This window comes from Penicillium cinerascens (assembly GCF_028974065.1).
Source record: "Penicillium cinerascens strain IBT 15544 chromosome Unknown contig_24_segment0_segment0, whole genome shotgun sequence".
Taxonomy (NCBI): Eukaryota; Fungi; Ascomycota; class Eurotiomycetes; order Eurotiales; family Aspergillaceae; genus Penicillium; species Penicillium cinerascens.
The window spans coordinates 2,078,264-3,140,531 of NW_026695290.1; the positions used below are offsets into that span (position 1 = coordinate 2,078,264).

At 51.8% G+C, this 1,062,268-nt stretch overlaps 408 protein-coding genes across 408 annotated transcripts; 206 read left to right on the plus strand and 202 right to left on the minus strand.

Moving 5' to 3' along the window:
• Window positions 1–226: 226 nt before the first annotated feature.
• On the minus strand, window positions 227–1,811 carry N7498_003889 (phenylalanine--tRNA ligase subunit alpha; the record flags this gene model as incomplete). Its single annotated transcript, XM_058450951.1, has 2 exons — window positions 227–320; window positions 376–1,811. 2 exons carry the CDS (start codon window positions 1,809–1,811, stop codon window positions 227–229), a joined length of 1,530 nt encoding a protein of 509 aa, XP_058310413.1.
• A 1,852-nt stretch (window positions 1,812–3,663) lies between these two features.
• Window positions 3,664–7,827, plus strand: tcsC (putative two-component osmosensing histidine kinase (Bos1); the record flags this gene model as incomplete). Its single annotated transcript, XM_058450952.1, has 3 exons — window positions 3,664–3,885; window positions 4,033–7,728; window positions 7,801–7,827. 3 exons carry the CDS (start codon window positions 3,664–3,666, stop codon window positions 7,825–7,827), a joined length of 3,945 nt encoding a protein of 1,314 aa, XP_058310414.1.
• Window positions 7,828–8,706: 879 nt separating this feature from the next.
• N7498_003891 (uncharacterized protein) lies at window positions 8,707–9,015 on the minus strand (the record flags this gene model as incomplete). Its single annotated transcript, XM_058450953.1, has 1 exon — window positions 8,707–9,015. The coding sequence occupies one exon, from the start codon at window positions 9,013–9,015 to the stop codon at window positions 8,707–8,709; it is 309 nt and encodes a 102-aa protein (XP_058310415.1).
• Window positions 9,016–9,085: 70 nt separating this feature from the next.
• On the minus strand, window positions 9,086–10,230 carry N7498_003892 (uncharacterized protein; the record flags this gene model as incomplete). The annotated part of the gene is made up of 2 exons (XM_058450954.1): window positions 9,086–9,296; window positions 9,440–10,230. 2 exons carry the CDS (start codon window positions 10,228–10,230, stop codon window positions 9,086–9,088), a joined length of 1,002 nt encoding a protein of 333 aa, XP_058310416.1.
• Window positions 10,231–11,325: 1,095 nt separating this feature from the next.
• On the minus strand, window positions 11,326–12,926 carry N7498_003893 (MCT family MFS transporter; the record flags this gene model as incomplete). The annotated part of the gene is made up of 2 exons (XM_058450955.1): window positions 11,326–11,491; window positions 11,557–12,926. The coding sequence occupies 2 exons, from the start codon at window positions 12,924–12,926 to the stop codon at window positions 11,326–11,328; spliced, it is 1,536 nt and encodes a 511-aa protein (XP_058310417.1).
• Window positions 12,927–14,848: 1,922 nt separating this feature from the next.
• Window positions 14,849–16,610, plus strand: sxa2 (putative pheromone processing carboxypeptidase (Sxa2); the record flags this gene model as incomplete). Its single annotated transcript, XM_058450956.1, has 4 exons — window positions 14,849–15,047; window positions 15,099–15,381; window positions 15,442–15,668; window positions 15,718–16,610. The coding sequence occupies 4 exons, from the start codon at window positions 14,849–14,851 to the stop codon at window positions 16,608–16,610; spliced, it is 1,602 nt and encodes a 533-aa protein (XP_058310418.1).
• Window positions 16,611–19,750: 3,140 nt separating this feature from the next.
• On the plus strand, window positions 19,751–21,666 carry N7498_003895 (MFS general substrate transporter; the record flags this gene model as incomplete). The annotated part of the gene is made up of 3 exons (XM_058450957.1): window positions 19,751–20,039; window positions 20,170–20,269; window positions 20,328–21,666. 3 exons carry the CDS (start codon window positions 19,751–19,753, stop codon window positions 21,664–21,666), a joined length of 1,728 nt encoding a protein of 575 aa, XP_058310419.1.
• Window positions 21,667–23,160: 1,494 nt separating this feature from the next.
• N7498_003896 (serine/threonine-protein kinase) lies at window positions 23,161–25,341 on the minus strand (the record flags this gene model as incomplete). The annotated part of the gene is made up of 3 exons (XM_058450958.1): window positions 23,161–24,325; window positions 24,378–24,622; window positions 24,916–25,341. The coding sequence occupies 3 exons, from the start codon at window positions 25,339–25,341 to the stop codon at window positions 23,161–23,163; spliced, it is 1,836 nt and encodes a 611-aa protein (XP_058310420.1).
• Window positions 25,342–26,900: 1,559 nt separating this feature from the next.
• N7498_003897 (uncharacterized protein) lies at window positions 26,901–29,489 on the plus strand (the record flags this gene model as incomplete). The annotated part of the gene is made up of 1 exon (XM_058450959.1): window positions 26,901–29,489. One exon carries the CDS (start codon window positions 26,901–26,903, stop codon window positions 29,487–29,489), a length of 2,589 nt encoding a protein of 862 aa, XP_058310421.1.
• A 989-nt stretch (window positions 29,490–30,478) lies between these two features.
• Window positions 30,479–32,555, minus strand: N7498_003898 (cytochrome P450; the record flags this gene model as incomplete). Its single annotated transcript, XM_058450960.1, has 8 exons — window positions 30,479–30,644; window positions 30,708–30,900; window positions 31,052–31,394; window positions 31,477–31,648; window positions 31,703–31,880; window positions 31,930–32,101; window positions 32,160–32,396; window positions 32,490–32,555. Coding segments are annotated over 8 exons (1,527 nt in total), but the record flags the coding sequence as incomplete, so codon positions are not given.
• A 659-nt stretch (window positions 32,556–33,214) lies between these two features.
• Window positions 33,215–35,853, minus strand: N7498_003899 (putative C6 transcription factor (Leu3); the record flags this gene model as incomplete). The annotated part of the gene is made up of 6 exons (XM_058450961.1): window positions 33,215–33,525; window positions 33,578–34,108; window positions 34,161–34,426; window positions 34,475–34,912; window positions 34,968–35,416; window positions 35,527–35,853. Coding segments are annotated over 6 exons (2,322 nt in total), but the record flags the coding sequence as incomplete, so codon positions are not given.
• Window positions 35,854–37,707: 1,854 nt separating this feature from the next.
• Window positions 37,708–40,236, plus strand: N7498_003900 (uncharacterized protein; the record flags this gene model as incomplete). The annotated part of the gene is given in 5 exon segments (XM_058450962.1): window positions 37,708–38,200; window positions 38,250–39,809; window positions 39,823–39,935; window positions 39,986–40,105; window positions 40,156–40,236. 5 exon segments carry the CDS (start codon window positions 37,708–37,710, stop codon window positions 40,234–40,236), a joined length of 2,367 nt encoding a protein of 788 aa, XP_058310424.1.
• Window positions 40,237–41,216: 980 nt separating this feature from the next.
• N7498_003901 (F-box domain protein) lies at window positions 41,217–44,038 on the minus strand (the record flags this gene model as incomplete). Its single annotated transcript, XM_058450963.1, has 2 exons — window positions 41,217–43,911; window positions 43,974–44,038. 2 exons carry the CDS (start codon window positions 44,036–44,038, stop codon window positions 41,217–41,219), a joined length of 2,760 nt encoding a protein of 919 aa, XP_058310425.1.
• A 451-nt stretch (window positions 44,039–44,489) lies between these two features.
• On the plus strand, window positions 44,490–46,711 carry N7498_003902 (putative C6 transcription factor; the record flags this gene model as incomplete). Its single annotated transcript, XM_058450964.1, has 4 exons — window positions 44,490–45,607; window positions 45,663–46,044; window positions 46,105–46,240; window positions 46,293–46,711. 4 exons carry the CDS (start codon window positions 44,490–44,492, stop codon window positions 46,709–46,711), a joined length of 2,055 nt encoding a protein of 684 aa, XP_058310426.1.
• Window positions 46,712–47,127: 416 nt separating this feature from the next.
• On the minus strand, window positions 47,128–48,786 carry N7498_003903 (protein translocase subunit TIM50; the record flags this gene model as incomplete). The annotated part of the gene is made up of 3 exons (XM_058450965.1): window positions 47,128–47,718; window positions 47,775–48,485; window positions 48,541–48,786. The coding sequence occupies 3 exons, from the start codon at window positions 48,784–48,786 to the stop codon at window positions 47,128–47,130; spliced, it is 1,548 nt and encodes a 515-aa protein (XP_058310427.1).
• A 462-nt stretch (window positions 48,787–49,248) lies between these two features.
• N7498_003904 (uncharacterized protein) lies at window positions 49,249–50,169 on the plus strand (the record flags this gene model as incomplete). The annotated part of the gene is made up of 1 exon (XM_058450966.1): window positions 49,249–50,169. The coding sequence occupies one exon, from the start codon at window positions 49,249–49,251 to the stop codon at window positions 50,167–50,169; it is 921 nt and encodes a 306-aa protein (XP_058310428.1).
• A 348-nt stretch (window positions 50,170–50,517) lies between these two features.
• Window positions 50,518–51,780, minus strand: N7498_003905 (proteasome regulatory particle lid subunit RPN11; the record flags this gene model as incomplete). Its single annotated transcript, XM_058450967.1, has 4 exons — window positions 50,518–50,666; window positions 50,723–51,258; window positions 51,331–51,584; window positions 51,709–51,780. 4 exons carry the CDS (start codon window positions 51,778–51,780, stop codon window positions 50,518–50,520), a joined length of 1,011 nt encoding a protein of 336 aa, XP_058310429.1.
• Window positions 51,781–52,098: 318 nt separating this feature from the next.
• rpdA (histone deacetylase RPD3) lies at window positions 52,099–54,453 on the plus strand (the record flags this gene model as incomplete). The annotated part of the gene is made up of 4 exons (XM_058450968.1): window positions 52,099–52,523; window positions 52,591–52,891; window positions 52,947–53,488; window positions 53,539–54,453. The coding sequence occupies exons 1-4, from the start codon at window positions 52,326–52,328 to the stop codon at window positions 54,451–54,453; spliced, it is 1,956 nt and encodes a 651-aa protein (XP_058310430.1). The 5' UTR covers window positions 52,099–52,325.
• Window positions 54,454–55,086: 633 nt separating this feature from the next.
• On the plus strand, window positions 55,087–56,110 carry N7498_003907 (60S ribosomal protein uL14; the record flags this gene model as incomplete). Its single annotated transcript, XM_058450969.1, has 4 exons — window positions 55,087–55,100; window positions 55,303–55,353; window positions 55,613–55,859; window positions 56,000–56,110. The coding sequence occupies 4 exons, from the start codon at window positions 55,087–55,089 to the stop codon at window positions 56,108–56,110; spliced, it is 423 nt and encodes a 140-aa protein (XP_058310431.1).
• Window positions 56,111–56,681: 571 nt separating this feature from the next.
• N7498_003908 (uncharacterized protein) lies at window positions 56,682–58,520 on the minus strand (the record flags this gene model as incomplete). The annotated part of the gene is made up of 1 exon (XM_058450970.1): window positions 56,682–58,520. The coding sequence occupies one exon, from the start codon at window positions 58,518–58,520 to the stop codon at window positions 56,682–56,684; it is 1,839 nt and encodes a 612-aa protein (XP_058310432.1).
• A 1,115-nt stretch (window positions 58,521–59,635) lies between these two features.
• On the minus strand, window positions 59,636–62,788 carry N7498_003909 (putative polarized growth protein (Boi2); the record flags this gene model as incomplete). Its single annotated transcript, XM_058450971.1, has 3 exons — window positions 59,636–62,418; window positions 62,484–62,627; window positions 62,716–62,788. 3 exons carry the CDS (start codon window positions 62,786–62,788, stop codon window positions 59,636–59,638), a joined length of 3,000 nt encoding a protein of 999 aa, XP_058310433.1.
• Window positions 62,789–64,100: 1,312 nt separating this feature from the next.
• N7498_003910 (MIZ zinc finger domain protein) lies at window positions 64,101–67,352 on the plus strand (the record flags this gene model as incomplete). Its single annotated transcript, XM_058450972.1, has 1 exon — window positions 64,101–67,352. The coding sequence occupies one exon, from the start codon at window positions 64,101–64,103 to the stop codon at window positions 67,350–67,352; it is 3,252 nt and encodes a 1,083-aa protein (XP_058310434.1).
• Window positions 67,353–67,775: 423 nt separating this feature from the next.
• On the minus strand, window positions 67,776–69,524 carry N7498_003911 (uncharacterized protein; the record flags this gene model as incomplete). Its single annotated transcript, XM_058450973.1, has 3 exons — window positions 67,776–68,477; window positions 68,528–69,366; window positions 69,437–69,524. 3 exons carry the CDS (start codon window positions 69,522–69,524, stop codon window positions 67,776–67,778), a joined length of 1,629 nt encoding a protein of 542 aa, XP_058310435.1.
• Window positions 69,525–69,946: 422 nt separating this feature from the next.
• N7498_003912 (putative nucleoporin Nsp1) lies at window positions 69,947–72,076 on the plus strand (the record flags this gene model as incomplete). The annotated part of the gene is made up of 3 exons (XM_058450974.1): window positions 69,947–71,628; window positions 71,686–71,809; window positions 71,867–72,076. 3 exons carry the CDS (start codon window positions 69,947–69,949, stop codon window positions 72,074–72,076), a joined length of 2,016 nt encoding a protein of 671 aa, XP_058310436.1.
• A 625-nt stretch (window positions 72,077–72,701) lies between these two features.
• N7498_003913 (uncharacterized protein) lies at window positions 72,702–73,244 on the minus strand (the record flags this gene model as incomplete). Its single annotated transcript, XM_058450975.1, has 4 exons — window positions 72,702–72,735; window positions 72,790–72,855; window positions 72,909–72,974; window positions 73,108–73,244. The coding sequence occupies 4 exons, from the start codon at window positions 73,242–73,244 to the stop codon at window positions 72,702–72,704; spliced, it is 303 nt and encodes a 100-aa protein (XP_058310437.1).
• Window positions 73,245–74,610: 1,366 nt separating this feature from the next.
• Window positions 74,611–75,578, plus strand: artA (14-3-3 adaptor artA; the record flags this gene model as incomplete). The annotated part of the gene is made up of 4 exons (XM_058450976.1): window positions 74,611–74,671; window positions 74,733–75,281; window positions 75,338–75,408; window positions 75,471–75,578. The coding sequence occupies 4 exons, from the start codon at window positions 74,611–74,613 to the stop codon at window positions 75,576–75,578; spliced, it is 789 nt and encodes a 262-aa protein (XP_058310438.1).
• Window positions 75,579–79,890: 4,312 nt separating this feature from the next.
• Window positions 79,891–80,451, minus strand: N7498_003915 (short coiled-coil protein; the record flags this gene model as incomplete). The annotated part of the gene is made up of 2 exons (XM_058450977.1): window positions 79,891–80,074; window positions 80,132–80,451. The coding sequence occupies 2 exons, from the start codon at window positions 80,449–80,451 to the stop codon at window positions 79,891–79,893; spliced, it is 504 nt and encodes a 167-aa protein (XP_058310439.1).
• A 3,550-nt stretch (window positions 80,452–84,001) lies between these two features.
• N7498_003916 (putative glycosyl hydrolase) lies at window positions 84,002–85,669 on the minus strand (the record flags this gene model as incomplete). Its single annotated transcript, XM_058450978.1, has 1 exon — window positions 84,002–85,669. One exon carries the CDS (start codon window positions 85,667–85,669, stop codon window positions 84,002–84,004), a length of 1,668 nt encoding a protein of 555 aa, XP_058310440.1.
• Window positions 85,670–86,848: 1,179 nt separating this feature from the next.
• N7498_003917 (RBM8 family RNA-binding protein) lies at window positions 86,849–87,463 on the minus strand (the record flags this gene model as incomplete). Its single annotated transcript, XM_058450979.1, has 2 exons — window positions 86,849–87,088; window positions 87,224–87,463. 2 exons carry the CDS (start codon window positions 87,461–87,463, stop codon window positions 86,849–86,851), a joined length of 480 nt encoding a protein of 159 aa, XP_058310441.1.
• A 1,054-nt stretch (window positions 87,464–88,517) lies between these two features.
• N7498_003918 (uncharacterized protein) lies at window positions 88,518–89,558 on the plus strand (the record flags this gene model as incomplete). Its single annotated transcript, XM_058450980.1, has 2 exons — window positions 88,518–88,594; window positions 88,664–89,558. 2 exons carry the CDS (start codon window positions 88,518–88,520, stop codon window positions 89,556–89,558), a joined length of 972 nt encoding a protein of 323 aa, XP_058310442.1.
• A 352-nt stretch (window positions 89,559–89,910) lies between these two features.
• On the minus strand, window positions 89,911–90,986 carry N7498_003919 (Bax Inhibitor family protein; the record flags this gene model as incomplete). Its single annotated transcript, XM_058450981.1, has 2 exons — window positions 89,911–90,394; window positions 90,460–90,986. 2 exons carry the CDS (start codon window positions 90,984–90,986, stop codon window positions 89,911–89,913), a joined length of 1,011 nt encoding a protein of 336 aa, XP_058310443.1.
• A 206-nt stretch (window positions 90,987–91,192) lies between these two features.
• On the plus strand, window positions 91,193–91,924 carry N7498_003920 (EKC/KEOPS complex subunit CGI121/TPRKB; the record flags this gene model as incomplete). The annotated part of the gene is made up of 3 exons (XM_058450982.1): window positions 91,193–91,348; window positions 91,403–91,525; window positions 91,576–91,924. 3 exons carry the CDS (start codon window positions 91,193–91,195, stop codon window positions 91,891–91,893), a joined length of 597 nt encoding a protein of 198 aa, XP_058310444.1. The 3' UTR covers window positions 91,894–91,924.
• A 776-nt stretch (window positions 91,925–92,700) lies between these two features.
• Window positions 92,701–95,262, plus strand: slx4 (the record flags this gene model as incomplete). Its single annotated transcript, XM_058450983.1, has 2 exons — window positions 92,701–93,549; window positions 93,607–95,262. The coding sequence occupies 2 exons, from the start codon at window positions 92,701–92,703 to the stop codon at window positions 95,260–95,262; spliced, it is 2,505 nt and encodes an 834-aa protein (XP_058310445.1).
• Window positions 95,263–95,989: 727 nt separating this feature from the next.
• On the minus strand, window positions 95,990–96,795 carry N7498_003922 (putative C6 finger domain protein; the record flags this gene model as incomplete). Its single annotated transcript, XM_058450984.1, has 2 exons — window positions 95,990–96,370; window positions 96,457–96,795. The coding sequence occupies 2 exons, from the start codon at window positions 96,793–96,795 to the stop codon at window positions 95,990–95,992; spliced, it is 720 nt and encodes a 239-aa protein (XP_058310446.1).
• A 1,285-nt stretch (window positions 96,796–98,080) lies between these two features.
• N7498_003923 (uncharacterized protein) lies at window positions 98,081–100,913 on the minus strand (the record flags this gene model as incomplete). Its single annotated transcript, XM_058450985.1, has 2 exons — window positions 98,081–98,425; window positions 98,487–100,913. The coding sequence occupies 2 exons, from the start codon at window positions 100,911–100,913 to the stop codon at window positions 98,081–98,083; spliced, it is 2,772 nt and encodes a 923-aa protein (XP_058310447.1).
• Window positions 100,914–102,137: 1,224 nt separating this feature from the next.
• Window positions 102,138–102,828, minus strand: N7498_003924 (uncharacterized protein; the record flags this gene model as incomplete). The annotated part of the gene is made up of 2 exons (XM_058450986.1): window positions 102,138–102,310; window positions 102,372–102,828. The coding sequence occupies 2 exons, from the start codon at window positions 102,826–102,828 to the stop codon at window positions 102,138–102,140; spliced, it is 630 nt and encodes a 209-aa protein (XP_058310448.1).
• Window positions 102,829–102,988: 160 nt separating this feature from the next.
• N7498_003925 (uncharacterized protein) lies at window positions 102,989–103,530 on the plus strand (the record flags this gene model as incomplete). The annotated part of the gene is made up of 2 exons (XM_058450987.1): window positions 102,989–102,991; window positions 103,066–103,530. 2 exons carry the CDS (start codon window positions 102,989–102,991, stop codon window positions 103,528–103,530), a joined length of 468 nt encoding a protein of 155 aa, XP_058310449.1.
• A 745-nt stretch (window positions 103,531–104,275) lies between these two features.
• N7498_003926 (kinesin family protein) lies at window positions 104,276–107,343 on the plus strand (the record flags this gene model as incomplete). The annotated part of the gene is made up of 2 exons (XM_058450988.1): window positions 104,276–104,475; window positions 104,529–107,343. 2 exons carry the CDS (start codon window positions 104,276–104,278, stop codon window positions 107,341–107,343), a joined length of 3,015 nt encoding a protein of 1,004 aa, XP_058310450.1.
• A 622-nt stretch (window positions 107,344–107,965) lies between these two features.
• N7498_003927 (peptide-methionine-S-sulfoxide reductase) lies at window positions 107,966–108,735 on the plus strand (the record flags this gene model as incomplete). Its single annotated transcript, XM_058450989.1, has 3 exons — window positions 107,966–108,242; window positions 108,324–108,642; window positions 108,702–108,735. 3 exons carry the CDS (start codon window positions 107,966–107,968, stop codon window positions 108,733–108,735), a joined length of 630 nt encoding a protein of 209 aa, XP_058310451.1.
• A 298-nt stretch (window positions 108,736–109,033) lies between these two features.
• Window positions 109,034–110,919, minus strand: N7498_003928 (uncharacterized protein; the record flags this gene model as incomplete). The annotated part of the gene is made up of 3 exons (XM_058450990.1): window positions 109,034–109,613; window positions 109,663–110,400; window positions 110,455–110,919. The coding sequence occupies 3 exons, from the start codon at window positions 110,917–110,919 to the stop codon at window positions 109,041–109,043; spliced, it is 1,776 nt and encodes a 591-aa protein (XP_058310452.1). The 3' UTR covers window positions 109,034–109,040.
• Window positions 110,920–111,559: 640 nt separating this feature from the next.
• N7498_003929 (uncharacterized protein) lies at window positions 111,560–113,080 on the plus strand (the record flags this gene model as incomplete). The annotated part of the gene is made up of 2 exons (XM_058450991.1): window positions 111,560–112,654; window positions 112,706–113,080. The coding sequence occupies 2 exons, from the start codon at window positions 111,560–111,562 to the stop codon at window positions 113,078–113,080; spliced, it is 1,470 nt and encodes a 489-aa protein (XP_058310453.1).
• Window positions 113,081–113,399: 319 nt separating this feature from the next.
• N7498_003930 (acyltransferase family protein) lies at window positions 113,400–114,704 on the plus strand (the record flags this gene model as incomplete). Its single annotated transcript, XM_058450992.1, has 1 exon — window positions 113,400–114,704. One exon carries the CDS (start codon window positions 113,400–113,402, stop codon window positions 114,702–114,704), a length of 1,305 nt encoding a protein of 434 aa, XP_058310454.1.
• Window positions 114,705–116,871: 2,167 nt separating this feature from the next.
• Window positions 116,872–118,276, plus strand: utr2 (putative cell wall glucanase (Utr2); the record flags this gene model as incomplete). Its single annotated transcript, XM_058450993.1, has 3 exons — window positions 116,872–116,977; window positions 117,029–117,466; window positions 117,525–118,276. 3 exons carry the CDS (start codon window positions 116,872–116,874, stop codon window positions 118,274–118,276), a joined length of 1,296 nt encoding a protein of 431 aa, XP_058310455.1.
• Window positions 118,277–119,893: 1,617 nt separating this feature from the next.
• N7498_003932 (uncharacterized protein) lies at window positions 119,894–120,217 on the plus strand (the record flags this gene model as incomplete). Its single annotated transcript, XM_058450994.1, has 1 exon — window positions 119,894–120,217. One exon carries the CDS (start codon window positions 119,894–119,896, stop codon window positions 120,215–120,217), a length of 324 nt encoding a protein of 107 aa, XP_058310456.1.
• A 519-nt stretch (window positions 120,218–120,736) lies between these two features.
• N7498_003933 (alkaline phosphatase) lies at window positions 120,737–122,614 on the minus strand (the record flags this gene model as incomplete). Its single annotated transcript, XM_058450995.1, has 2 exons — window positions 120,737–121,041; window positions 121,099–122,614. 2 exons carry the CDS (start codon window positions 122,612–122,614, stop codon window positions 120,737–120,739), a joined length of 1,821 nt encoding a protein of 606 aa, XP_058310457.1.
• Window positions 122,615–122,824: 210 nt separating this feature from the next.
• Window positions 122,825–123,690, minus strand: N7498_003934 (Mth938-like domain-containing protein; the record flags this gene model as incomplete). The annotated part of the gene is made up of 2 exons (XM_058450996.1): window positions 122,825–123,035; window positions 123,159–123,690. 2 exons carry the CDS (start codon window positions 123,688–123,690, stop codon window positions 122,836–122,838), a joined length of 732 nt encoding a protein of 243 aa, XP_058310458.1. The 3' UTR covers window positions 122,825–122,835.
• Window positions 123,691–124,277: 587 nt separating this feature from the next.
• Window positions 124,278–127,163, minus strand: hmt1 (putative vacuolar ABC heavy metal transporter (Hmt1); the record flags this gene model as incomplete). Its single annotated transcript, XM_058450997.1, has 3 exons — window positions 124,278–125,532; window positions 125,595–126,745; window positions 126,819–127,163. 3 exons carry the CDS (start codon window positions 127,161–127,163, stop codon window positions 124,278–124,280), a joined length of 2,751 nt encoding a protein of 916 aa, XP_058310459.1.
• A 1,456-nt stretch (window positions 127,164–128,619) lies between these two features.
• N7498_003936 (WD repeat protein) lies at window positions 128,620–132,752 on the plus strand (the record flags this gene model as incomplete). The annotated part of the gene is made up of 2 exons (XM_058450998.1): window positions 128,620–128,795; window positions 128,918–132,752. The coding sequence occupies 2 exons, from the start codon at window positions 128,620–128,622 to the stop codon at window positions 132,750–132,752; spliced, it is 4,011 nt and encodes a 1,336-aa protein (XP_058310460.1).
• Window positions 132,753–132,998: 246 nt separating this feature from the next.
• N7498_003937 (uncharacterized protein) lies at window positions 132,999–134,685 on the minus strand (the record flags this gene model as incomplete). The annotated part of the gene is made up of 2 exons (XM_058450999.1): window positions 132,999–133,721; window positions 133,774–134,685. 2 exons carry the CDS (start codon window positions 134,683–134,685, stop codon window positions 132,999–133,001), a joined length of 1,635 nt encoding a protein of 544 aa, XP_058310461.1.
• Window positions 134,686–134,920: 235 nt separating this feature from the next.
• On the plus strand, window positions 134,921–136,807 carry N7498_003938 (uncharacterized protein; the record flags this gene model as incomplete). Its single annotated transcript, XM_058451000.1, has 5 exons — window positions 134,921–135,412; window positions 135,475–135,951; window positions 136,007–136,636; window positions 136,702–136,734; window positions 136,790–136,807. The coding sequence occupies 5 exons, from the start codon at window positions 134,921–134,923 to the stop codon at window positions 136,805–136,807; spliced, it is 1,650 nt and encodes a 549-aa protein (XP_058310462.1).
• Window positions 136,808–138,343: 1,536 nt separating this feature from the next.
• On the plus strand, window positions 138,344–139,531 carry N7498_003939 (forkhead box transcription factor; the record flags this gene model as incomplete). The annotated part of the gene is made up of 2 exons (XM_058451001.1): window positions 138,344–138,832; window positions 138,956–139,531. 2 exons carry the CDS (start codon window positions 138,344–138,346, stop codon window positions 139,529–139,531), a joined length of 1,065 nt encoding a protein of 354 aa, XP_058310463.1.
• A 4,419-nt stretch (window positions 139,532–143,950) lies between these two features.
• On the minus strand, window positions 143,951–144,715 carry N7498_003940 (60S ribosomal protein eL34; the record flags this gene model as incomplete). The annotated part of the gene is made up of 4 exons (XM_058451002.1): window positions 143,951–144,142; window positions 144,363–144,486; window positions 144,613–144,626; window positions 144,692–144,715. The coding sequence occupies 4 exons, from the start codon at window positions 144,713–144,715 to the stop codon at window positions 143,951–143,953; spliced, it is 354 nt and encodes a 117-aa protein (XP_058310464.1).
• A 398-nt stretch (window positions 144,716–145,113) lies between these two features.
• On the plus strand, window positions 145,114–152,234 carry prp8 (U4/U6-U5 snRNP complex subunit PRP8; the record flags this gene model as incomplete). The annotated part of the gene is made up of 2 exons (XM_058451003.1): window positions 145,114–149,684; window positions 149,750–152,234. 2 exons carry the CDS (start codon window positions 145,114–145,116, stop codon window positions 152,232–152,234), a joined length of 7,056 nt encoding a protein of 2,351 aa, XP_058310465.1.
• A 1,807-nt stretch (window positions 152,235–154,041) lies between these two features.
• On the plus strand, window positions 154,042–155,081 carry N7498_003942 (SANT/Myb-like DNA-binding domain-containing protein; the record flags this gene model as incomplete). Its single annotated transcript, XM_058451004.1, has 2 exons — window positions 154,042–154,896; window positions 154,959–155,081. The coding sequence occupies 2 exons, from the start codon at window positions 154,042–154,044 to the stop codon at window positions 155,079–155,081; spliced, it is 978 nt and encodes a 325-aa protein (XP_058310466.1).
• A 311-nt stretch (window positions 155,082–155,392) lies between these two features.
• On the plus strand, window positions 155,393–156,577 carry cox5b (cytochrome c oxidase subunit IV; the record flags this gene model as incomplete). The annotated part of the gene is made up of 6 exons (XM_058451005.1): window positions 155,393–155,489; window positions 155,643–155,696; window positions 155,927–156,085; window positions 156,185–156,285; window positions 156,341–156,431; window positions 156,489–156,577. 6 exons carry the CDS (start codon window positions 155,393–155,395, stop codon window positions 156,575–156,577), a joined length of 591 nt encoding a protein of 196 aa, XP_058310467.1.
• Window positions 156,578–157,148: 571 nt separating this feature from the next.
• Window positions 157,149–159,014, minus strand: N7498_003944 (purine-cytosine permease family protein; the record flags this gene model as incomplete). Its single annotated transcript, XM_058451006.1, has 6 exons — window positions 157,149–157,232; window positions 157,296–158,001; window positions 158,054–158,167; window positions 158,218–158,290; window positions 158,349–158,499; window positions 158,553–159,014. The coding sequence occupies 6 exons, from the start codon at window positions 159,012–159,014 to the stop codon at window positions 157,149–157,151; spliced, it is 1,590 nt and encodes a 529-aa protein (XP_058310468.1).
• An 880-nt stretch (window positions 159,015–159,894) lies between these two features.
• On the minus strand, window positions 159,895–161,226 carry N7498_003945 (SANT/Myb-like DNA-binding domain-containing protein; the record flags this gene model as incomplete). The annotated part of the gene is made up of 6 exons (XM_058451007.1): window positions 159,895–159,936; window positions 159,986–160,069; window positions 160,126–160,158; window positions 160,214–160,261; window positions 160,335–160,728; window positions 161,159–161,226. 6 exons carry the CDS (start codon window positions 161,224–161,226, stop codon window positions 159,895–159,897), a joined length of 669 nt encoding a protein of 222 aa, XP_058310469.1.
• Window positions 161,227–163,408: 2,182 nt separating this feature from the next.
• On the plus strand, window positions 163,409–164,449 carry N7498_003946 (ER lumen protein-retaining receptor; the record flags this gene model as incomplete). Its single annotated transcript, XM_058451008.1, has 3 exons — window positions 163,409–163,505; window positions 163,572–163,876; window positions 163,925–164,449. 3 exons carry the CDS (start codon window positions 163,409–163,411, stop codon window positions 164,447–164,449), a joined length of 927 nt encoding a protein of 308 aa, XP_058310470.1.
• Window positions 164,450–166,490: 2,041 nt separating this feature from the next.
• N7498_003947 (uncharacterized protein) lies at window positions 166,491–167,714 on the plus strand (the record flags this gene model as incomplete). The annotated part of the gene is made up of 4 exons (XM_058451009.1): window positions 166,491–166,577; window positions 166,635–167,291; window positions 167,387–167,452; window positions 167,514–167,714. The coding sequence occupies 4 exons, from the start codon at window positions 166,491–166,493 to the stop codon at window positions 167,712–167,714; spliced, it is 1,011 nt and encodes a 336-aa protein (XP_058310471.1).
• A 724-nt stretch (window positions 167,715–168,438) lies between these two features.
• On the minus strand, window positions 168,439–169,773 carry N7498_003948 (putative translation factor pelota; the record flags this gene model as incomplete). The annotated part of the gene is made up of 3 exons (XM_058451010.1): window positions 168,439–169,083; window positions 169,141–169,629; window positions 169,696–169,773. 3 exons carry the CDS (start codon window positions 169,771–169,773, stop codon window positions 168,439–168,441), a joined length of 1,212 nt encoding a protein of 403 aa, XP_058310472.1.
• Window positions 169,774–170,782: 1,009 nt separating this feature from the next.
• On the plus strand, window positions 170,783–171,906 carry N7498_003949 (aldo/keto reductase family protein; the record flags this gene model as incomplete). The annotated part of the gene is made up of 6 exons (XM_058451011.1): window positions 170,783–170,851; window positions 170,912–170,922; window positions 170,977–171,034; window positions 171,088–171,269; window positions 171,325–171,694; window positions 171,751–171,906. The coding sequence occupies 6 exons, from the start codon at window positions 170,783–170,785 to the stop codon at window positions 171,904–171,906; spliced, it is 846 nt and encodes a 281-aa protein (XP_058310473.1).
• A 246-nt stretch (window positions 171,907–172,152) lies between these two features.
• On the plus strand, window positions 172,153–172,980 carry N7498_003950 (uncharacterized protein; the record flags this gene model as incomplete). The annotated part of the gene is made up of 1 exon (XM_058451012.1): window positions 172,153–172,980. One exon carries the CDS (start codon window positions 172,153–172,155, stop codon window positions 172,978–172,980), a length of 828 nt encoding a protein of 275 aa, XP_058310474.1.
• Window positions 172,981–173,351: 371 nt separating this feature from the next.
• Window positions 173,352–174,196, plus strand: N7498_003951 (alpha/beta fold hydrolase; the record flags this gene model as incomplete). The annotated part of the gene is made up of 2 exons (XM_058451013.1): window positions 173,352–173,781; window positions 173,832–174,196. The coding sequence occupies 2 exons, from the start codon at window positions 173,352–173,354 to the stop codon at window positions 174,194–174,196; spliced, it is 795 nt and encodes a 264-aa protein (XP_058310475.1).
• Window positions 174,197–174,675: 479 nt separating this feature from the next.
• On the minus strand, window positions 174,676–175,660 carry N7498_003952 (intradiol ring-cleavage dioxygenase; the record flags this gene model as incomplete). Its single annotated transcript, XM_058451014.1, has 3 exons — window positions 174,676–174,861; window positions 174,913–175,345; window positions 175,413–175,660. The coding sequence occupies 3 exons, from the start codon at window positions 175,658–175,660 to the stop codon at window positions 174,676–174,678; spliced, it is 867 nt and encodes a 288-aa protein (XP_058310476.1).
• A 415-nt stretch (window positions 175,661–176,075) lies between these two features.
• Window positions 176,076–177,196, minus strand: N7498_003953 (tRNA 2'-phosphotransferase; the record flags this gene model as incomplete). Its single annotated transcript, XM_058451015.1, has 2 exons — window positions 176,076–176,963; window positions 177,020–177,196. The coding sequence occupies 2 exons, from the start codon at window positions 177,194–177,196 to the stop codon at window positions 176,076–176,078; spliced, it is 1,065 nt and encodes a 354-aa protein (XP_058310477.1).
• A 370-nt stretch (window positions 177,197–177,566) lies between these two features.
• Window positions 177,567–180,659, minus strand: N7498_003954 (uncharacterized protein; the record flags this gene model as incomplete). The annotated part of the gene is made up of 4 exons (XM_058451016.1): window positions 177,567–178,840; window positions 178,895–178,987; window positions 179,042–180,043; window positions 180,110–180,659. The coding sequence occupies 4 exons, from the start codon at window positions 180,657–180,659 to the stop codon at window positions 177,567–177,569; spliced, it is 2,919 nt and encodes a 972-aa protein (XP_058310478.1).
• A 248-nt stretch (window positions 180,660–180,907) lies between these two features.
• Window positions 180,908–181,934, plus strand: N7498_003955 (Efg1 domain-containing protein; the record flags this gene model as incomplete). Its single annotated transcript, XM_058451017.1, has 2 exons — window positions 180,908–181,292; window positions 181,354–181,934. 2 exons carry the CDS (start codon window positions 180,908–180,910, stop codon window positions 181,932–181,934), a joined length of 966 nt encoding a protein of 321 aa, XP_058310479.1.
• Window positions 181,935–182,696: 762 nt separating this feature from the next.
• On the plus strand, window positions 182,697–184,349 carry N7498_003956 (uncharacterized protein; the record flags this gene model as incomplete). The annotated part of the gene is made up of 1 exon (XM_058451018.1): window positions 182,697–184,349. One exon carries the CDS (start codon window positions 182,697–182,699, stop codon window positions 184,347–184,349), a length of 1,653 nt encoding a protein of 550 aa, XP_058310480.1.
• Window positions 184,350–185,496: 1,147 nt separating this feature from the next.
• On the minus strand, window positions 185,497–187,710 carry N7498_003957 (F-box domain protein; the record flags this gene model as incomplete). Its single annotated transcript, XM_058451019.1, has 1 exon — window positions 185,497–187,710. One exon carries the CDS (start codon window positions 187,708–187,710, stop codon window positions 185,497–185,499), a length of 2,214 nt encoding a protein of 737 aa, XP_058310481.1.
• A 1,187-nt stretch (window positions 187,711–188,897) lies between these two features.
• Window positions 188,898–192,829, minus strand: N7498_003958 (serine/threonine-protein kinase; the record flags this gene model as incomplete). Its single annotated transcript, XM_058451020.1, has 4 exons — window positions 188,898–189,228; window positions 189,286–192,239; window positions 192,323–192,470; window positions 192,805–192,829. The coding sequence occupies 4 exons, from the start codon at window positions 192,827–192,829 to the stop codon at window positions 188,960–188,962; spliced, it is 3,396 nt and encodes a 1,131-aa protein (XP_058310482.1). The 3' UTR covers window positions 188,898–188,959.
• Window positions 192,830–193,722: 893 nt separating this feature from the next.
• Window positions 193,723–196,192, minus strand: N7498_003959 (GTPase-activating protein GYP6; the record flags this gene model as incomplete). The annotated part of the gene is made up of 6 exons (XM_058451021.1): window positions 196,150–196,192; window positions 195,982–196,099; window positions 195,769–195,927; window positions 195,182–195,693; window positions 194,989–195,131; window positions 193,723–194,933 (listed from the first exon to the last, which is right to left on the minus strand). The coding sequence occupies exons 1-6, from the start codon at window positions 196,170–196,172 to the stop codon at window positions 193,723–193,725; spliced, it is 2,166 nt and encodes a 721-aa protein (XP_058310483.1). The 5' UTR covers window positions 196,173–196,192.
• A 208-nt stretch (window positions 196,193–196,400) lies between these two features.
• Window positions 196,401–197,858, plus strand: N7498_003960 (uncharacterized protein; the record flags this gene model as incomplete). Its single annotated transcript, XM_058451022.1, has 1 exon — window positions 196,401–197,858. The coding sequence occupies one exon, from the start codon at window positions 196,401–196,403 to the stop codon at window positions 197,856–197,858; it is 1,458 nt and encodes a 485-aa protein (XP_058310484.1).
• Window positions 197,859–198,371: 513 nt separating this feature from the next.
• phzA (putative serine/threonine protein phosphatase) lies at window positions 198,372–200,209 on the minus strand (the record flags this gene model as incomplete). Its single annotated transcript, XM_058451023.1, has 3 exons — window positions 198,372–198,509; window positions 198,635–198,787; window positions 198,845–200,209. 3 exons carry the CDS (start codon window positions 200,207–200,209, stop codon window positions 198,480–198,482), a joined length of 1,548 nt encoding a protein of 515 aa, XP_058310485.1. The 3' UTR covers window positions 198,372–198,479.
• Window positions 200,210–202,095: 1,886 nt separating this feature from the next.
• N7498_003962 (LSM domain-containing protein) lies at window positions 202,096–202,508 on the minus strand (the record flags this gene model as incomplete). Its single annotated transcript, XM_058451024.1, has 2 exons — window positions 202,096–202,299; window positions 202,398–202,508. 2 exons carry the CDS (start codon window positions 202,506–202,508, stop codon window positions 202,096–202,098), a joined length of 315 nt encoding a protein of 104 aa, XP_058310486.1.
• A 635-nt stretch (window positions 202,509–203,143) lies between these two features.
• On the minus strand, window positions 203,144–203,814 carry N7498_003963 (uncharacterized protein; the record flags this gene model as incomplete). Its single annotated transcript, XM_058451025.1, has 2 exons — window positions 203,144–203,556; window positions 203,658–203,814. The coding sequence occupies 2 exons, from the start codon at window positions 203,812–203,814 to the stop codon at window positions 203,144–203,146; spliced, it is 570 nt and encodes a 189-aa protein (XP_058310487.1).
• Window positions 203,815–204,460: 646 nt separating this feature from the next.
• Window positions 204,461–205,674, plus strand: N7498_003964 (protein MEMO1; the record flags this gene model as incomplete). The annotated part of the gene is made up of 3 exons (XM_058451026.1): window positions 204,461–204,615; window positions 204,673–204,741; window positions 204,795–205,674. 3 exons carry the CDS (start codon window positions 204,461–204,463, stop codon window positions 205,672–205,674), a joined length of 1,104 nt encoding a protein of 367 aa, XP_058310488.1.
• Window positions 205,675–207,110: 1,436 nt separating this feature from the next.
• On the plus strand, window positions 207,111–208,833 carry N7498_003965 (glycoside hydrolase family 71 protein; the record flags this gene model as incomplete). The annotated part of the gene is made up of 4 exons (XM_058451027.1): window positions 207,111–207,290; window positions 207,364–207,892; window positions 207,942–208,167; window positions 208,221–208,833. The coding sequence occupies 4 exons, from the start codon at window positions 207,111–207,113 to the stop codon at window positions 208,831–208,833; spliced, it is 1,548 nt and encodes a 515-aa protein (XP_058310489.1).
• Window positions 208,834–209,150: 317 nt separating this feature from the next.
• On the plus strand, window positions 209,151–210,369 carry N7498_003966 (uncharacterized protein; the record flags this gene model as incomplete). Its single annotated transcript, XM_058451028.1, has 3 exons — window positions 209,151–209,211; window positions 209,269–209,614; window positions 209,685–210,369. The coding sequence occupies 3 exons, from the start codon at window positions 209,151–209,153 to the stop codon at window positions 210,367–210,369; spliced, it is 1,092 nt and encodes a 363-aa protein (XP_058310490.1).
• Window positions 210,370–210,723: 354 nt separating this feature from the next.
• Window positions 210,724–211,473, minus strand: N7498_003967 (uncharacterized protein; the record flags this gene model as incomplete). Its single annotated transcript, XM_058451029.1, has 1 exon — window positions 210,724–211,473. One exon carries the CDS (start codon window positions 211,471–211,473, stop codon window positions 210,724–210,726), a length of 750 nt encoding a protein of 249 aa, XP_058310491.1.
• A 566-nt stretch (window positions 211,474–212,039) lies between these two features.
• On the minus strand, window positions 212,040–213,662 carry N7498_003968 (MFS transporter; the record flags this gene model as incomplete). The annotated part of the gene is made up of 5 exons (XM_058451030.1): window positions 212,040–212,377; window positions 212,427–212,681; window positions 212,744–212,861; window positions 212,919–213,320; window positions 213,381–213,662. 5 exons carry the CDS (start codon window positions 213,660–213,662, stop codon window positions 212,040–212,042), a joined length of 1,395 nt encoding a protein of 464 aa, XP_058310492.1.
• A 2,819-nt stretch (window positions 213,663–216,481) lies between these two features.
• On the minus strand, window positions 216,482–217,877 carry png1 (peptide-N4-(N-acetyl-beta-glucosaminyl)asparagine amidase; the record flags this gene model as incomplete). Its single annotated transcript, XM_058451031.1, has 2 exons — window positions 216,482–217,286; window positions 217,348–217,877. 2 exons carry the CDS (start codon window positions 217,875–217,877, stop codon window positions 216,482–216,484), a joined length of 1,335 nt encoding a protein of 444 aa, XP_058310493.1.
• Window positions 217,878–221,241: 3,364 nt separating this feature from the next.
• N7498_003970 (trehalose-6-phosphate synthase) lies at window positions 221,242–224,075 on the plus strand (the record flags this gene model as incomplete). Its single annotated transcript, XM_058451032.1, has 3 exons — window positions 221,242–221,264; window positions 221,318–222,638; window positions 222,693–224,075. The coding sequence occupies 3 exons, from the start codon at window positions 221,242–221,244 to the stop codon at window positions 224,073–224,075; spliced, it is 2,727 nt and encodes a 908-aa protein (XP_058310494.1).
• A 778-nt stretch (window positions 224,076–224,853) lies between these two features.
• N7498_003971 (uncharacterized protein) lies at window positions 224,854–227,307 on the minus strand (the record flags this gene model as incomplete). Its single annotated transcript, XM_058451033.1, has 6 exons — window positions 224,854–225,490; window positions 225,538–226,630; window positions 226,688–226,924; window positions 226,974–227,076; window positions 227,133–227,148; window positions 227,204–227,307. The coding sequence occupies 6 exons, from the start codon at window positions 227,305–227,307 to the stop codon at window positions 224,854–224,856; spliced, it is 2,190 nt and encodes a 729-aa protein (XP_058310495.1).
• A 606-nt stretch (window positions 227,308–227,913) lies between these two features.
• On the minus strand, window positions 227,914–228,925 carry N7498_003972 (uncharacterized protein; the record flags this gene model as incomplete). Its single annotated transcript, XM_058451034.1, has 2 exons — window positions 227,914–228,387; window positions 228,449–228,925. The coding sequence occupies 2 exons, from the start codon at window positions 228,923–228,925 to the stop codon at window positions 227,914–227,916; spliced, it is 951 nt and encodes a 316-aa protein (XP_058310496.1).
• Window positions 228,926–229,085: 160 nt separating this feature from the next.
• Window positions 229,086–231,567, plus strand: N7498_003973 (uncharacterized protein; the record flags this gene model as incomplete). Its single annotated transcript, XM_058451035.1, has 5 exons — window positions 229,086–229,095; window positions 229,150–229,189; window positions 229,250–229,533; window positions 229,594–231,290; window positions 231,343–231,567. The coding sequence occupies 5 exons, from the start codon at window positions 229,086–229,088 to the stop codon at window positions 231,565–231,567; spliced, it is 2,256 nt and encodes a 751-aa protein (XP_058310497.1).
• Window positions 231,568–232,078: 511 nt separating this feature from the next.
• N7498_003974 (alkene reductase) lies at window positions 232,079–233,185 on the plus strand (the record flags this gene model as incomplete). Its single annotated transcript, XM_058451036.1, has 1 exon — window positions 232,079–233,185. The coding sequence occupies one exon, from the start codon at window positions 232,079–232,081 to the stop codon at window positions 233,183–233,185; it is 1,107 nt and encodes a 368-aa protein (XP_058310498.1).
• A 151-nt stretch (window positions 233,186–233,336) lies between these two features.
• Window positions 233,337–235,086, minus strand: N7498_003975 (putative MFS transporter; the record flags this gene model as incomplete). Its single annotated transcript, XM_058451037.1, has 6 exons — window positions 233,337–233,348; window positions 233,400–234,355; window positions 234,405–234,442; window positions 234,492–234,600; window positions 234,653–234,814; window positions 234,867–235,086. 6 exons carry the CDS (start codon window positions 235,084–235,086, stop codon window positions 233,337–233,339), a joined length of 1,497 nt encoding a protein of 498 aa, XP_058310499.1.
• Window positions 235,087–239,388: 4,302 nt separating this feature from the next.
• N7498_003976 (acetate uptake transporter family protein) lies at window positions 239,389–240,375 on the plus strand (the record flags this gene model as incomplete). The annotated part of the gene is made up of 3 exons (XM_058451038.1): window positions 239,389–239,783; window positions 239,845–239,998; window positions 240,055–240,375. 3 exons carry the CDS (start codon window positions 239,389–239,391, stop codon window positions 240,373–240,375), a joined length of 870 nt encoding a protein of 289 aa, XP_058310500.1.
• A 1,878-nt stretch (window positions 240,376–242,253) lies between these two features.
• N7498_003977 (uncharacterized protein) lies at window positions 242,254–244,419 on the minus strand (the record flags this gene model as incomplete). The annotated part of the gene is made up of 4 exons (XM_058451039.1): window positions 242,254–242,992; window positions 243,042–243,157; window positions 243,210–243,526; window positions 243,576–244,419. The coding sequence occupies 4 exons, from the start codon at window positions 244,417–244,419 to the stop codon at window positions 242,254–242,256; spliced, it is 2,016 nt and encodes a 671-aa protein (XP_058310501.1).
• A 1,093-nt stretch (window positions 244,420–245,512) lies between these two features.
• N7498_003978 (ENTH domain protein) lies at window positions 245,513–247,582 on the minus strand (the record flags this gene model as incomplete). The annotated part of the gene is made up of 5 exons (XM_058451040.1): window positions 245,513–246,777; window positions 246,832–246,943; window positions 246,993–247,183; window positions 247,238–247,475; window positions 247,538–247,582. 5 exons carry the CDS (start codon window positions 247,580–247,582, stop codon window positions 245,513–245,515), a joined length of 1,851 nt encoding a protein of 616 aa, XP_058310502.1.
• An 882-nt stretch (window positions 247,583–248,464) lies between these two features.
• On the plus strand, window positions 248,465–250,519 carry N7498_003979 (uncharacterized protein; the record flags this gene model as incomplete). Its single annotated transcript, XM_058451041.1, has 3 exons — window positions 248,465–248,611; window positions 248,663–249,179; window positions 249,240–250,519. The coding sequence occupies 3 exons, from the start codon at window positions 248,465–248,467 to the stop codon at window positions 250,517–250,519; spliced, it is 1,944 nt and encodes a 647-aa protein (XP_058310503.1).
• Window positions 250,520–251,019: 500 nt separating this feature from the next.
• N7498_003980 (40S ribosomal protein uS17) lies at window positions 251,020–251,939 on the minus strand (the record flags this gene model as incomplete). Its single annotated transcript, XM_058451042.1, has 3 exons — window positions 251,020–251,088; window positions 251,236–251,474; window positions 251,765–251,939. 3 exons carry the CDS (start codon window positions 251,937–251,939, stop codon window positions 251,020–251,022), a joined length of 483 nt encoding a protein of 160 aa, XP_058310504.1.
• Window positions 251,940–252,262: 323 nt separating this feature from the next.
• N7498_003981 (kinetochore-microtubule binding complex subunit SPC105) lies at window positions 252,263–256,993 on the plus strand (the record flags this gene model as incomplete). The annotated part of the gene is made up of 5 exons (XM_058451043.1): window positions 252,263–252,499; window positions 252,566–252,920; window positions 252,983–255,510; window positions 255,562–256,183; window positions 256,236–256,993. The coding sequence occupies 5 exons, from the start codon at window positions 252,263–252,265 to the stop codon at window positions 256,991–256,993; spliced, it is 4,500 nt and encodes a 1,499-aa protein (XP_058310505.1).
• A 357-nt stretch (window positions 256,994–257,350) lies between these two features.
• Window positions 257,351–260,351, minus strand: N7498_003982 (transcription factor domain-containing protein; the record flags this gene model as incomplete). The annotated part of the gene is made up of 6 exons (XM_058451044.1): window positions 257,351–258,395; window positions 258,451–258,990; window positions 259,047–259,719; window positions 259,776–260,077; window positions 260,134–260,264; window positions 260,313–260,351. 6 exons carry the CDS (start codon window positions 260,349–260,351, stop codon window positions 257,351–257,353), a joined length of 2,730 nt encoding a protein of 909 aa, XP_058310506.1.
• Window positions 260,352–262,954: 2,603 nt separating this feature from the next.
• On the plus strand, window positions 262,955–264,010 carry N7498_003983 (DUF1932 domain-containing protein; the record flags this gene model as incomplete). Its single annotated transcript, XM_058451045.1, has 3 exons — window positions 262,955–263,064; window positions 263,117–263,513; window positions 263,564–264,010. The coding sequence occupies 3 exons, from the start codon at window positions 262,955–262,957 to the stop codon at window positions 264,008–264,010; spliced, it is 954 nt and encodes a 317-aa protein (XP_058310507.1).
• Window positions 264,011–264,841: 831 nt separating this feature from the next.
• N7498_003984 (bZIP transcription factor) lies at window positions 264,842–266,234 on the plus strand (the record flags this gene model as incomplete). Its single annotated transcript, XM_058451046.1, has 2 exons — window positions 264,842–265,100; window positions 265,666–266,234. The coding sequence occupies 2 exons, from the start codon at window positions 264,842–264,844 to the stop codon at window positions 266,232–266,234; spliced, it is 828 nt and encodes a 275-aa protein (XP_058310508.1).
• A 1,417-nt stretch (window positions 266,235–267,651) lies between these two features.
• Window positions 267,652–268,997, minus strand: N7498_003985 (Eisosome component PIL1/LSP1 family protein; the record flags this gene model as incomplete). Its single annotated transcript, XM_058451047.1, has 4 exons — window positions 267,652–268,250; window positions 268,305–268,488; window positions 268,562–268,695; window positions 268,880–268,997. The coding sequence occupies 4 exons, from the start codon at window positions 268,995–268,997 to the stop codon at window positions 267,652–267,654; spliced, it is 1,035 nt and encodes a 344-aa protein (XP_058310509.1).
• An 837-nt stretch (window positions 268,998–269,834) lies between these two features.
• On the minus strand, window positions 269,835–273,245 carry N7498_003986 (ssDNA endodeoxyribonuclease RAD2; the record flags this gene model as incomplete). The annotated part of the gene is made up of 1 exon (XM_058451048.1): window positions 269,835–273,245. The coding sequence occupies one exon, from the start codon at window positions 273,243–273,245 to the stop codon at window positions 269,835–269,837; it is 3,411 nt and encodes a 1,136-aa protein (XP_058310510.1).
• Window positions 273,246–273,514: 269 nt separating this feature from the next.
• Window positions 273,515–277,059, plus strand: N7498_003987 (tRNA (34-2'-O)-methyltransferase regulator RTT10; the record flags this gene model as incomplete). The annotated part of the gene is made up of 3 exons (XM_058451049.1): window positions 273,515–273,532; window positions 273,591–276,275; window positions 276,328–277,059. The coding sequence occupies 3 exons, from the start codon at window positions 273,515–273,517 to the stop codon at window positions 277,057–277,059; spliced, it is 3,435 nt and encodes a 1,144-aa protein (XP_058310511.1).
• Window positions 277,060–278,631: 1,572 nt separating this feature from the next.
• N7498_003988 (SUR7/PalI family protein) lies at window positions 278,632–279,726 on the plus strand (the record flags this gene model as incomplete). The annotated part of the gene is made up of 2 exons (XM_058451050.1): window positions 278,632–278,769; window positions 278,848–279,726. The coding sequence occupies 2 exons, from the start codon at window positions 278,632–278,634 to the stop codon at window positions 279,724–279,726; spliced, it is 1,017 nt and encodes a 338-aa protein (XP_058310512.1).
• An 827-nt stretch (window positions 279,727–280,553) lies between these two features.
• On the minus strand, window positions 280,554–284,633 carry N7498_003989 (uncharacterized protein; the record flags this gene model as incomplete). Its single annotated transcript, XM_058451051.1, has 2 exons — window positions 280,554–284,420; window positions 284,478–284,633. The coding sequence occupies 2 exons, from the start codon at window positions 284,631–284,633 to the stop codon at window positions 280,554–280,556; spliced, it is 4,023 nt and encodes a 1,340-aa protein (XP_058310513.1).
• Window positions 284,634–285,023: 390 nt separating this feature from the next.
• Window positions 285,024–292,475, plus strand: N7498_003990 (1-phosphatidylinositol-3-phosphate 5-kinase FAB1; the record flags this gene model as incomplete). Its single annotated transcript, XM_058451052.1, has 1 exon — window positions 285,024–292,475. One exon carries the CDS (start codon window positions 285,024–285,026, stop codon window positions 292,473–292,475), a length of 7,452 nt encoding a protein of 2,483 aa, XP_058310514.1.
• A 1,275-nt stretch (window positions 292,476–293,750) lies between these two features.
• Window positions 293,751–295,635, minus strand: N7498_003991 (pyruvate kinase CDC19; the record flags this gene model as incomplete). Its single annotated transcript, XM_058451053.1, has 5 exons — window positions 293,751–294,915; window positions 294,985–295,187; window positions 295,250–295,296; window positions 295,362–295,406; window positions 295,512–295,635. The coding sequence occupies 5 exons, from the start codon at window positions 295,633–295,635 to the stop codon at window positions 293,751–293,753; spliced, it is 1,584 nt and encodes a 527-aa protein (XP_058310515.1).
• Window positions 295,636–296,335: 700 nt separating this feature from the next.
• On the plus strand, window positions 296,336–296,877 carry N7498_003992 (DUF1748 domain-containing protein; the record flags this gene model as incomplete). Its single annotated transcript, XM_058451054.1, has 4 exons — window positions 296,336–296,338; window positions 296,414–296,453; window positions 296,521–296,563; window positions 296,701–296,877. The coding sequence occupies 4 exons, from the start codon at window positions 296,336–296,338 to the stop codon at window positions 296,840–296,842; spliced, it is 228 nt and encodes a 75-aa protein (XP_058310516.1). The 3' UTR covers window positions 296,843–296,877.
• A 734-nt stretch (window positions 296,878–297,611) lies between these two features.
• N7498_003993 (F-box protein) lies at window positions 297,612–299,143 on the minus strand (the record flags this gene model as incomplete). The annotated part of the gene is made up of 3 exons (XM_058451055.1): window positions 297,612–297,733; window positions 297,793–299,053; window positions 299,117–299,143. 3 exons carry the CDS (start codon window positions 299,141–299,143, stop codon window positions 297,612–297,614), a joined length of 1,410 nt encoding a protein of 469 aa, XP_058310517.1.
• Window positions 299,144–300,500: 1,357 nt separating this feature from the next.
• Window positions 300,501–302,861, plus strand: N7498_003994 (uncharacterized protein; the record flags this gene model as incomplete). Its single annotated transcript, XM_058451056.1, has 1 exon — window positions 300,501–302,861. One exon carries the CDS (start codon window positions 300,501–300,503, stop codon window positions 302,859–302,861), a length of 2,361 nt encoding a protein of 786 aa, XP_058310518.1.
• Window positions 302,862–304,057: 1,196 nt separating this feature from the next.
• Window positions 304,058–305,449, plus strand: N7498_003995 (ATPase P-type K/Mg/Cd/Cu/Zn/Na/Ca/Na/H-transporter; the record flags this gene model as incomplete). The annotated part of the gene is made up of 1 exon (XM_058451057.1): window positions 304,058–305,449. The coding sequence occupies one exon, from the start codon at window positions 304,058–304,060 to the stop codon at window positions 305,447–305,449; it is 1,392 nt and encodes a 463-aa protein (XP_058310519.1).
• Window positions 305,450–305,886: 437 nt separating this feature from the next.
• N7498_003996 (uncharacterized protein) lies at window positions 305,887–306,648 on the minus strand (the record flags this gene model as incomplete). The annotated part of the gene is made up of 1 exon (XM_058451058.1): window positions 305,887–306,648. The coding sequence occupies one exon, from the start codon at window positions 306,646–306,648 to the stop codon at window positions 305,887–305,889; it is 762 nt and encodes a 253-aa protein (XP_058310520.1).
• Window positions 306,649–307,352: 704 nt separating this feature from the next.
• Window positions 307,353–308,337, plus strand: N7498_003997 (DUF1769 domain-containing protein; the record flags this gene model as incomplete). Its single annotated transcript, XM_058451059.1, has 3 exons — window positions 307,353–307,515; window positions 307,565–308,068; window positions 308,132–308,337. 3 exons carry the CDS (start codon window positions 307,353–307,355, stop codon window positions 308,335–308,337), a joined length of 873 nt encoding a protein of 290 aa, XP_058310521.1.
• Window positions 308,338–308,500: 163 nt separating this feature from the next.
• On the minus strand, window positions 308,501–309,782 carry lysB (homoisocitrate dehydrogenase lysB; the record flags this gene model as incomplete). Its single annotated transcript, XM_058451060.1, has 4 exons — window positions 308,501–309,344; window positions 309,409–309,578; window positions 309,649–309,689; window positions 309,752–309,782. The coding sequence occupies 4 exons, from the start codon at window positions 309,780–309,782 to the stop codon at window positions 308,501–308,503; spliced, it is 1,086 nt and encodes a 361-aa protein (XP_058310522.1).
• A 623-nt stretch (window positions 309,783–310,405) lies between these two features.
• On the plus strand, window positions 310,406–311,411 carry N7498_003999 (uncharacterized protein; the record flags this gene model as incomplete). The annotated part of the gene is made up of 3 exons (XM_058451061.1): window positions 310,406–310,625; window positions 310,689–310,821; window positions 310,883–311,411. 3 exons carry the CDS (start codon window positions 310,406–310,408, stop codon window positions 311,409–311,411), a joined length of 882 nt encoding a protein of 293 aa, XP_058310523.1.
• A 73-nt stretch (window positions 311,412–311,484) lies between these two features.
• N7498_004000 (Zn(II)2Cys6 transcription factor) lies at window positions 311,485–313,079 on the minus strand (the record flags this gene model as incomplete). The annotated part of the gene is made up of 4 exons (XM_058451062.1): window positions 311,485–312,147; window positions 312,216–312,353; window positions 312,414–312,971; window positions 313,023–313,079. 4 exons carry the CDS (start codon window positions 313,077–313,079, stop codon window positions 311,485–311,487), a joined length of 1,416 nt encoding a protein of 471 aa, XP_058310524.1.
• A 1,022-nt stretch (window positions 313,080–314,101) lies between these two features.
• N7498_004001 (uncharacterized protein) lies at window positions 314,102–316,252 on the plus strand (the record flags this gene model as incomplete). Its single annotated transcript, XM_058451063.1, has 1 exon — window positions 314,102–316,252. One exon carries the CDS (start codon window positions 314,102–314,104, stop codon window positions 316,250–316,252), a length of 2,151 nt encoding a protein of 716 aa, XP_058310525.1.
• A 571-nt stretch (window positions 316,253–316,823) lies between these two features.
• Window positions 316,824–318,343, minus strand: N7498_004002 (uncharacterized protein; the record flags this gene model as incomplete). Its single annotated transcript, XM_058451064.1, is given in 3 exon segments — window positions 316,824–317,644; window positions 317,656–318,230; window positions 318,306–318,343. The coding sequence occupies 3 exon segments, from the start codon at window positions 318,341–318,343 to the stop codon at window positions 316,824–316,826; spliced, it is 1,434 nt and encodes a 477-aa protein (XP_058310526.1).
• Window positions 318,344–318,832: 489 nt separating this feature from the next.
• Window positions 318,833–319,333, plus strand: N7498_004003 (mitochondrial 37S ribosomal protein uS8m; the record flags this gene model as incomplete). The annotated part of the gene is made up of 1 exon (XM_058451065.1): window positions 318,833–319,333. The coding sequence occupies one exon, from the start codon at window positions 318,833–318,835 to the stop codon at window positions 319,331–319,333; it is 501 nt and encodes a 166-aa protein (XP_058310527.1).
• Window positions 319,334–319,692: 359 nt separating this feature from the next.
• On the plus strand, window positions 319,693–320,828 carry N7498_004004 (C-3 sterol dehydrogenase; the record flags this gene model as incomplete). Its single annotated transcript, XM_058451066.1, has 2 exons — window positions 319,693–320,178; window positions 320,265–320,828. The coding sequence occupies 2 exons, from the start codon at window positions 319,693–319,695 to the stop codon at window positions 320,826–320,828; spliced, it is 1,050 nt and encodes a 349-aa protein (XP_058310528.1).
• A 1,519-nt stretch (window positions 320,829–322,347) lies between these two features.
• Window positions 322,348–323,411, plus strand: N7498_004005 (uncharacterized protein; the record flags this gene model as incomplete). Its single annotated transcript, XM_058451067.1, has 2 exons — window positions 322,348–322,406; window positions 322,499–323,411. 2 exons carry the CDS (start codon window positions 322,348–322,350, stop codon window positions 323,409–323,411), a joined length of 972 nt encoding a protein of 323 aa, XP_058310529.1.
• Window positions 323,412–324,469: 1,058 nt separating this feature from the next.
• N7498_004006 (protein kinase) lies at window positions 324,470–325,738 on the minus strand (the record flags this gene model as incomplete). The annotated part of the gene is made up of 3 exons (XM_058451068.1): window positions 324,470–324,628; window positions 324,801–325,001; window positions 325,136–325,738. The coding sequence occupies 3 exons, from the start codon at window positions 325,736–325,738 to the stop codon at window positions 324,470–324,472; spliced, it is 963 nt and encodes a 320-aa protein (XP_058310530.1).
• Window positions 325,739–326,527: 789 nt separating this feature from the next.
• Window positions 326,528–327,647, plus strand: N7498_004007 (uncharacterized protein; the record flags this gene model as incomplete). Its single annotated transcript, XM_058451069.1, has 2 exons — window positions 326,528–326,753; window positions 326,794–327,647. Coding segments are annotated over 2 exons (1,080 nt in total), but the record flags the coding sequence as incomplete, so codon positions are not given.
• A 1,850-nt stretch (window positions 327,648–329,497) lies between these two features.
• Window positions 329,498–330,097, plus strand: N7498_004008 (uncharacterized protein; the record flags this gene model as incomplete). Its single annotated transcript, XM_058451070.1, has 2 exons — window positions 329,498–329,518; window positions 329,570–330,097. The coding sequence occupies 2 exons, from the start codon at window positions 329,498–329,500 to the stop codon at window positions 330,095–330,097; spliced, it is 549 nt and encodes a 182-aa protein (XP_058310532.1).
• A 64-nt stretch (window positions 330,098–330,161) lies between these two features.
• Window positions 330,162–330,914, minus strand: N7498_004009 (DUF3716 domain-containing protein; the record flags this gene model as incomplete). Its single annotated transcript, XM_058451071.1, has 1 exon — window positions 330,162–330,914. The coding sequence occupies one exon, from the start codon at window positions 330,912–330,914 to the stop codon at window positions 330,162–330,164; it is 753 nt and encodes a 250-aa protein (XP_058310533.1).
• A 678-nt stretch (window positions 330,915–331,592) lies between these two features.
• N7498_004010 (uncharacterized protein) lies at window positions 331,593–332,806 on the plus strand (the record flags this gene model as incomplete). The annotated part of the gene is made up of 3 exons (XM_058451072.1): window positions 331,593–332,065; window positions 332,123–332,381; window positions 332,444–332,806. 3 exons carry the CDS (start codon window positions 331,593–331,595, stop codon window positions 332,804–332,806), a joined length of 1,095 nt encoding a protein of 364 aa, XP_058310534.1.
• Window positions 332,807–332,913: 107 nt separating this feature from the next.
• On the plus strand, window positions 332,914–334,530 carry N7498_004011 (uncharacterized protein; the record flags this gene model as incomplete). Its single annotated transcript, XM_058451073.1, has 1 exon — window positions 332,914–334,530. One exon carries the CDS (start codon window positions 332,914–332,916, stop codon window positions 334,528–334,530), a length of 1,617 nt encoding a protein of 538 aa, XP_058310535.1.
• Window positions 334,531–334,542: 12 nt separating this feature from the next.
• Window positions 334,543–334,944, plus strand: N7498_004012 (tetratricopeptide repeat protein; the record flags this gene model as incomplete). The annotated part of the gene is made up of 1 exon (XM_058451074.1): window positions 334,543–334,944. One exon carries the CDS (start codon window positions 334,543–334,545, stop codon window positions 334,942–334,944), a length of 402 nt encoding a protein of 133 aa, XP_058310536.1.
• A 2,571-nt stretch (window positions 334,945–337,515) lies between these two features.
• N7498_004013 (uncharacterized protein) lies at window positions 337,516–339,439 on the plus strand (the record flags this gene model as incomplete). The annotated part of the gene is made up of 10 exons (XM_058451075.1): window positions 337,516–337,664; window positions 337,740–337,753; window positions 337,813–337,885; window positions 337,945–338,276; window positions 338,330–338,473; window positions 338,539–338,753; window positions 338,823–339,020; window positions 339,084–339,111; window positions 339,169–339,284; window positions 339,356–339,439. 10 exons carry the CDS (start codon window positions 337,516–337,518, stop codon window positions 339,437–339,439), a joined length of 1,353 nt encoding a protein of 450 aa, XP_058310537.1.
• A 1,987-nt stretch (window positions 339,440–341,426) lies between these two features.
• On the plus strand, window positions 341,427–345,194 carry N7498_004014 (uncharacterized protein; the record flags this gene model as incomplete). Its single annotated transcript, XM_058451076.1, has 12 exons — window positions 341,427–342,162; window positions 342,216–342,268; window positions 342,334–342,833; window positions 342,883–342,938; window positions 343,003–343,187; window positions 343,235–343,407; window positions 343,460–343,486; window positions 343,542–343,902; window positions 343,978–344,062; window positions 344,116–344,174; window positions 344,232–344,451; window positions 344,776–345,194. The coding sequence occupies 12 exons, from the start codon at window positions 341,427–341,429 to the stop codon at window positions 345,192–345,194; spliced, it is 2,874 nt and encodes a 957-aa protein (XP_058310538.1).
• A 203-nt stretch (window positions 345,195–345,397) lies between these two features.
• Window positions 345,398–345,601, plus strand: N7498_004015 (uncharacterized protein; the record flags this gene model as incomplete). Its single annotated transcript, XM_058451077.1, has 1 exon — window positions 345,398–345,601. One exon carries the CDS (start codon window positions 345,398–345,400, stop codon window positions 345,599–345,601), a length of 204 nt encoding a protein of 67 aa, XP_058310539.1.
• A 3,239-nt stretch (window positions 345,602–348,840) lies between these two features.
• On the plus strand, window positions 348,841–349,948 carry N7498_004016 (NAD(P)-dependent alcohol dehydrogenase; the record flags this gene model as incomplete). Its single annotated transcript, XM_058451078.1, has 3 exons — window positions 348,841–349,123; window positions 349,181–349,610; window positions 349,666–349,948. 3 exons carry the CDS (start codon window positions 348,841–348,843, stop codon window positions 349,946–349,948), a joined length of 996 nt encoding a protein of 331 aa, XP_058310540.1.
• A 451-nt stretch (window positions 349,949–350,399) lies between these two features.
• On the plus strand, window positions 350,400–352,163 carry N7498_004017 (uncharacterized protein; the record flags this gene model as incomplete). The annotated part of the gene is made up of 1 exon (XM_058451079.1): window positions 350,400–352,163. One exon carries the CDS (start codon window positions 350,400–350,402, stop codon window positions 352,161–352,163), a length of 1,764 nt encoding a protein of 587 aa, XP_058310541.1.
• A 973-nt stretch (window positions 352,164–353,136) lies between these two features.
• On the minus strand, window positions 353,137–354,210 carry N7498_004018 (asparaginase; the record flags this gene model as incomplete). Its single annotated transcript, XM_058451080.1, has 1 exon — window positions 353,137–354,210. One exon carries the CDS (start codon window positions 354,208–354,210, stop codon window positions 353,137–353,139), a length of 1,074 nt encoding a protein of 357 aa, XP_058310542.1.
• Window positions 354,211–354,573: 363 nt separating this feature from the next.
• Window positions 354,574–356,069, minus strand: N7498_004019 (NAD(P)/FAD-dependent oxidoreductase; the record flags this gene model as incomplete). The annotated part of the gene is made up of 3 exons (XM_058451081.1): window positions 354,574–354,719; window positions 354,782–355,750; window positions 355,808–356,069. 3 exons carry the CDS (start codon window positions 356,067–356,069, stop codon window positions 354,574–354,576), a joined length of 1,377 nt encoding a protein of 458 aa, XP_058310543.1.
• A 988-nt stretch (window positions 356,070–357,057) lies between these two features.
• On the minus strand, window positions 357,058–358,506 carry N7498_004020 (BCL5p; the record flags this gene model as incomplete). Its single annotated transcript, XM_058451082.1, has 2 exons — window positions 357,058–357,693; window positions 357,757–358,506. The coding sequence occupies 2 exons, from the start codon at window positions 358,504–358,506 to the stop codon at window positions 357,058–357,060; spliced, it is 1,386 nt and encodes a 461-aa protein (XP_058310544.1).
• An 866-nt stretch (window positions 358,507–359,372) lies between these two features.
• On the minus strand, window positions 359,373–361,952 carry N7498_004021 (threonine/serine exporter family protein; the record flags this gene model as incomplete). Its single annotated transcript, XM_058451083.1, has 1 exon — window positions 359,373–361,952. One exon carries the CDS (start codon window positions 361,950–361,952, stop codon window positions 359,373–359,375), a length of 2,580 nt encoding a protein of 859 aa, XP_058310545.1.
• A 1,188-nt stretch (window positions 361,953–363,140) lies between these two features.
• N7498_004022 (TspO/MBR family protein) lies at window positions 363,141–363,759 on the minus strand (the record flags this gene model as incomplete). The annotated part of the gene is made up of 2 exons (XM_058451084.1): window positions 363,141–363,586; window positions 363,657–363,759. 2 exons carry the CDS (start codon window positions 363,757–363,759, stop codon window positions 363,141–363,143), a joined length of 549 nt encoding a protein of 182 aa, XP_058310546.1.
• Window positions 363,760–365,705: 1,946 nt separating this feature from the next.
• N7498_004023 (putative polyketide synthase) lies at window positions 365,706–373,889 on the plus strand (the record flags this gene model as incomplete). The annotated part of the gene is given in 9 exon segments (XM_058451085.1): window positions 365,706–365,993; window positions 366,049–366,135; window positions 366,188–366,245; window positions 366,293–366,632; window positions 366,686–367,211; window positions 367,261–367,864; window positions 367,921–372,635; window positions 372,689–373,048; window positions 373,065–373,889. The coding sequence occupies 9 exon segments, from the start codon at window positions 365,706–365,708 to the stop codon at window positions 373,887–373,889; spliced, it is 7,803 nt and encodes a 2,600-aa protein (XP_058310547.1).
• Window positions 373,890–374,057: 168 nt separating this feature from the next.
• On the minus strand, window positions 374,058–378,372 carry N7498_004024 (putative ABC multidrug transporter; the record flags this gene model as incomplete). The annotated part of the gene is made up of 2 exons (XM_058451086.1): window positions 374,058–376,580; window positions 376,633–378,372. The coding sequence occupies 2 exons, from the start codon at window positions 378,370–378,372 to the stop codon at window positions 374,058–374,060; spliced, it is 4,263 nt and encodes a 1,420-aa protein (XP_058310548.1).
• Window positions 378,373–380,823: 2,451 nt separating this feature from the next.
• On the plus strand, window positions 380,824–382,454 carry N7498_004025 (MCT family MFS transporter; the record flags this gene model as incomplete). The annotated part of the gene is made up of 4 exons (XM_058451087.1): window positions 380,824–381,739; window positions 381,797–381,902; window positions 381,957–382,232; window positions 382,292–382,454. 4 exons carry the CDS (start codon window positions 380,824–380,826, stop codon window positions 382,452–382,454), a joined length of 1,461 nt encoding a protein of 486 aa, XP_058310549.1.
• A 224-nt stretch (window positions 382,455–382,678) lies between these two features.
• Window positions 382,679–383,183, minus strand: N7498_004026 (ATPase inhibitor; the record flags this gene model as incomplete). The annotated part of the gene is made up of 4 exons (XM_058451088.1): window positions 383,032–383,183; window positions 382,912–382,980; window positions 382,796–382,861; window positions 382,679–382,718 (listed from the first exon to the last, which is right to left on the minus strand). Exons 1-4 carry the CDS (start codon window positions 383,160–383,162, stop codon window positions 382,679–382,681), a joined length of 306 nt encoding a protein of 101 aa, XP_058310550.1. The 5' UTR covers window positions 383,163–383,183.
• A 483-nt stretch (window positions 383,184–383,666) lies between these two features.
• On the minus strand, window positions 383,667–385,315 carry N7498_004027 (putative MFS transporter; the record flags this gene model as incomplete). Its single annotated transcript, XM_058451089.1, has 3 exons — window positions 383,667–384,745; window positions 384,802–385,064; window positions 385,122–385,315. 3 exons carry the CDS (start codon window positions 385,313–385,315, stop codon window positions 383,667–383,669), a joined length of 1,536 nt encoding a protein of 511 aa, XP_058310551.1.
• Window positions 385,316–388,718: 3,403 nt separating this feature from the next.
• On the plus strand, window positions 388,719–389,975 carry N7498_004028 (uncharacterized protein; the record flags this gene model as incomplete). The annotated part of the gene is made up of 1 exon (XM_058451090.1): window positions 388,719–389,975. The coding sequence occupies one exon, from the start codon at window positions 388,719–388,721 to the stop codon at window positions 389,973–389,975; it is 1,257 nt and encodes a 418-aa protein (XP_058310552.1).
• A 551-nt stretch (window positions 389,976–390,526) lies between these two features.
• On the plus strand, window positions 390,527–391,380 carry N7498_004029 (uncharacterized protein; the record flags this gene model as incomplete). Its single annotated transcript, XM_058451091.1, has 2 exons — window positions 390,527–390,740; window positions 390,803–391,380. 2 exons carry the CDS (start codon window positions 390,527–390,529, stop codon window positions 391,378–391,380), a joined length of 792 nt encoding a protein of 263 aa, XP_058310553.1.
• A 1,194-nt stretch (window positions 391,381–392,574) lies between these two features.
• On the plus strand, window positions 392,575–394,695 carry N7498_004030 (Zn(II)2Cys6 transcription factor domain-containing protein; the record flags this gene model as incomplete). The annotated part of the gene is made up of 5 exons (XM_058451092.1): window positions 392,575–392,676; window positions 392,786–392,957; window positions 393,027–393,194; window positions 393,253–393,893; window positions 393,946–394,695. 5 exons carry the CDS (start codon window positions 392,575–392,577, stop codon window positions 394,693–394,695), a joined length of 1,833 nt encoding a protein of 610 aa, XP_058310554.1.
• Window positions 394,696–395,180: 485 nt separating this feature from the next.
• N7498_004031 (esterase/lipase family protein) lies at window positions 395,181–396,017 on the plus strand (the record flags this gene model as incomplete). Its single annotated transcript, XM_058451093.1, has 1 exon — window positions 395,181–396,017. One exon carries the CDS (start codon window positions 395,181–395,183, stop codon window positions 396,015–396,017), a length of 837 nt encoding a protein of 278 aa, XP_058310555.1.
• Window positions 396,018–401,165: 5,148 nt separating this feature from the next.
• Window positions 401,166–401,616, plus strand: N7498_004032 (DUF3759 domain-containing protein; the record flags this gene model as incomplete). Its single annotated transcript, XM_058451094.1, has 3 exons — window positions 401,166–401,181; window positions 401,240–401,383; window positions 401,447–401,616. 3 exons carry the CDS (start codon window positions 401,166–401,168, stop codon window positions 401,614–401,616), a joined length of 330 nt encoding a protein of 109 aa, XP_058310556.1.
• Window positions 401,617–402,622: 1,006 nt separating this feature from the next.
• On the minus strand, window positions 402,623–403,268 carry N7498_004033 (uncharacterized protein; the record flags this gene model as incomplete). Its single annotated transcript, XM_058451095.1, has 2 exons — window positions 402,623–403,095; window positions 403,232–403,268. The coding sequence occupies 2 exons, from the start codon at window positions 403,266–403,268 to the stop codon at window positions 402,623–402,625; spliced, it is 510 nt and encodes a 169-aa protein (XP_058310557.1).
• Window positions 403,269–403,796: 528 nt separating this feature from the next.
• N7498_004034 (alpha/beta hydrolase) lies at window positions 403,797–406,025 on the plus strand (the record flags this gene model as incomplete). The annotated part of the gene is made up of 5 exons (XM_058451096.1): window positions 403,797–404,181; window positions 404,231–405,475; window positions 405,528–405,603; window positions 405,666–405,726; window positions 405,792–406,025. 5 exons carry the CDS (start codon window positions 403,797–403,799, stop codon window positions 406,023–406,025), a joined length of 2,001 nt encoding a protein of 666 aa, XP_058310558.1.
• Window positions 406,026–406,426: 401 nt separating this feature from the next.
• N7498_004035 (class II aldolase/adducin family protein) lies at window positions 406,427–407,409 on the plus strand (the record flags this gene model as incomplete). Its single annotated transcript, XM_058451097.1, has 3 exons — window positions 406,427–406,637; window positions 406,694–407,001; window positions 407,053–407,409. The coding sequence occupies 3 exons, from the start codon at window positions 406,427–406,429 to the stop codon at window positions 407,407–407,409; spliced, it is 876 nt and encodes a 291-aa protein (XP_058310559.1).
• Window positions 407,410–407,827: 418 nt separating this feature from the next.
• Window positions 407,828–409,429, minus strand: N7498_004036 (uncharacterized protein; the record flags this gene model as incomplete). The annotated part of the gene is made up of 1 exon (XM_058451098.1): window positions 407,828–409,429. The coding sequence occupies one exon, from the start codon at window positions 409,427–409,429 to the stop codon at window positions 407,828–407,830; it is 1,602 nt and encodes a 533-aa protein (XP_058310560.1).
• A 1,080-nt stretch (window positions 409,430–410,509) lies between these two features.
• N7498_004037 (Copper amine oxidase N2-terminal) lies at window positions 410,510–412,628 on the plus strand (the record flags this gene model as incomplete). The annotated part of the gene is made up of 3 exons (XM_058451099.1): window positions 410,510–411,395; window positions 411,456–412,364; window positions 412,420–412,628. 3 exons carry the CDS (start codon window positions 410,510–410,512, stop codon window positions 412,626–412,628), a joined length of 2,004 nt encoding a protein of 667 aa, XP_058310561.1.
• Window positions 412,629–413,379: 751 nt separating this feature from the next.
• N7498_004038 (GNAT family N-acetyltransferase) lies at window positions 413,380–414,261 on the plus strand (the record flags this gene model as incomplete). Its single annotated transcript, XM_058451100.1, has 4 exons — window positions 413,380–413,419; window positions 413,468–413,757; window positions 413,807–413,924; window positions 413,990–414,261. 4 exons carry the CDS (start codon window positions 413,380–413,382, stop codon window positions 414,259–414,261), a joined length of 720 nt encoding a protein of 239 aa, XP_058310562.1.
• A 470-nt stretch (window positions 414,262–414,731) lies between these two features.
• Window positions 414,732–415,625, minus strand: N7498_004039 (aminoglycoside phosphotransferase family protein; the record flags this gene model as incomplete). Its single annotated transcript, XM_058451101.1, has 1 exon — window positions 414,732–415,625. The coding sequence occupies one exon, from the start codon at window positions 415,623–415,625 to the stop codon at window positions 414,732–414,734; it is 894 nt and encodes a 297-aa protein (XP_058310563.1).
• Window positions 415,626–416,083: 458 nt separating this feature from the next.
• N7498_004040 (uncharacterized protein) lies at window positions 416,084–416,596 on the plus strand (the record flags this gene model as incomplete). Its single annotated transcript, XM_058451102.1, has 2 exons — window positions 416,084–416,420; window positions 416,475–416,596. The coding sequence occupies 2 exons, from the start codon at window positions 416,084–416,086 to the stop codon at window positions 416,594–416,596; spliced, it is 459 nt and encodes a 152-aa protein (XP_058310564.1).
• Window positions 416,597–417,432: 836 nt separating this feature from the next.
• Window positions 417,433–419,706, minus strand: N7498_004041 (uncharacterized protein; the record flags this gene model as incomplete). The annotated part of the gene is made up of 4 exons (XM_058451103.1): window positions 417,433–418,439; window positions 418,491–418,625; window positions 418,675–418,934; window positions 418,985–419,706. The coding sequence occupies 4 exons, from the start codon at window positions 419,704–419,706 to the stop codon at window positions 417,433–417,435; spliced, it is 2,124 nt and encodes a 707-aa protein (XP_058310565.1).
• A 582-nt stretch (window positions 419,707–420,288) lies between these two features.
• On the minus strand, window positions 420,289–422,867 carry N7498_004042 (N-alpha-acetyltransferase 35, NatC auxiliary subunit; the record flags this gene model as incomplete). The annotated part of the gene is made up of 7 exons (XM_058451104.1): window positions 420,289–421,203; window positions 421,254–421,610; window positions 421,662–422,117; window positions 422,171–422,392; window positions 422,443–422,583; window positions 422,648–422,715; window positions 422,774–422,867. 7 exons carry the CDS (start codon window positions 422,865–422,867, stop codon window positions 420,289–420,291), a joined length of 2,253 nt encoding a protein of 750 aa, XP_058310566.1.
• A 225-nt stretch (window positions 422,868–423,092) lies between these two features.
• Window positions 423,093–423,726, minus strand: N7498_004043 (ATP synthase subunit epsilon family protein). The gene is made up of 3 exons (XM_058451105.1): window positions 423,601–423,726; window positions 423,437–423,551; window positions 423,093–423,371 (listed from the first exon to the last, which is right to left on the minus strand). Exons 1-3 carry the CDS (start codon window positions 423,630–423,632, stop codon window positions 423,297–423,299), a joined length of 222 nt encoding a protein of 73 aa, XP_058310567.1. The 5' UTR covers window positions 423,633–423,726; the 3' UTR covers window positions 423,093–423,296.
• Window positions 423,727–425,051: 1,325 nt separating this feature from the next.
• N7498_004044 (uncharacterized protein) lies at window positions 425,052–426,720 on the plus strand (the record flags this gene model as incomplete). Its single annotated transcript, XM_058451106.1, has 2 exons — window positions 425,052–425,154; window positions 425,288–426,720. The coding sequence occupies 2 exons, from the start codon at window positions 425,052–425,054 to the stop codon at window positions 426,718–426,720; spliced, it is 1,536 nt and encodes a 511-aa protein (XP_058310568.1).
• Window positions 426,721–427,554: 834 nt separating this feature from the next.
• N7498_004045 (class I SAM-dependent methyltransferase) lies at window positions 427,555–428,397 on the plus strand (the record flags this gene model as incomplete). Its single annotated transcript, XM_058451107.1, has 1 exon — window positions 427,555–428,397. The coding sequence occupies one exon, from the start codon at window positions 427,555–427,557 to the stop codon at window positions 428,395–428,397; it is 843 nt and encodes a 280-aa protein (XP_058310569.1).
• A 2,113-nt stretch (window positions 428,398–430,510) lies between these two features.
• On the plus strand, window positions 430,511–431,677 carry N7498_004046 (uncharacterized protein; the record flags this gene model as incomplete). Its single annotated transcript, XM_058451108.1, has 1 exon — window positions 430,511–431,677. One exon carries the CDS (start codon window positions 430,511–430,513, stop codon window positions 431,675–431,677), a length of 1,167 nt encoding a protein of 388 aa, XP_058310570.1.
• A 373-nt stretch (window positions 431,678–432,050) lies between these two features.
• On the plus strand, window positions 432,051–433,989 carry hsp60 (chaperone ATPase HSP60; the record flags this gene model as incomplete). Its single annotated transcript, XM_058451109.1, has 3 exons — window positions 432,051–432,161; window positions 432,276–432,417; window positions 432,473–433,989. 3 exons carry the CDS (start codon window positions 432,051–432,053, stop codon window positions 433,987–433,989), a joined length of 1,770 nt encoding a protein of 589 aa, XP_058310571.1.
• An 894-nt stretch (window positions 433,990–434,883) lies between these two features.
• N7498_004048 (uncharacterized protein) lies at window positions 434,884–438,002 on the plus strand (the record flags this gene model as incomplete). Its single annotated transcript, XM_058451110.1, has 2 exons — window positions 434,884–436,460; window positions 436,520–438,002. 2 exons carry the CDS (start codon window positions 434,884–434,886, stop codon window positions 438,000–438,002), a joined length of 3,060 nt encoding a protein of 1,019 aa, XP_058310572.1.
• Window positions 438,003–438,838: 836 nt separating this feature from the next.
• N7498_004049 (uncharacterized protein) lies at window positions 438,839–442,891 on the minus strand (the record flags this gene model as incomplete). Its single annotated transcript, XM_058451111.1, has 10 exons — window positions 438,839–438,844; window positions 439,051–439,415; window positions 439,473–439,576; window positions 439,626–440,122; window positions 440,173–440,802; window positions 440,852–440,860; window positions 440,910–441,078; window positions 441,134–441,364; window positions 441,418–442,755; window positions 442,815–442,891. The coding sequence occupies 10 exons, from the start codon at window positions 442,889–442,891 to the stop codon at window positions 438,839–438,841; spliced, it is 3,426 nt and encodes a 1,141-aa protein (XP_058310573.1).
• A 573-nt stretch (window positions 442,892–443,464) lies between these two features.
• N7498_004050 (putative mitochondrial carrier protein) lies at window positions 443,465–444,892 on the minus strand (the record flags this gene model as incomplete). Its single annotated transcript, XM_058451112.1, has 2 exons — window positions 443,465–444,582; window positions 444,637–444,892. The coding sequence occupies 2 exons, from the start codon at window positions 444,890–444,892 to the stop codon at window positions 443,465–443,467; spliced, it is 1,374 nt and encodes a 457-aa protein (XP_058310574.1).
• A 320-nt stretch (window positions 444,893–445,212) lies between these two features.
• On the plus strand, window positions 445,213–446,853 carry N7498_004051 (putative F-box protein (Pof7); the record flags this gene model as incomplete). The annotated part of the gene is made up of 2 exons (XM_058451113.1): window positions 445,213–445,599; window positions 445,651–446,853. The coding sequence occupies 2 exons, from the start codon at window positions 445,213–445,215 to the stop codon at window positions 446,851–446,853; spliced, it is 1,590 nt and encodes a 529-aa protein (XP_058310575.1).
• A 595-nt stretch (window positions 446,854–447,448) lies between these two features.
• N7498_004052 (uncharacterized protein) lies at window positions 447,449–448,164 on the plus strand (the record flags this gene model as incomplete). Its single annotated transcript, XM_058451114.1, has 2 exons — window positions 447,449–447,703; window positions 447,757–448,164. 2 exons carry the CDS (start codon window positions 447,449–447,451, stop codon window positions 448,162–448,164), a joined length of 663 nt encoding a protein of 220 aa, XP_058310576.1.
• Window positions 448,165–448,297: 133 nt separating this feature from the next.
• On the minus strand, window positions 448,298–450,287 carry N7498_004053 (uncharacterized protein; the record flags this gene model as incomplete). Its single annotated transcript, XM_058451115.1, has 5 exons — window positions 448,298–448,612; window positions 448,663–449,101; window positions 449,150–449,300; window positions 449,350–450,104; window positions 450,166–450,287. 5 exons carry the CDS (start codon window positions 450,285–450,287, stop codon window positions 448,298–448,300), a joined length of 1,782 nt encoding a protein of 593 aa, XP_058310577.1.
• A 1,668-nt stretch (window positions 450,288–451,955) lies between these two features.
• Window positions 451,956–454,447, plus strand: N7498_004054 (putative ATP-dependent RNA helicase (Hrh1); the record flags this gene model as incomplete). The annotated part of the gene is made up of 2 exons (XM_058451116.1): window positions 451,956–454,061; window positions 454,118–454,447. 2 exons carry the CDS (start codon window positions 451,956–451,958, stop codon window positions 454,445–454,447), a joined length of 2,436 nt encoding a protein of 811 aa, XP_058310578.1.
• Window positions 454,448–455,175: 728 nt separating this feature from the next.
• Window positions 455,176–456,912, plus strand: N7498_004055 (uncharacterized protein; the record flags this gene model as incomplete). Its single annotated transcript, XM_058451117.1, has 1 exon — window positions 455,176–456,912. One exon carries the CDS (start codon window positions 455,176–455,178, stop codon window positions 456,910–456,912), a length of 1,737 nt encoding a protein of 578 aa, XP_058310579.1.
• Window positions 456,913–457,486: 574 nt separating this feature from the next.
• Window positions 457,487–458,956, minus strand: N7498_004056 (sulfatase family protein; the record flags this gene model as incomplete). The annotated part of the gene is made up of 1 exon (XM_058451118.1): window positions 457,487–458,956. One exon carries the CDS (start codon window positions 458,954–458,956, stop codon window positions 457,487–457,489), a length of 1,470 nt encoding a protein of 489 aa, XP_058310580.1.
• Window positions 458,957–459,805: 849 nt separating this feature from the next.
• On the plus strand, window positions 459,806–461,275 carry N7498_004057 (uncharacterized protein; the record flags this gene model as incomplete). Its single annotated transcript, XM_058451119.1, has 1 exon — window positions 459,806–461,275. The coding sequence occupies one exon, from the start codon at window positions 459,806–459,808 to the stop codon at window positions 461,273–461,275; it is 1,470 nt and encodes a 489-aa protein (XP_058310581.1).
• A 345-nt stretch (window positions 461,276–461,620) lies between these two features.
• On the minus strand, window positions 461,621–463,500 carry N7498_004058 (sugar porter family MFS transporter; the record flags this gene model as incomplete). The annotated part of the gene is made up of 8 exons (XM_058451120.1): window positions 461,621–461,851; window positions 461,902–462,034; window positions 462,095–462,417; window positions 462,466–462,613; window positions 462,683–462,782; window positions 462,832–462,940; window positions 462,993–463,074; window positions 463,130–463,500. 8 exons carry the CDS (start codon window positions 463,498–463,500, stop codon window positions 461,621–461,623), a joined length of 1,497 nt encoding a protein of 498 aa, XP_058310582.1.
• A 1,094-nt stretch (window positions 463,501–464,594) lies between these two features.
• N7498_004059 (fungal specific transcription factor domain-containing protein) lies at window positions 464,595–466,540 on the plus strand (the record flags this gene model as incomplete). The annotated part of the gene is made up of 4 exons (XM_058451121.1): window positions 464,595–464,674; window positions 464,724–464,853; window positions 464,913–465,355; window positions 465,412–466,540. 4 exons carry the CDS (start codon window positions 464,595–464,597, stop codon window positions 466,538–466,540), a joined length of 1,782 nt encoding a protein of 593 aa, XP_058310583.1.
• A 671-nt stretch (window positions 466,541–467,211) lies between these two features.
• Window positions 467,212–468,183, plus strand: N7498_004060 (uncharacterized protein; the record flags this gene model as incomplete). The annotated part of the gene is made up of 1 exon (XM_058451122.1): window positions 467,212–468,183. One exon carries the CDS (start codon window positions 467,212–467,214, stop codon window positions 468,181–468,183), a length of 972 nt encoding a protein of 323 aa, XP_058310584.1.
• Window positions 468,184–468,661: 478 nt separating this feature from the next.
• On the plus strand, window positions 468,662–469,612 carry N7498_004061 (Dyp-type peroxidase; the record flags this gene model as incomplete). Its single annotated transcript, XM_058451123.1, has 1 exon — window positions 468,662–469,612. One exon carries the CDS (start codon window positions 468,662–468,664, stop codon window positions 469,610–469,612), a length of 951 nt encoding a protein of 316 aa, XP_058310585.1.
• Window positions 469,613–470,264: 652 nt separating this feature from the next.
• N7498_004062 (uncharacterized protein) lies at window positions 470,265–470,682 on the plus strand (the record flags this gene model as incomplete). Its single annotated transcript, XM_058451124.1, has 3 exons — window positions 470,265–470,351; window positions 470,415–470,553; window positions 470,639–470,682. The coding sequence occupies 3 exons, from the start codon at window positions 470,265–470,267 to the stop codon at window positions 470,680–470,682; spliced, it is 270 nt and encodes an 89-aa protein (XP_058310586.1).
• A 509-nt stretch (window positions 470,683–471,191) lies between these two features.
• On the minus strand, window positions 471,192–472,154 carry N7498_004063 (60S ribosomal protein uL16; the record flags this gene model as incomplete). The annotated part of the gene is made up of 3 exons (XM_058451125.1): window positions 471,192–471,642; window positions 471,709–471,884; window positions 472,110–472,154. 3 exons carry the CDS (start codon window positions 472,152–472,154, stop codon window positions 471,192–471,194), a joined length of 672 nt encoding a protein of 223 aa, XP_058310587.1.
• A 454-nt stretch (window positions 472,155–472,608) lies between these two features.
• N7498_004064 (60S ribosomal protein eL30) lies at window positions 472,609–473,064 on the minus strand (the record flags this gene model as incomplete). Its single annotated transcript, XM_058451126.1, has 3 exons — window positions 472,609–472,704; window positions 472,764–472,958; window positions 473,026–473,064. The coding sequence occupies 3 exons, from the start codon at window positions 473,062–473,064 to the stop codon at window positions 472,609–472,611; spliced, it is 330 nt and encodes a 109-aa protein (XP_058310588.1).
• A 788-nt stretch (window positions 473,065–473,852) lies between these two features.
• On the plus strand, window positions 473,853–475,842 carry N7498_004065 (uncharacterized protein; the record flags this gene model as incomplete). Its single annotated transcript, XM_058451127.1, has 2 exons — window positions 473,853–474,498; window positions 474,554–475,842. 2 exons carry the CDS (start codon window positions 473,853–473,855, stop codon window positions 475,840–475,842), a joined length of 1,935 nt encoding a protein of 644 aa, XP_058310589.1.
• A 559-nt stretch (window positions 475,843–476,401) lies between these two features.
• On the plus strand, window positions 476,402–477,070 carry N7498_004066 (coatomer subunit zeta; the record flags this gene model as incomplete). The annotated part of the gene is made up of 2 exons (XM_058451128.1): window positions 476,402–476,766; window positions 476,830–477,070. The coding sequence occupies 2 exons, from the start codon at window positions 476,402–476,404 to the stop codon at window positions 477,068–477,070; spliced, it is 606 nt and encodes a 201-aa protein (XP_058310590.1).
• Window positions 477,071–477,547: 477 nt separating this feature from the next.
• On the plus strand, window positions 477,548–480,980 carry N7498_004067 (putative DUF814 domain protein; the record flags this gene model as incomplete). The annotated part of the gene is made up of 4 exons (XM_058451129.1): window positions 477,548–477,580; window positions 477,632–477,700; window positions 477,758–479,334; window positions 479,387–480,980. The coding sequence occupies 4 exons, from the start codon at window positions 477,548–477,550 to the stop codon at window positions 480,978–480,980; spliced, it is 3,273 nt and encodes a 1,090-aa protein (XP_058310591.1).
• Window positions 480,981–481,794: 814 nt separating this feature from the next.
• On the plus strand, window positions 481,795–483,093 carry N7498_004068 (L-threonylcarbamoyladenylate synthase; the record flags this gene model as incomplete). The annotated part of the gene is made up of 1 exon (XM_058451130.1): window positions 481,795–483,093. The coding sequence occupies one exon, from the start codon at window positions 481,795–481,797 to the stop codon at window positions 483,091–483,093; it is 1,299 nt and encodes a 432-aa protein (XP_058310592.1).
• Window positions 483,094–483,555: 462 nt separating this feature from the next.
• Window positions 483,556–484,620, plus strand: aah1 (adenosine deaminase; the record flags this gene model as incomplete). The annotated part of the gene is made up of 1 exon (XM_058451131.1): window positions 483,556–484,620. One exon carries the CDS (start codon window positions 483,556–483,558, stop codon window positions 484,618–484,620), a length of 1,065 nt encoding a protein of 354 aa, XP_058310593.1.
• Window positions 484,621–485,116: 496 nt separating this feature from the next.
• N7498_004070 (uncharacterized protein) lies at window positions 485,117–485,464 on the plus strand (the record flags this gene model as incomplete). The annotated part of the gene is made up of 1 exon (XM_058451132.1): window positions 485,117–485,464. One exon carries the CDS (start codon window positions 485,117–485,119, stop codon window positions 485,462–485,464), a length of 348 nt encoding a protein of 115 aa, XP_058310594.1.
• A 279-nt stretch (window positions 485,465–485,743) lies between these two features.
• Window positions 485,744–486,732, plus strand: N7498_004071 (complex I 24 kDa subunit family protein; the record flags this gene model as incomplete). Its single annotated transcript, XM_058451133.1, has 3 exons — window positions 485,744–485,883; window positions 485,980–486,270; window positions 486,331–486,732. Exons 1-3 carry the CDS (start codon window positions 485,767–485,769, stop codon window positions 486,730–486,732), a joined length of 810 nt encoding a protein of 269 aa, XP_058310595.1. The 5' UTR covers window positions 485,744–485,766.
• Window positions 486,733–488,510: 1,778 nt separating this feature from the next.
• On the minus strand, window positions 488,511–495,670 carry N7498_004072 (putative SNF2 family helicase; the record flags this gene model as incomplete). Its single annotated transcript, XM_058451134.1, has 5 exons — window positions 488,511–489,030; window positions 489,095–494,293; window positions 494,346–495,077; window positions 495,132–495,270; window positions 495,334–495,670. 5 exons carry the CDS (start codon window positions 495,668–495,670, stop codon window positions 488,511–488,513), a joined length of 6,927 nt encoding a protein of 2,308 aa, XP_058310596.1.
• A 1,975-nt stretch (window positions 495,671–497,645) lies between these two features.
• N7498_004073 (putative polyadenylation factor subunit CstF64) lies at window positions 497,646–498,585 on the minus strand (the record flags this gene model as incomplete). The annotated part of the gene is made up of 2 exons (XM_058451135.1): window positions 497,646–498,472; window positions 498,534–498,585. 2 exons carry the CDS (start codon window positions 498,583–498,585, stop codon window positions 497,646–497,648), a joined length of 879 nt encoding a protein of 292 aa, XP_058310597.1.
• Window positions 498,586–498,749: 164 nt separating this feature from the next.
• N7498_004074 (prohibitin subunit PHB2) lies at window positions 498,750–499,839 on the plus strand (the record flags this gene model as incomplete). Its single annotated transcript, XM_058451136.1, has 5 exons — window positions 498,750–498,921; window positions 498,972–499,040; window positions 499,100–499,455; window positions 499,515–499,548; window positions 499,604–499,839. 5 exons carry the CDS (start codon window positions 498,750–498,752, stop codon window positions 499,837–499,839), a joined length of 867 nt encoding a protein of 288 aa, XP_058310598.1.
• Window positions 499,840–500,362: 523 nt separating this feature from the next.
• rmt2 (protein-arginine N5-methyltransferase) lies at window positions 500,363–501,607 on the plus strand (the record flags this gene model as incomplete). Its single annotated transcript, XM_058451137.1, has 1 exon — window positions 500,363–501,607. The coding sequence occupies one exon, from the start codon at window positions 500,363–500,365 to the stop codon at window positions 501,605–501,607; it is 1,245 nt and encodes a 414-aa protein (XP_058310599.1).
• A 156-nt stretch (window positions 501,608–501,763) lies between these two features.
• On the minus strand, window positions 501,764–505,515 carry N7498_004076 (putative DUF221 domain protein; the record flags this gene model as incomplete). Its single annotated transcript, XM_058451138.1, has 3 exons — window positions 501,764–502,791; window positions 502,848–505,285; window positions 505,352–505,515. The coding sequence occupies 3 exons, from the start codon at window positions 505,513–505,515 to the stop codon at window positions 501,764–501,766; spliced, it is 3,630 nt and encodes a 1,209-aa protein (XP_058310600.1).
• A 763-nt stretch (window positions 505,516–506,278) lies between these two features.
• On the plus strand, window positions 506,279–509,428 carry N7498_004077 (MCM DNA helicase complex subunit MCM4; the record flags this gene model as incomplete). The annotated part of the gene is made up of 3 exons (XM_058451139.1): window positions 506,279–506,622; window positions 506,690–508,785; window positions 508,838–509,428. The coding sequence occupies exons 1-3, from the start codon at window positions 506,322–506,324 to the stop codon at window positions 509,426–509,428; spliced, it is 2,988 nt and encodes a 995-aa protein (XP_058310601.1). The 5' UTR covers window positions 506,279–506,321.
• A 1,085-nt stretch (window positions 509,429–510,513) lies between these two features.
• vtc4 (putative vacuolar transporter chaperone (Vtc4)) lies at window positions 510,514–513,330 on the plus strand. The gene is made up of 4 exons (XM_058451140.1): window positions 510,514–510,654; window positions 510,749–511,202; window positions 511,258–512,800; window positions 512,855–513,330. The coding sequence occupies exons 1-4, from the start codon at window positions 510,650–510,652 to the stop codon at window positions 513,241–513,243; spliced, it is 2,391 nt and encodes a 796-aa protein (XP_058310602.1). The 5' UTR covers window positions 510,514–510,649; the 3' UTR covers window positions 513,244–513,330.
• Window positions 513,331–513,498: 168 nt separating this feature from the next.
• Window positions 513,499–514,137, plus strand: N7498_004079 (uncharacterized protein; the record flags this gene model as incomplete). Its single annotated transcript, XM_058451141.1, has 2 exons — window positions 513,499–513,785; window positions 513,843–514,137. The coding sequence occupies 2 exons, from the start codon at window positions 513,499–513,501 to the stop codon at window positions 514,135–514,137; spliced, it is 582 nt and encodes a 193-aa protein (XP_058310603.1).
• Window positions 514,138–514,475: 338 nt separating this feature from the next.
• On the plus strand, window positions 514,476–515,239 carry N7498_004080 (uncharacterized protein; the record flags this gene model as incomplete). The annotated part of the gene is made up of 2 exons (XM_058451142.1): window positions 514,476–514,831; window positions 514,888–515,239. The coding sequence occupies 2 exons, from the start codon at window positions 514,476–514,478 to the stop codon at window positions 515,237–515,239; spliced, it is 708 nt and encodes a 235-aa protein (XP_058310604.1).
• A 343-nt stretch (window positions 515,240–515,582) lies between these two features.
• Window positions 515,583–516,353, minus strand: N7498_004081 (uncharacterized protein; the record flags this gene model as incomplete). Its single annotated transcript, XM_058451143.1, has 1 exon — window positions 515,583–516,353. One exon carries the CDS (start codon window positions 516,351–516,353, stop codon window positions 515,583–515,585), a length of 771 nt encoding a protein of 256 aa, XP_058310605.1.
• A 331-nt stretch (window positions 516,354–516,684) lies between these two features.
• Window positions 516,685–519,332, minus strand: dppV (dipeptidyl peptidase DppV; the record flags this gene model as incomplete). Its single annotated transcript, XM_058451144.1, has 8 exons — window positions 516,685–516,826; window positions 516,884–517,095; window positions 517,144–517,376; window positions 517,428–517,650; window positions 517,697–518,720; window positions 518,768–519,006; window positions 519,067–519,118; window positions 519,169–519,332. 8 exons carry the CDS (start codon window positions 519,330–519,332, stop codon window positions 516,685–516,687), a joined length of 2,289 nt encoding a protein of 762 aa, XP_058310606.1.
• Window positions 519,333–519,788: 456 nt separating this feature from the next.
• Window positions 519,789–522,613, minus strand: N7498_004083 (DNA ligase (ATP) CDC9; the record flags this gene model as incomplete). The annotated part of the gene is made up of 4 exons (XM_058451145.1): window positions 519,789–520,334; window positions 520,385–520,615; window positions 520,669–522,436; window positions 522,576–522,613. 4 exons carry the CDS (start codon window positions 522,611–522,613, stop codon window positions 519,789–519,791), a joined length of 2,583 nt encoding a protein of 860 aa, XP_058310607.1.
• A 595-nt stretch (window positions 522,614–523,208) lies between these two features.
• Window positions 523,209–526,718, plus strand: N7498_004084 (uncharacterized protein; the record flags this gene model as incomplete). Its single annotated transcript, XM_058451146.1, has 2 exons — window positions 523,209–523,241; window positions 523,299–526,718. 2 exons carry the CDS (start codon window positions 523,209–523,211, stop codon window positions 526,716–526,718), a joined length of 3,453 nt encoding a protein of 1,150 aa, XP_058310608.1.
• A 417-nt stretch (window positions 526,719–527,135) lies between these two features.
• On the plus strand, window positions 527,136–528,689 carry N7498_004085 (uncharacterized protein; the record flags this gene model as incomplete). Its single annotated transcript, XM_058451147.1, has 1 exon — window positions 527,136–528,689. One exon carries the CDS (start codon window positions 527,136–527,138, stop codon window positions 528,687–528,689), a length of 1,554 nt encoding a protein of 517 aa, XP_058310609.1.
• A 349-nt stretch (window positions 528,690–529,038) lies between these two features.
• On the plus strand, window positions 529,039–530,265 carry N7498_004086 (oxidoreductase, short-chain dehydrogenase/reductase family; the record flags this gene model as incomplete). Its single annotated transcript, XM_058451148.1, has 7 exons — window positions 529,039–529,106; window positions 529,164–529,283; window positions 529,335–529,535; window positions 529,587–529,751; window positions 529,810–529,953; window positions 530,011–530,165; window positions 530,228–530,265. The coding sequence occupies 7 exons, from the start codon at window positions 529,039–529,041 to the stop codon at window positions 530,263–530,265; spliced, it is 891 nt and encodes a 296-aa protein (XP_058310610.1).
• A 917-nt stretch (window positions 530,266–531,182) lies between these two features.
• On the minus strand, window positions 531,183–532,361 carry N7498_004087 (uncharacterized protein; the record flags this gene model as incomplete). Its single annotated transcript, XM_058451149.1, has 1 exon — window positions 531,183–532,361. One exon carries the CDS (start codon window positions 532,359–532,361, stop codon window positions 531,183–531,185), a length of 1,179 nt encoding a protein of 392 aa, XP_058310611.1.
• Window positions 532,362–532,634: 273 nt separating this feature from the next.
• On the plus strand, window positions 532,635–535,306 carry N7498_004088 (sulfatase domain protein; the record flags this gene model as incomplete). Its single annotated transcript, XM_058451150.1, is given in 4 exon segments — window positions 532,635–532,663; window positions 532,674–532,943; window positions 532,995–533,426; window positions 533,437–535,306. The coding sequence occupies 4 exon segments, from the start codon at window positions 532,635–532,637 to the stop codon at window positions 535,304–535,306; spliced, it is 2,601 nt and encodes an 866-aa protein (XP_058310612.1).
• Window positions 535,307–535,572: 266 nt separating this feature from the next.
• N7498_004089 (MFS transporter) lies at window positions 535,573–536,979 on the minus strand (the record flags this gene model as incomplete). The annotated part of the gene is made up of 1 exon (XM_058451151.1): window positions 535,573–536,979. The coding sequence occupies one exon, from the start codon at window positions 536,977–536,979 to the stop codon at window positions 535,573–535,575; it is 1,407 nt and encodes a 468-aa protein (XP_058310613.1).
• Window positions 536,980–537,401: 422 nt separating this feature from the next.
• N7498_004090 (aminophospholipid-translocating P4-type ATPase DRS2) lies at window positions 537,402–541,533 on the minus strand (the record flags this gene model as incomplete). The annotated part of the gene is made up of 2 exons (XM_058451152.1): window positions 537,402–538,253; window positions 538,312–541,533. The coding sequence occupies 2 exons, from the start codon at window positions 541,531–541,533 to the stop codon at window positions 537,402–537,404; spliced, it is 4,074 nt and encodes a 1,357-aa protein (XP_058310614.1).
• Window positions 541,534–544,900: 3,367 nt separating this feature from the next.
• N7498_004091 (exosome non-catalytic core subunit RRP45) lies at window positions 544,901–546,058 on the minus strand (the record flags this gene model as incomplete). Its single annotated transcript, XM_058451153.1, has 3 exons — window positions 544,901–545,545; window positions 545,612–545,731; window positions 545,790–546,058. The coding sequence occupies 3 exons, from the start codon at window positions 546,056–546,058 to the stop codon at window positions 544,951–544,953; spliced, it is 984 nt and encodes a 327-aa protein (XP_058310615.1). The 3' UTR covers window positions 544,901–544,950.
• A 104-nt stretch (window positions 546,059–546,162) lies between these two features.
• Window positions 546,163–547,394, plus strand: N7498_004092 (spliceosome-associated CWC15 family protein). Its single transcript, XM_058451154.1, has 7 exons — window positions 546,163–546,192; window positions 546,251–546,273; window positions 546,333–546,409; window positions 546,465–546,834; window positions 546,887–547,057; window positions 547,113–547,148; window positions 547,203–547,394. The coding sequence occupies exons 1-7, from the start codon at window positions 546,183–546,185 to the stop codon at window positions 547,218–547,220; spliced, it is 705 nt and encodes a 234-aa protein (XP_058310616.1). The 5' UTR covers window positions 546,163–546,182; the 3' UTR covers window positions 547,221–547,394.
• Window positions 547,395–547,653: 259 nt separating this feature from the next.
• Window positions 547,654–548,265, plus strand: N7498_004093 (RNA polymerase II mediator complex head subunit MED22; the record flags this gene model as incomplete). The annotated part of the gene is made up of 4 exons (XM_058451155.1): window positions 547,654–547,687; window positions 547,775–547,839; window positions 547,902–547,970; window positions 548,077–548,265. 4 exons carry the CDS (start codon window positions 547,654–547,656, stop codon window positions 548,263–548,265), a joined length of 357 nt encoding a protein of 118 aa, XP_058310617.1.
• A 2,103-nt stretch (window positions 548,266–550,368) lies between these two features.
• On the plus strand, window positions 550,369–551,229 carry N7498_004094 (dihydrofolate reductase; the record flags this gene model as incomplete). Its single annotated transcript, XM_058451156.1, has 1 exon — window positions 550,369–551,229. The coding sequence occupies one exon, from the start codon at window positions 550,369–550,371 to the stop codon at window positions 551,227–551,229; it is 861 nt and encodes a 286-aa protein (XP_058310618.1).
• A 362-nt stretch (window positions 551,230–551,591) lies between these two features.
• Window positions 551,592–554,412, minus strand: N7498_004095 (putative voltage-gated chloride channel (ClcA); the record flags this gene model as incomplete). Its single annotated transcript, XM_058451157.1, has 3 exons — window positions 551,592–551,747; window positions 551,799–552,185; window positions 552,238–554,412. 3 exons carry the CDS (start codon window positions 554,410–554,412, stop codon window positions 551,592–551,594), a joined length of 2,718 nt encoding a protein of 905 aa, XP_058310619.1.
• A 734-nt stretch (window positions 554,413–555,146) lies between these two features.
• Window positions 555,147–555,485, plus strand: N7498_004096 (uncharacterized protein; the record flags this gene model as incomplete). Its single annotated transcript, XM_058451158.1, has 1 exon — window positions 555,147–555,485. The coding sequence occupies one exon, from the start codon at window positions 555,147–555,149 to the stop codon at window positions 555,483–555,485; it is 339 nt and encodes a 112-aa protein (XP_058310620.1).
• A 1,387-nt stretch (window positions 555,486–556,872) lies between these two features.
• N7498_004097 (uncharacterized protein) lies at window positions 556,873–557,792 on the plus strand (the record flags this gene model as incomplete). The annotated part of the gene is made up of 2 exons (XM_058451159.1): window positions 556,873–557,349; window positions 557,415–557,792. The coding sequence occupies 2 exons, from the start codon at window positions 556,873–556,875 to the stop codon at window positions 557,790–557,792; spliced, it is 855 nt and encodes a 284-aa protein (XP_058310621.1).
• A 426-nt stretch (window positions 557,793–558,218) lies between these two features.
• N7498_004098 (SGNH/GDSL hydrolase family protein) lies at window positions 558,219–559,207 on the plus strand (the record flags this gene model as incomplete). The annotated part of the gene is made up of 5 exons (XM_058451160.1): window positions 558,219–558,339; window positions 558,392–558,431; window positions 558,492–558,570; window positions 558,626–559,016; window positions 559,074–559,207. Coding segments are annotated over 5 exons (765 nt in total), but the record flags the coding sequence as incomplete, so codon positions are not given.
• An 828-nt stretch (window positions 559,208–560,035) lies between these two features.
• N7498_004099 (uncharacterized protein) lies at window positions 560,036–561,742 on the plus strand (the record flags this gene model as incomplete). Its single annotated transcript, XM_058451161.1, has 2 exons — window positions 560,036–560,237; window positions 560,292–561,742. The coding sequence occupies 2 exons, from the start codon at window positions 560,036–560,038 to the stop codon at window positions 561,740–561,742; spliced, it is 1,653 nt and encodes a 550-aa protein (XP_058310623.1).
• Window positions 561,743–562,026: 284 nt separating this feature from the next.
• N7498_004100 (uncharacterized protein) lies at window positions 562,027–562,803 on the minus strand (the record flags this gene model as incomplete). The annotated part of the gene is made up of 4 exons (XM_058451162.1): window positions 562,027–562,531; window positions 562,597–562,647; window positions 562,711–562,726; window positions 562,773–562,803. The coding sequence occupies 4 exons, from the start codon at window positions 562,801–562,803 to the stop codon at window positions 562,027–562,029; spliced, it is 603 nt and encodes a 200-aa protein (XP_058310624.1).
• A 221-nt stretch (window positions 562,804–563,024) lies between these two features.
• On the minus strand, window positions 563,025–564,893 carry N7498_004101 (bifunctional hydroxyethylthiazole kinase/thiamine-phosphate diphosphorylase; the record flags this gene model as incomplete). The annotated part of the gene is made up of 7 exons (XM_058451163.1): window positions 563,025–563,279; window positions 563,345–563,445; window positions 563,494–563,870; window positions 563,921–564,331; window positions 564,385–564,520; window positions 564,573–564,749; window positions 564,797–564,893. The coding sequence occupies 7 exons, from the start codon at window positions 564,891–564,893 to the stop codon at window positions 563,025–563,027; spliced, it is 1,554 nt and encodes a 517-aa protein (XP_058310625.1).
• Window positions 564,894–565,853: 960 nt separating this feature from the next.
• On the plus strand, window positions 565,854–567,107 carry N7498_004102 (translation initiation factor eIF5; the record flags this gene model as incomplete). The annotated part of the gene is made up of 1 exon (XM_058451164.1): window positions 565,854–567,107. One exon carries the CDS (start codon window positions 565,854–565,856, stop codon window positions 567,105–567,107), a length of 1,254 nt encoding a protein of 417 aa, XP_058310626.1.
• A 1,632-nt stretch (window positions 567,108–568,739) lies between these two features.
• N7498_004103 (Siderochrome iron transporter 2) lies at window positions 568,740–570,657 on the plus strand (the record flags this gene model as incomplete). The annotated part of the gene is made up of 3 exons (XM_058451165.1): window positions 568,740–568,990; window positions 569,056–569,669; window positions 569,723–570,657. 3 exons carry the CDS (start codon window positions 568,740–568,742, stop codon window positions 570,655–570,657), a joined length of 1,800 nt encoding a protein of 599 aa, XP_058310627.1.
• Window positions 570,658–570,935: 278 nt separating this feature from the next.
• Window positions 570,936–572,927, minus strand: N7498_004104 (type-X family DNA polymerase; the record flags this gene model as incomplete). Its single annotated transcript, XM_058451166.1, has 1 exon — window positions 570,936–572,927. The coding sequence occupies one exon, from the start codon at window positions 572,925–572,927 to the stop codon at window positions 570,936–570,938; it is 1,992 nt and encodes a 663-aa protein (XP_058310628.1).
• A 2,263-nt stretch (window positions 572,928–575,190) lies between these two features.
• On the minus strand, window positions 575,191–576,874 carry N7498_004105 (HoxN/HupN/NixA family nickel/cobalt transporter; the record flags this gene model as incomplete). The annotated part of the gene is made up of 6 exons (XM_058451167.1): window positions 575,191–575,947; window positions 576,002–576,280; window positions 576,332–576,417; window positions 576,470–576,542; window positions 576,597–576,607; window positions 576,668–576,874. The coding sequence occupies 6 exons, from the start codon at window positions 576,872–576,874 to the stop codon at window positions 575,191–575,193; spliced, it is 1,413 nt and encodes a 470-aa protein (XP_058310629.1).
• Window positions 576,875–578,147: 1,273 nt separating this feature from the next.
• N7498_004106 (uncharacterized protein) lies at window positions 578,148–579,089 on the minus strand (the record flags this gene model as incomplete). The annotated part of the gene is made up of 1 exon (XM_058451168.1): window positions 578,148–579,089. One exon carries the CDS (start codon window positions 579,087–579,089, stop codon window positions 578,148–578,150), a length of 942 nt encoding a protein of 313 aa, XP_058310630.1.
• A 1,673-nt stretch (window positions 579,090–580,762) lies between these two features.
• On the minus strand, window positions 580,763–582,189 carry N7498_004107 (uncharacterized protein; the record flags this gene model as incomplete). Its single annotated transcript, XM_058451169.1, has 2 exons — window positions 580,763–581,563; window positions 581,620–582,189. 2 exons carry the CDS (start codon window positions 582,187–582,189, stop codon window positions 580,763–580,765), a joined length of 1,371 nt encoding a protein of 456 aa, XP_058310631.1.
• Window positions 582,190–583,665: 1,476 nt separating this feature from the next.
• On the minus strand, window positions 583,666–584,205 carry N7498_004108 (uncharacterized protein; the record flags this gene model as incomplete). The annotated part of the gene is made up of 1 exon (XM_058451170.1): window positions 583,666–584,205. One exon carries the CDS (start codon window positions 584,203–584,205, stop codon window positions 583,666–583,668), a length of 540 nt encoding a protein of 179 aa, XP_058310632.1.
• A 6-nt stretch (window positions 584,206–584,211) lies between these two features.
• On the minus strand, window positions 584,212–585,363 carry N7498_004109 (uncharacterized protein; the record flags this gene model as incomplete). The annotated part of the gene is made up of 1 exon (XM_058451171.1): window positions 584,212–585,363. One exon carries the CDS (start codon window positions 585,361–585,363, stop codon window positions 584,212–584,214), a length of 1,152 nt encoding a protein of 383 aa, XP_058310633.1.
• A 904-nt stretch (window positions 585,364–586,267) lies between these two features.
• N7498_004110 (uncharacterized protein) lies at window positions 586,268–586,995 on the minus strand (the record flags this gene model as incomplete). The annotated part of the gene is made up of 3 exons (XM_058451172.1): window positions 586,268–586,485; window positions 586,652–586,908; window positions 586,970–586,995. 3 exons carry the CDS (start codon window positions 586,993–586,995, stop codon window positions 586,268–586,270), a joined length of 501 nt encoding a protein of 166 aa, XP_058310634.1.
• Window positions 586,996–587,486: 491 nt separating this feature from the next.
• On the minus strand, window positions 587,487–588,542 carry N7498_004111 (sulfotransferase family protein; the record flags this gene model as incomplete). Its single annotated transcript, XM_058451173.1, has 4 exons — window positions 587,487–587,808; window positions 587,852–588,153; window positions 588,216–588,411; window positions 588,466–588,542. The coding sequence occupies 4 exons, from the start codon at window positions 588,540–588,542 to the stop codon at window positions 587,487–587,489; spliced, it is 897 nt and encodes a 298-aa protein (XP_058310635.1).
• A 1,791-nt stretch (window positions 588,543–590,333) lies between these two features.
• On the minus strand, window positions 590,334–591,578 carry N7498_004112 (ribonuclease H family protein; the record flags this gene model as incomplete). The annotated part of the gene is made up of 2 exons (XM_058451174.1): window positions 590,334–591,002; window positions 591,057–591,578. The coding sequence occupies 2 exons, from the start codon at window positions 591,576–591,578 to the stop codon at window positions 590,334–590,336; spliced, it is 1,191 nt and encodes a 396-aa protein (XP_058310636.1).
• Window positions 591,579–593,339: 1,761 nt separating this feature from the next.
• On the plus strand, window positions 593,340–595,843 carry N7498_004113 (GMC family oxidoreductase; the record flags this gene model as incomplete). Its single annotated transcript, XM_058451175.1, has 10 exons — window positions 593,340–593,482; window positions 593,538–593,691; window positions 593,747–594,000; window positions 594,058–594,101; window positions 594,157–594,772; window positions 594,821–594,881; window positions 594,946–595,231; window positions 595,290–595,415; window positions 595,471–595,655; window positions 595,712–595,843. 10 exons carry the CDS (start codon window positions 593,340–593,342, stop codon window positions 595,841–595,843), a joined length of 2,001 nt encoding a protein of 666 aa, XP_058310637.1.
• Window positions 595,844–596,554: 711 nt separating this feature from the next.
• On the minus strand, window positions 596,555–598,071 carry N7498_004114 (fungal specific transcription factor domain-containing protein; the record flags this gene model as incomplete). Its single annotated transcript, XM_058451176.1, has 4 exons — window positions 596,555–596,827; window positions 596,903–597,368; window positions 597,427–597,997; window positions 598,056–598,071. The coding sequence occupies 4 exons, from the start codon at window positions 598,069–598,071 to the stop codon at window positions 596,555–596,557; spliced, it is 1,326 nt and encodes a 441-aa protein (XP_058310638.1).
• A 905-nt stretch (window positions 598,072–598,976) lies between these two features.
• On the plus strand, window positions 598,977–600,944 carry N7498_004115 (glycoside hydrolase family 31 protein; the record flags this gene model as incomplete). The annotated part of the gene is made up of 1 exon (XM_058451177.1): window positions 598,977–600,944. The coding sequence occupies one exon, from the start codon at window positions 598,977–598,979 to the stop codon at window positions 600,942–600,944; it is 1,968 nt and encodes a 655-aa protein (XP_058310639.1).
• A 589-nt stretch (window positions 600,945–601,533) lies between these two features.
• N7498_004116 (sugar porter family MFS transporter) lies at window positions 601,534–603,702 on the minus strand (the record flags this gene model as incomplete). Its single annotated transcript, XM_058451178.1, has 12 exons — window positions 601,534–601,749; window positions 601,803–601,872; window positions 601,922–601,968; window positions 602,019–602,230; window positions 602,282–602,499; window positions 602,555–602,586; window positions 602,638–603,031; window positions 603,090–603,124; window positions 603,193–603,470; window positions 603,523–603,538; window positions 603,586–603,639; window positions 603,688–603,702. 12 exons carry the CDS (start codon window positions 603,700–603,702, stop codon window positions 601,534–601,536), a joined length of 1,587 nt encoding a protein of 528 aa, XP_058310640.1.
• A 309-nt stretch (window positions 603,703–604,011) lies between these two features.
• On the minus strand, window positions 604,012–605,488 carry N7498_004117 (enolase C-terminal domain-like protein; the record flags this gene model as incomplete). Its single annotated transcript, XM_058451179.1, has 3 exons — window positions 604,012–605,214; window positions 605,271–605,375; window positions 605,444–605,488. The coding sequence occupies 3 exons, from the start codon at window positions 605,486–605,488 to the stop codon at window positions 604,012–604,014; spliced, it is 1,353 nt and encodes a 450-aa protein (XP_058310641.1).
• A 392-nt stretch (window positions 605,489–605,880) lies between these two features.
• On the plus strand, window positions 605,881–606,999 carry N7498_004118 (uncharacterized protein; the record flags this gene model as incomplete). The annotated part of the gene is made up of 1 exon (XM_058451180.1): window positions 605,881–606,999. The coding sequence occupies one exon, from the start codon at window positions 605,881–605,883 to the stop codon at window positions 606,997–606,999; it is 1,119 nt and encodes a 372-aa protein (XP_058310642.1).
• An 816-nt stretch (window positions 607,000–607,815) lies between these two features.
• On the plus strand, window positions 607,816–609,735 carry N7498_004119 (fungal specific transcription factor domain-containing protein; the record flags this gene model as incomplete). The annotated part of the gene is made up of 4 exons (XM_058451181.1): window positions 607,816–607,866; window positions 607,939–608,383; window positions 608,443–609,539; window positions 609,592–609,735. 4 exons carry the CDS (start codon window positions 607,816–607,818, stop codon window positions 609,733–609,735), a joined length of 1,737 nt encoding a protein of 578 aa, XP_058310643.1.
• Window positions 609,736–609,824: 89 nt separating this feature from the next.
• N7498_004120 (glycoside hydrolase family 95 protein) lies at window positions 609,825–612,161 on the minus strand (the record flags this gene model as incomplete). The annotated part of the gene is made up of 1 exon (XM_058451182.1): window positions 609,825–612,161. One exon carries the CDS (start codon window positions 612,159–612,161, stop codon window positions 609,825–609,827), a length of 2,337 nt encoding a protein of 778 aa, XP_058310644.1.
• A 2,517-nt stretch (window positions 612,162–614,678) lies between these two features.
• Window positions 614,679–616,117, plus strand: N7498_004121 (uncharacterized protein; the record flags this gene model as incomplete). The annotated part of the gene is made up of 2 exons (XM_058451183.1): window positions 614,679–614,729; window positions 614,783–616,117. The coding sequence occupies 2 exons, from the start codon at window positions 614,679–614,681 to the stop codon at window positions 616,115–616,117; spliced, it is 1,386 nt and encodes a 461-aa protein (XP_058310645.1).
• Window positions 616,118–619,118: 3,001 nt separating this feature from the next.
• On the minus strand, window positions 619,119–619,376 carry N7498_004122 (cupin domain-containing protein; the record flags this gene model as incomplete). Its single annotated transcript, XM_058451184.1, has 1 exon — window positions 619,119–619,376. One exon carries the CDS (start codon window positions 619,374–619,376, stop codon window positions 619,119–619,121), a length of 258 nt encoding a protein of 85 aa, XP_058310646.1.
• Window positions 619,377–619,460: 84 nt separating this feature from the next.
• N7498_004123 (uncharacterized protein) lies at window positions 619,461–619,976 on the plus strand (the record flags this gene model as incomplete). The annotated part of the gene is made up of 3 exons (XM_058451185.1): window positions 619,461–619,520; window positions 619,575–619,762; window positions 619,817–619,976. The coding sequence occupies 3 exons, from the start codon at window positions 619,461–619,463 to the stop codon at window positions 619,974–619,976; spliced, it is 408 nt and encodes a 135-aa protein (XP_058310647.1).
• Window positions 619,977–621,865: 1,889 nt separating this feature from the next.
• Window positions 621,866–625,561, plus strand: N7498_004124 (uncharacterized protein; the record flags this gene model as incomplete). The annotated part of the gene is made up of 14 exons (XM_058451186.1): window positions 621,866–622,156; window positions 622,212–622,652; window positions 622,719–623,024; window positions 623,086–623,133; window positions 623,189–623,224; window positions 623,271–623,355; window positions 623,407–623,494; window positions 623,542–624,059; window positions 624,112–624,151; window positions 624,202–624,338; window positions 624,397–624,736; window positions 624,790–624,896; window positions 624,947–625,360; window positions 625,419–625,561. 14 exons carry the CDS (start codon window positions 621,866–621,868, stop codon window positions 625,559–625,561), a joined length of 2,994 nt encoding a protein of 997 aa, XP_058310648.1.
• Window positions 625,562–626,956: 1,395 nt separating this feature from the next.
• N7498_004125 (gamma-glutamylcyclotransferase family protein) lies at window positions 626,957–627,670 on the plus strand (the record flags this gene model as incomplete). The annotated part of the gene is made up of 2 exons (XM_058451187.1): window positions 626,957–627,428; window positions 627,489–627,670. 2 exons carry the CDS (start codon window positions 626,957–626,959, stop codon window positions 627,668–627,670), a joined length of 654 nt encoding a protein of 217 aa, XP_058310649.1.
• An 81-nt stretch (window positions 627,671–627,751) lies between these two features.
• On the minus strand, window positions 627,752–630,157 carry N7498_004126 (iron-containing redox enzyme family protein; the record flags this gene model as incomplete). Its single annotated transcript, XM_058451188.1, has 3 exons — window positions 627,752–628,699; window positions 628,752–629,787; window positions 630,054–630,157. 3 exons carry the CDS (start codon window positions 630,155–630,157, stop codon window positions 627,752–627,754), a joined length of 2,088 nt encoding a protein of 695 aa, XP_058310650.1.
• Window positions 630,158–631,025: 868 nt separating this feature from the next.
• Window positions 631,026–632,575, minus strand: N7498_004127 (uncharacterized protein; the record flags this gene model as incomplete). Its single annotated transcript, XM_058451189.1, has 4 exons — window positions 631,026–631,117; window positions 631,170–631,343; window positions 631,394–632,431; window positions 632,479–632,575. 4 exons carry the CDS (start codon window positions 632,573–632,575, stop codon window positions 631,026–631,028), a joined length of 1,401 nt encoding a protein of 466 aa, XP_058310651.1.
• Window positions 632,576–633,290: 715 nt separating this feature from the next.
• N7498_004128 (uncharacterized protein) lies at window positions 633,291–634,793 on the minus strand (the record flags this gene model as incomplete). Its single annotated transcript, XM_058451190.1, has 3 exons — window positions 633,291–634,278; window positions 634,334–634,570; window positions 634,618–634,793. The coding sequence occupies 3 exons, from the start codon at window positions 634,791–634,793 to the stop codon at window positions 633,291–633,293; spliced, it is 1,401 nt and encodes a 466-aa protein (XP_058310652.1).
• Window positions 634,794–635,204: 411 nt separating this feature from the next.
• On the plus strand, window positions 635,205–636,785 carry N7498_004129 (uncharacterized protein; the record flags this gene model as incomplete). Its single annotated transcript, XM_058451191.1, has 4 exons — window positions 635,205–635,549; window positions 635,607–635,846; window positions 635,898–635,983; window positions 636,137–636,785. 4 exons carry the CDS (start codon window positions 635,205–635,207, stop codon window positions 636,783–636,785), a joined length of 1,320 nt encoding a protein of 439 aa, XP_058310653.1.
• A 1,315-nt stretch (window positions 636,786–638,100) lies between these two features.
• N7498_004130 (uncharacterized protein) lies at window positions 638,101–640,552 on the plus strand (the record flags this gene model as incomplete). Its single annotated transcript, XM_058451192.1, has 7 exons — window positions 638,101–638,366; window positions 638,419–638,452; window positions 638,508–638,521; window positions 638,572–638,974; window positions 639,174–639,701; window positions 639,788–640,062; window positions 640,138–640,552. The coding sequence occupies 7 exons, from the start codon at window positions 638,101–638,103 to the stop codon at window positions 640,550–640,552; spliced, it is 1,935 nt and encodes a 644-aa protein (XP_058310654.1).
• A 1,502-nt stretch (window positions 640,553–642,054) lies between these two features.
• On the minus strand, window positions 642,055–643,744 carry N7498_004131 (permease of the major facilitator superfamily; the record flags this gene model as incomplete). The annotated part of the gene is made up of 2 exons (XM_058451193.1): window positions 642,055–643,264; window positions 643,317–643,744. 2 exons carry the CDS (start codon window positions 643,742–643,744, stop codon window positions 642,055–642,057), a joined length of 1,638 nt encoding a protein of 545 aa, XP_058310655.1.
• Window positions 643,745–647,040: 3,296 nt separating this feature from the next.
• Window positions 647,041–648,273, plus strand: N7498_004132 (uncharacterized protein; the record flags this gene model as incomplete). The annotated part of the gene is made up of 1 exon (XM_058451194.1): window positions 647,041–648,273. The coding sequence occupies one exon, from the start codon at window positions 647,041–647,043 to the stop codon at window positions 648,271–648,273; it is 1,233 nt and encodes a 410-aa protein (XP_058310656.1).
• A 1,017-nt stretch (window positions 648,274–649,290) lies between these two features.
• N7498_004133 (uncharacterized protein) lies at window positions 649,291–650,364 on the plus strand (the record flags this gene model as incomplete). Its single annotated transcript, XM_058451195.1, has 3 exons — window positions 649,291–649,335; window positions 649,464–650,136; window positions 650,198–650,364. The coding sequence occupies 3 exons, from the start codon at window positions 649,291–649,293 to the stop codon at window positions 650,362–650,364; spliced, it is 885 nt and encodes a 294-aa protein (XP_058310657.1).
• A 574-nt stretch (window positions 650,365–650,938) lies between these two features.
• N7498_004134 (recombinase RAD51) lies at window positions 650,939–652,224 on the plus strand (the record flags this gene model as incomplete). The annotated part of the gene is made up of 4 exons (XM_058451196.1): window positions 650,939–651,028; window positions 651,098–651,177; window positions 651,274–651,341; window positions 651,413–652,224. The coding sequence occupies 4 exons, from the start codon at window positions 650,939–650,941 to the stop codon at window positions 652,222–652,224; spliced, it is 1,050 nt and encodes a 349-aa protein (XP_058310658.1).
• A 330-nt stretch (window positions 652,225–652,554) lies between these two features.
• Window positions 652,555–656,634, plus strand: N7498_004135 (nucleoporin Nup120/160; the record flags this gene model as incomplete). Its single annotated transcript, XM_058451197.1, has 3 exons — window positions 652,555–653,200; window positions 653,271–655,409; window positions 655,469–656,634. The coding sequence occupies 3 exons, from the start codon at window positions 652,555–652,557 to the stop codon at window positions 656,632–656,634; spliced, it is 3,951 nt and encodes a 1,316-aa protein (XP_058310659.1).
• A 1,107-nt stretch (window positions 656,635–657,741) lies between these two features.
• abcB (uncharacterized protein) lies at window positions 657,742–662,762 on the minus strand (the record flags this gene model as incomplete). Its single annotated transcript, XM_058451198.1, has 8 exons — window positions 657,742–657,976; window positions 658,203–658,577; window positions 658,627–658,707; window positions 658,761–661,251; window positions 661,299–661,578; window positions 661,628–661,854; window positions 661,903–662,440; window positions 662,538–662,762. The coding sequence occupies 8 exons, from the start codon at window positions 662,760–662,762 to the stop codon at window positions 657,742–657,744; spliced, it is 4,452 nt and encodes a 1,483-aa protein (XP_058310660.1).
• A 4,360-nt stretch (window positions 662,763–667,122) lies between these two features.
• On the plus strand, window positions 667,123–685,687 carry nrps1 (uncharacterized protein; the record flags this gene model as incomplete). Its single annotated transcript, XM_058451199.1, has 8 exons — window positions 667,123–667,617; window positions 667,672–668,088; window positions 668,143–668,445; window positions 668,514–680,118; window positions 680,180–680,559; window positions 680,611–681,271; window positions 681,325–682,940; window positions 682,994–685,687. The coding sequence occupies 8 exons, from the start codon at window positions 667,123–667,125 to the stop codon at window positions 685,685–685,687; spliced, it is 18,171 nt and encodes a 6,056-aa protein (XP_058310661.1).
• Window positions 685,688–686,787: 1,100 nt separating this feature from the next.
• Window positions 686,788–687,862, plus strand: N7498_004138 (uncharacterized protein; the record flags this gene model as incomplete). Its single annotated transcript, XM_058451200.1, has 3 exons — window positions 686,788–687,082; window positions 687,281–687,438; window positions 687,506–687,862. The coding sequence occupies 3 exons, from the start codon at window positions 686,788–686,790 to the stop codon at window positions 687,860–687,862; spliced, it is 810 nt and encodes a 269-aa protein (XP_058310662.1).
• Window positions 687,863–687,902: 40 nt separating this feature from the next.
• N7498_004139 (arylsulfatase) lies at window positions 687,903–690,461 on the minus strand (the record flags this gene model as incomplete). Its single annotated transcript, XM_058451201.1, has 6 exons — window positions 687,903–687,927; window positions 687,972–688,075; window positions 688,132–689,374; window positions 689,439–689,786; window positions 689,859–690,034; window positions 690,384–690,461. 6 exons carry the CDS (start codon window positions 690,459–690,461, stop codon window positions 687,903–687,905), a joined length of 1,974 nt encoding a protein of 657 aa, XP_058310663.1.
• Window positions 690,462–690,757: 296 nt separating this feature from the next.
• N7498_004140 (sugar porter family MFS transporter) lies at window positions 690,758–693,394 on the plus strand (the record flags this gene model as incomplete). The annotated part of the gene is made up of 14 exons (XM_058451202.1): window positions 690,758–691,072; window positions 691,134–691,384; window positions 691,440–691,574; window positions 691,650–691,717; window positions 691,788–691,960; window positions 692,025–692,109; window positions 692,213–692,480; window positions 692,552–692,576; window positions 692,658–692,722; window positions 692,808–692,943; window positions 693,010–693,024; window positions 693,090–693,110; window positions 693,169–693,224; window positions 693,295–693,394. 14 exons carry the CDS (start codon window positions 690,758–690,760, stop codon window positions 693,392–693,394), a joined length of 1,713 nt encoding a protein of 570 aa, XP_058310664.1.
• Window positions 693,395–693,978: 584 nt separating this feature from the next.
• Window positions 693,979–696,511, plus strand: N7498_004141 (uncharacterized protein; the record flags this gene model as incomplete). Its single annotated transcript, XM_058451203.1, has 4 exons — window positions 693,979–694,134; window positions 694,182–694,334; window positions 694,464–695,809; window positions 696,064–696,511. 4 exons carry the CDS (start codon window positions 693,979–693,981, stop codon window positions 696,509–696,511), a joined length of 2,103 nt encoding a protein of 700 aa, XP_058310665.1.
• A 742-nt stretch (window positions 696,512–697,253) lies between these two features.
• On the minus strand, window positions 697,254–698,057 carry N7498_004142 (uncharacterized protein; the record flags this gene model as incomplete). The annotated part of the gene is given in 3 exon segments (XM_058451204.1): window positions 697,254–697,799; window positions 697,817–697,994; window positions 698,047–698,057. 3 exon segments carry the CDS (start codon window positions 698,055–698,057, stop codon window positions 697,254–697,256), a joined length of 735 nt encoding a protein of 244 aa, XP_058310666.1.
• Window positions 698,058–701,963: 3,906 nt separating this feature from the next.
• Window positions 701,964–703,787, minus strand: N7498_004143 (MFS transporter; the record flags this gene model as incomplete). Its single annotated transcript, XM_058451205.1, has 4 exons — window positions 701,964–702,809; window positions 702,860–703,283; window positions 703,335–703,356; window positions 703,427–703,787. The coding sequence occupies 4 exons, from the start codon at window positions 703,785–703,787 to the stop codon at window positions 701,964–701,966; spliced, it is 1,653 nt and encodes a 550-aa protein (XP_058310667.1).
• Window positions 703,788–704,587: 800 nt separating this feature from the next.
• On the minus strand, window positions 704,588–707,053 carry N7498_004144 (TTC39/IML2 family protein; the record flags this gene model as incomplete). Its single annotated transcript, XM_058451206.1, has 5 exons — window positions 704,588–705,412; window positions 705,495–706,546; window positions 706,594–706,660; window positions 706,722–706,798; window positions 706,966–707,053. 5 exons carry the CDS (start codon window positions 707,051–707,053, stop codon window positions 704,588–704,590), a joined length of 2,109 nt encoding a protein of 702 aa, XP_058310668.1.
• Window positions 707,054–707,765: 712 nt separating this feature from the next.
• N7498_004145 (proteasome regulatory particle lid subunit SEM1) lies at window positions 707,766–708,194 on the plus strand (the record flags this gene model as incomplete). Its single annotated transcript, XM_058451207.1, has 3 exons — window positions 707,766–707,877; window positions 707,951–708,071; window positions 708,161–708,194. 3 exons carry the CDS (start codon window positions 707,766–707,768, stop codon window positions 708,192–708,194), a joined length of 267 nt encoding a protein of 88 aa, XP_058310669.1.
• Window positions 708,195–708,802: 608 nt separating this feature from the next.
• pgkA (phosphoglycerate kinase pgkA) lies at window positions 708,803–710,173 on the minus strand (the record flags this gene model as incomplete). Its single annotated transcript, XM_058451208.1, has 3 exons — window positions 708,803–709,569; window positions 709,626–710,046; window positions 710,108–710,173. 3 exons carry the CDS (start codon window positions 710,171–710,173, stop codon window positions 708,803–708,805), a joined length of 1,254 nt encoding a protein of 417 aa, XP_058310670.1.
• Window positions 710,174–711,023: 850 nt separating this feature from the next.
• N7498_004147 (Mpv17/PMP22 family protein) lies at window positions 711,024–712,110 on the minus strand (the record flags this gene model as incomplete). The annotated part of the gene is made up of 6 exons (XM_058451209.1): window positions 711,024–711,095; window positions 711,145–711,311; window positions 711,364–711,706; window positions 711,782–711,807; window positions 711,884–711,974; window positions 712,045–712,110. 6 exons carry the CDS (start codon window positions 712,108–712,110, stop codon window positions 711,024–711,026), a joined length of 765 nt encoding a protein of 254 aa, XP_058310671.1.
• A 417-nt stretch (window positions 712,111–712,527) lies between these two features.
• N7498_004148 (TRAPP trafficking subunit Trs65 domain-containing protein) lies at window positions 712,528–714,454 on the minus strand (the record flags this gene model as incomplete). The annotated part of the gene is made up of 4 exons (XM_058451210.1): window positions 714,261–714,454; window positions 713,931–714,203; window positions 712,764–713,877; window positions 712,528–712,699 (listed from the first exon to the last, which is right to left on the minus strand). The coding sequence occupies exons 1-4, from the start codon at window positions 714,433–714,435 to the stop codon at window positions 712,528–712,530; spliced, it is 1,734 nt and encodes a 577-aa protein (XP_058310672.1). The 5' UTR covers window positions 714,436–714,454.
• Window positions 714,455–714,600: 146 nt separating this feature from the next.
• N7498_004149 (snoRNA-splicing protein PRP40) lies at window positions 714,601–717,111 on the plus strand (the record flags this gene model as incomplete). The annotated part of the gene is made up of 4 exons (XM_058451211.1): window positions 714,601–714,741; window positions 714,801–714,955; window positions 715,008–716,076; window positions 716,128–717,111. The coding sequence occupies 4 exons, from the start codon at window positions 714,601–714,603 to the stop codon at window positions 717,109–717,111; spliced, it is 2,349 nt and encodes a 782-aa protein (XP_058310673.1).
• A 467-nt stretch (window positions 717,112–717,578) lies between these two features.
• N7498_004150 (WD40 repeat domain-containing protein) lies at window positions 717,579–719,021 on the plus strand (the record flags this gene model as incomplete). The annotated part of the gene is made up of 3 exons (XM_058451212.1): window positions 717,579–717,643; window positions 717,694–717,859; window positions 717,939–719,021. The coding sequence occupies 3 exons, from the start codon at window positions 717,579–717,581 to the stop codon at window positions 719,019–719,021; spliced, it is 1,314 nt and encodes a 437-aa protein (XP_058310674.1).
• A 726-nt stretch (window positions 719,022–719,747) lies between these two features.
• On the minus strand, window positions 719,748–721,767 carry N7498_004151 (ATP-binding cassette domain-containing protein; the record flags this gene model as incomplete). Its single annotated transcript, XM_058451213.1, has 4 exons — window positions 719,748–721,102; window positions 721,160–721,574; window positions 721,666–721,690; window positions 721,748–721,767. 4 exons carry the CDS (start codon window positions 721,765–721,767, stop codon window positions 719,748–719,750), a joined length of 1,815 nt encoding a protein of 604 aa, XP_058310675.1.
• Window positions 721,768–722,796: 1,029 nt separating this feature from the next.
• Window positions 722,797–727,326, plus strand: N7498_004152 (chromatin-remodeling ATPase CHD1; the record flags this gene model as incomplete). Its single annotated transcript, XM_058451214.1, has 2 exons — window positions 722,797–727,157; window positions 727,211–727,326. 2 exons carry the CDS (start codon window positions 722,797–722,799, stop codon window positions 727,320–727,322), a joined length of 4,473 nt encoding a protein of 1,490 aa, XP_058310676.1. The 3' UTR covers window positions 727,323–727,326.
• Window positions 727,327–728,427: 1,101 nt separating this feature from the next.
• N7498_004153 (C2H2-type zinc finger protein) lies at window positions 728,428–729,663 on the minus strand (the record flags this gene model as incomplete). The annotated part of the gene is made up of 2 exons (XM_058451215.1): window positions 728,428–729,062; window positions 729,126–729,663. 2 exons carry the CDS (start codon window positions 729,661–729,663, stop codon window positions 728,428–728,430), a joined length of 1,173 nt encoding a protein of 390 aa, XP_058310677.1.
• Window positions 729,664–730,145: 482 nt separating this feature from the next.
• Window positions 730,146–731,224, minus strand: N7498_004154 (aldo/keto reductase family protein; the record flags this gene model as incomplete). Its single annotated transcript, XM_058451216.1, has 4 exons — window positions 730,146–730,334; window positions 730,378–730,627; window positions 730,684–731,116; window positions 731,173–731,224. 4 exons carry the CDS (start codon window positions 731,222–731,224, stop codon window positions 730,146–730,148), a joined length of 924 nt encoding a protein of 307 aa, XP_058310678.1.
• Window positions 731,225–732,178: 954 nt separating this feature from the next.
• On the minus strand, window positions 732,179–732,795 carry N7498_004155 (uncharacterized protein; the record flags this gene model as incomplete). Its single annotated transcript, XM_058451217.1, has 2 exons — window positions 732,179–732,598; window positions 732,649–732,795. The coding sequence occupies 2 exons, from the start codon at window positions 732,793–732,795 to the stop codon at window positions 732,179–732,181; spliced, it is 567 nt and encodes a 188-aa protein (XP_058310679.1).
• Window positions 732,796–734,504: 1,709 nt separating this feature from the next.
• Window positions 734,505–736,931, plus strand: N7498_004156 (uncharacterized protein; the record flags this gene model as incomplete). Its single annotated transcript, XM_058451218.1, has 6 exons — window positions 734,505–734,771; window positions 734,857–735,647; window positions 735,707–735,776; window positions 735,836–735,903; window positions 735,962–736,175; window positions 736,230–736,931. 6 exons carry the CDS (start codon window positions 734,505–734,507, stop codon window positions 736,929–736,931), a joined length of 2,112 nt encoding a protein of 703 aa, XP_058310680.1.
• Window positions 736,932–737,352: 421 nt separating this feature from the next.
• On the minus strand, window positions 737,353–738,560 carry N7498_004157 (uncharacterized protein; the record flags this gene model as incomplete). The annotated part of the gene is made up of 5 exons (XM_058451219.1): window positions 737,353–737,391; window positions 737,447–737,539; window positions 737,594–737,808; window positions 737,870–737,981; window positions 738,045–738,560. The coding sequence occupies 5 exons, from the start codon at window positions 738,558–738,560 to the stop codon at window positions 737,353–737,355; spliced, it is 975 nt and encodes a 324-aa protein (XP_058310681.1).
• A 574-nt stretch (window positions 738,561–739,134) lies between these two features.
• N7498_004158 (uncharacterized protein) lies at window positions 739,135–740,283 on the minus strand (the record flags this gene model as incomplete). Its single annotated transcript, XM_058451220.1, has 1 exon — window positions 739,135–740,283. The coding sequence occupies one exon, from the start codon at window positions 740,281–740,283 to the stop codon at window positions 739,135–739,137; it is 1,149 nt and encodes a 382-aa protein (XP_058310682.1).
• A 669-nt stretch (window positions 740,284–740,952) lies between these two features.
• Window positions 740,953–741,927, plus strand: N7498_004159 (uncharacterized protein; the record flags this gene model as incomplete). The annotated part of the gene is made up of 1 exon (XM_058451221.1): window positions 740,953–741,927. One exon carries the CDS (start codon window positions 740,953–740,955, stop codon window positions 741,925–741,927), a length of 975 nt encoding a protein of 324 aa, XP_058310683.1.
• A 771-nt stretch (window positions 741,928–742,698) lies between these two features.
• Window positions 742,699–743,521, minus strand: N7498_004160 (uncharacterized protein; the record flags this gene model as incomplete). The annotated part of the gene is made up of 2 exons (XM_058451222.1): window positions 742,699–742,892; window positions 742,945–743,521. 2 exons carry the CDS (start codon window positions 743,519–743,521, stop codon window positions 742,699–742,701), a joined length of 771 nt encoding a protein of 256 aa, XP_058310684.1.
• A 778-nt stretch (window positions 743,522–744,299) lies between these two features.
• On the minus strand, window positions 744,300–745,832 carry N7498_004161 (U4/U6-U5 snRNP complex subunit PRP31; the record flags this gene model as incomplete). Its single annotated transcript, XM_058451223.1, has 1 exon — window positions 744,300–745,832. One exon carries the CDS (start codon window positions 745,830–745,832, stop codon window positions 744,300–744,302), a length of 1,533 nt encoding a protein of 510 aa, XP_058310685.1.
• A 378-nt stretch (window positions 745,833–746,210) lies between these two features.
• clf1 (putative cell cycle control protein (Cwf4)) lies at window positions 746,211–748,406 on the plus strand. Its single transcript, XM_058451224.1, has 2 exons — window positions 746,211–748,035; window positions 748,090–748,406. Exons 1-2 carry the CDS (start codon window positions 746,257–746,259, stop codon window positions 748,318–748,320), a joined length of 2,010 nt encoding a protein of 669 aa, XP_058310686.1. The 5' UTR covers window positions 746,211–746,256; the 3' UTR covers window positions 748,321–748,406.
• Window positions 748,407–750,115: 1,709 nt separating this feature from the next.
• N7498_004163 (uncharacterized protein) lies at window positions 750,116–752,215 on the plus strand (the record flags this gene model as incomplete). Its single annotated transcript, XM_058451225.1, has 1 exon — window positions 750,116–752,215. One exon carries the CDS (start codon window positions 750,116–750,118, stop codon window positions 752,213–752,215), a length of 2,100 nt encoding a protein of 699 aa, XP_058310687.1.
• A 621-nt stretch (window positions 752,216–752,836) lies between these two features.
• Window positions 752,837–755,378, minus strand: N7498_004164 (uncharacterized protein; the record flags this gene model as incomplete). Its single annotated transcript, XM_058451226.1, has 2 exons — window positions 752,837–754,563; window positions 754,616–755,378. 2 exons carry the CDS (start codon window positions 755,376–755,378, stop codon window positions 752,837–752,839), a joined length of 2,490 nt encoding a protein of 829 aa, XP_058310688.1.
• Window positions 755,379–756,521: 1,143 nt separating this feature from the next.
• Window positions 756,522–757,778, minus strand: N7498_004165 (Tm-1-like ATP-binding domain-containing protein; the record flags this gene model as incomplete). The annotated part of the gene is made up of 1 exon (XM_058451227.1): window positions 756,522–757,778. The coding sequence occupies one exon, from the start codon at window positions 757,776–757,778 to the stop codon at window positions 756,522–756,524; it is 1,257 nt and encodes a 418-aa protein (XP_058310689.1).
• A 275-nt stretch (window positions 757,779–758,053) lies between these two features.
• On the minus strand, window positions 758,054–760,012 carry N7498_004166 (adenosylhomocysteinase). Its single transcript, XM_058451228.1, has 4 exons — window positions 759,953–760,012; window positions 759,831–759,892; window positions 759,641–759,773; window positions 758,054–759,588 (listed from the first exon to the last, which is right to left on the minus strand). The coding sequence occupies exons 2-4, from the start codon at window positions 759,867–759,869 to the stop codon at window positions 758,414–758,416; spliced, it is 1,347 nt and encodes a 448-aa protein (XP_058310690.1). The 5' UTR covers window positions 759,870–759,892; window positions 759,953–760,012; the 3' UTR covers window positions 758,054–758,413.
• A 522-nt stretch (window positions 760,013–760,534) lies between these two features.
• Window positions 760,535–762,479, minus strand: N7498_004167 (uncharacterized protein; the record flags this gene model as incomplete). Its single annotated transcript, XM_058451229.1, has 2 exons — window positions 760,535–762,108; window positions 762,167–762,479. 2 exons carry the CDS (start codon window positions 762,477–762,479, stop codon window positions 760,535–760,537), a joined length of 1,887 nt encoding a protein of 628 aa, XP_058310691.1.
• Window positions 762,480–763,597: 1,118 nt separating this feature from the next.
• On the minus strand, window positions 763,598–764,407 carry N7498_004168 (C2H2-type zinc finger protein; the record flags this gene model as incomplete). The annotated part of the gene is made up of 1 exon (XM_058451230.1): window positions 763,598–764,407. One exon carries the CDS (start codon window positions 764,405–764,407, stop codon window positions 763,598–763,600), a length of 810 nt encoding a protein of 269 aa, XP_058310692.1.
• Window positions 764,408–770,896: 6,489 nt separating this feature from the next.
• Window positions 770,897–771,850, plus strand: N7498_004169 (TIM-barrel enzyme family protein; the record flags this gene model as incomplete). Its single annotated transcript, XM_058451231.1, has 3 exons — window positions 770,897–770,984; window positions 771,049–771,212; window positions 771,242–771,850. 3 exons carry the CDS (start codon window positions 770,897–770,899, stop codon window positions 771,848–771,850), a joined length of 861 nt encoding a protein of 286 aa, XP_058310693.1.
• Window positions 771,851–772,076: 226 nt separating this feature from the next.
• Window positions 772,077–773,013, plus strand: N7498_004170 (SDR family NAD(P)-dependent oxidoreductase; the record flags this gene model as incomplete). Its single annotated transcript, XM_058451232.1, has 2 exons — window positions 772,077–772,128; window positions 772,178–773,013. 2 exons carry the CDS (start codon window positions 772,077–772,079, stop codon window positions 773,011–773,013), a joined length of 888 nt encoding a protein of 295 aa, XP_058310694.1.
• Window positions 773,014–775,384: 2,371 nt separating this feature from the next.
• N7498_004171 (M20 family metallopeptidase) lies at window positions 775,385–776,777 on the minus strand (the record flags this gene model as incomplete). Its single annotated transcript, XM_058451233.1, has 4 exons — window positions 775,385–775,599; window positions 775,647–775,786; window positions 775,833–776,629; window positions 776,685–776,777. The coding sequence occupies 4 exons, from the start codon at window positions 776,775–776,777 to the stop codon at window positions 775,385–775,387; spliced, it is 1,245 nt and encodes a 414-aa protein (XP_058310695.1).
• Window positions 776,778–777,167: 390 nt separating this feature from the next.
• Window positions 777,168–779,090, plus strand: N7498_004172 (uncharacterized protein; the record flags this gene model as incomplete). The annotated part of the gene is made up of 3 exons (XM_058451234.1): window positions 777,168–777,198; window positions 777,245–778,578; window positions 778,626–779,090. The coding sequence occupies 3 exons, from the start codon at window positions 777,168–777,170 to the stop codon at window positions 779,088–779,090; spliced, it is 1,830 nt and encodes a 609-aa protein (XP_058310696.1).
• Window positions 779,091–779,368: 278 nt separating this feature from the next.
• Window positions 779,369–781,020, plus strand: N7498_004173 (purine-cytosine permease family protein; the record flags this gene model as incomplete). Its single annotated transcript, XM_058451235.1, has 2 exons — window positions 779,369–779,836; window positions 779,893–781,020. 2 exons carry the CDS (start codon window positions 779,369–779,371, stop codon window positions 781,018–781,020), a joined length of 1,596 nt encoding a protein of 531 aa, XP_058310697.1.
• A 661-nt stretch (window positions 781,021–781,681) lies between these two features.
• Window positions 781,682–782,293, plus strand: N7498_004174 (GNAT family N-acetyltransferase; the record flags this gene model as incomplete). Its single annotated transcript, XM_058451236.1, has 1 exon — window positions 781,682–782,293. One exon carries the CDS (start codon window positions 781,682–781,684, stop codon window positions 782,291–782,293), a length of 612 nt encoding a protein of 203 aa, XP_058310698.1.
• A 76-nt stretch (window positions 782,294–782,369) lies between these two features.
• N7498_004175 (oxidase ustYa family protein) lies at window positions 782,370–783,428 on the minus strand (the record flags this gene model as incomplete). Its single annotated transcript, XM_058451237.1, has 5 exons — window positions 782,370–782,611; window positions 782,664–782,763; window positions 782,815–782,945; window positions 782,999–783,130; window positions 783,182–783,428. The coding sequence occupies 5 exons, from the start codon at window positions 783,426–783,428 to the stop codon at window positions 782,370–782,372; spliced, it is 852 nt and encodes a 283-aa protein (XP_058310699.1).
• A 1,052-nt stretch (window positions 783,429–784,480) lies between these two features.
• N7498_004176 (uncharacterized protein) lies at window positions 784,481–786,280 on the plus strand (the record flags this gene model as incomplete). The annotated part of the gene is made up of 1 exon (XM_058451238.1): window positions 784,481–786,280. One exon carries the CDS (start codon window positions 784,481–784,483, stop codon window positions 786,278–786,280), a length of 1,800 nt encoding a protein of 599 aa, XP_058310700.1.
• A 280-nt stretch (window positions 786,281–786,560) lies between these two features.
• On the minus strand, window positions 786,561–787,808 carry N7498_004177 (glycoside hydrolase family 7 protein; the record flags this gene model as incomplete). Its single annotated transcript, XM_058451239.1, has 1 exon — window positions 786,561–787,808. One exon carries the CDS (start codon window positions 787,806–787,808, stop codon window positions 786,561–786,563), a length of 1,248 nt encoding a protein of 415 aa, XP_058310701.1.
• Window positions 787,809–788,241: 433 nt separating this feature from the next.
• On the minus strand, window positions 788,242–789,537 carry N7498_004178 (sialidase family protein; the record flags this gene model as incomplete). The annotated part of the gene is made up of 4 exons (XM_058451240.1): window positions 788,242–788,673; window positions 788,729–788,777; window positions 788,833–788,949; window positions 789,005–789,537. 4 exons carry the CDS (start codon window positions 789,535–789,537, stop codon window positions 788,242–788,244), a joined length of 1,131 nt encoding a protein of 376 aa, XP_058310702.1.
• A 1,609-nt stretch (window positions 789,538–791,146) lies between these two features.
• N7498_004179 (uncharacterized protein) lies at window positions 791,147–791,740 on the plus strand (the record flags this gene model as incomplete). The annotated part of the gene is made up of 1 exon (XM_058451241.1): window positions 791,147–791,740. One exon carries the CDS (start codon window positions 791,147–791,149, stop codon window positions 791,738–791,740), a length of 594 nt encoding a protein of 197 aa, XP_058310703.1.
• A 523-nt stretch (window positions 791,741–792,263) lies between these two features.
• N7498_004180 (C2H2-type zinc finger protein) lies at window positions 792,264–794,172 on the minus strand (the record flags this gene model as incomplete). The annotated part of the gene is made up of 5 exons (XM_058451242.1): window positions 792,264–792,367; window positions 792,424–792,514; window positions 792,565–792,641; window positions 792,691–792,831; window positions 792,891–794,172. The coding sequence occupies 5 exons, from the start codon at window positions 794,170–794,172 to the stop codon at window positions 792,264–792,266; spliced, it is 1,695 nt and encodes a 564-aa protein (XP_058310704.1).
• A 1,199-nt stretch (window positions 794,173–795,371) lies between these two features.
• On the plus strand, window positions 795,372–795,823 carry N7498_004181 (uncharacterized protein; the record flags this gene model as incomplete). Its single annotated transcript, XM_058451243.1, has 2 exons — window positions 795,372–795,587; window positions 795,665–795,823. The coding sequence occupies 2 exons, from the start codon at window positions 795,372–795,374 to the stop codon at window positions 795,821–795,823; spliced, it is 375 nt and encodes a 124-aa protein (XP_058310705.1).
• Window positions 795,824–796,188: 365 nt separating this feature from the next.
• Window positions 796,189–799,955, minus strand: N7498_004182 (uncharacterized protein; the record flags this gene model as incomplete). The annotated part of the gene is made up of 4 exons (XM_058451244.1): window positions 796,189–796,463; window positions 796,535–799,382; window positions 799,443–799,751; window positions 799,815–799,955. The coding sequence occupies 4 exons, from the start codon at window positions 799,953–799,955 to the stop codon at window positions 796,189–796,191; spliced, it is 3,573 nt and encodes a 1,190-aa protein (XP_058310706.1).
• A 361-nt stretch (window positions 799,956–800,316) lies between these two features.
• N7498_004183 (High mobility group superfamily) lies at window positions 800,317–801,393 on the plus strand (the record flags this gene model as incomplete). The annotated part of the gene is made up of 3 exons (XM_058451245.1): window positions 800,317–800,868; window positions 800,921–801,223; window positions 801,280–801,393. 3 exons carry the CDS (start codon window positions 800,317–800,319, stop codon window positions 801,391–801,393), a joined length of 969 nt encoding a protein of 322 aa, XP_058310707.1.
• Window positions 801,394–806,317: 4,924 nt separating this feature from the next.
• On the minus strand, window positions 806,318–807,055 carry N7498_004184 (uncharacterized protein; the record flags this gene model as incomplete). Its single annotated transcript, XM_058451246.1, has 1 exon — window positions 806,318–807,055. The coding sequence occupies one exon, from the start codon at window positions 807,053–807,055 to the stop codon at window positions 806,318–806,320; it is 738 nt and encodes a 245-aa protein (XP_058310708.1).
• A 3,580-nt stretch (window positions 807,056–810,635) lies between these two features.
• On the minus strand, window positions 810,636–811,849 carry N7498_004185 (putative mitochondrial carrier protein; the record flags this gene model as incomplete). The annotated part of the gene is made up of 3 exons (XM_058451247.1): window positions 810,636–811,456; window positions 811,521–811,710; window positions 811,820–811,849. 3 exons carry the CDS (start codon window positions 811,847–811,849, stop codon window positions 810,636–810,638), a joined length of 1,041 nt encoding a protein of 346 aa, XP_058310709.1.
• A 451-nt stretch (window positions 811,850–812,300) lies between these two features.
• Window positions 812,301–813,575, minus strand: N7498_004186 (putative eukaryotic translation initiation factor 3 subunit EifCh; the record flags this gene model as incomplete). The annotated part of the gene is made up of 4 exons (XM_058451248.1): window positions 812,301–812,880; window positions 812,935–813,404; window positions 813,477–813,516; window positions 813,568–813,575. The coding sequence occupies 4 exons, from the start codon at window positions 813,573–813,575 to the stop codon at window positions 812,301–812,303; spliced, it is 1,098 nt and encodes a 365-aa protein (XP_058310710.1).
• A 429-nt stretch (window positions 813,576–814,004) lies between these two features.
• On the plus strand, window positions 814,005–815,052 carry N7498_004187 (arylformamidase; the record flags this gene model as incomplete). Its single annotated transcript, XM_058451249.1, has 2 exons — window positions 814,005–814,108; window positions 814,170–815,052. 2 exons carry the CDS (start codon window positions 814,005–814,007, stop codon window positions 815,050–815,052), a joined length of 987 nt encoding a protein of 328 aa, XP_058310711.1.
• Window positions 815,053–815,384: 332 nt separating this feature from the next.
• Window positions 815,385–816,507, minus strand: N7498_004188 (casein kinase II subunit beta family protein; the record flags this gene model as incomplete). The annotated part of the gene is made up of 3 exons (XM_058451250.1): window positions 815,385–815,876; window positions 815,945–816,190; window positions 816,448–816,507. The coding sequence occupies 3 exons, from the start codon at window positions 816,505–816,507 to the stop codon at window positions 815,385–815,387; spliced, it is 798 nt and encodes a 265-aa protein (XP_058310712.1).
• A 570-nt stretch (window positions 816,508–817,077) lies between these two features.
• Window positions 817,078–818,489, minus strand: N7498_004189 (uncharacterized protein; the record flags this gene model as incomplete). The annotated part of the gene is made up of 2 exons (XM_058451251.1): window positions 817,078–818,377; window positions 818,437–818,489. 2 exons carry the CDS (start codon window positions 818,487–818,489, stop codon window positions 817,078–817,080), a joined length of 1,353 nt encoding a protein of 450 aa, XP_058310713.1.
• A 1,063-nt stretch (window positions 818,490–819,552) lies between these two features.
• Window positions 819,553–819,801, plus strand: N7498_004190 (uncharacterized protein; the record flags this gene model as incomplete). Its single annotated transcript, XM_058451252.1, has 1 exon — window positions 819,553–819,801. The coding sequence occupies one exon, from the start codon at window positions 819,553–819,555 to the stop codon at window positions 819,799–819,801; it is 249 nt and encodes an 82-aa protein (XP_058310714.1).
• Window positions 819,802–823,178: 3,377 nt separating this feature from the next.
• Window positions 823,179–823,817, minus strand: N7498_004191 (uncharacterized protein; the record flags this gene model as incomplete). The annotated part of the gene is made up of 1 exon (XM_058451253.1): window positions 823,179–823,817. One exon carries the CDS (start codon window positions 823,815–823,817, stop codon window positions 823,179–823,181), a length of 639 nt encoding a protein of 212 aa, XP_058310715.1.
• Window positions 823,818–824,678: 861 nt separating this feature from the next.
• On the minus strand, window positions 824,679–825,632 carry gcy1 (putative glycerol dehydrogenase Gcy1; the record flags this gene model as incomplete). The annotated part of the gene is made up of 2 exons (XM_058451254.1): window positions 824,679–825,552; window positions 825,613–825,632. The coding sequence occupies 2 exons, from the start codon at window positions 825,630–825,632 to the stop codon at window positions 824,679–824,681; spliced, it is 894 nt and encodes a 297-aa protein (XP_058310716.1).
• A 638-nt stretch (window positions 825,633–826,270) lies between these two features.
• Window positions 826,271–827,121, plus strand: N7498_004193 (PSME3-interacting protein; the record flags this gene model as incomplete). The annotated part of the gene is made up of 2 exons (XM_058451255.1): window positions 826,271–826,444; window positions 826,523–827,121. The coding sequence occupies exons 1-2, from the start codon at window positions 826,279–826,281 to the stop codon at window positions 827,119–827,121; spliced, it is 765 nt and encodes a 254-aa protein (XP_058310717.1). The 5' UTR covers window positions 826,271–826,278.
• A 131-nt stretch (window positions 827,122–827,252) lies between these two features.
• N7498_004194 (sugar porter family MFS transporter) lies at window positions 827,253–829,073 on the minus strand (the record flags this gene model as incomplete). Its single annotated transcript, XM_058451256.1, has 7 exons — window positions 827,253–827,919; window positions 827,972–828,228; window positions 828,279–828,522; window positions 828,578–828,769; window positions 828,818–828,893; window positions 828,947–828,992; window positions 829,047–829,073. 7 exons carry the CDS (start codon window positions 829,071–829,073, stop codon window positions 827,253–827,255), a joined length of 1,509 nt encoding a protein of 502 aa, XP_058310718.1.
• A 665-nt stretch (window positions 829,074–829,738) lies between these two features.
• N7498_004195 (alpha-N-arabinofuranosidase) lies at window positions 829,739–831,484 on the plus strand (the record flags this gene model as incomplete). The annotated part of the gene is made up of 5 exons (XM_058451257.1): window positions 829,739–829,845; window positions 829,911–830,105; window positions 830,164–830,291; window positions 830,345–830,433; window positions 830,489–831,484. The coding sequence occupies 5 exons, from the start codon at window positions 829,739–829,741 to the stop codon at window positions 831,482–831,484; spliced, it is 1,515 nt and encodes a 504-aa protein (XP_058310719.1).
• A 603-nt stretch (window positions 831,485–832,087) lies between these two features.
• On the minus strand, window positions 832,088–833,662 carry N7498_004196 (uncharacterized protein; the record flags this gene model as incomplete). The annotated part of the gene is made up of 3 exons (XM_058451258.1): window positions 832,088–832,245; window positions 832,302–833,295; window positions 833,357–833,662. 3 exons carry the CDS (start codon window positions 833,660–833,662, stop codon window positions 832,088–832,090), a joined length of 1,458 nt encoding a protein of 485 aa, XP_058310720.1.
• Window positions 833,663–836,177: 2,515 nt separating this feature from the next.
• Window positions 836,178–836,564, minus strand: N7498_004197 (uncharacterized protein; the record flags this gene model as incomplete). Its single annotated transcript, XM_058451259.1, has 3 exons — window positions 836,449–836,564; window positions 836,301–836,383; window positions 836,178–836,232 (listed from the first exon to the last, which is right to left on the minus strand). The coding sequence occupies exons 1-3, from the start codon at window positions 836,551–836,553 to the stop codon at window positions 836,178–836,180; spliced, it is 243 nt and encodes an 80-aa protein (XP_058310721.1). The 5' UTR covers window positions 836,554–836,564.
• Window positions 836,565–837,224: 660 nt separating this feature from the next.
• On the plus strand, window positions 837,225–838,460 carry N7498_004198 (uncharacterized protein; the record flags this gene model as incomplete). Its single annotated transcript, XM_058451260.1, has 1 exon — window positions 837,225–838,460. The coding sequence occupies one exon, from the start codon at window positions 837,225–837,227 to the stop codon at window positions 838,458–838,460; it is 1,236 nt and encodes a 411-aa protein (XP_058310722.1).
• Window positions 838,461–838,866: 406 nt separating this feature from the next.
• N7498_004199 (putative VPS9 domain protein) lies at window positions 838,867–842,937 on the minus strand (the record flags this gene model as incomplete). The annotated part of the gene is made up of 3 exons (XM_058451261.1): window positions 838,867–842,483; window positions 842,540–842,789; window positions 842,860–842,937. 3 exons carry the CDS (start codon window positions 842,935–842,937, stop codon window positions 838,867–838,869), a joined length of 3,945 nt encoding a protein of 1,314 aa, XP_058310723.1.
• A 570-nt stretch (window positions 842,938–843,507) lies between these two features.
• Window positions 843,508–844,125, minus strand: N7498_004200 (mitochondrial 37S ribosomal protein uS11m; the record flags this gene model as incomplete). Its single annotated transcript, XM_058451262.1, has 1 exon — window positions 843,508–844,125. One exon carries the CDS (start codon window positions 844,123–844,125, stop codon window positions 843,508–843,510), a length of 618 nt encoding a protein of 205 aa, XP_058310724.1.
• Window positions 844,126–844,589: 464 nt separating this feature from the next.
• tim44 (protein translocase subunit TIM44) lies at window positions 844,590–846,172 on the plus strand (the record flags this gene model as incomplete). Its single annotated transcript, XM_058451263.1, has 2 exons — window positions 844,590–845,443; window positions 845,497–846,172. The coding sequence occupies 2 exons, from the start codon at window positions 844,590–844,592 to the stop codon at window positions 846,170–846,172; spliced, it is 1,530 nt and encodes a 509-aa protein (XP_058310725.1).
• Window positions 846,173–847,157: 985 nt separating this feature from the next.
• Window positions 847,158–848,313, minus strand: N7498_004202 (uncharacterized protein; the record flags this gene model as incomplete). The annotated part of the gene is made up of 3 exons (XM_058451264.1): window positions 847,158–847,209; window positions 847,265–848,253; window positions 848,311–848,313. The coding sequence occupies 3 exons, from the start codon at window positions 848,311–848,313 to the stop codon at window positions 847,158–847,160; spliced, it is 1,044 nt and encodes a 347-aa protein (XP_058310726.1).
• Window positions 848,314–848,570: 257 nt separating this feature from the next.
• Window positions 848,571–852,024, plus strand: N7498_004203 (RIC1 family protein; the record flags this gene model as incomplete). Its single annotated transcript, XM_058451265.1, has 5 exons — window positions 848,571–848,879; window positions 848,950–850,344; window positions 850,394–850,661; window positions 850,715–851,190; window positions 851,239–852,024. The coding sequence occupies 5 exons, from the start codon at window positions 848,571–848,573 to the stop codon at window positions 852,022–852,024; spliced, it is 3,234 nt and encodes a 1,077-aa protein (XP_058310727.1).
• A 351-nt stretch (window positions 852,025–852,375) lies between these two features.
• N7498_004204 (translation machinery-associated protein 20) lies at window positions 852,376–853,118 on the minus strand (the record flags this gene model as incomplete). The annotated part of the gene is made up of 3 exons (XM_058451266.1): window positions 853,081–853,118; window positions 852,868–853,008; window positions 852,376–852,766 (listed from the first exon to the last, which is right to left on the minus strand). The coding sequence occupies exons 1-3, from the start codon at window positions 853,092–853,094 to the stop codon at window positions 852,376–852,378; spliced, it is 546 nt and encodes a 181-aa protein (XP_058310728.1). The 5' UTR covers window positions 853,095–853,118.
• A 259-nt stretch (window positions 853,119–853,377) lies between these two features.
• On the minus strand, window positions 853,378–854,972 carry N7498_004205 (YchF/Obg family ATPase; the record flags this gene model as incomplete). The annotated part of the gene is made up of 3 exons (XM_058451267.1): window positions 853,378–853,929; window positions 854,156–854,713; window positions 854,898–854,972. 3 exons carry the CDS (start codon window positions 854,970–854,972, stop codon window positions 853,378–853,380), a joined length of 1,185 nt encoding a protein of 394 aa, XP_058310729.1.
• A 713-nt stretch (window positions 854,973–855,685) lies between these two features.
• hir1 (putative histone transcription regulator Hir1) lies at window positions 855,686–859,226 on the minus strand (the record flags this gene model as incomplete). The annotated part of the gene is made up of 5 exons (XM_058451268.1): window positions 855,686–855,777; window positions 855,833–858,595; window positions 858,662–858,880; window positions 858,992–859,066; window positions 859,190–859,226. 5 exons carry the CDS (start codon window positions 859,224–859,226, stop codon window positions 855,686–855,688), a joined length of 3,186 nt encoding a protein of 1,061 aa, XP_058310730.1.
• Window positions 859,227–859,923: 697 nt separating this feature from the next.
• N7498_004207 (SPFH domain-containing protein) lies at window positions 859,924–861,287 on the minus strand (the record flags this gene model as incomplete). Its single annotated transcript, XM_058451269.1, has 2 exons — window positions 859,924–860,734; window positions 860,803–861,287. The coding sequence occupies 2 exons, from the start codon at window positions 861,285–861,287 to the stop codon at window positions 859,924–859,926; spliced, it is 1,296 nt and encodes a 431-aa protein (XP_058310731.1).
• A 776-nt stretch (window positions 861,288–862,063) lies between these two features.
• On the minus strand, window positions 862,064–865,211 carry N7498_004208 (La domain family; the record flags this gene model as incomplete). The annotated part of the gene is made up of 2 exons (XM_058451270.1): window positions 862,064–862,738; window positions 862,905–865,211. 2 exons carry the CDS (start codon window positions 865,209–865,211, stop codon window positions 862,064–862,066), a joined length of 2,982 nt encoding a protein of 993 aa, XP_058310732.1.
• A 2,525-nt stretch (window positions 865,212–867,736) lies between these two features.
• Window positions 867,737–870,191, minus strand: N7498_004209 (nitrogen permease regulator 3 family protein; the record flags this gene model as incomplete). The annotated part of the gene is made up of 2 exons (XM_058451271.1): window positions 867,737–869,100; window positions 869,153–870,191. The coding sequence occupies 2 exons, from the start codon at window positions 870,189–870,191 to the stop codon at window positions 867,737–867,739; spliced, it is 2,403 nt and encodes an 800-aa protein (XP_058310733.1).
• A 326-nt stretch (window positions 870,192–870,517) lies between these two features.
• On the minus strand, window positions 870,518–871,187 carry N7498_004210 (coiled-coil-helix-coiled-coil-helix domain-containing protein; the record flags this gene model as incomplete). Its single annotated transcript, XM_058451272.1, has 4 exons — window positions 871,107–871,187; window positions 870,953–870,987; window positions 870,746–870,860; window positions 870,518–870,632 (listed from the first exon to the last, which is right to left on the minus strand). The coding sequence occupies exons 1-4, from the start codon at window positions 871,154–871,156 to the stop codon at window positions 870,518–870,520; spliced, it is 315 nt and encodes a 104-aa protein (XP_058310734.1). The 5' UTR covers window positions 871,157–871,187.
• A 426-nt stretch (window positions 871,188–871,613) lies between these two features.
• N7498_004211 (GFA family protein) lies at window positions 871,614–872,242 on the plus strand (the record flags this gene model as incomplete). Its single annotated transcript, XM_058451273.1, has 3 exons — window positions 871,614–871,621; window positions 871,697–871,876; window positions 871,939–872,242. 3 exons carry the CDS (start codon window positions 871,614–871,616, stop codon window positions 872,240–872,242), a joined length of 492 nt encoding a protein of 163 aa, XP_058310735.1.
• A 2,325-nt stretch (window positions 872,243–874,567) lies between these two features.
• On the plus strand, window positions 874,568–875,681 carry N7498_004212 (aldo/keto reductase; the record flags this gene model as incomplete). The annotated part of the gene is made up of 4 exons (XM_058451274.1): window positions 874,568–874,707; window positions 874,774–875,035; window positions 875,093–875,420; window positions 875,485–875,681. 4 exons carry the CDS (start codon window positions 874,568–874,570, stop codon window positions 875,679–875,681), a joined length of 927 nt encoding a protein of 308 aa, XP_058310736.1.
• A 249-nt stretch (window positions 875,682–875,930) lies between these two features.
• Window positions 875,931–876,808, plus strand: N7498_004213 (uncharacterized protein; the record flags this gene model as incomplete). The annotated part of the gene is made up of 2 exons (XM_058451275.1): window positions 875,931–876,144; window positions 876,201–876,808. The coding sequence occupies 2 exons, from the start codon at window positions 875,931–875,933 to the stop codon at window positions 876,806–876,808; spliced, it is 822 nt and encodes a 273-aa protein (XP_058310737.1).
• Window positions 876,809–879,723: 2,915 nt separating this feature from the next.
• N7498_004214 (putative plasma membrane ammonium transporter (Ato3)) lies at window positions 879,724–880,672 on the plus strand (the record flags this gene model as incomplete). The annotated part of the gene is made up of 3 exons (XM_058451276.1): window positions 879,724–879,998; window positions 880,051–880,271; window positions 880,329–880,672. 3 exons carry the CDS (start codon window positions 879,724–879,726, stop codon window positions 880,670–880,672), a joined length of 840 nt encoding a protein of 279 aa, XP_058310738.1.
• Window positions 880,673–880,885: 213 nt separating this feature from the next.
• Window positions 880,886–881,699, minus strand: N7498_004215 (vacuolar protein sorting family 37 protein; the record flags this gene model as incomplete). Its single annotated transcript, XM_058451277.1, has 3 exons — window positions 880,886–881,372; window positions 881,420–881,525; window positions 881,567–881,699. 3 exons carry the CDS (start codon window positions 881,697–881,699, stop codon window positions 880,886–880,888), a joined length of 726 nt encoding a protein of 241 aa, XP_058310739.1.
• Window positions 881,700–882,188: 489 nt separating this feature from the next.
• Window positions 882,189–882,848, minus strand: N7498_004216 (ankyrin repeat protein; the record flags this gene model as incomplete). Its single annotated transcript, XM_058451278.1, has 1 exon — window positions 882,189–882,848. The coding sequence occupies one exon, from the start codon at window positions 882,846–882,848 to the stop codon at window positions 882,189–882,191; it is 660 nt and encodes a 219-aa protein (XP_058310740.1).
• Window positions 882,849–883,184: 336 nt separating this feature from the next.
• Window positions 883,185–885,629, plus strand: N7498_004217 (tRNA ligase; the record flags this gene model as incomplete). Its single annotated transcript, XM_058451279.1, has 1 exon — window positions 883,185–885,629. One exon carries the CDS (start codon window positions 883,185–883,187, stop codon window positions 885,627–885,629), a length of 2,445 nt encoding a protein of 814 aa, XP_058310741.1.
• Window positions 885,630–885,912: 283 nt separating this feature from the next.
• On the minus strand, window positions 885,913–887,479 carry N7498_004218 (putative Golgi traffic protein SFT2; the record flags this gene model as incomplete). The annotated part of the gene is made up of 4 exons (XM_058451280.1): window positions 885,913–886,065; window positions 886,489–886,639; window positions 886,939–887,059; window positions 887,248–887,479. 4 exons carry the CDS (start codon window positions 887,477–887,479, stop codon window positions 885,913–885,915), a joined length of 657 nt encoding a protein of 218 aa, XP_058310742.1.
• A 4,310-nt stretch (window positions 887,480–891,789) lies between these two features.
• Window positions 891,790–893,331, plus strand: N7498_004219 (basic helix-loop-helix domain-containing protein; the record flags this gene model as incomplete). The annotated part of the gene is made up of 1 exon (XM_058451281.1): window positions 891,790–893,331. One exon carries the CDS (start codon window positions 891,790–891,792, stop codon window positions 893,329–893,331), a length of 1,542 nt encoding a protein of 513 aa, XP_058310743.1.
• Window positions 893,332–893,909: 578 nt separating this feature from the next.
• Window positions 893,910–894,569, minus strand: N7498_004220 (DUF4149 domain-containing protein; the record flags this gene model as incomplete). Its single annotated transcript, XM_058451282.1, has 4 exons — window positions 893,910–894,070; window positions 894,121–894,382; window positions 894,449–894,482; window positions 894,541–894,569. The coding sequence occupies 4 exons, from the start codon at window positions 894,567–894,569 to the stop codon at window positions 893,910–893,912; spliced, it is 486 nt and encodes a 161-aa protein (XP_058310744.1).
• Window positions 894,570–895,988: 1,419 nt separating this feature from the next.
• N7498_004221 (uncharacterized protein) lies at window positions 895,989–896,408 on the plus strand (the record flags this gene model as incomplete). Its single annotated transcript, XM_058451283.1, has 1 exon — window positions 895,989–896,408. One exon carries the CDS (start codon window positions 895,989–895,991, stop codon window positions 896,406–896,408), a length of 420 nt encoding a protein of 139 aa, XP_058310745.1.
• A 1,028-nt stretch (window positions 896,409–897,436) lies between these two features.
• On the plus strand, window positions 897,437–898,541 carry N7498_004222 (uncharacterized protein; the record flags this gene model as incomplete). The annotated part of the gene is made up of 2 exons (XM_058451284.1): window positions 897,437–898,062; window positions 898,130–898,541. 2 exons carry the CDS (start codon window positions 897,437–897,439, stop codon window positions 898,539–898,541), a joined length of 1,038 nt encoding a protein of 345 aa, XP_058310746.1.
• A 337-nt stretch (window positions 898,542–898,878) lies between these two features.
• Window positions 898,879–899,293, plus strand: N7498_004223 (uncharacterized protein; the record flags this gene model as incomplete). The annotated part of the gene is made up of 2 exons (XM_058451285.1): window positions 898,879–898,953; window positions 899,021–899,293. The coding sequence occupies 2 exons, from the start codon at window positions 898,879–898,881 to the stop codon at window positions 899,291–899,293; spliced, it is 348 nt and encodes a 115-aa protein (XP_058310747.1).
• Window positions 899,294–899,554: 261 nt separating this feature from the next.
• On the minus strand, window positions 899,555–900,814 carry N7498_004224 (putative mitochondrial 2-oxodicarboxylate carrier protein; the record flags this gene model as incomplete). Its single annotated transcript, XM_058451286.1, has 5 exons — window positions 899,555–900,269; window positions 900,345–900,431; window positions 900,493–900,522; window positions 900,616–900,626; window positions 900,740–900,814. The coding sequence occupies 5 exons, from the start codon at window positions 900,812–900,814 to the stop codon at window positions 899,555–899,557; spliced, it is 918 nt and encodes a 305-aa protein (XP_058310748.1).
• Window positions 900,815–903,137: 2,323 nt separating this feature from the next.
• On the minus strand, window positions 903,138–906,180 carry N7498_004225 (formin-mediated actin nucleation enhancer; the record flags this gene model as incomplete). Its single annotated transcript, XM_058451287.1, has 2 exons — window positions 903,138–906,059; window positions 906,118–906,180. The coding sequence occupies 2 exons, from the start codon at window positions 906,178–906,180 to the stop codon at window positions 903,138–903,140; spliced, it is 2,985 nt and encodes a 994-aa protein (XP_058310749.1).
• A 1,072-nt stretch (window positions 906,181–907,252) lies between these two features.
• Window positions 907,253–911,398, plus strand: N7498_004226 (putative PAB1 binding protein (Pbp1)). The gene is made up of 6 exons (XM_058451288.1): window positions 907,253–907,590; window positions 907,899–908,079; window positions 908,137–908,410; window positions 908,472–910,859; window positions 910,917–911,316; window positions 911,366–911,398. The coding sequence occupies exons 1-5, from the start codon at window positions 907,436–907,438 to the stop codon at window positions 911,120–911,122; spliced, it is 3,204 nt and encodes a 1,067-aa protein (XP_058310750.1). The 5' UTR covers window positions 907,253–907,435; the 3' UTR covers window positions 911,123–911,316; window positions 911,366–911,398.
• Window positions 911,399–913,116: 1,718 nt separating this feature from the next.
• Window positions 913,117–915,881, plus strand: N7498_004227 (COPI-interacting protein CEX1; the record flags this gene model as incomplete). The annotated part of the gene is made up of 9 exons (XM_058451289.1): window positions 913,117–913,239; window positions 913,301–913,438; window positions 913,503–913,613; window positions 913,671–913,817; window positions 913,873–914,246; window positions 914,301–914,595; window positions 914,647–914,850; window positions 914,899–915,071; window positions 915,122–915,881. 9 exons carry the CDS (start codon window positions 913,117–913,119, stop codon window positions 915,879–915,881), a joined length of 2,325 nt encoding a protein of 774 aa, XP_058310751.1.
• A 678-nt stretch (window positions 915,882–916,559) lies between these two features.
• Window positions 916,560–918,813, plus strand: N7498_004228 (uncharacterized protein; the record flags this gene model as incomplete). Its single annotated transcript, XM_058451290.1, has 2 exons — window positions 916,560–917,072; window positions 917,143–918,813. 2 exons carry the CDS (start codon window positions 916,560–916,562, stop codon window positions 918,811–918,813), a joined length of 2,184 nt encoding a protein of 727 aa, XP_058310752.1.
• A 197-nt stretch (window positions 918,814–919,010) lies between these two features.
• N7498_004229 (peptide alpha-N-acetyltransferase complex A subunit ARD1) lies at window positions 919,011–919,972 on the minus strand (the record flags this gene model as incomplete). The annotated part of the gene is made up of 2 exons (XM_058451291.1): window positions 919,011–919,393; window positions 919,522–919,972. 2 exons carry the CDS (start codon window positions 919,970–919,972, stop codon window positions 919,011–919,013), a joined length of 834 nt encoding a protein of 277 aa, XP_058310753.1.
• Window positions 919,973–920,185: 213 nt separating this feature from the next.
• On the minus strand, window positions 920,186–921,682 carry N7498_004230 (uncharacterized protein; the record flags this gene model as incomplete). The annotated part of the gene is made up of 3 exons (XM_058451292.1): window positions 920,186–920,409; window positions 920,479–921,078; window positions 921,127–921,682. The coding sequence occupies 3 exons, from the start codon at window positions 921,680–921,682 to the stop codon at window positions 920,186–920,188; spliced, it is 1,380 nt and encodes a 459-aa protein (XP_058310754.1).
• Window positions 921,683–922,220: 538 nt separating this feature from the next.
• N7498_004231 (SUR7/PalI family protein) lies at window positions 922,221–923,326 on the plus strand (the record flags this gene model as incomplete). The annotated part of the gene is made up of 2 exons (XM_058451293.1): window positions 922,221–922,662; window positions 922,725–923,326. The coding sequence occupies 2 exons, from the start codon at window positions 922,221–922,223 to the stop codon at window positions 923,324–923,326; spliced, it is 1,044 nt and encodes a 347-aa protein (XP_058310755.1).
• A 1,209-nt stretch (window positions 923,327–924,535) lies between these two features.
• Window positions 924,536–926,713, minus strand: N7498_004232 (uncharacterized protein; the record flags this gene model as incomplete). The annotated part of the gene is made up of 1 exon (XM_058451294.1): window positions 924,536–926,713. The coding sequence occupies one exon, from the start codon at window positions 926,711–926,713 to the stop codon at window positions 924,536–924,538; it is 2,178 nt and encodes a 725-aa protein (XP_058310756.1).
• Window positions 926,714–927,042: 329 nt separating this feature from the next.
• On the plus strand, window positions 927,043–928,638 carry N7498_004233 (WD40 repeat domain-containing protein; the record flags this gene model as incomplete). Its single annotated transcript, XM_058451295.1, has 4 exons — window positions 927,043–927,250; window positions 927,322–927,343; window positions 927,438–927,933; window positions 927,991–928,638. 4 exons carry the CDS (start codon window positions 927,043–927,045, stop codon window positions 928,636–928,638), a joined length of 1,374 nt encoding a protein of 457 aa, XP_058310757.1.
• A 630-nt stretch (window positions 928,639–929,268) lies between these two features.
• N7498_004234 (dynein light chain Tctex-type family protein) lies at window positions 929,269–929,874 on the minus strand (the record flags this gene model as incomplete). Its single annotated transcript, XM_058451296.1, has 4 exons — window positions 929,269–929,529; window positions 929,590–929,664; window positions 929,722–929,760; window positions 929,845–929,874. The coding sequence occupies 4 exons, from the start codon at window positions 929,872–929,874 to the stop codon at window positions 929,269–929,271; spliced, it is 405 nt and encodes a 134-aa protein (XP_058310758.1).
• Window positions 929,875–930,583: 709 nt separating this feature from the next.
• On the minus strand, window positions 930,584–931,672 carry N7498_004235 (uncharacterized protein; the record flags this gene model as incomplete). Its single annotated transcript, XM_058451297.1, has 1 exon — window positions 930,584–931,672. One exon carries the CDS (start codon window positions 931,670–931,672, stop codon window positions 930,584–930,586), a length of 1,089 nt encoding a protein of 362 aa, XP_058310759.1.
• Window positions 931,673–932,936: 1,264 nt separating this feature from the next.
• On the plus strand, window positions 932,937–933,660 carry N7498_004236 (uncharacterized protein; the record flags this gene model as incomplete). Its single annotated transcript, XM_058451298.1, has 2 exons — window positions 932,937–933,148; window positions 933,207–933,660. 2 exons carry the CDS (start codon window positions 932,937–932,939, stop codon window positions 933,658–933,660), a joined length of 666 nt encoding a protein of 221 aa, XP_058310760.1.
• Window positions 933,661–933,767: 107 nt separating this feature from the next.
• N7498_004237 (Zn(II)2Cys6 transcription factor domain-containing protein) lies at window positions 933,768–935,433 on the minus strand (the record flags this gene model as incomplete). The annotated part of the gene is made up of 4 exons (XM_058451299.1): window positions 933,768–934,547; window positions 934,598–934,672; window positions 934,723–935,318; window positions 935,370–935,433. The coding sequence occupies 4 exons, from the start codon at window positions 935,431–935,433 to the stop codon at window positions 933,768–933,770; spliced, it is 1,515 nt and encodes a 504-aa protein (XP_058310761.1).
• Window positions 935,434–936,392: 959 nt separating this feature from the next.
• N7498_004238 (uncharacterized protein) lies at window positions 936,393–936,788 on the plus strand (the record flags this gene model as incomplete). The annotated part of the gene is made up of 1 exon (XM_058451300.1): window positions 936,393–936,788. The coding sequence occupies one exon, from the start codon at window positions 936,393–936,395 to the stop codon at window positions 936,786–936,788; it is 396 nt and encodes a 131-aa protein (XP_058310762.1).
• A 1,520-nt stretch (window positions 936,789–938,308) lies between these two features.
• N7498_004239 (hybrid sensor histidine kinase/response regulator) lies at window positions 938,309–942,264 on the plus strand (the record flags this gene model as incomplete). Its single annotated transcript, XM_058451301.1, has 7 exons — window positions 938,309–938,385; window positions 938,443–939,594; window positions 939,647–940,387; window positions 940,437–941,471; window positions 941,523–941,820; window positions 941,885–941,999; window positions 942,053–942,264. 7 exons carry the CDS (start codon window positions 938,309–938,311, stop codon window positions 942,262–942,264), a joined length of 3,630 nt encoding a protein of 1,209 aa, XP_058310763.1.
• A 1,214-nt stretch (window positions 942,265–943,478) lies between these two features.
• On the minus strand, window positions 943,479–946,496 carry N7498_004240 (NEDD4 family E3 ubiquitin-protein ligase; the record flags this gene model as incomplete). The annotated part of the gene is made up of 9 exons (XM_058451302.1): window positions 943,479–943,974; window positions 944,028–944,165; window positions 944,216–944,509; window positions 944,562–945,783; window positions 945,849–945,982; window positions 946,064–946,169; window positions 946,249–946,287; window positions 946,371–946,393; window positions 946,477–946,496. 9 exons carry the CDS (start codon window positions 946,494–946,496, stop codon window positions 943,479–943,481), a joined length of 2,472 nt encoding a protein of 823 aa, XP_058310764.1.
• An 852-nt stretch (window positions 946,497–947,348) lies between these two features.
• On the minus strand, window positions 947,349–948,279 carry N7498_004241 (polyadenylate-binding protein). The gene is made up of 4 exons (XM_058451303.1): window positions 948,071–948,279; window positions 947,716–947,972; window positions 947,567–947,654; window positions 947,349–947,496 (listed from the first exon to the last, which is right to left on the minus strand). Exons 1-4 carry the CDS (start codon window positions 948,137–948,139, stop codon window positions 947,353–947,355), a joined length of 558 nt encoding a protein of 185 aa, XP_058310765.1. The 5' UTR covers window positions 948,140–948,279; the 3' UTR covers window positions 947,349–947,352.
• A 570-nt stretch (window positions 948,280–948,849) lies between these two features.
• N7498_004242 (Vacuolar protein sorting-associated protein 29) lies at window positions 948,850–949,167 on the minus strand (the record flags this gene model as incomplete). The annotated part of the gene is made up of 2 exons (XM_058451304.1): window positions 948,850–949,008; window positions 949,063–949,167. 2 exons carry the CDS (start codon window positions 949,165–949,167, stop codon window positions 948,850–948,852), a joined length of 264 nt encoding a protein of 87 aa, XP_058310766.1.
• A 68-nt stretch (window positions 949,168–949,235) lies between these two features.
• On the minus strand, window positions 949,236–949,662 carry N7498_004243 (uncharacterized protein; the record flags this gene model as incomplete). The annotated part of the gene is made up of 3 exons (XM_058451305.1): window positions 949,236–949,475; window positions 949,537–949,551; window positions 949,606–949,662. 3 exons carry the CDS (start codon window positions 949,660–949,662, stop codon window positions 949,236–949,238), a joined length of 312 nt encoding a protein of 103 aa, XP_058310767.1.
• A 1,156-nt stretch (window positions 949,663–950,818) lies between these two features.
• N7498_004244 (alanine--glyoxylate transaminase) lies at window positions 950,819–952,062 on the plus strand (the record flags this gene model as incomplete). The annotated part of the gene is made up of 2 exons (XM_058451306.1): window positions 950,819–950,907; window positions 950,991–952,062. 2 exons carry the CDS (start codon window positions 950,819–950,821, stop codon window positions 952,060–952,062), a joined length of 1,161 nt encoding a protein of 386 aa, XP_058310768.1.
• Window positions 952,063–952,894: 832 nt separating this feature from the next.
• Window positions 952,895–953,582, plus strand: N7498_004245 (GPI anchored serine-threonine rich protein; the record flags this gene model as incomplete). Its single annotated transcript, XM_058451307.1, has 3 exons — window positions 952,895–953,010; window positions 953,063–953,161; window positions 953,222–953,582. The coding sequence occupies 3 exons, from the start codon at window positions 952,895–952,897 to the stop codon at window positions 953,580–953,582; spliced, it is 576 nt and encodes a 191-aa protein (XP_058310769.1).
• Window positions 953,583–954,165: 583 nt separating this feature from the next.
• On the plus strand, window positions 954,166–954,903 carry N7498_004246 (GNAT family N-acetyltransferase; the record flags this gene model as incomplete). The annotated part of the gene is made up of 1 exon (XM_058451308.1): window positions 954,166–954,903. The coding sequence occupies one exon, from the start codon at window positions 954,166–954,168 to the stop codon at window positions 954,901–954,903; it is 738 nt and encodes a 245-aa protein (XP_058310770.1).
• Window positions 954,904–955,227: 324 nt separating this feature from the next.
• N7498_004247 (putative FAD-dependent oxygenase) lies at window positions 955,228–956,870 on the minus strand (the record flags this gene model as incomplete). Its single annotated transcript, XM_058451309.1, has 3 exons — window positions 955,228–955,860; window positions 955,913–956,524; window positions 956,598–956,870. The coding sequence occupies 3 exons, from the start codon at window positions 956,868–956,870 to the stop codon at window positions 955,228–955,230; spliced, it is 1,518 nt and encodes a 505-aa protein (XP_058310771.1).
• A 1,500-nt stretch (window positions 956,871–958,370) lies between these two features.
• On the plus strand, window positions 958,371–959,831 carry N7498_004248 (uncharacterized protein; the record flags this gene model as incomplete). Its single annotated transcript, XM_058451310.1, has 5 exons — window positions 958,371–958,550; window positions 958,605–958,732; window positions 958,788–958,887; window positions 958,939–959,343; window positions 959,406–959,831. The coding sequence occupies 5 exons, from the start codon at window positions 958,371–958,373 to the stop codon at window positions 959,829–959,831; spliced, it is 1,239 nt and encodes a 412-aa protein (XP_058310772.1).
• A 254-nt stretch (window positions 959,832–960,085) lies between these two features.
• Window positions 960,086–961,662, minus strand: N7498_004249 (uncharacterized protein; the record flags this gene model as incomplete). Its single annotated transcript, XM_058451311.1, is given in 5 exon segments — window positions 960,086–960,279; window positions 960,354–960,594; window positions 960,698–961,036; window positions 961,047–961,380; window positions 961,439–961,662. 5 exon segments carry the CDS (start codon window positions 961,660–961,662, stop codon window positions 960,086–960,088), a joined length of 1,332 nt encoding a protein of 443 aa, XP_058310773.1.
• A 1,340-nt stretch (window positions 961,663–963,002) lies between these two features.
• On the plus strand, window positions 963,003–963,722 carry N7498_004250 (uncharacterized protein; the record flags this gene model as incomplete). Its single annotated transcript, XM_058451312.1, has 3 exons — window positions 963,003–963,108; window positions 963,149–963,249; window positions 963,285–963,722. The coding sequence occupies 3 exons, from the start codon at window positions 963,003–963,005 to the stop codon at window positions 963,720–963,722; spliced, it is 645 nt and encodes a 214-aa protein (XP_058310774.1).
• A 2,100-nt stretch (window positions 963,723–965,822) lies between these two features.
• On the plus strand, window positions 965,823–967,675 carry N7498_004251 (sugar porter family MFS transporter; the record flags this gene model as incomplete). The annotated part of the gene is made up of 3 exons (XM_058451313.1): window positions 965,823–967,143; window positions 967,213–967,297; window positions 967,360–967,675. The coding sequence occupies 3 exons, from the start codon at window positions 965,823–965,825 to the stop codon at window positions 967,673–967,675; spliced, it is 1,722 nt and encodes a 573-aa protein (XP_058310775.1).
• Window positions 967,676–967,864: 189 nt separating this feature from the next.
• On the minus strand, window positions 967,865–968,933 carry N7498_004252 (uncharacterized protein; the record flags this gene model as incomplete). Its single annotated transcript, XM_058451314.1, has 2 exons — window positions 967,865–968,411; window positions 968,464–968,933. Coding segments are annotated over 2 exons (1,017 nt in total), but the record flags the coding sequence as incomplete, so codon positions are not given.
• Window positions 968,934–969,524: 591 nt separating this feature from the next.
• Window positions 969,525–971,627, minus strand: N7498_004253 (uncharacterized protein; the record flags this gene model as incomplete). The annotated part of the gene is made up of 1 exon (XM_058451315.1): window positions 969,525–971,627. The coding sequence occupies one exon, from the start codon at window positions 971,625–971,627 to the stop codon at window positions 969,525–969,527; it is 2,103 nt and encodes a 700-aa protein (XP_058310777.1).
• A 1,728-nt stretch (window positions 971,628–973,355) lies between these two features.
• Window positions 973,356–974,552, plus strand: N7498_004254 (uncharacterized protein; the record flags this gene model as incomplete). Its single annotated transcript, XM_058451316.1, has 1 exon — window positions 973,356–974,552. The coding sequence occupies one exon, from the start codon at window positions 973,356–973,358 to the stop codon at window positions 974,550–974,552; it is 1,197 nt and encodes a 398-aa protein (XP_058310778.1).
• A 440-nt stretch (window positions 974,553–974,992) lies between these two features.
• On the minus strand, window positions 974,993–975,442 carry N7498_004255 (putative vacuolar transporter chaperon Vtc1; the record flags this gene model as incomplete). Its single annotated transcript, XM_058451317.1, has 2 exons — window positions 974,993–975,339; window positions 975,409–975,442. 2 exons carry the CDS (start codon window positions 975,440–975,442, stop codon window positions 974,993–974,995), a joined length of 381 nt encoding a protein of 126 aa, XP_058310779.1.
• Window positions 975,443–981,649: 6,207 nt separating this feature from the next.
• N7498_004256 (GMC family oxidoreductase) lies at window positions 981,650–983,631 on the minus strand (the record flags this gene model as incomplete). Its single annotated transcript, XM_058451318.1, has 3 exons — window positions 981,650–982,074; window positions 982,127–983,315; window positions 983,365–983,631. The coding sequence occupies 3 exons, from the start codon at window positions 983,629–983,631 to the stop codon at window positions 981,650–981,652; spliced, it is 1,881 nt and encodes a 626-aa protein (XP_058310780.1).
• A 1,130-nt stretch (window positions 983,632–984,761) lies between these two features.
• N7498_004257 (uncharacterized protein) lies at window positions 984,762–988,664 on the minus strand (the record flags this gene model as incomplete). Its single annotated transcript, XM_058451319.1, has 5 exons — window positions 984,762–984,830; window positions 984,888–985,748; window positions 985,880–988,139; window positions 988,207–988,503; window positions 988,555–988,664. The coding sequence occupies 5 exons, from the start codon at window positions 988,662–988,664 to the stop codon at window positions 984,762–984,764; spliced, it is 3,597 nt and encodes a 1,198-aa protein (XP_058310781.1).
• An 834-nt stretch (window positions 988,665–989,498) lies between these two features.
• N7498_004258 (uncharacterized protein) lies at window positions 989,499–989,898 on the minus strand (the record flags this gene model as incomplete). Its single annotated transcript, XM_058451320.1, has 2 exons — window positions 989,499–989,801; window positions 989,866–989,898. The coding sequence occupies 2 exons, from the start codon at window positions 989,896–989,898 to the stop codon at window positions 989,499–989,501; spliced, it is 336 nt and encodes a 111-aa protein (XP_058310782.1).
• A 681-nt stretch (window positions 989,899–990,579) lies between these two features.
• On the minus strand, window positions 990,580–992,114 carry N7498_004259 (glycoside hydrolase family 76 protein; the record flags this gene model as incomplete). Its single annotated transcript, XM_058451321.1, has 4 exons — window positions 990,580–991,149; window positions 991,203–991,652; window positions 991,706–991,953; window positions 992,018–992,114. 4 exons carry the CDS (start codon window positions 992,112–992,114, stop codon window positions 990,580–990,582), a joined length of 1,365 nt encoding a protein of 454 aa, XP_058310783.1.
• A 1,689-nt stretch (window positions 992,115–993,803) lies between these two features.
• N7498_004260 (uncharacterized protein) lies at window positions 993,804–994,903 on the minus strand (the record flags this gene model as incomplete). The annotated part of the gene is made up of 6 exons (XM_058451322.1): window positions 993,804–993,956; window positions 994,012–994,290; window positions 994,344–994,403; window positions 994,456–994,672; window positions 994,723–994,793; window positions 994,850–994,903. The coding sequence occupies 6 exons, from the start codon at window positions 994,901–994,903 to the stop codon at window positions 993,804–993,806; spliced, it is 834 nt and encodes a 277-aa protein (XP_058310784.1).
• A 262-nt stretch (window positions 994,904–995,165) lies between these two features.
• N7498_004261 (N-terminal protein methyltransferase) lies at window positions 995,166–995,885 on the plus strand (the record flags this gene model as incomplete). The annotated part of the gene is made up of 1 exon (XM_058451323.1): window positions 995,166–995,885. One exon carries the CDS (start codon window positions 995,166–995,168, stop codon window positions 995,883–995,885), a length of 720 nt encoding a protein of 239 aa, XP_058310785.1.
• A 385-nt stretch (window positions 995,886–996,270) lies between these two features.
• N7498_004262 (MFS transporter) lies at window positions 996,271–997,754 on the minus strand (the record flags this gene model as incomplete). The annotated part of the gene is made up of 2 exons (XM_058451324.1): window positions 996,271–997,296; window positions 997,353–997,754. The coding sequence occupies 2 exons, from the start codon at window positions 997,752–997,754 to the stop codon at window positions 996,271–996,273; spliced, it is 1,428 nt and encodes a 475-aa protein (XP_058310786.1).
• An 858-nt stretch (window positions 997,755–998,612) lies between these two features.
• N7498_004263 (FAD-dependent oxidoreductase) lies at window positions 998,613–999,798 on the plus strand (the record flags this gene model as incomplete). The annotated part of the gene is made up of 3 exons (XM_058451325.1): window positions 998,613–998,641; window positions 998,693–999,430; window positions 999,489–999,798. The coding sequence occupies 3 exons, from the start codon at window positions 998,613–998,615 to the stop codon at window positions 999,796–999,798; spliced, it is 1,077 nt and encodes a 358-aa protein (XP_058310787.1).
• Window positions 999,799–1,000,110: 312 nt separating this feature from the next.
• Window positions 1,000,111–1,001,704, minus strand: nemA (Nem1-Spo7 phosphatase catalytic subunit NEM1; the record flags this gene model as incomplete). Its single annotated transcript, XM_058451326.1, has 2 exons — window positions 1,000,111–1,000,253; window positions 1,000,303–1,001,704. 2 exons carry the CDS (start codon window positions 1,001,702–1,001,704, stop codon window positions 1,000,111–1,000,113), a joined length of 1,545 nt encoding a protein of 514 aa, XP_058310788.1.
• Window positions 1,001,705–1,002,296: 592 nt separating this feature from the next.
• Window positions 1,002,297–1,003,782, plus strand: N7498_004265 (translation initiation factor eIF2B subunit beta; the record flags this gene model as incomplete). The annotated part of the gene is made up of 4 exons (XM_058451327.1): window positions 1,002,297–1,002,394; window positions 1,002,469–1,002,764; window positions 1,002,820–1,003,654; window positions 1,003,710–1,003,782. The coding sequence occupies 4 exons, from the start codon at window positions 1,002,297–1,002,299 to the stop codon at window positions 1,003,780–1,003,782; spliced, it is 1,302 nt and encodes a 433-aa protein (XP_058310789.1).
• A 1,023-nt stretch (window positions 1,003,783–1,004,805) lies between these two features.
• On the minus strand, window positions 1,004,806–1,005,366 carry rps23 (40S ribosomal protein uS12; the record flags this gene model as incomplete). The annotated part of the gene is made up of 2 exons (XM_058451328.1): window positions 1,004,806–1,004,984; window positions 1,005,108–1,005,366. 2 exons carry the CDS (start codon window positions 1,005,364–1,005,366, stop codon window positions 1,004,806–1,004,808), a joined length of 438 nt encoding a protein of 145 aa, XP_058310790.1.
• A 460-nt stretch (window positions 1,005,367–1,005,826) lies between these two features.
• Window positions 1,005,827–1,006,624, plus strand: N7498_004267 (DUF5315 domain-containing protein; the record flags this gene model as incomplete). The annotated part of the gene is made up of 1 exon (XM_058451329.1): window positions 1,005,827–1,006,624. One exon carries the CDS (start codon window positions 1,005,827–1,005,829, stop codon window positions 1,006,622–1,006,624), a length of 798 nt encoding a protein of 265 aa, XP_058310791.1.
• Window positions 1,006,625–1,006,931: 307 nt separating this feature from the next.
• On the minus strand, window positions 1,006,932–1,007,366 carry N7498_004268 (MICOS complex subunit Mic12 family protein; the record flags this gene model as incomplete). The annotated part of the gene is made up of 2 exons (XM_058451330.1): window positions 1,006,932–1,007,285; window positions 1,007,346–1,007,366. 2 exons carry the CDS (start codon window positions 1,007,364–1,007,366, stop codon window positions 1,006,932–1,006,934), a joined length of 375 nt encoding a protein of 124 aa, XP_058310792.1.
• A 305-nt stretch (window positions 1,007,367–1,007,671) lies between these two features.
• On the plus strand, window positions 1,007,672–1,008,543 carry N7498_004269 (mitochondrial 54S ribosomal protein bL17m; the record flags this gene model as incomplete). Its single annotated transcript, XM_058451331.1, has 2 exons — window positions 1,007,672–1,007,927; window positions 1,008,052–1,008,543. Exons 1-2 carry the CDS (start codon window positions 1,007,712–1,007,714, stop codon window positions 1,008,541–1,008,543), a joined length of 708 nt encoding a protein of 235 aa, XP_058310793.1. The 5' UTR covers window positions 1,007,672–1,007,711.
• A 1,238-nt stretch (window positions 1,008,544–1,009,781) lies between these two features.
• N7498_004270 (sugar porter family MFS transporter) lies at window positions 1,009,782–1,011,381 on the plus strand (the record flags this gene model as incomplete). The annotated part of the gene is made up of 2 exons (XM_058451332.1): window positions 1,009,782–1,010,163; window positions 1,010,222–1,011,381. 2 exons carry the CDS (start codon window positions 1,009,782–1,009,784, stop codon window positions 1,011,379–1,011,381), a joined length of 1,542 nt encoding a protein of 513 aa, XP_058310794.1.
• Window positions 1,011,382–1,011,786: 405 nt separating this feature from the next.
• On the plus strand, window positions 1,011,787–1,012,896 carry N7498_004271 (thioesterase domain protein; the record flags this gene model as incomplete). The annotated part of the gene is made up of 1 exon (XM_058451333.1): window positions 1,011,787–1,012,896. One exon carries the CDS (start codon window positions 1,011,787–1,011,789, stop codon window positions 1,012,894–1,012,896), a length of 1,110 nt encoding a protein of 369 aa, XP_058310795.1.
• Window positions 1,012,897–1,013,112: 216 nt separating this feature from the next.
• On the minus strand, window positions 1,013,113–1,015,699 carry N7498_004272 (putative R3H domain protein; the record flags this gene model as incomplete). The annotated part of the gene is made up of 4 exons (XM_058451334.1): window positions 1,013,113–1,014,544; window positions 1,014,598–1,014,738; window positions 1,014,791–1,015,596; window positions 1,015,649–1,015,699. The coding sequence occupies 4 exons, from the start codon at window positions 1,015,697–1,015,699 to the stop codon at window positions 1,013,113–1,013,115; spliced, it is 2,430 nt and encodes an 809-aa protein (XP_058310796.1).
• A 792-nt stretch (window positions 1,015,700–1,016,491) lies between these two features.
• N7498_004273 (zinc finger CCHC-type containing 10) lies at window positions 1,016,492–1,017,463 on the plus strand (the record flags this gene model as incomplete). Its single annotated transcript, XM_058451335.1, has 2 exons — window positions 1,016,492–1,016,703; window positions 1,016,779–1,017,463. 2 exons carry the CDS (start codon window positions 1,016,492–1,016,494, stop codon window positions 1,017,461–1,017,463), a joined length of 897 nt encoding a protein of 298 aa, XP_058310797.1.
• A 281-nt stretch (window positions 1,017,464–1,017,744) lies between these two features.
• On the minus strand, window positions 1,017,745–1,018,317 carry N7498_004274 (CCDC12/cwf18 family protein; the record flags this gene model as incomplete). The annotated part of the gene is made up of 1 exon (XM_058451336.1): window positions 1,017,745–1,018,317. One exon carries the CDS (start codon window positions 1,018,315–1,018,317, stop codon window positions 1,017,745–1,017,747), a length of 573 nt encoding a protein of 190 aa, XP_058310798.1.
• Window positions 1,018,318–1,018,596: 279 nt separating this feature from the next.
• On the plus strand, window positions 1,018,597–1,021,005 carry N7498_004275 (pentatricopeptide repeat protein; the record flags this gene model as incomplete). The annotated part of the gene is made up of 1 exon (XM_058451337.1): window positions 1,018,597–1,021,005. One exon carries the CDS (start codon window positions 1,018,597–1,018,599, stop codon window positions 1,021,003–1,021,005), a length of 2,409 nt encoding a protein of 802 aa, XP_058310799.1.
• Window positions 1,021,006–1,021,263: 258 nt separating this feature from the next.
• Window positions 1,021,264–1,021,781, minus strand: N7498_004276 (protein kish; the record flags this gene model as incomplete). Its single annotated transcript, XM_058451338.1, has 4 exons — window positions 1,021,264–1,021,329; window positions 1,021,402–1,021,483; window positions 1,021,532–1,021,641; window positions 1,021,779–1,021,781. The coding sequence occupies 4 exons, from the start codon at window positions 1,021,779–1,021,781 to the stop codon at window positions 1,021,306–1,021,308; spliced, it is 219 nt and encodes a 72-aa protein (XP_058310800.1). The 3' UTR covers window positions 1,021,264–1,021,305.
• A 94-nt stretch (window positions 1,021,782–1,021,875) lies between these two features.
• On the plus strand, window positions 1,021,876–1,022,990 carry N7498_004277 (putative transcription initiation factor TFIID subunit 13; the record flags this gene model as incomplete). The annotated part of the gene is made up of 2 exons (XM_058451339.1): window positions 1,021,876–1,022,452; window positions 1,022,509–1,022,990. 2 exons carry the CDS (start codon window positions 1,021,876–1,021,878, stop codon window positions 1,022,988–1,022,990), a joined length of 1,059 nt encoding a protein of 352 aa, XP_058310801.1.
• Window positions 1,022,991–1,024,799: 1,809 nt separating this feature from the next.
• N7498_004278 (uncharacterized protein) lies at window positions 1,024,800–1,026,233 on the minus strand (the record flags this gene model as incomplete). The annotated part of the gene is made up of 1 exon (XM_058451340.1): window positions 1,024,800–1,026,233. One exon carries the CDS (start codon window positions 1,026,231–1,026,233, stop codon window positions 1,024,800–1,024,802), a length of 1,434 nt encoding a protein of 477 aa, XP_058310802.1.
• A 985-nt stretch (window positions 1,026,234–1,027,218) lies between these two features.
• On the minus strand, window positions 1,027,219–1,028,358 carry N7498_004279 (eukaryotic translation initiation factor 3 subunit F; the record flags this gene model as incomplete). The annotated part of the gene is made up of 3 exons (XM_058451341.1): window positions 1,027,219–1,027,438; window positions 1,027,491–1,028,203; window positions 1,028,260–1,028,358. The coding sequence occupies 3 exons, from the start codon at window positions 1,028,356–1,028,358 to the stop codon at window positions 1,027,219–1,027,221; spliced, it is 1,032 nt and encodes a 343-aa protein (XP_058310803.1).
• A 207-nt stretch (window positions 1,028,359–1,028,565) lies between these two features.
• On the plus strand, window positions 1,028,566–1,030,834 carry N7498_004280 (UTP25 family protein; the record flags this gene model as incomplete). The annotated part of the gene is made up of 4 exons (XM_058451342.1): window positions 1,028,566–1,028,672; window positions 1,028,718–1,029,237; window positions 1,029,292–1,029,869; window positions 1,029,922–1,030,834. 4 exons carry the CDS (start codon window positions 1,028,566–1,028,568, stop codon window positions 1,030,832–1,030,834), a joined length of 2,118 nt encoding a protein of 705 aa, XP_058310804.1.
• An 837-nt stretch (window positions 1,030,835–1,031,671) lies between these two features.
• On the plus strand, window positions 1,031,672–1,032,996 carry N7498_004281 (DMT family transporter; the record flags this gene model as incomplete). The annotated part of the gene is made up of 2 exons (XM_058451343.1): window positions 1,031,672–1,031,983; window positions 1,032,067–1,032,996. 2 exons carry the CDS (start codon window positions 1,031,672–1,031,674, stop codon window positions 1,032,994–1,032,996), a joined length of 1,242 nt encoding a protein of 413 aa, XP_058310805.1.
• Window positions 1,032,997–1,033,524: 528 nt separating this feature from the next.
• On the plus strand, window positions 1,033,525–1,034,649 carry N7498_004282 (uncharacterized protein; the record flags this gene model as incomplete). The annotated part of the gene is made up of 1 exon (XM_058451344.1): window positions 1,033,525–1,034,649. One exon carries the CDS (start codon window positions 1,033,525–1,033,527, stop codon window positions 1,034,647–1,034,649), a length of 1,125 nt encoding a protein of 374 aa, XP_058310806.1.
• A 550-nt stretch (window positions 1,034,650–1,035,199) lies between these two features.
• Window positions 1,035,200–1,036,977, minus strand: N7498_004283 (choline-phosphate cytidylyltransferase; the record flags this gene model as incomplete). Its single annotated transcript, XM_058451345.1, has 5 exons — window positions 1,035,200–1,035,337; window positions 1,035,399–1,035,813; window positions 1,035,876–1,036,226; window positions 1,036,285–1,036,822; window positions 1,036,959–1,036,977. The coding sequence occupies 5 exons, from the start codon at window positions 1,036,975–1,036,977 to the stop codon at window positions 1,035,200–1,035,202; spliced, it is 1,461 nt and encodes a 486-aa protein (XP_058310807.1).
• A 1,004-nt stretch (window positions 1,036,978–1,037,981) lies between these two features.
• N7498_004284 (PP2C family serine/threonine-protein phosphatase) lies at window positions 1,037,982–1,039,927 on the minus strand (the record flags this gene model as incomplete). The annotated part of the gene is made up of 7 exons (XM_058451346.1): window positions 1,037,982–1,038,301; window positions 1,038,363–1,038,623; window positions 1,038,674–1,038,880; window positions 1,038,930–1,039,014; window positions 1,039,084–1,039,157; window positions 1,039,218–1,039,539; window positions 1,039,892–1,039,927. The coding sequence occupies 7 exons, from the start codon at window positions 1,039,925–1,039,927 to the stop codon at window positions 1,037,982–1,037,984; spliced, it is 1,305 nt and encodes a 434-aa protein (XP_058310808.1).
• A 792-nt stretch (window positions 1,039,928–1,040,719) lies between these two features.
• On the minus strand, window positions 1,040,720–1,043,557 carry N7498_004285 (putative transmembrane glycoprotein; the record flags this gene model as incomplete). Its single annotated transcript, XM_058451347.1, has 1 exon — window positions 1,040,720–1,043,557. One exon carries the CDS (start codon window positions 1,043,555–1,043,557, stop codon window positions 1,040,720–1,040,722), a length of 2,838 nt encoding a protein of 945 aa, XP_058310809.1.
• A 540-nt stretch (window positions 1,043,558–1,044,097) lies between these two features.
• Window positions 1,044,098–1,044,592, minus strand: N7498_004286 (GNAT family N-acetyltransferase; the record flags this gene model as incomplete). Its single annotated transcript, XM_058451348.1, has 1 exon — window positions 1,044,098–1,044,592. The coding sequence occupies one exon, from the start codon at window positions 1,044,590–1,044,592 to the stop codon at window positions 1,044,098–1,044,100; it is 495 nt and encodes a 164-aa protein (XP_058310810.1).
• An 891-nt stretch (window positions 1,044,593–1,045,483) lies between these two features.
• N7498_004287 (mitotic-spindle organizing protein 1) lies at window positions 1,045,484–1,045,855 on the plus strand (the record flags this gene model as incomplete). Its single annotated transcript, XM_058451349.1, has 3 exons — window positions 1,045,484–1,045,561; window positions 1,045,652–1,045,729; window positions 1,045,784–1,045,855. The coding sequence occupies 3 exons, from the start codon at window positions 1,045,484–1,045,486 to the stop codon at window positions 1,045,853–1,045,855; spliced, it is 228 nt and encodes a 75-aa protein (XP_058310811.1).
• A 334-nt stretch (window positions 1,045,856–1,046,189) lies between these two features.
• N7498_004288 (CUE domain-containing protein) lies at window positions 1,046,190–1,047,630 on the minus strand (the record flags this gene model as incomplete). The annotated part of the gene is made up of 5 exons (XM_058451350.1): window positions 1,046,190–1,046,551; window positions 1,046,603–1,046,872; window positions 1,046,932–1,047,177; window positions 1,047,231–1,047,555; window positions 1,047,610–1,047,630. The coding sequence occupies 5 exons, from the start codon at window positions 1,047,628–1,047,630 to the stop codon at window positions 1,046,190–1,046,192; spliced, it is 1,224 nt and encodes a 407-aa protein (XP_058310812.1).
• A 314-nt stretch (window positions 1,047,631–1,047,944) lies between these two features.
• On the plus strand, window positions 1,047,945–1,050,069 carry N7498_004289 (putative ATP dependent RNA helicase; the record flags this gene model as incomplete). The annotated part of the gene is made up of 3 exons (XM_058451351.1): window positions 1,047,945–1,048,169; window positions 1,048,225–1,049,883; window positions 1,049,938–1,050,069. The coding sequence occupies 3 exons, from the start codon at window positions 1,047,945–1,047,947 to the stop codon at window positions 1,050,067–1,050,069; spliced, it is 2,016 nt and encodes a 671-aa protein (XP_058310813.1).
• Window positions 1,050,070–1,050,376: 307 nt separating this feature from the next.
• N7498_004290 (PITH domain-containing protein) lies at window positions 1,050,377–1,051,228 on the plus strand (the record flags this gene model as incomplete). The annotated part of the gene is made up of 3 exons (XM_058451352.1): window positions 1,050,377–1,050,512; window positions 1,050,573–1,050,684; window positions 1,050,808–1,051,228. 3 exons carry the CDS (start codon window positions 1,050,377–1,050,379, stop codon window positions 1,051,226–1,051,228), a joined length of 669 nt encoding a protein of 222 aa, XP_058310814.1.
• A 183-nt stretch (window positions 1,051,229–1,051,411) lies between these two features.
• On the minus strand, window positions 1,051,412–1,052,254 carry N7498_004291 (ESCRT-III subunit protein VPS20; the record flags this gene model as incomplete). The annotated part of the gene is made up of 3 exons (XM_058451353.1): window positions 1,051,412–1,051,642; window positions 1,051,694–1,052,057; window positions 1,052,211–1,052,254. The coding sequence occupies 3 exons, from the start codon at window positions 1,052,252–1,052,254 to the stop codon at window positions 1,051,412–1,051,414; spliced, it is 639 nt and encodes a 212-aa protein (XP_058310815.1).
• A 136-nt stretch (window positions 1,052,255–1,052,390) lies between these two features.
• Window positions 1,052,391–1,054,687, plus strand: N7498_004292 (putative AAA family ATPase/60S ribosome export protein Rix7; the record flags this gene model as incomplete). Its single annotated transcript, XM_058451354.1, has 3 exons — window positions 1,052,391–1,052,464; window positions 1,052,514–1,052,744; window positions 1,052,807–1,054,687. The coding sequence occupies exons 1-3, from the start codon at window positions 1,052,408–1,052,410 to the stop codon at window positions 1,054,685–1,054,687; spliced, it is 2,169 nt and encodes a 722-aa protein (XP_058310816.1). The 5' UTR covers window positions 1,052,391–1,052,407.
• Window positions 1,054,688–1,054,947: 260 nt separating this feature from the next.
• Window positions 1,054,948–1,057,281, minus strand: erb1 (ribosome biogenesis protein ERB1; the record flags this gene model as incomplete). Its single annotated transcript, XM_058451355.1, has 1 exon — window positions 1,054,948–1,057,281. One exon carries the CDS (start codon window positions 1,057,279–1,057,281, stop codon window positions 1,054,948–1,054,950), a length of 2,334 nt encoding a protein of 777 aa, XP_058310817.1.
• Window positions 1,057,282–1,057,464: 183 nt separating this feature from the next.
• On the plus strand, window positions 1,057,465–1,058,807 carry N7498_004294 (Zn(II)2Cys6 transcription factor rglT; the record flags this gene model as incomplete). Its single annotated transcript, XM_058451356.1, has 2 exons — window positions 1,057,465–1,057,555; window positions 1,057,612–1,058,807. 2 exons carry the CDS (start codon window positions 1,057,465–1,057,467, stop codon window positions 1,058,805–1,058,807), a joined length of 1,287 nt encoding a protein of 428 aa, XP_058310818.1.
• A 306-nt stretch (window positions 1,058,808–1,059,113) lies between these two features.
• N7498_004295 (Paf1-complex subunit LEO1) lies at window positions 1,059,114–1,060,571 on the minus strand (the record flags this gene model as incomplete). Its single annotated transcript, XM_058451357.1, has 3 exons — window positions 1,059,114–1,060,094; window positions 1,060,148–1,060,322; window positions 1,060,384–1,060,571. The coding sequence occupies 3 exons, from the start codon at window positions 1,060,569–1,060,571 to the stop codon at window positions 1,059,114–1,059,116; spliced, it is 1,344 nt and encodes a 447-aa protein (XP_058310819.1).
• A 231-nt stretch (window positions 1,060,572–1,060,802) lies between these two features.
• N7498_004296 (Mob1/phocein family protein) lies at window positions 1,060,803–1,062,103 on the plus strand (the record flags this gene model as incomplete). Its single annotated transcript, XM_058451358.1, has 4 exons — window positions 1,060,803–1,060,825; window positions 1,061,067–1,061,326; window positions 1,061,379–1,061,493; window positions 1,061,554–1,062,103. The coding sequence occupies 4 exons, from the start codon at window positions 1,060,803–1,060,805 to the stop codon at window positions 1,062,101–1,062,103; spliced, it is 948 nt and encodes a 315-aa protein (XP_058310820.1).
• Window positions 1,062,104–1,062,268: the final 165 nt, after the last annotated feature.

Below are 1,062,268 nucleotides of genomic sequence, written 5' to 3' on the forward strand. Positions count from 1 at the left end.
ATTACGCTAAGTCAATGTAGTTGTTAAATCTGATTGAAATCTTTGATTCATTTCTCCTCATCCATCATATGCTACGTTGTCTTTCACATGGACTCGTGATTCGAGTGAAGTCGCTGGCACGCACAATCCCAGGGCCTCCGCCAGCAAGACACAATTGATAAAAACAGTTTTTGCTCTATTGATAATTCATGCAAATCATATCTCACCAGACAAGGATGCGATTTTCTTACTCCTTCTCCAGACGCACGGCCGGGTTGCTCTCAATGAAGTTCAGGTCGACCTTGTGGCCAAGAAGCTCACGGATGTTGCTCACGGCATATCTTAGGGAAAGGCCCGTTAGTAAACTGATCCGATGTCAACTCTCGTAGTACTTACTTGATCATAGTAGGTCTCTCCAAACTCAGACCCCAGCCGTAGACTCTCATGTCCTTGGGAATACCCATGGACTCCAGCATCTCAGGCCGGAACATACCGCTGTTACCAATCTCCACCCACTTGCCCAGACCCTCGTGGTAGCCGAAAATCTCCATACTGGGCTCGGTGTAGGGGTTATAGGCAGGCTTGAAGCGGAGCTGGTGAATGCCCATCTTGGAAAAGAAGACCTCCATGAAACCAATCAGACCACCCAGAGTCAGGCCGAAGTCGGCAATGACACCCTCGATCTGGTGGAACTCAGCCAAGTGAGTGGCATCGACGGCCTCGTTACGGAACACACGGTCGATACTGAAGAAGCGGGCCGGCCGCGGGTTGGCGGCGAGCTTGTGCAGCATGTACGCCGAGATGGAGGTCGTGTGCGTGCGGAGCACCAGCCGTAGGGACTCGTCAGGGTTCCAGGGGTAGCGGTATCCGATGGAGCCAAACTTGCCCTTCTCGTGGACATCGTGCACGTTATCCCAGTATTGCTTGTAGTCGAGGGGCTTGTCTGCCTTGGATAGGTGCGGGTCGTTCGGGGGATCCTCGCGCGGAGGATCAGCCGTGAGAGGATCGGCAATGTAGAAGGTATCTTGAAGGTCACGGGCAGGGTGTTGCTGGGGCACGAACAGAGCGTCGAAGTTCCAGAAACCCGTCTCCACGTAGCGGTTGGTCGGCATCTCCTCGAAGCCCATCTCGAAGAAGATGTGCCGGAACTCCTGCCGCACCTTGTTGAGCGGGTGCAGAGCGCCGGCGGGTGTGGGAGCACCCTTGGCGTTGAAGTTATAGGGCTTGAACTGGGTGGTCTTCCAGGAGCCATTGGCGATCATCTCGGCTGTAAGATCGGTCTCCTCCTTGGCGATTTCCCGGGCATACTTGGGGCCCTTGGAGATCACAAAGGCGAATTCCTTGGACATGGAAATCAGTTTTCTCCGCTTGAGATCGGCAAGTGCCTTGGAGTCGTCGAGAGACTTGGTCTTCTGAACGCCGAGGAGCTGCTCGCGGGTCTCGTCAACAATTGACTCCTTGGCCGCACGCAGCAAGTCATTGTCCTTCTTGATCCAACCGCGCTTGAACGCATTGCCCTGGCCAACCTTGGCGCTGTCCTTCCCCACGATTCCAGGCAAATCGGTGATCTTCAGTCCGTCCAAGGCCTTGACAACGGCGTTGAAGACCCTGGCCTCGTGAGAGCCATTGGCCACAATCGCCTCACCCTCGGAGGTGAGAACAATGATATCCTTCTCTTTGGTCTCATATTCGACCATCAGCCGCGACGCCAAGCGGTCCAGCGCACTTTTGACATTCAATGAGGGGTCGGAGGGGAAGGCTTGGTTGGAGAGGATGGGCGCATCGGACGCGGACAGGGCGTCCAGAATCGCGGTCGTCAAATCGGACGCCATGGCTGCAGCCGTTTCCTGCAGGGAATTTGGCGGGTCGCTGAGCAAAACGTGGGGAGTTATCGGTCTTGCGGTTGCCGCCAAAATTACGAATGACTCTTAATATCGGGTGCGGTAGACCGCAGAAACCAACTGCGCGGCCATCTTATGCCTCAGGCATAATGTTCCTTGGACCCCCCTCCATTCTCTGCCTTAATGCCCAAGCGCCCTATGTAATTACTGTCGCGCTGCTGTACGATAACCAGGATACGAGTGCAGCCATATCGCGAGGTCAGACGCTTCCTCAGGAATCCCACTTTTGGTCTTTTAAGCCTCATAACGGCTGCTCCGGGCCTATAAAGTGACGGTCTATTAAAACGGTCCCAACTCTACCTTATTTCTTCAGGGCACAGCCTCAACAGCTATGTTTGTACAGTCTTATCGGGCAAGATTTCAACGGTGGCCAATTTTTTTTTTCCTGGATAGCGTGGTGGCTATCTATGCATCTGCATGTCGTGTTATCGTGGTACGCTTGGGTTTTGCTAGCCGAGTGCTGTCTCACCTCAATGAAGTTCAACTGTCTACCCAGGTATATCGAACTACGACCCAAAGCACTAAACAGTCTATTACCAAATCGGGTAGTATGAACCCGACGGCGCTCCGGTCCCAAGTAGTACACAGCACAGGGACAATCTCAGGCACCGTTGAACCCGGACCCGAAGACCACTTGACCACGTTCCATGATGGTACAGCGTCCAATCGACACACGAGGGCCACGGGAGACGCTAGGACGGCACCGGGCCTCAGCCACATAAAAATTTCTTTAGCGAAGTGGAATCACAAAAGCGTGGATCTGTGGCACGAAATCCTCCCGAGACAACGAACCTCCTGAGTGCGATATGAGTGGTTGAGACTAAGGTTCGACTGGAGCCCACTTTGGGACCGGCAACCCACCCACGAGAACCATGTCGGGATTGGAAGTCGTGGTACTGAAATCAGAGCATTTGGGCCGCGTTCGAGGTGAACTATTGACAATTCGAAGCGGCGCTTCGAGGGACTGCCACGTTAGGATCGCCACTAGTATGGCCGATCGTCGTTCATTGTGAGCTCAGTTCGCACACCTTGGGAGATGAAACGAGAATGGAGAGAGCCCTGGAGCCTTATCCAAAACACCCCGGTCCTCTCTCGAACTCTATCTTGCTCAGTCCGTGCACCCCTGTAGAACCAAGGGTCGAATAGCAACGAGAGGGGGAAAGAAGTACCGTAGGGAGCGTCGTGCAAGCGAAAGACGTTAAGTCTTCGAGCAGGGGATGGTGGAAGTGGGTGCACGTCCGATTCCCATCGAGTCGAAGGCATCCAACACAGGAAAAAAAGTAGTTCGGCATCGCCGCCCCTTTCGAAATTCTTCCACTTTCCCCTCCCCTCTTTCCTCTTTTCCAGGGTTTTGATCTTCTACCCCCTTAGTCACACTCTCCTTTCCTATTTTTTGGACAGCTCGCTGTTCTCCCCCGCAAAAGACGAGCGCTTACATAACCCCCTTGCCGGGCGCTTCACCCTCTCCCGTGGCCCCCTTCTGTCCCGTCCCTCTAAGCTTCTCTTCAACATCCCAGAGTCGGGACGGCGATTATCCATCTCATCTTGTTTCTTCTCTGCTATCCATGTCGCCCTAGACCTCCCAAGCCGTTCATTTGTGTCAGGAACCCGGTACGTGGTCCCTGCGCTTCCATCATTCCCGACTCCCTTTTTCGGACCTCCGGTACCCATGGGACGTCCTCGGTCCTAGACAAAGCTGTTGGGGCTTGGGACATCTCTACCCCTCTACTATACTGTTGTCGTCTCGTCCTACATGCTCCTTCGCTGACGGCCCTAGGGCACGATGGCTGACGAGACTCTCGTGGCCGCAACGGCCGTGTTGCAGTCTTTAGCCAGAGACGAGCCCACCGCCGGCTCCTCCTCACCTCCCTTTGATTTCCAATTTTCTTCGAGTAACGGCACGAAATCATCCCAACTTCCCGGAGAACCCACCCCTGCAAAGGCCTCCTTCGAAGCCGAATTGGAGGCCTTGGTGCGGCGCGTGCATCATCTGGAATTCCAAGCTGTCAGTCATCACAAATTCCCCGACAATCCCCAGCAGGCCACACCGTCTGCTTATGGATCCAACGAGAAGGACCCTGATTTCTTGTGGACCTTTGGGCTCGATCGCTTGTCGTCCGGTCAAGGTTCTGACTCTTATTGCCTTTCACAGCAGCAAAAACTGAATCAATCCGATCGGCGGCAGCGGACCCCCTCCGGTCCCGAAGAGCCCCCGGTTGGAGACCTTGACGAAGACGAAACCGACGAAGAGGATGAGAATGGGGCTCGCACCCGCGTCGTCCGCGAGGAGGACATCAGCATTCTCCGCAACCATGTCCAGAAGCAGGCCGAGGAGATAAGCTTCCAGAAAGACATTATTGCGCAGGTTCGCGATGAGTTGCAGAAGCAGGAAGAGCACACCCGCCGTGCTTTGACCAAGGTCGAGAACGAAGACGTCGTTCTTTTGGAACGTGAACTACGCAAGCATCAACAGGCCAACGAGGCTTTCCAGAAAGCCTTACGAGAAATCGGCGGTATCATTACCCAGGTTGCCAACGGTGACCTGTCCATGAAAGTCCAGATCCACCCTCTAGAGATGGACCCTGAAATCGCCACTTTCAAACGAACGATCAACACTATGATGGACCAACTGCAAGTTTTCGGTAGCGAAGTGTCTCGAGTCGCCCGTGAAGTCGGAACCGAAGGTATACTTGGAGGACAAGCTCAGATTACTGGAGTCCATGGTATTTGGAAAGAACTTACGGAAAATGTGAACATCATGGCCAAGAACTTGACGGACCAGGTGCGAGAAATCGCGGCTGTGACCACTGCTGTCGCCCACGGAGATCTCAGTCAGAAGATTGAGAGCCGCGCTCAGGGTGAAATTTTGGAACTGCAACAGACGATCAACACCATGGTGGATCAACTTCGAACATTTGCAACCGAGGTAACGCGAGTCGCGCGCGACGTCGGAACGGAAGGTGTACTAGGTGGACAAGCCCAGATCGAAGGTGTACAAGGCATGTGGAACGAACTCACGGTTAATGTCAACGCTATGGCCAACAATCTCACCACCCAAGTGCGTGATATCGCCACGGTCACCAAGGCGGTCGCGAAGGGTGACCTCACGCAGAAGGTGCAAGCCAACTGCCGAGGAGAAATTGCGGAGCTCAAGAACATTATCAATTCCATGGTGGACCAACTACGGCAATTCGCGCAGGAAGTCACTAAGATTGCCAAGGAGGTCGGTACCGACGGTGTACTCGGAGGGCAAGCCACGGTGAATGATGTTGAAGGCACCTGGAAAGATTTGACTGAAAACGTCAACCGAATGGCCAACAACCTGACCACTCAGGTGCGAGAGATTGCCGATGTCACAACCGCTGTCGCCAAGGGTGACTTGACCAAGAAGGTTACCGCGAACGTTCAAGGTGAAATACTAGACCTCAAGAGCACTATCAACGGCATGGTGGACCGGTTGAATACGTTCGCCTTCGAAGTCAGTAAGGTGGCTCGAGAGGTCGGTACAGACGGTACCCTTGGTGGTCAAGCCAAGGTCGATAATGTGGAAGGAAAATGGAAAGATCTCACCGACAACGTCAACACTATGGCTCAAAATTTGACGTCTCAAGTGCGAAGTATCTCCGACGTCACGCAGGCCATTGCCAAGGGTGACCTTAGCAAGAAAATTGAGGTGCACGCCCAGGGAGAGATTCTGACGTTGAAGGTCACCATCAACCACATGGTCGGTCGACTCGCTAAGTTCGCCACTGAACTGAAGAAGGTCGCTCGCGATGTCGGTGTCGATGGCAAGATGGGTGGGCAAGCCAACGTCGAGGGCATTGCAGGAACTTGGAAAGAAATTACCGAGGACGTAAATACGATGGCCGAAAATCTTACGTCTCAGGTGCGAGCATTCGGTGAAATTACCGATGCAGCCACCGACGGTGATTTCACCAAGCTCATTACGGTCAATGCCTCCGGAGAAATGGACGAGTTGAAGCGCAAGATCAACAAGATGGTTTCCAACTTGAGGGACAGTATCCAGCGAAACACTGCCGCTAGGGAGGCTGCCGAACTTGCCAACCGTACCAAATCTGAATTCTTGGCCAATATGTCGCACGAGATCAGGACACCGATGAACGGTATCATCGGTATGACGCAGCTGACATTGGATACGGATGACTTGAAACCGTACACACGTGAGATGTTGAACGTCGTGCACAACTTGGCCAACAGTTTACTCACGATCATTGACGATATTCTTGATATCTCGAAGATCGAAGCCAACCGGATGGTGATCGAAAGCATTCCGTTCACTGTGCGGGGCACCGTCTTCAATGCGCTCAAGACTTTGGCCGTCAAGGCGAATGAGAAGTTCCTGAGTCTGACATACCAGGTGGATAACACTGTGCCGGACTATGTCATTGGTGACCCCTTCCGTCTGCGCCAGATCATCCTCAATTTGGTCGGCAACGCCATCAAGTTCACTGAGCACGGTGAAGTCAAACTCACGATCCGCAAATCCGATCGGGAGCAATGCACCACTAACGAGTATGCTTTCGAGTTCTCTGTCTCCGACACCGGTATTGGTATCGAGGAAGACAAGCTGGATTTGATCTTCGACACCTTCCAGCAGGCCGATGGCTCTACCACCCGGAGGTTTGGCGGCACTGGTCTTGGTCTTTCCATCTCCAAGCGCCTGGTCAACTTGATGGGTGGTGACGTTTGGGTCACCTCTGAGTACGGCCACGGCAGTACCTTCCACTTCACTTGCGTGGTCAAACTCGCAGACCAGTCCTTGACGGTCATCTCCTCCCAGCTCATGCCGTACCGAAACCATCGGGTTTTGTTCATCGACAAGGGGCAGAACGGAGCTCAGGCCTCCAATGTCATGAAGATGCTCAAGAAGATTGACTTGGAACCGTTGGTTGTCAGGAACGAAGAGCACGTCCCGCCGCCTGAGATCCAGGATCCTTCCGGAAAGGAATCCGGCCATGCATACGACGTCATCATTGTTGACTCGGTGGATACGGCTCGCATCCTTCGTACTTTCGACGAGTTCAAGTATATTCCGATCGTTTTGGTCTGCCCTCTGGTCTGTGTCAGCTTGAAGTCTGCTCTGGACCTTGGTATCAGCTCTTACATGACCACACCATGCCAGCCTATTGACCTTGGAAATGGTATGCTGCCGGCCTTGGAAGGCCGGTCGACACCAATCACCACCGATAACTCTCGTTCCTTCGACATTCTTCTTGCCGAGGACAACGACGTGAATCAGCAGCTTGCGATGAAGATTCTTCAGAAGCATAACCACAATGTCTTCGTCGTTGGCAATGGCTTGGAAGCGGTGGAGGCTGTGAAGAAGCGTCGGTACGATGTCATTCTCATGGATGTTCAAATGCCCGTCATGGGTGGATTTGAAGCCACCGGGAAGATTCGCGAGTACGAGCGGGAGAGTGGACTCCAGCGGACCCCGATCATTGCGCTCACGGCGCACGCCATGTTGGGAGACCGCGAGAAGTGCATCCAGGCCCAGATGGACGAATACCTTTCCAAGCCGCTTAAGCAGAACCAGATGATGCAGACCATTCTCAAGTGTGCCACGCTTGGTGGCTCGCTGCTGGAGAAGAGCAAGGAGTCTCGGATCTCCAGCAGCGGAGAAATGCATCCGATCCACTCCTCTGTCTCTTCTGACAACCAGAATCAGCAGCAGCAACAACGCTCGCAGAAAATGCAACCTTTACCGACACCAACGCGACCTAGTGTGGACACTCGGGCAATCACATCATCGGGCCCCATCACCCGCGGAAGTGTTGTCAGTCCTAGGCCGGCCGAGGACAAAGACGAAGAGATGATCGATGATCGGGTACGTTAGCAAGTATGTGGAAAAGGATGACTTTCGGGATCAGCCCGGCTAACTGCCCCTTCCCCAAAATAGTCATTGTTGCGATCCAACAGTACTTGAGTTCGGTTACACCAGATGAACATTTATTTCCAGCCATGCATATTTGTCAAATGGTTTCGATGTGGCCGTTGATACCCTGTCTATATGAGGCTGGAGGTCGAGAACCTCAGCCATTTGCGATTTTCACATTCTACATGCTCATACCCACCTACTTCATTGTCCCCATTGTTGAACCCCTTATCATACTACATTCCATCGCTGCATTCGTTCATCGCTTTATAAGGTGTTGTTTGGCGCATCTTCTGTTTGATTGACATGGCTTGGGTTCTGTTCAGCAGTCCAGTGGGTGACTACTGAAGGGGGAGTTTGCAATTCAGAGGGGTGCTTTATTTCCGTCCCCGGGGATTCCATTGTCATGCTTGCCATCTTTTCTCTCGCTTACACCCTGCCTCGGAGCCTCTTTCATCATTTCCATCTTTGTATTGTATCTTCTTGCTTTCTGCTTTAGCCATCTGCGGTGCAAGTTAGAGCGCCATGGGCTCCGAGGTTTCTCTTTCTACTCTGCCATTTTGGGATGGCTCGAGGTCTTTTTTTTTTTCTGTTTCTCACCGGGCGGTTTGATCACCTCGTTTCCTAAGACCAAAATGCAAGACTTTTGTGACTTCAATATTTGCTCTCATCGTAGCGTGATTAGATTTCTCATGCTATCTTCTTCCCAGTAGAGGGATAAACCTAGGCTTGCCCTTTACCTCAGAAGCTGCTAGACGGTGCAAGAAAAAAAGCGTCTTTAGATAAAACACGAAAGCACAAGCAATTTTATTATCTATCCCCTCAACCCACCAGCAGGATTACAAAATATCCGGCCATCCCTTGTAATCCTCCTAGATTACCCAATTACCAACAACAAAGCCCTAGACTACTAGCAAATTAACGACCCATCTAGTAGAATCGAGCCCGATTCTTGAAGCGAGGGATGGCCCTGGTTCCAGTAGTCGTCGACTCCGTCGAGATCCTCGTAATATTACGAGCAGTAGCAGTAGCAGTAGCAGTCGAGGTCGATGTCGAGGTCGAGTTCAAGATACGAGTCGTGTTGGTGAAAACCGCGGTCATGTTCCCGAACATGGTGTTGACCATAGCACGTCGAACGATTCCAGGAGTGATCGATGCTCTCACATTTGTGGTCCCGGATCTCGCAGATATGGATCCTGAGTTCGGATGAGCCACAGTTGATGTTGGAAGTGTCCGCATGGTGCTGCCCACTGATGTCGTTTGTGTGCGAATCAGCGATGTCGAGCTTCGGCTTGGTGGCGCGATGGATCTACTGCTGGCTGCGGGAGTTAATCTTGAGACGACGGGGCTTGATCTCGATATTCCGACGCTCGGGATGAAGGGGCTTGGCCTCAAGGCTGCTGGGCTTGACCTTGAGACGACGGGGCTTGATCTCGAGATTCCGACGCTCGGGACGACGGCGCTTGGCCTCAAGGCTGCGACGCTGGAGCTCGGGACGATGCGGGCCGGGGAGACGACGGCTGAGGATAAGGGTAAATGCTCAGCTGAAGATGAGCTTTCACCGCGGACTCCGCTGTTGATGGGAGCAGAGCTTAAAGTGCTGGTCACAGTAACGGTCGATGTGACAGTCCTGGTGCTTGTAGTCTGAGGGCAAGCGGCACACAGAGCGCTTGCTAGTGGACAGACCAAGGCAATGCTGCTGCTCGCAGGAGTTGAGACTGATGCTGGGGCGGTGATACCTGGACTACCGCCAGATCCAAAGCTTCCACCAGAACTTCTTCCCCCAGGGCCCGTGCCGCCAGAACCAGGGCTCGTACCTCCGTGGCTCCCAGCCCCTGGACCAATACCAACAAATCTGGGAGTACTGGTAGAGCTGGGACTACTCCTAGACACAGTGCTGGCACCACCAGAGGATCCTCCTCCAGAGGCCGGCCTTTCGCTTCCAGGGACTCCTAAACCTGGACCTGTACCTGGACCGCTGCCACCAGAGCCAGGGCTGTTACCACCGGGGGATACCCCACCAGGTCCAGAACTACTGCCACCAGGAGTAGTACCGCTAGAACCGGATCTAGGAGCACCACCACCACCACCAGGTGAGCTGGAAGTTCCAGATCCAGATCCAGCGCTTTGGCAAGGAGTGATTCCGCCATTACCACCAGAGACATCTTTGTCAGCAAAGCCTCCTCCAGAGGATCCACCAGACTCTGGCTTTGAAGTGGCAGCCGCAACCAAGGAGCTCATCAAAGCGGCATCGTGACGCTGTTCGAGGTTGGAGCGCTCTTGGATTTGGACAATTTCATCACGCTCTTTGATGTAGGGCACATCACCTTGGTCTTGGATCTGAGCATAATCATCACGGTCTTGTATCTCTGCGATGTTATCAGCGCTGACTGGAAAGCCCTGAAAGAGCAGCAAAGAAGCAGCCAGCAAGGAGAAGCCGTTCTTCGTATACATGATGAACGTCGTACAGGCTGAGTGCGAAGGAACCTTAAACCCGGGATAAAATCGGGACGGAGTGTCGATCAGAGCGAGGGTAAAGATAACCGTTGTTGGTGAATGGCCTCAAATAGAAGGTGTTGATGTCGAGAGCAAAAACAGCAACTTGCAATGAAACAAACCAACCACGAGAGCAATGCGAATCGAAAAGCCAGAATTCACCCCAAAAAAAGCGAATAGGTGAAGCACGAAACAAGAACGAGTCGGACAGAGAGCAAGACCCTGTAATATGTAGCGCACAGAAAATAAGTTTCGCCGGGTGATGAGCGCTCGATGTCATTGACGCGCTTCTTTGGGATTTGGAAGTCGTATGCATTGCATCTTCTTTGGAGGTTAGGGTTTGGCCAGCCCTCTTCGGGTCAGCGAGTTTTTGGCCGCCCTATTGGAAATGACCCAGTGGGATGGTGCCATGGATTTGGAGTCTGGGGGCCATCATCATGACTGACAAATTACATAGATCCGGGTTCCTGACGGATATCTTATGCGATGGGTCCGTTGAGTTTGGTGAGCATCGCCTTTTCAATATCCCGTTGATCTTGATCTGAATACCACTTACTAGATCTTGATCATTGTCAAGTGATTTTTGAAGCATCCTTTGGTTTCGCAGATAGCCCTTCTCCTACAAACATTTGCTCAAGTATGTCTTGCTCTGAAGAAATTGGCTTGAGCTGTTCGGAGTCGTGATCCGGCGCTTAATAAACCCGATGATCTCACTGAGTCGTTAGCATCTGCCAAGGGGATTGAAAAGAAAACCTAAGTTTAAGTGAGTCGGGATTAAAAATAGGATGAAAAGTATTATCAGCATTAGTAACGACTATATATAAACTGAAATGCATATGTGCAAAGGCGTGGTCATGTCTCGTTGAACGCAACAAAGCGCCCACAGAACATCAAGAAAAATGCGACACACAATCTGTATACTTATCGAAATCGATGGACTTTTTCCTTCCGCTGTCTAACGAATTATTTGTGAGTCATCAAATCATATCGACATCGTGAAGGATAGGGAATGTCGGAATTTAGGAAGCACCCTGAAGTACCAGGGCAGAGGGTCTAGTAGACAGCCAAAGGGCTACGCCAGCCAACCTGAATGACCTTAACGGCCGTGCAGCAGACTAGACCGGCCGCGTAACAGATCGTAGTAAAAGCAATAAGACCCCAATACTGGCCATTGCAGCGAGCCAGAATCTCACCAGCAATGGGTATTCCGGTAAGGGTACTAGTGGCGAACCATGTCAGTCCGAAGTGTTCATGATATCACAAAAATTCGACGAAGATACTCACCCGAAGCTCACAATCGTGTAGGCGGTTGCGTAATACCGGCCGTAGTTCTCAGTCTTGCAAAGCTGTCCGACACAGACGGGCGTCAAGCTGATGTTGCTACCGCTGGAGAATCCGAAAAGCAAGGCGTAAACCACCAGCAAGGCCAAGCTGCTTCCGGCGGGAAGCCACAAACACGCGTTGCACAGTAGGCACAGGGCCACGGTAGCGATTAGGGTGTTGAACCGGCCTAGGAAATCTGCGAAGAATCCCGGAAGCCATCTGCCGAAGAACGAGCCTACATTCAGAATGGCAAGTATCTGGTAGGAAAAATGGGTAGAAAAGCCGTGATCTAGGGCATAGGAAGAGATATAACTGATTGGGACGAAAAGACCCCATTCAATGAAGAAGACGCTGGCGGTAGTCAATGCAAATCGGGAATCGCGGAAGATGCGGAAATCTGGGAGGACGTTCTCCTTGGAGAAGGGCTTTTGCGGCAATCGCGATCTGATCAGGAGGTTGGCGAATCCAAAAGCAATCAGGCAGATCAGGGCCACCACTCGAGTAGCCCAGGCCCATCCGATTTTGGGGAAGAGAGACTCCAGAATGAGAGGGAATGCAATCCCACCGATGGAGCCACCGGTTGCAGCCATTCCAGTTGCGACTCCACGCTTTACGTAGAAGAAATGACCAATGGCCGAGATGGCCGGAGTGAAGATCAGCGAAGCACCGACGCCGCCCAACACACCAATCACAAGCATAAAGTGCCAGTATTTGGTACAGAAGCCAAGAAGAATGATCATGGCCATTTCGCAGATTGAACCGGCGAGGACGAGAAGGCGAGGGCCGCGTGCATCAAAAATGGGGCCGATTTGCACACCGCAAAAGAAAGTCAAGAAGGCATACATTCCGAAGATCCATCCGATGCTGCCAGAGCTGTAGTCTTTCAGCTGATGGCTCTCGATATAGGCCTGGAATGTGCCAATCGTGTTGACGAGTCCGAGAGATCCAAAAAGTCCCAGGAAGCTACCCAGTACCACTAGCCAGGCCTCGGTTCCACCTTCGGGGTAAATGTTGCCCTCTGCGTCTGTCGTAACTCGACTGACGGGATCTGTGTGACCAGACCGGTGGGATGGCGCCACGGTGGACGCTGTACGATAGAATTGGCCATCCGGAGCGGCTGGCGTTTGCTCCTGCTCCTGCGTCTGCTTGGCCGAGTCTGGTTGGGCGTGCTTCTCATTATCTGTTACATGCTTGGCAGACTTCTCATAATCATTGACAGCAGGTTTCTCTGTCGTCGTTGTCACGACATCCCGGCTAGAGTTGGACACGAAGCCATATGAATCGTCACCAGCGGCAATAGGTGTGCTGGCAAGCCCGGCCTCGGTGGACATTCTATGCGGAAAGAGCCGCTGAAATCTGTCCGTGGATCGGCCGCGAGTATAAGCGATTTTATACGATTAAGAGGTGCGCTTGTTTCCGTAAGTCTGGGTATGGACCTGGGGAGGTGGGTTGTTATTCTCTTAGAACAACCCGCGATGAGGGGTTCCCTTAGCAATCAAAAAGTCGGAGTCATCCAGACCCGGGCACTCAAAAGTGTGCATGGCGCGGAAAGACCCCTATTGGCTTTAAAGTGGCTCTAGAGGGTCTTTCTAGGCTCTTTTAAGTATGAGAGAAAAACTCGAGGCGGACGGCGATTGGCGGTTCCGGAAGATGTGGAGCGCCACTCACGAGCAGTACCTACCTTTGATCGCAAACAATGGTGATATCTGAATGTTTTAGTAGAGTGCTGTCTTGTTAGTCAATAATTGTGATCTGCCAATACCCTAGTGAAGGATGTTGTAAAATAGATGCACGTCAAGTCCCATGCAAATTCCTCGGAAAAAAGATTAGCAAATCACATCACAGCGGGGAATGCGAACCGAATGAGACAATGAGACACGGCTTTTAAGTGCCGGTCTTCATCCAAAGACGTCTTGCTCTTGTAGCATTTAATGGAAACTTCAGATATGAATTGGGCTTGTGGTTTAGTGGTATAATACCCCCTTAGCATGGGGGTGGTCCGGGGTTCGATTCCCCGCGAGTCCACTTTTTTTTTTTTTTCATCTTTTTCCCTTCACGGGCCTGGGTTTGGTGTGGAAACCCGCTTGGGACCAAATAGTTCTCGATTAAAGCATTTCCATAATGGAAAACGTTCGATCGTGTTCTCTCGGTACTCTTATCATCAAGTTACATCGAGACCGGGCGTAGGCCGGACATGCAGGTTGCATGGCCCCACCCGATGACGCATCGAATGAGAGCTTATCTATGGCCCAAAGCTCGCCCGGCCGCTCAGTCAGGCCGAGGTATGCAGCTCTCTACCCAGCAATCGGCCCCTGGAAAAAGCTTAACGGTTACAGGGATCGGTTCCTGAACGCATATAGAAAGTCTAGAAAAGCCCTCGTGCAACCTTAACTGAAGGTACGACGGTGGCCCGAACTCTCCCCGCGCCGACTTTGTGGAGGTGATGGTCAGGGGTTATCTGCGAAAAACCAATGTCCTAATCTGGGGTAAGGATCCCATTCGACGGAGGCTTCCGAGGTTATCTGCCAATGAGCGGAGGCCGTGTCCGCCGCAACGTAGGTTGCACGGCAATCTTGGAACCTGAAATGTATTATTCTCGCCACCGTAGCTGCATGATTTACCCAAGCGGAGACCAAAGCCATCGCCGATGGTTCTGCGTGCGGGGGCAAAGATAAACAGAACCAATTGAGGAAAGCGTCATTGCTGCCTATACGAGTGTCATCACCGGGCGTGGGAGGATAGGTCTGATTCACGGAATCCGTCGCTGTTCCGGAATCCCTAATTTGCAACAATCCGCGTCTGAGCGCTTTCGAAGCAACAAGGTCAGCGAACAGCTCTTCGTTCAGAGATATCAGTGGCAGTTGAAACTTGGAATTACCCCTAGACACTTAATCTTGCCCAACAAATCAGAACGGCAATAGTAAAGGCCGGGAAATTCCCTGGCGAGTTTCCATTTCCGGGGCTGGTGGGGATCCTCTACAGTACCCCGCTTAACAAGTGCATCACGCTGATCTCAGTGGCTCGTGGACATTGACAGGGGGTTGCAGGTGGAGGCGCAGAAGGGTCAATTGCTTAACCCGCTACTGCGATGCTGCTTGATCGTCCGCGGGTCTTGCCCCAACTTTTACCTGGGATCAAACGACGGACCCCGTCCTATTTAATGCCGACCTATCCCGCCACTTTTTGAAAAATAAGTGACCTCGTACACTCTTCTTTGCATTTTGTTCCGGGTTCCCTACGCCCGTCTTATAGGATGTTGTTGAAGTCAGTCCTGACCTCGGGTCTCTTGGCCCTTTCTATGGGCTCGGAGGCTGTCGAGGCGTCGACCTTTGGACGTCTTGGCAAGCTCGCCCGTGAACCCCTAGCGAGAGCCAACAGGGTTGTCCAGGCGGCACACGCCAAGGCAGTCCGTTGTACAAAGGACTTTCGCTTTTTGAGTGACAACACCCAGAGTGAGTAGACTCGACAACGATCGCGTGACACAGAACTAACCGGATTTGCAGAGTACCTGGTCAACCACATGCCCGATGTCCCCTTTGACATCGGTGAGATGTACTCGGGCCTGGTGCCAATTGACGAGGATGATGAGTCGCGAGAGCTTTTCTTCGTTTTCCAGCCCACCATTGGTGAGCCAGTCGACGAGGTTACCATTTGGCTGAATGGTGGACCGGGCTGCAGCTCCATGGAGGGTTTCTTGCAGGAGAATGGCCGCTTCATCTGGCAGCCCGGCACTTTTGCCCCCGTAGAGAACCCCTATTCCTGGGTGAACCTGACCAACATGCTTTGGTAAGTGTATACCAAGCAAGAACTGCGCCACCGAGACTGGTTGTACTGACTTCCACCTAGGGTCGATCAACCCGTCGGGACGGGTTTCTCCATCGGCAAGCCGACTGCCACCACCCAGGAAGAGACGGCGCAGGACTTCATCAAGTTCTTCAAGAACTTCGAAAAAACGTTCGGAATTAAGAACTTCAAGATTTACGTGACCGGTGAGAGCTACGCTGGCCGCTACGTCCCGTACATCTCCGCCGCCATGCTTGACGAGAAGGACAAGGAATACTACGATCTGCAGGGTAAGTGAATATGAGAATACATCAGACACTGTAGCTGATTCTTCGCTAGGTGCATTGACCTACGACCCCTGCATTGGTCAGTTCGACTATGTCCAGGAGGAGATTCCCGTCGTGCCTTTCGTCCAGCAGAACGCGAACCTGTTCAACTTCAACGAGACATTCATGGCCGATCTTGAACAGCTCCACCAGCAGTGTGGCTACGCCGACTATATCGACAAGTACCTGACCTTCCCACCCCCGAAGGAGCAGCCGCCCTTGTTCTTCAACTACACGTCCATGGCTAACTGCGACCTGTTCGACCTCGTAATCAACGAAGCCTACAGCATCAACCCATGCTGGGATCTATACGAAGTCAACCTGAATTGTCCACTACTGTGGGATGTCTTGGCCTTCCCTACCGCACTGGACTACGAATCCCCAGGATCAACCGTGTATTTCAACCGCGCGGACGTCAAGGAGGCAATGCACGCTCCTAACATAACATGGTCCGAGTGCTCAACGGAACCCGTCTACGTAGGCGGCAGCTCCGGCCCCGAACAAGAGGGCGACACCTCCGCCAACCCAATCGAGCATGTTCTGCCACAGGTGATCGAAGGGACGAACCGCGTCCTCATCGGCAACGGTGGCTACGACATGGTCATCATCACCAACGGAACCCTGATGACCATCCAGAACATGACCTGGAACGGCCACCTTGGATTCCAGGAGAAACCCGAGACTCCTATCAACATCGAGATCCCCGATCTCATGTACAATTGGGTTTTCGAGGAGAACGGTCAGGCCGGCGTCGATGGCCCACAGGGGATCATGGGCGTGCAGCACTACGAGCGTGGATTGATGTGGGTTGAGACATACCAGTCGGGCCACATGCAGCCGGAGTTCCAGCCGCGTTCCTCGTACCGCCACCTGGAATGGCTGCTTAACCGCACTGATCATATCTAAGGTCGTGGGTTCTTGACACAGCGCGATCGCGTGTTGGGACAAATGTTCAGTCTAGTATATAGTTACAGTAAGCACATAATTGCATGAACATTGGTAAATAGAGCCGTGTGCTTTCAGTTCTGAACCCAATCAGGCCTGACGTATAAGAGTCAAATCTGACCGCAACTCAGGTGGTTGTTTCCCTGCAGGACATGTAAATTTCAGCGCAAGCCGAGCTTACCCCAGAAATCATATGCTCATTATGCTCACCGCGGGAAACGCATCCGGCATTGAGTTAGCGAACAGAGATTGATCCAAAAGGCGTGATGTCAGTGCCACCGGGACAGCTTTGCCCTTTCGAGTATCATTTTCACGGGTAGTCTATCGGCACGGTGCCGAGACTGCTCATCAGGGGGTTCGTATATGCCTGTCAACGGCTTATCTGGGCGAATAAAAAACTTTCGTGCGTGAAGGGATGACGCGGATAGGGAAGTGTATATAGAGTTGCTGGACCCGGTCCGTGGACGGGCCGCTAGAGCTATAGGTGGCTTAGATATAGTCGGCTAGGGGAGGCTGGTAAGGATCTCTATTTGGAGATCTGGGTTTCAGGGGATACGAGATGTTGGCCGATTGCTCTCGCGTGGAACTGGATATAGCGCTTTGTTTTGGATTGACGTGCATCCCGTGGTTCTGGATGGCTCTGGCCCAGATAATCGATACGTGGTGTTTGATTTACAGTAGAGTTGAACCGTGAACGTCAGTACATGGCAGAGTCGACTAAAAAACAGCCGTCATTGCTCCTCGATTCACAAACTTTGTCTCGGCCGCATCTTCTCTCGTGTCCATTTTGCGGCATGCCCTGTTCGCGTGCGTTCTGTCTCAGCGTTAGAGCCGCTAGGCAGTGGCGCCCCCAGTGTGGAGTTGGCTTGTTGAGACCGTACCCCGTTATTACGGTACTAGTCCTCCTTGATCGGGCCTAGTGTGAAGTACATCATTTCTCAAAAGAGAGCAACATCGTCAGTTTGGATCACCTTTCCCTTACGGGTACCCCGAGAAACACAGTGGGACTCCAGTTCCTGATGACTACAGTGCGTTGGTAGGTGCTTTTCACACGCCCCAGGGCCACTGCTCGGTCTGTGCCAAGCATGCCGGGTGATCGGGGAACAGCGTGAATGAACTTGGTAATTAGAGCAAACCCGAACGAAGAAGCTATATCCCTCAGTCGATCTGCGCGAAAACATGCTGGCTGCAATCCTACCTTTGCATCCTGGCCCGTCTCTCGGTTTCGTAGAAAGTCCACACCCACCACGCTGGAGCCAGTCCACATTATTGGAGACGGGCCGACTGTCGCATCTTGCCGAAAACCTCCTCCACGGGGTAAACTCGGTCTCCACGTTGGGGGCCGTACGGAAAATTCCGTAAATTTTCACGGCCGACTTGAGGTTGCGACAAGCTGCGGGTTGTGGCGGCGCCGCCCGCGCCGCCGATGATGCCGAGGCGCAGTCAGGGCCTAACGGTAATTTATGAGCCCCTCGGTATGACCCCGAATTACCCTGTTTTAGGAAGGATTTGAGCGCTGTGATCCGCGAGGCAAAAGAAAACCCAACCACGGCTCCCAGGATTCGCCGAATGCGGCAGGGATGCGCCCCCGTTAAAAATCAGGTAACGAGGCGTTTGGATCGCGTTACACTGCTTTGAAGGTTACAATTGCATTGGACTCGGGGGTGGAGAGAGGATCATCACACGAGTCCAACATGTGGCCATTGCGCAGAAATTTACAGGCCTGATTGTAGATCAGAAAGAAAGACGAGAACCTCAACGAGAACCTCCCAGAGAAGATGACGTCGGGCACATGGAGATCGCGGGCGACCAGCGAGAATTTTTCCTCGATCCGAGCCCCGTCCGCTCCGGTTTTTACGCAGTCAAGTGTTTGGATCCAGCCTGGGGATGTGGGACGAGGGGCGTGGGGATGACTTCGGTTGATGACTGGACTCACTATCCGTAGTAATCACTCTACTTACTCACTATCTACAGCCCGAGTATTCCTATCTACTCCGTACGAAGATAGGCACATTCCTGACAGGGATAAGGAGTCCAGACACTCCTAGGGCAGACGGTCCGTCGATGCGGACCGTCTCGAAAATCTACTGTATAACTGAATTCGACTAAAAGCGGTCCCGACGCCTCAACTCAGCCACTTACGGCCCATGTATCCATGATTTGCATCGCTCGCGCTATACCATGAACGGAAGGAATTCGTGCTGACAGGGCATCCCAGGATCCCTTTTCTTTTTTCTTGGATGATGGCCGATCGCCTGACTGCATACGATTGGCCCATCTGGTATTCACAGGCATAAACCTCAGGACCAAACGAGTGGCAATTCGCCAGTGCCATTTCAGCCCCGTAACGGCGTTACAGACTGCGACACTATTCCTCGGTGGGAATGGCCAAGTCCCCAACAGGGGCCCGGCAGGATACTAGGCCCGCTTTGCCTCGGCTCTAGCCAATACTGGCCTTGTCGCATCTTGTTCCCATAGAACGGTCAACCCGTAATTTAAAAAAAAGATGAAAAAAGAGAAGGAGGCATGCCGAGAAACTGTGAGAGACCGTGGTTGCTGTTTTTCGCCGTCTATATAGTGCTTCACAATCCCACCCAACCTTCCATCTTTCGTCTTTCCCCAGCCCTTCATCTTTCCCTCATCTCCACATATCCGCCTATCCACACTCACTATCCCCAATCCGGGTCCGAGGTATAGCTATCGCTAGCCTTCCTCGCCCGCTCTTCTCCAGGATACTGCTATACGTTCCCTCAGAAACAGACAAAGCAATTGTTCCTCGACCAAGCACATCAGGTTATTCTGCGCAAATACGACCCTGCTCTCAAGTAGCACGGTGACTACGTGATCCTCGACTTTGATCGCTCAGTATTTCGAGCCGTGTACGAAGCAGCATTGCGGCATCTTCTTCCCTTCGCGAGCTTGCCCACGATTTTGTCACGACTTGCCCATCCAGCATCACGATCTAGGATTCCATTGCGCCAATTTGTAGTCTTGCCCTATCGGACGGCCTACCAATTTTCCGCTCAACAGATCCATTGCAGCAAACCGTCGAATCGAAATTGCATTTCCAAAGCGCCTTTACTCATAAACCGATTTTCACCATGGGTTTCCCAACGTTTAATAACCCCTTTAAGCGGGAACGCCAGAACTTCCCAGGAGTCGTGATTCCGCTATCCGAGGCCCCTCTCCGCTCACGCTCGACCTCTGATTCCGAAAAGGAGAAGAAGGACGACTCCTTCATTGACCATTCCAAGTCTCTGGATCGCGCTCCCTCTTCGGAGACTGGCTCTGCTGGCTCTATTCCTGAGTCCAGCCACTTGACCATTGAGGTTCTCCGTGCGGAGATTGACGCCGAGGCAGCGAGCTCCGGCCAAGACTCGATGTATGATCGTATGTACCCTCCATTTTGCCCTCCAGTCGAGTTTTCGGTTTCCTTCCAAATGCGTCTATCACCTTGTCCCAAATGGAATATTCGTGTGAGTGTTTTTTTTTGTATGATCTGACTCGAATGATTTTGCAGGCAAAGCAAAGGTGATCAACAGGGCTATCCAGGATATCGGTATGGGTCGGTACCAGTGGGAGTTGTTCGCCCTCTGTGGCTTTGGATGGACTGCCGACAAGTGAGTCAACTAATTCCCCCACGGTTACAGAGAGTCGCCAACTAACCTTGCACTTCAGCCTCTGGCTTCAGGGAGTTGCCCTAACCCTGACTCCCATTCAGTATGAGTTCGGTCTCTCCGAGTCAGAAGTCCGTTTCACCACTTGTGCGTTGTTCCTTGGACTTTGCATCGGTGCCTCCTTTTGGGGTATCGCTTCTGATATCATCGGCCGTCGTCCGGCTTTCAACTGCACCCTGTTCCTGGCTGGTGTCTTCGGCCTGGCCTCGGGCGGTGCTCCCAACTGGATTGGTACATGTGCCCTGTTCGCCTGCCTGGGTCTCGGTGTCGGTGGTAACCTGCCCGTCGACGGTGCCACTTTCCTGGAGTTCCTGCCCTGTGAATCTGGCAACTATTTGACCATGCTGAGTGTCTTCTGGCCGATCGGTCAACTGATTGGCAGTCTGTTTGCCTGGGCTTACATTCCCCTCTTCACCTGTGACCCCACGGTCGAGACCTGCACCAAGGAGAACAACATGGGCTGGCGCTATCTGGTCCTTACTCTGGGTGCCATCACCTTTGCCATGTTCTGTGCCCGTTTCTTCCTCTTTCACCTGTATGAGTCGCCCAAGTATCTGCTGTCTCGCGGCCGCCAGGATGAGGCTGTTGCTTCGGTTCACGGCATCGCCTACCGGAACAAGGCCAAGACCTGGCTGACAACCGAGATCCTAAACGAGATCGGCGGTATCGCTGAGACCAAGGAGCAGGAGAAGCTCTCCGTCGTCGAGATCATCAAGCGATTCCTGTCCAAGTTCTCGATGGAGCGCATTGGGCCTCTGTTCGCCAACAAGCGTTTGGGCTTCACCACAGTGATCCTTTGGTTCTGCTGGGCCACCATCGGTATGGGATATCCCCTCTTCAATGCCTTCCTGCCCCAGTACCTTGGTAGCACCAGCAGCTCGACCTACATCACCTACCGCAACTACGCCATCACCTCGATCGTTGGTGTTCCCGGCTCCATCCTGGCCTGCTACACCGTCGAGATCAAGTACATCGGTCGTAAGGGTACCATGGCCATCGCCACCCTGATCACCGGTATTTTGCTGTTCTGCTTCACTGCTTCCACCGACTCCAACGTCGTGCTCGCTTGCACCTGTCTCGAGGCCTTCTTCCAGAACATCATGTACGGTGTCCTGTACGCCTACACTCCCGAGGTGTTCCCCGCCCCCAACCGTGGCACTGGCACCGGCATCGGTAGCTGCTTGAACCGTATCGCCGGTCTCTGTGCCCCACTGGTCGCCATCTACGGAGGCTCCACCAGTCCCACGGCACCCATCTACGCCTCCGGTGCTCTGATTCTCGCCTCTTTCGTGGCAATGGTCTTCCTGCCCATCGAGACTCGCGGCAGACAGGCACTCTAAAGCCTCAAACAAAAAGCGATGCATTTCCTTTCACGACCGTTCAATGTTCAATTCAGCATTGCATTGTTTCTTCGCAAATCATCAAGATACGCGTCAAATACACGGCTATAGACATATTCTGTTGCACGATATAAGAGAGAACGCAAAATACACAGTGTTGTCTCTCTGCCACTCCTGATACCTTCCCGGCATGGTTGACTCCGAGCCGAGGGCTCAGCAGACGCGGCCCGGTGCCGCGGATAGAATGGGGGCTGGACTATTCCCATTTTAGTACATTATCTTTTCTTTTTTTGTGTTATACGGAGCTAGATGTGCTCCTCTGTGGACATACTGTGCAAGATACCATCGTGACTTTGAATTGAAGTTAATATTCATGAATGATTTCCACCTGTAAATTTCCTTCTACGATTAGTTTTGCCCTTTTAGGGTTGACGCTCCAATACGCCGTCACTTGCCCTAGGCCCTCAGCAGAATAACAGTCATCTACAATTAACGAGCTTAACGTGCCAGAATAATACTATTGTAATCGGAAGAATCTCCGTCAGTCCCCACTACCACTAACCGCATCGGCAATCGCCTCCACGGCTGAAGTACTAGACTTTTGGAACGCTTCCACCGACGAGGTGGCCATTGCAAATTTTCTCAAACACACTCCATGTCTTAAATCGTTGCGCTACAGGCATTCAACAAAAGATAGCGAAGGGTGCCAAGACTGGGATCTCTGCCAATTCATTAAAAAGGGACACAAAATATCATCAATAAGTCAAATACGTTTGTTTATTTCTGGTTATCCGTTGACCCGGAAGTATCCATGGGTGAAGCGGCCAATGTCCCAAGTCCTCATATTCTGTGTAAACCTGTAGCACTTCAGGTTTTGCACAAACACAAGCTATGTAGGGAAGAGAAGCAAAACATCCATCTCAAAAGGCCTGTGTTGATGCAAATCCAAACTCTAGCAAACAGTCATGTCAAAACAATCTCTACAGGGCTCTTGATACAAACGGTCAAGTCTAACGACAATGACAAAATAGAACGAGCAATCAAATCAAGTCCAGTAACCATTTGGACCGTTGCACTAGGCAGAAATGCAATTGGGAGACGTTTATCAAAGCCCATAACAGTCAGAAGAATTTCCTTGCATGTAGACCCTAGACGAAAAAAAAAAAGGAACTCCAGCCAGGTCGAAGAAGCCCCGCAGTGGAAACAGAAGGGGAAAACGACCAATCGAGCCCATCCTTTTCCCAGTCAAAACATCGAGGTATGTATGCTCTTCTTCGCCGATACCATAACGCACATACATTGAAAGAAAAGCGAGAGGGGAAAAAAAAAGCAAAGAAAAGCCACAAAAAAAGGGCATGATAGACTCATGTATAGAAAGGGAAAAAAGAAAGTCATGCAACATATCGCTCGTCAAAGCACATGGAACAGAGGAATGTCGACTCCGGGACGCTGGAAAAAACAAGGGGAACTTTTGCTCGTATACAAGTTCCTTGTTTAGACTACCGGCTGTCCTTGGTTGCGGCGCCCACGTTTTTCGAGTAAGGTTGCGCCGTCCAAGGTAAGCTCAAACGGTTGCTGGTTTTTGCCGATGCTGCTTTTAGCAGCGGCAGCGACCTTTGCATCGTGTTGGCCGTAGCCCTGCTGCCGAGGTTGGCGGCCTGCTTGCCGGGCCTGTGCGGCGCTGCTCTGTCCGAGGTTTGTCGAGCGGAGCTTAGCGTCGAGGCCGGCCATGTCGCCGGACTGCTGGGTGGTGGACTTGGCGACCTTCAAGGGTGGTTGCCCAGCTGCCTGGGCGCGGTAATCGGGTTCATCGTCGTAGTTTTCGTTCAAAGCACCCAGTGCGGACTGGAAACCGGCAGTTGGGTTGTTGCTGCGAGCGCCCACGTTTCGTCGACGCTTGCCTTCCTCTTCTTGACGGTGGACTGCGTAGCCAACATCGAAGACCTCGCGCAAGTTGAACGCGCCCGGTGAGCGGAAGTCCATCCTGCGTTCAGATCCTGCAGATGGCACATCCAAAGCAGCGCGGGTGCTGTGGGGTTGGTACGGGGCTGATTCTGCGCCGCCCGCTTCGGCGTCCAGTGGGTTCTTTTGGCGAGCTTGGCCGAAGGGAGTTGCCAGCGGGGGCGCATCGTCGGCAGCGGTTGTCTCTTCGTCAGTTCCCCGAATCCAAGGATGCGCGAGGAACTCCTTGATGGTGAATCGCTTCTCCGGGTCAACAGTAAGCAGGTGTGAGATCAGGTCCTGAGCGGACTTGGAGATGTCGTCCCACCACGGGGACAGGAAAGTGTACTGGCCGCGTGCGACCTTCTCGGTGAGGACTTGAATACTCTCGTCATAGAATGGGGGAAAACCACACAGAAGGGTGTAAAGAACACAGCCCATGGCCCACATATCAACACTCTTCGAGTACCGCTCATCCTTGACGATTTCAGGTGCCGTGTAGCCAACCGTTCCGCACGGCGTCATGGTCTGGCTGTCCCAAATGACCTTGGAAAGACCAAAGTCGGCAATCTTAATCGTTCCGATACCGCCCGCGCCAACTCCCGGGATAAACTCTCCTTCATCTTCCTTATCTTCATCGCCCGACTGCTTAGGTTTCGGGTTTTTGCTTGGAACGAAAGGGGTGGGGTAGAAGAGGATGTTTTCGGGTTTGATATCACTAAATGACCCGTCAGCTTCAAGTACGTCTGGCTTTGGGGGCTGGTGCGCACCGGTGAACGACACCCGATGTCTCGTGGAGATATTCAATCGACTCGGCGACCTGGCGAATGACATGTCGGCTGAGATCCTCGCTAAAGTACGTCAATCGGACGATCTGATGGAAAAGCTCGCCTCCGGGGCAGAGCTCGAGAACAATGTAGTAGTATTGTCGAGACTCGGAGAAGTCGATCAATTTGGTGATGTTGGGGTGATCTAAGTTGCGCATAATCTGGACTTCCTTGAGGATGTTGGCTCGCTGCGGGGAAACAAGTCAGCAATGGGCAAGCACAACATATAGCAACAGATGCAGATAACAGGAAGACAGCACGAGTCACCACTGCCATGTGGGTGGAGTGTGGACCAGGAAGAGTTGCGCACCTCCGCAGCCTTTGGGACCTTCTTGACGGTAGGATGAAGAGGGTCGGACTGCATATAAAAAATTGGCGATAATTCTTTTTTTTTTCTTCCCAACAAGGAGAGGGTTGACTCGAGCCATGCAACAATGAAGCAAAAGACAAGAAAGGAAAATAAGACCACAGGTCACCCTACCTGATTGCTATTCATCTCGAACTTCCGTACCACCTTGATGGCCACCTCGTCGTACTGCGCCGTAGAATCCTTGGCACGATAGACATTGCTGAAGGCACCATCGCCCATCTTTTCCATCAAGATCCAGCGTTCCAAACCGGGGTACTTGGGCATCTTGGACCGATTCACATTCTCTTCTGCAACCAAACGTTCAATTTCCACGGATCGATCGTGTCGGACTTGCTCTGTCTTCTCGGGTGCGGGCTGACCATGCCCACGATCGCCGGTCTCGAAAGAATCGAGGGCGGTTGAGAATTGGCCTGCGGGTTGGGGTTGCTGCTCGGCGTGGATCGTCGAGACGTCGGTGGTGGGTTCGGCGTGTGGGCCGACGAGGCGTGCTTGTTTCCCGTGCCTGATGAAGTTCTTGATATTCTGTATTGTGCTCATGACGGGCAAATCTGAGAGGGGGGGAGGAGAGGAGGAGAGGAGAGGGGGAGGGGAAGGTAGAGTCTCGAGAAGTTCCGAGATTCCGCCAGAGGGAAAAAATAGGATGGCAGAAAGCTGGGGAGACAGTGGAGGGGTGGTCAGGCAGAAAAACGTTATTTCTCCGCTAAGAATTTAAGAAGAATTTAGGGGTCGAGAGGGAAGGTGGGCACAAACACACAAAGAAAAGGGGGAAATAGAAGAGCAGAGCGGATGAGGTCAGTTCAGGTCTGGATAACCTGGTATTGGACAAGTTGGAGGGGGAAGGAAGCAAAAGCCTATGACGAAGTGGGATCCGCGGTCGATGTCATCGGCTTTTGCGAGATGGCCGGCCGCTTGTCGTCATGGGGCGCCACCAAGAGCCCGCCAACTCGGTGATCGATATTAAAAGGGGCTCATGGTACCTGTTTTTACGCTGATATGGGAGATAGATTATACAGATGATCTATCATCGACGTCTGGTCCCTCTATACCGCTGGCAATTGGCAGCGTCACTTTGATGGAACCTTATACCAACGTGGTCTATCTCTCACGTAGATCATATCACCCTCGATCTCCGTAAACATGCTCGGAGTCCCAAAGCCCGTTTCCGTGACTGGAGTCCTGCTTGCCAGGATGATATCAAGACCTTACCTTGGGATGTGTGGAGTTCGGACATCGTCATCTTCGCCACATTTTCCCCGTCCGGATGCGGGGCTCTCCGGGTCCTATTTGTACGGCTCTTCGGAACGCGAGATTAAGCGGCAGTCTGAGACGCACCAGTGCGACTGGAATGTGAACTGGGGACGTGGTTGATTGTAAAGCGAGCTGCATCAAGGGCCAAACATGCCACGGTTGGAGATGCAAGGAGGGAAATAAAGCTGAAACATTGAGTCAGCAGCAGAGTTTTAGGATCCAGGGACGCGAGTGGGGAGATCTCCTACTCGGGCAGTCTGTATACCCTGCAGGTGGAAGTGTGGAAGTGTGGATGTGTGGAAGCGTAGAAGGGTAGTTTGTAGTAGCTGTGGATGTAGATGAACGAGGGAAATGTCAGATCGCAACGCAGGGGCCAAGAGGGGTCACGTCCTGCTTCATGCCATTGTGCACTTGAAACGCTTGCGCCTCTCTTTGTCATTCTGCCTTTTTCCATAGCTGTATTTTCTCTTCCCCTGCATTTTGCGTTTTGCATTCTGCATGTTCGAGGTGTGCGTTCTGTGTCCTGTGTTTCGCTCGCCTGCGTTAGCCAGTGTGGAAGTGCTCCCCAGCCACGCCCTTACACCTCCGACGGGCCGCCTGACTGTGCTTTTGCTCTGCACCTTATCGTTGACTCGGCCTCGACCCGATCCCCTTGCATCCTACTGGAGATCCTGAGATCTTCGACGCCTTATCTACCCTTGAGAACACGTCTTTCCGCGATGCGACACATGCGACCCTCGACCGTCGCCATCTAACCAATTTTGTCATGAACACGTCCATTATTCTATAGGCGTATCTTTCCCAGTATCGTGCTGGACTATCTTCATCACGATCCGGTACCTGTCATTATGCCCGGAGTGGAAGTGATGGGCGCATCGGTGGATTCAACACGGCAGCCGCTCTTGAGGTCCCACAAGGCGCTGCCGCGGAGGGGTATCACGATCCCCAACGGTGATCTTGCCCAACCGGTCTCCCCGGACCAGAATGGCACTGTCACTGCGGCACCGGCCCCTCCGTTGACTCCGCCCGGTGCGAACCAGGAAGAAGATATGGAGGACGACCGCTCGCTGCGCAAGACCGACTCCATCTCTGAGAGCCACACTGCGGGCATGTTGACGCCTCGACGGCCCTCGAAACCTCCAACGCCCGATGTCACACCACCTCGCACGAAATCTGCCAAGCGACCGACCCTCAACAACTTAGTACACCTGTCCTCTTCATCTCGCGCCGAGTCCTTCCAGACGGCCTGCGAGAGTATCTCGTCAGATGGTGGCATGGAAACTCCGGGTCGTTCATCCTCGATCGCGTCTCAAAAGATCAGACAAAGGGTGCCTTCGACCCGGCGAAATGTGTCGAATGGAATTCGCGCGAAACTGACATATGCCAAAGAATCGCCGCATACTACCTCCCAGCCCCACAGCGAAACGGAATATGAAACAGGCTTCGAATCGTTCGACGGAGAATGGACGTCCACGCAGACCGACGGATCTCCAACACCACTGGCTGAAAAGCGGAAAGGCTTGGAGACGCGTAATCGAGCTGGTCAGCAACAGGCTGCGGATAAGGACACGCTGGACGTGCAACATCTGGATGCCTCGTTGATGCGTGAAAAGACTCTACGGAACCGGGTCCAACATACTCACGACCTGACTGCCACTCCATCGATGGAACGGTTTCGTGAAGATATTGGCTGGCCATCCTACGAGGGGCCATCAAAGATGGATCAAGATCCGGAATCTCGCCGATTGTCAGGCATATCTTCGACATCCACCGTCGAAGCCATGATTATTGACTCCCCGAAACAAGCACAGCGGTTCCTGCGACACACGGAGAAGAGAAACTCACTGCGCTCAGCAAGCTCCCCAATCACGAAGTCTGAGCGTACGTCGACCATCTCTAATGCCGATTCGCAGCATCGCCTGACCCACAAGGCTGCTCGTATCTCTGAACATGATCGCCGCAGCATCTCATCAGATGTCTCTTTCTCGGTCCGAACAGCCAGCAGTGCACCTCAACCCTTCGTTGACAGGATTCCCGTGGTGGTTGTGCCGGAAAGAAAATCCTCCTTGCGATCAGGACCCAATAGCCAAGTATCCTCCAGACATGGCTCTCAGCGGTCTAACCGGCGTCCTCCTGTGACCTCCAGCAGCTCTGCAGATGCCCCACAGCGAAAGAAGCGAACCATGTCTGACTCCTTGCCTGCATGTTCCCGAGACTCGGACTCGAGGGGTCGTCCCTTTGGTCGACCCGTCATTCCGCCTCGTAGTTCGTCGCTCTCTGCACCCACGAGCCGAACCAACTCTCGCACCACGTCTCTCACATCGGAAAGTCTGCGAAGTCATACATTAGCCATGGACCTTCAGATGCAGAAGCGTCGCGATCAACAGCCTGTCTCCCCTCCACGCCACAATGTTTTGGGAGGCAATGCCATGAAACTCCTGGAGCCTCCCAACTTGCCGGGGCTGGTGGTCAGCTCATCGGAGGATATGGCGACCCTGCGGCCTCCGTCTTTACCCTATACCCAGTGGTCAATACCGTCTTCTTCGCCCGGACCCGTGGAGATTCGGGAGGCCAAGGCCGTTAGCCTGTTTCCGCATAACAATCGATCGCTCCTTTTGGTTGATCAGCGAGTGCCGGGTGAATCGCAACTGGTTCAAGTATTCCAGAACGGGGTCCCAGATCGTGGAGACATTCCCCGGACGCCAGATGCACCCATCGATGCAGCACTTTTGCAGGTAGACTCTCCGTTGAAGAATCCCCGCCCTCCGCCCAAGCCTCCTATCTCCAAACCTCTTCCGCCGGTTCCAGCACAGGACGAAAACGTGGATGCTCGCCAAGATGGCGATGGGCGTGTTCCCAGTCGATGGGGCTCTGTTCGCCGAACGTGGGCTGCGCGACCTCGATCAGATTCCTTCAATACCGTTGTGCGATCCCTTTCGATGCGATCAGCGAAGAACAGGACAGCGGGAATGGAGATGGACAGTCGTCTTCATCCTTTCTGGCGCCCGCGTGGGTTCTGGGATGATATCCCAGTGTCTCCAATCAAAGACCGTTCAGGTCGTCAAAGCCCCGAGAAACAGGACGAGTCAATTGTGGTCAACAACTCACTCGGCCTCCCCCAGCAGCGACTCATCATCGAAGGTCCTCCCGCCCTCGCGCGACGCAGTCCTGAGATAAGACGATTGTTCAATGCCAGTCACGCCAGTCTGGTTCGCAACGGATCCTCATTGTACCAAACCCGCTACCAAGTGCTTTCCCTCTCCCGATGGGGACAGCGTTTTCGATCGATGTCGTTGCGCAACATGCGTGCCCGTCTGCGCCGCATGCACCAGCGACGCGACGAGAGAAAGCGAGCCGCACGCCGCGATAATCTCAAGCAGAGCATCGGCATCCCCGTCTACGTGGCGTCCAGCGCCACCAATGAGGTTGTGCGGTGATACCCATTTTCATGCCACGTTATGCCCTATATCCTGCCTGGACATGTTTCACATGACCAGGTGCCTTTTACGACGCGTCCGGGCCTCGTTGCCCCTTCTTTTTACTTTTTGCTTTGGTTGTTTTTCTCGTCGTTTTACCCGTACATGGGTTTGTCTCTCCCGATACGACATCTACGATATTAACGAAGCACAATGACGATTCGATGACTTATGTTAAACGCCTTTTCTTGGTGACCTCGAGATGTACCATAAACATGAGTTTTCCTGCCCTGCTTTCCACGTGAATCGCATATACTTTCAGATCTGACTACATAGACGGGGGTGTCCGGCGGCCTGAAGTAGACGCCAAGTCGTAAGTTCGTAGCCTCGTATATGCATTGTCTATGCAGAGAATCAATAATTCCTGCCCCTTCCCCTCGCTCTCCCACGGATACTCGATCTGCCTCGAATAGCCATCGACCCGTACTCGGTCTCCCGCTCAAGCCGCCGCCTCCGTTGATCGGCTGTCTCACTTGGTGCGCCTCCGTCCTCGACACCCTCACCCGGCCTTGATACCGCCTGTTCTTTTCGTTTTAACATTGCCTCCCAAGCGGGAGGATCGAGAAAAGGCTGTGGGTGCATCGCGAATGCAAACTCCGTGCGCTTGTATTTAATTTCTTGTTCATCTTCGTCTTCGCGTCCGGAGGCGTTTGCGGCGGGTTGCCTCATGCGTGTTTCAGCTGGGGCCGCGCTCGGATTAAGTACTTTGTTCACTTTGCGACTGGACCTTGTGCTAGGAGGCAGGAGTGCACGTTTTTCAGGGATGAGAAGATGACGAGAGGACATTGGGATGCGTTAAGGCCAGGCAGAATCCGAGATGATGTTGGAACATGAAGAGTCTTATCGCTTATCAGGCCCACTATTAGCCCCGACGGGTCCATCCGAACTGTATTCATGGGATTCACCTCAACTTTTTGTGACCAAGTACTTCAAAGTCACAGGTTCAGCTTCTATCTCCGTCGCAAACAAATCTTTAGCCCGAAATTAGGTACATAAAACTCCTCAAACGAAAGAGACCCTGTCAGAGGTCCCGCCGAGCCAGACAGGACATCAAAATGCAGCAAGAGATGAGCAAAAACGAGCTTCATCAGCGCACTTGCCATCCATCGACCAGGACTGTGCAAGCAAACCAGTCAGCCGATGATGCGGTTGATTTTGAAAGATTGAAACTCAACTCACCAGGCATGCACGCCCATCCCGAAGACGAGATAATCGGGGCTCAGATCGACGAGCCGCGTGTTAGGAACCCCGGCTGCAGCACGTTTTGCAAATCGGAAGCCGTCAAAGGCTTCGGGGTGTGAGTAACTGGAACTGGAGCGCTGGATCCAGCCGCTTGGAACCCCGACGTGGGTTCCTGGTTTAAGGACGACGCCTGTTGCCGTGTCAGCTGGGGGGTAAGGTTGCGGTGTGAATCGAGGATACCGTTAGAAAGCTTCAGTGCTGACACGCAGACTCGGTGAGCAGACACTGCAACCAAGTTAGTGATGAGACCGAACCCCGGGGCGCTGGTCAGATAGACATACCAGCTGCAGGGGGATGCAAGCGCTGACACTCTTTAAGGAAAGAGTCTAGTAGGATCATTCGTTCACATCCGGCGACGGAGACTCCCCATTCGGTCAAGACGCTTTCGATTTCTTCGCGGAGAGGCTGAATGTACTGCGGGCGCTGTGCTAGCTCGGCCAGTGCGCCGTAGAGCCCCTGCTTATACGTGAGCTGCACGTCTCCCATTCCGTGGAAATGGGGACATACATAGGCGGTCGTGTAGATGAATGCAAATTGGAGTAATAGCATCTCTCCGATCACTTCGGCATATGTCCATCGCTGGCGGAGGACTGAGCTTTCGTATAGCCAGCGGAAGATCTCGACCTGCATGGTATGTATCAGCCTGACACTCAATCTCGCGGGGTTATCAATTGCTATAACGGAGGGGGTAAAAATTAAAACGTACCGGCTTGTCCGCATGCTCGGGATTGGCCTGGTCCATATTGTTACCACTGGCCATTTCATCGCGATATTCTCCTGCTCGTGCGTCAAAATGCCTGAGCAGAATTTTGCGTGAGGCGTGCATGTTCCATCGAGTGCCCAACGTAGCCAGTCGACTAATGAAGCCACCGAGGTACCTACTCAAGGAGATCCATGAGTGAAAATACCAAAGGAGATATGGCCTGATGTACCTTTTCAGACAGTCTGGGATCAAAAACTGAACTCGAGAGGTCACAATCATTCCGAGGATGTGATCTTTGACGGCCTCTAGGTACTCTTCGTCTTGTGAAAGCCGTGAGCCAACCATGGCAAAGCTGCCGCTGCGTGCTACCACCGAGTATGCGAAATCGAAGCAGCCAACAGTGCATTCTGCAATTGTCAACAACATACCCGATATGCGCCCTAATATCAGACTTACCACCATCCTTAAACTCAAGGGTACGCATCTGTGAAAGAATAGCATCGTTCATGGAGGGCACATACTGATCCAAATGCTTGTACACCGTCCCTCGAATGACACCCGGTGTGGTTTTGGCAATGGCAGGCCAGCCCCCTCCTTTGCGAAAATAACCCGGCATGACATGGGATATCTGTAGTAACTATTGATCCAGTCAGCTCCTCCTTAATCATCAAATAGAGCAAATTCACCTGGTCAATCCATGGCTCGGGGGACACAATCGCACTGGAAGTATTCTTTAGCTCCTCGATCAGCTCCGGCTTACAGAGAATGATCTGCCCGAAGCGAAACGTGCGTGGGATTTCGAATAACCCATCTGAGAAGCGGGTATATCCCTTCTTGATCAGGCCGGGTCCATCAGCGACAAATCGATAGTGCTGGCATAGGATTGAAATCGGGCTATTCCCTGCTGCAAGAGGGACGCGGTTCTAGTTCAAGCATCAGCAAAGTGTTATCTCGGGGTCGGTCGGGTCTTGTCTGAATCAGATCCAGGTGGAATCAACAGCTCCGGGCGAACCTACATTGGCCAGGTGCTTGGATGTAATGATTAACGCCAATGCAGTCACCAGAGCAAATATCAAAGACCCAGCTAGAAAGATTGCAATCGATCCCACTCGGAAATCAAGGCCGCCTGGCCAATAGATGGGTTCCGAAATCATTCTGCACGTCGAAATCTGGATCCAGTGTAGATCAAAGAGAAGAAAGCAAGGAAACTGAGATCACGATTGTAGATCATGTGCACATCTACACGTTTGAAGGTTGGAGACAATGTCTGACGGTCAGATTGGAGGACAGAAAGCTATTATAAGGCGGGGCCGTATCGAGCCACAGGGGCCCAAGGTACACTCGGTGCTTGCGGCCGACTCGCGGGCCCGAAGAATGAAATACAATGGCGTTTGTGGCTCTCTCCGTGAATGAACTGAGTGATATTGAGTGCAGCGGTTGGGGCGCCCCGATCCTGGTAGCGCATGCGGCTTACATGGTCGATCGGACAAGTAATGAAAAAAAGTAAAACAAAGTCATGTTTGGCCACGACATTGAAAAATGTGAATTTCGTATAAGGGACCTCGTCAAGATAAAGAAAAACAGAGCTAGACCAGAAAGAAAAGAATATCCCCCAGAAAGGTATCAGCGATTGAGAACCGTGTGGTATAATCGTACAAGCAGAGACGTCCCGCAATTTACGCCCGTGGACAAAAGAAAAACGCTTAAAAATCGAAGAGCCGGTGGGTGACCGGTGGGTGACCTATACAATCTGTGTCTCCACTCCGCCCATGGTTGAATAAGAATATGGTAGGTCTACCAGACCGTCAAGGAGCCAGTTAAGCGGATCGAAGACCTCGTAGTTGGGCTCCATGAATCCACTCGGGAGCCCGCCAGCTCCATTGGTCGGTGCTCCAACTCCAAGATTTGCTTGTGGGAGCATTGGCGCTGGTGCTAGACTTGGATCACCACCAGTAATGCCGGGCGTGGAGGAGGATGCCCGTGGAGGGCCTACGGATGAGGCAGCAGATGAGTCGGCTGCTGAATCTGGATTGGTCGGGTTCTTGAGGTAGGCTATTCAAGGTTAGTATGAGAGACAGAATAAGTGCAGGTATGCTGGACTGACCTTCAATGTTTCGTCCCTTCGTTCGCGCGTCCTCTCGCCATCGCCAGACCGAGTCGAAGAGAAGAGACATGCTCATCCGGCAACGAACCTTCAGCCTCAGCGAGTCATCCACGTCAGAATTGCTCATAGCTGGCCGCTGGGAGGTGACTCCCAGTCTCCACATCTGTGCTAGGACCTCGGCCAGACGTTCAGGTAGATCATTGCTCGAGACGGATACCCCACGAATGGCCCAGATGGTCCGATTGAACAAAGTTTTGGTATAGTCCATGTCAATGTGGTTGCTGAAGAAACTCTTGCTCAATTTGAGAAGAGTACAACCCGCTGCAACCATCATCTGGTAGACATAGTAGGGCGTATAGGATAGAACGGGGCCAACTTCGGTTTCGAGGTTCATGGTCACCTCGAGGAACGATGTAGTCGCTACATATAGGGACAGAAGACGTCCGCGGTAGTCTTTGGCCAAAGGATCATCGAAGAATGCCGACAGATGCAAATGAAGATTCGCAGCGCGGAGGTACAAATCAGTGATGCCTGGCATATCGTTAGTACCAAGTAAGGAGAAAACCGAGACCTGCGATCATACAATCATTTTGAGATTTGAACTGCTCTTCGAGATCGTCAAAGTCTCGTGAAAGAAATGAGATCATTGTCGACCTCTCTTGATCACTGCTCAGCCCTACAGGATCCCTCCGGTTGCTATAGAGGGCTTTGGTGATCTTGTCGCAGAATTTCTCAATCTCTAGCCGGGGTCTGATGTCCCCAGGTAGCTTGAAGTTGGCATCTAACGAATCCCCGGACAGAGTCCAGTCATAAAGGCTAGAAGGTGGTTGACCATAACCAGTGGAAACGCTAACGATCGTTAAACAAGCTCTTCGCATGTAAAGAATGGAAACGTACCGTTGGGCAACGATATTACAAATGGCCCAGGTTCGCACCTTGTCCCTCAGTTCCTCTTCAATGAGCTCTACGCGGAATTTGCTAAAGTCCTGGCTGTGAGAGGGTCGGTGAAGGCCAAGCTGCATAGCAACCTGCATCATCATTCCGCAGAGCATAAATGTTGGGTCGGTGGAGGTGCTGCTAGTAGGGAATGGCCAAGAGCACAACAGACACAGCGCTTTAACGACATGGTAGCTTTGAGGAATATCGGCTAGCGTGCTCCAGACGAGGCGAGTGACTGGACCCGCAAGCGAGTTGAGCAGACTAGTGTCACTTTGGTAGCGTCTAGCACCAACGCTGATGATGGTCCAGAACAGTAAGGACGAGGTGTTGTAATAATCGTCTGGGGATTGTGTCCGATCGAGGAATGGAAGAAATGGGTGATAGTATGTGAAAAACCTGTTGTAATTGTCAGACCGACTGCGAGAGATCGTTGCGAAAGCTGGGGTCTTACATGTTAAACAACTCTGCGACCTTCTCCGGAACGACCATAACATCTTCGATGCGTTTGATCTGGTGACCTCCATTTCTCATGAAGTTGGAGCTGTCGAATCCTGAACGAAGGTCCAGTAGAGATGCAACCGCTTCCTGCGAGCCCATATATTGATCTGCAGACATGGCAGATGGGGTCTGGGCTTGATAAATGCCCGCCGGGCTGACCTGGCTCGATTCTTGCTTGGGTGTCAACTGCCCCGACGGCAAATGTTGCTGTTGCTGGTGTACTGCTGGACCGGTGCTGGCCGTGGCGATCTGCTTTCTCAATTCAATAATCTCTCGTTCCATTTCCGCATTGCGGCTGCGCTTCCCAACCCGTTTGAAATTGGACTCGATCTTGCAATCAAGTTGTAATCGCCGGCAACGGGAACAGTCGGACCAGGGGTCCTGAACAACATCACATCGAAGCTGGAACAAAGGAGTTGAGTTAGTAATGGGCGTGGATCACAGTATAGGATGGCACCGCTATTGTCGCCACTTGCGGGCATCGCATGCGCAAGCGACGAGATCGCACTCACCTTCTGCTGCCGACACTCATTGCAAGCGCGCTTCACGGGCTGTCTTCTCTTATCATCGCGCGAATCGTTATCGTCCATATCCTCTATACTCCCCGGAGAGCTGTCCATGCCCGCAATGGTCACATTGCGTTTGCGACTCTGCACGCCGTCAGAAACGGACGTGGAGACAGACGCATGATTGATCCCCGCCATTACGGGACTGATGGCGACAGGAGCATTATCGTCCTTCACGTTTGGTGCTAGAGCTGGAGTTTGAGACCCTCCAATTCCGTTAGGTCGTCCGAGAGACGCCAGGCTGATGACGTTGATGCAGGCGAAATCGAGTTTCTGGAGGGCTGAAAATTCTAACTGCGGGGAGGAATGCAGCGGGCGATATCCACTAGTAGGCGGCCAGGCGCAATAGACGCTTTCTTCCCGGACGAATCAATCCGTTCGTGCTCTGCAAGCCGTTGAGTTTGCAGGACTTCCCAGGTTCAGTTCCAATGGTTGCGCGGCTTGCTCATGACTCAGCGTCTCCAGGTGGGGGAACTGCCACGGGGAGCATCAGGTGACTCGGCGCAAGCGATGTAACCGCCGGACTTTTTCATGATCTTAGCCTTGCACCACCTACATGCAAGTGCTTCAATAAGACCCTCGGCGTTCAGCTAAATTACTCATGGAGAGATTGTATCCCGCTTTACTTTCCTGTACTGTACTGTACGTGGGCATGCAGCCGAGTAGATTATTGACCACGGCAGCCGCGGGATTCCTAAGGTCTAAGGTGTCGGGGTAGGCTCCCGGAATTGGTACTTTGCTCCCCGGCGCAGACTTTTTAACCGACTTCCGTCCATTTTGCCCTCGTTTGCACTGATATTCTTTTAGGAAAGCGCTAACAGCATGAAGAAGATGACTTTCATGTATTCTATATCTCGAAATTGCATTCTAGCCAGTCAGGAATTGTTTGCTGCAGAAGCTCACGCAGCGTGCTTTTGCTGCGTTGGTGATCCACAGTAGCAGGTGGGTAACTCCAATTGATTAGCGGGGAATCAATGAACGCATCGAAGTCGGGACAGGTTCTAAAGTTCTCGCTTGCAATTGTTTCCCGACGTCTTATCTGACCAACTGTGCGGAGCATATAAGAGAGTGGCTACCTAGACTTTCCACATGGAATCCATTATTGCATAACTAGCGTGGCCAGAGAGGTGTAGAAATCAGGTCTTCTCATCGCTTTACTATGTTTCAGAACTCTTGGATCAGCAGTTCCGGGGAATCCCACCCCACAAAAAAAGTCCGTGAGGCCTGGAATGCGGTAGCAGAAAGTCATGGGCACGGCCGAACCACCATTGAGGTTGGCTTTTTCCAGGACGTGAACAGTGCTTATGAGATAATTGAAGTAGTCTGTTAAATATCAACTTTGAAAGGCGACAAAATGACGAGACAAGTACAATTAGTTGATAGTGCCTTGGCAAGACCTTCTTAGTTTCAAGGTTATGACCATTATGAATACCATTTGGGCAGCACGCGTCTGGATATCAGCGTGCGAACGTCTGTAGAGAACTCTCCTACGCGGAGAACTTTGCTCTTGTATTGCACAATAGCCCGTGAAACTAGGAGTGAAATCCATGCGATGAGGTCATAGTCCGACACACCAATCAGCGATCGGAAAAGGCCCGCAAGTTGGGGGCGAGGCTATACACCGAGGCAGTGCTCACTCGGGGACTTGCTTGCGCCCGGTGGCAACCGATCTTGTGCGATCAGAATGCCCGTGCTCGGATCCCCGGATCCTGGCCATTCGCGGGGACTTGCTCTGCTTAGCGGCCTTCTAGAAAACGGGGGTATCGAAACATCGAACATCGAACATCGTCACTGGAAGCTTGATCCACTCGCAGGGCTTAGCCAGGCGCACTTCGTGTTTCCACTCCGGTTCATTCAGGGCAACCTGGCTCGCCACTCAGAGCTTGCGACTGGCTTATCCGCGCCCGCCAGGGCACTCGACTCCGTTCAGGGTCTCATTCAATCTGCCGATCTCAAGGGACCGTGGTTGGGGGCCATTTCTAACCACCTCAGCACTATCTTTATCGACGTCAGATATAAAGCACCCCCGATGCCCCAGGGTCATCTAGTTTTGTCAACTCCATCCACCCCTCATTCCTAATACACCCTCTACTTGAACTTGGCTTTCATCAAACTCAACACTCAACCATGGGTGTATCCACGGACCAAAAGTCCAAAGAGGTATCCACCAACGGTGCCGATGAGAAAACTACCGAGCGGCCGCCTTCGTATAACCAGGTAGATGAGGTTGCGCTCGCTCTGCCGAAGCTGAATCTCGGAGACACCCCCTCTCTCCACCACGGCGTCTCTCCAGATCAGTGTGTCGCGCATCTTAAGTTCCTGGCCGTTTTGGCGGATTTGCGAGACTCCGTCTCAAATAACGATGGCCTGTTTGGTCTCTTCGATTCCGAGGCCGAAAGGTTCCCCTCTTCATCCAACGAGGCTCACGCTCGTATTCGCGAGAAGCGTTGGGCTGTGTATACGGCGCGTGCAGTCGACCGGTATACTCAGTGGTGGTTTAGCTGCCTGCCTATGTCGCGGCCACACATTACGATGACTGATCTGGAGAGTCGCGAATACGAATCTATTGTCGACTCCTCCACGCAGGTCGTGTGGTCTGCGGATAATGTGCCCCCACTTGGTAAGTTGAACGCTCTGTCCGATGATAAGCGAAGCTGATTGATTTCTAGACATTCTGATGGTATGGCACTCTCATATGCTGAACCCTCGAGACTTCCTCGAAGATTGTATCCGCTATGGCCGAATGAGCACCTGGAGGACAGGGTTCCCATTCGAGGTAGTAAATAATTGCATTGATGACCGGACGCTGGAGTATAAGACCCCCGAATCAGGTCAGCAAATTTTCGAACAACGAGTCAAGCTTAAGTGGGACAATTTGCTCGATCCCCCTGGCAAGGAAATCGAATGTCCCCGCTGCAAAAAGCCCAAGACTGTGCTGTGGACTGACGGAGGGATTGGGGAATCGCTGGAGGGAGCCTTCCAGGAGAATACCGGTTATGCCGATGCCTCATTTGCAGTGAATTGCCAACATTGTAAGGTTTGTATTAATCACGAGCGACTCAAGGTGGCCAAATTCCGTCAAGACCTAGTCAACCTCGTGTCATCGAACCAGCCTATGCCAGGATCGATTTACAACCTTAATGGCATTCCCGAAAGCCCGAAAACTTCTCGGAATCCGCTAGAGTGGAATAATATGACTTTCCCGAATCGACTACTGAGGGCCATTGATAGAGATATACTGGCATTCACCGACAGCCGTCTGGACCGGTGCACCAGCATCGATGACCTCCGTTCCGAAATGGAAATCAAGCTTCGCGACAGAAAGGTTCTCACAGCGACACACGGCAGATTCAGAGGTCTCCTCCGTGGCGAAAGAGTGCATTTCCGACGGATGATGTCGCACTACTGGGACAACGTCGGCCCCTTCTCCCTCGACCTGGTTGGTGCCGTGATTCGCCAAGGAACCTTCGTCCAGAAGATGGACAACATCGACTGGCTACACTCGCCAACCGTTATGGAAACGAGCGAACGTCTCATCAAAAAGTACAAGGTCTTCATAGAAATCATGCTTCAGAATCCAACGAAGATGGCTGTCCCAACTCTGGATGTTGATCTGGCCTGGCACACCCACCAGCTCCAACCAAGAAACTACTACAACTACACCACCACGGCAACATACCACGGACACCGCCAGTTCATCGACCACGATGACAAAGTCGACGAGAACAAACTTTCCGAGGGCTTCGAATGGACTAGCAAGATGTACCGCCGCGCAACCAACGGCGGCATCTACAGCGAATGCACCTGCTGGTACTGTGAAGCTACGCGCGCACCAGACCTATACGGCCGCATGTTCAGCATCGGCTCGTCATCTCGCGCCCGCGATAACGCAGACTCCCTACACGATCGCCCAGATATCTCCTCCGACCCGGAACGAAACCCGCATATCTCTGCCCACAACGCAGTCCGGCCGACTACCCGGGCCACCGAAGATCCCCGCGTGGGCTATCTGCAGAGGATCCGCCTTCATCAGAACTACGAGAAAGCTGTTCGCCGGGCTGAGAAACGCGGACGTGTCCGCGGTGATGCCAAGACCACCAGGAATGGCGGATATGAGCCGATGTACTACGCGCCATACGTCTGGGGTTACCCTATGGTCGTCCCGTTCTACGGCCCGTATATGTGTGATCCGGGAATTAGCGGGGGCTCCTATGCTTGCAATCCAGCCTGTATGAATGTTAGCTCTGGGGGTGTTGGAAATTGCTGCTCTGGGACTTGTGGTGGAGGTGTGGCAGCTGGCTCTTGCGGTGGTATGGGTTCTGTTGCTTGTGCTGGCGGGACGGGCGCATCTTGTGGTAAGTACAGTTCACTTCGTCCTTTTTGGCTGTGACTGACTTTGTTATAGGCGGAGGCGGAGGAGGCGGAGGCGGAGGATGTGGAGGTGGAGGCGGAGGATGTGGAGGAGGTGGAGGTGGAGTTTGTGGTGGTGGTGGTGGGGGCGGCGGTGGTTGCGGAGGTGGAGGTGGTAAGACTTTCCTCCCTATCTTCAATACTGTTACTAACTATTTCTTCTAGGCGGTGGTTGCTGATTTTCCAGTGAGCCGAGGATTCTACCAGCGACGAGACATTTCTTCTACACCTGTTGTCGTGGCTTAAATCTCTCTGCTTTTACCTGTCTTAGCGCTTGCTTATCGATACTTCTTATCTTTCTGTTTTAGCCTGTTCATATAGATCATGATACCTATAGCAATACCTTTTAATTATGAGAACCAAATAGAATCTCGTATTTGTGACAAATGCTTCTGGGGTCATACACGGCCACCTCCCTCCCTACAACTCTCTCTATACCTCTCTCATTCTTTCCCTATGCTTGATATTCACGTTGCAGTTACTTCTAGTTCACGCCATGCTGTCTGGTTCCGGTCGATGTATTTAGGCGTAAATAATAGTATTCACTGAACCAGGACAGATAACGTGTGACGGGGGCTCTCAGTTTCTCTGTTCATATTCAAATCATGGGGCTATTAGCTTTGAATATCAAGCCAATATCCAAGCCTCAAGATGTTGCACGGGTACTTTTCATCATCGGGCGTGCCCAAGAAGCCGGAAACTACAAGCCAACAAAGCCCTCGGTGCCCAGCTACTATGTATCGCGTTGGGAAGTGACGGTGACCGTACGACCTCTTGTATGCGGTACCGGAAGTCGACTGGTCGGAGGCTGGTGGGAAGCCGAAGAAGAGAGGAAAGGAAGAGAAAGAAAGAGAGAGGTATTTATGCCGGGGCAGTAGGGGCGGGCGAGCAAGCCGAGATATTGAAAGTTCCCATATCCTAATTGGGGTGATAGGCTTCCTGAGTTGATCAGAAGACGTCCACCCTTTAGGCTGGATTAGAGTTATCTTGGCTGCCCTAGCAGCCTGCTTTGCACTCAAAACACCTATCTTGCCCTGTAAAAGCAAGAAATCCCGACGTGAGTTCCTTTTCAGACCAGCTCCAGGACTCGAATTAAATACGATGATATTGGAATAGGACACTTCATTAAAGGCATTTTCTCATAGATGAATCTATCAATCTAGATAGTTCAAAGATCTAATTTGAACGAGGGTATACTTGTCCAAGGATGACAATGCGTGTGAACGCTACATGACAATGCATTTGTTTCGTCGTCTCCGAGTTCGTTCTTGGATGGTATGTTCATTCCAATCCTCGATGCGCCTCCGCCATTCCTCACTTTCTGGCGGCGGTAAGCTGGTAGGCTCCGTCGAGACCCGCCGACGGAAAGACCTTTGTCTTGCGAGGATGTCGGCGTCATCGTTGTCGGTAATATCCAAAGCATCGCCGTATGGCTGCGGGATGTGAAGGAGATTTGGAGATGAGACCGAGTAGGGTAGGTAGGCTTCGCCGAACATGGTTGCCCCCAGGGATGGCATTTCCATCACGGGGCGTTGGGTTCGTTCTTCGGCTGGGTGGACGGCTAGAGTAGGAAGCGGTTGGACTGATGGGACATGACCAGTGGCGACGGGGACAATTGGTGTTGCGGCTGCGTGTGAACGTTGAGGCCATTGGTGCAGTGGTGCGGATTCATTGGTCGCGAGAGCTTGCTGAGGAACATCGAGAACAGGGGAGACGCTTGCTGTTAGGACGTTGACTTGATCCTGGTTCGGTTCTCCAGGTGAAGCTGTAGAGTTTCCTCTGCTTCTTCCAGTGAGTCTGGCACCAGTAATGGTACCCAGTCTTTGGAGAATGGCTGATTGAGGCCGGAGGCGATCTTGTGGGGTTTGTCGGGCTACGGTAGTCTGTGCTCTTTGGACTGATGTAGAAGCTGCTGTATTGCTGCTGTTTTGAAGAGCTACAAGCATGCCGGGGAGAAGGGTCTGTTGCAGATGTTCTGGCAACGGCCTGTCCGGTTCCTTTGAGTAGGGGGGTGGCGGCGGTACCCAGTGATCTGCGTCGCTCTCATGGGGGATTTGGCGGCGGCTAGCAGTGTTGCGGTATCGGGGGTCATACCGTCCTCGTGTTGATGCTGTAGCTGTGGCAGCCCGATGGAGCGTCTCATGTGAACGAGGCTGTGTATTGTCATACGGAACATCAACAACGTTGCCGCTTGTCGACTCGCCAGACGTGGGGACCGCAAGGGTATTGTGACGACGGATTGGTAGCTGTGTCTGGCTCGTGGATCGTTGGGTCCCTCTCAGAGGGGGCATCGATGGCCGATGGGCAAGTGCCGAGTCGGTATCTGGACGCCGCAGGCGCGTCCTTCTTCTCTCCAACTCGACTTCTGTGTCTAAGGAGGAATCTGGCTCCATGAGTATTTTTGGCGCTGTCTCCCCAACTTCAATATCAAGCTCTTTGTCCTCCCCGTGGGCAACTGATCTTTCAAAGTCCAAAAGCAACAGTCTCCCGCCATCAACGGGTACATCTTCTTCGCCAAATGCCGGAGAACGCACGCCACCAGGGGCCACTACAACCAGTCGCCGCCTGGCATTGGGTGTTTGGAGTGGTCGAACCCAGCGAATGGAGGTGATTCCATGCATGTCGGTGACTCGATGCCCGCGCACGAGAATTTTCGGTTGCTGAACAATTTTATCGAGCTGGGCCAGGTTATCCCGAAGACCTGCCTGTCCGTTGTAATGGTGATCATCGCCAAATCGGGTGCTGTTAATCCCTTGTGGTCCAAGGTTGGGATTTGACTGAGTTAAATCCAGACGTTCCGGCACTCCGTAGACCCAAACTTCCGAGTCTTGGAATCCGAAAGCAACAAGTTCTCCAGTTTCGTCAGTGGTGGGAACCATGATGGGCAACATTTCGCGGGTCTCCTCTGGCAGAAACGGGCTGGCAAAATAGACGCTGCCCGCATTGATATTGTTGATTTTGATTGCTCTGAATGCGGCCAACTGGATGTCATACCCTATGATCCAATTATCGTCCGCTTCGTCATGATTCTCGATCAAGCAGGCGTGAGTAAATCCTTGGGCTATTTCGGGAAACAGAATCTGCGTTGTCCACATACGCCTCTGGACCTCCTGGGGCGAAGCGTCAGTCCCAGATTCGGTGTAAAAGGGGGCAGTAATGGCAACGGTGCCGTCCTCCGCATAATCAACCGGTGACCCAAGCAGTATCGATCCATCTGACGAGAAAGAGAGTACATCGACACGTGGGCAACGCGCTGCTCGACGTTCTGTCGATAGGGTATCTTCTCCGATCGCATGGACTTCAATACAGTCCTCAAAGGATAGAGCTAGCACGCCCCCAGTGGGAGAGAATGTCAAGTCGCGTGGGGCATCATTCAAGGTAATCATCTGTATATGCTTGGCCTCATCATTATCAAGTCGGTAGACATTGACCCGATGCGTCGAAGACAGGACCGCCAGAAGGGAGCCATCGTCCTGGATGGTAGCACCCATAGGCCGCCGGCGGGTCTGAAATTCATGCTTTACAGCTACCGGGTCCGCGGCGACGTCCAGCACGACAATCCGGGAAGAACTGATACAAAGTACCAGCTGGCCATTTGTCGAGAAGGCAAAGCGAAATACTTCTCCCTGTGGGAACGCGGTAGATGAGCTCATTGAGCTCGAGATCAGCCGTACCAGAGTCCGGCGAGGCCGGAGAAACACGTCAAATGCATTCCGCCTGGCCTTTGCAAGAAATTGGCGCTTAAACCCAGGAAGGCTGTCAGCATCACCGGGGCTAGGGAGAGCCCCTATCGTCCAAGTGAAGGTTGGACAACGGGACAAATGATGAGCGTAGAGCGACGGGGACTCTGATACACGCCTCCATTGCCTATTCAGCAGGGCCAGTGACGCAAAGGCGTTGGCATCGACGGCATAAAGAATGCTGTGGCGGGGGTTAGAACGCGAAGCTTGAAAGTGCCACCTGGGCCACAAAAGGAAACTCACAGCTCGATGACATTGGGGGGCAGCCGCGTGAAGGCAGGCGCCTGGGTAGAGGCATCCTCCTCCATGATCACCAGCGATACCCGACATGAATTGACGCGGGCACCACAGTTGATGCCGTAGAGTGGCTATGCCAACCTCCTTCATGACGCTCGCGTCGATCGATCAATACCTATAAATAGCAGACATGCGGCTGACTCATCCCCCACATGAAGTTTAGCCTGGTCTTCGATCCTCGGTTCTTATCGCGAATTGAAAGATTCTCATGACGGTCGACTCTCGACTTTCGACTCATGATGAACTATACGGGTTGATCTGGGAACAACGATGGCCCCGACCCCCTGACCCACGGTTGTGCCACTTCTCCACGATCGCCCTCGCCTGTGGCATTCGGCCGGGTCGTACCCCTCATTCGCCCCAACTCAGATCGGCCGACTCCGAAAAAGTTTCCGGGGACTTTTCCCCAGACTGTTTCCCCAGCCCAACTTCCTGCCGGCACTTTCATTCGGGTTGCGCATCATGTCGCCTGCAACTCTTCAAGTCAATTCGACCTCCAAGTTGCCCTCGCCCGGGTTCAACGCCGGTGCGCGACCCTATCGATCCCACAAAGTTCGCGCGTGCGATCTCTGTCGCAAGCGCAAATCTCGATGCACGGTCGACATCCCCGGTCAATCCTGCCTCCTGTGTCGCGTGCAGGGAGCCGACTGCCACTACCAAGAGGAAGGAAACGTCGACGCCTCGGCCTTGAGCACAACTGAATCTCAGCCATGGGCGGGAGCGCAGCCGGTGAAGCCCGAGCCGGCATCGGGGCATAAGCGCAAGCGTAGTCCCGACTCCCGCCCGTCAACAAATGGACCCAGTCCGCAGGGAACAATATCCTCGTCTGGTCGGCGAGGAAGTGACTCTCGGCGCAAAGAATACGACGATCCTCACAATGAGTCAGTGCTCATTGTCGGGCCGATGGTTGCGGAGGATGCGCAGGTCATTGAGAAGCACATGCCTCCGGAGCGATCCAGTTTTTCCGAAGAGCCCAACAGCCACCCGTACAACATCTACTCAAGCGATCCCAGGAAGCCCGTTCTCTACACCACCATCTCTCGGCGGAGGAAAGGCATGCGCCAGGGCGTCCCGCCTGGTGAGAACCAGAAGGAGATTCTGGAGCAAATCCTGGGCCCATTCAAACACGATTTGGTCCGACTCTTTATCGACCGGTTCAATGTCGCATTCCCTATCTTCGATGGCGAGCAGTTTTGGGAATCTTATATCTCCGAATCGTTGGAGGATCCTCCCGCCTCGCTGTTGTGTCAGGTTTATTCAATGTCACTGGTGTATTGGAAACACGCTGAGAAACTTGCCTGTCATCCGAAGCCCGATGTTCGATATGCGGTCAATATGACCGTGGCTGCATTGCACGAAGAATTCTCTGCGCCGGGCCTGTCGACGATCAGTGCTGCGCTCATCGATCTGACCGGACGGCCCATCTTCTCCATGACAGGAAATGCGGTCAGCTGTGGCCGGATGCTATCTTTGGCCAACTGCCTTGGTTTGAATCGCGACCCGAGCCTGTGGAAGCTTTCACAACAAGAAAAGGACCAACGAATCCGGCTTTGGTGGGGTGTAGTAATTCACGATCGCTGGTAAGACACTTTCATCTTCATCAAGTCATGCATAATCTTCTAACACATTCCACAGGGGAAGCTTCGGTCACGGTGTACCACCTCAGATCGCGAAAACCCAATACGACGTCCCCCTCCCTACAGTCGACGGACTGGTTCCTTCGAACATTCGCACTACCGAGCGTGTGCGAGCAGCTCATTGCCATATCTTCCTGTGCAAGTTGACCGAGATTTTGGGTGAATTGCTACCATTGGTCTATGGTTTGCAAGCGAAGCCTGCACGCGAGAGCTCCAAGAAGCTGAGGCAGATTCGAACGGATCTGGACATGTGGGAGGATTCCCTTCCGGATTGGTTGAGATCACCAGTCCCCCACCGCGGTGAGCAAGTGTATGCATCAAGCAGCTTGCAGCTCGCTTTCCTAGCCGTCAAGATGCTAGTCAGCCGCGTGGAGTTGAATGTAAGCGTCTCTTGCTCAAGGATACCATACACGGATTGTTCGCTAATAAGCAAACCGCAGGAGGTGAACAATGCGGAGACAGACAACCCCGAAGCGCGTCGTTACTTCCAGACAGAGTGCCGCAGATCCGCGGAGGAGATTGTTCGATTCATTTCTTCTCTGCGCAAAGAGCATTTCAAGGAATTCTGGTTACCCTGTATGTTAACGAGCTTCCTTGCTGGTCGTCTCACTTCTAACCATTTCCGCAGACAGCGCGTTCCATCTCACTTCAACGGCAACTCTTCTGGTGCGCTCCGCTCTTGAAACCGATGACACGGAAGTCGCCCGGTCCTGTCTTTCCAATGTCGAGACCCTGCGCACGGTACTGCGCCGAGTACGCGAGGAGGAAGATTGGGACGTCGCCGACATGTGTCTAGATCACTGCGAACGAATCATGCACCGACTTCCCGGTACCGGCGCCGCAATAGATCAGACATTGTCTGCCGCATTGGCGGACAACGGACTGGTCAACCCAGCCGCAATTTCGCTACCGGAGACGCAAACCAACAACGACATTGTCGATGACATGATGTCCATTTCTAATACATTTGGCACGATGGACGGCTTCCCATTCGACATGACGGGTATCTGGGATGTCTCTGTTTTCCAAGACGTCAACCTGACCTAAGAGTTCCCGATTATTCAACTAATATTGGTTCTTTATGTTCTTCCTCTCTTCGGTGGGGGTGTACGGGGGGAGTCGTGTACGTTAAGAGGTAGCCCAGCAATGTATATACCCAGGGTCTCCAGCGAGACCAACCATGCAGATAATTCAACCTTCGAGTCTCATATTAAAGCATCTGATCAAATTTTGTACATTGAGAATCAAGAAACCACGAGAAAGTCGGACACCAAACGCAATTTTACAGTCGTCCCAGAAATGCTCAGAACGAACCCGGGGAATAATAAACCATCTAATGTCTCGCCCCTTGCCCATAAATGACAAAAAATAAACCCCAGGAATGATGAGTAGGGAGGATTTTCAAAGCAAGATCGAAAAAAAGATCCTCTACCTTGCAGAAATCAGGCCCTGGCGAAGCCAATTTACTGCTGCTTGCCGCCAGCACCGAACATGCCGGTGAACGAGCCCTTCATGTTCGCCATCTGCTCCTGGCGGGCCTTCTCCTCCTCGGCGGCCATCTCAGCAAGCCACTTCTCACCGTTCTCGCGGATCTCCCGCTCGATCAGCTCGTAGTTCTTCTGGCCACGCTCGCGGATCTGATCCCAGAGCATCTTGCCTTGGGCCAGGCCCTCGGAAGACGACATCTCACCGCTCATAGAGCTGCCCGATTTCAAGCCCAGAGCGCTGGCCAAGCTACCCATGGAGACAGAGGGCTTCTTTTTCTTCTCCTCGGCGAGCTCCTTCTCGAAGCGCTCGCGCATCGCCTTCTCACGCTTAGCGAATTCGACGGGGATCGCAGTACCCTCGAAGGACTTCAGCACGGGACGAACGTCCTCGACGCCCATGCCGGCCATGTACTCCAGGAAGGGAATGAGGGCGACTAGCGTCTTGTCCTTGGGATCGCCGGTCCACTTGTCCAGGATGACGGCGTTCTCAGGCTGCAGGCGGGCATGCTCTTCCTTGGTGTCAATGAGGATAACCTTGGACAGGTCACGGTTCAGGTAGGCCAGATCCTTGTAATATTGGTCAGGTTTATGCAATTGAATCCCAAGTCTCGGATGAAACATACCTTGATGTACTCTCCATCTTTGTAGCGAGTAGCCTCGCGGAACAAGGGCCAGCGAATGATACGGTAAGGATCGAGCTTGCGGAGAACCTGGTCGGCCATCATGCTGGGCACGCTGGTGAAGAGAACAAGTTCATAGTACTGGTTAAGATAGCGAAGGAAGTAGTCGACACCGGGTCGCTTGGCCACACGCCATCCATGCTCACGGGTCCACTCGCTGTGGACAAGAAGGTCCTCCAGACTGAGCACTAGGGTGTAGGGCTGGCGGATGTTGGGGTCCTCGTCGGGAAGCAGCTTGGGGAAAGCAGGATCCTTGTAGTAGCTGGTGAGATCACCCATGCGGGCTTTAATTCGGGCGTACCAGAGACCCAGACCCCAGCCAGAGGGCTGCTCCGGGTGAACACGTTCCTCCTCTTCTGTCTCCCAGTTGCGACCTAGGTAACCAACACCGGCAACACCGGCGGCCAGCATCACGGCATACGTGATGTTGAACAGGCGGGCCTTGCGGCGATCCGAAGATGTTTCATATCCTCCCTTGGGGATGTCACCACGGCCGCCAGCTTCGCTGTACTCATCGGATTGGGCAGGGTCCTCTGTGAGGTTCAGCTTTCCTCCGCCCTGCTTCGTACGGCCCTCGAGTTCGGCAGCCAGTGTCGACGGGATACCCTGAGTGAGATCGGGGAGAGGTTTGTTGGGGATCTGTTCCGGCTCAGGCTAAAAAGATGGTCAGACGAGACATTTAGTATACTAGATGGCAGATGTATCTCACAGCAGACTCGGAAGCTTCAGTCTCCGGCTTGGCCTGGGTATCGAACTCGGGCTGTTCCGATGCGTGTTGGTTCTGTTTGGGCTCTTCGGCGGCCTTCTTGGGCTGCAAGTGTTCGGGAAGCTTATACGGGGCATTATCCTTGCCCTTGGCGTACCACCGGGGTCGCTGGGTGGACAGGGAGCCCACGCGGACAGCGGAGGCGAGGACGTTAGGCCTCGTAAGAGGCAGGACGGCACGGCTCAGCATGACGGAAGGGTGAAGTGTAGGAGGGGAAACGTGCACTCCGTGTAGCTGAAGTCCACTTTGCCCGAGTTTCCCGCAAAAAAGTCGGAGCGCGTGAACAGGGCCACGCACGTGACCCATTACATTTATAAACGCAGGTAATCGAGCCTTCCTCTTCTTTTTCTCTTCAGTTATGAAAGTTGCCACCCAGACAACAATTTGACCCGACAGGCCTCTAAATGTTTGCCGGGTTGTATTAGCTGGGGAGACCAGAGAAGTTTACTTCTGTTTCCACTTCCAAGAGCCGCTGCGAAGGCTTCCATTGATGCTGCGGCTCCGTTTGTGGGACACATTTCTTTCTTTTTTTCTCTAGATTTGACAGCGCGACCAAGCACGGAATCAACCATGCTCGCCCTCTAATGCAATTATGAAACTTGTTCTTAGACCCTAGTGTCTCCATTATAAAACGCCATTCTTTACCCAACCATGGCCAAAGGCAAGAAAAAAGGGCCTGTCTCCGAGTTCTACGACGAGGAAGACTACGTCTCTGAGCCCGAACCCCAGCCTAAGCGAAAACCCTTTCGTTTCCTCGATTTACCGTCCGAGATTCGACTACGCGTCTATCATTTCGTTCTTTTCACTCCGACAAGGAAAAGCGCATTGCAAAACAAAGCCGGCTCTGTGGGCTCCTCAGCGAAGAAGAAAAAGCCAGTGGCGCCAACATCCCATCGTGTAGCGCTGTTCCTGGCCTGTCATCGTATTCACGATGAAGCCAGTCACTTTTTCTACTCGACTCAGATATTTCGGCTCTTCCCCGTTCAGGATTTCCAGCGCATGCCGACCGTCCGCGCACTACCCCGCCGTCACCGATCCTCCGTGATGACCATTGAGTTGATCCTGGGGAATAGCTGGACGGCGCCACCAAAGACCTGGACCGTGAATCAGGGCTTGGGACTACATGATATGGTGCTCATGCGCACACTCAGGATCTTTGTGGAATGTGATCCATCACAGCCTATATTCGAGGGCTTCCGCATCTCCAAGGATTATTATACCGAATTCGCAGGACAACTGTTGAAGCAAGTTCTAGAACGACTTCCGGGCCTTGTTCAAGTCGAGTTCGACGCTTACCCCTCCGTGCGGAAGGGCGGGTCACTGATGACCCGGCTGCTGCAAGAAACCAGGGAAGCAAAGAAGAAGGTCCTTTGGGGACCAGAGCGAGGATGGACAGACAGCCAGGAGGACGATTACGTTCCATATGAGGATCCTGCAGATGCTGCTATTGATGCACTACGTTCTCGACGTCCGGACTCGGTGGATACCTCCGTTGATACGTTGGCCGACTCGCTTCAGACCGTTCGGCTGGAAACATTAGACTTACCGGAAATCACGACGCATTCGATGTAAGATGTGGTATGATTTTGAACATACATTGCGCGGCGTTGCCTGTTTTGGATATACGAAAGCACTATAGACCTAGAATTGAGAACTTGAAAGTATTGTTGGTGCATTCATTGTATATCTTCCATGGTCAAACTTCAAACTTAGACATCTATTGCGCAGGTGTAACGGTGTATTGCTTATCAAATCTACGTTAAAGGCTCGATTGAAGTACTTGCAGTGGGCATAAGAACAGTAGGCTTGATATTGCCTCTCATCTAACACCTAGGTGATTTGATTGATCGACTATATTTAGGTCGAGAACAAACAAGATTTCGTGATTAGAGCGTTTCTGGGTTTCATGCGCCTTCTAGTTTAAAGCTCCTCATCGACCTCCATGGAGGCACCATTAGGTCCCTCCTTGGACGACGACTGCCGGGCTACCGAAGCCTCCTTGTCAATCATCTGTCTCGAAACAGCGACGATGTTGTCCTCGATCAATTGCTGGCTGACGTCCTCGATGTCTGTATGGTTGCGTTAGCATATTGATTGCAAGTCAATCGGTAGGAATAATATGTACGCTTCTTCGGGTCCACCTTGCCCACGTATCGTGTCTTCAGCTGGTCCTTGCTCAGCTCGGTCTCCTCCTTCACCCGCTTCTCGTAGCCCTCTGCAAGGGTGACCAGCTGCTTCATTTGGTCCACATTGTGCCGGCCCTCCTCGTGGAAGTCGTTCATCTGCAGGGCCTCGGTCCACACTTGCTTGTGCAGATTCATCAGCATGTTCTCCTCCAGTCCTGTCTTTCGATAGGCAATTCCAATGCTGTAGTAGTGACGGTTCAGACCATGGATCAGAGCCTGGATAGAGGGCTTGTTCAGGTGGCCCAAGTTGGATGTTGTTTGACGGGGTTCCTGGCCCATGACAACAGTCTGGGGCTGAATAAGACGGAAAGCGTCAATGACGACCTTGCCCTTCACTGACTGGATCGGGTCGACGACAACAGCGACGGCACGGGGGGTGAGCTGCTCGAAGGACTGCTGGGTGTTGATATCGACGGAAGACAGCCAGCAGCCGAAACCAGGGTGAGAGTGGTACCAGCCGACAACAGTCTCTGGCCTACACACCAGTGCAAATAATATGGTTAGCCTAGAACCTCCAGATGACCTTATATCAGAGCTGATAGCTTACCGTCCCGTTTGCCGAAGCATCTCCATCATCTTGGTCTGGAACACAGGGTCCACAGCCTCGACACTGACACCGGTACCACTCTGAGGCATGGCGAAGACATCCGTCACACGAACTGTGTACTCGTCGACAAATTCACCCAACATCAGGCCCATGACCTCCATCGGCACACCTGCACGGCCGTGTCGCAACATCTTCAACAGAGCCAGGGAGGAAATGTGGACGGTTTCGGAGTTATCAATCAAGTTTGCAGTGTCCTACAAAATGCGCTATTAGTCTCCATAATATGATCATTGTGATGCCAATGTCCAGCTTATAAATGCAAGCACAGCAGCTTGAAGAGACAAGTGGCGAGACTGGGAACTCCACAGAGATACTTACACCACCGGGGCCAGAGTTTCCACCCATACCCATGCCCTGGGCGGCCTGCAGCATCCGGTTGAGACGGTCCATGGCTGCTGGATGCAATCAAATGAACTGTGACGCGGCAAGGATAATAGTGATAGCTTCCTGGGTGGAAGCTTCCGATGGATCGACTTGTCTCTCCTGAGGAGATATTCTCCCAGCCTTTTATGCAAGCTGATTCGAGACAAAAGTCACCGGAAAGTGAAGGAGATGCTCTGATAAGCTGTATAGTAGAGGTGGAAGATTGGCGTGTTGCTCAGCGAGAGTCGGGGCCCGGGAAGCTCAACTGACGGAGGCGGTGTATAATTCTGCCGGTTATGGCTCCTTCCCACGCGGCGATCGATTCTCTCAAGCCTCTCCCGTCCAAGTTCACAACACCATGAGCAAGTCGTTTCTGGCCTGCTGTTGTGCTTGATTACTGATTCGCCTTCTTTCGGTGGTACTTGGTACCCTGGTGGTTATATATCAACCGGGTCACGAGACGTCTGCTTCCCATTGACTCCCCTAACCCGCATACTTCCTTCCACTCCTCAACTTCTTCCTGATCTACTTCCCCAAGCCTCTTCACCATACTCGACCGAGCTCTTTCCGAAATGACAAGCGCCATGGCTGCCGAGCCACTCTCCAATGGTGTTAGTGCCGGCGACAGCAAGAAGAAAGTCGCCTACTTCTACGACTCGGATGTGGGCAACTATGCCTATGTCTCGGGTCACCCCATGAAGCCGCATCGCATACGTATGACCCACAGCCTGGTCATGAACTATGGTCTGTACAAGAAGATGGAAATCTACGTAAGTTTCCTGTCCTTTGGTTCTGCTCTTCGATCCAAAACTTTCATACTAACGCGCATATGGACAGCGCGCGAAACCGGCCTCAAAATACGAAATGACCCAATTCCACACCGACGAGTATATCGACTTCCTGTCCAAGGTTACTCCCGACAACATGGACCATTTCTCGAAAGAGCAAAGTCGATACAACGTGGGTGATGACTGCCCGGTGTTCGACGGCCTGTTTGAATTCTGCGGAATCAGTGCAGGTGGCAGTATGGAGGGCGCAGCACGATTGAATCGCAACAAGTGCGATGTTGCTGTGAACTGGGCTGGTGGTTTGCATCACGCAAAGAAAAGCGAGGCTAGTGGCTTCTGCTACGTGAATGGTAAGATGCGATCTCTTTGCCTGGATGGGAGTATCGCAAAACTAATGCTTCCTAGACATTGTCCTCGGCATTCTTGAGCTTCTGCGATTCAAGCAACGAGTCCTTTATGTCGATATTGATGTCCATCACGGTGACGGTGTTGAGGAGGCCTTTTACACCACTGATCGCGTCATGACCGTCTCCTTCCACAAGTACGGCGAGTACTTCCCTGGTACTGGTGAACTTCGCGACATAGGTGTCGGCTCCGGCAAGTATTATGCCGTCAATTTCCCCCTGCGCGATGGTATCAACGATGTTTCCTACAAGAGCATCTTTGAGCCCGTGATCAAAAGCGTTATGGAGTGGTATCGCCCAGAGGCTGTGGTCCTGCAGTGCGGTGGTGACAGTCTGTCTGGTGATCGCCTGGGCTGCTTCAACCTGAGTATGCGCGGTCACGCCAACTGCGTTAACTTCATCAAGAGCTTCGATCTGCCAACTCTGATCCTAGGTGGCGGCGGTTACACCATGCGCAATGTCGCACGTACCTGGGCCTACGAAACCGGTATCCTTGTTGGCGACAACCTGGAATCCGAGCTGCCCTACAACGATTACTATGAGGTGAGTTTATCTTCCTTTCCAGAGAACCGCCTGTTGACGACTATTGATAGTATTTCGCTCCTGACTACGAGCTTGATGTCCGACCTTCGAACATGGACAATGCGAATACGAAGGACTACCTGGACAAGATCCGCAGCCAGGTGGTCGAGAATCTTAAGCGCACAGCATTCGCGCCCTCAGTCCAGATGACTGACGTGCCTCGCAATCCGCTCCTGGAAGGCATGGATGACGATGCTGATGACGTTCTTGATGATTTGGACGAAGATGAGAACAAGGACAAGCGATTTACCCAACGCCGTTTCGACCAGTACGTGGAGAAGCCCGGCGAGCTGAGCGAAAGTGAGGATGAGGAAGAGAACGCTGCCAATGGTGTGCGTCGTCAGCCGGGCGTTCTTCGTCGCCGGAACATCACGAATTACCGCAATCTTGACCCCGGTGACTCTGGCCTGGATAGTGGCATGGCAACCCCACAGGAGGCTTCATCTATCGGCGACGGTGATATTGACAGCGCCATGGATACCAAGATGACTGATGCTCCGCGAACTGACCCTGATGCGGCTGCTGGTGCAACTTCGCTAGGACAGGACACCCCCGCCACTGATACCGACCGAATGGCTGTAGATAGCGAAGACAAGGGCGTCTCTGCTGCGGCTTCTCAGCAGCCGTCGCCTCCCCCGCACGATGAGGACACAGCCATGGAAGATTCTGGAGCGCCGACATCTGCTCCGGAGCAGTCCGAGCCTATGGATGAGGCGCAGGAGAAGAAGCCCGAAAATTCGCCTGCTGCAGACGACGCATCCAAGGCACCTCTGTCCCCTCCAGTTCGGTCGCCTCCCAAGGAGTCATCCACACCTGCGGAGACCGGAGCTGAGGCTTCAACACAGAAGGCTACTCCTGCTGGCGATTTGGAGGCGGCTAAGGCGGCAACGACCGAGACTACCGAAGAACCCAAGAAGGAGGAGTAATCTGCACTATCACAAGACAGCAATATCGGATTTGGCGCAACGGACAATGGGCAGAAAGGTGTTATTCGGTTTCTCAGCATGCTTGCATCTGTTCGAAAATGGGGGTGTCCTGTCTCTCTTCATGGTGGAACGCCGAGACTGGTTGTTTTATAAGTTGAGAGTATTTTTATCCCCACGTCTCTGGAATCAACGTGCCTAGGCAGATCTTGGAGGTTACTTCCGGTCTCATCTAGATTTTTCAGGCTGGAAGGCAATCTGGGTTTGCCTTGGTCATTTCAGTCTTTTTTTGGTTAACTCTATTTTTTCATGATTTGAATGTTGAACAGCAAATGCAGAAAAATTCACCTCAATCTATTAGACTTGACTTTTGAAATTTACCTAGAAGTAGAAAACGCGGCCTTCCAACTTGGAGTTATAGATGGTATATCACGTGCAAGAAACGGTGACTAATGCGATTCGATGTCCCAAACAGGCCTAGCGCTAGGGCAACCCCGACCCACCGCTGCGGCGCCAAGATTTTCCACACTCTGCGCACTAAGCGAGAAACCACTGTGGACGATTCTTCGACTCCCGACCTGACCTTCTGTCGCCAACCCTTTTCGACTACCGACAACCCCCAACAACCCAGCCATCATGTCTAAGAGAGGGTAAGTCTGATCTGTCTCCCTCCGGAAATACAGCACCACACATTTGCATCGAAAATTGGAGGACCTCGACGGCCGCAATACATTCAACATTCAACATTCAACATTCAATACTTTTTGAGTGGGGGAGAATGGATGAACGACACGCACAATCCGGGTGCGATATGAGAGATACGAACGGAATAGCTAACGTTTGACTTTACAGTCGTGGCGGTGCCGCCGGCAACAAGCTGAAGATGACTCTCGGTCTGCCTACGTACGTTTAAAGAAATTATCACCCACCACCGTACCCTCGTCCAATGAACGTTCGAACAACACAACGCCCATTGCCAGCACGCCGCTTCCTCTTCGTCAAATCCTCGAAAGCACTCGACAAAGCACGCAACTGAAAACTTCGGGACGACCACGACATGCGGCATGGAGCGGAACGTTGACATCGAAATCATTGGCGGGGCTTACGGCTCGGAAATTGAATAGGAAACAACAACGGAATACTAACGGTCCTCTTCGAATAGTGGCGCCGTGATGAACTGCTGCGACAACTCCGGTGCCCGCAACCTGTACATCATCGCCGTCTGCGGTATCGGTGCCCGCCTCAACCGTCTCCCCGCTGCCGGTGTCGGAGACATGGTCATGGCCACCGTCAAGAAGGGTAAGCCCGAGCTGCGCAAGAAGGTCATGCCCGCCGTCGTTGTCCGCCAGAGCAAGCCCTGGCGCCGGGCTGACGGTATCTACCTGTACTTCGAGGACAACGCTGGTGTTGTAAGTACACACTTTTCCTGGGATGTGCAGATATGTCGAAGCATACGTTTGAACCCATTGGTTTCACGTCGTGCCTCTTCATATACTGCGCAATCTCCAGACCCCCTACCATACGACCAAACTGCTAACCCGTCATCTAGATCGTCAACGCCAAGGGTGAGATGAAGGGATCCGCCATTACCGGCCCTGTCGGTAAGGAGGCTGCTGAGCTCTGGCCCCGTATCGCCTCCAACTCCGGGGTCGTCATGTAAAGAGAGAGATACGCGAATTAAAACAACCAAAAATTCAACGATACCAAGCCTGACTTTCCTTGGGACCTGGGAAAACGTGTGGGCTGCATGAGGCATTTTGTGGAAGCGAGGAGGTCTAATTGACGAATCCACTTGTGTTATTTCGAGCCGTTTTCCTCCCATTCGTGTTTTTCTCGTCGGATCTGGCGACTCGGAAGTATTCGGGAAAAAATCATCCTTTTTTCATGACTTTCCCTGTGCATGTAAGAGGTTTATTCGGTATCGAGTTCCACATTATTGTGTTTCTCGGCTTGTTGCCCTCGGCCTCGACCTCTAGACTCGAGCAGATTCATGAAACTGATGATCTGTGCTTGAATACCATCTTAGACCTTGTATTTGTATCGGTCTATTTTAGAAATCGTAGTCTACAAGTTATCATGTATGCCTCCGCTGTCATCACATTACAATGACAAGAGTATGGAGTGGGTGTTTCTTTTTCCTGAACGGCAGTGTGTACTTGCTATGCAATGTCCATATGTCTAAATAACAAGGTAAACTTACGCCAATATACATGCCCAATTTCTCCTATATCCTACATATCACCTTCCCTTCTTACTTCCCTTTCCCCTTTCCCTTTTCTTCTCTTGGCCTTCCGTGTGGGAAATTGACATGCCGCACGGGGGACAGCTGTGATTTCGATTTTCTTGCCCACCAAGGTCGTCTTCGACACTCTTATCTCCTGGGCACGCAAAGCCAACCAGACCACAAACCGAGCGAACTCGACACTGAAATGCACCAGAATGATCACATGCACCGCCCACCATATATGCTGCACACCAGCAGGGCACATGGTAATTGCGTATTCCCATCCACCAAGGTTGGCATCAAACCAGATGGAGAGTAGGCCAGCATTACCACCGAATTCACCCATCATCGAGCGAAGCGTCACCTCACGGATGGACGGGGTTTCTTCCTCTTTGATATTAGAGCCATTATACCGTCTCGCGGCCCACTGCCAGCTCTTCTCGCTTTGGTTTTGCGAAACGTAATGCACCGCATCGCAACCAGTATGGTCATGACCAGTGAGAATTAGTCCCTCCCGGCCGTGCCCACCAACAGGAGCTTTCTTGTCGCCACTCATTCCAAAAATGCCTTGCAAGATGCCGTTGGCACTGGCGAACTCGCTCAGGTGATTCTGCTCTTTCAAGCCACCGGACTTGAAGCGCGGAACTCCGTCCGGTCCGTCCTTGTCATCATCATCGTGGAATGAGAAATAGGGTTCATCTGTACAGACACCTTCCTCCTTGTGTAGAGGTAGATGCGTGAGGAGCAAAGTAAATGTTGAGTTGTCCTCGACAGGGTGCAGCCTGCCAATGAGGTCATTGAGGTATGCATAGGTGTGGTCCTGGACACTCTTGGACAGCGCAGGCGTATCGAGAGTAAGCGTATTCAAATTGATGATATGTAGTGTAGGTTCAACACGTGTGTCCCCGTGGGTAGTATTGGGAAGCACGACAGGCGGGTGCTGGAACCGGATATCCCAGTTCGCACGGCCGAATTCGCGCTCGAAACGCTCCATTCGTGCCTCGCTTACGTCGCCTGCATAGCCGATGTCGTGGTTACCGGCAACATTGATCACCCGCCTGGGCCAGGCCGGGTCGGCGTCCTCTCCTAGAGGCTCGCTGTATTGTTTAAGCTCTGGATCCTTGTTGACGTTGCCAGTGCTCCCAATTTCTCCCGTGCGTGTGATGTGGTCGTCCACGGGCAGGCCGCCACGGAATACGCGCTTCCAGTAACGCCAGCTGCGCGATGCGAATTCGCCATCGTCAATCCATTGACTGCCCAGAAGATCTCCCAGCACGGTTGTATGCGTCGGTCGAGTCCACCAAAATAGGGTGCGGTAGATATGCGCTAGGTACCAGTCGTTGCCAAGCAGGTCGATTTGCTTCTGCACTGCCCGCAGAGAGCGCGGTATGTCTTCGACTGCGATGGTCTTCACTCCGGTGAAGAGCTCACGGTTCAGGAGAGAGAGCGGGTACGGGAACCGCGAGGAATCCGAGGTCTCGCGGACGGCGCGCCAGTGCTTGCGTATGCGCGGTATCAGCTTCCATTCTGGAAGCGGGAGAGAGGTATCGCCTTCCAATTGAGGGTCTGCGAGGACTAGGAGCCTGAAGATGGCGGGCGGGTCGTCCGGCGCGAAGTTCGGGACTCCGAGGTGTTGAAGTACGGTATTGGCAAAGGCATTCTGTTGCAGCTTCCCTATGAATCGTGAATTGATTTCCCATGGGGATTGGCCATGAGCCAAGGGGAATGCGCAGCCCTTGAAGACTGGGTAGAGGTATAGGTAGACGAAACCCGTGACGCTGAGCGGGAGGAGCCATCTTGTGGCAGCGCCGTTGAGCAACGAGTGGAGGGACTTGAGGAGTCGCATGGTAGGGGTATTAGAAACATTAAAGATGAATAATATACAGCATGATGAATGGAATATATAAAAAGGAATGGATGGTGGGGGAGCGTAGGTCGAAGGCTCCAGGGGGAAAACAAACAGCGGAATCAAAGAATCAAAAAAGCGCCCGCGACAACCTTTAGAACCCACATGTGCCTTGCAAGGTTATTGGAGGTGCCATTTCAGCCGTCGCCTTGGGGGGACAAAGCACGTATTCTTTGATTCTTCGATCTTATTCAATCAAAGTTGATCTTGATTTTCTTTTATTTTTTGGGTCTTTCTTTTGTTGAGCCCGGATATTGGTGACGTTCTCACTACGTGATCGTTTATATCGGATCTATATCGTGGTCTCACTTCAGCCTCGCAGGAAATCAACACCTCAAAATTTAATATTTATGATCCAATTATTTAATATACGGATGGAAAAAAATCCGTCTCATATGCTCTTACATCCGGGAATGGTGAATTACCATACCAAAATAACGCTGACCAAGTGCGTGAAGCACCAACCCCGGCAACAAACACGAAAGCGCATCTAGGCCCAATGGCCTAGACAACTCTGGAAGAGGAGCTGGAATCTCTCTCTACCTAGGTAGAAGAAAATATACGGGATATACAACTAGGTCAGGTGAACCTTGGAAAAAAGAGAAAGCAACATCCATGGATTGAATCTGAATGTTGTATAGTCCATAACGAGAAGCCAGTCGATTAAAACCCTCTACAAACACCCGGGCACCAGGACAAATCACTCGTTCATAGAAAATATCCGAATCAAAGCCAGGAACAACTTCCGCAGCCTCATAAGCTAGAAAATCGTCATCATACACACAGCCCACGTCAATCCTTCATATCCACGTAACTGAAACACATATCGGCCGAAGCCAGAAACGAATGGAAAAGAAGTCGGGGCGAGGGGTATATCACATTGAACGCCAAAACAAGGGGGTGGGTTATAAATAGCTAGGCAAGTAGATCAAAGATCAAAGATAAATGGCAAGAGATGGCAGGAGATGGCAGGAGATACCAAGGTATCTGGTCCAACGTCCACCGGAGAAGAATTGTAGCAAAATCCCGCCAAAAATAGAAAAGCGAGACTGAGATCACTGCGAATCGATCTTGGCTAAAGGAGAAGGGAGGAGAGATGTGCGTCCGGTGTCGATTTCACCAAGGGGGTTCGACATCGGAGGATTTGATTGAGGTCGATCGGTGTTTTGGCGTTGGGAGTCGAGTTCAACCTTTGCATCGACGAAAGAGCCGCTTTCCGTGGAAGGTGCTTTGTCCAGGTTCAAGCCATCAATTCGGAGCCCACTGTCTTCCTCTTCTTCCTCGATGACCGGGTCCTGTTCAACACCGGCAGTCATCAGAGCGGGCGGCCGCTGGTTCATCAATCGAGCCTGCTTCAGACTGATTGTCTTCTGTTTATTGGTGCTCTCGACGGCTTGTGACAGGTCGCGTTCAATAGTCGCCTTCATCAGAGCGGCCATCCACAAGCGGCCCTCTTTGACATTGTCGACCTGGAAGTAGTGGGTGGTGGGTTTGGTGAACTGGACCGTGCGTGAGTTACCCATCTTGGGAGGCACCAGTTTGAAGAAGAAAGGTCCGTTGCCGTCCCTGTTGGTGAGAGACGCGATGACAGCCGGGGTTGTGAGCTTCATGCCGCTTCCGTTCTCGCTGGTGCTGGCATTGGCGGGCAATGCGGTGGCACCGGTAACAGTGGCATGCAGCGCGATGATGGGGTCGTTGTCCGCACGCAGCACGCGATGAGCAGTGATATCAATTAGACCACGCTCTTCAGTATCATCTTCGGAATAGTAGTAGGACAAGCGGCGGCCACGCAGGACAAACAGCCGAGGCTTCCATGTTGTCATCATATTTGATGACCTCTTCTTCATCCATCCACTGTACTCACAACCTACCATCTGTTCCAGGGGCGACTTCTTCTCGAGACCACGGGTATAAGCACTGGTATCTTTCTTAGACTTGACCGTCCGAGGACGGACCATGAATCCGGCACCCTCGGCAGCCTTACCAGACCCATCAGTGCTGTGGCGCTCTGAGCTCTTTGACGTCGCCGATGGAGTAGTCGACCCGGTACGACCAGACATTGGATCGTACTCCCGCGGCGAAACAGGAGAAGAGATATCAGTGCTCTTAGCGACACCATCAGAGGCAGTGCGGAGGCCGACAGCGCGACGGATCTTGCCAGCACCAGGCAACTGGAAGTTCAAGGGCGAACGTGTCGAGCCTTCTGAATCTCCCTTTCGCATCAAAGGTCCAAAGCTCGCGAAGAAACCAGGTTTGCCATCCTTGCCATCGGCATTGGACGACTGCGAATCATTGCCGCTTCGCTGAGACACACGAGTACTCAGGCTTCTGAAACGACTCTTCTGAGGCGCATCGCCGTGATACGCTTGGGCAGCAGTAGAGACGTGTCTGCCATTAGCAGCGTCACGTATAGAGTCAACACTGCCAATACGAGACTGACGCTTGCCAGCAGTTTTGACCCTGTATGGGTCATCCGCATAGCTCGACTTGCGAGAATGGCTCATGCTGCCAGCTGCCGAAGCCCGTTTCTGCAGAACGCGGCGAGCCCGGCGTGAATCCACTTCCGTGCCGGAGAAGTAGCCCCGATCTAGATCGTCGACATGATCAGGCGTGTTGGGCTCTGATTCGGCGCCCTGCGGTCCACGGAAAGCTGACGTCGTGCCCATCGAAGTTCCTGGACGAGTTGGCAATGTTTGAGCACCACCGCTGAGAGTCCAACCCCGGTCAAACGAAGACTTCTTTTGATGACCGCCATTCATAGACGAAGTAGGCGGGCCATGATGAGTCGCGTCGATGGAAGAATGCCGTCTCAAATGATTGAGATCTCGAATAGAAGCAGCGGATATTCTTCTTGGCGAGTCCTGGCCGAATGGTGGAGTATTCGGAGTCATAGGAGAGCTGTTGTTGCTCGCAAGCCGAGGATGTTGTGTAGGCCCAGCAGATGCCCGATAGCCTGCCCCAGTCTTCTCCGACACCGTAGGAATACGCGGCAGGAAGGGCCCAGTGTGGCCGGCGCGAGACAATGATCGTTCTTCGGTGCCACCGGCAAAGCCCGAGACGGATCCACGTGCAGCCTGCGGCTGCTTGATGCCTTTCACCTCCTCTTGGAAGGCCTTCACTTTGTGCCAGGTCTTGAGGCGCTTGCCCATTACTCCAAAATCAAACTCCTTCATGAAAATGAAATCTTGGTCCATATCAAGAAGAACATCACCGGTAATCTCCTGCTCTTCAAAAATCTCACAATGTTTCGAATCAACGCCGAGGGCACGCATCTGCCGGGCGGCTTCAACCTGACTCCAACGGCGTACTTGCGCTTCAGTCAGATGTGTTCCTTCTTCCTCATCCGTCTCATTTCCATTAATATAGGATATGCGATGGCTCATATGGCTGCTGTATTCGCTACCGGAGTCATTCATCGTTTTTGCATCCTGGGTCGACACGCTGTGGCGAGGAGTGTTCATATCGGTAATGTGTTCGTCGATGACGCTTAAAGTCTCGTTCATCACCGGACTGTCCTCGCCATTCCCATGGCCATCGAGGGGTCTGCGGAAGGCTTGCTGGATATCGGCCGCGAGACTCGGGCGCGGCAGCGGAGACGAGGCAGATCGCTGCTGGGCTGGAGAACCCATCTGCGCTTGCACATCCGAGGTGCTGGCGTGGCGTGACGCTTGAGGTGTCGTTTGTCCACTGCCCGCCGTGGGGAAAGCCGAATCGACCGGTGTCGTCGGCTCCATCTGAATCGGCGACTCGGTCTTTTCGATTTCGATCGGTTCTTGGGAGGAAGGGGTCATTTGACGGACCTTCAAGCGCTCGTGGGCATGCGCCTTCCTGGTAAAGCCTGTCGCATATGTAAGAAGCTACCCCCAAGATGATTTTCCTTCGTCTGTTTCGTTGCGAACGTACCTGCAGGGAAGAGTCCCTTTTGGCCGGAAGCCGGATGCTGCCCAAGCCACCATCCATCCAAGAAATCTTCATCCATCTCTTTGAGGAGGATAATGTCGCCACGCCTCATCTTCAATTCGTCCTCTCCATTTGTTTCATGAGGGTCTATATTGGGTTAGGCGCATCGTCCAAGACGAGGGGGACCGGATTGGCGCGCGATCGCGCAGGCACACACGGTATCGGCGTCACTTACGGAGAACGACGAGATAGTCACCACGTTGGACATTCTGCGGCGGCGCAGGCGACACCTGCGACTGGTCGGCCATTTCGCAACGGGTTGGGCCCAAATCCTCCGATCGCAGTTATAGCAGTGGTGGGAACAGGTCGAAGCGAGGGAAAATCAGTCGCAGGACATAGGGCCGAGAGCCCTTTCGGGAAGAGAAAAGCAACGGATATGAGACACCGTTGGGAACCTCGAAGCAATGTGAGATTGCTCAAAGGGGAGGGAATGCAGAAGGCCGAGGGAAGGTCAAGGAATCTGGCGCGGCCAGTCAAGGCTCAGGTCCTTTAGCTCGCGGGGTTCGCGGTGCGCTAACCTGGAAAAGGGCCGAAGCTTCCCAAGGGGAGGGGAAACGGGGAAAACGAAGTGAACACGCTCTCGATCGTCAGGGCGTGGCTCGATCAACCATGCCCCTGGGATGGAAAAAAAAAAGAAGCACGGAATCCGGGCGTGGAATGAGCGAAAGATACGTTTCACCACAAACAGAGTAGGGTGTGTGCGCACAAAGATGAAGTCTCGCGCTAGTAGATAGGGCGATCCAAGGCGATGGGCCGGTACGACAAGAAATACCCAACTCCGAAAAGAAGTTGCAAATGTGAGTCGGGACAGCGAGGAAGTGACGTGTGCCGCCGTCAGGTTCTCAAAATTCTCCCAAGGGATCTGGACACTGCGTACCCACGGTTCGTCTGGGAAATTGCAATGTCGAGCGGCTGAGGGTTGCACCACTGGAAGTCGTATACAGGGGATAGAATCGTAGAATCAACGGGGAGGAATATAGTTGTGGCTAGTGGGTTATTTGGTTATTATTGATCCGTTTGTGGACGTTATGGATGTAGCACGTTTCTGCATCCGAAGGATGAATGCGGCCGGTGGTAAGATACATTCATGGGACGATGTCCAGCGTACCTGTAACTGTAACTAGGACAATCATATGGTATTTCGGTACTTTTGTTTACTGCAGTGTGATCCTGCCATCTACACCGGTCCAAAATACAGTCAATAAGATGTCGACGATCTCGACTGCTCACCGAAGTAGACTTTCTAAGCGTCTGCAGCAGCAAATCAAGCGGTGCAGACGTGTCTTGTACCAGGTACCTGCAGCGGCGCCAATGCATGCGCCATTGGGCATGTACCCGTCTTGATGATGCTTTCATTTCGAAACAGACAAACTCCCAAAAGGACCTGTAGCAGAATCGGGACCTTTCCATTTATCTTATAGGACGCGCGAAGACGGGTTGATGGGGCCACTTGTACTTTATCGCGGGGATATGAAGCTTTTCTTTGTCCGAGCAAACATCGCCACTTGTTTAAAATTCTGAACCTTCGCGGACACCAAGCGCCAGAGATGTGGGTTTGCGATGGTCTCTCCCAGATCTCGGAGATCACGCCCGAGCGTCGATCACATTGAAGAATCCAATTCCACCGCGAGCCTGTTCCTCGGTGGTGCGAGGAGGGCCTGGATGCCCGGCGCCAGCCTTCCAGGGCCCGATTGCCCTCAAATCCGCGATGCTCAGCCCGTGCTCGCTGTCGCTGAGGTTCCTCTCGCTGATTCAAGGCCGCGGAATACATCATTGTCCAACCCAGGCCCACAGGAAGCCGCGTTGGTTTCCCCCGTGACACCGGGGGTGACTTTAACATCGGGGCCGACTTTACAACCCTCTGCTTCTTTGGCCAACAAACCCGATACACCAACGGCTCTTCCTTCACCGGTACCCAGTACCAACTCCCACCCGAGCCACGTCGTGGCGCATAATCGCCCCTGCGACGTCGATTTCCCGGCGCCGGACGGACCACCCGTTGCTGTGCCCCCAAACAGGCAAAGCGGACAAAGCGGACCTAGCGGCCAAAATGCGGTGCCCCCAAGTCAGCCAGCGACAGTACCTCACCAAGACATGTTGATAACAACGGCCACGCCTCCGTGTGAACAAAATGCGGATCCAAGGTTACCGCTTCCACCCCTCACAAGTGGCCTCCCGGTTCAGTCTCCGGTGACGGAACAAACACCTGGTCAAAGTCCATCGATCCCCACGGTTGGACAAGGAAATGCACCTGAAAATGCGCTCCCACGGCCTCAACCGTCACAACCCGGTTCCCAGCCTTCAGGCCTAACCATAGCAGGCGATAAAACCTGGGCACAATGGTCCGCGAGCTTGGCGCATCTCAAAAAAGAACCGCGAGGATGTCCCTCGCCACTCACTGGACCCAGATTCGATCTTTTAGAGGATGCGTGCAAATATAAAGATATCCTCTATCTGGTCCTCCACCAGGTATACTGTCGACAGTCTCTCGACAACAGGTCCCCGTCTGAATTCCCTGAGCTTAGTGAAAAAATCTGCCAGGAAGGCATGGTACGGCTACAAGAGCTTATAGAACCCAACACGAACATGTCCGAGCCAATGGTCCGGAAATTTGCTAGATTTCCACAGAATTTCGAAGATTTGAAGCACCAGGCGTGGTATCGTTCGACCATTCAGGCAATTTGTCTCTGCCTCTCGCGGATGGCAACGCATTTCGCCGACCTCAAGACCCGTCTTGACGAGGTGGCCTATCGCCGTGGCTACCCACTGATGGTGAGCGAGTTAAGAAGTTTTTTAAACACGACTTCGCCCGTACTCATGACTGTCATCTTTGTGTCCACATGCCGACATCTTTATGATCCTGATACAGTGGAAATGCTGATTCCGTTATTTCGGCAAGATCTTCACGCAAGTTTGCAGGGCCGGGAATCGACCGTGATGCAAGCATACAAGAAGATCCTGTTAAGACCACGATCAGTGCCGTTGACAGTTCCCATCTCACAGCCGACCTTTTCTGCTCCATCGTCTTCCATGTCCCCGGATGTACCCAATCGTGTTGCCGGGTTGCCTAGGAGCGGTACGCAATCTGCTGTAGGCAGCCCTGTGGGCTCCATTCACTCGAATCCACAATCTGGCCAGAACTCACCCCGTGTTTGGTATCCAGGGCGGTGGGTGCAGTACAATCCCATGCAGATACAGCACCCACCTCAAAGCCAGGGTCAACCGGGATATTACGGTCCTATGAGAACGGCTCACCAGGGTCTGGTGCAAAGTTCTCCTCAGGCGCAGATGCAGCAGCCTGCTCAAGCATCGGTGCCTTCCAACTCTCCCTCCCTCACTTCACATTCATCGCAATCATCGCCGCAACCACCGCCACCCGCCCACTCTCCTTGGAACGGCCAGATGCCAACTCAACCTTATCAGCAGCTCCCTCCCGGGCCTCCTGGTAATGATCCACGTCAGGGCTCGTCGACGCAAAGCCCTCGTACTCACTTAGGAGGACAACGGACCATCCCACCACAGCAAGTCTCCTCTTCAGCCACAGGGAACCCACAAAATCCAAGCTCTCGATCTCAGCTTAGTGTGCCCTTCTTTCCTTCTCTTGACTATCGGCTTCCGCATGTGGTGCACCCAAATCCAACGCATATGGCGTTGCATCAAGCTGATCTTCGCGATCCAATCAAGAAACTAGGCGAGTTTAGGCCGAACGGGGAGTGGGTTGAGCTAGAATTGTTCCAACACCTTGGTGGTTTCGTGCTGCCGCCGCAACTCATTGACCCGAAAGAGCTCCGCTACGACTTGCAGTTCTCTCTCTCAGAAACAGAGTGTCAGAGGCTTCCGTGTCTGCAGGAACGAAGTGACGGAAGACGTTCCATTCAAACAATTCAACCGGGTTGCAATGTAATTCGCTTGCGGTGCAATGCCTTCCCTCCTCCCGAACAAGAAAACCTGGGGCGTTTCTGGCCGACGAAAAATGGTGTTTGGCCCAGTGTGCTTTACATCTTTGTCAACGGAACGGAAATGTACGTCCGCCGAAGAGCTCACAACGGAAAAGACATCCCCTTGGATATCTCCAAGCACCTTCGACCGGGCAATAACACCATAATGATCCACTTTCTGCTTGGGCCGGATGAGTGTAAGGGTTTCAAGTATGCTGTTGCTATCGAGGCAATGGAGGTCGGCAAGTTCGAGCAAGTGCGAGATCTTGTAGGCATCAGGTCGGCAGAAGAGACCCGCATGAGTATTCAGAAACGTCTCGTCCCGTCAGCGGACAGCGATGACCTGGCTATCGTGACCGACAGCCTGAAAATCAGTCTCATCGATCCTTTCATGGCACAAATCTTCAAATCTCCCGTTCGTTCCGAGCACTGCGACCATTTAGAGTGTTTCGACCATGAGACCTTCATCAAGACTCGCAAGAATGACTCTGGTCCAGCACCGATGAACGACAATTGGCGATGCCCAATCTGCAACGCCGACGCACGCCCTCAGCTGCTGCGCGTGGACAAGTATTTCACCGCGGTACGCGACTATCTTGTTGCCACCAACGAACTGGAAGGCGCACAGGCCATCCAAGTCAAAGCAGACGGTACCTGGACTGTCCAGGCCGTGCGTGAAAATTCGCCTACTGCCACACGCAGCCCGAGGGCGGACAGGTCTTCACTCCCTGCAACGGGCAAGCGCAAAGCAGCCGACGCGGAGGCGGGATCGGATGCAACACGTACCAAGCACGATGGATGTTCTCTCGCAAGTTCTCCCGCCAGAAGAACTGCCTCGCAGTCCGTCGAGCCAGTTGTGATTGAGCTGGACTAAAGCTACCTCCCAGCCAGCCTTCCATCTTTGCTGCTTCATTACAAGATTAACTTCGAGCTTGCTCTTCTACCTCTTACCTTGTACACCTGATTTTATTTGCGCGCATTGCAAAATAAAGATACCCAGTTCTCTTCGTTCATTCAATGCGGATATTCATAGCCAGAAAAGCGTCGGCGTTTCCTTCTCTTGAACATCTTCATCTATCTTTCTCCAGGAGAGACCAGTTCATAATGAAAAATAGTTCTTATTTGAGTAACTTCCGTCTAATCCGGCTCTATTTAAAACTCTTAAACAAGCGCGATCTTCGACACAAATTTCCAAGCAAAAACATCATGCTCATTCAGTGGAGGTCGTCTCCACCTTCGACATTAGATAATACAGGTATAGTATGGTATATAAGATGATGGTACCGCAGGGAAAGGCTTACTTTCTCACCCGACGGACATGACTGACAAGGTTCTCAATAACCCCTTCAAAGGCCTCCTTTTCGCTAACCAATCCATCACGCCGCTTAAGCCAGTACTCCAACAGTTCACTGGCACGCAGCGTGACCTGTTCCACCTCTTGGACATGTTCTTTCAGCTCTGTGTCTGTCAAGCCGCTGAGCGCAGCGTCTGTGGTTGCGCACAAGCGGCGGACGGCTGAAAGGTCCAGTTCTGGGGGTGGGGGTGCACCGCGGCGAGTGGTCTTGGTGCGTGTAGGGGCCAGCCCTGCCGTGGTTGTGTTTTGGGTGTTTTCGCTCTCGCCCTCGCCTTCTTTTGGGGCACGATTGCGGTTTGGTGTTGTTGTTCCGTCGATGTCGATTGACGGGAGAATGAGCTTCTTTTGCTTGGATGCCGGGAGAATCTCGTCGAGGTCGACTGGGACGCCGAGGGAGACGAGGAACAGTCGGCGAATGCGGGACTTGACCCAGTTCTGTGGTTGGAGGGGGGGTGGGGCGACGAGCTGAGACCAGAGGGAGAGCGAGCGCTCCGTGCTGAAGATTGCAGATGAGTCCGGGATTGGCTCGACTGGTGGGAGGGAGTCGAGGTCTTGAGAGGCGGGAAGAAGGATGTCGAGGGTGTCCTGGAGGGCTGTGAGAAGTTCGGAGGTGGATTTGAAGTCGTCGAAGTTGGTAAGAGGAGGCTAGCAGTGTTAGCAGCTGTGAAAAAGATGTAGTAAATAGAGGCACTCACAACAGAGGGTGGTGCAAGAGGTTGCTGAGGTGTCATGCTGTCACCCATGGAAGCTTCCTCAGCAAGGTCGTCGCCAGGCTCTTGGAAGCCATCATCAAAATCCCCAAAATCGTCATCTCCCATATCATCTTGCTCTTCGACAAATTCATCAAATTCATCTCCAGCCTCTTGGTCATCGTCGTCTTCTTCCGCAGTGTCTTGCGACAAGGACTCCTCAGGTGTTGAAACGTCCGGTACTGTTTCCAGAGTATCGGGCATTGCATCGCTCGGCGAGCTTTGATGAGCTTTTGGATGTGGTGGCAGCTCTTCCTCAGTGGGCATAGTTTCTATTTGGGAAACTTTTGTTTCTGGAATCTCCTGGTCTGGTATGTTGGTTTCTGGAGATCCATCATCCACAAATGAAGGAGGTTGAGCGTCATCAAGGTCACCGGCCGTCCTGACGAGGTCAGGCACGGCATCTGCTTGACGCTTCTCATATGCCCCTGTTCCTGGAACCTCACCATGGCTGGGAGACTCTGGATTGACTTTTTCGACCACTGTCCGTGGAATTGACGAATCGCCCGGGGTCAAGGGTCGGTCCTGCGACCCCGCGGACGAAGTGTCCTTGGTCTGTGCATCCTCAGCACTTTCTGGGAGGACTTCGATCTCGTCGGGGACTGCATCCTGCCCTCTCATTTCATATGCAGCAGTGCCGGGCACTTCGCCGTGTTGTGGGCTGCTGTCGACCCGTTCTACTCGAGTTCGTGGGACAGGGGACGTGCCGCCGGTTTGGAGGTTTGATTGTGCATTGAGATGGCCTTCGCTGGCGTCTGAGAAGTGCTCATCATCGCTGTTGGAAGCTATACGAGCAGAATAAATTGCTTAGTATTTGAAGTAAACAGTTCTCACGGTGAGGTTTCAAAGGCATACCCGTGTCCTCAGCTCCTGGGTCCTCTTTCTCAGTGGTCTTGCTGGGGGGTTCAAGATGGGTGGACGCATCGGGAGTCGCCTCCGACATGTTGGTTGGTGTATTCAAGGCTGGAACATGGGAGAAAGGGGGAAGGACGAGGAGGAAGAAGGAAATATATCATGCAGGCCGTGTGTAGTGCGAGCGACGACGTCGTTGGCTGCGATCGACTCGAGTCCAGACCGCGCGTGCCTGAATGCCTCAGGCGTGAATACTGTGCCCGAAGGGTCAGGCTGCCAAAAGCGCGTAACTTGCTGAAACTCCTGCCGATTATTGTTGCTTCACCTTCCACGAGCTCTTTCCCTCACCTTTCGATCTCGGGAGCTCAATTCGATTCATTTTGAGGTCGCGTTACCCAGTCGGATCCCGTGATCCCTTCTGCAGGATCTCCCGTCCTTGCATCGTTCGCTGGCCGTCTCTCCGTCTTCTTTTTCACCCAAGCTCGCCGATTCCCTCGATCGCGACACACCGTCATGTCGTTCTCTTTCGGCACTCCCGCTTCCAGCGGAACATCCAGTGGAAGTCTTTTTGGCACATCCGGCGCTGCCTTCGGCTCCAACCAGAACAACTCGAATACTGGGTCCGGCGGTGGCTTGTTCGGAAATGTAGGAGCTTCGTCCACCAGCGGAGCTGCGTCTCCTTCGCTTTTCGGTGCCAGCTCTGCCGGCGGCCAGGCTAGCCAGGCTGGCCAAGGCGGCTCGATGTTTGGTAATGCCGGCGGTGCCAATGCCCCCAGCGGCGGCAACTCTGGCTTCAGCTTTGGTGGCCAGGCTGGCAGTGGCGCCCAGTCTAATCCTTCGTTTGGCAGCATGCAGACCTCCGGATCGACCACGCCTGCTCAGCCCACTGCCGGTGGAATGTTCGGAGGAGCCGCTAGCAAGCCTGCCGGCGGCAGCTTGTTCGGTGCAGCTCCGTCAACTACCCCAGGCCCCGCGGGTGGATCTCTGTTTGGTAACACCTCAACCACCCCCGCTGGCCCTCCTCCTGCATCTAAGCCGGCCGGTAGCCTCTTTGGCGGGATGAATGCCGGTTCTTCTACCACACCGACCTCCTCCGCAGCTCCATCATCTACTACAACATCTACCACTCAACCGCAACCCTCCGGGGGCCTATTCGGTTCCGGCGCTTCATCTGGTGCCTCAAAGCCTCTTTTCGGAGCACCCCAGTCTACGACACCCGCTACTGGGGGCGCTGGCGGCCTTTTCGGTGGCGCAAACAAGCCGGCTGAACCCACCAACCCGACCACAACTGCGAGCAGCGCTCCTAAGCCGCTCTTCGGAGCCGCCGCTGGTGGTCAACCGCCACAGGCTGGCTCCTCTCTTTTCAAAGCCCCTTCTGCTGGCGGCGATGCCGCCACGAAGCCTGCATTCCCCTCTCTCGGTGCTTCTTCCACCACCCCTACAACCCCCCAGTCTCCTTTGACGGCTCCTGCAGCCTCGACTGCTACTCCTCAGAAGTCTCTTTTCCCTTCCCAAGGTGCCACATTCTCGACTGCCCCGTCGACTACTCCGGGAGCGGCTCCGGCTGGCGGTCTGTTCCCAAGCCTGGGTGGTGCTAAAACCACTGCGAGCAGCACCCCGGGAACTGCGGCTACCTCTGCAGCTCCGCCGGCCACCCAGCCTGCAGCTTCCGGGCTGAGCTTGTTTAACAAGCCGGCTACTTCTACACCTTCGACTCAATCTGGCACTGCTCCTTCCACGGCCGGCACAACCACTACTACAGCTGCCCCGGCCACAACTGCCACTGCCAGCGCCGGTGGTGGTGCGGCTCCTTCGGCTCTTGGGCAATCGACAACCGGCCCCGCGCCCCCGGCCCAATCTCGTCTGAAGAACAAGACGATGGATGAGATCATCACCCGATGGGCTACTGATCTGACCAAGTACCAGAAGGACTTCCGCGAACAAGCAGAAAAGGTTGCTGAATGGGATCGTATGCTGGTGGAAAATGGAACCAAGGTTCAGAAGCTATATGGCAGCACCGTCGATGCCGAGCGTGCCACTCAGGAGGTTGAGCGCCAATTGACCTCGGTCGAGGGTCAGCAGGAGGAACTGAGCTCGTGGCTCGACCGTTATGAGCGGGAGGTCGACGAGATGGTATCCAAGCAATTGGGCCCTGGCGAGACCCTTCAGGGACCGGACCAGGAGCGCGAGAGAACGTAAGTTATCACTCTAACTCACTCGAACACTCGCTGATAGACTAACTCGCTTGGCAGATACAAACTGGCCGAGAAGCTCTCAGAGCGTCTGGACGAGATGGGCAAGGATCTTACCAGCATGATCGAGGAGGTAAACGGTGCTTCAGCAACCCTGAGCAAGACCAACCGCGCAGACGAACCAGTAAGCAAACTTCTATCCCATACTATCGACTTAGCCCTATACTCACATTTCCAAAAGATCTCCCAGATTGTCCGCATTCTCAACTCGCACCTGTCCCAACTGCAGGTCATCGACCAGGGCACCTCCGAGCTGCAAGCCAAGGTTGCCGCCGCCCAAAAGCACGGCCAGTCGATTTCTTCTCGTATCGGATATGGATACAATAGCCCTAGCATGGGCGGAGGAAACGCCGCGGATGATTTCTACCGTTCGTACATGGGCCGTCGGTAAATGGGGACATGGATGGACGTTTAATGAACTTAATTGGCGGTACTCAACTGCCAAGTCACTCAATGGGAAAGGATTGTTTCTTCTGGTTAGAACTGCGGTTACTGCGTATTCGCCGGTCTAGGGCCCAGCCCTTTTGGATGTATGGCATCCTGGAACAGCGCTGTGTTTTATGTACATCTCCGGCATTGGTTTGATTTGGCTCCCCAGGCTAGGAGAAAGGCGAAATTTCAAAAATAGTAGAGTTTTCAGTCGTCCTTGGTGTTGTTTCGAGCAGTGACATATGTTGAACGAAGCTCTGTCGGTTACAAGAACCGGTCCAATAGACTTGCACTACTGTACATTTGATTCAACTGGTCGATATTCCCTTGATGAATCTTCTACGTTTACCTTTTCTGTGATTGATGCGGGCTTCCCCAACACTAGCTACCCTATCGACTGCCCGAGACGATGCCCATGGTATGGAAATTGGACCGTAAGACTGCTGGTATGCTATTGATGTCTGTCTTATCTAGACACAAGTTGCTCGTGATATTGACCTTCTAAAGCAAGGTTTGAGAGGGGAGAGGTATTGGTACAAAGCCATTCGAAGCTCTCAGGGCGTGAAGGAAAAAGACGCGCACAAGGCTTACTGCTTCCCTTGCTCCTTGGTCAAGGTGTTACTGGAAGAAATTAGTATTCCTATTCCCATTGAAGGTCACGGTGTTGGAACATACATGTGCGCCTCCAGGTCATCGAGGTGTTCGCGCTGAGCGGTGATCTTCTTCTTGAGCTGGTGCAGCCTGTCCAACCCACATTAGTTGCTAGTTCCACTTATAGATAATCAATGACTCACTTCTCCAGTTCCTTTTCACGGATGTAAAGAGCTTCCTGGGCAGCTTCGCGCTTCGTAAAGGAATCGCTGCGGCCTGGTCAGCAATTGATGATGTCATGGAGTTGGGGCAATGTAGTTCTGCTGTGCTGTCGTGACTGTGGGCACGATACGGCTTGGAGAGCAGAAGGCGACACAGGGGGGGAGGGGAGGGGTCACGCACCCAGAAGAACCACCAGATCCAGAGCGAGGAGCGCCGGTATCACCCTCACCCATGCGGGGGACGGCAACGGAGAATGCCCGCTGGGACAAGACCCGGTTAGCGGACAGGAGAGGGCGAGCGATGGATTGGCGAAGCATTTTGGATGAAGATTGTAATGAAGGGATTGGTTACGAGAAGGGAGTCAGAAGAGGAACCCTGGAAGCTCCGGGAAACTGACAGGGCATGGCATGACGACACGTGCCAAGACAAGTCATGTGGTCCTGGATCCGGGTCTGGGATGGATCATGTGCTGCTTATATAATGTGATTCCGGCCTGAGGAATCAGGGAAATCTCTGCGATAAGTCGACGCGCTCTTATTCGACTCGAGTGGCAGATCATGAGGGGCTTTGGATCACTCGCTTTCTACGATGACTATATTATACAATTTACGGGCCATGTGGTCAACCTCAATGGAGTGGTGAGCACAGCCTCTCGGGGGTCAGGCCCAGGGCTTGGACTGTGTGACCACTGTGGATAGGGCTTTGGCACAGGTAACGAGCCGGGTAGTCTGCCTTGGACAGGTCAAAGGTGAGGGAAAGAATGAGGCGCAAGTTGGGCGATTGGCGGGTGCGGGATGGGGGATGACGATGGGAGGCCCACCGAACCACACAGAAGATGAGGGAGAGGGGAAGATAGAGATGAGAACAGACAGATGAGACGACGATACAAAGGGAATGAATAAAGGAACAGACAGTAGAGCATATTAAATGCATAAGAAAAGAAAAATAGAAAGTGTAGATCAGAGAAGGGTTTGTTCAGGTGCGGTAAATCCCAACAACACCGCCTTCTGTGTTTCCCCCCTCCTTCTCCTCTCTCCTTCTCTCTCTCAACTTCCCCCTTCTCTCCACATCCTGTTCCCATCGCTTTCTCTTCCTTCACACCTCCCTCTTTCTCAAATTTAGGTGAGTTTTGTCGCTTCCTGTTCAATTTGTCCCTCCCCTTTCTCCTACGACCCTTGCCCCTGCAACTACCTGCACACAACACACATCCACAATGGGGTTGAACTTGGGGGAGTTTTGAGGGGAAGTTAAAAAAAAAACTCTTTTCCATCTTGAACATCGCCTCGCCTCGTGGTTAAAACTACTAGCCATTGTTCCCTTGTTTACTTTGGCGGGACCCGCGACCGCTACGCTGTGATCCTTCCCTCCTTCCCCCGAAACACGCTCAGCCACGGGAGGGCGGCGACCGTCGTCAGCAACAATGATCATCATGATCTTCACTACAGAGGACAGATCAGATCGAGGATCCTTGGTGTTGTAACCTCTCGGGACACAAATGGGAATCCTTTGGGTGGTGATGATGACGGCCGTGTCTACCCCTCCCCGGTCGCTGGCGATGATGTCGATGGCGTGATCTCCACCCTCACCCTCACCCTCACCCTCACCTTCAAACCCATCTCCAGAATCATCCGTTCGAGCAAGTGTAAAGCTGACAGAAATTGATGAATTTTAGAAACTTTCACCATGGGTCACGAAGACGCCGTCTACCTCGCCAAGCTCGCTGAGCAGGCTGAGCGCTATGAAGGTTCGCCCTAGATCTCATTGTCCCTCCTGATCAAGTTCAGCTGTTGACACAGAAATCGCAGAGATGGTCGAGAACATGAAGGTCGTCGCCTCGGCCGACGTTGAACTCACCGTTGAGGAGCGGAATCTTCTCTCTGTCGCCTACAAGAACGTCATTGGTGCCCGCCGTGCGTCCTGGAGAATCGTCACCTCGATCGAGCAGAAGGAAGAGTCCAAGGGCAACGAGGGTCAGGTTACCCTGATTAAGGAGTACCGCCAAAAGATCGAGGCCGAGCTCGCCAAGATCTGTGACGATATCCTGGAGGTCCTCGACCAGCACCTCATCAAGTCTGCCCAGAGCGGCGAGTCCAAGGTCTTCTACCACAAGATGAAGGGTGACTACCACCGTTACCTCGCCGAGTTCGCCATTGGCGACCGCCGCAAGGGTGCCGCCGATGCCTCCCTCGAGGCCTACAAGGCCGCCACTGAGGTTGCCTCCACCGAGCTTGCGCCCACCCACCCCATCCGTCTCGGCCTGGCCCTGAACTTCTCGGTCTTCTACTACGAAATCTTGAACTCCCCCGACCAGGCCTGCCACCTGGCCAAGCTTGCCTTTGACGATGCCATTGCTGGTCAGTTTACGCCTGTTCCGTTTTGTCTTGCGAACACGAACTAACTGAGAATACAGAGCTTGACACCCTGAGCGAGGAGAGCTACAAGGACTCCACCCTGATCATGCAGCTCCTCCGGGACAACCTGGTACGTCAATCCCTGTATCTTATCTATGACTTGCCCGTCTAACCGCTTTTCCTTGTTTTCAGACCCTCTGGACCTCGTCTGAGGCCGAGCCCTCCGCCGAGGGCAGCGCCCCCGCCGAGAAGAAGGATGAGGCCACTCCTGCCGAGGCTGACAAGCCCGCTGAGCAGTAAAGAGAGAATTTTTAAAAAGATCTTGATGATGGACCCACGTCCTCTGGGTAGATGGGAAACAGCCGAGAGTTGCGCAACGGGTTCCCCCCTGTGCCAGGTGTGCGAGCGGATGTTGAGGCACAAGGACTGTAAGGCGCATTGCTCCGAATCCTCGTTATCACCGTCTGGGGGCCTCACGGCCTAAGGATGGTAGAGAATGACGAAATTTTTGTTCCAATGCTCTGAGCTCTTTCATTGCTTCGACCTTTTTGCTTGCGCCGACTATCGGTGCCGTTTCTCTGCGCCCGGGGAGAGCGTGTCCCGCCCCTTTTCGTTTTTCTGTCATTCTCCTTGTTTATTTGTCTACGTGCCTCTCAACTACCCCTAAAGAGTCCCCTTTGCGCGCACTCTCCAAACTCCCCCCCCCCCCCCCCCCCAAACACATACACCCGGACAGAGAATCTTCCATTTTTTAAATCAGTTCCTTATCAGGACTACAATGAGGGCCTCGTACCGATCCCCGATCTGGCTTGTTTCCTCTCTTCTCTTCTTTCTGATACGTATCTGTGCCATGTGGCGTTGGATTCTCGCTAGATATGGGTTAAAGAGCAAACTATTCTTTTGATCCTGGTGGGTAGCCTCCGTAGTCGTAAATCCAATAGCATGGAGAGATATCCGGAGTGAGCCGAATAATTCTTAGTAGTCCTTCCCCCTCCTATGGGGTCTATCTACCTTTATTTGTAGTTTCTTCAAACCGTTTCCCATGGCCTCATACCCAGAATAATAGTTCTTCAATCACGTCTAAGACGGTGATGCATCTGCGGCATTCCCGCAGAAGATAAAATCTCGGCGCCAGTGATACTTCGGTGGTCTTTGGATCATAAATTCTTTAGAAGTGACCATTCTCTTCCTCGTATCCAAGAGGCCATCCCGGCCGACTTGACTCGTTTCTCTGCTGAGATGTGGACAGCATTTGTATACCAGATTCTAAGGAACGTAGCCACTGCAGGACCCTGAGCGAGGTGATCAAGCAGGTCACACCACTTCTGGTGATTCGGTGTCTGCAGGGCTTCGACGACCCACGATGTAGGTGACACAGCGAACGGCCTCATGCCAGATATAACCAGGGACGCCAGCTCCGGTAGTGTCCATGATGAACTTGATTTACCATAAGTAGGTTCAAATGGTGGCAAGCTCCACAAGTCACAGATACAGTGCCCGGAAATGCAGTCATCTGGGAGCAAGGTATTCAAGCAACTCATTCCATGCTGGACGCTCTACAGAGCTCTAGTAGAGATGCGAGTGTCAGTATCTCCGACGATGTTTTTTTTTTCTTCGAGTGGGCACGGAATAACACCGCCTGTCTTCCAAGAGGATATCGGCCTGGTTTTTCCGAGGTCTCCTGGGTATTCTCGAGAACACGAGCTGTATAAACAAATGTCTGACGAAGAGGCTTTGAGGCCGTGTCACGCCGAATAGCGATAAACTTGATGATGGCTTTTTGTAACATGACAATCACTCGTAAATAGACGTTGCGGTACAGTTCGCAGTCAAACAAAGGTTCTGATGTGAATTGACGGCGACAGGTCAAGGTCAATCGTTGGCATTGTCTGAATCAGTACAAGCAAGGACAGAATAAGTAGGGCCAGCGGGGTGTCAGTCTGGTGAAATGGCATAGGCTGGTAACTCTAGCCAATTTTGCAAGGAATACACCCTCCTTCATGGCCTGGTTGATCGCAGATTCATCGTGGGTGGAAGGTGTTGTCACTGATTCCTTGGGTGCCTATGATACCTGTGGGGGAGATGGTGATGGTAAGGATGATCTCGATGGGGGGTTGTGTGATCTTGACTCTGGCGGCAAGTTGATGTGAGGTGATGTGAGATAATGATGGGTGAGGTGAAGATCCAGCTAGCTGGGCTCCAGAGACCTCGGGATATTTAGGAAGACAGTTGCCTAGCGGGCAAGGCTGCTGTATCTGTTGAATTAAAAGAGTTATTGTGTTGCATGTGTTGCTCTGTGGGACATGGGCTAGGTATTTTGGTCGTCAATTGCATGTGAAGAGCTTTGGGTTTGGAAGAGGTGGAGTGGAGATATGCAGGAAGTAGCGGATGGATGATGGAACGACGAAAATAGGGACTATAATTATCTCTATAGCAGGGGTAAATATACTAAACCAGGGGGAATAAATAGTATTATTCAAGGATCAGCTTCAGCAAAAAACTTAGGCAAGGAAAGTAGCTGGAGACGACATGTGATAGTTGGCTGATGTTTTGGCAGGGGAAGAGGAAAAGCAAATGAGCATTAGCAAGGAGACAAAAGTACCAGAAGACGAAAACATTCAGAAATCTTATTATTTTCCTAACATCCATCTTATCCTTGAAATCAGGCTCCCTGGTTTTTTGGATCCCTCCTTGCTTGTTCCATTCGACCGCGCATCAGTTCGCATATGTACCATAAGTACGTTCCACAATACATATGGCAATAAATGAAGCTCAGCGGTGTAGATATGCATATCTATGTAAAGTTCAGCCATTGACGTAGTGAAAGGTGCACGGTATATAAGTAAGGCAGCCAAAGGAAGCCGCGGGGCTCAGCAATCCGCCAGACTAAGGGAGCTCTGTCTGTGTCAAGCTAGATCAAAGTTCCCATCCACGGGCAACGACTCAATGGCTTGTGTTGCATGATTCCACCATTGCTACAGTAATTTCCAAGCAAAAACGGGTGGCGGGGTAATTCGTTGAAGCTGGGTTACCGATTGGTACGGACGGTGGCGAATGCAACGAATCTGAGACATGACTTTCTAAGCCCCCGGTACTAAGCGATGATACAATGCTTTAGTTCCTTTAGCCTCATGCTATACGCGCAATTCAAATGCCTCTATTTCCTATCTAGGCTGGCTTCTAACTAGTAACTAGTCCCCCGGACTGAGAGATGACTCCGAAATTGCTTGAAAGATTTTACGAAAGATTGTACATAGGACTATGGATAATACAGAACTGAGTCACCAAGTCATCCGGAGAACCCGGGACCAACGCCACTGCAATACGAGAGAGACATCGAAAGCTATCATTTTGAACGATTTTCCATTGCTATGGTTGAAACCACCACGCTACCAGCCATGCAAGCTAGACAGAGGAGGTATCAGGCGGAAGAAACAAAGCGGGGACTTGAGACATGCACGTTTCCTGGGTATGGCAGAGCAAGAGCAGAAACAGAGTCGCAAAGAAAAAATAAAGCAGAAGATCGTTTTCTGCAGGGCCAGTCCATCAGAGAAATGAAAATAAAAAATAAAAAGTAAACAGAAAAGTAGGGAAATGCAAGAGAAGTGGAAAATGTACAAGCCCCGAAGGGCGATGGTCAGAAAAAGAATCATGGACTGCTCCGAAATGGACCCCCTAAGATGATTTCCACCACGCCGTCCTGCTGTTGACCATGACCATGACCGTGCAATGCCAATGACGACGAAAACATTTCCTGTTGCGGGCTCCGGTGAGTCATTCAATCAAATCGAGTTCTAGTCCCAGTCCCCGAAACGCCCAAGGTGCTATGCATCCGATGATAAAACAAGAAAAAGTACAAGGTGAAACATGTCCACAAAGAGCCGCCGTGGGAGATAAAAAAAAACAAAACAAAACAAACGCCAAATGAGGTAAAATGATATCGGGAAGGGATCAGGGTGGATGGGAGGCCGGTGATATCGACAAATGTTGAAGAGTAGGTGGTTCCGTGGTAGAATTGATACTTGATATTTTTGGTGTTGCTCAACCGTGAATCGTACGGCGGATGATCATGGAAGACACCGCCAAGTTTCAGGTGGCGGACCACTTGACGAACCCGAGGTATGCAATGATGTCACGGACTATCCTTTACCCCCCTTGAGTAAATAAGCACTTCTGACGACCGTCATAGTTCGACGGTTACCTTCCGGTGCACAAGGAGGAGTCGGTGAGTTGGCTTGGACGAGTGAAAGATGTGATGTGGCTACTCGAGCCGGTCGGGTAGCCGAGAGAAAGAGAGAGAAGTGTAGAAGTGGCGACAACCGTTCGCCCTCTAACCGATACGAGGCTCTAGCGGTATCGTTTCAGACCCGGTTTCAGACCCGGTCCTTCCGGTAGTCTGGACAAACGTTGTCATCGGAGTCCGATCCATTACGGTGGACAAAAAAGACCGGGTGTATGACGGCGGGGCGGTTGTCGTAGGTGAGAAGAGAATCAAGAATCATCGGCATAGGTCGCGACCGGCGGCTCCCAAGCTGCTATTGTAGTCAAGTCGCAGGACCGGAGCAACACCTCCCGCCGTCCTGCGACGTCCATCCCTGCGAGGAGGGCGGAGCTATTTCTGCGCTTTCCGAGCCTTGGTACTGCGAGTCATTTCGCTCTTGGTCATATTGCGTGTGAGGCCACCGATGTAGTCCTGGAGGATCTTGTTCTCGTTTTCCAACTTGTCGTGATCCGACTTGACCGCGTCAATGCGCTCGGCGAGGGCCTGGAGAGAGGATTGGAGAGCCTTGGCTTGCCTGTTTGATCTCAACGTTAGCGGAATCTGGAGAACATGCAGTCAGGACGAGACTCACTCTTGAAGAGTCTGGCGGGCCTCCTTGCCCAATCGCTCCAAATCAGCAGAATTACGACGCGGACTCATGGCGCGGGCGTCGTCGGGAGGAAACTCCTCCTCCTCGATTTCAATTTCGGGGTGGTCCCGGGGGACAAGTATTGATGCGGAAGGTTTGCGGCTCGCCATACGCGGGCGTTCGGAGCGACCCCGGCGTTCAGTTTCGGCGTCGGATATGGATGAAGATGAGGACAGGGATGACATATGCATGCGGCCACCGTCGTTGGGTTGCGGCAGGGTAGGCACGGGTGAAGCTTCATTCATCTCTGTATCAGAGGCCATAAGGGTGGTTCGCCAAAGACACGGTCGAAAAGGGAGGATTTGGCGAGGTCCAGCGTGGCGGCGTGTACGATTCCTCTTTATGATATTTTTTGGACGTGATCGGAAACGAACGATGAACGACCACGGTCTACCCCTAGCGATGGACCCCAGACGAGAAATCTGTGTTACGCTTGAGGTAGCTACCGGGGTCGGGTGGGGGACTCGAAAGATGAAATGGGACGTGGAAATCGGGACCACAGGCGTGCAGTGGTTGGGGCGACACGAGATACAAGCTGTGGGTTCGTTATGCAGGTAAGAGAGCGTGGGAGGGTTGGAGGTCGAATGGTGGTGTTAGATTGACGAAGACGGTGAAGGTGAAAGAGAAGAATTCGAGCCGGAGAGAAAGCGGAAGGGTGCTCGATAAGGGAAGAAGGGGGCGTGGTGTATTCGATGTTACACGTACTGACGGTACGGTAGAGTGGACTAGGGAGGAGGGGGGGGGGGGGGCCACGCGGTAATGTATCCAGGCACTGCTGGGTATTGTAAACTCCAGCGGTACCGGTACCGGTACCTACACTCTGATCTCTACACCTTTTGAGTAGGTGGAGAGGCCCTTTGTCCCTTGGGTGTGAGGTGATCGTCCCCCTCCAAGTTGGAGAATTCGGTGAGAATCAATTTCTGATTTCTGATTTTTGATTCATTTGTTTTTTCGACCGAGGGCAAGCGATAGGCAGTTTAGTTCACGGGGTTTAGGACTGGCGTCTTCCCTCTCGTTGCCCCTTTCCCTACCCAGGGAAAGAGGAAGAGAAGAGTACTCCGTACAGTACACCGCTCGTCCCACCGCAATCGGGTCCGTCGCCCTGTTCTTAACTGGCTGCGGGCTCCGCTCCCACTTGCCCAATCGTAGATGGCCCCGATGGGTCCACATCGGTGGCAGAAACCGACTGAGTTTTTCCCGAACTTTGATGAACACGTATTCACCTGCCCCTTTACGTTTACCCGGCTATTTCTCGTCGTCTACTTTCATCACGGACACGATGAAATGCAATCCGATTCGAGATTCACGGAAACGCAGTACAACCGACTACTCCGTCCAAGGGGTTGGTGGTATGGGGAAGCTCCCATCATTTCAGGGGAGGGGGCCGCGCTATGCAATGTCGATCGAGCCGCAAAGGGTGGGGATGACGCCATTTGACTGGCTTTCTTCACGGCGTGTACGAAGGGTTCGCTATAGGGGCGGGATACTCCGATGACATCGGTGGTATGGGAGTGGCAAAGCACTCAAGGGATAACGCCTGGAGATATCACACCGATCTTCCGCATGTTCTGTGTCCTCGCGACCCTCGGGGAATACACGATACATTTCCGTAAATCACATTCTGTCCTCGGCTGCCAAACACGGCGATTAGTACAGTTAGTAGAGTTAGTGCAGTTAGTACGGTTAGTACAGTAGTATGCTGCCTACCGACAGTATACAGACTACAACGACAGACACCACTCTCTCGCCATTCTCCGCAGCTGGACTCCATACGGCATGATGCTCCCTACTCGGTTACGGTTACGACGTCCCCATGATCCTGTTGCCGACAGGACTAATAACCAATGTCCGCCCGGTACGGAGTAGACGCTGGGACGATCTCCATTCCCGTGGGCCGCGGGTTCGACGGGCTATCATTTGACGGGCCGGGTTCCGACAAAAAGGAGGTGAAACCACGCAAGGTCAACGCAGCCGCCGATCTCCGTGGGCGCGAGTCGCTTCACTGTCGGGTGAAAAGTCTCGAGAGCCGTGGAAGATGCTCGGAGTAATGGCAGGACCGGTAGGGTTTGTACAGATCTCAAATCTACCTACCCAGATAGGCAAACAGTATAGTGACGGGTCCCAAGTTCAGACTAGTCTCAATTCACCCGTCGCCTCAAACTCCTCTCCCAAGACTCACCAGGGCCGGGTTTAACCCAAGGGACCGGACCCGACGACGAGTGCCATGGGTCCCGTACCGGCTGTGGCTTGTCGGAGCCCAAAGTGGCTGCACTACCTCGAATCAGAACTGCCGGCGGCACTCCATCATTTGCACACCTGTTCCGGGGAGCGCGGTCCGACGTCCACGTTTCGCGTTTCGCGTGGCTGTTTGCTTTTTCGAACAGGGTGACGAGGAAGTTGTATCGAAAATGTCGGATCCGAAAGACCGACGAAATATCGACTGGGACCCAACGAACCAGTGTCGTTCCTGGAAAAACCCCCCCGGGAGTCAGATGCGTTGAACGCTCGGACGCCCGGAGGGGCGTGTGACTGCGATTTCCTTCGGTCTGCACTTTGGGTTCCACCTTACAATCCACCCGGAGTCCCTCATGGGAGCTTTGATAATGGCACCCTGTCGATCTGCAACGTTGATTCGCTTGCAACCCCTTTCGGTACGAACGCGTTTCCGTTACAGCGGGCTAACGCAGGCGGATGGCGCGCGAGGGTTGGGTTAGTGCGGGTGGGTTTGTGTTGCTCACTGGCTGCATTTTTCTGGCGCGGGTTTATTTCCCGTTACGAACCAATCGGTGATCGTGCAATTGTTCGTTGCTTTCTGGGAAGTGGGACTCAACCACACATTACCCTTGTCGATATTTCTACATATTGCCCTCGAAACGGTCCTAACGTCCAATAGCGCGATGGACGTCCGATAGGCGATCTCGTTAGCTTGTTTTTTTGGGTGCTGTGCTGCCTGATTTGGTCCACCGTAGAGTGTAGTGGACAGAAGTACCTTTCTCGGTACCTTGCGGGTGTTTCCTCGGTGGTAACAGCGTGGGCATCTGAAATCCCAACGCATGCGGTCCGCTGTCCCGCACGTTTGCGGGAAATATCGTTTACTTTTACTTTACCTCCACGTCGCAGCTGTCAATGTCATCCTCGTTTCAGGTTGTAGATGATCAAGGATCTTGGGCCGCCCTGTTGGAGTCTAACATGCGTAGATCGTTTGCATAGATTGGGTCTGACAAGTCACTGACTGAATGCTCAATCCTAAGTGAACGTTACCCGGTAGTCATGTCACTTGATAAATCAATTTCAGAGTTCGGTTCAATCTTGACCCTGTCTCTCGGGGTTTTGTTAAACGAAAGCCGATCACGACAGACAATGCCTTGGACGGCGATCACTATCTCACCCGCAGATCCACGGGGCAATCCTGTTCGACTGATCTTGTTTTTTTCGGCTTGGTTCCCTGCTTTGGCGATTCCATAGCTTCTGTGGAGCGAGAAACTTTCTGACGGGGTTTGGCTCCGCTGGGGTCGATCCATGTCCGATGTGAAACTAGGGCCGATGGTGTCTCCATGCACGGGCGGTGGTGGGCAGGGTGGATAGGAGGTTATTTTCTGTGGTGCCGCGGTTTTGTTCTGGGGTCTACGATCAGAAAATGGGCAAGGGTACGAGGCACGGAAATTGTACGAACAGGTGTCCTAGGCACTTCTTAACGGTGGCACGCCCGTAATGATCATGTCCAATGATTTGGTTGTATACTGTACAAATGCTTTAAGACGCTAATGATAAACAAAAATCCGAATCCCAGAACCCAGTACACCAACGTCAATTTCATAAGAGTTCATCATAGGTTTGCCACTGCAGCAGAGCTCTCAGCACGGCAACACCGCCAGACTGCGTCTCGACGGTACGGCCACGCCCACGGTCATTGAAATCCCGGGGCACAACTGGGCCCGAGGCGTCAACATCCACATCCACAGTGGGCTCATCGTTAATATAGTCGACAGCACCATCAGGGAGAGTGCTGCTATTCACAATCTCATCCGAGACCGGTGCCCGGTTGAAAGGAAGTCCCCACCACATGCCGAACTTGCCCTTGTCGTCACGGGTAATAAGCGCCGCCTGCGCATTGTGCTTGATCCAAGGCCCATAGGCATGGCATCTCTTGAGATGCTGACTGTACACTTCATCCCAGTCACCGACAACATCTGGCGCTTTTTCGCCGCCGAGGAACGACTCCTCCTGCGGCTGCAACGGCCGACAAAATTCCGTCAGGTGGTGGAAAAAGATGCCCTTGAAGGTTTGTCCATCCTGCGAGCAGCTCGCGTGGGAATCGCATGTGTCTTCCATCACTCCGCCACGTCCCAGGCCGGTCCACTTGTTCGACGAGACCTGCGGCCATCCCGTGGCGCGCAGGATCCTTCCGATCAGTTCATGACCGTCGTCTAGGTAGGCCTGTGAGCCAATGGCTAGCCAGAGTCCTCTCAGCCCGCTGAGAACGACTCCCTGGTTGTAGGTGAAGATCATCTTGTTGAGCACATCGCATTTGCGCGATCCAGGGTTCGAGGACCCTTGCCAGCCGCTGATATGAAAGCCGTCGGCGTAGAGTCCGTAAATACCAGTCATGTTCGAGTTCTTTAGCCATGCATATGCATCAACGGCTGCCTTCAAATGCGTCGTGTTGTGCGGTTTCTCCTTCTTGGGTGCAGTGCCTGCCGAATTGGAGACGAACGGCGCGTCAATGGGGTCACCTGGGAAATACAGGTACATCGCAATGCTCGCGGAGATGTACAGCTCGTTTGTGATGGCGTTTTTGTACGGAACCAGAGTCGGGTTCCAAATCATCCCGCCGTTGCAGAGAGTCTTGTCCCACCCAGCCGAGGCGAGCTCCCAGAAGATGCGTGCTCGGTGTGCAGCCGAGTTACGGAACTGCGTGCCGTACCATCCTTCGCCCGAGGTCTTGTTGGACGAGTTGGCAGAAGCATAATGCAGATCCGAGTGCAGGTCTTGAAACTTGATGTTCTCCAGCCAGTCCAACACGACCCAAAGCATATCGTCGTAGGCCTGATTCCTGAGACTGAAAGCATCCTCGCCAAAGTAGAAGGTTGTAGTATGACTGAAGAAGTAATTGACAGTGTTCTCAAACGCAGCAAAAGATGCCTCGTGTGATTGGTCTCCCTTGTCGAGTCCAAATGGGCTGGAGGTAAAGGAAGATAGTGTCGCGGCGACATGCGTTCCCAAGACAGCGGCGGTCCAATCGATGCTGGTCGGCCATGTGCCCATCCATAGTACGAAATACTCGTCTTGCATCACCCGCAACGCAGTGAGCAGGTGCTGTTGCGTCTCAAAGGCCGAGGACCAGGTCAAGGGCTCAGGCGCATAGCTCTCTCCGACTTCGTCATCGTTTGAGAAATCAATCAAAGCGCTTAGAGGACTCTTAACAGCAGAGGCATCCTCTCGGATAGGTTGCTGGGGCGGGTACACCAGCGCGTTGCTCATGGGCGCAAAGAGAAGGAAGAATAGAGAAAGAACGATATATCGACGCAGGGACAACCCTGCAAGGGCCCCGGACGTGGATTGGGAAGCCATCCTGTTCATCCTGCCGGAACTTTGGAAATTCAGCGCTGAGCCCCTCCTCCTCTATAAGAATACAACAACACCAGGGGCACAAGGAACGAGAGCACGAGACTGGGGATGCGCCCCGATGCGGGGAAACGTTTGGCTGGGGCCGAGTCTTGGCTTAGTCACCCCCAGACCCCACCGGGACAGTTGGAGATATTCCATGGGGATGAGAGGTACTTGCTGAGGGCACGCGAGCAAATGCTCAACAGATGGCTTCGTAAACCAAACTCGGTGTGCATCACGAGTAATGGTGCGTTGGCAACCGCACGCCACATGGGAGGCGCGTGATGCACTCCGTAAGGGTTCCAGGACTACGCTCGGACAGACCTAAGCTTATTTCGGTACACATTAGCCTCCTACAGATTTCAGAACATAAGAGGATGTAACAATGTGTTTCGACAGATAGTATGCCCTCCATTTACCAAAAGGTGTGTAACAGGAAAAGTAGGGCGGCTCCAACCACGGAGGACCTAGAGTCTCCTTGACCTTTTAGGCTTCGTCGATCTATATCCCCAACTTATGCAAGCTAGTTGGCAGATCAAAAATGGCTACGCCACCGAAATCTGGCATTCTTATGTACTTCATGGTCTTTTCGCATTTTCAGTATAGATTTGTGCTAGCTGAACCATCAGATTTCGTTAGGCTAAATGGCAGATTCGTTGAAAAGAACGGCCTTCTCCAAGGCCATAATCTATTTCATAAGCATTCTTTTGTTCTGGATCCAAGTCAGTAAATGAAAGGACACCCGCCAAGTCAGAACACCATACCCATCAGGACAATGTATCATGACGCCGGCACAAACCTCTCCACGGGTATACCTTCGCCCCGCTCACAGAGCACAGACCGGGGCATTCGAAGAGGCAGCAAGTGCCGGCGGATTCATGGACGCCCATTCTCGTTTGTCATCCACCAAGAAAGTCGTATGGGTATGCGGGAGTAATCGAGAAAAGCACTGCGGCGGAAAGAGGTCGACAAAATGCGCAATCCAGGTATCAAAAGAAAGAGGACGAGTGAGACGCCCCCGTCAAAAGTTCATCCTTCGCCAAAAGTCGAAATTTACTTCCGGTCACCCTCAGGGCTGCGACTCCGATCCGGGCTGCGGCTGCGACCCCGGCCGCCGCCGCCGCCGCCGCCGCCGCCGCCACCCTTAGCTCCACCCTTGCCCTTGCTGGACGGAGGTGGGCGAACAAAAGCGTAGTCGACTTGGATGGTTTGGTCGAGAAGTTTAGCTCCGTTGAGGTTCTTGATGGCCTCAGTAGCCTCGGGAAGGGTCGAGTATTCGATCAACGCGTATCCCTAGAGCGGCGAGATGTTAGCTTCAAGTGCCCTCAATGTCCTCAGGACGCGGTAACCCCATCACTGGCCGGATGCACAAGCTGCGATTGCAGCTGCCAACGATGGCGACAAGCGCAAATAGTAGTTCGCACGCACCTTGACATAACCCGTCCGCCGGTCCAGGTTCAAGTTGAAGTTCTTGATCTCGCCGTAATCCGCAAACATCTCCGTGACGTCCTCCTCTGAAGCTTCCTCGTGAATGTTGGACACAATCACAATCCACCCCTCGATACTGCGCACCGCGACGGAGTTGGACTGAGTCCGCGGCTCGAAGCCATCGCCTTGCGGTGCGTCGTCCTGCGTGACGGGCTGGTCGACTTCCATTTCGGTCGACATTTTTAAGGGCTGAAGATAAGGTAGAGGTTGGAGGTGTTCAGAGAATGAATTGGTGTGCTGGTGGTGTCCAATGAAGCGACGAGGGGTTGCGGTCTGACGTGTGAGTGAAAGTCGAGCGCGGAGCGGGAAAAGCTTTGGCCTCCCATTCGGGGTTAGCGCTCCGCCTTTGTCTTCACGTTGATCGTTCCTTTGCCAGTGCTATGTCGTCTCTTGTGCTATTTTCCTTTTTGATAACTGGCAGACCTTGAAAAAAAACCTCTAGATTGATCCAGTACACTATGGACCGTCCAGATGAAGATTTTAAAATCGATTGTGGAAATCACGGGGAAATCTGCAGATATGCAAGAACTATGAACCATTTAGGGCATTCGCATTAAAAAAGAAGAAGAAAAGAAAAACAGGGTTTAAAATCTCGCATCCTGGATACAATTTCTCGCCTTCTCATGATTTGCTTTTCGTCCTCACCGTTTTGGGATGCCTTCTAAATCCTCGGCTCCCTCTACCACCACGGTTTCCGATTACTGGTCTTGCTATATTAGGGTCTAACTACCAACCCCTTTATGTAATTTAGTACACTCGCAGATGAGTCAAATTGGCAAAACCAAAACAATAATCGGCAATCAATAGGAATTCGCTAGGGCTCGAGATTTTACCCGACTGTGAACCTGTAACGGGGTTCTTGGGACGGACGCAGCTTAGAGACATGAGAGTATTGTGGAATCATGACTCGACAGAATGGTATACAGAGAGAAGCTGAAATGCCTTCTGCACAAAAAAAGGCCCATAATACAGGTTTAATATGCCTAGAGAACGTTTACACAAGAAACTTTAAGGGAAGGGCTTTTGAGGCTGCCCGCAGTACATGGGAGATATGAAGCGAGAGAATGAAAGAAAACAGACAACTCTCCGGAAATACCCTCAGTATAGAGCCTCTCTGGGCCTTGACACTCGAGGTTGGGGATTCGAGATTCGTCGCTTCAGCACGCTTTCCCTCTCAAGAAACCCCACCCACCTACCCAAGACGAGATACTCTCTCTCGCTCCCCTTGAGCAAAATGGGACAAGGGAGATTCCATTACACAGACAGCGAGCCAGAAGCAGGGGAAGAAACCCCTCCAGAATGGTGGCGCTGGTAAGTTCTGAGAGAGTTTTCGAACCAACTGGGACGAACATGACAACCGACGTACCTAATACTGCACAGCAACGACCCCCTGTGCACTTGCCAGAAAGCACCAGAGGTACCTCCTAAGGAGGCTCTCGGGCTGCTCATGTACGATGCAGAACCGGGAAAGATGAATCAGCTCCATGGACCAACCACCCAACTCGACGTTACATTTGACATCATCCTCGGTATCATGCGTCTGAAGCAAAAGCTTCGTGATCCAAAAACATGGCCAGAAGTACAGAGCGTGGTGACAGTGGAAGCCAACACAATGAACAGCGCCTTCGTCAACCTGGAGGGTCTTGCCGATAACTCTCTTCTGTTTACTTTCAAGCTCCTTTCGGCTGATCCTGCAAAAACCAAAGCCAACCCCAAGACTAATGGAATGAATACGAACGGAACAAACACCAACGGAATGAAGACCAATGGAAAGCAGAAGAAGCATAATCTACGACCAAAGCTAACACAAGAGATCTTGGGATTCTTTCCTGACGACCAGACGGCCGAATGCCCACTCTTCAAAGCCGTGAATGAGAACACCCACAACGAAAAGACCCTGCAACTTCATCTTCCAGAAAACCGCATAGACTCATGGCTGACTGCTGCCTTGATCCTGCTCACGTACAGGGAGATCAACCCCACGATCTGGTACCGCGTCACCACCAAACAGAAAGAAAAGGGCATTGCAGGACTCAACTGGGTTCAGATCCGAGAGAAGACGGCACCGATTCAGACAACACTGAGTGACGAGGCAAGGGAAAAGTGCCGACTCGCCTTTACTGAGGAGCTGGCAAGGTGGGCTGCTATTGAACAACAGGCTATTCGCCTTGGATTGCAGGGCAACCCTACGCAGGGATATGTTGGGTTCTCGGCCATGATGGATCCGACCAAGCATTCCCAATTGCGTGCGGGGGATCTGGGATTCAGAGGCTGATATGTTTCATACTTGTGGGTTGAATTGGGCTTTTCGGGGGCGAATGATGGACTTGTGCCAGTCACCGGATATGAATACTAGGAATCGTTCTACTGGGGGCTACTAATAGCTCTGGACATGATTTGACGACATAACGGCTACGAGGTCGATAGCAGAATAAGGTGTTTCAAAGTTGATTTTGTAGTGCTCTTCTTATAAACATATGTCAAGGAGTGGAGATTGTACTCCCCGTTCGCAGACTTGAGAAGAGTGTTGATCTCAGGAAATAAAGCAAGGTTATTCGTTAAAAGTACAGGTCAGGTAGATGATAGAAGAAATGCAACCGTATTAACGCCATGGTATCTAAGATGGCTTACTTCCGGTTGTTGCTGCGCATGCCCAGAATCTGGACCATGCGAACAAAGATGTTGATGAAGTCCAGCTCAAGGCTGACACTCTCGCTGACAACATCACGCTTCATGTAGCCGCGCTCGGCCAGGCGGGCGTGGTGTAGGATCTTCTGAACATCGTACAGGGTGAAGCCACCGAAGACAGCCAGACCACCGTACAGCCAGATGCGCTCAGACCACATCAAAGTGCGAGCGGCGGTGGCGGGCAGAACCATGGGGGCGAGACCGGAGAGAGCAACGAGGGTAACACCAGCAAGGAGGGGACCTCCGAGGTACAGGTACTTCTCCTGCTTGGCAGTGGCACCGACGAAGGCAATGGAGCCCATCAGACCAACGGTGTACAATCCAGCGCGAGCGAGCAGAGCAGGGTTGTAGAACATCAGAGGGGAGAGGAGCGCAGCTTGGGTAAGGTTGAACAAGGTCCAGCAGCCGTACTTCATGACGTAGCTGATTGGAAGTTAGCACTGTCATTCTCTATCTTAAATGATGGATTTCCAATGATGACGACTTACTTATCCGGGGAGGTGTAGAAAGTTCCATACATCGCGCCAATGCTGCCGACCAGGCCGACACCGAGGACAAGCCACGGGTTCATGGCCATGAGACGGTACGACCATCCGTTCATGTGAAGAGCGCGAGCAGCAACGCCAATGATACCAATACCAAGTCCAGTGTGCATGAAAGTCTCGTTCAGGAAGCTACGCTCGTAAGCGGGCATTCCGCCGTCCTCGCGGGTCTCACGGTTGAAGACTAGGTTGGTTGCCAGGATGGTACCACCGACGATGGCGCCGCCGTACAGCAGCTTCTGGGTGAAGCTACCCGTATTAGCATTGAAAGACTGCTGCATGTAGGTGCGACGGAAGGCATTCTGGAAGGTCTGGCGAGACTTGGCGAAGATGGCGGACGAAGCCCCGGAAGGCTTTGCGGCCTGAGTGGGCTTGATCGGGGAGTTGTGGATGAAGCGAGCGGTGTTCGAAAGCTTGGGTACCTGGCGAAGTGCCGAAGGCACCGCGAAGGGGCGCCGGAGGAAGAAAGCCATGACGATGATGTCGAGAGTGAATGGCAAGAGGGAGGTTTATATCCGGCGGGCGCCCCGATGATGGCTGATTACGCACCGGGCAATCGGCTGCTCTTAAGTCCGAAGCTTCTGGAAGCGCACGTGACAGAGTGGGATGGCAGTTTTTGGATATTCAAAATACGTCATGTTCTGATCGTAGCCCTACTTTAAGGCACTCACTGTTCACCATGGCACAGCTGGAGACTATCGACATCCCTCACCTGCCCTTGTCACTTCCGGTGCATGTGGCGCTGTACCGCAATGTCGAAAATGCGGAGTTACTGAAGCAGGAACTGCTTGCCGGCAACTCGGAGTTTGAATATGCCTTGATCGATGCTAGCATGGTATGTGCACAGCCACTTTTGAATAATATTGATGATTAATTCTGATGCAAATAGGTTCTATCGCGAGCCCACGCGATCACAGCCATCTTCAGGGCTGTCAATGACTACATGAATGACCGGCTCAAGTCCCGCAATGTGCACTCGGAGATTGTGTTCTCATTCAGCTCAACAAACAATGTATGCTGCACTCTGCAAACTGCTACCTTCCAAGAAACTAATGTGCATAGATTGCGGATTCTTTCCGCAAGTTCGGCATTGCCGACTCCACTAAAGATCTGCTGGTGGTCAAAGTCTCTGTGACCCCGGAGATAACCCATGACTCCGTAGCAGCGCACCTGGAAGCTTCTATTAAGGGAACACCAGTGCCGTTTGATGATGAGACATTGTCGCAGATCTCTGACGTCGCAAAGATCAAGAAGTTCTACAAGCTTGGTGCCCTGCCGGACCCCAAAGCCACTGGTCAGGCTAATGGCACCCACGCTGATGATGCCAAACGTCGACTGGAGCTCTCGTTGCTAGGTGCTATTGCCTTGAGGGGATCATGATAGAATGCTCCATACTGGACGGTCTCCATACGAGCGAGGCTGCTGCTTGCGCAGATCCCATCATAACCACCGCCAGACCCTCGGGTGTGGATTTATCGATCCTCGGCTCCAACACTTGCTGCCCGGAGTACTCGAACGTGGGGTCATTCTCAAAATTGTTCTTGAAGACGGCTTTTTGCCCAACGTATTGTCAAAGGCGCAAGAACAGTCCTCGACGACCCGGATTCAACATGCCAAGTGGCATTGGTCCGTAACTGGCACCGATACCCCTGAAAAGCTCATTCAAACCCGACGCATGTATCAGGTTAGTATTGACCGATGAGACAATGAAACGATACTACGAGATCTATGAATCATTTTAAATCTACTGCGCCTTGAATGCTTCTAATGCTTCGAAGAATGGGCTCATATTGGGTTTTCAAGTTGAGCCATGCCATTCGTCGTTGAATCGTAGAAAGAGCTAGATACAACTACAAGATTTTCCTTACTTGACTTCAAGGCAGGGTAGTTGCTAAATAAAGCAAGATTTATTGTAACGAGGGTCCAAAATGCCGAGCGTTGCCCTGCCCAACTAGTTGTTCTTCCCAAAACGGCAGTCCAGTTACTTGCCAAGACTTGCGATCGCCGCCGCCCCAGCGCATCTTAAACGCGACATCCTCAAATCTCTCGACGCGCACATGAACGATTTAGCGGCCATTTTGTTGGCCTCGGTTATGGCAACCGCATGCGCAAGTCGGATGTGACACTTTAGAGCTTTAGACGCGCCCAGATCTGGCCTTCATCATCTTCAACGCGCCGCTCGCCACGATGACGAACTCTGCGGATGTTATTGTCCTGTCCTCTTCTCCAATCCTTCTTCCGCAGACTCACACGAAGACTGCAGTCGATTTGGAGAAGACACATGGCATATCACCACGAATTGAAACGCCACCGTCCCTGCCCTCGCCCTCGGAACTGTTCTCATTGCCTTCGCGCTCGCGATTCTTCCCCCAGCCAAAGGTCACGGACGACACGCCTAAGACGAAGCGCCTGACGATGAATAAATCTGTCACCTCGGATCCTAATGACAAGGATGCGTCGATCAAGCTACGACGGAAAGCAAAGAAAGCAACGAAGGAGCCAAAGTCGAGCCGCCTGGGCGACATAGAACCGGACTCCCTTGATTTGCCGGACAACGTTGCCAAAAAAGTCACGGGACTACCGAAAAGTCGTCCACGGAAGAGCACGAAGGCCGCGAAGAGCAAAGAGTCGGGTAATATGACTCTAGCCGGCAAGGTAACCAAGACGAGCAGTGAACCTCAGGCAAAGAAATCGAGCAAGACTGGGAAGAAAACTGCTGAAATGACGTTATCCCCCGGTGAATTTCCTGAACAGTCTGGCTTTAAAGCGTCAAGTGCTCGGGAGAAGGATGAGGAATTGTATTTGGACAAGGCCTTGAGAAGAAGAGTGGATTGGACACCACCAAAAGAGACCGCTACGGGAGAGACTCTCGTGGTGGAAAGTGATGACCAGCTTGATGAAAACCCACTAAAATGTACAACGAGTGGACTCGGAAAGCTCTTCTCGGACTATAATTACTCTGGGTCAAGATCGGAGACACGCGAAATTCGTTCAAGTTTAATCGGCGGTGGACTGACCAAGCGAAGGCGTATAGAGGTATGAGATGCATGGCTCCCAAGGCCTATGTTGAGGATGTTGGCTAATATATTCCAGTTGGTGGACCCCCAAGTTTACCCACCGACCAACAGAGTCCTATTGAATGATGAGTCTTCAGTCCAGGAGGAAGACTCAACGTCGTCCGGTTCTAAACCCAAGAAGAAGCCAAAGAGCCGGAAGCGTTTCACGACTTTGACGGCCCGAATGACGGCGCAATATGCAGCCAATGATGCCGAAGAGGATATGATGGATGATATTATCCCAGATATCGGAAAGGCAAAGTCTCGAAGAGGCAAAGCCAAGTCGGCGGATAAAGATCCTATCTTTACTGTTCTTTCTCCCGAAGCTGCTGCCAAGTCCTTGGAAAACCAGGATCTCATGTTTGGGACCTGCAGTCAGTTGGAAAGGGAAGACTCTCCTCAAACCCTCAGGGAAATGCAGCAGGCCATTCGTGAATCAGAGGGTCTTGTTCCTAGGGAAGGAGAACGGAACACTGCCTCGGATGTCGTATCTCGACGAAGTGGCACACGGAACCTATGGTCTGTTGCTTCTCGAGACACAGAAGGGTCTTTGGTACAGACGGAGCTTCTGGACATGATAGATCTCACAGACGCATCCGAAGTCCCCAAGAAGAAAGAAAATACCGCGGCCATTGCAAAACTTCGTACTTCGGGAACTCGGCAGGAGGATGATTGGCTCGACCTTGACTTTGAGAAGCTTGATTCATCTTCCAAGCAGAAATCGCAGTCCGAGAAACGTTCCAAATCCGCGGCGAAGCCGAAACCTGCAGCCAGTTCAGAACCAGTGGCATCCGGTCATGACATTCAAGCGAATGTTGCCAGTAGTCAACGAGCAGGCTCTCAGCAGCCTTCAATGCCGCATTATAGTGGATTCACAGATGCCGAGCTGTCCAGTCAAGTTGCTTCCTTTGGATTCAAGTCCGTGAGAGGCCGCAAGAAGATGATTGAGCTGCTTCAAAAGTGCTGGGTATCCAAGCAGGGAAGTTCGGCACCGGTGATTTCCAGTCAAAAACAGCACGTTCCCGCCTCTGCCCAGACCGCGTCTGAAACAACAACGGCCAAAGCAAAAGGGAAGGCGAAGTCCAAGCAGAGTACCACAGTGTCCACACCAAAAAAGAGCACACAGAGAGCCTCGAAGGTCGGGAAAACTGCACAGCCATCATTCATGGACGTGGAAGAAATCCAGGATTCCGAAGAGGAAATCTTTCTCTCCCCAAGTCAAGTGCAAAAACGATACACCGAACTATTTTCCAACAATACCAGCTCAACCCTTGAGCCTTCTCTCGAAATCTTGACAAAGCAGTCACAACACCCGAGCCCAGCGAACCGGGAAATCACTACTGTCAAATCCTCACGCACTGCAAAGAAAGTGACATCCTCAGTTGCTTCCAAAACCGACAACACAGACCCTTCCAAGTGGAGCAGTCTGCCAGATCTATCCATGCAGATCACCAAGGCTGTACGACATCAGTCCCAGTCCTCCCATCCGTCAACCCACGCCGGCCGAATTCTCCCGAAATGGCAAGAGAAGATCGTCATGTACGACCCGATCATTTTGGAAGACCTGACAACTTGGTTGAACGTGGAAGGTCTCGGTATGGTCGGAGAAGACCGTGAAGTCAACACTGGGATTGTGCGGAAGTGGTGCGAAAGCAGGGGGATCTGCTGCTGCTGGAGGAAGAATGCAAGTTGATGAGAGCCGCATCGGCCTGGACATTATTGGAGGTTATTTTGCAGTCGTTTGGGTCTGATATGCGGAATTTGATACCCCGAAGACTTGGCCAGGGCCTCAAGAGATAAAGATAATTGATTATACTGCTGCATGGAAACAGCCTCTACTTCATCTACGTCTTTACGCATAACTCTACAAAGCAGCAACCAGAATAGAAACACAAATACCCTTAGCCTAGGTATTTCACAAGAAAACAAGAAAACCCCGAAAAGGAGAAGAACAAAGTCCCGCAAAGAAAAAAAAAAAACAAGATCGGTTCACGGGACTCAAAACCCCCCAGCGTATTGTGCAGACACCCGAACCACAACTCCGTGAGATAGAAAGTTCATGCAAAGGCAAAACAGCAATGACCTAAGTCATTGTACCACATAATAAGGGAAGCGGCTGCACCAAGTCTGAGGGACGAATTCAGGAGCGTCTAATGGGTAGACCCGCCAGAACCGTGGACAGGACAGTACTCAGGAGCATAATTCTGGCAGGTGCAGCCAAGGAGGTTGGACTGGCCATCCTCGTAGAGGAATGGCTGCTTTGGCTGGTCAATCTCCAGCACCTGGAAAAAGAAAAAGAAAACAATCAGAATCAATAACAAACGAAAACAATGAAACTCATGAAGAGTGATTGTAATGAAAGAATTTGAAAGGGAGACTGTGAGTTGGTTAAAGGGGCAAAGACAAGGCAGTAGTAAGAGTTAGGGTTCGGGCTCGGGCTCGGGCTCGGGCTCAGAATCGCGACGACATACCCCGCTGTTCAGCTTTACCAAACCCCGATCTGAGTTGTTGGACTGAACAGGGGGATGTCTTACCTGGAAAGGCTCCTGGAATAGCTGAAGCTGTTGCTGGTAGTTGTTCAGCTGGATATGCAGATGCTCGTTCTCCTTGGACAGCCGGATGTTCTCCTTATCCAATGCCTTGACCTTCTCTTCCAGCTCATTGACGGTTTCCTTGAGACGGCCAGCCTCGCCACGAACGCAGGTCTCGCCGGTGACTACGTCAGTCACCTGGCAGGGCAAGTTGGCCGCTCGGCAGGACAGGCAGCCTTGGATATCACTGTCGCAGCGAAGTCGGCGAACCTATTTCCGGGTCAGTGTATATGAGTAGATATCTCCATGAACGTCGAGAGAAAAAGAAGTCACCGGAGTTAGATATTTACACGTACCTTGCAGCGGTCACAGGCCTGTCGAGTGCGCTTGGTCTTGCTACTCAAGGCTTCCTCACGAGCACGCTCAGAGTATTGCTCCGGGTCTTCATCGGCGCTTTTGCGGCGGCGCTTTCGGGGAGTTTCTGGACTATTGACGGGGCTCCCTTCCACTTGCTGGGGCTGCTGGTGCTCTTGCTTGACCCGACGTTGACAATAATCGCTTGTCGAGAGAGCTGCGGAGTCGTTGGAGGCAAATTTGTTCGGCGGGGTCTTGGGGGGCTCCCGCTCATCCAGCAAGCGCTGGAGGTCAGCGAGGTCATCGCTGGAAAACTCCTTGGGATTCACCCAGCCAGACATACTGAAGTATGCAACGGGCTGGTGAAGGGCAGAAGCTACTAGGAAAATAAAGACCAGGGTTAGTTGGGGCAAATATGTCCTGAAAGGGCACTGAAGAAGCTTCTTGAGATATTTGATATCTCTAGTGGTTCGAGTATAGATGATGGACCGTTCACATACCTGCTATTGATGTTTGTGGATATCACAAGATCTTGTAGATTGTATTCAAAGACACAAAAGGAAGCAGGGCAGAGGGGAGGTAGAAGGGGGAGGGAATATCAAAAGCGCGTCGTGCAGTAAACAGCTCAAGAACACCGGAGATGGACCACGACGCGTCAATACTAGCGTGCATTTAATGGCCTCAAGTTGATACCTTGCCAGCACAAGTTCTTGTCTGGTATAATATTAGTATTCAGTTCCGAAAACTGCCTTTCGCCTTTCCTATCATCGGGTGCTTTCTTACTAAAGAGCCCGGCGTCAATAAAAATAGTATCCATAGTTTCAGCTTCATCTTCAGGAGGACTCTCATTATTCAGGTGTCCGGGTAAATAATACCTTTATTTGGACTTGAACTTGCTGCACCAAAATGCTCCATGAGAGTACGCAGTTGAAGATTCTGCTTTCTGCGTTTGCCTTTCAGAACTATACACGGGCCATTGGGGATAGGCTATGTTCGACCTATCCCAAACTTCCATTGAATCAATAAAGGACCCTGTCTATTCCCAAGCGCTTTCAGGATTTCTCTATCAATTGACAGAATCATTCATCAACGATGAACAAGAAAACCGTCTAAAAAGATTACCTACTGGAAAGACTCCCAAAACCATAATGATCATAGCACACAATAATAAAGTATATTGTCCAGGTATTTCAGAAACAGATATTCAGTATCAGAATATTTAGAGTACAGTGACCCCAAAGACACAACCAAAGAAAGACATAGGCGGATGCAGCATTATTTCATTAATGGCAACCAATAAAGCGTTGAAAGGCCATTCAGCATAATTAAAACATCGAAACTGAAACCAAGAGAAGCAGATGCTGTCAGACTTTAAACTCCTGCCATGCTCGCCCAGCCCAATAACCAGAGAATCCGAGAATCGAATCGGAGAAACGCAAAAGCCCGAATCGTGAGCCCACTCTATACGGGTAGCCAAGAGAATGATGTGTTTCCAAGTACCCTAGAAAGCGCTGTACTCCCAAGTAAGACAGGTTGGAATATGAATAAGTTCAAGAAATCGAAAATGAAGAAATATAAGGCGCAATAGTGACAGTATTAAATGGTGGTACGATGTGGTGATGAGTCTCATCGGGAGTGTCTGTTATTCGCGGCGACTGTTTCGAACTCGATGCGCGATTGATACCGCTTGGCACTGCCATCTTCGAGCCAAGATGTGAGGTTCTTGCATTGGCTCACGTCGAAGGTCCGAAGTTGGTGGCAGCCCTCGGCAACAGCCTCAACGCCAACACCAGTGACACGGACGCAGCCACGCACGGACAGATATTCCAGGGACAGCAAGTGGAGGCCTATGCTCCGTAGAGAAGGGTCGGAGATCGCGGAACCGCAGAATGACATGTTCAGATGTTTAAGATTTGAACATTGGAGGGCGAGAACTTCAGTTGCCGTGTCGGAAAGTGCACAACAGAAAGACTAAATTTTTTGGGGTTAGTGACTTGTAAAGTGATGTTAAAAGTTGTTGCTGAGTTCATACCAGATCCAGCTCTTGCAGCTGCTTCGCGGCATTGGTCAGATGCACGATGGCGTTATCTGTCAAGTATGTGCAGTCCGCAAGGCAGAGTTTCCGTAAGTTGGTGAATCGAGCGTTGCCCCAATACTGGAACCCCTGGTCCGTGATCGTGGTGCAACGAGTCAAGTCCATTTCCTCAAGTCGTCCTGCGGCGTGCGAGGCAATGTGGTGCATCGACCGATCCGTGACGTGTTTGCAATACGATAGCGTGAGCTTTTTCAACTGCGGACAGCCATAAACGGTGCAATCTGCTGTTTGTATGGTGGGCTTGATGGATGCGCTTTTGCCTTCAATCTTTTGATTGCTAGGGACAACCCAACCAATGATCCGGGCCATGAGTGTATCACCCACCTTCCGGCAGTTGCTCAAATCTACCTCCTGCAGGCCAGTAGCTTTACAGGACATCTCAAGAATAGCGGAGGCCGTGACATCCCAAACACTCTTCATCTTCCATGAGGTGGAATTTGGTGCACAGGTCCTCGCCAAGGCATTGAAGCCCTCATCGGTGACATGGAAGCAATTGTTGATATTCACAGAGCGAGGGCGATTTCCAACAAAGGGGCAGACGATCTTGACGAGGACATTGTCGGTGAGCTGGCGATTATACATGCTCAGGTCCAAGTCGCGAGCCACATCTGGTGATTGAGTCAAGATCTCTGACCAATGGGATGATACGCCGCGGAGTCGAAGTAGATGGTGAAGTTCCAAAAACTGGAAAATATTCAAGAGCACGCTATCGGGAAATATTCCACGATAAGCATCACCAAAGGAGCGGGAATTTTGGCGTTTGGAGAATCCCGCGTTCTCTGGAAGGGTGAAAGAGGAAGACCTAGCGGAGCGTGGTTCTGAGGGAGGAGAGGGTCGAGGTTTAGGTTTTTCACCCGAGACTTCGTCTGGCGTCAATGGTGCAACTGATCCGCGTCGACTTCGAAGCCGAACCTTGTCTAGCCCCAGGCTGAGATAAGGATCGGGATCGGAAGGCCGTAAGACCGCCTCATCCTGGTCTTCCACCGGAGAGGATTGGTGCGGGCCATCCAACTCCGTTTCAGTTAAAGTCAACAAGGGCATTGAACGTCTCCTAGACGATCTTATTTTCAGTTGATCATCGATATTCAGATCGCCCATCGGTGATGGCTCATCAGCTGCATCCGACATGACCACATCACCATCAGCAGCTGCCTGAAGCCTCTCTTGAGCGGTGCGTTCGACCTGCTCGCGAATCTCACGGGGACACATTTCCCAGAATTTGGCTAGTACATTTCCACTGAGCATGAGGCACTCGACTGCTGTGACGGAGCGAACGGTTGCTGTTCTCCGAGGTGCGAGTGATAGACTGACCACTTCCCCGAAGTATTGGCCTTGTTTAAGTCGAGCTTTTATTTCGACCGAATGGTGGCGAGTTCCATTTGGCTGATTGTTTTTATGTTTGGAATCGTTCCTTTCAGTCACCACCTCGACTTCACCACGGACGATAAAGTATAATTCACGACCATGGGAGTCTTGCTGGATGATGTCGGTGAATGGAGGAAACGAAGCTGGCTGAGCTTCAAGACCCAGGAAATGAAGGATGTCCGCTGGAAGCCCAGAGAAGAGAGGTAGCTCTTTAAGCAAAAGGCGAACATTCACCACCCCGTTTGCTAGAGCACTGGATGCATCTCGGCGGCCCGGGCTCGGTGACTTCCGCTTCTTATATACCGACTTGAGTGTCAACTCCTCTTCGTCTTCGGTGATCATCAAGTCTTTGGAAGAACCTTCTCTCAACCGTTTAGAGCCTCGTCGCACCGGGCTGGGAGTCGGATCGTCCACCACTGGTGCAGAGGTCTCTTTCTTCTTCTTCTCTAGAATCATCAGTCGTTCCTGGGCTTCTTCCATAATCGCCTGCTCCACCTCCGGGAAACGCGGCAAGATGTTTCTGAAATCCTCTTTGGAGAGCACGACCAGCATGCATCGAGTGCGAGCGACGATGGTCGCGGTGCGCGGCCGATCCATCAGCACGCCGATCTCTCCAAAAAAGGCACCCGGCTTCAACTCGGCATATACGCTCTCGCCATCACGCGACGTGACCGACACGGCACCCCGCACCAACCAATATATCGCTTTCGCATCGTCGCCTTCGGTCAAGATGTAATCGTTCGGGGCGTGGAGCTGCGGGCGTAAATGTTGCCCGACCTCAATCAAGAAGGATTCCGGGGTCGCCTGGAAGAGGGGGAACGAGCGCAGCCGGTCGACGAGTTCTAGCGGCAACTCTTTGATTTGGGAGGAGGCTAAAGGCGAAGGCCGCACCGGCCGGTTCGGGTTCATGACGGAATCGAAGGAATGGATGAGGGAGACGGCGTCGGACATGGGGACGGCCTTGGTAGGCCCCCCGCTGGACCTTCCATGGCGACGCATGATCGATCACAGCTATATGAGAGATCAAATGGAAGCTCCGGTAGGCGACAAGGGAGGTAGGCCCTTTTTGAGGGCGTCAATATAGCGATGACGTCGACGAAAGGAGCGCAGGTGTCGAGCTTGCCGTCGGCATTCTTCCACGCCCAATGGGTAGAGACGTGGTGCTAGCAGACCGGCATCAGCAGAGGGGAGAATGGAAGTGGAAGTAGGAGCTTTCGCTGCAGGGAAGATCCAAAACGAAGAGTGTCAGAGCTCACGGACGGGGTCAGGCAAAAAGGTGGGGGGTTTCCGACTCAGCGACGTCAAATGCGGTTGAGCTCCACCGATCATCTGAAATCCTTTGGAAACTCTACTCTGAGCTCCACTCTGTCTACAGTGAGTTGTGATAGATAGGATAGATAGAGCCAGGCCAAAGTAACGCAAGACCGATCGAGATGATTCTTTTACGAACACCTCCCTGGTGGGGAAACAAAGCGATCAACTCTGCGCAGATCGCCGCATCCTTCGGTGCCTGCAGAGAGCCACCGGCGATCTATGCTGGCTTTACACAGGGATGGATTTATCCGGATGCTTCATTTTTGGGCGATGACATTCGAAATTGAAGGTTTAGCGATACGGTGATGATTTTCATCGGCAAAAAGACTTCCACGGGACGCTAAAAGCAGTAGTCCAAATCCGGGCTTCCCCCGAGCCCCTCCAAACATGCATAACAGCTCTTGCCTTCCAGTAGTCCTGTGCTTTCGGTTGCAAATGTGCCTGAACCTCTACGGTTATAACCCAGTCACGTGCTCCATCCACGTAAGGATGCGTTAGAGAAAAGTAGAGAATTTCAATAGATTGGCTCTGGGTATCAAATGCAATAATAACACAAGGACAAAGTGATGCACAACGGAAGAGTGCCAAGTCGCTCAGCATTAGAAGCCTGTACACTTCAGGGGGATGGGTCCTCTAGAAACCCTGAGGCTCCTTGCCTGCCATGACACATGACTGAGGCTGCTGTGCTCGGGGGAAATCCGGCTATACCGGGACTATGCTGCATTGAACCACTCAAACAACACGTCCGGTGCCTTGTTCATGTCCTCGCTCGCTTCACAGAAAACAAGCGGAAGCAAGTCTTCGGGCTTGATGGGGCGCTGTGGGTTTCGACCGGCAATAATGGTAGACTCCATATATGCAGAGAACTCGGGCGCAGAGCAGCCCAAGGTATATATGACCCATGCTAAATCAGATGGATCCTTCGCTACTAGCTTTGGACCGACGGTTACCCATGAGGAAATCCACGTATGTAGGTCGGTTCCCTTTCATCGACTCCAAAGCATCTTGACACAATCCATACACGAGGCTCAACTTCAAACCAAGCTTCGCAGTGCGTGCAGCAGTGTAAACATCGTGGCGAGCTACAAACCGACACGAGTCAGTATTGTTCTTTACTATTCAGGAAATCCGGAACTCCCTTACCTAGTAAACTGTATATTCCGGAGAATGACAGTCCCGCCGTTACAGTTGACAAGAAGTCTCTCTCTTCATGCCGGGCATAATCCACCGTCTCTTCGAACAGACAGAATGCAAGCGCACCAGCACCGAGCTTGGAGCCCATTTTTATGGCATCCTTCACGCCGCCCACCACCGAGATGTAGTTCTTGGTCTTGTGATACTGGAACCACCCGGCAGATGTCGTAGGGAATCGATGGGCATTTTCTGCACGGAACCGGAGACCGGCCTTCTTGCTGCCATGATAATATCCGAGTACCGCGCCCGACGTGAACGCGGACATGGTTGCATAGGGAATGCGCTTCTCGACATCGATGCCTAACCGGGGAGGGGTGTCGGATTCGAAGAGCTTGTGCCAGTAGATAAGCTTAAGGAGGATTGAATCATCCCGCGAGGAGTCGGGTGGTGGGTGTTGGGTCTCCATGCTGGAGCTTGTGTGAGCAGATGAGCGTTCGACGTGGGTGCAGCACAGCAGAAATTCAAAGGCGGCAGTCGGAGACCCGCCACGCCCTCTTCTCCGCCTCCGTCACTCGGTCAAAACGAGTTCACTCGAGAACTTCTACATATTTCACCGAATCTGCACAATGGTACGTGCTGAGTTGCTCCAGCTTTCTAGTTTTTACATTCGGGGCCCCCGATTTACTAATTCTTGACGGAGCAGCCGCCAAAGCAGGCAAAGCCAGACCCGCGCTCTTCCACGATCCTCTTTAAGAAGCACAAGACCACAGTCCTTCTCTCGCTTCAGTCCCATGAATCTGTCACATCGGCCAAGGAGAAGCTTCTCCAAGCCCTGAAATCACGGCATCTCAGCGACATCAATGGCGACGCGGTTCCCGACAACCCTGCGCAGATAGAGCTCGGCGTGCCCGTGGACCGGAGCGACCTAGAGAAAGGCTGGATGGGCTTAACAACGGACATTCCGGGTGAAGAAGACGGCTCAAAAAAGAACGGAGGAAAAAAGAATGCGTCAGATACTCTGCAGACTGCAGGACTCCAGAATGGTCACTCAGTCGCATTCCGCTTCCGCAAAACGGGCGCAGGTGATGAGCTCGACACGGACATGGAACTCAATGACCCTGGCTGGGACGTAATCATCCCGAGCTTCGATGACGAGGAAGAGGCATAGGGGCAACGCGTTACGATTCATAGACAAAACGACATCGGGCTCATGGTGGTCCAAGGCGCTGGCGGATAGGAGGATTACTCGCTTCAACTACTTCTATATGGTGTTTGATTAGGCTTTGGCATTGCAATTATGAATGAACACGTTGGTCATAGTACCTTGAATATACCACGGGCTACGTCAAAGGCACAATATTTAAGGGTGCTATGGTCCATTCGCAACCGATGATCTCTGTGTACATCGATCATTAATCTGAAATAATTCATACAGTAAGGGGTCGGGATCGTGTCTAAGCTTTCTTAGCAGACGCAATGTACATAACGGTCTGCTGTCATCGTAGGTGATTCCCCACAGCCCGTGACAGCTGTGAGACGTATGAGCGCGTGGAATAACGGGGATCTGAGCGTGGCTCATACCTGAAACGCATTGTTACCCCCAGACGATAACCCGGCTAGCTTAAATGCCACACACTGATCGCGTCTATCGCCACTATAAAACGGTTGCTCGGAGCAACCAGGAGGGACACCGCGCACCCGCATCAACAAATGAAATCACGGCCAGGAGTCTTTTCGGAGAATACTGCATCCCATACTCCATACGCCTTTAGATCCACACATTCTTCGTCTTCACATCATAACCTTCGACACAACAGTCCCCTGGCCCTGCCGACCCCAGGGTCCGCATCGACACACCGGTCCCGTAACACCGCGACGAAGGGGGGGGAACGACACTAATCCGATACGACACCATGGCCGCCTCCGATGGCGCTTCCTCTATTTCCGTCACGGTTCGAGTTCGACCTTTCACCATCCGAGAGGCCGCTCAAATCTCCAAGTGCGACGATGGCCCGCTCTTCCTGGGCGATGGGTCGCTGGCCGGCAAGCCAGCCCCGAAGCTTAACCAGAAGGGGATTCGATCCATTGTCAAGGTCATTGACGACCGTTGCCTGTGAGCCCGGATGCAGGACCTGCAATGTGACAAAGTGCTGACTCGACTGCCAGAGTATTCGACCCTCCCGAAGACAACCCCGTCCAGAAGTTCTCGAGGAGCGTGATTCCAAATGGCAAACGCGTCAAGGATCAAACATTCGCTTTCGATCGGATCTTCGACCAAAATGCCTCCCAAGGCGAGGTGTACGAGTCGACTACTCGCAGCCTTCTCGACAGCGTTCTCGACGGTTACAATGCGACTGTTTTCGCCTATGGTGCAACGGGGTGCGGAAAGACCCATACCATCACCGGTACAGCTCAACAACCGGGTATCATCTTTCTTACGATGCAGGAGCTGTTTGAGCGGATCGACGAGAGATCGGCTGAAAAATCTACTGAGGTCTCGCTTTCCTACCTGGAAATCTACAACGAAACTATTCGTGACTTGCTTGTCCCCGGCGGCAGCAAGGGCGGTCTCATGCTCCGAGAGGACACCAATCAGTCTGTCTCGGTGGCTGGTCTGTCAAGTCACCACCCGCAAAATGTTGAGCAAGTCATGGATATGATCATGCGAGGCAACGAGTGCCGCACCATGTCCCCAACCGAAGCAAATGCAACCTCCTCCCGATCCCACGCTGTCCTTCAAATCAATATCGCCCAGAAAGATCGGAATGCCGACGTTAATGAACCTCACACGATGGCAACCTTGAGCATTATCGATCTTGCCGGTAGCGAGCGAGCCAGCGCGACAAAGAACCGAGGCGAGCGGCTATTCGAGGGTGCCAACATCAACAAGTCTCTGTTGGCATTGGGAAGCTGCATCAACGCCCTCTGCGACCCTCGGAAGCGCAACCATATTCCCTACCGTAACTCCAAGCTCACCCGGCTGCTGAAGTTTGCCCTTGGCGGAAACTGCAAGACTGTCATGATTGTCTGTGTCAGTCCATCCAGTCAACACTTCGACGAGACCCAGAACACTCTCCGATATGCGAACCGAGCAAAGAATATTCAGACCAAGGTTACTCGCAACGTATTCAATGTCAACCGTCACGTCAAAGACTTCTTGGTTAAGATTGACGAGCAAATGAATCTGATCAACGAACTCAAGGCCCAGCAGAAGGATTCTGAGAATATCGCCTTTGCCAAGTTCAAGAAGCAAACCGAGAAGAAGGATGCCGTTGTACGCGAAGGTGTCGCTCGCATTCGCAATGCCTATGAGCACACGCTGCCCGAAAGACAGGATAAGACTAATAACATGCTCAAGCTGAGACAAATTAGTCGCCGGATTGGCATTTTGTCCTCCTGGATCGCCGCTTTCGACAACGTATTGGCCTCGCGCGATGATGAGGAGGGCCTGGCGAGTCTGTGGGCGATCCGCAAGACGGCTCAGGGCATTCTTCTCGAACTCGAAGGCAGCAGACACCATTACAACCAACGATTATCGAAGAGCACTTGGGACCGCGCCGTGAACTCAGCGGTCGAGAACGCAATCAAGCAGCTCCAGGAATTCGACATTAGTGATAATAGCGACTACGCCAATCTGAACAGGGAGGCCGACCTTCTTCGATCGAATGCGGAGCGTGAAGCTCTGGCTGCAGTGGTAGATCAAGACAAGGCTGGAGAAGCCGCAGCCGTTCAATTGTTGTTGCAAGCTCAGTTCGAGATGATGGCCTCGATGGAGGACATTATGCAGCTCAATGCTTCCGAGGCTATTCAGAAGGGACGTGTCATGATTACAAAGATGCTGGACAACTGCTCAGACACGGCATCCAATCTCGTTAAGCCGGACGGTAGTTTGCCTGCACTTCCCACTCTGCAGAGCCCGGTCAAGGCAGCCAGTCCTCCCAAGCCAAAGAAGCGATTCAGCATGGTCAGCATGCCACCGCCACGGACGAGTCTCACTCCTGCTGTCCAATTTACCCCAGTGGCTCCTCCATCTCCCACGAAAGCCTCGCCCCGTCGTCGCAAGGTTGCTGCAGGCCGGAAAAGCGTGAGCTTTACACCCAAGAAGAGCCAGGCCAAGGCCGCCAAGAGATCTGTCCGCTGGAAGGATGACGAGGACGACGGTCCTCTGACCGAGTTCCAAAAGACACCTCAAAAGGCTGCTGAGTCTGTCGATTCTAATGACGAGGCCAGCTCTGAAGAGCCTACGTTGCCTCGGGCATCATCTCCCATTCCTCGAAACATCCCACGGGTAGTCAGTCCATCCGGCGCCATCTCTCCAGCGCCGGTCCCAGCCGAGTCGACTCTAAATGTCCAGAAGAACAACAGCCGGTTCAAGGCTGGCTTCCTGTCCAAGAGAGTCGGTAGCTCCCCTCTGGCGCCACCGCCCACGACCAGCCTCCCGCTTTCTGATAGCGAAAATTCTCCCCTTCGCGACATAGAGGGCAGCAGCTTTTTGAACCGTGCTTCGACAGAGCGGCCATCCCGAATTGCAGTCCGCAGCCCGAGCGGAAACTTTTCTAGTAGCCCGGTGTCCGATAGCAAGTCCGAGAACAAAGGCAACTGGAAGGATGACAAAGAGGAGGCGATCAAGATCAATTCCGCTATGCGCCGCATCTCTAGTGGCCAATTTGGCCCAGCTTCCGGCGGTGGCTCCCTCCGTGTCCACCGGCGCCGCAGCCCTAGCTCCAACACCTACGGCAGCCCCCCCAGCGACGGCAACATGTTCACCGCATCTCAGGCCCGGCGCATGGTCAAGAGCGAGAAGGAGCTCGATGCTAAGCCTCGCGTGCTGAGCCCTCATACTCTGCCTGTGATGAAGAATACCGCGCGGCGGACAACTCTGGGCGGCGATATCCGGCCTCGTCATTCCAGTCTTTCCACTCGGGATGCCATGCGCCTCAGCGCGATGGCCACGCCCATTGTTGACCGCAACTTGCGGTAGATATTTTGATTTGATGACTCTTTCAAGGTTTATGGGAACGGTGTACTGGTACACGGCATACGGCGTTGGCGTACGGGATACCAATTTATTTTTTTCACTGCTCTCCACCCTCACCTATGGATTTCATGACGACTTTGTTTTGTCTTTTCCAAGGTTATTTCTCTCGTGTCGTGACTACGCTCGACTGCGCTCATGCGTCAGTCGATGTTTTCTTTTCTTTTCACTTGACATAGTCTTCCTCCATGTGTACATTAACGATGTTGCTCTGTTTATTACAACGTTTCGCCATGATGGCTCGTACACTTTTTCCACATTCTAGATCTACAGAGTTCAACTGCCAAGTGTATAGGGCTCAAACAGACCGCGGGAACCCTAATCTCGAAAGGCAAGGTACAGTAGTACTGTACGACGATCTCCCAGGTATTTCCGCGCTGCTTTGTCAGAATGAATGACGCCACTGGGCAGAGCTCTAGAACATTTGCTAGCTACTGTCGACCTCTCGTTAATTCCAAATCATTTCTATACTTAAACACTTACGTTCTTCCACTTTCAACCAGAACCACGTCGCGTCAGCTCCTGCTTCCCCACTTCCCTTGTACCTTCCCCACCAGAAATTCTTCAGATGTCCTTCGCCGCACCGGCCTCAACTTTCTTCTCACGACTTCTGCGCCCATTCTCCACGAGCTCGCCAATCCACTCCCTGAACCCGGAATTGCAAGCGCGCAATATGTCCTCCACCGAGCAAGCCACCGTCGCCGCCGGCTGCTTCTGGGGCGTCGAGCACCTGTTCCGCAAGACTTTCGGTAACGGCAAGGGCTTGCTGGACGCGAAGGTCGGCTACAGCGGTGGCAACACCTCCTCGCCTTCCTACCGCGCCGTGTGCGGCGGTGATACCGGCCGTAAGTGCCCTGCATATCGTTTACCCGGAATCTGCGGTCTTGGGCGCTTTCCCAGCTAACCGCGCTTTTTTGTTACCGCAGACGCCGAGGCTCTCCAGATGACCTTTGATCCCTCCGTCGTGACCTACCGCCAGCTTCTCGAGTTCTTCTACCGCATGCACGATGCTACTGCGTTGAACCGCCAGGGTCCGGATGTCGGCACACAGTACCGCAGTGTGATCTTCACCCACGGCGACGAGCAGCAGAAGATTGCGAAGGATATTACGGATAAGGTTAGCAAGGAGTGGTTTAAGAAGCCTGTTTCTACTCAGGTTGTACCTGCGGGTCAGTGGTGGGATGCCGAGGATTACCACCAGCTTTATCTGAACAAGAACCCGTCCGGTTATGAGTGCCCTGCCCAGTACGTGAATACCTTGATATGCGTCAGTTTTGATTGGAGTACTAATTTGCTTTCTACAGCTTTGTGCGCAACTTCCCTCCTCTTTCGGAGTGACTCGGCTCTAGACTTTGATGGTTGGGTTTTATGGGGGAAAATTTGAATACCATGACAGAAGGCAGAACAGGTTATGGCATGTGAAACGACACTTGAATGCCCTCTGCAATAGGGCAAACGTTCATTGATGTATAGTTGACTTGGATTGTGAACATCGCCTTGAAGTTAATGCATCCATTGTTTGTATTTAATGGTCTATGTTATCTGATCAGATAAGTTGTCTTGACTTGGCAGACCGATGTCTGTTAATATCTAAATATTGAGTGGGAAGGGAAGTCTAGAGGGTATAAAACCAAATCGTGATCTCATCCGCGAACGACGAGACCATAAAACGACACCGCCGATGGAATCACTATCCCCCAAAATATGGCCTGGTAAATGCTGCGATCATCCCACCCAGCCATATGGGCCGCCATTCTCGCCGCCGTACCACCAACAATACCCATCCACACAACAAAGAAGCCTAGATCATTCCACCGCTTCCAAGCCTGTCCACGCCTCGACAGTTCCGAAGTCGAGCGCATGGACGTTCCCCACCCGTCTTGGAAAACTGTCATCAAACTCCAGAGATGAATCATCGGCAAAGGAATATTGTAGAATAGGAGACCAGGCACAATCCACAGCCATGAATTACTCGGTCCCCGGTCTGGGTTGCGGGTGTAGTTGTACATGAGCGTGTAGGCGATGCGGATGCCCACGTCGTACCAGTTGAAGTAAGCGAAGCAACGACCGGTGAACAGGTAGTATAGAATGTATAGGAAGCCGAGAAGAGGACCGAATTCTCGCTTGATAGCGGCCCAGAAGAAGAGCGGGTTGGTTAGGAGGTAGAGTTTTGGTTGTTGGAAGGATTCAATGTGGCCTGCTCGGCTCCAGCGGACCTTTTGGATGTGTCAGTTATGTTCAATTACCAGTGGAAGAAGGTCTTACCTGTTGCATGATCCACCGGCTCAGAGTTGTTGGGGTATCTGTTGCAGCTAGCGTGTCGGATACATAGGTGACAGTCCAGCCGCGCATGAGTAGGTTGGTGGTGAGATGGCGGTCCTCGTTAACCACCATTCGGTGGCTCAGCACGGTCTGAGTATACCAGGGATATAACACAGCTGGGAGAGCGGATACCCGAAAGGCGGAACTAGGGCCACTTTGGCAATCACTGGTGCCAGAAGACGTCGAGGTCGAGCGTGTGAGATATAACTCCGACCAGTAGACCACACTGCCGAGCTTAGTAGTCGTGGTATCATTTTCGTTGTGTACGATCAATCCGCAACTGGCCCCTCCAACGTGGGCATCTCCCGCAATGGTTTCAATGGTGCTGCGAAGAGAATCACGCATGATAAGGGTGTCAGAGTCGGACGACCAAAGATATTCAATACCCAGCATCTCGGAGATAACGATTGAAAAGATGAAAGAGGTGAACATAATGCCCTTCTTGTGAAGATGAGGCTGGAACAAGCATAGCTTTGTGATACCGTCGGCCTGCCCCAGTTTCAGGTCGTGCTCGGCCAGGACCTCACGAGCCAACTGGCAGCAGTGCGCGATGGTTGTCTCCATATAGGCCTCAGGAGCTTGAAAATTCCCGTCAATAATCGACATCTTCTCGAAATTCTGCATGGCAACTTCGCCAAAGGGCTCGTCGATTTGAATTACAGCCGAGTCGTTAGGAAAGACCTGTTCATCATGTTTAGCTTGGTGTTTACAGATATTTTGTTGCGAGATTCATACGTTTTGGAAAACCCGAACCATCTCCATGTCGGGTACATCGTCCCCATCGATGCCCACAAGGATGAAACGGCACTCCGCCGCAAGCTTGTAGCTATCCAAAGCACGGGCGAACAACTCTGGGTCCTCGCGGTATCCCACTATAGCGGCCATGCATTCGGTGACTCGATCAGGACTCGCGGATAAATAGCTGGCTTTCTCGGGATCTTGAACGGTCCGCGAAGGTCCCTGTAATTTTCGGCGGCGGGTCTCATTTGTGAAACGATTGTACTCGGCAGCAAAGATAGTCAACAGAACGTCTAGCGTCAACGGGTGACGGGTATATGCGGTGATGACAGAGTAGATAGGGAGCACAATAATGCATCCCATGAAATTAAGAAACTGGCGAAAACGAGAGACGTCCGGTCCCCGTTGCTGGAACATGGAGAACCGGCTGGGAGTAGATACCTTCTCACTGAAAGTATCCATGGTGACACTCACAGAGAACAATAGGGATTAAACAATAGGATAGAATAGTTATCAAAAGGAACAAAATTAACGAGAGTAAATAGTGAACAAGCGAGTGTTGATTGAACTGGATAAAAGACGCCGGTTTTCTTCAAGGCTCCTCTCCACCTTTTTCCAAGTCCACTCCAAGCCCCAAAGGGCCACCCGCTGAGGCGGGCCATTGTTCAGGTCAGACCGAGTCAGGGTAGTATCCACTAGTTCATGTTAGTCAACGGTTCCAGGGAATGTTCAGAAGGGGTTTTCCCGGGTACGCAGGCAGACGAGACATTTTTTCGTATTGTTCCGCGACAAAGCCAATAGAAGTTGCGGAAAAGGAGCCGCATGTCAGCGCTAGCGCCCATAGTGATCTAGGGCCCGGACTAATTCAACCGAACTTCATCTAATTATGGGCCAGGTGTGAAAACCCTGAAGAGCGGGTGAGATAGTGGGTCGTTAGTGGAGTTACATCGCATTCAACTATCTGATGAGCCCCATTTGGCTGCCTTGGCGTGTTGAAGATGCTAACAGAAAAAGGAGTCGCGATGGGTCATGAGAGCTTTTGCAGTCTTCAAGTATGCAGCACGCATTCTACAAGGACAACCGTATAGTCCCCTTGGGGATTATGCTGTTGACTTTCTTCATCTTCGTCTATCATTTCGAACTTGATCGTCAGGGCCCATTGGGCGAGATCCCCGCCTCGGCCGTGCCCGCTACGTTCGTCGTTGAGTCTTCGCGACAGGACGATCCGGTGCCATATGTGGAATATTTGGAAGATGAGAACGACCCCGTTCACCATGTCGCTCCTTCGGCAGTCCCTTCAGCCGCCCCATCGGGTAAACAGAAGGTCTCGTCGAGCAGTTCTAGTTCTCTACATAAGCAAAAAGGCTTGACTGCAGATGATGTTGTGCTGATGTTCAAGACCGGCGCCACGGTCTTGTGGAAGCGTGTTCCCATACATCTGGCGACTTCTCTCTCACCAAACCGCATCAACCCCGACAACATCCTCCTCTACTCCGATTACCCCGAGACAATTGGCTCATGGGACATCATCGACATTTTGGAAAACACCACAGAGAAAGTGCGCAGCTCTGAAAGTTTCCAGCCGTACCTTCAACAAGAAGACTACGAGTCGCGCCAGAACTATGCCGAAATGTCCAACGTGCCCGGCGACGCTGCTGGTCCCCCGGGCGGCTGGAAGCTTGACAAGTACAAGTTCCTTCCAATCGTTCAACACGCAGGGCGCAACAAGCCCGATGCTAAGTGGTATATTTTCATGGAAGATGACTCCTACATCTTTCTCCCCAATCTTCTGCCCCATCTGGAGAAGTTCGACCATCGCGAGCCGTGGTACCTTGGCAGCTTGGCCTGGATCCATGGCGACTTTTTTGCCCACGGTGGCTCCGGATTTGCACTGTCTCGAGGCGCGTGGGAGAAGAGCTTTGGAAAAGATCAGCGTATTGTAGAGCGTTTCGAAGAGTTCACGGAAGCCCACGGTTGTGGAGATCACATCCTGGGCCATGTGCTGAAAGAGTATGGAGTGCAGTTCGGTGAGACCGCTGGTGATAGTCGCTTCCGCTATGGATTCAACCCCGAAGCACACTGGTCGACCTGGTACGAGCCGGCCAATTGGTGCAAGCCGGTATATAGCTGGCATCACACTCACGGCAAGGACGTAGCGAGATTCTACAATCTAGAACAGGAGTGGGACTTTGAGAAGGTTCGTCATCCTGGAATCCAATTGAGCTACCAGAACGCTAATACACAACAGGGTCCCTTGAGATATCGCGACATTTTCAAGGCGTTGGTCGCCCCTTACCTGCGCTCCCGGGTGGAGTGGTGGGATAACTGGTCCTCCAAGTATGAAATCACGTCCAATGTCGCAAAGGATGCCCAACCACCCGCCTCGGTCAAGTCCACCGAGGTCTGGCGCGGTGCCTGGGGATCCGTCGATGCCTGCGAAGCCGCCTGCACGGCCTGGGCCGAGTGTGTGCAGTGGTCTTTCTACGAAGACCGGTGCAAGATGGATAGTATGATGCTGCTGGGGAACGGAATCCCGCAAGGTGACTCACGACGCCAAACGAGTCTGCCTTGGGTCAGTGGCTGGCTACCTCGACGAGTCGAGGCCTGGGATTGCCAAGAATAGATTAACGCAGTGTACATAGAGTAGGACGATCATAATATGCTTATTGTTAGGCCTTTGAATCACGGATCCCGCAAGCCTCCACAGCCATAAATTGCTTAAGAACTCCAGTAGGAGGAACACGTCCATAGATCTTCCTATATCCATCCGTCGACCTAGTAGGGATTAGCCCTGTGGGTCATTCGTGGATGCTCAGGGCCCACGCATAATCGACCGGGGGGCGCCTGGGTCCACTGAGACAGCGCTAAACCGATTTATGTCCAAATCTTTTAGCTTACTGCTACCCTCTTTTTCTTTTCTACCTTTAGCCTCACCGTGAGCCATGGACCGTACCACCTGGCTCGATGGCCTCCGCGGTATTGCAGCGGCCATTGTCGCGACAGATCACTACTTCATGGGCGGCGTCTTAGACTATGCTTTCAACTCCTTCTGGGCTGATCCGCCAGAAGAGAACAGACGGCTGCTGCAGCTGCCTCCGATCCGCCTCCTTTTCGCCGCTCATGCTATGGTGCCGATGTTCCTGGTGATCTCGGGCTATGCGATCTCTATCAACCTTCTTCGACTGCGGAATAACAACACCGCTGATTTCGTGCGCCGGCTTTCGTCTGCTGTGACACGCCGTATCTTCCGTATTTACTTGCCGGTTTTCGTTATCGCGGCCATCTCGCAGTTCCTTTACTTCTGTAATATCTACCAGTGGAGCTTTGGTGACGAGGTCGTCTGGGGCCGGAAACCTTGGACGGCGCCATGGCTGCACGTTACTTTTGTCTTCCGCTATATGCTGGACATTATGAACATCATTAATTTCCAGGGAAATCCTGGACTTAATGGTCAGCTGTGGACCATGCCACTCGAATTCAGGGGATCGTACGTGGTCTACCTCGCCGTCTTGGGACTGGCATTTTGGAGACCGCATCTCCGGCGGTTGGCATTAGCAGCGCTGATGGCGTATTGGTTCTACTTTGGACTGTGGGACATCTTTGCCTTTTTAACCGGTCTCTATCTCGCGGAAATGCGGCTTTTGTCCGATGTCAGCGCGGAAGACAGTGAGCCGAAATTGCCCTATTACTCATGGACACCGAGTATCAGGTCCGTCGACTTTTCCACTATTCGCACCGCTTCCTGCTTCATTCTCGGTGTTTACCTGGTCTGTCTTGGCGACGACGGGCAACTCCCCCCTGGGTATCAGTTCCTGAAACTCGCGGAATCCTCACGCTGGGAGAACGACTGGGCGGTTCTGAGCAAGTGCTGGAAAACAGTGGGCTCAGTGCTCGTCGTCTATGCGATCAGCCAATCGCCTCGTCTTCAGCGTCCACTGAATTCTGGCCCCATGCAGTATTTGGGCAGAATTTCATTTTCGCTGTACCTGGTTCATCAATCTATTTACCATCTCGTACGAGATCCGGTCAGGAACTTTTTGTGGTACGTTGCTACCAGAGAGACATACCCCGGCACGCAGGCAGCAAGTGAGTTCACGGTTCCGTTTGCATTTGTGTGGCTTGTTGGGTATGTGATTATGTCTGCGATAAACATTTATGTTGCAGATCTGTATACGCGATTCGTTGACGAGCGATGTGTACAAATTGCGAAGAGGATCGATAGATGGTTTACTCGGAAGTATTTTTAAGGTTTTGCATTGCATACCGTGAATGGACATTCCAATTCGTCTTCGGAATTTTTTTGGCTTCGTTTGGATTGAAAGATAGAGCGATCCATTGCAAGTTCGAAGATCCATTTACGTCTCTGGCTATCTTGCTGGAAACCTTAGCGTAGTTGGGTCTCAGGTGACTGCCTATGAAAATGCACTGCGGACTCATAGCCACGTAGATATGCTTTTGTTTGGAATTCACCACGTGGACTTGTGGAATTGCCCGTCAATTGCAACTGCCTCGTCAGATGCCAGCATGAGATCGACCATTCTCTTGGGCACGCTGAAATACCCCAATGCCACAACAAGGGGTTCGTTCACGTCATTGACTTCTTCTCCTGGTGGACAATTTGACATCACTGGTTCAGCACCTACTCTCCAAGCTTTCACATCTTCCCAATTCTCGAATCCGACACACCACGAGAAAAAAATAATAATCAAAATGATGAATCGTCCGGATCCGAACATTTTCGACGTGATCGCATTCGGCCCACTACCGATCAATCTACGAGGCTTTTCGGTGTCCAGCGCTTTGAATCTATTTCCAGACAGGAACTGAACCCCGTCGATTGCCGCTAACCCGAAAAGGCAATAGGGCTCGGTCCCTACGCAATCCCTTTGGAGACAAAGGTTGTGCACACACGAACGAGTACCTGCGCCGCCAAGCATTAAAAGGAGAAAACATATATTATGCATACAGATTACATGTGGATAAAGGTCATCGTGAGCCAAATATCGAGTCTATGCCAAAACAACCACGTCAGCCTCCCCTTGCTGGGGGATGACACATTGTTGGGCTGCTAGCCTAGGAAACAATAGGTAAACAGATCTCCGAACGATCATCCTCACATTCTTTCTGGAAGAATAGCTGCGGTTGCTTCGACAAAGGATCCTTGGCAGTGACCCCTGATTGCTAGCTTTCCCCGTGGCCCGATGATCAGCAGAGCAGCTCCCGTAGCTCTCCCAGGTGGATGCCCATCAAGGCGCCCGGAGTGGCCAGGGCGGCCCTGAACAAGGTTCCCTTGTACTGGATCGACAGCTCCTCGTTCCTGGCGTCAAATTGCTGCTGTTTCCCGGCAGCGCAGGTACATGTATTAGGATTCAGGGGCAGCTTCATGGGATGTGTATTTTATTTCCGAGGCTCTTGGTGTTGGTGTGCTTGGTGCCGAGCCCCGGCGCCACTTTTTAGCACTTTTCGTTATTAGCGCCCAGGCCTCGAGGGGGGCTTGTTAAATGAAATGACTTGGGTCGTTCTCACTGCAGCCTGATCGGCTAATGCCGGTTGTCCTTATTTGGAGGGGGCTAACCGTGGTGAACTCGGTCTGGCGTACCAGTCCAGTCTAACGTAGCCGAGGAAGCGAGTACGTAGCCAACCATAATTTAAAATTCCGGCGTGGGGGATCACACGAGAGACGAAGCCAGGTGCACGATCGTGCCGGGTTCGTGTAATGGTCAGAATTGGAGTCCTTTGCCCCTTATCGATGCAAACGCCTGGGGCAAATGTCTCAGGTCATCCAACGGCGAGGGCCGCTACGCTGGCCCTAAGTTCACTAGATAATTTTAGTACCGCTACCAAACCTTGGAAATCGGTCTCGCGTGACGGTGGAAATGAGAGCACGGAACGATCTTGATTTCCCTGGCAAAAAGACTGCACCATCACACCACCCGTCGTGAATCGGAGGAGACCTAAAAATGGGCAAATGGGAAGGTGTAAAATACACGTACGGATAAAATACTCGGGTGCACAGACCGGAACAGGGTCCCACCCGCACGCCCGATAAGAGCGGAAACCAGGACTTTTGACGGGGTTGAAGGGGCACACTGGGACTCCGCCGGGCCCAAGCCTGCCACATCCGGTTAGCACCGCCCGCTCAGTCCCTGGTTGTTTACCCTGCTGGTAATCGCATTACCTTTACTTAGTCCCCCGGTTCCCTCGCTTCCCCCCCCCCCCCCAATTTCCATTTCTCATCGCCCATAGCAGTGACTTTTGGCTTCACTTGCTGCCCTTCGTTGACTTTTTATCCTTCTTAATTATTCCACAGTTCACTCGTTTCATCTGTGGCCCATTTTCAAACGCCTTCGTTGTACATTCGGTTTGATTCTCGCACATACCCCCCCCCCCCCCCCCCGGTACATAATCTCCACGATGGTCCGTTTCGTGACTTCGCTCCTGGCCCTGTCGGCCACCGCTTTCGCGACTCAAACCTGCACCGCCAGCAGCCAGTGCCCGGAGGACAAGCCCTGCTGCTCCCGTGAGTGAACTTCCGAGATATGCGACCCGACAATTGCTGACCTGACCAAAGAGTATGGCGAGTGCGGTACTGGCGCATACTGCCTCGGCGGTTGCGACCCCCAGGCTTCTTTCTCCCTCGATTCGTGCGCTCCCATGCCCATCTGTGAGAGCAAGTCATACACCTGGGAGAACCTGGACAACTGCGCCCTGAACACCAAGTATCTCGGCGATGCCAGCAAGTCCGACTGGACCTACTCCGGTTTCCCCAAGACCGAGGATAACAACCTGCTCATGACCATGCCCAAGGACTCTGTCGGTACCCTGTTCGCCAACAACCACTACATCTGGTACGGCAAGGTTTCCGGCAAAATCAAGTCTAGCCGTGGTCAGGGTGTTGTCACTGCTTTCATTCTGCTGTCTGACGTCAAGGACGAGATCGACTACGAGTTCGTCGGTGCCGACCTGGCTGCCGTGCAGACCAACTACTACTGGCAGGGTGTTCTCGACTGTGAGTTGACCCCACCCCAATCAGACCGGAGACGGCCAACACTGACTGAATTGAACAGGGCACAACGGCGGCAACGCTTCCGTAGATGGTGGTGATACCTTTGATGACTGGCACACCTACGAGATCGACTGGACCCCCGAGCAGGTGCAGTGGATCGTCGACGGTGAGGTCAAGCGCACCCTGCTGAAGTCCGACACCTTCAACGAGACCGCCAACCGCTACCAGTTCCCCCAGACTCCCTCTCGTCTGCAGATGTCGATCTGGCCCGCCGGCCAGGCCAGCAACGCCAAGGGTACCATCGACTGGGCTGGTGGTTTGATCAACTGGGACAGCCAGGACATCCAGGAGAAGGGCTACTACTACGCCACTATCGGCCAGGTCGACATCGAGTGCTACACTCCTCCTGCCGGCACCACCCAGACCGGCAACACCTCCTACCTCTACACCAGCGAGGCCGCCATGCAGGCCAACGTTGAGATTGTCGGCAACTCTACCGTCCTGGGCTCCATGGGTGCCACCGGTCTGGACATGACCCTCGGTGCCAACAGCAGCAGCAACGCCACCTCCACCGGCTCCGACAGCGTTCCTACCAACGGCAGCGGCGCCATCGGCGGTGCTGCCAGCAACTCTTCTTCGTCTACTTCCTCCGGTACCTCCTCTACTGAGAGTGGCTCCTCCGGCACCAGCACCGGCTTCACCCAGACCCCCAGTGCCAGCAAGGACAACGGCGCCCCCAACCAGAACGAGCGTGTTCTGCGTGGCTCGCTCTTCGCCGTCCTGGTGGCTGTTGTCGTTTTGGTGACGCTGTAAATGTATTGAATGGGTGTTTTGTTTTCTGATTTGGAGACATTGTTATTCCCGTTGCTCATCCTCGAGTACATTTGTCTACCTGTTGCGTTTTCACTTCTCCTCTGTCTCTGATTGAAATCCTTGAACAAACCTAATGAACACCGTCTTTTGGCCTTTGTACTTTTTGCGACCCTTGTGTCTTGCACACCCTTTCTCCCGTTTGAGCGATTTCATCAACGCTCGTGCCTTTGATTTCTCGCTCCCGTTTATACTTGTATCCGTACTCTATCACCGCTAGGGGTTTCCTGCACATGTTCAGCAAATATGCTTTCCTGGACAAACTCGCGTCTGGTTTAACTCTGTAATGATGGGCGGTCTCTTTCAAACTCAACTTTCAAATTTCAATTCCAAGTCCATTTGGTTCCACCATACACTTTTTGTAGATCGTTATGTCGTTGAAAAAGTGGTAGGGATGTACCGTACACCCACGCTCCGCTGTCATAATGCAGGGGTTTCCAAGCTTTTGGCCCTTGTGGGTTTCTGCGCTGCACGGAACACCTGGTTGGATGTTAAATCGCGGCCCCTGTAGGAAACCCTAGATCCACTGTTTCACCTTTCACCTTTGTTCCCACGTGGGCGCATAGGACTTGGGAAACTTTGGAATGTACCTTTGTACTTTGGATCTTGTGAATAACTGTAGATCTAAGTTTGTGGCGCCGCTGCATAGTTCCGTTTTGGAGGTTTGCCTTTTCGGTAACCCTGGTTTAGAGCACATGGTGTTTGCCATGGCCGTTTATCGAATGCTTTCAACCTCTAACAAGTGCCCTAGTAGAGCTAATTGAACACGATGAAACTTTCTCCCAATGTCGTAGAGCATTCCCAAGGTCCCTTTATCTAGCCTGCTATTTAACCATATTCAAATACTAGAATATCTCGTTCTCTTTCTTTCCGTCCTCCACCACCATCCTTGCTTTCCGACTTTCTAAATCTTCTTTTCGTTTACTTCCTTTGTCTGGCAACCTTCTACTTTTAATAAAAGCCGATGCTAGGCTTACAACCCTCGCTGGCGTGATCTGTACTTTGGCAATTTTCATTGGGGTCCTTACATTGACATAAGTTTATATCTTGGGTCTATCTTTTCGAGCTCCGCAAGGTCCTATTGCCTTGGTATCTCTTATACCAACTCTCTCAACAGTATTGTCAACGCGATTTAATCCTCTTAGTTGGACATTACTTAGCCCTTAGTAGTGGAAGCAAAATTGGTGATATGCCTATTCACTAGCCTATATGAATCCTAGGCTCGGCAAACGCGCCGCCGTTGATCGTTTAGAGGCTTATAAAACGATATACTTCTTTCAACGGATGTATAGTGCCGCTTGGTTGTTATTCCACAGCGTTCAGAATATTTTGCAAACAACAATGTTCTTCTTCATCCCCCATATCACTGAGCTCTTCTCATCTTTGGTAATAGTATCAAAAGCCTAGCTGACTTAGAACGCCCACATCATCAACACAAGCCAGAATCTACCCTCACGGCCAGGTACTGCTCCACATCTTTGTGCTCCTTTCCCTCCTCTTCCTATCGCTCCTCCTCTCCTCCTCAGTCCACTCCATCTCCTGCCCCATCAGCCCCCAAAAATGTGTCTCTACCGAGGCATCTACTACCACGAGTGCGGCCACAGCCGTTTCCTCCTCCACACCTTCTGCGACCGCCTCCTCAACCAGCTCCAGCGCATCAACGACCCCGAAGAACGCCAAAGACACGCTATCCCATTCCACGGATCAGGCTGCGAGCCACGCGTTAAACTAAAGGAAGACCGCTCGGTAGACATTACGACCAGGGATCTGGTCAAGGAATGGTCGAATGTGGTGAGGTGGGAACATAATATGGTTGAGGTCTGCCGCGATTGTGGTGCTATGGGGTTCGATGGCATTTCGGAGATTGGGCAGTTGATACCCTGACTTCACTGCAAATCAAGGCCGCCGTTCGATGGACTACCCCAGGATGCTCGAGGATACGGTTTTTGGAGTCTGTGGTTTCATTCAACGCTTTCGAAACATGAGTCTTTCGTCAACTACTATCTCTCCATTAGATTGCGGATGCTATTTCACGTCTGGTTCAGCATAGGTCCGCTTATATAGTTAAGACCTTAAGACCTTGTAGTGCTCTTGACAGGTCAAGGTAAAGTAGGTGGCCCTGAGACAAACGATCACTTTGTGGGGTTTTCAACGTTTTTGGGGGTGATAAAGGGGCGTGGAGCGAAGGACTAAGAAGGATGAAGGGGCGACTATCCAAACGTGAAGAGTGGCTAATGCGATGGGAGTATGATGTGCGGCTTGTAGAAGAACAGTAGATTGTATATCAAGATCAAATAAAGTAAGCCCAACCCCTAGATAAAACGCCAGATTTCCAGGAATTCGAACAAAGTGTCATGTCGATATGCCATGAGCAAAATCCCAGAATAAATGCAAATGTATTGCTTAGTGGAGCCCGCCACATCCACATTCATCGATGGATCGCTTCCTGAAGTCGCCATGGTAGGTGTCCAGGCCCTCGGTCCGGACCTTCGAGCCCAGCGGATCACCCAGCCAGCTGTATTTTTCCTGGTCGACGGCCTCCTCGCCGGAGGCCGTCCAGTAGGATGAGGACTGGAGGCGCTTGGTCACTGCGGCGACGTCGAGATCCAGATAATCGGCGAGGAAGTGGCCTATTTCTATGTTCTCATGGTTGCCCATCAGCGGCCAGGCATCCTGGGATGAGGATGCGTAGATATTGACGTCGACGGCTAGAATTGTTCCTGTTAGCATGTATATGGAGAGTAGTGACTTTTGATGGTCCTTACCGGAGTGGCCGTGAGTGGACCAGCCGATCTGTGCTCGGCGGCTGAGCATATCAGCAAAGACATGGTCGGACGAGACTTGAGGGTCAGGGTGGAGAAGGATTTCCACCTCGTCATCCGTAGCGTCTGTGATGCCCAGATCCTCTTCCAGCAAGGTTTTGCGGATGTAGGCGCGTTGCTTCGACTCATGGTCGTCCTTGCCCGCTCCAGAGATGTATTCCTTCAACTTGGCATAGGCGTATTCGCTGGAGTGTTTAGCCTTGCCCAATTCACCGGGCAGCCAGAGGTACTCGGGGTAGCTCTTGTGCAGCTGTCTCGCAGCAGACAGTCCACCGGTCTCGTGGTCAGAAGTGCTCACAACCACACCGGGGGTCGAGTCCTTCTCCAGGAATTCCAGCACGGCAGCGAAAGCCCTGTCGTACGCTATCACCTCATGCACCTGTGCAACAGGGTCGTTGCCGTGACCGGCGTGGTCGATGCGCGATCCTTCGATCATGATGAAGAATCCTTGCTCACTGTCCCGAGTCGCTTCGCTCAAGGTAGTCAAAGCAGTGCGAGTCATCTCCTCCAGGGAGGGGTACTTGTCATTCTGCGAGCGGCGGTCGACCTCGTAAGGAATGTCCCCGCCAGCAAAGAGACCCAGCAGAGGCAGCTTGGCCTCAGAGCCGCCTTTGAGAGAATCGAAGCCAGCCCGGTCCTGCAGATAGTTGAAGCCGTTCTTCGATGCAACTTCAACGAGATCGCGGTCGTCGCCACGGCAGCTACCGTCCGTGGTATTAGGCAGGAAATGGCATCGTCCACCGCCCATCATGAGGTCAACCACCCGACCCAGAGGGTGTTCACCAGCTTCCTGCTCTGCAATGCTATCCTCGTACCGTCGCAGGTTGGCGTGCGCGACAAAGCAAGCCGGGGTTGCATCTGTCAAGCGGGTCGTGACGACCAGTCCTGTTTTGTAGCCTGCCAACGAAGCAGCCTCGAGAACAGTTCCGCAAGGTGAATGATCGGGGAGAACTGAAATTGCTTCGTTGTAGCTCTTAAACCCGCACGAGAAGGCCGTCGCACCAGCTGCCGAGTCCGTTACCAGACTGTTGCTGGAGCGTGTCCGCGAGGTGCCAATATGGTGTTGATCCAAGATCAACGTGTCATCGATAGGAAGGCCCTCCGTGTGTTGGCGGAAGCTCCTCGTCATGGAGAGACTGGTCGGGCCCATTCCATCGGAGACCATAAAGATCAGATTACGTTTGCCGGTCGGCTTGCCGCCCGGGCCCCAGTTGTTTCGTGAATCATGATGACCCTTGGCAGACTCGTGCTGGTAGACCACAGCCAAGACAATAACGATAATTGTGGCGATGATAGCCCATGCGAAGGCCCCAACTTCTCTCCAAAAGCCCCAGCCCCGTCGTGATTCACGGCGGGGCGTCCGCTCGCCGGTCAAAAGGGCATCTTCTTCTTCCGCGTATCGAATCGAGGACCGTTCGGAGGATGGCCGTGGAGCCAGGAGTGGCTCTTCAAGCGCCATGGCTTCGATATTATGTGGCTGAGTGGTGCTCATATAAGGTACATGTACTGTGTAGAGGACCTCTCCGAAAAGAGGTTTAGGCGGAGCGAATCCGGAGAGGAGACCAAGATAAGATAGGAGCTCACGTGTCATGTGACCCGGTGACTGCGCTTACACTCACTGTTGGACAAACGTGAAAAGATACATGAATAACTAGATTCGAAACAGCGTGCCGATACACTTTACGATCGCCCTTTCCATCCGATAGGGATCAGCGCTGCCGCAATGTCATTGATCCCGCGCTCCGTAGCCAGCATGTTAAACTGCGCCGCCGCATTCCGGGTATCCTGGACTTCAACGCGAATACCCAGTGAGTTGATATGACGTTTCGTCTCAGGCGAAAGTGGATACATCGAGGCACCCAGGCCGAGAATAAGCATATCTGTCCGACAAGTCAGCGACCCGTGTCTGCAGAATATCCCGCAAACTCTCCCAAGTATCACAATGGCCGTGCGACCCATTCCAGATGACACATGACCATCGAAAAAAGTAAACCATTACGTACCTGGTCGCGGATAGACTGCGCTCAACAGTCCCCAAACCTGTTCGTCGACCTCGAACTGGCCCTTAGCATTAATCATAGCCGCTTTGGCCTCGCGGTCGTTCGCTGCGCCCTGAACCGTCTTCCACGGCCGCCACGCAAATGCCTCTCCGCCCACGAGAATCACGGCGTCGCCACCGCTAATTTTGACGCCGCTGTTGAGATGAAATCCGGAGTCGAGGGTGGCGTCAACCGCAGTCGAGGGGGCGGGCATGTTGCCCAGCACATCCAGCGCGGCAAAGTCCGTCTGGGTGGATTCGTCGGACTCCGGGCCTCGGTCATGACTGACGGGCTTGTGTGAATGAGAGCGCGGGATCATTCGAGACGGGCGGATCGAGCTGCCATTGTGGCGGCGCGTCGATGGGAGCGGAGCACAAGGTGAGACATCGAAGGCGCGAGGCAACCGAGAGGCGTTGGCGCGGATATTGAAGGAGCGCGGTGAGCTGGTGAGTGAAGTGCGCAAGGCACGGAGCAGTTGAGACGATGGGGAATGCATTGGATGTGAGAGAGTTCGTAGATGCTCTGGCTCGATGTTGGTGGAACTGTCGCCAGGTTGCGGGAAAAGAAACTCGGAGCTGCTGCTGGCCGGACTTGGCGGCCACAACTACATCATCAAAGCCTACATCTACACAGCTACATCTACACTCCACAAGCTCTCTTTTGCACCGCCGAATTATCGAATGTCCTTTATATTAATATATCCTTCTCGGCGATCCTAGTGATTATTCTAGTTTTATTTCCAGGTGTCCCAACCGTGACCGTGGTGCCCGGGTTGATATGAAACAAGGACAAGGAGAAATGACAATGTCGTACGCGTCGTGAAGCCCCAAACGCCACAAGAAGCGCAATGAAGAATCAAAAATCAAAAATCCTGGCACCAAAAAGAAGGACGCGAAAGGAGAAGATAAACGGGGGAAAGAATGCAAAAACAACCCCAGACTCATTCCTTGCTGTCTCCGAGCACATTACTTCCTCCAGACTTTTAGTGGCCTCGGACAAAGAATATGAAAAGCATATGCACACATCGAAAGATAAACAAGGGAAATAGGGTGTCGCGGGACCTGTACATGTATTTGATGCTATTTAGTGGGCGGGTCGAGCGGCGTTGTTTCGATCCTCGTCCGATTGACTGGAGCTGTCATCGCTGTTAGTGGCATTGCGAATCCGCTCTGCTCGGTCTTGTAGAACCTGAGCTTCGGCTGCGGCCTTCTGTGCCCGGATTTGCTTCCGCCACATGCTGGCATAGCGACCCTTCATGGCCAGGAGTTCCTCGTGGGTGCCACTCTCGGCCACTTGTCCTTCGTTCAAGACTAGGATACGATCCGCTGTCGTGATCGTACTGAGTCGGTGGGCAATCACCAGCATCGTACGGCCATGGGAAAGCGTGGAGAGGGCTCTTTGAATGTGCTCTTCCGTGTCGGTGTCGAGTGCCGCGGTAGCCTCGTCCAGAAGGATGATGCGAGGATTTTTCAAGATGGTCCGGGCAATCGCCACCCGCTGCTTCTCACCACCGCTGAGTCGAAGACCACGCTCTCCGACCTTGGTATTGTAACCATCAGGGAAGCCCATAATCTTGTCATGAATGCTAGCGGCGCGGCAGGCCTCAAAGACATCTTCGTCGCTGGCGTCCTGGTTCGCATACTTCAGGTTATACATCAACGTCTCATTAAAGAGAACGGTGTCTTGCGGGACCACGCCGATGTGCTTGCGAAGAGAGTCAATAGTAAGATCCTGCACGTCGTGTCCATCAACGAGCAGACGGCCCTTCTCGGAGTTATAGAATCGGAACAGCAGCCGGAAGACTGTTGATTTGCCTCCACCTGACTCACCGACCAAGGCGGTGGTGGTGCCTGGTTCACAGCGGAATGTAAGCCCATTCAAGGCGGGTTTCCGCGAGTCGTAGGAGAACTCGACGTTTTGGAACCGGATGTCACCCTTGCACATGGATAGCGCTGTCGCGCGAGGGCTATCTACCACGGTGGGTTGCTCTCGGAACAATTCCAACATACGCTCAGCATTGATCAAGGCCGACTGAATAGAACGGTAGAAGGTGCCAAAGAAGTTCAAGGGTCCCTGGAGCTGAGCCATGTAGGTCAACAGGGAAACGAACGAACCCACGTCACGCTGCCCGATGGAGACCTGGTACGCAGAGATAAAGCATGTGGTAAGGAGACCCATCATAAAGACGGTGTTTTGGCAGGTGTTGAGCATCGTCAGTGAAAACAGCACGTGGTATTCGGCCTTTTGGAAGTCGCCCACGGCGTCACGGTAGCGGTTAAATTCGTATTGCTCCGCATTGAAATACTTGACCGTCTCGTACGAGACCATTGAGTCGTTCCTGAGGAGGCAGACGCGTCAGTATATCCGTCGCAATCTAGTCAGAAATTTGGGACAACTTACTTGACAGCATCTTCTTGTCTCGATGCGTTGACCATCTGTCTTCGGATTTCTGCTCTCCATTGGGCCATGCGGATGGTGACATAGAGATAACCAAAGGTCGAGATACCGACCACAAGGGCGTAATATGCATCGTACGCGATCAAGAAGTATCCGATGGCGATACAAAGATCAACAAGCATCGGGACGACTTGAAAGGTGACCTGCTCTAAGAAGGTATTGATTGAGCTGCCCTTGCTCAGCGCCGAAAGCACTTCACCCGTTTTCTTACCCAGGTGGAAGTCCAGACTCAGGCCATGAACGTGCTCGAAGGCGGCAGTGCTTAGCTCCATGTACGAATACTGGCTGACCGGGATCCAAAGCGTGGAGCGCATCGAGCTGAGCAAACCCTGACCACCCTGGAGCCACCTGAACACGACATACAAGAAAATGTGGAACCAAGGGACGTGGAACGAGTTGCCCTCCCCCTTGGCCAGTTCCGTGACGATTACAGCCACCTGCATAGGCACCAGTACGTTGACAATTCGCTGGGCAACGAGTAGGATAAAGCATAGCATCACAACAATCTGCAGGCGTCGTGATTTGGAGGGCCAAAGGTAAGGGAAGAAGAGCGAGTAGCCACTGAGATACTCCCACCAACTGGTGGATGGCATGGTCGTCGGGCGTACCCAAGGATCTTCCGGCTTAGAAGCATTGGGACGCGGAGGACCATTGGTTGATCCATAGGAATGGCCATTGGCGTTACCGTTGCCATTACCATTACCGTTCTCGGAGCCAGAAGGATCCAGCAATCCAGTGGACTCGCTGACACCATTGAGACGGCGTGCCTTCTGTTCATGGCTCTTGGCAATGATGGCATTGCTGGCATAGAGGAGGACGAGGATAAATAGGATCAGGATACGGACGCTGCTGGAGACAATTTCCAGGCATTCCCAAGGCGTGATGGTCCTGCGGAGCTTGCCACCCTCGGGGTCTCCAACGACGGGCTCATGATGAGCCGAGGTGTAGAGAGTTATGGATGTACTAAGAATAACCAGCTCGATGGGGACAGCGACAGACCAACACACAAATTGGGCGAGTGTTGGAGACGGGGTGGTATCGAGCAGGGAAATGAGTAAGACCGCGTAGTCGAAAAAGGAGCCGACGATGTAAATCTGCATGCCCATTAGTTAGCCATGACTGCACCTTTGGCGGGCAAATTTGACCGGAACCCGGCCCAAGACGTACCACAACGGACTGACCACGCCACCAATGCTCCGAGCGAGCGACCATCACATGAGTGATATAAATGGTCGCGTCCGCGAGATAAGTCACGAGCACTGCGACGGAAAGCCAGTTGAAGACCCGCTTGACGGTCTTAGAAAACCCCTGCGTCTTGCGGAAGGCATCTGAGCGGGAGCGTTTGGGAAGTGGACGACCACCGGGGCCCATTCGCGGCGACTCATTCTGGCTGGAGGTGTTCGCCGTGAGGAAGGTGTTGGCCACGAAGGCCACGACGAAGAGAAGCAGGAGGAAGATCGGATAGCATGTGCGCAGGTACTCCAGCAGCTCGAGAGCTGCGTGGGGATCCATGATGACCGACTCCTCCCACAGATGTAGAGAACGAGAGAAAAAAGAGGGTTCAGAAGGTTTCCATAACACAGTGTCCCCGACGATCCGGATAAGGGTGGATTTTGGGAGAAGGACGGGTTCGGATGGCGAGAGCGAAGGATCGACGCGAGGAATGCCGTGCGGACGGACGCGGGGAGGGAAGTGCGTGATCTCGTCAAACTTGATCTTTGAATTTCTCACGTTAGATCTAAACTCTCGTAGATCCGACTGCCAGTTCGTCGGTTTTTCTTTTTTTTCTTTTTCTTTTGCTATTTCTGGACGAGACCCGAGAGAATGGGGAATTGGAATATGGTTCGTTCCAGGAGGAATCAGGAGGGTTCCCAAGAGTCACGAGGTGAAGCGTGGCAAAAATCTCACAGCAACTTTCAGCTCGAACCGTTTGCCACGAGGAATGGACGGAAAAGAAAGGGAAGGTCTAGAGGAGAGGGGAATGACGGTGTGGATGCGCAGGTGCTGCAGCTAAAAATGGGGCTCCACTCGTTTACAAGAACTCGACTCACCTTTCGAGTCCTCTTTATAAGGAACGCTCCTCGGTTGCTTGTTTGTCTCCGAACGTCGGAACCCAAATTGAATCCCAGCCTCGATCAAATGCCTTCGAGAATGGTTTCCTGCCCGACAGTCTGGGTTTGAACGGACCAAACAACCTGGACCTTGACGACCGGGGTCCACGGGTCTGACTGCACTGGTGACGGAGAAGAAATTGAGGCCCGAGACGTTCGTGGAAATGATGCCTTGGAGCTGCCTAGGGAGTTGGATTTATATAAAAATCCCCGATCCCCCGAAATCTCAGCGGCGATCAGATCGCAAAATGCCAGGACCGCGATCTAGATTCCTGGGATGTGCGACCACCGGGCGTCTTAGCCATCTGAGCTCTCGATCGGATTCAGCTGATTAGCTGCTGCTTCCCCCCCCCCTTGTCCACCTCTTTAGCTTTGTGGCCACCATGAGATTTTCACTCTATGATTCATATCTTGATGTACTTTGTGTCTATTGGCCTCCCGAACCCCCGGACAAATGTGAGACATTCGTCGATTCGTAATTTGCTTTGCGATACTATGTTATTTTTATACTGTATCTTCTACTGCATCGACTCGGAAAGCCCGGGTTTCCTGCAGTCGATGATACCAGATTCAAATCTCGATCTTTTGCTTCACTATGTGCTGGCGGCTAGACCGCTCCATGTGCGAATGCCTAAATTCGACCCGAATATACCTGATACCGTGAGGCTTTCGGGCCTACAGGCTTTCGAACATGGTCAGTCAGTACGGGGGCCGTTCCTGAGGCACCTGCTACCCACCTCAAGCTTCACCGCTTGCGCAACCCCAAACTCTCAGGTTCCCACCATCCCCATCACCCGCATCACCCTCCACATCCATTCCGGTCAACTGGTCGTGTGCCCCCCATGGACGTGTGAGCCATGTCGGAGACTGGGTCACGCTCTCCGGTCCCTCCTCCTCCACCGCCACCGACCCAGAAGTACTCGCATCGGGCTGCCAACGCGCTCGCCCGTTTCGCGCCCTTCTTCGGGTCGAGACCCCCCAGTCCGCAGAACAGCCGCGTCGATGGTCCCCGGTCAACCAGGTCGAAATCGCTGTACGTGTTGCATGCCTCTTCACACCGCTTTGACAGTCTAAATTGTCCCTGGCCCTGCTCCCTTCTTCACTCCCGATCGGTACTTTTGTTAGATCGGACACATCCAATTCTAACATCATCAGGCCGGGCGAACCGCAGACCGTCACTCACCGTACGGGCATCCCCATCGTCGCCCTAGATATCTCACCGGAGCGCACCCACGCCGTCATTGGCGGCAAGGATATCCTCAAAACTATCCGCGTCTCGCCTGATCACTCGTCGGAGGAATTTAATATTCGCAATGCGGTTATCAGTTATGCATCCACCCACCATGATGCGGGCGTGTCGATGCCACACAAGGACCAGTTGAATGTCAGAGACGTCAAGTGGTCTCATGGCAATTATGACCGGACAATCGCAACTGCGGTCGCCAATGGTCGGATTGTCGTCTACGACTTGCAGCGGCCCGGCCTCCAATTATGTCGCTTCCAGGGCCACAACCGCCAGGTTCACAGACTCGCCTTCAACCCCCATCTCGCCTCTTGGCTACTCTCCGGCAGCCAAGATGGTACCATTCGAATGTGGGATCTGCGATCCGCCTCTGCGAATCGGGGCCTTTCCACGTGCGGCAGCAAGCATGTGTACCATGGCAATAGCGATGCCATCCGGGACGTCCGATGGTCTCCCACTGACGGTGTCGTGTTTGCGACCGCCTCGGACAGCGGCGCCATTCAGATGTGGGATTCGCGCAAGACCAACGCCCCGTTGATGAGGATTGCGGCTCACGATCGCCCTTGTTTCGCGGTCGACTGGCACCCCGATGGGAAACACGTCGTTAGTGGTGGCACGGACCGGCAGGTCAAGGTCTGGGATTTCTCATCGTCTGCGGAACGACGGCAGAAACCTGCGTTTCAGTTCCGAACCCCCCAGGCCGTGACGAACGTGCGGTGGCGACCGCCATCGTGGGTAGGCGACTCGCCCTCATCAGGGGAGTGGCAGTCATCCCAGGTCGTGACCTCCTATGACAAGGATGATCCGCGAATTCACCTATGGGACCTCCACCGTCCACACGTGCCTTTCCGTGAGTTTGATCGCTACGACTCCCCGGCCACCGATCTGCTGTGGCACTCCAAAGACCTGCTGTGGACGGTCGGCGAGGTAGGGGCTTTTACCCAGGCCGATCTCCGCTATGCCCCGACTGTAATCAAGCGCAGGCCGATGTGTTCAGTCGCATGGAGCCCAAATGGTGACTTTGTAGCGTTCGCCCAACCGCGACCGAGGCGACGTCCACTGGGTGTCAGTGCCTCCGAATTCCTTCACCATGATGACGACAGGGCCAGCACCGGTGAACGATCTTTAAGTCATAGTCCGGCGGAGGACATTCTTGATGATGTTGCTCTGGCTTCGTCGCTTCGGTATCCTCAGGCCAAGCCCACCACGGTCCGACCATCAAAGTCTTTGGGCAACACCCCTCCAGGTGGAATAGACATCATTCCAGTCCTTCCCCTGGAACAAGCTTTGGCCAAGAGCTCGACCTTATTTCCCAGTCAGTTGGGGGCTATTGGAAGCATTCCCGGTGCGACAAACGATGCATCCCTGTTCCGGTTCTTGGCAGGCCACTATTCGCCGCTGATGGACGAGCGCCTCGGTAGGCGAAGCTATGTCGATATTTTGAACTCTTTGATGGAGTCACTCGATCATAATGCTGAGCGTGCGGATGATGTGTCGCTGGCAAAGCTGGCTCAGACCTGGCGGATTGTCAAATTTGCCATCCTACAAGAGCTCCAACGCAAGTCGAGGGAGCAGCTCTCGGGAAAAGGTGGTGTGAAGGGCAAGTCATCCAAGGATGGGTTACTGTCCGATAAGTCACGAGCAGCAGACGAAACCCGCCAGGGGAAGGTGAAAAGTCGACTGTTCAAGGGAGTCATGGAGACAGAAGGTCCAAAAAGTCGAATGCCAGAAGCAGAGAGCACGTCAAACATGACCACGCCGCTTGCACAGCCATTGCCTGACTCCCCAGATGATTCCTGGACAAGTTCCGATTCTCAAATTCCTTCATTAGTTGAGAATGCCCTCGACCTTGATCCTCTTCCACCATCGGTCTTGAGCTCTCATAATGGCTGGGGCATGTCAGGCCCTGATGCTAGTCGGGTCTCATCTTTGCCACAAGAGCAATTGGTATCTAGTCATGATACACACGCCTTCGCGGAGGCCGTCCCAGGCCTTTTACGGGAACCATTGCAGTCAGACCCGGACAGCGACCAAAGGTCTGCACCTCGGGCCATCGCCGGCAGGGCGGACTGGCGCATTCGCGGTCATCTAGATCACCCTCGCGAAGGCTCCGAGGACGATTACGACCAGAAATTGGAGGATAAGCGAGCCGCGATTCGTGACTTTAAACAATATCCCAAGAAACCCTTGACCCTTGACACCCCAATGGAATCCAACCGCCCTCCCACACTGGAGCGCTACCACAGACATGACTCGTCAGAGAGCTTCCCAATGTTCTCAGCATCCACTGATAGCTCGCATCCATCCAAATCCATCGGCGCATCGTATTCCTCCAATGGAAGATTTCCCGATCGCTCGCCCTCGGATGCTAGTCAGGCGGGTGGTCGACCTAGTGCCGCGACAAGAAGGGAATCAAATCTGGAACCCGCCGCAGAAGAGCCTGAAGATGGCATCGAATTCGATGAGTCTGTTATTGAAAACGATCGAGTTCATCTCGAACGACCGTCGAGCCCTCCACAATTGCTGACAGAATCGACACCGCTTGAACATCCGGGCTCAAAGGACACATTTCCGCCTGAGAATATAGTTCCTGTATCTGTATGTGTCTCTGCTTATCCAGCGATGGCAGGGATTTATGAAGATCTGTCCCAAGTCAAGATTCCTCTCACTCCCGATACATCAGACTTCAAGCCATGGAGCATCGAGGCGATTTTGAAGGAGGCAGTCCGCTATTATCACAGCAGCAGCAGTTCTGTTGATATTCAAACTGCGGCTCATCTGCTGCAGAAGTTTCATGTCCTCTTCCAGGATTGTGAGAAAATCCTTCCGTATGAAGAATGCGAGATGATTTTCAAGTCCTACAACGAATGCCTTATTCGGCATTCAATGGATCTGGAAGCTGCGGAACTTCGTCTGTCCTGCGTGCCGACCTACCCTGGCGTCTACGAATATGCCCAGGCTGACACTTTCATCAATGTCTTCTGCTATACCTGCCAGAGACCATTCGAAAACCCAATACGTGACAATACTCGTTGCCACCGTTGCAACACCCCGCAAGCACCTTGCTCCATTTGTATGAGCGTCGACCCTCCTGCTGAATGGGTCGCAGCCCAGATGCAGCGGCAGGCTGAATCAAATGGTAGTGCGAGCCCCGACCCAGAAGCCGAAACTATTTCCCACCTCTCCTCCCATTCCTCAGCCCCCACCGAGCCAGTCCCCTCCTTGGAGCTTGAAGGTCTCAACCCGTTCACCGCTTCTCGCCCCAAAGGCTCTGCCCTTTGGACCTGGTGTCAGGGATGCGGCCATGGCGGCCACATGGCCTGCATCACCACCTGGCTGGGCGATCTCTCCATCAGTGAAGGAGGATGCGCCACGCCAGGCTGCTTGCATGACTGCGGGCCCGGTCCGCGCCGCGAATTCAATCGCCAGGCCCTACTCACCGAGTCTAAACGCCGTGACTCGGCCAGTCGCGCTTCCGGCGGTGGTCTCGTGAAGCGCGATCCGTGGACCAAGGGCGAGAGCAAGGCTGTGGAGAAGGTTCGCGGTATGCTCGGAGCTGCCGGTGTTGCTGCCGCGACTGGTGGTAGCGGTACCGGGTCCAACACTTCCCCTGGGAGCTCTGTAGGTGGCCAGGGCCAGGTTTCTCCCGGGGCAGTCTCGCCTAAGAAGGTGAGGTTGGTTACGCCAGGCGAGCAGGGCCAACGTAAGGGCCCAACTAGCCGGTCGAACATTGCACCGCAGGAATAGAAGCTAGAATGAACCTTGTTCCTTGTGTTTAAGTGGTTTTAGATACCCGAGATTTGTGCTTTATTCATGATATCCCTTTGCGATACCAGGACAGTTGGCGATTGTTTAATATTCACCATTTGATTGCTGGAAAGCATTTGATGAAGTTTACGTAGATTATTCAGATTGTTCTCCGGCTATGTCATGTCAATAGACGAGTCTAATAGAGGGTATAATCAAACTTGATTCAATCACCGGCACCAATATTCAAAACCTCCGTTTCTTCTTCGTAGGAGCTTGGCTCTGCTCCGCGAGCTGCCGTTTCAATTCTTCGCGTTTGCGATCAGCTCTCTCCGCCTCCGTCATGGGCGTCACTTCTGGGGCCGCACTAGCTTCTGCTCTTGGCGATGCCTCCTTTTGCGGCTGCTTTTGTGCTGAGGCTGTTTCTGGTGATTTTGGACCGTCATCTCTGTCCATTGTAGATGTAGGACGTGCACGGTGTGGAGAACGAAAAGGGCCCGGCTGAGCAGAAGATGTTTCGTTCGGCCCTGATGTCTTGTCTTTCCTCTTGCCGCCTATCATACCAAGTTTCGTGGGTCGTTTGGTCTGTGGGGGAAGTGGTTGAGGTGGTTCACTGGTCTGAGCTGGTTTCGGAGGTGAAGCTGGGTGCTGCGGATCCGGTTCCTCTCCTTTCTTCTTTCTCCCTCCGATAATGCCCAGGCCTCCCTTTGCCTTCTTTGGGGGCACTTTGGGTTTTTGTGGTGGTGGTGTCGTATGCTTCGATGGAGAAGAGATATCTGGCGTGCGTTTATCGCGTGGCGCAGGTTCGGGCTCGCAGTCGAGGTCTGGCTCTGACTCTGACGCAGTAGCTTCATCCGCCCTAGATTCTGGGGGCGGTGGAGAAGGACTCTTCTTTTTTGTCTTTGGCCCTGGCGGTGAGATTGCGGATTTGGCTTCGTGGGTTTTGAGTTGAGGAGGAGTCGCTTGTCGCTAAAAGTAATCAGCATCATGTCAGTTATTGAGATGGGTGTTTACAACGTACCTGGAATTCGTCGTCTTCGCTCTCTGCAGTAGCATCACCGTCTAGATCCAAGTCTAGCTGTGAAGATCTGACTGGTACATCTTTCTGCGATACGGACTGAACTTCAGGCTCATACTCTTGGGGACAAGATATTTCAGGGCGCCTTTGGAGCGCATTCCACCATTTGTTCTGCGGCGGACGAAGTTCATCAAGACCACGGCTGTTATTAGATCCAAGCAATTCATGAGCTATATTTACGGCTATGCCTGGGGTAGCAGATGAAGACGACCCGAACTCAGCAAGCCATGCCTGCTCATCAAACGGTGCAACGCCTTTGATAAACCTAGCTGCTTCGGATCGTGTGCTACCTTTGCGGGCCGATCGCAGCCCAGCAGCAGCAGGAAATACCGTTCCAAGGTCAATTTGTAGGGCCTCAGCCTTGTCGAACAGTTTTCCAAGGACCCAGTCCTTCTGTTTCAGTTGATCCAAGAGAGTTCGCTGGCGAGACTCCCAACTGGTCTCGTCTCTCAGCAATGGAAGAAGTAACCGGCTGGTAAAGGCGGACGGAGGCTCTTTCAATAGGGATATAGTCCACTTTAACGGCTTCAGTGGAGCTGGTAGCTTCGTACTTGTCGTGAGCTCGAGCGAATCGGCCTGGGATCCGCTGTGTAGAGTTGCGTTGCCCCCATCTCCTCGTAGAGCTTCCCCGATTTTTGATAAAAAGACTTCGAGTTGCCCGTTACCCTCGCTAGGATCAATAGTTGTAGCACTCTCTTCCGCTCGTTTCACGATCGCCTCATGTGGCAGCTTTTCGGACCAGAGCGAGGTGAGGTCCGTCACGTAGAGCTCGTAGCCTTTGCGGGTCCAAGAGTATTGAAAGAGTAGTGGAGGCAAACCCCCGGCTAAATGTAGCCTGCACCACTCCGAAGACATAGCTTCAGCTCTTCGGACCTTTAAATCAGGTCTGTGATGGCTTCCATGAAGATGTACGAAGTGTTTCGCGAAGTGCGGAGCTACAGCTGCCTGGGGCCGCTGGGAAAGTTAGCCGCACGCTTGACCTTCCGCCGATCTCCCGCTTCACTTTTCAACCTCACGCTCTCACGCGTTCTTTGCTTCCTTGCTTTCTCCGACTGAATATCCTCAGACAGTAATTCTCAAATTCTACAAAATGTCCTCGCGACTCCCCGATCGGTCGGGCTTGAGGCGCAGCCGATCACGATCCCCATCATCCTGGCGTCAGCCCCAGAAGCATCCCCGCAACGACGATAGAGAATGGCGCGACCGACAGGACGACCGGAGACCCCAGCAGCCTCGCAATATACGCGACCAAGTGCGGCTTAACCAGCTTCAAGAGGATGAGCAAGCGCGGGAGTGGGTTTCGCAGGAGGATGTTTTCGTGCTGAAGCAGGCCAAGAAGAAGGCTGAGATCCGAGTGAAGGAAGGACGCGCAAAGCCAATCGACTGGCTGACGGTGACTTTGCGCGTGATCGATCCCACACGCAACCCTCTGGACGATGAAATCGCGGATTCCGAGCTCGATGTGGTGGACCCGGATGGTGTCTTCGAGGGACTGTCGCAGTCCCAGCTGCAGGATCTGGAGAGCGAGATCGAAACTTTTGTTAGCTTGGAGACAAATCCGCAAAACCGGGACTTTTGGCAGGTATGATCTACACCTTCACTTGGTTCCACTCTAGTAGCTTGCTAACCATGTCTCTGCTGCAGACCATGAAGATCATCTGTCGAGACCGCCAGAAAACCTCTGCACCTGAAGGCCGCGCCCTTAGCTCCGTCGCCGCTGATATCAACAGACTCTTGGGCCCGAAAACATACGAACAACTTCAGACTCTGGAGGTCCAGGTCAAGAGAAAACTGAGTTCCAACGAGCCTATTGATACGGACTATTGGGAGGAGCTACTGCGCAGCTTGACGGTGTGGAAAGCGCGCGCGAGGCTACGCAATGTCTACCAGGCCGTTATCGATGAACGAGTTGGTGATCTCAGAAAGCAACAAAGAGAAGAGGCGGAGGCGATCCGGGAAAAGTTGGCTCCTCTGGCACCGCTTATTACTGGTGATGAGCAGCAGCTCAATTCTATAGACTCTGGGGAGCTCAAGGGGCTAGACCCCGATCCTTTGCTTCAGGTTCGACCTGAAGATAAAGGGTTGGAGATTATGGACGAGTCCGCATTTCTTCGTCAAGTTGTACGTACCCCCGACTGACTAGGGCCTAAGGTCCAATTGCTAACCAAATTCACAGGCTCGCGAGCGCCAGAAGATCCTCCGTATGGGCTACGTTCCTCTGCGACAGCGAGCAGCCGAAAAACCAACCACGGCCATTATCAACTCAGCCTCAAGCAGCTCCGCTACTCCGGCCGTGTCCAGTCGATTCTCTTCTCTGCCTAACGATGACTTCTCACAGGCGACCAAGGCATTGTATGAAAGAGAATTAGCCAAGGGCGTCAGCGAGAACGAAGAGATCTTTACCGGCGAGGAGGCCGTGAGCACGCCTTCGCAAGCCCAGTGGGCTAGCAAATATCGCCCCCGTAAACCGCGGTACTTCAATCGGGTGCAAATGGGCTACGAATGGAACAAGTACAACCAGACCCACTACGATCATGATAACCCACCGCCGAAGGTCGTGCAGGGTTACAAGTTCAACATCTTCTATCCCGATCTGATTGATAAGACCAAGGCCCCTACGTATCGCATCGAGCGAGAAGGCGGTCGCAAGCGTGGACAGTCCTTTGCCGCCGCCGGGGAAGAGGATACCTGTCTGATTCGGTTTATGGCAGGGGCACCGTACGAGGACATTGCCTTCCGGATTGTCGACAAGGAATGGGACTATAGTGCGAAGCGTGAGCGCGGATTCAAGAGCACATTCGACAAGGTATTTCCCATAATGGCATTCATACCCCGCATAAAAGGAGACGTTCTGACGTGATGGTTTTACAGGGAATTCTGCAGCTCCACTTCCAATTCAAGAGGGTAAGTTCAAGACTTCGAAGAGAATGCAAAGAACACGACTGACAAGTTGTCTCAGATCTATTACCGGAAGTAACACATGCGTGACTCGTCATTCCCACATGGGCGTTATATCGGGATGGGGGTTGGATTTGTGTGGTGTATGCAGGCAAGGACGGTCGGGGTGTATTTTCCAGACAGCTCACACCACTGATTGGGCTGGAAATATTTCCCCCTCCGTCTTTATGGATCTCGCAGAGCCCATGAACTCTCAGCACAGTCCACGTGTGGAGCGCCAATGGTTCGAATGAGCAATGTTAAATGCTTAATCCGACTGCCGATATTCGGGAACTCTCGCCGCATCGTGGCTTGGCCTTCTACCATGAAGATGCTCCGCGGAGCAAGACTCACAACGTCCCCGGAACAGCACTTCGACCCTACGTGCCCAGTGACGGGGATCAGCATGGGCTTTGCGGAACGGCGGACGTTGAAGTCTGTTCTGGTGACACACGCTGGCCTGCAGCTTGCAGATAATTCATCGCTTCCGGCTGGCTGGACGCAGTCCAGCAAGAGGATGGTCGGCTGAAGAACCTATTGACCTCCTGTCGACCTCGTCAACTTCCAGAAGGTCCACTTCACGACGGCGAGTGGTGAACTGGATCTGCAGGCGGCCGCCTCCAGCCGTCCACCGTCCACCATCCACTCCAGGGCCTCCAAGGGAGTGGGTTGAGTGAATGGAAGGTCCCTCAGGCCCTCTCGGGACTGCTGTAGTACCAGATCGAGCCGCCTGGACCGCCTGGACCGCCTTGTGAGATCATTGGCCGACGTTTGTACTATAGGTTTCCGTTCCACAAACGCTTCTTAATAGGTGGCGCTAGAGCTGTAGCCCCGGTATCTTTCTCTCCATCTCTCTCTCTGTCTCCAGCGCCTTTTTTTGTATCCGTGGGCTTTGGCCCGCACCGACGCACACGCGCGGTTTGCCTGCATGGGTTCTGGTGGCTGATTGCAGCAGATGGACCATGTGCCTTACTTGTGTGCTGGCCCCAAAAATTATAGAGAAAAAAAAAGTGTACAGCTCCAATTTTGTGGATGGGGACGGTCATGACGGTCACCCCGGTTACTTCTACTTTGACCCTGCCTCTCATGACTTCCACCTGCGACTACTCCTCTCCTATTTCTCCTTCAATCCAAGTGCATGCCTAAGCTTCTCACGGTTCAATCCTTGCTTTCGAGAATGGAGAGAACTCATAATTTCAAGATGGAGTCTTCGTTTCCATCTGATTACTTTAATCTGGCTCAAATTCCAACTGGCCAGCGGGAGAACGGGTATCACTCGGTCCAAACGCGGTCTTTCAATCTTGAGAGCTATCCCCAGATGAGTTCCTCACAGCCATACGACCCCTGGTCCAGTGAGAACTGGGCGGTATTGAGATCTACCCCGGTGTCAGAATCCATGACACCCCTTCATCATCCCGGCTATTGCCCATGGAGCGCCACTTCGCTGGAACCACACGAACGCAACGCCAGCTCGCGCCCCATTGTGCCTGAAACACCCCAATTTCCTTCTTCTTCTTCTTCTTCTTCTTCAACCCCTCATCATTCAACTCCTTCCATAGGCCTCTTGCAAGACAGCATGGCCCAGTCAAATCTTCGCGCGACCAAACCCCACCATGGTCACGATGTCCTGGATTGGCAGTGTGATCCAGTTACATCTTCATTTTATGCCCGTGATTTCTATTACCGCCACCCAGCGCAGTTGGAAACCTCCGAAGGAAATTCCCTAGGAAATTTCCTGGCCTTGCGAGGGACCCCACCATCACCACCAATTTCAATCTCCTCTCAGCAGTCATCATCAATATCCGTTAACAGCATGGGTCACACTGACCCCAATACGTTGCCTGACAGCAACTCGCCCCGAACTAGCCTTGGGGATCACAACGAGGGAGATTACAACACAGATCTGCCATACTCGAAACTCATCTATAGGGCCCTGAAAGAGGCCGACGGCCACAAGCTGTCCCTTCAGCAAATCTACGAATGGTTCACCAAAAACACGAACAAGGGCAGGGACAACACAAAAGGCTGGCAGAATAGCATCCGCCATAATTTGTCTATGAATAAAGTACGATCCCCACTTCCACACCCCATAACCCGTTACCGGTTTCATGATTGAGAAATCGGTTCCCCTCCTTTCCTCCTTTCCAATTATACTGGTGTCCTTGACTGATAGCAATCTCCGTTTTAGGGATTTACGGCCGACAAAGTCGAGGGAAGCACGGGGAGGAAGCCACAAAATTTGTGGGCTCTGACTCAAGATGCTATCGACCGGGGCTACGTGGAGTCCACCACTCGCTATCGCAAGACAAATGGCCGCAAGGCGAGCCCGAACATTCCAGTCCTTAGGCGTCAGCGGTCAGGGTCTAGGGGGGGAAAGGCTGCGAAAAATGCGACCAAGATGCGCCACCCCACGCAGAATGAGCGATCCGAAAGGCACTATCCTTTCACGTACAATCAACCCCAGCAGCCTCAGCATCAGCCTCAGCGCGCGGTCGATGGGCACTACCTGCCTACACCGCCGCTGCTTGTAGGCGTGCCGCACTATCAGGTGCAGCAGGTCTTCAATGGGCTGCCCATGGATACCAGGGATAGCTCGCTCCAACGGGAATACGAATATTCCGACGTGATTGGCTGCACAAGCCCCCTACTCGGCGATAATGCGGTGTTCTGTGATGTGGCGGAGCCGGAGCCTAATTCCAGCCCGACGCTCGATATGGGACATATGGGTTGCTGGTACGAGCTCCGGGACCCAATAATGAGTTGATGGCAAGCCCCGACAGGCCATCAGATTTTCAACCTAGCGTGCGCAGAGGAAGACAAAGGCAGAGCTAAGAAAAAAGGGTGGGGAGGAGAGCCATGGGTTTCGAGGTAGAAAAATGCCGGATTGCTGACATGCATAATGATGTTGTTGTTATTTCCCCTTATTGCCGGTTCTATTTTTCTGGTTTCTTTTTTCTTTTTTCTGGGTGATTTTTTGTATTCTGATTTTTGGCCAAGGGATGTTTCTAGTGAGTGATCTAGAGAGGCAAAGCCTGCATGACTCTTGCATTTGGACTTGGGAAATGGTGTTCCAACAGGAGTGGCATGAAGTCGTGAGCGACCTGCTTTGTGTATTGCTTTTTGTACTGTTTCTTTAATGCAAATTTGAGTGTATCATAGAGCAACAATCTGATGTCCCAACCTTAGGCCTATCATCTAGGGGACTATCATCTGCACTGTCATATTCACTAAGTTTCGGATCTTCACATTGTCAGGATCCTCACGTTCTCGGTTGGGCACGAGGGACCACTCGTCAGCCTCATACTTGCAAATCTACCATGCCGGTAGTTCGGAAGGATTACCAAATGCAGCTGTTCTTTGCCAACCAGTACAGCATGTCCTGCACGTTCGCGCGAAGCGGGGTCCGGCCAGTGCAGCCTACCATAGCAGCAATAATTGATATTCTTTTCTTTCCTCATCTCACTCGTCCCCAGCCTAAGCCCCAGAGAAGCCACTCCTGAACCATTCGAGCGATAGCCTGCAGCTTTAGTCCAGCTGACGCGGACCGAGACTTGGCGTTGTCTCCAGGGCTGCAGTGTGTCATAGTACTTTCATCATCTCGCTTTCCCCGCTTATTGCCTTCTGTCAAGATGTCTCGGTTCCGAATATTCGCTGGTAGGAAGATGGCTGATTGGATCTATCAAAGATGATCTACGCCTTCCCGCTTCCCCGTGGATGCAGGTTCGGGATGATCGTGATGCTGATTAGCGCCATGACAGCCTCGCGTGATCGGGATCTACAGTTGCAGGCGGTACGGCACTTGGAATCCACACTCGATTACATATCGTGACGAATTAAGAGGCTAAAATGGAGTGGACTTCTCAGGTAAATGACATCGAAGCTCCGTAGCAGATCCACTCCCCCTTCCCAGCTCTTCCGTGACTCGTTTATTCGGTCTCCGTACGTAGATTTCCGTACCTCCGTAAACCTACTTGGGGATTTGCTATCTCCGCGGAGTGGGATTGGCACGTATCTGTACACCGTTACTCCGTACATATCACAAAGTTCGCAACCACTGCGTGTACATACCCGGTTCTGCTTCTCTACGCAGGCCTGCCAAAAATCTCGGGTCTGCAGGCTTGATTAAATAAACTAAAACTTTCTCTTGATGCAAATTAAGACTCACGAGTATCTCCATACGTTGCTATTGGCTGCTTATGCCGGTTCATTCATTCCTATAAAGCTCTGGCTGACTACATTCCCAAAACAATCTTGTTTATTTAGGGGGTCCGCCGTTTCGCAAATGACTTAGTCTTGGTCTGTACCACATTCTGCGAGGAATGAATATTTTCGGGCATCTAGCCGATGCGTAAATCACCTAGGTGGCCATGGGAAGCCACCGTACCATAGTATGGAAGACCCTAAATTGATCAGTGTTATAGCCATTTCACTTGGGGAACATCTATTCCAGTTTTGGAACGCCATTTTCTTTCGGCCGGTCAAAGCAATACAGGATCACGAGTGATGCATTTCAATGCACTTTTTTTTTTGGCTTCCTTTGTTCTATTCCTGGCCGATGCCGGTAATCTTGCTCTTTGTCGGCTCCAATGACCCGGTCCCGCTTGGCTAGGATCCCATGCAGGGCACCGGCTTCCGGTATCGATAGTCTGTTCACCAGCCCCCCGTCAGGAACCCGGCACCGCCTAATCCATCGTGTTGCATTTTACCAACCTGGTGGATTCCAGAACTGTCGACATATCACTTTTATATAGCAGAAGAAAATACCGACGTTTCTTTATCACAACTGAGTGATCCGGAGCCTCAGGTGAAACCCGCAACGGAAGTTCTCGCATGCTGGCTCGCTAGTCATAATACTTCGTACTCGATGAAGATGCAGCCAGACTCAGCCCATCGGGGTAAGGACTGCCGTCACCATCTCCGCTGTTTTTTGTGAATGATATTCAGGTATCTCTGTAGGATGATGAAACAGGATGTCTGATCCCATTGTATTGTTCGGATCCCCTATCCTTTCACGTTGACTTGAGCATTGGCCACAACGGTTCAGATCCTGATCCGTTTCCGTTCGGTGCTTGTGGAATGAAACGGGCCGGCTTGACAGCTGTCAATAGTGATTGTGTCTCCCAGACTGCCGTACAGAGCAAGCGGTATATACGGCAAAATAGACGAGAATGGGGGCACGTCCGGCCCATAGACTGTTATGCTCTGACCCTTCCTCGGCATGGTCAGCGAGAACGACAGCTTGGGGTGGGGGCAGCCTGTAATAACAAAAGCAAAACGTTGAGAAGGAGACATCAGACGGAAACGATGTCGATCCAGGCCGCCATCTCGATCTATTGGACGCCAGTCAGTGTCTACAGGGGTTAGCGGGTAGTGACGGGTGAATAAGAAGGTTCATCGGCTGCGACGTAGGTAGATAGACATGGCCGGCGTACATTAGTTTAATGGATGTGGAGGGAGCACTCGTATCTGCTTTGCGGACGACGCTTTTGGGGAGGGGAGCTCACAGAGCTAGTCAGGTGGCACAAAATGAAGCCCTTGACGATTTCTATCATACATCATCAATTTTCCTTCGCTGGTGAGAGGCTTGTACTCCACTTAGCACGTATTTTCTCCGAATGTTGTCACGTTCATACAAATTGGGTTTTGATGCCAGAGATCGAGCCCGATGTCATAACCTTAAAAGTGAAAATAGACTTGACATGCGCAGGAGATTCATCTTAGCATTCAGCCCCTTTTAACCGTTTCATTTTGATTTTATTTTTCGCCGCAGATCGGTTCTTCGGTTCTGTTATGGACATCTGCAGGCCAATGCGCCAAGGATTGAGACTCCTGCCTGAAAGGGCATTCCGGCGACTAACGACGCGATTAGTTCATCGGGTCAGGCCAGAATTGATTTTTTCACCTGGTAGCAGAGAAACTTCGTATTTCTGCAGCTAATTAGTTGCCTGGTTGATGGGGTGCATTGATGCCTGCTTTCCTTCCGGTCCCACTCCGTCCACGATATACATTTAGGAATCGTCTCCGCTTTGACATTTCCGAATGGAGTACACTGTAGATAGGTTCATGTCCGATCCCCAGATGAGATCTCCTGACCTCGTTCAAGGGTGACACTGACCTTACGGGGCTTACCCCGCGAAGAAAATATGTGTCTACCCAATCTCGGCAATTCCAAAGTCTTGGATAGCAGGGTATCTTCGAGACCCTCTAAATGAATCTACACAATCATGCATGATGCAAGACCACGGTTCATCCAAGACGTTTCCCGTCACTCAGCAAATGAAAAATGCCGTGGTGACGTGCCTAAAGTCAGACCTCAGGTTTCTTAAGCGAGCTTCCCATCTAGTATCCTGAGATATTCAAACTGCCGAAGTTCCCAACCCCAAGAAAATGAAGCAGCGCCGGGGGGCTGTTTCCAGAAGAGCTACTGTAGTCCGGATTTCAATCCGGTGAAGCTCGAGAAAGGGTCACCGGACCGAATAATGATTCCTGTCACTCATTGAAGCTGCTGCCCTGGTAAATAATAGGGTGCTATATACCCTCCCCGGGGCGGGAATCGTCTAGCTGCGACCGTCGGAGTTTCGTGACATGGCGGTCTGGCGATGAAGTTGAACCTGGTGTGCTGGCTGATTCTCGACGATGTCATAAGACAAGGAAGGCTATTGTGCGGCCCTAGTCGCGGACGAAACTATTGGTAGTACTGCTTCACATGGCCTGGTCGTTGACGTGATGAGGATACTGTTGGGTCGAAGTCTAGACTAGGAAGGACATCATGCGGTGTGGATGCCACCTTTTGATGATCCTCGTGGATGGCATTGAAACAATGAGGATTACCCAACAGGGCCGAGATTACCACATGAGCTGCAGCTACGTTCTATGGACTGTGATATTCGGCAACGAGGTCTACATTTCGCTGCATCATCACAAAAGTCTTTGCGATAGCCGCAAGCGTTGACGACGGAGCAAAAGAAAATGTCAAAAAGATACTCGAGTCAAACCCAAGAATTTTGTGGGAATCTCATGAAGATAGTAAATTTGGGTTTCATTTGCATAGCCACGATCCATCATGGATTCGCGTGCTAGCGGTTCCTGATCATCCTTTTTTTAGATTCTGAAGAACCGTTCCCACCGTTTTTCCGTAACGTTCGCTCCCCAAAAAGACCAACACCGACGAAACAGACTTTGCTTAGCGCTTGCCAGCAGCCTTCTCCTGGGACTCCTTGAGGACCTTCTTGACGATCTTCTGCTCCTCAATCAGGAAGGCGCGGACAATGCGGTCCTTGACGCAACCGGCGCAGCGCGAGCCACCGTAGGCACGGCTGACGTTCTTCTTGGGGCGGGAGATCTGAGCATACTCGCGGGGGCGGAGAGCGGGAATCTGTGCGATCACCGTTGTTAGTTCGATTGTGACTTTTTTTAACTGCGACGGAGGATGTGCAATGGTTGTGTTCGGTTTTGGTTGACTCGCGGGATCACATCGGTCCATCCAGGGCGGTTTTCGAATTTTTCGTGGCCCTTCAGTGTGCCCACCCCACGATCGCCATGTCCGCACACAACGCACACACAACTCCAAAAAATTCATCTTAGGGGGCACTCACGCCAGGGAGCTTGATGCCACAGTCACCGCACTTGGGAGCAGTGCCCTTCTTCTTCAGGTGAAGGTACCGGAGCTCGCCACCGGGGGTCTTGATGATGCGAACCTTGTTGGACCGCGTGTTGTACCTATCCAGAAGAACCGTCAATATGTCGTTCGAAAAATAATAATGCTCATCTCATCCGATCGTATTCAATGTCGAATCAAGCGTAGAGGAGGCATTGTTGAAGGGAAGGGAATTTTTTTCAACGTACGGGTTCCGGCGGCGCTGCAGAGAAGGGTCAGCATTCAGCTTTTTCAATGGTAATAGAGATTGTAGGCAATAGCACTCACGTATTGCAGTCTGTTGTTCGCCATTTTGCCTGTGGTTCAACCTCGGTGGTGAAGGGCGTTGTCGTCGTCGGGTTGTGAACGGTAAAATGTTCAGGTTGCGCGGGTTTGTGTGGGTTTCGCTCTAGCGCGGATTTGGCGAGGTGCCGCTAGTCCCGATCGGGACTAGTTCGAATAATGGAGCCGCCACCTCAAAGTTCGGCGTCGCAGGAGTCGTCTTTGCGTGTCGAAGTGTCCGGTGTTGGTGACCCTTTTCCATCACTTAGCACGCTCAATCTCCCGCGTGTATACCACCCGCTATCCTTCTATTCCTTACAACCACGTCCACCCAACGAGTCGATGGTTCTTGACGTGATTCGGACGCGACTCTGAGCCCAACTCACGTCTAGGGAGGGTGGGTGATACCCCCATCAACTACCACCACCATGGCATCTTTGCCTCCTCCTCCTCCCCCGGGATGGGGCGCAGCTCCCCCGTCCATGCCGATGGCGCCGCCGCCGCCTGGCTACCAGCCGCCCGCCGACCCGAACGTTGCAAAATTTGCGCAGAAAAAGCATGAATGGCTGCGCACGCAGCGCAGTCGATTCGGCGAGAAGCGCAAGGGTGGATTTGTCGAGACTCAGAAGGCAGACATGCCACCGGAGCATCTAAGAAAGATTGTGAAGGATATTGGCGATGTCTCGCAGAAGAAGTTCACCAACGAGAAGCGCAGCTATCTCGGCGCCTTGAAGTTTATGCCGCACGCAGTCCTCAAGCTCTTGGAGAACATGCCCATGCCCTGGGAGTCCGCGAGAGAAGTGAAGGTGTTGTACCACGTTAACGGATGCTTGACCCTCGTCAACGAGACCCCCCGCGTTATCGAGCCGGTCTTCCACGCCCAGTGGGCCACGATGTGGATGTGCATGCGTCGCGAGAAGAGTGACCGAAGGCATTTCAAGCGCATGCGCTTCCCTCCGTTCGATGATGAGGAACCCCCTCTTTCGTGGTCGGAAAATATTGAGGACGTCGAGCCGCTGGAGCCCATCCAAATGGAGCTGGACGAGGAGGAAGATGCGGCAGTCTACGAATGGTTCTACGACCACCGGCCCCTGCTAGATACCCCTCATGTTAATGGGCCGAGTTACAAGAGCTGGAACCTGTCGTTGCCGCAGATGGCCACCCTCCACCGTCTCAGCCATCAGCTCCTCAGCGACGTGGTCGATCAGAACTATCATCACATGTTCGACCTCGACAGTTTCTTTACTGCAAAGGCCCTCAACGTTGCGATCCCTGGTGGTCCCCGCTTCGAGCCGTTGTACAAGGATATCGACCCCAACGACGAGGACTTCAGCGAGTTCAACGCGATCGATCGCATCATCTTCCGTGCCCCGATTCGGACCGAATACCGGGTCACCTTCCCCCACTTGTATAATACCCTTCCCCGCAGCGTGAAGCTTGCCTGGTACTCCCACCCTCAGGTGGTTTACGTCCGCACCGAGGACCCCAACCTTCCCGCTTTCTATTTCGACCCTGTCATTAATCCGATTTCCTCTCGTTCCGTCGCACCGAAGAACATCACCGTCAGCCATGAGGATGAGATTTTTGGGCCTGATAACGAGGACGACTTTGAGCTACCTGGAGAGGTTGAGCCTTTCTTTGATGACGAGGAGCTTTACACTCAGGACACTGCTTCTGCCATCGCTCTGTGGTGGGCCCCTCACCCCTTCGACAAGCGATCCGGGAAGATGGTTCGCGCTCAGGATGTGCCGCTCGTGAAGCAGTGGTATCTGGAGCACTGCCCGCAGGGTCAGCCTGTCAAGGTCCGGGTGTCCTACCAGAAATTGCTCAAGACATATGTGCTCAACGAGTTGCACAAGAGCAAATCAAAGGCCCAGAGCAAGCAGAACCTGTTGAGAACTCTGAAGACAACCAAGTTCTTCCAGCAGACTACTATTGACTGGGTGGAGGCCGGTTTGCAGGTCTGCCGTCAGGGTTTCAACATGCTGAACCTGTTGATTCACCGAAAGAATTTGACCTACCTGCACCTCGACTACAACTTCAACTTGAAGCCGGTTAAGACCCTGACTACCAAGGAGCGGAAGAAGTCCCGCTTTGGAAATGCTTTCCACCTGATGCGTGAAATCTTGCGCCTCACCAAGTTGATCGTCGACGCCCAGGTCCAATATCGCCTGGGTAACATCGATGCCTTCCAATTGGCTGATGGCATTATGTATGCCTTCAATCACGTTGGTCAGCTTACCGGTATGTACCGTTACAAGTACAAGCTGATGCACCAGATTCGCTCGTGCAAGGATCTCAAGCATCTTATCTACTACCGGTTCAACTCTGGCCCCGTCGGTAAGGGTCCTGGCTGTGGTTTCTGGGCCCCTGCCTGGCGAGTATGGCTGTTTTTCATGCGCGGTATCATTCCTCTGCTTGAGAGATGGCTTGGAAACTTGCTCTCTCGTCAATTCGAAGGACGTCACAGCAAGGGTGTCGCGAAGACGGTCACCAAGCAGCGTGTGGAGTCTCACTTCGATCTGGAACTCCGCGCTTCGGTTATGGCCGATCTGATGGATATGATGCCCGAGGGTATCAAGCAGAACAAGGTCAATGTTGTCCTGCAGCATTTGTCCGAGGCATGGAGATGCTGGAAGAGTAACATTCCCTGGAAAGTTCCTGGTCTGCCGGCGCCTATCGAAAACATCATTCTTCGGTACGTTAAGAGTAAGGCCGATTGGTGGATTTCTGTTGCCCACTACAACCGAGAGCGAATCCGTCGTGGCGCAACTGTGGACAAGACCGTGGCTAAGAAGAACTTGGGTCGTCTCACTCGTCTCTGGCTCAAGTCGGAGCAAGAACGGCAACACAACTATCTCAAGGATGGTCCTTATGTCTCCTCCGAGGAAGCCGTCGCCATCTACACGACCATGGTCCACTGGCTGGAGTCTCGCAAGTTTTCGCCTATTCCTTTCCCGAGTGTGTCGTACAAGCATGACACCAAGATTCTTATCCTGGCTCTCGAGCGTCTCCGCGAGTCTTACTCCGTGAAGGGCCGTTTGAACCAGAGTCAGCGAGAAGAACTTGCTCTCATCGAGCAGGCTTATGACTCTCCTGGGACAACTCTAGCAAGAATCAAGCGTTTCCTTCTGACTCAGCGTGCTTTCAAGGAAGTCGGGATCGACATGAACGACAACTACAACAACATCAATCCCGTCTACGACATCGAGCCCATCGAGAAGATCACCGACGCCTACCTGGATCAGTACCTCTGGTATCAGGCTGAGCAGCGTCACCTGTTCCCTGCTTGGATCAAGCCCTCCGATTCCGAAGTGCCGCCGCTTTTGACTTACAAGTGGACCCAGGGTATCAACAACCTGTCCAACGTTTGGGAAACGGCCGATGGCGAGACCAATGTCATGATAGAGACCGAGCTGTCTAAGGTCTATGAGAAGATGGATCTTACTCTGTTGAACCGCATGTTGCGCCTCATTATGGACCACAACTTAGCCGACTACATCACCTCCAAGAACAACGTCCAGCTCAGCTACAAGGACATGAACCACACCAATAGTTATGGACTGATCCGAGGCCTTCAGTTCTCTGGCTTCGTGTTCCAGTACTATGGCTTGATGATCGATCTGCTGCTCCTCGGCTTGCAGCGAGCTAGCGAAATGGCTGGACCGCCCGCGAGCCCCAATGACTTCTTGCAGTTCAGGGACCGAGCTACTGAGACTAGACACCCCATCCGTCTCTACACTCGCTACGTCGACAAGATTTGGGTGTTTTACCGTTTCCAGGCCGACGAATCCCGAGATCTGATCCAGCGATTTTTGACAGAGAACCCAGATCCCAACTTCGAGAATGTCATCGGCTACAAGAATAAGAAGTGCTGGCCTCGCGACTGCCGAATGCGCTTGATGCGCCACGATGTCAATCTTGGTCGTGCTGTGTTCTGGGATATGAAGAACCGTCTCCCTCGGTCCATCACCACCATCGAGTGGGACGACACGTTCGCTAGCGTGTACAGCAAGGACAACCCGAACCTGCTCTTTTCCATGAGTGGGTTTGAAGTCCGCATTCTTCCCAAGATTCGCAACCAGAACGAGGAGTTCTCCGTCAAGGATAGCGTTTGGTCTCTGGTTGACAACTCGTCGAAGGAGCGTACCGCTCATGCCTTCCTCCAGGTCACTGAGGAGGACATCCAAAAGTTCAACAACCGAATTCGACAAATTCTCATGTCTTCTGGATCAACCACATTCACGAAAATCGCCAACAAGTGGAACACTGCGCTGATTGCTCTTTTCACTTACTACCGCGAAGCCGCCGTGTCGACCGTCAACCTCCTCGACACCATTGTCAAGTGTGAGACTAAGATCCAGACCCGTGTCAAGATTGGTTTGAACTCCAAGATGCCGTCCCGTTTCCCTCCAGCTGTCTTCTACACTCCGAAGGAGCTTGGAGGTCTTGGTATGATCTCAGGATCCCACATCCTCATTCCCACCAGTGACAAGCGCTGGTCGAAGCAGACGGACACCGGCATCACCCACTTCCGAGCGGGTATGTCTCACGATGAGGAGACCCTGATCCCGAACATCTTCCGATACATCATTCCCTGGGAGGCCGAGTTCATCGACTCTCAGCGTGTGTGGATGGAATATTCCCAGAAGCGCATGGAGGCTCAGCAGCAGAACCGCCGCCTAACCCTGGAGGATCTCGAGGACAGCTGGGACCGTGGTCTTCCGCGTATCAACACCCTCTTCCAAAAGGATCGCAGTACCCTCAGCTTCGACAAGGGCTTCCGTCTTCGTGCTGAGTTCAAGCAGTACCAGCTGATGAAGAGCAATCCCTTCTGGTGGACTAGTCAGCGCCATGATGGTAAATTGTGGAACCTGAACGCTTACCGGACGGATGTCATCCAAGCCCTGGGTGGTGTTGAAACTATTCTGGAACACACCCTGTTCAAGGCGACAGCTTTCCCATCCTGGGAGGGTCTCTTCTGGGAGAGAGCTAGCGGGTTCGTTCTCCTTTTATCCCCTACTTATTCCCGTCTTGAAAGCTAACGTTTTTCTCTCAAAACAGATTCGAAGAGTCAATGAAGTTCAAGAAGCTCACAAACGCTCAGCGGTCCGGTTTGAATCAGATTCCTAACCGTCGATTTACCCTTTGGTGGTCCCCGACAATCAACCGTGCCAACGTTTACGTTGGTTTCCAGGTGCAGCTGGATCTGACTGGTATCTTCTTGCACGGCAAGATCCCCACTCTGAAGATTTCCCTGATTCAGATCTTCCGTGCCCACTTGTGGCAGAAGATTCACGAGTCTGTGGTCATGGACTTGTGTCAGGTGTTTGACCAGGAACTGGAGCAGCTTGGCATCGAGGCTGTTCAGAAGGAGACAATTCACCCTCGTAAGTCGTACAAGATGAACAGTTCTTGTGCAGACATTCTTCTTTTCGCTACCAACAAGTGGAACGTTACTCGACCTTCTCTGCTGTTCGACACCAAGGATACTTACGAGCCTACCACGACCAACAAGTTCTGGCTCGATGTGCAATTGAGATACGGTGATTACGATTCTCACGACATTGAACGTTATGTTCGTGCCAAGTACCTCGATTACACCACGGACAGCATGAGTATCTACCCCTCGGCAACGGGTTTAATGATCGGTATCGATCTTTCATACAACCTGTACTCTTCCTACGGTCAATACTTCCCGGGTCTGAAGACTCTGGTCCAGCAGGCCATGGCCAAGATTATGAAGGCCAACCCTGCCTTGTACGTCTTGCGTGAGCGTATTCGCAAGGGTCTGCAACTGTACGCCTCCGAGAGCAACCAGGAGTTCCTCAACTCGCAGAACTACTCCGAGCTTTTCAGTCCGCAGATTCAGCTGTTCATCGATGATACCAATGTCTACCGTGTGACCATCCACAAGACATTTGAGGGTAACTTGACCACCAAGCCCATCAACGGTGCCATCTTCATCTTCAACCCCCGCACTGGACAGCTGTTCCTGAAGATTATCCACACCAGCGTCTGGGCTGGTCAGAAGCGTTTGGGTCAGTTGGCCAAGTGGAAGACAGCCGAAGAAGTTGCAGCCCTCATTCGGTCTCTGCCTGTGGAAGAGCAACCGAAGCAGCTTATTGTCACTCGCAAGGGTCTTCTTGATCCTCTCGAGGTCCATCTGCTTGACTTCCCCAATATCTCTATTCGTGCTTCCGAGCTTCAGCTGCCCTTCCAAGCTGCCATGAAGGTCGAGAAGCTTGCGGATATGATTCTCCGTGCCACCGAGCCTCAGATGGTTCTCTTCAACCTGTACGACGAGTGGTTGAAGTCCATCTCCCCATATACTGCCTTCTCTCGTCTGATCCTGATCCTCCGTGCTCTCCATGTCAACATTGACAAGGCTAAGATCATTCTCCGGCCCGACAAGACCGTGATCACCCAGGAGCATCACATCTGGCCATCTCTCTCTGACGAAGACTGGATCAAGGTTGAAGTGCAACTGCGTGATCTGATCTTGAATGACTACGGCAAGAAGAACAACGTCAATGTGCAGAGTTTGACCAGCAGTGAAGTGCGAGATATCATTCTGGGTATGGAGATCAGTGCACCCTCGCTGCAGCGACAGCAGGCGGCCGAGATCGAGAAGCAGCAGGAGGAGCAGAAGCAGCTCACTGCCGTTACCACCAAGACTCAGAATGTGCGAGGAGAGGATATCATCGTCACGACAACGTCGCAGTACGAGCAGCAGTCGTTTGCATCGAAGACCGAGTGGCGTACTCGGGCGATTGCCACCTCGAACTTGCGGACGAGATCCAACAACATCTATGTTTCTTCGGATGATGTCCGCGACGAAGGGTTCACCTACGTCATGCCGAAGAACGTCCTGAAGCGATTCATCACCATCGCTGATCTTCGTGTTCAGGTTTCGGGGTATCTCTACGGTAGCTCCCCGCCGGACAACGACCAGGTCAAGGAGGTTCGCACCATCGTCATGGTTCCGCAGGTCGGTAACACTCGGGATGTCCAGCTGCCGCATCAGCTGCCTCAGCATGACTACCTGAACAACCTAGAGCCGCTGGGTGTCATCCACACGGTCTCGGGCAACGAGCCGCCCTACATGTCGGCGGCAGATGTCACGCAGCATGCTCGTCTCATGAACGCACACCCGTCGTGGGACAAGAAGACCGTGACCATGACCGTCTCCTTTACTCCTGGATCCGTGTCGCTTGCCGCTTGGGGCCTGACCCCGGACGGGTATAAATGGGGCGCTGAGAACAAGGACATGTCCTCTGACCAGCCCCAAGGCTTCTCTACCAGCATGGGTGTGAAGTGTCAGCTGCTGCTCAGTGACCGTGTGCGCGGCTACTTCTTGGTTCCCGAGGACAACCTTTGGAACTATAGTTTCATGGGTAGCTCCTTCGGCAGCGTTGAGAAGAGGCCTATCTACGTCAAGATCGATACCCCGCTTCGATTCTACGATGACCAGCACCGCCCCCTGCACTTCCAGAACTTTGCCGAGTTGGAGGATATCTGGGTTGATCGGTCGGATAACTTTGAGTAAGGGAAAGTGGGCGTTTTGCAAAGCCATACTTCGGTGTTCTCTCTCCGGGCGTCTTGTATTCTTATGTTATTTTTACTCCCTTTCTCTTGTATCACGACAATCATAATTTCATGTATTGAAGCGAGGACCGAGTTCGGAAAAGCAGTGCGTTATTGGATGTTAGCACTTGTTCTTTGTATTTAGTATGGCCTATTTCCTCATCTTTCTTAGGCCGAATGCATTACATTGGTTTTCAAGGATGATTTCAGATTCAGCCGATCTGCGAAGTCACAGATCGCCTTAACCATGGTTCAAGGTTATCGACGAGAACGAGGAAGGTTCCTTGACTTCCGAAGACACCACGGTGACCTGATTGCGCGCTTTTAACAGGGATGAAACGGAGGTCATCGGCCATACGCCACGGAGGCCCGACCCTCGAGCTTGGTATGCGTTGACCGTCTCGAAAAGGGCCATGGAGGGGCAACGTCAACGTCGCCATGCATCCTGTCACCCGTGTCCCAACCAGACTATTGAATCCTGCCCGAGATTAGGCTGCTTTTGATCCCTTGTCAATCCGGTCATCACTAACATGCGGGACAAAGCCGTATGCACCTAAACAAACCCGGCAATTTCTTCATCCTCAATCTCCCTTTCACACCCCCACTTGCCTTTGGATGAAACACACCATTTTACTCGGGTGATGTGTCGAGGGACGCATTAGTTCCCGAATTGCCAGGGTTCATGACTTGGATCCCAGCACACTATCCGAAAGGAAGCCCAGTGAAAATAAACGCCATGATGTGGTTGGATCCTGAGCTCCACTGCGACGAACGCTGCTGTCAAGGAAAGTCGAGTCAGGAAAGAAGCCTGTGCGCCACGTGCAAGTGACATTGATTGTTTCAATCCCCGCCATCGGGGTTCTCTGGTGCATTTGTGATTGCTTCTCGCATCTCCTTGGCATTCGGTCGATCGGGCGATAGTTGACCTGATTGCTTCTTTGCCTAACCCTGGAGGGAAGCCATTGCCCGAGGGGCCAGACGGAGACCTTGCACCCGACGTATAAACCCCCCTGTCAGTGCGTCCGCATGTCCCCGATGCCAATCTGACGGGCGTTTCTCGGTTCCTGCCGGGGAGTCTTCCGATACTCGCTTCGTCTGTGGCCTGTTGCTCTCTGCTTTTTCATCAAGTTGGGAATCACGGTAGGTGGGGATCCCTTCCTTATAGTACCACGGTTTTATTAGGGCGATGGAATCAGTTATTGGTAGAAAGACGCAAAAGCGCGCGCTTTGGGGACGATGTACTGAAAGGACTACGACGGCCAATCAATCCCCTATTCGCAGCAATCAGTCGTCTCCCTCTCCACTTGAATCCCGCGAAACCATCCCTGGCGATGCACGATCCAGCTGATGAGCTTCGGCACAGACTCCCTTTCACACGGGCTGATGCAAACCTCCGGACGAAGATGGTCCTCGGTGAGGAACTTATAGAGGGCCATCTCCGCGGCTGCGTCTCTTCGCTTGTGTGACGAGATCTGAACTTTGCCCCCTTGTATGCTACCTTATGCTATTATTTTTCCATTGGGCTCCCAGTCACTACGCCCCTTTGACCTCGGGAATACCTTGTTCTTTGCCCCCTCCATTTGATCTTGCTCAGTTCGGTTTGCCTCTGTTTTCCCTCGAAACCTTGTCGTATATTGCCATTCTTATGTGACAGTGGAATCCCGAGCTGCCGTTGGTCCCAATTTCGGGAGCGATACCTTGCTCTTCGGTTTCGGGTCGTCCTCTTTTAGCAGAACAGCCAGCCGGGGCTTTCCTGGCCGTGTCAATGCATGTCCGTGATACTCTCAGATCCGTATCGAGGCTTTGCAATTCACTATACTTCTCCGGAAAAGCCTGATGATCATGATTTGATTGTGTTCGGTTCGCCTCAGTCGCAGCTGCGCTCCAAGCTGATGAGCGGGCCTCCCTTTCCCACTGCAAACACTCTTCTTTCTTTTGGCACACACCCGCTGGCGGTACTGCCTCGTACTGTCTCTCAGGTGGGGGGCCACAATGACCCTCAATCGGGCTATGTCACCGCGCATCAGATGCTCCCGCATCAGCTACCACCGCACTATGGCTACAAGATAGCGACTCCGCAAGCAAGCAGGAAACGGTCCCGATCCGGAAACGAAGAAGATATTGGCAGTGACATCGATCGCAATGTTGGAATCCGCCAATCTCTGCCTCCATTGTCTGCTGGTGGCTCCTCCGTTTCTGCAGTAGAACCTCCAAAGATTTTATACCCGGTGCACAGCGAGTCCTCGGTTCGTCACCCGTCTTCGGGTCACGAGTTCCCTTCGCCTATTTCTCTGCCCATTCCACAGAGCCATCACCACCACGGTCTCCCTCCACAGGCCCTCCTGCAGACAGGCGGCCATGGCCTGGATCCCAACTCGCCCCCATTGTCAGGACCACCCAGCGTCGTGGGTCAACCTGGAATGCCCGAACCAGCGCCGAGGCCCCGCGGTCCGAAGCTCAAGTTTACTCCAGAGGAAGATGCATTGCTGTTGGACCTCAAGGAGGACAAGAACTTGACCTGGAAACAGATCGCGGACTTCTTCCCGGGCAGGACAAGTGGTACTCTGCAAGTCCGATACTGCACAAAGTTGAAGGCCAAGGATGTGGTATGGACGGATGAAATGGTGAGCTACCCCATTTCTTGCTCACATCTACTGAGATTCGTTCTACCCTAACCGATGACCAGGTGCACCGGCTTCATCGCGCAATGGAGGAGTATGAGACTGATCGATGGCGCATCATTTCCGGAAAGGTTGGCAACGGGTTCACTCCAGCGGCGTGTAAAGAGCAGGCGAGCCATTTTGAATGAGTTCTTTTGTATTTATGACTTAGTGTGAGATTAGATACCCTCGTTATACATCTCCTAGACTTTCTATACTTCCAAGGCAAGCCCTGAACCCTATATTCCGAATGCGGCCCTGCATATTTGGTCTGAACGGTCCGCCGAAGTCCGGAGCCAATCGGAGCCGAGTCATTCCTTACACGGACAGCTTGTTGCTTCCTCGTTTCTCAGGCATCAAAAGCCCGGTCCACCGGCTTCAAACTCACCCAACCTTCATCTCAGAATCTCTCCCCATCCCCAAACCCCCTCCACCACATTTCACCAGCTCTACCTGGACAATGTTCCTACAGCGTACCGCCTCCGCCTTCGCGCGGCGCTCTCCTGCCCGCGCTTTCACTCTTGCTCAGCGCCCGTTCTCCTCGTCCATCGTGCGCAGTATGTTCCCCCCAGTGGCCTGATCCGACCTCCTCCGACCTTCGCCAACCCACGTCCCACCCGACTCAATTGGCATTTGGCACTGTTTATCCGGCAAACAGACATCGGATTATCTTCTATGACCAGCAGCTAACGAGATATGTCGCTCAATAGGCAACGAGAAGAAGTGGGCCCCCAAGGATGAAGGCAAGACCTTGTCCTTCGACGGTTAGTACACCTTGTCCGCCACCCACGACCAATCGCTCCGTCTGTGCTCTCGGTGGAAGGGGAAGACCCATTGAATCTACTGTCATCTGCATCATGTGTAATTGGACCGCATACGATGTCAGGCACATGGATCGTGGGCCCACCCGAGTCGAGTCACAACACGCGCGAGTCGATCATAAATTCCTATCCGAAGAGTGCAGCGCTGATTCTTCTGTCTTCCATGACCGCAGAGATCAAGAATGAGGACGACCTGATTCCCCCGGGTGCCAAGCCCGGTACCGTTCCTACCGACTACATCCAGGCCACCGGTCTCGAACGTCTCGAGCTTATCGGAAAGATGCAGGGTATCGACATCTTCGACATGCGTCCCCTGGATGCCTCCCGCAAGGGTATGTTGGCTTTATCTTCGTTGCGCGCACTCCCCACGTGCTGTCAGCACTAGCGCGGCAGTAATTGAAGGCCGAGAGCTAATGGATGATTTCTTATAGGAACCCTCGAGAACCCCATCATTGTCAGCGGTGCCGGTGATGAGCAGTACGCCGGTTGCACTGGCTACCCCGTAGACTCCCACCAGGTTAACTGGCTGACGGTACGTCGCACCGATGCTCCAATCGAGAATCGCAAATGCTAATTTGATGAACCAGGTATCCCGCGAGCGCCCCATTGAGCGCTGCAACGAGTGCGGCAACGTCGTCAAGCTGAACTACGTTGGACCCGAGGAGGACCCTAACTCCCGTATGTTTTAAATTCCCATTTATTATGAGGTGATGTCGAACTAACATCTTATTAAAGACGACCACGACCACGGTCACCACCACCCCCCTCACGAGGAGCCCAAGACCTTCGCCGACTACGTCAAGCCTGATTACTGGTACCGGTAAATCTGTGGCTCCGAAGATTCCCGATACAGTATAAACGGCCCTTTGGCGTGCAAGTCCGTGTATCTGTAGCTGTTCTTGTCTCTGTCTGTCTCTTTTGTAGAATAGTTCTCTAGTGGATGAAAATGAGAGTGCTGGGGGTGTACTTTTGATCATAATTCTATTCCAAGGTTCGAGCATTTTGATGATGGCGTGATACCATGACCAGGTAATTGTAAGCATCTTCGTCTGGAAATTCCGACGAAGTCTAGGCGATGAAAGATATTCGAAGCTTCTCTGCGTTGGTTCCAGGCTCGGATACCTCGGTTATGATCAGCACGACTAGGTAGACGATATCTCGTCAAAAGCAGATCTTGTTATACTTCTTGCTGGCAATGGAGGAAGCAATGTTCATGCAATTAACTTTTTCAAATATCTATTAACCGCTTGTATGCAATTAAGCAACTAATCTTGACCAGGGACCTCGGAAGCAATATTCCCCCCCCGCGAATAAGACGTCATGTTGAATATAAGCCAGAGAGTAACGGACCTGCCAGATAAGCAGAGCAGACTGCAATTCAGACATAAGACTGCACTAGCGGCCCACGAAGCGCAGCTCCAAGTACCTCAAGGGAGGGTAGAAAACCGCAGCCCAGGAGAAACCAACATAGTTGCCCATCTAGAGAAGAAAAACGTCAGTCTGCCATCCACAAACACAGGGTTGTAATGAGAAAACTCTTACATCAGCACCATACGCGCCAACCATCTTCGCAAACGGACCGATATACCACACCTGAGCCATGCACATGATAGCACCAACCCAGCCAATAACAAACGCAATAAAAGCAGCGATACCAATAGGCAGCTTAGACGGATCGCGCCACGCAGTCCAGTTATACCCACTACGCCAACGGAAGATACCAAACTCCTCAATGATGATAGCAAACCAGATAGCAACCCAGTAGCCCATCAAAGCGAGGAAATTAGTAAAGATCTCAGAGAGATGGCTGCGGCCGACAAGGGCACAGACGGTGAAAATAATCACGCCCACTGTATTCCAGATAACGCGGGGGACTTTTTCTGCGTAGCGGCCTAGGATCTGGAAGTCAACACCGGAGGAGTAGGTTGGTGCCACTGTGTTGGCAATGAGGCCAAGGGCGACAATGACAGAGCAGAATTTGCCGAAGCCGTGGAGGGGTCCGAAGCCTTCGACGATGAGGGCGCCTTGGCCAACGGCATAGGCCGCAGCGTACTCGGGGTATGCGGATATGCCGGAGGCGAGCCCGATGCCGCAGATTATAGCCATGGTGAAGGACAAGACGAGGCCGAGTAGGGTGAGGCTGAAGATTGTGAGGCGGGATGTGTGCTCTGGGTAGTAGACGAAAAAGTCTGCGGCTAGAGGGGCATAGGTGATTGCTGCGCTGAGGCAGATGGAGAAGAATGATAGCCTAAAGATGTGTTAGGGGTATACTCGAGTGACTTTCTTTCTGGGAGACTGACCTGTTACCGGCTACCGTGCGAGGGTCACCTAGGGAGACTGTCTGTAGGTCGAATTTCGTTGACGATACACCGAACAGGATGCAGACGACGATCAGCTGGGGGACGAATGCAAATCTATAGAGGTGTTAGGGGCAGAAATTCTTGATGATAAGGCATATACTGACCGTTCGTAGTAGTGGAAAACTTGGATGCCAAAGGTGGCCACTACCCAACTTATGACTGCGATGATCACGATGCCTGTCGATATATGGTCAGCGACAATCCACCATTCCTGCGATTTGCATTTGTCACATACCCACGGCAACGGACATGCCTCCTGGCGAGACTGCAGAGAGGATTTGTCCGCCTACGACGCAGTCAATCAAGCAGTATCCAATCATCTGAATAAGATTCAGCAGGACAATAATCTTGCTGGGCCACCAGCCCATCGAATAGCGACCAAATGCCTTAACACTCGTCAGCTTGGATACCTCCAAATCCATCTCAATATGACACTCACCATAGTCCGGATACCCGAAACAGGTCCCCAGGTAGCCATCCACGAAGCAACCAGAGAACCAATAAAGCAACCAAAAACAGCACAGATCGACGCGTCCTTAAAGCTGAGGCTATACACAGCAGGACCCAGCATCCCGAGTGTAATATTGTTGGCCGCAAGATTGATCGACACCCAGAGCAAAAACGCCTGCAGATACGACACCCAGGACAAACGCTTCATGCGCTCATCCGCAGCAACTCGCTCAATGCCTCGCGCCTCCAGATTATACTCGATGAGCTGCTGCTCGAAAGCCCTAAGCAGCGAACCCACGCGCGAACCAATCGGGTTCCGACGATTCTTGGTCTCGGGTGGGTAGGTAGCGTCATTTTTATTCTCGTATACAACGTGTTGGTCGGGTTGTGGTTGAGACTCGTCTTTCTCGGTGCGCACCGCTATGGTGGCGAATTCATTTTCCGGAGCCATTCTGCGTGGCCTGTAAATATGTGAGATTGTATGGCAAGATAAAATGGGGGAAGAGCGCATAAGTCCTTTCGCTGGAATTATCCAGATCAAGTTTAACCGTATGATCTCAGAACGGCGGGCAGCCGAACACCGGTCTTCATGCAGCTCAATTGAGGTGTACCTTGATCGTTAGACAATACCGCACTACTTGTCTTCATGGTAGCCCTGGGAGGTGCGGGGTCTGTACTTGAGCTTTTTCAGGGCCGCTGTAGAAGTCTGCGTCCCTAGATGAGTCACTATGAAGCAACCAGTGTGAGCAACGGCGATGGTGGTGGGAGATGGAAGATCGCAAGTACCTGGACAATGAGCTAGTTGAAGCGAGTCTCTGGCCAAGGCAGGCCTTTAGTATGAAGGCGTTGGTTTTGCAATTGCAAAGTTTGATAAGGTGTGGAGAGAATAGATGGCAAAGTCTCCGCGGGGAAAAAAATGATGGCCCGCCTTATCGGCGGTTTTCCGCCTCCGCGCCGTCGGCGATTCGCCGTTTTATACTTACTGTGCAGTAATCACGATCTGTGCGACTGAGTTACTGGAATGGGAATCATGTAATATTGATTGAATAAAAAAAAAAAGCCCATATCACTGGCTCCTGAGAGGCAAAACGCCCACGTACGAAAACAATGAACCGGGTCGCGTAACATCAGAGGTAGTCGGTCGAGAAAGAAAAGTCCAAGAAAACAAAAGAAACCAGATCACCAACTCCATCTGCCTTGTAAAACCAAGGGCCCCCGTCGGCCATTGATGACACTTGCATCGCTATGGAATTGCAGAATCCGGGAGGAAAATGCCAAATTCGTGAAAAGATGCGTGGGAATTCATCACTTCATCAACGGTCATCAGATCTTCAAAGATTCTTGAAGTGCTCTTTGGCATATTGTTCACAGGCCTGCCAGAGTTAGAACGGGAGTCTTCAAGTATGTAGAGTCGGAACTCACCTTAGCCGGCTTGCCAACTTTCTGGCCGATGACCTTCCACTTATTCGCCTCGTACTCCTTGATCGCATCACGAAGCTTTATGGACTGTGCGCGAGTCAGTCAGCATTAGACTTCAAGTTCGGACTGCGCGGAGATCATACCTCTTCTTCGCCAAACTCAGCGTAATGCATGTCCTAATGGGTAGGTAAGTAAATGTTCATAGTCCCTATAGAGTAAACCAGGATATACCTTGTACCAGTGCTTCTTCACACTGCCCTCGGTGCGCGTGGGGAAAGTCTGCGACGCGTCAAGAGAGACACGGGTCAGCCACAATACAGCGACGCGGGGCGAATCAACAAGTCGCGCTCACCTTTGCGATCTCGCTCCAGCTACGGCCGGCATCGCGCATGGTCTTAAGCCTTTGCTCCTCCTCTGCAGTCCATGGGGTATTGGTGCGACCCTTCTTTTTGGGTGTGGCTTCGACGGTGGGCGGCATGGCACTGGGGTCACCTTCGATCGTGCCCGGAGTGGGCATCGGAGCGGCCATCATCGTGGAGGATCCCACCGTAGGGGACGAGGGACGTTTGCGCGACGTTGAGGAAGTCTGCTGGGGTTGCTGTTGGGGGATGGGTGCGGTAGGAATCGGGATGCCTTCAAAGGTCGGCACCCGATGAAAAGGATTGATCTGCTGTTGTTGAGCAAGCAGATGAGACGGGGCACTCGTTGAGGCCGAAGTCTTGATCCGCTTGGATGTGGGAGGGGAGCTAGAAAGAGAAAGGTGAGGCTGTCAGCATGAGAGATCAAGTCAAAGGCTGAAATGAACGAAACGCGACGCAAAGTGCCGATGCCGAAGTCTCCCTCCCCCTGGAAGATCATAGACGAGGGACTTACGACATGGTGAAAGAGGCACACAATCACACGTCGATTCATCTGTACATACACACAGGTCACGTAGGGGGTTAGCAGATCTGCTACAGGCGCGCCTTGGTCAACTTCTAAGAAAGTGGGCTTCGTTACACCGAGAGACGATGACACAGGCGCATCCTAGGCAGAGGTATTGGGGGCAAGGGGAAGGATCAGGAGAGGTAAGAGGAACCAAAGAGATCAGATGGACCAGCGCGCAGGGTCGAGGCGACCGGAGTGTTTAGCTCCTATGGGGGGTGGGGACGGTCTGGGAGAGGGAGTTGGGCTCACAGATCAAAATCGCATGGTCGAAGAGTCGAATCGGGGACCTCGAATTCTTCCGAATACGGGGAGAACATGAGGCTGGAAGAGAGAGACGAGGGGGTTGACAACGGTGGAACTGGAGGGACGAAGGTTACAAGAGAAGGAAAAGAGGAGGAAGGGAAGGAAAGTGAGCGGGGATGGAGTCACCTCATATCACAACGTCGGCAGGTAATAATAGCACACGCTTTTTCGGGGGCGCTATCTACGCGTGGCCGCCTTTTGTTTTGTTTCGATGTCTATTCGTTGGTAGTTTTATTCTGTTTTGAACGATAAATATCAGATAAATATCGGGATGATCGATGGGGATGTGGAGAGAGCCCTCTCCCATCGCGCGTTGGTTCTAGACCGTCAACCTTTCATTCTCACATTTCACCTTGCACCTCCCCAATCATTTCTATACGATACTATATACCACGTACCATCGTCAGCCGGACTCTCACTCCATTGTCTCCGGTGTATTCCATTTCGTCCTTGATCCCAGGTCTAGGAACCGATGGGCGGGAGCCCTGTCACGAATGGCTCGTGCTGAACGCCAATTCGGCCGGCGACGAGGTATGCACAAGCATGATGGGCAGGTCCGGCAGCTTCCATGAGACATTTGGGCCGACCACGCCCGCGAGTGGCCTGTTCTAGAATCCGATGACCCGCGAACTCTCACAACCCGTACGAGGATGACAACGAAACGCCCAATACCCGGCGAATGAGGCCCCGGAGAACTTGATCGTTGCGAAATCGTATCCGATGGCGCGAGCCGCACCCTTCATTCAACTTCAATCTCCAGAGATCACTTCACCCTCTCCGTCCAACCCGAGACCTGGCGGACTAAATCAAGCTACGGGTTGAGCATGTAGCCACTGCTCCAGAACCCCAACCCCTCTCTCCTCTCGAAACAATACGTGCCTTTGTATCGCGTGGGCGTCATGATCCCAGCCCCGGGCCCTAAGGCTAAGTTCAATGGGCGGGGTAGCAGCTCGTGTATATTCAAGAGATAAGGCTGTCCCCGCTATGGCCTCCCGCACAATGGCCGAATGAGATCTATCGTCAAGGAGGGGATATAGAACAGTGAAAGCGATAGTTCTCGTCAAATTGCCAATTGATGGTGGGTGGCTGGAGCCATCATATCCACTCGTTCGGATGATTCCAGGCTCTTGCATTCTGTCAAGCCAATATGGCCGGCAGCGTCTGCAGGATGATGGAGGGACTCACGAGCATCACAGGCGCCGCCGGGATGGATCATACATATTTATCCTCATGATCCATCGTATCAATCAATTCAGATACGGCCGGGGTCGTGTGTTCGAGTGGGAGCTCTAAATCGAACCCTGTACAGATCTGTCTATGACATGAAACGAGCTCTATGGGCCAGTGGCTCTGGTCTTTCTCTAATTTAACTTCGAGCACTAATCTGCACATTCGACATGTGGGGTATTCCCACCGGACCTGGTCACCCCACGTGCTGTAGCAAGTAGGTGCTTGATCAGCCTCGGACGCGCGTTGCCTTTTGGCGATAGAATCAAGGACTACTAGAGCTTAATACGATAGCCGTTGAACTATGATCACAGCTCTGAAGGATTACGAAGTTCTGAGTCGTACAATGTTATGATCGACATACGTCATGATGAACCTTAGATCCAATCGCCACAAGGGACATCATGATCTTAAAAGGCTCAACGTCTCGACTCTTGTATCGTGAAATTGTCAATTAGACACCTGTAACTCTTATTCTCGGATGATTGTATTCTGAATAATGAGCTCAAATCAGTCTCTCTTTGCAATGCGAGTCTCCACCGCCTGGATATGTATCTAGATGCCTTGCAACTAGTCAACAGTACTTGCTCCCCACTGCGGGATAGGGATACGACTCTCGATAGCGCAAGGGCAAAAGGACCTATAACATCATTAGGCACCCATGAGAATTACCACTCAAAAATTAAAGTTCCCCCCATCGATCGACGAATACACTCTCCCCGGACGGGCTACCCCGGCTGACGTCAGACCTCACGTGAGGACACGCGGCCCAAGCTTGTGCTGATAATAGAGCTCCCTTTGCTTCCCGAGCTCAGAGTCACAGCTCAGACGTCAAGGGTTGGAGCCGACGCCACTATCTCACTTGTGATCTCAATGCCGCTGGACCTGCACTGAGCACTGGCTGATCGACCTCGGATCAGTCCCGACATTTATCTTTCCCGCAAGCTCGACCCGCCACTCACTTCTGCCATGACATTTAACCTCTTTCGCGTTCTGGGCGATGTGTCCCATCTCGCTTCGATATGTGTCCTGATCTGGGCGATGCATAGAAACAAGAGCGCCGAGGGTAAGTTCTAATATCAGACTGGTCTGAGTCTTGAGGTAGCTATGGCTAATACGCTGCTCTCTGTAGGTGTTTCGCTCCTCACGCAGCTGCTTTATGGAGTTGTATTCATATTTCGCTACTTGGATCTACTTGAGTGGCGCTCTTGGGATATCAAACATGGAGGCTTTGGCGCGCTATGGAACCTCAGCTTCAAGTTCTTTTACCTGACCTCTTCCTTCTATCTTGTGTTCATCATGATGAAGATCTACCCGCGGACCCGAGAGAGGGAGAGAGCATGGAAGTTTGGAATCTACTCAGTGATTGGGTCCCTTGTAATGGCACCGCTCATGATGACCATCACAAAGGACTGGCCGACTCACTGGTTCCTGGAGGTACGGGCAATCGACCGTCATTTCAGAGCTTTGCTAATCGACCTTTAGATCTGCTGGGCCTTCTCAATCATCCTCGAATCCGTGTGCGTGCTGCCACAGCTACTGCTTCTTCGTCAGACCACCGTTCCTACCGTGATCGACTCCTACTACCTTCTGACCTTGGGCTCCTACCGAGCATTCTACATTCTGAACTGGTTGGTGCGCGGCTTTGGCAGTGAACACTTTTGGGATCCGATCGCCTTTATCTTCGGTATCGTACAAACCGCCTTTTACCTGGACTTTGCCTGGGTGTACTACTCCCGTCAGCGGGTGAAGCTGCGTAACGGCGGCGTCGTGGACTCGGAGGATTTCAGCAAGAGCTGGCTGGTGAACCGCGTAGTGAACTTCCGTGCCCGACGCACCTCGGCCGACGAGGAGCAGAACCTGCGCGATGACGAAGAAGGCGTGGACGGCCGCCCGAGCAACAACCGGTGGGGGCCCCGAGGCATTTCAATCGCGGCCGATGATACCCTGGACCACCAGGACCAGCACCACGATGCCGACGAACTCGAAAGTGATCGGGAAGCTAGATGAGGACTATTTGGCGCGCGCGATGGCCGTACAGTTGGGTGATTGACGACGCATAACCCCACAGGAAATGGAGGTGTTCGGCGAAGAAAACCCCGAAAGGTCGGACAGGTGCGCAATGGAATCCATTTCAGAGAGAAGAGCGCATGAACAGACAATCGGTGTGGATCCTGGACGATCCACAGATTGTCAAGTTGTTATACTTTCAAACATGTCATGAAGAGCATGTATGTGATTAGCCAACGTGAACCAGTCCAAGGGATTAGATCTCCACTAGCATCTCAACGTAGCGTCGTACACAAGAGATCGCATGGCATTGCCGTCACCGGACTCGGTGCCTCTGCACCAGTAGACTGGATCTCCTACACCTGCCGACTTCCGTATCTTACTTGATTCTTTGGCCCAATCACCATGCCTGAACGGGACAACTATTTACCAAATGGGTCGATGTGGGACTACGCGAATCTCCAGACACGACGACGATCAACCATGAACCATGGTTACCCGCCGCACCGACAGCCTCTGGACCAGACTTTCGCTCGATCTCGACAATAAGCACATGGGCCGGGCTCTTACGGGAACATGAAGATTTCCTAGAGGCGCTTATAAAGCGACACGTAGGACAAAAGGATGCGATGTGGGGTCGCAGAGGGTGCGACAACCGACCTGATCCCAGAACATCGCCCTAAGAGGATGAGAGAACAACGGTGAGCAGCGTGGGATGATGGCTCAGCTTTGGTCCTTCCCAAACAAGGAAGTCTGCGACGCCTTGCGGCTATACGGCTGTGCATTTCTCTATTCGGCATAGAACATGCAGGGAAGTGGGTGACAACCCTGTCGGCGCTTAACCAGCGGTCGTGAATTCCCCGGAGGAAAAGCCACGGCGCCGCGCGGGTAGCCTCATTCAGCCTCACCCCATTCGGTGAATGCTGCGTTCTTCCTGTCCAGTCAAGAGCCGCCAGCGATAGAGAGCCTGCAGGTGAGAAGGGAGGTGTGATAGAGACCATCGGACTCGGTGATTTAAAATTCCCCCTCATTTCTGTTTTCTCTCGGGAAACATGCAATTCTTAAAAGTTGGGGCCGATGCAGTGACAAATTCCAGGTAGGAAACCTACATAGGGTATATTCCCACTTCGGGGTGTCGAGGTACCGATACTTTCACAGTTCATCGCAGATCGAGGGGCATTGCAGAAGATCCACTTGAACACCGGATGGGAGGTAAATGTAAGATCAATGTTTTCCCGACTATTGTATACGAGTAGACAAATTTTGTACATGGTCTAGCGCCATGAATCCTTAATCATCCCGTGTTATCAGATGCCGTCCTTTTGGCCCCTATTCGGCCTTCCCGACTTCTAGAACCGTTGGCACAGTTGGCACAGTTCCCCAAGGCGTTTTTTGCACCCGGAGAAACGGTGGGCCTGCGATTTATCACCGGGATGCAGAGTCTGTGCCCCCATTCCCGAGGCGTAGATGAAGATGGGGGCCAATATCAGGGAAACTAGACTATTGATTCCGCAGGCGCTTAAATATAGGCCCTCGTCGAGTCTACGCTCCTCTCCCGAGCGGTCCAGTGCAGCACGGCGGTACTGGTCTGCCCTTCTAGTGCACTCTGAGCCTATGGTTCCTGGCTTTCTTTTAAGCCTGAGCTGCTTGTTCGTCCTGCCTTGCGAGGCATTCCGGTGCGGGCTGTGATATCACTTAATTTGCAGTTTAGAAGGGGCATTCGATCTATATCTTATTGCTTGCTCCCCCACCTGGCTCTATTGCATCTTTCGTCTATAAGAATCGTCTTGCGGATTGTTTCGTCACTTGGGATTCATCTACTCTTCATAATCCCATAACGCCTTATTTGATATTACGGTACACTAGCCGCCCTGTATAACCTCCTTTCTTCCTCAACCGCCGCCTCTGACACCCAGATTGCACGGAGCTGTCAGGAGTGTTTCATCTTTTACCCCCTGGCGCCTGCTCCAATCAAGTGCTCCGTAGACAGTGATCTGTCAGGCGGGGTTCCATGGTACTACCCATATACCGCGTCAATACCATGTCTCTCCGTCCAGATATCACCTCCGAGGAGGAGATATCGGGATTCTACGAGACACTCGCGGTCGGATGGACTGGGGCTGAAACGGTATGCCGCTCCCTCGACCCCCGGAAAAAAGAACATTTTATACTAATCGAGCATTAGCCTGGCTTCCCGGCCAACTTCATGGGCGTGAACCCTTCGTACTGTACAGAGCCCATGGTGCCGCCCGCCATCTTAACCCCAATTAGCCTCCCAGACAATTCATTCCACCCAAGCCCAGCACTGGGACACCACTCGCGAGAGTATGGCTCCCAAGAGTACCGCTACGGCGTTAGCGATCCAGTGCCACAAGGATTGGGAATTTCTGCACCATTTCCTAGCGAGTACCCTCGAACAAGCGCCCCAAATGCCAATTATATCTATGCACCGGATAACATGCCATACGGCATGGGTCACACGCCCAACATGTCGCCGGTGGGCCCACCCTCCAAGCGCATGAAACGCGATTCCTCCAATCCATCCCGCGATACACCAATCAACATCCTCCCAAATCCAGAAGGAATCCAGCGCATGGAGCGTGCTCCTCCTCCCACGCCAACGGTGTTACCCAAAAGTCGTGGTTCGGCCAGGGCTCGACGGGATCCGCAAGCGGAGGAAGAAGATGCGTTTGTAGAGAACCTGCGCCAGCAGAACGTTGCTTGGAAGGTTGTTCGCGATGAATTTCAGAAGACGTTCAATAAAGAGACTTCGGAGGCGCGTCTGCAGATGCGGCTGCTTCGGAAGCGCAAGGAGCGGTTAGCACGCTGGGATGAAAATGATGTAAGTACGTAAACCGGAACACAGCATGTCCCAAGGTGCTGTGCATGAATTATCGGGGTTTGGGGGTCCGATGCTGATTGCGGATTCCTCTACAGATTCAGCTCCTTGTCAGCGCTCACGAGTTCTGGGAAAATGAGAAGTTTCGTTTTATCTCGGACAAGGTAAGCTCTTGAAAGCCTTGTCCTCGCAGTGGACTTGAATCAGAAGTTAACAATCTACCAGATGAGAGAAATGGGCTCAACGAAAGAATTCACCCCCGAGCAATGCAAAGCACAACTACGACTTCTTGAGACTAAACAAAGCCTTCGAGAATCGGGAAGCAACTCTCCTTCAGCCATGTCCGACCCGCCACACACGCCTTCTATGCCATTGATATCTCGCAAGCGGGCTCGGCCCCAATCATGGAACGAAGACAATGCATAAACCGGGCCTTTGACTATCTTCATTTCGTTCTATCTTTCTTTCCATCTTCTCTATTTAGAAACCGTGTTTTCCAGGACACATTTTCTTGCCACTGCTAATGTCATAGCAGCTCTGGCGTACGGTGATTTGGATTTTATACTATCGCATTATATCAACTTTGATTCTGGACATGTACATTTGAAGCAGCTTCTATCAAAAATTCTAGATACCACGTTTTTTCACGGCCCTCGGAGCCACATAACTACTTCAAAGAGCTATTCGAGACTTGTCCAAATTAGAGAGCTCGGGCAAGTCACAGATATTTATGAAAGATACCCGCCCAGATGCACGTCCAAGGGTGATAATGCATCTTTCACCGCAAAACAACGACCTCGATATGCATGCGGCTCCAGAACGGCTCGCCAGAATGACCCACTGACTCTCCTCGATGATGATTTTGTCGCTTAGCTGTACAATACTTGGCGCTTCGTGGTTCTCCAAGGGATGTATTAATGTATTGCAAGAACCCCAATGTTGCCGTTCAAACACAAATCGTCTTCTGAAGAGGCCAAAGTTGTCTGTGGCTACTCCTCCTGTCGTCGTTCTCTGCTTCAGATCGTCTTTCTGTCACCTTTATTACAGCATAATAGGAGTTGTTTCTGGTAGTGAATTCTATTCATCGGTCGTATATTCATTATTGACACAGTGCTAAATGCTAGCGAAACCAACACTAGTCGGCAGCCGCCTACTCGTCATCAGAGTCCAATTCTTCCTCAACGACAGGGAAGGTCAAAAGCGCCGCAATACCACCAAGACCCTCAAGACGCTTCCCACTCTCATGGTCAGAACTGAGAATCCGTACGTCACCACCCTCCACATCTCGCACTCGGTCCACGAGCGCCACCCATCGTTTCCGCTCGGCAACGTCTTGAGACCGGAAGAGACGGTTCGACATGATGAGCACACCGCCGCCTCGGCCAACTGCGCCCTGGTCAACTGCTGACTCAACTTCTCGCGGACCGTACGTGGCTTTGTTCGTCTCCCTGCGCAGCTGGTCCAGAAAATCGTCCATCAACCTGGTCTCACGCGCATATTTGGTGTCGGCAAGGAGGGTCTTGACTGCCGGAGATTGGAGAACCTCGGCGAGGGAGTTCAGGTATCCCGAAGCGGAATGTACGACCACAATGCTGGGGAGCAATCGCTTCAATCCGGGTGTTGTTGTTGATGCTTCAGATTGGATGTACTTGTGGAAGCCGGCAGCGACAAAGCCAGGCGAAGCAAGTAGAACTGGACGCACAGACTCGTTGTTCGAGCCGGATGTGATGCTGGTGTTGAATTCTATCTGCCGAAGAAGGGTATCCAGAGTCGTGCGGAAGAATTTGTTCATTCCCTGATTGAAGTCGTATATTAGCGAGTGATAAACACAGCCATTGGCATAGAAACTCACTTTATCATGATCGCTTCCACCCTGCCGTTTCCGCGGCACCGACATTTCAACCTTCTGCTTCATTATCGTCTGGAATTGACCGATAAAGCAAATATGTGCCAAGCCTTCTTGCATGACGACGGCGACAGCCTCAGCACGACGTTTTCCACCCTCATCCACGGCATCCTTGAGCTGCTCTACGGCAATACTGTCCCACCCGACACCTTCGCCATCCGCACCGATCTTCTTTTCTAATGTGAAGTTGCGGTTCAATTCCAAGTCGAGGGTGTGAAATTGGCCGATCTTGGTGTGGGCTGTCTCGTTGATGATTTGTCCGGACACATGGAGCTGGGAGCTTTGCGGGTCGAAGTCGAGGCTCTTGACACGGATCTCGAGGGTGAGGTGGACGCGGATAGAAGACGTTGAGCCTGTGTCTTGGGTTGAGGTGACACGGCGAATGGCACTGGCGCGGACGATATCACCCGGGCGGATAAGATTGTACGCGTGCCACTAGATTTTGGTTTGTGTGAGATGGGTGTTTGACTTTTCGATATGAAACGGTATGGATAGGCTCACCATGTCCTCGGGCTCCTCGGGGCATAATGTGACCGTCCCTGAGCCACCATGCTCGATTTTGTTCTTGATGAGGCGCATTATCCAGTTGTGGGCTTCACCTAGACCGCATGAAGTCGACGATGCGGAGAGAATTGTCGTGGTTTATACGACCTTTATAGGTGTCGCCTTGGCTTTTTGATAGAAACGCCGCTTCCATGCAGTGAGATTCAAAGGGAAGGAAAGCCTTTCAATAACCCAGGCGGTCTCTCGAGATGTCACGAAGGATCAGAGGATTGAAATGAATGAATTGAAGCTTGCCCTGAAAAGCCACGTCCAATTGCCCCGCACAATTTCTGCCGGCAACGACCGCTCTTTCCTGCTAACAATGACATCAGTAACTCTGCTCTGCTCTATCACCTGCGCCATTTACGGTGTCCTCCATAATTTGACCCTGCCTGTCCTTTTATGGGATGGTTCAATCGCATGATACGAACCTTTATTGTTCTTGTATATCCTTTTCCCTCTTATAGGAGCGCCCAGGCATATACTATACGCTAGTCTTAATCAAGAAATATCAAAAATTCGAAAAGCAATGACTCATTTAGGCCAAAGGGTCCCTGGGCCCGGTTGACTTGGCCATTAATAATATGAAATGGAATTCGCTGGAAGGTCCAACCTGAGCAAATGTGCCCGGCGGCTTATCGATAACGTGCGCCACTGGAATTCTGCAACACGCCACGAAGTACACCCGTCGAGGATGACCGCTGTAGTCATAAGATTATCTAGATAACTATGGGAGACATGTACCGTCTAAATCAAAAACCCTAAAAAGTCTCTGATGTATTCAACCACACCGTAGTAGCCCCACGTTTCATGGATCAACCAACGATCGGCCCAGCCCGCAAGCTCCCCCCACTTCGAATGGCCGCAAGAGGCCTTGCCAAAGATGAGGACGCGACGGAATAATCAAAAACCGGAAGTGATCCGTGGCGTTATCAATCACAGCTATTTAATAAAGTTGTCGTCTGATCCAGTGGGCCTTGTCCTTAGATTCTTCATTTGCTCTCCCCTCCATTACATCCCGAACTGTATTGCCACACCCGCAACCATGACTCTTTCGCTTCAGTCTACTTACAAGCTCGTTTCGGGATATGAGATCCCGGTGGTTGGGTTCGGTGTATGTCTTCCAGTTGAAATGGGGTCCTCAGAGCTTCTCTAACGATTCTTCGTCGCATAGGTTTACCAGACGTGTGTCATCTCGATCGGTGTAGGGAGACATTCACTAATCCTTGCTTGAAATAGACCCTCTGATGTCACGGAGAAGGTGACCCTCAAGGCCCTCGAGCTGGGCTACCGCCATGTAAGCCGAACTGCACAGCTTGATGGACCGGAAAATTGACCATATTGCTCCAGGTGGACTGCGCCAAGGTCTACGGAAACGAGAAAGAGAGCGGCGCAGCCATCCGCAAGTCTGGCATTCCCCGGTCGCAGATCTTCTATACCAGCAAGGTCCCCAGCTCCAGTATGGGATACGAGGAGGCGAAGAAGGCCATCGAAGAGAGCATTGCGGCGGCCAATCTCGGATACATTGACCTGTATGGGCTATTCCGCTTGAGGCATCTGAAGATGTACTGATTCTGAGTCTTCTAGCATGTTGATCCACGCTCCCTACGGCGGCAAGGAAGCCCGCCGGGGCACCTGGAAGGCGCTGGTCGAGGCCCAAAAGGCAGGCAAGATTCGGTCCCTGGGTGTGTCTAACTTTGGCATCAAGCAACTTGAAGAGTTGGAGGCCTACATCCAGAGTGGAGGCGGTGGCCAGATCGCTGTCGGCCAATATGAAATCCACCCTTGGTGCCCGCGCGAGGATATTGCCGAGTGGCTGCGCAAGCGCAACGTCATTGTTGAGGCGTACTCGCCTCTCGTGCAGGCGACCCGTATGAAGGAGCCGGTTCTGCAGACCCTTTCTCAGAAGCACGGCAAGACCCCCGCTCAGATTCTCGTCCGCTGGAGCTTGCAGAAGGTATGTAATTCTCGCTCCGGTTTAAGTCCCGGGAGAGTCTAATATCCATTGTTTAGGGATATGTGCCGCTGCCGAAGTCGGTGACTGACTCCCGCATCTTGGAGAACTCGCAAGTCTTCGATTTCATGCTGTCCGAAGAGGACATGGCCAGTCTGAAACTCAACGAGTATGCGCCCGTGTGCTGGGACCCGGTTCAGGACTGCAAGATCTAGAAAAGATTTAGGAGATAAAACTTAGGAAGTGGTGGATTATACATCGTAGCAATCGAATTTGTATAAGTGACGAATCAATACAAGATGAAGGCTCCGCCCAATTGGGCAGTATGTTGATCTTCGGCACAACGTATCGCCGTCAACAAAGCCGCCGCTGGCCAACATCGTCAACAATACCAGTCTATGAAACTCAGTCCCCCATGATCGGGGAATCGGCAGGTAGTGGCCGTGACGGTTGCCCCCACCATGTCCGACGACCCCCCGCGACGCATCATCCTTGAAAAATCGAGCACGGTCCGACGCCGGTACCAGCGCAGCAACAAGCGGTTCCAGTTCACCCCAGCGCAACTGGCCCAGATCGAACGCGAAGAGAAAGCCAACGCCCGGGCTAAGAATCTGCGTGAAAAGGAAAAACAACGGGTCGCAAAGAGGAAGCAAAAGGCCGAGAAGGAGGCCAAGGCTCGCGAGGAGCGCAAACGACTTGGTCTGCCCGATCCCAACGCCCCGAAGGTCCCGTCGAGCCAACCGTTGCTCTCAAATTTCTTATGCAGAAAACCGCCCGCTCAAGAACCTACCAAGGAAGAAACCCCTGAGACCGATCCCGATCCTACGACTACGGAAACAGACGAACATAACGATGGCGGCGACACTGAGGTAGACTCGGAGTTGGATGACTTGGACGAAGAAATGGAGAAGGAATTCTCCAATCTCGACGATGCACGCCCTCTGGGAGATCTCGGAACCCATGATGCCAACGATACTAGCAAAGAGAGCTTGCTTTCTGGGCACAACGATGATGACGACGAGTTCTCCGACTGCTCCGCATTCGACGACGAATATATCATGAAAGAGGCTGAGGCAGTTGCGGCCATGCGATCAACACACCGGATCTCTTTCACCAATAACCGCTCTATAACCAACCCTGCACTTTTGCAGCCACCGAGCATCCCCCATAAAGCAGCTACCCCGATAGCTTCATTTGGAGACTCCTTCCGCGACGACACCGCAGACTATCTTGAAGAAGTCTTTGCGCGCGGCTGCGGTGATTCATTTGGCGAGCTTGTTGGACTCTAGGGATATTCCTTCTAGAAACATCTCATACAAATGAGCCCATTTTTTGGCACCTTTGGGCGGTCTTGGCACTCTGGGGAGAAGTTCGGCTGGGAGCCGACGGTCGGATCCGTACAGTTCGGATACCACTTGCGCCCCTCGCGCCCCTCATCGGCTTGGAGTTCGGGGTCTCAGGCGCATTAGTACTGGTTTCGTTAATTCCGACGGATAAAGCACAGTCTCTGCACAGCTTCTTTTGTAAGCGGGACAGATGTTCTCTTATCGGGGCATGATGCCACTTCCCATCTGAACATACAGACCGGCCTCCGATACTTGTACTTTTCCATATCTACAATTCAAACTCATTTTCTACTCTTCATCTCTTTTTCATCACAATGCCATTCCTTCAAGCTAAAAACCACCGCCTGTACTATGCCGACTCCCACCCCGACGGCCCGCCACGAGGCTTGACCTTCATCTTCATCCACGGCCTGGGCTCGTCGCAGAACTACTACTTCCCCGTCATCCCCCACCTCACCAAAGAGCACCGCTGCATCACCATTGATACATACGGCGCTGCCCGCTCCCCATACACCAATGACTCGATCTCAATCCCCAGCATCGCAGAGGACGTCATCGGCGCGCTGGACGCGCTGAACATCCCCAAGGCCGTCGTAGTCGGCCACTCAATGGGCGGACTCGTCGTGACAGAGCTGGGCGCACGGTACCCAGACCGCATGGCCGGCGTCGTGGCAATTGGACCGACGCACCCATCCGAGATGCTGGTATCGGTTATGAACAAGAGGGCCGACACTGTACTGGAGTGTACGTACCTTCCCATCTTGCTTTCATGCAAATTCACTAACTCGCACCAGTTGGAATGGAACCAATGGCCAACACCATCCCCTCCGCCGCCGTCGGCTCCCGAAGCACCCCGCTCCAGAAGGCGTTTATCCGGGAACTTTTGCTTGGTCAGGATCCTAAGGGTTATGCGGCGCTCTGTCGCGCTATTGCTACTGCGCAGCCGGCGGATTACGCGGCCGTCAAGGCGCCGTTTATGCTGATTGCTGGCAAAGAGGATAAATCTGCGTCTATGGAGGGATGTAAGCATATCTACGACCATGTGTCTAGCCAGAAGAAGTCGCTTGAGGTTTTGGAGGGGGTTGGACATTGGCATTGTATTGAGGCTGCTGATGAGGTTGGTGGTTTGCTTGCGCAGTTTGCGAGTGAGATTTCTTAGGTTAGACATGCCATGCATAATGATCAGAAGTTATTTCCGACAATATCGTATCTTCTTCACCGCGAGGTCTTTAGAACAACTGATAGCAAAGGACTGTTGGTAGTGACTTTGGCTAGATGAACGAAGAGCCTAAGCCTCAAGCATACACGAGTTATTCTTGGACTTAAACACAATGTAGATCCTATCTCAGCAGTGCCCACGAATGCCCTTTTCTATGTATCGGCATAGAAATTCGGTGGTACTCTAACCGCCCGACGAAAGTAATTACAAGTCCAACAATCATAAACAAATAACCGAATTGCCAAGCACCGACTAGTCCCCACGGTCGTAATCCGATCTCTATGACAGCTATATCCTTGTATCGATTAGAAGTCAATATATGCATGGGTTTTCACTAATTCAAGGTTAAGGTATGTACGGAGAACGCTATTCATAAATAACATAATAGAAGAAAAGGAGATATGCAATGCCACCACCACTCAGGCCGGGAAAGTCGCCAGCTTCACGTCATAGTTAAGCTCAAGCCCAGCTTGAGGGTCGTCCTTGCGCTCGACAAAGTCCACAACCAAGGAGTCCTTAACCGCGAACACGGAGTCATTGTCCAAGTACTTGTCCCTGCGGTCGAAAATCTGGGTAGTCAAGGGACGATAGCCTTCATGGGTAGCCTTGAAAGAAACGTTAGCTTTAGACGTCATCTATATTAGAGATCAACTCACAAGGATGTGGATGTGGGCAGGGCGGAAGGGGTGGCGGTCCATTAGCTGGAGCATCTTGCCCGCAGGACCATCATCAGGAACAGGGTATGGCGTGGGTCGCAAGCAGTAGAAGTAGTAGCGACCATCGGCATCCGTCTTGAACTTGCCGCGCAGGTTGAACTCGATCTGCTCGGGATCCTGCTGCTCGTACAGACCGTTCGTTGACGCTTGCCATACCTCGACCGTCGCACCGACAAGCGGCTTCTTGGTCGTAAAGTCTATTACGCGGCCGTGCATGTAGACCATCTCGCCGTCCTTGGGCTTGGTGACCACGATGTCGGCGCCGTTGTCGCGGTAGGGCGTATCGGCGCGGAAGAACGGACCTAGAATGGCGGTTGCAGTGGGTGCGTCCTTGGCTTCTTCGGCGAGCTTAAAAGTGATTTCATCCACGAGCCTGTTGCATGTTAATATCTATGCCGTACCGCTTGGGATGTGCTTCGGAGAAGATATAGAGCACTTACGACTCGAGTCCGATCACGTCGCAGACCAGTTGCCCCTCATTGCGCTTATCGTCGCTCATCTGTCCAGCCCAATTGAGCAGCTTAACACCCTCCATCCACTCATCGACAGTTAGCTCATTCTCGCGCGCGAAATCGTGGACATGACGGATCAACCCGGCCATGAGCTGGCGCAGACGCGGCGAGGTCTTAGGACCCATGGCGTTGACGACATTGTCGGTGAAGTTGGGATCGAATCTGTGAGTCGCCATGGTATATTGTTCGCAATGTTTTTTGCGCTAAGTGACGTTACAGAGTTAAAAAAGTGAATCTGGGGTGAGGGGAGAGTCGCGCAGGAGCTTATATAGCGCGGCACTGGTCCGACGGGACTCGGTGGCCGGTAAGAACCGAATTCTATGGACGAGCTCCTCAAGCCTCCAGACTGTGACCAACGAGGCGAGGCTTATTCGAGGGCGACCCCGCAAAACGGCGGAGTTGTGGCATGATTGGGTCCGGGCGGCGTCGGATGGAGGCTGTTACTCGGCGTGTCGGATCGGACGCTGTTGCTTGTGCTTCCGAATCCCCACAGTGTCGGATGTGACTAAGTGGGGACGTTTAAGGTACTCGGAGATCGAACTAGACCACTTACTGATTCGGTATTCCGTTGTGCTATATAGAATGCTCGTGCTATTGTTTATTCCCCTTGGGATTTCCCTTTGGAGTCCCCCGACTCGTTAACTTCGCCGGCAGCTCCTGCAAAACTTCGCCGCGCTCCCAGATCTTGCCGAGTCCAACCTTCTTCTCAACAACCACATCGAAGAAATCCACTGACACAACCTTCTGTGCATCACTACCAGTGTTGTCTTTCCCCTTGAGCACAGGAAGTCCCTCGCTGAGAATGACTCCATTCTCACTACGCCAGAATGGACACCCGGCCGCCAGAGCTTTCCGAAGGTCGACGTAAATCAAAACCTGTGCATCTTTGCGCATTCCTGAGATGACCTGGTCCTTCTTGTTGGTGTTCTTCTGCGCATCTTCCTTTTGAGCCGCCAACACAGACTCCATGGACGGACCCGTCGCGAAATGGACGTGATTGCGGCCCATGCACCGCAGTCCGCCCGATCGTAAAATAGCTGGCCATGCCCCGTGGAAAGTGCCGTGGACAACAGTATCTGGCAACTCAGACTCATTGGAGAGCGAAAGAGGTTCGAGGAAGGATGCTGCGTCCACGGTCTTAATGCTGTGACCCTGTGTAGCGCGGATCAGAAAATTCGATGGCTCAGCATCTGTGACAGAGAGTGCCTGTGTCGTAGCACTCTGCTGGTCCTCAGGTGAGACGGGAGCCTCCACTACCGAGGTGGATGGCTGGTCCTCCTCCGCTGCAGCTGTGGTAGCATTTTCCACGCCTTCTGACCCGGATGTAGTGACGGGCAATGTAGTGCCCTTGGTTGTAGACTCGTTTGGTTGTGCAGAGGGGATATGGAGGAGGGCAAATCGCTTCTTGTCGGAAGAATCGACGGCATGGCGGACTTCATCGAAGGTGACTTTCAGGGACTTAAGCTTCCGCCATTGTAGCTGGGAATGTCTTGTTAGAAAAGACCAAGGTGAACAAAACCTTGAAGGGCACTTACCACGTCTGCGACACTCGCGTAGCCTTGGGCATTCATCTTCAGGCCTTCCTTTTCGGCTGCGTGTCGCAAAAGCAGGCTCAGGGCCTTGGATATTTGTACATCGCGACTCGAGCCCCCCGGGCCATGACCACGGCCACGACTCCGCTTGTCTTTGCCATCTTTGGGGTCGTTGCCCATTTTGGGTGTCTGCGCGGAACTTGTCTTGGGGTTTGCGACGCGTAGGAGGGGCAGTCGCGAAGCTCGGAGCTTTAAAGAAGCTGGTGGGGAAGGTGCGTCAGACCTGCCAGATGGAGACCCCGACACTCGACAAGGGCCAGTGACTCACCAATTACGAGACGGAAATTACCTGGACCGGGCAATCATACAGATACATGCAGAGACCGTTTTTTTTTCCTTCCGTGGAGAGATAATCGATAAGCAGGTGGGGGATATGACTTCATCGTCCGATTGGACGACATGATCCACTCTATACAAACTATGGACTCCGGGGGTGGAAATGGGTATAAAATATCAAGCCAGACTCCTTCGTGCACCTTGGTATGATCCATCACCGATCGCAGATACAGCTGCACTCTGCAACTGGACACACTTTGTGTCGCGTGAACCAGTCCCGCGCGTGGTGTGCGTGGAAGCCGTGGTTGCAATGGATACAAAAGACCACGAATCGTCGCATCACTTCAGCTTCAGTTACCGTGCGAGGGTTAGGCTCCGCGTCAGCTGCGATACCAGAGCGCGACATCGGGTCTGGCGTACCCAGCCACATTGTGCAGACGCCGCACCGAGGCATGTGGCGACCGCAGCGAGGGCAGACAGTGCCGGACATGATCGAGGATCCCAGTGGGTTGCCCATGGTCGGATGGACGACTTCGGAAGAGGCCAAGGGAGAGACTTCGGATGAGGCGTCGTGCTGGGTGAGTGGACGTGTGCAGTAGTTGCAGGTCAGACTGACCTGCTGTGGTGGTGCAGGGATGAGTTTGCGCCCGTCCACGGTCACTGCGAAGCGGCGGGAGCCGACGTCGAAACGGGCTCTTTCAAGTTGAAGCTTCCATGAGTTCATCTGTCGGCGGTAGGTCTCGCGCCAAGCTTCAAATTGGGCGATGGATGTTAAACTGCTGACGATTCGGGGGACGGTGTAGCTCATGGCTAGCACCGGTGTCTGTACGTCATTGAATTTGTCGATGTATGACTGGAATAGGCCCATGGCCAAATGACCCAGACCTGTGAGTACTACTCCTTCGATATCGCCTTGGCGTATAGCCTCCGACGTGGCATTTTTGAGGTACTCGGTTAGCTCTTTGTCCGGAAACCAGCGCAGTGCAACCTCAACCCGGTACTTCAAGGGTAGCGTGGTCTCCCTAATTACTGAGTTCCAGTCACCCTTGCTCACGAGGGCGAGGATCGCCCGCGAGTACGGGTCTGTGAGTTCTTTGGAAATCTCCGCGCAGGTCTCTTCCCAGTCAGAACTGTTATCACCCTTTGCAGCACCGGCAATGGCCATAGCCAAGAGCTTGTGGGCTTGTGTGGGCTTGTTGCTCCGAAGACCGAGATAAGCCAGCTTGGGTTCATCCTGGAAGACAGCCAATGCAGCGGCTTTGGTGTGCTGGTTTTCACCGGAGAGATTTTTAACCAGCTCCTCCAATTCCCGGTGTGATTGTGCCGCACCGCAGAGACGGAGACAGAATCGGCGATGCTCGGGGTATGCAGTCTCACAGCCCTTCCACCCCGGTAGATTCAAATGTTCGGCAAGATGGCCAATGGCTTCGGCTGCACTCTTTGGGCTATCCGCCTTTGTGCTGATGCGTCGTTTCTCGGCGCCGTGGCCTGTGTCAATTATCAGTTGTGGCATTCTATCGCAGATGGTAGCTCGTGACGAACCCAAATCGTTGTTCCACACGCTGCTCACACCCATATAGTTCATATCTAGCCCGTCAACCACCATGGTCATCCCTGAAGAATCGGCCCTAGCACCTAGAAAGATGTCAGATTTAGCTACATCAAAAAGACAACACACACACGACTTACGTTCAACCCAGCCCCAGAAATCCTGAAGGGCAGCATCATCCGACACAATTTTTCTGTTCCGAGCCTCGTCGAATAGATAACCCTCCTTGCATCGAAATTGGCCAATTGTGGACAATGTCAAGGCTTCCTTCGCACTTAACAGAGCCCCAAGTGTTCCAAGGGAGAGTGCGCGCTCTCGACCTTCTCGACTCGGAACGGGGTCAGAAGTAAGTAGCCTGGATTCGGATGACTGTCTGTCTGACTTCGCACTGGGGTCTTTCGAGCTTGATAGAATGCGCGTTCTAATGTTCCCAATGAGCTCAGACACCGGCGATATATGCTCGGACAGAGGATGAATGGTCCTGACATCCGAATCCCTTAATGCAACGCCACAAGCCAAGACACCTTGGGAAGAGACGTCAACAGGAGCGCACGGTGGTCGCACAGTGACTATCTGCGGTTGCCCATTCCCGTCCAGGGCAACGGCACTGGGTTGAGCAGAAATATTGAGGTTCAAGAAATCAAACGCCACAATCCTTTCACGCTCGCCACACCCGCGCGTTGGATGGTCGAATGGAGCACGTACATCCCGCACATACTTCGTGTACACGGGCTCCGCGTAGTTTCTGAACGAGCCTGGGCCGAGGGTGTCGTCGATAGAAGCACGATATTCTTCTGACAGATGATCCTTGGCAATGTCAAAGGTTTTGAAGTGGCCCGTTTTAGCGAGTGCACCCAAGTAGCCGCGGTTGGTTTTGGAGAATCGCAAGCTGCAGATCGACGTTTTAGGGCTGAACACGTTCTTGAACTGCAGGGCGGCTGCGGCTTGGTTGGACTCTGGATTGCTGACGGATGATCCAACCGATGGCGATGTCAAACTGGATCCTACACGTCGATCCCAGACGCAGATGGTGCTTTCATTGGATGTTGCACCAGAGGCGATATAGTTCTCATCGAGCCAGTCGATCGCTAAATTGTGAACACAACGGGTTGGGAATTGTAGAGATGGATTGCCAGGGCCCTCTATATGACGAGAAATATATTAGCATGGCCAAGGGCATTCATTGTAATGACCAAGAGAGAACACACCTCTGAGATCATAAATCCTGACAAATTGGCCCTTGACTCCCGTGACCAACGTATCTGGTTGGTCTCGGAAGAACTTGATACTCGTGATAGGCTCAGAGCTGGCCAACTTTCTCAAAGGTTCTGGAAAGCCTTTGCTACCCCCGGCAGGACCAAGCCGCTGGTTCACATCCCAGATGTTGAGGCAAAAGTCATTGCGCACACGATCAAGACCTGACGCCACCAGTCCATGTGTGCTAAACGCAACAGCGTTACAGTATCGCTGGTTGCGGACCGGGAACGAGAGGGACCCCTTCGCGTCGGCGTCTAATCGTAGAATGGTGGCCTCGCCGGACGATTGGCCTACGGCGATCAGGTTCTCGTTGGAGGTAGACCAGTCGAATGCGCGAAAGAGAGGAACGTCCGTCAGGGTGGAGAGCACTTCGTGCCGGAGATTTTGACCATCAAATCCAGTGACCTTGCATAGACGAAACGACTTGCCGGTGACGTCGACTGAGAGGAAGCGCTGTTCGGCGGCTGTCGAGCTCGGCGACCAGCGAATGGCGGATTCCATTGTGCTGTGGGCCTCCAGGGCACGTTCGAGCTTTGAATCAGAGGCCGCAGCCTCGAGTCGATCAACTTGTAGCCAATTGGCAAAGAATGATAGTGACAAGAGCAGTAACAGAGAGATGAGAGACGCGCTGCTATCGTCATGCGATCGGCTGCGTGTTCATTGGCTGCGCGGATCTGGGGACGGGCCGATGATGAGCCGACGTTTCTTTTTTGCTGCGACACTTTTTTACTTCCAACTGTCAACCAGCCATGCCGGACTCCAAGCCTGATCGCGTTTCAAAGCGCAAGAGCCGTGACGGAGACGAGGTTCCTCGCAAAAAGCAGCACCGCGGCCCGCCCGCGGACGACGTCCAATTCGAGGACTACGGTAGCGGCGACAATGTCCCAGCCAAGTCGAGCCGCAAGTACAAGGATAAATTTGCTCCACGGCCTGAGAGGCAATATCCCTCGGTTAATGAGCTGAAGAAACGGATCCGCGATGTCAAGCGTCTCCTCCAGAAACCGAGCTTGCCTGCAGATGCTCGAATCCTGCAGGAACGTGCCCTCGCTGGGTACGAGCAGGATCTTTCTGAAGAGAATACGCGCCGAGATCGTTCACAGATGATCAGTAAATACCATTTCGTCCGGTTCCTGGGTATGTCTTTGAATCTCCCCCTCTTCAGATTCCGTTGCTAATCATTTCGCTCTGTGACCAGACCGCAAGAATGCAACCAAGCAATTGAATCGCCTCGAGCGCCGTCAAAAAGAGCAGAGCCTCGACTCCGAGCAGAAGAAACAGCTCGAAAGCAAGATCCACGCTACCCGCGTCAACCTCAACTACACCATCTACTACCCTCTCACCGAGAAATACATTGCACTCTATCCCAAGTCGAAGGCCTCAGACAAGGACGGTGCGGAGTCAGGATCCGAACCGGAGCCGGAAACAAAGACGCAAGGCGACGAGACAAAACCACCGCTTTGGTCTGTCGTTGAAAAGTGCATGGAAGAGGGCACCCTTGACAAACTTCGTGATGGCAAATTGAACATTGGGGCCGACGGTAAACAGATTGCGGCTCCCGCCGCAAAGGCAAGCGGAGACACGGACATCAAGAAAAGCAAGACGAAGAAGTCGAAAGAGCCCGAGGCCCCCAGAAAGAGCCAGCCGACTCGCACAGATACGGACAAGAGCAAATACGAAAACTTCAACAGGAGGGATCGTCGCCGGGAGCAGGCCAAGGCAGCCCCTGTTCCTGTCCAAGCCGATGGAGATGACAGCGACGGTGGTTTCTTCGAGTAAACGATGCTCAGGAGCAAGGCAAGATGGTGTCTGGTGTCTGTATTATGTGTATCTCCAGCCTGATATCCCTATTAGCATTGCATATAATCCCGCTGAACTCTGATTTGGTAGTTGATAACCTTTCTCACAATAAGGATCTGAGATGCAATGTCACCCTGGTCATTAATCTGAAGCGATGGAAGACTTGAGTTTGGAAGTTTCCATTCTTTACCGGACTTCTACATCTCTACTCTTTTCTCTCCTTTAGCAACGCTCTCTATCCACTTACCTCGCACTGACGTATCTCCGAGATATTACTATTCTCAAAGCCAGGCATCTATCTTGAGCCTCTTCCTTTCCTGCTTGTCCCCTCCAACCTCTTCCTTTCCAATTCGCGCCCTCATTGAGACTTCCCGACCTCATTTCACCCCTCTATCTAATCAGTTCCTCCTCCTCAGTCCATCCTATCTTACTCAACATATCCTCCCACATCCCCTTTTCGTCTTGAACCGTCTTCCCATCAGACCCCTCTGGACCGTTCTTTTAATCCTCTGACCGGTTATCCAATCCTCCAACTTTCCACCAACCTTCGAATCTTCCAATCTTTCGACACCCTGAACACTTTTGGGTATTACCTTCACTGGGAAGCCATCAGTCTACATCGTTTTCCCCGTAACGAATCTGGGCCTCGTTTTTCACATTTCTCACTTAACTCGCACCTCTTCGTTAACGCGAACTCACCCATTTTCTATTGATCTCCACGAAGACGATTGAACTCAGGAAATGCGTCTCAAAGACGCACCTGCAGCCTGTGAGGCCAAGGATCATGAGGCCTTCGTGCTTGCTCTGAAAGCAAACAGAGTGCAGTGTATCCGCCAGGTGGAAATCCACGAACATCGAACACCAGACTTATTTTGGCGTACTGGTGACCCTGCAGGTCGACCACCCCGATCCGAAAAAGACAAGGCTCGAATGAAGCTCGTGGCCACTGTCTCGTACAAGAATGACAAGCCCGTTTTCCCGCCAGCATTCACTCGTCTGAGCGATGAGCTGGTCTACCTTGCTACCAAGTTCCTGACAGTAGCCACTCGCGGCAAACACTACCCCTATGACTTCATGAAAAACGGCGATATTCGACTTGAGCGTGTCCCATCCGGAGTCAGCCCGATCATATGGGCTCATGGATTGCCTCACTTCCCCGTATACAAGGGTTATTACATTCTTTGCGGCCGGAAGCATGCAAAATGGATTGGATGGTGGCTGAATACCCCCAACTGGCTCACCAAGAAAAATTACCCCATGTGGACAATTGGAGCTGTGGTAGCTCCTGCTTCTGCGCTTGGACTCCCTCGCGTTGTAGAGCGGCAACTGCGGGTTCACAAGCCTAGTGCTACCCGGGATGTCGAAACGGGTTCTGAAAAGTATGCAGGTGCCCATGATGTCGTCCAAAAGGTCCACTATGATCACTCTATCGTACCGAAGAACTCGTCAGGTGGATATCGTGTTATTCCCATTTGTCAAACTCAAGGCTACCAAATCCAGGTTGGACCAAACTGGCCCAATGGACGTCTAGCAGATGTGGTCCACCAGGGGATGTTCTCGGCCAATGGATTGGAACACTTTGACTACAATGAGGCTCTGAAGAAGCCCTATGTTAATGAGAAGTGTCCCCAGGCTGAAAAGGACGCGCTGTGTGCAAGCGACGAAGAGGCCGATGACGAAGAGCTCGAGACCAGAGAAATTAAAGACGAGGACGAAGAGATCAGTGAAGCTGGGGATTACCTGGATTACACGAATGCAGCAGACTCCGACTATCAATATGATGAGACACCTGAAGACGACGACCTCACTGACGACTCGGAACGTGACAACGCTGTGATTAATCCACTCCACAAACTGTCATTGCAAGATGCTAAAAAGGACAAAAAGGTTGATACTATGGGTGGGTATTTTGTCACTACCAACAAGGTTGTGAAAACAACCAACAAATCCACCAAAGTTGCAAAAGCAAACATTGCGAAGGCCGTTCCAAAGCCCTTCAAGGTTAGCAAGAAAGTCGCAAAGGCTAAAGGAGATTCAAAAAGCACCTCGGGGCCGACGACATCCGCTGAAATTACGAGGGGCAGAGGAAACCTCACAAGTCTGCCCGACAAGAAAGTCATCAAGACTGAACCCAAGCAGCCGATCCAGCAATCTACCACAGAAACCCTGGACGACACTAGGGTGGATACTGCCTCGAGTGGATCCATGAAGAAATTGACTGAAGACGAAATGATCAAGAAAGCCACATGCCTCAGTGAGCTTGCATTCGATGCGGTCAAAAACAGAAATGCCTCTACGGCCGAACTCGATCTTGAGGGAATTCTCGAGAAAGCTGCTGCGTACTCTACTCTCGTCCACGCAGCGGCTAGAGATCTACAAAAAGATAAATCGTGAAGACAAACAACAAACAATCATGGCGAGGAGAATGAGAAAGGGGAAGAACTAAAGAGGGAAAGAATGCATAGCTTTTCCATCAAAGAGCAATTCGGTTAACTTACTTAAAAACTCCCGCAATGATAAATCATCCCAAGCTTTGTATCCAATGTATGCTGCCTTATACATGGCGACTAGACTTGGGTAGACCGTAGGAACCTCCTGCTGAAGTCTTGGGAAGTTCCCAAATGCTGAACGAACTAGCATTCATTGGCCTTTTGCAATTGATATGGAAACAGTGCACTCCGGATGTTAATCGCCATATCCTCGGATAAATCGATTTAGTAGCGGAGTCGAAGGCGGGGCCATTCGGCACCGATGGATATACAGCCGGACCAAAGTTCTCGGCTCGGTGAAAGTAGATCGTCCCCGATCGAGTCGAGGTGCCTGCCAAGATGTGTTCGGCATCGAATCGAGGTCGACGCCAACGGCCCGGAAGTCCCTCATTGAAACCCCACCGATTCTCCGAGATCGTTTGCCCTGCTATTTAGTAGTTAAAAGTGGAGTCAGTAACATGATATAAGTTGTTCAGATCTGGATTCGGTTTTGGAAGGAAAAAAGCCACTGGCGATGGTGTTCACGGTAGTCATTTCCCGCCAACCGGTCTGTAGATAGATCCCAGGCATGTTTGAGTGGTGACACAAAATCTACAGAAGAGCGGAAATAATTTGACATCCTTTGATTTAGTGACGAACAAATATCAAAGCTGAGAGGCATATCAATTCCAAAAGAACCCCTCGTAAAGCTTACAGCCAAGAAAATAGAACCAAAAAAGGAGATCAAAACTCCAGTCCTCGCCACGACCTTTCTAGATATGCTAAGCGGGGCATTGAAATGGCATTCTGGCAAAAGAAAAGGCAGGCCAAGATTGATGATATGAGACGATGGAAATGCAGGTCGGATTGGTCTCGTCCTGACGCCGATGATGAGAGCAAGGAAATGGGAAAAGAATGCAGGTTAGCATAGAGAATGATGGTGTGCTGTGTTCGTTGGAGACGGGCTGTTCATCTAGGATCGTGTCGTTCATATATCGTGGTATGGAATTCAAATGGTGCAATATCAGCGAGCCGGCGCTGCATATTGGAACGGGAAAAGAGCAGAAGAGGCTTCACATAACGAGGCAGCCGCTTTGAGCACGCCGCCGCCTGCCTCCGAGGGCAGAAAAGGTACCAACACCGTAGGCATCATCTTCGTCATCTTCGTCGGCATTGTAGAGCCGTTCCGCTTCGCGAGCACGGCGTCTCCTGCGCCGGGCACCTGCACCTGTAGCGCCCGCTTCCTCGTTGGCCATCATGTAGTCGGCCCATTTGCGATCAAGGCGACTAGCGCCTATCAGATCACCTCGTATGACGCGCTTAGTGTGCTCGTCGACGGTCATCTGCCACCCATAGAAGCACTTGAGCTGGATGATCTCCTTGGGATAGGTGGGTGATGGGGAGGGGGTTGAAGCTGGGGTGACATAAGTCGTTGTCGTTGGGGAGTCGGAGTCCGATGCTTGGGTGACGGTCACAATTGTGGATACTGGCTTGCGAGAGCGGGGAATAAAGCAGTTGCTAGATAGGACTTCCTTCACGCCTGCCCAGGTTACGTTGGCACAGTCGAAAACAACCAATCGGAGACCGAATTTGGGGTGTTCCTCGCCGTAGCCGCGCTTGCGCACCCGGTAGCTCGCTTCCATGAGGGTCAAGTCCGACACGCGGGTATTGTCCATTTCGATGGATCGCAGCTTCGGGCAGCTCTTAACAACTTGCAGCATTCCCGTGTCCCCCAGGTTTTCGCAGTAGCTGACATTGAGGTGCTCAAGGGTTTGGGAACATGGAGACTTTGCAATTTCAATGAGAGTGGCGTTTGTCAAATTCTCCAGGTCTTCAATTTCGAGATGGGAGAGGTACGAGGTAGTGCGAATGACATCGATGACGGAGTCGTCGGTCAAATCCGAGCATTGCGAAACTTGTAGGCCTTCCAGGTCAGGAACGTTCCCGGCCAAACTCTTCAAGCCATCGTCGCTGACGTCCGGGCATTGATGCAAATCCAAATGTCGGAGTCGTCGAGGTGGCACAATCGGTCGGTCGGTCAGCACATCCAAAGGCGGGTCGACGCCGTGCATCAAAATCTTCAGGCTTTGGTTAGATAGGTCGGTGCGACTCATGATCAATCGCTCCAGGGTGTTTCGCTCGTAAAGGGCCAAGGCAAAGTCCTCGTTGGCAAATCCCCGAATTTCGCTGGCGCGAAGATCCTTTAACAGATGACAAGCATTAACCACCTTGAGAAGACCGTGGGCAGTGACATGGTTGCACCAAGAGATGTTCAAAGTCTCAAGCTGGGGGCAAGACTGTGCGATGATCTTCATTGCCGAGTTCGTGATACTGGACAAGCCAGACACGTTGATGTATTCCAAGCGAGGGTTCCGAAGCAGGAAATAGTGAATGGTCGTCTTGTCGATGCGACAGCCTTCAAGCGAGAAGTTGACCACATTGCGGCACAAATCAGAGATACGCTCTCCATCCGAGGACCACTTGTCGCGAAGTTGAATACAGCCTCTGAGATTGAGATCGCGCACGAAGGCCCCACCAGACGTAATGAGTTTCACCAAAACGTCACTAGGAATCTTGTTATAGTACTCCGTCGTATCGACCATGGACCATAACTGGCCATCATAGCACATCTCATTCCAGAGCTTTGACACAGCCGCACAGCGAATAATTTCGAGGGGAGTCAGATACCGAAAAATCTCCATCTTGAGCTCTCTGGGCATATCACCCCAAAAGTCAAGATTCCTAGCAGGCCGCGCATCCGGCAGCGTATCCGGCAGTGTATCCGGCAGCGTAATTTCCGTATCCACCACTTCACCCTCCGTAGAAGTACTGAGAGGTGAACCGCGAGAGGCCGGTCTCAAGTCAAAGGGCAAGGGTACCGTGCGCGGCTGCGAGCTGGGCGACTCCGTGCCCACCAGCCGAATACGATTGCTGATTCCGCGAGCCTCAGCGGGCGCACCGGAACAGCCCGGTGTGGCCGGTCGGGGTCCATTCAGGCCACCATAAAGTTGCGAGGAGCTTCCGTTTCCCACGCATGGGGAGTATGGAGACGATAACGAGACACACGATAAGGAGGCTTTGTGGTCCCGGCGATACCCGGTGGATGCAGATCGGCCGCGGCGGGTCAACGACTGGCTAGACTGCCGGCGCGGCAGACCCGGAAATAGCCTTCGACGACTCTTGATTTTCGGCGGCTGGTCGAGAGGGATTTGACCTGTGGAAGAGGCCGGGCTGGCCGGGGACACTTCGAGCGGCGGGACGATCTCGTCGGTAATTGGGGTGGCCATGGTGGTGTGAAGGGCGGGGATGTTTAGTAAAGTATGGGATGGGGTGCAGGGATGGGTATGGCACCACCGAGGAGTCGATGGGCGCGACAGAGCACCGCGAGGCACCTAAATGACCATAATGTTGCAGAAGGTTCTTTGCCCAAGTCAGAATCGATGAAGAGGAAAAGTCGAAAAGAAGGTCGAAATGTTAGGGGAGCGGGGGACGTTCAGAAAGACGCTTATTGTTCGGGGGCCCACGGGCAGTGAACCGTGGCACTCGGTGATGTCGACCGTCGGGACTGGTTCAAAGTGACGTTCATAGAACCGAGCGGCCCGAAGAATTCGATAATAGGAAGAAAGTGAGAGAAGAGAGAGAGGGAGGGGGGGGGAGCGAGAGAGAGACAGAGAGAGAGAGAAAAAGAAAAAGTAAAGGTGAAAGAATGCGATACGTCTAACCAACGCAACTGTTGGAATGCAGTACACCACACAACGGTGCACACACAGCCAAAGTCCAAGTACCCAGTACTTGGTTCTTATCACCCCACTCAGTCAGAACGTGGCACAGACTGGAGACCCACGCGACTCGTCGGCTGACGACGCCTTGACAGTGGAAGGGCATGCGATCCTCTTATCCACTCCAGTCAGGCACAATTCGCTCGTTCCTGGCGATAAATGTTACTGGATCGGGCACGCCTTCGGTGACCGTTTGGCTGTTGCGAGCGGGGCGCGGGGAGGGGAGACCACGGATGGGAGACCACGGATGGGATTGCGGAGCAGTGTACTGCCCGGTGGAGTCGAAGGCGAATGGCCGAGGACTACTGTATGTCTTAGGTGCGCCATAATTCTAGACCTGACATCTATCTACCGACCCGTACTAAGTCCAAGTGGTACTAAGTCCGATCATATGAGATCCACTCCGACTAGTCCGGTTTTGCCAAGGACGGAAGCCGATCCGATCAAAATTCTTCGATTCACCTTCCAATCGTATATAAATTCTTTCATGCCATGCTGATGGTCTTGTGTCTCTAGATACACGGGAAAAGAGCAAAATAAAAAAGGTATCACAGTCCCCAAATGTGCGAGCAAAAGCCATGTCAATGTCATGCAGAAGTGCATATGATTTGTTTTGTCCAGGTCATTCCCCAACGGACCGTAGAAAAGTTAAATCCCCCATCCGCGTCCATCAATCAAAACATAAAAAAAAAACGTCATGGGGTATCGTGTCTTTTTTTTTTCTGGGTCATAAAATATGCGTTGGTGTACGGGGCCTTCAGTTCTCTGCCATCCACGAGTGCTCGAGCACTTCCGTGATGGTGAGTCGGTTGTCGACGTCGCGGTCCAGCATCTTCCGAATCAGGTCGATACAGGCTTCCGAGAAGGGGAGGAAGGGGATGCGGAGTGGGTGATCGAGGATTTCGTCGACGTTGTAAAACGGGTTCTCTTTGTAGACGATTGTATAGAGCAAAATGCCCAGGGCCCAGATATCCTGTTCTTTGCCCCGGTAGGACTTGCCTTGCAGGACTTCGGGAGCGGCGTAATCTACAAAAGATGTTAGCATGTCCGCAACTCATGCATCCAGCCGAAACACAGTCTTACCGATCGTGCCGACAAAGACATCAAACGGCCCGTTCTTGATGTAGGCCGCACTGCCGAAGTCGATCAACTTGATCCGCCCCTCTCCATCCAACACCACGTTCTCATCCTTGATGTCGCGGTGTACCACGAGGGCCTTGGTGTGCAGGTGGTAAATAGCACTTACGACCTGCTTAAAGATGTTGCGACATTCCGACTCGTCCATGTTGGCCTTCAGCTCAATGTAGTCGAAGAGGTCCATCCCCGGCAGTCCGTGTGGGATCATCTCGATGTAGTAATTGATGTCGTCCTCAAAGAACCCTTCCATCTCCACGATGTTCGGGTGCTTGTACCCGTCTCGGCGAAGGAAGTCCAAAACGTGGATCTCCAAAGGTACCGTGCCGAGCCGTCTGTCGCGTGTCCACGTGTCCACCAGGATCCGTTTCTTCGTCACGTATTTCAACACCATCTTCTGTTGAGGGTTCTTCTTCACACGGGCCAGCTTGACCTGCCCGTAGGCACCTTGTCCCATTTCCTCCACGATGACATAGTCGTGAATGGTCCGCTTCTGCGGAGACTGTCCTTTGGCGGTGACTTCGGGGACTGGCTGCACCGGTCGATCCGTGAGAGGCTCCGAGGCAGCTTCGCTGAGCTGCTGGCTGAGGGTTGAGCTCGAAGCTCTAATTTCCAGCGAAGGACGGCCGGCGCCAGAAGTCTGCTCACTAGGCGTGGCGGTAGCTGAGCGATCCGATGTGGGGGCAGGAACAGGAGAAGTCGGCTTGGAAGTAGTCAGGGAGGATGACGAAATGTTGGCCACTGGTCCAGCAGCGTGAATATGCCTGGAGTAGGTGATCCACAAAGCATAAACCAGCTCTGTCACCGCAATAGTGTCGTCACTGTCCTCTGAATCGCTGGCGCGTTCTTCCAATCTCTGCGCCTGTTCCTTGGTGAAAAAAGTGCCGCTCTTGACCACTCGTAACTGGACATCCACCACGATAGTGGAGCCGTCTCGGTGTTTAGCCAGCAAGCCACTAGGTTCGGTGAAGACGGAGGCGGCGTTCGCTTTGCCGTCCCGAAGAATGGACAGGGTTCGGGCTCGACGGAAGCTATGTTCAGGGATCACGATACCGTCGACCAACGGCACGTTGTCCTCCTCTGTTAGCACATCCAAGATCTCGTCGAATCCTGGCACCAATTCCGTAATGTGCCGTCCCTCTGGGCGTTCTTGACCGAATAGGGCTGACGAAAACACAGAGTTCGAGCTGATAACGTTCAAACTCGCAGAGGATATAACCATCATGCCTGCGACGTGCGGGAAACTCGACACCTGCAAAGTGCGAGCTCCACCCGCCTTGCCTACCTTCACTGGGATGCACACGCCGGCAGCGGTGAGAGCGGCGAAGTGCTTCAATTCGGCGATCTTGGCCAGTCCCTTCTCGGGGGAAGTTGCGAGGGATTCCGGCGGCAAGCGAGGTAGAAGCTCGGTGATCGGCTGACCGGAACGAACTACGGATGGTCCCCAAATCTTGTCCACATCTCCTTCGGTTTCCATGACATTCCAGGATTCGTCACAACGGACAGAGGCGATGTTCTCCGTGATCTCCTCCAATACCCAGATCAGACCGCCACGTTTCTCCATGACCCAAACACTAGCCGATCCCTTGGTGCCGTTGCGCTTCTGAATCGGCACGACATCGCCGCACAGCAACACGCCCCGTGACTTGTTTCCGGGATGGTTGTTGTTGCGAGGATTTCTTGTGCTAGAGCCGTATCCATCATCAGTCTGCGCACGCCGGGACGCCTTTTCCCGCGAAGACGGTTTACTGAGCAACTGTGCCGTCACTCCATTTCCCAGACCTCGAAATTTGGGGTTTACCGCTTGAATGTTGGGCCTATTCTGCGGGACTGGCGCGCGGGCAGTGGCATCGGTGCTGGGGTCCCGAAGCTTGGCTTCGAGCCACTGCCTATGCTCTTTCTGTACAACCTCTAGGATACTGAGCCGACGAACCTCGGATTGAGCGACTCCAAATATGAGACACGAGAGATCGTTGGCCGCAAAAATGGTCCATGGTGCTTTGGCTTCGGTGCGAAACACGGCCTGGGAAACCGGGGTCCACTTGCTGCTGTGGGTGTGCAGGGCAGGCATGGGGAATCCCAATCCAGCGGTAGATGAAGAGAGGGAGGCGAAGGGATCCGTGGAGGCGTATGGTTGCGCTAGAGTCTCCATCAGCTTGCTTTTGAGGGAGGCAGTGTTGAGGTCCGTATATGTACGTTTTAAGCTTACGCGCCTAGACGATGGTGCCGATAGCAGGTCCCTCCGAGATTGCGGTATACGATCATTGGATGAAAGGGGACTGAGCAGTTGCGAACTGTCCGATGTGGCCTGGGATCCTGGTGCCGATTCCTGGGGCGCATGCCGAGGGCTGATGGGAGAGCCGCGTTCCGAAAAGGCTCTCTCGAAAATGTTGTCCCCGTTCACATCTGCAGGTCCAGTGATGGGTCCTTGTGTCCGGTTGGCATGATCCTCACCCAAAACGTGGGCCCGCGTCAAGAGGTCCATCATATTTTGAATATCAGAGTCGCCCGTCACATTCGCCTGGGCGTTCGCGAGTCCAGCATTACTGGCCGCCCATCCCATGCGATCGCGCATGAAATCAATCGACCTCTTGAGAAGGTTCTGCCGATTGTGCAGTAGCTCTTCGGATTGCTGTGCGAAAGAAAATGAGTGTAAAGATTCCAAAGGAAACCTATGGAGGTCCTCCAGATCACCGAAGGCGCTCAGTGACATGCGGCCGGTAGGAGCCCGCGAGGAAGAAGCGGAGCGTGGCGTCGGCGACGGACGTATGGATGAGGCTGTCATCGGGAGCAGTGACGACGTCGACTGGTTGGGAAGCGTCAAAAGGCGCGACGGTTGATGCTGGCGTATACGGTCCAGCCCAGTCGGACCGATTCCATGTTCGCTTTCGAATAATGGAGATCTGTGAAGATGGGGTAAATGTGTCAAAAATTTTCAACTCTATTAACTGCCCAGGCGGAAGAGAAGAAGCGTTTGGGCACCGACCTTGAAAGGTTGTCATATCCCGAGGAGAGACTGTCCACCGAGCCTCTCAAGGGCTGGTCTGTCTGCAAGGAAAGATTTTGAAACCCCGACTCAGACTCGGGCGACTCGGAAAGGGGACCCAACGGAGACGACAAGGGACTCGGTTGGCCTATAAATGAACGATCAGCATGCTACACCAGCAACTCAATCGGCGCGTGTCAAAGGTCCCATTCCTCAGAATTCGGCGTGATTGCCTCAAGTGATGGAACGGGATGGTGGATCCTCCGCGGTCAGATGCGTGAACACAGATCCGCTTGTTTCTTTTTTTTTTTTTTTGGCTCCGAACCGGAAAGAAGCCGTGTCGCAAATGCGATCCTTCCGGACCATTCTCTTTTTGAACACCTCCTCGCTCCCCGTGTTCACAGCTCTCCCCCGCGGGAACGTCCCCGCAAGTGGACAAGTTGAAATGACATGTGAAACAGGAGCATGTGCGCATGACTTACCATCGGGATTGTATGCCGACCCCATTCTTTATCGGGCCTGAGTTTTAATCGACTCCCAGCCGGGAGAGGAAAGGCTGAGGCTGAGGCTCAAGAGCGTCGAATCGAAGGAACGAAAGGTCATTCGCGGTTGTCAGCGGGCAGCGACCGGGAGAGGGAGAGGGCAGCTGCCTCGTAGAGCGCCCGGCATATGTGGCGTCCGAGGGCACGCGTGTGTGCAGGTGATGGTGATTTATAAGGGAGGAGGTGAAAGAAGAGAAAAGAGAGAATCAGCGGGGTGCGTAGTCCGTAGTCCGTAGTGGGGAATTAAGAAAACGAGAAGCCCGCAAAGCGTAAAGCGTCAAGGGGCGGGGTGATGTAATGGGCGTTCCCCTAGGCCGGGATCTTGGATCTCGGAAGTATGTTGCTTTGACTGTTCCTAAGCCAGAATAGAGATGGAAAGTCAAAGGTGCCCAGGTGGTCTGATCGGCAGTGGAATGTCCAATGTCTACCTCGAGTTCCTTCTCTCTCGCCAGATGATCCTATCCCGTCTGGGATGTTAGCACGATGCTAGTATTAATTATGGACTACCGGTTCTAGTCCACCAACTACGTAGCAGGAAGTGCACACTCCCCCTCCGCTGGTTTCCCTCCTCCTTCTACCGTTCGAATGCAAAGTGGTTCTCGTTCTCGTACGAAAGTTTCCCCTGGCCGACACATCCGGGCCCGGTGTACTGCATCCCCACCGCTATCTCCGTCGCGTACCCAATGACAGCACTACCTATTGCCCTTACGGGAGGCATTGGAATACGTGCTGCCGCAAGCAGGTACTTCTGGAAATCTTGACGTGTCCTGTTGTTCCCTGCGAGCGCGAGCCGCTCCGAGATCTCGATCTATCTTCCTAGCTACATTTCCATAGTTCACCGTCCACAGCTGCACCCCCTTACAGCGGGCCCCGAGCCCCGTGGAGACTGTGCAGTGCCAGTTCATCATGCTCGGCTTCGGTCCCTGGGTTCTCTTCTCTGCCATTGCCGAATAGTGGACTACCTCTGTCTTTGCTTCGGGGCGATTCTTGATGCCGCGTCTGCTCCGGTGGTACCGATGCCGAACTGACAAAGGTTGACAGGTTCCGACTGCCTTCCAGCATCCAGGAAAACCCTGAGTCCGACAGGGATGGCCGGACAAGATTTTGCTGCGACCTCTCTCGGCCTGCTTCGGCCTGCCCGTCAGGGTTCTTGCTGTTTGTGGCGGTGCTGACATTCCTGGAAATACCACCTTCGGCGCGTGGCGCCGTAGCATCCGCGCAAGGCTGAGGCGCACTTTGCCGATCCTTCTGCGCCACATCTTCAGAAGTGTTGACGGCGGATGAGACCGGCGGTGATGGAGGTAAAGGTACCGAGCCAGCGATCTCCCCGTCTACTTTAGGGTTTTGCGGGGCAGAGGCTACTGGCAGTGACAGTGATGAATCCTCGAGACATTCCCGGACGAACCCAGCTCGAGCCAATGTCTGCATCACCGCATTGTTGGCATTCGGGTCAAGATCCTTCGTGGTGGCGAGTTGTGAACGAAGGTCTTCCAGGGCCTTGCCCAACGCACTCGCCAACTCCCTGTTCCTTTCCTCAAGAAGAGTCAACTTCTTTGCTAGTCCAAGCTCGGTGGGCGTTGGCTTCTTCGGCACTGCGTTTGGTACTATTGTAGAAGAAGGTCTGCGAAGTGAGGGGCCAGTGCGAGGCCCTGGCTCGTAATGCATAGTTTGCATGTTTCTTCTGGCTTCCGTCACGGCCCCGCGAACGGCTTTGGCTACACCCCACGACTCAGTGCGACGCTGAATTCCATGAGAGACATCTTGAAGAAGCGTCTCAAAACCCTTGGGACCAATTCTAGTAGGTGACGAGGTGGACGAGTTGCTGCTGCTGCGGTTGCGGAATTCTTCCCAGAGATGTGCCGTTCGCGCGGGTCTCACACGGGATTGGTTAGGGCGCTTTGACTCGGGCTCTTTGCCAGAGTATTTTGAAATGATAAAGCTGCCTCGCTCCGCAGTTGGGTTTTGTTCTAGGTAGAGCGCATCGTACACGAAAGTTTGGGGTGTATGTGGTTGAGGAGATGGGTATCGTAACAGCATCGACAATGCACCCGAGTAGTCTGCTTTAAGCACTGGAGATGCGTTAGTGATGCATGCACAAGGAAGCTCTCGGGCCATTTATCTTACATTGCCAGCGAATCCGGAGCAGCATCGCGATGCAGGTAAAATCCACAAGATCAGACCGAAGTCCATGGGCAAACAATAGATCCCACATCATGAGGACATCATCGAAGGGGAACTCTCGTCCAAATAGTAGGCGCATCCAGCGACTTGGTATGGAATCAGCACAGCCAGGGGTCACAGACATCAAGATACTCACGTCAGGAAGATCTGAGGTAGTACATCCACAGCGTGCAGATGTTCCGCTAATTCGTGGTCTATAATCATTAGGGCCTCGTTGTGAAGGTACTGGCACCGGTTCACAATCGGAATGACATCTATTTCGCCATTGGCTGACCGAGTCTCGCTGTGTTCGTAATATATGCGAGCTGTCTGCATGACACAAAGGAACAACGTGAACGAATCGTGTTCCACAAACTTGGGGTCGAGGAGGTCCAGCATTGAGGCATCTTCCTTGTTGTCGGTCGACTGTTGTGGTTCCGGTTGAACAGAATCTCGATCAACCACCCAGAGAATTGGGGCCAGCAGCTCGTGCATGCCTTGTCGATACCCTACATCGGGGTTCAGTTTCGAGTAAACAAACAAGACATCCGTCAGTTTCTTCTTTGTCGCTGGCTCCTGGAAGAAAAAATTCTCTTGCATGCATCGGTCGACATCTTGCAAAATCTCGGCGCGCAGTTTCTCGTCGTTGCGGAGCGTTTGCCAAGGAGACTAATCATTTGGGGGATTTGGTCAGATAAACAAGCCCAGTTTGAGCAGTACAGCACAGGTCAAATAGCAGCTTACCTCTTCGTCGTCCGCCAGCGGATCAACAGTAGACTCTACATCATCGGGATGCTCGACAAATTTCAGGAAATGGTCGCGAAGCGCCTTGTATGCCTCTCGTGACTCTCCGAGCTTCTGTGACCACTCCTCCCGCTCGAGGCCCTCAAAGAGCAGAAACACCTAGAGGATAAATGAGTGCTAACTTCAAGGCCGTGTCGCATTATGTCCACGGACCTTCCAGCAAATCGATCTCAGCCCATCGTTGCACAGCTTTCCTTCCTGTTCCGCTCGGAGGGCGGCCCGCAGATCAGAAGGTGTGTCATTGTCGGCGAACAGGATCTCCCATCTCTTTCTGCCACGAGTCAGCACTGGCGTCTCTGTTTCGGTGCCCTGAGTAGCTACCTGGTCTCCTCAATAGTTCTCATGTCATGCAGTGGTGGCTTGGGGCTGTGGAGGAGAGAGGAACCTGTGGTGAGGGGAAGCGATAATGTTAATCCGCACCTCTTATCGTGCCGCTACGATTCGGAGACACTGAACGTCTCCGAATCACATACTAGTCCCGACTACAGTCGAAAGCGCGGTAACCTTAACGACTTCCCGACGGCGGTCTCATTTCCATGCAACCATTCACCTCTTTATGATCTGCGAATTCAATGTCGGCAGACTTGTTGGCTGAGTTTGGCCAGGGCTCTGGCTCTGCGCCGAGGTCCGGCCAACCCCAGAACACAGAGCTACAAACAGACTCATTGATCTCTGGGTTTGATCAATCCGACGATATATTCTTTGGCGGGTCGCAACACAAAACCAATTCCCATCTTTCCGATCCAAGAGCGCCGTCAACTCAGTATGCGCCTTCAGCTCCCAAGCAGCCTCCCGCATTTCAGGCATTCGATTTGCCTAGACAACATGATAGCGACATTCTATTCGATGCTACCGAGGACACACCTGCGAGCGAGGAGGATGATGACTGGGGTGAATTCGAAGGTCCAGAAGCTAGTAGAGAACGAGACCAGCCGACCACCTCCACGGCCATGACACAAGAAGCAAAAGCTCCAGCAACCAGACCTCAGCCTCAAGTCCCGAAAGCCCCGAAAGCCCATGCAACAGTCGACTTATTAGATTCTCTTTCCTTGGATGACACATCACCAGCTACCCGTCAGCTTCCCAAGCCGAGCCTCCAGAAAACCCCCCAAGCCAGGTACCCTCCACCTGAACCATCATGGGATGACGACTCATTCGGTGATTGGGGAGATTTTACCGATGGTCCTTCTACCAAACCAGTTCCATCAAATCTCAACCCAAAGAAGGCTCTGCAAGCCATAAAATCCACACCTCCACAACCAGGTTGGGATGACACCTTCGAGGACTGGGGTGACTTCACCGACGGCCCAAGCACAGTGCCAGCACCCCCAAAACCAACCCCCAAACTAGCCTCACAACCCTCAACCACAAGTCCACCATCACGAAGCTTCATGTCCTCAACACCAACATCCCCCCCAACCGTCCGACCAACCAATATCCCCCCACCATCCGTCCTCCTCGAACTACTAGTGGACCTATTCAACAACCTCCAAAAAGAAGCAGCCACCGCAAAGCGTCAAACACAGTCAGGTGTTACAACAGCAACCACAATCCACAACACACTCGAAACAGCATCTCGCATCATAGCCGGCCGCACGTTGCGCTGGAAACGTGACACCATCCTCAGCCAAAGCATGCGGATCGGACCCGCAGGTAAACCAGGTGGAATGAAACTAAGCGCGGTGAACAAGCACGAAGATGTAAAGGAAGAACAGGACGCCGTGGATGTATTGTCCTTATGGCGTGAGCGCGCTGCTCTGTTCAATGCGGTTATCCAAGCTGCGGGGCTACGGCCTATCCCGCCTATTCCGAGTCCCAGTGCATTGAAGGTTATTACAGCGAAGCCGGAGCAGGGGGGTATCAAGGCGAGTCATGCTTGTGCGCTTTGCGCGCTGAAGAGAGATGAGCGTGTGCTCAAGGTTGATGAGGATGTGCAGGATAGTTTTGGGGAGTGGTGGACAGAGCATTGGGGACATACGTGGTGTCGGATGTTTTGGGAGAGGAATTACGGGCTGCTTGGGCAGCGATGAATATGATCATGCCATTACGATTAAAAGAAAAGGTGGATTACATGTGGCCAAGGGGAAGTTACGGAGATCAGAAGAATAGCAAATTACTTGTCACCACGCAGGTGAGCATGAGTGAATCAGGACACGAGAAGATATCCCGCAAAACACCGGTTCCTTAAAAGAAGAGAGTAGATACATGAGAATATTAGGATCAGAGCCAGAATCGGCCAGAGCCAATCGTACAGGAACTGCCCTGCGGCGTGGCTATGGGCGAGCCAGACCAGGCTAGCTGGAGGTGCACCGCGGCAAATGGTGAGGGCCACAGGGAACACGATACATGAGATGTAGAGTCAATCCCATGCCTCTTCGTGCAGGCATCTCTGGTCACCATGGGATCCATGTGGGCGTGCGCTGGAGATGTTTTTCTTGCCCACGCGAATTGTTCATGGACAATCGGTGCTCTTGACGAACACCGGGATCCCAGTGGGATTCGGCATTGAGCCATGCTCCAGCGATGGAAAGGCTTTCAAAGCGGCTGACGGAGTGAAGATCGGGTCAATTTCAGATGGTGACTGCAGCCGCAATTGGAACAATGGCGAAATGCAGAGGCCAAGAGGGACAGGTACTCGAAAGTCATCAATTTTAGAAACTTTGGGCTGAAGGGGCCGCAGGCTGTGGAGACATGATCGTCAGCGTCTGAAGTGGCAGAGAGTGTATGGGGTCTTGGCATCGTGGTACAACGCAAAGGCACTTGGCACAAGATAAGAAGCACTCGCAAGAGGGGTCTTCCGACTTACAGGACTGTTCAGAATACTGTTTCGCTTATTGCGTCCCTTCTTGATGTGACTCTTCAGGGCAGCTGAATCCAGTGGCTTCAACAGTTCGAAACTACACAAGAGCTCGCCGGAGACGGACATAATAGCACCCCAGTTGTCGAATTCACCACAATACTGCGAAATAATCAGCAATTGCCCTGGAAGAAATCATGCAGAGAAAAAGAAACTTACATTAGGCGCAGAGAATACCGTCACCAGGATCCGGTCCTGGTAGAACTCATAACCATCCTCAACCACCATGTGTGCGCGGCACACTAAATCAAAGTCGTGACGCTGCAAGAAGTTCATGATAACCTTCTTGCCGAAACAATAACTCACACCACGTTCGTTCGGCTCCCAGTCTTCCTCCATATCTGCCGGGTCACTCCACAGAAGATCGTTCAGCAGCCCATAATCGGGAACATCGGTAGGCCGGGCAATACCGCGAATATCGTCCATGTGTGACAGGCTGGGCGAGAGACCGCCGTGAACGCAGAAAATCTTACCTGCAACGATCGAAGCAATTGGAAGGCAGTTGAAAGTGTCGATGAAGGTCTTCCAAATCTTGATGTTGCAACGCCGTTTGCACTCGTCATAGAATCCATACACCCGAGTGACGTTGGCGCACTCGTGGTTTCCTCGAAGAAGGAAGAAGTTTTCCGGGTATTTGAGTTTATAACACAGCAACAAGAGAATCGTTTCCAAACTCTGTTTTCCTCGGTCGACATAGTCGCCTAGGAAGAGGTAGTTCGAAGCTGGCGGGAATCCACACATCTCAAAGAGTCGAATCAGATCGGTATATTGGCCGTGAACATCGCCGACGATTTTAACGGGAGCAGACAACTCCAACAACGCAGGCTGGGAGAGGAAGAGCTCCCGCGCAGCTCCACAGATGGCGGTAATTTCCGCATTCTTCAGACACACGGTCTTCGTGACCTTCGTGGAATATCCCGCATCCAACAGTCTAGTGATCATGTCGTCCAGGTCGATCGACTTCAGAGCGCCCATACCCATCCCGGGAGACCCGGAAGTCTCGATGGCGGGGTTGAGGATGAAATCCAAAATTGGGTTCAGCTGGTTCTCCCGCTTGATCAAGATTGACTCTCCTGCGGCCTGAGAAGTTCCGGCGGGAGGTCCGCTCGATGGAGGAGCATCCGACACGTGGTCTACCTCACCACTCTGCTTCATGGCATTCGAATCCTTATGGCCTCGCTTTAGACTGGTCGACAGCGACGGAGACGGCGGGGGGTCGGGAGAGGCCGGTCGGGAGGTGCCGTCAGATCCGATGGACTGGGTAGAGAGACCGGCATTGGAGCCAGGTCGGCTGTTGGAAGATTTGACGGAGCCCGCATCAGACCTGTCATTCTGGCTATCGGTCTTGGAGAGGGCCGTAGTCGATCCCCGAGGACTGTCGGTGCTTCGAGCTCCAGGGATTTTGGAGCGAATGGAGCCGCGGAAGGAGCGGAGGGATTCTTTGGTATCGGATTTCGAAAAGGACGGGTACGACTGCAACGGGTCGCCCCCGTCGGCATTGCTCTTGGAATGCGACTGACCCATTACTGCAAGGCTGGGGTATCTGCCAAGCTTGGACTGGTGGGATCGCGCGAAGGGCGTTCAAACCGCTACGCCGAGAAGTTCCCCTGGCGGTTGGAATGTCTTGGCTTCCGGCTTCTGATCGATTCCACGAGTATATTAAGCTTGCAGATTCTCAGTGCAAGGGCTGAAGCGTTAGGTTGAAGGGAAGTTTCTGGACGGAGCGGACACCGGTAGGCTTTGTTTCCCCGGTGTGCGAGAGGCGAGGCTGAGGCCGGGTGGAAAAGAACGGATTAGGAGAGTGGATCGAGCGACCTCTGTGTAATGGTGGAATGGCGACCGACTAGGCTTGAGGCGGTTACAAAGGGGTAAAAGGGCAGGTCGAAAAAGCTGGGTAGTGTTGGCAGGCGGAGCTCCGAGGCACGGGCTGAAGCCTCCTGCACGCGGGATCAGTACAGGCGCAACTGATACGGAGTGAGGCGACAGGGCTGAAACTCCACACGAGTTCAACGGGCTATGTGGAGGTGTTAGGGCAAAGCAAGGGAGGAAAAATGGGGGAGAGATGGAAGTCAAGTGGATTTGCGGGAGGAGGAATGCGTCATTATGTAGTGTGATTTGGGGGGAGGTATTTATTCCACGGGCATGCCGCGGGGGATTCATGGACGAGGAAGGAGGCAGCCGGATTCAATAACACTTACTGTCAATAAAGGATGAGAGGAAGGGAGAGAAAAGAAGGAGGGGGAAGCGAAGATTTAGTGTCTATCTCTGTTCAACAAGTACTCCGCCACCGCCGGGACGTGTGAGGGTACATTCCCAGGTTTCTAAGGTTTCTCAGCTCAGTTGCCTTGCCCGGTTCTGGCCACAGCTCGATTCGGGGATATCATTATCTAAGCCGTCGGATCATCCCCGGGCCGAGCCACTTTTTGTGTTCTGGGCCCTTAGTATAGAGAGAGTCTAGGTCTATTTTTGTTCCGGTAGCTTGAATTAGCCTTTTGAATGTGTGCACGACTCTTGATGTGAGTCGAACTACTTTTTAAGCTTGGCACGATGTGGCAAACACGGAATCAACTTGAAACCTCCCTCAACCCCAGCGACAGGCGATAAGAACGACGCATCATCCATCAACATTTAAATTCAGCCCGACTGCCTGGGCTTGTGCGAATGGGCATACCCGGCTAGCCTAGTTGCTTTCACCGAGCCCACCCGGCCAACACAGGCGAGCTTAGACCTCCGGTCAGGGCTCCTATCAGAGGCGGGATCGGGCTGAAGCGCCCCTCCGGACGCCACTGATCGCTACAAAGAACAAGGTAGATATGTATCATAGACACGCTTATCCTGCAGCTAGAAGGGGTGATATTTCCTAAGCCATAAGTAAAAAGGAAGTCAGTGACAGAGACTTCCTGGCCTTGTTGCAGATTGGGTGGACTGGAGCCGCACAAGCGCTTGATCCTGCACGGAAGGCACACCACTGCACACTGCTGCATGCCAAGGTATCTCCGTGGCGGAGACACCGCCCTTTCCCCTCCACCCACATCATAGGAGGCCAAAGGACATCGAATGAATTGCCCCGCTGGACAGGCTATCAATCATGAGACCTGCTGGCCAAGTCGAGAAGGCCCTGCGAGGCAGCTGCAGCACTCCCCATGCCACGTTGATTGCATAGCCGGAAGTAATGACCCGCCTAAGCACCGCCCTTGGCAGCCCCGCCTTTCACCCCTCGTGTTAGCGGAAGTAAGGACTAAGGTAGTGCGGAGGGCGTAGGGCAGAAACCGGGTTGTCAAGATCAAGGCGGGATTTGAGAACCAGTGGGCTTGGCCCGCCTGAGCCAGTCATATTGGGGTCGGTTCTCATTGGAAGGGTGTAGGATGAAGTAATGTCTCGTGAACACCGCCATCGTCCATTCCAAGGATCTATTCCAGCTCAATCTTCGTAATGTGTCTTCCGGGGATCACAATGAGTCCAATGAGGCGGCTGGTCATGTTGACTTTGACGGTTGTGCTGTTGTTTTCTGAGGTCTTATCCCACGACTCAGTCTCCTTTGCTGCAGCGGCTTCTATGGCAGAGGGCGTCGGGAAACGGTACTCGAAGGAGTTGGCGAGGATGACATTTCGCTCCTGGGATACGAAAAATATCATGTCAGCACAGCCCAAAAGCCCAAAAGACACAGTTGGGATCGAGGGATCTCCAAGCTTGATCACAAGGAACTGCTTACCGAGTCGGTACATTTGAAGATGCCCACGAACATGCGACTGTCGGTGGTGTGTATGCGCAGTTGGCGACCGAGAAGGCCATCCAGGTATTGAACAGCCTGTTCAGTGTCCATTGTCTAGGCCTGGTGATTGAGACGGAGTGACGGAGTTCCGGTGGTTGTCACGATCAAGGCTGAAAGTGACCAAAGGGAAGAAGGCAGCTGTTGTGGTGCCTGAGGCCACAGATTTGGTGAGGTGCGACGGTACTCGCCGTTACTCAGAACCACATACCTAGAGCTTTATGTACTGTACGAGACGAAATAAAAATAACGAGCTATATTATTTTGAAGATTCTCGCAGCTCTTTCCCTCAATCTAGAGATCCCTTGGAAGAATCTTGGATTTTGCAAGATTGATGCTTTAATTGCACACGTGCCTAACAGCCTCATCAGGTACGCATCCAACTTTGGACCTCAACATTGCAAGCCCCTGCAACTCTTGGCTCAACAACTGCAACGATAGGAATGATTCGACGCCTGTGTGGCTAAGTATGTTCATTCAAATGTTATTACTTTCATCGCCTATCCAAATACTTCCAGCGATACTCAACGCCATTATCATGAAACGCCAGGTCCTCACCGAGGACCAACCTAGAGAAAAGGCCATAAACCCCTTGCTTGAACAGCTCAAAGGTAACACGGGAAGAACAAGTGGTGCCTCCACATACAGCGACCTGCGCCTAGTGGACAACACGAGTCATAGATGGAGAATCACATCCATCCCACCACGCCCATATTTGACGCTGAGCTCGAACCTTCACTGCTTTGGTCGGTGTCCATGTCGATATCCATGTCCATGTCCATCTGGTTAAACCCGGGGCTCATCGTTTCGCTTCCGCTCGAGCCACCCGCCGTGCCCATGAAGGCTTGACGTCGGAGCATATCATCGCGGTCAATAGCAGTCTCGTTGGCTCGGGGCGCCAGCGCTTCGCGCGATGGTCGGAAAGGCGATGACGCCTGAGGTCGTGGTTGGAAGAAGCGCAGAAGTGTTTGCTGTCGCGGATCCACGATCTCTGGGGAGGGAAGGGTTGGCTCCAAGTCCATGGCCTCATCGGTTGCACCATTCGACGCGCCATTCTTTTGCTGCTGTTGTTGGGCGGAGAAGATCCAGCGGAGGGTTTTCTCTGGTGCCGGTCAGCACTGGTCTCAAGCTTACATTGCGCAAGCGAGCAAGCTTGAAGAGCTGCCTCAGAATGCGATCAAGGAATGTTAATTTAGTACTCACGGTACACCACCTCATCGCTTGGACGTCCATCTCGGAAACGCTTTCGGGTTCGGCTGTGAAGGTGCTGGGAGCTATCGGCCATGGCCCATTCCCCGGGCGCGGGAGCTGAGGGCGCGGACGGCATCGCCGAGAAAGATGCCTTGCGCTTGAGAGACATTTTGGCAGCAGTTATCGTTCAATTCAAGATGATGCCTGAGAGCTCCCCTGGCACAATTGCGTGTTATAAACCCGGTTCTGCAGTGGAAGAAGAGCAGAGTTGCATCCGAAGGGCGAGAAAGGCTGGATGGGCCTGGGGAATGCGCGCCAGATTCGCGTCCGGAACACGCTAGTCCATTTCGAGCTAAATTGGATTCTGGTCATCGCCGCTTTTACTTCTACACCAAGATAACTACGAGAGAGCTTTATGTCTTCATCGTCCAAAGTATCCAGTAAGTAATTGACAGAAAGGCAATTGTGCCCCAGGTGCTGGTTCATGGGTATATGAGTAAAGTGGTGCATACCACATCATAAGTATACATAAATACTCAACAAGGCAGTGGTCATCATTGACAAACGAAACACAAAAGTATTCTCATCCACCCATTTCGAAACACCTATAAAATAAAACTTAGAGCTACTGAGCAGCTACAATGCCACCATATGCCTTATTTACTTCGGTGTGCCGTAGGCCACGGCAGTCGGTGTCCCGCAGCCTTGCTCCACTAGAACGGCCGTCTCCCCCCGCTCCTCCTTACTCGGAGATGATCCCATCTACACTTCCGCGCTCGACAACATTGAACCTCAATACAAGAATTCTCACAACCATGCCTTCCCGAGAGGCTTCTCACGCTGGGTCCTGGTACTCAGATAGTACGCGGACCCTAACTCGCCAGCTGGATGACTGGCTCGCGCAGGTCCCGGACAGAATGGACAACGTCGGGTCCCTCCCAGTCCCCGGAGCGCGAGTCATCATCGCACCGTATGTCTTCTAGCAGCACATTTGATTGAACCTATGGCATGGACACTGATCAACTAGACATGCGGGATACTCTTACTCGGGGCCCTGCGCGGCCTACGCATATAAAGCACTTGATTTGACCAAGGCGTGAGCTTACCTTGCAAGCCTCCCACTGAGATATCTCTAATTGCAGCTTCCAGGAAACGAATCTTTATCCTGGGACCTTCGCACCATTGCCCGCTCTCGACGTGCGCCCTGCCTCAAGTCACCTCCTACTATACCCCGCTCTCGGACGAGCCGCTTCCGCTGGACACGGAGCTAATCGCCAAGCTCCGGGGAACGCAAGCGATCAAGCCAAATGGAAGCACGGTCAGCTTTACCACAATGACCAAGTCCGTCGATGAGGACGAGCACAGCATCGAGATGCACCTACCTTACATCCACCGTCTCTTGCAACTACAGCACCCGAATACCCCAACTGCACAATATCCACCGTTGGTCCCAATAATGGTGGGCAGCACATCAGCTGGAACAGAACAAGCTTTTGGTACTTTACTAGCGCCATATCTAGCTGATCCCTCGAACGTCTTCATCATCAGCTCAGACTTCTGCCACTGGGGTCTCCGCTTCCGCTACACGTACTATGTACCGCAAGCCCCCAAGCCGGGACCCAAGCTACCCATGTCTAGTGAGATTCTCCCACAGCCAGGAATGGACTCCTATGATGTACTAGAGAGCATTGACGCAGTCTCGGCCGGGCACGCTTTGCAGCGGCGAGACCGCATTTCAAATCAGGAACCCGCCATTCACGAGAGTATTTCGGCATTCGATATCGCCACCATGACTGCAATCACGACCGGGTCGGCAAGGATCTTCCTCGATACTATTGACCGCACAGGGAACACCGTCTGCGGCCGCCATCCGATTGGCGTGATCATGGCGGCACTCGAGGTTGTCACGGCCGATAAGCCGGTAGGCAAGCAGGGCCAATTCCATTTCCTGCGGTATGAACGTAGCTCCGACGCGGTGGATGTGAATGACAGCTCTGTGAGCTACGTCTCTGCATTGGCTGTTCTTTAATTTGCCTCCGATGGCATTGTTTCTTTCCTTTACACTACGACCTCAAGAGGGGGCCGTAACCTCATAGTGGCAAGATGCCCAATGAAACCTAATTTCGGAATACATGGTTTCAACGAACGGGCTTTACTTTTGTAATAGACTCGCCTACATTTATCACGAGAAGTTCACATGTAGAACCAACTACTCACTTGTCAATTGGAACATCAATTCCCCATTTCCCCGGTTCCCGGATTTTCATGTCAGCTGGCGAACAAGAGTTGTTTCTCACTCTGTCCTATCGTTGGTCTCCCAAAGCCATGATGTGTGTCATAGGTCCGGCGTATATCCGACATTCGGCAGGTCCATCCTGGCTCAGTATTCAGCGGGAGAAGTCCATCACAAGATCAACGCTCAGCACATTCTCTCTGGGGTTATGTCGTACGGCCGAATACAGAAAATCGGCATATACAGCCGATGCCAGGTCTACTTCAGGAACGGATTCCTGAAACAAGCGGACGTAGACTTGAAGTAGGAGTAATGATGTATCCAAGAGGAAAAACTTGCCAATCAGTAGACATCCAGATTAAAGTTAAGGCATGCCCCTAGGGTTTGAACCGCTGACAACTATGCTTAGCCCAGTGGGTTGCACAGTGGGCTTTGTGTACCCGGACTCATCATCCACACATCCCCAGTATGCAGGGCCGAGTCTGAAGCATGACAAGCGTGGCCAACCCCGTGTCAAGCAGAAACAGATGGGGGGTTCTTAGCGTTATCAGAATTTCGGTAGATGAAACTCGTAGATTGATGGGAACAAGGGCGCGATCTGATCGGTCTCTGAATCAGGGCCCAGGGGTCCGGTCAAATCAATCTGCGACCCTTCCTCAGCCACCGGCATCATCGAAGGTTTTCATGGAACTTGCAGATCCTTAGTTTAGCCCCCGGCGCTAGTGGTGGCTGATCGCGATGGCGATCCGGTATTCATGTCACATCGGGCCGCTGCTTGAACGTCGCCTGCCTTGCTACCTTCTTGAATTCACTTCCTTTTTTTTTTGCTGCTGATAGCAAGGATCGTGAGTGGATGGGGAACATCCCTTACTGTTCACCGCTCACTGTTCACCCCGCAAGTCCTTAGCGCCGAGAATCACGGTCTGACACGGTGATACTGTAGCAGCCATGTAATCCCCCGTGACGGGGTTGATGTGTCTTCTAAGCGCTCTTTGGTTGATGGCTAAATTTCTAGGGGTAGTAGGATAAGGTTACAGGCTCGAAGGGTTGGAGAATGGCATAAAAGAAAACTCCATTTGTTGCTGCCCTTCCCTTATTTTATTTACATCGTCACTCTCCTTCAATTCTTGTAAACATTCACTCCTTCATCTCGAATCTAGCATTTCATATCTGGCATTTCGCATCACGGAACTCAAGCCCCACCTGTCTCACAACACGAAGTAACGCGAACCATGCTGTATCCACTCCTTCTCCCAACCCTGATAGGGCTCCTAGCGCCATTTACCAACTCCCTGGCATGCCCTGCACCCTCCCCCACGACTATCACTACCGTTACGACCATGGAATCTTTGGCAGCCCCGTCTTCGACTTCGACTGGAACCACTGACAGACTGGTGTTTTGCCACTTCATGGTGAGTACCTTGTACCGGGAACAGAATCCCTCGCACCCCCGATAACGAACACCGATATTAAACATGGATCTAGATTGGTATCACCAGCAACCGCCAGAGCTCAGCAGATTACGACGATGATATGAAACGCGCCAAAGACATGGGCATTGACGCCTTTGCCTTAAACATTGGAACTGATCCCTACACTGACACCCAGCTCGGCTTTGCCTACGATTCCGCCGCTCGGAATGGAATGAACGTATTCCTGTCCTTCGACTTTAACTGGTGGCATATCGACCAGGCCAGCGCCGTCGGCGCCAAGATCAGCCAGTATGCCGACCACTCTGCTCAGCTCAAGGTCGATGGCAAGACTTTTGTTTCTTCCTTTTCGGGTGACGGCATTGATGTTCCTGCTATGACTTCTGCGGCGGGACAAGATCTCTTCTTCGCGCCTAATTTCCATCCTGGCCAGGGGGACTTCGACGCTATTCAGGGGGCGTTGAATTGGATGGCTTGGCCTAATAATGGCGATAATAAGGCTCCCTCGGGGGGCAAAGATGTCACCGTGGCCGATGGCGACAAAGCCTATATCGCTGCCTTGAACGGCAAGCCCTACATTGCCCGTAAGTCTTCAGTGACTGAGACTGGATGTTCATTTTACTGATTGTGTAGCTGCCTCGGCGTGGTTCTCGACTCATTATGGACAAGAGGTCTCGTACAGCAAGAACTGGGTATTCCCCTCCGACCTTCTTTGGTACAACCGCTGGCGAGAGATTCTGGAACTCGGTCCTCGTTTTGTAGAGATCATCACTTGGAATGACTACGGAGAATCGCATTACACTGGACCTCTCTCGTCGCCTCATACGGACGACGGCGCATCCAAGTGGGTGATGGACATGTCAGTATTGCCCTGAGAAAATCCCACGTGCAGACTGTTAACCATAACAAAAGGCCTCACGACGGTTGGCTCGAGATGTCAAAGCCGTTCATCGCAGCCTACAAAGCCGGTGTCACCACCGCCCTGGACTACATCACCGAGGAAAAGCTAGTCTACTGGTACCGACCCACGCCAAAACACGTAAATTGTGATGCCACGGACAACACGATGCAAGGCAACCCCAACAACTCCAGCGGTAACTTCTTCCGTGGCCGACCCAACGGATGGGAAAGCATGAAGGACGAAGTCTTCGTCGTCGCACTCCTCAAATCCCCCGCCCAAGTACTCGTGCAGTCGGGTGACCAGAGTCAATCCATCCAGGCGCCTGTGGGAATCAGCGCACACTCGGTACCTATGGGCGTAGGCCAGCAGAAGTTTGCTGTCACTCGCGACGGGCAGACGGTGCTGTCGGGGACCAGCCTGAAGGACATCGTGGACACCTGCATTTGCGGGATCTACAACTTCAACGCGTACGTGGGGACACTGCCAGCACCATCCACCATTGACCGACTTCAGCCGGCCGGGCTGGCGATGCTGTCACAGGGGCTGAAGGTTGCGTGCCCGACGAATACTTTGGGGGCGAGTGCGGTCAGCGGCGGGGTTGCAGTCGAGACTGGAGCTGCGTGAAAGGTTAAAACATTGAGGGTCGGGGAGACTTGAAGAATAATGAATGTACACTAGGATCAGTCGCTACAAAATGAGAAATGTACTCTCTCGAATACGGGAAAGTCTCAAAGTGGGACCGGATGTGTTGTCTCCGCAATCTCCTTATCTCATTCGATCCGAGGATCATCACACCGACTCTCTCCCGAAGTCGGGGCTTTGTCTCTGCTTCGGAACAAATGGAACTGTTTTCAGGCCGTGCCTGGCTAGATCACCGGGTCTTAGGTGTCAGCAGATCCTGTATAAAAGCATTGAATCTCCTCGGCTCCACCAAATAAACTATGGCCCGCTTCAAACAGGGTGTTTTCTCGTGGGAGGACGTGCTCGTCCAGCGATACCAGAGTAAGTGATTAAGTGATCTCACGGCTCATTGGGGTGTCACTTTTGCTCACGCGACAGGCAACAAACCTCCTCCTCTACCACGAACCCGCTGCCGCACTCTATCAACATGGCAACCACAGCCCCGATGTCATCTACTATCCCGTCTATCACCCGAGCTCCGGCTCATGATCTGGGAATACGTCCTGGGTAACCAGCGCCTACACATAATCCAGCGCAGTGGCCAAAAACTCGGACACATGGTATGTCCGCTCAGTGAAAACCCAACATCAGATAAGGCGCGGCGACGGATCCACGCCAACTTCTGTGAGATCTGCACCGGGGCTGGAATAGCACAACCCGTGAAAGACGTCGATCTGCGCCACCGAGACATGCTACTAGGCCTCGCATTGACGAGTCGACAATTGTATGAACCGAAACACTGGAAGCATTGCGCTTCCCCCCGGGTGACCGTTCTAACCCGCATTCAATATTAGACACCACGAGTCCATTCACCTCCTCTACACCCTCAACACCTTCGAGTTTAGCAACCCCTGGACCCTATCTTACCTGCGCCCGACTCTGCCCTCGGATCACTGGGACTGTATCCGAAACGTCGAGCTTCGCTGGTCCTTTCCAGGTCACTGGCTTCCGAGCAAAGACCCCGTGCGCGCGGTATACGTATCTGCAGGACGCGCGCAGTGGCTGGAAAGCTGTCGCATGCTAAACATACTCCCTGGTCTGCAGTCGTTCGTGCTGGTTCTGGACAGCAGCTGGTTCTGCGAGCCCGTGGAGAAACTGCCATTGTTTCTCGAGCCCTTGAGCGGACTACGCGTGAACTGTCCGCGGGGACTTATTCGGCGGACTGTGGTGCTGGACCCCGGATTGTTGGAGATTAGCTCCGATGAAGAGTCTACTTCAAGCTCCGTCTCCAGTTCCAGCTCGGCTTCGAGTGGTGCGAGTCCGCGGCCGGTACTTCCTTCGCACGTCTGCTCCGGTTCTCAGTTTGCGTTGGCTGGGATTGCGGATTCGAAATCACTTGCCCTGCCAACCAAGGGAGACTTGGCGCTTGCGTCGTGGGAACTCAGACTGCAGGGCCAGTCGTACTATGTGCACGAGCTGGACCGGATCGGCGAAGACTTGCACCGGAGGGGTATCGACTGTTGCATCACGACACCGTGAGGGAGGTGGAGAAGCTGCACGAGCAGCAGGAAAATTGTCGCCGAATCTAATATGACCGCTCGCATATTTTCCTGCCTATGGCTAGATTACCGAGCGTGTCGCGTGATGATGGAGATAAACGTAACCCAGTAGGTATTGCTATACATCTATTACGTCCCGGACACTAGTAAATAAGCAAAAATATGGAAATCCGCAGAACTACTGAACGGAATACAGACTGGGAGAGGCCATAACTGGGAATCTAATGACGACACTGAAGAGAGTGCTGGAAGCACGTTATAATACAGGACATTCCCGGTGTCTAGGATCTCGGCATTAGTCTGTATCACCACGTGCGCCTCGGGAAATTGGAAATCACGAGGTGTTATGTTGATGGTCGCCGTCATAGCCGGGCTGTTGCGACTTGCATTGTTCCTGAGGGAGGCTGGCCTCGTGTCTCGACTGTTTATACTTTTCCTTGTGCGTCATGCGCTGATCTGCATAACTCTTAAGCATACTCTGCCGGCTGAATAGAGCAGCATAATTAGTTTTGACGGTATCCTCGGCCCAGTAATAGAGAGTTTGTGTGCCAAAGACGTGGGAGAATCTCGGGTCAGGGATTGCTTCTTGTATTTGGCGATTGAGGCCAATCTGCCTGAGCGCTTCTCTGGGGCTCATATTGTCGTAGCGTGATAACTTTAGAGAGGTGATATAACCACAGGCATATGCCATAAGATCATCCGGATTTCGGTCAGGCTCGGGGCGGTTGAGATATCTGTCGTAGATGAGGCGCGCAGCGCCTGCCACAAATCCAATGAACTCAAGGGCTTCGACGCTCTCTTCCGCCATCGGAATGTCGAAGGTCTGGATGGCATTGGATTGGAAACCCCAAGTCTCCATGGACGCTGATAAGGTGGAGGAGCTTGACATAGACCTCGGCGGACTAAATGCTGCTGAAACCTTTCTCTTCCTGTTGGGGAATTGTGTCCGTGACAGAGGCTGGGGCTGGGGCAGGGGCAGGAATATTGCATCCTCCTCAATGCACCTGATTTGGTCCTGCGTAAAGACGCCTGGACCAGGAGGAAGGTCCCAGGAAGGTCCTAGAGGGACCTCCAGAAAGGACATAATAGTAGGGAGATGGAAGTAGATAGAAGTGTTAGAGAGCTAAGAAAATGGAAGTATAATAAAGACAAGAGGAGAATAGAAGAGGAAGAAGAGGATGAATGTGGAATAGAAAGGATTATGAAGTGAAAGTGAGATAAGAGTAAGATGAAAGTGAGACAAGAGTAAGATGAAAGTGAGATAAAAGAGAGGTAAAAGTCAGATGAAAGTGAGATAAAAGTGAGAGGAGAGAGAGAAGAGGATAGAAGTAGAAGAGGGAACGTATTAAGAAAAGAAAGAATGTTCATTCAAACTAGGCCATTTTAAACCAAGTCATTTTGGTTGGCTATGAAGCCTAGTACAAAAAAGGTATACTTAAACCCATGGTTTGAAGGCATAGAGCACTACAAGGAGATAAGAGCGGCAACAGGCAGGCGGTTGAGGGTGGCTAAAATGACTTTAAGTGAATGAAGCTGAAATGCTTCATTATTCAGAAATATATGTCACTAGGGTCTTGGTTATATCTTGTCTATCACCATCCAAGCAGAATTAGAGTCATAGTTTAAGATACAAGGCCACATATTTAACATTTAAACTGTCTGTTTACTCCACTCGCCCCGCGCACGGATCCGTTTGCCCCAAGTAAAGAAAAGAAATGGCACGGGAATCAGCACGGCCGCGACACAACCGAAGACAGTACTGCCCCAATCCACACCCAATTTATGATACATGGGAAGAATGAATAGGGGAAACGCACCCGCCGTCATTGACCGCAGAAAGGTATTCGCGGCTATAGCACTGGCGCTGAAGCGAGTAAAGGTATCAACCAAATAGTTGATAGTTGCCTGGAAGATGGTCGTAAATCCTAGACCAATAAAGCCGATGCCAATTAAAGAAGGCCAATAATTGATGTTTGGGGAGGAAGTCCCTGCTCTCCAGTTAGATTGACGATATTCGTCGGGTGAAGCTGAGCTTACATCCAAAGATAAAAAGGCCGGCCGTGAAAGCGAAGCCACCAATCATCATCGGTGGCAGTCGGGCTTCTGGAACAGGCCTGTTGTTATTGGCGCGAAATTGTTTAAAATAGAACTTGTTGTTGTAGATATTCACGGCAGCGGCGCAAAAGACACCGATGAGTAGAGCGATGAATGGGAGACTTCCCACTACTGGATCCCAGCCGCGAACCTCTTGGTAGGCGATAGGGAAACTTTCAAGATTAGCATACAAGATTCCTATACAAATTTAGCATGTTAGCAAAAATCAAAATTCAGGACTACGGACGCTTGATACGTACCATACACAAAGGCGGCATAGATACTCATCAGCAGACAGATTGGTGTTCTCAACATCTGGACGGGACGGATCAAGTATTTATGTGACAGTTCCTTCAAGGAGATGTCCCACTCCTCGTGCTAAAACAATGCCTTAGAAGTAGTTCAGACAGCCATAGCTCGGATGCCTATCATTACCTTGGCATGCAATGCCCAATTTTTGCCTTCGAATCGGAGTTTCCGGGCTTTGTATGATAGTAATACCGGAGCGTAGCTTTCGTCCAAGACCAGGATATCCAAGACCACCTGCGCCATCATAACAATGCCCGTCAGGTACTCGATCCAACGCCAACCCAGATAACTCGTGGTTATGGCGGCCCCGATGAGCGGTCCAAGCAAAGGCCCTCCGACCAAGGTGACAGCGTACCCAACCACGGCGATTCCGCGCTGCTCAGGTGGCCAAATATCTGCCATTACACCTCCCGTGTTGCTAACCGGTGCACTGCCGAACAGGCCAGCGAAGAATCTTGTGATGAGGATGGTTTGGATATCCTTGGCAGTCGCAGTTCCAAATGCGAAAATACCGCCTATGAAGTAAGGCTAGCCAGCAGTCAGTAAACGAGTTGTTCGAAAAACACCTAGATACTACCGCAAACCTACCACGATAACGACCCATTTCCGCCCGAACACTTCACTCAAAGGGGCCCATATCAACGAGCCGATTCCGAAGCCGAAAACAATCAGACTCACGCCCGAAGCCGCAACTTCCGGTGTGGTATTGAAATCCTCCGCGATTCGTTCAATTGCTGCTGAGTAAATGGCCGATGCGAACGTTATCCAACACGTAGTGAGACCATATAGAAACGTCGTGATCACCTTCTTCCGGAAAGGCCAATTTAGTGGATGATAAGGGTCATCTTTGCCGGCAAAGTCCACCAGCATGGCTGGCGGTGTCGCCTCGTAGAGATGGGGGTGTGCTAAACGCTTGCCATCCGATGTACCTTGACTTTCCCTTCTTTTACGAGCTGTTAGTGACCCATTATCACCGGCATTTGTCGCCTTCTGGGGTGCGGCCAGCTGATCTGGCGGTTGGTTCGACATGGTCAATATGGATTCCCGCTCCAACGTAGTCGTAGTCGGGGCTGCCTCAGATGGCTGTTTAGTAAACGTCGCAGAGACTTCTGGCTCCTCTCGTGCAATAGTTCTGCCCCTGAACTACGACATGCGTTGGTATCCCGGCCCTGAAGGTCTCTTATGGCGTCGACACTTGTGGCGAATTAGTGCTCGTTGCCCTCCCCTCCCCTCCCCTCCGCTCTCCTCCCGTATGGAGTCGGGGTCCGGTCAAGGCCGAATGTATTTGAAATACGAACTACACTACAACGCAAATTCCCCGCACACAATTAAAGCTGAGTTTAGCTTATCCAAACGATAATAGTGTCTTCATCTGCAGAGATTCCTGGGCTTTGTAATCTCCTTATGTCGAGTTGAAAATCTGGTAAATCACCACTGTCGGGCTTATTTAGTTTGTATGGTAACCACGGGAATCACGGAAGTACGGTGCCGTAACGCACTATAGTTGTCTGAGGTCTCTCTATCAATAGATCTCATCCTCATCTGTGAAATGGGATATTTTTGTACGTCGTCTGCCTAGGGAGCCCGACACTTTATCTAGATTTTTGTTCCATTCTATCTTCTGGGCTTCATATCAAAACACAAGCGTGGATTTAGGACTTTACTGAACTATATCTCGTCATTGTTACAGCGAATCGAATACATTTGGTCCAGAATTCGCATTAGAAGAACCTTCCAGCCTATTTTGCAAGGTGATCGGCATTGAGTAGAAGATCTGTAATGCCCGTGGCTTTACCAAATCACGACTGTCGATCCTCGAGTCACCACGGGAAACTGACCGGAACACTCGCGCATCCAGAATTAACCAACCCATCCGGTGATCCCGGCTGTGGTTCCGCAAGACTCGCTCCTTCGTCTGTAGCTCGTTTGTCTCCTCTGGTCCCTCAGAGGGAGGAAGCACATCAACAGTGCAAGCGACTTTCCGCAGTAGTACACACTAGCTGATTCTGTCTCGCTGGACGGCCATGATAGTCCAGAACTAGCGATCGAGCGACCGTGCGGTATCGCCGTGTCGCATCCTCGTGATACAGGATACACCAACCGCTATGGGGAATTAATAACGGCCGCATGATAAGCGACCATCCCAATAAGTACCGAGCCGATTTTTGATAAAGCCCCTGATTTGTACATATATCCCTGCCCCTGTGCGTACGTATGCAGATTTCATCTCTAACCTCGGTACTTTTACGCATCAACCGTAAGGTACAACCTTGGGAATAAAGCCGAGATGCATAACGCACGGAATTCGGAGTGACGATGCCTCCGGATACTGGATTCTGGGCCCAGGAATCCAGATTTTGCAAGTCTGGATTCCTGCGTTGGCGTGATCGGCCCTCCTCGCATCGTGTCTGCAACCGGGTCCAGTTTATTTAATCCACAGCCAACGAGATGGGCCCGGCCAACACATCGGCAAGATAACTACCAAACAATCCACGTACCCTAGCCTAGGCGTCGTTCACCAAGTACAGTACGCAGATACCAAGTCCATCTCCGCCCCTTTTGCCGTAGTGAGACCCTGGACCCACTCGGCTCCGTTGCTCTAAAAATATCCACGGACCTGGCGCTACGCCTTATGTCTCCACCGGACTGAATGCCGGAGTGAGTGTTATTCACGAGTTCGCGTTTGTGTTTACATAGAGCATACAAGGAAATCGTGGTAGATAGCAGTTAAACTATGTGGCGAGTAGGACTTGATTACTGGAGGACTCGGCAGGCCGCGGATTTTGCGTCCAGGGGTCCACGATGCTCCACTTGCAGGGTGGGTCGCCGCTAGGAAAGCCATCGCGGGGGATAATCGCACATCACAATCAAAGGGGTATTTTTGGGGTACGGATTACTCCGAATTTACTAGCTTACTATTTACTTGATGGACTGGTATTGAGGTTGAGAAATAATTAAGAATTGGTATTGAATAGGGTTGGCAGAATTATAGAAGAGTGAAAAGATCGAGGTCGCTGGCCCAATATCAGGGGGAAGCGAAGACAGGCGAAGGAAAAGAAGTGGCTGCAAAACCGTGTCTCGTAGTAAAACATGTGCCGTCAGGTTGATATAAAGCAAAATTCAAAAGAAATCAAAGTCGTCACCATTGGCGCCGTGCAGAACCATGCCCAAGCCAAATGCCATGATGCGAAAGTGTAGAAAACCGGAAATCCGTAGTCCAGGCAAGGCATTTAAAAGCTCTTACTATATCATGTGGTATAACGATGAGAGTTGGATATGAAAAGAGAAAGATGTATCGTATCGATAATTTTGGTCGGTCGTATGTGGGAGGTGATGGTCCGCGATTGATGTGGGCCACCGTATCCAGCATCACCAGCCTTGCTGGTGTGCGGGTCAAACAAGGGAGTGTTCCGAGTTAGTTTGCGGTCGCGCTCTGGTATGACCAGGATGGGAGACCCGGTAGAGCCAGCGGTCGCTGGAAATTCCAGCCACGTGAGTAGTGCGCTCATCTTGGCTCCGGTCGGAGGCGAATCCGCGTTACCGCAAGGATTCAGTCGAGGGCGCCCGGTCCTCTTATCAGCTCAGGGCTGGAGGATCAACGAGTCGCTCGAGGGTTCGACAGAAACAGGGAACCCAAATAGGGCTTTGGAAAGCCGTGAAGAAAGAGAAGGTAGAGTTGTCCTGAGGATTTACCGTCCACCGCCCGACCGATCAGGGCCGGAGTGGCCGTGACGTGCATTTGCGCGTTGGGCCTCAGCCTCACGGCGCGCATCGGCGTGCTTCTGCTCGTCGGGGCGACCAACCAGGCTGCGCGGCAAGAGGTTGTTGATCTCAGCAGCGAGAGCAGAGGCAGTGTAGCCTCGAAGCTCCCTCTCCTCGCGCTCGTCCTCCTTGACTAGGCGAGGCAAATCAGTCTTGCCCATGTTCTCACGACGCTTTCGTCGGATTTCGTGAATGGACCAGAGAACGACTTCTTCGGGTGCACGAGTGCGAGGGCTGCCGTGCTTGGGAAAGTTGCGAACGTAGCGGCGGGTCACGTCGGTCGCACCGTCGATCGAGAAGGCGATGCAGTAGGAGATCTTTCGGCCCCAGCCTTCGGCGTAGAGACGGGGCTGGTCCCAGGCCTCCTCGCACGCATCCACATGCACCCATCGTTTCTGGTGCTCCGAGTACACCTCCGTCCAGACGTAGTCCTCCGAGTTCCATACCCAGCGGACCCGTGCTCCGACCGCGCGGCAGAGCATGCTGAAGCAGTTGGCCCATTCGCCAACACGGCCTCGGCGCGATCGCAGCAATTGCCAGACATCCGAATATCGGGGGAATCGCTCATATGCGCCGCACGAGTTTCCGGAACAGCGGTACAACTCGACACGGGAGGCGCCACGGGCGGCCTCCTCGGCAGTCGGTGGCGTCATGCCCTGTGCGATCGTGGGCATGCAGCACTGGGCGCACGGGGGGTTGTTGACGAATTGGAAGAAGGATCGCTTGAACCACCTGGCAAACAAGGGATGTTAGTAACGCTGGGGCTCGGGATCCACGCAGGGTCTCGACCAACCTCAACAATGCCCGAATAACACAATCCTGATAGCCCCATTCCGGCTTTCCGTCCACGCTGGCGGCCTGGGCCTGCATGATCTGGCTTTCCTCCTCGGCTTCCGAATACAGACGGTCCAAGGGAATGACGCACAGGGCCTCGTCGAGCAGGCCGGGATTCTCGTATTTGGTCGGTGTCACCGACAATCCCTTGAGCAGATTGAAGAACTTGAGCGAGGCGGGATCCTGCGGAGGCGATGGCATGATGGGCAGGCCCCGGAGAGCGGGTGAAGATGGCGGTTGAGGCTGCGTGGCCGGGCGGGAATCGGCGCCAAACGAGGGGGGCGGCGGAGGCGCTCTGGACGGGGGCGGAATGGAACCGGAACGAGGAGCAGGCGACCGAGAGGCTGTTCGTGATCGAGAGTGTTCCTGGAGCTGGTTGAAGCGCTTGGTACGCATCAACTGTTCGAACTCGCGGGTGAGTGAGACCGCATCATAATCGGTCGTGGCGGGTTGGGACTGCGCCCGGTGATGAGGTCTGCCGTCCGCCATGGTCGGGGGAAAGTCAACCTCGGCGGCAGACTAGTCGAAAGGACTCCAGATTGAGTCGGGGTGAAAGGACGCTGAAGAGCTGGGGAAAAGAAGGAAGGAAGTTAAGGGGAGAAGGTAAAGAGGAAGTGTGGGCAGCGTACAACAAAGCTGCGTACGGTGTATTACGAGCGTCGTCAGCGTCTTGCCCCAATCACGGGCCCCGCGCCCAAAGCCGCGTGTGCGAAACGGAGCCAAGAAAAAAGACCCTTTTTTTCCTGTAACTTTGCTTTCCCTTGCACACGTAATGACTTGGGCTGGCCGCGCACGGGGTTGTACGAGGGCGTCGTACGCAGCCCTATACTCTCCAGTCTCCTCTCTCTTTCTCTACTCTGCCTCTACTCGTCTATTGCGGATGCATTGGAACTCTCATCCATCTCGGCGTAGAGGTGTCCAAGTATACGGTATCCGTAACCGTATGCGGCCCCCTACAGTAATTACGGTAGCATAGCCCGGACAGGACCCTGCCTGAGGGCAAGTATGTATAGCGTCAAGATGAGGGCATGGGTTGGCTTGGGACGAAGATCTCGATGATCGTCCCGTGTCTCGACGTGTACCCTATAACGCGTTCGACGCCCAAGGGAGGACCAGCGACCGGTGGCGGAGACGCGCAAGCGTCCGTCTTGGCAGAAGGCACGATCGGGCTAGAGCCTCGCTGGGGTCCATGCCGCTAAACCGGATCTGGGAGTGCTGACACGGTTCTTCGATCAAGACTTCTTGACCAAGAGATAGACCCTGGGCAGGGGGCTTGGCATCTGCCGTCGCAGTCCAGAATGTCCTGCCTGGTATGACTCGATGTTCCTGTCGATCCGATGCAACCACGCTGTTGGTCCATCCATCCTTGGAATTCTTGCTCGATGGTCGGCGAGTGCGAGGTCCGTTCTAGACTTCTTTTGGTCCCCCGGAGCCGTATCTGATGACGGGCACTCTAAATGGAGGTGTTACGCACTCCCTCTCGGATCGCCAATCACCGCCCGTGGAAATCCTCCGGTGAGAGACCCAAAAGGGAAGATTATAAATCTTAAATCCTCAAAAATAAATAAATAAAAAAATAAAAAGGGTCGGCCCCATCAAACAGCTGTCTCGATTCGCACACACTTGCGCTGCCGACATCTCCACCGAACACACACGTCTTCCACCTGCGCATTTGCCTGGGAAGATATTTTTCAAATCACCCGATCAGATCTGGGACCCCCACGGATATGGATATCAGTGACCGTTCATGACTGCCCCGTAATGTCGGTCAGACTGCACCTTACCACCATGACGCGTAGCCCCGGCAGCCCCGTTTCAATAGGTCTTCGTGTCTGACGCGGCCACTGGGTAAAATCCCCGTGTCAACCACCTCACAGCCCCCATCCTAGCCTCCATCCTTCGTGGCTGTGCTGTGCTGGACTCGGTCACTATATGATACAAAACCACACCCACTTCAATCGGGGTCCCGGTCGGTATTATTTCGCGATGCTATTCACAAGAGGGCCGAGGTGAAATTACGGGACCGATGGCGCAACGGCTGACTCATTTCACGCAAAACGCCGGGTTGTTTCCGGGCACCACTCCTGGCCCACCGTCCGTGCAGCCTTTTCAGCCTTTATCAGCCTCTTGAACTCAAATCCACGGCACGTTGACGTCGGCTACGAGACAATAGTACTGTCGGTCACTAGCGGATTCGTCTGCAATACGCAAGGCGTCCATTCTTCACGGAGAACAGTCCAAGTCCCGGCTCCTCGTACCGAGAAAACGAACCAATTCGAATGCTTACCTCCCCACGCCAAGAGCCAAGAGCCGTCATCGTGCCCACTGGCCAAACCCATGCTAAGAATGCTAAGCCTGGAAGCTAAGAACACTGCTTATCCTGCTCTTGGGACGTACCATAGGTTTACGTCCTGGCGTATTCGCGTCCCCAAGCTCCCCACTCCGTGCCCCAAGCACGATCCCTTGGCATGGCTTCCAACGTCGGAGACTGAGGCAGATTGGAGCAGACACTGGGCATTGCGACAGCGCCGGCGTCGCCTCTCCTTGATCTGATTTTTGCCATCGGCCAAGACACACATCGGCGCAATGTAGCGGAGATGGTGTGCAGAACCAGCAGCGTCATGGAAACTCGCGGCACTCAAAACATTCGGAAATTTTTCAGTCACCCGGTCCACCATCGCGCGCGCTACTGTACGTTAGCTCTGCGCTTCCGCGTCACCCACCGCGGAGCCTGTCACCTTACGTTGGCCTGATTTGACCGACTTTTTCAGAGAGTTTTCATAACTGAATCAGCTTCTGTGCGCTGCAGTCGTTTCCCCCCTCCTTTCCGCGCAACTCACGATCCACGATGATATCTTGCGGGTCTGCTACGCTGACAAGGGAGAGTGATGTCAAATGTACGGCATTTGTCTTTCCCGGTGCAGACGTCTGAGTCTTTTCAGTGCTCGGTCCTCTTCGGAAACTCTACCGAGCGCTAAGGTCGACGCCTGAGCATAACCGAAGGCATTCCGATATACCTTTCGGGAATGACCGCTTACGAGTCATGTGGCTGTTTGGATGAATCTTGCGCCCAGCTGCTTAGGAACTCGTCATTTTAACATACGCGGGTACGCAAGTGTACTTTTGCGCTAATGGTATGTACTCCATTTCTTTCCCCCTGCTCCGTGGTTCACTATCGCTATTATTTTTGCTAGCCATCCTGCGTCCGACCGCGAGCTGACCCTAGCTTCTCCGAGCGTTCTATTCCAACCCCATCTGTAGGTTAAGTAGAACTATTGGTCGATTACTCTATTCAGCCGAAAAGCCCGTTAGGAATGATCCCTGATAGGAGGAGTCTATGTATTCCACCGAGCCCGGTGCCGGCGCCGACTCGGGTGGGAAACTTTCTAGAATATAAGCTTGAATTTTCAGCCACTGAACCCATGAACTATCTATGCCAGATATACAGAGAGCCCGGGAATTACGGGATTGGAAGAAGAAAAAGGCTAAATCTAGGCTGTGACTATGGGACCGTCTCCGAGAATTCAACACGTATACAACCTTGGAATTTCAAATGTAATAACCAAAGAAAATGAGTTTTTTGGTCCGGAGGAGACGTCTAGAGAGGTCCATCAATGCAAGAGACCGTTCGTGGGTATAGCGGGGTGAGGTATATGCACCTGCGCAGCGTCGGGCAGACAACGTCCAAGCTCCTTCCAGTATACAACGCTGAGACTGTGACCTCGGTCAAGCTTAAGCCCCTCTCAGCTGACTTGGACATTTCGAAAAGCTTCAACTCCCAACCCCGATCTCTGCCTCGATCACGAATGAACTCTGCCACTAACCTTCACGCCAGGACTACTCGTCTGCCGCGATGACGGTTTTTTTTGCTGCTCTGTAAGTACCGAGTACCTCTCAAAACCCAGCAACAACCGACTGACCACGACCAGCTTCCTCCCCTATACCATCGACTTTAAAACCACCGGCCAAAAGAATGGGCACCGCAAATCATCACCTAGCTATGCTGTCGATGGATCCGGCTCAGGTCCCATCGTCGGGCGTCTACCTCGTTTGAGATCCACCAGTCTTGAACTGACCCCCGGTGCCACGACGGAAGACGAAAAGATTTTCAAGGCCTACGCCTCGCAATCTGCAGGCGAGATTCCTGGCGCCGACGATCCCAACGGGCCTGGTCCCAGTGAGCCTCGCGCTGTGCCCTGGGGCCGGAGTCGCAAGTTCAATCAGCCCCGGTCCAAGGCAACGACTCACCCAGAGCCGTCCATTCTTAGCCGCCCAGGCTCGCGACGGGAGTCCAAGGACTCTTTTATGAATGGCGCACCGAGCCGGTTGGGCTCGGATCAGCAGGGAAGCCCTCGAACACTGTTCTCGGCTGTGGACTGGGTTGTCAAAGCTGCTGAACAGGGTCATGGCGGTCTTCAAAATGCCGTTCACGCTGCCGAGGATGCGGGAATTCTGCAGAACAAGATGTGGGTAGGGACTTTGGGCATGCCAACCGATTCTCTAACAGAGAGAACCCGGGATCTCATCAATGACACTCTTCGTGACGACTACGATTCCCTGACCGTGTTTGTTGGGGACAGTGAATTTGAGGGCCATTATGCTCACTTCTGCCGCTCGGTACTGTGGCCTGCCCTGCATTATCAAATGCAGGAGAGTCCCCGGCATACTGAATATGATGATTACTCCTGGAAGCAGTATCTCAAGGTGAACAAGGCCTTCGCGGACACCATCGCTAGTCACTGGAAGCCCGGAGACTGTATCTGGGTTCATGACTATCATCTCCTTGCCTTACCGGCTCTGTTGAGAAAGAGGCTTCCCCAAGCGGAGATCGGCTTCTTCCTGCACACGGCATTTCCCTCGTCTGAGATTTTTCGCTGCTTGAATCCTCGGGAAGCTTTGCTGGATGGTCTTCTGGGTGCAGACTTGATCGAATTCCAGACGGAAGAGTACTGTCACCATTTTCTCCACTCTTGCAGTCGGCTGCGAAGGCTCGAAGTCTCAGTCGATGGTGTTCAAGTCGATGATCGCTTCGTTCATGTCAAGAACCACCCTCTGGGTATCGACTACAAGTCTCTCAACCTGTTACGTCAATCAGCCGAGGTCAGGGATTGGATCTCCAATATTTCCGAGAGATACCAGGGTAAACACCTGGTCGTGGCTAGAGATCGACTCGATGCACCGGGCGGTATAAAGCAGAAGCTCCTAGCATATGAGCTTTTCCTGGGGAGCTATCCCAAATGGCGAGAAAATGTACGTTGAGAGATGGCTTGAGCCTTGGGAGTACCGAACACTAATGGATCATAGGTCGTCCTTATTCAAGTGGCATCGTCAGGGTCGGACCTCCCAGAACTAGCAGCCCAAGTCTCCAAGATCGCAATGAGGATCAACTCTATTTACTCGACTCTAACCCATCAACCCCTGGTCCTGCTGCAGCAGGACATCAGCTATTCCCAATTTCTCGCCCTTCTGAGCGTTGCTGAGGTATTCATGGCCACAAATCTCCGTGAGGGTATGAATCTGACCAGTCACGACTTCATCCATTGTCAAGATGGCGAGCTCGCCACCCAGCAGTATGGGTCCCTCATCTTGAGCGAGTTCACGGGCAGTGCACGCATCTTCCATGGCCATCCGCTCCTCGTGAACCCGTGGGACTATAAACAATGCGCAGATGCAATCAACACCGCACTAGAAATGCCCACAGATCAGAAGAAGCGCAACTGGGAATTCCTCCTGGAGCGCAAATCCCCACACACCGCACTGGCTTGGTACTCGTCCCTGCAGTCCGCCCTCAAGGAAGCTCACAGCATGGAGAAGTCCCACGACACACACACCATCTCCCCACTAGACACCGACGCCCTCCGGGAATCATATAGCGCTGCAAAAACTCGCCTCTTCTTCCTTGAAGACGGCGCAACTTTCAGCCCAGCGCCATTCCTCCCCTCTCCCTCCGCAACTGACACTCTCCAAGCCCTAGCCCGGGACCCAAGAAACACAATCTACCTAACCAGCAACCGTAGCCCCGACCAACTCAATATCCTCTCACAATCCCTTCCCGCACAAATCGGCCTTATCGCCGAGAACGGCTGTTTCATAAGAACAAAATCAGACCCAGACAAATGGGAAGCCCTCGTCGACGTTGACGGCACCCGCGACTGGCGGGCCGGCATCAGAAAGGTAATCGAGTACTTCCACGAACGCACAGAGGGCAGCGTCATCGAAGAGCGCCGCTGCTCGCTAACATTCCGTTACGATGCCGCCCTCGACGCCGACACGGCCGCGCACCAGGCTTCCGAGCTAGCTGATCAAATCAACGGTGCGCGCGGTAGCGAGGCCATCCGTGTTGTTCGCGACGCTACGGCAGTCAGCGTTGAGCCTATACATGTCTCCAAGGCCACTGCTGCATTAAAGATCATGGATCGTATGACTGAGAAGTCTCCGGACTTTGTTTTTGTGTCTGGTGGTGCGAGAAGCGATGAGGCTTTGTTTCGTTGGGCTAATCGGTTGGATCTGCCGAGCCCGAGCGGAAGTTTTTCGCTTGCTGTTGCGGTTACTACTCTTACTGCTGGGACGCATCCTACTGAGGCAAGAGCTCGTTTGCCGACTGGTCTTTCTTTGCTGGATTTGCTGGGACTTCTTGTGCCAGACAAGGCTGCCCGGGGTGAGAGTTCGATGTTGACGGATGAGTAGAGATTGAGTAGAATGTTGGCGCTGGTGTCTTGAGGATTTCTCTATATTCTTTACTGACCCTTTTCATTAATCATTGTCTGGTTGACTCGGGCAGTATTGTCTATCCTTGTCCAAGAAGGCACCTCACGCAGACACGAAGTCAGGTATGGCCTGAACACAATATACACTTGTGCAAGGCGAATATTTTTAGATTCCCCTAGCTTAGCTATCCACTATGGTGATCTTTCCAAAGTGCTCTTACCTCCAATCTACATCATTAGGATCGTCATTATTGAATTCATTTCAAGTGTTTTTCATTTTCATTGCAATCTCAATCTCAATCACCTCCCACACTGCAACTACCACCTGGGATGAAAAAGAAAAGAACCCCTGAAAGTACATGAATCATCGACCAACCATGCCGAGTACGTCCGCTCGAGCATAGAAATGAACAGATACATAAAGATAACTCCAACAAGACAAGCAAATAAAGAAACTAGGAATAATAAACGCACCACGTTCAAAGCAATCAGAAAAGGCAACCCAGGGTATTTGAATTACCCGGACATTTATCTCAGGAAAACAACCCATGGAAGATGCATTGCAAACACAGTTCAGAATACAGGTAAAAATTCCATTCCAGAGTCGTGGGAATTGTAAGGGGGAATAAAGAAGAAACATGAGTCGTGAGGAGTCCATGGCTGCGAATGACTTTCGGTTTATTTGCGGCCTGTCTAGAATCCGAGAATAGTGGACGTGAGAAGGTGAATGGGAATATGGGAGGAAATGAGGGACTCCTTTATGAGCTAGCGCCTGCATTGCCAGGGTGGTGCGAGGAGGGCGAATCGGTGCCGGCTGAGATAAGAGTTGGCGCAATCCGACGCTTCTTTGGTTGCTGGGTCGGTGTGGTTTCCGGACCCTTGCTTCCTTCCTTTTCGGACTCGCTGGTGGTTCGCGCATCGCGTTTGCCAAGTACGCTGGCGGTTGTGCCTGCACCGCCCTGCGAGACTGTTGACAATGGGGTTTGCGGCGGTGTGGTTAGTGGGAGTGCCGAGGGCTGTGCGGAGTGTGTTGCTGTTACCAGCGGTACAGAGCCGAGAGTTGGCGTTGGATTGTTCACAACGCTTTGTTGGTTTGACGACTGGGTCATGACAGAGGAGGCGGAGTTGGAGCGTGCCGGGCTGGCCGGCGGCGCCTGGGATGAGCTAGGTGCTGAGCCACCGCTGTTTGTTGGAGCATGGGTCGATTTAACGGGGGACGGAGGAACTTGTGTCGGTGTCGGGAGAGGGGTAGCGATTGTCGAATTGGCCAAGCCAGCCATGCTGGTAGGTCCAGTCGGTCCTGTGTAGGGCTGTCCCAGCTCGCCGGGAGCGAAGGAAAGCGTAGAGCAGAATCCGTCCGAGGAGCTCATGACCAATGTCAAGCCATCGTTGGACCTACGTGGGGTTAGAAATAGTTGAGTTCATTTGGAAGGAGGCCTTACCAAGACAAGTCGGTGAATGTAGCGAAATGTAAGTTGCTCACGACACATAGAGGGGTCTGTTGCTGTGTGTCATAGACCAGTACGGCATCCTGCGTGGCCACACCATAGACAATTCGATAAGGAAGCGCGAAGACAGGCGGTGCTGAGCTCTGAGCATCGCTAGCATTATCAACAGTCTTCGGAGATGCCTGAGGCTTCGAAGAGTCGCCTGTTGGGGTAGAAGAAGGCGGCACCATAGGTGGCTGGCTTGCAGATGAGGCATTTGACACCACGGGGTCCGGCAAAGGAGGGAACATCTCCCCTGCAGAGGATGTATCAAGAGTTATGTGCTTCGCAGGCTGGTCACCCTGCTTGAGTGTGTAGAAGACCGGAGAGCACTTGACAGCTACCGATGGTTTCTTATGGCCCGGAAGGTGGGAGATTGGTGGTTTGTTGAAGCCTGCCCGAGTATACACGTAGACCGTGTTGATGATTTCGTCTGTGGTCTTCAAAGGATCAGTAGCAGAGACGTTGGTGGTCTTGAATTGACCGGCGGGCGTGAACAACAGGCTTCCATCAGGTGCAAACGTCAGTCGTCGGAAGAAGGACGTGAAGGTCTCGTTAGCGTAGATGCTGGCATTCTTCACTCCCAGTCCACCAAGGACGCTCGGCGACGAAATTTCCAGGGGCTTCACTGCGGGCAATGGCAATGATGGAGCGGGGGATGCAGAGCGTCGAATAGATGGAGATGAGCCGAACGACGAGCGTCGGCTGTGAGAGACTGGAGGAGGGTCCATTGGCAGGTTGGATGCCATTGGGGTACCCGGAGTTGAAGGGGCAGGCGAGGCAATTGCCATTGAATTGCTTGCGCTGTGTTGCGGTCTGTTAATGGGTTCTGGGGGAGCAGGACTGCTGGAGGCTATACGTCTCGCTGGCAGATCCATCTTAAGGACCTTGCCATGCGGCGTCAAGGTGAACTGGCCATCCTTGGTCTTCAAGCTATAAATGTGAACCGATCGATCGGACGACTGAGTAGCGACAAACTCATTGAGCGGATCCCACGCTACGCCTTGGACGTAGTGAGAGTGCTCTGCGATCTGTCGCACCATTTGCCCTACGGACTCGAGTGTCAGCTACTATATTGTGAGCGGGTAGCAGCGAAGTAACCAACCGGTTTGAGCATTGTAGATCCGTGCGATATTGTCCATGCTCCCTGTCATGATGAAGACCCCATCGGGGGACCAGGCCAAGTCGTAGATCTCCGCACCGGACGAGCGGCACATGTGCTTCACGCGCCAGGTCTCTTGATCGTCCGACCGGTCCTCTCCCAGGCCGGGTTGTATTTGCAGCTCGGATGGCACCCAAAGCAAGACATTGCCGTCATCTCCAGCAGATGCCAGCATCTCACCTGCACCACGTCAGCTCATTGTCTGCGGTCGTTTGGACGGAGGCCATACCTTTTGGACTGAACCGGACCACATTGACAGCCTGTGTATGCTTCACCAGTGTACTCAGGTAGTTGACCTTGCGTTCTTCGCCAGTGGATTCGACTCTCCATAGCTGTAGGGTGTGTCAGACGGGGTTTCTTGGGTAGGACAACGGGAACTGAGCCATACTCGGACGTTGTTATCACTAGTAATTAGATGTTAGTAGAGAATTCCATGGTTGCGAAGGTGTGTACACTCACTTTCCAGCCGTCGCTAGGCGACCCTTGCCATTGGGGTCGAAATGCACAGAATATATGGGGGCATTGTCGTTATGCCATGAGATGAGCAGCGGCGAGGCCTTCATTGTGAGCACCGCAGCTCAGTGAGCTGTTCCCAAAGGCCACCCTTACCAGGAGAAATGGGTCTTCGGTGGATTCCGCCGTAGTCTTTGCAGGTTTGAACGAGGTTCCTCCCGTCTCGGTGGGCTGATGGGGGTAGTCTGCGAAGCTTGAGTGGGGAACGAGAGCGACGAGAGCGACGAGAGCGACGAGAGAGGACAAAGAAAGAAGGCTTTAAAGGCAGCAATGAGAAGAGGCGGAGGAGAGGAGGATAGCCAAAAAGGGAGGTAGGGTAAGGTTAAGGTGCAGTGATGATGCTTCGAGTTGTTTGCGCGGGAACGCGACCGAGACACGAGGAGACCCGATTAGAGAGACCACTGACCGTCGCCCGATTTCTACCCACTTCAAGATCTCCGCGGACATGCGAATACTGGCTTGTTTTGCACTCGAAACTAATACTACGTGTGTTCTCTCTCTATGGCTACCTTCTTTGCTTTGTAATTTCTATTTTTGTCAGAGCTATCCCTCAGACACTTGGAGTATATATAGTCGGCTATTCCAGAACGCCTGCCTTTTCCCATTGATCCTTAATGATACACAAAGAACGGAATATGTTAGAACACAGTGTCTTCCTACGAAACCCACTTGCCAATCGTCTCGCCAAACCAACTCACGGCCTTCTCCTGCCGTTTCGTCCGAGTATCTTCCTGAGCCTTCACGAACGGACTGGCCTCCTCGAAATAGAGCTTCTGTTGGTCCAAGTGAGCATTGTGAGCTCGAATCTCTAGTTCCCTCTGGTGTGGTGTGAGTTGCCACAGTGGCTTGGACGGCTTGAAACCTTCTGGGATGGGCTCGTCCCCAGGGATCACAACCTTGGACTTGCTGCCTTCGGGCCCTTGACCTTGAGACGGGGGCTGTGGCCCCTTCTCGGGCTGGAAGAGGGATGTAACGGGTGGAACTTCCGTGCCGGCAGCCTTGGCCTCCTCCACTCGCTTCTCGTAGTCCAGCATCTGATGGTAGAGCTTGTCGGCGTGCATCTGGATCCGCTCCTCCTTGGTGCGATCATAGTCGAAGGACGAGGCGTAGCCCAGGGCCTGGAGGAATTTCTTCTCGAGCATCAGTACATTCCCATGCTCAATCATATAGCAGACATTGTAGGAGACTCACGCTCTGGGTTGTAAAGCATCGTGAGAAGGTGGCATTCTCTGCCGAGCACATGGTCAATCGAGACTCGATCTGCTTGCGCCAGTTCCCTGTTTGGAAGCAAAATGTCAGGGCCTCGTGCTCCAGCGCACAGTTTTCCATCGCCGCTCGCTGCACCGTGTCGCCGCGCTCTTTGTGATGCTCGATCACTCGCTCCGCCCCGCGGGCTCCGGATTGTCCATCGATATTGGTTGGCGGCTTGTAGGTCTTCCACAGGTCTGCATAGCGGCCATCTTGGTACAGCGATGCAGATGGGACCGCGGGCTTCGATGGATCGGCTTGCTCTTGTGGTTGGGGTGCCTGCGTGGGTGTAGATGTTGGCTGCTTCGCATCGCTTGCCGGCACGTATTTATTGGGTGTCTCCTGTTCAAGATATTCACGAAGACCCGGCTCAAGCTTCTTGACCGGGTCATTTTTGTCGTCACCCCAAAACCAACCCATCTTGAATGCGAAAGGAAGGTGAGGGCGTTGATTTCAGAGCGTTGCAGAGAAGTCGGGACAAAAATGGATCGGCCCCGATTGACTTGCGCCCGACCGCCGTTGTCGTCTTTGCTCCTCTAACATCAACACGACGCGTCTTTCTCGGCGCCGTTCCTCCACCATGACTTCCTGTATGTGCTCAATGATGTTTGGGAAATAGACTTTGGTAACTAACTATTTAACAGCGCGAGAGGAGCGGCTACAAATGCGACAGCGCGGAGCTGGGTACGCGCCTCTACCCCGCGAAACCATAACATGGACATCTTGAGCTAATTGATGGTATAGCACGCGCGAAATTAAGGCAGTTGACTTCGGATTCTCATTCGGAGGACCAGCGCTGGGCCCATCAGAGCCTGCGCCACTGTCCATTGTGCCAGAACCAGCTGCGCCGACTACCTCAACACCGCCGACGCTGAAAGTTTCACAACAATCCGAGTCGCAAAGGGAAGAGAAGAACGGGCGCACCCCAGGAAGCGCACGTAATTCCCTCCCACAGCGTCCCTCGACATACGACATACCTTCGGACGATGTACCTGCACAGCCGCGAAGCATTAAAAGGAGAAAACCCAGTGCGTGGCGGACCATACAACACCCTTTGACCTGATCTTGTCGTACTAATGCACTCGAAGATCCTCCTAATACCACATTCGACACCCCTTCTCGTCAAAATGCCCCACAACCTCAGAATGGCGACTCCGTGCTGAATGGAAATGGCGAGACGGGTCATACAGAAGTACCATCAACTCACGCATCCGAAGCTCCTGTCGCAGACCCGCCTCAACCGATGGTCGTTGATATCCCGCCTGAGTCTCAACCATTACCCCTTCCAGAATCCACTATCACCGATCCAAGACCGACAGACAAGCCCCCGGAAGCTACTGGCGGAGAGATAACGACTTCTACTACATCTAAAGAGCAACCACCCCGCAGACCAGGAGCTTCGTCCGATCGCGCCCGGTCGTCCAAACTACGTGAAACCCAATCAGTTGCCGAACAAAATCAACCTAGGCCATCGAGCACGGGGCAGCGAAAGAGTGTATCCCCTCGACCCAGCAATCCGGCGCAGGTGAATCAAGAAGAGCAGGCGAAGCGACCCACGCGAAAGTCTACATCTCCAATTTTTGAGGAGACAGAAATCGCAAAAACGATAACCGAGGCTTCTTCGAAACCAAAGCGCCCGCGCGGGAGGCCATCCCTTACCAGAAAGACGACAGAAGTTGAAGACCGCCCACAGAACCAAGCTGAGCCTACGAAGCCCACCAAGCGTCCAAGAGGGAGGCCCTCGCTCGCCAAAAAGACAGTCGAGGTCGCAGGAGCTGAAAATATACCACCAGATGAGGCTACAAAGACCACGACTGGAGCGCCGTCGAAACCCAAGCGTCCTCGTGGGAGACCGTCCGTGGCAAAAACAGCTGCCGAAACAACAGATGTTGAAGATCAGCCAAGTAGTCCAATTGAGCCCATACAGGCCACGGGTGAATCTTCAAGCACAGCCACGCATCGGGGCCATAAGAAGGCAAAGACACGACCTGAACCGCTTCCTGCGGAAGTGGAAGAGCCTCAAGCACAAGAACAGGAGTCGCCAAAGGCTCGCCGTGGCCGACCTGCAAAGAAAGCTAAGCCTACTGCAGCGCCAGAGACAGAGGCAGGGGGGGAAGAAGTTGAAGTTGAAGTGCAGGAAGCGGAACCTGCACCATCCAAACCTCGTCGTGGCCGACCCGGGAAGAAAACCAAACGTCCAACAGAAGCGGAGGAGCAGGAGCAAGGAGTGCAATCAGAAGAGGAGGCCCTGCAAGAGACACGCCGGAAAACAAGAGAGCGAGAGCCTCGAGGAGAAACCGTTCCTGTTACAGTTCATCGTCTTACCAATGCTTCTGCATTGGGCTCGATGTACGCAGATGAGTCTGGCGGCCGAGAAGAGGAGTCGGCGGACGAGCTTTCGTCTCGTCAAAAGACCAAGCTGCCCAGCCGTGGTGGTGTCAACCCCGCCGACGTCCTGAGCCAGATTTGTCGCGAGACCCTGGAGAAGACGCTCGCAACGCTCAAAAACGGCATCGCAAACGAGTCGAATCCCACACGGCGTGCAGAATGGACGCGCAAGCGAAAGGCCGTCGAGTCATTCGGCTCCGAACTGGATGGCCGGCTTCTTGACCTGAGCGAGATGCTCGACAGCAACTTTGTGCTGGGCGTGCAGCTCAAAAACTCAAAGCGAGAGATGATGGATCTGCGAAGCCATCTATACAAGGTACGGCGGGAACGCGAGAGTATAGCTCTGCATATGGATGCGGTGCGCGCGAAGCACATGGAAGAGGAGAATGAGAAGACAGTAAGATTGCCCTCGGGGTTTATGAATGTTTCACTGAACTAACAATATCAAGGGACGCGCCACCATCAACAATTCCCTCCACAGCCTCGAGCTTGCGCTTGATCGCAGCCAGCATCGTCCTTCTACAGAGCCCTCTTCTGCCGACGTCGAGTTTATGCTTCGCACCGTCGCCGACGTGAGTAGTCGGACTCCTGGAGCACAGGGAGGCCTGTTGAATCGAATCCGCGCCTTCAATGCACAGCTGGAAAGTACGGCGCAACGCCTAGAAAGAAAGTAACGGGAGTCATTTGGAGCCATGTTTGTCATTCGTGATACCAATTTGTTGGGAGAGCATACCTTAGGATATCCCGAGGCAGGTCCCGGGATTAGGCGCGGCAAGGGAACCGGGTACTATACGTCATAAACTCTCTGATGGAAATCAATTAGCGAGTCAGAATTTAGTTGAGGCCCGATTATGGAATCCACCCGGAAGCTGAACCTGAAGATTGATGCCGGAATCCCGAACGTAGTCTCCTTTTGATTTGTCAGTCCCGCAATCAGAAATTGGACCGACTCGGAGACTTCTAAAGTTCTGATTTCTCCACGAGTCTAACCAGTTCGACGGGATTTGCTCCATGCTTGGAAATCACTCGGTGGGTCTCCCATTCGAACATAAAGGACACATATTCTGTACCTACTCATGGATACAATAAATTGAATTACATTTGCGTCTGCATTCTCGTATCTCATTGTATCCTCTTGCATCCCTCGCTTAGATCTATATAATCTTCAAAACACACAAAACAACCATGACGAAACTCTTTACCCCCATCCACGTCGGTCGCCTGGACCTTTCCAGCCGCATCGTCATGGCCCCAATGACTCGCTTCCGCGCCGACGACAACCATACCCCGCTACCAATGGTCGCCGAATACTACGCCCAGCGAGCCTCAACACCAGGAACGCTCCTAATCACCGAAGCCACCTTCATCACACCCCAAGCGGGTGGTGCACCAAACATCCCAGGAATCTGGAACGACGCCCAGATCGCCGCCTGGAAGGAGGTCACTTCCGCCGTGCACGCCAAGGGCTCCTACATCTACCTCCAACTATGGGCTCTAGGCCGCGTCGCAAACGCCGACCAACTCAAATCCGAAGGCGGCTTCCCCGTCGTCTCTAGCAGCCCGAACCCTGTCACTCCCGACGCTCCAGTCCCACATGCACTCACGGAATCCGAGATCCAAGACTGGATCAAGGACTACGCCCAAGCCGCTCGCAACGCCGTCGCAGCAGGCTTCGACGGCGTCGAGATCCACGCTGCCAACGGCTACCTCATTGACCAGTTCACTCAGGACACCGTGAACACCCGCACGGATCGCTGGGGCGGCAGCGTCGAGAACCGCGCCCGTTTCGCAGTCGAAGTAACTCGCGCCGTGGTCTCCGCCGTCGGCGCAGACCGCACGGGTATCCGCTTCAGCCCCTTCAGCCCCTTCCAGGGAATGCGCATGGCCGACCCAATTCCGCAGTTCAGCTACCTGGCGCGCGCAATGGCCGAGTTCAAACTTGCATACGTGCACGTCGTCGAGTCGCGGATTGCGGGTAACGCCGACGTCGAAGCGACGGATCAATTGGATTTCTTCCTCGAGGCGTATGGGAAGACTAGCCCCGTTATTATTGCGGGCGGTTACAAACCCGATTCGGCGCGCGACGCGGTTGATAACAAGTACAAGGATTACGACGCGATTATTGGGTTCGGACGGCCGTTTATTTCGAACCCGGATTTGCCGTTTAGGGTTCTGAAGGGCTTGCCGCTTCATCCTTATGAGAGAGATACTTTCTATCTGCCCAAGGACCCGAAGGGATACGTTGATTATGAGTTCAGTGCGGAGTTTAAGACTGCGCAGGCGGCGGCTTAGTGGTCGATTTGATTTGATTGCATTGCGTGGTTAGAGTGTATATAGATGGTTTTTGATATAGAGTTCTATAGAAACTGCTTTAAATGAGATGTACAATCTGTGGTGGACGGTCACGAACAGTTCACAAGTCCTTACCACTCCCCACGTCCAATTACAAAGAATACTAAAAGCAAGTCAGCGTCAAAACCCAACACAACATAGAACCATCACTCACTCTAAACTCGCGATTCTCCCGATCCGTCATATCCAAGAACTCTGAATTCTCGCGATGTTCCTGGCCTTCATGATTCTTATCACGCCGACGATTCTCCCAGGTATAGTAAAAGCGAAGTAAGAACGCAAAGACAATCGCCACCGCAATCGTCACCACAATTGCAATCTTGGCTGGAATGTAATCGGGTTGATCCTCTGTACGAAACGTAAGCGGACCCAGGATATTGCCCAGGCAGAAAGACATGAGCAGGATCGCGTTCATAGTGACTTTTTTCGTGTGGCCCGCGACATTGGCACCGGCCAACGAATACATGATTGGGAGTGCCGAGCCGGTCACTTGTGTCAGGTAGTTTCCCGCTAGTTGGGCACCTTTCATATCGTGGGGTGAAAAGGCGAGTAGACAGCCGCCCAGCAAGCCACAGACGAGCGAGGCGGCGACGCAGAGACAGCGTTGATTATAGCGGCCGGCGCAGTACGTTGAAACTAGGATACTGATAATTGAGATGGCGCCGTTGGGAATATTCAGAAGCTCGGTTTGCTTGGTTGTGAACCCGATGTTCTTGATAATCAGCGATGTGAAGCTGCTGATCGCCGCGTTGGGGACGTCCATCGCTGTCACGATCACGGCGATGAGATACGTCTGCGGATCGCGGAAGACTTCCACGGCCTGCCGCCATTTGAAGTGCTTATTCTCGATACCGGTTTGGTTCTCGCGGAGTCGCTCGATGGCTAGGACTTTCTCGGCGTGTGTTAGGCGCGAGCTCATGGGGTTGTCGGGAAGGAAGACAAAGATGCAGGTGCCCACGACGATAGTCACGAGTCCGAAGATTAAGAACATTATTTGCCAGGATTTGAACTGGTCGTCGGTGTAAAAGAGGAGGCCGTATGCGACGAGGGCGCCCATTATCGAGGCGGTGCCCGTGCCGAGATACCAAATGCCCATGCGTTTTGGTTGTTCTATAGAGGAATTAGGAGGCGTCGGAGGATGTGAATTGGATTAACGGACCATTTTTCTTGTACCACATTGACGTTATAAGGATAAGTCTAGCGCTGGTTAGCTGGTTTCTGGTATAGATCTAGAGATGCTACTCACGCCGGCGCAATTGCACTTTCGAAGCAACCCAACAAGACACGTAGAGTCATCAAGCCACCAAAGTTCTTCGCCGTGCAGTTCAAAGTTGTCATGAGACCCCATATGGTGACTAGTCTGTGTTAGTACAATTCTTTCCTGCAGATGGCTCAACCGCGATTTACCGTTGAATCCCAAATACTTCGCTGTGGGCAAGCGTTGCATGAGATAGCCTGTCGGCAGCTCAAAGAAGAGATACGTCACGTAGAAAGCCAGCGTCAGATCAGAAAACTGATTAGTTTGCATTTTGGTATCACTGAGCAAGCCCATCACGGAAGCATAGTTGACTTGAAGCAGCATCAGCAATGGTTCTATACGATAGTAGCGCGCACGACCTACTGAGCACTTTGTCTAGGTATTGCAGATTGTACGCCGCCCACATCAGCGGCATGATCATCCAGTCAATCTTGCGCACCAAAGCCTTTTCATTAACTTCTGTCGCGACCGCCGTATCTTCGTCGCGCAGGAACTCGAGTGCTGCATCTGCCTTGCCTGCGGGCAGGCCATTCTTAACATCGATATCGACCGACTGGCCGCGCTCGTCTTCTGGACGTCCCATGCTTCAATTTTGATCCGTTCGATCTTAAAATGACCGATCTAGTCGGTTCTTCAGGCGCAAATTTCACAGTTCTCCCCGCGAAGTCACAATAGGCCATTCCCCTCTTAAATACATGCTGCAGTTGCCTCTTGTTCCACCTCCTCAGCCGGGTACTGAACCCTCGCGACTGATAACACGAGCCGCGATGCCTTTTCAAGAAGCTTGTTCCCGGATGTGTCTGTTATCGCGTGCGGAGGTGCGGCCTATTCCGCCGTAGATAGCGGTGCACAGACAGAGCGGCAGGTAGGACGGCGCATGGTTGGCTGCGGTTATGTCTCCGCGCCGGAGAAGAAGGTCCAAACATCTCGAAAGAGAACGTAGCTACCCCTACGGTAGGTTTTCAGGACATCCTGACAGGCTCGTCGGCTAAGCTGTTAGACCTGATCAGGAAGGTGTTCAGATAGCGACAGAGATAGCAGCTGCAGACCCCGCACATCAGTCATGACAGAGGCACCATATAGGCTTTCTGGGATAGATAAAGGGTGCAGCGCACCCAAGACTGGCCGCATCTCTTTGGCTCTTCGGTGGTGAATCGCTGTTGCGCTGATAGGCGGTGGTCACTATTTTGAGCTCCCTGCAAAAGAGGTCTAGGGCCGCCCTTGCCCATAATGGTTTGTTGACCCCAACCCCCGCATATAACTTTCCGATCGTACTCCGTACACTCGGTACCTCATCCCATCAACATTGGGATCAACCTGGTACCCGAAGACGAGAACCAGAAGAGGATATCAACGTACAAGTCTATGCCGAGGGTATAGTCGTTGGAACTCCGCTCCGCCGAACCGAATGCGGCAGAACCTGAGTATTGGGGTAGTATGGTTCGTTCCTGTGGGGATCTGGGGTCAACTCCAAGTACATACGTCACTACTGTGCAGATCCCCGCGGAAGACTTCAGCTCCAACTCAACACAAGCTCAGTACGTAGCCTAGGATCCGAATCCACCGGTTCGGTGCTGGCAACACCAGGTGTCGTCGGGACCGGGATGTACACATGCGGGGGTAACCGGGCGGATCCCCGCATCATCGAGTCATGCGAACAGCACTCGGGGGGAAAGAACCCCTGATCCGTTGTTGGATCTGAGATCGTGCCTGCGTAGACCAATCCAACTTCCAATCGACGTTCGATCTTCATCCATGGCGCCGGTTCCTATGGCGCCGGTTCCTATGGCGCCGGTTCCTCTCCAGGCCTTCTCCAAAGCCGAGACCTTCCCCGCACAGGACATCAGTGCTTCCGGACAAACGGAACTGGAGTGAAACATGGTTGGGTATGATGGTACGAATCATGGTTCAAGAAGCCACCTCTTGAACTGGCTGATCTGACCTGTAGCGAGTCGCTAGCCGTTCTAAACGCGCGTGGCGTGTCGGTCAAGGGTCAGCCGTGGTCAGCCATATTGGATTATGAATACTGTGAAAAATTACGGTTTTGAGTTTAGATCCATCACCTCTTCACAATCATAGTTTTATATGACGAACCCTTATGACGAATTCTGTTCACACGTGGAGAGTTGTGATGGAACTGGCGTTATATGACGAGCTTTAGCTGGTGATCAGATCTTCAAGATCTTCTTCACCGTAATTTCTACAGAGCCAGTTAGCTCTCTAGGTAAGTAGTTTGCCTTCTAGCTAAGCTCGAACATCAAAAAAGCTCAAATATCGGTGCCTGAATCTTGCAACAGTCAGATCGAATCCAAAGAATTCACGATCCTGCCGTCCGTAGATTGCGACTACTAGGATCAAGACGGGCCAAACAGGCCTAGAGCAGGCAGTTGGCTAGATACCACAAATGTGAGATTTTAACCTACTGCAATAAGGTATTGCGAGTCAGCCGGTAAAAATCTCGAATCCTTGGCTGCAGATGAAACCCGTACAGATATTGGAGCAAACAAATTATTGTCTGTTTACATTTCTCCGCGCGCCACTACCCCCAGGGTTAATTAGCATTCTAAACAAAAGAAGAAAAGAATTAGTTACTCCATAGCACTAGCTTGCGCGCAGGCTACAGGGAAAAAAGACGCCACGAGCTGCAGGTCGAAGGAAGCGGGAAAGGTCGCAAAATTCCGTCAATCAGCAGTGGATCAGCTGCAGCATGAAAGGGATCTGGGACCAATGAAGAGACCACAAGACTTACAGCCTTGCACTTGGTGCAACTCGGTTGCAGCGCTGTGGATTTCATCTGCACATCAGATTTTTCCTCGTAGGCTAATGAGACGATGCCCCTGCCGGTGAGACCCTCGACATAGGAATACGAGCCGTGTCTCTCCTGTCATGTCGTGTCATCCTCGGGAGGGCCGCTGTTGCGACAGGGAAGTACGGAGTGAGTCGATCTGATACGTGGACGGAGTCGAAATGGAGTCAGACGGGCCGAATCAGAAGCTTGGATAGTTGGTCCACAGATACCATGTGTTTTTTTCTGTTTTTTTTTTGTGGAGTTGGCTACATATTCCACTGTAGTGTACGGAGTAGGGAGGGTAATGGGGCGGGCGTCTTGAGTACTGTATTCCTCATGTGGACAATGGCTTGGTCTCGATCCACACGTTCCTCGGCAAAACGTCAGAATCGGACGCATGGCCTGTCACGGTCTAGCGGCGGTTGGGGAACAGGGCTTTTCCTCGTGCGACGTTGGACACAAGTCTATTGAGGAATAGGTTGGGGTGCATCTCAATCAAAGCTCGGCTCTTCTGAGCTTGAAACACCCCTGACGTTCTCGGGATGGACGGGAGTTTGATGAGGATAAACTGGGATCGGCTCGCAGCGACGTTTAGGGGCTCCACACGGTGTCGGCAGAAGATGTCTGGTGTTGATTTGTATTTAGCAAGCGATTTATGGTGCTAGTGGTGCACCGTGCCATCCTGACCCGACTCGAAAAAGGGGCAGGCTTGTGCCTCAGTCCACAACACAGCCTACATACTGCAAAGCAGTCCACCTGGAATACCGAGCGATCATTGGCGGGTAATTGTGACGCCAAGGACCATCTTAGCCGGTTGATCGTTTGTTTTGATCTCCACGTTTTTGATTAGTAAGTAATTCGTAATCCGTAATCCCAGGTTGCATGGCGCCATGGTGCTGACGCAGTCGACTTGAGCCTGTCTCCGGGGGCTGTGGCTTGTAAGTCCTACGCGTCGTGACTCCGCCAGATAGATCATTAAGCATTTTCTCCCCGTCGGAATATGCTGAGATGTGTGACTCTTCGCCATGATCTTCCGGCCCCCCGACGCTCCAGTAAAAATTCGTATTGGATGGGTCCGAATGGGGTTAACGGGGTCTTCGGGGAGAATTGACAAAATACCGGCCGTAGGGGAATCACGAGGACGGATCCTTGGCCCCAGTGGAAAATTACAACCGGTTCTTTCAAGCCAACGATGATCGGGGAGAAGTCAAGCCACGGCCATGCGATTCACGGCAGGTCAGGATCGGCTTCTTCAGCGACGCCATTGGCTCCGTTGGGTCCTCTCCAACTCCACTACCGCCTTCCCCGGTCTCCTATGTCCATCCTTAGCTCCGTGTTCTGTCATTAACCCGTCTCGGTACGGAGTCGTCCTCCTGTGCCGTCCCGACTCGTCGTTCTAGCCTGAGTCCATGTAGCCAAGGGGATCCAGGGATGAAATTCAACACAAGCGAAGTGTCGTATATGAACCGGGCTTCTTCCCAGGGTCGCACGAGGTAAAGAGGTGTTGACCTGGTTGTTCCTCATCTCTCCATTTTCGGCTTCCTCGGCTTCCTGTCAACTTCCAGTCCTATTTCCTTCACCCCCATTCCACCCTGAAACTCAAAACCTTGGCACCTCCTCAAGGTGCCCACTTTTCTTTCCCAATTAACTTCCGTTAGCGTCGTGGAGACTGCTCTGCGACTGCACATCAGTGCAATTTATTGAAACAGCTCTGGAAGCCTGCCGCGGGTAAGTTTTTGTCTCCACAATCTTCCATTCGTCCTCCCAAGCTGCGTTCGTGCCCTTGTGAACCTTTGGGTCTTAGCGCGTCTACTTCTCAAATCACCAAGAAAAATCATATATTAGCTCTCGCGGCACTTCTCCGTGCTCCCTTCCTGTTCTCCATCTCTATCAATCTTGCCCAGCAGTGCTGTCCGGCTCTTGATCTGATCGCCTTTTTTTTTTTTTCCCCTGCCCTCTGAATAACTGTGTTATTTTTCCGGGTCTTTCTAGCTCAGCGAGCTGGACATTAATATTTCCTGTTTTCACGAAATTCTGCCACGAACAAAAAACCATAATACTAAAAAAAACATCATCAGCAAATCCTAAAGGTTCGCTATGTCTTCTGAACCTGTGAACAACGCCGCCATCGACAAGGACGTCGGCCTCGGCCCCCAGTCCGGCAACGGTGCCACTGTCCACCCCCAGATGTCCGTCGAGGAGCACGACGTCGCACGCGCGGCAGCTCGCTTCGGATACGGCCCTCTGGCTCAGGTCAACACCGCCGAGGCTCGTCTTCCTCCCTTCGGTGGTGAGTTCCAGCCCGGTCTGTACAAGCCGGTCGAGGGCCGCAAGTTCGCCAACCCGGCTCCTCTCGGCCTGTGCGCTTTCGCCCTCACCACTTTCGTGCTGAGCGCTATCAACATGGGCGCCGATGGCCTCACGACCCCCAGCATTGTCATTGGCGCTGCCTTCGGCTATGGTGGTCTCGTCCAGCTGCTTGCTGGCATGTGGTATGTTGGCCAATTCCTTTTCCGAGAGCCTCGCATTGGATTATTAACTTGTGTTTTCCAGGGAAATGGCTGTCGGTAACACTTTCGGTGCTACTGCTCTGTCCTCGTACGGTGGTTTCTGGATCGCTGTCGCCATCATCCTGACTCCTGGCGGCTTCGCGATCGAGTCAACTCTTGGTGACCAGTTCCTTGCTTCGTTCGGTCTGTTCCTGATGGTAAGCTCTCCCCTTGACGTCAATTGTCTCTCGTCGCGATCTCTAACTCTAAACAGGGCTGGTTCATCTTCACCTTTATCCTGGTCATCTGCACCCTGAAGTCGACAGTCGCTTTCTTCCTTCTGTTCTTCTTCCTGGACTTGACCTTCCTGCTTCTGGGTCTCGCCTACCTGTTGCCCACGGACGGCAGTCCCAATTCCAAGCTCCTGAAGGCTGGTGGCCTCTTTGGTTTCCTCTCCGCCTTCGCCGCTTGGTACAACGCTCTTGCCGGTATCGCCGATACCAGCAACAGCTTCTTCATCATCCCTGTCGCCCACTTCCCCTGGTCACCTACCGGCCGTAGCCGCCGTGAGAAGACCGACCGTGAGATGGCGTAAATATCGTCACCCGGTAATGGAAATATGCGCTTGTAATGTTGATATATACCCATGCGTTTGTACCCGGTCGCAGTCGATCGTAGCTTATAAGCGTGGGCAATTGGCCTGAGGCGTTGAATCGTCGGGCACGTTGGTTGCGCCTTGGAAGCTTCATTGGCTGTGGCTTTGTATCTGTGCACATATTCTCGTGGACGAGGTCAAGCGTTCGGTTCGCGGGTTTGTGCAGTTGCTCAAAATCCCATCCTCGTTAGACACCTTTGCGTTGAGTGCGGGTTTATATCGTGCGAATCGTATTGTGCGGCTCGCCATGTTCCTTTTTTGTTTATGTTCTCCTTGTCTGTTATTTAGTATTTTAGTAATAATTCATTGACGTTATCATGATATATTTCTTGTTCCTGGTAGACGTACCTCCTTTTTGTTTCGGCCTGGACTGTTGGCTGTCGATCCGAGCCGGGGTCGAGTGCTCGGAACCGCTGTCTAAGCCAGACTGGTCATTAATCTCCGATGCCCCTGTTTGATGTGCATGGGTCAGTGCAGTGCATACGCAGTTGCGGCTGGTGAACTCGAGGTTGAGGGTTGTAGTATGAAAAGGCGGCCTGCACTTAATTATCTTGGGGACTTTCGTAGCAGTGCTGTCTCTGAGGACTTGTCACTCAAATCTCGGAAAGGACCTGAATGGCCAGTGAACAAAAAGCTTTGTATAGTGTCGTTAGTATCAATCATTGCAAGATAACCCGGAGGGTATAGTTCTTGAAGGCATTCCCGAATGGACAGTCCGAAGGACCCAAAGCACCCGAAGTATCAGGCAGAGCAAAAGACCCAGAAGCAAAAGCAAAGTGGGATGCCGCCATAATATGGAGACCAAAACAGCGGGAGTATAATATACCCCTGTCCTCTCCCACAAATATGGGACATTATGAATCAGGGCAAGTCAGTTCAGGCAAGACAGAGACCCTAAAAAAAATAAAAAATGCAAAGCCAAAAGTAGATTAGTTGGTCGGCATTCGCTTGGAAAAAGCCAGCTACTATGGGTGGGATATTAGCAAACTGGCTGTATTCTCAGTCGAACGGAGAAGGGGAGACAAACCTGTTCTCTGCGAAATCTCTGCAAGATTAGGGTGTATAGAGTAAGAAACTGAGTATGAAGTAGAAGAAAGAAAAAAGAATGCAGGGTGTATTTAGTTCGGCGAAACTTCTACCTGGAATAGGGCCCGAACTACGCCCGACATTCACCCGGGTCAAGCTCGGATTCCTCTCGGCTTCAGGGGCCGCGGCTATCGTTCTGAGTGCCGGGTGGATCGAGGTTCAGGCTAGGCTTTTAAGTGTCTGACGTGGATTTGCAGGTCCTATAAGGATTCTTGATCCGTGCTTGGTTGGTCTGGGCTGAGAACTATCCGGGAACTCCGTGCCATGGCGGTGATTGTTCGGAGAGCGACCGAGTATTTAAACGCGCAATGTGTTTTACTCTACATAACCTTGTTTTGGACTGATGAGCTCATAGTTTCCTGATTGGGGAGATTATTGGGTTCTTGATGATGTAGAATTGATAAGAGGCTCGGGATGGTGGTTTACTGACCTTGGTAGTCCTACCTATTCAAGGTTTACCTATTCGGGTAAGATAGCTCGAAACGTCTTCCGAGTCTAGGATCGTCAAATAATTGTGGAGGCCCGTGATATGTAACATCTCGGCCGAGCTTAGAAACCCAATACCTTCTTCGATGGCGATCTCAGATGATGTAGTTAAATTTCATTCGTGATTCGTTAAGCTGGCCTATTGCATTGTAATGTATGTACCCGATACTGATTTTACACCTCGTCCCAAAGAGAAAAGGAAAATGAATAATTACATTATACGGAGGGGATGTGGAAGGGGAAAAATCACGCACCCGGCTCCACCTGCAGCTGCACTTCCTGCCACACCTGTCGCAGCATAGAAAGGTGGACACGATCGGCATAGAAAAATCCGAGCAGGATCGAACGGGCCTCTTGCCAGGAGCTGATACCGTGTAAATGAGATGCTGTCGCTAGCTCGGACACAAAATATGCACGCTCCGTCGGCAAGGATTGGCTGCATACAGCGCCGATGAAGAGGAGCCAGATCAGCAGGTCACGGCAGAGCGCGAAAAGCCCAGACGGGATAGTCACTTCGAGGGCGGCGCGAAGGGCGAGAATGGGCTTGGGTAGGAGGGGCGCGATCATGGGGTAGAAACTCCAGATGGCGCTGTTGTGGAAACACAGACAGGCGAGGCGGCAGCAGCCCTCGATCGAGTTATCGCCCTTGACTTGGCCGGTTGGTGTGTACCGGTCTGAGTGTAGGGAGTACTCTACATAGAGCACCTCAAAGTTGAAGTAATCTTCCGTCTCGTCGTTGAACTCCTTGTACCCTGTGTTACCCTTGATCCATTCTGCGTACCAGGATAGTTCGAGAAGATCGTAGATAGTTTTTGAGAATGAGTCGCTGAATATGCCGGGGATTTTGATCAAAGGGATCAGACGCGTCGCCATGAGAGCGACATCTTCGGTGGGCGGGAGGAGAGACAAGCCTGCTGGGCGGGGGGACCGGACAAAAGTGAAGATAGGTTTGGCAAGTGCCATGCAAGCGACCCGAATATCCGTCCTGTTGTGCCATTAGCGGAGTCTTGCGTGGGTCGCTGGATATGACTGACCATGAAATCTGGAATCGGACATCGGGAGGGACATCGGCGAAGTTCTTGCGCAGCCCAATCATCTGTCGCAAACCAGCCAGATGAATCTTCAGATAATCGGGGTTGCCCGATGCGATCTGCAATGGTGAGCTAAGTTCGTATACATCTGACACCCTATCCACAACTTACCTCGATGGTCAACAAGGTAGACACCGCAGCAATCAACTCATCACTGGATGCCTTGACCGGATCCGACAAGCCCTCATTCACCAAACGAATAGTCTCACCACGGTGGTGAAAAGTATCAACCACGAGCGCGCTGCGTTTCTGATTCGGATCTCGGATCGGTAATTCGCCCCGTTGCATAGCCGCGTTAGAAGTGGACATGCAGATCGTCGCGTGGAGAATAGCCGGATCACGCTGAATAAGAGCAGCCCAATGCGCCTGCAGCTTAGGCTTATACCGCGTCTGCAACGGGTGCGCTTCCTGCGTCAGATCGAAAAGGACTATTCAAGGTTAGCAATTCATCCGTGAAACCATGTAGGAAATACTCACAATTCTGAAGGTGGCGCATCATCCGATCTGTGAGCTGCGTATGTCCCGTGTTAAATGGGTCATGCGCGCCTGATCCTATATACGTCCACAGAGACGGCGTCGGCGCCGGCTGTCTGGCCTGATAGCCTACCACTCCGTCGAAGTTACCATCATCCCACGACTCATCCCACGTCTCATCCCACGCCTCCACCGAGCCGCCAGGGTGGTAGTCTACAGTCACAGCCGAGGTCGCGGGGACCAGATCTTGGTTGGTATTGATCTGCTCAACGTGGGGACTGTTCCGACTACTAGACGAGGACGACGAAGACGATGAGGCTACCGGCGGAGGCCGGGGCGACTCAGATGTCACCGGAACAGTCTCAGGCGGCTGGAAAGCCAGGTGCTTGAAGGACTTGCTCTTATACCGTTTTGTATTTTCCAGTCGCTTCTTGCGATTATGCTCAGACATTACGTGGGAGCGGATTCGCTTCAGCGTTTCCTCTTTTGTCCCGCCTGACGCCGACTGCGAATCTGTATTCACCCAGAACAATGTCGACTTCCCTGCCGCCGCATTAGCGGACTTCCGGGACTTGCGGACCTTGGTGGGTGCATTCCGCTCGGTGTTTGTGACCAGCGTAGGTTTCGGGGCTTGGTCCTGAGGGGCTGGTGGTGGTGGTCCAGCGGCGTCGATTGGGGTCATCTGCGGGGCGAGCGCGTCGGGGGGAGAAATGGTATAGGGGTCGGAGACGGGACTTTGGTCGGTAGCAGGCCACGGCGCCGCCGGTGGAGGTCGAGACAGCACGGGCAAGGTGCTCTGCTCGTAACCACCGGGGAATTGCTCCGTGTAATGCCCGTTGGGGTCCATGCGAACGAGAGCTTCACAGCTTCAGCGGATCAGGAAGGGAAAAGAGCATTTCAAGGTCCCCGGGGGACCGGCGGGTAGTTAAAAAGAGGACGAGTCTCGGTTATTTCAGTGAGATTCTTCACGTTTATGATAGCATCGTCAGACGAATCAAGGCCCCCCGCTAAGCGGCTAGTGGGATGCGAGGCTGCGCCCGGCGGGCTTTGAAGGAATTGGGATTTGCAAAGAGATTATGCGAGATTCCAGACCCGGTAGAAAGCGAAAACCCTAAAGCTGGAGGGTCTGTTCTCAACTTTGTTTGATACAAGCTACACGAAGCAACTTGGAGCCCCAAACCTCTTCTCTTTTCTGGGCCCCTCAAGTTGTGCCCCACCGTCTCCATTGAGCCCGATTCCCGAAAGCTCTACACAGTATCTAAACCGTGGCCCGGGATGGTGGCGTCTCGCTAAGAATATTGAGATGAGTAATCATGCGGACATGTCTTCATGGCGTCGAGGGAGCTTACACGTCGTCAAGGTATTTAGCAGTAGTCAGTAGCAGGACAAAGTACTCGAGTAGAGCGCCACGGAGCGGGCCCAAGTTGGCCCCTCACCAAGTCCGCGCTAAACAACGCCCAACTATTCTGCATTTATATTGACTACGTACTTCCTACGGAGTATACTGTCCCACCAAGAACAAGCATTACCAAAATCCCCATTATGTTACTTTTTTTCGCTGCATTACGACGAGAGCTGACGAAAATCTCCCAACGGCTTGGGCCAACGTTGCGTGACTCGGCATCAAGCCGATCGATCGTCCTGTATGCCAACGCCCAGATGGATCTAATATCAGCACTAGCAGAAGCCGAAATTACGATGTATATCCGACCCAAGATCTTTATTGTATCCATCATTGGTTCTTTAGACATTGCGAATCATTTAAGTTCCAAGGTGCAATCGCCTCCGGAAGGGTCACACAGATCCATATTCCCCACGCTGAGAGCAGATGCGGACGAAAAGCAGGCAATATGCTTGGGGAAAGATTGGAATTCAGCAATGATAATGAAGAACAAGTACGCTGCACTAATAAGAACATCCTCAGATTCAGGCGTCCTATCCTAGGTCATGCCCGGCCGCGGGAAGACGGGCACCGTCTCCAGCTGTTCTAAGCCGCCCATGGTGCCATGCTGTCCACTCTGCTGCCACCCTTGCCCGGTCTGCTGATTGATAAACTGGCTCTGACGGAATGGGTTCGTACTCCCCGTGGGATTGGGTCGGAGAGGTTGAAGCCCCGTGTTCTGTGGAGGCGGGACGGAAGATGCCCGAGCGAATGGATTGGTACCTGTGCGCTGCGGTTGAAGCGCTAGCGGTTGCGCCTGCGCTTGGGGTTGCATTTGAGGTTGTGACTGGGGAAGCGGCGGGACCTGGGGAACTGGTTCGGGAGCTCCAGTGTTAAACTGTGCCATGGAAAGACGCTTGGCAAACGGGTTGGTGTTCTGCCGTTGCAGGGGAGCAGCCGCTGGCGCAGCGCCGCCAGTGGGGTTATTTACCAGCATAGACTGCCGGAAGGGGTTCGTTGGTGTGGAGGGTGGCTGCTGTTGATTTTGCATGGGGGGCTGCTGCTGAGAGAACGAGGGAGCCCCGTCCTGTGGGATAGGCGCAAGCTGCGATTGATATCCGTATTGCTGTGGCTGTGGCCCATATCCTCCAAATCCAGCACCGGTTGGCTGAGCTTGGAGTTGCTGCGCTTGCAACTGTCCGAATGGGTTGCCGGTGTTCTCCTGTTGCTGAGGGAATGCTCCACCGTATGGGTTCGTCTGGCTATATCCCGTCGCCTGAGGCTGCTGCATCAAGCCCGTGGGCTGCTGCTGGAATCCCGTCTGCTGCTGGAATCCCGTTTGCTGAGGGTAGAACGATTGCTGCGGCTGTTGCTGGAAGGCTTGTTGGTAGCCAGTTTGCTGGTGCTGCATTGAGGGCTGCTGAGCCATCAGCTGTTGGTTCTGCTCAATCGACTCAAAGAAGTCAATCAGATCCGGGGGTGGGGCCTTCTTCTGTTCCGGAGCCTTGGGCGGGTTTGGTGTGGATTGGGTTTGACTGCTCGCGGGAAGGGCGTCGAAGGTGGGCGGCACTTTCTGCTTGATTCCTTTCCCGGCCAGGTATTCTCGGCGACGGAGATCAAAGTCCGGATCGTTGAGGTCATCTTCGAGGAGGCGCGCCAAGTCTGTGGAAGCATGCTTGAGTTTCGGGATTTCCAACCGGGTGGCAGACTGGAAATGTCTCGCGACTCCCAGGAACTGCACCACTTCTTCCGTCTGCTTCGTAAACATCTTGTAGATTGCCAAAGCGCGTTCACTATCCGGCCGTGACATCTCGAAATAGTGCTCTGTTGATGTCCCTTGTCAGACATGGTCCAAACTAGGGGAGAAAGGTGACCTACCCAAGACATTGATTGTGCCCTCGTTCATGACCGAATACAATACTAAAAGATCGAGCGTCAGGAGGCGAAATGCAGTCAAACTGATTTCGTTCTCGGGTTCATCCGTCAAGAGCTGTGCAGTGTGTCAGCCAGGGAATATCCATCGATGCAATCCCACTCACATCACATCGCAACAATGCGCGAATCTGTTTCTGTACAAATTCCGTCTCTCTCAATAGGCCCTTGTCCACACTGAGCCGCTTCAAGCGGCCCGGTCCGCTTCGCACGTAGTCCGTCTTCGTGGCATCGAATGCTTTTGCGCGCGCGATCAGGTATTCGGCATACCGCCGGATGTTATGTCCTTGGGATTGTGCTACAAGGACCGTCAGTACTCTGCTCCAGGGTTTTGTCAGATCGTAGATCGCACCTTCGGAAAAGTTACTGGGCGCGATCTTCTTCGGGTTATCGGAGAGGAAGGTCAAGGCCGAATCCAGCTGGCCCTCGCGGATCATGAGGTGGACCACGATAAGCGCTTTGAACACAATAGTCCATGCCGAATCGCGTAGTCGATGTTGAAGGGTTCGGAAGATTTCTGCGACGCCCGCTTCGCCAGTATGGGTCGCCACCAGGATGGTTTCAACGTATTTAGATTTCGGGGCCGCGAGCTGCGCACATATGAGTGTTAGCGCTTGCGTAGGGTGCACGATTTCCCATCACCATGACTGACCTTGAGCTTGGTGGCCCCCTTTACCGCCTTCTCAAACCCCGTCATTGTGTTTGGGGAGGCAGGTCAGATCCCGCCCCTCGGTTCGAATAGATGCAGAATGATAAGAAAATAAGATTGGGTGGGTTTCGTAGAGAGACTGAAGTGCCCGCTTCAGATGTTAATGCCTTTGTCGTGTCTATACAGATCCTCAATCATCACCGTCGCCCTGGAGATGCCTCATTTGGTCATAGCGGGTGCCTGGGATTAACTGCAGGGGAGGGGAAGGAGGCAATGGGAAGAACCGGAGTAGCAATTGACAATCAGGTAGGGCCCACGATGGCGGCAAGAGAGATGCGAGGATAAGGATAGGGTCGTGAGGGCAGAGTCCAAGGGTCAAGTTGGGCGTGTCCAAGTGGGCGGAGCTTCACGTCCGAAGGCCGGGTTCCCAGTGGCCCGATCGGGTATAGCGTGTTTTGGTGCACGAGCTGTCGTTTTATACTCTTCGATGTGCATGAACCTAGCCATTTTAGTCTTGTATCCTGTTGATCTGGGGAATTTGGACCACGAGGGAGTCACGGGTTTGTTAGATGTTATCTGGCCTTGCCTAAGTACCTAGGCCTTCTGTTGGAACTGCCATCCGGTGGACTTAGGAATGGTGGCCGGTCTGGCGATATATATGTACCCCCGAGCACTTGGGTAGACGAGCAACAATTATCTCAAGTATCGGCATTGGCGTCAAGCGGTGACTCCTGGGCATGATATTTATCCCCGAGGCCAAGCTACGTAGTAAAATAGCAAACTCGCGACTGAGATGTTTGTCAGTATGGTCAGTATGGTCACTACGGTCACTACGGTCAGACAACTAGTCCATGTCAATCCCCAGGTCCTCCAGGGCTATAAATGAGACCTCGTTTCACTCCCTCTCTTCTGTCTCTTCACTCTCCCTCAATGCATCTCCTTTCCTCCTTCATCACTCCCCATCAAAACCTCTTAGCACCCGTCGAGCGTCTCGACACCCTTGAGAATCTCGCTTTCCATTTCTCATCTACTGACTTCGCTTCGCATCTTCGCATCGTCAACCAGCTTTCCAAAGCAGTATCCTCCATTGATATCTCGGTTGTGATCATCGTCTATTCAAGATGACAGGCTTCAAAAACCCCCTCGACCCCCTCGACCCCCAAAAAGACACCCCAGAAATCCCCAAAGAGGATCACCTTCCAGTGGGATGACTACCGTCGACAGGTTCTGTGCTGTCTGTACAGATTCTACAACTGTGAGCATGATGATCTTCAGAAGATATTTTCTGACATCTTCAAAAATCATCTCCTCGAACGTGGCTTTCCGAGCGGGCAAATCCCATACAGGGCCCTCAACGCCCAGTGGTCTTGGATGAGGCGGAGTGACAACCCCGCCTGGTTGTTCGTCCATAAAGAGACGGTCTTCAGGAAAGACCGAGAGTGGAAAGATATCATCCAGCAAATCAACCACGCGGCGAACAAACTGCAGATCCTTCTCATTGAGAAAGAATTTGATACCGAAAACGCCGAACCTGAGCGCGAAGGCATTGATAATCAGTCTCAATCCACCTTGACCCTCTCTACCATGTGCCACTCTGTCCAAGCATCGGTTCTTACCGACACCGAGCATTCATCCATCGGTGATTGTATGTTTTGGGAAACACCTTGTTATTGGTGTTACAAATATGGACCACTCCCACTGGTAGGGGGAACTCAACAGACAATGTGCCAATCGGCTGTTCATGATACCCAGGTTGTCATGTCAGGCCTCTCCTCAAGTTCTGATGAAGAGCTCCCTTCAGTCATACCGCCACTCATAGATGCAACGCTTCTGACAGCCGACGTGAATTTGTACGGACATACTTCCCCAGAGGATCTACCACCAGTACTCTACAGGTGGTCAAATAACAATTCCGCGGGAATTAATGGCCCTACATTGATTCGAGCTGGTCTCTTCGCAGATATGGACAGGGGGTCTGGGACCTTTCTTCCGGAGCACATATCAGAGGAATCGTTTCTCGAGTACTTCAGGCTCCATGTGACAAAAGCCCAAAGCTTATCACCATTTGTTTCTTTTTTCAAAAGCCCGTTATCACCAATTCACCGGGGGCTTCATAACAGAAACGAAGCGAGTGTTTTCATCGTTGATACCTCGAAGCTGACGAACAAGTCATTCAAATCTACGCCTCTCATGGAGCGAACAGGCACCGTTACACGGGGCTGGAAAGGATACGGCGAATACTTGATCTGGAACGAAGTCCCCGCAGCTGCGATTGCCTGTACCTTCACTATTACTGATCTGGAAAAAATTGCCTCCAACCACTTAGACATCGGTGCGTTTTTACAGCTCCCATCGATACAGGAGCGATGGAGCTGCCGGGCATCTTTGTACAGTGACTTGGCAAAGCATATACCAGAGTCCGACGATGGATATGCTTGTCTTTTGGAGAGATTCACTGAATTGATTGGAGTACCGGAGTCACTCAGAGAAGCAGTCGCAAGTGATTTCAGAGAGGCATGGACCGAAAAGTTCAAGGGACTCGAGTACCAACCACCGGGAGTTGAAGCCTCGGACTTCCACGGTGGAGATGAGTCGCTCGCGGCTCACGTGTGCTTCACGACTACCGCACCTAGTCTGGCTGCGCCGTCGGAGTCTTCATATGCACCGGCCGATAATAATGACGGCGACAGCGATAACTCGTGTGCGTCTTCTGGTAGTGGGAGTCGAGAAATCGAAGAGGCTGAAGAACGTTGCCGGGGACGTGATACCTCAAGTTCTGGATATTCAGTGCAGGATTTCTCCGGTGATGACATAGAAGAGAGGTCGCTTACGGACCCTTTCGTGGACGAAGCCGATCCCATGGACACGGTTGACGAAGATGCAGCGGCCCCTGATGAAGAATACTGCGTTGACCAGCTAATCAGATGGCCAGCTCGGATGTTTGCACGCGGAAGAATAGGAATGTGGACTGCAGACGGCATGTAAAGAAGCAGATAGGATTTGTTGAAAGATATCTAGACAGCCACCAACGGCAGACCTTGAGCGTTCAGCAAATACGTTCCGTAAATTCCATCATGCCCAAAACGACAACCACCTGGTAATCATAGGAACTCGAACCAACTAAAGCGTTCGAGGTTGATGGCTACCAGGAGACAGAGTACCCGCAGCACCTGCGACCAAGTATCCCTACCGTGAAAAAGGGACCAAATTTTTAGGAGAACAGATTAAATCTGGAAAATGCAGTATCAAAACAGATCCCAGCCCATGCTCCAGGATATGCCTGTCGCTAGGGCGGGTGTACGGTTTCTATGGCAGGAGGATGGATGAAATATTTTTGCTTTTTGTGTGGATACACATTGTTCAGCAAGGTATCTGGGACATGGAAACTCGTAAACTATCCCGACCCCCAATGAATTCCTTTATATCCAGTTCAAACCGCTTCCTTCGCCGAATTGTCCATTCCGAGCACCCAACTCTTTAAACGCTTAGAACTTGGAGAAAGCCTTGACGGCCTTGCCGGTGCGGGGCAGGACGCGCAGGGTGTTGAAGCGGACCTGTAGAGATAAAAGATCAGATATGTTTCAAGAGTAGAATTAGCATGTGGCGTGCGACGGGCGAGCCATTCTTTCATAGGGACCATGAAACAAGCCGACACCACCCTAGTTCGCCGCGCCACACCTCAGGGTCAAGATAGAACGTACGGTCTTGGAGAGGGGACGGCACTGGCCAACGGTAACCCAGTCACCCTCCTGGACACGGAAAGCGGGGGAAACGTGAGCAGCCAGGTTCTTGTGGCGCTTCTCGTAACGGTTGTACTTGGGGACGTAGTGGAGGTATTCACGGCGGATGACGAGGGTACGGTGCATCTTGGTGGACACAACACGACCGGTCAGGATACGGCCACGGATGGAGACGAGACCGACGAAGGGGCACTTCTTGTCTGTGGAAACTGTTAGTGACTTGTGCGGGATTGTGTGGCGACCGGAGATTTTCGATGTCTGGTCTTTTTTCGAGGTTGGAGAAAAGGAATGTCAAGGAGACTGGGAATAATCGTGTCGCTTCCCAGAAAGACGCCGTCGTTTGTGCCTTTTCCATTCGAATTGTCGGATCGCAAAATTCCTTCCATGACCAGCCCTTTGGCTGCATCCCAACTCCACCCTCGAAAAAAGACCATGAAAATCGTATATCTCGTCATGTCGCCGGGTGAACTTCATCGTGGATCGTGCATACCGATGTAGGAGCCCTCAATGGCGGTCTTGGGGGTACGGAAACCCAGACCGACATCCTTGTACCAGCGGCGGGCCTGGCCAACCTTCTTGGACTTAGCCTTGGACTTGGAGTTCAAGAAGATGTGAGGCTGCTTCTGGTAAGCGCGCTCAGACTGGACGGTCAACTCGGTCGCCATGGTTGTGGTGTTGTCGACGAGGAAGCGAAGTCGAGCTGGATGTGAAAAGTCGGTGGTCGGAGGTTCACGAATGGGTCGTCGAGAATGGAAAGATTCGCTAAAGGCGCGCTGTTCTTGTGTGTGTTCCGCTAGTCCGGATTGGGACTAGCGCCACTGTGGATTAGGGCTTGCGCTTTGTTTACTGTCACGTGACCCAGACGCGTCCGTGAGGGGAATGCGATAGTCGAACATGCATAGTTAGCTGCTATCTACCTCCATTATACACTCGACAACCCCTCGGGCGGACCATGCTTGGCTGATTGCGTCCGTCGCTTCTTGCCATCATGTCGACTCGACAGGATTCCGCGGCGCGTGTGCGCTCGCGTCGCTCCATCGCCCATGTACCTCGATCCAAGATGACGTCCGGCTTGGATAAGGAGAATGCGACGACTGACATTGGAGCTGTGCCGCCTTTTGGAAACAACGCGAAAGCAGCGGCTAAGGATAAGAAGTCCCGTAGTAAGAGCTTGGGACCTGGCGGACTTGACGCTCTACAAAACTCCAACGGTAATCGGCGCAAGGTAAGCTATTATCCGAATATCTCCCCGCGCGCATTGATCACACCGCCTGACTCCCGCGCTTTGCAGTCTACGGCTTCCTTTCCCCTCAAATCAATCCTCAAGCCTACAGTCCCCGTCTCACCGGTACGGAACATCCCGTCGTTCGAGGAAACGCGTCGGCGCACCCCGGCCCGCGATGCGCGGAACCAGAATGCCAACACCGGTAGCAATGGAAAAGAAGGACTTTTAATCGACTTCGCAACCCCATCCCAACCTCCTGTTTCAGGATCTGAGAAATTGGCCAACCCTTTCGACACATTCAATGCGACATCCGCCATTCGTGATGAAATGGCTGCAACGAAAGAACGGGATGATAAAGAGCGCCGGGAGCGCGAACGACAAACAATTATGGAGAAGCGCGAGGCACGACGGAAATCAATGGGTTTGTGTCCACTCGATTTGGAGTAGAGCAATGGCAATGACACTAACACAAGGCGTTAACAGCGAATCGCCGCGTATCGTTTGCCCCCGAGGCCACACTGCATACTTGGAACGTGGTGGAGATCCCGGATGACTCGACCGCATCATCAGCCTCGAATTCTACCAGACGTGCATCGTCTATAACCAACTCTCAGGCCCAGGAACAGGCACCCACACCAGCCCAGGAGGCACCCGCCTCCCCCGAGGGCGACGCCGAGTCCGACTTCGGCTTTTCACCAGTCCGCCAACAAGATTTAGAGCTGATGAGAGAGCGATCGGCATCAACAGAAGGCCCCACAGATCTGTCTTCAAGCCCATTCAGTGGAAGCTCGACATCCGGTGGCGAAGACACCAGTGCGCACAGCGTGGTGGCTGAAGAGGAGGACGATCATTCTTTGGGATCTGATGATGGCTTCGATGCTGAAAGCACTGCTATGAGCATGGACGATATGACTGCTCACTCTGCCGTCTCCATGCAGTCAGATGCATCTTCCAGTTCTAGTTCCAGTGCCCGACTCAACCAAGCACTGCGCCAGGCTGCAAAGGAGGCCGGAACCGAAGCAATGGATGAAGAAGATGGAGAAATGTCGATGGAAATTGCGGACCAAGAAATCACCGGTGCATTTCAGCCCTGGATCAAAAAGGGCCAGCGCCAAAGCTTCGACTGGGAAGATATCAGCGCTCGTCATGACCAAGAGAATGTTGAACCTTCTAAAGCTGCCTCCGCGAACGTCCCAGAGTCGGATGGCGTCGACGAGGACGAAGATCTTAGTATGGATGTGACAAAAGCAGTCGGACGCATTCTTGGAAAGTCTCCTGGGCGACGGAAGAGTGCTGTTCCTCGCAAGTCAATTGGCCAAGAAACCAATTATGGCGACGAAACCATGGAGATGACCAACATGATTGGAGGTATTTCGGGAATGAGCTCTGTTGAAGCACCGAATGACGGCGATAACGAGGACGAAGAGATGACTATGGAGTTCACGTCAGTTGTTGGCGGTCTCTTGAGGCCTCAGCGGCAGGAAGCGAACACCAGTGCTGAGCAGGAGAAAACTACCCCGAAGTCCGATCGAATGGATTACAATCGCGATAATGAGTCGGATGGGGATATGGACATGGAAATAACCGGCGCCCTTGGTGGAATTCTACCATCGGGGCTAGAAACCCAGGACAGGGCCCAAGCCAAGATGGTGATGGAACTTGAGGGTGACTCGGGGCAATTGGCCAGCTCGCCTTTCCAGGAGAGCGTCCGTCAATCGCCTGCCAAGTCTCCAGCGAAATCGCCTCTCGGCCTCCACGTTGCTGCTGTGGCCTCCGAGGACGGAAGTCCTAGTCTGGCAAGCATCAGATCTAGACGGACAAGCCGTGGCTCTAAGGGCCCGTCGAGCACTCCGCAATCAGCTACTCGACAGCGATCGGCTTCACAGAAGCCATCGACACCTCCCAAACAGTCAACACCTCAAGCGAAACCAACCACACCCAGCAAAACTCCCCCATCTGCCAATGTCTCCTTCCGGACCGCCTCCCCGAAGAAGCTCTTCAAGCCTGAGCTCCAGCTGTCAGCAGGAAGGCGCAAGTCCCCTCGGCGGAGCATCTTCGAGCAGGATACGGCTACCGGACAATCAACACCTCGCATAGTCTTGCAACCTCGCGAAAGGCGTCGCTCTTCCGGACTTGGAATTGACAGGGAAGGTCTTGGGTCACCCCGTGTTGCTGCTATGCTCGACAAACGCTTGTCTCTGGGCGAAAGCACTCCGCAGTTTGCCCCCAAGGAGCGAGGCGGCGGTGGCGTTCGATTCGAAGACCCGTTGAAGCTACAGGCGGAGGAAGAGCGGGACCGCGAACAAGAAGAACTCAGAGAGGATGGCCATATCCCATCTGTCAACCCCGATGAGCGGGATGTCACTTCCAACCTGAAGGATATGATTTCAAATCTCAGTCCAAAGAAGGTCAAGGGCCGAAAAAGTCTTCATGTGGGTGCTGCCCGGGGTATCCTCGGCAAGCGCCCCATAGAACTTGACATCGAAGAAGAGGAGGCCGAGAACTCACCAAAGCGACTGCGCGGGCACGATGTGAGCCCCGTCAAGGGTGTCAAGCTGCAAGCCCCAACGCCCCAGAACAGGCCGCGTAGATCGATCCGTTCTCCGACGCGTAGGGCTGCCACCTCTTCTCCTCTTAAGAACAGTACTACTCCCACCCAGGAACCACGCAGTGCTTCCAAAACGGGTGCCACTCCCCTGAAGGACGGTATTGATACCTTGCACATTGCTTCTGACAACCAGCAACCGGACGCAGAAGAGGCAGAGGATATTTCCACTCAAGAACAGGCCGCTGACACGGAGCCTATTCAACTGCAAGAGTTCCTGAACATGACTAACATCCATTTCATGGAACTTACCACGACCAAGAGACGGCACACGACTGCCCCTGGAAGTGCCACCAAGAAGCGCAGTCGCCGATCAAGTGAGATGCCCAAGCCCGGATCCATCACTTTCGATGACTGCGTGGCTGCCGGTTTCTGTACAGTGCCTATGTTGGAGCTGTATCAACATGTGAGTTTGACTGAACACAGCTTCAATGTTTCATATTACTGACCTATCTAGTCCTGCCGCGAGTTGAAGTCTTACATCTCGGAAGGCCGACAGGTAATCCGATCCATCGAGGCTGAAACATACGAAGATAACCCTCCTCTGTTCCGTGAGTATGTTACGGCACCGCCAGATATCCGAATCATTATGGACAACCAGTTCCGAAACGTCAAGACACATGCCCGCCTGCTCAGCAAGGCTACATGGTATGAGTGGCGTATGAAGCTCCTCGAGGGTTTGAAAGAAGGCCTTCACCGAAATGTGAAGGACATGAAAGCCGATGACGAAGTGCTTTCCAAACGCGAGGAGCTTCTCAACAGTGCTGTGCCTGTTCTCGTGGAGAAACACGCCTCTTTGGAACAGGAAGCAAACAACCTACAGCAGCTAGTAGAGGAGATGGAGAGCTGTGATCAAGATGAGTTGCGCGGCGCTCGTGCAACGCTTTCTAGTGTTGAGGATGAGATTGAGGCCAAGAAACGAGAGCTCGAACTGCTGCAGGAAGAGGCCCAAGAGAGGATCAATGCCATTGAGGCTGGAACGGAGATGCGTGATGAATTTATGGCCCAGATCCAGCAGGCGGAGCGCGCCAAGGAAGAATGCCGTGGGTGGAGTGCTCGAGATATCAACGAGCTTAAGGGTGAGTTTCTTTTGTTAATTCTCCACCATTTTCATGTCTAATCAGGAAATAGCTTCTGTCCAGCGCATCGAGCGCCAAACTGGCTGGTCAATTACATCTGCATCAGCGTCTGACGAAGAGGCCACCGATCCTTTGATGACCATGTCGTACCGAAGCCAGCTGCAAATCAAGTTCCACCCTGGAGCGTTCGCTACCAAGAGACCCAATGCCGACAAAACGAATCAGCACCTCGAATTGAGCTTCGTCAACGGAAAATCGACCTCTCCAATCGCATCTCTCGTCCTTCAATCACTGCAGAGCCACCTAGCCGCAATCCAGCAATCTAAGATTGCCCCCAAAGAACTTCTCCACTTCATCTCATCTGCATGGGACCGCACCCTCGGCCTCGAGAACGAGGCGCGCATGCTCGAATTCTGCGGTGTCACCCGTCTCAGCCTCTCCGAGCCCGCTGAAACCTCTCTCTTCCTCCGCGCGCGCTGCACACTCCTTGGCAAGGCCGCCGTATCATCTACGGCGGGCCATAAAGGTGCAGCAGCGAAGAATAACAACACTAAGCGGATCGATGTCGACTTTACCGTCCGTACCCGTATCGTGCCCGATGGCTCGATGACAATTGGGTCTCTGGACTTCGATATTGATGTCCTCGCAACTAAAGTCTACGGCTTCGGATCCGGCAACAAGTCCGGACTATCTGGCACGGAAATGCAAAGTATCCTGGGCAAGGGACTTCAGCGCCAGGACGGCGATGCCCAGCTTGGAAATGGTGTTTGGTGTAAGGCTGTCAGGATGTTAACCGGGTCTGTGTTTTAATTTCGAGTTACGATATCCCCCTACTTCTTTTCAAGGCGCCGCGTGGTATTGGGGCTGGATGGATACGGTGCACGGCGTTTATGCGGTCAGGGATCTGACCTTTTCTTTGAACTAGCTGGATATGAGCGATTTATTCACTCTTCTTCTTGATTGCAATTCATTTCATTCATTGTATACCATTAACTATCAAAGATGCATTGTCATTTCATTCATGTCAACAGAGACGCAGACCCAGTCAAAGTAAAAGCAGGGCCAGGACATTTTCGTAATCGCCATGCTGCCGAACCCTTCGATGCGAGAACATATGAAAAAAGAGCAATGAAGCTCACAAACAAAAGTGCCCAAATCTAACCTAAGCTAGAAAAGCCCCAAAAACCCATTCGGCCAACTGGACTCCGCCTGTGACGGATCTTGATTCGGATCTTGCCCGGCCGTGAAATTATACGGATTCCCCGCACCAGCAGTAGCAAAATTACGCTCTATCTCAGCATCGGGCTCCGTGCCAGGCGGCATACTGAGGAAAGACTCAGCGGACAGAATGGGGAAGTACATGTCCGGTGCCCGTGCAGATGCGGCAATGCTTTCGCTGGGGAAGAGACCTGACCAGAGATTGTCGCCGAATTCCCAGTCTGCGGTCAGTGGCACTTGCCATGATTCAGGAATCATGTTGCCTGTTACTGTACTGGTGCTGCTGTCTTGGGAATAGGGAGATCGGACGTTGTCTAGTGGGGACGAGGTGGTGGCGGAGTGATCTTGCGCGAGTTGCCAGGACGGGAGACCCATGTCGCTGGCGCTTGCGCCGTTGAGGTCTAAACCTAGACCTGTGACGTAGTTGTTTGTGGTCGTGGGTTGTTGAGGCATTGGTGTGTAGGCATTGGCGCTTGGGCTTAGGGGTACGACGTAGCCGGAGGAGTTGACGGGTGGCAATCCCTCTAGGGCTTCAGGGATGCTGAGGTCGGGCATTTGGGAGCGGGTGGTTGAAGGGTGAGGTATCGGACGTGCTGTGGCCATGCTATGTCCACTAGAGCCTAAGATGTCGGGGGTCATCGATACCCGCAGAGTCGTAGGTCGATGATGAGGTTTTGAATGTGATCCCGAGGTGGTTCGAGAACTTTGCCGTTTCGCGCCGGATGGCTGGTGCTCCCGGTCTGCTCCACCTGACTCTCGGATCCGTTTTTCGTCTTTGTCGACAACCGATCTGGCGATGCGCTCTAGGTTGGCGCTCATGTGAGTCATGAATCCTGCGTAGTTGGTTGGCCCATCACCCGGGACGAGTGTTGCGAAGAAGGTCGCAGCCATGTTGAGAGTTGCGAGATCTTCACGAACTTTCGGGTTGCGAGTATCGCGAATGATGTTTGAAAAGATCGTTGCTGCCGCCAGAAATACATAGTATAGGAGGGACCTGAGAGGGGTTGTCAGTGATACAAAGAACCAGTAACAATTAGCCTCGCACTGACCATATCCATGCAATGTCTCCCCACGGCATATTATTAACCATCTTCAGCGTGTCCCGCGCAGCCTGTACGCAGATGGCTCCGGATTTTGAAGCTTGAGTTATGCTTATCGATTTGAGCTCTGGAGTTTCATCTCGGGAGGATATTAGAAAGTGGAGCAGGAGCGGTATGCGGTGGATCATGATCTGGGCATTATAATAGACAAAATGGAGTCCAATAGATGCAAATCCGAATAAGAACTCGGTTTCATCAACTTTGAATTTAGGTTCGTCGTCGAGGGGGTAATCCTTTTCCCAGTTCTCAAGCTCTGCGTGCAGCTCTTTGACTGTTTGGTAGATCTCGTGCGGCGGTTTGAGCATTGCCTTAGCCGAGTAGAGACGGCAGAAGATGCGACTTTTGATCACGGACATGCGACAGAGTTGTCGGAAGAATGGGATATTGCTTGGGGATCCGGGCTTTCTGTCATCTTCTATTTCTTCGGGAAGAGGGACGTCGAAGTCATCTGGATGCTGGGATGGGGCGTTTCCAGCTCGTAAGCAGGTACTAGCGGATAAGAGTTAGAATCCAGTATAGCAGTTTACTCGTAATTGATTGCATACCTCTGGTCAATAAAAAAGGCAACCCAGAACACACGTCGCCTCTGTTCTTGCTGTGCGGGGCTCAGGTCCGGTCTTGGGATGTTACGGTGGAGTCCCATCCGCTGGCATGACCGCATGGCGGCTGTGATAAGAGGCAATGAAAACTGCGTGCCCGAGTTTCCACGAAGGAAAAATGCCATGCTCAGCAAGGCCTGGACGCTCAGAAGATCGGTGCGTCGCAAAGCCAGGTCCGTGAAAACCGACATGGCATTCTTGAAGTAGAAACGGGACTTTTCTCGGTCCTTTTCCGTCTTTGCACTGTTTGAAATTCGGTATTCGTAAGCCAGACAGATAATCATATTGATGCTGGCCCATCGGGCAGCGTCATCGCAGGTTTGCTGTGTGTACTGCCACTCGACCATCCGCATAAAGGATGCTTCGTGGTAGATCGGGAACAGCCGGTTCGCTGTTTGGAAAAAGTCTTTCATGAGAGAAAATACCTCTGACCGGGGAGGAAGAGGCTTGAAGACTTGGGAAGCAAAAAGGTCGTGAAAGACATCGGGTCGCCATTGACTCCAGGGACTGTCGTGGATGGAATCGGGAGATAAAATACTCAAGAAGCTGACATCGCCAGTCTTACTCTTGATCCATTCGATTCCACCCCGGGAGAGAATCGACAATGAGCATGATCGTCCTGTTTCCCCGTTTCCGTTAGCCAATCTCGATTTATCAGAAACGCAGGAGACGGACCGAAATAACGCGAGTCATCTTGCTCATGCTGCCTGAAAATCGAAGCCGCTTCGATATCGCCACCACCGGCATAATTTTCAATATCATGGCCCCAGGATTCCTGGGTCGTGGACGAACGATTTGATGACATGTCGGATGATTCTGGTCGCTGGTGGCGAGCATCCCATCTCTCATCCAGGCCTTCCACCTCATCGTCCGAAAGGTCATCAGTAGTCATTTCGTCCTCATGTAGAATGCCTGCCGTTTTGAGCAGGGACTCTACTCTTTCCAAGCGATCCTTCAAAGACCTCACGTATTCATCACTGCAGGAATCGCATTAGCGACAGAACCAAAACACCCCAAAAAAGGATGACAATACCTTTTAGTGTCATCGCCATTCTCAGGCCCGGAGAAGGTGCATTTGATACCGCGACGAGCACACTGGACACAGACCATGCCAGACCCTTCGACTTCGCACTTGGTCTTCTTCCTGTAGCAGCTTTCACATGCCTGGGACCCAGTCAGCGACCGCCCAGGGAGATCCATCAATCTACGTACTCGTTGGCTTCTCCGCCTAGAGGCACTGCCAAAAGCCATCTTGGGGGCGGGGGTGGAGGATTGGTTCATAGCATAATCGATTGTCGCATTGCGTTGCGCATTTCCCGCGAACGGAGTCATCCGCGCCTGTTCATGCCAAGACTTTTTGCCCTGTCTGCAACTGTCTGTGGGGAAGGGCTCTTAGCGTGAGATTCTTAGGGGCGATCAGATTCATGCAATACAGGATGGAGAGATGGCGTGGATTTTTCGAAGGCGAAGAACATGCAGGAGGGTGATTTAAGGTCGGGAAGTCGGCCCACCTCGGTTCCCGATGCTTGCTGCTTCAACGCTGGGTGCGATGAACCCCGCTGCCATATTACACACCTATGAACTGGGATGCCTAGGCTTTTTGGGAGAGCACTTTGAAGTTCTAGTTGTACGCTTATTACTGCTACTTTTGATATCGATCGCTATCAAGTGCGTGTTCATACTCGGGGCAAAATTGCATCATCACTCGCGCACCACATCACTATACACCAGGCACGACCGGCCAAAGGCTTAAAACCACGAGACACACGTCTTAGCACCAGTAGCACAGACCGAGATAGTCAAGCATATCTAAGCTTAAACAGATAATAGTTAACGTAATTCACGGCCAACCCGTTAACACGGCCAACCCGTTAGTCCACCTCCATTACCAATTTTCTATTCAAGATAACTCCACCAAGAAAGTATAAATTCATCTCAAACTAGCGCTTCTTACAACGATTAATCTTATGCCCTAACTCCCCACACCCGCTACACCTTGGCGGAGCCCTCTTGCGTGGCAAATCTGCCTGACTAGCTGATTCGCCTGCCTCACGCGATACCACCGGGCTATCTTCAACTGGCTGGTCTGGCTGCTGAGCTAGCAGTTGGCCCTCTGCGATAGATAGGCCTCCTTCATGTGCTATTTGTCGATTCGACCGTGTACGTTTCTGGCGTTTCTTCTCGTTTGCTCTACGTAGACTAGCGTTCTCCTGCGCTAGTATCGCAGCGTTATACATCGATAAATAAGCACCTTTGATAATCTGATCCACAGCAGTTTTTGAGGGTGACGGAGGGCTATTTGACCGCTGTCTCAATAGATTCTTGAGTAAGGTAGCCTGCTTTTGTAGCTGAATCACTGTTTTAGGCGTTTTTGGTGTGAATTGGCTAGATCTACTGCTTGGTCGGCTTCCTGGCGGTGTTGGCGTTCGGAGCGAGATATTGAGCTTAGAAAGCACACGCTCTGGGTCAAACGGTGTAAGACCAGTAGCAGCGAAGCTAGTCTGGATAGTCTGCGGTTGAAACGCCTCGATACGCGCCCGAGGGTAATCTGCGAGAAAGTCGAGCTTATCGATGTGGTTATAGCCATATCGGGCGAGGTCGCTCACGAAGCGACCGTATGCGCGCTTCAACGGAGCAAAACACGCAACATCAAGCGGTTGGAGTAAATGCGAAGAATGCGAAGGCATACAGAGCGGTATAATATTATTCTCAGCGCAGATTCGGTCGAATTGAGGTGTAAGGTGGCTACCGTGGCCATCAAGAATTAATAGCCGATATCGACCTCGTACGCGCGAATTCGTATATGGAATGAAGTGCTTCTGTAGCTAGCGAAGGCCTATCTCATCGGTAGTCCAGCCGTTATTCGAGACCTCAATCCGCTAATCGCTAGGTAGATTTGATTCGAACCAGCCAGCAATATAAACCTTGCCTTGAAATATCACATATGGCGGTAGTGCGTAGCCATCGGCGCATATAGCCTCGATAGCAGTAACCCATTCGCGGTTTCCTGGCTGTAAGATAGAGCGCCGACCGTAGTATTCAGCTCGCGTAACCACCTTCTGTGACGATATAAGGCCCATCGCAAAGCCCGTCTCATCAAAGTTATAAATATCCTCTAGTTGTATCCCATTCTCATCGACCACGCGCTTTACGGTATTAAACCACTCTCGTATCGACTTCGGATCTTCATTCAGGGCGCGCTGGTAATCGTAGCGTCTCGAGAAGCGCGAGCGGATCTCTTCGCGGCGTTTAACGAAGGATGATGTCCAATTCACGCCTACAGTAGGCGGAGGGTGAATCCCACGAGTGGCCAGTAGGATATTAGCCATCTCTCTCACAGTAGAGGGCCTAGGTGCTGCACCACGCGAATCCATAGAGATGATCCACTCAGTAAGCGAATCCTCTTCTAATTGTGTCATTTTATGGCTATGCCAGCGTTTATCGACGCGTGGAGACGTTCCGGTAGCGCGGTCGTGGAGGGTAGTGTAGGGCATATCGTATAGCTTCGCTGCGGCGTAGAGAGATTTAATTTGGCCCTTTTGCACCGCCTGAAGGGCTAATAGGATCCTGCCCTCCTGCTCAGCAGATTTATGCCAGGATTCAGAGCGATTTGGTGGCATGGTGGGTAGTTGAAGATGGTAGGTAGGACTGGACGCGCGATTTCTGGTGGGGCTAACGGGTTGGCCGTGTTAACGGGTTGGCCGTGAATTACGTTACCGGTGTCCAGACACGTCACCAGCTGACAAATTCGTCCCCCTAACTAACTAAGTCCCCCGCACGGAGATGTTACCTTACTGTAAAGATGACCTGACAGAGCCCGTGACTCTAGACATCACTCTATACAGAAACTGGACATGCGTGCCACCACCGTTGGGATCGTCTCCATCGGAGACATGGGCTTGGGCATGGCGAATCTGCTCAAGGGCCATGATTACCGGGTAGTCACCGTCGCGGAGGGGAGAAGGTGGGAAGGTACATTCCTACAACTACAACAGCCCGGTTGACGGATCCAACAGTGAACACACGCTGGCGCGAATCCACGCGGCTGGCATCGAGGCACTGTCTTCAGATCAGGAGCTCGTGATCCAGGCGGACTACATCTTATCCATCCTGCCTCCGCGGAATGCTCTCGCGACGGCGGAGCGCATTGCGGGGGCCTACAGGCAGCCCGATACAGCAAGTAGACGGCAGGAGTTGGAGGACGTTAACCATCGGCCGAACCGAAGCGATCTCTTCTACCTCGACCTCAATGCAAAGCCAGCCCGATGGGCCCAGCAGATGGCAGCGCTGTATGAGCCCACCTCAATCGGGTCATTGGCCGGGAGCCACTTCCTCGATGGCGGGATCATTGGGGGCCCGCCAAAGCTTACAGACGGAAAGTGGAAGAAGCCCAGCGTGGTGCTGTCGGGCGCGGTGAACTGCCCCCCACGTTTACAGCACTGGCCGACACGTTGAACATGAAGCTCGTTTCGCCGCGGGTTGGCGCGGCGTCCACACTCAAGATGTCCTTTGCGGCACTCACCAAGGGCCTCACTGCGCTGTCGATTCTGTCCTTCTCCACCGCTCAGCGGGAATCGCTTCTCCCGGAGCTGCTGGAGCATCTCGACACTTTCTCCCCACACACGGGCTCGTTGGCTCGCGCTGGCGTCATAGGGATGAGTCCCAAGGCGTACCGATGGGTGGACGAGATGCGCGGCATCGGTGAAACGTTCGATTCAGAGGGTGGATGGGATGGAGTCGGGGCCAGTATCTATGGCGGAATTGCCGAGGTCTACCGCGCCGTAGCGGAGGATACAATCCTAGGTCAAGAACGTGTCGAGCAGCGACGACGTGGGACCAGCGTGGAGGATGCAGCCGGCATCATTGCTCAGCGAGGAACGGAGCACGATATCGGAAATTCTATGTCATAGGGAGGGGCCGATCGCATCGGTGTGGCTTTTTGATGCATCTTCTAGACTTAGGACTGCCAAGCCTCCGTGTTACGCCCAAATTTCGTAACGGCCGAGTCCGCGTCATCGCCAAGTGGGGATCCGCGGCCCAATTTCAGACTTTCCGTCCGAGCGGAGATGGATTGAAGAGCCCCTTTTCTTCCTGTACACCATTCGCGCCTAAATCAACCTGGAAATCTGGGGATCTATAGACATCTAGACTCGCATCCCTCGCTATATATACCTAGGGACTATAACCGTATCACAAGCGAACAACCCGGCGGTGAAGCAAACCCCTGGGCCGACGAGCGAACCAGAGTGCGCGATCACGACATTTCTCCATTCTATCAGATCATCCACGGGGCGATCTCCTGCTGAGGCTTGCTCTTCCTCAATCAACTTCCCCTCCTCTCTACTACTCTCCCACGGACGTGCCAACCCCCCCCTTTTTTTGGCTTTTCTGCCTCGTTCTGATTCGTGGTCGACGTGGCTCGTTATGCGATTCCACCGTGTACCCGTGTACTTTGTGTAAAAGGTCATCGCGGCCAAACGTCCACAATATCCAATCCTCTTAGTCACTTATTTGCTTGTTTCCGAGATCATCCCCCCTCCTCTGATCTGGGGTTACCGTGGTGAAAAAACAACTGGTTTTGGTCTTCTGCACACTTCCCACTTCTGTTACCACCACATCTTACATCTGGTTTGCAACGAGGAACCCCTCTCGGAGGAGCCCTAGACGCAAGAGGCCAGCCAACCTTGGACCGCCCCCGGCTCTCATTTTCTCTTTCCCTACTTCTTCCTTCCTTCAACCAAATGTCGGAGGAACACGCCTCGCGACCACCTGAGGCCTTCGACAAGCTCGAAAACTTCAACTTCTTGCTGTCTCGCACCGATCCGGCGGCTGCAGCCAGGAACCGACAGTATTCCTTCGACGCTGATACCGGGCTGGTCCCGTTTACCAACGTGAACATGGAATACGATCAAACCGAGGGCATGGGCGGGCTTTCCGTCAGCTCCTACGACAGTATAGATAGTGATCGTTCTCTCGATCTCCGGGGATATCCCTATCACGGTACGTGAAGCTTTGACTTGTTGTCAGATGTTGCATCTCTTGCGCCATCGAGGCTTATGGTTCGTGTTTGATTGCTGGGGCTTGACCTCGCAGTAATCCTGGACCTGAATGCATTTGCCTGAAATCCCGTATCCTCCCAATGCGTATGCGTTGTTATGCCACTTGTTCAGTTTTCATCCCCTACACCTCCCCCAATCACCATCAAATTCCCCGGACTGGCAAGCTCTCCTATTTTGGGGTTCAGAGCTTTTGCTACACAAAGGCCCTCGGCAAGACTTGGCCGGACATGATCTATCTCATTGTGGGATGAGATCACCACCTGTGATAAAATAGCGAGCACGCAATCCCGCGCGCAGATGACATCGCGAGCCTACCCTGCTGTCCTTTGAACATCTTCCCCTCACTATGTGAACGCTTCCTCCCCCCAAATTTATTTGCAAGAATGATCGTGTGTATATCACGCGCGCCTCTCATGGGGTTGCGAACGTCGTTCTATCCTCCTGTCTTTCCTCCCTAATGGATTCATCAACTTCCCTTCGAATCGATCGCTTACTCCATCCCCCAGGCCATCCGGGAGACAAGTCGATCAACTATTCGATTCCCGACCACATCATGCCGTATTCGGCTCAGTCCATCTACCAGCCTGTGCCATTTGCGCCCGACGAGCTCGGCCACGCTCCGGGGGCTCTGACTCCCTCTGATGTCTCGTCATCCATCTCTCCACCAAACGGCCAGATGGGCAACATCAAGTACTCCACCTCCATTCCCGGAGACCGCATTGCCGCGGCCTTGGGTCAGGAGGAGGGTGTGCGAGTTGCTGCCGAAGAGGACCGGCGCCGGCGGAATACGGCCGCCAGTGCTCGCTTCCGCATGAAGAAGAAGCAGCGCGAGCAGGTCCTCGAGCGCACCGTTCGTGAGACTACCGAGAAGAACGCTTCTCTCGAAGCTCGCGTTGCCCAGCTCGAGATGGAGAACCGCTGGTTGAAGAACCTTCTCACTGAAAAGCACGAGGCTACTTCCACCCGTATGCCTCCGCCTAAAGATGGGTCGGCTCTCGAATCAAAGGCTGGCGGTAGTCGCTCAGGCCAACAGCATATTCAGCCCAAAAAGAAGGGCGTCGGCACTGATGAGTAGGAGCTGAAATCCAAGTTTTGCTTTTTTTTTTGGGATGTTTTGGCCTGCGTTCGTGTATCATCTCCCTTCTGCGGTCCCCCAGTCCGTTTCTCGGTGTTTGATTCATTTCCTGCTCTTTGGAGTTGTTGATCTTCTTTATCTCGTTTTCCCTATATCATACAATAGGAAGAACTGAGACTGAGGGAACACTCCATGACGATGTCACGACCTTTCTCTCTAATTCTCGTTCTCCACTTCGGGGCTCCCTCGACCGTGGTTTCTGCGATTCTAAGGGATGGTCCGCATTGCTGTCGGACCCCGACGATATTTTTCCTGCCTTGGTTTATGGATTTGGTTACCTATTTCCATCTCCCTTCCCCTGGGCTCTATATCCCCCCCTCCCCTGCCCAGGCCCTCGATATCTCTCTATATCCTATCTGCTTTCATGCTGTTTCTTTCAGGTATAATCTGAATGTGGTTACTGTTCCCGTTACCTAGTGCAGGGTCGGGAACGACATTCGATGTGGTGTGGTGGTGTGGTGTTGTCGCAAATGCACGTGAGGTTTTTCCTGTTCGGATGGGTCTCCTTTTGTTTTGCTATGGGATTCATTAAGTTCTCCGGTTTGGATTTACTTGCATTATACATAACAGACCTTGTTTGCTCGGACTGCAACCGAGTCCATTGGTGTTTTTCACTTCCAAACTTATCTTGAACCTCGTAGCTCCTGCTACTTCCGTCTCTAGTTGCTGCATCACTGCATCACTATGCATAACTTTGGTAGCCTGCATTGTACTACTGACTCGTATACTGACTCGTATACTGACTCGGATACTGACTCAGATAATCATATTAAAACTTCATTAACTCTTAGTGGATTACCGTGCCCAACTATCCTATCCTATCTCCACCTCCGACGACGCACAAGATAAAACCTCAAATCAAAAACAAAAGCCCTGCACAAGATGGTATTACATTAAGGAAAACAAGACAAGACCATACAAAACAAGCCAAAAGGAAGCTCGTGTCTGTGTTCCTCGGCCGTGTTCGCAACTCCGCAGCTTCGGATGGTCGACGATGGTAAATCGAGATGGTCCCTTCGACCCATCTCAACCATACAAAGGAACTGGGGCGCCACGAGCACGTCCCATGGGTATTGTATCACGACATTCGAGCATGTGAATTGGGTGAAAGAGCGTATGGGGTTTAAAAGGACAGCCACTGCGTGATTGGCGCCATGGAGCCGAGAAAGTACCGATGCCGACATTGTGAGAGTATGTCTACATGTACCGATCGCGCCATTTAGGCAGCTGTGACGCGGACAAAGAGCGTGGGGAAGAGCTGCTTCGAGGGGATTTGGGGAACGTGACCCCCTCGAACAGCTTCAAAGGCGCAAGAAAACAACGAAGCCGTCAGATTCGTGATTGGAGGTGAGCTGGCTTATGCGCCCATGGGCTCCCGTTCCTCTTCACGGCCGCGCGCCTCGCCTTCCATAGTGCTGCCGTCTTCGACGTCCTCGTAGTTGGGGTGCTGGTCGGCGGGCAGCCACGAGTCCCGGTCGCCTTCCAGGGCCTGGTCCTGACCGGACAGGTCGACGCCGTCGCGGTTCTTGATGGCGTTGGCGCGGCGCTGAGACAGGGTGCGAGTGCGCGTGGACAGTCCGGACTTGACGACAGCCTTGGAGGAAACCCAGTTGGTGAGTGCGTCCTCGCAGTCCTGAATGATGGCCTTGCTGGCGTCGTAGCCGTCGTATGCGTGGCGGGTCTCACCGGGGGTCACGGGGGTGTCGTCGATCAAGTCGATCAGGTGCTTGCCGTAGCCGGCGATGATGGCAACCTTCTCGCAGTGCTCGCGCAGAGCGTCGAACTGGTATTGGAAAGCGGCCTTGACCTTTTCGCGCGTGATGTTCGACAGCTGCGCCTCGGCGACCAGGGACTCGGCCTCGGCGCGCACCAGCTCCTGCTCGAGGACGACGATGCGCGGCGATTGAGGGTCCTTGTACTTGAGCTTGGCGATCTCGTCGGTGATTTTCTGCTTGCCTGTTGGGGAGAGTCAGTCAATGGCTATGAATTGTGATCACGTCGGGGTCTTACGGTCTCGGCTGGGTTGCACGGAGGCCTCAATGTTTCGGATGCTCTTGATGGTGACGCGGTACTGGTCGTAGCGGTCGACGAATTGATCCTCCAGCTCACCGATCTCGTAAATAAGGACGCCGAGCTTGTCCGTGACATCCGACACGTCCTCGTCGCAGGCCTCGCCCCACAGGGACAGTTGTTGCTACAAGAACACACCGTTAGCTTTGCGGCTCAGTTCAATGGGTTCAATGGGGACGGTCGGATATGTGACATACAGCGACATCCATGCGTTCCCGAGCGACGAGCTCCATGCTGCGCATTACGTTCTTCTCCATCTTGACGAGCTGCGACAGCTTTCGCGCGAGGTCGGGGCCGAAGGCACCGGCGGTATTTTTACGAAACGCATGTCCTGAGCAACCCGTTAGCGATTGTTCTATCGTAGATCTTGGTTGAGTTCGCGATCCCGTAGTTTTCCCTGGACGGAGGCGGATCCCCGATCGGGCAGCACCAGGTTCCTCGGGTGTGTACGAGATGCACACACGGGCCAGCGACCAACTCAGACCAGACCGGAACTCTCAAAGCTCAACACTCACCGATGCCACCCTTTCCTAGCCATCGGTTGGACTTGGTCGTAGACAATGGCGGCGGGGGGTTCTCGATCTGCGCGGCGGTCGGGGCGCGCGACTGGCGCATAGAATAGGTGCGATGCATGGCGGCAGGTGTAGATTAACGAAGAGAAAGGGGAAGGGAGGCAGAAGGTAGATAATCGAGTCGGAAAAAGGTACCTTGCAGGAGTCAGGAAAAGGAGCCAGGGAAAAAGTAGTGCCTTGCGCAGTAGTGACGTGAGCTAAAAAGAGGGGGAGCTCGTTGGGAGGAGCACTTGCTCTTTTTCTTAACGGGATGCGACGGAACTCTGCAACCGGAGAAGTCAGGGCACTCTTTGGTTTAAAGTTTTCTCCAGTCTTTTAATAAAATGCGAGCTGAAGACTTTCGAGGTGACGTCGACAATTCGGCCGGGACACTTGACCCGTTTCGGTGGTAACGAAGGAAGCTGCGATATCAGACACCCCGGCAACCAGCTACGAACTCCCGGAAAGTCTCATTAATGAGCCCGGGCACCTGCGGATCTACTGCGCCTCGTCTCGACCCGCACTAGCGTCCCCTTTTCCCTGCTCAATGGAGTACGAAGAAGGTCGATCCAATAGTACCGATTTCACGATCGCCGACGTCATCGGTTTCGACTCGGTTGATGTCATTGGCGTCCGCCACTTTTTTGACCGAGTGTGCACCATGTCATGATTCCGCAGAGTTACATTGCAAGTTCTGAGAAGACCAGGAGTCTGGGACAGAATGGTCCCTGAAGGAGTCATTGACGATCGTCAGTGGGGACGGTATGCCAGGACACTGCTTATCTCGTGGATCGGTGGGGGTTTGACTGTTTGGTACGCTAGGAGGTTCGGGACTGGTTGATCATAGATTAATATCATCGACTATCATCCTATCTAGATACATTAACATACTACCCAGAATCAGCCTCTTGGGTTCGGTTCAGTTCGTCTTGCGTTTCTTGCTCGTGCCAGCCTTAGCGCTCGCTTTCTTGGATACCCCTCGTTTACCCCTCGACCCCGAACCTTCTCCATCGGCCCTGGGTGACGTATCTTCCCCTTGAGCTTGTTGCTGCAGTCGGTTGAACGCCTTCTCCATGCGGCTGGGCCCGCTGCCGCGGACTCGGGGCGCAAAGGCCCCGGCGCCTTGCGGTCCCTGCATGTACTGCGTAATGTTCGACTGTGTGCCTTCCTGCTCGCGCCGGTTCATATCTCGGATGACCGGTACCAAGATCTCGTCGGTCCGTTCCTGACTCCAGCCGATCGTCGCCATGAGGAAATGTCTCAGACCGTTCAGGTCTGGGATGCCCCATTGGAACTGCGACGGGTCGGAGTCGACCTCGGGCTCGAGGTAGGCCTCGTCTACTCGAGTGTCGGGGAATGAAGTACTCAGGAAGATCTTCGAGGCCTTTTTCCGAAACTTCTTCCAAAAGGCCTGGTGGACGTCGTCCGGCTTGACCACACCCATTTGGACTTCTCCCCACCAGTCACGAAACTCTTCCAGACTTGAGAACTCGGTGATGATCTCCAGCGCTGTGACCGGACCGATTCCGGGGATGCCTTCCGTGTAATCACTGCCTAGGAGATGCGCAAAGCTAATGAGCTTGCGCCGGTGGAGGGCATACTCCTTCTCAAAGTCGGACGTAAGGTAACATTCTACGAACTTGCTCTGATTGAACATGTTCTTGTAGACTCGAGTGCCTCCAAAGAGGAAGATATCACTATCATCCGTGACGATACCGTCCACGAGGCCCAATGAAACGAGCTCGGCGCACTGCGCTTCGGCTTCCATGGGTGCAGTAATGTATGGCAACCCGAAGAGTGTGAGCAGCTGCTGGCACTCGTTGATCATGATCTGAGTCACCTCATCTGCATCACGCCGGTCTTTTCGCTGCTGGTTTCGGAGCTGTTTCAGCTCTTGTTCGTAGTCAAAGGCATCCTGAATGGGTACTGCCGAGTTGAGGGTCTGCGCAAATCGGGCGTGTTCTTCTCCTTCGGCGGCAAGCTGTTGCAAAAGATCTTCGTCTTCCGGATCGCTGAACTCGCCGTCGTCTTCGACATATAGTTCAGGTTGGATAGGTTCATCTTGCGGCTTGGGATGCTGATCGGAGACCACTGTGATTTCTGGAGCTTGGGCTGGCGGTTGGGCTAGGACATCTTCAAAATCTGGTTCAGGAGAGAGTTCAGCGGGAGAAGGTTGTTCCTGGACGCTGGACTCTTCCGTCTGGTCCGGAGTAGGCTTGTGTTGATCAGCTACTATCGAAGTTTCAGGATCCGGAGCTGGTGCCTGGCCCACAACGTCTTCAAACTCGGGTTCCGGGGAAGGCTCAGTATGGGGAGGCGGTAGTCGAACATTGAGCTCTTCTTCCTTGTTGGATGTAGATGTAAATTCAGTACGGAGTTCCTCGGTGGGAGCTTTCTTTCCAACCGGCTTCTCCAAAGGCTCAGCCTCGACAAATTCATGCTTCATCTGTTGCACATCTGGAATGTTTTTATCATGAGCCTTGGTCTCCCTTTCCCTTTCCTCTGGCTCTTCTAGATCAACGATCTCTTTTGTGTCTGGCATGCCATCGACATCAATGATCTCTGGTGATCGGCGATTCGTAAAAACCACATGATCATGATCTGTGGCATCATCCCGATCGTCGAAGGGTTTATCCACGATGAATTCCTCATTCACTCGCTCGCCAACAAACCATGGAGGAAGCGGATCGGTTTTCTTCTTTTTTGTAGGCTCCTTAATGAAACCTCCAGCATTCTCATCAATCTCAGGAGCAGGCTCGGCGGCTTTAGTGGTCTTGTTGAGTTTGATGGATTCGAAGGGAAGAGGACCACTGAATGGATTCTGAGTGCGCGGCTTCTTTGAGACCTTTGTCTGTGCAATCGCAGCTGAAAAGTCCATTCCATCGTCATCGCTCTCGGAGGACAGATCTGCCACAGGCTCAGGAGGCATTGCCATGTCTGCCGGTCGATTGATGTTGATGTCGGGCATATCTTCGTCATGCCCTTCATTCGGGTGCATTGAGAGAGCAATCGCTTTTTCAAGATCGTCATCTCCATCATCGTTGAAGAAGTCTTCGGTGTGATTTTCATCTTGGACGAAAAGTGCGTCATCATCAGTATTTGCGATAGAGCCTCGTTTGCCTTGGCGAGACTCAAAGAGTGCTCTTTGCATGTCTGCATCTTCCTGCGCTTGATGGAGGGACTGATCGAAAACGCCTTCTTTCAGAAATGGGAGTTTCGGCAGCCTGTTGAGTCCCTCGATCGGAACATCCTCAAATTCTTCTTCATCTGACGCGTCCTCTGACCCCGACAAGACCTCGGGCATACCGTATTGATCCACATCAATAGGTTTGTCCTCTTGCCCTGCTTCCTTGTTTCCAACAACACCCAACACCCAGCCGCCCTCATGTTCTCTATCTTTGACCAGGACATATTCCCTGCCACGCTCGCCAGCGATTCGTTGACCGGAGTTGAAAAAAGCCTCTTCGCCATTCATGCCGTTGATGTTCATTAGTCGTTGCGTCAGGTCATTTCGCTCTTTCACACGCTCGATTTGAAATCTCGAAAAGTCCATACGATTTGGAAACATGGTATCCAGCTGTTCCTTGGAATAACCCATTCTCAGGCGACTCCTGAGCCTCGCGGCATTTAAGATATTATATCGATCTGTCGCAGGCAGACTCAGGAAGAAAGGACTGTCAAAGTCTATCTTGGAAAAATCGTAGAGGTTAATATCTTGTCCCTGGTGGAACTGCCGCGCATATTCTTCCAGTTCGTCTTGAGACATGATACGTGGGTCATTCGGAGCGCCCATCTCTTCCAGAGAAACATCCATGGTGGGTAAGTGATAAGCGTCCTTCTTCTTGAATTTGCGGGTTTGCTGTTTCTCCTGTTCGGTCATGAGAGCCTCATCCGCATAGACAGGTGCATCGGGGACGGCCTCCTCAGGTTCCTGCGCGCGTTTCCGATTTCGACGGCGTTCTGCGGCTTCTTCTTCAGCAGTCCGTTGCATCTGCACTGCAAGTAGCTTTCCCGCCGTCTTTACAGCATCTTCTCTACGGCCCTCGCGTCTCTTCTTGCGACTTGCGATCGTCTGTCGCTTGAGAACTGGTGCGCCGCCATCGAAGACAAAGACAGGTCGAATTCCGAAATACAGCAGCTTGCATATCCGGCGGAAGAATCCCACAACGTGGGAGTTGCGCAGTGCATTGCCCTCTTTATCGCGTACGGCTTTTAGGAACTGATAGATCCAGATGGACGCGTCGACAGCTAGCCGTTTCTTGTTGAGGGTTTCGAGTTTGATAGGCCGAGCACAGGGCTGAACCACTGTCCAGAGCCCGGTGACACCCATGGCGACACTGAGTGAGATGCCACTCGAGTGAGTTTGAACATCGAATCATGCCTTGGCAGAGAGAAGGCTGATGACATGGGCTCCACGTTGATCACGCGAAGTCACCTGATCAATATCGCCACTTTAGGACTAGTGCTGTTATTAGTAAGCGTTCTGGCAGAAGCAGGCGCAATTTTGATATTCCTCAGATGAGAGTCAAGATAGACGCTGCAATTGATTGGGTTGGTTAAAGCGGTGATGCTTCTCAATGCGTGGGGGAGCCTGTGGAAATGTCACCATCTCTTGAGGTCTGTGTCCATGCGAAATACCCTGTTCATCCAATGCCCCGCTGACTCAAAACTTCAGTTTGTGGATGCTTGTCTTCCCATAACAGCATTAAAGACGCTTGACTGGAACACGAGAAACTTTATCTTGCAAGGCCAAGGTCCGTTCTTCCGAGTGATTGACGACCGAACTGGCCATGTGGCTGCTCAAGTTCAAATCTTCAGACGGAACAATGTCCATGGATTCATCATCCTCCCTCAACAAGATCATGACGATGGGAAAGATATTTTGCAAATTATAGCCTGGGGCGGAAAGTCCCTACGTGCTATTGATCTCGTCTTGGGGTCCAACAATGTAGTAACATTGTCCGTGTCCAGTGCCGAATTCCTCGCTCCAGACTGGATCATGAACGGGTGTGCTGCTGTCCTTGAGCAGCCAGATACAACATATCTGGTCACAGCGAACAACGCATTGTTGAGCTTGAAGCTTTCACCCTCCGCGTCATCAAAATATCACTTCTCAATCAGCATCTATCAACTGACAACGAGCGTCAAGTGTATCTTGTACGCCGCAGACCTCATTGCACTCTCCCACTCTCACATCCTGATCACTGCAGGTACGGTATTCGGTGAAATCATTGTTTGGTCTTGCTTCATCGATGGAAATGAGCCATCTAAAGCCAGCTGCGTTGGCTCAATTCATCATTACTTCACTGGTCATGACGGTTCAATATTCGGCGTGCGCATCTCACCCAATATTTCATCCTTGAACGGTGGAAAATCTGGTCGGCTATTGGCGAGCTGCAGTGATGATCGAACCGTGCGCATATGGGACATCTCCGACTGTGAAAACAAGTCATCCCGGGATCCTTCCGCATACTCTACGGATGGCTTCGAGCTTCGAAGCACTGGATTTGGGGCCACTCTGGACAATCCGGGTATTGATGCGGAATCGTGCGTTGCGAAGGCTTTTGGGCACGTTTCTCGCATTTGGAGCGTGAACTTCCGGCCCCTCAGAGAGAGCCAGCCCAACAAGATGGGTCTGGTGTCGCGGGCCGAGGATGCTACTTGCGTCGTTTGGGATTTGACCTGGGACCCAGACCCTTCTGGTACAACGATATATGAGCTATACGAGACCGCCTCATCTCATCTCCATTCCGGCAAGCATATTTGGTCTCTAGATCTTTGTAGCCGTGGCGAAGAGACTGCTGTTTACTCAGGAGGTGCTGATGGCGCCTTGAACAGCTTCCTTGTCAAAGAGACCGATGAGAATGATATTTCGCCATCAAACGACCTTGACGTTTCAACCAAAGGCCGTCCTTCGAAGATTGGCACAAAAGCCTTCGGCTTCGTTACTCCAGACACTTTCATTGCCTGCTCTGCGAACGCTGAGCTACAAATTGGGCATGTCGAGACAGGGGAAAAAGCGAGTATTACCTGGGAGACTCTGTGTACCGCAGAAGACCCTCGCTCGTTCCTGTTGATCGCTGGGGTTCCGCGAAAACGACTTGCATTGGTTGGTAGTGCGCAAGGCTCCATTCAACTTTACAAGCATGATACCAAATCACTGTCCCATCTTGTGGAGATGGGCGGAAGACCCATCGGACTCATTGCTCTTGAAAACACCTCGCAGCCGGAGACTCTCTCATTCCTTGCTTATTATCCAACCGAGAATACCGCGACCCTGGTGACCGTTATGGAATGGAATGTCGAATTTCCCAAGACTGAGGCTGTTACTTTCAGCTTACCAAAAGCGCCATTCGCTGTTTCTGCTGCATCACTGATATGCAACGGTCAGTATCTAATGATTGGATCTAAACTTGGTGGCCTGGCTGTGTATCGAATCTCAGGTATTGGTATGGACTCCCGGCCTCTGGTAGAGGATCGACGTGTCCATGGCCGTGCCTGCACCAACCATATCCAAGTGATTCCATCGGTGGCAGATTCGAGTGGCACCAGTCCGGAACATGTGTTGACCTGTGGAGGTGATGGATTCTTCTGTCTCCTCGACATAAAAACCAGCGAAAACGATCACAACGCTGTCTCGTTTGAAACAGTGCATAGGTCATATTCTGGTCTCGCTGGGAATATCGGAGGTGCCTACTTTGACGAGGCAAGTGGTGATCTGATGATTTACGGGTTCAGATCCCAATCCTTTGTTCTACGCAATGAGTCGAAACAAACGGACGTCATTTCCATTCCTTCGGGTGGCGCTCGCAGAGGTTGGGCCTTTCACCATGTAACTAGTGATAATGACGCTGTCTTCGTTTGGAAAGACGGCTCTCATATGTACACCCGCCTCATCCGTACCGATACCAACCGATGCCTCCGACCTGGAAGCCATGGGCGTGAAATCAAGTCTGTGGGCAGCGTCGACTCCGCTCAGGGCAGACAACCGCTCTTCGCTACCGGATCGGAAGATACTACAGTGCGCATATTTACACCGTCAAGCCCGGTCAATGCAAGTCCGTGGGGATCCTTTGAATGTATGCGTACTCTGGATACACACAGATCAGGTATTCAGCAAGTCAGCTGGTCAAAGGATGGACAGTACTTGTTCACGAGTTCTGCATATGAAGAGTTCTTCGTCTGGAAAGTGAAATCTGTTCCATCATTTGGTCTTGCAACAATACTTTTGGCCACCGGTCCGAAAGATGACCCGAACTCGGAGCGTCGAATAACCAGTTTCGACGTGGTGGAAGTCGGAGATTCTGGAGTTGGGCAGGAGTTCCTCCTGTGCTTGACCCTCTCCAACTCAACGATCAAGGTTAGTGGATTTCCATCAATTGATTTGCCTAAGAATAACTAACACAATTTAGATTCTCCACTTTTCTCCATCCGGTGCCAAATTCACCCTTTTGGGCAGGGGAACATACATGACGAACTGTTTGACTCAAGGCCATTTCTGGGTGAAGGACTCGTCAGTGAGCCTGATTACTGCCGCTACAGATGGATTCTTTACTCTTTGGGACCTAACCACCACGCTCGAGCCATTCTATACGATCGCTTCGTCTGCTTTGACTCCAAAGCCATCTCTTCGAAACTCTACCGTCTCACCCGAAGAGATCTCCTGTGAAAGCCGATATCAAATCCATTCGAACAGCATCAAAGCAATGGATCTCGTAACACTTTCCGACTCCGCCACCGTCATCGTGGCCGGAGGCGATGATAGCTCCATTTCTGCGTCTCTCTTGACGACGGGCTCAGACGGAAGCGTCCAGGTGGCTACAGTCTCGGTACCAGACGCCCATGCAGCTTCAACGACGACCGTCAAAATTCTCCACCAGAAAAGATCCCACGCCGTTAGGTCCGACACTGAACTCATCACACTCACAGTGGCTTCCTCGGGCAACGACCACCGAGTCAAGATCTGGTCCATCACGGTGGATCCTACGCAGCATGGTGCACAAGGAATCCGCGTTGAATTTCTGCTGGACCGGTACAGCGCTGTGGCTGACTTATCCTCTCTGGGGTTGATTAAGGTATCCGAAAATGAGGGAATGCTGCTAGTCTGCGGTGTTGGTATGGAAATGTTTCAGATCAAGTTGTAAAGAATTGATCTGCATAATGACGACGTGATGCACAAAAATGTACATAGGAAATGACACCTTGAACCAAGGGTGAAGAATCATGGCATAAAGGATTGAAATTAGACTTGCACTATCATTGGACATTGCCCAAATGGAGCAATGTGCTCCAATTTAAGATATCTACACGGCTGCTCGAAGCCAAGTGACTTCCTTCCGCCCGTCCTATAGCCGTGTTCAAAAGGGCTAGAGGGCGTTGCTAGAGGGAATTTAGCCCTGGAGTTTGTTCGAGACGCCAAGCAAACAGTGCGACAGCTAGCTCCCTTTAAGTATTATTCGAGGGTTTCATTTGTTCCAGGTGGGGCGATTGCCGGTCTTGGATATAGTGCTTGAAGTGGAGATGGGGCTTTCTCCAGATGCGGTGTCATCTATCTGCATCAGACATAATCTAGACGGGAATGCCATGCTCCACCCGGCCGGTGTTTTGCGTAATCTTTCTATTTTCGCAAGTGTCATCTATGGAGTCCGAACGTTATCTGGAGTAGATGTAAGTTGTGCGGGTGGAGTGGGAAGCGGTGAAGGCAGGTCCATGTATTGATCAGTATACGTGGAATGGACTATCGAGCGGTCGCAGTGATTTCCTTGATAGAGTAGGTAGTAGGCAACAGGTGATTGGAGCGGAAACCTTGTACATAGTACGTAGAGACGCAAGTGGCGATCGCGTTGGCTTTGGCGATAACGTATCGCCGGATGGCGTGTGGCTGAGGGACGCGCAAGATCTTCACCCAAAAAATAGAGACCTAGGAGCCACGAGGTGTACAGATAGAATAGGTTCGTCAAGCGAACCGACGCGAGTGCCGAATCCCCAGAAAAGCCTATTTTAAAAGATAATTATAGAAACTAGAGCCACAAGGGATAGGTGTCGGTGTGGAGGCAAGGCAGTGGGGCGGATAACGGCATCTGTGCCAAGTGGGAAACGAAGCAGCCTGGCCGAGATCAAATGCCAGATTACGCAGAGCTAGGGCTGTGAAGTGAGCAGTCAGGCAAAAATCCATCGGGGCCCACAAGGCTGGAGTGGAGGGATGACGAGGCTTGCACGGGGGTGGAAATGGTGATCGGCCTGATTGGGCCCGTTGGTATGACGATCCTGCGCTCGAACCACGGGAGGCCGACTGTATTTTAATTGAGTCCGGGAGGACGGGACGAGCTGGTGTAATGTGTTGGACGGGGGGATGTGACTTCATGTGTGCCCCCATGTTGTGTTCCCTGATCGATGGGCTGCTTGGGCTACTTGGATGTACCTCGACAGTCTCAGTCGGGTCTCGTCAGGGCAGCGAACCTTGCGCCCCAAAGAGGACTAGCGCAGCCATGAATAGAAACGTGGCGTGGGAGCGGGTCTGTTTACCCCGTGACTGGTCCCGTCCCTGCCCTGCGCCCCTTCGCAGGAGGCTGGTGTTCGACGAGGCTGTACATTTACACAGTAATTTGTTTCCGCCGATCATCCACGTTAAAAACCACCCGCTTCCCCCGTCTCCCTTTCTCCCTCACCATCATCCAATTTCCAACTTCCCCTTCCAGATCCAATCACTCATCATCATGGGGAAAGCCGGACGCGTCGCGTGTATCTTCACGCCTTATGTGCTTACGATCGCATCTCTGATCTGTATTATTATGGTCGGATTGGGCTGCACCAAGGCCAGCTCCAGCACATTGAATAACCTGTACTTCATTCGGGTATGTTTTGGCGCAACTTTCACTTTGCTTTCTTGTCTTTCACCACGAGTGCCCTGCTAACAATGGTTCGCTCTATAGCTCGACATCCAGAACATCAGCAGTGCCGGGTCCAAAACAACGACGGAAATCGAGAACATCCTCAGCGAGCATGGAATCACCAGCGTCACCGCGAACGATGTGTCGGACGTCCTGAGCAAGCTCCAGGATGACAGCACCCTGAAGGACTTCTACTCCATCGGTCTCTGGGGTCACTGCGATGGAGACATCTCGAACAACAAATACACCACCGACTCATGCTCCAAACCCAAGAGCGAGTACTACTTCGACCCGCTCCAGGTCTGGGGCCTGGACAACGACGCCGTAAAGGATGAGCTGCCCGACGACTACGCCAAGATCATGAATATCTACAAGGCCGTCTCCAAGTGGATGTTCATCGCCTACGTTCTCGCCTTCGTCACCACCATCGTGGAGATCCTGGTCGGCATCTTCGCCATCTGCAGTCGCTGGGGAAGCTGTGTCACCACCCTCTTCGCCGTCCTCGCCTTCCTGTTCATCACCGCCGCCTCCATCACCGCGACCGTCCTCTTCTCCATCGTGGACTCGACCGCCGGCGGCCTTCTTGACGCCTACGGCATTACCTTCTCCATGGGCAAGAACATGTACGCCGCCACCTGGCTCGCCGTCGTCTTCTCCCTCGCCGGTACCCTCTTCTGGCTCTTCAGCGTGTGCTGCTGCTCCGGCCGCTCGCCCTACAACCACAAGGGCCGTGAACGCCGCGGCGCGGGCATGGCCGCCGAGAAGGCTCCCTACACGTACGAGCCCCTCGGCGCCGGTGCCGTGCCCTACGGCCACCAGCACACCACCTCGTACCCGCCTCCCGCTGCGAACGAGTACCCCATGACCAACGCCAATCACAATGGTCACACCAACGCATACGAACCCTTCCGCCACGTCTGAGTGTCCTTGAAATTCCCTTTCATTGTACATCTCTTGAAGCGTTCTTAGACTGGAGATACCATGGCGTTTTTTTTTCGGTTCCATTACCGGCTCGGCTTTCTCTTTCCCTGCTTGTGCTTACGACTTTTTTTTTGACGACTCTGATGCTTGAAACCCAGCGAGAATTGTCGCCGAGGAATGCATTTACTGTATATGTGATTATCATGCCCCCGTCCTCTTTGAGGAAATGACTCTTTACTGCGAATCGCCTTGAATATAAAATATCAATATTTTTTAACCATGGAAAACCACTTTCATTCTTAAGTTGTAGAAACTTCCCAGCGGGAGCCAGGACATTATATTCTTCCGCTGAGATTCAAAAGACCCCAAATCTGTACCATTTAGTGTGGATCACCCTATCGTTGCCATTCGCGGGAATTGGTCGGGGTCGGGAGGCCTGATCTAAATCTTGTAAGCAAAACGACGAGGCTGACCGTCAGCAGTCGATCTCAATTTATGGTCCGTGTATACGTGTTTGGACTACTGCTGACAAGCTGATCTGCCATCAAGTGTCGTCAGCTTCAGCCGTCGAAGGATTGATGACAGATGGGGTATTGTAGATTTATTATCTGTAGACAACTGTGGTGAAAGATAACAGTATACATGGAAATAATGAAATGATAAGTAACAATTCAAGCATTGTTTTCTCTGCTTAAAGGAAATATTGGGGTATCTTTATCTTCGCCCCCACGGTCACCCGACGCCTGTAAACCAATGAAGACCGGGAAAATTCCGGAGAGGCGAGTCTGAATATGGGAAAAGGAGGGACGGGAATTCATCGCATCGATTCAATCACGGTGGATCGGACGGCGAATAACACCCTTGTCGTTAAGACGTATTTTGGCTCCTCCTCGCCGAAGACGCTCAGATCGTACGTTCTGCTCCGCCTCAACAAAGCGCTTGAAGGGTGTGTTGGGGTCGCCGGACCATACGGGACATTTTGGACGCATATGCCGTAGCGAGACGAACCAGTTTTCATCCTCGCTTTCTGCGTCGGGAGACGCTGCTGGGCTGCCATCTGCTCGAGAAGGGGAAACGGCCGGTGCGGCCGAGATGAAGCTCTCATCACCGAGCTCGACGCTGGCGGTTTCATGGTGGGTGTCATCTAGATCGGTTTCTTCGACTTCACCCATGCTGATATCATCGGCATCGTTTCGCACCTCGTGATGAGTAGTGTCTGGGGGTTGGTCAAGACTCGACTCGAGACTGGAGAGAGCGGGCTTGACGCCCGTTGAGTCATCGACATCAATGGACTTTGTTGAAATATATGCTGATTCATTGTAGTAGTCCTGGCCCGGTCCTTCCATCTTGATTGAGACAGAGGAGGCTCGGGAAGATGCAATGAAGCCAGGATCGCCCGCCCCAGGAAGACTGCTCTTAGCGAATTCGTTGATGGAGTGGGCGTGCAAGTTGAAGAGATTTTTCGCCAAACTTGTCGTCAACGAGGAATCCTTTGCTTCACCTTGAGGAGGCAGGTCTGGTTGGACTTGGCTGCTGGCGACTAAGGGTGCCAATTCAGCCGGCATGAATTGTGATGCCGCAAGCTCGATCCCGTGCGCCGTCAGGCTGCGTTTTCTGTAGATCGGGTGTGTGAAGTTTAAAAGGAAGTATTCCTCGTAGCTCAACGTCTCCATCTCCTGGGACGCACGCTCCTCAATGCGAGAAGGATATCGCTGGAGATGCATTATGATGAAATCGTCCCAAAGGAATGACCATTGAAGCTGGCCACTCGCCCGAATTGCCTGTAGCTTGGAGCACAACTCGATGAAGTGATCGAAGTCCCCAGCATAAACTGAATAATCGATGCAAAATCTCTTGTAAACTTCCTTGGCCTGAGCGACCTTCTCTGGATTCTTTATGTGGGAAAGACGTCGGGCCACAAGAGCAGCGCTTTGAGTGTTTTGCATGTTCATCGAACTTTCGCCGAACCCTTCGTTTTCACGTGGCAGGCCTTTTTGGCTTCTTAATGGAGTGTAGACCGGATCTGTGACTGCAGGGTTGGAATGCCCTGCCGGAGAGACCTGTGAAAAGCCCACGGGCCCATCTTGTGAAGGACATCCTTCCGTTGACCCCTGAGTTTGCTCATTGAACTGAGTCGAAGCTGGTTCTTGAGAGCTCGTAAACAACAGAGAAGAGTGCTCAGCTACCACTTGTTGATCTGACAGGGAGAAATTTTGGTGACGATGAGGTGAGCCCGAAGAATTGAGCACGATCTCTTGTGATTGAGTAGCATTCTGCGATGGAACACTCATGCTGCTGTTTTGCGGTTGGGTTCCCTCAACATCCACCCGAGGCGATACATCGTATGACGGATGAGAAGACGGACTTGGACCTTCGTTTGATGACTGGCTTTTCTCATAGCTTCCATGATAAGGATAAGTGTTGAGGACTCGTGATGGCGACGAAGTTTTGTTGGCCTGAGACGAAGGCAACTGCTTTTGGGAAGGGCTGAGTTCGGTTTCCTGTTTACTTAGCTTGCTGCCATGTAGCCGGCTATTGTGAGTTGCAGGAGTCTCCGCAACTTGGAAATGATTACCTTCCATCCCTGGAAGCGAAGACCCTGAACATGTCACAGTCACATCTTGCTCGACCTGAGTGCTTTGTGTCGGATCTGGCCAGCTTTCCCCGAGTCCCAAGGGCACAGAAGTGTCCATCATTGACTCGTCACTTTCGTCACCCGAATCATCCTCATCAGGTCCAAAGGCGGGTTTTGAGCCCCTGAAATGTGTGGGTGATTTCTGCGACAAATTTGATGCTTGTGATTCCAGGGGCTGAGGAAGATTTGATTTTTCCATATCCGCATCGCCATGTTTAAGAGAAGCTTGGGTTGGAGTTGTGAACTTGTCGGTACCGGCGTCTTCACAGTTCAGCGGCCGAGAGATTTCGGCTGCGGATACCTCAGGGGCACTTTGAGACGGCTCAGCACATCCAGTTTGAGGCTGAGATACATTGTCAAGTCTAGTTGCATCGCCCGAATCATCATGGCCCTTTGTCTGCCTAAGATTATGATTTCCAGCACTCGCGGCTTTCTTATTGCCGATAAAGCTTGGTTGCCTCACGGGGCTGCTGTCTGATGGAAGACGATTCTCAAAGCGACGTTGCTCGGGGGTTGGCGTCCAATCAATTGGGGTTCCTTCAGACCCAGAGTCCTCATGATCAGAAGACATTACGGTATCTTGCGTCGGAGTAGGAGGTTGTTCTGGTATAGCCTTGACTTCTTCTGCTCGTCGATGTCTTATCTCCACAATGTTGTTCCATTGCCTCAAGAGCGAAGGTGGTACATGCCCTCGAGGCATTTGTTCATTTGGCATAGGTGGTATCCAAAGTTTTTCTTCAAGCAGCTTTGTCTGGTCTTTTGAAATATAGACCTCACTCGATGGTATCATTCCAAGCCCCTCCCACGGGTTAGCCCTCATTGGTCGGGATGAGTGAAACGGAACGGGGTCTCCATAGAGGCTTTGTTCTTCCGCATGGGGCATGTCAAGTTTTCCTTCCGTTGGCTTTCCAGTATCGGACCATTCTTTCAGCGTTTCATGGGCAGCATCGATGCGTTGTCTTTTTTTCGACGGGGTCTCTCCTTTAGACTCTTTGCGGGAATCGTCATCACAAGCCGGCAGTGATTGAATTTCCACGCTCTCACGCTGCCGTTTTCGAGAGGGTGGTCTTTCCACCCCATGCGATGGTTCACTAGCGGTATGGTCTATGGCCAATGACTCTTCGGCAATCCGATTGGTTTCATGGACCGTTGGGTCACTAAAGCCAGCAGGAGGATTCTGGGATGACAGGGATTCTGTAATGTCACCATTGCTAGAAGCCGAGCCAGGTGGAACCTGCCGAGAGGAAACCTCCACCGGTACAGAGGTCTGACTCTCAAAGTTCGTGTATTCCTCATTCCCGTTTCTGAGATCATGTGGAAAAGAGATCCCTTGATGGCTACCATTTATCACCGGGGCTAATGGTGTGGGCTGCTGAGAATTATTTGCAACTCGACCACCGCCACTTGTCACCCAGGAGCCCTCGTCAGCAAAGACCTCGGTATGGTCTTGCCGTGGTAGAGAATCTCGTGGAATATCCCTGAGGGTCGGACGAAATGAAGGCATGAGACGCTGGAGAAGCTCAGCCGGGGCACGCAAGAGAGAGCGACCCGTCTTGGAAAAGCGGTCCGGTGTACTATGTTCATCCGTAGGAATCTGGGAGAACAATTGTTGCGAGCTCATAACATTCGCGGGACTGCTCTGGTATTCTTCTGACCGGTGTTGGTTATGGGCATCAGACCCGTTAAAGTTGGATACCGAGAACAATGCTCCGTTCGATTTGAGAATTTCCTTAGGCTTTACGGCCTTCTGGCGTGCTCTCTCCAGGACGGACTTAAGACTCTTCTCTTTCCTTAGCTTCTTTGCAGGTACATATTTGAGCGGTCCTTCGCTCCAGTCAATGCGAAAGCGGTTGACGTGAAGTCGTACATCGGCAGTTGAGTATTGGAAGACGAGGCGAAAGTCCAGAAGCTTCAAACGATGCTTTTTAGGCCCATCCATAGGTTGCAAGCCCTCCGATTCGATTTTGAACGCAGCAAGTGCATCCTGGGATATGGTCGCATCGATCTGATTGTTCGAATCCATCAAAACTGCGGTGTCAGATAGCGAGCCCATGCCCCACTAGGTACAGAAGGGTTAGTGATCTCCAGATCGAAAATTGGACCAGTGATCATATACCTCTGCCACAATAACCGCAGCGTTGAAATCTTTGACATTGAAGTGTAGGCTGGTCCCGTCATCCTCCACTTCAATAACGCTCTGCGGAGATTCGCCCAGGTAGAAGGACAGGCACACACCCACAACCTGCGCGATCCAGGCGGATATCGAGCTCATTGTAAAGGTCCTGCACAGTGCCAGATAAAAACAGTCTGTAAAGTCATTTTCCGGGAGAAGAGAACTGGGCAGCGATCGCAGCACCGACCTGTCAATCCCCCAAAGTCAAGAATCCTAGGAGTGAAAAGCGATAAACGATAAGAAGAAGACGCGCGACGCGCCCGCTGACTCAGCTCACCACGTCATTGCACAGAAGGTGCTTGTGTGGAGAAAGTGCAAGGGCGATCAACTCTTTCTCTTATCAACCTTTTCTTTTTAGCCTGAGACACTTCTGGGTGCCAAACCTCCCAGTCTGAGACTATTAGCTATCTCCACCGCGGATGACTCGGCTACCAGCAACACCCACGTCCTTTGTGGGGTTGATCTACAAGCTCTCGGCCTGACCGCAACATGTCCGGATACATGGACCAGAAGTCGCATGGAAGCTCGAGTCCCTCCGCGTCGTCCTCATTTCTTCCTCTTGGACGACGCGGGTCCAGGGCATCTCTAGCGACGACGCAGACCGATCGAGAAAACATGAATGCAGCTCTGGATCAGATTCACACTGCGGCCTATCGGTCCGATTCGCTAACGCATTTCAACGACTTCACCAGCCCCCCGGCCCCGGCGCCCGCATCAGATGACAAGTGCCTCTCGGAAGAGCTGCAGGGAGGACTCAGTGGACTGTATAGCCGTTTCAGAACCTCGGTAGGCGGGATGAGAGACATTGTCAGTGGTGGGGTAAAGTCAGCGGATAGAAGTGTTGCGGAGACTCCTGCTGTCAAGAGCCCACCACCGGAGCGCTCGATGACCAAGTCTGCGTCGGACCTGGCTGCTGGCTCCGCAGATCATCGCCATCTGCCATCGTATCCCAACTCGTCGCAAGGGTCAAGACTACATTCACCAGTTGTGGCGAATTTTCAACATGCTCAGGATGCCGTGGCGCAGCCAAACGCCGGGAAAGGCTCTAAAATATCTTCCAAGAGTGCTAGCATATCTTCCAAAGCTTCTGTTTCCCCTTCTCCAGGGATCAAATCCACCATCGCTCCACTCACAAAATCCACCGGTGCCTCTATCGCAGCCGATCCAGCGATCACCCAGCTTCACGTGAGCGCCGTGAATACCAGTCACCATTCTAGGAGCAACTCTATCAATGTCCCTGCCCCGGGCTTGAAGAGTGCCGACTCGGCCAGTATCAGCAGCAAGGATGGGCCGATGGACACATCCATGAGCCAAACATCTTCCGTGCCGAGCCAAAATTTATCCCATTCGCCGGTGTTGTCCACAAAGACCCATGAAAGTAATCATGGAGACCCTGGCTCACTGGAGGCTAGCGGATCACTCCCACCGGCGGATGGTTCGCTCTCCGAGAGTCGGCCCCGAAAACCGTCTTCTACAGAACAATCTAGACCTCCAGATAGCATGTCCCAGTCGGCAGTTTCACGAAGCTCAAAGCATACAGAGCCTCCCCAAGACTCGTCATCCCAGCACCGGGAAAGCAGATCGAATTCAAGGATGTCTTTCGCGCAAGATGAGTCTGCAGTGCCGACGGCTACGTCGACCAATCACCCAAAAGCAACTGCCAGTGAAGGAAGCCCATTCCCTACAAGCTCAAATGTTGAGAGTAAAGCTAAAGCCCCAGCTTCTCACAATAAACCAGAAAATAGTGAACTTTCAAAACTTTCTGCTTTGGCAACATCCTTTGATAAACCGCCCCCGTCGCCTACAAGAGGGCGATTTCCTGGCTATGTAACGTCCCGAGCATCCACTGCTGAGACGATGACATCGGTGTCTTCTTTGCCACCGGTGTATACAGCGGGTCCACGGGGAACTGGGCCTGTTCAGCTGGACAAGCAGCCCCCTGTGGCAACAGGCGAGAGTGGGGTTTCACAACTGCGAAGTAAATTGCTCAGCCGAGATTTCTGGATGCGTGATGAAAACGCTAAAGATTGCTTTCACTGCGGAGAGCCTTTCACTACATTTCGCCGAAAGCATCATTGCCGCACCTGTGGGCAAATCTTTGATTCTAGGTGCACGCTTCTCATACCAGGAACGCGATTTGGTCAGCCTGGCTCCATCCGCGTCTGCAAGCCGTGTGAGGCTATGATCAATGCACATGATGATGACTCTTCTGAATTCTCTGATAGCGAACAGAGTCCCGTTGCTATGAATTCCCGGCTATCAGAGCTCAGTTGGGGAAGCAATGGAGCTCGAATATCTCCGGATGATGACGATACCGCATCAGTCGTATCCCAGTCGATTGACCATGTTCTAAGGACCCCGACGATGGCCATTCCAGCCACTCGCCGCGCGGGCGAGGGGCACAATCGTCGATCGGCTGTCCTGGAAATCAACTCCGACCGCCCTTTGACTAGGCCTACTTCGTCGCGCTCTCTGAGATCATCACTGGGACCTAGGGCACACTCTATGAGCCACAAACGCCATGGTTCTCGCCAGCAGCAATATATTCGGAGCTTCAAGCCTTATCATGAAGATCGGGCACCCTTCCAGCGCCGCAATGCTGATGAGTTCAGCGTCGAATTCAGACTCCCTGCCTTTCACAGAGATAACATCATTGATCCAGACCTTGCTCAGTATCTTTCGGATGATGCATCAAGCGGTGATGAACAGCCTAGTCTCATGGCCGCGGTATCTGAGAACAACCTATCTAAAAGTGGCGGAGACCATGAAAGGGCCACTTTTGGTGGATTCCTGGCCGCCATGAAGAAAGGCAGATCTGCTTTCGGAGATCGAAGTACTCCGAGTATCAATCAACCTGGACGCGATGCAGACGAGGCCAGTCTCAGTAGCTCAAAGGCAGTGAACCTGCCCCGTTCCTCCCGCCGTCGGAATCTAAGTGTCGCCAGCAGCGTACATATTCGCCAGTCCCCGCGGGCCTCAAAAGAAAGCATGTTCCCCCATGATGTACCTTTCCCAGAGGCTCCCTTTCCTATGCGCTTGAAAGACAGTGGTTTCAAGATGACCAGAAGCTCATCGATGCAAGGGTCTGGTGCGCCGCCAGTCGAGCTCAATAAAGCCAGCTTGGAACATGTGCAAAGGCTTCTGCGACAGCTTCTAGCGGAGTCATCTGTACCACACGGCGAGAGTTGGGAAAATGCTCTCCTTCCAATCCTTTTGAAAGCGGCGGATGAGGTGAATCCGGATGTCCAGCACGGTGACGATATGGATGTTCGTCACTATGTTAAAATTAAGAAGATTCCAGGCGGCAAGCCCGGGGACACGTCGTACGTTTCGGGGTTGGTATTCACCAAGAATTTGGCTCTGAAAAGCATGCCGAGAAGTATTCCGCGACCCAACATCTTGATCATCACGTTTCCTCTTGAATATGCTCGCCAGCAACACCATTTTATGAGCCTTGAGCCTGTCATTCGACAAGAGCGGGAATTCCTGGAAAACCTCGTGACCCGAATCGCTGCTCTCCAACCAAATCTGTTGCTTGTCGAAAAACATGTCTCAGGGTTGGCTCTCCATCTTCTCGAAAAAGCCCGCATCGCAGTTGCGCATAACGTGAAACCATCTGTTCTTGAAGCCGTGTCAAGGTGTACCCATACTCGGATTGTCACGTCTATGGACAAACTTTTGAGCCCGGCTCCACATAGCGATTGCAGCAGCTTTGATGTGAAGACTTATGTGCATAATGGCCGCAGAAAGACATACATGTACATCTCTGGATGTCGGAAAGACCTCGGGTGCACAATCGTACTACGTGGTGGCAACGAAGATTCCCTTGGGAAGGTGAAGGAGATCACCGAATTCATGATCTATGTCGTGTACAGCCTGCGGCTCGAGACATGCCTGATGAGGGATGAATTTGCGAAGCTGCCTACAGCATCGACTGAGGGTTCGAAGACAGTGTCCTGCAATTTCGAGAATCAAATTGCAGTCAGCGAGAGCAATGGATGTCCCACAAACACAGAAAATCCAGAAGACAAGCCAACTCAGGATTCAACCGGTAAACCAGTGACCACCGATATCACTGAAATTCCCGATGATGTTCCCATGCCAACATACTTCGACGACATGGTGCAGGCTTATCAAACAAAGCTTCTCTCTGCGTCGCCTTTCGTGAAATTCGAACCACCATATCTTCTCATGCGCGTGAGAGAGATAGGCCGCAGACTGGCCTATTTGAAACGCCTCCGTGACCAAGATGGATTTTCCGAAGAAAGCATAGATGAGAAGGCCAAGCCGCAGAAGTTCACTCTCATTACTCCTGAAATGGTCCACCAATCTCCACACGATGCTTCACCCAAGGTTAAAGAGGTCCTTCGCGCAGCCCATGACGCCGAATACGACAGGACACTCTACCATTATCAAACGCAGAAACGGCAATGGGAGGCATACGTTGCTGGTAATCACGACATGTTTGATCCTTACGCTCACCAGAACATTGTCGTCCTCTACAGCCTTGTGTGCACTACGACGTCTATTCCATGCTCTGGTCCCGATATCTTCGCTCTCGAGTTTTACAACGAGCACGAGGACGATACGGTGTTTGAGTCGGATTGTCCCTTGGGACAGTATGTTCAGGAGCTTTGTGCTGGAGTGAACGATGTCTGTACCGCCAACGGCTGCGAAAAGCGGATGTTTGAGCATCACCGCCAATACGTTCATGGAGAGGCGCAGCTCAGCATTGTTGTTCAGCCCTACCCTTCCAAAATACGCGGGTTACAAGACGCGATGCTTATGTGGAGTTGTTGCAAGATTTGCGGCAATGAGACCCAAGTCACGCCAATGTCGGAGAATGCTTATAAGTACTCATTTGCGAAATACCTCGAGATTACTTTCTGGGGGAGGAATCTGCATGCCCGTGCGGGAGTTTGTCCTCATGATCTCCAGCGAGATCATCTCCGCTATTTTGGCTACAGGGATCATGCCGTTCGCATTCAGTATGACACGATACATCTTCTTGAAATTATCGTCCCACGGCCCCGAGTCACCTGGAAGGTTGATAATGATTTGAAGATGCGAAATGAAGTCTTCAAGCGCACCGAGTCACGCCTCAACAAGTTCATGCTTTCCGTCGTTGCGCGTTTGAAAAACATTAATGTCGAAAGTGTCATGCCCGAGCTCCTCGATAAATCCAAGAAAGAAATTGAATATTTGATCAAGAGAGCCAGCGAGGACCAGGCTGCTTTGATTCGCCAATTGCAGGAGAAGTACAGCAGCTCGCGCTACTGGGAGGTTATACCGCTAAACGAGGTTCTTCGTGCCGTTCAAGAGAAGGTGGTTGAATGGGACACCACCTTTGCCGAATTTGAACAGAATTTCTTCCCATCAGAGAAGGATATTAAACGGCTAGCAACTCTGCAACTGAAGAAAATTTTCCTTGACAAGGATACGACTGTGACAACGGATGATTCCCTACAAACTCCAACCGATGTAGAGGACGAAAACGCTCAGACAGCTGAAAAGCCGCGGATGTTGCGGCGCATGACCCTTTCTCCGGAAAAAGCAAAGGATGTTCTTGTGTCAGTTGTTGAAGAACACACTGGTAAAAAGCAACGAGAGAAAAAAGAGGAAGACAGTGCATTGCCACCATTGCCTACCTCTCCTACTGAAACGTCTCTGGCTGTCGATGCTGTAAACGGCAAACGATCCTCTCCGCAGGATGAAGTAGTTGCGCAGGAAGAGGTCCGACATCTTGATTTGGCAGTTCCTTCTGGTCAGTCTGAAACGACGTTCCTCGACTCAATCTCCCCGCCGACTCGATCATGGTCCAACATGGATGCACCGATGGCTTTTGATGTAGCCGGCGGCGAAATTGATCCACCGGAGTTGTCACCGAAGACGCCCGAGCCCTCAAAAAACATCGATTCAAAGGCGAGAGAATGGGGTGCCATCGAGATACCAACTACTCCTCCGAACCGACCTTCCGCGATTCCAAGACTGACTGAGGGGGCCTTCCGACGTTCCGGCAAGGCACGTTCTCCTCCACTGGTACGTGCACAGTCTCAGCCGGCGCATCTTCTTCGAGAAAGATCGCTTCCAGGCTTGAAACTCGGCCCATCACCTTCAAATGAGCCGGAGACTCCCCGGGGCGATTCGGCCAAGCCATCGGAAAAGAAATTAACAGAACGCATCGGATTGAGCGCTCTTAAGAATGGTCGATTTGCCCCAGGACATTCTCTCATCCCACGGTCTAGTCCCAGTAAACGTGGCAGTTCTCGCGTGTCCAATCTTGCTAGGCATTTTGAACAACTGAGCCGTGAATTTGAGAAGGAAAGACAACGTGAAAGACGTCAACGCGCTGCTCGAAGCACCCATTCGCGTGCATTCCCCCTGGCTTCTTCGAAACCCATAGTTGAGGTCTACCGGAATGTCAAAGAAGCTGTTGAAGAGCGAGAACCTCAGGTTGATGGAGAAGAGACTGTCCTTCGAGCGCCGCAGATTCCAACAGATGAATCAGGCAGAAGAAGTGACGAATTCGGCGACCGGACCGGACATCAACAATTGGAACCCTCACCCCCGGGAGCAACGGTGGATTGTTTTGAGCCAAGTCCAATTGTTCGATCTGACTCGCAGTTCATATCTGAAGGCGAAGCGGATGAAGGCCCCAGCGACGAAGAGCAAAACGCAGGGGAGGAGTTGCACCCAGTGGATTTGCAGGAAGAGGTCAAGTTACCCGAAGATGACTCAATTGAATTCAAGGATCTGGCAAAGCATGAACGTACATGGCTTCTGAACATTCTGAAAAACTTCTGGTCCGAACGGTCTGCCAGTGGATGGTCTGCTCTCGACTATCCTCTCAGTGTGAACGATCATGTCTTTGCGGACTGCGATATTATTGTGCGAGAGGACGAGCCTAGCTCTTTAATTGCGTTTGCGTTGGACTCGTCTGACTACAAAGAAAAGTTGGCAAGCATTCAACAACGATTTGATGAGACGGAGGAGCAGCTAGAAAAGCCTGGTTCCAACGCAGAAGATGCCAGAGAGGCTCGAGTCGAACATGCTCTCTTGCGGGAGACTGGCACACATCTTAAGTATCAATTCCAAGAGGGCCAGGCAAGAATGCTTTGCAAAGTATTCTACGCTGAGCAGTTTGACGCACTACGCATAAAATGTGGCGTTGCTGATCGAATCGTGGAATCGCTTTCCCGTTGCGCAAAGTGGGATTCCAAGGGTGGTAAAACAAGGTCGCTTTTCCTGAAGACACTGGACGATCGCTTTATCCTTAAGTCACTGTCCCCGGTCGAGACCCAAGCTTTCCTCAAATTCGCCCCGGCTTATTTCCAGATCATGTCGGAGGCCTTGTTCCACGAGCTGCCGTCTGCCATCGCCAAGATGTTTGGTTTCTACCAGGTCATCATCAAGAACCCGGCCACTGGGACTGAATTCAATTGGTTCCTGTTGCTGATGGAGAACCTCTTCTACGACCGAGTCCCGAACCGTATATTCGACCTGAAGGGCTCAATGCGCAACCGCAAGGTCGAAAGCACGGGCGAGCGTGACGAAGTCCTGCTGGACGAGAACATGGTGGACTTTATCTACGAGTCCCCTCTATTCGCACGAGAACATTCCAAGAAACTGCTCGGTCAAAGCGTGTGGAACGATACTCTTTTCCTGGCCCGTCAGGACGTGATGGATTACTCACTTATGATTGCCATTGACGAGAAGCGAAGCGAGCTCGTTGTGGGAATCATCGATTGCATTCGCACATACACCTGGGACAAGAAGCTTGAGTCATGGATCAAAGACCGCGGCTTTGCCGGCGGTGGTCGCAATCGCCCGACGGTGACCAGTCCCAGGGAGTACAAGAGTCGATTCCGTGAAGCGATGGCACGATATGTCCTTCAAGCCCCAAGGTCAGTCTACACCTCCCCTTTCCGGCTTTCCAAATAGATGCTTACCCCAGTAGTTGCTGGCACCAATTCCAGCCTATGTATCGATACGCCCAGGGCGAGCATCAGAACTCCCAAATCACAGATCTGGACGTTGATGATGGAGCTGCGGAGGCCTCTACTTCCCAGTAATGGAAACTGCGATTCATGACACGAAACACATAGAAGCACATATGATCGATCTTTTTATGTTTAATGAATGATGACTTGATGATACTGCATTGATGCCCCTGAATTGGACTATGGAGAGACCTGAGATGGTGCATACAAGAGAGATTATAACGACTGCATTCTGTCTCGGAACTTACTGAACGGTGTGAATGTCTAGCGAAGACATCTATTTCCTTATGTCTACTCCCATATTTTTCTACTTCAAGTGAGATTTCTATTCATTCACCACGTGCATCGGTTACTAGTTCAACACCAGCATATCTTACATGTAACCTAGAGAGTAGAACCACTCTAAATGCTTCAATACTTCTCTCCAAGAGTTCCCAGACAGAACAGCAATGCCTCAGGCTCAAACCCCGAGTTACAAGATCCCGACGACGCTGTCCCACTCATGGCCCAGAGATCCCGAACCCCTCGGTAGAAACCGGGAGCCGGCGGAATTGCCGTCGGGAATTGCGTTTAGCCAGGACTTTTCCGAAAAATAATTCAAGCTCTTTCCAATTCTCATCCGTGATGAGATTGTTATTTTCTATTTCACCCCTTGCGGTGCTCGCGTGCGGGCTGCAGAATGCGCAGGACGCGGGCCCGGACACATGGAGCCTCGGCCTCGGCGCGCGCGTTTTCGTGCCTCCCCGCAGTGTCTGATTTCTGTCCCGGCGGGTTTCCCCTCCTTTCTTTTTTCTTTCGCTACTCTTTGAGTACGTTGGATTTCCTAGTTGTGATTATGTGCCAACTAGATATCTATACTTGAGCATAAGACGCGCTACGCTGCGCGCGGACACTCGCACTCCAGGTCGAATGCGACAGAACTAACAACTCCACATGCTAACGAGATTGCAAAGACAGCATTTTAGGTCTATGATCTCCATTTTAGGGGACTAGGCTTTACTAATGCAGTTGACCGGAAGGCGTTAAATTCGTCTCATTTACATGAACAATGCATTAACTTCATCCAAGAGAGCGATGGTCCAGAGCAGGGAACAGAAGGGGCTTGGAAGAAACAGCAGAAGAACAAAAGGTATGTATCCCATCCTCGCACCAGCAATAACCAAATTAAAACAAATCAGAAGATGTCGGATGCTAAGTCCAGCTTTTTAGGGAAAGTTTACTCAATGGCCAGGCCGAGGTTCTCCTCAGCGGGCACCACACGCACGGTGTTGGTGTGGCCCATACCGCCACGCCAGCCCTGGACACAGACGATGGGGTCGCCCTTGTTGATGATGCCGAGCTTGAGACCGTGGTTGATGGCCCACTTGAGGCGGCGGTCGACGTCCTCCTGCCAGATCTTGATGTTGAAGTCGGGCTTCTTCTCGGGGAAGTAGAAGGGCCACACGCCGCGGTACAGATGGGAGTACCGGGAGGCGGTGTCGTTACGAGTGACCATCAGGATGGGGCACACGGGACGGTACTTGGACAGCAGACGGGCAGTCTTGCCGGAAGTGGTGAGCACCACGATGGCACCGGCGTTGAGCTCCAGACTGGCGCTGACGGCGGCCATGGCCATGGACTCGCAGGTCTCGGTGGGGCGGGGAGCCAGGTTGCGCAGCTCGTCAAAGATCTGGAAGTGGGGGATGGTGACCTCGGCCAGAAGGCAGGTCTCATGCATCATCTTGACGGCCTCACAGGGGTAGTTACCCTTGGCAGTCTCACCAGACAGCATGACACAGTCGGCACCGTCGAGGACGGCGTTGGCAACGTCGGATACCTCAGCGCGGGTGGGGCGGGGGTTGTATGTCATGGACTCCAGCATCTGAGTGGCACAGATGACGGGCTTGCCCTTGATGTTGCACTTGGCGATCATCATCTTCTGGGCCATAAAGACCTTGGGGGCGGGGATCTCGATACCGAGATCACCACGGGCGACCATGACACCGTCGGTGACCTCGAGGATCTCGTCAAAGTTGTTGACACCCTGCTGGTTCTCAATCTTGGCAATGATCTGAATCTCATGGCCCTCCTCGCCGAGGATATCACGGATGCTCTGGATGTCGCTACCGCGGCGGATAAAGGAAGCGAAGATCATGTCGACCTTGTTCTTGACACCGAACTTCAGATCGGCGATATCCTTCTCCGAAAGAGCGGGGAGGTCTACGTCGGTACCGGGCAGGTTGACACCCTTGCGGGAGGAGATGTTGCCGTTGTTCAAGCACTTGCAGCGCAGGTTATTCTCATCCACCACCTCGATGACCTCGAATGAGAGGATACCGTCGTCAACATAGATGAGCTTGCCGGGGGAAATCACCTTGGTGATGTTCTTATAGTCAAGGTACCTGCAAAACCGCCGTGCGTTAGCCCCAACCACAAGTACCGTGACACGACTCGGGTCGATAAGGACTTACATGTTCTTATCATCACTGGCAGTGGCATATTGATCATCAGTGGTGATGTTGATCTCCGCACCCATCTTGATGGGGAAGTCCTTGTCATCGACGGTGTTACCGGTACGGATCTCGGGGCCCTTGGTGTCGAGGGCAATGGCCAGAGGGCGGCCGGTCTGGGTGCGAGCAGCCTCACGGGCGTTGTCGATCACAGATTGGTGGTACTGGATGCCAACGGTCAACGACTATCCTCACCGCATATTTGCAGGCGAAGAGAATTACTCACCTCGTATGAACCGTGGGAGAAGTTCATACGGACAACGTTGAGACCAACTACAATCCCGTCAGTCTATTAATCAAAGAGCAATGCGAGTATTCGATCGGGGGCATTGCCATACCAGTGCGGAGAGCGTTGATCTTCTCGACGGAGTTGGTCTTGGGACCTGGACGCGACTAACGTTAGCACGGATTTTTTCCCCCCCGCGGCATTCATCACCATCTCCAGGCTCGAAGCCGAAGAGGGAAATGTAAGGTGAGATGCAACATACCAATGGTACCGATGATGGAGGTGCGGCGGAAGTTCTTCGCCGGCACCATCTCGGTGTTGAGCTTGGAGTGCCACTCCAGCTTCATCCGGTTGGACAGGTGGTCGAGGGAGCTAGTGGCCGCCATTGTGATCTGCAGACAAACTAATTGTGGTAGCAGAGAGAAGGTTGGAATAGGTGTGGGAGAGAAAAGGTTGGAGGGGGAGAAGAAAGAAGTTGGGTGAGGGGCGGGAGGGAAAATGTTGGTTGCCGATACCTTGCTATCTCCGCTATCCGGTCTCGTCGACCCCCCCCGTGGGTGAGTGCATTGGATTACCTTGGAAACATCCCAGTTCCTGTGATATAATGTTTTATTTTAATCTATTTATTTTATTTTCCTATCTTGCTTTATTTCTCGCCTCATCATTGTCCCCAATTCGCAACCAGGACCAAGGCTCTCGGTTGCGACGGCATCCGAAGCTATAGGCTAAAAAAATTTATACAAGCTCCCCCGCCTGGGTGCATGGGGGCGTGCTGGACCGCGCAGCGTACATTGGAGTCCTTTTATCGAGTAAACGTGACAAATAGAGACACCCAATTTGACGGCCGCCGGGTGACAGAAAAGGGATTTCGGTAGGCTCGGTGAGATGCCTTATCGATAGGTGCCTTGGTAACCTTATCGCCTCAGGTGTCACTAATCACCCAGCCACCGCCCCACGACATGTGAAAGTGACCCACGTGATACCTTCCCCGTCTGATTCCGCGCATCATCTGCAGCTGCTGCTCTGTACACTCCAAAGCACGATTCTATGCTCTTCTCGGCAGTAGCTCTTTACTTTATCCGCAAAATGGTATGATATCCCTGTCATCCAGTTTCAGAGCCCTTCAAAAACGAGCTGCGCAGCTGACCACTTGCCCCATAACAGCTCGGCCGCCTCACCCACTACGCATTCGATGCGGTCCTCTGTGAGTCCTTCCGGCCCACTCCCGCTGCGTATACCGAGTCAAAACTAATCGCTTGTTCTTTAAACAGTCTCCGCATTTCTGGCTGGCGTCAAGCGTTCCACGGGCCTGACGTAAATACGACCCTTCCCTAGCCTTTTCCCCCAAGCTCTCTCCGCACGAGAGCCCCAAGAAAAAGAAAACAGTCAAGCTAACTGAGTTGATCCCTCGCGCACCCCCTCGGTTCGGGTCGCGTGCGGGACCTTCATAGCCCCAGTCTCAAATCAGAACAGATCTCTGACAACAAAGAAATCAAGCGTTGGGTCGACAACTACCTCGGTGTCGGCGAGTGGGTCATGGACCAGTCCGTGGCTGTCATGGGTTCCTCCAGCTGGTTCGAGCGGAGACGGTGATTTGCTACACCAACCATCCCGAAGTGATCTATGATTCCTTTTTCAGCGATATGAGATTCACCTTCGACGCAGCATGATGTGCATTTACCGAGGAAGAACGATTGAAAAGTGTTTACGAAGAGGTGTGGGATGGAATTCTCGAATGGCTTCTGCTCCGGTCTCTTGGGCTTGGGTCTATTGTACAGAAGTGTTTGCTGTGTGATGCTTTCCATATTCCTTTCTGCCGCTGGTATGCACATCATGGCTGGATTGACGAGTGACGACCGACCCTTCTCTGCGCAACAAACTCCACTTCGACATTATGGTCATGTAAGGCGTCTTTGGCTTTTTCTATTTTATCCGATACCTTTTGCCTTTGTACCTGTTCCATACAACCGTCATACAATCAACTATGTCTTTTAAGGCCGTTGGAGAGTCGCACTAGATGTCTGTAGGAGTGTAGGGTAGTGCCATGGGATGGTGCTATCGTTTCTAGCCCAGTTCAAGATCGTGAATTTGTACATGGGCGAAAGGAAATGCCGGTTGCAGTGCGACGGATCGATTCGATACGAAGGTTAGAGTTTTCGAAGCTGCAAGTATTCCGTCAAAGAAACCATTTGCTATAGAAACAATCTGTGCAGTCCTCGCCGACGACTGTTTGAGACTGCAGTGGTATGATACTAGGAATCGGGATAGTAGTAGAGCTCAATCATGACTAGGTGGGAATCAAAGGGGTATAGATGCAAGGAAATTCATGAAAACATGGTTTAAAAAAGAGCGGCAACGCTTTTCAAATCTGCAAGAGAGCATCGATATCCACGCGGCGGTAATAGGAGACGTGTCCCATCTCCGCCCAGTAATGCGCTAGGCAATCCGTAGAGATGAGAATGAGCTGCGAGTCGATGAAAGAGTCTGTTGGAAACACAGAGATGTTAGAGATTGAACACTTGGCGGTTTTTGAGGTTACATACCATCACGGAAACCAAGACCAGCCACATGTCCCTTGGAACGCACGATTCGTGCACCCGTGAATGGCTGCGAGTCCGCGACACAGATAAGGCCGCCGGGGCCAATGTCGTCGGCAGAGAATGAGAGCTCACCTCGAGGAACATTCGGGTCACCGGTAAGCTTGACTGCCCGCAAACTGCCTTTCTGCACTACATCTTGGGAGGTAAGATTATGTTCATCCTCCCCCTCCTCCAAATCCGTTCGAGCTGGATCTTGCTGGAAGATCAGGAGAAATTCACACCCATGGGCAGAGTAATCCCCTACCCATATACCTTGGTATGGCTTCTCTTTTGTCGGCGTGTACAGACACGGGGCAAGCGTGGCGTAGGAGAAGATTGCTTCGTTATCACTAGCCAAGCCCGCTTGAAGTCCGAACCGAAAATGAGCCCATCTTCGAATCCTGAACCCTGCTTCTGAGACCTCGGATGCATGCTCAGGTAGCTTGAGAGGCTGGGTAACTCTGCTGATGCGGTTGTTGGTGGGTATTAGTTGGGGCGGCCATAGTCCTGCATCGGTCCCACCGGTTGCTTCAGTGTCATCGAGTGATTCAGTATTATCGATTGGTTCGGTACCATTCGGACACAGTATCAAAGAGTTGAAAAGATGCTGCGCTTCCGCCGGCATGGACATTCGACGCTCAGCCATCCAGGTTTGACAGGGCGCTACCCTAGCAGATGGATCCCTATCTTTGAGGAGCAGGACAGGATCATCCAGCCACAGGCTAACCTCAGGGTTGAACGCTTGAATCATAACCTCAGGGTGTGATTCCCAGAAATGGAATGCCGTCGCGCCCTTGTCTGCGATAATTCGGTACGCATCAATTACCCCACGTCGATTGTCATAGCGAGCCAGAATCAGATTCCCAGTATGGTTGTGGTCTGAGAACCAGATCTTGTACTGCGGGATAAACCAGTATGAGAGATGGGCGAGGTATAAACGACGAAAGGAGTCAAAGGACCCTGGGTCACTGATATGATGCGGTAGATGTGAGTTGACTAGCTTCGCCCACAGTATGTCCTTGGCGGTATGCTCGGTGAACTTGCGGCAGGTAGAGGCTAGGCGAGTGAGGTCGTGAGCGGACAGGTGGTATAGTATCAGGTCAAGGATTTCGTTGGGAAGTTTATCTATGCGGCATGACGATTGAATTATATCGGTCCATGGCGTGTCATGGAGAATCTCATCGATTTGTTGCCGGTGGCCATGGAGCTCGTGTTCGCTGGGATACTGCAGATGGTTAACTCAACTTGATTAGGGAGCTATCTCACATTCGGCGATGGTCGGTCTTACCTCATTATAGGAAGCGACGGTCTTCATATTGTCTTTGTTTCACGACGCTGTCAAGAGAAGGTTGTAAACTGCAGCTTCTCACTGCTCTATCCCCTGCAGCTCCGATGACATCACTGGCAAGTGTTGGGGGCAGGGTTGCAGGGCAAGCGCTCTGAGGGAAGAGGAGATAAGAGACCAAGCCACAGGCTTGTCTGCGTACAGGGCTCCAGGTGGGCTCTAATGTCGGAAGAGTAGACTGAAAAGACGTGAGAGTTCCCCGATAGTAGGTCGCTGATAAGAGATAACACGTAACTAGAGTAGACTCCGCACCTAGCGATCCATGGCGCCAAGCGTGCTTTTCTGACCGAAAACAGGGAATAACAGAAGATAGTAGGTGAAAAAGAAAATATGGGAGGATCAGGTTGACAATTCGCGTGTTAGGCGACTCTGTGTGGGAGCGTCTCTGTGCAGACAAGTTCCAAATCGGTACTTTTCGCCAAGTATCAAGCCCAAAGAAGGGTAGAACAGGAACAGGCCGGTCCACCCCCAGCTATTAGCTCAGTGAATTCTTCCATTCTTCCCCTCCTCCAGATCCGCTGTCAAGAGTAGGTCCCATGATATGTAAATGTCGCACAACTATGCGACTCCTTCTACCAAAAGACGCGTCTTGCACGCTCGACCTATGTTTAAACATGTGTATTTGTCATATTTGTCATCACTAGTATCTCCCAAGGCCCCGATCCATAGTTTCTCTAGCCAGTATTTCTGGTGGAGAGTTCTTGGGATTAACCCATGATTCTCTCGTATATGCCACAGGTATAGATTGTACTAAGGCTAGAGTTACGGACCGAGCCACAAGAAGTGGAAATATCTTTGAGGGCGAGGAATCAAAAGATAATGAAAGGCTCCTCTGAGCAAAAGAGAAATCTAGGATAGGACACTAAGTGTATCCAAAATGACACCTAATCAGGTGACCCGGCCAAAATGGGATGCTCCGTGGATGAAGGAGATAAACTGGCAACAACTCTGCCTGAAAGGCTGTTCAAACTTAATCTCCGCAACCTCATGCCCAAGCGAGTATTGTGCCTACAAACGTACCTGGTACGTTGAAATGATTGAGCTTGTGATGACACGTGACCACCAAAAGAAGAAGCATGTTTACATGTTCGAAATAGGAAATGTAATTGAGGCACGCGAAGGGCGCTTGCTGCCTACACGCGCCCCACTCTGTTTGTTTATGTTGTGATCTATAGAAATTCGCCTTAAAGGCGCCAATCGGACGGAGTTCGGTATCTTTGTTTATTTATCTGCACAACAATCTATTGTCCGGTCCAACCACCCCACAACATTAACGTGGCTCCGTTATAAAATTCCCAATTCAGCCACAGCCTCGAGTCTATTCATTATGGAGACTAGACAATCCGCGAGAAAGCGAAGGAATAGCTCCGTCTCGAATTCGAGGGGCGAACCTTCAACCGCTCAGCAAACAAAACACAGCGTGCCTTCTGGGTACACCGCGCCCCAAAGTACCTCCAGCACTCCGAGAAAAGCCAGGAAGCGAGTTAGGTTCTCCGACCCCGGCCCTCGGCTGCATGATGCTGGTTCCGGCTCTACCGGTTTAACACCCGCGATGAAACGCACTTCTTTCGGAGATCATAGCACCCGATTTCCGACTCCCGGAGACCGCTCACCGAGTAGAAAAGCGCGACGGACATCGGCTCCAGCACCGCGGTTTCAACGGTCGTTTGATCCGATCGAGCCATTTGATGAAACCTGCTCTGAGCGAATCGTGCAATTCACTCCCCTGCGTCAGATTCTGGACACACGCACCCAAAGGAGAATCCGACGGATCGGTCTGAGTGATGAAATCAATCATATCGAGCGCGAGAAGCGCCAGGCATCCGATTTCGAGAAAACCATAGAAAATTTGCGTCAAGAGCGAGACTCGTTGAAAAATGAGCTGAGCACTTTGAAGCAGAGGCATGCGATTCCAGAGGATGAGCTGCCTTCCTATGAGTCTTTCTGGATGTCGCCTCAAGTGCGTATCCAAGAACTGGAACATGAAACGTCTCGTCTGCGCGACGAAATTTCCGTGGCCTCTTTTAGAAGCCAGGGTGAGGCATCTCTGCCTGTCAGCAACGAAGGCGAAACATTCATGCTCAATGATAGCGCCATCATTGTTTCCAACTCTCCAGACTTCCGCGCGGTGCGCGATTGCCACTCACCCGTGCCGGATAGTCTGATGCTATTTGATCAGCAACATACCGACGTGTCAACCCAGACACAAGCGTTGGATAGCACCGAGGACCACGATATCCACAATCTCACTCTCGATCTGGAAGCGGCCAGGAATGAAAAGAAAGAGCTGTTCGATGCGTGTCGCTCGCATGTCAGCGCATTTGAAAACTCTGGAATGGGTGACATCTTTCGCCAATCATCTCCACCTCCAGATTTCTTTGATAACATGATTGCTATCCTGACGACCGCACTGTATCGCGCATCGGATGCTACTCAAGCTCTCGAAGGAATCAGCCAGGAGTGTTCCAGCTTAGGCTTCTCTGGTACGAATGCAGACGAAGTGATTTCAGACATGAAAACCCACTTCCGATCGGCTCGCCTTGAGCTAGAGCGGATCATTCCTGGCGAGACTCCCAACGGTCTCGAAGATGGAAAAGCAACACTGGGCGCGCTGATCAAGCGGGTCAGGTCACTAGCAAAAGACTTGAGGGAGGAACGCAAACAGCACTACGGCTCACTTGGCCGAGAAAAAGCCCTTCGTGGTCAATTCGACAACTTATTACATCGGTATGAGGCAGCCGCAAACAAAATTGGCAATCTCGAGGACTCGATCGCATCTTCGGCAGGCGATATGCTCCACACCAGAATGCGCATGCAAGACCTCGAGAACGAACACCAAGAGAAAAATATCGGGATTGACAGATTGAATGCCGCCCTGAACAAATACCATGAAGATGTGAAGAGCCTTGAAGAGCTGGTGGGCAGATTGGAGGATGAGAACCTGGCCACCAGGGAAGAACACGCCCAGCAGATCTCCAACCTTGAGAGGCAGGTAGCCAGTGAGCGGAAGCAACGTTCTGCCATTGAGACCACCGCGTCCGAATATGAATCTCGCATCCGCCAGCTGGAAGATACCGTCGAGCAGAATCGCATTCGTGCTTGCAACCTTATATCTGAGGTTGAGTCTCTCGAGAAAGAGCACAAACAAGCCATTGAGGCCCTCGAGCAAAATGCAAGCCAGCAATTACAACAATATGAGGAAGATGCAGGGACGCTCAATGTTCGTATCTCGGAACTCACTACATCGCTTGAGGAAACACGGTCGGAAGCTCAGCGTCTCCGTCAATTGAATGAAGGTCTGGAGGAGCAGCTCCGGGCGGAACTTGATGCCCGTGATGAGCTTCTGGACAGATGGGCCACTGAGCAAGCCCGCTCCTTTGCCTTCATGAAAGAGACTGTTGGCTCAGAGCGACGGCGAGCCAAGGTCCGCGCAGCCAACTGGGAGCTCAAATCGGACGATCTCATGTCTGACGGGACTACTGTCATGGGAAGCGAGCCTATCACCCCAGTCAGTATGACAAGGTTCGTTGATGTTGAGATGGGACGGGGGAAGAATCGCCGACGCATGGACAGCGGGATCGGGATCCTTACGGAAGATGAGCTCTTGGCGAGCGAGGATGTTTCGGATCTGCGGAGGGGATTGGACTCTGATATTGATTTGCCCACGTCTGATCTGATCGAATTTTAGATCCTCTACTTTCATTTCTCTCTTTTATCATTTCCTTTGTGGTGGCTTAGACCGTCTTTCTTTTCTGGGATTTCTTTTATATATTCATCTGCATATATATCTCGGTGTTGATTGAGCATATACTACATTTAAATACCTACATGAGATTGAGTTACGCTGTCTTAGTTGCTTGTCTGCTCAGATATCGGGGTGTTGTCAGTGTCGCCGGTTCTGGAGATACAATATGCCTTCTCGCATGGTGCAAGTTGAGGGTTCAAGTTCCTATTGCGATGCAGGTTACCGCGAGAATGTGCCGTGGTTACCATTCCAAGGTTGGAGTTACACCCGCCAGTGGATTCTTCACAATGAGGTTGACTGCGATCATTTATATCTTAAGGGGACCATCGCAAGAATCTACTGAGCTGTATATGAACTTCTCTTCAGGAGTCTAAAATCACCACTCACAACTGACAGGTCTCTTATCTACTTCTAAGGGTGTCACCAAAACGTCAGATGATCCTAACGAGAACACATGTAGTGGCAAGCAGATCCTGTTGCCTCAGACAGTCGATTAGATGTTTAACAACTTCAACGCGAGGTATCCTCGAGACTAGGCATTTCTTGGCTGCGTCCTGGAAGATGCCGCTTGGCCCCACGATAAGCTACGGAATTGCTGGATAGAAACAAGGTCTACGAACCACAATACAGCGTGTTTGGAATGACACCGCAGAGTGAAAAGCACGAGAACGCGGATGATCGGAAGACAGGTAGTTCAGCCTTATTACTAGTGCGATACATGAATGCGCATGAACCGCGTGGGCCCACCGGAGCCGATCTGATAGGGCTGACGGCGGCCGAGTCCACACCCGGGCAAATCCAAAGTTGTCAACCCCTCGTGCCGAGCGGATTCAATAAGCCCAGGCAGCAGAATTCAAAGAGTGGGTACACCAAACGATCCCCAAATATGTTGTCCTAAGAGAATGCAAGTCGATCAGCGGTAAGGCTCGGGCTTTGGATACGAAAGCCAACCCCAACGACCATAATCCCAAGTTTTATGGGGAACTATGGCGGAGAGATGATACATTCGGCCTTGGTGCCCCCTCGATCGCTCTCTGACCTAAGCGACAAGCGACTAGTCGTTGCGTGTCCCGCGTGCGCATGTCGTCACGCCGTTTTTTTCCCGTCTCAAACGGGTCTTTCCCCTCCTTGAGAATCCCATGGACAATTTCCCAGTCTCCGGCGAGTCGCTCCCGGTGAGAGCTAGGCATCTTGCAGAGACCTTTCGACGCAATGACCGCTCCGGTGAAGCTTCAGAAATGGAAAAGGCGATAGGGCCTGCCGACGCCGACGTTGCCGACGCCGCCGATGCTCACTCTGGTCCGACGCTCGAAACACTTAACCGACTCGGCACCTTGGTGAAATCCTTTTTGACCCGGGGCAAGTGGGCTGCTGCTGCCGACCTTGGAGCCTTGGTGCTGGATGTCCGCGAGTCTAGCTATGGAGAGGAGGACCTAGCAACAATGAGCGCTATGAACAATCTTGTTTCAGCGTATTGGGGCCAAGGCCAGTTCGACGATGCGGTCAAGCTTGGTGAGAGGGCCACGAATCTCAGAAAGCGGATACTTGGCGAGAAGAATCCGCAGACGTTGGTTTCAATGTCGAATCTCGCATCAGCCTATCGAGGCCAAGGGCGATGGGACGATGCGCAGAAGCTCGACTGCCGAGTTTTGGAGATCAAAGCAGAAACATCGGGCCGAGACCATCCCTCTACACTCGTGACCATGGCAAATCTCGCAACCTCTTATGCAAGCCAGGGGAGGTATGCAGAGGCAGAATCCATCGAACGGTCATTGGTGGAACAAGGAGAAAAGAGGTCCGGCGCAACAGAAACTTCCATCTTGACATGGAAATCGAACCTGGCATCCACGTATCGAGACCAAGGGCACCTTTCCCTCGCAGAAAGACTAGACCGCGAGGTCGTGGAGGCAAGACGAGAGACATTAGGATCAGAGCATCCTTTGACCCTCACATCCATTGCCAATCTAGCGTCAACCTATCGCATCCAGGGACGATGGGACGATGCAGAATCACTAGATCGCGAAGTAGTAGCAACTAGCGTGACAACTCTGGGCGAAAAGCATCCGCAGACGCTGATGTCAATCAGTAACCTTGCATCTACCTGCCGTAGCCAAGGGCAGCTAGAAGAAGCCAAATACCTGGGCGAGAAATCAGCAAAGGCTTTGAAGGAGGTTCTCGGAGAACGCCATCCTCACACGTTAACTGCCCAAGCAGACATGGCGGTGACATACTACGTCAACGGACAAACAAGTGATGCGATGAAATTGGGATCTCAAGTTTTGCATATGATGGAAGAGTCTCTGGGTGAAAAACATCCGCACACGTTGAGCGTCATGTCCAATCTCGGATTCATGTACCAATCAAAAGGCAAATGGGACCAGGCTGGAAAATTTGCAGAGACCGTTTATACTCGGAGGCAGAGTACACTGGGGGAGGGGCATCCTGACACCGTTGCAGCGTTGGAAGATTTGAGGCGGATTTCATGGGTAGAAGCGGCGGACCGCAATGCGGCACGGGCGATGTCTAAATAATATCACTTTAAGGTTTAAAGTTCAGCTGGGAGACCCTTAATATTGGTATGAAACGTCGGTAAACCATTGAACGGAGAAGAGATGGGGCCGTGGCTCCCCGTCTTGTTCTGCACAGCCTCCTTGCCAAGAAACGCCATTCTTGTATACCTCGATACGCGGTCGGACCGTGTCACGTATGAACAGGACTTCTGCCGGGGATTTGAAACTGCTTTTATGAATTGGAATCAACATTTTCCCGCGATGCATTTGTCTATCGTCTTGATACTCTGGTACGAGCACTACTCCTATCGGGTTTCGTGTAACGTGGCTCCCGGGAAATCGTGGGCGGAGTATTATTTGCCATTGATGATGGTACAAAAGTCTCTCAAATGAAGACGGTGGTATCTATGGGTAACATGCAAACAAAACCACGCAAATAACCAATAGTCAATCAAGCACTAGACAGAAGAGTGCTTCTCATTAGCAGTGGAAGCGCCTTCGCTCCAATCTTTGTCATGCCCGGGCTTCGCAAAGACCGATCCCAATAGCGACAAGGGACTATTAACCCGCGTGATCATACAATAAGCCAGCGTCAAGCTAGCTACCATAATCTCCTCCTGGAAAGCCCTGTCATGTGCCTTGGGGCCCATAAACTCGATCTTGCCAATCGTCTTCAGCGCCCATAGGTTAAGCGAGCACTTCGCTACGGGCAACTGGTTCTCGTCCACGCAGATAAAGTCCCACGTCTTGAAATCGCTATCACTCAGCCAGTGCATTGTGACGAGTTTGCCATCGTCTGACATTGCCTTTGAGCGGTGCGTGTACTCTGTGCACCAGCGTTTCTGTGCAACCAGTTTGTCGGATCGGCCGTGGACTTCGTAGTCGGCGTCGATGTGGACGATGCGGATTTTGCCTTTGCCGATGATGTCTGAGTTTGGCGCGTGGTCCTCTCCGGAATCATCTGTGATGTCGGATGTTTCTTCAGATGAGACTTTGTCGAGTGCGGCTGGATTTGAGACGCGCTTGAAGATGAGCTTTAGTCGTCCGAGAATGTTGTAGTTGAGCGTGTAGAGTGGGGTCCCGTTGACTGTGTCGCCCTCATAGATTATGGCTTTGAACTTTCGCCATGAGAAGTCGACTGTGAGCGCGGGCGTCTTGGGATTCTTCGTAGTCTGGGACAAGTGAGACGGCCCTTGGGAGGTTTCTTGAGATGGCTCCATGTCGGATGTGTGGGGTTCCATATTGATAGTGTAGACGTGGTTATTTAGATTGTTCGAGCTTTGGCTTGAACCGAGTCTTGTCCAACTTCGACCCCCTTTATATAACAACGATCATCGATCAAACTTTGCGATGCACCTATATCTGGGGCGCAATAGTCTTACCGCCCGTCGTTTTCCCGCATTGGGGGTCATGTAGCGCCGCGGCCAATCATCGCCCGTAGACGAGACTCAGCCCCTGCGGGCCCTGATGTCATGGCTTCATGGCCCCAATGGCCCCCGAACTGTATATGCCCGATTCTACTGTATTTCTCGAATCTCCGAATTCGGGATGGCTTTGGCTCGAATGAGTTTTTGCACTGAAGAACTGCGCAGCAACAGTCCTTCTTCGGGCGTGGGTCTTCAGGCTGTCAAAGCCACATTTGGCTGAAAGTTAATCGGCCGACTTGGTCATGATGAGACACCGACGTCAATCGGGCGCTAGCTCCAGCTAATTCTCGATTCAGGCTTCTTCACTATACACTCTCTTCTTACTGTTTGCATTTCCCCTTGTTGCATTCTACCTAGTATCTTCCCAGTAACAGCGATCGCAATATCTGCCACTGCAGCTGAAACTCCGCGAATATTGTCGGCTTATCAGCTCTTCACCAGACCAACTTTGTCTTCACCACCCTCCAATACCACATCCAATCCGGAGAGGCATCAAGATGGCCGAAGCAACCAAAGAACCAAAGCACCGCATAAAGGTGACAGCCGGGGGAGATTACGACCCCACCACGCACCAGACTGTCTCAGTCAACGGCAACACCCTACGAATCGAGAACGACCGCGTAACCCTAGATCTCGCCGTCCGCATCCAAGACTACCATGGTACTTTTCTAGCCATCTCCCAAAAACAAAGATGCTAACAATATCCCAGGATACCCCGACAACTCTCCCACAACAAGCACCTACTTCGAAGACCCCCTCCACACAGACGACCAATATTCCATCTCCATCTCATTCACCCCGAAAGAAGACATCAACGGCAATGACCTAATTTACGGCAATGACTTTGACCGACCGCTTCGCGATCGTCTACCAATGGGCTTTAACGCAGCCCTCCGTCTCGTTAAATGGACCCTCGATCCCTCCATCGACGGCGACGCTTATGCCGATAAGCCCTACTTGTACAGTCCTGCCTTGGCTACGTGGAATCAGTTCCGTATCGGAGGCAAGAAGTTTCAGGATATGACCGGGGATTATGTTGTCAAGGAAGGTGCTGATGGTGAGGGCGGGGAGCTTCGCGATCAGCTTCAGATTCCTGATACGCCGGATGCGCGCCGAAAGCATTTTCAGAAGGAGGGGAGTCGCCAAGGCTTTGTGTTTGAGGCCGGGAGGTCTTACATGGCTGATTTTGGCAATCGGTATTTGTGTTTTAGTGGTGAGTGCACCCGCTTTACACCGAACGTCTCTTGTTGGATGGTGTGCTAATGGGTGGGTTTAGATTTCTCTGTCCGCCTGCCTGGATTTCACATTCCCGTGGAAGGACTGGTTGATGCTGATCATAATGAGCTTCGATATGTTCTGAAAAACTCCAAGACTGGGACGGTATACCTTGTGGTTTCGTTTACTCTCCTTCCTAACCAGGAGACCTCGCCAACGGAAAATGTTGAAGGCGCGCAGGCCACATCCCAGGAAGATGTCGATTAAGGTAAGAAGAGGTGCTCAGGTGACTCGGCCAACCGAGAGTGAACCTCTATTGCATACAAGCTATAATAGAGCATAGATCTCTGATAGTCGAACAAGAACTCGGATAGATTTTTGTTTCCTTCGCCTGAAATATTCACTCACGGGGTCTATATACAGTCATTTCTTACAGTCTCTTCAGGACATCGTCGAGGACCTGCTGAGTAGTAGCCTTGCCGCCCATATCAGGGGACAGGAACTTAGCCTCATCCAGGTTGGCATCGACAGCAGTGTAAATCTTAGCAGCAGCGTTCTCCTCGCCCAGGAACTCGAGCATCAGAGCAACACTGCGCAGAGTAGCAATGGGGTTGGCAATCCCCTTGCCCTCGATGTCAGGAGCGGAACCGTGGCAAGGCTCACCGATAGCGAAGCCATCACCAACGTTGGCGCTAGGAACCAGACCCAGACTGCCGACCAGAGCAGCAGCACCGTCGGACAGGATGTCACCGTACAGGTTGGGGGCAACGATGACGTCGTAGTACTCAGGCTGACGGAAGAGCTTGTAAACCATGGAGTCGACGATCTGCTCCTCGACGAGGACGGAGGAGAACTTCTCGGCGGCGAGGGCGCGGCGCGCGGTCTCGCGGAACAGGCCGTCGGTCTGGGACAGCACGTTCGACTTGTGCGTGATAGTCACCATGGGCTCGGTGCGGGTGGAGGTGGCCGGGGCGGCGGCGCGGATCTTCTGGCGACGCAGGGCGATCTCGCCGGCGATGGTGGAGATGCGCATCGAGGCCCGCTCGGAGATGCGCTTGATGGCCTCGGCGACCTTGCCCTCGGGGGTCTCTCGGGTAGTCTCCTCCTTCACGTATAGGTCCTCGGTGTTCTCGCGCACGATCACCAAGTCGATCGGCTTGCCATTGCTGCTGCCGGCGGTGGTCTTGACGGGGCGCACGTTTGCGTAAAGGTCGAGCTTCTTGCGCAGAGCGACGATGGGCGACGAGTAGCCGGCGACCTTGGTGCTGGGAGAGCTGGAGTTTGACTCGAGTCAGTGGGATGCGAGGATCGGTCAATGGGATGAGGGTAAGCACTCACCTGACGGCACCGAACAGAGCACCGTCACACTCCTTCTTCAAGGTGTCAACGGTCTTGTCGGGCAGGGCGGTACCAGTGCGCTGGAAGGTATCGTAACCGGCTTCGAGGTCGACGAAGCTGAACTTGAGGTTCAGGGACGAAGGGAGGGACTCCAGGACACGGCGGCCAGCCTAGATTGCATCGGTCAATTTATCGGTCCTCGAATTGGTGGTTCGGTCTCCTCGTGCGAGAGCTACCTACCGGGATGACCTCCCGTCCGATGCCGTCTCCGGGGATGAGACCTATACGGCTCCAATTAGATTCAATTCACTCGAGCCACCACCAACGATGTCGTGGTTCGTACCAATGCGAAGAGTCCGAGCAGCAGCAGCCATTGTGATTATTGTTCGAGGGATGTTTCCTGGCTTCGAGGATACGCCGTCATCGGAGCTTTTCTTTTTGTATGCGGCGGGGGATTATCATTGATCCGGGTACACTCCGGGGTCCGGAGAAAAAGCACGCGATTCGGATGTCTGCTAGCTGGCGCATTATGTCGCGCATGTATCTTGTACTTGTATGTTCAAGGGATTTCCATGTTCGAAGGTCTCAAAACGGTCACAAGTGCCGAGGAGCAAGGGCTCAGCCACACAGAGAGGAGGCTCTAGGTGCATTACCCGAAATGGACAGATATCGCGAGCATATGTTCTACTGTAGTTATGGCGGATCCACTTAGGCATGCTTGTCGTCCGAATTTGCCTCTTGGCACAGACCTGGTCTTTCTCGTATCCTTCCTATCGGCTGGTCCGAACGTTTGGTTATCGTTCACCCGGTGAGTGTCCACGCTAAACCCGAAGTGGTCATTAACCGCGAATTGTATCCAGCCATTCTATACACGCCTGTTCATATGGTAAAAATCTAAAGTAAAAAAAAATGCCTGGTAGAATACTTAAGCAATGGGAATTCTGCTCTTCTAGTCGCTAGAATTATGCAATCTCCCGCATTGTCACTCACAACCAATATGTCAGCCTCAATCATCTCGCGTGCCGCAGATGCCTTGATCTCCCCTGGGAGGAGGGACATTGCTATCGCGGAGATCGTTCTGTTTTCTATCATTCATGTGACCCAAATTCCTCTGCGATACATGCAGGAATGGCGTTATTGGCACCATGATAAGAGACAGAGCCCTGGACGCTGCTACTTTTATTCCTGGTGGAGCATGGTTGGGCTCTTGGCACAGAGTATGTGGAAGTTCCCACTGAATATGCATTGAGAGAGCAACAACTAAATAACTACTATGACAGTCCGCATAGCGAGCTCTGCTATGATACTATCAACTTCGCACCCAAACAAGTCCATGTTTATTGCCGAGTCTGCCTTGCAAAACGTTGGACTTTCGCCTCTTTTATTCGAAGTTAGCCTTGTTCTTTTGGCATGGTATGAAACATCCTGAGACCCCACAACCATGTACCAAATCCAGTAATCTAACTCAGCGCAGTGGGCAATCAGGCGAGTTCGGACCTGGGAAATCGAAGTATTCAAAGCCATTGAGGTTCGCACTACATGGCTTCCGTTTCCCCATCGTCATCGCCATCGTTCTCGCCATCGTGGGTGGAATCATTGATAATCCCACTCTAGGAAAAGTGGGATCGGCCATTTTAATCGTCATATTTGTATTCGTGTGTGGTTTGGTTGTCTGGTTGGCCGTGAATTCGCGCTCAACTCTCCCAGTGGAAGGGCACCACGGGATTCTGATTGTCCTTCTCGCTCTCCCATTCCTGTTGATCAGGATTGTGTATTTCCTGCTGTTGGAATACGGATCTCCGAAGTTCAACCCTGCCACGGGTAGCGTGAGTGCCTTGGCGGGCATGGGCTTGTTGATGGAGATCTTCGTCGTCACGTTGCTTCTGACAGCGCGTGCTGTAGCGATGCCGATCTGTTTGGGCCATACGAAGCAACATATGGAGTCCGATGATGAGGACCAGGCAGTTAATACTGAGACCCCATACAATCAGTCACTGGCGTGATGATCGGGTGGGCGGTTCCTAGGGGATTGAGGTAATTTATTTGGAGGCAGAATTTAATCTTGGTGTTTTTGAATCACGGAATGGCCTCAAAATTCTTTGGTTGGGCGGCAGCGTACGTCTTTGAAAATCCCTCCAGTCGTGTTAGGATCCATGATCTTATCGGGCGGTCGCTGACTTCGTATGCCACCCGTAAGGGGAAGCCCAATCGGAATGGGCCGAGAACGCCAGCGCCGCTATACTCGACCGACTTGCAAATTTGATCGCAAAAGTAAACCACCATGGACGCTTGCGGACCGGGGCAGCCAAACGTTTTTAGGACCTCGTGGATTATCGCCATATATGAGCAGTAACCGCAATATACCGTTGCATGGATCATATCCTCGTATACCAGGACGGAAGGGTACAATTCGTCATCCGTCGGCGAGGGAATTTCGACTGGGGGTGGGGTAATTAGAGAGTATTGCTCATACCAGACAGCCAACTTGCTCTGCATATCAAGGGCTTGTGTGAGAGTAGCTGATATGGTCTGTTGTGCCTCTGGGGTTGACAAGTCTGCCTCTTTCAAGCTGTAGAACTTGTGCACGAGGCTAGGTGCGTAAGTGAAAAAGGCAAAAAATTGCTCTATGCTGTTGTGGAGATCGGTGGGCAGGTCTGCTGTGTATTGTTGTTGCATCATGTGGTGCCATTCTTCGGAAGCCAAAAAGCATGGTTCGCCAGAGAACATTGAATGCATGACCTACTATCTTGTTAGATAGGGGGAACAAAAGAATGGGATCACACGTGCTGTTTCCACATATAACATACCACCAATCCGCGAGAGGCCTTGAGTAATACAATATCGAGCTGATTGCGATATCGGTCGGGACCCCTGATCTTGATCAATTGGCCGAGTCCCTTTGCGTGTTTCATCCAAGTCTCCGGGTTCTCGTTATCTGTAAAGAGCTGCGATACAATTAGAAACTGACACTTGCACAGTTATCCTATGTTTGTGAAAAGTCTTACCTCGTATATGCAGAGGAGCACAACCGCACAGAAAATGTAGGTGGAAAAGGATTCTGAAGGGCTTGTCAGTGCCTTGCGAAGTCGACGCAGGGCTTCCCCGTATGCGGATCTTGCATAAACAACCATCTGGTCATCCTGGAAGGATTTGCCATAATGGTGTGCCACAAATGACCTGATGGTAGCATCCAACGTCCGATTCTGGCCGTAGATAGATGGAAGGAAGCGAAACCAATGGGAAACACTAAGTTGGTTGGTGGACATTGGCTGAGAAAAGTCCACAATGAGAGAGCCCAAACTCTGCAAGACATTCAGGTCCGCAGATATGAGTGTATATGGCAACTCTGTCTGAATGACTTCCTGACATGAGGATTGGTTGTCACTTCCTGCACTTGAACTCGTAGAGTCCGAGTGCTTTCCCTCTGTGCTGCCACTGCCATCGGGGCGGGCCCGCCGACTCCGGTATGGTTTGCCGGTGATGAATTTAAAGCCTCTGTCGTATCCCGGACATGGCTTTCCATATTTCTCACATTTGGCACAACCAGGAACTCTTTCATCACACTGTGGCACTATTAGGATCACTGCTCCTTTGTTCAACGGCAACACACTCACCTTGACCCGGCGTTTCACACAAGTAGTGCAGCCACTGCTGCGAGGCACACCAACCATCTTCAATCATCCATAAGCATGGCTTAAGTTAGAATCGTGCGATCATCCGCTGGAACCCCAGCTCGCCCCGCTGACATAATTCCGGCGATTAGTTGTGCCGCTCCGCGTGAAGGTGATAGCGATGGAGTATAGCAAGCTTGAAAGTGAGATGCATCTTCTACCATGTATCTACGTAGCATTTGCGATCATTTTGCACAGAACATCCGAGACAATATGCAACACGTGTGAGACGGCCCTGCAATGACAGCAATTCTGCGGGTAGGGCAACCAGTGATGCCGGACTCCACACCGTGACGGTATTAAACACCGAGTGGGGGGTCATAGACTGGCCCCTTTCTGGTAGTAAGCACCTAAGCACTAGCTCGGCTTCTAGAACGTGGTATAGTACCTAGACGCATGCCGAGGAAGATCAGTTGAAAGCCGTGTTGCTACTGCAAAGCATGAGGTACCCGACACGATCGGCTCCCCGGACCATGGAATTGAACGGATCGAAGTTCGGATCGGTGGTCCGCGTGTTTACGTGCAGCCTTAGGCTTCCTGCAAGGAGGTTTCTCTACAAACCGGACCCCTGCAATTCTGTACAATGCCGGTAAAGTCGCACAGACAACGGCGAAAAACGGAGATGAACAGGAGGTCAGGAGAAAGGCCAGGTATGAGATCACCAAGACACCGTTACGGACAGAGGAGCCGGAACCCCGTCTTTTGCGCCCCTGAATTACAGGGGGAACCCGGTGTAATCCTTACAATTATTGTAAGGTGCAGCTGTTTCACTCCATTGAAGGCGCTAATTCATTACTAGCGCCTTGGTTTCCTGATTGACCCTTGTTCACGCTTCTCTCCTTCCTCCGATACTCGTTTCAAAACACCGTGTTCACTTGTTTCTCTGAGGGGTCCAGTGGGATTCTATATTCACCATCTGCTCCCGTCCCAATCGCACCTCGCGCCCCTGTGCGCTCGACGCCTTCCGATCCTCCCAATACACCCCTGACCGCCTGAACTCTGCCTGTGATTGTTCTCGAACCATGGCAGACAACAACGCCCACCCCGGGGTCCGAAGCCTGCTGGCCAAGTTCGAGAATGGCGAGAGCCCCGTCACTTCCCCGCCGTCGCGTGGAAGGTCTCCTGTCGGCTCCGGTACCCCAGGATCGACCAGACAGCTTTCTAGGGTCCGTGCTAGCTTCGTCACTGTCGATGGTGTCATTCAATCGAACCCGGGTTCGCCGCTGAGGAAGACAAGTGGGCGCAGTGATAGCCCTGGCATTTTTGGCCCACAAATCAACGCAGACGAAGTTGAAGCGCGTCGGCAGAACGTGATCTCTCCAACTCCGGCTGGTAGTGTCGGCAATTCTCAGACCGGCGTTCTCGATCAGGCTATAATTGAACCCCGGTCAGAGCAAGCTCCAGCAAGAACAGCCGGACCGAAGGAGGACAGCAAAGCTGAGGCTACACGTCCCGCAGAGACTGCTGCCCCACCAAAGGAGCCGGCGTCTGTGAAGAAGGAGGAGACTGCTTCAAGTGCACCCAAGCCAAGGGGCTCTGGGGTTCCTGCGGAAAAACCAGCGCAGAAGACGGTCACCAAGCGACCCTCTAACATCCACGCTACGAAGTCTAATGCGACGACCAAGCCCGCAACTACGCCCTCAAAGTCACCTGCCAACACCACCACCGGTAAGCCTTCGGCCCGTGATGTGGCCAAGGAGCGATCCGATGCTCTTGCTCGCAAGCCGAGTCGCGCTTCTTTGAATCCCGCTGGGCGAACTGCGACCCGGACAACTCGTGGCGCAACCCCCTCTCAAGATACCCAGAAGACGTCTCCCACGGACTCCCAGGGAGGCAAGCCTCGAACGAAATCCCCCACCAGGCCCGTTCGACTACCCGCATCGGCAACAGCGCCGACTCAAGCATCTTCAGCCAAACTAGGGACTCAAGGCCCATCGAGCCCGGCTGGTCGAACCAGCACTGCTACCTCGACATTGACAAGGAAGCCTTCGACTCTCAAGAGCGCCACTGGCGCAGGCCAAACGCGGACAACCAATGGCACCACCGTGCGCCGCCAGTCTTCTCGTCCCTCCCTTCCCACACAGCCGGCGCAAGAGCGGCCTAGCTCTCGCACCAGCGATGCCGACTCCAAGCCAGCAGATGGATTCCTGGCTCGGATGATGCGACCTACTGAGAGTTCTAGGAGCAAGACCCATGATAGGCCTGAGGCCAAAGCTCCTCCGAAGGCCAGCACCACGACAGCCAAGGCACCTAGATCGTCAATGGGAAGAGCTCCGGAGCGCAGTGCAACCCAGGCTAAGGCCAAGGCTGCTCCTCTGCAGCCCCAGAAGGAAAAATCCCAAGCTCCCAGCAAGGAACCCAAGCCGCAAAAGGAAGAAGTAAAGCCTACCCAAACGGAGCAGGAGAGTGAAAAGGAGAACATTGAAGAATCCACTCCGACAATCCCTGAAGAGCCAGACGCCGAGGAGCCCAAGGAGACTGTTGTTGAACTACCAAAGCCCGAAGTCTCCGCTGCTGCGGTCAATGACCAGATTACCAACAAGCAGGTTGAGACAGCCAAGCCTGAAGTCGCCATTGAACTTACTCAGGAGTCAGTTGCCAAGCAGTCTGAGCCAGTTTCTGAGGAGACTGTCACCAAGGATGTTCCCAAGGCTCCATCCAAGCCCGTCGAAGAGGCAAAGGCAGTTGAAGACCCTGCTGAGCTGAAAGATGAAGCTCCCAAGGGGACACCCGTAGTGTCCGATGTGAAGAAGGTCAAGGATGCTCCGGCTGAAGATGTAGCGCAAGCCAATGACGTGAAGCTCTCTTCTGAGGCTCAAATTGAGGAGCCCAAGGAAGAGACTAAGGAAGCCCTCGTCGACACTGCTGTGGAGAAGGCCCCTATTGCCGGTCAGGAGACGCAGAAGTCCGAGCCGGAGGTACCAGAAATCTCAGAGCCATCCAAGTCACTGGAAAAGGTTTCTGATGAAGTTGCTCCCAAGGTTGCGGAAGATACCACCATCCCTGAAGCTTCTGCAAAGGCTTCCGAGGTTGCCAGAGACGTCACTGTTCCTGAACCCTCTGTCGAGTCCGAGGAGCCAGCCACCAAGGATTCTGTCCCAGCTGGGCAGACCACCACGCAGACCAAGTCAGACACCGTTGACATCGAATTTGCCACCCTGAACCTGAGCTAAATCAGCCATCGGCCTCTTGCATGATTAAACTCTTACCCACCATTTTAATCTTCTGTGCTTATACCTTGGCAATTTCACTTCACGGGATTCCGCTGTGCTTCCCCTTTGGCAAGTTATTTCAAGATTTCTGTCAAGCATTATTTACATTCTTATGAAGTGGGCTGTCTATTTTCAAACCCTCCAAGATGGCATCCTATGTCTATTGGTTGCATTTTTCGACGTGATTTCGTGAGCATGGTTTTATTGAGCGATTATCTGCATTCTTCGGGTTGAGCATATTACTTTTTTGTCATTTTCAAAGGGAATTCAGATTGTGATACAATGCTGGTTTCTCGGATTTTTGCTTTCTTATAGACCCAATACGTAGTTTCCACTGTAGTAATCCATCTCAACAGGGTCCAGGGTCCGGGCTATTATCTGGCAGGACAATATTGTTTTGAAGACCTACAATGGTCTTATTAACGATTGATTGAAGCTGTCCAGCAGCTGAGCACGCCGAATGACAGAACGCGCAATGCAAGGGTAAGGTAGATAGCTAAAATCAAACTGCAACCCGAGTTCTCCCAATTCATCACAGCTTTTTCTCAAGCTTCTTCAAAAACCTATTCACCCCACTCTCCAACTTTGCCGCACTATCCTCCAACTTCCTCGGTCGCTGCGCCGGGGCTTTCATAGCCCGCTGCGCATACTTTTGACCGTGCGATCCCACTTCCGCCTCAGTAGGTCGGTACACCTGGCTATGGATATCATATTCGGACGACCCAGGCTGATGACCCGCCGACGGCTGACTATACGAGTAATTCGAGTACCCTCCAATCGGCCCTTGCTGAGGTGGTGACTGCGGAGATCCGTACGCTTGCTGTGCATACAGGTGTGCGTTTGGATCTTGTGGCGACTGAGCGAAGGAAATTGCGCCTGGCGAGCCTGGCCATGCTTGGCCGGTCTGGAAGGCTTGCTGGTAGGATGGGAGACCGGGGCTTTGGACGGATTGTTGAAAAGGGAATGTGGCTGATCTTGGTAGACCGGCGCTGGGTGGAGGGGAGGCGTAGCCTGTTGGGGACATGGCTGGTGCGCCTGGGTATGGTGCTCCGGGTGTTGAAGTTTGTGGTTGTGCGAATGAGGGTGCGCCTCCGCCGACTTGGTGTGGGGGTGTATATGGGATGCCGTGGTCTGCGGCAACGGCTGCCATTAGCCCTGTGCCCTCTGTGCCATCCTCTGGTGGAGGGGTCTTCTCGCGGTGTTTGATCGGCTCTGGTGCTGCTGGGGCGGCGGGGTTATATGGAAGAGGGGCAAAATTCTCCGGCTCTTTCTTTTCCTCGGCAGGTGGCTGTTCAACATTCGCTTGTTGATCGGCCTGGGGGGCGCTTGGAGGAGGGGGGGGAAGCTCATAGACTGCGGGGTACCCTGAGAAGCTGGCGCTGAGATAGGAGTAGGTTCAGATCGAGAATTACGAGTCTGGCCATTTTGGTATGCAGGATCTGAGACCGCGATACTCTCTAATTGCTGAACCACGGAGCTCATCGGCTGTTCTGATTGTGTAATGTTGACCCTATCCGACTCGACCTGCGAAGTTGAGAGTACATGGCTGGCAGTATCCAAGAACTGGTTGGCATCGTCCAGAACCCAGAAGTAGATGTCCAGCGTGTGGAGGCGCAGGAGGCTATGCCGCTCATTGCGGGGGTCTCCGCTTGGCAGTCGCCATTCGTACTGAGATGTATGCTGGGGTTGAGGGGAATTGCTGACTCCATCCACGGTCAACGTGCAAAGAGTTGGGAATCGAGCCGAGTGACGGATATGTACGTTGTCCAAAGCACCGTGGAATGCATCTTGGTCTGCCGTTCCTGGATTATTGGCAATCTCGACTCGCGCCTTGTTTTGAGCGGCATCGTGGTAGATGTACAAGTAGGAACCCTTATCAAAGCGATGATGGAGAGGCTTTGGGGCCGGCGCAGTGAAGTAGTAATGGATGTCGGCAAAACTATGGCAGCTCGACAATCAGACACCATACATTCAAGGCAGTGCTTATTCTCCGAGGAAAGCCAGCGTTACTTACGCGGTCAAAAGGCGCTCCTCGCCTGGTAGCGGAGGCATGGTTGCCCGTAAGTATAGAAAAGAGGTATACGGACAAAACCAAAAGAGGGGACTTACGATAGCTTTATAGCTGCATGGTGGGGTCTAATCGCGCCAGCCTGTTAAATGTACTCTCGAGCCGCCCAGCTCAGGCGCGTAAAGTGTGATGTGACAGGGTAAGTAGCGAGTACTTGGCTGTCACACTCGGTGGCTGCGACGGAGCCAGGTACAAGCGACTTTCCCTCTTTTGGCACACACTGTGTTGTGGCCGGAAATACCGTTTCTCCGAAAATTTCTCCCCCGACTCGGCCTCGCGTTCACTAGCAGTTGTTCATCTCGACCCCAACTTTCCGCGCGATTGAGCTATTGCTCTCACCCTCCAATTGAAGCTTCACCTCGTGTGGAACTTCGCTTCCCCCTCCGACTCAGATCGGTCGCCCGCCGAGACTCCGCACCTTTCCTCCCTCCACCGGCCTCCCGAAGGGCCAATTGTCGCAACGACCGAAAAAGATGTCTCTCGTCAATCTCGCCTCGGTGTGCGCACACCTGAACAATGCCACCAAAGCCAGACTCGGCCTTACTTCAATTCCCAACACCAACTTGCACCTGAAGCTGTGTCAGGCCCTTAAGAACGATGGCTACCTCTCCACCGTCGTTCGCGGCGGCCCGACTCCTCCACCTGCGCACCCAATCCTCGGTTTCCCCGCCGCTAACGACGTTGAGCCTATCACTCGGGATAACGTCGCGTCAAGGCGCCTCTGGTTGGGCCTGAAATACTGGCGCAACGAGTCGGTTTTGGGGAAGGTCCAGCTGGTCAGCAAGCCGACACGACGAGTCCGGGTCACTGTTGAGGACCTGCGAAAAATTGTCCGTGGCGAAGAGTCCAATTACGTGGCTGGACTGCGCTCTCCGGGTGAGAGTCTCTACATCTCGACGGACCAGGGAATCCTGGAGGCTCGCCAATGTGTGGAAAAGAAGATCGGTGGCCAGGCGTTGTGCCGGGTTCTATAAGCTTGGAGACATCGGGTCTTAGTGTTTTGCATTTACGCTGGAGTTTTGCTCGGTTCAGTCGCAGCGGAATCTCCTCTTGAGATTCGTTCCTTTTTTGCGACTGGGATCATTTGCCTCGGTCGAGGATCTGTATATTAGATGCTTGGGTGTATCTCATTTCCTGGTCGCTCTCCCAAGGCGACGTGTATAGATTACAACTTGAAAACATGTTTAGATTTTCCTTTCCACCCATCTCTTACTTTGCGTGATATGAGGTATCTTAAGTCACGCGCATGGTCGATCCCTGGTTTGCCGCCCTGTGTGTCCCGCGTGTTTGGAATGGGACTCACCGCATTTCCTCATAATCATTATTTTGTGCAATGGCCGAGATAGTCGGATCCAAAAAGGTCCTGATATCTGGAGGCACCGGCTTTGTCGGATCCGCTACGGTACGCGCCCTGGCAGAGAAGCATCCCAGCTGCGCCATCACCGTCATCGATCGTAGCCCCCCACGGCCCCAGCATGACATCCCCGAGAAGGTTGAATGCCTGCAAGTCGATGTCACCAATGCACATGAAGTCAGCAAGGCATTCCAGGCTGTCAAGCCCAATGTGGCCATCCACACCGCGGGGATCGTGCCAGGTCTAGCCGATCGGTTCGCCCGAAGGCTGGAGCGCCAGGTGTGGAAGACCAATGTTGAAGGCACACGGAATATGCTGGATGCGGCGGCAGAAAATGGCACCGAAGCTTTCATCTATACCAGTACTTGCTGCGTAACGACTGATGATATGCGCATGCCTTATCCCAATATCAACGAGCGGTGGCCAACATCACCAAGCTCTCTCATTTACGGCGAGTCTAAGGTCGTGAGCTCATTTTTTCTATCATCCAACTTTTTTATTTCTTTGGAGCTTGCAAGGATAAATTAGTAGAGCGCTGACAAGAATCTCAGGCTGCAGCAGAGGCGCTTGTCCTGGAGGCGTCTTGCAGCAAGATGGCCACCTGCGCCCTTCGGCCATCGGTGCTGTGCGGACCGGGGGACTACCAGTTAGTACCGGCGATTCATGCATGCATAGCCAAATATGAGACTCCATTCATCATCGGAAACGGCCTCAATCTCTGGGACATCACCCACGTGAGTAACATTGCAGATGCTCACGTCCTCGCCGTGGAGAACTTGGTGACCTCTCGCACGGCTGCCGGAGAAGCTTTCTTCATCCAAAATAATGAGCCCATTGCCTTTCGTGATTTCTGTCTCGCTATTTGGCGGCAGTTCGGACACGTCCCACCCTTCGAGATCCTGGTCCCGGAGGGGTTGGCCTACCTTGCAGGGTTTGCGTGTGAGATGACGACCCGGTTGTTAGGGACTACCACCACCTTAAGCCGTGGCAGTGTTCGAGACGCGTGTGCTGTGCGGTATGCGAGCGGAGATAAAGCCAAGGCAATCCTAGGGTACAACGCTCGGATCGGCATCGAAGAGGCTATCCGGCAGAGCTGCGAGGTGAGCAGAGATTAAACTCTGACCTCGGGAGTCGAATGGACAGCTCACATGAGAGGTACAGGAATATGCCCGTCGTATAGGCGTGGAATTGCCGGCCCATGGGCCACAAGCGGCGGATCAGCAGATGTCCGCCAGATGGACATCGAGATAGACTTTCCGACTCCCATCAATGGCCGAGGGTTGATACCCTGCAAATAAACCCGATCATTATTGACTTCATCAACCCGAAGAACGCCTCTTACGCTCTTTCTAATTAATTGTCACCTGCTCCAACCTCGATATTGTCTGGACGTAGGGCCTGCGGGGAATGTAAGACATTGGGCCGTCCATTGGGCTGCAAGACCATCCCCAACTGGATCTCCAATCAGCTCCCCACCGAGTGTTGCATGGATACTGGCCGATCACGGTCGAGATATACTGTAAAGATGGCCCATGCGTTGATTGGGCCACAACAGCTCTGCATGCCCGATCGCGCATCAGGGGTGAACTGGAAGGAATCGAAGCCGCGTCTAAAGATTGATTATCACGGGATTTCGTGCTTCGCCTCCACCGTTAGGCTCAAACTGCTCAGCTCTCATTTTGTGCAGATCACTCCTGACGCATTCACGTCATCGGCCAACTAGAAGCCCGACTTGCCTCCGGTTCATGCCCTTCTACCCAACCGCTGCCTAAACGAATTTACTTTCATTGTGATTGTCGCACCATAATTCGGTGGCGTTGCGTACCGTTGGTCCTTCCCATCTCCTGGTACGGGAAGACCAACCCTCGGGATAGCAAACCACCCCCGTTCTCGATCGATGTGGATACAACTGCTCCCCAACCATCGTAGAGCCGCTCCGGCGGTGTCCTAGCCACGTCAAATCAGTGCGCCTTTGCGGAGCAGAGTCGAGCTTGATCGATCGAGATCTCCTCATAAATGCACGCTTTCTTCAGCACAAGGGAGCTGGGGTTTCTCCCCGTCTGTATTGTGCAATTGGCTCATACCGAGGAGCAACGCCCAGTGCCACGCGCTGCATCATTTGCCTTACCATCTCCACTTCTGGCTTGAAAGCTTCTAGCGCGGCTCTCCATCCACTTATGGAATTGGATTAGCCCTGATAGTTCCAGAAACGGGCGTCAGGCACACTTCCAGGAATACTTGAACCGGGTTTTCCTGGCCGTATAATACCTCGGTCGTGACCACCCAGCGCTTCGTAACGGCTCCAGGTTGCCCAACGATATTCTTGATCTTATTTTATTTTTTACCCCCTATTCCGCGTTGTCCTCTTCTCCCTTACTTTTTCTTCGTTGTGGACTGCCGCTAGTTTATATCTTGTCTTCATGGTGCCTCCCCCTTTGACGGCTGTCCCAGCGAATTTCCAGCCACTCTCTGCGAATCCATACAATTTTGGATCTCGAGCAGGCTCGGTCAGCACTAAACTGGATATTTTATCTCGCCCTAGGTCAGCACCAACACACATCGCCTCCTCTCCAATCATCTCCAAATCATAATTTTCCTTACTTGCCCACTCGACTCACACCTTGCAACAGCACAATGGCTCAACACTCCATGTATGCAACACCGGGAAACTTTCCCATCATCCACCGGCAAAGGTACTTCCATACCATGTATATTGGCTTTTTATCCCCACCCTCCCAACTTCGACGAAACGAGGTACTCCATTACTCTTGCTAAGCGGTCAAAGGGCACCGTCAGCGCCTCGGGCATACGACCTCAGTGACAACCGTCAAATTTTACTGGGCTCAATAGATTTTGAACCTCGACACAACTACCATGGACTCCGATCTCCTCTAGACAACCATGGACGTATGGTGAATCAGTCTCTGGGGCGGTTATCCTATCCTCCAGCTGGCCAGCCAATGACCCCAGTCCCCGTGTACCCAGAATGGAATCACCCTCAAATGCCAAGGGAGCCAATACGACCTGATGTTAGGCCATTTACTTCCTCGGAAAGCCCGGAATACATCGTGGAGAGGAACAGCCGTCGACCGGCTGATATAACCCGAGGAGGGCCACAATACGTTTCCCAGAGACGGACTTCTAACCGGGATGAATTTGATGGACCGCATCAGATCCTGGATCCACCTTCCGCACGGAACGTCTCATGTCGAGATGAGGAGCTGCCCCAGCTCCCTACTAATATCGATGCCGCAGAGCAGGACAGAATCCTGCACCAGGTCAATGACCGTCTCTCCCAATGCGGCTATGATTTCTTTGCCAGATACCAATTTCCCATTCCCTTGGAACAGGACAAGAGGCCAGTTCAACTCCCTTCGGACCGCGAGTGGAACGAATGGGTGCACCTTCTCAAGAGGCTAGCTACTCGACGTCGCATCCCTCGCCACGCTCTACACAACGGCCAAATCAAACAACTGATCACTGTTCTGGAAAACTCCCTGGAAATGCGCCACGCTGCCAAGCACAGCTCCCGACCCGTCAAGGATGACCGTAATGTGCTCCAGCTCATTTCCGCAGGAACGCAAGTTGCCAAGATCCTCAAGGACTCCGACGCAATGCAGTTCTTCGACCGTCTCTATGTTGACACGGAGAAACTGATCCATGAGCGATGCCGCCGCGTGAGATTCGCAAACACCTGAAAACTAGCCAAAGTATATGGCCACTTCCCCCTTTGAGGCCGATTGATGAATTTACTTCCGTGGATACGACCCCTTGGTCTTTTCCGTTTTTGCTTTTCCGTGCTGCGTTTATGGACCCCGTGGAATATTTGCTTTCGCCACTTGGGACACCGCGATGGATTAAATGCACGCCCCTGATCTGATGACCGACGGACCTTTGAATGCTAGCCCAGGACTCCCCAATAGCTCTCTGGATGCCCATGATAGCGCACTCAAGCCACGCTGGGCCTTTGGCTAGATGAATTACTGCCACAATGATGAAAGTACTGCGCAAGCTACGTTATTTACACCAAGTTTTCCTTCCTTTGGAATGGCAGCTTCTGAGATTCTCCATGTTATGCGTTAGCTAGGACCCAAACACTGAATGACTGCGCGACTCGGTTGGGTATCTTATGCCGCGTCTTTTCTTTTCGGGTTTCTGATCTTGGAGTTGAGTTTTGTTTTTATTCTGCTTTTGATTTTGTTCTTGTTGAATCGGTGGCTGTGTCGAATAAATGCTTTGTTCCTTACTCGCTTTTGATTTCATGTATCAACGTGACAGATGAATGGCTTGGATAAGAATGGCTTGGATAATGTTTGTCAATTATGTATGGTATAGTGCCAGCCTTCAATGTCCAGGGTGGCAACGAATTGCACTGATTGTTCTGACTGATCATTTTGCCCCTGCAAAGCGTGCTTCGGACGAACGGGTTATACTGCGAGGTCCACTTATTTCAAGGTGGATGGGAAGAATGCACCCGATGGTCTCTCTACAGCATCTCTTCAACCGGCCTCATAAGCCATTCGTCTGGTATAATTTCGTTTGACGTGGCTCTCACTTCCGGGTCCCAAGTCAAAATTTTCCGTATGAACCGCAAAAACTGGTCTTTCTCCTGTCCCGGTGGGATTGTTGTGACGAAGTCCTCGAGAGAGGTTTTTGGTACTGGCGGTTCGGAGACCCAATTCCCTGTGATAGATTTCAGTGAGGAATAGGGGTTGACAGGGGGGAAGTTTAAGGTGGGTGAGGCTTACCCTCTGCATCAAAGTAGGTTGAGAAAAGGGGGCTCTTCTGAATAATATTCAGTGGAGGGGGGGCCAAGATATCCGATGTATTGTGCTATGGCCAATGTAAGTACATATTGACCATGAACACGGTCAATCGGATCGAAGAGGTTTTTTCCTTTCAAAAGTTCGAGGGTCTGTATCATAGAACTCCAGTTAATGTTTTGATTGCATATAACCTACGATTATGTGATCAACTCAACTCACCATAACACCAATTGACCATATATCAACTGGGAATCCCCATGTTAGATGTAAGACCACCTCCGGGGCACGTTATAGATCAGACATCCACCAGTCTTGATTCACGCGTCCTTCGACCAGTCGCATTTGACCATAGCCCGTAAGAATAGGGTGGCCGGAGAGTTCTACCATTGTAGGTCTAGATTTGTAGACAATTGCCTGCATAGTTCCGTTAATTGTGGATGTTATCGGTAAACTTGGATCCTGGGATTCCTGGTCTTCAATATCTTGAAGGCTAGTGTCGTCATTAATTTCCATAAAGACATTCTGGGGTCAAATATCTATTCATCCGTAAGTAGATATTTAAGGAACATATTAGTGGACTTACCAGTGTGGGCAACACCGCAAGTTGCATGTAGCCAGTTCACAGAGAAGAATAGGCGGTGTATCAAAGATTTCACTAAAGGTTTAGGGATCATTGCATTTGGAAATGTTTCCTGTAATGTGCGGACACTGTTGCCTTGAGGCTTATATGCAATGCAGTAATGGCGACCAGAGAGACTTTCTGTTTCGAATATATGGCGCGCAAGCCTTGTAAAGTTAAGTCCAGGATGATCCTTATCAGCGAACTGCTTCAAATGCTGGAGCATGTTGATTTCGTTGCGAATGGAAAAGGGCTCGGCATTATCATTGTTAATCTGCACAGAGACTCTCAGCGAGGCATATTTATTCGCCCTAAATTTCAAGTCAGCAACAGACGCCAATATCAAAACAACTTTAGCGGTATAAGACCCCTCATCCCACGCAAGCCAAACGGTGGAGTAGGCGCCATAGCCAAGCTTCGCAATTATCCGATACCGATCATTGAAAACCTGGTTAATTTTGACCGGGTAATAATATTTTCGATGATAGAATGGGAGGGTCTGCTCTTCAATTGCTTGACTGTGTGCTGCCATCGTGTGAGTCAGTCGATGGTGCAGCGGAGATGCTCGAAAACAACGTGGTCGGATAATGAAAAAGAGCGAGGGCGATGAGGCTGTGAGGCGCATTCGCAGACCGGCCATCTTTCACCTCCTTCACTTCGCGACGTTGCGGTTGTCTTTGCTCATAAAGGTTGAGGTTGCTGTGGTCGGCTGCATGTGACTCTGTGTCGCGTTTCTATTTTTGCACACCAAACCTGGCGCCTGCTAAAACGCGAGCTTTGCATGCATTCCACTGCCAAACCCTTTCTGGCCAATTGCCCTGCTTGGTAACTGTTGCCATGGCTCCCGGATCTCTGATTACATTGAAGTTGGTCGAACGAAGCGTTTCGTTGCTTTTCTTCAGGGGCAAAAAGACGAAAAGCAAATTTCTACAGTTGCCCGGGGTTCTATTTTGCGAAGTATTTATGGGAGTCAGTGAACCCCTACTATATTGACGTCGATTTGTATCATTTGATTACCTGCTGAATACCAATTTCAACGATAGAAGAAACAATCGCCGACCTACGACGTCAGCTTGAGGAGGCGAGGCAGGCGCGAGAAGAAGCTGGTCCATGCCCGATTCCTATCTGGGAGCACTATTGAACAGAACCATTCTGTTAGGGTAAGTATGAAGTACCAAGTCAGCAAATGTATGGTTCCAAGCAAAATAACCTCTGAACAGCGCCTGATTCTCTTATCGAGTATTCATCGTGACGTTAGATTACGATCCTGCCCGATATAAAGATCAATTAATTTTTTCTACTCAACACTTTATTCCTTGTCTAGTCTAACACCACGGCTACCGCATAAAACTACGCATTTCTTTTGAGAGCCACCATGGTACCTCGGTCACGCCCATATCATGGAGTACCTAAGTCGCTCATACCTAGCACCTCTGGGGTCACTCCACCACCAACATGTCTTCTTTGCGGAATTGAACTTCCACAGTTCGTTCATAGCGGGATATCGAATATGCTCAAGCCCGAATTATTCAGAAAAGATCGATGGAAAAAGTATTGGAAACAGAGTCCAAAGCATGTGATGGTTCCATCTACAGAGTTAGAGGAGGCATACCTCAGCGATTTCCCTCTGCTAGGGTCATGCTTTTGTCGAGCCAGTGAGTCTGGGGACTTGGAAATTTGATCAAACTTACTAAGATTCCTTAACTATCACAGTAATGAAAGAGTCCGAAAGCAGCTACCACCTGACGGGAATTAATCAGATTTTGTATCGCCAGGATGAACCTCTCCACACTCCAAATGATCCAGCGATGGCGAGAATCGGTGGCAAGACAAATGCAAGATATGACAATCTCCATTTCACGTCATTCTATGCTGCGAATATTGGAAGACGGCCGGTTCAATTCCATGGCAAAAAGATTGGCTACATTGTCCATGCCTATTGCTGGGTGCTTTTTGAGCGGGTCCTAGAAACAAAACTGACCCAGCGCAATTTGGCAAGATTTGTACGAACTTCCCGGAAATATTGGCGCAATAACGAATTATGGGGGCTACGAGACGACCGTATTTCTGAGGTCGAGCCGAATCAGAATCTATCGAGTCCTGAGCTTGGCTATGATGATATTTACCAAAATCCCCTAGCTACACCCGCGGTTCAGAAAGCGATTGACATCGCTAAGGTCGAAGCCGAACGTTCCGACTATTGTTTGAGGAAGACCAGCTTTCCATTAGAAATTTCTGTTCTCATCGCTGAGTGGGTTTGCCCTCTCAATTATACCGAGAACGATATCAATAACACCAAGAATATGCTGTTGGCGTTTCAGTGGAAGCTCCCGGATTTCTTCTGGAGGGCAAGATTGAACGAATTCTTGTTTGTTGAGCTAGATGAGCTCAAGAAAGCTAAATTTCCAGTGGATTGGCAAGTGCTGCGTCTAGGCTTGATGAGACTTGTGTCAGATCGGAAATGGTACCTTGCCAGCGGTCTGGGAGATCGGGAACGGGTGCTTGGAATCATGGTTGACATTAAGAAGGCTTACTTGGAAAAGTCTTAGAATGATGAGGTTTTGCTTGAAAAAGAATTGCTACTTGAGTTGATTGATCTAGCCACCCTTCCTAAGGTCTAGGGATAGGGAAGCCTCTGACTTCGGGATAGGGAGGCCTCTGGCTTCTGTCAGATTGCTATCATAAATGCAGAACGTACGAGGCTAGTCTTTTGAGTTAAACACAATGATAAAGTGTCTTTCTGACAAAGTGGTAATTAAATATAGCGAGATAGAAGTACAAAATGATGAAGGCCTTTAAGATTTGTAGAATCATAGAGAAATATTTGTAAGGAACGAATGATACTTCTGCTGGATATTGAAAGTGGGTCTAAACTGGGTAGGGGCTTCGACGCTCTCGGGGCTGATTCATAGAGATGATTAGACGTATGCCTCAAAGATCAAACTTAAAAGAGGCCCTGAGAGAGAATAGACTAATGTAGAAAACCACATATAAAAAACGAAAAATCAATAAGGGCACTTATCAAGAATAAGAGGATAAAGTGCTTACGTAAATTCTGATAGTTCACCTACATTTGGTCCTTATCTGCACTATATATGACTAGTAATAGCTACCTCAGGACTCATTACACCTTAGAGGTCTGCCGATAGCTTCAACTGGATGGGTCCAGAACCTCAAGTCCGGAGGCCCGGCGTTTCCATGAGCTAGATTCCTGCGCGCTGTATCCTCTCACGAAGCTCTACCAACTTTTCATAAATTCCTCTACATTACACCATACAAGAATCTTACGGCCCTTCCATCATAGTGGAGCTTAAACCAATTTGAGGATTAACCATCGAATATCCGCGTATTCTAGATTGCTCGTGGATAATCCCCGGAATTCCACCACTTATCTCACATAAAGGCGGAAGAGCATCTCATGGCTATTCGCAGATTTCAAATTCATCTAAATTTGGTATTGAGTAGATTTCTCAAACATGCCACGTATGCAGAATTTCGGCATGCCCGGCACCGCAAGAGGCTCAACGATACACTCGTCCCAGAATTTGGACACACAATGGTCAGTGAGATCGTCGGTGGAATAGGTGGCAGTCTCGATAATACAGTAAACCGAATCATATCCATCACCTCGCATAAAAGGTAGAACGTTCACGATAAGGGAAACAACAAGCAGGACTTTGACGGCATGATATCAATCTGTGTTAGACATGCTTTAGGAGAAAAACAACTCCGGCAACACTTTAAACAGACGAGATGCCGTTTCCGGCTCAGGGTGGGGCCCCACATAGGCTGAAAGCTTATGTTAGATCAACCCCCACAAGCCATGCATCTGTAATGGGATCTTGTTCTACGCGTCATTATAGAGAGTTTTAACACATATATTTCTTCCTGATGATATGGACGGTGTTTTTAAATGGTATAATATCAATAGAAATAATAAAGTTACTGTCAATAAGGTAGGCAACTCGGATGAAGAGGAAGTTGTAGGTTAGGCCAGAGCTACCTAGAGATATCATGAAGCAGTAGAAGCCTGGTCATACTCTGTGCTCCATTTACTAATATAATGTCCTACTGGAAATGAAAGTTCCATGCAGTGCGCCTATTTTCAGGCTTCTATCTCTCGGTGCACTTTAGGTATTACGGCCCAGGATAATGCGTGGACTGGGCGATGCCTGGGTTTGGCTATTGTGAACCGGAGATAGCCAGCCATATGAATACATACAATATGCCGTAGGCTAGCAATTATCTACCTACAAGGCGCTACCTGATTAGGCAGTCGCTGGGTAGTGCTTGCCTTCATGAGATATTATTAAAACGCGTCCCTCTTCCCTCTTTCCTCTCTTCTTCTCTTCCTACCCTCGATCCATCAACACTCATCCATCATCCCTCGTCCATCATCATGGCCACAGCTATTCCAACAGTAAGTTACATCAAGCAAAAAGGCCCATATGGACATCCCTGACGGTGTTAGTATCGTCGTATCCACGCAATCGAGCAAGAAATGAAGCGTGTTCGGAAAGGAGACCATGAATCAACCATTTACGGAGTCTGGAACTCCATTCTTTCGCTGCAATTTCCCATCACACAGGGATACGTGACCCGCCCCCAAGACCGGCACACCAGCCAGGCTGGAGAACAGGGATTCTCTGACCTACATGTGTTCCACTATCCCAGCACGGCAACTACGGCAACGAAGTTTTTAATTGTGCAGTGCAAGAGAAAGGGGGACGAGGGCAAGGGGTCGGTCTGGATAGAGGCCATCAACCAGCTGGATCGGTATCTGTCCGCCACACATGGTCGGCGGCCTCCAGCCGCCCGTAGTCCTGTTTATGGGATTGCCTGTGTTGGCCTGACGATGCGCGTTTACAAGTACGATGATATCAACCAGCGAGTACTCGACTGGGCGCCATTTGGTTGGCTCAGGGGCTCTGATTATAGCCTGAAGAAAAACCACGACAAAGTCCAGCAAATCTTGGACTTCATTCTCAACAATCACTAGTCTCGGTCTTTGTGGGGAGAGTTCGGGGTTCATTTCTATCTTCACTGCCGTGTAATTATCGTAGTTATGGAGAAACACCCAGACTCTCGTTGATCGCCTTCAACGTTTGAATTAAATCCTCCTTTTTCGCAATCATATCCTGTAGCCGCATAAGTTCCTTCTCCTCTGCTAGGATCAGATTTCCGATTTTCTCGGCGATCTCAATGTTTCGAGCCTCTGTATCTTGGCCGACTCGCTCAGTCCCTTGTAACGGACTGTTTCTCTCTCTTTCTGGGTTGTTTTCCTTCACTCCCGAGGATGTCGCGGGCCGCAAGCTGCACCGGCCTTGTTGCCGCCCATGGTGACAGTTTGCACAATGGTATTGACCAGGGACTCTGACACATACGGTGTAGAGACCATCTCCAGCCAAGCAGTTGGTGCATGCTGCCTGACCCTCGAGAACCTCATCGGCAACTACCTGGGCATACAAAGCCTCGGTATTTTGAGGCTTTTGATTGATGAGCTCAAACAAATCTCGCCCGTTCATGGGCCAAATCCTTTTGTGGCGGTTTGGAGCCCGCAATGTAGGCTCTCTTCTAGCAGGGAGGTCTCTCATGCTATACAGAAGCGTTCCTGGTGTCCGAATAGCTCGCCTCCCAAATCTTAAATCACATCCTTTGGCCATCTGGGCCCAGTATCCAGGCGGGAGACTGACTGCGCTGATGATCGGGGTGTCGAATGTGGGAGACTGCTTGGACGGGATACTGTTATTTTCAGAGTACAGATCTTCCATCTTTAGGACGGGGATGCGGTCATCTTCAACTTTGGGTTCTTCCATCTGTAAACAATAAGGTCAGGTCAGCTTGTCATAGGTAAATGAGTGTAGGTCACCTTGGTGGAGGCTGCGGCAGAGAAACGATGGAAACAGCAAGTTGATATTGATGGTGGATATAGCAATGACTGTGTCGGGGGATGGACTTGGTAGAAATATTCGAGGGTGGCGTGCGGTGCTGAGTGACTGATGACTCCGTTCCCTGGCCCAGAGGAGAAGATTGCCGGTTGGCCTTTGTCAACAGAAACCTCACTATTTATCTATGTTACTGTTTCTGGCTACAGCAAAATGTCCTTGAAGACGTATTTACTATTTCATAATATGTTGCGAGAGACTGAGCGACGTAACTGCATTTTCAGTCGCTTTGGGCCAGACAGGCCTAGGCTGATGTTATCTGAACGAATAAAATTTGTAGGTCTATCTGAAGAAGACATCGTGATATGGAAAGGCCGAGGGACGTAGATGACAGAGGACAAATTGGGGTTCGCAGAAACTGCAAACCTTATGTCAAACAAAGGTCGATCCAAGGAAGGCCACACCATGGATTTCATAGCTGAAGCTTGGCACACTCAACATCCCAAGGGCTTTACATTACCCAATCTATCGTCATTCATGCATTCCCGAGTCATAGCTCGATATCTTCATCCGTTCACCCCCACCTCCTCCTTCATCTAACTCATCAAGATGCCCAACCTTTTCGGCACCCTACCCACTCGTGCGCGCCAACGGGCCGTATTACATGACCAAGCCCGCAGCCAGGCCATGAAGAACCTCAACGACATTTACAAGCGAGTGGAGCGGTACGACAACACACATATCCACCCTCAATCATACGCATCTTTGGACATTAAGTGTGGAACTTTCTTGCTCGACAGGGATGGAAAATCATTGGACGCAAAAGAAAATTGCTCCTTGCCCTTTTTTGAACCCCGGGGCGCCTCTTGGATTCCCAATCTCAACATAACAGATGCTCGTATGCGCGAGACATTTCAAGTCTTCAACGATAACTGGGATGCAGTTTTGACAAGTGGTCTCATGCGGGAGAGACCGAAGACCCAGGCATATTCTGTTTGTTCCTGGCTGGAGCACATGTTTTCTTATTTCACTCGTGAAAGTAGCCATCCCAATGTTGCCTCGCTGTCCAAGTGGAGACACAGGTTTGTGATCCAGCTCCTTCGCGATACCATTTACTGACTACTCTGGATATTGTAAAGTGGCAAGTTAATCCCCGAGATCTTTGCCGAAAGGTTTTACCTTGCCGCTTTCCCTTACAATAGATATTCTACGTACGCAGTGTACGCGTCAAAGAAGCAGCTCTCATCTACCAAAACAACAGCCCCACATACCCTCATTACCATTGCGATCGGCGAAGAGCCGAGTGAAGACCTTTTCAAAGCAGAGGCTATGATCATTGCTGCGGCCATGATCTCACGCCTAGAGGGCGATGAGTGCAAGGCGTATAGCGTCATTCCAGTGAGGAACCATCATGAAGCACGCCATAATGTGCCTAAAGCTGACATTTTCACTCTCTCTAGATAACGCTAGTCACAGCAATGGGTGGAATGCAAGCTCGTGTCATTCAAGCGCATTCTAGCGGGCAATCCCTTGTCCTGAGCAAGACCAAAGTCTTTGATTTTGCGACAAATCAGATGGCAACAGCGAACATCGACATTCTCCTAGGCCTTATGGGCTCTGACCAGGTCGGAGATCCAGCAGACCCCGACCACATTCTGAAGGTTGAAGTACAACAAGTCGTGACCCAGCAAGGCTCGGACCATAAAAGATTCCAAAGTATTCGCAAATTCTTCCGGCCTGCGCGTGAAACTTCAGCAGCTTCATGGGAGAGCCGAAAATGCTCTACACCACGGCCTCAGATCCCTCAACCTTGGCGTTTGTAGTCTCAAGAAGACTTATTGACAGGGAGACTGCATGTATGGCTCGGTCATTGCGGTTCGCTAGGGGGAGTTGTGGTTATGCCTGTGTCTACCTCTTTCATGACCAGCGAATGACGAATATTCGCCTAGGTTCAAGTGAGCTGGCAAGTCCCGCATTTGAGAGCGCATATCGATACATTGGTCGTCGGCTTCAGATCGAAGGGCTCGACGATCCTGGAGCAGATGTCAAAACGCTTGTCAAAAAAGCTCTTAGCGAGAGTCCGGATAACTGTTTGCTGATCATCGATAATGCTGATGATATCGAGCTTTTCTTTGACCGAAAAGTAAGGCTATCAAGCTATTTTCCGTCCAGTCCAAGAGGCTCAATACTTTTCACGACCCGTCGATCATATTTTGCAATCAAATGCTATATTCCCGGGAAACATATCATCAGTGAACGTCCAATGTTCAGTAATGAAGCTTTGGAGCTATTCCTCAAAGCATTGGATGATAAGCAAGATGATATCGAGTCTATCATGAAGATACTCAATTTGCTCAAGTATCTCCCCTTGGCAGTCAAGCAGGCATCTGCATACGTTGCCATGACCAGATTATCTGTCAAAAAGTATCTGGGATATTGTCAGTCCAGTGAAGAAGCCCTTCTCAAGCTGCTGACCAAGGACTTTGAAGATACAACTCGTTACGAAGATTCGAACAGTCCCGTGGCAATGGCCTGGATGATATCGTTCAAGCAGATCTCACAGGGGAGTCCGCTTGCTGCAGGGATTTTACAGGTCATGTGTTTCCTAGCGGAGAGAGATATTCCAATCGATCTTGTCTTACATTACAGCGACCCAATTGAGACGGATGAAGCAATCGGCTTGTTGCTGGGATACGCATTCGTGACGAGACAGGAAGGCTCGAACTTGCTGCAGATTCATCGTCTGGTTCGTCTGGCGATGCAAAATTGGCCCAGACAGCAAGGCAAGCGACGTCGGGCTTTTTCTGACGCCGTCGCACAACTCACCAAGTGGCTCAGCAGGACAAACCCGAAAGGCCTGAAGTTTGCTATGATAGTCATATCTCATGTTCGCACCGTTTTGGCAGGACCGGAGCCCATCGTATGGTTTCTCCTTGGAAATCTTCTTGCTAACTCGACCAATTGCTGGAAAGTCCTAGGATATGATCATGCGCGGTACAAATTTCTGGAGCAAAGGTTCAAGTTGCTAGCACAACTCCTGGGCCTATATCATAGGAAAGTTCAAGGAGCCTGCTTCAACGCAAGTGAACCGCAATGTGATGCTTATTTTCAGTTAAGGCGCAGGCCTCGCCCCGCTGCAACATCCATGAGATTTATCACAGAGAATGAGCCGTTGATAGGCCCTTTCGAAGAAGGGGGCGTCTTTGACGACCGAGGACCACTGGATGCAAACAGGAGCCTTCCAGATAAATTAACAGTAGTTCACTTCTTCTGCAACTCGTTATACGAGGGGCTCAAAATGGAAGCGACAGCGCTCTTTGACAGGAGCATTACATTGCCCGAGAAAGAGGAATATCAAGAGATAATAGCTCGACAGATATCTTGTGAGGCCCTCGCTATCTGCGAACCATGCCTTAGTGCCGAGCATGACGATTTCCGGTGGCTTGAAGAAAGCTTCAAGGCACAAATGTCCCCGGTCGAAGAGCAAATGCCCGAGCAATTCTTACAGCATATTCTAGAAGTTTTCAAACAGTGGAAGGATGCCTGAGGTGCCACTGATATGAGTTCCCTCAAACTTTTGGAACATTCCGCGAAAACGCATTGCTTGGAGGGCAAGCTTGAACCAGCCGTGGAGATTTACCATGAGCTTTTAAATGGTGAACAAGGAAGCCTCGGAGTTAAGCATCACAAGACAATCCAGACACAGCAAACTCTCGCGGATGTGCTCATAAGGCTCGGCAGGGACACAGATGCGGAGCCGGTTGTTCGCCAGCTTCTTCAGCTCAGAAAAAAGATTTATGGCCCTAAGAGCTCCAATACACTGGATACTATGGTCCAGTTGGCACAATTGGTCAAGCCTGGTGAGAAACAGGAGCTTCTTAGCGAATTGTATCCGCCCAAAGCTGAGGTAGCGCTTGACCTATCGACCCACCACAAAATTGGCCTCCTGCTCGAGGAATAAAATGATTATGATGCCGCCGAACAGACCTATCGAAAAATCCTTCAGGTCCCTTTAGATAAAAATCCGCTTAACAGGTTTTCTATGTCTCGTCTGTGTACCGTGCTGGTTCACGAGGGAAGACTCGAGGAAGCCGAACGGTCTTATCAAATCCTTGTCAACTTTTTACAGAAAGAGCTAGGAGAAACCCATGAGGACTCAATTGATGCACTTTTTTTCTCTTGCTGACATGCTGAGACAGCAGGATAAGTCGAAGGAAGCCAAATATGCCTATCGGAAGCTTGTCAGGCTATGCAAGAGAGCACTGGGCTTTCAGAATCAACAAACGATCTGCGCCTTTTTGCATTTGAGCACGGTACTCGAGGATTTGAAGGACCCCTAAGCCAATTATGTGCATATTCAAGCCGGCAAACTACTCGAGCATTATGATTTTTCCGGTCTAATACCACTGGAAATTTCCCCTCGGTTTAGACTTGGTCTCCAGTTCTTTATAAAAGAGAGATACATTGTATCTGAGCAACTATTCCCTGGAATCTTGCCTGCCGGAGGAAGTACAACAAAGAAATTGGACATTTGGCTTCTTCTGGCAAAGTCGCTCTATTTCCAGGAAAACCATACCGCGGCCGAGCAAGAGTTTCGCAGTTGCTTGAAGCTAAGTGAGGAAACCTCAGGTGCTGAGGCCCCTGCTGCATTAAACTCAATGATGTGGGTGGCGAATTGCTTGAAGAATCAGAAGAAGTACCCAGAAGCCGAGGCGATCTATGGCAGGCTTTTGAAATTGGAAAAGCAAGGTTTCCGCGTCCGTGGCTCTAAGGTGCTCTCTATGGCAGATTGCCTGGTTTTAGTGCTGGCTGAGCAGCAAAAGACATCGGAGGCAGTCGTCCTTTGGATAAAAGAAATCAAGAAGAGGCCGATAGAGGCCTTTTTCGTACAGTTCTGTCATTATCTTACCCCTTTGATGTTTGTCGATCAGCTATGTCTACCTCCAAGTTTATCTGACAAGTGACTATCACCTTTGGCATGCTGACTTTTCGCGAAGCCCTCCCGTCTCGAGCGGGCGATAATGGTTTATAACTGGCTCTGTTACATTGGGATTTTCGTCTTTGTCATGGTCCGCCTCCTACTCTGGGTGATAAGTGAACCAGATAGATAAATGAGCCGGGCACTTGTCTTCTAATCACACTTGCTTACCTTTTAACTTACCATGACTACACACCATAAAATGGATCATCCTTCAAATGAAAGACAAATACAACTTTTTTTTCAAGCAATTCGCTCGGGCCAAAATTTAAGCATTAGAATGGCAGCAAAGGTCTATGGCATCCAAAGTCTACATTGTATGATCGCGTCCACGGTCGCATCGTACGAGGATACAAAAATTTGCCACATCTCAAGCGCAATGGTGGCAGCTATGGGGTTACCGGGCCTGGTCGAGCGAAAAAGCAGCGCCGATTGCACTCAGATCGCGAAGGAGCTGACGAGTCGAGCCAGGGACAACGTGGGTGGCTGACATGGTGAATTACATCAATAGCAATAATGCCTCAGTAGCAGAGGACGGACGAAAACGAGGAGAAAAAAGAAACGAGCAGGCGAATAAGAGCGTGAAGTTGAAGGGGGGTGGGGTTCTTTATAGAACGACGCACAGCGACAGTGCAAAAAAAGCTGACCAGACTGGGGCTCGATCCCAGGACCTTATCGGTGTTAACGATACGTGATAACCAACTACACCATCCGGCCGCTGATTGGTTGATTGAGAGGAATGTGAATACATGGAACGATGCAGCAAATGTATGAATACAGTCGTGAAAGGCCTATTCATATAAGCCATGTCTACCTTCTATTACCTCACTCATTAATTCTTTCTTAGAGATTTCAGTCTTAATAAGGAAATCTACGCATGGTGCTGTAAATACGAAGTGGAGCAAAGGAGTTTTTTTTAACAAGATTCCTTGCATTATCTAGTTGGCACATTCCGTATTCTAGCACCACATGTTTTCCATTTTAGCAGTAAATTGAATCAAATGGCATATGGGACGATTGTTAAACCAAATGATTGGACTCAATGGCACCGAAACCAACGAGGAATGTCGGGGTCACATCGTACCCGCTTTCATGCCACTCTTTACCAACTACGAACTAGAGGCGGGCAACGTCGGGAAACACGAATCCCCATTCGAGTATCTATTCTGCTAACATCTATCCAAATTAGTACACGTAAGATTAGTCCATTTTGAATGATTACGCCACACCCGTCACAGTTATAAAACCAAGATTTAGAATGATCATTCGATCGGGATTGCCAAGCACCGAAAATTTCGCCGGGTTCGGCAACGCCCGCCAGAACTTAGAGCCAACCCGGCACGGCGCAGGCGGTCAAAGTTTCCCGGGATCCACCCTAACCCCAGGGCACTTTCAAATTTTTTCTTGGCTTGGGGTAGATTTGCAGACATTTCTGACTGGTATTTGAATCTGTGACTCAGTCAATGCTGGCATAATCGTGTCGACTTGTTTTTTCTCGGTTTGCCAGAAATTCTCGACCTAACGAAGCGCCAAGCAGAAGCAAAGTTGCCCACTATGAGTGACGAAGAGTCATATGCAGTTGATGCCAAAGGGCCCATTGACGGGCCCCTCAAGGATGGTGAAAAGCCATTTGCTGCAAAGGATTTGGAACCATTTGGCAATGAAGAGACGGCTGAGGTGAAGTATCGGACCATGAAGTGGTGGTAAGTCAATTGCTTTTCCTGTTCTGATATATTTCTGTAACTGGAAGATGAAGAACGCTAATTACAAGTAATTAGGCACTGTGGAATGCGTTAGTACCCAATTCATAATATCAGGCACCCTCTAAGCTTCCTCTAACAATATCTCAAGTCATGATTGCGGAGAATGTCTCTGTTGGAATTCTCTCTCTCCCATCTGCAGTGGCCACCCTTGGCATGGCTCCGTATGTATCATTCTTTCGAGAGCTCCCCCATAAGCATCTTAGCTAACATTTCAACTCAGTGCTGCGATCATGATTTTGTTCATCTCTGCTCTTTCATGGTACACAGGTTATGAAATTGGCCAATTCAAGCTTCGTCATCCCGAGATTCACAGCATGGGAGACGCTGGCGAGCTTCTGATGGGCCGGATTGGCCGTGAAGTACTGGGAATCGGCCAGCTTCTGCTGTTGATTTTCCTCATGGCCAGTAACATCTTGACATTCAATATCCTGATGAACGTCTTGACGGACCACGGCACCTGCACCTTGGTCTTTGGTGTAGTTGGGCTGGTCATCTGCTTCCTCGGTGCCTTGCCACGTACGATGGAGAAGGTCTACTGGATGTCTTGTATTTGTGGGTACAGCCCAATCAGTGCATTTATAGCGGCTCGACTGACCTTTATTAAGCATTTTTGAGTGTTTTCGTTGCCGTGATGGTGACCATGGTCACTGCGGGAGTCGAGAGCAAGAGTCATGTCGCGAATCTTGCCACCACGGACGTGAGCTTCCGCGATGGTTTCCTGGCGGTGACTAATATTATTTTCGCCTACCGTAAGTTCACACCAAATTGCAATAAAAATTATGTTGCAGAGGTAGACCGAGCTAATCAATTGCAGTCGCCCATATTGCTTACTTTGGCTTCATGTCTGAGATGGAGGACCCACGAACCTTTAACAAGTCGCTCGCAATGCTTCAAATTATTGACACGGTCTTGTACCTGGTTAGCGCGCTTATCATCTACCACTACGTGGGACCCGATGTCGAGTCTCCTGCCATCTTGTCTCTGAGTCCCTTGATGGGTAAGATCGCCTGGGGCCTTGCAATTCCGACGGTAAGACTATCTTTTTCATTTTACTCATTCCATGGGTCTCATCCAGAATTTAATACTGATTTGATATAGGTCATCCTTTCCGGCGTTGTCTTGGGTCACGTCGCGTGCAAGTACATTTACGTGCGCCTTTTCCGCGGATCCGACAAGATGCACAGCCGGAGCTTCCTGTCGATCGGATCCTGGGTTGCTATTTGTATCGGCGTTTGGGTCGTATCATGGGTTGTGGCGGAATCGATTCCCGTGTTTAATGACCTGCTCAGTCTCATTGTAAGTCTTGGATCATACTGCACCTTGTCTAGGAAATTATGCTAACACAGAAGTTACTTATAGAGTGCGCTATTCGGAAGTTGGTTCAGCTGTACGTTGGGACCCCCCTTGGCAATATTGAGGTTTCCCATTTACTAACATGACACAGTCGGTCTTCCTGCCATTTTCTGGTTCTACATGAACCGGGGTCAATACTTCCGGAACTATAAGAAAGTAATTTTGACTATCGTTAATGTCCTGGTCTTCGCCATTGCCGTTTCTATGGTGAGTGACCACTTTCCTCAATTTGTTCCCCTTCCTTTGTACCGCTTGATCAATAACTGACTTTTCTCCAGTGCGGTCTGGGTCTATACGTGTCTGGTGTGGCGATTCACAGTGACTCTAGCTCCAGCAGTTGGTCTTGCGCTAACAATGTATGATCATGATTAGAAAGGATTCCAGCAGGAATAGTGCTTGCTTTCTATTGGAAACCCTCGATACTATAAATTTAGTGAGGTTGACCTATTGGGGAAAATTTGACTTGTACATATACCATACCTTGTACATGAACCACGAGCCCTGGAGACTTTGTCGAAGTTTATCGGAACTTCTATGATCTCCAGCGCATGGTCCTATGGCTGAGGCTGAGCCTTATTGTTGATTATACCTTGTAGACTGATTTACCGAACTGTCGAGTTTCTCTTTACAATTAAATAAATTTACACGCCAGTACCTGGTATAAGTAGCTGTGGCTTCATTCAAAAAGGTAATTTGAGGAAAACATTAGATATCGCCTGGAATTATCAGTTTAATTGAGGATACTTGGGTGGTAGGTATCCGCCAATCAAGAATCCACGCTAGACCCACCAGTCACCAAAAAAAAAATTGTGTTCACTTGGACAAAAGTGAAAAAAGTTGATCAGACTGGGGCTCGATCCCAGGACCTTATCGGTGTTAACGATACGTGATAACTCGGGGGTGACTGTGAAAAGGCCACGGTTGTGCGTGGCGTTGTGTCACAAAACCGTGGCATTCCTACTTGAGAACCGTGGTGTTTCCACTGTAGACGAGTATAACCCCCCCCACCCTAAAAGGCTCAGGTACCTCACCCACCCAATTAGATCTTCTTCTCAGGTGCAGACCTTAAGTACCACCACCCCTGTGGCGGCTCTATCATGAGTCGTGGAAGACATAAAGGTGCCTAGCATCCCTTGGCTGATTGCTCCAGCCATTTTTTCAAGCGACCTCGCTACCAAAATGTCGCCTAAGCAAAAGGCTAAGCAAAAAAGAGACTGGGAAGCCTTCTTTCGCGCACTAGAGAGAGAACTCAAAGAGGGCTGGGTACAATCGACCCAGCGGAAAGTGGAAGATGTGAAGAAACTCTAGGTCTTATTAGCATTCATGAAATACTTAGCCATCAAAAATGAGCGGTCTCTATATCTCTCAACACCGCCGCAATCTACTCAGTGTGATCTATTTCAGGTGCCGTACAAACTATGAATTCTCGCGCCTTCTATCGCGTGGTCCGGTTGTTATCTAGGAAACTGTTAGAATCATCCGCTCTTAGTGCCCTATCCGCAAGCTACCGCGTCTGAAACAGTTAGCGCTAGGCCGTAAAATTGATCTAGGACTGATCTGGACCCATAATTTGTCATAGTCTGCTGGCGCCCGAATAGTTAGGTACCGTTTTCTCAAGTGCCCGAGTACAGCGGTTGCTGATGAAGTAAACCATCAAACCGCAGAAGCGAAAGAAAAGCCACTAGTCACCAAGCATGAATCCATCCAGAACTTCGTGCTTCGATCTTGAAATAGATAACAGAAAGTGCCTGAATTCTTCCTCTTTCCTCAGCCACCAATCACGCTAAGAAAAGACGGCCGGGGATCAGATGCCAAATTTCTCCGAGATTGCCGCTTTTACAGAACTCAGAGCGCCTTTCATGACAAAAGGACAAATTATTCTAGACCCAAACATTTATTGGGCGCTCAGATCATGCGCATGACTTCGCTCTCTTTTGCGACAGGGGTAGGAATGCAGCTAGGCTGCTAGCTCATGGGGGCCAAAAGGATTCATGGGGCTGGCACAGCTTCTACATCTCTCTTTTCATTCAAGGTAACCCATAGCTTATGCACAACATTCTGGATCGGTGGTATACATATGATGAAATTCAGACCGAGCCGATCAAGGTCCAATATGAGGAACTACTTTGGCGTATGCAGGCGCCACGAGTGTAGTTGAAAGGCAGCGCTAATGGAACCCGTAACCCGCAGCACGATGGCGTGATACACTGCCCCACCGCAGATCCACTCAGAGTTGTGGCTGGTCGACCATACCGGGGCATTTGGATTAATATAAATATTCACGGGGATTCGCTTCTGACTGTAGACTCGAACCACTCTCTTCGATACCTGCCACACGGCAGACACCGCATGATGGAAGTGCCATCTCCAGACTTCAACTTCTCGTTTAGATCACAATCCAAAGTGGTATTGGCCCCTGCATTTTTATCTCGAGTCAGTCACGAAAGAGGTTCTACGCTCAATCCACAAACCCCGAGATCGACTCCTCTCTTCCAAGACTTGAGCCTCAACGATTCCCCAGGCTCGATGCTTTCACCTCAAGCTCGGTCATCGAACATTTCGCCAAGACCTGGTAGCTCTCCTGCCACTTATGCCCAGCAGCATAATGCTTCCCCGAGTCCGAGTCCAAGGCCTGCGCCAGGGCCTTCATCTCATGGCGGCCGACAGGCTGACAGGAGTCGCTCGATCTTTTCTACTTCAACCCGAGCAACTCCGCTAATCCCAGGTGCTTTTCCCGAGTCGAGTATCGGCGAGGATACTCGCCCTTCCGGAAGGCATGCCACAGAAAATGAGGAAGTCTCAGACAGTGATCAAGGTAGTGACATTGAAGAAATGCCCAACGCCAGACCTAGCGATCTCCGTGAAGAGGAACTTCCTCCTGCCCCGGTTTATAAAAGTCGACTTCAGGATAGCCTGAAGGATGTTAAACGCGAATTGGGCATTCTTGCCGACATGATGGGAATCTCTCGGCTGAGCGAAGAGCATTCTTCAGATCTACATGCCTTATATAGGGATACCAAGAAAATGAGCATGTTCAAGTACCCAGACACTCGGACTGTGGGTTTTATCGGCGACTCTGGTGTTGGTATGGCATTCCAACGACCTTACGCGTCATTTTTGATTCTGATTCTCGACCAGGGAAAAGTTCTTTGATAAACTCGTTGCTTGATCAGCGGAGCCTATCACTCTCAGTATGTGTCATTTCATTAGTTATTTCTCCAGTCAAAAACGCGGGTATATTGATAAGTATATACAGAGCAGCGGAGGTACAGCTTGTACCTGCGTGGTGACTGAATTTCGACATGTTGATGAAGATCACACCGGACCGTTTACAGTTGAAGCACAGTTTATGACCTCGGAAGAAATGAAAGAGCTCCTGAACGAACTTCTTACAATGTTCCGCCAATTTTATGTCGATCGATTCTTCCGAGACCTACATTCGCACGAGGAAAAGCAAAAGTGTCGAGGGGAGGCTGTGCGGGCCTGGGAAACTTTTGAATCTTTGTTTAACAACCAACCGGCGTTGACAAAGGAGCACCTTTCCAAGGACTATGATGGGGCTCATTCGGATATTCTCGCGCAGTTGGAACGATGGGCCTCTGCTGGTCTAGTATTGCGACCAGGTGGACTCGATGCGCTTGGGTATTCTGCGATTGCAGGTGATATTGAGGAGTGTAGAGATATTCTCGACATGCTAACTGCCACTAATATTGGTAATAGCAAACCTGCAATTTGGCCATTCATTAAACTGATCAGGTTAGTGAAGCTCTCATGATAAAGAAACCGTTTTCTGATAATCTCGCAGGGTATATCTCAAATCACCGATTTTAAAGAACGGCCTAGTGCTCGCTGATCTACCTGGTATGCTCTAAGAATATTATCGCCGCACTTAATACAGTTAGGCTTTAGACTAACCCTAAACTAGGCTTCAGTGATCTAAATTTCGCTAGAATTCGAGCTACCGAGCGGTATCTTTCTCATAGCTGTGATGAAGTCTTCGTTGTGGCGGACATTGCCCGAGCTTGTACAAACGCGTCAGTTCGAGACATTTTGCGAAGATGCAAACCAAATCAGCCAAAAAGGATTATCTGCACGAAATCGGAGGTATTGGTAGAGGTCACTTATGCGGAGGAGTGGTTACTAATCTCTCTTCTTAGGATATTTCAGCTGAAGAATCTGCTCGTGGTGATAGTTCGCATGCTCTTCAAGTCAAAGGGATGAATAAAGAAATTAAGGCTATCCAAAAAAAGGTTGAATCAACCGAGTCCAAGGCACAGAAAGCGTCGTCCGCAAGACAATCGGAACTGGCAGTCCAATTATTGACGCTACGGTAAGTCCTTGGTCTCAAGATGTGGCAATCCCATTCGCTGACTTTATACTAGTGCTAAGGAAAAGGAGTTGAATCTCAGGTAAGTCACTTATATTTTAGGCTCGGTCTATATCGGCATACTAAATAATTGCTAGTTTGACAAAATTTCTCATCAGTCAGCGAAATTGCCTGGTATCGCAAAATCTCATCAAAACATACCCCGAAGTCAAGGTGTTTTGTGTCAGTAACACACTCTACTCTAAGTACCGCTTCAGCCAAAAGAGCGAAGAAGAGGCATACGTTGATCTTACGGGTATTCGGGAGCTGCGCCGGTACTGTCACTTAGTACCCGCTGAGGCTCTTATGCACTCAGCATCCGTATTCTTGAATATCGAAGTGCCAAGACAGCTAGCCTCTCTACGTCAGTGGACTTTGTCCGGAACAGATTCGGTGACAGGTGGAAACGCCGCTAGGCTTCGAGAAGTTCTGGAAAATGCACAGAATGGTTTGAACCGGGTATTTTTGACCTAGATGGACCTATTAGGCCATGGCCAGCGTCTTGAATGATCTGGAGTTTCTGATAGCCAATAGGAACTCATTTCCAACCAGGGGCTGGCTCATCAAGCGCGCGTGGGCTTAGCCAGTCTATTTGAGGAGCATATTACCAACATGATTCGTGAGTTTTTTTTGAATTCGATGTATTTGCATCCTGGTCTTATAAAACTTCAGGGCAAAATCAAACTCGCTGGACGGTCGCAAGTATTGAGATTAGCCGGGGATGGTTAGGAGTAGGTTTTCTTAAACCGTTTTCTGACTGTACAATTCAGCTCTAACATCGCTTACAGCTGGCCTCGCAAACCTATGCTGCCTTTTGTCGTAACTTTGGCGACCACACAACTGATGCTGTGCCTCAGGGTCGCTGTTGGAATGACGAGTTACTCCAGCCAGCAAGAGACCAGCTAATTCTCAATTGGGAGACCTTAAGGAATTGGCTGCATACACAAGAAGGAAGCATGGCGAGAGATACTCGCACGATATTTGATAGATGGAGTGGGGAAATTGGTGGTAAGTCACTCCTTTTGGGAAAAGAAGCTTCGTTACCAAGGGCTGCGGTGGCATGCTCATTTCATGGCTTTTTATAGCGCATATTCATCTTGCACCATGCGCCCTCGAAAATCTTCACCGAACCATGGAATTGAGAAGAAAATGCATCCAAGAACATATTTTGAATTCTTTGCAGAAGATGACGCAGATCTCAGAGTACAGATCTCAGTGCATGTATCATCGAAACAGTGTGCTAACTCGCTCATTAGAAACACCAAGCGAGATATGGCTTATGGTCATGCCAGCTCTTACATATCAGGGCTGATGCAACCTACTTATACCCAGATGAACCTAGAAGGGGGTTAGTCAAATCAACCTTTCAACTCCGGCTTGCATTTCAAATCAGCTTATTGATTAATTATACAGGGAAAGGAAGTGACCAGCGCCGGAAGAAAATTATGAATGACTACCTGACGCATTCGATGCTCTTTGCCAGGTTTTCGAATGTAGCTGGCAGAGAATACACAGGGGCCCTGAATGAGTGTTTTGATGATCTGCAGAGAAAAGTGACCGAGGAGGTAGAGAGTATGGCGAGAGATTTCAATGTGGTGATTGCAGCCGAAGGTCAACGTTCAGAGGCGGAAGAGGCACCCGCAGTGGTAGATGCCCTCAGATCTCGATTTGAGGGCACAGAGGCAATCCTGGAAAGGGCCCAAGTGGTCGTGCAAGAACTCAATCGGGAGACTACCCGCGATGTTGTCTAAATTGTATTCTCTATGTTATTTCTTTCATAACTCAGCCAATTTGAATCAACCAAGCCATTTTCGAGCGCAGGTGGATTAGGTATCGTCATAAACGAAATTGAAAATGAACAAAAAGACACGTCGAAGACGCCCAGGAAATCCGTTGGAAAGATGTTTTAATGATTTTTATTGGCTAGATAATAACAGCGTTATCACCCCTCACAATGGATGGTCCAGATCTTACCTTTGGTTTTGTTTTGTGGCAGGAGTTCATGGAAAAGTGGAAGATGATTATCACTCTGCAAGATCCACGGTCAAAGTCTGGTCAATATCTCCTTGCGCATATTGCTGCACTATCAGATTGGTGCAGCCAATTGGAATATCCAATGGGATGGACGAATCTCCCTCCTAATGACGGAGACGCTTGATACTTCAACAGTCTTATAAGTCCCTTTTATTCGCTTTCGCTCTCTGTGTTTTCTCGCTTGGTCCCACCCCTTTTGGTGTCTTTCTGCCCTCTCCATTTATTGAGCCGTCGCAGCTGATTCTTGAGATTCGAGCACCTTCCGATGACGTTCAAGGAGAGCCAGACTTTGCGAAATCCACGGCCATCTTCATAACTATTCACTTTTTCTTTTCGTTGCCACAATCTGTGAGAGGATGATGGATTGTAAATTAAATCTTCTATTTTCATCAAATAATATCTTTTGTTTCCTAACTATCTACCTAAGTGAACCTGTTTAGATAGCCGGAATCGACTGTGCGATAATTGGTAAAAATCGTGGCTGCGGAACCTAGTTGGGAAGAGCCCCGAAGGAACTAAACAAGACACGTCTGCCAATGCTCTGGATAGCAGGCAGACCAGCAGATTACTACGCGGACGAACAGCCCAGCCGTCCAAATGACCCAATTTCCTCTACCAAATCCAGGCTATGTTCGTCAGGTTGCTCTACCAGCGGTTTACATAGGCACTTGATTGCCAGTCGTTCTCCGGTATTAAGATTTCCACCAACCATTCATGTTGCATTAGCAGAGGTAAAATCTCACCGGCAGTCTCGATATGGTATTTACGAACGTTAGTGAGCGAACGAGTAGCCACGTCGTCGACAGGATCCGTCACCTATTACTAAGTTCTGGATATTTTAAGGAGCGGACTCTCAAACATCGCTAGTGTTATACTACATCTAGTGTTATTATAACGATGTATCCTGTCGAGTCTAATTAAATAGGTTGTACTTAACAAAGGGGAAGGAGTAGCCGGGGAAGTCTACATGGTTTATACCCTTGGGCATCAACCCTAATCTAGCTATTTACATCATGTAGAATCACAGTGAATTCTCCCGTGTCTGAATTGTGCTCCAAAAAGTCATTCATAATCAATGTTGAGGAAGATAGAGAAAAAAAATTTGACCAGACTGGGGCTCGATCCCAGGACCTTATCGGTGTTAACGATACGTGATAACCAACTACACCATCCGGCCGACGATATATAAGACGTACATTTTTAACTTTATGAACCATGATGACATGATTGAGGACTCCCCAATTCCAAATATCCATGATCTCCATTATCGTTCTATTTTAACGTCCATAGTAACTTCATAGTGCTCTTATGAATCATAAGAGCCTTGCCTTTAGGTCTAATCTGCTTCGAATGAGTGTATCAGAATATTTTACAAACATTTGAAGGGCCCAGGTGCGCAATGCAAATATATATTTTGGAATCGGTCATGCTATAAGCTGACTGTAAATTTGCATCCTCGATTGGAATCCATCCGTGGGTTAAAATGTAATAACATCTTTTCTTCGATATTGGTACTGTATCGGCATTCAATCGCAAGTTTCATCTAACAATTACGAAAAATTTCCACTATTCGCGTCGTAATGGTGTCGATTTCGTGTGCCTGGATGTGGGTGGACGGGGTCGGCTGGTTAGGCCGTCAAACTCGTTTTCTTTATTGGTGCGGCTTCGTTCCCGATCTGCACCAGCCTCATATCAAAAAATTCACTCTCAGGGTCGATCTACTGGCAAGGCGATACTGAAATCGTAAAAACACTCAGAAGCTCGTGGGAAAATAAAGTGGAAAGAGCCTCTGCGCTTTCACGCATTCTACCTCCGAGTCTCCGAGGCTTCGATCCCCAAGGAACTACAACGGACATAGGTCCCAAGGGTTTGGTGAGATCGTTGACGTCCTGCTCCTTGGTGGGAACGTATTGAAGACCGATCTCCCCCTCATTCAGCACCGCTCGATGGTAATGGAATTTCACGTTGAAGTGCTTGGCTAGACACGCAACCGAGATCGACGCATTTTCTCGGCGATCGGGCCGAGTTTATCGTCCAAGAACCAATGCGCAGAAGTCACCGAGAAACCAGGTCTCGGAGAAATGAGTTGCGCCGCAGTCAGCGAAAAGCCTGATTCCGGTGGAACCCAATTCAACGATCAGCCCCAGGTGTGGCCCGATCGCCATGAATAATCCGCCCCGATGCCTCGGCTTCTGGTTTGTGGATACACTGGAAATTTTGTAGCTCGAGGCTATCGTTGCCGTACCAGCCGGACCAAGGAGAAATCCTGGCCCACCATTTCGCCACTTAATTCTGCCGGTTTTATCTGACATAATCTGACATCTCTAACTAGTATTTTGTAGAATAACCATATCTCTCAATGACCTCAATGCATCTGCTTTTGCATAGACTCCACTAGGATCTGTAGATACCATTCTGGCACAGCTTCCTATGCTTTATTTATAATGACGCGTAGCATTTGTAGCCTAATATCATTATAGTTATATCGAGACGCAATCCAGTCTTTCATGCAGTTCTATATATTTTTAATTAGAGTAAGGTTAGAAGAATAGGGTGGCTATCATATACGGAAAATATCATAAATGTCTAGTTTGCTACGCGTCTCCTGGGATTAGTGAAAGGACGCGCTATCCTCTATTAATATAGGATAGAAGCCAAATAATTGGCGTAGCTGATAACTTTGGCTTTCGACCTGATTTATGCTTTAGTGTAGCTTGCTGGCTAACTGCGCATGTATGGTGAGCCTTGTCCCATAACATCCCTAAGCGACGTGAGATAGCTGCATAGGTCTAGCCATACTCTCGGTATTTTAGCACAATTAAGCGTTGGTCATGGCTAAGATAGGGCGTACTTTTAGTAGGTGTCCGCGACTGGGATGCAGGAACCAGAGGGAATCCTTGGTTTATGGTCGTAGGTATATTGGTACGTCAACCCCTATGCAGGATATATTTGAACAGCGCCTATAGATATAACGAATGTATTGATGATCCTACAGTTGTTGTCTAAGTAGACAGGCGGTCAGATAGGCGGTGGAAGGTGGGCCGTAGTGGGCCAGGAGAAAATCCTTGGTCCGGCTGGTACGGAGATTATTCACAAACCACCCGTGTAGATTTTGCTGGAAAACCCTTAATGACGTCCCGACCCGCCAAGAAAATGTCCCTGATGAATCTGTTCTGGGCATCAGCCCCGGCACATCAATGACGACACGGCACAACTCCAGGACAGATTTCCGAGATAGGCAGTATGGCCGTGGGACCGGAAGTTGTATAAAGGCAGTGTAAATTCTCAATTGTTCGTAGCTCTATTCCCATCAGAAAGTCTACCAAACTCAGGTGTTTGATCTTTTCCAAGCATACTACCACAATGAGCATCACGTTCGAAGTTTTCCGGGGATCGAAGGATGGAAAGATCATTGCGGATAAGACTACCCGCACTCTGGAACACAACGAGGTCTATATTGAGACCACTCACTCCGGTCTTTGTGGTACAGATGAGCACTTCCTGAAATCTGGACAAGTCCTGGGGCATGAGGGCGTTGGTGTGATCCGTCAGATCGGCCGTGATGTCACCAATGTGAAGGTCGGTGAGCGGGTTGGGTTTGGATACACCCACTATGTGTGTGGAACCTGTGAAAGGTGCTTAACAGGTATTTTAAACAGCTTTTCAGAAAATTAACAACATGAGGCTGACTTGGATTGAATAGGATGGGATCAGTACTGTGAGAACAAGAAGGAATATGGTAGCCACGATCACGACTTGGGATCCTTCAGCGAGGGTGTCGTCTGGGATGCCAGCTGTGTTGTTCCTATCCCCGATGGATATGAGTCTGCTGATGCTGCGCCTTTGATGTGCGCCGGTGGAACCGTCTGGACCGTTTTGTCTGAATACGGTGTCCGATCGACAGACCGTGTGGGCATTATGGGCGTCGGTGGTCTCGGCCATCTGGCTATCAAGCTGGCGGCTGCCATGGGATGCCATGTGGTTGTCTTCTCCAGCTCTGAGGCTAAGCGCGAGGAGGCTTTTAGCTTCGGTGCCTCCGAATATCACGTTTTCAAGGCTGGCCAGAAGTTGACTGACTTCAAGCCGGTCAAGCATCTCCTTCTCTGTGGCAGCGCCAACGTCGACTATTCTTCGTAAGTCCCTGCTGCCTTTTGTCCAGAATCAACCTATGCTGACAAGTGCTTGCAGCCTGTTCCCTCTGATGGACATTCACGGATCGATCTATCCATTGACCGTGGACTTTGCGCCCTCGCCGGTTCCGATGCTGACCATGAACACGAAGGGTGCTCGGATCCAGGGTTCTCTCGTCGCTTCTCGCCACAGCCTTCGGACCCTGGTTCAATTTGCTGCTGAGAAGAAGATTGTCCCAACCACTATGAAGTTCTCCATGGATAGTGAGGGCATTGAGGAAGCGATGCAGACACTTCGCGACGGCAAGATGCGATATCGCGGTGTCCTGGTGCGTCAGTAAAATCAGCATGAACGGCGTTGGAAGTTGGAATAGGATTTTGGACTTTACACCATTGTATGATAGACTGCATGATATTGGCGATAGAGAAAATATTAATACGTGTACAATTGAATCTTCAAGACTGCCGGATGTCGGACTGAGAGTCGAGGGGTGAGAGATGATCAGGACAAACCTGCCTTCTTTTCTCAACCACGCGCATTCATCACCTCGTTCACCACCTCCTTCGCCACCTGTTTCATCAAATTACTCACAATCCCTCATCGACTTATTTTTCTCTATTCACCCGTTCTTTTCCGGATTCTTGTTCATGATCAAGATAGGTATCTTCAGTTCGTGGTGCTAACCCGGAACCTTTTTCTTACTCGCTACAAAGGGAGTCAATCTACTCACCTCAACCAGTTGCCCTGGGCTGGGCCCCGTTTCAGCCTGCCCAGAGGCAGAAGTGGACACCATGTCGAATGCCCAACCAGACACCAACAACCGCGACTGGACCGAGTTGCCAGAAAATGAAGCGGTGGACCAGGCTGTCGACCTCCCAGAGACAACTGGGATGGTACTGGATAAGACGGCAAGGTTTCTGGAAAACAAAGGGGATTTTGACGCGTGGCTGAACTCTGCCTTCCTGATCTTGGGGGCTCGTGGTCTCGAGAAACTCATCGACATCAGTATCCCAAGGCCCAGAAGAGACGACCCCAATGCACCACGATGGTTAAAACATTCGAGACAAGTGCAACAATGGCTAGCGGGAAATATGTCAGACACCATCTTCCGGAACATCAAAGCTCAGGGAAAGCGTGTCGAACTTGCCGATGAATTCGTGGACCTCGCAAAACGTGTGCTCCGGGACTACGGCCCGTACGCGGACATCGAGACAATTTCGACTTTCCTTTCCATGAATCGCTCAGACCATGCCACCACAAGGCAATTTGTGGCGGTTTTCGAAACACAATACACTCGTTTGGAAAGCCACGTTGACATCGCACCCTACCTGGCTATGTGTATACTTCTGAGCAAATTGAACACGGAAGAGAACAAAGAAATCGTGGCTTTTGCAGTCCGAGAGATGAAAAAATCTCCAACCGGTGGAAATCTACGGCGTGATTTCACCCTTCCGGATTTTCGAAAAACCTGTTTTGATATCAGATTAAAGCTTGAGAACAAAGCTATTGCGAAGAATCATCAGAAAGATCAACCTCGGTTAGTCCGGCCTCGGGTGGTGCAACCTGAGCCAGCTTCTCAGCGGAAAGTGCGTCCAGCTGATCGAGGAAGAAAAGCGCCGCCCCCAGATGTTGACGCTTATGAATATGCAAAAGCCTGGCGCAATTTGCCAACACAGAAGACTGGAACCGGTGAATGTACTTATTGCGAAGTTTTGCGCCACAAAACGTCAAATTGCTGGTACATCAACCATGTTCGCCGGCCCCGAGACTGGAAGCCGACTCTGAATCTTTGGGTCTATGAGCCATTCTCAAATACTGGAAAGGAGACAAGGGAAGATAGCTCGAAGGTGGAGAAGGGAGATCAGAATTCAAAAGATGGACCCAATGCCCTGGCTGCATCTTTTCTGACCGGTCACATTGTCAGTACCACAAGTGCCTCAGTCACAGAGGAGCCGTCCAAATCTGTGATGCCGCACGGTATCGACCTTGGTGCCCCGTATTCGTTTTTACTGAGCCCTGGCAGATGGATTGTTGACACGAGCATTTCTCAACACATTTGCGCTGACAGAACATCATTCATCGATTACCACGAATATGACCATGTTGACACTCCTTTTGAGTGGGTCAACCCAGCAGGAAAAAGGTCTAGAGCCCACGGCACCGGAAAGGTTATCATAGGCCTGTTGCTTGCGAATGGGCGCATCAATGATTTTATTATTGAATGTGTCTATCATCCCGACTGCCGACTTAGCCGATTCTCTCCAACCATGGCCAAGAAGGATTTAAACATCGGATACAATGGCAAGACGTTGACGTTGCATGATCTGGTGCATGATAATAAGGTCGTTGGCCATGTGATCAGGGAGAACGGGATCCCAGTTCTTCGCACGTCATCCTGTCTTGTCAAGAGAGAGCCACCCGAGAGCGCTGTTGCGAGTAGCCTTGATAGGCAGACCAGCTCCCAGAAGGATAACACCTTGCTTGGCAGTGCAGTGACAAGGACATCTGATGCGAAACCCCTGTCCGGCTTGATCAGCTCCCACCGCGCTGCGTGAGACGATGAGCTTGATTTCGGGGATAATCGACTCTGAGTCCTGTTCTAAACCTAGTGATGGTTGAGTTACCTGTTCATCCACGCTTTAATGATGTATCCTTTAATTTTATTATTTTTCGAATGCATGAATATCACTCCAATTGAGCAACAAATGATACAAACCCATTGCCAGCTGCCATCGTACATAGAAACATTTCAAGCAAGACAATCCTTCCGAGGTTTATTCTGCTCGTTTTGTCGTCTTCAAGTATATGGATCCCAGAAGCACAGCATCATCCAATTTCCTCGCGCAGGCGTCACCACTATCCAAGCCAAAATGCCGTGCCGGGCAGACAATGGCAGCCTACAATGCAGCACGGAATGACATTCCAGTCCCAACCAACGCTTTCAGCTCCCCGTGGAGACTCTCATCATGAACAGCATGCGCCATTGGACGGTCGTTAGAGTCAATATCCGTAAAATAGTGTGACTCTGGTCCTAAACGACGCTCAACGGAGACACAGCGTTTGAGTAATTGTAGTTCGGTCAGATTTTGATGTTGCAAAGAGACTCTTCGATTGTGAATGCCGACATGGATACTATACTCGCAGCTTTTATGACTATGATCATACTCAGACGAGCTTTGAGCGTAATTATGAAGGCAGCAGTTCTAGCACATTGGAGGGCGGCCACTCTGGGGGCTGGCTGAGTGTTCTATTGAGGCTTTGCATCAATTCAGCCCCCCAGCAACTGCAGCCGACCGCGGCTGTCAACCCCCACTTGCTGAGCGATTTGAGACAGTTTGTGTCATTTACACCTTTAAAATCATTAAATTAGACGCTGATCTACAGTCAAGACGCAAAAAAGTGCCCATCACGAATGGACTGATGATGGTGTTCTGAAGTTCAAGTCTCCGAGTCTCTCTTTCTAAAGTGAGATACGGGCAACAGTGCCGTTCTCGGCTTAACTTGCAAACCATAAATATCTCGAAGCGATTACCTTTGATAAGGCCGGATCATGAACTGGGGTGAGACATGCCCTGTAACGACACCCACAGTATTCTTGATCTCGCGGGTGCGGAACTGAGCAAGAGCCTGTCTCATTCGAGGCTCGCCGATTTCGAGCTGCTCCAAGATCTCAGCAACCGCGGAGTACAGAATGTCGATATTTCCATCCTCAATTTTCACAGCAATGCCTAGCGCACCATTTGATCCTAGCCTTTTGGTCTGTGCCGATGCTCGGACTCCGATCCCGTAACAGCCATCGGCACCAAGTTTGCCTATGAGCATTCCTTCAAATGCCGTCATAAGGATTGTGCAGAACCGCTGGTCACCGGCGACGAACTCTGAATTACGTGACATGGCATGAAAGACTCGACCAAGTGCCCGTACCCTCGAGTCTGTGGAGCCACTCGATGCATCTTCGCTTGCCCCGGCAGCAAAAGTAGCATACATGCGACTCAGAGAATGCAGTGGAAAGGCAGGCGCAGGAAGGTTGCACCCATCAAGTCCCCATTTCGAATTGCCCTCATCGAGACCGCAGACCTGATCAACAGTTTCTCTCACTCGAACTTGCATGGGGTGCGTGGGCAAATGATAAGTCTGCACATCTGCGCCGAGAGCCTTGGTTCCAGCAATCATGCCCGCATGCTTGCCAGAACAGTTACTGCAGATCGCAGTCGGGTTGAAGTCTGCTTTGATCCAAGCGCGGCCCACATCTTTTGAGAGCGGAACATGTCCACCACACTGGAGTTCTTCTTCATGAGCGCCGATTTTAGCGAGGATGTTTCGCGCCCGAGAAATGTGTCGCTCTTCGCTGCTGTGAGATGCACAGATCAAGGCGAGGTCTGCATTGTCGAGATCGAATTTCTCCAGTGCGCCCGTTTCAACAATCGCGAGTGCTTGAGCGGGCTTGGCTGCAGACCGGGCGAGTGTGAGTCGTGAGGGATCACCGACGGTGTGTAAGAGACGGCCGCTTGAATCAACGACGGCGGCATGTACGCCATGTCGGTTTTCAATGACGCCCCCTCGGTCTGTGACCACATAGTCGGTGGAAATGACGGTCCGCATGGTTGTATAATGACCTTTAAAGAGTATGAGTGACAGACTTCCTTTAGCTGTAATTTTTAATTTTGTGCGCTATCCCCGATGTGTGGTGATTGCGATCGACAGGTTCCGACGGTTGACGGATATCGGCTTGGATTCTCTCTGGAACATATCTTTATTTTCGCGGTTACTAGTATTCAAGGCACCCCGAAAAGGTTGAGAATAAAGAAAACGGAAAATGAACAGCTAAATATAAACAGAAAAGCATGAGTCATTATCCGTGATCATCGGGGCAGTTTTAAGCTTCGGCGTTCGATCCGTGTACTACATGGGCTCGGCCTTGCCGACTGCGCTCAGGCCGCCAATCTGCCGATGTAAGCCGGTGCCTTAAAGAGAACTCTCGGTAGGCTCCTTGAACCTCTCGATTCTCTCTTTACTAATCTGGAAGCATTCGGGAAGACCGGTATCGTGCCAGGGTTTGCCAAAGATGAGCTTGACCAAGCCGGGCGCGCACCTGAAGATACCCGCCATCCCTGTAAGAAAGATTAAGATGTCAGCCCTCAGATGGTGAAGTTCAATTTTATTCAAGGCTTACCGTGACCGTTGAAGGCAGCACATATCCACTGACCCTCGAGACCCTCGATGGGACCGACCAAAGGTACACTGTCGGGGGTCATTCCAATAATTCCGGTCCAGACATGATCTAAACCTTCACCGTGTCGTAGGGGAACGGCTTGTGGCTCCCGAGATAGGTCATTAAACTCCCTTTTCGCATTCTCTGCAATCAGCTCACTATATGTGGTATCATCAAAGGTATTCATGAACCCAGATGGTCCTTCAGGATTCTCAGAAAGACTCCTGATCCCCGTCCCACCGAATATGATGGTACCATTGCGCAATGGGTTCACAGAGAAGAAACTTCCAACGTCGTATCTGAGAGCCATTGTGCTTTTCAACGTGTTTTCTCCAGAAAGAGAATGCCGCGGGATGAACGCGTGAGACTGGGCGCGATTTGGTGTGATGAAATGGCTTAATTCCGGTACCAGGTAGGCTGCGTATGCATTTGTGCAATGGATGACGGTCTCAGTTGCGACAATTCCACGGGGAGTGTGGACGTCCCATCGGAACTGATCTCCAGTGCTCCGGTGCTTGACCACTTTCGTCACTGGGCAATGGGTCCATAGTTTGACACCTTTGCTGATGGCGTCGTTCAAAATCCATTGAACCAATTTGCCTGGATGATTGGATGCAGCAGTCCACTCGTAGGCGCATAACGTGCCTGCAACTCGGGTTCTCGCTTTCGCTTCATCGCCTTTGTAGAATTTTACCTGGGTCACATCCCCGCCGGCGCGCTTATATGCTTCTAGGGCGTCGGCTGCTTCAGTGACAAATTTTTCGGAAAAGCAAACCTCAAAGGTCGTTGTCAGATTGAAATCACAGTCGATATTGTGGACATGCACAAATTCTTTAATATCGTCCAACACCCCTCTCTCGTTCTCCAGGATCTTCCGAGCCTGTTCTGGTCCATGAAACGCAGTGTAGCCGGGGAAACCACGGAAAGCATCTAGAAGAGTGTTAAAAATTACACAATTCTGGATTTAGTGAGAAGGCGGTCTCTTACCGGGTCGAATGTGACCGGCATTCCTTGCACTGGCGCCCGAAACAGCTTCTCGAGCCTCAATGATCAAGATATCATCGCCCTTGATCCCGCTCTCAACGAGATTCCAGGCAGTCAAGACACCTGAAATACCAGAACCGATAATCAGGTATTTGGCAGAAGCTGGGACATCGGCGAGATGATTCGAATGGAGGTATGGGAATGATCGTGTTGTGCGATGCCAAATGGAGAGGGTGGAGAAGTCATATGGAAGTGACGGCTTCATTTTGATGTGGGCATGGATTCGAAAATAAATTGCCGAGTAAGTGAAAGATGCGACGTTGACCCGATATTTAAGGCTGCCAGAAAGAAACTATTGCCAATTCTCGGTCAGTTATCATTTGGTTCAACGCGACCTAGGTTCTCACCTAAGCTGCTTTGGGAGTCAATTCGGCTAAGCGTGCCTTTCGTCTCCTCTAACGCCAGCGCAGTGACCGAGTGATCAGAGCGGGGGTTCAATTATAGGAGGATCTTTCCCAGTCAGGATCAGCGGGGTGTACAGGTGTGCTTATCAGGCGGCATTTCCCGCCCTGAACCCCAGTGCGGTTTTCTCCGCTCGCGGGCGCGGAGTCTCTCCGGTTGAGGCGGGGTTTATTATCGAATATTCAAAGACTCCCCTGAGATGGAAAATGTTTCCCCGGCTGGAATTGCCATCATGTTCAGTTATACTCGGTTTATTTTAAATGCGTGCACATATGACATTCAGTTCTTGAGACGCTGATTCACCTATGATACGTATGCTCATCCGTTCTTTGGGAAAGTATTGAGCATTTCCTTGCGTACGGAGAGAAGCGGGGTGCATTGATCTGGCGGCTTCGAGAGTTTTTCTTATTTGCGCCTGGTGTTGAAACAGGAGAAATATCGCCACAGGATATTGAGGATCGGGGTGTACCTAGTGAGGCTCAATTCATAGGTCAAAGTATAGGTGGAAATCCTAGTTCCCTTGCGGCAAGCGATCAGCCGAGGGAAGCGGATTGGTCACTAAAACCCCCGGCACTGGCAATGTCTACGGCTAATAAAATTGGACAACGTCCCGTGTATGAAAGTGAATACCGCTCTCACACCGTCATGAACAGTTCTCCATCTCAGAATTCGATAATGATCTGGCATTCTATCTTGGATGCTCCAAATGTACATAGAAATTAGGCAGATATGATATTCAGGGAAAGGCAGACGTGTTCTAGCTTAATGCTTCTGCTAGTTCTCATAAAGCCTCAAAAATTGACCAGCTGAGGATCTGCCTTGAGAAGTTTCTCCACCAAAGGATATCTCTTGGTGGAAGTGGTGAAATCACACCAGAACCCACCATTTGCCTTGCACATAATCTGTGCATTGTATCTCGTTGGAAAACTGCGCTGTAGCGAGTGTCCCAGAACAAGAGGAGCAGCCGTAACACATCCATCAGCATCCTCCTTCGATACCACGGCTGGAGCGAAGTCGATATTGCGCCACGCACCACACCAATTGGTACATGAATAGCTCAATTGATCCGCCTCAACGATATGGTGCGACTGCCTCGGTTTAAAAATCTCCTTCCTGGCTGCCAAGCTCCTCTCAATATTCTCCAACCGCAGTGCTTCGATCACCGCAAGACGGTGCTTGTACGCCAGCTCTGCGAGGGGTACTTGATCCGGATTAGGCATGTGAAAAACAGAGTAGATTCCCGCGTTGTGAAGGTACGGCTTGTCGGCAGGAAGTGCAGGGTGTCTTCCACGGCAATTCACAGCCGAGGAGATGGCCACAATTCTGGAACTTTTCCGTCCAAGAAAAGCTAATTTCACCAAAATTGCAGTTATGATATCGCCGCTTGTCAATGGTGGGGTCTCTTCTCCGTACTTTGCTTTCAGAGTCTGTGAATGACGGTCGCGCAGGCTTTCAACTAGCTTGACAGGCAAAATCAATAATCACCGAACCTCCTTTGGGTAGAGGATGAGCTCTGGCACGTGGTTCAGTAATGCCTTGAATCTCTCCGATTTACGCATTACGCGGAAATCATTTTTCTTCCGCAACAGTTCCTCCGAAGGGTTCTTCAGACCATCCAAAGCGCCAGGCTCCAGCTGAAGAAACTCAGCCGGTGTCTCACCCTTGACAACCTGCATCCAAGCAGTGATCAGACTCCCAACGCCCATCTGATCGGTGACCGAATGTGGTATATTCAGCGCAACAACAGTGGCGTCCGCAAATTTAGTGACATGCACGAGAAGAAACGGCATATCGGGACCCTCAAATTTCCACTCTGTAGGCCATGTGGAGGGTGTCCATACTCCTTCCAGTTCTGGGATAGAGCATGGCCCGTGCAAGATATCACAATCTCCCTGTGACACGTCGGGCAGCAACTGGGCCTTCGCGAGCGAAGATTCAACAGTGCGAGTTGACCACTGAAACAGACGATAGTCGAGTGGAAAGGTTTTCGGTAGGCGATACGCCAGATCCTTATTTTTGGAAACATCGAGGCGAGCTCCGAGAATTGGTAGGTGGTTTCTGATGAGTCGATCTAGCGCGGCACGCATTGCTTCTCCGTCGAGGATCTCATGGACGACTAGGAAGACGAATGTGCGGATCTTGTCGATCGGTGTCCATTGGTCTACGGGTTCTAGGGGGATGACCTTGTATTCCCCGTTGGACCCATTTGTCGCGATGTCGGATTCGTTTGTAGCTGCCATTTGGTGCGACTCAAGGACTGAGAGTATTTCAGACCTTTCCCAAGGTATTAAAGGTGAGACATTAAGCAGAACATGGTGTCAGCCGCAGACTTCCAGCTCCTCCATCGCTTCGGACCGGAACAGCAAGCCATACAGATGATCATTACCTTATTGGGTATCCAAATCAAGAGCATTACCCGAGAACGCTCAAATTTCTGTTATGACAGACACAAGCAACTGCCTCGAGCTCGTATTCCTGCATCCACCATGGCGCCGCTAAAGCATCCGAGCCCCTTGTTTCTGCCGCTTTTCTGCCGGTCCAAAATTGGCAATCGTCGACTAATACTTCATAAAGTAACAATTGGGCTCCGAAACAAGGTTCGGAAAATCTTCTTAGAAAGAGGATTGTCATTACAGATCCAAGAATCCTACGTAACACCCCTAGGGTGGCTTTTTGGAATATTCTCAACGCCCCGGTAGGGTAGACGGTATGGACGGTTAAAAGGGCGATGTGTTAGGGAGTCAGATACTGTGGCGGCGCCACAGTATCTGTCAGACGTAAGCGTTCAAATACCAATTTCGGCCAAGATTAAATGTTGTCAGGAACCCGGACATTGACAATGTTCTATTGTTGTATGATTCTATGATTCATCCTCTATGTATGCTGGATGGGGAGGAACTCGAAGGTTCAAATGCCCCGATCGTTGGAGAGCAGCTGTAAACGTTATCTCAGAATCGCTCATAAATACCCCGAAATACCCGGAAAATCGCCGTTTAAAATATGCACACAAGAACGCTAAATGAGATGCCCATAGATGGCAAAAGAAAATGAACAACAAATGTAGAAGGAATGTATGTTCAAACATGAGGAAAAAGAGATCTGTCGTTTAAAAGCTGAACAGACCAGTCCGCTTCTTGCCGTAAGGGTAGACGACGAGGGCGGCGATGAACAGGCCGACCGTAATGCCGATGGCGACCTGGATCATGCCGAAACCGAGACTAGCGACCGATGTTTCGGAAAGCTCGCTAGTGGAACTGCTGTTGCCGGAGGTCTCGAGGTTGTGTCGGACCTCATTGGCGTATTGCAGCCCGGATATTAAGGACCCACTGGAGGCAAGACCGGAGGGAACGAGTACAAAGATACCCGGGAGGATAGCAGTGGCGGCATGACCGTGCCATAGACGACTGTATAGGTTGCCCAGGACACCGATGGTGAAGGCGCCCACGGTGTTGGCGACTTCGGACTGGGAGCCCAGCTTCAATTGGCTGAAGTAGTTGGTGATGTAGCCGCAGACGGCGATGACGACCATGACCGGCATCTGTTTCCATTTGCCGTGATTGACGATCGCGAGGAAAACAGCGTAGACAGCAACGAAGGGAAATTCGCGAGTGTATACTGATCCCCAGACCTGCAGGTTGGAACATGAGGAAGCATTGGTTGCATTGCCATCCATAAGGCCGTAAACGGTGGTACCGACAGTGATGCCGTAGCCGAGGAAAAGAGAGTAGATAATTGCGTATACCATTCGAATGGAACCCGCAATTATTTGGTGCGATTGCAGTTCCAGACTGCTACAGAGCACCATGAACCCCGGGAGAATAAGAGCGATTGACGATTGTGCTAGAGCCGAGAAGCAGAAGATTGGCTCACCGTTCATACGAATACTGCCGAGGGCGCGAGCGAGGAAGGAGGTCAGAACGGCGGCCGTGACTTCGAAGACGTTCGAGTAGAGGACGGAGCGTGGCGCTAAGACATGCTGCATGAAACCAACCAAGCAACCGAGGAAGAATATAACTGGCATGTCGATCGGCCGGGCTTCGAAAGCAAAAGGGCCGACAGAAGCACTAGCGAAGCCGTACATAAGGACGATGATCCACTTGTTGAAGCGCGGCTTGCGAGACATGATCTCGTCGAGCTCGTGAGTTGCCTCTTCGACACCGATCAGGTCGTGCACGACATTCTTGTAAACGTTGTGGGTGTCGGCAAGCCGCCCGAGGTCAACGCCTTGCACCATGCGGACGAGTTTCACTTCGGCGGTGCGAGTTGTTGGGTCGTCGAAAGACATGATCATACAGCCTGGGAGGTACAGGAACTGACCCGACACCTCGAGGACGCGAGCAGTCATCTGCATGTACTCCTCCAGACGGTGAGTGGGAGCACCATAGCGCATCAGTGCACGACACAGCTGCATAATGTAACGTTGGCGAGCGAGAATCTCGGCAATGTGAACAGTGACACGGATCTCGTCCTCCAGACGAGTCTTGCGCTTGTTCTTCCTGCGTCTCTTGCCCCCCTGGACAGCTTCGGCCGCGGCTGGGAGACTGGCACCGCTCAGGTTCATGGAAGCATCGACCAGCGATGAGGTGGAGAGGTGGGCAGATTTCTTGTACCACTTGAGCTTTTCCTTGCGAGGGGTGACGGCTCCAGAAGTGGGCAGGGAAGGAGACAATGAACCCTTTTTTGGAGTTGTCGCACCGGACGAGACTTGAGTGTCGCTGTCCGAGTCATCGGTGATAACACTCTCGGGACGAGAGCTCGAAGTCTGGGCCGCATGCAACTTCAGCAGCTGGGACAAAATGCCACTGCCTCCAGCAAACCCGCTGGATCGACGGCGGGTAGCGAAGTCTCGGATGGCTCCCTCCGGTGTGGTAGTTCCAGATCGCTGGTAAGCACTTTGAGGCTTGCGCTTCAGCTTCTCCTGGACCTGGGTCATGCTGCGCACCAGACGATGAGCCTCGGCACTGACCGGAGGTTCGACGAGGGTCTCGCCGGTTTCGATCGCTTGCAATCGGTCTGCGTCGCGGCGAGCTCGCCGTGCTTGGAGCTCCTCCATGGGGATCCCTCCTTCAACGTCATCAGGGAGAACCGACGCATTGAGAGGCTCTCCTTCATCTTCAGGCCGACCGAGCCGCTCGCCTAGCCGGTGAGTCTTCTGTCGGAGGAGCTGACCAGCAGCAAGAAATCGATTGCGGGCGGAGGTGGTCCGCTCCATAAAACCCTGGTGTCCATTCTTTTCGGAGTCGGCACCGGCACCAGCAGGCCATTCTTCGGGCGTGCCGCTAGTTGCGAGGCCGCTGCGGGAGTATGCGGGGGCCGGCGGGGTGATGGTTCCGGAGCCGGATAACGGGATTTCGCTTAGCTCCGTGGGCGGCAGCAGAGGGCGTGACGATGCGTCAGACTGATCAGAAATGTCGCGGCGATTCGCATGATCAGGATGGTATCTGTTGCTTATTGAACGCCTGATCGACTCGAAGCGAACACGAGGCGATCGAATTTGATGCTCGACTGGCGGCTCGGTCGCGGGCTGGTGTAGCCCCGCCTCGTATTGGCGCGAATCTGCTGTGGATTCACGTTCGAGGCTCTGCCTGCTGCTAGGGTTTGCCGGGGGTGTTATAATAGTAGGAAGAGGGAGTTCATCGAATTCTTCGGTCGGGCTGGGGTGTGGATTGGGAATTGAGTCTGCCATTGAGTGCGAGAGTCCGAGACTCCAAACGTGGAATGCTCGTCTCGGCAGGTGAGTACAAAACGCAACAAGTGTCAGGTAATGAAGTCAACAATGCTGCGCAGAAAAAAGAAAGAGAGAATCGAGAGGCAAAATGCCATAGAAAAACAAACAGCTTTTTAGCCAAGTGAACTCGGGCCAGCCGAACGGGGAGAAAAAGGACCACGGATCCAGCAAAGCTAGCTTTTTCGCCGAATCCGGGAGTCTAGACATGCGATCGCCATATGATCCACATGAAATCATCGATAAGAGAAGGCGCCTCCATCTGCATGACACAAGGTCCGTGTGTAACTGGCTGAGCTTTTTTTCTGGCTGGCTTAGAATTTTATTTTCCGGTTCCTTGTGCCTCTTCAAGCCACCGTGCCCCAATTCAGTAACCGGCAGGGGACGCGCCAACGCCTTTCGCAATCCCTCCCCTCCAAGCCACGGGTTCGTGCTCTGCTATAGGGGGATAATCACAACGTGTCGAGTGTTCTAGACTGGACTACGTACCACTTTGTACATCATCCCGGGTCGGTGGGTCACGGTGGCGATCCAACTTGACAGTGGCGCCGGGCGGTCGTTCGTACCGTAGTTCACCGGTTCTTAGTGCTCGAGGGTCTCGCCAAACCCCGAGCTAAAAAAATAATCTAACCGTCCACCTGACACCCTTTAGATTGCCCTACTGTGCGGTTATCTTGAATGTGTGCCCTTATCTGCCATGCTTCCGTGGGTTTCGTGGAGTCCGTGCAAGCCACCTCCTGAGCTCCCTGTGGTCCCCTTTCGCAAGGGGAAATAGGAGCGTTGGTAGGGAGCATTGACAGCATAATGATCCACAGTGATGGGATCAACGCCCATACTTTGATGCCTGAAGGGGGAAAAGGGAAGAGTGGGGACAAAGGACAAAGGACAAAGGACAAAGAACAAAGGGACCATGAACCTGTTGCTGCCATTATAGACAGAAACAAAGCCCCACCATAAGCCACACGAGGGCTCGAAATACATTACCAACCTCCGAGAGGTGACATCCCGGTGCGCCACCTGCAGGAAGTGGGGCGCTGATACATTATTCTCCTAACGCCTGGGCAATTCTCATCTCAAATCCTGGAACGACCGATAGCCACCACTTTGATCCACACCAGCTACCGATCCACCATCGTGAAATTCAATTTCCTACTCCGAGCGCTTCTTTCCTGAGAGAGTCCAGCCATTCAGATACCCGGTGCCGGCATTGAGATAGCAGGCATATCCCAACCACGCATAATAGGGAGTCATCAGCCAGAAGGCCGTACGATCCGCCGACCACCAGTTGGCCAGCAACAGGCTCACGTTCCCGATTAATAATGCCATATCACCAAGGGCCGCGGCTGGCCTCCCCACCCCGAAGAACAATGGCATCCACATGAAATTTAGCGCCAGCTGGGTGGTGTACAGGGTCTGGGCGGTCGCGTTAGCATCGCGCACAGCCAACGAGAGGGACTCGTGCGCGACCGTCGTTGCGTGATGAGAAGCATATCCCATCAGTCCGTACAGGACGGTCCATGCCGGCCCGAAGAGCCAACCGGGTGGGCTAAAAGGGGGTTGCCGCAGTTGGCGATAGGTGTCCCGAGTCGAGTTCCCTGCAGACCGACTTCGAGTCAGCTCTTTCTCTCATATTATAGGTCCATCAAATAACGCTGGGTTACGTACGGTTGGTGAGGAGCGCGACGGCAGTTCCTCCCACGATAGGAGTCCCGACCGCAAGCAGCGGTGAGGCGAAAACAGCCTGCGGAAGAGCGAAAGACCACGGCATCTTGAAGTCTTGTGTGAACGTGAACGGAGCTGATTCCTTATTTGCGAAGAGGATTGCGATCTTAAATGCAGGTGTGAATTTATTCTCCTGGTCCCCGGCGATCGCGATCTGGTCTAAGTTCGCGTGAGCTACGTCATCGCTCGTCCAGATCGGTGCTGGAGTTCAGGTGAGACACTTCGCTCAGAGATGTTGCCAGCTTTCTACTACTGAGATCGGTAGTGATTCTAGTGAGAAGTCAATTTGACAAAGATCTTATTACTAGCCTTATTAGAGCAATTGTAGAGATCATGCGCCCGTCTGATTGAGTACCTGGAAAGTAGCCGAAGCGCATCTAAAATCTAAGCTTCTTTTTAAATTCTCAATTGAAATCTTTATTTTTATTTCTCATTCTTGTTCCAGATTCATTCTGAAACCATCAACTGCTTTGTATCTATTGCAATTTTCCAGCAAAAAAAAAAAAAAAAATTTCCCAGAGACCAGCCAAAGTAATCGCCTTCGTAGGGGTTTTACGATGCGCAACATATACCTACCAAGTAGTAAGCGTGCCAAGGTCCCAGGTTCCCGCACATATGTGCAACCCCTTCTCAAATCCTATGAAAAGAACAGGATCATTTACCATGCACGGTGACTTTTTTTGGAACTGGACACCTCGGTACACTAAGTGTCCGGCTTACCTAGGAGCGGGTTGAAAGGGTCGAAGTAGGTAGATATAAAATGAGCGGACAGGCGTGGCCACCGAGCTTAAAAGTACGGGAGCTTGACACAGAGACCTAAGAATTGGAACCCAGGATATCGCCGGTGGCTTTTCATTTCCAAACTCCACGAGATGCCATTGCGGCTTTTGTGTCTCCATGGCTGGGGAACGAGCGAAAGGGTCAGTATCTGTGAAAGATATGATATATCAGACTAACAGATAGTAGATCCTGCGGTCCCAATTAAGTACAGAAATCTGCACAGCACAAAACAAGACCCATTCTAATGGCGAACAGGCGGGCTTATCGGGGATCTGCAACGGGATAATACAGTGACATTCCACTTTCTCGAAGGCGAGGTCGACTCCGACGCCGGGCCGGGCATTGCAGGCTACTACAACGGTCCGTATTACAGCTACTATAGGTTTCCAAGAACGTTTTCTGCCGAAGACGACAACGACTCTGAAATTATCGAGGCATACGACCTACTGTACGAGACGATTTCCCTCCACGGTCCCTTCGACGGGGTCCTGGGATTCTCACATGGAGGAACCTTGGCCGCCGGGTTTCTCATTCACCACGCCAAAATTTCGCCGCACGAGCCGCCTCTTTTTCGGTGTGCTATCTTTGTCAACTCTTTGCCACCCTTCCGTATGCACCCGGGCGAATATCCCGTCATAGATGAAGGGCTCGAGGGGTACATCAAAATTCCCTGTGTAAATGTTGCGGGGGCTAAAGATCCTTTGTTTGAATGCTCACTTGCCCTTCATCGAATTTGTGACCCACAGGGGTCAACCTTCGTGGTGCATGGAAAGGGTCATGGTATTCCCACCGATCGAATGAATGTTGCCATCATGGCCACTGCCATTCGAAATTTGTCAATTAAGATGTCGGGAATGTGATCATACTGGGCGTAGGCATGACATGGGCCAAATTTGATTCAAAGTCACGCGATAACTCGTTAAGGAAGGAGCCCGGGAGTATACTGTTTGTCTTCTTCTAGGCAATGCTTTGCTGAGTCTTGTACTACCTTATCTCAGGTCTCAACCGGCCTTTTTCTTTGCCATGCCTGGATGTGAGGAATTATACTTTATTCAGAAAATGAACCGAGAGAAGTAAGCAGCGTCCGATGAGCCGTTCATGGGCTATTGTACTTCCTTAAACCTGTTATTCTAGCAAATCTTTCCATTCTTCACTAATCAGTCCAACTGAACACTAACTGATCAAGCTGGCTTGAGTGCTAGCGTTTGGAACATGCAAGACATCCCAATAACCATCGAAGCGAGCAGCTCGGAATCATTCTCAGAATGCATTGCAACCCAAGATCCGGACGATCTTGGTGATGATTTGTCGATCCTTGCTGCAGACGCGAGTATGCCAATAGCAGTTGTGGGAATGGGCTTCCGAGGACCGGGCGATGCAACGAACGTTGAAAATCTATGGAAAATGATAATTGAGCAGCGAGAGGGGTGGAAACCTATCCCGAAGAAACGCTGGAATAACAAAGCATTCTATCATCCAGATCATGCCCGCCATGGGATGGTAAGTCTCCGAGTAAAGAAGGCGATGAACCGGGATACTCATGGCGGCTATGCAGATTAATGTGGAAGGAGGACACTTCCTGGAAGAGGATGTATCTCTGTTTGATGCGCCATTTTTCAACATGACCAGCGACGAGGCTGCTGTACGTATCATCAGAAACGCAATTCCATCACATCTCTAATAGCGCATTCTAGGCCATGGATCCTCAACAGAGGCTCTTGCTTGAAATAACTTACGAGGGGCTGGAAAATGGTATTCTTCTCAATCAAAACCACCACTCACTCACTGACTGTAAAAAGCCGGAATTCCCCTGTCGCAATTCATGGGAAGCAAAACTTCGTGTTTTGTCGGATCCTTCAGTGCAGACTACACCGACATTCTTCTTCGTGACCCGGAGTGCGTACCAATGTACCAGTGTACAAACGCCGGGCAGTCTCGGGCCATGGTTGCCAATCGTATTTCTTACTTCTACGACCTGAAAGGTCCCAGTGTCACAGTAGACACTGCATGCTCCGGTAGTCTTGTCGCGCTACACCTAGCATGCCAGAGCCTTCAAACCGGTGACGCGTCCATGGCAGTCGCAGCTGGTTTCAATCTGATTCTCAGTCACGAATTCATGTCGACGATGAGCATGATGAGGTCAGTACCCCACAACAATCCCGATTGACTTCAGGCTGATTTGCTCATGCCAGGTTTCTTTCCTCGGATGGACGTTGTTACACCTTTGACGAGCAAGCAAATGGCTATGCCCGAGGTGAGGCTGTCGATTGCCTCATACTCAAGCCACTAGCCGATGCCCTCCGTGACCAAAACACAATACGCGCTGTCATCCGAGGAACTGGATCAAATCAGGATGGCCGAACGACGGGAATCACACTGCCGAGCGGTACCGCACAGGAAACTTTGATCCGCGATGTGTATCGACGGGTGGGTCTAGACCCGAAGGAAACCGAAGTTGTTGAGGCCCATGGTACCGGCACACAGGCAGGCGATCCAATAGAAACGGGCGTGATTTCTCGAGTGTTTGGATCCGACCGAGGCCCTGGGCAAGCGATTAGAATTGGTTCCATCAAAACAAACGTTGGACACCTCGAAGGTGCGAGTGGGGTGGCGGGTGTCATCAAGGCAGTCCTCATGTTGGAGAATCGTATGATTCTACCAAGTCGTAATTTCAAGACACCAAATCCACGGATACCGTTGGAGAAATGGAATCTCAAAGTCTGTCCCTTTCCGGGTTTTCTATATTTACATGCCCTGACATCATTAGGTCCAATTAACCCCAGAACCATGGGAAGCACCCGGGCCCCATCGGGTATCTGTCAACAGCTTCGGATACGGAGGAAGCAATGCTCATGTCATCATGGAGGATGCTTTCGGGTATCTTGCAAGTCGTGGTCTCGAGCGATGGTTCCTGGGGCCATCAAATCTGTTTCAAAATGTGCACGTCGACGTACCACAGCCCAGGCGGCCATCACAAAAGCACAGAATGTTCATGGTATCTGGATTTGACGAATGGGCATGCCACGAGCAGATCAGAAGACTTCACAATTATCTTTCGACCAAGCAGACATTTATGGGTGATGACTTCTTGGATGATCTCGCCTTCACACTCAACGAACGCCGATCTCAATTTATGTGGAAAACCGGGGTCATCGGGACTTCAGTCCCTAACTTGATTGATTCACTATCTGGTACCATCAAAATAAGAAGCTCTGTTCGAATCCCGACTTTGGCATTCGTATTCACAGGCCAAGGAGCACAGTGGGCTGGCATGGGAAGGGAGCTACTTCAGGCCTATCCGGTATTCCGGGAGTCAATATCGAAAATTGACACCTTTCTGGGGACGGTTCGAGCTTCATTCAGGGTCTACGGTATGTGATTCTACATAAGGTAAATCTGATGGAACGATGAAGCTAAGAAATTCTAGATGAAATGATCACGACTTCAGAAGATTCACACCTGAGACATCCTTTGCTCAGCCAGACCATATGTTCAGCTTTACAAATCGCCCTTGTTGACCTTCTGGCGTCATGGAGTGTGTATCCAGCTTCAGTTGCAGGCCACTCCAGTGGCGAAATTGCCGCAGCATATGCAAGTGGCGCCTTGAGCATGGAAGACGCGATGAGTATAGCGTTCTACCGCGGCATGGCTGCCTGCCAATTACTGACAGCCCAAGTACACGGTGGCATGATGGCAATCGGAATGTCCCCCGAGGAAATTCAGCCCTACTTGACAAGGTTAGAGTCTGGAAAAGCCGTAGTTGCCTGCATCAACAGTCCCTCCAGTGTGACTGTTTCCGGGGATACAGATGCGATCGATGAATTGACCGAGGCCCTCAAGGACAATCCAGCTTTTAGCCGTCGCTTAAATGTGGATGTTGCTTATCATTCTCATCACATGGAGCTTGTCGCCAATGAGTACTTGCATTCAATAAATCACATTGCACCGAGGAAGCCTCAGAACCCCGACAATCAAATTTCCTTTTTCTCTTCTGTCACTGGTACGGAGATTCAACCGGATGCGCTTGGGCCTCCATACTGGGTGTCGAATTTACTTGGCCAGGTCAAGTTCGCCGAGTCGGTGAAGAAACTTTGTTTTGAAACTAACACTCGGCATACCGGAATCGGAATCTCTGCCGGCAGGCGGGTAAAAAGACTGGGCGCTGCTCAGAAACCCATCGTTGATCTTATCCTCGAAATTGGCCCGCATTCGGCTCTATCTGCTCCGGTGAAGCAAATAATTCAGGCAGATGTGAAGCTAAAAGCAGCCGATATTGAGTATGCGAGCGTCCTGGTGCGAAAACAAGATGCCGTATCGGTCGCACTCAACGCCATGGCAAAAATGGCATCCCTGAACTACTCATTACGCTTTGAATCAATCAATCGTCAAGCAACGAGTGAGAAACGAATCCCACGACTTCTAGTGGATCTACCCCAATATTCATGGAACCATACTAGATCATACTGGGTCGAGCCCCGCCTAAGTAAAATGTTCAGGAACCGAGAGTTTCCACGAACAGATCTCCTCGGAGCACCGGATAACATGGCCTGCCCATTCGAACCACGTTGGCGAAACTACTTACGCGCCTCGGAGATACCGTGGCTCATGGACCATAAAGTTCAATCTGATATCGTTTTCCCTGCTGCAGGATACATATGCATTGCCATCGAAGCGGCTATGCAATTGGCCACAGATATCGGTGAAGTTGCGGCGTTTGCTTTGCGGGATATTTCAATACGATCGGCATTGATTATCCCTGAAACCATTGGCATTGAGATCATGACATCGTTGCGCCCTCTTAGTGAAGAAAAGCCCGATCGATTGGAGCGGAGGTACAGATTTCATGTATACTCGGTGTCGAATGATAACCGATGGACCGAGCACTGTACCGGGGTTGTCGGGGTGGAGATAAAGCACGACGATACTGATGAAGCGAACCCCACCGACCTTGTTGGTTCCGCGATGCTCCCTGCGAGTGCGTCGGCGAGCATTTCAATAATCGATGTGGGTCAACTTTATGAAAGGCTACGACATGTTGGCCTGGACTATGGTCCTTGTTTTGCCAATTTGGCCGTGGCGCATACAACGGAGAATGGTGCATGTTTTGCAGAAATCACACTTCCCAATATTGCAGCTGCAATGCCGATGCAGTTCAACCATCCACTACTGATCCACCCATGCACCTTGGATAGTATGTTCCATGCGATTTTTGCCACGCTGGCAGATGGTGCGTCTCTTGAGAGAGGGCCCCTGATACCTGTTTCCATTGAGAGTATGCGAGTGGCAACCTGCATAGTCTCATGTGTTGGTGAAGTAATAAGCACGTGTACACATGTTCAAACAAGTCCAGATGATTCGGTCTTGGCATCCATTGTCGCGGCGGACAGCAATAATCAATTATGCAGCTCGAAGCCTAAGATATTCGTGAACGGGCTCCGATGTAAACGACTTGACATTGGGCCGAATGATTTCAAACGGTCAAAATATGTTCCGCTTGTCTATGGCATTGAGTGGCAGCCCGATCCTGCTTTCTTGCTCGGCTACGCCTTTGCTGGTCAGATTTTGGAACGGCATGGAAATGCGGAATCGGTGAAGCGATCCCCACTGCGAGAGGAATGTGAGGACTACACGTCTTCTCTCGTGAATGACATCCTCACGAGATCCAATCAACATGATCGGAACAGAAGCGATATTGTTGTAAACAAGTATAGATCCAGTCTCGCAGAGCTCCTTCAGAGAGGCGATGCTCACCAAGGAATAGTGAACACCGCAAAGATAGACGAAATCAAAGAAAGACAAACTCCCCAGTCCATGGCCAGACTACTCCGCGCCATCAGAGCGCATATATCTTCAATATTCGAAGACGACGAAAAAGATAATCAAGAAAGCAGAGCCGAACTATGGAATGCGCACTGGGAGGTCCTCTCCACCGACCATACATACAATTGTGCGTCCCGATATCTCGACTTAATTGGTAATAAAAAGCCAGATATCTCAGTTCTTGAGATCAGCGAGGGAACGGGCCAGCCATGTAGAATGTTCTCACAGCGCCTCGTGGCAGGATTAGAAAGTCAAAATCGGACACCACGCTGCATTAAATACACGATCACATACAAAGACAATTCAGAGCTTGACAAAATCAAGTCGAGCCTAGCGCCTTGGTCGGAACTAACAAGCTTCACGAAGCTCGATATTGAGCGCGATATCTCTGAACAAGGACTCGAGAGCCAGCTCTACGATGTGATAATTGCCCCACATGGCTTTCACTCAGTGCGTTCCATTCAACGTGTCCTAGCTAATCTTCGGTCAATGTTAAAGCCATCGAGCTATCTTTTGATTATGGATTATTTCAACCCAGAGGGAAGCATTCTGGATGCGTTGATGATTAGTACACTGTACTTGTGGCCGGCAGAGATCCTCCATTCTCCCTTCAAGGACAACATGGAAAGGAACGAGTTAGGTCAGGCGCTCCAAGACGCAGAGTTTACGACATACAATCTTGGAGAATCTGGTCCTGCAACTAGCAGCGACAGATTTACTGTCTCACGCCCGCGGAGGGATATGGAATCCAGGAAGAAACGATTTACGATTATTTCTGAGAAGGGTCATGATGAGCCTGTCGTCGAGTCTCTGCAAGGCAATCTCGAAAAGCTTGGATGCAAACTCACTCTGACGAATATTGCGAACGTCCAAGCCAAAGACGAGATCTGCGTGGTATTAAGTGACATGCAAACACAAATATTCGGGAGCATGCAGTTTGACACATTGGAAAAAGTGAAAGATATATTTCTTCACAGCGCCGGAGTCCTCTGGGTCACTCGTGGTGGAACTGTTGACTCTAGCTGTCCAGAAGCAGGGCTTGCCTCTGGATTTTCTAGAACGGCTCGCTCAGAATCAGGCGCTGGACCCATTATCACGCTGGATTTGGATTCATTGAATCCTCTTCCAGATTGTCGTGCTGCCGAGGTTATACTCGGAGTGATTGAAGCACATTTCATCCAAAGAGGAAGCACTGCTGAGGATACAGAGTACGTGGAGAGGGATGGTGTTGTTTTGATTCCCCGAGTGATTGAACGAGAAGAATTCAAGTCGGATATCAAGCAAGCCGAGCGAGAAGAGAAATATTCCGAGCAATCATTCCGACAGAAAGTCTGTCCAGCTAGGCTATCCAGCGCAGATGGGAATCAACCACAACCGTATTTCACAAAGGATTGCGAAATGGCCGAGATTCCCGCCGGGCATATCGGGATCGAAGTGCGGGCCTTTGGACTGAACGAATTTGACATCTTCCATGAATCGAAACTGATAAACACTGGCAGTACCCTGGGACTAGAGTGTAGTGGAAAAATCTGCGCACTGGGACAAGACGTTGAAGGCTTCTCGATGGGAGATCGGGTTGCCTGCTTGGGGGTGGGAACAGCAAGGACTTTTTATCAGAGCGAGGCATCCGCCTTCCAAAAGATAAACGACAACACGTCCTACGAACTTGCAGCGGCATTGCCCGTCGTCTATACAACAGCATACTATGTCGTTCACTACCTGGCCCGAATCCGACCACACGACACCGTCTTAATACAAGATGCTGCCTGCTGGTATGGTCAGGCAATAATTGAATTATGCTGCATGCGAAGCGCTGCAATTATAGCAACGGTAGAAAGCAAGATCCAAAAAGAGATATTGTCAAATCGCTTCCGAATCCCCCCCCATCGTGTGCTTATTGATGAGGGAAACATTCCTAGGAGGATTTTGGAGATCACTAATGGTCAGAAGGCAAACGTTGCCATTACATTCTCTGCAACCGAATCCTCTAGCTTACAAGGGGTCTGGAAATGCGTTGCTTCTTTTGGACGTTTGATCCAACTTCGGACCCGCGATATCCAAAAGGAAGATGAACACAATTTGTTCTGTCCGGTAAGAAACGTCATGTTCTCGACGTTCAATATATATCAATTTCAAAAAGAAAGATCGGATATCACACGTCACGTATTTGGAAAAATAGTTCGGTTTTTACATGAGGGGAGAATCTGCGGGCCATCGTCGTTCATGGTGCAGAAAGTGGGAGCAATAGAGGAGGCTTTCAATGCAATACCTTCTGAGAAACATGTTGTGGTTACAACAGAAGGTAATGATGATCTGGTCAAAGTAAGTCTATGGTGTACAACTAACTTAGAACGAGTCTAAACATACCTCCACAGATACTGCTTCCAAAGGACAAAAGCGACTTGTTCCGAGGAGACGCATCATACATTCTTGTTGGTGGCCTTGGGGGGATCGGGCGTGCAATTGCTCTGTGGATGTCAGATCATGGTGCAAAACATCTGATACTCGTTAACCGAAGTGGGCTGTCAGGAGAGGCAGCAAAAACAACAGTAAGAAATCTTCAAACCAAACACATCACGGTCACGGTGCACGCTTGCGATATCACCAACGAAGCCGAAGTTGCCCAAATGTTCGTCGCTGTATCCGAGACCCAACCCCCTATTCGCGGATTGATACACGGAGCCATGGTGTTAAAGGTACCCGAGACCCGTGCAAGCCATTCCAGAAAACATAATGTTCTAACGGCCCCAGGACGTCCACATCGAAAAAATGACCACCGAAGACTACAATACCGTCCTGCGACCCCGATACAACGGAACTTGGAACCTACATAGACACTTACCAACAGATGTAGATTTCTTCCTCATGCTCTCATCCATCAGCGGCATCATAGGAAACGCAACTCAATCCGCCTACGCCGCAGGCTCCGCATTCATGGACGCCTTCGCAGCATACCGGAACGCGATGGGCCTTCCGGGAGTCTCATTGGATCTCGGCACGGTCACCGATGTGGGATATCTGGCTGCGAATAAGGAACTTGCTACCAGGATGCAGAATCAAGGGTTTAAGGGGACTGATACGGCGACTTTGTTGTCGCTTGTTGAATTTGCTATCTCGCAGCCTCCTACAGGTGGCATGTCACAAATCGTGACGGGGTTGGGGGAATGGAAAGATGGTGATTCCCTGGGTAATTTCGACGCGCCGCTTTTTGCACATTTTAGGCGCCGATTCCAGGGCTTTGAGAGTGGCGACTCGGAGGATGCCATTGGGGCATTGAGGGATATGTTACGGGCGTGCAAAACGAAGGAAGAGGCTATTCCAATTGTCTTTGATGCGGTTTGTGGGAAGATTGCCGCACAACTTGATATCTCTGTGGACAGGATCGATCCACTGACTCCGCTTTCCGAGTTCGGGGCCGACTCGCATGTGGCTGTTGAGCTGCGAAATTGGATATCGAAAACCTTGGAAAGCACCGTGTCTATTCTTGAGATTCTGGCTAGTGTCTCAGTGCTTCACCTGGCAGGGCAGATTTCTGACCGGTCACGACTGGTCAGTGCGGAGAATAATGAGCAGTGAGACTAAAGGCAGTGTGGATTGAACATGGTTGGGAGCTCCGTTGAGTGATGATTATTCGTTATATTTTGTGGCCATAGCCAATCTAAACTGAAATGTATATGTACGCATGTAAAAAGCAAAAATCCCCAAAACGCCTATCTAAAGGTCTATCCATTTATCTTCATCCAATCACTCGGCCTTCTTCGAGGCTTTTGTCCGCAGTTTCATCAACAAGTAAACCAAAGCATACGAGCTGAGAGCGAAAATTGCAACAATACCAATATCGCGCCAGCCGTAGTAGTACTTTTTCAGATTGAGGGTGTAGAGGTAGTCGCTCCCATAAGTGTATTCGCAGACCTTGCAAGACTCGGTCGCGAGGGGATTGACCAGGTTCATGCGAACACCGATGGTGTCCATGAAAGTGCTCAGGTAGTCACCGCAAGAGGTTCCATTGGGAGGGTTGAAGATGGCAAACTCGCTCTCCTTGCACTTGATGTCGGTGTCCCAGATATTGAAGACAAGAAGACCACCCATAAGGTAGTTGAATGGATTCATCCAGTAGATCCAGTATCTCCAGAACTCTTGGATCTGGGCGTAGGGAACAAGGACACCACAGAATGAGACCAGGGTACCGATGATCAGGGGGTTGACCAGAGCGGCGAATGTCGCGTTGGGGGCATAGGCGGCAACGAATTGACCGATACCAGTGTAGACAAACTCATAAAGCAGCATCATGAAGAAGGTTGGGCCTGATTTATCGGCAGCGGTGACCCCGCCGATGGTCCAGTACCAGCACACGAAGTACAACACGGCGCAGATGCAGAGGTATGGGATCTCGGACACGACGAGAGCAGTCACGAAGGCCCACCACGAGTACATCTTGGACTTCTTCTCACGCTGCTCGTAGATGGCTCGGCGTTCCAAGAACAGGGGCTGCAGCTGGTTAATGACACCAGGAGCAACGAAAATGAAGTTGAAAATTGTGAAGAGGCGCAGTTGCATGCTGCCGATGCTGTTTCCAATCATCCAGAAAGAGAAACCATTGAACAGGGCAGATCCAATGTGCAGAGCGAACTTGTTGTTGACGTAGTCGGTGTTACGGAAGAGAGCAGTGCTCATGCGAAGAGTCACAAGCTTGGTTTGTTCCCAGATAGAGGTGGCAAACTCGCGACCGTCATCGAAAGTACCAGGCGGGTTGGATGCAGCGGTGCTAATGATTCCGTCAAGTTCCTTGAGTGCCTTAGAGTTCTCAGGCGACTCGAGCCAGACCTGGTTCCAGTCCTTGCCCTGGCTAAGGTGTCCGGAGACCACGTCAATCATGTGTTCAGCAGGGTTGGTGTTGCTGGGGCAAGGAGCGCCATAGCGGTCGAAGTAATTCTTGACGGTCTGACCGTTGTCACCGATATCACCGAAGTAGACGGTCTTTCCACCCTTGGTGAGCAAGAGCAGAGTGTCAAATTCGGCAAACAATTGAGCAGAGGGCTGGTGAATGGTAACTAAGACGGCCTGACCAACATCGGCGAGCTTTCGCAAGAATCGAACGGTGTTGTAAGCAGACTGTCCATCGAGACCAGAGGTGGGCTCGTCCAAGAAAATCAGAATGCTGGGCTTGGACACAAGCTCGACACCGATGGTGACACGCTTGCGCTGCTCAACGCTCAAACCAGCACCGACGTAACCGATCAAAGTATCTGCTATATCGTGCAGCTCCAGAAGATCGATGATAGTGTCGACGTATTTCAGCTTCTCCTCGCGTGGAGTATCCCGAGCCTGGCGGAGCAGAGCCGAGAATTCCAAAGATTCGCGGACGGTCGCAAACGGCTCAAGAACATCGAGCTGCTCACAATATCCAGCAGAACGCTGGAATGAAACGGGAAGCTCGCGACCGTCAACCAGGATGGAACCACGGATAGTACCATCAGTCTTCCGTTGCGCCAGAACATCGAGCAGAGTAGTCTTGCCCGCACCGGAGGAGCCCATCAGTGCACCCAGCATACCGGGCTTCACCCATCCATAAACGTTATCAAGGAGAACCCGGTCCCCAGTAGGCGTCTTCACAGTGTATTGCAAGTCCTTCCAGGTAAAGACCGACGTGTTGCGAACGAGCTGCTTGTTAATATCGTCTTCGCTAACGGTGCCGGAATCGGACGGCTTCTTGGACTTTTCCTGGACTTGAGACTCCTCATCGGACTTGACAACTTGGCGGTGCTGCTCGAGGCGCTCACGAGGGATAACGAGACAGCTTCCGCTGTCGCCAGGGGACTGCCATCTGGAAGTAGCGATGATGGTGACAACGACAAACAGCACCCACCATGCCCAATTGATACCGAAGTTTCGCCACAAGTGGGAGTGGCTGTAAGAGAGTGAGTGGAGGTACTGGTCACCGGTGACATAGGTGTTGCCCTGAATGGCTCCGCCAACACCAGCGCAGGACTGGTGGGCGGAATCCGTGTAGCCAGGACCTTGAGGAATGAGATTGTTGCCAACACAAGGGATAGTCTTGCCGTGGAATTCGTTGGACAGAAGGGCCTCGAATCCGTAGGCCAATGGGTCGATCCAGAAAATCCAGCCCAGCCAAGGGTGCATCTGCGGCTTATGAATCATGTAACCGGTATACATAATCAGCGCGGAGATAAGGAATCCAGACACCTTCGAAGCTCCGTCGAATGTGGAGAAGAGAGCACCAATGGCTCGGAAGAGAGCAGTCATACACTGTGGAAAATTAGCTAGTTTCTATAAATCTAGGACGGAAGCTCAATCTTACCATCGTTGTCGCAAACACCATGATCCAGTACGTGAAGAACGCGCCAGCCGACATTGACAGGCCAACCATAAAGTAAACCACGAGCGAGAACATGCTGATTTGGAACAGCAGCACGGGGATATCGGCAGCGATTTGAGCAATGCAGAAAGCCGCAGGATGGAAGTAAGCAAAGCCCTTGTGCTTGATCAAGACAGGACGACCGTGGAACGAGTCTGTAACTTCAGACATGGCGAGCAAGCTGTTGTACAGCAACGAGAAGAATAGAGCACCAGATTTGACAAAAAGACCAGAAGAGTTGTCAGGAGCACTGTAGAACAGGGATCCCGCAATCAAGGCCTGCATCAGTGTCGCAACTTGCTTGATGATGAAAGTAGCCTTGTCTCCCCAGATAATCTGGTACTGACGAGACACACAAGCCTTGACCTGCTCGGTAAAGCTTACAGTCAGAGGGCTGTTCTTCGGGAGTTGGTTGGATGTCTCAAAGGCGACACCGTCCTTGAAGTCCTGGGTTCGGTCGCGTGCATCCTCGGTGTTCGGGTAGTCGTATTCAACAGTCATCTGCTCATAGATGGGAGACTTTTCATATGCCTCGCGCAGGGCTTCCTTGTTACGGGGGAAGCGGTTTTCATAGCCGTCGCGAATGCGGCGTTCCGTGGGCACAGTGATACCAGTGAGGAAGTCAGCAACGTTGGATCCTTCACGGCAGACAAATCCAGCCTCTTCCATGAACGGCCGAGCCTGGGCCCGGGGACCGTAGTAGATCTGCTCGCCCTCGTCGAGAACAAGCACCTTGTCGAAGAGCTCGTAAATTCCATTACCGGCTTGGTACAGAGTGACGATTGTCGAGAGACCCAGAGTATCGGTCATGGCACGAACAGCCTTGGTCCATTCCAGAGCAGTGCTGGCATCCAGACCACGAGTGGAGTTGTCCCAGCAGAAGACGGATCCTCGAGTGGCGAGACATTCGACGATGGAGACACGCTTGCGCTCACCACCGGAGACACCACGGACATATTCGTTGCCGACCTTGGTGTCCTCGGTGTGTGAGATACCCATGGACTCGAGCAGGAACTTCTTGTTATCTTCACGATAAGCCTCGGCGGACTCAACGCCGTTCGGAAGCTTGAAGGGAACCTTGAGGCGAGTTGCAAAGTCCATGGTCTGGCCAACGGTCAGGGTTGGGAAAAATAGTTCCTCCTCTGTGTTCATGACGATCTGGCCGCGGTACTTGGTGGCCTCATCCGAGGTTAGCGAGCCGAACCGCACATCTCCCTCCACTGCCTTGAAGCCACCGCGGCGGTTTGCGAGCATCTTGAGCAGGGTTGTGCAACCCGAGCCTGGACGACCCAGGACTAAGAGCATCTCACCCGGCTTGACGCAGCCATGGCTGTTTTTCAGGATAGTTCGCAGCGGGGGCTTGTTCCGAGATTCCTTGATGTGCTTGGGAATATTGAATTGAGACAAAACATTCTCATTAACGGCAGCTTCCGAGCTGATGACATCGACATTGAGGTTTTGCCAAGTGACGCCCAATTCCTGTCGCTTGAACCCGGAGGCCAAGTCTCGTTCGTGTTGTTGTTGAATCCGAGAAAGCAAGCTCCAGTCATTGTGTTGACTGGAACCAGGGCTGCTGTCCTTGCGAGGGGTCTCATCACCCATGATCGTCGCCGCACTCTCAGACTCATATTTAATATCGATCGACCCTCTTCGGGACGATGAGGGCTGGGTCGGATCCTCCATGTTGGAATGAGTTGGAGATAGCTTGTCAGCGACCATCCATCCGCGGGAGCCCGGATGTTTTATACTGGGCTAATAATACTCGAATGGACCCAGTGGGGCCTCCAACATACTATGATAGTACAGCAGGATCACCCCGAGTGTGCGGGCCCAATCGGAGTTAGCCATGACAAGGGAACCTCCGAGTTGATCGGGTTTCATCCACATGGCGGAACGGATCATTTTCGTTTTGGAGCCCCCTATTCAGGTTAATGACTTGTCCGACGTGCATGATGACCGACGTACCGGACCAAAGTCTCGGCGAACCAACAGCTGTGGAGCCTCCGAGGAAAACGGAGGATAAGCGAACTTCCTTCCGCTGACACATCACCACGCAAAATGTGATGTTTTATCGATTGATGTGTTCTCCCAAATGCATGCACTTGATACGAGCAGACCACTCTTCTAGAAACCCGGCATACCTTCTCAATGCACCCTTCCGGAGGCCGCCAAACGATCATAAGAACTGCATCGGCATCGGCACTCGCGTTGCCAAGACTGCGAGGGACAAAAGCCGACGAGCTGTCGGGCTCTGCACATTGCCGCTGAGTCAGCGGCCCCGGGGGCAGGCCAGACTGCGTCGAAAGTTGCAAGGGGGGTTTTAAAACGGGTCTAGTGAAAGGTAACACTGGAGTGACGGTGATCGTAGAGTAATTTGATGCAAAAAGTAAATACGGGAAGCTTCAGAATGGGTGAGGACACTCTGTTAGGCTTTTCTAGCCAAAGTTTCCAGTGCTGGTGGTATTGCAAGAGAATAATTTCAAAACGCAAATCAAAGTCATGTCCTCATCTAAAATAGGGTTTCAAGAGACATCAAGGGTATCTCACTTTACATCTCCTTGATCTGCTGAAAACACTTAGATCGTGCCCTTTCCCCTTTCCTACTACTTCTTTCCAACTCAGAAACAGCTAGCTCAAGTGTCCTCATATCCCAAATTTCGGCATCCGACATATCGTCCGCCCCGGGAAGAAGCGGCAACGGTTGTATACCGGCTCTTTGTAGAAGGTCGAGTCGATGTAGTAGGTCTTTGTGCGCATGACGTTGCATGGAGTTGCATGCAACCACATGTCTCAAATTAGGCTCATGGGATCGCGCCTCCTTTTGCATTTTTTGTAAGGAGAGTTCGCAAAGGCGAAATGCGAGTTCGTCGGAGTCTGGGGACGGGTTGTATGATGGTTGAGGTTTGATTGGGGTAGTATTCACGACGCGAAAGCGGCTGCGGCCTCGATGAGGTAACGTTGGAGTGATGTTTCTCATGATAATTCTGCTGCTGCACTGCATGGTGGAGGAAGTGATTCACTCTGGGATTCGGATGGTGGTTATACGTTCTTCATAGGTCAACATGGCAAGACCGATAATATACTAGATTTACGGGCACCTGACAGCTCAGAAAATTTTTAGGGTTGATTTGTGGTGAGGTAATTCCACTATGGAAGTGTCACACCACTGTTGCTGGTTGAAAGGGAAAAGTCGGGATCTTGCTTCGGGGTTTCGCCACCCGATCATACCACCGCGGGGATGCACAATGCACCATGACCACCCACTTGTGAGATCTTGTCAGAAAGCATTAAGGAATACATAAATTAGAAGATAAAATTTCTCTCTTATGTACATGACAAAATAATTCCATTGGGAATTATTTGATTGCGATGGCCACTGACATGACCTCGGGTACTCACTCCGGTGCTAGGTATAACATCAAGAATATCCATTATTTAATGACTGGCGAAGGTTTTGGACCTCAATTGCTATGACCTTCATGCAACGATTATGACTTGTCTTTCCAGTGGGCGTTCATCAAAGTGAAGCGCTCTGAAATGGTCGAGGATATTCAAGGCGGCCATGCCATTCCCACATGACCTCACTACAAACAATCAAATACCAATGGAGTCTGTCCTCACGGAATGACTTTGAGATTTTAAGATTCGATGGCGCACTGATCTTGTATCTCTTAGATCGACGCGGTCTCCAAACGTACTAGTGTCCATTTGAGTGCGGGGCAGTTGAGGGCAACTTCTCCACCCTGATATAGTTGCAACACTTATGTACTCCGGAGCTCACCCTTGATTTAAGTTCCAATTGTCACCATCGGCTAGCTCAATGTTAATATTGACAGCCAGAGCCTTGAATTGAGCAGACATGAAACCAAGTCTACTCCTCCGTCAGCTTTGAAAGGATCGGATGGCCCTCCCGACGCTAGCACAACCCTCGCGAATGATATCCAACCTGGGAAGCAAATCCCAAATCCCCACTCCACGACTGCATCTGTTCCTCGAACCCCCCGGTCCGCAGCCCAAGATATTTCCTACCAATCGCAATACGCCCGTATAACACATCTTTATCAATGAGTCACCGAAACCCGGGACATCGGCATCGAAGCCGCTGAGGAGATAACTCCAACCTACGTTTCCACCATGAACGAGGATGTATTGTCTATCAACCAGAACAACATGGCCACCGAGGGAAAGTCCAGCACCTTATTATCAGGACAGCCATGCACCGTTCCAGATTACCCAGACGTGTCCGGCCTAAGCAGCGCCCACACCTCCCGAGCAAGTCTCCATCACCACGATGAAAGACCACGCCCAGTCTTCGAAATAATCGAACCCCCAGCCCAGCTCTCCGCCATAACCACACACACCACCCATATCCGCGAACCCGGCATCGACGACACATTCCCAGACGGCGGAACTCGCTCCTGGCTCGTCGTCGCAGGATGTTTCTTCGTGTTAATGGCCACCTACGGAATGATGAATTCCACGGGCGTTCTCCAAAGCTATTTCGCAACCCACCAATTGTCAAATTACTCCACCAGTGCCGTCGGGTGGATTCCGGGTCTATTCACTTTCTTCGGGCTAGTTCTAAGCCTTCAGATCGGTCCTATGTTTGACCGGTACGGTCCGACGGGGATTCTTATCGCCGGTACTGTGTGTTATGTCGCCGGACTGCTTCTTCTGGCGGAGTGTAAGCTCTATTGGCATTTCGTTTTAACGCTTGGTGTTCTCACTGGGACGGGTGCTGCGCTGCTAAGTACGGCTGCGCTGGCTGCTGTGCCGCATTGGTTTGATCGGAAGGTTGGGATGGCGATGGGGACTGCGATGGCCGGGGGAGGGCTTGGTGGTGTGACTTTCCCGCTTGTTTTGAGGGCGGCGTTTACGAGCTTCGGATACCAGTGGGCTATCCGGTTGCTGGCTCTTATGGTCGCGGTTATGTGTGGGTTGGGGATTGCGCTGGTTAGGTCGAGGCTGCCCAAGGGGAGGAGCAGGTCGACTATCAATCTGAATGCCTTTAAGGATACGAGATTTACTTGGTTGACGTTGGGGACATTCAGTGAGTCTGCTTGACGTTTTGTAAATTGGTGAATTAGGCGGCTGACTCACTTGGTAGGTCTGGAGCTGGAAGTTTTCGCTGGTCTGGGTTTATACCCGACATACGTGGTCATGCAAGGATATAGTACTTCCACTAGTGTCATTCTCCTGTCAACTTTGAATGTGTATGAGACGTCTTTAATTTCGCAGACTCGTGGCATCAATACTGACGGCAACAGATTCTCCACCCTCGGCCGACTCGTAGCCGGAGGCATCGCCGACAAATACGGACGAATCAACACACAAACAGGCCTTATATGTCTCGGGGTAATCGCAATATTCGCAATCTGGTTACCGTTCGGAAACACGTTGCCGGGGTTATACATGTACAGCTCGGTATTTGGACTGGCGTCGGGCTCCTTTTTGAGTCTAGCGCCGGCCTGCATCGGGCAGATATCCAAGGCCAGTGAGGTCGGTGGACGGTTTGGGATTTGCTATTCCATTGTGAGCTTTGCGTAAGTTATTCCATTTCTTTTATATGGGTTGAGTGGACCTGTTCTAATGCATGTTGTAGAACCCTCATTTGTATCCCGGTTGGGGGTGAGATGCTCGAGAAAGTTGGTAAGCAGGCCATGGTGGCATATCTAGGTAGCGTTTTGGTCGTCGCGTTGGGGATGTTCCTCATGGCGCGGTGGGCCTGTTTGAGCTACCGATGGCGATGGCAGGCTAAGATCTAATGTCGAGGGTCGTCGTCAAAAAAAAAGGGCACGTGCTCGGGTGCAAAGCTTCAAATTGGCATTGTTTTCAAAATGTGGTATCGCATACATGAATAAAGACCGGCAAATTATACACAAAAGGCATTGGAAAGTTCATAACCTATGTCGCATGCCTGGTTAACCATCCCAGCCTAGGGGTCGTTGAGGACCCACATCGCCGCAAACAAGAGGTAGAGTAGGTGGGATCAGTTTTGCTCGCCTCCCTGGCTCTTCGAGTATTCCTCCCTGTTAAAGCTGTCAGTATCCATAATACAAGAGCATTGTTTCCGCTACAGCGAGTGGGGAATTGGTCATGTGCTTACAGGTACTTATCGAGCTCCTCCATATGATTTTGTGACTGCTTCAGCTTTGCCCGGAGGATCTTGAGTCTGTCGAAGCATTAGCACTATGACAAAATGATACCTGGAAGCATGTGTACTTCTCCATCTCCTGTGCCCGAATGTACAAGGCTTCCTGGGCCGCCTCGCGCCTCGTAAATTGATCCTTCCTAACGCCCAGGTTAGTGTAGTGACGTCACTTATCGATGGGATGGACTTACTCCGCCAGGAAGCCCCGCGGCTTAGGCGAGCCGGTATCACCTGCTCCCATGATGGAGTGTGAAACGGAGATCGATCGTATGAAAACTGGGCTCAGGGTAGCTCTTGCGACAGGTCGTGAGAGAGCGTACATGGTGGAACCTCGAGTGTGGGGTAGTTGTGGAGAGAGGCAGGCGGTCAGTGTCTTCAGTGAATGCACGTTGTGGACACTGGCACTGGTGCAAATCAATCGTGTGTTCCGGGATTCCGAACAGGGGTCGACGTTTACAAAGGTGAAAGTGGTCGCGTGGGAAGGCTCATTTTATGATTGAAGGCAGCCGTGATGTGGGTGGGTGCTTCTTCCCCGGTTGCATTGGCCCCGCTCGGGTCTGGCCATGGGCTCGCCACTTGAAGGATCATGAGTTCCCCACACCGGCGGGAAACATCTGCGATACTCTGCATGAGGTTTGACTCAGCTTTGAAGATAGCCAGCTCTATTTTCGTCTTTGTGCTGCGTTCTAGACTTCAGACGTTGGCCTTCGTCCTGCAACATTTATTGTTCATGGATCTACGCGGCAATATATCGGGAAATGAGCTGACACGTATGGCCATAAGTTCATATTGTAGCAAAAGTCTCAGGACTGCAAGGTCGATCACCCTACAGTACAAAGCGGAATCCCTTCTGCAACCGCCGTGCAGCGGCAATGTCGATGCCCTCGGTGTCTGCCGTAAGCTGCAATCGCCGAAGCTCCTTCTCTGACAGCTGAACATCCTCGTTCTCCAGGCGCTCCTGCCTCTTGTTGAGCATGCGCAGGTTGAAGTACATGAAGACACCGCAAAGCAGACCGAGGATCTGTAGACCACTGCAGACACCCAGGGCGGTGTAGTACTTGGGCTCCTCGCTTTGAAGATAAGTATAGGGAGTCCAAATACTGGCCGAGTTACCGAACGAGTTGATAAAAGCATAGGCGGCAGCACGCTTGGCGGGTGGACGAGGCAGCGCGTTGGCGATCCAGGAATAGAGGGTACCGTTCTGGGCGAAGACGAAGACCATCAAGAACAGGGAGAAATAGCGCGGACCGAAGCCATCCGTCGTCATGAAGATAACGAAACCGATGATAGTAAGGACGACCGGATAGGCGAAGAACCAGAATCGAACTTCCAGTCTATCCGAGACCCACGAATGAGTCAGACTGTAGATGACCATGAAAACATACGGCGGGGCGCACAGTAGTAGGGAAATGGTGTCGTCGTAGCCGAGCGTCTTCGTGAGGGTTGGGAAGAAGTTCTGGAACCCGGCGGCACCCGTGATACACATATATCCAAGGGCGAGAATGTAGGTTTTAATATCGGTCATCGCAAGCTTCAAGCCCTGGATCTGGCTCATACCGCCCTTATCATCCACATCGGCTTCCGCGGCATCAATGGCAAGGCGCCGCTCGGCAACCTTTCGCATCTCCGGGGACAGGAGCTTCCATGTCTCTGGGAAGTCGGGCAGCACAAAGCAGATAACAATCCCAACGAAGACAGTGATGCTGCCCTCAATGATATAAAGCCACTGCCAGGCACCCATGCCGCGCTTTCCCGCCAATCCATGCAGAATGCCGGCTGCAATGAGGTTTCCGAACGCACCGCTGACCAGGGAACCGGAGTAGAAAATACTCATACGGAAGGCCAATTCCTTCTTGGTGTACCATTTCGAGAGGTAGAAGAGGACGCCGGCGAAGAAAGGGGCCTCTGAAATTGCGAATTAGTGAATTTGCTCGGGCACCACGTGTCCAATGGTCACCTACCGACGAAACCGAGGAAAAACCGACAAGCCACAATACCACTGACGGACTTTGCCTGAGAGGTTACAGCAGAGACCAAGCCCCAGATGGTCACGAAGAAACCCAGGTAGAGCGATGGGCGTCCGATGTAATTCAACATCAGATTACTCGGGACTTGCATGAGGATATATGCCACGAAGAGAACCGAAAGACCAGTTTGATACTCGGTGTCGGTCAAATTGAGATCTTCCGTGAGACCTTGGAGTTTAGCCGCGGCGTAGTTGTTGCTGTCGAGCGAACAAATCAGTCTCGGGTTCGATGAACCAAGTAAACTTTGAACTCACCGATCGATATAGTTCAGCAAGTAAACGAGCACCACCAGAGGCATAATCAATGTATCAATGCGACGGCGCAACTTCTTCTCAACCATTTTCTCCTCCTCTGTCAGCTCTGTAAGTTGCACGACCTCCTCGTGCGACATATCCGCCTTCTCCCCCATCATGTCCGTGTCCGCGATGGCATACTTGTCGTCCGCCATAGCGCAGGTAGGGACAAAATCACAGCAATGAGTAGGTTGAGACAAAGTGTGTGGAATCTGAAGTCCGCAGAAGGGACAGGATAGGGCGGGGTCAACGCGTTTATGTTCTATGGCGCCAAGAGAGGAGCACAACGGATTGGGCAGGCCATTTTATAAGTTCTACATGGCGACTAGGACCGACATGGGGTTATCCCCCAGATGCTTCCGGCGATCGTATTTACTCCGATCGGCTTTGGGGTAGAGCGTGGGGGATGCTCGGGTGATGCTCACCAGTAAGATACAAAGACCAGTGCAGAATATGGAGAGATACGAGGCTTGACGGAGTCATGAGTCGCCATTCGGGACGGTGATAGGTAGCGTCGACCTGGACGACCTCCATCGTGGGGGCGGCACGGTTCCAGCAGGCGTGGGCCTCGACCACTAAATCCGGGGTGAAAGGGGCCCTTCTGGGAATCCCCTCTTCGGCAGCCAAATCTATTTCCCCGGGAATCTCACAGGCCACCGTATTGAGTAGTCCGCGCGATCATCTTTCTGAGTCGGACTAAGTCCGCGTGGCTAATCGATCTGCCGTAGAACTCTGAGTTTGACCTGGAACTTTGACTTTGTCCCCCACGCGTGGCTCCTTTTTACTCTGGCGCCCCGAGCCTTTTCTGCGCCAGGCTTGGAATGCACCACAGGACACCAGTCCCCGAGTAGTGGCACTCCCTTAATGTCGCCCTTTGTGTTCACCGCCCCTTGCTCGGCAGTCGACCCCATTCCTCAGACTCGTTGATGGCAGGATGCGCTGCCACATTTGAATAGCGGAGAGGGTTACAGTCAAAAAGGGCTAGGCGCTGGACCTTCTAACCTGCTTTTTTGTGCCCAAAGCTCCGCTACCCCGGACTTGCCCCGGTCTCGGACCGAATAGCAACCGCCACGATCCACAGCCCGGCCGCACCTTCCTGATACTTGAACCCAAGATACGCCAATAACAAGGCCTCTTTTTTAGTCTCGCACCATCTCCGCGTGAAGACTCGACCATGCAAGTCGGTCTTACTCCTTGTCTTGACTTTTATATGGCCCACTGTCCATGACTGGAACCTTATATCTCGGTCATTTATCGGTAACACATTTAGCCAGAACAATCTCCCGTGGGGGATGCCGACCGGCTCGGGTATTCTTGCCGGCCCCGATAGTGAGTTACTCAATAGACACAATGGGAATGTTGAAAGATTTTCGGCCCAGACTCCCATATCATACGGCTTCCAAGATTAGCAGTTGCGTTCGAGATGGTCCGCCCTTGGATATGGGATGGTGTAGTCACCGCACCAAAAGAAACGTCTCACATTCCAACCCCCTTGACTGTTTCTTGGGTGATATTTCCTGCGGCGGTTTCACATTCTCAAGACTTCAATGAAACCCAAAATAATGCCTTAAACCCCCTTTTTCATGGTCGCACATGCTTGAGCATTCTCCAGAAATCGTGGCAAGGTAGCGTTAATTCAACCTTGTGCGAACGAGGACAAACAACACAAGAGGGAATGGGGCTTTTAGAAATCCCCCGCAGCAAAGGGCTGAACACTCCCGGACGCTACATTAAATACTACCCCTAAGGAGAAGATTAGCCACGTAGGGGGAAACGTTCGCTCTGTGACCTAATCACATGGTATAGTCTTGGGGCTGTAAGCCAGTTGGAGGAGGATTGTCTGTTCATATGCTTCTTTGTCCGTTTATTTTCTAGAATGATCTTTGGACAGGAAGCTTCCGGAGAAGTGCCGTTTGTAGCAAGAAAGGTCAAAAGAGCCCTCTTGCCCTGCCTTTTCTCTCTTTTCTTTCCTCTTCAACTTGATGTTCTAGTTCTTTAGGACCTAATCGAGACTTCCTCTTTTCAGATTGCGTGCCGGTAACAAGTTCCCCCGGTCGGAGATCCGTATATCGGTATCTGGGCGTTCTTTTCCGCTTGAAATTCGTGCCCGGCGTCTTTGCGGTCGGATGGGAGTAAACCCATCGACATAGCCCCCATCAGTATTTAGATTCAATCCCATATCCTATAGTATCCGTACCGGTTTTCTGGAACCCTTCTGGAACACGGGCAATCTAAAAACCGCCACCTGTGGCTGAGGACTTGCGCGTTTGCAGCTAGATTCGCCGGATCTCCACACGGTGGGGCCGTACTCTCCCAACCGTCATCAGCTCCGATGACACCCTGAGTTTGGTGATTAGGTTACTGAGTTGATTAAATTATATTAAAGAGCTCATTACATTAAGGCACGAGCTCAGGTACGAACTCAGGTACGAACCGTCAATGGTGATTTCCGGTAGCTCAGCCTTGAACTGTTCTGGACCGAGGCCAAGAAGGTCTGGGACAAGAATCCTCCCAAGTTTATAGAAATGACGCAATGGCCATAAAAGACAGTACGTACCAATTTGCTGTCAAAGAAGTATTGATCACCAATTATTGATTTATTGTTTTGAAAATATCTACTTTGTAGAAGAGGGGATTGAATGGCGCCACTTGTCCATTGAAACAGTGACGCAACATGGTCCGACGAGCGGTGTATGAAAGGTGTGCTGTTAGAACTCAGGGTTGAAGCGAGTGACGGTACGTACCTCAGTGGCGTGCTGAATATGACTGCTTACCGGTCATACGAGGTTCAGGGCGAAGCGAGTTATGACCCAATGTTGCCTACACTGGCTCAGATGGCCTGATGGTTACAGCATCGACGATTGGTTTGCGTCGTCATCCGTATCATCCAAATATAGTAAGAGTATCATTGCCTGGTAGCTCCTGGTTCCATGGGAGTGATAAATGAAGATCGACATTGGCAGTACTTTCGAGTTGTGTGGCTGTTGTCTTGTTCTACTGTAGGTGACTACCGGGATGACGCAAAGAGGACATCAGCCGAGAATCATCCTAGTCAGTTTCACAATAGCTCTAGCCACACATGTTCAACTTTCTGGACTGTTCTATCTTCGATCCAATTCCTTGCATAAGGCTGATGTTGATCTACACGCAGTGGCGCTGTCCCGAATCCGGTTTTGGCGTGCCGCGATGTCATCGGAAGCCGTTTCCCTGCCAAAGTTAGCTCCATCCCCACAATTTGAAACACGGGTCGTTCTCCGGAACCACTGACATGCTGTCAAGAAATTAAAAAAGATCGACATGATGATTATCTTGTTACCATCGATCTACACTTCTACTATGGCTAACGTCATTTCTTTGTTCAATGTCTCACGAGGTCACGATGTAGATAGCGTTACTGTCCTGCTCAGCATTATAAAAGCCTGGCCAATTGCTGAATTATCAGTCTTTCAATAACAAAACATTTCAATCTACAAATCTTCGAACCCTCTTGAGCTCTCTTCATCTCTTCAGCTTCGACCCTTTAAATCTATCCACACATCTCCATCACACTCCATTACAATGTCTGGCATCATCAACAAGGTCAAGGACGCCGTCGCCCATCACGGTGACAAGTCCAATGACAACGAGCACCACCAGACCGGCACTTCCCACAACTCCAATGCCTACGACTACGGTCCTCACTCCAGCAATGTAGCCAACGCTGCTGATCCCCGCGTGGATAGCGACCGCTCTGCCCACAACACGTCTTCCACTGGCCATTCTACTGCTCAGCCTCACTCTGCTACTGGTATGACCGGTGCTGGTACAACCGGTGCTGGTACGGCTGGCACTGGTATGGCTGGTGCTGGTACGACTGGTGCTAGCCATAATGCCTACGATTCTAGCCGCTCCTCCAACTACGGCCCTCACGGCAGCAACATCGCGAACACTGCCGACCCTCGTGTTGACAGCGATCGTAGCAGCCACGCTGCCTACAACACTACCTCTACTGGCCCTACCTCCACTCTCGCATCAGGCACTGGTCACAACACCTCTACCCACAACTCGTCTGCACCTCTCGCTACCGGCGCTGGTGCAGGTATGGCCGGTACTGCCATGGGCGGTCCTGGCATCGCCGGTGCAGGCATGGCAGGTCCTCACCAGGACATCAACGACTCTAGCCGCTCTTCCAACTACGGTCCTCACAACAGCAACGTAGCCAACGCTGCTGATCCTCGCATTGACAGCGACCGATCTGCCCACCACACCTCGACTACTCCTGCCCACCATACCTCCACTACTCATCACTCGGGTGCGCCTGTCGCCGCCAGCGCTGGTATGGCTGGAGCTGGTGTCGCTGCTGCTCAACATGACTCCCACCGATCCTCCAACTATGCCCCCTACGACAGCAATGTCGCGAACACCGCCGATCCCCGCATTGACAGCCACCACGCCAGCACCGGCGGTGTTTCGAACCCTTCGACGGACTCTTATGCCACCGGCCCTGCCTCTTCCACTGCCGGACCTCACACGAGCAACCTGGCCAACAAGGCCGACCCCCGTGTCAATAGTGATCTGAGCAAGCAAAACACCCACTCCAGCGTTGGCAACGCAGGCGTGATGCCGATTTCCGGTGGCAGTGATAACACTACCACCAAGACCTTCGAGCAGGCCCAGGAGACTAGCGGTGCCGCTGGTAGCAGCTACAACCACCCCGGTTCCACCCACCACAAGAGCACTGCTGGTCCTCACGACAGCAGCGTCGGTAACAAGGTGGATCCTCGAGTGGACTCTGATCTTGATAACTCTGCGACCCTTGGCTCTCAGCGTATTTAATTAGATATTGTACGATAGTTATGCTATGATGAGTACACGATTAATTCAATTAATTTGATTATTGATATGTTTTATTACCTACCGGATTTTCCGGCCACTTCTTGGCTTCCGTTTTAGTACTTCCCACCCGCCGCTTTTTGCTCCCCGAGTAGACTTGGAACACACGCGTCCCATGAATTCCCGATCCATGGTAAGGGACTTTTTATGACACTCGAGATAATTATTACTTGTGACGCAATGAAAGCTATAAAAGTATAGACAATCTAATCCTTGAAGCGAGACTTGATCCAAACCGGATTTTCCGGCAGATGTGCGGGGCAAATTGGGGAAACTAGAGACCGATAAGGACCGATTAAGGTTCCCACAAAAAGAATCGCGAAGGAGCCACGATCCGTGTCTTGCAGCTTCTCCGTTGAGCCTATTTCTTGATTCGCCGACATCGCCGATCACCAAATCTTGTACCGAGAATAAGGATCTTCAATACCTCCCATCTGTGCAATTCGATCATACCATCTTCTCCAAAGAGCCATCCAAGCAGTCCCACGTTAACCATGGCCACCACCGGTACCGCGCTGGGCTCATCCAGCAGCTTCACAACCCGCATTTCACTCCGATGGGTCCCCGAAGCTCCAGAGGAAACGACCGATACAATCGTGATTTCCGTGGGAGAATGGTTCCTGGACCTGCGCATGGACAAGAAATCCGGCGCAATTGACTGGGCAATGGCCGGTACCAGAATCGAGGAGAACCCAAACCAAACACCGCGTCCGTGGCCCTTTCCCTACAATCCCCTGGAATTGGATGGATTAGATACTAACGTTTCATAGTCAAGGTGCTTTTCACCCGCGAGCTAGACTCCCTCGATGAGATTGGGATTGTCGACGTGGGCAACTTCAGCCCCCTTCCCAATGGCGACGAGCTTGAGAGAGGCGAGATGCCTCATCCCGAACTTCCCGGTGCGCCCATGACTACGTTTGAGGAGGTCTGGCGCGAGTTGCCGTTTAGGGAAGGCCCCGAGGGCGCGAAGGAGGGCATGTCGTGGATTCTCGAGTCGGAGCACGGTGACCTGAGTGAGAATGAGGGCGAGGTTACCGTGACCAAGACGTTCTTGGGTCGGATTTGGGGAACATATTTGGCGTTCCAGCAGACTCAGACTCACTCCAGACAGAAGGATGAGGCTGGGGCCTGGTCCGTGAAGAGGACTGGGGCTGAGGTTAGTGTGAGAAGGGAGGAATGGAGCGGAGCGTGGGAGGAGAAGTATGTTGTGGGGCCTGCTGGGAGTGATGTGCCCTCAATGAAGACCGGGTTTGATGGCGAGGGCAAGGGATCTTGGAGGGTTCCCGGGGAGAAGGTGCTTATCCAAGGAAAGCCGTTCACTGTGCGGGCATTTGAGGAGATTCAATAGCCATTTTCCCGCCAAGTGCCGTGACTGAGCAGTATCGACTTCATAAAAAGAAAAGCCTTTGGTAGAATAGAATTTTCTGATTTGTTTTTGACCGTCATTCCACGATGGGCACAATTGATGTTATAGTCTGAGGCCTGTGTTGTGAACTTGGTCTCCGTGAGGGGTGGCTTGACAAGCTCAGTATGACCTGATTCGTGGCTATATCATACATTTCTCTTTATACGAATTTCGACTTTGGAAGAGATAGGAAGATTTCCTCATCGTCACTAGCTCCATCCCCACACGATATGTCAACAGACCAAGTGCTTCACTACCAACCCCGAATTCTTCAGCATTGGCCGCCGTTAGTTGAGTTGTCTAGTCGCTGTCCTAGAGAGAAGCTGCGAGTTCACGGGCTGGCTTGAGAATCCGCCCTCTAAAGTGGTCTGTACTCCAGACGGAGTTCCTCAACAATCGCCAACTGCATGTCTCCGGGCAAACAACGCCCCGGTGATCCCCGGAAAGTCTTTATCTTTTACAATAATTGTTGTAGTTGGATTTCCTTGAAAATTGCACTCCAAGCGCATCTCAACGCCTGGATGCCATATTGAAAGTCGAGGTATGGACGCTGCCTGGATGTAAGGGGAAGTTCAGATCCGGAATATCTCTCCCGGTATCTGCAGGCGCAAGTATAGTTGTGTCCTCAATTAAGTACCAAATGCCAATTGCATGCAGCTTTTATTGTGATATTGTTTGACTAGTTTGGGATTCGTGCTGACTGCGAAAACGTTGTATCTCGGTCCAATTGGCGACTCCACTCCAACAAACGTTCCATTCTCCATCTTACCACCTCTCCATGGCCGATTCAGGTCTCAACCGTCTCGTCTGCCCCTCATTACCATTTCGAGCGACAGACAGACGAGCTTCAATTACTAGGATGCCGTAGGCCAATAGCCATGCCGTATGGCAGGTCCGGTCGCAACGAGCGGAGCTGGATCCGCCGATCCAGAGCCTATCAGAGACCCCAAAAGTGGAAGCTCCAAGCGCCCAAACCTGCGCCCTAAGTGAGGGGTCCATCGCTCTAGACCGGACTCCGAGCAGGAGATCTCGGACGCCCGCGCGGGAAATCTGGCTCCCCTAAATCCCGCAGCGCCGTTGGTCCATGGTATTTTCTCCCCTCCTTTCCACACCCCCTCCCATCCACAGCACGACCCGATGGGCGGTGATACGCGACCACCTGCTACAGACTTGCGAGCTAGGAAGCCGCCTAGCCGCCAGTCACGCTCTTGTAAGGTCTGCCGGCTCCGGAAAGTCAAGGTACGGTGCTCAGATCCCTCCGGGAGGAACCGTTCTTCCCGTTCCCAGTCCCATTCATTACGTCCCACTGATTTGAGGCATCCAACGGAGCTAATGGCGATCCGTCCAGTGCGACCGAGTCAAGCCTTGCCACGCCTGCTGCGCCCATGGGTATCCCTCGAAATGCTTCTACGAGAGGATTCCCGATGAGGACGCCCAGCCTATTAGCCAGGCGGAGGAAATTCGGAAATTGAGGGCCGAGATTCGCGATCTGAGGGCGCGTATAGATGAGAGGCAGGATGGTATGTACAGACTGGGTCCTGTCGGACCCCCGGAGCCTTGGAATGTCCGCTAACGGATTTTTACTGCAGGATCTCGGACCCAAGATCTCCAGCGGCTGGACCAGCTCGAGAGTTTATTTGAGTCTATTCGCTCGGCCCCGCCTCGCGTGGTCGACTCGCTCGTTCGGGACATCCGAGCAGTACATGGGGTCCTGAAAAACGACCTGACGGTTGTAGGGCCGTGGGAGGGTCATGAAGGTAAGGAGACGATGTTTGTGAACGTGTTGTGCATTGTCTTACTTGGATCTACCTGCAGCATATGAAAATTATGGCAGACAGTCGCGTGGCTCTTCCGTATCCACTCTTCCGGTCCGCAAGCGCATTTCTAACGCGGAGACCGAAGTCAATTTCAACGATCCAGTTGAACTCGATGACGACGATGATGAATTGTTGGACAGCGGGTCGGAGTCCACATCGTCATCCGGCACAATTACCGTAATGAGCATGCAGCGGCCTGTGATCGATGCCTTCGTTGAGCGGTTTGTTGATGCATTCGCTCCGGAGGTTGACATTAAATCTGGCCGTGCGGGTGCACTGCGGGCGGCAGCGGGGATTCGAATGTTCTCGCCTTTGATTTCAGACGCGTATGAAGCAGTCTCCGTTGCCTTTTTTGGTAGATCCATTCAGAGTAAGCAGATCGAGGCGTCGGGCTTCCGGTTGTATCCTCGTGTGCTACGTAGCTTGCAGGATGCTCTGAATGACCCCGAACGCTGCAAGGCCGAATCAACGCTGGTAACGGTGGTTCTTCTGCTTGCATTTGAGAGTGTGGAGCGCACGACACAAAGTGGTGTCTCGGCTCATGTTCGGGGCGCAGTGCGCCTTATTGAGCACCGTGGACCGGAGAACCATATGTACGGAGTCGAGCATCTCATGTTCACGGAGCTACGGCCGTACTGGGTATGTTTTTGATAGCTCTTCCTTCTTCAAACAATTGGTACTAACGAGTCAGATTGGTGGAGCAATCGCAGCTAGGAAGCCATCATTCTTTGCCCGAGAGGAGTGGAAGACTATTCCATGGTCGGCCGGCACAACCACCAAAGATATCTTGCATCACCTTCTCGACCTTGCCGCAGATATTCCTGGCCTACTGGCCCAGTCTGACTCATTCCTAGAAAAGCACAAGGTCTCGGTGATGGGCGCACAGGAAATGGCCGTGAAGCAGGCGACCCTGTGGAACGGCATCACCGAGCTCACGGGCAAATTCCATCAATGGGTCATTGATTGGGTCGAGTCCTATCCGGACGGAGCTCCTAGAGAAGAGGAGCAGACCGAAGACCAAGGTTTCCCCATCTTCCAACGGCGGGACCTACGCACCGGTGCCACCTTCATTCCCACAAAACTCTCCTATCCTAACCTTCTGCTTGCACAAACCATGTGCCTCTACTACGCATTCCGACTTATTCTCTCCTCCGTTGATAAGCGCCCGGTAGACCGGGTCACCCCTATGGAGCAGTACGATTTGGGATGCGGTATCTGTCGGTCCTTGGAATGGTATATTCTTACCGCTCCAGGCAACATGATCAACCGCCTGGCCTTCCCAACACGTGTAGCTTGGGAAGCATTTCCAGATGGCGGCCCGGAGCGAGCGTTCCTGGTCGAGGTACTTCAGCTTGTCGAGAAACGGCATGCCCTTGGTCTTTGGGGTAGTGCCATGCCGGAGCTCTCGGTTCGTGAGAATTCCCCGATGAACAACGAATGATCCGTGATCTGTCTTGACTTTTTTCCGGCTACCCATTTTTCGGCACGACTAGCATTAAATGACTGTACGAGCGATATCCCTAGCAGCGAATTATTCAAAAGCATTTCAATGTCACAGTTGCGCTGATGCATGTCTCATCCCCCGCAAACTGAATTTACAGCTTCCTGAACGCCACACGTATGTGGAGGTGATAGATCACCGAACTCTGACAGGAACCATCCCTCTCCTTGACTGTCATTGGAGAAGGACACAACTCACCCCACTTGTTCGGCATGAAAGCTAAGCCCGATCGGCGGTCGGACCCGCCCATTCCGCCATTCACAGCGTCGTATTCTCCGTCAACAATCAATAGTCTCAGGAACCGAGGCTGATCAGGGAAATGAGGGGATGAGAATAGGAGATCGAGGCCGGCGACCCGCTTAGGCTTGCTCATAAATCCCACCGCGCCCCATTTCCCGGAGCTATCCAGCTTCAACCTTGGAACCATGCTTTCTCTCCGTTCATTATTCGCGACAGCCCTATTGGGCGCGTCTGTGGTGCACGCAGGCTTTGAAATCAATGATTTCTCCTGCACAAGTGACTCGAACCCGGTCGTGCTCCTGCACGGCCTGGGCGCCACTTACTATGAAGATCTGAACTTCTTGCAGTACTGGCTGCAGAACCAGGGTTATTGCACCTACTCCCTGACATACGGAGCCTACGAGGGTTTCCCATTCGTTGGCGGCCTCAAGCACATCGCAGACTCCGCGCCCCAGATCGCGGCCTACATCAAGGAAGTCGTGCAAAAGACCGGCAAGAGCAAGGTCGACCTTGTCGGCCACTCCGAGGGCGCCTTCCAGTCTCTCTATGTGCCCAAGTTCGAGGGTGTGTCCGACCTCATCGACAAGATCGCCTCTATTGCGCCGCCCACGCACGGGACCACTTTCGCCGGCCTCTACGATCTGGCCTACCTGTTCGGTAACGCGAGCCGTAAGGCCGTCGCTGACGTGCTTGATACCTTTGGCTGTGGTGCCTGTGACGATCTTGGTCCCGGTGGCGCTGCTATCGCGCGACTCAATGACGGAACCCCTATTGTCCAACCGGGTAACACGGTTACTATCATCGCGTCCAAGTTTGACGAGCTGGTCACCCCGCCTTCGACTGCCTTTGTTCATCAGGATGGTGTTACCAACCGTTACATCCAGGAAACTTGTCCTCTCGACCCCGTTGGCCATATCGGTGAGGCCTATGACCTCAATGTGTGGAACTTGGTCAAGAACGTGTTGGACTCGACACCCAACCGCAAGTTTCTGTGTTTGATTGGGTCTCCTGGCAAAGTATAATTTCGATATAGGTCCCTGGTTTTGGGCTTCCAACTTGCACATAATAGCTAATATATCAATGGCCTTCTCGTGTCCATCATTGCCCATCCATTCCTAGTATCCGGGACGCTCTATACTAAATGATGGTCACAGGGGGATTGCTGCGTAAGGAAATATTGACGGATACGATTCACACGTTGTTCGTGACCAACGTATATCTCTCTCCCTGGGGCCCCTCCTTCCCTAACCGATGTTTAGGATATTCAAAAATAAAAGACAAACGATCTATTGACTCCGATAGGGGGAATCGAACCCCCGGCTGCCGTGTGAGAGACGGCGATGTTAGCCACTACACCATATCGGACCGATACGGTGGAGGACCGTACATTTAGGCTTAGTTTTGGCCCTTTCGGTTTAGCGCCGCCGGTTCCTGTGCGTCCCCGCGCGTGGCTCTATATAGCCTCCGGTTCCCCGTCCCTACCTAATAGCCCAGATTATTTTCCTTTTTCTTTCGCCGTCCTCTTCTCCCCTGGCCTTTGTAGGTGAGGCATTTTTGCTATTGATCCGGATTACCAAGCGCCTGAGCTGCGCCACCCCCTATTCCCCGTTTGTGACCTGTCGACTCCTCTGCGATCCCGCGACTGCAATCTGCCCTGCCCTGCCTCGTCCGGCACTATTTCCTTTAGCTCCGACTAAGGTGCTCGAGATAAGACACCCCTTTCTCCTAGTCTGGGACACCAGTCTGCAGGCTCAAACTGCGCGAGAGCCTTGTCGATCTAGGTTATAGGCGCCCGCTGCAACTCGGAACCGAAGATGACCATAATCGGATACTGTCCCTATTTGATTCAAGAAGTCATGTAGAAGAGAACGCTTTGTTGCTCTAGAAAACCACTCGTGGCAAGCTATAGCCAGTATGTGCCCCGCAGCAAAATGTGGGAGATCTCCGAATATAGTTGCCCCTCTCACCGGTTTAGCAGTAGACATCTATGCATACTTTCTATACCTTCTAAAGCCCTCACCGAAATCATCTCTACGCCAGAGATTTAGCTAGGCGTAGGGAGTGGCATTCATATCGACTCACCAACAAGGGCCTAGATTTGGATTTAGAAGCTATCTAGGCTACGCCGCCGGGGCATCTAGGCTCCGAGAAAGCCCCGATACTCGGCTAGGCATCCCTAGGGACACTAATGGATAGAGACAGAACGGATGCTGTTGTGTCGACTTTACATGAAAGCCATGCGGAGGAACGCCTTACTAAACAACGGACTTCACCCGTGATTTCGGATGCAGTTTCTGCAGGCCAGGTTCCGCTTCCGACTTGTTCCAGTGAAGGGCAGTCTCAGACGTTTGCTCAGTCGTCACATGAGAAGTCCCAGATAGGAGGCGCTGACGAGACTCCGAACAAAAACAAAATTCCTTGTGATCTTGATAAGCCTCCAGGGCGATCTTGAGTGGATTTCACTGATATACCAAGACATTGATTTATTGTGCCATCCCAGATCCTTCGCGTGCATAAATTGTTTCGATTATCTTATTTGCCGTGTTGAAAGCATGAAAACAGGTCTTCCCTGAGCACAACTCGTAGGTGATTCCCTTAGGCGACTGCGCTGCTTCTTTCTCTCACTCAAAATTAAACTCTGACGAGATTTATATCGAATTTTTGAAAAGACATCGACTGAACGAGACTTGCCGCTTGATTTGTGCTCTTCTTCAATACCTTGACCCAGAAAATACTATCCTGCTTCGAGGAAAAGCAATTGTCGTGATGCTGTGGAAACGATGGATGCAAGGTTTCTTCTTTCCTGAGCCAAGCAACTGCAGTCTCCAGTAAATAGATATTCTGACATGCTGCTGGAGTTCCGCTGCACTCAATATCGGCCGTCTCAACACATTTCAGCCTTTTCCTTCATCATTGCAGGGTTTATAGAGTCCAGGTCACGCTTCCACCATACTTTACACCTATAACCGTTTGCCGTCACCCATTTTACGGCGAGGAGAAAAGGTGTCTTGGCCACATTATTGAGGAATGTGAAGAGGGCACTGACGAAAGACACCCACATCGCGACGGAAGAAACGGACGACGGCGGGCAAGTAGCGGGAGGCGGGGCTGGCAAACCCATGACCCTCAGAGTTTGTAATGTTCCTATTCCTTCTAACTATAACAGAATCGTTTACTAACTATAATAGTATCCCGCCCACCCCACACCGTGCTGAAGTGGGGCTGCCAGCCACTATTCCCTCGGCGTTGGTCGGGACGGTCGAAGAAGACCCAAGAGAATGGGCGCTGCTAGTTATGAAGATGAATTTCAAATTCGCGAGAGCTGGGATCATGCTGAAGACAAACAACCTCAAACTCCTTCACGGCCGGTCACACCTACGTGAGCTGACCTTACAAGTCACCAATAGGTCACCCAAGAAGCTTACAACCATATAGACATCATCATGAAGTGAGGATAGACCTAATAACAAAGTTTATTTAGGTTTGTAGGAAGAGAAAGCATAGTAAATATTTAAGTGAGAGATAGGTGAAAGATAGGTGAGGAATAGGTGAGAGATAGGTGAGAGATAGATATCTAAGATTATCTTCTATAATATGCTGAATACTATTAGAGCCCTAGATGAGCTATAGATAAAGTGTCTGTTTAGTTAAATCGCTTAGCGTATCAGAGGTAGCTATAACGTTAGCGGGCTCAAGCTATGCTATTAATACATAAGTCAAAATATCTATACGGGACGTATTAGAAACGAAAACAAACGAAGCATCGCATATTAGGAGTGTAAGGCTTCCAAGGCTAACGTAACCTAGTTAATGGCTTCCTTCAACTTGGCTTTGAGACCAACAAGTTGTAGCCACTCGTCGTGTGTCGTTAGGACTGCAAATCCTTCAATGTTTCCACCCTGAAAAGCACTTAGCCCCTTCTTTGATCGACTTAGAGGTTGGGAAACCATTCATAACGGGTGTCGTTGGCGACTTCGGGGTTCGGGATAGCTAAGGTCGTGAGAGAGTGGTTGTTAGAGGTACTGCCCAAACCGCAGTGCGAAACTAACCCACCATGCCGGGCACGACGAGCTAATGTATGCTTAATAGCACAAGCGCCACGACTCGAACATGAAATGAACCCCTCCCAGGGGGCCCCTGCTGTGGGGGCGGGAAAAATGGGGTGGAAATTGGCTTAAGACGGTAAGATCTCGTACAAAGTTCCCACTTGAATTGCAGCCTCTACGACCCAATCCTACTTTGTTGAAACCACAATTTAAATTCGGCGTAGACCTGGGATACCGAGCTTTGCAGAAATCGTGCGCATTTGCAGAACAAAACTAACTGGCCATCTGATATCTTTTCAGCAATACGTCTATTAATTAGAGTTGGCCGTTGGAAAACTCTCAGAGTATGTTGAACTGTCCTGAGCATATTGGTGCATATTGATGTATCTTATGCCTCAATCAGCTACACTTTGGCAATGCTTCTTTACCAACACAGATGCCACTCTCGCTTACGTGCCTTTTTTTGCTTTTGACACAAGCAGGGAATGGAGAATCAACCGATTCTCGACTACGTTGGAAGAAATGATGATTACGTTTGTGATCAACAAGGAAGTATATGCGCATTCTGATCACCTGTCAATATGCACGACACTGAATGTGACGACGTCAACTATATGAGCTCTTCTACCTTACCCTGGCCAAAAAGCCGACAAAAAGAGTCTGAACTCGCCGATATATCCTGCGGGCTGGGCTGTTGCGGCCGAGATGAATAGTCGAGTATTCTGACTTAAGTATTCCACGGGGCGTAAGCAGTCCCTGGAGAAACACCTAGGTACGGGTCCTTGAGGGCAGCGGTGCTTGGGTGGAGACACCACGGTTTCTGGAAAAAGACCAAGCACAAAAGTGGTATTTACCCCCCCCCCCCCCCCCCCCAACTTACACCATATTGGATTAATGAGTAATGCTTCGACAGAGGGATAGTTGTATCACCCATGCTACTGAATCCGCATCCATTGTGGTTTAGTGCTGGTCCCTCGTAGCCCGCGTGGGATAGCTTTCGGGGATCGCCGATTCTTCAATGCGAGATGGTTTTTTTGGAAGTTGCGGTGAGTCTGCACCACAGTGCAGAGAGATGTGTGCTGATCTTAAGCTATATCAAGACACTAATATTAAGATCTAGCCAAAATGTACACTAGCAAAAAGTTGCGGTGAGCTCTTATTCGGGCTTCTCTCGTGGGAGCCATGAGTCCATTCATTTCAGGACCAAAAATCAATTACCCATTGTTTCACGTTCCTCAATCTAGAATTGAATTTGACACTCTGCATGAAGACATCGGATCGCTTAAATTGTAGCACCACGCACATGCAATGCACGATCGGCCTTGCAGTCCAATGCGGAACCAAGCCGCGTTTGTGGCGAAGCCACCGCCGTAGCATCCATGGATCATGACGAGGACAGCACAGCCACACTCGTAAGCCGTGACCAAATTGCAGGGTCGTAACCAGCTGGGGACCTGAAACATTTCATGTCTGTACTATTCATAGATGCTCATTTAGGCAGACTAATTCGTGTTAATTGGCGCCACATGAAACACAGCCTCGCCAATGCCACACCTCCCCCCGCACGAGTGTGGCGTCACCTCATCCAATGCCCCTCGTTTCTAGCGTCATGCCAGCTGAAAGCGCCCTAGTATCTCGGCCACTAGGGTTCTTCAAACCCAATTGCTTGCCGTTGCACGTTGTTAATTATGGTTCGCGCGGGGTGCGGGAACACTGGTGCGGCCGGCGATTATCCGACCTCGGATTTGGGAGATTTGCGAGGTTTTCCCGAATTGGGCGATTTGCCTGAATTGCCTATTGGCTTTGCCAAGGGTGGACAGGGAAGCTTGACCAGCTGGTCCAATCATTGCCACGATCCGCTTCCGAATCGAGTTAGCGAGTCACGATTTGTTACCGCGCCATTCTGGATCGAGATCGAATTACACAGCCAAGCTAGCTAAGGATGCGCTAACCCGTACGTATCCGATGGGGATCTCTCGCTCAACCAGGGGTTTGTCTGGAGGGGCCCAGCTGATGCGGCGGAGGGGCTATAAGTACCCTCACCTCACTCTTCTTCCTTTTCTTCCATCATCTCTCTCTACATCACACCTCTATTCTTACCACTTCAAATACACATACTTCACAATGGGTTGGTTCGACGGTTAGTGACACCACTCTTTACTATGAAAACTCACCTAGCTGACTCCAGCTCTTCACAGACGATTCCCAGGAGGCTATGCACTACCAGGATTTCCAGAACACCCCCCAGCATCTGCACGAGGCTAAGTTCTCCCACGAGCTGATCGGCGGTGCCGCTGCCTTCGAGGCCATGAAGGCCTACGAGGATCACGAGGCCCGCAACGGTACGTCCATCATCATCTCTCTAAATAACTTGAATCACCCACTAACGTAGACTCTGACTGTAGGCCAGATCGAGAACCACGCCCGGGCCAAGGAGGTCGTCGCCGGCCTCATCGGTGCCTTCGTTGACCGTGAGGTCGAGACCAAGGGTCTGGACTTCGTCGACCGCGAGAAGGTCAAGCACCACGCCCAGCGCCGTGCTGAGCGCCAGATGGAGCAGTCCGGCCGCTGGTAGATCGCTTGACGATTGAGAGCAGCCCGGAAGCCGTCAGGCAGCTACGGGATACTCACGTTTTTATTGATATCAACGACGACGAACTATCATGGATTTAATCGAAACCATCAATGAATGATCGCGACCAAGAATGTGTCTGTTTTGTAGAAAGTAGAATTTGGGCAATCGTAAACATTTCCCACCATTCACCGCCTTCCCGTTCCTGACCGGCCTGAATCCGAGGTGTGGTTTTCCTAATTTGCCGGCAGAAACAGCTCAGCAGATCAAAAATTTGGAGCTGTCATCTACAGCCTCAACCCATATCCTTGAATTCTCGTTGCTGAAATTTTTGACATTCCTCCTTGGCGCTCGGCCACCGAAACCCTCCGATCCCACAGACCATGCCTGTCATCAAATGCCAAAATGTCCAGTGAGCTGGAAAACAGACGATCCGTCCACGCACGACCAAGAGTACGACAGTCAAAATGAACAGCAAGACGAGCAGCAACATGAGCAGCCCTCCTTCCTCAAACGCAAAAAGTGAAGACTTGAGAAAATGGAGGCTTGTATGGACCTGCAGACGGAGTACCTCTGAAAGCTCAGGAACGACTTGAAATTGCGACTTTCCAGGCCCCGACTTGCCTTGTGGCCGTGATAACGACCGCTTCCATTCCATATACAGCGACCGCAGTGACTCGAGTGTTGCAGGGGGAACAACAAGCAACGCGACTCGAAGCAGCCCACGACCGTTGCGACCACCCAGCCAGGCCCAGCAGGCCACACGCCGGATGTCGGCAGTATCTCCAGAACCAAATATCTAGATCCGCGGGACAGCAGCATGGTGGGACATACGGAACTCCATGGTCTGTTTGAAAACTCTTTCTTCAAAATACCAAGCAACCGCAACGAAAGACCGCAGAGTGGCTAGAGTGCACATTTGCAGAGATTTTGAAAATCATCTTTCATTCAGAGACCCGTCCTGCCTTTCCGAACTTACTCCCTTCCCTCATCAGTGGACAAAATACCCTCAAAGCTTCGCAATCATGGCGGTGATCATCGTCACCCCCTGCGAATCCACTCCCTGATCTTGCTCGCCATTCTCCAGAGACTTCATCTGCAGCGTGCTCCTTTTCTTCGATAAGCGTCGACGATGAATCGGTTGTCCCTCAGCGAGATCGGTCAAGAATGAGTCGTGGGTATTGATCTCAGTTCTGCGTCTCTCTGTCGAGATCGCATCAACCTGCCAGTAAAGATGGTCTATGATATCACCCACGCGGATGAACCCCTCATCGTGAAGCGGCTGTTGTTTTTTAAGCACGAAATCCTCGTAACAGAATTCGTAACATTCTATGAAATCTTCCAGCCAGGCGCCTCCTCCAAAGCTAGGGTGGTGAATCTCGATATCTTCCTTGCGTGTGCTTGAGAAGGTGAACCCTGATGTAAAAATGACAGAAAATTGAAGCTGACGAGCTCTAAATCCGTAGGTCAGGGTCAAAAGCGCTGATCAAAGCGTCAGTGAGCGTGTGGTAAGCTAAGATCATGAGGTTCCTGTCTTAGAAATAGAGACTTCGGTAACAGACTCAGAAAAAGCAAAAGGGTGTGTTTCTGCTCGCCTTTAGACTCGTCATCAAAGCACCGTCATCGACGGCTCCGGTAGATCCATCGCTAGCCATAAGGTCTGCAAGACTGCACGACGAAAGAATCATCACCAGAGAATACGGAGCATAAGGGATTCCAGTATACTATCGCTTCATATATAGAATTCAGCCGAAGTGTCCATGCTTTTACTAACGAGTAGCACGGACCCGAGCCAGAAACAGAAATGCACACCTGCAGACCCTGCGCCGAAGCCAACCCATCAGAAAGCACCGATTTATCAGCGGAGTCTATGCTTTCTTTTCCCTGCACGCCCCACCAAACTCAAGGCCAGCTCGTCCCAATGAGATCGTCCAGCTGGTCGTATCGTGAGCGATCAACACCGCCACATTGGCGGCCCACGATAGACCAGAGATCCCAGGTGTTCCCCACTCGCTGGTCCCTTCGATCAGCCATGGTTCAGCGCCGTCTTCCCGTGTTCCCTTATCTGATTCCCTTCGGGCGGATTTGATCTTTGATGTTTACTCCTACACTGCACCTATTGTAGCGTCTTCAGTTGGGTGTTTTTGTAAGGGTTCCTTGTGGATCGCTGGGACGCGTGAACCATGGACTGGAAGTCGATCGACCGACGCCCGCTCCCGAGCCGTCAGACATCCCCGCCACGGCGAAGTATCGCAAGTATCGCACGACGATGGGTGGTTGCTGCTCTCGTTGCGGTGACTTATTTTTGGTTCGTGGCTCTTAGGCCTCCTCTTAGCCATCCGGTGGTCGTGGAGGCGTCAGTGTTCAACTGGGAGGACACTCCCTCATCGGAGTCGCTGCAGTACCACGACTGCGGTGATGGGTTCCAATGTGCTCGGCTGGAGGTGCCGATGGACTACAACCGCACCGATAGCGAGAGTCGAAAATTCACTTTAGCTGTTGTTCGATTACCAGCGAAAGTGCCCGTTGGAGACCCCCGCTACGGAGGCGCCGTCCTGATCAACCCAGGTATGTCGATTTGTGGCCGCAGAAAATAGATCCTAACCCACATTGTCAGGTGGCCCTGGTGGCCCTGGAACTTTGCAGGCCTTTCTGTCTGGTCGCAACTTGCAGACAATTGTGGATGCAGAGACTGATCCTATTTTCCCTGCACCTGAAAACACCGATAAGTATTTTGACATTATTGGATTCGATCCTCGCGGTGTTGGCTCCACGACGCCGGCAGTGACCTGCTTTCCAGATCATGTTTCGCAGCGAAACTGGGAGTTGCAGGTCGCGGCGGAAGGCATGCTTGGAAGCGGCCCGGATGCTCTGCTCAGAAACTGGCAGCGCACCCAGGCACTGAACTCCGGATGTTCGGTCTGGGAGATGACAAACTTGTACCACGGAAATGATTCCATGATGGAGTATGTTAGCACTCCCTTGGTCGCACGAGACATGATCACAATCATTGAGCGCCACGGCGAATGGCGTGAGAAAGAGGGCCTCAAGGCACAGGTTGCCTACGATCAGAGTCATGGCCCCGATGAATCGCGTGCGATCTTGAGACGTACGCAATGGTTCGTCAATCAAGAGCCGCTCTTGTACTGGGGCAGGTCATATGGCACTGTTCTCGGCACAACCTTCGCAGCCCTCTTTCCCGATCGGGTCCAACGGGTTGTTCTTGATGGCGTTGTCAACATGGACAAGTACTATGGAGGCAGAGGTGAAAATCCGGTAGTGGATGCCGATGAAATCTTCCGCCGATTCGGTCAATACTGTGCCGCCGTTGGGCCCAATGACTGTCCTTTCTTTGCCGAAGGAGGGCCGGAAGCCATTCTGGATGCTTACTGGACACTTGAGGATCAGGTTTTGAACATGTCAATTCCGGTGATGGCATCGACCACTCGAGGACCCGAGGTCGTGACGTGGACAGATATGAAAGCGATTCTCCGCGTGGCGGTTTATCAACCTTTGCTTGCGTTCCATGTTCTGGCATACCATATGGGCGAGCTGGCGAAGGGGAATCCTGTGACGATGGCAGATTTCAAGCACCGCGGTCATTTTGCGGCTTGTCCATCCAGTGAATGCAGTATCGCCGGTCCGTGGTCGGCCGAATGCTCGCGCGGACAGGATAATAGTCTCTACGCGAGCGCCGCTATTCTCTGCACTGATGCTGAATACATGGCCCAGTTGGGTATAGAGGAGTTTCAGGACACGTGGAATAGACTCAAGACCGACAGTGCGGCGCTCGGGGATTACTGGGCCCAGATTCAGCTGTCCTGTATTGGTTGGAAAGCCAAGGCTAAATATAAGTTCACAGGTATGTTACTATGTGAGCCAACTACCACGATGATGCTAATCTTATGCCTAAGGCCCCTGGGGTGGCGTTACTGCCCATCCGATGTTGTTTGTATCGAATACCCTCGATCCAGTGACACCTCTGAACAGGTAGGCACCACTGCTCTTCAATCGGCTATATGACGGAATCGCACTAACTCCAAGCCTCATAGTGCACAGCATATGTCGCAGCAATTTCCTGGTTCCGGATTGCTCCAACAGGACTCCGAAGGGGTGAGCTCACTCCGTTGATGCTTCATGCACAGCATTGTATTGGGACTGATGTCAATCAAATCCAGCACACCACCGTTGCCGCACCGTCGGTATGCACTGCCAAATCCATTCGCAACTACTTCCAGACCGGCCATCTTCCTGAAGCCGGTATTCTCTGCGAAGCGGATCTGAAGCCGCTGGTCGGCGCACCTCATAAATCTACGACCCTTCGTCACAACGTGGATGCTGCCGACAGCAGGCTCTTCGATGCTCTGATGGCAGAGACCAACTTAGGTCATTGGTCCGGTCTTCCCTTATAGACGTTTATAAGGAGTTTCTCATGTTCTGATTTGGTTAACATGATCCTCAAGGTGTCACAACATGGGATCGATAATTCTTTGTATTTCTTTTCTTATTCTGCGTCTGCACAGAGGGTGTACGTTTCGGGATACTTTGCATCTACAATAGTTAAATGACATGAATTGTGAACAAAACTAGTTCTTGTGTTACGATCCTCGGTGTATTACGCCGGGCATCCGCTCCAAACTTTGGCCACAGTGTGGAGAAGCGGAGAAGGCAACGCAACCTCGGCTGGCCAACATCCGGATAATCCTATCACGGATGGAACATTAGCAACCCCGCTTCATTACTTATCTGAGATCATTGAAATACAACCTCGCAGTCCATCTATCAAGTCAGTATCCCAAAGTACCAACCCATAATGGCCTCCTCAACCGCTACCGAGACCATCCCCACACCCATGCCGGCAAAGGGCCCGCAGTCGACGCAGGCGGCCGGTGCGGAATCAGCCAAAGTCAAAATCCAGATGCCCACGATGCCAAATTTCGAGACAAAACTCGAAGAACGCGAGTATCTCAAGGGCCGCCTCGCCGCCGCGTTCCGCATATTCGGCAAATACGGCTATGATGAAGGTATGGCGAACCCTATGAACCCCCACACTCACGAGAACGAACACTCAAGTCTGCAGGTGTCGCCGGCCACATCACTCTCCGAGACCCCGTTGATCCCAAGACCTTCTGGGTAAACCCGTTCGGTCGTGCATTCTCTCTGATAACGAAGTCGGACCTGATCCAGGTCGATCACCACGGCAAGGTCATTGACGGTGGTCCGAACCGTATGCTCAATGCCGCGGCGTTCATGATCCACTCTGCGATTCATGACGCTAGGCCTGACGTGATTTGCGCTGCGCATAGTCACAGTCTGCATGGGCGTGCATTTTGTTCGTTGGGACGGCCGCTTGATATTATTACGCAGGATTCCTGCGCGTTTCACAATGTGAGTACCATTCCCTCTTCGTTGTCAAGGTCATCATTAACGGGCGTTCAGGATCACGTCGTTTACAAACAATTCAACGGCGTCGTGCTGGCCGAGGAGGAAGGTAAGCATATCGCCGAGGCGCTGGGTAACAAGAAAGCGGCGCTTTTGCAGAACCACGGTCTTCTTACCGTCGGAGGGACTGTCGAAGAGGCCGTCTTCTGGTTTGTCAGCTTGGAAAAGTCCTGCTATGCACAGCTGCTAGCAGATGCGGCGGCAAGCGGTCGCGGTGGAGAGACGGTGAAAATTGACGAGGCCGACGCGGCTTTCACCTACAAAACGGTTGGAACTCCGCTTGCTGGATGGTTCAGTGCGAAGCCGATGTTTGATGTTATTCATGAAGAAAGCAAGGGGCAGTATCTGGAGTGAACATGCCATCTTGAGCGATGTCTTTAAATTGAATCTACTTGGTTGGCGTCTCCACGCATCCTTAATCTTACGGGACCCTGAATAAGATAAATTAAATCCAGCGGGATTCAACCTCGTAAGCACTCAAGACAATGTTCAGAACACGGGCTGCAGTAAAATTCATTCGTGTAATTTTCTATTGGTGTTTGGTTGAAGTTAACATTAATGCATCAATCTGGGAGCAGCACGAAAAGGGCAATGCGCGCCTGTCTGTTGCTAGGCCCAACCAAGTCAACATTTATAGAACATTCGAAGAAAGAGATTCGTGTATAAAATAAAAAAGTTACCTTGAATTGGAGATCTGTGCTGCAAGCAGTCCTCCCCAAAAAAGAACAGGCACCGTAAACTCCGAGTATGCATCCCACCTATCCGTTAACCATTACCCTTGGTAGTCAATATCGACCACCAACCTCACAGGCCCAGGCGACGCAGCCCCGCCAATCCCGTCGTGATGGCGCTTAGACTCGGTGTAAGCATCAACGACCTTCTTAGCCTGGGGCGTAATACTAGAACATCCCCTCCCATCAGCCATACAGATGCGCATACCCTGGACATAGTGATGTGCGAGCTGAGCCTGAATAGCCGAGACATCCCACCCAGACCAGCCGCTATTTTCACCATCCCCGAAACTGAATTCGCCCCAGGTAGATGTATACCCGCCCCAGCTATCTTTTGGGAGGCCCTTCGTGCCCGGCGCTGCACCCCATGCTCCCTCAGAGTCCTCGTCGAAGGCAACGTAGTGAGTCTCGCCGGGTTTGAGAACAAATGTCAGTGCGGAGTGTCCGTACCAGCCATCGATTTTGTCGTCGGGGCCGACTTTGTTCCAGATTGTCACCGTCCAGGGCTTGGTGTTTGAGCCGGTAAATTTGGCTACGTACTTGTAGCGGTGGGCCTCAGCGGGGCTGACGGAGATGATGTTGCTGCCCCAGGGTTTGCCAACATTCCCCTTATAGTGGATTTCGCTTCCGGACGATGAGCTCTGGCCGCCAAACCCTTTGGCAGAGAAGTGTCCTTTGGGGACGGCAGTCCAGTCTAGGTTTGAGGGGACTGCTTGGCCGCCGGGATAGAGGACTTGGCCTAGGTTGGGGAGCTGAGGTACTGGGACCACGGTTGCTTCTCCGGGAAGAATCTGCATCAGATCTCCTGGCAGCTGACCTGGCAGATTTTCGAGGGTCGGGATAATGTTGGGTGCGTTGTCTGTCTTCGTGGCATCTGGAATCGGTTGTCCTTCGACTGATGTGCCGGTTGAGGATGTGGCAGTGACATCGGGACTAACTTTGACGGCCGGCGCGGTGGCAGTGACAGTAGTCGTTACGGTTTTTGTCTTGCGAATATGAATGGTGGTAATTTCGTCAGAAGCCGTGGGTTGAGGCTCCTTGATTTCAGAATGAGTGGGAGGAGCTTTTGTGTTTTGAGAGTGTGTAGGCGCTGGCATCACTGGCTCTGGCTTCGGTGGCTTTGATTGGGTTGGCTCAGGAGTAAAGCTGTCCAGAATCTTCGTGGTCAAGCCAGTGTTTGTGTTATGAGAGTGTGTAGGCTCTGGCATCATCGGCTCTGGAATCACCGGCTCTGGCTTCGGTGGCTTTGATTGGGTTGGCTCAGGAGTAAAGCTGTCCAGAATCTTCGTGGTCAAGCCAGTGTTTGTGTTTTGAGAGTGTGTAGGCGCTGGCATCACTGGCTCTGGCTTCGGTGGCTTTGATTGGGTTGGCTCAGGAACAAAGCTGTCCAGAACCTTCGTGGTCAAGCCAGTGTTTGTCGGCACACACTTTTCAAACACGGTCTTGATGATAGTTTGGACCTTGGTATGCACCTTTATGGGCAAGGGTGCATCTGCCCCGGCTAAATTCCGTGGCTCCATCATGTCAACAACAGGCTTGATGTAGTTACGCGCGCGATGGCGGTGCGCATGGTGTCGGCCATGGGATCCCATCGCGTAGTCGGCGCTTGCCAAGAGGAGAAGTAGAGATGTGTTCCACAGCATGATGAACGAATGCAAAATGAACGTGTGCGAGTGTCAATGATAGAGTTTGCGAGTTGGACTGTTTCAAAAGATGGAATGAAAACAGATGAAACGATCGTGAGATTCTGTAAGAATCTTTTAATGAATGAAAGCACCCGTGTTTACAGGAACAGGGTCGCGGTTGTCGGTTTCATGTTGTTGCTGTTGTTGTCGTCGTCGTCGTCGTCGTCGATGGATCCGAAGACGCCGCGCGCCAGCGGGCACGACGGGGATTTATACGGAGACGCGACGATTCTGGCTCATTTCAGATCTGGAATGCTACTTCGTTTGGATCTTGAAAGGGGAATCTGTTATGGACCGTAGCAGCCCCGAATTCCACCCTTCCTTGGCCATATCACCCCTTTGGCCACCGCGGCAAAGCACCAAAGAAGAGGACATGAATACATGTCAATTGTATCTAGAAACATCTTCTCATTCATCGTACTTAAAATGAATGCGGAGTTGAGAGAAAGACCTGGAATCGAGGCGCGGGCCCTGGCAATCCAGGGCTGGAATGTCCCTTGCGAGGGGCCATTCTATCAGCATAAACTACACATAGAGTGCACAGGAAGGATTTATTGCACTTAATGCCTTGCTAGGCAAACATGGAAGTTCTATCTCCTATGCTCGGACCCCTATGTTGTGCAAGGCGATGCGCCACCCAACTCTGCCAAGTCGATGATTATTCACGATGCGGTAATCTCCGCACTCTGTCCACCATCGATTTCCAGGCTATCAGGATCACGCCCACCATACCATGTGCATATCGTTCCTCACAGTTCAGATAGCTCTATCTGTAAGCAGCCTCTCTCTCCAATCAGTTTGACCCACCGCCACCAATCAATGAGCAGCTCGCATCTGCCGTTATCAATTTTTCCATGACGCTAAACTGCTTCGAGGCAAAGATGCGCCCAGGTCATTAAGGTTGGCCAACCATGGCGGAATCCCTGCTTGGTCGAAAGTTTTACTTGAAAGGGATCAGGTACCGCCGGGGGTGGGGAACACTTATAAATCCTCGACTTGTCCGCTTCGTCTATCCGGTATCATATTGATTCCTACACAATGGCTAGCCTACATCCATTTGACCCCATCACCCCTGGGGAAATCCAGCTGGCAGTGCGGATCCTCGAGTCCGCCTTCCCGGGTGTCAAGTTGCGGTATAAGCGCATCGATCTTCAGGAACCCACCAAGCATGAGGTCGTCCCTTACCTTGAGGCTGAACGCCGTGGAGAGCCACGCCCTCCCAAGCCCGCTCGTCTGTTGATGACGCTGTTCCACCGCATGGACAACGGGTCCTTCTTCAAGGCCTTGTTGAACGCTGACTCCAAGTCCGTCGTGTCGGCCAAGGAACTCCCCAAGGATGTTCAAGGCCCCTTGGATGTGGATGAGATGATGGAGATAGAGCAGATGTACCTCGACCATCCGGCCGTCAAAGCAGAGATTGAGAAACTGAAGTTGCCCCAAGGCATGACCGTCTGCTTGGACCCGTGGATCTACGGCACCGACGACGCTAAGGAATCCCGACGCTTGTTCCAGTGCTATATGTACATTGTGGCCGTCGACCATCCTCAAAACAACCAGTACTCTCTTCCCTGCAAATTCTCCCCTGTCTTCGATGGCATCACCCGCAAGCTGGTGCGCATGGATTACCTCCCCGAAGGTGCAGGCACCCAGAGCACAGACACGCAGCCGTGGAAGCAGGTGCCTGCTATTCAATACGCGCACGAGTTGCTGGACGAGCCGCTGCGCACTGATGTGAAGCCTTATATTGTGCAGCAGCCTGAGGGTGCTTCGTTTAATGTTATCGGAAACGCCGTTTCATGGCAGAAGTGGCGTTTCCGTGTCGGCTTCAACAACCGTGAGGGCTTAGTGTTGCACAATATTACCTATGACGGTCGTAGCACTTTTTACCGTCTGTCATTCTCTGAGATGACTGTTCCTTACGGAGGTATGTTCCCAGCTTGCCCCGGATTACCCCTGCTGTAGCGTCGGATACTAATTCTACTAGATCCCCGTGCCCCCTACCATCGCAAGCAGGCTTTCGACGTCGGTGACGTTGGATTCGGCATCACAGCAAACCAACTGGCCCTGGGCTGCGACTGCCTCGGGCACATTAAATATTTCGACGGTTATCGTACCGATGCCAAGGGCGAGCCCATCCAGCTCAAGAACGTCATTTGCATGCACGAGCAGGACAACGGCCTGCAACACAAGCACACAAACTACCGCACCGGCGCCGCGACTGTCGTCCGCAACCGCCAGCTCGTGGTCCAGATGATCTGCACCGTCGCCAACTACGAATACATCTTCGCATTCATCCTCGACCAAGCAGCAAACATCGAGCTCGAGGTTCGCGCCACCGGTATCCTTTCCACCGTGCCCTTCGACAATGAAAACGGTCAGACCGTACCGTGGGGTACAAACGTCGGCCCAGGCGTGATGGCGCCATTCCACCAGCATTTGTTCTCATTGCGTATTGATCCCGCGCTGGACGGATACAAGAACACTGTCTATTACGAAGACAGTGTGCCCATGCCCGAGGATGACAATAACCCCTACCTGGTCGGATACACCACCGATCAGAAGGTCATCAAGACTAGTGGCAGTGAATCGACCAGCGTGGAGAAGCACCGCGTGTTCAAGATCCGCAACGACCACATCATCAACCCGATCACGCACCACCCGATCGCGTACAAGTTGATGACCTCGCCCAGCCAAATGCTCCTAGCCCACCCAAAGTCCTACGGCCTGAAGCGCGCACAGTTTGCAACCCGCCCAATTTGGGTGACCAAGTACCGAGACGACGAGCTCTTCGCCGCAGGCGAATTCACGAACCAAAGCAAGGAATCGCAAGGGGTGGAGAAGTGGGCTGCGAGAAATGACGCAGTTGAGGACGAGGACGTTGTTCTCTGGCATAGTAAGTGTTCCCAGTGTTTTTCTGTTTTTTTCAATTTCGCTGACGGTTTGTATAGCTTTCGGTCTTACCCACAACCCGCGTATCGAGGACTTCCCCGTTATGCCGATGGAGCGTGTTAGTGTCATGCTTAAGCCGGATGGGTTCTTTACTAAGAACCCGGCGCTGGATGTGCCGCAGTCGGATCAGTCGTTTAACAAGTCTACTCTGCACCCTGAGCCGTCTTGCTGCGCTGGGCCTCAGGATCGCAGCCAGGTGAAGTTGTAAAGTGCATGTCTCAAATGACGGCTAATATTGGCTGCATGATGATAAATATAAATGAGTACATGGAAGTTCTGCATTATAAGTATATAGCATCATGAATCATGGTAAATCATTTCAATGTATTGCGATGAATTTAATTCCACTTCAACTTCCGTATGGAAGGCCCTGAATTTCCTCTCAGGAAGCATGCCGGTAATCCAGCTGTCCATTTCTGCTCCCTTCCCGGTCGCTGTATATCCCATCCTGCACATATGGGCTCCGACACAATTATGCACATCTGAGGTCTGAGAATGGGCATGTAAAATGGTCGAAGCAGCTCCAAGCTCCCAGGCATTATATTCTTTGGATAAATATTTCGAACGTTTCTCATTTTTTGTTACTACGCTGCCTACTTGGATAATTAAGCTTTTGGAGTTTTTTGCCTGTGCCTGGTGAGAGAACGTCGGCGCCTAGTGTAGTGATATATGTATCTATCGATGGAGATACCATGGCAGCTTACCCCACCGACCCAATAAACTTCTCCGATCATCTCCACTCGGTCGCGACGATGAATGAAGTGTGAAAATATTCAAATTATTTATTTCCCAGGTACTCGAACAGCACAGAGCTTATGTAAGGGGTGATTACGTCGACGCGTGGACACCCCAACTTTCCTTGCCGCCGTTCCTCATGTCGACAAGGATCTTAAGGGCTGAGTTTCCCACTTTATTCTTATGGACCGACCCACCTGAGCCCAAGCCTATCCCCGACAACCATGGCGCAGGCGCCGGTTCCTCTCACGCATGGCACATACGGTGAGCATCCCCGAACCCAACCCAGGAACAGTTCCTGACAGCGATAAGACAAGCTGGACCCCGTCGCGCGCTTGAACGGCCGCGTATTCGACAGTGACCCCATCATCGCGTACATGCTCCTGAATATGACCCGAAAGCAGCGATTGGAATACCTTCCAAGCTACTGGTCCAAACTTGCCAAGTCGGCACTGATGAACAATGCGCTCATCACCGAGGCCGATGGGTGGAAGGCCGCTTCGATCGTCATCCCGCCTGGGAGGTACATTGACAACGTCTGGACTCTCGTCTACTCTGGCTTCATCTGCGTTCTGTGGAAAATCGGATTTTCGGGTCTGAAGGTATGTGTCTCCATGCAAAGACGACCGAACCAGCGCTCACATTCCACAGCGGCTGTTGACCGAATTCTCGGGCATGACCGACAAGGCTAAGAGGAAGGGCCTCGGAGGCCAGAAGCGCTACTACTACGTCTTTAGTATCGGGACCGAGTACGAGCATCGCGGAAAAGGTGAGGACTGCCAAGTCAACCAAACAAGTCGCCCAGCTTGCTGATCATCGCTGATCATCAAACAGGACTCGCCAAGACGATCATGCGCTATCACCAGGAAAAGGCGCAGTCGGAGAACCTCCCGATTTGGCTCGAGGCCACAACTGAAAGTTCGCGGTATCTTTACCTCTCGATAGGTTTCCAAGAAGTCGAAAAAATTACTCTCGGGAGGGGCAAGGTTGCTGCAGATGCTGCACTTCAGCCGAATGGTCCGGGGGTGACTCTTTATGCGATGGTATGGTGGCCGAAGTCTACAAACCATGATTCGGAGCCTGCGTCAAGCTCCGCCACTCCTTGAGATTCTGTTCTTCCAGTATCCGTTTTTGAATTATCCTTTCGTTTTCTCTAAGCTTTCCCTTGCAACCGTGGCGAGATTTGAGTGTTGGATATAGACGTCACTGAACGGTATTGATTTGAGCCCAAATAAATACACTATACAAATTCCAGATGGCATCCAGTCGATGTTGACTTGGCACCCAAGAAATGTATTGAAACTGATAAAAATACAACCCTGCGTATACTGGCAACCATGGCTGCCTAGTATATAACGCATTCGATAGCCACAATCTAGTTGGATCGGCCCAGATCTATCTCCGATGGTGTCCGAGTTCTATGTCCGTCTAAGTTTACTCAAACAAATACCTAAAAGTTCTTGGGGAGCTCGATGGGTTTTATCTGTTTCAAAATGATAATCAAGCAAACAGACTTCCGGCGACGCATATAAAGGTCTCTGCAACTGATGACCACAGCACGATTCCTTATCCAAATCTACTCGTTGGGCATCTCAAGTCCACATTCTTGCCATAGTATCTTCTGTCTCTCCTTGTCCCAACCCCAACCTGAAGTGCAGGCCTTGACATCCTTCCAAAATTCATACCCCGGGGTATAATCCACCATATACTTGCGCAGCAACTTTTTCCACTGCGAATCCGCCTCGCTAAGTCCTATCCCAGCGCAGCTAAACTCCCACCATACCGGGTAGTACCCAGATGCCTCCCAGTCAATGATCCCAGAGAGCTTGTTTGTCTTTGGGTCGACCATGATGTTGCAAAAGGCCAGATCTCCATGGGTGAATGTCCACGGCTCCGGCGATGGCATTCGCTGTCTAATGAGCGCGCAAACCTTCGAGGGGATCTCCTTCAATTGCCCAGACATTTCGGTCCACAGTTCTTCGGCCGAGGATAAAGGTCCGTGCGGGGTGTTGCTGCCTCCTGAGAAGAGGAAAGCGACATGTAGTGGCTGGCCATGTATGCTCTGCATCTTGGGTGAATGGAGTTGGCGGAGTTGTGCCAGGTATTCCGCGGTCTCCTTCGCCAGTTGCTCTCTGTCGGCCTCGGTCATGTTTGGCCAATGCTCTTCCAGAGTGAGGCCTGGAACTCGCTCCGCAATCAGGAAGTGGCGATTGTTATCTTCTGTCCATTCTTGTACCACTGCGGGGGTAGGGATGGTGGTGTTTTCTCTAACGAAGCGCGTGTTGAATCCTTCGTAGATTGGTGGGTTTGTTCCTCGTTCTTTGAGGATGAACTTGGTCCCTAATGACCATGCCCCACGGTCGCCGGCACCGTAGAAAAGCTTCACATTGCTTTTGTATGAACAATGATCTTGACTGTTTTTGGTCCAGCTGCAAGCCGAACAGGGTAGGTCATTTGCAGCGATTTCCATCTTCGATGGGTCTCGCGTTCGAGTATATGAGGACCACAGGAATGGACCAAAAGATGAAAATGGATGTTTGAGGGATACAGAGGGGATGCAGTATTGGTTGAGGACCAGCGCGAGTATTGCGAAAGAGACTAGCAGAAGCAGCTATGCGGCTCTGCAGCCTTGCAATTTAGCGGTGAAGCACATCCTCGATGCCTATAGTTCGTGACGGGTGTCATATGTTCTATTCCGCGAAGTGAGCGATAGAAGGAACCAGCTGCCATGACGGGGCAGGCAGCTTCATCGAGAAGGGCCTTCTTGATTACAATCTTCACTTTCCATCATTCACTTTCCATCCTTCCCTCCTCTATCATCAACATATCGCAATATTGCCACTTCATCTCGACTCACAAATTCATCAAGGTATGTCAACAAGCCTTGACAACGCATCAGACGTCGTACTAACTCTACACACAGCAACAATGGACCCTCCAAGCGAACTCCCTCCAGTAATGCTTTGGATCCGCGAAAAACGCCTCAAAGACTTCCTCGCAAATCCCGACTACGACCACCAGCGCGCCAACCTCGGGACCGTCCTGCGTATGTTCCAGTCAGGCGAGATCGCGCCTCTGTGGGCCGGCCACCAGTTGTACTTCTGCAACGGCGAACTCCTGGGCTCCGAGCTCCCCTCCGACACCCGCTCCCTGTCCGGTCCCATTTGGCACGAAGCCGAGTGCGGTCTTGCCCATGAGGCTGCTGCGTACGAGCCGGCTCGCCTGGCAAACGTCGCCCCTCAGATCTGGGCTGGAAATTGCCAGAGTTAGTGTCCATGCTGACGGTCGTTTTATCTCATCGCGTACTGACGTGTCTCAGATCAACATGGGAAGAATAGCGGTAACAACTCCCGTGGCAGTGGCTCTCAGCACAGCCAGGGCCGCGGAGCTGGCAACAGAAATTACAAGAACTGGGGCCGACACACTGGGGGCGCTGCCTAGGTGTCGTCACCTCGACAAGGATGTTGCAATAAGCAATATCTGGGAGATTGGAACGCTTGCACCGATCCTTCCAATAGACAGGATCAAATGATGATTTCATGGCTCTTAGACCCCCGATACCATGTACAACTAGTTTCTTTCAAATCGAATCTCCATCTGACATCAGAACCAAACCTGCAAGGATCATCATCACGCGTTTATGGACAACGGCACCCTATTCGGTCAAGAGCTGTCTCTAAGCACCAATCAAAGCATGTCTCGCTCCCACGGAAAGACGAAAAAAGAAAGCAAAAGTTGGGGTTAGATCGCAAGGTGGGGAACCATGAGCACGGTCGATAGATAACCAAGATCGACACGGCCCGCGGTGATTTCTCGGCCGGCCGAGTCCCACCGTACACGGGACAGCAAACACAAGCTGACCTATGCGAATGAAATTTCGCTGGCGGATCCCCCCGGGTAGTCTTTTTTTTCGCTGCTAGTTTTAGCGATGGGCTATATATGTACGCTGCTGTTCCCTCCGGGGAGATGATTTACTTGAAACTTGAATCTGGGCGACTCCACGACTTCGGTTTTCGAGGCGTGAAGAGATAAATATCTCATTTGCAGTGTGATGAAATAAGTTACATGCTCCAGGGTCAGAAACTTGCATACGAACTTCCATACGACTTGGAAAAAATCAGGTCGAAAACGGGCTAATATGTTACAGAGTGTGTATTATGGTGTATAGACCGCACTGCCTGGCCAGTACCATGGAGAGTCCTATATACAGAGAGTAGAATCTCGACTTCTCTCCACCCAAAGCAACTCCGGCGCTTTGCGACAAGATGGGATCATTCTCACATTCCGGGGACTGGGCGTTCGCTCATACTTGGGAACAGCATGACATCCGAGACCCGGCCTAAGATATTCCGCATACTCCAATCATCGAATGGCAGCATCGAGCTATCAGCAGTCGCCATGGTCACCGATACCTCGGGACTGTCAACTGACGGCGGGGACGGCAGGTTAAGTGGTGAGGATACAGCCTGCCCGGCTCTGTGCGCACGGAATGCCTCGCGGATCTCCCGCAGCGCACGGAGCGACGAGGACAGGTGCTTCGCGGAGTCGGTGCGGTTGTTGTGTCTGACGTCTCCATCTTCATAGACGTGGGCGGCCAGGACCCGCTCCAGTCGGTCGATGAGCTCCCACTTTTGCGCGCCGTCGTCATTGGCAATTAACAGGAAGGCCGATGCGATGGATCTCTGTAAACTGATCCATGACCGAGAGCAGTGGGAGTTGATTTCGTGCAGTTCGACAAATGCGTCAATCGTGTCGCCCAAGCTATTGATACAGTCTTCACGGATCAGGGCTCGACGCGTGTCATCCAAATGCGAGAGTGGGTCTAATGATACACGGCCCAGCACTGAAAGGAGGTAAGAGGAGTGCAAGCGCAGTTCAGTTCTCTCAATGTGCTCGGCTAGCGTTCGGCATCGCTCGCGGTGGCGCAGATGGGGTGTGGCTTCTGCGAGCATGCGATGTACGCGCTGCTTGTACTCCCGAATGTCGTGGAATCGTGGTTGTGGCGAGCTTGGGTCCATACGCGAGCGCAGTACTTCCAAGGAGAGAGACACGACGCGGCACAGAGTCTCAAAGTAGGTCCGATGGCCCGGCATGGACTTGGGTTCAAAGGGTATTTCGGGTTGGCTGACCATTGTGATAGATGGTCGATCATAGGCGAGCGAGAAATGGCTGTTCTGAAAGGCCATCGCCCACCAGACGCGCCTTCTAATAGCCTGTTCTGCAAGTGAAAGTCCGGTGGATTCAACATGGAGTCCGAGAACGAGACACATTCGCTCCGTCATACCTGCGGTGTGGGTTAACAGGGGTTTCGGTGGCAGAGCTTCCCCAAACTTACCAAGCAAGGTATATGATGCACCGGCATTCATGTTATATGAAAGGACATTGCTAATGATGAGAAGGATCTGGATGACCTCGACGGTGGGTTGCGAGACATAGTTCAACATCCGCAAACACTGGTATGCACAAGAGACTGGGCGAGGAGTCAGCATGATGTTTTGAATCTGCCGCAGACGACATACCGTATATCCACGACGTCAATTCGCGGTCTTTTTCTGGAATATCCGACAACTGGCACCCCGAGGCAAGCACCGCAAAGTACAGACTGAAAAAAGGCAAATCTATGCCGAACGGCTTGACTAATCCGTTAATATCTGGTTTATAGACACCTCCAGCCCGTCGCCTCCCCTCCAGTAAACGGTTCGCCTTTCGCTCAAGCTGGTCGAGATCCGGTAATACCGGATACAACACGGCGCCTATTTCTTTATAGAATCCCAGAAACCTAAGCCGTCATCAGCATACACCGCCTCGTTTCAAATAATCCGTGCTTACTGTTGGCATTGTCCATCCTCCGGGAGCACTGAACACACTCCGGCAATATTAAACGTGTAGGGATCAGAGGACCAAAGATCAACGAACGGGTACGCGGCCGACTCGTTACCGAGAGCGAGTTCAGCAAGCAGATCCTCCTGGGGCAGCGCCTGCGCTGTGTCCTCCGATCCCTTGGATTGATTTAAGATGTCCACCAGAGCTGACCGTGACCCTAGATGGACGGCACCGGTTTTCAACATATTCGAGCCATAGACACCTTCTGACCGTGTGGAATCTTTCCGATCCGCGGCCTGGTCATATCGTTTGCGGGAAGAATGCGAGTTAAAGAGCGAATGGAGACTGCCGAGGATCTGCTCCATAGCGACCATCTTGTTATTGATATCATCCCACTCGCTCTGCGAGATGTCGATGACCTCGGGTAAATCTGAGTTGGGGCTGGCCGTAGACGGCCCGTTGGCAGCGTCATCGGTATCGCGCGGGGGCGGGTAGTAGGCCGGGGGGATCGCCGTGGAGACAAAAGAAGATTGCGGCGTGGAGGAAGCGGTTATCGAGGCTGAGGATATAGGATGTTTCGAGGACGGCGGGCGACCGTAAGAACAGGTGAAGTTGCGCTTAACGCAATTGGTGCAGGGGACGTTGCGGTCGCAGCGAACTTTGCTGGCGCGACAGGGCAGACAGGTCTTGCACTCGCGCGGTCGGCGGCGAACGGGATACGTGGGCATTTTTTTCAGCGCTTCACCCCGCGAAAGCTGGGAATGGGTCGGAGAGGAACTGAGGCATAGGAAGATCGGCGCTGCAGGAGACCGTTGACAACGGAGTCAAGTCGATTAGGACGGTAGGTCGAGTTCTAAGCGAGCTGCGTGGCGTATGAGTTTATCAGCGGTCCGTGAACTCGAGTCTGGGGAACGATCTGAGATCTCGGTGCCGGCTTGGAATCAATGCGCCGATCACGTCGTGGGATCCTGTAAGGTTTGGTTTTCAACGGTCAACGGAAGCTCCGTAAGGTTCGAAAATGGATGATCTCATCCGACACCGGCGTTCCCTGGTTCACGCGCCAGAAGCGGTCGCTGTTGTGTGTGCGGAGACCCTGGCCTGATCCTGTCAACGGACTTTCTCCACTCTCGTGCACTAATCATAGACTCCGTTTAAGATATTGCGGTTTCTTCACCTCTAGTCTCGGCACATAAGGGGATCCTTGGAATACCTGACTGGGGAGAGGAGAAACTCCATGCAATTGTCCACCTAGGGAGGAGGATACTAGATACTAGATTCTGGATATACCTAGTCCTGATGCATAAAACCCGTCACGAGTCCTTTTTCTTCTCGGAAACCTGTGGCACGATCCACCAGTCATGCCAGTGCGTCTTCGAGCCGATCTCCGGGATCGTCACCTGCAGCTTCTCTGCCGACGAGTCCCCCGCGATCACCCTTTTCACCGTCTCAATAGCAATGCTTGCCCCGATGCATGCACGCATCGTGTCTTTGATGTCGCGCTTCCAATCCTCCTCAATGGCATTTGGCGCGCTTCCGTTAACTGTGGAAGGGCCCTCAATAAAAGCACCGTGGGTCAGCGTCGCTTCCCAAGCTTTGCGTGCCTCCGTGATCGCCTTCGAGGCGCGATCGAGGATGGTCGCATCGGTGTCTCCTTCCAAGGTAGCTTCGCGCTGGTACTCCTCGTAAGGAACAAGCTCGGGCAGAGAGATCGGGATGAATGGTTTCATTCGGAGTTCATAACGAAGCTTATCCGTAGAGTATGCCTCCGGACCCGAGGCAGACGGCAGCACCTTGTGCCGGGCCAGCAACACGTACAATGAGTGTAGGGCGATCGCAAAGGCATCGACCGCAATGAGGTGAGTGGTCAGTCGCTCCAGAATGCGGAATGATTTGTGGAAGGCGACCGATTTTTCGGTGGCATTGCTCTCGCGGTTGTTGGTCATCACGAGATCTCGCTTTCGAGCCGCCACGATGAACGTTCGGATTCGATCCACATGGCCAAGGTGTGCGGAGCAGATGTGAGACAGATACCAGTACATGCCTGGGAGTTCTTCGGGGGAGTAGATCGAAAGCTCGAACCCCATCTGGAGGATCTGCCGAAGTTGGGTGAGTTTCTGGTGATAGGCCCAACTACTCAGCGGGAAAGAAAAGGTAGGTTCTTCGCCCTGGACCTGCAGTCCTGGCTCTCTGCTCAGGGGTTGAATTTGGAGATCGATATCCTCAGCCTGCACAGGTCAGCTTGTCATCTTTATTATGATGGTTGTGTCTGTCGTACCTCCATTTGCAGGTTGTCCCACTCAACAACGGCGTGACAGAGAATTCTACGGACGCGGCATCGGTTCAAGCAAGCCGATCGCACCGTGTCGACAAATGGCTGGGCGAATCGTCTCACGAAAGCATCCATCTGCTGGGCAATTTGGAACCGAGGGTCCGTCGGCAACTCCACATCGTCTGTGTTCGCGGCAAGCAACAAGTTCGCGGGCAATACAAGCTCCGCAAGGTCGTCGTAAAGAAATTGCTTGACGGATACCGCTCCCAAGATGGTCATATCGCTCACTATCAGCGCCTGAAGCAAACATCGAATATAGACCGAGGGCTGAGGCTTTCGGGACAACAGGGTCCAGATGGCAGTCTGAATTCAAAATTAGTAAGACTGCACACGGTGGAATTTCAATCAACCTACCTTGAAGTTACTCGGACCCGTGTAGTCCAGGATCTGCTGCATATCGATGGCGTCTTGGCAGAGTCGTTTCATATGAGCGAGTGCATCCTTGGAGCTGATATTGACAATCGGTCGAGGCGGCACGGTGCTGGCAAGCTTCCGCTGAATCTTCATACTGAATGCCTCTGGCACTTCCTTTCCAAGAGACACGGACTCGGTCAGAGCAGCCAGGTGGGACAAGCACGATGAGAAATTGTCTGTTGATCTGGTATCGAGGACCTCAAGATCCTGGTCCAAGGCGGACAAAAACTCGCGGCGAAACAATAGCCTGCACCGAATGCCGTCTCGCAGGCCTTGATCCATCTCCGTTTCAGCATCCACCCAAGCGATCGCCTGGTCCAGCAGGCGGTAGAAGTGAGATGATTCGAATAGAGATAGCAGATTGCGGTTGTATAATTGACCGACAAAGTCCTCCTCCTGCGCAACAAATGCCGTTAGTAGGGTCCAACCACCACGCAGATCCAACATACCTCGTAAAAGTACTCGGTCACAATCCGAGCATGAACATAGTCACAAGCCTTGATTAACCCAAGACAATACGCCCGGAGAACAATGCTGATGAGGGGGTTGTCACTTGGCGCGCGATCAAACCGGGCGTCCTCGATGGTCCTTGGCACCGGCCACAACAATTTGTCGATGTATATCGAGGTAAAGAGGGTTTGTGAGAGAGGGTGGCCCATATGCCATGCCATCTGTAGGCCTATCAGCAAACGTTCCTATCACAGGGGCATTAAGCACGCGCCTCATGGCAAAGCAGCTGATCCATCAAGCCCAGCACCTGCTCGGGTGTCAAGTCTCGTCGCACATCGTAATCGTCCTCCAGCGCCTGCGCATGGTTCTCGCCCGGGGCAATGTAGCCACTGTCCATCTTGGAGTCCATAATCTACCATAATTCACACCATCGTCAGCTTCCGCATGATTCGCATCCCGGTGTGACATGGTCGTACCTCCAATGCACCCACGCTCTCGAACAGCGTGAAGTATTCATCCTTGACAAGCTGACCGGTGCGTAATTCTACCAGCGGGAAAGAACGGTTAGATCGGAATCAATAGTTGAGAATGGCGAAGCTTACTCGAAGCGGCCGCCGTGAACTCGGCGGTGATGTTGCGCGGGGCGGACTGTGCAGCCCGCGGAGGGGGCACGCGAACCTCGTTATTCGGCAGCATCGCACAGAGATTTGAGGCTCTGCAATCTGCTGCCGGGTCTTCTCATGGAACAAAATACGTCGAATCGAAGCAACTCGGTCGAGGTTGAGGAGTGACGGGGATCGAGGGGTGGGCCGGGGACAGGGCGGAAAAAGCACTTGCGGGCTGGGCTAGCACAACGGGCCCTCTGACGTGTGGCTGCCACCGAACTTCTACTTCATTACGGACATTCGCGATATTCACAGCTTGTTTGTAATACGAAAGACGAGTGCGATTTCTGAGGTCTGTCCGTTCCAGACAGACCTGTATTGCTACACATGTACAAAAAGTTCAATGCTTCCCCGGGAGGTCCAAATCCTCGCTCGTGTCCGTTCCACGCCCGGGTCCGTCACATCTCCCAACATGATTCGTTCATGTTGACTGCATCGCTCGGGGTATGGCGCTTTTCGTCTATTTCTCGGCCTGGGCAGCAATGGCTTCGGTGTTGGCCTTGGCGAGCGACTGAACGTCACCCTGCTTGCCGTCCTATGATCACAATGTTTCATCAGTCTCCATCGGCCCAATCTTGGTGTTCAAGCTCTTTCACTCACAGTCCACTTGGCGAAACGGAGGTCCATCTGACCGCGGCGCTCGGCGTTCAGGCGGGGAGTCTCCTTGAGAGACCGGCGCACGGCACGGGCGGCAATGGCCAAGTAGCGGTTGTAGCTAGTTCGGGGTGAGCAATTATCGAGTTAAATGAGCGGTGACAACGTACGTCAAACCGGCGGCTTTCCAGGCGGCAGTCATTGTGAAAGGTGGTGGGTAGAGGTGGTTCGATTGAAGGGGGTGAAAACGGCTCGGGTGAGTTTGGAAGCATTCGAGCCGGAGAGTCGGGATGTTGAGTCACGTGATGAAGATTTGATTTGGTCAGGTGACTTGATCGCCCTCCTGTCACCTGACAGAGCTTGGGAGGTTAATCGTCCTTGCACTTGCCCACCAAATTTCGACAGCCCACCTTGTCGGAAATATTTTTGCATCATTACAAATCACGCAATCAAGGTCAGATGGAAGCGTCCTGTCTCATCCCCAGCTTCACGAACTTCCTGATATTTCTAGTCTTAGCTAGGAATGGAATCGCAGAACGCGTGCGGGCACTGGCAGGCAGCGCAACTCTAGAAGTTAATGGGATCGGGGCCTGGTTTGATCATATCAATCCTATCAATCCTATGATCTTAATATTGTGGCGTACTGTAGCTCACAATGGACAGGGGTGCATTTATGCAACCTTATTTTACCCGGGCAGACGCAGCTCGCGTACTACTCGGAGTCGCTGCAAAATGATAGGGGCATCCAGTGAATTGTCACGAAAAAGTATTCACTAGATGGCTTGAGAATCTTATTTCTGGTATCAGACAATCCTATAGGGCACTGTCCATGTGAAACTAATTTGGTATGGGGAAGGCTAACGGCCTTCTATTTCCTCCGTCGTAGGGTCACCTGCATTAGGCCATCTCCAAGGCTTCCTTTTGAAACTGTCAAGGCAGTCGAAGTCGAAATCAATCGGGTCAGTCGCATGTCCATTTTTGCTTGGGTTAGAGCCTTGGTGGGATGTACCGGCCTTCTTGAGTTCCATCTTCCACTTCCATTTCCAACCCTTCCTCTTTCCCATCCTCTGGCTTTTGCAATTTCCGTCTTCTGTGCCTGTGGGCCAATAATTATCATTGTGAGTACCACTGATTCCATCTGTGGCAGGTGTCTTTTTGTTTCCATCACTTCTTCTGTGTCTGGGGCTTCCGGAAGAGAACAGGCGTGCGTTTGGGGCGACGATTCTGTAACATCTGCACCAAAGCCCGCATAGTCGTGCTTGGACAGGCCCGCTCTTCTCTTCTCAAGAACTTTATACTCCGGCTTGATCAAAATCCTCTCTGACGGAAGCGGTGCAGACAGTGTCGTCGCGACCTCGCGGTGTTGTCGTCCCAAGTGCAAGACTTCCTTTCCCTCACTTTTTTCTTTACCCGTGTTATTTCCAAGCCCGAGACTGACAACTAAAGCTTCCTCCATGCTATATCTTGTAAGCCAAGGATGGATTCATGTCCAGAACCATTCCACGGCCTGGCCCCGAGTCTGCGGACTATCGCTGCCAGAACTAATACCAGGGCAATGTCGAGGAACATTTTACTGACCATTTTACCAGAGCAACACCTAGTACCGTGCCTACCCGTCACAATGGATGGCAGGCGCAGTATCGATGCCAACATGACTGGACAATTCAAGCCTAAAGGGAGAAAGGGATCGAGTTCCAAAGGCCGGAAGCTTGTCCGATGGGATGGTAAGGTCAAAATCAATCCAGTACTGGGGTAGAGATCTGAGATGCACCCAGTCGTATTTCGTCTTGGATTGTATCACATTCCTCTGTTCCCGATCGCGATCCCATGCTGGCCAATGCTAATTGCAATTAACAGCTGATCTCGATGTTCAGCTCTTGTTGACTGTGCAGGCTGCGTGCAACAAGGCTGGAGTCAAGATTCCTTGGGAGAGGGTCGCTACCATGATGGGCGAAAAGTTCACCGAGGGGGCCATCGTACAGCACCTGACCAAGCTACGCCTCCGTCGCATTACCGAGAAGAAGGCTGTTCCACCTCCCCTGCGTCGGTCTACAAACAATAAAACCAACAAAAAGCGCAAGGCCGCAGATGATGACGATTCGGATTTGTTCGTTTCTCAGAGTGATACTGATGATGCGGAATATGGCACTCTGAGGGCTCCCAAGAGGGCGAAGCAGACCAGATTTTCCCATGATAAAAATGGGATCAATACTGCTCGCAAAATTGGGAAGGGTGAAGGCTTTGCTGACAGTGACGTCCAGTGCGCTGGTGCCGATTTCCTCAGTTTTGGACATGAGCAAGATGCTTACTCCCGTAGGTCCGCTTCCGATGGTTCTGACTCTGATTCATTCGTTTCTCTTCGGAAGGCTCGCTATAGCGGCAAGAAAGATTACATCCAGAAGAGGACGTGCATCGTTCGATTTCAGGTCAAGAAGTCCTTTCTTCTTGGACTCAAACTTCAGGATGCCAAAATGGAAGAGGCCGTGCAGGAAGATGCCCAGTCTATCATTTCCTATGCCCTTGGTGATTCTGCGAATCCGAAATATCCTCCTCCTCCACCTGCCTGGCAGCGGCCAGCTCAAATGGGCATGTCACACCCGGCTCAGCACCCCGGCCAGCCAGGCACACGCATTCTCTCTTACCCTACCGTCAAGTCCGAAACCCGTCTCAGCCCCGAGGGCATGACTCGCCTCGAGATTTACACCCAGAATTGGGCGCAGCCGCCCTCCCCTCATCTAGGAGGCTCTGAAAACATGTCTCCTAATGAGGCATACATACAAGGCTGGCAGCAGCAGCAGCAGCTCTCTCCTCGTCACACTGGATCTGAAGGTACGGCTCATCGTGATACGCTTGTGCGGAGTCGGCAGCAGACTCTCCGCAATCTTCTTCTCGATAAAAGCCCGTTCGTGGATGTGAATACTCAGATGCCGAGCACCCCGCTTCATAGCAGCCCGGTCCCGAGCAGATCGATCCAGAACAGAGGGCACCGGAATAGCCCGTTCGACTTCGAGGCGCCGAGATCAGAATTCCAGACACGTCGGCCGCGGGAATCCCAGTCTCGGGCATCTCAGCTAGAGGAAACTCGCCGGCAGTATATTGACCCCAAGATATTCATGGGCTCGATGGGACTTCACAGCCCGAGCCAATACGTTGAGCGGTCCTCGGACATGGAAATGTCCGATGACTTCATGGACGAGTTTCTGGAAGACCCTGAGGGGTTATTAGAAATGAAAGGCACGCTTTCGGAGGACATCTATCAATACCTCAATGAAGACGGCGGTGAGCAGTGATGTGAATGCAATTAGGCGACTCGTCGTGGGGTCATTTTCCAGTGACTGCCCTCAGCTGGCCCACGACCTTCTTGTTCCGTTACTTCAACGTCACTCGTGCGTCTTCTCAACTTTGAGATTCTGATCTGTGAAATTTTCAGATCTCCCTTCAATTCCTTCTGGACAGCAGTGATGTAGATGCAATGAGGCAACTCTTCGTGGGGTCATGTTACAATGACTGCCCTCAACTGGCCCACGACCTGTTGTATCGTTAATTTCAGCCTCGCTCGTGTGTCTTTCCATTTTGCAATTTGAATTTGAAATAGGCAGGTCCAGGTCTTCCTTCGATTTCTTCTAATCCCATGGACATTTTTCTCTTGCATATCTGCATGTTTCGGACGACGCTTACCAGGTGACTCGACCGACGATGACACTAGGAAGCTGATGCCAATCGTGCATGCGCATAGCGCATAGCGCATAAATAATGAAATACAAAGTGATTATTCAAAAGTTAAATATGTGTGTTTGACTTGTAAGCTTTCATCGCACGCCAAACGTCTCGTGATGAATCCCTTTTTCTCCTAACTTTTGACGCTGGTTTGGGGACAAAACTGCCAAGGTACTTTCGCCGTTAAAAAGACACTGTCCGGCATGTCTGACCCACTCTTCTGGGACTTGTGGGCCACAAGAAGTCAATTGGGTGTCGGGTCTCCTGTCTCGGTGGTCACTTATCGGGGACCCAATACGGAAACTACATGTCGGCTAATACCGACACTCACTTGAAATTTAATTTTACAAGTCCCTCCCTCCAGCTCCCCGCGAGTCACGAATCCGAGAAAATTTTATTCTGCTACTATGGCCTCACAAGCTCAAAATATCTACGATGACTCTGCCTTTTTTTCCGCTTACGGAACCCTTCCTCGTTCGCAACACGGTCTGTCAGCGGCGCCAGAATGGCCTGAGCTTCGACACATGGTTCTCGGCGGCAAATTGCCTTTGAGCAACTCAGTTCGGGCCCTCGAAGGACATCGTGTTCTTGATCTAGGCTGCGGGTATGGATGGTTCGCGCGATGGGCCCGGGACAACGGCGCTGCCTACGTCCAAGCAGTGGATATTTCCCAAAACATGATTTGTCGAGCAAAGCAATTCGAAACCGATATCAAAGACAGTCAATCTCATCTCAACTCGAGCTCTATTACGGAAATCGTTTTTGAAACAGGAGACATCGAGTCAATTTCCTTCAGCGACAACCGAGGAAGAGGGTCATTTAACCTTGTCTATAGTTCTCTGACATTCCATTACGTTGAGGATTTGGCAAGGCTCTATCGAGAAATCCATTCTTCTCTTGAAAAAGGTGGAAAATTGGTATTCTCGGTCGAGCACCCTATTTATTCGGCGCCTATTCGCCCAGGACCAAGCTGGAAAACTCTTGAAGATGGTGACCAGGAACGGACGATATGGCCCTTGAATTGCTACAGTGATGAAGGGTGGCGGAAGACTAGCTGGCTTGGAGTTGACGGTATCAAGAAATACCATCGAACTGTGGAAACATACGTGAATCTTCTCTTGGAGAGCGGCTTCACTTTGACGGGTTTCAAAGATTGGGCTCCCTCGCTAGAGGATGTGGCTGAGCATCCCGAGTGGATGGACGAGAGACATCGCCCTTATTTCTTGCTTATTTCTGCCGAGAAAAACTAAAATATGCCAAGAATATCGATCTTGTTAAGAGAGATACCTACCCTCCGCCCTCAGAGTAGCCTAGTACCATGGTAGCATATGAAGCCTCAATCAACATAAATCACAAAGCAGGCATGAACAAATTGATCATGTTTACTGGCCAAGGGAATAATATACCAGCTATTGTGAGAGAAAAACAGCTCTTTGAAGCTAATGTCAATATCAATCTACTCTGTCCATCTCTGAGCTCTGTAAAATACATTGCCTTCAAAGAGCCGACGCGCCGTCCTGAAAACCGCGACTTTGCTAACATATACAAAACCATCTCTTTTTATTCCCAACACTGTTCTGGTGTGAATGACGCTCACCGGGTCTCTAATCTTGACCAGCAAAGGAGCCGCGGTGTCTTGTCCTCCAATTTCCATTCCGTGTTTTGGCATTCTACCCGCCATTCCTCTACCAGACAGCTCCCAGGCAACTGTGCCATGGATTGACATGGCCGTGCTTATGCATACTGCCCCTGTTAGCTGGAAACTAGTATGCAGCTTGCCCATGGTGAATGACAGGATTTGCAGATCCTCGTCCCGCCCTTCATCGCCTGGAGACAAGAAGGCCATTTTTGGAGTTCCCCTGACTCGCGCTGCGTCCTCCACGTCCTGAGATAGTTCAAAGCGTACTGCACCCTCTCTTCCGATATCTTCTGCCCTGGAGGTGAAACCCGGATGGCTTGAGTCCTCCAAAGAAGCCCGGCCTTTCATCTTCAAAGAACGAGAATTGACTAAGACGAATGGCTTCGCGGCATCCACAAGGCTCACTCGTACATGGAACTCTCCCAACATCTGGGATCGAACATGAAGAATGCCTTGTGCTGCACCGCTAGGGAACATGCTTCCAGTCATACTCCCTCCAGTGTTGAGAAATGCCACTTTGATCGGGCTCGATGTACCGTCGATACCAGGAATGTGACCCGTTGAAAACGCAGATATCCATCTATATGCACCGGTTCTGCAGCCTGCCCGAAAACATAAGACAGATAGACCTAGAGTCCTATAAGACAGTTAGAGTTAACATAATTTGATAGAACGACATGGATTAAAAAACAGAATTGTAACGAGTGAAGTCTCGTTAAGGAAAAGAAAAAGAAAGGAATCTAAACAAGTTATAGATCCTGAAATTGAACCTGTGAGCTTCAAAACAAGGAGAAAGTATGTATCGTTTTCGCTCTAAAGCAATTTATTTCGGAATTGAAAGTATTAGAACAGGATTCGAAGAACTCTCTAGAGGAATTTGTATTAATCTTCTTCCGCCCTGTGTAATATTTGCATCCAATATGCATCCAATATACGAACCAAATCTTGACACCTGAAGATTGGAAGTAGAAACTTAATTCAGTCTAGGTGAATGTTGAATGAGAATTCATTACTGGGAGGGGAGCCATTACGCTTCACTGCATAACGCATCCTGGTCGATTTAGCTTTGTTTAGCTTTTGCCTCCTTGAGATTTGTTTATTTTCGCCGAGCAGGATTTACCCTCGCTTATTAGAGACAGATTCAACGACAGGTGCGTCAGGTAGATGTTTTATCCGGGGCAAATAAACGAGACTCGGCTCAAATCCGCTCTGGGCGTCAGCAGATTCTTGCGAAGTCCACTCCGTTCTTTCGAACTGCGAATTAAGCTGACGGGGCTTGTCAGTCCGGTCTTAACTTCCGGTGCCCGTCTAATTAAGGGCTTACGCGGCCGCCAGGCGCATTTTCGGGGCAAACAAGAAAACCCAATAGGTCAAATCAGAGTCTTGCTTTCGCTTCGACTCTCCTAAGTGTGTGCCGGTCGGCCAAAACTGGGCCGGGACCTTCTCGCGGTCGGCACTTTTGCATCAAATCCTATATGGACTATTGGCGCTAGGACCGCCACTCAGGTACACTAACCAGCTCTAGATCTCCCCACAATTTTCGCCACCAAGCTTAACCCTCTGCTTTCCCGGAGACGCCGCGAACCTGTTTTCACGGGTAGTTCATGGCAATACCAAGCGATCGGCTTTTGTGCCTTTTGGTTTCCTGATCATGGTATATAAATCTGGCGGGGGATTGCTCAAAGGATGTTCATCACCCATTCCACAAACATAAAGCAGCCATCATGCTTGTTACTGTCATTCCATTCTTTGTTGCTTTGCTAGGTCTAGCAGATGCTGCACCGAAGAAGGTGAATCAGCCCAATCGCGAGACTCAGCACCATACATCGACCAAAGTTTCATACCAAACGAGCTTTGGTCGCCAGGTCTACCATGGACACGTTCCGACCTCAACTGTGCGGAACACATGGTTCAATCCTCTGCCGGTTATTATTTTCTCAACCACTCATCCCACTACCACAGTAACCCCTCCTGTGGTTACCGTGACCGAGACCGACTATGTGACCTCTATCGTCTCTGTTACTGCTGCGGCCAGTACCGATGTTGTCTCGATCACCTCGACCGAGATCGACACCGAAACAACAACCACTACTTTGGATCCTGTCACTAGTACCATTTCTACTGACACTACCACAACTCTGACATCTACCTCGACCATCCCGACGCCAGACGGGTTCACCCCGTTGGTCGATACTTTCGCAACACCCACAACGCTTAAGCGCGATCTCTCGTTACTCGAGGATCGTTCGCAGAAGTTTGATATCGCCGACTTCAAGTACACCCATTCCCTCAGATGCACGCATGAAATTGTCATTGAAGTCATTATCATCGACCTTGTCGTTGGCAAGCCGATCACAAAGACGCTGCGTCCCCAAATGACCACTGAACATACTACCAGTACCATCACTTCCACCTCGACCATTGTCCCCGCTGATGTTTCCACGACCGTTACCGAGTCAGTGACTTCTACGATTTCCAGTACTGTGACGGCGCCCGCTGTGACAACTACGACTACTAGCACATATACTGTGACAGTCTCGACCTCCACCACGTTCTACGACGCCTGCGCGACCAACAATGTTGCCCCTAGCCCTCTTACATCGGACTATGGCAGCTTCGAGGGTCAATACATTGAATCCGTTTCGAGCGCCCAAGGCTCTATCAGGTCAGGTAATGGCAACTCGGCGTACGACTGCTGTGTCTCTTGTATACAAGATAGCAACTGTGGAATTTCCATCTACTGGGCAAGCGGAACATGTTATATTCTCGATAGCGCCACCTGCTCTCCAACTTCAATTATTGGAACCGTCGACACTTCCACAGGATACGCTGGAGGTTCGGTATCTAATGGTCTCTGTGGACGTGCCGTGGGTGGTTCTTCTAATAATTGAAACGTTTCATCCTTGCGATATAGCAAATAATACTATAATTTGTTTGATATTATATATTTGTTTCTTCTGTACTGGGAAAGGATCTGTTTTTTTTTTTTCAGAATAATCTATCATTGTGAATGATCCCCGTACCTAAACGGTTGTCGTGAATAGCCGGCCGCCCGATGCCCTCGGGATGTCACGTGAGCTTCTAGCTGCTTCTGCCGCCAAGCTCTGGGGATGGAGAAGCGCCTGGAAAATTTTCGAGACTTTGGCTTCATCTCCAACTTCCTCTACTTGCCATCTTCCTCCCCCAACCCATTTTCCATCCCCGGGTTGTCTTTCTCCTTTTTAATTCTTTAATTCCGTTTCCGTTTTCCTTGTTTTCACAGTCATGCAGCGCGCTCTGTCTTCCCGGACTAACGTCCTCTCGGCCGCCGCGAAGCGTGCCCCTTTCTCCCGCTCCACCGGCTTGAACCTCCAGCAGCAGCGTTTCGCTCACAAGGTGCGTGATACCAATCCCATGCCATTGACCGTGGCATGATGCGCCCGATGCCCGTCGACTGCGTCTTCCGTCGATTCCGGAGTTCTCCATGCTAACCCGACTGGTCGCAAACAGGAGCTCAAGTTCGGCGTTGAGGCTCGTGCCAGCCTCCTCAAGGGTGTTGACACTCTCGCCAAGGCCGTGACCTCTACTCTCGGCCCCAAGGGTCGCAACGTTCTGATCGACTCCCCCTACGGCTCCCCCAAGATCACCAAGGGTAGGTACTGTTTGGCGATTGTTCGGCAGGACAGCGATTGACTAACTATCGATAGACGGTGTCACTGTCGCCAAGGCTATTCAGCTGCAGGACAAGTTCGAGAACCTCGGTGCCCGGCTCCTCCAGGATGTCGCTTCCAAGACCAACGAGCTTGCCGGTGATGGTACCACCACCGCTACCGTTCTGGCCCGTGCCATCTTCTCCGAGACCGTGAAGAACGTTGCCGCCGGCTGCAACCCTATGGATCTGCGCCGCGGTATCCAAGCTGCCGTTGATGCCGTTGTTGAGTACCTGGAGCAGAACAAGCGCCCCATCACTACCGGCGAGGAGATCGCCCAGGTTGCTACCATCTCCGCCAACGGCGACACCCACGTCGGCAAGCTCATCTCCACCGCTATGGAACGCGTCGGCAAGGAGGGTGTCATCACCGTCAAGGAGGGCAAGACCCTGGAGGACGAGCTCGAAGTCACCGAGGGTATGCGCTTCGACCGTGGCTACACCTCCCCCTACTTCATCACCGACCCCAAGTCCCAGAAGGTCGAGTTTGAGAAGCCTTTGATCCTTCTGTCCGAGAAGAAGATCTCCGCCGTCCAGGACATCATCCCCGCCCTTGAGGCCTCCACCACCCTCCGCCGCCCCCTGGTCATCATCGCCGAGGACATTGAGGGTGAGGCTCTCGCTGTCTGCATCTTGAACAAGCTGCGTGGTCAGCTCCAGGTCGCCGCCGTCAAGGCCCCCGGTTTCGGTGACAACCGCAAGAGCATCCTGGGTGACCTGGCTGTTCTCACCAACGGCACCGTCTTCACCGACGAGCTCGATATCAAGCTCGAGAAGCTCACCCCCGAGATGCTCGGCTCCACTGGCTCCATCACCATCACCAAGGAGGACACCATCATCCTCAACGGTGAGGGCACCAAGGACATGATCGCCCAGCGCTGCGAGCAGATCCGCGGCGTCATGGCTGATCCCACCACCTCCGAGTACGAGAAGGAGAAGCTTCAGGAGCGTCTTGCGAAGCTCTCCGGCGGTGTTGCCGTCATCAAGGTCGGCGGTTCCTCCGAGGTTGAGGTCGGCGAGAAGAAGGACCGTGTTGTCGACGCTCTGAACGCCACCCGCGCTGCCGTCGAGCAGGGTATCCTGCCCGGTGGTGGTACCGCTCTGCTGAAGGCCTCCGCCAACGGCCTGGACAACGTTAAGCCCGCCAACTTCGACCAGCAGCTCGGTGTCAGCATCATCAAGAGCGCCATTACCCGCCCCGCTCGCACCATCGTCGAGAACGCTGGTTTGGAGGGCAGCGTCATCGTCGGCAAGCTCACCGACGAGTACGCCAAGGACTTCAACCGCGGCTACGACAGCGCCAAGAGCGAGTACGTCGACATGATCGCCAGCGGTATCGTTGACCCCCTCAAGGTTGTCCGCACTGCCCTGGTTGACGCCAGCGGTGTCGCCTCCCTGCTCGGTACCACCGAGGTTGCTATCGTCGAGGCCCCCGAGGAGAAGGGCCCTGCCGGTCCCCCCGGCGGCATGGGTGGTATGGGCGGTATGGGTGGCATGGGCGGCGGCATGTTCTAAACGCCTCCCACGTCTCTCACTCTCACGCGTCCTGATCCTCCGTGATGATTTTCTCGCGCATCTTTTGCATCGTCCGTTCCTAAACGCGGCCCTGGATTTTTTGTAATGTTTTGTTGTTGCTTCCTATACCTGTATTCTTCCGTGTTTTTTGACTCTCCACTCTCCTGGGGCTCGAAAAAGGTTCCGGCGCAAACCTGTATCATATTTTCCTCTCCATCTACCTTGTGGTTCTTTGATAATGCATTGATCGAATGCAATCTCTTCCATTGTAGCTACGTAATAGTGGTGTACTATTGGACGGGGGATAATCTGCGGGGTCGGGGTCGATCGACAAGCAGTATATGCGGGACCGAGATCGACCCGCACCGATCTGCACCTAGATAAGACGCTGGGACTTTAAACTCTACGTAACTCTGCCTAATTCTACCTGTAACCTTGTAACTTTGCACTTTTTAACCTGAAACACGAGAAGAAAACCGGAACCCTCAGGTCGAAGACCCGCGTGCCTCGGCCATTGGCTGTCTCGTCGGGTATCCGGTCGTTTTTTGGGCCGTGCAGGCTCCATTGGCGGTCTAGACTTGCCACTCGTTTCTCCTCTGCGCTGCCCGGCTTTCCTCTCCTGTGACCCCAGGTTTTCCCCTCCCTTCACTAGTGCACACCTTCACTCTCTGAGAGAAAGGGTCTGATCTGACTGCGGGGATTTTAACGTTGTGGGGAGTCGGTAATGTATACGAGCGCCTTCGGCAACTTCCTGTGCTGCTGCACCTGTACTCCCCCAGGGGATAACTGCCTACACGGTGAGCTCAGGCCTCCTTCTCTGCTATCTTCATTGCTGACTTCCTCAGTGTGAGCACGCGGAGAGATTTATTTCGGTCGGCCAAGCTATTGTCAACCATGACCGCGCTGGTGGACCCGGGCCGGTTGGCCTTGGTCAGCGACGCAGATCTCCACCAGGCCCATGTAGCCCTCCAGCATCAGCAGAGCTCGGAAGTTTCAGTACCACGAGTGTTCATTTCTCACATCGTCGAGGAACTCATCTATCGCCGCGAACAGCACACCTCCATCGCGGAGATCGAACATGAGTGTAGCCATCTCCGCAAAGAGCTCCGCAAACACACCCACATCAATGAAGCATTTCAGAAGGAGCTGCGTGAGATCGGAGAGATCATCACGCAAGTGGCTCATGGAGACCTTTCGCAACGCGCCCGTATGCATCCCCTGGAGATGTCGCCTGACATTGCGACCTTTAAGCAGACCATCAACACCATGATGGACCAGCTGCAGGTGTTTAGTCAGGAGGTCTCGAAAGTCGCTCGCGAAGTCGGCACTGAGGGCGTTCTCGGAGGCCAGGCGAAGATTGAAGGCATCCAGGGCATCTGGCACGAGCTGACGGTCAACGTCAACGCTATGGCCAATAACCTCACGACCCAAGTCCGTGACATCACCACTGTCACTACTGCAGTAGCCAAAGGCGACTTGACGCGTAAAGTACAGGCGGACTGCAAGGGCGAGATCCTCCTGCTGAAGAATATCATCAACTCGATGGTCGATCAGCTACGGGAATTCGCTTTCGAGGTCAGCCGGGTGGCCCGGGAGGTTGGATCGGACGGCACACTGGGTGGCCAAGCCGTCGTCCATGGCGTGGAGGGCACTTGGAAGAACCTAACCGACAATGTCAATCGCATGGCATCCAATCTTACCCAGCAAGTCCGCGAGATAGCGCAAGTGACGACTGCTGTTGCACGAGGCGACCTCACGATGAAAGTGACCGCCGACGTTAAGGGCGAGATCCTGGATCTGAAGCTTACGATCAACGCCATGGTCGACCGACTCAATCAATTCGCTTTCGAGGTTAGCCGAGTGGCCCGGGAAGTCGGAACCGACGGCACGTTGGGTGGACAAGCACAGGTGGAAAACGTCGAGGGTCGTTGGCGTGATCTGACGGACAATGTCAACACCATGGCGCAGAACCTGACGATGCAGGTCCGGCAGATATCCAACGTGACCCAAGCAATTGCACAGGGTGACCTCAGCACTAAGATTGAGGTTCATGCACAAGGCGAGATCTTGACTCTGAAAGAAACGATAAACAGCATGGTCGATGGCCTTGGACACTTTGCCAGTCAGTTGAAAAGCGTGGCAAGGGATGTGGGTGTCCGAGGTGTACTCGGTGGGCAGGCAAACGTTGACGGGTCTCTCGGCATCTGGCGTTCAATCAGTGAAGATGTCAACACCATGGCCGAGAACCTGACGTCCCAGGTTCGAGCCTTTGGAGAGATCACAGAGGCAGCAATGAGCGGCGACTTTAGCAAATTGATTACCGTGTCGGCATCAGGTGAGATGGATGACTTGAAACAAAAGATCAATAAAATGATCTGGGGCCTGCGAGATAGCATCCAGCGCAATACCGCCGCGCGCGAAGCTGCGGAGCTGGCCAACCGTAGCAAGTCCGAGTTTCTTGCCAACATGAGGTAAGGAGTCACCCTGAATACTTTGAGTCAAGCATAGGCTAATGAAGATAATTAATCAGTCATGAAATTCGAACGCCGATGAATGGAATTATCGGTCTTTCGAGTTTGTCTCTCGATACTGACGACCTCCCTCCGCACGTGCGAGAGACACTGAACATGGTCCATAACCTTGCAATCAGTCTTCTTACCATCATCGACGACATTCTCGACATTTCCAAGATCGAGGCAAACCACTTGAAGATAGAAAAGACGCCATTCAGTCTCGGGGTGACGGTATTTAGTGTTTTGAAAGCCCTGGCCGTGGAAACCAACGAGAAGGCCTTGAATCTGGTCTATACGGTCGACGGAAAAGTACCTGATTACCTAGTCGGTGATGCCTATCGCTTACGGCAAGTGATGCTGAATCTAGTGGGAAATGCGATCAAATTCACCGAGAATGGCGAAATCCAGGTGGCCATCAAGCGCGCTAGAAACGTTCAGTGCGAGCCAGATGAAGCAATGTTTGAGTTTTCGGTGTCAGATCCGGGTATTGGAATCGAGGAGAGCAAGCAAAGTCTCATTTTTGACAAATTCCAGCAAGCAGATGGGTCAATGACGCGCCGGTTTGGCGGAACTGGATTGGGTCTTGCCATTTCAAAACGCCTCGTGGCTCTCATGGGCGGTGACATCTGGGTGTCATCGCAGCCTGGCCATGGCAGCACATTCGCTTTTACCTGTCGGGTGAAACTTGCCGAAGCTCCCCTAGGATTCGCGGAGCAACTGTCCCCTCAGCGCGGTCGTCGAATTCTGATAATCGATGAAGGCCATATAGCAGGATTCCCGGCCGCTCAGATGTTGGTTGAACTAGGACTAGAACCTCTGGTCGTGACCAGTGAACAGCTTGCTTCCGGCCCATGCCAGACTGAATGGAGCTACGCCATTGCCGCAATTCTGGTCTCTTCAATGGAGACTGCCGAGAAGCTGCGGGCTTATGGTGATTTTAGTACCATCCCAATGGTACTCATGGCGCCCATAGTGTACCTCACAATCAAATCGGCCGGCGAGGTCGGTCTCATGTCCTATATCGCAACCCCATGCCGCCCGGTCGACTTGTGGAACGGCCTTCTGCCCGCCCTGGGTAACCGCTCCAATCACGCGCCATCAGGGTATACCCGATCACTAGCCATTCTGTTGGCAGAAGACAACGGCGTCAACCAGAAGGTAGCTGTTCGCATGCTTGAAAAGTTTAACCATAACGTCACCGTGGTAGAGAACGGGCTGCAGTCCGTGAACGAGGTGAAAAGAAACCGATACGACGTCATCCTCATGGACGTTCAGATGCCCGTAATGGGTGGCTTTGAGGCAACTGCCAAGATCAGAAACTACGAAAAGATCAACGGGTTACCGCGAACTCCCATAGTGGCTCTCACCGCTCATGCGATGCTCGGGGACCGCGAAAAATGTCTTTCTGCTGGCATGGATGACTATCTTCCTAAACCACTGGACCCGAACAGAATGATGCAGACGATTCAGAAGTGGTCTCTACAATCCGCCACGCCTTGAAGTTTCCATGCGCTGGACAAGCATTGGAATAGAGATCCTAAGTGTAGACTGATTTCTATGTTTTCTCATGACGATTCATACTCACTCCAGACAAAGAATTCGTTACTTTCTTATGCAAGGTGGACTCGGTGTTTTTACTGCTCTTATGATATCATTAACTCAAAAATCTTGGTTTCCATGGGCTGCTTTTGAGGCGTCGGAGATCACTCATATTTCGTCTGCGTTCCTGGTCTCACATGTTCTCTGCCACCCTGGGCGTCCATGGCTGTTGTCTCATCATTTCTGTCTTGTTAATTATCCAGCTCTATTTCTTACTGAACACGATACCACAGTTGAAGGCCTCTTGTGCCAATTACAAATAACACAATAAATTACACAGCACGTTGGAGTCCTAATGTGAAGTATCTAAGTCTAAAAACTGGCTATTCAAGAACCGCTGCTTACTGGTATCGGTTCAACTTGCTGTTATTAAAAGTGAATTATGTAAATTATCGTGCCTTTCGTCAATTGTTCTGCCAAATGAAGTCGTTTTCACCGGGCATCCGGCTCGGCGTGTGCAATTAATTGGTTGAAACAACCCAGCATTTGCCTGTCCCTGATTACCTATCTTTCATTATCATTGCACCCTATCCATATGAGGTGCATTTCTGCGTCTTTGATTCGAAATGTGGTCTGCTTGGCAGAAGGCTACATCGTTAATGCAATGTGTTAAGTTGTTTACTACCTTTAAGATCTAGAGTAAGAGCGAGGCATAAAACCACTATTAATTGGTTGCCATCCAGAGAGCCAGACTACGAATGAGGGATACTATCAACTTCAAAAAGAGTAGCGTGTAGTCAGGACTTGTGGCAGTGTTAGAGCACCTATATCTATATTATTGGGTCGTGATCCTCAGAACTTCTAGATAATACAACCGTCCTACACATAATGCAAGAACCTGACAGCGTATGGGGGCGCTGGCTCAAGACAGGTAAAGCCAACCGGGATGGAAATCCACAGGTCCTCGGTGTCCAAATCAAACATCAAATCTACGTGTGCCCCTCCTTACCTTCTCCTCAAGCGATTCACGATTTCCCCGAGCCCTCGACTTCTTCCTTGCCTTACGCTCAAGCTCTGCAAGTGGACTCATCTCATGCTCCCTTCTCTGCCAGAAGTCTTCATAATGCTGCTTGCTATGGGTCTCATACCCAAGATAATGGTTGAATCTTATGCGCATCGCTGAATCGTCCGATACGACCGTTGACGGGAATTGGTTCGCCAGCGTATCCAAGTGGAGGAGCCTTTCGATTGGTAAGAGAATGAAGTCTTTGAGTAGCCCGAAGCCGATTTTGTTGTATGTGGTTGCTGCTTGGCGGAGATTTTCGCTGAATGCTAGGAGCAGGGAGAGGAAGATTATGGCGAACGATGCCGGTGCTAAACGCATGTTAGTATTGAAAAACGTAGATGTAGGACACGATGCTTGTTCCTTACCGGCTATCTCTATCATCTCGACTAGCGTGGGGTTTTCTTGTACACCGCTCCATTCTCTGGCGTTCATGCCGAACAGGGAGGTGAAAAATGATAGGGGTAGAAAGCTGATATGATTAAAATGATGCTTGAAATTTCGAAAATGGGACCATGTACATTACTGTGAATATGGTGAATACCATCACCGATCGCGACTGGTTCTGGGTTGCTTCAGCTTGCCAGCGCGCAATCTTAGCTTCGTCGACATTTGCCTGTTTTTGCTTGAGATCAAGCAGGGTCTCCACTGCTTTTTGGGTGAGGTGACTGTTCTCTTTCATTTCATTGATTTGGATGCGATACTCGTCGATTCGCAACTGAGCTGCATCGAGAAAGACTCTCCCACAGCCTTTGATTTCGAAGTATTTTATCATACTCTTAATTACTCCGTCTTGCTGGTCGAGAAGCTTCAGAATGGTGGCGAGTTCGTCTTCGATATCTCGGAGTTCAAGAAGAACAGACAAGTCGTCACGATTTCTTCGTGCCATTTTCTGGTCTCGTTCGTTGCGCTGGGTGGCTGTCATTGGTCTTCCCTCGGTTGTGAGATTGTAGTCCGCCGGGCCGTTGCTGAAGCCGCGGTTGCGGAAACGTTTGAATGATTTGGTGACAGATTCGGTCTAAATAGTCAGTTACTAAGACTCTAGTGGATTAGTTGACGTGGGCTTACCAGAATGCTTATAGACTCTTCAAAGATTCGCAAGACTTGGAGGTCGTGATGTAAAGTCTTGTCAAGAAGAACAGTCACAGCATGCAGCATAATAAGCGCAGCAAGGTCCCCCGCCGTCTCAAATCGACGCGCCAGATCGCCGTTCAACTCATTATAAATAGTGCTGTGCAGATTCGTCTGTTCGAACAGTTTCCCTTCAGAGGTTGTAGCCTCTTGATTTGGAAAGAATGTCACAACGGTCTTCTGATCGACAATCCAGAGCCAGAGCTGGTCAACCATGAGCACATTCCCATCCATGAATACGGTGCGTTCTGGATCACTGGGCTCGCCATCGGTAGCTTCCATATAGCTCCGAAGCTGATCGTCAAGATCGACAGCTTTGCGTGTACGCTTCCATAACATCTGGTCGTCATCGCGAGCGACGGTCGAACGTAGGTTGGGGTACCCGTATTGGTCTAGGGTACGACGGAAGTGAATTGGTGGTTCGCATCCCAAGTACTGCCATATTAACTGTGCTTCTAGGCTGGATTCTGAAATCCTGCTTGGGACTGGTCGTGATCGGCCTTGTCGAAGTCTGTCCTCGACCACCTTCCGCCGTTCGACCAGGTTTCGGTAGGTGTCCCAATGGAGCTGGATCAGATTAGTAGAGGCAAACGTAGTGTTTACTCGTCGAACTTACATAGGGGGTCTAATGAATGATTAGTTAGATTTCAGACCTGGAAGATACGAGGGCTTACATAGAGAGCCAACTGGGGATCCTCAGAAGTGCCAGGCTTGGGGGGTTGTGGAGAACCCATCTGCCGAGAATGGATACACATCGGCTTGACAAAGCGTGCATGTGGCTCCAGATGTCGTGCTCTGTTCAGGTTCAGATACCAATTTTCGTCGTTGATAAATTTCCGTAGACTGGATAACAGCGTTAGTTTTGAGGAGAAATATTCTAGGGGCTACTTGTCCATACAAATTTGGTTCATGGCGGTCGTGACATGCGCGTCGAATGACTTGCGACACCCATCCGGTGTGGGTATATGGAACATGGATCCAAAGTAGTTTTTCAGTGTCAGGCTCTGGCCGGTCAAAGCGAGGTACCGAGCGAGGGATATCCCGCGTTTCCGTAGCTTCGTTTATACGGTCGTGAGTGGTCGATGGGATGGTCAGGAACCGTGACTGTCGCTGTGGAGACCCGGAGCTCCTATACGTCATGGTCAGGGTAGAATTCAGGGATATCAAATTAGGGTCTCTTACGACGGGCGCGAACCACTTGTGTGGGAGCTCCCATCAGAGGTACTTCGTCGGTGGGACCTCAACGTGCTTAGTCCTAAAGTCTGGGCAATAGAATTCCTTCGAAAACGCTCAACAGGTGGTGGAGGACTTTCACTTTGAGGCTCGAAATATTCGTCATGTTGTACAGTGATGTGAACGGTCGGCGATTGCTGCGCTGGCTCCACGAGGCTTTGAATACGTTGCAGGATCGGCCTTGAGGGTCGGACTTCGTCCTCATGATCAGTATTATTCAGATCATGATCTTCTTCGGTCACAAGCTCTTCCGGGCCTGGGATGACGTGTGGGAAGGAGTGTCGAGGGCTGTCGAAACTACTCAAAGAAGAATCGTCCAGTCCAACGGGCTGAGTACGGCCCAATCGTTCCCGAAGACAAGCCAAAGGGCCTTTCGCAAGATAGGTTTCCAAAGAAACACAAGCAGACCACAACTTTAATGGGGACTCATCGCTGACACCCAATGCAGTATCTTCAAAGAATCCGTTGACTTGTACCATGACTTCCGATTCCACGTTGACGGGAGTGTCCATATGCTTGGACAGCTTCACTGCCTCGGTCACAGATTGGCTTAATTCCGCGAGGAACTTGTCCAGGGTTGAATATTGGCCTTGAAAGCAAGCTGTGCCAGCATGGTCAGTAGCCATAGGGAATTCGATCTCATGTTCGATGCCGAGTAGTCCGGACCGAATGGAAGTTATGGGCGCATGGAATTCCACGATATTCCGTGTTTCCAAGTCCAAAACATGTAGATTCGAGTCTACAGTCTCTAGAAAGGACCAAACCTTCATATCTGCCGAAAGGGCCTTGAACTGGTTGGACAAATGCCATAGTCGCTCCTGCCGGGGTCGGAACTGTTTTCTGAGCGCGGGTGATATCTCCTGCTCTAAATGCAGCAAATGGCGTATACTCGAGGTATACTCCTCCGCGGACAGATAACTGGAGCCCTGGTGAGGAGTCGCAAAAAAGGCGATGCCGTAACAACTGGTCAGGACGACCTGCTGGTTCGGCTCGGCCCGTGAGGCTAAAGCGAGACATGCTTTGGCCACCAGGCCTCCAGTACTATGGCAGATGAAGAATAGAGGCCGTCGAATGCTCTGCGATTGTCTCTCGTGCAGTAGATGGTTCAGTAGTCGCTGACCAAAATCTTCAATCTTATTGTGCTCATGCAGCGGTCCATGGTTATATAGCAGCACGCGTGCCCTGGGCATGCGCTTGAGTAGTTCCGTTTCTAGCCAGGGTGACCTTGATCCCTGCTCCGTCCATGTCTTTTGATGATGTGCACCGATAGGTGGGACTCCGACGATGCTAACGAATTTTGAGGTTAGCTGTTGGTTGTCAGCGACTTGCGGGGAAGACCCACGTACTCCACGTTCGTGTCTTTGGCGGCCATTATATGCTCGAAGCCCGCCGAGCGCGGTGCAGTCACCGTTGGCGGTGGCATCTTTCCTACGTACTCGAGTCGCACATTTAGAAGCAAAACCACGGAATCGGGGGTGAATTATGTGCAGGATGGGGGCCATCTTTAAGGGGAATTTCAGCCTCCTGCGATCATCTGCCACCTGCCTGCGCCCGGGCGACTCTGGTTCGCCCCGAGTCGGCAGTGTCTGCCGATCATGAGTCAATGCACGCGGGTGATGAATACGAGTGGCTCTACGGTGATGCTTTTCGCAGGGATCGCTAGGACTCCAGAACAAGCGGGCATCCACTGCACCCGGGCACCGGAGTATTTCTGAGCGGACCCTCTACCTCGGCTTTCCTGGTACAATTATGTGATGTATGCTTTGTATTTTCCAGACAGTCCACAAACTTCATATGTACAGCGGATGGTGTGTTTTCGTCCCATAAAACCACTCCAGAATGCCCTCAGAATAAATGCACACTCTATGATTCGCCAGGTGCGGTATCATCGTTAACATCAACGCCAGAAAAGAGACAAGACAAAGAGAGTTGGGATAGGGCGGTCGAGGGTCGATCGCATGCATTGTAAAAGTACAGAGAGAGAGGAGGAAATAGATCAAGAGTTCTCTAGGTGTCGTCGTTCGTTCACATCCCGCGCCATACGCTTTCCGAGTTCATAGGTTGAAATCATGATGGCACAGGCGGGCGCAACCTTTAGGCAGCGCGCGGCCCAGCCACGGAAGAGACCATTTATACCTTCTTCGCGGAAAATATGAAGCAGAAATCTCGGGAGAGACAGCTGTTCGGGAACGACGGCTTTGGGAGGATGAGCGGGACGCGGTGTCGAACTTGGGACTTGATCGTCCATATGCCGGAAGACTTGCTGACGAGTTTTGCCCACATCGAACGGTGTTGTCACCAAAGCTGCAACTGCGCCCGAGGTTGCACCGGAGATGAAGCTATCAAGGAACGCCGTGGCGGAGGAGGTTGTCTCCAGATCAGAGCCGGAAAGATGCGGCGCATGCTGCCGCGCTGATACAAGACCCTTCTTCACCTCTTCGTAGCCCCACCAGTAAAGTCCCGAAAAGGGTACATCACGCCACATCGTGAGCGACAATCCTCGCCAGAGGGAGGTGTACCCCCTCGCCTGCGTCATCTGATAAAGCCCCTCCAAGGTCGCCTTGAAGTGACCAGCGCCCGTTCCCGGAGTCGCCTGGAGACGCGTCCTGAACATCTCGACCGGACTTGTCGCCGATGCGGCAGCTGTCCGTGCTATCGAGCCTGCCACGACCGGCGCATACATATCCGACACTCCCTGTTTGATCGGACTCCGGTCATCTGTGCGCAACCAGTCGTAGCCGGCAAAGTAAATAATGTTGGCGGGAATGCCCATCATGAGAGTTGGGCTCAGGCCACGCCATAATGTCGTGAATCCTTCATTCCTCGCAATCTTCCTTAATCCGTCAAATGTCGATGTGAACGTCCGCCGTTGCGATTCTTCAACCGCACAGTCGATCCCTGGGTGTGCCTGTGGTCCAATAGCGGCGGCATTTGGACCCAACATACACATCTGCGCATTGTCTCCGACCCAAAACACTTCACGGCAGCAAGCTGTAATCCCAATGTTCGGAGGAAGGTTTTTCAGAGTCTGAGTGGTGTGCGAGGTATACGGCGAGAGGTTGACGACTTGGGATTGAGATTGCAAACGAACTCGAACGACATCTAAAGGGGTGACTGCAAAGAGTTAGCGACATATTTTTCGTCCAGCGATCGATATTCGAAGCTCACCGAGGAGTCCCGTCAAAATGTTTCCAAACGTCGCAGATATCATTCGTTGCCCGACGGAAATATCGTCTATTTGTGGAGGAGGCGTGGGAGATGGGTTAGAACCCGTTCCTGTCGTGGCTGTCATGGTTGCCACTGTTTTGGTGTCGTCAAAATGTGACGTCCATGACGCTTCGGAGGAGTCGATCTCGGTCCCGAATGCGCTACCAGGAGCGCCCGGATGGTTCGAAGCTGCAGAGAGATCCAGCCCGATCGTCATTCAGTCGGCAGCCACCGACCGTGAGATAAATTAAGCGCGAAGCCGGGCTAGCGACGCTGAGGTTGAGGAGTGACGGAACGGTTCGTCACCGGCAGGGAAGATTTCCTGGAAGTTCGGGGTTCGGGTGGCGGCAACGGCGTCCGGCGGAGATAAGCAACCTCCATCAACCACTTTTCTTGAAAACAACTCTCCAATGGCGACTGTTGATCTTGGGTAACTTGCCGGGCTTTTATTTCACTAATCCGTGCTTCTCGGTGGACCTTGAAGCAGGGCTTATCAGATTTGATCGCATCTCCGACACCGGACATCGGGTCCCCGCCATGCAAGACAACGCCGAGCTTGAATCATTCCGCCGGGAATGGCGCGAGGAGGTGGCTCGTCGATCGAAGCCCAGGTCTACCCAGGCTGCCCCTCAAGCTGCCGCTGCCCCGCCACTAACGCGACTACCACCGACTCACCATGCCGCTGCAGACCGCAAGGACCTTGAGGAGGAGGGGCCCCCGCCTGCCTCCTTCGACCCCGAGGAGCTGGCCCAACGGGTCGGGGAGCTGAGCGTACAGCCAGAGAAGGAAGCAGACGAGGATGAGTTTACTCGTCGCGATGTGACAGAGCCCAACACTGCGTTGGAGCACTTTGAACGGGCGGTCGAGAAAGAGGCCGCTGGCAAACTGGGTGACAGTCTTCAGCACTATCGTAAAGCTTATCGGGTAAGTGTATGATTTCATTTGATGGCAGGCGTATGTATTAACGCCGAATAGCTTGATGATGCCGTTGATAAGAAATTCCGAAACAAGCACTACGCCCATGTATGGAAGAAGCCCGCGCAACCGATTCCCGACCAACCGTCTACCACGTCCGCGACTGTTCCAGCACCCGTTGAAGCAGAGATACTTCCCATATCCGAATTGATTGCGTCGTTTGCCCATCTGCCCATCCCGCCGGCGGATCCGGTCGTTGAGAACACTCCTCCTCCGCCGTGCCCAATCTCCAAAGTTCCGTCCGAGGTGATAGTGGAGATCTTACACTATGTGGCACTGCGAGACCCGGCAGCTTTTGGTCGGATGGCACTGGTATGCAAGCGGTTCGCGTACCATTTTGCGCATGAGCAGCAACTATGGAGGCGAATCTGCCAGTCACCAGAATTTGGATTCAAGGGCATGCACTACACTTTTGCCTGTGATCTCCATGGACGTCCCATATACACACTCGGCGATCGATACACTCCATTCCCAACAGATGTGCCTCTGGAAATCCCTAAACCCTTGTCTTCATGGAGCGAAGTATTCCAGTCATACCCACGGATCCGTTTCACTGGGATCTATATCAGCACTGTCAACTATACGCGAGCCGGTGCCGCGTCCACCTTCCAGACCGTGTCGTGGAACAGTCCCATTCATATTGTCACTTACTACCGCTATCTACGGTTCTACCCAGACGGGTCCGTGGTGTCATTATTGACTACGACTGAGCCCGTCGACGTAGTACCATACATCAGCAAAGAAAACATTATGGCCGCCCGAGCCACTTCACACAAGGGCCACCAGCGTCAAGTCTCCGATATAGGCAAGTCGTTATCCGGGGCAGCGGACCCGGTCCCGCCAGTTGCCCAAGCCGCATTGAAGTACGGCTCCCGCGGACGCTGGCATCTAACCTCACCCGACCCTCTTCCTGAGTCCGAAGACCAGCCCGAACCAACACCAACCCCAGGCGAGCCCTCCACCGATCCTCGCGATCTCATAATAGAGACGGAGGGCGTGGATCCCAAATATGTGTACACAATGCACCTGTCCCTGCGGTCTCCATCTTCATCCAAGTCGCATATGAACCCTTCGAAGAACACCAAGCTTGTCTGGCGCGGCTTCTGGAGCTATAACAAGCTTACTGATGACTGGGGCGAGTTCGGTCTCCGAAATGACCGTGCTTACGTCTTCCGCCGTGTGCGGGGATGGGGCCTTGCATAAAAAGATGATTGATGATTTTGATGTCCCTATCTAAACATAAATACATAGAGACGACTGTGATTAAGTCAAATATAAGACCCTTTTTGTTCAAATCCAAAGCTCACCTACGTATTTACATAGATTTAAAGCTTCCGTATTTGCTTACACCTGAGCATGGGATATGGAATAACGCGCAGGGTACTAAACCTCTACCACCTGTGGGCTGTGCATGTGTTATTTCCAAGTGTTGAATGGAGCACCGAGCCCAAGAATAATGACTATATTCTAGGCGACACCCGGGTAGAGCGGTATGTGGGACAGAAGCCCGAACTGAGAGGCTCGTGGGCCCGCCATTTAGGCTGCCTGGGCGCTAAGCGTGCACGGAGCCTTCACATGAACGAATTTGATTCCTTGTACCATCTTGAACTATGAAAATATCACCCGGGTGCCTACGGTAGCCTAAAAAGACACTCGCTGTACAAAAAACTGAGATTTGATGTTTAGGGTCTTGGGATGGATATAAATACCCTGTTCTCCCTCATGAAGGTCTCCATAAACAGCATCTCAGAGATTCAATTCAATCTCATTTCATCAAATTAACACCTCTGAATTCATAATGGCTCTCCTTCTCGCTGGGATTTCCCTGCTAGCTGCTGTTCAGGCATGCACCGTGACCCCAGTCGAAGTCCCTGGGGGATGCACCAGTCTCCCGTCATACGATTCTTCGTCCGGCATCGCAGGACCTTGGATCGTCGAGATGAACCAGTGCGTGAACACAACAGCACCGGACAAGGCCTGCAGCATTGAAGGATTCGGCAGCGAGGCCGTATACCTTCTCCAGCAAGGGGACACCAGTGTGCAGCGCGGATATGTACTATCTCCCATCCACATATCTAAGACAAGTTAACATCTAACGAAACACAGATCGCAATTGTCTCTGAAAATGATCTCGCCAAGAGTCCTCTCCGCTGCAACGACGCAACTGACTCGTTCGAGTCGTACGTCCCATCGGGCGTGAGTGGTTATGAGTGGAAATCTGTCAATATCACCGATATGCCCTATTCTGCGCAGCTCATGTGGGGTTTGGGACAGTATAGTTTGCCCATTCAGGCGTATTACCACTACCTTGATGGTGTCAAGCAGGATGGTATCTTTCTCGGCGCTCACAATGTGACTAGCTGGGCTGTCCAGCTCCAGGATGGCTCTGCGGGTAGTGGTGGCAAACCGTACTGGCTGGTTAGGTTGCTTGGCCCCGGTAGTGCGGACCCGGTGACTGGTGCCGAGTTGGAGCATGGGGAATATAAGACTTTTATTCGGATTTATGGAAGTTGAGTGCATTACATGGGATATTTCTGATCAGACTCGTGATGGATGTGTTCTATTCCGGCGAGATGTAAGGAATACACGGGGGATATAAGAAGGAATGGTTATATACAGTGTTCTGGCGATAGTACAGATAGTTCGATTAGTTCCTCCAATTGATCACCTGTTCTTCATCGTCATCCACAATTACTACCATCCACACACCGACTTGTCCGTTACTGGCGTACAGTGGTGTGCAGTGGACATAGCGGTTGCGGCCTTCGGTGTTGAATCGCGTTACCCATTTTATGCGTGCTGTTACGCCGCGGCCGTCCATCATTGCTTGGAGGAATTCTTCTCGGACGGAGGTGGAGCTGCCAATTCGGGAAAGGAATGACGATTGCAACATGCCCGGGATTTGAAGGGATGGAGATGTGAAAAGAATTTTGAGAGATGGGTAGGGGCGAACGAGGAGGTACTTTTCCATGTTAGTGTTTGGTAATTGAAAAGGAAAGAGGGGAGACATACGTTCTCATAGACGCCGGCCAGAGCTCCTCGTAACATGGGCGACTTGAGATCTCGTAGTCGAATAGCTTCGGCTTCGCTGTCCACGGACCTTCCGCGCTGGAGCCAGGTTCGGTGGCCATTGCGAGTGCTGCTTCTAGCGGTCATTGGTTGGAACAGATCACCTCCGTTCTCTGAAACGGATGCCAGCTCGCGAGGGCTAAACAATTCGCAGAGTTCTTGGAACTCTTCCTTATGCTTGTGTTCGGGCATTTCAGCAATGCTTTCTTCATCGGGGTCTCGGTATCGAGATTGGAGCTCGATCAGTGATTCCATCTGGGCGCCATCGAGTGCCAGTCCAGATACATCAATTTGTGCCCCGATAAAGTACTTAACCCGGCCTTGGCTGTCACATAGGGGTGAACATTGAAGAAGGTTCATGAAGGGGGAGCCGTCACGGCGACTGTGCATGTTGGTATCACTTCACGGCATGGCGGTGGACGAGACATACTAGTTGAGGAACAGTTCGGAATGGTGACGACATTCCTTGATGGCTTCGCGGATTCGACGTACACTGTTCTGGTTTGTCTTGGGGCCTTGAAGGAAACGACAGTTACGTCCCAGCACGTAATCCATACCATACTGTGTTGTGCGATGGAATTCTACTGCAGTGAGCCCTATGCGAAGACGGATCAGGTTCACGAGACATACCTTCAGATGCAAAGATGATCGGGTTATCCGGTCGAGACGGATCGGTTAAACAAAAGACTTCGGCCAACGCATTTGACGTGTCGCGAAATTTGAAAGGCAGAGTGCCACGGACACGTTCTTCAACAATCTTGCTCGTAATCGTGATGCACCTTGATGTAATGAATGCGGGCAGCTCCTCCGCTGTCAACGCCCTAAGACCATCTTCCACCCTTTGCTCCAGTACCTTATTAGTGGTGATTCCGACAGGGTTATTTCCTGCTTGGAGGACCTGGACTGCAGGCGGCGGAACATCGGTTGACAAGCGCACTAGTGCATTGGCATATTGAAGTGCTTTCAATGCTTTGGCAGCGTTAAGATAGTATGTAAGCGTAGAAATCGAACGAGGTCTCTCTTCGTAGAGATATTCGCGAAACCGAGCTAGGTATCGCGGGGTGGTGAGGATATGTAACATATGCTCCGTTCCAAACATCACATCTGAGAGGCGCTCCAGCTTATGCAAAGGCGCCTCGACACCATCGAACGGCGCGATCAAGTCATAAGACACGCCCTGTTCATTCTCATTCATAGGGTGAAATTCCTCCGCATTCTCGTACGGGTTCATCTCCTGGAGCAGAGGCAGCTCGTTGGTGGTGACATTGCGACGCATGTTTTTCACGGAGGCCCGGGGAGTGGGATAACCCCCTTCCTCCTCGATCGCATCGAGGTTGTTAGCCCGGCTGGGTGGGTGAGGGAAATCATCGAGGACTTGGTCAGTTCTAGGCAGATCCGATCAGCGCGAACTCTCGATCTGAACTGGTTCCCGATCCGTCCACTTACCGCGATGTTCGGCCCGATTCAGAAATCCAGTCGTGATAGTCGTCCGGTTGGGTCGTCGCGAACGATCGCACTGATTCTGTGTCCGGATTGGCAAAGCCCTCATTCAAATCTGTGCGAGACATGGTCTTCACAATGAGGAAATTATTCCGCAGCAGACTACAAATTATACAGGAGTGTCATCTTTCTTTAATAGCTCTACCTGGTATACGCCAAATTGGCATAGGGATGATGCATCAATTGATCGTCTATATCCACAGTTCGACTTTTTGGTGCAAAATCCGTGCGAACCAGAGTTGCCGTGGTAAGAGAAGACGTGAACGCGAATTCCAGTTGCCAGGTCACAATTAATCGGAGCGCGATCGATCGATGCGCCGGAGAACCCCACGGGATCGGGATCAATTTCGAGGCGATGATGCAACGGCGCAGTGGAGGTTCTGTCAGGACTACGTTAATGCGAAGAACGTTCTGTGATCGTCCTCGGCAGCTGAGTCTTGATTTTTGCCTTTTCGTACTCGGACCGTGATCTAGTGCCCCGTCGGTGTTGATTGGCCTGATCAAGTTGGATACGTCCGTTGCGCATTTGACAGCCCAAACTTTGGATAATCTGGGGTTTGATAGACTGGATAAAGAGTTTTAAAGCCGGTTAATTGTTTACTCGTGACAGATTTTAGAATTTGAGTTACATTTGACATGACTCGATTCCACCGCAGGAGTTTGTAAACTGGGACTCAGACCCTCCGCTCGTCCCCTGGGGATTTTCCCTGATCTTCCAGCTCGGCAGAAGACACTGTCTGAGCACCGACGCAATTTTTGCTGGCGGTCTAGACTGCAACTTCGGGACTTTTGTCTCGCATCCTGCTCGCTCTCATTTCCTTTTTACCGCCCTAGTGAAGAGTAAATCCTCCATCTACGTGGATCTTTGAGTGTCTGAGCGGTACGAACCTGCGTAAGCACCGTTTCCAGGACCGAACAAAAGGGAGGGCCTCCATATCTAGTTGCTATTGCATTGCAGTGAATATCGACCAGGGCGATATTTCCCTTCAACTCGATAACGGCGGATTTAGACATACAGTCTCCTGCCGCGAGAGGCCAGTCACTATCACTGACCGCCGAATTTCGAGTAAAACTATGAACGGTATCTTTCCAGTCCTACCAACCGCATACTTGAGGGTTCTGGCAGCCAATGCGGCATTGCGGGGATTGTCATAGAGGAGACAACCACGAGCTAGATAGTTGACATTCAGCCACCTCCCAATCTGTACAGTCTCGGGGGGCATGAAAGAGGTCGTGTCCGCTTCGCTCGTGAGGTGGTACAAACCCCACAACTTCGCAAGCGGGACGGAAGGCAGGGATACGGGTGCAAAAGTACCCATTGGATTGTGCTCAAAATTGGGGATCACACTTATGGTGATTCACTACTTGCCTGATTCCCGATGTGAATGCCGGCGATTCGCATGTGCTTAGGATGTTTGTAGTTGATTCTTGTTGTCGTCTATGGAATTGAAGGAAGATCTATAGTGGTTTGGATAGCGTCCTAGGTGAAGGGTCGGCGGTAGCATTCTTAATTCAAAACAAGATACAGACTTAAGTCTTTTGATAAATGCTACTACTCAATCATACTTGATGAAGACATGAAACAGCCCTGTAATATTTTGAGTGGTTGGTTTACCGCCAGTGTATACTGGCACCAGGGCTGCTCTTATCGATAAGGCGATAAGGCGATAAGCGAAAATTTTTGGGAGATCGCGGCGAAGTTAAACTTCGCGATCTTCCCATTAACGCCATTCACAATGCCCGAGAAGGTGCACACACACTTTGGTGACTCGGACGGAGAGTCCTCAAAGCAGGCACCGAAACCTATATCAGATGCAGTTCCTGCCGAGGACGGCGCCTGGAAGAAGAGGCGCAGCAAGAAGCGGAAGCGCGACGAGCCCGCCGACAACTCCCAGCCGCGCAATGGCGAACCAATCCAGGCCCCAAAGCCTTCTCCAGTCGTCGAGCCAGTAACACAAGAACCAAAGCCGGACACGAAGCCCGATGATACTCCCCAACCTCCGCCCAACAAGACCCAAGTCGCAAAACACAAGAACAACTTCAAGCCGAAGTCCTTCTCCGACACCAAGACAAACTTCGCACCCCTACGAGAAAAAGCAAATGCCCTTTACGAGCTCCGGAAGAAGCTTCCTATTTTTGGACACGCCGATGAAATCCGCCAGAAGCTCCGCGAGCAAGATGTGATGCTCCTGGTCGGTGAAACTGGTAGCGGAAAGAGTACGCAGATCCCGCAGTTTCTGGTGAATGAATTCTGGTGCCGACCGACACCCGCCCAAATACCCAAGGAAGATGGCTCAACAAGATCTGCCTCGGTGGGAGGATGTATCGCCATTACGCAACCGCGTCGAGTCGCTGCCATTACGCTGGCTCGCCGTGTAGCTGAGGAAATGGGTACACCGCTTGGATCTTCTTCGCCCGCTAGTAAGGTTGGCTACTCGGTTCGATTTGATACGTCTGTGTCGCCGAGCACCCGAGTCAAGTTCTTGACGGAGGGAATGTTGTTGCAAGAAATGCTGCACGATCCTTGGTTGACCAAGTACAGCGCTGTCGTGGTTGATGAAGTGCATGAGCGTGGTATCAATGTTGATCTAACTGTTGGGTTCCTGCGCAACTTGGTTTCAGGGAAGAAGGAGGGTCGTGGTGGTGTGCCTCTCAAAGTGGTGGTTATGAGTGCCACGGCGGATATGGAAAGTCTAATGGGTTTTTTCCAGGAGGGATTCAAGATCCAGGAGGAAGAACAGAAGCATCTTTCTAATGGAAATTCTGGCGAGAAAAAAGAGACTGTCAAAGAGATCACGGCCTGCCATATCAAGGGCCGACAGTTTCCCGTCAAAACCATCTACTCGCCTGCACCTGTGCACGACTTTGTGGACGCAGCTCTGAAGGTCATCTTCCAGATTCACTACAAAGAGCCAATGCCCGGTGATATCCTGGTTTTCCTGACTGGTCAGGAGACCGTGGAAGCCCTGGAGCAGCTGGTTAATGAATACGCCACTGGGATGGATCCCTCTCTGCCTCGGATATTGGTCCTGCCTCTGTTCGCGGCTTTGCCTCAAGCAGCCCAACAGCGCGTCTTCCAACCTGCACCACCACGCACCCGAAAAGTAATTTTAGCGACTAACATTGCTGAAACATCCGTGACCGTGTCTGGCGTCCGATACGTGGTGGATTGCGGCAAGGCAAAGGTCAAGCAATTCCGTACACGCCTTGGCCTAGACTCGCTGCTTGTCAAGCCCATCTCCAAGTCTGCTGCCATTCAAAGGAAGGGTCGAGCCGGTCGTGAGGCAGCAGGACAGTGCTTCCGTCTATACACTGAAAAGGATTACCTGACCTTGGATGAAACGAATACTCCCGAGATCCTCCGATGCGATTTGAGCCAGGCACTTCTGAATATGAAAGCGCGTGGTGTGGACGATATCGTCAGATTCCCATTCTTGACGCGCCCACCGCGGGAGGCGCTGGAGAAAGCCCTGCTTCAGCTTCTCAACATCGACGCCTTGCAAGACTCCGGGAAGATTAGCGACGTCGGCCTGCAAATCGCCAAGCTTCCTCTCACGCCAACACTAGGACGAGTACTATTAGCAGCTGCGGAAAATGGCGCTGATTGTTTGATCGACGTGATCGACATCATCTCCTGCCTCAGCGTCGAGAATATATTCCTCAATACGACCTCCGAGGAGAAGAAGGAAGCTGCCGAGACGGCCCGCCGGGATCTGTTTCGGCGTGAAGGCGATCATCTGACGATGTTAGCAACGGTACGGGCTTACGCATCCGAGAACGCCGACCGAAAGGCATGGGCTGAGCGACACTTGGTATCGCATCGGGCCATGCAGTCAGTAATGGTATGTTTTGTTGTCGCTCCGTGGATATTGATTCCGATCTAACCCCTAACTCTTAGGACGTCCGCAAACAACTCCGAAGTCAGTGCCGTCAAGCCAAACTCCTTCCGAGAGATGACGGCAGAGATCATACGTCTGATCCCGCACCGGTTCTCATCCTGCAGAGCTTCCTGTGTGGATTCGGGAACAATACCGCCCGCCTGGTACCAGATGGGAGCTATCGCACGGTGGTTGGGAACCAAATCGTCGCTATTCATCCATCGAGTGTACTCTATGGCAAGAAGGTGGAGGCGATCATGTACAACGAGTTCGTTTTTACAAATCGCAGCTATGCGCGCGGGGTTAGTGCGGTGCAGATGGACTGGGTCGGTGAGGCCTTGGCTGGTTAGAACACTCGGGCTATCTCTTTGTCGAGCATGGTATATACCCCTGATTATACGAGCTTATTACAAACACATTTCACTGTACATGGTACCCCGGTCCCAGCACCGTAGACTACTGTGGAGGGTGTATTGTAAACAGTTTGGCCGAATGGGGTGATCACCGCATCCTTACGTCCGCCATCCGCTAGGAATAAGCGGGTAATCTGTTGATCGCTTTTGCCACAAGCCTCCACGTCAGACCTGTTTTGGCTGTATGTAAAATAAGGAAAACAGGGGAGAAACAGGGGCCGCCAGGGATGTTGGGCAATCACACGCGAGCAGTCACATTTGGGCCTGTCGCAGATGACGGGACTTCGCTGTTCCTATCTTTGTTCTGTTTTCCAGGACTACTTATCTCAAGGTGTTTGTCCTCTATTCCTCTGCTTGTATAATTTCTCCGAGCCCTCATTCCCATGTTCTAGGGCCGTTTACACGACCGAGTGGTCCGATACCGCCAGTTGCATCATCCGGGACTCCACCCGTTCTTATCACCTGTTCCTGTTATCAACGCATCATCAACCCCAACAGCTTCCTGACTCTTTTAACCCTCCCCTGATACCCCCACTGTCTTGAAACACTCCTCGAGTCCTCCCCGACTGATCTTTCACACCTGGCCGCATCAGCGGTCTCTTCTCGCGGGGAAGATTTACCTTCTCTCTCCATCCGCTTATCTCTCTCCGCCGCATTCGATCGTCATGGCCTTGCGTGTACCAGCACAGGCTCCCCGCCCCAAAACTTCGTACTCGGCCCCCCAAATACCTCCCTCGATCGATATCCCTCCTTCTCCCACCGAGCAGCGCGAAGATGACACCGCACAATGGGTCCTGTTTTCCCCCACCGCCCACACTCACACGACCTCGACAGATCGCACTGCGGGAGCCTCACGACTGAGCGATTTTGGCTCCTTCGGCACTGCTACTCGCTCCGCCGCTGGTCCGGACGGCGAAGTGGAAGACGAGGAAGCCCTGGATGACCAGCTTGACGAGGATGGTACCGAGCTAGATAGTCTGGATGATGGCTTGCATGCTTTCCGTGCTCCGTCGCTCTCCCCCGCAAGTGCGGACCACGGGCCACCGGCGATGTTACCGGCTCATGACGGACTAGGAAGCTTCCAAGCTTCCAGTCAGCAGGTTCAGGACCAGCTCTGGCAACATGAGCAATATAATCCTCAACGGCGTCCGTATGGCTACTCCCAGCATCGCCGGCATTCTAGTGTCCAAAGACACCTGGATACAGTTGATGAGGGAGAGGCGAACGTCGAAAGGGACCGGTGGCAGCGGATAGAACAATGGCGCATGGACCAAAGTGTCGCGTTGATGCAGGAAATCGAACGTGAGACTCGTCGGAGGTCCAGCCGTGCAAGTCAATCAACCATTCCCCGATCTATTGATTATACCTCACCGGCTAGTGTCGCAGATCTTTCTCTGGAGAAAGAGGCTTCACCGGAAGGAGGTGCGGAGACTGAGGAAACATTCTGGAGACGCATAACGCGAAAGGTCATTCGCGATTTGATCGGCATCGACGATTCCTTGTTGTGCGTTATCTTTGGCGAGTCTCTGCCGCCGGACGGGCAACTTCCTGAAGATAATTCCGAAGAGCTCAGCATGGAAACTGTGCTGGCGCACGAACCGGAGCCGGAGCATACGGAGCCACCGATATGGCAGTCCCGTGTACTTCAGCGAATTGCCCACGAATTGGGTATTCTGGTACATCAGATCTGCGAGCATCCCGGTGCATTCTCCACATATTACCAAATGACCAAGGACATCTCGAGTGAATATGCCGGCATGTCGCTCAACCGCCTAGCAGAAAGTAAAACCCTGCAAGAATCCCAAGAGTCTACACCTCAAACATCGGCGGACACAACAGATTCCATGCCATCTCCACACTTCATGCCCACACTCCGTGACCCCAACCGCGACCACGAGGCGCAATGGGGCATCGAGGAAGACGACGTACCTGGCCCCGAGTCTACTCGCGCCCAACAAGAACAAGAGTATTGGGAACGCGGCCTAGACGTCATGATGGTCTTCCGCTACCTGCGCACGCGCTTCAGCCGCCGCGGGTACATGTCGAACGATCGACTCACCTCCAACCCTTCACCCCGTCACACTCAAGATCCCTCACGTCGTGCCGCTATCATCCGTCAACACCATCCCCTCGTCGCTCGAGCACACTCTCGTTCCCAAACACAATCTCGTCGCGTATCCCATGTTTCGGGTCCTGTTGGTGTCTCCTCGCCTCTATCACGGTCCCACCTCCGACGACCCAGCTCCAGCTGCGCGAGTCAGAGCAAGTTGTCGGCTATCTCGAGTCGTCGGACGCTGACGGGATCTAGTCGGAACTACTGGGATATTGGTGGGAGTGTGGAGAGTAGCAGTGTGATTGGTGTTGGTGTCGGAGCTGGGCTCGGCGCTTGGGGCGGGGTTTGATCTATTATATGTTTGTCTGGAGAAATGCCATTTTGGAGTTTTTGCTTGGTCGTATATACAATGGAGAGAAACTACATCTTGATGGCGATGATGGGGTTGGGGTTGGCCTTTTGATTTTTCTGAAGTTGGCTGGCGTTTTGGATATTTTCGGGTTTTTATATATGTCTACTCTCATCTACTGCATATACGCATCCATCTATGGAACCATCTATGGAATATTTACTGGATCGTTTCTGGCACGTATTGGCTTTCAGCCTCTATCATCTAGGAACAGCGTTAGGTGAAAATCCTTATTTGTCAAAATAAGGCTGTTTGAATACGAAGTGGCTGATGCGATTCCGCGGAGAATCTATTTTCAACTGGCTCTGACGAGCTTAATTAACAATCCATCCTCCTCAACCTCCAAAGACAACCCGGACAGTACTGCAAAAGGTAGAACCAAAGCCCTGTTCTGAAGATGGAGCCGTTGAAGATATACTCTTTAGCTAAGTCTTCGCTTTCGAAACCTAGTACAGTATACACCAACTCCATCCAAGGCACCTAGATATACACCCAAAATAGCTACCCAAGGAAATTAGTTCCCAACCGCTGCACCCCAAGCAAGCTTACTATCAAACTTCGGCTGGTCCTTACTCTCGGGAACATTCTCATCAAAATCGAAACGATCGGGAACCTCCAATCCAGCCGAAAGATGATGTCTCACCAAGAGCATAGAAACACCATCACGGTACAGCCACGGATCCTCAGTCCGACGCTGCCACACTTCAGTAGCAGCTCTCATCTCATCCAGAACCTGCTGGTACTCAGGATCCTTGGCCAGGTTCTTGACCTCATTAGGATCCGCCTGGATATCATACAACTCCTCGGCAGGGCGGAAGAAGTAGTCCTTCAGAGGGCGGGAGCCGATCATCTTGGGACTAGCGTCGGAGTTCCGGATATCCTCCCAGGTTAGGGAGCCGTAGATGTCAGCCGCGAAGGGGAAGTCGAGCCTCCAGGCGATGTTGCGGTGGTACTTGAAGCGGCGGTTGCGCATGAAGCGGGTTGGCCAGTAGTTGGTGATTTCGTGGAACGTGTGTGAGCCGAACACGCGGCTCCATGCGTCTAACTGCGATGATTCGGAGAGGATTGGGAGTAGAGAGCGGCCGATGCGCGCGGGATGGTTGGGGCTAGGGTGCTTGGCCCAATCGAGGAGGGTGGGTAAGATGTCGATGTAGGAGACCATGTTGGGGTTCACCACGCCGGAGTCGGTGCCTGGACATTTAATGAGTAGTGGGAGGCAGACGCCGGCGTCGTAGAGGGTGGTCTTGGAGTTGATGAAGGGAGGTCCGTTGTCACTCATGAAGATCACCAGGGTGTCGTCGCTCAGTCCGCTCTTCTTCAGTCCATCCAGGACCATTCCAACGCCCTGGTCGAGTCGAGAAATAGACTGGTAGTATTCGGAGAATTCGAACCGCACGCCCGGGAGGTCGTTGACGAAGGGCTCGACCTGGACGTCCTCTGGCTTGTATTCGATGTTCTGCACGCGCGGGTCGTATTTCTCGGCATTTCCAAATCCAGAGCGAGTAAGGTCTCGGTGGGGATCGATGAATCCGATGGTTAAGAAGAAGGGCTGGTCCTTGGTTTTGGAGCTATCAAAGAAAGCGGAGGCCTGGTCTGCAACGGAGGCAACATCACGGCTGTCGCTCTCGGCGCGCATGTCCCATGGATATATTTGAGAAGGGCCAACGTGCACCTTTCCAATCAACCCAGTGTAGTAGCCCTGCTTCGAGAACAGCGCCGGTACCGTCTCGACATGGTCATAGGTGGTGAAATGATGGTGACCATTGTGCAGACCGTACTGTCCGTTTTGGTGGGTATGAAGACCCGTATAGATGACCGAGCGACTGGCACTGCAGGATGCGGTACTTGTGAAGGCCTGGTCAAACTTGGTGCCTTCAGAAGCGAGCTGGTCCAGATTGGGTGTTTGAATCTTGGTATTTCCATAACAGCCCAGTTGCTTGCCGAGATCATCGGCGACCATCAACAGAATGTTTTTCTTCGCCATGGTAAGATTTGCTTCGAGGTGATGGTGATCCCAAATACCTTCGAACAAAATTCCCCGCTTGCAAATACCCTCCCTATACTTCTTATCTGCGAGCTGTCACGGATCTCGGTTAGTGTGAGCGGGGCAAATATGCGGATCTCGCTTCGGGTGTCGCTTTTCTAGAATGGATTGCGGAGTCAAAATGGTTGTTTGCGAAATATTGTCAATGGATTTGATAATATTAGCATTTGTCAAGAAGTGGAATAGTGGGTAGGACATACAACATTCCAAGGTTGCTGGTGGGGAAAGGTGGGTTTCTTCATTTCTATAGCCGGATGCCAGCTAGTCCATGCGGGGATGATCTGGGAATCCTTAGTGCTCGCCAGGACACACTCGTGAAGCAAAAGGGAATCAAGGTTTTTACAAAAGTCGTCAGGTGTAGTATGAACATTATTTGATAGAAGGAAAGCCCATAATATATATAGTATTTAACGTATAGATACTAGAGTAATAAACCTTGCGTAAATAAAGTTAATACGGGTCTAACGTAGCTATATAGATTATAGCATAATATAGTGCTAAGCCTTATAAAAGAGGCTAGTATTTCTAATCGCTAGTCTTATAGAAAGGTAAGTTATGTGATGGTGTCTTCCTGTCGAAGATCTGACCGCTGGACTAAAAATGCCAAAGGCACTTTTCAGTACCATACTAGTCACACAATCTCAGTTCTGACACCTCCAAAGGGGCCCACACACCCCCGGTTTATTCTGGCCCCTCCTCTCTTAAATAACTGAAGCCTGGACAGAAAGAATATTGGAATTCTCTCTCTCAAACTTTTTGTGCATCATTCACCAAGAATACGAGGCAAGAATGCAATCTCAAATGTGCCCTGACGACATGGCTTGGGAACAAGCCGAGGAGACATCAGACATGTGGCTCGTTCAATTCCTTGAACTTGACATTTTGAGACCGATCGCAGATTTCATGCTCAATCACAACAGAGGCATTGCTACCGAGTTTGCCATACTCAGGAAGGGCTCTTATAACATCTCCTTGCGGTTGAAGTACCGAAATGGTTCCACCGTGATCCGGCTGTCACAGCCTGGCGCAGTTCTTTTCCCCGAGGAGAAAGTCGTGAATGAGGTTGCCGTAATGCGGTTTCTCACGGACCAGACATCGATACCTATCCCTTTTGTTCTGCAATCGGGTACAAAGAAAGAGAGCCCCCTCGAACTCAGCCCATTTATTATAATGGATTATGTCGAACATGAAACCAAAATGTACAATGCTCTCAACACACCGGGATGTCTGACAGAGGAACGTGGAATTTTGGATCCGAACATCGATGAACGCAGACTTGAATTGTTGTATAGGCAGCTGGCGGATATTCTGCTTCAGCTCTCTACACCCTCTTTGCCTCGCATAGGATCTCTCAGCCAGATCGATGACTTGACTTGGAAAGTAGCACGCCGACCTTTGTCAATGAACATGAATGAACTTGTGCGCCTGGGAGGCTTGCCGCGGTCAAAACTTCCCGATCTATATACTACATTCAACACATCTTCTTCGTATATCGAAGCCCTCGCGGATCTCAACATTGAGCATTTGATCCACCAAAGAAACGATTCAGTGCAGTCCGCAGATGACTGTCGGCGAAAATTTGTGGCGCGGCAGCTTTTTCGTAAGCTCGCCAAGGGCAAGAGACTCACAAACCCATGTTTCGAGCAAGGGCCTTTCAAAATTTGGTGTGATGATTTACGGCCGGCCAATGTGCTCCTCAATGAGAATATGCAGATTGCCGGCGTGGTAGATTGGGAATTCACATACGCAGTTCCCGCTGAATTTTCCTATGCGCCACCTTGGTGGTTGCTTATTGAGAAGCCTGAGCTCTGGTCAAAGGGCCTTGAAGACTGGACAAGTGTGTTCGATAATCGTCTGAAGACATTCCTCAAGGTGATGAAGGATTGTGAAGACACAGCAATTCATCAAGGTCGGTTGGGACAAGACCAGCGACTCTCCGGTCTTATGCATGAGAGCTGGGAGAGCGGGGATTTCTGGATCATGTATGCAACGTTGCACAGCTTTGCCTTTGATGCAATATACTGGCAAAAGATTGACCCACGCTTTTTTGGGCCCATCGAAAATCCCGAGGAAGCGTGGAAAGAGAGACTCAATCTGTTGGATGAGAATGAAAGGGATGAGATGGAACGGTTGGTAGCTCGGAAGCTGAACGAGATGAATACCAGGGTTCTAGCGTGGGACCCAGATGATTATACCGTGGCTTTTCGCCAGCAACTGAAGGGAGAAAAGACAAACGAAGAGAACTCAATAACAGGTTGAAGGGAGGTCATGGGCAACAAGACCGAGGTCGACGCTGGCAAGACTATGAAGAGTACCACTTTTGCGAAATTGGCACGATTATTCCGAGTACAAATTTTGGATATGATATTTTGGTACAAACTGTATTTGTCCTAGATCGAGAAAGATTCAATTTTACAAAATGATTGATATACACAATGGATAAATTTCAGACTTTGCTTCCTTCAAAATACAACTCTAAGCGAGGCCTTACTTATGTTGCTCTGGGTCCGTGATCAAGACTGAGCACAAATTATCTTCGCCTTAGTGACTTGGCTAAGTGGGATAGATATCTTCCCATCACAGACAAATTTTCATAGTGGGAGATTACTTTGCTTCAACGTGGCTCACGCCGACCTTGCCCACGCCGATGTCCTCCTTCGCCTGCTCGATATCGGCAGCCAACCGACTGGGCTCCTGTCTGACTTTGAAGGCCCAAACGCTTTGGGTCTCGAATATTTCGTCAACTTCCTCCAAAGTCTTACCAACGGTTTCCTGGAAAAGGAAGAAGACGTGAATCGCGGCAACTATACAGAGGGTTCCGAAGACACAGTAAATCTGCCGAGGGTTAAAATCTTTGTAATGAAGAATAGAAAGAGTGATCTTACTTTCCACTGAATGTTCTGGAATCCAGGGGGGGTGAAGAACGTCAGGGCGAAGTTGCACGCCCAATTGAAGAAAGTTGCAAGAGACACCGCTTTACTCCGGATGTACAACGGAATAATCTCGGGCGGATAAGCCCTTTAGTGATAACAGTCAATTACCATTAGATGAATACTGGCCAAATTTGGAGATACTTACCAGCCAAGCGGTCCCCATGTCGGTGCGTAGGTTGCGATAAACAGATACGAGCATGCAATAAGTGCCCTGGAGGCCTTCGGGTTGGTCACCTTCCATGTCACGGTGGGAGAGCCATTAAGGCCACCTGGAACGGCATGTCCGTAGGTAGCCATGAGACCTGCTTGGGTAAATTGGAAAACACCCATCCCAAGTGCCCCGAAAATAAAGAGCTTGCGCCGAGGAAGGCGGTCGATGAAGATCAGTGCAGGGAGAGTCATAACCACGTTGATGATGTACTGAATGGAAGCAGAGATGAGCGTATTGTTACCACTCAAGCCAGCCATCTGAAAAGAATTAGTCTATGTCAGGATTTCGAAACTTCAAACACATACCTCGAAAATGTAGACAATGTAATACATCATGGCATTGGTTCCGCTCATCTGAGACCAAATGTGTGTGAAGATAGCACAGTGGACACGGATAATATTGCGAGAGTTGAAAAGCTCGAGCCACGACACGCTGTGGTACTGCCGTTCTTGCCTTCACACCAATTTGTCAATACATGCTCGGGTGTATAGTTCACAGACAGTTGATTATTTCCCCACTTACTCAATCTTGCCGCGAATCTCCTGTGTTTGAGCGACCACAATGGGATCGAGTGTTTCCTTTGGCGTGAAGCCGCGAAAGAACTTCAGTGGCCTCTTCCCATCTGTCCTTCGAAGCGAGCCAGCGGGGCGAACGGGGCATCATCGGTAAACACGTCATGAGAATAATCGCAGGAATCATCTGGATTCCCCAGGGAAGACGGAAGACACCGTTGTTGCCCATAAACGAAGCACCGTAGCTGATGAAGTACATGATCAGGATCTTCCTAGGCGTCAGTCACATATATGGGTTCGGCAGGAATGAGTTCACATACACCCCAGGTAATCATCCATTGCTGTAGAGAAAGGAGGCGACCGCGTTGGTGAGGCAAGCTGATTTCCGCGATCAAAATTGGCCTGATAGACAGAATATAGTTAGCAAAGCACATAAGGCTTGGCGTGATTTCCATACCCTTGACTGGTCAACATCCCGACAGCGAATCCATTCACAATTCGCGAAACAATCAGCATCGCGACATCCTGCACGGCACACATCAATGTCGACCCGACTAGCCAAATGATGCATGCTATGAAAAGCGAATCGCGACGACCAAACCGATCACTGGTCCAAGATGAGAAAAGCGACCCGAGAAGGGAACCTCCCGCCATACTCGCAGTAATACCACCTTGGAGAACTGGATCAGGCTTGTTGAAATATGTTTTGTACTGATCCGTGCCAATGATTGCGGACATGCTCGACACATCGAAGCCTTGAATCAAGCCACCGACGGTCGTTAAACCGCTGATCAGGTATACATTGCTGAGGCCAGGAAGCTTCCCCATGGCGACGAGGATCTGGACTTGGACACAAAAAACCAGCTGCAAGCTGCCTCATTTTGAGCTTGAAGGTCTGGGGCCCCGGATTTTTATGTAACTCCACTCGCCCGACCTGGTTAAATTACAACCTATCGTGGAGTTCGTATAGGCGACACCCGATAATTACCGAGAGCCGTGCAGTCATATCTGAGATTGCCATTCGTCAACGAGGGGCATAATGGTGCCATCTGGAGCACGGCCCACAGCACTGCACTAACTTGAGTGATTCGAATGCCTTAAAGAGGAGCTGAGAAGTCTAGTGAGCACGTGGCGGCGAGAAAAGGCGGGTTTTGCTACGGATCACCGCAATTGCCGAGTGCCGCCACGCGAGAGCCGCGCTCTTCCACCTTGACACTCTTCCGACACCCGGCATCATGTCGTTGAGTGGAGACGGCAGTCAGCCTGCTGCTATACAGGGGACTGCATCTGGGCCGCGGAGATCTCGATCAGGTTAGATTGACATGCATGGCTCGTGCTTTCTGCATTATCAAACTGACTTGCGAAATCTAGGCTGTACTCTGTGCCGAGCGAGGAAAGTGAAGTGCGATGAAACATGGCCGATGTGTTTGCATTGCCAGCGTCTCAAACTAGATTGTCCAGGCCCTCCAGGACAGGAATCAGCTACTCGGCCGAAGGCTCATAGATCGAGTGACCGAGACACGGAATTCACTCAGGCAGGTACTCTACGCCAGCGAGTATCCAAATCCTGTCAGCCGTGCCGTGCTGCAAAGGCAAGATGCTCGGGAGGGCCGACTTGTTCACGCTGCTCTAGAAGAGGTGTAAAATGTGCTTACACTCCGGAACCGAGATCGGATAGAAGAAAGCCTCCGCGGCGCACTAGTACTTCGACTGATGCTGGGCTCGGCATCTCAGTCGGAAGATATTCGGAACAATACCCTCAATCGGTATTGTCTCCACACTTTGGAAGCGCCGCTAGCTCGGTATCATGGCTTTATGCTCCAGAGCTACCGAGAGGAGAAAGACTTTGGACACTGATTGAGGAATATTTTGCCCATATACACCCTCTACGATGTTTTGGCTTCGTGCATAAACCGTCTTTCATGCAGCGACTGGACGAAGACGCGGAGACATGTCGCAACAGTGAATCACTTCTTCACGTTATTTGTGCATTTGGAGCAAAGTACGTTGGTATGGCTTGCTATTGAAGGACTATATTGATGACTGCACAGGTTTCTTGCTCTCAACTATACCTCCCAGTTATCTTGCGATGCCATTCTGTCGGCTGGGAATCAGTGGGCCAAAACGGCGAAAGCGCGCATATTTGTGGACCTGGATGATCTGTCTATGGAAAAGTTGATGGTACGACATGTCTTTGACCCAAAGTACTGGATGACATCCGAAATTAACACTGTCCTAAGACCGCAATTCTGCTCTATGATCATGACCTTCGAATTGGAAGTTATGCTAGTGCGTTCATGTTGAGCGGCATGACCGCAAGAATGTCCCAAGCATTGCAATTGAACCTGGAGAACTCTGCCGATGTACTTTGTACCAAAGCAGAATCATCCCCACTCGACAACGAAGCCAGACGAAGGTCAATGTGGAGTTGTTATGTAATGGACAGCTGGGTTGGTAGTGGTGTCAATCAGCTTACACTGCTGGAAGATAAGGATCTCAAGATTCAGCTTCCCTGCTACGGCCACAACTTCTCCTTGGGTATTCCCTGCATTACAGAGACCTTGGATGAAGGAAAGGTTTTGGGGTTCGTGTCAAGAGACGATATCCCGCCATTTCCTGCTCAAAACATGGGAATAGAAGCCTACTTCATCCGTCTTGTGAGTAGCAGGAAGAAAGTCCTTCGGTTCGTGCCTTTTCCACATTTTCAACATTTTGAGCACTTGACTAACACTGAAGTAGTTACGTCAAGCAGCTCGACAATTCAAAACCGCCCTGGCAGCCAGATTCCGAATTTCTTCAGTTGGCTATGGAATTTGATCATTGGAAACATTCTCTTCCCCAAAGTTTACTATGGAACCCCGGTTCGATTTATGCTCGCAAAGAATCATCTCAGCTTGGTGCTTTGACACTGCTCTGGTGCACGTATCACCAGACACTAGTCGACCTTTACCGTATCGGAATGCCAGTCTTGTTTCGCATCCAGAGAAACATCGACTTCCCGCCAGATCAGCAAGAGTTTCTTGATAATTGTCGCAGAGCATGCTTTGAAAATGCTAGCGAGGTATCAAGCATCATTTCAGAGGCATTGAGACATGGAATAAAGGTTCTGGCAGATACCTGGCTATGCATCATCGCCCATGATAGCACGAAGGTCATGCTCTACTTTTTGAAGTTGAATCGGCAATCAAAAAATAGCCTAAGTCAGAATGAAGTAGACGCGACAGTTGCTTTGGTGCAAAGAAACCTTGAAGCCCTCCTTCAGATGAGATCACTGGTTGCTACAGCCGAACATTGTTACCTCTCCGTCATTAAGGTTATGGCAGCCGCAGGTATTCAACCTCAGATACCCTATGGCACAGCAGTTAACGTGAGGGCGTCTCACGACAGTGGAGAAATGGCCTCTGCCCCAGGATCCCCGGTTCAAGAATCCCCCGAAAATGTGCTCAACCCGCTTGCGATTTACCGCATGGCCCGCACCGCACTTCATGAAAAGGACCAAATATCCGCGTCTAATTCTCCCTCAACAAATAATCCGACTTCTCCCGCGACAGAACGTGCTAGAGCCCTGGCGGTTGCGGCCACTCCACAAAACCATCACCAAGACCAGCAACATCTCAGCACGTCTTTCCAGGCTCCAAATGAGCTTCCTGAAATGAATCATGGCTATCTTGCTCCAAACAATGCCAGAGAAGATTCTTTCATTGCAATGAGTGGTCTGATGCCGATTGCAGCTTCGGGCTTTGGTGGCTCGTGGGACCCGGCAGATCTGGCAGTCATGGATTTGTTGGACGGTGGAATCGCCCCGTGGACACAGGAATATCTCACCGATGGTCAATCCGGGGTCGACCCATTCTTGTTCCCATTCTAATTGAGTGTATATGATGTTTACTTTATGAAACAAATGGTAGATGAAGTACTGTTGCTTCGTTCCCGTCCCATCGAGATATTGATGCACGGCTAAAATCTGAATAAAAGTTTCCACCAGTACCGGCTTGTAGGTGAAGGCGTGGCTGGTAGGTTCGATCTCCGCTTGAGTAAATATTGTGCCGTGTGACTACAGAGGCTCTTCTCTATATTGGAGTTAAATGAGTCCATTTTGTTCCCATGATTTTGGGTCAACTAGAAGGTATACTAAATTAAAGAAGAGTATACTTGAAGATTCAGAAGGCAGGGACGTCGTCCTTGTTGACTTACCTTCCTATCCCGCCTATCCTAACCCCCAAAATACCCAGGCAAAATGAACCTATATTCTCATTGCAAAGGAAATGCCATGTTCGGACAAGTCCTTCCTATCTCAAATGCGTTCGATCTTTTGGGAAAGCCTAGCCGTCACGTGAAGCAGCGCGGGGAAGGACCGAGATAACAAAAAAATACACGAAACATGAAGCAAGTTTCGCCGATCCTTTCTTGTCTATTTGCTACTTCCAATTATCATGCGCACGATGCGTGGCAAGTTCGATCTATGGTCGTGGTCTATAAAGACCTGGACTAGACATCCAGGTCCGATCCAACATATCGTTTACCCTTGAACAAATCGCCATGGGCTCAATTCAAGTCGAGAACTACGATGCCATCATCATTGGCGCCGGTCTATCCGGCATATGCAGTCTATACCACCTGCGCCAGCGCTCCCCAACCTGGCGCATCCGAGTCATCGAAGCCGCTGAAAGCGTCGGTGGCACCTGGTACTGGAACCGTTATCCCGGTGCTCGAGTCGACTCCGAGTCCCTGTCCTATGCCTTCTCCTTTGACAAGGAGTTAGTGAACGAATGGCATTGGAAGGATTCGTTTGCGACGCAATCGGACATCCTCCGGTATATCGAATACATCTTCGAAAAGCACGATCTGGCCAAAAATATCCAGTTCCAAACACGTATCAAGTCTGCCCGCTGGCAGGACAGTACCCGAACTTGGCTTCTCACAGATGAAACTGGCGCGCAATACCAGAGTCGATTTCTTATCAGTTGTATGGGATTCCTGTCCTCGCCTTCTCTGCCCAAGATTATGTTGAAGCAAAAGCCTATTCGCTCCGTTATCGATGGCAGGCCACCTCAGCGAGGGTCGATCGTCAACTTCTCTTCTATTCAGGGCTTGGTTGGAATCCTCTTGTCGACGGCGTACACAACTACCAAGCATGCGGTTATCGGTCTGACGCGCACTGCATCGGAGGACTATGCGAAGAATGGGCTACGCATTAATGCGATCTGCCCGGGATATACGGAGACGCCGCTCACCACCAAGTCGCCGGAGATCTTGAAGGCGATGATGGAGCGTGTGGATACTGCGGTGCCTATGGAGAGGATGGGGAGGCCGGAAGAGATTGCCGACGGTGTGTTGTATCTGTGTGGAGGTCGAAGTTCATTTGTGACCGGAACCGCGTTGAGTGTGGATGGTGGTTATGTGCAACGGCAGATTGGCGCTGTAAATAGGCCTAACCCTTCGAGAGTCATGCAAATTTTGAAGGAAAGCACTGGTTACGGTCATAAGTTCAAGCGCCTGCCACCTTGGTAAGGTGTATCTGAACGGTCTATTTACCTCGGAACTAGACAAACAAATAGTATTACTGAAAAGGGAAGGACCAAAGACCGAATCTGCGGGGCCGCAGATCCCGCATGCGGGTCTGACCTCATCTGCGAGTGCATCATCGACTCTCTTCATTCGCAGATAAGCTTTCACCGCATGTCAGGAATGTTGACCAATCATGGTCTTCTTAAAGTGAGCATTGTTCCTCTTGTGCTTCTCTCTTAAGCTCCAGAGTCACTCTCCTCGACGTGGCATAACCATGAGCAGAGTTGGACCGCCCGTGGCCACCCTCGGTACCTCAATTCGAGCTCGGATCTATCCTACCGTTCGAATTACTGCTAGCAGCCAAATATCACTGTCCACATTCAACAGAAGTGCCCGGCAATCATACTCAACTCAGGAGCGGGGTCGGCCATTATTATCCCGCATCCCTTGCCAGAGACATCTCCAATTGCCTAGAGCCAACATGAGCAGTCAGCGTGTACCGATCGAGGCTCAACGCGTCGATGCACCTCTAACTAAATGTGCAACATTCCTCGTCGTGACGGTCACCAAAAAGCCCGATTCGATTAAAACAGTCCGCTCAACCCTCGCAGGTCTCGATAGCTTAGCCAAAAATGTCTCAATCCGAGATCTCAGCTCCCAATTCGCCTGCACGGTAGGCATCGGCAGCGAGATATGGGACGATTTAACAGGTCTCCCACGCCCATCAGAGCTCCATCCCTTCCGCGAGGTGAAAGGCGACAAGCACACGGCCGTTTCTACCGCGGGAGATCTACTCTTCCACATCCGCGCCGAACGCCGGGATATCTGCTTCGAATTCGAGCGCCAGTTGATGGATCAGCTTGGTGATGCAGTCTCCCTCGTCGATGAAACAGTCGGGTTCCGCTACTTCGACGTGCGCGATCTTCTTGGTTTCGTCGATGGCACGGCCAACCCCGTCGGTCCCGCAGTTCCTTCTTCCGTGCTTGTCGCGGAAGAGGATACTTCTGCCCAGGGCGGTAGCTACGTAGTTGTTCAGAAATACACGCATGATCTGCCGGGATGGAGATCTCTTTCTACGGAGCAGCAGGAGAAGATCATTGGCCGGACGAAACTGGATAACGTCGAACTCGACGATGCTGAGTCTGGGCAGCGCTCGCATAAGACGCTTAACACGATTGAGGATGACCAAGGAAACGAGCATGATATCCTGCGCGATAATATGCCTTTCGGATCTCCCGGCTCGGGCGAGTTTGGCACCTACTTTATCGGATACACGCGCCGCCTGTGGGTTATTGAGAAGATGCTGGAGCGGATGTTTGTTGGAGACCCGCCTGGCTTGCATGATCGCATTCTTGACTTTTCCAAGCCATTGACTGGTGTCACATTCTTTGCTCCTTCGGCGAGCTTCTTAGCGAGTTTGGATGATGATTGAGTGGTCTACCGAGCAGCTGAGCAAAAGAGTTATTCGCATATATCACATTTTCATGCTAAATGACCTGAACCGATTCAAAAAAGGAACCATAGTATTATCAAGCCAGCATACGTGATTGTACTACCACTAGTTAAACAAGACCTTGTCTGGATTGGTCGCGGCATAGTTACGCGCTTGTAGAACATGTTGCTAAGTCTTCAAACGGGCCACAGAATGCTTGAACCATTTCTAACCTGTATCTGATTTCGGATTTAATCGGTATGTGCAGACTTACTGCAGATAGTACACAGGTTACAGGGGTCTTTTCAGAAAATCGTAATGAATCAAAGGCTACCCAGGTATCAAGCTGAGGTGTTCTAGAAGGTCCAATCCGCAGATCCGGTTCACAAAATATCTCCGATTTCTAAAATAGGAGAGCGCAGACGCTGGAAGTAATATCCATAGCCATTAGACCTGTTTTCTTGCCCTCCCAGGTGCTATTTCCCGCTATCCGAACCGATTGCCTAGGGCTGCATTCCTGAGATTCCATGGCGCGGATCACCTGGTTGGCGCGTCAAGGAATGTAGGCTCGGACAGGATCTCCATTATATAATATCCCTTTGAGAGCACCTCACCCTGTGCAAACCATAGCTACCTTTTACTGTCTATCAATATGAAGCTTTCCACCCTTGCCCCCCTGGCAGCCCTGCTGTCCTTTGCAGTTGCTGATTTCCCTGACGAGGACATTAGCGAGTGTCTGGTATGCAATATGCAATCACGGTTGTTTTGAGCAAGTCATAATAATCAAACTTGCTTTCAATAGATCATGTGCCTGTCTATAGGCGCTGGAGTGGCGGGTTGCGCCTCGTACGTGGACACCCGGTGCACTTGTCACAGCATCGCTTTCAAGGATGCTGTTGGGAAGTGTCTACAGAAATCTTGTATCAAGGAAGACATCGATAGTAAGTTTTATTTCTGATCCAGTTCCATAGGGCAACAGTTCGCGGGACTTGGTAAGGTAGTCGTTGCTAACCTGTTCTTGTACAGCCGCGGCGAAATTGCACCAGAAAGTTTGTGGGCATTATGAGTGAGGGGACCATGTTCAGTTTCTGTGAGATAGGATGAAGCTACGATGCCAAATGCCTTTTTTTATAACGAAGATGTAATTCATTTCGCTATGCGTAAAGCAAATTTCAAGAAAGACACATGTGCTCCGAAACTCGAAACTCGGTACTAAAATGGATTGACCGATCCTTCTCTCCGCAGGCTTGCTGAGGATTAGGACTAAGCGCGTCGATGGTCTGGTTCACCGACAGCTTTTCTCCCAAAGTAGCATCGTTGTATCAAGTAAAGTGGATGCTGATGGCAGATGCAGCGGGTCCGAGCTTGTACTACCACATACGCTACTGCATCTACCTCATATCGACATCACTCTACATTTGCTACTCAGACCACTACGATCATGGAAACAGGTTAGACCCATGGAAGAACTCCACTGCGATTTGTACGCGAGATATCAAGCTTTATGGAAGACAGTTAAGAGAACATCGAAATAGTTTTTTCGTTCTTGCATTCGTATTCTGAATCACACAACAACCGTCTAAGCCTGAGAAGCGTTCTCGTAGGCGTCGGGGAAGCGCTTCATGTTCTCGGCGATGAGACCGTGGCCACGCAGGAACTGGACGTAGGCACCGTCCTGCTTGAGCTTGCCCTCCTGGCGCATCTGGACGTACTCCTCGCGGCGTACGGGGGTGAAACCCCAGTTCTTGGAGACAATGATCTTTTGGCGGCCGGGGAACTTGTACATGGAGCGGCGGAGAGCCTCGATGGCGGTAGCGCGGTGGACGTCACGAGTGCGGACGGACAGGAGAACCTGGCCGATGTTCACACGGGCAACGAGACCCTGGGGCTTACCGAAGGCACCACGCATACCGGTCTGAAGACGATCGGCACCAGCGCACGACAACATCTTGTTGATACGGACGACGTGGAAGGGGTGCACACGGACGCGCAGGTGGAAACCTTCCTTACCGGCGATCTTCACGAGGTACCTATTGGGAAAGGGTTAGATACTGAACGGGCGAGTCGGGAGCGACAGAATATCAGGGCTGACGTACTTGTTGGCACAAATACGGGCAGCCTCGAGGGCCTCGGAGGACAGCTGCTCATACTCGTTGGAGACGAGGTGGACACAGGTGGGGAAGTCGTCAACGTTGGCCTTCTTGCGACCGAGGTCGAAGATGCGGATCTTGGCGTCGGGGACACCACGGTTGAACCGGGACTTGGGGTAGGGCTGTGAGGCGCAAAAGTGTCAGTCTGGGATGTTTCCTTGAATTTCAAATTTTCCACCAAAAAAGGCACAACTGTTGCAAGAATCCGAGCGGGAAAAATGCGCATTCAGCGACCAGGCCATCTACGAGTGCATCGTAGATGGTTGTGATCCGTGGTGCCTCATGCGTTCCCCCACAACCGAGCTCCCGCACACAAAAATCCCACGAGACGAATGTCGGCGACGCACCTTGTTCTTGCAGTAGCGGTAGCAGCGGGCGGGACGGCGGGCCATGGTGAGTGCTAGAAATGGGCGGACGGCACTTCCTGCGAACTGGGTGTTGGATGTCGGTCGTTGGCGAAAGGTCGAAGGAAAGAAAAGAAAAGGGCGGCGAGTCACGGGATACTTTGATTTCCAAGCAGCAAAGTGGTATGTAGCCCTAACCCTAATATGTCCCCGAATCAGCGTGTCTGCCGAGCCCCACTTTGGCCCAATCGGGGTTGTCGATACAATTACAATACTCGGAGACTTGGGATTTATGACTCTGAGAATACGAGATTACAAATTCTACCGTATTACTCATTACTGATATCATAGGAAAGCGGTTTGGTAGTGTAGACGCTGGCTTTTTTTGCGGAGTTCGTAGTTCGTCACTATTTCATATGCACCGTGACTCCTTCATAAAGAGATCACTGTACATTCCTCCAACCTGACATCTGCATCACCATCTCCCCTTCACGGAACCCATTTACTGGGTGTCGTTGAGGATGTCCGAGTCACCGGCATCGAGGATGGCCATGGTGGCGCAGCGGAAGAGCTTACCGCAGGCGGTACCAAGCTCGATCTGTAATCTTCGTTAGCCATTGTCCCCCCTTGTATAATTCCATATCCAAGATGACTCACGTTGTTGCCCGAGAAGTGGTGGACGGGGGTCTTGGCGAGCATGGCGTAGTACTCGAGCTCAGACTTGCGGAGAGGGGGAGTGTTGGCAGCGATGATAACCAGCTTGGCCTTGCCGGAGCGCAGAGTCTTCATGGTAGACTTAGCACCCAGGGTGACCTTACCGGACTTCATCACCAGGGCGAGCCTGGAGTTGATCTGGACGACCATGTTAGTTGACCGCTCGGGACAAATTTTTGTTCAATGGTTTCGGGGCAGCACTCACGTTGTCGGAACCCTTCTTGGACTTCTTGGTGGGGGCCATCTCTGCGCTTGGAAGTTCTTGACTTCGGATAGGTTTTGAGGAGTGGATAGATATAGGATGCGCTCCGGCCTGCTTGGATAAAGATTGGATGCAGAGGTCGAGATGAAGCGAAACCGTGATTGTGCGGGCGGAAAATCGTGTTCTTCCGTTCCGTGGGTCTTTCCGTGCTTATGTCATTCAGTATCACATGACCTCGCTCCTGAAACTCCGGCTTTGCGGCCTCAGGCACCAGTCACCCTTTATTTCGCCCCGTTGAATGAAACACGCGCTGTTGTCCTCGATCTAAAAGGAGATACGAGTCTCAGCGGGCCTTTCCCTTCTTTCTTCTTACTTTGTCCTATATATGGCCCTTTCTTGTGGTTCCTTACCTCGTAACCCAGCCTCCAATAGCCGTTACTGCGGTATCTAAAAATACCAGCAAGGGAGATCCCGCATTCCTCACCCAAATAAGGGTTTCGACTCCGGATTGCAATCAGCAACCTTTTTCCATTCCTCTCTTCCATTCCACGCTGCACTCGGCAGACGATGTCCCGTCTTCGATGATTCTTCGGGTTCCAACCATGTGGCATGCACTCGATCTCTGACAGCCCTCATTACATTTTTGGTCCCCAAAACCATACACGGGCTCTCCACCGGGGGCGGTCCACTCGCTTTTTGACCGCTTCCTCATTACCACCACGTTTCAACCCCGACTACTCCTCTTTGTCGCAGTCTATTTCTAGAGACTGCAAGAACCAATTTCTCCTTATACCTTGCCGAGTGTCCCACGGGCCTAGGGACCCTGCAAGATGTCAGCAACGCCTCGCAAACCTGGAACGCCCGTCAGTTCCAGCAAATCATCGGCCGCAGATCCGCCTTCGACCAACGGGTCCACCACACGAGGGCATGCACGCTCGCCCAGCACCGCGACAAACGGTCTCAATCGCTCCCCCTCCCTAAGAGGTTCCACACCAGTCTCCGCGCGCGCCGCTGCAAGAACTCGCGGCCGGTCCAATCTCAGCATGTCGAACGTACCTCGAATCAATAACGACCCCTCCGAAGAGGAAGCGAAGGCGCAGAATGCTGCTCTAATCGAGGAGCTGCGGGAGCAGCTGCAGAAAGCCGAGACCGCCTCAGAACAATATCAGAAACAACTTGGTGTCCTCCAAATGCGCCTAGACGAAGCCGTTAGCGAACAGAGCAAGTTGGAAGACCAAGCACATGAGCGAGACACTCGAATCGAAATACTGAGTGGCGAAGTCCGAGACCAATCTCGCCAGCTCCGGGATCTTGAGCAGAATCACGAGTCGGAGCGAAATGCGATGCTGCAAGAGAAAGAGCAGCAGACCAGCCGGGAGGAGGAGTTGCAGGCGACTATCCAACGGTTGAAGGAGTCCGTGGCGCAGAAGAGCATGCCCGTCAACGCTGAGGGTGAGCGCCAAATTTCCCGATCTTGTATGTTCTTTCTCTTTGGATTCCTCCAAAATATCAAAGCTAACACCATTCACAGCCAGTTTCCGTAACCGAGCATCGCCGGACGTCGAGGGCCAATTCGCTCCGTCATCGCAAATCGAGCGCAGCCCTTCTCGCAACAACTCCAACCTCCTCCTTCAGAAAGATAAGCTCATCGAGTCTTTGCGCCTCGAATTGGCCGAGTCGCAAATTAAGCTTGTCGAAATGGAGAACAAAGGTGGCGGTCGACAGCGCGATTTGGAGAAGGAGCTATTGGACGCCCGTGTTGCGAATGCTCGCCTCATGGAAGACAACGAAAGCTACCAACTTCTTCTCAGCGAGAAGACCCTCACTGGTGACTTCACTAAAGGTGACTTCATGCAGCATGCTCACCCTGAGAAAGACTCTAGAAGTGGGCTCGGTTCTCTGGCGGACGAGCTCGAGTCTGTAGATGAAGGACCCGAGACCGATGCGAATCGCAAGCCTGAGGGAGGAGAGCTCAAGGCTCTCAAAGATCAAAACAAGGCCTTGACTCTCTACATCGAGCGCATCATTAGCCGTGTTCTCCAGCATGACGGGTTCGAACATGTTTTGGATCGCAATGATGATGAAGGCAGGACTGGGTCCAAGGGCGGTAGTGAGAAAGACCTACCTCCCACTCCTCCAGAGAAGGATGATGCGCCAACTCAATCACTCCTGCAACGGGCCAAGTCGGTGGTCGCAGGCCCACAAACTCGCTCTATCCCCAGATCCCGCCCGGCCAGCATGATGCCACCGCCCGCAGTTCCCCAGCCCTCTGCCAACGAGAACCCGGAGACTGCACCCAGCATTCCGTTCAATCGGGCCCAGTCAGTGAGAGCCACTCATCGCCGTGCACGCTCTGAACAGGTGGATCCAGCAGCCGCTTCTGTTGTCACTCAAATGTACCGCGGGCGCAACAGCGGCGGACCCATCAGCCCAACCGCCATGGGCCCCGGATCCCGCCAGAGTATGTTCTCGGGGGCAGCTAGCTACTTTTCTGGCACGAGTCGCGCACCTTCTATGTCCAGTCAACCCGACCGTACTGGACGGAGCAGCTCGCCCAGTGTTACGAGTGATGTGCCCGGTGACACTGCCTCTATAGGAGCAACCTCCAGCCCACCTCGATCGAGCAGCGGCATGAACAACTACACAGGAGCCGTGATGACACAGAGCAAGCTACGTCCTCTGCGCCTGGTGAGTGATGCTGCTAAGCTCGAAGAGGAAGAGGCTGCGCGGAAGAAAGCGAACCGCGCGAGCTGGATCCCGGGGTGGTTCAACCGCCCTACCTCGGATGAGCAACAGCAACCGCCGCCGCCACAGTCCTAGCTGTGTCTGGCGCCCAGGTTGGATGATTTGATGTAATTTCGAATTTACCTTTTAATCATACCCCTTTTGTGATGCACATAACGCGGTCATGTCATGGAATGTATGGCTCGGAATTGAGCGAGGTTATTGACTTGGTCCATTGCACTATGTGAATTTCTTTGTTTATTTTATTTACACTCTCATGGTTACGTATCTTTTCTTGAAATTTTTTTTCCCCCTTCTCTTCTCTGAATCTCCCCTTCAAACCAGTGTGTTGGTCGACAGCCATGACTTCCCAGTTAACATGTAGATAACCTTATACCCATCCCTTTCCACCATGCTAGCTTTATTCCATGAATCAATTACGATAGAAACAAATCATTCATCAAGATAGAATCTTTGAATGATCGGAGAATAATCTTTGCTGAGAATCGGTTCTTAAGATAACTTTGGTGCGCATTCTGTAGGCAGCGGAACAACATTAGTGCGACTCCGCCAGCGGCCAGACTGTCTCCTGCGCGCATCAACAATCGGGTTTCTTCCGCCAATTGCTCCAACAAACTGAAAAAACAACTTCATCATGCCTGGCCCTCTGTCCCTCTTCTCCGTGAATGCGGTCCTCATCATGTCAGCCGACGACGGATCTCGCATCTTCGCCAAATACTACTCGGCACCGCATCCCCCCGCCGGCACTGCACCCAACTCAACCAATTACCCCGGCGCCAACCCCTACCCTACCGTCAAGGAGCAGCGGTCATTCGAGAAGGGTCTGCTCGATAAGACCAATAAGTCGACCAGCGATGTGATTCTGTACGACAACCGCATCGTGGTGTTCAAGATGGAGAGCGATGTCATGCTATACGTGGTGGGAAGCGCTGAGGAGAACGAGGTCTTGCTGTACAACGTGGTCCTATCGATGCGGGATGCTATGGGAATCTTGTTCAAGTATGTCTGATATCTTAGGTCTGTGGGAGTTTGGAATTTTGAGCTAACAAGCATGTTCAACAGGGGCGCCACCGACAAGCGAACCATCGTCGAGAACTACGACCTTGTCTCCCTCACCATCGACGAGATCATCGACGACGGGATCATCCTCGAAACGGACCCGGTCATGATCGCCTCTCGGGTCAGCCATGCCCCCGCCGCCGATGCGCCCAATATGAAGAACATCGACCTCTCCGAGCAGGGCCTGATGAATGCATGGGAGTTTGGCAAGCGCCGTCTGGCCGAGGGCTTGCGGCAGATGTAAAGAACGAATTGCGTTGTCTTGTAGGGGATTGGAGGCCTGCATTGTGATTCTTGCCTTCGTTTGGAGTATTCCATCTGCTGTCTTTTACGTTTCGTTCTTCCTGGCTGGTCCTGGCGTGATATGGTTTTCTTTTCTTTTGTTTGGTCCGACCTCGCTATTACAGGGATTGAGGACATAGATATATGCGTGCTTCTCTTTCTGCATCCTGCAAAAAGCGCCTTGCCCGTACTGTCTCGGGACGTGTGTCTCGTGCTAATATTCCCATAGCTGAAACGCTGATGACTGCAATGAAAAAGACGAATGTCGATAACAAGACTTGAGTATATTTGGCCTGTAGCGCATTCTATACCCCAAGGTAGTCTAGTTAGTTTACACCGGCGGTGGGTAAGCGGATTCCTGAACGAGAGCCCGACTCGGTTCCTGCCCCGCATACGTCACGCTCGAAAATTCCTTTCTCCTACAACTTCTCTGCCCACGATGAAGCAGAGATTCTCGTCGCTAGACGTCAAGGTAATACCCAGAAAATCGCTCAGAAGAAAATAAGACACTCACCGGCCTCAGGTCATCACCCAGGAGCTGGCCGCGGAGCTGGTCAACCTCCGGGTGTCTAACATCTACGACTTGTCATCGGTACGTTCAATTCCCACTATACAGAAAAGATTAGCTCCTTCTAACTGCCACTTCTAGCGAATCTTCTTATTCAAGCTTTCCAAGCCAGACCACCGCCGACAACTCATCGTCGACTCCGGCTTCCGCGCTCACGTCACCCAATACTCCCGCTCGGCCGCGACTGCCCCTTCGCCTTTCGTGACACGCCTGCGCAAGTTCATAAAGTCGCGTCGCATCACGGGCATACAGCAAATTGGTACGGACCGTATCATCGACATTTCATTCAGCGATGGTGCCTACCACTTGTTCCTCGAGTTCTTCGCCGGCGGCAACATCATCCTCACCGATCGCGAGTACACCATCATTGCGCTATTCCGACAGGTTTCGGTCAACGAGGGCGAGGAGGCCAAGCTTGGGCTGAAGTACAATGTGACGAATAAGCAGAATTACAACGGCGTTCCTGAGATCACCGTGGACCGCGTGAAGGAGACTTTGGAAAAGGCGCAAGCATTGTTTTCCCAGGAGGGCAATGCGCCTAAGAAATCCAAGAAGAAGAACACCGACGTTTTGCGGAAGGCTCTGTCGCAGGGATTTCCTGAGTATCCTCCGCTTTTGCTGGATCATGCCTTTGCAGTTAAAGAGCTTGATCCGGCAACGCCGTTGGACCAGGTTTTGGGCAGTGATTCTGCGCTGCAGCAGGTAATTGGGACGCTGGAGGAGGCTCAGCGAGTTTCGAACAGTTTCAATACCAGCGATAGTCACCCAGGCTATATCGTTGCAAAGGCAGACACGCGAGCTCCCGCTGAGGGCGAGGGTGCTTCCAAAACCCCCGGCCTTCTGTATGAAGACTTCCATCCGTTCAGGCCTCGTCAATTTGAAGGCAAACCCGGAATTACGATTCTGGAGTTTGAGCGCTTCAATGCGACAGTCGACGAGTATTTCTCGTCTTTGGAGTCCCAGCGCCTTGAGTCAAGACTTACTGAGCGCGAGGAGACAGCTAAGCGCAAATTGGACGCTGTGCGAGAGGAGCATAGGAAGCGAATTGATGCACTTAAAGATGCACAAGAGCTCCATATTCAAAAAGCCGGAGCCATCCAGGACAACGTGTATCGTGTTCAGGAAGCCATGGATGCCGTGAACGGTCTTGTCGCTCAGGGAATGGACTGGGGCGAGATTGATCGCCTTATTGAGATGGAGCAGGGCCGTGGAAACCCCGTCGCCCAAATCATTAAGCTCCCTCTTAAGCTACATGAAAACACCGTTACCCTTCTTCTCGGAGAAGCTGGTGATGAAGAGGACGACGAGGAAGAGACGGACTCCAGCGACGAATCTGACTCCGACTCTGAAAACGAAGAGCGGGAGCGCCAGCAATGTGCCGATGCTAATTCCCGGATGCTCTCGATCGATATCGATCTCAGTCTTACGCCTTGGGCTAATGCGACTCAATATTATGAGCAGAAGAAGACCGCTTCGGACAAGCAGCAGAGGACAGTCCAGTCTTCCGAAAAGGCGCTTAAGAGCCACGAGAAGAAGGTCACGGCAGACCTCAAGAAGGGTCTGAAGCAGGAGAAACAAGTTCTACGCCAGGCTCGCGAGCCGTTCTGGTTCGAAAAATTCATCTTTTTCATCTCTTCCGAGGGCTACCTTGTTCTTGGGTATGTATTTCACTTTGGCCTCGTAGTTAGCTTATCTAACTTCATTCTCTAGTGCTCGCGATGCCATGCAGGGTGAATTGCTCTACCGGCGGTACCTTAACAAGGGCGATGTCTTCATCCACGCCGATCTGAAGGGAGCTTTGCCCATCGTCGTCAAGAACCGATCAGCAGATGCCCCCATTCCGCCAAGCACTCTTTCCCAAGCAGGTAATCTCTGCGTCGCGACTTCAACTGCTTGGGACTCCAAGGCGGTCATGTCCGCATATTGGGTGCATCCGAACCAGGTGTCCAAGATCGCCGAAGTCGGTGGCGGAATTCTTCCTACTGGAGATTTCCAGATCAAGGGTGAGAAGAACTTCTTGGCGCCATCGCAACTTGTCCTTGGATTCGCTGTCCTCTTCCAGATTAGCCAGGAGAGCGTCAAGAACCACAAACAGCACTTTGAGATCCCCGATGTATCTGCGGAGACTTCTGCCACGGAGCCTGTGGATCAGCCCCCTACTGAACAGGAGGCTACAGATCTAGCTCCTGAAAGTGCAGCAGAGACCGCGGAAGAGGTTCAACAAGACAATGAATCCGGAGAAGAGGAGGAAGATGAAGATGAGGATAAGACTCCTGCCAGGAACCCCCTTCAAAGAGACGAGTCCGAGCTGCCAGAACGTGAAGAGGCCTCGCCTCATGTTTCTAAGTCGGAGTCGGAGGAAGAAGAAGACACGAAGGAGGAGGATCCCCTGCTTGAGGATGTGGTAGAAGAGGACGGAGCTGTGGATGATGGAGAACCTACCACTAGTCAAGATGCTGCCACTCCGCAAGAAGAACAGAAACTCTCAGCACGAGAGCGACGCACTTTGCGTCAAGGCAAGCCCCTCAACCGCCCGTCGGAGCCAGCTGCTCCTCGCATCGCCCCGACCCGGGGCAAGAAAGCGAAGGAGAAGCGTGCCGCCGCGAAGTACGCTCAACAGGATGACGAGGACCGTGAACTCGCCCTTCGACTCATTGGTAACAACAAGGGCAAAGCCAAGGCTGCTCAGGCTGCTGAAGCCAAAGCTCAACAGGACCGCGAGATCGAGGCAAACAGGCAGCGGCGCCGCGCACAGCATGAGCGTGCCGCAGCAGCTGAGCAGAAACGTCAGGCCCAGTTCACCGAGCATGGCACCGACGATTACGATCCCGAAACCGCTGCCGCCGAGGCCGCTGACCTGAGTTGGATCCCTGCGCTGGTCGGTACTCCGACGCCGAATGACGAGATCCTCGGCGCTATGGCTGTCTGCGCGCCGTGGGGTGCTCTTGGTCGGTACAAGTACAAGGTTAAGCTACAACCTGGTGCAGTCAAGAAGGGCAAGGCCGTGAAGGAGATCATCGGCCGCTGGGTCCATGAAACTACTACCGGCAAGGTCAAGAAGGATCATGCTGAGGATGCTGGTATCCCTCGTGCAGACGCAGAGAAACTGCGCGCACGGGAAGGTGAGCTCATCAAGGGCTGGAAGGATACTGAGATTATCAACACTATGCCTGTGGGTAAGGTGCGCATCATGACTCCAGGTAGTGCTGGTGGAGGTGCCGGTGGCGGTGATAAGGGCAAGGGCAAGGGCGGCGGTAAAGGTGGCGGTGGTGGACGAGGTGGAAAGGGTAGTAAGAAGAAATGATCGGCTTGTATAACATAAGATAGAAGAAATAGAGATTTCTCGATTCTATTTTTACGATTTTAATTTTTGAGTTTCAATAAGTGGTGCCAAGCTCAAGTATATACCTCTTCCATTCTTCGCCGTATATATCGCCAACATTTTCCTCCAGTGCTACAATAAGTCCGCAAAACGCTCAATTATTCATAAGAGCACGTAGGTACGCCTTGCATAGATTCGAATGATACATGTATACTCGACAAGCGCCACTAGAAATATCGTCAGGCAGACCCAACCCCCTCCTGGCGCACGCGTGGCAGGGCTGAGGATCCCCCGGTAACATCGGCAACGTGTGACGAGGCGCAACCCCGCAGTATCAGACCGAAGTCTTATTCCAAGGCTCTCTCCAAACCTTTCCCATCTTCTATACCAGGGTCATCCATCTAGATATCTTCCCTCTGATCTCATGCCGCAGATGTTCGTGCCCAACCTGCTGAGTCATCCGACGTCATGGGCGGAGTGGGCGATCCCACGTTTTTTTCGTCTCCGATAAGACGCCCAGGCTGCATCGGATAGGATCTCATGAAATGATCGTCGACCGCATGCCCTAAAAATCTTAACGGACATACATCTGCCAAAAAGAAGCAATCAGCGACCCAACCGGTAGTGACTCGGGCCCCTCCATTGACTTCGCCCCCTCCTGTCCCTGATCCTCGATAGCGTGTGCGTGTGCGTGCGGGCGACTGCGTCATTGATCTGGCCTTCTCATATCAAATTGCAGTTCCCCCGCGTATTTGCGGGCCGCAGTCAGGGCAGACTTGCTAGAGTATTCACCACGATGACCGGCAGCGATACACGGGTTGTCTCCGTCCAGCGACTCAACCAGGGACCGGGAGACCGGTCTCTGGCTGAGTGGTGGGCGGACGAGCGCAAGGACCAAACGCCTGAATCTAAGGCTATCGAAGAAGCTGCCCAGATCCTTCGCTCTAGTGATGTCCCTGTCGCTTTCCCCACGGAGACGGTGTATGGACTCGGTGCCGACGCTACTCGCAGCGTCGCCGTTCAGGGCATCTATCGAACAAAGCAGCGGCCCTCTGACAACCCGTTGATCGTTCACGTTGATTCTCTGGAGATGCTGGATCGTCTTTTGAACCCCGAAAACCCTTCAAGCCCTAGCGCAACCAAGACAGCGCGTGCCTCTATCCCTGCGATTTACAAGCCGCTTATCGATCGTTTCTGGCCCGGCCCTCTGACCATCATTCTTCCCAACCCTTCTGGATCCCAGCTGGCTCCCGAGGTCACCTCGAACCTAACGACCTTTGGCGCACGCATGCCGTCTTTTCCTTTAGCTCGTTTGCTCATCCACGCAACGAATCGTCCACTCGCCGCGCCGTCGGCTAATGCATCGACCAAGCCCTCTCCTACAACGGCGCAGCATGTTTATCATGATTTGCACGGACGCATTGGATTAGTCCTTGACGGCGGCCCATCCGGCGTCGGCGTCGAGAGCACCGTCGTAGACGGACTGTGCGGCACACCAGCCATTTTGCGCCCCGGCGGCATCGGCATTGAAGAGTTGCGACAGTGCGCCGGCTGGGAAAACGTCACATTAGCCTACAACGACGGAACCTTCGATGTGAAGGAGATCCCGCGTGCCCCGGGCATGAAGTACCGACACTACTCCCCGAAAGCCCGTGTCGTGCTCTTCGAAGCGGGGTCCAGCCCGGCAGGGGTGGCTCGTCATGTCCAGAGAGACCTGCACGACACTGCCATTCACGCGCACAACATCGGCATAGTGCGTACCCGGCATTGGAAGCAGGGACTGGATCTTGCCCCGGATAGCGTCCTCGCAAAGAGTCTCCAGCCCGTCGACGCCGCCATCGAAAACCTGTTCAGCTTCCCTCTGCCCGTGCAGGAGACTGGTAGCCCCAACAGGCGCACCAAGCTAGCCTACGACTACCACCTTGGCTCCGATACTGTCTCAATTGCACATGGGCTATTTGCCGCGCTGCGCGCGATCGATGAGTGCGATGTTGATGTGATCTACGTGGAGGGGATATCGGACAAGGACGGCGACTTGGCTGCGGCAGTCATGAACCGGCTACGGAAGGCTGCCGGCGCGGAAATGAAGGCGTAGATTTGAAATGATATTACGTATTTCCTTGCTTCATTTGGCAATGCGGGGGAGTTGCGAATAGAGTTTGAAGGCTGTCAATAATTCATGATGATTCGCGCGAGCGTCCAGGGTTCACAGAGAATTCAAAATAAGCACGCATCACTAAATCTGCTGGACTTTCCATTTAATCTTTAGTTTACTCTGGTGGTAGCGTAGGCTGGTTCCATTGTTCGGAGACCTCCGATCCACGGATAAACTTTATCGACGTTCCTGACCAGCCAATTTTTCACAACGTGCGCGATAAGACGGGGAAATCAGAGCCACTGCCCCGCTCAATCAGGAAAAGCTACCCTCAACCTCGGGCACGGAGATGCCATAGATTTGGACCCCGGTGGGACAGCCCCATTTTGCCTCCCTGTATATGTAGTCTCGTCGCCTTCTCTACCGCAAGCTTTGCACATACTCCCCACTCCCGATTCCACCATGTGTCAATCCGATCTGCACGACTTCCTCCACGGCCTGCCCAAGTGCGAACATCATGTCCATCTCGAAGGCTGCATGAGCCCCGAGCTCATCTTCGAGCTCGCTCAGCGTAATGGAATTGAACTTCCCGCCGCGACAAACCCGGCGTATGCTTCCATCGCTGCCCTGTCGGCCCGCTACGAACACTTTACCTCGCTGGATGACTTCCTCTCCTTCTACTTCCAGGGAATGGATGTCCTGTGTAATCAAGCCGACTTCGCCGATCTGGCGTGGTGGTATTTCCAAAAGGCGCACGCTGACGGCGTCCACCACGCCGAGGTCTTCTTCGATCCCCAAGTTCACCAAGACCGCGGCATTCCCTACGAGACCATCGTCGCTGGATTCTCGGAGGGCTGCAAGCGCGCCGAGCGCGAATTGGGTATAAGCACCCGGCTTATTCTTTGCTTCGTTCGCCATCTGCCCGTTGACTCGGCGCAGAAGGTCTACGAGAGGTTCCTCGCCAGCGGCCACTTCGAGGCCGGTGTCGTCCATGGTCTCGGCTGGTCCTCTACCGAGGTCGGCCCGCCCAAGGATATGTACCGCGCCCAGTACACTGATGCTAAGACGAAGGGTATCCCGCTCACTGCGCACGCCGGTGAGGAAGGTGACCCCTCTCATATTAGTGTTGCGCTTGAGCTGGGTGCTCAGCGTATTGATCACGGCATCCGACTTATTGAGGACCCGGAATTGATGAAGCGCATTGCGAAAGAGGGTATTCTCCTGACTGTCTGCCCGCTATCGAATGTGCGGTTACGCTGCGTCAAGAAGGTGGAAGAGGTCCCGATTCGCCGGTTCCTGGAGGCTGGCATCAAGTTCTCTATCAACAGTGATGACCCCGCCTACTTTGGTGGATACATTCTCGACAACTACTGCGCTGTCCAGGATGCGCACAAGCTATCGGTGTTGGAGTGGCGTATCATTGCGGAGAACAGTGTGCAGGAGAGCTGGATTCCGAATGAGCGCAAGGCGGAGTTGTTGGACCACATTGAGACTCATGTGAAGAAGTACATGCCCGTGGCTGTATAAATAGGTGATCTGGAGTGTGGTGGTGCTTGGTGTATGTCTGATACCCTGTGATTCAACATTTTGTGTATATATCTTTCTCAACTTTCGACACAATGGATATAGGGAAGGTGCTGTCCACTGTTCCCGGTCTACTTTGCTCGGTTTGCGGATGCTCAGGTGTCATTTGATACCTGAGGAATCCGGCACCAATGATGTTAACGCGCGCCGACTTTACTGAGTAACTTAATAGACGACTTTGGAGACCCTTGCAACGTTGAAACCCCAAAAGTCACGTCGACCCGCGAACCGGATGCCACGATCGATCATTTCTAGTGCCTGGGTAGCTGCAAGGTCGACTACACCCCAGCAACGGACCGTCGGCCGAGTAGCCTGTTACAACCTCCGCCCCTCATCCTGGGAAGCCGTAAGGACCTACAGCTGCGCACTCCATCCAACCCAGAGGCCACATCGTCTTCATCCAAAGCAGTCCATCACATATATACCCAACTATCAAACCATGTCTACGGCATCTAATGCACCCGACCGCTACAAGCTTGTCTTCTTTGTCCCGACCGAGAACGCCGAGTCCTGCAAAGAAGCCATCTTTGCAGTGGGTGCAGGCTCCTTCCCTGGTGGAAAATACACCAAGTGCTGCTTCCAGACCCCTGGAATTGGCCAGTTTCTTCCTAACGAGGGCGCAAATCCCGCGATCGGCGCTGTCGGGGAGGTCGAGCGGTGCGAGGAGCTCAGAGTCGAGGTTATGTGCCTCGGGCGCGATATTATGCTGCAGGCAGTGGATGAGTTGATACGGGCGCATCCGTATGAGGAGGTTGCGTACGAGGTTTATCGAATGGAGAATGTGTAGCTGGTTGATTAATGGACAGGGCATCGGCTGGATGATAATGGGAGTTCAGCGGGATATTCATGGCGGCGCGGTCATTCTGAGTTATGAGCTGATCATATTCGAGAGCTGCAGTAGCCAGTAGCTTATTCCATAACGACGGTCGAATGGCATTTGATGAAGTTGCGATGCATGGAGAAGAATGTTTTGTAAGGCGGGAGTAATCTGTCGCCTCTGATTGGCCGACCACCCGCAAAACGCCTCGCCAACTCGATCCGTCATTCTCCTCTCCAACTTCACACCGTCTGCGATATCCTCCTCCAGCCATGGCGTCGAAGCTCTCTTCCGTTACGCGGGCCAGCCGAGTGCTGCGCCAATTGCCCATCTCCCAATACAGACCCTTCTCCGCCGCCCCTCAACGGCTCAGCGACTCGCTCAACGTGGTATGCATCCTTTGAACCCCCGTCAACCGATGGCCTCGACAATGCGACCAGATGGCGGAAACAAGGCCAATTGACTGACTAGTATGGCTCCAATAGCACCGCAATAAGCCTTCCAACAACCCGACCCTCCCGTTCAAGTTCACCGAGCAGAACCTCACCCTCGCCGATGAGATCCTCAAGCGCTACCCTCCCCAGTACAAAAAGGCCGCCGTCATGCCCCTGCTCGACCTTGGCCAGCGCCAGCACGGCTACACTAGCATAAGCGTCATGAACGAGGTTGCCCGCATGCTCGAGATGCCCCCGATGCGTGTTTACGAAGTCGCGACCTTCTACACCATGTACAACCGCGAGCCGGTCGGCAAATACTTTCTTCAGATTTGCACTACAGTAAGTCACCTGCTTCGAGAATCATCCAGCAACGTTCTCTGACCACCTATATTTATTTAGACCCCCTGCCAGCTCGGCGGCTGCGGCTCCGACTCCATCGTCAAGGCCATCAACGAGCACCTCGGAATCACCCCCGGCCACACCACCGAGGACGGCCTTTTCACTTATATCGAGGTCGAGTGCCTGGGTGCCTGCGTCAACGCCCCCATGGTCCAGATCAACGACGACTACTACGAGGACTTGACCCCCGAGTCCATCAAGACCCTTCTCACTGCTTTGAAGGACTCTGCCAGCGCAACTGGCTCCGGTGCCACCACCAAGGTTCCCGCCCCCGGTCCGCTGAGCGGCCGTGACACTTGCGAGAACAGCGCTGGCCTGACCAACCTTAAGGACGTCCCCGTGTGGAACCCCGAGATCATGATGCGCAAGGACGGTGCTCTGGATGAGAAGGCCCAACAATAGAGGGGTGTCAATGACTCGCATGTGTTCTTTTCAGAAATGGTGAATTCCATCCGGTTCTTGGAGGGAACAGGGGCAGTCAAGAAAAAATAGAGATGCTTGGCACCCCCCATGATGATCAATTAGGGTGTCTTTATTTTCTTGTCTACCATGTACAGTACGTGGCTCCTAGCTTTGTCAACGGAGCATCAAGCACATCAGGCCGAGTTAGTATCGGTATCAATATCAAATTTCTTCGGTTCTTTTTTTTTGCAAGGTTCCTCGATCTGTTTAATTCCGTCTTCTTTGGTTCTGTATTCGTTTTTGATCCCATCCTCGGCTACGCCTCCGACTTGGCTTCGACTCCTTAAGTGTTGAATTCGTCCTCGAATGGTAAAGACTAGACTGCAAACAACCTTTCAGCCTCTCATCAGCCTAGTGCTTAGCGTAATCAATCATTGATTTTCTCAAGGGTCCTGGATGCAGACAGCCACGAAGCCAGGTCTATGCTTGTAAAGCCGAGACACAACACAACAAACGACCTGAAGACTCAAAGAGCACAAAACTAAAAGAGGGATGGAACACTCACAGCTCTTAACAGGTAACGTTGTTCACCGAGAAGAGACTTACCAGTAGCGCGATGAGCCCTTGTATCCGTTACTCATGAGACAATCATTGATAATATCCAAGTCTAAGTGGCACATGGAAGGCTTCTGTAGAAGCTAGATTTCGTCAGAAGCAGGTCTGAACTCTCACGTAGGTACGGATAAGAACGCTGAATGATGGTAATACTCTTGTCGGATGGGGTATCAGTCGGCCAAATGCAACGAAATCGTCAACCAGTGTACCAGAGTACACGTAATAACTGTACCATTGAGCTTCTAGAGGGTCGCGATTGCTTCAAGACGCATTGGCCTCAATGCACAAAACCTATAAGCGGTTCCTTATACAGGGCCATGAAAAGCCAATCAACCCTCATAATCATAAGCCCTCAATTAAAAGGTCAGACATTTAATTCACATAAAAACCATGTTCAAGGCAGGGTAGGGGAGGTATGGAAAAAGAAGATAGGGCTAGGTGCGTGGAGAAATGACATTTCCGTGTTTATTACAGAACACGCATTAGGGCCGTGCTCCGAGCTGGCGCGCATGCGCTCCACGACGTGGCATTTCACGCCATCGCCCCCATTTTCCCATCCCCTTTCCCCACCATGCATACTGACAAGCATTATGATACCTCATGGGGGCTTTCTTGGTGTCCCTCTGGATCAATTAGAGTTTCTCCAAGCATACCTGGTACTTCTTGAAGACGCCAAAACATGACGATATGAGGATATGGAGATGACCAGAGCTGATATGGAGATCCTTCTGAGGATCGCAACCCTTGGCTCTGGTTCTGAACAATATAGATTGACTTCAATGCTTTGGCAAATGCTACGGCTTCAGTGCTCTGGTGCTGAGTTCTGTATTTGATCTCCCACGAAGTGACTGGCCTATGACCCGCGTCTGAATGCTGAAACTCATTCACTAGGAACAAAATTCCGCTGACCAAATCTACTTGCAATGAGCTAACCACAGATCTTTTTTAACGCCATCCTATGCCGCGGACTGGTACGAGTATCAGTCGTCAATGGCCCAGGAAATCGGCCGAGGCCATCATAAGGCTACCCTACCCATTGTGCAGCTTCGTTAAACGAAGGCTCCCGAGGTCATGGTGCACATGAAGGTACGGGATAAGAACTGATAAGATGCACATTGATTCATTAACATTATAGCTCAACAGATTCGAGCTCCTGGTATTCACTATTCATACGAATCCATCACATCACCCTGGTCAATTTCATACTCCCAATCAGGAGGACTGCTGTCCACGATGTCCTCATCCGTGTACCCTACCGCGGCCTCGGCTGCTTCGGTGACAACTTCCTCAAGCAAATCATCAACCACCTCGTTGATTATCGCTTCATCTTCTTCGCGGTCTTTCATCTTTGAATTCGACTCGGCAGTATCAAGACCGTCACCCATCCCAAAGTTAAGATCGGGCCCTCTCAGCAGCAAAATAGAATCTGGACGTTGATCCAGATACTTTTTGTCCACGATGAAGGCTTTGGAGCCACGCCAGACAACGGATCCCTGATTGCGAGCCTGGAAGACAGTCACATCTGCGGTGTTCATGGAAAGCAGGTGGTAAATGTGCACATGCTTCTCCTGCCCATAACGAACGGCCCGGCCGATTGCCTGGGTCATTGATGCCTGATACTCGTACCAGTCTGCGGCATTGTATGGTGACAGAAAAATCACATGGTTGGCGCATTGAAGATTCCTGTGAACGTTCAGACGGTCAGTAAATTGTCATGGCAAAGATACTATATGAAGAGTTGACTGACAATCCAGAGGACACGACCTGTCCAAGTTGAAGTATGAGGACTTTAGGCCGCGGCTTTTGTCCCTGGCCCTCTGTTTTCTCCTTATCCTCTTTCTTCTTCCAGCCCCACTTTTTGGGGCCATCCAAAGGGCCCGGTGGGGTGAATAGCTTCACATCAGTCGCAGTTTTCGCCCATATGAAATCGATATCTGCGGATAACAAAGCACGTTTCGCTTTGTCAATCAGGTCCTCCCATTGGATAAAAAGCAGAACTTGGTCGTCAGGTGGAGTACCCTTGATTATGCGTATCATTCTGGTCAATTTGCGGCTAGTATCATCCGTATCGTTGAGAGTGCGGCCATGGATGCGCTTCCCTGGCTGGGTTGAGCCATTGCATTTCTCTAATGGACATGTTCGCTCCGCCTTCGTAACAGTTCGTTCTTTTGCATCAGAACCCTCAATGTCGGTTTGCTCTTCTGCCTTTGAAGCCACGGTGGAGATCTGTTCTGCCGAGTCACAAGCCTCGATGCAGTTTTCGCAGAGGATGTGCCCGCAAGATCTGAGTACGACAACATCGGACATTGACGCGAAAATGTTGTTGCAGGAATCGCAGCGTTGCTCCGCGGCGGTTTGAAGGGTTATCATGGCCTTGAAGAATCGAACTCGTTGAAAGGTCTCGCAAACTGTGCGCAAGGCTGCAACGGTGTCAATATGAAGTTTCTTGGCGACACCCTGCTCTCTGGCGCCCCGGGTTATCATCAATTCTTTATCAGCAGATACAAGGGACATCTTTGCTTTCTTCAAGGGCGGTGTCTTCTTTTTCTTCTTCCTATTGCCATTATGCGCGTTGCCACCCTTGGAATCACTTCCAAGGCTATTTGAAGATGCTGTATCCCCGTCATCGATATCTGTGGCGGATAAATTGGTGGCTTCTTCAACGGCGGCTTGTTCAGCGGTGGCTTTTTCAGCAGCAGCCCGGGAAGCCTTGGTTTCGGTTTTCTTTTTGAACCGCTCGGTGACTTGATTGATGACATCTGATATCTCCTTGGATTCAACCCCGACCCAGGTCTCATACAACGCCGAAATATTCGTCATCCGGCGGCGGGCCTCGATCATTGCTTCATGATCACCAAACCGGGAAGCGAAAACATTCGTCAAGAAATCAGCCCAGACTGACGAGCGGACAGCCCATTGGCTTTTTGCAAGGACCGTTTGCTTGGTCAGGAATTCCAAATTTTTCCAGCACTTATCGAGGGCGTTCTGCTGTTTCTGAAGCTTGGACCGACACTTTTCCACACTCCAAGCAAAGCCGCGAAGGTCAGACACCGTTGCACATTTCAACAAGGAAGAATGAGAAGGGTTGTGACCCTTCTCGTAAAGGAACTCATTCATTCTCTCGACCTGCAGGTCATTCTGGGTGTTCCGCATTATGCGCAATTGGCCATGTTCCTTTTTCAGGTGACAATGCAGAGCATAATAAATTTTCCAATCCGCAGGGAACTGCTTGCACAGAATTGGGTGGTTTGTCACCTTGATGTGGCTGATCAGGGCTGGATTTTTTCGTGCGAATACATCGAGGAAGCCCTGAGCATGGTCCCGTCGGTGCTCATACCACGCCTGGCTACGAGGCACCTGGAACAGTTGCAAGGATTCGAGACCCGATAGGCACTTGCGGGCTTGGTTTAGCCGGGCATTCTCCGTCGGGTGGTTGCCGTCATCGTCGATGCCTAGGTAGATACCCAAATATCGCGCGATGCTCTTGACATCGGCGAACTCACCCGTCGCGGGTGTGCCGGAGAGCACCCACTTTGACCACGCACGCAGAGAGACAAGTGAGCATTGTTTATCCTCCTTGGTGTACGTATATTCGTCGACGACGAGCCGAGCGAAGCTGAAAGCGTGGATCGGAAGGCCTTTCATCATCCACATGTCGGGTTGAATATTGAAGCGCTTCTTGATGGCTGCAGCTTCACGCTTCAATTTTTCTTCGTCGGTCAGAGGACCCTTGACATTGGGCTTGCCTTCAAAATCAGTACGCTTTCGCTTTTGGCCCGCGGTAGTGCCGCCTTTCTCACCAAAGGTCTTACTTCGTGCAGCGGGCTCGACGTCGTCACCCATATATTTTCCATCATCCTCGATATCCATCTCATCCGGCCAGGAATCTTGGACTTCGACACGCTGGCTCTGTTCCCGAGTTGCCGTACTCGTTGCCCGTGTGAGCGTACTACCCATACGCTCAAACACACTGGCGTGACGCGAGCCGCTTGCTGAACGGAACCCTTCAGAGGGCCGAGGGTGATCTGGCAGAGATACTTCCGTCTGTGATCTACTGGTGTCGGCATCCTCTTCCGATTTCTGCTGAGCAAGTGCGAAGGCTTTTCCGCGCAGCCGTTTTGAGGGGCAATAGGTTGATTCAGCCTGGTCTTCTAGCACTTGCTTATAACGAGCCAGTGCTTCTTGGGAGAAGATCTCGGGACCGCCTTCAGGAACCTCTTGTTGGAGCGTCGGCACGAGTTCTCGCAAGGAACGCTCGGCCTTCATAAACCAGTTGTCGAAAATCCGTTCTCCGCCACGCTCGGGGACTGCAGGGCTGCCAGTGAACGACCTCATCCGCTGGTAATAGGTGAGATTATTGAGTAAATCCCACGTTACCAGAACAATGTTGGCCTCCATGAATTCCCCAACCGTGGCCTGGGCCAGGTCGCTGATGTTGTACATCGAGAGCACACTACAACGCCGTCCAAGGAACTTGGGGATTTCGGCCTTCCACTGGTTAAAGAGATGCTCAGGCACGACAATGAGGGTTGCACTAGTCGCGATAAATCCTGCACTCTGGGAAGGTTTGTCGGGAATCTCCATGTCATTTTGGCGCTGTGTTGCGATGAGACCGAGGATGATGGCGGTTTTCCCATATCCCACATCATCGGCAAGTATGCCCCCACGGATAGTTTTAGGCATGGAGACTCTTACTTCTGCTCGCCATGACATTAATGGTAAAGTTGCCTCCTCCGTTTCTTCCTCAAAGAACGGTTTGATGTCATCTGACTCCTGCGCGACCATCCAGGTCAGGGACCGTAGCTGGTCCCGGCGCAATGAGAGCCGCATAACGGGCTGAGCAGAGCAAAGTTCTTCATTGTTGCCGGCAATATCCATCCTCTGGCACCTTGTCCTGACCAATTCCGTAACATTGGAAAGAAGGCGCCAGCGGAAGCGGGTGTTCTTGCTGATTTCGGGACATTTGGGATCTATAAGATTCCCGAAGGCCTGGTGGGCCATGGACTGGACATTCAGCGCAAATCTCAGTTCCCCAATTCCGATAGTGTCAACATGGCTGAACACCATAAACGCCGGCGGTTTTGTCTTAATGGCGCGCTCAAACTCAGCTGCGCCTTTGGGGTCTTCGAGAGGAACAACACTCTTGCCATCCCGCCCAAGGCACCAGATAGTGCCTGGAGGCATGGGGACGCAGTGGCCACAGATGGCAGCTTGACTACTGGGCATAAGCTTGTTCCAATCGATTTGCATCCAGTCTAGGGAGCCAGCTACAGCTGCAACTCCCTGAATGGCCCATGACAGGTCCTTCAGAGCTATCGATATATCAGAGCTCAGTGCTTGCCAGGGAGAGGATCTCTCTGGGAGATTAAGCATGGTCGCTTGAGCAGTCAATGAAGCCAAAGTGATAAATGACTGAGAGCAAGATGTCTCATCAACTGAGGTATTCGGGTGGGCTACGCGCAAGCGCTCCACCACCTCGGTGTTCACAATTTGCTTCAAATATGCATTTGCGACCGTTCGCCAGGCCCGAACGAATGCGGTGATTGACGCCGGAGTGCTCTGGACGTGTACTGCTCGCCAGCTAGGTGATAATTCGGCAATCGTCATGCGTGGAGCATAGCCAGGAATACGACCATGCTCGAGTGAAAAGACGCATGAGTCAAGACAAACAGCACCATTTTTGCTGGGGTCGAGAAACAGGTACACGCTGGGTGATAATGTGGTGGCCTCCTTTGTATACAGGGAGCCCAAGGCCGTACCACAGTCGGGAAGGAACTGATATTCGCCGCGCACATCGACGTCCAGGCTCACAACGTCTTTATCCTCAGCAGAGACACGAATCTGGGTCCAGACCTTGGAGTTGACAAAGTCTTCTCGTACCAAGCCACACTCGGCCTCGTACGATCTGACCTGCTCTCCAAAGCCCGAAATTGACAAGCAGAATCCGGTGCTGATCGGTGCGCACACTTCCCATTCACCCTTGAGCAAAGAACCCTGGGTCACCGTCATCCTTGCGATTGGTTTCTTCATAATCTCTCTCAGCAAGCACCGTGCTGCTGATGATGATGGAGGTTTGCCGTACACAAACCATCGGATCTCCTTCTCGGTGATTGAAAGGCGAAGGGAAGAGTTGTCACCTTCGTACATCACGGTCCATTGCTCGCTACGACGAATGTCGAAAAATCGGACCTCGTCACGTAGTGCAGCGCTAACGGCCCCGAGATATTTCTCGAACTCGCGCGATGGTGGAGCTGTCGTGTCACCAGGGAACAAGCTGCGGTACTCCTGGAAGGCTTTAACGGGAAGATCTTCGAGCACAAGACGCATGGGCAAGATTCCCTTGAGAAGCTTCTTGAAATCTGATGGGTTAGTACGACGAACCTTGAGTTTCAGTTCTTTATAAGAGTGTGTTGGGCTTCCAGCACAGGCCATGCAAGCCGTATGTCCGCATTGAGTGCATTGGACAAGGTCGTTTTTGCTTCCAGACTGCTTTTCGCACTGGCAGTAGGCCACAGTGCGGGCAGCAACGGCAAGAAGAGCGTCGAGACCCCAGGGCCCGCTCTCCGCAATCTTGGGGATGGGTAGGAGCTTGTCACCATCCTTCAATGCAAACTCAACTTTCGGCTGAACAACGGCTTGCGCCCTGGATTCTGCGCCGTCCTTCAACACCTCCTTGAACGTTATAAGTGCCGCCAGAATTATAGCACAGACCACCGTGGAAGTCATAGCATTGCCGGCGAGGTCTTGAAGTTCCTTCGGTTTCTCCTTCGCGAGGATCATCCGGTCGATTGGCAAGCCCTGGAGGGCAAGCGCTTCGAGTCCGGACATCGGTCCCCCACGAGTTGACATGAACGGCACGCCGTTTGGAGTTAGGCATCCCGCCACGCCGAAGTTCTTTCCACTCTCGTTGCCCCGGTCAACACCCTGAGAAACATCCACCCAGCGCCTATTTAATCGTCAACTATCGGTCATTTATATCTCAGATCAGGTTCACATACTCCTTGAAGTTCATGTCAGCCCCCTTGAGCAGGTTGACAAGGAACTTGAGGTCGAGGGTTTCCCAGACCCGCTCGACCTGCGCTTTGAAAAATGGTGGCCAGTAGAAATCTGGCGGCATGGAAACCGTCCCCCCTGGTAGGGACCTGCTGATAGGTCGTCGGTCACCCAATTCCATGTCTATACGGTATCTCTTGTGCCGTTCCTGGTAACGACTCCAATCGACTTCGCGGTTGGACTCCGCGCGACCAGAATCCCTGGATATCTGCTCCAGTCGATGGTCGTCTTCATTCAGGAGGAACATGCCGGCCGGAGAGCTAGCCTGTCGCTTCATTGACTTGACCAGGTTGTCCCAGTCAGCGCCGAAGGACTCTTTGCCAGCATCTTCCAGCCGCCGTTCATTGTCGACACATACCATATAGCCTCGGATGCGGGTCTGCGGGACATAATAATGTTTCGAGTCAACGATGCTGTGGAAAGCATCGTACCCGATCCCGGTCCAGTGATCCGCAAATCTCTTCCAGGGGGCTCCTCGGACGTTCTCCATGATGACGATCCGTGGTCGATTCTTCGTCGCGTACTCGATAAGGGCCAAGAAAGTCTTGCCTGACTCACCGCCATCGTCAAGGCCCTTCTGCTGAGTATTGAGCGGGGAAAAATCGACACACGCAGTGCCGGCGATCAAGATGTCTAGTTCGCTGGGCACATCCGCCAACGAACCATAGGCCGTTCGGCTATAATATCATTTTCAGCAATTATCACTTGTGAGGATAATATTGAACACTTACGCTTCAGTTCCTCCGAGCTCTGTCAGATCTCGGAAGATGATTTTGGGCCCGAAGTTCCGTTCAATATACGCTTGCTTGAATGGAACAATCTCACAGCTGAACAGATGTGAGATACGAAATCGCCGTTCTGAAGGTAAAACTGCAACGGGGTAACAGGTTAACAACATTTTACCTCGCACGTTGGACAAGAAAAGTTACACACCCTTTTCGATCATCTCAAGTGCCAACAGCGGGCTTTCTGTGCCCGAACACACGGTCGCCACTTTCAGCGGCCGATCTCCCAAAATATCAAGAACGTTTTGCAATCCGAGGCGCAACGCATTCGAGGCCAAATCTTGGAAAATATCTTCCAGCTTATGCATTGGCGGGAGGCTCTGGTCCAGATACGACTTATCCCCCACCTGAGACCGCGCGTACTCGGGGATCTTGAGGTTGGATGAGGGAGTAGAAGCATCGGCGACGTCACCAACCACACCCTGCTGCTGAGCAGCCATCTTCTTCTTCTGTTCAGGAGACTTGCGCGGAGCGCGAGGAGCCATTGCCGAGAGGGGCTATCGAAGTCAAGTCAGCAACACGACCACAGGCGCCACCGGATACGTGCAAAGAGAGAGGCATGATATGGGACAAATACGTGAGAACTCACTGAATGAAGAAATAGGGAAGGCTCCGTGAAACTCAACCCGAAAGTCCTGCTTGGTAGCCTAGGCACGGTTGATGTGCAATGGGGTGAGAGGCTATTAGCGTGTCAGCAACTTGATACATGAAGTAAGCGTCATGACGGACGAGTGGTCAGATGGATGCGCACTTACTGGACGAATGCCCGAAACGACGGAGCGCAGCAGAATCTCTTCACGAACAGGGCACGAGGATGTGCCGGCGGCAGAGGGAAACAAGTGTAGTATCCAGCTGAAGAAAGCCGGAGAGTTTGAAGATGCGTGAAATCTGGAAACTTTCCTGGAGAGATAGAGAAGGGTAAAAGCAGAAGGGAAATCAAAACGACCTTTATGCGCATCGTGGCCCGCATGTTTGCGCTTACGGACGACCCTACGTTGCGCGCGACTCATAATTTCCCAAACGAGACGTATTAGGGCAACATCTCACTTGGACAGCCATACTCCACATAAATTAGCCCTGAATACTTTTTCTTGTGACGACTACCTGATACGCAGTGTCATATAGATCTTTCGGCATCCCGATGTAGTTCGGCATGCCGCTACCCCCGGGAAAACTAACGCCCTCTCCCCCATAAAAACTGACCATCCATAAACCCCATAGCAAGGTATAAAATATATCATGGATTCTGCTTGCCGCTGGGTTAGGTGTGTATCCTGCGGTTCAAAGTAGAGTCCTCTGTTTGTTCATGGCATGTCTGGTCCCGTGTGCGGCAACATGCAGGCACGTAGTTCAAACCCAAGATCAATGCTCATCTCACATGGCTCACCTGAGACTTCAAGCTACCGTGGTAATTGCGACTACGCTAAAAAGCAAGACATCAACCATACCTCAAGAGATGGCCCGACAAGTTTACGAAATCAAGCATGACGGGAAATGAAATAATTCACCGCCAACTAAGTTGCTCCATAGATAATCTGCAATAATATACATTGAGACATGTTTTAATCACAATTATGGGCTGTCAGGCGAGCTAGTCGAAATGTAGTTGAGAGGTCGTTAAATGAAGTTAGGGCTGGGCCGCGTGCCGGCGGCTAAACTCGGCTATTTGGGCTGGGTGTCTCGAATGCGCTTGCAACAATCGGGGATTGCGGCAGCGCTTAGAAACCCTGGTAGGCGATTACAGACACGGGAATTTACTGGCCGGGCCGCCTATTCAATCTACATAATGGAACCCCCTCCAATCATGTCCCCATCCGAGATACGTTCCTCCATCGATGTACCTGCTCAATACTATTGTCACGGAAACCAGAAACCAGTATATAGTTAAAGCGCGAGAGTCATCATCTTCTGTAGCTTCAAATCCTTGGCTTTTGTAGAGCATGGAGACCGGCTCTACCGATACCATCTCTCCACGTGCGGTGCATCTCCTCGACTTGACCGAGGCTCGTCTGCTCTGGCAGTAGCTGTCACTAACGTAGCGCAGAAAAATGGGGTCGTTTTGGATGATGTCTCTAGCTGTGTTATCTTTTCAGCTGGGCCCGGGCATGGCCCGAAGAGTCAAGTCAAGTCATGGATACCTAAGGTCCCCTCCCTTGTTCGACATATGATAAATGATTAGAGCCCTTGAGGTGGGAACTACAAGTGCCTAGGTGGGAGTGCGACAAAAAAATTGGGGAAAAAATATGGATTATCCTAGTTCTAGAATACAGCTGGATTCCACCCTTAAAGCTGGTATGCAAAATGAAAACGAGTAAATCACTCCAGTTGCGCCATCCTTCGCCATAAAAAAGTATGAAACAAAATGGGAGCTGCAATGCCGTGCCAGATGAAGTTCTTGGAGGAGCAGGACGCAAGATTAGACCGCAAGGTCAAGGACACAGCAAGAGGTAGACATCATAACTACCGCATGCCGCCCTGCATAAGCTGCTGACGGAGCAGCATGATCTGGCTGCGCTCCATTGGAGGCAAAGCATCGATAGTTGCTTGGGGCATGCTCAACACTTGCTGGAGGAGCTCATCTTGATTGGGTACTCCTTGTGGTGCGGCAGGCTGAGCGGGGGGAGGGGCGAATGGCGTTCCTGAGACAGGCGGGGTGCCGATTTGACCAGGTACACCGTAGGGCTGGAATTGCTGCGCAGGTTGCTGGACTGGTGCTGGTTGGGCTGCTTGTTCAACGATGGATCCGAGTAGCTGGTACTCCACCAGGTTCATGAGCAGAAGCGCTTGGAAAATCGCGTACGCGAGCTGGGGAGCTTGACGCAGGAGCTCAGTCGCGCGGGCGGGGTCGGCCACGGCGAGAGATTTCATTTGTGTAAGTACGTCGAGGAGCTGGTTGGGAGGAAGAGAGGCGAGGGTGTGAGAGATGGCGTTGGGGCAGTCGAGATGAGGAGGCACTTCAACGCCCGGAGGGAGAGGAGGCAGCGGCGCAGATCCCGGGATCTGCTGAAGCTGAGGTGTCGGGTCTTGAGCCACAGGCTGTGATTCCTGAGAATAGTCCGTCGGCACAGAATCTTTTTCGTTGTTGTGAGGCCAATCGACGCGGATTTTACGGCCCATGATCTCGTAGTCGTTTAGGTTGCGCACCGCTGAAGCTGCCGCGTCAGCATCCGCAAAATCCGCGAATCCATAGCCTTTGGGTTTGCCGGTCTCGGGGTTCATCATCAGCCGGAACTTGGTGACGGTGCCAGCCGTGCTGAGAATGTCTTTGACTTGCTCCTCCGTGAGATCTGCGGGTGGTCAGTATTGCGCGAGCGAGACCAATGAAATATGTAACAAAAGGGGACATACTGTAGGGGATGTTCCCCAGAAACACACTCTTTCCCGTACGGTCGGGCGCCATAGCTGCGATGAGGAATGATGGCGTTGCAAGGACGAAAGTCGAGTGAAGCGCAAAGAGACATTCGACATTCTGCCGGACTTTATCCTCACCGCCCAACATCTCACCTTCTCTTGACGTCCCGTCTTCATCCAACCATCTTTTCGATCCATCATCACGCTCACATCATGTCTCAGAATCAACGGGAGGCCTGGGAGCGCGTGCAGCTCATGCTGCAGAAGCGCAAGGGTAACTTTGGCGGCTTCCCCGGCGGGGGTGGCCGCGGCGGTATGGGTCTGGCCGGCACTCTGATCATTCTCGGTATCGGCACCTGGGCAGCCTCAAATGCGCTTTTCAACGGTATGAATGACCCCTATCTTGGTCTTGCAAGTTACTTACAAGCTACATAGTGGACGGTGGTCACCGCGCTATCAAGTACTCGAGACTGAGTGGTGTGCGCAAGGAAATCTACAGTGAAGGTAAAACATCTTCCTAGGAGCTGGAATGAGCTAGTAATAATATCTTGGAACAAATGCAGGTACTCATATTCGCATTCCCTGGTTCGAGACCCCCATTATCTACGATGTCCGCGCCAAACCACGCAACATTGCCTCCTTGACCGGCACCAAGGATTTGCAGATGGTCAACATCACTTGCCGTGTTCTGTCGAGACCCCGCGTCGATGCTCTGCCTCAGATCTACCGTACCCTCGGTCAAGACTTTGACGAGCGTGTGCTTCCCTCGATCGTGAATGAGGTCTTGAAGAGCGTTGTGGCTCAGTTCAACGCCAGCCAGCTCATCACTCAGCGTGAGAACGTTGCCCGTCTGGTCCGTGAGAACCTGGCCCGCCGCGCCGCGCGCTTCAACATCGCTCTGGACGATGTCTCTTTGACTGTAAGTGCTACTTTTGGACCATTCGAAATGTGCCCCGCTAACTCCGGCCTTCTCCGCAGCATCTGACCTTCTCTCCCCGAATTTACCGCCGCCGTCGAGGCCAAGCAAGTCGCTCAGCAGGATGCGCAGCGTGCTGCTTTCCTGGTAGACAAGGCCCGCCAAGAGAAGCAAGCCTTCATTGTTCGCGCACAGGGTGAGGCCCGTTCAGCCCAGCTCATTGGTGACGCGATCAAGAAGAGCAAGAGTTACATCGAGCTGCGCAAGATTGAGAATGCCAGACAGATTGCCACTATTCTCCAGGAGAGCGGCGGCAGGAACAAGCTGTACCTTGACAACCAGGGTCTAGGCTTGAATGTCCACGCATCGACCGAGGATGGCAACTAAGTTACATTAATCAGGCGCAGGTTGTGGAATCATGTACAAATAGCTTTCTAGGAGCATCCGAATGCGGTCTCTTCTCTTTTCGTTCTGCTGAACTTCATTTTGAGATTGTCCCGGTAGATTTTTGAAGGTTGTAGACCAATTGTGTAGCAAGTTTAGGGTACCCATCACCCGGAACTCACTTAGGTAGTATCATGGTGATTATCCGATTAGGTGGATGAGATGGTAGGACCTTGGAAGAGCATTTAATGCATATCCAATATACACCTGAAGTATCTGCGCGATGTTTGGACTAGCTGATCACTTGATCGTAGTCTAATGTCATCGTCCACCGCGATATATTTTGACGCGGGGGCGAAGGCGGCGAGCGGGACTCCACCGCAACTTTTTTTTATTGCCCGCCACTTTTTGAGGTTAACAACGACAAGGACAAACAGCGTTTGTAAGTATTCGATTAGCTCCAATAGGATCAATAGTCCTTTACTTATACGCAGCAGCTAACAATTAAACCAGAAAACCTGTCACCATGGCCGACCCCACCACCGAAGAACCCCAAATCACCTTCACCCAGATCGACGTTGACCTCGACGTACAAGAGATCCTACTCGCTGCCTCCCAACACGACCTTGCGAAGCTGCGCCGACTCGTGCGGACCCAATCGCAGCTCCCTGACGCAGCCAATGTCAAGGACCCGGAAACAGGCTATTCGCCTCTGCACTCCGCAATCGCTGCCTGCGAACCCGAAACAGACGACAAGGCGAACGGCGCGACCAGCACTATTGATCCCGAGGTGTTGAAATCCGGCGTTGAAACAGTCAAGCTCCTCCTCCAGGAGGGCGCAATCTGGAATGACCTCGACAAGAACAACGAGACACCAGGCTGTCTCGCCCGGCGCATCGGCGCAATGGAGCTGTACGATCTGATCGTCGACGCCGGTGTGCGTGCTGAGATGCTTATGAACCGATTGGACGGATACGAAGAACTTTCCGACGAGGACGAAGACGAAGAGAAAGAGGAGGGTGAAGGCGACGAAGAGTCCAGGATAGCACCACAGCTAGTCGACGCCTCCGCAGAGCAAGCAAGCACCTCAACAGACGCACCGGCAAACCCAGAAGTCACTAACCGGGGCTACCTCGACTCGAACCTAACTATCCAAAAAGACCGGATTCTCGATTCAGACCAGAACGGCGTCATGATGGAGTGGGAAAGTGAGATTATGCGCAAATCCGCAGAAAAGCTCCTTCCTACCCCAGGCCTGAAGGTTTTGAACATCGGTCATGGAATGGGTATCGTGGACGGGTTCTTGCAGGAGAAGGCACCCGCATCGCACCACATCATCGAAGCGCATGCGGAGGTTGTGGCTGAGATGAAACGGCGTGGCTGGGATAGCAAGCCTGGTGTTGTGATTCATGAGGGCCGCTGGCAGGATATCCTGCCTGTTCTTGTAGGCAATGGGGAGACGTTTGATGCGATCTACTACGATACGTTTGCGGAGTCGTATGCCGATTTCCGGGACTTTTTCTCGGAACAGGTTATTGGACTGTTGGAGCAAGATGGCAAATGGGGATTCTTTAATGGGATGGGAGCTGATCGCCAGATCTCCTATGATGTCTATCAGAAGGTTTCGGAGATGGATATCTTTGAGGCGGGCTTCGACGTTGAGTGGGAGGATATTCCGGTGCCCAAACTGGAGGGCGAGTGGGAGGGCGTGAGGAGAGCTTACTGGGTGGTTGATAACTATCGCCTGCCGCTGTGTCAGTTTATGGATTAAGATGAGATATGGGACATCAAATATATAAGAAGCAACGGGATACACCCTCCCCCTTCTTTTGCTGGGGAAAATGATTCGCTTTATGATACAGAGATATGCGACGCCCAGAAAAATGCTATGCAGGGGAATACAAACAACGCTCATAATATGTATCGATCATAATTGAATCAAGTCCACCTCTGAGAAATCCGGTGGACTGCGACTGAATATAGTCCGACATTTACCGTCCAGCGCTTGGTACTCGTTACTGACCCAGATGTGCTTGCTGAACCGCTGTATCCGGTAGATCTCGTCGTCACTGACCCCTAAATCATCACGAGGGATCCAGATGACGGGCCGCTTGGCGCGGAGTGCTTGGTGTTGGAAAGCACGCTGCACCAGTTGGTCACGTTCATCGGGCGTTAGATCCTCTAATTCGTCATGGATGCCTGCGAATAAGGCATGGCCACCCTTGGCGGATGGCCCTTGGGCCTCCACATCCTGTGCCATCTTTTCGCGCAAGGATTTAAGAGTCGGGTTGGAATTGCCTGAATTGACACCAAAGAACTTGGACTTTCGGTTTGGAGAGCGATCGGCCCACGATGGTCGCTTGGTAGCACTTCTTGGCGTCGAAAGTAGGCCACTCGAGTTGTTTCGATGCAGCTGAGCCTTTCGATCGGCCTCAAAGTTGTCCAACTCAATATCTCGTCCGCTCTGATCCTGGTCACGTTCGTGTTGTTCCTGTTCAGCAAGCTGCCTCTCGAGATGCTCATCCTCTTCTTCGCCATCGTCGACGCCGAGTCCAAGCCGGGCGTGTTGAGCACGTTCGAACTCTGCATCGCGACGGACGGCTTCGTCTTCCAAAGTGATGGGCAGATACCGAATCAAGGGCCCGAAAGCGTCGCTCAGAAGGATTTGGTATCCGAGAGTCAAGACCGTGATGACAATCATACAGATGCCCTGGCCTTGACAGGCCACTTTGCCCTGCTCATCTCGAACCAAAAAGAACAGGCCGATCAAACACAGTTCCATCACATACAACCCGGTGAAGAGCTGATTTATGGCACGAGGAAACAGCAGACCGCCGGTGTCGAAGCGGAATTTTGTCACGTATAGCGTGTTGTAGCGATAAACGAACCAGAACAGGCTGAACGTAATGATATTGAACACGAGAATAAGAGGCGCAACCACGCAGTAGATCAACCCTATCAGAATGTTAGAAAGCCCGGTTTCTAAAAGAAGAGTTAGAGGTTGTACATACCGATAGAGGCCAGCGTCGTGTAGACGGGGAAGAAAGTACCCCACTGCATCTGATTGAGGTTGGTCGTCCGAGCCCACTTCTTTCGAGCAGTTGAGTCTAAGATAGGAGCGAGAACGAACCAGCTGAGCAGACCGAAAATTTGCACAAGCGCACCGGCACTCACAGACATTGCCTGTAGAATCATGTACGAAAAAAAGTAGTTACTTGACTTTGGAATGTTGTTCGCCAACATTTCCGGCCAACTGGTCACGTTAGCGACATTGTCGATGACCGTACTGAAACTGGAGGCAATTGTTACAACCAGGAACAGCTGGACGAACAGGAACGCAAAATAGTAGTTCTGGACAGTCAGCTCAATGGCCATGCCCGTGTGGAGGCCCTGTGTCCGGCTCAAGAAGCGGAGAATCAAGGGCAGGAGGGCCATAAGGATGGCCAAACAGGTTGCGGGCAAAATACCCTGGACAGCAGATATAAACCAGTCCGGCAACTTGCCGATCCAAGCCAGCCATGGAAATGCGCCCTCCAAGTATATCATTTGGGAAAGCAGTCCGGTAAAGGCAACGGGGAATGCCCACCCGACAACCATGGCACAGACCAGGGTAATGATACCAATGGTACGCAGATAGCGTTCCCACCATTTCATAGACATGTTGTCCCAGATTACATCGTCAGGAGAGATTTCCACGATGCGGGGTGCCATTTGCTTAGGCAGATGATGGGCAACGGACTGGCATGCCATGTGCGCCGCAACCTGGTGGTTGAATTGGATGAATGCTGAGTTCATCAGCGGGAATCGTTCTGGGTGCTGCTGATCGACCTCGATCTCCAGGTTTAACCGAGCAATTTCCTTCCGACAGTAGTCAATCGTATCGACCTTTTTCCCGATGAGCCAAAGCGAAGGCATCCACTTCCAACCAAAGATAGGAAGGCGGTACGTATCCCGGTCTTTTTGGCGAATGTATCTCTGCCACATCGGCTCTCCGTAGTCTTCGTTGTCAAAATCCTCATTGTAGGCGACAGGATATTCCTCTCCTTCCACCTTGTCACCCTCTTTGAGATTTTTCCAATTTTCCTTCTTCTCATCGACCTTTTCAGAAGACTTAGCTGACTCACGACGGGGTGCAGCATCGACAGGCGTATCGGGGCCAGTTAGAGGATATTCATCAGGGTCTGGTGCAGAATGTTTAGATGTATGAGAGGACAGTCGCTGTTTCCAAGATGGTCGCTTCGGTGGCGGCTGCGGATCACGACATACGGAGCTTGCGATTGGGGGCTCGGGGGTAGGGAGTTTGGTGGCGGAGGAAACAGGGCCAAGAGAAAACTCGTTGGTAGGGGAGTCCTCTTCATTGGCCGTCGGATTACTTGTTCGAGAAGGCACGCTTTCCTCTGTAGTATCGACATAGCCGCCCGTTCGTGACAACTTGCCGTCAAAGCCAACTTCGACCTTCTTGAAGCCGCCCAGTACTGACTTGCCTAGTCTGCCGACTCCTTGGCCAGCTGCGCCCGCTGCTGCGAGAGGAATTGCGAGAGCTGGGTCTAGTACACCGGTCCTCAATCCCTCAGCTGTGCTTCGCTTGTGGTTTTCTGATTGTTGGTGAAGGATGTCATGCAGCGTGTGCGCCTGATGTGGATCACCGGAACTGACACCGGGTCCCATCGCAATTTGCGCCGCACGCTCATCGGTGGCCACCTTTTCTCGATCTTCGGCTTTAACTTTGCTCTTCCCAGATTTCTTTGCCTCGGCTTTCAGTTTCTTCAGCGCGGCCTTTTTACATTTGACGATGAGGTCCGTCTCGGCGGATTCAAGCTTGAGCGCAAGTTCGTTCCGCTCCTTCACCTTTTCGTTCAAGTCGTCGAAGTTCCGATTGATCCAAATATTTCGAACACCGCCCGGGAAGACGTCGAAGAGAGAGTCGAGAGAATCAACGTCCAGCCAGCTTGGCGGAATAGCCGTAACCAGCACGGTGGTCGCGGAGGCACGAAGTCGATGTTGAGGGGAGGTCATATAGGCCTGGCGTAGGCGTATATATCCTCGTAATTCGTCGAAGAAGATGGCGCAGACATAAAAAACGACTATGACCGCCATGACAAGGTGAGCCCAATACCGACTGGTGTTCTCAGGTTTGACATTTCCCCAAGCCAGCTGGTCCAAACCAGTGACTTTCCACGTTGAGGACGAGTTTGTGCCATTTTGGTGAGTTGTACCCTTTCCACCGATACGGTTAATTGGAAGCAGGATGGGTAAAATCAAGATTCCGAGAGGGAAGAAGATCTTGAGCAGCATACGCAAATATCGTAGGAAGAAGTATGCATCTAGTCCACATTTTTGAATGAATTCCGAGTTGGACGTTCGAAACACCGGGCCAATCCAGCGGAGGAGCCCCGGTGGTGATGGTTTCGTTCGTTCTCGATCCGAGACTAAGTAAGTTCGTGGTTGACTGTAGGCAAGGAACGGTCAACTTCGCTCCTCGACGCCTGGGTGTAAAGCAACAAAATGGACTTACTATATGCGGGTCAATTTACCCTTGAGTAGCAGAAAAAGCAGAAATTCGACCACGAAAACAGTGATAGCCGTTGTCAGCGAGGCCACAAATGTCTTGACTGAGACACCCGAGGCGGTTTTGCCGTGGCCGGCCGTGTGCTCCAGTGCATTCTCCAACCCCGTCATGGTGCTTAGCGGAGGAGCACGATGTGAAAGTTAAAAGGCAGCAAGGTCCCTCAGATGTCGGATTAGGGATCTTCAAACCACAAGCATCCCGCGATTTCGCCTGCACGTGTCACCGACTCAAGTGCTGCTCCAAAGGATGGGAGAGTCGAACATGACCCAGCACAGGGGGGGGGAGGGGAGAAGTAGGTAGGAGGACAGAAAAAGAAAGTTCAAAGACGCCTGATCAGCGGTGGAGCGATAAACACTGCCTGTGACCTATCCACAATGACACCAGTGGCTGGTGTTTGGGCTGCCGCTCAGGGCTTCGGTAGGTCCCCCACTAAATCAGGAATCGTGGGGATGATTGGAGGGATCGCGGAACGCGGATCGGGCTGTAGAATGACATCAAGCGCCTGGTGAAACAGCCAAGGAGAATCCGGCGGCTCAGGGAAATGAAAGACCATCGACGCTCCTTGGTTGGTCTCCTCCTGTACGCTGCAAGGCTTTTCAAACAAAGCAAGACAAAAGTAGCGATGACTGGGTCCTACTATATTCAGGTGTTAGCTCCCGGTATAAACAAGTTTAAGGGGAAACCGTGCTGATTGGCTCGAGATCGGTTGTGGCGATGGTTAAAGCCTGAGGCATGAACGATAGTGTCTGATCACGTGCTGTAGCTCAACACGCGCGTCCCAAAAGGGAAACCACTTTACGCGTGAGGCGCGTCCGAGCGCGTCCCGGCAGAGCTTTTGCTCTCCCTTCTTTGGACCTCCTCAACACCACCAACAACATCAACCACCCGCCCTCCTTATTCCTCCCCAACCCACAACATGTCTTCTCCGGCAAGTCGGAGGACTCGTGCCTCCAAACAATCAACGGCATCGCCCGCCTCATCGGCTCGAACAGCTCGCGAGCCACCCAGCAGCCCGACTCGCCAAGCCACTCCCCGCGCCGCCCGACGCCTGGCAGCTGAAGGAAATGTTCCATCGTCCTCTCCGATGAACTTCCAGTCTTCCTCGCCTACAAGAGGACACAGAGATGCAGAGACCCCCGATGTTCGCATGGGCGAAGCCAGCTCTCAAGCCGATGATGGTGATAGAACCCCTCGGGCTGCCGAAGCCGGTATTCGAGGTATGTTATTCAGCCGGATGGATTCAATGCGCCCAATTACGATCAATGGAATCTAAATTTGCGATAGACTCGTCTCCTATCAACTATATCCCCAGTTCTAGCCCCAGCAGGGGGTTCGCCCGAACAGACTTCCGTTCCGATCTCCGCTCCGACGCCCTGAGTGAAAGCAGTGGGCTATTCGTATCGCCGAGCCAGGGCCGCCGGTCTGCCCCTCGTCGAAGTGATCTCCACTCAAATGGATTTGGATCAACTCCCGCTCGCCGCAACCGAGTGTTTGTCGGCGCCGATGGCATGCCCTCCGAAGGCAATGCCCCTCGCTCCGATGCTACATTCGAAAACATCAACCCCGATACCTCCGAGGCTGAGGCTATGGCCGGTAACTCATCACGTGTTATCTGGGGCACTAATATTTCGATCCAGGATTCCATGTCCGCTTTCAAACAGTTCCTGTATTCGTTTGCTTCAAAATACCGTCTTTGGGCCGACGGTGCTTCCGAAGATGAGACACGCATCATGGGCGAGGCAGCTGATAGGCGCGAATACATTCAAATGCTTAACGACATGCGCCGCCTCGGCATGACAACTTTCAACCTGGATGCCCGGAACCTGAAAGCATATCCCCCAACCCTCAAGCTTTGGCACCAGCTGTCCGCATACCCCCAAGAAATCATTCCGTTGATGGATCAGACTGTGAAGGATGTGATGGTTGAACTGGCTATCAATGAGATGGATGCTCTGCGGAAATCCCGCACTCCTCGCGGCCAGTCCATCCTCACTTCCGATGGCGTCGTTCAGCCAACTGATGAGCCTGATCTGATCGGCGAGGTCGAGGCCGTGTCGTACAAGGTGCTCCCGTTCGGCCTCGATGAGACTGTGAACATGAGAGATCTTGATCCAGCTGATATGGACAAGCTGGTCAGCATCAAGGGTCTGGTTATCCGGACTACTCCTATCATTCCCGACATGAAGGAGGCGTTCTTCCGTTGCAACGTTTGCAGCTTCGGCGTCCAGGTCGACATTGACCGTGGTCGTATTGCGGAGCCCACTTCCTGTCCCCGTGGTGGCTGCGAGTCAAAGAACTCGATGCAGCTTATTCACAACCGATGCTCATTCTCGGACAAGCAGGTTATCAAGCTTCAGGAAACCCCCGACAATGTCCCTGATGGCCAGACCCCTCACTCCGTTTCTCTTTGCGTGTACGATGAACTGGTGGACGTGTGCAAGGCGGGTGATCGTGTCGAGGTGACCGGTATATTCCGCTGTAATCCGATGCGCGTGAGTGCTCGCCAGCGCTCCCAGAAGGCCCTATTTAAAACATACATCGATGTTCTCCACGTTCAGAAAGTCGACCGCAAGAAAATGGGTATCGACGTGTCCACAGTGGAGCAGGAGATGTCTGAGCAAGCCGCTGAAGCCGATCAGGCACGTAAGATCTCCGCTGAAGAGGAGGAGAAAATCAAGCGCACTGCCTCTCGTCCGGATGTCTACGAGCTGCTGGCCCGCTCCTTAGCTCCTAGCGTCTATGAGATGGATGACGTGAAGAAGGGTATTCTGCTGCAGCTGTTTGGTGGTACCAACAAGACCTTCCAGAAGGGTGGTAACCCCCGCTACCGTGGAGATATCAACATTCTCCTCTGCGGTGACCCTTCGACCTCCAAGTCGCAGCTGCTGCGCTACGTCCACAAGATTGCCCCTCGTGGTGTTTACACCAGCGGTAAGGGTTCTTCGGCTGTCGGTCTGACTGCCTATGTGACTCGCGACCCGGAAACTCGTCAGATGGTCCTCGAGTCTGGTGCCCTGGTTTTGTCTGACGGCGGTACTTGCTGCATTGACGAGTTTGACAAGATGAACGAGGCGACCCGTTCCGTCCTCCACGAAGTGATGGAACAGCAGACCGTCTCCATTGCCAAGGCGGGTATTATTACGACTCTTAACGCCCGCACTTCTATCCTGGCATCCGCCAACCCCATTGGCAGTCGCTACAACCCTCGACTGCCCGTTCCTCAAAACATTGATCTTCCTCCGACCCTGCTCTCCCGTTTCGACCTGGTGTACCTGGTGCTGGATCGCGTGGACGAGACGGAGGATCGCCGTCTAGCAAAGCACTTAGTCGGCATGTACCTAGAGGATACTCCGGAGAATGCTAGCTCCGAGGAGATTCTGGTAAGACCACACACCCATTGACATTTCGCCTCTGTTGCTAATACCATTCCAGCCCATTGAATTCCTAACGGCCTACATCACCTACGCCAAGACTCAGATCAATCCCATCCTGACCCCAGAGGCCGGAAAGGCTCTCACCGACGCCTATGTGGCCATGCGCCAGCTTGGGGACGACATTCGGGCCCAGGAACGCCGCATTACGGCCACCACACGACAGCTGGAGTCCATGATTCGACTCTCCGAGGCTCATGCCCGTATGCGCCTGTCTACCGAGGTTACGGCGGCCGATGTTGAAGAAGCCGTGCGTCTGATTCGCTCGGCGATCAAGCAGGCCGCGACAGACTCGCGCACAGGTCTGATTGACATGGGTCTGTTGACCGAGGGAACCAGTGCGAGCGAGCGCCGTCTGCGCGAGGACCTGAAGCGCGCAGTGCTAGCCCGTCTTGATGAGCGAGGGGGCGTTAGCGGCACTGCCGTCCGCTGGACAGATTTGTTCCGGGACATGAGCGAGCAGAGTGATATGCCGCTGGACCACAACCAGTTCGGCGACGCGGTTCGCTCTCTGGAGGCAGAGGGTGCCGTGCACATCTTGGGTGAGGGTGCCCGACGAAGTATCCGTCGGGCCGCGCTCGGCATGTCGTGATTACATCGACTCATGTCTACTATTTACTCCACGATGCGATGATCCGAGGATGCATGTCCTTGCTTCCCCGCCTGGATTTGCAGGTGTTTTTTGGTGTTGGGAGGGCTGCATTATGTATTATTTTTTTCAGACTTCGAGTGAATCATATGAGTTCCGACATGTCGCGTGAGGTATTTCCCTTTCGGGCCTGTAGAGTATGGCAGCTACATAAAGTATCAAACTTATTTAACGGCCTTGAAACAAGAAATCACATTAAATAATTCTCGGCCGCTTTCTTCCCGCCAGCTCGGCTTTCCCATCGGCTTGGTCGGCCCCTGGACCGATAATCGCGGCTCCAGTATCTCCCTAGGAGGATCTCGGGAGATAAAATATGCCATGTGCCGGCGCCTTCCCTTGCTGGACACTTGCTTAAGGTTATTTAAGCAAGCCCCATATATATTTTCCGTCTAGATTTTGGGTACCCAGGGATCTACTCCGTATAGGGATCGCATAAAATTTTCCTCGTAGACTTGCGAGGACCGGTCCAGAAGCAGCCGCCTGTCAGGTCCACAGGTTCCCGTTGATACCCACTACACCCGCGTCAATCTTGTAGCGAGACACCAATGCCAAGAGAGATCTTCGATGATCTGTCTCTTCACAGAGCGGCCACGCAAGGACGGAACCCTCATATTGCATGCGGCAAAGCATGAACCATAAATTCACGTTCAGAAAAAGCTGCCTAGTTAGCCTCTTCTCATGAGGTCGGAGGATAACGCGGGCCACGTTAATTAATTGACCAAACTAAGTGTATCGTACCAACGTTAGCGCATGCGTTAGCGTCGCACGTGCCGCAGCGACTGGTCGCAGACGTCAGTGGGTCTGGATGACTCAGCACAATGAAGCAACAGCTGCATCGGGCAGGCCAATCAGGGCGCGTCGTGTGCAGGGATGCGCAGTTGTATGGGAGAAAAGATGCGTCGCACGTTGTACCACGGGGTATTTTCGGTGTATATAGCTCTATAACTCTAATTTTGGCGTGCGTTTTAATATGCGACCGTGCTAGTCACTAACACTGCCTACAATTCCACGCTGTGTACTGAGCGGGCCTCCGGAGGCGAACTAGCCGTTCTCGGGCGCCGACCGATAAAGCATCGAGCCTTTCTCTCACTTTTCTTTCTCAACGCGCACCATTGACTTGCTCGAGTTTTCTCCTGTCTCCCTCCTCGAGTCTCCTTGCCCATCATGAGGTAATTGCCCTACATTCCCGCCCAAACTCTCCCTCCTCCCTCCACGGCGACTCTTAAGAATGTACTCTTCCCCGCATGCTGACCCAGCCACCAGGTTCGGCGAGCACCTCCGTTCCTCTATGATCAGAGAGTACGACCCTCATTATATTGCATATGACGAGCTCAAGAAGGCACTCAAGACCGACTTTGTCACCGAACCCACTCCCGATAATGCGAAGCCCGACCGCCTCGAATGGTCCGAAGACGACGAGAGGCACTTTGTGACCCTGCTGGAGAGTGAGCTGGAGAAGGTCTTCCTTTTCCAGAAGCGCAAGAGTGAGGAGATCGTCGACCGCATCAAGGCTAGCGAGTTCGACGTATATGACGTGGTCTCGCGTCTCGAAGACTCCATCCGTCAAAGCGGCCGTTCGTCTCGGCCCACGCCCACCGATGAGGACTTCTTGCTACTCGAGCAGGTGCTCAGTGACATTATTGCGGATGTCCATGATCTTGCCAAGTTCACTCAATTGAACTATACGGGTTTCCAGAAGATTATCAAGAAGCATGATGTAAGTTCATTTTGTTTTGTCCCGAGTCCCTCTTAGATAGCTAACTCCGGAACAGAAAGAGACAAATTGGTTCCTGAGGCCTGTTTTCGCCGCTCGTCTTAACGCCAAGCCGTTTTTTAAGGATAACTACGATGCTTTCGTCGTGAAGCTCTCCAAGCTATATGATCTGGTCCGGACCAAGGGTAACCCTGTTAAGGGTGATTCATCCGCCGGTGGCACCCAGCAGAATTTCGTCCGCCAGACTACCAAGTACTGGGTACACCGCGACAACATCACTGAGCTGAAGCTGGTCATTCTCAAGCATCTTCCTGTCCTGGTCTTCAACGCTAGCAAGGAGTTCGAGGAAAAGGATACCGCTATCTCCTCCATCTACTATGACAACACCGATACCTGGGAGCTGTACCAGGGTCGACTGAAGAAGACCGAGGGTGCAGAGGCCATTCGTCTCCGCTGGTACGGCGGTATGGAGAGTGATCAGATCTTCGTGGAGCGAAAGACTCACCGCGAGGACTGGACTGGAGAAAAGTCCGTCAAGGCTCGCTTCTCGCTGAAAGAGAAGAACGTCAATGCGTACCTCAATGGCAGCATGACCGTGGAGCAGATTTTTGAAAAGATGCGCAAGGAGGGCAAGAAGAGCCAGGCCGAGATCGACGACCTGGAGCAGCTGGCCCGTGAGATTCAGTACCGCGTTATCACCCGCCGCCTGGTGCCCGTCACCCGCACTTTCTACCACCGAACCGCATTCCAACTTCCTGGTGATGCTCGTGTGCGTATCTCACTGGACACGGAGTTGACTATGATTCGGGAGGACAACCTCGATGGTCGGCGTCGCGCTGGTAACAACTGGCGCCGCATGGACATCGGTGTCGATTTCCCATTCTCCCAGTTGCCCCCGGAAGACATTGATCGATTCCCCTACGCCGTGTTGGAGGTGAAGCTGCAGACCCAGGCTGGCCAGGAGCCGCCCCAGTGGATCCGTGACTTGACTGCCAGTCACTTGGTCGAGGCTGTGCCCAAGTTCAGCAAGTTCATCCACGGTACTGCCACGCTTTTCCCCAGCCGCATCAACCTTCTCCCATTCTGGTACCCCCAGATGGACACCGATATCCGCAAGCCCGTCAACCGTCACTACGGCATCCAACGGCCTTTGGCCAGCACATCGATTTCCGCGAACGAGGAGGACTCGGACGACGATGACACACCAGAGTCCGAGCACGGTCCGCAGAACGGCTACTACTCGGAATATCAACATGATGGTGGTCTCTTCACAGAGACCAACGGCAATGAGCTGGATATTGAGGAGCGCATCGCCGCGCAGCCTCTGGCCGGTGATGAGGACTACCCTCTGTACGATTCCGACGACGAAACCTTCGGCTCTGACGAGCTTGAGGAAGCCCGTCGCGTCGGTGGTGCCTACTATGCCGAACAGCTCGTCAAGTACTACGCGTACCGCACCGGGAAAGCAGTACTTAATGGTCTCCTCGCCATCGTCCCTCGCCCAACACCAACCTCCCTCCCACCCCCCGAACAGCGTGGAATCGCTGTGCTGCAGGGTACCCAGCGCTCTCTTCGGCGATTCCAGGCTCCTCCAGGAAAGCGTAAGCGCCTCTTTAACCCCACTTTAACGCACCCAACACTAACCACCAAACCAGGAATCTTCGTCCCAGTCCGCGTCGAACCCAAGGTCTACTTCGCTGCCGAGCGAACTTTTCTCTCTTGGCTTGAATTCTCCATCATCCTCGGTGGTATCGCCGCCACCCTCCTCAACTTCGGTGTCGACAGCGTCTCCCTCGCCTCGTCCTGGGCATTCACCGTTCTCGCCGCCGGTGCCCTTGTCTACAGTCTGGTTCTGTACATCTGGCGCGTAGATAAGATCCGCAAGCGCCGCGATGTGAAGCGTGTGTACTATGAAAAGTGGGGACCCACGGTCGTTAGCGTGGGTCTCGTTGTCGTTGTGCTGGTTAACTTTGGCCTGCGTGTGCGTGCTGGTGGCTTCATGGCTGGAGATGGGAAGCCTGGCCGTCATGGTGATGAGCTGTAGGTTTTCGGCTTGCATATATTGATGTATGATGGCCTCAGGGCACTTTGTACCTATCGGCGTTTTGGTTGGTAGCCTGGGCGCTTGGATGTAAATTTTCTAGAGCGACAATGAATATAGTCGATCGTTGCATCAACCTCTTCCTCGTTAAAAGTTATTCTCTCCTCAACATCCAACCTTTGACCGACCTTTACAAAACTCTTCATCCCCCTCTCCCCCGCTCCTCCTCTCCTCTTTGATCATCCACCCCCAGCCAACATGGTTGTAGCAGCGCATGAAAATCCCAAGGTGATCCGACAGCGAGAGGCTGCTCTCAACGCTCGTGATGCCATAACCAATCAGTACGCAACTTCTACGAAGAAGGAAACCAAAACCCCCTCGACCAAAAAATCCAGCATCGACGTCCGTCCTCCTCTACCCTTGAGGAAGGCTCCCGGATCTGCAAAGCGCAACTTCATCGTTGTCTCCTCGGACGACGAAAATCAACCCCCTCCCAAGCGTCAGACCCCCCATACTCCTGCATTCCAGGACAACGCTCCACGGCAGTAAGCATAAACCCCAATCTACTTGCAAAGCAGACCCTGACTTCATCTCCTTTTTAGGCAGAATGCCACGGCCAACGAGACTGTATCGCGAGCTGAATTCTTACAGCTGCGAAGCGTCGTGACCAAGCTCGTGACTGAATCCTGTGGTGAAAAAAACACTGATCAGGAGATGAACAACGTGATAACTAGAATCAAGGAGTCGGTTGTTGAGCTTGCGAAGGTTGTCGAAGGTTACGAGAGCACTAGTCAGAAGGTGCAAATCGAGGCTCTCGAGATACTGCTTATGGCTGAGCGGCTGAGGACTCGATACACTCGACTTGTGGAAAATGCGGAGGAGATGAACCGTGAGTAGATGGCGCCACTTGCGCTGGGTCTGAGATACTCGATTACCGGGGATCACATAGGTAGATGAAGAGGCTCTAACGGAGTACATGAACTGACATTCATAACAATACTTCCCGGACGTAAAGTAAAGTGCCCATATGAGGCACGTAGCGACGAGTATGAATTGGTCATTCCGAATGGTATAGATCGAAGCCTTGATCTGTGAGCCACCACTACATCTTGGACTGACACTCTCTGATCCTCTCAAAACAACACCCTATCCCTCGAAATAAGCCTCTCCATCCCCCAGAACCTTCCACATCTCCTTTATCCAGTTCAATCCTTCTCTTATCCCTAACATCCACCATGTCAACTCCTCGCACTCGAAGCACTCGACGCATCATGCCTGTCCGGGGTTCGGAGCCTAGTCTCATCAAACGGTCTGAATCCGTCATGAGCTACGAGACAACCTCCTCTGATCAGCCCGAAGCCAGGCTCCAAGACCTGCCGATCACACCCTCCGACACAAACATCAACATGGGTCCTCCCACCATCCATGAGAATTTCCACGATGAAGGCCCAACCCGCAAACGCATTCGGTCATCTCCGTTGAACAGCCCGTTGGGCAGCGCGGACTTTGACTACCGTTCCATGAAGTCTCTATCCCAAGACAAATCTGGCACTGGGCCCAGGTTCATCGAGTTGACAACCCCTCCTGTACAGTACGTCTATTGTCAATCTATTCATATACTGGCCATCCGCTCATGTTACCTACCAGGAACCAAGCCCAGAAGCCCGGCAATCTCCAAGGAGATTTCGAGATTGTGAAGGTCCGAGCCGAGCTTTCCCAGCTGAGACTCGATCTCGACGTCGAGAAACAGCAGAATGAAATCCTGCGCTCGCAGTTCGAGGTCGAGAGATGTCTGAATGAGTTTCTGCGGGGACAGACCATCGCAGAGCAATGCGTTAACAAGACGCTGACTGCCAAAGTCACGGCTCTGGAGGAAAGAATGAATCTCCAAGAACCTACTTTTGTTACCTTGCAGGATCTGAAGCAGGTTCTCTTGACCTGGCTGCGGGATTACCTGGTTAACAACAGGACCGGGGAGCAGTCGCGATCCCAGCAGTGATCTTTGGGGGCTCAGCTTGGTGGAATGTTTACATCTTGGAGTTGGAGACTGGAGGCTGGGGAAATGGCACAAAACACTTTGCAGATATGCACACAGGTGGAACGGAGCCGCGGCACTGGTATCTAAGCAATCATTCAGCCTACAAAAACGAGCATGTAATTCAAGAATCTTCATTCAGATAATGATGCTATCAACACTAGCGAGTGCTTCCATTCTTCAAATTCATATCACACTCCCAAGTAACGAGAGACAAGTAGATCAGAACTCAAAGAACACAAATCGCAAGTTTTGAAGCCAAAAAAGCAAAAGTCGAACCAGAGGCCGATATCGAAAAACTTGATATCTAGAGATGCAAGTCCTCAATATCCGAAATGTCCTCGGGGGCGCGATCATAGTGACTCATAAGACACAGCATCGGGTCATCCACGCTATGAAACTCAATCGCTCTCAGGAAGCACGAATGCTTCCGGATCTCAGGAGAGACACTGACGAAAATAATCGAGATAGCCACATCAACCATTCGCTCATACCACACGTACAGCTCGTGGTCTTTGTCAAGGGGCTTAATCCGGCTGTTGTCTTGATAGTAAGTGCAAGCTTCGAAAAGATACCACACCTGGTGCATGCGGAGCCGCAGCTCCACGTTGGCGCGCCACTCGCGGAAGTTGGTGTGGTCTTTCAGCTTGATGGATGGGAGGGAGATGATGTGCTTGTCATGCTGGTTGTCGAGGAAGGCTTTGACGTAGCGGACTGTTCTTTCGGTTTCTTGTTCTTTGGTGGGCTTGGTGGGCTTGGTCTTTGGCTTGGGGGCTGGAACGGTCTCATTCAGGGACTCTTGATGCTCGGGTTCCTTGTCTGTATTCATGAAGTAGGTGTAAGTGGTTGGCTGGGGGGAGGTGGAGGATGAGTTTTGGGTTGAGTGCATACAGTTCTCTTTCTTGGAAGACTCTGAACCGGTCGGCTGAGACACATCCTTGGGAGGAGGAGATGGCTTGACATCTGTAGGGCCCGAAGCAGAAGGGCTTCCTTCCTTTGAGACCTTGGGAGTAGCAGTCTTTTGAAGCGAGGCACTTGGCGGGTGCGGCGAAATCTTCTTACGAGAGGGAGAAGACATGTTGTGCAGTAAAAGCAAGATGCAGACTTGAGGGTTGATAGATGGAGTGGATAAAGGATGAAGAAACAAGATTGGGGAAGTGGGGGAAAGATGAAGAAGAGTGAGAGATGAAGGGTTGGCCAGTATTTATGCTTACTGTTAGTCAAGCAGGATACAGCAAACACATTCACTGACAACTAGGGACGTAGCCTGTAATTTGGAAAATGATATAGTTGGTGGGACATTTTGACACGCATAAAAGAATGACGGCGTACGGATTCATTGTGTGAGTATATACACTCTAAGACAACAGCACGTATTTACCAACAAAGACAATGAAGCCTGGCCACGCTCAGGGGTTGTAATCCACCACCGGCACAATTGTATCATCCAGACTCACGGCATTGGGGTTACTGGCCCCGATCCCAGAGTACTTGTTGATCCACCCTAGCACTTGCTGATGCCAAACCAAGCTGTTTTCCTGGTTCGTGACCCTATAAAAAAGTCAGATTTGGAACTGAGACTTTGCTCTCTAGTAATCAAATACTCACCAATGATTCTCATCGGGGAAGTTGAGCAGTCTGCTTGGGACGCCACGCATTTGCAGGACATTGAATAGACTGAGACCTTCTGAGATGGGCAGGCGGAAATCCAAGTCACTGTGGATGATCAACTGCGGCGTATCCATTTGCAAGATGTGTTCAGGGGCAGAGGGATCCCAACGACGATAGTTGTCTCGGTTGGCCCAGAAGGTGCCGTTGAACTAAAAACGTCAGTGATACTTTCAAGAGTCAAAGTTCAAGATACATACATCATGTTCAATAAACCAGAGCTCTTCTGTCGAAATCTTGGCGTCGGCAACGAATGTTCCATCATGGCTGACCAGCGCTTTGAACTTTCGACCCAGAGGATTACCCTGAATCCAATTGATCATGAAACCGCCGTAGCTGGCGCCAGCAGCAACGCCGTTGTCTGTATCAATGAAGTCGAAGTTGTCACGGACAAACTCCCAGCCCTTCACCAGGTCATCGTATGGATAGCTCCCTGTTCAATGTTACAATCTCCATGAAGCAAAGCTCACATCGCTTGACATACCCCAGTTATTAGTGATCATGTCGGTGAGCTTATCGCCGAAGCCAGTGCTGCCAGTCGGGTTCGGGGCAACCACCACATAACCCTGATCCGCCCACACCTTGTAGTTCCAACGGGTGCTCCAGGAATCGGCCGATGAACCTTGAGGCCCACCATGGATATAGAACAGGAGCGGGTAGGTCTTGGACTTGTCGAAGTTTGCAGGATAGATAATCCAAGAGTGGATCTAGAGAGATCAGTACTGCACACGAAAGACGAGGGGTAAAGCATACATCAGTCCAGTTTCCTTCGTAGTAGAACTCATCGACATCCGCGGGACTGATCCCCTTGAGACCGGGATCAACCTCATTTGCAGAGAAGATTACGTTGGTAACGCCCTTTTCCGGGGTCGCAGTGTATATCGTCCGACTAGTCCAGATAGCCGAGCCGGAAACCAAGATCTCGCCATTAGGAAGGTTGTAGTAAGAGGCAACAGAGCCACCATCGGTGAAGTTACGAGGCTTGAATTCATCGTCTGCATCAGCAGGCAAGATAAATAGCCGGTTGCGAGCTCGATCCTCGGTGTTGATAATGAGGTTTTTACCATCGGCCGTCCACTTTGCTGCACTTGGTGAGCGGTCCCAGTCCTTTGCCAAGACGGAGATTGTCTGTTTGGATCCAATTGTGTAGACGTAGAGGGTGCGACGATCGGCCTCGTAGGCGACATCTGTCATCTGCAAGTATGCAAGGCGCTCACTATCCGGTGAAAATGCAGGGCCGCTGGAGTCTCCTTTGACACCATCCGGCGTGCCTGGACTATCAGGGCCATTGATTGCTCCGGGATTCTGAGAGCCATCGTGCGGAACAAGGTAAATATACGAAGCGGTGTTGTTCGCCCTGGGCAGCTCGGGGGCCTTGCTCTTGAAAGCGACCCATTTCCCATCTGGTGAGATGTCGTAATCGGATGAGTCTCCGTAGGGAGGATAGGGTGACTCGAGGTTTTTGACACTGGAGACAAGATTCTTCAAAGAACCCTTGGAAATATAGCGGGACGTAGCCCATTGTCCGCTTTTCTTCTCTTCGAGGGTCCCCGAAAAGACAGCATTGAAGGTGGTTGTGAGCCATGTATCCCAGTGACGCACGTAGATGCTGTCATAAATGCGGGCGGTGCTGAACGGTTTCATTGCCAACTCTTTGTTGTAGGCGGTCCCATTACCGTAGGACTGGCCGTACACGAGGAAGTTGATATCACCGGACTCGGTGATGGCAGTCTTCAAACCTGAAAAGGAAGCCGGCAGTGAGGCTGCCTTATATCGACTGAAAGAAATGTCAGTGAGTTCACAGAAGCCTGGAATGGTACATACGATTTCTCAAAGTCAGTTGTGTTAGAAACCCATAGTTCAACACCGCCAGGGATATCGGCGTTGGTGCTGTTGATGTACAACAACCCCGAGTCACTCGATCCCAACCAGACAATCTCAGCCACATTGCTATCATTTGTAAGTTGAGAGATCTTCCCGCTCTTGAGATCGATCAGATCCCAGACTGTTGATGATTCATGGCTTTCAAAAGAATACTGTCCAGTAGAGAACAACGCGGCCTCCTATACATCATCAACACCAATTTTATCTACTTTCGTCCCTTTATCAAAGAAAACACTCACGCCCGACGGATTAGGTACAGCATCACTGCGACGCGGAGCCGTAATCAACTGCCTAAGTCGGGATTAGCAATAAATGAGGGCGATCAGACAATCCTAACTAACTCTGGCGTCAGAGCAACCGCAGGAAGCACCACCGATCCGATGGCAAGCAATTGGAATGTGCGCATGTTCACAAAGAGATACGCACACACGCTGCCAAATATGAACGCGCTGAGCACCAGATTGACGAACAAGCCGAGTGTATTTAAGCGCTTCTGCGGGGACATCGGGGTGGCAGCTTCCCCAAGGGAGAAATGCTACATTCCTCTGCGCCAAGAGAGATAAACAGGGAGCGGAGGAGCTGGGCAGACCATTGCTGCAGCTCTATATGGCCCGCTGGACTACGCTAGCTCGAGTTGAGGAAACAAAGAACTCGCTACCGTCTTGGGTTTCAGCGCCATAAGCGCCAAGCAGCGCCATATGCGCCAAGCAGCGCGTCTCTTATCTCCCGGTGATAGCCGGTATCAATTGCCGGAGCTAGTGTTACAAGGGTTGTTTGGAGCGGGGAAGTGATGAAATGATTGAGTGATGCCATTCGCATGTTTTAAGATGTCATTCATAACAACGGAGATTATTCCATGGATGGTGTATACTAACTAGGTCGTGAATGGTGTGATGCTCGACAAAATAACCCAGGAAACCCAATATTCAATGGGCCCATTTGCAAAAAGTTCAGAAGGATCTTAATACTCGAAATCATCGTCAACGCCCTTTTTGCCGGATTTCTCCTGGGAAACCGCCTCCTGCTTGCGGTACATTTCCGCAACGGCACGAGTTGTGGTCGCTTGCTCGGGCTTCTTGTCATCGCGCGATTTGATGAACCGAGGGAAGCGGAGAGAGACACCCTTTCCACCTCCTGTAGTTCCTTCGAATTCGTCTGCAGCAGCCTTGTACCGCGGACTCAGTGTCAGATCAGCGGTCTTGACCTCCCACACAAGCTGTGGTTCAAACCACACATCAGGCTGGTCTTTGGGCACATTCGAGTGAGTATAAAAGGGCTTGGGTCGGTCAATGACCAAGGGAGTCAGCGCTTTGTGGAACTCTTCAAGAATTGCCTCAGAAAACCCAGTGCCAATGTTGCAGATGGTTTCGTATGTGTCGTTATTGGGGTTGTGAGCAGCCAACAAGAAAGCCCCATACACCGATGTGCGTTTTCCGCGACCATAATAAGCACCCAGAACGACTAGATCAAGCGAGTCTCCCACGCCGGCGAGATAGTCTTTCTTGACCTAATGAAGGAGTTAGCACGTTTAAGTCAGACCTCAGAAGTCCGTCATACCTTGAGCCAGTTACGACTCCGCTTGCTCGGTTCGTAGCCACTTTCGTGGGTGTCGAGCATCTTAACCATGAGACCCTCGCATGAGGCCTTGACACTGTCCTCCAGTAGATTCTGGATTTCATCGAGTACATTGGTGTCACCGAACTGTGCAAACTGGAATTCGCCCTCCGTAGGCCGGAATGAATTATGCAGCAGTTCCCGACGCTCCCGAAGGGACTTCTTTACACAAGGCTATGAACTTGATTAGCTGTGGAGAGATAGACAGTTCGTAGCAGATGGCTTACCTCGTCGTTGAAAAACAGCAGGTCAAAAGCGAAGACGCAGACCTTGACCGTGACTTCATCGGCCTTCACATCCTTCCGCTTACGGGTCATCAGTTGCTGGAACGGCAACACTTTCTTATTGACTGTATCCCAAGCGACCGTTTCACAGTCCAGGACGAAGCTCTTCACATCGTCCTTTACCCAGCTGCCAAGTTTGGCGAGAATATCTGGGTACTTTTTGGAAAGATCCTCGGAGTTTCGAGAGAAGATTGCGGCGTAACCCTTGCTATCCTTTTGCAGGGTGGCAGTAGATTCCGGATACTTGTGAATATTATCTGGCGCCACAAAGTGGATCTGAGCTCGCTCTCCATCGTACTTGTATTCGCAGGTAAACTCCTTTCCTTCGAAGCGGTCAAGGACCTCCGTGATGGACTTTGTAGGATTGGCAAGCATGGGCTTCAGAGGAATACCCGGCTGTAACTTGCATACATCCCGTAGGTTGAACAAGCCATGTTCCAGCATGGCTGGAATAATCACCTCGTAGGAAGGCAGCTCGCTGTATACCTGCTTGAGAATAGCTTCGCCTTCGGCCATTCTCTCGAGAGACAGATCTTTCTTGCCGTCTACTGCAGCTTCGTGGCGGATAATTGCTTGTGCAAGGGCCACAAGCACGGTTTTTTCTGCAAGTCCCAGTCTCAGTTTGCCCTCCAGGAAGCGGACAATGAATTTGGCTTCACTGGGGCCACCTTTGTCTTTGGTGATGTCGACTCCCTTGCTGCCCTTTCCAGCAGTTGCAGCGTCGGCCGCAGACAAAAGCTTCTTGATGCCGGAGATCTTCTTGTCCTGGGACCCGTGGCCTTGGACCTTAGCAATGCCCAGCAAACCTTCATGCACACCTCGCACAGTCAAAGCCTTGGGCTTGAACATGGTAGGTTGATTGGATCGACTCTTGGCAGCAACCAGTCCCAGGTCACCAATCTCGTGCTGGTCAGTTTTGATGACAGCCAGACTGCGGCCCGTACACTCTCCAATGGCTTTCATGATCAGTGACTCTCCGATACCAAGTTCTATACCCGCATAATCGGCGGCCAATTTGTTGATCATGAGTTGGACGGTCGGGAGAAGATCATTGGGGGTCAGACGCAGAACTTGTTGGAGGAAGAGAGAGCAATGTGCCAAGATTTCCAGGCGCTTGGTAGTCATCTCGATCTTGGAGAAAGTGGTGCAGAGCGCGGCATACGGCACGGGATCCCCGGCTTTCCAGTCCGGATACGGGTCCTTGCCGTTAGCTTTCAAGGTCGCCTGAACCTTTGCAATGGTTTTCTTCTTGGCCTCAGGTTTCGCTTCTTCCTCTTCCTCACTTGCAGATTGTGCTTCCTCCTCGTCATGCTCTGACGGCCTCTTCTCTTCAGGTACTTCCTTGATGACAGGTTTGGGTGAGGGTGATTTAATCTTCCTGGGTTTAGGGGAGGCGGATTTCTTGGGTGTGGTCGATCGTTTCGTCGGGGTGGCGGAAGCATCCTTCGACGCCTTGCGCCGACGCTTGGATACGGGCTGGACATCAGAGTCGTCGCTTTCCTCAACCTCTTCCACCTTCTCACGTTTCAAGCTTTTCGATTGATTGGCTCCATTTCCGTCATTCATGTCACCCGATTCAGTTTTAACTGGGGCGACGTCGGTAGATTTGTCTTCAGCATCGCTGCTAGCTATTGACCTCTTTCCACCAAATGACAACGTAGTCTGCTTCTTTGGGGCTTGGTTGCCATTGGAATTGGAGCCGAAGAATCTCCTGCGGCGCATGAAAGAAGGGTGTTAGCAAGTCTGTGGCAATCATTGCAACTGATTGAAGCATATCGAGGCCGACAGGTGCCGCCCGTGTTGAGACAAGATGGACGCACCCTATCGTCATCTGAGAATCGCGAACATACCCCAGTGTAGCCTGCTTTCCGCTCTTATCATCTGCCATTGTTCGAGAAGCCGAGCGTAATGCCGGCGATCTTGCGTCAAATAAGTGCTGCTTTGCTGATAAATCAAGAACCGAGCTGTGGGAGAAACGTCGAGATAGGTCTGCGGTCCAGCAAAGATATGATGCAGCAGAGTGTCCCACTCCAGTGCTGACGGGTCGGGAGCGCGAGAGAGACGAAGGCGCGACTGCAATTCGCAAGGCGCGCATAGGCAAGTGGTTCACTTTACCAGAGATAAAAACCAGGGCGAAGCTGGAATAAATAGGCGCAATTAGACCACGATGCGACCAGGCAGAACACTCTCAAACGCCAGGCAACCTTCGGGAAGTTGAGGCTCCAAGATCCACGCGACGTGACGCGAAAGTCACGTGCAAATAATCTTGCCCGATAAGGACGTGATTCACCGCCAGTTTGAAGGTGCAGAATACAAAGCGGTGTACCGCTGTTTGTCTAGACGAGGACTCCGTCACGACGAGCTCACAAATCACAGCAAAAATGGACAGCTTACATTGCATTTGATCTGATTGCAGACTTTGCATCTGTATATGGCTGAGAACGGAATCCCTCTGCTGCGCTCGATAATCTGCATTGGCCGCAATGGACAATCAGCGGCAGGAATCCTTCAAGCGGGTATGCCACTCTCGCCGCGAGAGCTATAGAATGCTCAGTTTCTGACAGTCAATACAGCTGCGCACACCATGTGTGGAGCTTAGCTCGATAGGTCTACGATTCCGCGGCAATCAAGCTTCATCAGCTGAAGTAATCCAAGCCCTTGAACCTGTTCACAATGCCCTGGTGGATTTGGCGGGGAAAAAGGTCCTCGACGAGAAGCTTGCCGAATATGCCTTCTTCCCCCTCTCGCACATCTTCAACGAGTCACAGAGACTACCAGCACGCTGCCTCGAACTGGCGGTGCACTGCCTACGGATATTGGTTGCGGAAGGATGGCGACAGCGATTGTCGCCCGCCATGGGCAAACAGTTGATCATCCTGCTGACGCTGATCGTGGCAGGGTCACCGGGCAAGGCCGAAGAGAAAGACTTGCCTACCCCGAAGGTTTCGGAAGAGCTTGCTATCGCAGGCTTCGATTGCCTTCGTACGATCTTCGACGTGTTAGAGGGCCCGGTAGCGGAGAAGACCATCTTTCATGAGATCGGCACAGCCACTGTTGTCGATCAGACCGTCTATATTTTGCTGGAGGGAATCGTGGACGAGAGATCCGATGAGCTCTGTCTAGCGGCTGCGAAGGCTATGCAAGCCCTCTATGTTCGGATCACCGATCGTGTCGTCCTAGCAAGCATCATGCCTCGGACTGTGTCTGCATTGACCAAAGTAGTGAGGCCTACAACACAAGCTCGTCGGTCATACAAGTTATTGCAGACCTCGTTGCATATATTGACATATCTTCTCCGCACCGTCATAAGTGACCGTGTTGCCACCAACACTGAGAAGCCTGCCTTGGTCGAGTCCAAAAATGATACCCTGGCGCTTGATGCTTCCTGGCTGAAGGCAACGTGCACACAGGTTAAGCTTGCACTGGCAAATGTCATTCAGATTCGGCGCCACCAGCGGATAGAGGTTCAATCAGCTCTGCTGGAGCTCTGCGTGATGGTGGTTGAGGAATGCCAGACTACCCTCAATGATGCTATCTCTATGATGGTGGAAACCATTGTCGTCCTAGGAGACAAGGAAGAGGAGGCCTCCAATATGGCCTACAATACGGTCCTTCATCTTGCCACTGCCTATCCGATCGTGCTGGAATCTCTCAAAGAGTCGCTCCATACGTGGCTTACATCATTCCCTCGCATCATGCAAAACAACGACGAGACCGCAAAACAGTGGGGGATCCGTCAAATTTCAACTGTCTTCCAAGTCCTTTCCCAAGTTCAATCTCAATCAGATCTTCTCACGGGCAGTTTGGCGTCTGGGCTATGTGATAGTGTCAGTGCAGTTGTTAAGACTAGCACCAGTGCTCTGCAGCCTCTGGGCTCTACTGGGGCCGGTGATTTAAGCTGGGATGTATTTCGTTCTGCCTCTGACTCGATGAGCTTTCCACCCGTGTTGCTGGAGCATCGAAGTCAGCAGCAGACTTTGAAAGACCTGCAGTCTATGATTAGAAGGTTGAATATGTCCGAATCAGGCAACGCAATTACTCGATTGGTCGTCAACCGTCTCCATGCCACGTCGGATGGCTCTGTTGTCGCGCCCTTTTGGTTGGCATTATCTTCTCTTCGTGACCAATCGCAAGTCGGGGCTAGCTTCGACGACTTCATCGCCGATGACATCGTGGAGCAGCCTTTGTCAAGATCCAAAAGGACTGGCATGATCGAAGAATTGTACTATGTATCGTTGACGATCTTGAACGATGTTCCCACCGATGGCTCGGGTGACTGGCGAACGTCAGCACTTGCGCTGGAGGCGGTGGCTCTTCAAGCCCAACAGCTCGGTGAAGCTTTCCGGCCCGAGCTTTTGGATGCCTTGTACCCGACGCTGCAACTTGTTGCTTCAAATAATCCGAGCCTCCAGCGACACGCTATGACATGCCTGAACATCCTTACCTCGGCATGTAATTACCCGGATACAAGTTCCATGGTCATCGACAACGTGGACTACCTGGTGAACTCGGTGGCACTCAAGTTGAACACCTTCGATGTATCACCATACCCTCCACAGGTTCTGTTCATGATGGTCAAGCTGTGTGGTGCACGGCTAATTCCGTACCTGGATGACCTCGTCGACTCTGTCTTTGGTATTTTGGACTTGTACCACGGCTACCCAAAGCTCGTAGAAATCATGTTCAAAACCCTTGCAGCTATCGTCGAGGAGGGGGCCAAGAAGTCATCGCTTTTGACGATCGATAGTGGTCAAGAAAGCGGCCCGCGCGAGAATCGCAAATCTCAAAATCAACATCTTTCGATTGCGATCATTGCTGCGGATATTGCAAACCGCAAGTCGAAGCGCGACAAAACGGTTGAAGAAGATGCAGATATTGATGGAAGTGTTTCCCACCCAAAGAAACCTTGGTCTGAGACCTATCAAAAACCGCCGAAAGAGCCGGAGACTATCGAAGAGATGCTGAATCAAGCTGAATCCGATGAGCCACTTCCTCCACCGAAAGAGCCGAACGACAGTGAAATGCCTCTGAGCAAAACCCATTCCCTACTGGTACACATCGTCAAGTCGATCCCATCCCACCTCTCCTCACCATCCCCATACCTGCGGCGCTCCTTGCTCTCTATTCTTATTGAAGTGCTACCAGCACTCTCTCGGAATGAAAATAGCTTCCTGCCATTGATCAATGATCTCTGGTCTCCAGTAGCATCGAGAATCATCTTCCCCTCGTCACTTGGGAACGAACCATCCTCATCAAGATCTCTGATGACCGGATCCTCTACTGAGCCCGACAGTGGCCCCAATCGGTCTGATACCCACAGTTTCCAAGAAGAAACCTTTGTCATGATCACTGCCTGCCAAGCCATTGAAGCTATGTGCAAGGGCGCGGGCGACTTCATGGCATCGCGCATCGACGCCGAGTTCCCACGTTGGGAGCGTCTCTACCGCCGTGTATGGAGTAAGGTGCGACAAGATGCAGAGGCAGCTAACCAGCGACGCGCTCGGCAGCATCGACAGGAGGAAGCTTCTTCTGCCCAGATCACCGACCTTAGCCTGGCACTATCTTCTTCTCTCACCCTCTCCCCAGCCGCACTTGGTTCCCGGGCATTTACGCCGCACCATACTCTATGGCGTGGTCTCGTCTCCCTCTTTTTGACCGTACTTGCAAATGTCAGGTTACCCCTGGAGGTGGGCGATCAGATTTGTGAGAACCTTGCCTCATGGATCGCGCTCTTTGTTGGCCCGGAGTATTACTTCCGCTATTCAAGACGCACTACTGATCCTGTGACACCGGATGAGGCCCAACAAAGTGTGCTTGAGTCGGCTGAGGATGCGATTCGGGCCATGGAGACATGGAATGCGGATCTTACTTGGTTCTTGTTTGTACGTGAAAGAATGAAAATTACAGATCCGGCCCAAAGACCCATTTCTGGGCCTTTGACTACGGAAGTCTTTGGAGAGACAATGCAGTTGGCCCGGGTCGCATTCGAATAGTCTATAATTAATTGTATAGAAAGAGTCATGAATCTTTATCTCCACGCGTTCACATTCCAAACGGTTTTCGTTTCTCTCCAGCAATCTCTTCCTACTTGGCCAATAATTAATGAGTAAGAGGCTCTGTCTGCAAGCCACTTATGCACAGCCGTACTGAGGCTGTGCTATAGCTAGACAATTCTGTTCTGACTCAGATCGGTTTCGGGCACCGATTTGAGCAAAAAGCGTCAGCCTCATTGCATGACCACTAGCGCCTTGGCATTGTGATGACATCCAAGTGCGGAGCCCGCTTTCCTATATAAACGCGCTGCCCTATTTTGTTGATGTTTAAATTTCCTTGTCGCTTCGAGGTATCCAGTCTACCCCGTCTTCGTCGCTGCACCTTCCAAAGGTCAGTGACCCTGGACTGGGTAGGTCATGCCGCTCTTCCTCGATTTACCACTTGAGCTTCTCCTCGAGATATGGGATACCCTAGATCCTACAAGCGACGAGGGAGCCAGGAATGCGCTCGTCAGGACATGCCATTTTGTTTATTCTAATTTCAACTCTCTTCTCTACCGGGGCACCGTGAAATCGACAGCGCCCGGGGTCCGCGCATTAGAATGGGCTGCGGAACGTGGTCAAATGCGAACCATCCACAAGCTGCTCAACGCCGGTGTCAGTCCTGCTGATGATACGATGGCGCTTCTCGCGGCGGCAAAGGCCGGCCACCAAGACGTTATACAGACTCTTCTCTGGCATGACTTTGATCCTAACGGGACGGGCTGGTGTGGCTTTTGCAGACCAATACACCGTGCCGCTGCACATGGCCATGTGGAAATTGTGAAGGATCTTCTTGATTCCGGGGCAGATATCGACTCACTAGATCATGATAATTATACTGCCTTTGAAAAGGCAGTTCTTGAGGGTCGCGCGAATGTGGTATCTGTCTTTCTTGAGAGAGGTACCTCCAAAGATACTATTATCCGTGGAAGAGGATCTTCATTAGCATGGGCAGCACGATCTGGGAAGGAAGAGGTCATGAAAACCCTCCTGGAGGCTGGTGCGAATATTGAGGCCATCACCGATGATGGAGCAACCGTCCTGCACTGGGCAGTAAAAGGGGAATATCCAAAGGCCGTGGCGCTTCTACTTGAAAAAGGCGCCGCACCTGACATCCCAGATCGGCGCGGTCAAACACCATTGCACTGCGCATGTCTCGCTCGAGGTCCTTCTGAACATAGCATCACATTTCTTTTACAGCACAATGTCGAGGTCGATCGGCGACTGAGTGATGGCAGAACGCCACTAGCTATTGCTGCCTCTGTCGGCTTTGTGGCCGCTATCAAACCTCTATTGGAAAAAGGCGCCGATCCAACTATAAAAGATGCCGATGGCTGCACTGCACTCGCACTCGCGGCTCGATTCGGTCACGCTGATTCTGCCCTGGCGATGCTGGACGGAGATGCAGACACTCGCAAGCAGTTTATCGACACACCGGATGAATGCGGTCGCACACCTCTCTTCTTAGCGACTCTATACGGACACGAACAAATCGTTCGAATACTCCTCACCAAGGGCAGTCTAGCAAGAAAGAAAACAACTAGCGCCGGTCGGAGTCCATTGTCGTTTGCCAACGACCACCAGGAAGGCAAAAAGAACCTTCGATCTGTTTGGGAGTGGCTCGCCTGTCCATACTATGCCAACATCGATACCGTGGCTACAAAGAAGGCGTCCCACAAGGCACGCCGTTCAGCCGTAGACGCCAGATGTGATCAGTGCCAATTTGCTCTTTCCGTTTACGATACCCATTTTCATTGCGTAATTTGTCACAACGATAACTTTGATATTTGTATGGAGTGCTTTGGAAGTGGTTATACCTGTTTGGATCCATCACATGTTTTGCAGAAATTTGCTTGGGTGGAGGACAGTTGGGTGCCCGTCCCTGATGAACCCGTTCATCAAAACACCCTGACTGTAACTCTGAGATAGTTTTCTCACATACTACGACTACGAAATTATGGTTTCCCCGTACTTATTACATGAGTGACTTAGAAAACAATAAGCGGTGATAAAATGTTGAACTATGATGTCATGACATTTCCAGGGTCTCAAGGTACAACCCAATGAAAAACATGATTTTGGGAGCAATGCACACCAGCTCCAGTTTACATCCACATAATTGACGCACGGATGACGGAGAGAGCCACAGTAGCTACGTCTCCCTTTTTAAAGCCTACATAAATATATAGTGAGGAATGACGATTTAGCACCCTCTCCTCACTCGACTTAGGATCGATTTTGAAAGACAAAAAACTTCAAATAGAATTACCGTTGCAAAATGTCGGGTCAAAAAGGACAGGCCACTTTTGAGCCGCCCCAGGCAAGCCAGAGCCAACCAAAGCCTGGGTAAGACCGAATCATTCTCATCATTCAACATTTATACTAACCGACATTGGCCCTTAGCTTGGAACAGAAGATGGCACCGCCTAGTGAAGTCACAAAACTCGATACAAGTGAAGGACTCGTTGAATATGTCGGTGCAAATAAGCTCAAGGGCAAGAAAGTCCTCATCACTGGTGGCGAGTATGTCATTTAATACCCCTTCAGTCCTGGATTTGTGCTCACATACAAAAGCTCCGGCATTGGTCGTTCAGTAGCAGTCCTGATGGCCAGAGAAGGCGCCGACATCTCAATTGTCTATCTACCAGTGGAGCAAAGCGATGCAGAAGATACGAAAAAAATGGTCGAGGCAGAAAACAGCACTTGTCTGCTTATTCCTGGAGATCTCAGGAAATATGACTTCTGTCGCCGCGCAGTTGAGGAACATGTCAAGCAGTACGTGTTGTCACTCACTGCACGCCAGGAAAGGTATTAACCTTCGCACAGATTCGGGACCCTCAATGTACTTGTCAACAACGCCTCCAAGCAATACTCCTGCAAAGACCTTGCCGAAATCGACATGGAGAAAGTCGAGGATACCTTTCAATCGAATATCCTGCAGATGATTGCCATTACGAAATACGCCCTTCCGCATATGTCTAAAGGTGACTCGTATGCATTCCCGTCATAATTTGTGGCACGCTTTACCAGGTGACTAACTGCTCGTCAGGATCATCAATAATACTTCGGTGGTTGCGTTCCGCGGCACGGCCGGTATGGTGGACTACGCTGCCACGAAAGGAGCCATTGTTGGCTTTACACGATCCCTGGCACAACAGCTCATGCCTAAGGGTATTCGCGTCAATGCTGTTGCGTGAGTGTCTTACACGAATTTATCCGTTTTGGGTGGATTTATGCTAATGAAATAAAGTCCCGGTGTGATCTATACTCCTATTCAGGCCGATACTCGCGACCCCCAGGGGATGGAAAATTTGGGCGCGAACAAAGGTCTTGGTCGCCCTGGTCAGGCTAGTGAAGTTGCTACTAGCTTTGTCTTCTTGGCTAGCAACGATGCCTCTTTTTACTGTATGTGTTAGACTTTTGACTCGATCTATAATCTGTGCTGATGCTAATGATGAGAACAATAGATGGGCAGATCATGCACTGCTATCCGTTGGGAGATTAGGTCTTCTACTGATTTACGACACTTGAGTATGGAAAAAGACAGAACAGAGACCCGGGTACAATAACGTATTCCCCAGGCGAGTGACGCACCGAAAACACCATATTAAATGCCACTTCCTGTAGGTACAAATTTCAACAAGTTCATATTATTTTGACTTACTACAACTACTTCTTGATATTCCAAATAGCATATATACTCAGTCGTAAAGGGACAAATATTATTTTGCACTAATTGCACACCGAAAAGGGAATTGATACGATCAACCTCTCGCCGCGTGAATTTCGGCCAGATTCTTTTGTGCCGAAGGAATACAGCCCATTTTCTAAGGTGTCTATTTTCTGCAGCCGAAGAGATTTTGAATTCCCGGTTTCTTTAGAATAAGCATGTTCTGTACGCGGATTTGTACGCAGATTAATAGCGACGCTCCTTTACAAACGATTAAGCCGTTTTCCAATCATAGGAGGTGATATATTTATTAAGCTAGTCCTCATTTAGAGCGTGGTGGCCCAAATGTTGGCGGGAAAGGGGCTGCACTGTGGCATCAAATCAGGCCTCGCTGAGCTGGCTCGTATCGATCTCATCTGCGAATACGGATACCCCGCCCGCCACTGACACCTGTGGCGTCACACTAGCCTGAGGAGTGGATCACGAGGCTGAGTTGGGGCCGTTGGCCCTAGGTAGCAGTCGATACGATAGGGTCGTATATAGCACCCGACGTGGCCTTTGCAGATGTGCCTGTTCCACTCGTAGTCGTTTTCGCATTCCCGAGCGCCGATGCGACCGTGGCGGAACCAAACATTAGTATACATAGTAGAAAAAGAAATCGACCACTTTGGACAATGCTTATGCCTTGTACATTTTATATGCTGTGTCCGTCCTATATACAATATACATTCGTATCTCTTTTAGCAGCCAAGTTAAAACTTGGGCTTGGGCCAGCCATCAATGTCTCCAAACCAGCGTGAACGATAGATCTCATCGCCGATGTTGATCTTGCGTCGCTTTCCATTAACCACCAAACTGGTATGGAACCCACGGAACTTGGTCCACAGAGACTGCACGTAGATGAAGCTTCCATCGGGTGCGAGGTTGAAACTCTTCAGGTCGGACTGCGGCAACTCCTCCCACTCTCCGTCGCTATTATAGCCGTGGCGATCGTTGGTGGTGCACTCGAATCCTTGCATATATTTATCGGTCACGTTCTCGTAGTGCTCGGTGAATCGACCGAGCTCGATATCGAACGCGTGAAGCCCGCGATCCTCCGACACCAAGAACTTGCGCTGGTTGGGAACCGGCACGAGATCGTGTAACCCGGCCCACCAGGGATAGCCTTGACCCCATTCGGTCATGATATCGTATGCCTCTGGCAGTTTATAGGTATAGCGATCTTCCTTGCTCAGCAGGCCGGTCGTGGCGTTCCATGGATAGCCGACGATGGTCCCGTACGCAGGGATATGATCGGAGCCGTCCGCGGCGGCGTCCGTCCCGGCAGCCCATAACATCTGGCCCTCTTCGTCCCAGATCATGCCGTGGATGGCACGCAGTCCGGTGACATTTTGGACGATGGGAGGGTTGTCGGTGAGGGGATTGGCGGCGCTAGCATTGTACACGATGATGTCGTCCCAGGGTCGTTGGCCGGTAGTCGCGACAGCGAGTAGTTGCCCCGGCAAGGGCTCCACCGTATGCGCATTCCAAAAGAACTCATTATCTCGGCAGAGCGCGAAAGTGATCAATTTGTCGGTTTCCGGGTTATCCGGGGTGTAGTTGACGACGAGGGCCAGGTCGCTGTAGATAGCGCCGACGCTGGTACCATTATTCATCCATTTCAGTTCGGTCGCGTCGTTCGCATTGCTATAGAGACACCTCTGCAGGCCCGGGGGCAGACTCTGGGTGACGTCCTTGCGTGTAAAGCTCCATTTCACGTCCCCGTCACGGTTATGGATCTTCAAGAGGGGGGGGACGCCGTATAAACCGGTGACGATGTCCTGCCACGGTCGGTTCTCGGGCCTCAAGCGCTCCTGCGGTTGAATTGAAGGAATATAGGTGTCTTGAAGACCGAAAAGCAAGGGAATCCATCCCAGAAACCGACCCAACATGGCGATGGGAGTGAATGGAGAATTCCCCCGCCTCCCTCTCCTCTTAGTCGTCTACTGTGGAGACGGTAAAGGGGCCAAGACCTGTCGGAACCGCCGTTACGCAACCCAGACTCGGACCCTTTGGCTCTCATACCCGCTGAACGAGTCAATCACACTCGGCTCTTGGCTCTTGGCAATTGGAGACACTTGTCGCACACTTTTTTTCTCTTAACACGCCACTTGCGACGCGGTCTTCCGATCTTTTGGAATCATGGTGAAGTTTTCTAGATCGCCATGAAGGGTGCCAGGACACTCCTTTTCTCGTTAGGCCAGGGGCTCGCAGACGTCTACCGGTCAGACCCTGGATGCCTTCTCCAACTTCGCTCGCTGCTACTTCTACGCGCTCGCTTTCTGGTCCGTCATTTCCGCCAAGTTATTACATCTCTACGCCCACCTATACTCTCTCCCGGCCAGCCAGTTGATCGTCTGGAGCGTCACCTTCTTTCAAGATGTCGTGGTGCTCCTGTTGTTGCGGATCATTGCCCAGCGAGGGCGCACACGGCCCCTTGCTGCATTGGGGGCGCTCGTTCTTATCCCGTTTAGGTAAGTGCCCTCGTGGCTCAATATTTTCGACATCTACTCACGACCAGGTAGTTTAATCGTCTCGGGAATGGCTGCGGCCAATTTCTCCGTCTATATTTTCACCGGTGCCGAAATTCACTGGAAACAGGCCAAGTCCTTCACCAACGACGCCGCCGCCATTCGAACTCTACTCACGGGACTGACCGGGTTCCTTGTCGGCGAAGCAATTATTGTCGCCGCTGCCATTTTAACCGGTCGCTTCGTCCACCGGGTTGCCGGCGGTCTCTTGCACGTTTTGGCGTGGCCCCTTCGTTGGCTTTTCGCTCGTGTGAGTTCTTGTCTGAGCCCTCTGCGCCAGCGACTACACATCTTCCCGATCCGGAACCAGTACAAAGACCTTCCCGATCCGGAAGTCTATGAACGAATCGCCCTCGAGGACGACTACCTTAATGATTCACCCGATGACGAGTCTGACTATGCATATGACGACCACCATTCCCCAAGGTGACAGTAGGCCGATAACCGATCGACCCCTACCGCGAGCACTCATTGTGGGCGCCTTCTCCCTCTTCCTCTTGTTGCGACTGCTCCGCCCTCCGGACTCAGTACTACTGTTCCTTTCCGGAACTCTGCCTTTGACCACCGTCTTTCAGGGTGGTCACCGGGATTCGCCTATCGATCTCACCGGCGTTCCGCTCGGGTACAGTTACCTCGACGGGGCGGAAACTCTCCAGCCGCCGCCCAAATGGTCATGGATGCCCAAGGATCCAGGTCCCGGATTCACTGACTGGAAACCCGATAATCACGATCTCCATTATGATAATGCCAAGAACCCGATCCATATCTCTAATTTGCAGGAGCCGCTATTGGAGCCGGTACAAAAAGCGGTGGCGGACAACAACCTCAAAATTAAACATGTGGTTTTGTTGAAGCTCGAGAGCGCGCGGGCTGATATCTTTCCTCTGAGGAACGATTCATTCATGCGCAATCGCATTGCTAGGTCTTACAAGGATAATCAGATCCCCGAGGACGTACTGGACCGCATCGGAGACCTCACGCCCACCGCCGAATATTTGACCGGTTTCTCTACTGGGTTTGGTCAGGACAATGGTATTCAGCGCAGTCGCAAGGCGTACGGTGGACTTAGTGCGAGAAACGCCTACACGACTTCCACCTACACGCTCAAGAGTCTCGAGGGCACCCTGTGCGGCGTTTCGCCGCTGGTTGCCGATTTGAACCGCGAGTTCGAGCACCACATTTATCAGCCATGCTCGTCCCAGGTTTTCGACATGCTGACCCGGCAGGCCGAGATCACCAACCAGACCGACAACTTCACCCTATGGCCGTGGCATTCCATCTGGATGCAGTTCGTGACCGAGACCTATGACAATCAGGACAAACTGATGCCGAAGTTGGGCTACTTTGACAAGCAAACCAAGGAGACCATTGAGGACCCGGACGCCAAGCACTTCCCGTTGAAGACCGAAGAAGTCAACTACTATGGCTACGCAGACACTGAGCTCAAGGAGTACATCCGGGATGCCATCGACGACGCGGAGAGCAACCACGAGCGTCTCTTCTTGACCCATCTGACTGGAACCACGCACCACCCATGGGGACTGCCAAACAATACATATGAGCAGATCATGGGCTCGAACAAGGGACACAACGAGGACCTGAACCGATACCTGAACACAATCGGATTCGTGGACGGCTGGCTCCAGACAATCCTGGATATCTTGGAGGAGAAAGGTGTAGCTGATGAAACCCTCCTCGTCATGGCCGGTGATCACGGCCTCTCTCTCCCCAACGACGGCGGCATCACACCCTACGACAACCCACACGTCGGCAACTTCGAAGTGCCCATCGTCTTCGCGCACCCGAAACTCCCGCCCATCGAAGTCAAAGCCCCAGTCTCCAGCATCCAGATCGTACCCAGCATCATCGACCTCCTCATCGAATCCAGATCCCTACCAAAAGACAGCATCAGCGTTGCCAGTGATATCCGCTCCCTCTACGAAGGCCAATCCTTAATCTGGCCATTAATTCAAGAGCGCGACAGCAAACAAGACTGGCAATTCACCGTCATGAACACCGGCGGAACCTGGCTCAGCGTGCGCTCTGCAGCACGGCCGCGGTTTCGACTCGTAATCCCGCTCATCAACGATGTCGAGTGGCGCTTCACCGATCTCACCAAAGATCCGAACGAAGATAAGCCCATTATGCGGTTCAACCTGGCTGATTTGGCACACACGATCAGGAAGGAGTATGATAATGAACTTCTTCACTGGCTCTTCGATGCTGTGTATGTGTCTAATTGGTGGGTGAAGGAAAACTGGAATCGGTATGGGTATAGTCCAGCTCCGAAGAACGTTGGCAGATGATCTGAGAGAATTTCTTGTTTATTTCCATGCTACATAGTGCATTGTTTGTTCTTTTTTTCATATACTGTATATATATAGAGCTTTACGGCTTGGGTTATGTTTTCCCAAACATCATGAGGCGTTTTGGGTTGAGACATTGCAATTCTCTGACCTATGGAGAATACGGGCTTTTTGGATATATTGATGTACATTCTCAATATCATACATACTTTTTCACATACTTTAAAGATCATCATCGCATTCCGGCTGTGTCATACCATATCAAGTCAAGTGCCATGTTCATACGCACTCCTCGCGCGCAACCTCGGACCAAACCAATAAAACAGCCAAGGAATAGGCGCCATAATCAATGCTGCCAATCCCAGAGTACTCGTTGCCCAACCCACGCCCAACCCCTCGTACATTTGAGTAACGAAAAGTGGAAACGCTGCCGACATCGTGTACCTCGACAACGAGGACGCACCACTCGCCGAGGCCCCATATCTCGAGCCATACACATCAAGCATGTAGAAGTTACATGGCACATAGATGAGTATACTCCCAAGAAGGGCCGTTCCTTGCGCGATAATAGGACTGATCCAGTGAATCGAAGGCCTGGCAGTCCAGCCGAACCAGAAGAGTGCGATTGGAAGAGTCAAGCTTCCGTATAACGCCGTGTATAGCTTTCTCTCCGGATTGTAGATTCCATCTCGCTGATCTGGTTTATATCGAAGTAGAACCCGATCCACCGTAATCAAAATCACGGGAGCCACCATGCAACCCACCACAAGGCCGAGGAACGACAGACCCTGCGCACCGAGCGAGAAGCCATAGACCGTCTTGAACACCCACGGACTCGCCACGACGAACGTGTAGAGCAGAGCAAACTGGAAGCCCGTGTATAGACACAGGAAACCAACCAAAGGCTCCGTCAAGAGCATGTGCAAAGGCCTGACAACCGTCGAAGTAACCAACATCCGTAACTTGTGCGCCGCAGAACTCGTCTCCGTTTTCACACCCGCTTTCCTCGCTCTCCGCTGAAGTATTATTGTCTTATACGACTCCTTCAAAAACAAAGCACACGGATGAAACACCGCCGCCATCATCAGTACAACCCAAGCCGTCCACCTCCACCCCTTCTCCTCAACAACGAATCCACCAATAAAGGGCCCAATCGCACTCCCAACAAACGGGATGGAATAGTACATCGCAAGGGGAACAACCCGCTGGCTCGGCTCCGTGAAGTCCGAGATCGTAGCCGCAGCAACAGAAACACCCGGGGCAGCGAAAAGCCCGGCGAAAAAGCGGCAGATAATTAGAGATGCGATGCTGCGCGAGAGGCCGGATCCCATCATGAAGATGTCGAATAAGGGGAGAGTGAGCAGGTAGACGAATTTGCGGCCAAATGTCTCGGAACATGGGGATGAGATCATAGGGCCGAAGGCGAGTCCTAAGGAGTATGCTGAGAGGGGAAGGAGGGATACGGTGGTTGAGGTTTTAAATTCATGTTGGACTTGAGTGTGTCCTGGGGAGTAAATTGAGGCGGCGAGGGTTGTTGTGAAGCCGATTGCGCAGATTATTAGAGTTGATGTGGTTTTGCGGAGGAGAGTCCAGTTGCGCGGGTTGGTTTGGTCGTTGGTCCAGTCCGTGGGGTTGGTTACGTTGGAGGGGTCTTTTTCATGGCGCGTGTGCATTATATCATTGTGAATGTTTTATGAGGGCGAGGCAGTGGTTTACTGCCATCGGATGTTCTTAAATCTTGAAGAAAGTATCTTGCATTTAACCGTTGAAAAGTACCGACGTCGACCAGGTCGGCGGTAGATCCTAGCGCCCGAAGCCTCGGAGTCCTTGGCCGAGGCGAATTGATCGCCGATGAAATCAGATCCATAAAGCTTCTAGTTGGCTACAGAGAACAGAGAAGTAGAGAATATATGATTTCATGTCCAATTGAAAATAATCAAGCTGAAAACACATCAGATCGACGAAGAGTATGTCACAAGACCCCCGAAGAATAGCACGGCTATAAGATCGGAGGAGAAGGATAAAAGGTACAAAGTTACAACGCTACCAACATTTTTGGTACCCATGCAAGGCGAATGCAGAAGAGTCAATTCAATCATAATGCCTGAGTTCTGGAACTGGCCATCTCACCGTACCGGCCACGACCCTGGGTGGTATCGTAGGCGTTCAAGACACGCATTTGGCCGCCATCGTCGGCTTGAGAGAAGGCGTAGCCGCGCTGCTTGCGCATGCGCTGGACCTGCCGAACCTTCCGGATAGCTTTCTGGAACTGTTCCATTCGAGGACGGTAGTCCTGCACGTTGAATTTCTGGATCTCCTGGACGTGGTGGTAATGCTGAGGGTAGTACATGCGCTTGGCGTACTTCCAAGCATAATCACGCATTAAGCAGATACAGGGTAGGACGACGGCCATCAGGTAGAAGATGGGTGTTTTGAAGAGCACTGGGATGGTACCGTAGTATTCATGGGAGAATCCAATGGCGGGAGCAGCGAAACCGTAGGCCGGAAGGAAGATCAGCCAGATGATCATGGAACCGGGGATGGCGATAAAGGTGTATTTTGTCCAAAGGTTGGTAATCAGAGCCGCCTTTCCGAGGACGGTAGCGAGGACGGCAGTGTACAAGGCCTCGCCCCAGACCCAGTGACCGGCAGTCTTGCCGTCGGCCATGGGGAGATCCCAGAAGAAAATGAGCTCGGAGACGAGATAGAGAATCAGGGAATGGAAAAATCCGTTCAACACCCAAGCCCAAAAGCTGTGTTTCTTGAAGAAAACACCCTTCTGGCCTAGCTGGTAGAGTTGAGGGTAGCGATCAAGCAACCGAGCGGAGATGTACTGGTCGAAGATTCCCATGGCGAATGGAGGCAAGACGGTGAAGAGGACGTTGTAGAAGGAGAGGGTCCAGGATTCGTAGATGACTTCTCCGGAGAAGGCGTTCTGGAAGGAATACTAAAGAAAAGGTTAGACAACAGAAAAAGCGTTGAAACGACCAATCTGCAGAACTTACCCAGAATTGGGTCATATACAATGTAATGTTCTTATAGAACGAGTACAGAATGACTCGACTGATGCGAGAGTAACTCCAAGCTCCGTGGACCAAAAGCAGTTTCCGAAGGAAACGGAATTGACCGATCGCCACGTCGGCAGATCGAGCAGCCTGGAGACCTTCCATGCCACTGATACCCACACCGACATGGGCAGCTTGGATCATGGACACGTCGTTCGCACCGTCACCGATAGCCAGAAGCAAAGACTTCAAGTGCCTCTTGACAAGCTTGACAACCAGTGCCTTCTGGAGAGGAGACACACGGCAGCAGACAACCGCCTTGCACTGAACAGCTAGATCCAAAAACAGCTTTTCCATGTCCTTTTCCAAGGCATAGGTCAAGGATTTTCCATCGATGATCAAAGCCAGGGCCTCGATGTCACCGGATCCAGCTTGGCTCTTGACTGCATCCATCTTCTTTTGCAAATTGGCGCGCGTAGCCTCGGATGACTCCTCGTTAATGATAAGAAGGGTCATGTCCTCAGAGATGAGCTTGCAAGACATGCCGATGTTGATGGCCGTTTCCTGCCGATCACCAGTCAGGACCCAGACCTTGATTCCAGCTGTTTGAAGCGTGTGAATGGTATCTGGGACGCCATCCTGCAGTCGATCCTCAATAGCGGTAGCACCGAGAAGATAGAAATCCTTCTCAATCAGCTCAGCAGCTTTGTCAAGCTCATCAGCGCGATTACCGCTAACGGTGGTGGCAGCCTTGTCAAAGACATGCCACCACTGCTGGAACTCTTCTTCCGGGACCTCGCGCATTGCGAGACACAGCGTTCGCAGACCCTCCGAGGCATACTCTTCAAGATGTTGGAGCGTGGTTTCCACGGTCGGGTTGTCAGGGTGCAATCGCTCGAGGATAACCGTGTCAGCGCCCTTGCAGTAGACCCGGATCTTGCCATCTGGGCACCTGAAGATTGTCGACATTCGCTTCCGTGTCGAGTTGAACTCACAAACAGCGAGCAACTCATATTCGAATTCTTCTCCGCCAGCCTCGAATATCACCGAGCGTGGTTTGCGGTTGGTGAAACGATATCCCAGGGAAGCGGCGCCATCTACCAAGGCGCCCTCGTCGGGTGAGGCAGCCTGGTATTTGATTTGAGTCGGATCTTTGGCATTGCGTTCAGGAATAACCGTGTGACAGGTAGCCAGAAGCGTAAGGAACTGCTGAATAGCGTTCTGTGACGGATGCGATTGCAGGTTCTGTCGTAGTGTCTTGAAGTCGTAAACACCAAACTCACCATCATCGTCCCCGGTAGCGCGCCGATCTTCGGAAACATCATCACCATACTGGACACCGGCAATGCTGCACTGCTTGAACTCCATCATGTTACACGTGAGTGTACCTGTCTTGTCGGAGAAGATGTACTCAATCTGGCCAAGCTCTTCCACCAAGGAGGATGTACGGCAGGTCGCGGGAGTGTCGGTTTTGTCGTAATAGATGTCCAGGTCGGAGTTGATGAGGAATGCTTGGAAATACTTGACGATTTCAATAGTGACGAAGAGAGAGATCGGAACCAAGTTGGAATAGAGCACCCAGTAGGTGAATATATCCATGAAGAACTGCTTGACAGGGTTGACATGTCCGTAGTCGAGGTAGGCCAACGTGTTGGATGCTGTCTGACGAATAATAAGATCGCCGACAGAACTGATGATGCTCAGAGCAATAAGAATACCCACGAGCATCAAAATTTGAACGTTGACCTGCCGCTCCACAGCAGTCCGCTTGATAGGCGTGGCCGTTGCATTTCGCATCAACTTAGTCTCGTGGCCTGTAAAGACGACAATACCATGAATCCAAGGTGTGTTCCGCAAAGTCGCACCACGCAACAGGAGCTGATCGGGCTGGAGAGACAATTCCTTCTCGCCGCCTCCAGCATTCATAGTAACCGTAGCCTCATAGGTATACAGACTGCTGTTGGGTTGTTCCGATCGGACACGCCCGCTCAAACGGCTCAGGTCACTGGGACTAACAAGATGCGCGGTTTCGGGGATGGCCTGTTTGATCTTCAAGTTTGTCTCGCCATCCAGGTTCGCGGTTTCAATATAGCAGAGACCCTCGGGTTCGGACGATGCCAGGAGAACCAAATCCGCGGGAAAAGGCTCCTCCGATTCGACTCGAACCACGTCGCCTACTGAAACATCCACCCACTTCGTTTCGTGGAATGAGGAGCCCTTGAGCACTTGCGTTTTTGAGTAGTTCAATCCCCTGTCTGACATTCGTCGCTTGTAATCCTCCACCAACTCCTTGATGGCCGATACAGTCAGCACAATGGCGAGCGGTACGATTGTCGTGTACCTATTTGTCGGGGACACATTGGGGATTTGTTGAAGAACGGCGGTGAACAGGAAGAACAGGTTGGCGTATTTGGAGAATTGTTCGAAGAGGAATTTGGGGATGAAGGTGATGATGTTGTACTTGGCGGTCGACACGTAGTTGCTGACGAACTTGTGCGCCGCGTTGGCGGGCGAGTTGTTGATCTGGATCATACGAGGGCCCAGGGTCGAGGGGTCGGGCTTGCGCCTAAAGAAAGACTTGAGACCAGAGCCGCCGGACTTCTTGCGTTGCTTGGGAGCTAACGGCGCGTCAGTGCTATCCACTGTAGCTCTCCTTGCACCGGCCTCTGTCAATGGAAGATCCATTTCAGAGTAGTCATGCGGCCCCATGCCAAACATGTATTTGGCCTTTCCCATCAACCCGCCACCCAATCCCAGGATACTATTCCGCTCGTTCGCCTTCTGGACATGGTGCGCGTTCGCTATACGGTCGTCATCTGCATCGAGATCGTAATATCCGGAGTGTGAATCCTCCAGTTCGTCAAAGGAGTAGCGGTTGTAGTTGTCGAGCCCGGAGGTCTGCGAGTAGGAACGATTCATGGAACCGTCGGAGTAGGGATCGTTTGGGTAAGGGCGGAGGTGTCCCGCATGCGCCGGGCCAGGTGCTGCATATTGATGAGTCCCAGCATGCTGCGCCTTGCTGCCGACAAACTGATCGTAGGATACGGAAGGGCGCGGCTGCGCGTGGGGCTCATCGGAGTCATCGATGTTGAACCGTTGCAATAAGTGTTCATCATTCACTGGCGGGGGCTGACCGGAGTTATACATCGAACCGGAGTCCAGTAGCAGGTCATCATCGTGGCCAGCAGGCTGATGCGACCCGGGAGGCCTACCGCTGGCCATGCTACCGCGGAGGAAGCTGACACCCTCACTGAGCGAAGCGATGATGCCCCTGAGGCATTGATTGGAACAAGGACGGAGTCGAAAGGGAGAGCGCGGCTGAATCTACAGGGGAAGTCGTCAAGCAAGGGCGGGTTATCAGAAACCGGAGAAAATGAAATGTGAGAGCGTAGATAGAAAAAGTGCAAAGGCAAGAGAGAGTGAGGTCGCTTAGCGGGTGAAGGCAGCAAGTTCGCCTGTGTTGACGATCGTCCCGCTTTTTTCGGATTCGGGCGGTAAACCACCTCCTTTAAATTAGGAACAATCAATAAATTAAACAGATTAACCACTTTTAAAGTTGAGCAATCAGATTGGTTTTCGATGTGTTCCAGGAGAGTTGGCTCCATTTCTTTTGGCTGTGATCGACCTGAAACGTCGTGGGCTAAGAATAGGCGCATTCTTGGCGCCGTGGTCGGAAATATAGTGGTGGCACCGTACATTCCATTCCTGGCCACCGTTCCAAGCTCGGGCGATATATCTCCCGAAATAAGGTTATCGTTCATATTTTGCGACTGTGACCAAGGAGTACGTAGTCGCGGTTTTCACAGACGGTCTCTAATTTCATTAACAGTCTGGCATCATTGGTAATCGAACTACGTATATATTTCTGCCCGGTGTACTGGGCTCCTGCATACGATGAAAAAGGTGTTGAGAAATCAAGGGGTAACTGATCAGACGAAAAGAAGATAGACAGGTAATTAATACAGTCAACTTCCAGTATTGACATCAAGCCCTCCGTTGCAGAGAAAACGTATGTTATGAGTGAATTATGTAAAATATGAATGATGACATAATGCAAATTTAGATAGCCCTAAGCCCTTATTACCTTTTTTAGGAAGCTATCTAATGTCGTCTGTTTCCCCTCATCCACCTGTAATCTTTTGAAATCCTTTATTAATGCATCAACCCGACGAATATGCTCTGATGTGCCCTTTTCTTTGCTCTGAACCCATAATGTAAAGTCATCAAAAGCAGCAAAAATACTAGCATCAGATGGAACCTCTGGCGATGGCTCATATATATGATCATCATCATCATCATCATCATCATCAGCACACGTAGTTTCATCTGATATATGAAGCATTATATTAAGAGCTTCCAATTCAACATGGAAGTTCCTGTTGAAGTTCCCGTTCTGTCATCTCTCACCGCCTTTATCTGATCTCCTAGTTATCTCTTACTTTTCTTTTACTTCAGTATTTACTATGCTTTCTATCTACGTCAGCCTAGTTATTAGGCCTACCCCTCACTTTATGACGTCTATATCCTTACTTTATGACATCTCTATCCTCGGGCAATCAGCACACTCTGTTTATGTGAACTGAATATTTTTGTCTATAAATATGGCTCAAAACCCAGACTGAATAAAACAAGAGCTTTCATCTGAATTTTCCTCTCACTACCCTTTCTCTCTATAAGGGCAGACCAGAGAGGCCTTTATCCTCTATCTTTATTTTTATCCACCTTCTTGGGGTAAGCTACTACGCCGCAGTAGTAGCCTACCTCTACGGGAGGGTAGTATTTCTCTCTACGAGTATTTGTCCTAAGGACAGCCCTGCCGCATAGGGACCCTTAGGCATATATTCATCTCTTTTATCTTATATACTACCACTTCCGAGAATATCGTACCAGGACGACCCCGGGGGACTGACCTAACAGGGAGGGTGGCAAAAATTTTATTACGCTGAATGTGAATTGTGCTTTGTTGGGCCCTCATCAGCGCGAGCGGTGAGGGCTCGACCTTTAATCGGTGGGTATTATAGTATCAGTCAGGCAGACTTGTCACCGCCCATCCACGTACGCGGGTCCGTTTCATTGCCCGCAAAAGGGCCAAGCCAGAGATGATCGTGTAGACAGGAGCTACATAAACCAAACAGACCCACATCACCCTAGGCTCCCGTTCAACTCCGTCCCGATGTTCTTTTCCTTAGACTCAAAAACACCTTCAATTTCAGCAATCCCTATCCCAAGCCCTGCCCAGTCTACAGAGCCTTCTAGGGTTCACAATGGACTCAAAACAGCCCCCCGATCGCTCTCCAGTATTGGCCCAAACAAAGGCCGCGAAGGATGACCCTCTCCCTTGGCTGGAGCGCTCATGGCTGGGACGCTCATGGCTGGGACGCTCATGGCTGGAGTGCTCATGGCTGGAGCGCTTTTTGACAAGGGTTGGGTTCTTTGAGTACAAGTACAATGCCATGTACGAGCCCCTTACAACTCTAACTTTGCATTATGGAGCACTAATTCTGTACTGTCTAGGTACATGCTCTGTCTTGGCTTATGTCCTTTTCTATTCGATTACCTCGTCTGTCGTCGATACTATGATATAGAGGATTGCCGTTTTTACCGCGACACCGCGTCGCGTTGTACAGATGTCCTGATGGTTCTTTACTATCTCCGCCTTCGGTACCTAGCGTGGTCTTGGAACAGGCAACAAGCAATCAGAAAGGCAAGTGCTACATCCAGCTAGTCAAGTATATAACTAGTGGAAAGGTAATATAAAGTCTATTAAAGATTACCAGTGTATAATATCTAAGTATTTTATACGTGCCAAGACCTAGGGTTTTATGTAAATTCGGGTTAAGATGGGTTATTTGCGGGTTTTTAAATCTAGATTTATAACCCGCTGGGTTGGGTTCGGGTTATAATCTATAACCTATGACCCGCGCGGGTTCGGGTTCGGGTTGAAGATCGTAACCCGCCTGCGGGTTTTGGCGCAGTCTAGTCTCTTAGGAGTGAGGTAAACTAGGCGAGTATCCGGTGTCTATAGTTTAGATAACCGGGTTTATAATCTATTAAGAAATTAAGGGGTAAATAATTAGACGAAAAGAAGATAGATAGGTAATTAATAGTAAATTCCGATAAATATTTTCTACTCGTTCTTAGGGGGATATTTATACCTTTTTCCTAAGAACTATTTTCCAAGGGAAATATATACAAAAATATTCTCCTACACCGCTACCTAGTGTCTATGAGAGAACTTCCCCTAGGAAGAAACAAAGAAGGTGATATAGATAAGGAACCTACATATACGGGCGCCTAATTTCAATAACCTTATGGGCTTAGCTGACCAATCAGCAGCCGTCGGGGTGTAGAGAGATGCCGACCGATGTTGGCGCCTTGGGATGAGGGCTCCAATTTCCAACAGAAGGTCCATAGGATCTGTCATTTCATTTCCCTCGAGATAATACACAATTTCACTACAACCTTCAAATGCTGGACGGTTCGAATAAAGCGCACTTTACGGCATCTAGGTATATACTACGCAGATGAAAGAAAACGCAAATTAATCACAATGCTATGGAATTTCTGATAAAAGCAATGCGGAACTCCCATCCCAGGATCGTAAAGGTTTTAGTCATACAATATGGGCATGAATTTGGATCACCTGTCATTCTCTGCCCGTGATTCATCTGCCATTCCCAACTTTGCCCGCCGAGCAAGGTCAACTTGCATTATCTTGTCAACCTTGGCATTGATTTCCTTGACCTTCTCCAGGGCAACATCGGACTTGGTCACCACCTCCATCGCATCTAGTGGCGCACCCGAGAATTTGGAGAGGAAGCAAACATCACCTCCATTGTTGATACCAATCACGAGTTCTCCTTCAGATGCCTGTTCTTCCTTGCGAGTCGCATCGACGATGATATTGTTGCCCTCGTTGAAGGCATTGAATGTGACGGAAAGTGGATTGTGGGTGATGTTCAGCGCGACGGGAACCCGATCTTCCACACCATAGACGATGACCTGCCCGTCTCTCACCACAGCATCCGGCCGGCGGAAGTGTCGAAGTCCGGTCATGATCGCAATGCAGGCCGCATCGGTCAGGTTGCCGTCGTAGTCGAGAATATGTACATCGGCGCGGATACTCCAGCAGCTGACACCTTTAAGGATGCAAAGGGACTCGGTATCAAGGGCATTCGAGCGGCGGATGACGCTGTCGAGAACGTGGGTAACGTAGGCTTCCAGATCGTTAGAGCTGTACAGAACCGCCAATTAATTAGCTGAGAGGTCCCTCGACAGAAAGAAATCAATTGGAACGTACCGTCCATTCTCCCAAGCTGGTGAGCCCATTGCGGACAATTCGAGATTGATGTTAAATAGGCCGTCAAAGGGACGGTCGTCGCGGGGTTTTGTGACCTCAGCGGAGATGCGGACAACAATGCTGGCACAAAACTTTAGTAAAGGCAACTTATATCATGGCCATTGATATAGGAACACACCTAGTCTTGCCCACCTGAAGCTTCACATGTCCGTATTCATCACCGAACGACAGGTTCAGAGGACGGAACTGGTCAGGCCCGCGGCCATCGAGACGCACATTCTCACGGAGCGCCTCAAGAATGAAGTCGCGCTCTGCAACTGAGAGCTGTGCTTCCTTTGACATTTTTCCAAACAGGGCCAGTGAAGGAGAGCCAAGTGCAAGAGCTCCGCGGGGATCAAACGTGCTTTTTTTGGGCGGCCGCGGCCATTTTGCCGTTACTGGCCGCATTGTTGCTGCTGTGCGCCAATAGAAAGCGCGGGATGGGTTGGCGGTGAGAGGAGACGGGGGCGTGCATCAGAAGCCTCTTCGATCATCGCCAGCGGACTCTTCAACTTTCACTTCACCTCTCAAAATGACTACAGGTATGCTTGTAAAAGTCTTCACGGACCTCCTTTCCAGGCACTAATCTATGCATTATAGCTCATCGTCCCACCTTCGATCCGGTATGGCCACTTCTGACTACGTTCTCGACGCCTCATGAGCGCAAGACTAATTCGAGCAGGCACAAGGGAAAGAAGCCCTCCGTGGTCCGGCTTACCACCAGCGACTTCTCTCAGCATACACACATCTGAAAGTCCGGTACGAGAGCCCTTCATTTGGGAGGATTGTTCGGCGAGTGCTAACAGTCACCCAGACAACCTGGACAGGGTGGTGATGCCGATAACGACGTCCGCGACCTGCGCGCAGAGCTCCTCCAGGCCGAGGCTGCCCACTTCGCGAAGAAGAACGGTGTCCCCGTCGATGGACAAGCTGCCGCCGAGCCGAATGCCCCGAAGCGACAACTTGAATCTGCGCCCGCGGATGGCGATGAAGGCGGCGAGGCAGAAGATCCCGAAGCGAAACGAAGGCGGATTCTAGAAGAGACACGCGATATAGATGCGGACTCTGACGGGTCAGAAGAAGAGAGCAGCGACGAGGAAAGTGACGATGAGGACGAGTCAGCCGAGTTAATGCGCGAGCTGGAGAAGATCAAGAAGGAGCGACAGGCACAGAGAGAGAAAGAGGTATGCACTGTCAATGGGGCAGAAGTCCAGCACAAATGCTAAACCGTTGCAGGAACAAGAGCGGGCCGCGGAGGAGGAAGAACAACGCGTAGTCGATATCGCCCGGGGCAACCCTTTGCTTAACTCGCAAGATTTCAGCATGAAGCGACGATGGGACGACGATGTCGTTTTCAAGAACCAGGCTCGGGGCACCGAGAAGAAGGATGGCAAAGAGTTTGTCAACGTGAGTCCACTTTGAGTCTTGGGCATTATCGACAATGAAGCTAATATTTTCCCAGGACTTGCTGCGCTCTGATTTCCACAAGAGATTCATGGTATGTACAATGGTCTGATGCCATTTTGAAATGTTCTTGCTAACTCGATCTTAGTCGAAATACGTTCGCTAAACGTGTCAATCTGAAACACCCACTATGTCAAATCGAAGCTACACGGTAGCGTGAGCCATCGGCTCAATCAATCGGCTCAAGATACCCATGGCGCAGAAGGCGCTTCCATGTCAATCAGAGGGCACTGCTAAAGAGACCTTAGCAAGACAGCACGATGCGTCTAATAGTTGTTACCGCCTGGCGTTCCCTAAAGACACATTGTTGTAATCATAAATAGCCAATTTACATGCGAGAATTCGATTCAAATAATCTGAGATTGGATAATGTTCCCTTTATTCGTTCCAGAACCTTTTTAGATCTCGAAGTCAATGAGTGCTTTCCCGGATCGCCGTCCCCACACGCATTCACCGCCCCCACACGCATTCACCGCCCACCCGCAGCTTATCGATGCGATATGGCAGACCCCAAGCTTTCAGACTTCAAACCCCTCGAGATGGAGTCCCAACCAACTGCGAAGGCGCTGCATAGTATGTCACACCAGATGATAATCTCGGGAGATTGATCCTAAGACCCTTGTCCTCGAATCGTTCTGCTAACACGAGGCCATTCATCAGATCGCATCAACACCGATATTTCGCAATTGCTACAGCGGTTCGAGAATATCATGGCCACCGCAACGGTAAGCCTTTGACCCGGACCGTGCCCTTTGCTCTGAGCATTTACTGATCTGTTAAACCGCAGGTCGAGAACCCCAGTTACACTGCGACTGCTGTGGAGACGTATCAACTGGACGTGGAGTCGACTGCACTGGTAAGCTTTACTGCAATTCCACCAAACTCCCAGCCACCAAGAGATATCGCCCACCGAGTGATCTTTTCTTGATTGAAACGCGGTCATCTGACATTATGGCTTGCAGATTCGTGCCGCGGAGGACATTCTCGCCTTGACCCGGACAATGAAAGAGACCTGGCTCTTCGGCAAACTCGACACCCTCGGTGAAGATGACCGTGATATCCAGCGCCGCGAGAAGCTGGAGAAGGACGTGCTTGCAGTACAGAATGCCATTGAAGAGGGAGGGCTGTTGAAGGTGTCCCCTGAGAAATAGAGTGTTGAGTCGGTCTATCAGCATTTGCATGGGTCTTGGTACCTCAGCGGCGTTTACGGGAGAGAAGCTCGATATATTCTTGAGTCTGGCGTTGGGAATCTTGTATTAATTGTTCAGGGGAGTAAGAGTAATGTGAAACAGAGTCTAAGTTTCTCTGTTCATGGTATAATCAGAAGCCATCAAGCCCAATGACGTTGAGACATCTATACAGTGACACAGCAAAAGTATTAACACCCCCTAGACCCACCCCCCCCTTATTACCTAATATTCTGCCGGCCTAAAACTCCATGAATTTCTATCTAGTAGGGCGTATACCAGCCCTGGCTCTCAATAATAGCTTCCACCCGGTGCGGCATCGTCTCAGATAGATGCGTTAGGTGCTGTATTTCTAGTTCTTCCCATGCTATCTGTGCTGTCTCCACTAGAATAGCGTAGGACGCGCTATTATTACGCATATCAATAAGATCCGGCCGTAACTCATAGATTTTAGCCTTCAAGAGCGCCCATAGGTTCTCAATAGGGTTTAAATCAGGCGAATGAGGCGGCCATTCCATTACCTCAATTCCTAGCTCGCGTAGAGTATCGCGGACAACGTGTGCAGTATGTGTAGGCGCATTATCATGCTGAAAGATACCACCCTCATGATTCATTAATGTAGGCAGCATTCGGAGATATAAATCTCGAATAATAAAGCGATCAACGCCTCCGCGAGGTGCTTCAGGGTTTCCCAATAGAGGGATAAGGCCAGTGCGTCGTGTGCTGCCAGAAAAAGCCCCCCAAAACATCTGCTTAACTTGGTTTCCTTTTATAGGAAGACCTTGACATTGTCTCTCCTTAGGCTGATCTCGAGGGCGAATAAAAGTCCATTCACGACGAACACTAATACCGCGCTCAATTGTACATTCGTCAGACCAATAGACACGAGCCCAATCTTCAGCAATAAAGTGTCGATAGCGATGCGCCCATTGAAGCCGTTTTAGCGCATTTTGTTCGGTCAAATAGGGCCGCCAGCTACAGCGCCACTTTCGCATATTCTCGGCGTTTAAAAGGCGTCGGATCGAGTCATATTTAACCAAAAATTTAGGTCAGTAAGCATTTAAAACTAAAGGAATATAGCTAACCTTATTCGACACATTTGCAAGCAAATCAACGCGGGTAATCTTAGGATTTTCCTCAATAGCGTTTAACAAACGCTCACGATCAGCTTCATCAAGCTTCCGTGGGCGTCCAGAGCGTGGTTTAGAGACACCATCGAGTCGTTCGCGGTCCTTTTTAATAGTATAGCGTATACTAGAAAGAGAGACCCAAGGATAGCGCTTTTGAATACGTTTATAGCCCCATCCCGCAGCTTGGGACAGCTCACATATACGCTCACGTAGCGCAGGTGTCAATTCAGACCGCGGTGCCATAATAGATAGCAAAATAAGGAGATTCAGGAGGTATAAACAGAATAACGCGCAAAAACGCGAGATTATTGAGCTACTACTAGCGTGTTCCTAGGTAGGCGGTGAGAGGGCGGTGTAGGCGTGGGTCCAGGGGGGTGTTAATACTTTTGCTGCGTCACTGTATGACCCCGGGCCATGAAATCATTTTCTATACCAGGTCCGCCCCAACCACAGCTCATCGATAGGGCACATTGAGCCCGATTTTTGACCATCTTGGCTGATAGAGGAGCTTTTCACCAAGAAAAGAACGATAATTGGAGAAAGGGTCCTGGGAATCCCACAGAGATGGTGAGGGCGGTGCCTATTATTATGACTAGCCTGTACGAGACCCACGGTTAGAGCCGCATCCTAGATTTAGTCTAGACCTCTTGAATAGTTTGTGTTTGAGAACTAATCTAACATTGATAGCTCTCTCAATTGTTTGGATCACTTTTATGCAGAGAAAAAAGATCTCTATCGTTGCAGTGCTGCAATGAAGTAAGTAGATTAGACATCGTATAGAAAGGCCTTCCGGGCCGGCGATAAACTATCACAAATCACACGCGATAAAACACGTCTACACGTCCCAGCTTCCACAACCCACCACCCCTCTACTCTTCTCCTCTTTCAATAGCCCAATTTAAACTCCCATTGAAAAAAAAACGCGAAATCAACAGAAATGCCGCCCCCGGCCAACCATTCCCTCCCGCACTCCCTCCCCCTCACCCTAATCGTCGCAACGACCCCAATCCGCGTCGCGTCCTCCACACCCCTCAAACTGCAAGACCCAAATGACACACCAACAACGCGCCTGGGAATCGGCCTCAAGGGAACCCTCCCCTGGCCTCGCATCAAAGCCGACATGAGCTTCTTCGCGCGCGTGACATCCCGCCCCCCAACACCAGGCACCACGAACGCGATCATAATGGGCCGCAAGACGTACGACTCCGTCCCGAAGCATCTACGCCCGCTAGCGAAGCGGATAAGCGTTGTGATTACGCGCGACCAGACGGGCGCTGTGAAGGAGGGCGTTCTGCAGGAACTCCAGGCGCGGAAGGCGAAGATGGCTGCGACTGCTAAGGCGAAGGCTGAGACGGATGTGGAGAAGAGTCTTGATGCGCCCGCGGATGTGGTGCCGGAGCCGATTACGGATGCCATTGTTACGCCGAGTCTGGATGCGGCGATTGGTGAGCTTGATTCTGTGTATGGGAAGGAAGGGAAGCTTGGGAAGATTTGGCTTATTGGTGGGGCTGAGATCTACGGCGCTGCGTTGCGGATGGATGCGAAGGAGGGCTCGGAGGCGCTGCAGAGGAGGCCGGTTAGGGTTGTTATGACGAATGTGCTGCGGAAGGGTGCTGAGGGTGAGGCGTCGTTTGAATGTGATACGTTTTTCCCGTTGGATGGGATGACGGCCCAGAATGGGTGGCGGAGTGCTAGTCCAGAGGAGGTTTCGGAGTGGGTTGGGGAAGAGGTTTCAGGGGAGTGGAAGAAGGAGGGGGATGTTGAGGTTCAGATGGTTGGGTATGAGCGGTTACATTGAGGTTGTAGAACCCATTATGTATAGATAAAAATGCATCCCGATGTCGGCTTCAATGATTCAGTCTGAGCTAGGAGAGATATGACGTTTACTTGGAGTTGTTGGGTATAGAATGTCTGTAGTTGTATTTGCTGTACAATTAAACAGCCTGGAAAATGAAGTGTACATCAAAAGGCTCTATATAAGATGCCATCCCGTTTGCAGCTGTGCAAAGCCGAGGGGAAATGCAAATGAGATCATATGCAATGCAATACGAATAGTCCATGGACGAATGAATGTCGAGAAAACCCAAACCGTTGAATACTCCAGTCGATGCGGTTAAGAACTCAGGTATGCAAAGTGCGCAGTGTCTCTTTCGAGTCCGCCTATTCGTTCTCTTTCATGAACTTTACAAAGGCCTTCTTATGCACAAGGCCAGTGTAATGTCCATTCGAGACGACACAAATGTAGCGCAAGCCCAGCTTTGCGAAGCACTGGTAGACGAGGTCCATCGGCGAATGGACATCCAGAGCCATTGGAGCCTAGTCGTGGGTTAGTGGTGGAGCCACAAAGCCAGAAAACGGTTGACTTACTGGGTCAATAAAACGAGTGAAGTCCTCCTGGATGGCATCGTCGTTATCGCTGTCGTAAACCGCAATGGATGAGTCCATTGCCATTAGACACAACGTATTATCTTCGTCCTCGCCAAGCTCATCCAGCCCGAACTCCAGGTCCGGTGCCGGGATCAGGCCCTTCAGGATACCGTCGCGCAGAATCGGAAGGCCGCTGTCAAGTTCTCCGGCCATCAAGAGAGTTTCAAGTTTGGCACGAAGCTCCGTGGCAGGCACGAAGGGCGAATGTGAGATATCGATGATGCGATCCTTGCGGGCCGGGCGAACGATGTCGCCAAGCTCTGCGTCGGAGAGCGGTTGTAGTTTGTTGTCCAGGAAGGGATACGAGTTCATGTCCGTCAAGAAGTCCTGGGAATGGTTAGCATTTGCTAAGCATAGTGGGAGATAAGCATGAGCTTACATAGATACTGCGAGGCTCAATGGCATCTGCAGTCCATTTGGCACAGAGAACCGCCAGTGAGAAGGGCAGTACGTGATCGAGACTCCCCGTTAACTCAAAGAGAATAACGGCGAGGGTCACCGACAACCGAGTGACACCGCACATAGTGGCACCAGCAGCAACCATCGCATAGATACCCGGGGTTATACAAGACTCCATACCCGCAATGTTGGGGCACGAGTCAAATAGGAAGAAGGTCGGATACCTGATCGTCCAGTATTGCACCGTGTGCCCGACAATCCGTCCCATCAGACCGCCGACAACCATGGACGGCACGTAGATACCGGCTGGCACCTTGATGCCGAATGTCACAACAGTCAAGAGACTTTTGATGACGAAGGCAACAAGGAGTAATCGGATGACATCCAGAATACCATCTTCTTGAGGGCATAATCCCGTGCTTTCGAACGAGACTCGCTCGCAAGGACTTGCAAGCTCTAACAAGAGTTCTGTGACAGGCAACTTTGTGTACCGGTTCCAGAAGCTGACGATACCGGTCAGGAATGCGACGAGGAATACCTCCAGCATCGGCCAGCGCTTAATGATTGGAATACGGCGGAATGAACGAGCCCACCAGCTGGATGCTTTGATGAACAGGGCGCCCAGTGCGCCACCGAGCACACCGAGAAAGATGAACAAGAAGATCTCAAAAATCGCCCAGTCGGTTAGATAACGAACAGAGAAGAGGACGATCTTTCCGGTTCCGTACGGATTGAGGAATTTCAGGGACAGCGCAGCCGCGATGCAGCAGAAGAACGTCCGAAACAGGGTCTTTGGAGGGAAATAGTAGCTGACTTCTTCCAAACTGAACAGAACACCGCCGATGGGGGCACCGAAGGCAACGGCAACACCGCTGGCAGCACTGGCACTCAAGACCTCTCGTCGCTTGCCGTCGTTCTGATTATATTTGGCAAAAAGTCTGCAGCAAATATTGCCGACGCAGGTGGCGATGTGCACATACGGGCCTTCTTTGCCCAGACTAAGGCCAGAAGAAACGCTGAAAATGAGAGCGATCGTCTTGACAACCAGGGTCTTCACACCCAAATATCCGTGAAGTACGAACCCGCTGTTGATGACCTTCACTTCTGCCACACCACTGCCGGCGGCGGAATAATAAACCATGGCTGGGCGTGAGGGAGCGTTGGGAAACGTACCATGGGGACTCGTCATAGACGAAGGAGACCCAAACCCAGGAGTGTCAGTGTTTTGTTTGGCGCCGCGGTTGTCTGCACCAAGGTTCTCGTCAAGTGTAGTTAAGGAGATGGATGATGGGACAACAGTCTTGGTAAGGAGAGTCAAGGCACAAGAGATCATGGCTAGAGCAACCACCCACAGGATGAACATGGCGTAATTGACCCATTGATGGTCCACACCGGAAGGCCAGAAGATTTGCGCCCAAGAAAGGAACTCGGGACAACTGTGCAGCCCGTCGCAACATTTCTCCCGCCCCGCAAAGTAATTTGTCGAGCAGAAGCCGAGTTTCATATCGAATATCGCATCCTCCGTAACGTCGACAAAGTAGGCGATTGCGGCCGTGATGCATCCAATGAGAGCCACCAGAACCCACCCCTGCGCGCCGTCGAACCATGCGAGCATTCGACCGCGGAAGTCCTTGCGACGCCGAAGCTTGCGGAGACGTTCGCCATCGGCAATGCTATCGTGGACCCAGTCTGTCGAGGTGAACTGGTCGTACCACATCCGCTCGTCCAGGAACGACGAGGCGGTCAAACCGTCCTTCGCAGATGGCGGTAAGCTAGCGGGTCTGCTCTCATCTCCACTACTCCCTCGTCGACTGAATTGTCGAGCCTGTGAGTTTCGTCGGCTGTGATTGCGAGTCCTGCGCAAACTTCCGGCGGTCAAGAGATAGCGGAGCGAGTCCGGGCCTGAGATACCCGACGTGCTGGTATAGGAGCGCCGCGGGGCTCTGCGCTGGCTCTCTGGGCCTAATAGACTGGTTGTTTCGCCGATTTCTAAGTGTGATTCGAGTGACTGGTATCCCGTATGCGGTTCGGAGAGGTAGCTCTGAGATCGACGGTACGCTGTTGGGGATGGTGGAGCTGTGCGAGCACCGGAGTTGCCGCCCTCGTCCGGCTCATTGTGCGAAGCAGAGATGAACGGGGGAACGGAGCGAGGCATGGCGCTGTGAATGAAGCGTCTACGCTTCGGAGGAGGGAATGTCGGGCCTGCTGCAGTTTGTCAGTTCTGTCGAAGGGACCGGCCCACAATGACGCAGGGCAAAGAGACCTGGTCATGTCCAGAGGGTATAACAGCCACGGTAGAAAGGACGAGAGGGTAGTCTTACCGACGAGACATCTCAGAACTAAAAAGAAAAGTTAAGGCAGAAAGGTGGAAAGAGGGAGGCGGATGATCTACTAGACGAGTCAGGTGAAAGAGCCCCGGTTCCCGTGTAATCAGCGGATCCACTTGATCGATTCGTTCACGCTGCAGCGGTTTCATCCATTTCCACTTCCCCTTCGCATTCCAGTGCGGAGGGGAAGTCTATCTTTTGCCTCTTTACACCCCGCGCTTCCCGCTGATCTTCTCCGTGACTCGTCGCTCATGCGTCCATGCCAGACGGAAGGGATATCCGCCCTCCAACGTTGTGGCCTAATCACCTCATTCGCCGGTATGCACCTGGGGCAGTCAGCCACGCCGAGCACGAAGCGGTCCGGTCGCTCAGATGAGTCGGTCTCAGGATGCGTACGGAGGTCCATCCCAAAAGTCTTTGCATATTTGCTTTTTTCAATATTTTTGTTTATTACTAACTAGTGCTGTTTTGGGCTATACACATCTCCTTTCATCCTTACCCCCCCTTTTCCTACCTTTTCCTACCAAACCTACCTACCAAGCCTACCTACTAAACCTACACGATGGTTAAGTACGATATCGCTATGCGTACTCTTGTTATTACAATGAAAGCGCTTAGTATAGTGCCTCTCACTATCTCTGCTATGACCGATATGCCTACCCGAACAATCAATACTATTTGGGATCGTGCTATTGAGCGAGGATTTGACCCTCTGTGGCGGCCTTTAGTAATTACTGATGCCTATATCGCTGGTACCTCTCGTTCTGGTCGCCCGAAGAAGCAAACGCCTAAGCTAGAAGCTACAGTTCTTGCTAAGGTTCGACGTGATCGCTATGGGCGTGAGAAAACCTGCGCTGATATTGCTGGCGAGCTATCCAATATCTCGGCTATGACTGTATAGCGTGTCCTACGAAATGCTGGTCTAAAAATGACTAAACCAACGCGAAAACCTAGTTTGATAGCTCGAATGCGAGCTGAGCGATTAGCTTAGTGTCTTGAGCATCGACACTGGACGATAGAAGACTGGAAACATGTAATCTGGACTGATGAAACCTCTACGATCCTATTACATCGTCGTGGAAGCTATCGCTTATAGCGTATAATAGATGAGGCTTTTGTTCGAAGCTATATTCGTGAGCGCTGGAAAGGAAGCTCCGAATTTATGTTTTGGGGTAGTTTTTCTTATGATAAGAAAGGCCCCTATCATTGCTGGACCCCTGAAACTGCTGCTGAACGCTGAGTTTCCGAGGCTTTAATTGAGGCTTGGAATGCTGAAATAGAGCCTGCGCTTCGTCGAATCTAGGAGCTAGAGACTCGGCTTCGACGTGTTTACTTACGACGTCAAACGCCTAGTAAACGACTTATTTAGCGCTTTAATTCAACGACGGGGAAGCTACACCGAAGCAAAGCTAAAGGTGGGATTGATTGGTATCGCTATAATACTATAATCCTTGTTCCGAAGCTTTTACCTTGTGCCTAAGCCTACATGATTAATAGGCCTAGAACATTAGTTCAGGAAGATAAAGCCCCTACGTATGCGCATCAGTTCCAGCAGCGCGTGTTTAATATATCTGGCGTACAGCGACTGCTATAGCTAGGTAATTCGCCTAATTTAAATGCTATTGAGCCTGCGTGGCCCAGAAAACCCATGTTACCGGTGCTTGGGATCGGACTAGGTAGGAGTAGTCGATAGCCAGTTGTGATTTCCTTTTTGTTATTAGCACTAGTTCGCGTACTGGTTGCTCTACCCTAACCCGACACCGCCAAGGCCAACAAGCGCAATCCTTGACCCTAGGACCAAGCTTTTATCGCGAATCTGGTCTATTAGATTGTCGCGATTGACAAAGTCTGGATCGCGTGGGAATAGGATAGTTGTCAAAGGGCTCGGCGGAGTTTCCGGTCGCTCTAGGGCGGGAAGTAGTGGTTAGTCGATCCTGACCTTGTGGAGGCAGATGGAAGTTTGCTGTGCCATAATTGATTCCCACCTAGACTCCATAGTTGGCACTGCGATATCTTATTTCATTACCGTAAATACAGTGAAAGTCGGAACAGATTCCCCGAAGGACACTCGCGTTGTTTGTCGGCACGTATCTGAAGCCACCCTTATCCATATTTCGCTTAGCGGTAAATAATCATTTCTCAAATCTACTTGTCTTTTATTTAACTTATAGAACGACTTGATGACGTGAGATGCTGGTTATTACCGGAAATGCAGATACATCCTCGGTCTTCGCCCCGCTTTTGCCATCGTTTGCTATTTTGTGGCATCGAGATCCCAACCAGAAACAATGCCAAGTCATACTGAGGAATGTCTCAAATATGGACCTGCAACCAAAAAATGTCTAGATACTCCAGAAATCTTGGACATGATTCTGGCTCGGGTGGATATACGCACGCTTCTCACGTCTGCTCAGCGCGTCTCCCGTAGCTGGTCAGACATGATCAGCAACTCGCCGTCCATCCAAAAGACCCTTTTCTTCACTCCGATTAGGAACTCCGAATGGGGAATGAATAGAAAATTTTTCAACCCGCTGTTGATTGAGGTTTTCACATCATTCTTTCCTGCCAGAGACGGACGGCCGGGCAGCTGGCAACCCTTGTGTAACTTGCCTATGATTGAAGACGCCTCATTGATGGCTCGACTCGTACGAAAGGACGCAAGCTGGCGTAAGATGCTAGTCCGACAGCCTCCAATCTTCGAGATTGGAATTTTCAAGATATCCAGCTCAAGGGCAGGCGATGGTGCCAGAAGCTCTAGTATCCCGGTCAGTTTCCAACTACCACCATGATCTGATTTCAAAGTCTTGAGAGACTAACATGTGGGATATAGGCAGATTTAAAGATGCAAGAATCCGGACACGATGGAATACGGATGGAAAGGCTCTTCGAGGTTTTTCTCTTGACTCACTGGTCCACCCAGAAGGTTTATTGGGCCACGGAAAAATCGACCGGGTTTCACCACAGCTCCCAGGATATCACCGATGAGTTCTACCGGAATCTGAACGAGTTCGGCTTGGTTCTGTGTGAAAGCAAGGTCGAACAATGCACCGTAGGCTGGCGTTCTCCAAGTCCTGTGCAAATAATCAGGGAGATAATAATCGATGAGTATAGAGAATGCGTTTTGGATGTTGATATCAGGAGCAAGGATATTAAAGAATCGGAGTTAAACGGGGGTGAGCCGGTATTTTGCTACCGCACAGGTAGATAGACAACCCCGCATATCCTAGGAACCTCCTGTCAAATAAAAAACAATTACTTGTCCGGAAGTGTTGCCTGGTTCGAGGGAACACGAGATTGGACCAGCGCTTCGAGGATAGTTTAGTTGAGAATGTAAACCATCACTAGGGATTCCAGTTTATTCGAACCGTATACAAATGTGTGCAGCGTTGAACGCATCCCAAGGTCCAAGCCGACCACGCGACAATTGGTGGATAAACACGGGGCGATAAGCTCGTGCAACCGCAGCTACGATCGAGATCCACTTCCCTTTTGTCCACGGAGTCCACTCCACCACGTTCCTCTTGAAATACCTGGGGATATCCACAATATTGGAAGAACAGACATTCCATAGATCACGAAAATCGCGCTTGGGATTCATCTTCAAGCGCTGGCCATGATGACTGACATCACAGCTCACCACGAAAGCGAGGATGCGTGCAAGCCATACGACCAGTTCATTCTCTTCGGGGACTCCATCACCCAGATGTCCTGCAATCAAGCCCTTGGTTTTGCCTTTGCCGCGGAGCTGCAAGAAGGTGAGATCATAGCCCACGTCCACCTCAGTCCTCGTGCTAATCCTGTATTCAGCCTACAGTCGCAAGCTGGATGTAATCAACCGAGGCTTCTCGTAAGTGATATTGGCGAGATCCTTTGATGTCCGGACTGTTTCTAATGTAATGGGATACAGAGGCTATACCACTGCGCACGCCGTCAAAGTCTTCCCAAAGTTCTTCCCGTCTCCCCAAATCGCCAATGTGCGATTCATGGTAAGCTGTCCTTGCAACTTCATTGCCCAATTTCAGAGTACTAAAGTGGCAACAGACCATCTTTTTCGGTGCCAATGATGCATGTGTTCCAAGTCATGTTCAGCACGTTCCTCTGGAGCAGTACAAGGAGAACCTGAGAAGCATCATCCAGCACCCCGCCACACGCGCTCAGAATCCATACATCATTATCATCACTCCGCCACCGATCAATGAGTACCAGCTCGAGGGATTCGATAATGAGAAAAACACACCGCATCCCAGTCGGACAGCGGCTTTTTCCAAAATGTACTCGGAGGCAGCCCGTGAGGTTGGGGCATCGCTCAAGGTCCCAGTGGCGGATATCTGGACCGCATTTATGGCAAGGGCTGGTTGGCAAGAGGGCCAACCTCTAGTCGGATCGCGGGACTTACCTAATAATGAGGAGTTTTGCAGCTTTTTTACCGATGGTATGTGTGGCATGCTCAACCCGGTCAATGCCCTTCATACTAACCCCCTGTTTACAGGATTGCATCTGGCCCCAGCTGGATACCGAATTGTCTATGATGAGGTATTGGAGGTCATTCGAACCAGTTGGCCTGAGCAGGACCCTGAGAAACTCCCGATGGTTTTCCCTGCGTGGATTGATGCTCCAAAATAAGTTTTGTATAGATTGCGTTGGGAAACGTGTAAAGTTCCCGCGCTTCGGGCAAGTGAATTAGCGATCGGTTAGACAAGGCCAATTCAGGACATCCGTTTCCAGTGAGTAGACGACCGTAAAGAATCAATCCTTCTACTATAAGGAGAATGTGATCCTCAATCGTTAATAGTTGGTGTCGGGGAGCCATATTGGTGGAGCACGGGCGGTCTAGATCAACTTCTCCCCTCCTGCATGACGCCCTCCTCTCCACCCCCAATCTTTGATGCCGGTGCAGCGACACTGCTCGCGTTCACATCAACTCCAGAAATTATCGTCGCGAGATTTTCTCCACCTTTCCTATTGCCAAACCTCACTTGCTTAAATCCCTCACCTGGGCACTTTTCGAACCACCGCTGCCTGCCCTCCCTTCAACTCGGTCCACATACAAAGAGGCAGCACCCAGCTCCCTCCACGTCGAAGACAACATCACGCTTCCCCGTTAGCTTCGAATCGCGAGCAAGCCTACTTATCCCTGCCTCACTTCGGTAACCGATACGCATACCCAATTCACTCCGTTTTGCCCGCTTCACGTTCCCATATGCCCATACTTTGACTTGAACCACAAGACCGTGCAATTCACAGCCTGGTGGACGGCCCCGGGGGCCGTCGCACAGATTGAAGGAGGGAGGAATAAGTCGGTGGATGAGGAGAGTTGAGACGCCGGGTGGTGATCATACCTGGAACTTTCGTCCTAAGTGCTGAATGACCAGGTCAACGTATCGAGTGGAATGCACGGCACGTTACCTCGTGGAACCTTGATTATCTCGTTGTCTTTTACTCTCGGTGGTGATGGATGCACAGTATCCCTTTGCCTCGCGCGACGATATCTGGCGTGTCCTCGATGAGCTCAAGGAGCTCCAGGTCGCCCAGTACGAGCAGGGCGAGAGGCTCGCACGACTGGAACGTCGTCGTGACGATGATGCCAGGTTGAGAAGTCTCTGGGGTCCTTCGTCGCCTTTCCCGACTTTGGTGGCGAGCTCTATTCCTGCCGGTAAGTATTTTGACTCTCCGTCTCTATCGCTCTTGACTGAACATTTTGTTGCAGAAACCACCTTCAATTCTCCCCCTGACCCTTTCAAGGGCTTTGACGAAGGACACCATCACGGTATGGCTGCCTCCACAGTTGGCCTCGACGGAGAGGAGGAGCCCCGACGTGGAACCTCACGAGCGAACAGCGTACGATTTGACGAGAGCGCGAATCATGGATACTACGGACAGGCGAATCGTTCAAGCACGGACCTACCTGTGAGAACTGGCAGTGGGATGGGAAGCCACCCGCTGACCGAGAGGTCCTTGTCCCACCGATCTGACGGTAGGATGAGCTCCTCCGGATTCTCGCATCAGTCGGCCCGGACCAATAGTCTAGGTCTGGAAAGCAGAGGTCTGTCAGGCTCTTCGCTAGAAGTGTCTCCTATCACTCCGCCCCCTGGATTGTTCTTGATAGGGCCCGTACCGTCTATCATTCGCTGCTGGCTGACGGAAACCTTCTCGAACGAAGCGCTTCTGTACGCGGCTGTTTGTTCAGGCTCTTACGTGTCATCGCTGGGCACAACAACAATCACCAAGCTTGGACTTGAAGAGTCTATCATGCACAATGAAGAGCGGCCTTACATCAAGCTTCCTCTGTATCTTACCGAAGCTAGAGTTCAAACGCCATCATCACGTCCGGCCAGCCCCCAACCCCAGCTTCCATCGTTGAAGGTCAAATTTCTGGTACGCGAAACAGGACCCGAAGACGATTCAATCCAGATTATCATTGGAAGTGATGTGCTCCGCTCTTGCAATGCCGAAATCTCCTTTGTCCAGGACAGGATGACAATAGTAGACGATGAGGGAAGCCGGGTTTCCATTCCGCTGGTGCGCCCCGAGAAGGACTCAGTATTTAAACACTTGTGTACGGGCCCCGATACCACGGCCCGGGATTTCCGGCCCTCGCGCATGAATGGAAAGCCTACCGTGGGATTTATTGGCGAACACGCTCCAGCTGCGCAATCAACCTCGGCGCCTGCGTCGACTCTTGTATCCATGGGCGAGTCTGATGAAGCCCACAAGCTTCATCTGCAAGAGTCGGGCGAGTCACCCACCTGTTCATCTACTTTCTCTACTTCGGCTACAGCTACCGATTCAGCGCATGCCTCAGCTGCCAAATCAGAAGGAGCTGGTGTGTGGGGGCCTTGGCGCCGTGAGTCCAAGCCGGACAATGCCGCCGCCAACAAAGCGTCCACCGCACGAGCTCGCACAATGAAAGTGCTTCGACCCGCCAAGTCCAGCAGCCGTGTGGCCTCTGCTTCGACTCCTTCTAGCGCTACATCCGAACACGTTGAGTTCCAGAACAGTCAGTCAGAGAATACCGCGCCTGCGCAACCTGTAGGTCGCAGGTTTTCCGATGAGAATCGATCCGGCAAAGCACCGGCATCTAACCCCATTGGAGGCGCATCTGCATTTGGATGGCTCAACTCGAGCTCGTCTGGCAACAACCTCACTCGTCAGTCCTAGATGAAACAAACTAGGACTGGACGTTCTCTGTGATGACCAGACATCTGGTTTCGGCACTACGGATCATCCAGCACGAGCGATGTGGTTTCAGGGATAAGAAGGAGCCGGCACCTTGAAGCTCCCTCGACGTTGAACTCTTTGAGTTTGTAGTGCCTCAAAATGGACTTAATGACACGACAGGAAATCAAATGATCACTAAACTACACATCCAACCGTAATCCAAAGTATCATTCTATATCACATTCCCTATATACCTTCATCCACCTTTCCCAACCCATAAAACACTAAATCTTTGAGAAAGCCCCAAGCGCACCCTTAGTATCCTCTTTCGTCTCCTTGACCAACCCACTAACAGCACGGAACTGCTCATGATTCGCATCCCGAAGAATCTCAAAAAGCACACTCTCACTACTCGTCACGATCGCCCCCGCATCCCGCAGCCTAGACAGCGCAATCCCCCTCTCCTCAGGATTCATACTACTAACACCATCAGCAAGGATATAGACCCTATGCCCACGAGCCAGAAGATCAAGCGTCGTCTGCGTAACGCAGATATGGGTCTCAATGCCCACGATGATAACGTCGAGATCGGAGGGGAGTTTGGCCTCGATCTCGGGGGTGATCATTGAGAAGAGCGTTTTGTCGATGTCGGCGCGGATGTGGGGGCCGACCAGATGAGGTTGCAGCTCAGAGACGGTGTTGCCAAGTTTGGCGCGGTTTTGGGTCGTTATGTAGACTGGCATTTGGAGGTTGGATGCTGCGCGGAGCATTTTGGAGGTTGTTGAAATACTGGTGGTTTGTTAGGTTACTGTTACTCGTGGGGTGTTGTTTCGGGTATTTGTGCGAGGGCGTACAGCTTGGGGAATTCATAGATGCCACGGAACTTCTCTTGGATGTCGCATATGCTGTTTAGGATTTGTTAGTTGCTGGGCTGGGTGACTCTTTTGGGTTGGGATATTGCGACGCACAACAATGCGGGGTTCCCTATTTCTTGTTTAGCTTGGTTCAGTGAATTGGATGGGATACTTACGGATTCGACTCGCACGGGAGAGGGCAGCCATGATGTAGATTGTATTCCTGCTAGTAGATGGAGGGACAGGTAGAGAGGTGTGAAGAAGTGAAGAAGTGAAGAACAGAGCGGCGGGGAACTTTCGGAGATGCGGGGAAGCGGCCGAGGGGAAACCGCGGGAGCCATTACTACTACGCGCGATCGATCTAGACACCTGGAACATATCGTGAAATGTCACTTTTGGCTTTCATTTCCATAATGCAAGCTTTTAATCTAAAGTTTGACTTCATGCACCTTTGCCCGACCAACAAACCAGCTGTCATCGCCTTTAGCCGCGGCTGTCCGGATGGCGTATAGTTCGTCGAGGAAGGCGGGAACGAAACTGCCGGGCCCGCGGACGTACTCCTTAGATGCAGCATTCTCGGCCGCGATCTCGTACATCAGAAGGCCCGACAGAACGGCAAGCAGCTTGTCGGAACGGTGAGCAGATAGGAAACAGCCTGAAATGGTACCGATGGCGCAGCCGGTCTAATGTTATGCGGAGTTAGTTATCGGTTGCCCAGTGCGGCTGTGATATCTTTTGAAATACGTACTCCCGTCACTTGTCCCAGATAGTGGTGCCCGTTCTCGACGGCAATTACGCGCTCGCCGTCGCTGAGATAGTCAACAGCGCCGGTCATCAGCACAACATTGCCTGCAACCAATTAGTAAAAGAAGCCATGGAGAAGAGGAACAGACTTACGCTCTCTCCGCGCCAGATCGCGAGCCAGACGAGCCTTTTGTGGGCCATCGAGCGTACTCGGCCCGCTATCGACACCGCGCTGTTGCACGGCGCTGCTACCCCAGACCTGCCGAATCTCACCCTCGTTACCCTTAACAAGATCGAAGTAGCCTCCAGCCATAAGGGTGGAGACCGCGTTACGGCGGATCTCAGTTGCAGCTGCGCCGACTGGGTCGTAGACAACCGGTGCACCACGCTGGTTATAAGCCTTGAGGGCTTTCAGGTAGTTGGATACACTCTCGCCGTTCAAAGTGCCCATGTTGATGAGAAGAGATCCATCCAACTTGGCCAGGTCTGTAGCCTCGTCGCCGTGGGGAGCCATGATAGGTGATGCGCCGCTGTGTTGGTGGTCAGCAAAACGAATGGTATACATCAATGAAGTACGCACATCGAGAGAGCCACATTCGCGACAAAGTTGACTACCACAAAATTAATCATGTTGTGGACCAACGGGCGCACCTCGACCATCTTGCGAACAATCTGAGGTACCTCTTGGATCAATGCCTCGGCCTCGTTGGCCCGCGGAGGTCTCGGCGTCAGCGCAAATGAGGGAAGAGACTTGATCAGTCTGGCCAATTCCTCGGTGGATGCCTTAGGGTCGTCTGCTGCCATGATAGCGCTGATAATGGCTACCCCGTCCAGTTTCTTCTTCGGGGACTGGGACTGATACATGACTCGCTGCACGTTGGAGTGGTTGATACCGCCAATGGAGACGGTGCCCACGTTGGTAGCATCGCTGATGGCATTCAAGATCGCCTGGGTTCCTACCGTCCCGATAATGGACTTGGTGTTGGTCTTTCTGGGAGGGTGTTAGTCTGCTGCCGTCGTGCGGCGACAATCCGCCGGACTTACGTCGGAGTGGCAAACATCGCCCCAATCCCAAGGTAGTCGGCCCCGTCGGCAATGGCCTTCTGGGCCTGCTCGATGGAGGACGCGCTAATGCCGATAATGGCATTCTTGGGTAAAAGCCTCTTAGCTTCCTCGAATTCTGGAACAATGGTCAGGCCCTTCTTGGAAACAGTAAGGACGAGAAGACAAACTCATATCATCTTGACCCAGGTGAACGCCCTCAACGCCAACGGCAACGGCGACATCCACTCGGTCGTTGATCAACAGGGGAACTCCGTAGGCCTGGCAAAGTTTATGCAACTTCCTGGCCGTCTCGACCAAGACCCCGGTATCGCTGGTTTTGTCCCGGTATTGCACGACCGTGACACCTAGCGCCGCATTAGTGACTTCTTCTCCGAGGTTGCATTACACGTACCTCCTTTGAGAGCCTCCTCTACAACCGTGCACAGGTCTCGACCCTTAAGAATGGCGGGGGTCGAGTCCGTGACCAGATAAAGGGAAAGGTCCACCATGGCTGTTTGTTAGACACCCAGTCAATGCCCGATGTCAAGGAAAGACGCTTATATTTTAGCGCGGGGTTACACTGAAGAGAGTATGTAACACGCACAGTGAGATTACGAGGCACGTCTGGCTATCACGAACCAGGGCGATCCCGGTCGCCGTTGGGGTTTTAGTGGGGCCGAGGAGAATTGACCTCATGCAGCGCAAGACGCATTTTGATTTTTTCTTTACTGAACAAAGTACTAGACTGAGGACCATACGACTAGGGTGAACCTAAGACCGAAAAAGAGGGAAACTAATCAGGTTATTCTTAGAGACACGAGGAGAAGTGTTTCTCAACGGAGGGTTTAACTCCGAGACCACGTGCCGAGCTGAATAAGCAGGACCGCAAAAATCCTCTCCGTTGTTATTCTCCCACTTCTCCCACTTCTCACCCATCACTCATCGGCTTTGACACCCCAGTGAAGCCCTTTTCTGCGTCAACTGTTCCACACAGTTTACGCTTTTCTGTCCATCACTGATTGATATCGGTATCGCCATCATCACTTTCTTCAGTCCCCAAAACCCGGGTCTCCGGCCTTTGATTCGGATTCCCAAAAGAACAACTTCGGTCGTTCTCGCCCCCAAGAGAAAACCGCCCAAGACGTCCACTGCGAACTCGTCTATGTATTCGTCCTCCGTGCAACATTTCGAACATCACCTGCCGCTCAAGCTGCAAACGTTTCGCGCGTCGAAACCTTGCAGTATACACCTCAGATCTTGTGGCTGAGCCCTTTGGTCTGCCCGTTTCCGCTGTGAACCCGTGAGAAATCGCGTTGTTTCGTCAACAGAACCACCCAAAAATTCAAAAAAATTCTACTCGACACGCATGTCTTGTTCCGCCAACAAGATTTCCGGTCCAGATTCCCTCCCGCTACCTTTCCCCGTTCCATTCTCGTGAGCACCAAGTTTAAACAAATCCAACCGCCAACATGGCTACCGTCAACATTCGCCGGGATATCACCGATCCCTTCTATCGCTACAAGATGGAGAAAATCCAGTCCAAGATCGAGGGCAAGGGCAACGGTATCAAGACCGTCATTGTCAACCTCAACTCGGTGGCCCAGTCTTTGAGCCGTCCTCCTGCCTATGTCATCAAATACTTTGGCTTTGAGCTCGGTGCTCAGGCCAACGCCAAGCCAACCGATGAACGTTGGATCATCAACGGTGCCCACGATGCCACCAAGCTCCAGGACTATCTCGATGGGTTCATTTCCAAGTTTGTGCTTTGCAAGAAGTGCAAGAACCCCGAGACCGACGTCAGCATCAAAGACGACAAGATTATCCTGGATTGCAAGGCCTGCGGTCAGCGCTCCGATGTCGACCCCCGCCTCAAGCTGAGCACCTTCATCGTCCGTAATAACCCCAAGGGAGGCAAAAAGGAAAAGAAGGACAAGAAGGCTCGCCGTGAGGCCAAGAAGGCCCAAGCCAACGGAGACCACGATGCTAGCCCCGGTGACAGCAATGGTTCGGAACACGATGACGAGAACGGCGATGACGCTCTTGAGGCTGGAAGCGATGATGAGGTGACCCGCCAGGCCCAGGCCATCGAGGCGGAAGTCGAGATCAAGGACGACGACTGGGCCGTCGATGTCTCCGAGGAGGCCGTAAAGGCTCGCGCCAAGGATCTCCCCTCGGACCTCAAGCGCTCTCTTGTTCTTGAGGATGCTGACGACAACGAGGCCGATGGCCCCTCGTCGTACGAGCAACTCGGTAGCTGGATTGTCGAGACTGCTGCCGAGAAGGGCGGCGTGGCCAACGTTGACGACATCGACATCTACAAGAAGGCCAAGGAGTTCGGTATCGAGTCCAAGCACAAGACCTGCGCCGTCCTGGCTCAGAGCATCTTTGACGACAAGATTGTCAAGCAGATCGGGGCCCGTGCTGGTCTCCTCAAGACGCTCATCACCTCTGAGCGCCACGAGAAGGCTTTCCTCGGCGGTACCGAACGTTTCGTCGGTCAGGACCACCCGGCTCTGATTGCCCAGATCCCTGCCATTCTCCTTGGCTACTACCAGAATGATCTCGTGAGTGAGGAGACCCTCAAGGCATGGGGTTCCAAGACGAGCAAAAAATACGTCGATATCTCTACCAGCAAGAAGATTCACAAGGCTGCCCAGCCCTTCCTGGAGTGGCTGGAGACTGCGGAGAGTGACGACGACGAGGAGAGCGAGGACGACGAGTAGGTGATGGACATTGACTGTGCACCTTCATTGATTTCTCGTCTTTTTGGCTTCTTGCTTAATATGGACGCTCCTTTTGCTGGTTTGTCGCTTTGGTTACCTTTCTGATATTGTTCGTTTCGAATGGGACGCAGTCTGTGATAATTTTACATCTTAGCTCACCGAAAGTCACTCCTTTTTATTGCAAACCGTCTTGTACAAATCTTGTAATGCTATATGTATTTTGTAGGCTTAGACCTGCCGGCATGCTTTGATTGTTACATAGGTTCTGTTCTAGCCAACCTCTTGATTTATCGGGCGAAGAGCTATACCCGGATTCCCCGGAAGTATTAGAGCAAGCTCGGACGAGTCGACGCAAGGCGCCCAGCACACAGATGGAAGATACGGACCAATCACATGGGGTATGAAATGAATCCGGAGTTGTCCCTTGAGTATATGTTATTGCCAATAATTATCTCCAAAATTTAAATCCTGATCCTGAGAGAAACATAGTGAGCACGTGCCGCCATGTGGTAGCGCCGGATGTTGGTTCGGGAGGCGCAACTAGAGTCTTAGCTCCTTACTATGATGGCGCAAACCTATTTCGAGAAGAATGATCAAACGCAGCCGCTAAAGATCACAAATGGGTGAGATTACCTGCACATATGAGCACAACAGATTGGAGTTTGTATCTAGACCGATTGCTTTGCATTAGGAATCATCTTGCTGGCCCCGGCTGCTCGACAATGTGCATTCATCTACCAAAAGGGAATGAAAAAAGTGTGTAAGGCTTGAAGTGTATCAAAGAACCATCCAAAGCGACTCCAGATCCGGCACAATAGGCATTTGAATGGACTGTACTATTCATGGACTTGGCTGGGATATATCAATCAGATAAGCAAGATCAGAATCTTGACCCTGAGCCACCATGGTTGGGCGCGTTATACGACATTGATTTACGTTGCCCCCGTCGGAATTCACCGGGAGCATGGGTTCACCCCAATTCTCACATTAGCACTGTCTGGGACGGATATCCCATCACGGTTTATAATCAATCTGATAACCTTCTAGGGAAGTTGGCAGCGGCTCATCCCGCAGGGGTCAGAGAGCGCATGAGAAAAACGCCAACTCCAGGTGGTACGAGAACGAATTTCACAAGAAAAAAGACTTAGAACCGAATGTAGCATCAAAAGATCGCGTATTTGATTTTGATGCCGCCAAATGGACACTTTTCAAGGGTCTCAAAAGCTAACAGGCTTTCTTCTCCTGTTCCTGCGACCCGAGGTCGGACGGAGGTCTGAGACCAAGCCAAAGTTTTGTGGCGTCCAGTGATTGGCGGCCAAAGGATCAGATTTTAATAATCTGATTCCGCGGTCTCCCGAGCAGGGTCGCGCGCATTGAAATCGCACGAGTGGAAGAGGAATTTGTGGACCCTGAGAGGGGCCGGGCTAACTAAGCGCGGCTTGGGGACGCCATTTCCAAGTTTCGGACCCTCTTTACCATCTTGTTCGGGTTAGAAAAATCAATGTCGCCCATTATTTCTGTTTGATTAGTCCTTTCAGCTATCGCTTCATCTCTTCCAGCGCGCATTGCGCTCTCAAACCCGCAGGCGAAATCGGGGAACTAGCGGATCGCCGGTGTGGGAACAATTCCACCATGGGTGTTTTCGACAGCATCAGGCGGCGCGATGAGAACAGCCGAATTGTGAAGGTTTCAGGGTCATCTGCAGAGGAAAGCGACGAAGTCAGTGAAGTCCCTGCTCAGACCAGCTCTCTGGAGTGGCAGGACGAGACGGAAATCAAGCAGCACCCCGATGAGGTCAATGCGAATGCTTCTGTCGGGTTGCAGAAAGCTGAGGCTGCTGCGTTAGTCTACAGCAAGAAGTCACTCATTGGAATCTATGCATGGTGAGTTTAACTAGCAGGGTTAACTTGTAGGATGTCTTCAGAGTACTAATGGCCTGATTCGCCAGGATATGGGTCTGCTTTTTCGTCTTATCCTTCCACGAGACGATGTTGACCAACCTCACGAACTATGTTTTCGCCGGATTCTCGTCTGCGCCTCAGGTGACTACTTCTTATATTGCCTCGACCATCATCGGCGGTGTGATGAAGCTCCCTCTGGGTAAGACTCTGAACCTTTGGGGCCGTGCCGAGGGTCTGTTGGCCTCGCTGCTAGTCTATATACTTGGTATCATTATCCTGGCTGCCTGTGATGGTCCCAACGCGTATTGCGCAGGCTATATCTTTTACTGGATCGGTTACGACTGTCTCTATCTCACCCTGCAGATATTCGTTGCCGATACCACTGGGTTACGCAACCGAGCTTGGGCTTTTGCTTTCGTTCAAACGCCTTTTATCTGTACCGCTTTTACGGCGCCTTTGGCCGTGACTTCTTTCATTAACACATCGGGCTGGCGCTGGGCATTTGGTGTTTTCGCCATTGTTCAGCCTTTTGTCTTCGCCCCTTTAGCGTTGGGTTTCAAATACTACGAGAAGCAGGCCGAGAAAAAGGGTATCCTCAGAAGAGAGCGGAGCGGACGCTCTGTTGGGCAGTCGATAGTTCATTACCTTCATGAATTCGATGGTGAGTCTATTCTGCCGGTGATTCTTTGGCGCGAGTTAATTTAGAAACCATAGTTATCGGTGCATTCATTATCATGGCCGCTTTTATCTTGTTCCTTCTTCCCTTTAGCATCACTTCCAACGGCGTATCTCAATATTCCAGCGCTACATTCATTGCGATGATTGTTGTCGGAATCTGCCTCTTCCCAGTCTTCGCGATCTGGGAGAAGTGGTTCGCTCGCATCCACTTTATTCGATGGGAATTATTCAAAAATCGCTCTGTCGCCGGCGCCTGCTTACTATCTGCCGTTGTCTTCTTCAGCTTCGACCTTTGGAACACATATTTCCAGAACTTCCTCCTCGTTATTTACAACCTTGACTACACGACGGCTGGATACTTGATGTCGACTTATAACGTCGGCTCCTGCTTCTGGTCGGTTGTTGTCGGAATTTATGTCTACAAGACCAAGCACTTCAAGTATCTTTGTCTGTTCTTTGGGCTTCCGCTTATGATTCTCGGGTCCGGTCTTATGATCTACTTCCGAGGCAGCGAGCATGGAATCGGTTATGTGGTCATGTGTCAAATCTTCATTGCCTTCGCCGGAGGTACCCTGGTCATCGGTGAAGACATGGCTGTGATGGCGGGCGGTGACCGTGAAGGCATTCCCATGGCTCTGTCCCTTATTAGCTTGTTTTCAAGTGTGGGCTCGTCGATCGGATACGCCGTGTGCGCTGCTATCGTGAACAACGTCTGGCTGCCGGCCATCCGGAGTCGTCTCCCTGCGGACATGAAGTCTCAAGCCATGGCGATTTATCTAGGTGGAGTCACCAAGCAGCAGGGCTTTGCACTTGGTTCTCCAGAGCGCGAGGCTGCCGCCTATGCTTGGAGCTGGTCTCAGCGGCAGAACTGCATTGCTTCCACTTGTATTCTGGTTTTGGGCATCCCTGCGATCATGTTGTGGAAAAACTTCAACGTCGACAAGAAGCAGAACAAGGGCACAGTTATTTAATGTTTCATGTGATATGAGAAGCTAAATCCTAAGCCCCGAGGTGGATAATGATCGACTTGTAAACCAAAGCTAAACCTGCACCGCAGAAGATTATAGCTACCACGGATCACCCATACAGTTACCAAGCACGGTCAATGTAATGCCGTACGATACTGTAAAGGTGATTGCAGTAAAACTGTTATTCCGAAGCCATTCTTTGATGGACATGTAGATATTCGCATTACTACTCGGGAAATAATCAACGGGTGTTGGTGACACCGGTAGAAATGCCACGTTGTCTATCGTGTACATCGCTCCCACGGAGGCCTCCACCCAACTCCCAACCGCTCCATGACCAGTCTCTCCCTTTCCTCCCACGTCTCCCCTCCATGCTCCAAATCCACCACCTGCCCACCAGCAGTACGCTTCCGCACCCCACTAGAATCAAACTTCCAATCATGCGCTTTCTTCGCATATCGCCTCAGATCTCGCTGAAAAGTCGTATCTCCAGACCATCCGAGCACTGCACAGCCCACGGTGCGCCACGGTGATATGATGATGTCCACCCGACGATGAGGATTCGGATTTCGTTTCCGCCGATCCACGTCGCTCGCCTCCGTAGCATCAAAGATAGGATCTTGCCATACGGCCAGCGCCTTATCGAGCGAATCAAAATTCTTTCCTGTTTCATCGCCTCGAAATGGAAGAGTCGCCTGCTCGCGCAGTGTCGAGGTGAGATGTAAGGAGAGGGTGTGTGTGATATACGCCTCCTTCTCTAGACTAGCCACCACGTCCACGATCAGGTTTCGCGTGACCGATTCGTCGCGGTGTGTCAGTATGATATCCACGTCACCACATATTTCCTTTCCACGACGGTAGCCGCCGACAATAATGCAATCGATATTGTCCGCATCCGGGCGCACGCGCTGAGCATGATGCCGTACAATGTCGGCAATGACCTCCGACTCCCTGCGCGAAATACCAGCCTCGAACTCATCGAAGAACTTGACTCCGATCTGCTGTACCCGCGACAGTGAGTCCCATCCATACTCGACAACATCATCCAGATCCCTCCATCCCTTGTGGTAGAACTCTCTGGCCGTCTTTGCGCCCACGCCCCAGATCTTATTAAACGTGTTTAGCACGCGCAGCACAGGGTCCGTATCCAATGCATCTGCCGCAGCGATGTTCCCATCATCGTCGGTGTGGTTGCAGCCACCATGTTGCTGGAACTCGGAGAAGAGGTTTGCAATCTTCACGTCGCAGCCGGGTAGTGTGAGGACTTCACTTGGCCGTTTGAGTACATAGGGGTACGCTGCTAAAGATGCTATTGATGTGCTATATGCTCGAACGCCGATCTCGTCGAGTGTGAGTTCGCGGATACGGCGGATTTTCATGAGCTGGGCTATGAAATCTGCATTTGGTGGGTGCAGCGGTGCTGAGCGCATGCATGCGTATAGAACGTGGTCGCGAACCCAATCTGGTTGCGTTGGCAGGGTAGCGGTTTCGTCGTTCTCGGATGTGGTTGTTCGGTATAGGGTTGGTGGCCGCTGACTGGAAGGACCATCATGTGGTTCTTTTGAGCGCCGAGAGTGGAATCGATTGGCGGGTATTGGTGGAGGTTGCGACGCGGCATCGATTTTGGCGCGTTCGAGGATTCGGGTGGAGAGCTTCTCTGAGGATAATTTTGTAGGGGCCTCGTTCCCAGGCACTTGGGTCTTTCGCCCTTTGTATACCATAAACGAATCGTAGGAGAGGGCCTTCTCAGCTAGGATGGAACTGTCTAGCCACTCTAACTTGAGGACGGTGATAGTGCCTGGCGGATCTTTGACTTGTACCAAACGTTGGGATTGACCATGTCGGTTTGTCACCCCATCTTCCTCACTTTCGGACTCAGTGCTGAGGTCAATTATCTCTGATTTTTCAGCAGTGACAGCTGAAATGCTTCGTTCAGCCTTCCTGCATTTCAACGGAGGTTCCTTATCCTCCGAGAATACCGTCTGAGTCGGTATAGAGAAAGACGGAGACTCCTCTGTCCAGAATCCCCGGGAACGAAGCTCTAATGCCGCACGTTTCTTTTGGCCAATCTTCCCCAAAACCAAACCGGCCTCGGAAATGTCATAAGTGATTTTCCCACCATGTTCAACGAGACGACTCTCCGTCTCGTGTAGTTGATCAAGGGTCAAATGGGTGGGCAGAATGAAGGTCGGTGGTTGCGATGAGAATATCGTCTGGCCACTCTCGGCTGGCTCCACGGGAGACGAACTTCCGAATAGAGGATTTGAATCCATCTTGATGATAAATATTTATGCTCATGTAAGAAATACTATATTGATTCCAGCCGCATATGCATACTGTCGAGGAATATGCAATGGCAACCCGAGTGCGCCTGCCCCTGTCATGAACCAAGTCGCGAGGGCCGGCATGATTTTCAAACCATCTTAGGAAAGGAGGGCAGCACCAGAACCATATGGCAGTGGAGGATCAAGTACAGTTGATCATAATGCAATCATTACGTTGGCAAGACGTTGTTTGTATCTTGGGAAATGGATATAAGGCACAATGGAATTCTGTCGGAACGAACAGCCTATGGAGACCGGATTAAAGGATGATCCGAAGTAATATCTCCTTATACAAGCAGAAGAAACCCTGACGTAATGCACCGCCGAACTAACCGGTCCCAGCCACGTGCGGGAGATGAGTGGGACCCATGATTAGTCATGATTTCTCTGGGTCCCAGCCTAACTCTATCTGGGACCCAGTCAGCTGGCCCCCGTAGTTATCCTGTCCCTGTTTATCTTCTGCATAACTCCCCCTTCTTTCCCAAAACACGCGACCGTGTTCGTGTTGCCTTCTCCATATATGACACCTTGGCTTATACCTCGCCTCTTGCTCCCCGAATTTACATGGCCTGACGACACTCGTCCAATCGCAAACGAACAAATACAAATACCACCGACGCCTCGACCAACAAATCCCCTACTCCGTCGTTTTTGGGGTTTCTTGCATAAACATATACGACGATTCTCTCGATCATATTGCGGCTGGGTTGGCATCCCTTACGACAATCAGATTGCTCAGCTTCCGTTTGGGCTTATCTTGAAATGGTCGGATGGCACGCGAATAGAGGAAGTTCTCTCTATGCAAGTCGCAAGAAAGGCCGGTTTTCCGGTACCGCGAGTAATATGCTATGGAGAGCATCCCAATACACCGCATGCACCGGTTTCGATTTTAATGACTCGTATTCCTGGTCGAGAACTAGGCCAGGCTTACGAGTCATTAAGTGTCGAGGAAAGGAAGTCGATTTTAGAAGAGCTTAAAGGCTACTTAGTGGTAATGCGTAGGTGGTCAAATCCATGGGGCAAGACTAGGATTTGCTCATTACTAGGTACTGCTATCAGAAGCATTCGCGTTCCTAACCACCTTATCGGCCTATTTGAGTCTGAGGAAGAACTCAACGAATACCTTATACAGCCTGCTTGGTCGGGTGGTTTTGAATCCGATTCCGCATATCACCAAGCTTACGACGTTGCTAGGGACATAAAGAAATTGCCGCACCGTATTCTTTTTACCCACGGCGATCTTAAACCCCATAATATTATGATAATGGGGGGTCGGATCACAGGTTTTCTTGACTGGGAATCAGCAGGCTGGTATCCTGAATACTGGGACTTTACTACAGCATTGCGGTTCACACGAGAGGATTTCTGGTGGTATAACTTCGTTATCGACCTTGGGGGTGGCGCGTATTTGGCCGAACTGAAATGTGAACGCGCACTGACCGCCTTGACAAGCTCTTCGTATTACTGGTGATGCTGGTTTCTCTGTTCAATTGTACTCATTCTCAAAAAAACTTTTATCTAAATTGGGCTCACTCTAGGTCAACAATTCTTCTGTAATAAAAAGTTGTGCCACGCATTGTTCAATACGATAAGGATAGATAGTCGATATCCCTAAATGAGAGCTTCATTCAGGGTGGTGTTTTCAACAGAGCTGTGTTTTCGCTAGGGAAATCCAATGATATAGCGCTAAACGCATGGAACGCGAATATCAAAGCCCTGTATTTTCCCAGATGTATGCACAGAAGACGCAAGTATCGGGAAGACCGAGTACTCTTTATTCGCACATTGAATCAAAGAATTACACTTCCTGTCTAGTAACATGCAATCGCTCCACAACTCCTGAATATGTCAGGCACAGTTGGCTTTTAACAAACGTCTTCCGAGCTCTAACACCCCTCGTAAAACAATATATCATCGCTTAATAAGGACTTTGAAGGATTTTCACGCCTCGACGAAGCTCGAAAATACCACGTCTTATCTGAGAAGCTGCGTGACGCCGCCACATTATGAAGCACTGGCCAATATCAGAGGTCTAAATGTGGTTACGACCACCCTCAAAATGTACGATATTCAAGCTTCTGACGTCACATGTTTCTGCCTGAGCCAAAAGCGAAATATAGTTGCGAGCAACGCTAACTCACATGAACGCTGTTTATGAATCGTATATCTATGCAAATCTTGAATTAGGGAGAAACCCACGCCACAGTACCATCTAAAAAATCTCTTCCTCGACCCGGGGCTCATCAGTTGCCTTCACTGCAACCCGCGAGCCCCCCTTCCCAACCACCTCGGTCTGCCCACGCTCGACACTGCTCCCAGACTCGTGGACCACAATGCCAGTGTCATCATCAGATTCCCGAGGATCATCCCGATAACGCTCCTCGTCATTAATCACACTCTGCCCATGGCGCCTCGCCATCCACCTACGCCACGGCTTATACAGCAGCACGCTCAGCCCACCAACGATGATAAAGCATCCGCAGATCGATCCACCGATCACATCGTAGTAGTCACCGGCTGTCTGCACACCATCCCAGAACCTGCCCGTAGCATTGGTCACACTCAGAACCATGGTGAGCAATTGGATGACGCCGATCACAATGGCGACGATCACCGTCAATGTGGTCAGCACAATGGAGTAGTACAGGAAGGCGATCGGGTCACGGTGGTTGTCTCGTGATTGGGGCAGTTCGTCGTCTGGTGTGTCAGATGCATTATCGGAGACTGTGCTGTCCCTTTTCGGGGGGAGGAAGTTGGCGGAGGGTTGGATGTAGAGCGAAAACATGAGGGCGCCGTCGGTGGTGTCTAGGAGACACATGCCCGCTGTGAAGAGCGCGGGGAGGATTAGAATTACCCAGAAAGAGGTCCCCTTTGCTGCTTCGACGGAAGAAATTCCCAGAAGGGCTACCTCGGACGAGGTGTCGAAGCCCAGTCCGAAGAGGATTCCGAGTGGATACATCTTCCATGGTCTTTCGTGAGTTAGCTAAAGGTTTATTTTTGATGTTGAAGATTTCTCAGCGCACCGGTCAATAAGTTTAAACATCTTCTTCAGAACGGAGAAGAGAATCCCGCCGCCTTCAATCTTCCAGGCTTCATCGGCTTGATCCTCGGCCAAGTTGAACACCTTTTGCATTTGCTTGATCAGCTTGTAGAGAATGTAGGCATTCATGATACCCAGTAGGATCAAAAATGTGGCACTGACAGAGCTGCCAATGATTCCGCCGATGGTGCTGAAGCTGTCAAATCGTGAGGAAATGGCTGCTGCAGTTGCTGCGACGACAATTGAGGTGATGATGACGACACTAGCAGTTGATCAGTTTATGTATAAAAACATCGGGGGCCTACGGACTCACGTCGAGTGGCCTAGTGAGAAGAATGTTCCCACCGTGACTGGCCTCTGCCCAGTAGCGAGTAGTCGTCGAGTCATTAAATCGATGGCCTATAGTTGCATCAGAACTTGTGATCTTCGAGCTTGCATACAAAGCACGTACAGAGATGTGATCAGCATCGAATGCATGTCTCAAGCCGAGAGTATAAGCGAGCACAGCAGTAGACACCAACGTTCTGTTTTTGGTCAGTTCGAATCATTCTGTCAGATGTGCAAGGACAGTCTCATACGGGTGATAACGCTAGGAGATATCAGCACATATCCAAACACAATGATTATTCCCAAGTTGGCTTCGACTTACCAATACAATTGCGGCAGCAATCCATACAAGGACATTCAAAAATGCAACAAACAAGATGATACCGATCGCTCGAAGAGGAATTTTGCGAATGCCAGGCATCTTGCTATGCGAGCGCTGAGCATGGCGCAGAAGCGGCTTTAAGATCCAGGTCCTCTCGCTATCCACGCTCCGCGCATCCGTGGGCGTGTCATCAACAAAAGAAGTCATTTTTGGGCACTCTTCCTATCGCGTTCCAAAATGCCTTCTTCGTCAGCCCTGTGACACCTAGGGTGGGGCGACGGATAAATTTTCCTGACAGTTGTCGAGAGAAAACAAACGGTTGGAACGGTCAAAAGCGAGAGGGGTTGGATTATAACCTGCAACGCAAGCTCGCCGATCTTAAACACGTGAGTGAATTTCCCACTAGGCTTATCGGTCGTCTGGCCGTGTCGCCAAGCTCGACAATGTACTTTAGATCCGCTTGGCAGTGAAGTAGTCGGCGTACGGAGAACTCCTTGCGATCGGACGGGAGAAAAGGAGGGTTGCACCCGCAATGGCCGAGCAAGCCCTACACCATTTCCGACTTCTCCACACTTCTTGAATGAACTTTTGACTACCTCAAATCGTGCTTTAGTGCTTGACCATGGAGTGAACTGGTAATCGGGATTGCACGTGATGTGGCGGGGTTACGGCGAGGCCCGATGCGTTCGTTGATAATTACTCAACTCGATCGTTCTGATAAGATAATGTATCCACTTTTTGCAATCGGGGTTCCCACGCTCGGCCTGTGAAGAACGCCGTGCGGCCTAGTTTGGCGATGATCGGGGCCTGTCTTTCTCGTTGGTGGCCGCTCGGCCGTGTCGGGCGTCAAGAATGAGCTAGCTATGGAAGAACTGGATACCTAGGTAAATAGCCTACTGGATATCTTATGGCAAGGTGAAACGGAGGTTATAGAATTCGCTTTTGCTTTTCATAACGTCGTAACAGTATGATACATTTTCGAGACTGAAGGTCTCTTAATCAATCCCATCCATTCACATATCTGGACTTGGGTCCATCGCTTGGTTCCCATAAAAGCTGCACTAATAATTGCATGACTATAATGCGGTGGCTCCCAGCCGAGTGAAAGACAGTGGAGGCTCGCGAGGTCAAATTATTGCGCTAAATATTCTGAAGGGACATCGAAGCAGTTACCAATTGAGTTTGGTAGTAACTTGTGTCTCTTTTGCAAGGCCTGGGACAATTTGTTAGACGTATGTTCTCGAAAAAGTCTTCCATTGGGAGAACAACTGACCAAGCACTCTTGTGGGGCCCGTGGCTGCCCTTTTCGGCAGATTTCCGAGACAGCCTCAATAAAATTGAAGTGATTGATAGAAAATTCAAGTTTCACTTGACATTAGAACTTATTCACGCAACAGCATAGACAGTGGGTGATGGAGTCCACTTGGTGACAGTCGGCTGCAAGCGAATATCCTGGCTGACAAGGATATTCCACTCATTTCTAGTGATTGGAGTCACATCTGACGCCGAGAGGGGGAGTCTTGGGCCCTCGCTTCGCCGGAGCGCCTATTCTCTGGATGCTGCACTTAGCAGGCTGAGCCGGACGTTTAACTCGCACGGCCTTGGGGGCCTGCTTCTGAGCGACAGACTTCTGAGCGACGGACTTCTGAGTGACGGGCTTCCGAACAGCGGGCTTCTGAATCGCTGGCTTCTGTTGCTCAGCCTTAGGTTGCGGAGGCAGGATGATCGCATCCAACTTGTGCGCGCTTTTGTAAGCAGCTGCAATAGCAGTGAGAAGGTCGTCGCGCACATTGAGCTGCTCATATACGCGGTGAAAGAATGCCTTGCTGAATGGACGGCCTTGGAAATCGTCGATGAGGCGGTGGAGAAGCTTCACGCACGAGGCCATGGACTGGTCGTCTGTGCGCGAGAAAGGTCGATTGGAGAGAATGCACAGTCGGCGTTTGAAGGTGTAGATGCGGTCCATGTTTAGCAGGGTCAGACCCTCTTGGCTGAAGACGACCTCGTTTTGTAAAATTGATTGCTGGACCAAGTACTCATTTGCATGGCGTTCGTACTGGCTGCGGTTCAATGCATCAGACCAACTCTGGCCCAGGGAGAATTTCTTCGCGGCTTTGGCGATAGCTCGCTCGAGAATACGCCATCCTAGGGCATCGAGAGATGTAATGGGAATGATCATCAGGTCGGAGGGTTCGCCGGTCGGATAGGGCTTGCCCCGGCCGACAAGCAAGGTGACGTGCATCATTCGTTGTTGGAGTTTGGTGGAGATGTATTCAAGAGCGGGCAACGTGGAGGGAGTTATGGTTTCGGCATCGAAATTGAAGTCCGATGAAAGCGGAGGAGAGATCATATCGTTGGTGAGGCGTGTAGGAGAATTAGGTACATAGATGCCCGTGGGGCGTGGGAAGCGGATGACGCCCATTGTAAATTATGTTATGAGCGTAGGATTTGAATAGATTGGAGTCCACCAAGAGATCTTTAGGGACCCTTTCTGGAGAAGCCCAGGTTGACAGAATCCAGGTACAACCGACGGGGGCCTTGATATAGATAGAGAATGAGCCAGGGGCAGAACCAACACTACCAACATCAGTTCCCCGCACTCCGGCATCTTAACATAGAAAGCTCCCAAATTACCCCTATTTTAGCTGCATAATTGTTGCTAATGATAGTAAAAGCCACCAACAATTGACCAATCACAGATGCAGGTGTGACAACCGGTTGTTTGGTGGAGCACACGACAGCCAATCGATACGCGCAAGGATCGGCGCCCTATAAATAAACGAAGCAAATCACAGTCCAAATGAACTAAAATCACCCGTAGCCGCCGAGGCGTTCGTCCACCAACCACCATCTCGTGTTGGTCGTGTTCTCAATGGAGCTTCTGCATTCCATCACACACCAACACAGGAACCTAGCACCCGGACCGGGGCCTTGGTACGCAATCACCAACTGTTGGTGGCCAGTGCAGTTGACCCCCGCTCAAGCTGACTGTGAAGATAACTCCCACCACCAGGGATTATGTAGCTCGGGCTCTTATCGACAGGTTGTTATTGTTTCTTCTTTCCGGTCCCTAAATGCTTAGTTGCTTGGTCCCGGCGCGGATGACGATGAGCATTTTTACTTTCCATTTCCTAGGGGTCTGTTGGCAAACGTGCATCTCGGAGATTATCTTGTATGCATTGAGCGGATGACAGCTTGTACTTCCCCCTGTATGCGGCCTGATCTGGTCACGCAATTGCAGTAGATGGGTCATTAACCAGCTCTCAAATCTACTTGTCAGGGATTCTTGTTCGTGTCGGAAGTACAGCTTCAATGAATGGCCAGGATTCAGTAAATGTGCTTCTTCTCAACATCCTTACGGCTCACAGTTCCTTTTTCCTTTTCGATCCTTCAAGCCTTATGGCTGTAGACTCACCCAGCCGTATGTACAGACTACGCGGCATTTAATTGCTTCTCTTGTCATCACTAGCCAATACCCTGCTGCCACTGACGAATAGTAGAGTACGGAGGCTCGTGTCCGTATCACTGCGTCAGTCAGCCTCGTCAAATGCCGGGTTTCTATAGCGGCAGTCTCCATTCTAAATCCTCGACCTCCTGTAAAAGCATGCAGGGCTTACGTGGACTATTCCTCGTGGCGCACGAGTCTTCCAATTGTCGGGTCTGACGCGGGAAGTTCGTTGGGGGCCGAAAGTGAGCGTTAAAGTGCGGAGCATATTTACCGGATTTATGTCACTAAGCATAATTAACGGGCCATCAGCTTAGGAACGACTTTGATTGACTTAAAACCGATCCCGGGTATAGGCTAAAGTGGAGTAAGTATATCAGTGGGGGTCGCTGAGCATTCATTGACCATGAGTTCGTGTTGAGATATGCCCAGTGCAATGCTCCGTGTGCCTGAGTGCTCTAATAAGGTGGCAACTAAACAAGAAAATTCTGACAGGGAAGATCTGGTACGTTTAAGTGCAACTACGTCTCGATTGTGTTGATTTCTTGTCATGACCAAAAAACTTTGTATGTTGTCTCTCAAATTCTATCAAACGAAATAAATTCTACTTCACCAAACCCTCAGATCCCGGAGCTCCTTCGCCTGCGCATTTAGCGGGAGAAAGTGTGGGGAGTGGGGAGCTTGACGGGGGCATTCTTGCGGGGAGTGCTCTGGATCAGGTGATCGAACGAGGCAGCATTCTCAACACGGGGGTTAAAAGGCTCGAAGTTCCAGAGATAGCCAAGAGTGCGGAGCAGGGAGGCAGCCGAGTAAGACACAGTCTGGCCCCGGTAGTTGGTACCATTCTGCTCAACGTAGCCCTGGCTGACCCAAGGAGAGATCAGGAGAGTGGGAACACGGCCACCCAGACGGTTGAAGTCGAGGGTGTACTCCTGGCCATTGGGAGCCTTCTCAGTGTAGGTCAGGTTATCGGGACGAGGAGCCAGAGGCGGGGGAACGTGGTCATGGAAGCCACCGCTCTCGTCAAAGGTCAGGACGAAGAGAGTCTCCTCCCACTGTGGGCTAGCACGGAGAGACTCGTAAACCTTCTTGATGAAGGCCTCGCCGTCGGAGATAAGACCGCTGTCGTGCATAGAGGTGGTACCAACGCCGCAGCAGGAGGGGTTCAGATAGGAGAACTCAGGCAGAGAGCCGCTGGCGGCATCAGTATAGAATTGGTCCATGGGGACAACCTTGTTCTGGTTGCCGGTGGCCTTGGTCCAGGCAAACCAATGGGCCTCGGGGCCGGTGCCACCAGCGGTGTCCCAGTAGTTGAGCCAAGTGTGGTTGGTCTCGCCCAGCTGCTGGAAGATGGAGCGCTGGGTGAACGCATAGGTACCAAAGGTATCATCGTTGGTACCGTGGCCGCCGGAGGTACCAGCAACGACAGCAAAACGGTTAGGGTCAGTAGGCTAAAATCAGACTCAGTATATGGATCTCGAAATATAAGTATGATAATGTCACTTACACCGGGGACATCAGAGTGCCAGTGGTTGAAGGTAAGGAAGTTCTGAACCAGAGCGGTCATAACAGGAGTCTGGTCCTCGGTATAGTAGTTCATCACCTGCTTGGCCAGCATAGCCTTCACAGTCTCGTTGGCAGATTCGCCATAGTTATAGATCTGCTCGTGGATGAAACCGTTGTTGTTGGGAACCAACTTGCCATCGGCAATCGCGGCATTGTCGGGGGTCCACTGGCTGAAGAACTCCATCGTGTTACCAGTGACAGCGTGACTGGGGTCATCAGTCACGGAGTCGTAATCCTTGGCAACGGCGCAGTGGTAACCCTGAGAAGGATCGGTCACGTTGTAGGGGTTGCAGAAAGGACCGCTGTTGATGGGGTTCTCCAGACCGGGATGGGTCTGACCACCCAGGAGGTTGTCTAGAGAGCGGTTCTCCATAACGAGAACAACAACATTCTTGACGTGGGACTTCAAGTTCTCAAGGGAAGAAGTCGAGTGACCAGCGCGAGGCTTGTGGGGAACAGCCGTCGCGGCGGCGGCGAAGGCCAAAAGGCCGACAAGAGCACTAGGATGCATTTTCGCAGACTATCTTTCTTGATTCTCCTGAAGAAGTTACAATCTGCCGTTACAAAAATGGACGAGTCTTCAGCAGCGACGGGCCTGGGTGCCTTTATACTTGAGATTTGGATGGAAGCCATGATGGAAGTTGGTTTCTTCAGCCCACGTGGGTATTATGGATGCCCAACGACTCAAGCCTGCATCAGAAATGCTTGTACACGAGAGCCTGGCCTGGAACTGGGGCTCGGATAATTCCCCCGAGAGATCCGATGGGGAATTTTAAACATCGTCTCCAATAAGATCAATTTAAGCAGCCACGAGCCGTGGGATCAGCTTCGATCAAATATCGGGTAAAACGAGACCCAAGTGCTAGCGTCTATCAACGTTGCATGCATACTCTTGCGCGGCCGATATGCTGATCATTTTCCTCTTCCATCCACGTAGACATGCCGTTGGAAGAGTTGTACCGGAACAGATCTGCGTGAAACATAAATCAACAAATGCCAAGAATGGGAATAACGGCCTCGACCGCGACACTAACACTAACGTGGAACTTGATCGACGTCAAGGTCCGGAATTTGATTGATCAAATGTCTTTAGTTGCCTCGTGTAATTCTGCAGCAAAATAATTGGCCAATTCTTTCCAGTCGCTGCGAAATAACCATACATTGACTGGCCTAGTCCATGCGAATATGCTCCAGAACATCAATTTCGGGGCTACGTACCGCGCCCGTGCGGTGCGGGGGGTGATATTCGGCACGAGTCCAACCAAGATTAATTTCCTAGGATATTATGAATGTTGCTCCAATCGCTGTTTCTTCTGCCTCCCCGTGAAGAATATTCTACAAGCTTTCCGCTCCGGGGGCGCCTTCGGAACACAGACGTCGCCCGAAATCCGAGTGCCGATACCTGGCCGAGGCCGGCAGTCTTTCCATTAATATTACCAAGCTTGCGGCGTTCTTGCCGAGAATCGTCAGAACTGGCTTTTTGATGTAGTACAAACAAGGAAGAGAAGCGGGGATATTCTTTAACTCATGTGTTTATCTACCAGGAAACCAGTAAGTAGCCAAAAAAAAAAAAAAAAAAAAAGAAGCTCAGCGTCTGCCGATGCGTGTATGGCACTATGTTTTGCTCTAATATCTTTACATCTTCTAATTCGGGACCCCAGAGAGTTCCTGACTCGAGAATGAGGGCTTCGGCTTCCAATTCCAGCTCGAGCCTGTCTATCGGTCTATGCCCGGCATTTGTGCAATACCAGCGAGTGAGAGGGAATTAGTGTAAAAACTTCGCTCACATTTGAATTTATAGGCAAGAGTAACATTTGAAACTTGATTTCTTCAACAGACTGGATATTAACTTAATCAATTACCGAGATTAGATATTTTCTTGCATAGCCCGTACGTAAGTCATTTTCACATTCTCATATTCCTCGATCCACGCAAATGCCAAGTAGGGATGCAAGGGAACGGCATACTCATTCTTCTCATCCGAAGGCTAAAGCTTCTCAGTAAGAGCAGCAGTCTCGGATACAACCTCGAAATTATTCGAGCGGAACGGAGTAACCTCAAACTCTGAGAACTTGCGAGCTGAAATCTTCTTCTCAAACAGAATATCGAGCTCAGTGGGGGTGCGACCCCTGGGCTCCGGCAGGCGGAAGAACGACCACAGAAAGCAGATCAGACAGAGAGGTGCCCAGACAAAGCCTCCTTTGCCCTTTAGATTCCAGGCGGTGGGGTTGAGAATAGGAGGATTCAGGAAGTTGGCACAGATACTAGCGATGTTGTAGCAGTTACGAGCGAGGACTGCACTCTTGATCCGAAGGCGGGTAGACGGAATCTCTGCGATGAGACAATAAGTGACGGGGCCGACGGTAAGATCGTAGGTAAACATGAAGATAAGGAGGAAAGCGGCGGACGAATAGCTCAGTCCGGGAGATGTGTGGCTCGGAATACCCAGGAAACCCACCAGCATCAGCACCGTGAACATGATACCCAGACCAGTGACAAACAACTTTCGTCGACCAACCCGCTGCATAACGAACTAAGAGCAGACGGTACCGCACCAGCCGATCGCGTTGACACCGAGACCAAAATCAAAGGCTTGGGTATTGCTGAAGCTGATTTGCTGGAGGAAATAGACAATGTTACCACCGTACCAGATACCACAGAAAACTTGGCACATCCAGACGCAGCAGACAATTTCAGTGCGTCGACGATCGACTCCCTTCAGACAGTCCCAGTAGGACACTCCTTCTCGGGTCAGCTTCTCATGAGTGTTGGTGATGATCATCAGTGCTACGGCATCTTCGGTGTCGTAATACGAGACACCCGGACGAGACAACCCACTGAGTGACTTCTTTGCCTCTTCGACCTTGCCGTGGCGAACCAGCCACCACGGGGATTCTGGTGCACAAAGAACACCGATGATGATCGGCACAGGCCAGATCCATTGAATGGCATAGGGAATTCGCCAGCCCCATTGATCGGTACGGCCCAAGAGACCTCGCAAAACTCCTGTAGAGATGAACTGTCCAGTAACCCAGCACAGGTTGACGTATGTGGTCAGGTACGGGCGGAGAACGACGGGGCTAACCTCAGCGGCATATGTAGTGGTCAAACTCTGGAAAGTACCCCAAGGAATACCGCAGAAAACCTCACCAGCAAAGAGCATTCCGATGTTGTTGGCGAAGAACATCAGGAAAAGAAAGGCGATCAGAGAGATCAAAGCGCCAAGCATAGTCCTCTTGTAGCCCCAGCGATCCGCGATAAGACCAGCGACAAGAAGACCCAGGATCTGACCGACGTTCGTTCCATTCTGTAAGCCAGTTTGCCAGTTTGAAGTGACCTGGTAGCCCCCTCCCTTCACCGGAACTCCAAATCGCTCCTGGAATGTCGGGTAGGCATAGAAAGAGCCGAGCAGTGAAGTGTCGTATCCCTCCATTATGATTGCCAGGGACAAAATAAAAGAGAAAAGAATTGCTTTCGGGAATACTTTGAAGGCCTCTCGGTTGGTGAGATTGTGTTCAAAATTGGAAGCGCGACGAGCTCTTTCGACCAGACTAGCAAACTCGGGGATTTGCTCGGACATTTGCAGGAGGACTTCATCGTCGATTCCGATGGTATTCGCATCCGGTGCTTGCGCTGGAACTGCGAGCTGATGCTGGATATGGTCGGTAGGTTTGGTGTCTTCCATGACTCCTGCGCTCTTGAAGTTCTACCAAGCTGCTGGATGGAGGAAATGGTGGAAGAAGATCGGACTCAGATCGACGTGCCTTGGTGAAACATGGGCTCCGGGTGGTGTAACTGAAGGTGGGTTCACATGGTGGTTATGTCGACTACTCAAGGAAGTACTTGTAGTCGGTATGCGCTCCTGCAGTAAACAAATGCTTGAGCAGGGGCCACTCCATTCGGTCGCTCTAATTTTTGCGGGGTGATTGTGGGGAAATACGGTTGACAATTGACCTTTCCTCCATCGTGTACGAAAATGGCGACTGCACGGGTATCGTGTAACTAGGTTCGATTGGATATAATGAGGTGGAAGTAGCAGAGACCGTGATTGGGTCGTTGCGGCCTGTGTTTCGCTGTGTTTTTAGGTGCGACCTAGTGCCGCGGCTGGTGGGCTGGTGCCAATTCTGGAGTAACCTTGTTAAATTGGCGAGTCGCAATGCTGTCTCCCTTGTCTTTGCAGGTTACTTCAGCATTCGGAACTAGAGATAGGCTTTGTAGCTAAGACATTTTGGAATCAAACCCCCACAATTTGTCACATTTTCTGGAGGCTGTTGTGGGGTTTTTGTGCCTTGGTTGTAGAATTTAAGATTGCCGTCCCTAGATATAATAGAAAGTATATAAATCACGGTGAAATAGTCCAACTTTGAACGTGAGAAGGAATGCTACTTGTACTGGAACTATGAGGTTATGGGGATACCTTGAAGAAGGCGAACGAGTAGTCAACATGAGCAAGGACCATCATTCTGGTGCGATACTATTGTGAACCTTGGAATCGTTCAAGAATCATACAAAAAAAAACCAGAATGGCAAGTTTGTGGAAAATCATACCCCAATCTCTATTGTAGGCACCTAGCTAGGACCGATTAACTTCATTTACCTCCTGGCAAAAAGCCCTTGACACTGTTTAGACTTCCCGCGGCAACATTCTGAGCAGACTCAGCGCCTTTGGCCAAACCTGATCCCACATTGCTAGCTCTCTCCTTGCCAGCATCAAGGTAACTTGCAGCGGGTCCTGCTTTAGACCCTGATTTATCTTTGCCGTTCCTCTCGGCTCGGTTGATCCCCTCCTTTGAACCGAATTGCCCAACTGGAGCGAAGTCCCTTGTCCCCGACTTGGTTTCCGACGATATTCGCAGTATCATCTTGGACTTGATCTACTTGATCTATGCCAGTAACTTTTGTTTTCGATAGGGTATCTTATTCACTCAGTGTCAACGTTGAGCATGAGACTTTCACGATGCCTGTCAACTTACCTTTTGTTGCGTAGGAAGATTTGTTGTCGCCCTTTCCGAACCATTTGAGGTATTGATCCTCTACCCATGGCATCCATTTCTCATATTGGTCATTGTATATTTCTTTCGTCCACTCAGAGTATGTTTGTTTCTTTTGAGACTGTTCGTTGCACGTGGGCTCGTTTTTCGGGTTATTTGGAGTGGCCATGATGCCAATGTTTGCGATATTCAACCGGGGGTCGATAAAAGAGGCGGATGCCGATGAAAAGTGCTCGATGCTTACCGGTATCAGGTCTTACGGTCTCGATTTATGTGAATGATTTTACAAGAAATTCCTACCCGATGACATCAACGGCCGTCGTCATAGAATTCGACCCTGGAGTGTCAAAGCACCTCTGATGATTACTTTTCATGAAAAAACACAAGATCTGGGCACATATGACGTGGCGCCCGGTGGCTTGACGCATGGTGGCTCAAGCCACCGGAGGCTGCCCACTTTTCAATATATTAAACTACCAGTCCAATGGTCAAGGGCGGGGAGAAAGACCCACTTGTCCAGGATCCACATGAGACTGCAATCGTGATGTGGTGAGGAAAGCACATCGGGCAGCGCTACAATTTATTTATATTTCTTTTACCCACATTAGAAGAAACCACGGACCGTCGAGGATGCCGTGAAATGCAAAAGGTCGGGGTTGACAAGCTAAAAATAATCTAACATAGTCGTAGAGGACTCTTCAGTTGCCCCTCCGCAAGTAGTGGCTGGCAACAGGTATTTGGGCATGATATGCAGCAGACCTGTCCAGTGTGGATTCCGATTTTTTAAATGGCACCACTCTTACCACGATGTTTAGGGTCAAGCTTTCTCAATCCAGTTAAATACAGGCTTGGCAATCGCACGGGGCAGCGAAGAGCCATGTTTCATAATTCCCCAACCCAGAACTCCCACAACCGGGATGCAGACCGTGGCAAATCTGATCATCGCCCTGGTGAGCATGGGGTTCACAAGCCCCTGAACGAGGGCCTGGAATTTCTCTGGCTCGTTGCGGTCGGGGTATTCCTGGTCCGGGATGGGTACACCCAGGAAAGGGCAAATTTGCTCCCAGCCTAGCCCCTCTTCGAGCCTGATATGACAGAGACGATCGGCCGGAATCACCCTTTTAACCATCGAAATACTACTATTGTTAGAATTTTAATAAGGTGTGAAGAGGGAAAACATACTATTCTGTATAGTTCCTCTGCAAAGCAACCTCGTTACCAGGCCCACCGGGGTGGGTGCTGTCGGCTAAAACATTGTAAACAAGCACTGTTTGACTCAAAAACACGTTCAACGGATGGTCGAAGTATTTCAGAATATTGAGAGGGAAACTCTTGGTTTTCTTGACAATAGGACCCGCGGTATTGTTGATAGAAGCGACCCATTTCTCAGGCTCTCGTTCCGTGAGGAGGAACTTCACATCAGGATCGGTCGCATAAGCCTCAATGACCGAAGGGCCTAGCATAGCTGGGACTTCCACCAAGGTCTCATTGAGGTCAGCTGATCAGGCTACAAATGAGTATGCGGGCTGTTAAACTAGCAACTTACGTCGTACTCTGCGAACCACTTGTCAAACTCATTCCTGGAATATCGTGTAATGCCAGAGAGTCTGTTATGCTGGGCTAAGACAGCCTCTTGCAGGACTTCGATATGGGGCACGCCGTGTACCATTACGCATTCAAACATGTGATATGGCTTGAAATCCAAGATCTGCAATGCCCGGTAGAGTCCTAGAGTGCCTGTTCTAGAACAAAGTTAACTCTTGTGGGGTACCCACATGCGATGGCATTAGTCTCACCGACTGGGGCTAGCGACGATCAGTTTGATTGGCTGTCTATTGCCGGGCTCAGGTAGGTTGTCGATTTTTCTAGACATAGTGCAATTGAAAAGAAGCTGCTATCTCCTTACACAACTCGGATAGCGAATGTTTAGAATGCATGGAGAATACGGGTTTAAAAAGGAGCTTCTCTGGCTCACGTCATCCAAGGTGGGGGCCACTCAGCCTCACAAACACGAGCCCAGCCTCGGTTACATCCAGACCTGGGTTCGCGCCGCGCTCCCGTATCTCCTAGTCCATGAAGAGACAGGTCGATCACGCTTTTGTTCGAACCCTCGGCAAGGATTCCTGTGACCCAATTGCCGCTCGCTTCATCAGGCTACCCTTTTGGCGTGATTATCGTGACTTCTCCCTGGCAATGCTGACTGAAAGAATTGACGGGAACTGTGTTGCAGTTACGGGCTGGCTGCGAAATTGCTTGGTCGAGAGTTTCCCTGCTCTTGCTGGGAGTTCGCTTAGCCATCACGATGGTTTCGAATTCATGAGCCAGAAGGCAATCTAATAGCATGAACGGCAACTCGGCCAAGAAAGGCCTTGACGAGGCTCTAGCCTCCTCCTTAGGAAACTGTGCACTTCACATGTACGTACACGGATACATCGGATCGCGCCCTGACTTGGTGACCTGATGGGCTAATCCCCTGATCCATCTAGTTGTATTAGCCTGCGTATCGCTTAGCGAAGGGCCAGGGTAAATGATATCATCAGTCAATCCCTCGGATGTAGCGGCTTGTAATTGAAAGATCTAACAATGATGATTAGAGTAAATGATGTGGGCTTACTTGGGAACATACATACACAGAGGGTCCTAAAACCCGCGCGACGAACGGAACAGCAGGGCAAATTCATCATTCGCGAAAGGGGAAATGCGGGCAAGTCTTGGAGTACCCTGAATACTGTTCACGACATAAAAAGTGACCCCAAATCCGGGTATACTGGATTCTTTCAACCTTTCTTTTTTTGAATTATCCCACAAGATGGGCAAGTATCCTGAAGGCACGTTGCTCCTAGTCGGTAACCTCCCACCATCAAACTCCTCCACGACAAACATTTTCACCTGGCGGTCCGCAGACCATGGCGATACCTGGGAGGCCGTAGGAAAATGGCAAAATGGTGGTCAAGCCCATTCAGAAATTTGGAAACCTTTTCTTTATATGGACAACAAAGGCAGACTCGTAGCGGTCTTTTCCGACGAGCGACAACACAAGACCCACAGTCAGACGCTGGTCTATATCGTTTCCGAGGGTTGCGGCGATACCTGGGGAGATGTCGTAAAGGCCGTAGCCAGTCCCAGGGCCAAATCAATCAATCAATCAATCAAAGTTCTATTAACCTGATGGAGCCTAACTAGGTGCGTCGAGGCTATGCAGGCGCTTCGTCCAAATCCGAAGCAGAACTCGGTGTCCTTAACTCCAGACTCGCGGCTTGCAATAAACAGTCGTACAAAGGAAAACCAGCCTCTCGCAGGAGGCTGGCACAGTAGAGAGTGTCCCAAATCCAAATCCCGCACATAATAAAGCCCATATAAAGTCAAACCCAAAGCAACAAAGCCCACGATAAATCACTCCTTCTGCATCCCCTCGTCCCCGTGTCATGCTTCCGCCTCTCTTTCGTTAGTTCTCTTCCCCGGGCCTAGGGAACTCCCAGCGCTTCAGATTCTCAATTGGTTACGCGGTGCGTAGTGAATCAGTGCTTGTTAAATATCCTAGCCATTCTCGGTGGCCTAGTCTTAGTGTTTATTGGTGAATGCACAGCGTCTTCACAACCTACCCCATAGCCGCGAGGCCGATTTGTTCGTGGTCGTCGTCTGGTTCCGGCTCAACGTTCCGGAATTAGCCTAGGAGACCCGTTTGATGCATCATCGCAGCGGCGTAGCGGGCCGCGCGCGGGTGTGATACGATTGCGTCGTATTCCGTGGTGCTACCAAGATCGGTGCGAGCGATCTTATCTAGCATAGTTCGCCGTAGACCGTTGTACAGCGGGCACTGGAGTAGGATATATCTCGGTGTCTGAGATCCCTGGTCATAGCTACAATGGCCTGTTTCCCTTTCTTTAATTTTGTATAAGAAATGCCCCAAGCCGATGCGCTTAGACCTCATTTGAATAAGAATTGATGCGTACGGCTTAGACAGTCCCTCATATAGCTCTAAGGCCTTGCGGCTTAGTGCCTTAATTAGGCACCTTGTCGGTTTGGCCGTCTTCTCTTTCTCCCACTGCTTCTTCCATCTCTCCTTGATGCGCTTGCGCGTGTTTCGCTTCGCGGTGGAGGCGAGCCAGACAAAGTGTTTCTCCGAGCCCGCGCCCGCACCTTCTAGAGAATCTCCCGCTCCCCACAAAGCGGCTAATTTTGCAGCCTCGTCTGCAGTTTCATTGCCAGCAACCCCCACATAGGCTAGAATCCACCGAAGGGTGATCCCTGTGGGTGTTTCACGCGACCGGATAGCCCTTACGTGGTTGTAAATGGTCTTTAGCACGTATTGGCCGGACGGTCGTCGCGGGTTCTGCGATGATTTAATCGCAGCCTAGCTGTCAGAGAAGATCACCAGTTCTCTGACCTTGTCCTTAGTTGGATGGTTCGGTCGATTTGCCAGTTGTTCCAGGGCCATTTTAATGCCCGAGAGTTCTGCAACGTACACATTGGATTGGTCCAGCGATCCAAGGTGTCGTTGCTTCCAGTCCGTGCTTGTTGGATCCACCGCGGATGCACCCACGAGTCCTGCGTATCCACTGCCATCAGTGAAGGTACGTTGGATCGCTCCGTCGGCGAGTGCGGCGTCCAGTTCGATGCCATCGTGGGTCTGGATGGCGATTTCCGCAGTCTCTATGACGCACTTGATCCGTGTCTCCCATGGGGGGAGCACGAATGCAGATCTTGATTCCCACTGCACATTTTGCCCTTGTACTTGTAGCGGTGCCAACGGGCCGTGTATCTTCCATTTCAATGCTTCGAGTGGCGTGATCCCTCCGAGCTTTGTCTCCAAATACCGGCCCGGGATGGCTACGGTGGCGAAGATGGACAATGCGGAGTATGGGAAATCCATACCCTCCAAAACAAAGCTTTCCAGAGCTGATTGCATCGGTTCATTTCTATGGAAACTCTGCAACAATCTGATTGCCAGAGAGGAAGAGAGCGAAATGATTCCTTATTATCTACATACAGGGATCAGCATTTTCCATATTCCCCCGCCTCTTGTTGAGTGATCACCAGGCCGTGAAGCGCTCGCTTGATTATCCACGAGTCGACTGTTGATTGCAAGAAGAGCATCATTTGCTATCCAGTCAACAACCAGTAAGGGATCATTGATAGAGCGCAAGAAATTGCCAAAAGTGCGGGCATCACCATGGCCCGCTGGGCGGCAAAACTTGAAAATGGGGTAGTGACCAAAGTCCTGGTTCTAGAGTCTGCTTGTGGTCCTCGAAACTTTGGTTCTTTCAATTGACTGGCCTTGTACTATGCTAGGTTGCATTGGACCCCCTGTAGATTGACAATGGTCTCGAGCGTGAGGAGATCGGGGATGTCTGCGAAGTAAAACCTACACGATATATGTGGGGCCAGTATGTGGAGTTGAAGTCTAACACCAAATCCTCAGTGCGGTAATTCTCCTGGAATATGACAGGTATTTGAGGTCGACACGGGATGATCACAACTGGCTCAAATGTTGTTGGTAGGAAACGACAATGCATATTCATGTAATATAGACCCAATTTTTGATATTGACGAGAAGACAATGCTATCACTTTGTCAATATTCAATTGAATTTGGTTTCTTTGTATCTGCTACTTGGAGACCGGGGAATGACCCGAAAGTAAGATTTCCCCGCACCGGGAGATTCGCGTCCTTCCCCACACAGTCTGGGGGATCTGCATATTCCAGACCAAGAACACTTCATCAATTGCCACGTACAAGTGCTATCCAGAGCTTGGCCAAATAGCGTGTTTTCCCCTCCAATTATTGGATCTAGATACCAGTGATGTGGTCAGTGTTTAGCTTTTATTTTGAATCCGCTAACGCTCGGAGTACCCATTACGGAAGTAAACAGCCGAAAAAAGCGTTCTAGGGAAAGCGATCAGAGTTTCACCTCCCTAGCTCATAATTGAATGACTGCGTTGAATGCAATGGTAATATTACGATCTATTAGTAGACAGAAAGCGGGGAATCTTTCGCTAGGCACTACTCTGGAGATACCATGATTTCCTATATCCGCGCCTTGAATCAGGCAAAATTGCTCTTGGAGAAGTGGGGCTGATGTATATACTATGTACCTCACATAATGTAGGTGTATAGTTAACAGGGAGCTAAGAAGCAATCATTTCTGCTCATATGTGTCGCAGAATTAGGCCTCTGTGGCCTGTGGAAGTTGTAGCTCATTAAGCAACACAATCTCTCATGTTCTCGTGATTTGAGAGACCAGCTGATCACCCATGGAATAAAAACAATACCAATTAATTTATTTTTCCTAATTATAGCCATATGGCATGATACAAGTGAGCCCGCTACCACGGGGTACTGGGAATATTCCAAATAAATGCGTGGGGCTCGGGAATGTGAGAACAGACCAAGTAGTGTAAAGCCCTTGTAACACATCGCGTTTCTGATCTTACCACCAGATTGGCCCAACCTCCGCATGCGGGGTCAAACCCTGCAAGAGGTGCAGCTTCATGCGGACCTGTACAATATCCAATAACTAGCTTTGCTCTCGTGAGGGGCTTCAAGCAGAGGCAGTGAGAGCTATATAAAGGTACGAGCAACCTGACCCCCAGACTTGAATCCCGCCAATTTGCGCCTTCGATTCAAAATATATTGAACCCAAAGACAATCTTGAAAAACATTCATAGCTATGACTATCCCGGAAGAAGTTGACATCATCATTTGTGGAGGTGGTAGCTCAGGATGTGTCCCTGCAGGCCGTCTGGCAAACCTTGACCATAATCTCTCTGTTTTGCTGATCGAGGCGGGAGAGAACAATCTTAATAATCCATGGTACGAGTTTATCATCAAATCTAAATCATAGGGCTGTGTACTCACGTAATGCTAGGGTCTATCGTCCTGGCATCTACCCCATTAACATGAAGCTTGATTCGAAAACTGCATCTTTCTATCATTCTCGCCCTTCGGAGCATCTGGATGGCCGACAGGCCATTGTCCCCTGTGCAAATATTCTCGGGGGAGGGAGCTCAATCAACTTCATGGTATGTCATTCTACCTCTACAATATAAGTGTGCTCAAAAGCTGAATTCGACAAAGATGTATACGAGGGCGTCTGCCTCGGATTATGATGACTTTCAAGCCGAAGGTTGGAAGACAAAAGACCTGATTCCTCTGATGAAAAAGCATGAGACCTACCAGCGTGCTTGCAATAACCCCGACCTGCATGGATTTGAGGGCCCTATCAAGGTGTCTTTCGGCAACCATACCTATCCTATCGCGCAGGATTTCCTCCGTGCCGCTGAATCCCAAGGAATTCCAACTACCGACGATCTTCAAGATTTAAAAACCGCGTAAGAAGCACACATACCGCTGTAAGTAAAACTCTACTAACGGTTATTGCACGATAGTCATGGAGCTGAGCACTGGCTCAAGTGGATCAATCGGGACACCGGTAAGCTGATCATGTGCAATCTTCATTACCGGTTGCTTCTAACCTCTCACAATAGGAAGACGAAGTGATGCTGCCCATGCGTATGTGCATAGTACTAGGTCAAAGCACTCTAACCTCCACTTGCAATGCAATACCAAAGTGGACAAGGTGATCATCGAGGATGGTCGTGCAGTTGGGGTCGTGACAGTCCCCACAAAGCCTCTTAATGGCGGGGAGCCAGTTCGCAAGATATTCCGAGCACGCAAGCAAATCATCATTAGTGGTGGTACACTCAGCTCCCCACTAATTCTGCAGCGGTCGGGAGTGGGTGACCCAGAAAAGCTGCGCCGCGCAGGCGTTGAGCCCTTGGTGGACTTGCCAGGAGTGGGGCGTAACTTCCAGGATCATTATCTCACCTTCTCCGTTTTTAGAGCAAAGCCAGATGTGGAGACCTTCGATGATTTCATCCGAGGAGATCCGAAAGTCCAAGAAAATGCGTTCCAAGAATGGAATATCAAGGGCACCGGTCCATTGGCAACCAACGGCATCGATGCTGGAGTCAAGATTCGACCCACGGAAGAGGAACTTGAGGATATGAAGAAATGGCCAACCCCGGAGTTTGAGAGTGGGTGGGATTCTTACTTCAAGAACAAACCAGACAAGCCAGTGATGCACTATTCGGTCATATCTGGGTAAGTAGAGTAGGTTCATTCGCATGGAAGTATCTAACACATATTCAGCTGGTTCGGAGACCATATGCTCATGCCACCGGGCAAGTTCTTTACTATGTTCCATTTCCTGGTGAGTTACTTCAACTTTCCAAAGGGCCTTGCTGCCCCCAAGTCTTTTCTAACAACTACAAAAGGAGTATCCGTTTTCTCGTGGCTCGACCCATATCCAATCGGCTGATCCATATGAGGTACCCGACTTCGATGCGGGCTTTATGAATGACAAACGAGACATGGCACCCATGGTCTGGGCCTATATAAAGTCCCGTGAGACTGCTCGACGAATGGGATCATATGCCGGAGAAGTGACAGGAATGCACCCTCAATTCGCCTTTAACTCGCCAGCTAGTGCGCGGGATCTTGATCTTGCAACGACGAAAGCCTACGCTGGTCCAAATCATATTTCTGCAGGCATCCAACACGGTAAGGGCTCCTCTTGACCATTGAGGCAATTTGTCAGCAAAGGCTAATACTATCATAGGCTCTTGGTCGCAACCCTTGAAGCCTGGGAAGCAGCCAGCATCCTCTATTCTTAGCTCTAACAGACATGAAGCCCACAATACCCTTGAATATACCAAGGAAGATATTGCGCATATTGAGAAATGGGGTAAGCCTTGGGTAGCTTCATCTGCCTTTGGGAATCAACGGCTAACCGTGTGCAGTTCAACGTCATGTCGAGACAACATGGCATTCATTGGGAACATGTAGCATGGCCCCGCGGGAAGGAAGCTCCATTGCGCCACATGGCGGTGTTCTAGATGAGCGCCTGAATGTCCACGGAGTGAAAGGACTGAAGGTCTGTGACCTGTCGATTTGCCCTGACAATGTGGGCTGCAATACTTTCAGCGTAAGTACTTGTTCCTTTTTATTACAAGACCGCAAGGCTAATATAGTAACTTTCAGACGGCTCTTCTTATCGGTGAGAAATGTGCTGTTTTGACTGCGGAAGATCTCGGCTATTCAGGAGAAGCTTTGAAGATGGATGTGCCGATCTATCATGCCCCCGGAGAGTTTGTCAATCTCACGAGGCTTTAATCGGCAGTGCTAAGGAATTGCGTTTCTCCGTTTCTCAGTTATCTTTTAGGACATCTAGCACATAACACCAGAATGACAAGAACTTTTCCTATCAAGAGACCTTGCAAACTGTAGCTACTTTGAATCTGTACTTGTCTGTACCTATGGACACTAAACGCAGTAGGATTGATGATACAATGGGTGATAACAATTTTCGGGGGCGCATCTTTCATACTAACTCAATCAGACGAACTACAATACACCATAATTAGATTATCGCCATCCAAATTGGAGTTCAATGAGTTTTCCTTTAATGTTCTTGACCACCTTTCAGGATAGAATAGATGATAGGATTCGTTGCTCCATTCCTTTTAGTATTACCACGCAACCTTTTCACTCTCATTCTATCTTCTGATCCTGGTTCTCCACACTATCTCCAACTCGGTGTGAAGTTTGATCAGCTTTTCAAAGCAAATGAGGATGAACCACACTGCAGCAAAGACAAGTGGAATCTGCCAAGCCAACTTAAGAGTATCATGTTACACACTGACGTCTTCGTCTCAAACTAAGCGAGAAAAGGACTTGATGAACGTTGCCGATACATGAGAGACTAGGTTTAAAAAATGAAATAGTGCGCATGCCTATCCCACAGTGGGGGATGATCCATAAACATCGCAACTTATGACGCGTGTCGTCCTGCTCGGGACTAGCTCGCGCTGTGTCAATTAATTCTTAACACTGCTGCTCTGTAGTAGAATCACCCAACATCTCCTCTTCTGGATATTCCAGCCTAGGGGGCGTTATAATTGAAGAAGGCATTTGCGACAGGCGCTGCTGCAACACGTAAAGTCGGTCTGACTTGACCCCTCCGATCTGAGACAACAATTGCCCAATCGCAATAACAGTATCTAATGGCCCAAAGTGAGAGGTCTGATGGCTAAGGAGGTTCGGCATGCAAAATAAAACGTCGAGGGCAGAATTCGCGACTTGAAGAAGTTTGATTTCCTGCCCATTTAAATCGTTGTCAGCGCCACGTTCCTTTGCACGTATACTCAGGAATAAGGTGAATGATTCACTTACCATGCCATATCCATGGCTCCGCAGCGATTCAATAGAGACATTTGAAAGGGATTCCAAATAATCCTTAGCAATTGCTAGCGGATAGTCAAATGACAAAGGCTCGACGGACGTGGATGAAGAAAGCATAAAGCGAGAAGCAGAGTATTGCCATAGCAAAGAGCGAACCCAGGCAGATGTGGTCAATATATCCACGTATTGAATTTCAGAAATGAGATCGAGCCCCGGTCGGTCCACTTGAATGCGTTGTTGAATGTCCGATATATTACTTTTCGAGTATATCTCCGGCGTCCCAATATCCTTGCCACTACGAATGGGTAGAATAAAAGGGCGTTGAACATGTAGGAAGAGTTTGACAAGTGCACAAAACCCTGTATATAAATTACCTTGTGATGTATCTCGTTCCATCTCGGGGAGGTTGGGCGTTCTGTGGAGTGTGATAGGAAGGTCGTGTTGGATGCAAAACGTCCTAGATGACGATCAGAAGATATTAAAAGGACCCAGGTTCCTTTTCTCATTTCACTCACCTTTCGGTAATGAACAGAATCCAGTAGCATCGAAGCTCCATTTGCCACTGTTTTGATGGTGTGGAACTAGACTGAGGGGTGTGACACAGATGCATCAAGTCCGCATAGGTGATCGCCTCCCGCAGCGATATGGTAGCTGGTGTGATCTGGTCTCGATTCGCATAGTACATATGAAGAAATATAGATGTCACGAGCACCTGAAGCGACGGCTCTTGGTGATGGTAGTTTTCCAATCGAATACGTAGGCACTCCTTAACAAAGTCCTCTGCTGTGACGGAAAGGTCCTCAGGGCATGGAGCCGGTGTGAGCCATAAGCGTATCTGCGCCAACGTCGCGGCACACAAGGCTGCCACCAAGACATAGGTAGTAGGATCATTGTCTTGACTTCTTAGCTGCGATTTCATATGCTCGACATCAACAATGGGCCAAATATCGTAAAGACGACTCCGAAATATATCGAGCACTGTGCAGTAACTCGTGATAGAAATCCGAGAATTCGGAGCATACGATATCAAGCTTTGCTCTTGTAGAGCTACCATTTCGGGCGCCGCTGCCGCTCCTCCTCGGAGCTCTTCGATCTTGCGATTAGTAGCTGATCGGGGTCCCTTTGGACCCGGCTTTTTGCGCACCCTCAAATAAGTACATGATTGGGATCTGGTCAGACAGGTTTGACAGGGACGCTGCCGATCACACCTAACTCGCCGAACAAAACATCCATCGCAGGGACTATCCATGATTCTCGGTGATTCTCCGGTGCATATCGACGAAGCCGGGAATTAGAGCGATAACTAAATCATGGAGTCTGTTTAGTGCCGTTCCCCGCCTTCGCCACGTTTATCTGGTGACGTCCATGCGGGGTGTGCCTCAAGAGACAAAAGCCACGAATACGAGCGACCGAGTGATGGCACCTCGCGACTTTTCCAGCGAGAGTTCCGCCGAGTTTCATTTCTGCGGGGATTATCCCTCCCACCGAGACATGGATGGAAAGAGAAACCATGGTTTACCTGGCCGCTACATATCACCCAGCACTTCTGCAACAACAAAGAAAAGAACCGTTCCAGAGAAGTGAATAACTTCGCATTTCCCACCCTTAGACGTCGTCATGCATCGCTATTGCTTCCCGCACACGCCCGTCGCTAATCCGGAGGCGATCATTGGCGGTGACAAACCGATTCACCGTTCTCACCGACGGTCCTTTGCGTTACGAATGGTCCGAGGACGACGAACCATTTGAAGACCGCGCCTCAACCTTTGCCATCAACCGTCGGCTGCCTGTGCCAGAATTCCGAGTCAAACAGGACGCGAACAGTCTCCAGATCATTACCGCTCGATTCCATCTCACATACAACAAGCAAGTCTTTTCTTCAAACGGTCTCAGTGCCGCGATCAAGGGACACCATGGGCCTCATAGCAGCCTCTGGCGCTATGGAGTGCAGGCCTCGAATCCGGGTGGCACAACTCGGACTCTAGATGAGGCTGATGGAAGGGTCCCCCTTGAGCCAGGAGTGATTTCCAGGCAAGGATTTGCGACCTTTGACGACTCCAAGTCGATGCTTTTCGATGATCGTCAATGGGTAGCGACAAGATCGCCCGGAAACAGGGTGGATGGTTACCTATTTGCCTATGGGCACGATTATCGAGAAGCCATCCAGGCATTTTATCTCCTGTCTGGGCCTCAGCCACTTCTTCCTCGATGGGCACTGGGCAACTGGTGGAGTCGATACTATGCCTACACTGCGGAAGAATACCTGGCGCTCATGAGTCGGTTTCACGAAAGCGAGATTCCACTTTCCGTCGCTGTCTTGGATATGGATTGGCATATTGTCAATGATGATCGAGTCAAGAAGACTGGGGTCACTGGTTGGACTGGATACTCCTGGAACAGACAACTGTTCCCGGATCCGAAGGCCTTCCTCGACGAACTCCACAATCGTGGTCTACGTGTTGCTCTAAATGATCATCCCGCCGATGGAGTTCAGAGCTACGAAGATCCTTACGAAGAAATGGCAGCTGCACTGAATCAAGACACCTCGATGGGCGACCCCATCCATTTCGACATCACCAACCAGGCATTCGTCGATGCTTTCTTCGACGTGCTGCACCGACGATTTGAGAAAGAAGGAATTGACATGTGGTGGGTAGACTGGCAGCAAGGAAAGCATTCCCGGATTCCCGGCATCGATCCACTTTGGGTCCTGAACCACTTCCACTTCTTGGACAGCGCCCTCGATAACAAGAGACCCCTCACCTTTTCCCGATATGCAGGCCCTGGCAGTCACAGATACCCCATCGGCTTCTCGGGAGATACCGTTGTCTCATGGAACTCGCTTCACTTCCAGCCAGAGTTCACCGCGACGGCATCTAACATTGGCTATGGATGGTGGAGCCATGATATCGGCGGCCATTTCCACGGCGAAAAGAGCGACGAAATGCTCATCCGTTGGGTGCAGTTCGGTGCATTTTCACCAATTCTGCGTCTGCATTCGTCGAATAATATTTTCAGCATTAAGGAACCGTGGAATCTTGACGCTCCATATGATCAGATTATGACAGAATACCTACAGTTCCGCCACCGCCTAGTTCCATACCTCTACACTATGAACGTCCGTGCGGCAGTCGATGGACTGCCACTTATCCAGCCTATGTATTGGGGATATCCTGAGAGCGATGAAGCCTACAACGTTCCGAACCAATACTTCTTCGGTTCCGAACTCATTGTAGCTCCGATTAACGCTCCCCAGGATCCGAAAACCCGCCGATCCCAAGTCCTTGCCTGGCTTCCTCCTGGCAAACATGTGGATATCTTCACCGGCGTTGTCTACGACGGCGACCGTCGAATCTGGATTAATCGGCGATTGAACGACTACCCGGTATTCGCTTCGGAGGGAGCTATCATTCCACTTGATTCAACACCAATACTCGAGAATGGCTGTCGAGATTCGACCATGATTGAACTTATGGTCGTTGTCGGACTGGATGGAACTTTTGAGCTTGTAGAAGACGACGGACAGGGCCAGTATACGGAGAAAATCAATTTCCGTCGTACGCGCATCTCCTTCCATCAACAGGCTGGCGAATTACACATTGGGCCGACAAGTGGCGGGGATCTCTCTCCCCATACCCGCAAGTGGAACGTACGATTTCTCGGGTATTCCTCATCTGAGCACATCCAAGTTATTGCCGACGGAGAAAAAAAGATTATAAATGGAGAGAAGGCTAGCAATGGCCTTCTTGTGAACTTGGGATCTCATCCGGACAATTTCCGAGTTGTGGTCAAGTTGAAGGGCTATCCTGCTTTGAATGTGAATCAACCTTCGGTTCAAATTGTCGAGTTCTTGCACGGTGCCCAGATTGAAATGGATTTAAAAAGCGCTATCCGGGGGATCGTTGGAAGCTCTAACTCCATATTGCTGCAAATTGGTGATTTGCACACTCTCGGGCTACGTGATGCCGTGTTGAATCCCGTCCTCGAATTTCTCTTGGCTGACTCTCGCATCCTATCGGCCAAAGACAACTAAGAGACAGGATTCGTGATCATTGATAGGTAGTTATAGTGGATCATTGACTTGAGAAGTTAGACTTGACAATTTGAATGACTACTATGTGGTCATGACTCCCGCTATTCTTCCGAGAGTCATTTCTAAAATGCAACATTCACAACGAACATTTTCGTACTCGTTCAACCAGGTCACACGAGCATGATACCTCATTTTGTAATTGGTCGTTCTTTCACATCGCGCATTGACGTTGACTAAGGAGTACCTGAGGAGAGGACATTTACTCTCATCCCGTGCCATGGTATGGGCGATGGACCAGAATGTTAACTCTAGCCGTGGGGTATACAGGCAACCCGCCCACAGGACATTTAAGCGGCAGAAGCCTTGGACGCGAGGTTTTGGTTACTACCGAGGCAATGGATCTATCTAATCGGCAATTAAATCTCTCTATCGAGAGGAATGGAAACCTTGATGACTTTTGGTTCTTTAGGAAGAGGAGAAGAGGAGAAATTAGGCCAAAGTGAATTATAGACTACGTTATCTAAATAACGACCATTTGAGTAGTCCAAATTCCAATTTATGCGACAAACTATTGAATCAATTTCATTTTTCATGCGGCATCGGAGGAATTGGTGGTCACTTCAACATGATCAATATGAGCGGAATCAATCCTCTTGTCATTGAACTCGGTGAGAGCCTCGCCATGAGCCATGTCGCGTTTGAAAATGGCGCCCACTTTGCGGGCCTGTCGATCGCGGAATACCCAAACAGTCCGACTCTTGTCAAATAGGAAATCCACTTCTTCGAGAGACTTCTGGGCAGTTTCCTGTTTGAAGTCAATATTGTCTTTTGTCTTGAAAACAGTATTTTGGCACCCACCGGATAAAAAAGGAACACCGCGATAGCCATGGTGAAGCAGAGAGTCATGAAAACCATGTACAGTTTCCAGCTGATGAAGTCAGAACATCGGCAAATTCCAAGGGAGTTCAAAAACTTACGAAATCTTATTCATCGCGGTGGGGATGTAGAGAGCGAACCAAAAATTCTGATGGGAATTAGTACTAGTCAATTCCATTATCGGGCGGTTGAACCTACCACAAACCAGTTTGTCGCCGAGGTCATGGATGTTCCACGTCCACGGGAGCCTGTCGTGAATAGCTCTGGAGGATAAACCCAAGCGACACAGGCCCACGTCAGAGCAAAGGTCATGACATAGATATACACGAAAGCAATCGTAGCATTTGACGCGGATTTGTTGCTGAAGTGGAAATTGGTCTTTTTCGTGAGCGAATCGTACACCGGACTACCTAATGTTTGCGTAAGTTCAAGTTCAAGCAATACCAGGGTTAATAATTTACCTGTCGTCTTCATAAGGGTTCCAATCAACATCATGGAGATGCCCATGCCAATACCACCAATCACCATGGGCGTCCGACGACCCCACTTGTCCATGTAGAACATACTGGGCCAGGTAAAGACGTTGAGCACGACTCCCTGGATACCATTGGCCAGAAGCGAGCCTTGCGTTTTTTGGATACCGGCTTGTTGGAATAGGAAAACAGCGTAGTACATGATGCTGTTTGATCGTATCAGCTATCTGTCGCACATTCATATCTAGAGGGGGAACTTACACATTGATACCCGTGACTTGTTGCCAGAATTGCTGCAAGATCGGTCAGAGCCGAATTCATCTCCTTCAGGAACGTATACGTACCACTCCAATTCCCAGCCACGTACGACGGCGGTCCCATCCAAACAGCATCTCGAGATACCCCGGTGGCGGGTTCTCCCGCTCCCACTGAATCTTGGCCTCGATCTCAGTCAACTCTGCCAGGACAAATGGATCGTTGACGTCGCCATTCGCATGCAACCGAGCCAATACCTTCAACGCCTTCTCGTGCTCATCTCGCTGGGCCAGCCAACGAGGTGATTCGGGCATAAACCACATCGTAATATGAAGGGAAACCGTCGGGACCATTTGGAGACCTATTGCTAGTCGCCATGACGCGTCACCGGGAAGATAACTTGATCCATATTGGATCCAAAAAGCGACAAGGATACCCAAGTTGATACAACATTGTTGGAGAGACACGATGCGACCGCGGATTCTGTGGGTGGTTCATTAATTAGCTCATTCGCGGATCAGTGATGGATGCCGGGACTTACTGAGAAGGGGCAATTTCACTCTGGTATAGTGGGACCTGCAAGAGAATGCTGTTAGTCCGGAATACTGAAACTCAATCATCCCGTCCTTTTTTTCAGGGCATACCATCATCGCCAGGCATCCGTTACCCAATCCGTTAATCACACGTCCAGCCACAAGTTGAACGACACCGTTAGAAGCGCACGAGATGGCCACGCCGATGGTGAAAATCAAAGAGCCCAAGAGGAGGGTCTTGCGACGGCCCAGTCGATCCGCCAGGAACGCGCCCGTGAGAAGCGATCCGGCAAAAGAACCAGCCTGGATGGAAGCGGTGATTCCACCCTGGAGGAAGTTTCCCGGGTAATTCATATAGCTGAGGAATTGAGGCATCGTTAGGATACCGCCTAAAACTGGTCAGTGCATGGAGTCCGGGACTATTTCCTTCTTCCGACTCACTCATCGAGCCCGTATCCTGCAAGGGTCAGTACTTTGATCATTTGTTCGGCTTTGGGGACTCACATAGCCAAACGCCACGCCGCCAGTGCATGGCGCGATGCCGTAAAGGTACATTTTCTGGAGGTATTAGCGACGATCATGATGCCTCGCGGTGTAGTAGCTTACCCATGAGGCATGCATCTTGAAGGTGACACGATAGTGCAAGGGTGGATATCCAGCTTGGCAGCTATGCCCAGGTGGGGAGCTTCCCATTTATTTATTTCAAAAGGGTGACGGGTAATTAACCCGTTACAGCGTGTGGGGGAAGCTGCAAATATCCGGGGCCCCGGGTCCACTTTCCGTGCAGCTTGGGTGGCTCGCCATCCGGAGCACGGATATTCTACCGTATATTCGGCGGAGTTTATCTGATTTGCGAAAATTGGCCGGTGTTTGGACTGTACTATGGTAGATAGTGGCTCTTTTATTGTGCAGGTATCTGGTGTCTGGTGTCTACAGCGGAGCTAGCCCCCGATCTCCATTCAGAATTCCTTTGGCTGCCTCACTTCTCCACCAACTCTTCGGCCCTCCGGGGAAACTGAATTCCTCTAGGCTTTCCGGCTTCATCTGAACACTGTATCCAGGTGCTCGTGGGGTAACATAATGTCCCGCCTCGGTCTGAGCAGGCTCGAGGAAGTGTTCGTGGAGGTGATCCACGTACTCGAGAATACTCTTCTCCCCACTAATCACCAGGTAATCGATGGTGCTGAGGTGCTGAGTGTACTCTGGAAGACCGACACCCCCGGAGTGAGGGACAATTGGGACCTTGAACTTGTGCGCAAGTAGCAGGATAGCCAAAACTTCATTGACACCGCCCACGCGACAGGCGTCGGGTTGCAAGACGTCGATAGCTCCGGCCTGCAACAACTGCTTGAACACAATGCGGTTCTGCACCATCTCACCCGTCGCAACGCCCACCTTGCCTTTGAGGCCTTTTCTGATTGCAGCATGTCCCAGGATATCGTCAGGCGACGTCGGCTCCTCGATAAACCAGGGCTTAAATTCAGCCAGCTCGGTCATATACTCGATTGCTTCGGGCACAGACCAGACCTGGTTGGCATCAACCATCAACACGTTTCCCTGGTCGTAACCGATCACCTCCCGAGCGAGGCTCAATCGTTCTTTATCCTCTTCGAGAGACCCCCCGACCTTCAATTTAAAGTGTTTGAATCCCTCCGCCAGAGTCTGCTTCAACAACGCGCGCATCTTATCTTTTCCATACCCCAGCCAGCCAGCACTGGTCGTATAGGCAGATACTGCACGATTCTGCTGAACCTTTTCCATCCGCTCAGCCTTTCCGACCCGTGTCTCGCGCAGTAGTTCGAGAGCTTCGTCCGGGGTGAGAGCATCAGTGAGGTAGCGGAAATCGATACATCGTACCACCTCCTCGGGCGTCATATCTGCTATCAACTTCCACACGGGCTTTCCCTCGACCTTACCCCATAAATCCCAGATTGCATTGACGACGGCCCCCAGTGCCATGTGAACGACGCCTTTCTCCGGTCCTACCCATCGCAACTGGGAATCGGATGTGAGGTATCGCCAGGTTTGCGCCCAGTTTCGCACCAAATCATCCAACTTTCGGCTGACTACCAATGGAGCGATTAAATCGATAGCATTGCATACAAGGTCGTTGCCGCGGCCGATTGTGAATGTCTGTATTAGATACTTTCTTAACATCAGCTTGTCAGGGTCCGGGCGTCGGGGCTTACCATGCCATGGCCGCTGTGCTCTGAGTTCGTCTGTAAGATGCAATAGGCTGCAGAATAATCAGGGCCTCTGTTCATGCCATCCGAGCCAGTTTTGTCCAAAGAAGTCTGGCAAATTTTATTCCATTTAGTTCCAAGGTTTTTGTCAAAATGTATATTTGGCAGGTTTTACTCACCGGAAATCGGACATCGTGAGAAGTGAAGCTAGTGATAGTCGTCATTGTGCTCGAGTCCACGGTAGATCTGTCTGAGTACGATCGTGCAGTTTGAAGGACTTGGATGTTATTTTCAAATTGCGAATTAAGGATATTTGGAGCTGCAGGTACAACGTCATCGGGTATTTGGGCGGAGATGGCAACGATCGTCTCTCCCGCAATCCAATCAGCAATTTTCCGACGGGTATTTAAATCGGGGAATTCCAACTCAAGCTCTATGTTTTCCTTGGCTTGGCCATTAGTAGACCAGTCTGTGTTTCCACCCGTAGTAGGCTGTAGTGGGCTGTCGTGGGAATGGCCATGATAAGCGCAGGTCTGCTTTTCGAGCGGATTAAAGGGTTTTCCCTCCCTCCCTTATCTTGCAATTCAGTTCTCTCAACATTGCAGCCTCCTTCACAATGACCACCTTCCGGACCACGACGCCTTTGTCGCGTCTGTTACCTCCGCTTGTTCTGGGCGGTGCTGGGTTCTCCTACCAGATAATTTCGAACCCGAGCTCGACCCAGGCACTCCAAGTCCTCAAGCGCGCTTTTGAACTCGGACTGCGTGCTATCGACACTTCTTCTTATTATCACCCCTCGGAAGTGCTTCTCGGCGAAGCACTTTCTCATCCGGACATCGCCAGCAATTACACTCGCGACCAGTACATCTTGATGACCAAGGTAGGGCGCATCACCGCTACCCAATTCGACTATTCGCCAGCCTGGGTTCGACAATCAGTCACGCGCTCACTTGAACGGCTGCGCACATGCTACCTGGACGTGGTATTCTGCCACGACGTGGAATTCGTCCCTGAGGACGAAGTGCTCGAAGCCGTGGGCGCTCTGTTCGAGATGGTTGGCCAAGGGCATATCAAATACGTTGGAATATCGGGATATCGTATCGACGTTCTCGCCCACATCGCTCGACGCGTCCAAGAAATATACTCCCGGCCGCTTGATATAGTCCAGAATTGGGCTCAATTAACTTTGCAGAACGATCGCCTGGCCCGCGAGGGCTTAGAGGCTTTCAGAGAGGCTGGCGTTTCTTGTGTCTGCAGTTCTAGTCCACTTGCAATAGGACTGTTGCGGTCCAATGGCGTGCCGGTTGGTGACCTGGGTGACTTCCACCCGGCACCTCAGGGGTTGCGACGCGCTGCAAAAGAAGCAGCGGACTATGTTGCTGCGCGGGGTGAGTCCCTTGCGACACTCGCGTTGAGATATTCTATCATCCGGGCACAATCTATATCCGATGCCGATTTCCGGGTGACCACCATCATGGGGATCACGTCAATCGCTGAGCTTGAAGACAACCTCGGTACGGCCCGGCAGGTTCTCCCGATGTCGGATGAGCCGCGATGGCTTTGGACTGCAGATGCTGGACCATCGGTCGAGTTAAGTCAGCGCAAGTTTGAGGAGGATGAGATGTTGTTTAAATCCGTGCAAAAAATACTGGGGCCGTGGAAAGACTATAGCTTTCCAAGTCCAGGCAATGGGTGGGACGTGGCGAGAAAGCGGCCTGCAGAGACCAGATTATAAGTAGAACCCGATAAGTGGTCGACAAACAAATAAGAAAATTTAGAGAGGATTATGATGTCACAGACGATGGAACGAAACCCATAAAGATTCTCTCATAGGGTACAGCTAGCATCTGGAAGGGCCCGTCCCTGCACTCCTGCACCAAACTGGGTTCTGCAACTGGGTTCTGCAACCGAGTCCCTGTCCCCATCCGCTCTCCCCGCATCTCCGCCTCCGCATCGCCGCCTCCCCACCATCTTGCTCCTTTTCCCACGCAGAGCATGGTACGTGATGCCGGGTAGCAACACGCATCATCGGAATCAGACTCGGGTGCTACGAGCTTGCGACTCTTGCACCCACTCGAAACAACGCTGTGATGGGCAGCATCCGTGGTAAGTTCCGTAGAAGATATGGGTCGAATTTCAAGCTAACAGCTGTCCGAAGCCGTCGATGTGCAGGTACTTAAAATTTGATTGCAAGGTTTCATCAAATCCCAGCTCTCTAACTGTGTGACTAGAACGTGAAGAGCTATGTAATTATACCAAAGCTGTTCGCAAGCGAGGTCGTCGACCGCGCTCGGATAGCACCCGGGACTTAAGGCGAGAGAGCCAAGTTCTCTTCGAGCATGGGTCGCCTCAAATCACAGCTGGGAGTCCTGTAGGCACAGTCATTTCAAGCAGTGCATCGACACATGAGACTTCCCATCCCTTGTCACCAACAGAACGTCGACACGAGCCAGCACTCATTAAGAGCCCAAATGGTTCGGAAGGTTTCGCATCTTCAAATCCGCCTTTTGGCAACTCAAAGAGCCCCTTGGGCGCTTTTCTTTCAGGCACTATGGGTGACGCTCAGTTGGAGACATCCCAAGCCGCGATCGCACCAGCTCATGTAAGTACATCCGTCTAGGGGAAACTCGCTATTCCCTGAACTTTTCTAGTGTACTGACCATCGTTTCGAAAGATCTCCATGGACCCGGGTGGCTCGTTACCATTTCATCAAGAGGTCTTTGATGACATCCCAAACACTCTACCAGAGCACAATGTCATCAATCAACCGTACCCCTGTCTTGACTCGGTGCTGCCTCATTTAGGAGACATTTTATCCCCAGTCGAGGCTTCGGAGATGCTCGAAGTTTATTTCAATGAAGAACATAATTCCGTGTTCAAGTCATCCTCGCCCTACATGCTGGCCCATGTCCTCCATCCGTCTTCCGTGCTCCATCCGACAGATCCTCGCCCAATATCACCAGCTCTGCTTGCGGTTATTTTATTTTGCGTTGCCCAGACTGCTGACATGAGGATATTTGATACCCCTGGGGCCAGGGAGCGTATGAGCGTGGATCTCTATCGTCTCTCGTTGAATCTTCTTGAGCGCGAAGATCCAGACAACTACTTTCGAACATCTGGTGCGTAGAGTGCATGCGGTACTGAGAATACTACCGATAGTTTGCTTATTTTTTCTCAGATGGATGGCAGTTTCACCATCCCCAACACGCCAGTGACTCTCCCAGTAACCCACCTTCGGCCCAGGATCGACAACCCAGTGGAAAGGGCCTACTGCCGAGACAACTCGGCTCCACGGATGTTATTCTGGCAGTGGCCATATTGACAATCGTAATATCGGGTGGTCATTACAAAGCAGATGCGTTGAAATGGCGCGACAAGTTGTTTCGGCTAATTCGAGCCAGTGGATTGACTATGGAAGATCAAGACATCGATCTCGGTCCTGTATTCTGCGGTCTCTATAACGGAGACTCGACTTTCAGGAGATGGTTTATTGCTAAAGAAGAGCGCAGGCGCCTATTTTGGCTCGCCTACTGCCTAGACCGCCATTTGGCTCTGTCCTTCAATATGCGTCTGATTATACCAGAAGGCACGTTTTGTGTGCGGACTCCTCTACCCGAGCGGTTGTGGCGGACACTTAATGCCGCCGATCTGAACTGCATTCCAGCTTGTCTACTGGGACCTCCGACACAAATATCAGGTACCGGTTTCTTCGAATATTTTCTCCCCCTCGCTCGGATCTTGGGACACATCATCGACTTACACCACATTCGCAACCACCCAACCTTAGGAGAATTCGTTTCTCAAGACGCGATTCGCCGACTCGAGGACATGATCTCCCGTCGCGAGCAAGAATTGACTGAGCTGGATAGTCAGCCCAGTTTAATGTTTCCTGGAGAATTAGCTGTCAAACTACCCCTGGTCAAAGCCTACAGCACTTATTTGTTACATGTCTTCTACATTCTGCTCCACGGCAAATGGGACCCGATCTCGATGATTGAAGACAAAGACGACTGGATCACATCAGAAAGCTTTCTGACATGTGCCTCCCATGCGTTAAGTGCGACCAGCATGGTATCGCAGATCCTCGCACTTGATCCGGAAATGGCCTTCATGCCGTATCTATTTGGTATTTATCTTCTCCAAGGGAGCTTCATCCTGCTCCTTTTCGTGGACCGCATGCCGGAACTTGGTCCAAATCGATCTGTCGAAGAGGTTTGCGAGACTATTATCCGGGCCCATGAAGTGAGCGTTGTCACTTTGGATACCACGTTTCAGGTAAGATTGGATCTTTTCGAGGACCTTCACAGTACTGATGAGGCTTCACCAGAAAAACTTCCGGAAAGTGTTCCGCTCCATGTTGTATGATGCTCAACAGGCTGGGCCTCATTCGTGGGATGAGCATAAAGCTCGACGAAGGGAACTGCTTTCACTCTACCGCTGGACACCCTTGACACAGGGGCTAGCTTACTAAACACGATGTGAATACATTAAAAAGGCGGTTGAACGAATAAACTCTACTATTGAGTCCAAGATATATAAACATAAGACGGATTCGTTCCTTCAATTGGCGACCGTCCTCCCCTTGATGTTGATCATTCGCAAAGGCTTGGTTCGCCCATGCAATGTTGCATCCTGAACAACCCCATCTGCATCCCATGAAAAATCTACGCTTCCTCCGCCACGCAGTTGAAATCCCTTTACAGAGCCTTGGCCCCATGTTGAAGGAATTGCAGGACCCAGTAGAACAGTATGCATACTCTGATCGTCGTGAACCTGGGGCAGATCGCGGATCAAGATCGCAGCCACAGCGGCAACCAATCCGAAATTGGCGTCAATCTGGAATGGCGCGTCATGCCCAGAATACTGCGAAAGGCCATTGGCAGCAATGTTCTCGCTGATACTGAAACGCAATTCAAAGTTCGCGCGCTCGGTGTCATTCAGCACAGCCCAGCATGCTGAGCGCCAAACCTTTTCCCAGCCGGCATCTGCGTCGCTGCCTTTTCCAATGCCGCGAGACCATAGCATAGTTTCGACTGCCGATGAAACACTTTGATTGTGTGCTTCCTTGGCGACGCTATACCCTGGGTACCAGCCGGTCAACCCGCTCAAGTGTCGATGCGTGTCATTCTTCACGTCGATATCGAGTTTCCATTCTTGCAGCTGTCCCCAGGACCCAATGTGGATTCCACGATCGAGGCGATTCAAAGTATGTTCCACCCTGCGGTAGAATTCCACGTCGGAATCCCCACTCTCCTCCCGAAACGCGAGGACTCGATCCAAAACTTCCCATATCTCCTGTTGATGGTTCGAGCAGCCAAAAGTAGTAGGCCCATGCTCAGGCGAGTTACAAGGATTGACAACCAAAGTCCCATCATTGAAATATCGATCTTCTTGAAGCTGGCTCAACCAAAATTGCACCGTTCCTTTGAGAATCACATATCCTTGACGGCGATACCAATCCTCGTCTCCGGAATAATCAAGCCACTCTGGGATCTGCAAAGCCATCCACGTTCCAGCAAGAGGATAGTCAGCCCAAGTTGCATCGTTCTTCATCCCAGTGTACCCGAAGATATTTATCTCATCATGAATAACCCACGACCCATTTGCTGCCCCGTACAATAGACGTGCCGTCTCCTGGCCGTATGGTATCCATGTTTGCTCCATGTAGTTCCAGAGAGCTTGCTGCAAGGACCCGAGTCCGACTTGCGGCGCTGCCCAGTAGTTCATTTGTAAGTTTATGTTGACGTGGTAGTCTGCACCCCATGCTGGGTACTGCAATGCTGCCCATCGGCCTTGGAGATTTGCGGGTAGGGAGTTGTCACGGGATGATGCTATCAGAAGGTAGCGGCCGTAATCGACTAAGAGGGATTCTACAAAGGGGTTTCCTTGATTGAGGTCGTAGGTAGAGATTAGATTGGCTGTTTCTATGGCGGTGGAATTTGACGAGTCCGGTAGGTTCAGGGAGAATCTGTTGAAAAGACTCTGGTGGTCTGCGATGTGGCTTGCTAATATCTCTTCGTATGATCTGGAGACCGCAGCGGAAATAGTCTTCTTCACCGAGGGCGTTGGATCTTCTCCACGGAATGAGAATCCAAATTGCTTGTTACCGTGGCCTTGGTCGTAGTTTGTTCCACCTCCGATTACAACTGCTGCATTGGTGGATTTTGCGTCGCTCGAGAAGACGAGGGAATTCCCTTCACATTGCATTGCGCTTGGTTGTATCGACTGCGCTATTCCCGTGAACTTCATCCCCGGTTGGGATAGTTGACCACTCATTTGCAGCTGACCATGGCAGCAGGTATAAGTTACCAGGGATTCATTCAAGAACTTGTTCTGAAACCCAAATTTAATAGTCGGCAATGGTGACTCCGATACGATGCGATAGACACAGACGTCATCAGGTTGAGAGCAAAAGATCGAAGTATTGAAGTGATTCTCTCCGCTTGAGAATGTGACCGTGTGTACTCCAGTATCGAGATCTAGACCCCTAAAGTAAGAAGAATAATCATCGGCGTCGTCAATCTCGACGGTCAAATTGGCAAGAGGCGTGTAGGAGCCGTGGGAATAAATTGGGCTGAGAAGAGCGTTGACATTGCCTGTTCCATTTCGGAAAATCTCGTCTCGAATTCCGGGCAAAAAATGAGATCGGTCCTCTGCTGGATTGCCACCGGAATAGCTTTGGTTCTCAAATGGCCCACCCGTCCATAGACTGTCTAGATTGATGTTGATGCTTTCGGATCCAGGCTTCCCGGCGGCCAAGAGGCCCATACGCCCATTGCCCAAGGGATATGCCTGTCTTTCGATGTCTGAGGTGCTGGCTGGAGAGCTCGACCAGAGCCATTTTGCGACTGCTAAGTCGCCAAGCCCAACAATGCAGAAAAGTAGAGAGACGATCATGTTGATACCCGCGGTGATAGACCCGGCCCGCAAGTCCACAACGCGGGGCCTTAACCTATTTATTTAAATTTTAGCTACTCAATTAACGGAAGAATGCAACCCTGTGCATTTATAGATTATCCGATATGCAAATATTGTATTTACCCGCGGCGAAGTGAGACTTGAAGCCCCACAATGGTGATAGTGCGGGGAAGAGACGAAACAAAAATCACCGGCAAGTCTCATCTCGCTTGCCATTCAGATTCTTCAAAGAGCCGAAAAGATACGATGCAGTCGAAGGAATTCAGCCAGATACACAGCCGTTAGTAATATAGAAAGTGGCGAGTCCGCGTACTACTCATATTCGGTATCTGGAATATGGATTATGGGCATGCATCTACCGAAGCAGAACAAACCCCCGGCTGACATGGTTCATCTCAGCAGCAGTCATATTTCTTTTTAGCCTTATTTGGGAACACGCAAAAGAGTCAACAAAGATGTCGCATTTTTCCACAATGCAAATGGCCTTGGGTCCGTTCCGCCTTTTATCGAAGGTAACATTTCGGGAAGCCCGAGTATCCGGATTTTCGTAGTCTTAGAAAATTGGTCTTATAAAAGGAAGCGCTCAGTCACGATATCAGTCCCGGTCTTGTCATATGCGATGAATCATACAACGAAGTCCCAAATAAAAGCGAAAAAATCCCTCACGTGGATATGGGCGGACTATGCCAAGATCCGATTTGGGTCTCTTGGCCGCCTACATGTACATTTGCTGCGGAACAACGGGGATCGGCATGAATGCTGGCCTCTTTGGCAACGCTACTTGTAGGCTTTTTCTGCTTTCTTGGCAGGCTAGACCTGCCGGTTCAACAGCCGGGCAGCGTCGTTGTGCATAGGAAATTCGCTATAGAGTGTTTTCAAACTCAGGTTTCCAAGGCCATAGCGATGATGACCGATTTTGCCAGGGTGGACTGTCCCCATTTTTGACAGCACCCAATCCCGTCCCTGTTAAGGCGGGTGGCGTCGAAAGGGGACTTCGTTTGACCGTTTGACGTAGCTTTTTGACGGCATCATCCGCCATTTGTCTTCCTCAATGCCTTGATCCTTGCTAAACCAAATTTTCGACGATCTAGAAGAGAGGGAAGCCTGGTTATCTTTTAGATAACCTGGAAATCCTCAGAACTCAGATCAAGGAAACGATATTACAAATTTCCCACTCGGTGGGCGCGACTGTGGGTTTGACCTAACAGTTACATAGCCCGAGTGTCCAGGGCTCGGGGCTCGGGTTCGGTAGGAGAACCACGTTTTTCCACACGGCTCCACTTGTCAAATGAATTGTGGTGCCCGATATGCTATTTCTATCAAATGTCTGGCCCGGACCACGGTCGACATTGCGATCGGCATTCGAGATACCAATCAGATTTCCCTTCAGAGGTGACAAATGACAAGACTGTAGGATTAGCCTGAGTCAGAAAGTGGATTTTCTCCGGCGCTGGGCGAAATCAAGATTTCGACCAGAAGGTCTGCGAAGATGACATTCGAAGTATTCTCGATGAGGGGCCAATCGCGCAGAGGGGTTCGAGCGGAGCCGCCATTCTCCGAGCGATCATAGTAATAAAGATGACACAAACGCATCAATTTATTTCAATTTATCATTTCGGGATGAACTACTATCGCTAAGGCTGGGAGATTCTGCAACTCTGGAGAACCCGGGTTAATTTCAAACCCCTGATCGAGGGCAGTGGAGGAAACAGAATCTGTCCGGAGAAGGCCGAGGCGGCGGAGACCGGCAAAATCTGTGCTGATCGCAATATCATGTCAAAATCAACTGAGATCGTTGGGGTTGGCCAAGAGAAGGGCCCAATAAAAACCGAATGGGATCCGTCCAAGGACCTAGACTTCCTAGACTTCCTTAGCCAGACTCTAACAGCGTCGTAGTGTCAGACTCGATCGGGTTTCTCGATCTGTACATAGATCCCGCGTGCCATAAACCGGCGAGGGGACTGTAAAAATGCGTAAGAATCAATTGACTGAACAAATCAATTCTTGATCTACGTTCTATAATTATAGATAGTTCCGAGCTTCCAGTCGAACGTGGCGGATCACCAGGAACATGACGTAGGAAGGCGTTTTCACCGTTGGTTGGACCCTTCTTCCCGAACCAGCTCGCCACGATGAGCTTCTGACTGGTTCAGATGTATTCGAGGATATCCACCGGTTCCTGCATCTCCTGGGGCTAAGTGGATTCCATGTGCGCCGCCGGATCCGTGGGTATCTCTGTTGTAGTTCATTTCCTTGCTGAGCTTCTGGTGGAGTTGCTGTCAGTGGTCTCTCGGCGGTCTTTTTAGGGCATCCTCACCCTCCGCTTTCTGCGTTCACCATCATCTACGACTTCAGTCTTCCTCTGCTTTCCACGGTTTCTGGTATCTCTCGTTTGACCTGAAATCCTCATCACTCGTTTCTTTTCTGCCAAGTCGCAGTTATATCACTCTCTATAAACGTTTGTGCAATTCTGCTCGTTCGCAGTAACTTATCACAATGAAGGTCACTTCCGCCATTGCTCTCGCGTCGATCCTGACTGCTTCTCAGGTTAGTATTGTCTTACGTCTTCTTCTCCAGTACCCTTGTGCTCACTACAGTAGGCATGGCACGTCAAGGCTCCCGCTGGTGTCCAGGCGCGCCACTTTGGGTCTTCGTCTCGCATTCCTCCCCCGGGAGCTATCACTTCTAGCACTCCCCTGGTTGCCCCGACTCGGTCGCCTGTGTCGTCGTCTACTCCCTGTGATGAGACTACTTCTACTACCGAGTCGTCCACTTCGGACTGCTCCAGCGACCTGATGACCCCGACCTCGTCGCCTGCTCATCAGACGGCTACTTCCAGCTCGATCTCGGTCTCCGTCCCGACTTCCAGCTCGACTGCTCCTGGTTCTTCGGTGCCTGTCTCTTCCCCGGCCACTTCGCCCGCCGGCAGCTCTACCGTCCCTGCTTCGTCTCAAATTACTAGCATGGTCTCGTCGAGCGCTACCACCCCCAAAATGACCACCTCCACTATCTACACCACTAGTGAGATCACCGTCACCAAATGTGCTCCTACTGTCACCAACTGCCCGGCGCACTCTACTTCCGTGATCACTTCGACTATCCCAGTTACCACCACCGTCTGTCCGGTGACCGAGACCTCGTCCACCACTCCTGCCCGGGAGTCGACCGTTACTGACACGACTTACGAGACCACCACTATCTGCCCCGTCACTGAGACCATGACCTCTGGTACCAACACCATGACCTCCACCTGGAGCTCCGTGTCCACCATGACTGTTACTGGCCCTGCTTCCTCTAGCCCTGCTGCTACTGGTGTTACCTCTGCTCCCTCGTCGCCTGCTGCCTCTTCTGCTCCTAGCAAATCGACCGTGACCGACACCACCTACGAGACCACCACTATTTGCCCCGTCACTGAAACCATGACTTCTGGCACCAACACTATGACCTCCACCTGGAGCTCCGTGTCCACCATGACGGTTACTGGCCCTGCTCCCTCGTCTCCCGCTGCCTCTTCTACTCCTTCCAAGGAGTCGACCGTGACCGACACCACCTACGAGACCACCACTATCTGCCCCGTCACTGAGACCATGACCTCCGGTACCCACACCATGACCTCCACTTGGAACTCTGTGTCTACCATGACCGTGACTGGCCCTGCCCCCAGCGCCACCGAGACTGAGAGCAGCTCTGTCGTTGTCCCTTCTATGGCGAGCACTGCTACTGTGTCCACTCCTGCCGCCACCATGCCCTCGGGCAGCATGAGCACCACCGTTGGCCCCGCTGCCTCTTCCACCACGATGAGCACCAGCCAGTCCGAGCCCACTACCGCCCCGGCGGCCAGCTCTACTCCCGCTTTCAACGCGGCCTCGCCTATGACTGTCTCTTCCGGCCTCGGCATGGCCTCGCTTGCGGCCCTCTTCGCCCTAGTCCTGTAAAATTGATCTCACGACCTGATCTGTTCTGAACTTATTTATGCTTGTTTATTTTTTTAATTTGCATCCGAATTGTTTTCGGTTTTGGTTGCTCTTCACTTCTACCTCCCCAGTCCTGGCAATGGGCTTTTTGTGTCTATCACTGCGTTAGAGTCTTACTCCCTGCACGTGAATGAGACTTTTTGCCTGTTTGTCTGGCAATTTTTTATATTCCAAAATTTGTTTTCTATTATTAATACGATAGATTTCGCGTTTGTGACTACTTAGTTTATTGAATTGTGATCCATGTTCTCTTAATCACAGTACCAGCTGCCCCTATTCTGGTCCTTTCCTAACATTTGACATAGAACTCAAGGTAAACGTCTTTTATGATGTATACTACCAGCAGAAAGTCCCAGTCTGACAGTTTCCTTAAACGTCTCAAGTTTCGCGAAAGCGTTACGGAAGGTAAGCTACAGAATCTGAATGAAGTTGTTCCTGTGATGAAATGAGGATTTCTACGTGTTCGTTGGCAACCAAAATGTGTCTGCTAAATTTAGGAACAGCTAAAGCATCCAATGATTGCCCTGGTCCGCTCTGATATTTAACAGTAATGTGCAATTCCATAGCCTGGAACCATTCCCATGATTTAGCTCTCGACATCAGCGAGGAACGATCATCCCACCATTATTAAGAAATTTCCATTTCTCTAGGAAAAATGACTTTGCCTTGTTTTCTACGTGCGAAATTATACCGGGGAGAAACCTGGAAGACGCATAGATTAAGCTATTTAAACATAAGGCTAGGTCGTAAATTGCAACATAATAGAAGGTATAGAGGTTGTGTAAATCAAGCACAATACGCTAGCAAACTCAAGCTTTTGCTAGTCACCTCCGCTTTCCTCCTAAAACGCAGATAATAGGCGGGAAAACATACTCGATAAGCACCAGAAAATTGCCCCGCCACCAAAATAAATTACTAAGAGGAACTTTGTAATAGCTTTAGGCGGAGATAGAAAATAGAAAAGTAATAGTTGGAGTTCAAAACAGCGAAATAAGCAAGACCAAAAAGATTTATGGCCACGCTAATAGCACAGTCACGTATATTTGATATCTCAGCCCTAGGTATGTTTTATTCAGGTAGCTATAGTCTAGGATATCATATTAACTTAGAAGGCCTATTTATATATGTCGAAAAGTATCCTATTACACTTTGGCTTGTAGTTATTGCTTTAAAGGTTGAACTGATTAGACTTTAGCGGCTTACTACACAGAAAAAGAAGCTATAAGGCCTCGGAGCCTAGTCGGGCAGAAACCTTGACCTCTCATTTTAGTATTCCGTGCACTACTGACTAACTTTTTTTCGATTGAAAATTTATTTAAATGACCCATAGGCTTCACATAGTACTATACAGTTATTCACGCAGTTTGGCCTTAGTCACAATTATTGATTAATGTGAAGTTTTGCTTATTGTTAGTGTCGATCTATACCACCAGAAGATTTAAAAGAACGGCCACGATGTTCAATTAGATATAATGCTATCACTCCGTTGCTACGCTTTTTAAATAGCTTCAGACTAGTCAAGTTTTAGATTCTCTACATTATCTAGATACGTATCGGCGTTCATATGATCGGCTTGCCACATTCGCGTAGTCTAGATACGCAACCCATATATACACGGTGACTTTAGTGCCAATGTATCGGGTATAATAGATTGTTTCAGCGAGTCCTGATTCACCGACCGCATTTCATTCTAATCTTGTCGAATATCTATAGAGATTACGGTCTCAAACATTAAACATAGGGCACTTACGCGCCGAGGCCGCTGATGGCAGCTCGACCGTTAAACGTTCTAGTGATACTATGTATCATGGATATCCAGTCAAGCAGCGGGTAGGTTCTTACATCAAGTTCAGCCAGCAGCAACAGTATCACTGTTGAATACACCGTTTAGAATCTACCCTCAAAAGTCTGACTGCACAGCTCCTGCAAAGATGGAAAGAATGGTCTACAGGTTGGTTGCTGTGAATGATTTCAGTCCTAGCTATAGTACAGTACACTCAATAATATCGATTCATCCACTGGCCGTGTTACCGTGACGGAAAGTCATTCCTTTTACGGTAGTAGTAGTAGTAGTAGTAGTAGTAGTAGTAGTAGTAGTAGTAGTAGTAGTAGTAGTCATGTTCATTTACCCCGATCGCTCGCAAAGCGATATATAGGCTATAGCAACAATATATATCTATATATTTCTCTTCGAATTCAAGAAGGCTAATATATAGCTAAAGAAGCGTAATTTCTAACGGCCATCAAAAAACCAGTGCTATAGTCAAAGACCATAATTCTAATAACTATTAGAATTCTCGACCTACCCTATATTAAATATTATAAATAAATATATAGAAAAGCTCCCTAAATCTATATAACTTATACTTAAACGAGTAAGTTACGTTTTCTACCTATTTATCCTGTTTGTGGACCTTATGGGTCACCTACGGGTCACCTAAGATGGGTCTGGCACCTTGAAGACCCAACCTTTCGGTCTAGAAGTCAGTCCCTTAGGTTCACCCGCGGGTGAGTGCCAGGTCTAGTGGGGCATATAGAATTCAGGGGCATAAAAGAACTACCTGTCTAGATAGGCCTAGATAGATTATATTATCAATTATATAGTGTTTTAGTTATTAAAAATAGGTTAGAACCTATTAGGTGGGGTTGGGTGCCTAGCTCGCTTCTGTGTCCAGCTCGCTTGTGGATTACATTATCTAATGGGGGGGGGGGAGGTTCGGATTAGCAATTCCCTACTTTTATATCAAGAATTTATGTGGCATTACGATTGATACGACCGCTGAAACTCCAAGGAGCTGTATCATCTTCCCAAGCTTCCTCTCTGCGCTTCCTTCCACCCACTTCGACTAGTTCTGTGTCTAGCAACAAATGGACGTTCTGGCATTAAGGACCAATGAAGCAGTCTTGCAAACCCAGCGTTACCGCGCCGCAAGCGTGGTGGCGGGAGATACGCATGTCGCATTTAGTGAGAATTAGGCACGCCTTCCATCCCGCCGAGCTCCTCGCCCAGTCGCTGCCCGTTTACCTCCACCTCCTCAGCATCAAGCAGGACATATACCATGCGCGCCCAGGCGTCACTGTGATTGATCCATTTATGCATCGTCCCCCTTTGAATAAGCACGTCGCCCTGGCACAGCGTCCGTGTCTCGCCCGAATCCAACAGACACTCCAGCTCGCCAAAGATCACGACAGCGTAGTCGCAGCTGACGGTGCGGTGCATAGGCGAGACTCCGCGAGGAGGGTAGTCGACGAAGCGTATCACTGAGCCCCCACACTTGACCAGACCGCTCTTCATCCGCCGCTCATGCTCCTTGGCGAACCCAGCCAGGTCCTTGTCGCCATTCAATTGGACGGTTACGGGTACGTATTAACGTTGAATGGCTGTGGTCAACGGAAGCTGATTTTGATCATGACATAGCAAATTCTTTACTTTGATTTCACCAAGCATGTGAACATGTGGACCTATGGCGACTTTGCGGGTAGTACGGTAAACAAGACCGTGCCCAGCGACCCGTGGAGTCAGACCGGTCGAAGAAATACTCCTTTTGACCAAGAGTTTTATCTTATCCTCAATGTGGCCGTTGGTGGCACAAACAACTATTTCCCGTAAGTGTCCCAACCTAATACTATTAATCCCGTCTAACAAAAGTGATGTTACAGCGATGAACTTGGTGGTAAACCCTGGGTTGATGCAAGCCCCAGTGCTATGAAGGAATTCTACCTGGCCCAAAGCTCCTGGCTTCCTACATGGGGTACCCCCGAAGAGCGCGGCATGATCGTCAAATCGGTGAAGATGTGGCAGCAAGGAGCTTGTGCATGAGCTAAATCTTCGAATTTTGAATTTTTCGTTTGTTTTTAGTAATGACAATTTCCTTGGATATGGCACGAATATGGAGAGATGGCTAGATTTCCCACGTTCAATGAATGAATTTAATTTTTGTGAATCATAGCTTCCACATTTGAATAGAGGCTTTCTTTGTTAGGAAGGTAAAGTGCATGGTATATTTAGAACCAGTTCTCTGGGTAAAAGGGTCGTCAGTCAGCAAGCTTAGTAGGCTTCCGCATACTTCTGGATCGACCGACGCAATGAGAGGTTTCTCCTTAGCGCCGAGAGGTCCATGTGGTCCTTAATCTGTCACTTCCTCCAACCGGCTTTACTAACACCACATCGCAAGGCAAACATGGCACCATCATGGTACTGGCTGGCTGTATTCACCAAGTTCCAGGTGCTCGGATGCGAAACTAGTCAGCCTCCACCTGACGGAGATGAACCCAAGCCATGAAGCCACTCGGTTATCCCATGCCATCTCTGGCAAGACCCCTGTCGGTCTTGGGGCTGGCGCTTTAACATAAACTATGTTCGAGATGCGATTGGTGATCAATCACCTATGTCATCTCTGTAGGGCTCAGTGATTGCGTACGCTTCCGCCAAGCTTTACACAGTACCTATGATCCTGACGCTCTCCGTCACACCGTGTATCTAAGAAAGCAGGAGATAGAAAGAATTTACTATTCGATAAAGATGATCCAGCGTTGGATGCAGAAGCTAAGAGTGAGTTAAAGGCTGCTGAAGAGACACAATGAAAGACATTGCAACGGTATCAACGATTGTACAACATAGCCATCAATGAGATTCACTGGATACTACTGATTGGAGGATAAACTCCTGGGGGGCTTCGATGGTTAGGTTTCCTGCAGGCGCTAGGGGGATCTGTGCTTTATAAAAATCGTCGGTGTACGGAAGCTTTATTCATGAACTCCGGGCAGTGGCGAAGGGCAGCCAACTCATCGCGCTAAAATACCGTGATCCTATCATGTTGCTAGATTCCATGTCGGTACTAAATTTAAAAGGCGGTATTACCCGTAAAGTCTGATTTACGAATGCCGAAGTTGCCAAGCCAGCCGATGAAATGTCAAATTTTTAGGTTATTAACCCCCACGGCAATCTAGAACTCCCAGTCTCGGATAGGAAAGTCATTTTGTGCCCTGCCAATTAAGCGGGGCAATGGGGCGTTCCTAGTGGTGCTTGGGCCTCCCAAACTGTTCCTGAAAAGCCATAGCGGCACGAACCCTCGCCATAAATTTGCCCATGGCCAGCAAACCCTTCTGTATCACGGCGAACTGCTTTGCTGGTCCACAAAGTACCCTTCAAATGGTGCTTCTCAGGGTCGGCTTGCGACACGCTAACTCTTCGGCGCATCCGAGCTTCGGCTGATAAAAAAAAAACCTAAGTACTCGAGTTGGACGAGCTGGATTACCCGAATAGTGCAGTAGCTCAATGCCGCCCACGGACCCGCCTAAGTCCAGAGGTGGCCGTGCCAGCCCTAGCCCATGCCCGCAATGGACCTACCTCTAGTTTCGAGCATTGGATGCCACTCTTCAGCTGTAGTAAGCACTCGAGCATCGGCTTTCCGAACCACTTTTCAATAGTGTTTAGTCGCCTCGACTATCTGTCGCATTGCAAATCACCATGCGCCGGCGATGGCCGTGCTAGTTCGCCGCCCTGTCCATAGCGAAGTCTGGACCGGCATTTTCTTTTCTTTGCTTATCAACTTATGTCGCGTTGTTTACCTTGGACTGCTGAGCTTTCATTCTTTTTAAGTATTTTGGGTCCTCCCAACTTCTATTTCAGGGATATAGCGGTCCCATAGATCTACTCCTCTTCGGGGACATCCATTCTTTCTCTCATGCGCAATTTGCATTACAATTATGGATACTACGCAAGCAGATGATTCCCTCACTAAGGAATTGACCAAGCCGGAAGAGTGGCCGCTCCCTTCCACTGAGAATCGTGCCCAGCATGAAGCTCTCGAGGTTTGCTACTTGCAATCGCGGGCGTCTACACCGCACCTTGACACGGCAGAGATTGCTCGAGTTCTCACGCCCGGCCCTGTGCATCCTGTAATCTCCATTCGTTCAAGGCGAGGCCCGCCTTCAGTTGCGCATTCTCTAGCCTCTCCGTCAATCTCTGAGTCGGGCGAAGGAGAAGATCCTAGCTCGGTGTGTTCCAAATTCCTTCCAACTTTCCTAACAGGGGTCACTAACATTTCCGCAGATGGCGAGATATCTCGCTCGACGGGCAACCCTTCTCGGCTGGTTTGACGGAAGCGAAGTTGACAATGGCCTCCGAAATTGGCCGTCGACCTGCGTCGCTGTTCGCCTTTCGGACGACGACTATTCTTTCTTTCCATATAATGTCAATCCTGCGTTGGGCGACGCCATCATCCGGCTTGGTGAGACAGCTGCAGTCGCCATGTCGTCTCGATTCACATCTGCTCTGATCGCTTCCATTATGCCTGGTCAAAAGAGCCTCATTATTGAGAGCACCAGCGCTCGTATCCCTATTGTCTACTGTTTGAACGATGTCAATTCTGAGATGGTTCATTTTGCACGAGCCTGTATTGTAGTTCAAGAGAAGGTTATCCTGGTCTGGTCTCATGATGCCGGCGCAATTCTCAACGTGGCCTTTGATGTTGAGAGACAGCTCGGCAAGAAGGTGAGTGCTCACACTGAGCGCCTAGTACATTTGTACTCCAACGACTAATTTTTCTTCTGTCTGCAGGGCCCTCGTATCTCAAATGCCACCACACCCCGCATTTCCGGATGCTCTTCTCCTTTTGACTTGGACACCGATGCGCAGGTCTCCACCACGGCCAACAGCACCACTACTCCCATTCGGGGAGCACTCGATGAGAAACACGAGGTCTACAGCAAGGCCGTCGCCTTGGAAGAGGGCGGTGACGAGGATGAGACTGCTGTTGATTTGGAGGGTAACTTGGCTCCCAGACCAGCCAACCGAGTCCATGCATTCAAGATCAGCTTTGCTATCATGCTGGTGATTCTGACGCAGTCGCTTGGAGTGTCTCGGGTGAGTTTGAACATCACTTCAGCTTTCCAACTCGGTCCAAGGCTAATCATTCTTTTTGCAGTTAATTAATGAATACGCATGGGACGGGGACTTCACTCGCTTTGCATTGGTGGGTTCTCTCATCTCTATGCAAATGGCCGCAACATCATACTAACGCGGAACAGGTTGTGACCATTCCACCGCTTGCCCTGTTCTCTTTGGTAAGCCTCCTCGGCGGCTTTTTGGAATACTACTAAGATGAATTAGTTCTTCTTCATTGTCCTTGTTACCAGCGCCTTCCAGCTTTTCCTCCCAGCCACTTTCTGCTTGAAGAACTCGAAGTTCCACTCAGGTTGGTTTTCTGCCCGAGTACTTGCTCACCAAAATGCTTATCCCACCATAGCCATCAAACCAAACCCAAAGTTCCACCGTGACTATGAACTGCCCCATATCACCATCCAAATGCCCGTGTACAAGGAGGGTCTCAAGGGGTATGTAACTATAGCGGTCTCTGAGACAGCAAGCTAATATTTCATAGTGTCATTGTCCCGACCATGATTAGTGTCCTCGCTGCGGTTCAGTACTACGAGGAGCGGGGGGGAACTGCATCTGTCTTCATCAACGATGATGGTATGCAGTGTATCCAGCCCGAGCTCGCTGAAGCCCGCAGGAAATACTACCGTGAAAACGGAATCGGCTACACAGCCCGTCTCCCCAATAAGAAGGCATCTCAGAAGAAGTCTTCAGGCTTCAACTGGCTCCGGAAGTCCAAATCAGTCGAAGAAGATACCGAATCCGAGAAGGAAGAAACCCCTACCACTCCCCAGGCTATAGTGAACAAGATTGGCTTCGAGCGCAAGGGAAAGTTCAAGAAGGCCAGTAACATGAACTACGGTCTCGCTTTCTCGAATCGGGTTGAAGATGAAATGGTTCGCTTGGCTGGGTTGGAGTGCCAACAACGCGGGTGTGCCAACGATGACTTGACTATCGAGGATGATGATCGGATTTACCGGCAGGGTCTCGCTAACATGCTCGCTGAAGACGAGGGTCGCACTTGTCAGTACTATTTCCCAATCGTCGCACCGAAATTGTTGCTAACGTTAGGCAGGGGCTGAAGGAAACATTCGTATCGGTGAACACATCCTTATGTATGTTGATCTTTGATAATCCTCCAGTAACAAGCTCTGACGACAAATAGTATCGACTGTGATACTCGAGTCCCCGTTGACTGCCTCCTCTACGGCGCATTGGAAATGCACGAGAGCCCCGAGGTCGCAATTATTCAACACGGCTCCGGTGTCATGCAAGTGGTTCACAACATGTTTGAGAATGGTAGTGCGTCGTCCCTTCCAAATCTTGCTTTATGAGTAACTGACTAACCCATCAAACTTAGTCGCTTATTTCACCGATGTGGTCTACACAGCTATTAAGTACGGTGTCGGCTGTGGCGATGTGTCTCCTTTTGTCGGCCACAACGCCTTTCTCCGATGGAAGGCTATCCAGAGCATTCAATTTGTGGATCCTTCGGATGGCCAGACGAAGTGGTGGTCTGATGCGCACGTCTCCGAGGACTTTGATATTAGTCTTCGATTGCAGATGCATGGCATGACTGTTCGTCTGGCTACATACCACAATCGCGACTTCAAGGAGGGCGTGTCGCTCACCTTGTACGATGAGTTGACGCGTTGGGAGAAGTATGCCTACGGCTGTAACGAGCTCGTATTTCATCCCTTGTGAGTAATTCTGTGATCTTTGAACAGTTTCCGCCTACTAATGCGCGAGCTAGCTATAAATGGCCTTACAAGGGCCCAGTGACGAGACTCTTCCTTCGTTTCTTATGGAGTAACATGCCTGTCACTAGTAAGGTAACCATCATTGCGTACATATTTACCTGTGAGTCTCTCTCGAGCCTTCATGACTACCTCACGGCCTAACATCAATAGACTATGCAATCGCCTCCGGTATGCTTTTGGCTACAGTCAACTACGTCATTGTCGGTCTCTTCAACTCTTCAATCGATCACATTTACCTGCGATCTTGGGGTATTTGGATTTCCTTGGTTGTTGTCTTCAACGGTGTTGCCTCGGTCGCATTCAGCATGGCCCGTCACCAGCTGAGGGAGATGGTTTTCTGGAAATCGCTTCTCAATTCCGTTATGTGGCTCCCATTCTTGATCATCTTCTTCGGCGGCATTAGTCTCAACTGTGCAAAGGCTATTTTGTGCCACGCGTTTAGCATCAACATCGAGTGGTCTTCGACCGCCAAAGAGCCCGGTCCATCTGGTTTCTTCATTGGTCTTGACAAAATGGTAAAGAAGTTCAAGTATACTTGGGCTATTTGCTTGTTCCTTGCAGTCGGTATGTTCTTCTGGCTGTCATTTGGAAAATATGGCTGACTAACTTGTTTTTTTTTCAGTGATGATTTATATGGCTCTCGGCACTCCCTGGGGCTGGCGAATTAAGCCTGGTGAATACTCAACCGCTAGCATTGCGATAGGTCCGCTCGCTATCCAGATTTGCAATGCGGCCATTCTCCCGCTGGTCTTGGGCTTGAACTGATCAAGCCCTGCCATTCTCCAGAACTACGACCAGATGATGGGTTTTCCTTAATTTTTGTTCTTTTTCTATCGAGGCAAAATACAAGGGGTACGCCCGAGTTTAATTCCGAGAGATATTAGGCTAGAGCTTATCCTCTCTTTACAGCGTTATCAGTTTCCTAGAGTATCTGAATTTTGAGCCCAGGTAATAAAATGCTTCACGCAAATGTAGCACCTTCAAATCTTTTGTACGGTTATAACAATCAAGTAGCCCAGAGACTGCCGCCAATAAGACTTCCAATCATTAGTATGCAAGAAAGCATAATACAGGCAAAAGCAACACTCAAATATAATTCTCTTGAACTCAAACCCATTTTTCTACTTGGTACTTCTGAGAAATGTGAAGTGAGAGTAAGCCTCGAAAGTGAACTATGCAATTTTCTTCCAAATTCTGCGAAACGCCGGAGCAAGAAATATGTACTTTTGTACTGTGAGATGGCCACGTCGGCTCAATTTGGCGATAGCCAATAATGTATAGAGGCATTCTCCTATTTGCTCAAGTCAGTCAAGCGCCTTGGCCACCAGGGCCATGATAGCCGACGAACCTCGTCTCCTAACCCGAATGATGTCTAGCGTGTTCAGGAGTAGAGAGGGTAATAATGAGTTCTAATGGATCTTCAGATACTTCTCAGCCAATATTCAAGCGTAACTATTGAGGGTTGATCTTGGTAGCTGAAAAGAAGGAACGGGAAAGGCACCGAAAGCGCGCAATTGGAGGGTTTGTGCTTGATAAACAGGGTTCTAAAAGAAACCTCCCGCTGCCAGGTTCGTGAGGAGAAGGCGAGACACGTTCCTCCACCGATGGCCAGTTTTATCTAGACCCAAGTTATTGTACTGGTGGGGTCAAGCTCAGTCTGTTCGAGGAGAAAACCAAGGTTCAAGGCCCAAACCTGAGACTTCCACCACTGGTCGACCTCCTTTCATTCCAAGGGCCATTCTACCAACTGGAAGAGCCCAAATTGCAAACAAGTAATACGAAGGATTCGGTTACCATACGGAACCCATACAGGCAAATACCCGATCCTTTAGGTGGGCCCTGTACTCGGCCTCGAACGGATTCCAGGATTCCAATGTTCCCTATTTCACCTATAGTCAGTGCCACGAGTCAGGAAACTGCAAGGTGGGCCTCGACCGATTGACGTATCACCGCAGGTCTATCAATTGAATTTTTCTTTTTACTTCGAGATGCAGGTCGACAGGTTGACTGCAAGCAATCATGTGACAAGTCACATTGGGACAATCCTGCAAACTGGCATTCAGTTGTGTCCTCCTTATCCGCGGATATAAATACCCACACACCCGGAAGCATTCAAAAAGCCCCCGGCCTTGTTATAGTGAGACAAGAGTTTGAATAATCATGGCTCCAGATGGTCATTTACGTTCTATCTCGGACCCAGAGTCAGGGTACCTTCACTTTGCTTACGGAAGCAACATGCACCTTAAGCAAATGGCACAAAGATGTCCAGAAAGTGTCATCTTTGCGAAAGGAGCACTTCGCAACTATAAATGGCAGACCAATAGCCGTGGCGGGGGAAACGTTCTACTGGGCAACGCTGACGACGTCGTGCACGGTATCGTCTTCAAGATTCCCTCGTGCGAAATTGAAGCGTTAAGGCGGTACGAAGGAGTCGACAAGCAATTCTTCGTGGAGCAAAAGCTTGTTATTGAGCTAGAGGCCATCTCGGACCCGGAGCTCAGCCGTCAGAAGACTGTTGATGTGGTTGAAGTGCTGGCAAAGCAGAATTCTGACCATGGACAACACGACATTTCAGCCACAATGAGGCCAGCCCGCTCAAATGAGATATGCCAGGCTGAAACTAGACTTCCAGGTACTCTCCCTTCAAAGAGATGGGATCTTGTAGACGTACTGACAGATCACACTTAATTAGGATCCCATGAAGCCCTGGTCTACATCAGCACCCCCATGTACAGCTCGCCCGGTACCATTAGGGACGAGTATAGGAGGAGGATGCAACTGGCAATAGCAGACGCGAGATTCTTTGGTCTGTCTGAGGATTATTTGACATGCTCATTAGGTCCCCTCATCTCCTGCAAGGATACAGATGCCTAGATCCCATAAAATCACTTGATTGGATTTAATAGTCTCTCCATAGCCCGAAATTTTGAATTAAGCTTCTATTCAGCACTTTCGTTAAGCGGCGCACATCCCCAATGTATTTGTGTCCCCAGCTGTCTTTCCCAATAATTTCTCTAGGGCCGATCTTCCAAGGCAATAGCCTTTTTCTATGTCTTTATAGCACCCATCATCGGTATTTTCAATTTCTTGCATGCAGCTGAACAAACTCTTTTCTTCCCTTTCGACGATCACCTTCAATGCAGCTTGAATTTCCTCGCTGAGCAACTCATGTGACCTAGCAACAGCCTCTTTCAATCCCAGGAATGCCAGTGCCAGACCAACAAGAAGCCCAAACTTTTCATCGGGGCGATTTGCCCATCGAAGCATATTATCAGATAGTTCGATGCTTTCCGCACTTTGTCCTTGTTTCCTAGCGAGAATAAACACATCTTTCAGACATGATGGGTTCGCATCCCTGATCCATTGACCGCTGGATATCAATTCGAGGCCGATGTCAACAAGACTATAGCCTGGTTGACGGCTTATCTCGGCCATGCCAGCTGGAATATGTGCTTCTATCGCAAAGCCAGCTTGGGCCCGTAGAGCAAGTAAGATACTTGAGTAAAGCGAGGTGGCAGTTCGAGCGGGTACATTGATCATATTTTCCAGGAGACCGATGTGGGCAAACCAGAGTGCCACGATATCCGGCAGTTGGGATTTGGAAGGTGGATTCAAAGGTAATTTTCCAGCTGGGCACTCTGCGTCCAAACGGCAATTTGGGAGCTCCTCCATGAATGCGCCGTTAATTGTCTCGTCCGCATTCCGAGCTGCCAGGGTTGGATGATGGCAAGCCGGATCCTGGAGGCCGCCTACAACATCTCTAGAGGCCACCGCTACTCGGAAGGTGAATCTGTAATACAACCAGGTGCTGTTTTCTGGGCCAAGGAGGTCAATCCATGCAATGAGAGCATCCAGTTCCTCGTTCGTGAAAGCCCCGAACATTCGTCCGCCCCAAGATAATTCCTGTACGAGCTTGCTCTCACTACCCATGCCTGGCTGAACCCATCTTTTTGACTGGGCAAGCGCCTCCAAAAGCTTCTATATGTTTCTGCTCATCCTCGTGCTTCCATAAGCTAGAGTCAAGCCATTCGGCCAGTGTGCGATTTCCGATCTTCACTTTGCTTTGGCAATGGTACTTGGGCGAGACGGTGGACTTGCTTTTGAAAATCTCAATAGTTTGACGAGACAGTGAATCAGTCGGTACTATTTGACTGACACATCGCGAGGCTTGAATGCCCGACTCGGAAAACCCGTTGCCGTCGCAAGGGGACACGGCCAATGTTTGGGATAATGTGTACCCGGCCTGAACGCGTCTCCAATGTTCCTCGAGAACGCTTGGTGATTTAGTCGCTTTTATAAATTCGAGATAATCAATCACATTTAGTAACGCCATTCCAGTGTGTCCAGAATCCGCGTTATCGATGCAGATGTGGAGGAGGAAGTAGGAAGGGTTGACGCCAAGTTCCTTCAACTCGCGGGCAGCCATTAGTGCTTCCAAGCTGATAAGTTCGTAATGCATGTTGAACCCGAGGATCTCAGGAAGAAACTCGTTGGGAAAGAGTGAGATGAGAAGTTGGGCAACGGCGCCTTTCCAGGAGCGCTGATCATCCATTGCTTTCAAATTGGATGATTTGATAAAGTCGTGGCTTTGAGGGTCTTGCAGGGGGCATCCAATCTCTTTCAGAAGCTGGTTATAAACCAAGTCATGGTTTCGGGTGACATCTCCGTCACCAAGCTCTTCGGACAATATCTGCCATGCGTCCTTGGTCACTCCGCGGAGTGCAAAAGGGGTGGTTATTTTGTGTATATGGCTCAGCCAAGCGCCGTCCACAATTTTTGCTGGAGCTCGTTGAGCGACCCAGGTCCTCGCTTCCGCGATGTTTCCAAAAAGTGTCGGTCCCACTCCCAGTTCCCTTCGATCATGGTATCTTGCCCATTCGTTCATTGTATTTTCGTGTTCATCGTGGATGAAGAATCGAAGTCGTTCGGCATCATAGCTTTCAACGCGGAGAATTCCTTTTTGGGGGTCCTCGAGGGCGAGGGAATCCCTTCTGCCATCATAGCTAAGAGCTCATCGCGAGCTGGTTCCAGCACGGTCGGATGCTGATCCAAATTGTGAATCTGGAAGTACATATCCTGGTACCATTGGATGGGCCTGGGAATTCTTCGTTCCAAAGTAGGCATTTTTAGAGCTTTAAATGCTTTGCGAGTGGAATTGAGGGAGCGCGAAGCTGACGTCGAAGGATGTTTTTTTGAATGGAAACGGCTAGAGAGCGTGACGAGGAATAAGAGCACGGCCAAGGCGACGAAAACGTACTCATTGGCCATAATAAGATGTCCCGGAAAGTTCATAAGAACTCCCATCTTGGATGATGACTCCTGGGTGAGAGAAGTATGCTGTAAACAGAAGGACTTGAACATTCGGACTGCTCAAACAAGGTTCTGAAATCCTAGCTCGTAGCGTTTCACTGCAGCGTTACGCTGGCCAGCGTATGCTCCTGTAATACCGTGAACTCCTACCCATTAGATGAACGGGATCGGCGATTTCAGCTCGCCACAATCTGCAAGCTGTTCACATCATAAGTCGCTAGCTCACCTTATGTATTGTGCAGTATGGACCCCCGTCGGCGCATTCAGTGTATTGAAGGGATACAGTACTGGAAATACATTTGTCTGGCAAGTATTTCTTGGCGACTAAGCCAAAAATACAGCTGCCAAGAGACCCTAGAGGGAATATACTTCGTGGGAAGTCGGGACTAAGGGTGTACTTTTGTCTTGGACCGAAAGTGGTCTGTGGGTGTATATACGTACGATTGAAACGGTCCTATATGTACGTAGCGTACGACACTCCCCACTGCCTGCGGAACTACACTCGCAGGGTCCACCAAATTCCAGGAGACCATAGCGTTGACTATCGTGAGAGCAAGCATAGCCGATAATGCCTTGAATAAGGATAGCTGGCCATGGTATGCCGAAGTGCAAGTTGAGAAGTTAGATTTGAAATTGACGTTGTGCAAGTTAAGTTCCCTGCCAGCGAGTCCTTGCGCTATGAACGATTCATGCCTATTAATTTTGAAGCGAGTCTGAGCTTTAGAGCACAGCTTCGAGGTTCTTTTAAAAGAATTTCCTCTCACAATCTGCATACAATACACCTTTTAAATTACGAGTTATTTTTATAATATTATACATGGCCTGAGCTCTCTTATGGGCTCCTTCTCAACCTTGAAAACGAGATTTCTCAACTACGTATCGTGTTGTAGCATATCCATGGATGGATCTGTCTCTCTTGCTACGCTACTTCATCCTGGATGTCCGACTCGGAGGCATGGTCTATGCCAAGGAAGCACATCACAAGAGTAGCAAGGACAATATATAAGGCGCCTGGGGTGAGTTTAGAATAATATATGTCCAGAGAGTCGAAGAGATAACTTACTCCAAGTGCAGCACATAAAGGTATACCCGCTATGCTGCGTGAGGAAGCCGCCAATTATCGGGCCTAAAACGGTGCCAAGCGATGCAGCAACGTCGTCAAGCGAGAACACTCGAGACATGCCCCCTTCAGGTCCAAATATACCAGGTGATTTCTCTTGATATTCTCTGACAATGGCTGTCGAGGGTTAACGGTATGCTCGAGAATCTAAATCAGGTACCACTCACAAGAAAGTTCGACAGGGCCTACATTCGCCGTAAATGGTCGCGCCGCACCAATGGCAAGAATGCACCCCGTGTACAAGGCTCCCCCTCCAGATTGAGCACTCGTCCAAGGGAGAAGATCAGTACCCGCAAGGCCCAATATCCCGAGCATCGCGGCTTGGAAAACAGCGGATATGCTGGCAGGGTACCGGACTCCGAAACAATCTCGTAGCCATCCGGCCACTGGACTAACTACAAGAGTCGGCATAATGAGACAAGCGAACAAGGAGCCGCTTTTTCCGGAACCCCAGCCAAATATTTCCTGTACATGAAGAGGGAGGGTAGCATGAAAACTGGTGCCAACCGTGTTTGCCGAAATGGCAACGAAGATAGCAATCAACGCCCGAACATCCGTAAGTATAATGCGCCAGAAGTTCTCCGCGGGGTAGCTTGTGGGAGTAACCTCGCGTGGAGATAGCAACGGCCTCGTGGCACCGTCCACTTTCGATGGTGTTTCTGACTCACTGCTAAAATTTTGCACCGCACGATTTTCAATCATGGCAAGACGGGCGATGAAGTCGAAAACAAGAAGCAAGAGCGGCACCGACCACGTCGGCCAATAGCCAACATACTCCAAAAGCCAACCAGCAATACACGGCCCACCTATCAGTCCACCGTATAGAAACGACATCATAATGCCCTCAACTTTGCCCATATTGTCTCCTCCCACAGTGCCAGCCACGGTTGCGAGGCCGATAATCCAGACCGAGGATCCAGCAATGCCTTGCATCACACGGCCGGTAAAAAGCACCGAAAGTGAAGTCGCGCCAGCGACCATGCCAGTACCGAAGATGCAGGCGAAAAGCGAAAAGAGTAGTGGGAGTTTTCGATTCGAGATTTTGTCAGCGAAGTGGCCGATGATGGGACCCGACACAACCGAGACGATTCCATGTACGGCGAGGACAAGTGAGGTCAGTTCCTGGATTCTGGCTTGGTCCAAGTGTAGTCGCTCTCGAAGCATGTATGGGAACAAGGGCACGAGGAAGCCATAGATGAAGGTTTCTATCGCTATCAGATACTTGCTGGATGAAGACCAAAGGCATACGAACCCGAGAATAAGGCGATCGCGATCGTCACTAGGATGAACCATTGTGAAGACCTCCAGCTTGTGCCCATCTTTTCACTCTTGAAATGGACATTCCCCATGTTGACTGAAGGTTTTAACCGGGCAGTGACAATCGAGGGGTTAAACTTGCTTCGTCATGAAAGTCTGGAGGGAAATCAGACATGCATTGAACGAAGGATTCGCGGTACAGGGATCCGCCACGATGGAATGCGATCTCAGCGCACGGGTAAGATACGATCAGTATTGTAATGTACCATGTACACCATTAAACCGGGCGGATATTCCTGGGGATTCCGAGCTGAGATTTGAGTTTCTTTTGCTTTTTTGTTTGAATCTTAGCGATATTATTTATTTTATTTTGATTTTAATTTCACGTCTCAATCTGTATTCACTCTAGCAGTATCCAATGATCTTAAGACACATGTCATATTCTGCATCCTCCCCGGCAAGGAGGTCAGGCTTGCCCCGGCTCCATGGCGTAGTAATTCGAATGTTGGCCGTACCCCGAAGCTATTGTCAAACCTCGGAAGAATTTCGCGTGCTTGTGCGTATATATTCATTGGGGAACGTTCGAAGTGACTATAAGTGCAAGTACATCTGTATTTGCATAGGATCCATACATGCCAATGTATGACGATTGTGTAGTATATACACTTCAATGTTAATGGTCGAAACAATTCCGGCATTCCAATGCCACGCCTGTCAACTTGAGGAGCTTCAAGTCAGAAATGCACATGCAGCCGAATTTGAGCACAGATGACACATGCAGTCATCGGTGTGCAGTGAATAGCGGATCTATGTCTGTGTTTTATCAATAAAATTGATGACTTTCCGTCCTGTACTACTCCTGACAAATCCCGCATAACTCGGTAGATATTTCAAATCGAACAACTCTTCATTGTTTTCAAACACCCAAAACAGCTTTCGTAGCTCCCGTGTCAATTCATCATTGCTAGTTGTGCCCGGTTCATTATGTCGCAGCACACGCAGCTCAAGAACAATGTCAAGATTGTTCTTGTCGCCTTCATTATACCGCCGAATGATCTGGTATTGCAAGATTCCCCATGACTCGGTTCGCATTGCATCCTGGATGACGGAGAATTCGAAGTACTCTCCGTACCAATCAAAGCTGATTCTTCGGTCGCGTCCATACAGACGCGCAACCTTGTAGTGAGCTACATCCTCCGGCGAGATGATGTTTATCATTGACGCCGGCAAAGGATGAAGCGAGCAGACATCACCGCAGACGTAACGGATGAGAGGATGACGCATTCTCTGGAGTGAGGTTTGGATAAGTAGTCCCTTCTCACCATCAGGAACAGGGTGAGCACTAGCAGCCCCTGGGCCTTCAGACTCTTCGATGTCGAAGGGGAATACCTCAAGATGCATCAGCCGCTGGTCATACACGAAATCGGCATAATTCTGTCCCTTTGAAGCCTCCGTCAGTTGTGCTGGTGAAGTGGCCCAAGGCCCGGCCTCTGCACTGCCAATCACCGAAGAGACAGCTACATTGGGGAAAACGGAGCTCAGAAATTTGCGCTGAGCTGGAGTCATCGGCTCCGAGGTGTATATAATTTTATTGATCAACAGTCGCTTTCTTGTCTCGTTTGGCAGGGTGCAGATGTATCTTGTTAGCTGCATGATTTGACCTGCATCCCCGGCAATGGCATTGACTCGGTATTCAAGCAGAGTCTCAACCATCTGGTCCTGTTCCATCATGCTACCAGCGCAAAGGACCGAGGCGCCGGACCCCTCGAAGGTTTCGGCCATGAGATCTAAAGCTCTATTCTCTTTGTTAACCAATTTTTCCGTCCTGCGTAACGTACACTAAGCATTACCTGTACAAGTGTCCCGAGACGTGCATTGTCATAACCCAGTCTCCGGGCCCCGTGACTCCACACGAGCGCAGGAGAGCTCCAATGGCTGCTCGTTGTTGACGAGTCTCTTGCGAATCCGTTGCAAAGACCATAGGGGAGCCTTTTCCGGATCCTCCTCCAGTCGTACTGATGTATGTTTGTTGCCGATAACCATTTCGAGGGTCTCGATCAGTGGTCAATCGAGCGATCTCCTTGTACCTAAGATATTCAGTTAGAGCCGAGGGAATTGAAGTGAGAAATCTTACAGAGCGTCTTTCCAGGTCAATGGAAACGAAGATAGCTTCAAATCTATTTCTGGACTCCATTGTTTCGCCAGCAAATTACACAAATCGTCCCTGTTCGGGGGATATTCAGTATCGGAGTAAAAAGGGTGGATGCTAGCAATGCGCAAAACATCGCTTAAGTTGAAACCGTTCGCCATATTGAGATTGGATAAAACCTTCTAAAATCGAGAGCTCATCCCTATAATCAAGTGTCGAGCGGAATTTAATGCTTTTAAATATTCGTGACGCCATATTCGAGATACATCGGTCACCGTGGATACCAGCGGGGCGCGGTATTCACTAGTTTCATCCACTAACGCGGTATTTCGGTACCAATCCTTGCCTTTGCCACTAGGCAAAGGATTACTTGCTCGAAAAGCAGATCACTCCTGAATGATCGGTCTTTCTGCAATGTTTCCAACTGCGGGTAATTGATACAACTAGCTGTATTTGGCCTGAAAGACTAGGATCGTGTATGTATCAAGGACTGCACTTAAGAAAGGTCGGTCCTTCGAACTCCATATCCGTAAAGACATTCTTAACATTCTTTGGTCACCACGCGCGCAATAATGAAGAAGCCAGTCGACAGTTTCAGCAGCATCTGCTTTCCTGAAAATAGTGACTATTTCTATCACCCAGGGGAGGTGGATCCTGAGACGCGATCTGCTTTGCTTGAACAGTATCATCGCGAGCTTGAGAAGTGTAGTCCTCGAGAGACGTGGGCTGGCGATGCGCACCAGAAATCGGCACCCTATCCAATTCTCGGTAGTGTGGGTCATCAGCGTCAGTTGGCAGACCTGAGCGAGGCATTAGTACTGGCAATCACCGATATTGTTCAAAGATGGTGGTCGGACGTCGATGCTCGCTTTCCTGAGCGAATGCCGATCGATCCCGTGGAGGAGAAGCTGCTGCAGGTGAGTCTAGATCTTCGACATGAGTGAGATAGATATTTGCTAATTACAGTGACTCAGTGGATGGAAGGGCTGGGAACCGATGTACTCCGCCCATACAGATTCGTGCAAGGCTCTTGGAGGCCAGACTTTCTGCTTGAATCCTCCGAGGATCCGGAGCAGATTGAGAACTATCGGATCTGTGAGATTAACGCTCGGTTCTTTCCAAATGGCTTTCTTTTTATCGCATTTGGCCAACAGGCTCTTATCAATATGGGCATTGAGAAACATGGTCTCAAGGGAGCTGCCGACCCTAAAAGGGTAAGATCTTCCGTGCCGTTGTACAAGACAAGCAAGTCTAACATAACGCAGGTTATCACCGGACTGAGTAAGCTTGTTGACCCTTCTCTCCCCTTACATGTGGCAAAGGGCGAGGAATACGGATTCGATATTCGCATGTGGGTTCCATATCTGCAAAAAAAATCTGGACATGGATGTCAAAGTCATACCACCCGAAAATCTTCGGCTGGTACCCGCAGCAGCTCCAGGGGGTTACAAGCTCTACTGTCTGTCTAGCACAGATAGCAAGCAACCACAAATAACCAATGTAGCTGGCGAGTGTTTAGAAGAATTCATCAGCTCGGACTGGAACTCCATCAACGAGAATTGCTTGCTATGAGCTATGAAATGCTCCAACAAATCAGTCTTCGCTGTTTCAACGACTTGCGGACTGTATCCCTCGTTCATGACAAGCGCATGCTAGGCCTCGTCCTCGAAGAACTGAATACCCTCGTCTCGCGCAACGTGATTTCATCGCGCCAAGCTAAGATCCTTAACAGGGGACTCGTCCACACGTTTATCCCCGGATCGACCAAGCTGAAGAACCTTATTACGACTTGCCAGTCCGATACCCTGTTCAAGGACAAGCATATGCTCAAGCCAGTCCGCAGCGGTAAGGGCAAGGGCATCTTATTCGGTGATCAAATCAGCCACGATGAGTGGCTGTCTATTCTTCAGAGTATGCGAGACCCGTTCCTGAAGGATGGGGAAACGACATACGTTGTTCAAACGCAAGTTCAGCAACGACGATATGATGTTCTGCTCGAGGAGGAGAAAGGTATTGGGAACTTTCCTCTCATTGGAACATTCCATATCACGCATGGTGTGTTCCTCGGTCTTGGACTTTGGCGCAGCGGCCCCGGTCGTATTTGTGCTTTAAGTCGTGGAGGATCTTGGGTGTGCACTGTGATCCAACAATAATGGCGCAAATCTTGTGTTCCTCTCGGTGGCCAGATTCTTAAGATGTTTCTAGCATCTTAGAAAAAATTCAATTTGATTCGCTACTAAGTTCATCTTGGTGTTTATTCGATCCTCTAGAGATTGTTTGTCTTCTTGAGGTGGAAAAGAGTAGGATTCACCTTCGCCAAGCTGCATCTAGCTACGCCGCTCCGTGCTTTGATGCCTGACGGTTTATGCCCCTGTTACACAGGCTGTTTTCAAGGCCGTCTCAGCATCCATCATGTAGTGATTTACTCTGAAGCTCTTAAGGAATTGCTAAGACCAGAATTACATCAACAAGCACCCCCTTTCACATCAAGTATGACCCGTAACGCATATACGTACGTGACCGTATCGGTACAGGCGACGTAACCCGAGCCTTTTCACTCAAGCACGGCCCGGTCCGGAGATCTGGGTTCATCTAAAAAGTAAAATCTCACCGCTCATCCGTACCTGGTGAACCTGATTTGATGGACCAAGATAAATAGCTTCTTGGCAATGAGGCGGGACGGGTAGATCTGATCCGCATTCAGACACTAAATGTGGACTCCAGCCTGAGAGCGCTGCAGAAAAATAATCCTGCCCGCAATGAAGTCATATGTACAGCCTGACTGTAGATGTAATTTAAACCCACATATCAGTTGTCTAGGTAGGCAGGCGGTCGGTAGGTACGGGTAGGTTTCAATTACATCTGCAGTCAGGCTGTAAGTCAAATTGATCGATCGAAATGCAGATGCGGCACCTGCATCCAAGGCAGGGCTCCATGTAGGGACCAAGGGGGTCCGAGCATACTCGGGCACAACCTTGAAAACTTCTCAAACCCAAGGTCCGCGGTGTATGGTCAACGGATTCCGGCCCGACTTGCTAGCGTCGTCAATACCAGTGGAGCTGAGCTACTGAACAAAGTACTGTGCAGTAGCGAGATTAACCTGAAAACCCAAATTAGGTAAATCCTGTCGAGTGGAAACCGAAACGTGACTGGCTAGACTGAAATAAAAGGAACAGGTCAAATTGTTACGTGATAGATTGGAAGAATGAGAAATTGGAACTGATGTAACTTCGCATAATCTGCTCCAGAGAAAGGAACAAATCACGTTCGCGAAATCTATACCTATAGCTAATCTAGCACAGACTGGCTCGGACGAGCTACTGAAGCTGAAGTCGCCCGCATAGGGTGCCTGATTGACAATTGAACCCCGCGGAGGAGCGTTCGAGAGTGGGCAAATAATTAACTTAGACATTATCAACATCCTGGAAACCAAAAAAAGTTTGCCATCCAGCTCTGCTAGTCATCATTATGGATTTCCAAGCTCCCAAAAAAAATCTGGCCTCTCTGCCCATCGTCAACTTCGAAGCTATCGCCAACAAGGATGCTGCCGAAATTCAAAAGCTCGTTCAAGCGGGCCGGACAGAGGGCATGTTTTATCTGAACCTCCAAGGCTCTCGGACGAGAGCAATCTTCGAAGATATCCCCATTCTATTCAAAACTGGGAACGACTTTTTCAGTCTCCCCGCTGATTGCGAGGAAAAGACCAAAGCCCTTCGAACGGGGGTAGAGCGAGGGTAAGAACCGATCCTGCCCAGCTTTTGGTTCATATTTGCTAATGAATTTTAGTTACCACCCCAGTAGAGGATTTGAGTATTATGAGGTGCGTATACCCATCAGGCACTACCGATAGACTGTCTCTGATCAACAAGCTCTAGATTCCTCGCGATGAGTACGCTGCTGGAAAGTGGGAGTTGCCCGCCACCCTGCAACCGGAACAAGAGCGCATCACCCGAACAATGAGAACCTTCCATGGCGCCGTGCAACAGTTCTCACCGAGCTGTGTGCCAGTGTCGGCATCAACATTCCCGAATTGAGCGACGACTTCTCAACTCCCAGCGACACCGCGCTCAAATTCGTCTACAAGTTCCCCATCCATGAGCCCGGAAAGGTGATTAACGACGCTCACACCGATTTTGGTCTTGCTACCTTGCTCTGGTATGACGAGGAAACTACACAAGTACCAGCCTACGATGAAAATGGGAAACAGACACAGGAATGGCTAACGATTCCCGTGGTGGAAGGCTCGGTCCTTGTGAATGTTGCTGATGAGCTGGCGGCTAGGTCTAATGGGTCTTTGCACTCCACTGTGCACCGTGTAGTTGCGCCACCGGGTGCTAAGCGAGTGAGGAACGGGGTTCTCTATCTTTTTCGGCCTCACAGAACTTGAGTGACAGTACTCGAGCTTCGATGCTCGAGTAAATTCGGCCCTACCATCTGAATCGCCAGAGCGAGTTACCCTTGAGCTCCGAACAAATGAAGGCGTCGTGAAAGCCAATATTGACGCTAGCTCAGTCGACGCATGAGTATGGGAAAAATTGAAGGGTCTCACTCCTGAATCTCTCATCCGTATCACCAATTATTTCTCGCCTAGTGCCGAAGCAGAATCCAAAAACGGTGTGGTAAATGGCAAAAGCCACAACGGCACAGCCGCCTCCGTGATCAACGTGACCGACTTGACAATAATCGCAGAGGGGTCTTCTGATCTGCCCCCATTCAACAGAAACGAGCTTGACCTTGGACGAAGACTCGATAATCGCCTCTTAGACCTGCGGAATGCGGGAAGCGGAGCCGTGTTAAAGCTTCATTCAGGAATGTGTCAGTTGATTGTGGAGTTTCTTGGCTCAAATGGCTTTCACTGGATTCATTCGCCCCGTATCATCAGCCATACAGTCGCAGGGGACAAAGAATACTTCCACCTGCCTTATTTTGGAGGTGATGCGTGGTTGGCGCAGAACGCGCAGTATCAGAATCAGATGGCTCTTTCTGCGGATATGGAACGTTTTTTCGATCTTGGTCCTGCTTTCCGGGCTGAGGTGAAGTCTCGTACGTCAGCGAGGCATCTGACCGAGGTGAGCAATTTTCCCCTGACTTATTTGTGTTTCGCATCATTGCATGTCTGTCATGAGACTTGTTGCTGATATTGTTTTTTTCCTAGTTTACTGTGCTAGGCACGGGTATGATCCTCGAGGAAAACTACTATGAAGTGATGGATTTGATGGACTCGATGATTATCTTTGTCTTCAAGGGCCTTCAAGAACGAAAAAAATATCAGGATCTCATCGAAACTGTTAAGAATCACTATCCCTCCTCGAAGGATTTTCGTATCGGTCTGGATGAGCACGGAAAAATTCCTCGGATCTCATTTAAGCAAGCAAAGCGGATGCTTCGGGATGAGCTCGGCTTCAAGACAGAGGATACAGATGATTTAAGGTGCGTAGCGACGCTATCCGTATTCTTGTTTGTCTTTATATCTTTTCCACGGCTAATGGAGCATCGGCCCTGTAGTGAAGAGGAGGAAGCCGCCCTGGGCCGGCATTTCCGCGAATCTCCTCACCTCGGCCAAACTGACCTTTTTACAATTGATCAATACCCGGCATTCTGTCGCCCTTTCAACACGCACCCAAATCCGGATGCTCCAGGATTCACGAATTCGTGGGATACCATTGTGCGAGGTCGCGAGATCTGCTCAGGCAGTCAGCGCATCCACAAATACGAGGAGGTCCGCAAGGCTAAGGCTTCTCGTAATATGGACCCAGATTGCAAGGAGTGGGAGCACTATGTGGCGGCTTTTAAGTCTGGTATGCCACCTCATGGTGGTCTGGGTTTGGGTCTCAATCGGCTGCTCCAGGGATTCCTTGGTCTGGATGATGTCCGTGAGACTACCCTGTTCCCAAGAGATGTGCATAGAACCGCTCCATAAAATAAACACCGAAAAATTTATACGCTGTATATTTCAGCTTGTATACCATTTCGCCTTCAATTCTTCAAATTGGATTCAAATGTTTATTTTTCCATGCTTTTATTAGGTGGACTACTTGCTGCTCATGTATGCACGCCCCCAAGTCTATACCGACGCTAAAGCACTTGTGTATGGCGGCGCTAATTCGAACTTCCATCATCCCAGAATAGATGAGTGACTACATCCTTTTGATGACCAAGGGGTTTTTATCGAATTTGGTGTACGACCATGGAAGTCAGACTACTTAGCGGCGTGCTTAATTCTACTCGGTGATTAAAAAGCGGCAAGGGGTGAGCACTAAAACGGAAAGGGAAAGCCAAGAGTGACCAGACATTATCCGGTACATATGTCTGCGATGGTAGCTGTTTGTTATGTTTAGAACCTCGGAACCGAAACAAGGCCGAAAATCATGGCCCATGCTTTGACCTCGCAACACTATTGGTCTGCTATATCATGACCTCGACTGCTGTAGGTGACACAGGACCGCTCGAAGCAGACTCGTTCTAGACCACTAGGTCCAAAATCAGGTAAACTTTGGAAGAAACAAGCTCCGGCTCATTATCTTGTTTCCAAGAAGGTTCACTCGGAGCCAGTGGTTCGAATCAGGCAGTAAGCAGTTGGTGAAACTTAGGTACAAACACAAGGGAGAGAAGGATGGAATGGATCAATCAATGATCTACGGCTGGGACAGTAGGCCCCCAACTGCCGTGCCCGGCGGATCCCAAAGAATTTTAATTCTTGGTACTTTATTTTGTGGGATGTGCGTATATGTGCGCACAGGGGAATGCAATAGAGTTTATGTCTCTGCCAGGGGATGCCGACCCTCGGGACTCCCAGTTCCGGGTTCGGGAGCTTGGGACTCGGGATCCCACCGACCGGTGGCTCAATCAAGTCCTGTTTCTTGAATTAATCGCTTTTCTGATTTCTCTGTAGCTCTGAAAGTCGTTCGTGCGACCAGTCGCCGCTCAGACATTACAAAGCTAACTTCGCCGCTCGGCAGACCTGCTCGAATTTTAAAGCGGGCCGAGAAGTGGAAAAACGGGCCGAGTGGACACACGGTATGCCAGCTGGAATGGCCGTGTGGGTCCGGATTGCTGATATTCTGATATGCAAATCGCCACCTGCACCAAAATTTTCCAGCTGGGGAGATAAGGGTTGCACAGGGCGGCTGTGGACGGAAACTGGTTCGTCGCCCTTTGGACAACCTTGTCCGGGTGGGTCATTTCTCTACTGAGTTTGTCTCCACTGCGGACGCTTAACGAGATCAGGTAAAGGTTTTAAAGATTTTTAAACAAATAGTATGTTCTGAGCTCGCGCCCCGGTAAATCGTTTGCGGACCAAGTGTCCATGCGCCACAAAAATCAGAAAGTCGTCCCATCATTATGTACCTGTATCCCAATTCCGTATCTATATTCTATCCGTGACAAAAATGCTGTATAGTAGAATGTTGAAGACAAATCAAATCAAATAGCAACGTCGTCTCCGCCGACTCTGTCCTTCGGGCCGATTCCTCTTCTTTGGACGGCAAAGCATCCGATTATGATGCCGAGTCCGGCAAGGCCAGTAGAGCACCAGAGACCGGTGGAGTATTGTTGGGCAAGGCCGTGTCCTTTCTTAATGTCGACTGCTTCGGTGGTTGCGGCAGAAATAGCCAGAGCGACACCAGAGCCAATTTGAAATGCAGTGTTGAGCATTCCACCGCACAAGCTCTTGACCTCGACGGGCACGCTGGTCAGGATGGTGGTGCTGGTTGTGACGAAGATGAAGGAAACGGCGGAAATGCTGATGAGCGAAGTTGCGAGGTTGTTCACCCAGAAGTTTGTTGTTCCAGTCGCGGTCAAGGCACTCGGGATTGGTGCCAGCACGGAGAGTATCAGGCCAACGAAAAGTGTGTACTTTCCGTTCATGTACTCGAGCAGCTTGCCCGTTCCCATGGAAGCGATGAAGCCGATTACACCCATGGGCAAGAAGCGAAGGGCGGTTTCGCCAGCCGAGAGCCCGTCGACTTGCTGTGCGATCAAGACGATGTAATAAATGACGTTCTGGTAGCTTCCGTAGCAAGTGAAACCTGCGATCCAGAGACCGGCAAAGTTGGGAAGCTTCCACAAAGACAAGGGCATCAAAGGGTTGCTGATGTACTTCTCCAAAAGGACGAATGCAACCAGGAGGGCAATGGACAAGACGAGGAGCACGATGACAAATGGGGTGCCCCAGCCATAAACACCGCCACTCGAAAGGACGAATTGAAGAAGGATCAGGCCAACGGTGGATAGGACGGCCCCGATGTAATCCATCTTGGGTCTCACTTCCTTGACGGAGCGATCGCTGGGCAGGACAATCAATCCCAGGGTACACAATGAGCCAGTCAGAATAACAACGATGTAGAAGATGTATCTCCAGCCCAGTGAAGTGGTGAGGAAGCCACCCAGGATAAGACCGGCGCAGAAGCCCAAGGTCCCTGAAGCAGCGTAAATCGACAGACTGCGAGTTCTATCAACACCTGTAAAGTAGGAGCTGATAATTCCAATCGCGGAAGGTACTGTCATTGCAGCTCCAATGCCCTGGATACCACGGAAGACCGTGAGCTGAATAAACGACTGGCCGAATCCGATAGCCAATGTCCAGATAGAAAGCCAGAAGAGGCCAAGACAGAGAATGAGCTTTCTCCCATAGCTAATATAGAAGTAAGCGATAATTCAATCAAATTCAAAAACAATGTCCTTACCGGTCGGACAAAGCTCCAGCCAAAAGAAGGAAGCCACCAAAGGTCAAGGTGTATGCCGAGATCATCCATTGCAAGTTGGTAGTCGACACATCGAACTCATCCTGAATCGACGCCAACGCCATGTTTGAACTAGTCATGAAAACATTGTCCAGAAACTGGGATCCTGAAGTAACCAGCAAAATCAAGGAACCTCTCCAAGAAGCAAGCCGACCGAACTCTTGAGGAAGCTTCTCCAGAGTCATGGCCTTTTCGTTGTCAGTCGGGGTACCGACTGCAGTAGAAGCAATTGAGCCAGAAGAAGACTCAGAAACAGAGATAACGGTAGTTTTAGGGTGTTTAGTTAAAGGAGTGACAGTGTCTCGCAAGCCATCCCCATTGTTCCATGTGGCGTGGCCACGAAGCCGATTAAACCAACCGATAATCGCCATTGTTTCGTGTCAGATGGAAATGAAGAATCTAGGACGCGATGCCTTACATTTATAGCTTCTCAATTAAAAAAGAAAATCCTTTCCAAAAAATCCGAACTATGGACCTGCGATGGATAAAAGCGGGTACAGTGGGTATTGCTCTCTTCAGGAGACATCCGTGTGGACCAGCACACGCAATGATCTGACTCCCGCGGCTTTTTACCAGCGAGTCATCGCTACTGTCCAGCTCATGTGGGACCTGATTTCTAAATTCTGGGAAACTCATTCACTAGTCACTATCATAATGCCTCACTGATACTCGAGTCCAGTCCCCAAGATTGACGAAATGGGGCATCGACGAAGCTTCTTTTTTCTTAATTCTTAATTCAACCCGAACTACTCTAAGATCTGCATGTTTTGTGGTCCATATCTTTCGACTACGGACATTCGCGGGATGTGTGGGAGATTAATGATCTGGACGATCTGTATGCTCAATCAGTGGCCGCAGTATGAAAATCGGAGACATGAGACACCTGTCCTCCTTTCCCCCCTTTCTTTGTCATTCCATAGCCATCTCGTTTGACGTACCACCATCCACTCTGAGATCGCTTGAAAATGTCATCTTTTGTTTTACATCATGAAAGTGGAGACTGAATACCTCTCGCACATCACAATATGCTCAGTCTGCTCAGTCGAAACACATGTGTCTCCGGAGGGTCCCGCATTCCCTAAGCTGGCTTGAAACGCATCTGGAGAAGATAGATCTCTAACATTGCACCCAAAGCCTACGTCACAGACGGTATCTTGGTAGGATCACTGCGTAGCTCATCTGGCAATGGTCTAGATAATGCCGACTGTTGAAATTAAAGTTCTCTTTTGCGCACTAGTTAAGCGTAAGACAACTTACCGCAACCTAATTCAGCTGATCTCGATCAACCAATTCTTAAATGATAACTAGCGGCTACGAAGTTTCCAACTGAACCAACAACTCTTATTCCAAAGTAAGAGACCATCAGCGAAAGCGTTACGCAATCGAGCGCTGTACAAGCATGTGAGTAAGGCGTGATCATGATTCCGATCGGACACTATCTCAGAGGTACCTTTTCAATGATCATCGTGAAAGTTGCGTCAAACGAGGGGGGGGAGGGGTTCTGCAGCAGGGAGTGCAAGTGTTGCGAGAAAGAAACCTCCCACGCCTCATGGGTGGTCGGAACAGGCATTGTCCCGAAAAATGTGGATGCCGATATGCTTTTTGGAAATTTCTACTAGACGCAGGAGATTAGAGCTTACGCCAGCTTTCAGCCAAGACATGTCGATAGTGAAAGTTCTTTAGCCGTCGGGAAACCCATGCTCATCACCCTAATATGGGGTGTTTGGTATCTTGGTAGTCGAGAATGTCCATATTCAGACTCTGGTTGACTTGATTCTTTATCTAGTGTGATCTTGATGAAATACCTAGACCCTGAATAGACCCTGAATAGACCCTGAGCAGACCCTGAGCAGATCCCCGCACGTTATCGGTCAGAAGCACCTGCTAAGCAACGAACTAGACCGGATAGTTTCGGCAATGAAGATCCTCAAAATTAAGGCCGTACCTCCGAAAGGGCCGGTAGTTTCATAAACTAAAGATTCGTCATATCCTCAACCATTCGCGTTATCCCCCCTTTTGGCCCTTGTGATGACGATCCGGCCTCCCGATAAGGATGATCTCCCTTTTCCATGATGATCGCCGACTAGTTTCCGCCCCTTATCTCAGTTCGAGAGCCAAGGTACAGTTGACGCGTCCACGATGATCGCCAAAGACCCTTGGTGGGTCTCCCATTTTGGAACAGTTGTCCCGGCTCCAAACTGCCACTAGAACCATTTGGGTTTAGAACTCCTGAGGACCAAGACCAGTGGCCCCGGACATGACCCTGATCGGCCGTCCTTGTTTTCTCCCATCAGATTACCGCCCCTTCCCTTGTACTGTAAATGTTCCCGGCTCTCTACCCATACGTCAATATCTGCACCGGGGCTCCGGTATCTCATCCCTGTCATCCACTCCGCAGATATTGCCCTTCCTTGATTTGCCCAATGAACTCCTGTTGAGCATAGCTTATCAGCTCGAGTCACTGGGTGGCGTCAGTACCCTGGCCAGCGTCAATCGCAGTTGTTACTCCGTGGTTGATTTCCATCTCTAATAGATATTCTTAAAATCGCGGATCACAAAAGGTATGGGTTATTATAGGCTGCCGAAAATGGCCGGCTACAGTAGCTGTTCGCAAATTTCTCCATCAACGGGCAGAAGTGAGGAATATAAATGTGATGGAAAGATTCCTCTTACTATTGCGGTATCTTGAGGATATGCAGAAGTCGTGCCGGGATTGCTTAAACCCGATCCTAACGTTTACCTGCGTGATGACCGTGAACATGCACAGTCCATTGCCTTAGAAAAGAGTCATGTCGCAGTGGCATGTCGCATGACTGTGAGAAGTTCGTCGAGTTTCTTCTGGAGAGAGGCTCAAATCTTGGGTCTCGAGATTCACTCCGTCGCTCCCTATTGCATCAAGCGGCTTTTCAGGTTTTCTCCTGAACGTTGGTTGAGTTGCTGCTGGCGGGAGGCGCCGATCGAGCAGCGAAGGATGTCTCCGGCCAAGCCCCATTGCACATGCCCGTGGGGTCCTGCCGGTTTCATTTAGCTGCTCAACACTTAATCTTATATGGATATGACCCGGATGCGAAGGATTTGCAGGGGGTCAGACTCCTCTACACCTAGCCGCACGGTCAGTTATTGATCATTCGGTTGAAATCTTGATTAAAGGACAGGCAGACGTGGACTCTAGGGATCTAAATGTAATGGTCCCGCTATTTTTGGCGGTGTAGAGAGATCATCCTAACGTGCTTTACTGGTGCGACATTTGTGCGAAGCTGGAGCTGATCCTAACTCTATAGACCAAGGCGGTGGGAGTCCGTTGGATTTGCGCAGACGGAGAGGTAATGAACAATTAATTAGGCTTTCGCTGAATAAGGCTTTTGAACCAGAGCGGTGTTCTCCCTGAGCGGGGTCGAAGGCGGGTGAGTTGTCTCGCTTCCCGGGGGCAAATTAGATGTATAGTGGCGAGCTTTGGCCCAGGCGCACGGGACCGTGCGGAGCTCGCGTGGCTCGGCTATTCCTGTCAATCTAGATCCTCTCGTCATAATCCGGGGTAGAACGCAGTAAAAGCCTTTGCTCTGCCCCCTTTAGGTCTTTTTTCTATCCAATCCCCACTTCGTCTATGATCGTCGTTGCGTTTCTCACCTAGTTTGTCTCCGCTAGGCGGCTTCGTCTGCAGTTCGAGATGAACAGCAAGCCTACCATGAACCGTGGCAACGGTGCCCTGGACATCAGCCTCGCTGCACCTCAGGGATGGAGCTATATCGCCGGTGACACCGTCATTGGCATGGTTTCTCGCCATGCACCAATAATCACATCAGAGGCTACCGTGAAACTCGCTTTGAAGGGACGGGTCAAGATCCAGGTCCCCAAGGGATTCGGCGCATCCCACGATCGCCCCGGGCCGGTCTATAAAGAACTTCTGATCCCCAAATGCCATACTCTGTTCCAGGGTCCTCTTCATATACCAGATATCAGTGACTCCGTCTATTGGCCTTTCGAGGTCGGGATATCGCCCTTCTCCCAGGACTCAGCATTTCAAGTCAACGGAGATTCACTTCCGAGCTGGGACGATATATGCAGCTCTCGACTACCTGGAACTTTCTATTCAGTCGGAAGCCACCCTTCCAGTTCTCTATCAGCGTGCTGGGTCGAGTATTATCTCGAAGCCGAGATGCGATATGTCCAGAAGGGCGAACAAAAAGTCCACACTTCAACATGTCCCATTCAAGTGAGACATACCCCGGAAACTATCTTCAGTGGGTTTGGCAAGCAACGGAGAACATTGAACCGAAGCATCCGAGGCCAGCATTTGCTCCCAGCGCACCAAGAGGATCGCTCGTTCGGACGAAGAACACGAGAGTTCTTCATCCATCCCTCGAATCACGCACCCGAGCTTCACTACAAAGTCGAAGTCTACGCACCAGCAACCGTCCAGCTCGGGAACCCGTCAAATATCCCATACAAACTGAAATTTGAGATCCTACCGCAGACAAGCACCGCACTCAGAGATGTCGAGTTAAAAGTCCTCTTCAACTCAGCCAAATTTATCCTAAGATCTGAGACCAAGGTGACCACAGGAACTGCACTTCATTCGCTCTCCAGTATACATGGCTCTCGTACAGACCTTGGAATAGAGCAGGCTTTCAAACAGCTCGATGCTTTTCCTTTGATGATTCCCTTGACCGAGAGAAGCCAGACTCTCAATATCGGCAAAATGCTTCAGCTTACTCTCCACACGACCGGTCTAAAGGCTGGTGAAAAAGAGCTATCGGCGACGGGACTCATTACGCCGAACTTTACTACTCATACCTTGCGGTATTTGAATACGCTGCAGGCGGAATTTTCGGTCACGGTCGCTGGAAACACCACATGGTTGTACGCAAGCACGCCCCTGACGATTATAGCGGAGATGTGAGTGCTCGCGTGTGGATCTAGGTGTTTATTGCTGTATATATTGAGCGATTTCATGATCATGTCTTTCATTTTCAAACATATTCAGTTGTGTTTGAAGCAAAACCTTGCCCACGTCACTGGATATATAGTGGACCCAATATATATCTCTATGAAGAAAAACTTCAACTTCGCCAAAACCGTGGGCAAGCACTTAAAATGCCTCGAAATCAATATTAAATCACCTAGGCACCTATAAGCTTGACACTAACAAAAGAAAAACCCATCCAACTATGGTTGCGACCGTGTGGACTTATACCAGAACAAGCCCTGTTGGGTGGAATGGGCAACCGAGGGAAGTGGCTCAAGAAGTGTAAAAAGCCGAAAACTTCCATCAGCCATCCAAGTGGTCGAGCAGTAACTCGGCTATCGCATCTTCCTTGGTCTAGTGGTCATGATTTCCGCTTGTCATTAACACCGATAAGCGCGGGAGACCGGGGTTCGATTCCCCGAGGGAGAGTTTATTTTTTGCAGTTTCCATGTTGATCAACTGCCAAGTGTGTGGTTTGAGCAATTTTTGATCACAACCTAGGAAAGATAAGTTCTTATTTTTTCTTCGCAAAGAACTATCGAATTAAAATCTCATCACTGGCTGACAGCTGCGAGAATGGACGCAGCGAGGAACATTACATTGGTCTTCAGTGGCACGAGAGTACACCTGGAAGCACAAGCATAGATAGGGTAGTGGAAGTAACGAACAAACGAGGAAATACACCAGGCTAAAGTCAAAATGCAAGTTCTTCAGAAAATTTCTGGACTGAGAGAAGTTTTAGTGGCTTCCCTGTGATCATCATGACTGCCAGAACAGGCAGGCACTGTCCGTTCCCTCGCACGACTTAGATGAGAACTTCGCTCGCCCATCTCTGAATATCCCCAGGTACTTCCATCTAGTCCATCTTCTGTTCAAATGAACTCGGCGTGATATCAGAACAGCTCCCACCCCCAAAGCGGTCTCGGCTGAAGGTGCAACACGAATCTAAACATGGCATTCTGGGTTGGCTGGGCACTGTGGGAGAAGTTGACTTTGGTATATCCATACCTCGCCCCCGAGAAATATGGCCATCCACTGACACCTCATCTTCGCAGGTTTTGGTGTTTCTGCTCGTGCGACAAGCCATCCTGTGATGGAGACTGGTGTACTGACAGATTTCTTAGGTACTCGTGCTCATTGCTGCCTCTCTCGTCCTGCAACTTCAGCAATGGAGGACGCGCAGATACGCAGCAGCCGAAGCTCACCAGAAAGTGGAGGATTCTGAGCGGTATCCCATGCTCGCACATGATGACATTCCCTTTGGAGCAAGAGCCCTTGAGAGAGGAGTGCAAATCGAAGGTATCTGGATCTCCAACCACAACACTCCAGTCCAAACCCCTCATCAGCCGGGAACTCCCATCGAAAGCCGCTCGCCCAGTCCTGCACCAAAATCAATCCCCTCGCACTCTGAAATGAAACTGGCATCACCGGTCTATGAGAACATTGCGATTACTCGTGCCTCTCTGCCGCCATTCGCCCCGGCTCCAATGCACTCCAACGCAGGCGTCTTAGCAGGGGACAGTTACACTCACGAATCACAACGACCCAGAGGAATGTATTCCTCCATGATGGCATCCAGCTTCCCGATTCCACCCAGCACCTCCCACCGCCGCAGTGATACCTTGGTCACTAGTGACAAGCGCGCCAGCTTCCACAGTCGAGTCTTCCGTGCAAGCCAACTGTCCGATACCAAGGGTCGCGCCAGTCCCAACGACCACGACGAGGCAGGGTTGGGTTCAGCTGGCAATGACGTCGGTGCTCGGCCGGGGGACGAGCAGCAGGCTTCACGGATGACTAGTAAGTGCCTATCCCGGTCATACTAGGAGACGGTTCCCAGGTACTAACACGGCTTTTATAGGACTTCTTCGAAGGCGGTCATCGGAGGAGTTCAGACGCAAGATGAGTGCGATCTTCAACGAGAGAATCCATATGAATACGCCGAGCGATCAAACCCAAGACCCCCCCACACTGCAACAAAAGCGACGCACTTTTCGGAAATCTCTCCTCGGGCCTTTTCGTTCTTAAATTCGCCATTTTGTGTTGATCGCAGTGCTTTGGTCTTCGAGTTGGAAGAGGTAGATAGTACTTTAAAGTGAAATGGCGGTTGTGATTCCCGTGAGACTGACGAGGATGGCAAATATCAATTCTCTTCATCTTTGAATAGATGCAGGAAATGTATCCTTTACGTCAAGGAAACATGGCCATGGCCATGTAAACTAAGGGAAGCCACGTAGATCGACAAGATAAACACTCGGCGAGGGGCATTATACTGTGTTTGGACGTTGCTGCCTGAGCCCAAATAGGAAGGATGAACACACACGTGACCGCGCGACGGCCTCGACGCGTCGAAAACGAAGGCGATTATTGACTCGTCGAGAGATCCCGGATTTCGCCACGAGCATTCCATTTCTTCGGCAGCGGCTGCCTGGTGACTCGGTTCTTCATCTGCGACTGTTTTCCCTTGACCTTCCGAGAGAGAAACCTGTCATTGCGCGACCAACCGTACCCTAAGACCGGACGCGTGTTTTCGTGTTGATCGAGCTTCAAACACCCGATTGAGACGTGCATACGGCTGCTACCGTCGGCTTGCCTCTCGAAAATGACCGCCGATAACATGGAGACTCAAGGCGAGATCGATGAGAATGGGTTGCCTGGCCCAGGTGCGCCTACCCCTCTTTCCGCACTGGAGGTAAGTGAATATTTTGGAGCCATCCTATTTAGCCGATTTGCGAGGTGTCTGACTCTTTTGATGTGCTAGGGACTTGCGGGCTTGACGGCCAGAGATATTAAGCTGTTTGTCGATGCTGGATACCACACTGTTGAGTCGATTGCCTATACGTACGCGTCCCGCCATACACTTGCCTGTCACAACGACTCGATGCCTGCAGGGTTCCTCTTTGATGGATGTGGGCTGACATGATGGGTTAATTGCAGACCAAAACGTTTGCTGGAGCAGATCAAGGGTATCTCAGAGCAAAAGGCGACCAAGGTCTTGGTGGAGGGTGAGTTTCGTTTTGCGTGGCAATGCCGCCCTATCTTGAGAGCGAGTTACTAACAAAACCATTCTAAACAGCTGCAAAACTCGTGCCGATGGGCTTCACAACGGCCACTGAAATGCATGCCCGACGAAGTGAGCTCATCTCAATTACCACCGGATCGAAGCGACTTGACACCCTGCTCGGAGGTGGCGTTGAAACTGGCTCAATTACGGAGATTTTTGGAGAATTCAGAACGGGAAAGAGTCAAATATGCCATACTCTCGCGGTGACCTGCCAACTTCCCTTCGATATGGGCGGAGGCGAAGGAAAGTGTTTGTACATCGACACCGAGGGAACCTTCCGGCCCGTCCGTCTCCTAGCAGTCGCTCAGAGGTTCGGACTTGTCGGAGAGGAAGTTCTCGACAATGTGGCATACGCACGCGCGTACAATTCAGACCATCAGCTGGAACTACTCAACCAGGCATCGCAGATGATGTGTGAAACCCGGTTCTCGCTTCTTATCGTCGACTCGGCGACTTCGCTATATCGAACGGATTTCAACGGCCGTGGTGAGCTCTCGTCACGACAGACGCATTTGGCCAAGTTCATGCGCACGCTGCTGCGCCTCGCCGATGTATTCGGAATCGCGGTTGTCATTACCAACCAGGTCGTGGCCCAGGTCGATGGTGGGCCGAGCGCCATGTTCAATCCTGATCCTAAAAAACCTATCGGAGGTAATATCATTGCTCACGCGAGTACGACTCGACTCAGTCTGAAGAAGGGCCGTGGTGAGACTCGTGTTTGCAAGATTTATGATAGCCCTTGTCTGCCTGAGAGTGATTGTCTCTTTGCAATCAATGAGGACGGCATCGGCGACCCCAATGAGAAGGATATGGAGAACGAATAAGTGCATGTTTGTTTATTGTTGACACGATGTTAGTGACTTGACGAGCCCTGAACCTTTTATTATCCAATATTTCCATATTCTCTCTGTAACTAGCGGCCGAAAAGAAGGTTCTGTGTATGATATTATAATATGGAATATAAGTTGCATTTTTGAATCAATGCTCCCAATTCCCATTGAAGTTCTCGGGGTCAATAGGGTATAAAGTGTAGACTCAGGTGGAGTGGGCGCAAAGAAGTTCCCGCGCCAAGACTTTGTTTTTTGGGAGCTCCAGCTTCCGCCCTGCAACCTTCTCCATCAGCCATGGAAGTCTGAGACCTGGCTCTTTTCATCATGGCCAAAATTTACAAAGATACGAGAGTCGACCTTCGGCCCTTTTCGCCGGCCACGGTTGCCACCATTAACGTCTCGCCCCAACAGAGCGCGCTCCGTCGCCCGCGCTTCTCAATCTCCTCTGGCTCTGCCTCCGACCCTGAACCCCCGATCGCTAAGGATGAAGACGAATTCGCCAGACGGTATCTTGCCACACAGGGCGCGGTATACTTTCGCAAACGCAGAACCTATCCGAGGACGTTCCTGTGGAGGGTCATTAATGACAACAAGGTGTTGGAGATTCAATGCGCGGACTTGACGAAGGGTGGCTTGGAACACTTCGAATACAATGTCACTCTCCGGCTCAATTTCAACGAGCAGATCATCCCTTCTGGCGTTGCATTGGCCGACCGCGAGGATCATGAGATTCTCACCGTGTTCGTGATCACCGCCTCTAAGCAGCTTCACACTCTGGCGCTTCGCCCTGAATTCTTCCGCAGACCGGAGTCAATCGACGAGAACGTGTCCGACTGGTGCAAGTCGTGTGTCCCTGCGCCTTTGTCTTTCTCTTATCCTCACCGACTACACGCGAGCAGCCCGCTGGAACTGTTCATCTCTCTCGACAGTGGCGCCCTTCTGCGCTTGACACGGAGGGCCGGTGATGATGGTAAGCCCCCTTGATCAGCTGTCTCCTGTCGCATGATCCCTCGAACTAGGAACTAATTAGGCCTGAACAGGTTCGCACTGGACTCCTCTTACCTTTGACGAACGGACATGGGGCGCTTCTATCCGCGGCCTTGTCAAATGGAACGCACCCTCCTCCCTCAAACACAATGGACGCAGCCTTGACCCGAATGTCGCCAATGCTATCGCTACCACCTCCGATGAGACGTACGTTTTCGCGATCTGCTTGAACCATACCTTGAAAATTTGGAATCTAGCGTCGAACAAACTGGCTGGGACAAAGGATCTTCTGGACCGCCCAATGGACTCTGATACTGTACCGTACACCTTGAACCCGGCAGAGACCTCGTTTATTCGGGTGTTCAACGCGGAGCGAGCATTGGATGGGAGCCATCGTTTCTACGTCGTCACATACTCCCCGCTCGAGGATGGACGCTTCAAGTTCTGGGCTGTCAAGGGAGGACTGACATCCGATCTCGTCATTGAAGACCTCTTTGCGGATGCTGTGTTCCGGCCGGAGGACCCAGATACCACAGGGAACATGTTCTGGAGCATCGCCGATTTCCAGGTCAAGTCTGTGGAGGAAGGAAAGGGCATGGAGTTGTGGGTGCTGTGGAGAAACCATGGTCTCTATCAACTTTACACCCTTCATTTTGATTTACAGACCCTGGTAACCGACTGGGAGACCAATTGGGTGTCGACGACATTCGAAACACATCGACAAGAGCCTTTACCTACACCGACACTAGATGATGTGGCGGACCCGACCGAGAGGTGGCTTGCCTACCTTTTGCATCCCAATAGGTACCTGCCCGAGGTTCTTGAGACCGCACTGGCGGTCTACCAGGAGGCCCTCAAGCCCTTGTCTGCAGCCTCATCTGGTGTATTGAAGAGAGACGTGCCACTTCCTGAGAGGCTTTGCTCGACTATCGCAGCGACTGTCTCTCTGCGCAAATACGCCGATGATGAGATGGACTACACTCGGTATCGAATGGATACAGATGCGAAGTGGCGTCAGTTCTGGCAAGTTGCGGATGACCTCAACAAGCGTCGATTCGAACCTATCTCTCTCGCCTACGATTCATACTTTGAGATGCCATGGCTGCTACTTTCGGACTCTTGTGCCGTGATTCGGGAATGCAACACTGCCGAGTTGCTCTTGAACAACCCTCCTTCAGAATTCCGCGATGATGTTCCCAAGATCGTGGACCGCTGGAGGCACCGCAACCTGAGTTCTGAACTTGGTAACTTGTTCGAAGAGGCCTCTTCGTTGATGAAGGTTGCTTCCGATTTCCGCAAGAGGTTCTCTGCTCAACTCGACGCCGCATGTCGTGCTGCTCTTGAGGCTGAGATCTTCAGTGAGCCATTTTCATCGATCACTGACCGCATGGATGTTTTCCGGGAGCGCTGCGAGTTTGACCAGATTACGAACAAGTCTTTTGACAGCCTCGTCGCGGCCTTGAATGACTATTTCGAGGCCGAGAACTTGTCCAGTGATGCCTTTTACGCCATTATTAACACCGCCCCTCTTGGATTCAACGGTAAAGATTCGGAACTTCGCTCGACTTGCTTCGGTTCACGAGTTATTGTCAGTGGTGCGCTTGAGAGTATTCTACTCACGCGCAAGATGCTCTATGACCTGTTAATCCTGGTTGTCTTTGTGGATGGCGAGATTGAGCAAGGAGAACGTTCCAACTTCGATGCTCCCGATCTCTTCTCCACGCTAATCGACCTTCTCCGTGAATATGAAATGATGTACTGGCTGAGCTCAAATGTCCGGAAATGCCCTGATCGGTCTGCCAGCACTGGTAGGGATTCGACCCAGGCATTCTCACTGAAGGGCAACAAGTCTCAAGACAAGCACCAGAGGAGTGCGACTATCCTCGAGGATCTGTTCGTTTCGGATATCAAGCCCCGGCCACCCATTAATCTGCCGCAAAGCTACACATTAACCCTGGGGATCAGGGATGTCTTGGCTTGGATCACCAGGCAAGGCGAAGTGGCGTATCCCAACGCTCTCACCTACATCCAGTGTGACCTTATCGCCAAGAATAACATTGACCTCGCCTGGGATTTCCTCCGTTTTCAAGCAAGCACACCCTGGGCAACTTATGTCAAGGGTCGCCTGCATGTGGCCATGGCCGAGTTTGACACTGCAGCCATCTACTTCCGGAAGGCAGCATACCTCCTTTGTAAGTTTATTCCTTCACTGACCATGGAACTTCAGTCAGCTAATTGATTACCTTTGTAGCTAGCGGGAAAGCCCTGGGCAACCTCCACGAGATGTCTTCGACACTTCTGGACCTTGTTTCTGTGAAGTCCTTCCATGACGGGATTCCGAAGTATTACCAGCATATCCTTTCAGTGTTCGAAAAAGTGCGCTCCTTCTCGCATGTCGCGGATTTTGCCAGCCTGGCGCTGCAGGCCCTCGACTCCGAAGTTTGGGCTGAACAAGCTGCGGAATACACAAGCATGCGGACCGACTTGCTCTCGCGGCTCTTCCATGCATCTCTGAAGACCTGCCAATTCGATCAAGCATATTCCGCCCTGTCCCGTTACCAGGATCTTGCGTTACAGAGATCTGCACTCAGCTCCCTCGTTTCCACCATCCTGATCGTTTCCGGACCAGGACCTGCCGGTCTCAAGCAGATCCTCCGCTTTCCCACCTCGCTCGTCCCCAACATCGCCTCTTACATCGACGAAATCCTCGTCTCCCTCGCGCGGAAACAGGGCACCTTCTCTTCATGGCTGGACATCGACAACAACGAGGCCAACATCTCCCCCGACTACCATCGTATCCTGCAAGCATACCGCATCGCACGCGGCGACTTCCGCGGCGCCGCCGAAATCGCCTACCGAAACGTCCAGCGTCTACGCCAAGCACGAGACGCCCCGTCCTCCGCTGTCGCCCTCAAATCAAAGAAGGAAAGTGAAGAAACGGGCGTGCCAGAAGATGACAGCGAGAGCAAGGAAATCCGCCACGAGCTCCTTTCGCTGATCAACCTTCTCGGCTCCGTCGACAAGAGCGAAGCCTACATCCTCGTCGAAACCGGGCCCCTCACCTCCTCCCAATGCCAAGAAAAGCGTCGTGGCTCCACAGACAACGACGGTAATGTCTTCATGGAAGACGCAGAGGGCTCAACAACACCATTCAACGCCCACCGCCGCTCCTCCAGCGCCGCATCCTTCGCATCCGGCCGTCGAGGAAGCCGCTCTTCCATTGGCGGCCTCAGCGTCTCGTCCAAGGCACCTATCGAGCCGCTCCAGGAGCGCGTCATCGTTACCCTTGAGCATCTGCGCCGCGAGTATCAGTCTGAACTTGACCGTGTTAGTCGTATTGAGCGTGGCGATTGGGAGTTTGGTCTTCTGGATGATGAGGACGAGGACAATAACGATGATACGATGGTTTTGTCGTAGTGAGGAGATTTGTGGTTTATCATCTCTTTTTCTTTTGTTCTCGTGATGCTGGAAGTTGTCATCGGAGGAGTTTCTAGCATGTTTCCATAGTATCTTTGTTTTCTTAGGGTAGTCTGGTGCTGCAAAATAGGACACGAGATGTTTTCTAGTTATGTTTCTGGGAGTTTCCAGCCATGGAACTTTTCGGTTTTGGGTAGTTTCCAAGATTTCCAGAACAAGTTTTTCCGACCGACCGCGCGCGCCGCGTACTAGCATCCGGGCAAAAACCCGAGGTTATGTAGCGGGTCTACGCCGGGCGAGTTCCATGATATCCATCGGAGTCTCCCTGAGTACTGGACATTTGAACTGAGTATTTAGAGGTGCTTTCAGGTGTTTGAGCTTAATAGAAGTAAATTGGTTTCCAAAGCTTTTCTGAGACCAAATGATTTCCAATGTTCTGACGATGAGGGTGAGTGGTGCGCAGCATGCAATCCAAATATATATTGAGCCAGAGTCAGGTTTACCACCTAACCATCACCAGTGCCACGTTTAGTTTTCATTATCCAGACTGGATAAAGGATAGGATGGGGTAATTTAAGCGATTAACATTTGAAAAGCACCACCTTCAAAAGTATTGCCATTCTTAAGATAGTGCCCCGATATGTGGGTCTGGTGTCGTAGAGACCGAAACTACATAAGGACATATAAAAACTTAACATTCAAGGTTGCGTTGAAAACGGGAACATACTTTTTACAAGATATTAAAAGACGAATTTTAAAATCGTTCCATTGATATTCAAGCTGCTCTTGATTATCATTAAGAGTAGACGGTAGGCCAAGTATAGATGTAAAGATACCCGCCAAACAAGATTATAGACATTCCACCCCAAGTATGGGAGGGCAAGGACGGTGAGGCCAGACCGGCCATAAACAAAATGCGAATGAATGAGAGTCAAGAGGAGTTTCAAAAAAAGCAAAACGCCCTGCAAACAACTCTGTACGTTGACGACGATATGTACCAAAGGGAAAAAGTCGAGCGCAACAACGCAATACAACTCGCCAGGTCACTTCAATCTGTGCAGTGCAAATGCAAAAGACTCCCAAAAAACAAAATCACGGTCAAAGTATCTACTCGTCGTCCTCGGCCGCCAGCGCATTCGAGTACAGCTTGCTGAAGTGCGACTTGGGTTCGCTTAGGAGTGCATATGGCTCGCCGGTCTCAACGATCCGCCCGGCGTCCAGCACCACTATCCGGTCGTAATCAAGGATCGTGTCGAGCTTGTGCGCTACCGAAAGAATGGTGTGCTTGCAGAACTTCTCGCGAATGACCCGCTGCATGATTTCATCTGTTTTGGTATCGATGCTGGAGTGGGTTAGCCTTGTTTGTCCTGCAAGGGGCCGATGAGTGGTGGTGCGACGCTTATAGATCCAATTGCCGCGCTCGGATCCAGCCGCATATGCAGGGGGCTGACAGGCGCCAGATGCAAAGAAAATCCAAAAATAAAGTAAAAAACAAAATCACAGAGTGGAGCACAAGGAAGCGAGGGAACAACGTCAGGGGCTGAGTCAATAATTCGGAATGTACTCACTTGCTGGTTGCCTCGTCCAGGATGAGGATGTTGCCCGGGCGAAGGAGCGCCCGCGCAAGACAGAAGAGCTGCTTCTGGCCGTGCGACAGGTGGATCTCGTCGATGTCGGTGTCCAAATCCCCCTTCTCTTCGATTGCAGGAAGGAGCTTTACGGACTTGAGTGCGTTCAGGATGTCTTGGTCACTGCGTGACCCCGCTGGGTCGGCGTTGACGCGCACGCTGCCCTTGAACAGGAGTGAGTCTTGTGAGACTCCGTTGATGCGTGAGCGAATTTCGCGTCGTGGAAGTCGGGTGATGTCAATGCCGTCCACGGTTATCGTGCCGCTCGTCATCTCGATCATGCGGAAGATGCTCATGATCATTGAGGTTTTGCCGCTGCGTGAGGTGTAAGCTTAGATCGTAGATTTGCATTGGGCTGTCTTACCTTCCTGTTCGCCCACAGATGCCCACTTTCTCTCCTGCTTTCACTGAAAGTGAGACTTCGTTGAGGACCGGCTCTTCGGGCCTGGTGATTAGAGTTAGTTTGTATTCCAAGAAACGTGGATGTGGGTGGCATACCTGTAGGCGGCGGAAATTGAGTGGAAGGTCACCGCGCCATTTTGTGGCCAGTTGGGAGGAACGTCGCCATCCTCTCCCGGCCGGTCTTCGGACTTGACATTCTGAGTGAATTGCTTGATGCGTAGAATCGAACCGATGTGGGTCTCCAGGTTGGTCCAGAAAGTCACCAGAAGCTTGATGCTCTGGCTGAACTGGATAACATTGAGAAGCGCAACACCCACGGAGCCAGCGCCGAGACTGGTTCCACGGAGAATAACAACCAGGACAATCAGGAGAATCGCAATGCCGGCGACAAGGAGATCAAGTGACAGGGTCAACCATCGCTGAATGGCAAACATGAAGTAGAAAGGTCTCTGAGACTGATCCAGGAGCTCGATGTTCTTCTTCTCCATGCCGTGTTGCCATCCGAAGGCGCGTAGGGTAACAAGTCCCTGAAGACAGTCGGTAAAGTGCGAGTAGAGCGGGGCCTTAGCCTCAAGATCCAGGAAACGGAGCTGGCGGGAAGTGCGCAAGTACAGCTTCTGGATGAGGAACAGGATACCGAGCACGAGAGGGAAAGAGATGGCTGCATATTCAGAGCCAACAGCAATCAGTACCATTTGAGCCAAGCAGAGGAAGAAAGTAGCGACAGTGTTGATGGCGGCAATGGGAAGCTCCATGTCGATTAGCTGTAAATCTTGACTGAATCGATTGAGGATAGCCCCACTGTCGGTAGTAGAGAAGAACAGCATCGGGGCACTGAGTACGGTAGTCAACAACTTGCGGTGGAAGGTCTCGCCGGACTTTGGAACCATGGTGATAATCATTTGCCAGCAGCCAAGGATGAGAGCAAGCATAGCGGCAACACCCAGCATCACGTAGATGCCCAAGTAGTAGCCGACGTGCTGCTTGGGCTCGGCCGTGTCAGATCGGGCCCACCACTTCAACCAAATACTAGGAAACGAGAGGCAGAAAACAAAGACGGCCATGGCAACAATGAATACCATTGCGGGACCCCAGCCGATAGCGTTGATGTAGTATGTGTAGATGGACAGGTCACCGCCAGTTTCACGATGCTCTGGCTCGGGAGCCAGAGGCTGTTTCTCCTTAAGCTGCGTCTCCTTGTCAACCGAGTCCAAGGTGCTGCTGCTGGGAGACTCGGAGAACCGCTTCGACTTGTACTCCCAATCGGGGCCACCGAGGCCGAAGCTCGACACGTATCCGCCAGTCTTGTTCAGAGCGCTGAAGCTGCCTTGCTCAATGATGCGACCGGTGGGGTCCAGAACCACAATGTGATCGGAGTATGGAAGGCGTTTCACGGATGAAGAGGCGATGATGATGGAAGTGCCAGTCTCTCGCAAAAGTCCAAAGTGACCAAACAGATAGTGGAAGATATGGCTCTCAGTGGTGGCATCAAGACCACTGAGAGCATCGTCCAAAATGATCATCTTTCTGCGGGCATACACAGCGCGGGCGAGAGCAATACGCTGGCTTTGACCACCGCTGAGAGCGATGCCTTTGCTTCCGATAATACTTGCGTCGCCCCGGGGGAATTGACCAAGATCTTCTTCGAGCGCACAGGCCTGAATCACCGTTGCGTACCACTTGGGGTCGTACTCCGACATGGCAACGATACTGTCCTTGATGGTGCCATTCATATGCCATGGGGTCTGATCACAGAACGCCACACTGGGGGAAGACAACGAAACCTTTCCTTCGGCACAAGGAATCTCTCCAAGAAGAGCCTTGAGTAGTGTAGACTTTCCGCAGCCAGAGGGTCCGATAAGCATAGTAAAACTGCCTCGAGGCACAGTAAGCGAGATGTCCTTGAGCACAGGCTCCTTAGAAATATCCCACGAGAAGCTTCCATTTTGGATGGTAGCCGCGTTGGACAACGTCGAAGAAGTAGATCCGCGCTTGAAGGACTCCACAGATCCGGAGTTGCTAGAGAGATCCAGGTCACCCGACTTCGAGAGATCTAGGTCGCCCGACTTGGAGAGAAGCTTAGCCTCGCCCAGGTCCTCAAGAGAAGGGATGCGAGGGACATCGCGTCTGTGATCAACGTGTTCTTCCTTGTCCAAGAACTCTTGAATACGGACGAATGAGCCGACCGAACCAAAGAACGACATCAGAGCCATCACCAAGCTCAGAAGAGGATCAGACAATAGAGAGAAGAGCGCAAGCGAGGTGAAGACTCTTGAGACAGTCAGTGAATTAGGGGAAATAGCGACGTAAACGCCGAAGGTGACAATCGGAGCAAAAATGCGAGTCAACCAGGCGAATCCCATGTTCCAGACAAGGAGGGTACGGAACTTCTTGGAGATGTCCAGTTCCTCAATACGCAGGCCGTGCACGAACTTCATGAAGGAGTCCTGTAGGCCCAGCATCTTAACGCCCTTGATGGATCCCAACATGCTTCCGGTGGATGAGATGCGTCGCTCAATGGCTTCAAGCCACTTGGCCTGACGCGACACAACGAAGGACAGTGCCACAAGAGAGCCAACCAAGGCCACTATAACTGTTAGTATCTTCGATTGATACATCCGGATAGGGACTTACCCAGTGCAACGCAAACGGGAACCACACAAGAAATGCCCAGCTGTCGCTCCAGCAGGAATATTGCCAATCCCATCTCGCAAGTATTACCCCAGATCTCATGCATAGTCTGCCAGCCATTGGTAATTCTCTCCACATCAGCGCTCATCAAAGTGAGTGAGTTGGCGGGATCAGCTTCATTGAGGCTCAGACTGCTGGCTTTCTTGTAGAGCATCGTGACCAGAATACCGCGCACCATAGTAATGCCACGGTAAGTCATGTGCTGGTACTGGCCCATTGCAATCTATCAGTGTTAGTGGGAATCGAATCTAATAATTATCCTTGTAACTTACTGCAAGACCGGTATAGACCAGGATGTAAGCTCCGATCAAGCCATAGCCAGTGTTATTAGTGGCGCTGTTCACTGGTTCGTCGAAGAAGTGAAGCGACCGCGTCAAAAGCAACGGCTGACAGAAGTTAAATGCCACGACGCAGGCTCTGGCAGGAACGGCAGCCAGAAGGGGCCATTTGGCAGCCTTGAAACACTGAAATTGCAAAGTGTTGGGCGATTTTGATTTTACTGGGAGAGTCAGTTTGGGTCCATTGGCAATGTAGCAGGGCGGTTTACCTTTGCTCCATCGCTCTTCGAACATGGCTAGAAGCCTCTCCGAGCTCAACACCCTATCCAAAACGAAGAGGTCTTTAATGGACAAGACATTTCTGTAACCAATGCGGAAGAGGGGATTCAACCACCAGAACAGTGCTCGGTTGTAGAATCCAGCTGTAGCCTCAGGAGGGTAACCAGCGAATTCGGTTTTCAGGATGTCTCTCTTCTCAACGGCTTCCAAAACAACCAGGAGCGTTTTGACGCCGATGGCAACTGTAGTAACAGCTGCAATGACTTCATTGTACGTGTTCGTGTACCGTAGCCACAGGGTTCTGACGTGCGCGACATCGAATAGCAGGCTGCAGAGAAGGTAGGCGTTTAGGATGAACGATGGCCGGACAGATCGCGTGTGCTCTGAATAAGAGAGCACAACCAGAAATAGTGTTCCAACACTCAAAACAGCACTGGACGCAACCGAAACCGAAGTTCTATCGGCATCGGGCATAGCCCAAAGGACAGTTTGAGCAATTTGAAGTCCGAGGAAAAAGAACCAAGCAGCCTATCAGTCGCAAAAGCAATGTTTGTTAGACCAATTCTCCGAATGGGAAAGTCACACAACTTCAACGTTATGCGCAATCTGGGCGGTGGTAACTCACCAGTTTGACAGGAAGCATCCATGAGCCGACAACTTTGCGCCGTTTTTGCGAAAGCTGCCAGACGCGAAAAGGAATAGTGATTAGGATTAATGAGATGGGCAGAATCCCCAAGATAGTTTCTTCGAACAAAAGCGAAAAGTCGAATCCTCCGCGGCAATTACCCATACCAACGCGGACAGTGTTGTCCATTTCACGGCACGAAGGCCCTGAACGCGAGATAGCCATGGCTACTCTCCAGGAACCATCCGTGATGAAGAATGGCAAGAGAGTTTGTCGAAACGGGCGCCACGAGTGTCGAGTGAGTCGGATTAGAGAGAGGTAGGAGAGATCATATTCTTAGGGGGGCGAAATGGGGAGTCTATGGTCTAGATCGGATTCATCCAAAAAGACTCAGGGTGAACTCCCTCTACTTTGCTAGGCGGCATCCCTCGGGGCAGGAGCTTACTTTTACTGCAGGAGAAGTACACTCCTGAGCTCCTATGGGACTGTTCACTGGGCCCCTGCAATAGAGTGGACTTTGCCAATGCAACCCTCTTACAATCTCATTACTGACAATGGCCTGTGAGCGCGTCAGAGCCCGGTCATTTTCGGTGCTCAGCTGTACTACTGCCGGTGTACTGGGTTATTTTTTTCTCGCTAGACTTTTCTTTGCAGGTAATCGGGCGTTTTGACCCAGTAATTCTTCTATTCTCCATAGATTTAGTCTTTTTTGGGTATGTCGGACGACTTGATTAGTCTTAGTGGACCCTGTTGGCCATGCTTTTTTTGCGAGATTTTCTTTTTTGCGAGATTTTCTTTTTTGCTCTATATTTTTGGATTTCCCCCTTGGGGATGTGGGGGATGCACAGGCGTCAATAGAGCTTAAGCCCCTGGAGTGAAATACGCCTGGTGAGGTTCAAAGCGGATAGATCTACGGGCCAACACGAGGGAAACGCGGTGCAACCTTGCAGGAACAGTTGTTCGGGGCCACAATGTGGATACTGAATTGTGCAGGTTGAAAGTTTCCCGGTCCCCTTGAGGTGGTGTCTACCGTCCCCGAGGGCAATAATATCGAGCATTATGCGAGGGCGCCTCTGTATGATGTATGATCCCTGCGATATTCCTGGAGACCACCGCTGACGCGCTTTGAGACAAGTAGAATTCCTAATAAGCCTTGACCGCAGAAGCTGAAAAAAAGTCCGCAAGTCAGACAATGATGCCCAAACTCACGAGACTTGTATGACGAGACTCGGTGTGAATGGCAATGCGTGTCAGGTGTCCGGGAACGACAGCCTCAGCCGCAAAGAGGATTCGTCATTGGCCGACGAGTCCATTCCAAGGGATATACAACGTGTCATTGCACCGATTAACTAGCGTTGGGGCCAAAGTGGGGGGAGACTTGCTCGGATAGTCTCCGTTTCCACTCTGAGCTCCAGGCCTGGGATTTGCTTTTCCCAGGCTCACTAGCGGCGGGAACGCAAGAAATCTGTTTTTCTCAGAGCGATCAGGCCCAATCGCCCCGACTTGCTGAGTGATGATCGGCCCCGGACCAATTGCGCTAGAAAAGTTGGCAGCAGGCAAAATTCGGGATGAGGTTCGACCTGGCCCATTTCGATGACGACATGGCGCCACGACGTGGGATTGCCCGTGGACTCCTTCTGCAGGCTCTGGACTGGTACCTACAGGTAGGGCCTGACGAGCAACCTGGTAAGCGAGATGCATGCAGAATGACCAGGATGATCCGGTTTCGTGGCAGTATGAAGCGTGGTTGATGGGTGGCAAAGACGGACTGCATGTACTTCGTACTTTTTACTTGCACTTCAACTTACCGCCAGGCTCTTGCTAGACCAACTACCTGGATGTACGTACAACTAGTCCAATCTGTCCCCAGTGCAAATCCCTCGGCCGTGTATTACGCATTAATGAATAAAGTGTCAGATAAAGGTTTCAGGGAGATCCGAAGCAACGGTGAAAACGGTGAAAACGGAGAAAATCCAGAGATCTGCTGAGGTGACCTGTCATGCTCTAGATTGCCGGGCGATCACAATTCATCACACCGATCCCACAATGCCGTACGGCTGACTGTTGTTGGGAAACTTTGTGAACTGCCTTCCGTCCGGGAACTACTGTAGTTTAGTTTCATCTGGTCGCTATTTATGGCCTCATCTAGTTAGTGGTACACGGCGGCGAGACCCGCGAGGTTCTATGGTTGGCGCTTCCCCTGTTCCACGATTCACCGCCAACCGGCTCTTCCGCCGCCCTCCGCCTTTAGTCTCCGTGGATATACGAGACGGCCAGGCGATCATCCGTTGCTAGGACCACCAAACTTGCGGGCACGGACTTCCGAACCGGAATCTGGTGCTAGCCTGGCGCCCGATCGGAAGGCGGATGAGGCTAAACCCTCTTCGTCGGAGCATCCTTAATCGGCACGGCATTCTAGAACGTCGTGTTTGCCCTGATTCGCAAAACCAAGGAAAAAACGAAATCGAAAACCGGCTGTCAAACCTGTCAAACGAGAACGAGCGAGAGAAATTTGCCACATGGACGGAGAAATTCGCATACAAGCTGACCCCGAACCATGCTTTTGTGCCGCATTCCAGGAATGCTATGTACGCGAGTCGCCCTTCCAGAGCGGGTTCAATGATCGCGTTTCCTATTTCGGGCGTGTGAATTGGATATCGGATAACAGCTTGATGGACACTTCCCCTCTCCCCTGCGCGGCTCTAATGTTGAATATATCTGTCTGATGTGCATTTCTAATAAGGCAGGGCCACAAGGGGAAAACAATAGTGAAGGGCTAGCGAAGTAATAGGTACAAAAAAAGGAGCCCGGCAGGCTGGGGGGGGGGGGGGTGGATGTGGGTCCCGGTAGTCGATAGGTCCAGGGTATCGGATCGATGTGGCCGCGATTATCCCTTTCAGCCCTTGCAGAGCCCGATGGGGAAAGGCCCAACGCTAGTGGACAGGGCGCCTTTTAGCCGTCTCTTGCTTCTGCGCCACGAACCCCACACCTGGATGTTCCCAGCACAACTGCGGTCTCTTCTGTGCTACACATCGTACTATTCCCTTGGACTTATGCTATGATGTCTTACTAACCGTATTCATTACGTATGTAGACGCTCCGTTCGTTCTTCCACTGCGAACCGGGCTACCTTCTCCGTAGTAATGTTCCGACTGGTCCAATCCCATAATATTGGAGGCATTTTAGAATCGTACATCACAGGGATGCAAATATTATCCATAGAAATCTCAACTAAGCCGCTGCAACAATCCCCACCGACTAAGGTTTTTGTAAACTAAAGTGAAATCCCTCAGACACGAAGGGGGAATGCGAGACAAGATGGAGTCGTCGTGATCCACGGAACTTCCAGCGCGGCAACTCTCGCGGTGAAGGTTCCTGAAATGATCATCCCGTCCCGGCTCAAACCTTGCTGAGCCTTAAGCTTCCTAGGCACAGACCGCGAGCCCTTAGCAATGGGTGGAGCTCGCCATGTGTGCATCTTACATCTTGCTCACCATCGGTGTAACTTGTTGAAATCGCCTCCAAGCGAGGTGTCTGGTGGGTCCAATGATGCATTGGACTGAGGACCCTACATGGATGCGATGGGGGTATCCCGGGTGTACCTGTTCACCAGACAAACCCTATGGACAATCGGAGCCTTCGTCATCAGCACACCACCTGACTTAAGCGCTTAGAAGAATCGATTCAGTAGGGCTTGTGAGAAAAATCCAGCGCCCTTCATGACTACTGTGGCGTGAGCCCAAAAGAATGATTCCCCTCCCGATGACGACCTGGCGTCCGCCTTGCTGAACCACGTTTGAGACCGCATACCGAGGGGTCTGATCGTGAATCGCAGCTGGATATGACTGGCCAAGATGATGGGAACAAATAAGAGAGAAGATTACTCAATCGGATAGGGGATTTAGAAAAAAAATAAAAAATCAGAAAATTAGAATATGTCAGTCGGGGGCAAGATCAAACCGGCACAGAAGGAGTAACCCTGATATGTTTCCTTTTTTGTTTTTCTTTTTTCTCACCAGAGACTTTTCCTACACCAAGTAGACCCCGGGCATAAAGAACCGAAGGGTGCTACGCTTGCAAGACTAAGAAAAGAATGTGGGTCGTAACCGTATTGGGAAGCCCAATCTGGGCTGTCTGAGCCTGACGCGGTTCCACAGGGGCCAAGTTGATCCACTCATGGCCGATGCGCTGTGGCGTCTCCAACCCTTCATCATCTCGATCCGAAGGTATGCAAGGAAGATACTTGGGGCATGCTGAAATTACCAGTGCCCTACTTGATGTCATTGGTGGCTGGGTCGTATTACTGTAATCTCGTACATAGGAGATGTTCGTAAACGAACTGGAGCATGGCCATGCAGCTTCTAGTCCAATGGTCCGATGGCGTAACGCATTTTGACCTGGGTGGGAAAAATAAAACCTCTTTAAAATAACTGAGACCATCCAACTGCGCGGGACACTGTGCGAGACCTTCACTTGGATTTTACTTCTTAATTTCTTACATCCCTAATACTCGAAGGCTCTCAGCACGCCCATCTTCATTCGACTTCACGCAGCGTACCGAACACCCCGTCCAATCTTACACAACATGGCCCAATCCTCCCACTGTTACCTTCCTCGCTTCGCCACTGCGGTCGACGGGCACAAACGCCCGGTTTCGATGAAGACGAGACCGACTCCTTCTCAACATGCGCAGTTATTAACCGCATGGCACGAAGGGAGACTCGAATCTGCCCTGCGGGCCACCTGGGCCTTGGTCCTGCACTATTATGTCCGTTCCGAGGATATCTGCTTCGGCTACCAACACATCGACGGCGACTCCATTTCCTCTCGACAGCCTGTACAGCGTTCGAGCGTCGCCAACTTGTCCATCGTCCGACTAGCGGTCGACGAGAACGACTCCATCAAGGCAATTGTAGATAAAGTGTACCGCGATGGAGAACCACAGCACGGTGAAAGGGTGGAGCACACCGAGGGATACTTGCCCTTCAACACCATCTTGATGCTGCGCACATACCGCAAGGCGAACGACCCGCCTTCTTCCTCCTCTCAACCAATCCTCGCATCCGCACTCCCAGACCAGGTACGCAGATAAAATACAAAATTTGGTTTCCGTGCGCAGCTAAAGAAATCACAGTGCCAAGTTCGTCTTCATGTCAAGGTGTTGCGCCGGGACATCAATGTCTTCCTCGAATGGCGAAACGGCGACATGTCTGGGGAGCAGATGAAGAGTGTTGCCCACATCTTTGAGCAAATGCTTGCCAAAGTGCTTTCTCCAGAGAACACCGCTATTAGCCAGCTTAATTTGTTTTCGGAGAATGACTGGCAACGCATCTGCAAGTGGAATAACCACGTCCCTCAGCTTTACGATCGCTGCATCCACGACGCTATCCGCGATAACGCCCTGAATGGCCCCGATAGGGAGGCCGTATGCGCCTGGGATGGTAACTTGACGTATCGTGAGCTGGATGAGTCGGCTGCGAAGCTTGCATGCCATCTGCGTATGCAGGGTGTGGGCCCCGAAGTGCGAGTGGCATTGTGCTTCGATAAGTCGGTAAGTCTCTCTGCTATATCCGTATTTAGTTGACAGAATGACTGAGAAGCGCAGAAATGGAACATTGTCGCAATGCTTGGTGTGATGAAGGCTGGGGGAGCTTTCGTCCCATTGGATCCAACACACCCAACTTCGCGTTTGCAACGTTTAATCGAGTCGGTCAAGGCGCAGGTCGTGTTATGTTCGCAGACTCGCGCAGAGGCCCTCCGGCCCATTGTAAAGACATTAATTCCTCTCTGCGCCGATACTCTGGAACGACTGTCGGACCCCGCCGAGGGTGTCGACCTTGTATCGGGTGTCACTAGCCAGAATGCGGCATATGTTCTGTTCACCTCCGGCTCCACGGGTGAGCCCAAGGTATGTTCCCATCGTGCAACCGGGTAGACTTTTGGGATTTAGGGCTGAGTTTTTTCTTCTTCTTGCAGGGCACCCTTTTGGAACACCGCGCATTCCTGTCGAGCTCGATGGTTCATGGACCTGGGCTGACTGTTTTCCGGGACTCTCGATGTCTGCAGTTTGCAGCTCACACGTTCGATGCAAGTTTGGCAGAGTCACTGACACCTTTGATTCACGGTGCCTGCGTCTGCATTCCAAGCGAGGAGGCCCGCTTAAATGACATTGTTCGCGCGATTAACGACATGCGGGTGACCCAAGCATGCTTTACCCCGTCATTCATCGGCTTTATTGACATCGACAGCGTGCCAGGGCTCAAGAGTCTCGTCCTGGCTGGAGAGGCAATGTCGCAGTCACAACTGGAAACCTGGTCCAGAATCCAACTGGTCAATGGCTACGGGCCTACCGAGGCCAGTGTTGCGTCTGTGCTTAACTCCAATGTCACACCGAACACCGACTGCAAGGACATCGGTCTGCCAATCGGTGTCAGAGCATGGCTGGTGAATCCTGAAAACCACGACGAGCTTGTCCCCGTCGGCTGCCCTGGAGAACTTCTACTGGAAGGCCCGTCTCTCGCTCGATGCTACGTCAACAATCCCCAGAAGACTAATGAATCCTTCATCTACGATCCTGCCTGGACCAAGTTAGATCCGGGAGAGGCCACATCTCGGAGATTCTACAAGACAGGGGATTTGGTGAGATACAACTCCGACAAGGGTTCGCTCAACTACGTCGGTCGCAAAGATACACAGGTGAAGGTTCACGGTCAGCGAATCGAGTTGGGCGAAATCGAGAATCAGTTGAGCACCGACTCTCACGTTACGCACTGTTCCGTCTTCTTCCCCAAGACCGGATTTTCCAAGGGCCGTTTGGCCGCTGTCATTTCTTCCACTGGTCTTCTGGCTGAGCAGTCCGAGTCTGAGCTGGAGCCCCTCCGGTTACTTTCCACCTTAGAGAAAGCGAAGATCGTCCCTGGAATTCGCGAGCGTCTGTCGGCCCGATTACCGACTTACATGGTTCCCGCGGTTTGGCTGTGTGTTGAAGCCCTGCCCCTACTCCCGTCCGGGAAACTGGATCGAAAGGGTATTGCTGGTTGGGTTGGTGGTATAGAACATGACCCAGACATTACAACTGCCAACACCGTATCTGTCTCAAAAGAACAGATGTCGCAGCCCGCAAACGAAAAGGAGGACGCTCTGGCTGCGGTTTACAGCCGTGTTCTGAATATTCCTCAGAGCCATGTCAGCTTGAATGAGAGCTTCCTTAGTCTGGGTGGTGACTCTATCGCTGCCATGACTTGTATCGGACTGTGCAAAAAGCGTGGTCTTGGTCTTTCTGTGCAGGAGCTTCTGCGGAGCAAGTCTATTCGGGAGCTTGCCACGCGTGCGAAGGCAATCGATCACGGCACTAGTTACCAGGAAGCAGTCGATGAGCCGTTCGAGCTTTCGCCCATTCAGATTCTTCACTTCGGTGTGCGGAAGGAGGGTCAAGGCCACTTCAACCAGGGTATTCTTACTCGCTTGAGCAAGCCTCTTGACGAGCAGACACTTCGCAAGGCAATTGAAACCCTTGTCTCGCGGCACTCGATGCTCCGTGCTCGCTTCGATGACACTGGGGTTGCGACAGCGTCCGCTCAGCGCGTCTCTCACGATGTGAAGGGCTCATACCGATGGAGGAGTCACAGCGTGTCCAATATGAGGAATATCAAGCCTCACGTGGCGAATAGCCAGTCCTCCATCAACTGCTTTACTGGGCCCCTGTTGGCTGTGGACTACTTCCGCGTCAAGGGGAAAGAGCAGGCTCATGTTTTGTCCATGACGGCCCATCACCTTGTCGTCGATATTGTCTCTTGGAGAATTATCCTTGAAGACCTGGAGGATGTGCTTTTGAATCCTCAGAAATCAGTTAGCGAGGATAGCTCCCTTCCTTTCCAGACTTGGTGCCGTCTACAAGCTGAGCATAGCAAGTCTTTGATCGAAGAGGGCAAAGCTTCAACTGACACATTGCCTGCCACGGACTACAGCTACTGGGGCCTGAAGAGTACTTCGACCACCTATGGTGATGTTGACTGTGCCTCTTTTGAGATTGATACTGCGCATAGCAATGCAATCCTGCTGGAATGCCACAAGGCCTTGAATACAGAGCCAATCGATTTGTTCCTCGCAGCAATGCTTCACTCGTTCGGTTGCTCGTTCACCGACCGCCCACTACCTGTGGTCTATAACGAAGGCCACGGACGGGAAGTATGGGACCCTTCCATCGACATCTCACACACAGTCGGCTGGTTCACCATCCTGCACCCGATCTTCGTTTCCGCCTTCAAGGCCGAGAGCCCAATAGCCACTATGGTGCAAGTCAAGGACTTGCGTCGCCGCGTTTCTGACAACGGCCGTGCTGATTTCGCCAGCCGTGTCCTTCCTGGGTCGGACAAGCAAAGCGGCACTCACCCACACCCATTCGAGATCTCCTTCAACTATGTCGGCCAGCACCGTGATCTGCAGAGACAAGATGGTCTCTTTCAACTGGTCGATCAAATGGCCGGAGAAGCAGGCCAGGGTGGTGGCGACGCCGACTTTGGTCAAGACACTCCTCGGTTTGGTCTGTTTGAGATCTCGGCAATGGTTGTGCATGGAAAGATTCGGTTCACATTCTCTTTCAACAAGTTTATGCAGCACCAAGATCGCATCCATACTTGGGTTTCAAACTGCCAGAAGCAGCTTATTTCCATGTCTGACCAGCTCATGACCATGTCGCCTCGCTTGACGCTGAGCTCCTTCCCCATGTTGTCTTTAACCTACGATAGCCTTGAGAAGCTACTCAGTCAAAAGCTGCCGGCTATTGGGATTAACTCGCCGGATATGATCGAGGATATTTATCCTTGCTCACGCATGCAGCAGGGTATTTTGCTTGGTCGTACTCGGGACAGCTCTTACTATGCTGTTCACGATACATTTGAGGTTTGCGCAACTGGATCGACCGAGCCAAACCTGGACCGACTCGTGAATGCGTGGAAACAGGTGGTTTCGCACCACGCTATGTTCCGAACCATTTTTGCGGAGAACCTGACTCCCCGGGATCCCTTCTGCCAGGTTGTGCTAAAGGAATATGATGCCACGCCCGTGCTTCTCCAATCCGCCAGTGAGAGTTATGTTCTGGCTACATTCGACGCGCAGGAACCCAAGGACTACAGTGAGATGCGCCCTGCCTACCGCTTCAGCATCTGTCAGACATTGAACGGAAGACTGTTCTGCCGAATCGAGCTGAGCCACGCTGCGATGGATGGTAACTCGATTTCCATTATCCTTCGCGATCTGCAACTAGCCTATGTCGGGAGGTTAGAAGAAAGCCCCCGGTCTTTGTTCAAGGACTACATCCAGTACCTCAAAGATGCCCCGCAAGAGGCTAGCATTAACTACTGGCGATCCTATCTTTCGGACGCTAAGCCATGCCTCTTCCCCGTCCTCACCGATGGCGAAAAGTCTCAGCAGAAGACCTTGCGCTCCATTCCCGTCAAGTTCACCCATCTGGCCCAGCTTCAAAGTGTTGTCGAAAAGAAGGGCATCACTTTGTCAAATGTCTTCAACGCCGCCTGGGGCCTCACTTTGCGCCTCTACTGTGGCTCGGAAGATGTTAGCTTCAGCTACATGGCGTCCCTGCGCGACGTTGCCGCCGACGGCGTGCAGCGGGTTGTTGGTCCAGTCATCAACTTGATGGTCTGCCGCATGAAGATCTCAGGCGATTCTTTACTCAGCGATGTTTTGACCCAGATCCAGAATGATTACATGGAGAGCCTTCCCTACCGCCACACCTCGCTCATTGACATCCAACATGCTTTGAGGCTGTCTGACGCCAATTTGTTCAACTCAGGTGTCTCTTACCGCCGTCTTCCAAGCGCCAAGGACGCGGTGAGCAGTGACATTGAGTGTGTGGAGGTTGGCTCCATTCATGATCCCGCTGAATTCCCTGTCTACATCAATATTGAGGCCCAAGACACGAAGGCCAATATTGATTTGAACTATTGGACCACCAACTTGTCGGATGCTCAAGCTGCCAATGTTGCCAATACCTATGTTCAGTGCCTGGAGAACATTCTAACCCATGCCGACACCGAGATCCGCCAGATCGATACTCTCAGTGAGCAGAATAAGACTGATATTCTCTCTTGGAACGACACCATCCCTCACGGTGTCCAGAAGTGTGCCCATCAGGTCGTTCAGGATATGGTCAAGAAGTCTCCCGATGCCTTGGCTGTAACTGCTTGGGATGGAAACCTAACATATTCCAAGCTGGATCTGTACTCCACGCGCCTCGCCAGCTACCTCGTCACATTTGGTGTTGGTCCTGGTACCATGATCCCGACCTGCTTCGAGAAGTCCGTGTGGAATACAGTTTCCATGTTGGCCATCATGAAGGCTGGTGGTGGCTGCATTCCCGTCGACAGCCCCCAGACAATGAGTCTCATCGAGAAGTGGGTGGTCGACAATGCCGTTCAAGTTGCGCTGGCGTCCCCCGAAAAGGCACAGGTTCTTGAGGAGACAATCCCCTATGTTATCCCTATCAGCGAGTCTCTCCTGGAGTATCTCAATGATGAGAGTCTCATCTCTACTGCCTCTCCGTCCGATCCAGCCTATGTTGCGTTCACTGCTGGAACCTCGGGACATGCTCGTGGTGTTGTTTTGGAGCATACCGCGATCGTGACTCGTGCCGAGGCTTTCGCGAATTCCATGAAGCTCTCCGATACCTCGAGAACTTTGCAGACTGCTGCCAATACTTCCGATCTGATTCTCCTGGAGACTTTCGGCACTTTCATGCGCGGTGGTTGTGTCTGCATTCCGGCCGATGTCGAACCTGTCAATCTGTTTGCGTCTATCAGTGTTCTCCATGCTAATGTTGCTTGCATTACTCCGATTGCAGCTACATTCATGTCCCCGAAGGATGTTCCAGGGCTGCACACTGTTGCGCTTCACGGAGAGGCTTCCCCGCAGGGTGTTATGAGAACCTGGGAGTCCGATAACCTCAAGCTTCACGTTATTTATGGTACTGCTGAATCCTCTTCTGCTGCTTTGCATTTCGCGGTCACCCAGGAGAGCCAAGAAGCTATCATCGGATCGGGTGCCTCATGTGTCTCATGGCTGGTTGATCCCACGAATGCCAACTCTCTTGTACCCGTTGGTGCGGTTGGTGAGTTGGTCCTTGAAGGCCCCCTTCTTGCTGGTGGTTATCTCGACGACGAGGAGAGTGGCCAGAACTTCCTGAATAACCCCACTTGGTCCTTGGAACTCACCGACAATATGGACGCGACTGGGCCCCGACGATTCTTCAAGACGGGTGACCTTGCCCGCTACAACTCCGATGGATCCCTCGTCTGGCTCGGTCAGAAGAACTCCCACGAAGCTTTCGTTCCATGCGCCGACCGCCTGCTTATCCAGAACTCTATTGATTCCTACTTTGGATCGAAGCGCAAGTCTGTTGTGGATATTATTTCCCTCAACGGGAACTCGCCATCCATCGTCACATTCATCGGCGCTGGGGATGGAATAACATCAACTTTTGTCGACCGAGTCATTCAGACCTCCGCTAAGGACATGAAGTCCACAATTGCTGCGCTGCACACGCACCTCAGCACCAAGCTTCTTGCTAGCAAGGTCCCGAGTACATACATCCCCATCTCCGCAGTCCCTCTAACCCCTCCTGGAAAGATTGACTACCAGGGCCTCAAATCTGAAATCGCCAGCCTGTCCAGCAGTATCGTCCAATCTTTCAACATCAAGCACTGGACTGCAGACAATTCTGGAACTCGCAGTTCCCGTGGATCCTCTTTGACCGGTACCACCCTGGAATTCTGGAAGAACTATCTCGAGGATATTGAACCTTGCAGTTTCCCCTCTATCTCCCTCCATGCCAATGGCAAGGGACGTTCGACCCGCACACTCAACAAGCAGACTGATAAGCTTCATGCATTCAGCAAGATGTCCGGTGTTTCTGTCGAAACCCTTTTCCAAGTTGCATGGGGTCTCGTGCTGCGATGCTACACCAGCAACAATGACGTCTGCTTTGGATTCTCCATGGGAGAAGACGACATTTCAGATCTTTCCATTTTCCGTATCTTGCTGAACAATGACCGTCCGCTTGATGAAGCTCTTCAGAAATCCAAGTCTCAATTTGACAAGAGCAGAGAAAACTTCGCTGAGCTTGCCGTTGTCAAGTGTCAACTGGGCCTCCAGGATACCGAGGTTTTCAACACACTTTTGACTTATCGCACCGCCTCTCATCTTCCTCAAGGAGATGTGCGCGATCCCACCTCAACCCATGTTTACAAGGTTGCCGTTGAGGCAGCAGTGTCCAGTTCTGTTGCTGAAATCCACTTCAGCTACTCCTCGGATACTCTCTCTTCCACCCAAATCACACATGTCATTGATGCATTCGATCACATATTGAATGACATTATGTCTTCCAGTCCTCGTCACCGTACAATTGGGGACCTTGATATCTTCCCTCAACGCTCCTGCCGCCAAATTCGTGACTGGAACGCCGGCCTTCCTCCTCGAGTTGAGAAGTGTGCGGATGAACTCATCCAGCAGCAAGCGCTGCTTCATCCTCGCGCCGAAGCTATCTGCTCTTGGGACAAGAACTTCACCTATGGCCAGCTTGAGATAGTCTCCAGCCGCCTTGCCAGATTCCTGACCAGCATGGGTGTGAAGCCCGAGGTCTTCGTTGTCCTCTCCTTCGAGAAGTCCTCTTGGGCCGTGGTTTCCCAACTGGCAGTTCTCAAGGCTGGCGGAGCCTTTGTCTCCATTGATCCTTCCCACCCCGACTCGCGACTCCAGATGCTAATAAATGAGATTGGTGCTGACTTGGTTCTCTGCTCATCTTCCCTTCAACCGAAGATGTCTAATCTCTGCAAGAAGGCATTTGCTGTCTGCCAAAGCTCCATCTCTCAGCTTCCTGACTCTCCTCTGGCCATGCCTGGTACCCGCCCCACTGCTGCAAATGCTGCATATGCTATCTTCACATCCGGTACCACTGGCAAGCCAAAGGCCACTGTTGTTGAACACACTGCTCTCAGCACAACCGCGATGGCAATGAATAATGCTCTGCATATGAACGCTGGAACTCGTGCCCTTCAATTCTCGAACTACACTTTCGATGTCAGTGTTCTGGAGATTATGATGACTCTGATGACTGGTGGTTGTGTGTGTATTCCCAGCGAAGAGGAGCGTATGAACAACTTGGGCGGTGCTATTCGTCGCATGGAGGCAAACTACATGTCTTCACCTCCCGCTATCGTCAACACTCTCGAGCCTAAGTCTGTCCCAACCCTGAAAACTATCATCACTGGCGGTGAGAAGATGCCCGCAAGCCACATTGACCGCTGGCATGATCGTTTCGTTATCAATGCCTATGGTCCTTCCGAAGCGACCGTTGTCGCTACTGTTGGTGTCAAGGTTGACTGGGACGGTAACCGCGTGAACGATGACCCAACCTGCATCGGTACATCGCCAAACTGCAGAGTCTGGATCGTCGACCCAAATAACTACAACCGTCTTCTCCCTGTCGGTGCTGTTGGCGAGTTGCTTCTCGAGGGTAGCAACATTGCTCGTGGATATCTTGCCAATCCCGAGAAGACTAAGGCTGCCTTTGTTGATGATCCTGTATGGAGCCACCACACCGGACTCCACGGCCTCTTCAAGCGCAAGGACCGCATGTACCGCACTGGTGATCTAGTCCGGTACAATAGCGACGGCACTCTTGCTTTTATCTCCCGCAAGGATACCCAGATCAAGTTCAACGGTCAGCGCATTGAGCTTGAGGAAATTGAGCACCAGTGCGTTCGCGCTCTTCCCGACGGCTCTCAGGTTGCTGTTGATGTTGTTGTTCCTCAAGAGCGAACGGTCGCTAAGGGGCTGGCGGCATTCTTTACAGTCTACGACCAGGACTCGTTCCAAGGTGGCAGCACGGATGACTTTGCTCCCACCGTTCCTGGTGCTGACCCTCTCCTGCTTCCTATCTCTGTGTCAAACATGGATGCGATCCAAAAGCTGAAGAGCTCGCTGCCTGATTTACTCCCACAGAGCATGATGCCGCGCCTCTTCTTCCCGCTGCGCAATTTGCCATTTACTTCTTCGGCCAAGATCGATCGTCGACGCCTTCGCTCAATGGTCGAGACTTTGTCCAAGGAAACTTTGAAGTCTTACATTACCTTCAACGCTGTCAACAAGAAGGAAGAGGCTTCTTCGGGTGGCGTCGATGCCAAGCTCCGTACTCTGTGGGAGAAGACGCTTGATTTGGAAGACGGTTCAGTGACGAATGACGACAGCTTCTTTGCTCTTGGTGGTGACTCCTTCTCTGCGATGAACCTTGTTGGAGCTGCTCAAGCTCAGGGCATTGCACTTAATGTCGCAATCATTTTCAAGACCCCCGTGTTGGCTGATATGGCCAAGACCTGCTCGGAATCCACGGAGGCGCCCGCTCCCAAGCGGGTCTCCCTCAAGCCTTTCTCAATTCTCCCCAATGGTGTAGACTTTGAGGGTTTGTTGGATGAAGTTACTGACAATTGTGGTGTGTCCAACGACATGGTCTCCGATGTTTACCCGTGCAGCGCCGTGCAAGAGGGTCTCTTGACTATGTCTGTCAAGCATCACGGAGCTTACGTTGCTCAGCCCGTTTTTCGCCTCGCTGACGGCACCGATGTTGACCAATTCAAGGCGGCGTGGCAACAGACTGTGTCGGATCTCGACATCCTCCGTACTCGCATTGTGCACACCGAAGCCATGAACTTCGCCCAGGTCGTCCTCAAGGAGTCTCCCATCCACTGGGTGCATGCCGAGTCCTTCGAGAAGTTGCCCGGTGACTCAATCGAGCTGCCCAAGCATAACGGTGCTCCATTAACAGGCTACGCAATTGTCCAACCTCATGGATCGCGCACTAGTTACTTCGTATGGTCCGTCCACCATGCCCTTTATGATGGATGGAGTATTCCTCTGGTTTACCGAAAGCTCGAGGAAAACTACAGTGCTGCGCAGAACAAGCAGCCTGCCACCCCCTATGGCCTCTTCATCGAATATCTCAACAAGAAGGACATGAACGAGTCCGATAGCTTCTGGAAGAACTACTTCGCGAGCTTCTCCAACATTCCCTTCCCACAGAACAAGAATGCCGTTGCTGATGCCATGCGTGCTGGAAACACTCAATACCATAGCATGGGTATTTCACGCCCTGCTGATAGCGTCGAATTTACTTTGCCTGTTCTTCTCCGTGCTGCGTGGGCCATCGTTGTCGCTACCCACACGGGATCCGGCGATGTTTGCTTCGGAGAGACCTTGTCTGGTCGCAATATCGATCTGCCAGGAGTCGGTGATATCGCTGGTCCTGTCCTGTCTACTGTGCCAACCCGCATCATTGTCGATAATGAGACATCTATCATTCAGTATCTCGATAAGATCCACCAGTCGACCACTGACATGATTCCCCATCTTCATACTGGTCTGCAGCGCATCCGCCAGCTGAACACCGACACGGCGGCTGGTTGCAACTTCCAGAATCTTTTGGTCATCCAGCCTACCGAGGGTGAGCTTAACAATAAGATCTGGATTGACGAGAAACAAGCTACCAGCGAAGACTTCTTCACTCATCCCCTTGTGCTCGAGTGTGGTATCTCCAAGACCCACATTCATTTCACTGTTCACCACGATGAGCTTGTCATCAATGGCTGGCAGTCGAAGCACCTTGCGGAGCAATTCAGCCATGTCCTCAAGCAGCTTATGTCTGTTCCCAAGACAAGCACTGGCAAGATTGTTGACCTGGAAGTTGTGAGTCCCGAGGATAAGATGGAGATCGCCCGCTGGAACGGTCGTGATCCGCTCGTTGTGGAACGCACTGTGCACGACTTTATTCTGGAGAAGTCCATCGAGACACCTAACGCTCCCGCCGTCTGCGCTTGGGATGGAGAACTGAACTACAGAGAGTTTTGGGAACTTGCCTCCTCCTTCGCCAACTACCTAGTTTCCCGTGGTGTTGGCCCCGAAGTATTTGTTCCAGTCTGCCTTGACAAGTCGGCTTGGGCGATGGTCACCCTCATCAGTATTCTAATTGCTGGCGGCGGCTACGTTCCTCTTGATCCCCACCACCCTGTCTCTCGACATGAAGAAATTCTCGCGGATGTTGGTGCCAACATGATTCTTTGCACGCCAAACTATACCAACCGCTACACTCGTGTCGTCAAGACCGTCATTCCCATCAGCAAAGATACCCTCAAGGCTTATGGTTCCCTCAATGTCTCCACTAAACACCGCAATGAGGCGACTCCCGCCAATATGGCCTATGCTTTGTTTACTTCTGGCAGCACTGGTCGAGCCAAGGGTATCATTGTTGAGCACCGCAACTGTGTCAGCAGTATCATGGCCTTTGCTCCATGGGTTCAGATGGGTGCTTCCTCTCGTGTTTTCCAATTTGCATCCTTGACCTTTGATGCAGCTATCATGGAGACTCTTGCCATCTTGATGCTTGGTGGCTGTATCTGTGTTCCCAGCGAAGATGACCGCCTCAATGATGTTGCTGGTGCCATCCGACGTCTGAATGTAAACTGGACTTTCCTCACGCCCTCCATCGCCAGCATCATTGAGCCCTCGTCGGTTCCATCGCTGGAGATCCTCGTCTGTGGTGGCGAGAAGATGTCTCGAGACGTCATCACCAAGTGGGCCAATGCCGTGAAGCTCATGAATGGATATGGGCCCACTGAGACTTGTGTCTTCGCCGTTATCGATACTGCTGTGGCTGCTAGCCGTGACCCTGCCCGTATTGGCTACGGTATCCCAAGTACCCTCACCTGGATTTTGGATCCCGACAACCATGATCGTCTGGTTCCACTTGGCGCTGTTGGTGAACTTGCCCTTGAAGGAGTTGCCTTAGCCCGAGAGTACCTTAAGAACCCCGAGAAGAATGCCGAGTGCTTCATCACCAACCCCGCCTGGATCAAGGATTTCAAGAAGTCATCTACCCTGCCTTCTCCACGTCGAATTTACAAGACTGGTGATCTTTGTTACTACAACCCCGATGGCTCGATCGAGTACATCAGCCGCAAGGATCACCAAGTCAAGCTGCACGGCCAGCGTATGGAACTTGGTGAAATTGAGCACCGACTCTACGAGGACCCACTTGTCCGCCACGCAGTTGTCATTCTGCCTAAGACAGGGCCCTTGAAGCAGCGTCTTGTTACTGTCATGTCATTGAACAAGATTGCGCAAGACAACAAGTTGATCTCAGACAAGGCTTGCGAGCTTGTTGATGAAGAGGACCTGTCTAGTCAAGGCCTGGCTGGCCTCGTCGAGGTCCAGAAGAACCTTGAAACCCAGCTTCCCATTTACATGGTCCCCCAAACCTGGGCTCTCATTAAGAAGCTTCCCATGCTTGTCTCCGGAAAGCTTGATCGGAAAAAGATCACGGCATGGATCGAGAACATCGACGACGCATCCTACGAGCGCATTATGGAAGATTACGACCGCATGAAGCGCGGTGACATCGAGAAGCCGCAGGAGAAAGAACAAGATGGCTCCCTCAAGATTATCCGTGAGATCTTCTCACAAGTCCTGAACATCTCACAGCAGAAGGTCAACATCGAACGTTCATTCGTCAGCTTGGGTGAGTTTCCAATAGACCTAGTCCCGATGCCAAATTCTAGTCCACTAACAAAATCATGCAGGCGGAGACAGTATCACCGGCATGGCAGTGATCTCTAGGGCACGTAAACAGGGCCTGGTTCTCACTCTCAATGATATCTTGCAGAGCCGTTCTGTCAAAGAATTGGCACAGACTGCCACTGCCAAGGCACCCGTCACTGCTCAACGTGAGGAAAAATCTGGAGAGGGCTTTGCTCTTTCCCCTGTGCAGAGACTCTACATCCAGTCGTCGGCCTCTTTCAAAGGTGTTGCTCGCTTCAACCAGAGTATTACTGTGCGGATCTCCCGGAGAGTCGAGGGTGAAGTCCTTCGACGTGCGATCAAGGCTGTTACCAGCCAGCACCCTATGTTCAGGGCTCGATTCAGCACTGTCAATGGAATTTGGCAGCAAAGGGCTGCTGCTGTATGTTCTCGCTCCACCCAAGAGAAAGATTTTACTGACAACATGTCGCAGGAGGTTGACGAGTCCTATCGCTTCCGAGTCCACTCGGTCAGCGATACCCGCGCAACAGTCCCCAAGGTTGCCGAAAGCCAGTCTTGCCTGGATCCGGTGAATGGACCTATATTCGCAGCTGATCTCTTCAATCTGCGCAGCGGTGGCCAGGTCTTGTTCCTGGTCGCTCACCACCTGTGTGTGGACATGGTGTCTTGGCGTATCATTCTCCAGGACCTTGAGGAGCTCGTCGTATCTGGCTCCCTGTCCGACGACAAGGCCCTCTCCTTCCAGAGCTGGTGTGCTATGCAACAGGAGAGAGCCAAGACCCATGACTCCGCCCTCACTCTCCCCTTCACTCCGGAGCGGGCCAATCTGCAGTACTGGGGAATGCATGAATCACCCAATGTGTACGGCGATATCAAGATGGAGTCGTTCTCTTTGAGTGAAGATGCTACCAAGTTCGTTCTTGATGGGTGCCATGATGTTTTCGGTACCGATACCGTTGATATCTTGCTTGCGTCTGTCATCCACTCTTTCCGCCAGGTTTTCAATGACCGGAAGGTACCGACAATCTACAATGAAGGACATGGTCGCGAGCCTTGGGATGCTAGTATTGACCTCTCGAGGACCGTTGGCTGGTTCACCACCATGGCTCCTCTGCTTGTTGAGGGCGAAGACGGTAGGTGTCTTGATTTTCCAATTTACTGGTGATCAGCGGCTAACATATAGCAGTTGGAATCATGGACACTATCAAGCGTGTCAAGGATACTCGTCGCAAGATCGCCGACAATGGACGGCCTTACTTCGCCAAGAGCATGCTTCAGACCGACCACCAAGATTTCCAGGTTCCTTTGGAAATTCTGTTCAACTATCTCGGTCGACTTCAGCAACTGGAGCGGGCTGACTCGCTCTTCCGCCATCAAGGCAATGTATTCGACAGCTCAGACTTCGCTGTCGCTGGCGACATGGGTCCTCAGACTATTCGCTTCGCCCTGTTCGAGGTTTCCGCCATCGTGGTCAAGGAGCGCCTGAACGTTGCATTCACGTACAACCGCAAGATGCAGCGTGAGGGCCAGATCCGCCGCTGGATCCTTCAGTGCAAGGGTGTATTGGAGCGGGATATGTCGGTGCTGAGGAAGGCCAGTCCGGAGCCTACCCTCAGCGACTATCCTCTGCTGCCCCTCAACTATCACGGCCTCCAAATTCTCACCAACAGCACATTCCGTAAACTTGGAATTCACAGCAAGACCGAGGTCGAAGATATTTACCCTTGCTCCCCTATGCAAGAGGGTCTTCTGCTCAGCCAGCTGCGTGACCCCAGCGCCTACATGTTCCACACTATCTTCGAGATAAAGGATGCCCGCAGCGGCAAGGTTGACCCCGAGAAGCTCTCCCGATCATGGCAGATGCTTGTTGATCGCCACCAAGTCCTCCGAACTGTTTTTATTGACAGCAACTACAGCGGAGGTTCTTTCGATCAACTCATCCTCGCCAAGCTTACGGACAAAGTCCTTCGGGTTGAATGCTCTGACTCCCAGGTTGAAGAGAAGCTGGCTGCAATTTCTCTCCGAGACCTCAACGCCATGCGTCCCGCCAAGCTCTCTCACCAGCTCACTGTCTGCCGGACAACAAGCGGCCGTGTTCTGGTGAAGCTTGAAATCAATCATGCTATCATCGATGGCGGTGGTGTTGATGTCCTCTTGCGCGACCTGACAATGGCCTACGATCGCCGTCTATCTGAGGGCGATGGCCCCAAGTTCAGTCAATATATCAAGTATATCCGAGCTCAAAGCCAGGGCGAGGCTTTGGAGCATTGGAAGGAGTACCTCGGTGGTGTTAGCCCTTGTCACCTCGCCCCCACTTCTGGGTCCCAAGCCAAGCGTGAGTTGAAGGGCATCCTGATGAACTTCCAGCGCTACCCCGAGCTGCTCGGCTTCTGTGAGCGGGCCTCGGTCACTTTAGCCAACCTCACTCTGTCTGCTTGGGCTATTGTTCTCAGACAATTCACTGGATCCGATGATGTGTGCTTTGGTTACCTGTCTGCTGGTCGCGATGCGCCTGTCAACGGTATCCAGGACATGGTCGGCATCTTCATCAACATGCTTTGCTGTCGTGTTCAGTTCTCTGGACAGCAGACTCTAGCCGATGTCTCCAAGCGTGTCAACAATGACTACATCCGCAGCATTCCCCACCAGAGCTGCTCTTTGGCAAGCATCCAGCACGACCTGTGCATGCAGGGCCAGCCTCTATTTAACACGACCCTGTCCATTCAGAATCACACTGTTGCTGGTGGTACCAAGGACAAGGGTTTATCCTTCGATCTGCAACATGCTCATGATCCTAGCGAGGTAAGTATTTCCGGAAACCTTGTGGTTATTCAGACCACTAACAAAGCTTCTAGTACGCTGTCACTGTCAATGTTGACATTTCTCGCGGAAATGAAGGAATCATGCTGCGATACTGGAATGATGTGGTTTCCGATGAGCACGCACAATGCCTGGTGGACACCATCGCGAAGGTGTTCACCGGCTTCATCGAGTCTCCCACTGCCACACTTTCCGCATCCAAGTTCGGTGAAAAGATTGAGGAGCAAGGATCTGATTGGGATAACCCACAGGCCACGTTCAACGAAAAAATGAAGCCTGCGTCGGAGGGTTTGGATGGCCCTGCTATTCAGAAGATGATTGACAACCGCGTGAACGAGATTATTGGACAGATGTTGAGGGATGGGAAGTTGATGGTACCGCAGGTGTCTCGCCTGCAGACTGGTTTGTCCGACTATGGTCATACTGATGATGGGGTGGATTCACCTTACCCATCGGACGTGATTCAAGGAGCGGATGATTCGGGTGTTTGTTCGGCGACTTCCCGCTCCAGCGAGGAGGGGATGTCGGCTGATGTGGAGAGGAAACTTTGGAGTCTTTGGAGTACTGCTCTCGGTCTTTCACCCAATGTGGTGAGACACCAGGACAGCTTCTTCAAGCTGGGCGGTGACAGTATCACCGCAATGAAGATGGTTAGTGCGGCCCGCGAGGAGGGCCTGGTTCTTACCGTTGCAGATGTCTTCAACAACCCTGTGTTTGAAGACATGCTTGCAACTGTGCGCGCTGCCAATGTGACGCAGCAGATGCTCAACGTTGATCTGCAGCCTGCGCACAAGGAGGTTGATTCCTTCACTGGCAGAAAGCTTACAACCCTTGCCCCGACGCCATCCTCTGAGAGCATCTCTGTCCTCAGACCCAGCCCGGCTGTCGACGATGCTTCGGTTCAAAATGGTATCTGCCCCAAGATCGGTGTTTTCAAGGGTGGCATCGCCGATGTCCTTCCTGTCACTGACTTCCAAGCCATGTCCTTGACTGCGACTCTGTTCAAGTCCCGATGGATGTTGAACTATTTCTTCTTGGAAGGCAATGGGCCTGTCGATCTTCGACGTCTCCGAGAGAGCTGTTTGAAGGTCGTTGATGCCTTTGATATTTTGAGGACTGTCTTTGTCTGCTTCCACGACCAATTCTTCCAGGTCGTCCTGCGCAAAATTCGTCCCAGCATCTTCGTCTACGAGACTGATCGTGCTCTGGATGAGTTTACCATGACACTGCAGCAGCGTGACCGCGAGTATGGGCCTCGCGAGGGTGAACAATATGTTCAGTTCTATGTTGTCAAGAAGAAGGGTAGCGACCAGCACCGGATCATGATCCGCCTGTCTCACACTCAGTACGACGGAGTGTGTTTGTCCAAAATCATGACCGCTCTCAAGCTTGGTTACGAGGGCAGCCCTCTGCCTCCGGTGACCCCTTATGCTAGCTACCTTCGCCAGCTTCCGGGAACAATTACTCCAGATCACTACAACCACTGGTCGAAGCTCCTTAAGGGCTCGCGCATGACACAGGTCGTTCGTCGCAAGGGTACTACCATGTTCCAGAACGTCGGTGCCTTCACCGAAATTCGCAAGACAATTGAGGTCCCTCCCACGGCCCTGGGCAACGTTACCGTCGCAACGGTGATGCAGGCTGCTTGGGCTCTCACTCTCGCCAAGCTGTCTGCCCAGTCGGATGTTGTCTTCGGTCTGACGATCAGCGGCCGCAATGCGACAGTTCCTGGCATTGAGACCACTGTCGGCCCCTGTGTCAATGTGGTTCCCGTCCGTGTCAAGTTCGACGAGAAGTGGACAGGCCTGGATCTCTTCCGGTTCCTCCAGGACCAGCAAGTCTCCAACATGCCCTTCGAGTCTCTCGGCTTCCGTGAAATCATCAAGAAGTGCACAGACTGGCCGGCCTGGACCTACTTCACCACGTCGGTTTTCCACCAGAACGTCGACTACGAAGGATCCCTGGAGCTCGACAGCACCACGTACCGCATGGGTGGCGCCGGCGTCAACGATAATCTCGCAGACCTGACTATGGTCTCACGCCCCACCGACGAGCGCAACCTCAGCGTGACTCTCGGTTACTCTGAGAAGGGACCTGTTCACCCAGCCTTTGCGGCCAAGGTTCTCGACATGGTCTGTGAGATGACGCAGTCCCTCGTCGCAAACCCATCCACTGCTCTGCCGTCCCCAACCATGCTGTGCTCTCTGCCATCCCAGACCATCGACGACCTACCCCGTTCTTCAGACGAGCATTTCCTCAGCGCCCACCTCAAGTCGCGCTCTATTGCCGAGCTCCTTGTCCACTCGGATATTCTTTCCCGCTCATGGCACCAGGTCCTACCTACCCGCGCATCTACCAACACTGGTGGCCTTGATGCCGGAGACAAGCCCTCTCATCCCCAAGCAGCTTTCCAGCTGGACTCGTCCTTCTTCGACCTTGGTGGTGACATCTTCAACATGGCCCAGCTCACCTGGCTCCTCGAACAAGAAGGCCTCAAGGTCCGCCTCGAAGACCTTCTGGAGCACCCCTCATTCCTGGGTCAGATGGCCGTCCTTGCCCTGCACAACTCCAAGCACCCGGACGAATACCCAGCCGAGTACACCACTGGCGCCGTATCATCTGATGTGGCTGATAGCAGCCCGGTCGAGAAGAAAAAGACATGGGAGAAGGCGATGACTCTCGCAAGGAAGTTGACTCGCCGCAACAACATGGTATCCAGCCGAGCCTGAGACTCCACCAAGGACCATGCGCGCAAAAAAAACCAAAAAAAAAGAAAAGAAGTTGTTGGTGTTTGCAAAAAGCAAACATTCGATTGTTGTTCTTTCCTTACTTGCCATGTGTTTCTAGTTTATAACGCTGCGACTGCAGCTCTCTCTCTCTCTCTCTCTTTTTTTCTTTAGTGTTTATTGTTTTGGGCTCTCTATAGATGCATCATGCGTTGGCCTTCGTCCTTTATTTCCTTACTTGTCTTGGTTTCACTTTCGTTCTCTCTCTCTTTACGTTCATCTCTACCTTCGCTTCTCTCTTACTTCTACCTTGGTTGTCTCTCTCTTTGTCATCTCCTAATATAATGGAAACTCGTCGCTATCCGAAAAGTTCTCGCGTAGATATCTCTAGTATTTTACCTCCGAGTAGCCTGAAAATCTAGGAGAACCGTAAGGGAAAGTGGTGTTCTCCGGAATGTTTGGGTACTAACAGGCCCACCCTGGTTGGGAATGGAATCCGAAGAAATAGAGGGAAGCAGGAACAGTAGACAACCGAATAAAGAACTCCTTACGGGAGTGAAACGGATAAAATACTGAATCATCTGCATTCATAAAACTGATGATGAGAAAGGAATCACAGCAAGGACCTCTCGCAAGAGCGATGAAGGATCAGTAGTCTAAGTATAGCACACGGCCCGAAACACCTCTAAGGACTCGGCGAGGTGGAAAGTCAACATGACAAAAAGTCTTCTTGAAGTTCACAAGCTTTTGGTATTAACCCATAGTATGTTCATAAGATTCAATCATATGTTCAGAATTCCACCGCTCTTCGTGGACAATCTCAGGTGTGATGCAAACAAAGGGTATCTATCTAGTATCCCAAGCCAACAGCAAATGTAAACTATGTACAATCTTCGTAACGTATTTCCCCTTTCATTTTATATTCTTTGTTCTTCCAACGTTCCTGCTCCCTCGATCGCAAGTGTATCTCCTCACAAACCAGTCACTCAACCGTCTCTTAGTGCGCTGCGGCCTGCTTGGCCGTGTCGTGGTGTCGTGGCCTCATTCCTACCCGCTTCCTCTGCTCGTTTTTCGCCGCCCCTTGGCTTCCCTCGATCCCAACAATGAAGCGTCCTCGGTCCCGACGGAATAGAAATCAGGGAAGCGACCGTGGCGAAGACGGTATCACTACCACCACCACCACTAGCAACTTGGACGAGCAGAGTGACGCTACCTATGAAACGGATTTGACAGAGCAGGACGATTACTTAAGCTCACGAAAACGTCTCCGGTCGGATGAGAACTGCTCTGCTTTGGAGCCAGGGCTCTCTAACGACTTGGGAGAATTCTACGATGATCCACTAGATAATGATGGAGTTGATCTCTCCGAGATCCCCGAGGATTTCGACAAGGCTCCTGGTACGCTTGAACGACGAGATCGGATTGAGGGCCGGTGGAAACGGTTAGTTATAGCCGAAATTCACCTTGTTTCTGTCTACTAATATATGCTTAGGTACTGTACCAGCCAACGGATAAACAAGCCCAATGAGCCAAAATGGCGGGAGCCTGAAGAGGCGCTACGCTAGGCGTCGAACAATGACATATATCGGTTCCTAGGCTGGTGTCTTAAACTCGAGCGCGGCAAGGAAGGTCGATGGTTAAAACGCACCCACAAAGCTAGCTCGTTGAATATGGACTGGAAAAACCTCCGCGGCTACTACCAAAAGCTTACCAAGATCAAAATCAACGATGCGGATGGCTTAGATGTACGGAGGGTCAGTAACATGAACCTAAATTCTTTCTAAATATGGTTGATCATCTTGCCTAACCACTGATTTATAGGGTATGAAGTACTTGGTCCAAGAGCATGGGTTAGACACACAACCGGGAAAGAAGACGCTGGTTTATATCGAGGATATCGGCCCATTTAATGAAACCATTTTGTCGACTCAGGAGAAGAAGTTCCACCTAGGATTCCAACGCATCCAGGTGTGCCTGTTTAACTCCCTCGCTCTATTCACCGTGCACCGGAGGAATGCCTTGTTAAGTCTGCAATTGAAGGACCTGCAGATCTCCCTTCAGAAGGATCCTCGTGGAGGGCCTCCCATTCCTATGATTGAACTTACTGCCGAGGGAACCAAAAAGTTCCTCGGGTTGACCAAATTGTACGGCCGCCGCAATTTCTTTGCCTCCCTTTGACTAGAACAAATTCGGAGTACTTGACAGTCTATATTTCTAGCTATGCAACTACGCCAACAACTGAGCTGAATGTATGTCTATTAAGATAGCAGAGACAACTCTGACTTACGCTTGCGCGATACCATCAGGGAAACGCTGGGGGTTACGGAAGAACTTTCCAGGTTCCTCAAGACCGCCAGGTCTCCAGTATTCGTACTCGATCCAAGCGTTCTCCTAAAGGCAGTGTTAGTCAAACACCTACAATCCTGTTTGCTCAACGGTCTGCTTACCTCCATCTGGTCCTCAGTAGCCTCGAGATAGGCGCCGAGCTCCGGGTGCAGCGGGATGATGCCGACCTCTTCGACATACTTATCCCAGTGCACCAGCAGCTCCTCGAGAATTTTGGGATATGACTCGGCTAGGTCGTGGATCTCGCCGGCGTCCTTGCTCAGGTCGTACAGCTGCCACTTATGCGGGCCCTTGGGCGCGGGGATGAAGACCGCTTTCCATTGTGCTCGGCGAATGGCTGCTCGTCCGCAGAACTCCCAGCCGTACACAAAGTCTGGAGGGTGCGTAGATGGTGCGTCGCCGCGGAGCCACGAACTCATGCTCTTGCCGCGCATAGGCGCGACCTGGCGGCCTTGGTATGTCGGCGCGGGGTGCTTCACTCCTGCCATGTCGAGCAGTGTCGGCGCGATGTCCATGACGGTGGCAAACTCGTGCCTGATGGCACCGTCTGTGCTGCTAGTGCACCCGGGTCCTTTAAGGATACAGGGCACCCTTATGCCGCCTTCGGTGGTGAACATCTTGTACAGCCTCGACGGCGCGGTCGATGCCTGCGCCCAGCGTGGGCCGTACCACACAAAGGAGTCGGCCGCACCGATGTTCTCGAGAGAATTGTTATAGTACTTGCGGATATGCCCCATCATCGAGTCCCTGACTAGTGGGTACGCCTCGTACGCGGCACCCTCGGCGCCATTGTCCGACAGGAACATGATAAAGGTGCTGTCCAGCTCGCCAATGCACTTGAGATGGTCCAGGACGCGTCCGACGTTGACGTCAATGGCCTCCACCATGCCGGCGAAGGCCTCCATGGCGCGGCTCGACATCTTGCGCTCAAAGTCGCTGAACTCCTCCCACGCTTCGGAGCGTCCGTCGTCTACCACCGGGTGTGGCTCCGTGTCCTTGTCGATGAGCCCCAACTCCACCAGCTTAGCCAGCCGCTTCTGCCGGAGCACCTCGGGACCCTTGTCGTAGACGCCACGGTAATGGTCGATGTACTCCTTGGGGGCCTGCAAGGGCCAGTGGGGCGCAGAGAAGGGGAGGTAGGCAAAGAAGGGCTGGTCTCGGTCTTCTTGTCCTTCCTTTTTGTTGCCCTCTTTCCACTCGGATAGGTATTCGATCAGCTTGTCGCCGTAGGTGTTGGACGAGTAAAAGTCTTTTGGCAGCTCGTCAAGCGGGATGTACTCGCCATCCTCGCTGTGAAGGCAGATCAGGCTGGTGTCGAGAATTTGGGGTGTGCCATTCTTGATTCTGCCACCCTTCGTCAGCAACTGCTCGCACAGAAAAACAATCAATGGCGGTAGGAGAAACTCACTCTCCCTCAGGCCGATAGTTATAGTGATTGGCACTGCCCGGAAGCATCGCGAAGGACCGGTCAAAGCCCCGAGAGTGCGGCGAGCGCTCGGGCTTGAGGCCGAGATGGCACTTCCCGGCCATCATAGTGCGGTACCCGCCGTCCCGTAGGCACTCGGCGAGAGTGACAACGTGCTCGTTGAGGTAACCTTCGTACCCCGGCATGCCCCGTTGCGGCTTCGTGTCGTAAGGCTTCCCACTCTCGGTAAGGGGCTCCCCGTCGAAACGCAACCAGCCGGTGTAGTTGGTGAACTCGATCAAGTTTCCCAGGCCCGCGATATGGTGGTCGGTGCCAGTCATGATCATAGCCCTGGTAGGTCTGTCATGTCAACCCAGCGTCAGCATTGTGCTTTCTTCTGAAATTGGGGTGATGGTAGCTCACGAGCATGCGGCCGCGGCGTGGAAGCCGGTGCATCGGACGCCTTGGCTGGCGAGCTTATCGATGTTAGGCGTCCTGATCTCGCTGCCGAAGCAGCCCACGTCTGAAAACCCCAAGTCATCTGCCACGATGATGAGGAAATTGGGGCGCTTGCCGGTAGGGGCCGCTATATTTGCTATCTATTCCCTTGTGGTGGGGGTGGGGTGGTAAAATCGATTTGATTGTAGAGCACTAGGATGCGAGAAGAAGGGCGAGTCTCGAAGAGTGGCACGTCCGAGCTGCAAGCAACGGAAATTGCTGTAGGCGATGTCCACTTCACACGCGATCTTTAACTCCGACAACCTGTCTGTTGGTCGTTATTACCAGTAGATAGCCTGCTCAGTGCTTAGCAAACTAACAAGTAACAAGCAGTGACTTATTATATATCAAGAGACGCCGGAGTGATGCCCGTACTTGGGAATCCTTTTCTACTTCTTGACCACTTACACTTCCCGCGATGTCCGCGAGTGGGCGAATTTACACGATTACCGCGACCTCCGCGATCTCCACGATCTCCTGTCCCTCGCAGCGCAACCAGCTCAATGGAATACAAGCCACCATTCCCATATTTGCACAGCAGATACAATGGCGAGAGAGGCATACCCGCAGTTAGGCATGGGATTAAATTGGATATTTACTCGGAAGGCCAATGTCAGCTACTTTACAAGCCATGATTGCCTCGCGTCCGCGATCCCCGCGACGAGCCCAGTCGCTGTATTGCTTCAAAGGAGAAACCTCGCCCCATTTCTCTTCTCCCTAAGATAATACTACCCTATATCATCAAGCTTGAAGCTACGTCCCGTTACGTCTTGTTCAAAATTCAAACGTCCACAACGCACTGCAACTCCGCCTAATCCGCCCCGATGGGTCCGACGGCAGAGTCCACGACCCAACAGGTCAATCCGATGACCACCTCGGAACGCCTCGGTTCAAAAACATACTCGATGAAGTATGTCTTCCGCAAGATGACGTGGCGGCTCTTCTGGGCTTGGATGGTGACGGCGCTTATCAATGTCATCTTCGGCTACGAGGTGACCAGCTTCGGCGGTGTGCAAAGCATTCCGGCATTTGCAAAGCAGTTTGGACAGAAGACTGCGTCGGGCAAGTATGAATTGTCGTCTGAGAGAGCCTCGTACACGGCTTCGCTAGCCTTTGTGGGTAAACTGGTTGGCAGTCTGGTAGGTTATCCTCGTCCTGTTCCACGGCCACAGCATCTAATACTAACGTTATCCGTGTCAGATGGCGCCCTTCGGCATCGAGCGCTTTGGACACCGCTGGACTATCTGGGCCCTCGTCGTCATCGTTTGGATAGGCGTTGTCATTGAGTCTACCTCTAAGGAGATTGCCCAGTTCATTATCGGCCGTATTGTTATTTACTTCAGGTGCTGCTACTCCCATGGTGTCCGGCCCCGGCATGATGCATCACATGGTACACAGCTGACGTTGTTGCTCCCAAAATCTAGCGTTGGCCTCGCCGAAGTCACTTCCACGTACGCTATCTGGCTCCCGCTGCGACACGACTTTTAAATAACCTCTTTCTTGCAGGAGCTACCAATCCGAGATCTCGCCTGCAGCCATGCGTGGTACCATCGTCGGATCACTTCAGCTATTTATCCAGATCGGTCAAATCTATGCTGCTGGTGTGAACCGCGCATACTCCACGTCCACACACCCAAGCGGGTATGTGCCCTAGCATGCCGTGGGCTCTCTCTCAGACCTCGGGGGCAGTGGCCCAGCACTGACACGTCTGTTTAGATGGATCATCCCCGTCGCAATCCAGGCGGGAGTCCCTTCTATCGTCTTCGTCTGTAACTTCTTCATTCGTAAGATTCCACAAGACCCTACCGCGTCTCTACCTCAGGATTTCAGTGCAAAACTCATCATATCTCCCAGCCGACTCCCCTCGATGGCTTATCAGCAAGGACCGGAAGGAAGATGCCGTCAAGGTGCTTGATATAGTGCGGCCTGCTGAGGACGTGCGGTCTGGTGTGAACCGCCTTGAGGTCGACGCTATCGAGGAGGCCGTTCGCAACGACCTTGAGAAGGCGCCTTGGATTGAACTGATTGTAAGTGGATGTACCTGGCAGATGTATGTCTCTTCGATCGTTCTCACAGAGTCGTGTCTTGCAGAGAGGGGTTAACCTACGCCGGACTCTAATTGGTAGTGGGCTCTTGGGCTTGCAGCAGTTCCTTGGACAAAACCTCGTCTCTGGATGTAAGTTCTAAGGGATTCTTTTCCCACCGACCAACGGTCAACTGGCCAATCATCGCCCAAGTGCGTAGGAACACAGTTGCCAAAGCTAACTTGGGCGATTCAGACTCGCCACGGTTTTATGCTACTGTCGGCCTCTCCAAGGAAGCCTTCAACTATAACATTGGGTCTGCCACCGTTGGCTGGGCCGGAAGTCTGCTGGGAATATTACTCAGCGACTTCCTCGGTCGTCGCGATGTCCTCATTTGGGGCGCCGTCATACAGTCTGCCTTCCTGTTCCTCATCACCGGCGTGGGACTCCAGAGCAACCCGACCACAACTGATGCGCGAGCTCTAGTGGCTGGCGTGATGCTCTACTTCTTCTTCTACTCTGGGTGAGTCTAGTCCTCGAGCGGCCGTCACATAAAGCTGCCTTGATATGCTGACAAGCCGACGTGACTCGTAGGACCTGGGGACCTCTACTCTTCACGGTATGTTAACACTACTGTTGTTATATTTACTATGCAAAAGAACCATCATCCCTGGACATAGCTCACAGACGAAACAAATAGGTCTGTTCGGAAGCGGGAAATCCAGCTTTGCGCGAGAAGACTCTGTCTCTGGGTGTCGCGCTCAAGTAAGTTCAACTTGAACTGTCTATTGTGCCCGGGAAGATGTGTCATCTGGTCTGTATCCTATACTTACTTTTCTGCGTTTTCTAGCGTTATCACCGCCTTTATTGTGAGCTTCTCCGTGCCATATATTCTCGACGCCATCGGATCCGCCATCGGAGCCGTCTTTGGAGGAATCGCATTCTTCTCCGCGATCCTCGTCTACTTTGTGCTGCCGGAGACAAAGGTAAGCAGTCCCTAAACTGACACTCACTACACCTACATCCAGAACGCAAGCTGACATGAATTACAGGATCGCTCTCTTGAGGTTGGCCTCTGCGTATTGTCCGATACTATGTTTGTAGTGGCTAACACGCTGCCTTACACCTGCAGGAACTGGACGAATTATTCAAGGTGAGTCAGGAGACAAGCGCCGCTATTGATTTTTACACGAAGCTGACGTGACTATAAGGCTCATGTTCCAGCGCGGAAGTTCAAGACCACCCGTACCTACGGGGCGGGAAGCCGGTATGTTACTCCCTCCAGCATCACTGCTCCGTTCGTAACCCGCATACTGAATATATGTGGTTCATCTCAGCGTCACGGATCTCGAAAACGCATCGTACAACGAAAAGCTCGATAGGCCCACGGTCGAACACGAGGAGCGCGTCGAGACGATCAACCTTCAAGATGTGTGACAGCGTAGAAGGTTTCGTGTGTCGAGTACCCGTCCTTCGAGTAATACAGTGTGGGGGACTGAATGGTTATCTTGCGCTTCCATCATCAGCTCCTTTTCGCTCGTTCTCGCGAGGAGAGTCTGTGTATGCTAGTGTGTTTCAAAGAAGTATACGTATACCGATCACTTTCTATATGTGTATCTTTAATGCGATTGGGAATACTTACCCTACGATCGTCGAAGTCTAGACTCACGTAGAGTCGTCGTACGCACTTGTAGTGTACCTCTTCGCAGTACATGCGCGCCACACGGCCCCAAAATCACCGCGTAGGTGGGCTGAGCTTCTGACACTACTGCATAGTAGGCTAGGTATGGAGTATGCGTACTCTCGCTAGGTCTAGTCGAGATATCCACGGCGTGGCCCTGCTAGCAAGCCTAGCAAGGCGCTGATAAGTAATTGGTCGCTTAAGCGGGGAAGGAGTTGGAAATAGCGTTCTTGTTCAAGGTTCAAGTTGGGGGTGGGCCACCGGCCCCGCGTCCCATTTAAACAGCGCAGGTCCCCAGTGGAACGGGTCCCAACAGCCGGATCCAAATCGGCGAGCCCAAATGGCGTCGCGGGATAGGCAATCGTCGTCGCTCACCAGAGCCACTCGCATCGCAGCTAGCGACGGCTCAGTCAAACAAAGATCAACTCACAGCCGGCTCGGCTGTGTTACCTGCAGGAAGCGAAAGGTACTATGCTGTCCCTATTACATCAGACATGTAAGTCTGGAGGCTTTATCTTACTGACGCTCCTTTTACACATATAGGTGCGCTGCGATGAGCGTCGCGACATATGCGGCAACTGCTCGCGCCTAGATCTGGCCTGCTCATGGTACATCAACTCCGAGTTCTCTCAGCGCTCGCGCGTGAACAATGCATGCGACAGATGCCGGAAGAAAAAAGTGCGGTCCATCTTTCAGGTGTGTGTGCTTATTTATTGGCGCATGTCGTTGATCGGGGCCTCAGATTCGCTGTAATTCCACATCCAACGCTGGACCTGCGAACCGTGCCAACACGCACTCACAAGATGCGTCAGTTTGAAGCAACAGCACCCCAAATGGAGTCAGAGCGGGGGCAGCAACACTTCAGGCCCGGCAGATCCAACTGGCAACGTTAGCACTCTCGGCGGGGTGCCTTCCAGGACGGAACTGCGACAGCTTCTCAGCCTCTACTTTGACGGTCCGCACTACTTCTGCTTCTACACCTTCCTCCACCGGCCAACCGTGGAGCAGATGTTCGACAACAGCACCGTCCTGAGCCCGCTCTTGCTGATTGTCATCGCCACCAGCTTGCACTTTGTCCAGCCGGACAATCCACTCCCAGACCATTGGGCGGATGAGTGCCGACGTCTGGTCATGGCCGACATCTTCTCGCCACCGTCGACAACCACCCTGCAGACTCTCCTGCTGCTACAGCGCTACGACTGGCACCGTGCCGACCACATCAGTGCCTGGTTCATCTCGGGCCTGGCCGTCCGCCTGGCCCACGGCCTAAAGCTGCACCGTGAGCTGTCCGACGAGGCCGGCACCGCCATAACGATGCGCGAGACCCGGCACCGCCTCCTGTGGAGCTGCTTCGTCATGGATTCAATGATAGACGGCGGCTGCAAGCCGCTGGGTAGTCTGAATGTGTCGTCCATCGACGTACCCCTTCCATGTAACGAGCGAGCATTTCACCTGGGCTTGGAGACCAACATGCAGACTCTAGGCCACTTGGTTGACCACCGCCGAGCCTCACTCTCGTCGACGTCCAGCCACCCCCACAACCCGCTTCTAGATGGTGACGACGCCGGACCGGGTATCTCAGCGTTCCTCGTCAATCTAGCCTCGCTACGGACGGAGATCCTGCAATATACGCTGCAATATCACCCCCACACTGGGAGCAGCACTCCGGCGATACATCCGTGGGATCCAGGGTCGCCCTTCCAGCAGTACGAGGAAAAGTTGGAGCAGTGGCAGCGTTGTCTTCCGGAGAGGCTGCGGTTCCAGCCGGAGGCGATCTACCGGCGGCAGCCGCACCTCGTCAATCTGGTGACGCTGCACTGCATTTTCCACGGCTGCTACTGCGACTTGTACTGGATCGCGTCGTACCTGGCGGCGTCGCGGCGGACTGGTGCGGCGGAAGAAGGCTGCGTGCCGCCCGCCGCGTTCCTGGAGGCCTGCCGACACGGCCGTCTGCGGCATGCGGCGGAGATCTGTAAAGTCGTCGCCGAGAGCACGCGGTACATGCTCAGTGCGAGCCACGACCCCGTCGTTACTATATGTTTCTCGCTCGCTCTGAGGGTGCTGGTCATCGAGAGGCAGCCGCAGGACAGCGGCGGGCTCGGGGTGACGGATGAGATGATCCATGCGAATCTCGACGTTGCGGTCGGGTGTGCGAAGGAGACTGCGAAACGGTCGGTCCCGATTCGAGACTTGGTGAGGCTTACCTTGTCCTAACTTCCCGGTTCTCTTTCACCCGGTTCCGTCAACTGAAAAGCTGACTTTGGTGTGAATAACCTCCTAGTTCTGTTCCGTGTGCAGACTAGCGATTCAGCATGGATATCAAATAGACCTCACTGATATACCACCGTAAGTGAACCGCCACCTTATGGACGCTGTTCAACACAGCTCTTCTGGAACCACAGTTGACTAACGCGTATCTCCCTAGGTCCCGCTCCACAACCTCGCGACAGCGTCACAGTCAGCTGGCGCCGACGCCCCCTCTCTCGCCGAGCCTGCGCACATACGGCACCTTCGGCCGGATCCAGAACTCGCTGGCCTCGCGACGGCACATCGACCCCGTAGCCCCGACCCCGATCGAGAAGGGGAGCAACCCGTTTAGCCACTCGTCCGCGACGCTGGCATACGGCCAGCCACTGTCGAAAGCCGTGGACACGGCGCAGCTGCCCCCGCCCCCGCCACCTCCGCCGCCGCTGCAGCAAGTGGCGGGCATCGGCGATGGCTGGGATCTCGACGTGGCATGTCTGGCTGGCCAGCCGTTCGGAGACGACGACGTGGAGATGCTTGCGTCTGGGTGGGGGGACGGGACGCTTACTTTCTCTATGGAGCCGGAGCAGATGGATTGGATTAACCAGAGTCTTCTGCTGGGGGTTTGAGGTGAAACTGATAGGGAGGAATCGAGTCTGGGGGATCAAATACATACCGTACTATCAGATGTTAATGCACCGCCAAAACCAGCGGGTTGGGGCTGCCAAAGTTAGCACCCAGCACATCAACCTAATATTATTCTTCATCGTTTACACTATAAACGCGTCCCCTCCCCCCCCCAATACAAAAAAGGTGGGTGCATTGTGGCAGTGCGAGGGTTAGAGTTAGACGAGGGTAAGCGAGGGCCAGGAGGGCTGGTCAGTGAGTGAATAATCCGTTATACGGGATTTTTAGCGAGTCATCCCCCTCCCTATCCCGTATCTCACTCAATCAATGGGGAGCATTATCCATATCTCTAGGACTAGAAGCTAATTTAATCAGAATATCTTCTATGGATCTAATGACAGATTATACTATCCTGATTCTGTTACCGTACTGACAATTGGGAGCTTTAGAAGTGCCCCTTGGCTGCAGCAGCAGCGAGATAGACTAAGGTTCTAGAATTTTTAATTAAGATGAAACTTTAAGTGAATATGCCTCTTAAGGATGATAATTTTGGTAATACACTCATAGCAGCAGCAGCTGAAGGGTGTACTAAGATTGTTAGGTTCCTGATTTAAAAGCAAGCTAAAATTAGTTAAGACTGAGTGTGAAGCTGCAACCAGACCGCGGCTTATTAGCTGACCTCCCAAGGACGTTTGCTATGGCTGATAGCTGTGTTCGAGGTCGCCAATTATGCTGATTCAAGATCTATACATGCAAGGAGATTATTGTCGACCCGAGGATTTGATTTCTTATGTCGCTATACTTCCACGTTGAACGAAAGACTGCCTTTTCTAAAGACGGGATTCTCTCCAGTAGCTTTTGGAAGTCGGCATCTTGCACCATAATCTCCACCTTCCACACAACATAGTCTCGCAACACACCTCGCATATTCTCTATGTGCTCACTGTCCTCGAAAAAGAATTGTAAAAGTTGCACGATATCCTTAGTTCCTTCTTCAAGCAGGGTGAAGTTCTCAAGCGACCGCATAAGCCAATAGAACGGAGAAGCCCACAGTGAAAGCCAGTCTATTCGGAAACCGAAACGATACATTTTAGCGTGACTCAATAATAAGTCGGCACAGCTATCTAGAGACTCGGTGTTCAAGTCTTCTTCGTCTTCCGATCGTGGAGCCTGGTCAAGCCTTTCTAGCAGAAGCGCATAGATACCGGGAAGCCTCGTTGGATGGAAGATTTTCCGATCTAAGGTTGAAGCCATTGTCCCACCCATTTCTGAAGATGTGGTTTTCTGGCACTGGGTTTCTTAGTAACGGAGTAATCGTCAGAGTACACAAACTCACAACAACAACCAAAGACCACCTCATCAATGTCCTCAATCATAGACGGCTGAAGGGCCTTGCTCGGGAACGAACATTCTAACACCCTATGAATTAAGAAACGCTTTCGGTCTTTCCCAGTGAAGACATGAAAGATACCGAATTGCAATATCCTTTCGAATTGTCAGCGATTAGAACTCTATGTGTATAATATCCGTATGATACCTAGGCCGCATTGGGGCGAAGATATTTAATAAGCTGATCTCCGACGCAGAAAAGTAGAACAAGTTATCAGATGTAGTGTGAGGGATATTCGAATCAAGGGTATGGCCACAGAAGCAACGAAGGCTTTGTACGGCCCGTCTTCAACTAATTTCCGCGGCTCTTTATAATAAGTGGCTTGCCCCTAGCTTGGTATTCAGTCGCAGTGTACTTTCCGCGAGGCATCCTCTCACTCACTGAGGTCCAATTGACGGCTAGTACGTATTCCACCGTAGTAGTGGGTCTTAATAAAGCCAATGGGATTGCTTCACACTGGGAGCGAGGCTTTAGATCCCCAAGACCGCTGTAGCCCTATTGCACCACCTGACTGATTGCAGCGTCCCATATCTCTATTTTGACTAGCTCAGAAAAGAGGAGACGCTCTGTGAACGTACTGACGGTGTTTCGCTCGTATAAATACGGTTGACGAATAGGGGAAGAATATTATGCGATGGGGTCTAGTCTGGTAGAAGGATATAACGACGAATACATGTGAAGCTTCCATGATCGATAAATATCAGTCGTGCGCTCCATCTGTATCATACTACCTACCAAATCTCAAAAGCTATCCGTGTTTACGAGAGCTTCTCCACGGCCCAGCAGTCAGTTCTTGGCTAATTTTCCACCTAAAAAAGACTTCCCGGTTGAGCCCGTGTTGCTTTGAGAGGTTGATTTTCTCCTCGGACGAGTCGAAGATCTTCTGGTGATGGTATAGCTTACCATTTGAGTGGCTTTATGCTGCGCTGCCAAGCACAATGCCTATGAGCTACGAAGTTGAATTATATCGGTCAACGGTTCATGATCGCCATCTTGTACTAGCGAGAGACATGGGAATATAGTGAGAAGATTAAGGTCTTGTCCTTTTGCCGGTGCATTATCACTAGGGAGAGGAAAGTGGCTCCATTTATCATCCTCGAGATCACATAGCTCAAAATCTGTCTCATATTTCTGTTGTGACCGCTGGATCGGTAGCCAAACTTCAACCGCGCTTTGCACTATTCTTTTGATGCTCGTGGAAAATACACCATGCTATGCTTCGGAGAGTAGTCCCCGCGCGTATGATGACATATTGCGGACCACAACTCGAATTTTGGCCTGGAGAGCCTCATCTTCGGCGTTGGGATCTATAGAGAGAAGTATTCGACGGCAGAAGGCTTCTTTCTCACCGTTAGTCTCTACAAGGTGAGCGAGGGCGTCACAAATTTGGGTAAATCCTGAAAGAAGGTATATCGGCTGAAATATCTGCCGGCGAATCTCTCCGGATAGAACCGCCAGGGTCATAGTAAAGCGCATCGTTTTGGCTCCCGGCGAGTTAGAAGGGATCAAAGAGAAGTTTGGTGGCAGCATTATATCGTCGGCTTTTCTAAGCTTCTCCCAAATCGGGTTTTCCTTATAGTATTGTGAGTGAAGAGCGGTACATAAGAGGTTGAGCACAAACCTTCAAGACTTCTGTTGCAACATCTTGCTCCAACAAAGCAGATAATTCGCTAGCAGCGAAGATCCAAATATCCTTAAACTTCATCGAGCTGTGTTTTGACGCAAAAGCAGTCAGCCCATAGAGGTCTGCGAATCCTTACGCTCGACTTATATGGATTTTTCGTCGATAGCTGAGTATTGGACACAGGAAGCTTCCAATCTTTAAAGTCGAGATTTGACTGCTTTCAGATCTTTGTTCATTAAGACATTGGCAACTTCCAGCTCTTCCTTTTTCCTCTGCTCCGATGAAAGCATTGATTTCAAGTTCGAGCCAGCGGTCTTAATTTTGTCAATCATCTTATCTTTTTCTTTTAAACTGTTCTGGAGTGTGCTGATGTCTGTAGCAGATTAGGAGATCTTAGCGACCTCTCGCGAGTGGGCTAATTTGAGATCCACTATCTGCTGTTCAGCACCCAGTAAATTTCTCGAGTACTCTGCAATCTTGTCTTCTCTTTCATTAATAGCGATTCTTTTTCTTTCCTTGATATCAAGAACCTCGTTTCGGACATTCTTTAGCTCTTCATCTCGGGTATGGATTTTCTCGCGCAGTTTAGAGATCTCGCTAAGCATCGCTAATGCAATCTAAGATTCAGAACTCGAAGCCAGCGCACTGATATACTTGAAAAAGCCTTCCAGGCTACCACTATTGACTGCAATTGGGGAGTCATGCTTTCCTGAATTCAAAGAACTTGACTCGATAGGAGATAATATTTCCAGGATATTATAAATTCAATTTCTTTACTCAAGAGGTTTTGCAAGGTCGAGTGTAGGCTCATGCCTAAAGAAGGTGTTAGAGAAGGTACGGTTTATTTATAAAAAGCTATCGGACGGAGATATTTAGTTCCCCTACAAAAATTAAGAAACCAGTTGGCTGAGCCTCATGGTGAGGGGAAAGAAGAGTGATGCTGTTTTAAGCATGCAAGTGTAGGGTACATAAGTATGCGACGTGTTCTCGGATGTGTGGCTTTAATGTATGCGAGTCATGGCATATATATGCCGAACGGCTAAACCCACACGTGTCGCTTAGATCACGGTCGCATCACTGGGGCTGCTGTAAGCAGCTGACGGAAACCATCTACCGGTGCCAATTTAATTGGCTACACCACCGAAGTTATTTTATTGTTCAGAAGATAGATAAGGCTCATACAAGTTCATCGCTAAGGCCTACGGCAAGGACCATCGAATAGCGGGCTACTACGGAGACCCACTCCTTCAGCAGATCAATCGGCCAACGGAATCCATCCTCACTGGGAGTAGGATTAGCTGCCTACAGCTAAGAACCGCCTGTCCCCAGCACCTGGTCACCTCCGTGGTTCTCTCATGACTGGGCTCAGCCGAAGATGATTGGATCAGGAGGCTATAGGTGCGAAGAGCCCCTTTATATAGCGTGTGGCTTACTGTGTCGCCTGTGCTCTCCAGTGGGCCGTACTATGTTCGATTTCCTCTCAAGACAATTTCTCTAAGAGGTGTCCGCTCCCAGGGGAGTACACCTGTTTCGAAATTTCCAAGTGACCCTAGCTCTTGAAATGAGCTAGCTAAAAATTCTTTTTTTTTTTCAACGTCCTCTCATGTTGCCACCTACAAGATGCTCTACATAGCTCCATTATAGATACAAGAGCAGTCTCTCATTCCAATACCACTTCTATTAGACTACCACTTCTATTAGACTACCACTTCTATTAGACTACCACTTCTATTAGACTACCACTTCTATTAGACTACCACTTCTATTAGACTTCTCTCGGGGCACCATACGTCTTGTCTATATTGTGCTCTTGTTTCAAGCAACATAGGTCTATGCATGATCTAAAAGAGGTATCTCATGATCGCCTAGGATCCCTTCCGTCTTAGACCGAGTATAAGACTCGAGATGCCATCCATAGAAGTTCTTTCTCCTTTACAAGTCGAACTTCTGCCGCAGGCTTCTTCTCTTCATGCTCGGAAACCACAAATAAGGCATTACTGCTATCAGCAGTCGCCGCGCGGCAGCATTGGGCCGGCCTGGGGTTGTGTAAATTCTTATCGTACAGTGAATAATCCTTCCATAAATACTTTTCCGCCACTCGTTCTACCGGCGATGGATCCGACTGATCCATGCGGAGACGATCAGACCGTCTCCACTCTCCTCGTTCAAGGGACCAGAGCTAGATCTCAATGTGATTTTGAGGGGTGCGCTCCTCGACCGTCCTTAAAGGCATATGATCGGCTACGGAGGATAGATGTTCTACCGCGGGTTCTGATGTTCCTGGGTGGAGAGGTTCTGCCGATGCCTCGTGGGTGATGGTGTCTGGAGCGGCTGCGGTATCTAAGGCTTCCCTGGGCACAGAATCCTTCGGTCGGTCTTCAGGGCTCGGCGATTGTACCTCTCGCAGACCAAAACGAACACCCAAACTTTTATGCAGCGTCTAAAGCGATTCAAGTGACCACTTCCCACGCGCTCGAATGCGTCGTCCGTACGTGTAGAACAGATACGGGATCGGAATCAGCGCAACAGAAACGAACCCTAACACACTCGCAGCCCAGGGCACGCCGAGGCCATGAAACATGGCGCTAGTGAAAAGCGGGAAACAGCCCGCAAAGACCGAGCGTAGGAACGTATTCGCCGCAACCGCACTGGCCGAGTACCGCTGGAAGGTATCAATGAGGTAGTTGAGGGCAGCTTGGAAAATAGTAAAGAAGCCGAAACCCATCATTACAGCACCGATGATCGGGCCAATCCAATGGATGTGTTTCGGGCTCGTCCAGCCAAAGACGAACAATCCCGCTGCGAAGAGGACCGAGCCTAGCATCATGGGAGGGAGACGGGCTTCGGGGACGGCGCGATTGTTGTTTGCTTTGAAGCGCTTGATGTAGAAGCGCTGGTTTCCGATATTGATTACGGCGCCGATGAGGATGCCGACGAGGTAGGCGAGGAAAGGGAGGGCTCCGACGACTTGGTTCCATCCGCGCACTTCTTGGAAGACGATTGGGAAGGCGGCCAGACTTAGGTAGAGGATGCCGTAGACGAAGGAGGCGTAGAGGGCGACGAGGAAGCAGATTGGGGTTGCGAGGAGCTGGAACGGACGAATAAGGTATTTGTTGCTCAGTTCTTTGAATGTTACGTCCCATTCTTCGTGACGGGCATGGAGGGCCCAGTTGCCGCTTTCGAAGCGCAGGCGCCGGGCTTTGTATACTAGTAGCACGGGTGGGTAGCTTTCGTCGATGAAGAGGAGGTCCATGACAAGGAAAAACATCATCATGATGCCGGTAAGCTGTATGAATGTCAGTATCGTTCTGAGAACTATTTTGGGAGTAGACGCACGTATTCAGTCCATCGCCAACGGAGGTAGCTTTGGACAATCGCACCACCGACAATAGGCCCCAGCACAGGTCCACCAACCACTGCCATGGCGTATCCAACAATTGCAGCACCGCGCTGTTCGGGGGGCCAGATATCACTCAGAACACCACCGGTATTGGTCACCGGCGCGGAACCGAAGAAGCCCGTGAAGAATCGGGTCAACATGATCGTCTGCAAATCCTTCGCCGTCGCGGTACCAAACGACATGATAGCGGCAATAAAGTACGGTGCCAGAACAGCAGGTTTGCGACCAAAGACCTCTGACAGCGGCGCCCAAACGAGAGGACCAAGTCCCAGCCCGAATAGAAGCAACGAAGTACCGAGTGTAGAAACCTCCGTCGAAACACCATATTGTTCACTGATCTGCGTCTGACCCGTCGAGTATCTAGTCTCCCATCAGTACTCCAAAGATCCCACGTAGGACGGGATAACTCACATAGAACTCGCCCAAGTAGCACCTATCCCCGCAAAGAAAACAAATTAGCACCACCGCATTCCCATTCCCCGCACGGGTTTCAGATCACATACCCATCGTAGTCAATCCATACAAAACGGTCGTAACAGCCTTCTTCTTAAAACTCCAATTCAGCGGCCTGTATGGATCATCCGGCCCCTCGAAATCAACAATAACATCCGGACTCGTTTTCGTATGCGTTAGCGGGTGTGTGAATTTCGCCGTCTGGCCCGGCTCGCGACTGCGCATTCGCGATACTACAGACTGTGCGCGCTGCTCGAAGACGGATAGCCCCGATGCGGCCGTGCTCTGCTTTTCTAGTCTGTCCGTAGCATCCTGGATGTTGTCGTCGTGCGACCCGGACTCGATGTCGTCCGTTGAGCTGCGGGAGGAGTGTTCATGTTCATGTCCATGTTCGCGTTCCGTTTGCGCCATGGCTTGGTGTCATGTAGGCATGCGCCGGGTATGAGTGGGAACGGGCGATAAGGGTATTTGGAGAAGAAAGATTTCCAAAGCTAGCGCCAGCTCAGGTCGAGCCTGCTAGCACAATCTCCAAGAAAAAAAGACCAGGGAATGGTGGTGGGAAAAGTTATAGCCCGGGCCTAAGCTCTTGGCTTGACAGGAACCGCGGAGCCGTTACGACGTCATGCCCGAAACGGAGAATATTTGCAATCTTCAAGGCTTGTTCGTTGGCGGTTGGAACCGTCCATTGCTTTTATCCAATTGCTGTCGGACGTCCGATGCCGAGCCGTGTTACCCGGGAGGCGCGAAGCTTGCTGCGGGGCGTTGGCGGAGGGAACCCGATTTCGGCTTCTTGGATTACTGGCCGAGATGAGGGTCTTTGGATAAATTGATGGCAGGGCATGGAAGAGGTCGGTCTGTACATCCTTCAACACGAGATTTGTGCCTTCAGCCTTATTGTGTGACGGTTTAGCGGTGGTCAACGGATCGGCATCAACTTCAACGGCCGATACAGTACGGAGAGGGACGAGTGGGTCTCCGAATGGGTCGCCACTGCTGATCCGAATGTATACTGTAGTCGGTGATGTTGAAAGCTTTGACAAGTAACGAGCGCCGATCGCGGTGAATTAAAGAGTGACATAATATCAAATTCCATGTTCGATGTTCTATAGAATGTCTACTTTCGTGCGTTTACTGGCTTTTATGGTACATCAACGGAAGGGCTATAGACAATGCAGGCCCGATATTGAAGGTTCAAACAAATCGCCAATCTATCATGAATGTGTGCTCTCCCACTTGTTCACTGCCTCCATAGCAGCCGTGACCTTCAGGCCGATACGAGCATCAAGCTCGTAGCTTTCCCACCGAGCAGCGTGGTCCAGGTAGTCCTTACACTCGCGGACCAACTCCTTCTCTCTGCCCGAGTGCTTTCCCTCGGAGCTTCCAGTTACAGTGGATGCTTTATCGGATAACCCGTGAAGCGCTTGGTAGGTCGGGCGCTCCATCCAGAGGTTGGCAGCCATTTCAAAGTGAGCAGCCGGGAGAACCCAATCGTCCTTCAGATGGCCTTTGAAGAGCGACTTATCATGGTTCAAGACACGGGTCTTGAGAATCTGCTGGGCCTCCTCGTAGTTGTGCAGGGACCGGTGAACCGCAGCTCGGATGAGTTCGAGAATCGCCTTCTCCTCGGGTCCCTCGCGAGACCACGTCTTGTTAGCGTCGCTCTCGCACCATGACAGTCGAGACAAAGATTCCTCCAGATGGCTTTGCGTCATGCGGCTATGCCCGTTCCAGAAAAAGATCATCTCCTCAATTGGATCCACGCCAATCGCATCCACGAGAGGAACCTTCCAGTCCTTGGCACGTGCTTCCCACTTGGCGATTTTGCGGGTCACGAAAACGTCGAATGGCAGTTGGCGCGCCATGAACTTCTTCTTCCCTGCCAGCGGCGGAGCTTTACGGATGTATTCGGCGGCTGTCGAGGCGTGCTTCTCGGCTTGCTTGGGATCTTTGTCGATGCAGTCGCGATAGAGCACGACGTGGCAGGATCCGGCGATGTAGTAGTACAAGGAACGAGACCAGGAATTGAGGTCCACACACTGCGCCAGTTAGTTTTCACTTGACTAGATGCAAATGACGAAGAAGTGAAGACGAAGTGATAAAGATGACAAGGAAACTCACCTCGATGAATGCATCAGAACACACATCGTACTTATGCAGGAACAAGGCATTCAGGCTCTTCTCAAATACACAGAGAGCCTCAACCTGCTTCAACGGACTCTTGTTATTCGAGCAAAGTAGCTCCAACGCGCCATCCAAGTCCTTATTAGCACCCTTCATCCGCGACTCTTCCAACAGCCAGAGCCGAGAGTTCGGGAATCGGGACCGCATCTCAGCCAACAGTGCAGCCAGTCTCTCCTGCGGGTAACCCTCGACATCATCCTCGCCGGGAGTGGGATCGGGCATGATATCACAGTATCGAACAAAGCCGTTGTAGTAGCCCAACAGCGCCAGCGCAGCCATGGCGCCGATCAGGTTGTGGAATTTACTGGCTTGCCAGAGCATGCGCAGACCCCGTTGCTTGTCGCCGTGGAAGCCGATGATGGAAAGGAGCTTGCTGAATGCTGGAGGAACCATGGAGATGAGAAGAAGGAGAATACCGAAGCAGAAGTTAGCGCCGGAGTGCACGAAGATGTCGACCCCGTTCTTGAAGATGTCCGAGTCCGGGTCGTGGTTGATGATGTTGGATCCATTGGGAGTGGAGGTTCCCGAGACATCTGAAGCGGGTTCATTGACGTTCAAGCCGGAGAGAGATTGAGTCAGATCCTTCTCGTCCGTCGCAATGGAATGAGCGGCCATAGAGGGGTCTTTGCCCAGTGACCGGTTAGATGAGTTCGACTTGGTTGCGCCGACCTTTGAAAGATCACTCGAGCTAGTAAGAAGCTCTCTACTGGGGTCTCTCAACTCCATAAACTTCTCTTCCATTTTCAGGATGGCATCCAGTGCGATATACGCCTTGCGCAGGCGGTAGAAAGCCTTGATACTTTCCGTCAAGCTCTCGTTCAGGACGCCGACAACGGCGCTCATCAATTGCGCGATGGCCTGAGATAGAGCGTATTCCGTTCCCGGTGCATATATCTCCGACCGAAAAGCATTGGGGGCGTTAGAGTTGTGTTGCGCGCGGTGCTGTGCGCTGGCGGCGGTCGTCTCGGCCTCATACAGCCGCTCGGACGCTGGTTGGGTGTCAGCACGGTCATCGCCACCGGATAATACAACGGACCTTGTCGCATTATTTCCTGCTCAAAGCCCAAGGTCGCGCGAACGAATGCCACGACACCTTTTCCCAACTGTCATGCCCGTCAGCATACTTCCAAGGTTGATTCGGGTGCTACGTCATAGAGCACACACATTGTGGAAAGTCGAGGTGCCTTGGGCGAGGCCAGCTTCAGCGCCGTCCACATCGTCATTGAGGATTAAGGTGGCCGCTATTTATTTTCTGTTAGGGTTGGTCAAAGACGCAAGTGGGAAAAACGGTACCTCTCATCGCATCATCCACTTCCCGCTCGAGACCGTCAGCATACAGTTCACCACGTGTGCCCCAAACGGCTCCTGGTAGCGCCATGATAGCCGGGGCTGGATCAGCAATACATACAGTCTTTCAGTTCGGACAGCGAGTCCAGTGACTGCGTGGAGCCATTGGCCGGCTTTTTGCCGTAAAACCAGGAGCCTACGCGCAGCATCGTGAAATAACCCCGAGATCTCCAAGACTCCAAGATCGCCAAGATCACCAGGGCCACCGAGATAAAAGAGAAGTGAAAATCCGAAGATCAAAGATCAAAGCACTACTTTCACGGCCCGAAACAAGAGCGACGGATCGGGAAGAATGTCAACGGTTCCATGCGATGCGGCACAGGCTTCCGAGAACATCGGGGATAAGAAGAGAGCGAGAGAGCGAGATGGTAAAGAGAGGAACAGTCGTGGGGTAGACTCACAGGCCAAATCTGGTGCATCGAATCAGCCGCCTTTTTCCACACTTTTGTGAGGCGCCGCGTCCCGGCGGCTCCGAGGGGCGAGTTATCTGTGCATAACTTGCACCGGAGGATGGGGCAGCTACTAGCTACTAGCTACTAGCTATACAGCACATGCCAGTAGACCACCTAGACATGAAATGAAGCATCAATTAACTATACTACTTACCCATAGCTACTGTTACTACTATAAAAACCGTCCTACGCCAAGTGCCCGATCTCACCTTTCACACAGATCTTATCGCTTATCGCTCTGACTAAGTCACCGACCTCCTCAAGCTCGAACCCTCCAGAACCCCATCTACGCATCCCATCGTCAACCCCATCCTCACGACTCTTCTACTCTCCGATTAGACCTCCCGGTCTACCGAACCTCTCCCACCACCTCAGATCCCACACAAACAACACACACTCGCCGCCCACCATGTCCAATTCCACCACCCAGAACAAGGCCGAGCCCTCCGACCAGCCCCAACAGCAAAAGAAGCCCCAGGTCTTGGAAGAAGACGACGAGTTTGAAGATTTCCCCGTTGAGGGTATGTCCATTCATCTCACCCATATGCCACAACCACAGCCACAACCTTGAATCCGCGCTGACAATGACGACAGACTGGCCCCAGGAAGAAGCGGAGCAGGCCGCCGGATCAGCAGCCAACGGTGGAAGCGAGCATCTGTGGGAGGAGAGCTGGGACGATGACGATGCCGCGGAGGACTTTTCTAAGCAGTTGAAGTACGTTGTTGTTCCCTTTCCAGCTCTGCCAACGAGTCCATCCCTAGCGCCAATATACCGTGAAGACAAAGGCTAATGCAGATGAACAGGGAGGAACTCAAGAAAGTCGAGGCATCGCACTAAGCTAGACGAAAGGCTAAAAAAAAAAGAACGAATCGAGCACCTCGCGCAATACACACTATACTATACCCCCCTTGTTTAGATTGATGGGAGAAAATGGGATCCAGCTACCAAGGCATGCATTTTGAGACTGCTTGATGAGACTGCGCCTAAGGGATCTTTGACCAGTCCGGGTGTACTGAGACGTGCTTGCTCGGGCAAGGTGGAGCTGGTCTGAGAGAACAAGGATGAATTAATGACGACCGGGGCCTGTTGCGCCTCTGCTACAATCAAGTGCATACCTTATGCTGTTCCTATTCCTACTTGGGTTTCGTATGGCTATTATTGCTATGTACAAAGCTACCTCGTATTCCCAGCCAAGTGATTACCAAGGTACTTAACTCGACTCCACGGTCCTCACAGGGCGATCCGTCACAACTTCGGTCTCGTATCTACCAGTCACAAGCAACTTAGTGACAGGCCATAAAAGAGCAGAGTGAATTTGAAAGAGAATTTTGATTTATAAAGCGATGTAGGCTGTGTACATTACAGTGTCGTGAAATGACCCAGGAGGCCCGGAAAACCCCGATTCAAATCTCAAGAAAGATTCAAACAGGATATCCTTATGCCATTTACTTACTGGACAGAGCAGCAACACCGGGCAGCTCCTTGCCCTCCAGGAGCTCGAGGGAGGCACCACCACCAGTAGAGACGTGGGAGAGCTTGTCCTCAACGCCGTACTTGGCAGCAACGGTGGCAGTGTCACCACCGCCGATGATAACGATGGAGCCGGACTGGGCGGCGTTGACGGCAGCGTCGAGGGTCTTCTCGGTGGCGTTGGCGAAGGGCTTCAGCTCGAAGACACCGGGGGGACCGTTCCAGAGGATAGTCTTAGCCTGGGCGATGGTCTTCTGGTACAGCTTGACGGACTCGGGGCCGACGTCCAGACCCATGAGGCCGTCAGCGATGCCGGTGGCATCGGTGGCAGTGCCGACGGTGGCGTCGGCGGAGAACTTGTCGGCGGTGACGTAGTCGACGGGCAGGACGATCTCGACATTGTACTTCTTGGCCTTCTCGACGATGTCGCCGACGATCTTGCTGCCAGCCTCGTCGAAGAGGGAGTTACCGATCTTGACGTTCTCGAGGGTCTTCTTGAAGGTGAAGGCCATGGCGCCGGTGATGATCAGGCTGTTCACCTTAGGCAGCAGGTTGTCGATCAGCTGAATCTTGTCGGACACCTTAGCGCCACCCAGGATGGCGAGGAAGGGACGCGCAGGGTTCTCGAGAGCCTTGGCGAAGTACTCGAGCTCTTTCTTCACAAGGAAACCGGCGGCCTTCTGGGGGAGCTCGACGCCGACCATGGAGCTGTGGGCGCGGTGGGCAGTGCCGAAAGCGTCGTCTGGAGGGAATAGTTAGCATATGGTTGGAAGTGAATTGGGTCGAGTGTGCACGTACTGACGTAGATGTCACCGAGAGCAGTGAGGCCCTTGCGGAACTCAGCAACCTTCTCCTTGTCGGCCTTGACCTTCTTGCCCTCGGCATCCTTGGAGCTGCCTTCCTCCTCGGCGTGGAAGCGCAGGTTCTCCAGGAGGATGACCTGGCCACCGGTGGCCTTGTTGACGGTCTCCTCAACCTGGGGTCCAACACAGTCATCAGTGAAGATGACGCTTTTGCCGAGCTGCTTCTCCAGGACGGGGACGACGGGCTTCAGGCTGTACTTCTGGTTCACCTTGCCGTCGGGGCGACCGAGGTGGGACATCAGGATGACGGCCTTGGCGCCGTTGTCGATGGCATACTTGATGGTGGGGAGAGCACCGACAATGCGCTGGGGGTTGGTGACGTTCTTGTTCTCGTCGAGAGGGACGTTGAAGTCGACCTGGGGAGTAATTATAAGCCATTGGATCCCAGGAAGAAGTTATGGGGCTCCGGGAACATACACGGATCAAGACACGCTTGTCCTTGAGGTCGACGTCGGTGATGGGGAGCTTGTTGGAGAGAGACATTGCGGGAAGAAGTCTGTGATGTCAGTGGGGTGTTTGAAGCTTCAAAGAGTGTGCAGGTAATACCTCGACAACGGACGGAATATACGGAGTAAAGAGAATAAGGAAGCCAGAAGGGAAGAGGGGATTTGGAATATAGGAAGGACTCTTAATCAGGTCACGGTGAGTCGCGCCAGGTAAAGGTTGGAGGGGCAGTTGTGGTGGGGCAGCCGGTGAAGGAGGCCGTCCGCAGCCAGCGTGGTAGCAACCACGGTACTTACCGATGATGTATTGGACCCGTGGTCGGTACTTGGATCGCGTATAGAGGTTTGTGTATACTTTCAGGTAGTCTATAAAGCGCCAGTACCGGGCTTCTAAGTAACCCGACATCGTCCGGCCTCATAGATCGGGCTGATGCGGGACTGATGTCAGAGATTCCCGTTGATGCGGAACAGCCCGGACACACTGGGGTCCTCGATAGCCTCGGAGTCCGGGACTTCTGGGGAGATCGCTGCGCTATTGATATTCGATTGGTCCGGCTGGAAGTGTCCATAGCCGCTACGGAGTATGACCGCGCCACGCTTGTGAAAGGCCCGAGGGTTTGAATAAAAAACAGCAATAGCCCTAAGGTACCTAGCGACGAGAAAAGTATCTCAAATGACCGCAATAAACAAGTGTACCCCGAATGATCACCCAATGCGCAAAAGAAGGCCTTTTGGATGCAACCGGTCCGCCCCGCGCGAGAATTTATACCCCTGTACACGAAGCCAGAAAGGCCGAAGCAACCGGAACGCCTGAACAAAGAATCCGTGGAGATGGAAGAGAGCAGTGTATGAGGATCGTGTTATCGTGACATTCGCCGAGGCGATCGTATTCAAGACGCCTCGGAGGAATTGGTGAGCGATAGATATGCGGTCCACGCGATACCAACGGACGAAACAAATGGCTGGTTCGTCTGTTAGTCCGGACACACCGATGGTACGAAAGCGACTTACAATCTGGAATTGGATGGGAATCACCCGGAAGTTGAGAATCTGTACCGCCGGCCACAGCACAAAATTGGCCTTCAGTGTCGGCAGGTACACATCTCGGAACTTTGCCGTCAACGCTCTCTTGCCTCCACCTTCGGCAATAGTCATGTAGGTGAAGAAGCAAGCCAGACCTATCCCGATCGCGTCAGTACAAACCTCGAGATTGCCGATACTACCACATACCGAAAGGCGCGAACATAAGCTGGTCAAAGGCCACGCGCTTGAAAACTGGGACGCTAGGGTTCATCTTGGTAAGAGGGAACGTCCTAGACAAGAAGCCGAACCACTGGAATTGCACCGGTGCCATGAAGAAACCATATGCCATGAATCGAGTGAGGCGTTCGAAGTCGAATGGTGGTGGCGAGGATCGAGCATATCCCAGCTCCCCGATAGCAGGGGGCTTCTGCTTGTCCAAATCATTGATTTCTATCGAAATGAAATCGTTATCTTCTTGTGTTCGTTGCTGCGAGCGGAATCGGAATGCCGTGATAAGTTGGGCAACGGTGTCGGCCACGCCACCAAGCACCTATAATCGTCTGCTTGTCAATAACCTTTCTCCATTTGCGACGGGATATGTTTGTCGAGGTCGGAGGAGGCTTACGGCGTTGGTGACCATGGTCGTGAGAACTAACAAAGCAGACACGTTAGTGAGCGGTCGCACCGGGGGCCGGATGGGGCGGGACGGCGGGGGAGAATGGCATACCTGGCTTTTCAGCATAGTAGGTGTTGAATTTGGCCGCGAGGCGAGTAGCTACAGCCATCTCGATGAGGAAGATGATCGTGTGCAGGAGGGGCTATAGCATAGGAGGCGACCGGGTCAGTCTGGGTTTGATCGGGCATCCCATAGAAGGAGAGAGTGCTCACCACGCGACCATGGATATATTTCCTGTTTAGCCCATCGAGGACTTTTCGCTTCATGGCTGTAATCATGGTGGGGAGGGAAGGGAGTGGGCGTGAACCGTTTTATGGAATGATGAGCGAAGGCAAAAGAATTCTGGCCGAATTTCTGGGCTGTCGCGCGCCAGTATGACGCAAATTTAGAACGAACCACTCAGAATGATTGGGGTGCACCACCGGTCGGCCTTTTTTTTCCCCCTGGAAAAGACGATGGTTAGCAAAAGGGATTTATTGAATCTTTTGTACGAGCAGTTTGGGAAGATCTACCCCAGATCGAAGGCGGAGGATGCGCGAGTCTCCGCTTATGACTAAACGTTCCATCACAGTCACCTGGCCAACTGCAGCCTTGGGCTCTTAAGCCCTAGATTAGAGGCATACGAACTTGCTCCTATTCTTACTGAAGTTTCATTTACTGCTCAATGTACATAGTTTAGTAATTCAGTGCTTCTTTTATGTAGATGCTCGAGGCTGATCGTCGGCGAGAATGTCCGGCAAGTCTCGAATATCGGTCGTTTCATTCGTGTTCACGTCCACAAGACGCACGGCCTCTAGGTGAAGAGGGCCGGTGGCCAAAGGAAGGAGTTTGATCTCAGTCGAGTGGCAGGTTCCTGGCAGGAGAGGACTACTTGTATATCAGCTTCCAAGGTTCGTTTGAATCAGTGGAAAGCGGAGACTGATCGACTTACCCGACGCGGATATCAGTACTCAAACTGATAAGCTCGGCCTCTTGTCCTGCCACATTTTTCTGCATCGCATGCACGATATTGTCGTCTGTCACGGCCTCGGCCACCTCGTTCTCCTTTCGGCTCGAGATGGACGAAGATGACGGTCGCGCAACATGGCCCCGAGGGTCGATACGTTTCCGCCGCGGAATGGCAATCAGTGCGAACTTCCGAGGGATGTTCGAGCGGTTCACAATGAACACGCCCCAAGCAAATGGTGACCCGACTTGCACGCGGCTCGGTCCGGAGAATGAAATAGTAACACCCACATCTGTGACAGAGTAGGCTCGCTCCCGTAATGAGCTACGGTTGTTCGGGGCCGCTCCCGGCTGGCTTGAGTTCATGGGTAGGCTGGTAGGTCGATTGGTTCTCTGCAGAGCTTGGCTGGGGCCGCCAAAAGTGGGATTAAGGGCCATGGAGAAATCAACATTGGTCCTCCATTCCATCGCAATGCGTGGCTTGCAGTCTTCGGATAGAAGGATGGCCGCTCCGAGAGAGATGTCCAGCGTGCTAATGATGGCAGTCGAGGATGGATTGGTTTCCGGTCCATACTCGGGGGTCAGCTTGTACATTAAGGTCACATCGTCTCGAGGGCGGCAGGTTAGAGGAAGGGTAAGGCCTGAAGTATTTGAAAGAGATTCAATGGTTCCCTCGGACAGGCGAATATCTGCTTTATCAAATGATACTTCGCAGCTTAAGAACGGTGTCACTTCAAAATCAAGACTGGCGATAGTCTGGGGAAGACCATTATAAGAGCTGAGTCGCGAATATCGAATCCTTGCACTTGCAGCAGGTACCACGCGGAATGGATGACCATGGCTCTGCTGGATATTGTATATAGGGTCCTCGTTGGAGGTTGTCGGTACCACGCGCAATAGTCTTGACGCGGGGAGAAAGGGCTCTTTATGGGAGAGGGATTTGTCGCCAGACAAGGGTTGCAACATATTTGTCGAGGCAGGAATGAGCGGAGGGAGGTAATCGTCTTCGGGTTCCTCGGGTCGGCAGGCCTCAGAAGGGTTCAAGCTGGCCGAGGCCATAAACAATAGCGACGGATGCTGAATGCGGTTCCGAGGTCGCTCTTTGATTTCGTTAGCAAGCTTTCCACCGCCAATCCCTCAAGTCTTAACTCACTGACAAAGGTTTCGATATTCCATATGAGGTATACATGGTTCCCCGTCCCATCGTCGCCCTCAAACTCATTGAACACCACCAACGGTTCCTCATCGGTATTCACCAAGCCAGAGAAGATAATCTCTCGGGTCGGAGTCGGATTCTCCGCGACAGACTCGGCAGGGTCGACCGCGAAAACATCAAGCTTGACTTCAAGACGAGGCAGGTAATGCTTTAGGGTAGACTCTGTGCAGTCGGAGAGTCTCAGAACAATGCGAACGGGAAGGAATTCGTCTACAAAGCTCTGGATTAGCAAGACATCGAACAATATGAGCTCGGATGACTACATACCGAAGAAGAGCAGGGATCGCTGCGGAATTGCAGAGAGAACTGAGGGGAGATCGTCGGCGCCGTCCTCCAGGGCTGAAGTTAGGGCACCCTCGATGTCGAGCGCGGGCGCATGAGGCACAACTGTGTCTAGCACAGCATGCCGCAGGAACTCGCCGGGAATCTCCAGGCCAGGCATTGCGACAGCTGTCGTCGCATACGTGAACAAACATTCGTCTAAAGGAGAGCGATACGGGGGATGATAACGCGGTAGTGCAAACGAGTGCAAACACCCCAAACCGAGCTTAATCCGCGCGCTCGCTCTTTTTCACTCGGCGCTACCCTTCGCCTTTCAGTGTCAACCATGAACCCAATGAACGCTTCATCGGGTACCTCAGCCTTATGGCAGGAGGCACGTAATTCCGATGGCAGGGTCTATTACTACAACGTGCAGACCAAGGCGACCCAGTGGACGAAACCTGTGGAGTTGATGACACCCGTTGAGGTGAGTTACTCTACGACCACTTTCTTTGAACGTGAACTGACTGTTTTTGATACTCATAGCGTGCTCTGGCAGACCAACCATGGAAGGAATACACCGCAGATGGAGGGCGCAAGTACTGGTACAACACGGAGAGCAAGCAAAGCACATGGGAGATGCCCGAGGTTTACAAGAATGCGCTGGCACAGGCTCCCCCCGCTCCGGCTCCCCCAGCTGCGTAAGTTTAGTCCTGGAAAGCCCATCTCGAACCCATACTGATGCCATTGAAGTGCCCCCGCTTTCGTGGCAGGCGGCGGCAGCTCCTACTCCTCGCAACCTCCGCAGCGCGAACGCGAACGTGAACGCGATGAATATGATCGAGGATACGGCGAACGTGAACGGCGTGGGTATGGATCCTTTGACACAAACGGCATGGTGGCTGCGCCAGCTGTGGACACCGGTCCCGATCCCGCCTACGGCTCGATCGAAGAGGCCGAGAATGCTTTCATGAAGATGCTGAAGCGACACAATGTTCAGCCCGATTGGACTTGGGAACAGACCATGCGAGCTACTATCAAGGACTCGCAGTACCGCTCCCTCAAAGACCCGCGAGACCGCAAGTCTGCCTTTGAGAAATATGCGGTCGAGGTTCGCATGCAGGAAAAGGATCGGGCGAAAGAAAGATTCGCTAAGCTCCGTGCAGATTTCAATACCATGCTGAAACGGCATCCTGAAATCAAGCACTACAGTCGCTGGAAGACAATCCGTCCCATCATCGAGGGAGAGACTACCTTCCGGGCCACCGACGATGAGAACGAGAGGCGCCAGCTTTTCGAAGAGTATGTCACCGGGCTCAAAAAGGCTCACGTGGAGCAGGAATCTGCAACACGTAAGGCTGCTATGGACGAGCTGGTCGGAATTCTTAACTCGTTGGATCTGGAGCCGTACACGCGCTGGTCGGAGGCTCAAGCGACTATTGAGTCGAGTGACAAGTTTCAGGGCGACGATAAGTTCAAGACCCTGAGCAAGTCCGATGTTTTGACCGCATTTGAAAATCACATTAAGAATTTGGAGCGCACGTTCAACGATGCCCGCCAGCAGCAGAAGGCCGCTCTGGCCAGGAAGGAACGCCGCCATCGGGAGGCGTATCTGGAGCTCCTGAAGGAGCTGAAGTCCCAAGGAAAAATCAAAGCTGGCAGTAAGTGGATGAACATCCGCCCGGTAATTCAAGACGATCCCAGGTACCATGCAATGCTGGGTCAATCTGGATCGACTCCCTTGGACCTGTTCTGGGATATGGTGGAGGAAGAGGAGCGCGCACTCCGTGGTCCTCGCAATGATGTGCTGGACGTTCTTGATGTGAGTGACTACCCTAATGGCGAATTTTCACGCGCTAACATTTCTCCAAAGGACAAACGCTTTGAGGTTACCTCCAAGACTACCTATGAAGAGTTCAACTCTATCATGGTTGCTGACCGACGCACCTCGAAGATTGATCCGGATATTCTTGAGCTCATATTCCAGCGCATTCAAGACAAAGCACTTCGCAGAGATGAAGAAGAGAAGCATGCTGCTGATCGCCACCAGCGCCGCGCAGTTGACGCTCTGCGCTCTCGGATCAAGCGCCTGGAACCTCCCGTGCGCATTACAGATACATGGGAGCAGGTGCAACCTCGAGTTGAAAAGTACGAAGAATATAAGGTCCTCGAATCGGACGAGCTTCGCGAATCGGCGTTTGACAAGGTCATCCGCCGTCTGAAGGAGAAAGAAGAAGACGCCGACAAGGATCGCGAGCTACGTGACCGAGACCGAAGCCGCCGTGACTACGACCGTGGCGACCGCGACTACCGCAGCAGCCGGGGTGAACGACGAGGTGGCAGCCGCGTCAGTCGCTCCCCAGAACCCGACGCCTACGAGGCAGACCGGCGCAAAGCAATGGCAGATCGTGAGCGATCTTACCGCAAGACCAGCGGTTTCTCACCAACGCGCGATCGTCGCGATGACCGCGACAGAGATCGTGATCGCTACCGTGAGCGTGACAGCCGCGACCATGAACGGCGTCCTCGAGACGGCGACCGGCGCGAGGATGAGCGCGAGCGCCTGTATCGTGCTCGTGGAGATCCGCGCGGTAGTCGCGATGAGCTTGACTACGGTGGTGATGCTCGTAGCACGGGCAGTGATCGCAGGCGCAGACGTGAAAGCGATTCAGAGAGCGTGGCTAGTCGGTCAGTGAAGCGGTACCGAAGGGATAGTCGGGAAAGAGAGCGGAGCAAGGGCCCGCGCAAAGATCGTGTCAAGGAGCCCTCTGCGGTTCCTGAGGAGGGTGCTGAGAAGGAGAAGGATGAGAAAGCCATCCACTCTGGCAGTGAGGAGGGGGAGATCGAGGAGGATTAGGTGCATTGTCTCATTCTACGAACCTATGGATTCACTAGCTTGGCTCGTTATCTTGCCAGTCACGCTAGGGTTAAATAAGAAGCTGTCTCTTTACCCCTCTAGTTTGTCTTGTACCTCGGAACATGTTGAAGTGCTTTATAGTATTCTGTTCTTAATTTGGTGGCCAAGTGGTTTGTAGTGCCAGGTGGGTCTGCCGCGATATATATAGTTGCAAGCCATGTAGATAATTGGCGCCTGTTTTGTAACCCCTATTTCGATAGAGCAATCGCGATAATGTTCAATTCGATGGTTACCCAGACAAAGAGAAGAATAAGTCTCGCATAACACTATTGACTTCGAACATGTGACCCCTTGTCTGTGCATCTGTGCTGCAGTCCATGCATCTCCCGTCGGAAGCTTCCTCAAAACCAGGGGCAGCGAGTGCTGCCCATTTAAATAATCATTCCGACCTTGATTCATCACGTTCGATGCTCACCGAAGCGCCACTCTCCACTATGGCGCCTATACTGACAAAGCGGCAAGCCGAAGAACTGTACGGATGTACTCTAAAACCGGGCGATATTCCGGCTAATGCGGACACAGACACAAAGCAATGGTCGGTTATCTATCGTCAATCAACGCTTCGAAAAGTATTGATGCCCTCCGAGAAGAGCTCGGAATAAGTGAATCTTTCACCGAATCCTCGGTCAAGAAATACGAAGGACTTCTGGAGAGAAAGTGGACCAGTAATGCTCGCTTGCAGAGAAAAGTACGACATTTCTGATATAAATCACCTCAATTGGCATGATCCAACTACAAAAACAAACCAAACCACTAACACACCGCAGATAATGGACCTAGAATCCCAGCTAATAACTCTCCAATCCCAACTCCCCCATCCAAAATCAGCCTCCAAACGCGACCCAAAAACCTGGCTCCCAGGCACAGCAACATACACCCTCCAATCCCACCGCAGCGCAATAAACGACATTGCCATCCACCCAGTCCACTCGATCCTCGCCTCCGCCTCCGACGACAGCAGCATCAAAATCTGGGACTACGAGCACGGCGAACTCGAAAAAACACTCCGCGGACACCTACGCAGTACCAACGGCGTCGATTTCGGCGGAACGCGTGACAAAACGGTTCTCGCATCCTGTTCCAGTGATTTAACAATCAAGATCTGGGACCCGGCGAACGGATATGCGAATGTGCGCACGTTAACGGGACATGAGCATTCCGTCTCCAGTGTACGGTTTCTACAGGAGGGAGGGAATTTACTCGTTTCTGTGAGTCGAGACGAGAGTATTAGGATCTGGAATGTTGAATCTGGATTCTGCGTTAAGGTTACACATGCCGGCGACTGGGTTTATGCTGTTAGTCCTTCGGTTGACGGGAAGTGGCTTGTTTCTGGGGGGAGGGATAGGGTTGCTACGATTTCGGATGTTGGGTCTGGTGGTGTGAGGGCTGCTTTGGATGGCCATGAGAATTATGTCGAGTGTTGTGTTTTTGCACCGGTGGCTAGTTATGGATATTTGGCCAAGATGGCGGGAACGAAGAGGCCGGAGGGATTGGGGGAGTTTGTGGCTACGGGATCGAGGGATAAGAGTATTAGGCTGTGGGATTCGAGGGGTGGGTTGATTAAGACGTTGGATGGACATGAGAACTGGGTTCGTGGGCTTGCGTTTCATCCGGCTGGGAGGTATTTGCTTAGCGTTGGGGATGATGGGACTATGCGGTGTTGGGATTTGGAGCAGGAAGGGAGGTTGGTTAGGACAACGGAAGGGCATGGTGGGTTTGTGAGTTGTATTCGATGGGCGCCGAGTGCTGTGGAAGCTGATGCTTTGGGGACGGTGAATGGCGTAGGGAAGGGTATTCGATGTGCCGTTGCGACTGGGTGCACGGATTCGCGGGTGCGAGTGTTTCGATAGATACTACAATTTGAACGAGAACAAGGATTCAATAGTGATATAAGAATGTGCAAATAGCAGGCCTAGAATCATATACATGATATCCAAACTGATGCAAGAAAACCTCAACTATTCAGTAGTGACCACAGCCTGGCCACTTCCCCAGCCATAATGAATCCATCTCTATCAATCATGTATCATGGAAGAGCTTTTTTGGGAACCGACCCTCGCATAACGATAAACTCCAGTGAAAACCATGCCAAGCAAATAAACCCAACCCATAAGATCTTGAATAAGATCGGCGACGGATCAGGTGTTCCCGCCCGGTTGCCAAAGACCCGGACAATTTATAAGACCGGAAACCGGGAAAGAGCAGGTTGCAGGGCGAATGGCGAGGAGGCATGTGATGAAATGGGCGATGAATTCAAGAGGCCGGAGAAGGCCATATGGGCTGAGGAGGAGTGATTGAAACCAATCACCAACTTCTAGCCATAGTCTTCATTGCCATCATGATCATCATCGTCCACATCACCCTCATCATCCTCCGCAAGACTTTCTCCATCGCCGGGAAAATGCCCGGCGCGGCAGCACAGTCCTCTGCCCCGAACCGTCGCGGTTCTGCAAACGCCTGGAAACGCCATTAACCACCCGACCCGTCTGTCGCCGCGACGCCGATTGCGCCGCCGCTCATAATCGCGGCCGTCACGGTTGTGACGGCGGCGGTGATACTCATGAACAATGCCCTCTTCAGTTCTCTTCCTCCAAGAAGTAGTAGTTGCCTGCCAACTTCTGCTCCTGGTCCATCTGACTCTGGTACTTGTTGATACGAGGACGGTAGCTGTTGGGGTCACGACGGAAAGTGACGTCCAGGTTTTTCAGGAAGCGGTTGCAGCCAGTGACCAGGGACTCGGGGGTGTTGGCGCGAGCATCCACGGACGCCTGACCGTCGAATACGATGACACGGTCAGCAAGGTAGGTGGCCATGATGAAATCGTGCTCAACGACGAAAGCAGTCTTCTTGGTATGCATGATGAAACGCTTGATGACACGGGCAGCCACGATACGCTGCTCGGAGTCCAGGTAGGCAGAAGGCTCGTCGATGAGATAAATGTCGGCGGGGATACCCAGAGCCAGGACAATGGCAACACGCTGCAACTCACCACCAGACAGGTTCTGAACCTCCTGGTCGATGAAATCGTCAATCTTAAGAGGCTTGTAAACATCGGTCTGGAACTGGGGCGAGAGGAAAGCGGCCTTGATACGCTTGAAGAAGAGCTGACGGACGGTACCCTGGAACTTGGGGGTGATCTTCTGGGGCTTCATGCTAATGTTCATCTTGGGGACGGAGGAACCGTGATCGGGCTTCTCAGCACCAGCCAGCATCCTACAGAAAGTGGTCTTTCCGGTACCGTTCTCACCCATCATGACAAGAATCTCGGAGTCAGTGAAGCGACCAGTCTCAACCTTCAAGTGGAACTTGCCCAGGGTCTTCTCCATGGTAGGGTAGCTGAAAGCACGGGCCTTGTCGGCAATGAAGTCGTCACCGGCCTCAGTCAGACGGAAAGTGAGGGACTCGTCACGGAAGCGCAGGTTCTCGGTAGGGATGTGACCGTCCAGGAAGATGTTGATACCTTCACGGACAGACGAAGGCAGAGTCACCACACCGTAGACAGCCGGGCGACCGTAGAGCACGCAAATGAAATCGGAAAGGTAGTCAAGAACCGACAAATCGTGCTCAACAACAATGACGTAGTCATCAGGGCGAAGGAGGCTGCGGATGGTGCGGGCAGCAGCCAGACGCTGCTTGACATCCAGATAGGACGAAGGCTCATCGAACATGTACACGTCGGCCTTCTGAACACACACCAGACCAATAGCGAAACGCTGAAGCTCACCACCGGAAAGGTGGCCAATATCACGGTCTGCGACCAGGCGCAGCTCCAAGACATCCATGATCTCCTCCATGTTGTCCAGACCGGCACGGGCCTTGATCAGCTCTTCCACACCCTGGACAGGGCCCTTCACAGCACGGGGAATCTGATCGACATACTGAGGCTTGACCACAGCCTTCAGGTTATCCTCCAGTACCTTGGTGAAGTAGTCTATACTTGATCAGCATTTTATCCGCCGAGAACTCGATATCAACTGGTAGGGCTTACTCTGCAACTCGGATCCACGGAAGTACTTCAGAATCTCCTCCCAGTCAGGCGGGTTATCGTAGCGGCCCAGGTTGGGCTTGAGCTTGCCGCTCAGAATCTTCAGCGCAGTACTCTTGCCGATACCGTTGGTGCCGACGAGACCAAGCACCTGACCGGGACGGGGCATGGGCAGACGGTGAAGCTTGAAGCTGTTGGCCGAGTAACGGTGGGTAACCTGGGTTTCCAGGTTGGTGGGCAAGTTGATAATGTGAATGGCACCGAATGGGCACTTCTTCGGACAGATACCACAACCAATGCACAGCTGCTCGGAGATGAAGGCGATTTTCGACTCGGGGGTCACTTCGATACACATCTTACCCGTGCGGACCACGGGGCAGGACTTCTTGCACTCCTGGCGACATTTCTTCGGCTTGCACTGTAGTTCGAGAAGATTTTGTGTAAGCCGGCTTTGAACGAGACGTAGGTGGGATGTGCGAATCGCGATTAGCGGGGTATTTGGGACGAACCTTATCAGAGTTGATAATCGCAATACTATAGAAATGACTCTATTAGCAATGCGCCATTGAAAGGGCCCTCTTCAAGACATACCGAGTGAGCTTGTCAGACATGGTGGCGGGATACGGTTCGAGGAACCAGAATCAGGTATCAAAAGCGGGTAACAAAAAAGATTTTCGAGGATGAAGTTGAAAGCCTGCAAAGTTCGAGCAATATGAGGCCGCCGCAGCCAAGTGAATCGGGTGCAGAAGAGCACCAAGTGTCGCAGACTCGAGCGAACAAAATGCAGGAGAACAATAGCAATGAGTGATGGGGGGGCAGAATTGAACTTCTTTCTTATTGTGGGCTGTCGCACCTGAGGCATCCAGTGACCGCCCGCGCCGCGATTCTTATTTAATGGGAATTTGAATGTTTCTAATTGGGTGGTCGGCTGAATAGATAATCCGACTCCCGGATTCGTCTCACGTGACCTACCACCTGTCCGACGTCAAGCGAATACGCTAGCCCCGAAGGGGGGGCCCTGTGTCTGCCTGACATCTCAGGCGGCAACAGATCGGCCGTGCAAACCAAACCAAACCGAATCAAACCCTCCCCCAACTCTCGTTCTTCATCACTCGTCTCGTCTACACCCACACCTCGTCCATCCTCCTGCCTTTCGCCCACTATTCATTTTACAAATTGATAATTTAGTTCCCCCTCTTGCGGGGTCACCACGCTATGGAATGTAAGTGGTTCTGATTTTTTTTTACCGCCGAGGCTCTGTCCGAACTCTTTGTCCGGGTACTTCTCCGCGTTCTTCGACCCACTGCACGAGATCCAGAATCTACCTTTTTTACTCGAGATCGAGAAGCTTCTCGACCTGTGTCCTATCAATCTGGTGCTGCCGTTCTCTCTGGGTGCGTGATCGATGTCAATTTCTCAAGGCCTCCCTGGCCTATCGTGCCCGCGTCTCTGCTACCCGTCATCAAAAACCATCCTTCCCCATTCGACTTGATATTCTACCCCAATATACTGCCTGAGAGCTTCGGTTTCCCCATCATCCGAGTCGCGTACCACTCGTCTACCGTCCTCTGCATATCTGACGTGCCCGCCTGCCGGGATTGAGCTTCAATGCTGACTGCCCCTCTGTCACAGCCTCTAGCATGGTGATCCCATCGGGTCAAGAACCTTCTTCTACCTCCATAATGCCGAACGGCTTCCCTCACTCACCAGCTCTCCATGATACACGAGCTGAATCCGATGTGGTCGCCAAGAGCGAGCGCAGCCCATCTGAGCCCGTCGAGTCCCATCCCGTCTCCGAGTCCTCCCCCGAGCCCGATGCCGCGGACGACTCATATGATGCCGAGTCTCTGGCCTCCGACGGCGAAGATGATGAAGTGGTGATGGAAAACAGTGGTGATGAGTTCGATGCGTCCAGCCGTGAAAACTCTTCATCACCGCACCCCGACCGAGGTATCAAGCGCAAATCGTCGCCGCCCGACGAAACCCAGTACATGAGACAGAACCCCGATTTGTATGGACTTCGCCGGAGTGGTCGAGCGCGCACAACGCGTCATCTCGCCGACTCTTCCGACTCTGACTCCGATGCCGTTGCACCTCGTGCAAAGCGTCCGCGCAAGGAAATGTCCCACCATCCTTCGAAGACCTCGCGGTCGGCGACGGCCTCGTCATTCTCGGAATCTGACAGTGACGAGTACGGCGGTAAAGCAAGCAAGGCGAGACGTCGCCGCGCGCTGAAGCAAAGCGCCGGCATGGAGCCTTCACTTTCTGAAGTCCGCTTCTCGACCAGAACCGCTGCCAGGGTGTCCAACTACAACGAAGATGATGATGAGGACGACATATTCGAAGACGGCGCAGATCAAGTTGCGGACAACTACTGGCCCCAGGATTACGTGGATACTCGCCCTGCCGTAGATGTGGTCCTCAACCATCGCTTGAAGGACGGCGTGGATCCCCGCGATCCTACTGTCGATCGAGAAGACTTTGAATTTTACATCAAGTGGCAAGAGCAGTCTCACTACCATGCCACCTGGGTGCCCAATGAGGCTCTCGGCGACTACCGGAGCACGCGTCGCGTTGATAATTATGTTCGAAAGGTACTTCATGAAGACCTACGTCTTCAACACGACCCTGAAGCCCCTCCTGAGGACAGGGAAAAGTGGAATCTTGATCGCGAGAGAGACGTGGAGGCGATTGAGGACTACAAAAACGTCGAGCGCATCATTGGAAACCGGGAAGGTGTGAATGGCACAGAGTATCTCGTCAAGTGGAAGCGACTCTTCTACGATTCATGTACCTGGGAACCGGAAGACTTGGTCAGTGACATCGCACAGCGTGAGGTCGACCGTTTCTTAGATAGGTCTGCTCGAGTCCCTGTCTCTGATCGGAATGAATCAAATCCCGCTACTCGCAAGCCGTTCGAGCCTATCCACGGATCTCCTAGCTTCTTGGAAAATGGCGAGCTCAAGGATTTCCAGATTAAGGGCCTGAACTTCCTTGCTTTCAACTGGGTCAAAGATCGCAACGTGGTGCTAGCAGACGAAATGGGTCTCGGAAAAACCGTGCAGACCGTCTCCTTCATCAACTGGCTGCGCCATGTCCGACGGCAACAAGGCCCATTCGTCGTCATCGTTCCCCTCTCTACAATGCCCGCGTGGGCCGACACCTTCGATAATTGGACGCCCGATTTGAATTATGTCGTCTACAATGGCAGCGAAAAATCGCGCGCGGTCCTCCGCGAGTATGAGCTGATGGTGGATGACAATCCCAAGCGGCCGAGGTTCAACGTACTCTTGACTACATATGAGTATGCCATGAATGACTCTTCGTTCCTTGGACAGTTCAAGTGGCAGTTCATGGCTATCGACGAGGCGCACCGTCTCAAGAACCGTGACTCTCAGCTTTATGTGAAGCTATCTGAGTGGAAATGCCAGGCCAAGCTTCTCATAACAGGTACACCAATCCAGAACAATCTTGCAGAATTGGCATCCCTAATGGACTTCCTCAATCCTGGCGAGATTGAGGTTGATGTCGACATGGATCTCAACTCCGAGGCTGCATCCCAGAAACTGGCCGAGTTAACCGATGCTATTCAACCTTTCATGCTACGGCGTACAAAGTCCAAGGTCGAATCCGACCTCCCTCCCAAAACCGAGAAGATTATCCGTGTTGAGCTTTCCGATGTTCAGCTGGAATATTACAAAAACATTTTAACCAAGAACTACGCCGCGTTGAATGACGGTGCCAGGGGAATGAAGCAATCGCTCCTGAACATCATGATGGAATTGAAAAAGGCTAGCAACCATCCTTTTATGTTCCCCAACGCAGAAGCAAAAATTCTAGAGGGGAGCCATCGACGAGAGGATATCCTCCGGGCCATGATCACCAGCAGTGGAAAAATGATGTTGCTCGATCAGCTGCTGCGCAAGCTGAAAGAAGATGGCCATAGAGTTTTGATTTTCTGCCAAATGGTTGGCATGCTGAACATCCTCAGCGAATACATGGAGTACCGGGGCTACAAATACCAGCGACTCGATGGTACCATTCCGTCTGCTGCTCGTCGCCTGGCCATTGAACACTACAACGCTCCGGAGAGTACCGACTTTTCATTCCTTCTATCAACTCGCGCTGGTGGTCTCGGTATCAACTTGATGACTGCTGACACAGTTGTCCTTTTCGACTCGGACTGGAACCCGCAAGCAGATTTGCAGGCCATGGCCCGAGCCCATCGAATTGGTCAAACAAGGCCTGTCAGTGTTTACCGTCTTGTTTCGAAAGACACGATCGAGGAAGAGGTTATCGAGAGAGCCCGCAACAAGCTTTTGCTCGAGTTCATCACCATCCAGCGTGGTGTCACCGACAAAGAGGCCTCGGACATGCAGAACAAGATGGCCCGCGTGATCGGCGAACCTAACTCGACCGAGGACATCTCCCGGATTCTCAAGCGGCGTGGCCAGAAGATGTTTGAGCAAACTGACAATCAGAAAAAGCTTGAGCAGCTTGATATCGATTCGGTTCTTGCCAATGCAGAGCTGCACCAGACTGAAGAATCAGAGCAGATCCAAGCCGACGGTGGTGAAGAGTTCTTGAAGGCCTTCGACTTTGTGGATATCAAGGTCGACGATCTTAGCTGGGACGACATCATTCCTCAAGAGCAACTCGAAGAGATTAAAGCAGCTGAGAAGCGTAAGGCAGATGAAAGATATCTCAAGGAGGTAATAGAGGAGAATCGGCCTCGCAAGCGTGGAGCGCCCATCGAGGAGTCTAAAGACTCGCGGGAAGAACGCAAAGCCAAACGCCAAGCTAGAGCGCAAGTTGTCGTCGATGATGGCGAGGATGATAGCTCATTAGATCCGAGACGTCCCCTTGGCGAGAAGGAGTACCGTGCTCTTTCTCGAGCCTTCCTGCGCTTCGGTGACATGGCTGACTGCGAGGAACTCATTCTTGAGGATTCTCGGTTGCAAAACCGTGACCGAGACACTGTGCGCGCTGCTCTTCGCGAGATGACTGACAAAGCGGCGTCCTTGGTCAACGACAACATGGCGCAGATCGATGCTCTTAAGCAATCAGGCAAGAACATCACGAAGAAGGAGCAAAAAGCTGTTCTGTTTGATCATCATGGGGTGAAACGACTCAATGCCTGGACAATTGTCGATCGACCACCGGATATGCGTCTCGTCAGGAAGATCACAAGCTCTTTGGCCGATTTCAGGACGTTCCGCCTTCCAGAAGCTACCAAGTTGGCTGACTATAGTTGCCCATGGGGTGCACGAGAAGATGGAATGCTTCTAGTCGGTATCGCACGTCACGGATTCGGTGCTTGGACCCAGATTCGCGATGACACGGACCTGGGCCTTGGCGATAAGTTCTTTTTGGAAGAGCACCGGGTAGAGCGGAAAACGCAGCGTGCGCAAGGGGAGGAGAAAACGACCAAATCCCCTGGCGCCGTTCATCTTGTCCGCCGCGCTGACTACTTGCTATCCGTTCTGAGAAACAAGTACAGCAACGGAAACAATGCCACCGCAAGACGTGCAGTGGATAATCACCACCGGAACAACAAACGAAATTCTCGCGTTGGAAGTGGCAGTGTCTCCGCCTCCCCCGCCCCATCTTCTCGCAAGCGCGAGGTCGATCGCTCACGACAGCGTTCCCACACTCATGGCAGCCGAGAGGGTGACCGTCACCACACACCCAGCCACGATCGTCCAAAGTCTGGGCATGATCTCGACCGTCCACGTCACCGTCTCTCTGATGCGGCTAACGAAGAGCTCCGGCGTCGCAAGGGCCATGAGAATGGTATTTCAAGCAAGGAGGACATGGCTTTCATGTTCTTCAAGCCTATTGTGCCGAAGTTGAAGGAAGCTCCCATGATCACGGCCAAGTACTACCCGAACAAGTCCGAACGAGCGCAAAAACTCCGCGAAACAATTGTGGACATTGGAGAATTTATCAACAAGAACCTTGGCGGAGGGTCAGCTATGGCATCCCTCGAAACACGCCTGTGGTAAGTTTATCGACTATCAGTCGACGTGCTCCATTCACTAACTTTTTTCGCAGGGACTACGTTTCTGTCAACTACTGGCCTAACAAGGAGGCCAGCGGTTCCAAACTCCAGCAAATGTTCAATAAGGTGAAGGAACACAAGGCCAAGTCTTCCAACGGAGCATAATGCGAAGGAGCCTTGCCCGTCGCGCCGTCGGCGGCTCACTTTGCTTTGAGATTATATTTTCACGGGCTTATGACATACTACATATAAAGCATCTTGGCCTTAGTCCTCAATGGCAGGATACCCCGGTTCAGTGATTTCCCTCTCGGTTACCTATCAGAATCTCGTCATCCGTCACCGAGATGACACCTCAAACGGATGACTATTGAAAGTACATACTGATGCAACTCGTTGCATGGCATTGCGAAAGGCGTCGAAATGAATTGCGCAACCCAAAAATTACCAGCACAGAAAGGAGACCTTCCGACTTGAATATGATTCGAATCAGACGATATTTGCATGGCGTGCTTGGGGTTCTTTTGCTTTGGAGTTTTCATTTCCATCTTCATTTCCTTCCCTGGCAGATCTTGCTGGACCTGGATCTTTTTGGCCTCAGAAAGGTCGGCATGGGGTTAGCTGGATCTGCCCTTTTCTTATTCTTGTTTCTTTTTACCATTTTGGCATCCTTGCATTCACTTTGGCTTCAGTGCTAGTGGTGCAGCTGGCATTTTGTGTTCTTGTCCCTTTCATTTTTTTTTTTTTTTGAAGCACATGTACCCTATGGAGTGGCTACCACGGCGTCGATTGATGTTTCTGGATCTGACAAGATCATTCAGCTGGTTGGGAGCTCGTTCGAGAAGTCCCTTTCTTTTTCTTCCTAGAACGAATCGAATGGATCCCCCAGGGGGTTTCTCATTGGGTCTCAAATTCAGTTCGATCTACTGTAATGTCCAGAATCATTGCTCTTGCACTTATACAGGGCTACAATTGGTAAAACAGAAAATTTGAATATAGTCATTAATATTGACAATCCCATCAAACCCAGAGTGGGTAGGAAAAAGCATCCTGGTTTGCAGCAAAAAATAGCGCACCAACATATAAAAGAGCTATTCGTACAGTTGATGTCCCATTCCCCTCACCCTTTCCCTTTTCAACCATGAGATAAAACAGACCCAAGGCCCTTCCGTAACTCCGTTCGCGCCATATGAAACACCCCCGAAATCAAGAACACGGCAGAGGTACAAACCCAAGTATATCGGGAGAATGCAGCCCGGGACTAATGTAGCACTCAAGCAGCAGCATTAACCTCAGCGGCCTCCGCAGCCTTGGCCTGCATCTGCTCCTGCTCCTGCTGATTCCTAAACTGCTGCTGCTGATGCTGCAACTTCTGCAGACTAGTTGAAAGATTCGTCGTCGGCGCAGCAGGACCGCCAATACCACCGACAATAGCACTGAACAGCCTCAGCTCGCCGTCAATGACATCGTCAAAGATAGCCTCCTTCTCAAGCCAAGACTGCTCGCGCTTTGGCCGGATATTATCCCATTCGGCGCGCAGCTGCGCGGACTCTTTCTCCGCCCAGTGGATCTGTCGCCGCAGCAGGCGGTACAAGTCGTGCGGGCGCATGGCCAGCTCGTGGTCGTCGAAGCCGAGCTCGGGTCCGAACTCTGGCATTGTTGAGTCCTCGTCATCGGCGGCGCCTGTGGATAGGATGGATTCATGAGGCTCGGACTCGGCGCCGGGTTCTTTGGGCGGGTGCGAGAGCTTCAGGCGAATGCGCTGCAGTTTCGAGGCCGGTGTGCCTGCGGCATTTCCGAGGGCGCCGGCATTTGCCTTGAGGTCGGATGGGCGTAGGGTATCTGTTTCGTGGACGGAGCGCATGTGCTTCGTCAAGGCGTCTGAGCGGGTGAAGTTACGGTCACATTCTGTGGTTGTTGTTAGCAGCTGGACTTGCAATTTTGGGTCAAGGAGCGATGTCTAAAACATACCGGGCAGGGTGCAGTAGAAGGGCTTCTCTCGAGTGTGGCTCCGCATGTGAGCGCGCAGTGCATATGCACTGGCGTGCGTTTGGCCTTTACGGGAGCAGTCGGTCCACTCGCACGAGTACCGCTTCTGTCGGCTGCCGATATGCTCGTTGTGGATGTGCTGCACCAGGCCATCCATGTTCCCCAGATCGCCTGCGCTGCATCCATCCCAGCGACATATGGTGACCTGGTCGGTGCTCTGGCCGGTGTAATCGTCGTCTTGGTTGTTACCCAGCACGCCCAGGAGGCTGGGTTCGTTTGGGACGTCTCCGGAGCTGTCGGAGGAGATGGAGGCTGTGGGGGAGGGTGGGGGGATTTCATCTTGGACGGAGGACAGTGGTGTCTGTCGGTCCCAGGAAGCGACGCCTGTGCGTCTGCGCTTGGATGCAGGCATGTGGGATCCTGTTGGTGACTGGGCGCGGCTTTCTTGCTTGATGGACTCGTGGTCTGACTCCTCGGCAAAGCCGACTGAGGAAAAGGGGGAACCGTCTCGGGAAGCCATTGTGATGGGGTTTCTTTGATCCCTGGTTCTTTGATCTCAAGTCACCGAGGGGTTTGATTGTATCGCCACGGCGACGTCAAGGGTGAAGCGTTTACTTTCCCCGACGCGGGTGATATGGCATCACGTGATGAGGAGACGCAGCCGCGACTCGCGCTTTTCTCGTTTCTCGGTTCTCTCTTCTCGCACACACAGCACAATTGATTTGCTGCCATGTCGCTATTTGCACTAACCTACAGTTGGCTGATCTTATGAATAATCATGGTAAGCTTCATTCTTTATTCTACCTAGTTTATGCACAAGATGAACAACAAAGAAGAATTCTGCAATTCTGACAGTCTCCATGCATTTGTTTCGGCTTATGCGTTGTGAGACTGACTGTTGACTCTTCTACACTTGATCTGACTCATGCAATCAACGTGACATTGTCATCATATTAAAAATCGATCCAAAGCTAACTGTCATGGTAACTGTAGAATTCTCTCTTAGTAGCGCGGCCCAGCGACCGTGTGCTGCTTTAGGATCGCATCGACCTCCGCCAGCTCTTCATCAGAGAGCACCTGCACTCCGCTCATATTCTGAACAACCTTGTCGACAGTGGTGCCTCCAGGGATGGGAATAATAGTGGGCATGCCGGGCTTGCCACTCAAGCTGCGAATCCACGCCAAAGCAATCTGAGCCGGGGCAACCCCCCTTGCGAGAAGCCAGGCTCCGGACTTCATTGATCAGCTTGAGGTTGTGCTGGAGATTCTCCTCTTGGAAGCGGGACATGTGTCGCCGCATGTCACCCTCGGGGATGTCGGCCAGCGAAGTCACGGCACCGGTCAGGACACCCCGGCCCAGAGGCGAGTAGGCAACGACGGGGATATTAAGCTCGGCGCAGGTCTTGGCGATGTCGTTCTCGAGGATGTCGGTGGACCACAATGACATCTCGACCTCCACGGCGGCGATGGGGTGCACCTTGGCTCTAGAGTAGTAGTCAGCATAAAATATCCAAATGGAGTTCACAAATCAGAAACGTACGCTCGCCGGATAGTCTCTGCATCCACCTCGCTCAGACCAATTCCTCCAATCTTGCCCTCCTTCATGCACTTGGCGAGAATCTCGATCGTGTGCTCGATGGGGAAGTTAGGGTCCTGACGCGCACACTCAAAGATATCAATCTTCTTCTTGCCATCTAGCAGACGCAAACACTCATCCACACTGCGGCGGATGTTCTCCTCTGAGCCATCGGGGATAAGTTGGCCGGGCTTGAGTCCACCTTTCACGCTGAGAACGACCTTGTCGGCGTTCTCGGGGTATTTGGTGAAGTATTTGTTCAACAGGTGCATGGAGTTGTACTCCGGAGTACCGTAGAGCTCGCCACCGTTCCAGAAATTGGCGCCCAGCTCCAGGGTCTTGTTCAAGGTCTCAAAACACACTTCCTGCGCCGGTGGCTGGCTGGCCCATGTCATTCCTGGCGTTAGGGTCAGCGTGACGGCTTCTCAATGATAGGTGGAGGGGAAGCTGTACTCATGGTGCCGTAGCCGGTGGCACCGACTTCCTTTCCGACGAGGGTAGGCATTACGTGGAGATGTGACGGGAATTATGTACGGCGGTAGGAATATTATCGGGTGTTGACGAAACAGGGATAATCGATGAAGTTTGAGCTTTGCGCCAGACGGGTCTTTTATAGAGGGGAAGGAGATAGAACCGGTATCGCCGGCTCTGTGGCCTAAGTCCAAAATCCGCTAGGCCCACATCGTTAACCCCGATCCTCTTCTATCGGCCTCGACAACTTCGCTTGCGCTTATTCAGTTACACGTGGACTGTTAGAAGCTTCGGGTCAATTCTTCAGACATTCTTCAGGACTTACGATCGGTGTCCGAGCTATATGCGTTGGCAGGTAAGGGTAGCGCGGCCACAGGAGCTGACGCAACGCCGGAGTTAAGGTTCCGCCCTCGGTCATGTCATTTTATCTCAAACTATGACCTGCGCGCAGAGTGTATGGATCAACCCAGCGCTTTAATAAAACGGTGCGAAATTCTGCAGACTACCTGGAAACTTTCCTCACTACCAGTCAGGGAGAAGACGACTCATAAGTTCTCGATTCAGAGACCTACAAGTTCATAAAGACATTTCCTGGTCAAAATTAATTCAGGTCTTGCAGTGAAATAGCAACGGCCGCCGCCACTCCCAAAGGTGCAGCAGTGACCAAGGCTTCGCCGGACCAGCAGCCCCTTTGGCTTCATAAAATTGAGATCAGCTAGTGCGTGCTACTAAGAAGAAGCGTCGTTTCAAACCTTGATATCGGCCGCCTTCGTCCTTTTGCACTTCGTCCTAGACTATCCTGTATTGTATACTTAACAGTCACTCTTCACATGGCAGAAGTCCAAAGTTTCTTATAGTATTCAACCTTGCCTAGGAAAAAAAGAATATCGCGATACACTAATACAGTTATGAAGATCATCACATAATACAAATCATATAAGTTCATCCCGAGAAACTCCCCTTTTTAATAATACCATAGTTTACCCCCTCATCGCAGGAACCCGATCTCAGAACGGAGATCATTAGAGCCGGAGTCATCTCCCAGCCCTCGCTCGTCAGAGCTATCGATCATGTTGCGGAACCGGTGGTCAAGTGCCTTGGAAAGAGCATCGAAGATAAAGGGCAGGTCTGACGCTTGGAGCTTATTTCCTCCGGTCCATCCGGATCCGACCTGGATGTTCTCGATGGGTTTGTCGTCTCCGTGACGAATGTTGGTGGTGTACATGGCAGGTTGCGTGGTTTTAGTCGCGCTGGCAGTGGGTGTTGCTGTGATATTCTCAGGCGTGTCTTGCCAGAGCGAGATGTGAACGGAAGTGAGAGGAATAGGCGTCTGGGAAGTTTCGGGTTCTGACACGCCTAGCACAGCGAAGGCATCGGCGAGATATCTCTCAGCAGCAGGGATAAGTCTCTGTATCTCTGTTAGCATCGCTCCAGCCTAGTAGGGCATAGGAAACATACTGGGTCACGAGGCTGGATATTTGTTGCCGGCTGAACCTGGCTCACAGTGCCTGATTCGCGGGTTGGGCGCGCGTAAACTGAAGACAAAGGCAGCATAGCCAACATCGCAATAATAGACCAGGTGGACCTGATTGAAAGCAAAGACATGTTGAATTGGTCGGTGCGGGTCGGGTTGGATGTCTCAGGTGAGGTTCAAGATGCGAACTTCGAGGTAATGACGAGGGAAAGTACCCAAAAGATGCGTCTGAGAAGAACGTTCAACACGCGAGGATAATTCAGGATTCACCGGTGATTCAGAGGTCTTATATTATTTGGGAGATGGGAATTTTTTGCAGTGATGTGGAATGAGGGCTGGACACAAATGCCAGCCATCGAATATTTTAACCACGCCTCCGGGACAGCCACTTAATTGACCAGCCATCAATAGAAGATAGCTTGGCCTCGGCCTCTGCTTTCAATAATGTTCTATGTAATTCGAAAAAAGCCAGGCGTTTTCCAGCAACGGTGGCCGTTGAGGGGGTGTCCTGGCGCGATCTAGGGATTTGGGCTGGATGTGGATCCCTTGAATGGCAGATCAACATTCCAAACACGCCACCCCCCGCGAATAAGGGCTGTCATAGCGATACCATAATGACAATGCCGAGAAATAATTACGAGAGTTACCGAGAAGATGTGCTTAGGGCAGACCCTGGAATGTCGGGGTGACACTCCTACCGTGCACGACTCGGTTCCAGGAAGCGATCAGATGTCAAGTCTCGACAATCGTCTTCGCCACGATACTTTCCCTCCGAAACAGCCCCACCAACTGGCCATATCCCGCTTGAATATTGTCTCCCTGCATCCGAGGTCATGACATGAGCACCTGGATGCGGCATTCAGGAGACTGAAGTGGTCTCGGGCGCAAAGTTGGCGTGCGGAGCAAGTCGAATCGGGAAGCTATCCTATGTAGAATATCAGGACCTGTGAAGCTGATGCTCAAGGTGACTGCTTTAAACCCCATTAACCTTTTCAATCTCATATAATCCATAAACCCGCCGGCCCGTGATAATATCACGTGGAAGAGAAGAGGACTAACGGCTCACTTAAAGTAGTGACCGTCTCAATTTTCCAACTTCCTGCCAGACTACCCTAGTAAACATACGGCCTCTCCCCCCACCAACACCCCGGAGCTGACACCCCATGTCCTGTCATGCATTGGGCCTCCATCAAAATTTATTCAATGAACTTCATATGTCTGCTGGTCTAGCGGCGCTACGAATGCCCCAGTTGAAGAACAGCATTTGAATACTTATTTTGGCCATGGAGAGCACAATTTCGAGTAAGAGTTCAAAAACGAGACAGCGAAAGCCACCTGGTGTGATATACATCATTTTCACCCGGAGCATAGGGGTTCGCTAATCTGGAAAAAGGTTGCTTATCAGCATACCGGAGCTACGTTTGAATTAAGTATTGCGCGTGGTCCTTACCGTGGTTTGGTTCTGTCAGAAAATGAGCTCAAAAGGCTATATAGTAGTTCTACATAGTTCCATCGCATCCATCATTGATATCTTACAACATCTGTTCTCCAGGCATTGTATGGTTCAACAGTCGCCAGAATTTTAGCATGAAATTTGTATTATATAGATGCTACAAGTACTCTAAAACTCTCTTTTGTCTAGATTCAATTAAAAAAACGAAGACCAAATACGTGGACGGACTTCAGAAATAAATGAGTTGCCTAACTACATAGGGGATGGTTAGCTAATCATCGAGGTGGAATCAGCCAATCAGGATTCAGATTTTCTCACTTCACCCGGAAATCTACCCCGTCGTGACGTTAACTCTGGCTTAGAAGTATGGGGATTCATCCCTCCAAAATGACATTCAGTTGGGGTGTCATGAAGTCCTATCTGCCTCGAATACGATTCCTCACAGTGCACTATGCCTACTTCATCGGAGTGTCCCTCGTCACCTCCGCTATCCTCTGGGGTAGCTCCACTCCGGCCTACAGCGTACGATACATTGACGCGTTGTTTTTGACGGTCAGCGCGATGACCCTCGCTGGTCTGAACACAGTCAACCTGTCTACACTAAACACCTTCCAGCAGATCCTGCTGTTTTTTCTGATAATGGCTGGGTCCACGGTAAGAGTCTCTGCATATCGCCGGTCCCCTTGATTGAGATAATGACATACCTGGCTTCTGGATAAGAAAGCTAATTACATTATAGATATGGGTCTCGATTGCAGTAGTTTTGGTCCGCAAGAGAGCGTTTGAGAAGAGATTTGAAGAGATCGTGCAAGAAGAAACTCTCCGGCGAAAGAGGCTCCGAAAAATGTCCAGTATTGGCCGTCGAATGTCCTGGACGCGCTCTTTATCGCGACAAACAATCGACTCGCAGCCGGATAGAATTCCAAACTCCACAACCTTCTCGCTCCAGCCCATCAAGTCACGGACCAAGAGCCTGGGGCAAATTTCAAGAAATGGTTCAGCTCACAGCAGACAATCTAGCCAGCAAGCAGATGATACTCAACCAATGACTAGATATCAAACTGGATCTGTAGGCACTGGCGAAAGAATACCGGATGAAGCCTCTCCTGGGGAGCCAGATGACGAAGCAACTGATGCTCACATCGCATTTACCCATGACGTACGGGATAGGCCCGAGGAATCCCCCTCGAGCCCAGTACGCCGACGCATGCGTCCTCCGTACATCAACGTCCAGAGCATGGCCGCTGCCCAGAACGGGCTAGAGGAAGGCGGACATGGCGGGGACTTTGATGGAGAGGCTGACAGTCATCTGCACTTTCTACGCAAATTCAGTCGCAATTCCTCGTTTCATCATCTGAGTGAAAGAGAACGCGAAAGGCTCGGCGGTGCAGAGTATCGAGCTGTGTCTCTATTGTCTATCATTGTTCCACTTTACTTTCTGCTATGGCAAGTTCTCGGCGGGATTGGGGTCGCTGCGTACGTTGCAAGGAACAAAGCTGCCGTGGCTAGGTCGAACGGACTGAATCCTTGGTAAGTTTTCATGTCAACTGATATTCTTGAGTTTCTTTCCAATTGTTGCTTGAATTTAGGTGGACGGGCTTCTTTTTCGCCATTTCTGCTTTCAACAATTCTGGGATGAGCGTGCTTGATGCGAATATGGTTAGTGCCACGCGGTTTCACTTCGAATGACTTGCTTGAGGTTTAATTTTGTGTTCAAGGTTCCCTTCCAAAGGTCAACGTATATGCTAATCACGATGGGCCTTCTCATGCTCGCTGGCAACACGTGGTAGGTCCTTCCCTGTTCTCCGAGTTGCTTGATCCGTATACTCATTATTCACTTGCAGTTATCCAGTATTTTTGCGGTGGATATTATGCGCTTTACGCTTCCTTCTGCCTCAGGGCGAGTATTTTCACTATTTTCGAGAGACCTTGACGTTCCTCCTGGATCATCCACGCCGTTGCTACACGACTTTGTTTCCTTCTGCACATACCTGGTGGCTTCTACTCTCTGTGCTCGTATTGAACGGAATCGATTGGGTGGCGTACGAAATCCTCAATGTGAGCCCACCACTTTCTTAACTTCCAGATCGAAAGACTGATGTATGTTTTTAGTACAACAATCCAGCAGTCGATATCGTCCCAGTCGGTCCACGTGTGCTGGACGGCCTCTTCCAAGCACTTTGCGTTCGAAGTGGAGGCTTCTACATAACCAACATTTCCGCCCTCCAAATAGGAACGCAGATGATCTATGTGGTAATGATGTACATTTCCGTGTACCCTGTTGTCATTACGATGCGCCACTCCAACATCTACGAAGAAAGGAGCCTAGGAATCTATGCCGACGACCCTACCGTGGGCGAAGCCAGCGAGACCTCTTCACTGAGCTCCTCTCTATCACACCAACCCCCCTCCCCGGGACGACTGTATTTCATCAAGCACCAACTCCGCGCACAGATGGCATACGACCTGTGGTGGATCGCTCTGGCCGTCATAATAATTTGCATTGTGGAAGCCGGCCAGTTCACCCGGGATCCAATTACATACTCGGCTTTCAACATCATCTTCGAGACCGTCAGTGCGTACGGCTGTGTCGGGATCAGTACAGGCCTTCCGAACCAATTCTATAGTTTTTCTGGGGGCTGGCGTACCTTGAGCAAACTTGTTCTTTGTGCTGTGATGATCAGAGGGCGTCATCGAGCTCTGCCGGTGGCTATTGATAAGGCCATTATGCTGCCTAGTGAAAAGCTTGCTAAAGCGGAGGAGGAAGATGCTTTGATTAGAATGGAGCGGACGATGACCCGAACGACTCGATGAGGGCCGTGAACAGCCCGAGAAAAAAAAAAGTATTATCTACCCCTGGTGCATGACAAGTGTTTGTTCTGCTCAGTCTTCATTGTATGTACTCTCTAGAAATGCTCTCCTTATCAAGATAGACCACTCATGAATGCCTTTCTTTTTTGATACCTTCCCCTGTTAGAAAAGATGTGAGAGAAGTCGGCCCAATCACTATTATTGACACGCAAGCCCGTGTGAAATTGGGGCAAGGTTGACGGCGAGCCTTCCCTGAGGCTGCTTATGATCTATAACAACCAGAGTTTGAATCATTATAGACTTGATAGTTGGAATAATCAATCATTCATCGGGCGTATCTGCCAGAAGTATCCATTCAAAATAGATACAATGGTGCATGAACAATATTACAACGATTTCGTAGTCAGTAACCAACACCAAGATCTCAAACACCATCATTGAAGGTGTAATAGTTCATCCATCGCTAGAAAAGATCAGCGAAGTGCAATATAAGGCTTCGATCAGTCGAAATAACATACCTTGTCATAGGGCTTCGACGAATCACAGAAACGTAAATCAGTCGCAAGTCGAATAACATTATCAAGATCATGATTGATAGTCGATGCATGAATCTGTCACTTGAATAAGAATCATCCAAGCCACATCACCCACGCAAGAACACATACCATGTGAGGCTTGTGCAGGACAACATCGCCAGCCTCGTATGCCGAAACCAGCCATCGCCGACCATGTTCGCGGGCAAATTCAGCCGGGAATTCTGAAAGAAGGCCCGTTGCCATCATGTTGGAGTTGAAAGCTGATCTGGCCTCTTCATCTGATAGACCGGCTTGTTTGCCTTTGATGAAAAATGCTTGCTCCATTTCGATGCCGATGCTATCGCCTGTGGGACATGAGTTAGCATTCTTTCGCAGACGGAGATGAAGTGAGGAGAAAAAACATACCACCTTCGAGATAAATCAGTCCGCCGCCGGTAAGCTTGATGTCCCCCATCGGGACCCATGCTGTGACACTGGTGGGGTCACCGTATCGCAGGAAGATCTGATCGTAATGAACCTGATTTCATTGAGTTAGAAAGGCTGAGGGTTTCAGAGAAGGCAATGGCATCTCTAGTCTTACTCCAATCGGCTTCGATCCTGGAATATTATTCCTGAGCAATGTGCGACGCAGGCTGAGTGTATCCTTGCCCCAGCCAGAAAACTTCGCGATAAAATCGTACAGCGCAGGGTGGTTGCAGAACTTCTCCGCATACCAATCCTGATAGTGAGCGTCCAGCGCGAGGTCGACGAACTGTGCTGCCTTATCACCGCCTGGCTTCCCGTTCCCATCAACATGACCGGCTCCAATGCCGGGGTACTCCAAGTGACTCTTCGCTGGATCGAAAATGCCATCCACGGGCTCAGTGCCAGGCTTTAGGACGCCAGTTGATTGTAGGGAGGTGAAGTATTGGCTACGGGCTTCGAGAACATCGTTGCGGGGGAGAACTTGCTTCAGGAAGAGATAGCCGTCTTGTTCATAACGTTTGCGAAGTTCCTCGAGAGGAAGACTTGGATCGGATGGGCGAAGGAAAGCTGCGTTCTCCGAGGTTAAGGGACCATCGTTGACGGCGAGGTTGTCTGCTGTGACGCCGACCATTCTGGAGTTGGATGGGATGTCCAGAGTGATATGGGGAGAAGACGGGGATGAAAAGTTGTTATCTTCAGGATGGATCTCAGGACGATTTTATATCCTGTCTTCTACAGTCGACTTCCATGATGGCGGGGTAAACAAGAACTAATCCGGAGAGATATCCAACCATATCATAAAGATTGTCAGCGCTGCCCCGCATGATCAAGGTATTCGGCTTTATTCGTGGAGCGTTCAATCGCGTGGAACAATTTATGGTTGTGTGATGCCACGGTCGATGCGCAAGGCACAGATTTGGGCATTTGTTTCCGCATTTTGAGCGGGGAATGTTTCTCATCCGGGCGAAGGTGGAGAAGTCGTTGATGCTCCATGCGGGAAGGAATACTCTTTTCGTCTGCCCTGCGGAAGTCGCAGAACACTGCAAATAGTTCAAACATGAATTTCATGTGCTTGAATAGCTTGGCCCTTTTTGTCTCTAGACCCCAGGGGGAAGAGGTAGACAACGGGCGGTTGGTTTAGGCACAATTGTTTTGTTGATTCGACTTTCTTTCTCTCATGGTAATTAAATGTGATACTCAATTTTTCATCTGGCTATAATTTTCAACCCCATAACAACTTCAATTGGCCCCTGAATATAAGGATGCCATCTTGGGTCCAGCACATCTGCAATGGACTGAAGTAATTTCGCTGGTCTCCCTTCAAAATACCAGCAGTTCTCCATATCTTTCAGAATAACACAGTAATACGCAAGTAGAATAAGCGCCCCGGGATGTCGCTCAGATATCAGGGAGATAAACGCTACCTCCAAACGTACCGGCCACACGCCGAGAATATTCCATGGGTTAGCATGGGACTTCCTCTTTGCACGCCCATGGAGGGCAAATGACTCAGTCAATGTATTTGCAGCAGACTGATAGATTTCGATAGACTCGTCTGACCAGGACCCGTCATCTGGAACGAGAGACTTGAAGTAGTCCAAGTACGGCAGGTCCTCGCGTTCATCTTCGAACTTATTCGCTCCGTACTCGTCCCATGCAAAAGCCAGTGCGCTTGCCGGGCCATTTTCGATTCGGTCCCAGACATCGCAGAGCATTGAACAACCGGCGCGAATGAAATGCAGCCATTGAGGAAGAATCAGTTCCGTTTCGTCCGAGTTATCTTCCACAATGAGAAGTGAGTTGATGGCGTTTTGGGTATCCGTCGCAAAGGAATAAATGATCAGTAAGTAAGCAAATGACAATATTGCGTCGCAGTTCTTTTCGTCTGGATGGTGAATTGCATGACGAAATTGTGGAAGTGCTGAATCTTGGTGAGCACAGGCGTGAAGGATATATATCTGTCGCTTTGTAGAATTTAGGTATCCCATATGTAATAGCGTACAAGCCAAGATGCCTTCGAGCAGGAATACATGGTTGTATGCCAGATCCGGCACGACGTCAAGCCAGATTCTCTCTGTCTGGTCATTTGTCACGAAGCTTTTGTAGGAAGAAGAAAAGTAATGGTCCAAAGCTTCGGCATCCAATTTGTTCAGGTTGTGCCTTTTTTGGATTCGTCGTATATGGTCTCGTTTCCTAGACATGCTGGCTATGTTGCCATCTAGTCTTGTTGAAGAATCCGTGTTGGTAAAGTATCGCAGCTTATTCCCTCGGAAGAAAGTCTGCAAGGGAGCAGCACTCCAGTCAAGATTTGAACACCCCTTTCGACCGTGCTGAGCAGACCAGTGGCCTTCCATTCGCTTGATAGATGCACAGAGGTAGTTGCATCCTGGCGCCTCGCAGCGCCACCCTTGCTCAAGCGGCAGGTAGGGCAGAGGGAATTCGCTAGCACTAGGTGGCCTTACTTCCTCCGGTTTCCTCAACTTGAGACTTTTTGCATAAGTGACGAACGGATGTCGTTTGTTGCTATAGATGTGATGGATATCCTTCAAGTGCCGAGGAATGGCTGCTGGCTGGATTGCGTAGTGGCAGGCGGTGCATATTAAGACTTGATGGGCGGAGCAATAGTGAAGTAATCTCTCTGGGAGTATAGATGGAATGGTGTCAGCCTCCATTCTGTCTTCATGGCTGTGATGATGATGATAATGAAAGTAAGGTGAGTGTGTCTCGCTTTGGATGATGCGGACTAGAACGGGACCGTTCAGCGCTTCATTCCGCGCTAACCCCGAACGGCACCGTTCAGCATTTCCCCACTTCATAATTCACTGGATTCGAGTCCATCATAGTCTATCCCGTGTGTCCGTCGGGCAGATAATTGGACCGATATGAAATGGTAAGTCATATGCTTGTCCGAGCTCGTAGGTATAAATCTAAATCCTACAGCTGCTCCATAATTCTCGTACAGTCCACATTCTGTTTTAATCTTCTACACTTCTTTTCTTCACTTCCCGAACACTTAGCAACCAATGTCTTCCGAACTCCAACGCAGCGTCCTCGTCACCGGCGGCACTGCAGGTCTAGGTTATCATTGCGCATTAACCATCGCTCGTGAATGTCCGTACTACCAAGTCATAATCGCATCCCGCTCAGACCCTAAGGCTTCCGCCGAAGCCATGAACAAACTCCTCGATCAAGAGAATGTTAAATTCCTACGTCTTGATCTCTCCTCTCTTTCCCAAGTCCGCGCCTTTGCAGAAGTCTGGGAAACCAACCAGTTCCCGCCAATCCAATCACTCGTCTTCAACGCAGCCCTACAGTTGCCCGGGAGCGTGGAGTACACTGAAGATGGATTCGAGAAAACCTTCGCAGTCAGCCACATCGGGCATGCACTCCTGTTCTCTCTCCTACAGCCCCACCTCGCCGAAACCGCGCGCATAGTGATCGTATCTAGTGGAACACACGATCCCGCTCAGAAAACCGGTCTACCAGACGCGAAGTATACATCCGCCGAATACCTCGCGCACCCTTCTCCTCTCTCAGCAAAAGAGAAAGGGCGCCAGAGATATGCCAGCGCAAAGCTAGCTAATATTCTTTACATGTATGCCCTACACAAACGCTTTTCTTCCGTCAATGAGAAGAGCGGGAAGCACTGGACGGTCACGTCGATGGATCCTGGTCTTATGCCGGGGACTGGCCTGGCACGACGAGCGACCAGGGTAGAAAAGTTCCTCTGGCTGCGTGTCTTGCCGAAAATTATTCCCCTTTTGCGGCTGCTTATTTCGCCGAATATCCATACTCCTCAGGAGTCTGGGGCTGCGCTGGCTAGGTTGGCTGTGGCGGATGATGTTGAAGGAGTTAGTGGTGTGTACTATGAGGGTTTGAACGAGATTAAGTCTAGTGAGGCCAGCTATGATCGAGCAAAGCAGGAGGATCTGTGGGAGTGGACTGTTAATGCTGTGGCCCGAGATTATCGGGAGAGGATGGCGTTTATGCTGGCTTAGGTAGTTTGTAAGGCAGTTTTGTCCTGTTACCACCTCGTGTTGCTAATGTTTATCTTCATCCCGAAAATATTGTGAAAGAAAACATGTTATTTTGGTCTTGAAGAACCAAATACCTAAACCGCCCTAATGTACATTTTGTTACGTCGTAATTGGTTTTTTCCAGTTCCTTTCTATTTCTGGAGCGCCTATGTGACGCGCAATACTCTATCTTAGACGAAATTCCTATACACTGCTACCTATATTCCCCATCCATGCTTGTCGATCTCCCAGGCCCCGACATCGTCTACAATACCACCATCTCGATAATTGCGGACTTTGAACTCTGTAGCACCGAAGCTAAACCGCCCAAAACTATACCTCAAGAGCTGCTAGTGAGGTTACTCGGGGAGGTTTGATCACTGCAGATATATATCAGGGACCTGGAATTCAACAACGTCCGAGGTCCTCGAATGTCGAAGAGTGACGAAAATAAACCAAAAACCGCAGAAGCAATGTCGGCCTAGGGTATTTCCTGACGTTCAAAATAAAACCAAGCGCTAGGGCCGAAGTGCAATTGAGCTCACTTTATACTTGCTGCACGGCACATGCTTCACAAGCCACTACATCCGATTCAGTAGCCATTCAGACTTGAGCATGTAAACTGATTAAACTGATCCAGGTTTCCACTGATCCATATTTTCAAAAATTCCCGGAAATACATTGAGAAACTGGTGACACTAAAAACCTAAGTTGATCATTCATAGGGTAGTCTAACGAGGGTTCAGGGGGTCTTCACCGTGAATGCTTCTGTACGTGACCCTTAGCCTGCCAAGCACTGATTTTCCAAGACGTCACCCCATCTTCGATATTCAGCCTCATGGTAGTAAAAATGATCTGCTCATACAACTCCCTTGCCGCCGCTCTCGCCTTCGCATGCCACGGTCCGAGGCCACCCAGCCTCGCATCCTCCCGGCTGCGCCAAACGCCTAACCCCAACATCAACAAACCGACTCTCAGAGAAGTTAAGGGATAACTTACAAGTAGCCAAATTCTCCCTCTTCCCATTCTTCGTCCCGAACCAATACTTCAACAACCCGCCACTGGTAGTAGCTTCCTGATGGGAATACGCATCCAAAGCATGCAGACGATCCTGGTCAACACCCGGCTTAAGCACCGATCGGAATTCAACCACGTAGAATGATTGTGCGGTCCAAACATGGCCTTCTGCTTGTGAGTACGCTTTCACCAGATCGAAGACTTCTTGCCAGTTGAATGAATCGAGATATGGTGCTGTGGCATAGTCGTCGCGGATGGGTTTGAAGGATGCCAATGCCAACGACAGCAATCTGTTCTGGGTGTCTAGATGGTTTAGATCTAGGAGATGGGCTGTTTGGTTGTATGGCGAGGAAATGAGGCGTGTGTCTGCGTCCGCTGAAGGATTGACGTTCTGCGTTTGCAACTGCCTTGATGCGGCGGCGGCAAATTTGAGTTGTTCGAAGTCTGTTGTAATCAGAGTGTGGTGAAGAAGCTGATTGAGTAATTTTTTTGTTTTCGTCTCATCGGTGGCGAGTCTGTCGAGTGCGTTGATGGTCGAAGGGGCTACGTCGACAGTCATGCTTGCGATGATTGAACGCCAGATGAGATGAGATGCGAGAGCAAGAAGCAACGAAAGGAGTTTTGCACGATAGCCCTTTATGGTGCATTAACTGACTGGAAGTCTAACAATTCTGGATGCACCAGGTGAATTTGAAGACGAAGAGAGTGCAAGAACAAGCCGAATTTAAGTAACTCAAGCTTTTTGCTCGGATCATGCCCATAAAGTATAAATATTCGTACATAATTCAGTACACCGCCACTTAGTTTTCAATCTGTAATTTGTACCATATTCCCCGGGATTGCGGAAGAGCTGGCGAGCAAAGGTCACGGCTCGTGCACGCCACACGCTCGTGCACGCCATACACCGAGTGCCGCAGTTGGAGTTGGAGTCCGGTTTGCGCAAAGACGCCTTGCATTGGATCGAACCCGATCCTTCCGCAACACTAATTTACCCCGATGTGATATTCCTTATGTTATAGATTGCTCACTGTGCGGAAAGTGCCACGCGTTTGTAAACCCTATTTGTTACGAAGATAACGGCGGCCGACTGCGCTCCGACATGCGATCCTGCAACGGGTTTCCAACCTGTCGGAATTTTCGAGACACGGTAGAGTCCTTCGGTCGGCAATGGATGGGTATTTTGATTTGTTTCTCGGCTACTTTAATTGGCCTTGATCGGATCTACTGTACAAAAATGGTATCGTTGAAAACTGCCCTCGTTTCTTTCCCGAACGCCGTCCAAATGCCCAGATCCGCAATAAGCAATGAATAGTCGTAATAGCAAGTGATCGCACTGCTTATGGCTTGGGTGGTGGACCCATCTTGCCATCGCCCGTGTCGACCTTTTTCTTGGGTGGGATCGCTGGCACCTTGAATCCGTCTTTCTCTTTGCTCTGACTGCCGACCTGAGTGAATGTTCCAGAGTTAAACCAGCGGTCCTCTTCGGCCTTGCGCTTGCGGTTCAGTTCAGCCTGCACCTTGGGATCAACGAGCTCGAGACCCTGGACTGGGGTGAATGCTATGGTACTAGCGGTACCAGCGTTCGCATTCAGAGACGTTCCAACACCCGACGAACGAAGTCCCCTGGAGTGTAGGGTACTAGCAGTGCCACCGACGCCGCCCTGACCGAAGCTACGCAGCGACGAAGCCGTGCCACCGGCAGGGGTGGATGCGCCCCAGCCCTTATTATTTTTGCTGAGTTTAGCGCGAGTCCGCTGATCGATCTGTGTTGCGCGGATACGGCCGTCGTTCTGTTGACCAAGCATACCCAGACCCACAGTGCCTTCACCGGTGCCGTAGCCGACTTCTGATTCCTCCTTGCCAAAGGCAACTCTGTTCTGTGCCTTGCGTAATTCGGTCATGGCAACAGCTTCCTTGGCCTTTCGTGCACGTCGTCCACCACGTTTCCTGGATGGCTTGTCGTCAGGGGCGGGGAGGGCCTTGACGCCGGAGTTCGGCGGGGGCTCCGTCAGCTTCTCCAGTCGCTGGAGACATTGCGCCTGCAAATCGTCGCCGAGAGAGCCATCCTTGCTGTAGTTGGAAACGTCTGCGCGAACGGCAAGAACCATCTTAGCAGACACAATGCGGATAGCCTGCTTCTTGAGATCGTTCGGTACTTCTTGGATGAGAGGCGAATCGTACAGGAAGCCCTGTGCACGGACTCCGTGATTCGTAGCAAATCCTAATCCCTCCTGTCTCTTTGAGCCTTGAGCTCCCAGATTACATGCAGGGATTTTGGCCAGCTCAAGCAGCCCACCGGTCTGGTTAAGGAACTGAGCTGCGGTCTCCGATCCGATCAAGGCTGCTAGATTGGGCGCAATCGAGTTCACACGGGACTCAATACTCTGAGTGAGGGCTGTACGCTCACGATCAAGCTTAAGAATCCTCTCACATGTATCAAGAACGAGCTTGAGCTCGGTCTCGCTCATCATCCGGCCACGAGTGGTGGTGCCCTCGACCGCAACAATCATAAGAGACGGCCCATCCAGAACAGTCTTGAGCGGTTCCCCAACCATGTTATCCGCAGACGAGGAGAGGGCCTTGATATCATCGAAAGGTCCGTTTTTGAGAATCGCAACGGTTTTCGCGTACTTGATTGGATTTGTGACCATGGTCTCGAGTTCGGGGAATCGAACGGAGTAGTGATCGCGGAGGACTTTGTGTAGTCGTGTCAATTCGTCCGTAGTCGTTACTGAGCGGTCGAACTCGTTGGTCACCTCCGCGCCATCTTGAAGGCCTTGGTCCTCCTCGGGCTCTTGATCAACATCCTCCTCGTTTTGGAAATCTTCATCTTCCTCGAAGTCGCGCAGGAGCTCCTCCGCCGTAGACATGTTGTTATAAAGTGAGAGCCGTCGGGATGTATATGGGAGGAAAGCGCGCAAGATAACTTTTCCAGGACGCCACCGGGGCAGTTGGAAAGTGGATGTTGGAGATGGGGTTGGAATTCTTCGAGAAGCAAAGCTGCGCTTAGTCAGGTGAGAGCTTTGCGGGTGGCGACAACGACCATAAGCGCAGGCCGTGGATTTCATCGGCGAATCGCGACACTTTGGACAGCATCTTAGCAACTGTTGGGTTGGACTGGGAAGGCCCTATCACGCCATTGCTCGTTTTGCGCCTAAGTGCGCCTGTTTTCACGTTTTTGTTTCGTCCACGTCCCCCCCATCCATCGCCTCTGAACCCGGACGCAAATTTCCCCCATCCGCCGACACCTTGAATTGAACCACACCTCAAATCCAATTCTCCAACCAGCCCACAATGGAGGCTTCGCGTGGCCCTCCCCGGGTCAAGAACAAGGCCGCCGCGCCGATCCAGATCTCCGCAGAGCAGCTGCTGCGAGAGGCTGTCGACCGGCAAGAGCCCGGCCTTCAAGCCCCGACACAGCGCTTTGCGGACCTGGAGGAGCTGCACGAATACCAGGGTCGCAAGCGCAAGGAATTCGAGGACTATGTGCGACGCAACCGCATTAACATGAACAACTGGATGCGCTATGCAGCATGGGAACTGGAGCAGAAGGAATTCCGCCGAGCCCGGTCGATCTTTGAGCGCGCGCTGGACGTCGACTCGACCTCTGTGGTTCTATGGATTCGCTACATCGAAGCCGAGATGAAGACCCGGAATATCAACCACGCCCGAAACCTCCTCGACCGTGCCGTGACCATTTTGCCCCGCGTTGACAAGCTCTGGTATAAATATGTCTACATGGAAGAGACGCTGGGTAATATCCCCGGTACCCGCCAGGTGTTTGAGCGGTGGATGTCGTGGGAGCCCGAAGAGGGTGCATGGAGCGCATATATCAAGTTGGAAAAGCGGTACAATGAGTTCGATAGAGCGCGTGCTATCTTCCAGCGCTTCACCATTGTCCACCCCGAGCCTCGGAACTGGATTAAATGGGCTCGATTTGAGGAGGAATCCGGCACGAGTGACCTCGTACGAGAGGTTTATGGCTTGGCCATTGAGACACTGGGAGAGGATTTTATGGATGAGAAGCTCTTCATCGCCTACGCCAAGTTCGAGGCCAAGTTGAAGGAATATGAGCGCGCGCGGGCTATCTACAAATATGCTCTGGATCGGCTTCCGCGGTCAAAGTCAATGGTCCTGCACAAGGCCTACACAACCTTTGAGAAGCAGTTTGGTGATCGGGAAGGCGTCGAGGATGTGATTCTGTCCAAGCGCCGGGTACAATATGAGGAGGAGCTCAAGCAGAATTCTCGGAACTACGATATTTGGTTTGACTTTGCACGACTCGAAGAAACGGCCGGCGACCCGGAGAAGGTTCGGGACGTCTACGAGCGAGCGATTGCTCAAATCCCCCCATCACAAGAAAAGAGGCACTGGCGCCGGTACATCTACCTCTGGATCTTCTATGCCATCTGGGAGGAAATGGAAGCCAAGGATGCGGATCGTGCGCGACAGATCTACCAAGAGTGCATCAAGCTGATCCCTCATAAGAAGTTCACATTCGCCAAGGTGTGGCTCATGAAGGCCCAGTTCGAGATCCGACAGATGGAGCTGCAGGCTGCACGAAAAACAATGGGCCAGGCCATTGGCATGTGCCCGAAAGATAAACTCTTCCGCGGCTACATCGACCTCGAGCGCCAGCTGTTTGAGTTCGTGCGGTGTCGCACCCTCTATGAGAAGCAGATTGAGTGGAACCCCTCCAACAGCCAGTCCTGGATTCAGTACGCCGAGCTTGAGCGTGGCTTGGATGATTTGGACCGGGCTCGGGCGCTCTACGAGCTTGGTATCGAGCAACCGACCCTCGACATGCCCGAGCTGGTGTGGAAGTCCTACATTGATTTCGAAGAGGAGGAGGGCGAGTACGACAGAGTGCGGGCTCTGTACGAGCGTCTCCTCGAGAAGACCGACCACGTCAAGGTGTGGATCAACTACGCACGATTCGAGATCAACGTGCCCGAAGACGAGGAGGAAGACGAGGAAGAAGAGCGGCCAGTCAGCGAAGATGCGAAGCGTCGGGCGCGGGCGGTGTTCGACCGGGCACACAAGGTGTTCAAGGACAAGGAGCTCAAGGAAGAAGTATGTGACGTCCAGATCCGATGCACTCTGAACTCAGCGCTAACTGCCATCCAGCGAGTGGAACTGCTCAACGCCTGGCGATCCTTCGAACACACACACGGCTCACCCGAGGACATCGACAAGATCGAGAAACAGATGCCCCGTCGGGTCAAGAAGCGTCGCAAGCTGGAGGACGACCGTTACGAGGAGTACATGGATTACGTCTTCCCCGCCGACGACAAGTCCGCCGCCAATCTGTCCAAGCTGCTCCAGAAGGCGCACCAGTGGAAGCAGGGTCAAGCGTAGTGCAGGACTGGTGTACGTTGAATCGCATGATTGTCGCAGGGCTGGAGAAAATGATATCCTCACGTGTTATAATAATTTCCCGAAACGCCGGGCTTTCTCCAATGAGAGACCGAAGCAATCTCTGGTCGCATCACACCCGATCCGATCGAATTAGATCGCGTAGAGAACAACCACCCGATCTCATCAGAGTTCCTACCGTATCGGAGGTCGGCTGGATAAAACACTCGCGTTGTACGACGGGCTTCTTGACGGCAAAGGGGGGGCTCGCGGGACCAGGAAGCATGGAAGGCGGTTCGTGCCGGCATTGTGCCAGACTATCATCGATCTATCTAGATATATTTGCAATCTATCCTATATATGACCTCGTATCTAGGGTGTACGCGAGTACTATTTGAGATAGGTCTGGTTAGAGGTAAATGAAATGACCTGATCTGATGTGGTATGCACCAATGGCCTGTCCACCGTTAACCCACGAGGGGCCCAAGTGGAGAGGAGTCGACTGGATTCGGGGCAAAAATTGGGGCCGAAGATTCCATGAAAATTCTAGTGAACTATTCTTGGCGTGTTTTAACGGTCTAGTGTCTAGATAGTGAGAGACGGTAACACCATGATCATGGTGGACACCTATAGTTGAGGAGCAAGTCCCGAGGCACGACACCCATCTATACCAACGGAACCACCAACCATCACATTTCCACAAACGGAGAGAATCGTCCGAGGCCGGGACGATCAACGCACGAGCCAGGCGTGTGACTGCGTGGTTCCATGGTTCCTGGGTCCGAATCCACCCAACCCTGAGATCCTCGTGTGTGAGAAAGGGGCAGTTCGTGTTTGTCTGTTACTCTACCCGACTTCCCCTCTCCTTGCATGGGCTCCAGTCCTGCATATAGTACACTCTTCTGGGGCTGTTTCTAGGGACACACATCCGAACGCAGGGACTCGGGCCTCTCCAGTGAGACCCGGTGGAGAAATAAGAGAGGCCCAAAATTTGGCCCGGTTCCTGAGAAAGGGGCTCCACATCAGGAGAAGCTCTACGCAGAACGGACGACACAATAATTCGTGAGGGTAGCCCTGCTAGTCGGAACCGGTACTCAAAATCAAGAAAAGGAGGACGATCGTAGAAACCAAAGTAAACGAAATGAAAAATGACGAAATCGTCGCGACCTGACGCCCGGGCCGAAAAGGGATGGCGGCACTCGCTAACCTCCGTTAGGGGGCTCCTCACTTGGTTTCACCTCTCCTTCTCGGCTCCAGGTCTCCCAGGTTTGTTCCCCAGCTTGCGACGTTGCTTCTGTTTTTCTCTCGTGCTGTGCACTCGTCCTTCGGTCAGTCCTCTGTGTTGGTGTGTCGGTGGGTGGTGAGACTCACATTTCCCCAGTTTTCTTTCCGCGACCTGTCGCCAACACCCCCCGTTCTCTACCCTCTTTTTGGCTTTCGCCTGAACTCGATCTTTTTCGCCCGTCAGACCCTCGACCGGTCCGATTCACGCCTGCAACTTTCAATCTCGTTCCTGGAGAAGCCCGAACTGCAATTCCCGACACTCCCAGCTCGACCCGCAATTCCGATATTGATTCCACCCCAATCCACCGCCGTCAATTGCTCTCGCACAACCTCTTTCAAACATTTCTTCGATCCCCGGATACTACAGTGGTGCTTTTAGCTCACCCGACCGATATGAGATAGTACTCTGGCAGTCACAATTCATTCCCCTCAACGGTCCGATTTCTCCTGACGGCTGGCCATCCGCAATCCTTTTTGGTCTGGTATCACCTTACATTTATTTTCGCAACTCATCATGACTGTTCCGACACCCCCGATCGAGCTTTCGGGGCACTGCTCTGTCATATACGGCAACACTCTATACGCCTACTCGCCCAACGGCTTTGTGTCAATCCCGCTCAAGGAAAATGGCAACTGGACAACGTTGGAGCCCCCGAAAGCGCGGGTAACCGGTGCAGCCTGCGTCACGGGTGCTATTGAGGGCAAAGAAAACGACCAGGGGCTCTACGTGATCGGCGGGGCCGGCGCCTCGTCCGATTATTCCGGTCTTCAGCGGTACTCCTTTGCGGACAAGAAGTGGACCACGCTTCAGTCCAGCGCGACATCCTTGACAAACCGTCAGTACCATGGGGCTGCGTACATCCAGTCAAGTTCGAGCATCTTGGTCTACGGGGGTAGCGTGGGCACCAATGCTCCCTCGTCTTCGACGTTTCTGTTCTCTACGGAATCCCCATATGCTATTGACTCCAAGCCCGATCAGGGTGCCCCGGCGGCAACCGATCCCATGCTTTTGCCGTGGAGTGATTCACAAGTTGCTTTGGTTGGTGGCTCCACCGATACGGCAATTTATGTCTACAGTCTATCAGGGGGCTGGGCAGCCTCAGGCGCGAGCTTGTCTGATCCTGTCCCGTCATCAATTCACTGTGCTCTGGTCAACTCGGGCAACAGCAAGATATTAGAAGCTTTCGATATGAGCGCCTCTCCTAATACCGTGACCAGCTACGCTCTGGTCAACGATGGAAAGCCTGAGAGCCCGGCAGGCCAAGTGGGAGCTTCATCTGGAAAGCGAAGCTTGAGCGACTATCCGACATATAACGGCACCTTGTCCCCGACTTCGACGCGATCAGATTACGCGCTCGCCCAAGGAGAGAATTTGGTTGTGCTCTCCAGTGGTCGCGGTCATAATTCACTTGCCATTTTCAACTCGACCTCCAACGGCTGGGTCAATTCCACTGTGCTCTTCTACGGAAGCGGCCAACAACATACTTTGAACACAACCACTACAAATACATCAACGACGTCGACGACGCCCACGGCCACATCTTCTCCGACAGTCACCTCTCACACCACATCGCCCACCCCTGCTGCTGCTGCTGCTTCCGGGAGTGACTCCAGTGATAACTACAAGACAATCATCGGTGCTACTCTCGGCAGTGTCTGCGGGTTGGTCTTGATCCTACTTGCCATTTTATTCCTGCTCCGACGCGAGAAGCAGAAGAGACAGCAGAACGGTCAGGCAAAGGGCGGAAATAGCAAGGACCGACTTAGCTTCCAGGACCAGGGCATAGAACCCCTGGCCGGAGGCGCCTACCCCATGGCAAGGAGTCCGGTACCCGTGGCTTCCATGTCGAACGACTCGCTCGCCATCCTGTCCGGGCGGGCTACAGGAGAAAAGTCCTTGATGCCTCCCCCTGGCAATGTCGGCTACGGACTTGGCAAAGGCAGGACCAGCCCGCTCTCCACAATACCATCCAGCGGCCTTGCTCCGTCAAGCATATACTCGGAAGATGTGCGCCAGTCAGTCGCCAGTACCGCCCCAGGCAACCAGCCCGGAGATCGCACCACGGATGAAGGATGGGGCAAATATTTCCAAGACAGCCGCTCGACGAACATGGCTGGAATGCAGTCCGATCGCTCAACCGTCAGCTCCGTCTACACGAAATCCGACTACCGTGGCAGCGCCTGGCCCATGTCAAACCTGACCCCGCTGAACTTCGGCTTCCTCGACCAGCCCCAGCCCCTTGGCCGTGTCCACAGTGGCAGCCCAACCACCGCAGACCCATCACCGGGCCGCAGCCTCGTGATTCCCGAAGGCCAGTCTGCACGCATCTCCAGCGCGGACTCGATCAGTGTTGCTTCCGAGGACGATCCTCATGACACGAACTGGACTAGCAGGGGCCAGAGCAGCTGGCTCGGCCGCCCGACCAGCAGCAACTATACAACTAGTTTCTACAACACCAGCACGCAAGATATCCCGTCACAGGCAGCCCGGCAATCAAACGCCCGCCGTTCCAGCATCATCATACGCGACGACATCGATGAGCTCCCTATCCAGGGCCGGTCCGATCAGGTCAACTCCGATATGAGCTGGCTTAACCTCCACGCTGGGCGATAAACATATCCATTCGGCATCTGCCTCTCCTTACCTAACCTAAAATACTCTCTCTTTTTCTCCGTCATCTCGTCACTCACTTCCCCGACCTCCAAATTTCTCACTGTCCCTATCTCTAGCTCTCTTTCTTTCCTTGCATGGCGTCTCCGGGTGGACTCTGCAAAAGCCACATGTTTGTTTCTGTTTCGGTGGTGCATCCCGCCGCATTTCTGCATTTCCTACTGTGTGCCGAGCGATTCTTTAGCGTTGTCTCATAGTTTCTGCTATCGCTGTGTCGATACGTCGATAACTTGGTTTCCCTCTGTCTTGCGTGCTGGTTGATCCTTTGGGTTCGCGCCATGTTGTATATACTTTTGAAATTCAGGGTACCTGGGTATCCCTATATCTGATCATTTCCAAATTTTCCAATACGGAACTGTATTATCGTAGTTTATGCAGTTTTTACCGGCTCTGTGTTGGACTCGTTCCAGCAGACAAGAAACGTACCTAACTGTATTCTCATGCTCATTTATTAATATTAATGTCGTGTATGCAAACTTTCGACAACCATGCATAACAAGGAAATGCTCAACTGATTAATGGATATCGTTAAACCTGAACCAGCACTTGGGCATCAAAAAACCCCTAATAAAACCTTGCCAACCAACTCCGCCTCTTCGAAACCCTCCTGAATTCATCAACCGCCGGACTAACAGCCTTCAGCCCATCATCAACCTCCATCTGCTGAAGCCCCTTATAACTCGTATCCTCCCTCCCATCTGCATAGTTCCCCGGGCTTCCCACATCCTCTCCTTTAGCGTGAATGTAATAATGCGCATCCAGCTCCTCCATCCCAATAACCCACCTCTCCTTTAACTGCCTGCCCACAGGCCCACCCCCACAAGCACCCTGCAGTCTCGAACTCTGTGGGCTATTAACCGCCAGCGCGAAGAGGTTCTGCGGCTCCGTGAAGTCCGTTATCTGGTGGCCCCTGGCCTCGACGATCATGAAGACCAGACACACGGCGGACGTGAGGAAGGCGAAGGTCAGGATTACGTAGAAGACGCCCTGCCATTTCTCTGTTCCGCCGGACGCGTAGTTGACGGCCTGTAGTGTGGCGGAGAAGTGTTGATAGGCTGGGGAAGATAGCATATCCGGTGGTGCGGTGTAATTCCAGCCTTGCACGAAGGGGGAGTCTTGGGAGCTGAGGATTAAGGTGCTGCCTGCCAATACGGCGAGGGCCTCGGAAACGGAAGGGAGGGTTGGGTTGAGGGTGTATGTGTTGCTGGAATTGGAGTGTGATGGCATCATCTGCATGATTACACGCTCTGTGCTGGCTTGGGAGGCTGTGATTCCCGAGCCGAGACTTAGAGCGCTGGCCCATTCTGTGGCGACGTTTTTCCAGTCGGGGGACCAGAGGCCTTCTACGAAGGAGGGGTCTTTGTGGTTGTATTGGAGGGGGTTGGATTCGTCTTCGCAGTGCGAGGAGAGGAAGGCGCCTGAAGAGGCGGTGTCGTAGCGTGTTGAGCAGACTCCTGTTTCTTTGGCGCGGATTGAGCACATGACGTAATCCGGATTTGAGATGGAGGGTTTGCCTAGGAGGTAGATTGCGTCCGTAGGCCAGATGCCTGTTGTGTTGAGGATTGTGTTGTTGGGTACGGGGTAGGTGCCGAAGACTGGTGGGCGTTGGCCATATTTTGGGCCGAAGCCGAAGAGGTCGTCGACGACGGTGCTATTTAGCCAGGATGGATATGTGGGGATGTTGGATGGCGGGGAGATACTGTATTCTGTTGCGCTGAAGTTGGAGTCGGGCCAAGAGGAGTATACTAGTGGGGCTAGTTCGGTTTTATTCATGCCGACGCAGAGGACGTTGACAGCGGGAGAGGGGACTGAGGCTTCGATGCTGTATTTGCCTTCGCCTGATGCGTCTTGTGGTTGACGGATGTTGTTCTTGGGATCCATTGCTGCGGCGGGAATTCCGGCGTGAGGCATGGCCATGGTAATGTTGTTGACCATGCGGTCGTGCTTCAAGGACAGCTCCGTGATATTCTGAATTTCGATCCAGGTACCAATGACAGTGGTGTTATCCCAGATAGAGCCAGTGGGCTTGGGTCGTGACTGTAGTTGATCGGATGTTTGGTTGCTACTCTGTATGAGATCGTTCCAAGCTGACAGCCACTGCTCGAAGTTGTGATAGGCCTGGCCGACATGTTCCATCTGGAGACATGTCGTGTTGCGATACACAGGATCCATGGTGATAGGAATTGGAGTTTGGCATCTGTATGCGAGGAACTCGGGATTGCCCCAGCTGGCATATACTTTGCCCCAGAGGATGGTTGGCTGTAGTGGACCCATGGAGAGCTTTGGTGATACTGGCGATGTGTTAGCGCTTGCACATGTCAGGCTGCATTGATGCCGACTTACCTAGAGCCTCAGCTGCAGTCGTGTAGAGCATGGCTACGAACGTCGCAATCAAGGCAATGAGACCGAGAAACGTGAGCGCTGAGTAGCGCAGTGTCTCCCAGTGGACAATCATGGAACCGGGCTGCATGATCCAAGCCCTCATACTCATATCTGAAATACTCACACCTTGTGAGTCTTTGGTCACTGCCCGACGACTCAACACCTGTCCCAGAAACGCAACACAAATAGTGACATAGGCCAATTCGATCGTCTTCGCGAAAAAGGCACATAGCAGATTGGCTGTCGATGCCGCCACAGACTCGCCGGACCCGAGATTCGGCCATCTCGGCTTTCGAATCGCAACGGCCAGGTACACTCCGGAGAAAACAGTCGCATAGAACGCCAGGACGAAAATCGTCACCGGGACCCACGATAGGCGTCGCTGCAGGACGGTCGTGCGGCTCGGGCAATTGCCATTGTGGTGGTGAGGAGTCGCCAGTCTCCCCTGATGTGTCTTCAAGAAGCCTGGCGTCGTCTCTGGACTCGTTTCGCTTGAGATGGAGTCTCGTTTACTCCGAGGCAATGTCTCACCAGACGGGTTGGTGATGCCCAATCCGAACTCGCGAAGTACCTCCTCCGAGAAACTCTGCCGATCCTCGCGATACGACGGGAGATAAGCGTACTCAGAGTCGGGTGAAGTACGACCCAATGGATTCCATGTTCGCTGAGGCTTTACAGTGATGAGGTCGGCCTCGGAGAGGAGTGAATGCTGCGACTCAGCCATGGGAGGTACAAACCTGGACCTGAGTACGAGGAACACGAAAAGGGAACGAAACATGCGGGGACCCTTCATTTGAAGGTCTCCGCCCAGGCTAGACTCCAGCTTAGCGCGACAAAAATAGCGGTCTAGTACTCATGCCCTCCAGCTAATTTCCGAATTTCCTACGGGGCTAAGTGCTCAGATCACCGGCGGGGGCTCTCGATCGAGTATAACGTTGTCCACTTTACGGCCCCCAATTTGCGCACTTACAAGGGTATGAACTGCTCGTCTTATTGGACACTACCTATCTTTCCCAGAACTAGACAGCCGCTAATCTGCTGGGTGTGACAGCGCTAGGCAATAGCTGCCAGTTCGAGCGAGCTTGCAAGGTTCATGCATCTAGAATGGCGTTGTTCAAATCAGCATTAAGCGCGAACAACCGGGAAGTAGGAAACCAACAATAAAGCTGACCGGCCATTGGTAGGCACGTGAGCATCTAACTTTCTATAATTATCATTTAAAGCGGACGAGAATATCTACTCTTCAAGCCCAGTTCTTTTTTAATAGTAAACTGTTAGTTTATGCAACATGTTCAACATGAGACTCGGAAATACATCTAGACTGCAGTCTAAAAGCATATCTTTTAGATCCTGGATCTCACGGAAAGCCGCGAGGATCATGGTAATTACGTACACGGTGAAGCTTATTGCTTGTCCTGTTCAGCATTAGAATTGTTGAGTGATTTGCTGATAGCCCTAGATCATAACGCTTTAGGTATTCACGTGTTCAATTATTCCAGAATAGCTTTGCGATCTTCTATCGACTAGTCCTTGGCCGTTATACTAAAATGCTAAGGATATACTGTTGGCGAATTGGAAGGATATGATCTATTGAAATTAGATATTCAAGACAAGGAATATTAACGAATTTTATGTATAGGAAGATGATAATACTCCGAGATCCACAGTTCTAGATTAGCAACAGCAAGGGCTTAGAGGAAGGCCGAGAAGAATAGACCTTTTTATAAAGTACCATGTTTTGACTGCTGTTTATGTTGAGGCGACAAACCAATAACTATGGATAGGGATTGACGGGAAAGTATCAACCCACAAAACCCCAATACGTTCTCGAGGTAATTCCACTATCCACAGACCATATCCACAGACCTCACTTGGCTCGATGTTCCTCAATTAACTGGCGCAACATCTCAGCCGCAGTGACCGCAAAGTCGGGATCATTGATCTGACGTTCTTCGCGGATGACTGGAATCCCAATGTCACGCAGTTCATCTTCCAGCGTAGCAAAGAGGACCTCATCCGCCTCAGGATCCCAGAATGCGTGTCCAGGCACATCAAGCATGCTCACTCCACCAGTAGGAAGCAAAATCCTCGTCCATTTCACGCCATCACCCCGTACATTCTTCGCAATAACCTTCCCAATCTTCGCACACTCCTCGCGTGTAGTCCGCATAAGCGTAACGGTAGGGTTGTGATGATGAAACACCCTCCCATTCTCCCCCTTCAAAAACTCCCCAGGAACACTCTCAGGCGTCCCGAAATTGACCATATCACAAGCCCCAACACTAACAACCCTCGGCAAATCCCTCTTCGTCGCAGCACACAACCTGCTCTCCCCAGCACTCAACACCCCCCCAACAACCTCGTCACAAATCTCCGTCGTCGTCAAATCAAGCACAGCATCCAACACTCCCTCCTGCACCAACCTCTCCAAAGCCCTCCCCCCAGACCCAGTAGCATGGAACACATAAACCTCACAACCAGGCATCACTTCCTCAAGATACTCCCTCGCCCGCGTAACCGCAGGCGTGGTAACACCAAACATCGAAATCCCAATCCGCGGCCCCTCTGCGGCAGACTCATCCTCGTCCATTTTTGACAAGTAGAAAGACGCCATCCCCGAGATCGCACCGGCCGCATTCCCAAGGACAGTCTCAAGCACCCGATTCCGCCCCGCGATATCAACAACACTATACATCATGCAAATATCCGTCTCCCCAACATAAGGCCCCACATCCCCAGACGCCATGGTCGAGACCATTAATTTCGGGAATCCCACCGGTAACGCATCGCGCATAAGTGCTGTAGCTAGTGCAGTGCCGCAAGACCCTCCTATACCCATAACACCGTGGATGCGCTTTTCCTGGAAGAGGGTTTGGACGGTTGCCGTGGCGTGGGGTATTAGCGCGGTTATGTAGTCGGAGCGGTCGAGGTGGGAGATGGATTCTTTGTTAGAGGCGTGGGCGAGGATGTCGGCGTGGGTGATTGAAATTGAGGGGTCGGTGGACGCGTTGCGGCCTATGTCTATTATGAGAGTCTTGCATGCTGAGAGGCGGGATTGCGTGTAGAGGAGCTCGGGGAGTTTGGTGTCGCATGTTCCTAGGAGGAGAATTGTTGGGAGTGTCATTTTAATATCTTAGGATGAGTCATTGCGAAGGAGTAAATGGTGTGCTTTGAGCAGTTAGGTAGGTGAGGGGTTGCAACGTCACGCGCGGTGGTGCAAGGTGCAGGGTGCAGCTATACTTCGCGGTGGGGCACGGGATGGGAGATGCGTCCGAGAGGTTGAGGATCAGATGTAAGTATGGGACAATTTGATTCCAAGGTTGCTGACTGAATATGAGACTTCCATGGCCAACAATTCTACATCTTGGAGAACAGCTTTTACATTACGGATGAAGAAAAGATTCAGAAGCGAGTTGTACTCTACTTTCATTATTTCAACTGTGCAGCCAAGTAGACCAGCACAGGACTAAGGTATCAAGAAAAGAAAAGGATCCCATCCGTACGCAGTGTTGAATGCAAGACCATCCCAGGTCAACCCACGCCAGTAAACAGAAAACAAGCACACTTCATCTCCCTCACCACCGAGGGAGCCACACTTTTATGCCGTTGAAGACAACCACTTTTGAGTTCAATGTTGATGAAGAACCCGATAAATGCCAATCGTAACATCGTCGAATCATGTTGAAAGTCTATATCTCAAGAAAGAATCATAGAAATAGCGGACGCAATTGGAGGAAAAAAGGGGAAGGTAGAGTGCGCTTAGTAGCGGTAGATCTCGCTCTTGAAGGGACCGTTGACATCGAGGCCGAGGTACTCGGCCTGGACGGGGGTCAGCTTGGTGAGCTTGGCGTTGACGTGGTCCAAGTGACACAGGGCAACCTGCTCGTCAAGAGCCTTGGGGAGAACGTAGACACCGACGTCCTTCTTGCCGCCCTTGCCGAACTCGATGTACTTGGCGCCGAAAGCGGCATCCTCGGCCTTGAACAGAGCGATCTGAGCAAGGACCTGGTTGGAGAAGGAGCAGGACATAACGAAGGAGGAGTGACCGGTAGCACAGCCCAGGTTGACCAGACGGCCCTCGGCGAGCAGGATGATGTGCTTGCCGTTCAGGAGGTAGCGGTCCACCTGGGGCTTGATGTTCTGGACGGACTGAGCGTTGGCCTTGAGCCAGGCAACGTCGATCTCAATGTCGAAGTGACCAATGTTGCAGACAATGGCGTCGTTGCGCATGGCCTCGAAGTGACGGCCGACAAGGATGTCACGGCAGCCAGTGGTGGTGACGAAGATCTGACCGACCTTGGCGGCCTCCTCCATGGTAGCGACCTCGTAGCCCTGGACGGCGGCCTGGAGGGCGTTGATGGGGTCAACCTCAGTGACGATAACGCGAGCACCCATGGAGTGCAGAGCTTGGGCACAGCCCTTGCCGACATCACCGTAACCGGCGACGACACCGATCTTACCGGCGATCATGACATCGGTGGCACGCTTGATACCGTCAATGAGGGACTCACGGCAGCCGTACAGGTTGTCAAACTTGGACTTGGTAACGCAGTCGTTGACGTTGATGGCGGGGACCTTGAGCTTGCCGTCCTTCAGCATGCGGTACAGGTGGTGGACACCGGTGGTGGTCTCCTCAGAGACACCGAAGCAGTCGTCGAGCATCTCGGGGTGCTTGGAGTGAACGAGGGAGGTGAGGTCACCACCGTCATCGAGGATGAGGTTGAGCTTCTTGCCATCCTTGAAGGCGAAGAGCTGCTGCTCAAGGCACCACTGGTACTCCTCCTCGGTCTCACCCTTCCAGGCGAAGACGGGAACACCGGCGGCGGCGATGGCGGCGGCGGCGTGGTCCTGGGTGGAGAAGATGTTGCAGGAGGTCCAGGTGACCTCAGCACCGAGGTGGACGAGAGTCTCGATCAGGACGGCAGTCTGGATAGCTGTAAAAGGGTCAGCTCGGTGCCTTTCTGTTTGTGTTTTGGGGCCACATACTCATGTGAAGACAACCAGCAATGCGGGCACCGGCGAGGGGCTGGTCAGCACCGTACTTCTCACGGATGGCCATGAGACCGGGCATCTCAACCTCGGAGAGCTCGATCTCCCGGCGACCGAAGGCGGCCAGGGACTGTGAAAGGTGTTGTTAGACAATGGGATGATGAGAGGTGAGACGAGGGGCACGTACGATGTCAGCGACCTTGAACTTCTGAGCGGGGGCAGCCATGATGTATGGTTGGAATTAGGATACTGGAGAAGGTCTGTCAGTATTAGGTGACGGGAATGGAAATGGAATTGAAGGGATCGTACGAAGAAATAAGAGGATGAGGATGAGGATGAGAATGAGAGAGGGAAAAAGGAAAAGAGGAAAAGGAGGGAGGTGCAGATCCAGAGGAGGGGGAACCTTGGAAAACTCTCTGCGGTTACTAAGGGGAGGGACCGTTGACAAGTAATGGTACCCACATTCATGTGGCATCAACCATACATAATAAGGTACCGGTACCTTGTGATCAGCCCCACCATAGCGGGGGTCTGGCGCTTAGTCACCTAGTCGGCATGCCCTCCGTTCGTTGATGCCGAGTGGTCTTTACTTCGCAACATACACGTGTTATCAAAGAGTACCATTATTCGTAATACATCATGGCCTCTAAAGGCAGAAAAGTAGAAGCCGTCGCTGTCAAATACCGCTAGAACAAGACACAAAGCTGCAACCGAATCGCTCGTGTGTTGACCCAGGACATGTCTCGTCTAGAAACGGGGAAACATTTCGGAGTAAGAATGACACGGAAACGAAAAATAGAGAAAAGAAAGAACAATTGGTGCTAAAGCACGGGTGCAATCAATTTTGTCATCAATCCATAAATCATGACCCATCGTACGCGAGAAAGTGCACTAGTAGGCGATCTGCGCTGGATCCGTGCTGGCCCCATACGGATTTCCATCGTGATAGGAAAAACCGTGAGCCGGGGACTCAGGGTACTCAATCTCATCCGGCCAGCGATTTCGGCCGGGCGCCGAACCCTGGCTGTGAGATCGTTTCTGCTCACGCTGCTGACGTTGCTGACGCTTGACAGCCCGTTCGACGCACTTGTGCTTGAAGTGACTGTTTTCCTTGCGCTTCTCATTGGCCTCCTTCCATTCTCCATAAGCACCCTTAATACCGAGGGCAGCAAGACCGACACTGAAGGCATCAATGGTATTCGCTTTCATGCGACGTTTGCGAGCCTCTTCAGTTGTAATCTTTCCCTCCTCCAATTCCTTCATGCGCTGCTTCCGCTTCTGCACGCCGCCGTACACTCCATGCGCCGCGTGGATAGTCGCCACAGTAGCAAGACCCGTGGTTAGCAACATGTCGCGCTTCAGTTTCTTCGATTGCTTCTTCTCATCATTACTATCACCTAAGTCAGAATTGGTGTCGGAGCAGTCGCAACCGTCGTCAGCCGATTGAGCGCGTGTGCCATTCGCGCCGCGCGGTGCACTGTTTTGATCTTGGGGGATTGAATTTCGTTCGTTCATGGAACGATATAAACCTACATCTCTCGAGCCTCTGCCCCTTCTCGTGTCCCTGCTGACTCTGCTGCGATAGTCGCTATCTGCGTCCGAATCAGAATACTCGTCAGACTGGGGGTCATGACGACGACGTCGCTCCCCACGACGATCATAATCGCGATCGTCGCGGTCTCGGCTCCGCTCTTTGGATTCTTCTCCGATGCCCAGGGCAGCCATGCCCTTGTTGATGTAGTCTGAAACGCTCTTGCTGCGCTTCTTAGACCCGCGACGGTCATCATCACTGTCTTCAGATCCGCGGCCGCGATGCCGGGATCGTGAGCGAGACACTCGGTCATATATCTCTTTGCCCGCAGCTGCCAGAACACCAGTAGCGGCGAGATCCTTGAGACCACCACCGGAGGAACGACTGCGGCCATTTTTGTTACGGCTGCGAGACTGGGATCGGTCCCCGTTGACGAAGTGGTTGGTGGCCAGGCCTGCAAGGGTAGATTCGATGATGTGACGAGTTCCGTGCTTGTTGGGGTTCTTGTCGACAAGACCGTCGGTGCCGGCCGCAGTCACAGCAGCAGTGAGGATGCGCTTGCCTTTGTCACCGGTCCATTCGCCGGGGTCTTTGCGGGATCGGAAGGCTTCGACAGCACCAGCCGTCAACGCGGCACGGGCTGCCTGGGCGATTCGTTGCTCACTGCGCTGGCGGCTCCGACCGGAGCGACCACCTCGATCACGGCTGCGAGATCTGGATGACGAATAAGATGATCTGTCACCGTGGCGCGAGTAGGATCTTTGACGGCCACGGCGATCACGGTCGCGGTCTGAACGTTTGGACGATGAAGCCGCAGTGCCGAGGCCGAGGGCACCAAGGGCAGTCTCGCCGAAAGACTTGCGGCGTCTGTGACGCGGTGGGGAAGGGCCGGAAGAAGAAGAAGAAGCAGAGTCGTATCTGGAGCGACGCGGACCTGCACCATTGTTGTCAGCAAACCACTCGTCTCTCATTTCAGCAATGAGATTACTTACGGCGATCGTCGTAATTCTTTGACCGTCTCGGACGCGAGTTATAGGGATCGTAGGCACCAACCGACGATGACCGTCGCACGTTTTCATAAACAGGGTGTCGCGATCGTCTGGAGTCATAGCCGCGCTCGTAGACATAGTCCGAACCCGGGGGATAATCGCGCTGGATTTCCTCGACGGAGTCATTGCCCGCGCGAGGATAAACCTCTCTCTCGTGGCGCGAGTTACCCCGCGGGTCGTTATAATAGTCTGCAGCATAACCTGCAGCCGGGCGACGGTCGCGCGGGTAGTACCGACGATCCTCGTAATACGCCATTGTGGAAGGGGGGGGGGAAAGAAAGCAAAGACAAAAGTCGGAAGTGAGAACTTTCCACCGTTCACTGGGAGTAGTTGATGAAGAACAAAGCAGTCAGAGTCAGGCGAGAGTCAGATCTAAGCGGGGCAGAGTGGCGTGACGTCGATTCGGGCGCAGGGATCAGCTGGGGCTGGTCGTCACTTGGCAGTGGCTGAGAGAATTCGGTTTCACGGGGAATATACCATCCATGTTGTGGTGAGACGAAGACTGACATTCGCGATCAGGGGCTTCCATTCATATATCTACCTGCTATGTGTTGTCAATGACGTCTGGAAACATGTCTTGGAGATATTCACCCATCGAATGAGACGGCCGCGCGCTCGAGGCCCTGTATCAGCCATAGCGCGCGACGTCATCCTGCAGTTAATGTGGCTGGACCATCAGGGAAGTTGCTAGCCCTACAGTCGTGTTCGCTCTTGACCGCTCATCGCACCTCTCAGGCATGCTGAAACGCAGTGTCGATCCAGGAATGTTTACATGGGGTTATAGATCCGGCAAAGTCCTCGTTCCACGGCTCAACCCTCGGCCGGCCCCGCGATTCCGTAGAATTCTTTTCCCTACGATTTGTGGCACATAAATGTCTCTTGGTGCAGCCAGAACTGGTCACACATGGTCCTTTCTTTCATGGTCATCCTTGCAAAGTACTATACATGAGAACATGGCAACACTTTCCCTTTCCATGCCGGAACTGCGCCAAATCTTCCCACACAGCGACTCAAAAATTCAGATGCAATGATACATGGGGAGTATACAGCAGGGAATGAAACACAATGACACCAATAAGAAAAAGCCGTCATAGAACATCTGGGGCCTGGGCCTCTCGGCAGATCTGAGATGAAATCCCGAGGGTGGGCCATCCGGGAACATCCATTGACGTAAACGTAGGTCTGGTTTCGGCGTATCCAATGGAGAATCCATGACAAGGAAATGCGCGAAAGATCGAAGAGTTAGATCACACTGCGCAGCAGTGTTTGAAAAGCACGGTCGTCAGGTAAACGAATCAAATTCGTATGCGGGATTTGAGGGAGAAGGAATCGGGTATTAGGAGCGGTATCGTTTGACCGTCTTGGAGCAACTTTTCATGAAGGATGCTGCTGCTGTTCACTGCCATGTGGAGGCATGACACTCGCATCTGTTGACTGACTGACGGTCCGACTGTGCGTGCTGGGCGCATAGCTAGACTCGGCTCGACCCATTGCCCACCTGCCATCCGTCTCGGGCTCAGAGGTTGACCGCATATCTTGGGAGTGGGTGCGATGAGTGCGGATGTGCTGTTTCATGTTGTCCTTGCGGGTAAATGCCTTGTTGCAGATGGGGCAATGCACACTCTTCTCGCCCGTGTGCTTCTTGCCGTGGCGAGCGGCGTGACCAGACGTCGTGAAAGTAGCGGAGCACCCGTGGCTTGCGGAATAAGGGCACGGATATTTGTTCTTTCGCCCGGTACCCCGGGATCCCCCCGACTGTGATTTCGTTTCCTGGGAGCTGGACGGCATCTCGGGCGGCGTCCTGGGCGCCGCGGGCCCGCGCGACGGATATCGTGAGCCATGTCGATGGTCCTGCTGCGCATACGGGTGGTATCCCGAAACTGACTGGCTCGTCAGATAGTCATAGACAGAGCCTTCCGAAGAGCCCGGCGAGGTGGGCTGCGCGGTTTCGGTTACCGGGTCCAACGTGTGCCGGGTGGCTCGCGGCGAGGTCATGGGCGACTCAGACGATGCATGCGGGCGGACGTACTGGGAGTCGATGGCGGGTGGAGGAAGCTCCTGGTCTGATTGCGAGTACAATGATGAAGACTGATTTCGACTAAGTCTGAGGTTGGACCGGACAGCAAACGACGGATGATCGTCATTGTTTAGGATCGATACAATGCTCGTCCTGCTACTGGACATTTCCTCTGAACCCCAATGAGCGGTCACCGGGGCTGGAAAGTTATACTGAACGGAGGGGACGAAAGTAAGTAATTTGATACGGAAATTGACTCGGTAGGCCCTCTCGGTCGGGCTGGAAGCTCGAGATGACTCGAGGGAATTGGGATGTGCCGAAAAGGCCGTTTGGGGAAAGGGAAAAGAGGGCAGAGAGAGGGAAAGGGAGAGGCTCTCATGTCTCCGGAGAGGCACTCAGCAAACGCACCAGTTCTCGAAAGATGTTTGTCCTTTGCGTCGTACAACACGTCGACAACATTAGGCCCTAAGTTGGCGCTTGCCTGCAGACCTGCCAGAAAGCCCGATGACTCGAGCTACGTTTCCCGTTTCTTTTCGAGAAACGGGAGGCCACCGAGATTGAAGGCGAAGGCGATAGGATGATGCCACAGTCTCACGCACGCAACTGAACAGTTCCGTACCCGTGCTGGTCGACTTCCACAGCCCAGAAAGTTCCGATACCCCTTTTCAAATGGTTGAACTTTCGTTCCTTTCTCCACTAATTTGACGTGGGGAACACAATCCTTAACGGCAGTTGCGAAATGGCCTGGGGATATTGCAGGGGGGTTTAGAATCCAATACCGGTCGTCTAACTGCCTGCCGAGCACAAGTCGTTCTCTCAGAGAAAGTGCACTGCGACACGAGAATACAAGAGTCGAAAAAGAAAGGCCTGCCAGAGGCGGGAGTTCGAGATGAATTTCAGGACCAGTGGGTGGTTTGAGAGCCGATGGGGAGATAAGAAGGTTGATTGTAGGGGGAGAGATTTCGTGACAGATAATCAAGGAGGGGAAGACGGGTATCAAAGTAGGCAAAAGAATACAAGAGCAAGAAGTGTAGTCGAGAAGGGGAAAGGAAGAAGGAGAGGAAATAACGAGAACCAGAAAAAAAAAAAAGGATATCTCAGGACGTGCCAATACTAAATACGCGAAGCCAAGCTTCCAAGATTTGTACGGCGAGGTTCCCCAGAAGCTCCATGTATTAACTGTCATTCAATATCGAGGGCGCTATCGCACTCCCGGGTCGTTGAGAGTGGAGCGGGCGGATCAGGAATCCTCTTTCAGGGCGTCGAATACGGAATTAAATAAAAAAAAAAAGAAATTAAAAAACCATATCAGGTATTACCCCTAGAAGAGTGGCGCCTATACTTTCGTCGTAATGTATCAAAGAGGGCGAGAGGTCCCTTACCCACCCTGGAAACTACTGTACGGCGGTTTCTGTGCAGACACAGACCCGTTTCTGCGCCGTCTGATCCGGCCCGCGCCATCGCGACCCTGACGGGGACGAAGTCGTCAGCAAGATCTGCTCTGGCACGTAATTTATTTCCCTAGCTTATCATCATCATCCGTTCTCTATACGTGTCTTAGAAGGATCCTCTGCTCCTCTGCTCTACGATTACGCATTGAACTAAGGGCTTCGGCCGCGCAAACGAAGCCTGCGCCTGTGGATCCACTTGTACAATTCAAGAAGCATGACGGTAGGAACTGCGGGCGAATAAAAGGCCGTTTGGGCCGGCCATTCGCTCCTGTTCCATGGACCCTGGGAAAGATAACTCGCTAATAGGCCGCAGGGATTCCGAGCCCGGATTTGCCGGACACTCGGGCAAGCCATTTATACCCACCCAACATGAAAAAACCTTATGTGCCAGGCCGTATTGTACGGGATACAAGCCTTGTTGCGTGCACTATCCAAGCAGATCCAAAGATTTAGAGATGCCGTGCCAGACTAGGAATCCTAGGGCTGGAGTCCGGGGACATACGTAAGGCGATGATGTTGCGCTTGGTTGTCCAGTCCCTATTGGGAACTAACCTCCGGCTCCGAGATTTCGGGCTGTGGAGAACCTGTATTTTTCATGATCCTCCTGCCGTTCTCGTGTCTTCGTCTTGGTATTGGGTTTTACTGCAGGGCCCTGGAAATCCGATCGTGGGAGGGCGGGGACTTTTTCCCCCCCCTTGTGCAATGAACTCATGCCAGAACCCTAGATGAGTTTTCCGGCGGTCCGGTTTTCCCTCTCACGACGTGGGCGCCTTTATTTCCCGATCTACACCGAGACTTTTGCAAACAGCATTCTGCACCGAGTTTCCGGCCGTGGCGGAGATGCCTCTGATCAAAATTTCAACCCCGAATCGCCGAAGTAAAACAGCATACGTACTCGGGCCCATACTAAGCTACGATAAGGCTAGTCTACTGTAGGACTGAAAGCTTAGGGTTCAGGAGAGCAGTATGGCTTGTACGACCCCTCGTACTCGTACACGCTTGGTGCCGCCCCGCCCCGAGAAACATTCGCGCGGGGACTCTCCGCTCAACGTACGTAAGAGGGCGACGTATGAATGATGGTGATTATCTCTAGTTGTTCTCCTTCTCTTTCAAGGGTGAATCTCCAGCTTTTTGACATCTGCCAATAGCTGCTTCCGTCGTGCATGGTTGACATCCGTAGTATTCCAATTGCGTGAATAGGCCACCGCCCTTGCCCACTCCTGGACCAAGACCCAGCCACGGACCCCTCGCGCGTCAGCCAAACTGTAAGCCCACGCATCGTGAATGCCGATCAGCAGCCAAGCTTCTGCAACCCGATCTCGACCCTGTAAGAAAAAAAAAAAAAAGGTTGTTCGTGGGTCGACGCAGACACCGTTTTGGGGCGTCTCAAGCCGAGCGATGATTTGCTCGGCGCGAAGCTCTGGACGGGGTATACGTACGCAGACTACGTATATCCACACGCTGGGCTGACCAGCCCGTCCCGATCCAGCAGTTTTGCTTCCGCGTTTGACCTGACTAGTACGCTAGCTTGCCCTCACCACTGTCATGATTCGTACATCCCAGCCCTGCGAGAATTACGCCACATGATTGACTTGTCAGGGCTCTACAGTAGTGCCGTCCGTGCCGCCTCCCTAGACCCTTGTTTTACTGTAATGCGTTTTTTTGCTCGGATTCGTTTCGTTCCTCTGTGCACCCGAAATGCAGGGACTCGTGGCCATTCCCCTCCCACTTGCTGGGATCAGACTAGCTCGGCTGCAACGGGCTCCGGTTGGTCACTCTGTTTTCCACTAGCGTATTGAAGTTCGCTTATTTACGGTCGCTGTGCCACGCCTGCTCATGCCTGCCCACGCGGCCTTCGGGCCATCTACGCCATTGAAAGGATCGGGTGGCTTGAAAAAGATTAGACCACTGGTCTATTTTTTTTGTTTTGTGCTTAGTGACTTTCGGAAATGTTAAACTACGAACATCCAGGGACTCGCTTTACGGCAACTCATTTTGGGGCCGCAATCTTAATTCCAAATTACACCCTTACATAACATTACGGTACGACAAAAATGTCGGTCGGAGAAATTTAAAAAAACCCGACCGACGATACTGCCCAGTCTTCTTTAGTCCAGGCAATCACGAAGTCCAGTCCCAAGCACAACTTTATGCGTACACAGCCACAGGCCTATTTGCCCTTCCTGGTTTTCTGTAGTGCTGCCTGGTTTTCCAGAGACCCAACGTACCGGAACTATTGAATCCTATTCGACAGCTAACCCGCTTCGGCACTTCGCCCACTTCCATGGACGATCCGGCACCCGTACTTCCGACTGCTGTCGCAGCCGATCTTGGCTATGGGGCCGGGATTCTGCCTTGCTAGCCTGACACGCCTACCTACCACCGCCGATCGCTGTGGCGCATGGCATCCAGAATTGGGCTATTTCTGGTTCGTGGAGTCTGTGCTTTTCAATAGTTTGTAACAAAGTGGTCTTGGGGATAGTAGGCGGACCCGCTTGGACTGCTGTAAATAACATCATGAGTTTCGACTACGGCGTTAAGAGAGGGGTACAATATTTAACCTCCGGAGCTGTAGCTGTCTTCGGCTTCTACTCCATTGTTATCTATGGAGACGGACGGGGGTTGTGGGAATTGTTTACCACTGCGTGGCTTCTAGACCCTGCGTGCATTCTACCAACGAATACCTTACCTATTCGGGTATCCCGTTATATTCGCTGACATAACGACGCTAGCGCCCTGGTTCTCGCTTGGTGGATCGACGTTCCAGTATTGGGGCACGGGGTACACGTACGTCCACCATCTGGGTTCATGTGGCGGATATCACGATCGAAAATCTACGTGTCTTATCCCAGTGCTATGACACAATGGACGTAATCCTACCGTGGGGTGAAAAATACGAAGTGCAGCTGTATCAAGTTGCATTTGACTTTATCCGCTGTTTCAATCCCCTTGATTCTGCTGCGGAGTACGGAGTACGCTCTGCGGGGTTATTCCTTGAAAGTGTTAAACCAGCCTCCTGCAAAATTTAGGTTTCTGATGGATCCGACCAAACGTGGAGGAAGCTACGAAGTAGATAATAATCGCGGACTCATTCACGAGGCTAGCGTACTCCTTGTCCACCAAGGCGACATGCTAGTTCCAGCTTCGAGGGCTGCGTAAGCGGAAACGTCATTTTGGGACGTCGCTTCTGCGCCAGGCTGAGTGAAATTAGCTGGTTGCTTGATAGGCTGGCCCCTGCATATTTAGTGGATTTTGAATGTGGTGCCCACGAACTTCTTACGTGGATTCATGCTTTCGCATGTCTTTGGGAAATTGGGCATCACCCCTACAGGGAATCGGTAGTTTTAGCTTGCGTGGGGCTTGAACGGGAGATGGATTGGGGTTTGTTTTGGTCTGGAAAGAGACTATTCATGAACAGGTCCAGCTGGTCTGTGTCTTCCTGGAGCAAAGTGTGTGGTCGATTCGCTAGGGAAAGCCCTAGCGAATCAATGGTCAGGGCACCCGTACTCATGCCCCCAGACCGACTTTTATTATCTGGTCGATGCCATGGTCTCTGCCAACAGGATACGGTCCTTGCAGTGCTCATGAGGATCCCATTGTTGAATTAACGGGCACAGGGGCAACAGCCATACTAACAAAATCAAGCGCAATTGGAAGTTGACTCTCGACCCTCCCGTCTTGCCATTCCAATGTGAACTCTCCACGAGTACAAGAATTTCCCAATTGACTGACAGCAGGGTTACAACATCAAAGATACTCAAATAAGTTGGCTCAGCGTGGGGCTAAATTCTTTTTCCAGTCAATCGACAACAGAACTCATACTCGACGTCGAACCATTCCTTAATCGACCCTACCACCCAAAGCCCTTCTCGAAACCCACCTTGTGTCGGCGTTACAACAAATCCCGAGACATATGAACGCCCGTTGCCCCAAGCAGCACTGAGCTAGGGAGATTCAGCTAGCGCGAATGTCTCAAGCCATTTGCCGTCTTACTGCTTCATCTAAATGAAAAGACCTGCTGTCATATCCATCAGAGGATAAGACCTTTGAACTACCATGACACAAAATGCCTCTTCGGCACGAATTTCCCCAAATATACAATCCATGACATTCGACTATTAGTTAGGGATCGCCGATCGATGATCAGCCGGGAACTTTGTTTGGTTTTGTCTCACGGGAACCAGGGGCCTAGGGGGTTTAGAGCTTCTCCTGTGTTTTACAACTGTTTCATCGACGGGTTACGTTTGTTTTTGTGGGTCGCTGGAAGCCATGGCTTGCAATGCCTTTCACGAGCGGTCTCGACGTGACTAACGTGATCGTTCTCAAGTTTGGGGCCTTTCCCAATTTTGAGGCATTTAAATTTAGACCACAGGGCAGAGGTAGCTTTTGACTCTACCAATCAGGGAACCCTATAAAATTAAAGATGACAATCTCAATGTAAATCTAGCCTCCTGGCTTTTACTTTTGGTCAGGTAATCATGGGACCATACTCTGCCTCTCTTGTATTCGAAAACTAAGGTTCCCGTTGTCATACGCCCAAGTACAATGACCGGAAACAGAACAATACGGAATACAACCTTAGCTACTGTAGCGAGAAAGTATGTACGGAATAAGAACAAAAGAGAGAGCTAGATAATAAATGTAGGCAGGGGCAGACTTCCAGGACATCCTCCATCAATTGATCACATCACGACCACCTTTTTGATCTTCGGCTTTCCCCTACTCATGGTAAGATCAATCTTGAATGAACTTACGACAGTGAATCAACGAAAGGGGTATATTTATCACCAGATGGCAATCCATGTTTAACTGGTTTGTTTGAAATTCAAAAACTATGTCTTTCGAGTGACAGTTCCTTAAAGTTGTGAACCGAAAACAACCAAATTGAGATGCAGATTTGGCTGTTCGTTTTGCAATTCAAATCACAAAATCAGCCGGGATTTAAAACGCTGATACTTGCAGCTCATCTCCTTAAGAAATGTCTCAGTGCCCTCGAGGGTAGCCGGATGTACAAGCGCAATGAGGTAATTCGAGGGGCAGTGAGGGGTAACGAGAGAACGAGCGACAGCTGCAAACGATTCTTCGGACATGATCTATAGAGCTTCCAACAACGACGCAGAATTTGAATCCAGTACTGTTTCAAATTTGGATTAATTTAATTGTCCAAAATTAACTTCAACCCCTCAACCCATCATACGTTATAGAATGCCACGCCCGACAACTCGAGAGGAGGTCCTCGGGAGACTCCGCAAGACTGTAGCTGATGGCTCCATCATCGTCGGTGCTGGTGCTGGTAAGACTGCCTACTCAAGCCATGTACACCTCCAAGCCTGAAACGATCCTAAGATTTTGAACAGGCATTGGACTCTCCGCAAAGGCCGTTGAAGCTGGCGGCTGCGACCTGATCCTAGTCTACAACTCTGGCAGATTCCGCATGGCCGGTCGAGGCTCCCTCGCTGGGCTGATGCCCTACTCAGATGCAAACCAAGTCGTCGTGGAAATGATACGTCTACAATCATATGTCCAACTACGCCCCGCTAATTCTACCAGGCCAGCGAAGTCCTCCCGGTCGTCGAGAACACACCCGTCCTCGCAGGCGTCTGCGGTACCGATCCATTCCGCTCAATGCCCGCTTTCCTCGAAGAGCTGAAGAAACTCGGTTTTGTCGGCGTGCAGAACTTCCCGACGGTCGGCCTGATCGACGGCCAGTTCCGGGCGAACCTCGAGGAGACGGGGATGGGGTATGATCTTGAAGTGGAGATGATCGCAACGGCGCATAAGCTGGGGCTTGTAACAACGCCGTACGTCTTCAATAAGGAGGATGCGGTCAAGATGGCTCGCGCCGGGGCAGATGTAGTCGTTGCTCACGCTGGATTGACGACGTCCGGCTCGATCGGGGCGCGGAGTGGCCGGTCCTTGGATGACTGCGTTGGATTTGTACAGGAGATTCGCGATGCGGCAGCCGGTGTTAACCCGGATATCCTGGTGCTATGCCATGGTGGGCCAATTGCGCGCCCCAAGGATGCGGAGTTTGTGCTATCGCGGACGGTTGGGGTGCATGGGTTCTTCGGCGCAAGTAGTATGGAGCGGCTGCCGGTGGAGATCGCGATCAAAGAGAACGCGGAAGAATTTAAACGATTGAAGGTGCGGTTGCAGTAGGAAAGTGGGCGCGATGGAGTCCAGGAGAACGTCATTTGAGAAAATTAACCGGGTTTCCCTATTGACACCCAAACTGGCAATTTTCCAGCGCAGGTGGAGACGTGGGGTTGACCTGCTTCGACCGAAGTCGCCTGTCGGCTAAATTGTGACTTGGAGTACAAAGTAGCACCAGTCTTCCCGACCTCTTCTCTCTTTCTCATTACTTGAATTGAACATCTTCGAAGAAATGGCACGCGTATTGGAAGGCAAATTCGGCATCGTCACCGGTGGATCGCGGGGTGTGTATTCCCCGCCATGCGATAAGAACGCCTCTAATCACGGCTTCAGGAATCGGCGAAGCTATTGCTCGCAACCTTGCCGCCAAGGGCTGCTCTCTGCTCTTGAACTTCACATCCGAGTCCTCACGCTCGCACACAGAAGACCTGTGTGCCTCGCTGGCCTCCGCACACGGCATCCGCTGCGAATCTGTCCAGGCTGACCTGAGCAAGCCCGAAGAGGCCGTCACAGCTATCCTCAACGCGGCAAAGGAGAAGTTTAGCTCTTCGGGCAAGCTGCAGATTGACATCCTGATCAACAATGCCGGCGTCGCGGGAGACCGCAACTTGAACGACGCTGCGCGCGGCCCCATCGCCCCGGAGCACTTTAACTGGCAGTATACGATCAACGTCCTTGCTCCGCTCCTCCTCACCCAAGCAGTCGCCCCATATCTCCCCACCGACCGCAGCGGCCGCATCGTGAATACCTCTAGTGTCTCGTCCTCGCTTGGCTTCGTAGGCCAGTCGATCTACGGTGGAACCAAGGCTGCACTAGAGTCTATGACTCGCACCTGGGCGCGCGAGCTGGCAGACCGCGCTACTGTCAACGCCGTGAACCCTGGTCCTGTCATTGGAGATATGTACTTCAAAGCGGGTGAGGATTTCTGGGGAGATATTCAGGGATTCCAGGATAATACTCCCATGAGCAAGTTGGTCGAGAGTGACCCGGACACCATGGGCCGATTGAATGAGGAGCAGATTCGCTTGATTAAGGAGAAAATGGGTGGGAGGAGACCTGCTTTTACTAGCGAAGTTGCTTGTACCGTGGGTATGCTGTGCACTCCTGATGGAATCTGGACTACCGGTAGTGTGGTCTGCGCGAACGGCGGTATGAAGATGGGCCAGTAGATACATTTAGATTATGAAAGCGATTAATTCAGTTCAACACCAGCACATGGGTGTCACCACAGAAGATTGGATAGAATTGCTAAGATACGTTACAACGGGCCCTTGTGCTTCGAATAATAAAGATGGCCATTTGTCTCTCAAGCAAGGATACCCTAGGCCACGAGGTGCTGAAGAATTGTCAGTCCAATACACCCTGGGACAACCGATAGTATCATTCAGATTTCTACCCAAATAAGAATACATCATCTTGTATCTTTTCTCCGGGAACTAAACGGTCAGTCTGATTCCACCTTTTGAGAAGAACCTCTCGCATTCTTTCAAAATGTTTCATTTGAAACCTCCTTTCCAGCTTTTGCAGTCGACAAAGTAGGCCGTATCTTTCGGCTTCGTGCGCGACTAAGAGCTCAGGTCCAATGATACCGATTGGCCACAGGAGGGTATTCTCGAAGCTAGAGCCCTCGCTCAACTGAGAAATAAGCAAGGTTGCATGGCAGGCTAGATTGGCCATATCAAACTCGAGCCGCGGCACGGTTCTGTGTGCTTGCCGTCGACATGCTATCTGTCTCATGTAAACCTTGGCCGCACAACGATAGATGGTTGATATTAACAACTTCTCATCCAAGTCCGTAATTTTGGCATCCGGGCAGGTGTCGTCACCTTCCATAGAAATGTTTTCCGATGGTATAGACGGTGACACAAACGAATCGGAAAGCCCGAAAGTAATCGAGAAACTCGGCAACCAATCAAGCCTTCCGTCCCAGGCATCAATGCAGATATCAGAAACAGTTTCACTCCCAGAACTGATTTGGGCAATCAAGTACGGAAAGTAAAATCGCCCTTGTCTGCGCATATTGCCCGATTCCTCAGGCTTCATCGAATAGACTCCATTTACCGAGAATGAAACGTCTGGTGAGCCGTCCAGTCGGGAAATGCGGAGATAATACTTCGACAAAGTCGAAGCACCAGTAGCCGTCGACTGGACAAGATCATTGTACAGGAAAATATTATGCAGGAACCAAAATGCATAACGCTGTTGATTCCCACGCAGGACCGACTCCAAGGTCTTCCTATTCGCCGGACTTTCCAGTCGATCAAACAAGTCTGCAAGAAAGGCCAGATGAGGCATCCAATTGGCCTTCCCATCGCCTACAATCTTTTCATAGAGGAGCAGACAGACACAGCACGCTAGTGTAAAGAGTATACTTTTTTCCCCCTGTGTAACCCTCGGATCTCTGCCGGGCGGCTGGGCATATGGATCGAAGATGGCTTCGGACTTTGCCACTAGGTTGCGACATCCTTCCAGTGCACGATGCCGGAGTTTAAGTATCACTCTGGTGATTACTAAGTCGTGATCAGGTCCAAATTGAGCCCCGCTAAGGGCCAAAACTGCGTTCAGAACGGCACGATGTTCCATTGCAAGAGGTAAGAGAATCGACAAGAAGGGGTTGGTGGGGTCGCAACGTGTTGGATAAGTGCGTGAGAATCGCTGGATGTAATGATTTAGAAGGAATGATTCGTTGGGGGTCAATTTATTTCCGAAGGGCAGTTGTGGCATAAAAATGATGTCTTTTCCCAGCGCCGTGTCATCTGCGACGGTTGGACGCCTGCACACTCGTCGGTCACTTGGCCTGATTGCTTCTGACTCGTTGGCTGAAGTCTTTTGTGTTATCCTCCGTGGGCCTCTCCTCTGCATGCCATTTCTCCGAGTGTCATCTTCCCACACCAGTTTAGTTCCCCAGTTACAGGTAATCTCAAGCCTCAGGCAGTTTTTGCATGGGAATACTTCTCCGTCACATTTCTTCTTGCTTTATTCTGATCAGTACATGCTCCATAATGGGGATAACTACCAAGTTTGTTCAATGGAACTCTCAAAATACTCAACATACCGAGTTCGACATGTCCAGCACCCCGATCGTGTTCGCTTTCTTTGACTTCCGAGCATATCCATCATAAAAGGAAGGTCCTCTGTAGCGGGCGGTCTATCGATCCAGACACTGAAACTCTGAAAGTCTTTCTTCTGCGCTTAGGCGAGAGACGAATTTGAAAACGCAGATTGTCAGAGAAGTGGAGAACAAGGCTGACGTTGGGGTAAGTAGCGGGGTAGCTATGCATCACATACCCGTAGTAGGCACTTACCAGATGCAACGGTTCAAGCTAGAAGCTTGATGACACAGGCACCAGCATTGTCTTCAGTTGATCTTGACCTTGTTAGCAAGCAATACAATTGGAGCTCAATCATATTAAAGTTTACACTCTCCGGATATCGCAAACGGAGTCCTGAAAGCGTTTCTCCAAACATGATGTCGGCAAAGTACGGGTGGTGAACCGCATAACATTCTATTCGGTATAGACTATTTGAGAGATTTTTATATCACTGTCTCTGGAAATCGGTCTTCACGGCCTCGGCAAACTCGTCATCCACCAGCATTTGACATGCGACAACGGCCATTCCAGCTGCGCAAGCGATAGATCGTTTATGGCCCTCGGGCGATCCGGCCCCGCTGGTGAATTCAGGTGTATGATTGACTCCCTCAGCTGGGATGCAGAAGATACCGTGGAATCCGGGAACGACGTACGATACATTTCCTGGGCATTGTTAGCTGAATTCAGATGATTGGCGTGGAAAGACGAACCCATATCCGTAGATGCTCCGGCGAGCGCGTCCCTCTGCTCTGAGTTGTCGAGAAGAGTGTGATGGCCCATTGCTCGCATTGCCGAGACATAGCTCTCGCAAATTGGTCTGTTGCTCTTTAGGTCGTCGTATGAAGGACCCCTACCAGGAATTAGCAGATTCAAGTGAATGCGATGCGTGCACGTACCAGTTGAATTCCACTTTACACCCCATGGCCGTCGCAGCAGCTTCGAAACACTTGATTACTTTCTCCGTCAGAGGTTTCAGTGTTTTCTTGGTTGGCGATCGAATGTAATAGTCCACCGTGGCTGTCATGGGAATAATATTTGGCCGATCACCTCCATTTACAATTACACCGTGGACTTTTTGAGTAGGGAGGATCTGTTGACGAAGCATAGAGATGCTCACATAGGCCGAAACCACGGCATCCAGAGCATTGATGCCCTCCCAAGGAGCCGCCGCAGCATGGGCTGGCTTGCCTGTGAATGTCACTTTGACTTTATCATTAGCCCGGGAACCACCTTCAATAACAGTCGCCATACTCAGAAGATCGGGATTTCCAGGTGCCATTGGGGTCGGGTGCACCATGAGACAAGCGTCTACATCTTTGTAAGCTCCAGCATTGATCAGATGCACTTTTCCGCCGCCTGACTCTTCGGCAGGTGTGCCCAAGAGACGGACTGTGTATCCGGTATCTTTGACGGACTTCACAGCCTCGCAAGTCGCGATAAATGCAGCGACGGAGCTAGTTGCAATCAAGTTGTGACCACAGGCATGGCCGATTCCGGGAAGGGCATCGTATTCGGCGTTGAACGCCACAACACGTCCTCCCTTGCCGTTAGACCATTCAATTTGAAAAGCGGTCTCTAGACCATATGCCTTGCGATGGACTTTGTACCCGTCAGATGAGACTGCCTCGAAGAAACTGCAGATTGCATCGTGAGCGTCATGCTCAGCGTATGCGAGTTCTGGGTTGGACCAGATCTGAGATGAGTTTATGATATAAGCATTGACTCGAAACTGAAAATGATGTACTTACTTTGTGATTGATCTCCTTCAATTTATCATCCCAATCGCCGAGCGACTCCTGTACCCTATTCAGGAATTGTCTTTGTGTTTCGGGAACGTGCATTGTGTATATGATATTCAACCAACAAGGATGCTAGATAGGCGCTATGATGGGATCAAGGCTCGATTAAATACATGAGACGGAGTCAAAGCAGCTCCGCAACCCTGGAGGTGCAACAAGACAAGCGCATCGAGATACTAGATGGGGTTGGCAGACTTGCCGACGCAGCCAATCGCCTCGTCGCGGCACTTATCGTCGATTTGCCTCCAAAATGCTCCACTCGGCACCCGATAGGCATTCCCCGCCAATTCCACACATAAACCTCCATTCCACTTCCCCCACGCAATCGGCAAGCGATAGGTTCGGCAATTGAAAACCCTCGTGTGGATTACTTCAGATCTATCAACTGGATCTGCATTCTCGGCCAGATGTAGCCGGGAGGGCAATGACACAATGCACCGCGGAAAGACACGTTCCAAGACAGGTAAGGATCCGCACAACTCCTTGCCAACGAAGCTAAGCAAGGGTAGGATGTCGAACCTGCCGCATCCGCAAGGTGAAATGCGACGAAGAAAAGAACAGCGTGCAAGGCCAAGATGAGCCGCAATGCAGGCGCTGTACATCAGCGCGCCTCCGCTGCGAGTGGAAGGGTGGGCCCATTCCGCGCAACTCGACTTCGGCATCGTCTCCTTCCCCCTCGGGGAACGAGAAACAGCATCATCCCGATGGTGCTGACCTGAGTACGCTCGTGCGCAAGCGACAACTCGCTCAGCAGGCTGCGAGTTCCAGTAAGGCGGCATTGCTTCCTTCCCAGAGACTGAGCGGTGCGAATCATGACCAGAGCATTCAGGCAGCGAATTCTCTCACTCTGTCTGCCTTTGACCGAGACTGCCTGAGCTATCTACAGAACTCGACACTTGTCATACTTTTGGGGAAGCGCTGGCCATGGTCCATCGTATCTTATGCGTACAACAAAATTGCCGTCAAAGAGCCCATGGTCATGAGCATGATTTTGGCCAGTACTGCGCGGGAAATTCATCGCTCACAACTCTACGACGAAGAGACTTTCTCAAGCAGTCCTTCGAAAAATGATTCCTGTGAACTTGATGGGCGAATGCACTATGGTCGGGCATTATCCAGTCTTCGCCATGCACTGAAGCAAGACGTCAAGTCCCCGCAGAAGATGGAGGCTGTGTTTATCACACTGTGGCTCATGATGGACTACGAGAATCGATTTGGTAGTGGGGCTGCGGCTATCAATATCCACATCCGAGGCATTGAAACCCTGGTACATAATCATATCGTCCCTTTGCTTCAAGGTAGCACCGCGTCCCATATATCATCTGCCTCTGCGATCACGTCCGATGAAGCGGGTACCGGTCCTCAGCCACAAACCACTCCGCAACTCTCGATTCCCGGCGCAGCACTCACCAGAGTTTCGAAAGATCGTGGATCGCAAGATTCACTCGAGGAACTCCGCTGCACGTCAGTACCTCTCTTTCTTCTGTGGACACTATACTTCTTCACCCCAGTCGCACTATTCCTCGAGCCCGATACGACTCAATTTGAGACGAACATCTACCAATTCTTCATAAATGCTGAAAACGGCAACACCGAGCACTTGAGTTTGCCCGAACTCTACCGAATTTGCAGACGGTCGCCCGCTCGCTTTTGGGGCGAGAACTACCCGATGTCCGCCCAATTGGATGATATAGAGAATCTCTCCAGTCTAACACTGTACCACCACAGCCATATCGTCCAGTTCAAGATCACCGAGCTATTCAAACAAGGTGTTGCAGATGGTGTCTCGGGCGCGATATCACCCTACCAGGAGCTAATCGACGAAATCAACACAATCTCCCTCGTTAGTGCCCCATCTCAACCCATGTATTTCATACCTAACAGAATTAGGAATACGACACCGTCCTAAAAACCGCGAAAATGTTCCCCTCATGCGAAACACCCGGCGACCGCCGCGTCCTAGAAACGGTCAATTGGTCCGCAATAACATTCTACAGCACCTTTGTATTCTTTCACCTCTGCTTCCAAAGCATCCTCAACAGACATCCCAGCACACAAGTCGACGACAATCTCATGTCTCTCCCCGATGCCGTGTCCCAGGTTCTCGAGCTGAGCCTGAAACTCCATCGCAGCCGACCGCATCTGATGGTCAGAATTACCTGGCCCTTGTTCCTAGCTGGGATTGCGACTTCGGATCAGATTTATCAGGATTGGGTGGCTATTCGGTTGAGGGAATTGGGACGGTTTGGGGAAAATTTTACGCGTATTAGCGAGCGGTTTGATGAGCTCATTCGGGGGAGTAGTACGGAACCCTTTGCGTATTGGGATATTCAATTGGAGGTTACCGGGGCCTGAGCGGTTTGGGGGGTTGGTTGCTTTAGACGCAATTTCTTCATCAAATAACCACGAATTCCAGAATGGGTAATCTCTGTTCCTATGCAATATACCGGGGCCAACACCGTAATTATCCAGTAGCTGCAAAGCAAAAAGAGTAATGCGAGTCTATTGGATCCGCCGACACCACATGTCAGCCGCGCGGGACTTGGAGCTAAAGTAGGCTAAGCAATTGCGGGCGCAGATAAGACCCGCCCTTCCCGATATGCTTGAATTTTCCCTCCGACACCACTCTCGCCATGTCTCCGGACGTGGAAAAGGGACTTCAGGTCCAAGCTGCCTCCGGCGATAGCAGGGCAGTCTCCGTTGATCAAACCTCCCAGGATGAGGAGAACCTCCACAATGTCAATTCTCCCCACGTCACGGACGGGCCTATGAAAGGATCTCCGGGGACAGTGTCGAAAAGTGCATTTGGCCGCTTCAATGAACGACTCACCTCAATCAAATTCTTTGAGGCTCGCGGTATCGAGCGCGTTCCACTCGAGGAGCGCCATGAGATCAAGGCGACGAATTACTTGCAGATGAGCCTGCTGTGGTTCAGCACCAATATCACCGCGAATAACATGGCGCTTGGAATGATGGGGCCGCTGACGTATGATCTGGGATTTGTTGACTCGGCGCTTTGTGCAACCTTTGGCGCGTTGCTTGGTGCTGCGGGTGTTGCGTATATGGGCACGTTTGGACCTGCTAGTGGCAATCGGACTATGGTACGTTTAGTCCTGCCCCACTGTGGATTGGGAGGTTTAATTAATGCGTGAAATAGGTCGTTGCGCGGTATTTCATGGGTTACTACCCCAGCAAGATTGCATGTCTTCTCAACATCATCATCATGCTGGGTTACGGCATGATCGACTGTTTAGTCGGCGGACAAGTCCTCTCTGCAGTGGCTGGGGGCCGAATGACCGTCGTCGTGGGAATTATCATCATCGCCATCGTGACGTGGGTGATTGTTCTCTTCGGCATGAGTCTCTTCCATATCTACGAACGATACGCATGGGTTCCTCAGCTCATCGCCGCCTTCGTTCTTGTCGGCAGCGCTGGGCCCAAATTCGACACTTCGATCGTTTCAAATGGAACGTCGCAAACTATCGCCGGCAATCGTCTTTCGTTCTTCTCACTGTGCTTATCTGCCTCGGTGGCGTGGGCACCTGCAGGCGCCGACTTCTTCGTCTACTTCCCACCCACAACGTCAAAGTGGAAGACTTTCCTTATGACATTCCTAGGCGTCGGACTAGCATTGACATTCGCCAATCTCCTAGGCGTTGGCCTGGGCTCTGGAGCACTGACACGTCCATCCTGGGAAACAGCCTACAACACGTCCTCCGGGTCCTTGATCCTCGCAGGCTACGAGGGTCTAGGTGGCTTCGGCAAATTCATGGGCGTCTTAGTCGCCCTGGGTCTTATTGCAAACAACATCCCCGGCACATATTCCGCCTCTCTCGGATTCCAAATCATGGGCCGCCAATTAGCCCGGATGCCGCGTTGGTTCTATTCTTGCGTCGGCGTGGTGATTTATACGGCTTGTGCGCTTGGCGGAAGGAACTATCTCTTCGATATCTTTGATAACTTCCTCGCGTTGATGGGGTACTGGGTTACTATCTACCTGATGATTGCCGTGGAGGAACATACTATCTTCCGCCGAAGGACGGGCTTTAACTGGGATGACTGGGCTGATCCCTCCAAGTTGCCGGTTGGGCTTGCGGCTCTGATGGCTTTCTTGATTGGTTGGGCGGGCGCTATTGTTTCTATGAACCAAGTGTGGTATGTTGGGCCTATTGCAAAGATGGTTGGTGAGGATGGCGCGGACTTGGGTATCTGGGTTGGTATCTCGTGGACTATGTTGGTGTATCCACCGATGCGGTGGTTGGAACTTAAGAGGTTTGGTCGGTGATGGCCATTTGACTTGCGTCGTCATTTGGACGTTCAATGAATAGGCTTATCCGTCTTTCTCAAAATTAAAGGTACCGAGATGAATCGCTGATATATATATGCAAGTAGGATAAATGCAAGGTAATGCAAATTAGAACAGCCTGTGGCCAATAAATTGTAGGCAATCTGACCCTATCGTGTGCAGAATGTTCGGAGAGTCAGGCATAAGGCGTCCTTGGGATTGGCTTCTCCTGCTCCTCAAAGATCCTGGTACAGTGTCAAATCTGTTACCGAAGTCTGCAAATTGCCTTCGGGCCTCTTCATGGCCTGTCGGCGCTTGGGCCTATGTTGAACGGAACCATCGCCGACCCACAGCGATCAAGGGCGCGAATCATCGCGAAAGAAACAGTAAACAAATGCCAGCCACACTATGTATTCCGAAGATTGAAAAACCAGCTCAATTCGGATCAATTGTTTATGAAGTCAATCTTGATGAACCCATGATTATCGTAATTTATCTCAACTCCGAACCGGGTACAAGACTCGCGCCATTCTCAGTTAGATTTACGGCTTACCACGTAGATAAGCTCCGAATGACTCACTGTCCCCGAGCGCGCTCGGACAACACAAATATATAGAGGCCTCCGGGACAGCAAAACTCCAAGCCGAAATCCAAGATATACATGACTATGGGCTCGGAATCATCCCCATTCCCTCCGGGGTTCTCAATCTCCACTCCGCGCCTACAAATCACACCCTTCGACCCGGCAAACCAAACCCACTGCGCCTTTCTCGTAAAGGTATGGAACACAGACGACTTCATCAGTTCCTGCGGTCACACATCCGTCGACACACCCGAAAAGGCAGCATCTTTTATCCAAGGACGTATATTGTCAGACTACGCCCGCTATCGACACGGGATATTCCTAGTATCGCTACGCGACGGCAAGCCCATCGGCACAGTCTCTCTGATGAAAGGCACTCCGCCTGATCCGTACTATTCTGCCCCGGACGTCGGGTATGCAATTCTACCCGAGGAGAGCGGAAAGGGATATGCGACCGAGGCTGCGAAGGGTATGCTGGAGTATGCGCGAAAAGATCTTGGTATTGAGGGTGCGTTTGGGTTCTGTGCTGCCGAGGATATGCGTAGTCGCAGGGTTTTGGAGAAGGTTGGGTTGGAGTTTAGGGGGATCGGAGACTTGATTGTATTTGGGGAGAAGAGGAGTGCTGTTTATGCTTTGCCTTCGATGGAGGATTTGACGGCTTACAATTTGACGGAAAAGCTTGAATTGTAGAGAAATTGACCAGCGATAATTTGGAGTGGACTTGATATTTCATTGCGATCATAGCTACATTAATCATTGAGTCGTTTCATGGCATTGCTTTGTAGATATGGTCCCCCGGCGCAGGAGGTTGGAGGAAATCTGCAGGTGGGTTCTCCGGCAGCTGGTTTTTCTCTGCCCATTCACGGATCGCGTCAAAGTTCTTGCATCGTTGGCGGGTGTTGAAGTCGACGAATGGTTCTGGGTTTTCAGGGTAGATCCAGACTTGGCCTACCACGCCGGTGTCTACCGTGCACATGAGTTGTTGGCGAAGAACATCGACGCATTGGGCTTGAAAATTAGTTAGTAAGGTTTGATATGATGAACTGATTAGGACACTGACCAATCTGATGCCGAGCGATAAAATCGTTGTTTGCGAAAGCGCCTTCCCCATTGGAGTGGTAATAGTCGTAGTTGAAGTAGAGGGATTGACGAAGGAGGTTCTAAGCCATTGGTTAGGATGTGGTAGCCTTAAATGCAAGGAGTGTACCAACCAAGCACTGAAGATGCTGAAGACCCTCAACGTTGGCAGGAAATCCGCCGCCGTATTTCTGGTTTATTTTGACCTGGTCGGGTGCGAGATCGGATCGGGCTGCTTCTTCGGGAGGTACTCGTATTCTTCGATCTAAATAAAAGGTCAGTGCCAGTCACGATAGGATTGATATAGTGGAAGCATACAGTTAACTCCCAGAGCGTCCCAGGCCGCATCTACCTCAGGACTCGCCTCTTGTCTATAGACAGTCTCCTTCAAGAGGGGGTTGTTAAATTTCTGGAGGTGGTATGTGACTCCCACCCCACTCATCACCGGTGCTGGATAAATATATCAGTCAAACACTTGGAAGATTCGAAGGTTTGCCATACAGTATTGAGAGACATATTCACTGCACTGGCTGTCCAGATCACCTTGCCACATAAACCCAAACAGTATTCCAAGTAGAAAAAAGACACCGAGGGTAGTCAATTGAAGGAGAACAGTTGCCCAATCGCCGTAAGTATCTATTTCTTCTTCGGGAGTCCAATCCTGACCCTGCTCTTCGGCCAGAAGGCCTTCGCAAGTCTCATAGTCCCCATCTTCTAGATCGGGAGACTTATCTCTGAACATGTCCATTGGGTATAGAGAAACTAGGAGTTGAATAAAACAAGAAGGTTGGGTGTTGAGACTTGGAAGAACAGAGACAGGCTGGGAGTCGGAGGATGAGGAGAGCTTTCCAATAGACAACAAACAACTGAGCAGTCCACTGCCAGCCAGAAACAAGCTCGAGACAGGCGCAAACTCAGACAGAAGCCAAAGCTCAAACCTTCTCAACTCAATCCCAGCCAGACCGCTACTCCAGCGGCCCGCGCATTCCTCGAGTATGTCAACCTTCACCCGGAACAAGCCGTCGTAATGGCAGTGCATTGACAGACTGTCTCCCATGCGTGTCTTACACGTTTTTATGATCCCATGAGCAGCCCCAGAGCGTGGTGCGTGGGTGATCGGACAGGCCCCCCTTGGGTGGCTGGAGCGGCACGACTTGGCCTGACAACATTTGACAACCCACGATCACGGCGACGTAACCGAGTCTTGTCAAAGACATGCAATCTGCAGCACGATGCAGATTGTAAGCGCCTGGGATCGACTGGAATGCGCTTAAGCCCCTTGGGGAGAGATCTACAGCCCGAGAAACAAATAGAGTGCGCTTCGATGCATCTCAATGCGAGGTTCATCATGTAAAGCTTAAGACCTGCAGTGTAAGACATTTGATGCGGGGGGTTCCTTAGGTTACGTAAGGTATATGGCTCATACTGACACCAGCCATCGTCGCCCTCTGAAATCATCTCGCAGCTGTTCTCTCGCCGGCTTGTCTCTCGCAAGGCAGGATGATTCTCTGCACGTTCGACCGCCGTCCCTTGCAGGTTCCCTCAAGTCCCAGCGAAGCTGGATGACGTGAAGCGCAAGTCGAGCTCAGACATCTGCATCAATAGCTTGGAGAGCTCTTCCAAGCTACGTAATGACGAGGCTTGGACCTCGGCGAGCTGCTCGACTCGAATATAAATACGGGGTGATGGCACTGTCTTGACTCTCATCAACTCAAGCAACTCCCGAGATCCTCACAGGTCAAAGAGTTCTTTCGATCAACCAAGTTCAATACTTCTATTTGTTTACCTCGATCCTCCAAAATGCGCTACACTCTCATCAATGGCCTGCTTATGCTGGCTATCTCTCCCTTCACCTCTCTCGCTCTCCCTGTTGATCCCAATGACCAAGCCGGCCAATGGGATCCTAGTGGCCAGTACCGCAAGGGCCACTACGTGAACGGCGAGTTCATCCCCAACAACGGTGGTGAGGTTGGCAGCTATGAGAACGGCGAGTACAACAACGGCGAGTACAACAACGGCCGCTACAACAACGGCCGGTACAACAACGGCCGGTACAACAACGGCCGGTACAACAACGGCCGGTACAACAACGGCGAGTACAACAACGGCCGCTGGCAGCGTCGCTGGATTCCCGGTGTCGACCTTCCTGGAGAGCGTCACCGTGGTGCTTTCCGTCTTCCCGAGACTCGCATTGGCATCCCCGTTAAGCGTGGTATCCCCGGCGTCCCTGGAGTCCCCGAAGTCGGTGTTCCTGGAGTCGGTGTTCCCGGCGTCGGTGTTCCCGGCGTCGGTGTTCCTGGCGTTCCCGGTGTTGGAGTCCCCCACATGGGCACTGCTGCTGGCGCTGGCAGTTTGACCGGTGAGCGCAGCATGAACGAGCACTCCGGCGCTGGCAGTTTGACCGGTGAGCGCGGCATGAACGAGCACTCCGGCACTGCCACCAACGGTGCTGGCATCCTCCGCCGTTGGATTCCGGAGAATGAGCGCTACAACAATGGCCAGTACAGCAACGGCGAGTACAACAACGGCGAGTACAACAACGGCGAGTACAACAACGGCGAGTACAACAACGGCGAGTACAACAACGGCGAGAACTGGAACAATGGACAGTACAACAACGGAGTTGACCGCCCTGGCGCCACCCAAGTCGATGGTCCTTCTGGCTCTATCACTGTCTCTCGTCGCTGGATGCCCGAGAACGAGAATGAGGAGTACAACAACGGTCAGTACAACAACGGCCGATACAACAACGGCCGCTATAACAACGGCCGGTACAACAACGGCGAGAACTGGAACAACGGAGTTTATCCCTCCCAAATTGCCCACATTGATGGCCCTTCTGGCTCTATCACCGCCCCTGTCCGCCGCTGGATCCCCGAGAACGAACGCTACGGAAACAACGGCTACAACAACAACAACGGCTATAACAACGGCTACAACAACGACAACGGCTATAACAACGGCTACAACAATGGCTACAACAACGGCAACGGCGATGACTGGGACCGTGAGAACAACGGTGATTATCAACTCGACCGTGACGCCGCCGAAATTGCCAGCGCAGTGACCCCCACTGTGGTTGTTCGCCGCTGGACTCCCGCTGAGGAAGGCGTGATTGAAGAGCAGAACAGGGAGGCCGAACTCAACGCTGAGCGCCCCGCCGGTATTTTTGCCCGCTGGTGGCCTTCTATCTGGCCCCGTCCCTGCAACCGCTACGACCTCAGCTGCAACCGCCGCCACAACGGCAACTACAACAATGAGAACTGGGACCGCTGCGAGAACGGCAACTACAACGACCGCAGTGGCTGGTCCTGCCGCAGTGATTGGACCCGCTACGGCGCCACTCCCACCCCCAGCGTGATTGTCGCCCGCAACCAGCCTAGCTACGACAAGACCGTCAACACCGACAGCTACAAGTACGGCAAAGACCACCACGACAACAACCACGGCGACCACGGCGACAACCAAGACAACCACGGCCACGGCGACAACCACGACAACCACGGCCACGGCGACAACGGCGAGGACAGCGGCTACATCAGCGACGCTGAGCGTGACCACCTGAGCGATGCCTCTGCTACCCCCACTGCCTCCACCTAGGTGTGCTAGAGGGTGCCGAGTAGCAGAACGATGCGCCCACAACCTAACTTGCTATGACGAGAACCAGAGGAGGAAGCATAATTGCATTTTCGGATTGTCTTGATGTTTTGATGTTTGATTTTTATGTTTTGATGCACTTCATGATTATTATGAGGACACGAACTGTATACGCTCTTTACATGACATGGATTTGATTTGGCATTGGAAAATGGAAGAGTGGTTAGAATAGTTCTAGCAAGAATAGGAAACGCTTTGATTTGCGATGAAACCCCTTTTTCTCTCAATGGACATACGTAGATCCAATATCACCCCACCTGATATTCGAAAATGTCACCGAAGTTCCCGGATGCTGAGCTTGGATCAGCTTCGGATTTCCTGCGGTACTGTTGCATGGCCCGGCGCTCCCACTATCCAGCCAATTCATAAAGGCCCCCGAGTCATTCCAGATACTAAAAATCAGGACCATCCCACGAGACAGTGCCTTGCCCATCTGCTTCAGCCCGCCCAACTGCTGGAAGCGACTCGCAGAAGTCGAACAAGACCCATCCGTCAACGAATCAATATCCGACCCTGACACCTCAACAACAGCATTCTGAATCACCTTGCCATCCTGCACATACAACCGTCTAATCTCCCTCAAACTCCCTCCCTCCGATCCATCATCCGTAACAAACTGCGTCACAACGGTAAACCTTTTGCTCGTATCCACCACCTTCCGATACCCATAATAGTCATGGTCCCCAAGCGCATACGGATTAAACCCACACCCCGACTTATCACAGACGCCCTCACTCCCACACTCGTCGCCACTGCACTCGTACAGCCGGGAAATATTGCATGCATGTGCTGTATACCCCGTAGAAACCGCATTTGCCTCCCAAAGATCCATCTCATTGCAACACGCCCCGTCGGCGTCAACATTCGCAACACCGTCAATAAACGCCGTAGCCGGGCACTGCACATCACAGTACCCAGTCCCATACTGCGCCCCGGCGGGGTTAAGATCACTGCGTCCTCCAGACCGAGACATCTCAGAAAGATACAAAGCACCGTTCATGCCACAGACGAGCGATGAAACGTCGACGTCGAAACTGAGTTCTTGGTTTAGGAGTCTGAGCATGTCGTAGTTCTTTCCGCTTTCATCAAGCAGGTAGACTCGAGGCGAGGCAACGGTCGTTTCATTGTGTGATTGAATGTACTGGTGCAGGACCAATTTGTCGTCTTTGGTGCTGACGCCGTAGCTTGCATAGTCGACTCCATCGAGGATGCAGTTCTGGGCGCAGTCCGAGTCTGTGGAGCACAGTGATTTGTTTAGTCCTGACCAGTCGCCGCATGAGATACCGGCGTTGCCCACGAGATGGAGTGGGTGGGAGAGAGCATCGAGGACAACGGAGGTTGCTTGTTTTGTGCAGCCGTGCTTTTTGGTGCATTTCCATGTTTGGAGTTTTGGGTGGATGTCTGGCGTCCCGATTTGTTGCGCGTGGACTAGGTGGAGGATGGCCACCGCGAGCAACAAAATTCGCGTCATTGTTGATGAATCGTGGTATTGACTTTCAGACCCTTTTGGCGACCTGTCTGGTGAAATTGCTATTTTGACGTGTTAATATGTCCTCATTTCGAAAGTGTAATACGGTGGTTTCATGTAAATCGAAGACATCGCGCTCCAATAAACTCCCAAATAACAAAACGCCATTTTTCCATTCCTTAGGTTTGGCGCCCCGGGAAAGTCTGTCTCAGGGGGACGGCAATTGGAATGTGAATGATGAGATCTGTTTCCCCTGTCAATCTGCCCCTGGGGAATGTAGCCGGCATTCCACGATTTCCATCACCGAGTTCCCCGGGGTAAAAGTCACTTAATTTGGCATCTACTATAGAAGATGGGGTTTCCTTTCATGGTAAATTGAAGTTGATAGATGAACTCAGCTGTGACGTACTAGAAATGCATTAATTGCTTGGATGTTTCACAGAGCCTCTTCAAGGTCCATAACGCTCACTGTCACACTATTGTTTGTCCCCGACAGTACACCCGCACCGTTCACGAGTAAATATTTGCCGTTCCCTTCGGACAGGACCCTTAGAGATCTGGAGTAGCTCTGGGATTCTGGAGATGATATTTCCGTCCACTCACCCTCGCCGAGTGCCTGGTTGATCAAGAGCGTGCTCTGCGTGCCGGAACTAGCGACGATGGTGCCATTCTTGCCGCCGTACGGTGTCCAAACGACGTATGGTGAAGAGGTTGGAACTGTGCCGCTTGATACAACCAGCTGATGGCCCTCGGCGGAGGCAAAGTCCTCGGGGTTGGATGACAAGCGGAAGTATAATGGGAAAGAGTAGCTTGAGGTGTTGAAGAATGAACCATATTCGTAGAAGTAGATGTATTGGCCGTTGGGGAGCTACGGCCATCAGTATCGTGGAGCTATAGATATAGATATTTTCGGTATAACTGACCTTTGTAACGATTGGCATTCCCGGTCGATCAGTGTATGTTGGATATGCGCTAAACAACGGACAAAGGTCAGTTATGTTCGGAAGAATTGAGCAAGTGTCCATACACATCGTTAACAACGGGTCCCCACGTCGTCAAATCAGGCGACACCTGGTGAACCAATTTCTGGCCATGGGTGGTATTGGCTCGCTGGTCCGAATAATAGCAAATCAACTTGCCATTGCTGTAGGCTATTAGCTTCCTCCTCAAACAATCTCAATGTTATTTTAATAACTTACTGAGCAAGCAAGAACGGCTCCCATACTGGGGTCAGCCCGTTATCCGGGAGAGCCTCTCCCCCAGCCGCAATCTGGCTCACGAACTCCCAAGTCAGCCCATCATCGTGCGACGCATACAGATCAATATGTGTCGAAGACAAATTAGTCGGAATACTATTTCCAGCCAACAGCAGTGTTCCAGCGCTAAAGGAACCTATGGTCTCGGGGAGGTAATAGAGAAACGGCTGGTATCGCAACCCGTATCCATTGACGGTATCATGGACTTGAGATATTTCCGACCATGTTTTGCCAAAGTCTTTGGAGCGGTAGATGGGAAAGTACACTAGAGGTGGTTCTGGGGAGTAATTTTCCCATGTGGCGAGAAGGTCGCCATTTGGGAGTTGCTCATTGCGGGCGTACAGCGTTCTGGGGATGTTGTAGTCGGAAGGTGGGAAGAAAATGGTTGATTCAGAGAGCGGGGAGGGTGATTCAGCGTGTGAGATGCTTGCTGCTGCAGCGAATGCAGCAACCGGAAGGAGATGGTGGAGCTTCATGGTTGCCAAATGTAACCGTAGAGATCAAGATGTCAATTGGATTTGCGTATTGTTACTACTGCATTTATAGTCTTGAAGTAAGGCCTTCAGAGATTTGTGGGGTATAGATGATGCAGGTTCATCCCACCGGAGTTGTCCTCGTTTGGGATTTGCGTGAGGTTATTTCTAGGCTGACGCTGTGGGGCCATGAATTTCCGTCAATCACATCTCTGCCCTGGCGACATATTTCACCATCTCTCTGGTTCATTCGGGATCGTCTGATCTTGTTTCCGTATTTGCAATTTGCGCTAAGCGAATGCTCCTGACTCGCGACTGGAAGTACACGCACTAAGCTGGTCGGCCGTTCCCCCGCACGGCTCCGGTACTATGAGAACTAATGCAAATTCTCCGACAGTCAATTACGAATTCAGGAATGGAAAATAAATCCCGGTGCAAGTGGCAAGGAAATGGTGTCGGACTAACATTCTTTCCCGGTACCCTATGGGACGAGTTCATCATACTACGCTATGCCACAATTGTTTATCTTCGTTCTAGTGTTACCACAGTCGTTGCCTCCAGAAAAGAGTGTGAACACCTTGGGTTTTCTGGACGGTCGTAAACCGAAGTCCCAGCTTTATAAAAGCCTCAGTCCTCAGATAAGATTTACCTGACCCATGGATCCTATTCCCGTCCCCGTTCAGTCTCATGAAGCTTGACCTGATATGGATCAACCATTCCGTTTTGAGCATTCAGTGCTACTAAACCAAATTGAAGTTCCTTGCGTATCTCTTCAGGTCGTGTCGTAGCTCGCTTTCTCCTTCACTTCCCAACCTGTCCTCCCTCACACAATATAACTGACCTTGAAATACCACCACTTTCAACACACTAAGCTTTCACAAGTCAAACGTCTCACAATGCAGTGCTGGCCCACCATGTGGTCTATCAAGAAATGGTTCAAGATGAAACCCGAAAAGAAGGAATCATTCAAGGTTCATCGAGTCGAGAAAGTCGTTCATAAGCAGGGCTCAGATTCACTGGAATGTCAGGGTCTAAGTCACGCTCCGTTAGAATATGAAAGTTGTGCCTTCATTATGGAGCCTCCAACAGACGAAGTGTTTCTTTCGCTGGAGGGTATTTTGTTTGGGCAGGAATGCTTTCATGATTTCGATGTTGGTATCTTTTGCTGATAGTTCTTTGCTCATTCCATTTCCAATGCAAGATTGATATTTGATCATAATCTGCCACATGTTCCAAAGTGTACAAAATATACTGTAATAGAGGAAACCCGGAAATGACAAAAACCCCATTTTTTTCCAGTCGAATCGTGATAAAGCTACGCAATCTCTTGACTATTAGAGTCAAGATAGACCATGTAAACAAATTTACACGTAGAATCGATCTGATCCATACTGCCAAGACCTCAACTGTGATTAATGCTGCTCTGCCCTGAACATCACGTGATACACACGCTTATCTTATCGCCGAGGTGACTGACGTCATCGTTATGGGACCCTCGCCTCAGGGACAGGGCCACCAAGGTGCTCTCTCAACTCTCCAAAATTTTGGCAATTACTTATCCTTTACCCCTATCAGTTACTCAACCTTCACTATAAAGTCATCATCCACAAAAATGGCCTCTCCGGCGCTTCGCACACGAGCATTGCACCTCCGCCTCCGCAACTTGCAACCCGCCCGACTAAGCTCGAGCTTCACACAAGCTCGCCCTCTACACAAAGTCATCTCCAGCAGCACCGTTTCTAAGAAAACTTCTCTTACCACACCACTTTCGACGGGCCCTATTACAAACCTCCACCATCAAACTAGACCCTACGCCGCCAACAGTGTCACCGGCAGACCACCAGCGGACCTCTTAGTTGAAGAACTGCAAGATCTCTACGAAATCGCTACCGACGAATTCGAAATCGCCACCGACAGTACTGACAGCGCAACCATCTACGCCGCCTCGGACCGGGAATCCGCGCGCGACGCTCTGAACCAGTTCATCGCTGTTTACCACCTGTACAGCGGGAAGCCCGGGGAGCAGATGGAGGGTGTTGGGGTCGGAGGATCAACCACGGAGGGGAGTCCGATCGTTGAGACGAAATACAATCCCAAGGGAGTGTCGGATGAGGTTCGGGATGAGGTTAAGAGGAGGGTCGGGCAGCGGGTTCGAGAGTTGAGGAGTGCGGTTGTTGTTTTGGAGGAGAGGGCTAGGGCTGAGTAGATTTTTGTATTCGGATTCTTGGTGACGAATTAGAGTGATGGTTGATTAGATGGTAGATGTGTATGTATCTATAGGAAGTGGTTTGGGAGTGGGTTGTGAGGTTGAGATGAAGTGTATATCATCCAATGTACGGGTTAGTCTATTCCATACGACAGGAAAGTACCGGGGCATATTTTGTAGCAGCAAAATCGAAACTCAACGTCTTCGTGGATATCAATTCCATTATTCAATCAATAGTAGGGGAACAAAGCCGCAACTCGTAAAGTAGCGCAGCAGTGTCAAACAATATATCGGATTAGATTCATGATAGCAGGTCTGGAGAAGGTGGAGTCCAGACCCGGACATAGTTCAAGTATATTTTAGTGTCCGCAAAATGAGAACGCCAAACTTGTCCCAAAGGGTTTTATAAATTTCAAGCCGTAACACGCCCGGTCACGAGTAGCGCCGTTTCCGTTTCCTCGGATAGTTGGTAGATCGTAAGAGCATGACAATCATACAGCAGAGAAGTGAAGGCTGGGGGTCGTTAGACGACAGCGAAGGGAGTGAGTGTGAAGTGACTTGGGCTGGGGGATGGGAGGGTAGACAAGGGTTCCTTGTGTGTGGTCCGTTGATGGCGTTTCAATTGGTCTAAAACAATGATGGATTAGTACTAGATCGCATTGAGTGCTCGGGCGCGGACGTACCAGGGCGAGTAAAGCTCTTGGTGCAGCCGGGGAAAGGGCATTTGTGTTTGCGCTCGCCGTGGGTCAGTCGGTGGCTGGACATGTTTGATGACTGTGAAGAGATCAGTGATGTTCAATGGGTGTGGAATGTATGATACTCACATCTCCGGTTTGGAAATTACATCCTGGATAGGTGCACTTGAATGGCTTCTCGCCGGAATGTGTTCGCGAGTGTGTTTCTGGACCCATTAGCAGGGGACCAAAAGCAATGAGAGGAAGAATACATACTCAGTTCACTGCTATCCGTGAATGTCTTCAAGCAGATCTTGCATTTATAGGGCTTGTCACCACGATGACTGCGCTCGTGTCGATCCAAGGTCGCCTGTCGAGCAAATGATTTGCCACACACGGAGCATCTGAAGTTCTTGTCTAGAGAGTTATGTATGGTAAGCCAAGCCGTAGACGTAATAGCGCAAAGGGAGTCTTACAATTGCTGTGAGTGAGAAAGTGACCCTGGAGTTTTGACTTTTGCGAGAACGGCTCATCTGGACGATGGCATCCTTCCCAGCAACAGTAGTATCCGTTGCCCTTCGCTCCATCCACTGTACTCATATGGCTGGCGACCAGATGATCTTGTAAAGCGCCTGCATCCGCAAAGGTTGCACCACAGGCAGCCTGAACCCCGTGGATCTTGGTTACCCACTTGCAAATATGCACGTCACTGTCCTCAGCAGAGAAGTCCGGGGTCGTCAAGACCGAGGATGCCCCTCCGTCCAGCGGAGGTGGGGTCTCTCCAGGGCTCGAAAGGAGATGTGAGCTCACGCTGGACCGTGACTGACGAGAGTAGGGAGAATAGGGATGTACGTGGTGGTGTCCTCGGCATCGGTGATGGTTGCGGTGTGGCCCTCGAGGGATGTGAAGGTTGAGGTCGTTAGGGTTTTTGAAGTAGCCGTGGACATGGTGATGTTCGGGGTGAACGCAATTCAAGGAGTTCATTGTAGGGTTATGCGTAGGTTTCTCGAGATGAGGGTCAAGTTGTTGTTCGGGAACATGTGGGTTCTCGCAAACAGAGTAGTCCGAACACATGCCCATCATATGGAAGACTTCTGCCGGGTTGACATCCGTCTGGGTTGGGTAGTGCTGGGTCGGAAACAGCACTTGTAGATCCCTCTGGAAGTCATGACATTCGAAGTGGTTGGATACATTCTCATCACAGTGGTTGGCATGAGACTGGTAGGAGTGTAAGAAGTCATGATGATAGCATGGGTCAAGAGGCCCCGGCATAGTATGCTCCGAGAATTTGCCCGGTTCGCCGGCATGGTGGTTCATTGTTGTCGAAGGCAGTAGAGTTGAAGTGTCCAGGGAAAGGGGGTTATTTAGGCCGAAGAAAGAGTCAAAGCCACAATCCTGGGCAGCAGTAGCATCGCAGCAATGGTCTTCGAAGCAGACGGGGTCTGTGCTTTCGCAGTTCTGCTCATCACAGTGGGCGTCATCGCAGTGAGGAACGGAACAGACGCTCGAAGCGTCGCAGTCCACGAAGCCATCGCATACTGATCCACAGTCTAGCGCGCAATCGTCTGTCTGGCAATCGTCCACATCACAGCAAGCCTCGTCGACCTCACACCCTAGAGAGTTGTGATGGTCAGGGTCCGAGCAGGGCCACTGGGGCTGGGATGTGCCCGAGGAATCCGTGGGGTCTTTGCCATCAATATGGAAGCCCTCCCAATGGCACTCGAGACAGAAAGGATCTGCCTGGTTTGGGGAAGTCATATTGCGCGCGGACCAGGTCGAAGGAAGAGCAAAAGAAAGGTGACACGGGAAGATTCAAGACCGAGGTTTCCGCAGCAAGCAGGTACCAAGGCAAAATTTGGGGAAAAGAACGGTTGAAAGACCGAGAGAAGAATGTGCGACCGCAAGTGAACCTGTGCCAGGCACAAAGTCCGTCAAGGCGAGAAGAACAAATCACGTAACCGGGCTAGTTCGATCAACAGTCTGCCGCGGACTCCAGCAGGGAAAGAAAAGTCAACTGCACTAAAAACGCCTCCGCAAATGGTCCAAGAATTGTGTCATGCGTTTAACTCGCGGGATGTGTGCTACGTCGGCCGGAGTTGGAACGACGTAATCGGAGAATAGACGAACGATCGTCATGCAGCACAAGATTGCAGGAGGGGGGCATGAGGACCTTGGGGACGTCGAAAAAAAAAAAAGAATAGCCGATTTCAGGATGTGAATGAGCGAGAATCAATGGGCGTTGCCTGCAGCCATCGGTCGAGTTTGTGGTGAGGACCCTTGGGACGACGGGGAAATGAGGACCTTGGGGGTGAGGATCATGGTGGGTCGGACGAATGGTCTTGCGTCCGTTATCAAGCGGTCAGATAGTCGATGCGACCATGGCGAAGACGGCGAAAAGGTCTGGATCTCGGCGAGAAGGTCGAAGTAAAAAGATCTTTGCCCATTCACGTTAACAGAGGCCGTGGATGTTTCTTCCACAATTTCTTCCACCGATGACTAAAAAGCCGGTTCCGCCCCGCTGCGCCGCCCCTCCTCACTGCGATTGTCAGCCCTATACTTGTCTTTCAAGGATTCTAATGGTATATGTACGCCATTAACTCTGTCGCATACACTAGGCGACTCGATCTATACGACTATATCACTGGCCATGCGGTATACCCAACGTTGCAGGATTTCAAGAATGCTGACATAATCCCACGTGCCCCGGATCGACCGTATCTTATCGCGCCATCGCAACGCTATTCCAACATGTCCGATAACCAGGCCACTTTCCAACACCTAGTATATTCTCTTATCAAATATCCCTGACACGCCTCGCCATCCAATATCGATTTCACTCTTTCATCCCAACTCTCAATTGACTCCTTCCCTACAACCCTAGCCTTCCAAACCAACAATCCCCTCACGAACACGCGGAGTTCCATCCCGTTACACCCCCGCTCTAGTCCCCCAAAACAATGGGCAACATCTGCTCCCGCTCCTCGAACGAACCCGAGGCATTCTCCGGCCCCGGCCGCGTCGTCGGCGCATCCCCGTCCTCTCCGTCTGCCGCCCCCCGAGCCCCGCTCCCCGCCAAGAACTGGAAGAACACACCCGGGCGGACACTCGGTGACAGCAGAGACACGCAAGGGGGCGCCGACGAGGCGCGGTCAAATGCTGCCATAGCAGCGCAGGTAGGCTCATCCGTCCACTGGGATTTCCTTTTGGTCTGAACCTTGCATTCTGGGATTCGACTAACATGCCCTCACAGAAACGAGCCGAGGAAGCCTCCTCGAACAAGGGCAAACTAGGCTCAAAACTCGCGGCGCAAAAGGCCAAGACCCAGACGCAGACTTTGGGCGAGGTTAGTCAAGATGAGAGAGCTGCGCGCGATGCGGATGGGGCCGAGGAGGCTAGGCGTTGGCAGTAAAATCTAGGTCTCTGAAGGGTTGAGCGTTATTTCATACTTGCGGGCATTGAGCTGGTTCTCTTTTTCTCAAATGATTCATGTGAAGCATTCGTTTTCTAGCGTTTGGCGATGATATTTTGAGTATTGCGATGCGTTTTACATTTGAGGGTTGGTTTGATATTGAGCTCTCTCTCCTTAGGCAATCTGTACTGACACTTTGCGGGGTCGTTTCCGAATGAATCGTGATGAAAAGAATCAGTTGGCATTTCCACTGCTCTTCTTTTTAGCACTTCTAATCTTGATGAAAGCCACACTATAATGATGGCCTAGATACAAAATACATTTCATTCGAGTTACATTAAATCCAATCCACCGGTGGAACGAGGCTAAACAACGTTATACCGACCACTGGCCGGCGCACGGGCGTCGCTATCAGCTGCTGCGATAGTTCCCTCCTTCAACAAGCGCATCAGCTCACGCATGGCAGTGGTAACGGAAATCTCGGTTTCGCCCTCGACCAGAATGTACAGCTTGGGTAGATCGTTGGGACCAGGTTCCTTTCCGGAAGCGTAGAAGTTGCCCTTGGTGGTAATGGATGTGCCGGTGGCTTCGAGGATCTTGGCGACGTTGGTGCGGTTGGTGACGGCCCAACGAGCTTTCTCTGTTCAGATAATAGAAGATTAGCAGCTGTTCTAGAGTGATAGATATTCAATGGGGTGGGTGAAAACTTACGGGGAAAGTCGTTGATCTCAAGCGTCGCATGGAACGCGCCAGCGTCAGGTCCACGGTTGTCGATGGGGACGCCTGATCTCATCACGCCTGCCTTGCTCAGGCGGGCGTGGATATCGGCCACGGCTGAACCGACTTTGTCCAATGGGTTCTTTGAAGCAGCGTTGGGATCCTTCTCGGTCCTGTGCACGGTGATTTTGCCGTCCAGATCGATGCCCTTGGGAACGCCAGCGAGGGGACCTGGTGGAGCCGAGGGGGCGGCGGCAGATTGCACCGACGAAAGAGCCTTGTTGAACCGATCCTCGTCGGCCTGTTTGGTCTTCTCGTCCTTCTCTTCTTCCTCGTCGCCTTCATCTCCGGTCTTGTAGGTTCGACGCTCACGCATACGAGCGGTTTCACGCTCCTGGTCAAGCCGCTCCAAGCCTTTACCACCGAACCCGGAGTTGCTGGCTTTCTCCTTACCGGCCTTGACCTTCTCCAAGAAAGCGTCCACCATCTTCTGTACAGGTTCTGGGATTTCTTGTCCACTCTGCCTGAGAGCCTTGGCGATATCCACGGAGTACCGTTCTTGGTCCTCGGTAAGGAATGTGACTGCAGTACCGGTGTTTCCAGCACGCCCGGTTCGACCAGCTCGGTGGACATAGTCCTCCAAGTGGTTGGGAGCGTCGTAGTTCACGACGAGCTTCAGTTGCTTTACATCCAGACCACGCGCGGCGACCGAGGTGGCTGTCAATATAGGGAAGATACCCGCCTTGAAATCTTCAATGGTAGAGTCACGATCGATTTGATCCTTTCCACCGTGGATGGACATGCAAGGATAACCCTTCCGCATCAGCTCCTTGAGCAGATCGTCTGCGGATTCTTGTTTTTCGACAAAGACCAAGGCCCGGGCATCCTCGTTCGCGTCATCTGCATATAGGTTGCCGAGGAGTTCCAAAAGACGGAAGAACTTCTGGTCTTCGTTCCGAACCTCCACGATCTGCGTGATCTCAGGGGCCACAACACTCCTGCCACCAACGACGATCTCAACAGGTTTCTTCAAAGCCTTTCGCGCCAATGCCTCCATATTGCGAGGGAAAGTGGCGGAGAAGAGCACCGTTTGCTTATCTGGTCGAATGTTGGCCATGATCTTCATTACCTGAGGCTCGAATCCCATGTCGAACATGCGATCTGCTTCATCGAGGACCACATAGGTGACACGTCGGAGATTGGTGACTCGGCCTCCATTAGCGGCAAGCAAATCGATCATCCGGCCGGGTGTGCAAACAACAATCTCAGCACCTCGCTTAAGTTCAGCAATTTGATCTTTGATGGGTGCACCTCCGTAGGCACATACAGCCCGGAGACCCAGTGCCTTTAAGAACGGCTTGCAGTCCTTGTGAATCTGTGTTGCCAGTTCACGGGTGGGCGTCATGATCAGGCCAATAGGGCCCTCCATGTTTTCGAGTGGCCGTTGGTCTTTGATATGACGGAACATTGGAATGAGGAAGGCGATGGTCTTTCCTGAGCCAGTTTTGGCGACACCGATCACGTCTCGACCAGACATAATGGCAGGAATTGCTTGTGCCTGAATGGACGTGAGACCTTCGTAGCCAAGCTTGTCCACAACTTCGAGTGTCTGTACACCCAGACCACACTGGGACCATTTCTGGATTGGCTTCGGAACGTCCAGACCACGAACCTTGATACCGTCAAGCTCGAGACGCAAGTTTGCTACCTCTTCTTCGGTCATATCGGCAAGATGGGACGGCTCGTTATAGAACTTTCTGCGGAAAGGCTCATATTCAATCTTCTTATGGTCAATCGTGGGAATTTCCTTTTTCTTTTTCTTATTCGCCATGGCAAGAACGTCGTCTGCATCTTCTTCACCGACTGCTGTGATGTCCACGTCATCTTCGTCTCCAAACATAGCTTGGGGAGCCTGTGATTCTTTTTTCTTGCCGGACTTGGCGCCAAATGCTTTCTTCGGCGGGGCAGTATCGGCAAGCTCTGACATGAATGCATCAAGAGGATCGACCTCTTCTTCGTCTACCTCCATCTTAGAGGGTTCAGGCTCTTGATTCGAGGAGTCGGTCATATCGATATCCCCGTTGGTTTGAGACTCTCCTTCCGGAACATCACCCTGAGTTTGATATGCCCGAGATTCGGTTTGAAGCCGCTCCTCTCGTCGTTCGGCGGCCGCTCGAGCGGCTGCCGCGGCCTCCTCCTCGGTATCTCCGTCTTGCATGTCAACGTCATCGTCCTCTCCAGCGTCATCATTCGCTTGGGCATCTTTGCTGTCGTCGAACGGAGGTGTCGGGAGGCGCTCCAGCTTTTTACGAGTCGACTCTTCCTCGCCGAATCCCAGGGTACGAGTGGCTGAGGGTTTCTCGGCATCAGAAGCAGGCTTTGCACCTAGTCCAAATCCACTGACATTGCCTTTAGCCTTCAACGGAGCAGGAGCGGGTGTAGATGGGGCAGAAGGGGCAGAGAGGGGAGCTGGTTGTTTCATGGATGGGTTGGTCGTTTGCGGGACGGCGACGTCGGTGCCAAGGACAGCTGGAGCAGCAGCGGTGTTACTTGTAGCATTCTTCGCAATTGCCTTTGGGTCAAACTTCCCGGCGTACGGAGTGCTAGCCGCAGTATCGGTGGGAGTCGTCGGTGTTTGTGGCGAGCCAACAGCAGGCGATAGGCCCGATCTCCGATCGATGGCGTCCAGGATGTTTCGGGGACCACCTGCTGCCTCCTCCTGTTGCTTTCGTTCGCGCTCCGCTGCTTGCTTCTGTTTCCATGCCTCTAATTTAGCACGTCTCTCGGCCTTCTTTTCTTCTTCGGTCTGAGCGGCAGGTGCGGGGGTCGATGGCTTGGATGTCTGGAAATATGAATCAGACTTATGACCTTTGCTAGAATCCATGGGGACAAGGGAACCCACCTCGAGAGCCCGAGAGGTGGAATGTCGGCTCGCGCCACGGTCACGGCTGTCCTCCCGTCTAGGCTTGTGCTTCAAGTCAGCAGAATCATCTGTGCGCCTGCGATCGCGGTCGCGTGAATCATCTCGCCTGGGTCGGTAATCTCTGTCGCGGCTCCTGCGGCGATAATCACGGTCATCGTCTCGGCGGCGGTCTCGGGACCTATCTCTCCGTGCGGGTCGATAGCTGTCCTCGTCGCGTCTGTCTAGGGAACGCTCGCGTCTTCGGTAGCCATCTCGGTCGCGACCAGCATCGCGATCGCGGTAACGCCGCTGAAAATAAGTGAATTGGTTAGATCGTTCACTTTCGATACAACGGAGATATTTGCCACATACCTCCGGGCTGCGGGATCTTCTGTGCCCGCGAATTTCGTCCCTTCTTTTTTCATAACGATCATCATCTCTGCGGCTGCGGCGAGATGAAGAGAATGTGCTGCCTACAGGAGATGGTGAGCGAGTATCCCCGTGGCGAGCCATTGTTGCAGGCCAACGATGAGTGAGTATTACTCTGCAGAGCACCGGGATATTAAGCTGAGGCCTGGAATGGTCACCACGCTTCCATATAAGTTGCGATGTAGCTGGGTAGTTCGGCCGTGCGGGCCACAGTTGGGATTGCCGCGATTGAGAGGCGATGATGCATTTTGCACCTGGGGGATCGCTGTCACGTGCGTCACCTGATACGCGCTAATCCCAAAGCGGAGAATACCAAACGAAGCTCGGACGCGACCCTTGACCAGCCTCCTTATCTCGCCGGTTGCGTCAGGATATGATCTTACACCCTGTCAATTCCTTCTTACTTGGTACTACACCCTCCAGGTAAACATACACCCGATCTCCAATGTCTCTGCAGTGGGCGACTCGCGCGGGTCCCCTGCGACACCTGCGCCTCAGCGCGGTCTTCTCTCGCCCAACTCGCGTGATCGCCGTGCAGAACCAGCTCCGCCGTGTATGTTTGGCGGCCAAGCCCCGGTTGGTGACCCCGCGGACCGGCTCTTTGTCTGCCCTCATCTCGCTACAATCTCGCTCCTTGGCAACCGCAACCGCAACCGAAACCGAAACCGAGACCCCAAAGGCTAAGCGTGGGCGCAAGCCCGGCTCTACCACCAAGGCGAAGTCTCCAAAGAAGAAGGCCGTCAAGGCCAAGAAGCCGAAAGTGAAGAAGCGGTTGACCGAGAAGCAAAAGGTCGTGAAGGCGGCTCGCGAGCGCCGGGAACAAATCAAGGAACTCAAGGGGATTGCGCTTGTCCCGCCCAAGAAGCTCACAGCGAGCGCCTGGCCCCTCGCGGTTAGAGAACAGGTTGCTGAGCTCAAGTCAGGATCTGGCACGTCCGTTGAGAAATTCTCAGAGGCTATCTCTAAAGCTAAGAGCCTCACTCCCGACGAGTACCAGGTACGTCCTATTCACAATACCGTTATCGACGATTCCTGACTGGCTTGCGTAGAAACTCGAAGCCCAAGCAAGCGAGAACCGGGCCATCAACAAGGCCAACTACGAAGCCTGGGTTAACTCATACTCCCCGAATCAGATCAAAGACGCCAATAGTGCCCGTCGCTTCCTGACTCGTCTCCTAAAGAAGCGCATTCCCCCAATTGAAGATGACCGGCAGGTGAAGCGACCCAGGAGTGCTTACTTTTTCTACATGTTGGAGCGCCGTGATAGCAGTGACCTCAAACCCAAGGGCGGACCCGAATTCACCCGTATCGTCGGTGAGGAGTGGTCGAAGCTGACCGATTATGAGAAGGAGGTACATATCACCATTTTTCTTCAACGTGCTTCTCTTAAATCTGACCATCTCTGTAGTCATACCAGAAGAAGCAGGTCGAAGACCGCCTGCGATACGAGCGGGAGCACAAGGAAGTGTACGGCGGGCCTGCCCCTGCGCCCACTCACAAGGAAGAGGCGGATGAGGAATAAGGGAGGTGTTTCATGTTCGGCCACGGTCGGTGTTTTGTTGGGTTGGGTCGGAAAAGAGTTGGGTTTGGATTCGTGTCGCGCCTGTGCTTCAAATGCCCTAAATCTCTCGATTCCCTATTTCCTTTGTCAATGTATTGTAGTGTGTCTGTCTGCCACTTGTATCTTCAACTTATCAGATCAACCCCGTTGTATCTCAGTTATACCTCACGAATTGCCACTGCGTTCCCAACCATTCTGCCATTGTGATCATGGTCAGATCGAAGACACGAGTCAAACATTTGAAGGCGCCACAGCTCCTCCACAGCGGAGAAACCCCCCGCACCGGTGGGTTTCGGTTCCGAGGATCACAAGTGGCGGTGAGAGTCTGGTGTTGCGCGTGCAGCAGCCTTTCTCCCTCCCTGCAGAAGATTCTAGAGTGTAATTTTCTTGCCCAACTGGATTCTACCTAGACATATTCTCTGTGAAGGTGTTCATCCCCCATATAGAGACATAAAGTTGTTGGATGTACATGCGCTATACTTGTATACACCCGGAACGAGCTTTCGCCGCTCCGGCCCCCGCATCGAGTCCTACATACATCAAGTACAAGTACCACCCTAAAGCACGAAGTACCAAGGCACGAGAAAAAGGATTCCTGCAACTGCAACCTGGTTGTTGATTCCATGCAGACGGGCCTACCCGCTAGTCGGGCACCCACGGTCCACGCAGCGGGAATCCGTGGGTGAGGGGTGCAGGTTCCTTGGTACGAAGTACGATGCGGTGTAAACAACAGGTACAAACATATTGAGTACACCATACACACCTAGGTAGGTAAAGAATGTAGGAGTATGCATGTCACCAGTATAGCACCCATGGCTAAAACCCAGCATGCGAACTCCCCTACTTCGCGGCCCCTTGGGCCGCTCAGTGGAGGGGGAATCTCGTTATCGATAGGACCGCCGTCGCTGCAACATGCGCGAAGTCTGTGCGACGATGCAGAGCTTGGTACTTGTGGCTTGCTTCCTACAGGTGGAATGCATCGTACGGTATACTTCAAAGTTTTTACACGAGTGCTCAGATTTCTTGGTTAGCACGTACGAAGTATATCGAGGGTTTTGCGAAAGCGATCACCCGTTCGCCCAGCCATCCGCTTTTTTAGATTTTGGGTTTTTTCTCTATCTATGTTATCAAGGGCCACGAGTCGAGCCGAACGGGTGTTCGTGAGTAAAAGATTATACGAACCTTTATTCATTTGGATCTTGGAAGGGGAACGTTAGGGGGAATTCCAAGCTTGCAATAGTCCATAGGAAGGAGTACTCAGGGAGGAATCGGGGAAGTGTACACCACTCAATGACGGATGATCAACCTCCACCGCCTCAAACTTTTTATCCCTGCCTCCAGCGCATCCCAAGATCCCTTTTCTTCTGATTACTTTTCCTCCGTGTGCTTCCATCTTTTGCTCTTGCAGAGATCCCTTATCGCGCTCTACATTCTAGCGATCGCCTCAGTCAACACTGCGATCCCTCCGATCCCTCTCGGGCACCTGATTTCGCGCCGGTCGTGCAGGGTGGCTATTGTGCTTTTGTCCTGCTATTTGCTTACGAATACGAGACCGCTAATCGAACGACGAATTCTTCGCAGCTATCGCCCTAGCCCAGTCGTTATCCTCCCGCCTGTGAGCCTGTCCTTGACTCTTACCCAATCGACGTCTCCCGCGGGGGATTCATTCCAACCCGCCGCCCCATGTGTTCTCTCCCCGCAATCCAGCGGACGGGTCACTAGTCGGCCGTAGGCCAACTCAGCACTCGCTATTTCGATATGGAGATAAGCGCGTTGGTTCCTTACGAATGCGTGGGACAGTGCGACAAGGGCATTGCGGAGAGAACCCGCTGGGAAGATGCAGTGAATAGGCACATCGATGATGTCTGGAGCGCTCTTGTTGAGGGACACCCTGGAGGTTCTGCGCAGCTGGAAACTCTGCGCAAGGACGAATTAAATTTCTGTTCTCCCGCGCTCCCGTTGTACGCCACTCCTCCGCCGTCATACGATGATGCGATTGCAGATCTGCCTCCGGATTACTCTACGCTCCCACCGCTTGCGACGCGAAAGATCATTGTCTCGGATGCTCCAGGAACTCCCGCGACCAAGTCTCAAGATCAGTCATCTGCGCTGCTGAAAGATTGCTCGCTGGATGTCTACATTGATTTCGAGAACCCTGTCGGGATTCGCGAACATAAGAAGAAAAAAGGCCCCACTGCTACGAAGAAGGCAACCCAGGCTTCTCCGCCACCAGACAATGGTGGTGGCTCGGACAATGCCGAGGACGATCAAGGTGCGGGTGATGGAGGTGGGCATGCCGGAGGTGGAGATGGAGGCGGCGGTGATGGCAATGGTGACGGGGACGGTGGAGGGGATGATAGCTGGAACGACTGGACTACGAGCGGCTCCAAAAAGAAGAATAAGAAGAAGGAGGAGGAAGAGGAGGAGGAGCGGAAGGCTGCAGAGGCCGCGGCTGGCAACACTCTCAGCTGGGCTGATGACGTGGACGTAGGAGGCGCCGATGATTCGTGGGCCGGATTCGCGACTGTAGGGAAGAAGAAGAAAGGAAAGGTAAGTCTAGAAATCCACGGCATTTTGAATCTGTCTGACCCCGACTGCAGTCCGAAGCTCCACCTGGCGGGTTCCAAGACGTGAGCCTGGGTGACGGGGCCCCGCAGCTTGATTTGAATTTCGACTCCGGCACCAAGACCGGTGGCACTGGCTTCAGTTTTGGTGGATGGGGCAAAGATTGGAGCACAGGCAGTGGTGGTGGTAGTAGTGGTGGTGGTGGTGGTGGTGGTGGTGCCAGTGCCGGCAACAAATGGGGCCTTGGAGCCATTGGCGAATCGGCTCCGAAAGAGGAATCCAAAGATACGAATCCCTGGGGCTCCGTAGGCTCTAAGAAGAAAACGACCAAGACGACGACTGGTTTTGATTTCGGTGATTTAGGTCCTACACCGGTCGAGGAGCCCAAAGTGGACGATGACTGGAGTGGATTCACCTCCGTTGGGAAGAAGAGCAAGAAGAAGGACGATCCACCTCCCGAGCCTGAACCGGCTGCTGAACCTAGCAACGACGACTGGGGTGTCTGGGGAGCCGCGACCAAGGACAAGAAGAAGAAAAAGAACTTGCTGGATGTCGACCTCGAGCCTGAACCGGCCCCCAAGCCTGCTCCTGAACCCGAACCTGAAGAACCGGATGAGCCTTTAGTTGAAATCCCTGAACCTATCACGGAGGAGGCTTGGTTCATAGGCCTTTCCAAGAAGGACCAGCGAAAGGAGAAAAAGAACTGGGAGAAGAAGGTGAAGGAAGCCGAAGAACAGCGTCAAGCCCAACTGGATGCCAGGCAAGCCAAGGCAGACGCAAAGAAGGCCAAAGAAGAGGAAGCCAAAGCCAATGAGGTCGCCCCTCCCGAACCGGACAACGACTGGGGCTTGAATGTCTCGTCCAAGGACAAAAAGAAGAAAATTGACCTTCTGGCTGACCCTGAGCCTGCCCCCGCTCCCCCACCAGCAGAAGATGACTGGGTCGACGGCTGGGGCACCGCATCGAAGAAAAAAGATAAGAAGTCCAAGAAGGAGCCCGAGCCAGTGATTGAGGTTCCACCACCAGAACCCATAAAGTCCAAGAAGGAGCCCGAGGATGACTGGGATGGCTGGAATGTAACTTCCACCAAGGACAAGAAGAAGAAAAAGGACAAAGAGCCAGAACCTGAACCAGCACCGGAACCCAAGCCTGAGCTTGAGCTTGAGCCTGAGCCTGAACCTGAACCTGAACCTGCGGTGCCAGATGATCCTTTATACGAAGGCTGGGCCGCTTTATCTTCCAAAGAACGAAAGAGGCGCGAGAAAAAGCTAATCCAGAAGGGGCTCCCTATTCCTGGAAAGGACTTTGAACTTCCCTCCGACAAGCCCGCCGAGCCAGAGCCCGAACCGGAGCCTCCTGCCGAACCAGAGCCTAAACCGAAGCCCGAGCCCGAGCTAAAGCCAGAACCTGAAAAGCTGGATGAAGACGATGCTTGGGGTGGTGTCTGGGGTACGACCAAGGATAAGAAAAAGAAGAAAAAGGGCATGGACATCGATGAGCCTCCGCCGCCAGCTCCGACACCTCCCGCCCAAGGTCTTACTCCTGAACCTGAATCTATAAACGACAATGCCGACGACATCTGGGCCGATCTTGCTCCCAAATCCAAGTCTACGAAGAAGAAGGCTATCGAGCCGGCCAAGGAAGAAAAACCAGCCGCCAAGGGCTTCTGGGCATCTTTGACTAGTGGCTCTGCCACCAAAACCAAGTCGACGAAGGAGAAACCGAAACCTAAGGAAGAGGATCCCGAGCCTATCCCAGAGGAAGATCTACTCATTGATGTTGATGATCCACCAAAGGAGGCTGAGCCGGATCCCGCACCAGAGCCAGAGCCCGTTGAGGAAAAGCCAAAGAGCAAGACCAAGCTGTCTGTGGCCGAGCGCATCAAGGCCCTGGAACAGAACAAGAAAGATAAGGCAAAGGAGGAGAAGCTGAGCTCTAAAAGCAAATCCAAGGAGAAGAAGGCTGAGCCCGAACCAGAGCCAGAGCCAGAGCCAGAGCCCGAACCTGAGCCCGAACCCGAACCCGAACCTGCGCCGGAACCTAAGCCAGAGCCAGAGCCAGAGCCAGAGCCAGATCTTTCTAAGATGTCTAAGAAGGAACTGAAGAAATACAAGAAAGCTCAAGCCGAGAAGGAGGCAGCTAAGGAGGCAGCTCAGGCAGAACCCGAACCTGAAGAGGAAAAGCACGATTCTGTGCCTGGGAGTTTCCCAGATGAAGAACCCGCCGACCTGGAGCCGGCCCCTGAACCTGAACCGGAGCCAGAGCCAGAGCCAGATCTTTCTAAAATGTCTAAGAAGGAACTGAAGAAATACAAGAAAGCTCAGGCCGACAAAGCAGCCGCCGCGCCTGCCAAGGAGCCTACTCCGCCTCCCGTCCCAAAGCCTGAGGAAGCAGGAGACGCAGATGGTGGTGCTCCTCCGACACCTGCCCCAGAGCCTGTTGAGACGGAACCTGCTAAGTCGTCGAAGAAAGAGCGCCCGCGCGTGGAACGCACTGGGACAAGCTCTGGCTGGGGCTTCTGGGGAGCAGCACCGCCACCGAAGAAATCCAGCAAGAAGGAAAATAAAGCCCCCGAGGAAGCCGAGCCGCCGAAGGATGAGAAGGAGGATAAAGAACCTAAAGAACCTAAGGAGCCTAAGGAAATCATAGAGGAGAGAAGAGCAAGAAAAGAGAAGGAGGAGAGAAGAGCGAGGAGAAAGGAGAAAGAAGCAGCACGCGAGCGGTCTCCTTCAGCCGCTGTACGATCAAAGTCCACAAAATCCCGACCCAAAGAATCCGACGCGGAGATGGAAAGATCATCGTCAGACAGAGAGAAGCGACGGGAACGGGAAGCGCGTTCCTCAAAACAGCAACGCGCTACGACCTTGTCCAACTTCGTATTCGGCGCGCCCCCGCCACGAAGCAAATCCACCAAGAAACCATCAGCAGCTACAAGACCATCATCGAAACCGGCGTCCAGACGTCCTTCTGTTGATGCGGATGGTGAAGCTGCCATGCCGACGCCACCCCCTGACGATAAGCCCGAGGTGGCTGATAAGGCAGCCAAGTTGATGGGCATGAGTGCGGCTAAGTCGAGGCGGGACAAGGATCGTCCACGTGCTGAGAGGAAGAAGTCAGGTAAGAATCACGTTTCACTATTTACTTTCATTTCCAGATCTAATTCACTTCTTCAGGCCCAAGGGACCCATATGCCATCGAGGATGATGACATGGTCGTGGTCGACATGGAAGACGCCGATGGACAGTCGCCGAAGGAAGGCTCGAAGGGATCGAAGCACAAGTCAAAACGAGAGGTTAGTAATCACCTCACTCGCCTACCTCGATATCTGCTAACGTTGATTTTTTCTAGTCGCGCCCTAAATCAGCCGATGACGATGCTGTCATGGTCGATGCAGAGCAGGCGCGCGGAGGGGCGGACGTTGCATCGGGTCCTGACGATCTCGCCTTCGCCGATCCCCCTAAAGAACGACGTGTGAAGCGGTCTAGCACAGTACCTAAGAAGCAAGAGACCGGTGGACTGATGGGACTATTTGGCTCCTTGAGAAAGACCACACGCCCTGAACCTCCGGAAAGACGAAAATCTCGCTCGACTCGCGATGGGGGTATGACTGAGCCAGAGCGCGAGGAGCGACGTGTACGACGTGATGACCGCCGCCGTCAATCCGTCCGACCCGAGACCGATGCTGAAGGATTTACCACCGATGCAGCCGGGGCAGCTGCAGGTGAGGCGGAGGCCGAAGACCTGGAAGCTCGCAAAGCTGCTCGGCGAGCCAAGCGCTCATCTCGCCAGGCCCCGTCTGACTACCGCGAGATAGAAGCTCGAGAGGCGGAAGAACGACGGGCCAAACGCAAAGAAAGAGAGCGAGCCCGTCTAGCACGTGAGCAACAGGCCCGTGAAGAGGAAGAGGCCAGGCGTCTTGCAGAGAAACAAGCTCGTCGCGCGGCACGCGAAGAACGCCGCGCCAAAGAAGAGCAAGCCGCGCGCGACGCCGAAGCAGCAGCCGAAGCCAAGGCCGCCGAACGACGCGAGCGCCGCCGCCTCCGTGAAGAAGAATTGGCCGCCAAAACCAAACGCCGCCGTTCTCGCGTCGAAGAGCCTGTTCCAGAAGTCTATCCTGACGAAGCTGACGACCGACGCCGTGGCTCACGTACAGCAGACGACAAAGACCGCCATCGGCGCTCCAAAGCCACCCCGCCAGAACGCACACGCGCTCCCCTGATGACAGGCGGTATCAATCATGGAAACACAGGGGGACCCAAGAAAGACAAGATATCCTCCTGGGTATACAGCCAATCCGATGACCCCCCAGACCCACCACCCGTCGTAGAAACAGTCATCGACATGCCCCCAGCAGGCACCGCGGCTGCAGAAGCAGCAAACGCCCACTCCCTCTCCTCAGACGAAGAAGCTCGTCGCGCTGTCCGCCGTCGCGCCCGCCGTCGCGCTAAATACGGCGACATTCCCGATGAAGAAATCGATGATCTTCGCTCACGCCGCCAGTCGCGCGTGAAAAGTAGCTCAGGTAGTGGTGACTACGAGCGTGATCGTGGGATGCGGTCTCATGGGAGTCGGCAGGGAGCCCCGACTGCTTCGGGAAATAAGAAGTCAAGCTGGTTTAAGAAGCTTACTACCTTTTAACACAAGGGCCTGACGTACGACGAATTTGTTGATACCCTGGCGAATACGGAGTATATGATTATGTTTTCTTTGTACAGTCGTTCTCGAAATCGCCCTGACCAATATATGCAACTTCCCGCGGCCTACGTAGCCCTGTAAATCGAGCCTCGTACTCTCCCGATCAGTAAGGACGCCTTTCCAGCAACTGCGTGATACATTGGCTCCACAGGCCCCGCTCGTCCCACCCAGGGTCTGTGCATTTGTCAATATCTAGACATCCTCGGAGCCTCCTACTCTTCCCAGGGTCTGTGCATTGCCTATATCTAGGCATCCTTACCTCCCGACCCTCCCATTCAACCCAACCTACTCAACCTACTCAACCTACCCAGCGGTCCCGAAGGTTGTGTGCAGTCTTCCGAGCCTGGATTTTCAGTCCGTAGATACAGCATATGCAGGACCTCAGTAGCCCTCTGATGATGGAAGAAGATAACGGGTCGGGACAGCAGATCCCAGAAAACATCACGGCACTCGCACAAGGCCAGTTTCTCAATGCAAGTCTAGCGTTGGGTTTCCACCGATTCCGAAGACCTTAACCTAACACGTCTTTTCATAACGCAGGACGCCCTCAGCTATATGGATCAAGTCAAGGTGATATTCGCGGATCAGCCTGATGTTCATACTCGTTTTGTGGACCTGATGAATGACTTTAGAAGTCAAGAGTGAGTTTTCCCGTTGGCCAATCTTCGCACTCTTAGCCTGATTTTATGACAGAATTGATACGCTCGGTGTGATTCAACGCGTTTCCACTCTCTTCAATGGTCATCCAGTCTTGATCGAAGGGTTTAATACGTTCTTGCCCCCAGGCTACCTCATTAAATGCGGCACCGGCGATAACCTGGGTGCCATTTATGTAACCACACCCTTGGAGACCAAGACATTGAGTATGCTTCGCGCAGGGCCGTCTTTGGAAAAGGGCTTTCCAAAGGGGTCGAACAGTGGTGACTCGGCGGAATAGAATAGGGGACTTTATATTAAATGTGCCACCTTGGGTAAGGGCGTCTATCTTCTCTCGAAAGAGCTGGATATCCTGTTTCGCATTCTTGATGTTGTTGAGATATTTCTCATATATTTGGACGATACTTCCAGTCAAGCGATAACGCTACCTATATCCGAAAGAGGATGCGTGATCAACAAGGCTTCTACAGTATAGGCGATATGAAAAGTAAAAGTAATACATCGCTAAGTATGGTAGATACAAGAGCGCCTATGCCCCTCAAAGAGAGGTAAGCCTCAAAGCGAGGCTAATAGTAAATTGGATCCTAACTAGCGCTTACCCCGAAACATTGACTCATATGACTAACACAAGGGTGAGAGATGGGGCCGAAAACTAGGCTCCAGGCGCCCTCTCGGCATGATTCGCAGAGATAGACTCTAGTTTTCTATGGAATTATACCGAGTTATCGGCTATGTTGCCTAATTTATGTTCAGATGATTCGGCTTCCTTTCCTGCCTTTGGACATTGTAAGCGTCTTTTCGGACATGTTTCTGCCGTCTTTCTAAGCGCTTCGAACTAGCCTTTGAGGGATGAATATTCTACTACCTGATAAAAAAAGTCGAAAGATCGAGCGAGGCACGCCGTCAAGCCAAATGCGCACGCAGAGTTGAAAGCACTGAGAGATCTCCACTAGATGAAATGCGACGTGGTGCCAGAACTATCTGCATGGATACGAATATGGCATTTTTCCAAGTGATCATATTGTATTTACTCCCTGAGAAAAGGTCAACGGGCAGGCTATCGATCAAGAGACATTCTGGGGACTCTATCCTGCCCCCGTGCCAGGGAACTTTCACGCACTTTCGTAGTCTACTCGTATGTTTGTTTATCCGGATTTTACCGTTTCAAGCGTCCATGTGTAGTAAATGTTGCTCCGAAGGCCCAAAGAGTTTCTAAATGGATTTTGTATCAGATGTCTAAATCAAACAGGGATCTTTACCTCTGCATTCCCTGCCAATATCAAACTCTACATAACGGCGTCCCCCTCCTCCGCCCCTCCGACACCCTCAATCTGCTTCCTCCGATTCTCCAAAAAGAACCGCCCACCCTCATACATACTCAAATACAAACTAACCGCAATAGCCGTCCACCCCGCCCGAATAGCACCACCTTTAAACAGCCCCCTCACTCCCTCTTTCACAAAGATCTCCCTCCCAACAGCCAACGCTCCCTTCTTCGCCTTCCCACCAGCCTGGCCTTGGCTACTTTCCGAACTAGCAGAAAGCATAACTCTCGTCTTCACAACATCAATCGGCGTCGTCACAAGCGACGCAACCGTCCCCGCCATACCCGCACTCATCCCCGTAACACCAGCCCTCTCAATCAACTGTTCCTTCACCTCCTCCCCCTTCCCTTTCACATCCCTCCTCCCCCTCCTCCAATCCAGAATCCGTGAACGCAGATACTCAAAAAGCGGAAACTGTAACCCCGTCATAGGCAAATTTCTCCCTACGAGCGCAGTATACCCACTCCACAGCTTCCAAGGCCGACCCTTGAATTTCCAGAGGACTTGTCGCACAGGCGCAATGTTCGAACCACTTGCTTGTCTATCGATCATCTGTGCATTCTGTTTGATGACCTCGGCGGGCGTGAGCATCAGACAGGACACCATCTCTCCAGCTGATGATGCGATGCCGTGGATAACGGGAACGGGGAGGGAATGGGTGAATGGGAGTGGGATGACTATTCGCGATCCTTCGTAGTATTCCGGATTGGAGTCTTGAGAGTGGGTTGATGAGGAGTGAAGGGTGCATTTTACGGCTTCGTAGGTTGTGAAGAATGCTCCTGCTGTGGATGGGGTTAGCAATTGGGGTTTGGTATGGAAAAGAGGCGGGACACATAAGTGACTTACATGATGGGATGGTGGAGAATACCACGCTCCATACGCCTTGGTATAATCCTTTGTATAGGACATTGCGTCGAATTGCCCCCGTACGCGCGTCCTTGAAGACTCGCTCATAGTTCGGGGATTGGATGCGCGTTTTGAGTGTGTCGAAGGGGTAGACGATGAAGTCGACTGTTATTGCGGCGAAGGCGCCAGCCTAGAGTCGGAAGAAGCTTGTCAGTCGGCTTGGAAAAGAGATACTTGGTTTGGACATTCGTGAACGATCACGGAAGCTCGGAGTATGCGGGTATCTAGGCTGGACTCACAAACCAAATGTCGGAGTGGCTATTGTACATTATGCATGCATGGGGAAGTGTATGACGGTAACAAGGTGCTGAAGGAGATCTGAGGAGTATAAGCTTTTAGGAAAGGGCATTTTCCTGACTTCATAACTGCCCTGATTGCAATCTTATCGGGCCGATCACTCATCCAGAATGAGGTCATATCAATATCACGTGATTGATAAGTGCCCTATATTGGTTAGGGCTGGCTGTACTCTGGGGTAAAAGGTAAAAGAAACCAAGATAGTGATTGCAGGAGTATGCAGGCAATGATAAAGTAAATATCTAAAAGGTCGCTGTTTTCTATGAGCTATGCGAGTCCATATATCTCATCAAACATCAGACAGGAAGACTCGACTCGTCATACAATAATAAAAAAGAGGAAGTCGTATTAACATCCCAAGAGAACATTTTCCCTCCCTACGCCGTAAAAAGGTCATGCAATCCCAAAATCCCCATCTCCATCTTATTTCGCAGTCTCACCGGGCAGCATGTTGCCCTTAACAGCGAACATCTTGCCGGTAGTCGACGAGACGAAGCTGTCGACCTGGCGCGAGAACTGCTCCACCTGGCGGGTGTTGAGCATAGCCTCCAGCCGGCTGGGCTCGGCGGGAAGCTTGAACAGACGCTGCCACTCGTCCTCGGGAAGGAGGGGCTGCTTAAGCGTGGCCCGGGTGGCGTTCTCCTGGCTGCGCTTCTGCTTCCAGTTGTTGATCTTCTGTTGCTCACGGCCGAGCACACGCTGGTAGTATTGGTAGTTGTTGGTCTCGGTGTTGTGTGCCTCGATGCTATCCAGGAGGAGGTCGCAGTTCTTCTCGAGGAAGGGGTCGATGCTGAGAGACAGGTTGTCGAAATTGGGGGTGAAGGTAGAGGACTTGGAGAAGGGGCTAGACTCGAGAGCACTGAGAGAGGGCGGGAGGTCGGTAGGCCCGGAGGTGCTGGGGCACTGCAGCTGGTGGATGAAGGAGGTGATCAGGTGCGAGTTGTGGATCTCAATGGGCAGCTCTTCGAAGATATCTTGGTAGCGGAGGGTGGACTTTTGCAGCCTGCAAAAGAGTCAGTATTATAACGTAGCATTCGAATTTGGCACAATAACATACTCCTCCGAGTTGAACTTGTTCTCCTTGAACGCCTCCATGAACTTGGCCGAAAGGCGGAAAGCCCGCAGGCTGAGGGCACCCTGGGCGCTGCGGCTAACATCGTGCACGAGAGCGACTGTCCGCTCGTTCAGCTCCTTCTGGTAGAAAAATTGGTTCTCGATCACGTTCATGTTCACGAAGTTGCCCATGTTGGCGCTGGTGTACCAGCCGACGTTGTTCGCATCGATGTTGACCTCGCGCATCATCCGAATCATCTCAGCCTGATAGACTCCGTTGGCCTTGGTGCGGGGAGCAGAGGCAGCAGGGTTGGGGGCGGCGTTGTCGAAGTGCGACTCGGCGGGAGTCTCGACCACGGGGAGCGGGAAAGAGTTGGTGACCTCGAGAAGACCCTCGTTATCCAGGCCGACGAGGGAACCGGTCGCAGTCGTCGGGAAGGTCTGGGAGCAGTGCTTGATGATTTTCATTACCACCTAGAGTGTCCGACATGAGTATTTCTCGCTGGCGAGGGTAGAGCAGATTTTCAAGATTCGGGGAGTTCGTACCAGGGCCTCGACCTTGACGGCCACGAGGGGGCTTTGGGATCTGGAAGAGTATTAGCATAGGGATTCCGCTAAGGCAGAGATCAATACATACTCGGCCATATTGAAGCGTGATGCACCGGAAGTGGAGGGGGTTGGGTTGGAGAACAAGTCGAAGCGTTTCGGAAGGTTGTGTGAAAGGATTCCCTTTGGGTTTAGCGTCGTATGTAATACCATACATGGTTGTGGGTGGGAATCGAGGGGTAAAAACACACGTTTTACACGAACCCTTTTCATCGTCCGCCTTCAACTCCGCATCTTAGTTCTTGACATTTTCGATACTTTCTCGAGCAAGTCGGAATGCTCCACACTGCTTCAATTGGTCCTTAAGACTGTCTATTCTTTAATTCATCTAATCATGTACTATTCTCACTAACTGCACCAGATCCACTGAGTGGCAATCGCAGACCTTAGTCATGTATAGCGGATCCTCCTCCGCATGTCCCGCTTCTGATTGCGATCAAGAGTTGACCTGTAGACACGCAACCCGACATGGCCTCCGCAGGAAAACGGACCGTGACTTACGGTCGGCATAGCACGCTACAGACCATCTCTATCACCGCCTTAGAACCTCGCAAGGATGCATACTGGGTGATGTACGGCACTTCCCCTCCACCACTCCGCTCGAGAGACAATGGACTGACAATTGACAACCAGCTACATCCATGGTGGCGCCTGGCGAGATCCCGCGGTAACATCAGAGGCCTTCGACAAAGCCGAGTCGATCCTCCGCGCATCAAATCTGCCCATCTCCGGCTTCGCATCTATCTCCTACCGGCTGAGCCCGCACCCGAAGCTCCCGCAAGCCCCATCGACCACTCCGCCACGAGAATTCCGCTCTGCAAAGCACCCGGACCATATCCGGGATGTCGAGGCTGCGCTCGCATTCCTCCAGAACACGTATGGGTTTGGCCCGCGGTACATTCTCGTCGGCCATAGCTGCGGCGCAACGTTAGCCTTCCAGTCCGTCATGGGCGCTATCGCAAATCACAGAGAAATGGCCTACAACGGAGGTGCAGATGGCTGCGGTCTTGGCGCTGAACCTATCTCTACGACTCCGGAACCTTTGCCGCCGCGGCTACGGGCGAAGCCTACGGCCATTGTGGGTGTGGCGGGGATCTATGATCTCCGACGGCTGGTCGATACCCATCGGGGGATCTCAGCGTATCAGGAGTTTACTGAAGGTGCATTTGGGGCGGATGATTTGCTCTGGGATGCGGTTTCTCCGGCACAGATGATGGGGTCCCGTGGTATTGAAGGTGGTTGGAAGACTGGCAGGTTGGTTGTCTTGACTCGTTCTCCGGACGATGAGCTTGTGGACCAGTCCCAGGATGAGGCAATGGTTGACGCGTTGAAGGGGTGGGAGCAGACGGAGGCTCAGGTTCCTCCGGATGAACTCACTCACAAGGATCGTCGTGTGCGGACGCTGTCGATTGGCGGTGCTCATGACGATGCCTGGATCAATGGTGATGGGATTGCTCGCTCGGTCAAGTTTGCCTTTGAGCAGTTGCAGGAGATGGGACTCGCTCCTCAGGCTTGATCAAAGATAGAGATGGACGTTATGTGTTTGACCATTGTGCAGAGGGGCATCGAGGCAGAATTATGTATATACGTTAGATTTTCAAGTATTTATCTTATAAAATGCTCATAAATTGGCATAGATGTGGGGGGGATCATGAAAGGTTGACGTTTCAACTAATATAATGAAGCTTAAGATTTCTTCATTCATATTTCAAAAAGCCTTAAAAGGTATGATGTAGGTACAATGTAGGCCTTGAAACGCCATTATTCGTAAACGCATAATCACGGAAGATCAAATTACAGGAAGTCCCTTGTACGCCAAATGTTTGCTCATAAGATCCCCGTATGGGATCAGTTGCCGAGATCCATCCGGCCTGATGCAGTCTCCGCCACCACCTTGTCAACTTTCGCGCCCTCCGGCTCTTCGACGTAATCAAAAGCGTCATCTTCACTCTCACTTTCCTCGATGAATTTGTGGGTCATGTCGAATTCAGCGAGGCGCCAATGCAGATCCTCGCGCCAGCCGTCTTGCCAGCGAGCGAGCGCAGCCGCCGCGTGCACTTTGAAGCCATAGATTCGGGGTTCATAGCGGCGCATGCTCTTCTCGGGGTTCAGGGCGGGATAGACTTGGAACAGGATAGAGTGAAAGGAGGTTCCGAAGTAGGCACCGTCGATGGAGGCATGTCGGGAGGATTTGGGGTTGTAGATGTCCTCGCACTTGGGACAGTAGAGCTTGACGGTGCTCATGTTAGGGAGATCGGACTGGCCCATGGGCAAAAGCGGGTGTCCCTCGCAGATAACGCGGGGGCACTTTCCAAAGTCGCATTTCTTGTATTTGTCAAGCTATTCAAACAATGTTAGTTGGAGCGCTGGGGAAAGAGTGCCGATGTCAGGTACCGGTGTGGACATACCATCTTAGCAAGGCCACGGGTAGTGACGATGTAGCGCGCATGGACAAGACCGTAGAGATGGCGGGCAGACTTTTCGATCTGCTCGCGCAGATCATCATCGGCATCGAGGTCGAAGACATCTGTGACAAGGTCGAGCGCATATTGATAGTAGGGGACCTCAGTGTTCAGACCAGTCAAGTTGAAGCGATCCGTCAAGTAGTCCTCGTCAATCTCGCAGAAATACTCATTTCCTCGGGAAGAGACAAACTAAAGAGCACATATGACAATTAGCGGCGTTCATGCGAAAAGTCGATAGCAATAGATTATGAAAGAGGCAGTCCGTAGCCCGATTGTCTCGCAGCACAATGTAACGCCGAGAGGTGACTCGCTCGGAGCTTTCTGTTCCAAGAAGAATCGAAGCAAGGGCCGAGTGTCGATCTGAACCTGGCACTGAAGCACAAGTGCACACCTCGTGATGCAGCCGGGCGGGACATCGCAGATCATCAAAAGCACAAAGAACCTACCCAGTCTCTCCAGTAACTCGTGTAGTCACTATCCGTCTCGCTGTTGAAGTCCTCCATCATGGTGAAGATTGTTGCTGGAAAGGATCCGTTCAGGCCGGGTGCGCACTCGGAGGGGTGGGTATGTGGCAACCACAGAGCTTGGGTGGATCAACCCCGGGGTGCTGGAAGCCCCAACTGCGGTGCTGCTGAGCAATTCCGGTAGGAGATCCGTGTCGGAGCTGGAGAACACGGACAAAATTCGCGCGATGTTGTGCGGGTCGATGGGCTGGAGAGTCGAGGGGAGACCAACTGCGCCCGCCATCAATTCGATAAAGTGCGGGCGGTGTTCTGCCAGATGTGGCTACACCGCCTTCACTGTGATCTACGGCTGTTTTGGGACTTTACTTTGTTCTTCTTGCACATGCATTGATAATTCTCATAGGGTGAACTAATATTGACTGATTTTCAAGTCGAAAAAGGTGTTTCATTCAACGAAATCTGTAAAATAACTATTGATAAAAAGAAAATCCAAATGAGTGGAGTGGTATCACGCTGTCGTTATGTGACCCGGCAAGCCAGGATAAAATCAAAACCAAGTAATAAAGCGAGAGAGAATGGGAAAAGATTGGTAAAAGCCCAATTTAACCGGGTTCAACGTCGAGCGCGATCACATTCAGCCAGGAACCTGTGAATTCCCCCGGCGCCGTCGTACTCGGATGAACTCTCCGGCAGACCAGCGCTCGAGAGTTCTTGGAAATACGCTCGATCACCAAGCTCACTGACGTTGATGCTTGAGTACGAAGACGAGGATTTCCAAGGGTTACTGCCGAACAACTCCTTGTCGTCAAAGCTGATAGCAGGACCGGAATCGAGACCAGAGTCTTTTGAGAATGGACTTTCCGGTGTGATCATGCCATGCCAGTCGAGATCATCGGAATACTGGGTCTTGTGAAGTGAAGCTTTCTCGAAGAAATACTCTGTATCGGACGACGGGGCAACGCTGGGGGCGAAGGGGAACAGAAGAGCCAGATCTGCGCCAGTGCGAAGTTCGAAGTCTTCGTCCTGCACAATGCGGCCTCTTTGAACACCCACCTCGTCGCATAAGCGCTCAACGGTGTCCGCATCACAGCCAGGGAACCGGATGCGAATGATGGATCGATCATGAAGCATGATCGGGAGGTCACCAAGCGTCGACAGACGTTTAAGATCGTTCATCACCATGGCAAATTCCTTCAAAGCGCGAGCAAAGTCGGCAGAAAGCAGGTCCATCAAGCCATCCGAGTTCAGGGTCTCGACGGCAGCGGAGCCAGACTTCTTGTTCAGAACGCTGAATGCACCGAAGGCGGTGATGGTCGGGGAAAGTTGGAAGTCAAGGTGCGATCCAGGGGCGTTGTGAGGGATCGCGGTCATCTTGCGCCCAGCCTGGTCCTGAAGAGCGCTGACAGCCTTGTACCGCTTCTCGCCAGTGCGATGATCAATACCGTCAAAGCGGACTTTCTGTCCCGAGAGGAAAAAAGCACGAACTCCCTGGGAGACATTCTGGATCACCTGGGCCGGAGCCGCAGGGCCATGGGAGAAATACCGAGCACCGCCGAAACGACCAGCTCCAATAGCATATCCACCCGCAGTACGACTGAGTGTTCCGCCGGTGAGGTTAGGACGAAGTGTGGATGCGAACGGAGCGCGGCTTGTCAGCCGACTAATGTTGGAAGCGACACGAGAGGTCTTGTAAGCACCAACATCAGCCTGTGCTCCACGGACGGCCGAGACGAAGGCATTGGCAGCGCGGGTCGAGAAGTACCGGCTGCGGGACTGGCGGATGGCCGCGACGCGATTAATCGGCTGGCGAGAGTTGATTCGCGCATATGCAGGTTGGTATCGCAGTGAAGCTTGTTGCGTAGGTTCCGGTAGTTTGGCTCTTATGGCCCTGGATGCCTTCTCATAGGCGAACCTGCGGTGATGTCAGTTGATGAGTCAAAGGCGATGAAGAGGGTGAATTAGAGAACGTACCTAGCTGCTCTCCATATCTTGGGGAGCAGCAGGTGCCCATTCGGAGGCGCCATACTGATGATCAATAGATGTATTTACCCTGAGTAAGATGGGGAAGATGAAAGGGAGTGCCTGATGACGGGGGAGGGCGCCTTATCGGATCGCCTCAGGCAGATAAGCTGTGGCGGTGCTTTGCCACGCATGTGACCCGGCCAACATTCTACCGCGTTGAAACGAGCATTGTGTAAACTTAGATTGGCATGGGTGGGATGGTGATGAATTCTACTGCAGAGATTACCAGGGCTCAATCTTGGTGGCTGGTGTATGCCGACCTCGGGGTGCATTGCTCTATAACACCATGCAGGTAGCAATTGCAAATATCACTTTGGAGGTATCCAGCAAGATCGGCTCGCAATACCCGAGGGAATCACCATAGTCTATCCGGGAGGAAAAGGATCCGGTAAGAATGATTATTTATTCGATATTGTGACTTTGACCGAGTTCATGAAAAGGCAACAATATGATAATGAAATTGTCGCCAACGTAGAAGTCGGTTCTTTCCCGCCCCTTATCATGGCTTCTAGGCAATAGAAGCCTAACTTTCAGGGTCCCCTGGAGTGACCCTACACGGAAATAATAAAAAAAAAGAGACGTGCAGGCGTTAGAGATTGTCTCAACAAACACCCTAAAGCTGAAACGAAGTATATCGACCCGGCGAGTTCCGGGGTTTCATCCTAACAAGACTAGTCAACAATGCATTTTCTGTTACAATCCATAGATCCACGGTTGTCTCACTCTTTATAATCATACACTTTGTTGGGAATGTTGGGAATAAATCCCAGAGCTTGTCATTGAAGAGTAAGTCGGGAGGGAGTGTTACATTGACAAATGCTCCTGGGCAAGACGATCTATGTTTTTTTTCACGTGCGCGAGCTAGAGATCTTCTTAATTCCCCTTCACGGGGTACGGCATCCCTAATTGAAGATAGTACGGAGGTCCCTACCAAGGGTCTTTCTTTGCTCACATTGCTTGTTCTCGTACTTTTGTAGATTACTAGCGTCGTTATAGGCTATACAGCACCTCATGGCCCCCCTCCTACCATGGTTTACCCCTTTTCCTACTCACGAACCCATTGAAATGCCTAAACACGATATTGCTATGCGCTCTATGATTGTTACAATGAAAGCTTGCGGTATAAGCACTGCTGCTATCTCCGAGATAACTGGCGTTTCTGCCCGAACGGTTAATGCGCTATATAACCGTGCTATTGAACGCGGTTTTGATCCTACCCAACGGCCGATGACGATGACGGATGCCTACGTCGCTGATGCTACTCGTTCTGGACGACCGACAAAGCAGATACCTGAGGCTAAAGCTGCTGTTTAGCTAAAGCGCGATATGCTCTGTATAGCCGCGAAAAAACATACGCCGGTATAGCTAGCGAGCTACAAAATGCGTCCGCTACGACAGTATAGCGGATGCTACGATGTGCTGGTATTTGGAAGACAAAACCGACCCCAAAACCTAGGAGAAAAGAAGCGAAAAAATAGACCTCAGATATGGCCTGCCCTTTGGTTCATCTGTCGGATGGAACTCATAGGTGACTGAGGATTGGCTAGTGAGTTGTTTATAGCTGCAGAGGCTGGCTGGGGCATCGGAGTGGAAGGGGCCAAGGCGGGGCGCAAGCATAGCGTTGCTGATGATCGATGGGTCTAAACGGTTTTTTGAGCAGTGGTTTACTGCCAGTAATCCAAAGCCTAATTTGATTTAATTTCAGACGTATTTCAAGTGCTTGTTGGACCACAGACAGGACCTACCTTCAATAAACAGCGTCACCCCGCCAGGTATACGAAGAAACAAAATTCGAAAACCTGCACGGTGGCACGAAATGGGCAAATTGCCCATAAGGATCACTGCCATCCACGATATTTCCCCTTCAGTAAGAAGACCACTTATCGGCCACCCTGATTAGTACTATACTCGCTATACTATCTCTAGCCTATTTATAGGGTCTAGGGAAATTTGGATGTAAAGTGGTTCAGGTATATACATATATTTGTAGTTAAAATTGCTAAATTACGCCGTATTCTATGGTAACATCATAAAATAATCAGTGCACTAACTCAAAATTAATATATACTATTCCTTACACCAAAAAGTGCTATTAATAAAATGATGAGGTAAAATAAGAGGTTTATTGTCGAGATATGAAGTTATAAAGTATAGCGTTTACTATGGTGTTTTGGAGATGACCACCCGCTTGGTTGGCTACTCGCTCAGGAATTACGTTACGTGGAATTAATTCGGAAATCCACTTTTACGACTGACCATTCGAAACGATAATGGAGTGGTGCTTTCCTTCTAGAGAACAACGATAAGGCTGTTTGTATGAGGATTCGTCTAATATGTATATCACCCTACGTGTGTGTATTTCCATTATACTCTGTTTCATCCCCGTACGGCGATATGTCAGAGTTTTTCATCGACTTTATAGATACAGGCGGTGCGTCATTGTGCGTGATGGGTTACATGAAACCACAAATCTGTGCTTTTCCACCACTAAAATGTGGCGTTCATCCACCGTGGAACCCGGTGCTCCTAAGGGAAACCAGTGGAAAACCCCCTAAGAAAATCGTGTCACACTTAGCATAGAGATACGCGAAGGGAGGGTCATGAACGAGAACTATGGTCCATAGACACCCCTATCTCTCCCGTAAAATATCACCCCATGGAGAAGATCTCATCTTCCAATTGGTGGCAGCAAACATGTCCCAACCAAAGGGAACTTTTTGCAATAAATGTAGACACCATATATTTGCCGTCCGAGAGTCAAGTGCATGACTTTTCTACTCAAGCTCTACATACGCCAAGCAAGCTGTCTACGGGAGCTGAAAATGACTAGGTCAACTAAACTTTGAATCCAGCTTTGGACAGCTATTCAAAGAGCGGAATTATGTGGAGAATGCTCTTGACCTTAGAATACCTGCGCCATATTCTCTTGCCCGCGCCAGCTTGATCCAAGACCCAGACACTAATGATTATGTTGTCTCATTCATTCCGGTACCATCATTCCCAGGGGACCTGACGACGATCGTTGACCAATACTTGCGCAGAAATTTACTGCCAGCTGCCTTCAAGCCAGTTCCAAATGCCCCATGTGCGTCACAAGTTCAGGGAACAGCGACCCGTTTTGTTGGGCTGCGCCTCCAGAAACCTGTGGGTTCGTTTATAAATACATTTCACAGAAGGCAGACTAGATTCATACTGGGCTCCCTATGGATGCTTCCCAGTTTCGAAAGTTGTCTAGATCCTCTTTGGGCGCGGCACGCCCAACAGAGACCCTGTGCTCCGGGTGCCGATCGCTTCCGGACGCGGTAGCCTGTTTTACCTCACCTAGATTACGATCCAAAGATAGCTATCTTTTTTAGATTGCAGCGAGTACCTATTTTGGCTGAGCTGTGCTACATCCTACAATAACCATTCATCGATGTAAGTTCTCTAGCATATGCCTCGATCATGAGTAGTGCACGCGAAGTTAGTATCCAGTAAAATATTCTGAACCGAGATGGAAGAATGAACAAAGGAGATTTTACCTTGGAGACTGTTCCCTCTGGATAAACCATTTGTCAACATTTGACCTCCCTCTTGGCGTCGACATCTAAATTTACTCTAAACAGTTTTCAGAACGAGGAAAATCGGCAAAAAGAGTTATTCTTGTACATACTGAAACTCGTACCGTTCTCCTTAATTATCCTCTGACGCGGACCCACCTGAAAACAAGCATTCTCCACAAAAACCTCTTATTCACGAACGGTTCGTCGGCCGGGCGCTAGGACATATTGGGTCCACTCGGTTAAGTTTCCGGACCCTGCCAAATACCTCACCTTTTGGTCGATTTATACCGTCAATCTTGCCCGGTTTACCTAATGAAAACAGTTTGTGGAGTCAGTTTGTGGGTCGTGGTGACTTGTGGGCTTGGAGGGACGCTGCTCAAGGCGATCCGGCGATCCGGCGATCCGAGTCTGTCTTGGTGCATCTTTTATTTCCATATCTGGATGTAGCTTTTATACACATTAGAGGTAGATATACCCCAATGGGCTGCTTTGTAGCCGCGGTCTACAATAACTGACTCGTACCCCGTGTAAGCCTGGGAATGAACATACACTCAACTATGAGGCACATAACGATGAGCTCATCGAATACAACCATATCATTCACGGTATCCTGAAACAGGGTGTACTAAGACACGGGCAATCGTGAAACCAATCTTGACTTGCATGTTAATATCGCCAGTGGATACCATGTACGAGCAGGGGCTCGCTCATCAGGAGCAGCAAACTCCTCGGCCCAGTCCTCAGGTATCCTTCTCGAGAACTATAAAGAAGGGCCGCTTCCCCAGTCCATCAGTCACTCATCAACCTACTATTCCATCCTTCGCTTCAGTTGACTGGCTCAACCTGACATTCTCTCGCTTCAGCATTTTTATATCCTCAGAGTTGAGCTCTCTTCTATTCAAGTTCTTCTTTTCTATCGTTAATCATGAAGAACACATTCATTCTTTTCCTTGCGAGCACTGCTCTTGCAGTGCCCGTTAGCAAGACCCTTGAGGCTCGCAAGCCTTGCCTCGGGCTTGATGGCATGCTAGTTGGTGAAGGCGAAAGTGGTATCAGCGATGCTCTCAGCGCCATTCCCAGCTTCGACTCCTCCGCCGATGCGTCTGCTGACGCTTCTGCTGACGCTTCTGCCAATGCATCTGGTTCTGTCTACGTTAATCCTGATGCCTCAGGATCTGCTGGCCTTGGTATCTCTGACGGTGTCTCTGGTGATGCCTCTGGTGATGCCTCTGGTGATGACTCGGGTGACGACTCTGGCTCTGGCTCCGGTTGGGGTTCTGGCTCCGGCTCTGGCTCTGGCTGGGGTGATATCACAGGCGGTTCTTCTGGCTCTGACTCCGGCTCTGGCTCTGGCTCTGGCTCCGGCTCTGGCTCTGGCTGGGGTGATATCACTGGCGGTTCTTCTGGCTCTGGCTCTGGCTCTGGCTCTGGCTCCGGCTCCGGCTCCGGCTCTGGCTGGGGTGATATCACTGGCGGTTCTTCTGGCTCTGGCTCTGGCTCTGGCTCTGGCTCTGGCTCCGGCTCCGGCTCTGGCTCTGGCTGGGGTGATATCACAGGCGGTTCTTCTGGCTCTGGCTCTGGCTCTGGCTCTGGCTCTGGCTCCGGCTCCGGCTCTGGCTCTGGCTGGGGTGATATCACTGGCGGTTCTTCTGGCTCTAGCTCTGGCTCTGGCTCTGGCTCTGGCTCTGGCTCTAGCTCTGGCTCTAGCCCTGGTTCCGGTGGTATCACTGGTGGTGCCTCTGGCTCTGACTCTGGATCCGCTGGAGCTGGAAGTTCCGGCTCCGGCATCAGCTCAGGGAGTGGTTCTGCCGGAGGGAGTTCTTCAGGATCGGGCTCTCAAGGCACCGGTTCTTCCGACTCGGGCTCTGCTGGCGTTGGCGTTTCTGGCTCTGGCTCCACTGGTGCTAGCGGTTCCGGATCTGATTCGTCTGGCACAAGCGTCTCTGGCGGCGTAGGCTCTGGCTCTGGCACCGGCACCGCTCCGTTCAGTTTCTCTACTAGCATCAACTTTTCTATTCCTGGCGCTACTGGTACCGCGGGAGGCTCGGCCAGCGGCTCGGTCAGTGGCTCTGCGTCTGCTCAAGAGTCTGCTGCTGCTCAAGCCTCAGCTGCTGCTAACGCCTCAGCTTCGGCCAATGCCAATGCCAATGCCAATGCCAGCGCCAATACCAAGGCATCTGGCTCCAGCTCCGCTGACGCTTCGTCTAACGCTTCCGCCAATGTCTCCATCTAAAGCAAAGACGAGTCTTCGCTGGTTTTACCCCATTGATTTAATTGGACGCTGTCGAGTTGCACGGGATTGTTGGAATTGTGGTGGAGGACTAGCATGTATCTGTTGTTGTTTTTGGGGTGTGAAAAAGGATGGACATTCCAGCGGGATTGTGCACATTTGTACCGGACTTTCTGTCATTACCAGCCTTCTTGAACCGTTCGGTCTGTACATTGTACGAATGTGTAATTAATAATACTTTTGTCTGTTGGAAATGTCACCTTTCATTCATTAATCAGCTTTCTTTTTTAATTTCGCCATGTCTCCAACGTGAACAACTTTATAGTTAAGACTCGAAACTCATCCAGAAAAAGGTAAATTGGTCTTGGTATCTCTAAAGCCTATGTACTCATAAAAACATCATATGTCTCTCCTTTTATCTACTCGTCATCGCCGAAGAACACCTTGATGGGCAGCCAGCCATCACCGCAGACCTTGAAGCGGTCCTTGAGGTTGTCAAGCTGGTTGATCTCCTCATCAGTGAGGCTCCATCCATCAATCTCGAAGTTGCCATCAATGCGAGACTTGCTGACAGACTTGGGGATAACACTCCAGCCCTTCTGGATACCCCAGACCAGCAGAACCTGCTGGGGAGTCTTGCCCTTCTTCTCAGCGATCTTGAGAAGAGTGGGATCCTTGTAAAGAGGAGAGTTGGTAGAGCCGAGGCACGAGTATCCAGTGGAGTGGATACCCTTGGAAGTGTTGTAGGCAACCAGCTTGGGCGAGGGGTTGTTAGGGTGGAGCTCGATCTGGTTCACAGCGGGAACGATCTTGGTGGAGGGGTCGTTGAGGAGCTTCTCGAGGTTCTTGATGCCGAAGTTGGAAACACCGATGTTGCGAACCTTGCCGGTGGCCGGCAGCTTCTGCATCTCCTGCCAGGTCTTGATGAAGTCCCAGTCGGGCAGGTGCTTAGACTTGTCGTTCGGGTCGGTAGAGCTGGGCCAGTGGACAAGGTACAAGTCGACGTAGTCGACCTGCAGGTCCTTCAGGGAGGAGGCAATGCCGTCCTGCACACAGTGGTGCCAGGTGTTGTCCAGCTTGGTGGTGATCCAAATCTGCTCCCGGGGCACGCCGGAGTCCTTGATGCCCTGGCCGACCTCGTGCTCGTTGCCGTAGGCGAGAGCAGTATCGATGTGGCGGTAGCCCTTCAGCAGGGCGTTCTTGACGGCCTCGCGCACTTCATTGGGCTTGGACTGCCAGGTGCCCAGGCCGATGGCGGGGATCTTATCGCCGGTGTTGAGGGTGTAGGTCTTCCTGAGAGCGGAAGTGTGTTAGATATAATCGATTAGGAGCTGATCTGTAAAGCTGACTTACTGAGTGTATTGGTTCGACATTTTGAATTAAATTGAGGAATACGGATTGAATGCTAGGAGAGGGAACAGGATAGGTCATTTATATGTGGCAGGTCAGCATTACAGCAAGAAACTGGGCAGGTCCAAGCAGCGATGATGTCGAGGGGTTGCCCCTCATCCCCGGTGGATCCTTTCTTCTTTGCTCTTCCTCTTGAGTTATCGAATGATGTGGATGTATCGAGTATCGGTGAATTCTCGCGGTAACGTGCACGCGCATCCCTGCCCCATTCTCGGTAGATATCCTTGCGAACTCATTGTTAACCCCGTTGCCACCCAGGGTGGTTGGATTGGACAGTTGTGATTCCGGCTAAATTCGGGCTCTCTTCTCCTGCCGTGGTAATTGGTCCACTTCACACTCACCAATGACGAAAATGAATCTCTAGTCTCCCAGTGAGCAACAATTCACATCCCCCACACCGATTCTCCAATTTCCAGAAACTTCGCCGAGCTCGCCGAGTCGCCCCGTCTTTCGGCCTCGGTTGCAACCCACTTACCCTACACCACCCTCGGTGCCGTCCTGGCGCGCGCTCGGGTAATTTCGCGCTCCACCCCGACCCCGTCTCTTTCTACCCGAGTCCTGGACCCGGTTTGCTCGGCAAGAAACCACGTCTTATTTTCCGGTGTCGTCATGTCTTCTGGATTCGTCTCGGCCGGGACTAACGAGCAGCCCGTTGAGCGCGACGATGAGTGGCTCCGCGCACAGCGGGAGCTGGAGGAGGAGCGGAGGCGGAAGGCGGAGATAGGCAAGCAGACCGACGGGAAGAGTCTGTTCGAGGTGCTGGAGCAGAACAAGAGTGAGCTTATCTTGCGTATCTGTGCGTTGATCGCAGAAATCCGTGGCTGACATGTTAGGGTGACTTTCTTGCGTCTAGTGGCCAAGCAGGAAGCATTTGAGGAGAAAGCGCGCCTGAAGAATCAGTTCCGCGCCCTGGACGAAGATGAGGTCGAGTTTCTCGATTCCGTTCTCGAGTCAACACGTGCTCAAGAGGCGGCCGTGAAGAAGGATACGGCGGACCAGCTCGAGATCTTCCGCAAGCAGCGTGAAGAGGCTGAGAAGGCTATGCTTGGACCGACATCCTCGGAGGTGACACCGGCAGAGGAGGAGGAATGGACAATACCTGCGCGCAAGAGACGGCGCGATAAGGGCAAAGACCTGCTGGTTCCGGGCAAAAAGCGTAGAGCTTCTGCTACGGAAGGTAGCGGGAAGACGGATTCATCTAAAGATGAAGCTCCGCAAAAGCCCAGTCAAGGGAGCGGAGCTGCGCCCAAGAAAGACTCTACGCAGTCTACACAAAGCGCTGCATCCTCGGGGATTACGAGTACAAACCCGGCTGAAAATGCTGCACAGAGCTCGTCTGCCAGCCAGGGAAAGTCGAAAACAGACAAAAAAACAGAAACCAAGCCACCGGCCAAGCCAGCACCTGTCTCGCTTGGACTGGTCGGATACGGGTCTGATTCAGACTCGGAATAAATTAATTGAGACCACGAAGTACAATTGCGCACTAGTTGCGGGGACCCTCACTCTACATCTCACACCTTGCCATCTACTCCACACCAGCTCAACCACGAAACACATGCCCCGCAGACCCCTTCAAGGTCCAATCAAAGACCCCCCTCATAGTGCACTTTACTCTGCTTAACCTCGTGCTCCTCAACCTTCCTCTCCAAGTCATGCGGCAAATAATTATCCTTCTTGGTGCCCGGCACCAACCACGGCGCATGCGAAAACATGTAATTCATCTCCTCGAGCGGCACCTTCTTCGTCTCCGGCAACAAAAGCCAAAAGAAGATAGCATTCGTAAAGTTGCAAATCGTGAACAGGTAGTAATACCTATATCCGATCGTTTCCATCGCAATAGGAGTAACCTGGCCAATCATAGTATTAAACGCGAACGAAGTCATCGTCGTGATCGAGACACCCTTGGACCGGGTCCGCGTGTCGAAGACTTCGGCTGGGATGATCCATGAGAGTGGACCGCAGGTTGCCGAGAAGGAGAAGTTGTATAGCCAAGTCATGATAATGAAGCCCCAGTGGGCGCCGATGCTGTTGGTTGTTGGAGGGAATTTGGCGAGGAGGGCCGTGGCGATTATGAAGGTTACGCAGTTGCCCAAGTTGCCGCTGATCAGGGTCCAGCGGCGACCGAAGCGGTCGATGAAGAGGATGCAGAGGAACTGGGCTATTAGCGCGATGATGGAGTTGATGGCTTGGTAGCGGAGGGTGGCCTCGCCGGAGATGCCGATTTGTTCGTAGATTTTGACGGAGTAGTATCTGTCGTTGTGTCAGATGGGTTGTGGATTGGGGATTGCGAAGAGGAACTTACTGGATTGCCGATACACCGGTCATCTGCACGGATGCTTGGAGAGCACAGCAGAGAAACAAGCGGCGGAACGACGATCGGCTCTTGAACAGCTCGACGTACGACTTGGCCTCATGCTCGTGCTCGTAAGTGATACTCTCCTGGATTTGGGCGTACTCGGCCTGAACCCAGGCGTCATGCTCGTTGCCATGGGCATGGAGTTTGGCCAACGTGCGCAGACCCTCCTCCGTTCGGCCGTGGTCGATCAGCCAACGAGGAGACTGTATATCTGTCAGTATATAATATAGGATCTGCAGAGCTGGAATCTCACCTCGGGGAAGACTACAATCAACAAACCCAAGATGACAGCAGGGATAATCTGGATACCCAGAGGCAACCGCCATTGAGCATCATTGCTCGGGTTGAAACCAATATACGTGCCGTATCCAATCCACGAAGCACAAAGAGCGCCCACGCCAAGCATGAACTGCTGCAACGCAGTGACTCGACCACGGATTTTGGGGTGGCAGATTTCAGCTTGATACAGCGGGATGACCATGGTGAGGAAACCGACGCTGTAACATATTAGTCACTGGGTTCGTTTTGGGTCTCTGGATTGAGAAGACGTACCCCAATCCGGCAAAGAATCGTCCGGTGTAGAGAAAGGCCAGTGTCTTTGCACCGGTTTGGAGCCCTCCTCCCAGACAGAAGAGCAGACAGCCAAGTGAGATGGTCTTACGTCTGCCCAGGTAATCACCAGACGGTCCGGCAAGTCCTGCACCGAAGAAGGCACCGGTTGTGAACATGGAGACGACCAGACCGCTGTCATTCTGTTAACATTACGGATTGACGAGGAACCATTTAACAGACCTTTGTGTATCATTTGCCTCGAACTTGTCAACAAAGGACTGGCACACAATCACCTCCGCAATGACACCCAAATCATCTATTGGCTGTTAGACTTGTGTCTCGGCCAAGGAAGGCTACGGGTATACACACATCCGTAGAGGAATGAACCAACAGAAGCAAAGACGCCGACTAGAAACTAAATAAGGAATTAGTGTAGGTTCTCACTCACTGCTGCATTGCATGTACATACCTGGTACCATGACGGAGAAAGACCCATGGTGGGCAATCTTAGACAAAACACTCAATGAAGGTATCAGACCCGCAATCAACAAGAACGGGGAAGAAGATCTGGGGAATCTCCACAAAAACACCGCGGGGGAGCCATTGTCTACATATACTCGTTCGACACGCGACCCGCATCGCTTAGGGCTTCCGAGGAACTTCCACCACGCCGAACGGACAAACTGATCCGCGGTCTAAATTAACTCGAGCTAGATCGCAATCAGCATAATTTCCAGCACCGATTGACCAGTGTACCCAGGCAGGCTTGTACCCAGCATCGCCGGGAAACACAGTAGCCCCCTGCGGGGCTTGGGGTTAGTTACTCAATCACGGCGCGTGCTGCACCGTGATTGACGGAAGAAATTCGCTGCCCGCACCGCCGCCGAATCGACAGTTTTATTGGCGAAGATGGCATGTATCTGATCTAGTGGCATGTTAAACGCCGGTCCAAGGGCCGGGTCTTGACTCTACCCCGCAGGAGATTTTCCGTTTCCAGAATGCTGCAGGGGTCGGCAGATAAATGGCCTTGAGCGAGGACGTCCTTCGCTATACGTTTAGCGTGACTCCTTTGTATTCAACCCTTGTTTCTTTTGGTTCGAATTCATCTCTATTTCAGCCACCGCATAGACTTAAAAAGAGCTGCTCAGGAATTTGTTGGCAATGACTACTTTTACCAAGCTCGGGGATCAGGAAACTCCTGTCATCTCTGTTCATCCTGCCAGGCGCATCTCTAAGATCAATCCTAACATCTATGCCGGGTTTACTGAGTGAGCAAAATGGTCCCTCGATTTGGTGATTCACCGGTCTAAATAAGTCACTAACTCCCTGATAGGCACATGGGCCGATGCATCTACGGAGGTATCTACGACCCTGGAAACCCTCTCTCGGATGAAAATGGATTCCGGAAGGATGTCCTCGAGGCGCTGAAGGAGCTCAACATCCCGGTCGTCCGATATCCCGGCGGGAATTTCTGCGCGACTTACCATTGGCTCGACGGTGTCGGTCCTAAGGACCAGCGACCCTCTAGGTAAGCTACTCATTTTGCTTAAAAAACTATTTGGTAGTCGACGCTTACAATTATCTAGACCAGAACTAGCCTGGCTCGGAACGGAGACTAATCAATTCGGAACTGACGAGTTCATGAAGTGGTGCAAAGTTCTTGGGACTGAACCGTACCTGTGCTTTAACTTTGGAACTGGAACTCTCGATGAAGGTGTGTTGAACTTGCGCTTTCTAATCGAACTATCATCGCTGACATTTCTCTAGCACTGGCTTGGGTTGAGTACTGCAACGGTACCGGCAATACATACTACGCCAATCTTCGCCGGAAGAACGGCCACGAAGAGCCATACAATGTATGCCCTACCATCCACAATCAACTTGAAAAAACCTATACTAATCCCTACATAGGTTAAATACTGGGCTCTCGGCAACGAAACCTGGGGCCCGTGGCAAGTGGAACAAATGACCAAGGAAGCCTATGCCCACAAAGCAATGCAATGGGCCAAAGCGCTCAAACTCCTTGATCCCTCCCTGATACTCATTCTCTGTGGCCAGGACGGCACCGCCACATGGGACTACTACACCCTGAAGCACTGCCTCCTCCCAGCGTTCTCCGCCCTCTCAACCAGCTCTGTGCCTCTAATCGACATGCACAGCATCCACGTCTACACCTGCTCCTCTTCGCACCTGCCCAACGCTACAGCCCCGCTAGCAGCTGAGCGCGCAATCGAGATTACATCCTCTCTTATTGACCTCGCGCGCATCGAAAATAACGTCCCGCCGTCCCAGCCCCGGCCCACCATCTGCTTCGACGAATGGAACGTCTGGGATCCTATCCGTGCAGAGGGGTCCAAGGGCGCTGAAGAAAGCTATACGCTTTCTGACGCACTAGCCGTCGCCGTCTGGCTGAATGTATTCATTCGCAAGAGCCGCGATCTCGGCATGGCGTGTATCGCCCAGAGCGTTAACGTAATCTCACCGCTGATGACGACCAAAGAGGGGATCACCAAGCAGACGACTTGGTGGCCGCTATATTTGTTCTCGAAATTTATGCGTGGATGGACCGTTAGCGCGCATGTTTCGTGTGCTACGTATGAGGGCGAGACGGCGCCGGTTTGGTTGCGGGGTGTTATGGAGACCCCATGGTTAGACGTTAGTGCTTCTGTTGGTGAGGATGGGTTTGTTAATCTTGCTGTTGTGAATATTCATGATGAGAAGGGGATTGAAGCGGATGTTCAGGGTGTGAAGGGGGAGGTGGCTGTTTTTACTGTTACCGGAGGTGATGTTGCGGCGACGAATATGAAGGGGAGTGAGGAGGTTTCCGTGAAGGAGTCGGCGTGGGATGGTGTCGGGACTTACGTCTTCCCGAAACACTCGCTTACTTTGTTGAAGTGGAAGGATTAGTGAGTAGGTAATTGGGAGCGTTACATATAGAATGCGAGGATTTGTCCGAATATTATCGCTTCTTAGGCCAGGAATAGCTGCCTTTCACCCGTAACTTGTCGAGTAAAGTGAAGGCTTACCACTTCCGAAACAATGGTCCATGTGCCTATAGCGCATAAGAAATCGTCACCCACGTGCTAGTGAGCTGTCCTGGACAGAATTATTTACGGCGAGATGAGCTGCGGAAGAGAGCTGGCGATACTTTTAGTAGCGAGTCAATTTGCTAAAAACGACTTCTTAGGGAATCCCAGTCTAACCACCTAATCAGTGAACGCAAGCAACCATTCGGCTGTGGTTGGGCCAGGACTTCTCGACGCTAGAGGCTTAGCGGGCATGCAGGGTATTCTCATCGAAGCTAGATAGAACTTAATAACAGAGTGTATCGATTAATCTCCGATTCGCACCGTGCCATTTTTGGTTCATTCAATTAATCATGCTAAACTATTTGTGACATTTATTCGTAATTCATCAAAATCGCGTCGGATATGACATCCTCTCACCCAAATCAATCCGAGTCCACCTGCCCTCTGCATTATCATTGGTCTACCTTGGGTCGAGTCCGTCCTAGGCCTTCTGTGTGATGACATTGGAGAGTTCCTGGGCTGGCGACTCAACATCACCGGCGTCATTTTCAGTTTTCTCGCCATCTTCATCGGCTTCATCGGCTTCATCGGCTTCAGCAGACTTAGGCATGCGAGAGCGCGAGTAAGACTCGGTGCCAACTATTAAAGCAGTCAGAAATCAATACCAAAAGCATCGAACCCACGGGAGAACTCACATAGCAGTAGATATGCATACTTGCTCAACACCGGAAACCAGATGGTGAGAGCAACGATTTGCCCAAAACCCCAGTCGTTAAAGTCGATCAGGCCAATTCTGGCGAACAAGCCAAAACACACCCCCTCGAAAATGAAAGCAACGATAAAAAGCGATTCAACCAGGAACGTGAGTAGACTTGGCAGCCTCCTGAGCCACCGGGCCCAGTTGAAGCGAGCAGTCGTCGAATCTTGTGACAAGAAACTGCCCAGACCCAGATGAACCAAAGCTCTTTCACAAATCTCGTTAACATCCACCATCTCGCCAATGTGACGGTGAAGCCACGTAATTATAATCAACCCAAACATAATCATGCAATATGGGTTGAGTACATGCCAGAAAAACGCGAGCGGAACCCTCTCATCTGTTAACTCGAGATCGTCCAGACAGTAAATCAATGGCGGTGCATAGCCACCACAGCTTTTTGGCCACCGGTTATAATCAATGGGAACAAGTTGACCAAGAGAGGGCGTCTCGTACGTCCAGTACAGCGAAAATTCAGACAGAATGACCGAGGCAAGGGACAAGAGAAAAATCCAAGGTTCCAACTCGTGCATCTTCTGGAGACACCACATACCCATGACAACCGGCAATACACCGGCGCTGGAAACTATGCCCGCGACACCGTTGTTTGCCCAGAGGGAGCGGATGGTGGTTGATGCGAAAACGGTATTTGAGTCCTTGGCCAGCAGAATTGCCGCTTGTGAGGCGATCATGAAGAAGCATTGGGCTTCTTGGAATTCAACAAGGATTACTCTTAGGATGCGGTCATTTTGGGCGATATAATGGCGAATTATCGGGATGATGGTGCCATTGGTTTGCTTTGTGGAGGAAGTGCCGCGACGCCGTTTTCTTCGGTTGAAGAAGGCCTTTATTGATGAGAAGAGACGGAATGAGCGGAGGAGGGTCCAGAAATAAAATACCATTCCCAATTGCATCAAGTAAGAGACAAAGACCTGTCGGTGTATGTTTAGCACTCGAGGGCGGATGTTTGCGCGGAGGATTGGAATGACCTACGCCAGGCCCACCGATATCCGAATTGACCCCTTCACTGACGCCGACGCAGGTAGCATTGTTCCAGAAAGACTGGTTGCCCTGTGTGTACACAGCAAATGGCCCGATGTCCCCTCCATTCCAATTCCCACAGCCGCCGAGATCAGGATATGGGTTCTCGCAGTAATCGGTCAAGCATGTTTCAACAACGTGCGTAAAGTTGGCTCCTGTTGTGTCCTCGTAGGTCGCGTAGCAATGGGCGAGATTATCGAAGGACAGGAAGACATACTTCGGATCGGAACACAGCGAAAGAGTGTCGTTGCCGGCCATCGTGAATACACCCCTTGACGAAAGGAAATACTAGAGGGGAAAAACAAGCTTTAAAATCTCGTAGGGCTAGAGGCCTCAGTTTTCTTCGCACTGTCAATTTCTCCCATTTGTCCACGGGGCTGGAACGCGGCTGGTGAGCTTAGACGCTTGGTGCCGTGTTTCATGCGCTGACTTCGGGGCGGCCGCACGGTTTGTTCACTTTGAGTGGATAGGAGCCCGCTAGCCACCAAATGACCTCCGTCAAGTTCTCCAAACTGCCCAGTCAGGGTCCAAACAGTGGGGCAGCTGAATCAAGCCCTATGCAGTCAGCACACTGTATTGGGTATAGAGTGGGGAAGGTGAACACTATTTCTCGTATTGGTGCTCTCCGCGGGATGGGAAATCAACACGTTTTCCAACGAACAGTTCATCCGTGATATTACAATACTTTCAACAGTAGATGTTAACGGCAGCTATGTGAAGCGTCAAGTTATCAAATTGAAACTAAAATTTATGAAGGAGACTAGACTCACGAAAACCGAGGATCCGATGATAGCGTAAATAAGGCTGAAGCTGATCAATAACATCGAAAACAACGTTTCCACTATCTATAAGAAGGTCCTTTCCAGTCGACTTGGACTTCATGTTGAATATATAGCCTCTTGCTTGTCCCATTCTAGGGCTCAGAAATAAGAACCATCCTTAATGATTTACAACAGGTTATTTCCAGCAGAGTATACGTCTGCGGCTCATAATAGCATGAACATCAATTCCAGCAAATTAATTCTCCAATAAAATGGACAACCGGCTATCCAGTATGTGACTAGTTGATTTTAGTTGACTAAGGATTTTTCCACCTTGAAGGTCAACTTTTGAGACAAAGGCAGTGTCAAAGCGGTGGAAGCAGGGATACTTGGTCCAAGCGCCATGACAGGGGGCTTCATTTATGAGTTCAAGATAGCTATGGGTATTGAATTTGATAGGTTTACTTTAGTCTATTATCTAGTCATTTACTAGATCCAAATTTGGACCTTGATTTGGTGTGATGATGATATTTTATTCAATGAAAGGTCTAGGTTGAGAAATGTTGTATAAGATGGGGATGGGACAAGTAGTTCGCTTTCATTCTTTGTCTTTTCTTTTGTCGTTAGTTTTTTGTACATCCAAGAACACATACGTCAAGCACTTATGATATAGATGAGTACTTGATTTAAATTGGTGATGCACTGAGATGCCAAGTACTAAAAGGCTATGTAAGAGTCAACGGTCAATGAGTTCAACGCAATATCACATAGCAATTCTTGACTGTACTGATCTCCTCCGATCCAAGCGGCCACTTGAAACCACCAACTTTTCGATCCAAACCTCATTGCAGTGGTGAATTCCCAGTACTCAGGCAACCAGCCAGCTGATTCCCAGTCAAGAAAACCTGACAAATGACCGTCATCTCCGACAAGGATATTGTGAGCCTTGAAGTCACCGTGGGTGAAACAAATTCGGTGTGGGAGTTTGCGTATTTCGTTCGCCTGGGCCAGAGCCTGAATGTATTCTGAGGTTGTATCAAAGCCGTGCCCTGAAGCTGGACTTAGTAGAAAATCGTGGAATTCACCGTCGTTGGCAAAGGGGCCCATAACATGGTTTGGTACGCGAGCGCTTCGCATCAAACTGCCAATAGCAGAGCATATGCATCCCGAATAAGGTGATTCCCACTCTCGCATAGACATAACGCATTCCTTCAGCTCAAATAGCCATGGTTCTTCCAATTCAACATGTAGAGGGTCAGTCGAGTTCACGAGCGGAATACCAGGCAGTCTTGTCATCAATATCGAGAAAAAGCGATTGTAAGGTTCACCAGAATGCTCTCCGCAAGAGAGTACTTTAGGAACAGGCATCCCAGCAGCTCGTGCTATTCGCATTGCAGCAACCTCCTCTATGCTTGTTCGATCGGACCACTTCAATATAAGTCCGAAAGGAAGCTGTATGATCTGGGCATCAAAGCTTATGCCATACCATTTACAATACCATTCAGATATGCAATACAGAGCTTTGTGCACTAGACCCCATACTCTTCGTCGAAGCTTTCCAGGACAAGGCGGGATGCAAGGAGTGATCTTGGAAATTGAAGGCTTCATTGGCTGAGGCCAAGTGAAATCAGGTCGAAGAATTGATAGTATCGACTTCATTTGGTCACGTCCGTCGGTTGCAAGGGAGGTAACAGGTTCTGGTTTGGGAAGAGTTGTTTACAAGAAGCGCCATGGACGGTCTGAGAGGTGGTTATGTAATGGCGCTAACCCTAAAACGGCAAAACTAACTCGGACAGGCAATTCACAGGCCTGCCGTTTACATTATAGATTGGGGATTATAGATAAGGGATTATAGATTAGGGATTGTATAGAGATCAAATGATAAATGACTCAACCGCTACTGACTTTGGTTAATTACATCGTCGATACATTAAGCAATATATGACATGAATTATGAACCGAGGTCCATATAGCAACGTAGATCTAGTCTGAACGGTGATCTCAGTTCTAATCTAGCCGTAAGTCACATCCCGGACGGTGCCATCATGGTCAAGGTGGACGTTGAGTCTATTTCATGAACCATTAGCAAATGCACTCCAAAACACTTGTTTAAACATATGCATATTGCCTCTTACCTATCAGGGTTGTGGTCCATGGTCTTCATGTCATCTGGCTTCAGCACGCGGTGAGATTCAGGCAAATCCTTCTTTGCAAATGACTATAGCACAGTATGTTAGCCATAAACTCACAGGCGGCGTTTCCTTTGCTCTACGGGTGACATACCAGCTCATCACTCCCCGAGTCGCTGATCTTCTTTCCCATCAACTTGTTGACCCACTCAGACTTGTCCCCCATCGAGGAGTTGACACCGGGCACGACCATAGGCATGATGAATAAAAGATACGTTTATCGCTTTCTGGATCTGGTAGAGGTTGAAAGTGAAGATGTGTTGAGGGGTTGCTACGTCAAGGTGTGCAGGCATCTATATATGCGACGCTAAACGATGACGTAGGTGCGGTCAGCTTGATTAGTCATTTTCTAGATCGGGGGATTTTGGGCTGTCCAGCCAGTCAAGGTCCCCGATTTATATTACTGTGCTGTTCGAAGATCATGGAGTGATGTACTTGCTTTTTGTGGTTGGTGGTGACGTTTGGAGTGGTGTGTTAGCTTGCCAGGTTTGGAATATCGGCGTTTATGAGGTTATCTACGTGCACCACTTCATGCTTTGATGTTGTTCAATCTTTCCGAATTATCTCCCGGCCTCACAGGCGTATCTTCTGGGCTTGCAGTTTGAACACCTACAAGGTGTTTCGAGTCGTCTTGATGCGGAAGGAAGTCACGCTGATACCCAACACTCGCCATGGAAACCTATATGGCGACTGCCATGTTTATGGCAGTGCTATCTTCGCTTGTTTTTGCTCCTCGAGTCCATCATTATTCTATTTTGTTTGATTTCCACAGACTTGTGAGACTTTATCAAGAGAGCCGTTCTATTTCCTGCATCTTCACCGATGGGGTCTTCTACGAAGGGCATCTTGGAACAACCAGTATCGTCTGAAATGATCACAACTGAGCTCCATGCACGCAGGCAGCGTATCATGGACAGTGTCTTGTCTCAACCCCCACAGTCTAACATCGAGCTTCATCACCCGCCTCCATCTGATATCCAACCGCATGATGCAGGGCATCTCGCGACCCTACGCATGTTGGTAGTCAATGGCCCACGAGCAGAGACGGTCCCGGATAGAAATCCTGAGACAAGAGACGCAGCCATCTCAATCAAACCCCAGAACGAAACAAATGAAGTCGAGCACCGCTTCTGGAACGAAACAACCTCTGAATACGCCGACTCACCAGCCCTACTCGCAAACACCGGCAACCTTGCGAAACCCTCAAATACCTCCCTGAACTCCGGACACCCATCCATCGCCGCAGCCACCATAATCGGCGTAATTATCTTTGGAGCTATCTGCTTCCTCCTTTTCTGGTACATCCGCCGTGAGCGACGACGCCGTCACCTCCGCCAGATCCAATCCCCAAGCCAAGATCTGTTCAACCCATCCTCCCTCAGCCTGGGACCAGAAACGAGCAAGACCCTCGACGATTTCCTAATGCGAGACGTACCCCCAGAAAGAGCCTCCCTCATGTTCAGCCGCACCCGCTCACCCTCCGTCACATACGTCGTCGACGAGGCAAACCCCCGCAGCAATCGTAACAGCTACGATGAATCGAGCAGCCTGACAAAACTGGACACGCTGGACACGCTGACAAGACTCTCGGTCGATGGAACCCGACTCAGTTTCATGCTTTCAGAACTCCCATTTTCATTGCAAGGTCCATCGCCTCAGTACCCCGCGACCCAACATACCTCAATCACTTCCAAACGCGCATCATTGGCCTCAACAGTCCCACCCTCTCCACGATCCTCCCAGCTCTGGACCACCACGACAGCCGCAACAACTGCATCTGGGACTACTGAGAAAAGCTCACTTCTAGCTCAAGAGACCGCCAGCTCGCGAACCTCGCAGTCCATTCACACCTCAAACGGCCTGCCCAGCCCGGCCAGTGCATCGATGCAGCCTCATTCCTCGAACGGCTCACGTGGGTCGAGCCAGTACTCTGGTGGTAGTGTTGTTCGAAGTTCTCCGCGTGAGATCATAGATCCCCGGGGCCCACAGCATGTAATATCAAGGAGCTCGCAGAGCGTTTCGCCTATTGCGGAGTCGACTATTTCTGGGAATTTGCCGTCTGGTCCGGCCACTCCGTCGCCTTTGTTTCGGTTTTCGGAGGCTTGAGGTTGCTTTGAACGTGTTCGGTGACGATCCTGTTCTGGTGCTTGGTGTTTTGGAATTGGCGACTATCCTCGAGGACGGGACTTTGGGTTTATGATTGTATTGTTTAGAGTGGATTCCACCTGTTATAGTGTAGGCACTGGGTCACTACGTTATACTGCAGACCAGTTTGGATTCAAGTTCAAGTTCCGTAATATCTTCATAAACTCGCTAAGCTAACTGGAAAGGTAGACCGAAATATGAAATGCACCCTCGCCGTCCCAAGGACGGGGGATACGCAAACTGCAGCAACGGAAAATTGTACCACCCGAACACATGTCCATCATGAAAATTTACAATCAAGCACAAAGGGAAAATGTTCTCTTGTAATCTATCTGAACCTGCCAAAAAGATAAGCCACCATTTATGATCACGGCTTCGCCTCTCGCACACTGCGCAGGCATCGCTCCAGGCGTTTGCCGCGCTCTTTCTCCCTTACGAGGGTATCCTTCACGAAGGCACGAATGGCATCCCGTCCGACCTTTTCGCGCCAGGTAGTCCACCCAGCCAATTCGCCGACAACGACGTCTTTGTTCCAGGTGACTTCCCTAGCGAGACGGGAGGCTTGGGCTTCGCCGTCCTGAATTTTGTGCTGGAAGTCGCGGACAGATTTCTGGCGCGATTCTTCGAAGCCAGGGAGGTTAAGGTTGAACTTGCGGGGCAAGGATGAGGAAAGGAGGGAGGAGCGGTTCCGGGCGATTGCGCGGTTTGTTGATTGGAGGTCGGAGATGAGGTACCCTGGGCGCGAGAGGGATGTGAGGATAGCGGCGGTAGTATTGTCGATTGAAGTTAGCGCGGCGATGTATTGGAGCAGTGGGGATGAGTCGGAGCTGGAGGTTGAGAGGTAGGTACCGTAACGAGTGAAGGCGTCTATGTAGATGGGTGGGAGGGCGTTGGTTGGTTCTTGGAATGTGGAGAGCACGGCTGAGCAGAGGGAGACTGCGTCTGCTAGGTCGGAGGCGCTGTTTTGCAGTGCGTGTCCGCGGCGGATTACGCTGCGCGTGTTCGCGTGTACACCGCGCACCATTTCCTGGGCATGTGAGACGAATTGCTCGGTATCGCGCATGCCCTCGATGCTCACGGGTGAGATTTCATCGGCAATTGTTTCTGTCAGAGCTGCTGCTTTGCTGCGGGACCGGTCGGCCATCATTTCGGGTTGCAGCTCTGGTACGAGGAAGAACTCCCAGAGCATCTCGTGGGTGGAGAAGGTTGGATGAGCCAGTAGAGTCTTGAGGAAGCGGTCGAGCTTCTCTTGGAGGTCGTGGAGAACGGACCGTGAAGGCTTGGAGTGTACTTGGAAAGGGTTCCGAAAGTCAGAAAGAGACGGTACATAGGACGCCGGATGTTCCACTGCAAGCCACTTGGCCAAGTTCTCAAAGTCAGTGAAGCTGCGTCGGCACGTCGTGACAGTGTAGGTTGTTGAACCCGGTCGTGAAGACGCTATTGATTCCGATGGCGGATATGGTGCACCAGACTTGAGGATAAAGCGAACCGTTGCATCCTCGACGAAATATGATCTGACTACTGTAGTGACACGGCCGGACGGGTCAGCACAGGAAGATGGTGGATGTGACAGTAGAATCAAATCATCAATTCGGTTTCGAACTTCATCATCCTTAGCGAGTTCCACAGCCGTCAACCCACGAGCCTCCTTGACGTGAACGTCAACCCGAGGATCCATGAACAAAATCCGGACTTGATCCACTCGTCCATATTTGCTGGCCATCATTAAGGGAGTAAACCTCTTGTCGTTTGTCGCGTTTGGATCACAGTCACTCTCTTGCAAGATCCGTGTCGTGATTTCGGGGTCACCAACGATATGCAATAACGTATTGCCCTTAGCATCGACATGATCATCAAGTTGGAGGGCTTGCCCATTGCCCTGGGCTCTCTGTGCTGCTGTCAAGGCTGTTTTAACCATGGCCTTGTATTCTGGATGATCATATGAGCGACACAGAGCAAACAACGGTGTTTGTCCATGTTTGTCACGCTGTCGCCACGGAAGAAGACCACCGAGTCGAGCCAACAGATCAGGCGTACTGAAGAGGTAGTGGGCAACGGTCCGACCATGCACATCTGATTTGGTCATATACATAGCGACCACACTCTCGTCTGTTTTGCTGAAGAGAAAGTCCAGAAGTATCTCGACAACCTCTGTATGTCCGAGCTGCACAGCCGCATTAAGCAGCGTTGTGCCATCTGCGTTGGTATCTTCAATAATATGCTCCAGGGGATAGTATTCTTCCAGACTCAGCAAATACTTCAACGCCTCGGTCTGGCGGCTTTCTACTGCCATCATGGGAATAGAATCTCCTGCCGGGTCCTGTGTTTTGGTTAGGGTCTCTATCGAACTGTCACCCTCGATATTGCTCGTCATGGACCCAATTGTATTCGTCCTGGAAAGGAACGAGACAGCCGATGACCCTGATAAGCTGCGAACGTCCATCGAGACCTTCTTGACCGGACGATTTCCGTCTTTGAGAGGCGCATGCCCGTCCCAGGTCTGGAAAGGAAAAACATGGGATAACGGCGGTGGTTGAGAAAGTGCATCCTCCGTCAATGGGTCACCATTGGTGATCACCGAGCTGCTGTACATAGAGGATGTCTCAAAAGGAGATTCGTCCGGCTCTTCAGTTTGAAAGAAAACGGATTTGCGCTCTGGCTCATGGGGAATGGCCTCGTCTATGGATTCATGATCTCCGTCAGGTTCCAGGATACTCTTCATGTCTGAAATCCTGCCAGCTTTGGTCGCTTGCCACAGGCGACGGTTTCGAGCACTTGCACGACGAAGACCAGCCGAGTCGGTCACAAGGTACATCAAAACCGCCTCCAATGTACTCAACGCATAGCCCATTTCACCGCTCTCCACATCATCTATGTAGATGAAATGTTGCATGTACAGCAAGCGGGCTTGAAGATGTCGAATTTGTGATCGTATGACGACGACCAACAGCAATGATACCAGAACATCGGCATTGATGGTGACAGAAGATCTTCCTTTCTCGGATGATAACCCATCCAGTCTGTCATAGCTGCCTGGGAAAGATATCACTTTTACTGTTTGTAAAAGGGTATTCAGCATCTCATGGGGGCTTCTTGCGTCGCCCATTTTTCGAAATTGGTCCACTCCTCGTCCGAGGCGGCGGATAAGCTCTCTCTTGCCTTCGCGCCCGCCCTCAACTGAGATTCCGACTTGCGTCACATCAATATTTTCCATGTGTCGGATTCTAGAGTCCAGCTCTGAATCCTCTGCCTGCCGGAAAGCACAGAGACGGGGAAAGAGAAGGGGCTCATGAACTTGCTCGGCGACATAACGTTCGATAAGCCGTTCAACCAAAGGGCCCGTGAGATCGGTGGTGGCGCCTAGCAAAGACAACTGCTGCTTATCAACCAGCCGGAAAAGATCAATGGCCGCTGTCACTGCGGTTTCCAAACTTCGGCGCATCAAATCTTCATCATCTTCAAAGTACTCCTCAGAGTTGAACGGCAGTCGGCCTCTATTGCGAGAAGACCAGCTGCGTATTGATGAACTGTCATCTGCTAGGGTCTGCGCGCGAGATAATTTGATCTCACTTTCGCTGCCAGACGCAGAGGGTGATCGGGAAGGTGGAGGAGGGAGCGGCTTTCCAAGTTCTTTGCCAAATTCTCGAAACAGCCGCTCAAGCCCGGGCTGCATCTGCCGTGCAATCATTGGGAAATTGGCTAGTAGCTCCCCAAAGGATTTGATCTCTTGTTTCGGCGGAGGAACCGATTCCCCGCTTGCGCCCTTCTTATTGGATGTAGGATGATCGGCCCTTTTTCCGTTTGGCGCGAGTAACATCGGTGTCGTGCCTGGCACTGCAGCTGGAATTATTCTGGCGGGGTCGTAAGAACCGACCAATGGCCGCGAAATGTAGTATATGAGCCATGGACGAGACTCGCTTGACGAGGACGAGGTGTAGTAAAGCGCATCGGACAGGAGCTGGGCCTGAGTAAGGGATTTGAAGCCTGGAACATTCGAGTCAATATAGACGATCACCCCAATGGTTCTTGGTTAACCCCACCTTTGTTACTGTAAACCGAGTTCTCTTTGATGATCACGGTCCTCCCATTGAAAGTCGTCACCTGCTTCGCCTTCCCACGATTATCACGCACGTTGGAGTCCTCCTTTCCATTTATCGATCCCGGGTTGATTGGGATCCGCAGTACATGGCTCCCTAGAAACTCCTCGGACGCGACGAGATCCGAATAGAACAGGTTGGATTCCCGGTCGCGCGAGCCGACTAGGCATTCCGTCGTGGGAACAAGTAGGACCTGGAAAGCAAGGAAGGGAAACCGATTAGCTGCTCCAGTCGATCCAAGGGGATACAGGCGCTAAACTCACATGGTTCTCCACGGGTATACACTGCCCGGGAACAGTGCTTCGGAAGAAGGCACGGAGGAAAGGGTTTAGAGGGTGCATCCAAACGGTTTTGGACGGCCCAGCAGAGAAGCTCCAGCAATCATCAAGTCGTCAAATCTGCAAGAACGCGGGGATTTTGTGCGTTGACTTTTTCGCGGGGAAGAGCTCCGGCGCATTCAGCTGCAGGCAGCAGGTTCCGGGGAAGCGTATCGGGGCGTAATCGGGGGATGTCCACAAGACGTGGGAGAGAGATTGAAAGTCAATCGAAGGAAACAAGGTAAAAAGATCGTAGAACAGCAGAGAAGACCGGCGCAATACGAAAGCTGAGCAGGGAGATCGAGAACGTGATCGCTGCGGGAGCTGAGGGGCGCTAGCCGTGTTGGGTAACCCGCCTTCGTCAACTATCAGATGGGCGGAAAAAAGTAATGGGATTATTTGAACATATTGGATATTTTGGAATAATTTGCTATTGTACAGATAACAAGTGATGACAGACATGTGACAAATGCCTGTATGGAAACCCCAGGGAGTCATCAACATCGGATGGCCCGGTGATAGCGCTCTGCAGAACAAGCGCCAACGTAAACCCGACCCTTTATACAGGACCAGTATAAAATACAAAATGGCCAATCAACCCAGTCTGCGCACCTTCCGGCTACGAGTACCACCGAACTTGACGCGAGTCGAGTCGGTCACTCGGCTGACAAGCCCCCGAATGTTACGTCCCTCGTTACCGAGAAGGACCTTGGTGAATGCCTCTCGGCCCTTTCCAAATCCACGGAAGATAACTTCCAACCGCTTGATCTCCATCAAATATCCCCTTTCTTGGATCTGCGACATGACGTGGGAAGACAATTGGTAGGCAGGGTCAAAGCCAGCCCGACCACCTTTGCGGAAGCCGATCTGACCCGTGCCCAGGGACATGAGCGGGTTTCCGTTCGGCCGTGTCAAGGTGAGGATCGTGTTATGCTTGTGGCAGTAGACGTGGAGGTGGTGAGGAGGAGCGCGGTCGGCGTAAGGGTTTCGCATCATGTCGGCTTCCAAGCTCTCGGCCAATCTGGCGTAGTCGGATCGAACGCGCGACGAGGAAGAGGAGGGCTGGTCTCCCTGCATCATCTTGGTAATGGCAGACAGTGGTGATGAGTCTTCTGAGCTCGCAGGTTTCCGGTCCAGAATCTGGTTCTCAATTTGTTCGGCCTGGTCCTTGGGGTTTGCGGGGGCTTTGGGGGACGAGGAGAATGGACGCATCGTGCGCGCAATAGCAGGCCGGGGCAGGCATTGCCGGCACACCGACGGGAGGCTCTTTGCGAGCACATTCATGGAGAAAGAATTCATCGCGGCGACGGAGTGCCGATGCGTCTATGGGGAACACGCAGGTGTCAAAAGGCGAAGAATGAGCCGGACGGAAGCAATGGACGGAGCAGTAATTGAAAATAAAGAGTGGACATAAACAAATTGAATATCAGGTTAGTCAAAAGCGGGCTCTTCGCAACAGCCGTAGTCGGACCGAGAGAGGCGGAAAGGGAAACACTGGAAGTTTTTCGAAGTCTTGGCATCTCCCGACTTTTTCCCTTACTCACCTCCCCGGTCCAATCTCGATTCCTCACTTTCACCCCGAACATCCGGGCTGGGCTGGACTTGTTTTTCCTTTCTGCTCTCACATCCTCTTTTCTTTTCTACTCGTCCTTTCCCAGAGCATGATTTCGACAAAAATGTCTGCCGCCGCGCGAGCGGCGACCCTCCGGTCCCATGCTCCGGTTCTCAGAGCAGCTTCGCAAACATCCCGCACGGTATCATACTCGGCCCTGCAGGCTCAGACATTGAAGCTCTCAGCACAGACTCAAAAGGGTCGTCTTCCTGTCTCCCAGCTGGTTTCGCCATTCACCGTCCTTCCCTTGACCAGATCTTTCCACGCCGCCACCCCTCTCTTCCAACAACAGCAGAAACAGCAGGAGGAGAAAAAGGGTGACGAGTCCAAGAAAGAATCACATGGCGAGGAAGGCAAGGAGGAAGGCAAAGAGGAAGGCAAAGAGGAAGGCAAGGAGGAGAAGAAAGACCAGGCTCCTCCGCCGCCTCACGGTGACAAGTCTCCTTGGCAAGTGTTCCGCGATACTCTCCAGACCGAATTCAAGGCGTCCAAGGAATGGAATGAGTCTACTAAAGCTCTTGCTTCCTCGGCGCATCAGTTCACTGAGAACGAGAACATCAAGCGTGCCCGTGCCGCCTACGAGGCTGCGTCAAGCGCCACCACCAGCCGCACTGGTGCGGCTCTTAAGTCCACTGGTCAAGTTATTGGAAAGAGTGCCGCCTGGACTTGGAACACTTCTGTCGTGAAGGGAGTTCGCAAGGGTGTTAGCGCTACTGGTGAAGGACTCGAGAAAGCCACGCGACCCGTCCGTGAGACCGAGGCTTACAAGAGCGTGAAGGATGCCATTGATGACGGTAGCAGCTCTCGCTACGGTGGCTGGATGGAGAAGGAGGAGCGTCGACGACAGCGCCAGCTCCGCGAGCAGGCAGAACTCAAATCTGGAAAGCGCAAGGTGGAGCAGATGGTTGAGGATCCCAAGTAAGTTTTGATTTTAAATTTTATCCAGACAACACCCGCTAACCTTCCAACAGTGCCGGTACCAACGTTACTCTCCACAAGGATGCCGCTTGGAAGGAGTCATGGCGCAACTTCAAGGACTCGAACCCTATGATGCAGAAGCTCTTCGGCTTCCGGGAAGTCTACGAAGAGTCCGAGAACCCTTTCATCAGTACCGCTCGGAGCATCTCCGACCGAGTTACTGGCTTCTTCGCCGAGACCGAGACCGCCACTGTCATCAAGAAGTTCCGTGAGGTTGATCCTAACTTCCAGATGGAAGAGTTCCTCCGCGAACTCCGTGAATACATGCTTCCTGAAGTCCTGGACGCTTATGTCAAGGGCGACATTGAGACTTTGAAGCTCTGGCTCTCTGATGCGCAGTTCTCCGTCTACGCTGCCCTCGCCAAGCAATACACCACCGCTGGTCTGGTTTCGGATGGCCGCATCCTCGACATCCGTGGGGTTGACGTTATGAGCGCCCGCATTCTGGACCCCGGTGACATTCCCGTCTTCGTCGTTACCTGCCGTGCTCAGGAAGTTCATGTCTACAAGAACGCCAAGACCGGCAAGCTCGCTGCTGGTATGGAGGACAAGGTCCAGCTGGTCACCTACGCTATCGGCTTGACTCGCATCCCGGAGGAGGTCAACAACCCCGAGACCCGGGGCTGGAGACTGATCGAGCTGCAGAAGGCTGCTCGCGACTACATTTAAGCGGTCACACGGTCTCGCCCTTCGAGCATGCACTTGCTCCTTTCAACCCATATCCCTTCTTCCTCCCAAACCTCGCACATCTTCCTCTCGACTGTACAATATGACTGTTTGATATCAAGCCAGGCGGAACTGGCGCTTGTTTACGGTTATGTCTGTCCTACTGACCTTTTTGACCTTGGACAGTTGATGGGTGATTATTTTATTTTCATGTATTAATGTTCATTTCCTCCTTTCTATCTTGTCTTCTTGCCATTTTTGTGGGTCTGTTGTTTCTGCCCCCTTTGACGGTTGGCACAAAAGAAAACACCCCATCATCTCCATAGACTCGGACTGGCTGCGCGTTGGATTTGAGCTGGTCTGATGGCATTTGGTCTTGAGGTGTTTTGCGGCGTCCTGTGCTTTGCATTTTCACTCTCCCCTCGTCGACACTGTCTGATCTGCATGTGGGCCTTTGGCCATTTGATTTCGGTGATATTCTTGCTCGTTGGGCCTCTGGTGAGTCGGGATATCGACCATGGAGTTGCATGAGGTCGTGTATATATATATAGCAATGGAGAATTTACTGGTGACTCGCATATCTGCAATTGTAACTTTTTCAACTGAGAATATTCTCCATTGCGATGTGACGTCTGTTCCGAGCCTGCAACTAAAGATGCTCGCCGAGAATCTTCAGCAAAACCTCCGGACCAAACTGTGCAGCACGGCCTTCCGATGCAAAGGCAAGATACCCAGGTACATAGCCTTCGACATGGTGCGACGAATACTCTTGTAATACAGGGCTCGCGTTACGTTATCATCCGATATGGGACGTAGGTAGGGTTCCATCTCCTCCGGGGACCAACTCCAAATATGGATTTGGTACAAAAGGAGATAGCACTTGAAGACTAACATAGAAACGATTAATGTCTAAAGAACGCTATTGAAAGTAGAGTAGCATCAGATCGTGTCTTCTTTTCCAATGTCATCCATCAGTCGTTTTGATCATTTACTGGCCGCCCCGTCCGGCACCGCCACCACCACCCATCATATTGCGAGCCCTGAAAGCCAGTTAGTAAAGTTAAATGAAGCCCTGCAGTTGTCAAATGAACTTACATCTCGGCAATGCTAGGGTCGCTCATCAGGCTGGACATGTCAGGCATGCCACCACCCTGGCCAAAGCTCTCGGCCATCTGGCGCATGCGAGGGTTGCTCATAATGTTGTTCAGCATATCGGGGTTGCTCATGAGGTTCTGAGCCATGCTAGCGAACATAGGGTTGTTCATCATAGAACCCAGGTCGGGCATGCCACCGCCACCGCCACCCATACCACCCATCAAACCAGCCAGCGACGACAGATCCGGCATACCGCCGGCTCCACGGGATGCGCCGGGAGCATTGTCCAATTCCTCGGAGGGCGGCTCGTTATTGCCGCCGGCCTCTTCGATCTTTCGTGTCGCAGTCTCAAGGCCGCGACGCATGGCATCGCTGCCACCGTTGCCCTCAGCCTCAATGCCCTTCTCGTAAGCTTCTTTGGAAGCGTGGTAGTCACCAAGCTCGAACCGGGCGAGACCCAGACGGCTCCAGGCCTTGGAGTACTTAGGATCCGCCGCGACGGCAACCTCGGCGTCCTCGGCGGCCTTGTCAGCCTTTCCGGATGCGGAATAAGCGGCAGCACGGTTGGAGAGGTAGATAGGGTTGGCGGGGGCGATCTCCAGAGCCTGGGTGTACTTCTCAATTGCAGCGGGGTAATCCTTCTTGGCCATGAGAGCATTACCCTCGGACTTCAACTTATCGGACTCGGCGGTAGGCGCGCCAGGCTTGGGCTGCTCGGTTTGCGATTTCTGAGCGCCAGCATCGGTCTGGGGCGAAGACTTGTTGCGCAGCTTCTCGTAGACGCTGTAGATGTTGGCCAGAGATTGCCCACCAACAGCTTCCTTCATGGCAGCTTGGTCAGTAGGATCAACCTTGAAGGTATCGGCGATACACGACTGGGCGATCTCGATCGATTCGGCATCGTCGGCGGTGAGGGTGCCGTCCTTCAGGCTGCCGCCGAGGAAGTCAATGATGGCCAAAGCCAGACGCTTGTTGCTTTCGTTCGGGGCCTGCGAAATGCGCTATTAGTACCATGCACTTGCCATCTTGACCGAACCAGTATTTACCATGATCGCAACTCAAGAAAATATGGATGAGTGATGAACTAGAGTCGCTTCAGGGGAGGAAAAAAGAAAAGAGAATGCGGGGGGGAAGCTTGCCGCACGTGATACCGCTTATCGCGTTCGTTGGCTGTGTTTAGCTGCGCTTGTTCTCCTCGCGCTCACAGCTCGCGGACTCGAGCTTCCTGTGTGACTTTCCATTGGAGCGAGATGACTTTGGATGAGCTCCATTGTTAATACTAACTCCCCGTTTCGCCAGCTGAGCCATGTACTGGCCTAATGGGGTCCCCCGGGTCTACGCGATCAATGGCCCGGACATCGCCCATGTCTCCTCCGATGGGTATCCCGAGAATACAAACCCGAAAACAGAACGGAGAAGCTCGATAGACAATAGCGATGGTTCTGAGTATGCGCAGTCTCTAAACACCGAGAGCAATGAACCCAAACCCGAGCCGTCGTCCGAATCGGACACCGCCAAGTGGGAGCATGAACCGATTAATGGCCTCTGTGTCTCCCGCTCAGGACATATGTTTGCGACGATTACCGAGTCTTCTATTTCACTATGGCAAACGAGGGTATGTTCATGGGTAGACCTGTGTGCATGGGATTGCAATTGAGGAGCTTCCGTACTAACTGTTACCACAGCCTACGGCCGTCGTGGCTGCGATAGTTCGGTCCTTGTACTCATTAAAGACGTACGGCTCGAATGCAGCGCTCCTTATGCATCCAGACTCGACAATTTTGGTCGTGCAAACCTCCGGGGGTTATCTCCTGACTTATTCAGTAGCGTCGGACCCAGGAACACACGTCTACCAGCAACGGTTCGATCACTCCACACACCCACGTCGCCAGCAACTGGCGCATTTCGCCGCCGTTGAAGAGTCAAATGTGGTCGGAGACATTAGCATCAGATTCCGAATGGCAATCAAGATCGAGTCTGGGATTGTCAAGGCGCTGGCGCTGGATCAGGAGCTTGTTGTTGCCACTGTGAAGCCGCCAGCTATTCAGTGCATTCGGTGGGCTCCGGATTCTAGTGGAACACAAACCACTTCGGAGCTGTTGAGCCGCATTCTAGACATACCGAAGAAGGTTGCGGTGGTGGATATGGTTTATGACCGTGCCATGAACCTTCTGATTTGGCTTACGAGCACCGGCCAAGCATATGCTGTTCAACGAGCGCATGGTATGCAGCATGAACCGGATGCACCTAAGAAGCTGTTCCATGGGCATTGCTTCCACGACCCCGAGGACGATGGCGAGAAGGCCGTGAAGGTGGCTGTGAATGCTAGGTTCTCCTTGCTGACTGTCTTCTGTGCAAATGGCGAGATTTTGGTATACACTGCCAAGGACTATATGGGCAACGTGCCGCTATCCCAGAAGTTGCAGCTTCCAGCATCGCCTTCTACTACCGGGTCCTTGACGTTCATGAACTATTCGCCGGACGGATACTGTCTCTTCGCTGGCTACGAAAATGGCTGGACAACATGGAGTGTTTTTGGCAAGCCAGGCGGGAATAGCTTCACAGTTGATCCTACCTTGGCCGCTTCAAATGGCGAAGACTGGTTGACAGGTGTCTCAAGCGGCTGCTGGATCGGCGGTGGGTCCGATATCATTCTGTCAGGAAAAAGTGATCGACGACTCTGGATTCTGGAAACAGCTCGCAGTGCACTTACTGGCTGCTTCTCTGCAGCGAACCTCGCTCGAGGCTTGCTTCAGACGGGCACCGAGCTTATTCTTTACCGCGGACATGATCTCCCCGAGCTAATGACCATCTCTGGCAAGGACTCGCTGTGGCATCACGCGCAGTATCCCCCGGCATATCTTCACTCGCAATGGCCAATTCGATCATGTGTTGTATCCCAGGATGGACGATATGTTGCGATCGCAGGCCGGCGCGGACTGGCACATTACAGCGTGAATAGTGGTCGGTGGAAGGTCTTTGAAGATTCGAAGGTCGAGAACTCCTTTGCTGTTCGAGGAGGGATGTGCTGGTACGGACATATCCTGATTGCTGCCGTCGAAAGCAATGGATCGTACGAGGTATATTATTTTCCCTGGCTACCGGGTTTGCAAACTAACTTCCTATCAGGTGCGTCTTTACTCGCGTGAGGCTGCATTGAACAACAACTCGATCATGTTTATCGAGTATCTTCCAGCACCTGTGGTGTTCATTGGCCCCTCTGGAGAAGATTCTCTCTTGGTCTATACATACGACAACATTCTCTATCACTACGTTATCAACTCCACGCAGCCACAAATTACTCTCGTGCCTGTTGGACAAATTGCCTTTAATGGTATTGTTCGGGCACCGACTCGTGTGAGGGCTATCAGCTGGGTTTTGCCTGAGGAACAAATGCGTATGTCATCCTAGTCTTTTGATTGACATTGAACAGATCTAATTATTGAACAGGGAACGGCGATCCCTCTCAGGATGTCAAGGTCGCATCCGTGCTTCTCCTCGTTGATGGAAATCTCGTTCTGCTGCAGCCGACAGTGTCGGATGCAGGTGATCTCAAATACGACATGCGTGTTATTTCGCAAGATGTGGAGTACTATATCCTGATGCGTGACCAGGGATCCTTCAACTTTTCCCCTTCAGTCGACGAATCCCTCCCAGCAAGTCCTTCCGCCGAAATGTCGCTAGCCCCTTCTCAGAGCAGTCTATCTCTAAGAGACTCGCTGTGGATGTTCCGAGGCAAGGACCTCCTGGCATGGAATGACGTCCAGGATGTTTTGCAGCAAGAAACGGTGCCGGCACCGCTCAACATCCCTCTGGACTTCTATCCGCTCTCCGTACTGCTGAACAAAGGCATCGTCTTGGGTGTGGAATCCGAAGTGACCCAGCGACGAGATGTTACCTTTACCAGCCTCAAATTTGCCATTCGAGTATGCCCTCCTTCTGGACCCCTCATCTTCCATAACTAATAATCCCAGACACATCTCTTCCTCCCCTACTTCCTCCAATACAGCCTCACAAACCTCGGCACACCGGCCGCCCTCACCCTCTGCCGGCACTTCTCTCATCTCTCATACTTCGCCCACGCCCTCGAAATCCTCCTCCACCACGTCCTCGACGAAGAAGTCGACAACGAAAGCCGCGCCAACAAATCCTCCGACCCAACCGCCCGCGAAGGCCCTCTCCTTCCCACGGTTATCTCCTTTCTCCAAGCAACCCTCCCAACACGCGAGTACCTCGACATCGTAGTACAATGCACCCGCAAAACCGAGCTCCGCTTCTGGCGCACCCTATTCACCTACCTCCCTCCACCAAAAGACCTCTTCGAACAAGCCCTCCGCCTAGACGCCCTCAAAACAGCCGTCGGGTACCTCCTTGTTCTGCAGGCCTTTGAAGACGAAGAACAGGGCCACGATGGCCGCATAGAGGAATATGTCGTGCGGCTCATCGGCCTCGCTTCGCAGAAGAGTGATTGGGAGCTCTGTGCTGAGCTAGCTAGGTTCTTGATTGCGCTTGATGCGTCGGGCGAAATGCTTCAGCGTGCTATAGGTCGTGTTGGATTGCGTCAGCGGCCTTCTATGAACGGGGCGAACTCGGGGTTGCCTTCTAGGACTGGCTCGGCCGCTAGTGTTAAGGGTCTCGGGCTGAGTTTGCCTGTGCGCACGCTCTCTTGGTCGTCGATCTCGCCGACGGATTCTGTCTCGCAACGGAGTGGGCGCGATGGCGATGTGTCTGATGAGAATTCCCATTCGGCGGATAGTTGAGATGGGTGATCTCAATGGTCTTGTGTTTTATTTTCATTATTATTGTCAGGATGTGGTTATTTCGGCCTGTCTTGTATATACTCTGGATCTGGCGAATGATTGTTTCAATATTGAATTGAGTTAGGTGGTGAACACAGATCTTATACCTGCGTATGCACCTCATGACTTTAAGCCTCGCAGAGTCATCCAAGCCAGGACGTTCATGATGGCCTCCTTATCTGCCCGACTAACCTTTCCTATTCGTACCTCCAGCATTCCGCATCACTCTCTTAAAATTTCCAATCATTTTCTCATTTTCAAGTCATCATAAAAACAAAGCTTCTGGGTATCCCTACTGGTATATCCCCTCAACTAATCCAAAATCATCCTCCAAAGCCCATCCCCCAAAAAGTGACCCTCGTCCATAACAACCCCCTTGCCCTTAGCCTTCATCTCCTCGGTGCCCTGCTTGAGCGTCCCAACAAGACAAACCTCATTCTTGCCCTCCGCCTTAACAGCAACAACTTGGCCCGCCTCGATCGCATGCTCCGAGTCCGGTAGCCGTCCACCAGGAGACGTCAAGCCGGGTGCCATGAGAGCAGCGCCGGAGAGCACGAAGCGGATAGCGCCGCGGTCGATTTGGATTGTTGGGAGGGCGTTAGGGTAGGCGTGGATGAGCTTGAGGTGTGGAATTGGCGGGCCGTCGAAAGGCTGGAAGAAAAGGGGTGTTGAGTCTATCGTGTACAGGGTTGTACGTTCCGGGCTGCGGTGCTCATTACGTTAGTTTGGTGGTATTGTATCCGGTGTAGAGATAGGTGGTGGGAAGTGGGTGTGGAAGATAGACAAGGATAGGGGGAAACGTACAGTTTCACGGCCTCTAGAGATGCCTTTTTGGGCATGATCTCTTCGATGTAGGGCTCGAAGCCCGGGTAGGTGTCCAGCAGCTTCTGGCGCAGGCCGCGCTGCACGGAGGACTTGACCTTGGAGCGATTGCTCGACGGGATCCTGTTTTGGGCAGCTTCATTAGCACCTTGCACATTTCCTCTTACTGAGAGGTCTTTTATAGGCTCCACTTACTCTTTCTTGAACATGATGCTGGTTATTGGAGGTCAATGAGTGCTCCGAGTGCGTGAAGTGGGATGCACGGGGAGTGTCACGTGATATTATCTACATTTTGCAGAGCTCGGTTTTCGGAGCTTCGAGCTGCCTTGCTACGACCTGAATTGAGTGGACGGATGGTCCATTCTATCTAGAGATGATGGAAACTACGGTAGTCCTGCATGTCACGCTTGAACAGATATTTTCATTTTATGAACTATCTAAACCGAGCGCTGGAAGGCACGGCTTGATGAGATGGTATCCTCAACAAAGCATCTAGCCCTTGGCAGCACCGGCCTTGATGAGGAGGATATCACCATCCTCGACAACGTAGTCCTTGCCCTTGGTCATGACCTTACCCGCAGCCTTGACGGCACCTTCATCGCCAAGCTCCTTCAGGAGAGCAAAGTTATACACGATGGCCTGGATGAAGGTCTTCTCAAAGTCAGTGTGGATAACACCGGCGGCAGCAGGGGCCTTGATGCCCTTGCGGATAGTCCACTGGCGGACCTCATCAGTACCGGTAGTGAAGAAGCTGGCTAGGTTCAGGGCCTGACGCATGGTAGTGATAACCTTAGGCAGACCGGACTTGGTGCCCAGCTTCTTGCACTCCTCCTCGGCGGCAGCATCGTCACCCATCTGTGTAAGACGCTCCTCGAAGCAGGCAGAGATGGGGAGGATGGGGCAGTTGGGAGAGTTGGTCTTGATCCACTCGAACAGAGGAGGCAGGTACTTGTTCTTCTGGCGGATGTAGTCCTTCTCGCTCAGGTTGACCAGGTACACAACGGGCTTGGCAGTGAGCAGGAACAGGGGGTTGATGACCTCGACCTAAAACCATCGTTGTCAGCATGATGTTGAGAACGGTTTGAGTGTTTTTCAAAACGAAAGAACTCCAAAGAATTCAGTGTAGTTTTTCTTCTCAATGCGCCCTCTACAGAATTAAAAAATGAGGGCACTCGACGAGCTGGGTTTGTTTCGCGCTCATGGCGCTTATTCATCATGGTAAAGGAGTGTGTAGGGGGGGAAAAAAGTGGAAGGAAATTTTTTCACATACCTCCTTGGGGCTCCAGTCACCGTCGCGAATGTTCTTGCCCTCCTTAAGCCACTCGAGGACCTTGCCAGTAGTGGCTTCCTCCTCCTTCATTTTCTTCATCTCAAGAGACTGACCACCACGGCGAGTCTGCTTAGACAGGGCGTCGAGAGCCTTCTCGACGAACTCGATATCCTTGATGCGAAGCTCCTCGCTGATGATGGTCAAATCACGTACGGGATCGACATCGCCCTCGACGTGGATAATCTCGGCATCATCGAAGCAGCGCACCACCTGGAAGATGGCATCAACGGCGCGGATGTGCGACAAGAACGAGTTACCCAGACCGGCACCAGTCGAGGCACCACGAGTCAGACCGGCAATATCGTAGACAGTCAAGTTGGCGGGAACCTGCGACTTGGGCTTGTAGTGGTCGACGAGCCAGTCGTACCGCTCATCGGGAACGATGACACGGGCCTCTTCGGGGTCAATTGTGGCATACGGGAAGTTGGCCGGGTTACCCAAAGAGGACTTGGTGATGGACTGGAAAAGAGTGGATTTGCCGACGTTGGCAAGACCAACCTAGAATCATCGTGAGTCCATGTTCAGATGATAGAGAAACCAGAGTTGTGGTTGAAGGGGGAAAAAAGAAAAGAAAAGGGAACAGGGGGACAGCTCGGCTTAAATAGTTTGTGTGGAATTAAAAAGTGGACTGTGCTGTGCGAAAAAAAGAACACAAAAAAGGGTGGGGACACTGCTCACATACGATACCGCTCTTCAAGTTGTTTCCGGGACGGCCCAGAAGGACCTTCTCTTGAACTTGAGCCTTCTTGGGAGGCATTTTATTGGACTTCTTTTTCCGGCTGGAGTAGAAGCGACAGGAAAGAGGTGGGAGGGTGGGGGAGGTGGAAAGGCGGAAGCGGGCGCAGGGATGGCGCGCGGTGAAAGCAGTACCAGCTGCGGATCGATCGACGATACGAAGGAAGAAAAGGGAGGTGGTCGGGAGAGACGTGATGATGGGTGCCCACGAGGATAGTGGGCAAGGTCAATTGGCTTGAGAATAAGGAAAGAAGACAAGGAGTGGCTTGATACGGTCGCAAAGATGACGAGGTTCAACCTGTCATCGAAGTTTTCTGCCCGACTTCGGTCACCGCTCACGTGCTGGCTGAGCCCTGCCCTTGACGTCAATTGTTTTCAACAGTGTTGTTTATTACTTCAGTAGACTTGTAGCCTTTTCTTTAAGGGTTCAAACATCTCTCATTTAGAAAGACACTTCTACAGCCGCTTTCGATCTAGTGACAACGTATAGATGTGGGACGGCTTTTCGGTTGTAGTTCTACAATTTACCACACCCGAGTAAACAATGATATAGAATGCTTTTTGCGTAACGGGCATTCGCCTAGCATATGATACAAATACAGACATAAATAAAAGAAAGGCCATAATTGCCTCTACAATGAAGGAAAAACCAATGCAAACCTCCCATAGCCCAATCCCAAACAGCACACATGTCAACGCCCAAAGACACAGGAATATCAGCGAGAGCTAATATCATCATAAGTCCATCGCATCACCATCCACGCGGTCGACCATGTCAAGAAGCTTGGCATACGGAACAGTCACACGCTGAAGCTCGCGGTATTTGCCTGGAAATCGTCAGCGATGTTAAGTAATAAAGTAATGGGAGACACAAGAACGTACCGAGAGCCAGTATCACCTCCTTTAGTAAGGTCTCCCGTGGCCAGCCACATAGATCTTCTGAGCTCTCACGCCAGTTTCGGCCTTCGCGCTCGTTGGCTTGGAGATTCGTTACGGCTTCAGAGCCTTCTTCATCTTCGAACAGGCCGCCGATTAAACCCTTTAGTAGTTCCTCGACCTTCATTTTCAATCCCTCCGCGCCGATTCGCTTAGCGTACATGTTCAGGTAGAGGCGGAACTCTTCCTTGGAGCCTAGAGACAATGCAGCAGCCAGGCGGTTCTCAAGATGGGCGATGGAAACACTCGACTCGAAGGTTTCGTAGCCTTCACGAGATAGTAGGACCTTAACGAGTCGCTGCAAGAAGTATGCACGGCCACGCAGAAGAGTCTCGTTGGTGGTGTTGCGCTCGAGGAAGGGGATGATACCGGCAGACACGGCTGCCTTCGCATCTCTGGTATCTTGCTGGGCATCTCTTGCCTGTAGGTTATTAACAGGGGCGTCTGTGGAGTTCCAGTACTGGCTGCCGACGGCCCACCAGGCTTCTGAGATGCGCTGCCATGTGTACATGGATGGCGAGTAGGAGTAGCCTTCACCGTTGGTCAGGGAGACTACTACACGGCCTTCGGAGTTGATGCGCGCATCTGTCACGGCGGGCGCAGCGGTGGGATTTGCGCCAAGTGTGTGGATTGCAGCGTCAAGGACGGGCTGGAGGGAGACGGGTGGGTGAGGGGAAGAGAGATGCTTCACGTTCCATACGTAGCACATGCCCACGGAGGAGATGCACAAGATCCACGGGCCATTGCACTCCAAGATTACGGGCTGCGCTTCTAGGACCAACGCGCTTACTAGTCGGCGGCCTGCTGGGGTCCAGAGGTAGACTGAGCCGTCCTCGCAGGCAGCGGCCCACATGCTCTGATTGCCTGTCACCAGGAGAACAGACCGAGGCAGGAAGTCTTGCCACAATGGCTGCTCTCCACGGAACAGCGTAAGGCGTACTGGCTCCCGATCCACAGCCCGGCCAGTCAAGCTGGCTATCGAAGGATTGCGAGCCTCGAAAACCACATCCACTCGTGACTTGGTACTTGAGTCTCCCCCTCCCGGGGCTGGCGGTTCCGTAGGCTTCCCACTCGAATCAATCGCGCGTAGGATGAGGGTGCGGATTTTGGGAACGGCCAGACGGAGCTGACTGACCGACATGCAGGGGTTGATGACGGCAGGACGAATGAACTCTGGGGTTTGCTGTTGGCCGGTGGCACCGGGCTGCACTTGTGCAGGGAGGAGTCCATCAGGAGTGTTGGCCATAATCGGCGTCGCACCATTCTGGCTCGCTACAGCCACGCGCTTCTCAACCTGCCCGTCTTCATCACCTTCGAGTTGGGCCAGTTTGCGCTTGTTGCCGAGAAGAAGAGCAGTCAGACCACCTTTAGGCAAGCCATCAAAGGGCTTCGAGAGGTCAACAAGAGATGTGGGTGCATCAGCTTTCACTTGACTGCTGACTGAAGCCATCAAGCGAGCTTGAGGGAGGGAAGATTCGCCAGCTCCAGCTCCAGAGACAAGCAGAGGTGCAATGCGCTTCTTGCCCTCTTTTGTGTATGTCGGGCGCTGCTTGAGTCTCTCCAGCTTAGCTTGGTACGGATCCGGTTTGTCCTTCTCAGATACAGAAACATTCGGTGTTGACCCGGTGCCGTTCGTCTGAGTCTTGTTGTTGTCTGCAGCCGGAGATGGTACTTGAGCGGGAGTTGTGCCGTTCGATGGCTGCGGCGCTGATCCATTCACAGCAGGTTCCGCAGCCGCATGGCCGTCACCCATCAGTGCACCCATACGGCCCTCAACTCCCTTGATTTCGCCAGCTTTGCTCTTCTCTTCTAATAGCAACCCGTCCGTGGTTTCCGTGATGCCGGCGCCCTTACGGTTCGTTCCAAATTTGGTCAGAGACTTTTCGTTTTCTTCCATTTCCACGGCATAACCCAGCTCGCCTTCCTCGAATCGGGCCGCGACGATGGTGCCATCCAGAGCAGTAGCAAATAGACACTTGCCATCCGGACTCCAGGCCAGGTCTGACATCGACTTAGCGGCCATCTCCTGTGCGACCACGATCGGGCGAGCATTGCTCGTAATCCAAACGCTAAGAGATTTGTCTGCACCCGCACATGCAATTACAGTGATGTGGTGCACTGCGTGGTTATCAGGCGGATTCTTTTTGATCGGTTCCCTCGAATATAGTCGAGGAGAAAACGAGCAGACCTCGACAGGAGCTTCATGGCCGATGAGATTGATATCACCGTCCCAAGATCCACGGTTGATAATCGCAACCGAGCTCACAGGACCATTAACCGCATTTGCAGCTGCAATGTGCATTCCATCAGGAGACCACGAACAGCGGCGGAAGTATGCAGTAAGCGGAGAGTTTGCGAATGGAGCGGAGATGGTCTGTTCCAAGATGAAGTTGTTCATTTGATCGTGGGAAGAGGAGTTCGGGGCCGGTGATGTGAATCGGAAGATGCGAACAGTGCGATCATCGCTGGCGGTAGCAAAGTACTTGTTTGCTGGGTCGAAAGTGATGCCCTTGACATGACTCTGGTGCACCGCTATCGTCTTCAGTTTTTCGAATGTATGTCCAGACCATACAACCACCTTCGAGTCAAGGCCGACGGAAACCAGAATCGACGAGTCGTGCGACCACCCTAGATCCTGAACATCGTTGTCGTGGCCGATCAATCGCCGGATAGTGCGCCAGTTCTCGACAGGAGGTGCCTCGTCCGAGCCTGCATAGAATTCCCAGAATCATTAGTGTCTGCCGTTGCTTTGTTTCCAGCGGTTGCAGGACCTACCGAATGTTGAGTGTGTTGGCGGGTTGGCATCAAGTGTGTAAACGCAAACAATCTTATCATCCGCTCCCGAGGCAAGGTATTTTCCATTTGGCGAAAAGCGAACAGTGTGAATTGTGCCGGAGTGGTTGCTCATCGACGCAAGCTGTTTCGGCTTATCGGCGAACTCGGGATTGCCGGTGTTGTAAATGGCCTCTGTAGACCAGATCCGAACGTATCCGTCTAGCGCGCAGAAAGAGCGAACATGTCAGTGGCAATCCTTCAAGGCATTTTTGCTGCTGCCCAAGCTCTACTCTCGCCCTCGGTATCCATGCGGGTATCCAGGAAGCTCACCTCCAGCGGCAGTCACCAGTCTCTTTCCATCGGGCGACACATCGCAACTATAAACCTCAAAGTCTTTCCGTTCGCCTGTCCAAACCAAAAAAATGTTAGCCTAGTTCTCGATGGTATGTGCTATGCCAGAACTGCAAAGACAGACACCTCATCTGACGCTCGCAGCAATGGAGAAAGGGGCCGTCGCAAAGAGCGTACCTCCGTGCGTGAGCCAGACCGGCTTGATGATATGCATTGCGCAGCGCGCGCAGAGTGCGCTCCCTCTTTAATCCTACACACAGATAGTAATGATTTGGTTGATTGGGATATGCTCCCGCGTTGCGGCTTAGCTCCGGGAGCGAGATTCGAGGAGAGCGTAGGTGGTGAGATGGTCAGGTGTTTATTGTATGAACATTGCACTCTGGCAGTAATAGCGAATCCGAGCCAGGAAGTCCTGCAGACACACACAAATACAGTGTGTGACAGCCGACAGATCGCAAGGAAATGGAGATGGAGGGGGATGGAAGGTGGAGGGCGAGGGACAGGGCGCGATCAAAAAGTCGCGATCTCCATTTAGCGCGTGGCCCGAGCTCCCTTTCGCGTTTGACTTCTTGCATACGCACCTTTAATACTTGAATCTACAAATTGAAGTCGTCTTGGAAGATATCAAGATTACACTTATCATACACGCTTTTCCTTTCTTCGCCCTTGGTCAATGCCCGCGGTTTCCCTATGTACACAATACAACTCGGGTCACAGATTCCATCCCACTGGGCCAAGTCAAGCAATGCCGACATGACTCCCGAAACAATGCTGCAAAGGAAACGAAAATATGAGCGGGGAAAGTGGTACAAAGATCATCGGCTGCTTTGGCGAGGCTGCACTGGCAGGATGCAAAAGAACATAGGAAATGAAAGGAATCATAGTTGTCGTTTCACTTGAAGAGATCAAGTTCACCTCTTCTGCTGGCTGGTTTCATCGAAGCTTTCCAGAACACTCTGTGCAACACTGCCCTGGTGCTCCTCGTTGGGCTCAGTCTCGCTTTCCACATGCTCCTCCGGGTGAGTTCTGCGGGTAGGCTCCGAAGACCGAGGTGCCTCCTGTGCACCAATAGCCTTGGCAGCAAGGGTTTTGGCCTGGGACTCGCTCACCTTGCCGTAGACAGACATGGCGCTGGCAATCATGCCACCGATGTCTCCAACGTTGCCAGGAACGACGACCGCAGTACCCTCACGAGCCAACTTACCGAAAGCGTCGACATACTTCTCGGCGACACTTAAGCTAATAGCGCTTTGGGCATCCTGCTGGCCCTCCTGGATCGCCTGGGCAACAGCCTCAATTCCGCGCGCGGTAGCCTGAGCCTTGAGCTGGATGGCCTGAGCCTCACCAGTAGCCCGGTTGATTTGCTCTTCGCGCAGTGCCTCGGACGCCAGAATGACAGACTGCTTGCGACCCTCGGCGATGTTGATTGCGCTCTGACGCTGACCTTCCGAATCAAGAATCTCAGCCCGCTTCGACCGCTCAGCGGTGACCTGGCGGTGCATGGCGGCAACGACACCGTCCGGCGCGTGAATATCCCGAATTTCATATCGAAGGCAGACAACACCCCAGTCTTGCGCAGCCTCGTTGATAGCTTGTGTAATATTCGTGTTGAGAGTGGCACGCTCCTTTAGGACATGGTCCAGAGTCAACTGACCGATCTCAGATCGCATAGTCGTCTGCGCCAGCTGCGAAATGGCGTACTCCGCATCCTCGACGCCGTAGCTAGAACCCGTCCACCATTAGTCACTTTCCCAACCCAGGATAGACCTTCAACATCTCCGGTGACTCACCTTGCTTTGTATGCGTCAAATACCCGCGTGTACAAAACACCATCAAGCTCCAGAGTGACGTTATCCGCCGTAATAGCATTCTGGCTCGGGATCTCGATCGCCGACTCCTTCAGGCTCTTCACATAGGCAATACGGTCCAGGAAAGGAACCAGAATAGCGAGACCAGGCTCCAAGATCCGGTGGAACTTGCCCATCCGCTCAACAATCCATGCCGTTTGCTGGGGCACGAAGCGGACAACGGTGTTCGCGGGAAGAGTTTGCCGGTTGCTGAAGTAGGTAACGGGGCCACCGCCCTGTTGCGGCTGGCCGGATGCGAAGCTGCTGAAAAGAGACTCGGGGGCGAGACTGCGAGGAGAATTTGAGAGAGCTCGTGTCTGGGTTGGAGTCACGACCGCGGCGGTTCGGGGGAGACGGCGGCCCTGGTGAAGCAGGGTGGAGCTGCGAGACCGTAATAGTCTCGAGCTTTGGCGATATGCACCCTCCATATTGGGGAATTTGATCGACGGGATTGAATGGTGGGGAGATGGAAGGACAGCTCGGTCAGACGAGCTAGCGGAACAAGGTTCGGCTTTGGAGATGTTGGTGCCTGAGGCGATGCGGCGACGCGGTTCTCTCCGCACTCGATGTACCGCCTTTTCAACACGACTTGAGATGCTAGAGTCGAGACACTTCATAGTCAATTTGCTAGAAAGGAAACTTTTGCAGTAATGCAAAGGGAAGATCACAGCTTCGAAATTGCTTTCTCAATAATTTGTTTTAATAGCATGTCGCGACAGTAGCTGGCCGGGGTGACCTATGGAGACAGAGCTACGGGTTCTACCGATAATGATAATAGTTCGCAGTACAAACTGATTGAACTACAGTAAGAGTACTATCCATCGCTTGGATGGACGTCCAAACAGCATTGCTTGGATTTTGGCCCTATATACGTCAAGGTGTCATGAGCACTGTTTATATGAGAGGCGAACCCCATTGGCTAAATGAGCTGCAATATCTGGAGGATTCAACAATTCCATACAGCATAGAATCCAATCTAAATGGCAGCAACTACACAAGCAGTCGTTTTATCATTAATAAAGAAGAAACAAGATGGACCACGGTATGCATGTCATTGACCCCGGCAAAAAAAAGACTCTGAACATCCTGATTTATGCACAAAAAAGGTACCCCAAACAAATAATGAATCCCTTGGAAAAAAGAAAAGACGTTTTCGAAGCAAAAAGAGCAAGTAAAAAATAGGGGTTGAAGAAAAAAGAGGAGTTCATCTCGCCAGACGAGATTCCTTCCAGCGCCTTTTATCAAGACCATACTCGAAATTGAAGTAATAGCCAGCCTTTTTGCGATTGTTCGTCTCCATCATCTCACTCGACATAGCCGAATAGAGAAGATCGTACATGACATTATCGTATTCCTTGAACGGGGCATGAGATAATCGCACCATGTCGTGGATCACCTCGTCGGGGAGAGGACGACGGGAAGAAAGGCAGGTCTGGTAGAAACCAGTCAACGCGTTGACTCCATAGTTATTGTGTCGTGTGAAAAGATCATCAATGGCTAGACGCCGAAATTCATTGTACAGTTGCAAATTGAAATTGCGTGTAAGGTACTGAGACCAGGAACGATAAGGAGGGCCTGTGTTAAGGCCATGCGAAAATGGGGTGACCCGTGGATCTTGAACCCCGAAAGCGTAATTGCGAAAAATCTCGGATTGGTTGCGGGCATGAACGGACTTTTTGTGGTGACGAGAACCGGGTTTTTTGGACTCGGACGGCGGAGCAGTAGGGTTGAGAGGGGCGTTGTCGGTTGAGTGAACATCGCTTGATAATCGACGTTGCATGTTTTCGGCATTGAAGCTGCCATACAAGAAAACATAAATCAGTCGCTGTTCAGATCCTATCCGGATGCTGACAAATCTCTTCATACCCAGTAGATTGCTCTGCCGTCCAAGAGCAGAGGGAACGCGGTTTCGGCCGATGCGATTTTAGTCGGCGCGCTGGAAAACAATCGTTAATATCCGGGTTGCCATAATACATAAGGGAAGAATCCGCCGGGATTGGGCTTCCTTCGGCAGGGTAATAAAAAAAATCCATGGGGAGTCCTACATTGGCAATTTCATTCTGAGCCGATGGCATTGATGGCATGAACTCGGGAGCTGCGGAAGACAGCGACGTTTGAGCTCCACGCGATCCAGTGCCGTTGGGGATGAATTCTCGCGACCCATTGAAACCATTGGAAGCGGCGTCAACGTGAGGGTTGAAAGGAACATTCTCGTGGTTCTTTCCAGCGTGCATGGCAGGAGCAGCACCTTCGTGCTGAGCAGAGGGGTCACGCTGGTCAACAGGGAAGACCCACTGAGCCCACCTCTCGCGGGGACGGAGGCGGTCGACGCCGTCCTCGCCAGTCTGATACTCGACGTTTCGGAGAGTGCGGGAGACGTGGCGGAGGAGCTCGAAGTCCTCAGTCAGAGACTTGACACGCTTGAAGTTAGCGATCACGCCCAAGGGGACGAAACCCTGGCCATCCATGTGTCGACGAAGGAACATGTCCTTGCACAGGTTGTCAACCGAGAAGTAGTACTCCAGCTGCATAGAGAGCATAGGCATGAGTGAGAAGGGCTCCATATACTGCTGGTAAGGAACTGCACTCATCGGCCCAGGGGGCACGTTCTGGTAGCCGTAGACGTTGACATTCATGTCGTTGGGGAAGTAGGGAACACCGCCATACATGCCTGCAGAGGCAGGCAATGAAGGTGACCTCAAGGGCATGCGGTTGCCCTGCTGAGAGCCATTGGGAACACCGTTGTGCGACCGCTGGCGGTCGTTGAAGCCAAACTTGGGGTTGCCGAAGTTGTTGGGCATGTTACCGAACTGGCCGTTCTGGCCACCGAAGGAAGAGTAGGGTCCACGGCCACGGTTTGAGCGGCCTCCGCGGTGGGAGTCACCACGCTCCCGGTTGAACTCGTGGAAACCAGCAGGGTCGGCAGACTTGGAGCCAGACTCTGTGCGGCGGTCACTGGCACGAGCGGCCGCCTGGGGGTCGACAGCCAGGTTGGCAGCGCGCGAATTGCGGGCCTCCTGGTTCTTGACGAATTGCTTGCCATCGCGTTGGGGCCGAGAGACGTTCTCGCCGCCATTGACCTGCTTTCCGTTCGAGGCAGCGGCATCCTCAGCGCCACGGGCTCCACGGCCGCGCTCGACAGCCTGGGCCTTGCGTCCCTCGGTGGGAGCCTCGGCACTATCGGACCGTCTGGCCTGAGCCGGCAAAGAGGCGGCACGTCCAGTGTTAGCATCAGTCCGTCCTCGCTCGCCAGCAGCCTGCTTGGCGGCGGCTCCTTGGGCAGCTTGTCCCGAAGCAGCCTTCTCGCCGGCAGCAGCGCCAGCACCGTGCGCACCTCCGCGGCCGCCATCACGTCCACCACGAGTGGCTCGCCGGCCACCACGGCCACCAGCCGAAGGGAGAGGGGTGTTGAAAACAGCAGTAGGAACGTAGTTGACGGGCATCCACTTCTCCTTGCCGTGGGGACGAATGACGGGGCTCTTGTCGGTCTTCTCCTGAGCCTTCTTCTTCTCCTCACCCAGAGCAACCTCGGGAGTGGGCCATGCGGTAGCATCTCCAACGGCGGGAAGAGCCTCATCGCGAGCCTTTCCACCATCGATCTTCTTGCCACCCTTGGTGCCCTCGGTCGCACCATCAGCACCCTTCTTCTTGGGGTTGGCCTTGGACGAATCCTGTTGGGTCTCGGTGGTCTTGCCGGAGGTGGCAGTTGTTGCTGGAACAGTCTTGGACTTGAGGTCCTGTGCCTCTTTCCGCTGTTGCCAGATGTTCACGGAGGGGAGAGGAGCAGCCTTCAGCTCCTTAGGCGGGGTGGTCTTGTCGGACTTCTCGGACTTCTCGGACTTCTCGCCCTTCTCAGACTTTTCGGACTTCTCAGATTTCTCAGATTTCTCAGATTTCTCAGACTTCTCAGACTTCTCAGACTTATCCGACTTGTCCTTGGAAGTTTCCGAGCCAGCATCGGACTTTTCGGCCTTTCCATCTTGAGCCTGTTTATCTGAGGCCTCTGCGGTGCCGTTGGGTGTATTCAAGGATTCACCCTCTTTCGACTGTGCGTTGGAGCGGTTGCTGACACTTGGTGAAGAGGTCCTGGAGTTGACAGCCTTCGACCTCGTCTTGCTGGTGACGGTGGTGAATTCGGCCTCCGTCGGCGCGTCCGCGGCGGGCTTCTCGGCATCTTGCGGTGTCTCGATCTCGGGAGCGGCGGTCACAGGTTCCGCAGTAGCATCATTTGTCTGCTCCTCCGCTCTGGGCTCAGACTTCTCTGGCTCTGTAGATGCTGCCTTACTGGGAGCAGGGGTTCCCTGCAAGCCCTTTGCGGCTTGCGCGTATGAAAATGTAGAGTTGGAGCTCATGGTGGCTCGTTGGGACAAAACTCGCGAATTTGAGTTCAAAGGATCGGTTCTGTTCAAAGGCGCAGGTGATCTGCTGTGAAACGGATTTAGTGCCCTTCGGCGAGCCTGGAGATCTCGATAAACGTCCACGCGCGAGAGACTCCGGCACCGGTGTGATTCAGAAGAAAGCTTCCACCTTCTTGCAACCCCACCAAAACAGCAGCTTCGGCTTTGTCAAATCACTCCCACTCTGCGCGATGGTGTGAAAGCGGCGGAGAAAGTGCGGGGGCGTCGGAGACACGTAGGGTTGAACTCGGATGGGTCGTAGCTGTTGTGTTGACAGTCTAGACCACCGAGGGCATCGATTGAACCGTCGGATCTCAGTACGAAGGAGAAAGGGACCGAAAAACTGCAAGTTGCGGAACACACAGATCGGGGACGAGGAATGTCGGGAAGGCAAAAATTCTTCACGGACAGAGAGAAGGCACAGCCTAGTCAATGTTGAAGTTCACGTCACGAAAGAACGAGTTGTTGGTCCGCACGTTTCAATTCACTCGGAATGTCACAAAAACTTCTTCCTTGTGTTGGTCCACCCACGTTCGGTTCTCGGAGAGGATGAAGATGGCCGAGCGACGTCCAGTCTTCGACAAGCGATATCACGTAGCGAAACAGGGATGCGAAGCACGAAGGTAGAAGTCGGAGCGGGTTCCTGGTGGGAGGGGAGCGGCCCCTTGTAAGCGAGAAGAAAAAAAAAAAGAGGTGACCGAGCACGAGCAGCGCGCAAATCGCACGAGGTGACAGAAGTCACAAGTGAGACAAGAGATGATCGGAGATCTCGGTTCTCTGGATCCGGAGGGAAGGAGAGGTACCGAAGGTGTAGAAGAAATCTCGCACGTGTGAGAACAACAACAACGGAATGGCGGGAGCACCACCACGAAACAAAGCGCAGGCCTGAAATGCTTCAGCGCGAGGAAATAAAGGAGGAGGGAAAGTGAAGAATAAACGCCCGGAGGGGTTGGAGGGGAGGGGAGTGGTGAAGGGTAAGGGTAAGAGAGGAGGAACGCAAAATTATTATTTGGGTAATTCAGGCCTGGCGGGGGGCCCTTGTGCTGGTACTTACAGGTATTCCAATTTCCTGTTGCAATTGGGGAAAACACACCCACAGTTTGCACGTTATTTGTTTCAAACAATGTTCTTTTCCTGGGGTGGATTTGGTTGTGGAATTTCGCATAAAAAATTCTCCTATGGAGACCTTGTGGAAATCCCTCGGTGCCGTACGCCCGCACGGAACGATTGCACACGGTCACACAGTGAGTATTCCGTACTGGATACTATACTGCAGTGACCGTTCGAAATTATCTCCTCCCCATGATGTTCTCGTTACAACCCATTACTCAAACTTACTGTAGTCTTACTTGGAGAACAGAACTAAGTAAGCTTTTTGTCCGCCATCCCGGCCTCGGCTATGAACCCTAGGTATACACTTCTATATGGTCAGTCACCTATGACGACTGTCAACGAGCCTCATAGCTATGATCCAATGATAGTGGATGATGGTTTGACCATGTTCTTCGGGCCTGAAGTGAGGGGAACTAAGCAAGTATCAGACCTAACCAATAAGCGCCTCCAGTACTAGACACGCCATTGACAGCTGGTGAATACCTACTTAGCTCGGTGTCCCCGGACATTGGTATGTGCGTGTCAGACTTTTCCATACCCTTTACACACCAGAGAAGAATCAACGGCACATTTCCATTTTTTTCAACGTTAGCACCGCGGGGTCCACCGGAGCCCCGCCGCCCATTGGCCATGGCACATCCGTCCGTCTGTGCAACTTTCCGTCAGGTTCGTGAACTCGTGAACTCGTGAACTGTTAGTGAACTTGTTCTCTGCCTAGATACCTGTTCAAGTGCTTTAAGTTATCCATGTCTCTCAAGCTCCAATCCTGGGCACATGTGGTACTTGACGGGCGTGGAGAATATCGGATATAGGCGCCGGCGAACCCTCGGGTACCTGACGGGTGTACCGGAAGATACGTAATTACGGCCCCGAATCATAAGATTGTATGAGGCTAGAGCAGAATATGTCCTCCTTGGGTAGTAGCTACAGCAGTAGCATGCCAAAAACTCGGCCTAACTACAACCCAAGGCGTCTGTGCTCCGTAGCTCTTTGTGCGACCGAATGTGATTCCCTTAACTCGCTCATGGCTCACGTAGAGACGAAGCATCTTGGCTAGCAAAAATCTACATCGTGGATCCGAGATGTAGTCTACCAGGCAGCTTGCTCTTGGCAGAATAATTACATGTCGTAAAATCACATTCGGCAGTAACAGGATTAGGGCTGAGGGCAAACGGAATCCGTCGGAAGGGAGTGGGTATATGTAATCAAAATACAGCAGGGGGACCTTGGAACGTGGGATGGGGTACCTGTATTACCCGATCGTCCGTGATATTTAAGATCTAAGTCGGTAGGTATCGAGCTTCAAACTGTCAGTGGTATATGAATAAATGGATATCCCGCAACGCCTGGCTTAACAGAAATGTAGTCTACCAATGCCGAACACTGATCAGCACCTGCTCCCTTGCATCTAATTCTACCGATCCGAGTGGCCCAGTCACGAACCCAAGGCGCGTAAGCACCTGCCACACCAGTTTCCGCTTGAGGCTCTCACGGACGGGAATCTTCTCCAGAGCATCAACGCCGTTGAAATACTTCAAGAATACGGGCCAGTACTTCTGCAGGATGGTCTGGATGTCCTGAGGCGCGATGTCCGGGCTGATTCCTTCGAGAGCTTGCCCGGGGCCTGTGTGGTCAGGGAACCGGGCCACGATTTCGTCGAGCCAGCGCGACTCGAGTGGAGATGCGCGATGTGGTGAGAGGATGAGGGATGAGAGCCGCAGTGCCGTAGACCGGTCGAGGAGCTTGTGGGAGGTGCGCAGCTGTGCCTGCGCATCGTATCGACCGGGCATGGGCGTCTCATCGCCACTGCCATGGCTAGCTAGTGAAGAAGATGAGGACGAGCTTGCATCATCCTCATCGTCGCTCGAGTCATCGTCAATGCCAGTGTTGGAGTTGGCTTTCGCGAGATACCGGTCCACCTCTTCTTTTCGGAGGGCCGTCTCTACAGCCAGTTTGATCTCGGGTGTCACCTTGATGCGTGCGAATGTTCGTAGCTGTGTTACCCAGCCGCCGCGGAGGAGCCAAGCCAGGATGGAAAAGTATGCCTCCTTATGATCCTTACTTGGGATAAAGCTGCCGTAGGGTCGCGGTGTGCCGCTGAGGGCGGAGAGCATCTTCGGCAAGCTAGGCAGAGTCGGGAAGGCCGTCTGATAGGCGATAGTCGCAACCTCCAGCTTGCTCAGGTCGCAATTGGGAGACACGATGTACGTGTCTCGCTGGTGGATGGGGGGAATGGCACGGGCACGACGCCAGTAGACCAGATGACTGGCCAGCATTTGGATTGTAGAAAGCGGAATCCCCGAGGATACTGATATCTGTGCAAATGACTTGGTGGGCGTTGAACATCGAATGTAATGGGCCAGTGCCGGGGCAAGAGCGCCTCCCGAGGCTTCCACATCCTTGATGATGGCTTCTTCACTGTCCAACAGCAGCAAGGCGAAGTGCTTTGCAAGGACTTGGTGAGGTGTATTGTTCTCGTCGGTACTCGGATCATCCATTGGGGTTGCACTGTCGGCGGTAGTCAACCAGAGACCTGGATACGCCTTGTCTGTCGGCCCAGCAAGGTAGGGTGTAGATGTAAGTGGAGGGATCTGCAAAGAGATGGAAACGTCGGGACTGAGCGATACAGACGCAATCTTCGATGCGGATATGCTTGAGTAGACGGTGTACATTGCCCGTGCCAAAGAAGACTGCTGTATCAACTCCGAGTAGAGATTATGGACCGATGTTTCTAATCGCAGTGTTAGCAGACTTGTCATGAAACAAGGAACTTGGAAACATACTTGTTTCTCGAGCTTTTCGTCGCAATTGCAAGATATGCTGTGATTCTCTCCACACATAACCCGTGCGAGCCTGCTCCCACTTAAGGGCCTTTGCAAACTTCTTGATGATATTCTCATAAATCTCCTTGACCCGCATCGAATACTCCAACAAAGGAGGGTCCATGACGAAAACCACATTAAACATCGTCATATGATCCTTATCCTCCGCATCATCCGAACCATCAGGGTGTTTCCCACATTTCCCACTGGCATATGACGCCCGCTTCGGAGTATCCGTTGGCGAAAGCGTCGAGTCAGCCAAAGAAGCAACACTGGTCATCATCTCAGGCGAAAGAACCATATCCTCATCGACCTGACCATCTTCAGCCTCATTATGCCCCAGCTCCCCACCTTCCCACTCAGCGCGAGGCTTCTTCTTCTTCTTCCTTCGCTGCTTGCGCCAACTCCCATCTTCGCGCACGAAAACCGGCCACCCAACCAGCGCCAGATCATTAATCCCAACCTCGAAACGCCTCTTATGCCACGACTTCTCCGGACTGAGTAATTTCTCCCAAACGCTCCCAGGCACACCAAAAAGCGATTCCCAAGGCGTCCGGAACAACCCCTCAGGCTCATCATCCTCAAAATCCGACCCCGCACCACGCTGCTTCCGTAAAGACGAGACCCGGCCTGAACCTAGAGACCCGGGCCGATGGGGTTCCGCATTGGGCGACGGAGACACCGACGCATGATCGTCGGGGCCGAAATTGCTCGCGCGCCGACCTATCGCGGGCCCCGGCGCAGCTGCGTGGATTTCTCGTTCCTCCTCATCTTCATCGGAGCTGAGCCCGCTCTCGGAGCTGGAGCTTGAGTCGGTATTCTTGGCGCCTTGTCTGCGCGTGCGGGAGATGCGCCGCCCGCCCTTGGTCGTCACCTTTAGGCGGTTCTCGCTGAGCGGGTTCGGGGGATAGTGGAAGACTAGGCGTGGGCCGGTACGGGAGCGCACGATTAGGATAATTGCCACCAGGCATGGGTCTGGTGGCCGTGCGATTGAAGACATTGGGGTGTTAACGGTGGTGTTGGAGATGTCAGGAAGCTGAAGCTGGGCGGAGAAGGGTTCCCCGCATGGAGAGCTCGAGCCGATGGAAGTGAGATTTCGGAGATTACGTTCGCGACAATTATTAATAAAAAAGTTCAATGCTCCGATTTCGAGAGTATATTACATTTTGTATGTACAATGCTTTTAATCAACGCCAATATGCCCGGTCCTTTCCTGGTGTAGGATGGCCGGTTTCGATATCGTACAAGTCATCCACTGGTTGCGATAAGAGCAGTCACAATTTCCTCGATGCGTTTCTTCGAGACCCATGACTTCCAAAATCCAATTTATTTCTTTTGTTCCGTGCCTTGTGCTCGTTCTGTGGCTGGCGCCGCGTTCTTTTCTTGGTCCTCCTTGAATACAAGTCCCAGGTTGTTGAAGTTGTCCGGTGCCATCAGGTTCCTGTGCGAAGAATATATCAGTCAATGTATACACTCCAAGATTGCCACGATGCCTCGATAACATCCTCCTGCAAAAAAGCACTGTATTCTGGGTCCAGGAGAGGTTCGACGTACTTATCCATCCGGCAGGCGAGATAATCCTTAGCGAGTCTGCGGCACGCCTCATCGTTGGTGCCCCTGTTGGATTTTATGCATTTCAAGTAGCCGGAGATAATATGCTTGCACTCTCCTAGAAGTCAAACAAGTCGTTAGCTGCGCTCTCTCTAGCTTCGAAGCTGCATTCGCAGGAACCATGGTGTCTGTCGGAGTCGAATTGCGTACCATCGTGGTCAAGGGGAAAGCTACCGCGCTCAGGCCTTCATAAGCGAGTCATATCATTAGCAAAACTGTCCAGAGATATTTCCGTCGGGAAACAACATGTTTCCCTGTGAGCGAACCGCAATTGCAAAGATAGCGGCGCGCAGCAAAGACTCACGGCGAGGGCTTATAGTTAACCGAGCCACCTCCGGGGGCTCCGAAACTCATCTTGGGCGTTTCCGACGAGTAAAATCTCAGTAATGGAGCACAATAGTCGAGTACCAGGTCGCAAGTCGCAGCAAACCGAGATGGAGGCGACGAAGGATCTCGGGGACAAACAAAGCAAACTTGTCAAACAGGGACGTCGGCCAACCAGCATTGCAGGATGCGGCCGATGATGTATTTCGCGGCCGGACAGCAGGACTCGGGCCTGTTTTTGGGGAGGATTGGGCTGGAGATAAGCGGAGTTTGGTATATATCCATCAATCAGGGTTGCTGTTCATTTTCGTTTGCATTTGGGGCATGCCTTGATGCAAATGCTCTGTTTGTAGGAAGAAGTATATATATCAGTCTTCGGATAGACTAGGCCAGATTACTTCCCATTTCCTGTTTCACTATCAGTTGACCATCTAAACCTCCCAAAACACATTGACACACCTAGTCCCTGATACTAAACCATATCAATATGCCTATGTATGTTCTGCTTATAGTCCTTCTTTTCTGACCGTCCGCCCTTCCCCGCACCTACAGCGCTAACAAGAAACCCAGGAAACTCGACGGAAGCTGCCAATGCGGCGGCATCGAATTCACCCTCCAGTCCCAGACGCCAGTTCCATACCAGCTCTGCGCCTGCAGCATCTGCCGCAAAGTCGGCGGATACAGCGGTAGCGTGAACCTGGGCGGCATCGCCGACAGCCTGCAGATCCTCAAAGGCAAAAACCTCATCAAGTATGTCTTATTTCTCCAACTCTGTATCGCTGAATCCACGAGATATACTAATGCATGTGTAGGAAATACTCCGGAATCAAAGATCGCGGCACACCGAACGAAGAGCGCTGCTCCTCCGAACGGAACTTCTGCTCTAACTGCAGTACCATGCTGTGGCTGTGGGATCACCACTGGCCGGAACTGATTCATCCTTTTGCTTCTGCTATTGATACCGAGCTGCCTGTACCGGACCAGATGGTTTGTGTTTTGGGCGAGTCGAAGCCTGACTGGGTGCGTTGGCCGGAGGGGAAGAAGAGTGTGCATGAGGTTTACGGGGAGGATAGTATTGAGGGATGGCATAAGAAGCATGGATTCTTCGTTGAGTAAACTACTACCTGGGTAGTTACTTGGGGTTGAGCGAGGTGTTGGGGTGGGAGGTGAAAGGAGTTGAGGTGAAGAGGGATTACGTGGGTTACGTGGGTTACTTGAGAGGAATGAGAAATCATAAAATGTTCTTTGCAAGCTATGATGGGTATCGAAAGAATCTGAATTGCGTATTAGCAAAGGTCACAATGGTTGATGAGTGAAACATTGTGTAGGAGGGTAGTGATCAGTTCTCCAAGGTGAATATAAAATTTGTTTCTTCAATGTGATTCGGAAAGAACACAGCGAATTTTAGGGTTCATCAGGCAATAAGGTAGGAATGAAGACACGGTCGGACTTACAAATGATAAACAGAGGTATCTACTGTGCGGTGTGAGGTCCTAGATAATTGATCGCATGGAGTCAGCAATGGCATTCAGGCACAATGCAAGCTTGCAAAGCGAATCAAAACATGGCAACTAAGTCAGGCTTGAAGAAGTCAGCAACGGGCACCATGGCTCAAGGTATCAGTGGCAACTCACCTCATTAAATCAGATTTTTGTATGTTAATAGTCATTCCCAAAATACCGAAGCATCCAGGTCCAACAGTGTGAATAACATGTTCATCATTATAGATAGGCCATGTTGGGTGTGTGCAAGAACGAGACAAGAGTAAGATACCTAGAATCAAAGTCAGATCGGTGTTCCATGATTCCTCGTCGACGTCAACGCGTTGTGACAATGGGCAAAGGATCAGGTGACGAGTTCTCAACAAGTAATCCAAACCCAAACGCCCACAGAGTTTGTACGCTCTGGTTTTATTGAGCGCAGGGAGATGGAGACATTATGTCCGCCCGTTCGTTCAAGATTTCTTCATGCAAGCTCATGCCGCAACGGGGAAGAGGGAATGAAGAGTTTGTATGTACCTGAACCGGAATACTGTTAGCATTGGTTCGACAATGTGCTTGATGCCAGTTGTAGAGTGAGGTGTAGTCAGACAAGGCTGAAACTTGATAGTAGACAGATTCCACACGGTGATTAAGATCGAGGAATGCCATTCGCATGTCACATTTTCATCATTCAAAAGGAGAGAAAGGGAGGTGGGCAGGGACCCAAAGTTTTTTCTTACCTTTTAGAAAAAAAAAAAAAAAAAAATCGATCGAGGGACGAATACCATCATCAAGGTTTTCGAGTATCCCATTGAGACTAATTTCACGACCTTGACAAGGTCTGGTCAGGTGCAGAGCCACTCATGACCCCAGGAAAAAATTGAGGAAGAAAAGCAGGGAGCTTCCAGCTCCTAGACTGGAGCTCGCATGCACGGGAGAAAGAAAAAAAAATGTGGGTGTAGCGCGGAATATAAATGGAGCTACGGTGGCCGTGCCGAGCCTGACGCGCAGTTTGTCTGCGCGTCAAACATGCGCTCCTGCTCCACTTTGGAACCATGAAGAAGCGAGGCCGTACACTTGAGGTAGACAATGATTCTTAATATTGCAAATAGTTGGTATTGAGATCTTCCCATCTGGATGCAATGCAGCGCCTGCATGACCTTTCTTGGCCGCTCTGTCCCCCGTAACCCACAATCACTTCAAGTCCCCCTTACTTGAGAAGAAGAACAGTACTCGGTAACAACACAGCCATGGGATATTATAGCAAGATGGTATTGGTGTTTGATGAGCCTTGATGGCCCAATGCCGGATTTCCAGGCATTCTGGATTGTGAAAAGGGGCCAATGGCCAATCACCTGCTTCGTTGTCGAGAGCGAGGGAGACAATGGTCGAAGCTGTCTCGAGCTGCTCGGAATCACCAGGCTTGGGAGCAATTCCATCACAGCTTTGCTTAATTTTTCTGACCTTGTTCCTGAGTCTATCAATACATTAAAGATGGAATGGTTAAGCAGGCTTTCTTCCTCGGGGCGCTATGTTCATTCATGGCACTTGGAGTGTTAGCTTCTGTCGGGACCGAATCGATAACATTATTTGCAAATATTCCTTTTGTTGGTAATTTGAGACTGCCACCATATGGCGAGAATATATGACGGGTGCTGTCGTTCTGGACAACGAGGAGGTGCGGAAATCGTGCGGCCGTTATCCTAAAGCTCGGCTGGTCGGCTTTGATATTTATCAATTTTTAGTTTTGGATCCTGCGACCTCATCCCGACGTCACCCACGCTGCATCAACCCATGGGAGCTATCAATAAACAAGTAACTAAATAACATCAAGCTGACGTATTCGCTCTCCATTTAAATTTGTAAGACGTCAAATGCTTCTTTCCACAAATATTTCCGTTCAAGTAAAGTACTTCCGACCAACACCTGGGCTATCCAAGCTACCCTAAAGAACTTCAAAATGAGCACCAGATTCAAGCTAAATACCGGAGCCGAGATTCCTGCCATTGGATTTGGAACCTGGCAAGATGCAGACTCCCAGGAGGCTGCTGTCGCGGAGGCGATCAAAGCCGGCTACCGACATATCGACACAGCCCGGGTGTGAGTGGCGTTCTCCAAAAACCCTTAATATACCCCTCCACTCTAACCAAATATCCGGAGCTGCAGCTACCTCACCGAGAAACCAGTAGGCAAAGCAATCGCGAAATGTGGTGTCCCGCGCAAGGACCTTTTCATCACCACAAAGCTATGGAACAACAAACACCACCCAGACGACGTGGCTGGTGGACTCCAACAGTCCCTCGACGACCTAGGTCTAGAATACGTCGATCTATTCCTGATGCACTGGCCAGTCGCATGGCAAAGAGGCGAAGAACTCTTCCCAAAAAAGGATAACCAGTTCATACTCGAAGACATCGACATTGTCGACGTATAGTTCTCCTACCCGTTGCTTTATATTATCTAATCATGCTAACACCCTAAAAAGACCTACAAAGCAATGGAAAAACTCCTCAAAACCGGCAAAACCAAAGCCATTGGCGTCTCGAACTTCTCTAAACCAGAGATAGAACGCCTCGTCAAAGAAGCATCCGTTGTGCCAGCAGTCCACCAAATGGAATGCCACCCCTGGCTCCAGCAGGAAGAATTTACCGCATGGCACAAAGCAAAGGGGATTCACGTCACACACTACTCGCCCCTTGGAAACCAAAACGCGTTATATGGCGACAAGGGCGGAATGGGGAAGTTGATTGAGGAGCCACTTTTGGCGAAGATTGGGGAGCAGTATGGGAAGAGTGCTGCGCAGGTTGCTCTTGGTAAGACTCCTTTTTTCTGGATGGATTTTAATTGAGGAGTTTGTGCTGATAATGGACTGTTTAGCGTGGGGTGTTACGCAGGGTCATTCTGTGCTTCCAAAGTCTAAGACGCCATCGCGTATCAAGACTAATCTGGAGAGCGATTTCAAGTTGAGTGCGAGTGACATGGAGAGTATCCGGAAAATTAATAAAAAGATTCGGTTTAATGATAGTAGTGGAGAGTTTGGGAGGGACTTCTTTGAAGGCTGTGAAGGGAAGTGAGATATACGTTCTGGGAATATGTCGCCCAGCTGAAAAAGTACTCATTTAGCTCCTTTCGATTTTTATTGTGTACCAATTGAGTATTTTATCATGTCAAGAATAGTCCTCGGGCTATATAGGTATCGTAAACTGCCGAGATCTAGGAAGAGCTCAACTAGGGGGGATGACATCATCAAACTAGACACATTGGGAGCCGAACATCACAGTTATTTACTCTCGCCCAATTGGACGACATAATCACAAATCACCATGGGCACAGCTTCAAACGGCTTTGCCCTAGTAACGCCCGCCTCTCGGGGAATAGGCTTCGCCTTCGCTCAGCAGCTCTTAGCACGAACAACCCTCCCCGTCGTGGTAACAGCGCGCAAGAACTGTTCCGAGGTCAGAGACCGACTTCTCTCCAGCAAGGAATTACCATCCACCGCAGACAAAAGACTGCGTATACTTGAAGTAGACGTGAAAGGTTGACCGCCATATCTACTACTCGACCGGTCCATCCCAGCTAACCTAACCACTCAGATGAATCCACCATCTCATCCATGGCGGAGACTATACACCGCGAATTACCGGATACACCACTACGCCTCGCCCTAACAGTACCGGGTATATTACACGTCGAAAAATCACCATCTCAGATTGACGCCAAAAATGCGCTAGACAGTTTCCAAGTGAACGCTCTCGGCCCGCTATTGCTCACGAAACATCTCTCCCAATTCCTCCCCACAAAGTCATCACCTGCTTTCTCTTCTGAAACACATGCAGAAGGTTCATTGAGACTACCATCTCATGCAATCTACGCCATGATGGCAGCACGCGTGGGCTCAATATCTGATAATAACTCCGGTGGCTGGTACTCCTACCGCGCGAGTAAAGCGGCTGTCTATCAAATAACTAAGACGTTTGATTTGTATTTGAGAGGCAGGTGTAAGGAGAGGGCGCTTGCTGTGGCGTTGCATCCTGGGACTGTGAAAACGGATTTCACAAAAGAGTTTTGGAGTGGGAGGGAGATGCTTGAGCCGGCAGATTCTGCGCAGAGGTTGCTGGAGTTTCTTATGGATTTGGAGCCTGGGGTTAAGGACGGTAGGGGGAGATGTTGGGATTGGAAGGGGGAGGAAGTATTTCCCTAGAGCTAGAACTAGACTTCACGTGCGGTGGCGGTTTCACAATGATATACGGAAGGTGATTTTGAAGAAAATGAATATGCGGGACTGGTCCAAGGTTTGCTGTAGATTATTAAACTTCTGATCCATAGACTAATGCGTGAACTGGCACTTTATATACGGTAAAAAGAAGATTCGTGCTTTTGTCACACACGTCAAGCATTGGATCACAGCTTAATTTTCCTCCCGATCCAAGTATCACGATAAATTAGCATCTCGCTGGAAAGCGAGATCTTCCTTCGGAACCGACATAAGTTCTGAGAAGATAGTTGGAACAACCAGCTGCTTGATCTTTACTTAAGCCCATACTTGACACTAAGGGCGCATAGGGCGTGCAACCATTCCAATCTTGACATGTACGGCCGAGCTCGACGTCAACGAACGGATGGAATTCGCCACGGCGGCCGAAAGAAGCTGTTATCGCAGCTATTTGTATAGTTACAGCAGTATATCTTATTAATGACAAGGGAGGGGGTACTTGTACTTAAGCGATGATTATCAAGTATCTCGCGTCGGATCTATCTTTGGCTTTAGGCGACGATCAGAGGCTGGCTTGACAAACATGCCAACACCACGAGAAGAGCGTATCCCGGAACGCAGAGATTCCAGAATAGCATCTGGAAGATAGGTAAATGAGTGAAGCACGCAAGGCACTTCCACGTGGTTTCATCTTATAAGGCGGGGTGAAATACCCGGGGGAAATACGTCAGTTCAGTTTTTGGGAGATAATACAGCCACATTCCTAGCTGAGTCAAGATCATGATTACGATGGAGCAGTAAACAGGACCTTATTAACAGCAACAGAGCCAATGCCACACGGCTCGGCAACGGGCTCGGCAAGCTTATCGGGGCTTAGTTTGCCAAAACGAGTGAAGCTGCGGGGATACCTCTGTGAATGCCACATTGAGCAAACATGGAGCAAGTTATACACCAGGGGTCTTCCAATGCTATCACAGTAGAGCGTCATGACGAGAACCGAAGAAGGACCATTGAACAAGGGCTTGGAGGCACTCGTAGTTGCCCACATAGATTGCGATGAAGAGGAGTGCAGGGGAGTGGAAGAGATAACAGAATGAGCAGCAAGCCAAGACACCCTGCCCACCTGTTTTGAAGACGGTGCTAGGGATGCAACTATGAGGGCGGGTGTTAGTAGTTAGTCGCTTCCTGGCGCTTCAAATGTAGGTACTGATTATTGCACGTTTTCGATATCTGGACACCAATCACACTAGCTGCACCAACTGTACCAGCCGCACCAACTGTAACGATTGCTGCCTGGGACTACTGAAACTTCAGTGACGGAAGTCTCAGAGCCGAGGCTCCGACGTAGCCGTAACTCCGCTAACCGGGTAGACAGTGTTCCGAGGGCGATGGTCTTTGTTGTAGCCGAAGCTTTCTTCTGGCGGAAAGAGCGGTCGGTGACCCTTGGTGGGGATACACGGATGTGGAAACCGGTACTGCGAATTGTCCGCCGGCGAAACTTCCCTTGGTTGTGATATAGATTGTCTTGGCGGATGCTGGACGGTTGGAAACAGTGGGAGGACAAGCAGGGATATGGATGGCTATCGTTTAAATTTCAAGATTCCTGACATGAATGGGGTGATGTTTGAGCTTTTCACTAAATTATCAAGGCCGGTCTTTGGCACACTTCTGCCTATTGAGGCTAAGTCTAAGACGATCCACGGCACTTGCAAGTAGGCTCTTTGCCGTAACGGGATTCTCCAACACTGTCTGCATCCCTTCTTCAGTCGCCGGGTTCTAGATTCTTTATCTACGTTTATGCTTATTCTTTATTGAACGCTCCGTCTTTCTGATTCCTGATCTTCTCATCTCCATTTGAAAACCTATGTTTGGCTTGGCTTTATTAACCCCATTTATTTTGCTTGTGCGGCTGGAGACGCAGGACCGTAGTTAGAATATCCTGGAAATTTTGATTTGAAATTGAAATCAGCTGGCAAAAATAGGCGAGGAGCAACACCAAATTGGAAGGAGAGAGTGACAAACACGGACGTAACCTCGTCATCAAATATCCATATCTTCTTTCATTAGGGTCCACCGGAGTTATTCCGTAGCCCGCGGAACTAGGTAACTGGGAGATCACGAGAACGAATAATAACAGACCAGGCTGTCAACCCCGGGTTAACCCCATTTCAATGTCATAGCAGTCTCAGCTTTGTCCCGAGCTACACAGCCCCCACAAGACACCTACCCCCTTTTCCAAATAGGGGTTCGTGGAACCCCCTTTACCAGACCATAGAAAATAGAAACCGGATTGAGGCGGGCAATCCCCCAGATCGCGGTGGAAGGAAAGCCTTCGAACAAACTTTAACCCGGCGCCACCGGGGTTGGCGGGTCTGGACAGTGTAACCCTTTTATACTTCCGGGCCACAACCATCTCATTAAGGCGACAAAGCCGGTATACAGCCGAATTTTGGAGCGCGGAATGCCGTATTTCGCGGGGATAAGCCTGGTCTGGAGGCGAGAATTGTTTATCCCCCGCACTTTCTCCACATAATACTTGCCGGGCCCGCTTGCCTGCCGAGGTCGGGGTGTTAGACCTGCCAATCAGGTCTTGCAATTGGGTTTACTGCAAGGGACCTCGGCTTGCTACTGGATCGCTGGAGACCCTTTGATGCTGAGATTGGCGTGCTTGTTGGGGGTGGAGTTACTCCGATGGCTTGGCTTTAGCCTTGGGCCTGAGATGACCGAGTTGGGGTACGGAGGGGATGATACGCGTATAGAGACTATAAGATGCCCAGCGGGGAATAGATCGTCATCAAAGGTCGTCTTTGAAACTTGCTTCATTATCCTTCGGGGCAATTTGCGGCCTCCTGTTGATTTTTTTGGATTTTATTCTCAATTCACATTCTCAATTAACATCCGCCATGTCGGACGACAACACCAGCGATAATAAGCAGGAGGCTTCTACCGTCGAGATGCTCCGTCGCATGCAGACGGCGGAGAGTGTACTCCTCCCCATCCCACGCGATGCATTCGAGAAGCTCTACCTGAGCCCCAAGATCCCGACTGCAGGGAATCTGCGACGCACCTTTGGTAACCCGACACCGATCTCGTTGTTGGGTTTCCTGCTCGCTGCGACGCCCGGAGCTATGCAGACAATGGGATGGGGAGGATCTGGTGGGAATGGCGGTGCCATCTTGTAAGTTCACTGGCGGAGAAGAGAGGGACGATGCTAATACGATGATTTATAGACCGGTGTATATCTTCTTTGGTGGAATGGTCCAAATCTTCGGAGCGGTTGGCGAGTGGATTATCGGGAATACATTTTCTTGCGCTCTGTTTTTCACATACGGAACCTTTTGGATCGTCCAGGGTGCCAGCAACATGCCTTTCTTCGCAGTCGGCACGAACTACTCGCCGACGGGTAATTCATTGGAGGGGATGCAGACGCCTGAATATAGTGCTACCGTCGGTTCGTTGCATTTCACACCTTCTCACTCGAAAAACATTAAAACTAACATTGCGATAGGATTATACTATGCAATCCTTGCGGTTCTAACCTCCGTCTACGTTATATGCTCCCTCCGCACCAACGTTTGCCTTTTCCTCGCCCTGTTCCTTCTGGTTATTACTTTTGCTCTCACGGCTGCTACTTTCTTCCAAGCGGCGCTGGGTAACGCTGTCCACGCAGCTAAACTACAGAAGGCGGCTGGTGCATTTAATTTCGCTCTTTGTATACCTATCTGGCATATCTTTGTTGCTCAGATTCTTGATGCTGTTGATTTCCCGTTCACACTCCCTGTGGGTGATTTGAGCACCGTCGTGCTTGGGAAATCCCAGAAAGCCCGGAAGAATGGGGTAGAGAGTCAGTGAACTGTTAACTGGTAATGGCAAATATGGATTGAGGCATGTGGATTTGAAAGGGACGAATATCCCGAGAAATATCAAAAATTAATGTCATCATCGAATTCCCATTTCGAGCTCGGTAGAACACGCTATTTCAACGCAGGTTGTATATGAACAATAATAGATTCATGGGATCGGAGACAGCGTAGCATCGTTATAATAAGGCGGGGGAGTATAGTCTCAACGCCAACCTCCAACTCTCCCCTCATCCCACCGTGCCTTCGCCTCCTTTCTCGCCGCAAGCTTCGAAGCCTCGGCCCTTACCCTCCTAACCCAGTCCGTAATCTCCTTCTCCGTAGCCCTGCCATGGTGATCCTCATCAAGAAAGCTCTCCTCCACCGCATGGCAAACAGCCTCCTGCTCCGCAATCGCCGCGCTCAATCGCTGGTACAAAGCCTTGGGCGACCACGGCGCCAGCGCGGTGTCCATCTCGGTTTGCTTCTTTCGCCAGGAGACTTCTAGGGACTGGTGTGTGAGAAGCATTTTCTCAGTTGAGCCGCGCAACTCGGCAACGTGGGTTTGCATTTCCAGGAGCCGGTTTACGAGGTCTTTGTTTGTTTGGATTAGGGATTCGAGATGTTCTTGGCGGGATGTGTGGGAAGGGTGTTGATTTGAGAGGGCGGTTATTAGCCTTGGGTCTTTGAGAATTGTTTGGAGGTCGATTGTTCTGTGGTGTGTTAGTTGGGTACGGGTTGGGATGTGGAATCGGCGTACGATTTGTCCTTCACGAGCTCCGGGAGCCAGCCTTCTTCGATCGTTGGTGGTGCGGGGAGGGATGCCGGTTGGGTTTGGTGGTATTCTAGTTGGTGAGCGGCTTGTGCTGGTTGTTGCGGTGGCATCGAGGTGTTCTGGGGGTGGCACCTCGGCTCGCTTCATGACTGATGGGTTTGGGAGGCGGAGGGGGTGGTGTATCGGCATTGAGTGCAGGGTTCGACATCGGAGGCGTCGAGTAGAATGACGACTGAGTAGGATATGGGGACGCGGATTGAGACATGTTGTGTTGGTGTTGGTGTGGGGTTCGGAGGTTGCGCGTTGGAGATGCGGAAGAGAGCTCGAGCTTGGCGGGCCCGAGATTAGTGAGCCCGATAAGAGCATAGGAACTAACAATTCCAAACAGGAACCGGAGGAACAGCAGGACCAATCATATAATATGAGTTTACTCATTCATTTCGTTATTTAATTACAGTACAACGGCATAATTGCTGAATGCAGGCTTCAAGTCAATGACAAGGCCAGACCAGCATCGTACTATCAGGTGGGAATGCGAGGCCTCTGAGTGGCGGCCCTAGGACTCCTGGTAGATAGAGCTCGGAATTGAAAGCCTTAGAAGCCCTGGGTCATATGTGTGCGACGCCCAAAGACATCCCAAGGGGTGTGGCTAACACAGGCCGCATCGATTGAGGAGTTGCTCTCGAAACAGTAGAGCCAGAGGTAATAGAGAATGGAAGATCATGGTGGTGAATGGGCTTTCGTACCATCCATCTTACTCAGTCCTCCTGCGCGACTCTCGATCCGCAGTCTCAATGCTGGAACCCGAAATGGCGTCCATAACCAGCTCCCGCAACTGAGCTTGCGTAGCCTCACTGTGGAAATCTTCCCGAGCCGCCAACTCGTCGATACGACGCTTGAACTCAGGATCAACCTCCGCCTCCCCAGCATTCGCCTCCTGCTCTGACATTGTGCCGATATTGACCTTCATGTTGTCCGGGATAGGCGGCGGAGCGTTCAGCGGGCCGACAGGGGAATCCGTTGAGCTGGTACGAGGCTCCCCGATCACTTCCCGCAGGTAGGCACTGACCTGAGGGAATTCTTCCTCAGATTCCATCTTCTCATGGGCCTTGAATCCCTCAAAGTTCATCCTTTTGTAGTCCACCCCGAGCTCCTCCACCAGACACCGGGCGATCTGGGGGGATTCGGTCACGAATAGGCAGGTCTCGCCATCTTCATCGAGGAGGTTGACATCGACGTTGTAGTCTTTGACAAGGGCACGGAGGAGGTCTGCATGGCCGTAGGATGCGGCAGCGTGTAGAAGAGAGTAGCCGGACTCGTCCTGGGAGGATGCGATCGAGGGATTAGTGCGCAGGAGCTCTAGAAGCGCCGAGGGGTTGTCGCAGGCCAACAGATAGGGGTTTGGTTGGGCCATAGTCACGCCGTGGAGTGAGTCACAAGGTATTCAGAGTTGGAATGCTGACTCTTATAATTGGGAGCTGGAGCTGGAGATTTGCGGTGGGGGAAAAAAATCACGATAAGGCTGTGCCGCCTTACCATTTTTGCTCCCCGCAGCCTGTGACACACTTTCGATGACTCTTTGCTTTCAACCTTGCACAGCGCAGTGAAACTTTGCCGCTTCTTAAGGCACCGGCGCGCCTGTCCAGGAACGCACAGCGCCTTCTCTTTTCCTTTTCCTTCCTCTTCTCCGCCCCGCCTACCCCTCCACCCTTTCTTCCATCCCACCGATTGACCCCGCAAAGCTGCAATTATGCCTGCGCAAAACCCCGGCCAGGTCGCGCAGCTTCTGCTCAGCTTGGAGGCTGCCCGGAAACAGGACAAAGGCGCGAAGAAGCGAACCTACACCTGCAAGAAGTCCACCTTTAACGTCGCGGGCACCAAGAACATGACCGTGGACTCGTGGAAGTTTAACGACTGGGATTACAAGAGCAAGGACCTCCCTACATATGCTCGTGGACTGTTCACCACTAGGCGCAAAGATGGTCAGGCCGAGATCGCAGTGCGAGGCTACGACAAGTTCTTCAATATCGACGAGACCAACAACACCAAGTGGGGGAATATTGAGAACAACACCAAGGGTCCATATGAGTTGAGTGTGAAAGAGAATGGATGTATCATTTTCATCGCTGGTTTGGAGAACGACAAGCTGCTCGTTTGCAGCAAGCATTCAACTGGTGTTCGAGATGATGTCAATGTCAGCCACGCACAGGCCGGTGAGCGCTGGGTTGAGCGTCATGTCGCGTCCGTTGGCAAGTCCTCAAAGGACCTTGCAAGGAAGTTGCGTGAGTTGAACGTCACCGCAGTCGGAGAGCTTTGCGACGATAGCTTCGAGGAGCATGTTCTCGCTTATGACGAGGCTGCGTCTGGTATCTACCTTCACGGTCTCAACTACAACCTCCCTCAATTTGCGACGATGTCTGGAGAGCGAGTACATGAGTTTGCGGATGAGTGGGGGTTCAAGAAAGCCAAGTTCGAGGTTCGAGATGACATAGAATCCGTCAAGAGCTTCCTCGAAGGATGCGCCGAAACAGGTACCTGGGATGGCCGTGAGACCGAAGGCTTCGTGATTCGATGCCAGATGAGTGAAAATGGTGGGCCTTACAGTGACTGGTTCTTCAAGTACAAGTTCGAGGAACCTTACTTGATGTACCGCCAGTGGCGTGAATGCACCAAGGCCGTCATCGCAGGGAAGCTCCCCAAAATCAAGAAGCATGAGAAGATCACCGAAGAGTATCTCCAGTTTGCGCGGAGGCAGTTCATCAGAGATCCCAAACTCGCCAGGGAATATAATCACAACCACGGCATCATTGGCATGCGAGAAGCTTTCTTGAAAGAGCGTGGATTGAAGGGATCTGAGATTATTGCCTTGGAAACCGAAGAGAAGAAGAGTGGGAAAGAAACAACCAAGAACGTCATTCTTGCTCCTGTCGCCTCGTTGGGATGTGGAAAGACTACTGTTGCTCTCGCTTTGGTGCACCTCTTCGGATGGGGTCACGTCCAAAACGACAACATCCCCAAGCAGAAGAACAAGCCTAAGAAGTTCGCCTTTGAAATCGCGAGCGCCATGTCAGAGCAACCCGTCGTGATCGCGGATCGGAACAATCACCAGCGCCGCGAGCGCAAGCAGCTGATGGAAGACATCTTCCCAGTCATCAGTGACTCACAGTTCGTGGCTCTTCACTACGTTCACGAGCCCAAGCGCGACCTACTTCCTTCCATCAAGGAATTAACCCGAAAGCGAGTCCTGGACCGTGGAAACAACCACCAAACCATCCGAGCGGGCACATCCAGCAGAGAAGAAATCATCGGAATCATGGACGGCTTCCTGGCCCGCTTCGAAGGCATCGACACAAGCCGCGACCCAGACGAACACTTCGACCATGTAATCGACCTAGACGTCTGCGCCTCCTCGCGCGAGAACCTCGAAGCCATCGTCCATGCCCTGCACGACATATACCCGCTCCTGGTCCCCGAGATCCCAACCCCCGAAGACCTAGACAACGCCATCTCCGCCGCAATGCACGACTACGAAGTCCAGAAGGACCTAAGTGCCGGCTACTCCATGCCCAAGAAGTCCGGACCCAGCAACCAAATCTCACCCGGCAAGCTCTCCCCTCCCCTCCTAGCCCGCAAAATCGAATACTTCGGCATCTCCGTGCCCTCCTCGTCAATCACAAGTACACTCCAAGCTCTATTCCAAAACAAATCCCCCGAAGTCGCAAAATTCTACAACCACCTCGTCAACTCTCGCCGCATCCAACCAGCCTTCCATGTAACACTGATCCACCGAGCATCGCGCGAGGACCACAAAGCTATCTGGGACCGCTACGCAAAATCCTACATCGACGTTCTCACCAAGAACCCCGTATCCGACCCCATCGCCACCCCTCCGTCCCTGGGTCCTGCGCGCGTCCGTCTCGAGCGTCTGGTTTGGGATAACCGGATCATGACGTTCGTCGCGCGCATTCTCCCTGCTGAAGGGGAGGTTGACGAGCTCCCTTGTGCCAACGCTATTGCGCATATCACTGTTGGAACGGCGAGTGCGGATGTTAAACCGAAGGAGAGTAATGATTTGTTGCAGAGGTGGGTCGAGGTTGGCTCGGGTGTGGAGAGTGGGATTTCCGAGGCTGAAGTTACCGGAGTGAAGGTTGTTGAGGGAGTTGTTGGGGTTACTATGACGCGTGGGAAGTATTAGTTGATGATAGCTGAACAGTACTCGGTTTTGGCTAAAGGATGCTTCTGGCTTTTTATGGGTACTGCATTAGATATATATCTTTAGATCGAATGGAGGTTTGCATGCTCCAAAACAATGAGATGAGTTTATCTACTTATGAATCCTAGTCACATCCATCTAGCAACATTGCATGTACAAAGGCTAACAGAGAAAAGAGGTTGCTGATGCCAAAACGCGAGACATGTCCAGTCCGTATCACACCTCTCCAGCCCTTGAGGTATCAGTTACCTACCCGGGGGCAGATCTAACCAGACACCCAGGCAGAAACACGGTTCGCGCCAAAGCGACCCATGAACTGTAGACCGGTGCTGCCCAAGGGGAAGTAGCTGACGAGGTACCAGACCAGGGCGACGAGTTGGCATATGGAAGAGATGAGGGTGAGGAAGAGGGATTGGAGCTGGGAGAGTTAGCAAGATGGTTATGGCCGAGTGTGACGAAAAACGAGGCTCAAGGCAGAAGGGAAGAAATGGGCTAGGGACACAGTGGACGTTTCCGATGGCTCTGGACTTGCGCGGCTGTGAGATGAACTCGATCATGTTCAAGGTCTTGCAGGGTCTCACATTTCGTGCCCGGTTGCACAGAGCCGATGAGTACAGGGTGATATCGAAGATGACAGTGCCTCGATCCCTCAAGAATCTGCGCCGGCGTGACAAAAGCGCGTCACGTCGTACTGCAAGATAGAGTAGGAGATGCAAGATCCCCTCTTTTCCCGACGGTACTGTGCTACGTGTCCTGGAGACGTGCGACAATACAATAAGGGGTGGGTGTGTGGGGATGGGGCGTTTGAAAATGATCGACATAAAAGGAATGATTTACGTACCCCGATAGCAAAGTAGAGCGTCAGGGCGATCGATCCGAAATAGGCGGCCGTGAAAGGTAGCCGTGATCCCGAGACCAGGTGCTTAGCGTACGACCACGGTCCCATGAGGACGGCCCATGATAGCAGGAACAGAACGGATCCGACAGACCACCTACGATCGATGTTAGCATGGAGATATCCTGGAGATCTTGTTTTTCGGGCATCTTGGCATGAGGCGCAGGCCATAGTTGCGGCGCTGGCGAATAAGATGGATGCAAGCCGGCCGCGAACTCGCACATGGCCCGAGCGAACGCCCGCTCATGACCAGGATTATGCCGGCTCGGGATTTGACTGGCTGGCATGGAGCCGGAGCCCAAGGCGAGCTGAGGGCACAGAGCGACAGTGGAATGGGAAGGGGGGCAAGGCCGCAGAATGCGGACAAAAGCAGATAGAAAGAGAAAGGCAACTTACAGGACGGCGAATTTCCGAGGCTTGAGCGTGAGGACGGGGAATAGGAAGAAGCAGATCAAGAAGCAAACGGCGGCGCCTAGATTGCAGGCGCCGAAAATGAGCATCCGATCCCATCGACTTACTATAATCGCTTGCAGTTAGCGTGGGCTGGGATCTTCTCCTGTCGGATTGCAACCTCGTAGACGAGCGGTCGGTGTGAATCCTTCCCGGCGCAGGAACTCGCACGCCGACACCTGGATCAGGCGTCGAGCAGGACGGGACGATCTTGGGATATCGGGTCACGAGTGATAGGGAGAGCAATAAACTTACAGGCAAAGAAGCCCTCTTCCTCCTCCCGTCGATTGGGTGCCGGTAGTGGAGCACCGGGTGCATCATTATGGGTGGGGAGCTGGACATAACCTCCTTGGCCGAACGGATTCAACGACTGCAGCCGCGAGAAGACCGAAGTGTCCTGAGGGGCATTGGTGCGCACGGGCAAATCCGGATCTCTGCGCGACCAGCCCAGGGAGTTGACCGAATCCCGGAAGGTGTTGTTGGCCATGATATCAGCCCTAGTGTCCTAGTCTAAAGATCTTTGTAAGACTTTTGAGTATTTCCCGATTGAGCGGTGGAAAGAAGAGGAAAGATGGGGCACGGCCGCGTCTGCAGGCAAGGCCCGTGGCCCAGGAAGACGAAACCGAGAAACGTCTGCAGGGACTATGCACGATGGAGTGCAGATGATCTGCGCCGGATGATGTACTGATTCCCAGAGGATTGGCTGGAAGTGGGTACCAGATCAAGCCAACGAGCGAGCAGATGACGCCCAGGCCGAACGCGTATTCGGCTCTTGCTAGAAGATTTGGGGCTATGTTCTCGAGCGCGCACGCTACGATGAAAGTTGAGCCCTACGGACTCAGTTCGCTTTCTAATACGAGCCCGGATTGGAGGGCTGGACGAGGCTGCTGATGATGGCGACTCGATCGAAACCTTGTAAGGATGATCCGCCCGATCAGAGCTGGATTGCAAGGTATTTGCTTGCTGTTCGGAGAACGCACCAGACCACCGGATCTTCAGGACTATTCGGGCAGCACCTTGTAAGCCGGGGGCGAAAGGGGGTGTTTCCGACGCGGCAGCAGCGGATCGAAGCGACCGACGTCAACGGATGCGCCGGATCGCCAAGCGGAGGAGGGGACGGTGAACCTTCCGAGCACGATCCAACAATGAAGAGGGGGAGGGGATCGATCACGGTCAGCAGGATGATGATTGGACCGGCAAGCGCAGCGCTATCTGTCGAGGAGGGTAGAGAGTCGAGGGGGGAACGCGGCGGATGACGAGATGGCGTGAAGCTACCGATGCGAGCAGCCCGGATCGGCGAGACTGGGAGAATGAGAGGTGTCAGATGATGTACCCAGGAGGAACTCGGGACCGAGCTAAGGTCTCAGTAAGGTAGAGGGTGGTGGTGTTCTCACATACCGTTGCGGAGCTGGAGAAGGAAAGTTGGAGAGGAAGGGGGAGCTAAACCCGAGCGGGTCGACACACGGACCATCCACGCTTTCCCCTCAACACGGTTTCCCTTTTCATTTGAGTATACGGGTTTCCGGTGGTTGAGTGGATTCAACTAGTCTTACTAGATACCTACACTAGAGCAGCTCGACCCGATAGCGCGGCAGGCCCGTTACGGACTGTGCGTAGATCTGCAGTCCCATAGTACCGAGTGTAGGGTCGTACATTTCCTACTTCCAGACTGTAGGTTCTACGCCACTCCTCCACTATACCCACCCACTCTCACGAGTCGTAGTGGTCGATCTCCCTCAAAGTTTCCAGGCTGGCCGGTGCGCACCCTGTGGCGATCGGGATATACTACAAGTGTGCAGAACTCCATCTGGGCTATCTTATCGGTTGCATAGTCTTCTGCCACTACCCGAGTGTACGACGGTGTCTAATTATCCGAGACTCCAATCAAGCCTACACTCCGGGCTGCAGCGGCTTTGGGTAACATTCTCTTCGTTTCGGTTTCCTGATGATTCCTCCGTAGTATGTCCGAACCGCATGAAGCCGGGGGAAATGTATGCAGACTCGACGTCATGTCAGGGCCCTGTGCACCTGAGACATCCTCCGTACAATCATCGGTAATAGTAACATACAGTAGTAAATGCAGTCCGTTTCAGTCGCGGTGTGTCTACCGTGTTTCCTTGCATCAACCGTGGGTAGTCGGCGATACCCTCCGAACCTTGACGGGACGGGACGTTGAGAGATCCACGGTGCTATCTTCCCCTCCTTCCATGCAAATCCCGGTTCCCTTCCACGACGTTGCTATCTACGCATTGTCGTGGCTAAGACGTATTCCCGCGCTGGAAACTTTGGCGATGTGGCTCAGTTCGACGAAACAGGTTCTGCATTTTCACGCGTCGCAAAGTGTGTGTAGTGTGCCGCATTATCGGTGCTGATTCGTTGCCGGACCAAGACACATTCCAACCTCTCCAATCATGAGGTCGCCACATTCCAGAGATCAGCAAAGACATTGCTCGCCAAAACCAAATCCAGCCCCGAGTATTACAGCGCTGGAGCCTTGTGGGGTCACGGGCCACGCTACGTAGGTGGGAGGATTCGCACGGCCCAAGCTCCCCCCCCCCCGTACGGCAGTCGATCATTGGGATGATCGCCCCCTCTGCACGACATGCGGAAATGCAATACTGAAATGCAGCAGAAAATGCAGACGGCAGATACCGAGATCGCTATAACGGGGCGCCACGTACATGCTCTCCCGTACAAGTACAAGCCTGCCTCCCCCGGATAGATCGCTTGTCGCTCCATGCGTTATATTCTCCGGATGATACTGTACTTGCGACTCCCCACGGCGATCTTACCAACTCCGGCCGTTACGCTCTACGGCACGGCATGCTTGCTGGAGATCGCCCCTCCAGACAATTTCCCACATGGTTTCATTGGCGGATCTACTCTACTCCCCATCCCTCCTTCAGCTTCTGGCTCGGGGACGCTAATGCATCTGTTGCCGGTCCTGCTTAGATTACCGGATAGATTAGGGTTTTCCATTGCTGAGAGTGTGTCTGTAACCACAGCGGACCATCTGATACATTCCTTCGGCCTGTGCTTCCAACACCCTTTCCTCTCTTTTTTTGCTCTGAGTCATGACCATGACCATGACCATGACCTCCGGGTGACAAACATCCAACGGTATCATGGGGCGCTGTTTACTGAATCCGGCTGTATCACCCTTCCCCCCTTCGTCGCAGTTTCTGTATTTCAAAAAGAGGCTCGGGGGTTCACCTGTTGCCACCCTTCACCCTCCTCACCCTCCCCCCCCCTTCTCTCCATGAAACCCACCCACACCCTTTGTGTTCTAAAATTAAAATAATAATTAAATAAAAAAAAATACGGGTAAAACAAGAAACCAGCGTGTCCGATCCCGAAGCCCGGCAAACCTCATGGATTTCCACCGATCGCCGGGGCTGCATGACCGATGTTGTAATATATCAAATGAGAGGTGCAGGAGGGGCTCGAGTTCTTAAAGTCTGCGCTGTCCCTTTCGAATCCTGCAAGTGCTTTTCACCCTGCACTGCTGTGTTGTCACTGCATCTTTGGCTCATCGAGAATCTCATACTTCCCCGCGCCCCATGATTCGCAATCCTTTTCCGGTGGATCGACAAGTCTTTTGTATCAAGATCTCTTCTACGCAGGTACGTTTATGAGTCTCGTCGTCCGGTTCCTGCATGGCTGCCTGCTCGTACGCACGTGTGGTTGGGGCTCTGCGGGTGTCGCTGTTGACAAGTGTCGATCGATGTGTTGTTGTATAGATGCACCATGTCTTCGTCTTGGTCTATACTACATGGCTTTGTGTTGAGCATTGCTGACGAGTCAAACAGAATCGTAGACACATACACTACCTGGCCACAACATAACAGGTAAGCACTTCTTTTCTCTCATCTCATCACATCACATCACATCCCAAGAGAAGCCTTACATGGAAAATGTGAAAGTCGCAGCCTCAATCGAAGGTCAAGGCGTCAATTCCATACTCCATTGCCACCCTTCACCGCTCTCCACCGCTTCTTTGCACTCCCCCCGCCTTTCTCCGCTTCATTTTTCCGTTGTTGCATGCACTCTTTTTGCCTCGATTGACAGAGAAACGACGGGAATCCAGAGCCTGTAACCAGGCCTTGTCCTCAGTCCAACTCTGTTCGATTGCCGGCTTCTCATCTACTTTCCCCCCTGCGCTTATCTGCTCCCTTCGAAACCCCCTCCCTTCTCACAAGACACGTTTCCGCTACCACTGCCTGTTGCACCGACTCCTCCAGGGCTTTGCTCATTGAAGGTCTCTGTTTTAGAGCGCGGTCGCTTTTTCCCTTTACTTTCCGAACTCTCCCAACCTCGGTCTTGGACGTGATCTTCACCCCGAACGTTTTCCCCGAGATCGCCGACTCATCCCACCTCGAATCTTGCTTGTCCTCGACCCGCGCGCACGCTGCGACCATAGACGTCTCACAATTTCTCTGTACATCTTGACTCGGAAGGTAATTATTCCCTCGACATTCTTGCCGATTTCCTGGTGGCCAACTCAGTTGCCTCCTGTCGCCTTGCGGGATGTCGGCGCATCTCATTGGCGACCCGCTGCTTTGCTGTATCCCCATTCAAAACTTTTTGATGCTGACTTCACCCTCGTCGCCAATAGATTTTCCAATCTCCCTTTGTCACGTAACTGTTTTACGACAGTCTTCATTGACGGCTGCCTGACACTGCCGATCATTATCTAGAGAGGGTCAGTAATCGGACGAAACGACTTTATCTCCACCTTCGCGCCGACCCCCACGTTACCCTCACAATCTCTTCTACACACCTCGTTAGTCCGTGGAAATGGCGGAAGCAAGTTTTTTCATCAAACACGAATCTGACGATCGCAGCAATCCTTTCCTGATGTCTCACTCCGGTTTCATGGGTAACCAATTTGGGAACCCCAACGATGGGGTAGACCCTTCCGACTTGACGATGCAGCAGGGCGGCTTCATGCCGTACTCCTATGGCTCGCAACAGAACATGTCCTCCAGCTTCAACTTTGGCAACTCTGGAATTGATACCGATGAACTTCTGGACCTGGAGATCAGCGGACAGAACGGCGTTCCCCGCGGTGATAACATCAACTACATGCAGGACCAGTCCGGTGGTATCGCCATGAGTCACCAGAGCCAGATGTCACATCTTTATTCAAACACCCCAGACAACGCCCCGATGGCCAGTCCTTTCGTTCACAACAGCTTTAACTACGAGCAATTCCGAATGAACCAGCAGAACAACCACCTCCAGAATGCCAGCTCTTTTGACCAGAACTACATGAACAACAAAGCCCGACCGAGCTTGCAGACGATGGACCGGACCTCATCGGATGCCCGCAGCCCCATGACCCCAAAGACTCCTGCCCTGGGATCTTTGACCTTGGGTACCCCGGACTCCGGCAGCTTCCCCGGTCAGCCTATCCGAACCGGTGGACTCCAGGCCCGTCATCAGAAGACCTTGTCGAACCAGTGGGACGGTACATCGGGCAGCGCACATTCATACGCTGAGTCGCCGATTTCCTCTCCCGGTCACCACTCGCACCATGCCGGCATTTCAGAGATCATCAAATCCGGTAAACATGCATCATTGCCGGCCAAGGTTGACCATTTGCCCGGTAGCGGCCAAGATTTAGAGTCACAAGAGGCCAAGCGCCGACGGCGCCGTGCATCACACAATCTGGTTGAGCGACGTCGCCGCGACAACATTAACGAACGCATCCAGGATCTTTCTCACTTGGTACCACAGCACCGACTCGAGGATGACAAGGTGCGGAAGCAGCTGGTGAATAACAGCACCCTTTCCATGGCTGGTGCTGGCGGCAATGCTGCGACCTCTTTGCTTGCTGGCGGCAATGGACGCCGCGCTACACCAGGCAATATCACCATGGGTCTTCCCATCGAGGAGAAAGAGAAGGGACCCAATAAAGGCGATATTCTCAACGGCGCTGTCAGCTGGACACGCGATCTGATGTGGGCCCTTCACATCAAGTACCAGCAAGAAGCCGAGCTGGCCGAAATGATCAGCAGCCTCGGTGGCACCTGGCCCTTCGAACCGACGGAAGAGGAGAAGCGCATGCGCAGTGAAATCCTTGAGGCACTCGAGAGAAACGACCCCAGCTCTTTCGCCTACACCCGCGGTCCTGGCAGCGGTCTCCGTGTTCCCAAGCACACAAACCTGGCCGGTGACCCTGTCGGACCGGGCGGCGACGGCCTCACCCCACCCAACCTGAGCCCCTCGTTCCACAGTGGAGGCAGCAGCGCCAATGGTCAGCCTCAGTACTGGAGTAGCGGCGGCCACGCAGCCCTGAGCTTCAAAGAGGAGGACGAATACGCCATGGACATTTAAGTTCGCTCATGCCTGCTTTCAGGTGACTCGTTGCATACACGGCGTCTACGAGGGAACCGTTCTCGGCGTATTGGAATGACAGGACTAGGCTTCCAAGATTTTCTACGATTTCTTTCTACGATACTCTTGCATTTTGTGTCCATGATTTTCATGCTGCTCTATGATCCTGGATGGCGCATCTTGGCTCCAGCCAAATCTCCATTCCTTTTACGGCTTGCTTCTTTCGGATCTGCTCTTATCTTTGTCGCGTACTTTTCTTTATTCCATCGATACCCTGTTTCCTTTCTTTCAGATGTCTTCTCTTACAACGGTTATACAGTTTGTGTTTTTGCATGCTGTCCAGGTGCTTATCTCGTTCTGCTTGACTTCCCTGTCTTGCCCTGCCTCCTTAATACCTCTTTCTTTCTCCATTTACTCTATTCGTTTGCAATTCCTCGGTTAGTCCCGTTTGGCAGTGCAGTTCGCAATTCATTGGCTACGCCAGTTATACTCCGCATCTTATCTTCCACGTAGATATTCCGTAACTCGATCGTCTATCCTCTATTGGGTATCAATAAATTTTGCTGAATACAGTCACATCAGGACAACCTCATCCCAAGCCCAATCCCATAATGTACCGTCGCGAGCAGCCCGATCACATTAATCAAGATCGAACTCGCATGAATCACCATAAACCGGCTGTTGCGCGCCACCAACTCCTTCGAAGGCCCATCTCCTCCCCTCCTCTTATCCCTCAATTCTGCAATACATTAACAATCTTCCATAAACCCTCCGATGATATCAACATACCCTGAGCATTCTTCGCCCTAACTGCACCCTGCGTCAAAGGCCGAAACACCACCAAATTAATCAACCCGGTAACCGTTACCGCGCCCATAACCCTCCCACTCTTCCAATTTAGCCCATTTTCCAGGCTTGTTGTAGAAGTCAACCCAACAAGAACAGGCAGAAAACTCTGCAGCGAGAAATAAACAGGAAATATCGCCGCCTGGTGAACGCCGAAATACGGTCGTCCTAGCGCTTTGAATGCGACAATGCCGTTTATAAATGTCTATCATTAATTAATACCCCATCATAATCCTCGAACACGACGGGTTGCTTTTTTTAGGTGGCATACCTGAAAGACCTGCGCGCCGAAAAGAATGCCATAGCTGCGATCGATCGATCGGTGTTAGTTAGCGCTACCCCGGCGGGGAGCGGGGAGCTTACCTCGACAGGTGCAGGAATTGCACTATCATAGGTCAGATTGGTGATCTGCGTTGCTTGGCAGATCCTGGTCTATATGCACCTATGTATATAATGTCTGCCAGGCAGGGAGTAGATGTGAGCACGGGCTCAGACTTTGTGATCGGGTGGAGTGGTCATGTGATATACGGTAATTCTCGGTGGTTGCTTAGTGATTGCTCGGCGATTGCAGCCGGGCTAAGAAGATATTGTAAGTGGGCCTAGTTAGGCGGTCATAACTATCTGTCCGGAAGGTTTGGAAAAGACGCTTAGAAAGGTATCCTGGAAAATGGAATCAAAAGATGTCTAGAAAGCCGTTTGAAAAAATTCTTAGGAGATTTAGAAGGACAGAGAGAATAAAGTATTGAGGCCCATTTGTGGCTGCAGACATTGACAGGGCCCACGAGGACCCCATGGGTCCCTGTGGGGCCTGTGGATATCTGATTTGACCTGATTTGGCTGAACATTTGCATAAATCGAGCTGACGAGTCTGCCAACGACGAAGTGTTTGTGGGGTCCGCGGAAGTGGTGCATGTATCAGCACCAGCCGCAACAGGAAGCGGTCACGATCATAGCTCGTGGACCAGTATGGAAGCAATGCTGAAATTGAGGACACATCCTTTCAATTAAATTTGCAATAACTTCTACACAAATAGTTCAGTACTTAGCCTGGTCCTCCCAATGCGCCATGGTTTTATCGTTGATTGGCGCGAACAGCCAGGCTCTTTCAATCATGCGGTTGACGTGCAAGATTTCCATAGGATCCATATTCCTCGTATTAACCCCGAAGGTAGCTGGACCACCGTCCGGCTTCTTTTTTTCAAATGGCCACCAATAGCATCTACGTTCAGGCAGAGAATTTCAGTCAGCCCATTAAGATCCACAAACGATGAGACGATCGAGACTCACATGCATCCGCAATTCTCACAGAAATTGAATGACTTCTCTTTATCTCCCCAAATGTACTGAGAGACTTTGCCGCCTTCTTTTATGGCAAATTTGACCTCATCCACTTTATAGTACGCCCAAGCGGCTGCGTAGCGCCGACAGATTGTACATTGACATTCGTTGATTTCCTCTGGTTGATGAGGCACGATCACGGTGATGGCGCCACAATGGCAGGTGGATTTAAGGGATTTGTCCGCCATCTTAATCGAAAGGTCAGACCAGAGCAGAGTGGAACAAAAAGGGTTAAGTTGGACGCAAGGGCTGGGGTCCCATGTAGTAGAATGTCATGGAACTTTAGAGGATCTCCGCAAAACATATAGGAAAGGCGGGGTCGCATGTTGTCGCACACTTAGTCAGCATATACTCTCGTCAAGTTTTCAGCGAATAACTTCAACTCGCCTTAACAACCCCAGCACCACCTCGCTGCTAAGTAACTCGGCGCCAAATATTTATAGTACTCTTACTATCCTTCCATTCTCCTCGTAATGTCCGACCAACCGATACCAAGTTCTGGCTGGTCAACTGCCCAACAGCCGGCCAATGTGTATTACTTCCGCCCCTACAGTTTCTATTGGCCAGGAGCCTTCATCTTCATTGGCGCATTTGCTTGCTCCGGCCTAACTGGGACCGTGAGCCGCAGCACCAGTATCCTCCTGTGGGCTGTCTACCTCGTCAGCTTCCTTATTATCTTGTTGATCGACCCTTTATGCATTTTCGAACAGAAACAGATCGACGAAAATGGATGCCCTTTCACCGTGCGTCGTCCGCTGGTCGGATTCCACTCCTGTGAACAGACCGTGCCTCTAGAAATCCTTGAGCGGGGGCTCTATCGTACAGAGGACGGCGAGGACCAGCCTCGTCTCCATGATGGATATCGCTACGGGCCAGCATTCTGGCGCATCTAGACGCCGCGGAGATGATTATAGCGACGATCCGGCTATGTGGGAGGATAACGATGTTATGGCTTTATGATCAGAGCCTTCGGGGTATTTAGTCGCGTGGTCCTGCCAGCGTTGGAATGGAATCCCTGTTAAAGACGACTGTGGTGACCTGCGAGGATTACCTGGGGCTGTCCCCATATATATTAGCTAGGATGGCTCCCTATTGAGGGTTACAGACCTTGTATATAAAACAATAGGCATATAGGACGATAAGTTCTCAATTTTTCAATTATAAAGTCAATACAGTATACAGTGGGACCAAGGAGATATTGCAAATGGGCCTCAATATTTCATTCTCTTAGTGCTTCTAAATCTCCTCCTGGGTATTTCTGTAAGCATATTTCTAGACATCTTTTGATTCCATTTTCCAAGCTACCTTTCTAAACGTCTTTTTCAAACCTCCCGGACAGATAGTTACGACCACCTAATTAGGCCCACTTACAATATCTTCTTGGTCCGGCTATATAGAATACCAAGAAAAGTCCAAGAATCTATGCCGATCGATCACTCACAATTCAATATAATAGGGTATCTGACTTTCCCGAACGTTCCCCGTTGGTTTGTGTCTCCACTTCACTAGGTCCGACGGCTTCTTAGTTTATTTCGTTATTTTGATGGTTCACATGCTAATTATTATTATTATTATTATTATTATTATTATTCTTAATTTTGTATCTCGATACGCGAAAATATCCTAGGGCACAGGGATATTGGAAGAGTGCACTAGATGTGCTTTTTATAGGGAGTTTCTCCGATCTCTACTTTGCTTCCCCAGTGGACTTTACCCCGAAATTTCATGGTATCCAGATTCGGAATTTAAAAGAGGCCGTTGATCAAGCTAGAGACCTGCATTAGGGTCACGTGTAACACACTCCCAACCATGTCCACATTGTGTCACTCGGCTTAACGTAAGGTGTTATAGGACCCTTTCATAAACCATCTGACTCACCTTCAACTTACTCCCTTAACACAACCGTATACAACCTTGGAATATGACAGACTCACTCGATATACTCTCTACAGCCGACCGTCTCCGACACGGAACACCATGCACACTCGCCAACGAAACCCCTCGCCAAGGCGGCTCCCACCGCGTCTTCAAAATCATTTTCAAAGACTCCATACAGTGGGCAGCCCGAATCCCCCATGACCCAAGTGACTGGACATACGAACTCCGTGCCTTGAAACATTTCCAACACATCAAACAGCAACATCCGGAAATCAAAGCACCAACCTTGTTCTTCGAGGAAGGACACCCAGTTCTGTATTCGGAATGGGTCAGTGGCACGCCGCTAGCAATCTGGAATTTTCAAATTCCTTTGATTAAACGGCAAAGTCTTTTGGATGACATTGCGGAGTTTCTGCAGCAGCTGTGGACGACTCCTACTCCTTCCCCAGGCAAGAAGGGCCTGTACTCAACCTGGCTCACGGAAAGTCTAGATAGAGGTCTAAGGAGGACCCTCAATGGTACTGCTAGATGGGGAAATGCTGTTGATTATCTCATTATGCGATCTATGATTCCGGAGTATGCCGAGTTTGACAAATATCCTGCTATCGGCTTTGATCACGGGGATCTGAATGCGTATAATATTATGACAGACGATTTCCACTTGACAGGGTATGTATAGCACCTTCTTTACCTTGACACTCTATGCAATATGGTTTAACTATGGACATACTGATAGGGTTATCGATTGGGACTGGATATCCACCGCACCACTACCAGCCGTTATCCACCACCCGTGGTTCATAGCGGATATCCCTGGATGGTATAATGAGGGTGTGGAAGAAGGTGATAACTTCGGCGAGGATCGTCTTTATCTTGAGTATTCTGTAAGGAAGAAAGAACTTGAGCAGAATATGCCGCCTACGGTGTCGACGTTGTTAAGGGACTCCGAGGAGAGATTGTTTTTTCAATCGGCTTTTCATTTTAGAGACATCCATATGAAGTTTGTTGAGATGTATTGTATGTTGACGGAGAGTAATAGGAGGGCTGCGAGGGAGCAGTTAGATGCGGTGTTGGAGTTGTATCCTGAGTTGGGGGGTGAGGAGGGTGTGCGGAAGGTCAAGGACCTGCTGGAGACAGACGGAGAGTAATGGCATAAGACTACCATTTTTGTCAGATCACAATAACTCCAACCCTAGCTTGAAACAACTCGAAATATAGAAGTCGACCATGTACTGTGGTACAAAAAGAAGCTTTTAGGATACCCCCGCGCTAAACCCGGAGAGTCTAAATACCGAATCCACTCGGCCCAATTCGCCCGTCAGCTTGTGGCATCACGGCTGAGCGGCTTACGCACCTTCTGACAGGGCTGATGCACTGCCACCGGGGGGTTCATTATTCACCTGCCTGCCACTACCTCCGTGGTTTAACGTCACCTACTCTCCACCCAAACAGTCTATCTCGAAACGAGCTTTGAGAACACATACCATGGAAACCTCCAAAGACGAACCGGCCCCGTCATACGCGGATATCTTCCAAGGACCCGCGAACTTTTCTTCTGGTGTACGTGCCCTATCCCATCCCAGCTACCGTCGTTTTTCATTCCCCATCAACTGACCGGCCGATATAGTACTCCCGCGTCACACAGGACGAACCCGACGTCGAAGCCGGCCCCGTCCACGAACATGGCGAAAGCGGCATTCCACTTAACCCCAGACCTGTGGACAGCCAAGGCCATGTACACTGTGAAGTCTGCGACGCACAGACGGCTAGACGGGAGAAGCAAAAAGCAGATCAACATACGTGCAATATCGTCTCGGTAACAATCGCTCTGATTTTCTTATTTGTTACGGTTTTCGGGATGGTTACTGTTACTGCTGTCACTGGGAGCAAGAAAGAATAAAGTAACTCTTCTGGAACGAGGGGACGGATGGCTGAATCTACACATGTTCCTAGGATTGACGTAACTCGTGGAATCTCACAGTGAATCGCTTTCTATCCATCTGGTCTGCTCTATTCACGATTAGAAACAAATGACAAGACTCGAGGTAGGGAACAGCTGGGTATATGGGCCATGGTACAAGGCAAACGGGTGCCCAGCTTGAAATCATTCGACAAACAGGGGATAATCTCTTCTTTTTATGTCCATAGGATATAGACCAGCTTATTGTTGCTCGCGCATCTTACGGAAGAAGTCCATCACTCCGGTAAAGACGACCAGCAGGATACCACCACCAGGTCCGAGACGCAGCACCTTGGGAATGAAGCCCTTGTACAGCGCGCCGAAGCCCTCCTCCTTCATGACGGTGCCGACGGCAGGCCAGGCCCAGTTGTACTTGGGAGTCTGGCCGGGCACCTTGGTAGTGTTCTGGATACGGGACTTGACGACGTCCATGGGGGTGTTCAGGAGGGTACCGGCGATACCACCGACAGTACCGGCGATCAGGTCGTTACGGGTCTGCTGGCTCTTGTTGCCGGGCTCGGGCTGGGGCAGCTGCGCGCGCACCTGGAAGATACACCCGAAGTAACCCGCGTTCCACAGGATGTGGCGCCACAGTGTGGACTCCAGACCGTTGTACATGGCCAGAGGGCCCTCCTGCGCAACAATCTTCTTCACCACGTCCAGCATGCCGTTGTACTTGCCGGCCGACGCCTTATCCTGCAGACGAATCTTGACAAGCTCGAAGGGAACCACCACGAAGGCCTCCGTCGCACCGGCGGTGGCACCGGTCAGGATGGCTAGGGACTGGGTCTGCTTCTCGACGGCGAACAGGTTCCGGTAGAAACTGCCCCAGCTGTCGTTGGCGGCGAACTTGGTCGCACGCTTGGGCGCCTCCATCAGGATGGGGGCCGAGATACCGCGGTACAGGCGCGAGAAACTATTGATATAGACGCTCGGTGAGTCTCGGAGCGAAAGCCGACATCAATGCCGAATCCGGAAATCTTGCACGTACCCTTCGTTCTTGACAATCTTGCTGAAGCAGTCGAACATGCCATTGTAGTGCTCAGCGCCTGCGACGGCGGTACCGGTCTGAAGCTGACTGTGCGGAGAAAGGTGTTCAGTCCAACAGGTCACCGGGTTATTCCGAGCGGGTTGCTTACACGCGTGTCTTGACGACGTCCAATGGGTACCTGGATGTCGCGCATGGTTAGTCCGGGCTAGTTCTCGGGCGATGAACGGCTACGGTTTCCGGGAGCCGTCTGGGTCAAGGGGGAGGAGCGTACATCATCAGAATCTGTTGGCGCGAGGATGGTCGCATTAGTCACTGGACCACTTCATAGTCGACATTCGACGTCGTGAATCGGCTCGTAGAGCATCTTCGGACCATCTAGAGTAGAAATGACTTACCTCAGACACACCAGCCACCGCACCGGCGGCGAATTGGTAGATGAAGGGGAGGGGTTGCTGCTGCTTGTCGGACATGATGGCGACCGGTTCTGACCTAGGACATTTCAGCAAACGCGAATCTATAAAGAAAAGACACGCGATATGGAAAAGGGCAATCGCAAAGACCTACCAGAAAGATGCACAGGAACAGAAAGCTGGAGAAAGCAGGAAAGAAGAGAGGAGAGTGGAGAGATGGGGTCACCGGTGTCGGCAGGAATCGGTGAATCGGTGAATCGGTGGTCGACTCCAACTGCCGTTTATTACTAACCACCCCGTGGGGTCGGGCATTTTGCTTTTCCACTTCCCTGGTTTGATTGTTTGATCATCATTGTTCCATCGTTCATTGTTCGTGCCGTCGTTGTTCATATCCATATCGCTATACACAATACACTCATCCCTAGAGCCCAATTTATCCAATTCCTTTCTACTCGACTTCCACTGCTCGTTCCAGTGGCCTGTTCCTTAGCAACGGTACTATGCGCCGCCGTGGCCGTACAACTCTGCCCGCACGCAAACCCGGACGGGCAACACCCTCCACCCACAGTATCAGCGCAGCTGAACCAACCTTTGGCGCACCTGCCCGTGATACCAGAGCTGCCTCCCGTAGTAACGGGTATCACGATGGTCTCGCCATTAGAGACAAACGTCGTCGACGATGTTGTCGGGCACGACGTAGTATCGCAATCTCGCCCCGTCTGACAACAGCCGCCATGATAAACAGCAGAACAAGCGTAGAAGCCAGTTGGGCAGACGTCCACCCGGCTGGTAGTAGCGTGAGTCGCAGTTGAAAGGCTCGTAGGCCGTGCTGGAGGTACCAGGCTATCAGTGGTTGTGGTGGTTGTGGTGTCCGTGGCTTTGGTGGTCGATGTCGACGTCGAATCAGTACTCTGCGAAACTGTGGAGTGCGTCTCTGTAGATACCATCACACTCGAATCGACCGTGATTGTCACGACGGAGATATAGGCACCTAAATGATCATTAGCTCCAAAGTAGAACCAACTAACGAATTGCACGTACAGCCCCCGGAAACACACTCATACCCCGGTATACAGCACCCGCCGCCCAAAGACTGCGAGCACGTCGTATACCCACTCTGGCAAGACCCAACGGTGCCAGAACAAGTCTCTCCACTCGGACAGCAGCCGACATCTCCCGATCCCGTATCCGTCACGATCTCGCACGTGCTGCCACTGCTGCAGCACCGATCGGAGCGGCCGATAGATGTGCATGGGTTTGTTCCAGTAGGGCACTTGAAATCCCTAGACTCCAGACCACTCCAGCCAGTCGATCGTTCCAGAGGAGAAGCAGATTGAAAGGGGAATGACCGGGCAAGGAAGGCCGGATATCCGTTCTCATCCACGCCTCTGCTCTCGAGAAAGTCTGCCGTAGAATTCCCCTCATCTCCAGCAAAACTCCAATACTCAAACCAGAACTTCTCCCCCTCATCCCCACTCATCTTCCTCACGCCCTGAACAGCGTCCTCCGCGAACCGTTGCGTAATCTCGTCATTACGACGCAAGATACTCTCGTAATCGGTGTAGCTTAGGTCTGATGAAGTGTTTCTTTCATGGGCACATAAAACACCCGAAACGAACAATGATACCCCGAATGGTAAAAGCAGCATAATGACTCAGGCCCAGACACCTAGGGCCACGTGCAGACTTCGGTAAATCTGAGTTCGAGGTCGGTAGGGTGTCGGTATGCGTCATTCAGATCGTGGCGTGGTACAGTGGATTGTGACACAGGTTGGGTTGGAGATGGGGCTGGTGTGGTCCCGGTGGTTGCCTGAGCTCTGATATTATTTGGGTGCCCAAAGGTATCAAGACCAAGACACCAAAATTGGACTTTGTAGATGGAATGGAAGATGATCAGGTACAAATATGGAAAGACGGAGAGTAGTCTAAATATTCTATGCCCGGATGGTGGGAACTGGAAATGCGGATGGCTGGGACCGGCCACCGACGTTTCTTTGTTATCCACATTTGTCTCAAACGAGAGCCCAAATAGACCTAAAAGGTTGGGTATCTATGACAGACCTACAAACAAATTGCACGGCAAGAGGACGCGGTGGTAAAGAAAGTGGTCGAACTAAATACCCGCGGGCCAACTAGTAACTCCATGCTGCGAAATGAAAAGGCATGTGGGAACAAGCCACGATTCGTGGCAGGGTATCGTCAATCAGTGGCATGAATGCAAAGGTACAAGATGTAAAACAGGGCTAATGTCTCAGGGCTATAGAAAATGCGCCACAGGTATAGAGGAAAATGGGAATTGGGAAATGCATGCAGACAAAAGGCCGTCGCAACGAACGCGGGAGAAATTCCAAATGCACGGGAAAAATTCAGCAGGGTAGTTCAGATCAGGAGTCGGGCGCGGATTCACCGGGGTTGGCATCCTTCTTCTCATCCTCCGCGTCTTCTTTACGAGGCACCTCTGGTTTCTGTTCATCAGCGTCCTCACTGTCAGGAGCCGGCGCTGAGTCTCCCACTTCATCCTCACCCTCGGGCTTCTGCTCTGCCGCTGCTGCTGCGGCAGCTTCGGCTTCAGCCTTCTCCATCTCGGCGTTGCGAGCCTGCTGTCTATCCCAAACTTCCTTTCGAATGCGATCATCCTTGGCATTGCGCAGTCGCTCGGCTTCTTCCACACCGCCGCTCTTCTTCAGTTTGCCTTCTTGGACGAAATTACCAAGTTCCTTCTGGAAGAGACCGATCCGTCGGGTCTCGAGCTCCTTCTTGCGAGCCTTCTCTGCTCGCTCGATAGCCTCAACTCGACTCTCGTGGTTTGGCTGCAGAGCGCGCACCTCGCCCAAGACGCCATCCTTGGCCTTCATAGGGTCAACAGTCGGGTCAATGCCAAGGGTACGCGAGGTAGCGCGCAAAGTGACACCGCCATCCTTGGCCTTCTCCATAGCCTGCTCCTTGGTGGCTTGCTCCACCAAAGCGAAGGTCTGAGCAGCCTTCTCCAGATCGTCTTGCAGATCGGCCGCGAGGTCCTCCTGCATGGTCAGTTGGTCTCGTTCCTCGCAGACCAACTGCAACTCCTTCTCCCAGATCTTGGTCCAGATAGGCTTCTCCCGGGCGAGGAAGTCCTGCATCTTCTTGATCTCCTTCATGGCAGTGCTGATATCCCGGTTGACACCCTCCAGCTGGCGGGGCAAGGGTCGCACGCCACGTTGGACTACGTCCTTCCGAAGATCCTCGACCAGATCCTGCAGGTCGTCAACACGAGCCACAAGTCGCTCAGATTCGTCACCGAGTTCCTTCTTGCCAGTGTTGACACGTGCACGGCCGGCGTCGCCTTCGTAGCTTGGAACAGCCACGTCCTCTGCAGCGGTCTTGATCTGGCTAGCCTTGGCGCGAACAGCGCTCATTGAGCCAGTGATGTCGGTCGTGAAGTTAGAGTAGGTTTGTCGGAGCACAGCAAGATCGCGCCGTAGGCTTTGCAGTTCCGCAAGCTGGCTATTACTTCCAGATATCGGAGCCTTTTGGCCGCTGAGAGGACTGGGCACGACTGCGGCAGCTGCGGGAGGGGCAGCAGCCAAACGGGCCATTTCCTTCGCTGCCTCAAGTTGACGGTCCGAGACGCGCTGGATAATCGTCCCCTGCCCAGCAAGGGCTTCTTTGACGCCCTCCACCATGGAGCGCACTCCAGACAAGCTATCATCAAAATGCTTCTTGACTTCGTCCAAGTTGTCGACATTCAACACGAGAACCGATCGATCCTTGACATCGTTCAGATCTTCAAGCTCGTGTCTGATGCCCGAGACAGGGTCTTGAATGTAAATCTCAGGCAAGTCAGCTCCATTGCTGTGGGTGTTCCAAGCGAACTTCTCAATGAAAGCCAATTGAAGTCGTCCAATGGTAAGATCCGCAATGCCTTCAGGCAGTACGTATTTCTTGATTTTAGTTTTGTATTGCAAGAAGAGCGTCAACTCCTTCCCTGGAGACGGCTGTTCTCCAATAAATGTAGGAACAGCTGGGGGTGTTTCAATGCCAGAAGGAACAAAGCGGTCTGCTTTTGGTGTTTCGGGGGCTGTCTCGGCAGCAGGGGCATCGCTTTTTTCGGGATTGAAAGGATCCTCGAGAGAAGGCCCCTTCGGCGGTTGTGGGAAGCTCGGCGGTGCTACCTCAAGGGGCTCCTCGGGCTGAGCTGGCTTCGCAGGAGGCTGCTTCAGAGAAGCCTTAGGGGTTGCTTCGCTCTCAGGTTCAGGGGCAGGTTCTGGGGCAGTTTCCGAGGGTGGCTTGTTCTGCTCTTCTTGGACTGCATCCGGAACATTCGCGGCCGCCTGGGCCTGGGAACTCCTTGAAATGTCCTGGGAACCCTTGGTGGACCGCTGCCGCGAATGCACGTACGAGCCTCGCAAGCGAACAGCGTTGAGAGACTCGCGCACATCACGTCCACGGTTGGGGATAGGAGAGTTCTGTGTAGGGAGGACCGGGACACCGTTGGTTGACGTCCCTAAGTGCTTCTGAATTTGATAGGCAGAGAAACGACGCGACGCTCGTCGTTCGAGCTCGCCGCTTCTTTGGAGAGCACCCAGGGCGTCGTCCTGTTTGGGAGGTGGGGGCGGAGCAGGGAAGTCTGGAGGCGCCCCCGAGGATTGAGCCACCCGCGGGGTCGCGCCATTGTCCTGAGTCGTTTGCGTAAGAAGCTGCTGTGTTTCTCGCCTCGATGCTTCGCGGTCTGTGTAGTTCGTGCCTCGCGTTGGGGATGTGAGCTGGCTGAGTAGAGGGTCCTCTAGAGACCCATTGCTGCCATAGCGACGAGGTGGCCGTTTTGGCGACTGCGTGCCAGGTTGGATATTAGGCATGGTCGAGGCGGCAGCTTCGTCATATAGTTGTCCAATGTTCGAGTGGTTACTGGACAGACTTCCAGCACTGGCCTGCCGCCCGGGCATACCAGCTCGTCCATCTTCACGCTGTTGCCGAGAGCGTAAACGAGCCTGTTTTTTCTTTAACCCATGGAGTAGGTTGATAATAATGTCGCGGATCTGAGGGAGATATCGGTCCAGACTTTGCGCGGATGCATCCTGGCTGAGGGTGTCTTCCAGGATTGTGCGAAGGACATCGGGGACGGGTCCTAAATCCGAGGTTTCGACTCCGATGGCGTTGAACGCCCGACATGCCAGGTTAAATTCGTATCCCAAGCGCACATACACGTCCGAAACGTCGTTCTCCGAGGCTTGTTTTCGAGACCATTGTGTGAGGGTTTCCAAAAGCTGTTTAGTCGCGACGAGGAGGTGTGTTACGCTCTTTTCGATCGTAGAAATCTGTTTATCGGGCTAGAGACAAAAGACCATCAGCGATCAGTCATTCTCACATGAAGGGGTTCAGTCTTACCACGTTCTTGGCTGACTGGGTACGCCCAGAGGCGGACGAGCTGCGACCAGAGTTAGAGGCCATGGAGTCGCCGGGGGAAGAATGGGAGAGATTAGTTTGACCAAAATCCCCAGGGTGCCTCGTGGAAGTCGACATGGGAAGGAAGAAGACGATAAGCGAGGAGGTAGCAAAAGATGACGCCCAGCCTCCCGTACCGCGGAGGAACCGTCACTGGTTGTGATCGGCGCGCTTAGACGGGCATAAATTACACGCGATACCGTCCCGCACGGTAATCTATGAATGTTACCATGGCACATGCAATTGCACTAATGTCCAACGTACAGGTCTGCAGCCAAAGGCCCCTTCGAATCCACTCGCCGAGCTTTCGGCACCACCCGCATTATCCACTTCTATGTTGGCTGATCGACCAGTCGCTTCTGATCGAAATGGAGGTTAGGACAGAACTATCTATCTCTCACCTCTTCAAATGCACTGTCAAGTGTCCTTTGATTATGTAGGTACTTAGGTACCTACCTACAGGTATATTTAGCTAGGAACCCTAGCTAAAAGAAACCCTAATGTACAGGTACCTTAAGGGGTACTTTAGGGTAGCCACATTCAACAAAGCAAATTTAGAGCCCACAAAATCAATGAATGGGGTTCCATAGAGTCCTGATGGGGCTGGTTTCTGATTGCATGCTAGGAGATAATCTACAGCTTCATCGATACTCTGTACAGATGATTGTAGATGCATCTTGCATTCGGATGATAAAACCCCACAGATCATCCTCGGCGTGCTGGAACTCATACGGGGCTGGGTGCCTGTACTTGGGTATTCCCAATACGCCATTGTCAATCGGGCTGTCTCAGGCATGGAGGCCCCAAGGTTACTGAATGAGAGATCGACAACTATTCGGTCAAAGGGATGATCTAGGGGGAGCTGGAAATACAGAAAAACAGAAGAAATAAACCAGCTAGTGATAGATTATAAAATTCCCAGTTCTCTTTTGATTAATGATGCCAAAGTTCCCAACTTAGGAAAGTGAACCTGTCAGGGTCGCACCGTACCCGTACAATACATCACCTTCCCCGTGACTTGCCCTTTCCCCAAACAATTCCCAAACCTCACTTACCTTTGCTCCTTCTCATCTCGATCCTCCCCCTCCCCTCTCATTTCTCCTTTCATTGCCGATTTCTGTTCGGCGCCTGTGTGGTTCTTCCCCCCTCACCTCCTTCCGTGTCCTGTTTGTGCAGGCGGTGTGTTGTGGTAGTCCCTCATCCTCGCGGCTTTCCGCCGTGCGAAGTTCCACGACGCCTGCCCTGACTCCCGAGTCAATCAATGGCTTCCACTTTGAACTCTGCGCCGGCTGCGAACAGCTCATCCGGCAATGCCAACTCTACACAGAACTCCGGCCGGCCCTCTCTGAGATCCAGCGCCAGCACCAAGGGGGACGGTCGCCGACAGTCTGGCAGCCCTGGTGATGGTGGTCAGCGGTATGATGCTACTCCTTTCCCCCACCTGCCCATGAGTTTGACACTCTTGCCCTCCTGCCCAATTCTTTACCTGTCGGAACCCCGAGATGCCTTTGGTTTTCATCCTGCCCGCATCAACTCGTACTCGGCCACCGTGTCTCTGTGCACGTGCCTTTGAGCTGGCGAGCTTGGTCCACGGGCTAGCATACAATTATGTCCGCGATGCAGCCAATTGCACGTCTCGGATTTGATGACAGAACCCTTCGTCCCGTCTTTATCCTGTGATTGTTGGTTGCACCTACTGACACAGGCAATGTTCTACCGTATAGGCGCACAAACTCCCAGAAAGCTTGGACCCAAGGCACCAACCCCATCACTCAACGCTCCTCATATTCGACGAACGGAAACATGGCTCGACAGTCGGGCTCTCCCCAGCCAGGCCAGAAGGAGTCGAACACCCCCGATAACCACGCGCATGATCGTTTACTGTTCTTATTTGCCAGTTTCATTGTAAGCCAGTCTGGTCGCGGTCGCATGGAGATCGGAACTCATTTATTCTCGTTCTAGGGCCTGCATACAACCATTACTACGAAAGGCGGAGACAAATATACCGGAATTTTCTCGTCTTCGACCTTGGAAGCGAGCGATTCATCATTTCTTCTCAAGATGGTGCAGCGCGCATCGCAGGAGAACCAGTCTAAAACCAATGGCGTGAGCGATGCCTCAACCCCATACCTGGGATCTGGACCGGAGCATAGCATGGCCTTTGATATCAAGGATGTGGCCGATATTGCCGTGCCAAACGTCTCACCGGCTGAGGTGTCCGCCAAGGAATCCAATGGTAAGAAACACCGGACCATCCAGCGGTTGGCGGGAAGTGCGTGAATTGACATATATCATAGGCGCGAGTGGATTCAGAACGGACAGTGACATTTCTGGAAACTTGGCAATGCGGGAGCGCACCCTCAAGCGCTGGGAGCCTGCTGCGGACGAGATTAATATGTCACTGGAGGGCTCTGCTGGTGATACAGCGAGCTGGGACCAATTCGAGGCCAATGAACGTCTCTTTGGGGCAAGGACAAACTATGACGAGAATATTTATACTACTCGCATTGACCGCTCAGACCCCACCTACCGTCAGAAGCATGCGGAGGCGGCTCGCATCGCGCGTGAGATCGAAGGCCAGGAGCACGAAAACCCCCACATGCGGGAAGAGAGAGGCTTGGTGGCCCCTGACTCTGGTGACCAAGACGAAGAATCTAAGTACAGCGGTGTCCAGCGGGAGGCCCAACCTTTCCAACCCCTCGTTTCTGGTCAACCCAACAAATATACCCCTCCCGGGCGTCGGCAAGCCGGACCTCAGCCTGTTGCCTCCACGAAGCAACCCTCGGCCCCTGTGTCTCAGGCTCCAGCTAAAGAGATCGCCCCGGCTGAAAAGCAACAGCCGATTGCTGCGACCAAGTCCGGTGGGGAGACAGAACAAAAGACCGACCTCAGCAAGGCCGCGCCTACTGCTCCCACCACAAAGCAGCGTCCTGTGCCCGAGAATGCCACTGCAAACGTGGAGACCGAGGTCCTGGATCAGTTCCGTCAGTTCGCCAACAGCGAGAAGCTGAAAATGCAAGAACGCCGTCGCAACCAAGCATCGCATGATCGCACTGTCAAGTTGAACGAGTTGATGAAGTTCTCAAAGAATTTCAAGCTGTCGACCCCCGTGCCCAAGGATCTGGTCCCCATCCTGGCCAAGGATCCCCACAAGCAAGAAGCTATCATCGGCCGGCTTCAGTCGCCAGATGAGAAGGCCAGTCCGAAGTCTGCTTCGCCGGTGGCTGATCAGAAGCCTTCGGCTCGTGCCGCCGGACCTACTGGTGCAGTGCCGCCAGTTGCACCCTCTGACCGCCAGAATTTCACCCGTGGTCGTCAAGGTTATCTCCCCACTGGTCCGCTTGCCGGTTCGGGTGGTCGCTTCCCCCAGCAGCCCATGCAACAGGGTCGTCCTAGTCCTGGTATGCTCAGCCATCGCCTCCAGGACAACCTCCAGCAACGAAAGGGTGCCAACATGGGTTCTATCCCTGCCCCGCTACCCATTCAAGATGCTCGGGTGCCTCCCACTGGCCCTGCCAGTGATCAGCCCCGGATCACCAGTCCTGTGAAGGCCCAGAACCCGCCATCCGCTGCATCAAAGTTCAATGTCCGCGCCATGGAGTTCAAGCCCAACCCCGCGGCGAGCACTTTCACTCCTGGTGGTCCTTCCGGGGCCTCTGGTATTTCCGGTGCCTCTGGTACCATTAGTACTACTTCTGCTTCCGGGGCGGCGGCTGCTGCTTCTAGTGCCAGCCCGCGGTCTTTTTCGCGGAACACCTCTGTTTCGCGTGCGACTACGCCTTCCGCATTCTTTGGCTCCAAGAAGCCCCAGCCCATCTCCGAGAGACCTTCCATCGACGACCAGTTCAACCCCATCAAGCGCATGAAGAAGGAGAGCGCCGAGGCGGCCGAGAAGGCCGACAAGCCTTACGTGTCATTCAATGGAGGCATTCCCCCTCCTTACAAGACTCTGCCAACTTGGGATGTGCCAGAAGCCAACCAAGAGAAGACCTTTGACCAGATGATCAAGCAACCGAGCGCTGTGTCATCGGTCTCTCCGCAGGGCCGGTCCGCTTCAAACAACCCCCATCTTCCCCAGCAACAGATACCCTACCCATTCCAGCAGGGCAATCCAGGCATGCCGACTTCCTCGGGTCCTCCTAATGGACCTCACATGCACCAAGGCTCTCATGGGCCCAATCCGGGTCATATGGACGACCATCACCGTATGCAGCTGTCGGCATCGTCGTCTCAGGTTTTCCCTTCACCCCGCATGGGACAGAGCCACATGGGGTATCCTTCTCCTATGGCCCCTCATGCACAGCTGGCATTTGGGCAGCCCATGCCCCAGTTCTACGGAGGGCCGCAGCCTGCCCACATGAGACAGTATCAAGGTGGCCCTCAGTTCATGAATCCGCAAGCTGCTATGGGAGCCCCTATGATGATGCAGCAGGCTTCCAACGGTCCTTATATGGGTGTGCCCCAGGGCATGTCTCCCTACACCCCGCAGATGCAGATGTACTCGCCTTCGCCGGCCCACGCCTATCCTCAACATGCACCCCCTCCTCAGCCGCATAGTGGCTACCCCAGTCCCAGTCGTGGTGCACCCATGATGATGCATCAGAACTCGCAGTCGGGCCAGCCTCCACAGCCGATGATGTTCATGCCTGGACAGCCTGGATATGGAAATCAGCAACCCGGACACAGTCAGTTGCCCTTTCATTACTAGTAATTTTTATCTACTGCTGACAGTTTGATTCCAGTGCCTCCCGGCCGTGGTGGCTACCCCCAGCAGCCTCATTTCTCCTCGAGCCCGCACCAGGGTCACCATTTCCCTCCTAATCAGCACCGCACGCCAAGTAACAGCTACAACCAGGTACCCCAAATGCCTCCTCAGGGTCCGTCTGGCACCCAGGCAAACGCAGGGTCCTCCTCGCATTCCGCTGAGCCCACTGATGAGGGCAAATGAACTGCATGACTTACGATCGATTGAGTGACTGTCCTGGTTTCAGTGACTTGAACTCAACTTTGCGCACCGTCGACAATGGCCATTTATCAAACCCCCTTGGGGTTCGACTGTATCTCCGTCTTCATCCCTCCTGCTAGCTTTGGTACCTATCGTGTACCATCTGATGAAGAACATGTTGATACGAGACTTGAAAGGTGAGATCCAAACCCAATACACTTGAATCGTGCGCTAATCATGTCGCAGATTCGATGAGCGGACATAATTATCATGTCTATTTATCGCGGGAGTGGTCTTGAAAATATACCTGCTAGTGAATTTTCTCTGAATTGTGTACAATTCAGCCACTGGCCTTCAAAAAAGTCCTCGTTACTTCCCACGGAGCTTTTTTCAGAGAGTTATCCATCACAGTTGATCTCGAGGCAGGGGTTTCCCAGGTCTGAAGATACTCCTTGTCAGGACATGTTTCCTTCCGGTTTTTTCCTTGCTTTTTTGCCCTTCCTTTCTTTTTCCAACTGTGTGGATATTGTGTGCCTGTGGGTGATCTGAGATGGATCTCTTGTGTTTCTCACTGGCTCCTGGGCTAGGCATCGCATCGGATGGGTTACGCCTCAGTGATGACCGTAAAGTGGGATGATCGGATACCAAGTGGCTGGCGAGGAAGTGGTCAAGCGCGGGTGTCAGCGCGGTGTGATGCAGTTGTAGGAATAGTGTGGCGCCCACGGTAGTTGCTAGCACTCATTCAGGTGCAATGTGAGATGACTATATCAAATAACTCTTCCTTTATCTGTAGATTCCTTTATTTGTAAACTGTATTCTAGCTACTAATAGAAAACCCCATCCAACACATTCCTCGGCACTGTAATCTGTGGCGGATGTTAGCACTCATCCTGTAAAATTATCCAAACTCAAACTTGAATGGGAAATCTCCTCAGGTCTTTTCAGTTTCTTATTGGTCTTCATTCAAGCCAACCGACAGAAACCACCATCTCCAACGCGGTGCTTCATTCAAACCATAACACCCGCCCACCGCATCAATCGAAACAACACGCCCCCAAGCGCTCCCAATCTACCACACCTTCACCGCAACACCTCCAATCCCCCTATTTCGTCCCCCATACGTCCCTCTCTATGCAGTGACAGAGCCAACAGCAGGGCGTTCAAATGAACGCACCCACTCTATCGACCGCAGCCATTAGTTCCTATCAGTCCTCATAGAAGAAAAGCGGACCCAGGAACTCCAGAAAACGGCCGGGCACGTCCATACCTACAGGTAGGTATAAAACATGCCTCAATGTACACATAGATTCTCCCAAGGTCCACTCTCCCGTAGGAAAGCCATGGACCTGAGGCTTGGACCCTTTTGCCTAGCCATGTGTCTGCAAAGAGGGAGATATGAAGGCGTGTAGGAATAGTGGAAATGGAGAGGTGTGGCGGAGATGGTCCGGGGACATCCTGAAGAGCAAAGCTCTAGGATTGGTGAAACTGGTAGAGGGAGCTGTGTATTGCGAATGATGCTAGATCGGCGGTATGTGTCGTGGGAAGCGAGTACCTTCGGTGGCACATAGATGGGGTTTCTTGTTGGAGGCGGCGCGGTCTGACCTTTTACCAGGTTTCGCATCTTTGGAGGCGACAGTGTCGCTGTCGGGGATGGGAGGGCGGGGAAGAAATAGAGCTCACCTGTATAGAGGCCGTTCGACGTGTAGGTATAGACATGTCGTGGTTGTGTTGGATTGACGAGGCAAGCTTGGAAGCTCTTAGCTCCGAAATAAACGCGAAGCCCTGCCTGAGGCTCCCGCGGGGCGTATCACCGCAAGGTGGCCAACAACGAAGATCCAAGTTCCAAAACCCAACCTTCAATCCCCTCGTTTCTGCATATATTCTCCTAACCTCCGCCCACCTCGTCCTCCTCCGCACCTCCCCTTCTAGCCTCCCTCCTCCACCTAGGCCATTGGCCAGCCACTCCCCCGGGCCCCTCCACCAAACAACAACCGCACATGGATTTCCTCAAATCAGCCGTCGCGTCCGCCATCGCCAAGGGTAGCTCATTTCCCTTCTCGCTAGGTGATCGAGTCGACATCGGCGACTCCATCTGGACGCTGCATAACGGTACGAAACGGGTAGGATGGTCTCCGGCTTCGGTGTGGGTTGTATCTGGTCGCTAACGGAGTTTCGTTCCAGGATGATGGTCAGGCATGCAGTGTCTTTACGTTTGATATCGCGGCGAACAAGTCGCGTCTTCAGCTCGCTAAAAATGCTGTACGCAAGTCGCGCACGCTTCGCCATCCCGGCGTGATCAAAGTTCTGGATACGATTGAGGTATGAATGCGCCAGGGAATAAGGGGTTGCGATAATTGAATGTTTGAGACTGATGCTATGGCAGACGGAATCGAATCTGTATATCGTTACTGAGCGTGTTGCCCCTCTCGACTGGCAGGTCAGGCGCCGGAGTATTAGTGAGGAGACCGCGAAATGGGGTTTGTATACTGTTTCGGTAGGGTATATTCGTGTCTGGTTATTGGGCGTATGCTGACTTGTTTGCGATGAACAGTCTACCCTCAAGTTTATCAACGAAGATGCATCCTCGGTCCATGGTGCCGTGCGTGCGTCGTCTGTTTATACAAGTGAAAGTGGCGAGTGGAAGCTAGGTGGCTTTGATATCTTGAGTTCGATGAAGGAGGATGATGCCATTATATATGTCAGTCATTGCTTATGAAAAATGGTAGTTGGCATGCATGCTAATCAAATAACAGACATACGGCAGCCTTGTCCCAGATGCAGCTCGTTATACGCCTCCGGAAATTGTCAAGGGCGGCTGGGATTCAATCAGGCGGCATCCTTTGGCAGCCGTTGACGCGTACGGCCTGGGTATTTTTATTTTTGAAGTATTTAATGGCCATTTTTCTGGCGGTGATCAGGTCGGCAAGACGACCAACATTCCTCCTGCCATGCAGCAGAGCTACAAGCGTCTTTGCACGGCTAATCCGAAGTTGCGACTCAGCCCTGCGCATTTTGTTGAGCAGGGGAAGAAGCAGGGCGGGTTCTTCCAGACACCTTTGATTCGCTTGACAGATGATATGGAGAGTTTAGGTCTCAAGAGTGATGCGGAGAGAGAGGAATTCATCAAGTATGTTTTCGTCTCGATTTCGATTGTGATACTTGGTGCTGACATGGATAATAGTGAACTTGATAATCTTTCTGACGACTTCCCCGAGGATTTCTTCAAAATGAAGGTATTGCCTGAATTGCTCAAGTCAGTCGAGTTTGGCGGTGGTGGGCCAAAAGTTCTCAGCGCTACTTTGAAGATTGGCGGCAAACTATCAGCAGACGAGTTTAATGCCAAGCTGACCCCGGTGGTTGTTCGCTTGTTTGGCAACCCTGATCGGGCTTTGCGTGTGTGTCTTTTGGACAATCTGCCTTTGATGATCGACAATCTCTCGCAAAAGGTCGTCACCGACAAGATCTTCCCTCCAATGGTCAGTCTGCAACTTGCTATTTGTGCTCTACCGCGGTCTAACAATTCATAGACCTCTGGCTTTACCGATGCCGCTCCTGTTGTCCGAGAGCAGACTGTCAAGGCTGTCTTGACGGTCATCAATAAGCTCAGTGATCGAGTTATTAATGGAGAACTTCTCAAGTTCCTGGCGCGTACTGCGAATGATGAGCAACCTGGTATCCGTACCAACACAACCATCTGTCTTGGCCGAATTGCCAAGAATCTGGGGCAAAGCGTATGTCTAACCACTGTGGCTGGTAATCATGATTCTAATATCCTTTAGACTCGCTCGAAGGTTCTCATTGCTGCATTCACGAGAGCTATCAGAGATCCCTTTGTGCATGCTCGTTGTGCCGGACTTCTCGCCTTGTCAGCGACCATCGATTTCTTCACCGAAGAAGACTGTGCTGTAAAAATCCTGCCTGCCATTTGTCCGGCACTTTTGGACAAGGAAAAGTAAGTTCGGAAATTTTTGATTCTGCGACTCCTTTACTCATATTTTCCAGGCTCCTCCGAGACCAAGCAAACAAGACACTCGATCTATATCTCCAGCGAATCCGAAAATTCGGCAACACTATGGCAGACTCGGTGATACCACCGGCCGCCGCTGCCGAACCAAACAAGTCCGATGCGCGCATCGGCACTTCAAACGACAAGTCTTGGGCCGGATGGGCCATATCCTCATTCACCAACAAGATGTCAGCTGCCGACGGTGAAATCCAGCCGACAGCCGGCACAAAACCCGTCGAAGCAGATATCCCCCGCCCCGCCTCAGTCCCTCGCCCGGCTAAATCATCCCCCTCTGCTCAATTAGGACTTCCCAAAGAAATATCACGTCCCGTCGCACACCCACTGAGCCGTTCACAATCCGAACGGCCGGTCCCAATCCTCCATGAGGAGCAACCAGAAGACGACGGGGACGAGGTCTTTGACGCCTGGGGCGCCATGGACGACGACGAAAACGACGACGACCCCTTTACCGCAGCCGTAGCATCTCCCAACCTCTCGTCTCCTGATCCCTCTGCAAAATCGCCCGCCGTGCCATATGACGATGGCGGTGAACCTGATTTCGCCGCCTGGTTGGCTGCTAAGAACTCCACCAAGGCAAAGAATCCCCTGCCCAAGGGCCTGGGTAAGTCTGCGTCTACTACTTCTGCGCCTACGAGGAGTACGGTGGCGAAACCGAAGACGGTGACACCGAAGAAGATTGATACGAAGCCGAAGGATGAGGATGTTGATGATGGTTGGGGTGATGCTTGGGATTAGCGAGTGTTCATTTCCACGGCATCTGTATATACTGCCAAATAATGTTGGGATTGGAACGCGTATAGAATGTCGCGCATAATCATAATTTTCTCCTGACTTCAGACTCGTATCTTGGTTTGCTTCATTCAAAGAAAGCTGTAGGTGTCGGTGCTGGATTGCTTGGGCTTGTTGTATTTACGGGCTCCCGAGGTCTGTAACAAGCTGACCTGTTATGACTTCCAGAGCTAAGTATTCGTAACCGTTTGGGTACTTGACGTGTCCTGCATTAGACCAATAAAACAGCATACAAGTAGACAGGCAAAAGAGCACCAAGAAGGACTTTCCTGAAGCTTCCGTCTTTGTTACACTGCTCACCGCATTCCGCGGAGCGCGGATATAAAACCCTCACCCCGCTTATCTCTTATCAGCCTCTTCAGCCTTGCACCTCTCGTGGTTTCTTTTTCAACTGCTTCGTCATCAGGCTTGGCCCTGTGAATGAACATCCCACGCCAAGTCTGACACATCCGCGAAGAGTGTATCCCCGCTAAGCCCTGTGCGCTGACATTCAACGGAATCTTGCTGCCTTCCCCTCGAACCGGCGATCTTATCACAACATGAAAGGTCAGCATTGACAGGCTGGTAATTCGCGATCCTTCAGGCCACTACATTCTTCCTCCCTGTTCATCCTAACAGCACGAAATGGACGAGGAGGAGGCCCCACCGCCTTACTCGGCTTCGGACCCTCTGAATGCACGGGCAAATAACAGGAACGGCAATCGTTCGCAGGCCGCCACTCCTCTGCGCGACAATGCGCCATTGCAAGAGGCCAGCAGCTCAAGGCTGGCGGAACTGTCTGGATCTGCGGTTTCCTCTGTAGTGCCAACCCACTTCACCTCCGCCGTCACATACTTTGAGCAACGCCCGTCATCAGTCATCGACGACGGCCGAGATATTTTATACCACCATATGACTATCTATCCCCGCAGCCAAGCCAAGGACTTTCCTCGGCGGCCGCGCTGCTGGAATGCCCATTTTGACGAGATTATCCAGCAGGACTGGGACACCTTTCTACGGTATCTTTTCCCGGCCCAATTGGGCTTGGCTGCTGCCTCGCAGCACTTGTCCCGACAGCTCCGAGCGGAAATCCAGCGGGATCGCAAGGACCGCCCACAGGAGACGGACGAGCAACGCCGCGCGAGAATTACGGCTGTTGTTGACGAATGGAATCAGTGCTTTTTCGAGCCCCCGCGGAGCTCGGATTGTCTTTATTTATGTTGGCGAGCCCGATGCTGCGCCTACGTCTGCACTATGTCCTCGGTGCTATCCGGCTGCAACGAAGGCTACCCAGGGAACCGGTACTCCGACCCCTGTGGAAGGTCAACGGGCTGTGAATGCCAATGCGCTTTCGTTAGTGGCTGAGCAACCTACCCCATCACCAAATTCTTGGCATATGCCTCATTTCTCGCCTTTTGGAAATGCCCCACAACCACATATGCCATTTGGCACTCCGTTCGGTGTTCCACCATTTGCAGCACACGGAGCACATAATGGCCAGCCGCCTCAATACTACCCACAGCCCCAACCACCACCAGGTGTTGCTCCATGGCAATGGCAGCCTTGGGGCTATACACCGCCACAATTTGGACCGTCTGGCACTTCCAAGAGCGGAGCACTTGGCTGGATCTCGAGTCTCACCTCACAGGCGCAGAAATACGGTGAGCGGTTTGCGGAACAGGCCATGCATTATGGCAGGCAGGTTGAAGAGCAGGCGATGGCGCATGGTCGATGGCTTGAAGATCAGGCAGGACTTCATGGCCGCAAGCCAGGTGCAGGCGCGTACCTGCCAGGATATCCGCTTGGATACCCCCCTGCTGCATCCAATGGCCAGCCTCCTTGGAGCCCTACTCAAACTGGCCAGACAGGCGGTGTTTCATACACTACATCGACACCGACATCACCTACAAGCAATACGACCCCTCTCAACAGTACAGAAAGCCATCCTCAGCCTCAACCTCTACCTGTATCTGAAGTTGAGGCTCAACCCCAAGCTCAACCTCTACCTGTACCTGAACTTGAGGCTCAACCCCAAGCTCAACGTCAACTCCAACCCCAACCCCAACCGCAGAAAAATGACGATAAACCCCTTGAGCGTTCTCGCCGCGCCTCTATCAGCTCTGTCTCTACCGGATCATCTTTCAGCTCGATTGATTCCCTCTCAACCACTTCTGACCTTGACGCCTCAGACCTAGCCACAGTCCGCATCCAGCTTCAATCTCTTCATGATCGACATGACCGCACACTCTACGAGGCTGCCGTTGACCTCCGACAACAACTATCCCTCCTCGAAGAATCCCGTCGAGAGGCCCGTATATCCGGGCGTCGAGACTGGCGCCGTGGACGCCAACAAGCTTCCCAACCAGACAGCAGCGACTGGGGACGCTGGGAGTCACCCGAACAGCAGCAGCGCGATGCCACAGAGCGACAAGCAATGAAAGAGGAAATGCGCGCCACCAGAAAAGCATTCCGAGACGTCGCCCGCCGCGCCCGCGAAGAACAGCGCGACAAGCGACGTGCCCGGAAGAACCGTCTGCGCCAGCGACCCCCGCCGGAAAGCAAGCCTGAAGATGAGATCTTGTTGGATGGACGGATGGCCAATCTCGCTCTTGAAGACACTACATTCCGTCCACCGGCACGGAGTCGAACTGAGCCCGTGGTTCAAGCTTTCCGTCCCCAGCGCACTCTTTTACGCTCCGGTGCGAGCTCAGAAATTAGTGTGCCGGGTGCTATAAATACTCCCTCGTCTGCGTCCCAGACAAGCGTGTATGGACCGGCCGAGGTTCCGGATAAGAAGTCGAAGCTTAAACAGATGCTGAAGTCGCGGAATGCGAAGAAGCAGCAGAAAGCCGAGAAGGAAGATAAGGATAGCAAGGCATCTAAAAAGGACGGCAATTAACCCGTCACTCTTCTACCGGGTTGACTGCAGGTGGAAGTAACCCAGATCCAGCCTGGATCAACGATTTACGATTTAGCAGAATTTAGCATTCATGTATCATGTACATTCATTCATCTCGCACATAGACCAGGGAATGGACATCATCCACCCCAAACCTCTAGCCCATCTCATCTCCTCTCAACCTTGAGAGAAGAAGATCAAGCCTGAGTCTCATTTCTCTCAACCAAATCACCCACCCCCAACCCCCTCCCAACCTTAACCTTGACCATCTTCTCCTCCTCCTTCCCATCCTTCTTCCCCATCTCCCCGACGGGTTCCCCCTCATCTTGATCATCCTCCTCACCAGCCTTAGCCTTATCCTCAGCAGCAATCCGCTTCTCAATCGCCTTCCAGTCCAGCCACTGGCCGTCAAGCTTCAAATGCATCGCGTAAGCGTCTTCTCCGTCGGCGTAGTACTTGCTTTCCACTTTCTCGACTTCGAAGCGCAGTGTGTCGCGGTATAGGCGCAATGCAGCGGTGTTGGAAACGCGCACGTGCAGAGAGACGTAGTTTGCGCGGTGGGATTCGGACATTGCGCGTTCTGTTTTATTTTCAATTAGCATTTTCCCTCCATTAATTCTTCGGCATTCCACCCTCAATGGGTCCTTAAAAAAGAAAAAAGAAGAAGAAAAGAATCGGAAGGGAGAAAAGGCAGAAGGTAAAACTCACGACTCATTCGCATCAGCCTCTCCGCAATCCCCAACCTGCGATGCGTGCGCATGACACTCAAACTGGTAATGTGCCCATGCTGCATCCCATCCGTCGGCTCCTCTTCCATCTTGGCAAGCACGTATCCCACAACTTTGGGGTACTCGCCGACGACGGAGCCATTAGCGTAGCCGTTCTTGGGCCGCACGACGGCAACGAAGGAGAGTTGGGGCCATGTGAGGGCGTGGTAGAGGTAGTATTTTAGAAAGTAGTTCTCGGGCAGGTTGGTGATGTTGCAGGTTTGGATTGAGGGGAGGAGGTCGATGTAGCTTGGGTAGCTGGAAAGGGGGACGATGTCGACCATTTTGATTGTGGTCGGTGGTGTCCGGAGGGTGTGTCGTGTCGATTGGGCTGGTGGTGGTGGATTGGTGGATTGGTGTTCGGTGGTGGGATGGTGATGCGGCGGGGTCATGTGATCGTGGAGACTCTTTTGGGATCAAAGGTGAAGTTGGAGTGCGATTGTCTACGCAATTGAGGGAATTGAAGAGTAAAGCTTGGGAAGAAGGTTCGATGCATATTTCACTCTAGATTATTCATATCTACACGCAATTCATGTCGCTTATCGGGCATGCGGAAATCAACTATAGTAAACAGGTATCAAGAAGTCGTGCACATTCGTTCGAGATTAGAATGCTGTCAACAGGAACTGAATGCCTGCTGCAACCATGAGCAGAGTCGATACGCTGGAAACGGACACTCCGTGCACGGCGGCAGAGGTTGAGCCGCAGCATTTCCAATTGTAGGTGACATTGTTCATCTCGGCGGCGACTTCGAAGACGGAGCCGTTCTTGGGGGAGCCGTAGTTGTAGTAGTCGACCAGGAGGAAGTTTGGCGGGCGGTCCCATTTGCCTGCAGGGTGTTAGAGGGTGTTAGGGGGTGTTATGGGGTGATATAGGGAGGATCGGGTGGGGTTCTTACGGGTGCAATTCTCCGCCATCCAGCCCAGACTGCCGGGGCCGCTGACGCCGTTGGTTTGGTTGAGCACGGCGGTGTTGGGAATGAGGATGGTGATGGAGCCGAGATCGACGGCCAGGTTGAGGTTGTGGTTGGCCATGTACATGCGGTTCTCGGCGTCCTGGACCGAGAGACCCGGGGGCCGCTGCTGCGTGCAGGGGAAGCTGTCGTTGGTCGGTGAGAAGGGAGTCTCCCACATCTGCGAGAACTCGTCCATCAACCACGGGATGGCGGTCTGATTGGCCTGATAGTCCAAGAAGAAGACGACGCGCTTCTGGGTGAGGATCATCTCGGATAGCGTAGGCCAGTCATGAAGCGCCATGGGGATCACCGGCGGGGTGTACAGAAAGTCCTGAAGCCCGGAATTCATGACTGGATCGGTGAAGTTCTGCGGCGCGACGAAGTCGAAGTTGCCCATCAGGATGGTGACCACGTCGAAGGGGTTCTGGCGCATCCAGGCGGCCACCTTAGTCAGGTAAGCCTCGAGAGTACCCATGTTGAGAAGTTCGCAGGAGGTATGGCAGAGCAGCATGGTGCCGTTCTGGTAGTGTGTTTGGAATTGCACTTGGAAAGGTTAGTTTGGGAACGGACCCGGGCACACGATTGACCTACACATGCGAATGCCGTTATTCAGCTGGGTCGTCACGTCAAACATCTGGTTAGAGGCAGCATTGCCTGGACGATCGAACGGGCTGTTGTGTGCGGCAACCATGGTGATGTTGGAGTAGTTGCGCCCGCAGAACTCGACGTAGCCATTGCAAGGCCGGGTGTTGATGACTGGTGTCGAGGTGGACGTGGATGAGGCAGTGGCAGTGGCATTCATGCTGTTATTGCCCAAGGTCGTGGTACCGCCGCCGCCGACCAGAACGGTCACGGAGTTGGAGGTGTGCGTGACAGTGGTCTGGTTGTGCATGGCCGAGGAGTTCCCGGAGATGGACGAGGTGACGGTTAGTTGGGAAGTATCGCCATCGTCAAGGGTGATGGTGGTGCTGTAGGTCTCGTAGGTGCCCGAGGGCAGAGCGACGCTGCCGGTGATCGTGGAGGCATCGGAGAGATCGAAGGAGGTGGTGGTCCCGGAAGAGGTGGAGGAGGTGGAGGTATGAGAAGTGGTCGTATCGTCGGCCAGAGCCAGGCCAGCAAGGATCGCAACCAGGGATAGCCACCTCATGGTGAATGGGAAGGCTGTAGTATGTACAGAGGAGGTGGAGATGAGCGCGAGATGTTTTCTGCCTAGTTAGCCTACTGCCAAGCATCGGGTCTTTTTCAGGAGCGGTGGAGTCGGGAGTCGGGAGTCGGACGCCGCAATGACGCAGGCCGCCACCAGGCGCCCATTATAGTTTTATACACCCTTCTCCACCTCTGACGAATCTCGCCCGTGCTGTTGGAACCCAGGTCCAGGTCCGCTTGGCTTGATTAAAGTTAACACGATCGTCTGACGTGGCTGTCAATTCTCCGGTTTTTTATCCCTCCACCCGGTTACCTCGGGTCCTGTCTTTCCACGATCGTAATTCAGTTGTCGTCCGCAGTCGACGATTACGGGGCGCTAAAAGCGAGCTAGCGGCAGCCACTGACGATCCCACACGGAGCTTCGGGACCAGGGATTTCACTCGATCTGATTAGAGCCTAGCCATCCTGTTATAACCTTCACGGATGCCTAAACGTCATCCCTTCCTCCCATCCTCCTTCGTCCATTCCTTCACTCCAGTATGGTAGGCGGAGTGGACGCTGTCAATGGCACTGGCCGAAAGCTTCCTTTCTTCCGTCGCGGCAGCCCCAATCGGCCTCTCGCTCGTCGTCGGGCGGCCACCGTTCACACCCACCGCATCATTCGGTCGCTGCTCTACCTGATCGCCTTCATCTTCGTGCTGCTCGTGGTGATCGGTAACGTCTCCAACAAGCCCGTCTTGCGAAACACCTACTTCCTCTATCTCGACCTGGCCAACATCATCCCCTTGTCCGTGCCGAATGCCGTCCTGATCAACTCCATCGCCCGGTCTATCGGTCTGCACGATTTCTACCAGGTCGGCCTGTGGAACTTCTGCGAGGGCTACTTTGGCGAAGGAATCACCCGCTGCTCCAAGCCGAAGACCTTGTACTCCTTCAACCCGGTCAAGATCATCCTGAGCGAGCTGCTGGCCGGTGCAAGTAGTAGGCACCCCCCTATCAAAGTCAACCCCAATCGCGAAAATTCAATGCTAACTCTATTCCAGTCGCTTTGCCCTCCGAAATCACCCAGCCCCTCCACTTGGCCCACGTCGCCTCCCAGTGGATGTTCGGCCTCTTCCTGACAGCCGTGGTCCTCAACTTTATCATGATCTTCATCAGCCCCTTGGCCGTGTCCTCGCGACCTCCCCAGACCATCAAGGCCCTGGCCGCCAATGGCGGACAACTCAATGGCGCCGGACAGCTCCCCCACCGTCGCCGCACGTTCGTGCTGTTTCGCTCGCTGCCCATGTTGCTCATCAGCTTCTTCACCGCCCTGGTCACCATCGTGGCATCCGCAGTGGCTACCGTTATGTTTGAGATTTTCGCCAATGTCTTTGCCACTGCTGACCCCAATCTCAACATCAAGGCCCATGTCGGCACCCAGATGATGGCGTTCATGTGGATCGGCTCCGGATTCAGTCTTATTGCCTTTATCGTCCAGTTCGGCTCCTGCTGTGCGTCTTGCTGTGGTGGTCACAAGGCTCGCAAGCAGCTCAAGGCCCAGGGTGTTAATTACAAGGATAAGGGCTCCTTCAACATGAGCCCGTCTGACACCAATGTTGAGGACCGTGAGATGGTTGAGCCGCATGCTATGACCCGGGATTAAATCTTTTCTTTGCTTGTATTATCTTCATTGGATTTTAGGTTTTAGACTTGGGCATTCGAGTTTCATATGTGATTTTTTGCTTTGGATATCTACTACGATTGGACGACTTGCCAGCGCGTGTCAAGGTTTTCTGGTTTCTGTATCACGACACTCTAGCCTAGTATCTAGATCTGCATATACGTATGGTTTATACATAGAGAAAATCGCTAATCCGGTCTCGTTCTAAATGAGACTGTCCCATTATACATAGATGCGACTTGATCGGTGAAACGCGTGCACTACGTCATGGCCACCACCCGCTAGGGAATGTGTACGAGAGCTTTCAGGTACAATAATCGGAAAAATCCATTTGATAAAAGACTGAATCAAGGCATATATAGAAGAAGTCTGCTCCTATTTATAGCCCGAACTCACGTAGATAATATCCCATTTCATTTACAACCGAAGGCGTCTGCTTGTCCATGTTATAAAGCACCTCGTTTAACCAGCTCATACATGAGCACGATCCGGCAACCGAGCACCGACGCCATAAAGCGACCAAAGACGTAAACTCCATCTTTAGCAGAAATGAATAACACGCTAGAGAACACGAGCGTCCCCAGATGCCATAACGATCAAAACAGTATTCGAGATCAAGAAGTATCTGTCCTCGCGCTTGAGTTTGACTGTCGGCGGCAGATTCTCTTTCGCGTACCTGTGATGAACCACTGGCCTAACTGCATATGAGCTGTCAATAGAAACCTCACGGATCCCGCGTGCTTGAGTACGCAAGGCCAACTGCATGGCAAGATGAGCAAGACAAGTACCCAAGGAGTTACAACTCGAGACATGACCGACTCGGCATATTCGGAAAGGTAATCCAATCATCGTGAAGATATTACCAACAGGCCCAAATAAAGACCAGGCGAGAAGAAAGTAAGAATAAATGGTGCAAACGCTATTATCGTATTAAACCCAAGCTCATAACTGAATTCTGCAACATCTGCGATAGCTTTGGCGTCTGAATACTACGAAGACCTGCTTCCATCTAGAAAGAAGCATTACAAGCGTTACCCATTCATTGCCACTCTGTAGCTAGTCAGGTTCCACCAGGTTAACAGAAACTAATTGAACCCTTGCAAAAAGTTCATTCATAAAGATAAGTACAAAGGTAGAAAGCCCAGTGGGAAGTTATCTCGAAATAGACGAAAGGCCTCAACGGACTGTCCTTCAAGACAAGTTAGAAATCACAGTCTTCATCACCTCCATATCCTCCATCTCGCGGTCAATCATCTCCTGAAGCATCTCATCCTCGATCATGCGTCCAAGATCATCATCGGTGGGGTTGTAGAAACCGGCCTGGACAGCAGCAACGGCGGCGGGGTCATCAGGTTCGGGAGTGTGAGGCTTGGTAGCAAACTCAACAGCAGTCTCGATGGCAGACTTGACAGAAGCCTTGGCAGCCTTAATAACCTTGATAGAAGACGTAATGGTAGGTTTCGTGGTAATCTTGGTCGTAGTCTTGGTGATGGCCGTGATGGTGAGCTTGGGGGTAGACTTGACAGCGGATCGGGCGGCAGATCCGGCGGCATTCTTTTTCATGGCAATGGCAGCATGAACGAGAGCAGCGTTGGCGGCGACATGATTCTCGAGGGCAGCACTCGCGGAGACGAGGAGATCGCTTGTAGGGTCGTTGAAGGGACCACCAAGGTTGCGACGAATGTGTTTTTGAGTTTCGAGGACGTTGTGACAGACTCCGAGCCCGTTTTCGTAGACTTTCTTTTTGTGGTGAGGGTTGAGGCTGCCGAAGACTTTGTCGACAGCGTCATGATCGCTAACCTGGTGCAGCCACTTGAGGTCTTTCTTCCTGAATTCACGGTGGAACTTGGTCAGCGGGGTGTCTTGAACATTGCGCATGGGAGCAAATCCTTGGGTACTCACTTTGTCTGTATCTAGATCGTCGATGGTCAGATCGATCACCTCGACTTCCTTGGGAGATACAGCGTGCGAGTGGTAGAGGTTGGCGGTAGAGTTCATAGGGTTGTTGATGGGACGCGCGTTGGCACCGGTCGCCCCGTGAGCCAGGTTGATGGTGAATGCGGTGTTGTTGTTCATCGTGACTGAGCCAGCAGTAGAAGGATGAACTGGAGAATTGGTAGGTGCTCGAGGAGCGAAGTCTTCAGTATGATGTGGCTGGGAATGCAAATCGAGAGCAACACGGTCTTCCGGAAGATCGGGAGAAAGTTGTGGAAGAACGGTGGCGGAGAGATGAATAGGAGAAGAAGTCGAAGTCGGAGGAGAAGGGTAGGAGATATTTGTATTCGAAGGGGCAGGGTGTTGAATGGCAGACGTCGATGGGTCACACGCTGGATTCGATTCAGGATGTTTCCAGGATTGTCTCAATGGGGCAATTTGAATAGAAGGGTTTAATTGAGCGCACATGCCCAATAGATCATTATACGCTTGACTCAATTGGGTGTATCTGCCTTCCCACTCATTCGAGACATTTGGCTTCTTAGCTGTCCCGGACGAAGTGTATTGTTGATAGTCCCGGACCAGTGAGTTATGGGTTTGAGCCAACTTGACATATTTGCCTTTCCACTCCTCGATTTCTGCCTTGAAATTTTTGGCTCGCTGCTGCTGAGTGGTACACACTCGACGCAATGTTGCCAACTCGGCCTCTTGGACATGAATTCCCAGCCTACCCGTTTTCGGATCGATGCTGGTGTACTTGAGCAAGGCATCACGGTACCTGTTCCGTTCAGCCGTGAGAACATCCACCCTGCGCCTGGAGTTCAGCAGCCTATTGTGAAGAGTGTCGTGTGAAACTTCGGTCGCAATTCTCATCGAGTGGAGACCGGGTGCCGATGGACGATATCCAACAGACCCATATGGAGAGATGTGCTTTGGGTAGGGCCTGTGGACCATTGCTTCGACAGCCGCATGATAGGCAATACTCTGCTGGTCAAGGCAAAACTTCTTCTGTATAGCAGAGCTTGCCGAAGCAGTGGCGTGAGAATCCGGGGCAGCGTGCGACAAGATCGACGCTTCATTCGTCGACCCAATGTTCAACGATTTGTCCCAAGCCGGCGAGAGTTGCTGATCTCCAGTGTTTTGCTTCTTGGGTTCTGGGGAACTGCATCCTTCTTCAAAGAGGTCATCGAGATCATCACGTGTACGCTTGTTCGAACCATCTAGCTGAGAAACCAGCTGGCCAAAGTCCGTGAAGGGGTCAAAGTCAAGGCCGATGTCGATACCGAGGTCGAGGGCATTCCCATCCTGCAGCCATGACTCTGGCATTTGAGACTGAGATCCAGGGGAGAGTGTAAGCCCCAGATCATCACCTGCGATGCTGTTGGGCTGGAATGAAGGCAACTCACATTGCTCCATGGCTCCGTCCATATTCATCTCGAAGGGATTCAGGATAGACCAGATCAAGCTCGAGACTTGACTTTAAAGTAGATATTGAAATATCATGATATGCAAGACAAATTATCCGTCGCTTGAGACTTTGAAAACGCGTAGAGACTTAGAGGCGGAAAGTTGAGTCAAGAAGTGAGGTCAGGTGAAGCCTCGAGAGGTACTTTTTCGTTTACTGTCACTTTTTCTGCCGGGCAAACAAAGCTTCCTCACCGCTCGACCCTCTCATATCTCACACACCACTTTCCTAAGAAGGGCTCCGCCTTTCTTTCACGTGACACAGGACACTCTTCCCGCCTTTTATACACGTGACCACGATGGCAGAACGACCCTCCGTTCCAGCTTCCGGGACTCCAGGTAGCACGACTGCTCCTGCCAGCGAGAATACCACTGGGTCGAACGAGAGCCGCGGCAGCCGCTACAGCTTTTGTACTTTCTACAGCTCCTCTAATTACAGTAACCACAGTCTCCACGCACCCGTCTCCGAGCCATTCCCATCCACGATGAGTGTCATCCTTTGCACTGGTAAGTGGGCCTTCACGATCTCCCCGCATTCTTTCTCAGCTTGAACTAATGAGTACTGTCGCACGTAACAGCGGGGTATGACCATACCATCCGGTACGTCTGAGGCAAGCTGAAGCTCATGAGCGGAGCTCTAAGAGTTGACATGCGAGTTTGAATCTGAATATGTGCTAATATACCCATTCACCAGCTTTTGGGAGGCGCTGTCGGGCATCTGCTCGCGCACCATCCAGCACCCAGACTCACAGGTCAATCGCCTGTGCATCACCCCCGACAAGCGTTTTCTCGCCGCCGGCGGACACAACAATGTCAAACTCTATGACATCAAGTCCACCAACCCCAACCCAGTCATGACCTTCGAAGGTCATACCAGCAACATCACCGGTGTCGCATTCCATTGCGAAGGCAAGTGGATGGTTACAAGTTCTGAGGATGGGACTGTCAAGGTCTGGGACACTCGCACCGGCGCCCTGCAGCGCAACTACGTGCACCGGGCAGCGGTTAATGACGTTGTCATTCACCCCAACCAGGGTGAGCTGATCAGCGGTGATCGCGCTGGCATGGTTCGCGTCTGGGACCTTGGAGAGAGTGTCTGCACTCACCAATTGATCCCGGAGGATGATACTGCTGTGCTCAGTGTGAGCGTCGCTAGCGATGGGTCTCTGCTGTGTGCTGGAAATAAGAAGGTATGACCTCCGCAGTGTCTTGGCGATTCCCCTCACTAACCATTGAATTGTCTACAGGGTAATGTCTACATCTGGCGCATGGTTCAGAATGAAGAAACCACTCGCATCATCCCAATCTGCACCTTCCAGGCCCACAAGGATTACCTCACCCGCGTTCTCCTGTCTCCCGATGTCAAGCACCTGGCCACCTGCTCCGCTGACCACACTGCCAAAGTGTGGAATCTTGACGCAGAATATCCCCCCGCCAAGGTCGCCATCAAGGAATTCAATGACCGAAAGGCTTCGCAGGGCACCGAGGAGAACCAAACTGAGGCTTCACCAACTCCCGCTGAGACTACCCGTAACCAGAATCGTGACCTCTTGCGCATCTTCGATGCCCCCGTTCAGGACAGAGACCTCCTTCGCATCAGTGAGGCGCCTCGAGATGAGACCCAAACACCTCAGCAAACTTTCACTCCTTCGCCCGATGGACCGCCTATGGACCCCAACAACGGCACTCTATTCCTCGAGACGACCCTTGCCAACCACCAACGCTGGGTCTGGGACTGTGCCTTCTCCGCCGACTCCGCTTACCTCGTCACCGTGTCCAGCGATCACTACGCTCGCCTCTGGGAGCTCAGCTCCGGCAACATCATCCGGCAGTACTCCGGTCACCACCGCGGCGCAGTCTGCGTGGCCCTAAACGACTACTCCGAGCCTCGCTAAGCATCGCATTTCCATCGAAAGTCATTTCATTTTCGTCTGGGAATCTTTCATGATTTATTAAGGTTTATGGCGTTTTCACGAGGAATGGCACATAGCATGGCGCAAACCGGGTTGAGTTTACACGATGGATATCGCCCTCGACGATGGATATTGTTGACGGAGTCCCTGGTTCATGGAGATTTCTTCTGGTAGTTTGGCCCCTTTTTTTGGCCCTTTGTTTCTTGGGTTTTGATTTTCGGATCTTGCCACTTTCAGATACCATTTGCATCTATTAAGTTAATGCATTTTCATGAAAATAATCTTCTTTATCTCTCGCCGTAGAGCAGTCCTCGTAGACCTCGGGATAGAGTACTCGATGACTACGATACAACGCCTCCACGCAACCTAACAATCATATACAAGTCCATTGACACGGCCTGAGAACCTGATATTCAGAACTAATAGACACAGCCATCGCTTAACTCAAATGAACAAAGAAAAAAAATCCCATATAGCTCCAAAAATCAGAGGAATAGGAATAACGAGAAAGCGTATAATAACAACCCTCACTCAAGACAAAGACACCTCAGGGCAATTGTATCAAACTTTACTGGTTCCCAGGCCCTCTAAGCCATAGCAAACCAAGTCACACTAACAACAACGTCCAACCCCCCTCTCCTCACCACCGGGGTACTTGAACGTCCACATGCCATCACGGTTAACGTCCCAAAACGCCCCGGAGGCGGAGTGCATCCCGCGCTTTCCGGCGTTGCTCTGCGCACCCTGTGCCGCGGCGCTCTTGTCGATCATGCCCTGCTGCACGATCGTGCTGTTCACGGTGAAGCGGTAGGGTGCTGGCTTGGCGGTATCTTCGGGGGCGGTTGCGGTGATGAGGGCTTTCAGGACGGTATTCTGGGATATGTTGGTTTCTGTTCATGGTTGTGGTGGATTGGCGGGGATGGTGGTGCTTACGATAATCGCGGAGTTCCACGAGCTCACTTGCGTGTGTTCGTATTCCGTGACGTCCTTCAGGGCGACATCGCAGGCCTGCGGTGTGTTAGTTTGGGGGGGTTGCGTGGATTGTAGAGGCGGGCTGGGACGTACCTCGTTGGTGATCTTGGTCAGCTCCGGGATGGGAATGGGCTATGGCGGGCGTTAGTGGGGGTATCATGGAGCGAGCGCGCGAGTCTGTCATTGCGCGAAAGTCGGTATATCGATTGCACGTACCGACACGGGAGTGGTGCCCTCGACAGCCATTGTATTCGTTTCGGGTGTGGTGGATTATTGATAGTCTGCTCGGGGGAAACGAGTCAGTATTCTGGTATGGCAAAGCGCCGATCGACCCCGTAGAATGCTCATCGCGCCGATATCGTTGTCGAGATCTCGGTGAGGCGCGTTCCCGGTGACGGTGCGGGGAGCGTAGAATGCGATTATCGGCCGTATGGGTGCTTGGGATCAATTTGAGTCTGGGGATTGCCAAGAGTGTGCTCACCGGAAGGAATTCAGCGGGGTAACAGGGGTTCAAGGTCGTGGAATTGGAGGATCACGGCAACTGGAAGAGCGGCTGATTGTTTGGGCGAGTGGCATCATCGCGTGGGCGCTGCGGCCGCTGGTTGGTTGCGCCCTGGCACTCTGCTTACTAATGATAGGTGTTGGGCGTTCTCGATTTGCTGGTGTGTTTACTTGCAGAGTAGATTTGTTTTTATTTACATTGTTTTGAGTATGCTGGCTGTGCTCTTTATGGCACCGAGATCTTGTAAATTTGGACATTCTTGGACTTAGCCGAAAGTTGAGAACTTGCAATGTTTTGTAGTGAAGTACGTATGGAGGCTGCAGACATGTGAAAGACTGTATATATTCGATCTAATAATGTACTCAACCTTGGGACTGTCACATCTACCTAGGCATGTAAGACTGATGTTTTCATGTCGCCCAGATCAGACGAAAGGACCAATAAAGTCTCTATCTAAGCAACAGAAGGCTCTTTCAGCGTAAGGATACCCGGCTGCTCCAAAATAATCAACGGCCCAGCGACAACACTCTCCTCCGTCGGCGCATCCACCTGATCAGCAATAGAAACCATAACGATCCCAGTGTCAGGATCGAACGGCTTCGGAATCTGCACACTATTTTTCGTCGGGTCATACGGCACACTAACCGTGTTCACCCCATGATAGAAAACCGCATAATAGTCCGTCCCATCCACGAACTTAGGCTGGTTCCCCGTGGGGTCGAAAACAAACTGGATATTCGACCCAGGACGGCCAGTTGTCCCGTTTCCAAGGAAAGCCATTCGAGGGAGGTCCTGGCGGGGAGTTGGGTACACGGGGTTCTCGGTGGGACAGCTACCAGGCACGATGAATGCGTTTGTCATGTCTAGGATCTGGTTTGCGTAGGGGTAGATGGTGTCAGAGGGCCCGGAGAATGGGCTTGTGTTGTACACATCGATGAGGGACCAGGTGTTGTGTCGTGTTTCGACTTGACCGATTGCCATCAGGGCGGACTTGGAGATGTTCGCCTCGGCTAGGAGTGAGAGACCTGTGAGGAAGGCCATGCTTGAGACTTCGATGTAGACCTGCAAAGCGAGGAATATGCTTGCGTTGTGACCGAAACCGTATTCGTATTTGCAGGGACCAGGTTTCATTGAGTTGTCAGATATCTGGTTTTGAAAGATGCGGACGTGGCCCGCTTCGTTGTCGCGGATCTCAGCGATGCGTTGGTATGTGCTGTTCGGTAGGCCCAGCTTGGTGAAGTCGCAGGGAGAGAAGGTTTCTACTGCTTGCTGGTAGAAGGAGTAGATGATCCATTCGGCGCTGAGTAAATTCTGGAAGAGGAGGTCGTCGGGTCCTGCAGGACCGGAGGCGCTTGGAGCAATCGCCTTCATCCATTTGGAGGCGAGGGGTGTCTTCTTGCCGGCATAGTTAACGAAGAGAGAAGATTCTCCGGGGACTGCATCAGCAGCAGGTAGTAGCTTGCTCTGAGTGGAAGATGTAGGTAGTGCAAGAATGGGAAGAATGATTGCCATGGAGGCAACCAGACCGCTGGAGAAATGCATTTTAAACTTGCAAAAAAGGCAAACTTGAAATGGATGTTCTGAAGACAAGAGAAACTGAAGATGCGATTGTTAGAGAATACGCTCGAGGATTAATTCATTCTTATATCTTTCAGGGAGTCAGTATAGAAATATTCCAAAATTTTGTGATCTACATGAAGAAACTGCTTTCTGCAAAGTGGCACACCAGACACTCAATCGGGGAAGTGTCGACTACGTAGTATACTCGATTAGACTCAATCAGCGAGCCGCAAACTGCGCCACACCCGAAACGCAACGGCAGAGACTGGTCGCGTCTCGAAAACACTGCCCCCAAGAGGCGTATTAGCCAAGGTTCGAGTTAAGCTTTGCATGTACCTAAGCGCACCTATCCGTTTGGAGTGCAATTCGCGAGCGGTGGTGAGGCACGGCTTTCAATCGGGCCGAGTGGAGCTGATCCGCGGGTTCGACGATTGCTCGCAGAATCCGCCCGAAAGGGTAATTCCTCATCACATTTGTAATGCATTTTGGTTTTAGTTAGAATTGATTATTTAAGTCGCTTAGATTCTCGAGAATTGATGTTCCTTGCACAGATATCGTGATCATCGTCAGACCAGACTCGTGTTTATCCCTATACATCCACATGGCAGTCCTGTACGATAGCAGCCATAATCATGGCTTTGCTATGGAGAGTGCCAGGGCACCTGAAGCGTGCCCACCTCCGCCGTATACACCCGAGGCTCAATATGCGATTGAATTGCCAGGGTCATACCCTGGATATCGACCCGTTTCATCTCGTGAAGTCTACATTCATGAGTCTCGGAGCCAACCTATCTCGTATGAGAGTCGACCGGAACCCTCGCCTCTTCCATACCAGAGTCAACAACAATACCAACTTCAAGTGCAATGGAATGGTCCATATCCCTATACCCCGGCAGATTACTCGGTGCACTACCCGTCCCAGCCATCGTTAGCTCAAATATCTCCCATGATAAACCCATCCTGTTACCGCGAACCCCAAACACAACTACAAAATCGCCCATCCAGACAAACCCCAAAACCATGTGTCATTCCCCGTAAGAAAGACCCTCTATATTTCCGTTTTATCCTATATCTAATATCTCAAAGAAATAACGAAAGTCTTCGGAGGAGCCCACATGAGCCCCTTCGCCCGGGCCCGCGCGGCAGACCTCGAGCACCAATACAACCTCCCCTCCACAGAAATGCTAGCCTTCATCGACGGCCTCAACGAAGCATTCATGGCCAACCCATCCTCCAAGCAACAAGCATGATCGGCAACGTCGTCGGCTTCGTCCCGAGCGCAACGGCCCAGATTGTTGGTTCCTCTATCAACCTTGCTTCGGGCTTGGGTATAGCGGCGACCTCTATCATCCGCACGAAGCAATATATGAAGAAGGCGAATGAGACTGTTTTCAGTCCGAGGGGTCTTCATGCGCAGATTTGCAAAACGGGGAAGATGTTGCTTCAGATCGGGGTGAGGTGTGATGCGTCGGTTTTTCGTGCAGGGGCAGTATGCGGCTGTGAGTGATGATACCAGACCCGAGAATGCGCAACCGGAGATTGCGAGCAAGGCCTGTCTTGTGAAGCGAATGAGTGCGCTTGGTGAGGAAGTTATGAGGCTTGATTTTGACGTTGGTGCTCCCGTTGAGCAGAGCAATTGGATGAAGAAGCTTGGTGCTTACTCGGCTCAACGGGCTGAGCAGAATCAGTTGAGAAAATTGGATAAAAAGCAAGGGAAGTTGGATAAAAAGCAGGTCAATTTAGATAGGAAAATTGCCAGGGACGAGAAGAGGGGTCGAAGTCCCGGGAGGAAGTCTGAGAAGAAGGAGAATAAGGAAGCCGAGAAGAGGCAGAACAAGGAAGCCGAGAAGAGGCAGAACAAGGAAGCCGAGAAAGTGAAGGGGTTGTTGTGGATTGTCATCACGGCTAGGAGGGAAAGCCTTTCTGGTGATGATGACTGGGATTCGAATAATGAGAGTCGAGTTCAGTGATGGGAAGGGTCATGAAAATTGCTCGGTGGGAATTACAGCCTTGGAATATGGCCGTGCCGCTGATTTTGTCTTTCGTTAGCCATTGCATTGATCCATAATACCCCCCCTTATGACTTGTGCTTCAAGAGATCTCTTACCATTAGAGTCTTCCGCGGTAAATTCTCCTTCCGCCCTATTTCAAAGCCATGTATATCCGCAACAACAGCCATAACACGTTCCAGCCAAGGTCTGGCTCCTTCACGATCATCTTCAAGATTAATGTACGCCACATTGACCGGGAAGAGGACCATGAGGGCCCCCGAGCTCCGCCTTAAATTGTGTAGATGATAGTTCACCATCCGGCATATCTCAACAGCCACATCGCGCCTACATCCCTGCATCGGCAAAAGTGGATCAGTTGGGTTCGTCCCCGACAAAGGAACATCCATATGTATCCCCGAAATCTCGAGCGCTCGTGTCGCAACCAGCCGGATGCTGTTGTAAAGAATCAACTCGGTGGCACGATTAGCACTGGCAAACCAGATAATGGACTTAAATGGGGCGGGTGGTAACCCTAGAACAGCTTCTCGATCGACATTGTCGGACGCGATCAAGTATGTCGAGTTGGGAAACTTCTGTTCCCATTTCCAGCGCCAAGCATAGACAGCCTGGAGAGTCGCAAAGATTCGCCTGCTGCAGGCTGCTTTGAATTCGTCCAGTCCTGGCTTGCCTGGAGGCCACTGGATGACACGATCCATATCTTCGAGAAAGCCAGGTAGGTCGCTGAGGTGGTCGTGTAGATGGCTGACGGGCATTTTCGAGTCGAGGCCATTTATTGCCCAGGGTATTGTTTTCCATTCTGGGTCTTCGAGGAAGCAGCGCTTGCGTTCGACGATGTATCCGAGGGCCTTGGAAGCTTAGCGGGGCTACAGAGTTGATGGAAATGAGTTTGGCTTACAATGCAAGATCGGAGGGAAGGGAAAAGCGCGTGCGCGATACCAGATTGGAAACGATGTGGCCCTCTCAACGCAGTCTAGGTCTCCGGTTAGAGAGCACAGACTTTCCAGGAGAGGTAAGACCTACCAATCGAGCAAGACCCTTCCAATGATGAAGCCATCCGTTTGGCTGATTAAAGGTGACAAGTTCGTATATGCCCATGCAGATAATGGCGACGAGCACCTCATCCTCCAAGACCAGATTGGGGTCTTGCAACTGTCTACGCAAAGAAGTAAGTGCCCGAGAATAGAAACCTGCACCCTTTCGCACGAGCTCTGAGTGACCGTGTGTTTTACCAAAATACGCCGTGGCCAGCGCACGAAGTGAAGATGTAGACAGGTCTCCCTCGTCCTCGGTATGACGGGTAAGCGAGAGGATCCAAGCTGCTGATTCCGGCGAAGTTGACTCTTGGTGCCAAGAGAAAAGCCTGTTTATGAGATGTGAGGTGAAGATGATCTGCTCGTCGAATGCCGGATTGCGAATCAATGGCATACAGGGCAATTCGATGACGGAGTCTCCTGGCCATGTACTCCCAGCTGGGCTAACTGCGGCCGATTTTTTGTCATTGGGAAGAGACTTGCCAGTCAACCGCGTAGTTACATCGATAAACTCGGCATATTGATTGTAACCTTCGCACTGAAGTTTGGCTTTGCGACAACGTTCACAGTGTGGCTTGACTTCATCTGGGGTACGTTAGTGGGGGTAGTTGAGGGTGAGCTACAAATGAATCGAACCGCATTTTACTCTGCGCCTGCGACAAGTCTTGCACCCTTTGCTTCGGCCTCCCACGCCGACCATTGTTTCAGTGTCATGAAACGGGAGATGCCAAGTCGAGGGTTGAGTGAGATGGAGATTGGGGGAGCCTGGCTGTGGGTCGTTATCTGACCAACCATATATGCAGGTCAACCAAGGCTGAGGCGTTATTCGCATGCGCCTCACCGCTTACTTGAATGTACACTGCAAAGATATGACACGAAATGTTTTCCATTTTGTTTGGAACTTAGGTTAAGAATAGAGATGAGTATTTTGCACCATCACATTCCTGAACGTCCCCTTTTTGTTCGTGTTCACTACCTCGAGAACCCCGTCTCGAATAATGTGCGAGCCGAAACGACTGAATGTCGGGAGAGAAAGAAGGATAAACCCAACTTTGCCACCGATAATTACGACGAGATGTACCAAACCATGTCCGATAGGTTTATCAGCGGTACTAATGTCTGAAGTGTATAGAACCCAAACTTGACTTGTGACTGGCGGAGCCAGCACCAGGGAAATGTTATGCGATATGTGACGACAAAACAACTCCTGTTGCCAATAAGCACATGCTTCATCGCCTGTGCGAGGCTCCAATCTGGGGTATCGCGTCTATGTAAAGGTGAATAGTGTCTCAAGATGGACAATTAAAGAGGATTTCTCACTTTCAGTAGACCTCGGACACGCTATGCCAGTCTCTTGATACTTCAACGAATGGCCAGGCGTAAAGGCTACTTTACCCAAGCCAGAAAAAAAAGAAAAACATACAACAGCAGGGATTCGCTGGTGGTCACCCACCCAACTACTAACCTGCCGGCGTGTGGCTTAAGTACGGCTGAGCGGACGGGAAGCCCTGTTCTCCACACCCTATGGTCGTATGTACTGAGCTTAGAAGTGTGATCATTGAAGATCTCAGCATCGAGGGGGCACCAGAAGAAACGATCCGCAAGCGTCACCTCGATTGGGTCAACCGGCATGGGTTTAATATACTTACGTCGCCTCACATGAACTATCATTTGGTCATGGATGATCGCTCCGTGCGATCAATTTTGGCTAGTGCAGAACCGGGCCAACTTGGCATGGTTGGCTACGTGAATGTGCTAGACGCGGAATATGAATATGAACCCGAGGACCCGGACGACAACACTTCTGAATATTACCATTGGTCTGTGAGACTTAATTTTGATCACTTACTTCGCTTTGTTCTTTCTTTCCAGGATGTCGGTGAACAGGCTTGGGGGAGTTGCAGCATCGAAAGCCCCGACGACGTTCTCTACACGGATGGTCATGGATTCGCGGTGAGGGACAAGACGGTATTTCTCTGTCCGTTAGACGATGGGGTGCACGGTTTATTCGAGAACAACATTGCCGAGTTTCAATATCTTGAGAGTCTTGAATGAGGGTGATATAGCGTTGGTAGAGGAAAGTCTCAATCTCCCTAAAAAATAATCGAGGTCATGAATCCTGTACCAGTTCATCCCACTTGCTCTTCTCAGCTCCCTCCTCTTGCCATCGCCATCCATGCATCGAATATTATAACCTCTTGGCTTTTTTTCCAGGCGTGCGCTGAGATTCTCGAATTCGGACGAGACTGTTACAAATATTCACCAGCCGATTCCAGTGACTAGTTTTGCCCTGTTAATAGCTCGTAAAAGCCTTCGCCAAGTGCATAACAAGCACATGGTTGGCGGAAATTTTGCAATCATAATCCCGCTTAGCAAAACTGCGGCCGGTTAGGTACAGTTGCATACTGCATGTTTACTAACCAGTCCTCTACTGCATCTTGGAGTTCCTGCAGGCCATCCGATAATGGTTGGTCTCCGTGTAGTCGACGGCATCACCGCAGGATGTCTCAGTAACTCGCGTGTAGCACCCGGCGTTGTACCCGTCCATCGCCCGACGTATCTTGTCGGCTGGACATCCAGACCAGCCTCGTATAGCCGGAATGAGCTTTTTGAGGAAAGACGACATGAATGACCTGCTCATAGTGGCTTGAGGCTTTCGTAATCATCTGGGTGGGAGAAGAGAATCACGTTATTCAATCTGAGCATTCTGTATAGATCCGATTATCACGGCAATGTTGAACCATCACTGAGTGATCAGGACCATCCAATCAGAGCTCGTTGAATCCATATCCGATCTAGGAATCACTCCGAGAGCTAAACTAAGTCTGGCTCCCTTGTAAAAGCGGCGCAGCCCAGGTACCTGAGACCCTGGGGGAAGCTTTTCCCGGAATTCAGGCAGCTGTCCACGAGTTATATGTGGCGATTAAGTGGAGTCATTGCCGTGTCTTAGCACGCCATCTTGGAGTGATTGTCTGGCTACATTTTGTTTCTCTAGCTCATAAAATCCATTCGGTAAAAGTGACTGACCCAGGATGTGAAATCCCACGGGCGCCAAGAAGCATGGAAATCAACGAAATGCCGAAAAATAAAGGAAATAAGCGAATCAATATGGATAATAGATCCCAAAAGCCCTCACTGGGGTATGTAAGCAAACAGGTCAAATACTAAATCAAAGTTTCGCAAGGGATTAAGTTCATGCCCAACAAGACCCGAGGTCACCGGGGTACACAGGGCCGTTCTGGCCAGGTGATAAAAATCCACCATCGGTTCTATCCGGCAGCTGTGGAGGCGAGCCGAATTCCCTAGCGTCTAGAAGCGCCTTGACCACAATGGAACCCACGGGCGGAAGCTCTTGCCGAGGCCAAGCCCAATATTTGGCGTTCTCCTCCAATGGAAACGGCGCGGTGGGGATGGCCGATAAGTGGCCCTCCCCCAACGATCAAAGCAGGTTTTAGACGAGTCTAATGGAGTCTAGTGGCACCACCTTTAGCTAAATAATTTGACTTTTCCAACCCGTTTTCTTTAGATTCGCCGCCCACGGCTTCGTTGGAAAGGCATGCCGCGGAGTGAAAGTCATGGATTTCTCGGGCTCTCTGGCCTTTCATCAACCGCCGTGTGATGCCGAGCGTGAGAGAATCCGAGAGCTGTCAAGGTTCGTCCTGATCAGATTTCTACCGCCGATTTTCGTGCTGACGATTGCCCAAACTAGGTATTATTGCGCCTTGGATCGACCGCCGACGCGGGATGCCTCTGCAGAAGGCTCAGAGGATGATGCTACGGGGGCCGATGAGCGGCCGACTGCTTGTGATCTTTCCGCAGATATTACGCTGAATGCGTTGGCTCAGCTGGGTGCTCACCGATTGACATGTAACCGATCGTTCGTTTCCCTCGTCGACGGGGCAAATCAACATATCATCGCCGAAGCGACCAAATCAGTATCCTTGCGAAACAAAGACAACCATCTGCCTAATGACGATATCTATCTGGGAGTCAAGTCGCTGGACTTGACGTGGGGGGTATGCCCCCATACTATCCGCCTGTTCACCGGTCAAGATCTGTCTTATACGATTGATACCGACAACATCACTGCCAGCAGGAACCGATATATCATCCGCGACTTCACCAAGGAAGACTGTTTCAAAGACCGCCCCTATGTTCAAGGATGGCCTCACATGCGATTCTACGCAGAAGTGCCCTTAATCAGTCTGTCTGGGGTCGTCCTTGGGACATACTGCGTGATCGATGACAAGCCCAGAGCAAAAGCCGACTTCGGCGACGAGGATGTTGATGTTCTTCGAGAGATAGCCGACGCTATTGCACATCACCTGGAAAACGTCCGACTCGTGCATTGCCATCGTCGGTCTGAACGTCTGGTCAGAGGCTTGACCAACTTCGTCAAGGATTACTCAGATTTCAATCCACGCGAGATTTCCAGTGGCCGTCGACTAGAATCGGCCTCACTGGCTTCCAATGCCGATAAACCCATCTCGCTAGGAGTCAATGTCACTGACGCTGGGGTCGTGGTGTCTCCTTCGACAGCATCCAGCCGCACAGAACAGACATCTGCGTTTTTCAACAGTCCACTTCCTGGATCCACCGAGCCCTCCTCCATTGTTTCCACCCTGTCAGTTTCCATGCCGACTCCAGACGAAGAGAGACCGTTGGAGGATGTCCACAACATAGGAGGCCAAGAAGGGATCAAGCCAGTGGACAACGATACCTCACAGGTTTCCCTTGCAGACAGCATTCCAATCACAGACCGTATTTCGTCAATATTCGCCCGAGCGAGTGTTTTGCTTCGAGACTCGATGGACCTAGATGGTGTCGCGTTCCTTGATGCAGCTCGAAGTAATCCGTCTTTGTGAGTTACCTGTCAACCTTTCGTCCTAACAACTCATCTAACATCGCTTTAGCCAACCACTTAATGATCACGCCAGCTGGGAGCCACTACCGAGAAGCGCGTCGCCAGGATCTGCATCGTCCAAGCTTCCCATCACACCATCCCTCAGTCCCCTTGGGCATTCAGGTTCAACTTTGGAAGAACTGAATGCGCCGTGTGATATATTGAGCTCTGCTTTGAAGAAGAAATCTCCGACCGACACTCCTTCCATCACTGAGATTGTCATCACAGAAGAGTTACTGAGCTTATTGATTGCGCTCTTCCCCCAAGGCCAGATTTTTACCTCGACCGATTCCGCCGAAAATGACGATTGCCTGGCCTTTGGAGGAGGTGCTAGCTCCGAAGCTCGGGCGAAAAAGATAAAGACCATCTGTCAACGGGTTCTGAAGCTTGTTCCTGGCTCCAGCTCGGTATTATTCCTTCCGCTTTGGGATTACCACAAGTCCCGCTGGATGGCAGGCACACTTGTCTGGACCCGTGACATTCATCGCGTGTTGGGCATGGACGAGCTGCATTACTTCAAAGTGTTTGGCGATTCCATCGTCTCGGAAGTCTCACGCGTGCACTGGATGACCACTGAAAAGTCTAAATTCGACTTCATCTCATCTGTCAGTCATGAGTTACGTTCGCCACTGCACGGAATCCTAGCAAGCGCAGAGCTATTGAATGCTACTTCTCTTCAACCGGCTCAGGAAGATATGATAAAAATGATTGAGATGTCTGGCTTGACTTTGCTAGACACCACAGATCATTTGTTAGTCCCCCGTTTATCCCGTTTATCGCTTTTGCTAATCGTGATCTAGGCTTGAATTCTGCAAGATCAACAATCTGACCCAAGCGAAGAAGTCCAAAGGCAAGCGTTCTGGAAGGGACGCCTCGAGCCTTCTCTCCGACTTCGATCTTGGTCATCTCGTTGAGGAGGTGACAAATATATTATACACCGGTCAAAGAGCGCCCAGAACAGCCGGCCGCGACGTCATCAGATACTCACCAGTTATTGACGAGTTCAAATTACGTGGTGCCTCTCCCCACGACATGTCATTAGTCGTTCGCATTGAACAGTCTCAATCCTGGAGAGTACGCTCTTTAGCCGGAGCCTGGCGACGCATTGTTATGAACTTGCTAGGAAACGCACTCAAGTGGACCAAATCCGGGTTCGTCGAAGTGTCGCTTTCTGTAGCAAGACCAGAGGATCCGAAAAGGTTCATCGCCCATCTCTCGATTACCGATACCGGCAGTGGAATTGCGCCTGATTTCCTTCGACACAAGCTCTTCTCTCCATTTGCCCAAGAGGATTCCTTGACAGAAGGCGTGGGCTTGGGTCTGAGCATCGTTCGCCAACTTGTGACTTCTCTCAATGGCACCGTCAATGTGAGGAGTGAGTTGGGTACCGGAACACAGGTCGACGTTTATATTCCCGTACAGGACCCGGACGGTTCGATCCCACCTCAACTCCTTTTAGAAAAACATGTCACTCGCATCGATGGGGTCAATGTGCCATTGCACGTGTGCTTGGTCGCATTCAACGGTTATCCTGATCTGAACGAAGTCCCCACCGGATTGTTGTCCGTCGATGCCAAACGGAGAATTTCAATTCAAAGTACGCTTGCTGATGTATTCATGTCCTACTTCGGATGGAGTGTCTCTTTGGCGGAGTCTCTCGAGGAGGCACAAGGGGATATTGTGGTTTTCGAGGAGCCAGTGATCAAGGCCGCAGCAGAAGGCTCCTCCTGTCTTGATATAATTAAGACTATGGAAGCAAAGTTCAAGTACTTTGTTGTTCTGGGCAGCAAGATGCAAAACATATACGGTCCGAATGTGATCTGGGTGACTCAACCGTATGTTGAAATTCTTTCCAGTGATCGGGTATATTGCTAACAATCACGCAGGTTTGGTCCACAGAAAATTCAAACTGCCGTGCGGAGAGCATTGGAGCTCAATGATACATCAGTAGAGTGTGAACCCGTTCCTGCTCCTGCTCCAAGCCCTGCCATTACCTCCGAAGACCCGTCATCGAATCCTTCTTCGAGCTCGCCCCCCGTTGACGATGAAGGGGAGACTACGCCTAAAGCCTCTGTTGAGATAGCAGCACAGGCTGCTCCGGTGACGGAGTTGCCAATTCACCCGCCTATGCAGCCCAAGGCCAATCATGTGCTCATAGTCGATGACAACGACATCAACCTCAAAGTGAGTTGCCACTGCCCTGATTCCGCAAATTGTCGACCCTGGCCACTAATACCCAGACCCTTAGATCATGGCTACATTCATTCGAAAAATTGGCTGCAGCTACGAAACAGCCTCCAACGGACTAAGCGCCTTGGAAAAGTACATGTCATCCAGCCAGCAATTCAACTTTGTTCTAATGGGTGAGTTGCTCCTCGCACATCAACCGTGAAGCTGCCGACTAACCGATTCCAAGATATCTCAATGCCCGTCATGGACGGCCTGGTGTCAACCGCCAAAATTCGAAAATACGAAAAAGAAAAACGCCTCAAACCCTCCTGCATCATGGCCGTGACTGGCGTTGCTTCAGAAACAATGCAGCAACAAGCCCAGAAAGTCGGCATAAACCAATACCTAATCAAGCCCCTCTCCCTTCATGAGCTGAAAAAGCTCATGGCGATTACATGATATCATTTTAACCACGTTAGCGAATGTTTTCAAAGCGCGGTGTTTGGAGTCCTTCTACTTTGCGCAATATATACAATTTTGCGATTGCTTAATTTCTCCTTTTTAATCTCTACTTTCTATTCCAGTCGCGCAAAGTACGGGAAGCGCACTTCATACTGTGCATATGCATCACGGTACTCCCCTCTTACAGAAACTCGCGGCTGTATCTCGCGATGCATTCCAATGTCACGCAGCCGTGTACAATAATGACCAACACTCACCAAACACACACAGGATCCACTCAGCTCAGAAGATTGGGCGGGTGTGGAAAAGGTGATGCGAGTTCTAGAGCATCTCGCAAGAATCTGGAAACCCCCTTTGTCCGCACAGCCAAGGCATAATCAAGAAATATATTCCACACCCAGTTTAATCGGTTCGGACCGATACGATTGATCGTGGCGTTGCTAAATATACTGAACTTCCTAGACCGAACAAATCCGATATCTGCTTCTATATACGAATCCTTACCTGAATCTACATCTCCTTGGGGGGCTCAATACAAATTCATTGCTTGATGAATAGTTCCCTGCACGCTTTACCAGAATACAGAATTCATTTCTTCATATGCCACTCTAGATACACGTAAGCAATACAGATTGTCCGTAGACATCCACTACCTCGAAACTATTTTACTTTCCAAGCACTGGATCTCAAAAGTAATATCCGTCGTACAAGATTCGCATCCGCTTCCGTCGGGAAGTCCGAAACGAACAGGCCACCACTACCAGCCCGTTTATAGGGATTATTCTACTTCGTCCGCAGACTTGATTCAGCGGATCCCTTGTTCTTCAAGGAACTAGCACGCACTAACGTCTCCACAGTTTTGCCGATCCATAGCTTATCTAGATAGTCCAATACAGTCTAGGAAGGGAAAAGCACAAATCCGCCAACGACGGAAATAAATTCAACTGAGTGCCCACTCAATGATACAGAGACAAGACCTATATACAAGACAAGGCGCCACCGACAGGAAGAAACCATAGCAAAAGCAAGCAACGACTGGATAGAACGACTTCGTTCAGGCGGAAGACCGCTAGCGTAATGAAGGGGAATCGTAGGAAGAGACAAGAGTTGGTGGTTTTGAGCTTTGCCTAAGGGGATGTTACTGGGTTTAGGAGAAACAGGGTAGGAATGTTCTGCATTGTCTAGCAGACGGGGAATTTGGTTTGGTCGCTCTATTCCTGGCCGAATCCAAGGGTTTCCTCCACTGCGATGGACATCTTGTGCTCCAGAGTGTCGTGAGTCTTGTATGGGGGCAGGTCGAGACGGTTGAAACAAGTGTGTGACTTGGGGAGGGCATTGGGATCGCCGGATTTCTCGATGGTGAATCGTCGAGGTCCATCGGAACCTTGCAGATCCTTGAAACCGTTGACGGGGATACGCGAAGTTCCAGTGGTGAACTGGAGAAGACGAGACTTCTGCTCAGCATCCCAGGTGCGGACGATCTTCCAGAAGTTCTGGATAACCTCGTCCTGCTCCTGGTAGCCGCGGTAGTCGGTGTGTTTCTTCCAGTCGTCGACGTCGATGTCGGCGATACCGCCGATCAGCAGTTCGAGTTCACGCTCATCGAAGACGTTGACAAGATCCGGTGGAATCAGCTCGTTGAAGCCGGACATGAACGCGTTAAACTGCTCCTCGACTCGCTTAACAATCTTCCACTCCGTAACCAATCTAATCTATAGTCAGTCCGCCATCCTGAATGATCTCCACCAGTGCGAACTTACTCAATGTATTGTGGCTTGTTCTCGTTGGTGACGGCAATATCCCGACCACCCGGTATCAAATCAATAGTGCAACGCTCGCCAAACTTCTCATCATCGACTGAGAAAGTAAGCTCCACAATGCCTTCGATGTCATTATCCCTGAGATACGTTAGTTCAGATCGACAGATCGTTTGAATGTCAAAACGTACAAAGTCCACGCCAGGTTTCGATGCAAGTCTTCGTCGACACCCTCCATATCCTGAAGAGTGACCTTCTTCCTCAACATCATTTTGTAGAAGGCTCCGATGAAGAAGGAATCCAGGAAACGGCGGTGGAAAATAGCAAGGCCGACGACCCGGCCAATGAACTTGAAGTAGTTGAGATGCTCAGGGTTGACCCCAGAGTGGGGATTAATCTGCAGGGTATAATTATCGTGCGCGGAGTATTCAAACAGACAGTAGAAGGGATTGAACATTTCGTGAGAGAGGAGGAAGAAGAATTCACTGCCTAGTTGTTAGTTTCAAATAGCCACAACGCTGAGTGTGTTAAACTTACCGAGAAAGACCGCCGTAGTCCAAGCCGTCTTCACCGTCGAACTTGATCATCAAGCGCTTCTTCAGATCAGATGCGCTCTGACGCATGATCTCGGCGTAAGAATCCTCAAAGATATTATTGCGGCGGACCTTGACGTGGCACTGTCCAGACATAATCCGCAGAGCGGGTTGCGATCGGAAGTAGATCAGCTTGCGACGGAAGTCACGCTTGTACTGCGGAACGCCTTGATCCAACGATGAAGGCAAGCGGGGGTCGTCCCAGGTGGTCGTCTTGGTATTGTGATCCACGAAGTACACCCGAGCAGTGTTGGTAAGACGCATTTCCCATCCACTCGGCAACGGCCCCAATTGAGAAACGGGCTGCTGCTGAATGGTAGTGTTGTTACCACCCTGGTTCTGGTTCTGGCCATACATGCGAATATACTGCTGTCGGCGGGGATCGACCCAGGTCGTCGTCCGGGTGTTGTGGTCGACGAAATAGGCGCGTCCTTCCGGTGTATGACGCTGTTCCCATCCAGCTGGAAGCTCACCAGTGCCTGCAGTGGTGGCCCCCGTCGCCATCATGGAAACGGCATTGGCATTGACTCCGGGCGCAGAGCCACCGGCAGCAGGGGCTGTTATGCCTGGAGGCGGTGTACTCGCTTGCTGACCATCCGGCAAGTTCGGCGAGTTGGCACCAGTGCGATCTTCGGGCAGCATTCGGCTTTGGTGCGCCCGACGTTCCAGCTGCATATTGGCTTCGCGCTGGCTGCGTTGAGCAGGCTCATTGTAATTGGCCGAAGGACGAGACCAGGTGGTGGTGCGCGTATTATGGTCGACGTAGTAGGTCCGGCCCAAATTATCCTCCCGACGTTCCCAGCCCGCGGGAAGTCGGCCCTGACTGTCTTCAAACGAGCTCATATTAGCGCGGGACGGGACATTAGCCCCAGGGGGAGTGCCGTGGGCGGGAGGCGGAAGAGCGGCTGATGCGCGAGGATTTAATGACGAGCTTGACGCGGCAGCGGGTGACATATCTGCATGACTAGGTCCACCTGACAAAGGCGTAGATGCCGCTGCGACCTGGGGTACCAGACCGCTGGATGTTGAGGCTTGGGCCTGTTGGGGTCGGAGGCCATTCTGCTGGTTCGGGTGTGGCGCAGCCAGGTTCGTGGACAGGTTAATGATGAGTTTTCCGTGGACGACCAGGTTGTCATTCGATTTCTTCAGGTCGCGGGTGAGCATTTCTGTCAAAGCGTAGAAGCGTCAGTTGGCGGAGCCATGACTCAAATCGTACCCATCGCAAACATACCATCGCCTCCCATGGAAAGATCGATGACATCGCCAATGCGCACATTGATGACACCCAGAAATCCCTGATCCTTCTTCTTGAACTTCTTCTGGTCGAAAATCTGAATCGCGAGAATGCTGTCCTCGTTGACTCTCCTACAGCGATAACTCCCGTTAATACCAACATATTCCTCTTATCACATCCACGCGGCGGGGAACCCATCACACATCACGTACAAATCGAACGGTTCGTTCCAGTAGGGGTTGAGAGTCTTCTTGATGACCGAGGTCGTATGGGTCTGCTCGCCTCCGACGGTGGCCACGGCGAAAGGGTCGGGGAAACCTAAGATACCAGTCAGCTCGAACCCGTCTATACCGACCCTGTCTAGACCAAGGGTAGTGAGTCGAAGAGGATCACGCACGGAACACATCGCGTTTGTACAGGCCATCTGCCGCGATAACTGCGAAAAAAGTGTCAGTTTCATGTCAAGCACGAACCCCGCAGCGTCCCGCCTCGCAAAGCGACGGAATAAGGCGATCTTACTCGTGACCCGGAGATTTGGCTGGCTGCAATTCGATACGTCAGCGATGAGAACCAGGAGAGTTACCGATCGAGGAATGGATTTCGATGTGAGGGAGTGGGCACGTACGCTGGCAGATTGGATGCCATATTGCCCTGGTTGCTTCACAGCACACCGTAGCAGGTGCGGAACGGCCGATCGATCAAGCCCGAGCCGAAATCACAGCACACATCCACAGGAGGTGGCAGGTAAAAAGAATCCACCTAGAAAAAGTGGAGGGGGAGGGGGAGGGTGGGTGGTGTTGAAGATGATGAGGATTGAAGGAGGAGAAGAGGGAGGGAACTGGGCAGGGTTGGTTCTCAGGTAATCCGTGTACGGGGTAGGTACTCGCGCTACGTATTGACTATGTATGAGGTACCTGGCGGGTACTTTAGCGGCTTTCTGGGGCTGAGCACCGGGCACAAAACAATCGGATTTGACTCTCGAAAGCCTTAGCCACATAGCCACGCTCGAACTGGCCTTGCGCGCAAATTCTCCTGGAATACGTAATACACGGTGCTGGCGGGTGCGGGCGGAGAAGTGGCAACGATAATTATAGTTGGAGTATCGCCTTGTCAGTTCCCAGCTAGACCAGTTAGGCAACGAAATTGTGTCTAATCCTGGTTTTTGGCAAACTGACGAATGTATTATGCAACTACTTTCTCCATCCATACGTTTGTGGAATTGCTTCAAAGCCAGTAACCTGATGCCGATTTCATGAATTACACAGTTCCCGGAAAGCCCGCAATCAGGCTCTCGAAACTGTCCGCTTATTTGTACATCCGGATGACTCTTACTCCAAATCCACTCCCTGAGAACCCGACGAGAGGGCCAATTCATTTCTTTTGGGGATCCGGCAGTCACGGCATTGCGGGACCGACGGAGTGGGGATGGGATGCCCCGGCTTGTATCTGCCAGTCGAGGACAAGAGGTAGAGAATGGTCTCGAAAGCATCGAGTCTAACGTCTAGTAAGGTGCATAGCCACGACCCCGGCCGCGATAGCCACCACCGCGATAGCTGCCCCGGAAGCCACGGCCGCCGCCACGACCACCACGGCCCCGTCCACGACCCCGGTTCATGCCGGGCAGATTGGTACGCTTAGGAGTGACCTGTTCGATTCGGTATTAGCGTTGTGGCTCAAAAGCGACACAGTTGATGTCGGGAAGGCGTATAACTCACCTTCAGGTTGCGACCGCGGAAGACACTCTCATTCAGAACCAAGGCCTGGGCCACGAGACTAGGCTCGGCGAATTCGACGTAGGCATAACTGTTCAAAATTTCCCGTTAATGTCTGTATCTCTTTGCTTGTCTGCTGATAGAGGACCTACCCCTTTGGCTGGCCGGAAAATTTGTCCAACAGGATAGTGACCCGATTGATAGAACCGCAGCTCTGGAAGTGTGCCTGGATCTCCTCAGGTGAGGCACCGTAGTCCACATTGCCAACAAATATACTCCGTGCATCGATGTCTTCTTTGTTCTCCTGGAGGCTCTCGGACTGCTGATCGAGGGTGGACTGCATCTCGCGCAATTTTGCGGCTTCAGACTCCATCTCCGCAACTCGACGCTTCATGGCGGCAATTTCTTCCTGAACGAATCAATGAGTTAAAACTGTTCTTCAGAGGGTCCAGGGAAGGAGCGGGGTTTGTTGCGATGAATTTCACGCGCATCGCAGCTTCCACGTACATCGTCTTCGCCGCCCTCCTCCTGGGGAGGGAGCTGCTCATCCTTGAGCTCGGTACCTTCGGCAGACATAATGATCGGAAAGGTAAATTAGAGGAGTGCTTGTGCCTGCGTAGCCGGTGCAAGCAGCTATGAAAACCGATGCGATGAGCACTTGGAGCTCTCTGGTGCGATCGGGCGAATCCGCGGGGGCCTGTGGTGGCAGAGTAGGAGGACCCGAGGGTGCTCAAAGAGTATGCGGGGAGTCTCTTAGTATTAAATAAAGAAAGACCGGCTCAATGAAGGTCTATTCAGTCTTGCGGGGCGAAAGAGAGACGAGGCGCGATGAGATTGGGAATCGGAGGCTTGCCGTTCCGGGACTAGCGGGGTTCCGATGAACGACTTCGATTCTTGGCGTGTACAGCATACTTTGACACCCAGGGAATACCATTCTCTGTATGAACAGAATATAGAAGGTATTAACGTCTGGTGTATTACCTGCATAGGGCACATAATGCAAACATTCATCCAATGGCGAGTCACGGTCCAAGTAGGGGTCAAGAAGTACCGGCAGCTCACTACGATAATGACTAGGCAGCATAGGTGCTGATTTGATTGAATGAAATGTTAAATCTATGTATTGCGTTGATTGAAAACTAGCTCAAGGTATCAGGGAAGCAGATTGGCAGGTGTAGAATCTGAGCTCGATGAAGAAATCAAAACACACGTGATGAGCGGCAGGGAGGAAACTATTTACACGGAGTGGGAGGAATGGGGGAGAACGACCAATGTAAAGGCGTGAATCAAGAGGCAGGTGCAGGCACACCGGCAGCAGCGGGAGCGGGAGCAGGAGCAGGAGCGTGGTTCTTGCGGTATGAAACCTTCTCGACCGACACATTCTCAACTCCATTGGCGTCCGTCTTCAGCTGGTAGACATACAACACGAGAACATCGCCTTGGATCTGATCGGGGTGTCAGTACAGTTTGGTGGATAGTAGTAGCATGGCTACACTTACGTCCATCAAGCAGAAGCTGGGCGTAGGCTCCTCAGTTTCTGGGGTGTAACCAGAGGTCATGGCACCAGTCGCACTACCCGGATTGATGAAGAAGCGACCCTCCATCTCGAATGCCTCGAAGCGATGTGTACCGCCCCAGAGCAAGATATCAACGTCCATCTGTCGGGCTGCGATCAGCAGCGCATCGGCGTCGCCGGGGGGATGATGGTGTGGCCATGGGTGAAACCAATGCGCAGGCTACCATGATTGACAATCTTCGAGAGCGGGAGATTCGGTGAGTCGACGTCGAAATCGCCCTTGACCATCTGCAGGTCGGGGGCTACCTGGCGAAGGAAGTCATAGGTCTCGCGGTCGGTCAGGTTACCCAGACAGAGGATCTGACCGATCTTTCCGGGGGTGAGGAGTTTCCGGAACTAGCATTGGCGGCAGAGGTTAGTTGAATGGGCACCGGTCATCGCAGGTGAGGGAGTGTACCTTGGCCGGAAGGTCCTAGCAGTGATAGGTTAGTCGGAGTTGCATCATCAAGCTCCTGGCAGGACTCACAGGAGCTCGGTCAGGGATGAACAGGTCACCGATGACCAAGACCAAGCGGGCGGTCATGCTGGAATGGTGGGGCAGGGGAAGATGGGGAGATTCAATGGGCCCTTCCAGTCGGAGTCCAAGAACGATTGTAGGCCGTTGATGCTCTTCGCGGGGAAGCCACGTCAGGCCCTATGCCCTATTTGACTGCCGTATCAGGATTAGCGCGATAAGGCGCCGGGAGCGGACCCGATCGTGAAGCTCCCGATAGGTATTGGCTCGCGAGACCGAATCTCTCGCCCGACTGATACTCGGCTAGAATAGTCCAATCCAATCTAAAGGTATTTGCGTCAATGCTTTCCAGAGCGGAGGTCGCCGCAAAACGTTGGGTTGATCAGGACGATGCATACTGCGAAAACACCAGACTGCATGAGAATACGATGCGGTGATACACCTGGGCAGTGAGGGGGTGGCATTGACACCGGAGGTATAGAGCTTTACTGCAAATGAAGTTTATAGAACACGGAGTGATATAGCTCAGAAGTTGGTAGGAAAGTTGTAAAGTCGGGCCTTCCTATATAGTACACATTTTCCAGCTACCAAAAATCACAATTTATACGGGAAAACAATTAAAACAACTCCGATAAGAAGAATTGATTAGACAAAGCATCCCCCAGATTTCCGTTGACGTTAATATAGAATGTACAGCGTAGGGCAAGGCACCGTCACGTACCGTGCCCGAAAGCCGGAAGGGTCCGCCCGCTCGTCTGGCTCCGACTGCGCCGACGAGGGTGGAAAAAATGTTGGGAATGGAGTCTGACAACTACAATTCTTTGATAAATAACCCATCCCCGGAAGCAGTTCCCGGTGAATTCTTCAGTTATCACAGCGATCAAACACTCGTGCTGTATACTTCCCGCCCCCGAGCCAATTGAATCCCACGCTACCACCGGCGGCAACCCCCGAACCTTCGCGTTTTCCTCGGGAATTCACAAGCCCTCCCCTCCAATCCAGAGTCTACCCCGCGGCCCGCCGCGAATCGGAAAGCTGGCTCCCACGTCGACGACGCAGCGCCTAAGCCTGATTTCCAGACACCTGGATCAGCGCCTGCCGTTGCCTGAGCTTAACACTCCCTTCTCGACCGAGAGAAACTCTCTCGCTCCTGACGACATCGAATATAAACCTATCGACCTCTCGATTCTTCCTTCCTTCCCCCTCCAAAGATCTCCAGCCTACCATGTCTACCCAAGCCCCTCACAACACCCTGCTCATCCCGGGCCCCATCGAATTCGACGATGCTGTCCTGCAGTCGATGTCCCACTATGCGTGAGTTGACCTCCCCCCCCTCCCCCTCCAACCTCTCTCTCCTCTACCTAATGTAGATCAATTGACCTGACTCTCCATGTTAGTGAGAGCCATGTCGCTCCCGGCTTCGTCAAGGTCTTCGGAGAGACCATAACCCTCACCCGCAAGCTGTTCCAGTCCACCAACCCCTCCGCGCAGCCTTTCATCATCGCCGGCAGTGGTACCCTGGGTTGGGATCTGGTATCGGCCAACCTGATTGAGAAGGGCGAGAACGCCCTGGTCCTGAACACCGGCTACTTCGGCGATTCGTTCGGCAAGTGCCTGGAGACCTACGGTGCCCAGGTTACACACCTCCGCGCCCCGATTGGCGACCGCCCCGCCTTTGAGGAAATCGAGCACGCCCTCAAGCAGAAGCCCTACAAGGTCATCACTATCACTCATGTCGACACCTCCACCGGTGTCCTCAATGACATCAAGACCATTGCCCAGGTCGTCCGCCGTGTCAGCCCCAACACCCTGGTCGTCGTGGATGGTGTCTGCAGTGTTGGCTCGGAGGAGATCGCATTCGACGAGTGGGACCTCGATGCCGTGGTCACTGCCAGCCAGAAGGCCATTGGCTGCCCTCCCGGTCTGAGCATCGTGATGTGCTCCGGCCGCGCCATCCAGGCCGCCACTGCCCGCAAGACCCCGGCCAGCGCTTACTACGCCTCCATTGCCAACTGGCTCCCCATCATGCAAAACTACGAGAACAACAAGCCCTCGTACTTCGCTACCCCTCCCACCCAGCTCGTCCACGCCCTGCACACCACCCTTAGCCAGATCACCGCCCGACCCATGGCCGAGCGCTTCGCCATCCACGTTGCTGCCTCGGACCGTGTCAAGGCCGCCGTTGCCGAGCTGGGCATGACCCAGGTGGCTCCCAAGCCCGAATGCCAGGCTCACGGCATGACCGCCATGTACCTACCCCAGGGTCTGGTTGCACCGGACGTCCTGCCCGGTCTGCTGAAGCGTGGTGTGATCTTCGCAGCTGGTCTGCACAAGGAGATCGCTCCCAAGTATATTCGCTTCGGCCACATGGGTGTCAGTATCTCTGACCCCAACCGCAATGATGTTGACAAGGCCCTGGCGGCGCTAAAGGAGGCTCTCGCCGAGGCTAAGCAGGCCAAGGGCCTGTAAATTAGGACGAATGAATAGTCCGATGCGAGAATACACTATACTGGTGTACCTTGGTGGATGCATCACGATAGATACTGAAATGATAACCTGTCCATAGACAAATTGATCCTTATGATACTCAATTATGTTCAAATTCCGAGAATGTTTCCGTCTCCACCCGACTAGACCAATGCCCGTTCAGTATTTCCATGCAGGTACCCGTCTCGGACGAAGTCATTCAGGCAGTTCATCTCGAGGCAGTAGAGCAGACCCTGCATTGGCCGTGACATTCCTGAACTGACCGGCAAGTATATTACCATTTTGGGTCAAAGAATGCACCCCTGGGCTCCTAGGGATGCACGAGGCACATGACTGGTCTACCGTATCTCTCCTAGACCTCTTTTACCAGCCACGGACCAAAATTTTCAGAAAAAACCTCAATATCATCCGGCTCGATCTAGTAAAGCCCTTGGTAGGAACAAGATACCCACCAGTCACCCTGGACTATCAAACCTCCAAGATCGAGGACTTGTATATAGACCTTTCTGCAAAATAAGCCTAGCCTCCGGTTCGGAGTAAATATCCATTGAGCCAAGCCCCCTCTGAGATCTTATCCCCGGATGACATTTCCCCGGATCTAGACCCGTTTACCGATGGGAAGTCAGTTGCTCCATTTTTTGCAATGCAATGGAATGCCGGGGGAATTCGTATATCAGTACACTCTTCTGTTCATTCTTTTCGCATAATTTCTACATCTGTTTTCTACTTCCAAGGCCAGCATACACACCATTACCCGTAACTTCCACTTGATTACCCCAAAATCAAGATTAACAATCACTATACGCTATCCAAGATGCGCTTCATCACCAAACTACCCCTTATCCTCGCCGCCTCGGCATCCCTAGCCGCTGCCAAGGATGCAACCACCACCGCTAGCACCGCTACCACCACAAAATGCGCTGCGCACAAGTAAGTTCTATACATCCCGCATGACATCTTTAGCATACATCTAACAAAACAGGGTCGTCGAACAATGCTTACTCGACATGAAATTCGAACTCGAGAACTGCATTTCCAACGACTGGGACTGCAAATGCACAGGCAGTGAAAACGTCGCTAAGTACGTCCCCCATCCACTTGACCCTCATAACCACACCACGATACTAACAACTTCAAAAAGCTGCTACGACAACTGCCCCGAAGACCCCAACCGCTTCGGTGCACAACAAATCCGCGAACAAAACTGCATCAACGCAAAGGCCTACGGCACCCACACCACAATGACCGGAACCGTCCAGTCCACCCCTGTTTCTGCATCTTCTATGCGTTCATCGTCGAGTGCTTCTGCCGAATCTACTTCTGCCACGCCTACTGGTACACACAGCGGACTTGAGGAGAATAATGGGTCTGAGTCGGGGCCGACTAAGTCATTGTCTGGACTTGAGGCTACAAGTACTCCTAGTAAGGCTGCGGCGGCGACGATCAAGGTTGTTGGGGGATGGATGGCATTTTTGGGATTGGGATTGGGGGCTTTGGTCTAGTTGCTCTTGTTTGCTTTGGGTGTCGTGGTAGCGTTTTGGTTTTAAGCATAGTGTATGAAGTTAATTTGGATTGTTCAAGATTTCCGGATAAAACCACTATAAAACAGAAACAGTCTGATCGACTCCAAAAATAAGAACATGATAGGGACTCAAATCTGTGGTCTCGTCATTTAACCAGGCGATAGGTTCAGGGACAGAGCTGTGCATCTTGTAGATCTCATGTCGATCGTTAGCAGTGTCCCACATTATGGTCTGTCCACTTTTTGAGGCCGACCCATGGCCCAAAATGTGGGAATCAACAAGCTCCATCACAATGATCTTCAAGCGAAAAAATACACCGGCGCCGTGCTTACATCGTAGATTTGGACCGTCCTGCCATCCGAGGCTAACTCAAGCCTAGCTCCACCTTCAGACCAGCCTACTAACCTGACATAGTAGACCTGCTGACAGTGGCGTCGTACACCCACGATGTACACCCCGCTTCTGCACCGGGCGCGGTCTTCATAGTAGATCGAGACGTGAACCAGAACCTGGGTAATAACCTAGCTTTGAGATACACAGCCTCTTCAAACGATACGAGATCATGCCTTTAACATTAGCCGTGGCGCATACCGATGATATCCCAAATATTACCGCGGCAGAGTGGAATGCTTTTGAAAACCCTCTCCAGCCCATCTTTCGCTTATACTGCCCTATCACTGACAACAACCGCGTCGCATCAATAGCCCGATACGCAAAGGAACTCCAGGGAGACCTCCAGGAGCAGCATACAAACATAGAAAATGTGTGGCTCAAGGTTGTTGATTCCGACAGAGCAGATGAGGACGTGATCGTTGGCGGCGCACAGTGGCTCTTCATCACCCAAGAGACTGCTTCCATCGAGCAAAGTGTCCGGTCACTGTCAAAGCGCTATCCCGAAGGTGGGGCCAAGATCTTTGCCAGCCAGGCATTTCGCATCCTCCGTGAAGCCGAGGCCAAACATAAAGCAGGACAGAGCGGACAGCATTCTTACGCTACCCTCGGTACCTTTTTCACCATACCGGAGTACCGCAAGTGCGGCATAGGCAATCTGCTCATGGAATGGGGACTGAAGCGAGCTGACGAAAAGGGACTGGAGGCTTGGATTGAGGCCGTGCCTCCAGCGGTATCGTTCTATCAACGCCATGGGTTCATGCCAATGGAAACTACTTACTTGGATCCGGAACGTCCAGTTGGTTTAACGGAGGAGGAGTGTGCAGAATGGGATGATACAGCGAAATCAATTCTGCCAATAACTGCAATCGTTATGTGTCGGCCGGCGAGTATCAACATTTCCAAATAAATATTGTGTTCGGGATACTCTCTAGCATGGCACGAACAGGACAAACAGCTCAGAGATGAAAAACGCACTTCTCTGGGTTGCTGCGCTTTCTACCCCCGCCTCTTTATCGCAGATACGGTGGTGGATATCTAGAATGGGCGCATAGGTTCACTTTGAACACTTTGCTGCTTGATCATAGCTGCACAGACCTTTTCCCGGTGTTCCAAGGTCTCAGTTGACTGCAAGACGGAACGTTGCTCCATCACAAGACTTTAATCATATATCGAACGTCCATAATACCAGATAAACTGGATTTGTATATACATAACTCTTCAACTCCTTCACTCACGGAATAGGAGCGTAGAAACTGAACTTCCCCTCAGGATCATACTTGCTCTTCAGCGCACGCAGCCGCTGCTGCCGCCACTCCGCCTCACCATACAGCTCCTCCGTCGTCTCATCTCCATACGCATAGTTGACATAAGCCCTAATATTCGGCCTTCCGCTACCCTCAAGGAGAATATTTCTCAACTCCTGCCCCAGATCAGCCGCTTTCTGGTCAAGTCCGGCGGCCGGGAAGTAGTTGATCAAAGGCGCAGCAAGAAGGTTCTCGCTGCGGAAGGCGAAAGCAGTAGAATCGGACGGCACTTCGTGCACACCCTCGGTGGAGTATCCCTCGAACATGAAGATCGAGTTGTTGAAGGGTGAGGAGCCCCGGACGGCGGCGGCGTAGACGTCCCACGCTGCCTTTTGGCCGGGGACGTTGTAGGACTCGAGGTAGATTGGGAAACGGGGGTTGGCCATTCCGACTTTCTGGCACGGTGGGGATGAGTTGGCGATACCAGTCCAGGCTGCGAGGTCTTTGTAGGTTCCTGAGTTTGGTGAAACAGATAGAGGGCCGAGGTCGTGGAAGGGTTTCGTGTAGATTGAGTCCACGGCTTTCACGCCTTCTTGGATAATGTACATTACGATGACGGGCTGACTTTTGTTAGTTTTGATACTGGGTACGTTCATATGGGTTGGAACTTACGTTGTTGGGATCCGCGTCCGGGTTGTTCATCCAGTATGACCAGTTGACGACATCGACGGGCTGCTTGCCATTCTTGGTGAGGTAGTCGTTGGCAGCTTGGTAGACAGCCTCAACCTTGTCACCGCTGAAGGTGATAGTCTCGATCGCCCAGTCTGTGTGCTCAATGTCATAAACCTTGGTGGTGAGAGAGGTGACGATGCCGAAGTTGTGACCGGCGCCCTTCATCGCCCACCAGAGGTCGGAGTTTGCGTCCACCTTGGTCAAAGTACCATTGGCAAGCACAATGTTCATCGACACGAACTGATCCGCGACGAGTCCGTGCTGTCCTTGGAGCCAGCCATGCCCACCACCGAGCCCAGGCCCGAGAAGGCTGACGCATTCGCAAGTTCCGGTCACCGTCTGCTTTCCTGCGGCCCAGAGCTCATCTGTGACGAGCTTGGACATGGTTCCACCGGCAATCGTGGCAGTCTTTCCATCACTGTTTACTTTCACCCCGCTCAACTGGCTCATAGAGATGCCGACGCCGTGGTCCATCTTGCCCAGAGAGGTGATAGATCCATGGACACCATTATATGCGAGGAAGGGCAGGTGTTTCTTGTTTGCGAAATTGACCTAAATTTACACAGTGAGCAAACTAGAAAGGTTTTCTGGTATGAGCGTGGGGGTTAAGGAACCGAGGACTTACAATCTCAGCAACGTCATTCTCAGTACCAGGGACCACAACGACGTTGACTTTAGGCTCCTCCAAAACCGACCACCGAGTAGTTACATTTTTGAAGCCGCTCGAGCCGGGATAATAGACTTTGGCAGTACTCGAAAGCTTAGCTCCGAGCGCTTCCAAATCATCGTCCCGAGGGCAGAGGCCATCAAGGTAGTTACAGACAGGGGGTGGGCTCGAGGCTGCAGCGAAGGCCCACGCTGCGATCGCCGTCAGAGCTTCCAGCTTGAGCCGATACATAGTTCAAGACGTGATCCCAGGATGTGGTAGGTTCCGAGAAAAAAGGAAAGGGAAGAAGTTAAAAGAACAGAACAGGGAGCTTTAAATGGACCCTTGTCGTTTCAGAAACGTGCCGATGGCTAAGCCGATGCAGGATCCCTGGCCTGTGCGTGCCGTGGCGTGCCTGAAAGCCATGATTTATTTCGACAGAACTGGAAAAGGTTAGACCGGTCCTCGTAAATTAGTTGAAGAATATTGTGGAAAGTACATGGCATGACAGAGTACTTGATTTAACGGAATTTCAATAAAGCCAGCCCCTTGTTCCCTTCCATCGCGCCGCTTTCCCTCTCCAATCTGCATAGCTATCTGGTATTGCGGCGCTGATTTCGATTCTCACTGGTGAATGGACATTCCAAATCTCGTCAAAGTTATACACTAATGCAGAACCAAACTGTGATGTTACATTCGTGCCCGGCTCGAATGCCGGTTCTGGCGCGGAAGAGGCGCCACTATCCGATCCGGGAATATCGTTTATGACGCTCCACTTAGAGTCTTCCACGGGTGGAACGAGTGTGGCTGCAGGTCCAATTGCAATGAACCAAGAAATCTCGCGTAGATTGGCGCCCAAACATGTGGGCCCGGCCATCACCCCGCCGTGATGTCGATGTATCCACTGGATTGCGTGACTTGCTATGTCTCACAGTGTCTCTGATCAACCTCTCTTCTCTATTGATTGCTATTGGAGAACTTGAAATTGAGGACATTTGCATTGTCTCAGGTGTCTCTGATCAATCTCTCTTATCTATTGATTGCTATTGGAGCCTTGAATTTGAGGAAATTTGTGCAGAACGGTATGCATTACTGATTACAGTATCTGATCCGTGAAGTTTAAAACTACCCGAGATACGGTACTCCCCACCAAAGTTCGCAGTGAATAGCCTATCCTGCACATCATGCCGCGTGGGCGCCAATGTCCGCCGAGGCTATTATCCCTCCTTCGGCACCCAGTAATCTTCAATTTAGACCCCGCCCCAAGACACTCGGATCCAGCCCAGCAATATGTGGAACCACGATGAATCCTGCGGCCGAGGAGTGGGGCATCGACTCTATGATCTCACTGGACCTTCTGCATTCGGCTGAAGTTAATCTAATGCGGCCTTGGCATTCTCATGTCACAGTTCCGTTCGTTGGATTCTAGAATTTAGGGATTTGTCCCCTGTTCACTAAGACGGCGCTTCCGAAAACCTTGATACCTGCAGAGAAGGTTCCAAAGTCCTGGAAAAGGGTTCGGGTCCAAATTTGAAAACAAGTTGGGTCCGACGGTCCTGCAGCTGACATTCGTGTAATCTCTTTTGTTATAGATGGTTTCCCTGTAATTCCCTCTCTCTGTTCCTGCACTTCACCTGCTGTGCGAAATCGTAGCCTGCGAAGAATAGCTAAGTGGGCTGGTAGAGCAATGGCAAGAAGTCTGCTTTGTTCGGCACATCTTTACTCTTAAGGCACCACCTCCACCTACTTGCCATGTCTACCGGGATTGAGCCAAGAGACGCGGCCTCGGATGCCGCATACAGAGTCGCAGTCGAGCTATGGACGCTCTATTCAATCGGCGTTACCGCCACCTTACTCAGAACATATGCGAGGGTGATCACCGTGGGCTGGAGGAACCTACGACTCGATGATCTCCTGATATGGATTGCAATTGTCGGTACCTTGTCCTCCAGTGCCTGAACGGAGTGCTAATCGTGATCTTTGCAGATATTCTACACCACACAGACAGCACTTGCCTACAGCGTGGGAAATGTCGCGCATGGCCTTGCAAATAATAGCATGACCAGTGCTCAGCGGGCTTCACTATCTCCCAGTGATCCCGAATATGGAGCCAGGTAAGACACACCCTAATTTGGATTGGGAAATGGTTATTTACGCCCTTCGCAACAGGGTCATAGGCTCCAAAATCCAGGTAGCGGGCTGGACAACCTACGTTGCCCTGATCAATTCTCTCAAGCTGTCCATGCTGGCATTTTACGTTCGACTCATGGTACGCTTACCCTCCTCAGCGAGCTATACTCCACCAACTAACACAACCCAGAATGGTCTAGGTCGTCGCTACCAACTCCCAATCTGGATCGGATTCGGGCTCGTGGTCGCATGCTTCCTCGCCAGTATAATCGCAATATTCGCCTCATGCCGACCATTCTACAAAAACTGGCAAATCAACCCAGACCCCGGCAGTAAGCCTTCCCTTTCCCACTTCATCACCATCCACCGCGCTAACACCCACCTAGACATCTGCCAACCCGCAATCTCCAAACCCGTCATCGGAGTAACATTCGCCTCCAACCTCCTCACAGACCCCTACATAATCCTCATCCCAATCCCAATGCTCTGGAAATCAAGCCTAAAACTCATCAAAAAGATCGCTACAACCATCGTCCTAAGCGCCGGCGTCTTCATTCTCGTCTGCGCTACCCTCAAAAGCGTCCTTCTCTTAGTCGTGAGTCCTACTCAACATCGATCTCCTTCACAGCCCTTCCTAACCATTATTGAACGTAAAAGGAACCAGATGATGGCGCTGAGATCGCCAACGAATGGGGCACCCGCGAAACCTTCGTCGCAGTCGTAACAACAAACCTGCCCATGGTCTTCCACCTTTTCCGCACCTGGTTGGCTAAGATTTTTGGTGGCGTGTTCCAGTCTTCGCAGAAGGCATATAGACCCTCTTCTGGGGCACTTCAGACTATCGGTGGAGGATCTAGTAGGCAACAGGGACTAAATTCAAACACTACAGATCGGACTATTAGATTGGCGTTTACGGAAAGCGAGGAGCGGATGATGGGGGAGATCAAGATGCAGAATCTGAAGCCGATCCCTAACGCGATTCTTGTTGAGAATCAGGTTGATGTACGGAGTGAATCTAGGGATGGGAAGGTTGGTGGGGAGCATGTTGGGGAGAGGAGTGTTGTGAGTCGAAATGTTTTATGATATATAGATTGAATCTGCAGTCCTTGATTTAGACTTAATCATCGTGTATATTTATCTGCACGCACACACTTAGACTTAGTTTATTCTCTAGTTTTATATCTTCGTTAATATGTCTTCTAGTGTTAAGAGCTACCTGGAGAAAGCAACATCGTGCTTGGGAGCTTTACCTAGGGTCTTGGGACGGCCTAACCAGCTCCTCGTGATGTAAGTAAATTTGAACACCTCAACTCCTGCTCGGTCTTTGTCTAGTCCCATCACCTGCTTGTTTTCGTCGGTCGTCGAAGAAATGGGTGCTCCATCAGTTCACGAGCCGTCTTCCTCTCTTCCGGGAGCCAAGCAAGCATCATCTTTGCAAACGACAAGAAGTTCTCTTTTTCCTTCTCTTCGAGCAAGGGGAGTATGTCCGTGAGCTTTCGATCGGGTATTAGTTCCTCATACAAAAATTTGCCTATTTATGTCCTATTAGCACCACAGCAAGATCCTAGTCCGATGTGATACACGGAATTGGGATGTTCCAAATACCATTATGATCAAAAAATGGGCCGCCAAAATATTTCTCGGCGTTTTCACAAGTCACACCTTCTACGTTTTTCACGCATTCGGGCCATTGATATCCCGACATCGAGTGAGATCTTGTGATCAAGTCCTGAGGAGGGTTACCGAGTAGAGCGATCATTTCTGCGAGATGCGCCTTTGCTTGGTAGTTACCTTGCAGATCGTGAACCTGGGAGAATAGTTCCTTCCCTTGGATGATATCCCATAGCTGGCGCAATATTAGCGATATGATCAATTTATATCGGGCCGTTACCTAGTCAGACGCACAAGAACACCCAGATTCCAAATGTCAGTGCTCATTTTCCAGCCACAGCCAAGGATAACCTCAGGCGCGCGATAGTGATCTGGTTGTATAGGATATATGCCCCCTCATCCTGGCAATGAAACCTTGTGGAACCTCCGAAGTCAACAATTTTTGGAAGAATATTCCTCGATGTCCTCAGTGGTCCAAATTCTTTGTGACTGCGATAGATAGGTCGGCCTGTGGAGTCAATTTTACACTGAGCCGGTTGATCGAGCTGGCAATTCATGAAATCTCCAAGCACAGCCGGATGTTCAAAGGTGACCATGATGTTTTCAAGTTTCAAATCTAAAAGACACATAAGTCTGTCGTCGGCAAAATCACCCAGTTTGGTAGGAGAGAGCAGCACCTGTATGGACAATCCCGCATCCTGTATGAAGATAATCAAGGCCTGCAAGAAGGAAAAGAATGTACGTCTTGACAATTGGAAGTGGAATAACACCGCCTTCAAAACGCCTCTGAAAAACCCAGAATGGCTCCCTCATGGGCTCATATGCGAGGCATAGATGTCTTCCCTCTGGGCCAGTGATTTCGAAAAATTTTGAACATGTTCGAAATAATGGGTAGCCACGGTGAGAGGGATCCGTCTTCGCAATGTGCTCTTCAATTTCGCGTTCGTCGTGAGCTACATGTTGACTGCTATCCGTATTTGTTATCTTTAGCGCTACGACGCTTTCCGGTTCTTCATCTTGACTGAATTTGTTTAATATCAGCAAAGAACCAGATATATTCATATCAAAAGGAACTTTACCCCCTCATGTCACGAGCAAGCCAGACAGTAGAGGTCGTCCCCCAGCCGACCTTGACCAAAATTTGATAGCGGTTGGCAAGTACCTCGCCCGGATTCGCTGGATAGAACTTTTTGGAATCATAGCCTGGGCAAACCTCTTCATCCACTATCTCGTTTTGGGGTAAAATGGGCTCCCGGGGAGGTATTGAAAATGGTTGCCTGCGGACTGAGGACAAAGAACGCATCATTGTATGTCTGAAAGATTTCATCCTTGGGACCCACTCAGAGTAATGGCGTCAGTGGGAGAAGCGGCTGTAACATCCTAAGGGCAAGGATGTGAAACAGAAAAATTGGAAGATCCAAATGGATAGGAGGGCGGAAATGGAGTCTAACGAGTCGCGACTCGCCGGGCCTGTAAACATCACGTGGTTCCCTACTGAGTCTATTTTGCGGCATAATAGATCGGGCGCCGACGCAGATGTCATGGTCATTATATCAGCTCTCAATTGTGTGAGACGTAGAATATTCACCATACGGGAGGGCGGAGGATACATTGGAGAAAACCAAAGAACCAGTTGAGGTGGCTAACTCGCTGGTCTACTGAAGCAAAAAAAAATGGGTTGATTAAATGTTCTGGAGACGGGAGAGTAGTCCCCCATCATCGAAGATCGGCACCGTGTGGCGGATCGTCCCTGGGATGTCGAGGAGGGGGTTGGGATAGCGGTCAGACAGGAGCTGGATCTCGCTCTTCGAGCGAAAGATAAAAATGGTTTGGACAGCAAGGGTCTTCGTCGGCAATTCCGTCCCTGCCGAGGTGATTCGGCACGGCTGTACTACACGGAAAAGGAATCCTGGCCGAATGCACCACCTCCCCGCCGGGGATTCATCGACGGTTTGGGTCAAGGAGCACGCTGCAGTGAAAGGTTGACACGCATGACCTTCCACGTCGCGAAAGTTAGGGAGGCCATCCACCAAGACGAAGGGCCACAATACTGAGGCAGAGGCACCGTTCGGAGACATCTTCAGCTTTGATGGGTTCGTCTAAATCCAGCGGTGGCACAACTAATTCAACAAAGCAGCGTCTCAAGCTTCCGTTATTCCGCGCGAAAAGAATTATCCTTTTTCAGGGTTGCATCACAACAAGGCAGCATTGTGGTGGCTTCTGATCCGGCAGCAAAACCATGGTCCCACTTCAGCCATTCTTTGCAGATGTCGAAATCCCCGCAGAACTGGTTCGCCCTAGTGGGACATGGACATGCTCCAAGTAAGCACTAAGTTGAATACGACCCGGTGGTTTCGTATTACCTGTATCTGTCGGAGCCGCAGCCAGTCGGAGCGCGCCGAAAGTGATTCATCAACAGGGGGCGGGGAAATTGATAAGAAAATTAGATTTCAGCCTTAGGTTTGATCGACGAGAACAATTACTGAGCGGTAATAATGGCGGTCGAATCTGCAAGTTATTGATCGTAAGCTGGTGCTTTATTCGTATTCTTTGATTTTAATTCTGCTCCCCCCTTCCCCTCATCAAAACTATACAAAAGAGTGACTTTACCTCGCAGTTTGTTTAACAAGATGGGTATGGAAAATGGCGGATATGAGAGGGCCGAAGAAATCCGAACTGGCCATCGTGGACGCCGTCAAGGATGACCTGGATCGGTCTGATTTCGAAACCTACCTCACCGATCTCGCCGGTATCCGAAAAAGATATCCTATATCACCTGGACAGCATAGATGCCCGGACGGCGGATGAGCCGACGGGAGACAGTTTCGTTGCAAGTCGACTCGGTGCGGCACGAATCTGGAAAGAGCCTCTTGGCGTCGTTCTCATCGTGGTTCATAGAACTTTCCGGTACTACTTGTACTGCAGCCGCTCATCACGGCCATCACCTCGAGCTGCTGCGCCGTCGTAAAACCGCCCGAACTGATAGTAGCGTGTCAAAATCTCCTCCAGGACCTGGTCACACGATATCTCGACTCCACCGCGGTCAGAGTGGTCCGCGGCGGTGTTCGTGAGACGACGAAGCTGCTTGAGCTCCCCTTAAACTACATCTTCTTCACCGGTTCTGCGAGCGTGGATCGACATATCAGTGCAGCCGCGGCAAAACATCTGACCCCTGTGGCCTTGGAGCTGGGTGGCCAATCTGCTGCTATCACCGGTCAATCGGCAGACGTGGATCGTGCGGCCAACAGCGTTGCGCATGTCAAGTTCCTTAATGCCGGACAGATCTGTTTCACATCTGCGGGCTATTGTGAGTCCCCCAAAGTGGTTCGATCGTCTGCTAGCGTTCAGATACCCGCCGTTTAGTGCGGCCAATAAGGCCAAGATACCAAAGACCAATGCTAGTTTCTAACATGGGGAACCGACTCAGGATTAACGGCGTCAAAGCACTAGAGTTTTCGGGTCTAAACTTGCTGCTGGGGTGGCTCTGTGTGGGATCATCGATCATCTATTATTATTACTCTTATTCCAAATGAGGGCGTGTTCGTCCTTGGGAATCTTAGTACAGGAGAGCAACTGTGGAATTATTGAAAGTTCTCATTTTCTTTCCATTCTTCATGAATGCCACATCTATTGTGGACTTACAAGACCAACGTCTAACTAATTCTACTACAAAAGAACAGACTAAATAGAAATACACAACCTCATTGTCGGTAGCCTCGAGTTTCAAAAAGTGGCAGAAATTCAACCATAGAGAGCGTCAAAAAGAGAAATAAGAAATTTTTCAAAAAAGAAAAAAGGTAGGACAAAGGTGAGGCAGGCAATATGCAAAGTCAGAGTCTCAAAAAAAAAGCGGATTCGGGACGGAGTAAGCCGTGACAGGACGGGCATCAATCGCACCAGACGTCCAAGCTCATCTACACAAGATCCCCGCTTAACAGACGCCCAGAAAAAAGCCTTTCAGTCCCCGCCATCTGCTTCAAATCCGGGGCTGGGATCTGACTAGAAACTTAGATGGTATCTCACTCTATTGGCTGAACATCCGACGTCCCGCTGAGTTCCTGTTGTATTAGACCAGAACCAGGGACGGACATACTCGGCGATTACAATTGGCTGCAGTTGACCACCGGGGGGCAGGGGAGGGGTTCACTCCTCGGAGAAGCAGGCAATTCGGCTGGCTCGGTTCCCCGAGAATAAATGCAAAGCGCCGCTAGCTACAGCTCGTCTCCGCCCAAAGCGGCCCAAAAAGGTAAATACTTGGCTCTGACCCCAGATTTGCCTCCCGATGTTTTTATTCGGCTCACCGAGCGTCTAGATCTAGCATATGGTGAGACAGGGATCAATCTCTAGATACCGAGCCCGACTCCCGATGGCTTGGCGAGTCGTCCCTAAGACAAAACAGGTGAGAATACCCACGACTGGCGGTCTAGATGGGCTGTTAAAGACGCCGTCGAAGATAATAGGCTGGGAACCATCCAGTCGATAGATCCCCCCCGGGTCAGACGCGTGCCAGAATGCCACAGCAACCCCCCTAAATACGTTACGAACCAGAAACCAACTATCCCAGCCTTTGGGACCGGCGGGATCCAGCAGATTCCAGAGAAGGCTGTTTCCTTTCTCGGTCTACACTATGCTTAAGTTCCCTTCTATGAACCACGGATTATTATTATGGCTCGTTTTCATATGCCAATCGCGAGAGAGAGCAAAAGCTGCTCGCCATCTGACTCGTGTAGGTTTGGATCGGCCGTAAAATACGGAGTACCCCAGGTTGTTTATTTCTCGGGGGGTGCTTGGGCCCAGTGGTGAACGCCACACAAGGTGCGCACTGTTACTCCTGGATCCTACCTCAACTCTCAGCTGCTTGTGCCGATATTTTGCCGGTGCTATTTCAAGCCTCTCATTGGGGTATGGGGAAAAGGATTCATGCGGACGGCCACGCGACGAATGGCAGCGGACCAACAGGATTGGTGGCGTTTCTCGGCACAGAGGCTTGTCCGCGAGGACGTGCCAACCATAGTAAGCGCCGAGACTTTATGCACCAATGCTTCTTTTCGGCTGCGAAATGTCGGTACCGTGCGCTAGCCTTGAATGGTTGATATGTCCGTTTCGCGGATACTCGGACAGACATCTATTTTTTCCACGGGGTCACCGTTGCCCCGGGTGTAACCAATCACATGCTTAGCGTCTTGTTAAGTCCGTCTGGCACGAAGAGTCCTATGACCCAGGGTGGTCTAGAGGGCATATTCAGCTGGGGATTTGGCACCATGAATACGAGAACGGTCGCTTATGGTCTGGGGAAAGGACTTTGACCCCGGACGGTAAAAGAAACACTAAAAAAAACGCTTGCCGGCATTGCTATATAATGCCACTGATCTTCCCATCTCGTGGAAAATCCTTCGCCTGTTGTTCATTTCTTCCTTTCTCACAGTTTACTTTACCTCCATTCTCCATCCTCCGTACTCAGAGATGGCGGTCAGTCAGTCCGTGGTTGGCCGCGCCAACGCGGAGAAGGCCCATGGTTTGATGGGTCTTCTGAAGAACCCGTTCGTCTTCTTGACCTGTTGCTTTGCATCCCTGGGTTGTATCATGTATGGTTACGATCAGGGAGTGATGGGCCCCATTCTCGTCATGGAGAACTTCCAGAACCACTTCCCACGCTTCCTGGGCTCTACTATCCAGGGTTGGCTAGTCTCTGCTCTCGAGCTAGGAGCGTGGGCCGGTGCTCTTATCAACGGAGTACTCGCTGACCGCATTTCGCGAAAATACGCCATGATGTGTGCTGTCTTCATCTTCACCCTTGGTACTGGTCTACAGGCGGGTGCGCAGAATCCCAATTACTTCTTTGCCGGTCGTATTATCGGCGGTGTTGGCATTGGTATGTTCAGTATGGTCATTCCGCTCTACCAGGCCGAGATTGCTCCCCCCGAGCTTCGTGGATCTCTGGTCTCTCTGCAACAGCTCTCCATCACCATCGGTACCGCGATTTCCTTCTGGCTCGACTACGGCATGCAATATGTCGGCGGCACTACTTGCAACCCCGAGGGTATCGCTAACCCCTACCTCGATGGCGCCTATAATGCCGCTGTGAACCACGGTCATACCTGCCTCGGCCAGAAGACTATTGCCTGGCGTCTTCCGCTAGCCCTGCAGATCATCCCTGCTTGGATTCTGTTCTTTGGCATGTTCTGGTTCCCCTTCTCGCCCCGTTGGTTGATGATGAAGCACCGCGAGGACGACGCCCTCGCTTCTCTCTCGAGACTGCGCCGTCTTCCTGCCACCGATCCTCACGTGCGCGCCGAGTTCCTTGAAATTAAGGCTGCTGTTATGTTCGACGAGGAGACTGAACAAGAGGCGGTTGGAGCTGGCGGGGCCCTAGCACCGTGGAAGGCTCTGTTTGCCCCGAACATGCTGAAGCGTCTGTTCCTTGGCTGCGGTACCATGATCTGTCAACAGTTTACCGGTATCAACGCCGTCCTATACTATGCCCCGCAGATCTTTTCTAGCTTCGGTTTCAGCTCCACCAAGCAGACCCTCCTGGCCACTGGTGTGACTGGAATTTTGCAAATCACCTTTACCCTGCCCTCTGTTCTTTATCTTGACAAGTTTGGCCGCAAGACCTTCCTCATCGTCGGTGCCATCGGCATGTTCTGCTGCCACATCGTTGTCGCCACAGTTGAGGGTATCTATAAGCCGAATTGGGACAAGCACGAAGGCCTTGACAAGACACAAGGCTGGGTTGCCATTGTTTTCATTTGGCTGTTTGCTGTGAACTTTGCCTACTCTTGGGGTATGTTCTACTTTTTTTACTCTTGTCGTTCTGACTTTGCAGCCCCAAGTTGCTAACCTTCAACTCCAGGTCCTGTCGCATGGGTCTTGACCCAGGAGATCTTCCCCAACAGTCAACGCTCCAAGGGTGTTGCTATTGTTGCCTCAACCAATTGGTAGGAGTCTTTCCTCAAGCTATCACTACTTTGGGATACTTACTTACTATTTAATCAAATAGGCTCTTCAACTTCATTATTGGATTGACTACGAAAGATATGCTCAATTCGATGAAATACGGCACTTACATCTTCTTTGCCATATTCAGCGGTCTTGGTGGTCTTTTCATCTGGTTCTTCGCCCCAGAAACTAAAGATAAGACACTCGAGGAACTAGATGTGTTCTTCGGCGGCTCTGAGGCCAGTATTGCCGAAGCCGATCGCCTACGCATGCAGAGAATCAACGAGACTCTTGGCCTTGCTGGCGTGGAGCGTCTTGAGGACCTCAAGGTTGCTGTCACCGCGGACCAGATTGAGGTCGGAGAGTCCAAGCACTAAACTGCTATCTGCTATCTGCTATCTGCGATCTTGAATTGAAATTCGGAATTTCATAGTAATTAATTCCACTATTTTTTTTTTACCCAACTTGATGCAATATATGATGATATGGATGTCCTCCCGCGCGTATATTCAAACTCGCGTATAAGAGCAACAAGCCCTTTATATCACCAATCCTCCTCCTTACCTCTTCATCTTCTTATTTCCCTTCTCATCCCTCTTCATCCCCTCCTCCCCACCACCATCAACCTCCTCGATATCATAATTCCTCAACACAAAAGCAACCCTCTCAACATCAACCAGTCTCACACGTCCTTCACCGTCCTTACTACTCTCCCCAATGTCCCCATTCAACCTCCTCTGCAACTCCCGCGCCTTATCCCACAACAACCGATACTCATTAGCATTATACTTGACATTCAAATCCCCATTCGGCTTCTTATACTTCGACCCCGTCTCACTCCCAGGATACTCTTCAGCACAGAGCCAGAAGAACGTATCGTCACTGTAGAACGGCACTTCGTATTCATCCCGCGCCGTAGCGATAGAGAGAACCACCGACGCAGTCGCTATACCCACGCCGCGGAGGGGCGCAAGGGCATCCAGGCTGGCTTTTGGAAAGTCCGGTGTAGCAGACGGGAGGAGGGAAATGGCCGAGGAAGTGCACTTTAGAACGAGGGGTTCCGGGTTTGATTTTATCATGCCCATCAGAGTTGGGCGGAAGTGGCCGTGTTTTCTAGTCCAGCGTCAGCATCGATCCTGAGACGTAAAATGGGGATGGGACGTACAGTTTCCACTCCATGATGCGGACAAGCTCTTCCTTGTTTAGGAATACCTCCTCCTTCTCTCCATCCTTGCCAGAAGCAACTTTCCGCTTTGAGATTGTCGCGGGCATGTCCTCGTATCGCCAAGTATCCAACTCGATGAACTTTTCTGTTTCATTGCGGATATGCTCTTCTTGTGAGGGGTCGATTTCGGTATTTTGGACTGGGTTTGTGTCTTTTGTCTTGCGCTTCGTGCCTTTCGATTTGGGTTGTAGCTTTAGAGTTGCTTTGCGCCGGTGGACTTGCTCCACGGTTTGGGGGTAGCGGGAGAGGAGGTGTTGGAATGTGGAGAGTGTGATTTGGCTCGGGTTGAATGAGGGGAGCTCGTTGCTGCCCTGCGCGATGGGATCGTGGCTTGCTTTGCTGGCTTGGGACGTGGAGGACTTTGCCGGCGCGGGGAGAGGGGAGGTTGAGCTGCTGAACTTTGTTGTCATAGTGAATGAATGAATGTTTGTCGACGTGTAGTAGAATCCGATTGTAGGTGATCCTGGGTTTATGCACTATGACTCTCGGGAATATCGATTTGGTAGTTGGGCAACTGGTTCAGCACAGTTGCGACAGTCGCGTGGAGTTGAGCTGGGGCGCGTTGATCGCTGATAAGCATATCGATAAGGGGTTAAGGTTACTTTACTGTAACTTAAAATACAACAGCCAAATTAACGTCAAATTAGGTATGCAGATATCCATCACACTGGTCTACATCTACACAACCAAGAACATTCAAAGTCCATTTCGCATTCTATGCCTCAAGCCAGACCGCATTTTTGGTCTCACAGCTATGTACACATTGGCCGTGGACAGGTCTTCATTAAACAAATAACAAATACAGCATCATCAAGAATCAGAGTCATCATCCGTCACCGTGGGCCCATCATCAAGATGGCCCTTAAACGCAGGGTGAAGTCATGGATTGTATGGAAGAATCCACTCGGGTAACGTTAGAGCCTTTTGGCCCATAACGTTCCCGGTACAGAGGGGAGAGAAGAAATGGAGCGAATACACATAGAAGGTAAAAAAGGGACACATCATCGAGGCTGAGAAGGATTCCGACCGGGGTTTCGCTGGGAAGGGTCCTCGGTTGGACGGACGTAGTTCACGCGCTCGTCTTGGCTGCGGTCGCTGAAGGGCATCATGGAGATGTTCTTCGACCGACTCTTCTTCAAGGGCTTGGAGAGAGTGGGGGCAGGTTGCGGTGCGGGACTTGCCAGCGAGGGACCGGGTTTGGCCTCGGCAGCAGGTGGCGCAGCAGTGCGTTCGTCATCTTCCACTTCGATGTGTCGGAAGTCCTGATCCTGATCACCGGCCTCAGAGCTGGGGCTGTCAGAGTCCGAAGCTGCCTCGTAGTCATCTTCGTCATCGCTCACCAAGCTAGGAGCTTGGTTGGACTCTATCGTATGCGGGCTGAGATTCGCCGGGTGGTCGATGCCTTCCCCATCACGGGAAGTATCGGCCAGCGACGGGTGGAACGGACGGGACAGCGAGAATTCCACGATGTTCGACTGCTGGTGAGACTGGGGTCGGGAGGGACTCATCTCATGCGACAGCTGAGGACCGTGGGTTGCTCTTTCGAGACCCTTACGGCTCTCAGTTCGCTCCGATGCTGCTTGCGCGGTGGGCATGCGCATCGGCTGTCGAGCGGCAGGAGTGGGCTGTTGAGAGGGCTCCTGGCTGGCTCTGCTGGTTGGTTGTCCGGATTCTTCGCTATCCGACTCATCATCGGAAAGGCCACTCAGATCCACAGGCGTCCTTGACTCTTCCACCAACTTGCTCATGTTCAAACCGAGGCCTCGGTCTCGCATGAGAGCAGAAAGGTGGGGAGTGGCGGGAGACGCCATGAACGAGGGATTCACAGCAGCCTTGACAGGCTCCGTATGGCGACGAGGCGACTGAGTAGGCTGGACGGTGGCGGGAGGGGTAGCGACCGCGGAGATGAATTCAGACTGTTTCCGAGGAGTGACTGCATACTTGGATGGAGTGGGAAGTGCATTTGAGGGTGTCGGGAGTTGAGTAGAGGAGCGTATCAACGGGTGAACATAACCCGGAGTTGCGACACTGCTGGTCGACTCACTGCGGCCACCGACGACGGTGCCAGCTTCGTCGACCTCGACTGGTTCACCAGATGCCATCGCGGCAGCGTCATGACTAGCGAAGTTCCGGTTGTGCGCAATACGGCAGTGGTTGATGAAACCCTGGGTACTGGAGAAGTTGTCCCTCCGACAGTCCAGACAGACAAGTTTGACCATAACCTGGTCCGACTTGCGTCGGACGATCATAGGGCCCGCCTTTTCCTTGACAACGGGATACCCGCTCGGCAGAGCCTGCAGCTTGGCACCCGTGGAATTCCGCGAAGGACGCGTCTTGCCCGCCAGGACACTGAAGTCGACTGGATTTCCGCGCGTGGACCGGCCCTCGACCAGCGGAAGGCCAGCACCAGCGGTCGCAGACAAACCAGACTCAACTTCACCGCCGTCAAACCGAGGATCCGGGAGAAGCCATCTCGCGTAGTGACGCGAGTAAGGTCCCTCGGTGACACCCCAGGGCGCAGGCGACAGCGGTGTTGCGCCATTTCCAGGCTGCAGCAACGATGCGCCCGAGCCAGAACTGACGTCGACCGACACGCCGGCGACCGCAGACCCGGGATACGGAATCTCTGAACAACGGCGCAGCTGCTCCAGCGCAACCTGGCACTTGGCGATCTCCTGGTCGATCAGACGCAACTCGTTGTGCTTCAACAGCACTTCCAAGCTGATTTGAGCGGTGACGGTCTCGCGCAAGCGATTCACATCCGGTTTGCCCGAGGCGGCCTGCGCCGGGGGACGGGCGGCCGCGACCGAGGGGGAAGGCGCGACGGGCGATGCAACGGGGTCAGACACGGAAGCGACGGTCGGCGATGGCGTTGGCTGTGATGAGAAGGCGACGGGATCTTCGGTGCGAATTTTGGTCGTGGTGGGAGCATCGGCCGTGGAGGAATCTGAACGTTTGCGCTTGAGCATCGGGGGCAGCGAGATGCCGTTGACCCCGGGCGCGCAGCTGGAGGGACCCAGCATCTTGACTTCCTCGCCCATTACCTTGTTCCCTCCGATCGCAGAGGGCCAGGAGGGAAGAAGGCTAAACATGCCATGCGCCATGCGAGGTACGGTGAAAACCGGGGAAAGGTGAGGGATGACGCAATGTTCAATTCGGTCGGCTCTCCATGCGATGGGATTATTACGGATATGTAGGTGAAGAGTGAAGGGTGGAAGGTGGTTGTGTAGCAGTGGAGATGTGGTGGTGTGGTGATGTGGTGGTGTGGTGGCGGAGATCAAGGGGTGAAGGAATGGACGTCGACGACGTGGGTGTCGCGCGACCGTGTCAAGTTTCAAGTTGGGCGGTAGTTGGGTTGGGTTTCGAAGAGAGTGGAGTGATTACGGAGAAAGGTGGCGAAAATGTATTAATAAGGGAGGTAAAGGTAAGGAGGGAAAAAGAAATGGAAAAATAGAAAGGGGGTAAGAGGAGGTGGTGAAGTGGTGAAGTGGTGGAAAGAGGGAGATGGAAAGAGTAAAGTGGTAGAAATCGAGAGAACTGGGAAGCCAGGGAAGGGGAAGGGAAAGGGGGGCGGATGGGGGGGGATCGGAAATGCCAAACAATCGTAGGAACAGGCAGCACATCGGGTGGAGACCCATGATGTGATACTCCTTCCGCCTTGCTCTCTTTGAGACAAGAGCTCTTTCTGACGTGGTGACTGGTAGACTGGTAGACTGGTAGCTCCGCGACACGTCATGCCCGCTGTCTAGGCACCAAAAGGGGAGACCTGGGGTAATACAGCCCCAAAGTCCGAGGTCTGTTGGTTGTTGACCATCAACATGCTAGAATCACATTCACAGGACGTGGACTTCCGGATGCGTGCGGCTCCCATCCATCATACTCTTCCCTGCCAAGGATAAGAGGTGGTCTGGGCCTCTGATCCCGATCAACTTTCCTGATTGGGCTCCGCCGCCCAATGGGGTCTTGCTGTCAACTGCCGGCAAACACAGCCAAATCACGGCTCGACGGGATATCGGTCAAAACGCCTCTGACTCTTTGATGCATCTGCATCCATCCTGGTCCCCTAGTCAGCTCCGTGGGCTGGTGTTGGAATCCCATAGAATCCGGTCGAACCGGTGCCAAACTATGAGATTCGGACAGCCCCGTTTTTATGGTCCTCGTCCCGATTTGTTCCTTGGCCTAAACAGACCACCGCCCTTGCTGACTAGTGATGTCTGGGCCTCGGACCTAGCGATATCCGGAGCCTGAATTCGAACCTATCGGGCTGTCCCTTGGATGTCCCCGCCCGATCGGGCTAACATGAAGTGTACAAATGTATAGAATCTGGGCACGGTCAACACCGAGGATGATCACAGCACCTACACACTAAATAACTTTGGTCTCTTCGGACTTTCCGACTTTCTCGGGAGCAGCCAACGCCCGCCGTGACGATGGTCGGGTCTGCCCTGACGATCTGGAAAGTCCGAGCGAATCAACCCCGGCGTGACCGTTGATCGCACTGGCATCCATCCTGATTCCTCCAAAACGGCTCACCACCCGCCGGACATTCTCCTGGTTGGCTATGAAGAACTCGGCCGGTATATTCCTATACGGACGGGGCAACTAGGCTTATCCGAGTGCTCCCACGAATGCGGAGAATATGGGGAAATGATAGTCCTTCGAACAGGGCCTTGAACCCATCTCCGATATTCTACAGGTCGTCTACCGGTTCTGTCTGCCGTGGCAGTGGCAGTTTTAATCATGGGGAAACCATGTATAAAGAGCCAGGAAGCCAGGACGAGTCCCGGAAACCACCCAAGTATCAAATCGCCGCATAGGCACAAACAACAACCATGCGCACCCTCGCAGCTCTCGCCATCCTCCTAGCAACCCTCCACGCAGTCTCCGCCTCACCACACAAACCCAAATCCAACTACATAGACTGGCACACCTTCCACGCCCGCGGCGTCAATCTAGGCGGCTGGCTCGAGCAAGAATCAACCATCGACACCACATGGTGGTCCACCTACTCCGGCGGCGCCTCCGACGAATGGACCCTATGCGCAAACCTCGGATCCAAATGCGCATCCGTCATGGAACAACGCTACGCAACCTACATCACGACGAGCGACATCGACAAACTCGCCTCCGCAGGCATAACCCTCCTCCGCATCCCCACCACCTACGCCGCCTGGGTCCGCGTCCCAGGCTCCCAGCTCTACTCCGGAAACCAGCAGCAGCACCTCCACCGCATCGCATCCTACGCCATCGAGAAACACGCCATGCACGTCGTCGTCGACATCCACTCGCTCCCCGGTGGTGTCAACGGTCTTGATATCGGAGAAGCCGTTGGCCATTACGGATGGTTCTATAACGATACTGCACTCGAGTATTCCCTGAAAGCAGTCGACGCGCTGATCGATTTCGTTCAACACTCTGGCCATCCGGAAAGCTATTCCATCGAACCGATCAACGAGCCTGCGGATAACAGGAACTTCTCTGCCTTTGGAACACCCGCTGCGCTCTCCGAGCGCGGTGCAGCCTGGTTGTTGAAATACATCCATGCGGTGCTGGAGCACGTTGAGAATGCCAATCCCCGAATCCCGGTCATGTTCCAGGGCAGTTTCAAGCCTGAGACGTACTGGTCGGGGCATTTTGATGCACGTGCGAATCTGGTGTTTGATTTGCACCATTATTATTTCCAGTATGATAACTCTACCTCTGCCAATCTTCCCGGGTTCATCTGTAAGGATGCCAGGGTGAGTAAGGGGGATGGGAAGTTTCCTACTTTCGTGGGTGAGTGGGCTATTGAGGCGGGCAAGCAGAATGAGTTGGCTTTGAGGAGGAGGAATCTTAAGGCGGGGACGAGTGCGTTTGCGCAGTTTACGCATGGGAGTTCGTACTGGAATGCCAAGTATGAAAGCAATGTTACTGTTGCGGGGACGGGGACGGGGGATAAGGGGGTAAAGGAGGATTATTGGAGCTATGAGATATTTATTGACGCGGGGTATTTGGAGGGACAGGTGCAGGTGGAGGATTACTGTAAATAGTTTGGATGGGAGGTCGGGATTGGATATATCATAAAATTTTCACGTTCATGATACCATCTGCAAAGAGATATCTGTAATGTAGGAGCGACGGGACGTCTTGGTAGCGGCCCCGAAGCAGCCACATGGACACCCAGCCTCGGCCCGAGTCAGTAACGCTCTGACCTTCAATAAGACAGACCACACTTTGCAAGATCATAAACGATTCAATTGAAGTATGGACACATGACCGAACTTGTGATACATAGACATGCAAGAGTACCCCCACAAAAAAGAAACCCCGGCGCCGAAAGCCCAATGGGATGGAAAATGAGGGCATGTACAAACGCAACCAAAATGTGTATAACGTCAACCCGGCAAAATGATCACACACGGCCTGGGAAGGGAAAAAAAAACCAAACGCTAGAGAACGATGGCATCAGGTAAAACAGGCAAATGCACGCCTAGTTACTCTGAGTGTCCTGCATACGCAGAATAAAGTTAACAATGACAGCAGCCAATAGCGCAATGGCCAGAATCGTAGGACCGAAGCGGTCATCGAACCCGCTTTGCCCCCTACGCCGGATGCTCTGTGCTCGCCAGTGGAATGTCACCACGGCATAGATCATCGCCGCCATGGCGATGATGGTGAAAAGGCCGGCGGAGATCCGACCGATGCGGTCGCCGAAATTCAAAAGGCCAACTGCGAGGCCGCCCAGGATGACGGTGAAGTTGAGCCATGAGAGGAAGGTACGCTCGTTGGCGAAGAAGACTTTGGGCTCGACGCGGGTTGGGAGGGCGATGCGCTTGCCTGGGATTTGTTAGCCATGTGTCTTGGGCATAGCTGGCCATTCGCCTGGAATGAGGGGAGATGGCTTACCCGGAGCGGTTTGAAGGAGAGGCTGGCTAGACATGACGATGGGTTCGGAATTGGCGTTGCACCGGGCAGGAGAGATTCAGCAACGGCGAACTGGAGGATATGCAGGTATCGTTTGAACGTGTGAGGCTGCAGAGAGGAAGATTTTTTGTCTCGGCGATTTGAAAAGGCGGGAGTCTAGTCGGAGAGAAAAGGCGAGAGCTATCAGAACGGCCAATCCCCGATGGCGGGCGAAGTCGAGACGCTAAGGCTGCGGCGCTAGGCCGGATATGGATTAGGGGCGGTGCAGCTCAACCTAGTTCGGTGCACGTGCGCCGTCCATTTGCTACCGTGACAGGAGTCACCTGACCTACTTTATCTCGGGTTCCGTGGTTTTTCACGTTTTCACTCGAGAAAAAAAAAAGTTTATTCGGTACAGTACATCTATATCTAGCTTATCGCTTTGAGGCATAATAAACGCTAATGTCGCTACTTTTCCGAGGCCAACACTGTTCCCATCCATTTTGGTGCCTCTGGTGTCCGCTAGTCGCACTCAAGTCACCTATCTAACTACCTACTCGTTAATCTATCAGGTTGATCCCCACCCAGCTTCGTTTTGTTCGCTTGCATCCTATTAACTGCATATTAGCAAAGTTAATTATATCAGTCCGTAATCATGTAAAATGTACCTTTGTCGATGTTGACAAGAACTAAACGCGTTTGCAGAAGCATAGCGGCAAGCGATTACCCGTTCGTTGCCACACTACGCAGCGGCTTCACCGAGGGTCATTATTCCATTGCCTTCACCGTCATTGCAAAGCAGAATAAATGCCGTAGCGCAAGCTGTAACTGCGATAATGATAAAGAATACCATAGCGACAGGCGATAGATAAAGAGTAGGTAATTCTCAGGACGAGCAGTAAAATAGGACGTTCGGGTCTAATTTAGAAGCGCGTTTTGGACGTAATAACGAACGACAAGTGGGAATTAAGTTATTTACAGTCATTCTCGATATCGCCTTGAACAATATGCACCGAGAAACTCTTTTTAGGCCCTACCGCCAAGCCTTAGCGCAGATCATTTATTGAGCGGCCCCAAGTTACCTACGCCGGAGATAACTTAAATCCACAGTAGAGACACTTCACCCGAGATATTCCTATTAAATTAACCATACATTCTTCATTCGCTAACAGCCAGCCTCGTGACTAGCTTCACCATAGGTCATATCTTTGGATTCTGAAGTTTTCCACTTGACTTCCGAGCAAGTCTTCTTAAAGTTCGCCGCGTTTTGTTTGAGTGTAACACAACCGTGACCGCAATAACGCCCTGACGCAGCCTGGCATGCAGCTTTAGCAATAGCGAATTTGTCGGTGCCACTGTAATTGGGATAGGGGCTGGGAATGTCAGGACCATAGGGATCGTAACAGAACATCCCTTTGTAGTCTCGAGCTAGAGCATTATCTTTGCAGCCGAAATATGTCGCATTTGGGTTCGACACAATATGGTATCTGCCTCCTTCACATGAATGTGCACATTCAACGTTGTCACCGCAGACTTGATTCGCGCTTAAGGAAAGCACGCCGGTGACATAGGCAAGAATGTAGTGAGGCCGCATTTTACTTGGCTGTATGAAAAGTCAGCATTTGATAAGCACAAAAGCCGGTGGTACCCACTGGACGATTTTGAATTGGCAAAATTGGGGGCGGGCTGTGAGCAGACCAAGATTGGAAGGAGATGACCGAGCCGAGAGACACATTCTGAGGAGGGAGAGAAGTCATTATATACATAATCCTTATATGGGTTCATGCGTTAATTACGGAATATGCTAAGCCCTATCCCCTCCTTTGCAGTCCTCTCATTGCGTCTTGTTTGGATCAGCATGGTTCATCCCAAGCACACTAAGGAATGCAGGCCGAGAGAGATCGGCAGCACTATTGTTAAATTGGATCCAAGATGCATACAGTAGATCGTTCCGGCCCATTTAATTACCCAAGGAAGAAGTGGGCGTTCCCAACTGGGCAATAGTAGAGACATTGATCGTCGTCGGAAGCTCCCATATAGATAGGATCAACCTGTGCAAATTATATGGCCTGCTCTGCAGCTGAGATGCAGCTGGGGAGGTCAGTGCCATTATTACTGTATACTATAACCAATCAAGTCATAATAGTACAAAAAATGTCTCAAGGAAATTGCTGGAAATGCTTGATAGAACTGACGATCTGGCAAGATCGCCGGCCGCTTTCCTTAATCCTACCTATTTCGTTTTGCTACGCGCGAGAGTTTGGTATAGATATTGATTCTCTGCCGACAGAAAATAAATGTGGCTCTTCATGTTGACGAATTACAAAAATTAACACTGACTGCGTGGGCGAAGTACAGGTGATAAGTTTGTACGGCGAAAAAATGGAATAATAGTTCAAAGGCTTAATACTCCTTGGCAGCGTATATTTCTATGGAATCTTGCGTTGTGAGCGGACCGTAGAGCCTGGTGTGGAGTGAGAGACCGAGGATTTCCGAAGCTAACATACTTTGATCAGCAGCGAGATCAGCAAGACTGCATCGGCCCACCCGGCTATCGAGGGATTATTGAAAGTCATTCCTAATTAAATGTTACACAACAATCCGCAAGTGGAGCTCGTACGCGATCTCAGCACGGTAGTCCGTAAGTATCCGTGCTTTCGTATGGCCCCCTTGATTCTCCGTAGATACTTCACAAAGGATGTCGTCTTTATTAGCGCTGCCTACCCTCAATTCCTGTGCTCTGGCATCTACTCGCCTCTAAATTACCGATAAAAACTCTCCACCATGAAGATCATAAAGACACTAATCTGTATTTTGCTTCAGCTGGACAGGTCTGGGGTATTCTAGGGTCATGTGGTACGACCCCTTGTTTCCACTGATTACCGGTGGGTCTATACTCATTTACTTCGGCCGGCGAAAATTAAGCAATTTGAGACAGGTTAAGAGACTAGCAAAAGAAAATGACAGGTCGGTCCCTTTAGATGATGATAATGGAGATCTTTGGGAGACTCGGTCGCCGTGTTTCCACTCGAGGCTCTATATAAAGGGGCTAGATACTCAAGCGTAGGTCTTCGGCATCCACTTTGTGCATAAATCGCAGCGAAGAACACAGGTATTTTGGTCAATCAGGCGTGAGCCGCCTTAACTAACCTTAATTGGCACTGAGATGGATTCAGACTTGCAGCTGAGCTGAGGGGTCGACAGAAATACTGAATAGGTCCATAGTGCCATTGATCGTCCACACCCTAAGGCGCCAACATCGGTCGGCGTCTCCCTGCCCCGATGGCTGCTGATTGGTTAGCTAGGCCCATAAGGATATTGAAATTGGGCTGCATGAACAGCCCGTATATGCAGGTTCCTCATCTATATCACCTTCTTTGCTTTTTCCAGAGGAAGTTCTTTCATGGACCACCGGGTAGCGGTGTAGGAGAACATTTTTGTATGCATTTTCCTTAGAAAACAGTCGAGGGGCGGGGTTAATAGTTTATAGATACTTCCGAATTGCCGTAGGTTTCTACGAAGATTAACTAATGATTGTAACTTTGCTGCATTTAGCTTCAGCGGCTATTCGAGACGTCGTAAGAGACTAGCTCTCTATTATATCACGAATAAGATTAAGCTTTGAGACGGGGAGTCTTAGAGCTATAACGTTTATATTAGGCTTCTGTGAATTCTTAGCTAGGGCAGTATAGTAGTGATTGAGTAGGGGTTGATAAGTAATAAGAGGGGCACGGGGTGTGATGTATAGCAGTTTCGTGTAATCATGGCCTGATGTTCGGTATCGTACTATAAGATACGTTACTATCTAAGTAAGCGGTCTGGGAGGCGGATTGGTACTGGTTTCTCCATATCGGGGCTAGCGCATATCGGAGACTTGTTCGGGCATCAAGAAGGATGAATGTTGAGGAATAGCTGATTTCGAAAAGTACTGTAAATACCCTAGAAGAGCCTTCGCTTTAGATATAGTATTCACTCAACGGCTGCCCTTTGTATTGCGGGACCACTGTTTTCGGTGTCTACATGCACACTGGTCCGCCACGGCTTTGGAATGTATTTGAAACATTTAAAATTACCTACACGGCTCCAACTAGCGGCTAGTGATTTAGACTTCAGACTAGCTTGCACCAATAGGGTCATCCATGGTAAATTGCAAGCCCAGGCCCCCCCCTATGAACATAAGTCGTAGCAGCGAATTTTTTGAGGCGCAAAGTAGTCGCGGTGATCCTGTTACTTTGACATCGTATCTGATCTAGTGTATATTTAAACTTCTTTCCCGCCATGGGCAGAGCAGAGCCTCTTTTCAAACTTGGAGAGCTTGGAGACTGTTCGCTTTTAAGAGGCATTCGCCATTGCGGCCAGACACCGGACTGAACCCACACAGCTACAGTGACACAGCAAAAGTATTAACACCCCCCTGGACCCACGCCTACACCGCCCTCTCACCGCCTACCTAGGAACACGCTAGTAGTAGCTCAATAATCTCGCGTTTTTGCGCGTTATTCTGTTTATACCTCCTGAATCTCCTTATTTTGCTATCTATTATGGCACCGCGGTCTGAATTGACACCTGCGCTACGTGAGCGTATATGTGAGCTGTCCCAAGCTGCGGGATGGGGCTATAAACGTATTCAAAAGCGCTATCCTTGGGTCTCTCTTTCTAGTATACGCTATACTATTAAAAAGGACCGCGAACGACTCGATGGTGTCTCTAAACCACGCTCTGGACGCCCACGGAAGCTTGATGAAGCTGATCGTGAGCGTTTGTTAAACGCTATTGAGGAAAATCCTAAGATTACCCGCGTTGATTTGCTTGCAAATGTGTCGAATAAGGTTAGCTATATTCCTTTAGTTTTAAATGCTTACTGACCTAAATTTTTGGTTAAATATGACTCGATCCGACGCCTTTTAAACGCCGAGAATATACGAAAGTGGCGCTGTAGCTGGCGGCCCTATTTGACCGAACAAAATGCGCTAAAACGGCTTCAATGGGCGCATCGCTATCGACACTTTATTGCTGAAGATTAGGCTCGTGTCTATTGGTCTGACGAATGTACAATTGAGCGCGGTATTGGTGTTCGTCGTGAATGGACTTTTATTCGCCCTCGAGATCAGCCTAAGGAGAGACAATGTCAAGGTCTTCCTATAAAAGGAAACCAAGTTAAGCAGATGTTTTGGGGGGCTTTTTCTGGCAGCACACGACGCACTGGCCTTATCCCTCTATTTGGAAACCCTGAAGCACCTCGCGGAGGCGTTGATCGCTTTATTATTCGAGATTTATATCTCCGAATGCTGCCTACATTAATGAATCATGAGGGTGGTATCTTTCAGCATGATAATGCGCCTACACATACTGCACACGTTGTCCGCGATACTCTACGCGAGCTAGGAATTGAGGTAATGGAATGGCCGCCTCATTCGCCTGATTTAAACCCTATTGAGAACCTATGGGCGCTCTTGAAGGCTAAAATCTATGAGTTATGGCCGGATCTTATTGATATGCGTAATAATAGCGCGTCCTACGCTATTCTAGTGGAGACAGCACAGATAGCATGGGAAGAACTAGAAATACAGCACCTAACGCATCTATCTGAGACGATGCCGCACCGGGTGGAAGCTATTATTGAGAGCCAGGGCTGGTATACGCCCTACTAGATAGAAATTCATGGAGTTTTAGGCCGGCAGAATATTAGGTAATAAGGGGGGTGGGTCTAGGGGGGTGTTAATACTTTTGCTGTGTCACTGTACTGGACCTGTAATACTCCCCGGGTACCGGATATATGCCCCCCTGCGACCCGCAGAATCCCACGGAATCTATCAGACCCATCCATATCCGCTGTGTGGGCTCGCCTGGTGTTTATAGAGTTTTAACTTATTTCGCTCCTGCGGTCCAGGCCCGGCGCACAGTCTCGGGCTCGGTTCTGAGCGCAATCATCGGCATGCCGATTACATTCTTAGTGTTCATTCCGATGAAATTCGATTATCACGCTACCTCTTGCCTCATCGGGTACCATGCTGGCTGCCACATGCGTCCCCCTCTATGTGGGGCCTGGAGCCCAACGATTGAATTGATTGCTCCATGCGGAAATACCGCCTCCACTACGATTATTTTCCCATATGGATATGCGGCAGTACAATGCGGGAAATGTTTGAACCAGAGACTGAATTTGAAAATAATCAACTCAACGTGAATGAATGGCTCAAAATCAGACCTGTAAAATAGGGCTAACTTATTTCAAATTCTCTGGTCATGCCATAGCCTCCTTAAGCGGCGCAAAATCCCAATCCTCCTTAATCATATCGGCCGCCTTCTCCGCCACCGCATAGACACTACTGACAATATTGCCACTCACGTTGTTCGGGAACACCGACGCATCAGCAACCCTCAGTCCCTCCACGCCCTTTACCCGCAACCGCGAGTCAAGAGCATCGCCCATCGCCACCGAGCCACAGACGTGATACTCGCTCGCAACGGCCTCGTGCACGGCTTTCTTGCCTTCTTCGAGATTCTGCAGGTCCAATGATGGCTCGGGGAATGAGCGGTTTGCGATGGAGGACTTGATGTGCTGGGATTGGGAAACGTTGTCTACCCAGCGGAGGGTGGCGCTTAGGACTGCTATGTCTGCGTCACTGCCGCCGTAGTTTGGGTGGATTACTGGCGGTTTGGTGGGATCTAGAGGGTATTAGCGACTGTACGGGTTTTGAGGAGGGTTGGGAGCATGTACCGGAGCTTTCGATGTGCACGTAGCCCCGAGCAACGGGGTATTGTATACACAACGCGAAGGTGATACCGGCGGGCTTGTCTGCGCCGCGAGGAGGGAACAGCTGGCTTTGGTGCTCGATTCCATCGATGTTTGCCGTGGCTGGGACGAGGACTACCTGGATATTTGCCGAGATGTCGCTTTGGAGATGGGCGATGATCTGTGCAAGCTGCTTCTCGTGGAATTTGCTGGTTGGCTTGACCTCACGGATGCTTTGAATCACCTTTTCAAGCTCTTCTTCAGACATGATTTTCTTGGCGGGAAAGAAGCCTTGCATCGTCGAGGTGCAGCTGAGCGGTCCGCTACCGGACTCGGTATACTGTTTCATTGCATCTTGCATGGCCTCGGGGACCTGGTGCAATGAATCCAAAGTGAAAGTCCCCGGCTTCATGTCATAGGTTACGATTGTGATCTGGTGGTCTTGCAAATTGGCGCCGATGGCCGGGTTCGCGACCTTGCATTCAACCCCCGCTGCCTCAAGGACAGCAGGGTCTCCGATACCAGATAGCTCGAGGATCTGAGGAGACTTAATAGTGCCTCCGCTGACGATAACCTCGCGCTTGGCGGATACGTTGCACTCCTGGCCTTCATGCGAGATGTTCACGCCCGTAGCCTTGTTGCCATCAAGATTGACCTTGTTCACCATCGTGCTGCAAAGCACTTTAAGATTCGGACGGCTGGCTCTGTTGGCCTCATAATACCCTCTGGCAGCATAACTGCGCTTGCCTTTGTTCGGTCCAGTGCGACAGATGGAGCCTAGGGTGTTGAAGAAGCCGATGTGGTCTCCACTCCAGGGGTCGACTGGTTTCTGCGGAGTGTCTGTGACTTCGTCGCAGGCTTTGATGACATCGTTCTCAATTGGCATGATGGTGTCGTTGAAACCGGTGCGGACTGGTCCACTGGTGCCGTGGAATTCTCCGACGAAAGGCATGGTTGTGGTGTCTTTAATTGAGGGGTCGATAGGCTCGAGGGTCTGGTGCTTGCGCATGTAGTGTTGCATGATATCCGCCGACCAGCCTTCATCCTCGACCAGTTCGGCCCAGTCATTGTAATCCTGCTTGGAACCGCGGACGTACATCATGTAGTTGATGCCACTGGACCCTCCGAGGAGTTTTCCTCGAGGAATATGGTGGACTTTTCCATGATTCCCTTTCTATTCACATCGTCAAAACTAGAACCCATCAGCATGAATGCTTACTCACCTGCGGCGCCGTGTACAAGCACCAGTCATATTCGGGATCCTCGAACAATTGGAACAGGCCCGCCGGCATATCCACAAGGGGATCACCAATGCGGTATTTTCCAGCCTCAATAACACCGACGGTCACCTCTGGGTTCTCCGTCAGACGAGCCGCAATGGCCAATCCAGCCGTGCCGCCTCCGCAAATGATGTAGTCGAATGCGGTGCTAGAGAATTCCTCAATAGAACACGTAGGCGACTGGCCCACTGCATCATTTTTTTCAGCCATGATGTTATTTAAAACTTGGGTATGCAATTTTCAAAATCAGACGAGAACAGACAGGCGGGAGATTGGGGGCTATTTGTACGTTTTTCCCTGCCGTGCAACTCGAGCTGACCACCGTGCGGGGGATAGATAGCCTTGCTCGAATCCAACGCACAAACTCAAATGCCTTGGCTTGGAACTAGTGTTTAATCCGTATTTTGGTATTCTATTTTCGTTGGTGGTGGTGAGCTGCTTACGGTCTACCAAGGTTTTCCCCGCACTTAGGCCGACCGAGGCAAATGTCATGGTCTAAAACGTCGATCTCACTGAGATCAACTAAAAGCCTTCCATGTGTTTGTTTGAACCATAGCCATATCTACCGAACCTATTACATAATGAAATATTTCAGCCGTCGTGGCGGTCCGTGGCAGTGCTCTGCATGTCTTAATCCTGATCTCCATCGCGATCCAGTCACAAATAGGTCCCGAGTCTCGTTTTTGCATCAATTCATCTGTGCACCGGACTACTGGAGATGATCTGCTAGTGAATTGCCTTGCAAGTTACCCAGAGTCAATGCGCCAGCGGATTGCCCTTCAGCACATCTTCTGAGCTGATGTTTTGCAATTTCAGTTTCTGTAGTACCCCTTATTTACCAAGATCTGCGAGGGTTATTGCGGTACCGAGAAAAGATGGGAAGCCTGAGCCTCATGGTAAATATCCTTGCTAATCTTATTTGCCGGTCTCCTTTGCATCCGTTTCGCATTTCAATGGTATCGATAACATTGGACCCACTGCAGGCCGCTGCGACTGAGCGTACCCTGCGGCTGAGTTGTAAATGAGAGTTGCTCCTTTTTTGGTACTGTTGTTTCTTTGAAATAAGGGACGGATTGACAGTACGTCCCGAAACTGCGGTCATCATTTACCCTCTGCGAGAGTTTCTCGAACCTTAATGCCAAGGCATACTATACTACATGAAGAACAAGAATCAGCAGTTAGTACATCCCTAGCTTGCGATGCTATACTAAAGAGCTTTCGCGTCTTCGCAGCCCAGTCAACTATATGAAAGAGTCAACAGAAACAAAGTTTGGTGTCTACATTTTCGAAGAAGAGGATATGTCAAAAGACCTTCGGGTTATTTTTGCTTCCTAAATCTGTTACATGCACACGCATAGGTCCGCGAGCGGGGTCGAGGTCGAGGGAGGCTTGTAGATCTCTTTCTCCAGCTGGTTTCCACAGATCGGACAGCTGTTAGTCTGGGCAGGAGGGCAGAATCTGCATACTTTGAGATAGTCACACGAATAGAACTCCTTTTCCTCCGAAAGGCGTCCTAGGCAAATATCACAAAATCCATCATCATCCTGTGCCACGGATGGGGACTCCACGCTTGATTTTGCTCTTGATTCTGCGCTTGATTTTGCGCTTGATTTTGCGCTTGGTTCTTCGCTTGATTCTGCACTTGATTCCCTACCTGCTTCTAGGTTTCCAATTTTGCCATTAAGGAGGCCCCTGATCTCACGTAACTTCCTCTTCCGGGCCTCGAGAGCAGGGGTCAGCCCCCAGATGTCGGGACGGGATCCGTCAACCCCTGGCAAGTCGAGTAACAGTTGAACCATGTCCGAATGGCCTCCACAGACAGCATTAAACAGTGGTGTTCTTCCGTATCGATCTGGGGTATCCGGCTTTGCTCCAGCTGAAAGCAAAAGTCTTGCCATCGATGTGTGCCCTATGGCACTCACCATATGAAAAGCAGTTCGATGATAGACATTGAATTGATCAGGGCTGCTTTGTTCTTCAAACAAAGCCCTCAGAGCTACTTCGTGGCCACCTTCGATGTTTGCCGAGGGTAATTGTTGGGGTCCAGAGCACGGGGGGTTGGGGTTGGGGTTGGCATCTTTGTTTAAGAGCAGCCCTGACACAGACTCATGTCCGCCCAAAGAAGACCAGAACAATGGAGTCTGGCCAAATAAATCGAAGACATTGACCTTGGCGGCCTTGTCTAAGAGCATCATCACTATGGTCTTATTGCCTGTTTTTGCTGCGATGTGCAATGGTGTTTGTCTACTTCGACTCATGGTATCAACGCTGGCTCCCCGGTCTAGGAGAATTCTGACAGTTTCCACACGCTTTTTCTCGACAGCCAACTGTAATGGGTCATGTTGTCGTTGTTTCTGGCTTCGATGTTGGCCCCATAGTCCAATAAAAGCTTCATCGGTATCTCCCAGCCTTTCTGTGCAGTTCGATGCAATGGCGTTTCCCCATCCCTGGTCTTGACTTCAGTGCTGGCACCCTTGTTAAGGAGAAGCTCGAATGTGGCGTTGTGCTGTTTCTGATTGGTCCAATGGTAGAGAAAATATTCAGAAACCTTAAGTAGCGGCGTTTCGCCTTCGTCGTTGGCTATGTCGGGGCTTACACCCTTCTGCAAAAACAGTTTGACGACCTCCCAGTTGCCGTTTAACGATGCATCATGCAACGGGACCTCACCAGCCTTGGTCTTGCTTTCGGGGTTGGCGCCTCTGTCTAGGAGCGCCTTGACGACAGTCACAGTACCGTGCATTGCAGCCGCATGCAATACCGTCCTACCATCATCGCTCATAGAGTCGACATTGGCGCCTCTATCTAGAAGCAACGTGGTCATTGTGTCATAGCCCCTGCCTGCGGCGAGGTATAATGGAGTATAGTTGTTTGAATTTCTCATTTCAATGTCGGCGCCCTTGTCCAGGAGTATCTGGGCTATCTTTTCATAGTCTTCTTCCGCAGCCTCATGTAATGGTGATTTGCCATCCTTGTCTGGAAGATCAACCTTGGCGCCCATATTTAAAAGCAGCTTTACCACTGATTCACGCCCGTGACTTGCGGCCAGGAACAATGGCGTCTGTTTTCTCGAATCTTGAATGTTCAAATTGTTCGGGTTTGTCTCAAGAAGCTCTTGCATCAGATGCTCCAGATCAAAATAGGCCGCAATGTGTTCTGCCTTTATATCACTGGTTTTGGGGCTGGGTTTCCAATTCAGAGGCTCAAAGCCGCAGCGGTCATATCCAATCAATTTGGCTTCGTTCTGAAGAAATTTCAAGAGTATCGACCGGTCTCCAGGAGCTTCCCGGAAATGATGTCCCCAATTCAGAGAGGAGTAGGAGTAGAACGGGTATTCGACAGGGATTCGTTCAACCTCTTCTTTGGCCTCAAACCGGTCTTCCTCAAATACGTCGTATGACACGTATGTCAAACAGCTGTTCGTGATATCTTCCAGAATCTCGGGATACCAACTCTTCAAGGTGCGTTCAAAGTACTTTTGAGTGGTGTAGTGGACAAGTTTCACTTCGGTCGTTTGTTCATCGACAAGAACTAGACCACAGCAATACGAAGTCAATTGCTCAGCATCGGTGATATTTGTCTCATCAAATTCGGAAGTCTCAAGCTCAATCGCCAGGGCATGTTCAAGCTCGGCAGTCGTCAGAGATCTTTTAGCGTTTATGATCCATCCGATGGTTTTCTTCGCAAGGGCTGACGCATTTGCCCCTTGACGCTCGATTCTGCTCACAGTTTCACTATAGGCATGATCATAAGCGTTGGACTGAGAGCCAGTGCGAAACACTTCTAGCATTCTTCGAATCCCCTTTTCGTTCGATTCGTCCGAGAGAATATTTAAATAAAGCCAAGCAAGAAGAAACCTAAGACATATTAGAACCTCTTCAATGCGACTGCAGATAAATTCGTACATCTCTTTGGCTGCCTCGGTGATACCATCCTTGATTGCCTCCTTCAATTTCTCTCTTTTTCGAACAAAAGACGGAAGGTCATTCAAACGAACGTCAACGTAGTACTGAATGTCTTCACTGCTCGCTTGTATTTCCACGGAAGGAAACCCCTCAAAGTGAGCCACAATTTCCTGGTCTTGTCGGGAAGTCGCAAGGAGATTAAACCCCTCTTCTTTCTGTAACTGAACAAGCTCACGAATAAATGAATGGCGAACGGTGTGGTTACCATCAGAAATTGCACATTCATCAAGTGCATCGATCACTACAAAAGCTCTTTCGCACGAAGCAAGAACAGATCGTAATTCACCGAGTATCGCATCCTCCGAAGGAATGGTTGCTTTTGTAGAGTACTTTTTGTAAAATGATTTGACACTTTCCGGTATCGAGCGTTTTCGTTGTACGGCTTGTCTCAGAAGAGCCGAGTAGAGCTGAACAAGTGCATGCTGCTGCCGAAAATCACAAAAGAGATATGCGATCACGACGTCGTCTTGATTGGGAAACGTTTGCTCTAGATGATCAATGATTATTGATGAGAGGACTGTCTTTCCAGAGCCTGGGATCCCAGGACAGAAGAGAACCTGATTTTGACTGCTGATCCATCGCTGAAAGTCCTCTGTTTTCAGAAGCCATGTCCCCGTTCCCTTTTGATGAGAATTGAATACTTCGCTTTGCCGTAGTGACGGGCTCGATGGACTCAGCCAACTCAGGATCCTGTCGCGCTCATGATCTTCTTGTTTTTGATTAAGAGTTTGGATTTCATGCCTACTCTCCGAAATTCTATATTAGAAATAGAGACTCCTGACTGGACGAGTTGGAAGAATAGAATAAAATGGACTCGACATACTGGTTGGCCTTGCTTATTATGAGGTTCAGTAGAGAAATATTCACAACGATTCGAGATCGAAAATTGTTGATCTCTGCTTGGTCCCATCGGACCCTTTTCCACGCCTGGCGCACTTTGTCCGTCCAGTCTGGAGTTGAGTCCTTTGCGAAAACGTGAAATTTTCGTAGCCTAGAGTCAAGGTCCTGAAGAACATTGTCACAGTTCTGGATGACTTGGCTCACATCATCTTTCTGTTGTTTCAACTGCTCTTCATCAAAGCTGTCGATGCGGTTGAGAACAATAATAAGGGACTCGACCCTGCCATAAGTCAATAATATGTAATTTAACGATCCAAAGACCAAAACATACTCTTCCGTAATGGCTTTGTACTCCCTCGGTGCTTGCGCAAAGCGGCCTCGCAAGTCATTTGCTAACTGCAAGACCGCGAGGAAATCACCGACACCGAAGCCAAAGCTCATACTGTTACAAGGAGTAGATCAAGCCTTGAATCGGCGGCAGAATCTGGGAGCGGCTACTGAGAGAAACAATTAATGAGAGGACTAGGCATCTGTGGGCACAAATATTCCACGAGCCGCTAGAAGCGGGGGCGGCTGAGTTGAGCAGCCCAACAACGATTACGCGACAAACCAGTGAGGGAATTGACCCAGACACTTTAAATAGCTCATCATCACTACAGCGACACGGACCAACGTCAACGGCCCGAACAATAAGTTAAGCAAAGCTACCAAGACTAATATCAGCAGAGTAATGAGTTATAAGAGAGGATGCAGTAGGAAATGTCAAGATTAGTGCTGCCACCCAGTGCTCTGGCTCCCAAAGTACAATTGGAAGTATTCGACAACTTGTCTACTTGACTGTCTGTATTTAACATAGCTCCCAAGCGAGCCGGCTACCCCAAAATACCACATGTCCACCTGTGGTGTCGTGACCTTATGATTGATTGTTAAGATCACCCACCCCGTACCAAGGGACGGTGGTGATCGAGGTGGGGTAGCGAGGTTTTAGGTGTACTAAAGTTACAAGTGGATACGGCCTTTTGTATAGTGTGATTACTCCTGTGTCAGGAACAATAAAAGTTCCGCGGACCGGGGCACTCCGGAAAACTTCTACTATAGACTGGTCTGTCTTGGTATTCAAAGATTGGAAAACTGAGATATGCTAACAAGTAATATTACACTAAGATAGGACGAAACAAACCACAGATACAACACGGAAACATGAAACGAGAGTAGAGTGATATTATAGCGCAGCTGTAGGTCATGTACAGTACCGCCTCCTCTTCATTGCAAAATCTAGCCCCATACGCCTTCCTTAAAGTAGCCCGCCATATCCCCAAGTCCATCTTTCTCCTCTTCCATCTCGCCATTCCCCAAACACCAAAGCCGGTTGACGGATGTATACTTGATGTGGAAGTCTTCACCACCGATTCTCTCCAACGCATTCTTAAAGTGGCTCGTCGTTCCTGGATAAACACCCCTGACTTGGCCGGATGTCTTGTTATTCTTGTACCAGCTTCGACACGAGTCTCCCCAGGCTGTGCGCTTGAGGTATTCCTGTGCCCAGATGTTGTAGTCTTCTACGGATTTTTTTTCGGTCTTCAATTGACCTATACTAATCAGCACGCGCCCTCAAAACACTCACAACTAAGTTAATACTTACTTGATACCTTCCGTGGCAATCCTCCGAGTCCATCTTATGATGTAGTCGCATGTAAAAGTGACCGCCGCTAGAAGAGACCCGTGCGATACAGGGAAATTAGGCCCGGTAATCCAGAAATAATTCGGCAGCCCATCAACCTGAACAGCGAAGAATGCTTCAGGGTCATTCTTCCATCGTTCCTCTAGACTGTTGCCGTCAGACTGTTGCCATCTCGCCCGATGAGCTTCCACCGGGGAAGCCACGAGGTGTTGAATCCAGTGGCGCACACAACAAGATCAAAATCTTCTTCTTTTCCATCGCTTGTTTGTCTCCCCGTCGTCTTTGATCTTCGTGATCGGTTCCCAGCACAGTGTCGTGTTTTTATTTGAGAATGCTTCGAGGTATCCGTCACCCGGAGGGATCCATCGACATCCAGGTCGAAAATCGAGAATAGCCAGAGTGGACACAGTGCCCGGTCAAGTTATGATATGGATACACGGCTTACTATGATCGTGTAAGGGAAGGGGACGATGATACGAAACTATCTAGATTGAGGATGGGCCTGATATGTATGAGACGGATCTTCAATGGGCTGGGCTGTTCGAGCCGAGTAGTATATATCACGATAGACACGCGGGAGATCAACATTCCAGTAAGCCTTGTACGCCGAAGTAATTGTAATATTTGAACAATGAATGATTGAATTATGAACAAAAATTTATCATTGGGTATCACTCACCCCCCAAGCAGCATGAAAACCATTATCCCAACCCAGCCGCAAACAAACCCAATCGTCAAAATCGAAGCCCCCGCCTTGTCACCCCCCGTAATCGTACTATAATGCGGCGAAGTGCTCGTACCCTCCTCGCCAGCATTCGGGTTGCTCTTACTATCTCCTCCCGTCTTCGCCGTAACCGGTCCCACGGTACCAGTCGCGTATTTCAGCAAATTCGCACTGAACACTTGACTGGCACTAATCTCCTCCTCCATGCCTGTCCATCCGTCCCATTTGGATTGGTACCAGCGCACGCCGCAGGTGTTGTTTCCGTTGCCCGTGCAAGACGCGCCGGCCGCGGTGCCGGAAGCTTGGAGTTTCGGCCAGATCTGGTCGGCGGTTTGAGGGACCAGGATGGCGGTGTAAGAGAGCCATTGGGATGTGAGGCCTTTGAAGAGGATTTCGTTGTTGTTGCAGATTTCGCGCGGTTCGCAGGTGATGTCTTCGAGGATGTTGTCGTGGGGGAAGAAGGTTTTGAACATGGTCCCCAATAGGCCGTTGGTTGCGTCGAGCCATTTTTGGTCGCTCGTCTGGGCAAGTCAGTAAATCGAGGTTCGGGGACGAGCTGGGACAGGAGACTCACGTAGTTGTACATATAAGCAGCGCCCATCAAGTAGATGCCGTAGTTGTACGTCCACTGGACGTTGCCAGCATTGGCGCAGTTGTCCGCACATTGTGTCGAATCGGCCACGTTCCAGGTCTGGTTGTTCACCAACGGTGAGGAAACAGACCAATCCCACGCCTTTTCTGCCCAGGTCAGATACTCGGCGCTGCCGGTGTATCGGGCCAGTCGCGCAGCGAGCTGGAAAAATCCACCGTTCGACACCGCGTTCTTCATCGTGTATCCGGCTTGGTAGACGAAGATTTGCCAGCGCAGTCCACCACCGCATGAGCTCGTATCCCATCTAGCCTTTTGCGTGTTGAAGACACCCTGTGCGAGGGAAAGCCAGGAATATCCGGAACTCCGATCGGGGAATTTCAACTCGGCGGCGCTCATGGCTGCTAGACCCCAGAACATTTGGTCGTCATTTCCCTGTCATGTAGTTAGGACACGCCATTCGTTTCTTCCCGTTGTGATATCCTCACCAGATAACTACTGTAGTTACTCGGCATGTAGTCTCCCTTGCTCCCGCCTTGCCATTGCAACCCGACGCTGACTTCATCGTTGTACGTGGTGTCTCCGGTCGTATGCCAATAGTTGAGAGCGGCGGCGAATAGAGCCGATCCTTCCCACCACTTACTGGGGAAGGCTCCGGGGATTTGGCCGGTCTCGTTGCCGTGGTACCACATGAACGCTCCGTAGGTCGCATCGCTGGCGGCACTTTTTAATGAATCTGTTGATGGAGGGTTAGCCAGGCCGGCGTCGGAAAAGGCGTCCCGGTAAAACACAACACATACCGGGCGAAGTAGCATCCACATCAATGGCATGGGCCTGAGGGACCAGCACCGACAGGTGCAGGAGAACTGTCCATAATGACTGTGCGCTTAACCGCATCGCCGGGGGAGAAAACGAGTCTGCGACGGCGTAAAACGAGGGTACGAAAGGCCGTATAGCGTGGAAGACAAACAGACCAGGGCGTCCGCGGTCATCAATCGAGATCAGAGAGAGTGGCGGGGAGTTGGAGGAGAGAACTGCATCTCCGACATTATGTCACCACATGGCTGGAAATTAAGAAGCGCACCCTGATTCTCCCTGAAAAAGTGGAGCAGAAAGCACAACGCCCACCCAACTTACAACAGGGTCTGTGCTGGCCCACATACGCGGCTGATATTGCTTGGTGTGGTGGAACCCCTGTCTCGTCGTACACATTAGTCGGTTGATGATCGGAGGGCGGTGCGATCACGTCAAAATTCGGCGATCGACAGGAGAGGCCCTTATTATCTTCTGCCTATTCACCACCCTGTGATGGTGTACTGTAATTATCCTGTGTCTTTCCTTTCCATTCAATCCCGAAACCACGGCCGGGCTGTGGGTGTGTCCCACTCATTCCAGCGACTGCAATTGCACACAATCTTTGAAATTATGGGTCGGCATCAGCCGGATGCAGAGACAGATCCCGGTGTGTATGAAATGCACAACATCGATATCGTGCTCGAGGACGAGCTACATGGGATTTCCGATCTACTCTTGGTTTACATTCTCCCACGGAGTGCAGTTCACGCGATCGAAGGTTGTATAATTCGATCGATTTTCCGCTGTCGATCACTTGCCCAATACGGTAGTGGATCCTGACATCATCCGGCGAAGCTTTGGACCGTGATTGGCGGCCTGCCCTGACGGACTTGGCAGTGGCCTTTAAAAGCTTGCGTGTACACTTGAAACTTCCCTGTGCCGAGATCCGTGGGGTTCTGGGGTTTCCCCCTGAGACCCCCTGAGACCCCCCGAGACCCCTATTATTAGCAACGATACTCTAGGGAGGCGAATCATTAGGAAATTACACTCCGACGTGGTGATCGCGAATAGATCGCCCATAGCCTTCGGGGAGGGCGTCTTCAAGAATCAGCGATCTGGCAACCAGCTCTGATGGATGGGCGAAAATCCTGTCAATGTGGTGGGGTAGGTCATCCGTGTGGGAAAGTAATCCCCCCTTCACGCATCTGCACTCGTGCGAACCTACGTATCTTCCGGTCGTTAAAAAACGCGTCTGGATGACCAAGTCACCGGTCGGAATGTTATCCAGGCTCATCGTCGACTCGGCAGAGAGTGTAGGCAATTGCGAGTCGGGTGAGATCACGCTCCCACCTCCTTGCATGGATCACGAGACGAAGTGCACCGGAGAGTGGTGAAATGATGCTCAGGGGTGCAGCCAATGGGATGGCCGGCCCTTCCTCTACTGTACGCTTATCCGGGAGCTAGATTGCTATCGGACCTCTCGCTTGTAGACAGGGCTCGGCCCGATTATTAGATTGCTTGGCACTCGGCCTTGGCCCCGAAGGATGGGCCCAGTCAAATGACCCTCTCTCGAAGTAGATAGACCGACACTCATTCTAGACTCATGGCTACGATTGTTTGAAGTGGGTCCTGTGGTGAATAAAATGGTTCCCATAAATACGAACGAGTCTCATAAATACAAACGAGTAGCTCACGAGAGCGGGTATCAGGTGCTGATGCTGCCGATGGTTGGGGAATAGAGCAGAACTGTTTTCAAAACCTCAAGACATTTCATCTGTTCGTTCTCTCAACTCAACTTTCCGTTGCCGAGTTAATCATTTCGTCGATGTTTTCTTTGATCTTCACGTAGCCCTCGTCAAGACTCGACCCGAACTTGATCATATCCCCATGCGTGGCATCGATCAATATGGATGGAGTGAGCCGTTGTGACATGGACGGATTGTCCTTCAGATCCCGGATCAGTAAAGATGAAATTGAACAGGAGTGGGTCATGTCTTACCAGGGATGGGGAACTGAGGCTTTCGTAGGCGTAGAGAGTTTTGAACTTCGTGCCGAGTGCCGAGTACTGTTGCAATACGTCCAGCATCCAGCGAGCTTCTTTCTGTGCATCAGTCTGCTCAGTCTCGGCTGTGACGTTGCTGTCCAGCAAGGCCTGGAGCCCGGAGAGCCTGGATTCTAACTCGGGCGTTCCCATGAAAATTACACCATGAGTTGAGAGGCTGATGTTGCGGAGACAGAGTGTCCGACCTTCTCGTGAATTGTGAGAGAACAAAAGAGCCTAGAGATTTTCTTAGCATGGACAAGACTCTCGTTGCAGGGAATGGTCCGTACGCTTTTGACAATAGTGCCCCCGAAACTATGGGCTATGAAGATGATCGGACGGGAGAGTGTCTGCATCTGTCAGTTTCGAGTCAAGGTCAGAAGTGCACATGGTGTATCATACTCCAGTCATTTTTCTCATCGTGAACAGCTCCGACACTAGTCTCTCGGAAGTGTCTTGCGATGTTTCAGGGTCGTCGGTGTATGTCGAAGCATATCCCCACGTGTGGATTCTCGTGTTGGGTAAATCAACGGGAAGTAGACTCTGAAGCCAGTTGACGCCACTCTCAGTCGTCCATGATTTCTCGCGGTGGCCACCCTGCCCATGAACCGCCACAATACTATCAAATATCAGCTCGGCTTCTCTGGGGGTCGGGGTGTTGGTACATACTCCACCTGTGGGGTTTCACCTTCGTATAACAGTTTCAAGCCATCTTCTGCGGTGTTGGAAGTTTGATTGATCTGCGAGGTGTCAATATCGGGCTGAAACCGGGCTTTACCCCTGACATGACTCTTACAGGTTGGTTTGTTGACTCGGACCGTCTGAACGGCCAGCACGTATATGAGGACATTGAGAACATCACGACACCCAATCACTCGACACGGAACAGAACGAGAATCTCAGCTTGAGTCAAAACTGCAAACAAGATAGGGAGATCGCCCGGAATGAACCACAACGTCCAAGCCGCGTTTATCTAGTCAGACGCCAAGACCCCGCTGCGGGGAGGCCACAATGAGCTATTATGTCAGCGCGTCACAACGGGGGAAAAATTGGCGAGCTTCTGACACTACATTATAATACAACCTCGGCTTCCTTTGTCGTGAGATTTCCTTATGGCTCCAAACCAAGTCGAGGCGGCATGTGCCCCCGACTCCAAAATCAACCATGCCGCTTCCATCAACTACTGGAGCAGTCTTCCAAGCACCGAGAGTAATATGCTCGGCATGCTCGGCACCTATCCCTGGTATACTCGCATTGAGCTGCAAGGGTCGAAGAACTTTCTCTCCAAGGTTCGTCGGCTAGTCCCGGCCATCACCGGTAAATTCAGTCGAGGCGTCGACTGTGGCGCAGGTGTCGGCCGCGTGACGGAGGGTTTCCTCCGCCACGTCTGTGAAGTTGTCGATGCGGTAGAGCCTGTGGAAAAATTCACCAAGGTTTTGGAGGAGGGCAAGTTGAAAGAAGAGGGCGTTATCGGGGATGTTTACACTGTCGGTCTGGAGAATTGGTTCCCGGCGAAGAAGTACGATCTGATTTGGACCCAGTGGTGTGTGGGTCATTGTACGGATTCTCAATTGATTGACTACATCGCAAGATGCCGTGATGCTTTGACTGAGAATGGTGTCATGGTGATCAAGGAGAATCTGTCTACCGATCCGCAGGGCCAGGATATGTTTGACGACGAGGACAGCAGCGTCACGAGGACGGATGCGAAGTTCAAGCACATCTTTGACGCCGCCGGGATGGATGTGATCAAGTCTGAGATCCAGACTGGCTTCCCTAAGAATTTCAAACTTCTACCGGTCAAGTCATATGCGTTACGACCAAAGGTTTGAGTGTCGATGAGTGCTCACCAATATGTACGTTTCACCTCGGCAACGAATTTGTGAAAGCATCTCTCCAGCCAGCCTTGCTCCATGAGACTCGGTCTTTGTCATCTCCGGCACCACACATTTGGTCTACGAGTATTCATCCGAATATCCGGGTCAGCTCCTCTGCCTCAATGGACATTCCATCCGAGTCTTGTCAGATGCCAGACCTGAATCTTGCAGCATTCAAAATGTTCAGTGTCTAGGGGAAATAAGGCACCATTTGCACGCTCTTTAATTCATGAAAGTGCCATCTATTCGCTATCAATGCATATCAAAGTGCATGGAAGCAGTTCGCAATGGACAGAACTTGAATCCGCGTCAATCACACAGTGACATTAATGTTAAATATCTACTTTTCATGGTCCGCGTAACTACTCGCTGCTCTCAGCCTCGCACCATACCTCCACAAAATGAACGGAAGAGGACACCCAAGACTCAAAGCCACAAGCGCCAAGAGACTATTGCCCCATCCATACCCCAAATTCGAATACAAAGTCGGACTAAACAAAGGAAAACCGAACCCCGCCAATCCTCGAACAATATACACACAACCACTCGCGCTGGCAGCGTACACTGGATAAGTATCCAAAAGGTAAGCATTCACGCACTGAAAAACGACAGTGGCGCCTAACAACGGCAGCGCAACACCGATATCAGGCAGTATCCAATGCGTCTTGTACTCCGCACACCAGCCATACCAGAGAAGCCCGATAGGAACCAGCAAAGATGAAGGAATCATCATGGGAAGTCTGAACTCGGGTTTCCCTACGCCGTTATTTCGGTTCACTTGGTACCGATATACACGGTCTGTAAGAAGGGCGCAAATTAGGGCTCCGAGGAGATACCCGATACAAGGCGCGACGTAGTTCAGTGTCCCTGTGCTCAGTCGCATGTGGTATCGGTCGTTCCACAAGTCGGAGAAACTGGCGAGGAGGAGGTAGACTAGTCCGAATAGATAGCCGTAGAAGCATGCTAGTGCTTGCACGATTGGCTGTGTGCCCAGGAAGTATAGACACCGGAATAGCGTTCGTCGGTAGAGCTGGATGAACGTCTCGCCTTCTTTTTCGTATGGTGTTTTCCAGACGAATGATTGTTCTTTTTTCATGTTGACCGCGTGTTCCATCATTGTCTTTTTCTTCCGCTGGAGGAGAATGGGTGCGTAGGTTTCTCGCGCTGTTATGAAGCTCAGAACTAGAAAGACTCCCACGGCTATGGACGTGGCATAGAATGCCCAGCGCCAGTCGGTGTACTCGGCTATGTATCCGCCAGCGAGAGGCCCTAGACATGATCCTAGGATTGGACCCATCTGGCACACGGCCATGGGTAGTCCGCGCTCTTCCTTTCGGAATACATCACCAACCATACTGGCTCCGACCTATTTCATAATTAGATATTGAACCGTCGTCTCGACCATGAAAAAGAAAAACATACAGCCAAGGAAGCACTCCCGCCAGCTCCACTGAGTAGCCGGAATACCAACAGCTGGGTCATGCTCCTCGAGAACCCAGCCGCAGTATTAAAAGCAAGATAAATCACGCTACCGGTCTGGATAATCGGCCATCTGCCGTGTAGCTCACTCAACGGCCCAACAAAGACCGGTCCAAGACAGTACATAAGCAGGAATAGGGATAGAGCCATTGGTCTCAAGGCAGGGGACGTATGGAATTCTTCCCCGATCACATCAGCAGCGGGCGCAACTATCGTCGATGATAGTGACATCAAGAACATTGATATCGCTAGTGTGATCATGATTGACCATTTTCGGAGTTTGGGCCAATCTTGCGGGTGGTCTCCCTCGAATTCAACCATTATTACTTCGGGTGAGGAAGCCATTGTGGTTGGATTTTGGGGTCTGTGGAAGAGACTTTGACGTGAATTTTCACTTTATATCAGAGCGATGGTGGTGATTGTCCCTGCCATCGGCGTTCAACGACGGGAGCAAGTAGATTGCAGGTTCGTGAAGCCAGTAACCTTGTCGTGCATATAATCGCTAAGAATTTTTCTGGATTGGACAGCTGGGCAGACAGATGTGAGTATATCTAGCTCCATCACAGTGAGACCTTGGGTGCCTAGGTTCGTTACCTTTATACCTTATCTTGGGCTGAGATGAACATCATGTTCACCCCTTGACGTGACGTGTGCTCGCAGAGACACTTCGTAAGCCCGGCTTCCTATCTCGGTATTGGATAGTCTGGTTTGCTGAATGAGGCATGATCGCCATTCTTCTAGATATCCCGGAATGCCACAAGGTCTGTGATGCACCTCTCAAGATAATCTTGGAGTTGGCTATGTTGACCAAATTGAGAAATATCGATCAATGCGAGGAAAATATAAAATACTGGGCTGGTAGAAATCCTGCCATTGAAGCGTAAGTACATGGTCGACTCGTTGTTGCGAGCAAACAGGCCTCATCTGGGCCAGCGGAATCCTGGCTCTTTCTCGGGTATGTGTCGTTTAGCAGCACGTGGCAATTGCTTAAACGACCATATTGAAGAGTATAAATCTTGAATTTAGATGCATTTGTTACGTGATATTGAATTGCCGTTTTTAGTTCACCGAGCTGGATCTTCGGATGAGTCACTTGCGGCGGCATCATGAACAAAATATCTTACAAAATCATCTTCGTTCTTCATATTCCGTTTGTTTTATGAGTAGACAATCTCTTTCTAAACCTACATCGGAACTCCAGTCATGAGCCAAGGCAATATCATCATTATCGGGTGAGCATCACAGCGGGTCATTAAGCATCAACAACACACTCACCATCCCAGCGCCGGCGTCCTCGGCCTCAGCACCGCAATCCAGCTATCCAGATCTGGTCACAAAGTAACCCTTATCGCCCGCGACCTACCCGGCGACTCAACAATCGACTACGCATCCCCATGGGCCGGCGCCCACTTCCAACCCTCCCCCGCAAAGACCCCCGCTGAACAACTCGAGCAGCAGCTCATGCAAGAAACCTACCGCGAACTCGATGCCATAGCGCAAAACCACCCCGAAGCGGGCGTGGCATTCATCCCGGCCGTGGAATACTTCGACTCAGCAGACCCGGACTCCTTCCTGTCCAAGGAAAACGGATACATCAACTGGCCGGATTTCTCCATCATTGACAAGACGCAGTATCCCCCGAACCATGACATTCAGATGGCTGTTACGTACCGCAGCTGGGTTCTGAATTCCCCGGTGTATCTACTGTGGTTGCAGAAGCTAGCCAAGGAACTCGGTGTCGTGATTATTCGATCCCAGCTCACGGCCCTCGAAGACGCCGTCCCCATCTTCCGACATGCATCAGATAACCACGTGGGTCACATTTCGGCCGTGATTGACGCAAGTGGCCGCGGCTTCAATGATCCGGACTCCTACCCGTCTCGTGGCCAGTTCGTTATCGTCGAGAACGAGTTCGATATGACTGTTAGTCACCACTGGGCTGATGGGTCGTCTACTGTTGTTGTGCCCAGGCCGTTTGGTGGAGGGACTGTTGTTGGGGGTACGAAGGAGCCTGGTAATTGGTACGTGGATTGAGGCATTTGCTGCGTTGAAACTGCTTAACGGACTAACTATGGCCAGGTCGGAGGAGATATCTGATTCTGATACTGAGATGATTCTTAAGAGGGTTAAGAATATTTGTCCTGGCATTGTTGGGCAGGATCCTGCAAAGGAAAATGTCCTTGGCTTTCAGATTCGTCAGGTCTATGTGGCCAGGCGTCCCATGCGGCGAGGTGGGTTGAGATTGGAACAGGACGTTGTGGGTATTCAAAGTCCTGGAGATGGTCGGCGTGTTCCCTTGATTCACTGCTACGGTGCTGGCCAGAGCGGATACAAGATCAGTTGGGGAGTAGCCAAGAGAGTAGAGAGTCTCATCGCTGATCTCAAATAACCGAGGGCGACAGACGGTAGGTTTTGAGCTTGACTGTTCACATCTGATACTTGCTTCGTAGTCCACATACATATGGAAGCGGGTTTGCCAGAAAACAGGGATCAATTGCTATATGTACCATCCATCCCATCTTCATTAATTGAAACACCTGGTATTATGAATAGAACATGCACTGGGCTATCACGTCCCCATTGCCACAGTAGAGCCTTTTTTTTCTCTTGGTTTTCTCTGTAATGGACGTCGCTTCTAAAAACACAAAAACTCCCTTTACACCTACATGTCGCACTCAATAGGTACAAATGCGAAGAGCGGCTACGTCTCGGCCTCGCCACGGCGCAGTGCCAGCAGTGCCCGGACGTCCGTGACATATTGCAATGCCTCGAACATCGGGATCAGATGCAAGAGGCCGTTGTCCGTGGGATCGTTGATCCAGCCCTCGATGGGAATGGCGTTGTCTGGATGGATTAGCAATGAGATTAACTTGGTTGGAGAAAGGTGACATACCCTCGTGGAAGATATAGCTCATCGGACTGTTGTCCAGGATCATCACCTTGCTCAGATCGGGTTCCACGGAACTCAGGTCTTTGATGTACGCGCCATTGCGGAGCGTGCAGTGCTGCCGGTAGTAGCGGGCCTGGAAGTACTTCCGCTCCTGCTCGAGCCAGTCGATCACGGGGTCGGCGTACTCCTGAACACTCGCCGTAAAAATCACAAGTTTATACCATTTGCAGATCTTGCGCAGGAAGTCGTCACAGTGCGGTCGCTTGTGTACATAGTACAGGATGGGGTGCTGCGGTCCCAGCGTAGTCTGCGGCCCGCCAGGTGTCAGAGCGGTGGTCATGGGCATCGAGAGCTTCACCTCAACCATGTGGCCGCTGGACATGCGGCCACCCTTGGCGAGCGAGTGGATGAGAGTCTCGTCGAGATCCAAAACCAAGGTCTTCTGCGGGAGCTTGGCATTGCGAGGGGCAGCTGTATATGAAGGCAATCGTTGAGGGAGAAGAGGTCGCGGCGGTGTTGGAGAGTGCGGGTATTTGGTAATGCGATGAACAGATGGAGAGGTAGGGGACTTCAGACTATCCAGGTTGACGCCGGCCTGGACCCGCGCCACTCCCTCGGGCATCGGATGCCCCAGGTCCGCGCTCGCCGTCCGCCGTTGTCGTTGCCGCTTGAGAGATTCCTCGTTATGCAGCTTGATCCGTATAGACCGTCGTGGTGTGCTTTCGTCCTCCGGTATGGATTCTACGTCGTGGTCCTGGGTCTTGTTCGGCCGTGCCTTCCCGCCGCTTGTGAGGCTTTGGGAATTTCGTCGGTCGCCGTCGGATTCGGAGGTAGAAGAGCGTATAGATTCTTGCGATGACCGGGGTTTCAACTTCCGGGTGGAGCCACTTCGTTGTCGTCCTTCTATTCGAGAGGCTCCTTGATTCGACCGGATCCTTTTATCGGTAGACGTTCTCCAAATTTTTCTCACAGGGGTCAGAAGCGAGTATCGTCCATCATCGTCTAGGAAGCATTGAGCCACGTATATGCCGGGGGCAGCAAGCGTTGATAGAATGAAGTGGATTGTTTCCGTGATCGCATCAAATATGCGCTTGGTGAGAAGTCGCCAAGAGCTCTTAGTTACGAGCGCGCTATCATGCTGGATTTCGTGTAGTAAAGGTGACTTTTCGTCAAAACCGTGCGTCGTGTCCTCGTCTCTGCTGTCTTCCGCGAGTGATACGGTACCATCATAGCTCTTCTCAGAGTCGGTTCTCGACCGGTAGTTGTCTGTGCTGTAGGACCGGTGCTTCGCGAAGTCGCCCGGTAGGGCGTCGCGTTGTCTTTCGCCCTGGGATCGTGATCGTGGACGTGGCGAGCTGGAAGTCTGGCCAATGACTCTCGAGGACAGGATGTTCAGTGAGTTCATCTTCCAACGAGGCTCACGGGAGACAGGGGCGCGGGGGATCTAAAGATGGGGCAGATGAGCGAAGTCGTCAAAAGCACTTGGATCGGTCCATCGAGGTTGGGTAGGATCGACGTCTTCAAAGGGAGGGGAGGGGCATCGCAAGGAGGCGTAAGCTGGACAGCTTGTGATTCTACTGACCTCAATGCGCCAGTCCACCCGTGCCTCGGGACTGAATCCGCAACTCCAGTCCAATTTCTACCGCGGATGTGCAGGGAGCGACCGCAATAAACCGAAGCTGACAAATAAAATCAGATCAAACAACAAAAACGAAAAGCAATGATCGTAGAATAGAAGAAGGCAAAGGCGAAGAGGATCCAAAGTGTGGGGAAGCGGACAACGTTGAAACGGGAGATTGAAACGGCAGAAAATCGGTATCTTTTTGAGTCACCCACTGTGCCCTCACGCTCTCTCCTCCCTCAAGTCTCACGAGAAAGAACCTGGTTTAGAACCGAAGGTACGTGGATTCCTTCTGAACTGCTCATGCTCATGTACAAATCCTCTTACCCTAACACTGCTCTACAGGACGGCTCTGCTCCGGTCATCCCACTTCCACATGCCTTCCACGTCCGTGGCCCTCACGCCGGGCCTGGCGTCTTTTCTCAAATCCCTCAATACGAATCCGATCGATACCTCTATCGAAAACCTGATCTCGTGCGTGTCTTGGCCTTGGGATTATTGTGCATCTACAAACAAACACATAGCTAATATAGGCATGTTTCTTTCAGATTGCTGAAGCGCCGTCAAATCCGCCATTCTCGATCATGCGCCACCGCAACCGCCTACTTGCTTTTGCGAGTGGTTTCAGCATGCCGTACATCCGATCCCGTGAAGCTCATTGAGCGGGTACAGAGCGTGGGCAGGCGCCTGATCGCTGCGCAGCCGCGGGAGATGGTGGTGGGGAACATTGTGCGACGAGTCCTCGGTCTCATTCGCGAGGAGGCAGAGGGTGACCACGATGCTGAGTTCGCACTTAGTGAAGCTGGGTCAGAGAGTCAGCCCCAGACCCCTCGAGGTTTTGACGGTCAGTCGCGATATTTGGATATGCTCGAAAACGCTGGCTCACCCAGTATGAACAGATTCCTCACTACCTTTGGACCGAGATGTCCTGCGGCCCGATGCGGATAGAGCTGCCAGTCGACCTCCCCTCACATCCATGTTCAGTCTCCTTTCTCACCCGGTCGAAGATGACTCCCAGCCGAGCACACCGGGCACTCAATCGCCAAGAGGTCTTCCCGGCCACGGTCCTGCCAAAGATGTGCGCGCAGAGGTGCTGGAGGGTATCAATGAGATCACCGACGAGCTGGACCAAGTAGACGACCAGATTTCGTCCTATGCATTGGAGCACATCCACTCCAATGAAATTATTCTCACGCATACCTCTTCAACAACGGTGCAAAAGTTCTTGCTCAAGGCCGCGTCCAAGCGCAAGTTCACTGTTATTCACGCCGAGTCCTTTCCCAACAATCACGACGCTACACATGCCACTGTCAGCGGTAATTCCCCCGCCGACGATGAAAACCTGAGCTTCGAAGCTTTCCAGAAGCCGCTGATCGCCCTCGGCATCACCGTCATCCTCATTCCAGACTCAGCAGTCTTTGCTCTTATGTCTCGCGTCAACAAAGTCATTCTGGGCACCCACTCCGTTCTTGCCAACGGCGGTCTCGTCGCCGCTGCTGGCACCCGGGTCATTGCCCGCGCTGCCAAGGTTCATCAGACCCCCGTCGTGGTCGTCAGCGGTGTCTATAAACTGAGCCCCGTTTATCCCTTTGACTTTGACTCGCTCATCGAGTATGGCGACGCCAGCAAGGTCCTTCCTTTCGAGGATGGAGACCTCGTCGACCAGATTGATGTCCAAAATCCCCTTTACGACTATGTTCCTGCGGAACTGGTTGATCTCTACATCACCAACCTGTATGTTTCATCCCAAGATTGTCTCTTTGATTGCTTGACTAATTTTTCTTTACAGTGGCGGCCATGCCCCGTCTTATCTCTACCGTATTGTGTCTGATCACTACCGGAAGGAGGATATTAGCTTCTAAAAAGGTCGAAGGAAGAAACGAAGTTGGAGTTGCTAGTTCATTGACACATGGAGGAATGGGAGTCAATGTTCGAAACGATACCCGAGGAACGAGCGCGACGATTGCTACGAGGGAGTCTTAAGGGGTTTCTCTAGGATTGAAGATAGACATAAAATTACATATCATATTCAAGGCTCAATTTCAACTTTCATGGTTTTCGCTACGTACCTAGATAGGTAGCTGGCGGATCCTATTTTTGTGGTAAGCATACTGCCTAAGTGTCCTGGTGTGTCCAGGTAATGGCCGATTTTTCAAGGGTATCCCAAGCAAATTATCATTTTATAACCTGGAAGGTAGCAGAGACAATGATATATCTTCCAATCTATCTATTTATCTTGCCTTCAAAGCTTAAATGCTGAGGCTTTGCTATGTATGGCTCGAGCAAATGGTTATATATTTCGGATCCTCGGAATATTTGACGAAACCGTCCAACTTCCAGGGCTTCCAACTTCCAGGGCTTTGAAAGAACAGGTTGATCTTGCATCATTACTAAGATAAAGTGTTGTAGTCTAAATAATAGAATGATGTTTCCTACCTTGGAAGGTTGCCTTGCCTGGCCACCTTGCCCATGTGGAAGGCAGGTAGGTACGTGCATCGGGAGATAGGCCGCCTCAAGGTGGATTGGGTGGATATAGTTCATCTGCACCGAGATCTGGACTCAGATCGAGTTGGCCCCAGCCCTGAAGAAGGCGCTAATGGTCCATATTTAGGAGTGCTACAGTCTACCCAGGTAGGTATAGGACCAACGAACATACTACGAGAACAACAGGTCGGACCCGAATATGAAAGATCATAGCGCCATCTTTTTTTGGAATTGTATCAAATCGTGGTAATTCACAACGTCATTCCAGACGAAAGCCCGCCCGGGTGGTATTCCCAAAAAAAAACTTTCATGAAATTCAGGCGCTGATGAGGCGGGCTTCCTGTCCGACACGGCTCCTCCCCAAAAACCCCGTCTGCATTTTGCTTTTGACTTTGACTCGTTTAAGAGCGGGGCTTCTCCTTCTTCTCCTTCCACAGAGCGGCGAGACCGACACCGGAGACCTTGACGACCTTGAAACGGACACCGGGAATATCACCCTTGGCCTTACCCTTACGACCGAAACCGGCCAGGAGGACCTCGTCGTTCTCATCGATGAAGTTCAAGCAACCGTCATTGGGGACTGTAGAAGCGGAGAGTTAGCACAATGTGCCTGGAAGGGATGGGGGATGTAGTTCATGACATGACCGTGGCTCGGGGCCACCAATCATTCACCATCCCCGGGTTCAGGATACAGGGTACGCACCGAAAGCAGCGACCTTCTTGCCGTTCTTGATCAACTGGACCTTGACACACTTGCGAATAGCGGAGTTGGGCTGCTTGGCCTCAACACCGACCTTCTCAAGGACGATACCCTTGGCGTGGGAAGCACCACCGAAGGGAGAGGACTTGTAGGCGGTACCGAGGAGGCGCTTCTTGAAGTGCAGGTCGGCCCAGCGCTGCTCCTTGCGGTGAGCCTGGAGCTTGCGGGCGGCGTTCAATCCACGGGGCTTTCCTTTACCCATATTGACGGATTATTGACGGTCTGAGGCGAGAAAAAAATAACGTTAGTTTTCGATTCTGTATTCCTCCGATAGGCGGCTGGTATCGTGGTGTGTTCGATGGATGGATGTAGGTTGAGGGCTGGAGGGAGGACGCTGGAATTTTTGTGCGTGCAGTGACAACTTGAGGGTAGTCGAGTCTCGCACACACAAGGGAATTCCAGGTATTTTCTCTCGATGCAAGGCACTGTAGTGATCAGGGATCGAATACGTACCGACGGAAAATGGGTGTTGTCGCCAAAGGCTGAGGGTCGTGGGGAGGTCGAAAAGTCGAAGGTTCGGATTCCTTGAATCGGCCGGCGCACTCGCTTGCTTGGGACGCTTTCTCACCTGACTTTGTGCGCTTGCCCTAAGCGAGTCACGGGATCGGACAAACCCCCACCCGCATTATGTCAGCCGGCCTTATCGCCTTATCGGTATCAACATGAGCTCTCTCTTCCGGAGGCTACATCATAACCTCTTTGCCGCCATGAATCCCTTGAAGAGGCAGACCTCTCAGCGGCTTCCACCGCCAGCTCTTTTCCAAGGACCACCGTCACATAATGCATCAAATATCTCCCTTTCCGTACCACAACCAGCCTCTACACTTGCGACTCCCTCGGGTGGTCAGCCTCCAAACCTCCAACGAAAGCGCTCCCGTGATGGCGACAGTGTGGAGAATCGTGGCTTTTTATCGCCGTTCATGTCAAGGCGCTCGTCCAAGTCTGAAGTGGATGGGTCCGATGCCATCTGGCAAGAGATGCAGACCGCCCTTTCCGAGGTGGAATTGAGCGCCGTGACAAGCGAGCATGTCTTCGGCGAGAAACACGCCGAAGCGTTGGAGGACCTGCGCATGAAACAATTGAGGCTCGCGCAGGCGTGGGCACGCAGTGAAGCAGATGAAGAAGTTGTCGACTCCAGCCACACCACCACTGAAGGAGATAGACGAGCCTCAATTGAAGCCAAAACTGCCGATGCTGCGACCGAGCAAACCCCGGCTAAAGACCGTGTCTCACAACATAAACTGGACGAGGAGACTGAAAAGGATATTAATCTTGCGCGAAAGCGTCGTGAGGCAAACGACCGCTACTTTGATCGGGTCAATCAGGGTGTACTGGACGTGGTCGCCAAGCTCGAGGAGGTGTCTCAGGCCATGCGCACGGTCGAGCGGGAGAGCAAGGATATTTGGAGCGACTCGGAGAGCGTAACGACAGAGGCACCGGTATCGGCCAATGCAGAATGATGGCCGGGCCGTGCTTTCTCCAAAGACAAAGGATTTGAAGGATCTTTAATATCCTGCTATCCATGACGCCCGTTACGAATCTGCGCTGGACGCACCTACAACATATCATGCCCATGGCTGCGCTCAGCAAATGGAGCACGTCCAATACTAATATGTAGAATACCAGAACGGACCAATCGAAAAGAATTGAGATTAATTCAAAGGGTATCCAAACTCCGCTGCTTCTCATGCAAGCCCAAAACGTAAATATGCATCATAAAAGTAGCCCGTTGAAGTGCAGACCGACAAGAACAGAGCAATTTCGCCGTTAGTCCTTCTTCAAAAGCTTCATCGCGGCCTTCCACGCCTCAGCAGCTGTGTCCGTCACATTCTCCCACCGAGTCTCATGTGCCTTTCGGGCTAACTTCTCTACCTCCTGGTTCCACCGGTGCTTCAAGACCTCCTTCATGTCCGGCTGCTCATCTCGTCGAGCTAGACGCTCTTCGAGGCGGCGGGGGGTATACTGAGGTTCGAAGCGGCGGTCGTATGCACCGGCGGAGGCGGCGAGATAGTTTATTTGGTTCACTTGTTCGCGGATGGCTTTACGCTGCTCGAGGCGGGTTTCCTTGTGGACTTGGATGGTGATGTATAGGATGGATGTAGTGAGGGCGAAGCCACTGAACTGTTCATGGGTATAGCTTGGTTAACCGGTTTCGGAGCATGCAGACGAGTCTGGACGTACAAATCCCGTGATGAAGCCCATGTCTGATGGAGACTGCCAGGCGCGTGGCTGGGTTGTATGCGTGGACTTGGCGGTGATATGCAGAATCAGCCAGAAAGAATTGGCTCTACCGCGACCACGAGCGTCAAAAGTAATTCCAGTCGCCAAAGTTGAACGTTGAAGTTGACGCGCAAAGTCGGGCAAGGCGGTGGAAGCGCGCCGATTGGTTGCGGGCAGAACTCGAATCTTTTGAGCCGAACTTCCTCTCCGTCTCGTGCTGCGTGTTCCGGGTGTTTGGACCTCAATTACTTTCATTCTTTTTCATCGACTGTCTCTTCGCCTTCTTCTTACCCCGCCCTTCTCCTTTCCCTACAATAATCTCCCACCATGGCCGGCGGCGGAGGAAAATACCGGCACTTGGGTCGCAAGTCCTCCCATCGACAGGCCCTGCTCCGCAACCTGGTCACCTCGCTCTTCGAGAATGAGTCGATCACAACAACATGGCACAAGGCCAAGGAGGCCCAACGATTGGCCGACAAGTTGATTACCTTGGGAAAGAAGAACTCGGAAGCTAGTCGGAGACGGGCCCTGGAGATTTTCTATGTACGTGCACCCCGGATTGGATTCACCAATGATCCGTATAAGAGACCAGGTCTTTCTATTTCCGACCACCCTGGCCACCCAATTCCTCGAAAGCCAAAACGGAGCCTCCACTAATAACGAATAGAAACCACACGAAGTCATCCCCAAACTCTTCGGCCCCCTCCGCGAACGCTACGCCGACCGACCAGGCGGCTACACCCGCGTGCTCCGCATCGAACCCAAAGAGAAATTCGAATATTACTCCGTGCGCCGCGGTGACAAGAACGCCGAACAGGAGCGCAAACCCGCCGATCAAGCCCCCAGCGCCATCTTGGAGCTCGTCGATGGGCCCAAGGACATGCGCTTCGCCATGACTGCGCGTGCTGTCTCCCGCCAACGTGAAATGGACTGGGACATGAATGAGATTACTGAGCGCAACATTCGTAAGGTCACCCAGTTCCGAAAGGGTGGTATTGATGCGCTTGAGGATGCGGTGAGCAAGTTGAGCCTTAGCAACAGCAAGGTTCTTGAGGATGTTGAGGGGGTTGAGAGTGGGTTGAAGGAGTTGTCGAATCCCGAGGAGGAGAAGGCCGCTGAGCTCGCGGGCAAAGTGAATGCTTTAAGGAACAAGGCTTAGATATGAAGTGCCGAGGTTAGACGTTGGAGGTCTGGTCTGTTCAGTGATGAATCTGTCTAAGCCTCAGATTCTCATTTTCTTGTCTGTTTTACAGGAGTTTTGCTGTTTTGTTCTGGCATCTTGTCTTCCATTGCAATTGCCCCCATGTGACATAGCCTGTGTACAGTATAAAATGTTTCGATACCTCTTCATATGTCTTTAACAACCGTATTGCGACTATACTTTATGTCTACCAGAAAGTCTAGAAACGCCAGACGATATGGATACGGTACAAGGAAAGCTGCTCAGGTGTAGAATGAGTGTTATACCACTCAACCGCACTTTCATTCCTTGGTATCACCAATATTCGTCTCAGAGCGCTTAGCATTAGCCATGGCCTCAGGATACTTCACACTGCGGTGCGAAATCGGGTACTTGGAAACACCCGCCCAGGCCCGAGCCGTAAACGAGCTGATATCTGATCTTCGAGTTGATGAGTCCGCCGGTCGTTGAACCGATCACCATGGATATCACTAGAGGAAGGGTATTGGTGGTACTGATTCTGGACTCTGCGGCTGTTGCCCCTTTGGTTGCTTAGAGCCGGACTCAGAGGAAGTGTTGCAATGGTAAACATCAGGCTGGTACAATGTCTATCAACTACATTGGATCTTCAACTACGGCAACGGGCTTCGGCCCTACACAGGCTCTTATTGAAGGGGAATGAGGTGGACCACGATGGATTGGAGCCCGATGCATCTTCGGGGGTGGTGAAAATATTAGGTTTATATGCCGTACGACGATCTTCACCTTGGATGCCGGGATTGATAGGCGAGCTGGAAAATAATCCGTCCATAGACTTGCAGTGGAGAAGCCGCCCTTCAGAACACTCTTTCAATTGGTCAATCGGTGATATCCAAAAATCGAACACTCCCTCGGCACTGAATTTGTCGAGGTTTCGGACTTTTATCCAATAACCTCGGATTTAGATATGTTGGAAGACAACCGGGGAAACCTGCAGAGAGCCGAGAGCCGAATACTGACTGTCACAGTAATGGGTATGCCCCCACGGAGTTCAATCTCCCCGGTTAGGGCAAATTGCTTAGCTCGAGCACGAACCCACGCCCGCGATCCCGGAATTTGCGGCGATCTCCCCGGGTCGCTTCGAGTCATTGAACGTGCAAATCGTCAAAAACAAAATAAAATAGAAAACAAACCTAAACCTTCCCTCCATCTTGGCACTCTGTAAAGACGCCTTCGCTATGGGCATCCACAGTATCCAAGGCGAAAGCCTTCAGCGCATGATCGCCGTGCTGGGATCTGTCGCCTTCCTAGTCCAGGGATACAACCAATCCGTAATGAACGGATTCACCACACTCCCCAGTTTCCTAGCGGCGATTCCAGAAGTCGACACCGTAAACACGACCGGTGCCCAAAAGTCCCACAATTCGACAATCCTAGGTCTGGTCGTGGCCATTTTCGAGCTTGGATCGGCCCTCGGCGCCCTTTCTTGCCTCGCTGTTGGCGATCGGCTCGGTCGTCCTAGGACTATGTTCTTGGCAGGATGTATTTGTATCGTTGGAGTTATTATCCAGGCGTCGACTTATTCGCTGGCGCAGATTTTGGTTGGGAGGATTGTTACCGGTATGTTTATAGACTCCTGACTGCTTTTGCATCTCATGTGGCTAACTTTTATGCCTAGGTGTTGGCATTGGGATGTACACGGGTACGGTTCCCATGTACGTGAGCGAGACCGCTAGTGCGTCGAAGCGTGGTCAGCTCGTTTTGGTAGAAGGCGTGTTCGCGTTGAGTGGTCTCGCGATAGCCTCGTGGGTTAATTTCGGCATGTTTTATACATCCGGTCCTGTGAGCTGGCGATTCCCCATCGCTCTACAGCTGGTTTTCATTGCCGTTCTTCTTTCCCTGACTCCCTTTCTTCCGGAGTCGCCTCGCTATCTCATCAAGAAGGAAAGAATCGAAGATGCCACGGCTATCATGGCCAGACTCATGGGCCTTGCACCCACCGATGTGGAAGTTGGAAAGGAAATCGCTGTCATTCATGCTGCCCTTGCAAGAGACGCGGGTCACCGCAGCAAGTACTCGGCCAATCCGTTCTCAATGAATGAGAACAGACATCTTCATCGACTCTTGATCGCTGCCAGCAGCACCATGATCACTCAGATGACTGGTATCAACGTTGTCGCGTTCTACTCAACCTCCATCTTCGAAGGAACTCTCGGCTACTCTGGTAGTGATGCTAGAATCTTCTCCGCTTGTTTGCAGGTTACCCTGGCGCTCGGTGGTCTGACTGCCGTGTTCACGGTCGACAGATTCGGTCGGAGACCCTTGATGCTGTTTTCCGTGGCCTGCATGTGTCTATCCCAGGGTGCAGTTGCAGGCTTGACCTCGGACAATTCAAACACCGCTACTGGTAAAGCAGCTGTATTCTTCTACTTCTTGGCCGACTATACTCTACCAATTGGCATGTTCATGAGCACGTTTATGTATGGTGCCGAGGTGGCGCCTCTTGGTATCCGCCATATCATCACTGCCTTTGGTGCTGCATCTAGCTGGCTTTTCAATTTTATGGTTGCCGAGGTTACGCCTGTTGCTTTTGACAATATAGGTTGGAGATACAATATTGTCTATGCTGCTACTAGTGCTGCGGGATGTGTTGTTATTTTCTTGTTCTACCCTGAGACTAGGGGAAGGTCTCTTGAGGAGATTGATGAGATATTCCTTCAGTCGAAGACAGTTTTCGACCCCGTCCGAGTTGCGAAGAAGCTCCCTGTTGGGCTTGATGTGATGGAAATGATCGACGCGTCGGCGAAGGAAGCTTCTCGGACGGATGATATAGCTTGAAAAGGTACCCAGGCGCTGCTTGTCACGGACACTAATGTATAATAGTCCTGCAGTATATCATTTTATTTAGACTTGGACGTTTAAACGGGAAGTCATTGGTCTGTGTGATTCGACCATGTAAGCGAGTCTCCCAACCACGAAAGGATTGATTGATCGACTTTTAGACTTTGATCACCTCTCTTAATCTAAACAGAGCCCTAGTAGCGGCGTATCATTTTATGTTACTAACTACAATTCCCGGCATAAAACCAATCTATATTTGTGGAGCAGGTCTCTTCCCCGGACCGAAACCTGGGAATCTCGGGGTAATGCCGAACGGCTAGACTTTCCTCTTCCCACCTCAACTCCAAATACCCTGCCTCATATAATTTTACCTTCCTCATAGCACCGCTCACACACCTCATAATGACCACCCAACCCCCCAATGCCTCCCTCTACCCAGGTGAAATCCTCGACACAATCGCGGGGTACCCCACGATCTACAACTACCAACCCAGCACCAATTCGAATGATGCCACCACAAAACCACTGATAGTGTGCATCCCCGGCGGAGTCCACCTAGCCCGAATCTACTACGGCGGGCATAGTGGCTCCTCCGCAAACAACTTTCTATCCTATCACCTAAATAAGCATGGCTTCAACGTCCTCTCAGTCTCATACCCCCTCGCATCAACACCCGCAATCATGCCAGCTACTGCACCACACTTTCGCATAAATGACTGGGGTCGTCAAACAGCGACTACGGCTAAGAAAGTCATTGACGAACACGCCCTCCCTGCATCCGTCATTTTGATCGGCTGGAGTATGGGCGGCCGCGTGCTCGTTCCATTCACGGTCTCCGCGAAAGAACTCGGTTTGCACGTGGAGCAGTTTATTAGTTTTGCGGCAACTCCTGGTATCTCTGGTTTACGCCCGAATCTGTACCAACACCCTGTGACGGGTTCTGCGGGTTGTACGGACGTCGGGTATATGCTTAAGCCGGCGCGGTTGGAGAATTTCGTTCTGCAGGTTGAGGAGATGGAACGGTATAATGGCGCGGAGATTATTCCGCGGGATGTTTATCTAAAGGAATATGTCGGCGGGAGTCCGATTAGTCTCACGGGGTTGAGGTTGAAGTACGATGGAACGGGGTTTGTACAGGATGAGATGACGCATGAAGAGGATTCGAGGGTTTGGGATTTTGCGAATTGTCCGCTTGTTTCGGGGCTGTGTCCGGATGGTGTGTTGGATGCTAGTCATGCGATGGCGGATCGGGCTACTTGGGGGTTTATTCTGACTTATCAGTTGGAGATTGCTATTGGGAACGAGGGGTTAAAAAGGGTGCAGGGGACGGGGAAGTGGAAGCGGTTGTTGGATTTTGTTCATGATGCGCCGAGGAGGTTGTGTTGGTCGGTTGAAGGGAATCATTTCTTTTTCGTTGGAAAGAGGGCTGCGAGTGAGATGGCTGACAAGGTGGTGAGGCTTATTGACGAGGCGGTGGTGTTCAGGAGGGAGTTTGACGAGATACTGTCATAGATATGCTAGACTACGGTCTACGAGGAATGGGTGGACATGAGTATGCGATTCATAGCCAACTGACTAGTGACGCTTCCAGCGCACAGTTCGCCATGTATGTTTCTTAACTGTACAGGCCAACAGTCGGACAACTTGTAATCATGAAACTTTACCATCTACAGCCATTTCCAAGGCCGAAGACATGCTCGGACAGTGTAAGGAATTTTTTGTCAGATCTCAGTTCGTTCTCGAGACGTTTGCGCCTCCGGAAACCACCAGCGGGCCATTCTGTGCCCCGGGGATTCCATTCCCGGGGTACGAGGATGCGGGAATCGGGGGAGGTCCGACTCGATGCTTCATGTCGAAACCAGATTTCACCTCGGACGGCGGGGGCTTGGGAGGAAGATGAGATGGGGTGCCCCATTTTGCGATGGAGTCTCGACTTGAATTAGGCACTCGCGCTGTGCTCGGTGCGGATGGGTGATCCATGCCACGGTTGTGGGCTGGCTCTGAGTATTGAATCCATTGACCCTGAGGCATGCCGGTAAACGGCTGCATGGGATGTTGCGCGCCTCGGCTCGAGTTGCGCGACAATGGGGCGCCGCCGGGAATGAAAGAGCGGGTTTGGGGGTTGAAGTGAGATCTAGCATAGTTGCCCGGCATCACAGGCGACCCCGGGTTCTGGATTGTAGGGTTTAGATGCTGCCCCGGGTATTGTGCGTATGGATAGGCCGCCATGTTGGAGGTCATCGACTGTGAAGGGTAGTTGGGCCAATGAACGGGAGGTTGGTTCCGCTGAGGAGAATGCTGATAGTTTCCAGAGTAGGGCGGAGATCCCCAGACGGCATTCTGCTGGTATTGGGCAGATTGAGGCATGGCAAAGTTGTTCATGGCCGGCGAGGAATTGTTTGGCGATGGTTGATTCATCATGCCCGGCTGGGTCATCGATGCGTATCCAGAGTATGGCGACTGTTGCGGCATGTTTCCTCCTTGCCACGAGCCATTAGAGGCCATCTGCGGAGACATGGCCATCGGATACTGCGGTATATTGTTCATGCCACCCATCTGCCCAGAGTGCGCGGCGTTGTTCTGACCCGCGGGCATATAGCCGGTGGTTGGCGGAGGCACACCTGGTCCAACCAGGTAAGGAACCTGTTGGTTAGAGAAGGAGCCATCGTTCCCGCTAGTATTGTATGGCACCTGATTCTGACCATTGTTGTACTGCATGCCTGGATAATAGGCGTTGAACTGCGATCGGGCTTCAAAGCTGTCATCATGGGGAGTTCGCTGCCTGTTGTTTTTCCTGCGGCCACTTGTAGAGCTGGACCGAGACAGATTCGGATTAGAATCGCCACTGGTCGTGTCTGACTTGACACTGTCGGGGAAGTCACGGAAGATCCGCTCCCGGACCTCTTGATATTTTGCCTCGCGCTCTTCGCGGGTAAGTGACATTCGATCCTTAGTATCAGTTGAAGAGTATGCGCGATCACCCTCTGGGCCACTATCACCAGCTTCAGAAGGAGCCTTGGATGGAACAGACGAGCTCGCCGCAATGCTTCCTTCGGCAGATGGTCGATCTCCATCATTTCGACGCATGATTTTCATGGCTGGAACGCTTGGTGGCGGGGTGCTACTATTCGCAGCATGCACTGCGGAGATAGGTTCAGGGCTTGACGGGAATTAGCTACTTGTTCTCGAAAAGGAAAAAGAGACTTGACTTACAGTCTGCAGAACGGCGTTCGATGCAGCCTGACAGAGGTCACATTGTTATCAACAAAATGTGTCAGATGATAGTAATCTCCTAGCTTATGGGCGAGGAGTCGTTGGAATCCATTAGAAGGAGGCAGCTCCAAGGATTGTTCACTGGTGCAATAGTTAGCGCCAGACCGATGTATCAGAGTTGGCAAACGCCTACCTCGACTCCTTGATGAAGTAGCGGATTCTTTCCTCTAGCTGGAGAACCGTCAGACGATCCTTTGGAGATTTCATAGCCTCCAAAAGTTTCTCGTCTGGTTCGAGAGGGAACCCATGTAGGCTCTGCCCATCCGGCAGGCCGTCAGGAGGGGCCGCCATGACAAAGTTGTTTGCGACCGAGTCCGGAGGAATAGTGACTGTGCCGCTTGCATTGCCACCGTTGAAAAGAGGGCCGGGTATAGGGAGAACCCCACGGGATCGTAGAGCATTTCCATCGCGGAATTGATCGCGGAAAAGACGTCCTCCAGCTTCAGAGCCAGCAATCGAATTTGGTGCGCCAGATGTAGCGCCCGAAAGAGACTCCTCTTCATCAATAGCTTGCACACTTGCGCTGTCATCGGGACGAACGGAGTCTTTTTCGTCCATTGCGAACGTGGTCACAGAGGCCAAGCTCTTCGAGTCGAAATTGGTCATTTTCGTGGATGAATTGGAAAGGTGAGTTCGATCATCCTCAAAGGAGTTTTCTCTCTTGAGAAGGCCATTTTCTTGGTCTTCGATCGAAGATCCAGACCCTTTCCGGTCTGCTTGCAGGGTGATGCCAATGTCCTGCACTGCTCTCCCTAGGTGGTCAACTGCAGGATCGCTCGAGGCAATCTTTTGCTTGATTGTGTTCAAGGAATGTGGGGGTGGTGGAGCGCCGGTGTTGAAAGATTCGGAGACGTTGGAAGTCATTGCGAGTGGAGAACTGCCGCTCTCAACCGATGCTGAGGACGATTGGGGTTTGGTGGTTGTGGGCATAGCAGCGATCTGATAGCCAGGTTAGCGATGGGACCGGGGTCGAGGTTGCAAAAATACATACCTTCGCAAAGGAGAAATGGGCGTCTCCCGGAGGAGGACTCTGAGATGCCATTTCAAAAAATACACCCGGTGGGATGTAAAGGTCGTTTTCAAGATTTCACAAAGGTAATAGAAATCCACGTCAAAGCACGGCCGTACTCAACAGGTTTCCGGTTTAATACAAGCGTTGACCGGAGTTTGAATGGAAAAGTAGCTGAAGAATCCCGCTTCACATAAGCCAAAAAAGAAAGACATATCTCTGGTTAAGGGTCTTCGCCATAAGGTAAAGCTGTCGTGAAATGGAGGTTAGCATCTGGAAGAATGGGTCTATTTGACCGAGAGAGGATGCGTCGAGAGCCAGCATCTAACACAGGGCTGATTTGGGAAAGCGGATCCTTACACGTTGTCAAAGCAGGTTCATGGTCTGGGTGATAAAGATCCCGAACTAAGATGGCAAGTAGGTCCAGCTGGGGGCGGAGTGATCGAGTGGATGATACCGCACGGTAAACCGAAGAGCGCCTGAGACTCCGCTGAGTCCGTACGAGGAATTCGAAAAAGGTGGGAGAGAAAGAGCGTTGGAGAGGCCGAGTCGTGATTATTCTTCAGCGCACGAAGGTTCGTGGGTGCAATTTTGCCGCGCCAGACCGCTTCTGCCGCGCGCCTACGATTCCCCGTTTCAACTGAACAGCCGCGGGGAGTTGGGCTTGATATCTTGATATTTCACTCGGGGGAGTTTTGCCCTTAACGCCATTCTTGCTTGACGAAAAAATATCTCTGATTACCCGCCGCAAGTGCATGATTCCATGAACCGCTACCGCAATGCCCCCGGGCTCCGAGGCCCATCTAAGGCATCGGCGACCACTTTATGCCAGAAGTGCTTGAAAAGAGATATGTGTTCCCGGAATCCCTTCCCATTGAGCGCTATGTTGACCTCAGTTTACGACACTATAGTTATGAGTGCCAGGCACCGGCGCAGGAGCGCCCATATACCTCTAGACCGTCGCGAACTCAACAGCTGCAGAACCCGCGGCTGATGCCTAAGCTCTCGACAGAGGTTCCCAGTGACCTGACTCGGTCGTAAGTCCCTCTCCTGCTGTTTTCACTGGCTAAACGTATCTGTCTGGAGATATGGATTCTAACTGAAGATTACAGAAACGGCGTGGCGGATGACATACTTGCAAAACGAGACGAAGAACGAGGCAGGAAAAGAGACCTTGATAGAGAGGATATGACAGACCGCCAAGGACGCTCTCCCAAACGGACAAGATCATTGTCATCCCATTCCACCAACTCGGTTTCCACAATTTCTACCAATCGATCTGCCTCTGCGTCGCCGGACCGTCGTAGCAAGCACGGCTCACAGAGCAATGGTCGCCAAGCCATCTCTGTGTCACCACCTCCCAAGTCCCGCAAAAGAAGATACAGTGATGCTTCTCAGTCTGCTTCGTCCTATTCTTCGGGCGCAAGACAGCGCTCAAGATCAAGGGAGTGGACCGAGGACAGGAATATCCGCCGACGTCGTCGGGAAAGCAGCCCCGAGGAACGAGGAAGACACCGTGATTCCGGACATCGCCGAAGCGTCCGGCGCAGTCGCAGTCGCAGCATCGACAAGAGCCGAATTGCTAAGGAGAGGCGCTCCATGACTCCCCCAGAGACCACCCATGACCGTCCTGGAAGACGGTCTTACCGAGACAGAGAGAGTCCTCCGGGTTACACACATCCCTCGGGACGCTCCAGGCAGGACCACAGAGCGCAGCCTGATCCGCCTCGAGAGCGAAGCCTAAGTCCGTTTAGCAAGAGACTTGCCTTGACCCAAGCGATGAATCATGGACGGTAGAGGGCAGTGGAAAAGGATTTTAATTTGGTATACTGGAAGGAAAATCATCGGCGCAGGCTTTGGATCCTGGGGGAAACTACACGGGGGCCAAATTCACGTTCCATTGAGAACAATTGTATTAATAGCATTCCATACATCCCAATGTGCAATCCCAATGCGCAAGACCTCTCCAACGCCTCTTTTTATGGCTGCAAAGTGCAGATGGACATGAAATAAAAAGTACAATAGCAGCAGAATAGTTGTTAGAAATTCCCGCCATCCTCGAAATAAAGGGTATCATATCAAATCGTTTCCTCGTCCTGGGCTCCCTCCTGCTCGCGCATATGGATTCCCTCCACCAGTGCGTCTCCTTCAATACCCACTTCCTCGCCTTGACCATTAGAAGCTCCTTTCTCCTTGGCTGCACGCTGCGCATTCTCTATCCGCTGTCGCACCAGCCGGGCAATCGCATTCTCCGTCCGCACGTTGAGGATCTTGAGTTTCTCGTCCAGATCGCGCCGCAAATCCCAGTTGGGTTTCTTCGGTTGTAGCTTGAACAGATCAATGGGTGCATCGTCCTCTTCTTTCTGTGCTTGTTCCTTCACTGCCTCTTCGATTTCGGCGGCCTGGGCTTCCACCGTCACTTTTCCTTCTTGCGGACCTTGTTCAAATCCCAATTTCGGTCCGCGAGTCTCCGGGTCGTAGTTGCGGCCGGAGATGTATTTTGTGGTCACGTCGTCGGCATCAGGTAATTCCTCGTCGCCGCCGGCTTCTGTCTCGGGTTCGGGCTGCTTGCGCTTCAGAGCTGCGAGCTTTGCGAGGCGGGCTTTGCGGTCGGTGGATGCCGCATCCAGAGAGGCGTGGTTGGACGACATGGTTCCGAGTAGAGCGGATGAGGGCGTGTGAGAGATAAAGGAGATTGAAAGCTCTCTGGAGAGAGAATGACGAGCGCGACCTTGAATATCCCCAAAGTCCGCTCGTTGAGAAAGGTTGTTGCAAGACGATGTTGGAACCGATGATGGGGTGCGCCACACACCAGCCACAGCAAAATCGGGCGGCTTTCCATCTTTCGGATTATCCTCCTCTTGATTTCTCGGACAACAAACCACGCCTTTTCCTCCTTTCTCCTCATGCGTCCGATCGCGGGTCTCTGAATGTCATTGTGTCCGCACCAGCTCGTCCGTTCCCGCCTTAACGGGCTCTCGCCGGCACAATGTAGGAACCCCGGCCGCTGGCCTCGGAGGTCGGGACCGTCGAACACTGGATACCGACTCCAAGATGTCTCGAGCTATGCGACCTCGGTTAGAGAGCCTGGCAGCGAAGCGCACGATTTCACGGCACCCTCGCGATTACAACCGACTGCCAGCGACGAGCCGTTAGAAAGTTCCGACTTCGGCAACCGTCAAAGAACCGCCGAGGAATCAGGCCAGACAGGAAACGAGCAGTCGGGCAATGCAGCCTCTTCACAGCAGCAAAAAGGTCGTCCACGAAAGCACACCACTCCGCCACTGACGCTGAAGAGGGTCCGCGCAATCATGCAGGCAGAAGGCCATAACATCAGATTCGCGCCCTCCGTGCTCCGCCGGCTCAATGCCCAAATTGAATCAACAGACCGATTTTTAAGCTCGAAAGCAACATACCTGGCGACAGTCATCAAGAGCAACTCGCTCTACACGCGAGAGCTGGGTCTCGTTCAATGGAAGTCGGCTTATGAGGAGATCTACAAAGCAAAGCACTACCAGCGTGCGGTACAAAATGAAGCCGTTATACCGGCACTGAAGGAGGAGGGACAAGCACTGCTTGAAAAGATCCAGGCGGACTGTTCTGGAAGCTTTCGGGACGCCTGGCAGGCCATGACACGGCGTGACAAGGCCAGTGCCTGGCAGCGCTTGGCCTTTTGGCTGCTGCAGAATGATCCAAAACTTTTTCTGGAATTCCTGGTTGTTACAACGGAGGGCACAGAGAAGCCGGACTTCACCATGGTTGCCGACTGCCTCCTGTACATCGACAACTTTTACTATGCAGATTGGCTGAAGGATTGGAAGAGCAGTACTCACACCTACGAATCGCTGGTCGAGTCTTGTTTGAACCCGAAGGATTGGCCCATTATTTCTGTGCCGCAAAGGGGTGTCCGACTTTATATTCGACGAGCTAGCCATGAAGACGTGACCTCGGCCCTTAATATGGCAAAAGGAAGATCTGTTGAGATGACAGCAGAGACTGCCCTGTGTTTCATGTGGCGGTTCACGGAATTTGAAGATGTGGATAATGCACTCAAAGCTCTCGAGTACATTCCCATCCTCAAAAACCCCGAATTTACATTGAACTCCCAGGGAGTCCTCCGGCATTGCTGCAAGCTGTTGACTCTCGACGGTGTGGAGGAAGGCGACAATGGACGCAATTTCAAGATTCTCCCACGACTTCTGAAGATGGGCGTTCGGCCTGACCGGGATATGATGAACCTTGTACTGTCCAATGCTTACAAGACTGGCGACTCGCAACTTGGTGCCGACATGCTTCAATTCATGAAGAGTCACGCCTACGACTTCGACTCTTACACCTACTTGACTCTTTTAAACGAAGCAGTCAAACGTGGGGACCGGGGCCGAGTTGACAGTCTGATCCATGAAGTCGAGGCAGAGGATGGACTCCGCAGCAACCCATTCATCGCCAACAAGATCTTCCATTCCCACTACGTTTTCACCGCCAAGCATATGGATGTGGACGCAGACCCCTCAGGAGTCTTTTACTCTATGCTTGATATGTACAACACCTTACACGACATCACCCCCTTGAAAGACCTCTTCATCATCCCGCCTCAATATACGCCTCGACCAGGAGGCTCTAATACCCCGCCTTCTCCCATCGCTCTGTACATTATGATCGCAACCTTTTTCCGCTGCCAGAACCGTCTCACAACTGTGCAGCGCATTTACAACCGATTCCGTGAATTGGTGAAGCAGGGTCACCCATCTATCGCTCCTCTCGCGGAGACCGACCACACTTACAATGAGTTCCTCGTTGCTATGCGTGATAATCCTCGCTCACTGCGGTTATGCGTACGCCTGGTGGAAGACATGCTTCATCCTCCTAAACTTCCGGTAAACAGCTCCACTGGAGAGGCCATGATCCATGCGAAGCCCAGTGTGCGCACCTGGACCATCTTGCTGAGCGCCTTCATCTACCATCGGCAAACCCAAGCCGCACAGAAAATCAAGGAGATGATGGCCAAACATCAAGTCAAGTATGACGATTCCACTTGGAACACCATCATCAGTGGCCACGTCAACGCGCAGAATGTGCCGGAGGCTGCGGCCGCCATCAAGGAAATGGAAGAGCAGGGCTTCTCCATGAATGCCTACACGATGAGGAGCTTGCGCTACCTCCGTGATCCGGAGCGTCTCTGGGTTGCCATCGACGAACTGGATGAAAGAGTCACCCAGGAAAGCTCTCAGCGGGTAACGCCGGAGCCGGAGCCGGAGCCCGAGTATAGCATCCCCGAGGACGAAAAAGCGAAAACAGCGCCGATTGATCGCGGATTACAGAAGCTCGCACTCAAGTGAGCCCAAACTGTGATGGATACCCTTGTACTTTTGTGTTTATAGAATTTTGCATGGCATGGGCCTGGTGCCGGAAAGGAAGCGTTGGTTGCCATTTGTGTAGATTTGGCTCTCATGTACTATACATCGAATCATTATGAAGTTTCTCATGCGCTTGAAGTATCTTGCTGTTAATAACTGAAGTCCGATCCGTAACACCGGCTTTGCCCTTTGTTGGCAGACCTGAGCTTCTCTGCCTGCCCTCTCCCTCCTCTCTCCCATTCTCATCTTGTCTTTGAGCTGGAGGTAACGTGAGATAATTACTCAACCACCGAAGAAGATAGAGACCTGCAAAGCAAGCAAGCAAGCTGTTAGTACTCTTCGTCCATGAACGAGGGGTAGCTCCCGGGGAAGACTTACTGCCATCAGGAAACAGCATATGCTGACATATGGACTGAGCCGTTCTCCCACTCGCGCACACTTCCAGAATATCCCAAATACCCTGTTCTCGTCAGTTCAGCACCTCCGCGAGTCAAGCTCAGGAACCTACCCGTTCTGGTTGCGGTCCATGATTCCGGGCATGATCGAGTGTGCATACGTGCTCGTACAGATGACCAGGAGGATCACCAGCAACAGTGATTGGAAGTTGAAAAGGGCCGACTAGGTGTGTCTCTTTGTTAGTGATCATGTCGCGGTCTCCGAAAGTACACAGTATGCTCAGGTGCGCAGCCTAAACAGCTTCGACCTCGCCCCCTCCATACACCTGCACTTTCATCTGCAAAGCATCTTCGACTCACCATCTTGAATCGCAGTTCCTCACGCCCCAGAAAGAGACGAATGCAGGCGCAGCGAAGAGGTGCAAGAGCAACGAGTCAACTCGTGTTTCTGCCCGCCATGTCCGCTAAACGCACGGACCAGCCGTGGCTCCGGCCTCAATCATCTCCGCGAGCGCAGCGACCTCCAACCCTCGTTCCCGATCCTCGTCGCCTTCCATCTGCAGCTGGCTTTGATACGCGGTCCGTCAATCCGCACCCGGCTTCTAGTGATCCTACTCCGTCGCGTTCTGCGCCTCCTGCCAGTTCGAGTCCGAACCAAGCTCTTCTCGGTCACGCATACGCACCGCGGGCCCGGCCGCCTACTTCGAGTCTCAATCTTGACGACCCAGGTCTTATCCACACGCTCGCCCAACCCGCACAAGTACAGGGCTTTCAATACCCATACTCCCGACCAAATCGTTACCCAACTGCACCTCCTGGAGGTTTCAGTCCTGAAGACCGAGCTCTTCTCCGCGCGGGCTTTACATCCGCATACGTCCCGCCAAAGATCGACCCAACGGTCGAGTCACCGTCGGAGGGTACAAATCCCACGAGAACAAATTCCACGAGAAGACGAAAGTCTGTCAGATTCGAGATGGCCGAGCCCCGAGCCCGTGCTGCACGGCACAAAGGCCAGATGAACTTCGGTCCTGAGAGTAAGCTACCATCTACCCCGTACAAATTCTCCAAACAATACTAACAAAAGGAAAAGTGCGCCACCTCCTGCTAGCCTACGGCGATCCAGCTCCCCATCACTCCTTCTCCGCCGAACCACTCCCCGAAACAATCCGCGTCCTCGACGAAATTGTCACAGACTTCATCCTAGAACTATGTCACGGTGCTGCGCAGGTCGCACACCACGCCCGCAGACAGAAGATCAAAGTCGACGATTTCCGCTTCGCGCTGCGCCGTGATCCGAACAAGCTTGGTCGTGTGCAGGAGTTGTTGCGCATGGAGCGTGAGCTGAAGGAGGCGCGCAAGGCCTTTGATCAGAATGATGATCAGGTTGCCAAGGATGCGGGGAAGAAGGGGGCTCCTCCTCCTCCTCCTCCTGAGGATGATGATGCGGCTTCGGTTGTTGGTGCGAATACTGGGAAGAAGGGTAAAGGGAAGGGGAAGAGGGCCGCTGCTAATAGAAGGGGCTCGGATGCTACTGAAGAGTCGGTGCCTAAGAAAAGGAAGACTATCGGGTGATTTCTCGGTTTCCCTTTTCTTCCCTTTTATTCGTTATGCATCTGGGATTCGGGATACGGATGGAAAAGCTACATCGGCGTTGGTTGCAACCCCTTTTTATGGTACCGGAGTTCCGGGGATACATGTCCAACGAGTTAAAAATACCCGTGGATAATACCACCATTTTTGCATTTTCAAACGCCTTTCGCTATCTTTTACTTTCTTTTTTCAGGGTATCTTTCTGAACTTGTCTTTGAAAACTCCCGGGCAGATAGTCATGACCGCCTAACTAGGCCCTTAAAACTTCTCCTTTGTCCGACTGTATCTTAGAACGTCAATTGAAAACTAGTTGTTTTCAGCGGTAGAATAGTGGTCTCCTGTCTTGAATTATGATCATGATGCTGGCTCTCCAGACTTCGGTCATTGCCGGAGGTGTATATAATTTGGGCGAAGAATATCCCGACATCGCTTTCATGCTTGTTGCCCCCTAAAAATTCACAATTTGATATTCCCAAGAAGTCTCCGATAATTCCTTTCAGATCCGATATAGTCCCAACGTCGTGACTGCTGCGCCATTCCCTATGCATCTAAAACCGAAGCAAAGCATCGAGTTCACCCAAAGAAAACCCCGAAGCCAAGTGTTCATTGTAAGGCATTCTCACATCGTTATTCGTCGGATTCGTTACTGAGACGGCATCCGAGGGCAACTCATTTTCTCGCCCGGCCGTGTTGTCTTTTTGATCTTGTTGTTCATTTGTGTTGTCATCGCTGTCGTATTCACCGTCGCCATTCACTTCAGGTGGAATCAATCGCAATATCTCTGAAAAAGCAGAATACACTGCAGCCCACCGGGGCACTTCGTGATCGATACCATGAGGCAACGGCAAATTCAACCCACGAGGGGAGCCAGGCCTCGGCCCTTGCGTTTGAGTTCTAACCACGACGTCAATTACCTACTATTCATCAGGTTGTTCAGTTTCGGGCAAATACCTAACTTGACGCTCCCTCGGCATACAATCCTGACCCTCCGTGCAACAATATGTGCATCGAGACTGTGCTGGCGCAACGACGCAGCGCTTTTTCCGCGTGTAGCAGGCTTGACAGGCCTTGGGTTTCATTTTATAGTGGCTGGATGTCGTCTTTTGGACCCTTTGTGGGGCTCGTGGACCTAAAGGCCGTTGAATCTCCGCACCTGTCCCCATACCTGCGTTTGTAAAATTCTGGAGGAGGGAATAATTGAAACTCGGGAATAGTTGGAGAGGACGGGATCGAGAAGTTGAATGCCATTCAAGAACGGGGCAAATCGGCGGTACCCGAGGGTCCCGGCGGGCTGGAGGTCAACTTTATTTCCCCGTTTACGGAGGACCCCGGCTTGGGAAGGTTTCGTGAAGGCCAATCGATGATGGAATTGGTGTTGAGGCCGAATGCTCCCGGCTTTGAGTTTTAGATTCGATGCAATGATTAATGACTATTATGATTATTAATCATTAATCAGAGGGTCCCCAGATGGGACGTGCTGTGGTCCCTGGGATGTCGGATATCTCCCCGATCCAAGCACTTTGGTCCCACAACGTAAGGTCCCCCACCCACTACATTTGGCATTGTCGGTGAAGACTTTGTACTGGGACTTTTCTATGTGACGTGATTCTAGGTTGTTTTCGGATGGGTTTTGAGCCGAGCGTTTATTGTTTGGTTTGAATCTATATGTCTACATATCTGGATGGATATCCTTGAAAAGTTAAGATCTGTACCAATTGGCAGTAAATATGGATTCAAGTATATATTAATAGACTTTAGACAACCACCTATTTAACATAAGATAGAACACTATCACGGATGCCTCTTGATCACCTGTTCATCCCTGTGAATCTGATCTTCAATGATACGAATAACCTGCCTCTTGGCATACAAAGCAATCCGTTCAGGAGCAGGCAGATCAGAAAAGTTCTCACCCGGGTTTATACCCCCCTGCTCATCCATGACATCCATGATAAATCTGAGATCATTTGCAATCTTCCACGCCCCAGAAAATAGACACCAAACAAGCAGCTTCTCCAACAATACCCACTTCCCATAAATAGCTGCCGTTCGGAGCGCAGAGCCATGCTCCGCCTTCGACAATGTAACGTACGCGCCGTGTTCAAGAAGCAAGTCCACGATCTTGTTCATTCTGCTGTTGTATGTATGCATTGATACGGCGGCTTGCAGGAGTGTCCAGCGCGGTCCTCCGACATTGACATCTCCTCCTTGTCGTAGATACTCCTCAACGAGCTCGACGCTGCTGTGTTCTACCAGGACGTGGGCAAAGGTGACTGTGTGATTGAACGGACCACCGTCACTAGCAACTCGTCGGCCGAGATCGGTGAGATACTTCCAAGCTGGGAAAATCGATTGTAGTTCTTTCAGTAAGCCCGGCACCAGACCTTCAACCTTCAATTGGGGCTTATCTTCCTTTCTGGACTTGTCAATAGTCTTCAGGGACCTGAACGTGTCGACAAGGGCTTTGGCAAGCGGAAAGACAGAACGGATCACATACTTGAAGAACGGATGATGGGCACTGAGATCACTATATAGCCGAGCAGCCTGCCGAGAAGAGAGATCTTGAGCCGTGGGATATTTTGCAGCGTATATCTCAACTTTCAGTTGTATCTCCTCAGTCTTCAGGAACCGAATGCAAGCATTCAATAATTCTTGTCTGCCTAGATGGACGGCATGGGACAATTCCATCTGCTGAAGCTTAGCAAATGAACCAGGACCTAGAAACTTCGACTCAGCAATCGTAAGCACAGTGGTTGGGGGAGGCTCAATACCAGCTGACACGAGAGCTTTCACGATTTTCGAGTCATAGTACGGAATTTTCGAGGATGTGACCTCAAGCACTCCGTTCAATTTACGTCCGATAGCTCGTTCCAGCTCTTCGTCATCCCGGATGAATGTAGCGCAATTCTCTGCGGCGCCTTGGCTCCTATGGGTCTTGTCGGCGAAGACGCGGGCGTAACGGATGTCTGTTAGGGTTAGATGAGCACCTTCTGTGCAATAGACCCATCGGGTAAGCCATTCAGCCCATCGCTCGCGCTGTTGTTCTTGCTCTGCTGGTACCAGTTCAATCTTCTTGAGCATACTTTGCTGGCGGGCTTCTTCCATTTCCTCAAGTTTTGCTTGTTCTGGTGTCTTCAATCTGGCTTTCTCTTCCTTGGTGTATTTAAACCATTCGTCTCCACTCATCGGCGGGCCATTACGGCGGGCTTTGAGAGGACTGGGCATTGTGAGTCGATTTTTATACAAATTAATTCTAAGAAGGTATAATCACTCGAGAGTGTAGCGTATTTGGCTTTGAAGAATGAATGGAGGAAACGGAGGACTTGAAAAGATAGGGACTTGTGTTATTTATATAAAGAATAGAGCAGTGTGACAGATAGTACTATAGTTTCACTTGAGACAATCGAGTCTTTCATTTCAAAGGGTGCTTTCAGTGTGTATCCCTGCTTGAAAGAAGGCTTATACTCTGCCTATACCAAGCTCTTTGTACATGTCTCGGCAAATTATCTACTATCAAGTCATGTTTCTGGAAACATGCGGAATATCCTGATATTAGAGTGTTTGTCATGAAAGACCGGGATTGTACTGCTTGGGGCCTTGACGACCAGCGCAGACGAGTTTCTCAGACATATGTACTGCAGGGCTTGGAAGATGTGCTCATTGATTAAAACAGATGACGTCTTTTTAGTTCAGAAGGCTATGATGGGGGAAAGTGAGCAAACTTACGACTACAAGAATACTATAATACTTTGCACTCGCCTACCGACGACCATGTCTAACAATTTTATGTCCATTTCATCATAACTAACGCCGCGCCCAGATAAGATGCGACTTCGTGAAACCGGGTCCAAGCCCAGTTCTGACTCTTCTGCAGTCATCTCTGCAGTGCTCCATCGCCTCAACCCCCACGCTGACTCTATCCGGACAAAGCCAGATACGACTCCGATGCGCCACATTGCTTTTTTTTTCCCGGCCAGGCTGTCTGGGCAGCCATAAGGAAGAACAGATATAGATGGTGTATTCGAAGGAGACAAAGGAAGAGAGGGTGCGCATGTAAGGGGGAAAGGAAAAGGGAAAAAATAGGAAGTAGATAGAAACAAACAAGTACGAACCCAATAGTTGTCGGAACATGGAAAACGAGACATAAGAAACATCAACGGGTAGGTTGGTAGCTCCACGGGAATAGGTCACATGCATCATTTCTCACCCTCTATGCGCGGGCCTCCTCGGTGGCAGCCCGGTCCTGGGGACGGTTGCCCTGACGGCCTCCCTTGCCGCCGCGTTGGTTGCGCTGGTTGCCCTCGCCGCCAGCGCTCTCGCCGCCGCCCAGAGTGAGCTGAGCGGTTGCTAGCCGGTTGGACAGCTCCATCTGTGTGCGGACGGTGTTGGCCAGGTAGGAAACGACCAGGACATCCTGGATGTGGTTGTTGCTGCAAATGCATTAGCACAGTGCCTTCAGATAAGATGAAAAGGGAAACGTACAAGTCCCGCTCAATGTCGGCGGGCTCAACCTTGGGAGCAAGAGCAAGAGCGTTCAGCAGGAACTGGCCCATGGCGGTCGAGGCGGGAGCCTCCTCATCGATAACTGACTCGACATAACGCGACACACGATCGATCATAGAAATAACCTCCTCAATCGCACGCTCCAGAGACTCAACGTCAGAGACAATGTTGGTCGAGCGCTCCTCGGTATCCTTGGCGTTGGCAATGGCCTCAAGACCGCTCTTGTCGGCCTCGCCGTACCGGAGCTCGTAGGGAACGGGGATGAAAGCGGCGCTGTCGGCAGCACGCTCAGCGGTGACACCAACGGGGGCGGAAATGTAGGCGCGAGTCTCGAGGTCCTTTCCGGGCTGAGTGGACACAGTCAAGTGGACGGCGGGGTGCGGCCATGTGCCGTCGCCCTGGCCGCTGTAGAAGTTTTGGATCAAGGCGGAGAAGGTGTTCAGCTCGGAGGCAGTGGCGTACCAGCCGACGAGGACCTCGCGCGGGTTGGCCTTGAGGTGCAAAGCCAGCATCTGCTTGTGGTACTCCATGTCGACTTCGACCTGGTCCTCGGCCTCGGAGTGGCCCACGGCGAATGCGGACCGCACCTCGACCTCACTTCCATCTTCCGATCGTGTTCCAAGCAGAGTTCCAATGACACGTTCCTGGTCGGCGTTGCGGCGAAGCGAGTGGTCGAGGATGGAGAAGACGGCCTTGAGGAGAGAGAGGTTAGCTGGTGCCCCTCCATACCCCCATACTGCATACGTACCTGCGGCTGGATGACCACGTTGAGAGGGGCCGTGGTGGGAGCGGTGCCCACGGAGACGGGGCCCAAAGGACGGGCGAGGTGGAGGAAGGAGTCGGCCATGGTGAATGTGGGTTGAGAGGATGTCTGAAGGAAGGCCAAACTCAGTCAACGCAAAGCTCGGAGAGACAATTTTTCCTTGAAAGTGGAGGCCGCCGTCTGATTGTTCCGTTTCTCTTTGTGTGTGGGAATTTTCGCGCTAAGATAAGATAAGCACTTGGACCTTCAATTCAACTCCAAAAAAAAGTCAGTTTTTCTTCAACATCGACAATGGCTCCCCCACGAGGACGAGGTGGCTTTCGTGCTAGAGGCCGTGGAGGAAGGCGCGGTACTACCAGAAGACCCAACTTTTCTTCTTCGCGGTTGCACGATGCTGAGTGAGTGCGCCATGAGAATTCGAGATGTATAGCTAACCCACCCAGATCGGAGGAATCCTCCGGCGATGATGCGCCCGGTAGCCCTCTCGATGAGACCATGGGAGATGAGACTCTGATGGACGAGGGGTCTTCAAGTAGCGACGAGGAGGAGGAGAACAATGGCCGTCCCTACAATGAATTGCTCGAGCTTCTCCACGCCAACTCCGACTCGACAGGCCCCGCTCGCAAGAGGAGAAAGGTTGCCAATGGCGCCAAGGAGGACGTTCCGACCATTCCAGTTGAGGAAGATTCAGATCAAGGCGAAGATGCCTTGCAGGAACAGGCCCCGTCGGACGACGAGGAGGAGGCTCAGGAAGAGGATGATGACGATGTCATCGGTCCTTTCGAGAGGCACTTCAACCTTCCAGAGAGCTCAGACCTTACCAAGAGAATCGAGTCGATTACGTCCAACAAATGGATCTCGTCCAAGAAGGAGGTGGAAGGTCTTCGGGTGGTGCATAGCATCCCCGACGTGGGAGAAAAGGCATCTTTCCTGCCGGCTATGAAGAGCACGGCGAATCTCAAGGTACGCAAAATATTGGTCTCAAAGCTGATCCAAACTAACGTTCGATTCCTGCAGCTCAAAAACAAGTTGAAGCCCCGTGTCGCAGAGCTCCTCCCCAAAATTACCGGCCCAGCCCAGCAAATCGCACCCTACGTGTTCGACTATCAAGATGTTCTTTTCGGCAATAGAACAGCCTCATCTGCAGATGATATGAGGGAGATCATGGCTGTCCACGCCGTTAACCATCTTATCAAGACCCGAGACCAGGTGCTTAAGAACAACGCACGCCTGGCTAAAGACCCCGACACCGACATCGAATGCCGTGACCAGGGTTTCACCCGCCCCAAGATCCTGTACATTCTGCCAACTCGGCAAGCATGTGTGCGGGTGGTCGATGCGATCTCGCGGATCTACCAGGCCGAGCAACAGGAGAACAAGAAGCGCTTCACAGATACCTTTTCTGCCCGCGAAGACGCATCGTTTGAGAATAAGACCGAGGACTTCCGTGAACTGTTTGGTGGCAACGACGATGATATGTTCCGACTAGGACTGAAGTTTACTCGCAAGACGGTCAAGTACTTTGCGCAATTCTACAACTCGGACATTATCTTCGCCAGTCCTCTTGGCCTGCGCACAATCATGGATCAGGCTGAGTTCGTATCCTTTAGATCCACCCTGATAGCATCCCTGCTAACTCTTATATAGTGCCAAAAAGCGCGATCATGACTTTTTGTCATCCATCGAAGTCGTGGTCGTGGACCATGCCGATGCCCTTCTCATGCAGAATTGGGACCACATGACATACATCTTCCAGCACTTCAACCTGCAACCCAAAGAAGCTCACGGCTGCGACTTCAGCCGTGTCCGCAACTGGTACCTAGACAACCAAGCGCGCCACGTCCGACAAACCGTCGTGCTAGCATCCTACATCACCCCCGAGATCAACTCCCTCTTCTCCACACACATGCAAAACACCGCCGGCCGCGTCAAAATCACACCAACCTACGCCGGCGCCATCACCGAGCTCCCCCTCCCCGTCTCGGTGAAACAGACCTTCTCCCGAATCGACAGCCTCTCCCCAGCGAAGGACCCAGACGCTAGATTCAAGCACTTCACCACAACCATCCTATCCAGCCTTGTGAAAAGCATCACTGGACGAAACAAAAACAGCGCAGGCACTTTGGTCTTCGTCCCCTCGTATCTTGACTTTGTCCGCGTGCGCAACCACTTCGCCACCTCCGCTCAAACTACCAACGTCTCCTTCGGCGCCATCTCCGAGTATACCGAGCCCCGCGATATCTCTCGCGCCCGCTCCCACTTCATGAGCGGTCGTCACTCCGTGTTGCTGTACACCGAGCGCGCGCACCATTTCCGCCGGTATCAGCTGCGGGGTGTGAAGCGCGTGATTATGTACGGTCTGCCAGAGAACCCGACCTTTTACCAAGAAATCGTCGGTTTTCTGGGTTTGGATCCGGCGGCTATAGTTGAGGCGGCGGAGGGTGGAGTCCGCGCATTGTTCTCCAAGTGGGACGCGCTGAAGCTGGAACGTGTGGTTGGTACCTCGCGCGTGGGGAATATGATGCGTGAGAAGGGTGGTGATACTTTCACTTTTGTATAGATGGAAGGCTGTGTGGATCCGTTGCCTGAGCTTTTTAAATACACCGACATAGGTATCTTTGTAAACATCGTTTAAGATATACCTTCCTGAACCTTATTCTATTCCAGATGTCTTTCCCAAACTTCTTTCTGGATGATGTCCAATTCGTATACTAGTTCGACGTCTATGCAGTACAACGTAGGGACTTCGTTCCAGATCCAGCAAGCTATCGAGACAACGATAACCTTCAAGTTCATAGAGCTATTTGATAGTAACATCTCACGGAGGACGAAAACCTGGCAAGGAACAGCCAACAGGATCTTGATCGACATGTCTCGGACTCGAGGTCGAATTGCGACATCCATAATAATAAACTCTCCAAGAGATATCCTCAGTTCCCTCTGAATCAAAATACCCTTCCACGAATACTTTTAGCAAAGTGTGAGTGGGACTACCATGAAACAGAGGCTCTACGGTGATGTTGATGTTGGTAGTTTGTGGGCCGTCGGCTGCCCGAACCATGACCACGAACCTCCCAGATATAGTCCATATACTAGCTCGACTATACAAGTTCCAAGTGACCTGCATAAAGCAGCAAAATACATAACCCCCCCGCATAGATCCAAAAAAGAAAAATAGAAAGAAAAACCGGAAAATCAAAAAACCAAAGTCAGATGTTAGTTACCTGCTAGCGGCCAACGGCTCCACAGTCATGCGCCGAACTCGAGCATCATAATTTTTCACCAAGCGACATCCTCTCGAACAAAACACCTCCCATGCATCATTCCCTTTCTTATCCCTTCTACATCCATATATAGACTCCCGCGGGCATCAAGCCCTAGTGAAAACCCCCCTCAGATGTCATCCCAACCAGGATCGGGGTGTCCACCCCACTGCTCCAATGAGACTGGGATCCGGTCTCCAGAACATCCAGATGCACCCCTGCCGATCGAGCCCTATCACGATGACCCGCTGGCGGAGTACGAGCCTCGTCCCATCACCGCAGATGAATACGAGGGGTACGAGGCTGTCCGGCCGCGCAGCAAGTGGGCCATGTTCTGGTTGAGAAATAAGGGCATGTTTCTCGTGCTGCTAGCGCAGATGTTCGGTGCTAGTATGAATGTCATGACGAAGGTGTTGGAGATGTATAGTTCCATGCATCCGTTTCAGGTGCGTTCTGCATTCTTCGAGAAAGCTGGGATGGTTTCGATTGGGCCAGCCGTTTTAGCTTGTACAGCACTGACGTGGAACAGGTCCTTTTCGCTCGCATGTCCATCACTGCTGTAGCAAGCTACCTCTACATGTGGTATGCCAAAGTGCCCTCTCCGCTAGGCACGCGCCCCATCCTTGGCCTGCTCATTGCCCGCGCCATGAGCGGCTTCATGGGCGTCTATGGGCTCTACTACTCCGTCCAATACCTTCCTCTCTCCGAGGCAACTGTCGTGACCTTCCTAGTGCCAATCATGACCTGCTACGCCTGCTCATTGCTTATCCCCGGTGAGACCTTCTCCCGTCGTCAGCAACTAGCCGGGATAGTTTCCCTCGTCGGGGTTGTGTTGATCGCACGCCCATTCCGCGATCGCAACTCACCCGATGAAATCGACGGTACGGACTCGTACCACCATATTCTAGCGACTATTGTCGCCTTCGTGGGTGTTCTCGGTGGAGCCGGCGCATATACTTCCATCCGGATGATTGGTCGGCGTGCGCATCCCCTCGTTTCCGTGACTTACTTCTCCAGCGTGACGACGATCGTTAGTCTCACGGCTATGGCGGTTGTGCCTGGTGTGCCGTTCCGGTTGCCCAGTACCCCGACCGAATGGATTCTGTTGACGGGCCTGGGGGTTTGCGGCTTCCTGCTGCAGTTTTTGCTGACGGCGGGGTTGTCGTACGTGCCGCCGGCTGATGTCGGTGACAAGGCGGGCCAAGGCTCTCGAGCAACTAGTATGGTCTATACGCAGGTGTTGTTCGCTCTGTTTTACGATAAGGTGGTCTGGGGAAGTACGTTGTCGTTGTTGAGTTGGGCGGGGTCGGCGCTGATCCTGGCATGTGCCATTTCCGTGGCGGTGATGCAGGAGAGTCCGTCAGACAAATCGGGGCCTAGGCCTGAGCTTGAACCTGAGCCCGAGCGTGAATGTGCAGAAGATCAACCTCGATACAAGGATGGTGACGAGGAGGCGTGAGCAGGGCAAGTTACAAGGATAGTCGTGCGGAGATGCATTGACTTTAGTCTTGAAGAGGACACCCCGGTCAGCTTCTACAGCGGTCATAGGTTGCGATATAGAGCATAGACCATCGGACCCGATCTCATCAACTTGCATCAACTAGCATCAACTCGCGCAGAAGTGAATCCGGAGCACACTGCTCCTGCTCTCGAAGCCGCATCGGTCCACGGCTCGACGTCATAAGGTTGCAGCGATCCCAACGCCTCCCCGGGTTCGCCCGACGCTCGTCATTGGTTCTTTTGCAGTTCAGGTTCACTGCCGACGAAACTTGATACACGGTGGATCCTTAAAAGCCGGCGATGGCCCCGGTTTTTAGTGGATTCTCCCCCCAGATTTTCACCGATCTTACTCGAACTGTCATCTCGAGAGGAATTGGCAAATCTCATTGAATGAATTGATTATTTACGTCTCGCATCTCCCCTAGACTGCATCTATACTGCATCTACACTACACTACCGTATACACTACAAGACCACAAACTTCAACATGCGCCACTTCGACACCTGGGTCGTCCGCGACCCCTACTCAATCTGGCACTACTACCCAACCAACCACCGCTGGACTGAAACCGTCCGCGACCTCATCATCTCGCGCGCAATCTGCTCTCCCAACGCCACCTCCTCAACCCCAGTCGACCCCTACACCGAGCACCTCAACCCGCAAACCAACTCCTCCCTCCTATCCCGCTTCCCGCCGGAAATCCGCCAAATGATCTGGTCCTACGTCTTCGGCACCGACACCCTCCACCTCGTAACAATCAAGAACAAACTCCGCCACGTCCGCTGCCCAACCCCAAACCAGCAATCCGAACTCACCCACCACCGCCACTGTTGTCCAACCACCCCGGCCCGCTGGCGCGTCTACGATGGCCGCGTCCCAGGCCACTCGGACAGACTCCTCTACCCACACACCCACGAACGACTCCCCGAGCTCGTCAGCAACAGCAACGCGGCTCTCCTGCGAACTTGCCGAGCCATCTACGCCGAAGCAGCAGACGTGCTGTACCGAAACTCCACCTTCGACGTCGATGATCTGTACACGTTCATCGCATTCAGCAACTCCGTCTCCCCGCGTGCGCTGCGCGCGATCCGCAAACTGACTGTCCAGTGGATGCCTGTCTGGCAGCCTTTGGCCGGGCTGGATCACAAGGGGTCTATCTATGCGCATACGCACAGTGATGCGTTGTGGACGCAGTTCTGGGCGCGGGTTGCCTCGTTGCCTGCTCTGGCGGAGCTGAAGTTGAGTATTGATCTCGGGCGCTTCACGGGGACGGTTACTGGGGGTGGAGCGGTGGTTGTTGCCGGGCAGAGATTGCCGCTGGTGTTGAAGGAGAGGTGGTTGTTGCCGCTGTTGAATGTTAGGGGGTTGAAGGAGTTTGACTTGGCTGTTACGGCGCGGTGTGATGAGGCGGCGAAGGGCGTTATTGAGGGTGGGTTGGTTAGGGATGCGGCGGTGCTGAGGGATCAGTTGAGGACTGTTATGTGCAGTGAGGCTGGGGTCGGGTTGGGGGATGTGCAAGGGTTGGAGGTGGATTTGGAGATGGTTTATGAGGAGTTGATGGAGGAGAAGGGTGGGATGGGGAAGAAGGGGCGGTTGATGATTACGGCTTGATGTTTTGCTTTCTTGTGATACCCATGTTTTTTCTTCTTTCTTCTTTCTCTCTTCTTTTTCTTTTCTTTTCTTTCTTCTTTCTCTCTTCTTTTTCTTTTCTTTTCTTTTCTTTTCTTTTCTTCTACTGATTGATTGCATTGGCATGAGATTTAGAGATAGATTCAAAAGAGCATTGACTACATTCGATATTGAGACCGTTCCTTGTAGACGTTTGTATGTATCTACAACACTTCTAAATCCATTTGCCCGAGAGATACAAGCGGAAGTCTATAATTCAGATCCAACCCCGTCTTCATTCCCATTTTTAAGCCAACGGCCATATCAACATTCAACAGCAATCAACCAACCTCGTCGTCCACCGGGAAAAGACGGGGCAGGTTCAATTTGCGGAGTATTAGGGCAACAGTGAACCGTAACATAAGACGCCGGGCACCCGAAAGATTATCGCCTGCAATTTGGGAACTCAAAAGCCCGAAACGGAAAAAGTATAAGACATGAATTGAATGCAAGTGGTTGGAAGGGGGGAAATGCAGGCGGCATCTGATCCTATCTACAGAGTCGACACGCCCTTGCCGACTCGCCCGCGGACTTCATCATCGAAGCCGTTGGTCAGCTCCGACTCGTCTTCGTCCGCGGGAGATTGCGGATGGCTGAACGGCTCCTGGAGGGATTGGCGGCTTCGCATCATCTGAAATGATTAGTTTCATTGTCATCAGAGAGATGGAAAACAAAAACAAAAGAGGGCTTACCCATGCGCGAACACCTCCGATCAGTCCCAGACTGTATCCGGTGGCAAAGTCCTCGTTCCGCGCTCCGCCAATTGGGCTCTCGGGGCGCGGTGAGTTGAGCGCCTCCACGCGGGACAGATGCGACTTGCTGCCGCCGGTCGGGCTGGCCAAAGGCCCGCGGCCACTACCCCAATCCATGCTGTTGCGTGCGCTGGGTGCCGGGCTGTTGGGCCGGCTGTTTTGCCAAATCTGTCGCAGCTCACGGCCCAACTCCTGACCCGTCATCGTCCAGTTGTTTTTGATGTTGTCGCGGAGTTCCACCACATGTCGCTTAATCTCCAGCTCGTTCTTCTTCAACCATGACACGTTCAATTCCTGGCGAGAGGCACCGCGCTTGAATTGCCGCGAGATGTACTGGTCGTAGTCACGGACAATACTACATAGAACGAGTATTAGCTTATGCCATTATACGCCATAGCGATGGGAGGTGTCACAAACCGAGTAATGATGCCCGTGGTGCTGACACCCTCTGTCCGCTGGGTGACAAGGAACTTGCCCTGCGCCTTGATGGGCTCGTAGATATCATCACCCTCCGCAGCTTGGTAGGGAAGGTCGTCGTGAGCGACGTAGTCGATTTGGTGCTCGGACAGGAACTCCGGGGTCACAACCCAGGGACAGTTGGGAATGACCTCGTCCACCCACTTGCAGTGACGGATAGTCTCAGCACGCTCCGCACCGCTGAGGACGGTCAAGCCCTTGCGCATATGAGTCTCCTCGTCACCGGTCACACCGACAATTAGGTACACGTCGTCAAAGGCCTTTTTGGCCTGTTCGAGCTGTCTCATGTGTCTAGAGTGGCATTAATAGGTCGTCCTCGACTTGAAAGATTTATCGGCCGGATACATACCCAAGGTGGAACAGGTCAAACACTCCATCAGCGTACACTCGCACCGACCGCCCCGTCGGCGGCGGGTTGGTGTGGTATCCAACGGGGTCCTGCAATTTACCCACCTGCGGCGGCGCCATGGTGTCCTGCTCGCCTTCGTCCGCTGGGAGCTTGATGTGCAAGCCGGGGCGGCTCCGGGGACGACTTTCAATGTCGCTGCTGGCCACGGTGGTCTCGGAGGGCTCGCCGGGATCCTCGTTGTGGACGGGGCCGGCTCCGTTGGTGACGGTGGAAGCATCGCCGGAGCTCTTACGAGCTCGCTTTGATGATGGCGCATTCTCGTTGGTCTGTTTCTTCGATTTGTTGGGGATGGCATTGGCTGGGCCAGTGGAGTCCTCGCCCTCTTCGGCAGACGCGTCGCGTGAAGATGGCTGGAGCTCGGTTGTGGTGGATTGGGGGACCGGGAGATGGGAGGCGCTGCGCTTGCGCTTGCCGGGGGGGGGGATGAGGGCGACATTGTGATGGAGATGGAGGACGATGAGGATGGGAAGGAAGTAAGCTGTCCAGAAGCGTCCCCGTAGTCATCCGGTTAGGGGTCCGCGTAATTTTCTTTTTGGCGCGGAGTGGGGGTGCTGCGCTTGGCATGACATGCTCTGCTCCTTGAAACAGGTCCGCACCTATTTGCATTGGCTCACAATTATGGAGATTCGTCATTTCCCTATGATGTAGTCCTCCCGATTGACTTGCATATGTCATGCAAGCGCTGAAGTAGTTACTTCCATTGATAGTTCAATCAATTGATGGCGCGATTTCGCCTGACTCGTCGACAACACTGCGACGAGCGACTATGCCTATTTAAGTACAGGGCGATCAAATGGGCATAGTGATATTTCAGGACCAGACGAGGAGGATAATCCAGAGAAGCGATAGAGATTATCCCAGTGCTGTCGCTCTCTGATTACAAGACGACCTTCGAGACATTTTTTCTACGTAGTTGAGAGTGATGACGCCTATCCGCAGCCATGTACCAGGCTTATTTTTAGGGCGTCGGGAGCTACGGTGGACACAACCTTGATGGGTATGGGGGTGTAATACCCGCGTCCCTCCCAGGTCCTACACTACTCACGCTTACTCCCGAGGTCAGTTCCTGGAATCCGTTGATTACCGCTGTATAGAGACGAGACACGGTGGCCTCTTTCCCCGAACTCCACTGAAAAAAACGTCTACCGACAAGGATTCTCCAAGTACGCCGTTCAGCCTGCATCCCGGCTCGTCTCTACCATCTACCGGTGGAGCTCGGGGTTGTGTCCAAGATCCAACGGACGGGACGGGGGTTGGAATAGTTTGAAATGGTTCGTCAAGGGCATTTTCTGCGGTATCTCGTGTGGGTGGGCATAGACAGATAAACGGTGCTCATGAAGGCCCGGAGGTCAGGGTGAGGACCTCCTGCCCAGACTCTTTCTCTTCTCTCCTCGTGTTCCGAGCTGTGACAAATATTCCATCAAAGGGAGAGCATAGAACGGACTCGAAACAGGGGGGATGGGGGGAAAGCCCGAAGATAAACGTGTAGAGAAACGAAAAAGGAAAAAAAGAGGACATCGATCGTAGACTCAGGAGGAAGGGGACGTAGGAAGAGTCGTTCTCAAGGCAAACAGTATGGGGATGGGAAGTAGAAGAAAGGGGAAGAAAGCAGTCAAAAGGACGAGAAAGAATGCACACTACGAGGCCATCGCCTTGTCTTTGTCGTCGGTGGAGGCTGGGGACTCGGATATTTGAGCAGAAGTGGCCTCCTGCTTGCCCTGGGGACCGGGGGTGTCCTCACGAGAGTTGCGGGTGGGATCGGTCGGCTGCACCTGGTGGTCTTCGGTCTGGTCGAACAGCTCCTCCTCATTCTGGTCGGGGATGACCTCGGTACCATCGCCCAACAGGATGATCCGGCCCGAGCGCGTGCTGAAAGCCCGCGAGCGTTCCATCTCCAGGTCATAGTCATCCGGGTTGTCCTCAAATTGGTTCCGGATCCCGGGGCCGCGGAACTCGGCTGCACAGATCTGACCGTCAGCACGACGAGGGAGTTTCTTCGGGTTCCTCGAGAGACTTGCCGTACTCGGGCGGAGCACACGGTCCGTCTCCGTTCGCAACCCGCTCCGCAACCTGGTTGTACCACTCCTCCTTGGTCTTGCCGTTGAGAAGGCCGATGACAATCATCGTCATGTTGTCACAGCCGACTCCACCGGTCTCGCTGTTGGAGGCCAGGCAGTTGTCCATCATGTTCTCGCAAATCTGATGAAGGTCCTGCTTCGCGGCGATACCTCTCCGCACGAACTCCACCACGGCTTGGGAGGATTGGCAGTCCCAGATACCTGTATAGTTATTAGCATAGGCAATCCATGGTTCGAAAGACTTGTCGTACCGTCACAGGCAATAACGAGGAATTCGTCGTCGTCGGTGAGCTCGTGAACCGTCACATCGGGGTATGCAGTCACGATCTGTTGTTCGGGTGACAGTTCAGGGCTCTTCTTGAACTCAAAGTCACCGATGGCGCGGGACAGAGCGAGGTTACCGTTAACACGGCCGAAATCGACGAAACCGCCCGCAGCGCTAATGCGAGCCTTCTCGCCTGTGCGGGAATTAGCAGTACCCCATAATCGTAGTAATTGAAGACTGACCCTCGTTCTGGGGCTTGTGATCAAATGACAGCGGCTTCGCGCGGCCCTTGACACCCAGCACTGATCGAGAATCACCAGCGTTCGCCTATTATAATAATGTCAGCCAACCCAAACCCCATTTCTCTCCCTCTCGTAGCAGTGGTTGATCACGTACCACCCAGATCTTGTGCTTCGAGATGATCGCTGTTGAGGCGGTGCATCCAGACACCTCCTCTTCGTATCTCGGGTCTGCACGGAACGATTGTCAGAACGGGATATCCCTCGAGTTTCAGTTCGAAGCCTACGAACCTTCCAAAATAGCCCGGTCGGTGGCCAGGAAACCGTCCTTCAGAGCCTGTTCAATATCACCCCGGGCGAAAGAGTCCTGCTTGGACACGATCTTGTGGAGGTTCTCGCCTGCGAACAGAGCAACCTTGTCTCCTCCGTGGCCGTCGTATACACCGAAGAAAGCTAGACGCTGGTCCGGATCTGTCGGTTTGCCGTTGTCGCTACCCGTGTACTTTGCTTGAAGGTCCAGTATGGCTGCGTGGGCGTCCTCCATGCTGATACGCCAGCCCTGCATGGCCGACACGCCGTACACACAGCAGTCATCTCCGCCTTCGGACGACACCTAAAGCAAAAGAAAAGAAAAGCACGTCAGCAACGGTTATAGAAGGATTCGGTGGTGTGCGAATCAAGGGAGGGTGTGTGAATGGCCTGAATAGCCTCCTCTTGGGCCCCAGTCCCTCAGCCCCTCCAAGAGTCAGCCGGACCCCGCAACGGCGATCAGCAGCGCGATACCACTTCAAAAGCATTCAGAAGTGCTCTCGGAGACGATACGACCGCTTGTCAGGCCCACCGAATAGCTAATGTGGGCACATGGGGGGTGGCCGAGGGCAACGAAAAACGGCCATGGCTGGCGTCACCTGGCAGTGTGGGGAGGGGCAAAGGAACAGGCAAATTGGAAAATTTCGCCGACTCACCTTCTCAACCACCGGCTCCGACAAGGTCTGACCCATAATGGCACGGATTGAAGTATTTCTGAAAGGGGAGGGGGATCGGAGCGAAGCACCAGATGAATGGGGGAAGAGGAGAAAGAGGTTGGAGTCAGGTGAGGGCGCAGGCCTTTCAGCGCGTCTGGTTCCCGCGATAAGTCGCCAGCCGAGTGGGGAACAACGACGATCTAGGGCTCGCCCGTCAGATCTTGGAGAGAACTGTTGAATAGAGAGGTGAGATATCGTGCGAGATCAGGATTGTTGGTGAGATATTTTTGCCAGGCAGAGATTTCCTTGTAATTTACCTGCCGGTCGTGTGCTCTATAAAGTCACCTGACTCACCGGACTGTCGGTTGTGGTTGATCTCAGGACGGGAGAGGATTCTATCGATGGAGCGACGGCTGTCGACCATCCTATCTACTGATCTAACGGTCTTTACGAACCCTCTTGGTCTGCCCGTGCGGAGTCTCTACGCGTGCAGCCTCGGGCCCATTGTCGGCTGTGTATGGTCCGGTCCGTACACGGGGGAAAACGTCTCCTCGGCAGCGGTCGGTGAAGGCCACGTACATCTGATTATCCCGATACCTTACTTCTGGTGAACGCACTCTATCCCATGTAACGTAACCTGTCAACCGAACTGCTCTGCAGCACGTGCCACTCACTGCCCTGAGTGGTGGAGGGGAAAACGCTCATTCTAATTCCATGACATTTAAAACTTAACTAGAGTAAAAATGATATAATGATTCTAAACGTACGGTGGATATCATGTTCGCCATGCCCAAAACTCCACAAACGTGACTGGGAAAACACATTCAATCAAACAAACGCTAGCTCGCCGCTACTTGCGACAGGGAGCCCCCGAGAGCTGGCGCTCTTCACTGGGGGTGGCGGTTCAAGCGGCTCATTTATTGTTTGCCAATCTCCACTTGTGTGGTTGGCAGATTTTTGAGGGGAGGCTTTTCGGGATAGGTGTACTTCAAGGTCGGAGACCATGGATGAGCTTTGCGGCACAGCCGAGCTCTCTTGGGCTCGGGGTCGAGGCTTGGGATGGGACCCGGACTCCAGACGCTGGGCACTGTTCAAGCTGGCCTCGCTCCAGAATCGAGGAAGCGGGGAGATCACTCCACGGTAGTCCTGTGCCAGACTCAGCTGGCTTTGGCTCTGGCCGTGACCTTCTGCAAGAGGGAAGAGATTAGGCGGTGCCTGGAGGGTCTGATATTGCGAGAAGCGGTTGTTTTCATCGCCGTACTCTGAGACAGATAACGCTGTAGAGTATGGCCGTCCCTGGATCGACTGTCGGAATTCGTCACTGAAGGTCGAGACTGAGACGGTGTCTGCACGACTGCGGATGCTGCGAGCTCGCTCAAGCGCGCGGATGCCAGAAGATGTACGACGGCTGATTTGAGCCGAAAAGAGTGGGTTGGAGGAGTTGCGGTGTTTGGCTCGGCTGTGGACAAAGGCCTCGAGGGAGTCTGCCTCGGAGATAGTCGACTCATCGGGCTCGACAGCTCTCATAGTCACTCGCCTGTGGTTCTGAGGGATGCTGGGGGTCATGCTGTGTCTAATGGGAGCAAGGGGTGGTCGAGGGAACAGTGGAGTCATATTTGTGAGGCTGCTTTCATCACTCATTAGAGAACCCTTGGTGGTCTGCCATGACATGTGCACCATTCCGTGTCCTGGAGGTCCAAATCCACCCGCACCATGCCCGGCGCCGCTGAGTCGAACCGGCAACCCAGAAGCAACAGATGAGATCCCACTTGACCGCTTGGAATATCTCTTGGACCGCGAAGACTGGATAGATTCACGTTTCGCAACTCGTGGCTGGCTTGCCTTCAAGGGTTCGCGCCGGGACCCTTTACCAGACCGACGACGCACGGGAGGGCTGCGCGCATACGACAGCCGTTTGCTTTGCTTCTTGCTGGGAGAAATATCGACTGCCTTGTCCCTTTCAATAATGGAGTCTCGTAGAGGGACAAAGGCACTGCGCCTCGGAGAACGAGGTGGTGGGTTGGGTTCGGGAATCACGTTCATATTCATAGTATCCTCTTGTTTGTCAAAGGACGACACGTTCCAAGATGGGCCGAGTTCAAGTTTAAGGAGGTCCGATGTAGGAGTGATCGGGCTCATCCAGTCATCCGAGTTGTCATCTCGAGAGGGCCTTTCGGTTACACCAGGTTGGCAATTCGGTGGCATGTCCGGTCTGGCAGGTCGGGGTGGGGGCGACGGCTTCGCCTTGAACTCTCCCTCTTCCACTGTCGATGTCTTTCTTCTCCGACGCCAGCAGCAGAAGAGGATTATAGCACTCAAAACGACTACAAGCGGGATGACAACGGAGATCGCGATGATACCCGCTTTCTGGTGTGAATGGCCAGACGGATCAGAGAATGGGTCGTGGTTTCCATTGTGGGTTTCCGCGGGTTCAAGAACATCGATATCGAAGTCCTGCGAGTCCGTGGTGGATCCCTGAGAAGCCTTCAGCGGGATAGTGAATTTTTGTGGCTTCATATCACCAGGAACATGACCGTAGAGTGTTTTGTTCTCGGAGTAGTAGACAAGCCATGATGACAGATCCTTATCCAACTCTACGTCGAGTTGCACGGCGTTGTCAGTTAGAATCGACTGGTTGAACACAAACATGAAGTCTTCTCCAATAGTCGCTTCACAGCCCTCCACCGTTTCGAGGAACAACTCCAAGAACTCCAGGCGCACCATGAGCTTCGCCTGGTCTTGGAAGATGTCTGTAGCAGTAATAGTGATATTTTGGTTCACTGCATCCTTCGGTGGCGTGCCAGCCAATGAGATTTTATCATCATCCATCGTCAGCCAATCTGGCAAATTGGCGTCCACACTCTTCACGTTGATGCTTGACACTGGCGAACTGTCCAGGGACAAAAAGCTCTGAAAGTCGGGGGTACTGAACTTGTCGCCTCTCGTGAGATTGAATCTCTGGACAGTCTCGTTAAATGCCAAGATGTGCGGGCCGATAGAAAGCTGGAAAGTCTCGTTGACAGCACTGTATCCGGCCACGTCCGAGGCAATGAGCTGGAAAGTAAAAGTCTGAGGACCGGCGCCAGGGAAAGACGGACTGTTGCCGGCAAATGTCAAAGTATAAGGATCGAAGCCGATCCACGATGGCAAGGGCGTATTGTTCGGCGAAGTTCCGTAGTATATCGTAGCAGGGTGGGTATTCTGGAAGGTATCCGGGTCAAAGGTGATGGAGAATGGGCGACCAGGGTGAATGAACAGTGTTGCCGGGTAAGAAACGGGACCCAAAGTCTCCAGCTGTGACACAAGAGATTTCCCCTTGGTTGGTCCCTTGTCCGAGGTCACGATTAAGGTGACATCCATGCTATCTGACCCGGATCCATTTGATGCCACAAGCTTGAAAGCATTGGAGCCATCATCGTCAGAGTGCGGTGTACCAGACAGTGTGCGGCTTTTACTGTCGACTTCAAGCCATGCTGGTGCATCAGATAGCGAGTACTTCGTTTCCGAATCGGCGTTGGCGAATGTGTCTTCGGCGAAGATGAAACTGAACGGCTGCGAGACTCGTGCGACCGGAGGCAATTGCGCGTTAATAGGGTAGTTGGCGGACAGAACTGCTGCGTTCACGGCAGACAGGAAAGCCAGAAGGATGACGAGAAATGAGGCCATGTCCGGTGGATAGATCCGGAACACGTCCGGAGGTCAGTGTATAGTTCGAGATACACAGCTATCACGACCACGATGGACGAAGCACGAAGAATCATCCAACGACACACCGAACGAAGCCTGGACCAACGGATAGAGAACGCGATAGGGGATGGAAGGAGAAAGAAAGACTAAGTCGAGGATCTGTCTCCGTGATCTCCAGAAAGGATGCCCCTCCCTGGCACTCGTGCCAAAGGGACAAGGAGTCATTCAAGGCGTGCCCTTTGATGAAAGCCATGCTTGGATATGCTCGACGTCACCGAAGTATGTAGCAGAGTGACAGCCGAGAATGGGGAGCGCGTCGGAGTGTAGGGCTCACGTTTCGCGGCAGGTGTTCTGCAAGGGATGCTCCTTTCGGTAGCCAAGGAGCGAAGGGCATGCCCAACCACGGCTGTCATTTCTCGCCCCTCCTAGTATTTCTACCAGGAGTACCCAAGAAGGCAAGGAACATTTCAAAAATGGTTAAGAAAGGGCCCGGTAGGGGTCGGATAGCCGCCGGAGGCTTCACCCGTCACGTTCCAAGTCCAGGACCATTCTGATGCCTGTCCGCCCAGGGGCATAGTAGTCAGGGATCACTTCACGCTCCTCGAATCCACTCCGGGCATATAATGTTCGAGCGGGCTCCCTGGCCCCATCTACCCACAGCTGAATGTATTGGCAACCCTCCTTCCGAAGACGCTCCTGAATGTAGGACAGGAGCTGTTGACCAACGCCCTGCCGCCGATAAGCTTCAACGACGCAGACCTTGTGCAAGAGAGCTGTTCCTTTTTGACGCACGTAGACCGCGTAGGCAATCAGATCCGACATTCTCCCTTCGACTGCACGAGTCATGTATAAAACCCGCGTGTTGGGCTTTTTTCTCCACAATTCTTCGCCGAAGCCGAAGGCCTCATTGGTGGGGAATGTCTTTTTCTCGACGCGTGAAATCCGGGCAAGAATCTCGAGGGCCTCGTTCCTCTTCAAGGAATGAATATCCGAGATGTTCAATGTTGGGGGCATTCTTTTCCGCGGGAGGCCCCAGTGGCCATTCCAGAGCGTTACAAGTCTGGTGACAGCGTGGTTGACGCGCCTTTGCTGGAAATTTGACACTAGAACTGTCAGAAGTGATGAGAGTTGACTGTGGATCGAGAGCTTTCTTTCTGCGGGACCACTTCTGCCTCAGGCATATACAGTACATTCAAGGCCGCCAACCAGTTCATTTACAAGTGACCTTGTTTCTTGACGCATGCTCGATTTCTTCGATTTGATTGACCGCGAGTCTATCCGTTTTTCCTGTTTTGAGCCTGGCGAGGACTCAATCTGGGTTAAGACCTGAAGTAGACTCGCCACTAGGCTCATTTTGGCTGTGGAATGTGTAGACCCCAAAGGTTTCTCCCAACGACAATTTTAGTAAAAAGTAGCTGCGCACATTCATTATGGGCATCTGTAGTTCTTTTAACGATCCGGATTGGGTCAGGTCCCCAGCGTGGAAGAGGATGTCGCCTGAAGGCAGCGCTATATTGGCGGTGCAAACGATGAAGTCTGGGGTTACGGTTAGGCTGGTGTAATCATTACCAAGTATGTAGTGACCTGGCGAGGAAGATACATGGGTGATCTAGGAACTGCTGCAAGGTACAAGGGGTGATCGGCTGATTAAAGCATCGAGACTGCGCCGATGGCCGAGCATGGCCATGAAGAAATTATACTCTCGCATAAACAAAGAAAAGTAGCAGAGTGATCTCACATAAAAAGGTTTCAATTCAACAACAGCTAAAATTGCAATGTAGAATGTTCCATCAACTCATCCAAGAACCCGAGTCCCTCACCAAAAAGCGGGTTAAGTCTGAGCTCGGCAGCCCCACAACAAACACAACCTCCTTCCAACACCAACCACTCTCACCACCAGCTCAAATGCCTCCCCAAACAGACGACAAGCGCCAAGCCGCGCGCGAGATCATCGACATCCTCCACGAGATCTCCATCCTCCTCGTATGTGGTGGCCCTTTTCCCCTGTCCAGATCCAGCAATGGAATGGATAGGACAATGCAAGGCCGAGTATTTGGGCTGACAAGCATTTAGAATACTCACCTGGATCGGACGGAGCTTTCCCTGTGTGTTTCTATGATTGAGAATGGGGTTAACCCTGATGCTCTTGCGGTACGTATTTGTGATTCTGAGCTTGCCTGGCGTTTACTGACTCATCGCGTGCAGACTGTGATTAAGGATCTTCGCAAAGAGGGGGCTGCGCAGAAACATGTGTCGAATGCCCCGGTTGCGGAGTAAAGATTGCTGCGTGTGCTGCTTGTTCTGCTTGTGGCGTTATGAGGTCGATATGACAGGTTTGAGAGATACCCTTGGCTTGGTTTGTACTTCCTATGTCTGCTAGGTAGGAATTCAGGAGTTTCCGTTTCTGAACTTGGGGTGATTAAGAAGTAATTGGGGCTACCTCTACTCAATATCATAAATTAAAGAAAAGAAAAAGAAATCGGGGTACTTGAGGGCATCACAATCGGGATCGTCTCTGGCTAGGAGGTGGAATCGGAACGACGGAAGGGAAATTGGAGGTTTAAGGGGGGAAAGAGATGCGGTTTCAGGCTTGAAGCTAATCTTCAGTGAATTATTTCGACTCCTCGGTCTTGCCGTCCTTGTCCTTGGAGGAGCCCATCTCGCCAGACATGGCCTCCTCGGTGGCCTTTTTGAGATGTTCACTCTCCGGCACGGTGGTCTGCTCCTTGGACTTGGTTTCCTTCTCGTCATCGCTATCACCAAGGCTGAACGGGTCGTTCTCGACGACGGGAGACGGCTCAACTGTAGCCAGAGGCTGCCATTTGCTGGATTTGCTCGTTGAGGACGAGCGCTTGCCGGTATCAATGTCCGTGGGTGGGCCATCCTGGAACGACACCTTCCGCCTATCGGGCGATAGCGACGAGGTCTTCTGCAGGTTCTGGTTCCCAGGGCGAGGCGGACGAGGCGGGGGAGCTGGTATTATGTTAACGGTGCCCAGCAATATATCAAACCAATCAGGCCTACCTTCAGAATCTCTCAGTTCAAGACCAGAAAAGTCATCGCCTAGCACCTGCGGATCTGCATCATAGCGCTCGCGATCTCCACTGCGACGGCCCATATCACCACTGGGTCGTGGGCGCCCGTAAGGCGAGGACTGCTCATAGTCCTGGTTGGGTTCCTCGTCCACCTCGTCTCCATCAATTCTCTTCTTCAAATTTGTGACCCACGAGTTGACCTTTGTCTGTGTATCCAGGAACCCCTTCCGGAGGTTTTCACGGATCGCAGGTAGATCATCTGCAAGTTACCTCGCGGTCAGTAATCGGCGTACTGGGCAAGAGACCTTGGATTATTACCGTCAAAGAAGTTGTAATCTTTCTCCTCTGAATCCTCGCTTCCTCTAGGCTGGCGGTACCGCGGATCGTTCTCCCATCCCGGAGCAGGCGCCCTGCGTCCTGAAGCATTGTAATGCTCGGCGAGTTGGCGCGCATACATTTCGTCAGACTCCAATTGTCTCTGGGTGGTAGAAGTAGCCTGCTGAGACGGACGGGGAGGTTTTGGGGGAGGAACCATATCCTCTTGCGCAGTTGGGTCGGTCATGCCTGTATTAAAGGTTAGACCGTTGTCTTGTCCCCTCCATGAGTTCCCTACGCACCGAGGAGCGCATTGAATGCCCGCTCAACATTCCAGTTACTCGCAGTAAGAATAGCTTTAATCACGCCAGGCTCAACGGTAGGGAAAGCCTCTTTAAGTGTGTTTTCAGACTGTTCTCTCGGGCCCAGAGGCCGGGGCGGCTTTGGCGGGGCAACTGGGGGCGTCTCGGTGGCGTTCTGCTGGGCGCTTTGCTGGGCAGTCGCGGCAGCGCCGGACTGAGCACTTTGATCCTGGGGCTCATCGTCAAAGTCCAAGGGCCGTGCAGTGGTCGGCGACTCGGCGCGGAGGCTGTTAGGCGCCACCGCGGAAGGTTTGCTGGGAGTGGACTGCATATTAAGGTGAGACGCCGCTTTAGGACCGCATAGGGTGTCTGCACATACAGTCTTTTCCTCCTCCGACATATTGAGTTATGTGCACGGTAATATAGGCAGCGGTAGCGATGGGAGAAGTGTCGGTACAAAAGAGAGAATGGTGAAATAGGCAGAAACACATCGGGGAAGCTCTAAACAAGTGACGTGGGGTGCACGTGATTGCGGGTAGCTTTTATAGAGACCGCAGCTCGCCGCATTCTTCAACACCGCGATGAATTGATGGAGTACCATTTGTGATATCGGAGAGGTATTTGATCTTCAGTATGCTATAGTTTGGCAAGCGCAAAGCTGTTCTGTTATAATCTAAGAGCTTCAACCGAGTCATATCATTGATCTTCGACACAATGGCTTCAGAGCTGGATCTCTCCACGACCTTTATTCCCGCGTTGTACAAGCCTGCAGCTTTGCTGCCCATTGCGCGACACAAGAAGAGTCTAACTTATCTGGTTGAAACATATCCGGTCACCATCGTCGTGGGCCAGACAGGAAGCGGGAAAACAACACAACTTCCACAGTACCTTGACCAGGCTGGCTGGTGTGAAGATGGCAAGCTCATTGCAGTGACACAGGTAGGCTCTCTCTGAATTTATCAACTCGGGATATCCAACTAACTCTTAACTCTAGCCTCGGCGAGTAGCGGCCACCACGGTTGCAACCCGAGTTGCTGAGGAGATGCGCTGCAAAGTCGGTGAACAAGTCGGCTACTCCATCCGATTCGAAGATTTGACATCGGCTGCTACTAGGATCAAATTCCTCACAGATGGAATGCTCCTGCGAGAAGCGCTCGTTGACCCACTTCTATCACGGTATTCTGTGATCATGGTCGACGAGGCCCATGAAAGGTCTCTGAGCACCGATGTCTTACTCGGAATTCTCAAAAAGATCCGAAAGAAGCGACCTGAGCTTCGAATTATTATCAGCAGTGCGACTTTGCAAGCTGAGGACTTTCTGCGTTTCTTTGCCGGTGATGAATACCAGCCCGAAGCTGAGCCAGGTGATCTCGGAGGGAGCATTGGAAGAATCATCAGTCTGGAGGGCAGAATGTATCCTGTTGACATGCTATTCCTTGAATCTCCTGCTGAAGATTACGTGGAACGTGCCGTCAAAACAGCCTTCGAAATCCACACACAAGAAGCTGAGGGCGATATACTTATTTTTCTCACTGGACGGGAGGAGATTGACCGAGCAATCCAGATGATCTCTGAACGGGCCGCAACCCTTCACCCCAAGGCCCCTTCTCTTCTTACACTGCCTCTTTACGCTGGTCTCACAACAGACCAGCAGATGTACGTCTTCGAGCCGGCGCCGGAGAATACGCGCAAGGTTATTGTGTCGACCAACATTGCGGAAGCTTCAGTCACAATTGACGGCATCGTCTACGTGATTGACTGTGGATTCGCCAAGCTCAGAGCTTATGATCCCAGCACGGGTATCGAAACCTTAACCGCTGTGCCAATATCCAAAGCATCTGCTACTCAACGTGCTGGACGAGCAGGCCGAACAAAACCGGGAAAATGTTTCCGGTTGTATACTCAGCAAACATACGAACAACTTCCCGAGGCAACTCTTCCCGAAATCCAGCGATCGAACCTCGCTCCCATCATCATGCAGCTCAAGGCACTGGGCATCGACAACATTGTCCGCTTTGACTTTTTGACCCCTCCCCCGGCCGAGCTCGTGATTCGTGCCCTTGAACTGCTTTATTCACTCGGTGCGGTGGATGACTATGCAAAGCTCACAAAGCCGTTGGGGGTACGGATGGCAGAGCTCGCAGTTGACCCGATGATGGCCAAAGTGCTACTCGCTGCACCGGCTTTCAATTGTTTGAGTGAGATTCTATCCATTGCAGCCATGGTTAGTCTCCAGGGGACCGTCTGGGTGCAACACGATGGCGACAAAAAGAACGCAGAGAGTCATAGACGAAAGTTTGCCGTGGAAGAAGGGGACCACCTCACCTATCTCAACGTGTACCAAGCATTTGTGACCAAGGGCAAGAAGGATTCGAAGTGGTGTCGCGATAATCTCTTGAATTACCGAGCTCTGTTACGAGCAGTGAGCATCCGCGGCCAGCTGAAGCGGTACCTCGAACGATTCGGGATCCAGACCGACGAAACCCTCTCGTCACGTCATGGTGCGGTTGATCTCAGCCGACAGCCGGAACAAATCCAACGATGTCTCACCATGGGCTACTTCGCCCACGCAGCCAAGATGCAACCCGATGGTACCTTCAAGACTGTCAGTGGCGGTCTTACGCTTCACGCTCACCCCAGTTCCTTGATGTTTGTAAGTATTCGGTTAATAGAAACGGGTTCGTGCATTACTGACTGTTTGCTACAGAATCGAAAAGCCGACTGGGTGATTTTTCATGAGATCATGCAAACGGGCAGCAAGACATACATTCGCGACGTCACCAAGATTGAGAAGAGCTATTTGCTGGAGTATGCTCCCGAGTATTACAAAGTCACCTAGTTTGTGCTACAGAGGGATCGAGATTTCTTTCCAAGATACCCAGGCGTTAGACTCTATAGATAATGAGAATATAAGATTCATTTTGTCAGAGCCATAGAAAAGTATCTAAAAATTAGTCTCCAAGTAAAATCAATTTGTGAAATCACTGTTCCTCGCAGATTTAGTTCACTTAAGGTTCTCCACCCCCATACATCGACGTCACGGGATGCGGAGAAGGTCCGCTCTAAACTTCGAGATATTTTTGTTTTTCAAGTCTCCATCTTCCGATATCTCCTGCAACTCGACCACATCTCTCTTTCAGTTCATCATGTCGGACCACCATCACCATCACGGTGACGGCGGCCACTGTCAGGGCGAGCACGACCACTCAAACGATATCACCCCCGCGATCCAGTCACTGCTCTATTCGCAGATCGATTTTGACGCAATCACCACTCTCAATGGTATGGTCAATTAATGGCCCCGCATTCCCATCTCGGCATGAACTGACCGTTTCCAAATAGAGGCGACCGAAAAGGGCGGTGCTGCTATTGTCCAGAAGACCTGGGCCGAGAGGCTGAACGAGAAGCCCGAGCTGGAGAGCGATGCTGATGAACAGCTTCTCATGTACATCCCGTGAGTACCCTCTGTCCTATCTTCTTTCACTTTGTGAAGCGCCGTTACTTTTTTGGACGCACTTCACAATATCTGAATACCCCGCCATGTGCCCCTCCAAAGGAAAAAGCTAATCCAGCACAGGTTCACCGGTCAGGTCAAACTTCACTCCCTCCTCATCTACACCGCACCTACTGCCGCCGCCCCCAAGACCGTAAAGCTGTTCAAGAACCGCGACGATCTCGACTTCTCCACTGCCTCCGAGCTATCTCCGACCCAGACCATCGAGGTCCCTCAGCCTGTGACAGGCGCCGATGTTTTCGAGTTACCGCTAAACCGCGCCCATTGGAACACCACTACCTCCATCACTCTCTTCTTTGAGGATAACTGGAGTGGTGGCGAGGACGATGTCACCAAGGTTGGCTACATCGGTTTCAAGGGCCAGTTCATGGCCTTGAATCGTGAGCCTGTCAGCTTCTTGTACGAGGCTGCTGCTAACCCCAATGACCACGTCGCTATTCCGGGTCTTACTGATCTTGGAGGACATGTCATGCCTGGTCAGTAATCTTGACGCTGGAGGAGAAACTATCTAGAGGAGAAATGATTAGAAGGATATGGTAGTTCAGGACGGAATGAGGGATCCCATGTACTATGAGTCTACACGCCAACAATAACGAATGATGAACAATATTCCAAAATCCAAGCCTCCAACGCCGTCCAAATGCAGAGAGATCACAAGAAACTTCTATCACGCAGCCAGGGCTGTTCGGGCCTTGGCTTTGCTCCGAGTTCTTTCGCCAGAGACCTGCTCGGGCTCGGGCTCGGGCTCGGACACGACAGGCTGCTGTACAGGAGCATCGGGCAGGACTGGCTGTTCAGGCACCTTGGGAGCGACCTCAAGTCGCAATGCCTCCAGCTCGTCCTCGACTTCGTCTTCATCCTGGTTCGACAGGTTGCCCTCTAGCATGCGGCTCACCTCCTGGAAAGCCATTAGAATCCTAATTTCGATACAGCGTTGATTGATACTCACCTCTTGATAAGCGCGCGCCTCCTCATTCTCCCCCATCAACCGCTCCACGCCCTCGATACCGCCCATCTCCCTGTTGATCGTCTGCAGCACCTGGGTCCCCTGCTGCAAGCCATACATGACATCCTTCTGCACCAGCGCAAACTCGACTTGGCTGGTAAGCTGCTCCAGCTGGAGGAGTTGACTGTTGGCTTTGTCTAGCAGCGATTCCTGATACTTCTTGCGCCGTAGCGCGAGCAGCGCTCGCCGCCGATCATTGTTCGCGAGACATTGCCGTGCGATCTCGGTTTCGCGGTCGGTGAGGACGGTGACGCGGACTTGGTATTGTTTAATCTTATCACGTTGGTTCTTGAGGTCTAGAATGGCCCTGTAGCCATGAAGAACATGGTATTAGCTGGGCGCTGTGTCTGGAGTAGGTCGTAGAGAGGTCTCGTGAGGGGCACACATCGCAGTCATCCCCTCCAGGAGGCTTCAACGTGTTTTTCCTGAGACGTGATCTTTGAAAAGTGAATGGACTCACCGATCCTGGGCCGAGATCTTCTGCGAACTGCCGGTGTTTCCCATCTCGCATGTTGCAAGTCAACAAGATCAAGTCGGGAGAGATGACGTGGGGCTGTATCGCGGGTCTCCGAAATACGCGTATTTTTCATTGCGGTGCTTCTTCCGCTTCCCCAATTTTTTTTCTTCTGATTGTGTTATCGCGAAAAACAGTCCACCATGGCGCCCAGGAATCGCGGGGGCAGACCGACGCTCAGTCAGAGCTTGGACCGTGATGTATGTTCTGCTTTTTGGCTTCTGCGGTTCCTGTACTAATTCCGAGCAGGTTTACCAGGTTGTGCGCAAGATTATCGACGACAACCCCGACACTCGTCTTTCGGTGCCCATGTTGTATGAGCAGATCAAGAAATCGAATTCGAGTTTGAAGCGCCAGCAGAAGAGATCTTTGGAGGACAGTCTTGAGAGAGTTCTGGCTGTGTTACAGGCCGACGAGGTCGATGACGAGGAGGATATAGTCGAAGGTGATTTTGAAGGCCTGGACGAGCCGCCGGCCACGGTATGCAGGGACTTGGAATTTTGCTCGGTCTGCTAGTATACTAATCAGAATTGATCCATTAGGAACCCAATGGTCTGAACCAAAGCATTGTCGGCCAGTGGTCGACTACGAAAGCAACGCCGTCTCGAAAGACGGATGACACATCCTCGGGCAAGCCCTCGAAGAGAAGGAGGGAAGGTGGAGAGTCTGCTTCCAAGCGACGAAAGGGTGAGGCAATCGATCGGTCACCGCCCACACATGTCAGTCTTGCAGACTTGGGTGGACTGGACGAGGTGGTCCAGGAATTGGGCGATCTGGTCATCCTCCCCATGACTCGGCCGCAGGTCTACCTGTCGTCTAATGTGCAACCACCGCGCGGTGTCTTATTGCATGGCCCTCCGGGGTGTGGTAAGACCATGATCGCCAATGCTTTTGCGGCAGAGTTGGGCGTACCGTTCATTTCAATCTCAGCGCCCTCTATTGTGTCTGGAATGTCCGGTGAATCCGAGAAGGCCCTGCGTGAGCACTTCGACGAGGCCAAGAAGATTGCTCCTTGTTTGATCTTCATTGATGAGATCGATGCCATTACACCCAAGCGTGAGAGCGCCCAAAGGGAAATGGAAAAACGAATTGTCGCTCAGCTTCTGACCTGTATGGATGAGATTGCTCTCGAAAAGACCGACGGCAAGCCCGTGATTGTTCTCGCGGCCACAAACCGCCCAGATAGTCTGGATGCGGCCTTGCGTCGTGGTGGCCGCTTTGACAAGGAAATCAACATGACCGTGCCCTCAGAGCCCGCCAGAGAGCGAATTCTGCGAACACTCACGCGCAAACTGCGCCTGGCAGATGACCTTGACTTCAAGGTTCTGGCCAAGAGAACCCCCGGCTTTGTGGGTGCCGATCTTAACGACCTTGTCTCAACGGCTGGTGCTGCTGCCATCAAGCGGTACTTGGCGATCTTGAAAGCAAACAGCGGCGAGGAGATGGAAATCGAAGAAGTGGACGATCTCAGCCCCAAGGTCCGGGAACTCCGTCGTCTGATTGAGCATGCTAAGGAGAATCCCATCGGCGAGGAGAACGACACTGTTCTCGTCTCCAATGCAGACTTCTTCACCGCACTCCCCAAGATCCAACCCTCATCCAAGCGTGAAGGCTTCGCCACGGTTCCCGACACCACCTGGGCCGACATCGGTGCTCTCAGCGGCATCCGCGATGAACTGGCCACCGCCATCACCGAACCGATCAAGAACCCAGAGATCTACGCCCAAGTCGGTATCACCGCACCAACAGGAGTCCTCCTCTGGGGCCCGCCAGGTTGCGGTAAGACGCTGCTGGCCAAGGCCGTGGCTAACGAGTCCCGTGCAAACTTCATCAGCGTCAAGGGTCCAGAGCTGTTGAACAAGTTCGTGGGTGAGTCTGAACGCGCTGTGCGTCAGGTCTTCGTCCGCGCTCGCTCCTCAATTCCCTGTGTTATCTTCTTCGATGAGCTTGACGCTCTCGTGCCTCGTCGTGACGATAGTCTCTCCGAGGCTTCCGCCCGCGTGGTCAACACTCTCCTCACTGAGCTCGACGGCTTGGGCAGCAGTCGCCAAGGTATCTATGTTATCGCCGCAACCAACCGTCCGGATATCATTGATCCCGCCATGCTCCGTCCCGGCCGTCTCGAGACTTTGCTCTTCGTCAACCTCCCGTCGCCGCTTGAGCGCGTCGAGATCCTGCAGACTCTGGTCCGGAACCTTCGCATCGAGTTCAACGATGACTTGCGTAGACTCGCTGAGGATTGCGAGGGATACAGCGGTGCTGATCTGGGCAGTCTCCTGCGCCGTGCTGGTTACATGGCTATTAAGCGCCGCGACAATATCAAGCTCGAGGATTTCGTTGCTGCCAAGTCTTTCATTCGACCCAGTGTCACTGATATGAAGAAGTATGAGAAGTTACGGCGCGACTGGGGTACTGGTGTTTGATCCAGTGTTGAAAGTACTGTCTAGACTTTGTTGGCTTGTTTGGGATACCTCTTCTATGGTCATATTTACCTTGGAGCCTTACGATAGAGATCATTTACCTCGTAATTAGTATCAAATACAGATAAAAGATCATGATCTATGAACCTTATTTGGGAACAACTTTTATGAATATGGGCTATACAAAGCGAACTATGCACACACATACAAGAAAAACAAAACGCCTGCAGAAGAGTATCATGCACAAAATCCAAGAGAAATAATTACATCCACAACCGGCACGTTCCATCCGCACCGGCACTGACACACCATGCTTCGCGCGGATGCCAGTCGATATCCAAGACACCAAGCTCGGCTGTAACCTTGTGGCCCTTGAGAACCTTGAGAGGAACGATGCTAGCATTGCTCAGCATGTCGCCTGTAACGCTGCCATGGAAGATCTGCAGCGATCCGTCGTCACTGGCGTCCGCGAACAGCGGGTACCGGCCACCCGGGTGGAACTTGACGGCGCGGATAGCCTTGCGGTGGTAACGGAGGGTCTTGTAGGGGCGAGCCGACAGGTCCAGATCGTGCCAGAGCAGGCGGCGATCGTACGAACCCACGATGATGTTGTCACCTCCTGAGGCGCTCGACGAGGTGGGGTGGATGTCGAACGAGGAGATCCAGCGTGCGCCGGGTTGCAGGATCTTGACCAGCAGCTGGCGGGAGAGATCGTATCCGCGGATCGAGCGCTGGTTGGCAACGAACAGAATCGGTTTCGAGGGGTGGAAGTGGGCTGTCTGCGGTGGGCCACCACCCTTAAGACGGCGTCGGAAGGGGAATTGGGTGAGGTGCTTGGAGACAGTGTGGATGGCGATCGCAACAGAGGCGGGCGTTGAGGCGCCGGAACAGACGGTAACGAAGTAATCGCCACGGCGGTGCCAGGAGATCGACTTGGCGATGTACCGGAGAGGGATAACCACGCACACACCGGCGTCGGCCAGTTCGGACGAGGGTCGGATCCATTTGGGAGGTGTGCTCTTCTTGTTGGCCTCGGCGGCGCTGGGAGGGGGTTGCGAGGCAGCGTATCCCCAGCCAGCGTCGATGATATCCAGACTGGCCTTTTCAATTTCGGGGTCGGCAATCGGAGGCACGGCGAGGAAGACGTCGTCACCCGCGGCGGCGGCAAGGATAATGGCATCCTTGCCTGGTCGCCAGCGGACCACATTGACTGCGTCTTCGTCGCTAAGCTTCGCACTCCACAGCTGACGGCCGGTGAGGATTTCCCAAACACGGATAGTACCATCGTCACCACCTGTCGCAAGCCAGATTCCAGTGGGGTCAACGTTGAGGGAGCGAACACGGCCCTTGTGTCCGCGGAACACGGTTGCGCAAGTAGTCGGGAACGGCTTCAATTCCTCGGGGCTGGGAAGCTTGGGCAGAAGGCTCTCAGGGTCGATGTTCAGCTTGCTTCTCCGCACACGGGGAGCAAGGTAGAGATCCAGACAACGCTCGAACTTCTCCTGGACGAAGTTGTCGTATCCAGGAACTCTGCGGAGGGAGCCGAAGTCGTTGGGCAGGTAGTCCTGCTCGCGGTCCTCGGGATCCATTGCCTCCCAATCCTTGCGCTCCTTGTTACTAGGCAGATACTCCGGAGGAGGGTGGTAACTCTCCTCATAACCGGGAGGCGGAAGCTTAGGCGCGGGGATATGCATGATGTGATCAGGTCGCTCAACCTCGTCGGCCCACAGGTCGTAGTTGACAAGATCATCTTCCTTCTCCTCCCGCTCCTCCGGCGGCCGGTAAGGCTGGATACGGCCGTCGCGGATAGCCTTGACGAGCTTCATCACCCGCTTTTGCTCGTGCTTGGACGGCACGAAACGACGCTTAGGCTCAGGAGCAGCGCTGAGGGGCATGATCTCCTGCTGGCTGGTGAACCATTCCACGGTGGGCTCATACGGATCGTAGCCATCAACGGTGGTCTCGTTCATCTGCACCTTCTTCAACAGCTCCAACTCCTCCTGGCTGAGCTCCAAGGGCTTTCCTGTAGAGGGATCCGTAAGACCGGTCCAGCCCTTGGGGATCTCAATACTATCCAGCAATGCATCCAGAGCCTCGCCCTTGGCGGGGCGCATAATCTTCTTGCCATTGATGTCGTAGCCGATGTGAGGGTACTGGTCGTAGAATGACAGCGGGATGTCACCAATTGTGTTGGCATTCTCTTCGACATCCGAGTAGTCGGAGTTGTCATCGGGGTTAATTTCGTCGTAGAGGTAGCGTTCGTTTCCATTGGCGTCCTTGACAATTCGAACGTTTGACTCGTGGTCGGCAATGGTGGCCTTTTTGGGCATTTTTTCCTCGGTATCAGAGGGAATCTCATCACTGTCAAGCTCAGGTTCCTCGTCTTCCTCATCTTCCGAGCTGAAATCGTCAATGAGCTCGATTTCAGATTCGCTGTCGTCGTCCTCGCTCTCCGACAGGTCATTGGCGCTGTCCGAAAGAGCTCCATCCAGGTTCTCCGGGCTCAGCTCATCACCAGAGAAGACACCCGCTTCCTCCTCCACATCGCGAGTGACAGCCTTGCGCTTCTTCGAGGCCTTGGCATCGATTTTCGCCATTGCGTAGATGTCGACTCTGTTGCGACTCTGTTGATCCCGAGATTTTTTTTTTCTTCGTCCAATTGGGTTCACCGCCCACATGACTGACCGCCCCTCTTATCGCCTATCGATGACTTGAGCACTGATGATCACTTTGATTTCTCTTGTACTGGTTTCAATGTTAGAAATTTTCAAGCGACAGACATGGCTGAGACTTTGGAGCCATCGTTGCTGAATGATAATCTTCTGGCCTCGATATCCGGGCCTAAACGACATGCAGCCTGCGACGAGTGCAGTAGGTTCTCTTCCAAATGCTATGCCCCATCTGCGCTAATAGTATACTCCCCGCAGGGAAACGAAAGCTCAAGTGCTCGGGCGAACTGACAGGGTGTACTCGCTGCTTAAAACAGTCTATAACATGTCACTACTCCGTACAGAAGCAAATGGGTCGACCACCCAAGAAGAGAGCCCGAGCTGATGACGATACGTCCGACTACCTCACGCAAGGCAATAACATTTGGCCCAGTCCTGAGGAAACCCCACCGAATTTTTCTTCTCAAAACCAAGATCAATCTATAATACCAGATAGGGCGCAACTCTGTCCGCAACTCTATTGGCAAGGTTTGCCAATCGCGAACCCTACGAATGATCTACTTGCCGGAGACGAAGAACACAACCATACCTGGCGGCCAGAACGTCTCAAAAATCCAAACCTCCCTATTCCACCATCTGAAAGTCCTTGGCCGGACTTCGCGACTGTCACAGAAGCAACAGCTAGCCTGTTTCCCTCTCAACCAAGCCTCCAAGACGTTCATTCCCTTCCTCTCACACCTCCCATGTCCAGTCCTTCCGACGCCGCCACGTCCCAATGCACCTGCTTGTCATATCTATACCTCTGTCTCAGCCATATATCCTCCATCGCCTCCTTCCCCGTCAACTCTCACACTCTCTGCTCCTTATACATCGCAGCGCGAACCGCGCAAAGCGTCATCCGCTGCCAAGCTTGTCCGAAAGTCTTCGCCACGGGTGTCCAGAATGTCATGTTCACCGGTACTCTTCTGACCGTTGTCGCGGACGCCTGGCTGCGCGTGTATAATAGCGATCCCGCAGAGCTGGGCATTCAATCCGCATCGCCTGAGTATGTCTCGCAGGTGCTGCAGAGTGAAGACCCGGGGCAGGCCTGGGCTTCCTGGCTGCGTCAGATCGTTCGCCGAGCTGTTATCGGCGGTGGTCTTGCACCCGAGGCCGCCATTAGGTGCTCTGATCAGCCGGACTTGCTGTCGCTTATTACGGAAGTTGAGAATCGTCAACGCCGCTGGCATCAACCGGGAGGGCACCCGTTCACGGGGTCCAATCTTTTAAATCCCTTGGCTCCTGGTGGTCCGCTTGCGTCCCAGAGCGAGGATCAGTGTCAACAAGATGAAAAGGAGCTCTTGTGTCTGAAGGTTGTTGGAAGTGCGAGGTCTGTCATTGCCAAGTTTAACTTTGATCCCTCGGAGTTTCCTGGTGGCATTGTTCCTGATGACTTGACGCCTGAATCTGTTTAATGGGTTCTTCGGATACAATGATTGGATGATTGGAGTTGTAGTCTTATTATTTTGTGTTTTGTTGATTGCATCTAGCTCGGATATCCGAACAATCCCCCCTTATATACCAGGAACGACTACAAATATACGACTCCTCGCTTCGTGGATATCGGTGAGATCATCGATCATTCATTAAATTTTTGGTGTGCAGGATGCATTTCCCAGTTGCAAAGTAACAGTTGTAAACTCAACCCTCAAATGCCAGCCTTTTTGTGACGCCCGGGCCATGAGACTGAATGGAAAAATAAGACCAACATAGTTTGGAGATCACTCGTCCTCATCATCGTCATCCACCACATAGCGGTTCTTCTTCCGAGCTGGAGGTGTGCTTTCTCGAGTCGCCGGCTTGCTTCGAGGCTTCGCAGGCGCGGCCTCCTCATCGGCCTCACCCTCAGCGTCCATGTCCTCGTCGAGCAGCTCTTCCTCATCATCGTCCTCGACCACCTCTTCCTCTTCGTCACTACCGACCAGGAATCCATCGTCCTCGTCGTACTCATCCTCGCGGCTGCGGGCACCACGGCCGTAATCTTCTTCGTCGTCAGAGTAGATCTCGCCACGGCGGTTGGGACGACGCTTTCCAGGTCGAGTAGTGCGCATACCACCACCCTCAAGGTCACCGACACTGAGACCGGATGCCATGGGCCGGGAAGCAGCTGCGCGGCGACCAGTTCGGTCTGCCTCGCGGTCCTCGAGCTGTTGACGGCGGCGTTCGGCCTTCATGGCCTCCTTCTCCATGAGTTCGGCCTTGCGCGCGGCCATTTCGGGATCCTCCTTCACATCGATCACAGGCGCTGAGCCATCTGCAGTCTGCTTGTTCCCGCGGGTGGCGGCAGCCAAGGATTCCTGAAGTCTCAGAACGGCTTCGTCTGACTCCAGGGTCGTCGGGAGAACGGTAAGACCGTGTGTGACATGCGAGGTCAATCGGAATACCGAAGCAGTCTCTACTGCAGCACCCAGGTAGACGTGAGAGTCAAGTTTCGTGTTGTACTCGCCGGACTTGGAGAGAGGTGCCAGCGGCTTCAATGCGGTGCGGTACTGTTCTTGCGGGGCAGAGGCAAGCTGTAGGGTAATGGAGCCATCCTCCCATTGGATGAATCGAGCATTCGACTGCAGCTGAGACTCGTCGTTCGGGTCTTTCCTCCAGCATAACGACGTAGCGGCTGTGGAATAGGGAGGCGCAATGTAGGTCTCGGGGTTGAACTCTTCTGACTCGACGGACAGGAACTCGGGTACGCGCATCGTGTAAACCTGCCAAGCACAATTAGCCCAGGCTCAGCTCTGCGACTGTGTTTCATGCATACCTCGCCATCATTGGTCGCTGGCACTGGCGCCCGCGCAAGCCCTACGTCCATGATGTTGACCGTCTCGCCGAAATCGTCCTCGTCAGCCGCTTCATCCATGCGGTCGCGTCTGTCGTAGCGGTTCTCGTCATCACCCGAATCCAATTGCTCATCGTCCAAGTTACGGTGAGCTCGGCTGATGATTCGTTAGTGCTTTGCGCTTTCACGGCCTGTGAAGGTATGGAGGAATGCCATACTCGTTGTCTGCCCCTCCATCCTCACCATCAGATCCAAATAGATCTGCATCATTGTCCTCATCCATCTGGTCATCTCCAAAGAGGTCTTTGTTATCGGCACCGGAGTCGTTGTCGCTGGGTGCAGGGCTTTGATGGCTGGCGCCGGCACGGCCGGGGCGTCGGACGGCCTCCTCATCGGAGTCAGACATGGTGACTGTACGCTGTAGACCGAAAGAAATAAAAGAAATGGAGAACGGCAAATAACAAAGTGGTGGCAGCGCGACAGCAGAAGTCGGTCGGCTTCCGCGATGAGCGGACTAACACGATGATCCGAGACCGAGAAGCCAGCAGAAAGGAGGCCAGCGCTTCTTTCACCGTCTCGCGTTCCACGTTGCTTCAGTGTTGTTGCTTCAGGGAATCGTGCTTCTTCTGTTCCAATTATGGCCACTTTCTTCCAGAGCGTGTAAGTTTTGCCGGTTTTGCTATTTATCCCTGAGATTTGTGTTGCCTCCTTTCCCCCTCATACTGCAATGCATTTAAGTACTCGCGGATACAAACACCTGCAGTCCCCTCCAAAAGTCTATTAGCCTGTTTTCCACTTCCTCACTTCCTCACTTTATCTCGCGGACTTCAATCCCTTTTCTTTCATACGTTTCCCTTCAGCTTCCCTTCATCTCCTTCATCTACTAACTCGCCCCTCGCAGTCGCCAAGGGTTTGGCAGGGGAGGAAACAACAAGAACCCTCCTAAGAGCCCCGCGCAAGCTCCTGTTCCCCAGGGCGCCATGTCCAACTCGCACTCGATGTCCAATAGCTTGTCCATTGAAGGTCTCACCGCCAATGATCCCGATTCCCCCAAGTACTTCTTCCAAGAGAAGTACGCCCCGTTGAATGTGAGGGGTAATTTCTTGACCCTGTGTGCTTGTCCGAAGAATGTGGAGCTTGGCGAGTGGCTGGCTCACCAGAGTGAGTACTCTCGATTCGACGGTGTGGGTGTGCAGTGCTGATGCGGGGCTAGTTGTTGAACAATATCGTCTGCTCCACGGCATGCTCCAGGTCATCCAGGAGGTGAACGGTGTCACCGGGTTCCCAATTTGCAATGAGAGCACATGTCCCACAATGTCGGCCGGACGGTATGTGGTATATGGCGGGGTAGATGCTAAAATCCGGGGTAGATGCTGATCATCATCTAGGTTGACCTACACCTGGCTTGTGGACGGCCGCGCAGCTAAGATCTCCGCTCCCAAATTCATCAACCGCGTCGAGAAGTGGATCGTCAGCAAGATTCATGACCCCGTCATGTTCCCCACCGAGAAGGTGGTCGGTACCCCCGAAACCTCCTCCATTAAAGACGCCGCCGCTGCCATCGGAGCTCCTCCCGCTACCCCTACAGACCCCTCCAATCCGACCGGATCGAATGGAAACCCGGATGAGTGGATCGGAAAATCCAGTGGATTCCCGCAGACCTTCTACAAGGACTGCCAGGGTATCATGAAGCAGATGTTCCGCTGCTACGCGCATCTGTACCATGCCCACTGGCTGAACCCCTTCTGGCACATCAACAAGCACGACATCCTGAACATGTGCTTCGTACACTTTGTCACCGTCGCCAAGTACTACCAGTTGGTCTCGGACAAGGAGATGGAGCCCATGCAGCCTCTGATTGACCTGTTCATCAAGCAGCAGAGGGTTCCTCCGGAAGCTTTGAACGGTGGCCACTGGGCCCAGCAGCCTACCAACTAGAGCTCCGCGGGTCGGGAGCGCAATTCCATTTCTATCAGTGACGACTATGACATGTTCTTCAGGCGTTATACCGCTGTCTCGTGTTTCCGCTTTGTTCTTTCTGCCATTCAGGAAAATGGACGAATCTGCCAATGATACAACTCAGATCCCGGGCTTTGAGCATTT

Coding starts and splice junctions, on each gene's coding strand:
- N7498_004043 (XM_058451105.1), bottom strand. CDS start 423,632: ATGACTGCCGCCTGGAAAGCCGCCGGTTTGAC. Junction 423,552..423,600: donor TGGAAAGCCGCCGGTTTGAC/GTACGTTGTCAC, acceptor ACCCCGAACTAG/CTACAACCGCTACTTGGCCA. Junction 423,372..423,436: donor TCCGTTTCGCCAAGTGGACT/GTGAGTGAAAGA, acceptor TTGTGATCATAG/GACGGCAAGCAGGGTGACGT.
- vtc4 (XM_058451140.1), top strand. Junction 511,203..511,257: donor AGATTATCAAGAAGCATGAT/GTAAGTTCATTT, acceptor ACTCCGGAACAG/AAAGAGACAAATTGGTTCCT. Junction 512,801..512,854: donor CCAGGCTCCTCCAGGAAAGC/GTAAGCGCCTCT, acceptor CCACCAAACCAG/GAATCTTCGTCCCAGTCCGC.
- N7498_004092 (XM_058451154.1), top strand. Junction 546,274..546,332: donor ATCGTCCCACCTTCGATCCG/GTATGGCCACTT, acceptor TAATTCGAGCAG/GCACAAGGGAAAGAAGCCCT. Junction 546,410..546,464: donor TACACACATCTGAAAGTCCG/GTACGAGAGCCC, acceptor ACAGTCACCCAG/ACAACCTGGACAGGGTGGTG.
- clf1 (XM_058451224.1), top strand. CDS start 746,257: ATGGAGGCTTCGCGTGGCCCTCCCCGGGTCAAGAACAAGGCCGCCGCG. Junction 748,036..748,089: donor ACAAGGAGCTCAAGGAAGAA/GTATGTGACGTC, acceptor ACTGCCATCCAG/CGAGTGGAACTGCTCAACGC.
- N7498_004166 (XM_058451228.1), bottom strand. CDS start 759,869: ATGGCTGCCCCCGCTCAGAAGTTCAAGGTCGCTGACATC. Junction 759,774..759,830: donor AGTTCAAGGTCGCTGACATC/GTACGTGCCCCT, acceptor CACCTTTCACAG/TCCCTGGCCGCCTTCGGTCG. Junction 759,589..759,640: donor TGCTGGTTGTCTTCACATGA/GTATGTGGCCCC, acceptor ACCCTTTTACAG/CTATCCAGACTGCCGTCCTG.
- N7498_004226 (XM_058451288.1), top strand. CDS start 907,436: ATGGCTTCCACTTTGAACTCTGCGCCGGCTGCGAACAGCTCATCCGGC. Junction 907,591..907,898: donor CCTGGTGATGGTGGTCAGCG/GTATGATGCTAC, acceptor TCTACCGTATAG/GCGCACAAACTCCCAGAAAG. Junction 908,411..908,471: donor GTCCGCCAAGGAATCCAATG/GTAAGAAACACC, acceptor CATATATCATAG/GCGCGAGTGGATTCAGAACG.
- N7498_004241 (XM_058451303.1), bottom strand. CDS start 948,139: ATGTCTGCCGAAGGTACCGAGCTCAAGGATGAGCAGCTCCCTCCCCAG. Junction 947,973..948,070: donor AGGAGGGCGGCGAAGACGAT/GTACGTGGAAGC, acceptor TGATTCGTTCAG/GAAGAAATTGCCGCCATGAA. Junction 947,655..947,715: donor TTTTCCGGCCAGCCAAAGGG/GTAGGTCCTCTA, acceptor AATTTTGAACAG/TTATGCCTACGTCGAATTCG.